Below are 1153433 nucleotides of genomic sequence, written 5' to 3'. Positions count from 1 at the left end.
TAGCATTGCAATTGCATGCTCATGTGTCTGCTTCCATTCCTTGGAAGGAAGAGGCCTCACTATGTCTTACTTACACTCCTATGCCCAGGACCTAGCATAGACTCTGCTTCAGAAGAGGCTCCAAATAAAAACTCATTGAATGAATGATTGGATAGTAAGATGAATGAATCCATGAAAAGGATGATGAAGAATAGGCAGAAAATTGTCATATATGTCACCTTAACCAAATATCTATTTCCTTCCATGTCCCACACAGGACAAACAATTGAAAGCAGTACAACAATAATTAAACAAACTAATAATAAAGGCTCAAGAAAATGTAATAAGGCAGTTGCATGTTTATGATGATTAAAGAAGTTAAAAGTCATGTCGAGATTTGTATATAAGATGTGATAGGAGTCTCTGAGCCCTTGTTTTCCTGATGGAAAGTTTTTCTCTTGTTCTCTGCAAAAAAAGAACAAAGCTGTTAGAAGAAAGCCAAAAAACTTACTAACCATGGATATACTTACTTAGCTATATGGGCAAGAATAGCACATAAACAAGGGAACAGTCAAGATAGCAACCCGCCGAATACCTGACAACTTACTCTGCTGCATGTCAAATTTGTAAGGCAGTTTAGGGGTCCTTCTGAGGTACCAGAGGAGTCAAACTGATGAAAACATCAGATCTGAACATCAGAAGGGACTCTCAACCTGAAGCAGAATTGTCTTCCTCAGATATTCACCCAGTCACAGGTAAAATCAGCAAGCAAGCCTCAGGGGATGGAGGAGTATGCTCACAGGCCACAAAAGGGGGAAGGAAGAACTGGCTACCAAGAAACAGTAGGCTTGAATATCTTAGCAAGGGCCTATGCAGAATTGTAGACTGATGGAAGCTGTATCATACAAACATGAGAACAGAGTAACAGCTAAAAATTTGAACTACTATATCAAAAGCACATCATTAGGGCCAGGAGTTTGGCCTAGTGGTAGAATGCTTGCCTAGCATGCACGAAGACCCGGGTTCAATTCCTTAGTACCACATACATAGAAAAAAAACCAGAAGTGGTGCTGAGGCTCACGTGGTAGAGCTCTAGCCTGGAGAAAGTCCAAGGACAGTGCTCAGGCCCTGACCTCAAGCCCAGGACTGGCAAAAAAAAGAAAAAAAAGCACATCATTAATATCATGTGGTTCTTATAAGAATGCAGAAAACTTGAGCTATGTTCAGGTGAGAAATCTGAGATCCAAGATTAATTTATCTTGCTGGTCAAAAGATGGTGGAGTAAGTAACCAAAACAATGAATACAAGAAACCAAAACCCTAATTCTAAAGTCTCCGTATTCTCTGCTAATTGGATTATCATTTTCCTACTATAAATCTCTTGGGTTCTTTTATTTTTTGCCAGTATGGGGCCTTGAACTTAGGGCCTGAGCACTGTCCTTGGGGCTTTCTCAAGTCCAGAGCTCTACCACTTGAGCTATAGCACCACTTCCAGCTGGACTTTTTTCTATGTATGTGATACCAAGGAATCGAATCTGGGTCTTCATGCATGCTAGGCAAGCACTCTACCACTAGGCCAAACTCCTGGCCCCAAATCTCTTGTTTTACAGAAGAGAAAATTAGGCTCTTCAAATTCTTGTGAACCTGGACTTGAAAAATGATTTTCATGATAGTTTGACTGGTCTAATGTTTGTTCTGGGCCAGTGGATGATGAGCTGGATTTTGGGCAAAACTATTTTGCTTTATGGAATGTCCTTATAGAATATCATACTAGAAGAAAGCATGACTTCCATGACTCTGTCATCAAAGCTTCCCATAGAACGGAGCTCATGCAAAGCTACCACCTACTATATTGCTAAAGTGTGGAAATTCACAGTGGTGCATTTTCAGGGCTGGCCACACACTCATTCCATTCTAGAGTCGGACTTCAAGTTCTCATGTTTAAAATACGCTCTGGGTTAGACAAATGGAGTATTTGTCTAACACACACAAGACCTTGGGTTCACTTACCAGCCCTGAAAAAAAAAGTGAATAAAATTAAAAATAAGTAAGCGTTCTGTACTTATGGTTCTCATAAGTATAAACATGTAAATGTATCTCATAAGTATAAACATTTATACTTCCTTAAGGATCCTGAAATGAAAATCATGCTATCAACCAACAGTGCTCAAAAACAACCACAAAAGAGAAAGTAGAACAATATAGTTAGCATTTAAAAATGAATGTTTAAACCATCCATATCTCATTTCGACTTTTTACTAACTAGATAAAAGCCCTGGGGGGTCAGGAGAAATGATGAAATGATGGTCTTCAGATTTAACTCAACTGTATAAAACATATACACAGGCATATATCTATCATTCATCTATCTATCTATCTATCTATCTATCTATCTATCTATCTATCTATCTATCTAATTTATCTATTTTCTTACAGCTCCAGTGCAGTGGTGGTTCTCTCTCACGGCCTTCCACATAGCAATAGTGCAATGATAGCTAGCTCTGGAGTTAGGAAGACATTTTGCTCATGTCTGGTGTCTAGTCTGAGATGACTGGAATACCTAGCATCTCCCCTCCTCTTGTTTTTGTTTGTTTTGGTTGTTGTTTTTAACTTGTGTGTCCTCACAGCATAAGGAACTTAAAGTAATTAGGTTTTTTAGATAGAAGCTGGCTTCTTTTGTAGCTGATTTTATGCAATGCCCAAATGAAAGCTGTAGAGTTTCAACATCTTTGCAAGCAAAGTATGTGCCCCTCCTGAAGTAGTGTGGAGAGGATAGGATGAGAAATTAATTGGCACATCTGTTCTCATGTCTGCTTGTGAGCAGCCTGTGATCACAACAACTTGCTCAGGCCAACATTGGTCTCTCTCCAGGAGGTACCACCCCCACACCATTTGTGGCATGCATACTCTGTTGAGTCACCTCCTAAGAGGAGAGGCGGTTGACTTACAGAGAGCTTCCTATTAAGCCAGCCATTATCTCCCCCACCCCCAAGCCTTGGAAAGAGAACAAAACAACTTTTGCAGGAAATGACCACTATCCCTTTGTCGACTGTGAAACAGTCCACAGTTGGAAACAATCTCATAACCCATCAGCAATAGTATCCAAGCTCCTGCAAGTTCCTGAGGCTCAGACCTACTGCGGCTAAAGGGGCAACTTCCCAAGTCGGTTCTGCAGTGCTATCCAGGCCTAACTGCTCAAGAATGACATTTGTTGAGCGTTTATTAAATATACTGGGCACTAAGCAAAATAATCTAAATATGCTACTTCATTTTGCTCTCAAAACAAGCCCAATGTAGTAGCTCCTCTTATCTATGGGGAATATATTATTATACTTCATACCCCAAAACTATATACTATTGAATCATATAGATAGATAAATAGATAATATATGAATTATATATACACATGTGTATATTTATATACACTATGTATATATTCTTTTGAAAAAATTATTTTGGATATATGCCAGGAGTAATATAACAGAATCTTGTGGTAGTTCTATTTTTAGTCTCTTGCAGAACCTCCATACTAATTTCTATAATGGCTGCACTAATTTACATTCCTACCAACAGTGTCAATAATTCCTTTCCTGTGGATCGTTGCTAGTCTTTGGCTTGTTTTCTTGATAGTTGCCTTCAGTAGTTTCTGATGTGGTTCTTGCATTCTTCATGACTTTCTCTCAGGAATCGACACAATCATCCATCAGGTCGATGTTCAGTGCTCAGGACTCTTAACAGTCCTCCAGTGGTGGGGATAGTCTGTAATTCAGAGGATCCACAACTTCCCTCATCAGAATATCTGACTGATGATGTAATGAGGCAATTCAACATTTTAACAGTTATTGACAAGTCACTATGCTCAAAATATTTAGACCAGAATCTTGGGCCTTCCGACTACTGTGGCCTGCAACAGCTCAGTAGCCCACCGTTGAAACCACTACTCAGTGTCGTGGAAAAGGTATGGATAAGTAGAAATCCAAAGCTTGGGATCTTGCTCATGGTGATAGATATGAGGCCAAATGCTAAATGGCTTGTACATATTTTGTCTTTTAATACTTGGTGTTAACACAGACTGTGTGTGTATGTGTGCACGTGAGAGCGCATGCATGAGTGTGTGTGTGCATGTTGGTACTTAATCTCAAGACTTGCTCTTGGCTTTTTCCCTCACAGATGGCATCACTTTTTTTTTTTTTTTGCCAGTCCTGGGCTTGGGCTCAGGGCTTGAGCACTGTCCTTGGACTTTCTCAAGGCTAGCACTCTACCACTTGAGCCTCAGCACCACTTCCGGCTTTTTTCTATGTATGTGGTACCGCGGAATCGAACCAGGGTCTTTGTGCATGCTAGGCAAGCACTCTACCGCTAGGCCAAACTCCCAGCCCAGATGGCATCACTTGATTTAGGCTTTCAAACCAGCTTTTCTTTCTTTTTTCTTTTTCTTTTTTTTTGCTGGTCCTGGCCTTGGGCTCAGGGCCTAAGCACTGACCTTGGATTTTCTCAAGGCTAGAGCTCTACTACTTCAGCCACAATAGCATTTGTGGCATTTTTTTCTATATATGTGTATGTGGTACTGAGGAATCAAACCTGGGTCTTTGTGCATGCTAGGTAAGCACTCTACCACTAGACCAAACTCCCGGCCCCTCAGATCAGCTTGTTTGCTGGTTAATCAGAATTTTATTGCCCAGTCTATCTTTGAGCCAAAATCCTCAGATCCTAGTCTGCTAAGTAGTTAAAACTATAGGTATAATCCATACGCACTTGGCTATGGTTTTTATCCATGTTTTTGTTCTTGTTTACAAATAAAGAGACTGTGGCATAAAGAGACTCATAAAATGCCTCTGTCTGTAGCATTTAACTTCCAATCAGTTTGGTCATTCAAACTCTCTCTTATCTGTCAAATGGACATAATAATACTAATACCTGCTTTGGAGAATTATTGAGAGGACTTACCAAAATGATTTAGTGAAGTAATCATTAAGACCTATACATTTGCAATATATTATTTTAAGTATATTTTATTGTAATTAATAGAAGGGTTACATTATATTCACCAGATAGAAGGTGCATTACTTCACAAACATTGTTACCCCTTCTCATGTTTTTGTCCCCATTTCCCTCCTCCCACCCTCTCCCCTCATCTTGTTTTCCCCCCTTCCCTATCCTATTTCAAATAAACATATATACAATATGCAATATATTATTTTAAAGCTTCTGATTTTACAGAAGGCTTAGGGATATGATCTCTACACCTGGATGCCAATTTTCTCTCCTTGTCTTCCCATTACAGATTACTGTCAGTCCACATTTTTTTTTTTAAAAAAGGTTCTTTTGCTATTTCTGGACTTCTTTTTATAGATTAAGAACAATTGTTCCCAAATGAATATATGAAAGCTCATTTTATGCCCCAAACATACAAAACATCCATAAATATGAATTTGGCTATTATTTATTATTCTTCAGTAACTCAATTTTAAATGAAAACCAACTCTTTCCAAGTATTAAGTTATCTCAGGGCCACTGGCATGGTGTTGCACTGAGGTTCCAGCAGAGGGTGATGTTTCTCTATAATGCAGATAGCATAAATTTCACAATGGGACTATCAAACTTGAGAAAGATGTACATTTTTCCAGAGACTCCAAAATTAGATACATTCCTAAAATTATTAGGAATTAATAATAAAAGTGATGCCACTTGGATTTACTTCCTGAAGGGAGAGTCCTAGTTAATGTAGGAATCCTGTTTGTTGGTTAGTTGGTTGGTTTTCTATTGGGAAGTATTAACTCAGGTATTTCATTATATAGAACTCTTAGGAAGCCTGGAGTCCAATTCAATCTGCTTTTGAGTTTTGTTTACCCTGGATAATTTGATTATTATTGCTATGATACACTAGGAGGTTAACCAAAAGATTACACATTGAATATAGATGTATTAGCATTTCTTTTTAAAAAACAGAAAACAAAAGTTCTCACAATGCTGAGTCTATCTGCTTCTATGGCTATAATTACAGAATTCAATGCATTACTATTCTTTGGGCTCATTTTCCAGCCTTGGTCTAGCTCATTCGTGTATATCATTTATCAGAACCAAAGAGAATTGAGCTTATTACTCATAAATTCTGGTCTAAGCCCTTCATGCCACCAATGAGAAAACTGGAGACTAAAAATAAAAGTCTTTGCTCAGGGTTACAAGTGAGGTACTGAGACCAGGCTTTCCAATCCACAGAATCACAGTCCTTTCCCATCCCTAGAGCGTCTCAGAAATGACTACTTCTCCTGACTCCTGACCATGCTTTAGCCAGAAAACTTTATCCTTTCCTCTTCCTTCCCAGAAACCTGGGGTTCCCAGGCAAGTTAAGGAGTGGAGAGTAGTCCCAGACAGAGTAAGATACAGAGAGAGACTTTTGAGGGCAGCAAGAAAGGACAGGGCTGCCACTGACCTTTCCAGCATATTCTTATCTACTACTCTCTCAGGATCACTTTTGCTTGTCAAACTCCAAATTTCTTTGGTGAACTGACAGGTCTTGGAATCAGGGCCTTGATTTCCTCACCTGTCAAATGGGAATACTTGGGCTGGAAGTGTGGCTTACTGGTGGAGTATTTGCCTATCATGCAGGAAGCCCCGGGTTTGATTCTTCAATACCAAATACACAGAAAAAGCTGGAAGTGGTGCTATGGTTCAGGTGGTAGAATGTAGCCTTGAGAAAGCTCAAGGACAGTGCCCAGGCCTTGAGTTCAAGCCCCAGAACTAGTAAAACAAAATGGGAATACTCTTATTTGGGGGTGGTTGACTCTAAGTAAGTGGTGAATGCTAGTGTACATTTAGAGCTGGAACATGCAAAATCCTTAATCAATCAATAGTACTAGTTACTTGAGAAAGAGGAAGAGATATACTCCCAACTTCCCTGTCTAAGCTATGCCTCTGGCTTTAACCTCTTTGCTTCTCAAAACCTGACTTCCTACACTAGTGGTAGCACATTGAAATGTTCTGGGGAGCTGTTTTATTCATTTTTTTATTTAAATTTTATAGTAAAGGTGATATATCAGAGGGGTTACAGTTACGTGAAGTAATGAGTACATTTCCTTTTGAATACCACCTCCTGCATTTTCTCCCAGATTTTCCCCTCCTGTCTCCCATCCCCCCAAAGTTGTGTGGTTTACTTTCAACATAGTGTCTACTGGGTTTCACTGCTGAATTGGTTCACTCTTTGTTCCATCATTTCTCTCCAAATCAGATTAACTTAGTACACAGGATAAATGATACAAAAATCAAAAACAGTGCCAGAATGAATAAATCAAAGGAAAAAAGGAAAGAATAAAACAATAAAAAGCAATAAAGGAACTGCAGACCACACAGTAGAAACCTTCTTCCATTTCTTGGAGGTCATTTCAATAAGCAACCTAAACTCTGGGCCTGGGTGCTGTCCCTAAACTCGTCAGCTTAAGGCTAGGTCTCTACCTCTTGAGCCACAGCACCACTTCCACCTTTTTCTGTATTTGTGGTACCAAAGAAGCTTTGTGCATGCTAGGCAAGCATTTTACCACAAGGCAAAGCTCCCTTTCCTATTTCAAATAAACAAATAAATGCATATACAATATACCAGGTAATAGTCAGATACTGTAACAATATGAAATTAACTAAAGGGCAACACAAGAGAAAACACATAGTACATTAAGAACAATAGTCACTCATAATTAAGCCCTTGATTCTATGCCCTGGAAGTCCATTAATTTAGCTTCATAATATATGGCTTTATGTATCTAGAGTTTGAGCTATTGTAATCCTCTGCTAGGAGAGTCCTAGGTTTGTAATAGTTATTACAAATGAGGGAAACCATTGAGTCTATGTTCCTTTGGGTCTGGCTTACTTCACTTAATATGATTTTTTCCAAGTCTTTCCATTTCCTTACAAATGAGGTGGTGATGTTCTTCCTGATGGCAGCATAGAATTCCATTGTGTATAAATACCACATCTTGTTGATCCACTCATCAACTGAGGGGCATCTCGGTTGGTTCCATATCTTTGCTATGGTAAACAGTGCTGCAATGAACATCATTGTGCTAGTGGCTTTAATATGGTTTTGTTTCAGGACATTTGGTAAATGCCAAGCAGTGGAATTGCTGGGTCATAGGGGAGCTCTATATTTAGTCTTTTGAGCAACTGCCATACTGATAAGCTTCATTTTATCTGATCTTATACAGAGTTATTAAGTCTCTTGTGCTATGTACCATTCATAAGAAAAGTAAGCCAGACTTCATGGTTTCCCTTATTTGTAATAACTAGTATTCGCCTATAAATCTACAAGTAAACCCAATGGATAGTAAAACACAAACAATTATTCCTGGACATGATTAATTAAACAGCAATCTAAACATTCACATAGTGATAACAAAGGAAGACATTCCTAGGAGAGGATTGCAGGGGAGTTTTTAAAAGTACAATGCCCCTGCTGGCTTTAGACACAGGAAATCAGAATTGTCTTTTCTCTTTCTATTTTTGCATATCCTGGGGCTTGAACTCAGAACCTGGGCACTGTCCCCAAGCTTCTTTTACTCAAGGCTAGAGAAGAGTCTAGACATCAGTATTGTTTAAAGCAAGCCCCTTCTATCCAAAAGGTGGCCAAAGTGAGTGTTATCTCTTCATTGCCTTGGCCCCCAGACCACACCCTGACCTGGGAACTATTTTCACTAGGCACTTTCTTTCCTAAATCCCTATCCCTATGCTGGGACTCTGGATGTAGTGAGTAAACACCTTTGAGCCTTAGTTTTCTTAGCTGCATTTTTTTCTTATCTATCTAAACCAGGTCCTTAATTGCATTATTTACCTCCTTTTTCTGCCTTCCAACCAAAAGACAAATTTAGGAAGCTTTCTCCAGGAGTGGATGCATTCGGTCCTAAGTTTATTCTATCTTCTTCTTCTTCTTTGGCCTGTCCTGGGGCCTAAGCACTATCCCTGGGCTTTCTCAAGGCTAGAGCTCTACCACTGGAGCCACAGCACCCATTTCTGACTTTTTCTTCATATGTGGTACTGAGGAATCAAACCCAGGTCTTGTGCATGCTAGGCTAGCACTCTACCACTAGGTCAAACTCGCAGACCCAGTATTCAATCTTCTTTTTCTAGTGGTTGCTTAGTAATGTGATTCTGGTTTACTTCTGTTAACTAAGAGGTGAGAGGAGGCTTGGGGAAAAAAGGTTCATTTATTTATTTTTGATCCTGAGAGAGACCAAAAAGGTTCTACACTGCAACTTGGTTTGGCAGTTGGAACCACTGCTAACATCTTGTAACCAACTTGAGGATGAAGGAAGCCCAAGGACCAGCACTTAAAGATGAATGTTAGTTAACTGAAGTTTTTAGTTTAAAGTCACAGGATGATGTGTGGAAAGTAATGTTTACTGTGTTTTTATCATGTGCAATGACCTCTATTAAACCCATTAGGATATTTGCTATTCCATGCTAATTCTGACAACTATAGTCTGATATTATAATCTAGTCAATCTATGTTAGATGAATGATTTGAATTTTAATTCCAGCAAATGTTGTAATCTCTCTAAATGATAGTTTTTTGTTATTTTTAAATTATTTTTAATAGTTCTACAAAGGAGGTTCTATTCAACCTGTCACTTATGAGCACAATATATCTTGATCAGTATGACTTTTATCATTCTCCATTCTCCCATTTATTCTATTCCCTGCCCATCATGTGACCTGGTTCCATTTAATCTGTGAAATAAGAATAATGATATCTTATTATTGCAGTGATGTTGGAAGAATTAAATGAAATAGTACATGTAAAAAATTTTGAATATCATTAGAACTTCATGAAAATCCACTGGGTATCAGGGATTCATTTTTTTTTTTTTTGCCAGTCCTGGGCTTGAGCTCAGGGCCTGAGCACTGTCCTTGGACTTTCTCAAGGCTAGAGCTCTACCACTTGAGCCTCAGCACCATTTCCAGCTTTTGTCTATGTATGTGGTACCAAGGAATCGAACCCGGGTCTTCGTGCATGCTAGGCAAGCACTCTACCACTAGGCCAAACTCCCGGCCCTCAGGGATTCATTTATGTAATCTTTCCTACTCAGGAGGCTGAGACCTAGGGAATCAGATTTCAAAGTGGGAAGAAGATGAAGAAGGAGGAGGAGGAGGAGGAGGAGGAGGAGGAGGAGGAGGAGGAGGAGGAGGAGGAGGAGGAGGAGGAGGTAGAGGAGGCGGCTGTGGCAGCGGTTGAAGAAGAGGAAGATTAGGAAGAAGAAGAAGGAGGAGGAGGAGGAGGAGGAGGGGAAGGGGAAGAGGAACAGGAAGAGGAAGAAGAAGAGGAAGATGAAGAAGAGGAAGATGAAGAAGAGGAAGATGAAGAAGAGGAAGAGGAAGGGGAGGAGGAAGAGGAAGAGGGAGAAGTCATCCATGAGATTCTCTCCCAATTAACCAGTAAATAAAACAGGCTGGATATGTGATTCAGGTGGTATAGATCACTAGCCTTGAACAAGCAAACTAGGCAAGTACATTCCAGCCTTAGTGGTAGAAAAAAATGAAAAAAAGACATCTTTTTATAATAAACTCTTCACCGTGTTATTATCACTGTTGTTGCTATTGTCATTGCCATCTATTTTTCATATGTAGATAAATAGAGAATTAAAACCCGTATGGACTTGTCTAAGACTACATTCTGACCTCCTCATGTTTACTCTCCTGCTTGCCATTCTCGGTTTTGGAAATCCCAACATTCTCCTTCAGCAAGTAATGCATGGGAGAATTTTTCCCCGACATAGTTTGTCAGCAAGAGAGGAACAAAAGAGAAGATGAGTCCAAGGCAGGGTGTGACTCAGTGAAAGGCAAGGCAGCCCTTTCAGCAGGCCACATGTCAGGCTGGCAGATAAGGAAGTCTCAGAGGACCACAGAATCTCAGGACCCAAAGAATCTTTGGAGACGCAACTCATTGCTAAGCCTATGAGGTAGGGTGTTCCAACATTCCAGAGTGGAGCAAGGTGTTCTGGGAGAAAATAAACAAGAACCTTACTGGACTGACTAGATTGTCCCTTCCTTGTTTGGTGGGAAATTTCAGGCTGTGCATCATTGAGCCTACTGATTGTAACCAGGGTGCTTGGAGGACACTGTGGACAGTACCACTGTGGACAGTCCATGTGGGACCCTCTGAGGGTCCATTTCCTCTTCTGAATTTTCTAAGCCTTGCTTCTTATCTTCCTGCAGAAGTTGTGGATTCTCCATACTTCCACAATCAGTTCTTTGTCTGGTATGCATTAGCCAGTTGCAGTTTCTGTTGCTTGTACCTAAAGACCTCAGAGTTCTTAGGTAGCAGAATAAAGGGAAAAATAACAGGATAAGGTATTCATAAAATAATCTTGTAACAAAGAGGAAAATGGAATTTAGCCTCTATTACCAATACTTATCATAATTAATGTTATATTTATTTCGTAGACTGCAGATACATGTTGATTTTTTTTGTTTTTGTTTTTTTCTTTTTTGCTAGTCCTGGAGCTTGAACTTAGGGTTTGTGCACTGTCCTTGAGCTTTCTCAAGGCTAGCATTCTACCCTTGCGCCATAGCACCACTTCTGGCTTTTTTGGTGCCTGGGGTACAGAGGAATCAAACCCAGGGCTTTGTGTATGCTTGGTAAGCACTCTATCACTAGGCTACACTCCAGGCCCTGAATATTTTTATTTTAATATTCTGTGTGTGTGTGTGTGTGTGTGTGTGTGTGTGTGTGTGTGTATGTATTACTAGGGCTTGAACTCAGGGCCTGGGCATTGTCTCTGAGCTATTTCACTCAAAACTAGAGACACAACTCTACTTCCAGCTTTTTGCTTGCTAATTGGAAATAAAAATCTCACAGACTTTCCTGTCCAGGCTGGCTTTGAACTCAGATATTCAGATCTCAGGCTTCTAAGTAGCTAGGATTACAGGCATGAGCCACAGGTGCCCAGCTATTTTAATATTCAAACAGTTAAGTTTTTCATACTATAGAAGGGTGGGAGAATGCAGAAAATCATTGTATTATGTTATATATTATATATTATATAAGTAAACATATTACGGTCGGAATTGTGATTCTCTAACCAGGGCAGGATTTATACTATTCTGTACTGGCTTCTTGGTTAAGTTTTGATTTGTTTTTGTTTCACAAGGAATGTGCGCCAGTGCTTATTTTCACAGCCAAATTAATTAATGAGAAAAATCCTCAGACTTTCCATTTATCACTTCCAAACACCCACTTTTGATGAGTCAGTTGCCATTTGGACAATATAGGATGATTTTCAAAGTAATTAAAACTGTCAAACAATACAGCCCATTGCTTACTCAGGTTTCTCCAAGGGATTATGACTTCACTAAACTTTGGACCACCACCTCATTAATCACCTTTCTCCAGTGGGAGAGGACAGTAACTAAGTGCTGCAGCAGTTATTCAAAAGAGGAGTAATGGAGACTATTCAACCAATCTGAAGTCTTTCTCAAGGCATTGTTTGGGAGGAGTCACTAAACATCCATCACTGCATTTATATACTTAGTAGTGAATAGATGGCATGTGCTATAAGGACTTGGAAAAATATGAAATAAGAATCACGAGGGGATCCAACGAGGTGAGACAGATACATAAAGAAATGAAATGCACAGATACTATTGTAATGTTCATTAAGCATAAAGCTGCTGTTGCTTCTCCTCTGAAGACAGTGCAAAGTCTGGTTTCTTAGCATGGGTACCATTGCTCTGCCTCTGCAAATAACTGTTATCTGAAAGACAATTTCATGTCTGGCTCTTCCTGTGCTCACTCCACTCTGTGAGTGTATTTTCTTGCTTCTATCACAGGGATGGGACATGCACATCACCCATCATAAACTCTCTCCCTTTCCCTGCTCCACACACCTCCTGCTTTCTCTACTGCCCCAGTGTGGCTTCCTTACCACTGAGCTCAGATATCCTGTGCCTCTCTCTCACTCCAGCTTTCTCTCCCTCACCTGAACTTGAGAAACAAAACTAAGTAATATGAGACAACCCCACCTGGATGTCTCACATGTGTATGGGACTCAATAAATCTAAGACCAAAACCATTTCTTTTCCCCCCCTTCACCCCTCTTCTTTTTTCTCTGGAAAATAGTTCTGGAAACTCTCACCCTGTTCAGAATCTTGAAACTCAACCTAGATGCTTCCCTTTTCTACAGACCTCTCTCCAAGCCAATCAGCCAACGGATTCCAAACTATTACTTCTCACGGTTTCCACTACTGTGCTCCTGTTCTGGGATCCTACTCTCTATCTGCTATTTAGTAGTATTAGGCTTTCTCTTCTCCGATATTCATTTCTCTAATACTATCCGCATGGCACAGCTAAAGGAGTCATTTGTCAGTGCATATGTATTTATGCTGCCTACCTGACTTCAGAATATTCATTGCCTCCTCAGTGTCCTAGCTACAAACTCTAAACCTTTATCCACAACCTATAATATCTCTTAGGATCTGATTTCAACCCACCTCTCACCTTGCTCTTGTTTTCTCCTCATTTCATGGAGGTATTTACTTCATTCCTTTAATTACCTACCAAACACTTGCCAACATGTTGAGATTCAACCTCCTCCCACAGCAAGTCTTCCTTAACTTCCTCAAGATGATAAGACCAAAACGAAAAGCCTTTCTGTTTCCTTTACCGCTTCCTTGTATGGTCCCCTGGAGAGACCATAACTCTTCATGGTGGGTCACTACTCCTTTCAGGGTGATCTTCTTGACCCAGCTGTTCCCCCCCCAATTTCTGTACCCAAGTTCCACCTTAATTCTCTTGAATCTAGGGGTGGTAGCAGCCCACTGCTGCTAGCTTTGGGTTTCACACAGCTCATATGGTTTCTGGTATCCCATATATATCCTTTGAAACTCTCCCTTCATATGTACTATTTTTGGATTGTTGTAATTTAGCCATCTCATCCATTCGCTTATAGGACTCCAATTACATTTATTACCTATCAAACTTCTGTTTATCTGCCAACACCCAGCTCACATCCAGCCACCTCCTTCAATAAGCTTCTTTGAACCCTAGTAATGAGATGAATTTTAGTAAAGAACAGGTCTCTCTTTCTTTTTAACCTTCCCTTTCTGAGGAATTTAAAACAATGCAAATGGATTCACAACTTTCACTGCTACTGTTTTATTTCTGAATGATCTTTCGTTGTTCTTGGCTTGTAACTCCAGATGAAATATGAAGGGGAAATGACCAAGAAATTGGAAAAAAAAACAGTATTGAAATCTATTATTTGTATTTCCAGGACATGGTTCTTAATTCAAAAACAATTATCAACGTGTCTGTCTCCTTCATTAGACAATACATACACCTGGATGGCAGGGAGGCAGTACCTGATCTTCCTCACCATTCATGCCCAGCCTGGGCCTGAAATACAGCTGATACACATTAAATATTTAATTAATTAAAAAAGTTGTACAATAGGGGCTGGGAATTTAGCCTAGTGGTAAAGTGTTTGCTTAGCACGCACCAAGACTCGGGTTTGATTCCTTGGTACCGCATACGTAGAAAAAGCCAGAAGTGGTGCTGTGGCTCAAGTGGTAGAGCTCTAGCCTTGAGAAAATCCCAAGACAGTGCTCAGGCCCTGAGTTTAAGTCCTGAGACTGGCAAAAAAAAGTTGTGCAACAAAAGAATAAATAAGAAGAAAAATAGTTGATGTTCTAAATCTGGAAATCTTAGGTAATGAAGCTGCTAACAGTTGAGCCTCCCTCTTTTGTCCCCATGTCAGGACACTGGAATGTTATTTTGGTGGATTTGGTCATGTCATAAAAGGAGTTGGAAATAATATTTCCTACCCCAAACACCTCTGGGCCACAAAAGATGTCTCATTCTTGAAGAGACAGCAAGGGCAGAGAAGAACCAGAATCCTAGTGCTTATGCCCATCTTCTCCCTAAGCCATACTCCTGCCCCTTCATATCTGACAACTCAGCAGTCAATTTGCTATTATCCACAAGGAAATTTTTATTTACTATGTTGAACGAATTGGAAAGCAGTCACTTTTTATTAGCACCATCACAGGCTCTTGCATCAGGGGAGAAACATAATTATGCATCTTCTTGTGGCCCAATGCCTACAGCTACAGCCTCACTCATTTGGGTAGGAAGTGGCCTTTATAAAGAGCAGGGAAAAATGCAGCTGGGAGTTTGGCCTAGTGGTAGAGTGCTTGCCTAGCATGCATGCACACCCAGGTTCGATTCCTTGGTACCACATACTTAGAAAAAGCCCGAAGTGGTGCTGAGGCTCAAGTGGTAGAGCTCTAGCCTTGAGAAAAATCCAAGGACAGTGCTCAGGCCTTGAGCTTAACCCCAGGATTGGCAAAAAAAAATTTTTTTCCCTTGATTGTGGGAATTAACTCTGGGTTTGGGAATTGTCCCTGAGCTCTTCAGTTCAAAGCTACTGCCCTACCACTTGGCCTGGGCATTGTCCCTGAGCTCTTCAGCTCAAGCCTACTGTCCTACCCCTGGAGCCATAGGCCCACTTGTGGTTTTCTGATGATTAATTAGAGTTGAGAGTCTCTCGGACTTTTTAGTGCCCAGGCTGGCTTTGAGTCAGGATCCTCGGATTTCAGCCTCCTGAATAGCTAGGATTATAGATGTGAGCCACCTCCTGCCCTGCTCAATGTTCATTCTTTTTATTTAAATTTTTTTATTGTCAGGGTAATGTATAGAGGGGTTACAGCTATATTTGCCAGGTAGTAAGTACATTACTTCTCGCACATTGATACCCCTTCTCATGTTTTTGTTCCCATATCCCTCCCCTACCTCCTCCCAATCATCTTGTTTTCTCCCCTCCCCTTCCTTATTTTAAATAAACAAATAAATGTATATACATTATAGCAGGTAACAAAGAGCAACATGAGATTGATCAAAAGGCAAAAAAGAGAAGAGAAATAACATAGTACATTAAGAACAACAATCACTCAAGATAAAGCTCTTGTTTCCATATCCTAGAGATTCTTTCATTTAGTCTCATCCTATATGACCTTATGTACTTAGGTTTTGAGCTATTGTAATCCTCTGCTAGGAGAGTCCTATGTGTGTACTAATTATTACAAATGAGGGAAACCATTGAGCATATGTTCCTTTGGGTCTGGTTTACTTCACTTAATATGATTTTTTTACAAGTGTTTCTATTTCCTTATGAATGGAGCAAAAAAGCAGAATCAAAGGCAGTCATTAGGATGTTGTAGAAAGGGTATGGGTATAGGAGTTAGGCCAGCCTGGGTTTGAACTCTGATTCTTCTTATCACCTGTCCATAGGATCATGCCAATTATTTTGAATCTCATCTCTTTCTCTCTCTCTCCCTCTTCCTCTCCCTCTCTCTCCTTCCCTCAACACTTTCTTCTTTAGTTATTTTTGGGATAGGTTCTAATGTTTATACCTCAGTGGCATACTGGACCGTAGCTCTCTTTTTTATGCTTCTTGGATAGCTGAAGTGACAGGTTCATGTCACCATGACTAGTTATTGGTTATGAAATGGTTTTGTCTGGGCTCACTTTGAACCATGATCCTCCTAATCTCTGCCTTGTACATAGCTGGGATGACAGGCCTGAGCTTCCACATCTGGCTTAGCTGATATCTAATTGTATATTATACAATTCTTTGTGGCTGATGCATAATCATACATATTATGGGATGTAGCATGTTTTTGTACATGTACAGGTTGTGTAATGATCCAACCATGATAATTAGCATACTCGGTGTTTTAAACATTTGTGTTAAGAACATTAAAATATATACACTTTAAGGGCAGGGAGTTTAGTTTAGTGGTAGAGAGCTTGCCTAGCATGCATGAAGACCAGGGTTTGGTTCCTCAGTACCACATATATAGAAAAAAGCCTGAAATGGTGCTATGGCTCAAGTGGTGTCTTGAGAAAAGCTCAAGGGCAGTGCCCAGGCCCTGAGTTCAAAGCCCAGACTGGCAAAAAAATGAAAAAAATACACTTATTTTTGTTAATTATGGTCTTTGAACTGTGCAAATAGTACACCAGAACCTATTTTTCCTACTAAGTATAATTTACTATCCACTGACCAACTTTCCTTATATCTCACTGTCCTTTCTTTTCCTCAGCCTCTGATAGCTATCATTTTCTTCTATGAGATCAAAAGGTTTTAGATGCCACATGAGTCTAGTCACATAGTATTGTTGTTCTGGATCTGGTTTATTTGCCTTGACACAATATCCTCAAAGTTTACCCATGTTATTGACAATGACAGGATCTGGTACATTTTAATAGTACATTCTATTGTGCATATATCACATATCTTTCATTCATGCATCCTGTGATCGACACTTAATGACCTTCCCGTTGACAAGTTAGAACTAGCAACTAAAAGGATTCCCAGGGTAGCAGTGAGGATTCTAGATTCCATTGCTACTCATGGTTGTGACATGACTTGACAACTCCTGGTGTCATCTCCCACTCCTCAAAGCTGGCATTGTTGCTGCAGCCTGACTTAACTAGAGACGATACCCCAGAGCTGGCCATCCTTTTCCATGATCCCTTTGTACCCATTAAAGTCACATGCTCTTGTCACTTCCCTGTTCATCTAGCCCGATTCTTAAAAGTGATGCCTTCTCTAAAGCCTAAGCTCCTCCCAGAACAGGCCCTGACACTCCTATTTCCATTAGACTTTGGAGGTAGCTCTTTGTAAGAAATGGCCACACAAGGACATGGACTTGTCTGCTTGTATAGCTGTTCCCAATATCCAACTGGGCTTTCCTTTTTTTATGCCTACTGTGAGCACGGTGCCAGACATAGCCTGGATACACATGTTCCTGAGCCGCCTACTTTCCTGAATGGATGTGGCAGGCACTGATGATTAGGGAAGCTAGTCTTAATATTCTCCCTCGCAGGCTCCCACAGTGGAGGCCTCTAAGCTGTTAGGAAGAGAACCTGGTTCCCAATTTGGGCCAATGAGACATGGGAAATACCTGGGCTTCTGTTTCTAGGATATTTGAGGAAGCAATTGGATCTTGGCACATACAGAGTGCCATTAACCTTTATCCAGCTTTGTCCCCTTGATAGCCAGTTGTGGCCTTGAGAACCAGAGAAATGAGGGCCTGGGTTTGAGGTCTGGCACCATTTTCTTATAAGAAATGATGCAGAATGGTAACTTAGAGGACTGTGCTGGGAACAGACTGCCAAGTTGAAGTGCTAGCTTCATTTTGAAGTAGTTTGACTTTGGACAAAAGACTTTATTTTCTAGTGTTCTAGTGTATAAAACCAGGGCAGTGACAGGGTTGAGAAGGCTAATGGATATAAAGTACTCAGAAAGTGTCTGATACACCATTAGAGCTAGATGAGTGTCAGCTTTCTTGTGTTCAGAGTCTAGTTTTGAAATCAGGTAATTTCATAGGCTCTCTGGATTTGGTTTGCACATTCCTAAGATGGGAGTTAGAAATGCCTGCATTACAGGCTTGTGTTGAGGTCAGTTTAGATATGAGAGGCACCAACAATGATAGAACAAGGCTACAGCTGTGCAAAGAAGGAAGAAAGATTTCTATGTACTTTGAAACTTATTGTGTCTGAGCAAATCCCGACAGAAGATTGCTCTCACCTTGGCTCTTCGTCTCCCCTGAGCTCTCCACCCTCAACCTCCTATTTCCTCAGGGAGATGGAGCTCCCCACTCAACTCTTAACACTTCATCCTTTTCTTGTCCTCTTGTTTCTCCCCAAAAGGAGAATAGATTTCTGTTTCTTCTACCTTAGAATAAATACCTTCTCTCAAGAACAGGAAAAAAAAAACCTGCCGTTCCAACTCTCCTTAGGTCTCATTCTCTTTCCATCGTTTTCACAGCCAAAGTCAGTGTAGTACTTATCTCTACAACCTGTTTCTATTTCCACACTTCCCACTCAATCCTCCTGATGGTACAGCCTTTAAAAAACAGCTTGAAACTTAGAGTCTGGAGGCAGGAAAGAAGGGCAAGAATTGTTTACATCCTAGAGAGATAGAGTTGGGATTTGTTGATGAACTGAGTAAGTGGGATCCTTTTGGTGCACCTTGGCCTTTATGGTCTGATGGGAAATCCAGGTTTGTAGTATGTTGTGAAAAACCTTCAGTTTGCTGGGTTCATGACATAGGTGGGTATGCACCTCTTTCCAAATTATCAGCCCTTTCCCTGACAGCAGTTGCATTTTAATCAAGCCCAATGTAGCAGCACCAGTCCCTTATAAGCAATAACCTTCCTTGTATAAGGAAGAACCCATAGGTTCAGTGTAGTCCAAGCAACTCTCAGACCAGAGAAGACTTTTTTTTTAGTTCTTTTCCTGTGTTTACCCTTTTCCTCATTTTTCCCTTTCTGCTATTTCAAATATCATGCATAACAGACCTGAGGCAGATGCAGTGAACCTAAGATGAAACTCCAGAAAGTGAGTGTTGAAGTATTCCTTTTTCTGTAGTCCTTGGAAATGGGGGATGGGCTCCATTGTGTACTACCCAGCTGGCTCAGGGGCTCTGTGGGTGCTTCTGGAAGGCAAGTTCTCAGTCCTACTCAGTGCCATGACATCTGTGGAGAACATTGCTTCCCTACCATACCGACTGCTCTGATGGTGAGGAATCTGTCTTATCTCTCTGCCCCAGTATCTGTCAACAAATTGTCAATCAACAGATAGTATCAGAAGAAAAAACAACAACCCTTTTAACAGTCATGAAGGGAAATATACTTCACTTAGAAAAAGAGTGTCCACGAACAAACTTATCCGTGACCCCAGAATCAAATGTTGCACCTAGAAAGGTTATTAGGAGCCTGTTTAACTTTGAAAGCATCAAATCTAGCACTATTCTCCTCCCTCTTCTTTTTTCATGCACCCAGAATGCCACAGGGTAGCCAGTTCCTGAAGAAAGGACTATTTTTCTTCTGTCAAATCCCTTATAAAAACTACTTGTAGCCAAGTGAAGTGGCTCACACATGTAATCCTAGCTATTCAGGATGCTGAGATCTGAGGATCAAGGTTCAATGCCAGCCTGGGCACAAAAGGACCTGAGACCCTTATCTCCAATTAACCTCTAGAAAATGGGAAGTGGAGCTTGGCTTAAGGGTAGGGCAGTAGCCTTGAGCTGAAGAGCTCAGGGACAGCACCCAGGCTAATTTCAGTCCCCATGATCCACAAAACAAACAAACAAACAAAAAATCCTACTTTTATCACAAGGAATTTGGTTCAGATAAGAGGGCTTCGCATTCTGTGGGTTCAAATCCCACTGGGCCTCTGAGTCCTGCGATGAGCTATGGATGCTACCCTCCATTTCCCATGTATGAGATGGAAAAGATAGCACCTCTCACACTTCCCTTACCGGTTGTCTCTGCCAGGTCATATAAAGGTTTTGGTTAACCTAGAGTTGGGATGGGAATTTCTAGCATGCCAAGTCTCTCATTGTTCTGCACAAGGTGTCCCTGCAAAGCAGGGGGCTCTTTTCCTTCTTGTCGCTTTGAAAATGTGCTTAGATAGTCAATAGCTTCCTGAATATTCAGTCTGCATTCCTCAGAGGGCCTACTGTTAGGTATTTTTCAGCCTGCTTATGTAGACCTGTTTCATCCAGGACACAGGTCAGTTTGTGTTGGTTTGTGTGTTTTCCCCTCCTCTCAAGTGCTATTCTCTGAGTTAGGGCTGTGTTCTTTTAACTCTCAAACATGTGTCTGCTACCTACCACTGTCACTGATTTTCCTCAAGATGGGTACTAATATCAACCCAAAGAGTTCCACACGGGGCTCAGGTCGCCACTCAGTGCAGGCTTGCTGTGAGTCACAGTGCATCTGTGTGCACAGAGGGCTGGCTGAAGCCATCAGCGATGCCCTTTAGAAAGTCTAGTTTTGCAGCCCAGAGAAGAGCCCTGAATTATGGGGCCTGAGAGACAGCATCTCTGCCTTCTGCCAAGGAAACTGGAATGCCACAGGCTCCACCAGGAACACAGTGGCTATATCCACTTTAATGTCCTTGTCATTACTCACAGGAAGTGAGTTTAGAACACTCGACACCGGAAGATGACTCGCTCCTCCCAAAAGATTCAGAAAGTCTTTCCAAAGAAAGGGTGTCTAAATACCCTTTACATTTGTCTGCTTATCTTCAGTAAATCTCCTAGCTTGAGAGGTGGGCTTTTATCTGCAGATTGACCTAGCTGTAGCCTCCCTCAAAAACTGACATGGTTTAGTGCCCCTCCAACACTCTGCTAAATTTTTACTTTTTACATCTGTTACAGTGCTCTGCAGTCAGTTCCGAGTATGCTCTTGTACAACAAAGGATGAATTTGTCATAGCAATAGCATGACGAGTATGCTGCTTTCACAGTTGGAAACAGCACACAACTGTGGTGATCAGGCTTGAGTACAGGCAGAAGGGATGGGGAGAAGGCAGAAGGGCAGAAGGGCGATCTACCTCTTGGCCTCTTGGCTATTTAGGAGCAGGGAGGTTCGCCAACATTGCAACCAAGGGGATGGGTTAGTCTGGTTCTCATACTCAAAGATAGATGAATCTGAAGTGGTAACTCTGCATTCTCTAAAGTCAGGTAGGGATCTATTGCCTTTTGGAAGGTCTATGCACCTGCAAATGTCCAAAGAGCAAAAATAGCCTCTGGAACCCAGCCTTCATGGAAAGGAACTAGAAAGAGACATGGACCAAGAGCACCAGCCAATATAATCAGAAGAATAATAGGCTGGAGGCTTTGGGAAGAGATACTGAGGCAGAAATTAGTCCTAAGGTATTAGGGAGTGCAGCACTGTGCTATGGTGAGGCTGTGACTTTGAACTTGGAGAGGTAGAGATTTCAATCCATTTGGTATCTATTAGCTATGACTTGTTGGGGTGGGGGGGACACCACTTCTTGGAATGTATCTGTGCAATATTCCTAGAGGGGCAGCACTGAGGCCATTGTCCTTGCCAAATAGGCTTCGGTTAGAAACTCTGGTCCACCATTTATTAACCATAAAGACCTTCCTTCCTGCCTTCCTGCCTGCCTGCCTGCCTGCCTGCCTGCCTTCCTGCCTGCCTGCCTGCCTGCCTTCCTGCCTGCCTGCCTGCCTGCCTTTCTACCTGCCTGCCTGCCTCTCTCCCTTCCTTCCTTCCTTCCTTCCTCCCTCCTTCCCTCCCTTTCTTCCTTTCTCTCTATCTCTGTCTCTGTCTCTCTGTCTCTCTCTTTTAGGTTTACAGATTCAGGGTCTCTTGCTTGCTAGACAAGTGTTCCATCACTTCAGCCAAATGCATTCTCTTTTGCTTCAGTTATTTATACACAGAGTCTCACATTTTTGCCCGGGGCCACTGTTGGATAATGATCTTCTTATCTATGGCTGGAAACACAAGTATATGCCAGTATGGCCAGTGGTTTTTTTTTTTTTTTAGATAGACTCACAAACTTTTTCTCCTATGCCGCCTTCAAGTGACAATCTTCCCAATCTTAGCTTCTCTGGTAACTCAGGTTATAGGCATGAAACATCATGCCCAGTTTTCTGTTAGTAAAAAGTTGATGAGAATTATCTAAAGATCCAATGTGAGGATTAGCTGAAATAATGCAGGTAAAACGTTTTTGTTTTTTTTTTAATAAGCCCATAAGATGGGTTCTCTGTGAATAGGAACTAGTACTCAGGGCCTGGAATGTTGTGTCTTGATCCGATTGGCAGGTAAGGCACAAGAAATAGGAATCTGGTATGTCAGCGGGTACGGTGGAAGTGTGTAGGTCACCCAGCCAAGCCCATAGCCATTTAGTCCACTTGTTCTGGGGTCATACATGAGACTGTGCTCTGCTCCACCCTGGGTAAGCCACTATATTCCAGATCTGAGGACATCTTTGAAGTCCTGTTGCATGAGATGAAGAGGTGACTGAGGTGAGCTTTTAGAAAAGGCTTGATCCTAGAACCTTGTGATGGAAGGGCAGGGTTGAAAGTGCCCACTTTTACTTATTTGATCCCATGTGATTTACTTGCTACGGTTTGCATTCCCCGAGTTCTTAGTCTATGAGGGAATTGGGTCCAGGAAGTTAGTTGCTGGTGCAGGCTCTAATTGTGAATGGGAATTCGAAGTCAGGCTCTACTCATATCACGGCAGTGCTACAGTGATCACCTTTAATACATAAGATCTGGCCAATGCTCAGTAACAGTGCCCACCCTGTTCCTGCTCATACTCAGATTGCAATCTTTTTCGGGGGCGATAATAATATATACCACCAGATTGCCAACTATGGGTACTAACTGCTTTACATAGAGACTCATATTTTTTCATAAGAAAAAATGCTATAAATAGGACTTGTAGTATCCTGTTTGTAGATGAGGAAAGGTTTATCAAGGTTGTGCAAGGATACACAGCTAGAGGAAGTGGTGGGATGCAAGGCCCTAGAAGCACTTTCCTCATTCTTGATGACATTCCATTTCCTTTCCTGCTATGGTTTATTGTGCAGCTAGCCTAAGCCAAATTATATATAATGCAGTATGAATTATGTACAATAAGATTCTGTTATGAATTTCCTATTCCTCTCCCACTGAGCAGCTGATGAAACCCTTTGTGGCTGGATGTGACTAATACAATTGTTAATGTTCTGCTGGGATTTTAATTTCTACCTTGGCTGGGTAGACAAGTATGAATGTTCTGTTGTTAAAATTCATTCTCTTTCTGCCTCTCTTCATTTTTTGGGGGGGGGGCAGAGGGGAGTGGGAAAGTAGAAGGACAGTTGCTCATGCCTTTTCCCATACAGTTATAAGAAGACTTTATGTATCAGGGAATCTAGTTCTCCTTGTTTTTTATGTGTCATATATTTTACTCCAAGTGGCCAATGGTCTATTAACTGCATATGTAGTATTTTGGGAGACCATACTCTAGAGTTGTATTATTTTTAGAAAGCTTTTCCATTCCAAGAGAACAAGTAAATTATTTCTGTATCTGTATCTGCATCTTACAGAGTTTTTAAACTTTACTTTCTATTCTCTTCTACTGAACTATCAATCTAATATTTCCCAGACCCAAATTTTTGCAATATTTATAGCTTCAAAATTTGAGTTAACATCTGTCCTCTTTTAGCTCTTCCCTGGCTTCTCTAGCATGTCTATATTTTCGTTTATTAAAAAAATTAGGCTGGTGGAGTGCTTGCCTAGCATACATAAAGACCTGGGTTGGATTCCTCAGTGCCACATACATAGAAAAAGCCAGAAGTGGTGCTGTGGCTCAAGTGGTAGAGCTCTGGCCTTGAGAAAGCCCAAGGATAGTGTTCAGGCCCTGAGTTCAAGCCCCAGTACTGAAAAAAAAAGTTAAGCTGAGTGTGGTGGCTCATGCCTGTAATCCTAGCTACTCAGGAGGCTGAGAACTGAGGATTGCAGTTCAAAACCAGCCTGGGTACTAAAGACCAAGAAATTCTTATCTCCAATTAACCACTAGAAAATGGGAAGTGGCACTTTGACTCAAAGGGTAGGGTGGTAGCCTTGATCTGAAGAGCTCAGGGACAGTGCCCAGTTAAGTCCCATGACTTCCCCCTCCCCAAAGGCATGGAGACACCAAGGCATCAGTGTCTTATGACTATCATTCTAGATACTCAGGAGACTTGGTCTGAGGATCATAGTTTAAAGCCATCTCAGACAGAAAAGTCCATGAGACTCTAATCTCCAATTATCCACCTAAAAACTGGAAGTGGCACTGTAGTTTAAGGTAGTCAAGAGTACTAGCTTTGAGCAAAAAACTCAGGGGCAGTGCCCAAACTCTGCCCATTACCTAATCAGGATTCCCATTGTCTGATATGCTATGTTTTATTTACCCATTTCTTTATTGTTGACTATAGACATTCTAGTTTTCCATTTTAAGATATTTTATTTCAGTCTAGGAGTGAATGGATCCTTCTACACATGGATTAACATTTGATCTAGGATATTCTTTACCACCTTGGTGTTGGGTTTGTGATGTGCACATTAGCTTAGCAGTGTTTCCTCAAAGACTCCTTTCCTTCACAAGTACACACTTGTGAGGGTGAATAAGGCTAAATTGAGAAATTAGAGTGTGCTACAAGATGTTAGATACCTAAGGGTAATATCATCAGAGAGACCTCACCTCATTCAGGCAGAATGAAATAATTCTTTGTATTTGTGTTTTGCTTTTTCTTGGTCATAGGACTTGAACTCAGGGCCTGGGCTTCTCTCTCTCTCTCTCTCTCTCTCTCTCTCTCTCTCTCTCTCTCTCTCTCTCTCTCTCTCTCTCTCTCTCTCTCTCTTTCTTTTTCTTTCTTCCTTCCTTCCTTCTTTCCTTCCTTTCTTTCTTCCTTCCTTCTTTCTTTCTTCCTTTCTTCCTTTCTTGTGGGTCATGGGGCTTGAATTCAGCCTGGGTGCTGTCCCTGAGCTCTTCAGCTCAAGGCTACCATCCTAAGGTTGAGCCAAGCCCCACTTCTCATTTCCTAGAGGTTAATTGGAGATAAGAGTCTCAGGTCCTTTTGTGCCCAGGCTGGCTTTGAACCTTGATCCTCAGATCTCAGCCTCCTGAGTAGCTAGGATTACAGGTATGCACCATCACATTCAAGGAACTGGGAGATTATTTCTGGAAGTTATATGTGCTAGAAGTGGCTTTCTAGCAGATGTGGAATCTATTCTGAAATTAATGGATTTTGGCCACTGATTCAACCACAATGCCTCATAGAAGATGCACTTGAGTTGGGTATAGTAAGAGTGCTGTTGATCAATGGCTGATTTTCTTTCTTTCTTTCTTTCTTTCTTTCTTTCTTTCTTTCTTTCTTTCTTTCTTTCTTTCTTTCTTGCTTGCTTGCTTGCTTGCTTGCTTGCTTGCTTGCTTTTTTTTGCCAGTCCTGGGCTTGAGCTCAGGGTCTGAGCACTGTTCTTGGACTTTCTCAAGGCTAGAGCTCTACCACTTGAGCCACAGCACCACTTCTCACTTTTTTCTATGTATGTGGACGGAGGAATTGAACCTGGGTCTTCATGCATGCTAGGCAAGCACTCTACCACTAGGCCAAACTCCCGGCCCCTGGAAAGTAACTTTTATTGGAGGCTAGCATTGCAGGTCACCTAGATAAGCTGCAAGTTTGGGTGGAGGAGTCTAAAGGTGGTAAGGCCAGAATAAGAGCATTTGGGTAGTGGAGGCAGGGAATGGAGAAGGTGATGAAAAACTGAAAGGGTGCAAGCAACACTAGCTGTTTATTTATCCTGCAATGGCTGTCTCTGGCCTTTCCTGGACTCCTGACCCCAGGGAAGATCCTGTCTGCGGCTCACCCTTCCTGTTGTTTTGGTTCTTTTGTTGGATGCCTTTGATGAAAGTAGACATGGAAACCTAGGTTGTCAGCAGAAGTGCCTTGAGAACCATCTAGGTCTACAAGCTCATTTCATAGTTCAGAACACTGAGGCCCAGGGCAATAGAATGCTTCATCCTTGGGTCTCCCCCTAGTTTCTTCCCCTGTCATGCTGTCTTTTCCTCTAACAAGAAATCACAAGGCATATCCTGAAAGGCACGCAATTTTCATTTTCTCTCCATTAACTCTATACTGCTAGATTTGGATCGCAGCTTGCCATTTCTTTGCTGTGTGATCTTAGGCAAGTTAATCTCTTCCTTTAAGCTGCAGATGAAAACACTGACCTTGAAGTGTGAGGAGGTATGAGGACACTGACTGATCAGATTCTGACCTTCTTAATAAATACATACGTATTTACTGTCGGTTGTGAGACTTGAACTCTGGGCCGGGGCCATTGTCCCTGAGCTCTTCAGCTCAAGGTAATCGCCCCTACCTCTTGAGCCACAGTGTCACTTCTGGTTTTCTGGTAGTTAATTGGAGATAAGAGTCTTATGGACTTTAGTGCCTGGACTGGCTGTGAACTGTGATCCTCAGTTCTCAACTTCCTACTAGCTAGGATTACAGATATGAACCACTGCAGGCAGATTCTGACATTCTTATCCAGTCCATCACCCCCACCCCTCCAGCCCCTAGAAATGCCCTACCCTGTGTTCCAGAGAGTATGACAGAGACCTGGAGAACATTTATTTCTTTGTAAATTGTTTGAGTACCATAATATAAACTTAGCATATTAAATAAACAAGTATTGAGAAATAACTACATCTCCCTTAATCTTTCATTTGATGCTTTTATGTTTAAAGTACAAATGGGAATTAAACCCTGGCCACTAAACCATCCTCCAAACCCCCACCCCCACCCCACTCCCATGAGCCTGTACTCATCCCAGTAAATTTCATGTTTCTTAAATAAAAAACTAAAGAAACAAAAGAATCTTCCAGTTTTGAAGGTGGGAGTAGGGACTCAAAAAAAAAAAGTGATCATAAGGAAGGTTTTGTTTTTTTTTTTTTCCAAAGAGAGTTTTGATGGCACATAGTTATTTTTCCTTGTGCCCTGATTCTGAGATGCTGTCAAATAACAGTTTTTATTTTGAATATCTGTTGTTACTCAGAGAATAGAAAAGATTGTTTTGAACATTTCTTATGGATAAGTGGAAGCTGCACTCTTGCTACAAATGATTCATCTGGGAGAAATGATACATCAACAAGACTGCCTGCTTGGAGAGTAGATGGGAGGGTAAGTTATTCCAGAAGGGCTTTTCTCTCCCATGCCAGCTAATGAGAAAAACGATCTCTCAAACTAGCAGGGTGCCATGGAATGGAGACTTTAACAAGTTTTTGACTCTTGCATTTCACGTTCAATATCAAAGCAGGCATTTCTTACCCAGGCTAGTTGCTTTTCATGCTGATGACATATCAATAGGTTATTTAGTATTTGCCCTGCCTGTCAGTATGACCTGTGTGAAAGAGCTGGGGCCCTGGCTACCTACTCAGCAGAGCAGAACAGAGAGATAATAGGTGCCTAAGGCACGAAATTTAAGGAGGCACCTCACTGTAGGGTCATATAAACATACACAGTTAGCACTTGTATGATCTTCAAAGCAAGTGCCTCCTTAAGTTCTGCATTCTGGGTGCTATCTTGTCTCACTAGTTTGGGCTTTAGAATTGAGTTACAGTTAGGGTTTCATTGACAATTGGTTATGTAACCATTGGAAATCAGAATTAAACTTAGCTGCTACAGAAAAATTCAGAACAATATAGACCAAGTCTGATATAATGACCTTATTCTATAGTTAGCAGCGCATTGTTCTGTGATCCCTTGCATTTCAACTTTATGATCTATAATGGCAGCATTCATGATCTGAAATGAAGACATCCACGTTCTAGGTAGAAAATAAGGAAAGTAGATGAATTGTGTAAATAGATTACTTGTTTTAAAGAAGGCTGTCAAATTTTAGTCATTAAAATATAGATCACATTTTTAAAAATAGAAAAGAGAATATATATATATATACTATCAGATAGTTAATTCTCCTATAATTATTATTTCCATTGGTCCCATTTCTAATCCCTAAGTGAACATCAAATTTATTGCAAATATTAACGATAGACCTCCATAAATGAAGGTATTTCTAGAAAGAAGGAAAATAATCAATCTTAATTTTGAAAGAACAAAATATTCTTGAAAGAGTCACCTAGAGTAGAATGGTAAGCACACCATGTGTGTGTGTGTGTGTGTGTGTGTGTGTGTGTGTGTGTGTGTGTGTGTGTGTAAGCAAAACTACCAGGTTCCATTACCTACATACCATCAATTGAGCTGTGAAATTGGAGGTAGAAATATAACCAACATTACAGCTCCCTCTTTCCTACAAATTTGTCTGTTGAGGATAGTTAAAAGCAGCACAAAAAATATGGCCAAGGACCATTTTTTTTTTCTGAAAGAGCAGCCCAAAATCAAAATCTGCTCTGGATTTTTTTCCCTTTCTGGAAACTTAAATCTTGTCTCTGATAACCCATGTCTCCCAGAAAATCTCTCTGTTTAAGTTCCCTAGAGATCATTTTTATTGCTTGAAGCGAAGAATCCAAACAAAAACCATTATTCATTTTTCTATTTACTGACAGAATCATACAGGTTGTTCTCCTTTGTTAGTTTAATTTTTCTTTTCCGGTGTCTTTTGAATGAAACTACTAATGCTTCAGACTTTCTGAGTACAGACTTAGCCCTGCCCTGATTTTGCTAGTGCAAGATATGAAGAGTTTGGTTTTCTACTAAGTAGAACAACAGTCATCCCTTATATATCTGTGTTGTCATGACTGATTGTTCTTTTCTGTCTTCAAAATAATGAGTGAGTTGTACACATGCTATCAGAGAAGATGTCCACAACCAGGCTGAGAAATTACCTAAAAGGCAGTATTCTAAGAAGGGAAGTCTCTAAGTGCCATAGACTTTATGAAACATAGCTTGCCTGTTGTACTCTCCTCTGTATTTCTATCAAGAAAAGCTAGTAAATATGTACTGTGTTAAGAAATGAAAGAGCAGTAGTAGTTAGAGCACTGAGACACCACATGAAGAGTTCAGGTTGCACTAAGAAATGGAAAGGAAGGGAGCAAGAATCTGTAGATCTGAAAATGCAAGAGAGATTGGATTTCTTTAAGGGCCAAGTTGGCTTATTATCCTTTGGTGCAAACATATTTAATATATCCTAAATATCTATGTGCCTTTAACATTCTCGTCTCCCTTAAAGGTGGATTGGGCCATGTTTCTAATACTCTAATACATTTTCTTGCTCTAAGCAAGAAAGATCTAGATTGTTTTTTGAGCGGAGGCACTTATTAAGTCAAGATACCATCTCCCAATCTGTTTTCTGGCACATAACTTTTCTGGAAGCCACATGAAGTGGAGTAATGCCACAACACAGAGGGGAAGGATCCTTAAGTCAGTGGATGTAGAGGAGTTCCGACTGATCTGCCTTTAGGTCAGTAAGAAATTAACTTCCGGTAAATCACTGAGAGTTCTGCTTATTCATTGCTACAATGCAGATAAATGTACCTTAATGATAAAGTCTATTTTAAAGAGATTGTCTGGAATTATATAACTTAGAGGGCTACCAAGTGATCAGTTTTTTTCTACCTCATGATAGCCAAGCTCTATCTTAGCCTCAAGCATCACTTGGCATCCTTGACCCTGCCATAGCTCCTGCCATTTGCTGCAATCCAAATCTTTCTTTTTTTCCCCCCTCCTTGACACGAGATGAGAGAGCCCTAAACTATGACACCAAAATCACAGAATTGTTTCTAATGTTGTAATTCTGCCTTAGAATTTATTTAGAGTTTTGGCTGGTTGAGCGGAACATTGCTGAAAATGGCTTTTTAGCATCTGGCTCCTATTTTGCCTCTGACTAAAACAAAACCTCAGAATTCATTTCATCACTGGGTTTATACAGTATTTTTTTTCCTTGTTGAGCACAGTGAAGACAAAAAGTGAGATATGTCCATAAGACTGTATCTGAATCATTTGGGTTATTGTAATAACTTGTTTATAAGATAAACTCATATATTTAACAAGTCTTCTATTTTAGCGATAATGATAGGTACAGGGCATGGGAATAAAATTTTACTAAGAACTTTTAGCTCTTACTTTAAAGAAGTGTCCAATTTAATGCTTGAATAAACAAATTAGATGCAAAAAGTGTGATAAGTATGCAGAGACACCATGGTGACACATGAGAAAATGATTTCTTTCCCCATCTGGAGTGGTCCTGACTCATGCATGAATGGGTTTTAGCAACAGGATTGGAAAATTTGCTGAAGAGTCTTCTTTCCTCCCTTACAACTTGTACATCTATCTGACTCAACTGTTGTTCAAGTATGGGAAGAAACATGCTGAAAGTCACACATCTTGGATTCTAATTCAGTTCTGCCCAAGTGTGGAACTATGCATCTTCCTTGGCACACCAAGCTAGTACCTCTGGTAAGGCAGCTAGGTTTATTCCAACAATGCAAATCTTCCTTATCCCACTATCCAATGAGTTCCCTCAGTCAAGACCTCCTCAGATTCATCACAGCTTGGGCCTTTCGAAAAAATCAGTGCTGGTTCCCACGGCCTCCCTACCCACTGGGTCTCATTCTCTCATTCTCCATTTCTGAAATAGAAGCTGGTGGTAAACAGCATCTGGTGCTCACTTCCTGGCCTCTGCTGGTAGAGCAAGGGCATTTCTAGTGCATACATTTTCCTGTTCTGCTAAAACAACCACAAACGTGTTTCTACTTGATCCTCATGGAAGGTATACAAGGCCTGCACTTGGATTAAATTTGTTGGTTGGGCTTTTTCTTTTTTTTCCTCTGCTTTATTGTAATACTTTATTTATTTATTGTTACTTTAAAGGTGATGTATAGAGAGCTTAAAGTTACATAAACCAGATAAAGAGTACTTTTATTTTGAACAATGTCACCCCTTCATTCCCTCTCTCCCAGTTTTTGCCTCCTGTCCCCCATAAAGAAGTTCATTGTCAACATAGTGCTAGTACCACTGTTGCATTGTTCACCCTTCACCCCCACATCTGACCATATAAAACAATATTTATTGAAATGAACTCCGGGAAATGGAAACATACGAGAGGTGTTTTGTTTTGTTTCATTTTCTTCTGTCTTGTTTATCTATCTGTCTTTGGTAGGGTAATGGTTGGCACAAAAAAAGGCTGGGATTTTTTTTTGAAAATTCAATTTTATTGTCAGGATGATGTATAGATGTACTACATAAAGTAGTAAATATATTTCTTGTCAAATATTGTTACTCCTCCCACATTTTTGTCCTGCTTCCCCTCTCCCATCCCCCCAGCTATCAAGTTCATTTCCAACATATTGTCTTGTGATGATCAGCGTTACATTGGTCTCATTATTTTGTTGTTTCTGTGAGAACCCCTGCACCTCTGCCAGCTTCTGAGGTCTGGCTGTTCTAATCCTTTACACCCTGAGGAAAGCGCATCATGTCTGCTCTCTGGCGCCATCTACCGGTACTGTTTCACATCCAATAAACATTCCCCTTCTGGTCTCTGAAGAGTTGTGGTGGTATTTGTTAATTCATGGATCAAACCCTGCCACTTCATTAGCAAATTTCTTTTTTTTTTTTTTTTAACTTCAAGGACTAGAGTATGACCAACTGGTTAAGGAGTTATGTAGCAAGTGCATTAGAGAGACAGTGGTCTCCTCTGTCCCTTATATTTCCACTTGATCACTAGTGACATTCCTTCAGTTTCAAGTCTTTCCTTCTGAAAATATTTAGTTATTTATTGTACAAAAATCAGGGCATGGGGCATGCAGCCACACACCTGAGCAAACAAGATGATTCGTGGTGTAATGAAACTCATTAGTTTTGAGCTCATTACTGTGATTCCACAATGAAAAACCAAATCCCACTTAAGACCCGGGAGTAAGTCTTCAAAAGAGTTGTTGTTCCAGGCTTGTGGCTGGTGGTGTGCTGCTCCTGCAAGCCCTTGCACAGAAATAACCATGTTCACAGATCCAGATGAGTCAGATCAAAACCAGGCCTGGCCTCCAGACCTTAAAGCAATTCCTTGAAGCAATCAAAAACTGCATTTTACTTGTCCATTTTCAAAACACAGGCTGTTTTACTCACAATATGTAGCTCAGCCATATGATGGTTGCTCCCTGCTATATTCCATGTATTAAAGAAAATCTTGACTTCATCCATGTTGGCTTTTCCCCCTATTTTAAATCCAAATAGCTTGGAGGAGGTTTTTGTTGTTGTTGTTGCTATTGAATTTGCTTGTTATGAAAAGCTGCAATGGAACATAAAACATCAAGGATGTGATGCCCAGAGGTGGATAAAAGAAAAAATAAAAAGGCCTTTTTATTTCTCCTTCCATGCTAAAGAAAAGAAACTGACATTCATTGTAGTTATACCACTGTGTGTAGATCAGCGGAGCCACTGGAATCTTAGATTTGTAATGCTTTTCTTCAGAGGTGGTGGGATGTGGTGCTCAAGAGCTCCACCTTCAGGTCAAAGCCCATTCCTGTTCTTTAGAGTCTGGGATCCTTCTCTCTTTTCTGTAACCATTCACCTCTGTTTTCTCATCTGGAACATATCTGAGAGAATAAAGCAAGGTAATGCAAGACACTTGCCACAGGTCAGATATGCACGAGTTCCATCAATAAACAGCAATATCAGTCCCTCGTAGCCAGGCATTCTATTTTATGCCCAAAGAACAAAGTAGTTTGGCATTCACAAGGTGCCTGATTTCCTTTTTCTCCCCATCATGTAACATCTTGCATTTTTGCAGAGATGATGGTTTAGGAACTATATTTCAATGTGGAAAATTAAGCTACCCATCCTCTAGAACACCTGGCTCCGTGGCCTTTTCTCCCTGGGGAAGGGTATATTCTATTGACACTGGTCTTCTCCTTCCTTCTAATACATGCCTTTGCCAAAGAGCTGAATGTTCTCTCCCCCCACCCTCACATGCCAGATTAGTTCTTTAGGCTCTTACCTTAAATATCACTGCTTGAGGAGCCTAGTGATCAGGCGGTGTTGAGATTCTCACTGCCTTGACTGGGTGCTCTGGTTATACTGCCACAACACCTTGGTGACATTGTCATAGAAATACCAGGTTTCATAGACTTATTGCAATAATCTGTGCCAAGACTCTTTTCCTTACCGAGTAATACACGAGGAGGAGCTCCATCCAGTTTGTCCATGAAGAGTTGAGGTTTGATTAACAGACACTCCAGCTGGTTTACTTTAGTCCCTGAAAACCCTCTCTTGCGTAAACACCAACATTCAATTTTACCAAATGACTACTAATTTTTTAATGGTGCAATCCCAAGTAATCTCTTCAGGAAAGCCATTGTTGATTGCCACTAGTTTTTGATAGTAGCACTGATGATTGATGTATTACATCAAACTCCAGAGTTTGGTGTGGGTTAAAATAGAGAGAAGGCTAATAATTCAATCCCATATTAGTATCCTGCATTACAAGGATCCTAAGACTATGTTAGGAATTGTTTTCCTTTTTTTCTCCTAAATATATTTTAAGCAGAAGCAGATATCCACTCAGCTGCTCTGGTATTACATGCTATAACATTGGTTTTATGTTTTGTTTTGTTTTGCTCATGGGGCTTGAATTCAGGGGCTGGGTGCTGTTCCTGAGCCTTTTGTGCTCAAAGCTAGTGCACTTTGAGCTACAGCTCCACTTCTGGTAATAAGTTGGAGATACGAGTTTCAGGAACTTTCCTGCCAACTACAGCTTTGAACCACAATTCTCAGATCTCAGCCTCCTGTGTAGCTGGGATTATATACATGAGTCACCGGGCTATCATCTACTTCTTATGTTTATAACTTGTTTTCATTTTTAATACATACTGCATCCTAAGTGTTAGGATCTCATTGTGGAGAGACTGAGAGAGAGAGAAGCAGAAGCAGCAATTGTTGTACATTGATATTTCTCGGCATTTAATCATGACAACTGTTGATCTTATTCTCTCTTCCTTTTTTATTACTCAACCATTGAACTGTAAATATTGATGCAGACATTGATAGTCCATACAATGAGCAAGGGAATAAAAAAAAACAGAGTGGAAGTGTATGAATTAGGAATGGTTTTTGACATTTCAATTTTGAACCTTCAATAGACTTGATAAGCCTGGATGAGTTTATTTTTATGATAATAATAATAAATACAAGATTTAACCTATTTTACATTTTATGTAACCTTCCTGGACACTTTCTAATAAGGTGGAATATACATGGTTCTCTAATTCATTAAAAAATAAAACAGGGGCTGGGAGTGTGGTCTAGTGGTAAAGTGCTTAGTAGTAGCATGTATGAAGCCATGGTACCACATATACAGAAAAAGCCGGAAATGGTGCTGTGGCTCAAGTGGTAGTGAGCTAGCTTTGAGAAAGTTCAAGAACAGTGCCCAGGCCCTAAGTTCAAGCTTCAAGACTGGGGAGAAAGAAAGAAAGAAAGAAAAAAAGAAAGAAAGAAGAAAAGAAAGAAAGAGCAACAGCAACAACAAAAAATAAGTAGATCATAAAGTGTAATGGAGTTTTTGAAGAGGAGTAGCTGCTTTTCCATCCTAATCTGTGAAGTTTGATGATGAAACCAACAGTAATTACAAAATGAGTGGGCTTTAGTAATTGGCATTCTCTGTTTGATTCTCCAGCATCTATTTCCTTCTAAAACCTGACTTTTCTTTGGAGATCTATCCCTCCCGCACTGTCAGGCCATGTGATTTGACCTTCAGCACGTCTCTTCATCCATTCCCCAACCATTGTGATTGGTTCAGGGATATGTGTAAGACCTAGTGAACCAACAAAACACAGCCCTGGGAACACCGTAAGAAACTGCTGTCTTCATCTTATTCCTGCTGACAGAGCACTTGGACCTGCTGGATACTACCACATGGATACTAAAGTTGAAGCTAACTCTTCCTGTGGCAAGCTGAGTATGGCAGGATATTGAAATCTCATGCTAGAGCCCTATTGATAACTAAATCTAATGCCTTCTCCCACCCCCAATAGCTTGTCAACAATATGCTTAATGAAATTTACTTTTGCTTGGTTTTCTTGTCACTCGTAATCACAGAATTCTAATGGAAACATGAATAATTTTGACATGTTAGTGTATGTAGTCATTGCATCCCAGTGTTGCTATCTTCATTTCATTGCTAATGAAACTGAGGTGTAGAAAAGCTATATCTCTAACCCCAACCTGCTGTCATCTAGGGCTTGGGTTAAAATGTAGATCTGACCACTGCTAGAGAACATGGCCTGAGGGTGGCAGAATTCTTTCCATATTCTCTTTTATGTACTCCCTCCCTAACACTCCTAACTCATTCTGCCTCCCTGCTCTGCACAACACTTTGACCCAAGATCCCAGAGATTAAGCATTAGCACTTCTATCCACCAAACTCCCAGTGCCCATGTTAGCTAATTCTCGTACTCAGAGATAGGGCCAAATCTGCTCCCTTTTGCCACTTTGCTGATGATAATTTTTTTCTTTTCTGGCACAGATCCATTCTTGGGGTAAGGGGCCTCCTTGGCTAGCACCCAGGGCACCCCAGGCTGATAGGCACCCTGCTTGGGACAAGCATTTCATTGCCTGGGCATTTGTGTGCAGCTGGTTCTATTTGAAATCCTTCCTCCTTCTGACTTCACTTCCTGAATGTGCTGACAGGCCTGCGAGCCAAGCCAAACAGGTTCACAATGCCTTGCCTGGAGAGTGTTCCCCTGTGAGTACAGCTGGGGAAACAAAACTTTTCTCCAGCCTGCAGAGAGTACCCGCCAGCCCTTATATGACCAAGATGCAGGCCCTGTGAGACCTTGTGGAATCTTAATGGGAAGTGTTTTCATTTCTGTGCTTGCGTGTGCATGTGTGTGTGTGCATGTGTGTGTGTGTGTGTGTGTGTGTGTGTGCGCGCGTGTGCGCGTGTGCATGCGTGTGCGTCTGCCCCAGTCATTTCTTCTTAATTAATAAGTCCAGAATGAAAAATGACTTAATGATTGCTGCTCTGTACAGGTACTTTTCGTAAAGGATCTTCTGGATAGCATTCTGTGGTAGCTATGGTTGGTTTCACTTTTACACAGGAAGGATTTGAAGTTGAGCAGTACAGGAGACCTGCTTCATGTCCCCAGCCACAAGCAACAGAAGCCAGATTTAAATGGCAACACTTAACTCCTAAAACACTGCACATCTAACTCATCACACCTCAGTTTTCTTCTCCAATTTCATCGTGCTTCAATGCTTGGTATATAATGAAAGGTAATGAGGAATAATGGAACCCAGCAGAGGCTCTGGTGTCATTCTAGCTCTGTCGGATTCTGTAAAGTTAGATGTTCTCTGAATCTGTTTCCTAATACACAGAATGGAATGGTGACAGTGCCTATGTCTCAGACAAGTTTTGAAGGGTAATTGCAATAGAAATTTACCTGGCAATACTACTACAGGGCAAGGTCATGTGTGAATGAAGCAAGATCTCTGAAGTTACAAAGACTTGATTTTGGCAATAGGCTTCTACCAGTTGATTATTTTATGAACTTGAATGAGATCTGAACTTATTTTCTCATATATAAAACATAGCCGTAACAGTTATCTGGTAAGTCCTAGTAGCAGAGCACCTGCTACAATGTAGATGTTTAGTAAATTTTACTATTATGAGTATTATGTGTCAGTTTCTATTAGATAACATTCCTGCAGATTAGTTCCTATTGAGGATGCTACTCCTACTGTTGAATGTTAGTGGAGTCAGGATGGGCTACGTAATACCCTAAGTATAAGCAGTCCTCAAATCTTGGTATCCCAAAAGAACAAATTCAGTTTTCTTGCTCATGCTGAATATGAAGTCTAGCTACAATGAGGGGTGAGGCTAGAAGGCTCCCATGAAAATCCCTGTTATTTAATGACTCGTGTTGATGGGCACTGCAAGTCCAAAGATACTGAGACTAGGGAAAGGAAGCATGGTGAAAATCATACTCTTATCTTGATAGGTCACTGTGGCTTGACTATCATTATCTGACTTAAGTCAGAAGGCTTCACTTTCCCACACAAGTTCAAAGAGGCAGGAGATCTACCCAAAATGGCTTTTCTGGCTCATGAAGGGGAAAAAACATGAGAGTAAACATCTCAATATGGCCAGTATCTATTGTGTTTACTTACTTGTGATGCCAGGAAGTGCTGTAGGCAACTTGAGCCCACTAAAGAAATGTCCTTGACACACTGAGAATGGTGAAACAAAAAGATGAAGGCAGTTGGATGATGTCATTGAGTCACTATATGTTTGCCATCCCTTCACCTGTTTCATATCTGGATTCCTTGTTGAAGCTATATCTTATGCTCCTGACCCCTGTAAGCATTCTACCTAGTAGAATGGCCCATTACATAATAGCTCGGCTGCCTGCTCACCTTCATGTAAGATTTCAGATAAAGTTAGGCAAAGTTCCTCCCCAAAAGTCAGAGCAATAGGAAGTGATGGATAAACAACCCTGATGACATCTGAGAAATATTCAAATTCCCTCCTGATGACTAGTGAGTACTTATAACTTAGGAAGGCAGTAACTTAATCAATGGGTTGATAACTCAATTTTCAGAAGCCATGATTAGTCAAGGACCAAGCAATATATTTTAGTGTTGGAATATTTAGGGCATTTATATAGCAAGAAACAGAACTGCTCAGCACAGAGTATGTGCTTTCTTTCAGAGTGGGGGGTGATTTGGTGGTTTGCAATAGGGCAAGTGGAGTTCATTAGACATTGCTGCAGTGTGGACCAAACATCCCTGGAGAATATCTGATTACCTTTGCTCAGATGCTGTGTACATCAAAGGACCTTCTGATGACCAATTCAGTTCCTTAGAGTCCTAGATGTAGAAGTGGAGGGAAGGTAGGTTGTGGATGAGAGAGACAAGGTTACCAGGGTATCTGATTCTGGGAACCAAATAGCAAAAGAATATGGTTGCTGGTTGTCTGATAGCTGAATCATGGTTCCATCAGCTATTGGATGTGTGACCTCAACAAAAACATCTAAACTTCACTGGGTGCCTTGGCTTCCTCTACTGTAAAACATACCTATTATTAGTTATTACCCAGAGTAGTGGTGAAAATACAGTCAGAACTTTTTCTTAGTTCATGAGTACAAATCTTATTGTTCTTAACATTCCCTTTGCTTATTGTATCCCAAAGACTTAGGTCTGCAAGCCCCAGCTTGTCTTTCCCAAGTTGACCCTCTACTTGAGATTCCCTAACCCTCTTTCTCTTTATCTGGTGAACACTTAGTCCCCTAAGAATCTTCAGCACAAGTAGTTCCCCTGGGAAGACCTTCTTTGCTCCTCTCTCTGTTTAGATTGGGTCTCTGCTACTGTCCAGTTCAATATTATACTTCTTAGTGTGCAACTATATACCTTTTGAACATTTTCTCATTTGCTAGCTCTCTTCCTATGTTATAAACTCTATAAAGGTCTCCTCTCAGTTTCACTCTCCACTGTTTTATTAGTACATGGCACTAAATAGACAATTACTACTATTTATTGTAGAAAATGTGTTATGTGGATATAAGGTGTTATTGCTCAATTCCATTAACATTAATAAAGAAATCTATATCAGAATATATAGGCTGGGCTAATTAATCCCACTGAGCTAAACAAGTTCTGGATGACTGGATAAAAATCAGATTTGGGTTTTTCAAGATCCATTCTGCCGGGCACGGTGGCTCATGCCTGTAATCCTAGCTACTCAGGAGGCTGAGATCTGAGGAGCAGGTTCAAAGCCAGCCCAGGCACAAAAGGACCTGAAACTTTACCTTCAATTAACCTCCAGAAAATGAGGAAGTGGGGCTTGGCTTAAGGGTAAGCTGAAGAGCTCAGGGACAACACCTAGGCCCAGGGGTAGGGTGGTAGCCTTGAGCTGAAGGGCTCCAGGACAGTGTCCAGGCCCAGTACAAGCCCCATGACCCCCCCCCCCCCACAAATGATCCATTCTGAACTCTCACCCTCTGGGAGGCCTGGTCTAGCCAGTTATAGGCCTACTTTTTCATATCTGTCTATTTGAGCTTCCTGACACTTAAAATTGTAAGATAGTTTTCCTTCAGAATATTGATTTGACACAAGGGAAAGGAAAACTTAAGTTTGTGACAAGTAGCATAGGTGGAAAATGAGTTTCCCCCTGTTCTTATTTAGGCTTAATTTTCCAGAAAGTCATGTGAGAAGAGATGCAGTGTGGTACTGTTTGGAACAAGTTATCTCCCCCCTCATCCCATTTCTCTTCAAACTCTAAACTACTTTTAAGCCACGGGCATCCTATGTTGAATCCTAGTCTCCTTTTGCTTGTTACTTCCTTTACATAGCCTTCTTCTCATCTGTCATTGCAGTATGCATCTTTCCTAAATTGAATGTTCATGCTCTTCTTTGAGTATCTCTGTATTTCTCCATCACCAATAAAATAATAGATGAAGAGATGTCACTATACAATCGGAGCCTTAATGCTGCTTTATCACTTTCATTTTCCTCCTCATACCTTCCCAGCTTTTCCAGGCAGCTTACAAATCCCCAAATATACTGTTTGTTTGTTTTTCATGCACCTATGCTTAGCAACCAAGGTCCAATCCCAACATTTCTGCCTTGTGAAATCCACTGGATCGGCTCAAAGACCACTCTCTCCCATGGATTTTTTTCCCCTCATAATGGTCTCTTCTCCCCTCACTTGGCACTTGTTTCTAATAGCATGTGTTGTTTGCCATTAGATTAGTGTCTGCTTCCTCTCCATACTCTCTCTCACAAGATTCTGAGTTCCTTATGAATAGAGATGATGTTTTCCCCATCATTACTTCCCTATACCCTAGCTAAAGAGACCTAGGAAAATGCCTTCTTTGGGGATGTCCAAAAGTCCCAAACCAAATTAGATCTGTTTTCCAGACTGAGGAAAGACCCCCTTCACTTCTGTTGCTGTTTAGCCATTTGATTCTCTTTTCCTCTTTCATGAAACCTTGCTTGGCTCTTGTAGAAGTTAGTGGTGGAGGCCAGAACTAGGATGAGCTGGAAAGCATTGTATTTTTCCTTTGGTGTTAACTTCTCTCACTATAAAAGAATATGCATGACAGATGGTTTAGTATGAACTCTGTGTCAGCAAGTAGACCTTGAGTATAAATGTCTGGCTATCTGAAATACATATAACATTATAAACAGAAAGTCCCTTTGTCATGAACGAGGAAGCAGGTTGTTTTTAACAAAGTCACATCTGGAACTACTTCTTTTGTGCCTGCTGAATGATATACATATTATCCTTCCCCATCTCCACCTCCAAGCCTAATGTTTCAGGCAGACTCATTTTTATATAAGATGCTCATTTGCATTAGTGGAGGCAGAAAGGGATGCTATGTGTGAATTAGAGGTATGAATGTGCTAACAGCTTAATTCTTTGAAGAATACTCACAGGGAACTAGGCTTTAAAAGTTTGCTAATTAATTAACTTTGCTAATTAATTTAACTTAGGGGTGGGGCATGTGTTTAACTCATTTGGAATTGTATACCAAAAAATGGATGAAGTGTATTTGTTTAGAATGATGTATATTTGTATAGCGTATTGGGATCCTGTGATTATGTTGGAGGACAATTTAAATTCACTTGTTCAGTCATAAAAAAAAATTCACTTCACAGGGCTGGAGTTTGGCCTAGTGGTAGAGTGCTTGTCTAGCATGCACGAAGGCCCAGGTTCGATTCCTCGGTACCACATACATAGAAAAAAAGCCAGAAGTGGTGCTAAAGCTCAAGTGGTAAAGCTCTAGCCTGAGAAAGTCCAAGGACAGTGCTCAGGCCCTGAGCTCAAGCCCAGGATTGGCAAAAAAAAAAAAAAGTTCACTTCACAAACATCTGCTATCTATGTGACAGGTACTACAGTAGAGAAGTGAAGATCCTTTGGTGAATAATTTAGGATTCTAACCAGAAGACATTGGGCTTCTTAGTATTAACTAAGCATAGATGGTCACCAACTTTAAAGTGCTGTCACAGAACTTTTAAGGAAACTATTTGATGCTCAGGGGGAAAGATTTCATAGGATTGGTACAATACCAAACAAACCTTAAAGAATAGGTAAAAATCCACCAGTTGAAGCAAAAGGGAAGGCGGTCCAGGCAGGGGGATGCAAGCAGAAGCTTAGAAGAGTCAATGGTGATGAGATTCAGATTTAAACAAAAATGTATTTGTTATAAACATCTAGCCATTAAGTTTGAGGCTTTAGCAAACATTTCTGGGCATATAACTCTGGGAAGGTCAAATAAAAGTCAACATTTCAGCTAGACACCAGTGGTTCCTGCCTGTAATCCTAGTTACTCAGAAGGTTAAGATCTGAGGATTGAGGTTTGAAGCTAGCCTGGGCAATATTCTTATCTTCTATTAACCATTAAAAAAAATCCAGAAATGTATCGGTAGCACAAATGATAGTGGTATTACGTTGGGCACGAAAGCTCAGGAACACCACCCAAATCTGGAGTTCAAGTCTACACACACACACACACACACACACACACACACACACACACACACGGCCAATATCTCTTTCCATGAAATTTCTGTTCCAAAAGAGTTAAAGACTCCATAATGGAGCTGGGCATTGGTGGCTCACACTTGAAATTCTAGCTACTCACACTTTTAATTCTAGTTACTCAGGAGGCTGAGATATGAGGATCAGAATGGAGCCTGTGGATCAAGAAGCAGAGCACCAGACTTGAGCGATAAAGCCAAGAAAGTGTGAGGCTCCAGTACAGGCACACACAGAAAAAAGAATCCATGATTGAATTATTCTATGATCAAATACAACAAATTGAAAGAGGATTATGAATGCTGTGAGCCCCATCCTAATTCTGAGTGTTACCATGATGAATAACTCATTAGTTCATAATAAAATTAAGCATTGAGTCTATAAGTAATTAGCTGTTTTTTCCCAAAGTTTATAGGATATTATAATCTCTTCTTCCCTACTACAATTATTTATATTTTCCATTCCTCTAGGTTAGAATTTTAAATATATACATTTAGAATGTTTGTTCAGAGTTTCAAATATAGGGATAAGCCTAAACATCATACTTTATTTCTTACTTTTTCTTTTTCTTTTTTTTTAGGCATTGGCTGCAAACTGGGGAGTGGTGTGGCTTTTCTGTACAAGTCTGTTGTCTGGGCTTAGTGTACCTTTTGCAGGTAATTAATTCCCCAGCCTGCTTATTTTTTCTAGTTGGCTCTTGTTTAGCTACCACGGAGCCCCACCCTAAAGTGCTTTATTGTCCCTCTGCTCACTTATTTCTACATATGGTCAAAATCAACTCACCTTCCGGGGTTGCTGACATCAGCAAATTCACTGTTTGGCAACCTGGGCTCTGCTCCCAGTAACCCTTTGTTCAAGAGTGTTTTTACAACAGAGTGCATCTGATACCTAACCAGGTTGTCCAATCTCTTGCACTCCTAAGGAAAACTCTTTGTACACTCGGGTTTACAGCCACAGGCGGAATATTAGCACTCTTGGACCCATTGGGTACTAGAGCACTGCTAATGAGCAAACAGCCTTGCCTCAATTAGTAGCTTGGGAAGTATTCCTGGATATCAAATTGCTTTTGCTGCTTAATAATCACAGTAGCTCTTGGGATAAAACACCAACCAAGCAAAAATTGTTTCCCCTATTGAGGACTGCTTGTTGATCTAAGTTGGTATGTGTAGGTAGAATGGAAGTTTGCCATTTCCCCAGCTGAGGTTTGAGTTTTTTACACATGATTGTTGTGCTGGTGTTCAGTTTCTTCTATGAACCTTTTCCACAGTATTTAGATTAGCATCTTCCCTGACTGATTCTATAATTAATTAAACTGGGTTGATTACTTTAGAAATAAATCTAGATTTTCCTTAGGCATAGGCATCTAATTTAGAGGTAGAAGAGAGGAGATAGACAGATAAGATAGATAGACATGGGGAAAACATTCTAGTTCTACTCTTCACAAGTTATTTGTTTCTTAATTACTGGGTAAATCCAGTGTGATAATGTTAGCCCCAGAAACCGAAAACTTCACTATACAACTTGAGAAAAAAAGAGAAGGGAAAGGAATTCAAGATTTTTCTATTGGTGTTTGAATATATTTATTGTAACAAGAATGCTGTTATATTCATAAGCAAAGGCCATCTTTTTCCCTAAGAATTGTTAAAGGGAAGATTCCAAGTCGGAAGGATACATCTTTTGTGAAACTTGCCATGAGTCCCTGCTTTGAGAATAAGCAGCTATTATTAAATCTCTAACATTATAAATGGTCACAGCACATGCCACTTGATACAATCCAAAAACTTTGAAGTGTTTGACTCCCCAGCAGGCTGCCCCACATCACCGCACCTCCCCCCCCCCCCAGCCTTCTGAAACATCACACTATACTCTGGCAAGCATTCAGTGCAGAGAACTGGGGAAGGGATGAGGACAACCTTATGATAGCATCAGATGCATTTATTTCTAAAGCCTAAGGGAGAATAGAGTTCTAACTGCTTGACAGCAGGAGACACTCCATAATTGACAGTCAACCCTTTCAACTCTGTTGAACACTAATATAATTTCATCTATAGATAATGCAGCAAAGAGGTTTTGGGGGGGGTACTTTTCAATATTTTATTGTATTTTCTTAAATATCCTCTCTGGAATTCTCAGAAACAAAACATAAAAAAAATTATATACTTTATTACAAATGGTAAACTCAGAGTGCTCCAAATCTCTTATGTACAAACAACACTGGGCAGGACACCCAAACAAACAAACATGAAATAACTTACAAAGGCAGGAAGCTGTTTATTTGACAGTAATCAGCTTTCATCAAATTAAAAAAAATATGTATATGTACATACACCCTTGCTGAGGCAGGCCAGGAGTTCAATGGTAGGTGCGGCCTGGCCCTCATACACCTCCCTCCAGCCTCCCCTCCCCTCCCTCCCCGCTTTGTGTTCTTAAGGAGTACTACAGAAGCAATCTACAGTCTCTATTGCAGTTTGAAAACCCCCCGCCCCCCTTTAATACTGAAGGAGATCGAATGTTAGGTCCATGCAGTTCTTGGTCAATGTTAAAAGTCTATCTTTCTGTTCGCGCGGGGGGCGGGGGGGGGGGACAGCCCCTCCGCAAAGCGGGGCAGCCCGCAGGCGGCAGCTCCCTGGCGGCGTGCCAAGGCGAGGCGCGCCAAGTCCTTCCCACTCGTGCACACTGGGGGCGCCGTCAGGACGCAGCCCAGTCCAACTTGGATACCCTTGGCTTTAGTCCTTGGACTCTCTCTCTCTCTCTTTCTCTCTCTGGCGCAACCTGTCGAGTTCTCAAATCTGTCTCTGTGTTATTACTTATTTGCTCTCCGTTGTCCCTACGCCCCGACAGTCTCTCCTCAAAACGTTTGCAACTGCTGCGTGAGCATGAGCTGGCACCCGCTGTTAACGTGGTTCATGACTTTCTGTTTAAGCTGGGCCACCTGTTCCCTGAGCATGTTGGCCGTGGACGCCAGCTCCGAGTTCTGCGCTTTCAAGGTTTTCACTTTTTCCTCCAGCCGGGCGATCCTCTCCAGCTTCCTTTTCCGGCACTTGGAGGCGGCGATGCGGTTCCTCATGCGTTTCCTCTCGGCTTTGATCCGCTCCTGGGACTCCATGTCGATGGGGGACAGGGGCGGCGTCTCTCCGGGCATCTCGGGCACCGTCTGCGGCTCCTCCTTCAGGGCTTGCAGGCGCGGGTGCTGCACGGGGATCTGCTGGGGCAGGTGGTGCGGCTGCGGCGGCGGCGGCGGCGGGGGCTGCTGCTGGGGCTGCGCGGGAAAGGCCAGGCCCGCCGCGCCGTAGGAGGGCGCCCCGCCGCTGCTGCTCAGCGCGCCGGGATTGAAGTTGCTGAGGTTGGCGTAGACCGGTGGCTCGCTGTGCAGGCCGGCGCCGAAGCCGCCGCTGCCGCCGCCGCCGCCGCCGCCCGCCACCGAGGCCACCGCGGGGGCCACCATGCCCGCCCCGCTGACCGGCTGGGCCGCCGACGTGACGCTGGGCAGCGTGTTCTGGCTGTGCAGTTCGGCCAACGCGCGCACGAAGCCCTCGGCGAAGCCCTCCTGCTCGTCCGTCACGTTCTTGGGGCACAGGAACTGGGTGGGGGTCGGCGTGGTGGTGATGTGCCCGTTGCTAGACTGGATGATCAGGCGCTCCAGCTCCGGGGAGGCCAACTTGAGCAGACCCACGTCGGGCGAGGTGAGGAGGTCTGAGTTCTTGGCCCGGAGGTGCGGCTTCAGGCTGCCCACCGGGTCGGCCAGGTTCAGGGTCATGCTCTGTTTCAGGATCTTGGGGTTACTGTAGCCGTAGGCGCCGCTCTCGGACTGGAGGAACGAGGCGTTGAGGGCATCGTCGTAGAAGGTCGTTTCCATCTTTGCAGTCATAGAACAGTCCGTCACTTCGCGTGGGGTTAGCCTGGGCGCTGAGCAGAAGTTTCGGGGCCCCCACAGCGCGCTGGTCCGGGGTTCCTCCGGCAGGAAAGTTTGTCTAAGCGCGCGCGCTCCCGCGGGCTGGCCTCCTCCCCGCGCCCGTCTGTCTGCCCAGCTCGCTCCGGGCAGCACAGGGTTAAGACGCCGCCCGCACTCTTACTTGTCCGCTGGCGCGCGCGCGCGCGCTCCCGGCCCGGCTTTGAAAAGTCGCGGTCACTCACAGAGCGCTCCGGATCCTCGGAGTCCCGAGGACGATCGCGCCTCCCCGGCGGCAGCGGCGGACCCGCGGCGCGGCGCGGCGCCGAGCCCCCGCAGTGACGGCCGGCGGCGGGTCTCGGCCGCCCCCGGGACTCGGACGACGGTCCCCTCCTCCGCTGAAAGGGGGAGGGGGACGCGCGGCGACCGGGGCTCGCGCTCGCGCAACTTCAGCAACCGGTGCGCGCCAAGCCGAGCTCCGCTCCCTTCTGTCCCTCGGCGGCTGCCTGCTCTGGAGGGGCCGCCGCGGCCGCCTCTGGCGCAGGGAAAAACAAAACAAAACAAAAAAGAGGTTTGCAAAAGTTCGCTCCGGGACCCGGAGCCACTTGTCCCCTCCCCGGTCCCTCCGGGTTGGGAAAGTTGCGGACTGCCGCAGCCGCTCGTCGGTGTCTCGGCGCTGTCAGCGGCGCTCGGCCGGCGTGTCCGTCCTCCGAGGGTAACAGGAGAAGGGGATCTTCAGGCGCTCCCCCAAAACACCAGCGCGGGAGCCGCAGGCGCCGCCGGCTCTCAACAGTTGATGAGAAGATGGTAAAGAAAAAGGCCGCGGTGCAGATCGGACTCCACGGCGGTCCTGGCTGGCTGGCCGAGTCTGTCTGTCTGTCTGTCTGTCTGCCTGCCTGAGTCCGCGCACCTCCACTCCCGCCTCGCCGCCTCAACCACACTCAGTGCAACTCTGAGCCCTTAACCAGCCCGAGCTCAACACTTATCTGCTACCAGTCAACCCCTAAAAATAGCCCATGATGTCACCCCAAGGCCTTCCCATTGGCTCGCGTCGCTCTCTGGGGGGCGGGCCCGCCCGTCGCCATGGAGACCCCACCCTAGAAGATTCTTCTCCAGGCCCGCAGAGGCTCACGGGATGAGGTAATGCTCCACTGCCCTCCCACAGTCGGGCCCTTTTTTCTCCGCCTCGCCCTCCCCCTCCCGTGCGCCGCTCCAGCCCCTTCCCCCCCCCAGTACCCCCCTCTCCCGGTCTCCTCCTCGCGCGTCTTTCCCGGCCCGCCCGGTGCATTGTGGGCTGACGTCTTGGGGTTTGTCTGTCTAGTGACGGCGGTTGTCGCGAGCGGCCGCGAGCTCGCCGCGTCTGCCCGGGGCGGGATCGAGTTCGGTCTCGGGGACTTGGGGACCCTCCCCCCTCCTGGAGATCGAGCGGGATGGAGGGCGCGGGCAGGAGTGGGTTCGGGGGAGCGGGAGGTGGGAGCTGCGTCCGCACCCCCCCGCACTTCCGGGGGGCGGGAGCACCGCGCTTAAGGTGGCCGGGGAGATCCCAGCGAGGGAGCGCAAAGTGGGCTCAACTTTAGGGGAGGGCGGCCTCGCGAGAGGGGGGACCCCCCACATGGAGGACGCGCCAAAGTTTGTCTCTTGGTCAAGACCAGGGGGACAAGTCCACGCGGCCGTGTGGCTAAGCCCGGGTGCCGCCGAGCGAGTGGAAATTTTGGAAACTGAGGCTCAGCTGAGTCCCAGGCCCCTCACTGCACATCCTGGGAGCTGGGGGAGTCGCGGGCAGGGGTTCAGGACTTCGCCTCCTAGGGGCGAGTGGGGCGGAGGGAGGTGAGAGGGGGAGCTAAGCCTCGGGATGAACTAGGCGGTCCAGACGCCGTGGTCTGAAAGTCGTGGAGCCGTGGCGATCGCTGGTGCCTCAGCTCCCGCACACCACACCGCGCGCGTGCACACACACACACACACACACACACGCACACTCACTCACTCCCCTCCCGCCCGGGCTTGCTTCCGGGAAAACAATCCTGAGCGCCCAGACTCTGGCCACAAGTCACGCAGTGGAACCAGGAGTCCCGAGTAGAGAGCCAGCTGCCCTGGCCACTCCCCGCCGGGCGGTGGGCGCCGTCCCCGCGCGGCCTCTAGGAAGCGCTAGACACTTGTAAGTGGCTTCTTCCCGGAGATCCTGTGATTTCCTCCTCCCCTACCTCCCAGGACAAGAGTTGTCTTGCTCTCTCGCACGAATACCGAAGCCAGGGTTGCGGGCGCCATGGTGCGAATCCAGGAACTTCTTGGCGCTTCGTTTGCTCCATCTACGTATACGTGGTGCCAGCCAAAGCCATCACTTTGGACTTGGGGGTGCTCACCAGACCCTCCCTCTCCTACCCGTCCTCCAAGTTGCCCAGTGCGCCAGGACATGAGTGTGATTTGACAGGGTCGGCTGTACCCGACTTGGAGGAGAAGCAAGAGAAAAGAAGGAGAGGAAGGGGAAAAAGGGTTAGAACTCTTGCCTTTGCCAAATCTTCTCTCTCGATCCGGGCTCTGAAGTGGAACCTGCAGCCATTTAGAGTTCCCAGGTTTCAATTCGGACTTGGAGGCCTCTAAACTTGGGGAGGGGAGGGGGGGAATTCAGCCGTGGGTCTGTAGCCCGGAGGCCTTCAGGTATTTGTGGTTTTGAGAGTTCAGAAACCAACAGCAGCTGGTATCAGTGGGACATCATCCAACTTTTCTTCACCCCAGGCACTTTGCTTGCTTTTCACTCATGCAGCAAAGAATACCTGGCTACTGCCAGCCTGGCATGGAGCAAGGACGGGGGCCGGGGGGTAGGGATAGAGAGATGACAAGATCCAGTTACTTTCCCCAAGAAGGGAACGTGTCTTTGTATCTGTTGTCTGAATAATAATCAGTGAGCTTGTCTTATGACAACAGTAACAAACATAAATTCATACATGAAACGGCCACTATCTGCCAGGTATTTTCAGCAGTTTTTAAATACTGCTGTCCCACAGCTCTCTTGAGAGATATGTATTATTATCCAGAGTTAGACTACTAAGAAAATAGACCCAGAATGGTCAAGTGTCTTTTGGAAGTGACACAGACAGCTGGAAATGGTTCTAGGGTCTGTGTTATATTTCTCTTGTATTTTCTCCACCCTGGCAAACTTTCTTGTAAAGTAATATTTATCTGTAGAGGAAACTACCTTGGTGGCATAGAAGAAATGTTTTGGTATTGGTATCCCCCCTTTTTTTTTCAGAGCTCCTGTGTTGAGATACTTCAAGATGTAGGATTTTCTGTAAATATACATCTTTTGACTTAGAGTTCTGTGTGTTCTTCTGGCTTATGTGGTTTAATAGGCTGAATTTCTCCTTAGGTTGAGAAATAGCATATTTCATCCAAAACATAACAAATCTGTTCATGTTAATGCCCCTGCTTGGAAGCTTTCACTAGCTTCTCCTTACAACCAGGACAGAATTTTGATTTTTTTTTTTTTGCCTGGGAGAAGACCCCTCTCTCTCCCCCTTCCCCCCAATCTAGCTTACTCTAGCCTCAGCTCTCACTCCCAGGTCTGTGTCAGGAAAATCTATGTTAAGCCCCACTAAGGAGCCCACCTAATATTTCAGCCTTGCAATGTTACATTTGTTTCATACTCCTTGTGCATCAGCAGAGAACTTTGCTTCCTGTGTTCACTGGAGGACTCAGGCTGAGGAACTTTATCTGGTCACGTGATTGTTCCAGTAATTATGGCTGGGGGACAGGTGAGGAGCACTGAGCACAGCGTTGTCTGGCCCATAGGCACATCCTCCTGGAAATGGTGCACACCATTTCTGCCCATATACTGTCTGCCAAAACAAGTCACACGTCCATGCCTGACTTGAAGTCTCTCTGAACTCTGCCAAGTGTCTGGAAGGGCTTGCCAGAAGTATTTGGGGGAACATTGATGACTAACAGTCTCTCTTGCTGGTCACCAAATGTTTGGTTCACTGTCTTCCTGTGGGCAGAATTTTCTTACCCTTTCCTCAAGGGAACCAACCCTCAAGACCCTTCTAGTCACAGCATGCAGCTCACTTCCCAGGCATGGTGAGTGTAGGAGAGTCCCCACTGGGACCAGATTCCTTGTCTCTCCTTCTAAAGAAAAACCATCTACTCCACACACTACCTCAATCTACCATGTGGTGAGACCAGGTCTTCATTTGGAATCGAGATACTAATCAGGTAAGAATCTTTCTAGTACAATAGATGTTAATCAAGTAAGAAAAAAATTGAGGCTGCCCCCCTTACAGTTCCCCAGTTAGATCCTGGTTCTGTTCCCTGAATGTAACTGCCCTCCATTTTTTTCCCTTGACCCCTGAATTTGCCCCAGGAGTGTGTGTGTGTGTATGTGTGTGTGTGTGTGTGTGTGTGTGTCATGGGGTTTGAACGCTGGGCCTGGGCTCTGTCCCTGAGCTCTTCAGCTCAAGGCTACCACTTACCCTTGAGCCAAACCCCACTTCCCATTTTCTAGAGGTTAATTGGAGATCAGAGTCTCGGGTCCTTTTGTGCCCAGGTTGGCTTTAAAACCTCGATCCTCAGATCTCAGCCTCCTGAGTAGCAAGGATTACAGGCAGGAGCCACTGTGCCCAGCTCAGTCCTTTCATATGTAGACCCCAAGCCTTTAAATACGTTTTAAAGTTGGTGAGCAATACAGAATGGATTTGTACCTTGAGGATGGTCTTCTTTAAACCAGGCTGCTGTTCCTTGGGCAGAACAATTCTGAAATGTGGGTTCTGGGTGTGCAGTTTGCCAGTAACTACAGCTACCATTCTGGTCCAGGTGTACTTTCATAGTTTTTTTTGTTTTTTTTTTTTTTTGCTTTCTTACTTACTTGCTTTCAGCTTGAATCTGGGTATTCCAGACATATTAGGCGCTGATGGCTCAGTCCTACCTTCCTTCTCTTTTCCAGAGCCATTTTGTTTAGTTGAAAGTGTGTGCTGGGTAATACCTTAATTTGTTGTGAGGTATTAATAATGTGTTAATACCTCTTCACTTGTACTTACTTCAAGCCTGTTTTCTTTTTTGCAAGACTCTTCTTGGTAGAAAATATTTCTTTAAATTTTTTTATATTGTATTAATTGTGATTAAGGAACCAATTTCACTATTTTCATTAGCATAGATTAGTTGTACAAGGGGAATTTCATTTCCATCCATTCACAGTTGTATCCCATCAACCTCACCCCCTATATCTCCCCTAATTCACCCTCCCTCCCTCTCAAAACAATTTCAAATTGATTCATTGCTCTATTCTCACACAAGAAATGAATGTGTCTCACCCTGCAAACTCCTGAGGTCATGGATTGTCTATTCCCTTTTGTTCCTGTTTACAAAATGGCCACATCTTCCCTCAGTTTACCTCAGCAGCCACTCATGCATGCTCCAGAAGTTCTGTTTGTAAGTAGGTTATAATAGCTTGCTTTCATTGATTAACTTCATTATCTACCTCCTCATTCATCTCAGATGATAAGTTCATCAAGCAGATCACAGCCTTTCGGCTTCTGATCAGTTATTGCCCTCATAGCAGATGTTCAGTTCTCATGTATTGTTGTTATTGTGCTACCTGGTGTCTCTAGATGCCAGTTTTTATATCTGGGGAGGCTAGGTCATGCTGCCATAGCAACAATCCTAAAATCTCAGTGGCTTAACAAAGAAACTTCATTCTTACTCATACTGACATGTTCAAGGTCATAGAGGGTGCCTGATGTGCTCATCAACTCCAGAGAAGATTTTTCTTGATGCATGCATCCCATTCTTCTGGATCTCCTTGGTAGGAAGGAAAGCATGGTAAGTTTACATTGGCTTAGAAAATTTCCCCCAGAAATGGTCATATCACTGTGTTTAGAGATAACTGACCAAAATGAGTCACATGACTATGCCCTTTAAGGGCATAAGGAAGTGCTGTACTACTATGTGCTCAGAAATTAGATAGCTGGAGACTTTTGTCTGGGCCACTTTATGTGGTGATAGTGACCCATAAAGCTTCCTGGATTACAGCCATTGAGTTATTTCTCACTCATATCACATATCCATCAAAGTCACGAAAGTCAACTCTGTCTCTGTTGTACACACATCTTTGCTTCAAGACCCTAGTTAGCAGATCATCTTCTTTCTACAACACTGCTGATGGTTGTGGCAGAGAGCATGGATTTAGGGCTTCTGCTGAGAGTGGTTCACGTGGCCAAGCCTGATGTCAGTGGGGAGGGGCAGCGAGCATTTGTGAATAGTAATGCAGTCCACACCCTGCACTCTGCATTCCCTCCATTCCTCTTTCTCTCAGCCTCTCCAGACCTTTTCTACTCCTCTTAACATTCTCCATCTTTCCATTCCTCATAACATTCTGTCTTTACTTTTATTCTTATAACAAATGTGAACTGGCAAACTCCTATTCATCCTTCAAGACCCAGCTCAAGTAATCACTTCCTTGAAGCTTCCTTACCTTATCTCCTACCTATCTGTCACACTGTCACACAGTGTGGCTCTTACTACAATGAGTGTATAACTGAAGGAGTGAATGTCTACCGTGTGTGTGTGTGTGTGTGTGTGTGTGTGTGTGTTTGTGTCAGTGTCAGTCATGGTATTTGAACTCTGGGCCTGGGTGCTGTCCTTGAGCTCTTCAGCTTAAGGCTACCACCCTACCCCTTGAGCCACAGCACCACTTCTGTTTTTCTGGTAGTTAATTGGAGATAAGAATCTCATGAACTTTTGTGCCCAGTCTGGCTTTGAACCTTGATCCTCAGATCTCAGACTGCTGAGTAGCTAGGATTACAGGCCTGAGCCACCATGCCCGGTTCTACTATGTGTTTTCTTACGTCTTTGACTCTATCTTCAAACTATCTCATTCATTGTGAATCTTCAGTTCTGGCAGATGCTTGGGTTTTTTTTTTGTCTTTTTTTTTCTTTCTTTGGTGCTGGACCTGGGGTTTGAATTCAGGGCCTGGGTTCTGTCCCTGAACTTCTTTGGCTCAAAGCTAGCACTCTACCACTCGAGCCACAGCACCACTTCTAGCTTTTTCTGAGTAGTTTATTGGAGATAAAAGTCTCCTGAACTTTCCTAGCTAGGATTATAGGCATGAGCCTTTAGTGCCTGGCTGGTGATTTTTCTTTTTTAAAAATATGTATTTTTATTTATTTTCAGCAGATTTAAACTTAGGGCTTCAGGTTCACAAGGTAGGCACTCTAATGCATGTGCCACACCTGCAGTTTTTTTTTTGCTCTAGCCATTTTGAAAAAGTTTCACTAGATCCTCCTAGACCATGATCAGTCTGTTTATACTTGTCATCATAGCTGAGATGACAGACGCATCTACCATTGCCAGCTTTTTCTGTTGAGATGAGGTCTTATACACTTGCCTTGGGGTGGCCTTGAACTGGGAGCCTCCTTATTTCTGCCTCCTGAGCAGGAGTGTATCCTAGCTAGGATTGTATGTGTGAACTAACTGTGCCCAGCCTAGATTTTGTTCTCAAGTAGGCTTTCCACAGGGAAATTAAGGGAATGTTTGAATAGTGAGGTAGATAGTACCTTGTTTTAATACCTTATTTTAATATACATTGCTGGAACCTGTCAGACTTCCCTGCTGGGATGCTAGTTTGAAACGCCTGCATTTCTCACCTCACTTAGCTTTTTCCAGTCCTGCTGACTAGAGTAAAGATTTACCCATTAGATTTATGACAAAACCTTCCATTCCTTGCTCCTGCTCCATGTCTGTGAAGATTGGCAGCATCTCTCATCCCATCTCCTCTGGGAACGAGGCTGATGGAGCACCCACCTTCAGGAACCTGACAGATCTCGTGGCAGAAGGAAAGGGCTTTTCAAAGACTCTTATCTGGGGAGGTAGATATCTGCTTCATCACATGTTGCTGGCTTCGTGGTACATGCCTGAAATTAGACCATTTGAAAGGCTGAAGTAGGAGAGTTGAGAGTTCTGGATCTACATTGAGGGGTCAGGCCTAAAAATAAATAAATAATAAAAAATAGCATATGTTATTTGTCACAATCATTGGCTAAAATGAATCTTATAACCCTACCTGACCACCAAGGGACCAGGAAGTTCAATCCTACTTGTCTAGAAAGCAGACATCTGCAGTTATTTAGTGACCAGTCCTGCTCACTGCCACACGTCTTCACTGATTCCCCAAGTAAGACAAATTCTTTGCCTTCTGAGAATCTAAGACCCGTGTTCCCCCTCTCCTTAGCCAATTTCTGTTTTCCTTTGGATGTTATTGACACTAAAACACCCCACTACTAACTAAATTAGATCCCTTTATTAGCTGCCATTCTTACATTCTTTTGAAAGTCTCTATAATTTTCCTTTGTAGGCACTGGGATTTGAGGAAGTTATTTCTTGGGTTCAGAGCCAGCTGAAAGCTAAACACAGGAATCAAGTGAATGTAGATCAAAAATGTCATCTTGTCAGATGACCCAGCCTGGTTTGGAGGGCATGGCAGATGTGAAGCCATGATGGATTTTGTGATGTTTCACCTCTGGCTTAAACCCACCTTCTTGTTCCTGGCAAAGATGGACAGCCTTATACTGCTTCCAAAGGGCCCCAGACTTTCATCCTTTGAGTGAATAGACTGAGAAGGCAAGTTGCTGCAGTGGGCATGCTGGGGCCGTTCTCATTCTCCTGCACCTGGAAGTAAATGAAAATTGAAAGGAGAGAACAAGAGGAGGCTCTTCCGTTATCCCATCATGGGATAACGGGAAAAGACCGTTTCCTCATATCACTATAGTTTAATTTGTTGTTAGATATTTCTTTATATAATTTTGCAATTTTGATTTTTATGGTACAGAGATGGTCCACTATGGTATACAAGTCTCTGTGCAGTCCTGTAGATTAACTAGGTTTCTCTCAGGGAAGACTGTGTCACTGACACCTACCATCACAATTGTGATGATGCCTTAGCACTTAGAACTTCCACAAAACCTACAGAGCTGTATAGAAGCCCAGGCCCTAAAGCTCATCTTCCAGGCCCCTTCCTTCTCCATTGCAAACCTTCCGTTGCAACATCTTCATGGCTTAAATACTTCTAAGTCACAAAGTAAACATGCAAGCATGTGATGCCCAAATCCAGGAGTAGTCATTCTATTAAGTGCTGCTTAGTGGATGCCATTGGGGATATTGGTGGGTGTGGAACTTAGCAAGTGGGGCCAACCATAGAGATCTTTGGGAAGGGTAGCCACGTGCTAAAAAATGTGAGACCATGCCTCATGCAGAAGAATGGAACTGAGACTAAGAGTATATGGGTTAAGGCTGGGAGTTTGGCCTAGTGGTAGAGTGCTTGCCTAGCATGCATGAAGACCCAGGCTTGGATTGCTCAGTACCACATGCAGAGAAATAGCTGGAAGTGGTACTGTGACTCAAGTGGTAGAGCTCTAGCCTTGAGAAAAACCCAAGGACAGTGCTCAGGCCCTCAGTTCAAGCCCCAGAACTGGCACAAAAAAAAAATAGAGTGGGTTGAGCACGTGGGAGGAGTGCTGAGTGCACATAGAAAAGTCCTATGCAGGACCACAGGAAGAAGTCTCATGGAGGAGTCAATTTGTTCCATAGACTGTGAAGGTAGAGCTAGGATAGTCGTTTAAAGGTAGTGAAGATGACTCTGCTTTATTTAAGAGTGAATTTTTGAAGTTTTAAGTGTAGCACACACTATGCCAGTCTTATTAGTGATAATTCCTAGTGAGCTTGTGGTACCTGTGGTTATGGTCACATTATTCTCACAGTTCATAGACACCATCTTAAATGAACTTGTTTAGAATTTGGGAGTATTCACCAACAGCCGTGGTTTCTCAGTCTAGAGCTAACCCTATTTTACCTAAAATTTTGTCAATCTGGAATAATATTTTCTTACATTCAGTGGTAGATGCACTTCCTTCTAGCAAATAAGTCTTTTCAGCATCTGTAAATCAAAATTACCTGTTCTTAGGCCCAATCAAATAGTCTAGACATTCCTCCACCATCTGTGGCTGAAGAACTACAAAGTATGTGCCAAACCCTTTTCCTTTTCCACATGTGTATACCGTTGGACTACATTTTGTGGCTCCTTTGTAAACAGATGTACCTGAGTTTTTAGCCATGCCAAAGGGTGACCGTAATATGTGTTGCTTGTAGGCCTGCCTCAGAAACCATCCCTTCCCATCTCCTGGTAAAATGCAAGGGTCTCTGAGGGCAGAGCCACACAGGGAAGGAGCCAGGATCTCTGAATGACTATTAATGTGGAAGGTTATCTACTAAGAATAGTCTCACAGTTTCTTTCTCTGTAAAAATGAAAATAGGTAAAATGAATTACAGATTATTTAAAGCGTAGAAGATTATATGGCCATTTTGAAAGATAAGCTTACCTGGAGGAAAGCCCATGGCATAGAATTTTTTTTTGCCTGTCCTGGCTTGAACTCAGGGCCTGAGCACTGTCCTTGGGCTTTCTCAAGGCTAGAGCTCTACCACTTGAGCCACAGCACCACTTCCAGCCTTTTTCTATATATATGGTGCCAAGGATTTGAACCTGGGTCTTCTTGCATGCTGGGCAAGCACTCTACCACTAGGCCAAACTCCTGGCTCTCCATGGCATAGCTTTAAATGAAGAATGTAAGTTGTGAGTCCATCTGTGTAACATGATCTTATTTCTGGATGAAGTTAAAAACAACAACAACAAGCCTTTATTTGAGAAGTGAGAATAGCCATGGAGAGTTTAAATTGTATTTAGTTAATAAAAGCAGCTAACATTTAGTAAGTGATTACTTTATATGCCCAGCTACTATATTCTTTATTTAAATGCTCATTTAGTCCTTAGAAATGCTCAAAAAAGAAGTAGAAAGCTTTCACCAAATGGTTAGTAGTTATCTCATTTGGAGGGGAATCGGGATTTATTTTATTTTATTGTCAGGGTAACTTATAGAGGGGCTACAGTTACATTTGTCAGGTAGTGGGTGCATTGCTTCTTGCACATTGTTACTCTTCATATGTTTTTGTCCCAGTTTCCCTCCCCTCCACCCAGGATATTTTTATTTACTTTTAAAGTTTCCATACATTTGTGTTTATCACAATTGGTGAACTAAGCTGTTTCTGCTGGAAAACAACCACAAAATCTGAATGCTGTCCAGAGATGAGTACTTAATTTCTGTTTGTTGGTCCCTATCAGTAGAGGTAGTCCAGTCTTCCTCAGGTCCCAGTCTGTCTTCTCTGCCCTCTACTGTATCTACCAACCCTGAAGTGTTCTAAGTAGTGATGATGGCTTTTCTTGTAACCGTTTTCTTTAATGACATGTTGAGTATATACAGTATGCAACCTATCTCATTCAATAACTCTTAATAGGCAGACTATACAGGGGATATATTCTTATCAGGTCATAGAATGAGGTAAGTGAGAGCATGAGAAACTTTTGGAAGGCCTAGTCTTGGAACTAGTATATTGTCATTTTGGCTCTCATTCTGTTGGCAGAGGCAAGTCACATGGCCAGCTTCAATATCAATGGAGCTGGAAAGTCTAGGGAGTTCTAATAGGGAGTATTTACTTAGTAGTAAGATATTAAAATAAATACAAATTGCTTTATTAGCTGAAAAAAAGCTTTTCAATTAAGCAAGGAAATAAGATTACTTATCACAGAGAGTTTAAATCCGTTCAATATATTGTCCTATGCATTTTTGAAAAATACAGACTCTATAATTATAATGAGAACAATGCTATTAATATGAACATTTAATTAACCAGAGCATTCATTCCTTGGTAGGGCAGATAAGAGTTTACACAGCTTGTCTAATGCTGCCTGTGGTATGATATTAATAATAATCATAATCCAGAAACTGTTTAATGATCCTCTGTGTATATTACTGCTACTTGTGTGGCCATCTGCAATTCCAGAGTGTAAAGTCATGAAATCACTGACTGGCAGTCTTGGAAAGACTCTGGTGCCAATAGTAAGCAGGTTCCTTCTAACTTATAGGGAATCTGCTTTTGCTAATGCAATTATTCTTGATTGAATATGTCTCATATTGCTGAAAATGGTTTTAGAAATCAAACCCCCATATTGATTTAGAAACCAGTAGGGACACTGAGGTCCTTGGCTGTGACTTAATTGAGTGATGTAAGAAGTTAGAAGCCAAAGATGGAATGAAAAGCCCCCATGTTTTAAGTGGTCCCTAGCCTTTTACTTTGTTTCTCTGCACAGCTTATACAGCAAGGATGTAGGATACTTGGGACTGTTCATTAGGCTCTGAAAATCCCATTACTTTCTTAAAAACTGCTTAAAGTCATCTTCTACTACTTATTCTATCCTAAAACAATACAAGCACTTTTTTTTAACAGTGGCTACCCTCAGAGTCCTGTGAACAAACAGTAACACAGATTAATGAAATAAAGAGTAGCATGTGAAGTCTATTAAAGATGCTGTCCAGGGGAACAGGGGACCAGCAGCTCCTCACACCTATAATCCACTGTGGAGGTTGAAATCTGAAGATTACAGCTCAGAATAAGCCTAAATAGGCAAATCTGTGAGACTACTATTTTCAAATAGGTGTTCTCTCTCTCTCTCTCTCTCTCTCTCTCTCTCTCTCTCTCTCTCTCTCTCTCTCTCTCTCTCTCTCTCTCCCTCGCTCCCTCCCTCCCTCTCTCTCTCTCCCTCCCTCCCTCTCTCCCTCCCTCCATCCCTCTCTCCCTCCTCCCCCCCTCTCTCTCTCACACACACACACACATACCCAGAAGTGTGGTCAAATGACAGAGCATTAGCTGTGAGAATTCCCATCCCTCTGCCAAGACAGCAAGCACCTGAGTTCAAGTCACAGTAATAGAAAACAAAATGCTGACCAGGGAATCAGTATTTTAGGAAAATAGATATTTTTCTAAATATCTTCTGTTAACATAACCTATGAGAACCAAACATACACATATACACAAACTTGTTAGAATTAAGTCACATTTCTGAAATTTCAGTCATTCATAATGTCATCCATTTTCCTATATCTAAAACAAATTTATTTAATGCACTTCTTTAAATGACTTGCTTTTGTAAAGGTTTTGGTGCTTTTTTTTTGCCAGCCCTGGGCTTGAGCTCAGGGGCTGAGCACTGTCCTTGGACTTTCTCAAGGCTAGAACTCTACCACTTGAGCCTCAGCACCACTTCCAGCTTTTTTCTATGTATGTGGTACTGAGGAATCGAACCCCGGTCTTCGTGCATGCTAGGCAAGCACTCTACCACTAGTAGGCCAAACTCCCAGCCAAACATGAAGGTTTTTATGTGAGAGGATAAGTAGATGGTATTGAATTGGATTGAATACTCTTGTAAGTAAATAGCAAATATCAGTTTCCACAGACATGTAGACAATGTACAAATGATAAACTAACAAGACAAATAGATTTCCATGTATTTCTGAAAGTTGTCACCTACTCTGCAAGTGGTAGGCATTGCCTATTGATCCAGTAGAGAAGCATGAAGTTTGGAGGCATGTAAATTTCTTTCCTTCCCAGTAGTATTACCTTTGATCATTTCCCTCAGTGGTTAAGCACCAGTGTCACATCTGTAAAATGAGGTAACAAATACTAGCTTCCATCTGTGTGGGGGTGTTTTAAAGTCTTCTGGTAACCGTCTTAGTGTGTAATAACATTTTATTTCTTTTTTCCCTTCAATGTTTCTTTTTTCATTTGTCAAAATGACCCTTATGAACTATATTACTAAATAGATAAATTATCTAGATATAGTTTTATATGTCTCACAACTTACTGATTGGTTATCTGCCCTGTGTTGGGAAGAATTTTGAGCACTTATAGGTGAACTGAAGACTGTACAAATGGGTTTGGAACTGAAGACTGAGATTCAAGTTCTGCTTCATCTCCACTGGATAAATCACTTAACAACTCTGAAACTCCATTTTTTTTCCTCTGAGAAAATTATTGTGGTAACTGATATTTACTTCAGAGAACTTATATGAGGAGTGTCACAATAGTTTATAAGGAAGCCATTGGTGAACTGATAGAGACATTTCTGTTTTATCATCACCTATAAGTTATCTGACACATCTGTATATATTCCCGAAAGAGTTTGTATTCTGAAATTTGTACTCTAAAAATAACAGGGCTTGTGCAAATATAGGTTTAGTTTAGTGCAGACCATGCAAAGCTGCCACAATACTGCGGGACCACACTAAAACTCTGAATATCTCAGTGAACATAAAAGAAGATTAAAAGTATTTGTTTATTTGAAATAGGAAAAGGAAGGGGGGAAAACAAGATGATTAGGAGGGGGTGGGGAAGGGAAATGGGGACAAAAACATGAGAGGGGGCATCAGTGATATACCCTCTGTCTGGCAAATGTAAACTGGGACCCCTCTATACCTTAAAATAAAATAAGAAGGTTAAAAGACCTGTAAGTTCTGAATAAATATACACATATATTCACGCCTCCGCTGATGTGGGACTTAAGACTGATGAAAGTAACGAAGGGGTGCGGCTGCAGAGTGATGGAGGTCAAGGAACATGCTTAAGGACAAGGGGACGCTGGGAAACAAGTACATCCAAGGAAGGACATATGAGCAAACAGCCCAGCAGGGTGGGGTATGTGTAGTATCTCCAGCACTCTATTCCTCTGACATAACTGCATTCCCTTGTGTTCAAGTACTTTCTTCTCTGTTGCTACTTCTTGGTTGAACCAAGTTTTAACATCTTGAGAAAAATTCAGTAACTTGCCTGTTGCCCTGCTGTCATCCCTTCCGCCATCTTGCTGTAACATGCATTAGAGCAGAGTTGTCTACCTAGGCATCTGACAGGATGCATCTCCCCACAAAGTGCCAGCTTCATGAGCAGAGTGAGAAGGCAATACCTCTCACAGGCTGAAGTCAGTAAGAGCTTCTCTCTCTGGTCCCTTTTCCTCCTTTCCTAGCTTGATTTATGGTTTCAGGATTTCTCTTCCTCATTAGTCTGCACATTCCTTTAGAGAGAGCTCTTTCATATGCATCTGTGTGCTCCAAAGGCCTAGCTTAGAAGCCCTGGAGCAGAACAGTTGCATTATGGTCCTGGTTTGGACCCACTAAGGCAGTCCCAAGATTCATCTAGGGTGATCATGAGTTGAGGATAAAGGTACTCCTTTAGGAAAGAGCCAATCTCTCATTCCGTTCTATCGCCTTCATCTATGTGTCTATCAGGAATGGTGGAATCACTCAGTGGTCTCCACTTTTTACTCAGAAGGCCACACTAGGGCTAGCAGGACACCTTCCTCTCCAGTCCTCCTCCTTTCTTCCTCTCTTTTCCCCTGCCTGCCTTCCTTCTAACACAACACGTGTTTACTGAGCTCCTGTTCTTCACCAGGCATTTTACAAGGTCCTAGGGATGAGGTAGTGGACAATAGTGCTGTCTTATAACTCAAGTGCTAGATCAACTGGGTCCAGAATTTACCTTCACCTTTTTACTTAATCTATGAACTTGGCCAGATTCCTCTCTCATTCTCAACTTCTCATCTATAAAATGGCACTAGTAATAGAACTTGTTATGAAACATATATGAGTTGATATGTAGTTACAACAGTACCTGGTATATTAAATGCTCAATAAATATTAATGGTAATATCTAGTCTTATAGTTGCTATATAGAAATAAGAAATAAAATTAATGGGGCCAGGAGCATGGACTAGTTGTAAAGTACTTGCCTAGTATGCACAAAGCCCTGAGTTTGATTCCTCAGGACCACATAAACCGAAAAGGCTGGAAGTGGCTCTGTAGCTGAAATGGAAGAGCACTAGCCTTGAGAAAGCCCAAGGACGGAACCCAGGCCCTGAGTTCAAGCCTCAGGATTGGCACAAAAAAAATTCAAATTAGGGGCCAGGAGTTTGGCCTAGTGGTAGAGTGCTAGCCTAGCATGCACGAAGATCCAGGTTCGATTCCTCCATACCACATACATAGCAAAAAGCTGAAAGTGGTGCTTTGGCTCAAGTAGTAGAGCTCTGGCCTTGAGAAAAGTCCAAGGACAGTGCCCAGGCCCTGAGTTCAAGCCCCACAACTGGCAAAAAAGAAGTCAAATTAATATAAAATTATAATAATCAGAGCATGTTGTGAAGACAAGAAAGCTATAGGAACTGCTTGTAATCTGGAATTGTGCTTTTTTTCTGTGATATACATTGGTGGTCTAGTAACTTACAGAGGAACTGGAAACTCCTGAGCCTTTGGATCCAGAAGATCTCTAAATAATCATCTACTTTTGAATAAGAACAATAATGAGGACCATCTTTCAGGGGATGATCAGAAATGGCCTCCCTAAGGAGAAAGGACAATGACATGAACATTGAAACTGGCAAGAGAATGGTATGAGAGAATATGTCAGGCAGAAGAAAGACTAGAACTAGCCCAGGCGAGAACGAGCCACCAGCAATAACCAGATGGTGAGGACTTTCTCCTACAGGGTCTATACTTGATCAGTTTTGCTCAATGAACCTTTGTTCCTAGAGTGCCAGTCTCTGGGTCACGGTGTAGGGAGGCTACTATTATATCTCTTAGATACTTATGTTTAAGTAGTGATCCATTGCATATCCTGAAGATTAAGAACTCTGTATCAGGCCTAACTTCCACCACTCTTTATATGCTCTGTCCAGTGAACACTAGACCACCAGGCACTTTGTTTGTTCCTTATAGCTGTATATAGTAAAAAACAGCAACATAATAAAAATGACTGTGTACTAGGGTTTAAATTCCATTTCAGGTCCTACATTTATATCAGTACACTGAGTTGGTTGTCTACAGTTCTGGTAATATTGGTTACATTGTCATATAATTAGCTTGTTCCTTCATGGGTATTTATTCAACAGATACCAATTGAGAAAGAAGTATGTGTGTACATGACAGATAGACAAGTCATTTGGGGCCTCAGCTTCCCCATCCTTGGAGAGTTAGGCGAGATCATTGTTTTTTAGCAATAGAATAGACTTCTAACCTCTGTTTTCCTTAAAAAAAAAAAACAAAACTAGGGGGTATTCAAGATTATTCCTGTAATAAGTTTTGTCTCGTTCTTTCTCAGAGAGAAAACAATACAATAACAATAGCAGCAGGGTATTATTATTATTATGATCTAAAAACGTATTTCTCTCTGCCCATATCATTAAGATGTATGAACTCTACTTGTCACAAGTTGCCATGGAAACGACTGAGAATTACAAAACTGGGTGCTCTCTGTAGGACTTTCGAGATCAAGGTCTTGGGACGTCTTTCTTCCCTCCCTTCTTTTTTCCCTCCTTCCTCTCTCCCTTTCTGTTTCTTTTCATTTGCTACTGTTTCATATTCATACTTCCTGGAGTCTACCTGGTTTCTCTCTATTCAACCTCTATTCAGGCATAGTCCTTCCATTCTGCTTAGCTGTACCTGTCAGGTCACCTCTGCTTGACCGTCTTTTACAGACCTTTTACAGAGCTTTGGTCTCAATGAATCTTGATTGTGCATGTATCTTCCCACATGAATGATATTTACTACTCAGAGGCACTCAGCAACAGCTAGTTGATGAATTTGAAAATTCTTAATATTTTTTAATAATCTTAACAAGCACATACATATGTGTGCACCCTTCCCCCTATGCTTATGGATCATTTGATTTCTTTTTTGAGGCTGATTCTCATCATGGCATTACTAGATCCAAAGTTCTAAGCAGATTTCATGTCATTACCAACCACCAGATTGCTGTGGCACTTGTTTCATGTAAGTAGAAATATTGCTGGTAACACTTGTGGTAATTAGTTATCACATTAGCTTAAATAATCAAATCAAGGAATACTGTCCATTACTTTCTGAATATTGATAATTTTGCGTGGCAAATTCCGCGAGTTTCACTAAAGCTCTGAATCCACCTTCTCTGAAGGTATGAGCTATTCCAGCTGTCTGCTCAGCATCACCTTATGATGTAGATAATGTTAACATCCTGTGAGGATATTATTAGTTCCATTTTGCAGATGAGGAAACTAAGGCTCAGAGAAGTGTGGTAACTTCTGCCAGTCACACAGCTAGGAGATAGCAAAGCCAGGATTTCCATCTGGCTCCACAAGACTGGAAGGCTGGTTTCTTGCCACTCAATTACTCTATACCACTCCCACAGTGGACGCTCAGGGTCAGGAGTAGCAGGTCTGTCAGGTTGGGCAAGGCTGAGCTGTTTATCATTGCGAAGGACACTCATCACTGTGCTAATTACATTAATTGCTGCCCACTCGGTGGCTAGGTGGGTGGCTTAACAACACCTAGCAACGTGGTAATGATGCCTGGACCTGCCTTTATGCCTGAAAACATCTGACCTTTTTTTTTTTTTTTAAACTCCTTCCTGTGGTGGCCAAAGATAGTAATTAAAGGTTCTATTGGTTGGAAGTTAGGGGCTGTCTACCATGTAAGGGAAAGGTCAAGACTCTGAACTTTGCCCTCTATCAGTCTCTTGACTAAAAAGGGGATGAAAGATGCAGGTTTACTAAGAATCAATTATGTGTTTGTGCTTGGCATTTTATTTAAGGGATTTTTTTTTCTAATCTTCACAATTGCAGGTTTTACCCTTATTTTGTTTATAAGATAAACTTGCCACCTGCTTGGTTCATATGTCTAAGGAGAGTTGGAACAGGCTTAGGAACTAAGGAATATTTAGTATATACAAATTTCCCTATATCATAGTGCTTCTTGACTTTAGGCTGGATTTTTTTTTTTGGATGCTTGAACTTGAATTACAGACCAGGAGAGTTGAGTCTTTAATTCCAAAGTAACAGCAAGGCATTAAAATTGGTATTGTGTGAATTCTCTATTCCTAAAGGATAACTATTTGAAGCTTCACCCCATCCCTGAGCTTCTGAAGGAAATGAAATGTAAATTAATGAATGTAAGTATGCTTTCCAGATGACTTTTTAAAGAAATTGAAGACTACAGCTCTACACTAGTTGGAAAGAGACAAGATGGCTCTGGAAATTCATTGTCATTGAATAATGACTTAACTTCCAGACACTCAGATAGCTGAGGCTAATTTAGGAAGTAATTGACTTTGGAATGCTACGTGTTCCTGTATTTTATGGGTGTGCCTATATCTATATATGTAGGTACATATGTCAACAATTGCATTGTGTGCATGTTCTTTGGGTAGTCGTAGAGTAGTAGTGGACTTGGCACTTCTACCTTACCTACTGTATAGTTTGAATATTGAAAAGTTTCCCAGAGGCCCTTTCCTGGAAGGCTTTATCTTCAGCTTGATAATATTGGAAGATGGTAGTCTTTCAGGGGGTGAAGTATTGCAGGCGAGTGTGCCTCAGAAGGGAACTGAGAGACATTGGTCCCTCTCTCTTTTTTGTATCCTATAAGGTCAATGAGCTTCTTCTTTTGGTATATACTCTGGCCATGATATACTGGGACACACAGGCCTAAAGCAATGGGACCAATCAGTTATGGACGGAAACCTCCAAAACGGAGCCAAAATAAACCTTTCTTCTTTTCAAATTGATTTATCACAGGTATTTGTTATAACATTGGAAAGCTGACTAATATACCTGCCATATATATATGTATATATATGTATATGTATTTAAGATACATTAAATCCTAAAAGAATCACATCATATAATGATAAGGTGTAATAGTTAAGATGTTTGAAGCTAGACTAGGGTTTGTATCTTGGCATTGCCTCCTTACAAGCTGCTATGCCTTCATCAAGTTGCTTAGCCTTTCTGGGTACCAGTTTTCTCATTTCCCAAAACAGGGATAACTTTTATGAGATGATGGGGTTCTTGTAGGTCAGGAGGGATCTTTACAGCAGAAACTGTCCATATGCTGCTTTGAGACTGAGGCAGAGCTTTGGACTTACAAATGCCGGGGTTCTCATTTCAGCATTCACATGGTGACAATACCACCTTGAGAACTTGCTTCACCTTTCTGTGCCTCCAGTTCCTCATCTGCACAAAAGAGGCTTGTTCCTCTCTCTAATGATGGTGATATGATAAGGTGGGACATGTGAAGACCTGTGTACAGTTAGCACCTGGGAGGCAGCCAGCAATGGCTGGTTCTTCCTCCTCTTCTTCCATTCTAGATTCTGACATTCATCAATGGACAATTGGGTGCTTGTTGGATGGTACAACATATTATTTTATCTCACCCCCCCTCTGTTTTCTCATCTTTTTCTGTTTTCTCATATCCTTCCTATACTTTCATTTCTTTTCTCTTCCTGGTCAGCTCTGCTGTGCTTTGCTGTGATTTAATCCTTCCACTATGGCTGCTACATCTGTCTCTAGATCACCCAGCAGCTATCTTCTTGCCTCTTTACTTCCATGAGTCTGTCCTTCCACAACCCTAACCAGATCTTGCTTCCCTTTCTTGTTGCTCCCTTCAGGGACTCCTCCCTGGCTCAGAACTCTCTGTGGCCCTCATGCTGGCCTATAGGACTCTATGTGAACTCTCTGGCCAACTTTCTGACCTAGTTTCCGAGTACTAGTTAACTCCAGAATCCAGGGCTCCAGGCTGTGTCTAAAACTTTCCAAGCAGATATTTGCTGTGGATCTTTACTACTTCCACTTCCCTCTTTCTCCTGATGGTCCTCTTCTTTGCCTAGGCCTCTTCCCATAGGTCACCTTCTCAAACTTCTGTGATGACTTTATGTAAACCAGCATCCTAGCTACCCTTAGCCCTTCTAACATCATCCTCATCTTCTCACTTAGTGACATATTATGCAGTTATCTTTTCTCTTGTTCTGGTTGTACTGGAACTTGAACTCAGGATCTTATGTTTGTTAGGCAGGTGCTCTGTATGTTGGACCACAGTACTACCCCTTTTTGCCTTCATTATTTTTAGAACATAGTCTCACTTTTATGCCTAGGCCAGGTGGGATTGTGATCCTCTTATTTACTCTTTCCATAGCTAGGATGACAGGCATAAGATTTTTATCAGTCTTGTGAAAGTTTTGTGTAGGCTGGCCTCCAACTATGATCTTCCTGATTTCTGCCTCCTAAGTAGATAGGATTATAGTTGTGAGTTATTGTGCTAGCCTCACTTACCTTTCGATTTTCTGCCTTTCCCAAAAAGAATGTGAACTTATTAGACTAGACTTCAGTGTTTTTTTTGTAAGTGGCACACAGTAGGTGCTACGTAAGTGTTTGCTGTATTGATGAATGTGTGTGCCTCTTCAGGAAGTGGCAAGGAGAAGCTTCATGGACACTCCATGTGATTTTAAGCATACTTTACCTCACACAAACCAAGGCAATAGGAAAGGAAGTAAGCAGAGCTTGGGAGCCACTCCTCTACACATGTGTCCTGGGACCAGCATGCTTCATCTGTGACTGTGACATCCTTGCCTTCATATAGCTGCTCTGTTGCCTAAAATTGATTCATATTGTTTATAGAGTTGTGTGTCAATCACAGATAAACATCACTCAAGGTTTAACTTTGCCACGACCATAATAAACTGAAAGTCAGAGGTGTGCTACCTACCCAACTACAATGTCTCCTCACACTCCTCACCTTCCTCTCTACCTTTCCTTGCTCTTTCTTCTGCTTCCCTGTCCTGAGCCTGTACAAGTTATAAACTGTATTAGCATTATGAAGTGACAACACTGAGAGTCCAGGATTCCATCGACAACATCACCAACTCATCACTCTGAGCTCTCAAGCTCCCCGGGCTTTGGTTTCTTCATCTGTATAGTGGATCTTCTTGAAAAAAGAACCAAATGGTTGATTTTAGCAGCAGGTCTATGAAAGATAACCATTGAGATATCGCTAGGTAGCCCTAGCGAGCACTAGGCTTGTGCTAGTCTCCTTCCTGCTGGCTATGCACCCCATTGAGGTGTCTTCATAACATTTGGAAAGACATCCTAGCTAGAAACAGAAACAGGTCATCACAAGGCTGTGGCAATCAGTTCCTTTTTATTGGTCAAGATAGAGGTCTTTGAAACAGGCCTCTGTGGAAATCCTACTGTGTGTGCAGGAAAGGTTGAGGAGTCAAGGGGATAGAAGCATCAAGGGACTGAAAAGTATAGTTTTATTATATTAGTGTCCTGTAGTTCTGATAAGAAACTACTTTAAGCTTAGTAGTTTAAAGCAAGAGAAGCTTACTCTCTTACAACTCTAGAATACAAAAATCTGAAATCAAGGTACTGGCAGGGCCACATTTCCTCAGGAGGGCTTGCCTGAGACCCCAGGGACCCTGATCTTGCCGTGGCTTGCTTTATCATTACCCCAAACTCTTCACATGTCCTTCCTTCCATGTGTCTCGGTGCCTCCAATATTCCTCCTTTTTTCTGGTACAGCCACAGATCACTGGACAGAGGGTGTACTCAAACCCCTTTCATCCTCATCCTGACCATAGAAGGGGCACACAGGAGCTTCACCACACTGGTATGCTGATAACAAAGCTGCTGTGTTATTTGAAAGTTACTGACACGCTTCTCAGACTTTCACCTGCCTTCTATGTGGATGCTTCCCTGTACCCTTCCCCTGCTCCCATGTGTTGACAAAGAGGCAAGAAACAGAGATGTGTCTCTTATTGGCTTCCCATTCCAAAATGAGTAGACCACATTTGGGCTGCTCTTCCTTTGTCTTTCTTTGTTCCCACTCTGCCTGCTCAGTGCTGGGCTTCTCTCTCCCAATCATGTCCAAAGAGGCCAAGAAAGGAGGGCAGGAGTTAGGAGCAGGGGAAGAGGGTCAGGGTCTTCCCTGAGGACCCGCTGCTCTTCCCCAGTAGTATGCTGGGCATTTGGGATGGAGGTATGGAGACACAGGAGGAAAATATGGCCTCAGAATTGGTCTACTGTCAAGCTTTTTAGAAGAAAGGCAGAAGCAGGCCAATAACACAGTGAAGACACCCTAAGGTCAAGGTCTTAGTGTCAGAGGCAAATAGTTGTGAATATCTTTGACACAGAAGACATAACATCTATGGGTAAAACAACACAAAGGAAGTGACCTGAGGACTAGACTCTCAAATTTATGGCTTTATGCAATCATTAGCTTCAAGCATATCCAGTACAGAGGGCCATTATTTTATTTTATAGACCTTATTGCAACCTTACAACAACACCCAGAGGTAAGCATGATAATAGTCATCTTTTGGATTCAGGAATCCAGTTGTATGGTAAATAACCTGCTTAATGTTGTACCACTATTCAAAGAAAGAAACAGCTTTGGACCCACATCCACTCTTCTCCAGGCTTCTGCTCTGTCTGCTCATTATCTGATTTTACCTGCGTTGTGTGGAAGGGAGCCATGCATTTTATCAGGCTGCATCACATTGCACATATTTTTAGTATGTGTCTGAGTACATACCAGAAGGCATGTGGGAATCTTGCTGGGTGAGTTGCAGTGATTGCATTTTCACTGGCAAGGCCTGGCACAAGGAGACATGGCAAGCAAAGCCTACAAACCCACTATGAATGAAGTTGGTTACACTGCTTGAAGGCTGCTCTTGAACCAGCTATGGGAAAATGTGTCTGTTTTACCTTGGTAGAACTGTACTTTACTGGGTGCTCCCGGGTTTGTCCATGATTATTTGATTTTCTTTTGCCATTTAAAATTGTTTAGCATCCATTTTTAAGGCACAATACCTACTGTTTAATCATGCCATGTGTGTCATCATCTAATTCTCATAAGCCCCTCTCCAGGGGCTCCATTAGCACCTGTGTGCAGCCCAGGCCAAGAGTCAACAAGAGTCACATTGATATTTAAAGTTATTGAGGGGACATACTGTTTTTCAATAAAGTTGTAGATTAGTTTCAGCTTTTGAAAGAGGGTGCCAACATACTGATTCTGCTTCTCCTGTTTAGAAAAAGAAATGCTTTTATCCTTTTATTCCTGGGTAGTTGAGCTGCTGTGCCTGGAATGAGTCTTCTCACCGCATCACAGGAGTGATTGCTCTTGCTTTTTCTTTTAGGTACCTGGCCTCATTCACGTCATTTCCCACCCACATCCCTTACTTTATCCCCATCCTCAGAGTGTGGAGTTGCTGGCAGAGCCCTATCACCCCTAGCAAGGCTGGGACCTGTGGCCTGGATGGGCCTGTGGCTTGGGAGACAGTGGGCATGATGTGCAGAGGGATTTCAAATGCCCCTCAAAGACCCCTGCTCCTCAGTCACAGTGCTGCCTCCTAAAGGAAAGGATTTTCTCAGTGTCATCTGAGAACATGTGGCCTCAGAAACAAGACTTTGGGGCACTGTCCCTCCATGCCCTTAAAAAGTGGATCACAATTGCATTTGAATGGTCTTCATTTCTTACAGCAGAGGGATTGGATCAAAAAAGGCGCAGCTTTTACAACCCTTGAGCAGAAAGCAGTAGGGAAAGGGGATGGAGGCCTGGGGCCCAAAGAGCTGTCAGTGTGGTCTGGAGTGGGGAAGTCCCAGGCTTCTGTCCTTGTGACTTAGGCATGGCTCTCCAATGAGGTGCTCTGCACTCTTGATTTCCTCTTTCAACATGGTAAAGCTTACTCCTCCTCACTCATATCCACAAGCCTCATGTGGCTGCGGAGAGAATGAAATGAGAATATGTTTATGGTTTGTTTTGGAACAGAGCCCTAGCTAGGGGAAGTTGCTTAGGCCAAAGTTTAAGAAACATGAAGTCTGCTCTAGACTCTGCCCTGAACTCTCTATGCTCTCTCTCCCTTCCTATGAAAGGAGGGAATTTGATTAGTGGCTTCCCCCCTGCCTACCCACTCACTACAGTCTCATTTGACTCTAAAATACCATCCATGATTCTTTGGTTAAAAGGTGGATTAGGAGAAGCTTGTAAAAGATGAACAGATCAACTAATCTTTAGCATTTTTTTTTCTTGGCCAAGATTTAATGAAACAATGCGTACTAGGCACAATTCCACATAACAGACATAGAGTGGTAGCCCCTGCCTTCATCAGACTTCTATGCTAGACTAAGACTTTTAGAGAAACTTCCTTATCTCTGATGGCTGAAGAAGTTCCAAGGCTCCAAAGGGGACATTATTAACTAATAAAACAATATCAGGTGTATTTTTTAGGTGAATAAATCAATGTGAAAACCTTCAGGAAGTCCTCGGGTCAAACTTAGCCTTAGGAGCCCAGTGAGACTGAGGAGCTGTGGCCCAGGGTGGGTGTAATTGCTAAAGAGTTTGTTTGTTGAGACACCTGTGGATGGGTGGATCTGCCCCTACCTGCCCAGTTCTCCAGGGGGACATTTACTGAGAGCAAGGATAGCTTCATATGTCAGCTTCTTTTGACCCAGCGCAGATGCTGGAATAAATGAGGAAGACAAAGAAGCATAGCTAGAGAAAGAAGTATGATAGGATGGCAGTCAGGCTGAACTCAGAGGGTCTTCGATATTGTAGTCTTTCATCTGCATCCTGGTGGAGAGGGACCTGGGATATGTGATCACAAACACACACGGGGAAGGGAGAAGGAAAAGAACATGGAGGCTGATTTGAGTTTGAAGGCCAAGGATCACCACTGGGAAAAATCACTTAACCTCCCTGGATAGGCTTTCTGGTCTGTGAGATATCAGAGTGGGAGCCTCTGTGAGTGGTCATCTGGTCTCAGGTGTCTCAGGCACACACAACTAGAACCTGGAGCCAACTGTGGAGCTAATCACGGGGATCTGAGATTCTGACAGTGTAGGGAGTAGCCTCTGTCTGTCTGTGTAATACTGATAGAAAGTGAGAGGAACACTCTGATGAGGGAACTTAGAATGAGGTTGAGAATGTTATCTGTCCTCAGCATTCGTGCAATACTGAAACAGAACTGAGTGGATTCAGAAGACTTTAGCTTGGCTTCCTGCACTCACTGACCAGCTGACTGACTATAGGTAGACACTTCCCTGAGACTTGGTTTTCTCAGTGGTAAGGGGGAAATTTATAGGCTGATTTATTTCCCCATATCTATCCATTAAACTTTTGTTGAATTTCTACTGTGATCAACAATATACTGGCTGAGTGCTAAGGATATGGGGATGTGTCCCTACGGGCAAACTGTCCAGTGAGCTCACAATGAAGCAGATACTTAGAAGACTATAGATAGTGCAAAGCACAGCAGGGCACAGCAGGGCCCAGACTTGCACTAGGAAGACTTCCTGAGGAGATGGCATTTATATCCAAGTGCTGAAGGATGAACGGTGTACAACTGAATGATGGACTGAACAGTGGCAGTGGAAGCTGAGATCTGGGAAGGGCATTCTAGAAAGAAATAATCGCATGTGCAATGGATGAATGTGGTGAGTATGCCTTTCTTCAGGTACACCCTTATGAAAGCTATGGGAAGTTAGGGACACACTTTAAGCAAAGGTGTTGGAGTAACAGAGTCCAGAGTTGGAGTATTGTAGAAACTACTCAGGTACTTTTTGGCTTTTGGGGGAGGGAAGTGTGTGTGTGTGTGTGAGTGTGTGTGTGTATCTGTGGCTGTGTGCATGGGTGTGAGTGTGTGTGTACGCTCCTGCACGCGTGTGCTGGTACACGTGCTGGTCTCATAGGCGTAGACATTCCTGCTGGGGCTAGCTTTAAATCATAAGCCTCAGATCTCAGTCTCTTGAACAGTTTGTTGTATAGATGTGAGCCACCAGTACCTGGCCTGCTCAGAATTGTGGTGCGTGTGTGTGTGTGTGTGTGTGGTTTTATTATTTTATTATTTTCCTGATCATGGAATGTTTCGCATAACATGAAATAATTTACAAAACAGCTTTTGTTTAGTGCCTAGAACATAGATGATCTCCAATTATTATATGTTTCTCTTTATTTTCTTAAGGCTTTTTTTTTTTGCCAGTCCTGGGGCTTGAACTCAGGGCCTGAGCACTGTCCTCAGGCTTTCTCAAGGCTAGAGCTCTACCACTTGAGCCACAGCACCACTTTTGGCTTTTTTCTATATATGTGGTATGGAGGGGTCAAAGCCAGGTCTTCGTGCATGCTAGACAAGCACTCTACCACTAAGCCAAACTCCCAGCCCTCTTCTCATTTTTAAAGATAGGTCTTGAAAGAGAAATCCCTTGGCAAGAAGAACAAGTTGTGACGGAAACGGTAAGGGTGTGGTTGTGTATCTTCTGGCCGGTGTGTGGGGACAGCCCGCAGGATTTAGGTCAGGAAGTTCCCCAGACACCTCAGCCTCAACCAGTTATCAGGGGTTTCAGAGAAAATAGGGGAAGGTCACTGAACTTCTCCCTGACCTTCCATTTCAGGCCACCCCTCCTCAGTACCTGAGTCTGTAAAACCTACTAGACCTAGGGGCATTGTGTCCGTCAATTGACAATGAATGAACATGATAGAATGCGACCTTTATTGCCTACTTTGGGCCTGGACTTGAACTATTGAGCAGATATTATTCCTATTTTACAGAAAGAGAAACTGAGGATCAGAGAGATTATCTCCCATGGGCACAGAATAAAGGGGCTGTAGCCAGGAGTCTTGCCTCCTTCACCCTTTCTGTAGTAGAGATGACATGTCTATACATCCAAGGATCTATCAAGCACTTGAACCATGCCCCAGCTCTTTCACTTTTAGTTTTTCTAGTAGGGTCTTGCTTTCTCCACTAACCTCAACCACCATCCTGCCTCTGCTCTCCTGTAATCTGCAATTACAGATGTGTGCCATCACAGCCTGTCTGAATCTCTGGCTTTTCAATAACCACATCATGATACATTAATTTGCTCTCCTTTGAGCCACTAAGTGCTCCCTGGGCTCTTATGATTCAGGTAGTCCAGAAATTTTGTGCAGAAAGACAGAAGGAATGAAGGAAAGAGGCAGAGTTTGGAGTCTGGGAAAGGCTTTCCTGAGAGTACCCTGTGTTTTCCTGCCTCACCTGCTTAGGGTCTTCTCCCAGACGTGTGTGGGAAATGACACAGGCCCTCCCTGTCTGACTCCTCATTCTGCAGAGATGTCTGAGGTCAAGGAGGTGTCTGGTTCTTGCTGGAATGGATCCCCTATTCTGAGTGTAGTGGCTGACAATGGTTTACAAATGCATTCTTTCATGTGCCTTGATTTTTCTATCCAAGTTGTCATCTTGGCCTAGCCCTCTGAAGCAAAGGTTCTGGAGCTTCCTGGAAAGCCTTCCACTTTGGTAGCACGGATGGGATGGGTAATAGAGGCCCATCTGGCCGCCCTGGGACAAGCAGAGGACAAGGCCTCTGGCCCCTTGTACATGGCCTGAAAGATCCAGAGGATTGGAGAGGCCCATTGCATCCAGCCCTCATTCCCCACTGTGGACCTGTAGCTAAGTACAGGGCACAGATGTTGCTCAGCACCTCTGAGGATTTATTAGGTGGTCCTAGGAGGGCTAGCCAGTGTTTCTGTGGATGGCTTTAGGTTGGGTCCACTGGCTGATTGACTGGTTCATGGTTCACCTGGGAACCAGAACAGTCTTCAGACAGGTTGAGCAATAAACTTCCCTTCCTGCCCCCAGGCAGAAGTCAGGCCAGGGAAAGTGAAGAAACCAGTTTAGGGCTGCAGTGAGGTGGGTGTGGGCTCAACCCTGCTGGGAACAGTGGAGCTGTTTCTATTGCTCCAGGACCGGATGTAGAGTGGGGATCTGGGCACACCTGCCTGTCTACTCCGGGCGGTAAGCTGGCTTTGACAATGACATGACCAGGGGCTCTGGGTCAATGATCACTGGCTGTGTGACTTCCGGTTACTAAATTAGGCAAGCAGGTGAGGAAGCAGCAAGTCAGCTGAGAGATGGACCGGGAGAAGCCCTAGGCCATCAGATCCATTGGGTCAGTTGGTGAAGGACATGGGAGGGGAGGGAGTAGCAGGAAACAGCATCCAGAAACACCAAGGGACATGAACTACATCTCTGAAGCATCCCCACTGCACATTTTTTCTGCCTCACTCCCATGTTTCCTGTGCACAATTCAGTGGGATGGAAGGAGTCAAGGGCAGAGTTAGGTTTGCATCTAAACTATGGCACTCTGCAGTCTTTTGTGTTCTTGGGCAAGTGACTTCACTAATCTGACACCAAGCTTTTCTCAGGGGAGAAATGAAAAAACTTACCCCAAAGCATCTTGGGAACAAAAGGCAATGGAATAACAGAGGGAAGTGGGCTAGCTCTTAGTAGGTACACAATAGTGTGTGATTCCTTTACCCTCCCTAGATCTCAGTATCAGCTCTCCAGTTGCATCACATAGGCAGACAGACCCTAGGACAGGCAGTGGTCTGGGAGGCCCTGTGGCTATAGCCTGGAAGTCACTCAGGGTCATTTAAGGCTCAGCTTGTTTATGAAATGGGATGGGAAGACATGGAAGGGTCCCACTGCAGGGGTCCCAGGAGCCAAGCTCAATGTAATCTTTTATCCCCTTCACTTATTCACAGATTCTTATCAGGCTGCCTCTCATCCCCTCAACTAGTGGTCGGCCAACATTTTCTCCATGCAAAGGCAGTCTCCACTAGCTGCTCTTTGTGTAAATAAAACCCTGGCCTTCCGCCTGGCCTGCAGGTAGCCGCAGGTCCAGCTCACAGTAGTGCCAGGCTCTAGTGAGGAACTGGTGCTACTGCCACAGGCGCATGCCTGGGGAAGTCTTGGCCACACCCCCTCTCCAGGGCTGGCCACGCTTACTGGGCGCAGGCGTGGACAAGTCCAGGCTCAGGCCGTCCAAGTGCCTGGTTAGCCCAGTGTTCCCTTGGTGCTCAGGAATCCTGGTAGCTCTGCCAACAGGGAGTTTCATTGTTTATTACCCTGGCGAATGGGGTTTGGCAAATTCAAATGGCTTGACCATGGCCTCCCCCCTGTCCTGCAAAAAATAAACAAGGCACACAAAATTCTAGTGGAACATATATGGCTGCAAAGCTCAAGTCTTCCTTCCAGCCACTGGTCATTAGTGAGACTATATGAAATATGTCTACAGAGAGTGAGTCACACTAACAGATGGATGGCAGCACAGCACAGAGTCCTCAGCCCCTCCTCCTCCCCCTTTCTGGGAGGGAGGATATTAAAAGGGGAAACTGAGGCATGGTCTAAGCATCAGGCTTATTTTCCTATATAGCAGCTTAAAATCCTTTTTAATTTTATTGTTGGGGTCATGTATAGAGGGGTTACAGTTACATTCTCAAGTATTGGGTGCATTACTTCTGGAACATTGATACCCCTTCTCATGTTTTTATCTCCCTTTCCCTTCTCCCACCCTTCCCAATCATCTTGTTTTCCCTCTCTCCCCTTTCCTATTTCAAATAAACAAAAAAGAGGCTTAAATCTTTAGGATGATAAGGCTCTCAATTATTTTAACTGAAAACAGGGACCACCTCCCGCTGTCCCCATGCCCTTTCCTGGGATGGTCGCCCAGGACCTGATTTCCCCAGGCAGAGCAGAGATGGCAAACCCAGGAAGGGAATAGGGAGCTATTTCCAGGCTTTCATCTTGGGGTGTGTAGGTGCTGTTTGTAAATAGGAGTTCCAGGACAGCCACATGGTGGTGATTCGGAGTAATCCCTGTCAACCTCAGGGGCTGGGGGTCCGGGGGAGGGGAGAGATAAGAAAGGAACTGGAGGGGTGCTAATAGGGTGGGGCCCTGAACCCAGCAGGGCCCAGGGGCTTCAGAGGGATCACTGGGCTGGGCTCAGTGGCCTCTGGGTTCCTCCCCAAGGCCCTACCAGGCATTAGAGGGCAGCACTGGGACCATGTGGCTCTGAGCTTGATCTAAACCTTCTTAATACCTATAGACCTGTCCCCCAAGGTGCTATCCCATAAGGCTAGGGCCTAGAATAACAATACACATCAGGAGCTCCCTCTCAGGGGAGCTCTCCCTTTGTCCTGTCTTTCCTCCCATCATTCCTGGTACTAGGCAATTGAATTCAGGGCCTTGAGCTTGCTAGGTAAGTGCTCTACCACCCCAGCCACACCACTGATCCTTTCCCTTCCCTCACTTCCCTTCCCCGTCCCTCCCCTTCCCTCCCCTCCCCTCTCCTCCCTTCCCCTGCCTTCCTTTTCAGACAGGGTCTCTAGCTTTCTCAGGCTTCCAACCAAGATCTCCCTAGTTCTGAATGTTCTAAGTGATTGGGGCCATGCCCTCTTGTTTATTGAAATATGGTCTAGCTAAGTTTTGCCTGGACTTGTCTCAAGCAGTGATCTTCCTATCTCTACCTCCCACGTAGTAGCTGGGATTACAGATGTGCATACCATACCAGGAAGGGAATCCTTTCTGAGTTTACTGCAACCCTTTACATGTGCTTCAGTATGGCATGTACTTTATTATATTTTACATAAGATACCTTGCACATAGCAGGTATTCCACACTGTTAGTGTCCTTTTGGATGGAAATTTGGGGTCCAGTTGCAAGTGCTTCCATGGAATGTGCAGGTGAGGTTTTGGGGTCAGAGCACTTGGCATATCGTAGGTACTCCCTCTTACTTGAACTTGAGATTTTGTTGCAAAATAGGCTGAGACAGCACATGCCTAGATTTAGACCTTTTAATAATAATTGCCTCTGCCTCTAAGAATTACTGTCTGGGCTGTGGGGTTCCCAGAACTAAGGGTGAATTTACTGTATTTATCACTTAATCATTTCCAAAACAGCTTATGACTACACATCAAAGGCCCAGAATTCTCCTTCTCCACCTCTCTCTAGGGAGTCCTGTGATAATTCTTGCTCTAAGTGGTTAAAGGTATGAGACAGAGCACGTATATCATCCTGCAATGCCACCCTTACATTCATTGCTTGAATGTCATGATCATTTAAAATTTGGCTTTTACACTCAAAGCTTTGAGTTTCATGTGGAAAGTAAGGAAAGAAAATGTACATTATCTGGAAATCAAAACATGCAGGAAGTATGTTTCCAAATAATGTAATAAATAGCTGTAAAATCTGGTGTTGCCCCAAGCAGTGTCTCAGGGGCCCATCCTCATGGTGGTATGATTCTGAGAGCTCCAAGCAATGTGAGATAATCCAATAAACTCCATGGGCCATAACATATTGAATGGTTAGTGTCTCCTGATGGGAGAGATAGACCAGCCCGTGGGAAACAGCCCAGAGCAAGCTATAGTGACTAGCACTGGAAAACACCTACTGTGTGCTAAGTGGGCTTGTAGGTGGAGTTAAAAAAAAAAACAAAATAAAATAAAACCGATGTGGAAGCCTATATGGAGACTATTAGGTTATAGAAGGAGCAGCTGATACTCCAAAAAAGTTCATTAACTTGCCAGGAGGAAGTGGTACAGGCTGGACTAGAATATGGGCCTGATTCCCCTCCACCTTGCTTTTTCCTGTGGCCCAAATGTTGGTCCTCTGAGAGCTGGAGCCCACACTGAGAGCAGATATGAAGATTCCCTTAGCCAAGGTTTCTCTGCCCCTTTGATAATCTGTCACCCTAGGGAAACAAACACTTCCCAGTCTCTTTTGATGAGATTCTTATTCAAAATAAATATCACCATTCAGAGTAAATCAAAGCCAGGGTACAAGGTGTTCATATTTTCCCTTTAAACAACACAAGCCCTCCCAGGACTTCTGGCTCTGGCCCCACCACTGTCTTCCACCAACCCTGCTAGAATGCCACCAATCTTCTCCTTTTCCTCCTGGCCATTGACTTCCCAGGAGGTTGAACCCTGAGAGGACTGACTTGCTAGTGGCCTGGTCAGTCCTTGGATTCGGGTCTCAGTGACTACTAGCTTTGTCCAAACAGCCTGCTTACCATTCAGCCTGGTCTCTCACCATGCCCACGCACTAGGGTCACCCTTTAGTCTTTTATCACGTCAGATTTCCAGAATGTGTGTCCTTCCAGGCCTTTCCAGGCTGTTCTGATTGTTCCTCTACCTGCTTCACTGAGTAGGTGCCCACTCACCACAGTCAGACAAAACACAGCTTCTTCTAGGAAGCTTTAGGGACCTCTCACCTGTATCCAGTGAACTAGACTGAATCCAGTGAACACAGATCCCTGGAGAAGTATTTCCTGAATCTACTGACACTCTAATATGGTATCTATCTTAATCACTGTGACCTTCTGGGCATATCAGACAGACAGACAGACAGACAGACAGACAGACAGACACACACACACACACACACACACACACACACACACACACACACACAAAGACACTGCCAGATTATTTTACATTAATGGCACCTAGTTTTCACTTGGGCCTAACTTCTCAAGGATAATTGTGTTCATTTGGGGAACCATCCCCAAGACTACATAGAAGCTTGCTTATGGCATTGTATTGTAGATGTCTCTGTTTCCAAGCCTTTGCAGTCTTTCCCTGGGAAGGTTTTATTTCATAAACAAGAGACGGAAGAAGGCAAATTTGACTACTTTTTTTGCTGATCAGACTTGTATCTAGTGCCTACTATCTCCACACCCCCTCTGCTTGCACCAGGGCTATACCATGAAATGTAACAGTGGGCTAGACAGACAAGATAGCTTCTCTTTTAGTTTACTTTCTCTTGAGAAAGAGACAATAAGTAAATAATAAATATATCCCTTTAGATAGTAAGAAATATTATGAAGAATTATCAAGACTATAAAAAAACAGGTAGCTTGAGGAATCTTTCAGATGACAGAGCCTGGAAAGGTTCTTTGAACAAGTGCCAGGTAGAAAAGCCCCAAGTGCAGTTCTGAAGAGACCAAGTGAATACTCTGAGGAAGGGTATCCTAAGTAGATGGAACAGCCTGTGTATAGGCCCTGAGGTAGGAATACCCAGGCCCATGGGAATAACAGTAAATGGCTGAAGTAATGACATGAACAAGGTCTGGGGTAGATCCAGATGATTCTCTATGGTAAGTGCTTAGGTAGAGGAGATAAGATGGAAGATGGCCACTTGTTCAAACCAACTGTGAATGAATGAATGAATGAATGAAAAGCACCTAAGAGACTTAAAAAGAGACCTTGATCAAATTTCTTATTGTGCACAGTCAGCCACAAAATGAGGGGTTTTGGATCAAAACACAACAACAATATGATCTTTAAAATGAATTTAGATGATTAAAATAGTAGACAGAGTTAGTCTGAGAGGTAGCATTTTACTGCCTCTTTTTTTTTTTTTTAACCAAACTGTCAAGTCTTTCCTAAGATTGTTTTTAGTGGAAACACACATGAAACCTCTTTTCCGTTAACTGGGAGATCCAGTGAAATGCAGGGGGCAGCTTCAGTTCTATCCTGCTGAGAAACTAGAGTAGGCTGATGTGGGGTCTTCTTCCCCCCTACCCCCACTGGCCATTCCCAATCCAAGGCTCAGGGTCTTCCAAGAACAGCCACTAGGGCTCATCAGTGCAGATGGGCCTTGAGATCCACAAAGAATCTCAGGAAAGAGGAGTATGGAGGAGTCTGGTGTGACAAGGACTATCTGGAAGATTCTGTGCCCCAGGGCTGCCTCGTAGCAATGATTACACTATGGTATCTGGGAGATGAAAGACAGGTGGGTATCCTATAAACTGTACCGTACCAGGAGAGAAGGAAGGAATGACAGTCTCCTTCTCTTGGTCATGATTGTATCCACAGTCCCTGAGAAGGCATCCATGGACATGCTACTCCTTCCCTCTTCCAGAAGTGGTGGGGGCACAGGGCAGGAGTTTGCTTCTAAGTCAGAGAGGCATCCCATCCAATCGCTGCCTTACTGACAGCTGGCTGCAGCGTGACCTTGGGTGACATGTTTAATTTTCCTTTAGTATCCTTTGAGAATTCAGAATATTGAGACCCACCTTAGAGACGTGTGTGGTAAGACACACACAGGAGAGCAAATAGAATCCAGCATAAGCTCATCAATGCTAGGTACTTCTATAGCCAACCTTCCTCCCTCTTAGGATCTTTAAGGTGCTGTGGGAGGGTGTGGGTCACATTTACTCCTAAAGCTGCTTGTCACATGTAAGATGACTCATGCTGAGCTATACCAGTTCCTTGTTTCCTGAAGCCCTTCCCTCCTAGAAGGAAGGATGTGTGGCCTGCCGTTCTTGCCTCTGGTATGTTCCAGGTATAGGTCTGAGGGCTCATTGGAGAAGATGGTATAGGGCAATTAAAGGAAACTCTAGAGCCTGGCCCTGTAATCCTAGCTACTTAGGAAGTTGATATCTGAGGATTGTGGTTCAGCAAGTCCATGGGATTCAGTAACTACTACTAAAGCTAGAACTGGAGCTGTAGCTCAAATGGAAGAACCCTAGTCTTGAGCAAAAAACACCCATTAAGAACAGCGCTCAGGCCCTGAGCTCAAGGCCCAGGATCACTACCAAAAAAGAAGGTGAAGGAGGAGAAGGAGGGGGGCAGAGAAAACTACCTAAATATACAGATCTGTATATGATAGGATGCTGGACAAATCATGCAGTGATTGAGACTCCATTTCCTCATCTGACACATAACTCAATAGGACTGCATGGATTTAGTCCTGGCCCCACATGGCCCAGGGTTGCTAGGAGCACAGAGACATACTTGGGAAACAGCCAGCATGCTACCTGGCATATACTTAGACTTTGTGAGTAACTGTGGGCCAACTGCAGCCCTCCCACTGTTCATTCCATCTTTACAATGTGATCTTTGCCTGGACAGAGGAACTCTGGAGTTCGCATAGAATGGTGTACCTAGTGAATGGCGATGTGTGTGTGGGGGGGTGTGTGGAATTGTTTCTTTGGACATTGTTCAAAATTGCCTGCATATAACACATGGTTTTTAAAGGACTGACTCATTATGCTTTGCTTATTTGAATTTGCAGCAGCGGCCAATGCCTCCAATTTACCTCGTGACCTGCACCCTGGTGGGCTGCTTCTTTCTTTCCATTCTTGCATCTCCACTGAGTCAAATGGGGGTGAGGGTGGCATGGACAGCTTGGGGTAGGAGTGGGGCAAAAGAGGCTACCATTACAAGGCAGAGCAATGGCTGTGACTACAGGTGGCTCCTGGGCTCCACTGGGTACTGAAGAATAAGAGACCACTCACCTTGGTCTTGGGGTCATGGGGTCTCAGGCTGGAGATAACCATGGGCCCAGAACACTCACAGGATGAATCTAGGCTGGCTTTACAGGAAGCTCAGGATTAGGCAAAACATGAAGGAGGAAGAAGATGTTTCCAGTGCCATGTTATGGGAGCCTACATGGAGTTTCATTGGGCAGAATCCACTGGTCCATTCCTCCTATCTAAAATTCCTCTAGGGAATGATTTTCAGTTTTTACTGAAGAAGGTTTCAGCATCCTGCTCTGTTGTCTCTGAGTCCAGTCTTGGTTGGGACCTTGGATTGGCCCTTAGCCATGAGGCTATTTCGCAGGGAAAGCCCTTGGCCCAGTAAGACCGTGTTTTCTTTTCTTTGGAAACTATGGTGCTGTCTGTGAAAACAAAGGGATTTGGATCCTGTTCAGGAAAAATGTTAACTTACAGACAAATAGCCTTGGAAAATCTGTGGCTTGCCCTCAGCACAGGGTCAGGCACACAGGGATCCCTGTCCCTTGGTGGCTCCCTAGCTGGAGGCCACCCCTTTGACCTCTCCTGGGTACTCCATCTGGCTGCCCCATAGTCAGTGCCTGCCTGTCTTGCAACTCCTTCCTGTGTTGCTCAGGCTCCAAATCTTCTGAAGCCTAAAAACCCGCTTCCCTCAATCAATGAAAATAATATTCCCACCTTGACTTTTGCACAGGTTCTAGCTCACTCACACACGAAACCATTTTTGTGGTCTGTAAAAATGTCTAAGAAGGTGTGCTCTTACTGTTGGAATCATTCTGGACTCTGCACTCACCGCCACAGTTAGCAGAATACAATACCCCCCCCCCCCCCGATATCTGTGACTGGATTAAAAAAGAAGGATATATTACTTTTTTCTTCTTCATAGTGTACAAAAATGTAGTGCTTTCATGTTTTGAAATATTCTTTTTCTTTAAAGCAAGCACCCAAGCATGAGCCTCGATCTTTTAAAGGGATTTTTTTTTTTTAAGTCCTTTCATTTTTATCACTTGCTGGCTTAAAGATCTCTGACTTTGGATTTCAGAGTCATACTTCCTCAGAAAATATCCCATCAGAAATGCAATCAAATAATTTAGTATTTTTGTCTGTGGTTTTATGGACTTCAAGACTTGGGAAGCTAGGGGCTGTACGGGGAGGTGTAGAGAAGTCAAAACATGGGCTTACTCTGAAGGGGCTTACAATCTGACTTGGAAACCAGAGCTAAATTCTAGATGCATGGGCAAAGTGTATGACCCAGAAATAGAGAGATTTGTCTGTTCTGGGGTTTGTGAGGACTTTAGAGAAATTGGTCCTTGTGCTAAGCTTTAAAGAAAAATGATATTTATACATAATCTTTGTAAAACAAGTCATAAGCATAGGGGAATATCCAGTCCAGGGATGGGGCCACTGAGTCGTGCTGTAAGGTCAATACAACAGGATTATTGCTTCTTTTAGTTCTTTGTGAACAAGGAGGAGGATATGGGAGCATTTTAATGCTTTATCCATTGACAGATGTCTGAATACAAAAAGCTGCCAATACTTGTGGCTGATGCTTTTCCTGAGAAGGTGAAAATCTCCATTCTTCATCAGTCATGAAATACTACCTTGAAAGATGTCAGAGAGTTGTTTACAGAAAATTTTAATTTTCTGGCTCCAGCATAGTGATGAGTAACAACAGATGCTCCTGGATCTATAAGATCAAACCACAATGCTTGGGTTATAGGAAAATTCTAATATCAATTCAAAAAATTTAAATATACAATTTTAAACCTTTTGACAAAGAAAGGAAAAGAAGAAAACAATATTAGAAATGAAAATAGAGATAATGAAGCCAAAGATATAGTCAGAGGTAAATGCATAGCCTTTACCCTTGTGTTTCAAAATAAATGAAAAAAAATCTAATGTAGGAATTTAAACTGTAACAAGCAAAACAAACTCAAAAAAAGCAAGGCAAAAATTCAAGGATAAAAAGTGAATTTAAAAAATCAACAAAATATTGAATTCTTTTCTAAGTAAATACGATCTCATCCTTGGGGGCAGGGGCATAAAATAGAAAAAATTCCTCCAAAAATGCTCAAGGAGAAAAGAGAAAATTCAACTGACTGATATCTCCAGTTTGTATAATTTATAAAACTTGCCCATTCCTTATCACTCTTGGCCCCTAAACTAAGCAACTGTGTTAAATAGTTAAACTGCAATTTTGATAATGATTAAATTGAAGATCAAAGACTTACTAGTTTTTTGCTTTTTTTTTTTTTTTGTGGGTCATGGGGCTTGAATTCTGCCTGGGTGCTGTTCCTGAACTCTTTAGCTCAAGGCTACCATCCTACCCCTGGGCCTGAGTGATATCCCTGAGGTCTTCTCGAGGTTAATGCCCTACCCTTGAGTCAAGCCCCACTTCCCATTTTCTAGGGGTTAATTGGAGATAGGAGTCTCAGGTCGCCCAGGCTGGCTTTGAATCTTGATCTTCAACTCTCAGCCTCCTGAGGAGCTAGGATTACAGGCGTGAGCCACCACACCTGGCTTGAGACTTACTAGTTTTTGCATCACATAGCCTGTAAGTAGTAAAATTATTGGAACCCAGGTCTTGGTCCTGGCTGACTGTTTCCCCAGTAGCCCCCTAGTACTTTTTCAGCATCAGAATAAAAAAATGCAAAACGAAATATTGATTTCCTGGAGTTTCTGTAACAAATTACCACAAATTAGGTGGCTTAGAACAGGAATATATTCTCTCATTGTTCTGGAGACTAGAAGTCTAGAATCAAGGTAACAGGCTATATTCGCTCTACACTCAGAGGTTGTGAGGAACTCTATTCTTGGTTCTTCCCAGGTTCTGGTGGTTTCTGGCAGTCTTTAGCATTCATTGGTTTTAGCCAAGCACTCTAGTCTCCAGCTCCATCTTCATACAATGTTCTCCCCACATGTTTTTACATCTCATATATATATGGATATATATATATATATATCCATATATATATATGTCCCGTTGGTACCTTCCACTTATCAGAACACCAGTTATTGGATGAGGACCTACCCCAAATGTGTAGAAACTTATTTAATTATCTGTGTAGTAACTCTATTTCTAAATAAAACTTCATTTTGAGATTCTAGTTAGAAGTTTGGGGAGGTCACCACTCAACCATATGATATATGTATTTATTGTGGCTTCCATAGTCTGTATCCTTCTCCATCTACCTAGTGCATCTGTATATGTGTGTATCCATTGATCATCCATTCAGTCAGCTAGCCAGCCAGGAGCCAACCAGCCTGTAATAGTTTACTCAGAGCTTAAAGTGAGCTAAGGACTTGATTAGACTGCCCACAACACACACACACACACACACACACACACACACACACACACACACACACACACACACACACACAGATCTTAGAGCATATGACTAGGAGTTTACTACAACAGGGGTATAATGGAAATTATAGTCCTACTGAATAGTCAATCTTAACCAGAGAACTATTCAGATTTGGATATTTTGTAAGGGTGGTAATGTAATTAGAAATAAGAGGAAAGTGACCAGTATCCTAAAATCTTATGATTTTGGACACAGTTAAGGGAAAGGTTAGAATGAGGAAGAAAATCTCAGAAGTGATTATTGGTAGCTGGGTAAGCAGAAGGGAATGATAGTTATAGGACTAACAATAGGATCTTGGTATACACATATATATATCATACATATATACATGCATATCTCATAAATATATATTTACAAATATAATATATAAATATGTAAAATATATGTTTTTTGTGCCAGTCTTAGAGCTTGAACTCAGGGCTTGAGACTGTACCTGAGATTCTTTGCCTACCTCTGGATTTTTGATGGTTAATTGCAGATAAGAGCTTCATGGACTTTCCTGCCTTGTCTTTGAACCAGGATCCTCTGATCTCAGCTTCTTGGATCAGTAGGATTACAGGTATGAGCCACCAGTGCCCAGCTGGGCTTTGTTTTTATATCTCTGGTTATTACTATTCAACCAGTGGTTGAAATCTACAGAGATTTACATTTCAACTTGGTGAGCAGAAGATCTTGAATAAATCTGAATGACTAGGATTGGTGGTCCTGGTTCCCATACACTTGTAATTGTCACCCTTTACAATTGCTGTAGCTGTCTCATGTTGGAGGAGAGGAAGGCAGTGGATGAGAGAAGGGAGGATTGCTAATAGATTCTGTTAGCTGCTGACCTCTTCAAATTAGTCATTATATATATGTACATATTTTTTTTTCTAGTCCTGGGGCTTGAACTCAGAGCCTGAACACTATCTTTGGGCAGTGTCTAAGAATAGTGCTCAAGGCTAGCACTTTGCCACTTGAGCCACAGCACCACTTCTGGCTTTTTCTGTGTATGTGGTTCCAGTGAATTGAACCCAGGGCTTCGTGCATGCTAGGTGAGCACTCTACCACTAGGCCACGCTCCCAGCCCCATAGAGATTTATATTTAAAAATTTGTAAAATGCACACTTTAGCATGTACAGATTTACAGTGCTTTACAAGATAAGCACAGTGGTTTTCATAAAATCCAATTACCTTTATGTGCAGGTATTGTGCTTGGGCCTAGCAATACAAAGATAGAAAAGATACAGGCCCCATCCCTAAGGGCTCACAATATAGACATAAGAGAGACGCAACTTCATTGTCTAATATTGTTATAACTCTAACAATGTGAGAATTAAGTGTTTCATAGATATTAAAGGAACAAATCATTGAGTGTTCTCCAGAGAATTTTTGCTGTTCTTGTTCTTGTTTTAGCACTGACATGTAGTGCAAGCAGATATCATAATGTCTAGGATGGCAGGTTTTCTTGGCACATGGTATTTTCAGTGCTAGGACCAGGCAAGCCCAGAACAAACTGAGACAAATTGTTCATGCAGACTTACAGGCTTCCAGAAAAAACTATGACAAACTTAAAAAATAATCATGGCAACAGCAACCACAATGGTTTTGGTGCAAGCCTCTTACTGTCATGTTTCTAGCACCCAGCACAGTGTTTTATACCTAGTTGGAATTCAGTCTGTATTGGTCAAATACATGAAGTAATTAATGTAAGCCAAAATGCCTTTCAGCTTCACTTTAGCATTTTTTTGTTCACAGAAGAAAGAGGTGGGTGTGGATTGATTGCAAAAATAGAGAACCTGGGCATAGTAATTGGTAAATATGATGTTTAGTGGAATCTAGTCTTTTTTTCCTGTGGCTATTAATATATTCTTGGGGAAAGCCCTTGAAACAATAAGTCTATTATATTTCCTGCATTCATTTTTTCCATTCTGAAGACCTGCCCCCACCCTCCTTTTTGGCTTCCTTCCCTTTTCTCTGCTGGAAGAGATAACAGACAACAGTTTCACTAGATGAATAGAGAAGGCTAAGAGGTATGCCAGACATGCAGCAAGCACCTACCCTCCTTAGAAGCAAGGCAAAATTTTGACATTTCTTGACATCTCTGCGGTTGTTTGGATTTTGAATTCTCCCTCTATTCCACAGACTATGTATTGAAGGTCTGTGATGCTATTGGGAAGTAGTGGACCATTTAGGAAGAGGGACCTAGCAGAAGGAAGTTAGGCCATAGGGGTGGGGGAGGGAGGAGGGGGTATACCATGTAGATGGGACTCATATTTGCCTTTTCTGCTCATCTTGCTCCCTAGCTTCACCCAGCTCTCCCATCATGACATATTGTTCTGCCATACATCCAAAGGGGCCATGTGACTATGGACTGAAATCTCTGAAGACATGAGCCAAATAAACATTTCTTTTTCATATTGTCTCAGGCATTTGCTGCAGAAATGGAAAGCTGACTCACACATCACACTAAGAAATTGTACTAATTAGAAGGGCGTAGTTACTGGCAAAAGAAAGTTAAAAGATCTCATGAACCTAACTAGCCAAACTGCCTCTGTATCCCAGGGCTTGCACCCATGGTTTATTAGCAGAACAGAGAGGAAATATAGAAAACCTAGACCAGGCCTCAGCTGCCACTGTCACTCTAGCTGTGTGGCCCTAGTTCCTTTACTACTTGCAGTTTCAATTACATTATCTCTAAAATTGGTGAATTATATTTTCTTTGTGTACCTCAGAAAACCATACTGAGAGATTACCTCGAGTGTTGTAATAAATCATAAATCAGAGTATAAGACAAAAAATGAAAGACATTAGCTTTCAGTCCTTTGTGGAACAAAGTGGACATAAATAAAATAAGGAATAACATTGTTATTTCTCTGTGGCTAATCAGTTCAAGTAAAAGAAACAGAAATACTAACACAATCTAGCTTAAGCCAGAAAGGGCTTTTATGTGCTCAGATAAATCATGAGAGGGCATGGAGGGAGTCAGACTTACTTGTGGCTACCTTGCTTTGGACTCCGACACCACCAGATTCTATGTCCACTGCCACTTCTTGTCATCCTTCTCTACCGTTCTTCATGAGCTTCCTATATACAATGGGCATATGTGTGAGTGGTGAAGCCTCAGGCTTGCTTTCTAATTTCTAATTTACCTTGCATATATATGCAAAATGTGACACACTTGGTAAAGTGCACAGTAAGATGTGCTCAGTTCAGCTTCCAGTTTTACAGCTCATGATCAGAGAGGAGAAAGTTTGTCCCTACAACTTTAGGTAGGATATCCTTATGGAAGTCTGTGTTTGGTCTGGCTAGGATTGGCCTTGCTTTGGCCTGCCTTGAGTCTTTGCTTACCTGTGGCAGAGAGGAAGAGGAAGAACGGAGGAGCTATGGCTACCAATGGAATTGAAATGATGACAGGAACATGATACCTATGCAGACTTCTGGCTTCTCAGCAATGCTCTAGCTCTGGGCATGTGTTATTGCCAGGATATATAGGAGAGATTTGGTACTGACAGGGAAATCTTGCAATCCTCATGTAGCCTAAGTTTGACTAGATGTAGATAGGACAAAATAAGCCTCTACTAACTTTGTCAACTTCAGTACAGAGAATGGAGTGTAATGAATCTGCCTGGGAATGAGCTTTGACTCATTTCTGTAGAATTCGACCCCTACCTTCCCAAGTGTAGCCAGGGGATAGACATGGACTATCCATATAAAAGAGAAGTATGGAGGACTCAACAGCACGTATCAGGTACCAAGGGTGCACCGACATCCACTCTGATCAGGGAAGTGCCACAGGAAAGCTCTCTTGATGGAGAAACGAGTAGATATATGCAACAGTCCTGGGGTTAGAAAGAACATGACAGCGGAAATAAAAGGGCATCAGTGATATCTTGATATGGAGTACTGGAGTGGGGGAGCTGCTTACAGTGAGAGAGACAGAGTTAGTTCAGGCATTTGAGAAATACTCAAAATTGGAGCTCATAATGAACACTTACTGGAGCTATCTCTCTCCATCTTTGGCCATCACCTTTATGGGAGACCTGTGACTCAATTCCCAACCCCACCACATCCTTTCATAATGTTGTCCCCTTTGAGAATGACAAATCATTGTAGGGCTCTTTCCTTCTTTCAAGAGACCTAAGCTCTGCTAATAATAATAATAATAATAATAATAATAATAATAATAATAATTGCTAAGTATCACATTTGACACCTGTGCTGCCACAGAGCATGTGAATGCTCAGTTTCCAGGAGCAATGATTGCCCTTGTAGTCCACCATGCATCAGGTAAATAAGGGTCTGGTAAGTAGGGATCTAGTTCCATCCTGAGAAACAGATTCCTCTTTGGCCCAGAGCAGGAAAAAGAAAACACGTAACAAAGCCCCTGTGATTCCCACTATCAAAGAGAGAGGAGAACTGGAAGGAGGGGACCCTGGCCTTACAGCTGCACCATGAAGAAGGGGCTGGACTTCCAGACGTCAAATATTCCCCCAGATTGACATCACAGCAGGAGGAGAGTGCCAGCTCAGCATCCACAAAGGAAGGGGATAGGGACAGCAGATTCCCCTCCTGATGCAGCTGACTGCCTAACAGAAGACCCACGCTAGCCCAATGTGCCACTGACACCCAAAGGACCAAGCCCAGACGGCCTCCAGCCCTACCGTGACCTGTGGTAAAGTGGGACCAAGTGCCTCTAGGTGTTTGATGGATCAGCAAACCCTCCCGGGGTTTGCTTTAGTTCAAACAGGACTTTACCTCAGATGCACTATGCAGCATAGGTGGCACAAGGCAGTGTGGGAAAGTACAGAGAAAGGTGAGCCCTAAACTTGTGGCTTGCAGGCAAATGCAAGCACAGATAGCTAGCTACCGTCCAACGTGTGTTTGAGAGCAGGAAGAGCAGGGACTGTGGGACCCTCCATAGATGGGCATCCCCCAGATTAGAGGAGCCAGGGAATGGAGTGAAGGGAGCCTATCCATGACCAAATATCAAAATCTCTAGAAAAGAAGCTGTTTCAATATCCCTACAGGTTGTGCATGGTTCCTTCTCATCGAATCCTGAAGCTCTGAATCTCTCTCTTGAACACCAAGGCATTTCCAGCCCACCTTTGTGTTTTGGAATTCTTCTTTAGGCATGAAGTTTTATGGCCTGAATAAACAGATCTGATGATGATGACGATGACGACGATGACGATGACGATGATGACGATGACAGCCCTTTAGGTTTGCTGAGTACTTCTCAATACCAGGCACATTCAGAGCCTTCACCTCTGGGAGCTCAGACTTCAAGGACTGGAGCAGGTGACCTGCTCACAACACCTGCTTATCTTCTTTGCAGTCAGGTGCTTTCTCTCACACCCCTGCTTTGGATGGGGAAGAGAAAAAAATGCCAAATATCTACAAAATGCCTGCTGCTTGCCTCCTAAGCACTTCACACAAGTCATCTCATTTCATTCAGCAGTCCGCCGAGGCCAGCTTCATCTGATCCACTCTCTTACAGGAAATGGAAGTTCCTAGACATGTAGTCTCACAGTTCATAGGAAACATTTCCTCAAAGGCTAATCTAGCTATCTACTCTTAGACACATAATGCTATTTGGTAGGAATCTTGGGATTTAGCAATTTCTTTTTGTGGGTCATGGGGCTTGAACTTGGCCTAGGTGCTGTCCCTGAGCTGTTCATCCCAAGACTACTGCCCTACCCTTGAGCCAAGTCCCACTTCCCATTTTCTAGAGGTTAATTGGAGATCAGAGTCTCAGGTCCTTTTGTGCCTGGGCTGACTTTGAATCTTGATCCTCAGATCTCAGCCTCCTGAGTAGCTAGGATTACAGGTGTGAGCCACCTTGCACAGCCAGGATTTAGCATTTAATGCCAAGCGTGTAGTAGTTTAGGGAATAGAAAGAGGTTGGACTAATACATTAGGTTTCTTCCTACCTTTCTTGTTCTTGAAGTTGGCCTATGGAAGGAAGGGCAGGAAGTTATATCCTTGGTAAGCATCTGCAGGCAGGGAAGAAACACCAGTTTCTGCCTAGGTACCTTTTTTTCCCATCTGGAAGGCCTCCAGTGAGGAGTGGAAAGTTAAGATGTTAGAGCTCTGACTGCCCAAGGTGGATGGCTTCTTCCCATTCCCTGAGGCTGAATATCAGTTGAGGCAGCTGCCCAACCACCTGAGAATAGCTCTGTCCTTTGCAATGTCCTTGTCACCTTACTAGGATCAGGGGCACATTGTCCAGGCCTTTCTTTGGGGACTGTTTTCCCAGCCTCATGTGTTGGAGGAATCATACAGGTGTGCACATGCTGTCTTGACGGCTTGACTTCTCACTCTCAATTGTGATCATCTCTATCTCCAGACTAGTGTTCCTGTCCCTAATTCTTAGCTACCTATCATCTCTGAGATGAACTTGTTCCGTTTTATCAGCATTGTTCAGTAACTCCCAGGCAGTGTGGAGCTATGTCATTAGGACTGCATTGGAACTGAATTTGAATCCTGGTTTTGCTTCTTATTAACTGGGAGAGCTTAGGCAAGTTTCTTTGCTTCTCCATTTTCCTCATCTGTGAAACAGGAAGGTCATGATGCCTAATGAATTTGTTTGGAATTTTAAATTAGAGTGTAAAATTCTGACCCTGATCTTGGCACAGGACAATGTTCAGTAAATGTCAGCTATGGTCATAGTCAAGGTGTGGGGCCCAGAACTGAACACAACTTGATCTGGGATAGCTGGCCCAGAGCTGGAGTTCTGCCTCATGTCTGACTTTGGCCCTCATATGCAGCAGCCAAGGATTATTGGCCCTTCTGGAAGACACAGCCTCTGCTGACTCACCCCAGGCTGCCTGGTCTCTTTACTTCTTTCTCTAGAGCTGCAATGCTAAGTCATGTCTCCCAACCGTTCCCTGGAGCTGTTAGTGTGGTGGAGTCTTGTCCAGGGCCTGACATTTAGGCTTGTGAAATTCCACTGTGGGTACATTTAGCCTATCCTTCAAACCTGTCTTGAACTTTGGTTTTGTCTCCTAATATTTGCTAGTCTGTTTTCTAATAGGATTTCCTCCCATCTCAATTCATATAACAGAGTACAGCCTGGAAAATGGTTTGAAAATTCTGTTTTCTTCATATGCCTCTCCTGTGCAAAATATTTCCTTGCCTGCTGAATGCATAATATTCGAACTCCTTAGCCAGCAACCAAGACATTTTCTGATCTAACATCAACCAGATTTCTGGACTGTTTTATTTTTTTGTTCAGGTCCAAGTAGGGACGGCAAGCATTTTCATATCACATGATTTCTGAGAGGATTAAATGAGATCATGCAGGAAAAGCACTTAAAACATGACTTTCAGGAACTGTGAGGGGTCTGTGGTCTTCAACCATACTCAAACTGATAGGTTAGCTTAGCATCATGTTATGGCCATGGGGCCAGAGACTGAGTTTTGTCTCACAGAGCAGAGGCAGAGACAGTGTTTTCTTATGTCTGTTCCTGAGGCCCAATTCCCATGGGGCTGTGTGAAGAGGAACAGATGAGAGTCTGGTAGTAAATTTTGGCTGTTAAATTGACTAGATTGGAGAATGCTGTTATTTTATTTATTTATTTTTTGCCAGTCCTGGGCTTGAGCTCAGGGCCTGAGCACTGTCCTTGGACTTTCTCAAGGCTAGTGCTCTACCACTTGAGTCTCAGCACCACTTCCAGCTTTTTTCTATGTATGTGGTACCAAGGAATTGAACCTGGGTCTTCGTGCATGCTAGGCAAGCACTCTAACCACTAGGCCAAACTCCTGGCCCTGGAGAATGCTGTTATACTTTGGGTTTTGAATGTTCCTCAAAGATGGGGCCCAAAGGCCCATGTGTTTAAGACCTCGTCTCCGGTGGCTGTTTGGAAGTAGTGGAACTTTATTTTTTCTTTTTTGCCAGCCCTGGGTCTTGAACTCAGGGCACTGTCCTTGGGTTTTCTCAAGACTAGTACTCTATCACTTGAGTCACAGCATCTCTTCCAGCCTTTTCTGTGTATGTGGTACCAAGGAATCGAATCCAGGGCTTCATGAATGCTAGGCAAGCACTCTACCATGAGACCATGCTCCTGGCCAGAAGTAGTGGAACTTTTAAAAGGTGTTCAGCTCATTGGAACTATGCCTTCAAAGGTGATAGTGTAGGCGGATGCTGGTGGCTCACCCATGTAATCTTAGCTACTTAGGAGGCTAAAATCTGAGAACTACAGTTTAAAGTCAGCCAGGGTAAGAAAGTCCATGAGACTGTTGGTGCTAAATGTCTGAGGAAACATGAGTACTAAAGGGAACCATGAGCTTAAGAAACCTGATTGTGCTGTGTTTGTGTGCTCTAAGTGAACCTACCTTTTGCTTTACAGGGAGACAGCTTCTGCCACTTCCTGTACAAACACCCTGGAAAAGAGAATCTGGAATGTGTGTAATCAGACTATTAGATCTCAAAACGCAAACATGCGACATTCATGGAGTGTTGCCTTCCAGCAAGGACAGTATGTTGTAAGTGCCCTTCAAGCACAAGTGATGGTCAGGATGATAGTATTGGTGTCCTATGCTTTACCTCTCTGGCATGGGAGGTTTTCCTTTCAGCAAGAGCCCTATCCACTGCCTTTCATGATATACATAGTTCCCTCATGTCCCTAATCCTCCAGCTCCATCTGTGATCTCTGTATACAAGTCCCAGTTGTCCAGAAAAATCTCTCCTGACCAACCTCAACTCAAAGGAACTCCCATCTCTGAACTCTGTGTCTCCTCCTATTCTCTCTGCATTTAGCAAATGCTGCGTTCCTCCTTTCAAGCTTTTGCAATGTCTTCACCTGGAAAGCCTGATTACCTCACCACATCCTTTGCTGATCAGCTAGATGACATTGCCTCCAGAAAATTTTCCTGATCTCTCCCATACCTAGCCTGGATCAGGGGGAAACTATGTGTGCCTTCCTCCCCCCTACTTTGTCTCCCTCCCCCCTTCTTTTGGGGCTCCAGCTCTCCCTTGGCTGGCCTTTTTTCACTCAAGGCTGGTATCTACTTCTATCTTTTCCTGGTTAATTGGAGGCAAAAGTCATGGGCTTTCCTAGCTGGACTAGCTTCAAATTCCAATCCTGAGATCTCAGCCTCCAGAGTAGTTAGGATTATAGATGTGAGCCATCAAGTGCCTGTAGCTTTTCTTGCCTTGATTCTCCTTTAGAATTAGAAACTCTAGAAGATCCTTGTATGCCCAGTACCTGGTTGGCACAAAGATAATTAATTATATTTATAAGTGAACAATTAGGCCCAGATTGTGGCCTAATGGCAGAATGATTGCCTCCCATGCATGAAGCCTGGGTTCACTTCCTCGGTACCACATACACAGAAAAAGTCAGAAGTGGTGCTGTTGCTCCAGTGACAGAATGCTAGCCTTGGGAAAGCTCAAGAACAGTGCCTAGGCCCTGAGTTCAAGCCCCAGAATTGGCAAAAAAAAATCATTAGTATAAGTGAATGATTATATGAATGTAAGAATGCTTGAACCACATATTTATGTAACAACTCTATCTTTATTGGAATCTACTGCAGAATGACTGGTAGACAGTGCTCCTTCAGTAAGTATTTAGCATTTGTAGACTGGTTGGCAAGTTATGCAATGACGATTAGTCCTTATATTTCCCTCTAGAACTGTCAAGTCCTTCTGACTTTAGAGGGTATCTGTGGACCTCTGCTTAAGAATATCAACATGATCAAAGGTACTATTCATTCTAACTTTACATAAGGGGAAAATTCTGGTAAGCCTCTTCATAGTAATTTAAAATCCATAAACTTCATATTCCTTTAACTTAGTAAATATCAAACTCATTTCATCCTTAATAGTCTACAAAATCAACACTAGCTTAAATTAATGGTCTGTTTGTAGCTTACATGGCAAGTTTCAATTGCAAATGTGTTTTTACAGCACCTTTTGAAGGTTGATGTTGGAAAGAGTGACAGAGAAGTTCCCACCAAACCTTGGAGTCCAGTTTGAGGCTAGAGCTTGGCTTTCCATGGTATGATAAAATCACACCAAAGAAAGGAAAACAGAGAAGCTCAAACCAAATGATATGAGCCCACATGACACTTGGGGAAGCGTAGAACACAGTGGAAGGAAACGTAGTCCTTTAGGGTCATATGAATCAACGCTTAAGTCTGCTTCTCTCAACTACTGAGCCTCAGTTTCTTTCTTGAAAAATCAGGAAAATAAAACACACAGCATAGGATTGCCATGGAGAAGCCAACAAGGTAACATATGTGAAAAACAAAAATTGGTGTGGATGCTGGTAACTCAGGTAATCCTAGCTGAGTTGAGGATTTTAGTTTAAGGCCAGCCTTGGCTTACAATTGCAAACTCCTCAACCAATGCTGAGTGTGGTACTATAAACCTGCCATTCCGACTATGGCAGGAAGTTGTAAAATACACAGTGCAGGGTTCAGGCATGCAGTCTTGGGAAGTTGAGATTGTGTCTCAAGAAATGATCTGGGCTGGACGTTTGGCTCATCAGCAAGATACCTGCCTACTGACCTGCAGGCTTTGAGTTCAAATCCTAATACCTAGAAATGCAGTCCCTAAAAAAATTTAGGGCATTGTATGGCACAGAGTAAGCTCTCAACAAATGTTAGCTATTAATGTTACTAATTTTATAACCAGAAAAACCTAGATTTCTATGCTGGTTCAGGTACTTACAGCTGTATGCTGGGGCCTCCAAAGCAGAGGAGCGTAGAGAAATTGTCTCGACAGACTTCAGCCTCAGTTTTATCATCTACTAGGTGGGGGCAGTAATAACACCTGTCTCATAGGGATGACGTGATGATAACACATTGGAAAAGGATCTGTAATGTGCATAAACAATGTACAAAAGACAGTAAACAGTAGCATCAGGTAAAATAATAAAATTAATTATTCTTTGAAGCTTTTTTCCCTTCCCAATTGCAAAGTTTGTTTCTGTGTGAGCATAAAGTACTAGAAACAATACTTATAAAGCACCTAACCAGCTGAGTACTGGTAGCTCGTGTCTGTAGTTCTACTGACACAGGAGGCTGAAGTCTGAGGATTCTACCGAGTTCAAAGCCAGCCTCGACAGAAAAGTTCACGAGACTTTTCTCCACTTAACAACAAAAACGCCACAAGTAAACATGTGGCTGGAGTGGTAACCTTGAGTCAGAAACACACCCACACCCACACCCACACACATTCTTTTTAAAGCAACTAACTCAAGGTTAGGCACGTACCCAATAGATACCCGAGATGAAAGCTGCTGTTTCTAGACCCATTCCCTGCCTCTGTCTGGTTTCCAGGCTCTGGATGAATGAACGCAGCCATTTCCATTTTCGGGGGCTACCCTGACAGCACTGAGTAGAGGGTAGGGGCAAAAGGGACTCCATCAACTGGAAACCGCAACCTGGAAGTGAACTTCCCTCATCAGCGATGGCGAGTTCCAGCAGCTGGTTCTACTTTGGGATGGATTGGATCCTCCTGTGCTCCCCTTGCACTTTTTCCTAGGAGGAGCAAATGTTGTTCCACGGCTAAGATTTAGAAATTGGCCACACTGCATCAGAAAGAGATACCTCCGCTGCAAGGTCAGGGTTTCCAGGCCAAGCACCCCCCACCTCCAAACCAGCAACCTTTTCAGCCTGCTGGGGAGCCTCCAGCCAAGAGTCAAGGTTGCCGGTGGCTCCTCCACCAAGCATTGTCCCTTCCTGTCATTGGCTGGTTACCATCCAGAATTCCATTGCAAAGGGTGAGTCACGTTCGGATGTGGAGAGCACGTTAAATCCCAATTTTTAGGATGTGACTGTTCGGAGTGCAGAACAAGAATGTGTTTGATTTGGGGGGGGGTATGCTCTCTAAATGCCTGCCTCATAATTTCTTCCATCCACCCACACTTCTGGTGGGGTTCTTCTGAGGCCTGAGGGCCCACCTGAGTGGGTACTGGAGGATGTTGTCTGAATGGCTGGCTGTTCTTACCAGTGCCTGAGGCTGTATAGAGTCACCCCAGGGATGAGTAAACCAGAGGAGAGCAGAGTCCGGATTCTGAGCTTACTTCTGTGTGGCCTCAGGCAAATGCTTTGCCTTCTCTGAACTTCTGTTTTTCATTTCCAGACTGAAGAGTAGGGGTATATTCTCTAGAATGCTCCCTTGCAGCCCTTTGATTTTTTCCCCTCCCAAGTGCTCACAGATACTATGCTGTAATTGCCCAATGGGGTGCAAAATAGCAGCCTGCCACTCATTCACACTTGACTGGTTTCAGCTCAGAGTGAGGCACTTTAGAATGCCATTTAATTAACTGAATGGATAGGTGCAAATACTTAGGATCTTTTCTGCAAGAAAGAATAGTAAAGGAGGGAGGAGAGGCATCCAGCACTTAGTTCTTATTAGGTAGTTCCCTACATGTTGAAATACACCTTTTCTTGCCCCCTTTTCAAGTTCTAAATCTAATCACTTCCGTGTGTAGAGAAGAAAATTGCACCTAAAGGGAAGATGTAACTCATCATCTCACTGTAAGTGTACAGTCAAGGATTGCAATCCCACTAGACAGGGGCTATCTCTGTGTGTGTTTCTCTGCTGGATATTGAGGCCCTTTCTTATTGTGGCTAGTGTATAAGAGTGCTGAGGCCAGAACAAGTCCTGAGCAAAGGTGGACTGAATGAATGAAGGGAATCTTGAGGATCCGTATGTAGAAAGCCAAGGCTCTTCCCAGGCACATATGATGTAAAGTAATCCCACGAACTCCATTTCACATTCTAGTCATTCCCCCAAAAGCTTCCTGGAGGAGGATGTCCTGCCTATTTTATAAACAGTGAGGTGGACACCCTTACATGCTCACCCCCAGCTCTCCCTTTCCACAGAGCAAAGCCTCCAGAAACACAAAAACACTTCACAAGAAGTTGTGATGCTAGTCCAGAGACTGTATCCTAGTGAACGTAGGAGAGACCAGAGCCCAGGAGTCATGATTCCCACAAGAAGTCTTTCTGAGATAGAAGCACGTCAAATTTGAAGAGTAGTCATGCTTTTAGTTAGTTAGTCAGCAAATCTTTTCCAAGTTCCTATTTGCATCTTGGAACTTCTAGGTACCACTGTAAAACAGGCAAAAATAATGTATTACTACCCATGTATCACTTGTCTTCTAATTGGGGGGTCGAATGGAGCAGGAGGTATATTGGTTTTCTTTGACTGTCATTAGAGATGGCCATGAAGTAGATGGCTTAAATCAATAGGGATTTATGGTCTCACATTTTGGGGGATATGTGTGTGAAAGTGTCTGAGGAGTGTGTTCTTTGGGAAGCTGTGAGGGAGGATCTCTTGCACTCCTCTCTCCCATCTTTGGGAAGATACCACATTCATTGGTCTTTCTGGGCTTCCAGAAATACCATTCCAATCTCTGACTCCTCCAATCTCTGGCTCCATCTCTGCATCACCTCCTTTGGTGTGCCTTCTTCCCTTCTCTTTTCTTTTTTATTTTTTGCCAGTCCTGAGGCTTGAACTCAGGGCCTAAGCACTGTCATTGGGCTTTCTCAAGGCTAGAGCTCTACCACTTGAGCCACAGCACTATTTCTGGCTTTTTTCTATATATGCAGTACTGAGGACTTGAACCCAGGTCTTCATGCGTTCCAGGCAAGCACCCTACCACTAGGCCAAACTCCTGGCTCCTCCTTCTCTTTTCTTATAAGGACATTTTGTCATTGGATTTAGGGCCCACTTAAATCTCCCAAAATTCTTTCACAAATAGAATTATCATCATATGTTTTCTATACATCCCTTTCTCTTTCTGTATATTCACACCCTGATTGTACTGTGTTTCTGGGGAGTCCTGGCTAACAAAATGGGCCAGAGTAGAAAAGCAGTTACTTTTCTCTTTGATTTTTAATATAGCATTGGTCATCAATTAGAAACCTCTTAAGATTCCCTTGGGGAGAAATGTGAGACTATTAAAATGTGGATTAGGCAAGTCTTGTAAAATAATACATAAGCAAGATCTTCTAGAAAAACCTAACTAGACTTACCAAAAAAAAAGTCTAGATGAGTCATAGAGACTCAGAATTTATGAGTTCTTTCTACTGTAAGAACACGGAGGCGCAGAGAGAGTGTCTGGCTTGTCACAATGCATAGCTTAAGGGGACAATATTGACATTAATGCCCAGATAGTTTGATAACCACTATTTGATGCCAATATAGTGAATTCAGGATTCCCACTCTCAGTTCCATAGCTCTCAGGCAATTTCAGGCCAATGCAATCCAGTGTCGGAATGGGATGATGATGAAAGAAAAGGAAGTGTTTTTCCTCTATTTTTCTTTCTGCACTCCTGGGTGGATGTTTAAAATACAGGATTTATCCATGGCCCTGGGTTGTAAGAAGAAATATTTTGGAGTCAAACATATCCTGGTTCCAGTCCTAGCTCCTTGCTTACTGGTTGCTTCATTGCATAAGTACCCCATGTTTGCAGTTCTCATTTTCATGTGAAGATTGTAAGCTAAAGCATGTGAAGAGCTCCACAGGAGTGCGGAGGGGAGAAAGGAAGCCAAGTTCATGCTGCTGTCCTTGCCCTTGAATTCCACAGTAGCCATGGGTGCTCACATGGTTCTCATCATGCATGTGTTGTCTCCCTCCACCATGGGAACTCACTTTTGTCTCTGGCTCAAGATTGTTTCTCTCTTGCGCACGCTCTCTCTTTCTTTCCTTTTTCCCTCCCTACTTCCTCCCTTCCTTTCTTCCTCCATCCTTCTCTCTCTCTTCCCCTCATACCCCAAGATGGTCTTGCTAAGCCAACATCAAGAGAGGAGAACAACGATTTCATGTTGTACCCTTTTTAATTCACTTTCTTCTAAGATCTCAGGTATTATTCAATGACATTTGTGACATGGGAGTTAGAAAGCTTGGAAGGAATCTGGGTTCTTCCGCTTGCTGACCTTGCAGGGTCCCTCTGAGCCTTGGGCTCCTTCTTTGCAAAATACTTCGATCTTGGTGAATGAGATCTAGAGAGATCCTCCAGTGTCCAGGGCCTCATGGTCAGCCGTATATGAATTTCCTTCCTTCTCTGACATAGGAACTCACTTTGAATATTCTTTCAGTGTTATAACACACAAGCCATGTTGGTGTTCAGGAAGGAGTTATTGAAATACGACAGCAATTACAATGGAAATTGAGTTCATGGTAGGGAGTGATTATCATGGACCTGGGACTAAGTGCTTTCTACCTATGGCTCTTAGAGCAGTTCTGTGGGTAGATTATCCAATCCCAGTTGTCAAACGGAGGGTGTCAAACTTGCCTAAGGTCATAAAGCCAACAACTCTAATACTACTAGAGCTGGTCATTTGGAGATTTTTTTTTAACTTTTTTTTTTTTTGCCAGTCCTGGGCTTGAGTTCAGGGCCTGAGCACTGTCCTTGGACTTTCCTCAAGGCTAATGTTCTACCCTGAGCCACCGTACCACTTCAGGCTTTTTCTATATATGTGGTACCGAAGAATTGAACCTGGGTCTTCGTGCATGCTAGGCAGGCACTCTACCACTAGGCCAAACTCCCGGCCCCCATTTGGAGATTTTGATGAACAGTAGGTAAGTAGTAGGACTATACCAAGCCACCATACTCAACCTAAAAACTTGGTCTTTCAAGAAAGTGGTAGAGGCTGCATTATTAACAAATATGCCATTTCCCATGCTTTTCAGAAATGACTTTTGACCTCCACTGACCCTCTGAAAGTCCCACTGCCACCAAAAGAACTCAGAGACAACAAATTATATTTTTCACTCTTTTACACTAACCTGGGGTTTTAGTATGTGAGGAAAATGGCAACTAGAGCCAAAATGTTAATTACCACACTTAGAACCTTGTTTAAGCATGATAAATTATACATTTATCGAACATAGCAGCTTCAAATTTACCAACAGCTTCCTATGTAATGATTCATTTGCTGAAGGTATTTTTTATTTTCATTTTTTTGCTATCTTTAGTAGTTGTACAAAGCTTTTAATCCAATATATCCATTTATAAGTACAATGCATCTTGATCAATATGAGTCCTTCCATTGTGCTCCCCAATCTCTCTCAACCCCATCTGGTTCCATTTTGATGAAAATATCAAAGGTAATCATAAACACAGTTCATTGGAGGATCTACTGAGCATGAAAAATTATTAGGCAATTTAATAATGGCCTAATAAATGTTTGTTTCAACAGTTGGAAAGATATACATTTCCTTAGGAATTAGGTATATTTATTATGCCATGGAATCTGCGAAGTTGGTTCTTATCTGATCCCTGTGATAGATGAGGAGGCAGAAAGAAGCGCAGAGAGGTTAAGAAATGGACCCAGGCTTACACAGTCAATCAGTGGAACTTAAAACCAGGGCTTTCGGACTTAAAAATTTGATCTTCTCTAGAATTTTGCTGCAGCCACTTAATAAGCCATAGCGTAGGCAGACATCAGGCCAACTCTGCAGTGGTAAGTGAGTGTAGGAGAGTTGAAATAGGCTCTCTGCTTTATTGTCCTCTCTAGAGAGCATCCTGCTTAATAGCTGTACATGGGGGCTTTGGACCCAGCTCACACGTGCCTAGTGATGGGACCTATGAGTTCTTAATGATGGATAGCCTTGTCATTTCAGCAGCTCATAGCCTCCAGTGAAGATCGAGTTGGTGTCTGTGTCCTCAGCTGTGTTCTGCCTTGTGCATCTGAACCAGAGCATGCCCCATCATCTCCACATGCTTCAGATGACACACCATCCTTTCAGTGGGGGCCACTGGAGTCTCGGCAGGGAAAGCTCACTTTGTGGGAGGCTCCTGTGAATGGAGGCAGCCCACAGAGCCCCCTTGAAGCAGATCAGGCCCTGACTCACGCTGAGCTGTCCCCCACCAGGCTGAACCCGACCCAAGAGCCGCCCACCTCTCTTGCACCACCGCCTTCTTGGCATAGAACTCTGGCTGTAGCCTTTGGTCTCTGGGCTGCAGAATTACTCACTCACGGATTCTTCCTTTGGCATCTGCCAGGATCCAGGAAGAGGGCTTTGTTGTCTCTCTCCCTCAGCTCTTTCCCTGCCTCCTTTATTGGCCAAATTGCTGCAGCCACAGATAAAATTTATTCTCACTTCCTCCAAGAACCAGAATCATCCAAGCACTTGAGAGACAGGGAGAGGGAGAATGCCAGGTCTGGCTTCTTGCCGCTGGAGGAAGAGTTAGTCACTTTGCTACTGCTGGCCGAGAGCGATGGGAGGTATTAGGGGGAGGAAATGCATTTCGGATGAGTTAGTGGAGCATGGTCTCCACCAAAATTGCCTTTTTATAAAAAGAGAAAGTGGCATGCTGATTTCCTGATTTCCCCCTCTGAGACTGCTAACTTGAATGCCTCCTCATCACCCCCCACCCCCAAGCCGCCCTTAGCAATTCCTGCCTACCCAGAACACAGAAGTCACAGGAAGCCTGTGATAAAGGTGGAGTCGAGAGAATAAGATGTTTTACACATTGAGTGTCATTTGTATGCCCACAAACACCTTATTGTTTATGATCTGTGATTTTCAAAGGTAAAACTCAGTAGCCAATGCTCGTCTAGAATCACCTATGCATCCCTGTGTGGGCAAAGTCAAAGCTGCATCAGGTGAATGGCTCTCCTGGCTTTCTGCCTCCATTTCCTCTTTGCCTCTCTGTTCCATTTGTCATCTCCTCCTCCAAGGACTTAGAGATTTTTCCAAAGCATGTTATACAATATATAATTTTGTGTATATGCAATACAGACTCAATAAATGCATATTGAGGCTGGATATTATATACCATGCCTTTTGGCAGTATTTGAATTTTTGAAAAAGAGTCTTGGAAGAAAAGTGTTCCTAACACCAAAGATTAAAAGATGACTTTTTAGCACTGTTTCTGGTGGGAGATTTCACTCTCCTCTCCCCTTCCGTCTCCTTCCTTTCCTTTATCTCCCCCCCACACACACTTCTTTTCTTCACTCCCAGTTTCTTTCAAAACAGACACTGACACTATCCTAGGTACTTTGTAAATATTTACTGACTTCATCCTCATAACCACTGTACAGTGTAGGTACTATTAATAGCCATATCCCCTTCTGCAAGTGAGGAAATGGGTGTGGAGTGGCTGAGTTACCCAGGAATACACAGTTTACCATGAACAGAGAAGGAGTTTGAAGTGAGATGCTCAAGCTCTTTAAAGATAACCATTTCCCCTCCAGAGGTAGCTTCCTTGGGCTACTTCCAGCCCTTGCATGCACCTGACATTATATACTTGGCAAGGTGTGTTCACATGATCCTCCCCAGTGGCCGAGACATGTGGATGGCTGTTCCTGGTAAGACAGAGCATGCCCTAGCTCAGAAATTTAAGGGACTTGCAGGACTATATGCATGATCCTGATAGGTGAGCAGAATTGAGGACTCCATTGTTTATTTTATAAATGAGGCTGGTACTGAAAGATTTTAGCTGGCCAGAGCTTTGCTCTGAAGAAGAAAAAGAAATGCCCAAAGTGCTCCTTTTCCCCCCCTTTCCCTGCCCCCACATTGTAGAGACATGCTGTGTGTGTGTGGGTGTGTGTGTGTGTGTGTGTGTGTGTGTGTGTGTGTATAATAGTTATGAAAGTATTCATCAAACCTTGGAGTTTTAATGAAATGTAAAAAACATTTTCCCCAGAACTCTCCTTAACTCCCAGACTTTAGGTGCTGTTTAATTTAAGGAAATGTAATCCATATGTTTGATTATTCATACTCCCATCATCAAAAACTACTGCTGATTCTTTGAGAAGCATTTGATGTTTGGAAAGCTAGGTTTTTCCTTCCTCTGAAGTTTGATATCTGAAGGCAAGGAGAAAGAGAAGAAGTTTTTATTTTATTTCTATTTTTTCATAGTAGCCTCCTCTTTTCTACTTTTTTACCATTTTATTTCTCGTGAGAAGCACTTTCTGTCATTTGACTGGGAGATAAACAGTGATCATTTTGATAATTCACTTTTTCCTGTGTCTTTTAAAAATAGTTGATAAGTCTCAAAAGGCAGGTTTCAATCCCAGGGCTTTAGGTGTGCCAGGGAGGGACTGTTTGCAGAATCCTTATTTGAAACAGGAATTTACCCACACCTTCCATGTTATTGTTTATGACACCCCAGGGAAGAGAAGTCAAGGGCTTCATTTTATAGAGGAGGAAAATGAGTCTTAGATGGCAGTAAGTGGGTACAGTTAACCCACAAAGTCCAGATTACTCACTTTATGTTATAAGTGAGCCTGGATGTTCTAAAGAGTTGAATTTTCCTAAGTTTGGGGTTAGGAAGTTTAATTCCCCTGAGTCCATGTCTTTCACATTACCAGCTGAAGATGCCCACAGCTCTAGAGAGGGGAGAAGGGAATGGGGCTGCCCTGCACATCTTGGTATCCACGGCTGAGGGAGCTCCTCTCCTGTCTGAAAAGTAAGAGAAATGCAGGGTGATTCCAGACATTGCTCATTATCCAAGTGACAACCATCACTACCAGTAGCGGCAAATAGTTTCAAGCAACCAGCAAAACAGACAGCTTAGGGTCTGAAGTCACAGAGCATTCTAAGGAACACTGGGGGTCAAAGGCAATAGTAACAATCACAAAACTCTACACCATAGGCAGGCCCAGCCACTCTGTTTTTCACCCATAGAGTCCAGCAGTGTTCTCTTCTCCCCACCCCCGCTTCCCTACCCCCAGGCCTCCAGCTTCCACTGGTTGACATTATTTTCTGGTTCCCTTTATTATGAAGGCTTTTGGGGCCATATCCTGCCTTCAGTTTGGAGCCTGACTTCAATGCACATTCTGTACAGGGCCAGAGAGGCAGGATGCAGCTTTCTCCTGGCCGCCCTGATACAATAGGGTTTTCTACTGAGATCAATGGATTAATTGCAAAAGCTCCATTCAGGGCCATAAGGAGATGCTTTGTTTTCACACAGCCCCACTGTCCGGCCATTAGGGCTAGGCTTGCCAAACTTCATTTTTGAAAAGTCAGGGGAAATAATTTTGTAAAAAGGGGTGGGGGTGGAAGAGTATGGCAGAGCAATTTTGCTCATCTCACTAAAGGTCAATAACAATTATAGTGAAAATTCAGAAGGCACATTTGTTCTCTGACTGAGGCCCTGTCTGGAAAATTCCATCCAGAAACAATTTTCTGTCTCTCTTAGCCTTTGCCTCTTCCCCAGGCTGTTTCTCTAGTGGCTACCCTCTTATCCCGTCCCCTGCCTTCTCCCTCTACAGCAGACATTGTCTCTTGGAAACAAGCTTTGAACATCTGGCCCAATGAGTTCAGTTCATTATTGGCATCACAGAAATGTGATACATGTAAGAGCTCTGCTGAGACAGAGCATTAGACATGGCTTGATGGAAGCATTAGGTAAATTGCATGTGCTGAGTTCAAGCCCTGGAACTGGCACCAACAGGTGGGTAATCCCAGCTACCTGGGAAAAAGATGCAGGAGAATCTTGAGTTTGAGACCAGCCCAAGAAAAACAGAATGAAACCTTGTCTCAAACAAAGCAAAATATGTTGGGTATAACTCAAGTGCTAGATGGTTGCCTGGCATGTATAACATTCTGGGTTCAATCTCTAGTATGACAAAAAAGTTATATAAATGAGAAAAATTGCTTTTCTGCTTTTTAAAAAAGATGTATGGGGTTGAAATTCTTTTATCTATTTGTTTCTATAAAGCTGCTAATTGTTTTTTTTTTTCTGTTATTCAATTATCCTTCTAGGAGGTTCTTCTGAAAAGTTTAGCTCCTTCAGCAAGACTGGCTCCTCTCCTCCCCTTTTGCCCATTCCTGACATGGTAATTCTCTTTACCAAGACCAAACAATTAGTTTAAAAAAAAATAGAAAAGAGTGGTGAATTACTCAACTGGTGAAAAATGTTTTGTAGTCTATGTCTGAGTAAGCCCCAAAGATTCCATGTGATAGGACCGGAGGCAGCGGCTCTAAGGTGCTCACACCTACAGCTGCTTCTTCCTCTTAGAACGAAGGGTAGTGATACCAGCCCACATTCCAGAAGACATCCGTTCTGGATGCTAAAGCACAGGATGGAGTGCTTTTTTAGTCCTTATAACAGCTCTGATGCTGTAGCTATTGCTGTCTCCATTGCATTGCCAATGCGTCTGAGAATCAGACAGGTCCAGTGACTTGGCTAATCAAAGCTGGAGCCAGAAATCAAAGCAGGGCTTTCTTCACATTGCCTCATTTTCTCACCACAGCTGAGATTCCCCTGGCCAACCCAGATCAGAGTCTTCATCCTATTTTCCTTTCATGCTGGCTCTCGCTGAGTTGCCCTGGAGATGAAACAGAACCAGAACAGAGCTATGTGTTTTGTTCTGTCACACCTCCTTTCCCAGGATTTCAAAGGCCTGGCTTCCTTATCCAGATACTCAAATTCTCACCAGGGGCGCTAAGCATTAGACAGGGCTGGAGCATAGAATGCTGTTGTTTGCTAAGGATGGAACAACACTGGTAGTGTTTATATTTAATTTTGGAGACCTGGTTAGAAAAATATTTTTAAAGAACGGAAGGAAGGAAGGAAGGAAGGAAGAGTCAACTCTGCACTCACAAAATGTAGACTCTCTGTCATGTTGTGGGGAACATTTGCCCATGGACTGTGTTCCCAGGAGTGGATGTGCTCAGACCTTAACTGTGTTAGAGATGAAAGGGAACCTTTCACCATTTCCTCCCATTGTCTGCCCTTTCTCCCTGCTTTGTCACTGTCATGTCATGTTTGTTTCTGGAATTCCACTAATGTGGGGGTTTCCCTGTCCCCAGAAACAATTAGAAGGACTGGCAAAACCAAGCAGGAAAGGTCTGTGGCTTGCTCCTGAGTGATAGTCAGATGTCTTGTGATGGTTTGATGTTCCTAGGTTTAAAAAAAAAAATTGAGCTCCAGAAAGGAAAGCACAGAAGCACCAGATGAAGTGAAAGGTGGGCTGTGTACTTAAGCAAATGGTTTAGACTATAGCCAGACACTGGGAGGGCGAAGCAAGTGGTTTAGACTATAGCCAGACACTGGGAGGGCGGAGTATGACTGACTTAAGAGCCAAAAGATCTGAACCCTAATCTTGTTGATACTTTGACTGTTTAAATGACCTCCAAGTTCATCTGTGAGAATGGGGATCCTGCCTGTTATTTGTGTACCCAGACTTTGGGGGTTAATGAAAGTGCCTGGTCCATGAGAACTTTTAAAAATGTCTTTCTCCCTTTTTCTCTCTCTTGGCACCTCCCCTCCCACCAACAGTTGCCAAAGCAGAACTTTTGAGATGGCCAAGGGAATGATACAGAGACAGTCACACTAGGAAGCTTCCGGCACTGGCAGCTTCATTTAAGCCGTGATGAATTGTATACATGTTTATTTGCATGTATGCTTTGAAGCAGTCATCTGTAAGAAAACAAGGGACTGCTGCCCATGTGAGTTTTCAAGTGGTCTCCAAATACTTGTCAGAGTGTACAAAAAGTAAGCCTGTCATTTCTAATCCTGGGTGTCATGTGAGTATTATCTTGTTTTCTCCCCACAGCCATCTTATGAATTAGGGATTGGTACTCAAATTTCTGTGCAAGGACTTCAAGCTTAGAGAGCTGGTCAGCAGAGGGGTTGGGATTTTTTTTTTTTTTTTTTGCTAGTCCTGGGGCTTAAACTTAAATCGGGGCACTGTCCTTGGACACTTTTTGCTCAAGGCTAGCACTCTGCCATCTGAGCTACAATGCTACGTCTGGCTTTTTCTGTGTATGTGGTTCTAAGGAATCGAACCCAGAGCTTTATGCATGCTAGGCAAGTACGCTACCACTAGGCCACGCCCCCAGCTCAGGAAACATTTTAATTCTTCTTCTTCAAAAGGACTCCAAAACCATTCCTATTACCACAGAATTACAAAAACTCCATGTCCTCTGAATGTTATATTAGTGTTTAATACATAGAACTTGTAATCCAACAACTATTCAGTCAAGGATTGATCATAGACTGGGGACTCTTCTAAAAAGAGAGATTCAAAAATTTAAATTCCAGATTATCTTCTTAACCTGTAAATAGAAATAGTACTATTTATTTGAAACTTTGGGAAGATTATATGAAAAATGTCTGAAAAGTACCTTAGAGTATACTTGGCATATGGGAGGAAGAAATATGAGACTCTTAGGAGACTCAAACTGAACAGTTGGAAGAAATAAATTATTGGATAGAAGATGCAGTGATGGACAGATTGGTGTCCTAGGGCTAGCAATTTAAGGTGACTGTTAGGATCCTTAGCCTACAGGATGAAGGAAGAGATAGTTATGGAACCAGAAGCAGGGAGCCACATAGAGAGCCTGTGAGCTTCCAGGAGCTATATAGTCTTTGGTGGAACAGAACACCTTGGAAGAGAAGGAACATAGAGCAGCTTCTGATCTGCTGATAGTTTCTACTCCATTAGGGATAAGCAGCAAAGGCATTCACTGATGTCTTCTATCTGGCTGGCAGGTGGGCATAGAGCTGGGTCTTATGAGTAGGAAATGGATATGTATAGAACATTCCATAAATGCTGAAGCCAATTTGGATTTGTTTATGGTCAAGCAAGGCAGATTAGACCTTCATTCAGTGTTCATAGCATGTTACTAGTACAGTGTATTGAGTTTGAGCTCAACTGGGTACTGCTTTATAAATTGTAACAGGCTGCAAAGGTTCCCCAATTCCACACTACCCCCCTCTCCTCTCCACACCAAACTGAAGACCCTCCACATAGATAGAATCATATGTCTTCTTATCTGCTGGGTGACTACATTAGAAGGCTCAGTTTAACATTTATCCCATAAGCATGGTTGTATCTCTGTGCTTTGGATAAAGTGCTTCCTCCCTTCTAGCAAGCTCTCCCCTTATCTCCTCATTCATCCCAGAATTCATTGTACATCCTACTTCCCCACTGACCCCTTCTCTGCTCATTTCCATTCAGAGCTTTATTATAACTTCCCCTAAGATTCTTCGTCCTGATGTTTGCTTGTCTAAGAAAGGTATATGCCCTTACCAACATCTCATGTAATAGCACGCACTGAAAGTCTATTGAGTGCTTGTGATTCTGCAAAGAAGGGACTATCAATCAAATTAGAAATGGACCTAAGCCTTAGAAAACTCCTCCTTTTCCTTTTATATGACCCACTACTCTCCAGATCTAGTGTCTTAAGGACAAGGAAATCAGTTCCATTATCTTTGTGTTCTCAGTGCTTAGCACAGAAACCTTTCAGACAATATGGGGCTATGGGAGAAACATATGGAAAGAAAAAAAGAGAAATGAATTAATGATTCACCATTATTTGCTTAGTGACTAAAATAGGCTAGGCTCTGATGGACGATGAATAGCACAGGCTATACTCAGCACGGTGTGTGGGGGTTGTGTATGATGGTGTCTACAGAACTGGAAGCACAAATGTAAGGATGTCCATCTTGTTTACCTTTTTGAACAGAACCATTCTGAACTTGAGGGGAGTTGAGAAGAGACCTATTTAGGGTGATGGTTAAAGGCTCTTTTCAAATAATTTTTAAAAGCAGGTGATTTTTTTTGCAATTGAGGCATATGGTATTTGGATGATATAATTTCTTTAATTGAAAGTGTTATCTTAACCAGAGAGTTTTTCAAAACCTCAAAACAAAGACATCTGTTGCTGTTTTTGTTCTTTTCCCCAGCAAACAATCTGGTGGTGAAAAATAGGAATGACTAAATGGAATGCCAGGAGAAATTGTAGATTTGAAAAACAAACCCCTATGTCTTTAAGAGGGGGATAGTTGATCAGGACACAAGGCAAGAAGCTTCTGACTAGACTTTTAAGAGGCCTTGGGTCATCAAAACCCAACTTGTTTATATATGAGTTTTTAGCAATGTTAGTGCATGTCTCCGTAGCCCATGAACCAGAACTATCAGCTCTGTATGCTTGACTAATCTCTTGATCAGATGTTTTGATTCACCTGTCTCTTGAATATCTCCTGGTATCCCAAAGATACCAAAAGCTGAACTGAGTGTAATTGGTTTGCCTTCATTCTTCATTTGCATTGCTTCTCGCTACCAAATGGTGGATGTGTGCTGGAAGTTTTAAGCATGTACTTGCCTGATTTTCTTTAATGTGATTTTTTTTTTCTTGCCAACCAAACTGCTTAGGGGTGTGTGTGTGTGTGTGTGTGTGTGTGTGTGTGTGTGTGTGTGTGTGCACATGCACATGCACATGTGCCAGTTCAGAGGCTTGAACTCAATGCCTCAAATGCCTACTGGATGTTGTGCTTGAGGTTGGTACCACTTGAGCTGCACCTTTATTTCTGGCTTTTTGCTGGTTTGTTAGAGATAAAAAGTCTTCCATTTGTTTGCCTGGGCTGGCTTGGACCCTTGATTCTCAGAGCTGCATGGGATGGCTTTGAACCTACTTACCTAGGCTCCTGAATAGCTAGAATTACTGGCATAAGCCACCTGTGCTGGGACAGATTACTTCGTTTTTTAAGGATTACCTGAAGTCACTTGTCCTCAAATTCAAAGACTTTTTCAAATTTAATTTTCTTGTAACCAATATAGATCTTACAAGTGGCACGTGCATATAGTATAATCTCTCCTGTTCAACCTAAAAGTTAACAATTCAGTGGTGTTTCTTCTAATGAATGGCATTTTAGAATTTAAGAAATTGTATGGTTTTATAATGCTCAAATTATTCTCAACATTCTGTAGCACACATACAATTGTTTCAAAACTTTTCCCCAGCTGCATTATTGCATTAAGTTTTCAGAAACATAATTTGGTCAGGAATAAAGTACATGGTGAAAACTCAAGTAGTTTTTTTTTTTTTTTTTTGTCAGTTGTGGGACTTGAATTCTTGACCTGGACGTTGGCCCTGAGCTCTTTAGCTCAAGGCTACTGCCCTACAGCTTGAACCATAGAGCCACTTCCTGTTTTCTGGTGGTTAATTGGAGATAAGAGTCTCATGGTCTTTAGTGCCCGGGCTGGCCTGGAACCACGATCCTCAGATCTCAGCCTCCTGAGTAGCTAGGATTATAGGCGAGAGCCACCGCACCAGCTAAAGCTCAGATATTTTTGTGTCTACAGTTGAAACAAATGTTAGAAACATGCTTTCAGGTCAGTAGCTTTGTGCCACTTTACATTTGGTCAGGATCAATAAATAATAAGTTGCTGAGCTGCAAGTTCATGTTCTTTCCATTGTACTGAACAGTCTTTGGTATGCATTGAAACAGCCAAGTCAAAAGTCAACTATTTCAGGAAGAAGTCTTTGATGCTCATCCTGAGATAATGGTACTCTTTGTCTTTTTCACACAATCCTAATATTCTACCCATGAAAAGCTAATGTTTGTGCCTTAAATGATGATGTTTTTATGTCTGGCTTGACCTGCCATTAGATGCCAGTTCCTTGAGAAGCAATTAAGGGACCAGACTCTACTAGAAGACGCTGCTCTTGTGATATTTTCTTTGTGACACATAATTTAGGCTTTGGCTATGGGTATATATAGTTTTCATCTATGATAGAGGGTTGATAGGGTCCCAACTGCTGTCTTACTAATCTTCATGCCCTACAGTGATTGACTATTAAATCCATCCTATCTTAATTTGATTGTTTACTACAAATAATGTGACCCCACACCAGTAATGATGATTTGAGGCCATAATTACAGTGACATACACATTTTCCCTGAGTAAAATAGAATATCATTAAGAATAATAAGGTGTTTTTGGAAGCATTTTATAACAAATACTTTCACATTCATTATATTGCTTTATTCTTATACAAATCCTATAAGGCTGCTAAACTCATGTCATGAGACACAGAAAGAAACCAAGGCTGAATCACTTAAGGTATTCATTGTCACCAATGAGTGGCAGAACCAAATCTATAATGCTATCATATCCCTACTTCATAACCACACTGAGTTTAGCAATGCAATAAATGCTAACATGGCTTTTTTATTGTTATTAGAACGCTGTATCTGATGTAAATCATTATAGCAATGAGATCCTTGTTGGTCAAGTATTTGATAGAAATCTGTTATGCAGCTAGAGTCCTCCAGGGAACATCTCAGCTAAGTAATAATTATAAACTGTCAAACAGCAGGTACCATTAGTTGTACTTGCCCTAGAGATAAACTGAACTGTGAAGGTGAAAAGTTACCTTCCTCTACCTTCTCCATGGGGCAAATAGACAAAGTCTTCCCTGGGTAGTAAGAAGGCAAATATGTTCTTATCTGGACACTTGCTGGTGGTACAGTCAACCTCGACAATGGACATGGCCTAGGGCATGGTTTTCATGAAGGAAATGCTTCTATGATGTGGATTATCCCCTGGCTTTTTTTTGTTGTTGTTGTTGCTATTTTTATGTCCTGGCCCCTTCCTAACTTTGTCTCCTGTTTCCATCACTTATTAGGAAAAGTGGTCTTTGAAAATGACTCTGAAAGGCACCAAATTCTTATTGGTTGGACTGTATCACCTGGGTGTGGGCTTTTCAGCCAGTCAGTTTTCAGACCCTGAGAGCCCAGGGGGGGATGTTTACCTTTCTTTGTGTCTGTTCAATTCAGCTGTGTAATGGAAGACTTCTAGTTTCACCCTCGAAAGTGTATTGAATAGTTGTTTCTCCATGAAGCTTACCTTGACCTGTTTAGATAGAATTCAGCATTCTGCCCTGCTGCTGTTCTTTGTTTTACTCATCTTGGGATATGATGGAACTAGTTTACTTGGTAGCTTTTCTCTCTTAAGATTTGAGTGCCTCAGGCCAGAAACTGTGAATTCCCCAGAATCTAGGAGGGGGTTTTTACAGAGCAGTTCACAGAGATGAAAGGATGCATGAGTAAATTACTGAATAAGCTAGCATCAGAATACTTGGTTTTACACAGCTAATTGTCCAGCTGTGTGCCTTGGATCTACTGGTATTTATCTGATCTCACTTTTCTTCCCAATACCATGGGCAAAATAAAGCTGTCTATAATGGTCAAAAGAAGCAATGTGTATGGAAATGCTGTGCAATGGCAAAGTTATAGAATGTGATGTTTTGTACTTTTGCCACCAATAAGGAACAAGCACGATATAACTGGTATATTTCTGGGAATTCAGTGAAGAGCAAGCAAACCTGTGGGTGTGTCTATGTTTTGCCACTTAATTTTGATGAGGCTGTAAGAGTAGGGGAAATAGGTACCACTGGCCATCTCAGAACAAAATATTTAGTATATTTATCATTTCTTAAAGCTCTTTAGAAACATTCCTTCATGTCCTTTGTGATAGAACCGTGCACCTGGGTGCAATCTGAGCAGTCACAATTGCATACTTTTATCTGGTGTAATCCTTGGCTGTCACCATCTTGAAATGGTTAATGATTTGGAACACAAAAGAGTCGTACATTTTCATTTTGTACTAGTTTCTGCAAACTGATTTTAAGGTCCTGTTCACATTCTCTTGAGGTGGTTGCTTGGTTTTCTATTTTTTTTGCCAGTCCTGGGGCTTGACCTCAGGGCCTGAGCACTGTCTTTCAGGCCCTTTCTCAAGGCTAGAGCTCTACCATTTGAGCCACAGCACCACTTCTGACTTTTTCTATGTATATGGTACCGAGAAATCGATGTCAGGTCTTTGTACATGCTAGGCAAGCACTCTACCACTAGGCCAAAGATATTAGTCTAAGATATTAGTGAACAGCTGTCTTCTAATTCCCTTCTAGCCCAGAATTTCTTTCTGTTCATTTCTTACCTATTGATTTGAGATGTTACTATTGTTAATTATTGCACCGAATATAATCCATTTCTTGGATATATTGCATTCCATTCATCTGCTTATATTTTATACTAACATTACACAATTTTAATAACTATAGTTGTGTGACATGATCTAAGATGTATCAAGAGTAGTTTTCCATTGTTATTTGTCTAACTCAAACTTGTATTTATCTGCTCTTTATTAATCAAGATGTTTATTGCATCCCTAGGATAAACTCTACTTAGTCATAGTGGATTATTCTTTTTAATACACCACACAATTCAATTTGCTGCCATTTTGTTTAGAATTTTCACACACTCTTGAGCTACAATTGCTCGTTTTTGTTTTCTCAGATTTTAATATCCGTCTTTATAAAGATTGTATAAAATCAATGAGAAAACTCTTTGTTGTAGGACACTTTGTATAGCATAAGAATCTCTTAAAGCATGAAATAATTCACTTTATAAGGGCTGAGGCTTTCAAAAGTGAGGGTAATACTGAAGACAATGTTTTTGTTTTTGTTTTTGTTTTTATCAGTCCTGGGGGTTGAACTCAGTGCCTGGGTACTGTTCTAGGGCTTTCTCCAGGCTATTGCTCTACCACTTGAGTCACAGCACCACTTCTGGCTTTTTTTTTTTTTTTCCTGTGTATGTGTAACTGAGGAATTGAATCCAGGGCTTCATACATGCAAGGCAAGCAGTCTACCATTAGGCCACACTTCTGGCCCCTGAAGACAATATTTTTAAAGTGTTCTTTAACCACTGTTATATTTACTTCTCTATTTCTTCTTGGTTAATTCATCATTTGTATTTTCTCAAAATTATCCAAACTTAAAACTCCCCCCCCCTTTTTTGGTGCTGGTCCTAGAGTTTGACTAAGGTCCTGGGTGCTGTCCTTGAGCTCATTTTTGCTCAAGGTTGGTGCTCTCTACCACTTGCACTACAACTAAAAAGTTTGAAATAATAAGCTGTGGCTTTATAAGTCAGATAAATGTAAAAGAAAAGCAAAAGAAGTGAAATACCAGTCAAAGCAAAGTTTCAAAGGGAAAACAGAACAATAGTAACTTTATATTGATAAAATTTATAAACCCAAGGATAATATAATTGCAATAGCTCATTTGATTTAAAATACAATAACTTTGAAAAATAATAAGAAAATGGCAAGCCAATAAAAAGTAATAAGAAAATGGCAATCTCAGTGTACACCTTTTCTCTTAGGTAATTTATGATTTTTAAAATTTAACCCAGGTTTTTACCTTATTTCTATTTATCCATGAATGTTTCATAGCTCCCATACCAATATGGCTAATACTATTTTAATGGTAAGTTTCTAATAGGTCCACACCTTTTAAAATCTTGAGTTGTATGGATTCTCATTTTGCCTTCTACAATTCCCATCCAACTTTTTAGTGGTTAATTTGAGATGAGAATCTCTTGGACTTTCTTCCCCAGGCTAGCTTAGAATGTCAGGCCTTAGATCTTAGCCTCCTGAGAAGCTAGGATTATAGACATGAGCCACCAGCACCCAGTCTAACATTTTTTGAAGTATCAACACACAGCTCTATGTAGCATTGTTGAGCCATTTATCGCTTCTGTGAGTATTATATTCATTCTACATTAAATTTTTTTCTTTTAAAGCTTGTCTCAAATTAAAAAAAATATTTTATTTTCACATCAAGCAATCTTTAGGCTTATATGAGAAGTCACTCTCATATACTCCATGTTGATCTCAAATTAGTTAATTGTTTTTTTTTTTTTTTTCTGATCCTGGGACTTGAACTCTGAGCCTGGATACTGTCCATGAGCTTCTTTTTGCTCAAGCTAGTACTCTAGCACTTGAGCCACAGCGCCACTTCTGACTTTATTTTATTATATTTTTGAGTAGTTTATTGGATATCCGAGTCTCATAGACTTTCCTGCTGTCCTGGTTTCAACTGTGATTCTCAGATTTCAGCCTCCTGACTAAAATTATAGGTGTGAGCCACTGGCATCTGGCTAATTTTATTTATTGTTTTTGAAAATTAATTTATTTTGGACCAGTCCTAGGTTTTTTTGTTTTGTTTTCCTTGTTCTTTGGGGGTGGGAGTTGGTCAGTCATGGGGCTTGAACCTGAGCCTGAGAGTTGTCCCTGAGCTCTTTTGCTCAAGGTTAGTGCACTACCACTTGAGCCACAACACCACTTCTGCTCATTTTAATTTCTATGGCCCTTTTCTATTTCTCATCACTTTGGTGCAGATGGTTCTATTCATTAATTTTTTCTAGTCAGAAAATTATTTAATTTTTATTTAAGAATCATAAATTATCTAAGAGAAGAGGTGAACATTGAAACTGCCATTTTCTTACTAGTTTTCATAGTTACTGTATTTTAAATCAAATGATCTTACTGCAATTATGTTATCCTTGGACTTATACATTTTTTCAATATAAAGTTACTATTATTCTGTTTTCCCTTTGAAACTTTGCTTTTATTAATATTTCATGTCTTTTGCTTTTCTTTTACATTTATCTGACTTATACAGTCATTTTATTTTTTTAAACTTTCTATGACATTTCATGTGTCTGTCTTCCAGAGGAACAAACCATTGGTTTCCATTTTAAAAGTTAGCTTGGATTTTTACCCTTATTTCTGTTTATCCATGAATATTTTATAGCTCCCACACCAATCTGGCTAATACTATTTTAATGATGGGTTTATAATAGGTCCATATCTTTTAAAATCCTAAGTTGTATGGATTCTCATTTTGCCTTTTATAATTCCATCTACCCTTTCCTCTACTTTTCCAAATGTGCTTGCTTCTCCCTAGAAATTAGCAAGTTGCAGCCAGAATAATCACTCCTATAATTGCTTGCCTAATGCTATTACTTCTCAAAATTATTTATCTAAGAAACCTAAGAAAACAATATATTGGTAAAATACCAAAAGGAATTTACAAGTAGAGTGTACATGTGGATTAAAGTAAGATTCCCAGATGATGTAAATTTTGTAAGGAATATTTGTTTTGATTCATTCTAATGCACTGCATACTCGATAACATAAAAAAAACAAACAATGCTTGAGAAAACAATATGAAATATATGTCAGTAATCAGCCAAGTAAAACAAAATCTGTGAGTGAGTTGGAGGTAAGTATTCACCCTTTTTTTTTTTTTTCATGGAATGTTGTAGGTTTGTAAACCAGGAATCTCTCATGAGAACATCAGGCATTCCAATGCCTGATGTATCATTTCCCTCTATATATTGTTTGACTAGAGTAACCTGCATGGTGTGCTAATATATATGCATGAGAATATGTTTTAGAAGTATGCCATGTATATATATATATATATATTGCTAATTGATTAGGACAACAATTATCAACTTGGTAACATTTCACAGAACATGATTTGGGGTAATCTACCTTAGTAGCAAGTAGACAAAAATGTTTTTGAGAAAAATAAAAACTTAAAGATGGAATTATTCAACCATTCAGTCATTTGTGCATACAACAAACACTTATGCAGCATTTACTTGGAGCTGAATAGCATGCTTACCTACCAGAGCTATGAGTCTGAATATACTGTGTTCCTTGTGAAAACATCATCACTAGTGGGTGGTTCTCAAAGATAGTATGATGGTTGAGTGACTCACTGTGAATTAAGCATCATAGCAAAGATGCCTTGATAGACCAAGGCATGGAAGAGCAGTCTCAGAGAAAGCCTGAGTAGTTAGGGATGGGAATATGAGAGCCAACACTCAAAGCTAGAGAGACATGATCTCTAGCTGGGGATGGTCGGTGAGGGCCATGCTAGCTGGTCATGGGCCAGAGATCATACAGGCTCAAGACTATAGAGAATCCCCTGTCCTCACTGGTGGCCATCATACAACTGATACCCATGGAGGAGTTTCAAAAGATGGATGCATAGTGAATCCCAGTGGCCTCAGACTCCATGGTTCAAGATAGTTCTATTCACTGAAGCTCAAATAGGGCCAACAAGAACTGTCTGGTGAGTGTTAACATTTCTATTTAATGAACATCTATTTCTTTAATGCTGCATGGATTGCTACTATGAAATTGGTGGTCTGAGATCCTTCCTGTCAAGGCTGGATTGTTTTCCTAAAGCCTACATCTTATAAATATGAGCAAGTTATTGGGTAGACAATTTTAATCCCTTTGAGATGTAGACTGTTCAGTTCCACTCTGTAGGTCTCAGTTTCATCCTATATAGATTGAATCAATTCTGATCAAGGACAGAAGCTATGAGGTGACCAGCTTCATGTTGCTCATACTAATTCTTTTTGCCAGTCCTGGGCTTGAGCTCAGGGTCCGAGCACTGTCCTTGGACTTTCTCAAGGCTAGAGCTCTACCACTTGAGCCTCAGCATCACTTCCGGCTTTTTTCTATGTATGTGGTACGGAGGAATCGAACCTGAGTCTTCGTGCATGCTAGATAAGCAGTCTACCACTAGGCCAAACTCCCGGCGTCATAGTAATTCTTAAGTGAATGTCAGTTTATCCAAATCTGTCAAGTGCTTTCAGAGTTTCTTCCCTGCATCCCTTACTTCTAGTGTCATGGTTTGGTCAACAACTAGCACCAAATGTCAGGTACTTGATGCGCAAATTGGTCCTGGAACCAATTTGACAATTTTCCAAGGTTGCTTACTTTTTTTTTTTTTCCAAAAACCCCAATTTCACCCATTTCAAAATGAGGAATGAACTATGTTCAATGTTCTTCATTGTTGTTGCTATGAATTTTTATAATTGTTGTTTTAATCAAGGAAGAGGTCTAAGCTTTTCAGCGTGTAAAACTCAGGATTGCCACGTTAATTACTTTCGTATTGCTGTGCCGAAATTATCTGACATGATCAATTTGGGGAGGACTGATTTATTTTGGCTCATAGTTGCAGAAGTTTCAGTTCGAGGTTGTGTGGATCCTGCGCTTTGGGCCCCAGGCAAGACAGATTAATATAAGCTAAGAGAGCAACTGCTGGCATGATCAAGACTAAAATACGCCCTTCAAAGACACCCCTGCCCTCAAGGATCCACTTCCTCCAAATAGCCACCACTTTCTGCAGCTAAACCACTTCCCAATAATATGTTAAACTTTTGACTCCATCAGTTGATCACTGATCAACCGTTAATCAAGACTTATTTGTGGAATTGTCTGCCAAACGTCCTTATAGACAGAACCGCAGGTGTGCTTTACTGATTTCCTAAAAATTCTTTTAATTTAATCATGTTGACAATCAAGATTAACCACAACAACATCACACCCATAAGTACTTTCTCTACATATGCCTTGGTATGCAAAGCATCATCATTTATTGAAGGTCCTCACATGTACTGAAGGCATACTAAGTGTGAGATTCTCTAGGAGATTCATTGCTATGTCTAGTTGTTTTCTTCACGTCCTTAGCTACTGTTAGAAGGTAGTGATGAAAGTTAACTCTGGTAGATGTGAGTGGAAATGAAGTTTACCTTAAGCTTTTACTTGTTGCTTGTTCCCATAATGGTTTCTAGATATACCAACAGTAAGAGTTGAGTGTAAATAACTTCAAGACATGCCCAGAAAAGGTGAGGAGCTGCAGATCTTTGGGATTTAGAGATGCTATACCACTTACAGTCATAGAATTACCATTTTAGAGAAGGAGAAACTGTGTCTCAATGAGATTGGGAGAAACTCAGAGTTATATTGCTTCAGAAAGATATGACTTTGGTTAAGGTCCCTTCTCCCATATGCCATCATGGTAATGGAGCAGTCCACAGACCTCTTTCTGGGTGAAGGTATGCCCTCATGTTCAGTTTCAGCTCCAGAAAGACATCTTTGCTAACATGTGCCTAAGTGTAATTGTGCTGCCCAGTGAAGTGGGGATCACCATGCTTAAGCCTGGGATCCCTGGTTTTTCATTCAATAACTCATCACTGATCTGGGCAGCTTCACCATAAAACAACAAAAAAAGAAGTGATGGTGCCTCACCTCCAGTCTTGACTTATCACCTGCTGGTCCTCTTTCTTTGGACTTCAGTTTCCTTGTTTGAGAAATGGGGCAAAACCATATTGGTTGGGAGAAATGAGCAAAGGTGTATGAAAATAATCTAATTCCTAGCACAGACTTAGTACTCATTAGCTGACCTTCCTTGCATTCCTGTTTTAAGCCACCAGGCCTTCCAAGAAAGCACCAGACCTTTGAGGAAATGTTTGGGCTAAGGTTATCTTTTTAAAAATTTTTATGCCATCCCATTCAGTCCCATCTCTAACTACTCTGTTCTGGATGTCTTTGTCTCTTATCTTCTTTATAGACCTAACATTGATCCGTCCAAGCCAAGAGTGAAGCCATAAAGACGTTAGAGAGGCAGTTGGGCCCCTGGGGAGGAAAGGGATAATCAGGTCTCATTTTATTTGTACAGGTGCATTGTAATGCTGCCTGTGGTGTGAACATTTTCCACTTCATTACTCCTGGCCCTGGCCCAGGTCCTGTCTGCTCCCCTGGCCCCTGCCTTGGTTTAATTTCAGCAGTTCCTGGCCTTTGGAAGGTAGAAGTAACAGAAAAGAAAACAAATGAGGTCGTCATAAACATCTTTGCACACTGCCCAGACAGGGCAGATGGGCGTAGTTGTGGAGCAGAAAGGGGACCATTTTGGCTGGGGCTGTTGGTCACCCCATCAAAGCAACTCAGTCCCCACAGGCTCTTATCAACTAAGCCCAGTCTTTCTAGTGGGAACCAACTCTGGATTAACAGGTTAAGAATGACCCAAAACAGATACCTATGGATGGCAGGATAGCATAAGCTGTAAGAATTGGGCGAACCAAATACCTAATAGCCAATATTTGTTAAGTATTTTCCATGTGCAGTATGCTTGTTTCAAACATGTTAGATAGATATTAGAGTGAATGTCTTGGTGATATTCTCATCTTACAGATGAGGAAACTATGTCCCATAAAATAGTACCAGAGTCTGATTTTATCTGCAGCAATCAGGATTCAGCATATGTACATATAAAACTGTGTTTTCACACCTCCTGATGTCCCATGTTCATGGACTTATATTTTAATGAGAAACTTCTGGGTATGCATCTATTATGCAAATCTATAATGGTACAATTTGGACTATTTCTTGGGACCACAAGGTAATAAAGTCTGAAAACCATTGATGCTGATTATCTGGATAATATTTACATACTCTTCTTGGGAAACTTACTCTAATATGAGGCATTCCAATCCATTATGTGATGTTTTAACTGAAAGGTTGTGTTGCTAATTCTCAATATGTGGAATAATGTATTTTCTTAGTCCTATGGAGAGAGAATTCAGGTAACTCTGCCTAGCAGAATGCCTAGCACAGTAGAAACTGAATCCCTCTTCCTTGTTTGCTCCCATCCCCCTTCTTTCACAAATTACAAAGAAAATGTGTACTCACACAGCTGTGGGGAGGCATTTTACAAAATAACATTAGGTCTGTGTTTTATTTAAAAAGGAAGAGATTCTACAGGGTAGGTCGATCTGATTCCACATATTTTTTTCTACTCTTACCTCTCCCACAAGGTTTATGCAGACGCAGGTGTCAGACATTGGCTAGGCACAGGCTGAAGAATGGAATGCAGAACCTACCTGTGGGGAGTTCTGGTCTGTCATGACAGCTGCCAGAGACACCTGCACTTAGATGTGAGTGTGTAAAAGATAGGGGAACCCAGCAGGAGTGGCTGGCTTCTGTTCACCAAGATAAATTTTTCAAGACCCCTTGGGAAATATGTTTGTCATCTCCTAGCAAATTTACTTTGTAACTGAAAGTAATGTTCACACTTTACCAAAGTGTAAAATTATCCTTATATGTATGGTTTTATGAACAGATGGGCCATGTCATTGTTGTAAAGACACACCAGGGATTATAATGGATCCCATGTTTCTCACCTACTCAAAGGTAGTGTCCTATTCTAGTCTCTCTCCCCCCTTTTCTTCTGTATCATCAGTGTATCCCTCTGTGGTAGGCCATACCTATCAGCACCATCAAGTAACATCAACCATACTCAAAGAGGAGACCTCCTGTTGGTCCCTGGGTTTTTATTTCTCTAGTCCTTTTTTTCAGGGGCAAATTCTTCAAAGATTTGTACCCGCTTTTAGTTTCTACTTTTTTCTCCTATTACCTCTCAAATCTACTCAATCTGGTATTTCCCTCACTACTCACCGGAAGAGACATGGTCAAAGGTAATAAGGGATATGCTTTGCTAACTCCAAAGGTAACTTCTTGGTCCTCACCTTAACCAATCCCTGCTTGGAGCTTCTCAAACACTGTCCTTTTTTTTTTTTTTTTTTTTGTCGATCATGGGACTTGAACTCTGGGCCTGGGCGTTGTCCCTGAGCTCTTTACTTTCCTTCCTTTTCCCATAGGGCCTCCAACATGCATCCTGAAGCCTCTTACTGAGAAAGTGGTCAGAATCACAAGCCTCATCATGTCAGTACCCCTGCTCGCCTGTCTGGTTGCAGTGACCTCCTTCCAGTCTCCCTGTTTTCACCCTTGCTGTCCTCAAGATTACTGTGCACGTGGGAGCCAGGGGATTTTTTTTTTTGATACACTAAGCCGCATGATTGTTATTCCTATGTCCCAATCCTGCCTATGGCTCTCATTTCACTTGGTAGGGGGTAAAAATACAATATTTATTTCACTGTCTCTGAGGTTTTTTGTTTTTTTTTTATGAGTTGGGATGTTACTTCTTGCTACTTCTTCTTGCTTCATTTCTTGTCAGTGTCTGCATTCCTCTTGCTGCAGCCACACTAGCCTCCTGGCTGTTCTCCAACATGTCAACCCATTCCCACCTCAGAGCTTGATACTTGGCCTTTCCTTCTACCCCATCCAGCTAGGTCCTCACTTCTCTTAAATCGACAGCGAGAACTTCAGACCAAATAGTCCAGCATCATTTTTTCCACTCTGATTCCTGTCCCTAGTACTCCTTGAGTATTATATGTGCTCTGTATTTGTATTTTATGTATATTTTTAATCTACTTCCTCCCCCTAGAGTTTCAACTTTCTTAATACAAATGCCTTTATTATCTTTATCCTGAGTGTCTTGGACAATGTCAGTATCTAGCAGCTCCCCAAGACTTACTTGCTAAAAGAATAAATTGGCAAATATACGCTGTGAGTCCCCAGCATTGCCTAGAATTTCTTGGTGACCTAGCCAACCACTTCATCTTGTGCGTCAGCACCTTCAGTCTGCCATGAGAACAGCCACTATTGTGCCTCCAGATTCAGCAGACAGCAAAGAGTTCAGCAAGCTTCAGACAGGAGAAGCATGCTATAACAAAGATGTGATAGATAAAATGAGCAAGGGACTAGTCCCTCCCAGTTATACCCAAACTGGCAAACCCATCGTGGTTGCAACTATGTTATAAAAGTGTATGGACTCTTATTCATAAGTCAGTTTGAAGAAGGAGGGAAATGAGCTTTTATGGTATAGCTCCTCTCACTGGCTGCCTGACAGGGGCACATGGCAGGATCCAGCCTCATATTTACTACAACTGTGTGTGGTAGGTCCATGAGCTCCCTGAGGACAATAGCTGAGTGCTTTCAGATTTGTAAGCCTAGTATCTAGCTCAGAGTGGGTATTCCTAAATGTTTGCTAATGTGGGGTTTATTGATGTGTTTTGGTGATACTGAGATTTGAACTCAAGATCTCATGCTTTCTGGGAAGACATTTTTCCACTTGAACCATGCCTCCAGCATCACTGATAGTTTTTGCTGGGGAAAAGGCTCAATGACACGAAATGCCCAGGTCATAGATAGTATTTCTGGCACTGTCCTGTGTCAGAACCAGCCCAGTACACTGGGCTGCCTTGTTATGCATGAAGCAAACAAGCTTCCCATTAGCGTTAAGTCCCTTAAAACAGATGGAAGGCAATGGGCCCATCTTTACACACGCCTTCACCGTCAAAGCAGCAGTAGATTGAAGCATAGCTGAGTACTCTTTGAAAGGAGTGTATAAAACTCCTCAAGTGTATGGAAAGGACACCTCCCAATCAGGCTTCACATTGCAGCGCCTCTGGTTTGGATGTGCAAGTTTCAGGGTTTTGCTATGGCCACTGTGGTTGCTGTGGAAACAGAGCAACAAATATTTGGAGGCCGGCAACACCTTCCCCCCAGAAAGCCCTGTCAAGAATGTTTGGGACAAGGTTCCCATCAGGCTGCTGGAGTTGCAGCTGAATGCTGCCTTTGTCACTAGCCTCTTGGCCTGCCACCAGTCTCCAAAGAAATGACTTGGCCCAGATCTCTCTAAATAGTGTTTGTGTTTCCTTTGTCCATGGAGAAAGGGTAGGCGGGAAGTACGACACAATGCTAAGAAACTCCTCCAGCCTATGGCTGGGTGTCAAGACGTAAATGATGCTTCATCTCACTTTGTGAATATCATCCAGAATAGTTGTGCCGGCTGGTGAAGAAAGGGTAAATGTCACTCCTCACCAAGTGTGACACATACGGGTTCTCTCTTCTCATAGAATGACAACAATGTGGCTGCATAAGCCTGAGTTGGTACTGCCATTCTGCAGGCAAGAGGATGGATATAGTTGGCAGAAAACCTGCATTAGTTCAAGTTACCAGACTAGAAAGGGGTGGTACTGAGGTTGAGCTGTCTGTTATGGTTGGTATTGGCTTCATCGTAAAGTTCCCTGCATCTCACAGAGATGGAGGGGAGGGAAGCTGGTACCTCCTCAGAGCTTCTCACCTTGCATTACGTTGGGGGTCAGTCTCGTGAGAGAAGACATGCTGTGAAATGGAGAGATGGAGCCTTTGCTGGGATATTTTTTTTATGGGTCCTTGATTTGCTTGCTTATCATTGCAGCAGGCATTGTGTATTTTTAGTAGCGTGAGAAAGCCCATGCTTTTCACATCCACCTCCAGCTTTGCTTGGGGGGAAAGGCGGCCATGAAGGAAATTGGACTTAAGGGCAGGTGTTGCTTGAAGGGCTAGAAAGGTGCCATTGTCTTCTCGGCAATAAACTGCCTGGTTTTCACCTGCTGTCAAATAGCAAATCCACTCACCATTAAAACATTGGGGGCATTACTTCATTACTTTAGTAAGGCTTTATTAAATGCCTAAGAGGGTCAAGCACAGGGGGGTATAGAAATGAATAATATTTGTTTAACAAGTCTTTATTGAGTGTCTGCTGCATGCCAGGTATGCTAGACCTTGAGGTAGTCACTTTGAGGATAGCTTGTGGATAAACCAAGGAAACAAGATACTTGCCATAGCAAGAGTTACTTTGCAAATATAGACTGCTAAGGGAGTATTCAGCAAGGACACTGAAATTAGTCCTCCCTGCTACATCCAAATCAATAGCTACCTGTGGCGAGCGAATACATGAAATGGGACCATTCCTAGTAATGAAGCCCAGTATGTACCAAACACATACTGCATTTTGAAGTTTTAGTATTAAAAAAAGTAGAATGTAGGGCTGGGCCTGGGAGAACATACCTGAATTCCCAAATATGTGGGAGGCAGAGATGGGAGGATTGAAGTTTAAAGCAAGAAGACAACTAATTAAGCCAGATATGATGTATATCTGTAATCTTGTCTATTTGAGAGGTAATAGTAGGAAGTTTATGGCCTGAGGTCAGCTCTTGGCAGGAAGAAACATGATTCCCTATCTGAAAAATAACTGGAATACAAAGGGCTGGTGGTACGACTCAAGTGGCGGAGTAGTTGCCTAGCAAGCTAGAGGTCCTGAGTTCAATACCTGCTGTGCCCCAAAGAAAGAATAGCGTGCTAAGTATCTCATTAGTTAAACTGATTGCATATTAAAGTGATATTTTAAATTAAAATATTTAATCAAAGTCAGTTATTTGCATATCTCATGATGCCATGTGAGCTACCCAGCAACCCTATAAAGCTGACAGTCTTAATACTTTCTTGCTGATAAAGAATGGAGTTACAACCAGGTGCCAGTGGCTTACACCTGTAATCCTAGGTACTCAGGAAGCTGAGATCTGAGGATCAGTGGTTCAAAGCCAGCTTGGACAAGCAAGTGTGAGACTCTTACCTCAAATTAACCACCAGAAAGCCAAAAGTAGAACTGTGGTTCAAAGTGGTAGAGCAGTAGGCTTGAGCAAAAAAACCCTCAGGGTAGTAACTCCCAGGCCAGGACCTGCATACACATACATACACTCCCTCCCTCCCCCCTCCCCTCTCCCTCTCTCTCTTACACACACACACACACACACACACACACACACACACGCAGAATGGGGTTACAGTGAAGAGATGCTTTAAATTCATTTGTTCAACACCACATAACTGGATCTTCCCACAGAAAATTCCCATTGAGGATTTGGTAGAAGGATTTTTTGTTGTTGTTTTTTGTTTTAAATTTTAAGAGCATACAGGATATGTCAGAAACCTGAGTCATACCTGAATCTACTTTTCAGAGCAGGGGAAATAAATTCTGAAAGTGCATATTCATAGCTTCAGCCTCCTTAACGATGGAACTCTGAATGTTTAGCTGAGCTTGTAGCTTTGGAAATAAAGTCTGCAAAACTTGTTCAATAATGATATAACTAACATACTAACACTAATGCAGATATTAGGATAGCAACCTCTGTGGAAAGTTCTGACATGTAAGAGTCATGCCCCTCCATCTGTTTTCCCTGGTACTCATTGGGGGTGATAGAGTACCATGTCAGGAATCTGGGACCCTGTGACCATAGAATGTGATTTCATCTGGGCTCCTGTTGTATGTGAGAGAAGTAAACTTGGTGACTACAACGAGTTTTCTTTTAATGACAAGTGACTGTCATCCTCATAATATCACCATTAAGCCTTTCTCCTTAGGTTTGTTTGTTGGAAGTTTGTTCCTCAGTATAGTAGGTTGAAAAGTGGTATAGATAAAACCTTGAAGAGGAAAAATCTAGTGGGAGATGTTTAGGCCATTGTGTGTGTGGAAGGGGGATGGTGCCTTTGGAAATGACGAATGTAGTTTTTGTATGAGCAAGCTTGGCTCCTTCCTCTTTTTTGGCTTCCTCTGTTTCCATCTGATCTCTCCCCCTACCACATACTCCTGGCATGAAAGTTGCTGCCACATGTGTCTATGACAAATTTATGATTTTCATGAGGAGGAAGGTTCATAGTGCACAGACTGAGATCTCAGTCATGAGAAAAGATGTTCAGGGCCAACATTTGCGCATTGTCAGTGAGAAGTAAGAAGTGAGTTAGTTCACCAGGCTCAGTGATTAATAGGTGTTGTCCTTTGAGCCTCTTGGGAGAGAGGGGAGTGGATCCCATATGACGTTCTTTTACCTGCTTAATCTCTTCCATCTGCTCATACAGGGTTTCCCGGCTTTCCTTGGCTGTCTCAAAGGATCTCTGGGCATACCTGTACAACAAGATGGCTCTTTGCTGTCCTCAGGTCTAGAGTTCTCTTTATCCGTGACTCAGTGTGAGAAACTAATGGGTTGGTTTAGTGACACCTGGGTGGAAGGTGCGGCGTGTCTAGTAGTGCAGTGTCACCCTGCCCCAGCCACAATGGCCTGTGTTGTGAAATCTAGCAGAAAGGTCGTCACAACAGGTCTGAAGATGCCTTGCTTAGCTGAGGATTGTCAGGTAGCTCATGAACTCTGTACACAGTTTTGTTTGCTCTTTTCTTTTAGCCAATGGATGTACTTGTCTGGATTTTAAGAGGATGAGGTTAAACAATAAGTTTCCCATCAGTCTATTCCACTGATGTTGACTGTTCCATGCTAAGGTACTGGGGACAGGGGAAAGAAGAACACACAGGCCTTTCTTCAAAGAGATTAAGGTTTTACAGGGACATAGATAGTGAAGCTCTGGCTGAAAACTAAACTTTCCCACACATCTTGAGTCATGTGTGGTAGTAACCAGTTGCCCATCAGGAACAGATGAGGAAACTGAGACAATCTGGAAAATCTGTTTGCCTTTCCTTGTGTTCTGCAACCCTGTAGACATAAATCCACCACAGCCCTTAGTAGTCTTGAATCTGGATAGAGGCTGTTGAATCTGGATAGAGGCTCAAGTGCTTATTTTCCTCACAAACTTGAAACTCCTTTCAGAAAGCTCTAGCTTGGGGAAATCTTTTGGCCACCAATTCTTGGCCCTCAAATTTGGCATATAATGATAGAGGGCTGGAAAGACAGGAGAAGAGAATGGAGGTAGAAGGTATGCAACATCTGCCATATGCCAGGCTTGCCTGGGGCCACATGCTTGTTTCTGGTTAACCTACTGGGAGCAACTTGGAAGGATGGGTTGATTATTCTACTGTAAAGGAAATGTGCCAGGGGCTTAGATGAGTTATGAAATTTGCCCAAGGTCATATTGAGAGAAATCTGAGAAGCTTGATGCTCAGAAGCAGCCCTGGGGAGATGTGTATTCTGAAAGTGGGAGACAAATATTGGGGAGCCCTGGACTGCAAATGCAGAATCAGAACAAAGTTCTGCTAGGAAATTTTTGTCTGGGTTCTGAAGGGTCCTCATCCACATAAGTCTGATCTTACATTCAGGATGTTAGTACCTGTGTTCTCTCCACTGTAGCTTCCAGTTGCCCTGTAGACTCTCAGTGAACACTGGCTGGAGAAATGCTTGCCAATATGCCAAATTACTATGGTCAATCTCTGCCTTCTACCTTCTCCTTTCATCCTCTCTTCATCATGATGGAATAAGTGCCATTGTGGCCTGGCATTCGTTGAGAAGAAATTGAGACTTCAAGATGTTAGGATTTGGCTTGAAGTCACAAGCAAAGATGAATTCAGGCCTTTCTGGTTGGGAAGCCTAAACTACAAATGATGACTTGAAAACTAGTGTGTGTATGAATGAATTGGGGCTGCCAAACTCTTCTGGAAGTGATCCTTGGTCAACCATAGCAGCAAGTACTCCCAGGAAGGGGTATTTTTTTCAGTCCTTTATGGATCATCTGGTTTGACTCTCAGATAAGTCTTGTGTTATTTCCCTGGAGAAATCAGAGGGTGCTCCCAGCATCCTAGTGGGTCTTATTGTATTGTATTCAAGAGTTTCAAAGGCCACCCCTAAATGGTTCCCCCAAGGTAACTACTGAGGGAATCACTCAGGAGTCTCAGCATCATGCGACTGAGATTGGCCTTGAGCAACCAGTTCATGGAGAAGAAAGGACAGTGGACAGGAAATTGGGACATGAGAGAGTAATTAGTCAGCAGTGTGGTAGCAGCTGCCAGAAGAGCTAATGTGAGCTTCAAAAGTCGCTCAGGGAGCACTGAGAGTCAGCACTTCCTCTGTGTTAGAGCTGAAGCTCAACTATGGGAGTGAGGGCTGCTTTTGCATTTTTAGATTGTTGTGGTCAAGGGCAGAACTCAGCCAGAAGAGCAGAACTTGAGCCCCGAAGGCAATATAGTCTTGCCTTCCAGTGCTGACCGGCCTGAAGTTCCCAAGGAGAAGCAGAGACAAGGAAATAGAGGGGAATAGGCCTTGAAAATCTCAGAGTTATGATCTAGACAGTAGATCTCTTCTGGCTGAACCTACAAAGGAGAAATGGGACTCAAGTGAGAAAATGATCCATATCTAGTGTTAGATTCAAGCTGAGCCAGGTTTCTGTTTCAGTCAAGGAGTTGACTGAAGAGGAAAATGCTTTCAAAAAGGAAAGGGAAAGAGAAAGAAAAAAAAATTCAGGTACTTTCAGTGTTCTGATTTGTGTGACCCTGTTCAAGTGCTCTGTCCTTCGAAGCCTTTTTTCAGTTTCCTTTCTGAAAGACACAGGTGTGTCATATAATCATCTAGCAGTGTGCAAACTCATGATGCTGAACAGAGGTTTTGTACATGGTCCTGAGACCATGGCAGGACCCCAACCTAGTTAGGATGACCTCAGTGATTTCTATTAACTTTCTAGTGCCCTGGTTTCCTTATCTGCAAAATGGGGATGGTATATAGAACACAAATAGAAATGCACCTGTCCCACAGAGAGTGCTCAGTGAAGTTTCTGCCCCCCCCCCCTGTATATCTGAAGTGATTGTTACAATGTATGCTCTTTCCCTCCTTCCTTTTCTTCCTCCTCTAGGGAACTCTTTCCAGGAGGTTCTAGGGTACCAGATTCTTCTCATCTCCAGACTTATGAAGAATGTTTTTAGATAATGCAACACGCTTGCCTGCCTGCCTTTGGATTCCCGCTTAGTGAATGAGGTTAAGAATGAGAACATCAGCTCCCTACTCATAGAAATGTCTGATTGCTCCAGATTTGGAACATTTGTGCCTCCATTGTCTCATTACCCCTTCAGCATGTGCTGAAAGTATGGAGGCTGAAGACTTGAATCCAGTGGGTCAGGAACTCATAAGTGGAGGGGTCAGGACTCCAATCCAGGGCTTTTAGCTATGAACATCAGCATTTACCTGAGCCATTTCCCAGCTTTTAAAAGCCCACATACTTTCCTGTCCTGTGATTCAGCTGGAAGAAGCAGAGATCCTCTAGCCAGACTCCTAAACTGGAGGCCAAATCCTTGCAGCATTAGAGTCAAGACCAGGGAAAAGAGAAGGGAGCTGGGAAAGCTGGATGTTTTTGCTGCAGAGAAGAACCCTTAAACCTGAAGACCTCACTAGAGCCAGTCATCTGTGTCCTTGTAATGGGTGTCATGTAGAAAGGATGTCAGGAGCCCAGTACTCTCGCCCTCCAATGCTCAACAAAATTTCCTTCCTTCCTTCTTTCCTTCCTTCCTTCCTTCCTTCCTTCCTTCCTTCCTTCCTTCCTTCCTTCCTTCCTTCCTTCCTTCTTTGTTTTTGTTTATCTCTCCCCTACTTCCTTCCCTTCCCTCCCCTCCCCTCCCCTCCCCTCCCCTCGCCTTCCCTTCCCTTCCCTTCCCCTCTCTTCCCTTCCCTTCCCTTGTGCCAGTACTGAGGCTTGAACTCGGAGCCTGGGGACTGTCCCCTTAGCTTTTTCACTCAAGGCTGGTACTCTATCACTTGAATCACAGCTCCACTTCCAATTTTTTGGTGCTTAAATGGAGATGAGTCCCATACCTTTCTTGCCTTGGATGATTCTTAAAGCCCTGATTCTCAGATATCAGCCTCTTGAGTTTTACAGGTGTGAGTCCCAGTTTTGGAGAGATTTTTGTGATTCCTGTATCTGTATTGTCCAGTAAAATGGTTCCTAGCTAGCCACAGGTGGCTACCAAATACACAAAATATGATCATGTGACTGAACTATCACCATCCCTATTTTGTAGTTGAGGAAATGAAGGCTCAACCACGAAGCTGGTGGGGGTTGGCAAATAGAGTTCCTAGGATGAAATGTCTTCTTGTCTGGTTCCAAAGACAAATCCTTTACCACCACAGTAGCCTCTTGTCCTTGTCTCCAAGGAGGATCTTTGACCCTTCAAAACCCAGACAGGTGGTCAGGTCATGTCTGCCTGGGTGGAAGGGTCTCACTTCCTGCCTGGCTCCATCTGGACCCAGCTGTGTGAGGCACCTGTGTTGTTCTATTGATAACAGTGTTTGCCCTTCCAAAGCCAGAGCGATAAAAGGCAGTTTTCAAAGTCATTGCCGCAGAAGTGTCAATAAGAGAGGGAGTCCAGTTGTGATTTCTGAGGTGAAATGCTACCTCTGGGTTATGGAAAAGTCTACTGGAGATATCTTTAGAGTACAGGGTCCTGGGATGTAATCTTGCTCCTATCACTGTGTGACATTACTTTGCACAAGTTTCATACTTTCTTTGGGTTGGGCCTTATAGTTATCATCATCATCATCATCATCATCTTCATCATCATTATCATCATCACCACCACCATCATCATCAGTGTAAAGAGAGTGTGGGTCTTGGAGATCTTAAAGAGCTCTTCTTATTTTGTGTCCTCTGCTTTACATTCTGGGTTAATGACCCTGATGAACTGCTTTATGAAGCAACCTTCAAAATAAAATCACCCCTAAACTTAAAACTATTAAAACAATTTTTTCTAAGATCTTCAACAATGTCACTATTGAGGCAGTAGAGGTACTCATTAATATCTTGTAAAAAGTGATTTTGTGGCTTTTCTAAATGTATGAAAAAAAAATCTTCCATGCTCAAACCTGGGCCCGGAGCTCCAGAAACATAAAATCACAGTCAGACCCCAGGATTCTACAATTCTCAGGTGCTTAGATAAATTGCTTGCATTTGAGAATGCAGGGCCATTTTCTCAACTTTAAGAAGTTCTCTCCCTCCCCCTCCTCCTTTCTGGGGCTTTTGCCCTGGCGTATAACTCACACCACAAATAAAACTGTAAGCCTCTGGCTGTGAGGTGTAGAGCAGAGGCTGCCAAGATCAGCATGGCTCACTCAGGCTCATTCTCTGCTGCATTGAATGCCAGATCCCCAGAGGACAGCACACACACAAAATTTTCTTTTTCTTTACTAATCACATCAACAACACAATAAAAATATTGCCTTTTATAGGCTGGGGAAGGGGCAGGCTGTGCTGATTGATAATAGTTGGCAGAGAGACTAAGGCTTCTTGTATTAAGTCAGAACAAACCACTCAAGTCAAAAACATTTCCAAATTCTTTGCAGCTCTCCTGCTAGCTTCCACTTGTGTCTACGATTGTCAAACCTGGGGTCACATACATGGTTGTCTGCGACCCATTTGTGGTCCAATGAATGCATTTCTACAAGCATCATTTTTTGTCTATTTTTTTTCTTTTTTTGAGCTGGTCCTCAGGTTTAAACTCAGGGCTTTAGTGCTGTCCCTTAACTATAACTTTCTTTCTTTCTTTCTTTCTTCCTTCTTTCCTTCCCTTTCTTTCATCTTTCTTCTTTCTTTTTCTTATTGCTGGTCCTGGGACTTGAACTCCAAGAGTGGGCATTGTCTTTGAGTGTCTTTTGCTCAAAGCTAACACTCTACTATTTGAGCCACAGCATCACTTTATGGCTTTTTCTGAGTAGTTTGCTAAAGATAAGAGTCTCATGAAATTTCCTACCTGGGCTAGCTTCAAACTGTTATCCTTAGATCTCAGCCTCTTGAATAGCTAGGATTACTAGAGTGAGCCAGAAACACCCAGTTCCCTTGGACTTTTTGATTAGGGCTAGCATTCTACCACTTGAGCTACAGCTAAACTTTTAATAAATATTTTTTTGTTGAAAGATTTATTGAATACCAAACAGAAAGCTAAGTACTTTAGTTGGAATAACCTATCCCACAATCCCAGATGACTTTAACTTGCAAAGATTTGTAGGGTAAGGAAACAGACAGAATTAGAACCTATGATTGTACAGCTTGGGAGGTACTTTTGCATAGGCAGTACTTACAAACATTTAAAAAATATCACATCTCTATGCAAATGTCTGTGCGCTAATTTAGTTATCATGGAACCTATTGAAATGAGGAGGTTGAATGAATGTTCCAGAAATCATTGACTTATTCTTTCAAACATCTAGGATATTTGAAGAAAGAAAACCATCCATTGCCTGGGAACTGGCCCCTAAAAAGATTGAGTGACTAAATTACACCTATACTTTTTGCTAGCTAATTGGAAATAAGAGTCTGGCCTGACATCAAACTACAGTCTTCAGACCTCAGCTTCCTGAGTACAGGTATCAGCAACTAGTGCCTGACTTTTTTCTTACCCTTAACACTGGTATCTCATATTCTCACTCTGTAGCCTAGGAAACAGAGGCTGGCCTACTTAGGGTCATTGTCATGCAGTAATCTAGTAGGGCTGGAGTGGGAAGCCAGGATTGTCCCATACTAGTTTCTAAAGCCATGTACAGAAATTTCTGCACTTACTCTCAGACTGTTAAGCCAAAGAAACATAGTATTTCCAGTCTTGGAGGAAGCCAAGGCTTGAGGGACATGTGAAATGAGACTTATCTTCTCCAAGGGCTTCTTCTCTTCCACAACCTCTCAAATTCTCTCACTGGCGATAACGCTGACCACAGAAGTGTCAGCGTTCTTCACAGCTGTTTGCTGGACACCAATGCACAGGTCTATGAGTGGTGCTGTACATAGTGCCTGGGCCAAGAGGGCACCTTAAGTCAAGTACATCAGTCAGCAGTATGCAGACATTATCCAAATCTTGACTCACGTGCTCCACTGAGGCCTCAGTGCCAGAAAGAGACCAGCAAATCATTTACTCAGTGCATGATTGAATAAGTGGAAGGATGTATTTTCCCTTCTTCTTCCCCCAGACAATTTATCTTCAATTGCCTATTTCTACCCTTTGGCAGCCTTGAAGTCAAAAGCCTAGCACCTCTCCCTGTCTTATGTGATCCATCAAATTGGTTACCATATTCTTCCAACTTAGCCTCTGATCTGTCTTTTATGCCCATTTCTTCTTCTCCAGATTTGAATACATAAATTTTTGCCCTTTAGTGTTCAAGACTGTGCTGGTTACAAAACGCAGAATCTCAACTTGATGTAAATCAGAAGAATGCAGGGGCAATGACAGAATTGATGGAACCTCACTTCCAAGCCCCAGGAAAGGCAGGGTTGGCAAAAACAGTGGGCTGTGGACCTGACCACTCCTTTTCTCTTTGGTTCCCCTCTTTGGAGTTTGCTGATACACCATCTCCATTCTCTCTAAGAAGCTTCCTACATGTCACGAGGACATAAGTACGTACAGGTTTCCACCTATATAATGTTAGGACTGGAGAAGAGAATTCTCTTTCCCATGTGCTTCAATATGATATCCCCTAAGTGCAGCTGATCTAACATGGTCTGCCCAATAATTTCAGCTGTCAGTACCCTGTGGGAACTGAAGAATGGATCATTTTCTGGGTGTCTTCAGTTCCATAGGCATATAGCCTGCCCTGTACAGCATGGGCTAGATTCTGATTCCTGCATCACTGCCAAGCAAGCTTATAGAGAGAATAACCTGTATGATGGACCTAGCAGGCAGAGGGTGTGGACTCGGAGCTCTCCCTGACCAGTTTGGATCAGATGTCCATACTTGGCCAATCACTAGGAAAGTAGCCATGTAAGCCATCTGACTTTCCACTTGTATCATTTGATCGAAGTGGAGAAAGGATTACGGAGAGATCATTTTCTCCAAGAAAGGAAGGTAGCACATTCTGGGATCCCAGGGGGATGATCTGAACTGGAATGTGTTTACAACTCCCAAACCTGCAGCTCCCATTGGTTTTCTACATTGGTACAAGGAAACATCTGCCCAGTTACTCTGGCCAAAACCCTGGGAGGTATCCTGAATTCTTTCCTCTCCCTCATGATAATCCCCTAAACATGTCTCAAATATATGCTGATCATCTTTCCATTGATTCTGCCATCTTCCAGATTAAGTAACAATTATTTTTTGCTTAGCATGTCACAAAAAATGGCTGCCTAGCAAAAACATAACCACAAATTTATCCCATTCTTACCGCCTCTAATTGACTATGTGACTCTGCTATTCTGATCATCAAAAAATGGCATCTAGAGCTGAAAGTAAATGACTTGGCCTCTAATTCTAGTTACTCAAGAGGCTGAGATCTAGGGATCATAGAGTTTGAAGGCAGCATCGATAGGAAAGTCCGTGAGAGTCTCATTTCCAATTAGCCATCAAAAAAGCCATAAGTAGAACTATGGCTAAAGTTGTAGTGTTAGCCTTGAGCACAAAAGCTCAGGGACAGAGCCCAGACCCTGGGTTCAAGTCCCAGGACTAGTGCAAAACAACAAAAAATAGCATCTGTTGCTCCAACCTTGGAAGCTGTGCTTGGTCATGAGACAACCCAAACAGGGCTTGAAAAGTGCTTGGGATTGGGGCTAACTCTCTCTCGCTGTTCTTGATTGGTACTACTATAAGAAGCTCAACATAAGACATGTAGCCCAGTGCCCCAGGACCACAGAGCATTGCTAGTGCTCACCCCACATACATGCATTCCAGACATGAGACCAGTCACAGCTTACAGGCTTGTGAATTATAAACTGATTATTGGTTAGGCTTCTCTAAGTTATGAAGTGGTTGGTATACACCTGTCTTCCTTTATCCAGCCTTTCCTCCAGTGCATCCACACAGATACCCCATTAACATCCTAAAATACAGGTCAGACATTGTTACTCTCTTCTTCCCTAACCTCTGCTGGGTCAGTTTCCACTAAAAAAGTAAACAAATCCATTTAACCTAGCAGTCTAAGTACTCTGGGATTCAGGTCCCAGTTTTCCATAGACTTGTTCCTGTCTTCAAACCATAGCTTCCGTTCTTTCTCTAGACCCGTTATTTGATTTGATACTCCAGTGTCTGATTCTATACCTGGATGAAATAAGAGATTCTGTGTCTTTTTCTAAAGACTCCTTTGCCTTTTAATTTTTACAAGGTGAGCTCAAATGTCTGTGAATTTCCATTTTACTTCATTTGTTTTTGTTTTGAGGCAGAGTCTTGCTATATGATCAAGGCTGGCCATGGCCTCCTAAGGTTTGGAAATTATAGGTGTGTATCGTGTTGTTCAGATTGTACTTCATATTTTGGTTCCATTAACTTCTTACCCATCTTCCTCCTGGAAGATGATTTTAGGAATCTTGCTTTTTTTTCACATATTTTTATTGTAATTAATAGAAGGGTTATATTATATTCACCAGATAGAAGGTACATTATTTCACAAATATTGATACCCTTTCTCATGTCATGGTCCCCATTTCTCTCCTTCCTCCCTCTACTCGCTTGCTTGTTTTTGTGTGTGTGTGTGTGTGTGTGTGTGTGGCACTGGGGAGTCAACCTAGAGCTTCCCACATGCTAGGCCATCTCTGCTACTTGAGCCACACCCCCGACCCTGCTCTTAGAACTTACTGCTTTGTACCTTTCTCAGGCTGCCCTTGGTATAGTATCTAGAAAATGAGGAATGTTCATCTTGGGAAGTTCTAATAGCCTTCCACAGTTAGACCAGGTTACTGTGGTCTACAGAGGCAAACACCAAGACAGTTATAGGATTTATGAGTAGTCTCTATGGGTCTGAACCCTGGATATTTTCCAGAGTGCCAATGTTATTGAAGAAAGTCACAATGCTTCACTTCCCTCACTTACAATTGAGAGCAGTATTTGAGCCTAGATCATAAAGTAGTTATGAAGAATGAGGTAGAAAGGTTATCTACCCAGAATAAGCACTTGTTAAAACATGGTTACTGTAAAAGTGATGATGGTAGTGGTGAATGGTCATCATAGTTGCAGTGGGGGTGGTGATCTCTTCTGTGGACCCAGTTCTTCCTGAATAATTCTCAGTCTGCAGGGTATGGATTATCATTTCTCATCCACTGAGTTATCAAAGTACTGGCCAGAGGCAAAATGGTGAGTAGAGAAGTCACGGGCTTTCCACTTGGAATAAGTGAGCTCAAGCCTTTTGTCTGCCCGCTAAGTGATCTTCACCAAAGTTCTTTCTCTTCTGTGATTTCAGCCTTCATTCATAAAGTGGGTGTGGCTTCTCTGAGTTGTGGGGAAGTTCTGCAAGAGGCATAAACTTTGGAACATCCTCTCTCATTCAGTACCTCATCTTTTTGGAAGGCACCTGTCACCCCAACATGGCCTGGGTTAGATCCATCACCCTGTCTGTATTTCTGTAAGCCCTGCACGTATTCACAGATATTTCTTGAGCATACACTAAAGAAACTGAAATTTTCCATTTTTTCCACAGTGTTGTATATATTTTATTTAATATGTTAAAAGTTCCAGACAGAAGATCCATTGGCTTTCATTACTGAAAAGCAAAACATATGCAAGGTCAAAGAAACACTCTGGATTTCTCTGCAACTGTACTAATGAGAAACACCAAAGACAGAAAGAAACAATGGCTAATAAATAGCACTGGAAGAACATTTCACTATCTGATTAAAGAGAATATTTGCTTTCCTTTTGGATGAATGTTCCGAGGCTGCAGATAAAATATAGTAATTCATGTAATTGAGAAAAGATCATCTGGTTAATTCCTTTTCCAGCAGAAGAAAGTGAAAAGAACATGGAATCCCTCTTTACTGGTAAATACATTGATTCATATTGCTGCTGAAAGGAAATCCTTACTAACCAAATTCTGAAATTTTCTAAATTTGCATATACTAAGTGCTGGGATAGAGCACTGAACAGAGCACAGCCTTTCTTATACTATTTGTTTTGTCAGAAGATAGAGACTAAGTCATCAAATAGTAATGTGGTTTTAGTTTGCTAAGCTCCAGAAAACTTGGAGGTGTTTATTTTCCTAAATGTAGTCTGTTAGTCTTTGGCAGCCTATGTTGTCATCATCCATTTGTGTATCAGTCACCTCCCCTGCTATGAATTCCTGAAGGTCCAGAGTTCCTTTCACTCAAGTACCCAGCATAGCATCTGGTCTGTAGTAAGGGCACAATCTAGTACATCACTTTGTCCTAGGATTGTCTCTTATCCATTAGACAACTTCTTAGTGAACATTTATGATCTGCTATGTTAGGTGCTAAGGAGACAGAATGAATAAATTATTCTAGTGAATGAAGGATGTAGAAAACAGACTATCAGAGATGCAAAATATATTGCATGATGATAATGTTAGTAAGAAAAACAAGAGAAGGGAGCCATGGCCTGCCTAGAATGGCAGACATAGAACTCAAGTTTTAAATGCAGTGCTCATGAAAGGTCCCATGGCAATGTCATTAAATCAGAAAGTTAAGACCTCAAAGGCAAGTCACAGGAGGCATCAAGCTATATATCAGAAGAGAATGTCCTAGGCAGAGGAAAAACAGATAACCTTTGAAGATCAAATCAGTTCTCTTCCTCCTCCCATTCTTTTCTTCCTTTTGTCTTCATTTATTCCAAAACTACTTATAGAGTTAATGGATGTGATGATATAGGTCTCCTAGCACTTGGGAGGCAGAGATGGAGGATAATGAGTTGGGGGCCAGTCTGAGTTTACCATGTCTCACAAAACTTATATAGGTATATATTTAGGTATATATGTATGTACATATACACATATATGTATTATATGTGAGCATATATATATGTTAGGACTAGGCTAGTTGCTATGTATTATATTCATCCTTATAGGTAAAAAGAAAAGCCCTCATTTTCCATATTTACAAAAATCTACTGAGAGATAGCTAAAATCCCACAGTTGGTATTTTTACCAGAGAAGGGGTGACCATTCTAATTATAGGATACTTTTGTGTGTTCTGGTGGAATCTACAGCTCTTTCTCAAAGTGACATTTAAAATGCATACGCTTCAGACTGACAGCATGGCCTACTGGTAGCGTGCTTGCCTGGCATGCACAAACTCCTGGGTTCAATTCCCCAGAACCACATACACAGAATTTTTTTAAAAAAAGCCAGAAATGATGCTGTGGCTCAAGTGGCAGACTGCTAGCAAAAATTGTTCAAGGACAGTACCCAAGCCACATGACTTGCAAAAAAAATGCATGTGCTTCTTATAATAATGATTTCCCCTAGTGCTAAATCTCAGCTGCTGCCGATCCCACTGAGTTGAGCCTGCATTTGTAATTAAAGAAAATGTTAAATTTTAGGTAGTAATGAATGGGTGCTAAGAACGTGTTTTCTCCATGCAAATTCGCAGAGCTGAGTTCTGGCTCTAGAATTTTAAATCCTGACCATACATACGTGAGCTGAGAGCATGCGGGAATCAGAAAAGTCTTTGCAGAGGAGCTGGCATCTTGGTTGGGAGACTAAATATTAGAGAAGATGACAAGGTGTAGGAAGAGCAGCAGGCAGCAGAGAACAGCGTGCTTCACTTGGGGACCTGGAAGCTGGTGTGGTTTTCATAGGTTGTAGTGGAAATAAAGAGGGGTAACAAGGGATCGGAGGAAGAAATGTATGGGTCTAGAATTGATCTGGAAGGTGGTGGGGGAACCCTTGAGGAATAAAGGGCCCATATGTCAGCAAGGTCATATCGACAGCTGTGAGATGATGGAAGCCAGAGGCAAGGACACCTATTAGGCTTTAGTCCAGATCAGCTACACGTTCTGGAACTGGCTCTAGATATGGAGGAGAGGAGATGTACACCTGACACATAAGAGTGTTTCAGTCTTCACAGAGGAAGGTCAGAGAGAGGAGGAGATCAAAGCAAACATGCCACAGATGAGCAGGCAGCCCGTGTTCAGGATAGTAGCTACTCTGAGCTGCAAAGTTGTCCTGCTTGTTCAGACTTTTACAGAGCCATGTATGTTTTTTCTAGGATTCCCTCTCCTTTTGTTGCTTCTTCTTTGCTAGCTCTCAGGTCATCTGACCAATTTATTTCCTCCATCGTACTGGGAATCCATGATGATAACAGATGGTTATCGAAACTGCAGCCTGATCATAAGAGGTCAGATCATAAGAATCCCTTATCTGACTCTGTCTAGCTCTGGGTACCTTTCCTTTGTCAGAGACCCCTGGGCTCCTCTGGAGCATGGACATCAGGCTCATAGCCCAAATAGGGGCTTTTGGTTCCCCCAGGAAACGTGAGGTGGGAGGGCATCAGTGTGAGAGTTGGCAAGACATAGAGAACCGTGTGTTCATCTGAGCGCCAACAGCACTCACGCTGGAAGTCAACAAGGGAAATGGAAAGGGAGAGCCCACATGGGGTTCACGCCCTGGGACCTGGGCCAATGTGAACAGGGTTTTCCGGGTGAGGATTTCCCCTTGTAGAATGGGAACAGCAGCTGAAGGCCAGGAGAGATGAATTACTTGTGTGTTCCTTCTATATTGTCTTAATTACTAAAACATTGTACAACTCCTGTGTGTTGCACATGTGTCCTCATGCATGCACAGCCACACTTTTTAGATTTACAGATTTTAAAAAAAATGAAGCCAGAGAAGCTAAAAGACATACATAAAATCACCCACCTAGGACAGCACAGGGAGCGAAATTAGAGATGAGCCCCTAAGAACCTTTGAGATCTGTAAAGTCAGGAGAGACTTCAAAGGAAGAATTTGAGCGAGATTCAAAATTTCATTAGGGAAGGGAATCGTCACTGTTTTCTGTGAGGTGTGGCTACAGCTCTTCCTTTGCTCACAGGCCAGCCTCCACATTCTTACTGGAGACAGTTCCAGTGCAGAGTGGGACAGGGACACAGGCTCTTCTTTTGGTTGTTACTGGCATGTTTGCCCCATGCTGTGTCTCCAGCCTCCTCTCCTGACATTCTTCCTAGCTTCCTTCTATACATAGCCCGTCCTTGTTAGCAGCTGGCCACTTCAAGCATGTCTCACTCAAGATGTTTTTACTAGAAGCATGCTGTTTCTCCTTCCTGGTGGGTAGGGGATGGAAGGAAAGCAGGCGGAACTCCACTGATATGGAAAGGGCATCCCTCTCCAGAATCCCATATTCCAAAAGCTAAAGATGATACATTGTTAGACAGTTACTGAAAACAGTGAAATGATACAGGAAGGAATATGACTTGGAGACAGTAGAGGAGGTCAAAGGGGAAACCTTTACCAGATACAAATACAAAAGGGTGTCACCCAGCCCAGTAAAGCAGCATCTGGCCAGGCCTCTGAATTGGTAGCCTAGGTATTGACACATCCACACCCATCAGAGGCCACCAATATACCTCTTTAGAAGGATGGGGGCGTAGTTGGGGGGGAGGAAGAGGCACAGAAACAAGCTGTCTCTCTTTGGCTGGGAGCCTTCCTTAGGAATGCAAGTAGACTTTCCATGGGTCAAAAGCAGCTGTGAAGAGAGGAGGCAGCCAAGCCTGCATGAGGAAATGGGGGAGGGGAAGGTACCAGGGCTGAGGAAGGAAGCAGGAAACAGAAGGGAGAGGAAATAGGCATAGCCAGGAGAAAGAGGACATGGGATGGGAATTGAGTCATCTTTACTAACCACTCTCATAACTGCTGGAGATTCTGTGAGAAGATAAGGCATTGGATGTCCAGGAGAAGAGGGAGGGTACTTCCTGTGACAGCTGGAGGTCTTGTAATATTAAAAAGCTCGGGTGAGGCTGGTCTGCCTGAGTTGCCAGGGTCCATTTCCCACCTAGAACTGCCCTCTTGGAACCAAACCTTGGGAAGCCTAGACTGCTCGGGTCAAACAGCATTAGGCCTGGAGGATGCCCTCTGAAGCTGGTGGTTTGGTGGGGGAGAATGCACATCCTGCCCTAGACACCAATAGTGGCTGAGATTCCAGGAAGGATGTTCAATGTCTTCTGCCACATTCTGGGGAACAGGTGCAAGACTCGGGGAAAAAGAATAAATACCTAACATCTAAAAGCATGTAGACAAAGGAGAGTTTTTACATTGACTTAGTGGTGAAGAAACTCTGAACTACAAGAATGAAGAAAAAGCAATCTTCATTGCATGCCTATTTTAGTTAGATGCTGGAAGACATTCAGGAGATTGAAAAATAATGGTTGTCAGAGGGCCTGTGTATTTTGTGCCTGCCACATGGAAGGACTTCATACCACTATCTTTTTCATTGCTCACTTCTGCCTGCAAGAGGTAGGCCTAAGTGCAATTGAGAAGCTCAGCTGTGGGACACCCAGCTGTGGGACCCGCCCCTCATCCCACTGTACATGACCCCATCCCTCCACCATTGCAGAAGGCCAAGGTCAGTGCTTTGAGGGCTTAGTCCATGGTTACGGTTGAGCTAGGGGAGAGAGCTGAGCCTACTGGCTCTGGTCTGTGGTCCCTTAATACCCATGTCCAAGCTTTCCCAAGTGCTCAGGGCCAGAATAATGAGCTTGGCTGCCATTTGGGGAGATAGACCCATCTGTAGGATTCCCAGACAGGCACCTAAGGCTGTCTTCTTAACAGATGGCAGCTTCTTAAGTTACCAGTGCCAGGACAGACTTTTCCTCTCTGAGAGGCTCTGAGGCCCACTTAATTGTGCTCTTAGGATGGTAATAACAACCTAGGCACAAGCTGATAGAGCCCTCTTGTTGATGGAGGGATTCAGAAAGGGAAAAGGATGGTGGGAGGCCAGGAGGGCCAGGTGGCAAAGCTGGGCTGGGTGTGTCTGGCAACTAGTGATCCCCAGAGAAAGAGGACAGGCTCAGGGGACTGGCTTCCTTGTAAACAGTGCGCAGCCAGTGCTAAAAATACTCCTGCCCTAGACAGGGCAAGCTCAGCTCCAGGGGCCTCCTCCAGAGCAATCCCAGGGGCTTTGCTCCTTTCCTGAAAGGTCAGGGGATAGGAAGAAAATCTTCTTGTCAAGAGTACAATTTCCTTAGCAAGGAAAGTCTAACAATATTTCCTTCCTCTGCAAAACAGGAGGACAACTCCACAGGTTTTCACAACAACAATGAAAGACAAAATCCCCAGAGACCCTGCTGTTACTTCTGTAATCTGAGGCCTGGGCCTTACCCAGGTCCAATGACTGATTCATCAGAGTTAGGGAGCTGAGAGAAGACCTCTGGGCAGGAATCAACAACTGTTCCTCTTGTAAACCTGTGACCTATATAGGACTCAACTACTCAATGCCTCAATTTCCACAATTACACAAAGGGATACTATTGTTTACTGGGATGTGGAGAAGACCAAATGAGATTTTGCGTGTGTGTGTGTGTGTGTGTGTGTGTGTGTGTGTGTGTGTGTATGTGTGTGTGTGTGTGTGTGGTTGTTGTCACACAGTGCCTGTTGCATGATAAGCACTCAGGCTTATTATGGTTTAGGGGAGGAATCAATGAAGACTTTAGTGGGAAGTTTACTAGGCAGGTAGAGTGACATGGGTAAGAGGAGGCTGAGATATAGAAATCATATTAAAATCTGTTATCTGATAGGTGAGGAAACTGATCCTGGGTAACAGAGAGTAGTTGTCCTAGCCCAAACACTGTGTTAGCAGCTGCCTCCAAGTCCCATGTAAGATGACAATGTGTTAAGACCACTAAAAATCTCAGATGATTCTAAGTCTGCTGCACTGGGAGTTAGAAGGATGCTCTTCATTTACACAGAAACATTAAAGTTTAGAAAGTTCTTTCCAGGGGAGATAGACTTGGCAGTCTAGACACTGGATGGTGTGTACAAGAGCACTACCAAAACAGGCCTTCTCCTTGGGTTGCTGGCATCTCTGGACCATGCCCTTGAACCCAAAGACCATGGAGGAAGGGAATTGAACTGCCAGGCCTATGCTAGCCAAGTGTGGCTTTTGAGAACTTGGAACATGGCTTGGATTTCAAAGACTTTGTTAAAAGTCTTTGAGACCATCTCAACAACTTGTATTTGTTACTTGTTAAATAATATTTTTTAGATTCACTGGGTTAATTAACCATACAAACTAAGATGAATTTCATGTATTTCTTCTTCTGCCCTCCTCCACACTCAGTAGCTCCTAAAATATTCAAATCACATGTATGGCTTGCACACAATTTTCTTTTGGACAGGGTTGCTATAAGCACTCCAGTAGTGTAACAGTAGAACCAGCTTGTTCACCATATAACCAGTCACTCCTCATAGGAGGTGCTTTTGTGAGTGGCATCTTCACAGCTAGATGGAGAAATTGTGAATCCCACAACCCTGTATTTCCAGAAGGTACTCTGAGGAGTAACTGCTCATTGTAATATGAGTTATATAAGAGATAAAAAGATTGGTGATCATTTTGAAATGGGGAACTTCTTGCTTTAGAATGACATTAAATTCCTTTCAAAGACTTCCAAGACTTGGCAATACATTGTGGGTCTTTATGGATGTTATATGCAACATTCCCACAGCAAATCGTGGGCCTCCATCTGTGGTCTATGCACTAATAGTTCAATTAGTCACAGAGCCAGGCATTGGTGGTTCATGTCTGTAATCCCAGCTACACAGGAGGGTAAGATCTGAGGATTGGGATTCAAAGCCAACCTGGGCAGGAAAGTCTGTGAAATTTTTTAATCTCTAATTAACCACCAGAAACATGGAAGTGGCACTGTGGCACAAACGGTAGATTGTTAGCTTGGAGCAGAAGAGCTCAAGGACATAGCCAAGGCCCTGAGTTCATGCCCCATGGCGGACAAAAAAAGTAAACAAAAAATTAAAAAAAATCAATTGGACACAGACTATGAACTGGGAATAATATATAATTACATTCATTCCTAGGGTATTGCTGCCCTCAAGTTCCCAAAGGATATGGATTCTGTTACCACACAGCACTGAGTCTGGGAGTCTGGCTGTTTTGTGAACTTGGATATGCCCCTTCGGCATCAACCATAGAATAAGGGAGAGGAAGGAATGTTACCTCTCAGGATAGCTTTGAGGACTATAGTTCCTTAAATGGCTGGTCCACAGACATGAATGGCAATCCTATTTAATAAATACTTAGAGAGGGAAAGCAGCAGTGCCAAGCACATGGAAGAAATGAATGGTGGTGGGAGGCTTGGAATCTGCATCTGTGGGCCTCCCATTCATCTCATTTCTCTAACTTAGCAGTGATATTTAAGAAATCATCTGACAAGGAAAACAAGAAGTCTCCCCTGATAGGTCAAGTTGACACAAATATTTCCTCCTTTTCCTTTTCTTGTTGTCCCTAATCCTGGCCAGAGGAAGCCGCGGTCAGGCCTGACAAGCCCTCCCCCCTTCCCTTCTGCAGGTTTTGTTCCTGTTCCTGCTGGTCCTGGAGCCCCCAGCAGATGGACTGCCCTTATCAGCAGGCTCCAGGCCAGAGGAGGAATCCTCTGGTCACATGTATGTGTCTCCCAGGAGGGAGGGAGACCTAGTAAATAAACATAGCCCACACAGAGGAAGGGGGGAGGGTCAGGGGAAAAGAATCCTTGACATTTTGGTGACTGGGCCAGGGTTAAAGGGCACCAGGCATAGCCCTTATTGGCTGTTTCTGAGAGGAATGACAAATCCATGTAATGTCCCTGGATGACAAGCCTGTCTTTAAATAGCTCTGGATGCTGGGGCATTCCCAGTGTGCTGTTGGCTTGATCCAGGCCTAATCCCTGCCCAGGACTGACCTTTCACAGTTTACAGAGCACTTTATCTCCTGGCTAGGGGGAGTTTTACAGAACCCTGTGAGAAAAAGGAGGTTTATTATCACCCCAATTTACAGATGAGAACAGGAGGCTCCAGGGTAAGTAAAACACTCCTGGCTACACAACTACAGTGCTGGAGTCTGGACTGAGAGCCATATGTATGTATCCTGATATCAAATCCAAAAGGCTTTCCATTCCACCTTAGTCTCCTCCTCCATAGATGTTCTTACTGCCCAGCACTGGACTCCAGGCCCTGGTTGAGTCACCATCCCTGCCTCAGTGAAGTCTCCAATCTAGGGACAAGTAAGAGTGAAAGACAACAGCCCTCAAAGAGTCCATGCTACCCAATTTTAGTTATGGAAAAACTCTAGACAATGCACGCTGATCTCTAGTGAGAGAGAACAGACCAATAGTTATTTGGGGAAAGGGAGACAGGAGGAAGAGGAGAGATAGGAGACACAGGGACATGAGGAAAAGTTGGGTGACAGACACATTTGCTATCCAAATGGTGGGGAAAGCCTTGGTTCTGTATATCAAACCGTCTACTTCAAATACGTGAAGTTTTTGGTGTATCAATTATACTTCCCTTAAGCTATTTAAAAAGAGGAAAATGAGAAGGGGGATGAAGGAAGTTATTATTAAGTAACTTTGCAAACTTTGATGGAGACACCTAGTACTATGTGCATATGAGGAGAGAAACTTGCTCTTGGGAGGGAAATACCAGGGAAGCTCTGGAATCAGCATTTGACATGGCTCAAGGAATGGATAGATAGATAATATGTGGTTTAGAAAAATAAAGGAGCCCTGAAGTTAAAAAACCAACAGCTATAATCTCTTTTTCTTTGGGAATTCAGACGTATACCCTACTTGGCAAGCAGCCACTTTTTACTAGCAGTTCTCTTCCTCTCTCTGCAGCTCATCCCTTCAGGTCCTGCTGAGTCCCCAGCCCTCTCAGATTTCCCCTTTGAACTGAGCTGCCAAGAACTTGCTGTCTGAGCTACCAACCAGCTCAGCTCTCAGAGCCCTGGGTGCCCCCATTTTGGCCTCTTCAAATCCCACAGTGAGAGGGTTTGGGAAGAGAGATTCATGTGCGCTGTGTTGGGATTCTAGGTTCAAAATAGAATTTTAGGCTTGTTGACTTTTCTATACTTTCTGGATGAGACCATCAGAGAATTCTGAACATAGATGACACGGAGCACTAGGAATTTAAGAATCATTAAGATATTGTACACTGAGTAATGAGCTAATTCATTCCAAAAGCAATTCTGACTACTGCTCTCACCATGTGTGTAGTACTAATGGATTTGGATGATCCTGTTAGTAAAACCTTTATACATGTACTTTCTCAGTGACATGCGAAACCCACATATGAAATTGTGGATTAGTTCTTGCTAATCAATTTCCTTGGCATGTTTATTGATTTTTAAACTGCCCCCTTTTCAAAAGTTTCCTGTTGATTAAATCAACGGGTCAGCCATAGTCCCTGTATCTAACTCGACACTCAAGTATAACTCAGATCTGGAGTCAGCTTTTACGGGGCATTAATCACGAGGAGCAAAACATGACATTTGAACAGCTGTTTTGGGTATTGGGAGTCAAAAGCCTATGGGTCTAGAGAAGGGAAGTTTGGGATTATTTATTAAATACCTACCTTGTGACAGGTACTGGAGATTTAATAATCTAAACTTTAGTGTCCTGCCTTCTTCAGGCACAGCAAAGTCAAAGGTTACACAATTTAGGACTGGTGCTGGTGGCTTATATCTATAGTCCTTGCCACTGAGGAGGCTGAGATCTGAGGATCCAGGTTTGAAGCAGCCTGGATGGAAAAGTCTGGAAGACTCTTTGATCTCCAATTTACCACCCAAAAGCCAGAAGCAGAGCTGGACTGAAGTGGTAAAGCATCAGCCTTAAGTGGTAAAGTTAAGAGACAATGCCTAGGCTCTGAGTTCAAGCCCTTCTTTCCCCTCCAAATAAAAAACCCCAAACATACGGTTTATAGGTGGTGTAGGGACTGGAATCTATATGATGTTACTCTAAAGTTCATTCTTCTGTCCATTTCCTACATCTATCTGTTTACCTTCCCAGCCCCCAAATGTAGGTACCATTATTATCAGACTGTTTTGTACTGGATAAGAAACTAAAAGCTCAGAGAAGTAATATTTCAACATAGTATAAATATACATTCTGAATTTGAATTCTGTGATCCTGGAATGATTACTTTGCCCATTATCCACCCATCATCAATCATCCATCCATCCATCCATCCATCTATTTACCCACCCATTAATTTAATAGCTAATGTCAAGTATATATTCTGCTCTAGGGACCATTCTATCCGTATAGATGAAAAGATATGTAAAATCAAACTCTTTCTCTTCAAGAACTCATTGTTCAGTAAAGTAGGCAAACTAAACGAAAAATGATTACACTTGGCAGGTACTACTATTTAGTATAGAAAAGGCTACAGGAAGGCTTGGGCACAGTGGTTTGCACCTATAATTCCAGCTCCTTGGATGGTAGAGACCATGCATGGATCAAAGCACAAAAAGATCTCAGGTTGTGGTTCAGATATAGAGTTTAGCAAACAGAAGACCCTGAGTTCTTTCTAAAAGAAAAGAGAAAAGCAAACTATAGAACCATAGCAGAGAAAGCATCAAACTACTTGGTGAATAAAGCAAGGAAGGTTCTAGAGAGGGAGGACATTGGACTTGAATTATATGCTTTCCAGGCGGAGTAAAGGGAAGGGAGTTCTTTTAGGCAGAGAGGCCATCAAGGCAGAAATTGATGCCTTGTGACTTTGGGCTCATATATTGAGTGGCTATCTCCTGCCATAAGTAGCCTCTCTAATTCCTGCCACAGGGCTATGATGGTAGGTATCATTCAGACCACTTTATGAAAGAGGAAACAGGTACACGAAGGTCAAGTACCTTGCCCATGATCACAGTGCGTAAGGAAGAGTTAGAATCCAATGCTGGCAGCCTGACTCGTGGCGCCTACTAAGACACTCAGGTCTGAGTGTTTGGAGACACCAGATGGGAGCCCCTTATGAATGAGGGCCATGAGACTGGCTGCAGCACAGGAAGGAATCAGGGTCACAGGCATTTCGTGTATACCATCTTTGTGCTACTTTTCTTATGAAGCTGTATATATTCCTGATCTAAGGGCCTTAGACTTTAGAGGGTTCCTTAAAAGCCTGAGTACTGTCATGTGCTACTGGGTGGAGAGATGGCATTTTTTTTCCCTCTAAACTGAAATTATAAAGGAGGGTTTATCAGTTTTATTTACTTTTGGCTGAAACAGTATCTGCTCACTGTAGATGGGTGTGTCTTGGGCTCAGCTTAGTTCTCCTGGACTAAATGTTAGCATTTTGAGTTGTTCATTTTCTGCATGCCCTCATGAGTCTGGAACATCTACAAGGACACATCCAACAAAATGCCTGGCCAGAGTAGATACTCAATAAATATTTGCTGAATAAATGTTTACTAAAATCTTGTTGAGTGAACTTTGAGTCTCTGATTAGTAATTTATTTGGAAGATAAATTGTGATTTAATAAATTCAGTTTGGCCAACAAGATATTTCACACTGTGCATTTAAGAGAATGCATGTATGAGAAGAAAGAGCATGTTAAGTCTTTGACTCAGGTGCTGAAATTCTAGCTACCCAGGAGGCTGAGATGTAGAAATCAGACTTGCAGCCAGCCTGGGCAGATAAATCTGAGAGACTCTTACCTTCAGTTAACCACCAAAAAAACTGAAATGGAGCTGTGGCCCCAGGGGTAGAGAGCCAGCTTTGAGCAAAATAGCAAAGAGACAGCACCCAGACTGGCATTAAAAACAAAATAATTTTTAAGGCAATTCAGTGATTAGTAAACCAAAACTGAAGCTGTGCTTGTGAAACAGCTTGCTGTCAAGGGTTCTATTTCTGCCAGTCTAAGGCAGTGCCCAAGCTTTCCAGGTGTCTGGAAATCTTCCCAGACCCTTGGGCTTAATATTTGGGGATGATAAATTGAGGACCCCTTCCCATTCAAAGTTGGGGATGGTAATATTGATGTTTGGGGATGGTAAGTTGAGGACCCTTTCCTGTTAAAGTTGCTCATTCACTGTGTAATTGAACACTGCCAGGAGCGTTTTCTGGATGTTCTAGACAGACTGCCCAGCCCCCACTGGAATAAGGACGCAGACCACAAAGCAGGGTCCCTGCCCTGAATCCTTCTTAGGTACCAGACAAGAGCCATGGCGTTGAAAGCCAAAAGCCAGGCATGATCCTCATCTTAATAGTTAAGCAAACCACAGCACCTGGGCTCAGTGGCTTGCAGAAGCCCGGGGGACCCCACGTCCTTTGTGCCTGGACACCCGGGGGGAGGGGGAGGCAGCGCTGGGCTGGCCGTGGAGGCCTTGTCGGGGCGCCCCGGGGCTGGGCAGGGTGGCCACGTCAAAGGCGCCCCGCTCGCTCCGCCCAGCCGCCAGCAGCCCCATAGAAGGTAAAACCCGGGCAGCGTCCCGCGGGGGCCGGCCAGGCCCCGGCAGCTGGTTTCAGTTTCTAAAGGGCTGGGCCCTGAGCAAACAGGGGTGAGAGGGGAGGAGGGTTCTGGAAACCATCCCAACAGATAGCAAGTTGAACTCCCGGGGTGCCAGGGAGCCACCCACGGTGGGAACGCGGCTGCCCGGGCCTGTGAGCACAGAGACCTCCCTCTCGGTGTCCCTGCCTCTCCTCCTCGGGCTTCCCTCAACTCTCCAGGGCACCCAAGGTCCAGATCCAGTCGGGTGCTTTCCAAGACATCTGGGTTCAGGGCGGCCACCCAGCTCCACCCTTCAGATGGGGGACCCCTCCTCCTCCTTGGTGCCACTAACTCCGGTCTCTTCCTCCCCTCCTTGTTCGTCCGCCCCCACCCCGCCCCTTATCCAGGCCTTCGTGTTCCAGCGTGTTAGCAAACTTCTTCAAATGTTTGTTTTCTTTCTGAGAAAGAAGCAGAGGGGCATGGCCAAGACCAACAGGAACTCCGAAGCAGGGCTTTCCCTGGGCCCAGCATTTTTTTCTGGATAGAACATGGTGTGAGGCCTGTCCTGCCCTCCCCAGCCCATGTCCTTGGGGTCTTTCCCTTAATCTCTCTCGGCCTCATTATCCTCACCCATAAAATGGAGCGAATGATAACTATCTTTAAGATCCTTCTGAGGATTAGATTAGATAAATAGAGATTATACATATTAAGTACTTAGTGCCTTCAATAAGAGCAATTAACATTATTATTAATTATATTGTTATTCCAAATGACTAATCATGACAGTCAGGATTATGAATGCAATTGTAAGATGAAATTAAAAAATGTTCAATTAATTTTTTTTTTTTTTACTGAGGGATATGGTTTTATGAGAGGTGAATAGAGAGGAATGAATGGTCCTGAGTTAGGAAGTGTATACACCATCATTGAGTAGACAATTTTATAAAGCAGGCGTTACTAGCCTCTTCTACAGACCAGGAAGCTGAAGCTTCCAGAAACTTGCCCAGTTCACAGTGCATTGATTTAGGACCTGGTATCCTAGTCCATCTTGCCTGTCTCTCTCAGTCTCTGGATTGTGCATTTCCAAGATGGTCTGAGAGGCTTCAGAGTCCAGCTCCTCAGGTTTACATCTTGCTTTACTAAGTTACTTGGTTTGGAAATCTGAGTAATTGATTTTACTCCCTCTCTGCTTCACTGCCATTATTCACAAAATGGATCAACAACAAGATCTACCTTGAATAAGTGAATAGGTAGAAAGTGCATTGAACCTTTAGATGACAGATGTTCAGTGGAAGAAGACAGGATCTCCGAGGTCTCCAGTGTTGCTTAGTAACAGAAAGTGGAAGGAAATGCCCCTTGTGGAGTTCAGAGCAGGGTCATGTCAGATTGCCACTCTCATCCTGTCTATGTGTAACTTCATGTGTGGGCCAGCCCACACTGTTACTTCCTCTCTCTTATGTATCTCCCACAGAATAAGGAGTTTCTACTGCTAGATGATCTTCAGAGGGTCGTATGAAGTGATGTTCATCACCAGTTCTGTTTCTAGGACTTAGGCTAGAGAGACTAGTTTCTTGTTAGGCTTACAGAAGTGACTAAGACTTGTGCAGAACTAACTGGAAGCATGAGGCTCAGCCACTGTCCACCATGAACACACAAGTAGGGGACTATATTAACTGTGCTAATTGCCAGCTTTCCCAAGGAGGACCCCATCCCTGACATTTGGCTAAGTGCCATTTTTGTTTTTTATTTATTTTTTCAATAACCCTGCAGAGGAGTCACTGCTGTTGAAACTGGGTTTTGAAAACTCCAGACCCAAAGTTCAGAAGTCCTAAGTTAGGAGTGGCCACTTCCACCATATTCCAAATGTTAAAAAAAAAGATAGATGGTGAAAGGCAGTGAAAGGAGATTTAGTACAGCCCTGGGAAGAGAGTATTTCAAGGCATCTTCAGCTGTCTTCTGGGGTAGCTTTGGGTTAAACAGGGAGAATTGGGAACAGGGTGTGAGAAAGGTATACATGGTTAAGCTGTCCTAAGTTGAATGTGTGGCCCCATTGACAGTAAGCTCAGTATTTGTCACTGGAGGAATTCAGAGAAGTTATCACTTTGTTACTAGGCTAGAACATGAACAAAGTTGTTTCTAGAGTTTGGAGCTGTTTTCTTTACCATAAGAAGGCATTCTCGGAGTAGATTGCTTTTTACACAAGATACTCATTTGAATCTTCTCTTTTCTCCTATAAAACAAGGTGATTGGGAAGGGTCTGCAGCAGAGAATAGCTCAATTTGAAGAGCACAGGGAGAAAATTGGGGAGCTGTTAAATTTCAGGTTTTGGAAAAAAGCATCTTTTGAGTTGCTTGTTACATTATGACCCACATCTACAGCTGAGAAAATAGAAGCTCTGAGATGAAAGATCTTTTGATTAATGGACAAAGAATAGGAATCTCATTTGTGAGATTCCAGTTCCCAGCCACCTCTCCCAGTACTGTTTGTTCAAGCACCTCAGGGGATAAGGAGTACCTTATCTCTCAAGCCTGCCCATTAATATTTCAAAGAGCTATAAAGGAAGAGCTGCCATTTTCATACTGGCTTCATGGTGTTGGTCTTGGGCTCCATTCAGGAATGGTTTTGGCTTAGAGGGTTAAGGGAAGGAAGAGAATGAATGAAAGAGAAATGTCTGTGGGCTTGGCCATAGATCCCTCACCTCAAAATTCCTGACTGGGACAGAGCCTGGGCTCTGTCTGAAGGATATACTCAAAGCAGAAGAACTATTATTCATCTGTAGTCCCCAGTCTATTGACACACAGCATCTTGGCAGGTGGTGTTTGGGGTGTGGTAAGGTAGAAATACATGAATAAAAAGAGCAAGCCAAGCATCAGTGCCTATTATCCTGGTTACTCAGAAGGCTGAGATCTTGGTTCAAAGCTAGCCTAGGGGGAAAAGTCTGCAAGACTCTTCCCCTCAGTTAACCAGCAAAGAGCTGAAAGTGGATCTATGGAAAGCACTCATGCCCTGAGTTCAAGCCCCAGCCCCAGCAGACACACACACACATACACACACACTCAGGACTGAAGAAAGGAAGAAAGGAAATTAGCTCTGGGATGAGTGGCTTTGTTTGGTTTGTTTAGCTTGTGATTTTTCAAAATCAACAAGACGACAACAACAACGACAACAACAACAACAACAATAACCTTTTGAATAGATCTAGAGGCTTATCATTGGTGGGTGGCATTCAAGACCCTTCACAACGTGATCACAAGCTAACCCCTTTCAATTACTTCTTCCTCCATATGCCTAGTGCAGGTCTCATCTAGAGATTTCTGCAGGTTCTCCGAAATGCTCCGAGATTATTCCCACCTCTGTGAACTGCACATGCTACTCTTTTCACTCAGGGCATGCCATGATCGTGTACATGAAAGCAACCATCAACCCTCTTTTCAAATGACTCGACTTTCTCTCTTACTTGTAAGATTCTTCCAAATAATTTCTGCAAAGAGAGAATCTGTTCTGCCTTTTGGGAATAGGATTACAATTCAAAACACAACCAGCCAAGTCAAGAAGGATTAAGGATAAAACATGAGAATTAAGATATTGAATGGTTCCCCGTGTGGAAAAGCAAAAAATCCATGATGATGAATGTCACTGTGACTTGGAAAGTCTTGTATTGCTTCCAGATAATTATGGTGATGTATGCCTCAGTTTGAACACTTTGTTTGCTTCAAGGGTGCTGTATTACAGTCACAAGAAGACTAAGAGGCTTTGATAGGGAAAGCTCATACTTGTTCAGGAAGTTTGCCAGGTGAAGTCTCTTTAGGTCCCATGGCATGGACCATTTTTTCATAGGCCTGAATGTGTATGGAATAGGGGTCATAATTCTGTTTCATAATACTCTAATCTTAGCAGGGAGAAGGTGAAATGATTTGGTCTGCCCAGTTCTGGTTTGTGCTGACATAGTTATCATCAGTCCTCTCTGATTGCCAAGTAGCCTAGATTAGAAGATAAATTACATGGTGGTCACTGTTACATGGCATGACCAAACAAGAGCTTGTGGAGATGGTTGCTTTGCCATCTTTTCTTTCTTTTAATTGTTCTTCTTCTTGTGCTAGTACTGGGGTTGAACTCAGGACCCCCAGGCACTATCTACCACTATCTACAAGCGCACTTTTGGCTCTTTGATTAATTGGAGACAGTAATTTTTTTTTGCTATCCTGTTTTGTTTTGTTTTTTCCTCAAGGCTAGTGCTCTGCCACTTGAGCCACTGCTCCGCTACTGGCTTTTGTACAGCTGTGAGCCACCAACACTGGGCACCATCTATTGAACTCCAGTTCATGTTTAATGATCAGACCAAGTGAACAGCTCCCCCTGTACAGTTTCACATTATTGGGTACACTCAGGATTGAGTCTGGAGCACTCAGATTTTCCTTGGCTTTTTCTCCCACTGGGCAGTAGTGCCCCACTCTAAGTACTGTCATGTTGTGTTCTGTGCATCACCTTCCACAGGGACTAGGTAGGGTAGGTTCTTAGCAGCAGATTGCAGGACGAGTTAATTTTGGAGGGAAAAATTCCCTAGGAGGGTTTTATTTTTATCTATTTTATTTCTAGTCTTCAAAAGATTTTCAAGCATTTAGGTTTGTATGCCTGAACACTGAGAAGAAGAGCTCAAACATTTCTAAAGGAGAATCAAGAAATGTCTAAGAAAGTGACAGGAGTAACTGAACGTGTTTGCTGCTGTTGTTAAAAGTTTAAAACATTATCAAACTTCTCAGGTGTTTTTTTTTTTAATTCAGAATCTCAGTGGTAACTCTTTGGATAAAAAAAAAGACTTGTTTTTTTCTTTCTGCTCTTTGGTAGCCTTCTTTAGCAACTCTGCACTACAACATTTTTTTTCTACAGTAACTATGTATTGCTTTTTAACAGGAAGGGTTTTGTTCTTATTAGAAAACACACATTTTTTTATACAAAAAGTTTTCTATGAGCATTTTGAAGTCATTTAGATAAACGCTTTTATCTTATATTCCAAACAGTATGTTGGAGTTGTAGTGTAAAGAAAATTAAAACAGGAACCCAGGAACTTAAGTGATTCAAAAGAAATCTCACAGTCCTTAAGTGGCTGGGTAGATTCTTGAACCCAGTTCTTTAATCCTTGCCCCTTGCTTTATGCAAAACATTTTTTGGATTCTTTCAGACAAGAAAGAAGCACTTGAACACTTGATTCTTTTCTTCTTTCTGGAGTCAGAAGGTAAGCTCTATGCTTTTGCTAGGGTAACTTGGCTGGGGTTAAACTATGCCCAGCCCCAAGTGCAAAGCAGTCAAGGAAGAAATTACATGTGGATTCAGAAGTGTCAGAAAGGCTGGGGTTCAGCTCCTCTTGGTTCCCACTCTTAGTTTGCTAAATGATTTTGGTTAAATTACTTAATTTCCATGAAATTCCTTTCTCTGTCTTTTTACTCTTCAAAGAGGGGTAGCAAAGTTGTTTTTTTTAAAGCATTGGGGAAATTGAAACAAAATAGCAGATGTAAATCATTAATCTTAGAAGTAGTAAATACTCAGTAATTTGCAGGCATTTTTATTACAATCATCATTACTACCTCAGTCCCCAAGCTGGAACTGAAGCAGAGACATCAATTTGAAATGGAAACAAAAGATAAATTCTTTTACCTTAGCCCAATGATAGATCACTTAATGACAGGAATGTTCTAAGAAATACATCATGAGAGGAATCAGTTGTGTGAACATCCGAAAATAAACTTAACATAACTAAGATAGCTTCAATTTCAGCAGATACAACCTATGAGAGCTCCATCTTACATGTGGCTTATCATTGACCAAAGCGTCTTTCAGTGATGCATAAATGTCAATACTACAAGTGACTTGAACGAAGAACCCTTCTTGGGGTATGAAAATTAGAGTTCATCTGGAGAGGTTCTCATGACTGAATCCCATGTAATTAGCCAATTTTCCTGTTTCCTTGACTCCCAGGCACCACTTGTTTTAAAAGTAGGCTTTGCAAACTTTCTGGTGGGTAGTCTTAGTCATCTTGCTTCTCAGTATATTCTGAAGCTGGGGAAAATATTGAATGTCCTGATGTGTCAGTAAAAGGGATCACAAAGGAAGGTGCTTTTCTTGTTCATTCTCTTAGACTTTTGGTTAGCAATTCTCTTTTCTTTAATCCTTAATGATAATTAACTTTTTTTCTTTTTTCCCTATTACTTCCACAGATAACTAGTTATCACTGAAAAGAAAAATAATCAGAATAGTCTGACTTGTTTGATATATTATTAAATAACTATACTAGGTCCTGTGTGTAAGGCATAGGCATTTAGAGATGCAGGCTACTTGAACTGTGGATGCAACTTGAACTCTGACTAGCATGGCTCAGACCCTTGCTTCTTCAATTGCTATAGATTTGATCTTGGGCCTGAGAAGCTACTGACCTCTGAATCAGTTTCTTCTCTCATTCCCTGTGTGAGCCATAGAGTCATTTGTCCCAGCTCACCAACCTCAGAACCATTTTATTCTCTTCTTCAACCCTTCACCTCATGTGTAACCCAGTCATGCAATGATGCATGGTTTGATTTCTGTATCTCTGGGATACACCTTCATTTCTAATTTATTCGACAAATATTCACTGAAAGCCTGTTCCAGCTCCAGTCCCCTGTAGATACAGGGTATCTGTCTCCAAAGAGCTTCCGGACCAGTCAGGTACACTCATAAACATACACTTCCCCCTACAGTAAATGAGCATAAAGATAATAAAAATCCACATTTATTGCCTGCTTAATCATAGCCAGACATTGTTTGAAGTGCTTTATATATACCAAATCATTTAATCCATAACCCAAGGAGATCAGAACTGTTATCTTTATTTACTAGATAAGGAAACTGAGGGATGGAGTGACAAAGCAACTCACTTAAGGCCACACAGCTAGTGAGCCTGGAGGAAGAAAGCAATAGTTTAAAATGCCAGGCTAGGGCAAGGAGTTTGGCCTAGTGGTAGAGTGCTTGCCTAGCATGCATGAAGACCCGGGTTTGATTCCTCGGTACCACATACATAGAAAAAAGCTGGAAGTGGTGCTGAGGCTCAAGTGGTAGAGTGCTAAGCCTTGAGAAAGTCCAAGGACAGTGCTCAGGCCCTGAGCCCAAGCCCAGGACTGGCAAAAAAATAAAAATAAAAAAATAAATAAATAAAATGCCAGCCTAAAATCTGAGGCTACTAACTATTGGGACTCTATACCTACTTTGGTGTAGGGGCAGTGGCGGGGAAGTTTCTAACCAGATTGAAGGCCTCTCCTTGAGTTACTGTCCAAGCCTGAATAATCTTCCCATTTCCCCTACCCCCACTCTTTTATTTATTTATTAATTTTTTTGCCAGTTCTAGGGCTAAACTCAGGGCCTGGGCACTGTCCTTGGGCTTTCTCAAGGCTAGAGCTCTACCACTTGAGCCTCAGCACCACTTTCAGCTTTGTTTTTTCTATGTATGTGATACTGAGGGATCAAACTCGGGTCTTTGTGTTTGCTAGGCAAGCATTCTACCACTAGGCCAAACTCCTGGCCTCTTAGCCCCACTCTGTGTGGACCTCAACCAGCATGTGGATGCTCTGGCTACTACCTTCTTACCTCCTCTGCCTCAATGAGGTTTCTAATCAACTTCATTATTCTCCTGTATGTAATAAGAATATCTTTTTTGTCATCCTCAGGAAGAAATAAAAGTTCCTAAGCATGGCTACTGGGCTTCCATAGTGTGTTTTTGGCACTCCCTGCCATATGGGTCTTCAGCCATATGGGTCCCTCATGGTCCTCTGGATGCGACATGCTAATCTTTACCTTGGTTGTGTCAAATTCCATGATCTCAGTATTTGCCAATCCTTCTACACTCCACCTCTTTCCCCTAATGCCAAAGTGTAAGAGCTATAAATAGCATGTCCATCACACCCCAAAATACTTTTAGCTTAGTTCTTCTACTGACTTGAATGAGCTGAGTTTGGAGTCTGTCTCTTCTATTACACAATACATATATCCTAGCTCCTACTAGGATGGAATGAATGAATACGTAAATGAGTAAATGTAGAACAAGACAAGGTTTTATGTATTTATTTTTTAATTTAATATTTATTTACTTATTTTACCAGTCCTGGGTCTTAAAATAAGAATCTGGGCACTGTCCTTGAGCTTTCTCAAGCTAAACAGTCTATCACTTGAGCCACAGCACCACTTCTGGCTTTTTCTGTGTATGTGGTACCAAAGAATTGAACCCGGGGCTTTGTGCATGCTAAACAAGCAAACTCCTAACCTGGTTTTACTTATTTTTACCTATTGAAAACCATGGACCGTGCTGAGAACATGTAGCATCCAATTAAATAATGATTCTCCTATTATAGTGTGGACATAGTCCCACACTGTAATGATGAAAGGGTGAATAGCAGACATGAAGTCAAAATCATATCCTGAGGAAAATCTTGGGCAAATGTTAAGATGCATTTTGAGGAAAACCTGGGCTTGCTGTCCAGGTCCTATCACCAACTGGCTGTGTGACCTTATTAACCTCCTTTCTATAACACTGTTGTGTAAATCATAAAGAGGACACAAATGCTGAAGAAGTATAAACAATGAAGGGCTCGGCGACCTTCATGTCTTTGTGCCATGATTCCTCATGCTGATCTCCAAGTAGCAGCAGTCTAAGCTAGAAGAACTTGGTGCTACTGCAAGCTAAGGGCAAGACTTTTCCACCCTTTCTTCTTTCCTTGGCCTGAGTCCAGGAATATTTCCATCTGTACCTTGTCTGCAAGCCAGACTCTAAACCTAGGATTTGGAAAAACAGGCAAGTTCCATGCGTCCAGGTGTATCCTGTCTATACACAGAGCTGTAAGGCCAAGTTTGTTCTTAGTGAGCACACACGTGTGCCTGTGTGTGCGTGAGTGTGCGCAGTCTCATTATCGAAGCAGGCAGGGTTTAGCATAATGAGGGCACCTGTGGAGTACTGGCAAAAACTCTGAACATGGCATCCTTTGGGTCCAAAGTTCACTCAGTCACTTATGTGCTGGGTGACTTTACTTGTGCTCTTCATTTCTTAGAGCCTCTCTCCTTCTACCTAAAATGAAGCAATGCATTTGCTGTTGATTCATCATAACAAATAGACGAAATAAGGAATAGAAGTCAGCTATCACTGAGCCTGGTGAGATGTTAACTGGTTTATATTAATTGTTATCAATGATAATAAACATAAGTACTTTCTGCATTCTATTCATACTGTAGATGAAGCAGTTTACATGTGTTTTGGGGTTTCAGTTTCATAACAATCTTAAAAGATAGATCGTGCTCTTCCATCTCATAGAGTAGGAAACTAAGTATAGTAGGGTAAGCAGCTACCCGCCAAGACCAGATTAGAACTTGTTAGAGAACCAGGGCTTGGATACATATTTCTGTATCCTGAAGTGATACTCTGGGGATTTCCAGTGTAATAATGTCTATTGAAGCCAAATTTGCTCACCTGCTCCTACCTTAAAATTATACTACAGATCCAGTAAGAATTAGGGGGAAATTCAGAAGACTCAAATGGAGTATGATGTAGGGGTAACATTGATCAAGATGCACTGTATTCATACTTTGTTATATGGACCCTCCTTTGTATAAGTACTTAAAGATAATTTTAAAATAAATAAATGGAATAGTAAAAAAGGACATGATTTATAATATGAATTGGTAGAGCTTGTACAACAGCAGCAACAGCAAAATAAGGATAGAGCCAGGCTCATGCCTGCAATCTTAGCTATTCAGAGACTGAAATCTGCATCATGGTTCAAAGCCAGCCTGGGCAGGAAAGCCCATGAAACTCTTATCTCCAGTTAACCACCAGAAAACTGGAAGTTGTGCTGTGGCTCAAAATAGTAAAGTGCTAGTCTTGAACTGAAGAGCTCAGGGACAGTGCCCTGACCCTGAGCTCAAATCCACAGCTGAAAAAAAAAAAGGATATTACATCAAGTTGTAATTCAGCTGGTAACCACTAGACCATTAGACTATCCCAAGTTCGAGTGGTTTAAGTTAAGCTGGCTTCACTTCTGATTTCAGTCCCAATGCACTTTCCCACTTAAAGCAATCAAAAAGACTAACCAAAATAAGATAGAATGGTTTTCAAGACACTGAACATCAAGCAATGAAGGACAGTGATCGTTGAAAGCCAGGAGAAGAATGGGCAGAGTCCTAAGCTTGTCCTCATTGTATGCCCTCGACAGTTTCCAGGCTATAGCCCTAGCAAGGAACCTAGTAAACACCCTTAGGTTCCATCAAACAGAGCCTAGAGAGATGAACTCTGAGTATTCACAGATCAGAAAATGGGACAGAACAGAGTCACACAGGTGGAAGACTTTGGAGTCCCAAAGTTTTTGATCAGAGCACACAAGGGAGAAAACTCTCCACAGCTGGGGGGTGGGGGCCCCAGCATTGCTTTGACTTGTAAGTCAAAGGGAAATTATAAACTATTTCTATTGAACGAAAACAAAAATATCCTATTTAAAATCTACAGCAAGCCACTACTAAAGTAATAGTAACACTCGGTATAGCACTGAGCACTTATAATAGTAGGCCTGCATTCAAAAACCTCAAAGCCACTCTCAGACCCCAAGGGTGGGAATCTCTATTTAGGGGAATAGTTTGTTCTCTAGGATATAGAATTTGTAGTTAGCATATGAGTCGTTCCACTCCTGAGTACTATCTAAGAGATAAGGAAGTATGTGGCCATACAGAGATGTTTCTCACAGATTTATTTATTATAACTAAAAACTGGACAAAGATGTTCATCAGTAGAATGGATAGAAAAAATTGTGGTTAGTACAACAGAACACTACTAAGTAATATAAACGGAGCCAAGTGCCAAGCCAGCAACAATGTGGATGACTCTTAAAATTGTGCAATTAGAGAAAAAAAAGAGTTCGTGTATAATTCTATTAAAAGACAAATTAGAAGACTGGAAACAACAGCAACAGCTTTGTAGAGATAGTAAGCACATCTGTTGTTGCTGTGGATAGAGATGGAGTAGGACATCGATTATGATGCAAAGGTTTAATACTAGTAGCACACATCTGTAATCCTAGCTCAGCAAGCTGAGAGCTGAGACTGAAGCTGGCCAGGAAGGAAAGTCCATGACATCTTTATCTCCAATTACTCCCCCAAAATCTGGAAGTGGAACTGTGGCTCAAGAGATAGCGCATTAACCTTGAGTGAAAAAAGCTAAGCACTAGTACCCAGGCCCTGAGTTCAAGTTTGAGTACTGAGAGAAAAAAATAAGAAAAAAAATGGAACAGAACGGCTGCAAAAGGCATGAGGGAAATGTTAGGAATAATGCAAATATTTGCTATGTAGAATATATGGATGGTTAAAATACACATTTACCAAAACTTAATAAAATGCACATTTTAAATAAGCTCACTTACTTATAAATCAAATGTAATAAAGTTATTACAAAACCCAGTTCTTATTAAAACATATTGCAATGTAGAATTATAACAAAATTAGATTATATACATGTATCTTTGATATTAGCAAGTTTAAACAGGCTTCAATTTACCTATAAGGAGAAAAAAGACTATCTGGGTCATACAACAATACTAGAATTTTAATGCTCTGTTTTCTCTATCCACTCTATCTTCACATCACCTGGGAGACCTTCTGAAATGAACGACTTCTACCTCATTGTCCTTATCTCTTTTCCCCACAGTCCAAAGATGTTGCTTCATCCTTGCTTTGAGCTAAATTGATTGAGGTAAGGATGTGGCCACTCTTTGCTGGTCGGCTCCCAGTTCACATCAATCCCTAAAGAGGCCTTGTCTCTGGACTAGGGAATCCAGGAGACAGCTAGAAAAACAAGTGACCTCCGAGCCATGTCCTAGGACAGGGACCTTGGACAATGCCCATAATTTACTACTCAGCAAGCTGGTGCTCCTCTGGTCATCAGTTTTACCTTCGTAGCCACACGTGGCTGAGGTCATTGGCCTTTAGAGATTACCCTAACACTCTCTGATTTTCATTGGTCAGGCCTCTTGGCTAAGTGTGGTGGAGTATTGGTGATAATTATTACCGTGAAATGATCCTGTTTGGGAAAGGCATAAATTCCTGTCTGTTGGCATTACTGCTAGGTACCTAGGTGTGACAAGATACTATGCTTGGTTCTCTTTTTTTTCCTCTTACTTCTTTTGGTCTGTGTCTCCTCCACGGTCTTGCCCTTTCTCTCTTTATCCAACAAATATTTATCAAGCTCCTACAATGCACCCTCTTGGACTTACTGTCATGGAACTTATCAACCAAGCAGGAAAAAGGGGCAATGTGTGAAGATCATGGTACCTGCAAAGCTAAGAGAGATCAGGGCTGTGGATGAAGAAACAAGGCATTAACAAACATTCATAGCATGTCCACCAAATTGGGATCAAGGAGGACAGGAGCTTCTCTGGGTAAGTGAAGAGGGAGATCACGCAGGACACAGAGGTCACAGAGAGCATGCAATCTATCCTGCCTGCCAAGGACATGTGGACAGGATTTATGCAGATGAACTACATGATCAGATTGATTCAGTGGGATTTCTTTGGCTGCAAGGCAGAGGATAGATGGGAGGAAGCAAAGGGGGCAGAAGAAGACCACAGAGTAGGAGGAGAAGACCCGCAGCGGTTACTCCCATGGCTCCCCCCGCTCCCCCCTTCCCGGCATTCACAGCTCAAATCAGTCTTTTAGAACTGGGTTCAGTTGCCAGTGATGTGTGGCTCACACCCATAACCCTAACAACTCAAGAGGCTGAGGTCTGAGAATCATGGCTCAAAGCCAGCCTAGGTAGATAAATCAGTTGACTAGTAAAACAAAAACAAAACAAAACAGACACGAGCTAGGTGGTAGTAGCTCATGCCTGTAATCCTAGCAAATCTAGCAAATCAGTAGGCTGAGATCTAAGAATTGTGGTTTAAAGCCAGCTGGGGGCAGGAATTATTTTTTTTGCTAGTTGTAGGACTTCAACTCAGGACTTGGACCCTGTCTTTGAGCTTTCTCAACACCAGTGCTCTACCACTTGAGCCACAGCACCATTTCTGGCTTTTTCTATGTATGTGGTATTGAGGAATCTAACTCAGGGCTTTGTACATTCTACTCTACCACTAGGCCACACTCCCGGCCTCTGTGAGACTCTTATCTCCAGTGAACAATAAGAAAAAGCCAGAAGTGGAGCTGTGGTTCAAGTTTTAGGACACTAATCTCGAAAACAAAAGCTCATGTCCCGAATTCAAGCTTCAGGACTGGCAATCAATCAATCAATCAAACAAACAAATCAAACAAACAAAACAGAACTGGAAGTGTTGGTTAAGTGGTGGAGTGTCAGCAGTAAGTGAAGAAGCTGAGTGAGAATAAGAGGAGCCCCAATACTGTCACACACACACACACACACACACACACACACACACACACACACACACTGGATTTGGGTCCAGATATGGTCATTTGTGAAAACCAGCATCACACTAGAGACTCATGAACTCACTACCAGTACAGAAAGGCTCAAGGCCAAGTGATGGGATGGCTGAGGGAGCTGGACTGTCAGGCATGTAGATGTTGAAGTCTGACAATGCCGCAGCTCCACTCATGTGCAGGGTGAATGGTGTAGCTCCAGAGCCGCCTGAAATGATACAAGAAGACCAACTAGTAGAGGCAAAAAGACTTGTGGGCTCTTCTGAAGAACTAGTGAGACCAAGTTCTTTTGAATAGTGCAAGAGTTTTCTCCAACCCCTTTCTTTCTATAAAGGCATCCATATTTGATTCCCTGGGGAATAAACCTGTTTTCGTCGAGAAGATTTCTGTGGGTTCCCGAGTAGGAGTTGGGGACGGCTGCTGTCAGGGAACGGGGAAACATATGGTGGTCTGTTGTGAATGTGATCTTTTTTTTTTTTTTTATGTGTTGTTAAACTTCCTCTCGTTAGCATTGGGTCCGTTATGTAAGAGCTCGAAGGTCCATATGGTTTGTTGCATAAGACGCCAAAGAAGAACACGATTTTTGGTTACCCTGCAGCTAGTCCAATTGTGAGTTTGGAAAACATGTGTGACCATAGTGTTACATTTGGGCAATAAAGCTGAAGAATCCTGGCTTGATGCCAATTCGAGTAACCTCGAGTAGCTGTGTAACCTCAGGCAACTGATCTATCTTCTCCAAGATTTAAATTCTGATATTCCATTTTCTCCTATGCCAATGAACAAAACAGTATTCATGTAAGTTTGTTCATGAAAGTGCTTGAGAATCCAGAATTGATGTGATTTAAGATAGACATGTTAGGGAATACAGAACTAATCATATAGTTTATTATTTACTATTTGTAAAAATTTGCAGTACTGCATGTTATTTCATATAAACTACACAGGGATTTTTGGGAGTAGCTGTTATCATCTTTGTATTTCAGACGATGAAACAGAAGCAGAGTGACAGAGTGGCTTTCCTCACCTGATAGGGAACTAGGGAGCTAAGATCCACACATAAGTCCTGTCCCAAAGCTTGTGGTATTGATCAGGCATCACACACACAACATTGCATGTGACTGTGTCCATTGGACTTTGATTACTATGACAAATAGGCAAGGTAAACAATTTTAAAAGAGGGAAGGTACGTTTTGGCTCATGATTCCAGAGGTTTCAGTCCAGGCTGGCTCTGTTGCTGTGGGCTTATCGAGAATAGAGTAACATAGAGATAGAAGGATGTGGTGAAGCAAACTCTATTACTTTCTATGGTGGGCAGGAAGTAGAGAGGTGAGAGGAAAGGGCAGAGGACCAGGGATAACCTTCATAAGAACACCCCTTACTGACCTACTTCCTCCAGACAGGCCTTGTCCCCTCAAGTTTCCATTACATCTTAAAGTTACATCATCATTTCTTCAACACAGGAGCCTGTGGGGGACCTTTCAAAATCCAAGGGTGTCAATGACGCTGCTCTATTCAGTTCTGTGAGGTCAAGGCATTTGGGTAGCCTGAAAACAGGGCCTGGGAGGGAGTAGGGGATATAATCATCACCTTTTGGACTCAAGAGCTAGGTTTTGCGTCTATGACACATATGTTAGCTAGAGCTGGACCTGCTTGAGTGTGAATCTCAGATTAGCTACGTTCTAGTTGTGAACATAGGCAACTTCCTTGGCTGGTTCATCTCCCAGCCAGGATTACTGCTCATATATGGAGGTGAAAGATCATGCCTTCACACTAATTGCAACTGCCCCCTTTCCAGCTGTCCTCCAGATGTGTGCCTCAACCCTCTGTCTCGGGCTTAGTCATCATGCCCCTCCTGCCTAATACAGAAAACACACACACACACACACACACACACACACACACACACACACGGAGAAGGAACTTACCTGTACTTTCTACTAAAAAGCTCCTATAAGAATTATGAAAAATGTTCCTAGGTAATATGAACATATGCAACAATGAATCTGTTGTCTTTATCAGACACTTCACCTCTCAGCAAGTACATTATTGATAGGTGGCAGTTTAACCCATGGCATATTTGCCTATTGTAGAATCACACCCAAATTCTAGGAAGTTAGTTCTCAAGATCTATTGGTACAGTTCACAGGTGTGGCCCTGGCTCAGAAAGGTCATCGCCAACCGGCAGTGTCACTCAGGAGATAAAGGGGTCCTTTGAGTCCTACAACATTCCTACACTGAACTGATTCTCTCATATTTTAGACTTGAGCAAGACTTCAGTCTTGCTTCACTGAACGTTAGGTTTTTTTATACTTAAATAAGGAACAAACAGCACACATTCCTGACAGAACGTGGTGAGGGTAAAATAAAGTCAACTACATAAAATGATGACTAGAACCAGGCAGATAGCAAGGGCTTGTTGTTCAGCACTAGTGAAGAACAAAACAAACCCTCCACATGCCGTCTTCCTTCTCCTCCCTTAGGCAGGGGGACTGGCATGGCCCACACGCCGGCCCAGAGTGTCTGCAGCCAGACCCAGCCTCCTGGCATCTTTGCTCCGTGTTCTGGCATGAGGCCCAGGACTAAAGAGTCCCCATTTCTCTCTCCTGTCAACTCAGCAGAACAAGCTGTTTCAAGGCAAGGTAGATCCCCTTGAGAAAATGTTCCCGCACGCCCCGGAGGCTCTCGCCCTGCACGTCTCAGTGATTAGCATGGACAGAGCCTGGCCCCACCCTGCACAACCATTCTTTTCAGTGTGTATCCTTCCTTGTCATAAAAGGTAATATGTAGTCTGAGCAGTTGTTGTCTTGTAGCACAGCCCCTTGGGGCTGGGTGATGACTTAGAGCCAGTTTCATCTCTCTGCACCTCCGTTTCAAGCCCTTTCAAATGGCCTGGCTGTGAACTTTCAATTATATGGAAGGGACATTAGGAAAGTCCAATAGAGACACTGTGTCCCCTCCTTCACTTCCCAGGCCTGCCCCAAATGTCTGCAGTCTTGACCTCTGGCCTCTGCACTCACAAGGAAGCCATGCTGGTCAAGATCAAGGTTGTAAACATAAATGTAAAGGCCTTGACAGTGGTGGAAACACTCCCGCTACCCAGGCCTCCTGCTGCTTTGTTCTCCTCTTCTTCCTTTGGGCACTCCTTCCCAACCTTCTTTCAGGGCTCTTTTCCCTGCTCACAACTTCTCAAAGATCACATTCTCAAGTTGACTTCACATTTGGCTACAAGTATTGGGCACTCATTGTTCCAGTTTTACCTCCAAACTCCCTACAGTACTCAGATCACGGATCCCTTGACCTGGTTTTCTGACAACTCTTTCAACCTAACACTCCCCAGGTTACACTGTAAACTCCACATGGTGATGACCCAAGCCTTCCATCGTGCCCTGGGTTTCAAGGAACTGCACCACATTAATCTAATAGATTTTTCAGGGGAACCTACTAAGTGCCAGTCATTGTTCTAGGTACAAGAAATAGAACACAATGGACTCTGTTCTAGATATTCATGGAACCAGGGCCCACCTTACACTTGCATCTGGACACCAAGACTTACCAATACTGCTCTGATATCATTTGAATTACCTTCTTTCCAGGCTATTTCCATTGCTGTGATTTAATCTAGGCAACTGCTTGTCACCTGGTCTACCACAGCCAGAGCCATTCTTGAACCCTTTCCTTCTTCCCTTCCCCTTCCCCTTCCCCTTCCCCTTCCCCTTCCCCTCCCTCCCTCTCCTCCTTCCTTCCTTCCTTCCTTCCTTCCTTCCTTCCTTCCTTCCTTCCTTCCCTTAACACATATAGTTAAGCTGCTTCTTTGCTTAAACCCTCCATAGCTTCTTCCTTTCACTGAAGGGTAGATCTGGGTAGATCTTTATCGATCAGCCAGCAGTTTACATGAGAAAAAGAACCAATTAGCAATTAAAAGTCAGTGTCTATCAATCTTATCTCTGTCTGTCCATCTACTACCCACTTTTCTAAAAAGCAAAGCATTTTAAGGAACTAGCTTTCACCACTCTGGAAGCTAGACAAGATTGAAATCAGCATGGCAGGCCAACAAGCTGGAAACCCAGAGCTAAAGCTACAGTTCACAGATGGGATATCTTCTCTCTGGGGGATAATACTTATTGTCCAATTGGATGAGACCCATCAGATGAGTGCAGACAATTGAATTTCCTTAGAGTCAACATGTTGCAGATGCTCACAGCCAGTTGTTATATCTCCAGGAAGTCTTCATAGTGTCACCTAGCTTCTTATTTGACCCCTACAGCCTGGGATCCCCAGTCTAACCACGCTCAACACAGCACTTTGGACAAAGGCCATAGCTATCCCTCTCCCTTCTCTTTCTCTGTCTCATTCCACACCCTGAGATCAGTCACCTCTTGTACTTTGCTAGCTGGTTCCTTGTCACCTGTCCTTCCACAGACCTGTAATCTTCTCCACCACTTTCCTAGGTAACTCCTATTTGTCTTAAAAAGTACACAGGTGTTGTCTCCTTGGAACACCCCTTAAATCTACCCAAGACTTCCCCCCTCCCACATGAAGTGCACTGGCGACTTGGGAATTTCCTGTTGCCCAGGTCAGCGCCGCTGTTATGTGAACAGCTTAAGACAAGAACCTGTGGTCCTATCCCTCTGTCAAGTCCCACATGCCACAATGATCCTATCCCCTGATCGATCAATCCCTTCCTACCCTCCCATTGAAATGGAAGCTCTGTGTGGCTAGAAACCCTGTCTGTCTGGTACACAGCAGTGTGACTCAAACCTAATGATACCTGCCACATAGTAGATATTTAATGCTTATGAACTGACTGAATCAACATGCAGCTGAATGAATTCACAACAGTAATGCCAATTAAGACCCTCTCAGGTTCTAAGTGCTATTTTGAATCACAGGGAAAACATCGTGTTTGCACAAAGCTTCTTCATCCCAAGGAGGGGACACAATCTAAATTAAATGTATAAATAACATACTTATGGAAACAGAATATAATGTGGCTCGCTGGATGAATGAATGAATGTAAACACACACATATGCTTTTCTGGCTTCTTCAAGAGGAACCTATATACTTGGGAGAGAGGGGAGATTAGAAGAACAAGTAGAAAGTAGGAGCCAGAAAGATGCACAAACAGGTCAATAGTTTAGACTTTTATTTTTATTGCATTTTATTTGCGTCACTCCTAGGGCTTGAACTGAGGTCCTGGGTGATACCCCTTAGCTTTTACACTCAAGTCTGGCACAGTGCCACTTGAACCACAGCTGAACTTTCAGCTTTCTGGTAGTTAATTGGAAATAAGGGTCTCAAGGACTTTCCTGCCTGTGCTGGTTTGAAACTTCAGTCCCCACATGTCAGCTTTCCTGAGTGGCTAGGATTATAGGCAGAGCCACCAGTGCCTGGCTAGTCCAGCCTTTTAGTCCCTTCTTTCTCTCTGTTGTTGCATGAGGTTGTGGCAACTGCTTGTTTATCTCACTAGGCTATCATAGCACAAGACAGCAACTGTAAAAGAAATCCTGTGCAAATATGAGGGGTCCTTGTTGATGTTGCAATTGTTATAAACAGAACCCTTTGGACTCATGAGTCCATCGGATGGTTTAGTTGGAGAGATGCAGAAAAGAACTTCAGCATGAGAAATATTTGGGTATTGGTTCTGCTTTGGCCACTTAGAGGTGAATAGGCCTTAAGCTACAGTTTTCTAATCTATAAAAGTGGGGATGGGGTCAGGAATTTGGCTTAGTTGTAGAGTGCTTGCTTAGCATGCTGCAAGACCTGCGTTTGATTCCTCAGTACCACATACATAGAAAAAGCCGGAAGTGGCGCCATGGCTCAAGTGGTAGAGCCTTCAGAAAGCCCAAAGACAGAGCTCAGGCCCTGAGTTCAAGCCCCCAGAACTGGCAAAAAAAGAAAACCAACTGGGGAAAACATTAATGTCCACATCATAAGACAGATTTATAGCAGGTAACCCATGTCAAGAGTTTACCATATGATTAAGTTCATACAAAGAGCTCAGCTAATATTAGCTACTAATAGCCATTCTGTCAATCATGGATGCCTGTTCATAAATGGAGCCATTCATGGCTCTATTTCTCCAGTTTCACATTTCTGCCAGGAAATGTCTCAAGTCTTTATGCACTAACACCTGCAATTATGCAAAACTACAATCAACGTTCATATTCAGGACCTAAACAAATGGAGAATTTGCTGCTCAGTTCCCTCTTTCCCAGCTTTTTCAAAATATTTTCTGAAACATAAAGATATACTCTTCATTTGGGTAGAAAATAAGCATTCCTGGATTTATGGTGATATAACCCTGAAGTGGTTATGCATTTTTTTCCCCATGTAACGCATTTTAGAAGTCCCATAAAGGAGTTCTTGTCAAGAGAAAACACAGCTGGTGCCCAATTAGAGAGGTGATTGAGACTAATTGACTGGCAGAGCTCTTAATTAAGCTGGACCACAAACTGCAGGAGAGATGGGGGCTGGGAAACTTGGGGCAAGTGGGGGGAGTTCCAATATATTCATGTGAAAGCAATGGCTGAGAAGATATTTTCTTCAGGAGACAAAAAGTCGGTCATTTTTATTCTGCATACAGTTTTGCTTTTAAAAGCTAGCTCTGTACAGGCATACCACTGGTTTGGCTCACCCCATCCTTCCCTATCTTTTCTGTTCCCTATAAAGCTCCACCTCTTTGGTTTCTATTCAGGTAGCAGAGTTTACTTTATTGCCATCATTGTGGAAGTCTCTAGAAGTGGAAAGGAAGCATCGCTTTTTAAGAGGATCTGAATTTCAATCTGCTTTCCTTGCCAATATCTAATTAGTATCATTTTTTGGCATATTCTTATCTACTGCCATCTTCTATCATCTCTTTTCCCACTATGCCACTTGGAAACCCCCTTATCCCCCCCCCTTTTTTTGTCTGTCATGGGGCATTTTCTCTGAGCTCTTCAGCTCAAGGCTACAGCCCTACCCCTGGAGCCGCAGCACCATTTCCCATTTTCTAGTGACTAAATTGGAAATAAGAGTCTCACAATCTTTAGTACCCTGGCTGGCTTTGAACTGTGATCCTCAGATCTCAGTGTCCTGAGTAGCTGGGATTACAGGCCAGTTCCTTTGTGACTTTTTATCATTTGAAAGTTAGGAAAAAAAATAGTATGTTCTTATAGGGCATCAAGTGGTGACTATGTTGAGTGCTTAAAATGATGCATAGCATATGCTATGATCTCATGCACTGGTAATCATCATCATCATCATCATCATCATCATCATCATCATTGTATGAAATAACCATCATTATACTACCACTGTATGAAAGTGGGCCCAGTTCTTGCCTGTTTTCATCTCTAGCCTCATGATAACTTCAGCATCTCTTCCACATCTAGTGCTTCTCCAACTTTTCCCTGAGGAGTGTGGCCTTCACAAATGCTTTTTTCTGTAGTCTTATATTTTATGTTTCACCATTTCCATCCAATCTTATCTCCTCATAAAATATATATATGTGTGTGTGTGTGTGTGTGTGTGTGTGTGTGTGTGTGTGTGTGTACTAGAAAGCTACAACAAGTTTAATCAGAGATTACTATATTTCCCATAAACGTTCTTTTCTCCCCATGAAGAATAGTTTCTTCCAGACCAGTGTCCCTTTGACCTCAGCCCCAGGGACCTTTGCCCTCCCTTGAGCTATAGCTACCTACACTTAGAGCCACACCTGGCTTTTATCTTGGCTGGCTACTGGTCCACCCCTGAAATCTCAAGTAGCAGAGTCCCACTCTCTGACTCCTATGTCTTATCATTCCGGAACTCTCACTGGACTAGCTCTTTGACCTCCTTGTTCCAGTCTAGACTCCTGCTTCCTTTCCTTCTCAGTCTTTTGGACCTCGGCTTCTTACAACTGCAAATCACCATAGTTCTTCCAGGGGCATACTGATAGTTAACATCCAGCGAGAGCAAGAAATAAGTGTGCATGTCTGTAATCCATTTAAGTTCAGGGATCTCTGCAGCATGGTTCTGCTCATCTTCACTGAGGCACCTGTTCCCAAGTTGATGTGACATGGAAGTAATTGTATAAATATGCACAGGCCCCAGGGCCTGGACCCTGGTAATGGTTTCGGGAACATTCACTATAAATCTTATCACCAGAAGATCACAGGAGCCTTTTACTACCTTGTAATGTTATCTGCAACTCTCCAATGTCTAGTTACTTCTCTTTTGTGCTACAATGATTCCAATATCATCTTCATCTCAAAAAAAAAACCAAACAAAAACAAAACCCTCAGCTTCCTAGAGAAAAGAGACAAATCAAGAGGACAATCTAAAGATGTTATATCAAGATAGATCTGCAGGTTTCCTTTCAGTCTTCTTTCTTGTTTTACAAGTAGTGGGGTCCTATCATCTCCTGATCATGGGAATCAGAAGGCAGAAGGAGGAGTTACTTCTAAGACCTCTAAAATTGACATTCATTTATCCCTACTTGGAAAGCATCTGATGCCTCAAGGAAGGTATTCTGAAGATTCATACCTAAGAAGTACGGTAGGTCAGACCTATTTTTCTGTCCCCAATAGTTCCCCCTGCACCTTTACTTCTTGTGCTAACTCATATCCAGCTACTGAAACCCACAAAGTAGATGTGTGGGGCTGACTCTGACCCTCCTGTCACCATCCTTGCCTATCTAGAGGAACACAGGGGAACAGCAACAGTGACTCAGTGGGGGAAACCTTTAAAAAGAGCCTAGGTAAAGGTATAATCCTTCTGAGCCTCTATTCATCCATTCTCTGGGCCACATGAGCAGTTGACAAGCAACTTCTCCCACCTCTGGGCAGTTTTGCCTGGAATGCCAGACAGACAGACAGACAGAAGTTGATGTCTCTTCTCTCCAGACAGCATCCTCAGCAACCGCCACTGACTCAGCCTCCCCACCCACCTATGGGTGGGGTAGGCAGGCAGCCCAGTCCCTAGGACCAAAGTGTTAGGGTGGCACCGGGGATAAAAGTTGCAGACATCTGCAGATACAAGCCCTTCACTTTACCACCCTCTCAACCCTGATGTGTCTGGAATGCCCTCCTTCACCTATCAATCAACACTACAGTCTAGCATCTATCACAAACAGCAGCCCGTTACCCATGGGAAAGTGTGATGCAGAGCCTTGGAGGTACAGCAAGGCCCTGCTGAGAGGGCTAGCACTCACTCTGAGAAGAAACTGACCGTTCACTCATTCCAGGACTCATTAGGAGTCCTAACTTAGCAGATTGAGCTACTCCAGACTTGACTGTTAGGCACAAGAAGCAGGCATAACACCTGGGACCCTTCAGGAGGAGAAAAAGATTCTACAGTATGATACAAATAAATTTGCCACTAATATAGTCATAAAATATAATTGCGTATGTTTCCTTTCTTGGAGAAGAGAGTTTACTATGGCCAAAGTAAAATTCATATTGCAGCCCTGTCACCTTCCCCTCAGGCCTGTTTTTCCTTAACTGAAGTGCAGATCCTAATACTTCACGCTGCTTCCTTCAAGCCAGACAGTGTTCTGCTGGATGCCTCCAGATTGCATTTGAGGCCGTCTGTTGTTCTCTGCCTTGAACAGGCAGGCTGCCTCTGGTGTGCCACCTAGCCTTTGCACAGCTGAGGTTCCTTTAGCTCTAAAAACACCCTCTCTATTTTCAAGCAGATCTCTCAGCCACAGTATGGCAATTGAACGGGTATTGTTCAGGCCAAAGTCAAAATGTGTGTGCCTGTGATTCAAACATTGTTAAGAAACTGAGGATGGCACAGCAAAGCACTGCAGTACATGTGGAACAGTTCTGAACTCAGGGCCTGTGTGGCTGCACAGGGTGTATAACTTTATAGTCAATCCTGCACACTCCTCTCCTCAGTTCAGCTTGATGCTTCTGTAACTTTCTGATGAGGAAGGAGCTATTATGCTACCCAATTTTAAGATGGGGAAAACTGTGAAGCTGAACAAGCAGGTGGCAGAACTGGCATTTAAACCAGGGGTTGCTTAAGTCCAGAATGCATTCTTTCTTACCTGCCAGACTCTAATTGCCTCTGTTCTCAAATTTTGGAGTACCTTGGTGCAGGCTCTGCTACCAGGCTCTGGAACTTTATTCTCCCAACCACACAAGAGGCCAGTGGCTTCTTCCAGCCCGGAGTAGCTTTGCGTTTCCCAAACTCAAATGGAACTGAATGGAAACACCCATTCCCTTGACTATCCAAGGACTCCTGATGAAACTTCTTCACATTCCCTATGTCCTCAAGTTCCATCAGTTTGGTCTCAGGGTCTTTTGGGCCCCAGGCCTTCCCCAAGTATTAGTCTTATCCTTTATTTTATGGTTGGCTTCAGTGTCCTTCCACCCCACCACCACCACTTTTTCTTCTCCTCTCACATCTGACATCCTGTAACTCTGACCAGGTTATTCCTTCTTAAACTCTTTCTGTGGCTTCCCATTGACCTCAGTCCTGTAGCCTGACACTTGAAACCTGCCCACCTATTTTCCTGGGCTCCTCCCACATTAGCAGCACTAATTACTTACCTTAGATTCCCAGAGTGAGCCAGGCTTTCAATTCTGTTGTCTGTGCTGTGCACATGATGTGATGTATTCCTACCTGGAATTTTCTCAAGGAACTCTGAGAAATTGCCTCCTAATCAATTAAGGCATAATTAACATCACAAACTACAGGAAACTTTCCAAATTTTCTTCAGAGGCTGAGGTAAAGACTCCTCTTCTGAACCCTAGGACTCTGCGAGAGGAATGTCTCCAACACATAACTTTGTTGGCCTCTCTGGGTTAGGATCCTATAAGAGATGGGGCAGAAGCCTATAAAAGGTAGGGGCTGGCCAGGAGTTTGGTCTAGTGGTAGAGTGCTTGCCTAGCATGCACAAAGACCCAGGTTCGATTCTTCAGTACCACATACATAGAAAAAAAAGCTAGAAGTGGTGCTGAGGCTCAAGTGGTAGAGCTCTGGCCTTGCAAAAGTCCAAGGACATTGCTTAGGTCCTGAGCTCAAGCCCAGGACTGGCAAGCAAAAAAAAGTTTGGGGCAGGGACCAGTAGACTCTGGCACAGAGGGATCCAAAAGCACATGGTGTATATCTCTGCATAAAATCTATAGATAAATGAGGGGTCCACACTCTTGAACAAGTTCACATGTTTGACATCAAGGACTCCATCAACGAGTTTTGCATAGAAGGGTGTCTCTGCAGCAGGCAGAAAACAAGAATCCAGAATAGAACAGGAGTGATGAGGACTCCAGAGGAATAAAACCGATGGATAGATTACCTGATAGTCTTGAACAGTCTGAGACGAGACTTGTATTTCTGACAGTGGAGGCAGATATGGGTACATAACAAACAACCCAGGTAGATTTAGAAAATGAAACTTCAATTTTAATAAAAGGGACAGATGGCTGGCTGCTGGTGGCTCACACCTGTAATCCTAGCTATTCAGGATGCTGAGATCTGAGGATCATGGTTTGAAGGCAGCCTGGGCAGAAAAGGCCTTGCAAGAATCTTATTTCCAATAAACTACTCAGAAAAGGCCAGAAATGATGCTGTAGTTCAAGTGGTAGAGTGTTAGCCTTGAGCACAAAGAAGCTCAGGGACAGTGCCCATGCCCTGAGCTCAAGCCCCACAACCAACAAAACAAAGAAACCCAGATAACATAAAAGCAACAAAACAAACAACAAAAAACCCAAAAGATAAATGTGAGATGACTTAGCTATCATTTATGTGGCCAGCATACTATGAAGATGATGTATATGTATATATACATATACATATAATTCCTGGTGTATATGGGTGTGTGTATATAGGTATCTCAGATTGCGGCTACTTTTGAGTAGTAAGACTTGAGTAACAGAAAATGGTATGGAGAAATTAGCTTTAAAGACCTATCTGACCTTTAGGAAGGATTGCTACTGCACTGTTGGTGAGACTGTAAACTCTTTCAACCACTGGAAAGCAGTATGGTGGGTGATTCCTCAAAAGATTAAACATAGAGCTCCCCTATGACCCAGCAATTCCACTAATTGGAATTTACCCAGTCATCCAGAAACAAGGACATACTAAAGCCACTAGCACAATGATGTTCATTGTAGCACTATTTGCCATAGCAAAGATATGGAACCAACCCAGTTGCCCCTCAGTAGATGATTGGATCAAGAAGATGTAGTGCTTATACACAATGAAATTCTATGTTGTCATCAGAAAGAATGACATCGCCCCATTTGTAAGAAAATGGAGACTTGGAAAAATCATATTAAGTGAAGCAAGCCAAACCCAAAGGTACATAGGCTCAATGTTTTCCTTCATTTGTAATAATTAGTACAAACCTAGGACTCTCCTAGCAGAGGATTAGAATAGCTCAAAACCTAGATACATAAGGCCATATAGGATGAGGCTAAATGAAAGGATCTCCAGGATATGGAAACAAGAGCTTTATCTTGTGTGATGGTTGTTCTTAATATACTATGTTATTTCTTTTCTCTTTTGTTGCCCTTTGGTTAATCTCATATTACTACAGTATCTGACTTTGTTACCTGGTATATTATATATACATTTATTTGTTTATTTGAAATAAGGAAGAGAAGGGGGGAGAACAAGATGATTGGGAGGGGGTGGAGGGAGGGAAATGGGGACAAAAACATGAGAAAGGGTATCACTGTGTGAGAAGTAATACACCTACTACCTGATGAATATAACTATAACCCATCTATACATTATAATAAGAAAGTTGGTATATTTCCTAGACAGGCTACTTTAACTAGTACTTAATGGAATAAACACCTTTAAATCTTGTAAAAAAAAAAAAAGAACTATCTGACCTTTTAATTATATGATGTTGGGATCTATCTATCTATCTATCTTCCATCTATAGGGAGTGGATAAGGCAAGACTCTGTCCAGTCACTCTGAGTAATGGCTCTGCAGCTCCACTTTGGTCAGTTTATTAGTACTCCAGATGCAGGATTCAGGCTGGTCAACTATTCAAAGTGTTCTCCATGACCCAGCCCCACCTGCACTCATGCCCTACAGGCTGGCCTCTTCCCATTCCTCCTGAGATGCCAGATCTACCTCTTCTAGATTTTTTCCAGGCCTGTGCCTTGTGTCTTATTAATGCAGAGCATTATCACTCTACCTTGGTTCTGTCTCTTCAGTTCTACCTCCCATGCTGCCAGGTACATGTACTTATTTCTCCAGGAAAGCTCTACAAACTTTGCTAGAGGCTAAGTGCTGTGTTATCTTCCTTGACCCTATTTACAGATCTGAATAAGTAATATATATATGTATATATATAGTAATATAAGTTCTGTTACAGGCCTACTTTTACAGTATCACAGCAAAGAGAAAGAATTCTCTTAGTCTATTTTCTTAACTGGAAAATAAAAACATAGCCTCCTTGCCAGGGTGTTTGTGAGAACAGTGGACATTTGTGACAAATGTACTTTCTAGGCTCTCTTCATTAGGCATGCCCCATCTCTAAACAGCAATAGAGATGAAAGGTAGCATTTCTACATTCACAGAGTATCAGCCTCTGTCCTTGGTGGTGTATCATCCATTTAATTCCTGAAGTGGGTCAACTAGTCCCCATTTCACACAAACTTTCCTAGGTATGGGCAAATAGTCATGCCTTCATCTCCCATCACACCCCAAGAGCATGAAGACAGGGAAACATGAGTACTCGTGTTCAGAGCACACTATGTACTACAGCCAAGAGGAAGAGACCACCCCAAGATCTAATCGTCAGGAACAGATAAGCAAAATGCAGAATAACCATATAAGGGAATACTTTTTAGCCTCAAAAAGGAAACCAGTTCTGATACTGTAACTGGGTTAAACGAATGGTATACTATATGGAATAATCCAGTCACCAAAGGATAGACACTTTCCCAGAGTAGTCAGAATCAGGGAGACAGGAAGTACAATGGGAGTTGCAAGGGGTTAGAGGCAATAGAGACTGGGAAGTTTGTGGATAATTGGTCTAAAATTTCCTTTGATATCTCTAAACTTCTAGTTATAGAGGGTCATGATGGAGGTGCAACTATGTGAATCATACTTATTGCCACTGAACCATACACTAAAAATTATTGAAATGGTTAACTTTGGTTATGTGTAGTTTATAATACAGTATTCTTTTTCAGGCCAGGTGCCAATAGCTCATGACTAATCTCAGCCATGCAGGAAATGTCAATAGGAGGAGAGAGGTCCAGACCAACCTAGACAAAAAATCCAGATCCTATCTCAAAAATATCCAGAGAAATACGGCTAGACATGAAAATATGGCTCAAGCAATTGAGTGCCTGCCTACCAAATGTGAAATCCTAAGTCCAGCCTTAAGTATCAGTAAAACAAAAATAATAAAACTCTTTTCCAAACTATTTAGAGAAAGATAAAAAGAACAAAGGCTGCCATGGGTTAGGGAGAGCAGAGAAGAGAGAGCTATTACTTTGACAGGAACAGTTTTCTCTGGGAACGATGAAAAAGTTCAGGTGTAAACAATGGCAGTGGTTTCCCAACATTGTGACGCATCCTTGGGTCAGGGTGAAAGGACATGTGAGTGTGTATTATGCCGCTGTCTGGGTCACCTATGGGAGATTAAAGTGGTAAGTATTAAGTATTTTACCACAAGAAAAAAGAAAGGGCAGGGGAATCCCACACCCATTTAATTTTCTTACATCCAGCATCTGCACCTAAAAGCATTTGTTGAAACAGGTTGCATTGGGAAGCTGAGCTGTGGAATGGGGCCTTCTGTCTTCAGCCTGGGAAAGAATAATGAGAGAGCAAACACATCAGGCTTTTGACCTAAATTAGTTCTATGGCCAGTCATTAGCTTCCCCTAAGCTCAAAGGTTCCATGGATATACAAAACGCCCCGAATACAGGTATATGACTATAATAGAAAAGACATGCATTGCTACATCTTCTGCATCCCCATTACGATAGCTAACAATATCACAGTGTCTAACAACACTGCAATATCTGACCCTTTTTGAGGCACTTAGTCTATGCGAAGTACCATTTCAAGCATTCTTGATTCTTCACTGTGAATGAGATTTCTCCCATTTTTGTGGCAGAGTACATTGAGACACACAGAGGTTGAGTAACTTGCCAAATGTCACACAGCTCAAATTGCAGGGAAATCCAGACTTGCTCCAGGTGAGCTGATGAGTTTCATGATAAGGGTATTTGTCGCAGTGACCAGGTCTGAGGTCCCAGGATTTTCTGGACTTTTCCTGAGGCCCTATCCCAGGAGGCAAGAAGGGCTTCAAAGGGCAGAAGGAAGGAAGAAGGGAGAAGGGCTTCAGGAGGTCCAAGTATGGGTTGGGTGTAGATCTCCTGGGCTCGGTTCAAGGCCTGGGTTGGTGTTTGTTGATTACAGGGCCATAGGCCATCTGCTTCACTCCTCTAATGCTCCCTTTTCTCATCTGTACTGTACAATAGCAGTAGTAGACTATGCCTGGAATTCCACAGGGGATTAGATAAAGTAGCAAGGATACACTATTAGGGAATGAGGTCCTGGGGCTGAGAAGTACCTACTTGGTGGGGGTCAGGATTGTCCTCACCCATTTCCTTGAATGATCTTGGGCAATTTGTCTTCTTCTCAGCACCCTACTCATCTCAGTTAGGAAAGAGAATTACTCAAACCAGACCTACAGGTTTGTTATAAAGATTAATAAATGAATACCATGTTTCGAAGACATCTACTTATAATGTTAACTTGTTCTCCAACAGGGTATTTAAAGCAGTTAACAATGCAAGATTATTGTTTTTTTGTTTTGTTTTGTTTTTTAATTTGGAAAAGTAGAACTTGGAGCTCAGAGGAAAAGAAGAACAAATGAGATCATTTGTCAAATGGCCCAGCGGCCTGGGCCTGGATCACGCACTCCGAATATTTATGTCAAATACCTGTTTGGAGAACTGAGAAACAAATTGCTCTGGCATGTTGTGGACTCTTCTTGCCCACAGAGAAGGGGACAAGCCTTTCTCTTCATGCAGTGCCTCATCTTGCAACAGTCTGTGAGGATTGGTCACCACTTCCTCAACCTGGTGGCTCATGGGCATTATGGGATTTGCCCATTGTTGCTATGACATTGACATAGCTCACAATCACACTCAGGTCCCTCTTACTTGAGAAATGAGTCTCTTACCCACTGTACCATCATGTTGCTCTAGACCAAAACTGGTAAGCAGTGCCTTTGGTGCTGATTTTTCTCCCCTGACCACTCAGTGGAGATATCACAGGGCTGGGAATGAGGGAAGGAGGGCAACCCTTCTCCGCTCTCTGGACTGAGCAGAGTCTCTGTCCAGATGTGGAACTAGAAGCAGGCTGTTGAGAATGCTCACTAGTGATAGTGAGGGAACAACTGAAGATGGGGGTTCAGAGGTAGAAATTGGAGTCTCCCCATCTCCAGACGCTGGGCTCTGGCTCTACAGGCAGGACCTCCCTGGGGAAGATCCACTCAGCTTCTCTTCCCTGCAGCTCTGGGTCTAGGGTCTGCTGCCCAGAGAAGGGTTTTTGATTGGATCCCTGGAACCCTGGGTGGCAGTAGGTGACATCTGCCAAGGGAGGGGTGACCATAGATAGTAATGTCCTCCTGTTTTCTTAGTATGATAGAAAATAAAAACACTAACAACCCCAGTTAATGAATGGGCTGGCCTCAAAGATCATCTGCTTAGATCCTTGTGTACAAGACTCGCTCTTCCTGCTAGCATGGGTCAGGAACTAAGTAGAGCAGAAGAGGAAACCTCAGACCAGAACTCTTACTGGCATACAGGGCAAAGGTTAAGGCTGCGGGCTAAGCAGTCAGACGCCTGTGGGTTGCAGTCCTCACTCCACCCCCCACTAGCTGTATGTTCTTGGCCAGGTCATTTGATGACTGAGCGTCAGATTCCTAATTTGTACAAGATAATGCTTGTGACTATACCAGCCTTGTGAGTCGGTATGAAGAATAAACACAGGTAAAGACAGACATCTGCCACACAGTAATTATGCAGCAAATATATGTGTTTTCTTAACTGAAGTAATCACTTTGGAGACCTGGGTCCTCCCTCACCATGTTCTGTTCTTCCAACTTCGCTGACCAGTGGCTACCTGTGTGCTCAACTGAGCACTGGGTTCACATGGGTGCCTAAGACATAATGATTGCCCCAAGGAAGTATGTAGTCTCAGCCATTTATCAGTAGCTCATGCCTGTAATCGTAACTACTCAAGAGGCTGAGATTTGAGGACCACACTTCAAAGCCAACCTGGGCAGGAAAGTCTGAGACTCTTACTTCGAATTAGCCATCAAAAAAAAAAAAAATCAAAAAGTCAGAAGTGGAACTGTGACTCAAGTGGTAGAGTGCTAGCAGCTTTGGGAAAGCACTAAGGCACAGTGCCCAGAACCTGAGTTCAAGCCCCAGAAACCACACACACACACACACACACACACACACACACACACACACACATACACGAGAAAGAGGGAGGGAGGGAGGGAGGGATGGAGGGAGGAAGGGAGGGAGGGATTTTTAGTCTAAAATTTCTAAACTCCTTGGTGGCTTCTCACCCCCATACAAATAGTAAGGATGATGATGATGATGTGCCATTACTTGTCCTTAGTTGTGTCCAGGTTCTGGACGTTATTGCTGGCATTTGTAGTGCTATCTTTGTGATAGGTAATAACATTCCCATTGCTGAGGAGCTGAGATGTATGGCTGAGGGCAATGAGGAACCTTCCATAGATTCTGCAGCTGAGAACTGGCAGAATTGGGTTCTACTCCAGATCCTTCAAATCAGGTATCCCTGCTCTGTCCAAGCTGCCTTCATTCAGACAGGCCTTTACAGATAGGCTGGCATTTCTAGAGGATCCCATTTACTTCCCACAACCATCCAGAGAAGTCTGATCAGACCCACTTCCAAAGGAGGAGACTAAGAGCAGACCAAGTCATTTGACAAGCACAGTGGTAGAGATCAAACGAAAGGCAGCTCAGAGGCTGCCGTGTGCTGAGGAGCCTTCTGCAGAGGCGAAAAATATGTGCAAACAAAACCAACAGCTTTCTTTTATGTTCCCCAAAGTTGCTAAAAATGCCTGCGGGTTTGCACACAACCAGACACAGCACTGTGTGGCTTCTGTCTTTTTGGCTCCAGCAAGAGACCTGGCAGGTATTTCTCACATCGTTGTTAAATACACATATCAGACAAGAGAAGCAGTTCCAAGGTAATCCCACAGTGTGGATTTTTGCCAAGTCTTGTTTTATTTGTTGTGAAATTGGGGAGAGAAAAGAAGACAAGGGAAGGGAGAAGAGGAGAGGGTAAAGGGAAAGAACCCAGAAAAGGAGGACAGAGGAAGGTAGAGAAGGATGAGGGAGGGAGAGGAGAGGAAGGGAGGGAAAGAGAATGGAAGAGACACAATACAGATGAGCCCATATCTTGAAGTAACTGGTGAGGAGAAAAGTGAACTGTGCCCTTAGCATCAGACAGTCCTGCATGCTAGCTTGAATCATTTTGCTTGCAAGTTCTGTGGCCAGGCTGCTCAGAGTCCCAGAGGTGATCTTAGCCTGCTCATCTATGAAATAGGACACATAGGACAGGATAAGACCACATGAAGAAAGTGAGCTCCTTGAAAGCTGAGAGTTTTGCTTCTGCTGTTTGCCTTTATTCCAGCACTTAGTATCCAGGCATGCAGTATCTAACACAGAATAAATGAATAAATGGATGAATGGCAGAAATCTTTCTTTTAGTGTGGTCAAAAGTATGAAACAGTCATAGCTATGAATGACTTCCACAAATTGCTCTACAAATCTGAAGAATTAGGATCATCACAGAACTTTGGGTTCTGTTAAAGAAATTCAGGGAAGTCAGACGCGGTGGCTCACGCCTGTAAGTCTAGCTACTCAAGAGGCTGAGATCTGAGGATCAAGGGTCAAAGCCAGCCTGGGCACAAAAGGACTTGAGACTCTTATCTCCAATTAATCCCTAGAAAATGGGAAGTGGGGCTTGGCTCAAGGGTAGGGTGGCAGCCTTGAGCGGAAGAACTCAGGGACAATACCCAGGCCCAGGGATAGGGTGGTAGCATAGAGCTGCAGAGCTCAGGGACAGCGCCCAGGCAGAGTTCAAGCCCCATGACCCACCAAAAAAAAAAAGTGAGCATTTCATGAGCTTCATTTGGTCTGGCATTAGGCTCTGGCTCTTCCTTCCCCACCAGTCCTTAGGAAGGTACACAAGTAAATCAAGTATCCAGATACAGCTGAGGTAAGCACAGATACTGTGGGAATAGACAAGAGAAAGTGGCTAACCTATTCTGCAAAGGAGTGGATCAGGGAACTTTCTGGAAGAGACTTGTTGGGAGAGTCTCAATTTTAAACCTATCAGACATTTCTTATCGAACTTAGGCCCTGGGGCCGCAGGCTTCCACTGCCTCTCTCTTCTGCTTTCTGGCGGTTATTTCTAAACTACAATTTCTCTCACTTGAGAAATTGACTTATTAAAATGCTGGAAAAAAACCCAACTCCGATTAAAGGTGGCTTTCCATCTTCTCTGCCAGCTGGTGTTGGTTGGCACTGAAGAAGTTCTTTTGCATCAGGAAGGCCCTGGAGGGCTAAGGTGATTCCATGGAGGGGTGAGGAGGAGACCTGTGGGTGGACACCGATGGAAAGCACAGCTGAGGGTGTGGGCTGAGTGGAATCCATGGGGGAGAGGAAAGGCCATGTCTTGGGAGGCCAATGTCCTTAGCGAAGGCCTGATTTGGAAGGAAAGTCAGCCCTGAGAAGGACATGGGGGTGGAAGATGACTTAGCAGCCCACGTGGACTGCTGAGAGAGAAGAGCTCTCCAATTGCTCATTCCCCTTCCCTCTTTCATTGATCTGAGAGCTTCTGAGAAGCTGAAAATCTCAATGCTGGCACCAGAGGGACATCTCACATGGAGAAAAGGTGACATCTCCCCTCAGTGGGAGCAAAGGAAGAAGCCCGCAGAAATGTATTCACTCATTGGCTGAGCCCTGACTGTGCACGGCCCTCCGTGAACAAACTGTCCAAACACCCTCTGGCAGGGAGCTCACATTCCAGAGAGGACCACTCCTGGGGAAATACTTGCTGTGTCCAGATGGGGGTGAGATAGAGGAAAGCTGAACTGTCTGGTGTACAGCTAAAGGGTGGCTGGGAGGAATCAACAAGGGAATCCCTGAGAAAGTGAGCTGGAGCAGAGGCAGGAAGGGAGAGGGAACTTGGTGCCACTTGCCGTGGGGGTGAGGCAGGTGCTTCTAAGAGGTGGTACAGTGGCTGGTGTGGTGGGGACCAAATGCAATCATGGGCCCCTGTGAAGTGGGGGGGTAAGGAAGAGGACCATATAGGACCTGTGGGACCACTGTGGTGGCCCTGGCATTTATTATCCATTGTGATGGAAGGCGGAACAGTGTTTTGAAGAGGAGAGTGTCTTGGCCTGACTCATCTTTCAGTGGGAATTTTCTGAAGTGACTGGTGAAAACAGAGCCAGGGAGGACAAAAATGGCAGGAGGGAGACCACTGTGAGGATGGGACAATGGAGGGCAGAGGTGATGGTGCTTCCTCTGGGGAGGGGGGCATGGCTGAGATAGTGAGCTGTGATAAACATGTGAATTCCTTCTGAGGAAGACTCGGCAATGTTGGCTGACAGTTCGGGAAGATGGGTGAGGAAAAATAGAAAGGTAAGGGGTTAGGAAAGACTGAGAGGATTCTCTGCCTGAGCAAATGAAAGTCAGAAGCAGCATTCACTGAGAAAAAGTCAACAAGAGAAGCAACTTGGGATGTGGGAGGGAGGGTTCAAGAAAGGGAATGAGATGTCTAAAAAGATCCATGTAGAGATGCTGAGGAGGCAGAGCAGAGCTAGTGACAGCCATTGAGATAGAGTGGTACTTAAAGCCAGGAGTGGGGGGAGTTCACAGTGAGAGGACACATGGAGAAGAAGAGGACAGAGAGCTGAAGCCTGGGCCTCCACTGTTGTGAGTTTAGAGTAGTAGGGAGGCAGGTGGAGTAGCTCATATCAACTACTGAGTAAGGAGAGATTAGGACAATGGTGATTTGAACACAGCTTGGGCAAAAAAAAGTGACACTCAACCGATAAGCTTGGTGTGGTGACAGGTCAATGTGTGCTGAGATTCCCAGCCATATGGCCCACCACAGAAGGAGGATTGTGCCCCAGGCTGGCCTGGAGCAAAACTCTAGGCCCCTTTCGGAGTAAGTGACTAAAGTGGAAAAAAAGCTGGGGATATGGTTCAACTGGCAGAGCACTTACCTAGCCATTGTAAGCTTTTTGAGTTCTAACCCTAGTACTGAAAAAAGAAAAAAAATCATGGCTTGGAAAGATGGGGAGATACTATCAGAGGAGTCCCAAAAGAAGCCAAAGAGACAGGAGGGGACAAAGAGCCTGCTGGGTCTAAAAATCCTAGGGTAGAAAGAGCTTTGAGGAAGAGGAAGTGAGCATTCGTGCCAAGTGCTGTCACGTTGTGGGTTAATATTAACACATGACCGCTAGATGCATGGGGTGGGGTCACTATTGACTTTAATAATAGCAGTAGGGAGAAAGCCCTACTGAAGTACAAATCCAAGAACAGAAGAAAGAGAAGATTCTGAGGTAGGGCATGCAACTCTGAGAACTTTTACTGAAAGAAGAGAAAAGACATAGGTGATAACTAGAACAAAGAAAGTGTAGACTCAACAGAAGAGGGTGTGTGCTTGCATACGTGCAGGGAAGCACATGTTTGTGTGTGTGTATGTGTGTGTGTGTGTGTGTGTGTGTGTGTGAGTGTGTGAAGTATCAGTATGTTTGTATGATGATAGCACTTATCAAGTCTTGGAGATCAACACCAATGACGCAGGCAAAAAAGGATAGTTAGAGCCTTGAGGAGATGAGAAGGCTTACGATCTAGTAGTGCAGCATAGACCTGCAGCCATTGTGATAAGACATGAGCAAAGGAGTGGGTCCATGGAGTCAGGGAGATGCATTCATGGTACTCAATTCAGAATGGCAGAATCCATGCTTCCACAGTAGGAACTGTGTCATTCTCTGCTCTTAGTAGTTTCCATTTGTTAATTTTCAAATTGTCACTACAGTCCTAGCAGGGAAACATTATTGCTGTGCCCATTTTACACAGAGGACCAAAATGTAGCAATGTTATTTTTTTGTTTTTGTTTTTGCCCAGTCAGTAAATGGCATAACCTGAATGATAAGTACTGTCCTCTCTTTATCAGTGGACAAGTGGAACTGGCGAGTACAGATCTGGGATGTGCTAACTGGTCCTGGGAGGAGCCTATTTTGTTCATCTGCAAATAACTTTTCAGTTACTCCTTCCTGCAAATCCAGAAGCCCAGGTAGGCTGAGAGTAGAGTTTCTATTGTAGCCCTGGGTGCAGGCTTCAGGGATTGGTTCCTTCCATGGCAATCTATGGTCTACTAATTCTCACAGGGAACTGTCAAGAGTAGCCAAACACCTTCTTTGGATGCCAGCCAGCTAAGAGAGTGTGACCCTGACACTTCCATCCTGTGGGCCTCAGCTATAAAATACAGGAGATGCTACGTCTGTGTGTCACTTCATGAACCCGTATTCTATCCACATACCACCATCGTGCCAGGCCACCATGTTAGGGATATGTCAGCAACTGTGAAGGGCATTAACTTGGTGATGGGAGAGGAATGGACTGTAATCAAGAATGCTTTCCTTTTCTTGAGCACTTTTGTGTGTGTGTGTGTGTGTGTGTGTGTGTGTGTGTGTGTGTGTGTGTGTGTGTGTGTACATGTACAATTTGAGGCTTGACCCCAAAATAAAAAGTCTTTTGTTCATTTGTTACTTACTTAGTCATTCCTTTGAAAACTTTAATAGAAAAACCTCCTACTAATGGCCTGCCCTTTGAAGCAGTAGCTTAGTGTTTCCTGTTATCTAAGGAAAGAATAAATTGAGGCTGACAACAAGATAATAAAAACATGGGTCTGGGAGCCAGTTAATTTATTCATTCAAATTTAAGAGCTTTGTAATGTACTATTCTTATACCAGGTTACAGAGGCACAGGTGTGTGAGGGCAAAATAATTCATTCTGTCTTTGGTGAATATTCTGGGCTTCCATGGGACCGACATGGGCAGAGGTGTGACTGACCTAGTGGGAGACTATTGGACTTTGAACAGGAATCAAACTCCACAGGAGGAGGAGATCTAAGGGGAAGTTTGAAAAAATCTGTAGCTTCAGTTTCCTCCTCTGTCATAATAAACCAGGACATTTCTGAGTGATAAGATATGCACTGTGCTAGCGCCATGTTCATGGTCTCATTGGTCCATATCACCATCTTGAGGTTGGATTTTTATTATATCTTGGATGCAGAAACCAAAACTGAAAAATGAAACACATTGTTGGCATCCCATTTGCACAGAGGGCACTCTTGTATTCTTATAAACTGACCATGGGTAACTGGTAGAACTTTTGAACCATCTAACAGGGAGTTCTCCAGGACTATCTGATTAATATTCTCTCTCTTTCCCCCAACAAATATTTTATTTGTCTTGATACAGTAAAGATTAACTTCTTTTTTTCATATATTTTTATTGTAATTATTAGAAGGGTTACATCACAAACATTGATACCCTTTCTCATGTTTTGGTCCTCATTTCCCTCCCTCATCCCTGCCCCTATTACACAAAATCTGTCTGTCTGTCTGTCTGTCTATCTATCTATCTATCTATCTATCTATCTATCTATCTAAAATATTGACAGACACTATGGACGTGACTATGAATAAAGCTGGGTGCTGGTCACTCAGATGAGTAATCCTAGCTACTCATGAGTCTGACAGCTAAATGCTTGCGGTTTGAAGTTAACGAGGGCAGGGAAATCTGTAAGACTCCAATATCTAATTAACCAGGAGATGGGTAATTGGAAGGGGTAGGGTAGGGTCAATGGGAGAGGAGCAGATGAACGAAGAGGGGAAGTGGGGAAAGGAATTAAATATATATCATACTAAATTAAGATGAAATATATATCCTACTAAATTAAGAAAAGTGAGAGGAGGGTCCAGTTGGAAGGGGATGGGTGAGAATGTTGGAAGAGGTGAGATTAATTAAGATGCATTGTGATCATAAACTGCTTTGTTAAGGGGAAACTCCTTTGTACAACTATTTAGATGATGGAATATATATTTAAAAATCAAGACTGGAGGTGTGGCTCAAGAGGTAGAATAACAGCCTGGCAAGTGTGAGACCCTAAGACTCAAATCCCAATATAGCCATGAGTGAAACTGCTAACTGGCCCTTAGGTCAGTGGATTGTTGGCCACTTATCCCATTGTTTTGGAGGATGGATGCAATAAGGCTGTTTGTTCAAGTTGCTTGACTGAATTAAACCAGGGAATATTTGCCCCTAGGTATGGAAGGGCAATGTCTAGGGACATTTTCGATTGTTGTCAGTGGTATGCATGGCAAAGTAGGATGTGCTACTGCCATTGACTGCAGGGCACAATCCTCACTACAGTCTTCCAGGACAAGAGGTTAAGTGGTAAAACTCTGATCTGGATCTGAAAACCTGCACTAAAATCAGGTAAGTACACATTGTCTGTGGCCATGTGACCTGATATTGAATCTGAGTTCTACTGTGAGCTGGCAAAATGGACCAATTACCAATTTCTAGCCTCTAGTTTTTCAGCATTACGAAGGGCTCATCATACCACCTTTGGAAGGCTGTGGTATTCAATATTGGTCTTTCTGCCTGAAAGGCCAGAGGTTAATTTTCATCTTATTCTCCTGCTCTCGGCAGCTGCTCAGTGGCCTTGACATTTTGGTGATGTTGACTTATTTCCCAGAGTATCTGGGAAGGGTGTGGTGAATGCCATGTAGATTGGGCATTCGATTCAGTAATGTCACAAATTCCAAAGACCCATCCTGGTTGTAGTGGGGATGGGAGGTGGGTACTGGAGGCAAAACCCAGTTCAGTGTGAACCATCATTTCACTGTGTGCATAGGAAATGTTCAAACTTCTCCAGACCTGTCTTTTCTTTGAATGATTCCTCATCTACCTCTTGGGAATGGAACACAGTGGGGACTCAACAAATAATTGTGAAATAAATCAGAGTGTTTTAAAAGATGACTAAGGATTTGAGGCATCCATGTAGAAGGAGGGCTCTTTCCAAGCACAAGGAACAGCTAAACAAAGGTGAAAGAATGGGGAAGTTTCTTTGGTTGCAGAAGGAAGCAATGACTGGAGGAAAGGTCTGTCTGTCAGCTGGGCTGATAGTACCACTTAGACTGATGGGTCAAGCCCTGTATCAACTCATTTAGTCTCTGGTGTCATGGTAGGTGATCTAGGACATTAGAAGCTATCCTAGGGTCAGACAACTTTTTGCAGGGGCAGTGGATGGATCAGGAAGGTGGACTGAAAAGAGTAAGATCACATTTATTTACTCAGCAGTATTTTATTGAGCACTTAGTAAATTGTGGGCTCTGTTCTGGGTTCTGATTCTTGAGAAGGTTACCGTGCTATTGAGGTGGGGAGGGGGAAGGGGGCACAGAAACAATGAGCTCAGTAGACAAACTAATATTACCGAGTGCTTGCTGATATGGCCTAGGGGTAAGATATAGGAGTGCTGCTAGGGAGAGGGTGGCGAAGACTCTGGAGTTCAAGTCATGGCAACTTGTAAGAGTGCTGAGGTCAACAGTGATGCCAGAGGTCACAAAAAGAAATGTGAAAGCTGGGTAATTCTAGCTACTTAGGAGGCTGAGATCTGAGGATAGTGGTTCAAAGCCATCCCAGGCAATACAAAGCGGAGAGACTCTTATCTCCAATTAACCACTAGAAAATGGGAAGTGGGGCTGTGGCTCAAGGGTAGGGTGGTAGCCTTGAGCTGAAGAGCTCAGGGACAGCACCCAGGCCTAGGGATAGGGTGATAGCCTTGAGCTGAAGAGCTCCGGGACAGTGCCCAGGCCAGAGTTCAAGCCCCATGACTCCTCCCTCCCCCAAAAGAAATGTGATTGAAGAAGGACTTCTGTGACCTTGAGCCAATTCTTTCCATGAGCGGCAGCCTTTGGTTTTAATGTTAACGTCTCCATGATTTTATACCAGGGATATGCTATGAGGCGTCACATAACTCCACTTGACTTTGTCTTGCAAAGGAGCTACAATCATCCTCTGTTTACCAATGAGAACATTAAGATTCAGAAGTAGGAATGATTTTTTCCAAGATCATACAACTAGTATTGGGGCGGGAGGGGGTGGAGTAACTGCTCCTGAGACTTGACTCTGAGCCCTATCTTTTTGCCTTCCCATATTATCTGTTGGTGCTCAATCCAGGCTTTCTGGGCTGGGACAAAGGAGCAGGGTCCGCTGTTGAGGAACATCTTTATTCTTCTCAAAATGAATTCCCCAGATGTTTTTCCTTCATTGAGTCTGGAGAAAAATCCAAGTTAACCTCAGGAGGCTCCTTGCAAGTGTGAGGCTACCTGGGTCTCTCAAACAGGGGAGACCAGAAGGCCTACAGACCAGAAACCAGTAGGACTGAACAGGTATTTCCTGTGGACTGTGTATTGTGCCTGGAGCATAGGCAGCAACGAACATGAGAGCCAGTAGAGTGAAGTCCAGGACACAGGTTCCTTAGAGGCTATTTGCTGGCTTCAAACCCAATTCTATCTCAAGTTCTTGTCTGAACTTATTAGCTGTGTAATTTGTCAAGTGTTAACACGTTAGTACTGTTGTTTTCTAATCTAGTAAATGAGTAGAAGAGCAAAACCTTCAGTGCAGGAGATTTGTGGGGAGTAAATGACATTAAGACACAAAGCTCTTAGAATATGGTCCCTGGCTTTCTTTCCCACCTGAGGCCTGTCTGTCTCCTGGGGATCTTTGGAGGATTCCTGACTCAGGCAATTCTCAGAAGCTAGTATCTCTGATAGGAAATTGAGGAGCACGAACTTGGGAGAGGAAATGGATAGCTTGAGAGGAGGCAGTGATTTACTCTTCCTCCAACATTTTACTATTCATTTGTACCATATCAAGTCAAGCCCTCGTAGCTCACGACTGTAATCCTACCTACTCAGGAGGCTGAGATCTTAGGATTCTGGTTTGAAGCCAGCCTGAGTAGAAAAATCCTTGAGATTCTTTATTAATTAATTAACCACCAAACATCCAGAAGTGGAGCTGTATGTGGCTCCAGGGGTAGACCACCCAGCCTTGGACAGAATTACTATGGAGAACACACTTGACACTAAGTTCAAGCTCCAGTACTAGTATAAAAAAATGTGCTACAATCAAAACCTACAGTGATGGAAAGGTGAATGCCTCTCCCTCTGAGAGCTTATGGTGGAACCAAGGGGAGAGGGGAAGAAGGAAACAGTACAGTGCTTCTGTGGATACCAGGCCTGTGGCCTTTGTGGAGGGTGGGGAGAGGGTAGCCTGCCTCATAGACAGGGTGGCCTTTGAACTAGGCCTTATCAGGCAGACAGGATGGAGGAAAGAAGGCAATACCAGCTAAGAGAACTGCACTTGGAAAGCAACTGAGTAATAGCACGCTATTTGCATTGCACATGGGAAGTTGTGGGTTTTATTATCACAGTGGTGGAAGATGAAGATGATAAAGGTAGTGTGTTCCCTGGGAATGACGCTAGCATTGGAGGTAGGGAAGGGAAAAGGAAGAGAGAAGGGAGAGGAGGCTGACAATGAGGTAATTAGACGCAAAAAAGGTGCCTGAAGCATCGAGTTTAAACAGACTTCAGGAGGCCACACTGCTTGCATGGGGGGTTATTTACCTCAAACTTTGGCAATATAGCCAGTGAGTGGGCGCCCACGCAGATTATGAAGTCAGAAGATTATTTAGCCAGTGGGCCATGCCTTCCGTGGCCAGAGCAGAATGAGAGAAAGGCTAGGCAGTATGTCACAGACATACCTCTGAATCTCTCTCTCTCTCTCTCTCTCTCTCTCTCTCTCTCTCTCTCTCTCTCTCTCTCTCTCTCTCTCTCTCTCTCTCCCTCCCTCCCTCCCCCTCTCTCTCTTTCTCTCTCCCTTGCCCTCTCCCTCTCTCCCTCCCTCTCTCCCTCACCCTCTCTCTCTCCCTCTTCCTCTCCCTCTCTTTCTCTCTCCCTCTCTCCCTCTCTTTCCCTCTCTCTCTCTCTCTCCCTCTCTCTCTCTCCCTCTCCCTCCCCCCCATTTTTTCTGACAAATCAGGCAAAATCATGCAGCTTTGGCTTAGAAAAGAAAAAGAATCTGACTCTCAGTCTGGTGGCTTGCAGGTGAGGAGGCAGTGGAAGGGCTTGGTTTAATGTTACCATCACACAGGAGAGCTGTGGTTACTGGTGGTAGTAGAGTAACTTATTTGGTTCTGTCTCTGCTTCATAGGGACAATAATGCATATTGGAAGCTGTATGGGAAGTCGGTCCACATAGTTTCTGCTGTTCCATGCCCTTTCTGAGTACCTTGTCCTATGCAAACAGCAAGACTTTGGCTCTGACTATGGAATCTGAGGGCCCCTGAAGCATTTTTGTACTGCATGGAAGAAACCAGGGCTATTTGTCAATAACAACTGACCACTTTTTCAGAACAGGGATTGTGGGCCTGGCTTGTATCTGATAGAGAGCCTTTGTGGATTTTCCTCCTCTTCCTTGCCTTCTCCCAGGGTCTGCATGGGAACTCTGTCTCCTAAAATGTGGGCTTGGTCACAGCTCGTGCCACCTGGTGGTAGAACCACTCACTCCTGGGGCTCTCTGAGCAGCATGTATAGAAGCCACGGGTAGAGATGCAGGTAGTCCACAGAAAGGAAGGGAGCCTCTCAGCCTTTTGATTTTTCCTGTCCTCCCTTATGCAGCACTGAGGCACCTCATAAATGATCCTATCATCTCCCCATACCAGACAACTCCATGAGGCTACTGAGGCAGAGACAGCTGGTCCTCGAGAGAGGTAGTCAAAGCCCCCCTGGAGTTTACTTGATTTGCAAGAGACACACCTGTTTGCACTGACTGACAGGCCCAGGCCCACTGCCCTACCTCTCTCGGCCATCTTGACCCCAGTGGGCAGGTTGATCGTTTCACACCTAGTGCCTGTTCCTCCCCTTCTCATGTCACTGCTCAGACTGTTCTTTAAGCTTCTACTCCAGATGCTCCTCCCTTGTGTCCCTGCCACACAGCCCCTCAGAGCAGCTTCTCTGCCTGTGTCCTCTGCAGTCACAAAGCCCACCTCCTGGATGTCCAGAAGGACAGACAGCGTGGCAGGAAGGGCAGGACTTCCCCCAGATGATTACTGTGGAAAGCCCTCAGGTATCCTCCAGTGACATCTCTTTCGGGGCTGCAGGTACCATTATTATCCCACCTAGCCTTATTTGGAACCTTATTGAGGACTAGGACTTGAACTTGGCTTCTGGGCTCTGTCTCTACAGTGGTTTTTGTTTGTTTGCTTATTTTTTCTTTTCTTAAGGCTCTACTACTTGAGCCAGAGCTCTACTTTTGGCTCCTCTGGCTCTTTGGATAGCAAAGTTTCTTGGATTTTATCTGCCTGGACTGGCTTCAGATGGTGAGCCTCAGATCTCAGCCTCCTGAGCAGCAAGGATTAAAGACATCAATTACTGGCGCCCTTATCATTCTATTTTACAAAAAGGAAGCCGCGGCTTAGGAAACAGAGCCTTGAAGGTTAGGCAACTCACCTAAAATCCTTCAGCCAGGAAATTGTAACACCTAGTCCCCAAATCAGACCTTTCTAAGCCCTAGCTGTGTTCTTCACCACACGGCTGAGCCTTCTTGGGGCCCTGTCCTACACCTCCTCTTCCAACTGTCCTTTCTTCCTCCAGGCTTCATCTCACCATCTCTACTGCCATTCAGTCTCTAACTCACTATGCATCTTTATTTCTCAGGATCTTTGCACATACTGTTTATTCTTCCTGTAATACCTGGCCTTTTGTGCTGTTTAGAAGCCTATTGAGTTATGGGCTTCTGGTCTGTGAGTCCTAGAGGAGTCTCTGGGCCTTGGCTGTCCTTTGCTCCCTTCACTGAAGAGGCCCTTCTTGTCTTGCTCCTGCAACATTAAGTATGGTTTCTACTATATGGATGGGGCTCTGGACAGCTAAGTCTGTGCAAGTGCTAACCATCTTTTCCACATGTGTACCTGCCACCTGTTAGGTGACATATACCAAGTGGGGCTCCAGAGGCACTAAGTAGATGAGACCATTGTGTCTCAGCCTTTACAGGGCTTTGAGCCTGGTGGAAGATGCGGCTAAAGTGGAGGGTTCCACCCAGGAGGACGGAGGCCTGTAGGAGGCAGTATATGGGACTGGGACTGCTCCCAGGAAGAGCCAGATGTCCAACAGAGTTTTGTGGAACAAGTGATACTAAACCAAGGTAGAGTTAGTCCAGCTGGGGAAGCTTTTAATAGGAAGGCAATGTCCTAGGCAAAGAGAACAGTCTGTGCAAAGGTCCAGGGGTGAGAAAGCAGGATGTGCTCAGGATTAGCGTGGCCGGAAAGCTGAGTGTACAGGATCAGTGTTGCAAGACTACTCCTGCTAGGCAAGCTCTGACCCTTTGACCATGAAGCATTGCATAAGCCATGGGCAGGATGTCTGCCTCTCTACTATGTGTCTGTTGGTTCCAGGTGGCTGTAAGGATAGCCTGGCATGGAGGACAACCACCTGCCTTTGCCAGTGTCAGCCTTGGGCTTTCTTGTCTTCTGCATCTGTTCAGCAAGCCCCTTACCTGCTTACCACCACTGTGATCTTCATTATTTTTATGATTGGATTTCAATCATCACTGCCTTTCTCATGGTGACACCAAAGCGCCTGTTTTCTGTCTAGCTCTTGGTCCTGGAGAAGATTGATGAGGTCTGAAAATGCCGAATAACCCTTTTGCCCTCTACTGTTGTATGTGAGCCAAAGTATGAGATGTCTAGGGCCACATGGAATATTCTGGCAGATGTACTAGATGCTGGATTTGGATGCTATGTGAATGCTCTGGCTTGGTGGGGAGAATTGCCTGACAGCAGGGGTCCTCTCCCTCCTCCTCCTCCTCCTCCTCCTCCTCCCCTCCTCCTCCTCCTCCTCCTCCTCCTCCTCCTCCTCCTCCCCTCCTCCTCCTCCTCCTCCTCCTCCTCCTCCTCCTCCTCCTCCTCCTCCTCCTCCTCCTCCTCCTCCTCCTTCTTCTTCTTCTTCTTCTTCTTCTTCTTCTTCTTCTTCTTCTTCGCTGTCCTTTTCCTTTTTGGGAGTTGGACTTTTCCTTCCTCCCTGCAGGTCACTAGAAAACTGCTGTTTGGTGATTCTGGTGTATGATCTTTCCCATTGAATCTACCATACTATCCTACTGCTGTCTGCTGTGCCTTCTAGAAGGCTGACTCTACATCGCCCATCCTTTAAATGCTCCTAACTTCTTACTGTGGCTGAAGGAAAGAAAGCTTCATGGGAGGGGGAAGAAGGAGAGGAGAAGGGCCAGAGTCTGTTTTCTTCTCCTTCCTGAACTTTCTTGCTGCAGTTCTGCTAAAGCCAAGAAGGCAGAAGATAGGTAAAATTTCTTCCTTGTTGCTTTCCCCAAAATGGTAACCTTTGCTCCCTTTACCTGTAAAGGGAGAAAATGGTTCGTTCACTTATCATTCTGGGTTTTTTTTGATATATATATATATATATATATATATATATATATATCCATGCCCTTACTTCCAAACACAATCCTTTCACTAAGGTTTTTTTTCAGTGATGCTCTTTTCCATCTAATTGTTTCTCCCACTGCCACTTCTCCCATCCCTCTTTGCACAGAGGGTCTGAAGCAGGGTTCAGAGAGACCCTGCTCAGCCAAGAGCTGGCTCTGTTCCCCTACTTGATCTTTGACCCTGGAGCCCTTAGTGAAGGCTGTGGCCTTGTGCACATGACTCGTGCTCCTGGCCCCTCGAAGGCTCCACCTGCCTGATTGTGGCCTTTGGAGGAAGCCAAGAAGGAAGGCAGGCCTCAGGGCCAAGGGGGCAGATTTGGAATTGCTTATAAGAACAATGGCAAGCTGGGATACATTTGCAAGCTGGGGAGCGCCATTATCTGATTTGTAATTTTAGAGGGATGCCTTTATCTTCCCAGTAATTAAGTAGAGGCCCAAAGGAGATGTTTAGGATGGAAGGCAGAAGTTTCGGTGTGAGTTCATAGTGCTACCTCCTTTGCAAGCATCTCACAAGTCCACTGTGAAACCTAAGTCTAAGTGGCTGTGAATATCAACAAGCCCAGGCTGGGGAGGAGTAATGGAGGAGAATGCCCATAGGTGATACAGGGAGGGAACAGGCCTGGATCCCTGCTGGTCTTTCAGTTTGGATATTGGAGGCTCCCATACAGCAGCAAAATGCAACATTTATTTCCAGAGTGTTCAGACTTTTGGAAAGGTAATACCCTGTTCTCAGTGGAGGTAAAGAGGCTCAGACAGATGAGGTAGCTTCTCAGTAAGACTCAGGAGTGCCAGTAGCAGGACATCAACTGTGTCAGACCCTAGAACTCTAAGAACCCAGCTCCACTACTTGCTTTCACACAAGCGCCGTCATATCAGCAGTTGTGCTGTGGATGTGTGTCTTCAGTGTCTCTGGAGGGGAAACTTCAGGATGGATGATATTCATCAGGGCAGGTGATAAGTGGAGTAGGCCCAGGGCATCTGTGCCATCAGTCATGATCTTCTTTAAGGAAACAGAGGCCTAGCCTAGGTCACAGACTGTTCCAAGTTTAGGTCTCTTCTGAGATGCCTTTTTCCCCTTACAGAACTCCCCAGTTCGCCAGCTTGTTCAGGACTTCTGGACACATTTATAGACTCACATGGCCTGGTAGGGGTGAGCAGGTGACAGGAACCATGGCAGCTACGGCTGAGAGAGGGTTTCAGAAAGATTGTGGCTTCAGGTTCAGCTCTGATCGGAGGGTTTTTGGTTGTGTGTGTGTGTGTGTGTGTGTGTGTGTGTGTGTTTAGACTAAACCATACCCAAGCAGGCTGCCTGCCAGGACTCTGTAAAAACAGTCCAGGCCAAAGTTGGTGTCAGCCAACTGGGAAATTAAAAGCCTTAAATGGGAGACAAGTCTACAAAAACCTTGAATTTGTATTTGGCGTGTTTGTTTGCATACATGTTTGTTTACGTGGATTTTTAATGCACATTTAAAAAAATTGATGTATTTAGCCCTGAGACCCTTCTTTTTTTAAAAAAAAATGGCATTAAAACATTTTATTGTGAAACACCACAGACACAAACATAAGCAGAACAATACTAGAAATACCAGTGTTCTCATTGACTTTAAGAAATCTTAATATTTTATTGTTGATTTAAAGAAAAATCATTACCAATGATAACTAGAGCTCTTTAGATACTTTTCTTATTCCATTAATCCTCTTCACCCCCTTCATACAAATAACAACCTGAGTTGAATTCTTATTTCTCCAAATATAATTCCTGAAATAACATGTACCAATATTTGACTTGATTTTGTTTTGTTTTGTTTATGGTAGTCCTGGGGCTTGAACTCAGGGCCTGGGCACTGTCCTTGGACTTTCTCAAGGCTATTGCTCTATCACTTGAGCCACAGCACCACTTTTGGCCTTTTCTGAATATGTGGTACTAAGGAGTCAAACCCAGGACTTTGTGCATTCTAGGCAAGCAATCTTCCACTAAGCTGTGCTCCCAGCTCCTATTTAACTTGTTTATGTTTTCATTTAAAGGAAAGTATACACTTCAAATTATTCTCTGACTTGTATTTCTCACAAAACAAAGCTGGGATGTGTCTCCTAACTGCCCTTAGGCCTTTCTGCATGATTACTGGAATATGAGACTAGAAAGGCCTCTGATGCCCTTCAAAACAATGTAGTTGGGCTGAGTCAGCTGGCTCATGCCTGTAATCCTAGAAACTAAGAAGGCTGAGAGCTAAGGATCAAGGTTCAAAGCCAGCCTGGGTACAAAAGGACCTGAGACTCTTATCTCTAGTTAACCTCTAGAAAATGGGAAGTGGGGCTTGGCTCAAGGGTAGGGCCGTAGCCTTGAGCTGAAGAGCTCAGGGACAATGCCCAGGCCCAGGGGTAGGGTGGTATCCTTGAGCTGAAGAGCTCAAGGACAGTGCCCAGGCCAAGTTCAAGCCCCACCACCCTCAAAAAAATATATAGTTGGGTGCTACTGGTTCACTCTTTTATCTTTAATCCTAGCTATTCAGGAGGCTGAGACCTGGAGAATTATGGTTCAAAGCCAGATGGAGCAGAAAACTTCAATTTTTCAAAATAGCTAGAAAAGAACTGGGATGGAGGTGTATTTCAAGAAGTAGAGTTCTAGCAGACCAAGCAAGCTGAATAAGAAAGAGTGCAAGACTCTGAGTTCAAATCCTGGTTCTACCAAAAAGAAACAAAACTGCTTGAAGGAATCTTATTTAGCTTGCAAGTCAGCAACTATTTCTGAATAGTTTATGAGGTTTGTGGTACTAGACACTGGGAATCCAGAGCCCCAGAGAGACTACCCTTTCCTGTATTCACTGTAAGGAAAACTCACATTCAGACAGGGGAGAGTATTGGAAATCAAGACCATGATCTTGTCAGCTTGAAGTAGCTGTGTCCTAAAGGAGGGGAGATTTAGTTCTGGGGGATGAACTAAGTCTCCTATAAAGACTTAGTGCAGGAAACTTGATCATGCCCTTTGAGCTATCTTCCCAGACTTTCCCTGCTGTCAGTTCCACCCTCTCCTTTGCTCAAGATAAGTCAATGGGCAAGTTGCATGTTACCAGACTAGGAAATAAGTTTGCTTTTTCTGTTTTGCAAAGCCTCAGTCCTATGAGAGGACTGAAGAATGGAGAAAGCTTCTGGGACCCAGAAGTAGACTTAGCTTGAGTTATTTACTCATTGAAGAGCCTAGTGAAATCCATCCACCTTTCTGACTCTTTCTCCCATTCTTGCCTCATAGGGTTCTAAGAAGATTTTTTTCCCGCATCCTTGGTTACTGAGTACTTGCAAGAAGCCAGTTGTTCATCCTAGCATCTTTCAGCAGACATCTCATAAGCAGGTAAGATAAAAGTTCATCTCTTACTTCACAGATGAGGGACCAGATTGGCAGAGGCAAGTGACCTGGTGGCTGAATTTAGAGTGACTATACTGCTTGGCACAGGAGAGTGCATGTTGCAGGTGAGTTTTTATTCCTTTTTCTCATAGAGACTCCAGAAGCTCTGAGGACACTGGACTTTTACTTTTTGATGAACTTCACCCAAGGGACAATCAGCTGATGTGAACCATCACTCAAGTTTCAAAGTTCATTAGTTCATTGTTTTTTGAAAACACACACACACACACACACACACACACACACAGAGTAAGGACTATTATTAGCAGCGACAAGAGGGCAATCACACTGCCTGGTCACAAGTCTTTGGGAGGAAGGACATTTAAAGCAATGCTTTGGCCAGTGCTGATGGTGCAGAGGCTAATTTCATAACCACCAGGCCTGTCAGGTGATGCCAAGGTCTTTGCTCCCCAGATCTTTCCAGTCCAGGGTCAGCTGCTCTGACATCTCTGACAGCTGGCAGATTCTCTTTAGCAAGACTTAATTCATACAGCATGGAAGATACTCACAAGAGGAAGCCTGGGTTGGGCAGAACTGATTTAAAACAGAATGGTGCCTCTGACAGGCTGGGTATCCTTGGTGAGTCCCTGATTGAGCTGTTCCTTCAGACCGTACACCTTTTGGGGCTCAACCCTCCGTCTATGTATCACTTCCTTCCATAACCCTCCCTCGGTGTGGTTGATTGCATTCCCTGTTATAGCCACACCTAGCCCGTCATGGAGGATCCATGGTGACGCTGAACCTCCTGTACCTCCACCCAGTGGGTGGAGATCTGTCTGCCTCTAATCTCCCATAGGGATTAGCCCATAGGGATATGATTTCTAAACAGATCTCTGATTGTACTCCGATTCATCATAGGCCTTAAATGCCATGGGGTCTGGAAGCATGTCTTAAGATAGTGGAGTGGGGAGGGGAATTGTGTTCATCCAGTGCTGACTAGGCAAGGATCGACCGTGTGTGAGACTTCTGTATACATGACTTTTATTCTCCCAGGAACTTTCATGAAAGCTGAGGCTCAGAGAAGCCAAATGGCTTCCCTCCTGCCCCATAGATAATAAATCACAGAGACCGATGCATGCGCTTCCAGTTCAAATTCAAGATCAGAACCAAAGATCCCCGCTTAGATGCCACTTAAAAAGTCATGTATGATACCCTCTGGGTATGTCAGCACTGGGATCGCAACCCAGTCAGTCCCATTCCCTGTTTCTAAGCTGTCTGTCTACATTTACATGAGTTTCAATGCTTCCTTTGTAATAATGTGAGAATCCATTTGCCAAAGTCATCTGCAGAGCTACAAGTGATGGCAAACTACAGCTGCCTCTCTTGACTGCTAGTCTAGCCTTTTCCTCCAAGGCCACACTGTCTTTGGACAGGTCTTTGGACAATGGTCTTCGGGCTGCCTCCAGGATCTCCAGGAAAACTAGGCTTCTTAGGAAGCCACCAGGGCCCCTGAAAAGCTGCTGTCTTTCCTCCAAGGAGCTGCTCCTGTGTTTAGTCTGTGCTGCCTCTAGGGCTGAGGGGAGAAAATAGAGTTGCCTTGTACAACTGATACTGATACTTGACCTAGACTCTTACCTGTCCCTTTCAAGCAAGTTACACTCATCCATTACTATCAGGGAAATCGGGCATTGTGTTTTCTTTTAGTCAGGAAGCTATTCCTATTCTGGTCACACAAGAATGAAGTCTGTGGGGTAGGCATTGGAGGAATAGTGATGATCTACAATGCAAGCTTTGGGAAAAGAATGATTGGAAGGATGGGATAGCTTTTCTGGGAAGCCAGACTGCTAAAATAAAGTAGACAGTCTTAGAAATAAAGGTTCCTAGAAAGCTGCTTTAGTCTGCTATAACACAAACACCATAGACGAACGGCCTCCAAACCATAGAAATGTGTTGTTCAAAGGCTTCAAAGTCCAAGATCAAGATGCCAGCAGACCTGGTGTTTTCCTGGTTCGTAGATAGTGATCCTATGGCTGTGTTGGCAGAAGAGCTCTCCAGAAGGGGCTTTTGTGATGGGCACTACTCCCATTTATAATGGTTCTGCCTTCAGAACCTAGTCACCCCCTAATCCTATTACTTCGGTTAACTTTGTTAGACAGGGATGATTAGACCACAGCAAAAGCCCAAGCAGTTGATAGTGAAATCAACCCTGGGTCTCCCCTGTGGTTCTCCTTTCCTCTGCACTAGCATGTACTGGTGGTGCTGTCATTAAAAACAATTTTTAAAAATCACTTTGACTGTGAGGAATCACCAATCGCTGTAACATTAACATGAGAGTGTGAGCTCTGCCAGCCCAGAACAGTGCAGTAGGACATCAGGGTGAGGGTCTACCCTCTTCTACCCTCATTTTGTAGACAGTGATGGGAACTTCACCAGAAGTTGTCCTGCATATAGACCCGTGGGTGTTCAGAGTGGAACCTTCTCTCTAGCCTCCTAGTCAGGTCTCTCACTTCATATCACAACAGCAAAGATGACATTTGTCAGATCATGAAGTTCTGGGCCTCAGAGGTAAAAAAGCAAAAGATTCTTCTCACTGACAGAGTAGCTCAAGTGCCAAGCAAGTGTTCAATCCTCAGTATCAACAAATGAACAAAAATATTCTTAGACAGCTTAATGCAGAAATGTCTTTTTCCAGTATTGTGTCCACAAAGGCCTCTGAAGTAGCATTCCCGTTCAATGTGGGCCTGTGGTCACACTTGATTCTTTTCACTAAAGGCCCAGTGCACCTCACATGTGTCCCCACAACCACCTCCTCCTAGAGAATAGGACCCAGCTGGATGTGGTCCAGGGGAAAGTCATGAGTCCACGCCGTCACACAGTGTGCAGTGTGAGGCCCTGGGGCTGGCTGGGGCAAGCTCTATCTATTTGATAAGGACTGTAAGAGCACCTAGAAAACAGGGCTTAACCTCAGACATTTTCTTATTCTTGAAAGGGAAGATTCCACAAACAACTAGTCCTTCAAGGAATACAATGTCTTATAGGCACCTGAGATGGTGAGATGACTTTACAGGTCATATCTCTCATGGCATATTAACAAGCTGCGTTATATCACAATATAAGGATATATATATATATTAACCCATATCCCTAACTGGTTTTTGGAAGGTAATTGACATTTACCACAGTCAGAAGCAGTTTCTGGGCCTTCCAAACCATCAACATGAGACTCAAATACAGCCTCAGATGACACCTGTTCATGTTAGCCCTGCAGGATACCATAAAAATTAAGATTACTGTCCCATCCACCGGCTCTTCCATCCTTCCCTGACTGACTGCTCACCAACAGGCAGTCTTGTGGACTATTCTATATATTTTACTTCACTGTTGCCTATGTTCTTCCACTAGCATTATTCCAGTATTTTACTCAGATGCTCTAACTGCTTTAGCAACACCAGCCCCATTAGTTCTCACTCAAAACAACTGTCAAGGAAGATTTACCCTTCTATAAAAATGAGAGTGGAAGTTGTGAGTTGAGAGTTACTACATGATTCTAGAAGTCTTTCTCTTCCTAGTCCTCACATCTAGCTCACCTTTCTGCTCATTCAATATGAATTAAGCATGAATTACATGTATCGAATGCTTTATTCATTTCTGTGTACTGAGCCTACAGGTATGACTGGTACACGTAGTGCCCAATAATTATTACGTGAGTAATAAGTGAATGGTTAAATGGAGCTTATTCTATTCAAATTCTTTAAAGTCTTTCATTCATAGATGGCATGCATGCACAATCAACACTCCATTAATTATGTTTCTGGATTACAAGAAGGCTATGGGACAGACAAGAGTATGAGATTCATGTTCTGCAAAGGAAGGGGATAAAATCCTCACTTATCAGTTTGTATATATTAGCCTTGGCTTCCTCATATTAATTGGCTATGCTTTTTTAAAAATTATTTTTTGCCAGTCCTGTGGCAGACTGGGCACTGTCCTTGAGTTTTCTCAAGGCTAGCCCTTCTACCACTTGAGCCTCAGCACCACTTCTGCCTTTTTTTGTATATGTGGTACCAAGAAATGGAACCCAGGGCTTCATGCATGCTAGGCAAGCACTTTATCACTAGGCCACACTCCCAGCCCCTTATTTTGCTGTCTGTCTGTCTGTCTGTCTGTCTATCTATCTATCTTGACGCAGATTTTCTTATATGGCCAAGGTTGGCCATGTTGCAATTCTCCCTCAGCTTCAAGAGTTCTGGGATTACAAGTATGCATAAACACACTCAACTCTGCCACATCTTTTAAATGAAAAAATAAAAATAAAAAGATTTCCTCGTAGTATTGATCTTTTCTTGATGAAAAATAAATGTTGATATGGAGTTGGCATTGAGCAGGTGATGAGTAAATACTGCTTTCTCTTAAGAGGAATAAGAGGAGAGGAGGAAAATTCCATCTTAGTTTTGCTCTGCAAGCCTCTATTTTTCTCAGAATGCACATGTTAGTGTCAGAGTTGGGGGAAGCAAAGAAAACGAAGAGATGGAAAATTTCACTTTTGCCTTCTACTACCATTAAGACTGGAACCACTTCAGTCAAATCCACCATGTATTTCTTTTGAATCTCTGTTACAGCCATATTGACGTCACTTACTCTCTTCTGCTACCTTATTAAATTTGGTAGTCTATAACATAAAGCACTGGCTCTTCAGAAGTGGTTTTCCCTGTGTGATTGAGCAGGCATGAGCATGTCAATCTATCTACCACCAGAAAACCATGTCTGCTTTAAATTAGGGAGAACAAAGTTGCACATCTGATGTTCGGTTCCCCATTCTCCCTAATTTATAGGCTGAGCTCTTAAAATTCTAAATATTTATCTTTGTTTTAAGACTGTTTTCTTCAAGTCTTACTTAGAGATTTTACTAAGAAATGAACCAAAAGTCTCAGGTTCAAGGTAAACTGTGCTGACGTAGTAACATGAATTGATTCTGCTCTCTGGATCTGGTGAGGCCTTTGACATCAGGTGGCCTTGGAAACTTCCACAGATGACCAGAGACAGAGGATCATCTTTCTATAGAGGGAAATTCAAGGCCTATGGAGTCCCAGCATCTGCTTTGTTCTCTTTTTTTGTGCCCTTCGGTGCTTACGTATGCATGGGTCAGGGAAGCCATGTGGAAGTATTTCTGAATCTCTGGTATATACAGAACCCTTCTCTTAGAGAATCTTCTTCCTTACCTACTGTGAGCTCAAAGATCTTCTTTATTTTGAAGACTCGGTATGGATTTTCACTTAGAACAAAACTGTCAAGAGCCTGTGCTCTTTCCTAGCAATTACAACCAATCTTATTTAGGATTTCCAAAAGTTTGTATTTTTCATCTTGGATCACTTACAGCACTGGTCTTTTATTTAAATATTTGTGGTTCATCCCTTAGGGCCTTATCAATAGCAACTGTTCTTTGAATAATGGATTTAAGCAGATGAGTTTTAGAGAAAACTTTAGATTCTGGTGACCAGGGAGAAAAATCCTCACTTACAAAAGAAGGAAGATGGATTGAGAGTTATCCTTAGTAGACCTTGGGCTGTGCTGGTCCAGCCCTTTAGTCTGCATATGATGAAATGGAGATGCAGAGTCCCCCCTGGAGTTGTACATATTGCTGGTACATTGAATCTCCTGACATCTCAAGCCATCTCTCATACACATCAGAAGAGTCTACAGAAAAGACACAGCTGGTGGAATAGAGAGAGCCATCCAAGGATAAGAGAATGGGACTGGATGAACATCCCTGGAGTATGGTGGTTGTCCTGGCTTCAGGCTGCCCGGTAGACCAGAGGATGCTCACAGCAAGAAAGTCACTGGGAGGGTGACAGGCAAGAGCTCTGGAATGGGAGGGGGGGATGAAGTCCAGTTGTTCAAAGAGATTCACTGCACTAGTCAGGACAGGATCCAGGAGGAAGTGCCATAGAACCATTCTGATAAAAGGATATTGTCTTCACAGCCTGGCATCAGGACAGACATCAAGAAGAGGTTTCAAAAGTAGTCAAGGAAGCCCCATGGAGTCCTGTAGTTGAACTTTGACATAATTTTGCAAAGAAAGAATCACAGATGCCTTCTCGAGAACTGGAATATATATATATATGTATATATATATATTTTTTTTTACCAAAACATGCCAGTCAGATTGACGTGAGTTCAATGGATATCTTGAATAATTATCTCAGCCCAATAAGGTCTTTTATTCCAATGGGAATTCAGTCACTCAGAGGGGGCAATTTCCTGAAGAAAAACACCTAGGTAGGGTACTTCTGGGATTCACTGCATCAGGCACAGCCTGACTTGGTTTCCCAGAGGAAGCTGGTATTCCCAGGACTCCAGAATCTTATCTGTGAGCTGACAGTGACTAAGCCTATCCTCTACTGTGTCTAGCTTGGTTTTATATAGCCAACCCCCTGCAGTAGACTGTGGACAGCCAGTTCATGAGCACTTAAAGAATAAGAGATAGTTTAATTCTTTTCCTTCTTCCCAGCAGCAATCCAAAGGCAGGAAGTAATAGTCCCACTCCCACTTATACTAGGATTTCCCCACTTATTAGCTTATTCATTCTCACAACAAACCAGTGGGGATGATTTTTATTATCCCTGTGTATGAGATGGAGAAACACATTCAAGAACAGATATGTTGTAATGTGTTCTTTGGCCTTTTGAAAATACAGGTATTTCCTGAGTGTGGTGGAGGTGGCAAGTTTTATGATTTTATGACACGTCTGTGCAAAGGTAATGAATCCATTTGGGTTTGCAAAGTCGATAAATCTGACTCACCTCCAATTTGCATGAGATTCCATGTCAGTTATATGGGGTGGGGTAGTCCCAAATCCTGGATCTGTCTCTGGTTATCAAAACCAATATGTTCCAGTTATAACAATGACATTAAAATGGTCTTCATCTTCAGAGTTTCTCATTGTAGGCCTCTCTTGAGAGGCATCCTATGAAGATGTTTGCATGGCAAGATCCCAATTAAAAATTAGGAAAACCGTGGCATTTGAACCTTAATGGATGAAGCTTACTTGTCTCCTTCTACCCCTTCATTCCATCCTGTGGGATAAGTCAGTGTGGCAATGGGATTGTTTGTTTGTTTATTTATTTATCTATTTTAGGTTCCAGGATTTGAACACAGGGTCCTGGGCTTGCTGAGCAGGGCTTGCTCTTCTACTTGAGCCATGTCCCCATCCCTTTTCTCTTTGTTTATTTTTCAGACAGGCCTCATGCTTTTTGCCCAGGCTTGGCCTCCCAAGTATCCAGGGCTATAGGCATGTACCTGTTTGTTGATTGAGAGTCTCACTTTTATTTTTGAAGCCCTGAATTGGGCGGGGGGAGGTCTGCTTGATTTTTTTTTATTTTTTAAATTTTGGAATTGGCCCTGTGTCTCATAGTGGTAGAGAGTTAGCCTTGAGCTGAAAAGCTCAGGGACAGTGCCCAGGCCCAGAGTTCAAACCCCACAACTGAGTAAAAAAAAAAATGTTGTCAAGGTGATAACTCTCTCTTCACAAAAGATAAACCTGCTAGATTTCAAAGGGAAGATCTGGGCAGCTTTCCTTGTTTGCCCTAGAATCAAGATTCTTTCCATGAGGATACATGGCTTTTTCTTTGCTCTTCAGCTTGGCTTCTGGCATTGGAGATACTGGGAGTGGAATCAGCTGTGCTTTGCTGGAAAGAGCAGTGACCTCAGTTTTGTTGCCTCTTGGAGGTTCCCTGCCAGCCTCCGCCCATCCTCTTTTGAATCTGACTCTCCAAATTAATCTTCCCCCTGGGACTCTGGAGCCCCATTCTGGAGAAGTATGAAAGGATGTACCAGGACTGCTCTGACCTTCAAAAGGACAACAATAGCTTTTCTTCTCTTGGGGACCTGGACCAATCTGACCAAAATTAAACATACAACAAAGGCACCCAAAGGCACCATTTCCTGACATGATGCATACTGAAAACTCTTCAGGGACAGTTGAGGGGAAAGTCTTGTGGTAGGAGAGGAGCTGAGCTATACCTCTATCCCATGCCTGACCCCAGGGCTTTCTTTGCCACAGGGGAGCTTCTGGAAAGAAAGAGCATTTGAGCTAAAGCCTCAAATAACAGAAGGGTTTCTCCTAGGTAACAGGTTGGGTGGGGTAAAGGGTTTGAAAGTACAGCTGCTTTTGTGAACACAGTGTTACAGCCAAGCCACAGAAGAAAAGTCCGTAGTGAAATGGCAGACACAGGACATGGGATTGCTTTAATTCTCTCCAATGAAGTTCACAGCAAAAGTCCCTGATATCCCTGAAGAGAGAACATCCAGGTTGTGTTCCTGCCCAGAGCTAAGTAAACAGGATTATTGGAACCCACAATGGACTCTGCTGGGCAACAGGCTGCAGCCAGGTTGGCGCTGGGAGGAAGGACAGCAGGGGAATGACCCAGATTAGGAACCGCCCTGGCCTCTGGACTTGGTTCCCAAAGGAAACGCCTCTGTTGGAATAACCTGTCTCAGGTACTTGGTATCTGTGTCTTAGGTCAGAAAATATGGATAGCCTTTGATCTATCCATTGTACTTGTACAAGAATCATGAGAAGAAATGGTTGTTGATATCTGTGATGACATATAGTCAGGCATAGTCAACAAAATGCTATTGCTAATATGCTAATAGAGAAAACCTGTCAGCAAGTGGCATATCTAATAATGGGAATAAGTTAGTAACTTGTCCTGTATGAGAATATCGGCTATTAATAATCATAGAGAAAGTAATATTGGTCAATGTGGAATGCTTTGTGTATTGTTCCAAGTGGGGAAAATTGGCTACTGAACAATATGGACCATTGGCTGTCACTTATATAACTATACATTATGCTAACATGCATTAAACATTTACTAGGTGTCAGGCATAGCTCTAAGCATTTGAGATATATTAGCACATTTAATCATGCAACAAGCTTAGGAGAGAGATATGTTTATAGTCTCTGTTTGATACAAAGTAAGATCACATGGCTATGAGTGGCAGAATCTGTGTGTGAAACCAGGCAGTCTGGCTCTATGGCCAAACATAAGTCACTAAACTAGCCAGCCGTTCTCTTCCCATGTGGGTGACTATATGTGTATCGCTTTCTCTCTCTTTGAGGAATGTCAGCTGTGTGTTAAGTAATCCCCTCCTAGGACAAAGTAAGGCAAAGGTTTCTGTGATGGATGGCTATGAGCTCTGAAGAACTCTACTTCTGTCTTCCCCTGAGCGTCCTGCCTAGGCCGTAGACAGCAGTGGCTCAATTCTCTAGCAGGATAGTGAGTTAGTGCTAGTGCTGTACAGAGTTGCTTCAGATCCTGGGGATTCAGCAACCAACAAGACAAGGGATACAAGGCAAATTCCTTCCTAAGACTTCCACCCTTATGGGGGAGGCAGGGAGGGAACCAGTAACAAGGAGCCAAGGAAAATACCAGATGGAGTTGAGTGCTTCATAGAGGACAGTAGTTGGAATGGTACCATAGGGTGGGACCACAGGGTTAGGAAGGTGACCTTTGAGAGGAGGCATTTCAGCTGGAACTTGACTGATGAGAAAGAGAAAGAGAAAGAGAGCACACATCCAGGAAAATGTCGACATTTGGGAAAACTGGTGAAGGGGTACTTAAAATTTTTTATGTAAATTTTGTAACATTTCTATTACTTAAGATTCCTTTATGTAAAAATTTTTAAAACTATTGCAAGATGTACCTAACAAAGTTATGCCTCAGGCAGCAGAGTTAGGGTTTTCCTGGGGAGTGGCGTGGGGTGGGTGAAAGAGGAGGTGAAGTTGGGAGGATAGGCCATTGACTGAAGTGGGGTGAGGTTGAGGTTGGCCCTGTTTATCTGATGTTCCCATGTCACAGTTCATTCACAGTCTCATCCTCCCCTGAGTGAGCTCAGATTGGAATGAGACTTCTTTGTTACTGATCGTTGAAGCCAAGGTCAAGCTTGAGGAAATGATTGCACCAGGGCAAATGGTTAGCAAGTGGCAGAGCTAGGGCCACAGAAAGATCTTCTAAATCCTTTCAACTCAGTAGTCCTCAAGGCTGAATCATGGTGAGATATGGCATTACAGATGTTGATAAGGTGGGGAAATATTGAACTGTGGAAGATGCAGGTAAACTCAATCTTAACAGGTTGTCAGAGGGCAGGTAGGATAACACTTTCTTAGAATTTCCAAATGATTTCTGGTACCCTGGGCCAGGATTTCATCCCCAATAGGCATAAAGATATGGGCCACATCCTAGCTTACCTTCTCTTGATGTTATACTGATGTTCCACTGTTCCTGTTTTTAACCATTTTCATTGAGTTGCACACTGGGCGCTCACTCCTGTAATCCTAGCTACTCAGGAGGCTGAGATTTGAGGATCGATCAAGATTTGAAGCCACCCTAGGCAGACAAATTCAAGCTATTATTATCAGTTAACCAGCAAAAATCCAGAAGTAGAAATGTTGCTCAAGTGGAGAGTGCTGGCATTGGGAAGAACATTTAAAAAAAAAAAACCTAAGCAAAAGCACAAAGCCCTGATTTCAAGCCTCAGTAGTGGCACACACAAGAAAATTTGTATTGAAATGCAGGTGAAGCTACTTACCTCTGGAGAGAAAGAACTTGGTTGTCAGGATTCCTATTTAGAAGTCATGGCCAAGTCCATTGGCTCCAAGCACACAGCAAGGGCATTTAGCTATCTTTGGAAGTTATCTTTATGACTACCTCATCTTCTGACAATTTGGATACCAATATAAAATTCTAAGGAAAAAAGCTTAAGGAGATAGCATTGATAATTTACGTAGCACCTAATATGCTAGGTAATTTAATTACGTACTCTTTCAGCTTCTAGAGATGGTCTTAGTGACCCAGTGATAAGGAGGGGAGACTGAGGTGTATAGCAGTCAACAACAGAGTTCCATGCCAGCTGCAAGCCCACACAGTCTTCACACCAAAACTTGAACCCTTTCTGTGGCAGTACATGGCCAAATCGGCCCCTACTCCTCTCAAAGATGAAAGCGAATCAAGCACAGGAATGCAGGGAAGAGTTGCTTGGAAATCCATCCTGCTTTTAGGTCCTCACCACGTGAGTCAGTGATGCTCATGACTTCATTGGGATGGTATTCACGCTTGACTTACGCTGGCACACAGAAAGCTATAAATTGTATCCATGGACCCATTGAAATCTTTCCTCACATGGAAGATGTTTATAGATAGGAAAAGCACGGCCTCTGCATGCATGTACTGGTCTTCTCCAAGTCAACATCATCATAAATAAATGTATCCAGGATCCCTGCCTGCACTGTTTTCCATAGATACTCAGGACACACGAGGTGGGGCATTAGTGGCCATGGAGGAGCAGAAGGTACTCCCTCATGGCCGAGGTCTCCTGTCTGCTGACAAGAGACCCTCTTGACCGAAGACATCGCAAGACATAGGACCCGAGCTGGGTGCTGCTGGATCTCATTGCCAATTAACCCCACAAAAAAAAAAGCAGAAGTGGAGCAGTGGCTCAAAGTAGTAGAGAGTGCTAGCCATAAGCCATGAGCACAAAGCTCAGAGATAATGCCTGGGCCCTGAGTTCAAGCCCCATAACTGACAAAAAAATGATGTTCGACTCATCCCCTTCCCTCTCTCTCATTATTATCATCCTTTGGGATGCCCTGCCCTTTGAGCAGCTTGAGTTGCTGTCTCCTCTGATTTGGAACGTAGAGCTATAGAGTTATCCTCTGCTGTTGGAAAGGCAGGCCCACGCTGGGGACGCAAGATGCCATCACAGTCACTGCTCTTCACAGTTTGCAAAGCTGTTATCCCTTTGTCATTGTGGACACTCACACGGGTCATATGAGAGGGTTTCTTGAAGTGTTTCCATTTTGCAGATGGGGGAGAATGAGTCAAAGAGAGGGAAGGATGCAGTACTTAGCTTTGGATTTCTCACAGAACTGGATGGTACACTCTGACCCTGTCAAGAAGCTAAGTGGCGGTTATACATTACCACTACCACAGCTACTAACCTGGGTCTGGGAGGAGCCTGTCAGGAGATAGCTGGAGCACTGAGAAAAGAGCTCCAATGAAATTGTGTACACAGACATCACTTCAAAGATGTGCACATGGTTAGAGACCAGCACCCAAGAAACTAATCAGAGGGAGACATTGGCATCTTTTATGGGCTGAATTGTATTTTCCCCTAAATTTTATATATTGAAGACCCAACCTCCAGGATCTTAGAACTTGGAGGCAAGGTATTCAAGAAGATGGTTAGGTTAAAATGCGGTCACGTGGGCCCTTTTCCAAATGGTGCTCTTATCAGAAGAAGAGATTTGCATATAAGTGCATAAAAAGGGGGGGAATCATGAAGATGCAGGGAGAAGACTATCCATAAGCCATTGAGAAAGACCCAGGGCACATACTTCCAACTTCCACAGCTAATAAACTTCTGTATACCTAGTCCATGGTATGTCAGCTCCCCACAACCTACCCTCTACCCAGGGAGAGAAATAAATAGCTCATTTCTTTCATCATAGCAGATCAGCCTCTTATCAGTGGCCTCCTGTGGGCTGAACCCAACTGAAAACCAGGGTACAGGTCATGCTACAGTTAGGATGAGGTCACAGCAATAGATGTGCAAATAACACCTATGCAGATTCCTCCTTCCTAATCCTTCCCTCCCCCTCTCCCTCCCTCTCTCCCCCTGTCTTCCCTCCTTCTCTTCTCCTGCTCACTCTTTCTCTTCTTCCTCCCCTTAAATGACTATTCATCAAGTGTGTACAATATATCAGGAGTTAGCCTAAGTGTTATACATATTAAAAAAATCTAAAAAACACATGAAGATATAGAATCCACTGTTACCAAGGTATACATACTGCAGCTCTGATGCTACAGTAGCAGAGGAGAGATAGTGTATGTGGCCTGGGAGGTATGAAAAGAGCCCCAAGAGGAGGCACACTCTAGCTGACCCTTAAAGGCTATGTGAAGTTTAATAAAGACAGGGCGGGGTGGGGGGAGGTCATGGTGGACTAAGAGACTGAGAGACATTCGGAGACCCAGACATGTACAAAGAAGAGAAGAAGAGTCAGAGACTGCTTCAACCCTATGTCATCTTTCAGTTATCTTGCACCATGTTGTTGCCTATGTTTTAGGTGCTGATTTATACCTGTATATAAATAATACAATGATAAAAACAAAAACAGAGTTCTAGAAATGTGAGATCAAACTCTGGCATCAATGCCTGCACCTCCAATTTTGGAAATATATCCAACCCTTCTGAACCTGATTTTTCTCTGCCACATCAATTCACCAACACTGCTATATATCTTCCCTCAATATATACGACGTTGCCCTTGGGAGATAGATAATAGTGGAGGGAGAGTTACCCTCCATCCAGAGCCCCTCTGTGTGTATATAGAGGGTTTACTGTGCTCGAACTGCTCTGGGCACACAGGTTTGCTCCCTGTCTTCACACTCCCACGGGTTTGGAAGGTGCTTGGAGAGAGCAGAAGAAATGTTTGGAAGCTGTGGTGGCTGTGGCTGACTGTAAGCATTCTCCTTTCACTGTCTGGTCATCCCTTCCTTCATACCCTGTCTAGCTCATGCTGCTCTGACTAAATCCAACCTATCTTCAAGGTCAAGGTCCAGATGCATCTTCTCCAGGAATCCTTCCCAGTGCACCTCAGGTCAACTGGGACAGTACCTCCTTTTCCACCTGATCATACTTATGGGGTCACTAGGCATTTATCCATTAGTAAAATAGTTTCATATTATTATAGTAGTGGTACAGGGCTATGTGAGACCTTATATACACAGCTTATACAGACTTTTTGGACCTTATAAAGCTCTTACCAGGTCTCGATCCTAGCTTCTCTACATGGCAGACCACAGACCCTTATTTTCACCTACTTAGAACAAAGTGATCCTGCATCCAGTTGCTCAGATCTAGATATATTTGAGGGTGAAAATACATTTGAAAGAGTGATGTTATTATAATGCTAACAGACCTATATTAAGATAACACCTAGCAAATGAAGCTTAAGATCTTTGAGTGACCTGATCACCTACCTCCCTGTATTCCAGCCACCCTGAGGTTTCTCAACATCCAGACAACAACCTCTAGTTAATCAAACATCCCTTGTGTGATTTGGCCACTGTGTTTTAAACATGTGGTTCAACTCTTGAAATATCATACCTCCTCATTTGGTCCATTCCATCCTCAGTCTTAGCCCAAGGGTTGCCTCTTGTGTGTAAGTTTTCAATTGCTCGAAGAGAGAAGTGCTCTTTGTCTATTTAGTTTAGTTTAGCATGTGTTAGGTTTAGCATGGGCTGTGGGTATTTATGGTTCCAGCTTCTTCTACTGGATTCTAAGTTTGCACAAGCTGTGCCTCTGCCACCGTTGCCTTCAGGGTCACTTGCCCAGTGTGTGTTGGACCCACAACAAATACTAATTGTTTTCTTTGTTATGATTTTACCGGTGATGTAGTTTACCTTCACATTTATGACTCATGCTTTTCTTTTTGACTTTGGGGCTGACATCTTGATGAGAGTTAACTTCTTGAACATGTCATCTTACAAAGATCCAACAGAGAGGCTGCAGTAGCTCTAGCATTTCCAGCAGCTTCAAGGGAAAACAAAGGGATGGCCTTGTACAGACTCTAGAAGGACAAATCCTCACCCCAGAGATCAAATCCTTCCTGGAAACACACTCAAAAGCCTTTCAGAGACAGAGGGTACAAGTGAATGGCAGAAACTAACACTGGATGAGGATACATGTTCCAGCCCATGCTTGATAAATATATAAGAGAAAGGAGAGATATTTTAGGTACCTGTTTTTAACACTAAATTTAAATGTCATTTTAAGAAAGAAGTTAGTGGAGCAATAGACAGAAACATAGAAAAATATAGACTTAGCTTTTATTGACTGTAACACCTTTGCTAAATCAGGCATTTTGTTTCTATGGTCTCACTTTTAACTTAACTGGGATAACACCCACACTAGAGTAGATATCACCATTTCTGCAGATGAGACAATTAGAGCTCAGAGAAGTTAAAACACTCCCCTGAAGTGGTCTGAGGCAAGTTACAATAAAATCAGATTTGAACCCAGGGTTATATGTCTCCACTGTGCTAATTGGGGAGCTATCTGGAGTGTCCCAGTATGTCACATTCTTTGGGCTGCATCTATTCGGAGTGATTTTTGTTTTCAGAAATCAGTCTCTTTGCTTCATAATCACAGATTATAGATGCCCTAAGGACAAGGGTATTCATAGACCTTCTTCCCACAGGGCTATTCAGGGCTCCTTGGTTTTATGAGGTCAGTCTTCTCAGTGTGTCCACTTCTCTGAGCTTCCTGGACTCCCCCTCCTTTCCCTGCTCTGTGCTGTCTACTTCTTTACAGGTTCCCAGTGAAATTCCCTGAAAAATACCGAGATGTCTCAGTGACCTTGCCACTGGATTAGGACCTGACTTGAACCGTTATTTAGCCTGGTGGCCTTGATGTGACACTGAAGTTTTTCTTTGGTAGGAGAATCCTCTTCATCATCCTCTAACAATGAGGCATTAGCCCAGTGATAGGAAGACCAGATCACGTGTGCTTCCAGGAGGCTGAGGCCCCATGAGAATATCAAGGTTTTCAGGTTCTCAAGGTTTCCAGTCAAGATCTCCTCTCCAGCCAGGATTCTGGCCTTAGTTATACCACTGTGGAACATTAGTCTTTCACCAAAATTCTTGGCCCAATCTCTAGCCTTTTCTTTGTAGCTGTAGAAAATAAGACTCTCTTAGTATACTGCTAAGGAAGCGTTCTGACTTTCACACTCAGCTTTAAATTAGTGATTAATTGCTGTAAGCTTTCATGGCTTTCCCCAGTACATAGAGAGCCCTTTTCAGAATGGTATCATTCCTTGTAATTATACTCCCCTCCTTGATGTCTGCGAACTATGTGCTAACCCCAGACCCCCAAGAGTAAGTATCCTCCCTGTTATGGACTTTGGTATAGCAGGCACTGTCAGTGCTCTCCCAAACTCACTGATATATCCTGTGTGCCAACCAGTTGGTAAGTGATATAGCACCAAAATATTGAGCTACTCCTGGTACCAACTCTATAAGGTAGAGGTAGCCATTTACCATGAAAGGATATAGGCTGTTTCTTTACCAGCCATGAGGGAGAAAGCAAAGGAGGACTGGGTGGCTCGACAAGCTGAACTGAGGTGCAGTTGCCTGGGTCTTGCTGTTTCCATGGCTCTTCTGAACTGTTACAAATCAGGGCAAGTGGTCCAGGCTCGTGAATCTTTCATATCAGTCCATCAGTGGATAAGTAAGTGCCCTGAAAGTAAGTGTAGTTTCAACCAGGGGTAGTTGTTGGAAAAGTCCTTTGTCTGTGAGCAGCCAATTATTACCATCAGGAGAAGGATTTTTGTGTTTGTGGGAGTGGGGAGGATAGGACTTGAATTCATGCTCTCACTTGGCTTTGGATTTTTCACTCAAAGCTAATGCCCTATCGCTTGAACCACATCCGGATTTATTTTAACTGCTTAATTGGAGATAAGAATTTCGTCAGCTTTTCTGCCTGGGTGTACTTTTGAACCTCAGTCCTCAGATCTCAGCCTCCTGAAAAGCTAAGATTATAGGTGTGAGCCACCAGCACCTGGCTGCAAGGAAAGGATCTTAAATGAGCACATGAGCAGCATACCATAGCATCAATTGTATGGATTAATGAATATGCTCCTGTCTTTCAGAGAATGTTAGAGATCTTTGATAAGGAGCTCTGCTGTTTCATGGTCTTTTAAGACCTAGCGATGTTGCTTGTCCAGTAATTATGCTTGATATCTTTGCATTAGAAGGACCCTTTGAAAATGGCACTCAAATTTAATTTATTTATTTTCCAGGTAAGAAAATAGCAACAACTACAGTCTTAAATATTTTAATAACTTGCCTAAAATCTCCCAAATAAATATGGGACTAAACAGAGACAGCCTAACTATTGTATCAGCCTCAGGAACACAGACTTTAGCACAAAAGGATTTCCTGTTACATAATGGCTATCTGAAGGTCCAGGGCTAGTGGAAGTCTCCATAGTTATCAGATACCTTCCATTTTAGCACATTGCTTCCATCTCCACAGTCACTTCCAGATCCTACATAGCTTCCAGAACTGCAAATATCAGACCTGGTTCCAAGTGAACAGCAAGGGAAATTGGGTCCCTCTTCCTTGTGAGGAACCTTTCCTGAAACCCCACTTGACCTGTCTGGATGGAACTTTGTCCTGTGTCGTCTCAGACTGTGAAGAGGCCTGGGAAATGTCTTAATTCTAAATGGTAACTTACACAGCAGACGCTAGGCATTCTGTATGGCTAACATGGGGTTTGGGAGGCAATTTGCTATCTCTATCACATTTATGGGGCTGCAAGCAAAGTGCGAATTATATCTAGATAGACTGGAAGACTAGTTGAAAGTTACTTGTCTCTAGACTACTAGTTTTCTTTGTGTGAAATAGACAACACTCTCTATTCTTCTGATTTTACTAAGACTTGCTGTGTGGAAAACATCTATCACAAGGTCAAGTTGTGAACTGCCACAATGCCCATTCCTCTTTCTCCCAAGGAATTGGGGAACTTGACTATAGCTTAATACTATTAATCTTTGTTTTCCTATTTACCAAAACCTCCAAAGAACAATTCCCCTCTGGTTTGTGAAGAACAGATTGAATTAGGCCTGTGTCTACTCCCATTTGTGGAGTAGAATGTATGGAGGAAGAAAAACAAAGTCCACTGCAACGTTTTCTACAGGATTTCCCTTGACCTCAGCTGGCAGCAGATAGACACAAAACCGAAACAATCACCAGAGCATTTTGAGATGGAAATCTTTTCCTCCATTTTATTCTACCCAGAATCAAGTTCCAATTCTGGCCACACACATTTCCTTTTATCCCCTCTCCACACAAACCAGCTTTCTGACTCATCATGAGGTGTGGCTGTCACCAAAACCTTCCCAGAGGCAGCCATATTTGACCTGCATGCATTTTCAAGGAGAACATGAGCCTTCTAAATGAAAAAGAAGGGAAAAAGTTATCTTAGAAAAGAGACCAGCAACTCCAAAGGATTTGTAGAATGACAAAGCTTGCATTCTGTTGGAAACCATAAGTGGCTTTGTAGTAGCTAGGGTATGGAAGAGAAAATACAGAGGCTTCATTGCTAGAAGGACCAGTGGGTCTGACATTCAAAGTTTCAATACTTTGCCTATCTATCTCTTTTCATTAATTGTGAAAAGCAGTGAACTCCCCACCAGCTTCCCAGCATTCAAACAGTGATAGACAGTGGGGGAGACAGAACATTAAACTTGTAATTAAAGCTGATAATTAATCATTGTGGTTCAGGATGCTATCATGGTACAACTTTCATAGATGTATTTTTCTGAGTCATCTGCCTTTAAATTTACTTCAGGCTTTTTATTAGTCCCTTTAAATGGAAAGCACATATGAATAAAAATGAGCAATTTTGTACATCAACACAGTACCATAAGCCCTTTGCCGGTATCATCTCCTTTTATCTTTACAAATAATTGTGAGTAAACACGTGTCCTGTTTTTGTTTCACCAGATGTAAAAACTGGCCCAGAGAGGTTAAATAGTCAACTTAAGGGTGTATAGTAGTGGATTGGGGAACTGAACCGCAGACTACTTGCTTCCTCTACCATTCGAACAATCCTAAAATGATGATTATACTTTATTGTAGTCCTTTTCTTCCCTTGTCTGCAAACTCCTGCTCTTTTGGGAACCTCCTCTGAAGTCTAACTTGGGAGTCTGGCCAGTGATTCTAAAAGAATCACCCTAAACTTGCTGAGGTCAGACTCTCCTCCAGAGAATGGGCCCTTGTGTGGTGGCCTACTCTTTTACTAGTACACTCTCAACTACAGGTAATTAGTAATGTCCCAGTACCACAGAAGGCTAATCCTAGATGGAACCTCTATCTACTTAAGCCAACACCAGTATTGAACAAATGAGGGCAAGGAGATTAAGAGTGGGACATGCTGTCAATGAAAGAGTGAGCAGAATTCGTGTAGTTTCCTAAGAATGCTATGTTTGAATTCACCATATCCTTTCTCCTAATGGGTTTTTGGCACCAGGAAGAGATTCAGTAAGTCAGGCATGGGCCTAGGCATGCACAAGATGGTAGGGCTGCTATACTAGTTCAGAGACTGGTGTGTAAACTTGAGTGAGAGTGGGAGAAGGTTCTCAGGGTTCTGCTGACTTGAGAATCCTCAGCAGTGACTCAGGATGTTTTTGAAGCACAATTTTTTATAGGTGTATTTTTTTTTCCTGACAACATCTGGCTCTGGACTTCCTTGTATTTTCCTGTTAGTCTCTTGAAGTAGAAAACACACAAGAATAATAACCAGCAATTCTGAGTACCTACTTGGCACTAAAGAGCCACTTTTAGTACCAGCTGTCCTTCCCAGGAAGTTCTGGAATGAAGGAATGCATATGACTATATAGCATGGCAGAGGATTATCTGTCTCTGGGAGGAATGAGCTTATAGCCTGTTACATGCAATCTTATTTTGCAGAGAAGGAAACAGAGGCTCAGGGAAGGGAAATGGACTGCTCAAGATCATAAAGTCAGGAAGTGACTGAGCTTGGTTTCACACCTAGTGCTCATGAACCAGGAAGGGCTCCAGGTCAGTCATGAACCTGTCAAACATTTGGGTTCCGCCTCTGTGTCTGCTCTTTTCTAGCTGTGTTTCCAGCAAGTTGCTCAACATCCCTGAACATCAGCCTCTGGGTCTGTAAAATGAGGTCAATGGGAGAATTAAATGGGACTCACAAAGGTGCCCTGTCTGCTACTCAATAGCTGTCAGTTTCTTAGGGCACAGCCTCCTGCCCCATCTAAAAACCTTGGAAAGATGACCTTGAAGAAAGGTAGAGAGGGAATGGCCACTGTTTCCTGTAAATGCAAGGGGTTGAGAAAATGAGGTTGTTAGGATGACTGGGATGGAGTTCTGCAGGACTCCACTGTGTAAGCAGCCCAGGAATGAACAGAGGAACCAGTAAGGCAGAAGAACCCGGGCCTAGCAGGCTCTGTTGGTGTTGCCTTTGTGATGTAAAGCCAAGTAGACTATATTTGGTCTCCTGTGCGGGGAAAGCACTGTTTTAACCCAGGAGAACTAGACCTGTGTTCTTCAGTGTCCTCTCCAAGGAATATGTGTCTGAGGGAGACTGTGAGGAACTCTTAAGAAACGAATTGTCTGGGAAGCCATTACAGAGCAAGAGGATGAGGCTGGGTATGGCAGCTAATGATGGCAGAAAGGAGAGGAAAAAAACCAACAGGGTTTGGAGACTAATAAGGATAATGGAGGAAAAAATGTCTGCACAAATTTTCCCTTTCTCCCACTAGAACTGGGAAGGCTATATGGGCCAAAGTCATTACAAACAAAACAAGAAAGATAAGAGATGGATGGGGAAGAGGGCTACATCTTACATTTGTAAGATTTTGTTACATCTTGTGTTTGTAAGATTTCTTTTTGGTGTTATTTGAACTCAGGACCTTGTATATACTAGGCAGGTACTCTACCACCAGAGCCCCTCCTCTAACACTTTTTTGGTTTTATGAGATTTTATTTTATTTATTTATTTTTAATTTTTTTATTGTAATTAGTAAAAGGGTTACATGATATTTGCCAGATAGAAGGTGCATTAATTCACATACATTGATACCCTTTCACATGTTGGTTTTATGAGATTTTAGGTTGGGTCTCTTGCTTTTACCTTGAGCTGGCCTTGGATTATGTTCCTCCTATCTATTCTTCATAGGGTAACTAGGACCACAGGCATGGACTACTGTGCTGGAATTGTTGGTTGAGAGGTCTCTTAGTGTCTTTTGCCCAGATTGGCCTCAGATTTCTAATCTTTGTGTCTCAAATAGCCAAGATTGTAAGTGTGAACCACCATATCTGATTCCTAGAGAGATTTATTTTAATCTAAAAAAAAAAAAAAAAAAGAATGCGCTGCATGTGATTGTTCACACCTGTAATCCTAGCTACCCAGGAGGCTGAGATCTGAGCATCAAGGTTCAAAGCCAGCCCAGGCACAAAAGGATCTGAGACTCTTATCTCCATTTAACCTCTAGAAAATGGGAAGTGGGGCTTGGCTCAAGGGAGGGTGGTAGCCTTGAGCTGAAGAGCTCAGGGACAGTGCCCAGGCTAAGCTCAAGCTCCATGACCCACAAAACAGAAAACAACAACAACAATAACACACACACACACACACACACACACACACACACACACAAATAATGCATGTAAATAAATCCTAAATGAGGAAATAAACAGGTAACAATTTTTTAAGAGACTTTCAATCTTGTAAGTAATCAGAGGAAGTAATTAAAACATCAAAGCACTATTTCAGACTATCCTATTGGTAAAACCTTAGGGTTCTAGGAAAATGGAAAGCTGGTGAGCCTGTGAAAGAACAAGAAGTCCCATGTATTGCCAGGTTAGATCTGACTGGTTGCTACAACTCTGAGGACTATCTTGAACTATCTGGTGAACTTGGTCCTGAATGTCCCCCACATCCCAGCAACTTCACATTCAAGAATACATTCTTGGAAAGCTGCACACACATTCACAGATAACCAACAGAAACAGCACTCATTCCTCTGGGTAGAGAATCACAGCCTGTCCTTGCAGTGGGATATTATAAAATAGTGAAGTGTGACTGAAACTCTGGTTTTAGTGTGCACATTTTAACCTGCCTCTCTCACCTAGTATAATTGAAAATCCTGGAGAGAATGTACAAAGCATTATCTGAGCATACTGGCAGAGGAGGGAGAGAAACAGAGAGAGACAGAGACAGAGAGAGAGGGAAGGGAGAGAGAACCTCTAAGAATGGCTGACAAAGGGCATGTCGTCAGGGTTCTCTAGAGAAATAAAAAAAGAGACAAAAAAGAAATTTTACATAAAAAGTTTTACATAAAAAATTTGTTCACACAATTATGAAGACACAATTATGAGCGAGAGTCCTAGGAGAGCCGATGTTCTAGTGTACAAGAAGGTAGACCCCAAACTGAGAAGAGCAGCTATTTCAGTTATTAGCTCAAAGGCAGTCAGGCAAGATAGGTCCCCTCACCTTACTTATGGGAGATTAACTTTTTTGTTCTATTCAGGTCTTCCATTGATAAGATGAGGCTCACCCACAGTGGGGAGTGCAATCTACTTTATTCAGCACAACTCACAGATTAGTGTCATCCAGAAATAGCCTTGCAGACTTGCCCTGAGTAAAGTTTGGTCAATTGTCTGAGTGCCTGGTGGCTCAGCCTATCTAACTTATTAAATGCCAATCACAGAAGTAAATTTCCTACTTCCCACCCCCTTCCCTTTCCTAGCTTAGCCCCTAGAGCAACCTGCATTTCTGAGCTATGAAGTTAGTCTGGACAGGAAACACTCTGTAACAAACCTTGTCTGCCTCACTAGATGATAAGGAAAGATGGGACTTGGAAGGATAGAAGGATTAGTCTCCTCAGGTTCCTCTCTTAGCCTGGGCCCTTGACTAGCCTAGAGATGAACTATATTCCTGCAGTGCCATGGTCACAGTAGGTGTTAAGGTACCTGAAACCTCTGAGAAAATAGTTGTTAACCAGGGAAACTGTTAAAAGGTTCCCCTGTGTTCTAAACAATGCATATTATGGGAAGGAATCTTCATTCGTTTGGTGTTGTCATTCCTTCGTTTTCAAGATGAAATGGTTGTGGGAAATGTATAAAAGCAGGTAGAAGTTGAAACTCTAGCTCTGTCTTACTATTTTACATATCAACACAATAGAGCACTGTGTGGGGTTGATGAAAACAGAAAAGGAACTGGGGAAGGAGGTCCTTAAATCTGAGTATGAAGGCCTGGGCTCACTTCTAGGCTTCATGTACTAGGATGTTGACCTGGAGCAATGTCTTTGAAATTGAGTAATGCATACCCTTTCCTCTGCCTGACTGTCTAGACTCTGCCTGACTGAATAGACTCTGGACACTCAAAGGCCTTGAAAATTACAGTGCCATAAGGAGCCCAGTCCTTAGATGACAGCTTGGGATTTTGGATTTGAACTATTCTGAGTGTTTAAATAGTCATCCTGCAGATACTCTATAGGACCCAGGGTCTTACAACGGTATTGAACATGTTATAATGCAAAATTAACCAATATGTGAAGAACCAAGAGCCAGGAAAATCTCAACACTCTTCTCAAAGGAAAAGACAGTCAGCAGATACACAAAGGCCCAGCTGTTGGGATAAGTAGACAAGAGTGAAAGCAGCTGTTATGTGATGTTCCATGAAGCATAACCAAATATCATTGGAACAAATGAAAAAGATGAAAGTTTTGGGTAAAGAAATAAAAACTATTGAAAAAATGGAATTCATAAAAGCTAAACACATAATAATAGAGACAAATTATTCATTGGCAGATACTAGTTATGTATTAGACATCATAGACTTGAAGTCAGATAACGATTGAGAGGCAACTGTTTTTCTGTGAAGAGTTGGACAGGAAGTATATTATACTTTGCTGCTGCCATAAAAATCTACACCAACTCCAACAGCCCTGCAATTGTAACATGAAAACAGCCACAGACAAAACGCAAATGAATAGGAATGGATGTGTTCCAATAAATCTTTATTTACTCAAAAAAGCAGGCGAGGAAATAGATCATTTTCAGCTCATTTTATGTGGTCAGCAGTATCCCAATAGCCAACCCAGACATAGGATAAGAAAATTGAACAAATGTTGGCAAACTCATTCTAACAACAAAGAAAAAGGATGATAGTTTACAATCAAATGCAAGTAAAATGAAGCATTCAGTGTGGCTCAGAGAGCCGTATCCATCATAGTAATATTAAAGAAATTTGTGTGATAATAGATGCAGAAAAAGACACAGCATGTCAGACTAAGTTAAGAATAGTAGGGATCATCCTTAAAACGCTGCAAAACATCTACAAAACTCTGGAGCTACATATTTCTACATAAACAAATCTCAGCAATGAAAAGTTGAGTGAAGAAGAGAATTATAGAGTTTTCACAATGTGATAGAACTCACTTTCAGTTTTGTTACACGTAAAACTATCAAATATTACATGTGGAATGTACAAATGTTTTCAAAGGAAGAGCAAATATTAAAATAAAACTAGTGGCCTTACCCAGTACTGACAAAAAGTAAACAGGGTTAAAAAGTGACCTGCAAGAACCCACAGCTTTGCTGTCTGTTTCAATTTGTTTTAATCTGTATGAAACACATGAAAATGATATGATCTGAAGAGCTGAGTTGAAAAAAATTAGCAATTCATTACATTATCCTTTATCACTTCCTACATAGTCAATATTTCATAATTTTCAAAATATATGATATGGAAACAAGAAGTTTATCTTGTGTGAATGTTGTTCTTAATGTACTATGTTATTTTTCTTCTCTTTTTTTGCCCTATGGTTAATCTCATATTGCTATTGTATTTGACTTTGTTACCTGGTAGATTGTATATACGTTTATTTGTTTATTTGAAATAGAGAGGGAAGAAAAACAAGATGATTGAGAGGGGATGGGAGTAGGGAAACAAAAACATGAGAAGGAGTATCAATGTGTGAGAAGTAATGTATCTACTACCTGATGAATGTAACTATAACCACTGTATATATTATCCTGAGAGTAATACACACACACACACACACATATGTATATATATATATATGAATACACCTAATATTTATCAATATAATAGTCAAAGCAGACATGGGAATTTGTGGAAATGCAAAGTCCGGAGGAGGAAGAAGATAAGGACTAGGATGACTTCATGTACACACAATGTTATTAATTTCTGAATCACCAATGTTCTAAAGGAGTAACTTCTGGAAGCAGAAACATTTGTTTAATACAACCACCTGATAAGGCCTTAATGCTTGTCCTCACTTATAAAATAAAAAAAAAACAGATTGAAATCTCAGAGGCTAAATAATGTGTTCTCTGTCAGAAAACCTGTCTGTGACTGAGCAATTGGGATAAAAACTACACAAGCTGGTCACCAATCCCGAACCACACCATGAGAATAGTCTTACTTTGAAACATATAGCTCTACTTCAGAACAGTGCCCCATTGGCCGCGTAAATAGCAGTATAGAACTCATGCGATGCTCAGGACAGAGAGATAGTAGGCTATTATTTAACCTACTGTGCATTGTTGTCAGAAATGTGAAATGATCTCCTTGCTGAATTTTTACACATTTTTGAGGTCATCTAGCTGCCCTCAAATTCTAGATCTTCCTGCCTCTATCTCTCAAGTGCTAGGATTATAGGCAGTTGCCACCACACCCAGGTGCTTGAGCTAAGCAGTGGAAGAGAGGAGGAGCCAAGGTCAAGAGGGGACATGAGAGCTGCAGAAACGATGGGTTTCCTGAAGCTTCCCCCTTCGTTGTCACATGCAGGGCAAGCTGGCAGAGCTGTGAGGAGGACACAATTATCCTTGCTCTGTGCATGCTTAGATTCTACCCCCCCCCCCACCTCACCCTGTGGTTTCTACAGAAAACTCCTGCTTGGCTTAACATCTCCCTTGGCACCCAGCTAAGGACCTACAAGGATTGATCCCTTGGTTCTTAGAAGCTAAGAACTAATTGTGACTTGAGATATCCTCACTATTGGGTGGGGAAAGGAAAAAGAAAATAAGAGTGAGGCTTTCTTGAAACTTAGTTATTTATGTGAATAAACTTTCCTTGTGGTGTGTGTGTGTGTGTGTGTGTGTGTGTGTGTTTCCAAGGGCATGTGGTTCAAAGTATTCTCTAGTGCAAGGATAGTCATGGGGTGGTAAATTATGTGCTTTCCAATGTACTTGTTTTGCCAAATCACTAGTTAGCAAAACTCTGTCAAGTACCTCCAAGTTATTTATATATTTTTTTCCTTTGTTCAAAAAAAAAAACCAGAGAATAATGGTCACAGAGAAAAGAGCACACACTGCTAATTCTCAAAACATGTGTTCTGAGTTAGCTCATATTTAGTAGTTCTAGAACCAGGAAACTAAGCCATGGAACTCCAATGAATCTTGGTTTCTTTACCAAAATGGGATAATTACACTCACCTTGGGGAGACAATGAGGATTCATGAGATAACATCAGCCAGGGTTACATTCAGTGCATGTTTCACTTCAGGTTTGTTTTGCCTCCTGCTCCCTTCCTGGCTGCCAGGGACTGGATTTTATTTGCAAGCTCTGGCAGCTATCCAGTTTAGACATGGGTCATAGTAGGTGCTCCAAAATTATCTGTCAGAAACCACAGTGAACTACCATATTATGCTCATTAAAATGGCTTAAAAAAAGGGGAGAGAAAACTAGCATGGGTTGATGAAAAGGTGAAGAAACTGGAATTTTGTGCCTTACCATCAGCAGTGTAAAATGGTACTTGCAATTCTGAAGAACCAGTGTGGCAATTCCTGATAGGGGATCCAGTAATTCCATTTCTGGGTATATAACCAAAAGAAATGAGAGCAGGGACTAGAACAGAGGCCTGTGTGCTCAGTGGGAGCAGTACTATTCACGTTAGCCCAGCAATGGATGCAAATCTTGTCCATTCACAGGTAAATAGATAAATGAAGTGATAAGTGGCTAGAAACATGCAATGGAGGACTCTTCAACCTTAAGAAGGAAGTAAACTGTGTTATATGCTACAGTGTGAATGCACCATGAGAACATTATATTATGTGAAATGTCAGTCTCAAAAAGAATAAGTACCGAGTAATTCCACCCCACTGAGGAAGCTAGAGCAGTGGAATTTATAGAAACAGAAAGTAGAATGGTAGCTGCCAGGGGCTGGAAGGAAGGTGCAGTGGAGACTTGTTGCTGAATGAGAATGAAGTTTCAGTTCTGCAAGGTGAAAAGATCTTTGTAGCTTGGTGGTGGAGCTCCTTTGTGCAACTTCAGGCCAGTACTGAAGGCCACTCAGTGGGATACTTTACTATAGCTAAAACAGCATATCTTACATTATAGCAAGTCTGATATTCAAGTCTGCCTAAAGCAAGAGACTTCCAACAAGGAGGAGTGTCCTCGTGCATGAACAGCTAGAGGCAAGCTCACCTCTAGTGGGATGGGCGAGCTGCAGACAACAGGAAGTGAATGCTGAAGGCTAGCCAATGAGAAGACCACACAAGGAAGGTTTTTTAGGCCTTCCTGTTTTACTGTAATTGAAGATGATAGGTCATGAGGGGAGGAACAAGTAGGAAAGTAAATGAATGCATGGAATATGTGGGCACGGGTCTTAGAAGCCTAAAATTGGGTCTTGTCTGTTGTGCCCTTAGAAGAGTTTCTATGACCCCACTTCCCTGGTCCACACCTGCTTCTGGGAACACCCCAGCACCCATAGAATTCTCTGACCAGAGCCCTCTACTCTTGCGTGGCCTTCACCGGGGAAAGTGTGCATCTTCCCCAGAGACAGCTGGGTCTGGCACAAATGCAAACTGTTACTCTTGGTTTCTAAGGTGGGAGGAGGAAGTGTGAAGGGTGGAGATGCTGTTTCTTTTTATCACACAATTAGATGAGAAACTGCCAGGCTGCTCTGGGCAAGGACCCACCCAAAAGAGACCTACAAGGAAGTTTCCTTGCTGGGTGGCCCTGTCTTGCTCAGCAGGGTCTTGTAATTTTTGGACTTGACTTCCAAGCTCTTCATATTCCTGGGAAAAGGCTCACGGTGTATGCTACGTGGATGCCCAAACCAGATTCCAAAGACTTTGAGTCCTTCTGTTCTTCATGCATCCATCCATCATTTATTGCACATTGACTCTGCTGCCTCTAGGAATCTGCAGAAGAATGGGATATGTTAGGTGTGCTGAGTAGGCTAGGCCCAGCCCCTCCCTGTTTTGGAAGATGTCATGAAGTTGGCCAAGTATTAAAAAAGAAAGATTGGTAAGAACTTCCCTCAATTAAATTTCATGAATCAAAAGTTGTAACTGGAGGGCCAGAGGAATGGTTCCACAAGAGATCCAGTGTAGCAAGTGTGAGGCACTGAGTTCAAAAGCCAGTAACACCAAATAAAGAAATTTTCAAATGAAACTGTGCTGGAGAGCCAGAGAAACAGGACAGGACCCACACATTCCAAAGAACAAGTAGGGAGAGTCAGAGTGGGGGTGTGGAGGGAAGCCTTGGGCAGAATTCCAGGTCTAAGGAGGTTCATTTCTTCAGGTGCTCAGACCCACGTATGGGGATGTGATTAATACAATCTTCACTATAGAATTTTTGCAGGGTTTTCACATATGGTTTGAGTGGACTAGTGTCAACGCAAATAGGAATCTTAAGGACTTCTCCCTGACTGTCCTGGTGGGTTTTCCATTTGTGCTCTCTTCACACCCACATTCATTCTTTGCCACAGAGAGGTAGAGCCCCATGACTGTACCAGGGGGACTCCCTGGCCTCGATCTGGCTGGTTTCACCAATAGTAGGGATAGACCAAATTTTTGAAGTTGAGAGAAGAGGGCAGCTTGGTATTTTCCCAGCCCACTGTTCTCCCAGCATCTGTGCCAGGCTGTGTCACTAGCTGGGTCCACACCTTCGGGTAGATTCCTCCAACTCCACCACTGACAAGGCATCAGCCATACCTGCCTTCTTTTCTCCCTTTAGGTCCAGAGTAGTAATGAATTCCCACCGTTGCAATTCTTTTTCTTGCTTATAATTAATCATATCGACTGGAAACTAGTCTGGTGATGATTATTATTTCTTGAATATCTGCAGCGGGCTTGAGGCTTTCTAAGCATTTACTTATTTCATTTGTGTCTTGTCCAGAATCACAAAGAGAGTCAGGAATGAAGTTAGAATTCAAACCCAAGCCTTTGAACTCCAAAACACATCCTCTATGTGGATCACTGAGTAGATCTTTTGGCAGGCTCTTGAAAATCAGTAAGAACAGGGATAGCAAAATCTCTTGAGCAAGTGAAGTTGAATATCCTGTGGAGAGCACATGTGTTATTAAGGAGTGTGGTGGTGCTTAGAGCATTGCTGCTCCCACAGTAGGAAGAAACAGTGGTGGATGAACCTCTAGAATATTCCTGCTCACCAGGCAGTGGGGATCTGCAGAGGGAACTAGCCTGTTGAAAGTTCAAAGGAAGAGGAAATTTGTCCCTCCAAGGCCCACAGAAGAAAGTACAAGAGTTTATTTATAGAGAAATATTTTGTGATTTTAAAAAATCACTGTGGGCTTGTGCACCAGAGTTGAGGAAAAGTCAGTGGTCAGGAGAAACCACTCGATTTTCTTGGCAGAGCTGTGCCTGAGACAACCCTTCCCAAAGAATACACGGGGAGGAAAGGCAAACTCAAACCAAAGGGAAGTTCTAAAATGCCATGACTTACTTTTTCTCCTCTCTTCTTTTTCTTTTTACTGATTGGTTCATTGGTTGATTGGTGTCTCTGAGTCTACCTGAGGCAGTGGAATGATTTCTACTAGGAAGCAAAATGCTAATGCCTCTTGAACTAGGATCTCCAGAGCTCCCCTTACCTAATTCATGTCTTTCTCTACTTGCCCCCAACCTTCTGTCCAGGCCCATCTGCAATGACTAGCAAGGTAAGACCTTAAACTTCAATAGCTCTTGTACTTTCTTAGAATTCTTCCCCATTCTTATAAAAGTAGCTACCTTTATTTTTAGAGCCAGGCTCTTTGCCCTTTGGGGTTTTATTTTATTTTTTATAATAAATACTTTTCTGGCCATTGATTGATCATTTATGCCTATAAGGCCTATAATCATTTATGCCTTTGTAATATATGCCTATAATCCTATCTACTCAGGAAACTATTACGTGAGGATCCTAGATCAAAGGCTATGAGACTATTATCTCCAATGATCAGCCAGAACTCCAGAAGTAGTGCTGTGGCTCAAGTGATAGACCTCTAGATCTAAGTGAAAAAGCTAAGGGACAGCAACTAGTCCCTGAGTTCAAGCCCCAATAGGTCACGAAATAAAACAAAAACAAAATAACAGCCCTTTGGAGAGATTACCATTATACTTTAACTCAACAGCATTTTCCTGGGCATAATAAGAACTAAAGAGTATGAAAATAATTTGTGTACTCAAGCAATATGTGTGTGAAAAACCTCATTCATAATCTCAGCAATGCTGAGAAGGTTGGGATCTAATAAAAAGTTCTTCTTGAAAACCCAAGGTAGTGTTTCCCAGGAGTCTCTAACTCACAATGTTTATAAAACCTGGAGATTAGCATTTGAAAATGGGAGATGGGCTACTACTATTAGCTAAGTGTTGTTGGGCAGGAATGAAAATCCCCCATTCCTCGCCCTTCTCTATACTGATGGTTATTTGTCACATTTAGTGGCAGGTATTAGCTTCAGATCTTCCTTCAGTCTTGTGTGAGTCCCTCCAAACAAGTCTGGAACACCTGAAGGCCACTAGCTTACAGCCTATGTTCATATGCGCACTCCCATCATGTGATTGCTGTTCTTCTATTTGTCCCCCTGGATAGCACAAGCAGGTTGCCATTGCACGCAGCCTAAGGCTAGGGTTGCAGGTCAAGGCTGCGGGGGTGTAGCTGCCCTTTAGCTCCAGTCAGGTGGCTTTGGTTGGATCTCAGCTCTGTCATCCACAACAGAGCAGAGGACATAATCTCTCTGATCAAGACTGTTTCCTCATCTGTAAACGCAGTATCCACTTCCCCAGGCTGTGGCTTAGCCTATGGGAGATGCTCAAATATGGTAACCATCTTCAGCTCCTCACAAGTTTTACCTAATGTTCAAGAATGCATGTGGGCCACGGTTCCCTCAGGAAGTCTCTTGAGCCCATTTCCTCTGAATTTCAGCCAAATTTCGTGGCAATCCTTGGCATTATCAGGAGCAATTGTCATAGGTTCATGATGCATGGCTTCAGTGCTGTCAGCAGCTTCCTGAAAAATACTTTCTTTCTTCTTTCCATGAACTTCATTCTTTATTCCTTACTCTTGACCAGGCATTGCCTGTGTTGAGCCTTTTCATAATAAACATGCAGTGGATGGAACACTGAATCTGGACCACAGCCTCACCAAATTAGAGAACTGCAAAGAGATGGAGAGTATCTACAACTACCAGGCCAGAAGTGTGCAATGCTTAAACCCAAACCTACTTCTGCCTTTAGAAAAATAATGTAAAAAAATGCAGTTTTCAGAAGGAAAACAACTGGGGGAGGCTGAAGAATAGCTCCCAACGATATCAGGCCCTAATCCCTGGAAGTTATAAATATTACCTCACATAGAGAAAGATAGGGAAAAGTGAAGAATCTTGAATGTGAATGTGTGTGTGATTTTGCATGGTTCAGATGAAATTCCATTGTCCTTCTAAGACAACAGCAAAGGGAGCTTTGGCACAGATAGAAGAAAAGGTAATGTGTGCATGGGAGTGGAGAGGGATGTTTGTTATAGAAAACAAGTAGGCCATGTATTGGGAGAAGGAAGCAGGAAGTACAATCAGAGAGAAGATGGTAAACTGCTGGCTGTGGGGATAGAGGAGCCTCCATGAGCCAAGGAACACACAGAAAGCAGCTCCAGAAGGCTGAGAAAGGGAAAAAAGTGGAATCTCTTCCTGAGCTTCAGGATTTCAGCACACAGATACTGATTTTGCATGTCTTCTTCCTGGAATGAAGAAAACAAATGTATATTATGCTGAGCCCCCAAGTCTATGGTTAAGGCGTAAGTAGGAAACTATTGCAAATAGCAAGTGAAGAAAAGAAGTTGCAGAAACAAAGAAGTAAAGATAAGGTGTGGAACTATTGTAGGTTCTTGAAATAACCCTGCAGGAACTAGTCAAAGCCCTGAGTTCTTGTCCCAGTCATTTCACCATCTGCCTGTTTCAGCTTGGGGAAAATTGAGCTGAGATTTCCTCATATGGAACACAAGAAAACAGCTACCTGACACAGGCAGATACTCAATACAAGGTAACTGCTCTTATAATAACATTAAAGAGCAGTGAAGTGTTACAGTAATTCAGGGTAAAAAGTTTCTAACAAGGTTTTCATGGGACCTAAGGATGTAATCGTATAGGAACCTCTTTAGTCACCCCTAGGGAGAGAAAGGAGTAAAAACAATAGATTTGTATATTTTTCATCAGAAATTTGATAAAATGACATCTAATTTAGCAAAAAAAAAAGTATACATGTAAACATTTTACATTTTTTTTTTTGGCCAGTCCTGGGCTTGAGCTCAGGGCCTGAGCACTGTCCTTGGACTTTCTCAAGGCTAGAGCTCTACCACTTGAGCCTCAGCACCATTTCCGGCTTTTATTTTTTCTATGTATGTGGTACCGAGGAATCGAACCCGGGTCTTCGTGCATGCTAGGCAAGCACTCTACCACTAGGCCAAACTCCCGGCCCCACATTTTACATTTTAAAAAGGATAGTCTTCCTATATTTTACAGAGAGCACCAAGACCCCACAACTCTGAATAAGACTCTGTTTCTCAACCATAATAGAACCTAGCTAGAGTATTGAGGCTATTTTGCTCCTTCTGGGATGTGTAACTCTGGGATAGTGCCTCACATCTCTGACTCAGTTACCTCATTTCTAAAGTGGGGATACCACCCTCCTTAAGGTAGAGTGGTTGAAATAAAAATATAGCTGGTAGCTGTATATAACAGCTTCTTAGTACTGGTTTATTTGAGCTTATGATTGCCCAACTCTTAATGAAGCATGTTCATGTTAGTAAAATTTTATTTCCTTTATCTATAAAACTTTTGTTTTGCTTCTGTGGATGAGGATTATGGTTTAAAGCCAGCCTGTGTAGGAAAACCTGTGAGACTCTTGTCTCCAATGAACTGCTCAGAAAAGGCCTAAGTGGCATTGCAGCTCAAACAGTGGAACTCTAGCCTTGATAAAGTGACAGTGGTATAGTGGCAGTCCTTGAGTTCAAGTCCCAGGATCAGCAAATATGTATGCGCGCGCACACACACACACACACACACACACACACCCCAAAATCCAAAAATCCAGAGGAAAAATGTCCACGGGTCTGAGCTGAGGAGCCTTATTGGGCTCACTGAGTGTGAAGCTATAGTTTTGTTTGGCCTAGGCCCTCTCTTTTTAAGACTGTGTTTCAGCTCTTGTTAGCAGATGACTTCTCAAGAAAGAGATCCTCTCGCTCCCAGAAACCAGAGGTGCTAGCCTGGAGAAAAGTCCCTCTGCCCAGAGGCAGTTCAGTTATGACTTTTCACAGGCAAGTTTACCAGAAGGCTCCTGGGGAGGGGTGGGGGGGGGGGAAGAAAGGGAGAGATCTTCCCTTCCAAGGGCTCCAGGAGGGGGAAAGTCCTCCCCGCCTTCCTGGGCCAGCCTGGTCTCAAGTCATTGCCCTCTGCAGAGTTTCTGGCAGACTGAAACTGCCCTGCCACCATCAGCCTCAGAACAGGGAAGTAGGGTGTTTGTTTGGATTTTTTTTGCCCTCCCCTTTATGAAAAATGAATAACCCTCTGACTGATTTTTCAGAAACCTTAACCCAAACCAAGTGTGTGTGTGTGTGTGTGTGTGTGTGTGTGTGTGTGTGTGTGTGTGTGTGTGTTTTGATAGGGTAACCACATTGAGGAACATTTTGACTTTGTTAAGTCGGTGACACTGGGCCAGAGCCAGCTGGCTTCAGAAATCAAAAGGTATAGGTTCACAAGCCATGAGGGACTAAGAGAGGCTACATGTTTTTCATCCCTGAATTTATACACTGACTCTTTCTTCCTATTACCTCCGACATGATTTATGATTGTGTGGATCTAGCGGCTGGTGTCTCCAACTTCATTTCTTTCTTCAGAAATAAACAAGGATTTTACAGCTCCGTAACCTCTCCAAAGTTTGTTTACTCTTCCTTCTCTGCAATGTGGGCTACATTTGTTCCCTGGGAAAGTCTCTTCTCTAATTATTTTCACATTTCAAAAGCTTTTGTTTCTTCTTCTTTCTCCAGGATTTATTTTATTTTTTTTTAAATGCTGATGGTGGATTTGTTTCAGGCAAAATGATAACATAGACATTTTTCTCTTGAGCTCTCAGGAGTCCCTGGCTGAGGCCCTCCAGTCTTTCTTACCCAGTAACCTGACAGAAGGAAATAGTAAAACCCTGAAACACACACACACACACACACACACACACACACACACACACACACACACACACCCCTGATACATGCTATTTGACTGGCTGGCTGGCAGAAAAAGATGTACATTGACAAAGAGGGAGAATCTGCTTGCAGAAGTGACCTTTGACAACAACCTTTGTGAAACTTACTAAGAAAATGGCTGCTTGGACGATATGCATTTTTGTTATTTTAGTTGGGGATCTAAACTGAAGCATAGACTGAATTTTGGTGACTTGGATACACTGAAATACCTTGATTTTTAAAAATATATCATAGGCTAACATATACCAGTTAGCATTTACCTGGGACATATAATGGTTTGTTCAGATCAGAAGGTGGGAGTTACTTTCATGTCTGAATATTCAGTTTGAAGGCTGAAAAATCTTTGTAACAAGAGCAATATTTAAGTCCAGCATGAGTGGCTCATGTCAGTAATTCTAGCTACAGAGAAGGATGAAATCTGAGGGTCACCCTGGTCAGGAAATCCACCAGACTATTATCAAGAAAGAAAGAGGGGGGAAAGGAGGGAGAAAGGGAAGGAGCATGGGGGAGGGGGGAGCGGGAAAAGGAGGGAGGAGAGGGAATGAGGGAGGGAGAAAGAGAGGTAGAAAGAAGGAAGGAAGGAAAGAAGGGAGGGAGGGAGGGAGAGAGAGAAAGAGAGAGAGAGAGAGAGAGAGAGAGAGAGAGAGAGAGAGAGAGAGAGAGAGAGAGAGAGAGAGAGGGAGGAAAGAGTTGTGGTTCAATTGGTGGAGTGACAACCTTGAGGAAAAGAGCTAATGGACAGTGCCAAGCCCCTGAGTTTAAACCCCAGTATCAACCTGTGCGCGCGCGCGCGCACACACACACACACACACACACACACACACACACTCAAGAAATATCAATCCTGGAGGAGACTGAGGCTCGTAAGAATGTGGTGCTGTTTGGTTCTTGTGACATAATGTGGCTCTAAGTTTCTTCCTTGTTTCTGGATACCCCATATGCTCCAAACCCTCTGGAGCATGAGGAGCTCAGATCCATGTGTACAGTCTGACACCTGAAGTTCTAGTCTCTCAGCCTCTCATGTGATATCCAATGGGCACCTTCAATACATCCTATCCAAAGTGAGATTCTTGAACTTACCCCCACTCTGTTCTCTTCCAGGACTCACCCCCATCATATGTTGAAGCTGCTTTCAGACATCCAGACCCCTACTCTCTTTGACCAGGCCTGAGTTCTATCCATCCTACATTTTTGATCTCTCCTAAGTTTCTTCTCTCCCTCCGGTTGCTTCCCATGGAGAACAATACTACATACTCCTGGTTGGACTACTTGCAAATCTCCCTCCAATCCCTTTTTTATATAAAAACTGTTATTGTTATTACAAAGGTGATGTACCCAGAAGTTTCAGTTATATGTCAGGTAAAGAGTACATTTTCTTTTGAATACTGTCACCCCTTTCCTCGCTCTCTCCAGATTTTCCTTCCCTACTCCATCCACAAGTTGTCTAATGTATTATAACACAGTGTCTGGTGAGTACCACTGCTGCATTTTGTCCCTCCATTTCTGTATTTCCCTTATCTTTCCAAAACAGACAGAGAAACAAACCAGACCAAAAGAGAAGACAGAAACAACAATGAAGATAAAACTTCTTGTTTCCTGTGGTTCATTTCAATGAATATTATTTTGTGTGATCAGAGGCACAGAGGCATTGCACTTTGGTGTTTTTTTTTTTCCCTAAGAATATCCTCCTTTGGTCTTACGGTGTATGCATTCTTAGAGTCCTCCCCTCTACTAGAATTATCTACCTGAAAGTCAGGCATGCTCCTATCACCCGGCCATCCATACAAGCCGGCTGAAACCTTTAGCAAGCACCAGTACTTGCATTCGGGACTCCCTAAGGCACTCCCGGACGTAGTCTCCACTCAATGCCCAGGTCCACTGGTCCAGCTAAGCTACTTGGCTAGCTATTCTGCCAGATGCGCATCTCACTCTTCCATGCTTTGTGCTATTCCTTCACCTCGCACCCAGCTGGCAAACAGCTGCATATCCTTCAAGTCCTTTCTTCAGCTGTGAGCTCCACTGGGAGACATTTTCTGATTTCTGTTCTCCCACTCACCGTTTCTGAAGCAGCTTATACGTATCTTTCCACTATATTTTTGCTCATTGACACTCCTCATCACCTACCTGTGCCTCTTCCTGTATTGTAAGTCTCTGGAGGGAAGGATCTAAGGTGTTTCTACTCTTACATATCTTTTCTCACTAGCTCAGGATGGCTTATACGTGGGGCCAGAAATATGTGTGGGAGATACAACCAACCGTTCTGAGCTGAACTGGGGTGATGCTTCCAGCACTTTTTGAAAGGCCACGAACAGAGTTCCAGTACTGGTCTAGGGAGCATCATGACTCTAGCCAGGGTAAGAGCTGCTCTCCTAGACTGCACAAGAGTCCCTTCCGAAATTCTCTTTTCACAGTAAAAAAAGAATTCATCTTAGAGGGAGGGAGGGATTGGGAGAGAGGGGGAACAGAGGACACTGTACAAAAGGGAATGTACTCATTACCTGACTCATATCATTCCCTCTGTACATCACCCTTAGAATAACAAAAAATTGGGCTGAAAGTTTGGCCTAGTGGTAGGGTGCTTGCCTAGCATGCACAAAGACCCGTGTTCCATTCCTTGGTACCACATACATAGAAAAAAGCCAGAAGTGGTGCTGAGCCTGGAGAAAAGTCCAAGGACAATGCTCAGGCCCTGAGCTCAAGGTCCAGAACTGGAAAAAAAAAAAGAATAACAAAGAGTTAAATTAAAAATAGCAATTAAAAGAAAGACATCATATTAGATCTCACTTAACTTTCAGTTACTCTAATAACTGAAGCTGTTCTGCACTTCAGAGCAACTCTAGTGCTGTTCTCACTGGACTTCTATGGCAGGTGAGGAAGTGCCAGTATGCTCAAAAATGATCCCATTTTTTTTTTACCTGATGGCCTATACCTTATCCAGAAATAAGGTGCAAAGTGGCTATGAGGTTTGGGGTGTCCCTGTCACCAAGATGAGACAGTGAACATTCTGGGACCTGGGAGGTCTAAATTCAAAGCCTTCATTATTTGTCTGAGTTCACTTCTAGGTAATATGTAGTTGCTAGGGATAGGAAGGTAAGTGAAACAGCATCTTTGTCTTGCAAGAGGTCTTGACCCAGTGTCAGAAGTAGGATTTGAGAGAAATCTAGAAGCTGGCCAAAGGAAAGTCCTCACTAGCTAGGGTACAGGGCTTCTCTCTCTCTAGCTCTGTTTTCTTTCCTTTATGACAGGGACCCACACCGTTGCTATATTTGCAGTATGGTGGTGGGAGCACTAGCTGTAAGGAACCCTGGGCCAAGGTGAGTAGTACCAGTATAAACCTAATACACTGTGTAGCAGACAGTAGATAATGGATTTTAGTTGAAGAAGTGCAAGTAAGTTTATGACTTCTGTTCTTAGCTAAAATGATTGGGGCAGGGCATGAGTACCTACAGAACACTACTGTGCCTTATCTATGTCACAGCATGGCACATGGAAGCACAGCTAAGCAGACCAATATGGCCGCTAGCAAGTTAGGGCCATGCAACTGAAAACACAGTGTAAAGCTGTAGTCTGTTTTTTCTCTTCATCCGAGGAGGAGAAGTTTCTGTTCAGTGGTGCTATGACTCCATGGAGGGGAAAAAATCAGATCCTGAGTAGAAGCTTCCATTGGGCATAGAGTGTGTGTCTCTCAGCATCAATCTGGGTTTTAGCTCTTAGAAACATGAGGACTTTGGATGCAAGCCTGATGTTATAAAGCCTGTGAAGCAAAAGGACTGCCTTCCAAGATCCAATAGCCACTTTTTAAAAGTCATAATTGCTGGGGTAGGGGGGAGGGAAATGGGGACCAAGACATGATAAAGGGTATCCATGCATGTGAATAATGCACCTTCTATCTGGTGAATGTAATGTAACCTTTCTATTAACTACAATAAAAAATATATGAAAAAAATAAATAAAAGTCATAATTGCAATAGAGAGCCCTGATGCAGTCTTGGTCTGGATAGTCAGATGAGCCAGCATAAGTTTCCCACTTGATAGGTCATAAGCTATCTGTACTATGAAGAATGTGGGTTATGTGTGACCTGTGGGCTTTCCTGTTCTCACACTTGTGAAATTAGGTGAGGGACTGCCTGGGAATTTAGTGACTGATTCCATGTCAGAACTGTTTTTTTTCTTCACAGTAAAAACAGGACACTGCTTTGATTGGCCTCTTATTCTTGGCAGCACTGGATACATTTGAGTTGCATGCTGGTATATAGAATGTTCCAGAAGATCTGCTTGGCTTAGGTTAGATACTTCCTTTGAGTGTAGTCACCAAATTTAGAGCACAGAAATCTTAAGACCTGAAACACAAGTATCTGTATGGGAAATAGACAAAATAGTTTATAATTCAAATTGTAAAGAAAATAGTACTTGGCTGTTAGAGTTCATGTTTTTATTTCTACCTCCTAACACACATACAGCTAATTGTAACTAATCAGATCAGGTAGTCTGTCCAACCTGAGCCCTATCCCACACACATATAGAAACAGACACAAAATGTTCTGTGTGTTTCACACGTAGACACACATTAATTAAGCACACAGAGATTCTGTATGTTCCAATCCACAAGAACATATTTAAGACATTTAAGTTTTTTCTCTAGGCTAGCATCTGGGGATAACATAATGTATGGTAGGTAGAACAATAGATTTCCAAATATTTCTCATGTCCTTGTCCCTGAGTATATTGTGTAAGTATATTATGTTACAGGGCAAAGAGGGATTAAAATAGCAGATGGAATTAAAGTAAGTAGGTATTATCATCCTGGTTATCTAGATGGCTAGAATGTCATCACAAGTGTAATCACAGATGTCTTTAAAGGTAGAAGTGGGAAGCCAGAGTCAGCATAGCAGTGATGTGACAGGAAAAGGATTCTACCAGTCACAGGTGGTTTTGAAGATGAAGAAAAGGACTTTTATCCATAGATTATAGGCAGCCACTAGTTGAAAAAGGCAGGAAAATGGATGATTTCCTAGCGCCTCCAGACAAGAATGTGGTTTCTTGGCACTCCAATTCAGGTTTTGTGAGAGCTATGTTAATCGTCTCTCTCTGGAACCATAGGTCATTATTTTGTCTTGTTTGAAAGTACTAAGTCCTGGTAAGTTGTCATAACCCATATAGTATACAAATATCCATGATGATACATACCGCCTCTTATTGCATCTATGATCTAACAGAGGAGAGAGACACATAACCAGGTGCTAAAGCAAAGTAAGAAAAGCCAAACTAAGATAGGTCTGAGCTGCTGTGAAAAACCCAGAGGAAAAACTCCTACACATATGTATAAAGGGAGGTTTCCTTGTCTAAACTCCTCCAGAAAAAGATTGTGCCTGTGTATACCAGACACCAACAAATGTCTGGTAGAGATAAAAATGAGGGGGGAAAAGAGGAAGAAGGATGAAAGAAAGGCCAAACGGAGGACCTGTTAGATAAGTAAGAGTTGAGAGAGCTGGATAGAAGGCACAGTAAATTGGTCGAGGCAGAAGTGACAGCAGAGGCCAAGACCTGAGGGCTATTTAGGGAGCCAAACAAAGTTTATCTTGGCTGGGACATGGTGCCCCATGGGGCATGGGGAAAGATGAGTAGAGCAGGCACAGATCATGAGGGGACTTATCAGCTATAATTAGATAGCTGGCCTCTATTCTATGTGCAATTGGCTCCAGCACTTGCTCATGTATGCTTTCTCTGTGTGTCCTCTCTGTCTTCTGTCTTTCTGTCTCCCTCTCCCTCCCCTCCTCTCCTCTTCTCCCCCTTTCTCTCTCCCTCTCTCTCCTCTTAGTTGTACTTTCATCTTTTGGATAGAGTATGTGTGTCTGGCGTTACTGATGACAAATAATGAAAACCTTTCATCTTGTCTCCAAGCCATACCTCAGCTTTTCGCTTCATTTGAGTTACACTTTAGGATCAATCATTGGAATGGGGTGGAATGGCCCACAAGAGATAAGTACTGGATCTGTAAGAACAGACAGCTAGTTACATTTATACTCATCTACTTACCAGCTAGTATTTGACCTCTTCCAAATGGGTCTACTCCCTGCCCCCTAAATCATTGCAGAGGCAGCAATCTGATAGTGTGGACCTTTGCAGCCCAGATTTCAAGTCTCATTTTATTTAAAACCCTAGTTGCACTATCCTCTTTATGCCCTCCCTCTGCCCCCCGGGCATCTACAACCTGAACATCACTAGTTTGGAAGGTCTAGGGACTGTGGAGTGAAAAAATATGACTCCTTTAGTCGTGGTTGGGTGTGTTTTTGTTTGTTTGTTTGGTCATGGTGGTCAGAAAAGGAGGTAGAAATCACAACTGAACTTGAAACCTCAAAAGGGTCCAAAACAAATCCACAATCAAACAATAACCAAACATAGCTTCTTAGAGCAAAACCTAGAGTAAAACTTCAACTGTGGCACCTTCAGGAAATTATTAACTGTCTGATATAAAATCCCTCCGAGGACCACGTGTTTTTGGAATTCCCATGAGCCAGCCACCTGCGTGGGTTGCCTGGACAGTTCCTGAGCCAAAGGTGTGAGGTTGTGGGCAAATATATTGTTATCAATATATTGATAGCAACTTGGAAAAGCCCAAGTATCTGGAATGGTTTTGCCTTCTGTTAGCAGGAGAGCATGTTTAAAGATGGGAGCCTGAAGACATTTTCAGCCATGCAACCAAATTCTTAGGAGAAAAAGTAGTAATTAATTTCCTCCTGGTTTTGATTGCCCCTTGCAAATCAGTGACTGTTCCGTTAATATGTCTAGTGCACTCCTGCAATTTGAAGTTTTCCCTCTTTCTTTAAAATCTACAAACCAGTAAGATCTTGAAGCTCACTGATTACTCCAAAGTTCTGTCTTGTCCAATGGAGCTGTTTAGAATGTGGTTTGCAGCCTCCAAATACACACAGTGCAGAAGGGAAGATTTACCACAGACTTGATGTCCTTAGCATTTCCTGTCCTTCTGCTTGGAAGTCCTTGGTCCCCTTGCTTCTTCCCCAACTCCAACTGCATGGATCCTCACCTCAGTACTTCTGTCATCCATACATTTCACCTGGCATGGGGTTATTTGATCTGCTGTTAGCTCTTCAAGACTCATCCCACCAGGCTGGAATGGTTCTTGGCACGTAGAAGGCATTCAACCACTATTGGGATGGATAGATGAAAAGTAGAGTGCTCTGAAGCCTAGCTTTCTCATTGCAAATGCTGCCTCTGATGTTTATGGATTAAACGAATCTAACTGGTTCATTTGACTTCCCAAGAGTCACTTTTTCTATCTGTAAAATGGGAATAAGATTTACTTCACAGTATCGTGAGAGGACATTTTTATTCCTGTCTTATCAAAATACTAACAGATAAAAATAGCCATTCAGAGAATTATTAGTAACATACCTACTGAGTAACCACCATGTTTCAGAGAGTGAGAACAGAGTAGGTGTCTGCTGCCAGTGAGTCCCCCCACCCCCGTCTAGGTAGGAAGACAGATATGCCAACATATAGTAGGATATCCTGCTAGTTAAGTGGATGTTAATGGCACGAGACTAGGATGTAGAGAAGATCAATGGGATTTGCAGAAATGATGCTGTGGATCATAAAAAACAAATGGGAAATCAGATTCTAAATTGTTAAGGACTCATTAAGCCTGCTCTAAACATTTCCAATATCTTAATACTTCTCTTGCCTTAAATGTCTTTTCTTTTGGCCATTTTGTTAATTATCTCCATTTTTTGAGTTACATCAGTATCTTGCTTTACTGTTTACGAGGAGCTTCCACACACCATATTTGATTAGTTTCTCCCAACTCTCTTCTAAGACAGACGCAGCAGGTAATTCGATTTCTAGCTCATGGATTAAGAAACTGAGGCCCAGAGAATTCCCAGAGCTGACATTAAATCTGTTTGTTCAACTCTTAAAATCTGTAAACCCACTGTAAACCAGGAATCCAATAACTCTTACACTTTCAGCCCCATTTCCTTGTCTAAAATGCTCTAGCTACCTCTCTATCCATTTTTTCTTCTTTGGAGACCCTGCTCTAACCCTAACTCTCAGGAATTCCTTCCAAATCCACACAGCCTGCAGAGCGGTCTCTCGAATGCTTAAGAAAACTCACTGCCTAGGCTGTGACATTAGTCTTCTCTGGCTGCCTGTTTATGATCCTTTTTCCTATGTCTGTGTCTGCTTCCTTTATCGGGCTATGAGGGCCTGGAGGGAGAAACTGTCTTGTCAGTCTTGGTACTTAGTGAATACTTGTTGGTCAGTGAATGACATTAAGGATTTTTAGCCTATCAGAACAGACTGTGGAAGAAGCAGACTGGCTTTTATTTGGCAATTAGGCCCTGAGTATGGAGATGAAGACATACAAAGTTCCCGAGTCATTAATCATTCAATGCAATCAAGAGATGGAAATTATATATACAGTCACAATACAGTGGAAAGTCACAATGGAAAGGCTCAGCTAGAATAATGGTAAAAGGTGCAATAAGAGAACCAGTGCCAAGGGGAAGTGGCAGAGGAGTTGGCACATCAGACAAATGGTATCCTGTTGGAGTAGAGCTAGAGGTTTCAGTCTAGAAAATGAATCATAACTACAAAACATCCCAGAGTATTGAATGGACATGTAGTCTGTATGAAAGTATAAGTATCTTAGAATGGGGATAGGGATGTTTAAGTGTTATCCAAAGTCTACATAGATTCTGCCTTCTGCATGTATGGGTGATGGTTATATGGATGAGTAAGTGTATCTTAGGAACATCTACGTAGGAAAAATAAAGATGATAGATAGGTAAATGGAAACAAGAGCTATATAATGAGTGAATGTTGTTCTTAATGGACTATGTTATTTCTCATGCTTTTGTTGTCCCTTGGTTATTCTCATATTGTTACAGAATCTTACCTTGTAATCTGGTATATTGTATATATGTTTATTTGTTTATTTGGAATGGAAAAGGGAAGGGGGAAACCAAGGTGAGGGGAGGAGTGGGGGAAAGGAAATGGGGACAAAAACATGAGAAGGGGTATCAATGTGTGTGAAGTAATGCTCCTTCTATCTGGTGGATATAACTGTAATCCCTCTACTAATTACCATAAAAAATTTAAAAAAGAAATACATAAAAATTAAATCTTAATTTGCAATAGTAAGCTGGTTGGTTATATATTTAAAAGCAATGTAAGTTTATTATTAAATAATTGAGAAATAAAAGTAAGATTTTTAAGTTATTTTAATACCTCCTCCAGAGATGACCACTGTCAAAATGTTAGTGTAGGTCTGTCTACTTTTTCTTTTGTGTCTTTTTATCTAATTCATACCTTCTTGTATATTTGCCTATGACCTTTTATCCATCTATCCATCTATTCATCCATTCATTCACCAATCTATTCATGCATGCTTTTCTAGAAACAAATTAAGCTCATAGACTACATTTTGTGACCTAATTTTTTCTGACCATTTTATTATGAGACTCTAGTTATATCTATCTGTTTTTAGATCTTGATGAATACGTAATAGTCCATCTCATGAGTATTCTCCAGCTGGTATAACCTATCTCTTACCTTTTTGCCATTATCAAAGATGTTTTCCATGAACACTAATGTTCTCTTTTTGGTTCAATGTCACAGCAAAGTGGCCTTTTTTCTTTTCCTGTAAAGCTTATGAGGCTCTGGGTTGATTAAGCAGAACTTGAACTTGATATGGGGTCATATTTAATCCTCTGACATTAATCAGCTGCTTCCTGAAAGTGAAGTCCCTTCATCTCCAACTGTACCCTCCCTGCAGCAGCCAGGCAGGCCTCCCCCACAGCACAGGTGCACTCACGCCACCATCGGCAGTCAGACTGTCTCTGGCTGATGTGCTTGACAGCACCAGCTCTCCTGGAATCTTCATAGTGCCTGGTGATTCAGAGCTGTCAACTAGCACAGCTGTGAGGAAGCTCAGAGGAAGGATTTATGGTGTGTAGCACTGATTTGGTGACCCACAGACAGGAAAGCAGACGCCATTGGAATCAGACGAGTCCATGTGGCACTTTCCTTACAGTAAAATAGGAGGCAGTCTGGCACCCCCATAAAGCTCAGATATTTAGTAGCCAGCTCCCCATTGCTTACAGATAATAACAAACTATTTACTGCTGCCCAGAGGTAAGTACCATGAAGGAAGATGACTGCCTGGAAAGCCCAAAGCCATAAGATTGTAGCTGCTACACACTGGCTGTGTGACTTGGCTAAGTCATCCTTTTCTTGAGCCTATTTTTTCCTCATCTTTAAGATGATCAGACATAGATGAAATATATGACTGGATAAATGAATCAGTAAGGAGTCATGGATCATTCAAAAGTCATTCCGTAAAGGACTATCATAGATTGAAGGTAGCTTGGAACAAGGTTGATAATCCTCTGACTGTGGAACTTGCTTTCTTATGCACTGGAGGAGGTGCAGAGAGGAGGGGACAGAACATCAATTAAACAATTGATTGTCAAATACTGATAAGTGTTTTTTTTTGTTTGTTTCTTTTGAGGCTTTTGTCTTAATGTGCTGGTATATGAACTTGCATTTAGGGCCTTATAACCTTGCTTAGCTTCTTTTTTTTTTTTTTTTTTTTGGCTGAAGCCTGCCACACTATGATTTGAGCCATGGCTACACTCCCCAGTTTTTGCTGGTTAATTGGAGATAAGTGTTAAATGTAAGATCTCTTTGATTTGTCTGCATGGGCTAGTTTCGAAAGGGGATCCTCTCAAGAAGCTGGGGTAACAGGCATGAGCCACTAATTCCCAGCAGTTCTGGGTTACATATAATCTAAGGACACTGGAGATTCATTCACTACCCAGGTTGGATTAAATGGTCAGGAGATGGTCTCAGCAGCTGGAATGACCCAATAGTTACCATTAAAATGAGGGTAAAGAGCAAGCCATAGGGTGGGTTAATAAGAAACAATCTAGGCTGAAGGATGCCAAAAAAAAAAAAAAGCCCAGGTTATAAAAGCAAGCTAAATTAAAAAAAATTAAGTCCTTATTTACTGGCTGTCCCTCAACTATGTTCTGGGAATTCAAAGAGAAGCAGGAAATGTAGTGTCCAACTTTACTGGGATTAGAGAGTGCAAGCAGAGAAAACAAGATCAACAGGGGACTGTGATGCAGCACGACAAGCCCTAGGATTGTTGAACAGCAACCTGAGATGTTTCTGGGAACATGTGACACTAGCCTCTACCCTCCCTAGGAAGATAAGGAAGACTTCCGGGAGGAGCTGTCATGAAAGCTCAGATCTGATTAAGTAATATACCAAAAAAAAAAAAGTTAAAGCTAATGTTAGCTTCAATTTTAGCCTACCAATGGCAGCCCTGCTCAAGCCAACTCTTTGACTAGCAGAAAAACCTAGGACTGTGTTAAACCTCAAGTAATTTTGCATTTTTTTTACTCATTTAGATGAAACACTGAAGGATGATATGTGAGCTTCATCGCGCTATTTAACAGAATGTTCATGCTACCTTGCTACCACATGTGCTCAGCTTGTCTGTCTTTTCTCAGTTCTACATTCCTCAGTCATGTAGTTCCCAAAGTCTAAATGGATCTATGGGCTCACACTCCCCAAAACACTGCTCTGATGACATCTGAACTACTCAGATATCCAGACAACCCCACATAGCTGCATTATTACTGGGCAAAACTCAAGTTTGTAGTCACATGGCTTTGGAAACAAGAATTAAAGAGAAAGAAGGCTTTTGAATATTTATCTTTACCAGTCCTGGGGCTTGAACTCAGGGCCTGAACACTTTATGCTCAAGGCTAGTGCTCTACCACTTGAGCCCCAGTGCCACTTCTGTGTATGTAGTACCAAAGAATTGAACCCAGGGCTTTGTATATGCTGGGCAAGCACTCTACTACTAGGCCATGCTCCTGGCCCAGGCTTTTGATTCTTGAAGATCATCTCCCCTTCTTGATGACTCAATGCTGGGACTATGTCTTTTGACTACTAAAGATGGACTTTCCTTGTTGATGATTACTGATCTCTGAAGAGAGTCTGATTATGCATTGAAGTCACCTAAGGCTGGGGATGGGGGAGGCAGTTGCTCTCTGCCTGCCCTTTCCAGTTGCCACCCTGCATCTCAACTTCATTTTGGCTCCTTGTAGAAAAATACTCTTCTTTACCCCAACATGAAGAGGAGTTCTTGCTTTAAAATAAAATGAAACTTTCATTGTATGGGATGTCTATCTTAGTTTGCTCCAACTGTTATAGAAAAATACCATCAAGGCAAGACCAGGAGTGTGGCCTAGTGATAGAGTGTTTGCCTAGCATGTATGAAGCCATGGGTTCAATCCTCCGGTACCACATGCACAGAAAAAGCCAGTGTGTGCCTCAAGTGTGCTAGCCTTGAGAAAACTCAGACAGTACCTACACCCTGAGTTCAGGCACCCAGACTGGCAAAAAATGTTTAAAAAGAAAGAAAGAAAAAAATATATCAACTGGGTGGCTTATAAACAAATATTTAATTTCTCATAGTCCTAGAAACTGGAAAGTTTAAGATCAAGAAATATGCAGATTCTATCTTCTCACTGTATCCCATGTAGGAGAAAGTGCAAAGTAGATTTCTTGGGCCTTTTTAAAAGGCACTGCTATGGTTCAAATGTCTGTGTCCCTCCCAAGATGTTGAACCTTAATCTACAACGCAGTAGAATGAGGAGATAGGCCTTTTGTATGAGGCTCTGTAAATGAATGTAATCAATCTATATACTACAAAATTAAGAAAATGAGGGCAAGAGTGGGTAAGGGAGGGATGGATGGGAATGTTGAAAGGGATGACGCTTGTTGAACAGCAACTCCTTTGTATAACTTCTTAATGAAAATACAAAAGTAAAAATAAATGAGAAAACATGTAAAAAATAAAAAACAGACTTCCTTATGAAAGATGCTTCCTCAACTATCTGACTCATCTGTTTTCATCCTTCCATCCTCCATGCACATAAGGATACAGTGTTTGTTCATCCCTGGAGGATGTAGTAAGAGGTTCCATCTGGAAAGTGTAGGTGAGTCCTCTAGTCTCACCAGACTCCAGACAAGTTTCAGGGTTACATTTTCAGCCTCTAGAATTGGGAGAGAGAAATTTCTACTGTGGGACTTTTTGTTTTCATGGACTGACAGGCATAATTCCATTCACAAGGACCTCACTCAGCTCCCCAAAGCTCCACCTTCCCATATCATGACCCTGGACATTAGGATTTCTACATATGAATTCTGGGCAAGGAGTGTGTGAAACAAACATGGAAACCACAGCAATGTCTCAGAAGGCCTTTGGTGAGCCAAGTGTCCTATGTCTGGAGTGGTACAGACTGAGTATAGGGTAGGAGAGACCACTCTCAGGATGTATCATCTGAGTGCCTCAGTTGATCTCTCCTGAATCCAGCCCTGTCTTTGTGCATGATTTGAAGCATGTCACTGCCTTCCCCATCCTCAGTGTCTTCATCTGCGACATAAAGGAAGCAAACTCTGTGGCCTGTTAAGCTCTCTAATTTTCAAATTCCCTTTCAGTCCCCAAGTCCATGCGCCTGCTTACCCTTTTCTGTCTTTCCTCTAGACTTTTCCCTTTGTCCTACAGGGGCCTGGTTATCAATGATTACTTTCCTTCACTATGTGGAGCTTGACTTTCAAGAGTTCAGTCAAAAGCCACTTAGCCAAGGCAGTCACAAAAGAACAATATAACATCTGTTCTGGACTGTCTCAGAGGACATGCCTCACATTCCTTCCCTCAAAGCAAAATTGATTGGCCTTGACCTGGGGCCACATGAGGAGAGAAGGTACCCTGGAGGGGGGGAGGGGGAGGCCTGGGGTGCCATTTAGTACCCAGATGAGGTCAGTCACCACATGGTCCAGGAAGCCCCAAGGAATGAAAGGTATTTGCCTCCCTTATTAATCTCTTACAAGAGTTACAAGTATCTTGGGTCAAGTTGACTGTTTGCATTTTGACAGAAAAAAAAGGGGGAGCTTAAGGTTTAATCCTCACTGAGAAAAATTCCATGCAGGTTTTTCTTTCCTAACTTAGAACCAGAGGGCAACAAACATAGAGAAGGAGAGATAATGGGGAAGTGGGGTGAAGAGGCAAAGGATATTGTTCAAGTCTGCTGTGATATTTGAGCCAAGCTAAAGTGTTCCTCAGGAGAGTGGACACTCCTCCAAAGGCAGTTCGGGTCTCTCACTGCTGGGTGGTAAAAAACTACTAGCTATTTCATTTTTTCATGGTGGCTTAACAATTCAGTTTCTCATCCAAACAGCCACACTTAGAACTTTGAAAGTTTTATCATATCCTTTCCCAATATCCTTTTCCTCCTTCATTTATTCATGTGTATATTAGTTGCATAAAAAACTTTTATTGTGATATTTCCACATCCATACAATGTATCTGGTCAAATTTACCCCCCATCTTACTCCCCCATCCCATTTTCCCATTCTTTTCCCCTTCAGTGTTTCAGTGTTGGATTTTTCATAAAGTATATAAAATACTTCCAACTATGTAGACTCCTCACCCTGTTTTTATCCTTACTCTCTGGCTGAGACCCATTACCCCCCCCAAAAAAAATCTGCTTTGCCTTTCTCCATTGATTTACAAGTACTAACTTTCACATATGACAAAGGACATGCAATATGTGTTTTCCTAAGACTAGCTTATTTTGCTTAAAATGACAATCTCTGGTACTCTCCATTTTCTTACAAAAGACATAATACCATTCTTCTCTATGGCTGACTAATACCCCAATATGTATATACATGATTTCTTTATCCTGTCATTGATTGATGAGAACATATGTTGGCTCCATATTTTGGCTATTGTGAATAGTACTGCAATGAACCTGCGTACGCAGGTCAATATGTTGACTTACATTTCTTTGGGCATATACTCAGGAATAGTATGGCCAATTTGTATGGGTAGTTCTCCCTTTAGTTTAGTTTGTTTGTTTGTTGTTTTTTGTTTGTTTGTTTGTTCTGTAGGGCTTGGGGCTTGAATTCTGGGTGTGGGCACTGTCCCTGAGTGCATCATCTCAAGGCTCTACCACGCTGAGCCACAGTACTGCTTCCATTTTCTGGTAGTTAATTGGAGATAAGAGTCTCATGGACTTTTGCACCCAGGCTGGCTTTGAACCATGATCCTCAGATCTCAGCCTCCTAAGTAGCTAGGATCGCAGGCATGAGCCACCGCGCCTAGCTCTCTTTAGTTTTTAAAGGAACTTCCTATAGATTTCCATAGTGGCTGCCCTAATCTACATACCCACTGCAGTTTTAAGAAAAGTAAGTACTAAAAGAGCTCCTGTACTGAGATTATGACTAGAATTAACAAAGAACAATGATGTACTTTCATATTAAACAAGCACACATTACATCCCAGGTTCAGGGCTAAGTGTTAGGGATACAATTCCTGTTATAAAGAATCCCTAGGAACAGGCATTTATTGAGGTCTTAATAGCCTATGTCTATAGAAATACCCAAGCAGCTGCCTAAAGGCATATGTGTTAGCTCATTTGTGTAACAACATACCTTAATGTGGGTAATTTATTAACCAGTTTTTTATTCATAGTTTTAATTATGACTGAGAGTCCCCAAATCAAGATGCCAGCAGATTTGAAGTAGAGCTTTCAGCAGGAGATTGCCTTCCACAGTCACCATGTTGCTTAATCATCTTCCTAATCACCTTTCATGTTACTACCATTGCAGTGGAATTCTGGTGTCATAGACCTTCAGATTCTAGCAGCAAGTTATATTTCTGTATTAAGCATTCCTATCAGTCCTGAGGCGAATATAAGAATACCTCATTGTATAGATGAGAAAACAAAGATTAGGAGAAGAATGTTTTCTATTGCAACTTTACACAGCCGCAAAGATCCTGAACTATGAATGTTTCAAATCCAGCAGATTGTTGCCCTCTTGTCTTCTTAAATCAGCTCAGATTCCTAGAAATGCCTTCAGAGGACAGGCAAGTTGAAAGAGACCATGTCTGCCCACTCTTTCTTTTTGGAATGGGATTCCTGGAAGATAGATCTCTAATCCCATTCATCCAGAAGCCACCAGGGGCCTGAAGAAGCTCCAGGGAGCCACGCACATCATGTCTAGCTTTAGTTTGAACAGTTTGACTCTGAATACAGCTCATTATCTGTTTTCTCTATAATTATCTGGTGAAGCCATCAGTCAATCTTGTTAAACTTTTCCTTCCTCATCTTTAAAATGGGGATGTAAAATGCACCTTTGAGAGTAGATCATTATGAGATCCATCATGTAGAATGTTTAACAAAATTCCTAGCACAAAATAAATGATTCATGACCTTCAGCCATGGAATGATGGAGAGACAATGGGAATGAATATACCTTAGTTTTCTTGGACAGGCAAGGGCTTGTCTGGACGATGCTTTAGCAGCTCCTGTTAAGAAACAGGAGGTGCCAAATTCTCACGTTAGTAATCCTAGCTACTGGGAAGACTGGGAGCTGAGGATCTCAGAAAATCTCACAATACCTATATCCAAATGACAGCAACAACAACAACAATAAAAAAAAAACTGGGCTGGAGGAGTGGCTCAAGAGCGCTCTCCATGAGTGAAAAAAAAAACCCAAGAGTAATGCTGAGAGTTCAAGCTATTGTACTGAGAGTAAAGCAAGAAAGTAAGGAGAAAGGGAGGGAGGGAACTAGATAGGGTAGGGAAGGAGGAGAGGGAGGGAAGGAAAAAGGGAAGAAGGGGAAGAGGAAGGGAGAAAGAAAGAAGAGAGAAAGAGAGAAGAAAGAAAAGAAAGGAAGAAAGGAGAGGAATGGAGGGAAAGAGAAAGAGAGAGGAAAGAAAAGAAATACAAAAGGAGGAAGGAAGGGAAGGGAAGGGAGAGAGAGAGAGAGGAGAGAGAGAGACAGAGACAGAGACAGAGACAGAGAGAGACAGAGAGAGAGATTCAGAATAAACCCCCTAACTCTCACAGCCTCACAGTGGTATTCCCCTTACTTGAATAAGGTAATGTTCTCTAGCCCACAAAACTATAAGACTCAGGTTTTGTTATGTTGTAAAATACTCTAAAATGAATTCTCCTCTTTAAGAAACTATTGTGATCTTTGCCCAAGCCCTGGAATGAAGCTGTATATCTCTGTGATTGCAACTACAATACCCAGTCCAACTGCCCTTTACTTTTGGATGCTCACCTGCATTCTGTGCATGTCTCAGTTGTGCTTGGTGTGGCTGGCTCTACCATTTCTGCTGGTATTCCAGGGTATACCAACTCAGGTGCATTTTATCTAAATGTAATTTAGCCTGGGACAGCTTGGTAACTTGTGAAGACAAAGCTGACTGAAAGCATGGGAGAAGGGTCAGATTTCTAATGAGCTCAGATGTGCTCTGTTGACAGAAACCACTGGGCACATGGGTGAGACGTGATTAGGGGTAGATAGAGAGGAAGGTCTGGGATCAGGTTGTGATGGAGATGTTCAAGCCAAGGAGACTTTCTGGGATGCTTGCCATGAGTAAAGCAAGCTTCAGCACAGATGTCTGCAATGTGGAGTAACCCCATGTATTTAGATTTCAAAACTGATTTCCTAGGGGAGGGTTTTGGGAATTCATAACATGCTGTTAAGGTCAGACAATCCTGTGAGTGCTGTTATTCTTCTAACAGAATTCCCTAATACTCACTATGAGGAAACCCCAAGAAAATGACCTACTTTGACTCTCAATTGTGAGGTGACAAGGGAGAAGTGGGAGGGTCAGTTCTATTGGGAATCTATTATGTGCTTTTCTTCATATTTCTCTAATTATCACAGAAGAGATTACTAAGCTTGAGAAGAAGGAGCAATTAATATTTGAAGGTCAGATGTGTATAAAAGGCCTAAGGCTTCTTGGGTGGAGTTGAGAGCAGGGAACAGGGCCCATGGTTATGGAAGGGCTTTAGAAACTTAGGTGAAGATGTAGCCAGCCATAACCAAGCCTGTACCCCTAATCCAAGAGAGTTGTCCTGTAGATCAGAGGGCTTTGCCACATTTCATCTGATGTTATTGGAAGCCCCAGGGAACTCTCTTAAAGTAGTTGGACAAAGAGGTTTCGATTCAAGAAGTCAGAATTAGGAGTATGATGCATCATGGATCTCCTCTATCTTTCTGAATCCCATCCATATCCTCAAGTTCCATGGTTCTATGTTCACATATGTACATGCCTGGAATGGCTGTATTTGCCTGCCCCTCCTCTCTACATTCATTTCTATTGCTATGCTCTTCAAACTAATCATCCAAGCCTCTCATGTCAGCTTTCTGGATCAAGTTGGGCGTTATTCAGCCCCCTAAAAGGGAACCATCATTACCTGTCTTTATTCTGTTACATTAGAAGTAGGTTTACCAAATTATGATATATACTCAATATTCTTTGAAGTTTAAATGAATAGTGAAACTATTTTTGACATGAATATATTCTACCTGTTACATAGATCATAATTATACTGATTTTTTTGGTTGCCTGTCTCATGTTCCAATTTAAGGAAGTGTCCTGTATTTTTTTTGTTACATTTGTTAATTCCACAAATCAGTAGAGGATATCTGGGGTGTCTTTGTGGCTACCGGGAGAAAATATCTTGGCACAGCACAACTTATAGAATGAAATAATGAAAGGAAATATCAGTAGGGAGTGATGAGTCTACCATCACTGGGAAATTTTTTTTTACCATAGACTTTCTACAACCTTAATGTCTCAGTATACAGATCTTAGGGACAAGGAGCATGAACCCTGAAGCAGATCACTTGTGTGTGAGCCAGGTTCCACAGCACTTTAGCTGGATGACCTTACATTAAGTAAATAGTTTCTCTGTGTATTTAGTTTTCTCATCTATACAATGGGGACATTAATAGCAATTGTCTTGTAAGGTGGTTTTGAGCCTTCAGAGTTCTTAGATTTCTACTTGGCTCATGGGATGTTTATTATTGTCTTTAGTATAGTCACTTGCAAGGAGCTGGGCTGGTGAGACGTGCCTGGTCTCCTCAAAGCTGGGGGAGAAGTTACAGTTCTTCAGAGAAACACTGAAGATCAGCAAAGAAAAATGTTTGAGTAATATAGAGAGAAACTCTCTTGTTGTAAAGAGGAAGATAAAACTCAGGCTAGGGAAGCCATGTGGTTATCTCCAAACTTCACAGGTGATTTGGGGAACAATCTTATGGTGCAGAGTCAGGTATACATCAGAAGTCCAAGGAATGATGAAGAGCCTTTTGTTAGAACTCAAATTTCTTTTTCTAGACCCATTAGTGGCCAAGGTAGACTTTATATCAGTACCAGCTAGAAAGACACTGACATGTAAGTTAGTTTCTTAGTGCTCTTGACTCATTTTTGCTCTGGTGTTTACTGTGCACCTTTTGCCAAATCTTTCTCTTCTCTAGCCTTCACTCTCCAATCTGTATGAAAGAGATAATCATCTTAGTTTTGTCTGTTTCCCAGAGTTGTTGCAAAAACCTCTGGAAGGAATGATGCTCTGGCGGCTTCTCAGGAACTCACTACCCCACTCTGCCCTATGGCCCTGTCCCAGCTCATCAGAGTGCTGCCTTTCTCCACGTCCCTGGCCTCCAGCCATGAAAGGCATGTGTGTATTTAGGCTCAACTGATGGATGACCAGCAGATTCCAGCATATGCTTGCTTGGCTTACAGTGCTCACTGCCCAAGAGTCAAAACAAAGAAAGTTTCTAAACTCTCCTCTCAACTGATGATTTTTTAATCCAGTTAAATGGCTACATTAAAACGTTCAGTGCCCACAAATTCCCCATTCTCACAACTGTCTTTCCTCTATACCATGGGAGTCCGGCTTTTCTGTACTTAGTTACCCTCATTCAGATCCATCCTTTACATAGCCATGGAGAGTGCCTTCTAAACTGAAAATACAACCAGGTTGCCTTGAAACCCACCATTTACTGCAGGAATTCTCAATTTAAATTTTGTCATGGAAAGTCTCTGGGAAATTTATGAACATTCTGAAGCGTACATCTAACCTTCTTTGTGTACATGTAAATTTTGATCAGAGGATCTGTGACCATTCCATTCCTCATAAAGTTTGCAAACCAGCCAGATACGGTGGTATAAACCTATCATTCTAGCTATTCCAGAAGTGGAAACAAGATGATCATGAATTTGAGACAACCCTTTCCCTTTCCAACTCAAGGCTTTCTATCACTCTGAGCTTTGGTCCCCTCATCTTTCAACTGGGGGCCGTATTCACCAGATATAGGTGGTTGGGAAGAACACAGAGGAAGGGACTGTAGTCCCCCCTTACCAGTAGGGAGGACATTCCAAGATGATTGATAGATGCCTGAAAAGGCAGATAAGGACCAAACTTGTATAACAAGGTTTTCGCACCCACATGCACACTTATAAATTGTGTGTTCTGAGAGTTAGCAATACTAATTTCATGGAACAATTTTCAAGCATAAGAATACTCAAAACTCATTTACAACTTGTGAATCATTTCTAACTTTTTCATTTAATATTTTCAGGCTGAATTTAACTGAGGCTATAGAAAATACCATCATGGTTAAGAAAGAAGGAAGACACTATATCTAAAATATGCTGCTTTGGGGCAGAAACAACATAGATTTGGGGGGCTCCCTAAATTCAGTAATATTTAAGTCTTTCTTTTGAGGATGGTAAATGGTATCAGGATTTAATGGAGCTCACTTAATTGCTTACTCCATTGGTGCTCTTCTTCTTGAACTCTGTGTGCCTCCAGCCACACATTTTGCTGGCTATTTTGCATATGGAGTCTGGTGGACTTCCCTGCTTGGGCTGCTTTCAATTCATGTTTTTGTTTTGTTTTGTTTTTCCGGATTTCAGACTCCTGAGTAGCTAGGATTGTAGGTGTGAACCGTTGGCAACCAGTCAGATGGAAGTTTTGCTGTTGCTTGAGCCTGTCCTTCCTGAACATCAGGGCGAAGCTAAGTATGTTCTGAAATAGCTGAAGCCTTGGAAGAAGGTTTAAAGTGAAGCTGAAGAAGAAAGGAAAGTGCTCACCACATTGAGAAATCTCCCTCCCCTGGGTGTTCTACAAATGTGAAAGTAGAATCTCTCCCCATTCTAGGCTTACCAGAAGAGGCAGTGGTGCTTGCAGGGGCCTTACAGAAAGGGCAGCAGCTGAACAGGAACCGGGGCCAGTTCTGGGAAGCCACAAACTTCAAAGCACAGCCTGGCAGGCCCAGTGGTCACAAGGCTCTTTTAAAGAAAATTCCTTTCATGCATTGTTTATTGTTATTATAAAGGTGATATACAAAGAGATTGCAGTTACGTAAGTCAGGTATAGAGTATATTTCTTTGTGGACAGTGTCATGCCATCCCTCACTCTTTCCTCGTTCTTCCTTCCCTTTTCCACCCACAAGTTGTTTAGTTCATTTTCAACATAGCATCTAGTGAGTATCACTGCTGTTCTTGTTTACTTCTAGTCACTCCATTTCTGTCCTCCCCTTATCCTCCCAAAGAAAGATAAATGAACAAATAAGACAAAAGGAAAAGAAAACAAAAATAGTAACATGAAAAATAAACCTCTTGCTTCAATTTCCTGGAGTTCCTTTTAATAGATGTGATTTTCTATGATCAGATGCACATAAGCAATATGCCTTTGTGTTTCTCTCCTAACAATATCCTCTTTTGGTCTCCATGTGTGTGGATGCCTAGAGATCTGTATAATTTATTATGTCCAAGTATATATTACCGTCTTGTATGTTTACTTGAGTTTGACAGGCACATTCTAGCTACTGAAAATGAGGAAACCCATGCAACCCATGTTTCTCTGGGTCTGGCCTATTTCACTTACTATAATTTTTCCAAGTCTCTCCTTTTCCTTATAAATGCTACCATACCATTCTTTCTGATGGATGAGCAGAATTCCATTGTGTATAGATACCACATTTTTTATCCATTCATCCATCTTATATTTGGTAAGAGAGCCAAAAACATGGGTTAGCAGAAAGACAGCCTCTTCAACAAATGGTACTAGCAAAATTGGCTATCCATATGCAGGAAACTAAAGCTAGATCCTTATAAAAAAAAATTCAGAATGGATCAAAGATCTCCATGTAAGGCCAGAAACCATGAAAATATTACAGAAAGGGGTAGGAAAAACAGTAGGTCTCCTGGTGCCCAAGCAAAGTTAAAAATTTCTGCCCAGCAAAGGGCAGGGCCTCTGGATGAGTCACATGCATAGCTCCAAATTCCTCATCTGTGAAGTGGGAAAAGGAATACCTTCCTTCCCTATTTGGAATGAACATAATAGGAAAGAGTAGGGGAAAGGTTGCTACAGTGATCAAAGAAGAAACTATATTCAGTCATTTATTTATTTATTTAGTATATATAAACCAAGTGCCTGCTATAATTTGAAAAAAGAATTGGTGATGTCACTTACTGAGTGCCATACATTGCAAGAATATCTAATAAGTGCTGGGTCAAAGTGGCATTGCAGATTCGGAAGTGAATAAATGATCATTCCTGACCTTAACAATGCCTGACTTTAGCCTAGGAATTGAGATACGAGCTCCATTTGATGCTGTGATTAAAACAGGATCAACTAGCACTTATTAGATACTCTTGCAATGTGTGCAGGCAAACTTATCAGGTACAGGACAAGATGAAATGAAATGGACTAGTAAGGAAGATAGGAAAGATAACCAGAAGCATGTGCTGTAACAGGATCTATGTCAGAAGAGTCTCTTAAGATTTATGTTGGATTGCACTGTTTTGAGGATGGCTCCTTTGCAAAGCATAGATGTAGGAGAGTCAAAGGGGGAATGGAGAAATGGAATTAGAGCCTAACTATTACTACAGGAGGAAGTATCTTGCAATTGATCACCAAGAAGGAGAACAAATAACCAAACCAGTTCTCTGAACCTGGTGAAAACAGAATGCAAGCTCCCCATTACCCAGCCTCCACTTCTTCCCCTTACTTCCCACCTTCTCTCTCATCTCCCAAGGTTCTTAGTTGGTCAGAGCCAAACACAAGGCAGCAAGATCAAGAACCCACAGGCATGCTCTCTGCATAAGCACCTCAAGTGCCCTGGTGCAGAGCAGATGGGGGGAGGGTAAGTGTGGATGTAAGGGACAAAGGAAAGATACTTGAGCACATCTCAGAAGACTGCAGACAGTGTCTGTAAAGCAGAGTTGGCAAAGGTATTCCATGAGAGACAAGGGTGTGTGGCCAAATTGTCAGGGACCCTTAGAACATCCTAAGTGCTTTGAAAGACATAGGGAACATGAAACTAAATGGTAGGAAAGGAGGTCAGAGACAGACAGACAGACAGACAGACAGACAGACAGACAGACAGAGGCTGGGTCATGGAAAATCAGGCAGGGGGTACTATTCTGTAGGCACTGAGAACCATGGAAGGAATGTAATCAGGGAAATGACTCGGATGGGTTTGTGTAGTAAGGAGTTAGGGGACTGTGGGGTGAATGGGGCAGAGAAGGGCAATTCCCCTGACTGCAGCATGGTGACTAATTTGAGGAAGGAATGGGGGTTAGATAATTAGAAATACTTATGTGACCATCCTAAGAAGATAAAGCAGAAGGTCTGAATAGGCAGGAGATCTCCTTTCTTCAAGTAAGATAGAGGAAAAAAATCAGACCCACAGGCATCACCACAGGATCCATGGGCTTCCGCAGAGGGCTTGTGGAGGGCAGGGGTGGTATCCGGTCAGCCCTTGAGTGAGGTCATGTTATCTTGGGGGACAGTTTTGGATTGGGTTGCTTTCTGAACTAAGAAAATTTGTGGAGAGAACTTCAAGAGAGAGTGAAAATCTGTAATGGGAGAGGCTGCCTTGGCCACATAAGAAAGAGAAGAGATTAGGAGCTGCCTTTCTTCTGAGAATGTGTGGGAGACCATATCTGGAGAAGAAGAGCATGATGGGATTGTGACAAGAAAGTGACAATGGGCAGTTGGTAGATTACTCTGTTTTACTCCATTTCTTTGTTGTTGTCAAATACAGTGGGAGCTGGGAGAGAAGGAAAGAGGCGGGAGAGAAGGAAAGAAGCAGGAGAGATCGGGAAAAGCAGAAGCAGACATTTCTGCGGCAATGAATAGATTCAAATGCCAGAAGGCAAGGAGGATAAGCAAAGGGCCTAAATTGAGCTCAGAAGAAGGTATGTTCAGGGCACATCACTGAGGTGCTGATATTGTAGAGGTGGAATGTATTTTAGCTTCCAGAGATTATTTTGGGGGTTATGTTTTTCTTTTCCATTGAAGTATAATTACGTCTAAACAATAAAGTAGGTGACAGAATAATGAGGTGGGAGGTAGACTAGAGAAACAACATGCCCCATGGCACTGCTTCAGGCAACACCTTCCTATAGGGCAGATCAGAGCCTAGGGATCTCTGAGTTCTTCTAAATGGGGAACAGACCCAGTGAAGGGGAACACACATCCCCCTGAGTTACATGCAGACACTCACATCTCCTTACTGCATGTGGTCTGCCTCACACTATGTAGTCCAATAGAGAGGGAACATTATCTGGAGAGATTGCCCAATATTTTCTTAAAGGACCAGAGAATAAGTACTTGGGACTCTATAGGACCCTATAATTTCACTGTTGTACGTTCTTCTTACTTTTGAAACCATCTTTTAAAAATGATAAAGTCATGCTTAGCTCACAAGCCACACATCATCAGACTCTACAAAAACAAGCTATTCCAAAACAGGTTTCTGTAGTGTGCTTTAACCACCATGATATTGGATTTTGACACATGTATGCTTTTTTTGCTTCTGACATTAATAGGCTATATAGCTTTGGCAAGACACTTAAGCTGCTTTTCTATCTCTATAAAATGGCTAAACATGCCTCACTGGACAAGAAGATAGAACAAGACAATGACATGTGGAGGGTTCAAATCCTTACTCCACCATTTAGTATGTGACCCTCACTAATTAAACTCCATGTCTCAGTTTCCTCCTCTGAATAATGAATTTAAATGTGGTATGGCTGAAATGACAAATATGTGTATATATATATATGTGTATACATATATGCACATGTATATATACATATGTATATATATTCTTGAAATATATAAATCATATTATTATTAACCTTTACAGTACCTGGTTCAAGATAGATAGTTGGCAAAGAGTTGCTAACCATGACTGCCACTCATAAATGAGAAATTAAGAAAAGTTTGGCTACAATGTAAGAGCTTTGTTAGGCCAGAGTTTGCCTACAATTCACTCTTAAGTATCTTATAAGATGGAGTATGCCAGATTGACTACATACAAGTGAATTTTGCTTCTCTGCCTCTGTATGGCACTACCCTTCCACCCGCCTCCCCCATCTGCCCACCTCCTCCACCATCAGTTAAGCACTTGCATAACTTAAATGCATTTTCACCTTAGCCACATTGGCAACACTGGGCTGTAGAGCCTGGGTTCTTGCTTGTGATTTAGCCACATTATCAATATTTGGGTGTATTAACTTGGGAGATCAAAGCTGCCCAGGTCAACAAAGCTAATATTTAAATTCCTGACTCTGAAATTCCATGGCTCAGAATCAAGTTCACATACAAAATCAAGTCAAGTATGCAACTGACGAAGTTGTAGGACCCTGGAGTGTGGGTGGGGTTTGCATTTAGTGGAAATTGGGGGCCCGCCCAGAATTGATTTCTGTGAAATTCTAGCCCAGGATAGTATTTAGGTTCAATGCCCTGCATGACCCTATTTGAAGCAAACATATTTTCATGGCTCAGCTTTGACATCAAAGAGATGTTTTCAGCCTCTGGAAATGCTTTCTACCATACTCTCAAGTGTTGAGACCTGGAGATACCACCATTACCTTGCCAGATAATACAGAAACTAGAGTTAATGGACACAAACAACTGGAAAACTGACAAACTCTCAAGAAATAATACCTATGTGTTTCTTTTTTCTGTTACTGGGGTTTGAGCTCAAGGATAGGTTACTCTTTCTTACCTTTTTTGCTCAAAGCTGATGCTCTACTACTTGAGCCACACCTCTACTGCTAGCTTATTGCTGATTAATTAGAGATAAGCGTCTCCAATATGTCTACTTAGGCTGTCTTTGAACCAGAGTCCTCAGATCTCAGCCCCTTCCTTTGTAGCTAAGATTACAGGCATGGGCCACTGGTGCCTGGTTTTATGTTGTTTATGTTTGATATTATTCTTGCTTGTCTCATTAGACCATCTTTCTTTACTCCTTCTGAACATGAAGATCAGACTGTATCCTTTGTAGATACCAAATCATCCTTTGTCTTCTACACATCTTACCCAACTCTGCAAACTTTGTGATTACCTTTTACATGCTATGTAGAGAATACAAGGCTTGTTTTGAGTGTAACAAAAGAAATAATATGAGCCCTTGAGGAAAACTGGCCAACCATGGATTAAAGATATTCACGATTAGTTATATTGTCATAAAAATGACTTGGAAGAAGAATGTACTCAGGTCTATAGATTGTAAGTAGAGGAAAATCTTAGTCCTGGTGGCAGTGAGTGAACTCTCAGGTAAGTTGTCTCTTTTTGGACTATGTCATATGGAGGAAATAGCAACCTCGTTGAGCTTCAGTTTCCTTCTCTGTGAAGTGAGGATATAGGATCTACATCAGGGAAGTGGTTAAAAACAATGAGTTGATCCCTGTAAAGCACTGCACACTCTTTTCTGTCAACCTATCATACAATAAATAAGTTTGTTCTCATCATTATAGGAAAAATATCCCTAAAAACATTATTTCTTCTGAATTATAACTGGATTTCCTTCCTTATATCCATATAATACCTTCATCACATCTTTTTCCTGCTGTCCTTGGGATTGAATTTAGGCCTTGCACTTGCTAAAAGCTTTTATTTAACATGGGGCAAACGCATCATTATTCTAGGTAACTACTATTTTTTGTCCAAGTATAAGCATACTGTCTACTTGGACCTAATTATACTTTCCTGAGAATTGTTTACTTATTGATTAATTAATTAATGCAACTAAATTAACTTAATTAATTTATTTGCATGGACCCAAGAGAGCTTTGTTAGTCTTTCTCTTATGTGGTATCTGAAGCTGTTTAGCATTAAATGCTGGCAAAACTGATAGACATGTTTTCCATCATTCATTTTTCCAATTAATATTTATTGAGAACTATCTATGCTCCAGGCACTGCAATATGTACCGTACAGAAATCATCATGTGGATGAAGCCCTTGATTGTCCATGAACTCTGTCTTAGGAAAGACTAAAAGTAAATAAGAAAACAAAGAAACAAGTTATGGCAGAAGTGTGGTAACGTGTACTGAGACTTTGTGGAAGGAGCCAGCAAAGACTGAGAGGAGAATGTGGCCAGCAAACTGGCAGAAACAAAATATTGGAGAGAACACTTATGGAATAAAGAACTCTAGTTCCAGCAGGGCCTGAAGCCCAGCTCTCTTACTGCTCTCTGCGCAATCAATTATTCCGGTTTTCCTTGGAGCTCACGGGCTGTCAAGACATTTCCATCATTGTTATAGTTGAACTCAATTTGGTTTTCCTCATTTTCAATCAAGTAGGTCCATTCTAATACATAAACCTAGATGGGACATTATTTCTTCTCTCTGTGTAAATAAAGCAAATAGAATTTCTCTGGTGACATGGGAAAGTGGATCTGAAATTTGAGCTGTGTCATGCATGTCCTTTTTGGATATGGACCTTAAGTATAAATCATAAATAACTCACGTAACCTGGGATGTCCTGTGAGATTAAAAAACAGTTCATCAACTGGAGTTGGGTCATTTCTGTCAACACTGCCTTCGGCAGCTTTTTTGGTCAACAGTATGGAAAGATTGACAGGATCATGATACACAGAAGCTGGACAGGACTTTAAGGATCATGAAAACAGGTCTTATTTTACAGATGTTGAGATGGCGTGTTCACAGTTACATGAGGGTGGCCAGGATTTTGATGTGAGCACAGGATTCTAATTCTTAGTCCATTTCCAGATGCCCTTTGACTTTCCTACCCATTGATTCACTCATTTATTCAACAAACATTTTAGGAGACTATGATGTTTGAGGCCCTATTTTAGGTCTGAGATCAACAGAATTCCTGCCCTTTAAGAGTAATTACAGAGACAATCCAGAGGTACATGTTAGATGAGGCGAGAGGCTCTGACTCTATGAATGAGGGTGATCATGCTTATCTGAACTGAGTAGTCAGGGAAAGTTTCTCTGGAGAGGTCTCAAAATTAAGTCAAGTGCCAAATAACCAGAAAGAATCAGACACAGAGAAATGGGAGGAAACAGTTGATAAGAAAATGTCTAATCTCAAAACAAATTCACCTATTCAAGGAACACATGAGCTGAAGCTGAAGCTGTAGCTGAAGCTTGTTGACTAAAGAGTGAGAGGGGATTCAGATGAGCAGATATTGGAGAAGACAACAAGGACTAGAAAGTGGCCTGCATAAAGACTGGATTTTCATTTTCAAAGTACAGTGGAAAGTCATTGGGTAGGTCAAAGCAAAGAAGTAACCCAATTGAATTTTTGCTTTAAAACCAGATTCCAACCACTTACTTAGCAATATGAGTAAAAAATAAAGAGCCATGAGTACATGCAAGAAGTCTAGGGATCAGGAGCATGGAGGTAGGAAGAAGAGGATGGATTGTGGAGGTAGAACAGACTAGCCAATGAATAGGTTCAATGACCTGATTAAAATGTAGATCAATTGCTGAATCTCAGGTTGGATGATATTGCTTCTTGCTGTAGTAAATAGAGAAGATGAAAGTTTGAAGGAGAAAACTAAGTCATGAGGTCTTGTCAATTGCCATTGGCTCATTCCTACAGTCATATCTACTCAGAGGGCTAATATCCAGAATATTATGGTTCAACACAAACCCAGCCAGAAAAATCCATGAGACTACAATTAACCAGCAAAAAGCCAGGCTAGAGGCATTGTTCAAAATGGTAGAGCCTTAAGCAGGTAAGCCAAGCAAGATTGTGCTCTAAGTTCAATCCCAGGTACCACTCCTCCCCTTATGAAAGAGTTTTGTCTTGCACCCCACTCTATGCTCTTGAACGACCAGATATCTATATCCAAGGTCAATGACTGACAAAAATAACCTGAAGAAGAATCAGCAGAAAACCATAGAGGATGGAAGCCATAAGCTGCTCTTCATAGCTGTCCATGGAGTCCTGTCTTCCTTCATTGATTGATCAGAGTGGGCAATCTGAAAGGAAAACCCTTCCTTGAAGAAACCACTCAGAAGTATGCAGCAATTGCCAAGAGTGCCATGCCGGCATTAGAAATGATCAGGTCAGATCTCACTGGGAAGCAAGTGGGCCATGAGATAGGGAAGAACATTCCAGGTGGAAGGAGTACAGGGCTCTTTGTGTTTACAGACATTCAGAATTGCTGTGATCTGAAAAGGAGACACTTGGGAGACCCTTACAGTCTAAAATCATAGGTTTATTTTGAGGGCAAAAATGTATGTAAGTGCAGAAGAAATGCCACCATGTAAAAGAACTGAGAGGAGAAAAAAAACCCAGATTCATTCATTCAAGCATGCATACAGTCCTTGAACAAATCCTTATGAAGCCATACTTGGTACAGATCTGTTGTATGTGGAAACATTTAATAAACACAGCCACACTCAGTGAGCTCACATTCAATAGGGAAAGACAGACAGCAAGCCTAATGCAGGCCTGTCGTGTAAGGGGGATGGCTGGCAGGGAAATGCTGTAGAGAACTAGGCTCATGGTGAGTTTTGTGCCTTGTGAGGGTGTTACTTGCTGTGCTTTGAGGCCTGACTGGTACAGAAAGATGGTGGTGACCCAGGACTTGCTGAGCTCTGCCCAGCTGCTGGTAGGTTGTTTCCACACCAAAGAAGCCTTCTCTCACTTTCTTGGCACCAGTCACTAGAGCTGAATGTACAACAGCAAGGGGAAGGGAGCATGAGGTCAGAGAGGTAACAGCCAGGCCTTATAGAGTCTTGACAATAGGTTAGAACATGTTGGTTAGAATGACGGGGATGTGGGGAATGAAAAGGGGTGGCTGGGGTCTGCTCTCTCATTTATATTAGGCCCTGTCCTGCTCTGCTTTGCAGTGTATCCCTGTGCAGGTACATAAAGAAATAAAAAGATAAAGCTTTCATTCTTTCTCTGTCTCTGAAATGACATTGACTAGACAATTTTTTTTATTGGTCCTTTATAAAAACCACAGGAAATTGATAGGTACGGCCAGGACAGTGGAGACATGTTATTTCCTTCCAGCTTTACCTACTCTCCTGCAAGGTAGTCTTGTTGGTAAGGGCCCAGAGTGAGGAGGGAGACATCAAGGAGCGTGGCATTGTGTTTGTCCCTGTCTTCCGACTTCTGAAGTGACACTGTACCCTTCATTGAGGGTGGGGTAAGGCTACTACTGGGGTTTGAGGGTTCAGACATCATTCTCTTTAATTTTCCTTCCTTCTGTAATATTCCTTGAAGCAGTCTTTTACTTTACCACGTATCCCTTCTGTAAGTTTAAAAATGTGTTAACTGTTGAAAAACAAGTATAGGAGGCCTAGGGTGGAGGGAATTGGGGGCTGGGCGACTGGCTAGAGTGGACCAACGCCCAGGAGCAGCCAGAGTCATGGGGTCCCTGTGAGTGACTGCTAGGGAAAGGGCAAGTTTTCCTAGTGGAAGGGACTCTGACAAGCCAAATCCAAACCAGATGTGCACCAGAGAGAGCAGGACCTATTACAAAGTGTTGTGAAAGGCCCAAGGGAGGTAAATAAGCAAAAACAGGCCAGTTGCCTAGCAGCACATATAACAAAACACTCCACAGCTCACTTCGTATTGGACCAGACAGAGCAGCTTTCTGCAGTGGGGAGAGAAGAGATAGGCAGCTTTGAGACTGATGAGGACCCAAGAGGCTACTCCCCAGCACCCTTCCTCACTCCCTCCAGGCCACTCCTGCTCCCTGGGGACGGAGTGCTTCCAGGCCTGCCAGTAGATCTGCCCAGCCCACAGCCACAGTCTTCCTTCAACCAACTCCTCAGAGTCAGGGTCAGGGACTTTTGAATTGGGGTGTGGACCGTCTTGCAACCTTGCTGGAGAACTGTGCCCTGGCTGCATCCACTGGGAGGAGTAAAAGGGATAGGGCTATAGAGATCTAAGTGACCATTATATGTCACTCCATTCCTTCATATTGCATTTATTTCTTAGGCACCATAATGACTCCAGGGACAGACAGAATGGGTCAAAAAAGCCCCCCCCCCAAAAAAAAGTCCCATTCCTCAAGAAGACCTACAACATATGGAAGAAAACCATGGAAGAAAGAACCACACACTCGGGTGCAGAATTGAAAATATGTTCTCTCCTTTGAAAGGAAAGAGTGAAACACAACCTGGAAGGTGAGGGGTGGGTTTAAATGGTGTTTGAGGTAGGTTTCCTTAGAATAGACTTACAAAATTCACTGCCATTACCTGGGAGAAAAGAAAGGGCAACAGGTGATTAGACCCTATGTCTGGAGAGAGCTTAAGAGGAAATGACTTTAGAGACTGGGACTAGAGAAGTCGATGCATAGAGTAGTGAAGGAAAGAGGGATGGGATAGATCACATAAACCTTTACATGAGAAAGATGGGACAATTTGTCCTCAGTGCAAGAAATCCTTGATGTTTATTTATTAAAAACTAATTGAGGGGACTTCAAGAGGCCTGAGTTTATTAGATTTATACTTTAAAAAGTATTACTGCTGACTTAAGCCTGTAACCCTGGCTACTCAAGAAGCTGAGATCTGAAGATCGCAGTTCAAAGCCAGCCTGGGTAGGAAAGCCTATAAGACTCTTATCACCAGTTAGCCACCAAAAACCTAGAAGGGGAGCTGTGGGTCAAGTGGTAGAGGAATGCTGTCCTTTGGCCAAGCCTCACTGCCATCAGACCTGAATGAGTGTTGTCTTCAGCTTGGTCTCTCTTGGGTAGCGGAGACACTACACATTTCTACGTAGTGAGCCTTGGAGGGGCACATGCTGAGAATGATGTCAGCATCACCATCAGTGGCTAGGGTGAGAGGTGGAGAAAGAAGACAAAAGAGCAGAGGAATCCAGAGTATATTTTATATTGGTTCTAGAAGATATAGAAGTCAAGTTATCAAGTTCTGAAAGTTGAATAATAACCTCTTTGGAGGAGAAGCTTATAAAGGGAAAGTTTCAAACTAAAACCCCAATGTTGACTGCTGAGCTGTGCTGTTGCAACACTGCCTTGACTGAAATTGTTTCTCTGACATGACAGCTAGGGATGCAGACCAGCCAGACTGGGGATGGCTACTTCTGGGAAAGCAGGAGGAGTACAGTCACAGTAGAAGGGATAGTATTATGTGTGCAGGTTGTGAGTGAGTGTGTGTGTGTGTGTGTGTGTGTGTGTGTGTGTGTGTGAAAGGGGAGGGTTATGTAGAAATTAAGTAAGTCATCTCTGGCTACCATAGTAATTAGCCCTTTGCAGGCCAGTGCTTGTTTATCCTCCAGCTGGGGTGGAGACCTGGACAGACCTCTTTGTTGGGATCAGCAGAGACACTGAGGCAGCTTTGATAACACCAGCTAAGAGTTGGTATAGGAAGTACAGTGGGCTATTTCCTGAGAATTTAAGCAACCACTGGGAGGCTTGGAATGCACCCTGAAAATAAAAGAGGGCACTGTAATTTCAAGGAATGGGAAGAGTAGCTGGAGACAGAGAATGTGTGTCCTAATCACTTCTCACTAACTACTGGTGACTTGTGACCAGATCATGCTTCGCAAGCACTATGAACACCTTAGAAATGGGCCAGGAGTTTAGCCTTGTGGTAGAGTGTTTGCCTATCATGCATGAAGACCCAGGTTCGATTCCTCAGTACCACATACATAGAAAAAAGCCGGAAGTGGTGCTGAGGCTCAAATGGTAGTACTCTAGCCTTGAGAATGTCTAAGGACAATGCTCAGGCCCTGAGCTCAAGCCCAGGACTGGTGAAGGAAAAAAACCTTAGAAACTTGCTCTCTAAAATGGGGACCCACATATTACTAAGTTACATGGATTAGACCATATATTATGAGAAAATGTTTCTAAAACTGCGAAGTCCTATATGGATATTCTTCGTTATGATGTATACGTGTAGATCAATCAGAAGTTCCACCTGAATGAGTGTCTGCACTTTGGACACACCAGTGCCCAGAATCAGGGGTGTAGCCTTCCCTTTCAAGACTCCCCTAATCCAGCCACCTGTTCCCACACATCCACATATGCTAAGCACAAACAGGTCCAGGCCTCTTTTCTTACCAGGATCACTGTTAGCTTTATCCTCTGCTTGCTTCTATCTTGGCAAAGAGAAAGGGGTAAATATGTATTGTCCCATATCATCGAGTAGGTCTTTCCATGATACTACAAAACCTATCAAGTTATGATGAAGAGATATTTGCCTGATACTATAAAACCTATTAAGTTATGATGTGATGAGATATTATAATAGTGAATTTTACCATTGGTGTTGGGAGTTTGAAGTACTATGTGTAGATTAGCTCAATGCTTCTGAGATATTAGTATTACCTTCCTTTTTTGCCATTTATGAATATTGCCAATCTGTTTTAACTTGATTTAGTGGGTTCTGTAAGTCTGGGATGGTTAAGTACTCTGAACAGGAAAACTCAGAGGTTTTTGTTTTGTTTTGTTTGTTTGTTTGCCATTCCTGGTCCTTGAACTCAGGGCCTGGGCACTATCCTTGGGCTTTCTCAAGGCTAGAGCTCTACCACTTGAGCCACAGCACCACTTCAGGCTTTTTTTTTTTCTATGTATGTTTGTACTGAGGAATCAAACCTGGGTCTTCGTGCATGCCAGGCAAGCACTCTACTGCTAGGCCACATTCCCAGCCACAACTCAGAGGAGTTTTTTTCCATTTATTTTTTATTGTAATTAATAGAAGGGTTACATTATATTCACCAGATAGAAAGTGCATTACTTCACATACATTGATACCCTTTCCCATGCCTTGGCCCCATTTCTCTCCCCCCTACCACTGCCCCTCATCTTGTTTTCTCCCCTTCCCTATATGATTTCAAATAAACAAATACACATAACTCAGAGGTTTTTAAGCCAGCATTTTGTCAAGAGAGCACACTCCAGAGACAACATTTCAATTATCTTTATCTCCATTCAACCCAAGAAGCTTTGTTAGTCAGCATAATAGATATTAAAATAGGGGTTGATAGCACTAATAACATTAAGGATATGTAGATTGACTATGTGTCATGTGAAGATAATTCTCCCCTTCCACCTTGGCATAAGCAGGACACCCTTTGCACATTTGGATATTTAAAATGCCTAGGGAAGCTTGATCCTACAAGGCATCAGTCTAGCCACCAACTTAAGCCTTGGATTTATTGCTGCTGTGGCAGCCTCATGGATTTTCAACTGCATGGAACACAGGAGCCTCCAGTGCAGGGATCCGAAACCCATTACAACCTCTGTCCTTGAGCCATGTTCACAGCTAGAGACTGAGGGAGGGCTAGTATGAAGACATCTCATTGCTGGAACACAGGCTCCTGTGTCCCCTTCAGAGGAACAGCATTGGCTCAGGAACTCACCTGCCCCCAAGCAGCTTTGCCACTCTTTTATTTTTTTTGATAATTGTATTTTATTGTTGGGGTGATGTATAGAGGGGTTACAGTTACATTCATCAGGTAGTGGGTACATTACTTCTTGAACACTGATACCCCTTCCCATGTTTTCCTCCCACTTTCCCTCCCCTGAGCCCCTCCCACCCATCTTCTTTTGCCCCTTCCCTTCCCTATTTCAACTAAACAAATAAACTTATATACAATATACCAAGTACCAAAGTTAGATACAGTAACAACATGAGATAAACCATAAGGAGGAAAAAAAAAGAGAGAGAAAAGAAGTAACTTCACATAATACATTAAGAGCAACAATCACAAAGATAAACCTCTTGTTTCTACATCCTGGAGTTCATTTCACTTAGCCTCATCCTACATGGCCATATGTATATAGCTTTTTAGCTGTTGTGTTCCTCTGCTAGGAAACTCCTATACTAATTGTTACAAATGAGGGAAACCATGGAGCCCATATTTCTTTGGGTCTGGCTTACTTCACTTAATAGGATTTTTATACTGGAGACTCAGTAAGAAACCGGAGCTAGTCTCCACCCAAACTTCCTCCATTCACTTCCTTTCACCTTCACGTAAGGTCAGGCTTGCAACACAGCCTAAAGCTCTCCAGCCTTCTTCCACAGTCACATTACCTAGTAAATTTCTTACACCTTTAAACCCATTTGGTGTCTGCCTCCCAAAAGATTCTAGATAGCATTAATGTCCAGAGTGATCAGAAAACAAACAAGCAAACAATGGTAGGATAGTATGATAGTGGCCTTCTCCCATTTGTATGCTGAAAACAAATGGTGGGTCTTTGGAGGTAGGGACTTTGGGGAGATGTCATCCAAACAAATGGTGGGTCTTTGGAGGTAGGGACTTTGGGGAGATGTCATCCATTTACTGTTGATGTAACTAAGTGTTAAAGCAGAGAGCAGAAGCAGGGGAATTAAAGATTAGATGTATCAAGATGTTCAAGTTCACATTGTCATATCTGATGAGGGACATGTGCTGCTTCAGCCATGGTGGAAAGCAGAAGGGCATGTGTTACAGAAAGAAGGGAACAAAGGGGTCAGATGCCTTTTGACATGAGACCTCTTGTGACCCAAATATCACATAAAGGCTCCATCAGCTCTCAATTCCATTATCTTGGCAGTTCAGTTTCAAAGCAAGTTCAAACCCTGGCAGAGAGTGATTATATCTGCCCTTATAATTCCTCCTCTGCTATGTGAGCATATAGTTTTGAGGGAGAAGAAGAAAGGGAAAACTAGGAAAACAAGAAAAGACAGCCCAAAGGAGATAGCATCCCTTCCTCTTTCTGAGGACTCTTAGAAATAATGACAGTGGCCTTGTAGGAACAATGCTCCTTTTTCTAAAGAGCCTGGAAGACAGAGATCATGGCCTGGATGGATAAGTGCCTTTGCTGACCCCAGAGCAGACTTGCTCAGGGAACACACATCCCTCCCTTGGAATGAGATGGATAATGATTCAACCAGATGCCAGAACATCTGAGGCTCACCCAAAGGAATAGTAAAAGAGGACCTCACAAGCACTACAAAAAGCTACTGATTTCTAGGCCCCCTCGTTGCTCTCTTACAGTAAAAGTTTGTATTCTCCTTGTCTTTTTCTTCGACCCCCTCCTCTTATTTTCCATCTGCTATCCACCCTTCTCCTCTTCCTTTTCTGGGCAGCAGGTAGACAGGACCTTGTATGGTAGAAGGTGGCCTTCCCAGCTAGGAGTCCTAAGTGGGGTTTATACCGACCTGTCAAGAATATTTCCTCAACTCTCTGGTGCCTTACTCTCAGTTATTATTCTTATTTTTTTGCCAGTCCTGGGCTTGAGCTCAGGGCCTGAGCACTGTCCTTGGACTTTCTCAAGGCTAGAGCTCTACCACCTGAGCTTCAGCACCACTTCTGGTTTTTTTCTATGTATGTGGGACCTAGGAATCAAACCTGGGTCTTCATGCATGCTAGGCAAGCACTCTACCACTAGGCCAAACTCCTGGCCCACTCTCAGTTATTTTGTTTGTTTTGTTTTTGTTTTTTGCCAGTCCTCTGGCTTGAACTCAGGGCCTGAGCACTGTTCTTGGGTTTTCTCAAGGCTAGTGCTCTATCACTTGAGCCACAGTACCATTTCCAGCCTTTTCAATGTATGTGGTACCAAGGAATCGAACCTGGGTCTTCTTGCATGCTTGGCAAGCACTCTACCACTAGGCCAAACTCATGGCTGCTCAGTTTTAAACTCTCAGTTTTAAGTAAACTGCCTCTGTTCCCACTTTTCCTGGTTCAAAATTCTTTATTAGATGGAGAACAGAAAGAACCCAAGACCCCCTAGATCTTATAAATTTCCCATGTCTATCAACATGTTCAGTGTGACAGGATCAGAAACCACATACTGGAGCATAGCACTGTACTCTTGTCTTCTCCCCATGTCTTGCCCCTTTGCCTTCTCAACAGTTGTGTGAGGTGGACACAGCATATTGTGCCCTTGTATGAATTTCTTCAAAGCATGCCTCTTGTGGCAGAGCATTAAAAAGAAGCAAACCTTTCTTCTGGCAGGACCATCCTCTATTCCCTCTTCATCACCCCTTCTGCAGAACACAACCTGTATAACTCTACTCGGGAGGACCTATCTTTGCACGTAGTGACCCAATATGTTTCTTTTCTACCAAACAAATAAACAAACAAACCCTGATTACTGATTGTGGTAGACTCTGCAATGTGTTCATCACATCTCTCCCTTTTCCTCCTGGGTACATGACTGATTACATTTTAAAATCTGCCTTATAGTTCTTTTTTATTAAAGAATTTATTATCATTGATTTTTATATCATATCTCAAATGTCATGTTTAACAAACAGGTATTCAAGAAGGGAATCTATATACAATCACTGGCATTTAGACTTTAGAACATAATTAAATTTAAGCTGAGGGTTTGTATGTCATAGGTACATGTTAATGCATGTAATACAACATTAATACCTTATAGTTTTATGGATCTTATTGCTGTGTTCTGGTCAATAGGATAAGGAAAAGAATGGATGTACTTCCAGAGCTAGTCACAAAACTGCTGGCTATTGTCTTTACTAGTCACACAGAAGAGGGCAGAACTACAAGAAGGGAAGTCTCTAAGCTGGTTCTTGAATGAGTATGTATAAGCCAGCCTCTCCTCCTTTATAAATCATGTAATGAACTATTAAGGCACTCTGTATCTGCCTGTTGAATGAGTTTTATCTACCCCATCTAATACACTATGTGCAAATCCTGTTTAGTTCTGGGTTCTATATACTGATTAATGTTGTCCAAGTCTTATTGTCTTGATTAATTTGTAAGCTCCAAAAATTAGGTCTATATTGATCAATAGGAAGATGGAAAAGAGAAATATACTGGGGTGGGGATGGGGGTTACTGTCAAGAGAAAGTTGGAGTAGTAAGAAGGATAAAGGAGATGGAGTATAATAGAAATTGATTATTTGTGTCTATAAACATAGAACAATGAAACTTGTTGAAATCATCTTTGAGAAGGGGTTAGGGAGAGTAATAAACAGAGTGGAAGTGATTGAAATATATTGTAAATATATATGGAAACATAACAATGAAATATTCCCTGTATAACTAATGTGTGTGTGTGTGTGTGTGTGTGCGTGTGTGTGTGGAGAGAGAGAGGGAGAGAGAGAGAGAGAGAGAGAGAGAGAGAGAGAGAGAGAGAGAGAGAGAGAGAGAGAGAGATATCAAGAACTTAAAATATCTTTCATTTCTAGTTCAGGATATGCCCTTGGGTAAATTAGAACCAAAGTCTTTACAAGTATATATTATTTCCCTTTGTCCCAATATCCTCTCCAACAGTACGTACTTCATTTTTTTAGAAAAACGAAAACCTTCTCAAGGTTTGCAGGAAGTGGAGTTGTGATAACTAAATTAATATGCAATTCAAATGAAATTATCCATAACTGCTGATTCTCAGGTTAGTTTCGTATATATTCACTAATTAAAGGGTTTCCTTTTTGTCTTCCCATGGTTTCTCAAGGAAAGGAACTTCATTAGCATCTTTTGCTCCATAATAAAATACAATGGCTCCAAACAATAAATGTTTATCATCACAGTTCTGTTGGTTAGGATTCTGTATGTGGTTAAACTAAATGCTTGTGACTTAGGGACTTTCATGAATTTGCGGTTAAACTGTCAGCTACCATCCTAATCTCATTTGAGAGTCTACTGTGGACAGTGATCTACTTTCCAGCTCACGCAAGTCTTCTTACAGGATAGCCTAACAATGTGATAGATTCCTCCATAGAGATCAGCACAAAAGAGGAAAGGCACCCAAGGTAAATACCAGTGAGACTTATAACCTAATCTTAAGCAGTGACACCCATCAATTCCACCAGGAATTGTCTCTCTTTGAGAGCTATTTTAGAGGTTGCTATAAACTTTTATGAAAGACTACTGAAATTTCTTTCATTTCTGTCAGAGTTCTCCTAGCATTTCTTCATCAAGCCTAGTCTAATATAGTAGTGGGTATAGTGATTCAGGATCCAATTGGGAGCAAAACACATGCCAGGTAGTTTAAAAGAGATAATTTAATACAACGAATTACTAACTGGAAGCTAAAGAACTAAAATAGCTAAAAAGAAACAATAGGAATTAGCAATTGCAGGAATCATCTACTACCCTAGAACTAGGGAACAATGGAAGGGATGAGCATTATTAAAGTACAGTAACTTAAAGGAAAGAGTCCAGAGCACTGGCAGAGACTATTGCCTGCTGGTGCTGAGTCTGAGCTTGGAAGAAGAGCTCTGTGGAGCTGGGATCCAGCCCTCTTTATAGGAAGGATTTCTGGCAGCTCATGGTGGTGCAGAATTTAGAGGGAATTTGGTGAGGCTGAATTTGGAAGCTGTACACTGGACTCAATTGGAAGAAAATGTGGCTGTCAGAATGAATCCACGCTGAGCAACTCCTCCTGTCTACTCTGTCTCTAGTACCCTCTATTGGCAGAGCCAAAAAAGAAACTGCTGGCGAAGGAGAAATTTAGTTTGTAGGGCCCCTGACCAGTGTCTCAAAACAGAATACTGAGTAAGGGTGTGTGTGTGTGTGTGTGTGTGTGTGTGTGTGTGTGTGTGTGTGTGTGTGTGTGTGTGTGTTTAACCAAGAAATACTATCCTTATAACTTGAACATGGTGCTACTGCCAATTCTTGTGACAGTAACTTGCTATTCTTATTCTTAAATTTCCTTAAATATCCAATTGTAGTAGTAAGTGCTGACATTTGCACATCTCATTGTTTCCTTTCAAGCTTATTGTTTCATTAGTATTGTGAAGATGATGGGAGTTGTTCTTTCTCTGCTAAAGACAATGATGCCCAGAAAGGCCACACACTTTCCAAATGGCTTTCCATTTGGAAACAGTAAACAATGAATTTGGAATTCCATTTCTTTGATCTAAAGCCATGTCCTCTTACTATCCGAACTGCTTTCTCAATATTTGTTTATAAATCAAGTGATGCAATAGCACTGTCTTTATTATTAAATGTTATATTAACCAGAAATGAATTCATGTAAGCATACGTAGCAATTCCCATTTTAATTCTTCTCTAGTGATTGAAATTTTCAGGACTTTCATTCATTCAACAAATACTCGGTAAGTACATTCTGAGCTGTGGAAACATAAGAGATGCAACCTTATTAGAACAGGACATCTCCTCAGGGATCTGTGGTTTATGGTGAGAAAGGAAATGTGACATTCCCACGTGTAGTGGGTGGTATTGCAGGAACGGGACAAGGTCCCAGCAGCAGAGAGAAAAGCCACTGTATTGTTTCTGGAGTGGTACGAGGATGGGGAAAAAGACAGGGAAGGTTGTGAGATGTGTCAGGACCTGCGTATGGAAGTGGGCACTGTATAATAAGTCCAAAGACAAGAAAAAGCAGACTCTTTTGGAGGAACTACTTTGTAAATACAACAAGACTCTCACCAAGAGGAAATGGATAGTGACAGACTGTTAGAGAACAAAGCTAACAGGCTGTGTAGGTATCTAAGGTATTTCCCCAAAGGCTCCTTAGTTGAAGCCTTGATCCCCAGTGGATGATGATTGCATCATGATTGCTGAAACCCCCTAATAACTGATCAATAATCCCCCATCAGAAAAACAGAAGCAAATCTCTATTTGAAAAGCTCCTGGTGTTCAAATTTCTAAGCCTGTATGTTTTAACAATCCCATCTCTCACCACCACCTTATCCCTGTGAAGATTCCTTTCTAGACTCATCAGAAATTCTCAATTCTGAGAATGTATCACAGGCTCCAATTTTCCATTTCATAAGCTCAGATTCCCACCTTTCCTTACCATATCATTTTGAGCTGGAGAAGAAACTTAGCAACATGGCTCCCGGAATACCCCAAAGGCTCAGCCAGCAGGGACAGCTGAACACCAGGGACCTTGAGGGGGTCATCATATTTTTAAATACTTTGTCACATTAACAATAATTATTTTAAGGGGATGGGATGACTAATGGCAGCTCTGCACTCCATGTATGGATTGTTAGAAGTTTTTAACCACTGGTTAACTATGCAATTTAACAAATAGGTAAACATATGTACATTTAATACCACTGGAGGTGTTATTTTGTTACTCAAAGAATGTATGGTATCTGTGGTACAGGATATCAGTAGCAAGAGGAAATTTTGAAATAATCTACTGACAGAAAGACTGTGGTCCATTCTGAAACAACAGCGTTCCCCGGGGCCTTGGTGGAAACATAGAATCCCAGGCTCACCTTAGAGCTACCGAATAGGATCTTCGTCTGAAGAGATTTTTTCCAGGTGATGTGCATGTTGATTCATACTTGAACAGTTCTAGTCTCATCTACCCAACTTCCAGAGTCTCTTACTGAAGAAACTAAAGGGAAAAGGTGAATCATTTTGAAAGGTTTACATGTCAATACACAGAACCGGGAAGCAGAAGTAGTGATACATCCTTGTAATTCCAGCTAAATTGGGAGGCACATAGAGGAAGAGTGAAGGTTCCAAACTATTTCTGCACAAAAGTTAGCAAGACTTTGCCTCAGAGTCAACCCAGGCCTGGTGGTGCATGCCTGTAATTCCAGCTTACACAGGAAAGTAAAGATCCAAGGATAAGGGACTGATACCTGCTTAGGCCAATAAATTAATTAATTGCTTAATTAATAATAATCATAATAAAATCAAAAGGACCTAGGATATGGCTTAAGCATGAGGCAATGTGTTTAAAACCCAAGTACTACAAAAATATCAAATAAATAGGGGCTGGGAGTTTGGCCTAGTGGTAGAGTGCTTGCCTAGCATTCATGAAGACCTGGGTTTGATTCTCTGGTACCACATATATAGACAAAATCTGGAAGTGGTACTGAGGCTCAAGTGGTAGAGCTCTAGAGCTCTTGCCTTGAGAAAGTTCAGGCCCTGAGTTCAAGTCCAGGACTGGCAAAAAAAGTATCAAATAAATGAATAAATAGACAACAGAATCAGGGCTCAAATTGCTATCTTTTGACTTCCAGACTATACTTCTAGGCTGTCTTTTCAGCTTCCAGTCTTTTAGAACTTTCCCTATTTTTCAATATTTTATTGACAATGAAAAACATCTTAGGTCTCAGGGAAAGTGGGAAGATGAACATTTAATCTTTCAACACAGTTATTAAGTAAAGTAAGGCATTGGCAATCTGGAAACCAATTTCATTAGTCCTGGATCAGGCCCCAAATTATATTGTAATAGTGTTTGAAGAAATAGCCCAGGGTGGATTTAGTTAGAAACAAGTGAAGGTGGGAAAAACCAGTAGAGCCAGTGATTATAAGGTGTTCTGGGAACTTGGGAGGGGCCGGGGAAAGAGTTGAACATCCCATTCACACAGGCCAGGCATTGAGGGAGAACTGGCTACTGTGCTCTGAAGAGACAGTCACCTGGGACTGAGTTTGCTCTACAAGTACTAGGCAGGCCATCTGCCTGCAGAGACTGCATGTAGCTCACTTGTGTACTCAGAGGAACTCACACAGGAGAGGACCATCCTAGCACATTGGCCCATCTGGCCTCTAGAAGGCTGCCTGTTGGCACCCCACAGAATGGGGATGCCTTCTCTGCCTCAAGAAAAGTCTGAATCCAACACCAACCAGCCAAGGGTTCAGTTAAAGACATGGCTCTCCCAGACCCCCAGAGCTGGAGCCAAGGAATCCTTGTGACCTTGAGAGATTCAGAGGCCAAAGGTACAGCCAAGTAAGAAATATGCAAGAGGAACCAGGAATGTGGCCTAGTGGTAGAGTGCTTGTCTAGAATACATGACACCCTGGGGTTCGAGTCCTCTGTACCACATACACAGAAAAAGCCCCAGGCCCTGAGTAGCCCAGAATGAGAGAGAGAGAGAGAGAGAGAGAGAGAGAGAGAGAGGAGAGAGAGAAGAGAGAGAGAGAGAGATGAGAGAGAGAAGAGAGAGAGAGAGAGAGAGAGAGAGAGAGAGAGGAGAGAGAGAGAGAGGAGAGAGAGAGATGACGAAGAGAGAGAGAGGAAGACAGAGAGAAGAGAGAGAGACAGAGAGAGAGAGACAGAGACAGAGACGAGGAGACAGAGAGAGAGAGAGACAGAGAGAGAGACAGAGAGAGAGAGAGAGGAAAAAGAAAATAACACACAGGAAAAAACAGTGTCTGAAACTCAGCTGTAGTGCACCAGGGAGAAGCAAGACGCAGCCAGTGGAAAAGAAAAAATATCTGGTGTGAATAGCTAAGAGATTGGCTGTGGAGAAAAAATTGGATTTCAGGCTCCCTCAAGAGCTAGGCTAAGACTTAAAGTGAGGGACTGCTCTCAGAGGCATTGTACATCCTGTTAATTGACATTTTAATTGAATGCCTTCTCTTTCTTCAAATTAAAACACTGGCTTTTATAAGGAGTTGCATATAAATTCATTCCCTTTTTAGTAAGGACTAGTGTGTGTGTGTGTGTGTGTGTGTGTGTGTGTGTGTGTCTGTGTCTGTGTCTGTGTGTCTGTGTGTGTGTCTGTGTGTGTATGTAGGTAGGTAGGTATGCATTTATTTATTTTTGTGCCAGTCCTAGGACTTGAACTCAGGGTCTGGCACTATTCCTTAGCATTCTTACTCAAGGCTAGTATTCTACTAGATGAATCCATACTGCTACTTCCAGATTTTTGAGAGTTAATTGAAGATCAGAACCTCATAGATTTCTCTTCCCCAAGCTGACTGCAAACTGCAGTCCTCACATCTCATCTTACTGGGTAACTAGGATTACAGGCATGAGACATTGGTGCCTGGTTTTAATTTTTTTTAGGGTACAGAAGCCCATTGCCTCACATTATAGAGCACACTGAACTTTTTGGAGGTTTTTTTTTTCCATTCTCATTTTGGGATTTATTTCTTCCTAAAATGATTTTTTTATTGTCAGGATAATGTATAGAAGGGTTACAGTTACATTCATCAGGTAATAGGTGCATTACTTCTTACACATTGATACCCCTTCTCATGTTTTTGTCCTCATTTTCTTCCTCGTACCCCCTCCCAACCATCTTATTTCCCCCCCTTCCCTTTTCTGTTTCAAATAAACAAATAAATGTACATAGATTGTTGTCAAGTTTTATTCAGTCTGGAGTTCAGGATCTTGGTCACATGGATGTAGTGTTCCCTCAGGATTAAATTCAGGCATCTCCTTCTCAAGCCTTCTATAGCAGCACATCCTCTTTCTCCAAAACGCATCTCTACAAGCATGCCTTATAGAAACGAACAATCTCTTTTCCTTCCCCATGCTAGGTTCATGGCTTAGACACTGATACCAAAGACAGATTAACAAGAGGAAAGCATACAAGTACACTTAATAAATGCTAATGCAGATTAAATGTCATATTTAATATGACATAATGAAATCAATTTCCTTGGACACAGGAGTCTTCATGAGGAAAACAAAGACCCAAAGAAACAGTTTAGCCTAAATATTCTTATGCTGGGTTTGACCACAAGTACAGTCTTGGAGAAAGTTGATAAGGACAAGAAGGATGTGATTGAAAGGTAACCAACTGGAAAATTTGACCTAGGCCTCAATTCAGATTCCTCTGAGATCTCTTCTCTTCAGAGAAACCTCCATCTGAGTGTAAACAGGTTTACCTCTCATATGATGATCATATGACCTGCTCCAGGGTTAAAAAAAAATTCCTTCCCAGGCTGCTTCCAGGACAAAGGTGTGGAAAAGGCCAGAGGGAGTTCTAGTATGCTCAGAAGCCATATTTTAAGGTCTTGTCCTGAACCTTATTGCCTACTTTGTACTCCAGCACATTGGGTTATAGGTTGTACAGACTCTTTAAGGTATAAGCCAGGCCATATCCAACTGAGAGTACACAGGCCACTACATTAACACAGTATCTGACACCTAACATGGAATTCAGGAGGGAGGATGTATTGCTGCATCCTTCTATGTTGAGTTCTTGGCCAGCACAATTGGGGGAGAGGAGATTTCTGCAACATAATAGGCAGAAACCCCTGATGCTGGATGGGTTGTTTAGTGGAGACTGAAAAGCAGAACATGAGTGTCAATTCTGCAGGCACACACCATGTCAGACAGACATAATACTACAGACCATGAGAGAGTTGAGGCAAGTTTGAAACAAAAGCTTCCCTTTTGTAAGAGGTGTAAAACAAGACAGAGGATTCCCAGGGTATTGGAGTAATTTCTAAAACATTCTGTTTCTAAAAGTTTTAAAGGTTCTGTTTCTTCAACATTCCCACTGAATTTTAAACTTAGGTCATTATTTCAGCTATTTCACCAGAATGAATAATAGTCATTCAAATAAGGTAGAGTTGTTTTTCACTCACAGAACCTAGTGGTTCTACCTAACCCCACCTCCAAGGTCATTCAAGGACTCTATTTTCTTCTTTGTTGGTGTCACACTACCCTTGAATGCTGCCCTGTTCCATGAATGAAGTGGTTCACTACTATTGTGTGGAAAGCTTTGATTTCAGTAAATGATTTCAAACCCCATGTGTGACTTTCCATACCTTACCTTACTTATCAGACCTTACAATAACTTACCCTACTTTTCCTTACACACAGAATCCCACTTATCTGTAAAGGGAATGATAGCAAATGCTCAGATAAAACCTAGAAGGGATTCCAGGGAAGTGAAGTTTTAGCATTAAAGGGAATTAAATAATAGATATTGATAAATAATCCTCTCTAGTCTACTTGGTTTAGAAAAACCCAACAACCCTGTCCTACTTAAACTAGCTAGAAGAATTCTATTCTCTACAGCCCACAATTGGCTGTCCCAGCTTCTTGAATGAGAAAGTGGGGCTTCTACCTGTGTTGAAAAAAATTAAGCAGTAGCTATTATATTCAGTCTAGGCCATTCACTAAACAGCAAGTATTCTAGGACTAAGATGTAACTTTTAAGACATATATCTAAAAAAATCCAAATTGACGCACAAGAATCACCTTGGATAGGGGCTGAGATGAACAAGAGAAAGGCTTAGCCTGAAGGGTGGAGTAATGTTGATAGGAAATAAAAATTCCAGGTCACAGGATACTACATAATAAAATCTATTTTGGAAGTGAGTGTCAGGAGATAGGGGCAGATTGTTACAAGTAAAGGTTAACTGACAAGCAGGTGTTGATATTTGTTACATGTATTTCCAAGTATTGTACTAGATATCTGCCCTAGTTTCATCATTAGAGTCTATGTTTATAGTTGCATTTTATTTATACTAAATAAACTCGTCAAGCTATAGGAAAGATATTGTATAAGGTAGAGTGGCTCAGGCCTGTAATCTTAGCTACTTGGGAGGTAGAAGCAGGAGGACCAAGATTTCAAGGCTGGCCTGAACAGAGTGAGATGCTATCAAAAAGAAAATGTTAACAAAAAGACCGGGACCGAGGTTCAAATGGTATAGCACTTGCCTACAATGTCTTAGGTTCAACCCCAGTATGGAAGGAAGGCTGGAAGAGAGGGAGAAAGGGAAGGAGGGAAGAGGTGATAAAGGGGGAAGGAGGAAGGGAGTGAGGGAAAGAGGGAAGGAAGGGAGGGAAGGAAGGGAAAGAAGGAAAGGAAAGGACAGGATTGAGGAAAGGAAGGGATAGAAGAACAAAATTGTGATTTGCATTTAGAGTTGAAGGAACTGGAATGAGCATCTTCCCAAGGGAGTGTGGGTAGTATAAATAGTAAGACAGTTTCAAACCCGGACAATGTGCCCTATGTTCTTCAGTACTTCTTTGTGGGGTTGTCATTGACGAGCTTAACGGTGATTATAACTTACCTGTTTTGTCCCCCAGGGTGCCGATCACCAGCTCCAGATCAAATACTTGAAAATACATTCAAGGCACCAGACAGCCTGTAAATGACCTTATATTTGACTCATCTTTATAAACACAAAACAATAGCACCCTGTTTGGGGCTGATGTTTTATCTACCTTTGATAAAGCCTGTAAGGTGTGAGCCCTGCTCTCAATAGGCATAAATATATTTTAGGAGTAATGTGAGATACGTGGTCATCAATGTGGGGGCTACAGAAAAAAAAGTTATATATTCCCTTAACAAAGATGACAGGATTTCTGCCATCATGAAGTTCAAAATCAAATGGGTAAAATAGCTATTAAATAAATAATTAGGGCTGGGAATGTGGCTTAATAGTAGAGTGCTTGCCTAGCATGTATGAAGCCATGGGTTCAATTCCTCAGTACCACATACACAGAAAAGGCTGGCAGTGGTGCTGTGGCTCAAGTCCTAGAGTGCTAGCCTTGAGTAAAAGAAGCTCAGGGATAGTGCTCAAGCCTTGAGTTCAGGCCCCAGGACTGGCAAAAATAAATGGATAAATGAATAATTACACATTGCATAGGATGATAAAAAATTTGAAGTATGCCATAAGAAACATTGTGTAGCTATTCACTTAGATTTGGATGTCAGAGAACAGAAAGCTCTGTCTAGTCTCAGCCCTAAAAGAATTTTATTAAGAGTTAGGGTAGAATATTTCATTGCAAGGGAACAGCAAATACAGAGTGGCAGGCGTAGCTTGGTAAGTTCAAGGAACTTTTAGAAGTCCAATTTGACCAAATACAGGGAAGCAATTTTAGAGTAGGCTAAAGATACTGGAAATAAAGGAAGACTATGCAAATGGAGTAGGGAGTTTTAGTCGCTCTAAGTGACTTGGGAATCCTTGCTGGCCACTGAAGGACTTATCTACCTCCCCTCCCTTAGCACAATCTTTGTATGTATCCAAAGACCTTATATGAAGGACTTGCCTTTTCCCTCGTGGCATAATCATTGTATGTATCCAAAGATGGACTATAGAGGATTGATCCCCATCCTATTAACCCCGGCACATACAGATGCCGGGCAAAACCCCAGGTATGTATGGACATGCTTGATTTGCAGGCAGGACAATTCACCTAATCCTGGCTCTAGACAATCCATTGTGGGCCTAACCCACCTCCCTAGACCTAATGGCCTTTTCATTAATGGCCTCCTTGGTCAGACCTCCATATAAGCCAGACCCAAGATCTGCCCCCTTGCACAACGTCCACATCTGCAGGAAGGCGTGTGCCCCTCACTGGCAATAAACAGTCCTAGTCCTTGAGAATCCAGTCTGACCTGTTTCTACCCTGTCGCCTCCATTTTTCTGAACAGTCTTACATATGAGAAATGTCTATACAATGATACATTAGAACCATCATTCCGGTTGCAATAAGAATGGATTATAAAGAAATAAGAGAGAAAACGGGGAAAACTATTTAAAACATTTTCAGTAGTCCAGGTGTTTGTTAAATTTCAGCTATCTGTCAGTACATATACCATTTAGGCAGGCATGCTTGAACCATGCCACCAGCTCTTGTTTTGATTATTTTATTGAGATAGGGTCTCAATTTATGCCATGATCCTGTTGTTTACAATTCTCTGGATAGCTGGAATGACAGGCATGTGCCACTGTGTCCAGTCCTGGTACTTCCTCTGTATATGGGATGCCAAGTGCATGTCACCACACTCAGTATTCTGTTGAGATGCAGTTATTAGCTCCAGATCACAACTGGAATGTTAGACATCAGCATTCTCTTTTTGCCATTTTCTTCTATTTCCAACTGTTAGGGTCTATGATCAAAGGAATGAGTCTGACACAAAAGCGGAGGTTGGAAGTTAAGTTAAACAGAGTTTTATTCCACGCCTAGCATCGAGAATCATACTGACCAATCAGGGCCGTCTCTAGGATGTGAGTGAGAGAGGGACCCTGCCTAATCTTACAGGCTACCTTTATAGACCCCAGCCATGTGGCTGGGCTGGCCATACACAGGTGGCCAATGGAATTCAACATAGTTGATTGATGGCTGGGGCAACCACTGACACCTTTGCTGTTTGAAGGGACCTATCATCTCGGTGGGCTTCTGGCTCACTGCTCTGACAAGGACAGGGAGGGAGTTTCCTGGAAGGCCAAGGGGGGTAAGGTGGGGAGGAATTGGGGAAGTCCCTTTCATTCCCCCCTCGTTTTGGAAAATGAGTCAAATCTTTGACTCTTCTTCCCACCCTATATCCTCCTGTTACAAGGGCCATATTGAGTCCTCAGCACTGGCCTTTCAACCACTCCAGTTCTCCTTTGTACAAATGATCATTATGCTGTTTACAATCAGGGGCCAAGAGCAACATTAGTAAAGCTAAGGATTCTGCAATTGCAGATATTTGTGATATCATCATGGAGACCAGCTGGATAAGCTTTTATATACCATCCTTGGGACCCCTGCTTCTCTCTTGCTCAAGTCTCCTTTTTATGTCTGCCAGGTTATCTTTCATCACTCCATCATGGTTTGTCCAAAGTGACATTCTCATGCTGTCTCCATCTGGGAGTGATGAATTTAGTAGCTCTTTCCCGTTCCTTTCACAGTGGTTGGAGTCCTGGGTATCACAGTGCAGGTACACTTGAGTGCCAGGATGTTAGAAACCAAATGATGAACTTGTCCCCCAATCAACCTGTAAGGCTTGTAAGAACTGCATTGAATCATGGTTAATACTATCAGCTAGTTGGTCTCCCTCCAATGGGGAGAACTTTACATGTGGAGCATTCCCATTATTAGGACATGCTTCATACCATCTGCTACATACTCATACTCTCTGGGATCTGTCGTTCTCCCTTTTTAGAACATTTAAGACAATTCCTTTCAGATCCTTTCTTTTCTAGAATAAACCATTTCTTTAAAAATTCCTTTCCCAAGGTTTCTTTATTGTCCTTTCTCTCTTTTCATTTGACCATAGACCTCATTCACATTTAACACCTCTCACCCCTAGACTTCTCTTTACAGGGTGGAGAATTCCCCTCACGAAGCCATAGGCACCAAGATGGCCATGGCTGCAAAAGGCTAGGTGCAGCCTCACTTTATTTTCTCTCCCATGACCAAGGGGACTTTGAACTTAGCAAAGATACAGTGTCCCACCACCAAGGGTTTAGTTCCAGTCAGGAAGCAGCTGTAGAGTTGTGGAGTCAGGCTGGACAGGTATAGCAGCAGCCTTGTCTCTCTTCAACCCCAATGGAAAGTCACACCTCCTGCTGAGATTCCTCCAAAATCCTGCATGCTGGGTAAAGAAGCTTAACCTAAGGCCTGACTTTGGTGAATTCTCCCAATGGTTTCCTAGTTGCTTTTCCTGAGCACACTTGTTTTTGCAGGCTAGCACCCCATTGGTTTTCAGGGCAGTATAGGGTTGAGATTTCAAAGTGGTACCAGGGTCACAACTTTTAGTAACCAGATTTCCTTTAATTGAGGCTAGGATTCTCTAGACAGATATAGAAGACTTGAACCTGTAGCCATTGACACTCCCCACAAGTGCAATCTCCACTCTTGCACATCTGTTACTACTCTTTCCCATACCTCTAATTTATCCTGTCTCACTTTCCAAAAATGACTCTGGTCCCTTCATCTTAAAGGGAGTTGATGGGCGAAGATCCATCTTCTATAACTTCTTCAAGCTGACTCAGTGGCGTTGTCTCTGTACTTGACCAGGGACCTTAAAAGCTTAGCCTATTTTATCAAGGGGTTGCCAGGATTAGCTATCAGGAACAACAATTTGCTCCAAACTAGAGGTCATATTCAACATTTAACAACTGCACAGACCTTCTTTGGCTACAATAGTTTAACTTACTTAGCACCCATTTGCAAAGGCATTTTTCTGATTTTCTGGGGAGCTTAGCTATGCTTCAGTTGCCACTGTAGGCCTAGACAGATCAATAGGGACAAAGCCTCAGGTCCACAAACTTCTTTTCTGAATTTGTGGCTGGTATCAATTCAAAATTTGCTCAGTTAGGGCTTTGAGCAACCACGGGGTTCAGGATTGTAAACTACCCACTATTACAGATGACTGACAAGTTCCTGCCCAGTTATGGAGTAAATGAATATGGACATTAGTAAGGCATGCTTACAAACTATTCTAAGACCTCCTGGCTCTGAATAATTTTGAATGGCCAAGCACAAATGACTCTAGGATCTGTCACCATCTCTGCCATCCAAGCAGTGGCTTACTGCATTTGGATGTTTTATTTCTTTTGTCCCAGTAGTGTCTCTCCACACAGGGATAAGCATCACATTGGCATTTCACTCTGTTGGTTGCTGAACTTGAAGTCAGGGCCTGGGCACTGTCCCTCAGCTTTCCAGCTCAAGGCTAGCACTCTGCCACTTTGAGCTCCAAAGCAACTCTGTCTCAATAGCACTCTGCTGCCAGATTAGACACCACAGTCTCACAGGGACTTTGCTTTGCCCGAGCTGGCTCAAAACTGCGGCTTTCAGATCAGTGAGTCCTACAAAAGGCCACTTTACTCCAATTAGAAGCAACAAGGTGGTCAACTCAGAAATAGTCTCTAAGCATGATCTTACCTGGAACTTGGTGAGGGCCAAAATTACATCTGAATGAGGATCTGCTGTCCTTCTCCATGGGCCTGCTGGAGATTGCTATAAAGTAACTTACAAGAGCAAGCTGAAATAGCAATTAAACAATCATTTTGGTAGTCCTAATTTTCCTTTTTTTTCTCTTTCTTGAAACAAACATTTAGGACAACTTCACTTTCAAATTTTGTTCAGAAATCCATTTCTAATGTTCTTTAAAACTTTTACAGATATTTGCTTAAACACTTAACACTTTAGTCTTTATTTGCATTTGAAAAACCTTTAAGGGCTCAAGGCACTCCCTTTTTCTCCAGGTCTCCTTGGGCTCAAGGAATGCCCTTTGCCTTCAGGCCTCCTTTGAGAAGAGGCATTTTTTTTTCCTCTGCAGTTTAGGTTACTGCCTATAACTCCAATAACAGTTTAAACTCCAATAAGTTTTTCCTTAATGCAAGAACTACAATCATCAGTGCACCAAAAGTCTAAGTCTGGACTTAGTTTTCTTCTTTTCTAAAATATATCCAATTGTAAAGTAGTATGAAACCAAATCATGAGGAGATAAACTTTTAAACATTCCTTTTAAAACCCTTCTCCCCAATTTAATACATTTTAAGTGGCAGCTTAAGAAATACTAGTTACATCACCCATATTTTACCATCATATTTTCAGTGTCAGTCTGCAAGGAAAAGGGACGAAGATGACCAACCTCAGTCCATCTGACCAGGTTTAGTGAACAGTGTGGACCCTCCCTTAGGGTCTTTTCCACCATGGGAACCCAGAGCAGCACCTTAGCCAGTTCACCTCTCACCCTCAAAGATGGTCACACAGGACTATCCTAAGTTTTCCTGTCCTTTCTCTTGGCATTTGATTACCTAAACATTTTTAAAAGACAGGCAAAGTTTCTAACATTGGTAAACAAATTTACATTTAAATCTCTAATACATGTCTCCAAACTTTAACTTAAGGAAATAAATTCTAAATTCCCTAACGCCTCTGGGCCAAACAGGACACAATGTTTACAATGTAAACAGTTCTATGCCTTACAATACCAGATTTTTAAAATGCAGATTTCAGGATGTTTAGAAAAATACTTTTTACCAGTTCCTCTTTAAAACAATGCAATGATCCTTTGAGATGTTTGAACTTCTCAAACTTAATGATTCTCTTTAAGTTTATGCTTAGGTTTACCCAATTGTGTTTCAAGTTTAAACTCACTCATTGTTTTCTATAGCATGCTGACAATTTAACCTTGAACATGTTCACTCACTCATTCACACACATTCATACTCAAAGATCTTAAAGCGCGCAAAATTAATATCAGCCATTCGTTTTCTGGAAGCTTTAGTGTCAAGAGAGTTTTGTCAATCTTACTCTTGCAGGTGAGAACAAGATTAAAAAAAAAAAGCTTTTACAAGGCAATTTAGTTGAAATTATTATTTGGTGGGAGTCTTCCAATGCCAGATCTAGCCCACCTAGGGCATGGCTCTAGTCATTTTCCCAATTTTGACTAGGCCATCTCACATGACAGTTTATAGGACCAAATTTAAACCTGGGGAAACCAAGACTGATGCCTGTGTCCTGCCACCAATTGTCAGTGGGAGGAGCCATACCAGGCCCCCAGGAATGTGCAAATGGCACAGAAAACAAGACCCCATTAGGACTGGTACAGATTTCAAGAACAGGACCAGACAATCACCTCAGGGAACCATAAAACAGGGACAGAGAAACAGAGACCTTTTAAGTGAATCCAAATTTTCTCTTTAGAACCTTTAAAACATTGCAAAATCAAGTCTAGGGGACGATCCTCCATGGATGCTGCTTGGCTCATCTCTTTATATGCACCAAACATAAAACTTCGGGGAGGGGGTCGAGTTCTCCAAGTCAGACTCCCCTTTCTCCTCCTTTTCTGATCCTGAAGATGTGACCTGCTTTAGAGGGAGAGAAACAGTTTTTGTTAAGCAGGGGAAGGTTCTTTCAGCGGTCATCCTGTAAAGAAAGTGGTCCATTTCAGCTGGCAGAACATTTTAAGTTTTCCTGGGCAAACTTTGTCACTGAATGGGCAGCCTTGCCCTGGAAATCCTTAAAAGGTTGGAGGACTGGGCTGGCTTTGAACTGCGATCCTTATATCTCAGCCTCCTGAGTAGCTTTTAGGCATGAGCTACCAACAAGTACCCGACTAACCACTGTGAATCATAATTGGGCATCTGCAAAGTAGGTATAGTAAACTCCACTTCCAGGGCATGGTGATAGCTTGGTATGTTCTGGACACACAGTAGGTATGCAGTCTGTGGCAACTACTATTAAAATTCTGAAAATTGCTTATGGAGAGAGTATTCCATTTGAGATAATGAACAATATTTCAGAGCATGCTCTGAAAATGTTCCATTCTTTGTCTAGTCTCTCTTGCCGGCCTGTATATCCATCTGGTTTATGATTTCCTCTCTTGTGAATGTTTCTTGAAGCCTTTTATCTACACATACGTTGTCTTGCCTCCAGTGTCTCCCTCCACAATCAGAATCTTCCCAGGATCAGCAAGAATGTGCTTAACAGGATATCTGACATTGTATAAATCTGCAATAATTCTTTGCTGGCTCACCTTCTCTGCTTGCTCACTGCTCACTCCTTCCTTTATCTGGTTTTTTCTTTGCTCTGACTACTCTCCAAATATTGCATGACTATGAAAAGTAGGGCAGGAAAATAAAGAAAAGAAAAGATACTTTCTACCACACCTCCTGGCTTTATATTTTCAAGGCCAGCAGTATTTCACCAACCACTCTCAGAGATGTCAGCCAGCTGGAGTTTTATCAGCATCCTTGGGCTGGCAGCTAAGGCCCATTAGCAGTTGATTAAGGGATAATTAGCAGGCCCATTCAGGGTCATTAGCATTTCTCAGTTCTCATTTGTAAATCATAACTGGTTTACATGAGGTGTAAAAACAGCTGTGGTGGGGAGGATGCATCCTAAAATTGTTGTCTCCAGGTCCAGCTGTAGTATCCACAAGGAATGTAGGCCAGACAGGTTCCTTCTCTCTGTGTCCCTAACACTGCCTACAGGGAAAACTGTCACCAAGTCCATTTGGCTGGATTTCTAGAACAGATATCCACTCTTATGGTCCAAATGTCTTCTCTCCTGGTAAGAAAGAGCCTTACTGTATTAGAGAAAAATAATAGGTTTGGGAATGAGGCAAACTTGAATTCAAAACTTAGGTCTTCCACTCATGAGCGTGGGGCCTTGGACAACATCTAATCTCTGTCTCAGTTTCATTATTGGAAACACACTGGTCCTCATGGAAGGATTTTTTTCCCTTTTTTTATGTATTTATTTTATTTTAAAGCAAAGCATTTTATATCATGGTATACATGCTGGTTATTCTTTTATGAAATCTCAAGAATTCCTTTATTTATTTATCTCAAGAATTGTCCTTTAAAATATACATGTAAGTACTTTACATGTACACATTATTTAATGTTCCCAATGACCCTAAGAAATCTTTTACAGTAAAGAAAGCCAAGTCAAAATGAGAGGATATGGCAGGCCACCAGTGGCTCACATCAATTCTAGCTACTCAAGAGGCTGAGATCTGAGAATGTAAGCCAGAGTCCCTGAGACTCTTATTTCCAATTAACTGCAAAAAATGCCAGAAGTGTAGCTGTTGTTGTTCAAATGGTAGAATGCTAGCCTTGAGCAAAAGAAGCTTAGGGACAATGCCCAGGCCACAAGACAGGGGGAGAGAGAAAGAGAGGTTGGGAGGAGGGAGAGGGCAGGGGAGGTAGGAGAGAGAAAAGGGAGGTAGGAGAGAAAAAAGGGAGATGGAGTTGGAGGAGAGAGACTGAAAGACAGAGAGAAAGAGGGATAAGCAGTTGGAGGTTTTTGTTTTTCCCTAGAGGTTCTGAGCACGTTGAGAGCAGGACCTGTATTATTCCCAAAGCACCAGCACACAGTTCTTGGCAAATAATTGAAAATGACTGTGAAGGGGACATTTGCATGACAAAGCTCCCCAATGTGTGACTTACCATTATTTAATAGAAATTAGTAAAACTGAACTGAACTGAACTAAACCTCCCTAGTAAATGAAGGCACATCAAAAAAGGAAACTCAAGGATGAGAGTTTATGGAAGTAGGTACTAGAACTCAGACAGAACAATGTGCAGAAAAAAACAAGGAAATTTAATTAAGTCTACTCCAGCAGGTGAAGCTAGGGCCTGGATTTCTCTTGGTTTGAGCAAGTTGAAAAATACGGATGATTTGACAGATGTGATAATTCCTTGCATAGCCACCAGAGTAAAATAGGCTCTTGACTTGTATGTTCCCTACATTTCCTCCAGCAGGTAGCAGTGGCTGTGTGTGCTCACTTCAAACAGCCTGTCCCACAGGCTCCCTCTCTCTTCCACCTGACTGTAGAGCTGAAGGGCCACCAGATATCTCTGAATGTCTCTAAACTCAAGTAGTTCCCCATACCACCAAAATGGTGATGTGGTCTTGGCAGTGAGAGAATCATCTTCTTTAGCATCTGCATGTCTAATGTATAGTAATACCCATCTTGGTTGCCTTGAAGATGGTTGAGGAGATTATATATGTATGCATATATATATTAAAAACACTAAAAATAACCGTACCATACATTTAGCCTAAGTCAGGCACTGTGCCAGGTACAGAATACACAAAGGTGAGGCAGACACAGACCTTATCCTTGAGAATTTCTCAGGGAGACAGAAAGAGATAGCTAGATAGAGAGACAGAAATGACAGAGACAGAAACAATGAAGAGAGAGAAGAGAAATTATGGTTTTGTGATATAAAATAGAATTATTTATCAGATACAGAGTAATCGTCATTACCAATAATTGTGTGCCATGCATATATTAATCCTGGAACATTAAGATTATGTGCATAAAATATATATTATGTTGTTGGTATAATAAAATAATACCATATATGTGCATACACATGTACAGTATATCATACAATAAGTTATACAATCGAATATAATAAGTACTAACAGTACATATACAACAAGAGGTGGGTATATCATCCAGCTTTATAAATGAGGGATCTAGGATATTAACCACTAGCCATGGAATGCAAAGCTATAGGCAGAGGGACTATGGAGCACCATAATTAGCAGCATGGAGACAGTAACAAAATCAGTTTATTATCCAGTTTGTGAGCCAGACACTGGACTTTGCTTTGCTTTGGAGAGCAAAGATAGTAGGACAATGGAACCAGGAAGGAATAACTGGATCTAAATACATAGGCTGCCTTTAATTCCTGTGGGTTGCTACATCCATTCAGCAGTAGTAAGTCCTTGCAGAGGATTGTGGGAGAGGAAGAGATGATCCACAACTCTCTTCTCATCCTCATTCAGGCCACCAATCCTGAAAGCATGTTCTTTTCCATGGAAGAAACTAACCCTGAAAAAATGACAAAAGCATGGCACTTCTTTGCAAAACAAACATTCTACAGGGGAGAATCAACAAACACACACACACACACACACACACACACACACACACACACACACACACACACACACCCAGCAACTCTGAATATGCTATCAGTGCCAGATACTGTGCTTAACACATTATAAATATTTTTTTAACTTCAGAAACAGAGACTTTTCCAAAGTCCCATAGTTGATAAAATAGTAGGCAAAGATTTGTGTCTCATTTCTGTCATGGGAACCAGACCCAGTAAGTTCTATTGGATAGTGTGGGACTGTGATGGGGGGGGGGGGTGGGAGAAAACTCACTTTTCTGTTCTGTGTGCTGGTCCTGGGGCTTGAACTCAAGGCCTAGGTGTTGTTCTGGAGCTTTTATACTCAAGGCTAGCACTCTACCACTTGAACCACAGCTCTCCTTGGGCTTTTTGCCCGTTAGTTGGAGACACGAATTTCATGGACTTTGCTGCCCAGAAGACCCCAGCCTCCTGAGTAGCTAGGGCTTACTTTTAATTAAATGGCCACCAATGGCCTCTGTAAGAATGATGCCACATTTAATCCAAGGGTGGCATGATGAGATATTCTAGTGGCTGGCACTATGTTAGAGGTCTGTGAAGACAATTTCCGCATCTCCTCCAAGAGCCAAACTCTTAGGGGAAAAAGAGGGGATACAACATAGTAAATGCTGACACAGCAGCTCCCTGGGTCCAGCTGGAGGATGATCAAGGAGAGGATGCTCAAGTTTTCTGATGCAGGGTAGATTAGAATTCTAGAGGCAGCCCTCTGAGAAGGCGTTTGGCTCTATTCTAGAAGGAGGAGTTGCATTTGCATTCCAGAGAACACATGAAGGAACTTTCTAGACCAAGGATAGGTACCACACAAGCAAAGGCAGATGTCCCAAAGAAGCTGAATTGACATGAGGGCATGACTGCTACATTCAGCTGGGACCTTGGTCCAAGAAGGAGGTTCTGAAGAGAACCTAGATCCAAACCTCAGAGCTCCAGATCAGCTACTCACTGTGTATCATACAGCATTGGAGGAAGAGAAAGCCATGAGGCTACAGAACCAGGGAGTTGAGGCAGGGTGGGTGAGGGCAGAGGAGCTGTAACTTAACTTAGCAGACTCCATCGTTTTTCTTGATCAGGTAACATTTACTGATGCTTAGATAAGGGAACCAATGAAATCTGAAAGAAGATGGAGTGCTTGATTGAACCTGCTTCAGGGATGAAGGTGAAAGAAATGGGACTTTGAGAAGGAATGCCTGGACCCATGATCGGATTAGCTTTCTTGCCTGGTCAACTGGATGTTTGTAGGGGACCTGAGATTGAATGATTAATCCCTCACCCCCTTAATGCTAAGAGCAGTGGAGACCAGTCGTGTGCTGAACTCTCCTTCTTGTTATCCTTTCTCCTAAGAAACCATGAACCTCTTACTTTACCTCTCTGCTTTCGTTTCCTCATTCATAAAATAATACAAGATAACTCATTTGTTACTGTTAAATGAGATGGTATAGCAAGACACTGACCACAGTGATCTGCACACTGGAAGTGCTTGGTAATCAGACACTGAATCAGAAGGAGAATAGGAAGTACATTGGCTTTTGTTTTATTTGGTATAATTGGGGCAGAGAGAAAAAAACCAACTGGATGAAACTATTTTACATCATACTACTAAGAGCAATTTTCCTACTTAAATCTGTAAGCTGTAGATTTGGGAAAGTATCATTTCCTTAAAGGGGAGATGCAAATCACTTCATCTGTGTATTTCTCTCCTTCCCCTTCCCCAGAGTCTTGCTCCAGATGAAGAAATCTCAAATATATTTAGTACCTTACTGGGTAACAGGCCTTTTTGTCAAGATCTTTTCCTTATCATTTGTTTCCCCTCACTACTAGCCTTTAACACAGCCTCACTCCTGCTAGACTGGTGCTTTACCACTTGAACCATGCCTTGAGCTCTTTTTTTGTCCATTGTGTGGCTTGAGTTCAGGGCCTGGGCACTGTCCTTGAGCTTTTGTGTTCACGGCTGTACCATTTGGAACCACAGCTCCACTACCGGTTTTCTGATGGTTAACTGGAGATTAGAGTCTCACAGACTGCACAGGCTGTCTCCGAACTGCAATCCTCATGTCTCAGCCTCAGCCCTGCTTTTCTTGGTTATTTTAGATCTGGAGTCCAGTGAACTTTTAAGATTTCATCCTGTTGAGTAGCTAGGATTACAGGTATGAACCATAGGTGCCCAGCTGAGATCATCCTTTGATACCTGCCCAACCACTCTGTTGGGATATAAATTCTATTAACTCTGGTTTTTTTACATGTGGAGTTCAGACTCAGAAAGGGTTAGGATCTATGCTTGACATCTGAGCTCAGTGGAACCTATAGCCAGACTCTCCTCTGCTGAGCCATTTTTGAGGCTTGGCAGCCTCATTTCCTGAACCCAACAAACACTGGACATGACATGTAGAGCGCTATGATAGCACTTAGCGCCTGGTGATCTAGAAAGCACTTCACTAAGGCCTGGGAGAGTCATTTTCCACCAGCTAGGTGGTATGATTTGATTAGCCCCACTTCACTCCTGAGGCAATGATTTGGGCTGACAGCCCCTTGGTCGTGTCAGCTGAGATAACTATCACTGCTCCTGGCTGTCTGCCCCATTCTGAGCGTTTCCTTTGCTACCTTCCCTCAGATGCTCTCTACATTCAAGTGCTCATTAACATCATTTGGCTAATTTTCTCAACAGCCCTTCAGTGCAATAGCTAAAGAAGAAAACTGTAAAAAAAGAAATGCTGTCACTTGCATGTACTCTAGTCTTACTGTTTCCTTCCTTGGTCATGGAACAGATTCACCCATTGGAGAAAGATCTGTATTGGAATTCTTGCTAAGGCACTCACTTCCTGGGTGATCTCCAGCTTTTTGTTTCCTCTTTCTAGGCCTCCAATTCCTCATTTGTAAAATAAAAATACAATACCATTTGCTTGCTGAGTTGCCCTGGGGATTAAACCAGGAGGAAAGGAAAGGAAAGGAAAGGAAAGGAAAGCCAAAGAAGGGGAGGGAAGGGGAGGGGAGGGGAGGTGGCTGGTTGGTTTACTGAGTGCCTCATTGGTTTCAGGAAATGCATAAACACTATTTGTTGGCATTACAACAATCCAGTGAGGTAAGTAGCATCATTTATACTTTAAAGATGAGACAATTGAGTCTCAGAGAGCTTTCACCTAAATCTTATAGCTAGGAAATGATAAAGAATAAATAAGAAAAGTGATTCTGCCCAAGTCTGTGTGTCTCCAGAGCCAGACCTTTCTCTTCTCTCTTATTCATTTTTATTTAGTCCTCATCCTCCCTCTCTGTCTCTCTCTTTCTCATTCCATTTTCAGTCTCTCACTTTCTTCAATTCTAATCTATCTTAGAACCTGTCATTTCTCTAAATAACTACCTAGAGCAAAGGAAAGAAAAACATTTGGATGCTAGTCCAGCAGAATAGTAGCACAGAAGTATATGAACTCTGTACCCAAGGGCTGTGTATGGAGGTAGGGGGACTCTGAAATGGAGGGCTGCCAAAGCAACAAGTGTCTTTCATCTATGGGTTTAGACATTGAGAGCCAAGGCCAAACCCAAGACAAACATTTAACCCTACACAACACGGGTGAAAGAAATGAAAACTCCAACTCTCTTCCTCCTCTTCTTTCTAATCCTCCTCTTTCTCTTCATCATCTTTCTCCTCCTCATCTTCCTCCTACTCCTTTAGGAGTAGGCTGGAAGCTCAAGAACCTGGATTCAAGTCTCTGGCTTGGCTATTTTTGGCAGTGAGACTTTGGACAAAAACCTTCACATTGTCACAGTTTCCCCACCTGTAAAATAGACCTCATGAAAACATCCCTGCCTCCAGAACTTTAAGGAAGGGAAAGTCCCATGATCTGTGAGTGCCTAACGAGAGGGCCAACAAGTGTTCAGCAGTGCAGAGATGCTGTCATTAACCCAGCCATCCACTTACAACCCTGTTTTCCTCAAAACTCCCTTGTTTGATGGTAAGGTCTTTTGTCAATGTGAACTTTTCCCTTTCTGCAGACTTCCCATGGTGATCTGTCCCCCTTAACTACAGAGGTGTCAAAGAGTCTTTGTGAATCAGTCATCAAGTGTAGGCCGCTTGACGTGACTGTGGGGTTAACTTACAAGTGACTAATTTTTGGAGGCATGCTTTTGTACCCTTCCCACTGGTGGCTCAGAGGCTGGCTGTAATTACTGCTGATGAGTTTGCTGAGGGGCTCATTAACATGTCGGTATTAATATCCATATGAATACTTTCAACAAAACCTTTTGTTCTTGGAGTAGGGGGGTGTGGGAGGTAGTTACAGGAACTGTCTTGCTTTTCCAAATTTAATTGTCTAAATACAGTGCTGTCTCAGCAATCCACAGTAGTTTTTTTATCTCTTCCCTGCCCCCCCCTCGTGTGTGTGTGTGTGTGTGTGTGTGTGCGCGCGCGCGCACCAGTATTAAAGCTTTAACTCAGGGCTTGGACCTTGTCTCTTTGCTTTATCCCTCAAAGCTTGTTGCTCCACCACTTGAGCCACACCTCTACTTCTGATGTTTTAATGGTTAACTGGAGATGAGAGTCTCACAGACTTTCCTGCTCAGGCTGGCTTTGAACCTTAATCCTCAGATCTTAGCCTCTTAAATAACTAGGATTACAGATATGAGCCTGTAAAGAAACCCTGGCTTGCTGGCTGGCTGGCTTGCTTACTTGTTTATTTGCTTGCTTCCTTCCTTCCTTCCTTCCTTCCTTTCTTCCTTCCTTCCTTCCTTCCTCACAGAGTACTGCCAAAAACCTACTCTAGCAAGGAGAATGACTTTTACTTTGTGTTTTAGTAAACCTGCAACATGAGAGTCACTTCATCCCAGTAAAACAGAGAATTGACATGCACTCTTTTCAATCAGCATGTACTGTTATTTATGAGTCATGGCTGGGGCAAGGATGGGGGCATTGTGAAGGGAAGCTGAGTGGCTCATTAGCAAGTACTCTTTCAGCAAGTACCTTGGGATTGCCAATGGATATCTGATCATCAGTTCTCTAAAGTGAAACATCCTCCCTTTCAGTCTATAGAACTGCTCTGAGTGCTCAGTACTGTGTCGAGCTTTAGGAAGTGAATCCTCACAACACTCAGAAGAAAGAACTAGTATTATTAATGTGATCATTTATTGTTGGTTTTTTTTTTCAGAATAGAAAACCAAGTCTCTGATAAATTAGTAAGTTGCTCAAATTCTCACAGAAATCATATGTTTGGCATCAGTAATCTGATTTAATCTGGTTTATCAGATTCTAGCACCTGGAATCTGTTGCTGGCAACTATTTAAAGAATCCTGGCTCCCTACTCTCAGGCTTTCAAAGGCCATGGAATTTTATAGCCGGAAGTTAGCAGAACCAAATGTTATGATCTGCCTGAAAGTGAGGGATTGCTGGGATTTGGGATCTTTAGTTTTAAAATTAGGACAATCCCAGTTAAATAAGAATGACGGGATCCCACTGAGAGCTCTAGGACTAGTGACACTCAAATGAAATGACTAGTATGGTGTTCTCATTGTCCCCTCCCTCTGAATAAACAAGCTCAGAGAGAGCAAGTGACTTAGCCAAGTGGCAGGGCTGCTTTGTGAATAGATCAGGGATTAGAAAACAACTGTGGGACTATCCCATTATTCCGCTTCTCCAATAAGAAAGCAGCCACAGAGCATTAATTGAGCTCCTAATGTGTGAGTGGCTGGGCTGTGGCTAAGCAAAGGTGAGACAGATATTTAAGATAATACTGTCCAGTAGAATTTCCCATGGGATATGGCTAAGGATATGGCTCAGAGACCAACTTCTTGCTTAGCATGTGCAAAGCTCTGGGTTTGATCCAGCACCACAAACAAGCAAACAAACAAACAAAAAACCCACTTTTATGTTAAGTAGGGGTGGTGGTACATGACTGTAATTCCAGATACTGAGGAAATGAAAGCCAAAAGACCAGTCAAGACTAACTGAATAACTATCTCAAAAACAAAACAAAAGTGAAAGGGCTGGAGGAATGTGTCAAGTACTTGAACACTTGCTTGGCCCTGGGTCCAATCCCCAGTACTGCAAAAATCAGAACAAAAAATGTTCTGTCAGATGGCAGTAATCTGTATCTGTGCTCTTTTTTTTTTTTTTTGCTTATCATGTTTAATAATTACAGGCACCGTGCCCCCTTCCCCCTGCCCAGAGAGCAGCAGGGGTGGTGCAGGGACTGGGGCATTTGCCCCCAGCAGCGAGGATGGCAGTCCCAAGAGTGATTTTCAGAAAATAAAAAAGGACTCCCAGGGGCAGGTGGTGGTGCCCCCCAGAAGACACACCAAATCTCAAGACTTTATATATATATCTGTGCCCCAGGGGGAGGATGTATCTGTGTTCTGACATAGCAATCATTCACCATATGTGACTATTGAATGTTTGAAATGTATCTAGTCTGAGAAACTCAATGTTTATTTATTTATTTTTTTTTTTTTTGCCGGTCCTGGGCTTGGGCTCAGGGCCTGAGTACTGTCCTTGGACTTTCTCAAGGCTAGAGCTCTACCACTTGAGCTTCAGCACCACTCCCGGCTTTTTTTAGTATGTGGTACCAAGGAATCGAACCTGGGTCTTCGTGCATGCTAGGCAAGCACTCTACCACTAGGCCAAACTCCCAGCCCCTCAATGTTAAATTTTATTCAGTTAGTTTTCATTGGAATGGCCACACCACAAGAAGTTATCATATTGGAAAAGCACAAATCTAATGGATAGGATTAATATTTCAAAAGCATTTTCTGTTCCAGAAAACAAATCCTTGAATGTGGACCTTTCAGAAATGAAAATTAATTATTCTTTAAGCGAAGAAAAGATGGAGGTAGAAAGAAAGTACCATTCATGGAAGATATAAAAGTAAACCATTGCTCACTTAGTCTTCCAAGCCTAATAACCCCCCCACCCACCCCAACAGAGAGCATCTCCTATCTTGGATTGATGAATAAGAATAAAATGCAGAGGAACTCAGTAAATGTCCCAAGGTCTCACTTCTTATTAGTTAAATTAAAACTTGGACCCAGATCTGAGTCTAGATCATGGTCCTTTGTTAATACCAAACATCTCAAGCCTTAGAGTTCATATGCAGCACCTGTGGATCGCATGTAAATACTGACTTGGGAGTGCTGTGGACAGCCTCTACATATCTGCATTTCTAATATGTGATAGGAAGGTTGCAGGTTCGTGGGCCAAAAGTAATTGGAGTGGTGGAGTGATAGAGTGGTAGAGGAGGAGTCAAATTATATATATATATATATATATATATATATATATATATATATATATAATTTCTTCCATTCTGTCAACTGCCAAGGAATCCTTAGTGTAGATATCTATAGTGAGGAAGAGAAGTTACAAGTTGCAAAATGAATTGTCAAAATTATTAGGAGGAGTCTGCATCTTCTTCACCACTGGTGATCTAAGGGCCCAGGGGGTTTGTTCACAGCCAGCCACTTCCCAGGCTCAAGAGATAGGAAACACAAGTGGGAAAGGCTTTGCAGTCAGAGGATGGACTAATCCAAAAACATAGGCTTGAGGATGAGGCTGGTTTGGGGGACAAATCACAGTTCTGCTCCTAACCATTGTCACCTTGTTGAAAATCAGAATACAAATTTGTAACTCATAGAGATGTAGTACAAACCGTAGGAGCAGAGAGGGTGTGATGTATGACTAATACTGATGGGACAAAAGACAGGAAATTAGGAAAAAGCATAGCAGATTCTTAAGCTGAAGTTTTATGTGACACATAAAGATCCCAAACCCAGGGAAACTTTGTTTTAATGCTTAGGTTTGGTAAAGGAAAGTAGCCTTGCAGCTATTGAATTGTAATAGATCGAGGGTAACCCAGGAAAGCCTATCTGTTTAGTTTTCTTGGTTTTGTTTTTGCCAGTTCTGGGGTTTGAACTCAGGGCCTGGACACTGTCCTTAAACATATTTTGCTAAAGGCTAGTGCTCTGCCACCTGAGCCACAGCGCCACATTTGGCTTTTTCTGTGTATGTGGCAACGGGAAATCGAAGCCAGGGATTCCTGCATGCTAGGCAAGCAAGCTACCACTAGGCCATGTTTCCGGCCCCTGTTTAGTTTCTTCTTGGCCCCACTGAGTGGCATTCCTTCCTCCAGGAAATGGGGCAGAATGCCTCTTCAAAAGGAAAGGAAGAGAGCAACCTTCTTTAGTTTTATGGCTTCCCTTGGGACACTGCACTTCTAATTTGTATGGCCTTGGAGAACTAGGATCTGGTTTCTATGATTTTATTTGGGAGAAAAATATAGGTGGGAGATAGGAGAGCAAGAGAAAGTCAGGAGATTTTATTTCTGAGCTGACTTCTAAGACCTGCCAGGCTCCTTCTGTTGAAAGCACTCAGCATGCCAAAATGCCATGTTTTGGGCTGTGCTGTTGTGAGCCACAACAGGTCCAAGAGAAATCATGGTTGAAACACACTTGACAGAGTGCCTACTTAGCAAGTATCTCTCTCCCTTAATATTCCCCAAAGGTAATGGAGTGGTAGAGAAAGGATAGTGTCCAGTCTAGACTTGAACCTTCCACTGAGACTGGAAGCTCTACTAGACCACTAACCTAGTTACCTTCATATTCTGTTTTTTTTTTGTTTGTTTGTTGTTTATTTGTTTTTTGCCAGTCCTGGGACTTGAACTCTTGGCTTGGGCGTTGTGTCTCAGCTTTTTTTTGTTCAAGGTGAGCGCTCTACCACTTAAGCCACAGGACCACTTCTGGCTTTGTTGTTGTTGTTTCTTTTAGCAGTTTATTGGAGATAAGAATTTCTTGGAGTTTACTGCCTGAGTTGGCTTCAAACCATGATCCTCAGGTATCAGCCTCCTGAGTAGCTAGGATTACAGGCTTGAGCCACCAGTGCCTAGTTCCTTTATGTTCTTATCCCTTCAGAAAGACCTTCATCCCTCTTCACCCTCTTATCTGTGCTTCCTAATTCTGGATTACTAAAAATCACAGAAAACAGAGAGAAGGGGAGAGAAGGGGAGAGAGAGAGAGAGAGAATGAACACAAGCCTAATCATTAAAATATGCCTCTGATTAAATCCGAATAACTTCACTTAAAAAAAGAATTATGTGATTTCCTTGACAGGTAGCAGAGTTCACATCAAGGGCCTCTGTTTTAATCAAATATAATGATGTCTTTCTTGTATTTAGAAGAGTTTTATAGGCAAGACTATAATGGTAATCTTGAAGGAGTACGAATGTTGTCAACAGCCCTCCCCACTTGGGAAGATGACCTCAGACTCACTTTCTGCTGTCCATCTTCCTCCTGTGCACAGTCAGGGTAGGCTTCTCTTCAGGGAAGCCCCGCCCCGCAGACTGTTGGATGACTGGCTCTGGCTGTGCGAATACGACCAGTGCTCTCGGTTATATATTGCTATCATAGCCACCTGCTGCACTATCAGGTTCTAGAGTATCTGTATTCCATTTACCCCCAGCAGAGTATTTGGCATGCACAGGGAGTTCATAATAAACAGCACACAAACATTTGCTCAATTTTATTGATTTGTTTTGCTTATATATTTGTGGTAGATTATGATATTAATATCAGTTTTTGAACCAACCCATCCCCATCTTTGCCATAGGTGAGCCACCAACACACACACACACACACACACACACACACACACACACACACACACACACATTGTCTAGTAGTATAGGTTTTGGGTGAGCACAGAAAATTTCAATGACAAATGAGGTTGGCTTTTAAACATACACAATAGTATACATTCCTCTTTTTAACTTTGAAAGTAAAAAAGGAAAGAATATTTTTCTTCTCTAAATACACAAAGAAAATGACAAAGATGGGGAGAAAGCTATTCAGATAGGCCCAAGAATTATACTGCAGATTCTAATGCTTATATTTGATTAAGGTTTGCCCTGCAACTGGAAATTGTTTCATGTACCAGGCTAAGACGGATACAAGCCTGTTTCAAGCCCTTGCAGTGTCTAGGATCCAGGCTAGGGGTTGGGAGATCCTGAACTCCAGTCATTTCCCCTGCCTCCCTTCTTCCTTCCTTCTCTCCTGGCAGACACTGTATCCTGTTGCTCTGAACAGGCCCTAAGAGAGAGGCCAGCAGCAAGTTATTGTGCTAGGAAGGAAGACAAATGAGTCCCCTTTTCTACAGGGCTCCTGGCATGGCACTGGAGGAAGGAAAGGACAATGCTTTGGGGGGAGCTGGCTTTGGCTTTGTTGATTCACTCTTCATGTCCCCTTCCCCCTTTCCAGTACAGCATTTGTCAGTTCCAAAGCCCCACTTCCTGAGTATTAGTTGCACGTGTGAGATATATTATTCTCCATGCCCGGGACAGATTCCCAGCCCAGCCTCAGGAAGTCCAGCTCAAAGAGCTCCAGCCCCAGGCCCTGAAGCAGGGGAGAATCTTGGCTCCTTCTCAGTCCCTGCCAAGAGATCTATGGCTGATCACTGCCCATCCCTGTCCCTCTGGTATGATATTTGTCTAAGTGCCCCCACTGTGTCAGCAACTATCACCTGCATTAATGATTTCAAAACCCACCTGGGCATCAGAATTGCTTGGGGAGCTCTGGTGATCTGTACCCTCAATATACCCAGATGCCATGCCTGGTATGAGGCTCAGAGCAGGTATCTCATCACCAGAAATAATTCAGTGAGTTGTGCTTCTAATCCCATTAGAAAGAATGATATTATATCATATGGAAAGACCCGGGAAAAAGTTACATTAAGTGAAGTGAATCAGACCCAGAGAAATAAAGGATCCATGGTTTCCCTGATCAGTAGAAACTCACTTATAAATGTATAAGTATATACACATTCATGTATGGTATGCAAGTGTATACAAATGTATTAACTGAAATATGGTAAGTTCAGGAGGGGACTCGAATAGTATAATTCCTTCAAAAGGCAAAGTCAAAGTTCAACAAAATAAATACCAGGAAGAGGATACTCAAAAGGGAAGGGGCAGGGTCAAGTGCAAAATGGATAGGCAGATGAAGTGGGGGAGGGATGCAGGGGGAGGACTGCAAGTAATGCAGTCAAAAATTCAATGAATATTCTTTGAAATTAAGAGAGAGGAAAGAGGTGGTTTGGAGTGGGATAGGTGAAAATGTTAAAGAGGATGACATTGATCAAGATGCAGTCATAAACAACTGTACTAAATGGCAACTCCCTTGCATAACCACTTAGAGATATGTGTTTTAAAAACAAAAGCCTACTTCGGTCTTTCCCCTTTGCCTAGCCGTTTTCTATTCCTGTGTGATGAATTGGTGGATGAGAAGAAGCAGTAGGGAGAAGTGATTTAGTGAGTGGATTTCAGAGGCAGACTCCCCACAATCCCAACTAACCTCAGCAGTAGACACATCACCTGATTCAGCAGGCCTGGAAGACTGGGGGAAGGCAGCAGTGAAAGAGGAAACACTGGAAGACTTAGAAAGAGCACTCAAAAGTGGTAGCAGTTCTATTAATTGGTATGGTGATATTTCAGTTTAAGTATTTTAATAGCTAATGTAAATTTACAGGCAAAGTTGTCTCCCAAGTCTGAGGTCTTTTCACCATCCATGTAACTCAAAAAGCATGTGAAGAGCCAGGCATCATGCCTGTAATCCTAGCTACTCAGCTAAGATCTGAGGCTCACAGTTCAAAGCCAGCCTGGGCAGGAAAGTCTGCGAGACACTTTCGTTCAATTAATCAGCAGAAAGCCAGAGTGGAGAGGTGGTTCAAGGAGTGGAAGAATACCAGACTTGAGAGAAAAAGCCAAGTTACAATGAAAGGCTCTGAGTTCAAACCCCAATATTCACACACACATACACACACACACACACACACACACACACACACACACACACACACACACACACACACACACACACCACATACATGCAAGTATGCCAGGAGTCTGGCTATGAAAACCATGACAAGTTTCCTCGTTGCTATTTCCTATAAGTACTATTGTACACTGAAAATAACACATGATTTGGAATTAGAAGATTAGGAAATAATTCACTTTTGCCTGATATGAGCAAAAAATTTGACCAAGCCTTTTGCCCTGTAGGAGTTTCCGTTTCCTCCTTATTTAAGGGACACAGCTCTTTCTGGAATGTAATGAGAATTAAGCGTCCTGTGTAGGTGGAACTACTAAAGTACAGTGGCTGATTAATAAATGATTCCACCTCTCCCACTCATATTCTTCTTTCTGTCTCTTCCATTCCCTTTTCTATCCTATTCTACGAATCCTCCGGGCTTATACCTTTAAATTGGAGAAATTTGAAGTCAAAAATGATAAGAAGAGCCCTTAGAAGTGTGACACATTACCAATGTCTGTAAAAATTCTGTTTGGAGCAGGTAGCAAGTAGTCCTAATAACAAAAGGAGAATCTCATGATGAGTTGTTTTCTGTCTCCAAATAGCAGGTCTCCCATCTTCCCCAAAGGGGGCCAGTGGATGTGTCAGGCCTAAACTCAGGGATGTCTGCTTTAACAATAACTGGGATAGTGAGAAATGGTTTGCATGTATGAATATCTGTAAAAGTTCAGAGAGGCCTGCTAGTTCAAGCCCTTGAAAACACCAATGATCATATTAGGAATTTTGATGACTTTTTCCTAAATTACTTGGTAGCCATCAGAATTTATCATCAAGCAAACTAATGGCTGTTTGCTTTCTTTTCTCCTCCAGACAAATGCTGCTTTATAAAGAGTATCATTTTTGTCGTCCTTGTTATTAAGAGATCAAGCTAGGAAAATTCAAATTTTTTTCTTTTTCTTTTTTTTTTTAAAATGTTTCTTGTTTTATTTTTATTTTTTTCTTGGTGCCAATATTGGGGATTGAACTCAAGGTCTTGCACTCTCACTTGGCTTTTTTTTTTTTTTTTTTTTTTGGCAGTCCTGGGCTTAAACTCAGGGCCTGAGCACTGTCCTTGGATTTTTCTCAAGGCTAGAGCTCTACCACTTGAGCCTCAGCACCACTTCTGGCTTTTTTTTCTAGATATGTGGTACTGTGGAATCGAACGCGGGTCTTCGTGCATGCTAGGCAAGCACTCTACCACTAGGCCAAACTCCCAGCCCTTTTTCTTTTTCTTTTTGTTTTGTTTTGTTTTGCCACTCCTGGGGCTTTGAACTCAGGATCTGGGTGCAATTCCTGAGCTTTTGTGCTCAAGGCTAGTGCTCTACTACTTTCAGCCAAAGTACCATTTCTGGTATTTTGGTAGTTAATTGAAGATAAAAGTCTCATGGATTTTCCTTCTGGGCTGGCTTAGAACCTTAGTCCTCAGATCTCAGCCTCCTGAGTAGCTAGGATTACAGGCGTAAGTCATTGGTGCCTGGCTTAATCCAACTTTCTTAAACTTATTTTCTTGGTAATATCCAATATTTACCTTAAAAATCTCTTGGATCCTAAATTCTGGATGAGTCTTGATCATTTCAACAAATCTTGGAGATGCCCTCTCTAAAATGTATCTTGGTTTTAAGAAAGGAACATATATTTGCTGCAGCAAATTGCAAAATTTCTCCATCAACTAAATATATATATATATAGTACTAGTCACTAAGAAACCTGCTTTACTAAGACTGATCTGTAAGTAAGAATATATTAACTACTGTTGTGTTCCAAGTTACCTAATATTAGTAGTGAGGGACATAGTAATGGAATGAGATAGAGAAAATGATAGTGAGTAGAACACCATCAGGAGAGCTTTATGAGTAATTTTGTAAATTTATTTATAAGTAACTTCGATTTGTGCCTTAGAGTGGAGGTAGGTCCCCAAAACAGTTAAACTACATTTAAGGAAGACCAGCTGGCTAATGGAAACACATAGAGTTTGTTGTGTATGATATGTAAATTTAGATACAAAATTTAGGTAAGAACTAAGAAGAAAGTCAAGTGTGATGGCTCATGTCTGTAATCCTAGCTGAAGTGGAAGACAGCGAAGGGAGAGTTATGGTTCCAGAGCAGCCCAGTTATAACAGTTAATAAAACTCGGTCTCAAAAACAAACGAAACAAGCAGGGATCCATGATTCACACCTGTATTCCCAGCTATGTGAAACACAGAGGTTGGGGAACAGTGGTCTAACGCCAGCCTTAGACAAGAAGTACAAGAATTTTGTGAAAAATAAACAAAAAGGACTGAGTCTAAAGTAGTAGAATACTAGCCTAGCAAACAGAAGGCTTTAAGTTTCAACCTCTGGCCCCTTTTTTTTTAAGAAGGGGAGGGGAGAAAGTGAGAAAATGAAAGATTATAGCAGAATTTGAAAGTAAGATGTCGGAGCTTTGCTTTGGGAAAGAGATGAACTAATTTAGAAAGACAGTAGATTCAGGGAAAGAAAGAAGTCAAAGGATTTCAAATGTTCATTCTGGAATGTGAAATATAAATTATATCCTCTGCCTTACTGATAACATGTCCTTATATATTCATCTTCAGTGTAGATGAATTTTTTTTTAAATCTGGAAGATGCTGAGAGATGTGAGACTTGCATGTACATAGATTTGAGGCAAAATTGTAGGTATGAACTGCCCAGATTTGATGAATCTTCATTGAAGTGGCAATATTGACAATAGCAGCTTCATCACTAAGCACTCATTAAGGGTCGGTTCTGTAGCTCTTGTCCTGGTTTATCTTCCTCGCTACCACTTAGTTGAGTGTATTTTCCATGAGCAAATGCAGCAGTACGTGGAAAGGCTAGGTTGAAAACAGAGTCTGACTCCAAAGCTGATCTTCCCTCTGCCTTCTATTGCCTCCTCAGCACCTTAATCAGGCATTCTTTCCCAAGATATACCCATTGTGTGGACAGCTAACATGTGATGGCTCCCATCCTTGTTTCTCTGGTTTAGGGTATCACAGAACAGCCACTTTCTTAATAGGATTTTGACGAATCTAAAGTTAAAATTTATGAAAGATAAAAAGCTTTAAAAAAAAAAGTGTCTACTGAGCCAGGCACTAGTGGTTCATGCCTATGACCCTAGCTAATCAGAAAGGTGAGAGCTGAGGATCAGGATTTGAAGCTAGCTGGTACCACAAAGTCCATGATTGTCTCTAATTAACTACCAACAACAACAAAAAAGCTGGAAGTGGAGATGTGACTTATGACTTATGTGGTAAAGCACTAGCTCAATTATGGCTTTTTTTTTTTTGTCATTTCTAGGAGGCCCTTAGGCATATTCTCCCAAGACTATGCAGTAGATACCATGATTTCCATTTACCAATAATAAAATTGATAGTGAGTTACAGAGCAAGAGATTAAGCCCCCAAGTTGAAAGGCTTCAGATTGATGTCGTTCTATCTATTCTGATTTTTCTCTCTGACTAGTTTCCAAATTTTCTAGAATTGGGAAAGTACAACCTACAGACTGCCTCTGATTTGGAGATCCACTTATCCTGCTGAATAGGTGTGCGACTGACTGTGCTCTTCTCTGTACTCCAAGGATCGAAAGACTGAAGCTAACTGGGTGGGCTCCTGTAAAGTCTTATCCTCTGGCATGGGTATGAGCCTGCAGTGTTTAGTCTATTGTTTGTTTCCTACAGGTCTGGATTTCACACTCTTTTTACTAGAGGATTAGGATTTAGGAATCCAGAACAAATGGTTTTTCCAAAGCAACCCTGGGCATGTCTTCTTTATGTATTCATGTGATGAGGCTTTATTGTATTACCTATATTTCAATGGGTATCACCAAAACTGTGCATTATCATGGTATTTAAGTGACAGGCAACTCAGTGGGGCTGTGTGCATAGGCATGTCAGTCACAATTTTCCTTCCCTAACACTGTGTTTGAAATTCAGAATTGTTCACAGTCATTTTACTGAATATGCAAAATTCCTCACTACAGTTAGAATTCTCCTCCTCTTCCTCCTCCTCCTCCTCCTCCTCCTCCTCCTCCTCCTCCTCCTCCTCCTCCTCCTCCTTCTCTTCCTTCTCTCCTTATCTTCCTCTTTTCCCTCTTCCTCTGCGTCTGGGGGTGGGGGAGGGAGGGAGGTTGTGTATGTGTTTGTGTGTGTGTGCCAGTACTAGAGCTTGAATTCAGGGCCTCATGATCTTGCTTGGCGTTTTTGCTCAAGGCAGCTACTGTACCAGTTGAACCATATCTCTACTTCCAGCTTTTGACAGGTTTATTAGAGATAAGTCTCATGGATATGCCTACCCAGTCTGGCTTTGAACCATAATCCTTAGCATTCAGCCTCTTGCAAGTAAGAATTATAGGTATGAGTCACTAGTTTCTAACAATTATTCTAAATTTTGATGAGCATATTACCAAGTATGGAGTCTGAAGTTTAGCTATGGTTCTAGGGTGCTAAATTCCAGCTCCTCTGCCTCTAGATATGTAACCTAAGATAGATAATCTTATATTCATGAGGTTAAGCTACAGTGCCATTAGTCAGAGAAAACAATAACATCATTGTTATAATTCAAACATCTCTGGTGCATTTTGATGAGTGACAATTTGAAAAATGCTTGCACACATGATAATAGCTCAATGTTGATAGTCTACATTTAGGTGTTAATATCCTATGATTCTTCTGGGGATTTACTAGTTCAGTAAAACCAATTAGTACTTAATACTTGGAACAGAATTAGTGTTCCATAAGCATTTGTTATCAGCTGCCTTGCCAGTGTCCTTGGTGTTATTATTAAGTCTGTAGTCTCTTACCTTCCATGTGCTCACTCACTCATTAACAAACCCAAAGTGCTTTCTCTTGGCTAGACAGTGCTCTCACACTAGAATGAGTCAGACACCATCTCTGGTATCACAATCTCTGAAATTCCTTTCAAGGGAAAGGACCTATCAAGAGAGAAAGGTCTAGCCTACATTGATAGAAAGTGATATACTGAGATCAGCCAGGATGGAGGTTAGTGGAGGCAGTAGCTTCTGGATTCAGAAGAGAGTAGGAAATGTCCCAGTGGAGAAACCCGAGGTTGAAGTTTGAAGGACGGGTGAATGTTACCTGGTGAAAAGGTCAAAGGAAGGCCCACTTGAGGATATCAATTCTAAGATATGAAGCCACACACATTGAATCTAGAAAATTTTCAAGGATACAGAATGGTTAATGCATAAGTGCAAAAATATGCTAAAGGAATTGAGAGATAAATACCTGAAAAGGGTTTAAGGTAAAGAGCCCTTGTTGCGTACCTATTTAGGGATAGATAGTCATTAGCCAGATTTAAGGACAGATATAAGAATAAGGTAATAGTCTCTGTGTCTCTGTGATCATCTCCATGCCCTGAGAATGGTAGAGAATTGGTTGGAGGTGGAGAATGAAGAGATGTGAGGACAGAACCTTGGTGGAGCCAGGTATCTATTGAGAGAGCTGGGAAGCATTGCCTGGAAAGGAGACTGATGCAGAAAGTCTTGAGAGTTCTTGCACCAAAGTCACAGTTTTGTCATCAGACAATTGTGGATTTGAGGCCAGGCTCTGTTGCCCTTGGAAATTACATAATGTCTGAATCTTCATTTGCTCTTTAGTAAAATAGAAGCAATAGTACATAGTTTGTAGAATGGTCAAGTGTTGGTGTAAGTAAGGATAAAAGTTAAGTGTCCTGTACCTGATAAGAGCTTGATAATATTGGAGAAATAGAAGAATATGTCATAGAAACCCAGAAAGGAAAGAGTTTGAGAAAAATCATCAAGCTTTCAAAAGCTTCAGAAGAATCAAGTAAGATAAAGGATTAAAGTGGCAAATGGATTGAGCAAGTGAAAAGCTGGTGAGTGATGTGAAATAGTAACATAAATGGGACTGCAAGCACAGAAACCTGGCAGGGTGGCTTCTGGGTACAACAGAAGACCTTCAACAGTGCCTAGGTCCCTCTTTATACATTTATTAGTAGACATAAAGTTCCATTCCACCACCTTCCAGCTTAAGTACCTGTCCTCACCTCCAATAGCTTCTGTTCACATCATTACCCAATTACATTCCTAGCTATGGGTCCAATTCTTCACTCTACTAGAATATAAACATCCTGTGAGCAGAGACTGAGTGCTTTATCTGCTCTGTACTCCACTGCCCAGCAGAGGGCTGGGGCTGATCTGTGTTGGGACAGAGTAGGAGGGACTCAGTCTGGGGGGAAAGCAAGGCTCACTGTGTTGTAATTGTTAGGAAAATGGGGGAGGAAGGAAATGACCAATTCTATCTACTGGTGAGGACTGTTTATTGAGATACAGCAGCGAGAGGCACAGCCTTCCCAGGGGCTTGGAGACTGTTCAAAGTGGTGGAACAGGAGTCTGAGCCAGGAGGCAGAGGTTAATGAAAAAGCCATTAGGTCTAGGGAGGTGGGCCTGAAAGGTTGGGCCACAATGGGATGTTTGCAGCCAGGCTTAGGTAGATTGCCCTGCCTGCATGCCAAGCAGGTCCACTCATACATGGAGTTTTGCCTGACATCCTTACGTGCCTGAGATAATAAAATGGGGGGGGGTGTTAATCCTTCATATTCTAGCCTTGGATACATAAAACAATTGTGCTGAGGGGGAAGAGGCAAGTTCTTTAGTAATGGCTCCTCCATTCCTCACCTTAGGGTTCCTCTTCTAGTATTCTGCCCACATTACAAATGGCCTGAAGAGCCTGACAGAGAGATGGACGGAACCAACTCAATAGAAGTGAACAAGTATTACCCAAGTAGCAGAGGCATTCCCTCTGTGTGCTCATAGCTGTTGGCCATTCACAGGCTCATTGGTATTAGGTTACCAAAGAAAATAACAGGGCATAAGCATTGCATTGGAGATCTTTGCTTTATACGCCAAGAACAGAAAGGAAAAAGAATTCCCTTCTAATTTTGTACTTGGGAAATAAAAAATCTACAGGAAAGTTGCTAGAAATATACAATTAACTCATAGTGTATTTGCAATATACAATTCAAATATACACTTTTGGCAAAATGTCCATCTGTCTCTGTCTCTCTGTCTCTCTTCTCTGTATATGTATATCTAATTAAATTATTTGTTGAATTATTTGAATCTCCTGGACAAATCAAACTCAAGTTCAAAGTTCAATTGTTCTATACTAAAGGAAGATAATGCAACTCAAAAGGGGGTAGACTTGGAAAGGGGATGTCTTGGAAAGGAATTAGTCTACAAAGAAAAGTTCAGTTATTAAACTCAGAAGAGAAGGAAGCCAGCCAGCCAGGCATCAGTAATAGTGGCCTTTATGGTAGGTAGTTAATAATGTTGGGACATTTTTCCATCTCTGTGAAAGGCATCTGAATCCCCAAATATCAATTTATTAAAGATTGGGGGGAGGAATCATACATCAGAATATCAGAAAGCCATCTAGAAATGGCATGGGGCTTGGGATATCTCAGGTTCTTTTATGCTGTGCTTCATTGCCTCTGGCCTTAGATAGCTTGCATACTTTTCATAGTGTCAAGTTCCTCCTCCAGCACAAAAATCCCACCCCTATATTCAACCAAAAAAAGGGAAGATGTTGAATTGAAGCTACTCTGGACAACTATTCAAAGATCATTAAAAATAAATTTTATAAAAGCAAAAGGAAGAAAGAAAAGGAAAGGCCACACATATCTGTCTTCAGTTGTTTTCAGGAAGTTGGATTGTTTTGTATAGTTTTAAACTGCTTAGTTTAAACTGCTTAGTTTTCATACAGCTGACCTCCTATTAGGAAAAACTGGCTATCCCTTGCTAGGATAAAAATTAAGGAAAAAGTAATTCTCCCCAGTCATTGGCTCAACTAAGGACTAGGGTTGCATTACTATAGAGGAAGACAAAAAGGGAACTGGGAACATTGAGCAGTCTCTTCCACCAATCCTACAGGGAACAGACTAGAATGTCCTTTTAAAAGTTAAAAAAATAAAGAGCTTAGTGAACTCAAACAACCTAGAAGAGCCACATAGACTACAGATTACTGTCTATATTAAAAAAAAATAAAGTTAGAATTGAAGAATTACATAGACCAACTATACCTAACAGACAGCTGCAGATTATTCCACCCAGCAACACCAGAATATACATTTTTTAAGCAGCACATGGAACATTTTCTAAAATAGACCACATTTTAGGGCATAAAGTAAACCTGTGCAGATTCAGAAACACTGAAATTGTTTCCTGCATTCTCTCAGACCACAAGGGCATCTAATTTGAACTGAACACCAGCCTCCACCAAGGAAAACCCTGTAACTCATGGAGATTGAACAACACATTGTTGAATCATCAGTGGGTCATCGAGAAGATCAGAACAGAAATTCAAGAGTTTATGGAATTTAACAAAAAGAAGCACACAAAATAACAGCTCCTTTGGGACATACAAAGGCAGTACTCAGAGGAAAATTTATAGCTCTGAGTGTACAACTTGGAAAAAAAAAACTCAAACCAACAATTTAATGGTGCACCTTAAGCTCTTGGAAAAAGAGCAAAAAAAAAAAACAATCCAAATTCCAGTAGAAGGAAGCAAATTATTAAAATTAAAGCATAATTAAATGAGTTAGAGTCCAAAAAAACTATAGAAAGAATCAACAAAACAAGGAGTTGGTTCATTGAAAAAATTAACAAAATTGACAGATCCTTAGCAAATCTTACCAAAAAAGAAGGGAGCATACCCAAATAAACAAAATCATGGATGAGAATGGAAATATCATGACAAAAAATACCAAGATCCAGAGAATCATAAGGGAATACTTTTCAAACCTTTATGCCAACAAATTTGAGAATCTAGAAGAGATGGATGAATATCTAGCCAATATTAACATACCCAAACTGAACCAAAAAGACCTAATCCAACCAAACAGACCTATATCAAATATTGAAATCGAAATAGCAATAAGAGACCTCCCATCCAAGAAAAGCCCAGGACCTGATGGATTCACAGTTGAATTCTATAAGGTCTTCAAAGCAGAGCTCACACCAATACTCCTCAAGCTCTTCAATGAAATTGAAAGTGAAGCTGTGTGTGGCAGAAGCAATAAATAACCTATCAAAATATTCAAGTGCAAAAAAAATGAAAATACCATTAGGAACAGATATGGAGTAGCTACTAGGGAAAAAGAATGATAAGGACAAAATCCCATTTGTTTCTATCTGCTTCCTTTTTTCCCCTTTTTTTTTCTTTTAGGGGGAAAAAGCCAGGAACAGTAAACCAGGAAACAGAAGAACGGGTTACATACCAAGGACCCAGGGAATGCCATAGAAATGTTAGAAGGACTTCTCTGAACTTACTTTTTTGTAGTTTTCACTTCAGAAGATGATACTGATCTACATATTCAAAATAAAAATTAAATCAGCAAGGGAAAACATAAAACTAAATACAAAAAGAAATAAATGTACCCAGTCTTTTAGAAAGGCTTTTAGGAGCCCTGATGCAACTGAAAATGTTACAACATAGTCCACATATAAAAATATTTTAATATTGGGTGCTGGTGGATCACACTTGTAATTGTAGGTACTCGGGAGGCCGAGATCTAGGGATCCTGTTCAAAAACTAGCCCAGGCAGGAAAGTTTGTGAGACTCTTATCTCCAAGTAATAAACAAAAAAACTGAAAATGAAGCTTTAGCTCCATTAGTAGCAGAGCACTAGCTTTGAGCATAAAAAGCTAAGGGACAGTACCTAGGCTATGAGTGCAAGCCCCAGGACTGTTGTACAAGTGAACACACACACAATTAAAATAGCACAGGTATCTAATTCCTGAAATCCTAACTACTCTGAAGTCTGAGATCTGATGATCTTGGTTCAAGGCCTGACTAGGCAGATAAATCCAATAAACTTACTTTTAATTAACCAGAAAAAAATCTATAAATGGAGATGTGGGTCAAATTGTAGAATTACCATCCTTGAGTGAAAAAGTCAAACAACTATTTAAGTCTCAGAGGTCAAGCCCTTGTACGAGCACCAAAAATATGTATGTATGTATGTGTATGTATGTAGTATACATATATAAACACATACACACACATAGATACCCACATACATATACATATATAATAAATGCTAAATTTCCTGAGATTTCACTGCAATTATGTAAGAGAACATTCTTGTTTTTAGGTAATAAATGCACTTTGAATTACTAAAATGTGTGTTATATGGATATCTATACCTACCATCTTTCTTACTGACAAATGTTTACAAACAATAAATGACCTATTATTATGTTATTATGTTACAGAGTATAACAAATGTCTTAATGTAGTCTTGTTCCCTGCCCCTGCCCCCAGTGTTGGGGTCATTGCACATGCTAGGCAAGTGCTCTACTACAGCATTCTATTCCCTATCCTTGTGTTTGTTCTTTGTTTGCTTAGTTTTTTTGTTTGGGCCAGAATCTTGCTATGTAGAGCTGATTGGCCTTGAACTCCTAATATCTTGATCTCTGGTATGCTGGGCTTAGAGGTATGCATCCCCATATTAGCTGCAGTTTTAAGTATCATTAGTTTCTAAATTATGAAAGCTACCAGCTTACAGTTTTCTTTTTAAGTATATTTCTATGTCTTCTCTTTTAAGGTTTAGCTTTGTAATTGCTGAATGATAGTTTTAACTTTACTTTCTAAATTTCCATGAACCTTTGTCATCTTCAATCAGAGAGGCTGAAACAAAAGAGAAAGATAAGGAAACAGCAAATGGGGCAAAGTGTTATTAATTGGTGGATTGGGGCAAGCGGTACATGGAAACTTCCTATCCTGTTCTTATAACTTTTCTTTAATCTTGAAATTATTCCAAACCTAAGAAATACTTAGGTTTGTCTAAAAATATTAGACAAAGCTTATATAGTGGAGGTGACTGAGCTCAGATTGTCTGGTGTCCAAGTTCAAGTTCATTCTGCATCTTGGCTTTGCCTTCCGTTCTAAGTGAGGGGGATGAGGCTGCCCTGCCCTGGCCCATTCCAAATAGAACCAATCAGGAACATTGGCGTGAGTGGCCAGGGCTCGATAGTCAGTTTGTGGCTTTGGAGTGGAAGAAGTGTAGAGACTCCTCCTGACCTTGGTCTTTGGGGACTCACTCCCTAATCCACTGAGCTAACTAATTCCAGACCTTTCCCTAAAGAGAACCGTGTAATAGGCGTGTAAAACGATGAAGGGGATTGCTTTGGAAACTTGTGTAAATAACTCCTTGGGCAGGAGAAAAATTGCCAACACCTGCTTTTTGTTTTCTGGTATTGATTAGAGCCACCCTGTGAGGGACCTCTAAGCTTCCTGGTTCTTATTCACTTATCTGAGTTCATTCTTGGTTCAGGGTCAGCACTTGGGAGGGGGATGGATGGAAAAAGCTGTCAAGGATCTGAGAAGGGTCAGTGACTCTGGGCTTTTGGGACTGAAGGTGGCTCAGAGAATCCCAAATGGACAATAATAATCCTGAGGCTAGATCAGGTGATTCACCATGTTTTCTCCGAACCCTCTCATAGCTTCTTTTCCTTCCTTCCTTCCTTCCTTCCTTCCTTCCTTCCTTCCTTCCTTCCTTCCTTCCTTCCTTCCTTCCTTCCTTCCTTCCTTGTGATGTTAGATGGTTTAAACTCAGAGCTTTGTGTTTGCTAGGTTGTTGCTGGTGCTGTATCACTTGAGTCCTACCTCCAGGCCTGTGTTTCAGTGATTTTTTGTGAAATAGAGCCTTACTTGCCACCCAAGGGCCTAAACTGTGATCTGCATATTTTGCATTCTTGCTGGGATTACAGGCATGATCCACATCACTCAGCTTCCTGCTGTGGAGTGTCATGGATCCCCCTCACTCCCTCCCTTCCCCAGGCTAATCTGGGGAATCTCCAATCTTAGCCTTCCATGTAGCTTGGGATGATAGACTCACACCACGGGCCAACTATGGGTTAAGAAGCAGTTTCAAGAACTTTTCTGCCTGGGCCAGGCTGGTGTCAACTACTATTTTTTCACCCTCAGCCTCCTAAGTCACTGATAGGTATGAGCCACTGGTGCCCAACTTCCTCATAGTAATTTCTTAATTAATTTGCCTAATGCCATTTGGTGCAGTGGTGTAGCATTTATATTTTGAAGTAAGATGCATATAGCTCTGTCCTCTTCAGTCAAAAACAAAGGACAAATCAAATGTTCCACAACGTATAAGGGCAGGATAAGGGGCTGGTAAGTGTCCTCTGAGCACTCTTGAGAGTGAACACATGGCCTCTGCTGACAAGTTTTGATGTCCTAGAAAGAGACTTGGCTTCTGAGAAGATGGGGAGCTGTGGCCTACTTTTAGCTCCATCCCCCAGCCTGTGTGATTGTAGATAGGCCCATTTCTGTCTCAGGGCTTCAGGTTCTTCTACACTTTGAAGGGGTCCCCAGTCCTCCCAGAATACCACTGTTCTTCCATAAAGACCCTTGGAGGGGCAGCGTGGAAAAAGAAACTCAAGCTGAGCCAACAGTAACTGCAGATTGAAAGTGGGGGAAGGGAGTGGTGACAGACATGCATTGAAGTCATGTTCTGTGCAAACTCTATGATGCTAATAAAAACCAATGTTTATTTAGTGCTTGCTATGGCCAGATGTTATTTTAAATGCTTTTATATGAATTAACTCACTGAATCTTCACATCCACATTATAAACTTCCCTGTTTTTAAGATAAAGTTCAGTAAGTAATTTTCCCCAAGTCACTCTGATAGAAGGAGATTCCTAGAATGAGATCCTCACCCTCTACCTCCAGACCTCCCATCCTTACTCTCTAACCCAGTGGATCTTGCCATATGTTCCCCCAGAGAAGAAGCATCGGCAATGCCTGGGAATTTGTTAGGAAGCATTGGTTTCCAGACTCACCCAAAGAGGAACAGAAAAGATCAAATTCCACCCACTGCGGTAATCATGACACATTTTCAGAACCCTTTCTCTAGTACCTTGCCACTTTTAATGCTCATAATGAGTAAGGATTAGAAGTAGGAATAATTAACAACCCTGTATTAGAAAGACAACTGAGAATCAAGAGTCTCATGTTCATGGATCAAACAGTTGTGTTTGAACCATGCTCATCATGCTCACAGTCAGTACCTTTACAGTGTCAATGGATCCACCAAGAAAGGATGGAAAGGGAGAGGGAAGACATAGAGCCTGTTTTGAGAAGAATGCAGAAAGATACGGGAAAAGAGGAAATCTGTAGGAAAATTAATCAAACCTCATCTATGTGGCTATTGTTCACATGGGGTTGTTGTGGCAGCTTGATTTTGCCTGTGTTGGGTTGCTGACATTTCTGAGTCTCATACATAAAACCTATTTTTAGTTCAGCCCTGATGGGACACGTTTGCTACATGTTGCCAAATCACAGGAACAATCACACTCTGGTAGCAAGCAGGCTATGCTTGGCTCACAGACCATGAAGGGCTGTCTGGGCATGCACCCAGTCTCAGCTCAGATCCTCGTTACACCTGGACCAGCCCGAGGTGGAGAGAAAGAATCTCTAGGGGGATCCAAGCTGTGGCACAATCTTTCTCTGATATCAGGTTGCAGCCACTGAACTGGCTCTCAAAAATCAAATACTCAGAAGGACACTGACTCATCCCTGACCTCCCAGCCAGTGTGTGGAAAGGTGGAATTCAGAACCTTAGGCTTTCTTTTTTTGTGTGTGGGTTATGGGGCTTGAAATAAGTCTGGGCACTCTCCCTGAGTTCTTCAGCTCAAGGCTACCACCCTACCCTTGGGCCTGGGTGCTGTTCCTGAGCTATTCAGCTCAAGGCTTGAGCCAAGCTCTACTTCCCATTTTCTAGAAGTTAATTAGAGATAAGAGTCTTAGGTCCTTTTGTGCCCAGGCTGGCTTTGAACCTTGATCCTCTGATCTCAGCCTCCTGAGTAGCTAGGATTATAGGCATGAGCTATCGTGCCCTGCTACTTTGAGCTTTCTGACACCTTTTCCTATGCAATGAAGACAACATTTGAGTATTTCAGAATTTGCCTGTTTGTGTTTTGTCTGCTTCTATCAATAACAAAAACCCATCACCAAATAATACAAATGCCCCTGGCAGCAGATGGGCCATCCCAGAGGCATCTGCAGATGGAAACAGAAACCTGGAAAGCTCAGGAGGTGATTTTTTGTGGATACTAGTGAACATGGTAAGGGAGTAGAAATTGGGATTCCTGGTAAGGAAGCTAGCCTACTTATATTAATTTCTCCCTATATATTAGAAAAAGTTTCTTCTGTATTATCTCATCACAGATTATCCAAAAGGGAAGATGGATGGAGATATTTTATTACTCTTAATTACAAATACATTTGCAATGATAATAACTGCTATTTTTGGTGTCAGTCTCTGTGTTTTACATTCATTACCTTGTTTAATCCTCACAATAGCCTCATGCAGTGGGTAATATTAGCCTCATCTTCCTAATGGACAAATGAAGTGTCAGAGAGTACATGTCAATCACTCAAGGTCACAAGCTGGTGTCAGAATGAGACCTGACAACTCTGAAGTATGAGAATTTAATTGTGTGGTTCATCCTTTCTAGAAAAACAGTGAATGGCTGAGATAGCAGTGGCAGAGAGATGGACAAACAGATGTGAGGACTTCAGAGCAAATAGATTATCTTGTACAGTGAAGACCAAGGGTCCTTAAAGTGGCCAGGGAGAAGAGAACAATCACCTACAAAAGAAAACCAATCAGAATAACCACAGATTTTTCAGCAGAGACCAGGAAAGCAAGAAGAGCCTGGAATGATATATGCCATGCCCTAAAGATACATAACTACCAACCAAGAATAAGGTAAACAGCTAGGTTCCTATTCTTAGCCCAGGGACAAATAAAAACCTTCCACAGCAAGAAAAAATTGAAACAATATATCTCTACAAAACCATCATTACTGAAAATTCTCAAAGATGTTCTGAACACTGAAAACCAACTAGAACATGATATTGACAGAGAAACGGCACCTACACAGAACACCAGGTAATTAGAGAAAGAATTGACACTCTATATTGATGTGGCTTCTGTATATAATCTTTTCTTCTGTCCCAAAAGACCTTCTCATTTTTCAAGGATCTGCTCCAATTTATTTACTCTATGAAGTCTTCCTGATTTCCTCTTTTGTAGGGGTCCTGGGACTAGACTTTAGGGCCTGGTATCATCCCTGAGCTTTTTTGTGCAAGGCTAGTGCTCTGCCACTTAAGCCACAGCTCCACCTCCATGAATTCCTCTTTTCAATACCATGAATTCATCAAATCCTTTCTTCTGCAATACAGGTCTGAGTTTTCATACTTGCTAAGCTATAAAGAGAAAGAAGCATTGGAATTATATAGCCTTGTCAATGGACAAGACATTGGCTTTGCTCAGCCTCAGTTTTCCTATTGATAAAATGAAGATTACCTCATAGAGTAACTATAAAAGTGGAATAAGATAACCTGTTATTTAAAGCAACATTAGCCTGGCATACTCTTGAAAACACAGCTGCTTAAAACAAAAGTGTTTGTTCACCAGACCAGTAAATTGCTGGGTTGTTGAACTTTGGGCTTTAGGAAGTCTCTGAGATTCTATTTGTAAGGAGGTACATAAAAATAGTCAATGAAGTTATATGAATATCACTAGGATCATAGCAACATTTGAGGTGAAATGGATTTGATTGGGCTATCAATCAAATCCTCTCATTTAACACTGGGATTTGAACTCAAGACCTCATGCTTGCTTTGCTTGCTTCCTAAGGTGATGTTTTATTAACTGAGTCATTCCTTTGTCCTTGTTTAATTTTTTCTGGTTATTTTGGGGAGGGAATCTTCTGTACTTTTATATCTGGTCTGGTCTCATATATCCATCCTCCGGGTCTCAGCTAGGATTACAGACAACAAACATCCTTTTTATGCACCTCCAAGTCACGTCTTATTCCTACTCACCTTTCTGTTCCTGGCAATCTCTTCTGAGCCTTTCCCCAGTGTATTTTGTTGTTGTTGTTTAATCCTAAAGATTATTTATCAGGTAAATCAATCATTAGGTCATATTTCAAGAACTTGTTTCCCATCAGATAAATGGAGATTACGTATTCCCTATAACCATCCATACTCTATGGTAAATATTATCCTAAAAAGGAAATTCATGACTCACAATGAACAGAACAGCCAACTGGGTAGTTGGGGAGTTCCCATTTATGAAAATTACTATTGTTGGAATGATTTTTAACCCACCCTCTGCCTGAGGGTCCTTTGAGTCATGCTGAATGTATGTAGCATGAAAACTGGCAGCAGCTGATTGGTTAGGAATGAAACACGGGGTGATTTCATATCCTATATTTGTAATGTCTACATACAAGGGGAAAAATTTCTGCTTTATACAATTACCTATGATCAGAAATTTATTGGAAACACACACACACACACACACACACACACACACACTCTATCACAGATCCTGCTCCTGCAAGTTGATAATGATAGTATAAGGTATCCATTCTTTACTTCTGCCTTATTGGTGAACATCAGGGAAGGTGCTACTATTTGGCAGTTCACATGAAGTTCAAAACCATACTGTCTTTTAATGGCTCTACCACTGAACACAGGTAACAAACTCTGAGCCTTGGTTTCCCTACTTATGGAGACATTGCAATAGTTAAATTAGACAAAGCACCTAGTCCACAGTAACAATAGTTAACTTTTGACAGGCTGATGGCAGTTCTCCTCCTTGAGGATTTCTCTGAAGATGGTCAAGGTCACAGACACATCTTAGAAAAATTGGTTCTCTGCTTTGTAGCTATAGGACTATAAACAATAAAGCCAAACATCAAATTGTCTCTCATTGAGCACATACAACACCTGAGGTTGGGTGGATAGGTATAGGATCATTTAGAAAGGAATGACATATTTTCCTTGCCACCACAGGGACTATAGGCTCACAAAAGATTCTCTAATCTCTGTGAAGAATCTGGACCATATCTGCCCAGACCTAATGAATCCATGTCTCTGATAGTGGAGAAGATTCAGGATCTGCATTTTCACAAGTTTCTCCATCAATCTTTGGTGCATTAAAGTCTGAAGGCCAGTTGCCCACAGACAGCAGCATTTAAGATTTATTAAACATTGACTACACTTCTTTCATTTGACCAATATTTGTTGCAAGTTGTTCTGTGCTTGATGTGGTGCCATTTTATGTACATTGATTCATTTCCTTCTCGCCACCATTCTACAAGGTATTTCTTTTACATTTGTAGCCAGAAAGCTAAGGAAATAACTCATTTACTATGACTGTTTTATATCATAACAGAGGTGCATAGGATGCATTCCAGAAAATTAAAAGAAAGAAGAAATCGCACGTAATTAAGACAAGTTGCACAAGAATGTCTCTAAAAATGAACCATATCTAATGTTCCAATATAGTGGCATGGCTTTGGATTCCTTCAGGGATGGGCAAGTCAGTACTGACAAAGAAGCCACTTGCTCCCAGGCACTTTGACTACAGGTTTAGGAATGCAGTCAAGCCACTCTACAGAGAGAAATAGATGCTAATAAGCATTTTTAATATTAGATGTGTTTCTCCAAAAAATCAATAGCTTAATGAAGATATTGATATACACTGAGAAGGAAGTATTGATTTCTTTCTTTTTGAATATGGGGGGATGTGAGGTATTTTTAAAGGCAAATTATTATCCATCGACTACTTTGAACCAGAGAAATTCATTTTCTCTAAATAAAGCCACATATAATATGTGCTGTCATAAACATATGGATGTGATCTCTATCAGGTAGGCAACATCTTTTAAAGAGGAAAAAGAATATCTAATTTTAGCCACTTTGTTGTGGAATGGAACTCAGAAATTACTGAGGTTGAGTGTAAATGGTTAGTTAGAGCTTTCCTCACAGTTATTTGAAATACAAATCAAGAACATGGATAAATATTCATATCCTTGAACTTCTCAGTTCTCTTCTGGGTAACTTTATTGATGAAACAGAAGAATGGGATATAGATTTGTAAATCAGAATATTGCAACTCACAGGGTTGGTCTTTTTATTAAAGTCCATTAGAGCAGGGAAAGTTTAAATGTCAGAATTTACACAATAAATTGGAAATAAGATCTGTCAGGGCATGAGTCTTTGTTTTGTTCACTGGAGCTTGGCACAGAGAAGATGCTTAGAAAATGCTGTCTAGAGTGACAATTTTATCTCAATGTCATCTGTTTTTTTAATTGGTCAGTCATGGGGCTTGAATTCTGGACCTGGGAGCTATCCCTGAGCTCTTCAGCTCAAGGCTAGGACTCTACTACTTTGAGCAACAACCCCACTTCAGGTTTTCTGGTGGTTAATTAGAGGTAAGAGTCTCATGGACTTTTGTGCCTGGGCTGGCTTTGAACCACGATCCCCAGATCTCAGCCTCCTGAGTACCTAGGATTACAGGTGTGAGCCATCCATACCTGGCAGTTGAACATAGAACTTTTCATAAGCTTGTGTTAAGGATTTCAATATTAACACATAAAATAGCAAGCACATAGAGGCATCCCATCTGTTACTGGCTACTATTCACTGGAGTTTTGAAAGGATATCTTCATGGTTAGTAAAAACTATTATATCAACTATACTCAAGGAAACTCAAAATTTGCGGTTGAACATACGAATATAACACCTGTATAAAAATACAGAAAAAAATATGGATATAATACCTGTATAAAAATAAATACAGAAAAAAAGATGATTAAATGAATTAATTATGAGGTAATACCATGATTTTCATGGGCAGACGGGTAGTATGGCTCAGAAAGATTTGTTGCTAAATACTGAGTTTAATAATTAGTAGACTGATAAGCATATGATTTCTATGATTTCTAATCCTTTTATTATGCTATATGATTTTAATAATTTTAAATTTACTGTGACCATATAATTGATTTGCATATGATATATCTTAAAAATTCCTGAGAAACAAGTATATTCTAATGTTGGGGGAATATTCTATAAATATTAAAAAATGCTAAGTGGGTTGATAGCTTTATTCAGGTTGTTGTATTCTTCCCAATTTATTTAGTTTATTTTTTAATTTAATTTTTTTGTTAGTCCTTGGGCTTGAACTCAGGGCTTGGGCACTGTTCCTGAGCTTCTTTGTGCTCAAGTCTGGTACTCTATCACTTGAGCCAGAGAGTCATTTCCAACTTTTTCTGAGTACTTTACTGGAGATGAGAGTCTCACAGAATTTCCTGCCCGGGCTGCCTTCAAATCATGATTCTCAGATTTCAGGCCTCCTGAGTAGCTAGGATTACAGGGGTGACCCACCATGGCCCAGTCTTCAGCTCCATTTTCTTTATATTTGTTATGCCAATGGCTGAGAAGACATTTGAAATCTTTCAGATGTAACTGTGGGTTTGTCTGTTTCTCCTTTCTCTTTTTTTTCCCCAGTTTTTGTTTCATGAATTTGATACTGTGGGATATAGATTTAAAATGCCTCTGTCTTCATTGGTTGATTTAGAATTCTCTATTCTGGTTAGTTAATTGTGTTTCCATTAGGAAGCATCCTCCTTATCTTTGATCATATCCTTTATCCTGAAGTCCACTTGATCTATGCAACCATTCCACATTTCTTATAACTTGTATTTTCATAGTTTGTTTTTCTACCTTTTTATTCTATAATGTTTATATTTACAGGCAGCATATTGTTGAGATTTGCCCTTGTAGATCTAGTCTTACATCATCTGCTTTTTAGTTAGGATATTTCCTCAATATTAATTGAGTTTAGCAATAGTTCAGTGCTTACATTCAGTGTAAACAGCAATATTGTGGTGATTCTTGCTATTTGCTTTCCATTTGTTTCATCTGTTCTTTGTTCTTGTTATTTTTGTCTCCCTCCCTTTAGATTGGGTATTTTTTATTATTCTGTTTTCTTTCTGTTATTGTTTTTTGAGTCTGCAATTTAATTTTAATTTTAGTGGATCTAGGGGAGTGGGGGTAAATTAAGTAGCTGGCAATCAAGTCTGATTGGGTCAGATAGTTTTTATACTGACTTACGGGTGCACAGTGTCCTTCATTAATGTGTATCTGGTCTATGGCTCTCTACTAGATGATGTTTCTTACTGTGAGGGCAGAGTTGGAGAATTGTAACAGAGACCATATGCTGGGAAGGCCTGAAATACTATCCATCCCTTAACAGATCAAATTTGTCAACATCTACTCTAGGTTTACTATACATTTCTTTAACTTGTCATAGCTTATCATATAAAATAGAGTATTAGATCACTTCAAATACAAAAGCTGTAATATGACTAGGCACCACTGGCTCACGTCTGTAATCCTAACTACTAGGAAGACTGAGATCTCAGGATCTCAGTTCAATGCCAGCCCAGGCAGAAAAGTCCCCATGAGACTCTTATTTCCAATAAGCTACATAAAAAAGTTGGAAGTGGCACTGTGTTTAAAATGATAGAGTACTAGCTTTGAGCAAAAGTACTCAATGACAGCACCTAGGCCCCGAGTTCAAGTGCCAGGACCAGAAAAAAAAAATAAGCTGTAATATATGTCCATTTGCCCATCCTTTCCTTTGTGTGGAATATGATGACTTAGGAAGTAGAATTCAGATAATAAGTTAAGTGGTGAAGTCTCAGGTGAGGAAAGAAAGGGTAATTTTGCACACATATGCAAAAGCCTATGTGAATTTCTTCTGGCTAATGAAAGTTATTTTACAGCATCTGGAATGTCAAGAGGGTAGAAGAGGAATGGGGTGAGAGGAGGCCAAAAAGAAATGTAATTGCTCTACCCAAGGAAAGCTGCAAAACTATTGAATAGTTGATCTGAATGAATAACATGATCTAGTTGGTGTTGTAGAAAACACCATGGATCTTGTGTGTGTGTGTGTTTGTGTATTGGGAGGAGGAGCTGTATAGGAAGCTGTACATTAAATGCAGGCAAAAGTTGATTTAGGCTTGAATTACATTATTGGAAATGAGAACCACAAGGAGCAGATGAATGAGAGATTACTTACAAGGCATAATTAAATGAACTTGGAGACTAGCAGGATATGGAAACTAAGGATGCATCACAAGTTGTAGGTAGCACCCAGGTTTCATCTGGTCACATGAGTATTCTAATAATGCACAGAATATTTCTAGGATTTTGTGTGTATTGCCAGCCATCTTGCTGTCTCTAATTCTAGGTTACTGGCTAGCTTGGCCTATGCACTTCCTTTAGGCATGTGATATCATTTCCTATACTCTAATCTCTTAACTGTTCTAGCATACAGAAACTGTGTATGATACGTAAGGCTGCTCTTCTAGCTCTTCCTGGATCACAAGTTAATACTCAGACCTCACTCTTCTCTTTCTCTGATCATCTCCTAGAACTAGAGCCACAGAAAACAGAGGCAGCAATACCATATGAAGATGGTCCATAGAGATCAGCATATGAAGACACAGATAGAAAGAAATAAGCAGCATGTTTGGGGAGAAAAATGGAAGATAGCTAGCATGTAGGAGCTCTGAAAGCTGAATTTGGACCAAGGGAATGTAAGCAGAAATGGTATGTTTAATTTGGGGAGGACATTTTCAAATGCCTTCCTCATTGCTATTGGATACATTAAAGATACGATGATTAGAGTTTAAGCAGCTGTTCTTGTCTACAAGATAGAAGTCGTATCCTAAGACTGGGAAATGATATAATAGAGGGGATCTGGAGAAGAGTTCTTATTATCCTATTTTCTATATTCAAGTAAGAGAGATAACCTTTTTTTTTTTAACTCGGGCCTCTCAGTCTCATTTGGCCTTTTTATGCATGGCTGCCACTCTACTACTTGAGTCCTATCTCCAGTTTTGGGACTTTTTGCTGGTTAATTGGAGATAAGAGTCGTATCGTGTAGCCTTTTCTGCTCAGGCTGGCTAGGAACTGTGATCCTCAGATCTCAGATTCCTGAGGAGTTAATATAGGCATGAACCACCAGTTTCCAGCCTAATTCTTCAGCCACTTTTACTTTGGTGCACATCTTCACCAACTCAGAAGAGCAAACAGGAAATTCTGGTGGAATGTGGATGTGTTGGTTATGATTTTTGTTACTTGTAAGCATCTAAAATGGACATTGTCTTGCTTAAGAAAAAGAGAAGTTTATTGGAAGGATGCTGGGGAGTTCTCAGAGAATCAAAGGAAATTGTGACCTACCAAGATAGGACTCAGGGTGACTCTGGTATCTCAAAATTCTTCATAACCATTCTTCCTGGAGGACTGCCACAAATGTGACTCATCTCAAGCAATTCCCAATCTCTTCTTCAATCCATTCCAAATTCCATGCTTCTGTCAGAAATAATCTTAATGAGCTGGACATTGGTGGTTCATGTATATAATCCCAACTGTTCAGAAGGCTGAGACTCAAAGAATAGTGGTTCAAAGACACATCAGGCAGAAAAGACTGCAAGACTTCCTCTCCAAAATAACCAGTGAAAATCAAGGCTGGAGGTATGACTCAAATATTAGAGTGCCAGGAAGCAAGCTGAGCTGCTACAACACAGGGCCCTGAGTTTGAAATTCAATCTCTGGTATTAGCACCTACAAAAAGAAGCAAGGAAAGAAGGAAGGAACAAAGGGAGGAATTGAGGGAGGGAGAAAGGAAAGGAGGAAGGAAGGAAGGAAGGAAGGAAAGAAGGAAGGAAGGAAGTTAGGAAGGAAGGAAGGAAGGAAGGAAGGAAGGAAGGAAGGAAGGAAGGAAGGAAGGAAGGAAGAGGAAAAAGGAACTGGCTTGGCTCAGAATTCTGGCATTTTTGGAAGGGAAATCACAGTATACATGGGGCCATTGGAGGCTCCCAAGCTCCTAAAAACCATGATACATTGTGAGTCAGTCACACCAGAGGCAGGGTTTAAAAGAACGCTTATCTCAATTTATATCATGAAAGCATGTCTCCAAAATGAAATCTATCTCTCAAGGAGGTGTTTCATACTTATTCAGAAGCAGAATGGGATATCAATGTGTGCAAAGTAATGCACCTTCTATCTGTTGAATATAACTGTAACCCCTCTATACATTAACATAAAAAATTATTTAAAAAAATGGCTGGTTATCAGTGTACACTCAGACATCAATGCGTATACCTTATGTGGTAGCTGGGCCTCATTATTGGGCTTGGGGGAGCTAACAACTCAAAAGACAAGGTTTTGTATAACTAAAATCATTAAAATTCTCAATATCTGCCATGTTTGAGGTCCCATTTTGAATATAATTGACAGAAAAACATAATTTAATACTCTAAAGAGTCCATAGTCTGGCTGACAGGAGAAGCATGTAGAGAAGTCATAGTAGAAACAAATACAGGATACCCCAAGAGTTTAGAGGAGACAGCTTTCAGAAAATGTGCATATATTGAGTGTGCAGGGTCTTGAAGACATGAATGAGGCTGCAAAGAGAATTCAAGGCAATAAGAGAAGCATGCACAAAGCTACAGAGACATGAAAATGCTCAGCATGTTAGTGAAAAGGTAAATAGCCTGGGAATAAGCTTGGCATTGACTTAATAGACAGTTAACAGTCACTCCCCAGTCATCAACTGAGTACCCACCCATTTTCTCTTGTAGTGGGAAAGATAAATATAATGAATACCAGATGAGAGCCACAGCAGAAGGGCATAAAATCCCCACCGGGAGTGTTTAGGGAAAGGTTATGAAAGGACCCAAGAAGAGGAGTCCTTGGGGAAGAGGAGACTTGGGGAAATAGAAAGCTATACTGAAGCTTCTTGGGTTTAATCCATCCTTTTTGTTGTTGGTGATAATGATAGTGGAGGCCATTGTGGGGCTTGAACTCAGGACCTGGGCACTGTCCCTGAATTTTGTTCAAAGCTAATGCTCTACCACAGCGCCACTTCCAGTTTTCTAGTGATTAATTGGAGATAAGACTCTTACCAACTTTTCTGCCCCAGGTTGGCTTGGAATCATGCTTCTCAGACCTCAGCCTCCAGAGTAACTGTGATTACTGATGTGAGTACTCCATCTCCTGTTCAATTCTTCATTTTTGCAGGTTCTAGGACCCTTTTAAACTTTCCATATGTGAACCAACACAGATGCCCCTTAGTACAGGATTGGATCAAGAAGATGTGGTACTTACACACCATGGAATTCTATGCTGCCATCAGAAAGAATGGCATTGCCCCATTTGTAAGGAAATGGAAAGACATGGAAAAAATCATATTAAGTGAAGTAAGCCAGACCCAAAGGAACATAGGTTTGATGGCTTCCCTCATTTGTCATAATTAGTACAAATCTAGGACTCTCTTAGCACAGGATTACAGTATCCAAAAACTTAGATACATAAGCCCATATAGGATGAGACCAAATGAAAGGATCTCCAGGATATGGAGATCCTTGATGTACTATGTTATTTCTCTTCTCTTTTGTTGCTCTTTGGTTAGTCTCATATTGTTACTGTATCTGACTTTGTTACCTGGAATATTGTAAATATGTTTGTTTAGTTGAAATAGAAAAGGGAATCGGGAAAACAAGATCATTGGGAGGTGTCGGGGGAGGGAAATGGGGACAAAAACATGAGAAGGGGTATCAATGTGTGAGAAGTAATGCACCTACTATCTGGCGAATATAACTGTAACTCCTCTATACATTACAATTAAAAAAACTTTCCATATGTTTAGCAACCAGGAAGAATCATTTTACAAAGGCTTCTTCATAATATTTTGCTTCAGAAGAAAAAAAGATACTACTATTTTGTACTTATTTGCCAGGCATTGTGTGGGAAATTTTACATACCTTATTCATTTCAACTGAGTTGAGGTCTGCAAATGGAGAGAGGAGTGTGCTTGACTTGGGAGCAAAATCAGGCAGAGAAGAAAGGAGTTCTGTGTCAGGTGAGGTTGGAACAGAAAAGCAGGAGCATGCTGTTTTACATGTACAGGGCAGGGACTTAAATTATTTTCCTTCTTCACAAAAACATTCCTACCTGCCTTGAGGGAAAAAAACTACTATCCATTAGGTAAACTGGATAGGTCAAACTCTTGATTATTATTTCTTTAATTAGAAACACGGTCTGCTGTAAATTGCTCAAACCAACTGGAGGGTATATGCACCAGACCATAAGCCCAAGATCCTCAGAGACCCAAGTGCATCCCTTTTCCTAAGATAGCTGTACCCACAAGTCCTTCTCCCTTTAAAGAAGTGGGGAGAAGGTGAGGGCTTTTACCAAAAATGTTTAGTGCTCTTCACCAGGACTCTGTACCTCTCTCAGAAACTTCTGCTAACTTTTCATTGGCTGGTGACCACTGGAAAACAGAATGTTTTAATAGAGTCCATTTACTGCCCCTTTCCATCTGAAATTAGGGTTGAGTGACTGATACCCAAGGGAGGAAAAGCAGGGACATAGTATAGTAAGGAAGATAGATAGATAGATAGATAGATAGATAGATAGGTAGGTAGGTAGATAGATAGATAGATAGATAGATAGATACATAGATACATAGATACATAGATACATAGATAGATACATAGATAGATAGATAGAATCTCATCTATGTTTTCACAGTTCTGTGAGGTAAGCACGGTTATCCATATTTTTCTAATGGGAAAATGGATTCAGAAGAGCAAGATAAATAGCCCAAAGTCACCCCCAATTAATGAGTCATGGAATAAAGATTTTAAAACAACAAAAAAAATGTTTTATGTGATATCACGCTGTCTCCCTTAGCTGGGTGACCTTGAGTGATTTGCTAACCTTTGTCAGCCTTAGTTCCGAGATTTGTAAAATAAAGATGAGCTGTATCAAGAAAGTCTGAAGCTAGATGTGAAAGAGTTTGAGAGTTTATATCCTCTGTGGGACTGTGAGGATTCTACATTTACCTTTATCCCAAGGTGTGTCACCAACAATGACAAGAGGAGAGCGTTCTGCAAAGGGCACAGCTTGAACACTTGCATTTGAACTCGGTACCCTGACATCTCTTCACTGACATTTTCTTACCTGGGTCCCATCAGAGTTCCCCAAGAATTTCTACTGACTTGAGTTTTCTTTGTTTTTCTTCATCTGCATATGCAGATTAGTTTTGAGCTACATTCAAGGCAGGTCAAATAGAAACAGAGTACAAACTCTCTTTCCTCCACATGACTGCTCCCAATTGCAACCAAACTTGAGTTATTTCTTGGTCTTCTGGAGCCCTATTCTAAGATCATACAGACCTGAGCACAAAGGAAGTCCTAAAAATGAAGATCCACAATTCTTCACATCGTTTCAGGAATGTGGGCTTGAACACTTGAGAGGAAAGCACCTGCTCTCCAGCCCAGGCCCAAGCTGGGTCTCCTCTGTGACTGTATTCCCCCCTCTTCTAGGCAGGAGTTTGCTGTTACTTTGACACTTTCCACTATATTTACATGAGGCTTTGTGAGTACCTCTATCACCATATAACTTCTATCATACCTCGTCAAAAATTAAACTTCATCACATCAGGAGGCTTTAATCTTTACTTAATACTCATTAAAGGAACAAAGAAAGGAAGAGAGAGTCACTAAATGTTTGTACCTTCCCCAAATCCACACATTGAAATCTTGGCCTCCAAGGTGATAGCAAAAGATGGGCCTTGATGAGACCATGAGAGTAGAGTCCTCATGGGTGGTATTGGTCTCCTTAGCACAGAAAGAGACCAAAGAGCTCTCCTTTGCCCCTTCATCTCTGTGAATACATAGTGAGAAGTTTCCCACTGTGGGGAACCAGACAACAGATCTGCTGATGCTTACCTTGGACTCTGGACCTCCTGGCCTCTGGATGAGTAGAAAGTAAATACTTGTTTATAAACCTCCTATGTTATGATCTTTTTTCTGTAGCTACTAAGATGTATTTGTTTATTAAGGAAGGAAAACAAGGCAAAAAGGGAAGGAAAGAAGGGAAGAGAAGGAAGGAAGGAAGGAAGGAAGGAAGGAAGGAAGGAAGGAAGGAAGGAAGGAAAAGGCATTTTTCCACTGGTTCACTGAAATTAACATGTTTGAAATAGACACAAACTGGGACTTAAGATTTGGGTGGAGACTCTGAGTTTTCCTTCCCTCTAACGGAATTTCTCTAACAAGTAAGAAGGAAAACAGTTTCTGTAAGTGTGTATGCCTCTTGTTTTTCTCGGATGACTTAACTGTTGAATAAAGATCTTGATTGCTGAAGTCTAAGGCCCCACAGTCCTAAGGCCCACCCCTAATAACACAAGATATCTAACAGTGACATGAGGATTCATTAAGAATGGAGGAGACACTCTTGAGTTAGAACTCCCACACATTTTCTTCTGCAGTTCATAATAATTTTTCCCATCTTACTCAGCACCTCTGTATTTGATAAGCATGTTTTGCTCCCTGGAGGCTCTGATGGCAGAGACCACACACATGAAATGCCTCTTGAGGGTCTTCCATTCAAGTAGAGATAAGAGTTTTCACTGTTTGAGTTCTGAAAGTTGTGCTTTGTTATGTATGCTTTTCTCTTATTTTGTCAATTCCACTGGAGGTTTTAGATTTTGTAGGGGAGGTTGGGTGGGGAGAGTGTCTACATTGCTCTTGCCTTTGCTTTGTCCCAGTCTGGATGGAATCTTCCTTGTGAGATGATGTCTAGCTCTCCAACACTCAGGCCTTAGAAGTCACCTTCTCAATTTACAAACCTCATCTCATACTTTTGTTACATAAGGCAGTTTCACTTCATTTCAAATTCAGGGAGTCTCCACTCTGTATTGGATGGGGGAAATGCAACACTTACCACTCAATGGCTATTTCTGATCACTAGTAGAATGGAAAGCCATCAAAAGGGGAATGTCATGGCCCTGTAGTAACTCAAGAAAGAATCAAAGCCAGGATACTGTGGAAGGTAGCACAGTTTCCCTCCTTGAAGCTACTATGGTTTGAATGTTTATGTGTCCCCCACAAATCACCTGTTGAAATTCAGATCCCAGTGCATGGCATCAAGGGTGAGGCCTTGGGAGATGAGCATGATAAGAAGGCAGTCTTCAAATGAATGGGGTTTGTGCCCTATAAGAGAAAACCCTTACCCTTGTACCTTTCGAGGTTATAGCAAGAAGACACCAGCAATGAGGACTTGAGTCTTCCCCAGATAGAAGAACTTCAAACCCCTTGACTTGGGACTTCCATGCATGGAGAACTATGAGAGACAAACATTTGTTATTTATAAACCACCCAATGTGTGGTATTTGCTCATAATAAACAGACTGTGACACCAATGATGAGATCTTGGACAGGAAATATAATATCTTGCTTCGGTCATCATCTTTAAAATAGACAATGTGATGACATACAAAGGATTTCTATGACCACTGAGTAGATTAATTCAAACAAAGATTTTAGAGTTTGTCACATACTAGTGATCATTATAAATGCTAGTTTCTAACATTATCATCATGAGGTTTTTTGGTTTTGAGTTTTCTTTTTTTTTTTTTTTTTACCAATCCCGGGCTTGAGCTCAGGATCTGAGCACTGTCCTTGGACTTTCTCAAGGCTAGAGCTTTTCCACTTGAGCCTCAGCACTACTTTTGGCTTTTTTCTATGTATGTGGTAGCGAGGAATCGAACCTGGGTCTTGGTGCCTGCTAGGCAAACACTTTACCACTAAGCCAAACTCCCGGCCCAAGTTTTTTTTTTTCTCTAAATAAATAGGACATTAACATCATTTTAGAACTACAAAAAAGGACCAAAATCAGTCTACTGCTTAGTGGAGAGGCAATGGCAGAGAAGCTTTGTTGTGGACATGAACTGTTCAGTTATAACTATGAGCTGATCTGTGACGGGAGGCTGGGCATTCAGCCTCTATGACTACATTTACTAATGAAGATACTTCGGCAGAGAAAAGCTAGTTGCCCAAAGTTATGCAACTAGTAAGTGTTAGTGTTCACACTTGAACACTGAGTATTTTTATGTGCCATCTTTTTCAGATAATGAGAGAAGTGTTGGAGGTCAAGGTTTAAATACATGTCTTTCCAACTCCTACATTCATGTCCTTTCCATTACCCATAAGTTCCCCACCTAGGAAACAGAGAAGAGTTACATCTCAAGGGCATGGGAACCAAAGAGTCACCTTCTTTATGATCTGGCGTTCTCACGTTTCAGTCAATCCTTTCTCTTCCTCTCCCTCTTCATACTGCCCCTCTTGCAGCCTCCGGGGAGAGGCTGTGACAAGTGTTGTCCATCTACCAGATGCTTGAATGCCTCTGAAGGAAGGAAGTGAGGAACACGAAGGAGGGTGATGGTGGTATTTTCAACAGTGACTGAGCGATGAATGGAAACTTCCTGACATTTCAAGCGACAACATCTGAAAGGCAATGGAATTTTCCTGACGCATGGGCAGGAGAACTCTGTCACAAGTTATTGATTTGATGGGCAACATCTTGCATTTAATATGGTGATTAATTTTCAGGGAAGGTGTATGCATGCTGGACTTTCATTTAATGAATTTAAAAGCACATGGCTTCTGATTTATTCTGTTTTCATTCATGCTGGGCTACTTTATGAAGAGTTAAATGAAAGGCTTGCTGGCAGGTTATCTCAAGGGGTAAAACTTAAATAAGCAATTTAAAACTTTCAAAGCACTCTACCCTTTGTCATATATTAATTATACCTATTGAAGGCTGATGGAGCCTTTGGGAACAATTCAGCATGCTAAATTTGCCAGTCCCCTTGCTTTTTATTTTATTATTTTATGGAGAAGAAAATGAAAGGACTGGAAGTAACTTCCTAAGCCATATTATGAGTTGGCAACTGAAATTAACTCACAATTTCAAGGCTACCAAAAACAAGAGTATATGTAGAGCCACAGAATTATTCCTTAGAGCTGGGCACTGGTAGCACATGGCTATAACCCTAGCTACTCAGGAGGCTGAGATCTGATTGTGGTTCAAAACCAGCCAGGCACAAAGGTCCATGAGACTCTTATCTCCAATGAATCCCATGAAAACCAGAAGTGACACTGTGGCTCAAGCTGCAGAGTGCTAGCCTTGAGCTGAAGAACTCCGGGACACAGCACCTAGGCCCAAGCCCATGACCACCAACAACAACCAAAATAATCCTTAAATGCCCAAAGTATTTTAATAGCACATTGACAATTAACAAAAGCCATCCCTTAGTTGTCTTTTATCAATTTCTCCTCACAGCCTTACAAACAATTTTTGGGAACTAGTCTCCAATTATTGCCTATCCTGCTCGACTTTACTTCCATTCTCAGGGAACATCTTTATCTGTTCCCAAATAGGATAGGGCCCTGCTGACTGCTGAGTAGATGCAAATTTTACCTACCTGCCTGGAACATTTCTCTTAGAAGCAAAGAAGGAAGCCAAGCAATGCAAGGAGAGACTTAGAACATGGGTTTGTAGGTTATTTCATTGATGTTGTCTCTTTGGATTGGTGCCCATGCCAGCATCTCAAACTACCTGTGATCCATAAGAATGTTAATTGTTATGGTATGAGTTTATCATTGGCCTGTGACTGTGGTATTACCTTGAGACTAATAGGATTCCATTTATTTCAAGAACCGACCATAGTTTTCTTGAGAGAAGCTCTTCACTTATTCAAAATTGAAGACTCTCCATTTTCATGCCTGAGTAGACTGGAAAAATCTCTCCCATCTAGAAGTAGGTAGGTTCTAAAAAGAACAACAACACTAATATTAAATAGACCTGAGCGGGGAAACTGTAATATTAGTGTGTAGGTAGGCTTTATGACTTTAAATGATGGTGCAAGCTCAAACTACTGTCATTTTCAAACTGCAGGTGCTGTCAGAGCCTACAAGACATGACACATGAATGTGGGTTGAGCATGGGGAACTTGTCTTAGACGTGGTTGCTGGTATTGTGGAAAAGACGAAAACCTACAATAAGTGGGGAGAGGAATGGAGTACAGGGAGAGCTGGGCCGCAAATCATGCCATTCATTTAGTAGCATATTTCAGTAGGGAAGAAAATGGAACGAACTTGGAATTCAGCCTTGAGGAAATCTGGATTCTATAATCAGTTCTGTAGCTTTATCAGTTTGACTTTCTATGTCTAATTTTGGTTTCTTCACACCAAAAAAAAGTGTGCATGTTGTTTATGTTTATTGAAAGGGTTACTATGGCTTTGTTATATTCCTAAAGCCTGGACTAGTGACTACAGAGAGAATGGTTCTTGGTACTATTTATCATTTATTTCTTATGAGCCTTCTAATAGCAAAGGGTCTTTCCTGTACTTGTGGACTGAAGATTAAAGTAAAACAGTTGTCAAATTAGAGCCACAGGGATAAGAGAATCTGGGAAGAATTTGAACTTAGGGTGGATAACTGGTAACTGACTTTCTAGAATTCCCATGGAGGAAATGAAAATGTGTTGAGGTTAGTTTATAAGCATTGACTTGGGTTTGTATACACCTGGGGACAATGTTTGACTTTCTACTTCAACATTATGCCATCTCCTAAGTTCTTTGGAAGATGAAAAGGATCGTGTCTACCCATCATGATCACCATGAATATAATACACAACAAATAAATTTTAAATGCCTAGGAAATAGAACTGTCATCCAGTCATGTTGGCAAAAACTGGTCATGAACTATCAGAGCATGGCTCCTGCTCAGCACTGAGTAGTATTTATGATCCTCATAGCCAAATGATCTTCTTCCAGTGCTCATAGGATTGATTTGTATTTTACAGGCATGTGGCCTCTAAACTTGGGATCCAAACTCTGTGAATGCAGGGACTGGTGTGTTTTGTTTGTTGTACTCCAGAGAACCCCTGGCATGCAATAGGAATGTCATAAACATTTGTTGAATGGATAAATTGTAAAAGAGACTGGCACAAAAATGCAGCATGTTTGGACACGGGCCAGAATAAGGGACTCAAAACCACATTGTTTAAGGAGTGCTGCTTAGCATAAGACTACACAACTAAAGAAGGAAGACTGGGGGTATAGAGGGTTTCAGAAACAATTTAATCAGCAATGAAGAACTGAGTAACATAGGTGATTAATCAATAGACTGATAAGTATAAGTAGGGTAGATAAGTAGATGAATGGGTAGGTGAGATAGATGATGAAGGACAAAAGGAAATATTTAAAATGTATTTATTTTTCCTATTACTGTCAATGATTCTATACAATTATGGGAGCTAGAAAAACAAACCCAAGCCCAAAAGGCAAGCACAAGGAATGGAGGACCCTGTGGGGTCCAGCCATTTTTGAAACACTCAAAAGCTCAGTGGAAACAAGACTTTCCATCTGCATATGCCCTGTACCGAAGCACTTAGGTTACTGTGACATTAAATCACCGAGGAAAGGCATGTGCATGCTACAGAGTGGTCACAGCCTCTCATGCCACCCCTACCTCTCATGGAAGAGTCTCTTTCATGGCCCATTGGAAGAAACACCCTAGAGCATTTTGGGAAGGATGTCTCAGCCTAGCAAAGTGACATGTCTAAAAGTCCATCATACCATAGTGGTTGTAAGGAAAGAGAGAAGATTCCTACACTCAAAAGTAGAACCACATTTGGGTCCAGCCATAGAAAGAACTTCTCAGTGGGCCTGAATGTGTGGTAGGAAAGGAATACAAGCCTCCTGCAGAGCATCTGTGATCTCTGTGGAATGGTGGGGAGTATACATTGTAAAGATCTTTCCCTGGCCTGGAATTCTATGATTCTCATGAGTCAAGAACATAAGCTGTGGTGCTGAAGCTGCTACTTGTGCACAAGCCTCACTCGAACAATCAACACTTGCTTTGGACTGTTTGTGTGCCAGAAGTTGAGTGCATAGCAGGTGACTGTCTGACTTGCTTCAGTTTTGATGTGGAATCAGTCAGCTCTAGGAATTCCAAAGGTGCTTACTAGACTCTCAAAAGTACATTTGAAACAAAGACATGCCAGTTAAGAAAAAAATGCATGCCGATTTTCAGACATCATCCAATTGGTAGATAACAAAACCTGGGGAGAGACCTTGGTTCTCATCTCTTGGGAAAAGACACAAGTGACTCAATTACATATGTCAATCTGTGGTGAATACAGGCTTCTAAATTTGGCATGATGACATCAAATCTCTCCAGATTCCACAAATAGTGTATGTACCCCCTGTTCTCTGTATACCCTGTGCCTACTAGCCCTCCTTTTTTTGAAGTGCCCTGGTTCAGATAGCCAATGCTGCATAACAGAACAGTCAAAATTACTGGTTTTAAGCAACCAAATATTTATTTTGCTCACAATCCTGTTAGATAAGGCAGAACACTGGATGTCACTTGGGAGGTTCAGAGGCTTGGGCTGGAATTATCTGGCTTCTCTGTGATTTCTCTAGCCTGACAGACTGGGAGGGCTATACTATCTCAGGGCTGTTGTCACAAGAAAAGTTTTAAGAAAAGAGGAGACAAGCAGATCTGACTTGGTATTTTGGTGATCTAGTGTCAGGAATCATATGCATCACTTCTACCCCACAAGTGGGGGATACGGGGGGGAGGGGAAACCATTACATGCCCCCACCTAGATTCAAGAGCAGGGATAACAGACCCCACTCCTAAGAGCATGTGGCATGGGAATGATGTCTTGGAGAGTCCATCTTCCCAAAGTTCATTTTCTATCAGAAATACACTTTCCTATGCTTCAAGACCAGCTAAAATGTGCCTCCTTTATTAAGCCTTCAAGTACTCCCTGGATAAGCTGCCTCTTCCAAGAGGCTCCACCATCATGCTGTCCCGCTGCTTGTTGTCTGGAGACTGATCCCTGTACTGTTCTATGTGTAGAATAGGATTTCCCTATCCCTTTCTCTCAACATGGGTCTCTTCTTTAGGAAACACATGCTACCCCAAGCTGAACTGCTTGTATCAGGATGACTGGGGGCTTGTTCAAAATGCAGGCTCCTGAGCATCAGCCTTCGAGGATTAACTCCAGTGCTGGATAGGCATTTTAGTGAAACTCTTCAGGTGATTCTAAAGGGCATTCACCTTTGCAAGCTATTGTATCCTTGGTGTTTAGTACTGTGCCTGACATTGGCATTACATACATATTGAATGAATGAATAAGTGAGTGGATTCATATTTTTGGATTGGATTGGACACATAATCCATTTACTGTCTGTAACATCCCAACCTGTCTCCAGGGTCACATAAGCAGACACCCCTCTAGGGGAACCCAAGTGGGACTCAGTGGGCCCATCCTCAAGAGGAGGAAACTGAGATAGTTGAAGGAGGGAGTCTTGGCAGCTATAAAGTTGGCTCATTATCTCACCCTCATCCAGAAGGCTCCTTTCCTGTTCCTACCTCCTCCTCATCTCCCTTCACCACTCCAGCATCCTGTCTCAGCCCAGCTCAGAACCATTCTGGAAACAGTATTTGCTCGTTTGACATTTCAAAATAGCATCAAGGAGGCTAAATATAGAGAGGTTACCACGGAGGTTAAGCGACTTTGCCAAATGAAGCTGAGCAAATTAGGTCTTCTCCATGTGCATCCAAAGTGTTTTCCCCCTAATTGGAGGAAGAGTATTGGATGAAGGCCAAGGAGGAGATTGAACCACCAGCAGAGCACAGATCCTCAGTGTGGATGTGAGAATGGGGAAGGTGCCTGACTAGAGTCTGCACTTAAAGGAGTGGGTTTTCTCTCTGTGATGTAGGAGAGCCCTGGTCTCTGGGCTACCTGCATAGTGCTCATGTCTACCTGAGCTTCTGATTTTCACATGAACCCACAGCCAGGAATTATTTGGGTTGGAAAAGCTGTTGGTATGTCTGAGATAATTTATTTTTAGATCTTTTACTTTTTTTTCTTTTTCTTTCTTTTTTTTTGATGGGTCATGGGGCTTGAACTCGGCCTGGGTGCTATCCCTGAGCTCTTTATCTCAATGCTATCATCCTACTCCTGGGCCTGGGCATTGTCCCTGAGCTCTTCAGCTCAAGGCTACCATCCTATCCTTGGGCCAAACCCCACTTCCCATTTTCTAGAAGTTAATTGGAGATAAGAGTCTCAGGTCCTTTTGTGTCCAGGCTGGCTTTGAACCTTGATCCTCAGATCTCAGCCTCCTGAGTAGCTAGGATTACAGGTGTGAGCCACTACACCCGGCTTCTTTTTTTTATATACTTACCCCTCTATGAGCTATATTTTTCAAAGCTACAACTATAGGATTGTGGGTACGGGAAGCTGGGGGTCAAGATTGTATCTTTGGGGGGAGATACAGCATTCCCCAGAGAGCAAGCGCCTTCTGAGAGGTCAATGTCTATAAATTATACTCTGCACCATTTACAGACTGTTGATTTTTGGCCAAGCATTCTGCTGAGCCTTTGACATACTCCTCACTTCATCTCACCCCAATCCTAGAAGTCCATGGTGTTGTCTCCTTGATAAGAGAGGAAGAGCTGAGAGTCACAGAGGTTTTGCATCTGACAACTGAATTGTGGTCACCGCAGCCAGTATATCATACACCAGGGATTCAGTTCAGGCTTGTGCTCCAAAACCTACTTTATTCCAGTCATGTCTATCATCTTTTTTCCCATGGACAGATGAGGCATTGGGAGGGTGGGGTGGGATTACCTGCACATCTATAACAGAATCTATTCTAAGAGATCAACCTTCCTCAGAGAGGGCCACCGGTGTCCCCTGGAGAAGACAACCACAACAGATGGCCTCAAGAGACAGGAGTCTGAGCCCATCAGTGACTCAGCAGTCCAGACCTGACCTTCTGTGTCACAGACACCTGCTGAAAGGGCTATCCCTACTCATCTCCCTTCACCCCAGGAGTGAGCGGCAACCCAAATCACAAGACGCAAGCTGAATGTCAGGGTTGAAGTGAGTCCCTCCACACCCCGCCCCCATCTGAATGTGACCTACTGAAGCTACCCATGCACAGCCATAGCCAGGACATGCTGGCAGAGTGGCAGGGAGAGGCAAGCTGGGAGCCTGGTGGGGGCAGGATACTGGTCATCCAGCTAAAAACAGGCTTAGGGTGACTAAGGCAGCCTGGTTCAGCCTTGCTTTGCTTGCAAACTCTTTTAATACAATTTAGGTGCCTTCAAAGGCCTCTCGCCTTCCCCACAAATTCAGTTAAGGGTAAGAGGAGCAGTTCATCAGGGCTTCCACATTTCAGGCCCTATACAGTGTGGTCTTTCGAGCTCTGGAGCATGGAAATCGGCCTCTGGGCAGAGTCTCCTGCTCCGTGTAGTGCAAATGTATTCATGGGCATCTCCTAAGGGAGGGTGTTAGGTCTCAGGCAGGACCCTGAGACTATGAAGACAAACAAGCCAAGATGCAGCCAGCTCTTGCAGCTGGCTACAGGAGGTGGACATTTTACCAGCAACTTGCAGAACTCGGCAAAGAGGGTTTCTAGGTGCTGCAGGGACATGATGAAGGAGGCCAAATCCATGGGTGAGGACTCGGGGGAAAGAGTCCTGTGTTAGTGCTGAGACCTGCAGGATATGTGTGGTGGGACTTCCTGGGGGAGCTGGAGATTAGGAGTGGGTAGGAGATCTGGAGTGCCAACAAAGAAGCTATGCATGCTGGGAAGGCACTGCTGGTAAAGAAATGATAGGAGAATCAAGCGGGGACATCAGCTCAAAAACCCAGGAAAGAGAAAAGCTTGAGGATATAGAAGTGACACAATGAGATCCATAGAAACACACCAGTCCAGCTTCTGAGAACAGTTGCCACTAGCTGAGCACCTGCAGGAGGCCCAGTAAGGAGGCTACAGCCTTCACAGGGAAATGATGATGTCTTAGGATCCAAGTGCTGGCTAGAGGATGGATAGGAGGCAACGGTAAAGGCAGTAAAGTGCCAGATCAACAAATTATACAGTCCTCACCTTCCGGGGTGGGGGCGAGGGTACTTATAAGTAGGAAACAATTATTGTTGCAACTCTCTTCCCTTAATGTATTTTAATCATCTTGAAGGCAATTCCATTCCATTTCTCCCGACAAGACATTCAGGAGTTTAACCACTTGAATCATTCCTTCAGGACAGAAAGGAACTAGTGGAACATCAGGAAGCAAAAGGGTCAGCCTGAGTGAGCAGTTGAAATGATGCTTCCTTGAAGTTCTAGAAATTTCAAGACATGAGTGTGTGTCCAGCTAGTCAGGCCTATGGCTGTGAGGGATATTTTGAGATGACATTTTCTCTGCTCATTGTGATGGAGTTGGCTACTCTTTACCCTGGGCAGAATCCTAGTGGAAGGGGATGTAGTGGAGGCTGGCAGAGGCAGAGGGCACCTCTCAGCCCACAGACCCCCACCCACAAAGTACCTGCTGAGTGACTGCAGAGCCAGCCTGGTTCCTGGAACCTGCTGTGAGAACACTCTGGGTAAGGATAAGCAAACAATGACCTTCACCGTGGGCTAGATCTGTAGGAGGAGGTCATTCTTTGTAGAGGCTGCTGAAAATTTAATGACAGCAATTCCTTAGACTTGTACCACCCTTTCAGTGTTCTCAAATCTTTGACAACAGCAACTTCCTTACACAGCAGGCTATTGTACTGCTGCTATAAAGCTTTCACACTACAACCCATCAGGCCTACTTCTATCCCTTGGAGAGAGGCAGAGACCATGAACGCTGAGTCCCCAGTGATCTGTGTTCAAATTTCCAGGCTCCCTGAGATTTGGGGATGGTGAATCTTGTATTAATTATAAGGATTTCTTCAGTAAAATAGAGATTAATGCACTTACCTTGAGAGATCACTGTAAACATTGAATGGTATGCTATGGCCTAGCCTGATACTCGGTAAAGTCTGGTGTTCCCTGCTGTATTTTGTTCTCATTCCCATATTCTAAGCAAGGAGATATTTAAGGTTGCAAAATCAGAAGTGATGCCTGGTACATAATGGATCTGAAGTCCCTTTAAAGGGACTTGATAACAAATGCAGCCGTGATACACACTAGACACTAGTGTGAAATGAACTATATAACATGTGGGTGGAATGGGAGGGAGAAACTAGGAGACAGCAAGTGACACTGTCCAAAAAGAAAAATATTTATTATCTGATTTATGTAACTGTAACCCCTCACCTTTATAATACTAAAAGAGAAAGAAAAGAAAAAAGAGGACCTGAAGTAGGGCTCTTTCCCAGGCTCCTCCTTTCTCTCTTTCCCAGGCCCTTTGCTTCTTGGAGGCCCTCTTTGACTGTGTCATGAGAGCCATGGACCCTTTACTTTGAAAAATTTCCAGGCACACAGAGGTGCCACACACAGCCTCTCACTCACACAATTTCTCGTAAAATTTGCAGGAGTTCACAGATTCCCTAAAGCTCAGCCATTGGCTCTTCCTTTCAAAAATGTGTTATGGCATCCATATGACTATATGATTCTACCTTCTGGTATTAAATCACATTCTTTAGTTAAATAATTTCCCAGGATAAATCAGGAAATATAAGAAGTTGAAAACTAGATTTTCTTCTTTTAAAAACTGTAAAACAACAATGACTCGAAAATGAAAGATATATTGCGAATGGTACTGGATAAATAGATGAGTACACAAAGGGGTGGGTATGTGGTTGTATGTATAGATGAATGGATAAATAGATGGGTGGGTAAATAAGTGTGTGAGAGATACACAGGTGGATAAGTACAGGATGGATAATAGATGGAATGAGTAAATAAATGAATTGGATGGATAGGTATATAGATGGATGCATGAATGGGTGCATTGATAGATGATGACATAATGGATGAATGGATGGATGATAGCTATGTAGATGAGATAGAAGAATATCTGGTGGGTAGATAGGTGGACAGAAAGATTAATGAATGAGTAAATTAGTAAACAGATGGGTAAATGGATAGGTAGGTGGATATGGTGATGATGGATTCACCATACCCAGAGAGGGGCAGTGAGAGGAAAGTTAGCAGTTATGAGAAACTGAATACTGGAGGGCCTAGAGCAGAAGGTCTCCAGTATAACTCAGTAGAAAATTGGGGGTTTGAAAAGATCAAAAGGAGAGTATAGAAAGCAATGTCATAGCAGGTTGAGTCTGAAGCCAGGTTATCATCAGGGTGGTACCAGAAGAATCTGAGTCAGAAAGCCAAACAGGAAACTGGGTAGGAGATGGGGAACTCCTGGCCAAGAAAGCAGCCCTAGTACCAAATGGAAAGCAGCAGCCACAAAAGCCCTATTTTAAGGGAAAACACAGAACACACAGGATCCAGGGGTAGGGCAGATGCTGAGTGGTGCCAAGGAATTCATGGCATGTGGGATTTTCTGAGTCATTCATTCAACAATCTGTCATTGAACACTTCCTATGTGCTGAGGTTGTTTTAGGCACTGAAAATAAAGCCTATCCCTTGGTGATAGATAAGAAATACAGAAACATCAGTGAAAGTTGAAAATTACAGAGCACCTACTATGCACTAGACATTATTCTCGATGTTTTGTGTGTCTCTTTTCATAAGAGCCACATGAAGGAGGTATGATTTTTATCATGATATGACCATGTAACAGATACAGAAACTGAGGCAGAGAGCATAGAGAACTCCCCCTGAGTAACACAACTAATATCAGAGCTGGGATTTGATGATAGTTCCCAGCATCTCTGTGTATCATGGCTGTGCTGCGCTAGCACCACTGGATAAGGGAACTCACAGAGAGGACACAGCAGGCTGTACTTGAAGAAAAGAAGTGATCACCGTAGAATTCAGTGAAGAGCCAGTGGCAAGTGGACTGTGGTTGTGTAGGTCTAATGGATTTGGAGAGGAGAATGAAAGTCGGTGTAGTTTCCTAGTGGCACACAGAATCCTGAATCCACAGTGTTCAAAAGGTTCAACTCATCTCTCCTTATCTCTCTCTTCTTATGGTAGTCTTGCCTTCAACCTGGCCTTGTACAGTAATGGGAACCACTTTGGGAAGTGGGGACAAACTGAGATTCATACCCTAGACATATAATTTATCAGCACTAGGCACATGGAAAAATCATATGGCCTTACCACTTCAGTTTTTATGTCTATCAAATCATTACATAGTATTATGTATCATGAAAGGGCAAAAGTGAGATATTATCCAGTCACTCTGTCATTGTTCCATTTTAATTTCTTCACAGGCCCTAATACTAAGATTCTTTGTTTATGAATTGATGGACTGTTTCTTCCTCTGTCTCTCTTCCTTTGTGATACCCATAGTGATTCCCCCAAGTGTCTAGAATTGTGTTGTCCGATTAGTAGCCAATGTAGCTCCAGAAGACCTGAAATGTGCCTCCTGGAAACGGCGTTGTGAGGGAGTGTAACTTGCTTCAGAGTCAGCTGAAGATGTAGATGTAAAATTTCTCAGTGAAAATTTTATGTTGATTGAATACTGACATGTTCTTTGGCTATATTGGATTCCATCAAATGCATTATTGCAGTCAATGTCCTCTGTGCCTTTTTGCTTTTATAATGTGGTCATTAGAAAAGTTAAAATACACATATGGTTTGTACTGTTACCTCTATTGGAAAGCATTCAGACAAAGTCTGACATCTCCTACTCGGTGCTCAACAAATGGCAATATAATAACAATTAATATAACAATAAAATATGACAATATAATAATATAACATATTATAATACAATATATTATAATATAACAATATAGTAACAATTTCTCTGAGCTAAGTGTGCCCTCAAAGGACAGGCAGGGTCCTTAAGGTAAATAATCTAATTTTAATTGGGGGATTAATAGCAAATCACACATGGACACATCAAAGGAAGATTTACATTGTAATTGCAACTTTCTAGAAGTCAGAGAAAAAATAGGATTTTAAATCCTGCTGTGGTACATTCCCTAAGAAATGTTCCTTTAGGTTTATAGGAGAGGGGGGAGGACAATAATGAGTGCTAGGAGGCAGGAGAGGAGCTGGAGAAGGTATGGAGATGCATCAGTACCCTTTTGCTTGTTTGAATCTCTGGACTACAAAGCCCAGTGTCCTCTGCAGCACCAAGTGTGCACTCAGTCACTGACTGTTTATGTGAAAGGAACAGGATGAAGTGGGGTGGGAATGGGGGACAAAGGAGCCTGGCTGAATCAGAAAGCACCTGCCCCACCAGGCCTAGCTGCCTTCCACCACTGAGCTGCAGGTGGCCTGATTCTGGCATCCTGGTCGGAAGGTCTTGGCCTTCCTCGGGACTTTCTTGGGGTGGGGCTGGCAGCCCTGGAGAGCTCTCAGGTCAGACTCTGGGGCCAGCTCATGCATGGCCCTGGAAACAGGAAACCAGCCCAAGATAAAGCCAAGACACGTGCTCTTGCCTGAACTTTCAAGGCCCCCTTAGCCTCCCAAGCTAGAAGAAATTCCGCCTTTCCCTCAGGTCCAGAGTCTCCAGTACTGAGCCTCCCTGGGAGGCTTCTAGAAATTATTTATTATTGCTTTCCCAAACCTCTCCCTTAGTTTCTGGTTCAAATGTTTGGGAGACAGGATCTGAGAATACTTATTCTACCAGCTGTCTTGATTTGTCTAGTTAGAAGATTCTCCCTTAGAGTCTGTCCAGTAAAAGTCACCCTTCTCCCTCCCTCCCCCTGCTGAATGCTATAAATAATCTTGTTCAGCCTCGCTCTGAGCCTGGATGCCTTGACCCCCATGGAACCAGATGGGCTTTGCCACTTGAGTAAAGCTGAGAAAAGACTTGGGTATCTCAACACCAAGTCCAGGGGTTTGCCATGCATCAGCTGCTTCTAGAACTCTCTAGGGAGGTCCTTGTGTGAGCTGTAACTGGACCAGGACCCTGAGCAGTGAAAGCTGAAGGGGAGTAAAGTTAATCATGCTTGCTGCAGGAAGTAAGGAGCAAGGACTCTCCTTCAGGAACCAAGAGGGCATAGAAAATGACTGTGCATTAACTGAGCAGCTACTGGATGCCAGGCAGTGCCAGGGGTCTTGGAATAAAATCAAGAAATGAAACAGAGGCACCTGTTTTTTGGAGAGAATACTTAGTAGTAGAGAGATTAATGGTTGACCTAATAAAAGAGTAAATTAGTATGTTGGAAAGTGATAAAGGCTATGGGGTTAGTGGGCAGGGAATAAGGTAAAAAAAAATGTCAAAGGAGTTGAAATTCAAAAAGAGATAGTCCGAATAGACCTAATGATAAGGTGACCTGTGAACCAGGAGTGAAGGCTGTCAGTCATATGACAGCTGGAAGGAGAGTATTGAAGGAGAACGTTTCCAACAGTGGGATAGTCCTTGCAAAGTCCAGAAGACAGGAGGCTCATCAGAGAAAACCATGAGTAGAATACACAGAGAGAAAGTGGGGTAGAGTGAGGTAGAAGAGGTGAGCAAGACCAGATTTGAGAGGCAAGGTGACAGACAGAAAGTTATTAGAAAACTGAGTGAGCCATTATAAAAGGGCTTGACTTTGACTTGAACATCTCTCTGGTTTCATTTTTATTTTTTCTCTAATAGTCCTTACCTCTACCATCTTTAAAACCTGAGGCCTGTATCCCTCCAGCTCACCGCTGGAGCTGGGCTGACGAAGGCACAGTTTTCAGGAACCCTCTTGGTGCTCCTTACTTCCTGCAGCAGCCATGACCAACCTTACAGTTCAGGGTCCTGCCTCAGCTGCAGCCCACACAGGAAACTCCCTAGAGAGTTATAGAAGGAGTGGATGCATGGCAAACCCTTGGACTTGGTGTTGGGATTCCCAGCTTCCAGATTTCAGCCCCAGGAAGTTTACTGTTCCTTTCTGACATACAAGGTGGAGGTTAATAGTTTGCTTGCCCTCATCCCCCACTTTATTTTCCTATGACATACTGTCCTCCCTGGTGCAGGCTATCCCTCTAGAGCCTACCTGGCCTTCCAAAACAGTGCTATTAAGTAAGCCATCTGTGAGCCATATATTCAGTTTAAAATCGCCCAGTGCCACAGGAAAAGGTAAAATGAAACATGAAAGTCAATTTCGTCATCTATTTGAGTCAAACCAATATACTTTAAATATCATCATCTCAACACATAATAAATACAAATAGAAATAGAAAGAATGTAAACTCTTTTACATAATTTTTTCTATACTGAGTCCTTCATAAATACATCTTATGTTTATAGCACACTATATTTTAATGCTCCATAGACTCCTATGGCTAGAGATCACTCAAACTTCTTCCTGCATCCAGACTGAGCTGATACCTCCTTCAGGAAGCCTTCATTGATTTCTCTACTTCCTTCTTTGGCTTGTGAGGATTCAATGAGTTGATTTATGTGTGATACTTAGAATAGTTCCTGGCACATAGCACATTTAACAGATGTATGAGCTACTGTCATAATAATCCTTATTATGATTATAATAAGCAGATTGATGTAGAACTAGTATTTTACCTTTCCTCCCACCTGATTTATGTTCAAAGCTCCATGAAGAGAAAGGGCCTATCTGCATTTCCCATTGCTCTCTTCCTGGGGTCTGTGCCTGCCGTTGTCACCAGATGCAGGTGAAGGTTTGTGCAGTTTCTCTTTTAAAAGTAGAAATTCTTTGCTCAGGGTCCTTGACTTTGATCACAGAATAAGAATTTCTGGACAAGTCACCGTGGTCAGAAAATTTGGTGGAGCTTTATCCATTGAGTAAGAAAGCAGACAAATGAAAAGCGGAAAGGAGAAGGCACACACTAATCAAGCATGGATGCTCTCAAAGGGAGAGACAGAGACACAGCTCTTTGGCTGTTCAGCTGTATTTATATGATAAAAGCAAAAGGCTCTGCCTTAAAGATAGAAGTTTATCGTTGTGCTCAATTCTTCTGGTGTTATTACACTTTCTAAGTTTCTGACTCTTGTTTACCAATTTGTCTGTTTGCATTTGAGGGGAGCGTTTCTCTCAGAGAGGCATACATCCTACCAAACAAATGTTGATTCTTGGGATGAAAAATGCTTCTCTCAAGAAGGAATGCATGCTGCTTCTATGTTTCTAAAAACCATGTTTCTGGGTTACTTTCACCAAGCCTCATTTTCCTCTCAAATTACTTTGGTCCCTTAATCTTAAGGGAAGTTGATAAATGAATATCTCCTGTATTTGATTTAAGCTTAATTTTTTTTTTAAATTTTTGGCAGCTGTTTACCATGCCTCATTCTCCCTAGTCTATCCTGTATCATACTTAGGCAGGATTTTGATATATTCATTCATTTACTCATTCAATATGTGTGCCAATATATTGCTCAATATCTATGTATCAATACACAGTAGTCAATATGTATCAATACATTCACCTATACATTGAATGCATGAGTAAAAGAATTAGAAAGTATGCTAGGGATTATGAACAGCATATTAAGTCCAAAGTTGCAGTGGGTTAATATCATAATCCTGGATAGCAATGATTTCAGACTTCGTATTTACAGCTGTTCCCACAACAGACCCTACAGAGAGATAAAATCTGGTCTCAATACGGAATAAAAGACTGTGATGTGCTAGAAAGGGCCTCAATTTTGAATGCAGGAAAACTTAGGTCTGCAGTCCTCACCCACTGTTTATGAGTTTGGAAGGTTACCAAACATTTCTAGTCTTTTGTTTGCCTCCCCCACCCCAAAACACCCCACAACCCAGTAGAAATGGATTATGCTTCGCTCTTCACATTATGTGCCTCCATGCATAGCAGCTGTAATGTCTTTCGGGCAGTCACTTAATACTTCTGTGCCTCAATGTATACTGTACTGTGTTCGTGTGTGTCTTTTTAATATTTAACAGGATATGATAATATACATATAAAGGCTGATAGGTATATAGAAGATACCCATCATTTAACTTGAATTTTGTATTGAACAACTGGCTGTATTTCTTTTTTCCTCCTCTGCCTCCTCAAAGGAAAGAAAAAAGAGCAAGAAATTTTATATTCCTGGGAAACTGACTCACCCCACCCAGTACAGAGTAACAGGTTCATGGTAGGCGAAGGTCTTTGGGCCTGGTGAAAGTTGCCAATTCAATTCCTCCACCAATTTGGCTCCTTTAGCCTGCCTTGCTTCATCCAGAAAACCCTCTCTGATGCCATGTTGGCTCCTGGAGTTTTCTGCTCTCTCTTGCCCCCTCACAGATTAATTTCTACATATGCCCTGAATTTTGCTGCTTACTAGAGACCAATGCCAGGCACCAAGGAAGAGTTGCCTCTTGTGCTTGGCTTCCTCAGAGCTCTTCTTCTGCTTCAGTGCCTTTTCCATGGTTTCCTAAAGGCCTAGTTACATATTCTACCCCCACCCCTCACCCCCGACCCATAGACCATGTTGGCAGATACAGCCTCCATCTTTCTAAATCAGAACCTTTACCAGTGATCACACAGTAGCTTCTATGTAATCATGTAATTGCGTGCATGCATGATACGTGACTGACAGACACTCCCTGGTTGCTTTCCCCTGATGTGTTTGGAAGCCTGATTGATGGATGTGTACATGGAGAAGCTGTAAGGGGAGGAAGCTGGCTGCATCTTCAGCAATGAAACTGAATGCTAGAGAAGCTCTGTCTGCTTTCCTCCTTTGGTGTCCTCTGGGGAAGCAGAAATCATGTGGAGAGGAGCCGGGAGCCCAGAGCCTTGGGGGACTGACAAGGTGCCCTTCTCAGCACTGAGTCAGCACCACCGGCCCGTGGACACAGGAAGATTCCTCATTGCAGGGGCTGAGTCACACCAATAACTGGAATGGTTCTTTAGATCATAATGAATTCCCAGAACCTTTCCAAGCCAACCAGCAGGGTCAGGCTTTCTCTATCCTAAGTGCTTTCCAGCTTCATGACTTAGCAGAAAGGTGGCTATGTCTGAGAGAGCCATGTGGAGGAAAGGATAAGGGGAGCACAAGAATTTCACTATTCCTATTGTCAGCATTGTAAAGGTTGTTTCTGGATCTATGTGTGTCTGTGACTGTGTGTATGTCTGTGTGTCTGTCTGTAGGTGTGTCTCCCTGTCTGTGTGTGTCTTCAGGAAGGTATGCAGAGAGCTTGGCATTCTAGGGATGAACCATGCACAGCCTGCACAGCTATAGTATCTCCTGGGAAAGGCATGGACCAAGGCCTGGCCCCTCTCAGGATGTAGTTCAAGCGTCAGTGGACACCAGCTTCCCTACAAGCCCAGGTCATCTCATGTACACTGTTACTAGAAGGCCATGGACCCAGCTGGGTGCAGTGGCTCATGTCTATAATCCTAGCTACTCATGGGGCTGAGATCTGAGGATCCCATTTCAAAGCCAGCCTGGGCACTAAAGTCCGTGAGACTCTTATCTTCAATTAACCACTAGAAAAACTGGAAGTGGGGCTGTGGCTAAAGGGGTAGGGTGGTAGCCTTGAGCTGAAGAGCTCAGAGACTCCCAGGCCCAAGGGGAAGGTGGTAGCCTGAAGAGCTCAAGGACAGGGCCCAGGCACAGAGTTCAAGCCCCATGACCATGGGGTGGGGGAGGGGAGAGGGAAGAGGGGGAGAAGAAGTCCATGGACCTTGGATGAAACAAGATAAAGATATTGGAACCCCATTACTAGAGGAAACAATGTGGCCTCTGCAACATTATAGGGTTGATGTAACATTGTACAGGTTGCATCTTTTAATCTGCAAGTTCAGTGCTCAGCATCATCTCAGAATGCCTATTCTGAGCTCAGTTGATGTTCAGTAAATAAATGCCCTGCCCAAAACTTTGACCTATTTCAAAGTTTATGTCTCAGTAGTTTTGTTCAAAGCTCTCAGCCTTCTAAGATTTTGTTTTTTCTTCCTTAGTATCAAACCTATTATAAATACTTCACCAGGTACACAAATAGACCTTACTCCTGTATCATGTATGCATATGCTTATGCTAAGGCAAGGATTCATAAAATTAAACTTTCATCAGAATTACCTGGAAGACCTTTTAACTCAAATTTCTGGGCATCAACCCAGAATACTTGGTCTGTCTGTCTGTCTGTCTGTCTCTCTCTCTCTGTCTTTCTTGTCCACTTCCTGTCTTGCTTGAAATCAGGGTTTAGGCATTATCCTTTAGCATTGTGCTCAAGGCTAGCACTCTACCACTTGTGCTATAACTTCATTTCTGGCTTCCTGGTAGTTAATGTAGATAAGAGTCTTAGACACTTTTCTTCAGGGGTTGGCTTTGAACTGTGATCCTCAGATCTCAGCCCCTTGAGTAAGTAGGTTAGCCACTGATGCTGGGCTAGTTTCTTTCTCTCGTGTGTGTGTGTGTGTGTGTGTGTGTGTGTGTTTATGTGTTTATGTGTGTGTGTAGGAGGGGAGATATTGGGGCTTGATTTCATGGCCTGAGTGCTATCCTTAGCTTTTTCTGCATAAGGCCAGTGCTCTATCATTTGAGCCATAGCCCTACTTCTGGGTTTTTGGTGGTTAATTGGAGATGAGTCTCATATGCTCTTCTGCCTGGGCTGGCTTAAGCTGTTATCCTCAGATTCCAGCCCCCTGCATAGCTAGAGTTACAGATGTGAGCCATCAGCTCCCAGCTAGCCTAGAATTTCTGACTTAGTGGGTCTGAGATGAGAGCCTGGAAATAGACATTCTGAATCATTACTTAGGAGTTGCTGAATCCACTTGTTTAGGGATCATACTTCGAGAACCTCTGCTCTAAGGCAATGTTCTTAAGCATATTTTTAGATCAAAGACCCATTTAAGAAACCGTTGAAAAGCTTTGCCACTGCTTCCCAAAAAAACAATACTCAAATGCTAAAAAAGCATGAAAACTTGCTTCCAATTTCAGGGTTCACTAAACTTGCAGAAATCCATCCATGAATTTCTCCATTAAAAAAAATCCTGATTATTATCCGAGCCAGAATTCATAAGTAAAAGATTTATGTGGTACAATAAGGCAGAAATTATTACTAAAAGCAGAGACCTTTCTTAGTAAATTAATGAAGCTTCTTTTCCTAAAATTAAACTACTTGCCAGTTTCAAATCCTGTCTGCTCTGTTTTCCAGTTTCCTTCTCTGTAGACTATGATACTTAGGGGCTTTTGTGTAGAGCATGAGCATTTAGTATACATTCAATAAGCATTCCCAATTACTTTAGCACCATTGAATCCTATTCATTCAACCTCTCATTATATTCCCAACTCTATACTTCTCATCCCAACATCTACGTTCTAACCATGGGCTCTAACCATTTCTAGTCTACCATATTTCTAGTCTACCATATTTCTATATCCTACCCACTATTCTAATTATGCTGATTTCTCTCCATCCTGTTGCATTGCCAGACAGCATCCAGAGACGTTCCTGTACCGGTTTAGTTACTGCTGCCATAACAAAATATCCCAAAGTGGATCCTGGTTCCAGAGATTCAAAAGCCTGATGCCATTATTTCTTTGGCTGGTAAGCCTTTTCTTTCTTTGTTGCAACATGGCAGAGGGCATGGTGGTGGAATGTTTGTAAAAGGGGAGATCACATGGCATAACAGAAACCAGAGAACCTCAGATGCTAGGCTAACTCTTTATAATTCAACTAACCAAGGTCTCAAAGAACTCTATTATCTTTGGCAAGACTATTATTCTTGATTCCTCACTCATGTTCAATGTGGCCCTGCCTCCTAAGGCTCTATCACCTCAATACTGTCATACTAAGGCTCAACTTTCCACAGCATTTTTCTTTAGGGACAAACTATAACATAAAAACCCATGTTACTGGGGCCGGGAGTTTGGCCTCGTGGTTAAAGTGCTTGTCTAGCATGCATGAAGACCCGGGTTCCACTCCTTGGTACCACATACATAGAAAAAGCCAGAAGTGGTGCTGAGGCTCAAGTGGTAGAGTTCTAGCCTTGAGAAAGTCCAAGGACAGTGCTCAGACCCTGAGCTCAAGCCCAGGACTGGCAAAAAAAAAAAAAAAACCAACCATGTTACTTTACCAAACATATCTCACCTATATCCTTGTGTTGCTTATAACTTCCCAAAGGTTCCCTCCAGTACCTAGAAGAAGGTCATAGCTTTTGAGCCTGCTACATACAAGAAATCTGTCTTAGCTCTAATTGATTCATTGCTCACTTCATTCTTCTTTCGCCTTCATTTCAGATATAAGATGGGAAAGCAGGCTCTAAATGTTTTAAGAACACTTTTGGTTTCTCTTTTCTTAACAGAAGGTATTCTACTTGAAATGTCCTTCAGCTGTCCTTGAGGCAGACTTCTATAATAAGCCCCACTGGAAGTAGCTTGTCTGTGCTGTCCCTGAACTTCTAGGTAGAACTGATCTCTCCCTTCTTTATGACTTGTCTTGCCTTGTAATCTCAAGCCTTCTCTCACATTTTTGTGTACCGCCACGCTCATGAACATACATTTCTCCAATGTCTTTTCTATAGCATAAGTCCATTTTACAGACTCCCTACAGACAAACTTCTGTATGCTAGTTAAGTTCCACCAATTATGTGTACAGGACTTGAAAAACATAAATTAAGCAAATAATAGCTTTTTAAAGATTTTATTGACATTGATTTTTACATCATATTTCACATGTCATGCTTAAAAAACAGATATTCAAGAATGGATTCTCTATATACAATCACTGGCAAGATTTTAGATTTTAGAACATAATTAAAATTAAGCTGAGGGCTTGTATGTCATAGATACATATCAATCTATATAACTTTATGTCTATAGAGTATATAACCCATCATATATTTTTATGTCTATGTAGCTATGCTTTTCTCTCCAAGACCATATCCATATCCTTGGGTACCCAAATATTGAGTCATCGCTCTTATACTGTTTGGATCTAATATCCACATATTAAGGATAACAGGTGCCTTTTGTTCCTTTGGTCTTGACTTATCTCACTCATCATGATTCCACTTCCTAGTGAATGCCATTATCTTTTCTGTTAGCTATGTAGAATTCCGGTGTGTGTGTGTGTGTGTGTGTGTGTGTGTGTGTGTGTGTGTGTGTCTATTGTATCCATTCATCTGGAGTAGGGCATCTGAGTTGTTTCCATAACTTTTTCATACTTCAGATACTTTCTGCTGAGCAGCACATTTGTAGAGGTGTGAACATTTCCTGTATCATATTCAATCAACTAATCCATAGTATTGTGATTGTCAAAAGTTGGTTTTTACCACAACAGCAACAGCTTCCCAATGCCAGACTTCTGATACCTAAATTGCAAGTATGTGGCTATATTATAGATTCAAGAATCCTACTCATAGTAGTTGAATTATTTGGGCCTTCCTGATATTCCATGCCCCTATGGGGCAGCTCTTTCTGGAAATTACTAATCCCTCTGCTAAAGTCCTTTCTGCTTGAGATACCTGGAATGGCTCTTGATTTCTCAAGTTGAAAAACTCAATGATGGTATTTGTATAAATCTCTCTGTTCTTAACAAGTATGTGGAAAGCTTGTCTCATTCAAGTCAGCATCCTAAGTACCAAAAATGGTTAAGAGAAGCTTCTGGAAAATTAGTTCCTTAAAGAAGTTGGTGGAGATAACTTGTGCTGGAAAAAAAGGCAGAGTGCAAGTTGGTTACTTATGCTTACCAAATGGACTTTGCTCACAGACCAATCAGCAAACATCCCCCTCCATGCCATCACCCTTACCACCCCCACCACAGCCACCCAAAAAAGAATAGGGATTTGCTGAAAGAATGGTAGCAGTATAGGATGTGAGACAAAAATTCAGGGCCTAATCCTTACAGTAGAAATTGGTGTAAATGGTGCTATCCTTTAGCCAGATTCATGGCCTCAGAAGACTGATCAAGAGAAGAAGACAAAAGAGAAGACTGAACTTCCCTCAAAGTAGTTCCAATCAACTTCTGAATGTGTTAAGAAAAAACAGAAAAAATGGGAAAAAAAAGTAAGTAGGTATTAACCCACCAAAGAACAGGGCCTGATGCACAAGACACTCAAGAGACCAGGAACTTGAGTTGTATGGGAAAATGGGTAGGTAAAATGAGGAGCTTAATGTACATAAAAGCGGTGCAATAGAAAATCTATGAACTTTGGAAATCAGAGAGATTCATGAGGAAATTGCAGGTTTGTTGATAGTCACTATAAGATCAGAGACAAACCCTTTAAAGTACATGGATCTCTATCTCCTCACTGGTAAACTGACTATTGTAATTCTTATTCCAATGACCTATTGAGAAGATTGAAGGGAAAGGCAGAGGGGAGATAAAGCTGGCTCCTGGCACCCCTTCATAAATGTCTTCTGTCCTTACTATCTAGATATGCCTTAAACTCTGTCCAGTATTCTTTCTGGCAGTGACACTTTGCTCTATCAAATAATCAGTTTTGTGCTTTGCTTTGTTTTCTCATTATTCCTTCTAAAGGTAAGGTGCTAAGGCTTCTGTAAAGGGTGATTTCACAACCCATTTATTTGTTTGAAAGGATTTGGGACAGGAAGAAAGGTTTCCCGGAAGTATTTTAACTACAGAGGGGATGGGAGGTAGGAGGGAGCCATTCCAGGAAGGTTACTCCTCCCGGCTGAGGGGAGAGTGGAGAACTTGGCCTCCCTTCTCTGTTTTATCATGTTTCCCATGCTCATCCGTGGTGCTACTAGCATTTGAGTTTAAGCCAGTCTCTCTGTGGCATCCTGCAGGACTCTGAGTTTAATGCAGCTTCCTCTTTCACATGCCCTTATTACCAATTTCTCCTTGGAAAAGACTAGAAGGTTTTCCTTTTGTGAGAGAGAGCTGTCACAGATAGCTCACCAGTCTTCCTAGCATTGCTGTGATTTCCTAGGGGGAAAAGCAAGTTCTTCAGGAAAGGTCTAAGACCTACAACACAAAAAGGACAACACATCCTTTCAAAGAATCTGTGACTGTCCTTAGCATTGTCTAAAGCCAGCTGTTTATCCAGATGATAGAGCTGAGGGAGTGAGTCTCTTGAGAATTGAAGGCATGAAGACATAGTCCTTGGAGTTCTATACCGATGATCATGTCATCATGATCATTAATATAGAAATCTCATGACATCAGCCACAGATAACTTAGAGATATAGCCCCAATTCCTATATGGAAACAGAAATAGAATCAAAGAGAAAACTGCCATGACTGAACACATCTGATGGGCATTTCATTGTGGCAGGGGCTTTTGTAACTCTGAATGTTGGGCATGAAGCAGTTAAGCTAAACTCTGAGCTTCAGCAGCCAGCAGGAACATTTGATGTTAGCGCACAGGAAGCATATCCTACAGTGAATAATTCCTGCTCAGCAGGGGGGCTTTCTCTTCAGGTTGAACCGTGTCTGAAAGCTGCTCTTTTCTTGTCAGAGAGCCAGGAGCAATGGCATTTACCCTAGTCTTCCACCTTTCCCTTCCCCCTACCAAGAATACAATAAGAACAGCGCAACTTCCTTGAATCCTCTCAGGACACAGTAGAGATCCAGAGTTACTGTGATGCCTTTTGTTCAAGTAAAGAAAAGAAATGTCCTTATTAACTGCCATGACTATCTGTACCTTAAAGCTTCCATACAAAGAGAGTCTAGAAATGATCTCCTGTTACACATGCAAGTGACCATTGCTTTGTCTATCTGAGTAAGAAACAAGGAGGAACCTGGAAAAAGGTGAGGACAGTATAAAAACAGAATGATCAAAGAAGAAAAGCCTCCATATCAGAGGGAACTAAATGCCTGGCAACAGACTAGCACCACTGTTATGGCATATCAAATGTATTCATATAGCATAAATCTTTTCTGAGGAGTGTGTATTAATATACAGAAAGGAACAAGGGAAAGAAAAAAAATTAAATCCTAAGCAAGATTCCTGATACTTCTTCACATGAATGTCCAGAATTGAGATGCTGATAATCCTTACAATCAAAATTTACTAATAAGCAACCACTTCTTTTAAATATTCATTTACAAAGGTTTATTCTCATTGTTTCATGCCATTCATTTAAGAAGAAAGCTTCGCCCATTCCTTACAGAACCTTAGGAAACAGGTTCACTACATCCAGATATAACTGACAATGAATTGAAGCTTGTTGATACATTACTGATTTGTCCAAAGCAACACAACTTACTGAGTAGCAAAGTATGTCTGATTTTTCCAAACAATGCACGCACCTCTCCTTGTTAAATGTTCTCATTTGTGCAATTTCCTCTTAAAGTAAAGGAAGCCACTTCCAGAGGAAAAAACTAGGACTGACAACAATAATAACAAAATGAAACAATGCAATGACATTTAAAAGGACAAAATGTACAAGCTGGCATATCAACAAAGAAAAAAATGCATGACAAAGAAATGAGATGATGTTCAAATTCCTTATCCATAGAAAAACAACACCAGTTCAAATCTCAAGAAAATACCTTCATCTGATTATATCAGCTAGACCAGGGAACATGTGATATAGAATAACCACCTTGGAAAACTGTTAAACAGTTTCTTAACAGTTATCCAAATACCTACCACTTAAAACAGTCTAAACAATCCTAGCCATTTATTTAAATTAACATACATGTACACATGAACACATGTGCATAACTATCCATAGCAGCTACAATGCTGCAGCTGTGTATAATGTGAAAATAGGAGCATGCATTGTATATAATAATAGAAAGAAAAGGAATAAATTATTTACATAGTCAACATCTTGGGTGGATTTTCATATCATTGTTCTGTAAGAAGGCAGACAATAAAAAGTACATAATTCATGAGTACAACCACATAAAGTTCTCAGAAGTGCAAGTCAAATTTTAGTGACAGAAAGGAGATGGGAAGTTACCTGGGAATAAGTGGAAAAAGAAAAAAAAAAGGAATGGAATGTAAGAGAATTTGAGTGAAGGAAGATGGATATATTTCTCATCTGAATTGCAGTGATATTTTCACAAGAAAACCCATTCCTTTATACTGGTTGTTTTATATCAATTGTACATCAAAAAAAATTGGTGGGGACAGGCTGCCAAGTACATGAAGCAGTAGCAGAATAGGAGTGGGGGTAAGAGGGAAGCAAAGTCCTAGAATTTAAATTACCTATCAAGAAGTACAATATTAAGAACTTAGCTTGAATCTTAATTCAAGGCAAGCACTTTACTGCTATATACAATGTAATAAATAGCACCTATCTCTGTGGGTACTGGCACAATTAAGAAATTCATGACTATCTAAAGCCTTAAGCCAGTGCCTGAACCTAGAGAGGATTCAGTAAGTATATGGTATTATTGTTGTCCACATCTTATTTCATCTTAAGGCATCCTTTTCCTAATTCTAAGCTCAAGGATTCTGGTCAATGCAGATTCCTTCGGCAGAACTCAACTGGCTGTGCTAAATAACAAATTTAACTTTCTAATCTACTCCATGGTTATTACTCAATGGTCAAGGAGAAAGGGAAGAAGACTCTGTCAGTGATGAGGAAGGGAAGTAACTCGACCCTGTTATCATCCAGGTAGAACTCCAGCGTGGGGCCACATCCGTTCACTGGCATCTGTTTGTTTCTTGACTGTTCTGGCTCCCCTGGGCTCTAGCAAGGGACTGCAAAGACTTCCTATGGCCAGTGTTCATCAGTGTCAAGACTGAGAAGAGAATTAAGGAGAGCTTCTGTAGGGGGCTGAATCCATTTCCATAGTTCACTTCTCTTCTGGAACGTGGACTGAACAAGCTTAAGTGTCTGTTTTCCAAACTTGATCATTTTTTTTGAGTACAATTCTTTTACACCCTTTATTATATGGAGCAACTGATTGGATAGGATGGGCAAAAAAGATTTGGAGGATCCAGTTTACTAGCAGCTGGCATAGACACTCACTAGAAATTCACTTCTTTTTTTTATATTGTGTGAGTATTTATTGGAAAGCATGACACATGAGATATGAATAAAGACTCTGAGAAAACAATCTAAGATGTGCCTTTAAATATACAAATTTGAAAAAAGAACTATGCATGTTCTCGATCTTTTATTTTTTAATGAAAGTTTGATGAGGCAATGTTTTGAAGACCTGAGTTGCTCTTTGCTTTCTTTTTGAACTCTATTTCTTTTTTTTCATATTTTTATTGTAATTAATAGAAGGGTTACATGATATTTGCCAGATAGAAGGTGCATTAATTCACATACATTGATACCCTTTCACATGTCTTAATACCCATTTCCCTCCCCCCACCCCTCATCTTATTTTCCCCCCTTCCGTAAATGAAAGGACCTCTAGGATATAGAAACAAAAGCCATATAATGAATGATTGTTGTCCTTGATGTACTATGTTATCTCTCATCTCTTTTGCTGTCCCTTGGTTATCTCATATTGTTACAGTATCTCACTTTGTTACCTGATATATCGGATATATTTGTATTTGGTTATTTGAAAATGGATAGAAATTCACTTCTTAATTTGGACCTTACTTGAGTCATTCAACATCTCCCTATCTCTCTAAGTCGTCACATATGAGCTCCTGACTCTGAGTTTGAAGAACAACATACTGGAGAAGTGTATCTTCTCCTCTGTGTATTGTCTGTCTCCATGTCACTGCTCATCTACATGTGCTTTTCCTGGCAGAGATGCTTAGGAAGTAAGGGAAGCATCAAGTCTCCCTGAAGCATTCCATGTATTCGATATCCCAATTGGTCCACTAACTTCAAGGCTGCATTCTTAAGGCATTTGACTGTCTGATGCAATAGATTTTGAATTATTAACCTAGGTAGAAAGAAATTCCTTAAACAGTGCTATAAACTATCCCAGATGTTCTCTACAGGCCCGGATCCACTTCTATTTACATGAAGTAGCCATACATGGCAATGTATTCACATTTTTTCTACAAGGTCACTGAAAGTTACTATGTAGTAGGACATTCTTTGATGATCCATTGATCCATTGAAAATGGATTATCCAATGATAATCCATTGCATCATCCATCTATCGATATTCTGCTAACAAAGGTTGCTAATCTTCAGTCCTAGGTGACAGAATTTTCACTCTTTCCTCACTGAGGCAGTGTTTTTTGTGTGTGTGTGTGTATTATTTTTTTACTGAGCCAGTTTTATACTGATGATATGTCAGTTGTTAGGTTCTACTGCCTTGCACACGTTCCTGTACTACTCAGAACTCTGATGACTGGAGGCAGCAAGCACTCAACTCAAATAAGCTGGGGGCAAAGGGACAGCTTGGGAGAAGGACCTGTGAGATCGCATAGAGCTGAAGAGCTAGGCAGTCAGCCACCTGTGAGTATACTCATTTTAGCCAAGAATACCCACAGCGCCCTGTCCAGTTCATTTCAAGAGGGCACAAACATTCAGAACATAAGCATCTGTACAAATTTTAAAGATTGTGCTTTTTTCGGTGATTTTTTATGACTGTAGCTTTTATTGAAAATCTGTTTCTTTTTAATTAGGCATAAGGTCAAGGAAAAATGAAAAAGTGTTTCATAGTAGTATAAACAACTTTAAATTAGATGTAAAAACAGTACCCATTACTTAATGCCCACCATTTTAATTGCCAGTACTGACTTTCTGTTAATTGTCTCAATGTAGCGATGGGGTTAAACAACAGAAATTGATAATAATTCTTGGACTCTTTGAGTGCTATGGAAGTTACTGTTCTTCTACTTAGAAATATAATGTATTAGATAGAAATGCAGCATATTAGATTACAAGTCAAGTAATAGAATATTGACTAGCAAAAGTTAGGTATCAAATGTATAGGAGCTGGGAGGCAGGCACCTCCCAGGTTTGAAACAAATGCTAACAGGATTTCCAGGCTTTTGATCATCCCATGATGGTTTTCTCTCATTGCGTCTTTGGTCCTAGAATTCAGCCACAGTCCTGTGCACCTGGACAATGGTGATGGACAAAATGTCTCTGTTTGTCCATCACCATATGACGGGCTTGATATATTCCTGTCCCACTATCAGCTCCCTCAGAATGCGGTCTCAAAACAGTTGTCATAGGAGAAGAATCCAAGATGGAGAGAAAACCTGAGGCTGGAATATGAGTCCTTGTTTTTCTGACTCATTGTTTTATATCGGAATAATCACTGAAGCTTTCTGCCTGTCATTGTCCTCATACATTTATGTCCTTGGTAGTTGTGGAAGTAAATGACATAATGCATATAAATGTGCTGGTTTAATATCTTGGAATCAACAATTTCTCTAAAAAATGAATAATCTTCTTCTCTTCTTTTCTTTCTACTTGTGCTTTACCTAATGGACAGAGTATAAGGTTCAGCTCAAGTGAAACTCAAGCTTTGGAGGCAACTTGTGTGTGTGTGTGTGTGTGTGTGTGTGTGTGTGTATGCTGGTCCTGAGGCTTCAGTTGATGGTTTGGGTGGTGCTGTCCCTGAGTTTTGGTGCTCAGAGCTAGCTTTCTACCACTTGAGTCACAACTCTACTTCAAGCTTTTTGGTCTCACAGATTTTCCTTCCTGAGAGCTGGCTTAAAACCATGATGCTCAGATCTCAGTCTTCTAACTAGGATTTCAGGCATGAGCCACCAGTGCACAGGTGGGAGTCAGACTTAATTTTAGCTAATCTTCCACAAATATGTGTTGGATACCTACATATGTGCCAGACATTGCCCTGCCTGCTAAATACACTGAATGGATTACGAAAGACCTGTTCTCTTTAAAACCCATGTCCTAATTTATTCATTTGTTTAAGAATACTAGGACTAGATATGATGGTAGGTGTCTGTAATCCCAGCCATTTGGGAGGCAGAAAGAGGATTGTAGAACAGAGACAACTTGAGTAAAAGCATGAGCCTATCTGAGAATCAAGTTAAAAATAATAACTAGAGGCATTGCTCAAGTGACAGAGCATTTGCCTAGCAATTATAAGGCCTTTAGTAATCCAAAACAAAGATTTAAAAATAATATTATCTTCTTATCTATAAATGTTTAATGGAATAATGATTCAAAATATCTGTGAGGAGTCAATGCTAAGCGAATGCTAATTATCTCCCCTCCTCATTCTTAGGCCTTGTAAGATGCTGGAAGAAAGCTTTAGCTTGCACATGAGCACTTTGGTAAGCCCATTCCAGCCCTCCTGTTAACAAGCTGTGTGATCTCAGGCAGATGATTAGCATCTCTGGAGTTCAGTTTTCTCCTCTATGAAATAATAATGTTGTACTAAGTCATTTGAAAGACATGTTATTTTAGGGGTGCGGATTGGATTCTGCACTTCTCAAAAATGAGTCAGAAATCTTGATATATTGATGAAGAGTGGTCCTATTAGACTGTTTTGATTTTAAAGCGCATTAAGAGCTGACATCCATCAAGGACATTCTAGATCCATGCCCTGTGCTAAATCTCTATGCTTTTTGCACAATCCCACAAATCTATGAGGTAAGCACTATTATCCTCACTTTATATGAGGAAACTAAATTTTAGAGAAATGTATTTGGCCAGAGTCACCAAGCTACTCTCATGGATGGGAGTATTGACACCTGCATTAGACCTAATAAACATTCTCTATGCCTAACACGGCTGCTGAATGGATGTCTAGACCTCATCCAAAGGCTAACTGGACACAGATAGTGACTCCATAATTAACCCATATGTACATCATTGTCAGAAAGATGCTTCCTGGTGAAGTTAATCGAGTATAAGCCTCCTCCTTCTCCCCAGCTCTTATTCCAGGTACTCCCAGCTGCCTGGCCCTGTTCCCATCTCTTTATGTGAGTCCATGTGACTGATAGAAAACCAAACATTATTGCTCAGAAATTGATTTTTTTGTTTTTCAAATTGGACATCTGCTGCTTATTTGGCTGGGAGTTTGGCAAGTATTCCAATTCGTTGTGGTGGTCAGACCTAGAGGAAGTAATTAGGTGGCCATGGAAACCAGCATCCCCTGCACACCACAAAATGATGAGGAGCAGGCATTGGATAGAGAGTTTAAACATCCTCTCTATCCTCAACATTCTGGCCTCATTCCTTCAGCAGGGACTTCCTTTACTCTTTTGGGTCTATCATACTCCCAATGTGAGGATGTAATACTCACTTCTATACTAAAAGATTCAGCTTCTAAATTTAAAACACAATGCCTGAAGAGTAGGCATGAAGACCAACATTCATACTAAGAATACAAAGAACTGGAGCTGGGAATTTAGCTCAGTGGGCGATGACTTGCCTGACAAGTGCAAGACCTTGAGTTCAGTCTCCAGCTGTGTGCCAGGGCCTACAGGCTTTATACCATTGTGTCAGCGAATTCTCAGTGCGTTCTTCATTGGATAGAGGGAGAAATTAATACCTGGAAAGGAGAATATGTTTTCCTGTGATTACAGAGCTAGACAGTTAAAGAACTGGACTCTCAACCATGATATAGCTGACCCTGAAGTTACACTTAAACACCTGTACTAAGCTGCTCTGGGAACATTTTACTAGAAATATTCTACTGGGGGATGAGGGGCTGGGTAGCCTTGAAATGGTATTATTACTTGGTGTCCTGTCCTCCGTATTGCCTACTTTGGTAGAAACCCGTCTTCTACTTAGAAATCCAAGTCATTCTATCCTATACTATGTACCTTTTCCTACCCCACTTAACTCTGATAAACTCTTGTTCTCTCTTCAGTCTTTCTGCTGTGTCCTGAGCTATGTATTACAGTTGGGTCTGAGCCCAGCTTTCTTCTTTACTTTATTGAACAGATGACAAATCTGCATGCTGTTCTCCAGTTCCTGGAATGTCTATCTCACCTCTGACTCAGAAGTTGAAGGGGCTGTTACCTTATAGATCTTTGAAAAATTACTGTTCTCTGCTATCAAGTTTAGAGGAACCCCAGTCTAGCTATCCACATTCCTGTAATAGATTCAGAGCCTCAAGGGATTATTACACACCCTTTACTTGGTGAGGGCAAGTTTTCCAGGCATTTCATGCACAGTGAGTTCTAGAAAGATAAAAAAAATCTGATATTCCCTAATATAGGAAGGAGACATGGATTTTGTTGATAGTGGCAGGGATGGAGCTTGAACTCAGGGTCTGGGAGCTGTCCCTGAGCTCTTTTTGTTTAAGGGTAGTAGTCTACCAATTTGAGCCACAGTACCACTTCTGTTTTCTCTGGTGGTTAATTGGAGATTAATTGGAGAGTCTTATGGACTTGCTTGCCTGGGCTGGCTTTGAACCTCAAATCTCAGCCTCCTGAGTAGCTAGGATTACAGGTATGAGCCACCAGCACCCAGCCAGAACTGGATTTTTGTTTCCTTTCTGTCACCAGCCCAGTAATGATTTTCCCACCTGAATCAGGGTCTCTCTATGTAGGTCAGCTGGTCTGGAACCTATCCTAGGCTGATTTCTAACTCTTAATCTTCCTGCTTAGCCTCTGTAGTACTGGAATTACAAGTATTCTGTTATTCATGGAAGGTCACTAGCCATCTCTGTGTGAAACAAAAGGTCAAGCTCCTACTGAAGCTATCTTTTAAGTCTGAACATTTGTTAACTCATATCTTCCTTCTTATAAATTAGCCTCAAATTCCATGTAAAAGTTAGGGTTGACTAATATGTTCCTCATTTCAGAGTGTACATTGTTACCTTTCAGATGCACAAAAATTCACCAACCTCTTGTCCCCATGCATTTTCCCTGAGTTCTATGAGGATTTGTAAAGAACTATCTTTCTATCTCCTGGTGAAAAGAAGGCAGAGGAAGGGCAAATAGAAATAGTGGCTGTGCCAGTGAAGAAAGTAAACAAGTTAAATGATACCTTTAAGGAACCTGAAGGCCTGAGTCATGCAGTCCTCACAGTTACTGTATTTCACTGTGCTTTGGCTGCAGTGGATGGTAGTATAATGAGAAAGGCATAGCTTTGAGTCTTAGCTTTGACTTTTAAGAAATCTTGAATCATCCCACCTCTCCATGTTCCAGTATCTTTTTCATCTGAATGTGAATACCAGTAGCACAATGGTTGTTGTGAGGTTCAGTGGTGAGACAGACTATAAAGAACAAGCCATCAAAGTCCAGAGGTATAAATAGATGTTTTTCCAATGAATTGATTTTGGAGATTTGCTGCTAAATAACTAGTTGTGATGGTCAATTGATTTTCACCTAGGGTTTAAGAAGATTCTATTGCTTTTGGACATTCTTTCAGTATATAGTTTAGGGATAACAGCATATTCACATGCAAAAGAATGTAGCAGGACCCTACCTCATACTATGTACAAAAATTAGGACCTCAAACTCACACATTAAGTTAAACTCCTAAATATAATGACTAAAACAATAATTTTAGAAACAGCATAGGCTTTGTCATGAATTAGATACCATAAATAGAAGCCACAAAAGAAAAAAAATGGATAACTTAGACTTCAGAACTAAAAAGATTTGTGCTTCAAAGGATATTATGAAGGAAGATAAATTCCAACTCACAGAATGGAAAAAGCACATACATATAAAATATCTAACAATGGACTTGTGCCTTTAATATATAAAGAACTTCTACATCCCAGTAATAAAAAGGGAAGTAACCTAATTAAAGAATTGACAAATGATTCAAATAAATATTCCTGCCAAACTATTATTAGCCATCAGAGATCCTCAAATACAAAATTACAAGGAGATGCCACTCAACACTCATACATCACCTCTCTGTTGGACAGGTAAGTGCTGAAGAGAAATTGGAACCCTATATACAGATAGTGGGAATATAAAATGGTGCAGCTACAGGAGTCTGACAGTTTCTAAAACAGTTAAAGATTGAGGTACAATAGTACCTAGCAAATTCCCTCCAAGACACATACCCAAGCAAAATGAAAGTGCATGTTCAATTTATATGTAGATGCTCTTGTACATGAATGTTCAAAGCAGCCTTATTAATAATAGTTCAAGGCAAAACTGTACATCAGCTGATAGATGGGCAAACTGTGGTGTAGCTAGGCGTAGTGGTATGAAATCTCAGTTCTCAGGAACAGCTGGCGGATCTCAGTTTCAAGGCCAGCCTGCTTATATAACAAGACCTTGTCTGAGAAATACAAACAAAACAATGTAGTCTGTCAACAAAGTAGAATTCTACTTTAGTGATAAAATAAAATGAAATATCAACTTATTTTGCAACAAGGATTTTTACATAGAACTCATCTCTTCTACAAACCACTGCCCATTCTTCTCTGAATTCCCAGCTGTTCCTCTCCCATCCCTTTTATAGCTTTCTGTCATTCTGTGACAATTGTCACAGATATTTTCTACATGGATTTCCATCAATGGGTGTCAACCTATGAATGCAAACGTTGTTACCTTATTTTTTTTCTTATTTGTTCTTCTTGCTCTGATGAGCCCTTCTACCTACCGTGCTCATCTAGGTAGTCATGTGCTCCAGATAAACTGAACCTAGATTAGCCTTATCCAACCACATGAATTCACTTTTCCTCCCAATGATTAAGAATGAACATGCGATAAAAATTCTTGACAATAATACATGAGCAGAATTATTGAGAAAAACTGCTTGTTAGGAGAAAACAATACGCTCGTAAGAAGATATGAAAGAAAAGTTTCTTCCTTCTTGCTTCCATTCCTAGCCCACTAAATACTTGAGAAACTAAGTGTCATGCCTGAAATGGCTATAGCCCTCTGTAGTTAGAATGAGAAATCCCAGAGCATAAGAGAACTGCTGTTGAACTGGAGCCATTCTAGCCATTGACCTGCTCTTTTAGGCCAAGCCTGAGTTACTAAGTTACCTTTGCAGCTCTTATGAGGAGAAATAATGCATGTCTATTGTATAAAGCAATTTTACTGTATAGTTCAAAACTTCTGTGAGCCATCCCCTCTTAAAGCTCTTCTGAACCTAAAGCATTAGTCAGACTTGATTTCTGAGCTTCACTTGGCCACTTTACTACCTCTAGGAACTTGACTAGATGCTGCTCACCTTTTTTGGTCCAGCACTGCTCAAACTTGAGCTTGTGTTAGAATCACCTGGGGGCTTGTTAAACCACTGGATTCTTGCACAGAAATCCCAGAGGTCCTTTGTCAGAGGGGAGGAGGAAGGATGAGAGGGAGGATCAGTTCTATCTGTAGAAATTTCTATCTGTAGCATTTCTGCAGATAGAAATGCTTTTGTCCAGAGGACCACACAGGTGACATTATTCTGTGATCAAATTTTACCAGTTATAAAACAGACATAAGAGCACTGCTTAGTCAGTTTTGTGAGGATTAAACCTGATGCTAAAGGTTCAGCACTTGGCACTGTGCCTAGACCAGAAATAATGCTCCAATAATGCAGCTATTTTTATTAACTTGTGAAAAATGTGAATCTTAGAGTCAGGAGGCTCAGTTTGTGTAAACCCCAGGTAAAGACATATTATTTTTTTTCTTTTTTTATTTGTAGATAATTTATTTTAACATGTAAACAACATTGGGGATAATTCTACCTGAAATACCCACAAATGATACATACAATCACATATTTATTTAGTAAAGACATATTCTTCTAGAGCCTTCTGGAGCCTTCAGGAGTAGTCTTTCCCAGACAAAAAGAGCCAACACAAACCTGCTGACTGGGGATATTAAGTAGGTGGCTGTGGAAAAATGATTTGAATGATTTGCTGAGATTATTGAAAATCATCTGAAATATTCCTAGGTTGACAAGTAGACAGAAGGAAAAATAGCCTTTACTTATCAGCTCTCCGTCAAAATGGTTTGTAGCGTGTCTGGGTATTATCCAGGTGATTAAAGAGGTGAGACCTTGAAAAGAGACGGAGGTGGGAACAAGGCTGGCTGGCTTTAAAAGAGGAGAAGCAATAAAAGATTAGTCATTAAATAAATGAAGTTCAGGAAATGATCCAATGTCTTGGGAGTGTTCAATCACAGGAGATGGGAGGCTTCTAACCTTGTAGAGTCAAAGAAAATCCTCAGAATAGTTCAGCACACTTCACTGAAGCCATTTGGGTACAATTTTTCCTCCTAAGCATGGATTTAAAAGGCTGAGAAATGGGATTTTAAATTTTCCCAAGGATCCTTCTTTCCTAAAATTCAAGACATATCTTAGTGGGTTTTTGTTTGTTTGCTTTCTTGTTTGCTTGCTTGTTTTTACTCCCTAATAGCACAGAAACATTTCTAACCACTGTTGTCTTTCATAAACACATTTGAGTCTTTAACTGTGGTAGACACTGTGCTAAGCACATCTACATTAGTTTACTCAATTTCTTTAACACTACTATAATGTAGATTCTATTTTTATAGCTTTCACAGATGAGCAAAACAGTTTTAGAAATGTGGAATGGTTTGAGTCCTTATAGCAAGTAAAAGTGAATGCAAACTAGATCAAAATGGCTATTTCACCTTTTCAAATAATGTATCTTTACATCTCATATTGTTCTCCCCAGAGAGTCAGGTGGATATTAATATTCTAAGTTTATAGATAGGGAACCAGAGAACATTTACATGACATGTGCAAATGTAACCATGGATATGAAGTTGTGAAATCAGAATTAGGACTCAGCGTTCTCTCTTAAACCATACTGTCTTTGGAAATTGCTGAAAAATATCTCTAATTTGCATGATATATGTGTTTATCATTTTCTTACTATCAAGAAGTGAGGTTTCCAACATAACTTTCTCACGTACATATTCATATAGAATTTATTTTATTTTATGCAGTCCTATAAAGGGATCTCAATAAATAAAGATTTTCTTTTCCCTCTTCCTTTTATCCTCATCTCCACCCTTTCCCGTTTCCAGGGTACTCTCAGCTGCTCCCTCTGATTCACCTTTGTTATTACTTTGGGTGAGCCATGGTGTTCCCGACAGCTGGATGATCAGGCCATGGTTCTTTCTTGTCCTCATAACCTGTGATCTGCAGAAAGTCAAATCTTATTATTTCCATATTCATGACAAAGTAAGCAAGGGACTAAAAAACAGCCCCAATAATCCAGTCAACAGGGATCTTTTCAATTCTGAAGCCTGATTGCTCTCCAAAGCTTTGCTTTGGTCAGAGTTTGGGAATTTGTGTTTGGCCCAAGATGAAATTGAGTTTAAGCACATAGTCTATTTTCTCTAGTCTGTTTCCTCTTCAGTAAAGAGGGATTTCTATAAATATTATATGATACTTGTGTCAAGGGCTTGCCACCCCAAGAAAGAAAAGTAGATTATATGTAGAGTGTGTATGCACACACATATATACGTGTATATCTATGGTTATATACATGCACTAGTCATCATTGTGTTATCTTTTCTTAGAGCTTTGATGTTTTATAAGCCTCATTTGTTTTAGATTTTAAATTTTTTAATTTAAATGTATTATACATACAGGAAAATGTAGATAATATTAAGGAGTCAAGGATATATTTTTACAAACCAAACATGTCCTAATGATGTACTCAGATGAAGCAGTAACCAGCCCCCAAGAACCTTCATCCTTAACCTTTCTCCCAGTATCCTCTCACCTCCACCACGCCACCCCCTTGGCTTCTTGCAAGACAGAGACATCATGTCTACCTTTGGACATCCTATGTATATGGTCATACAGTGTTGTACTCCTTAACATCTGATTTCTTTTATCAAGGTTATGTCTTTCAGATTTTTTTTCTCAGCATTGCACACAATTGTAATTTCCTCTTCCCATTGTATTATTACATTCCCTCATTCTAGAACAGGGACTGCCTGTGAGTAAATTATCACCTTGACTCAAAGAAATTCTTCCTGGAGAGAGGACAGAGAAGCCCTGAAATACAGAGTAGGGATGGCCACACAGGCTGGGAACCAGTTGCACACTCAGGTGGCCCATGCAGCAGGAATCAGACATCCAGTGACTTGAAGCTGCTGCCTGAGATGAATGCTGAGGAGCACATGAGTTAATTAGCTCTGACAGATGGGAAACTGTGTTCTGGAGCAGTGGCTTCCTATTTAAATCATCTGGAGAGCTAAAAACGTTAACAGTGACTGGAAGAGTTTTAATTGAATTAGCTCTGAAATGCTACTCAGACACTAGTGTTTGTTTGAGCTCCCCAGTTGGCTCCAATGTTCAGTCAGGACTGAGAACCACTTAGGCAGGCAGAGGACGCTGCTTTAACGCATCCAGGGAAGCTTAAGTGCCACCAATGCAACTTACCTGCTGCTGGAGAACTTTCACAAAATGAGGGTTATGAGATATAGGTTTGGTCAGATGAAGAAAGTTGTTGTATGTGAGTTAGAAAGGTTGACCTTCACCCTAACAGTAGATAATGGGACATTTCAGGGGTGTGTGTGTGTGTGTGTGTGTGTGTGTGTGTGTGTGTGTGTGTGTGACAGAGAGACATAGACACACAGAGAGAAACAGAAAGAGATGGATGGAGACAGAGACAGAGACACAGAGAGTTACTATTAATTAAACTCAGAGCCTTCTGCTTGTTAGCAGCACACAAGTGCACTACCAGTTGAGCCATATACCAGTGCTTTTTTATTTAGTTTTTACTTTTTATATTAGGGTCTACATTTTTTTCTTGGACCAGGGGTTGGATCTTGATTCTCTCACCTCCATCTCCCATATTGCTGGAGTTATAGGGTACTACCACTCCCAGATTATTTGTTATAATAGGTTTTTTGTTTGTTTGTTTGTTTGTTTGTTTGTTTTTTCCCAAGGAAGGCTCTAACCCAAACCCTCCTATCTCAAGTAACCCAAGTAACTGAGATTATAGGAGTATATCACCATGCCTGGCCCATCTGAGGCTCTTAAATATAGGAATTTTACACTGGATTTACATTTTTTATCTTGATAAACTATAACCTAACAAAGTTTACTAGTTTAATCATACTTGAGTATATAGTTCTGGGGTTCTGAATACATTTGCATTATTGGGTCACTAATCCATCCACCTCCTTTTTTCATCTTCTCCAGCTAAAACTCTGTACGTATTAAACATTAGTCCCATATCCTTGCTTTCTCCTAGCCCCTGGCAATCACCTTTCTACTTTCTGTCTCTGACTTTTGACTATCTCATGTACCTCTTATGAGCAAAAATATACAGTTTTTCTCCTTTTATGTTTGGTTCCTTTTTTCTAGCATTATACCTTCAAGATCATTCATTATACTTTCCATGATCAAGCTAATTTCCTTTTTTTTTTTTTTTTGCCAGTCCTGGGCTTGAGCTCAGGGCCTGAGCACTGGCCTTGGACTTTCTCAAGGCTAGAGCTCTACCACTTGAGCCTCAGCACCACTTCTGGCTTTTTTCTATGTATGTGGTACCGAGGAATTGAACCCGGGCCTTTGTGCATGCTAGGCAAGCATTCTACTGCTAGGCCAAATTCCCAGCCCCTCTAATTTCCTTTTTTTAGGCTGAGTAATTTTCCATTGTGTTCAAACCACATTTTAAAAAAAGCAAAACTGGTCTTGGGGCTTGAACTCTGGGCCTAGGTACTACCCTGAGCCTCATTTTGCTCAAGGCTGACACACTATCCCTTGAGCCATCGTGCTACTTCCAGCATTTTCTGAGTAGTTTATTAGAGATAAGAGGAGTGTTGTGGACTTTTCTGCCTGGGTTGGCTTTGAACTGTGATCCTCAGATCTCAGCCTCTTGAGTAGTTAGGATTATAGGTGTGAGCCACCACAGGATTACAGGTGTGGCAACAAACCACATTTTATATGTGAACCATAGTTGAATATATGTATACTGCATCTTGCTTCTACCCTTTGGCTATTGTGAATAATGATGTGTACACAGACCAACTGAATATACAAGAAAACAAATTTCTGTCCCAAATTTCTATCTTCAGAAATTAGAAGAGAATCCTCAAGAGGTATGCTTTTGAGGAACAATAAAGAGTTCATTGAGGATGAAATTCCAGGAACAAGTAATTGGCAGAGTCATTAGCTTGAAGTAAAAGGCATAGACTGAAACTGGAAGTCTTGAAATATTGCCACCCAAGTGACAGTTGAAACAACATATAGAAAGTACTCAAGCAAAGAAAATAAATGTGTAGCCGTGCCAGTCAGGTAGTCCAATGAGGAAGGCTTTCCAGGCTAGTCAAAGGGTTAAACCAGACTACTAGTTTGTGACCAGTCCCCTTCCCACTCCACTATTCTCCCTCAAGATAAAAGTGAATCATATCAACGAGATTCTAGGGATTGTCAGACCAGTGTGGATAATTGGAGTCAGGAATACATTGGACATAATTCCACAGAGACATGTGTCTGCAGCTGCAATTGGTTTTATTCTTTTCTATCTTCCTTAGCAGCTTGCCTAGAGCAATGACCTCCAGGAGTCAAAGTCTAGAAGCCTGGGGTTGGGGGAGGGAGGAAGGGGTGGTAATCTGGAAAAGCCAAGAAACCCCAACACCAAAACCAACAGGCTCCTGCTCCTGTTCCAGAGCCTGGAAGCGCAACCCTTCAAAACAATGTATTAACAACCCACTGAGGCCTGGGACATTTGGAAAGAAAAAGTTACTTTTGTTGTTTAATACACAAATAACACAAGCTGAATCTTTAGTATTTCACAGATGTCTGGGAAGCTAGAATAGGAAGAACCTCCCACTAGGGTGAGTTTCTGAAGCCAGTTCTTGCACGAGCCTGAAGCTCCAGTGGGACTCAGGCCTGAGCAGCCAGAGGTCAACTTCTTAGTTGTTTTTCCTACAAACAGCAAGCCAGCTAGAGCAGAGGATCTCAACAACTGGCATGGTATGTTCAGGCTTTTGGTTTGTCCTGTGCTAATGAACACATTAAGCAACCTTAAATCTTGCCTGGTTGATGGCTGTGCTCTTTACAGGAGCAGAAATGACCGGTTCCATTGAGCAATCATCAAGCAAACACATTCATCCTTCAAGCCTGCCTTGGATGTGAGGTTCCTGGACCTTTCTGTAGCATTCACTTACATTGTGTGCCTGACGAAACTACACTTGGTATTGTATTGCTCAAAGCAAAATGAGTACGTGCTCCATGGCTAAGTGAGGTGTTTCATTAGGAGTTGAGGGGATTAATACATAGCCTAATCATTTCATTAATGCAAGGTTTCTTCCTTCATGCTGCTGACTTCCTATGGCTCCTGCAGAATCCTTCTTAAGTGATTGAACTGGTTTCCTAGAGCTAGAGCTGCAAGGCACCATATATTAGGTGTTCTAAATAATAAAAATGTATTGTCTCATTGTCCTGGAGGCTGGAAGAATGAGGCCAAGGTTTCCACTGAGTTTTCATTTGAGGGATGTAAGAAAGAATCTGATCCATATCCCATTCTGTGGTTTTAGGCAATCTTTGTATACTGTGGCTTGCAAATATATGGTATTTTCTCTGCATGCATCTCTAAATTTTCCCTTTTCATAAAGATACCAGTCAATTGGATTTGGGTCCACTGTAATCCAATATGATCTCATCTTAACTCATTGAATCTTCACTGTTTCTGTTTCTAGACAAGGTCACTTCTAAAATTTTTCCTGTGCTAGGGTTTGGTTTCAGAAAGTCTCCTGCTTAGTGAGCAGGCATGCTACCACTTGCACCATACCTTCAGTCCTGTATAACATTAGTCATATTTTGGAGAAGGTCTTATATTTTTTTCTGAGCCCTAGCCTTGGACTGTGATCCTCTATCTATATCTCCTACATAGCTGAGGTTATAGGCTTGTACTACACATCTGGCTTATAGTTGAGATAGAGGTCTCATTTTTTTGTCCAGACTGACCACAAATAGTGATCGCCATAATCTCGACCTCCTAAGTAGCTGGAATTATAGGGATGAGCCTATTATATGTAATGTTGGCCTGAGACAAAGTCATATTTTGAGATATTGGGGATTAGGATTTCAAATCATGAATTTGGGGAGAATAAATGACATACCTAGTGGTTTTTACAGGGAGTAGTCTCTATCTCATAGCCCTCTTGAAGCCAGATGTTAATTTCCTTCTGTTTTCAAGGCCAACATATATCAGAAGAAGACCTTCCCAGGAAGAAAAAGTTATACTCACATTCTAGCCTCCCATATCTCAAAAGTAAACTACTGGTATAGGTGATCTTTTAGGTTTCTTCCTGCTCTGAGATTCTTGGATTTTTCAATGAACCATTTGCATTTAGGCCTGATGTCTCTTCTAAGACTTTTCTGATATCTAGCTGATCTTGTGTCTAAAGCTGAGCTCTAACTCTTCTCTTAGTGCTCTCTCTCTTTGGGAATTGCCTTGCTCAAGATTTCACACCTTACTTGGTAAAGACACATTTATAAGTAATTATCATCAATCAATGATTGTGTTAACTGTCTGTCACTGTGATTGAGTACCTAAGATAAAGAACTTCCAAGGATGAAAGATGTCTTTTGGCTCACAGTCTCAAAGGTTTCTGTCTGTGGCTTCTTGCTTTTGGGCCTTTGAATCAGGCTAGACATCATGGCAGGGAGTACTTGGTGGTAAAGCAGATTACTTAATGCTGGCCAGGAAGTGAAAGTGGAAAGTCCATGTCTTCAAGAGCATGTCCTCCAAGGACCTAACTTCCTCCCTATCAGTCCTTCTTCTGCTAGATGCCACTGTTTCTCAGTAGCACTACAGGCAGGTAGTGAGAACTTCAACATGGAAACTTTTAGGGAGATATAAGATCAAACCCTAACAATGATATTTATTTTCCATTCATTATTTGAGTGCTCTTATATGATTTATCAGTTTGTGTGACAGAATATCATGAGTGAAGATGCACTCACAATTTAGGCTTAAATAACCTTGAAGAAGTTATCCAAGCATACTCCAAAGTGATGTGTTTGTGTACAAGGGATAATCTACCCCTTTCAGTCTCTCCAGTTGCATTTAAGAACTACTAAGTGTAACATCTAGTATTTCTGTGTTCCAGCTCCAGGTAGTTTAGTTGAAACTTTTCTTTCTTGTTTCCCCATGCAAAATAATTCTCTGTACCTTCTGGGTGGCCATTGTCCTGAACCTAGATTTGCCTCCAATGTCTGGTTTCATTCTACTTTGTACCAGAGCATACAACTTCAATCATTTTTGAGCTCCAACTCCACATCAACCAAACTCTCTCTTCTCAGTATACTCATCTGTAAGGTGGGAGTGATAAAAACCAATATTGAGAGTAGAAATGGGAATTAACACAATAAATATAGAATGTACTAGAATTAAGTAAACAATAAATGAGTTATCTTCCCATCCCCCATGCCAGGATTTGCATATTTTCTCATGTTTGCCCCTTCCATAATCTCTGAAATAGATGAATGCATGGCTACGTGAGTGGTAATTAAATGCCCTATAAGAAAAATAGAATCTTTTGGGTTGTTGTTTGACTACACAATGTCAGAATTGAACTTTCATGAACAAAACTTCAGTTTCATTGATAAGTAAAGAAAAGCATCATTTGTCTCTTTGTAAGGAAATCTTCTGTATAACTCTAAATACACTTATTTCATTTATTCCTACCTAGATGTTCAGTTACCTCCTAACTGTATTATACGATCATGCCTTCCTCCCAGATTTGACTTATTCTTTATATTCTCTTCTTTCTGTCTTCTCATCCATCAAAATATACCTGTTCCATGTGCAATCACATACACTTTCAATTATCAAAGGAACAGATAATTAATTGGTGTCAGGAAAGCCTTTTTGATCAGGTAGCTCATCTTTCAGATGTCCCTTAATAATCATTACTTTCTGGAATTCATCCTTTTTTATAGTGCCTTCCTACACAGACTAAGGATGAACAGGGTGACAAATAAAATGCTGAGAAAATGAGAATGTATCATGTTCAAAGTAATATCCAAGCTTAATTGTTCATAATGAAGGAAGCCACCATGTTGCAAAGCTACTAAAGAAGCCCACAAGCAAGCAAAAAAATGAGGCCTTGTGCCAATAGGCAGCACCAGCCCCCCATTCATAGGATAGACCTATCCTGGAGATGGATCTCTCAGCCACAACCAACTTTTCAGATGACCATAGCATAACCAAACACATAATCTAGTTTCAGACTTGTAGTTTGGAACACCAGACAAGTCACTCCCAAGTCCCTGATCCACAGAGACTATGAGAAATAATAAATATGTATATTTGTTTTGGATCACTGTGTTTAGAGTGAATTTGTTGCTTAGCAATAGATAACTAATATATCTGGTTGCCAAGGATCTACTGATTCCAAGCAGTAAGAATAAAGTTCCTGAATTCCAAGAGCCTATGTCCAGTGGGGAAAGACTTGGAACAGAAGAGACATTCAGACCAAGTAAAAGTAAGCAAATTTTCCACCATTTCATAAGCTCCTATGGCAGTAGGCATAAAAGGTGTAGATGTACTGAATCTGCCACTCTAAATTCCACTCCCAAATATACACCTGGCAGAAAGGGGTTCACCAAAGAGACATGCAAAGCATTCATCAGTAGCATTCTGAAGAATAGCTGAAAGCCATAAATAGCACAGATGCCTATCAACGGTATCATGGACAAGTAAGTGGCAATATGTTCACAAAAATACTGCATAACAATGAGACAGAGTGGGCTAGCTCCTGGCCACAAATAGATGCAGTAGGAATTAAATTTATTCTCATCGTATCAGAGCAAACAAGTCTCAAACAGTATCTTATGCAATTAATACGGGAGATGGATCAAAAAGCATTCATCACTTGTCTTCCTATCATAGAATTTATATGTAAGCTTGGATATTACTTATATGTGCCCGAACATAAGGGCTCCCAAAGGTATCTTTTCACTACTGGTGCACTAAAATTCCAAGTTTAAATCTAGGCCTCCTCTGGAAGAAGGTAAATAATGCAGGAATTTAAGCAATCTTACTCTGAAATCAGTCTAGTTCTCTTCTTGTCAACTTTGCAAGCTGAAATAGCCAGGCAGTTTTTGAGTATTCCTGAATCTTTTCCATTTAAATCACATTTTAATAAAAACACACAACCAGCTACAGTATACGTCTGTTCCTGTGGATGTTTCACAACAAACCTATAAGATAGTTTTATTTTTCTTCTCTTTTCACAATGGAGACACTAAGACAAGCAGAGTTAAGAAATTTATCCATGGTACCACAGTGAGATAATACGAGTCAGATACTTGATATTTTTTTCTGAAGTTTTAAATCTTACTATAGACTACACATCCACAACCTAAAAGTCTAAAATGGAGAATGGTCTCAAAATATAAAATCTTTAAGCATCATGTTGGTGCTCATTTTTTTTTGCATGTCGGAGCACTTTGAATGTCAAATTTCCAGATTTAGGATGATCAACAGGTAATGTCTATGCTAAGTTAAAAAGTGAAAAAATCTCTGAAATCTTAGCACCTTTATTTCCAAGTATTTTGGATAAGGAATGCTCAACCTATATCTTGAAGGGTAGGGAGGAATTTAAATTGAAGTCTGTTGGCTTGATCATTCTTCTGCTTGGTCACTGTCCTGTTGCATTTTCTGCTAGACTTCTCTACACCTTGGTATACCTGGGTCACTTTCCCCATGACACTGTCTGTCCTTGCAGGGTACTTTCTCTGTGCCAAGAAGTGGTTTTTGTGCTTTATGTTTTTAACCTGTGCCCATACATGCCAATGAAAAGGCCACCAAGAGCACAATTTTAATTGAAACAAAATTGAGTTTCTAGGCTGGGAATTTGGCTTAGTGGTAGAGTGCTCACCTAGCATGCACGAAGACCTGGGTTCAATTCCTTGGTACCACATATGTAGGGAAAAAGCTGAAATTGGTGCTGAGGCTCAAGTGGTAGAGCTCTAGCCTTGAGAAAATCCAAGGACAGTGCTCAGGCCCTCAGCTCAATCCCAGGACTGGCAAAAAAAAAAATTGAGTTTCTGGACACTGCCCTGAGAAGAGCGCATACATCCTACAGATCTGTGGAGTCGAGGACCAATGGCATGCGAGTTTGAGTTAGGTAATTTTGGAGAAGGTTTGCTCTGCATTGCATACTGTCAGAAAGCAGAGATAATTCTGTAACTGCAGATGTGAATGAATCTTACCTAGAAAGTGGGAAGGATGAATAGAGGCTAAAGATGTAATCAGTAAAGAAGCAGCACTTACTCATCTTAGCTGGGAAAGGGGAATGTTTGCTAATTTTGCGATATTCTTCACTGTGACAGTAGTCTGCAGCTTAGGGGGGAAAATCATAAAAAGTGTCTTCCCGTGTGTGTGTGTGTGTGTGTGTGTGTGTGTGTGTGTGTGTGTGTGTGTGTATCAGTCCTGGAACTTGAATTCAGGACCTTGGCCCTGTCCCAGAGCTTCTTTGCTCAAGGCTAGGGCTCTATCACTTGAGCCAAACTTCCAGTTCCAGCTTTTTGATAGTTCATTGGAGATAAGAGTCTATCACAGTTTCCTGTCTAGGCTGACTTTGCACTGCAGTCCTCAGTTCTCAGCCTTTTGCTGGTGCCTAGCTATGAAACTGACCTCTTATTTTGTCTTATTGGTGAGATTATTTATGCTCAGCAGCAACCACCTAATTGAGTGCCAGGCCAAGGCCTAACCACACTTACAGTGCTAGGCCAGTCTGTAGCCTTACACGAATAGGGAAGACATGTTCTTCTCCTTCTTGTTGATTTCATCTCCACAACAGACTTGCCAGTTATAGTCCATTAACATTCCCATTTGAAAGATAAGGAGCATGATACACAGAAAACTGAAAGTACCTGTCAAGGCTGTATAGCTAACTGATGGAACGAGTGTAGTTAGAACCCAGGAAGTATGACCTCTGAAGCCTTCTGGATTAACTACTATGATGGTCCTTCCACACCTCTGCAATGATTCTCCCAAGACCTAGCCCTGCTTGTGAACACTCACCATTTGACCCTGGTGGAACCTACCCACTCACATCCAAACTATAGATTCTCTAGCTTGCCTAGACACACACATTGCTGAACTCTACACATTCATGGTGCAACAGATTTGCCCTTTGGAAAGCAACTGGAATTCCTGACACGGACAGCCTGCTTGGACCATTCATTCTTGCCCAGCCCAAATTCTGTGAAAACTGGCTCTGCCGGCTTTTATTGAACACTCTGTCACCACTCGGCATGCCTCCTCCCTGACCTCCCCACCCTGGCGAATGAGGCTTGTTTCTGGAGGAGTTGCACTCAGGACCTGCCCAACCCCAAGTGCCTGTTGTGACATTCTGAAAGAATTTAATTAAGGCCCCCCCCCCAAAGGAGTTGGAGAGAAGTTGTCTGCAAACTTGAAGGCTCCGTGGTCTAGAATAAAGAGCCAGCTGAGTCCCTGTTCAACAGATACTGTGTGCTCTCCACAAGTTATTTCACCTCCCTGAGGTTTCCAGCTGCAAAAGTAAAGACAATGGTGCTCATTCCACAGTGCTGCTGGGAGGGCTTCATAAGAACGAGAGAATCATGCATAAAAGCCACACAAGAGTAGGCAGAGTTGGGGATGATCTGTCCCTTGCACACAAATGCTCTGTGTGTGGTATTTTGCATTAAAAAAATTGGGTGGGAAATGAGGAAGAGAGTTTCACATCTGTGTTTATATTAAGCAAAGAATGTGAACAAGGGATAAACCATCAACTGTGATGGGTAGGGGAGCTACTATAAGTACCAAACTCTTTGAGTTTGAACACTGAATCAATGCCTGAATCAATGCCTTAATGGCCATGCTTCTATACTAGAGTCAGAGTCTATGACATGAGTCATTGTCCCATGCCAAGTTACTTGAATGATCTCATTAACATCATTACGAGCTTTGCAGATACTTTACGGAATCTATGCACGGGTAAATTGTGACAAACTGTCAGTCACTGGGCATCTTTTCATTTCCCCCACACCACCACTGTGATTGTACTTTGTCTTGTTTATTTATTTGTTTGTTTATATATTTATTCATGGCTATACTAGGGCTTGAACCCAGGGCCTGTGAGCTGTCCTCTTTCTAGCTTTTTTGCTTAAGGCTATACTCTACTACTTGAGCCACTGTTCTACTGTGGCTCATATTGCTGGTGGTTAATTAGAGATAAAAGTCTCACGGACTTTCCTGCAAAACCTGACTTCAACTGTGATCCTCAGATCACACCCCCTTGAGTTACTAGCATGACTTGTCTGGCATGGGCCACCCCCACCCAGCTCTGTTTTATATTTTAAAAGAAGATGAAGTGGGAAAAGAAATGTGTAACTTCAAGACATGCTGTGTTAACAAAGCAATTTCAGGTCTAAGAGGGCTGGTGAGAAGGAGGCTACCCCTTGACCACAACATGTGTGGCCACATAATGACAGTGTGGAGTTAGGCCTGCCAACACGAAGCCCACTGGCAGATTTCCAATATGGCAGCAGCTAGGACTATACAGTCTTGAACATAACAGACATAGCACTGCATTAAGAATCAGAATTCCTACATCCAAGTGAGGCTACCACCATTATGTGACTCTGGACAAGTGCCAACCTCCTAGATGGCAGAAGGGCAGGTTTTTTGATAAGCCAAAGGTGAAGCACTTCATGTTCATTTAATCTTAAAGCCACGATTCCCATTTGACAGGTGAGGAAACTCAGGTTTATTATGGGATTTGCCTCAAGACATACAGCTGAAAAGTATCAGGGCTTTGAAGCCTGGACAGACTCTAGAGCTTGTGCTCCTAACTTTAACTCAACACAAGAGGTACCTTGAGGCTTTTAATCCCTCACTTTTGTGTCCTTAGGGGGTAATTACTTTTAGCCTTCTCGGGTGGCATTGGCAGCTAGTGAATTCATGGAGGGGAAGGCAAGGTAATTTTTTTAAGTATGCAATGTATGGCAGAGCTATGATGCTGCCATGCCCACTGTGGTTATAGAAGGCAGCATCTGCACAAAAGTCCAGAACAAGAATGCTTCGCAAGTACAGATATCAGCTGTCAGTGAGGCCATCTCTCCACAGAGACTGTTTTGATAAGGGCTGTCCTCCACAAATAAAGGCAGCAACAGACTGCATTCATCACACAGAGAGTAACTGGGGCTCTTAATAACCTAAAGTTCTAGTCCAGGGCCCAAAACAGGTACCAATCCAATGAAGTCATGTTGTCTCCTTTTTATTTTTAATCTTATAGTAGATGCTTCGTGGTGAATGGAACACTTCCCACTTCAAATTCAGTGAATTCTGGGGTTTCTGTGAGGTTATCAGAACTTGACTTGACCTGAGTGTAGTAAACTTTATCCCAGCCTCTGGGACTGGGGTGGATATGTGGGGAAAACGTTTTTCTAAAACTCTGGCTCAGGCTGTTTCAACATCTGTCAAAAACAAGGGAGTTTACCAAACAGTCCTCTCACAATGCAGCATTCAATTAATGCTTGGCTCCCTGAATGAATCCTTTCTAAAGAAAAATACCATTTTAATCATTTTCTTTGCTTCTCCATCTTTTGAGAGGAGTTCTAATGTCAATCATGGAGAAAAGGCCCTGGTTTCTTTTCTTTTCTTTTTCTTTTTTTTTTTTTTTTTTTTTGCCAGGGCCCAAGCACTGTCCTTGGGCTTTCTCAAGGCTAGTGTTCTACCACTTGAGCCACAGCACCACTTCTAGCTTTTTTTTTTTCCTATGTATGTGATACTGAGGAATGGAACCTGGGTCTTCGTGCATGCTAGGCAAGCACTCTACCACTAGGCCAAACTCCCAGCCCGAGCCTTTGGTTTCTGCCTTACAGATTACTGTTCTCCTACTACTTGGGCCAAAGCATCGAGAATGGACCCTTAATCAGTGTACCTGGGTGAGACCTCCACACTGCTTGGAGGCGAATGAGAAAGGGACTGAGGCAAAGGGCTCATAAGAGCAGTGGCTTCCGTGACTATCCCTGTCACAGCCTGGCACTGAGAGAAACCCTAGCAGAAACCTACTTTCTGGGGAAACTTCACAGAAAGAGCAGTGGAGAGCAAGCCAGTTGGATGTCATTGGGAATTGTCCATACCTTTTAGAACTGCAGCACGACAACTCAAAAGTATGGCCCACAGATCAGCAGTAACACCATCACTGTTTGAAATACCGACTCCAGACTCTACATTGGCTGACTCATCGCTTGACCAAAACCCTCAGGCATTCAACAGCCAAATTTAAACAATGATCAGGGGAACATGGACTAGACCCCTAGATCTATTCTGTGGAAGTCAAAGCCCCAGGACATAAGCTTTCAGATCCCTCTACAAAATGTCTATGCATTGTCAGGGCACTCACACACTGGTGGTTACTTCTGATGACCCTGGAACAGCTGCTTTCCTGCACAGGGAAATTTATTCTAATTTATAGGATTCTCTCATTCACTCCCTGTCTCTGTTCCATGTCAACTCAGATGGGAAACTTATCTTCTGCGGTGTCCACTCAAAAGTAGCCCACAAGCTGGGCGCAGTGGCTCATGCCTGTAATCCTAGCTACTCAAGAGGCTGAGATCTGAGGATCAAGGTTCAAAGACAACCTGGGCACAAAAGGAAACAGGAAGTAGGGCTTGGCTCAAGGGTAGGGGAGTAGCCTTGAGCTGAAGAGCTCAGGGACAGAGCCTAGGTCCAGAGTTCAAGCCCCATCACCCACAAAAAAAAAAAGTAGCTGAGTTGTGCACTTGCTGTTTCCTCATCTGCAAAATGGCACAAATCATAGATGCTTTGATAATTGATTAATTTATCTTCATGACGTATATGACACATAGTAAGAATCTTTTTCCTGAAGAATACTCAATATAAATCTATTTCCTCATTGCATTGTAAGTGAAGAAAATAAGACATGATACTATAGAGAGATCAATTTCAAATTAACAGCCATTATGTTTAGATAGCAGGAGACAGGCTCATAAAGCTGACTAACCCAAGTGTGGGACAAACTTGAACAGGGGAAGTGTTTATAGTGAACCATGGTCTGAGGCAACCTCAGATAAATAGCCTTCAAGCCCTTTTCTAGAGCAGTCAAATACCCTCATTTTGCAGAACCTGTTGTTGATTAGCCTGTTTCTTTGCACAGCCTTGAAAATGGCAGGCTTGATCAAATATGAAAGTGGTAGAGGACAAAGAAACTGAGAATTACTAGACCGTCTTCCTTGTCCTTCAGGTATCATTTTATGATACAGACCTAAAATGGGAGCTCCAAAAGGTACAGAGCATGCCTTTCATCCAACACCATTTAGTAGAAGAGTCAGACATTCTTATCCCAATGGTCTTGTTCTCTTTCCCCTCTCTGGAGATGACATATGGTATTAGCTTTCCATTGCTACTTAACAAATTACCTTGGGTAGAAGGGGACAAAATATATTTTTATATAGATTGTATATTTTAATTGTATATTTTAATATAGCTGTAAGAGTATTTTTTAATTATTGCAGCAGGAAGTGGTACGTATTTGAAGTTAACAGGCTTGCTATTTAGCTTGATTTGATTGTTCTACAATTAAACATCACACAGTGTCCCACAGTTTATAAAAATTATTGTCACAAAGAAACAAAATAAAACTAAAAAATATATAGAAATAATTTAAAACCACAAATAACATTCATTACGTCACTGTGGCAGTGGGTCAGGAATTCTGGGGCAGTTCAGTGGGGTGGCTCCAGCTCAAGGTTTCTCTTGAAGCTAACAGTCAAGCTCTTGGCCAGTCTGGTATAACCTGAAGCTTGAACTTGGACTCAAGGGTCAACTGACAACTGACATGGCAGGCAGTTAGGAGGTGTCTATAAGGAGACCTCAGTTCTTCCCATGCCCACCTCCCCGTGGTTGCTTGAGGGCCTTCCTAGCATGGCAGCAGATTTCCCCCTGCAAGCAAGCTAAGGCAGGGGTTTTAGGTAGAAGGTATCATTCTCAGGACCTCTTCAGACACATTGTCATTTTCCCACTGTATATTAATTCAAAGCCAGTTAAGTCTGGCTCGTATTCAAAGGAAGGAAATTTAGGGTTCATCTTACAGGCTGGCCTCAAATTTAATATCCTCCTGCCTTAGCTTCCCAAGTGGTGGGATTACAACGGTGTACCACCACGCCTGGCTGGCTTCATTTCTAAAAATAAGTTTACTGTTATTATCAATGCGTTGTATATAAGGGCTACCATTTCCTAAGTCAGGTAATGAGTACATTTTCCCTTTTTTTCTTTTGGACAATGTACCCCATGCTTTTACTTTCTCCCAGTTTCCTACCTCCTCCCATCCCTGTCCACAAGTTACATAGGCCATTTTCCAAATAGTGTATACAGAATAGCATGATTGCATTTATTCACCCTTCTTTTCTTCCTTTCTGAGTCCCTTTTTTACACCCCCCTGGGGGTGGGGGACAAAGACAATGGCTTCATTTTTTAAAAAGAGAATCCTAGATCTACTTGAAGTCAACCATAGTTAGCAATGTGGGAAAAATTCTGCAGCTTTGGTATAAGTTACCTAGCATTCACTTTAGAGCCAAAGACTTGACACTTTCCAGATTAAGATCAAAGCACTCCTCAACCAGGCCATGCAGTCTCTGCACCTTGCACACTTCTAACCTCCAACCAGGGTCCCTCTTGCTTTGTTTTACACACATCAAGACTACTTTTAGTTTTTCTGAAATGCTTTATTGTTGCATTCTGCCTATAAACCTTTGTGGCAATGCTTTTTTGGTCCTTTGTGCACTCCCCCAGCCTCCTTTGGACTTGTTAACATCCAGCCATCCTTCACCTCCCAAGTGAAGTTCATCTCTCCATCAAACTTTCTAATCTCTGAGGACAGACCAGATTCTGTGAGCAGCTTTAGTGAATCTTTGAAAGGTTCTAGTGACATTTTATTTACTGCAGTACTCTCCAGGTAGGACCATTTGATTCTTGTGTCTTTTCTACTACCTTTCAATTTTGTTGAGACTGTTTCTATTCTTAACTCACTGTTGGACTTCCAGCTCTTTGCACAGTTCGGAGCACAGAATGTGTACTCCCTTAGTTAAGAATGTTTAAGACAAATGGAAGTTCAGATAAAAGTTTTCTCAAATGAAGATCTTCAAATACAGGTGGCTTTACTTCTCTATGTGTATGTTTAAGAAGAGAATCAAGGTTGACTAGGTAACTTCAGAGATTCCTTTATTTCAGCAGAGTCATTGAGCTCTTGTGTCTATCATTCTATGGTCTCTACTTCATAGCAAGCAAACTCTGCATCCATTGGTGACTTACCAGTGGCCCAGGTCTTCTGGTTCCGGGGACAGTCTATCTCAGATTCAGCTTACACAAGGAAAGGCTGTGTTGGAACCTCTGGAAACGGCTGCCTAGGGCTCTGAGGAGGCCCTCTGTGGCTCCTTTAAGAAGCTTTACAAGGTTAAGGTTTGCTCTAAAAATAAGCCCACAAGGATTTTTTTAAAAGCTTCTAAAACCATATGTCCACAACAGCCATTTTGGAAGGGCCAGAAAGCCTTTAAAAGCTTCAGAAACCACTACTTGGCCAGAGTCCCATCATGGAGAAAGTTCAATATGTGGTGTGTTCTAGAACAGAACTGTGTTTAAGTTTTCCATGATCTGAGCCCCAAACATTCTGCTTTCAGGCAGTCTCAAGATGGAGGTTCATTAGGTGAAAGTCTTACTGCCCCACAACCACAGCCATCACTCCCTTCTCCCAGAAGATTCTTCATGTTATAGCATGCTATGGATTATTCTAAGTGTACATGTACACACACACACACACACACACACACACACACAGGTGGTGGGGAGAAATCTATTCTCTGAAGGTATTTTATAATGTGTAGGGGGGGACTAAAATGGATATAGATCACATCATACCATAATCCATGTTCTTTGAAGCCTTTAAACTTCAATAAGGAGTCTCTTTTATATAGGAAATTAAGATCAGAGAAGTAAAAAAATCCCTATGCACACAAGATTTGTGACTCTGTGCACAAACATTTTACTGCTACTCTAAATGAAATCTAGCCTTGCATAGATGGCTTCATGCAGAGGAGACGGGGCTCAGTGCTTTGAGAAAGGTCTCAGTATAGCATGATGTGGGAGCTCAGAGGAATGAGGGATCCCTTCTAGCTAGATCCTGGGACGAACTTAGCAAAGTGGATTATTTCTTCCCTGATTCAGATAGTGTCCTTTTATTTTTTGCTAATTAACTACCTCCAATTTATTAAAAATAAACCTCAAAGGCTAAGCCAATCTGAGAGAGAGAGAAAGACAGAGGGAGAGAGTTTAGGAAAATAAGCAAGAGAGAAAGAGAGAAAGAGAAAGGAAAGAAAGGCTTATCTCCTAAACTGTCCTCCAACTCAAAGCACCATGTGGAGGGAAGATTCCAAGCTTCCTTTGTGTGTAACATCCACCCTGTGCTCATCTAGCATTTGCTCACAGATCCCCAGTGACAGGAGTGCACCGCCTCATGAGAGAGGACAGCAATGGGAAATCATCACATTGTCACTACGTTGTGATGTTGGTCCAGCCAAAGTCTACCTCTCTGTGGTTTCCACCCACTGATTCTACATTCTGCAGGTTACAGTATCAGAGTAACTGATTGCCACGACCTTCTTCACATCATCCTTCAGTCTTCCGAAATAAAGAGGCAGAAAGACAGTGCACATCGATTACTGAAATTGAAGTCCTGGTTTTCTTACCAGTGGATTGTAACTCTTTGGGCAAGTTATCTCACTTCATGGAGCTGCTGTTTCTTAATTTGTTTAACATAGCAACTATCCTAGAGAATTACTGCAGAGATAAATTACTATCATCCTCACAAAAACATTGCCAACAGGTCTGAAATATAGTAAGCATGCAGGAACGGTTGCTTGTGTGAGAGGGAAATCCTGAGTGGCCAAGGTTCATGTTTTCCTGTTTATTTGTGCCGAGAGCTCAGGATCATGGGCCAGATAAGTTCTTAGGAGCCTGGATAATATGAAGCATTTTAGAGGCATTCTGAATTACAACCTGGAACCAAGATACTGAAGCATCCCTGTACAGTCTGGGGGAACTTGTTGAAGCAGAGTGCTCACACCCTCCCCAAGTTTCTGATTCAGTATAGGTTGGGGTGAGGCCAGTGAAGACCTTTTTAATAAGTCTCACGTGAACTGATCTTCTGTGTCACGCGCTATAGTAAATATTGTCCTTGTAATAAAACAAGTTCATGATCACTAATCCCACACACTATACACCTGCATGTTGTATCTTGTGTCAGCCAGTCCTCCTGACAGTTCTTCAAGGTTACCATACAGTCAGGTTTCCTTTAGAAAGAAACTAAGACCCAGAGTTCATTAAGTTGGCCTTTCGACAGCTAGTAACAGAGCTGGGGGTGATAGCCAAGTGTGATAGCCCTTGAGTCTGTGCCTCTAATCCCTTTATAGTAAAAGGAGTAGATTCAGTCACTAAAAGGTCACATCTTGCCTAGTTGTATTAGTTGCTCCATCAGGATCCATCTGCTCCCAAAGACTGTGCACTTAACTCCAGCGTCTATGAAGTGGAGGCTGTGTTGAGAGCCATGTCCATTCTAGCTTGAAACCCGGTGCCTGATTTTCATTCTCTCTTTTCCTTTTCTGCTTGACTTCTCTAGCTAATTGCTTCCTTTCTCTGGGCACTTGATGGAGTAGACTTAGTCTTACTGGGATTCCAATGACTACAGCAGGAGACTAACTCAGAACAGGCACTTCTTCATTCCTCCTGAGCCTGGTGTTTTTCCTTCAGAGGCTAGAACTGCACACATTAAATTGGGCCATCAGTTACTTGTGCCTTGGCTATGCAGTGCTCATTAGGGCCAAGCTGGCTGCAGGAGAGCACCTGGGCTGGGAAAAGTAAACTTGTCTCCACGATTGAAATCTATGCTGCCTGGCCCTCCAGAGTGAAAGCCAGGCAGAGCTGCTAGGCACTCACGTGACCAATTATTTCTGTCCTCAGTGACTAGGTCATAAATCCTGCCCTGGCACTGAGTTCTTGGTTTCTTGTGAAAGAAAGCTCCAGTTTTAGGAGTGAGTCTACTTTCTTTCTGTGAGGTGGTATGATGTTTTGGTTTCAGCTTGTGGACTTGATGTCAGATTGTTCCTGGGACCGCACTATGGTTGTATGTGACCATCACATTCTTATTCTCAGCTGTAAAATGAACCTTGTATCTCCCATCGAGGCTCGTTTGAGTGACACTACCTTTGAGAAAAGTACTTACCTGTAAGAGGTCACTGACTCTATAATAGATTTATTTAAAGCCTCTGGTTTGATTTATTAAAAGAGGTATACCTAGTAATCCCAGTCTCTTTCCTGCTCTATGGTGTTTGTATAAACCCATACCTTATGTAGAATGTTCTTCCTCCCATTCTTTGCTTATCTGGGTGATTTTCACTCTTCAGCAATGCCTCAGACATTACCTCTTCAAGAAAAATTTCCTTTAGAATCACCCTATCTGAAATTTCTCTGTCCTCATTGAAACATTTTCTTTCTATGCTTTGTGAGTCTGTTGTCTGTAGCCCAGTTTCTGAGTCTGCATTACTTTGCACTGTGCCTGCCCACAATCAGCACTTAGAGTTTTCTGATGAACAAGCTTTGAACAAATAACTAGTTGAATACAATGGACAAAGGCCTCATATCTAAAATATATCAACAGCTCAAAAAATTGAATCACTCCAAAACTAACCTCCAAAGAAACAACCATCCCATTAAAAGATGGGCCAAAGACTTAGGAGAGTCTTCTCTGAAGAAGAAATAAGAATGGCCTATAGACACATGAAGAAAAGCTCGACATCTCTGGCCATCAAAGAAATGCAAATCAAAACAACTCTAAGATTCCACCTCATCCAGTTAGAATGGCCAGGATCAAGAAATCTAATAGCAACAGATGCTAGAGGGGATGTGGCCAGGAGGGATCACTACTACAATGTTGGGTGGGAGTGCAAAACTCGTTCAACTTGTTCAACCACTATGGAAAGCAGTATGGCAGTTCCTCAAAAGACTAAACATAGAACTCCCCTATGACCCAGTAATTCCACTACTTGGCATTTACCCAATCGTCCAGAAACAAGGATGTAACATACAACGATGTTCATTACAGCACTATTTACCATAGCAAAGATATGGAACCAACCCAGATGTCTCTCGGTTGATGTGTGGGTCAACAAGATGTGGTATTTATACACAATGGAATTCTATGCTGCTGTCAGAAAGAACGATATCACCCCATTTGTAAGGAAATGGAAAGACTTAGAAAAAATCATATTAAGTGAAGTAAGCCAGACTCAAAGGAACATAGGCTCAATGGTTTCCCTCATTTGTCATAATCAGTAGAAACTTTGGGCTCTCCTAGCAGAGATTTACAATAGAACAAAATCCAGATACATAAGGCTTTATAGTAGGATGCTAAATGAAAGGACCTCCAGAATATAGAAACAAAACTCATATAATGAGTGATTGTTGTCCTTAATGTACTATGTTATCTCTCATCTCTTTTGCTATCCCTTGGTTATCTCATATTGTTACAGTATTTCCCCTTGTTGTCTGATATATTGTATATATGCTTATTTGGTTATTTGAAATAGGATAGGGAAGGGGGGAAAATAAGATGAGGGGCTGGGGTGAGGGAGGGAAATGGGGACCAAGACATGAGAAAGGGTATCAATGTTTGTGAAGTAATGCACCCTCTATCTGGTGAATATAATGTAACCCTTCTATTAATTACAATAAAAATATATGGGAAAAAAGAGCTGGTTGAGGGCACAGGTACAATCAAGGTGACAGGTGGCCTAAATAGATACCTACAAAGGTAGAGACAGGAATGATCAAACTCAGGACAGATAAACGACCTTATACTTTGATTGATATATAGATAGTTCACAAAGGCTTACTCAAGCAATCAGGCCAAAAAGCATTGAAATATAAGAAGAACTCCTAGAAAATTGGCCATTAAAGGAAAGTTAGAACTATTATTTAATAATTAACCCCAATTTTATGATTCCTGGGTTAGTCTATCTACTTCAGTTTAGTGTCTTTATTTTTAAAAATCATTTTATTTAACGATGTATTTTTATAAAACTAGCTTTTGGTATAAAAATAAAAAATATATGGGAGTTAGAATCAAGTAGATACAGTTTCTGAATAGATCTTTGCAACTTTCTATGTGACTTTAGACAATCAATACAGTCTGAGCACTAGTTTCCATAAGACAGGCTAGGAATATAAGTTCTATTACAGTGATTAAATGTGGTCAGTTCAAATTATGTACTGCTGCCTATCAAACCCCTCCCCAGATTTAAAATGGCCACTGTCTCTTCCTGGTTCTGTATTCTTCCTAGGCCCAGGCAGTGATTATTTAGGGAGCAGATGTCAGCTGGGGGTGGAGTCATATCAAAGCTCTACTGGCCTGGCTGTCTAAGATGGCTCACACAGTTGATCTCAGTTGGGTGCTGACCCAGTGCTGTTAATTGGATTACTACTTTCCATGTAGAACGACATCCTATAGCAGAAAGATTGTGGGTGCTGGTACCGGGGATTCCTTGGAACCAGATCTGAGTTCTGAGCCTCAGAGATAACAGTGGCTACGCATGTGATACAAAGTAAACCCTCCCTTTTCTGAGACTTGGTGCATTCCCTAGAAGGACTTAACCAAGACTGAATAGTAGAATCAGAGTGAGATAGAAACCAAGAAGAAAGAAAGGGAACTAGGCTGTCCAATGTACAATCCCTATCCAACTCCCAATGGAGCTTCTCCTCCTGGATCCACTGGGCAGAGAAGTTATATATCTATTGCTTACCTGCGCATTCTACCTACCCCTTCTAACTCTTGGCCTATTGTCCATCAGGGGCCAGTTGTTGGGGGGAGGGTGAGCCACTCCCATCTGCATGTGGTACAAGTTCTAGAAAGGTCCTTTGGAAAATGTGCTGTAGATCCAGCCCATAAGTGTGTTGCTTTGAGAGGATGAGTATTTTCATTATTGTTGATTTTTCTTTTGGTTCTTTTTTGATTGCTTTCATCCTCAAACTATTACTCCTTCCTCTGTTACTAAGAAATTACACTTGGGAGTCTTCTATCTCCTCTCCCAGTTATTTTGGAATAAGATGGCTCATCCTCCTTGATTACTCGGGTTTCTCTCTTCTCTTTGCCATCTTCTGCTCATGGAAGAAGTAAATTGGTCCCAAGGACGATAGTATCTTTAAAATCAGGACTCAAAGGGAAGAAGAGAGGAAAGAACTTGTCTCATCTCTTAAATTATAGCAAATGGCCAACCTTGAGCCGCCTCTCTCTCTGTCTCTCTGTCTCTCTCTGCCTCTGTCTCTCTCTGTCTCTCTCTGTCTCTGTCTCTCTCTCTGCCTCTGTCTCTCTCTGTCTCTCTCTCTGCCTCTGTCTCTCTCTCTCTGCCTCTGTCTCTTTCTGTCTCTGTCTCTCTCTGCCTCTGTCTCTCTCTCTGTCTCTCTCCCTGTGTGTCTCTGTGTCTCTGTGTCTCTGTGTCTCTCTCTCTCTCTCTCTCTCTCTCTCTCTCTCTCTCTCTCTCTCTCTCTCTCTCTCTCTTTCTCTCTCTCTCTCAGTTCTAGGTTACACTGAGGACAACTATTGAAAAGACTGTCCTGGAGTCCTAGAAAACTGACCCCACTAGAGACTGACCTTGAACACTCTCTCTGACCTACACTAACCTAGAAAAGGGGCCAGAGCAGGGTGTCCTCAGGAAAGCCTGACATAAGAGAACACTCTAGAACCAGACAAACCTACCTTCAAATCTTATTTCCCATAGCCTCGAACTTTCACCTCTCTGAATTTCAGCTCCTCATTTATGAAACACTGTTAGTAATATGGCTCTCCCTAAGAGCTAAATGAAACAAAATATGTATGAGATTCATACCATGAGAATTTAAGAACATTGAAACTATCATAATTATTATTGCTCCAAAACTGTATTTCAAAAAAAATAAAATTCTACCCCTGAGTTCTTTGTGCTCTTTTAATTGAGGTTAGACTTGCTAGGGACATGTCTTGAGTGGGCTACCCAAAGAAAGGGCATCAATCCTATTTGCCTTGAAACTTGGAAAGGGCACTCCTGCCCTCTCACATTCTTTCTCAGGAGGCTCCTGTTTTTCTCCTTGTCTGCCAGGCCCAGATCTGAGAGTTGGAGCTGCTGTAGTCTGGGCTCATACTGGTCAGGCAGCCAGACGGGAGAGGAAACCAGAATAAACATGTTTTGCAAGAGCTGGTCTAAGTGAGAGCAATTCTAAATAAGGACAATACAGTCTTATGGAGCCAATGCCTTGGCCTGTTGGCAATTTCCTTCATGAAGCAGTTTGCCATGGAAAGCCAAAGGTCAGCCTGAGGAAGTGCTTAAGTTAGGCTAGAAGGAAGCTCACTACAAGAACTCTTCATCCAGCATTTAAGCCCCTTGATAGATTAGAGAGTGAGAGACCATGAGCAGGGAATCCAAGGACCCAGCCTGGCCTTCAGGCACCAGATTATATCTACCTAAAAAGAAGAAAAAGAAAAGGAATAAAAATGTTCAAAGATTCTTGTGAAAATATGTAGACACTTAGGTCAAGGTGTGAGCCACAATCAAGTGATTTGCAAAACTCCATAATTAGAAGTACAGTTCTAATTTTAGCCCCACTACTTGCTAGCTGTGTGACACTGGGCAAATCAAGACTCAGTTTCCTACTTGGTGTATTTCACAGCTCTCCTGATTTCTAATGGTTCTCCATTCAGGAGGAATCAAAGCAGCAGCATATAGTAAATCTGTGCATCTGTTTCCCATGGCTGCTATAACAAGTGACTTCAAACATGGGGTTTTCCCCTCACAAATCCAGAGGCTGAAAATCTGAAATCCATCATAGTGGCTCGTAATCAGGATCACTCCACAGACTCTTGGGGAAAATCCTTTCTTGCCTTTCCAGCCTTTGTGGTAACAGGAATTCCTTAGTTTATGGTTGAATCCCCCTAGCCTCTTCCTAGGGTCATACTGACTTCCGTTTTGTGTCCTTCTCTGAAGGACACCTGTGACCCATTCTGGGCCCCTGGGACCATCCAAAGTAATTGCATCTCAAGATTCTTCGTTTTATCACTTCAACAAAGTCTTTGCGATATAAGTAACATTTATAGGTTCCAGGGATTAGGACCTAATATTTTAGAGTTCCATTATTCACTTCCCTGCCAACTCTGTTCCTTGAACTCAGAGCATGGGCACTGTCCCTAAGCCTCTCTATGTTTACGGCTAGAGCTACACTATTTGAGCCACAGCCTCACTTCTGGCTTTTTCTGTATATGTGATATTGAGAAATCAAACACCGGGCTTCATACGTGCTAGGCAAGCATTCTACCAGTAAACCACATTCCTAGCCCACTAATACCTTCTTGATTATTAAGGAGATAGAGAAACTCAAAAGGATATCACTATCCAAAAAGATCTTGTGATTCAAACTGAGAAGTGATGGCTGTTGAGATAGGCCAAAAATAATGTTAAAATTCTTTGCATTGTTTTGTTGTTCACAAAACTGCATCATAGTTTTCTTATCCCTGGAAAGGATCTAGCAGAGAGCTTCAGCTTTATAAATGGATGTCTGAAAGTCTATATATAACTTTTCATTTAATTTTGCATGAAGAAGAGTGGTTGTATATGGACTGAAATCAGATGGCCTAAGTATAATCTTACTAGCTGGGACACTGGACAAATAATATACCCAACCTGAGAGATTCTAGTTTCTCGCATATCATATAAATTAATTGTATTCTGTAACTGTTAGGGTTCTTAAAGACTCTGCATGAATTTCTTTATCCATGTAAGGGAACTTGTGTGATATTTAATGTATGATAAACACTTGCATAATATATACATGTATCAGGAATTGGAGATAATTTCAAGTGGAGAGATGAGGATAAGAAATATATCTAGCTATATTTATGTCTCATTGTCAAAGAGATACTGGACATGTATCCTCAGACTTAAGCTAAAGAAGTCCATGAGTCCGGGAGTTTGGCCTAGTGGTTAAAGTGCTTGCCTAGCATGCATGAAGACCCGGGTTTGATTCCTTGGTACCACATACATAGAAAAAAGCCGGAAGTGGTGCTGAGGCTCAAGTGGTAGAGCTCTAGCCTTGAGACAGTCCAAGGACAGTGCTCAGGCCCTGAGCTCAAGCCCAGGACTGGCAAAAAAAAAAAATTATCTATACTTGACTTTCATGAGCTTAATTGAAGTACAAATTCCTTTAAAGGAATTCCTTTAAAATAAAAGAATTGTACACAAAGAAAGAACTAGGATACACAATGGAAATGCAGTTTTAGAGAAGTCATGAGATAGGAAGAGAAAACAACAAAAAAAAAAATCTAGCTAAAGGAAGGGGAGGAGTTAGGGAGAATGTTCCAAAGAAACGATATGGCACATCAGTAGGTTCATGTGTTTCCTGTGACTACCAGCTCTTTCAAAACACACTTTGAAGAATCAAACATAAGAGACTTCAAGAGATTATCTGGTCTAGAGCTCAGCCTTTAGGGACGTTGATTATCCCCATTTTATAGATAAGATGGCTGCAGCCCGAAGAAACACAGGAAACTGGTTTACCAAATAGTGGAGAGAAAATGACAGCATATTTTGGTCTGTTTCTTAATACTCTTCTTTCAAATAAGAAATAAAATAAAAATTTTATTGTATTTTATTGTCAGGATAATGTATAGAGGAGTTACAGCTTCATTCATCAGGCAGTGGGTATATTACCTCTCAAACCTTTATACCCCTTCTCATGTTTTTTTCCCTTCCCTATCCCTTTCCCCCTCCCAGTCATCTTGTTTTCCCCTTCCCTTCTGTCGGGGTTCTTAGCACTCTTTGCCTCCTGACCAGCAGGAAGGGCAAAGAGAACACACCCTGACTAAGACCGAGAAAGGATAGGGCCGGCTGACTGCCTTCACCCAGCCCTCCCTTCTCCAGAGGGAAGACACAGACGCGCCAGGGAGAATGTCACAGCAGACTCGTTTAATGGGAAGATACCAGGGGCTAAAGTAAGATGCGGGAATCTATTAACATAGAAGTAGGCAGGACAGGGGGAGGTAGGTGCGGTCAGAGAGGGTAGCGGGGCCAATCCATGGGTTCAGGGTAGCCTTATTTTACATCACAAACCATAGCCAAACCTCCCAACCAGGAGACAGGCAGGTTGGATCTCCAAAACCAGGAAGTGAGCACTGGGCCATGAGGTAGGCCTTTTACCCTTGATGTGATGTGCCCCACACCCTTCCCTATTTCAAATAAACAAAAATAATTGTATATACACTATATCAGTAACCAAGTCTGATAAGTAACCACATGAGATTAACCATAAGTTGAAAAAAAGAGAGAAAAGAAATAACTTCACATAGTACATTAAGAACAGCAATCACAAAGATAAACCTCTTGTTTCCATAACCTAAAGTTCATTTCATTTAGTCTCATCCTGTATGACCATATTTACATAGGTTCTGAGGTGTTGTGATCCTCTGCTAGGAGAATCTTAGCTGTGTACTAACTATTAAAAATGAGGGATTCCATGGAGTTTATGCTCCTTTGGGTCTGTCTTACTTTACTTAATGTGATTTTTTCCAAGTCTTTCTATTTCCTAGCAAGTTAAATAGGAAGCCCACAGAGTGGGAGAAGATCTTCACTAGCCATACAACAGACAAGGGCCTCATATCTAAAATATATCAACAGCACAAAAAATTGAACATCTCAAAAACAAACCTTCAAAGAAATAACCGTCCCATAATATAAAATTTTAATAGATAGATCCCTTGTATTAGCTAAAAGTATGATGTACATAGAGTGACAGAGATCCAGATAACAACGGCCTCAACAAATAAACATTTGCTTCTATGCTGCATAAAAATATCTAACAGTACTATTCACAAAAGCCCCAAGTTAAAAACAATCCAGATGCCCAAGACACAGATGAATAGTTAAAAGAAAATGTGGTAGATCTATACTATAGAAGATTATTATTCAGCTATAAATAAAAATGAAGTTTTGATATATTATACAATGTGAATGGATCTCAAAAAAATGCTAAATGAAAGAAACCAGATGGATGATCACATATTATATGATTGCTTTTATAGGAAACCTCCATAATAGGCAAATGCTAGAGACAGGAAGCAGACTAGAGGTTGCAGAGGATTGAGAGGAGGGAGTGGGCAACAGAAGGGACTGCTTACTGGGCTTGGTATTTCTTTGGGGAGCGATTAAAATATCTTGGAAGTAGAAGTGATGGTAACAAAATGTAATGTGCTGAATAAATATCACTGAATATTTATGAAAATGCACTTTAAAATTATTTGTTTTATATAAACTTTGCCTCAATTTAAGAAATAAAAAATAAAGGTAAAATTTTTCCAGAGGTGGGAAATTACAAATACTCTGAGGACCCAGTCTTCTTCTAGCTTACACTTTTGCCTCTACTTCATAGTCCAAAACAGCCACACAGACTCCAATGACCACAGTTGCTTGGGAGCATTAAGAAGGAAGAACAAAAAGGCAGGGAAATGAGGAAAAGACCTGGAAGATGTGATGTATTAACTAAGATTTGAGACACGTACAAAAAATTATCCAGGGGAAGAAGAAGAAGGAAGAACTTTCAAGAAGGACTTAAAGGCACACAGAACTCAGGTCTGATTGGTTAGTGGGTGAGAAGAACAGCTAGGACTCCTGTGCCTTTGGCACATAATTTTCCAAGAGGATTATAAGAGGTAGCATAAATAACATGACATGCCACAAGCCCTGTCTGGCCTTTCCCTCTTACCATCTCAGTTTCTATTCATTGTACCACTCTATATTCCCAACTTCTGAGGAAATTGATTCAAAAACCAAGTGAGAGAGGAGTCTAGCGATGGCCTTCGATAAACACATACAGTACATCTTCCAGAAGACTTTTCAAGATTATTTACCTCTCAAAGAACCCTGTGGACCCATGGGTTCTGGGCCATCATCTGACTTCAGGTTTTACTGCTGCCTTTCAGAAGTCTTCTCTATTGTCTCTTTTTCAATGAGCTCATTTTCTGTGCCAGTGAGAGCGCAGGGAAATCACAGAGACTTACAACCAGGGCCAGCTGCTGTGATGTGAACTGGTTGTTTGTCTCCTCCAGGCCCAGGGAGGTGAAGTTTGGTACAATAAGATTTGGAAAGGCTGCTGCCAGGGGTCACCTGTGCCCACTGCTTGCTGTTTTGGCTTTGACAGGAAGTGGATTTTATGTGCCAAGAAGCACTTCTGGGGCCAGCCTGCCCTAGCCAAACCTTACAGGCCTGAGAGAGAAAATGATGACCTACTAAATTCAGGTGGGGCTCCGGGATAGCTTATGTGGCCCTGAAGTTGCCACCATTTGTTGATGATAGAGAATAACAGAGTCTGGAGACCTGAATTTGATCAGGTGACATGACTTTACCAAGGACAGATATTGAAGTGTGAGTTACCTTAGTCAGTGCAGGCTTGAAGTGTAAGTCACATGAAAGTTAAAATCCAGATTACTAAATTTTTGGCCAGGAAATCTGAGAACGCCTCTGTCTTCAGGTTAATAGAGGACACAAGTGTGCAAAAACCAAAAATGAATAACTTCATACTGCTTAGCATAGGAGGGCTTCCCCGGTGTGCTCATTTGGAAAAAATTTCTGCCAACTGCAAATTCCATGTTTAACTTCTTGCTGTTTTAGGATTGCAGCAAGGTAGTAGGTTTCTCTCCATTTTGTGGGTGAGAAATTGAGACTTGGGGAGGTTATGTAACTTGCCCAAAGTAACCCTGTCAGAAGAAACAGAGGCAATGCTAAAACTCTGTTATGTTTGCCATCAAGGAGCCACCATTTAGTAAATATCCTTTTCTCTATTCCTTTAAACTCTACTAGCCAGTATTCACTTACTCAGGAAGATATGGAAACAGTTTTCATCACATTGGAAGTAACTTGAAAAAATATCACCAAACTTCTATTTAATTAAAAATGGAAATTGGGCCAAGCATGGTAGTGAATGACTAACATTCCAGCTGCACAGAATAAACAGGTAGTAGAATCAGATTGTGGTCCAAGATAAACCTTGGGCCGAAAACACAATAACTCTACCTGAAAAGGGATGATGATAGCTAAAATGATTTAAACAATAAACCCTTACCTAGAAAGTGAAGGCTCTAAGTTCATACTCCACTAAAAACAATTGGAAATAGGGCAGATAACAGCATGAGATGCCAAGGTGAAAGTTGGCAGTTAGAAGAAGGTCTTGAACAAGCAAGATGATCTAACTCTTGTCACTTTGCAATGACATGCAAAGGTGTTGAAGTGAGCTAGATAGTTTCCATTGACCCAGGAACTCTCTGCTTCAGTATCTCTGGGTCCCTGGAACTCAGGCCTCCATAGACCATATCAATCTTCTGCTTCCTGTTGAGTTTTTTCAGTGGGAGGAAATGTAAGGGCAAGAGAGAAAGATATGGTGTGTATTTCCTTCTGTGAATCCATAGGTTTTTTTCAAAGAGTTCCTTCACCAAGGGTCTCAGTTCCCATCAGGTGCTTTGTACACAATGCCAACAGTTTGCCTTACCCTGTTTGTCTCCTTTCACCCCTGTGTGAATAGATCTTTTATAAATCTCTTGTCTATAACCCCATGGAGTGAGCCATCTGTTTCCTATTAGACCCAGAATGATCTGAGACTAGAGATTTAGATCACAGAGAACTGTCAAGGTCTCCCACCACTGTACTTCTTGATAGTTTTATTTTCACCCATAGAAATACAGAAAGAGCCTGTGATAAAAACCTATACTGTCTTTTGGGAAAACAGCAGAACCCTTCATCTCAGTGTCTCACCTCAAAACGTTCCTCTTCCATACCTTTTCCAACTCCTTAACAAAACCCAAAGATTGCAGGACAGTCACTCTGAAGCCATTCTGACCCAGTCCACACCTCACACTGTACACAACGAGAGAAATCAGTAGGAAAAAAAAATCCAAAGTGTCTTTTGTGGCCCTGAGTGGGTCTGATTTATGCCCCAGGCCTTCATCAACAGTTTGCTCAATATCTTCCAAAGTGTAAAGTCCCATAAATCTTCCCTGGGAGGGAAGGCCTGACCGCCAGCCCGTGTTATACAAACACACAGAAATGTCATTAAGGCAACAAACAGCTCCAATGGCCCAGCAGAGGCCTTTTCTGCCAAGCTCAAGTTACCTAAAATCAATATTTGAACAAGGACAAAACCACATGTTTTCAAAATCAAATTAGAAGGGTCCAATACCAAGTCTGGAGATGTGGTTACAGCAGGCATGTTCCAGTCAGCTCTAGGGGCTTTGCCACTGGGGCTGGCTGCTCTGTCCTGTCTCTGGAAACCTCACTCAGTCATTGGATTTATCCTGTGCACTAGATCTCACTAGGTACGTGATGCTAAGGGAGAGAAGAAAGGGGAACTGAGACTCTGTTCTCAGGAGGCATGGGAGGCACACAAAGGCAACAGGCCATTTCACAAAACAGAGTGAGTGACAATGTTGGAGATGAATTCAGGGGCTAGAGAGATACACCATAGAGAAGGTGACCCAGGCCAGCTAGGTGCGTGTCTGAAAAGATTTCCCAAAAAGCTTTTGAGTAAGCTAGTCTTCTAGATTTTCCATATGAGCAGAGTAAACCCCTGTTGTCTTCGAGATTGGTAAATAGTGGAGTAGGAGCTGAGCAAGCTCTGCTCAGAAGCAGCTTGCTGTACCCACTCCTCCATCCCCATACCTACTTTCTGCTTGAGTAGAGGTGGCCAGGAAAGCAGACTTCATAGAATGGCCTATTCTCAAATGAAGTTTCTTTGCTTTCCTGGCAGTACTGGGGTTTGACTTCAAGGCCTTGTGCTTGCTAGATGTGTGCTCTACCACTTGAGCCACACTTCTAGACTGTTAATGCTCTGGTTATTTCTGAGATAGTGTTTTGAATTTTTAACCTAGGCTGGCCTGAACCAAGATAATTTTATTTATGGTTTTCCCCCCATAGTTAAGACAGGCACATGCCATCATGCCCAGCTATTCACTGAGATATGGTCTTGTAAATGTTTTGCCCAGACTGGCCAAGAACTTTACTCCTCCTGATCTCTAACTCCCAAATAGCTAAGATTATAGGAGTGAACCACCTCATCTAGCTAAAAATAATTTTTTAGGCAAGGCACTGAGAACAAACAAACAAAACAACCCCTCATCTTCCTTGGGATAGTATTCTTAACCTCCTATGATCTTTCCAGTGTTCACACCTATGCTCCTTGCTTACCAGACCTATGGTGCCTCATGATTCCTCTCTCTGGAGCCATCAAGCAACCTAAGTCTCCATGCCTGTGCTCACTCCAATGCCACAGCTGGAATGCCTTTATGACAACATGATAAACGTGTGATCTGCCTTTAAGACTGGCCCTATGGGTTCCTTTCCCAAGGAATCTCTTCCTGGCTTTTGTCTTGGCAGGGGCAGTTATGGTCTACCACTATGCTTGTTGAGAATTTAGCCACTGAAGTCCTAAGCATTGTTTGGGACCTGCACGTGTATCTGCCTGACTCCTATTGACATAAAAATGATATCTATTTATCCCCTTGTTTCCTTAGCTGTTCATTTCATTTACCACTATTGAGCTCTATTCCAGGCCAGGTAGTGGGGCACCGGCAGGTACTCAAAGGACAATTCAAAGACATATCCCAAGGCTTATTATCTAAAGGAAAAAAAATAACATCTCTTTCCACGAAATCAAGAGTATAAGGAAATGAAGCTGCCTAGAAGAACAAGGGCAGGTTTCCCAGAGGAAGAGTTTATTGCTGGTTGCTGATAAAGGGAAGGTAGAATTTAGCCAAGCAATTTTTAAAGTTTGTTTTCTTTTAAAGAAAGACAAACATCCAGATAAAATTAAATTACAATGATTCCATAACTCCAAGCTTGCAAATGATGCGCGTCTTTTTTGTCAGTAATGGGGCTTGAACTCAGGGCCGGGCACTGTCCTTGGGCTTTCTCAAGGCTAGCGCTCTACCACTTGAGCCACAGCACCACTTTCAGCTTTTTCAATGTACATGGTACTGAGGAATCAAACCCAGGGCTTCATGCATACTAGGCAAGCATTCTACCATTAAGCCACGCTCCTCTCCCTGGTGTGTCTTATTTGGGGACTTGTAAGCATAGGCATGCATGCACCACATGGCAATATCTCAATCAATGATAGTCTGCATAAAAGATGATGATCCCATAAAATGTAATGAAGTTGAAAATTTCCTATTCTCCGGTGACAGTATAGCCATCATAACATCACAGTCATTGCTTATGGGATGATGTTCCTTCTGTGGAAAACAGTGTGATAACAGTCATTTCAAAGCACCTACAGATGCATGAAATGCATTATATATTTTTATCATTATCTCAGACTGAACTATTCCATTCACAGAAACAAAATTTATCATAAAACAGAGTACTTTATCACAGCAGCAGGAGCTGGATAGATTTCTCGATTGCCTGAAGAGGCCACATGGAGAACTGACATGTTTCATGTTGCTTTGTGTAACACCCTTCTTGGTGTCCACTTTGTGGGGAGAGTTGCCTAATAGCACATTTCTCAGAATATATATCCATCATTATGAACACATAACTGTAGCCCAAAGTATCTATAATAGTAAGGGCAGAGATGAAACTCCAGGAGGGTACAGAAGCAATTGGAATAGAACAAGTAGAAGCCACGCAGGGAAGTGTTGGCCTCAGCCCAATCATGGAGGCCTGTGCATGCTGGGTTAGGGAACCTGTATTTTGCTCAGCAAATGATCATGTTCCTGAAAGCCTTACAGATCCTACTGAAACTTAAAACTTGTGAATTTTAGAAAGATTATTTTCTTTTATTTCCCCAGTGTGAAGAATATAGACATTTAATAAACACTGGATGCTCAACCTGAACTTCCTCACTTGTTTCATAACACACCAGTATCTGAGAGGCAAGGATCTCTCTGCCATGAGGAACCAGCCACAGTTTCCTACTGGGACTAAGATCACACACAGCAGATGCCATTAACAACCTGATTGCATTCCACCCATTCCTCAGTTTTCAGCACAATTACCTAGATCCTTAACAATAAGGGTAGGTACAACAGGATACCTTCTCTTCCTCCCTCTCTCTGTTGATTGGACAAACCCTATAATTTTCATTCATTTATCTCCTCAGCCCTTTCATCAAAACAAGGCTAATCCTGCCAAACCTTAGGTCTTTGTAATAAACAGTGTATTAACCATGGTTCTCCAGAAAACAAAAGTAATGATGGTAAGGGGAGAGAGAGATTGATTGATTCATTCATTCATTGATTTTCATTAGAAGGTATTTGTTCACACAGTTATGAGGGTTGGAGAAGCTATTGATCTGCCATCTTCAGGTTGAAGTCCCAGGAAAACTGGTGATGTAGTCTGGAGTGCCAGGCAGCCATAGAGACAATGGTATAGTAATTCTAGTAATGTCTGAGAGTGAGGAATGTGGAGAGCAGATCAGTATTGCTTTCTGTGCAGTCTCTCAAACAGCAAATGCCATCTTCTATTTATTTGTTCTATTCTGGCTCTCAAAGAATTAGAAACTGGCCACCCACACTGGAGAGGGTCATCTACCAAGCTAGATGCAAATTTCTTCTGGATACACCTTCATAAAGACACCTACAAATAATGTCTAGAAAGCCTTTTGGGTATCCCATGCCCAGCTAAGTTGGTATATGAAATTAATCATCCCAGGAAGCTTCTGAAATGGTTCTCAATGATCTCTTTGGGTTGGTTGGATGGAGCTGCCATAACAAAGCACCAACACCTTAAGTGGCTTGCACAATAGAATTATGTGGCCTCCCATTTGTAAGGAAATTGAAAGACTTAGAAAAAATCATATTACGTGAAGTAAGCCAGACTCAAAGGAACATAGGCTCAATAGTTTCCCTCATTTGTCATAATCAGTAGAAACCTTGGGCTCTTCTAGCAAAGATTTACAATAGAACAAAATCTAGATACATAAGGCTTTATAGTAGGATGCTAAATGAAAGGACCTCCAGAATATAGAAACAAAACTCATATAATGAGTGATTGTTGTCCTTAATGTACTATGTTATCTCTGATCTCTTTTGCTATCCCTTGGTTATCTCATATTGTTACAGTATTTCCCCTTGTTGTCTGATATATTGTATATATGCTTATTTGGTTATTTGAAATAGAATGGGGAAGGGGGGAAAACAAGATGATGAGCGGGGGTGGGGGGAAGAAAATGGGGACCAAGACATGAGAAAGGGTATCAATGTATGTGAAGTAATGCACCTTCCATCTGATGAATATAATGTAAGCCTTCTATTAATTACAATAAAAAATATATGGAAAAAATGAATTATGTGACCTTACTCTTCTGAAGGCAAGAAGTCCAAAGTCGAAGTATCAGATTGGCTCCTCCTGAGGTCTATAAGAGAGAAATCTGTTCCAGGCTTCTCTTCTCAATTTGCTAATGCCTATCTTTTTTAAAAAAATTAATTGCATTTTATTTTCAGGGTGATATATAGAGGGGGTTACAGTTACATTCATCAGGTAGTGGGTATATTACTTCTTGAACATTGATACCCCTGCCTGTGTTTTTCTTCCATTTCCCCTTCCCCTACCCATCCCAATCATCTTGTTTTATCCCTTCCCTTCCTTATTTCAAATGAACAAATAAACATATATACAATATACCACGTGTCAATGGCTACCTTAGTGTTCACGTGGCATTATCCTTATCTGTCTGTCTGTCTCCAAGTTTCCTGTTTTTATAAGAACACGTCATATTGGATTAAGACGTAGCCTCTTGACCCTATGTTAACTTGATTACCTCTGCCTTAAGGACTCTGTCTCCAGATAAAATCTCATCCTGGGGTACTGAGGGTCAAGACTTCAGCATATGAATTAGAGGATTAAGGGGTACCATTCAAGCTGTAGCACCCATTTATGCTTGTGCCCTCATGAAATCCTATTTCCTTGAGGGTGGGCTGAACCACAGGTTGCTTCTAGATGATGGAAGCATTTTTCTTCCCAGAGAAATGCTGATTTAGCTCACTGCTGCTCCATTCTTAACAACTGGTAGGCTTCACAGTTTTATATCCTCAATGCTGCCAGTGCTGTTTAGAGCTGAGATTCTGGAAAGAGAAGAGGAAGTAGGTGAGATGGGAAATAGGCAAAGGAAGAGCAAAGAAGATACAAAGGAAAGAAAATCCCCAACGATTTGCATGAATTAGACTGAGAAGTGAGAGATAGGAAGTAAACGTACTACTTCCCTGTGCATGGTTAAACATAAACATGCGTTTTACTTTGATGATGAGATTTGCCCAAAGGCTCTTCTACATGTTTTGTTCATGACAAAGATTGGCTTTTCATGAGCACTAGGATCACTGCTCCTGATAAAGATGCAACCCCTGAGCTCAGGTAACTCAAAACCCAAAGGAAAAGGTAGGCTATCAATTAGATATATGGTCAAGGGTAATTGGGTTAATAAGCTGAGCACTTTACCCAGCCTTGAACTTTCCAGAAGGCTTCTCAGAAGAGTTGTGATGTCCTGAGTTTTCATCGAGAAATTGGAATTACTCAAGCGAGGGAAAATAACAAGAGAAAGAATACGTGTTGACTTGAGACCCCTTTGTGCTATTCTTTAATGATAATCCTTTAACTGATATAATACAAAAGAGAAAGAAAACAATTAATTCAAAGACAAGAAGCAAGATTCTTTCAGGCAGAAGATCACATGGTGACAGATTCAAGGGCAAGGAAGCTTATCGTAGCTTGATGTTGAACCTATGGCATGCATGAAGGGTAAAGATAGAAAGGTGCTAAGGTAAGACTTGGGTCACGAAGGACCTTATGGGCCAGGCTAAGCATTGGAACTTTATTCTCATTCAAAGACTAGTCCACAAAACTGTGATCTTAGATCACTGAGATGGAACAGCTGGAATTTCATAGATGACTCCAACAGCTTATCTCTGGGGTCTGGCTTGAAATTCATGCAGACTTTGGCTTCTTGCTGTGCCTTGGGACTCACTCCTCTGGCTCAGAGAATGGGTTCATATTTATGATGCTGGGCCACTGGGTGGGACCTCAGTAGGTGGTTCCTTCCAGAAAAGAGCTACACACCCATGATGTCAGAGGGTGGGACCTGGGGACTAGAGTGGGGCATAACAGCTGCTGTCCCCCTCTACCTTATCCCTACTGAGAAAATACCAAGTGCCACTTAGGTTTCTGGAAAAATCCAGCCGTTCTAAATTACTTCTGGAGACTAGGAGTGGGAAAAGACCTCAGCGTTGGAGTTGGGCTGCTTTTGATTGGGTTCGTGTCCATGTTATCAGTTATGAGAACTGGAGGAAGTTTATTAGCTTTTCTGTGTCTTTGTGCCCTTCACTTCCAGATGGAGAAAATAATTTATCTCACACAGGGTTATTAGGAGAATCTGAAAGAAAAGAATAAAATTGTAAATGGTTGGTACTCTATACTATTTCTGTCTTCATTGATGTTTCTTGTGGATTTTCATTCTCCTATTAGACATCTAGGCCATGCACAGGTCAATAAAAGAATTAAAGTATTACATAAAAACATGAGTGACATTGTTAAAACTAAAATCCATGCCTCTTTTTTCTTATGTATTATGGCAATTCATACTAAAGTATCACAGATTTATAAAGTCTGAATATAAAGAGCCAAGAAATCAAAGTAGCAAGAGATGAGCTTTCGTCTTATTCTGTGACTTTGGGTAAGTCACTTTCCTAAAAACATGAGATTTCCTTCCAGTCCCCTAATGTCTCCTTAACAAGCTCATAAATGATTAGATTCTACTAGGCCAAATTTATTGTGGGAACAATAGATTAGGCAGTGCAGTGTATTTCTTCTCATGTAGTTAGAGTCAGTCAGAGAGTTTCCCTGCAGGCCTCCCAGCTAGGGATGAAATTCTTCCGCAGGAAAAGAGTTAAAAAGTTCATGCTCCAAGAATGAATCACAAAATATTCCAAGAATGTCAGTGAGAAATATGACATACCCCAGGGGACCCCCAGGGAGAGTAAAAGAGAGGAACAGCTGGAGCCTCCACACACTGAGGCCTTCGTGTGGTCTCTAGTATGAGTTGCTAAAAATCCAAGGTGAGCCTTCTAACTTCTTTTGTTTCCCTCCCTGTTCTCTAGACACAGAAATCTTTTCCCAGAGCAAGCTTAAGGGCACTGTCTCCAACTTCCCTAAATGCATAAGAGAGCTACTTTGGAACTCAAGTATATTCGGATTTAAAAACATAATTTTTGCTAGTTAATTTGGGCAAATTAACTTATCTCTCCGAACTTCCATTTCTTCATCTATAGAAAGTGGATACAAATATATACATATATATATATATATCCAAGATTTTTTTAAAGAATGCAATGAAATAATGTTATTCTGCCTTTCAACCAGTGTCCATCCATCAATGGCAGCTAACATTTAGCTGGAATGGCCATGTGCTCCAGGCAAGGCTCAGCCTCTCCCTAAATCACCCTGGCTTCAGGAAGGTATACCAGATTTATGAGACTTTTGTCTGGAGTCACAAATCTAGAAATCAAGGTTAAAGAGAAGAGGCAACATAGGGGAAGAAATGACACTTCTAAACTTGCCAGGAAACAAGTTTGGCTAGTAGCCAAAACCTAGATGTGGTTTTCCAGATGGCCCAAGCAGTGTGGGAAGGTTGGTAAGATGTGTTCATAAACATCCAAGCAATCTCTCCTGTGTACCTACTACACGTTGGCCACTGATTCCAGAAACTGGAAGAACAAGTCCATTGTCTTTATTTCCTTGAACCTAACTTCCTAGTGATAGAACAAAATCCGAACAACAAATAACTTCTATCTTCATTCAGATACTACTTATCTGAACAATAAAGACAAATTAATCAGGAGATGGCAGGATGGAAGACCAGGCCGGGAACTCCAGGTTAATAGCAGCTTCTAGGACATTTACTGGTCCCTAGGTGGGCAGCTGGGTTGCCAGCAGGAGCAATTCAGTTACTGGATTTGGAGGCTCAGGTTCTGAGTTCAGGCAACCTGGGTATAAAATCTTGTTCCACTCATACAAACTTTGGACACATTAGTTAACATCATAGAGCTTTGGGTTTATAGGTACAATAAAGACCCAATAACCAGGATTAGAATCAAGTCCTAGATCCTGAGGTAACTGCAAGAGAACAAATAACATGGAAAAGAAAGCAGAGGGAAAATGTGATTGCAGTGGTCAGAGTCAAATATGGAAGCTGATCCCATTTAGGATCAAAATACACATATAGAAGAATTCACAGACAACTTGAGACACAAAGGAGATTCAGCCTAATAGAAACTAGCAATAGCTCACCCCAACTAAATACTTGTCAGGGTTTTTAGTCCTTGGTCCCTCCTGACCTGCAGCAGGGATAGAGAGAACATGCCCCGACCAGGAGGAGCCCAGAAAGGAGAGGGCCGACTGACTGACCATACCCAGCCCTCCCTCGCGGGAGGACAATCAGACGTTTTCAGGGAGACCCGTAAAGACAGGAACTCATTTATTGAGGAAGTACATTTAGCTAATATAGGATGCAGGAGCCTATCAGCACAAAGGTGGGCAGGGTTGGAGAGGTCCATGTGTTTACTCTCATCACTATAGGTCTCAGCAGAGAGTGATAAAGCAATAACACATTCGTACCCAATGGTAATCAAGTCTCAGCAGAAAGTATTCACAATACTGATGATATAGCTCAAAGATCATAGGCATGGTGTCATGCTACAGCTCATTTCTTTGTGTGGTTATCTTACTCAGTGATGCAGATTCATGGGCCAGCCTGACCCTGCACTCGACTCCCAACAAATACTTTTGGTGTCAAGCCCCATATACATGTCTAACATGTCTTCTGCCATATACTAATGGAACAGTTCTCTACTGTGGTAGAGATTACAACCTTTCGTCTAACAAATGAGGAAACAAAGACTCAAAGTAGACTGTAAGTTACTTAAAATCAACTGGCTAGCAAAGGATCTTGACCGGGGATTTAAACCCAGATGGATCCAAGGCTATAAAGCCTGTGTTCTCAGCCATAAAGCCATCCTATTCTCCCCTTAAAACCTTTCTGAACCCTCTCTTTTCTATCAGATTGGTTACTATCATTCAAGTGGCAAGCAGTTTTTAAGCTCCAGCCTAGGGTAACCACTTTCCATGGATAAGCATTGAAGCTCTCAATCATTCATATCAATTTAGAGATGTTTTGCTGAGACCAGTGGCTCATACCTGTAATTCTAGCTACTCTGGGGGCTAACATCTGAGAACAACAATTCAAAACCAGCACAGGAAGGAAAGACTATGAGATTTTTATTTTCATTTAACTAGTAACAAGTCCAAAAGTGGAACTGTGGTTTAATTAATAGGATACCAGCCTTGAGCAAAAAACAAAACTAAGGGAGAGTGCTCAGACCCTGAGTTCAAGCTATACACACACACACACACACACACACACACACACACACACACACACACACATACACACAATGTTTGGGCTGAAATTCTACTTTCACTACAAGCCCACTCTGCAATGGGAATCCAGAAGTAATTAGCTGTTCTCATTCTTGCATCCTGACCATTGCCTCTGCTCTGCAAAAAAAAAAAAAACAAAAAAAAAAAACAAAAAAAAACTTCATCCTAAGGTGCTCATCAGACACTTGAAACCTGGAAGAATGGGGTTTCCACTCCTAAACAGAGTGTCTGGGAACAGTACAACATTCATTCACTAAGGCGGTACCATTCAGATCCATTTGCTTCAGATACTAAGTCAGTCTAACTAGAAACATCACACTGGATTCTGATTGTTTCATTTTCTCAGGAAGCTTACAAGGGCAAGGTAAATAGAAGGAAGTAGTCTTTGCCTACAGCATATAACTGTAACTTCCTTCTCTTTAACCATTTAATATCCCCTTACCTTCTCTCACATCTGTTTATTGCGGTGGTTTATACTGTACTAGGGTATATAGGAACAATCCAGGCCATAGTCCACTAGATGTCTGAATCTCCTATCAACAAGTCCATTTACTGTCAAAATTGGACAAGAGGGTATCAGTGTCCTGGTGAATCCCCTAAGGTGTCAAACCCCTCTTCTGTTCCAATTGTATAACAGAAACTCTATCTTCTACTAATTACCAAAATCAATTCATCTCAACATAAGGATTGATTCCTTATCTTACCTGCTAGTCTTTGGTACAAAGAGTCCAAGGTGATGAAAAAAAAAAGTGATAGCTTGAGGTTTAATAGGATTCTTGGAATGTACCTGGTAGAAGACTTCTTCCATTGGAAGACAGTATGCCCAAATGTTGCTGAGTCCAAAGTACAGAGGATCAAAAACACAAGTTCCCCAAATGGATCCTTAGAGGGAGTGGTAAGCAAAACAATACTATTTTCATTCTTGGTTTCTGGGCCCTCAAATTGTACCTATTAGGAACATAGCACCAAAAAGGGGTCATAGATTTAGCGTATCTATGACACCTTGGAAACTTGTGTACCTCTTTGCAAAGTCTCATCTCAAATGTGTGCTTTAGATGGTTCTTTCAAAAGGCCATTGAATCACTCTAAAAGAAGTTCCGAATTTTGAGTCATATATAATATATGACAGGATTAATGAATCCTACCAAATGCCAGAGTTAACCTCCTGTACTTTCAAGTAGGTTTTTAACATAAATAATATTGTGCAGACCTTCTTGTTGATGGATCCAACACTCTATAAATCCTCTAACCATAAGTCTGGGTGAATACCTGCAAGCATAAAAGTAAAACTCATACCCCAAATGTGTGTCCATCACAATCAAGATAATGTCTGCCCTTTTGCACTTACTGCCAAGTGGTTGTATCGATTGTGTAAAGAATAGGAATCTTTGGCTCAACCAATGACTAAATCAGATCTTGTGTAGGGATCTATGCTGTGGAACTAGCTTGATGAATTACATAGAAATGAAGGCTTTAAGGAAGACTCCCATGTCCCACTCCCACCCCACACCCCTTATTTAAAAAAAAATCTTCTTAGGATAAAGCAGTGTTTTTAATTTACTATTTGTGGCCAAGAGAAAGTTAGTTTCAGAGGCTTTTACTTAGCTTTTCATAACTCAATGATTTGTTCACAAGCCAAGGACCTGATATGAGAGGGTTGTGCCAACTACTAATTATATCCACTCCAATTATAAATTTAGAGATCAAAACTATGCACCACAGGGATCAGTGGACCCAATGGATCCAAGCTGGACTTGAGCCAGGACTCCATTTACTTAGTGGTTCCCATATGCCCCTACTTTTAACAAGGCCACTTTGATGATGCTTCCGTTACCTTTATAAAGGATCTATTCCTGAAATATATGTATGGTCATTCAAATAAGTCTATCTTTTGGAGAGGTTCTGGGGAAATCATTGACAAATTCACTTCTGGCTTTTCATGGATTTTTGTCTAACAAATATGGCCTCTCTTTCAGCCAGTAAATTCTGAATCTAGTAACTCAAGTTCAGAAACTAAAGACTTTCTAGATCATTTGCTCTGGGTTCTTCTCAGTATAGATTGAGCATTGTCTGTGCACCAGCTTGCCCCTGGATTATTATGCTCTATTAACTATTTTTAAGACCCTCTGTGTGATATTTGCTACATTTATTTCACTTTTCATCATTAAATACCACCAAATGATTCCTGTTATTTTGGGATTCAGTTATTCTCATTATTGTCAGCATTTCCAATTCTATGTTACTGTTTCCTATCATTAGTTTAAAATCAGATAAGAGAGCCAACTGGACTTTTTGAGTGTCCTCAGACTCTGCTTAGGAATTATAACTTACCAGCCTAACTTGTATTTATATGCTTAATATGCTCAAATCTATTTGGGCCTCCCTTCTCTTGTTTTCCTTTCCATCAATTCTTCTTCTCCTTGTGCTAACACTTCAAAGAACATTTATAGGAGGATGTTAATATTATATCCCAGGGTCTTTGTTAGAGTATTTTAACCGTATCACAGCAGAATATTCTTATTCCAGTGGCCTATAATTTATCCACTTTTTGTCCTCTTTTCCTTGATTCATCATTGCTGGGATCCAGCTCAAAACTTACCCTCCCAACTACTGATTTATATTATCTAGATCCTTTAGTTCTTTCAGTGGATAATTTCTCACATCTTGGCAGCCTTAGCACTTCCTCAGCTTGGTTATGTTATGTTTTGCAATGACCATTAGCCTAATGACCATGAAAAGTGGAGATGGATTTTTTTTGTATGGGAACCAGAAGATTTTATCTTGCAAGCAAAGACATCTACCTCATCTTCAAATAGAGATGGAGCATTAGCCTTTAATGAGGACAAATGTGCCATTTCTATAGCCAACAGGGTGTGAACATCCGGGGTGTCAGGTTTTCATATGGAATCTACCCAGATATATCTATTCCAAGTTTCAGGTTCCTATGCCCTTCTAGTCAGGGGCTTAACATTGGTATAACCAGTTTATGGCAACTGAGAATTTAGTCTTATCTAGAGAATTCTATCTTCTCTAGGTTATTTATAATTAATTTCTGGACCTAAAGTTTCATATTATTTTCTCACCTCAGTGTACAGTAAATAAATTTTTATGTGCTTCTAACAAGGACATCATTTTGTCTTTCATACAAAATAAAATTAATTACTAATCACTGTTTATTAATTACTAGTGATTAATAAATCACTTACCAGCGAGGCCTGGTTTGGGAACTCTCTCACCTGCTTATTCAGCTTCATTTTCCATCTAAGGACTTACCTCTATTTGCAAGTCTTTTTTTATTATTGAACTTCTATCATTGGACTGTATACTCCAGACCTATTTTACGTCATCACCTAGAAGAAGGCCTAACACAAAATATGACTAAAACAAGCAAATAAAATATAGAATAACCACAATGTTCCTACTGTGTGGGCGTCCCTGAAATTGCCATGATGACAAAAACCAATCTAGTAGGTGAAGGTCTCTTTAAACACTCCAACAAAAAATATATTAGAATATGTAGAGTCCACATCCGTGGCTCATGCCTATAATCCTAGCGACTCAGGAGGCTGACATCTGAGGATCGAGGTTTGAAGCAATCTCAATCATGAAAGTCTGTGAGTCTCTTATGTTCAATTAACCACCAGAAAACTCTAAGTGGTGCTGTGGCTCAAACTGGTAGAGCACTAACTTTGAGCATTAAAGCTCAGGGACAGCACCCAGGCTCTGGGATCAAACCCTATGACTGACGATTAATTTGTCAATTTACAAAATATGTGAAGAAGTATTTGTGAATAGCATTGGTATAAGGAAATATACTTTTCCTTTGCATAAAGATATTGAATTTGAACAATTCAGCAACAGGGAATCGAATGGAAACGTTTTCCTTGGAGCTTACTGGCAAGCCTTTGATTCTCAGTAAGAAAGGGAGATTTAGGACCTGCTTTTATTTCTTCCAGCACAAACATTTAATTGCAGACTTAATAGGGGCTCATGCCTCTAAAGGATTCACCTTGTTTCTCTGGATATATACATTATTTACTGTACAGTCTATAAAATATTTACCCATCTTCTCTGCCGGCTATACTCTTCTTGGCCTTAACTACCTCACTGTAGCTCAAATCTGATCAAATAGGTGGCTGGCACCTCTCCAGACAGAGACAGGGCAAGCAGCTGGCAGGGGCCCATATTTCATGCATGTGTCAGGGCACATAGCAATCAAGGGTGTTGAAAGGCTTTCTTAAGGTACTGAGATGGCCAAGGGCCCTTAGTCCTTCCCACATTCACCTACTACCTCTGGCTGCCTACCTATGCTAGATTCATTCCAGTCATCTACTTAGGATACACTTATATACACTTATTGCATCCTGTAGGTCTCAGGCAGATAGGTGGGAACAATTCCAGTTCCTATCCCTTTATTGTATCAAACAAACCCAATGATAAAAGTTGTTGCTTGAAGAAACTGGTGTGGTTAATACGTGGGCTCATGAGTGGATTTTAGGATGAAATTCCATTTTACACGATATAAAATAAGAAAAGAAATGCAGTCAAAGAAATAAAATGACTCTTTTAAGAACACAAACCTAAGGTCAGGCAGGTAGTTGAGAGGCAGAGTTTGGGAGGATTGTGATTCAAGACTAGTCGAGGACAATAGTTAGCAAGATCTCCCTCCGGACAAATAAAGGGGACATGATGTACAATCTAATTCCCAATTATTTTTTACCAGTCCTGGGACTTGAACTCAGGGCCTGAGCATTGTCCTTGGACACTTTTTGCTCAAGGCTAGTGCTCGCCCACTTGAGTCACAGCACCACTTCTGGCTTTTTCTGAGTATGTGATACTGAGGAATCGAAGCTAGGGCTTCATATGTGCTAGGCCAGCACTCTCTCTCTAGGCTGTGCTCCCAGTCCAATCTTTTTCTTTTTATGAGCAAAACTCCCTGCCTTAGAAGGGGGAAAGTCAAAGGGAGAGGTGAGAGGAACAAACTCTATAAGGATTCAGGACCTCATTGTCAAATATGATGCTGAGATTCTTTTTTTTTTTTTTGCCAGTCCCGGGCTTGAGCTCAGGGCCTGAGCACTGTCCTTGGACTTTTTCTCAAAGCTAGAGCTCTACCACTTGAGCCTCAGCACCACTTCCGGCTTTTTTCTATGTATGTGGTACCAAGGAATCGAACCCGGGTCTTTGTGCATGCTAGGCAAGCACTTTAACCACTAGGCCAAACTCCTGGCCCGATGCTGAGATTCTTGATCAACACTCCTCACCACAAATTTGTCTTCCAAACAAGATCAAACCCAGTACCTCACCCATGCTAGACAAGCACTCTACCACTGAGCAGTGGGCAGCTGGAAGTCATTTGTTCTATGAAATAAAGAGTACACAGAATGGTTTCCTCATGATTGATAGCATCAGAGAATTTTATCTCTCCCCACCCCCATCACTGCACCTCCATGCAAGGTAAAACTATCATCCAAAGATATACAAGTAAAACATCCTTCAAAAATATCACTTGGAGGAGGAAATGGGACCTAAGTGACCATTTTAACTTTATGGTTCTGTACAGTAGTTTTTTCTCACCATCATTTTCCTATAAAAATATTCCAATGCCCTTCTAAATCTGGAGGTTCATAAAGAAGAACATCAGAACCCATTTCTCTGAAAGAAATGAATTGTCTCTGATATGGTTCTCATTCATCTGAACAAAAACCAGTAAATCTTACTGGGTCCACTTAGGTATTGGCAAGACACTTGCCATTCTGTGATATGGGAGCAATTTCATGAAGCACCTTAGATAACCAGTCATCCTGGTTTGTCCAGGACTGAAAGGTTTTCCAGGATGCTGAGCTTTTACTTTTAAAACAGGGAGAGTCTCAGGAATACTTGGATCTTTGGTCATTCCTCCTGCTCATCATTGTATTACTAACACCCAGGCCAGTACCTGGTGTGAAATGAGCCTCTGCCCTTCCACGAGATTTCTCAGTGTCTTGATTTTCTTCTCTGTAATGTGGAAGCAAAAGGAGCTTACACTTCTCTATTTAATTCACAGTTTAAATGCTATATAGTAAGATGAAGGGAAGATTATTTTTATTATGTAATTATTATATCTTCTAGTAAAAGAAGGTTAAAATAATCTAAAGCATAAGCTTCTTAAGCATTAAGCATAACTACATCTTATTAAACATAGCATGCAGCCTATGGTCTAGCAAAAGATTTAGGCCCCAAAACTAGATTGAATAAATAGAAAAAGTAGTTAAATGGTTAGATAAGGAGCTATGTGAATCAGCATCAAGTGATTAATTTTGTGGAATTCTTTTCTGAGCCAGAGTTTATTTAATCCAACCCCAGCCTTGTTTTCAATTTAAGTTGTGTGTGTGTGTGTGTGTGTGTGTGTGTGTGTGTGTGTGTGTGTGTGTGTGCCAGTCCTGGGCTTGAGCTTTTGGTCTGAGCACTGTCATTGGACTTTCTCAAGGCTAGAGCTCTACCATTTGGGCCTCAGCACCACTTCTGGCTTTTTTCTATGTATATGGTACCAAGGAATCAAATCCAGGTCTTCGAGCATGCTAGGCAAGCACTCTACCACTAGGCCAAACTCCTAGCCCTTCAATTTAATTTTATCTTCATTGAAAAGATGATGAGCACAGGAGCTCTATGTTTAATCTTTTGAGGAATCTCCAAACTGTTTTCCAGAGTGGTTGAACAAGTTTACACTCCTATCAACAGTGTAGTAGTGTTCCCTTCTGGCCACATCCCCACTATCATCTGTTGTTGTTAGTTTTCTTGATAATGGCCGTTATAACTGGGATATGGTAGAATCTCAATTTTGTTTTGATTTGCATTTTTTATTTTATGGCCAAAGATGTTAGGTATTTCTTCATGTATCTTTTGGCCATTCTTATTTCTTCTTCAGAGAAATCTCTAAGTCTTCAAGCCCCACAATAGACACATAAATAAACAAACAATGCATCCCATGCCTTTTTTGAAGTTTACATTCAAATACCCAATTCTTGAGAAGGTCAAGATTGATAATTAGTCTTTTCAGTATAGTAACACAATAAAAATATTTACTAATTACATTCATTATCTTCAGAGACTCTTTTTCCCAGCACAAAAAAAACCTTCAAGTTAACCAACCAACCGATGGTTTATAGTTGTTACTCAAACAGCAGCCGGGGACTTTTCTTATACAGAAAAGCAATGGAGTTTTAGTCTTACCACTTTCCTGGCCTGATCTCACCAAGGATATATTAAGGTAGCTTCCGAGAAACTAGCTGAGAAGGTAGCTGAGAAACTAGAGGGTTTGTCCAGCAGTCTGGGACATCCACAGACAGTGTTATCAGCATCAGGAAACTGCAAGTATCTTGTGTCAGAAGCCTGGCCAAAGCAAGCTATATCTCTCAACCTGCTATTACCATTTTTTTTCTATTCTGCCTTTCCTAAATGCAATCTCCTGCTAGGCCTGAATCCAATTCTCTTGTCTCCAGAATTGTTTGGCTTTCCTACTTAGATGAAAGAGAGTCCATTAGACTAGGGCATTCATACAGAAAAACTACTCATTCATTTCCGCATCGCAGCTCCTAGCAAAATGCCTGTGGTAAAAATGAGAGCTCAATAGAAGTAAGAATGAGTGAAATTTATTCTGTAAAATTCCAAAAGCACCCATTAATATCCATTCTAAAGTATGATTTCCATGCATATTGAATAAATGTATAAAATAATGAATGAATTACTGATATACATAAATATAATGAATGAACAAGTGACTGCTCAACATTGGATACGACATTTTATAAATTATTTAATAACCAACAAACTTGCTTATCATTTTCTCCTTAGTGCTTAACACCAACACATATGTATTTTACATATTTTCTTTCTCTAACGTGTTTCTCACAAGAATTTAATCTTAGTCAGGGTCCAGTGGCTACTCAAGAGGCTGAGATCTGAGGATCACAGTTCAAAGCCAGCCCAGAGCATGAAAATCTGTGAGACCCTTTATCTCCACTTAACCACCAGGAAACCGGAAGTGGCACTGTGGCTCAAGTGGTAAAGCCCTAGCCTTGACCTGATGGAGCCCAGGCTGAGTTCAAGCCCATGGCTCCCCGCCAAAAAAGAAAATTTCATGAGAGCCAAATTCTTTGTTTTTTTTTCTATTTCAGCTTCTTTTATCTGGGAGACTATCTGGTTCTGAGAGGATATTCAGTACTCATTTATGACAGGAGGATATGCAAAGAGGATAAAGGTCCCTGATTTTATAGCCACTACTGGTAGCCCATACTTCTAATCCTAGCTACTCAAGAGCCTATGATCTAAGGATCACAGTTTGAAGCAACCATGGGCAGGAAAGTCCACAAGACTCTTATCTTCAAGTAACCAAACACAAAGCCAGAAATGAGGCTATTGTTCAAGTGGTAGAGTTCCAGCCTTGAGTGAAAAAGATAGTTAAAGCCCCGAGTTAAAGCTTCAGTACTAACACACACACACACACACACACACACACACACACACACACACACACACACAGGCAAATAGTTAAAGCCCTGAGTTAAAGCTTCAGTACACACACACACACACACACACACACACACACACAGGCAAATACACAAATCCCTGATTTTACATCAGCTACTTAACAGTTTACCATGCTATTGCTAAGACCAACAACTACATTGTAAGGATGCCATTATTATTCTAACAAGTGTAACACCGAGACTCGGTATGGTGAGGTCAGGTGCTCATAGTCAAAGAATATCCCACCAGATCAAAGGCTGAGTCAGAATCCAAACCCTAGGTAGGATATCTGCAAACATTTGTTTTCTCATGACTCCCTTGAAATGAGAAAATATGCTTCCAGAATGCTCATGAAGAAGGAATTGTTGCACAACTGCAAGAAAAATAGAAAAAACCCATTACCACTCAAGTCAACTTTGAAAGACCTCATTGAGCAAAGAACATCCCTTTAACATTAACTATGCAATAAAAGCTGAATGCAAGAGATTAAAACAAAGTTATTAGGTGGAGAAAGACATGTCAATGACTTTAACACTTAATGAGATGCCTACCATATCTAGGAGAAAGCAATTTCCCCGAGTATTATCTGATGTGAAAGGAATAGTAAGGAGCTCTTTAGTGAAACACAGACACATTCCCTCTCACACACACCTGGTTGAGGCTCAGCAAAAGACACTGTATAGATGTCTGGAATATTACATAAAAGCTGTCTGCTCAGCCAGTCAAAGCTATTAAAATCCATTTCTCTGAAACGAACCTTGAGAGTAGGTCAAACAAATCTAATTTTTATTGTTCCTTAAGGAGATGGTTGTGTTGGAGACAAAGGAGAAAGGCAGGAGGCCAGTCAGAAAGAGAGTAAAAAAATCCTAAGAGGTCTTCAAAAAATTAAATGTTCAAAAGACCCGTGGCAGGCAAGATAAATGATATATTACAGTACTGGTTTAAACCTAATTGATGACTAATGTTGTAATGCATCTGAACCTACACTGATCTATTATCTGTCTGGTCCAAGTTGAAGGGACACTGCAAGGAGAAAAATTGCTGTTTTAACCTGATGGAACTTAAAAAAAATAACCAGTCCAGTTACTTTAAAAGATTAATGTCTGGGTGGTGACCTCCTAATGTATATCAGGGTCTTGCAATGCAAAATCAAATGTTAATTAAATAGAATCCAGTGAAGGAACAATACAGAAAGGGTGTATTTTAAAGCTCAAGAGGCAATAGGGAATTGTGTTGTTGGGGCTCTTACAGTATATTTCGAAGAAACCACCAATAGAAAGCCCAGTAATGGCAGACCAAATAGTAATCATTGAAAAATCAAATGTACACACAAACACCATCTGGAAAACACCTACATACAGATTTTATATAGTAGTTTGTGGGCATTGCTAAATCACAGTCATTGAAAGGGCAGGATCACCAACACAGTTACTTCAGTTCATCACGATGGATAGGAGGGGATTTATTTTCTTGCCGTGCAACAATCTTCAGAAGAAAAAGTAAGCAAACAACATTTGTTGGTTTTTTTGTTTTTTGTTTTTAAAAAAAACAACACCTTAGGAACCAACTTGAAAGAAACTCCAATGATCAAGTCTAGGATAAGGTTAGCCAACAGTCATTATTTGATGTGCAAGCTTAACTTTGTTTCACAATTTAAAATGGAGCAACAGCAACAACAAATACATTATTGCACTTTCTTTCTTTCTTTCTTTCTTTCTTTCTTTCTTTCTTTCTTTCTTTCTTTCCTTCTTTCTTTTTTACTGGTCTTGAACTCTGGTCCTGGGTGTTGTCCCTGAGCTCAAGGCTTCCACCCTACCCCTTGAGCCACAGCCCCACTTCCGGTTTTCTAGTTTAATTGAAGATAAGAGTCTTACGGACTTTAGTGCCCAGGCTGGCTTTGAACTGTGATCCTCAGATCTCAGCCTCCTGAGTAGCTAGGATTACAGGTGTAAGCCACCATGCCCTGCTTCTTATTGCACTTTCTTTGAGAAACCATACATAAAGTCATTTTCCCAGGAGCTATTCTCTTCAGAGGCTTTTGGAAGTCAGCATCAAAGCCTCACCACTGCCCTTGCTTAACTAAAAAAGAAAAACCAGAGACAGAAAAAGAAAGTCACACTGGTGAGAGAAGGTCAGATCCTCTCAGAGGCAAGACGAACTGCATAACACCATTTCCTGAACTGCTCGTATGATTTAGGTCCAGGGGTCACAAATGGCCCCGTCTAGAAGAGCTGAAACTCATTGTTCAAGACTGGACATCATTAGCCCTTACAAACATGCCTTTTCTTTTGCACTCATTCTGAGCTAGTCTCTATACATTTTCTCTTTTTAAATTTTTATAATAGCCTATGAGGGAGGCATTCTCTACAATGTTAGACACAGAGAGAGAAGACCCTATTCATTTTCTAGTACAGATTTGTTTTGCTAAATGAGAGATTTGTTAGCAGTGGATGTAACTATTGAACCCAAGCAAGCCAAAGTATGAGGTTACTAGTTAATACTGATATAATAGGCTTGACAACAATTTTTAATAAGTGACTTGTTAACAAAATTCAACTAGGTCTGAGCTACAGCTCAGGATGAACATTGAAGTAAGGAAAAGAAAAAAATTATGATTTTTTGAGCCAGTGATTTAAAGCAAAATTAATACAAGATTGTTTGTCTGCCTAAAAGATCAATTGTTTCTAGAACTCATACAAAACTTCACTTATTTCATACTAATCATAATTGTGTTCATTGTTATTCTCCTCATCTATTATTTTGTGTAAAAATGTTTTAATGAGCATGTCTTCATGCAACAAGCAGTACTGAGCATTTGCAAGACTTTACAAAAGAAGAAAGAAAAGGCACACATTTGGGCCCACTGAAGATACATCTGAAGATACATCCTTGATCAAGAGGAATTGTACACATAACTTGACTTATGAAATTGTAACAACTACTTGATACAACTACTTAATAATAAAACTAGATGTATTCTAGTCACTATACCTGCTCTTCTTTTCCTTACCCTTCTTCCTTCCTTCCTTCTGTCCTTCCTTCTTTTCTTTCTTCCTTTTCTTCATTTCTCCTCCACTTATTTCTCTTTCTCTACCTCTACATCTTGTTCCTTCTCTTTTCTTCTCTATCTCATTCTCTTTCCTGTTTCTCCTCCTCTTCCTTCTCTTTTATAGAAACACTAAAGCAAGAAGAATAGATTTCAATTGAGAACTTTAGGAAGACTTATAAAGTCTTCCCTAAAGAGAGCAAAGAGCAAGAAGCAAGACATTGTTCTGTATGCATAATGAAAAAAAGTCATTTTAGTCAAGTTACTCACTAGAACAAAACTACCCTGTAGAAAAGTTCATGGAAATAGGAATTTGTGTTGCTGATCTAAAGCAGAAGTGTACAGGCTGATGAAAGTATGAAGCAATTTATATGAATAACAGTGAAGAAATCAATAAATACTTTCAAACGTAGTTGAAAATATTTCAAAGGTACTAGCTTATCCTAGAAAGGCCACTAGTTTCCCCAGACAGAATCTTCATGTGGCCTTCTAACTAGAAAATGGCCATGTGGCAGAGGTAAGTATTGTTGGACAGTTAGTTACCTCATTAGAATCTAAGACTTGAGTCCAGTTTCCCAAGATTAGGTCAGGATTTATGTCCAGACTGTCCAAGAGAATCAGATAAACACTCAAATAACCCTATGAAACCTCTCCAGGCACAAGTTCATATTATTGCATTCCTTTTCAAGAAGGAACTTTATGAGCTGTCCTTTAAGAGTCCTCTGTACGCTAACCCTTTTACACTATAAATTGGATGTCTGCTCTATAAGAATCAGGATTTTCTCATAAGGCCTCCTTTTCCATGATACATTTAACAAAAGTGAATGATATGAGTGCCCCCAAGGTAGCAAAACAGGAACAAACACACACAGAAAGAATGGTTAGCTCCCCCAGTGGTATGGGAGCGGACATTCTGGCCATCTCCCAGGCTAGCTAGGATCACTCAAGTCCTTGAACTAGTGACTTGAAAGGTCAAAGTCATATTTTATGGACCTCAGCTGGTTCAATGAAACCATCTTGTTGAAAAATCTCAAGTACTCTGTAAATAGATTTCTAGGGTTTTCTTGAAAGGTTTATGAGAGCACCATGGCTTAGCAGAAAGTTGTGAGAGTAAGTGGGCCAGAATGCAACCATTAAATGGATATGTATGTCTCTTTGTAGATGTGTATCTAACCACACTGATAAGAACACAGCCTCTAGGGTCAAGAAGACCTGGGACCAAATAACAGTTCTTTCATTTACTGGCTCTATGCAGAAACAAGTTGGTTAGTTTTGCTGAACCTCAGCTTCCTTGTAGATGTGCTGCTTCAGTCCCAAGGCTGTTTAAGGACAGTCCATTCCCCAGATGTTGTGTGACTCTGAAGCCCAGAACTTCTCATCCCCTTTTGTTGCATTGTTTTTCCTAACACTTACAACTGCACAATATATTGTATATTTAACCATTATTAATCTTCTTTTCTTTCTACTCCAACACTAACATCATAATCTCACAGAGCAGATGCGCTTGCCTTTTTTGACTACCACTATATTCCTTGTGCCTAGGACAGTGTTTGGAACATGAATAGAAGGGTGATTAAGTGGTTCGTCAATGGGAATAGTCCTAGTGCAGAATTTCTGGTCAAGATGGCTCAGTGAGTTCATGCTCCTGTTTCCTTTGAGTGTCAGAGACACAGAATAGAGATAAACTACAAAAAGGAGAAAAGTATGAAAGAAATCAACCTTGTGTTATATATGGAGTGGCCATTATTGCAAGACACTGAATGAAAGTGGAGATAGAACTTTCTAGAAGACCTGTGAAAGTCATCTTTATGTCCAAAATTATATTAAAATATAAATTTTCTGGAAACTGTGGTCTTGAAGAAAGAAAGCAACGCATCTAGGTGACTCAGACGTAGCACAAAATACACAGCAGCAAATGCTATGATCTCCTAGTCACTTCACCTCGTTCTTCTAGGTGGTTGGAAGTTGAATTTCTTGGATTAAAACTAGATATACCAGAAGATGTGCTTGGATTTCATGCAACTTTTCCAACCCCCCCATATATAAATACATATATATATATACATATATATATATTATACTCTGTGTGTTTTGATGTGAAAACAACCACTAACACAATGCAACCACTGCCAAGCATCCCCTGTACTGAATAGACAAACCCAATACTGTTATACCAAAAAGATTAGGAGCACAAATCCTTATCTCAACAAACTATGAAATAACATCATTTTCTGTGTGGTGTCCTCCTCATCTCTCTGAAAAGATGTTGAATGGCAGAATGAGTCCCTTTATGACATCAGTACAACCAACATACAATGCTGCTGTCATAGTAGCAATTTCTGAGTGACCTTCAGACTTCTGGGCTTATTGCTTTAAACTGACCTTAAAAGGAACAACAGAAATATGTGATGTTGAAGCCCATGTGACCAAGTGGATGGCTCCTTCTTTCCTCAATTATACAGAATATTCCACTGTAGACTAATAAATCGATTCTGAAAAAAACTTGGGGAAGGAAGCACAGAAAACCATTTGCTTGTCAACTCTCATTATCATAAAAATATTATGAAATACTTCATATTTCTGAGTGCCTAGGTCATGTCATGAAAGTCATGAGCTAGCATCCCTCCATATACAGATTTAGAGATCAGTGTCTTAAGTTTTTTTTTCCAATGAAGTAAGAGTCAAGAAGAAAATACTGCATTGTTTACGCAGAGGTATGTCAACTTGTATAGCCCTATTTAGGGTCACTGAGCAATTGTTATACAGCTTACATTATCTATCTTGTTTATTTTATTGTATATCCCACCAAAGTTTATGAGACAATTCACCTCTGAATAATTGTTATCCAAGTTTAGAAGATGGAAAGACTTTAATTCATGCTCAGCTTCAAAGAGGAAGTAGTTAGAAGGCCTATAATGGCACAATCAAGCTGTGGGCAAGTGGCCACAACAAAACCTTTGAATATAAAAAGTAGAGGGTAAATTCCAGGCCAATCATTTAGCATCAGTGATCCCTTTAAGAAAGCATCCTCAAAAAATCTCTCTGGTTTTGAAGTAGAGCTCCTAAATCTCAAAGTGATCACATTAACAATACTGTATTTTATAGACAGAATCAAAGTTTTAAAATGTTTTTCCCATTTAATCCCAATAGGCACTTTGCTAAATCTTTATTCTTCCCAAATGACACATGAAAAAAAAATTAAGCTTACGGAAAAAATTAAAATGAATTCAGCAAAGTGAATGGAGTAAAGGCAAGACTTAAATTTACATTTTCTAGATTAATCAAACATCCTTCCTACCCTTCAGTGTATGTCTGTCTTACAACCTACTCCGTAAATATTTTTAACCGCCTACACATGCAAGTCTCTACAATCCCTTTTATAAGAGAATCTCTTTTATAAGAGAAGGACGATCAAAAGATATTTGAGCCGGGAAGGATCTTAGACACCATCTGGTGCAGTCCTCTTGTTTAAAGATGAGAAAACTGAGGCTTGAAGAGATATGGAGTAAGTTACTACTAAGATTAGTAGTTTTACCTCCAACCCCTTAGGATTGCATTTATTTACTCAGTCTTCGTTTATTCATCACATAGTATGGAACAAATCACCAAGAACACAGAGTTATAATGCAGGAACTCTTAGTCTTTTAGGGACAATAAACACACAGTTAATTAGAAGTACTAAACTGGAGATTTACAGAGATGAAATGGATTAGCCGAGAAAGAGCAATTAATTAGGGCTGTAGAATAGGAAAGGACTCCACCAAGAAATAAGGGTTGAGTTTTAAAGTAAGAGAAGTTTGCTAGGCACTTAATGCAGAAAGATGTGGCACACACACACACACAAAAAAGACTTGTTTAAAGCAATTAGGACTGTGAGGGAACATGGGGAGCAAATGTAAATTCTTCTGTATAGGCAGTTCACAGGATCACCAGAGAAGAGTGATAAGGGAAAAGAGTAGATAACCAAGGGTGAGATAAAACCACATCAAGGCATGTGGACTCTTTCTACAAAAAGAGGAAGAACAATGAAAATACAAAAGGCAGTAAGTCAAGTAAGTAATATAACCTTCAGTTGGGGAGATGGGGAAAATATTAAGCTCACAGAATAAACAACATGATCAGATCATCCAATCTTACATGTGAAAGAACCTGAACCAGTTTATTGTGAATCCAGGGTCCAAGTTCTCTAGATGTCTCCACACATTTCTCAAAGCAAACACATCTGAAAGTGAGAAGCTGAGTCCTGAGACCAATGACTTATGATCAGGAAGAGTTCATTCTCCCCTCAGTCTGTAGATTTTCCCTTAGCTTTTGAAAAACAACTTGCCTTTTTCCATGGTCCTGAAGGGGTCCATGCTGGACTCTGAAAATCCTGATTATATTCCAGAAAGTATTTTTCTCCTCAAATCTCTTCCCAGATGCCAACATTTAAAACCTAGGCATTCTACATGATTCTGAGGTTCAAACCACATTTTGTCTATTCAAACTTCATGCTAGAATTTACTTACTCTGTGTTCCATTTCCTCTGTGATATACTTTTTGTTCTCTGTGGTCTTAGAAATGAGGACAAAAAAGATTTCAAGATCAGAAAAAGAGTTTCCATAGAAACTCAGCATAGTGCAGTTACAAAATAACTACAGCCATCTATCCTATGTACCTTTGTTCTTGGTCCAGCAGAGATATTTCATAATTTTTAAACCATCCCTGTAGCGTGTCAGGTGAAAACTAAGAGGTCTCTCTCTCTCTCTCTCTCTCTCTCTCTCTCTCTCTCTCTCTCTCTCTCTCTCTCTCTCTCTCTCTCTCTCTGTCTCTCTGTCTCTGTCTCTGTCTCTCTCTCTCTCTGTCTCTCTCTCTCTCTCTCTGTCTCTCTCTCTCTCTCTCTCTCACACACACACACACACACACATTATAAAAGCAAATTGTATTGAGTTTACATTGTTTAAAAAATGTAAAAATTATTCAGTTTGAATAATAATTACCAGGGTCAGGAGTGTGGCCTAGTGATAAAGTGCTTGCCTAGAATGCCCTAGGTTCAATTCCTTGGTACCATATACACAGACAAAGCCGGAAATAGTTCTGTGGTTCAAGTGTTAGAGTGCTAGCTTTGAGAAAGCTCAAGGACAGTGCCCAGGCCCTGACTTCAAGCCCCGGGACTGACAAAGAAAGAGAGAGAGAGGGAGGGAGAGAGGGGGGGGAGAGGAAAAGAAAAAAGAAGAAACGAAAAGAAAAAGAATTTTCTGGTAATTCAAAGTCCAGTTAGAAAAACACACCCTCATACCTGCTCATTCAAGTAGGAAGTATAATGTACAAGTAATTCATATGCTTTGGAAGAACAGTACAAATAAACAGTGGGTAGAGAAACAACTCAGAGTTCCATTGTCACTCAGGGACTGGGAAGAAGTTGTTCCAGCAGAACTCAAAACACAAGACACAGAGGAATATGAAACTACTGAGAAGACAATAGCTTTCTAGAAATTCTTCCTGACGTCTTCTCTTCTCCTTTCATGCCCAGTTTCTGTCTAGTACCTCCTGTTGGCCAATTTTAATGGTGTGACAGAGAATTAGGAGACATGAGGAAGTTTTGCAGGATTTGGCTCCTGTAATCCAATGAAAATCATAGGAAACACCAAGTGTGAGTCACATGACTCACACTTGTAATACTAGCTCCTCAGGAGGCTGAGATCTGAGGACTGCAGTTCAAAGCCAGCCCCTGTAAGAAATTCCAATTAACTACCCAAAAACCAGAAGTGGAGCTGTGGCTTAAAGTGGTAGAGTGCTAGCCTTGAGCAAAAAACTCAGGGACAGTGCTCAGGCCCCAAGTTCAAGTCTCAGGACAAACCAAAAAAAGAAAGAGAAGGAAATCGTAATAAGTAATGAATTGGTTCAAAACAGAAACAAAGTAACAAAAGCACACACAATTTCACAGTGAACATTCAGATACATTTACTTTCCATCCTGTTTCTCTTTCTTTTTGGTAGTACTGGAATTTGAATTTAGCCCTACTTGCTGTAGTTTATTTTTTCAGAGAAGGGCTCAAGCTTTTACCTAAAGTTACACTTGAACCACAGTCCCCCACATATTTGAGATTACTAACATGAAGCAACCACATCCACCTTAGTTCCTTTTTTCTTGTTGTTTTAGAGATATACCTTGTTAATTGCTTTTTGCTTTGGCTAGCCTCTGTCTCCCATGTGGCTAGACTTAGAGCTTTTTTATATTTTTTGGTTCATAATTGAGTCATGCAAATGATATATGGTGATATTTTCTTCTGGTTTCACATTATGTTTTATGTTTTCATACAGGATTCAAATTTTACAAATACGATTGTTATGAATACATACTGCTGCATTTTATAGCTGTACTATAACTTATTTAGCTATTCCTTTATTTCAAGACTCTAAAAACACATTCATTAAACTAATCTTTAAGAAACAGAATAAAGCTAGAGGACTTTAATAGATGTTAATAATGATGCTAAGATGTTAATAATAAAACTATTATAATTAAGAAAGTATAATGTTGATACAAAACTAAAAAAGTAGAATAATTGGCAGAATATGGAATACAGACATAGATTTCCTTCTGATTACAGTCCTGTAATTCAGTAGGAAAGACTATAAGCATTTGAATAGATAACACAGGGAACTTGAGTTTTACTGTAGGATAAAAAGCATTTTGATCCCTAACTCACACTATGAACAAAAAATAATTTCAAGTGTATTAAAAAGATAAATGTCATTTTTAAAAACTTCTCCTTATAATGGCTTCATGATTGTGATACAAGGAAAGATGTATTAAATAGGACATAGAAGGTTTTAAATTTTTGATTAAAATTTCTTCACTGGTATTGCGTAAAAAGCAAACCGGCAAGCCACAGTCTGGAAGGCATTTCTTGTGATCATGTTTCCAACAAATAATGCATGCCTAGACTCTATAATTACTTCCAAAAAGAACAATAAAATGTATGCAACCCAATCCCACAAAAGAGAACTACTTAATAAGGTACTATACAGCAGGGCTATTCAATGGCATTGCAAGGTACTCAGTACCTTATAGGAGAAATTGAACATAAAACTACAATTAAATGCCACCAGCAGCACACAAAAATGACTAAATTATCGTAACTAGATTCTTTTTTTGTCTATAATATGGAATAACTGTACTGTGAAACTCTCACACATGAAGGCTGTCCTTGTACACAGGCTCCAGTACTTAGGAAAACTACTTTTGGTATCGATTAGCATCAAGACCTAGAAATTCCAACCCTCACATTTAATTACAAGAAAAGAAAACACATATCATTAAAGGAATGAGTAGAATGTATAGTAACCTTACAATAACAGCCTCAAACTGGAAACAACACAACCAGCCTCTAATAAAAGAACGACTAACCAAATAACAATAGATTTTTAACAATGAATACAATCTAGAAATAAAAAAGGAACAAACTATTTAAATGCACTAAAATAACAAAACTTTCAAACATTAAATTTAAGATTTATACACATTGCTGCAAGTAAATGATAACCTTTAAATGTATCAAAATAGTCCCTAGGATTAATGCTATGCGAGTGAATATCTTTGTGCATAGATCTCCACCGACATAGGTGGCTACAAAAACAGAGAGGCACTGTAGCATGGTGTCAGTATGTCAACTCTAAAATCAGATTGTCTTGGTTTCAATTCTATTTCTGAATATTACTAGCTGTGTAAAAATGTGACTAAAACACATCAACTCTAATTTTATTATATTGGAAAAATGGGAGTAATAACAGTACCTCCCTCAGAGGGCTTAATGAGATTTAGCTGTCCTAATACATCTAAAACACTTGAAATATTTCCTGTATGTATTAGCATGTGTTAGCTATTATTATTGGTGAAATTGCCTGATTAAACTACATCAGTACTTTCAAAGTTGTTGAGATATGTCGCAAAAGTTCTTTCCAAATATTTTATACCAGCTTAAACTACAATCCGTAGCCTATAGGAAAGCCTGGCAGGCCATTCAATGAAACAAAGTATGTTCAGGTGTGACTGAATATTAATGGAAAAGAATAAGCCATTTTGTTAGGCAATAACCACCCAGACTTACAGCCTTAAGGCAAGCAAAAAACAATGTTTAAGAATGTTGGGGTTCTGTAACCTAAATTCCCCTCAGTTGATGAATGGATCAACAAGATGTGGTATTTATACACAATGGAATTCTATGCTGCCATCAGAAAGAATAACATCGCCCCATTTGTAAGGAAATGGAAAGACTTAGAAAAAATCATATTAAGTGAAGTAAGCCAGACTCAAAGGAACATAGGCTCAATGGTTTCCCTCATTTCTCATAATCAGTAGGGCTCTCTTAGCAGAGGTTTACAATATGGCATAGCCTAGATACATAAGGCCATATAGGATGAAGCTAAATGAAAGGCCCTCCAGGATATAGAAACAAAAGCCATATAATGAGTGATTGTTGTTCTTAATATACTATCTTATTTCTCATCTCTTTTGTTGTCCCTTGGTTATCCCATTGTTACAGTATCTTATCTTGTTATCTGATATATTGTATATATGTTTATTTGTTTGAAATAGGATAGGGAAGGGGGGAAATAAGATGAGGGGAGGGAGTGGGGGAGAGAAATAGAGACAAAAACATGCGAAGGGGTAGCAATGATTGTCAAGTAATGCGCCTTCTATCTGGTGTAACCCTTCTATTAATTACAGTTAAAAAATTAAAAACGAATGTTGGGGTTCCGAGGGTTTATTTTTTTCAACTTCTCTAGATATTCTGGTATTAGGTCATTGTTTGATATGTAGCTGGCAAAAGAATTTCCCATCTTTTTAGCTTGTTGGCTATGTCTTTTGCTGTGCAGAAACTTTTGAGTTTGATGCAATTATCAAGTATTTCTTTGATTTGCTGTGCTTCTGGGTTATTACTCAAAAAGTTCTTTTGTGTGCCAGACTCCCAATGTTTTTCCCACTCCTTCCTGAAATAGTACCATGGTTTAAGATACTACATTGAGGTCTTTGATCCTTTTTGAATTGATGCTTGTGTAAGATAATAGATAAGGGTCATGTTCCAATTTTCTGCATGTGGACATCCAGTCTTCCTAGAACTATTTGTTGACAAGGCTCTCTTTCTTCCTGTCTATGTTTTTGGTTAGCTTATCAAATTTTAGATAGCTATAGGTCTGTAAGTTTATTTCTGGGTCTTCTGTTCCATTCGTCTTCAGGCCTGTTTTTGTTCTAGTACCAAGATGTTTCCACTACTTTAGCCCTGTTGTAGTTTGAAGTTTGATATCATTACACTGCCAGCACTATTTTTTCTTTTTTAAATTTTATTGTCAGGATAATGTATAGAGGAGTTACAGTTACATTTGTCAGGTAGTAGGTGTATTACTTCTCACATATTGATACCCCTTCTCATGTTTTTGTCCCCATTTTCCTCCTCCCAGTTCCTCCCAATCATCTTGTTTTCCCCTTCCATTCCCTATTTCAAATAAACAAATAAACATATATACAATACTAGGTAATAAAGTCAGATACAGTAACAATACGAGATTAACCAGGGCTAAAAAAGAGAAGAAAAATAACACACATTAAGAACAACGATCACACAAGATAAACCTCTTGTTTCCTTATTCTACAGTTCGTTTCATTTAGTCTCATTCTATATGACCTTATGTACATAGGTTTTTGAGCTAGTGTAATCCTTTGCTAGGAGAGTCCTAGATGTGTACTAATTATTACAAACCATTGAGCCTATGTTCCTTTGGGTCTGACTTACTTCACTTAATATGATTTTTTCCAAGCCTTTGCATTTCCTTCTAAATGGGGCAATATCATTCTTTCTGATGGCAGCAAAGAATTCCACTGTGGATAAGTACTACATCTTCTTGATCCATTCATCTACTGAGGGGCATCTGGGTTGGTTCCATGTCTTCACAATGGTAAATAATGCTGCAATGAACATCGTTGGACTAGTAGCTTTAGTATGGCCTTGTTTCTGGACATTTGGGTAAACAGCAATTATTTTTTCTGCTAAGGATCTCTAAAAAGAATCTCCTCAGAAGTAGGAATGGCCAATAGACATATGAAGAAATGCTCAACATCTCTGGCCATAAAGGAAATGCAAATCAAAACAGCATTAAGATTTTACCACACCTCAATTAGAATGAGCATTCTCAAGAAAATAATGATAATAAATGCTGGCAAGTATTTAGCCAAAAGGCACCCCTAATACCCTGTTGGTGGGAATGTAAACTTGTTCAACCAATCTGGAAAGCAGAATCAAAGTGCCTCAAAAATTAAATGTAGAACTACCCTATGAGCCAGTAATTCCAATCCTTGTCATTTCGCTAAAAGATTACAAACCACGTTCCAGTAAAGCTACCAGCACAACCATGTTTTGCAACAGTATTCACCATAGCTAAGGTATGGGATTAGCCCAGATGTCCCTCAATGAATGTACAGATGAAGAAAATGCAGCATATATATACATATGGAATTTGACTCATCCATTAGAAAGAAGAATATTGTATCATCTGTAAATAAATGGAAAGATATATGAAAAATGATATTAAGTGAAGTAAGTCAGGCCCAGAGAGACAAAGGATCAATGTTTTCCCTTACATGTGGAAGCTAGATTTCACTTACAAATTCGTAAGTACATTGGGTAGTAAGAAATTATCTACAAATGTATTAACCAGAATACCATATATTCAAGAGTGCTCTCAAATAATATAATTTCTTGGAAAGCTAAAAACAAAACTTCTGCAAATAAGTATCAGAAAGCAAGTACTTGAAAGGGGTGGGGTAGAGTCAAGGAGAAAGGGATAGATAAAGAGGGTAAGAGGGGAGAGAATGTAGTCAAGAACTCAATGTGTACCCTACAAAATCAAGAAGTGAGAAAATGCGTAATATTGATCAAGATTTAACCATAAACTGCTTTGTTAAATGGCAACTCCTCTGTACAACCTCATGATGATGACTGATAATGATAATGATGATGATGATGGACAACAATGATGAAAGAATGTTGGATGTGGTGGTTTAGAACTAGCTTGCCTATTAGCATCTTGCTTCACAGAACCAGTGTTAAAATTGTTATTACTGCTTTGGTGCTTTTTCTCCTTTCCAAATACTTGCTCCTTTTGACATTTTGTGTGGTATGGATATGGCTTAACTGTCCCCCTCCCCTCCCGCAGTTAATTTGCTTTTGCTTAGTCTTCAAAGTGGCAGTATCAGGAGCCAGTGGAATCTGTAAGTAGGGGAGCCTAATGAGAGATCATTGTGTCTGAACAGAACCAAGCCAGGTAGAATTGCTTTTTTACAGCAATTTCAATAAAAGAAATTGCTAATCTTCTATAAAAGAAGCAATTCTAGCCCCTCCCACACTGTGCTTCTTGTTTATGAGATGTAATCTGCTCACTCCTGCCTGGAGTCTCATCATTACTCTCCACCAGGATTCAGTGTGCCTAAGAATTGGCCGTTGGCAAGACTGCAACAGGTATTGGAATTTTCAGCCTCCAAAACATTAAGCTAAATAAAGCTCCTTTTCTTCTTTCCTTCCTCCCTTCCTCCCTCCCTCCTTTCATCTCTCTCTCTCTCTCTTTCTCTTTTCTTTTCCTTCTTTCTTTTTTTTGCCAAGCTTGAAGCTTGAACTTAGGCCTGAGCACTGTCCCTGAGCCTGTTTATTGTCAAGGTTAGTGCTCTACCACTTGAGCCACAGCACCACTTCGGGCTTTTTCTGAGTAGTTTATTGCAGATAAGAGTCTTATGAACTGGGTTGGATTTGAGCCATGATCCTGAGATCTCAGCCTCTTGCGTAGCTGAGCCGCCAGCACCTGGATACTTTTTCTTTATAAGTTGACATTGCCAAATATTTCACATAGTGACAAAATTCAATATTTTTCTTCCCCATTCTCTTTCCAAATTTTGCTACTAGCTCTGGACATCCTAATATCTTCCCTTTAGGACCCTTATTATGCAACTTCAGCAATTGCTACCAGAGCTTTTCCTTAAATAGATGGAAGGCAAGGGAATTCGAAGACAGAGAAATCACCACAGAGATTCAAGGAAGAAATTTTATTAAAGCTGAAACATATGGCTACCCATGGGCCTAGAAATTGCAATATTATTTATCTAAGAGTAATGGAAACATATGCTCTAGTGATGGTAAGAGGGTGGATGTCCTTGAAATTCAATGTGCATAGAATGAAAATGTTACAACTCAGAGTAGTCTCTCATCTGTCCCATATTTCTTTTCTTCCCTACAAACTGTTCCTATTCTAGGGAGTTTAAAGTACTTAATGTTTATTATGATTTGGCTATAAAGCGTTCCCCCAAACCCTCCTCTGTTGAAAGCTTGATCCCAGCTGGTGGCTATTGAGAGGTGATTGAATCATGAAAGTGCAAATTTCAATGGCTTAATCCATTGCTGAGTTTATAACAGAATGGGCTATGAGGAAGAAGAGCCTAGATGGAGGAAGTAAATCACTAGGCTTTTGAAGTTTGTAGTTTTTGTCTCTTTTTCTAGCTGCCTGAAGCATAAGTAGCCCCATTTGCCACACACTAGCAGTGAGATGACATTCTCTGTCACAGAAATGAGGACTAAGGCATTCCTTCTCTGCTCCTCTCTTGCTTTGATGCCTTGCTCCATGCTATACTATGCCCTATCACAGTCCTGTAGCAATGGAGCCAGCCAACCATGGGCCAAATCCCTGAGTCAAAATAAATCACCCCCACATTAAGTTGATTTTCTCTGGTATTTATTATAGCAATGGAAAAGCAGACAGGCACAATTTTTATGGATCCTACTCTGCTTTCTTATGTCTCTGAACCTTTCACTTGCTTTTCTCTTACTAGAACACCATTGTCAATTATTACAGTTGTCAGACCCCCTTATTCTTCTTACGACCACCAAGCCCATCTGCTCAATTCAAGAAGGAATGGCCTATCAAATCAGGGAAAAAACTAACAAAGGTTTTTTGATGACTCTTCGCTGGCTTCTAGACCTATGTGGCTCAAAACAACCTGGCCCTGATTGCCATTCCAGCCTCATTTTCCAACACTTTCTGTTCTCCTTGCTGGGAAAACCTAAGCACATTGACTTTTCTCTCATACTGAAGAACTCAACATACCTGCCTCTGGGCCTTTGTATGTGTGTTCTCTTTACTAAGAAGACTTCTCTTGTGTATTCTCTTTCCTTTAGCTTGTTGGTCTCTGTTGAGCTATATTAGCAATTTTCTTCATTCAATCTACTATAGCTTCCTGAGAACTCCTTTACACTCATTATGCATTTCACGTATTCAAACTTTCTCACTGGACTAGAAGGCCTATGAGGATAGTGGCAATCTTTGTTTATTCAGCTGTTCATCTCCAACACCAAGTACATTTTCTCCTGTAGTTCTCACCTTCATAATTCACATGGTAGATTTTTTGAAACTATTGAGTGGTGTGTATGTGTTTCTGCATACACACATATGTATGCATGTGCATATGTGGGCACCTTAGAAAATCAGAGGCCAGATGTTCTGGCCAAGATCTATTTGCCCTTTCTTAAAGATCCATCTTCTGCCTCACATTTGCAATCTGGCTCCTATTTTGCTTCAGCCAATGGAAAGATCCAATAGAAATGTGGAAAATGCGAGCACATGAGGGAAGAAGGCTAGACATCCCTGCCCTGCTCACTCCTTGACTTTAGTACATTTTGTCTGGGAGCTGCTCTGATCCTTTTGGTGATCTTCTGCAACTCTTGCCAACTGACGCTGCTTCTGATTCCAGTTCTTAGATTAATACATTATTTCTCTCCCTGTCTCCTTGGCCCTAGGGACATGACTTTTCAAAGTTTGTTAGTGTTCTCAAGACATCTCAAGATCTTGATCTTTTAGCTCTGCCCTGTTACTGAAAGTAGTCCCTTTAGTACAGTTTCTTAACTATAAAAGTAATTATTTTGCTGGGAACCTGACGATACAGTTGATCAATTCAATTGTCTTCTTCCTCTTCTCTTTACCAAGAGGCACATACTGCTTTTTCTTACTGATATCTCAGTGAACAAATACTTGTCTCTGAATCGTCATGCTCTAAAACAGTGCCTAGCCTACATTAAATGCTTGATAATTATTTGTCCTCCACCTCATCTGTGACATGTAATTCTCTAGAATTATGTCTATGTCTTCCTTGGAAAAGGAAGCAGATCCCCTAGCTTCTTTTTGGAAGACGAGGTCAGGAAAATATAAACACATTTGCCTGCCTGGAGATGATGTGGAAGCCATCCTTAAAGGGATAGATGATCCTGGGAAGCTCATACTGAACAATATCAGTACACAATATCACAGTTCAGATCAGATTTAATAGACCAATAAATGGCTGCTTAACAAGGACATTTGGTTACTGTTACATTAAGTTTCCTACGGGATTTTGTTCTGTTATATCAAAAGGCAGTAAAGGACTTTAAAGCACCAGCCTTCCAACTTTGATAAAAAGAAAATTCGGCCCATTTTGGAAATTGTTCTTCTAAAGTGACAGTATGAAAACAAGCCTCAAAGGTTTTCTTTTCCAGGCATTTCCTTCATGTATTTTGGAGAAAGTTTGGCCTGACTTACAAGGAAACCCCTTAATTGTCCCTTAAAAGTAGAATTGCGTCATTGTGGATAAGACGTGGTGTTCAAATAGTTCCCTAGGGGCTACACTCTTGGAAACTCAGCAGGATTTTAATTGTAAGCAGACAATTTGTTTTGGATTGTATGCAGAGCATGAAAATATAACTGCTATAAGATCTAACAACATATAAGGGGTTTAAAGTCTAGTATACCCTACTGGTTTAGTTCTTGGCGTTAGCTGTCTTTGCAAGTGATAAACTCAGCATCTAAGGTTAATTGGTATCCTTTTGATAATCTAATATTATTATATCCTAAGTACCTTAAAGAACAATATCAGTCTTATTTGCTATTATGTTACCCATTCTTAACAGTATTATAGAGATCACCAGTGCCCGATATACTGTTTTTCATCAATTCTCAGGCATTCCTTTTTTCATAGTTTTAACAGCTCAAATGAGAATGCCTCATATAATCAATGGTATGTAGTAGATCAACCAGCCTTTTCTTTCTCAATGGTACATAAAATCATGTAGCATATTTTAAGTGATGGATTTGGTGAAATAGGGGATGCTGAGGGCCTTAGGCTGAGCCAGATTCAGTGCTGAATTCTTTAATGCATTATTCATTAGGCCATGTGATAAAATATCTCTAAGGTGCGTACTATTGTCTCCATTTAATAGATAAGACTCATAGTACTGCAGTTAATTTACCAGAATCAAAGGTTTTACTTAGAAAAAGATGGAGTTGGCCTCAAACCCAAGTCTTATTCCAATGCCCATAATCTTCCCATTAAATCATGTCTCCCAGTGGAAACTTGAAGTCAATATATTTTAGAATAAATCTGTTAAAATGTGGAAGGTCCCATTAATTTATCTTATCTATTCTTTTGACTGATTCCAGTAACAAATGCCATCCCAAAGTGCTCTCAGAAGTAGTCAATGCATATTAATTAGTTTGTAATTCGGGTGACCAAATGTGGGATTTACTGGACATATCCACAGATATTTCCAACACTGAATATTTCTGGGCTCTAGAACAAAGGGATCTGGACAGCTGACTGACTAACAGTGTGGACAAGACACTGACTAGTCTGATTTTCTCTATATACAACTTTATTTTTCTCTGTTACTATGGGTCTTTGATTTCCACAACGATTCTCCACAGCTCCAAAATACTGTATATTAAACACAAGTTGCTACAACTCTTTAAATCAGACCTCAAAGTTCCAGGGAATTGGACTCATTAGCTCAGGTTTCAAATATCCACTCCCTAGACCAAGCAAATATGACCACAAGCGGAGTCACACTATACGAACGTGACAGCTCTCAGAGTAACGATATGAATAGATCAGCAGAGAGGAAGTCAACGTCTCAGAAAGCAACAGTGGAAAGCAGAAATTCCTAGCTGTCTGTTTCACAAAGCCACTAAAAATACCTAGAAAACTTCATTTACATGTTGTTAGAGAAGAAGGCTAAAACTATTTCCAGATATATAAACTGATGAAAAATAGAGTCAAAATGGACCTTGAAAGATGGCTAGAATTCAGCCTGTAGCACTATTGAGTGGATATATGGTGTGGAATAATCATGACAAACAGTCTAGTTAGAGCCAAGCACTAGTGGCTCACACCTGTAATCCTAGCTACTCAGGAGGTTGAAATCTGAGGATCATGGTTTGAAGCCAGTCTCAGCAGGAAAGTCTGTGTGACTCTTACCTACAAGAAATTTTTTTAAAAAAATGAAGCTGTGGTTCAAGTGGTACAGTAATAGCCTTGAGCAATAGAAGCTCAAGGACAGCAACCAGGCCCTGAGTTCAAGCCCCAGTAACAGGGAGAAAAAAAGTCTAGTTAGAGCAGTTCAGATGATAACACAGACACATCACTATAAACGGCAATGAATATCATGGAGGAAAATATACATAGGAAGATGGGAGAAAGAAGACTTGATTTTGAGGAACTTAGAGTCAACGTTCTTAGAAAAATAATATTTAAGTTATTGAGGAAGACCAGGCAACAGCAAGATGAAAACTAGGTATTCTCGAGGGAATGGTTCTAGGCAGAATAGAAACACATGCTAAAAATGGTTGGATTAAGGGCCAGGTAATAAAACTAAAAGGAACAGCATTTTCTGTTATTTTCCTGGGTCTCAGTGAAAGCCTTCAAGAGCCCTTTTCGCTAGTTTAACTTATTTACCTGATGAAATTCTCCCTTTACGCCCTGCCACCTATGGCTATGCTTTCTAAGTACACTAGAGTACATTATGGTGACACAGATGGTTTGAGATCCTGTTTTCTCTAACCTGGGACCAAGTATTCTCCACCATTTACTTCCTTTTTCTTTTCTTTACTTTCATTATTTTTTTTGTACCAGTATGGGGGCTTGAACTTAGGCCTCATGGTTTTGCTGGGCTTTTTCACTCTAGACTGGTCCTCTACCACTTGAGTCACATCTCCATTTCCCCATTTATCTCAGTGTATTTTATTTTTAAATATATATGAACATTTTCTATGTGTCCCACAATTGTTAATTTTCATATGAATTCAGTCGGGAAAAGTGATGACTAGATAGCCGATAATACTTTCACTTCTGACTGTGTCTTTAAGAATACCTCCAGAAGAGATTTGCTTTTTAATCAGTAGATTGAATAAAGAAAAGCTATTCTCATCAATGTGAGTTAGCACCATCCAATCTGTGGAGGACCCAACTAGCAGAAAAAGGCAGAGGAAAGGGAAATTTTTCTCCCTCTTGAGAGGAGAAAGAGGGGGGGGGTGGTAGGGAGGGAGGGAGGGAGGGAGAGAGAGAGGGAAGGGGAGAGAGAGGAGGAGGGAGGGAGAAAGAGAGAGAGAGAGAAAGAAACAGAGAGAGAACTCTCCTTCTTCCCTTGCATGGAATACGAGAGCACCTGGAATTAGAGGGGATACCTACATCCTGCCACTTGATCTTAGACTGTTGGACTCAGACTAAGTCTTTTAATTATACCACTGTCTCTTTCTAGGTTTCTGGCTTATAAACCACATATCATGAGGCTTTGGGGTCCCTATAAGCAAGTGAGCCAAATTTCTTAATAAATCTCTTTATATTATAGTCCTACATATAGTATCTATAACATGTAATATATTATTATGTGTCTATTATATAATACCTGTATGTTTGCATATATAAAATATATGTGTAACATATTTATTACACATGTATGTATATATATATATATACCATTTCCTATTGGTTCTGTTTTTCTGAAGCATCCTAATCAATAATATGGTGTGCCAAAAAATTGAGACACACTATGGGAAGCAAATTCCAATGCCTTGCTTACAACTGAGGTCTCCTCCTTAAATTCACGTGCAGGCTTCCACAAACTTTCAGTCCACCCTCCCTGTATAAGAGAAGCATGTGGTAATTTGGGAGAGTATAATCAGCTCCCATACTCCCTACGTAGTAACTTTGAGATGACATTTCAAGATGTTTTCCTCAGCTGATTCCTGGTGATTCTTATACATACACACGAGCCACAACAAACCTCTCTGGTATATTCCCTCAGTATACTCCAACCATACCCCTATTAGTCAAAGTTCTTTTGTACCCCCATGCCTCCGAACCTTTCCCTCCTCTGGGAATAAAAGGATCCAAAACCTTTGAGCCCTCATGCTGAGCGATATTAATAAGTATTATGAAAAATAATTGAACATGATTAGACTGGGAAGCAAAAATGCAAGGAACAGAAGTAAATGGTTTCTTCACCACAGGACTCCTCTGAGCTGGACCCATGATGACTTTCATTGTGATATTTGTGGTTACATACTTGATGTCCTGAGCTTCCCAAAGGCACAATGTCATTGTCTGTGGGACTAGCTAGGAAATACTCTTAAGGTTTTACAGATGGGAATTATGGAAGAAAAAGGTAAAGAAGGATAATAAAAGATAGACAGAGAAGGTAAAAGAAGAAAAAAAGAGGAAAATGATAATAAATCCATAGAATTACCACCTTGCCCCTGTGTAAAAGTAACTGTTTTCTCCCTTCGTGGAGTCCCCCAGGGTTGAGATGGGTGTGGGAGAGGCTAAAAGTGAGCAAAAACAGTCACATACTACCATGAATCAGGATCCTGGAGAGTAGTCATTGCAGTGGTAAAGAGTAAGCCTTCCTTGTCTGTCAGGTTCCAGCTGCAGGAAAGATTGTTGGCAGTTATTGTTGGTGCCGTTTACAGTGTGCTTTCCTTCCTTATCTCAAACAATACCTCTTTTTGCCCTGCACAGAGTTCACTAACAGAATGACATTCAAAACCCAGGTGGCTGTTGGAACCATTCCTTGATTTCTTACCAGGAGTCTTTCTCTTGTAGTAAAAACAAAAAAAATAGTGTTTTAACCAATAGAATATATGATACTGAATGGTTACCACATATGGACCATCTTCTATGTGTCAGGAAACATGTGAAACAATAGGCCTCATGAGTGTTCAAATAGTGGGAGTAGGAAGATTGTAAGTTTACCTTCTTTGTTCTCACAACCACATGACCCACTTCACAAATACTCTCAAGTTGAGACCTCATTCTAGGTATTTACAGACAAGATTAGCTTATCTCTGGCTCCCCTCTCTCTATTGTTTTCCCCTGGGAATTGCTTCACTAATGTCAAAGCAGAATATTGCCTCTCAAGGGAAGAATGGAAGAGACTGCTCTGTGTACCAGCAGGTCTATTTTCAGTGGTTTTAGCTTCTGAGATTGATACCTGGGATCGGCCACCATGCTCAGCTCTTTTAAGTGCATTCTTCAACTCTGCTCAGACACACTTTTCCTGTTTTAGGCTCCTTCAATGCTGCAAGGCATTTTTTTTTTTAAAGAAAGGACAATATCACTTCCCCTGTGCTATTCTAGGCCACTGAGGTGTCTCCAATAGTCCTCCCTGTATGCCTACCGAAGGAATATCCAGGCTGTACATTAAGCTGAAATGATTCTCCTTTAGTGACCATGTATACACTGGTATAGAACCTAGATCATAAATCTAGGTTCAAAAATGTCCTCATGGGTAGTCCTGTTAGCCAACCATGGTATCTCTTTCCCCAGGAGACTTTTTCTATGGAATCTCTAAAGAGCATAGTACAGTGGAAAAAGCAATCATTGGGGGAAAAGCATAATAAATTGGAATATTATGCAAAACCGAATCTCAAGACCTATTACCCAGAGCCTTCTGGAATTCTAGGCAAATATGCCACCCTCTGTCCAAATGAATCCACCATGTATATCAAGGGAAGCAAGCTGCCTAAGCCATGGAAAAAGACAGTGTCTTTTTCCAGGGCTACTCACTATGTCATGTTTGTACAAATAAAAAGAGCCACCATGTGAAAAGATTCTGTTTCTAAGCACTTGATGTTTTCATATGCTTGTAGCAAGTTGATGTTTTAACTGTAGCTTTATAGAAAGTATTGATGCTTTTATGTTTTTCAGAACTTTCATATGTTAAACAAATTGTTTTGACTGTGTAACTTTGAGTTTATATAAGCACCTATGCACTGTGCTAAAAGTCATTATGTTTCGGTTTGTGTATAATATTAATGTGCAACTTTTGGGTTAAATTTTTACTTAAAACAATAGTGGTTTACATTTTAAAAAGAAAATCACCAATATGAAAGTACACATTAAAAAAAAGATTCTGTTTCTATCATGAAGAGGTAACTCCACCAACCTCTAGGTTTTATCCTAGACAGAGAGGCATTTTTTAAATGGCAGTTCATTTTAAAAGTTAAAAAAAATACTCCAGGATATAGAAACAAAAGCCATATAATGAGTGATTGTTGTCCTTAATGTACTATGTTATCTCTCATCTCTTTTGCTGTCCCTTAGTTATCTCATATTGTTACAATATTTTGTTGAGGGGAGCAGGGAGTGTTAAGGGGAGCAGGGACTGGTGCCATCCAGAATGCCTGAGTCCTCCCCCCCATTGTGGAAGGTCGACAATGGTACAGCCCAGCCACCTTGACCTCCCCACCCCCTCAATGAGGAGGGATATGTGGTACAGCCCAGCCACCTTTGCCCTTTTAGGGAGGGGCAACCTTGACCTTCTCCCCACCCCCATGAGGAGGGATATCTGCTTGGGTGGGGAGGGGCCCTGCTTTGTGTGGAGGGGCCCTGCTTTGTGTGGAGACCTTTCCAATTTGCGAGCCAATTCCGACTAAGGTGATAGGTAAATTCGAACACTGGACTGTGACCCTATTGGCTACCTGCGCATGGCCGGAGCTGGTAATGGTTCCTCTGTGTATGGGACTATCCTATTGGCCACCTGTGCGGCCAGGTTCGACGGCATGGATTTTGCCCTTAAAAACCCTGCGTGAGAGCCGCTCTGGGTCACAGTGTCAGCTCCCGAGTCTGCACTGTGTCCCTGGCTGGTCAGTTCACCATCTATTTCCCCAGTAAATTCACCTTTCTATATGAGACTGTCTCTGTGTGGTGGACTCTGGTGGGACGTGGAATCCCCACCTGGAGGGGTGTGGATCGCCTCCTCTTGACCCCATAACAATTTCACCTTGTTATCTGATATATTTCATATATGCTTAATTAGTTATTTGAAATTGGATAGGGAAGGGGGGAAATCAAGATGAGGGGGGGGAGGGAAATGGGGACCATGACATGAGAAAGGGTATCAATGTATGTGAAGTAATGCACCTTCTAGCTGGTGAATATAATGTAACCCTTCTATTAATTACAATAAAAATATTTGAAAAAAATAAAAACTAAAAACTATTTGACTCCACTTACCTAGGAATACCACTGCATTTATGGCTCCTATTCTTTGCCTTGTCCACTGACAATTCCTCTTGCTCTAATGATCTGAATGTTGATTGATAGCCTCTGTTTTTCCCTTCCTGTCTTTCAACATCTGGAAACCAACTCCTAGCATTAAATATGTTGATGAATATAAGTATTATCTTACCTGAGTTCTGTAAGATAATATCTACCAAAAATTTGAAATTCATGTGGTCCTCAGTATACCCAACATATTACTTTTAAAGCAAGTTTTATGTCAAAATGCCTAAGAATGTTTTCATTTGTGTATGTCCTTTCCTCAGAAACCATGTCCATCTAAATTCCATAGAGTTGAACCTCATCATATCCCATTTTTGATTCACTGATGTCACTACCACCTTAGCAAACCTTAGGTCTTGGATCATCACTTGCACCTGTGCCAGTCCTCCACCTGGCTTTTCTCATCTACTAAATGAGAATAATACTTGTACCTACCTCATTGGACTCGTGTAATACAACTGAGTTAAAATGCAAAAGTGGCAGAATAGTCCTAGCAATAAATGCTACTAAACATTGTTGCATTGAGACATTACTGCAGGGGGACATTATTTACCCCAGCTGTGGTTTGCCAGTCAGGAATGACACCACTACACACACATACACACACACACACACACACAGCCCCAAAGTTTTATTATATAATGAGGCTTTTAAGGGAGAGCTAGTCTATATAAGCAGGTTTCTTGAGTCTGGCCTTTAGCAATAGTAAATAACATGTCACACAATGGGTCCACAGAAGATTAGGTAATTCTTAGAGAAGCCTATTTTACAATGTATATCAATGAGATTTTGAAAGAACAGAGAACTAACCATTTGTGAAAGTTTCCAATTGTTTTTCTTAATGGGAACCATATTAGATCTCATCTTTTCTTGAAGCTCCTTTCAAGGTTGGAGACAGCCCACATGCAAATGGGGGAGTTGAAGAGCATTGATCTCTGTGGCAGACAAAGGAAAAATGGTTTTGAGGGAGAGTTCTGTCCTAACAACTTCAAATCACACCAGACAATCATCTCTGCCCTTCTTATCTTGTGGCATTAGTTTAATGAAATCTGTAGTTTCCAAATATGGTGTGGGTAAATATTTTTCCATAGGAAATAATGAAACTTTGATTAGTCATGATTATGCTGGGAGAATGTTCTGGATACTAGATTTTCTATCTCTCCTAAAGACCTAAGGTAGTATATATAACTTAAGTAAGAACTATTTTTGTTGAAAAGCAAGGCCATTTACCCAAAGTTTTCACTGATCTACTGGGGCTCAGAGAGAGCTTGAGAAGTGATATAACTCTGATACTAAGTTAAAGGTTACCATGATTTCTCACATCAAAGTACACTGATGAAAAAAGAGAAAACCCACTCAAGCAGATTGCTATGTCAGTGCAGCCCCACCCAACCCGTTGGTCTAAAAAAGTTCATAAGTACAACTAACTCCTACCCATGAAATTGCTTCATTGAGCACGTTGTTTTTACATCTACAAACAGAGGTAGCTCAGGAAATCCCCTCTTCACTCTAACACTGACTCATAAAAAACGCTCAAAGAAAAACAAAAGTGGACCAGGCAAAGCTCATGGAATTTTAGGATACTGGGTTAGAAAACTGAGCCTCCCAAAGGGTTGGGAGAGCTGGGTTAGAATTTAGATTCCCCTGGAATTGGCTTGCTGTCTTGGCTATGCCATGGGGTGCCCATATAGTGACAGAAAACTAAAGATAATAGCACTTACTTCAAAGAACTGAAGAAGATCTGAATTCAGAGTTTTCTTTATTCAAAGGGGCATTAAGAAAACACCTAAATCTTCATTGACATCAGAAGAGAGAAAGACATGGTCATGTAGTCATATAGAAAATAATCCGCAGCAAAATAAAGTTATTGGCACCAGAGTGATTGAATCTTTATAATGTAATGAATATATATATATATGTCTCTGCATGCATACAACAATCACTTGACATAATTGTAAATAGGCATGTTGTAGTGTACTGTTACTACAATAAATTGTATATTAAAGTAAAGGCAGAACATAATAAATTGATATCTCGAATTGAAAGTGAATAAAAAGAAAAAGGAAATAAATGAAGGGGATAAACAAAGACTTAGAAAAAAATATTTAATTGAGCCGGGTGCGGTGGCTCACGCTTATAATCCTAGCTTCTCAGGAGGCTGAGATTTGAGGATCAAGGTTCAAAGCCAGCCCAGGCACAAAAGGACCTGAGACTCTTATCTTCAATTAACCTCTAGAAAATGGGAAGTGGGGCTTGGCTCAAGGGTAGAGAGGCAGCCTTGAGCTGAAGGGACAGTGCCCGGGCTAAGTTCAAGCCCCATGCCCCACACACAAAAAATAGTATTTAATTGGAGTGGGGATATAAGGAAAGAAGATGGGCACATGGTAGACATAGTGCCATTTTCTGGTTTTAAGTTTTGGTGGCAGCTTCTATAAATAACAGTATTTATGTTATTATTTATAAAACAAAAGACTGACACAGTGAAATATGTGATGAAGTAAGGATTCTAATTAAGTCAGTGTTGTGCAGTAATAATACAACAGGCAGTCTCTCTCTTGGGGTTCTTTTCTTGGAATTTGTTTTAAAGAAAGACAAAGCATTTTCTTTCATGTATTTCACTTTCTTCACATTGCTTCCAAAACCTTTTGTTCCATAAGTCTTCAATTAAATTTTGGTTTAAGTATGTTTAGCATTTCTGTCTTTGGAAGCTGAATTACTCATAGTTATGTGTTTTTCATTTCTAACACTTATCCTTTCTAGCTTTTATTTTTTATTTCTTCTTATAATGTAATAGAGGAACTGTAGTAAGTTATTCAAAACATGAAAGACAAGAGAAAGTCAAAATCTCATAGCCTACATTTAAGTTTTCTGTCTCATACCAAGCTGAAATCCATCCCACAATTCAAGTTCATTCCAGTCCATTCACACTCAAAGTCCTGCTGTTTGGCAAACACATCATGGCTGTTCACACTTCTATTTCAGACCCTTTATATACCACCTTTCTCACCTTCTCTCAGAAAATTCCTATTCTTATTTCAGAGTCACACCTAAATGTCACTTCACTGTGATTCTCTCCTTACACATGGCACCTTTGTCCCTGGCCTAGAGGTGTTCTGCCTACTTCTCCTCAGAAGTTTCTGGCGTATTAGAGACCACAAATAAGAACTTGTTTGAGAGAATGTAAATTAACATGTCATACCTCTTCCTCTTGCTGGCAAATCTTCTGTTGTGCTGTGGTTCTAGCTGTAAGGGTTAAAGAGATCAAATATTCAGACAGAAAGATTTCTTGGAGAAGGGGTTTCTATGGAGACTTAAGGAATAAGAAATATAGAAAAGCTATCCTTGGTTCTGACTCCGTAAGTCTGTGATCTTTTACTTGTTATTCATTATTGTTATTGTAATCGTGCATGTTTATGGAGAGCGTTGTGATAAACTGATATATGGCTAAAGCATGAAACAATCAAATCAATATAATTAGCATTTCCATCTCCTTAAATACTAAATTGTTCTTGACTAGCATGTAATTGTACATTTTGTGGGTAGAGTTTGATATTTGAACAGAAGTATACAATGACGACTGATTAAACCAGGGCAATTAACATTTCTATCTCCTTTCTATTACTGCATCCATATTCAGAGTAATCAACATCTACCTTTCTTATAGTTATTCATAAAATCTATACCTACTCATTGTAGACTAGTTCCTACCACTGGGCTATGGAGCACAGTGACTTATTACTTCTATCTATGTTTTAATACTTATTAGTCACTGTCTAGTCTCTATCCTCTTTCACTTGTCCTATTAATAATCACTATTATATGTTCAGGCTAACTTTGTTTTTTAGCTTCCACATATGAGATAAAGCATGTAATGTTTATTTTTCTGCTTGCTATTTCTCTAAGTGCCCTCCAGTTCCATGCAGTTTTCTGTAGTGTTATCTTTCTTTATCTGCACCCAGAAGACCCATCTCCGTCTTAGTAACAGATTCCCTGGAGTCCCATAAGGGAGATGATCATTCCCTCAGGAAAGAGTTTCATGGGAAACGTACAAACAAACACTTGGAGCTACAACTTTGGGTGGCCTGGGAAAAATTTCCAGAGGGGGAAATTTGTCAGAATTTGTTATGGTTGTTGTTATTCCTATCTGGCAAAATACATTCCCTCTGCTGATAATCCGTGGCTGGAAAGGAAGGGAAGCCAGTGAGTTTAACTTCCACTTAAGTGAGGTCACTTAGACAGTGAGTGCTATTGAACTCCCTGCTAAATGATGTACTCTACCAGTCACAATGAAACATAAACATGTATGCATGCTGGGGTGGTGTCACGGAGAGCAGGGTACATGGTACCACACATGGTTGGTGTGTTTGTTTTTGACCAATGTATTTGTCATTGGTCAATAGAAAGGAAAATAGCATTTACCTCATAGGATTGTTGTAAGATTAAATAAAATTAAATTCAGTCAGTACATCATAACGGTTTGGCAAAAGGTAGCAATTGTTATTTCAGTGACAGAAATCTGTTTTCTGAAGGAAAATAAATCCATGAGGGGCAGGAAAAGTTGCCTACTTACTGGGAGGGACAGCTGAGGAAGTATATTTAGGCAAAATAGAGTGTGCAGTATGTGGATCAGCATTTGTGAATAACTGAACCAAGAAAAGAGTAGAGCATCAAAATAAATAAATGGATCTGGACTTTTGAACACCTTTTCAGCACTGTGGGGTTAGCCATGAACCATTTCACAACATGGGGGATGGATACACAGACATACTTTAAAACCTGAATAACACTAGAGTGGTCCTTGGATTTTATATAAAACATGGTGTCTTTGGATACTGAGATTTGAAATGTGATCAAAATAAAGGTATACAAATATAGATAGAGGAAATGGAAATTTTATAAAAAGTAATTGTCTTTGCCTTTATTTTAAATGATCAAGTCCATTACTAATTAACTGGCACAGCCTTAAGTGTACATTAATGAACTCCTTAGGAGGAAGAAAGAGGAAACAATTGCAGATGTTTAATCTTTCCTCTTCCAAGTTGCACTGCCTTATCCACTGCCCTTTCTTGAATGTAGTACTGAATGAACCCCCTTTTGGCCTTGTCTTTAGATTACTGCTAATGGAATTGTCCCCTCATGTCCTCATTTTCCATTTCTCAACCTGTCTGAACTTCTGCCTCCAAAGGTTACCATTGCTATGAAGTAATGTAATTCATCATTGCTATCATGACAGATTTATTCTGAGTTCTGTCCCCACAGAGGTCTATAAGCCTGGTAAATCAGACATCTAGGATGGCCCACTGGAGCTTGGATATTATATTTATAGTATCTAAGCCCCAGAAGATTGCACAACTCATCCTCAAAACCCAACAACTTCAGACTTAATTTGAACTGAATGACACTGTGTTTCAAATAATTGTTCTAATCAAGGGATAACAATGCTTCGATGTGTAAGAATTAAGCATTGGTCTGGTCATAGATGTAAGCTTAGGTGAACTCAGTTCCAATTCATTGGCCTCACACTGAAGCATGAATGTTACCCTTACTCAACAATTCTGGCTTGGATAGAAATGTGTGCATTCATAGTGGAACCATCAATACAGTTTGGAAGGCTAGATAAAGGACATTCCTGTATTCATGGCAACAATCAGGAAGTGATCCTAGCATCATTTCTTACTAAAAGAAAAATAGCTACTACTGACAATCAATTGGATTTTCTCCATCAGCATAAAAATCTTTACCATGAGCCATTCTAAAAGATACATTTGGAGATTATTTTTGCGACCAGTATGCTCAAGTACATTTATGAAGGTTGTATCTTAGAAATCTGGTCCATTTGGAAGCTAGAAAACTTCCTTATATACAAAAGTCAAAAGGTATGCTGGGTATATTTGTTTTTTAAAAAACTGGTATTATAAAGGGTTACAAATACATAAACTAGACTGTGTTAGCCCTTCCCTCACACTCTCCCAGTTTTTCCCACCCATTCCCACTTTCAAGAATCCAGTGAGTATAACTGCTCCATTAGGTTGCTCTTTGTCCTTCTATTTATACATATATATTTTTTTATTATTTTTTTTTATTGCCAGTCCTGGGCTTGAGCTCAGGGCCTGAGCACTGTCCTTGGGTTTTTTCTCAAGACTAGAGCTCTACCACTTGAGCCTCAGCACCACTTTTGGCCTTTTCTTTTTTCTATGTATGTGGTAGTGCATGCTAGGCAAGCACTCTATCACTAAGCCAAACTCACGGCCACCCTCTATTTTTTTAAAATGAGATGCTTATAATTCTAGTAACATGGGAGCCAGAGGTAAGAGGATTGTAATTTGAGGCTAGTCAATGAAGAATGTTGGGGATACCTTAGTTCAAAAAGCAACCCAGTTGCTCAGACAGAGGTAGAGGCTGGAGCATGTTGTTCTAGCATAATCTGAGGGTAAAGAAAGTAAGCATGTCCTGATCTCAAGGACCACTTGTATTATCCTAGGTGTTAAGGAGGTAGAGATAGGAGGACTCAGTCCCAGGCCAACGCCAACAGTAGCACAAGACCCTATTTGAGAAAGAACTTAAAGAAAAAGGTTCATAGGTATCATTCAAACTCTAATATCACAAAAAAGTCATTATCTATCTCTCAGAAACCGATTTCTTTTCCTTACTGGGGCTTCACAAAACACATCGAAGACCCCTTTTTCCTAGAAATTTAATTAATTGCTCCACTAGTATTTGTTGAACTTTAACTATATCCTAGGCACTAGGCAAGACACTGTGTTACAGTATGATGAACTGGCTAGTTCTCCTTCCTCTCACACACTCAATGACAGCCACGATTCTTCTGGTCTGTAGGGCAATCATACCCAATCTCCTAAACTCTTCCATTTCTTCACATTCTAGGTGTTTTCTCCAGTGTGCCTGAGTTACACCAGGAACGAAGCAACAGGCTTCAAGGTGGAGTCTTTTCCCTGTGAGTCTCTGCTGTCCTCCCCTTCAACTTTCACATGGCTCCACAGCTTCTCTGTAAGGCAGGCAGGGAGGTAGTGCCAACACAACCTGGATGATCTGAACATCATGTCTGTTTTACTCTGTGTCAGCCTGAGAGACCACCACATTCCTACGCGGGGTTGCACACGAATTCTACCCATGGCCTTCCAGGTCAAAAAGGTCTAGTTTAAGTGTCAGCATACTGCTTACTAATTTAAGCGAACACAGGCTAGTAGGTACATATGTTCAATGTGGTCATGTGTGGGGGTGTGAGACATGAGTGGAAGGATACGGAGCTTGGCTTAGTGCTCTGCTAGTTACCAACATCTTGGAATTCTTAATACATTTTCAATATTGGGGCCTACATTTTTGTCTTCCCTTCTTCCCTTTTCCCTTCCCCCCATTCCTTCCTTCCTTTCTGTCCCAGTACTGGGGGTTGAACTTGGGGCCTTATGCTTACCAGGTAAGCATTCTAGCATTTCAGTTAGCCCTTAGCTTTTTCTGCTTTAATAATTTTTTTAAACAGGGTCTCATATTTTCCCAGGCTGGGATGACTATGGCTTGGACTATAACCCTCCTATTTATGCTTCTTGCATAGCTGAGATGCTAGACACACCACCACTCTTAGCTCTTCTTGGTTGAGATAGGAGTTTTGAGGTAGACTAGATGAATGAGGAGAGTGAGAATTTGAAAATAATATTGAAAGGCTCAGACTCAGAAATTAGAACCAGGAAAGAAGCTCAAAAGAAGCAAGCTTTCCTCCCATCAAACCTCCTTTTAAATATTAAGTTATAAGAACTGGGAAACACAAAGTGAGCATCTGGAGCTGCCTTCTCCTTTGAGATATTAAGAAACTGCAAAGCACCTCGAAGGATAAGAGAAAAAATTGAAGGCATGTAAAAGAAGTCCTAAAATTCACCTATTATCTGTGGGCTGGATGTACATCACATTCCCAAGTTTTAGAATAATACACAGCATCTGTGTTGGCTACCCCAGAGCACAATTTAATGCTTAGGGGCTTTGAGCAGAAGAACAAACCAGCCAAACAAGAGCATGAGACCTTGAGTTTGAGCTTCAGTACACACCACATACCACACACATATTCATAAAAGAGAATTTCTTTAAATGATGCTGCACTGTTACACTACTGCTTTTCGAAAATTTCTCTGAAATGTTGGGATAATTTTGCTGCTGGTAATATCTTATTTGACTTTGCTACAAGGTGTCACTGGGAATTTCTCAGACAACAGATGAGCACATATTTCCTCTAAAGGGTTATGGGTGGTTTGCTGATTTCAAACATCAGTGATGGTAGCTGTCCACTGATTTTGAGCAGGAATGATAACCAAGTATTAGCCTACAAGCAAGGAAACTCTCACATTATCTCAGCCTGGTATCTGGCATCATTGATTATATGGCATCCTGTGATTTTATTGATGTTAGATAATAAATAAAAAATGATATATAGCAGTGGGAAAAGTTATAGAGAATCTTATGCTCTCGGACCTTTCTTGCTTTGCCACAGCTAGAGTATGACTTTAGAAAAGTTCTAAATTCTGCAAGGCTTAATCTTTCTGAATGTTCTCACTTTGTAGATAAGAACACTGGAGGACAGAAGGAAGCCATGAGTCCGTTACCTGACTTTGGTTTGTCCCTGGTCCTATTGCTTCACTGATTCTTATGAGCAGAAGATTACTGCAGACAAATAGAAATCACTGGAAATCTACCATTCTGTCATCCCCACTTAAATTCTCCACAGAGTTCTGTAAACATTTGCGCTCTATTCTGGGCATCCAGAGACACGTCAGTCCCATGTTTGAGTATTCTCACTATCATGTTATTTCTGTACATTGTCATGTCTACATTGTGATTGGTTAAGGAGTGAAAAAAGGAATCTTCAAAAGAAGCAAAAGATTCTTTATCCTTGAGTTCAGAAACATTTGATAAGTAACAAATTTATCAGAAAATTGTTAAAAGTAGAGGTGTTCTTACAAATGTATGCATGTATGTGTCTCAGTCTGTTTATGTGTATATGTGTATGTATGATGTCTTATGTCTATGTGTTTGTATGTGTATATGTGAGTGTCTCTATATATGTGTGGTATATAAATAAGTATGTGACTGTATGTGTAAGTATGTATATGTAAGTGTGTGTATGTGTGTCAGTATAACCATATATCTATATTACCTATACTTGTGTCTGTGTCTAAGTCTCTGTGAGGTTTATTCTGGTTAATTTGTATTTGAATTCATTTAGGTGTGTGTGTGTGTGTGTGTGTGTGTGTGTGTGTGTGTGTGTGTGTGCTCTATTGCAATAGTTTAACTGCAGTATGAATATGTTCTAAAGGGTTTTTGTTGAGGAAGCTCCCTACCCAGCATAGTGGTCTGACAGGTTGTTTAGCCTTTAAGGTTTGGCCTAGTGGGAGACAGGTAGTCACAAGGGATACTATGCTCTAGAGGATTAATGCTTTCCTGGAGTGAGTTAGATTTCTTGAGAGCGGATTGTTACAAAGCAAGGTCATTCCATGCACTTACCCTCTTCTCCATGTAGCTAATTCCTCTTCTATTCTACTGCCATGTTGTGGTACTTTATAAAGTATTCAGACTTAGCTATTTGTCATGATAAAAAATCAATATACCTGAATGTATCTGGGCCTACATTACATGCATACAAATATGGATCTCTACCTCTGTTCCTTTGTGCCCATGTGTGGTTGTGGCTGTGTCTATGTAGTTACCTGTGTATGCATCTATGTGTGTATGGTTCATGTTAGGAAGGCCAAGCTACACTGTTCTAGTCTGTGCTTTGTGTGAATTAGAGAAAGTTGCCATCCCTGGTAGAGCCAGGCAGTTTCTTAGGTACAAGGCTACATTTCAGCTACATTAACTCCTTATCTGGTATCTTGGAGAACAACTTGGCAGGTGAGAAGGGGATTTTGGAAGACCTGGAAGTAAGTCCATGTCAGTGTCTTCTTTGCATTGCAGCCCTGGTCCTACACAGGCCAGTTGGAATCAGTCTACTCTTTGCGAATGTTATGAATCTAGAGTTTCATGGCTGAGGCCTGTCACCTCAAGTCTGCATGCTGTGTAGATGCTGATGGCATCTTTTTTGACTCAGCATCTGCAGCCTTGACTGTTGTGGCAGGATTCTCATCTCCCCTTTGAAAGCACAAGCTACAGTTCTGCCTTGTCATCATATCTTGGATTTCAACTTGCCTCTGTCATCGCTGCCTCATTTCAAGACATATGACATGACATAGGTTGGAGTTTCAGGGTTATATATGGTTGCCATGGTTTGTTTTTTTTTTTAACATAGTTAGTGGTTTTGAGTAAAACCACTCCTGAATGTTGAAAGGGTTGACATTGACCAAGATTCATTGTATTCATAGACTGCTTTGTTAAATGGCAACTCAGTGATACAACTACTTAAAGATAATAAAATAAAATAGAAATAAAATGACTCATGGCCAACTAGTTGTAGGATAACCATCTAGTGGTGGGATGGTGGTAGGAAAAATGTGGATAGTGTAGAACTGGTTCCAGAGGAGAACTTGGAACTGGTAATTGGAGAGTAGTTCAAACTTGAAGAAGAAAACTGGTGCTGGTAGTCCAAGCCTGCAGGATTATTAAGAGTTACTTTTACTCAGGGCCTTCAGAATGAGCTGCCCATCTCAGCTTCTCAGACAAAATCTCATCTTCAGCAGTGTGACTTGTAGTATCTTGTGGCAGATGACGATAGGCAAATTGCTCAACCAGTGTGAGCCTCTGTTCTACAGTAATCATCCCCACCAACTCGTGGGTGGTTGGAAGGAATGACTGAGATGCTGTATGTGAAGATCCAAAATGCAGTGCTTAGCAAATATTAGGGCAATCTCACCTCTCCTACGACATTGTCTTCTCTTCTTCTCACCAGCACCAAGGGACCCATAGTATTCAATCTGCTTTTAGCATGGTATCCATCTCTAGGTGGGTGCTTAGCAACTACTCACCACTAAGTAAATACTTGTTGAGTGGAGGGGTGAAAGAAGTCACAGGCAGATAGGCAGAAAGTAAGGGAAAAAATAGGTAAGTAAAAATTAAGCTGGAACTTTTTTTTTTAACGTTTGGAAATGAGCTGAGGAGTCCCCTTTAGAGATAGAAGTTGAACAAACTAATGATTCTGTAAATATAATGTGGCTAGGTAATGGCTGTGGTGGAGGTCTCGGTTAACTTTCTTCTCAGTGATTTTCCCTTTTTGATTATTAGTTGAGGTGCCACTGAACTAGGTCCGTAGTTTTCCTCATGATGTGATGATTTGGATTTGGGATACAGAGATTATGTATGCATTTTTGCCTGTGTCTGCAAGAGTATCAAATTTAAGGGAGACTATAAATTATGGAAGAAAGGAGAAAACAAATCTGAACATAATGGAAGAACCATTTGGCAGGTAAGGGATATCACCAGCATAATTATTTACTTTTAAGTGACTTCCTGCAGTTTTAGAAACCTGCTAGTTACTGACATTACAATGTAGAAAGCAGAGCCTTGCCCTCTAAAGGCTTCTAACCTAGGAAATAGAACTGGGCAGGAGACACAGCAGTATTGAACACTTACTATCTGTTCATCCCTGAAAGGATAAATATATGATCATCACAGCACTATTTCTTTTGTACCTTGAGAGTAGGCATTAAATAAATCTTTGTTAAATGAATGAGAACATTGTGTATGAATTTGTAAGTGAATAATGAATGCATGATACCTAGGTTTTTTTGCCATGACTTTGGGACTCTTTGGGGGAAAATTTCCTTTCTCTGGTGAGAAAGGGTGTTGATAAAAAGTGACTGCTTAAGAGAATGTGGTTAGAGATTCACAGGGCCCTTCTAAGTATGGACAGAGCCTTAGGTCTTCTCTCTGTCCTCTAGAAGTTCAAAGAAGTATTTCTGAGCAGAAAGGAAATTGCATAAATTTCTAGTTCATCTGGCCCTTGGGTTTCACAATCCAGTCTTTTCTGTCTTGCTTAATTCTAATATGCTGCTTCAGTGGTGTGACTGGCAGTGTTTAGTTTTTTAATGACGCTGCAGGATCCTTAGGCTGCCTGGCCATGACCCTGTGTAGTGTTTAGACTTTCCAAAACCAAGTCCTATAACTAAATGTAACATAGTAATCCTTTAGGTAGAGTTGGGAAGGAGGAAAGAGGATACACCAGATATCTGCTGTGTTCTGGTATGGGGTATGTATGGATGGATAATATCAACTGCTTTTCAAAGTATGATTACATATAGCTTTTCTTCAGTCATAGAAATCAGAGGTGTATGGACAATGTTTGCATGCATATATACATACACACACATATATGTATACATGTATGTATATGAGAGAAAAGGGAGTAAAGGATATATTATGTATAGTTTTTTTCTTTCTTATATACATATGTATGAGAAAGAATGGGAGAGAGAGAGAGAGAGAGAGAGAGAGAGAGAGAGAGTGAGAGAGAGAGAGAGAGAGAGAGAGAGAGAGAGAGAGAGAGAGAGAGAGAGAGGAGAGAGAGAGGAAAGAGAGGAGAGAGACCACTGGTAGTGATCCAGGACACTGATCTGCTCTTAGTGACTATCTTGAAACATTTAGTTCATTTTCTGCTGCTGGAATAGCACACCATAAACTGGATGACTTCAACAGAAACTGGCCATCTCATGGTGAAAGTGGAGTGTGCAAAAGGAGTTTGGGGAAAAGTTTTTTTTTTTTTTTGAGACAAACTCCTGAGATTTCAGCATTAATTCATTTAATCAGACAGAGCCCTCACAGTCTAATCACTTACTCATTAGGCTCTACTTTTAACACTCTTATACTCAATATCACATCCTCCCTGAACCCAGGTCCAAGTTAAGAGCATCTGCTTACTTTGGGGGTTAATCTATAGATAGCGGACCATCTTAACACATTTGTGACACACAAGAGTGCCTCAGTGAAATAATGTCAATTACTTCTCACACATCTAGTGTGTGCTGGGAAGGATGCATTCTTACCCGAGCCTCAGTTTCCTTTTTGGGAAGCTAAAGCTTTTGGACTCAAGACTGCTAAATCGGGAAATCTCAAGTATCTTCTTCCTGGTCTTGCAAGCGGAGGCCCCAGGTGTCCACGTGGAGAGGAGAGTCACTTACTTGTCCAATCGGAAATTACATAATAGCTAGTGGGGCCTGCGAACCGCAGCTCCAAGCACCTAACCTAGGAACCTAGTTAAAAAATAGATAGGCGTGCAGGAGGAATGTTTCCTGTTTTCTTAGAAAAAGCTATAAGCGTTCTGGACTCTCTGAGTGGATAACTAAGCTTAGGAAGCTAACTGGAAAAGTTAGGGATGTGAGGATTATGAGGTAGGTGTGTCTGTTCCTCCCCAGACAGTCACATTCCCATCCGTCCTGCCGTGGGTTAGCCGCGGGGTTAGAAAAGTAAAATCCTGCGAGGCATTAAGAACAAGGCCTGGCACAAAGTAAAGTGTTCGGGGATTGTCGGGTGGCGGGGAGTGGGGGGGGGGGCACGCCCAGCCCCTGCTGACAAGGCCACGCCCCCACCGCTGGAGTTGAAAACCCTGGGAAGGCGGGGGAGGAGCCTGGAAGTGGGCGGTCCACGTCCCACTGGGACGTGCTGATGAGAAGAGCCATTCGGCTCTGGGATGGAAGGGGTGGGGCCGACAAGCGCGGGCCAATCGTGGATCCGGTTTAAAGGACCAATCGGGAGGCGCCTTACAGCGGCCTCGGCCTCCGGGGGCGTGGCCTGCGCGGGGCGGGACTGCAGGCTGCGCGGGACCGCCCCGCAGGGAGCAGGAGTGCTTGGCGCTGTGGCTTGCAGGCCCCGCTAGCTAGAATGTAATTTCCGATTGGACAAGTAAGTGACTCTCCTCTCAGTCGCACGTGGGCACCCGGGGCCTCAGCTTACAAGGCCAGAAGAAGGTTCCCTCACCTGGCAGTTCGTGGGCCTGTGCTCGCCTTCTACCTCTCAAATCCCACTCCAGACAGGCCTTGGTTCTCTAGACTGAGTCTCTTAATGTGGTCTCCTAGGCCAGGCGTCTGTCTTCAGGGGAAGGGCTGGCATTTCCTGCAGACCCAAGGCTGGCCTGGAGAGGTCTGGAAGCAGAGTCCTTCCTTCCCGACTACTGGCCAGTTTACTCTTCCAAGCCCATACTCAATTTGGGGGCATTGACCCAGACACTTCTAAAGACTTTTCATTCAAATCTGGCTACCTAAGGCATTTTTTTAAAAGACCAATACTATTTGTCACTGGAGACCCTCCAGCAGCTTGTGGTAATGTGTGAGGTGCAGATTGGTGTAGATGGGATCATACTGTTTTGGTTCAGGTCTCCTGACCAGGAAAGGCCTAGGAAACGTTTCCATTTTTATTAATCCCTTTCTACTCCTTCCTCCTCCCCCGTTTAAGAGTCAACAGGTTGCACTGTGGTGAATTTTCCTAACCTTTGGATCTTTTCCACTAAAATCACGTAGTATATCTTAACAATAATTTCATCCGTCAGTGAAAGCCCAAGCTATGAAAGAATGTGTTTCAGATGTGAGTTCTGAAGGCTCCATGTGATTGTGTTTTTTGAATTGCCAATCAGAAAGAAAGAAGGGTGATCTCTGAGTTCGTGGCTGCATTTCAATGATAGAATCTTGCTTTGTTTTTGTTTACTTTTCTCCTTTTTCCTGTCTATGGTGCACCAAGTCTATGTCCTGATTTTTTTTTTTCTTCCTGTTTTGGCTGAGTCTCCCAGCCAGATGACTGCTGCTCTGTCTTCTGGGAGTCTTGTGCTAATGAGGGCCTCATGCTTGGCCCCTGACCTGATGGCTACTGGCCTGGCTCTAGCAGGGGCCAGCTGAGGGGGACCACATAGTGGGAGGCCCAGATGCCTGTTCTTCAGGATGATTTGAGGGATTTAACAGAGAGGCCTAGAAGAGCCTGGAGACTGATTATGAGAGGAAGGAAGTCTCCCTGGCTAGATCTGGAAGTCAAAACTTGTGTATGGGGACATGGGAATAACATAGAGAATAGAACATTGAGAGTCTAGACAAAGTTGAGAAATGTACTAGGAAAACTGGCCTTCTTCTAGGCTGTTAATTTCTGTTGTGGGCCTTGTGTTTTTCTGGAGTAAGGTTCCCTTTCCCTAACACTTAACTTAGTTCAAATCACAGTCAATTGCTATCTGTTGTTTTTTTTTCTTTTAAATAATTTAAGGTAATGTGTCCTGCCCTTAAACCCTCAGGTGAAAGGTTTTAAATTCCTCCCCTCCCCAAGGAATTTATTGTACTAGACTGTACTACAGAGGGCACTTAACTTCCCACCTGTCTGCCTTTTTGTAATAAGGGGACCTAGAGTCAACGTCAGTGATATGAAAGAGGTGCACACACTCTGCGTGTGCTATGCCCTTAGGAAGTAAAGATGGTAAGAATCTTTATCTCTGCTATCAAGCATTCATTCAGTAATGCAATATACTTTTTCTGTAAGGCTGGGTAGGAAAGGGTGAGGAGGGGCATCTTCAGATAAGAGACTGAGGAAGGTGAAAGTGCCACATTTGAAGGTCTAGTGAATCCTCATGAGGGAGTTCAAAATTAACCTATAAGGCAGTCACAGATGCACAGGGTATTTATGTTAGAAAGTTGGCTGCATGGTGAAGAAGAGACTATTGGTAGTCATGCAAGTGAGATAATGGTTAGACAATGAGAATGGGTAGGGACGGATTGCTAATTGAAGTCGGGATAAAGAAGCAATCAAGATACCATGGAGAAGAGAGGATATTTTCAACTGGGTGCTTTGTAGCAGCTTTGTTGAGGAATATGCTTAACTGTGCATTTAAAGTCTACCTTGAGAAGTTTTGTTAAAGCACAGGGTCACTTGGAATCACCATCATGATCTAGATAAAGAACTATCAAATAAACACCCTGGGCATTTTCTTCTTATTAACTTTGGATAGGTCCTTTTGTGTTCTTCTTTTAAGTTCTTTATTTTGTAATGGTCAAATATTTTCTCCCATTTTGATGCATTCTTGGTGGTACCTTTCTATAATTATATAACTGAAACTAACAATGGATTGGGAGCATGACCCTAGTAGAACTGTACTTGCTTAGCAAGTGTGGATCTCCAAATTCAGATTTCTCCCCCCTCCCCCAAGAAAAAGCAGAGTTCTGCATTCTATGAGTTTTAATTTAAATATTTGTAATTTTTGGAAAGGCAGTTTTTTAATGAGTTTTTTTTTAGTGGATCATGCTTTTGGTACTGTATATAAGAAATTGTTGCCTAATTTGTCTCAAGTGCTTTTCTTCTATTTGCCAAAGAAGTTTTATTGTTTTTAGTTTAATCTTAAATGCATAATTATCTTTAGATAAATTGCATTTGGTCAGATCACATTATCCTTTTAATGTATTATTGAATTTGCTGCAATTTAATGGATTTTAGCAGCTTTATGGTGGATATTGACTTATAGTTTTCTTTCATTGCATTTTCTAGGTTCTATTCGCTAGGTAATTCTGGCTTCATATTATGAACTGGAGAGTATATTATCCTCTTTGATTTTCTGTAGGAGTTAAAGTAAAATTGGTATTATTTTTTTCCTTAAATGTTTAGTAGAATTTACCAGTGAAGCCATCTGGGCCTGGAGTTGTTTTCATTGTTGGGAGTAGAGTGTTAACTACCAAGTCATTTGATTTGATGGATATAAGATTTGTGGTAGTAAGACTTTCTGTTGTGACACAAACATCAGTGAAAAACAACTTGAGACAAGACAGATTTATCTTGGCTTATGGTTTCAGAGGTTCATAGTGACAGGCAGGCCGGGGGTGGGGGGAGACGGAAGGAAGGAGAAAAAGAGCAATAGAGAAACCGAGGGGTAGAGAGAAGGGGAGAAACAAAGGAGAGAAAGGGAGAAGAGAAAAGAGGAAGAGAGGGAGAAGAAGAGAGAGAAAGGAGAGGAAAAGAAAGAAAAAATGAAAGTGAGAGAAGGGAGAATGCCTGTACTAGTGAGCTCTTGCCTTTCCCTTCTTTCATTCCACCTTTGGGATGCTGCTGTTCTTTTAAGTATTCATTTTTCATTTTTCCCCCTTGGTTAATCTCTGGAAATGCCCTAACTGGCACACAAAGATGTGTGCTTTTTTTTTTTTTTTTTTTTTACACGAATCTGTTAAGGTACTTCTCAAACCATTCAAGGTGAAAATAGATTGACCCATCATTGGACGGTTCAGGTTATTTGTTTTGTCTCCTGGCCCAGCTATAGTGAAATGCAACTAATAAAAATGATACTTTCAAATTGTACACACCAGGAGTTTATGTATGTATTCATTCTGAAATATTTACTGCCATCAAAGGACTTCACATGGCCTTCATCGCACAATTATTCATTTTCTTTTGTGATGAAAACGCTTTAGCTCTACTCTCTTAGCAAATTTCAAATTCACCATGAATTATGATTACTTTTATTGCCAGTCTTGAACATGGGTGTCAAAAATTATTCATCTTGTAATTGAAACTTAGTATTCTTTGCCTGATATCTTGTACCTCCTACAGTCAGTTCCTTGTAACCACAGCCATGTTCTGTCTCAATGAGATGGACATTTTAGGTTTTATATAGAAGGACTAACAGGCATGTCTGTTGTCCCTGAGTATGGGAGATTAGTTCTAGTCACTGCAGATACCCAAACTTACCCTGTTCAAGTCTCTTACATAAAGTGGTATAGTATTTGCTCCTATCCCATGCATATCTTTCTGTGTATTTTCACACCTTGACTTATATTAGTTACACTGGGGAAAGATTTTCATTGTTATATCTTCACATTCCTAATTATCCATTCCTTTTTTCTTTTCTTTTCATTTCTTTTTCTTTTTCTTTTTCTTTTCTTTTTTTTTTTTTTTTTTGCTAGCCCTGGGCCTTGAACTCAGCACTGTCCTTGGACTTTCACAAGGCTAAAGCTCTACCATTTGCGTCACAGCACTACTTCCAGCTTTTTTTACCCTATGTATGTGGTACCGAGGAATTGAACCCTGGTGCATGCTAGGCAAGCACTCTACCACTAGGCCAAACTCCCGGCCCTAATTATCTCATCCTTCTATTATCCTTCCTGTCCCCTGTTTCCTCTATGCTTTAAATCATATCTATATTACTTATAATACCTGTACAATGTAAAGCATAGGTAAATGGTTATCATATTCTATTCTTCAGGAAATAACAAAAGACTATTCAGTATAGGTGCATATTTCCTCCTAATATTTTCGCTTTGTGACTGGCTGAATCACGGATGTGGAGGGCTGTGTTTGATATTCTGTCTTTGGCCTCCTTTATTAGCAAAATGTCCTCTAGGTTTATCCATGTTGTTGAGCATGGTTGATAATTCATTTTGAAACCTAAGTAGTAGTCTATTTTTATGTAGGTACCACATTTCCCCCTGTTCATCCACCTGTGTATATTAGGTTTTTTTTTTTTTTTTTTTTTTGGCTATTGTGAATGATACTACAGTAACCATGAGCATTTAGATACCTCAACAAGCTTGTGATTATGTTTGTTTTGGCTATATAGCCAGAAGTAAGATTGCTAGATCATATGATAGTTATATTTGTTTGGTTTCTTTTTCAGAAAACTTCATAGTGGTTTCCTTAAATGCTGTATGGATTATCTTCTCTCCAGCAGTGTATATAGGTTCCTATTTTCTCCACACCAATGCTGATTGTTCTTTGACACTTATAATAACCCTGAGGTAGTATCTCATTGAAAAATTGCATTTCTCTGTTGACTAGTTGTGGTAAGCACCTCTCCTTTTTCCAGTTGGGTATTTATTATGTCATCTTGGGTAAAAGTTTGTCCAGTTGTTCAGCATTGATTACAGGGCTATATGACTATCTATTTGGCCCTTATTAATTTGAGGTACATTCCTTCTATTTCTCATTTGTTGATGTTTTTATCATGAAAATAAGGGAATTTTGCCTTATGCATTTGCTGAATATACTGAGATGTTAATGTGATATCACATTTACTGGTTTCCATATGGTGTACCATTCTTACAATACAAGGTGGTTACACATTTGATCGTCTTTTGTTACCTTACATTATTAATAATGCCAAGAAATTTAATTATGATAATTCCATAGATGCACACAGTATATTTTGAACAGTTTCACCCCCTCTATTAGGATGAACTCATGTGTATGTATTTCCTTGTTTCCCCCTCCCCTCCACCCCGGGGGTTTGAACTCAGGGACTTGCACTTTCCAGACAAGCCTTTGGCCAGTTTTTTTTTTAATATGTAGGCATTTATTGCTATAAATTTCTCTCATAAACTGCTTTTATTACCTACTGTAAGGTTTTCAATGTTGTTTCCATTTGAATATGAAGGTGTTTCTTGATTTCCCTCATTTCCCTTATATGTGTAATTTCAACATATTTGTGGACTTTACCTGATAATGATTTCAGTTTTCTTAAATTTGTTAATACTTGTTTTGTGTATTAAGATATGAACAAATTTAGAGAACGTCTTGTGTGCCTGTGGGGAGAGTGTTCAAAATACAGCTCTGTTAGGTTCCTTTCATCTAACTGTACTTCAAATTCAAGTAATTCCTTATTTTTCTGTACATTTCTTCACATCTGTTCATATTTGCTTAAATATCTAGGTGCTCTACTGTTTGGTATATTTATAGTTGGAACTGCTATATCCTCTTGAATTCACTTCTTTATCATTATGAAATACCCCCCTGTCTCTTATTACTGTTTTGACTTAAAGTCTGTTTTGTCATGATTAAGCATAGCTACTCCTACTCATTTTTACCCCCATCTTTATGAAATGTCTTTTTTTTCTCTTTTTACTTTCAACACATATCTTTCATAAAGGTAAAATAAATCTCTTACAGGGTATATGTAGTTGAGTCTTTTTCTTAATCCATTCATTTATTGTGTATCTTTTTGACTTGAAAATGTGTTCTCTTTACATTTAATTATCCATAGGTAGAGACTTTATATTGTTCCTTTCCTCCTTTTTTTCTGTCTTCCTTCTGTTTTTCTCTTGCTCCTTATTTGTCTCCCTCCATTTTCTCTTCCCTTCTCCTTTTTCCCCTCCCTTCTTTCTGCCTTCCCACCTTCCTTCATTTTCTTCTTCATTGCTTCCTTTCTTTACTAATATTGGTGTTTGAAGTCAGGGCTTTGTACTCTTTTAGTTTTCTTGCTCTTGGCTGATACTCTACCACTTGAACTTTATATCCAGCGAGGCATTTTGCTGAGTAGAGATGGAATGTAGATTTTTCTGTCCAGAATGGCTTTGAACTATGATCCTCTAATCTCAGACTTCTGAGTAACTAAGATTATAATAAGTTATTAGTTACTGGTACCTTCTTCTAGTGGTTTCTTTTTCACAACATTTAATTAGGCTAATAAAAAAGCTCTGATAATCCAGAAAACCTCTGATGTGGTAACTGGGGATGTTTAGACTGTTTTACTTAATACAATTGTTGATTTCAGATCATTACCTTGGTATTGTTCTTCCGTTTTTTCCATCTGTATTTTATTCCCTATTCCTCTTATTCAACCTGTTCTCTTTTTGGAATTACTTTAGAGTTTAAAGCACTCATATTTAACTTAAAAGAGTCAATGATCCTGTATGACTATGTATATAACATATGTATCAGAGTACATTTCTCATTCTTTTCTCTTAGCTTTTGTGTATCTGATATTCTCCTTCTACACATGTTTAAATTTTAAATTCATGGATATTAAATTAGCTTAAATCAGTCAATTATTATTTTAAGAAATTTAAGAAAAATATTTTAAAAAAAATGTTAGATTTACTTATATAATTACTCCTAGGCTTGTTAACCTGTCCAGATTTCTTTACAATGTCATTTTTCTCCTTGCCTCCTGTAGCGTAGTTCTGCTGATGGTGATTTTTTCCCCTCTTTTTGTATGATGTCTGAAAAAATTTTTATTTTACCTTTACTTTTGAGCAATTTTTTCTCCATGAGGTAAAGAATTTAGATGGAAAGCTTCTTTTTTTTTTAATACTTCAAGCACCATGTTCTATTGTCTTCTTGCTTGCAATATTTCGATGAGAAAGTTGTCATTCTTACCTTTTTTTCCTTGTATGTAATGTCTGTTTTCCCTTAACCTGCCTGTACTTCTTTTTTTTTAATGGCTTTGAGAAAGCTTATTATGATGTTTCTTGGTTGTGTTTGCTTATTATGTTTTGTGCTTCAGATTCATTGAGATTTTAAAACAATGTTTCATAATTCCCTTCAAATTTAGATGATTTTGGCTATTCTTCCAATATTTCTTTTGGCTCTTTTTTTTTTTTTGTCCTTTGCTTCTGTGACTTCCATTTGCAACTGTTAGGCCTTCTGATGTTGTTCCAAAGCTCACAGTGCTCTATTCCCATATTAAAATATTTTTTTTCTCTATTATATTTTCATACTTCCTATTACCTATTATATTACTTTAAGGGTCATTACATTTTTTTAATGCCATTCCTTATTTTAGAATTTCAAGTTTTGAAGCTTGAGATTTATGTATCTGAACTTGTACTGTGTGTGTGTACTGTGTGTGTGTGTGTGTGTGTGTTTGTGGATATGGATGTGAGGTCTTCTCTGTGTGTGTGTCTGTGAGTGCAAATGTGATGTCGTCTGTCCGTGTGGCTTGGATTCATTTGGATCTTGCTATGTGTGTATTGTCCAAGTTGACCTCAAAGTAAGTCTAGATCTTCCTCCCTCCACTCAGTATGATGGTACTATAGGTGTGCACTACCATACCCATTTCAACTATGAACTTTTGGGTTCAGAAATATAGTATGGTAGCTGTTTTTTCCTCTCTTCCAGTTCTATCAGGTTTGTCATTGTTTTTTCCTCTCTTCCAGTTCTATCAGGTTTGTCATTTCTCATTTTGGATGGTTTTTCTCTTGCTGCTTTGCATGCTAAGCACTTTTTGAGAGCAGACGTTGTGCATTTTTACCTTGTTGGTTTATTATTATTTCTTCTTCCTTTCTTTGTATTTTTGTATATATGCCTGAGATTTGTACTATGGCCTACATATATTATTTGTAAACAACTTAATCTTTTTGTGTTTTTCTTTTTGCTTTTTTAGGTGCCCTTGAAAAGTATTAATCTTGGGTTCATTCTCGTCACTATTGAGGTGAGTCCTCTGTGCTCTCATGAGGTGTAAGGTTTGCTACCATGCTGATAGGAAAAGGGCTGTTCCTAGCTTTCTTTGAAGCACACTGACTGTGCTTCTGCCTCAGTTTCCACATATGTTATAATGATTATTTATCACCTGAAATTACTGAAGAGTTCTCTGGAAATCTTGCTTCTCTTACACTCTGCCCCAAGATTCTAGCCATTCTCTTCTCCATATTGTTAGGTCTGCCTGAGAGAAATGACTTCTTCCCTTGGCTTTCTCCCCCTGCACCCTGGAAATCCACACCCAGCACCTGTAACCCTGGCCACTGGCATGCCTGGGGGCAGTGGGAGGTGTCCCAGTCTGAGGTATTTCCCCATCCTCTGAGATCCCATCCACTTCTGCTGTGGCCACACCTCTTCCCCATACAATCTCTTTCTTCCCACCTTAAGTGCTCTTGCTTCTCCTGCCTCCATCTTGGGAGGCAGGAGGTCTGTTCTTTACTCACACAATAAACCCTCTTCTCCTGAACTGTGTGGAGTTTCCTTTCTGCAGACCTTACACATACCTTTCCTGCTCTGACTCCCTCCTGAAGGAAAACTGCTTGGCTTGGCCTATGTTCCTTTACTGTGGCATGATCTGAATATGTAAGCCTTCTGGTAGAACAATTGTTGTATTTACCTCAGGGTTGTTTTTTTTTTTTTTTTAATTTTTTTCCTGCAATCATCATAGCCTGATATCGGATACCTGAGGCACATTTATTTCCACACTGTGTTCTCTGTTTCTTAAATCATTGATGAGGAAAGACAGTTTTGGTTGTTACTCTACTTTGGCTGGAAGTAGAGGCTTTCATTAGTAATTTTTAAAGAAAATATACAAAGGAACTGTTTGAGGGAATGAGGATGTTATCTACATACCAATAATAACAGGCATCTTTTTTTTTAATAAAAGTCATATCAGGCCTGTAAGATAAGTATAAGGAAGCATAAGGTATTTTCAAATTAAAATAATTTTCAGCAGAGGAACTCTTCAGAAGGCAAGGGTAACATGAATTATCTGGGACAAGTAACAGTAGGACTGTTATATCCCTAGACCTAACAGGACAAGGGAAAGAATGGTTAGCAGATTCTACAAAGAGAAATCATGCAGAGAAGGCTGTTTTGTTAACTTTGGATCAAGAGATGTAGCTAGGTTCAGGCAACTCCTCAGGTTGGGGACCGATTTTATTCTCTTCCTTTTTTGGAGCCTTGGACAAGGGCTCTCGAGTCTAAAGCCCACAGAGAAGGTTAGGGAGCTTTAGAGATTCATATCTATACCCTAGAACACAACATAGTAAAGATAGAGAACATGTTTACAATGGAGGAGTAGGGAAACCTGAGCATTACTGGAACATGGAATCAGTGACAGTTGCTAGACTGTTTGCTATCGTGTCATAGAGGAAAGTGGAGACACTGAGATAGGGGCAGAAAACACACACACACACACACACACACACACACACACACACACACACACACACACACACACACACACACACACAGTGTGAGGAGCATTAGGTTTGATGTTCCAAGGGAAATTGTATTTCCTACCCTGACCCGGCATGTTTTCTGCTGGGGATGCATGTAGTCATTTTAAGCATTTGAAATTATTAGGGAGTTCTGATTAACATAAATGACCCTGGGTGCAGAGTTCACACGGAAGGTACATAAAGATGATGATGATGTGGTCTGGCTTCATGGAGCACTGGGAGGAAGAAGCAGAAATCATTTAGGAGAGGATAATCATTTTGCCTGTCCTTGGTCATCTGGATTTGGAACCAAATCAGTTGCAGAAAATGTAGTGAGCTAAGTCACTTGGGTTCTGCTAACTGGCTCTGGGAGACAGATTAAAAAAGGAATCAATTGCTGATTCAAGAATGATTGAGCTGAGACCATGTCTAGTTTACCACATTCTGTGATTATAGAATTATGTGGCAGCTTTGAATAAGATTTATAACAGGAGCTGGTACTGTTGGCTCACATGTGTAATCGTAGCTTCTGAGATCTGAGGATCATAGTTTGAAGCCAGCCAGAGCATGAAAGGCTATGAGACTCTTATCTCCACTTCATCACCAGGAAACCAGAAGTGGTGCCGTGGCCTTGAGTGGAAAAGCTCAGGGACAGCACCCAAGTCCCATGTCAAGCCCCACTATCAGACCAAAAAAAAAAAAGATTTACAGTAGGGTTACTATTGGGATGTCTTGTGCCTTGGTGATGACTCTCTGGCTCATTGGCTTTTCACTGGCCTTCATTTCCTATGTATGAGTGCTGCAGGCAGGCAGTAACTCTGCAAGGCCATCTGAGATGTCTCTAGGACCAATGCCTGGCACATAATAGATACTCAGAATAAGCGTATTGGCTTGAGATGAACGTTGGCTCACAAGGTGAGGATGTTTAAGAAAAAATTGAACCCATGTGAATGTAAAATGAAACACTACTTTATAGTGACCTTTTGAGGAAAGATCCCTGTCAGTGACAGTTGGAGAAGACACTCAGGCTTCCTTGCTCTTTGTCCTCCAAGAGCACATTTTTATTGGTATTAGGGTTCAGTGTGGGGGGAGAGTGGCCAGGACATTGATTCATTCCATTAGATGTTTCTGTCCAAGGGCCTTTGGTGAGATAGAGAGAAAGAGAAGGCCTACTATGCAGTAGCCATGTATCCTAGGTCAGCTTGACTGATGAGCATTCTAGTTAAATTTATTAAGTATTTCACTCATTCTCTGATTCGTTTTATTTTAGAGAAAAAAAAAGAACCTATCACAGGGAGCGGTTATAGGGACTGAAAAATGCATAACATGGAGCAAAGAAGCTTCAGGTTACAAGCATCATCTTAATACAGCTCAAGGTATACAGTCTGCCTGAGAAGTTTAAAGGCTGTTTGAATGATTCTGTGGAGGAAAAGTAGATAAGAGGGCAAAACTCAGCTGAGCTCTAAACAGGGAAGAATTTCTTGTAGTAGTAGTTGTTCATTTTGTAAAGTCAGAAGCATAGACCAATGGAATTAACTGTTCTCCAACCTTCCAATCCATTTCTTTTCCTTAAGTGTCATTCCAGTAATAGAGTTTTGTGTATTTTTTCCAGAAGTCTTACTAGTTAGATCTTTATTTGGTAAAGTAGCTCTCAAATATTTTTGTATAATTCAATGGCTCCCAAACTTTACATCTTTCAGGATTATCTAAAGAGCTTTTGAAAGCACCATTTGCTGAGCAGGAGAGCCAGACTGAACCCTAAGAATTTGCATTTCTACCCCATTTCCTGGATGCCTTATTTTCTCCATTCTTCTGAGACTACACCTGGGGTTAGGGTGTTTCTGGGAGGCTTTATCCTTTTGAAAAACTCATAGAAACAGGTGCCATCTAAAAACTTTGTATTATTTTAGTTAATTATGAATGATTCCCATGCTTCCTTGATGCCTTGTTCTTTGTAAGGGCAGCTGGTTATTAACTTGGAAAGTCTGCTTCTAATAGCTATCTAATTTGTTTTTATAGTTTCTGTAGTTGTATTCCTACATTTATAAAAGATGCTGTAGCAGGTATTTTTGGATCACCTTTATGGTGATCCATGCACCAGTTCTTAGTAGATAACCTGTTACATTGAAAGTATATTAAAAATATTGTTAGAGCCATGTACCATTGGCGTGGGCCTGTAATCCTAGTTACTAAGGAGGCTGAGATACAAGGATCATGGTTTGAAGGCAACCCCAGCAGACTCTTATTCCAAAGAACTAAGAAAAGGCTAGAAGTGGCATTGTGCCTCATATGGTGGAGTGCTAGCCTTGAGTACAAAAGAGACTCGGGGATAGCACCCAGTCCCAGTTCAAACCCCAGAACTGGCAAACAAAATAAAAGGAAAAAAGTACGAATACAAAAAAATATTGTTAGGTATTGTTAAATTATTCTCAAAATGATTCATGAGTTACTTGCTTATATGCAATGCTTGTTTATACTCTTATATAAAGTAGATATTATTATCTCACAACTTCAACTTTTATATGTATTTACTCTGTTTCTCTTTCTACGATAATTTTGACAGTGACATATTTGTGGGATGGCAGACTGTCCCCAGTATTTGGTCCCCAGTTAACTCATTCCTTAGGCCTTTCACATTGAGCCTTGGTGATACCTGGGTATGTTTTACAAACAGGTAAATACAAGAGTTGTCTCAAGAATTTGGCTAGTCTCTACATTTGCACTGTTTTGTATATTGTTGAGAATGCATTTGTAGCTTTGTCACCTGATGCAGCTGAGGTTTAGTGAAGTTACCCTTTAAAGTTAGGAACTTTTCACGTAGGCATCTTTACTTCTATCTCAGAATAAGAATTTCTGGACCAGTCATGATTAAGAAAACTTGGTGGAGCTTTATTAAGTAAACAAATAGGCAAGCAGGCATACAGACAAGAGGAGACAAGTATACAGAAGGGCAGGGGCACACTCTAACAGAGTGTGGATGCTCTCATAGGGATATAGAGACACAGACACAGACACAGACACACACACACACACACACACACACACACACACACACACACACACACACACACACACACACACACACACACCTACCTCCTTGGGCTGTTGGGGTATTTATAAGGTAAAGGCAAAGGGTCTGGCTTCAAGGTTATGTAAAGATAAGTAGTTTATCTTTGCTCTAATCACACTTGATGTTACTTTTTGTATTTCTAGGTAAGAATGCATTCTGCTATAAAAACATATCCTTATCCTTGAGATAAGGAGATGCCCTGGTATATGCATTTTGGAGGAAGCAATTTTCTCAGGAAAGCATACATCCTGTCAGACAAATATTAATCCTTGGGCTGAGGAAAACACCCCTCAGGATGTAATGCATTCTCTTGTCTTTCTTTGAAAAAAAAAAAAAAGAGGGCACTTCTATGTTTCTAAATACCATTTTTGTGAGTTGCCTTTGCCAGGCCTCAGTTTCCTTGAGTTATCCTGCTTCATTTCCCCTAAACAGCTTTGGTCTCTTAATCTTAAGGGAAGTAGATATAGGACTATCTCCTGTATATGCTCTAAGCTGACCACTCCCTATTTTCCCTTCATCCATCCTGCTTCAGCTTTACCTGGGCCTACATCTGACAACATTCATTAAGGTTAGTAGGATCTTCTGTTGACTTAATTTGAGTGGCTTTCTCGGAAAAGCTGTGGATCTCAGCCAAAATGACATTTGTATTACATTAAAAGTCCAATTAGCTCTGTAGAAAATTACTTTATAGTTAGTTATCTTAGCAAATCAACCACGGTGAAGGAGAAACTTAGATATATATTGAAATTATTCAGAACTCATGCTCTAGACAGAGGAGTACATGTGAAAAGAAGTCACTAAGTGTATATATAATTTCCCCTGTTGTGGATATAACTTTGTAATGGCTTATCAGTGCCTAAAATAAAGCAGCTTTGCATTTAGAATTGAAATGATTGCCTCTTTGTGCTTGGTCTTAGGTTTTTCTGCTTCTAGATTCTAGCACAGTGATCATGAAACCCAAACTTGTACCTTTAGTGACTTTAGGTATCAGTTGTGTTTGGAAAAGGTAAACTGGCCATTTGGGGTGAGATGATGCATAGGACTCCCTTTCCTTCTTCCTTCCTCCATCAGGGAGGGAGATTGCCCTGTAAAGAAGCATGGTACATCCATCACAAAGCCATCCAGAAGGCTTGTTTGCAGTGCTTCTAGAACTCTCTAGAAGAAGAGAGATCTTACACTTTATTTTCTGTGCCAGTATACAAATGGATCTTTTTGTTCCCACTTACCTCCCTCACCCCTCACATCTGGGACTCTACATTTGAGTCATACCTTTACCTCTGCATTTTGCTGGTTAATTGGAGAGTGTTGGGGATGTCTACCCTGGCTGGCTTTGAACCTTGACTCTTAGATCTCAGCCTCTTGAGTCACTAGGATTCTATATGTAAGCCACTGGTGTCCAGCAACAATTTTCTTTCAAAAATTGTTAATTATTCCCCACCCAGTAGTCCCTATATTTCCACATCCTTACTGTATTGTGCTTGTCTGTAGATAAACAAATGGGGTTTATTGTACCATAAGGTACAGTATTAATCAGAGCCCATTCCAGGTATGCCTAGGCTGAGTAGCATGATTAGTATAAAAATCTTAGTCCTTGCAGGGCATGGTGGCTCTCACTTGTAATCCTGGCTACCCAGGAGGCTGAGATCTGAGGATCAGGGTTCAAAGCCAGCTCAAGTACAAAAGGACTGGAGGCTCTTATCTCCAATTAACCTCTAGAAAATGGGAAGTGGGGCTTTGCTCAAGTGTAGGTTTGTAGCCTTGAGCTGAAGTGCTCAGGGACAACATCCAGGCCCAGGGGCAGGGCAGTAGCCTTAAGCTGAAAAGCTCAGAGACAGTGCCCAGGCATGACCCACACAAGAAAAAAAAAAATCTTAGTCCTTAAATGAAGGGAACTCTAGGATATAGAAACAAGAGCTTTATCTTGTGTGATTGTTGTTCTTAATGTATTATGTTATTTCTCTTCTCTTTTGTTGCTCTTATGGTTAATCTCATATGGTTACTGTATCTTACTTCCTTGTCTGGTATATTGTATATACGTATGTATATTTATTTATTTCAAATAGGAAAGGGAAGGGGGAAAACAAGATGATTGTGGGGGGAAGGAAATGGGGACAAAAACATGAGTAGGGGTATCAATGTGTGAGAAGTAATGTACCTACTATCTGGCAAATGTAACTGTAACCCCTGTATACATTATCCCAACAATAAAAAATAAAAAAAGATGACATGAGCAAAAGATAGGAAAGCCATGTTTGAATTTAAATAATCTGATGTATGAATATAATTTCTAATACCGATTTACTGCTAAGAGAAAAATTTACATGAGAAAAATTTACATTAATAAATGTATTACATTAACTAAAACACATTTTTTTCAGAATAAGAGACAAATTGCAATATACTGGGAGTATCTAATCCAATTTTTAAACTAAAATACCTAAATTAAAAAAAAACACCTTAATCTTCTCAAGTATGGTAGCAAGAGTATATCTCTGGCTAAGACAATCCTGGATTTGAATATGACCACTTCCCTCTAAGGATTTTGTGACCATCAGCAGAATATTTTTTTAAGCAATTCAATGCATAAATAGGAGAAATCATGCACAGTGGTTGTGTTTATAAATGTAGTTCTTTTTTCCTCCCATTACTCCATCCCTCCCTTTCTTTTTATCTTTCTTTTCCTTCCCCCTCATCTCCCCCTACCTCTGCCCTTCCTGCCCTTCCTAGGGTTTAAACTCAGGTCCTCACATTTGCTAGACAAATCTTCTATATCCCATCTTCTTTTGACTTCAGCTATTTTTCAGATAGGTTCTCTTGCTTTTTGCCTGGGGGCAGCTTTTAGGCTTCCTGTGTAGGTGAAATCACAGGCATGAATGACTAATGCTGTGTATATAGGTTGAGATGGGGGTCTCACTAACTTTTTGCCTGGGCTAGCCTTGAATTGTGATCTAGAGTAGTTGGGATTACAGACGTGAGCTACAATGCTCAGCCCCGCAACCTCTAGGATGAGAATGCTAGTTCCATTCTTAGAGACCCTGACCTCATGACTGAATTCCCATGCAAAGGCTCTACATTTTTTTAATACCATCAACAAATGAATTTGGGGGAGACACAGACATTCAGACCATAGCAACATAGGCCCGGCCAGTTTTTAAAATCAAAGGACATATGTTTTCAGTGTCATGTTTTGTAGAAATTATTCTTTTAGATTATCTACTCTACAGATGCAGAGACTGATATTTCAAGAGGTGGTTTCATGGTGGAAGCACAGGTGAGTCCAAGGACCACACTGGCTGTAGTATCTGGCGATACTGTACTGTTTACATCAGTTCTGCCATACCACCCAGTATTTTTGATTCCTTTTATTTATAAAAGACATTTGCGTTTGAAAATCCCATCTGTCCATTGCTTCCTTTAATCATCACAGTAACTCCTTGGAGTAAGTTGTGCACAATTTGTGAATTTCACTTTATGCTTGGAAAGAGAAACATCAGTGGAGGGGCTTGCCAAACGTTAGTCCATAGTAGATGCATCTGGGACAAGTATCAGGTTTCCTGATTCCTGGTCTAGTCCAGGAACTCTCACACCTCACTCCCTACCACATAGGTCTGAAAGATTTATTTTTCAGGGAGAATTGCTTTCCTTTTTCCCAGGTGGAGTCACTGGGACTCTTGGTTTATTCATTCCTCAGTTCCTTCCTGTGCTCTAGGTACCGAATCTATTCTGTGTGTGCACTGGGAATAGAGCAGTGGCTAAGACAGGTGCAGCCATGTGCTCACTTGGCAGGAAAGCACCTGTTAGTGGGGTGACTGTTAGACTCCTGGTTATTGCTTCTTTGAGAGCACCCGGGCTGAGAGACAATACATGTGTCGGTATTTCCTCATATTCTTTGGTGACTGGGGTTTCGTGAGGAACTGCATGCCCTGCTTTGTGAATCCTTGGGATTCAGAATCTTGAGGTCTTTCCAGCTGAGTGACTCCAGATGTGAGGCAATGGCCCAAGAGTAGAGCCAGGGTTTTTGCTGGTGTATGCTTTGCTTTTGTTTTTGATTTGATATTTAGATTTTCATCTGAGTCTTTGAGGATGGGTATTTTCATTTCTTGCTCCTCTGTAGAGACTTTAGGAGAAAGTATCTTGTGGCTATTATTTGTTGGTCATTTTTATTTTTGCTGTTGTCCCTCCCTTTGCTCTAACTCCCTCAAATCGAGAAGTTCTTGTATCTTATCTGGGTACTCCCCCAGCTTTCTCCCTCCCATTCTTGGTCTTCCCATTCCCCTCTCTGCAGTGGACCAGGTCCTTTGTTAGACATGAGTGTTGGACATCAGTGATGGATGAAAGAGTATTTTAGCTGTCTAGGAACTGGCCTAGGCAATGGGGGAAAGGTTAGGCCTAGCTTCTCCATGGCTTCCAGGGGATGGTCGTGCTTGCTGGTTGCCTTCTTTTCCTTTGATGCTACAAACTGGGCTGTTAACGCCATACCTCATTGGAAGTATGCTCATAGTGCCAGGCCGCAGTTAAGTCTGGATAAAAGATGGCTTGTGTACTTGCTACAAATTCTACAAATGTGGGGAACCTATGAAATGTTTGGATCTCTCTTGAGTTTGTGTTGGCAATTTGAGAACTTAAGAAAAAAAAAGTCTTCCCTGAGATGCAACACTGGAACTGGGAGGAGGGGCGGTGTGGGGGGGGGGGAGCGGGCGTTGGACAGTGTAGGAAACACTGTCACTTTAAAGAGGGAAAGTGTTTGCTAGGAAGAGCATTTGCATTGCTGGGTGACCAAAGAGAGAACCAGCTTTTAAGTCTTACTTTCTTATGCAATGTAAGGCTCATAAAAAAGAAGATTATTTTGTCCTTGCTGTTAAAGAGGCTGAAGTTTACTCAGTGCTTAGCTTCATCTAACCAATCTTAACCAAATTCCTGATTGCAATATAACCAGATAATAAATAATTTGTGTGAGGCTTGAGGACATGAACTCCAAGCAGAGTCCAGAGATCAAAGTTGAGAGAGGTGATTAAAAGCCTGCACTGATTCCTGGGATATGTTCTGTAGTCTCAGTCAGCAGCCAAATCAATCCTGAAGGGGTAGCTCTTTAAGAAATAGAATCAAAGGTAAGGCAAGCTCATCTATGCCAGTGGGCTGGGGGCTTGGGAATGCTGCCTCTTCTACGAGGTTATTTAGGGGGAAAGAAATGGAAAACAGAAACATCACAATTCTCATATATATATATATATGTATGTATATATATATATGTATAATCAGAGTATTTGTAGCATTTATCCCCTTCTTTAGATCATTGAAATAGAACAGCCTTGATTTCCAGGTCCCCCTTCCTTTCCTCACAGGGCATTTGAGCAGCTTGCACATTTATAAAACAATCAGCTGCAAAGTCTGTGGTTTCCTGTGGCACATTTTTAATAATATTTATACAGGCCGTTATTTAATGAACCATATAAATATTTATCATACGAAGCAGCCTTTTGATCATAAATAGAGGCTAAAAGTCAGAGCAGCCCATGCTGGGGAATTGGAAGGAGGCCTTTTGGGCCCTCTGAGACTCAGACTTTGTAGACTCAGAAGTTAGACATGGCTCAGCAATCGTGTGCAGCACAGCTTGAATTTCTCTCCAGTATTTTTCTTTCTCTTGGCTATCCACAGCCCATGCTCTTATTTCTCTCAGCCTGACTACCCTCCCCACACCCCTAACAGCTGTTTTTCTTTTTAGAGTATTCATCTTTGCTTAGAAAAAGAAGAAAATAAAAGAAATGGAACTAAAGTTTTAACTCACCATTCATAAGCAGGCTTTGGAGCTGCACTAACATAGCCTGGAATTCCAGTCCCTCTGCCTCATGCCATGTGGTCATAATCAGCTTCATCTTCTGGGTATCCTTAATTTCCTTGACGAGGAAATGGGGCTTTTTTTTCCCTGGATACCTCACTGTGTTGTTTCTGCATTTTTTTTTTTTATAGTGATGTTGCAGAAGTTAGCTTAGCTAACTTGAGTCTTAGCTTGGTGTTAGGGAAGGAACTCTGAATTTGGCACTGGAGACTGGAGTTCATATCCCAGGACTGAAGTTTACTGTTTGCATGACTTTGGGCAAATTGCTCCCACCTCTGTATCTGAGATATTTTCAGGTTTCACAACCTGTTTGGATTGAACACATGCATGGAAATGATTTACACAATGAAGATCCTGAATACAAATAAGTAAACTTGAAAAGGAATAATAATTTCAGGTTTGCAATTAGCTCAGTTTTTTTGTGGTTCAGAGGCATCAGTTCTATGTGGTTTGGAGACCAGGACATAGCCCCATAGACAGTGTTGTGCCCTAGAACAAAGGGCACAGAGGAGGAGGAGCAAGTGACTTCTATGGCAGAGAATCTCTGCTGACCTTTTGTGCCATCTGGCCTGAGTCAGGTTGCCTGGAAGCTAGCTACTCAAGAGCTTTCACTTGGTTCTTTTCCAGTTCCAGGCATGGAAACAACTTTAGATATTACTTAACAGTACAATAATGGGGGAATATGTCCAACCTAAGCTACCTAATCTCTATTAGGACCTCTTAGGAAAATATGAACTAAGTAAACAAATAAAGAGGAAAAAGAAGATGATTGGGAGGGTGTGGGGGGAGGGAAACTGGGAGAAAAACATGGGAAAGGGTATCAAAATGTTCAAGAAGTAATGTACCCACTATCTGATGAATGTAACTGTAACCTCTCTTTATATCACCCTGACAATAAAATGTAATTGAAAAAAGGAAAGAAAGAAAGAAAAATTTAGAAAATTAAAGGAAGGATTTGTTTGAGAGGGATGTGGGAGAAAGATATAAGGGAATAACACTGATGATTTTGTTGAATGTCAACTCCTTTGTACAACTACTTAAAGATTAAAAGGAAAAAAAAACAAAAAAAACTAGGGTGTTTGGGTAGATGATGCCAGGAGATCTGACTCCTTGGTTCCCAGAGAGAATTTCCTAGAAGATCTTAATACTATGTTATGGAAATGATGGTTCACTTGCTTTCTGGAAGATCAGTCTCTGAAGAAGGCAGCCTGGATTCTGAGTTATCTAGCCTCAGCACCCTAAGCCAGGGCCCCAGCAGAGCTCCTAGCCAATCAGCATTCAGGAATGGGAATATATCCAGAAAGGTTTAGGGGCTTTGAGGTGAGTGGGAACAGTGTGCTTTCAGCTGTATCACTTATTAGTTATAGGAACCTTCGGAGTATTTTATATGTCTGGGACTCAGTTTGCTCACCAGCAAAATGGAATTGGTAATTGTTACTGTTTTGGAGTATTGTGGTGAGAATTAGAAGTGTTTTTAAGCAGGCTGCTTAGCAGAACACCAGATATGTGATAAACCTTGGTAACTTTTATGATTTTCCCATGTGTAGGTTCTAAAGATATACAAGTCATTATTCACTGAGTCACAGTGGACTTGTTGAGTTTCTTCTATGTGCTGTGCCATGCACTGGGCATCCTGCTAGCACCTGGGCAGCAGCTGGGGTGAAACTGGGTAATAGTAACACTGCTGCACTCTGTGTATGAGGTGGGAGATCAAGTAGGCACTCTCTAAGATCCAGACCTTGAACTGGAACAAGCCAGCTAGATGATGGAGATCTGCTTCTTTAGACTTCACCTGTGAGGAATCAGGATGTGTGGGTAGTAAAAAAAAATATATTTCCTGCAAAGGAAGACAGTATTAAAAGTGAGGACGCCTGCTATGCGGATCTGAGTCACCCCCCGTGGAGAATCGCTCTTCTTGCTGTTGATAGGAGTGGAGAGAATCCTTGCTAGTGAGTGACTAGGTCTGTGTAAGCAAAAGAGTTGTGTAGATTCTTTGTTTCCTATTTATCTCCTTGTTGCTCTCTAAGCATCTGTAGTCTTGTTAAAATGTACTACAGGACAGAGATCTTGGCTTGCGAGGGGCAGTATCAAGGATGGGCTTCCCGAGTTTTCGAGTTTTCATAGCCGACAGTGAGAAGTGAAGAGAATCCCAAGTGAGGCAAGAAGATGAGTGTGTGTGGTTGGAGGGAAGGAAGAACAGCTAAATTGGGTCAGTCTTCCTCCTCTTCTGTGGTAAAGAAACGGAGAAAGCTCTGAGCCAATGCATCCTCCCAGTTTTGTCTGCCACTGTGTCCCCAGCTGGGGACCTAGTGCCTGACCCAATCTTCATTTCTTTGGGTCTCAGTCATGGCTGATTGTGAGATGTACTATTGCCTCATATACCATAAAGATGAAAGATGCTACCAATCAATTGCAAAATTCCATGGCTTCTAAGAATTACTTTCATAGTTTAGTGTGGAAAAAAATGAGTACCACAGAGTTTAAAAAATATATGGTTGTAAGAAAATCAAGAAATATTTTCTGTTGGATGGATAAGGCATACAGAGACGAGAAGGCAGCAGTTCACTATTAGGTAGAGTGAATTGCCACATAGTGATACTGGGTCAATGACATAGTACCTCTAGGACAGTGGGAATGACATATGGCCTGGGGTATTGCAGGCTGTCCCATCTAGGTTTATGTGACTACCTTACAATGCATATGCTGAGATTGTCTAACACATGGCTTGGAAGGATAACAGATTTTAAGGAAGGAAATTAAAGGAAAGACTTCAGTTAGAAGAAATTACTTTAAATAACCTTTCCCTTTCTCTCTTTCACCCTTCCTTCCTTCCTTCCTTCCTTCCTTCCTTCCTTCCTTCCTTCCTTCCTTCCTTCCTTCCTTCCTTCCTTCCTTCCTTCCCTCCCTCCCTCCCTCCCTCCCTCCCTCCTTCTTTCCTTTCTCTCTCTCTTTTGTTCTTTATATCTTTTCCTCGCCTCCCCTCCCCTTCCCTCCCCTCCTCTCCTCTCCCCTCTCCTCTCTCTCTCCTTTGTTCTTGTTGGAATGGATATCCAGGAAGCAGTAACTACACATCTGCTGGCTGACTTGTTTTAGGACCCCTGTGTGTGATCTGGCCAAGGAAACATTATCTTCCTGAAGCAGAATGGTACGAGGAGCTGATAGGCTGAAATCGGACTCTGGGTACTTGGATTGCTCCAGGTCTGCCCCAAGCTCACCGGGGAGTTGCAGCATGTGTACTAGTGTTGTTCTCTCTGGGTTGCTCTTTCTCTGGTAGGAAAAAAAAAAAAAGTCCTCTGTGAGATTTCTATGTCATATGTGCTAATTTGACCAAAGGGGCTTTGAGCACCCATGAGGGCAAAGGAATGCCTGAGTGTTCTCTGGTCAGATTTCCTTGTGACTGGCTAGGGGTCTATAAGGAAAACAAATTATCTAACAGATTTCTGATCCTGCCTCCCCTGGGGATCCTTCCACTTCCTACTCACCTGGTGAGTGTGATGTATCTGCCTCTTCCAAAGTGATACTGCCAGCTTCTGTGAAAGAAAGGAGAGAGGAGATGTAGGATTGCATGAACAGACGTGGGGCCTTCGCTCAGGCAGCCTGTGAATGAGGCTGGGTCAGTTCATTTTCTTCCCGTGGTTCTGTGTGCTCATCAGTCGTTGGCCTCAGGTATAATAATGTATATTTGCTGTTTATCAGTGGGACCTAGCATGGATCAAAAAGTTACCATCTTCTTGATGTCTCACCTTGATTGTTGGGACAATAGAGATTTAAATAGACTCACTTTCTAGAGTCTTAGTAAGGAGTTGAGACCTTTTTCTTTACCACTACTTGGTATAGAGTAGATACCCAGTGGTTAATGACTGACTGGAAAGTTAAGATGTCTTTTCAGGACCATAGCTACTGTTGTGGGAATTCAAATTCCTTGAGAACAGATTCATCTCTATTTTCTCTAGGCTCTAAATCCTCTTCCACCTCTATGTGCACTTACCACAATTTTGCTTAAATGTACAGTTGCATGCTTACTCTCTGACTCTCTTCCAGGAATGAGAATGTCATGTCTGAGGCTGCGACTGTGCACATCATCTGTAAAAAGTTTTGTTGGAGCCCAGTATGGTAGCTCATGTTTATAATTTTAGCTGCTCAGGAGGTTACTATGGGGTACATTGAGGCTCCCAACCAGTCTGTGCAAAAAATTAACAAGATGCTAAGTCATTTAGTATAAAGCTATATGTGGTGGTGTGTACCTGTTATCCTAGCTATACAAGAAACAAACAGGATGATCTTGGTCCAGGTTGGCTGGAGTGAAAAACAAAAAACAAAAAGAAAACCACCAAATGAGAGTTTATTAAAAGAAATAACTAACTATAGCTAAGAGGGCTGTGAAGGTGGCTTAAATCAAAGAGCACCTGCTAGTAAGCAGAAGTCCTTATATTATCCAAACCTAGAAACAACAACAAAAAAACTACATTGGATAAATAAGTGATAAATGTCCATGGTTAAGTAGCTATGCTTCATTTTATTTCCACTTACAGAGTGTTTTGTGACTGTCTTTGCAGGTCTACTGGCCATCACCTGGGTTCTGTACTGGTTCATGACAGCTAAACAACCACAATGTCTGGTGGAGAACAGGAGTTGAACAGCTACTATGTGGGTATTGATGTTGGAACAGGAAGCGTCCGTGCAGCTCTGGTGGATCAGAGAGGGGTTATTGTGGCTTTTGCAGACCAGTCAATTAAGAAGTGGGAGCCTCAGTTCAACCACCACGAGCAGTCCTCTGAAGACATCTGGGCTGCATGCTGTATTGTCACAAAGGTATGGGCATACCTGTGTGTGTTCCCCCTATGACTTTCCTGCCTGCTCAGTGTTTGTTGTGTGTCCATCTGGTTCCAGGCACTGTTCTAGAATCACTTGTTATACAGAGCTGAGAAACATACAGCTTTGCTATATGTCTGGAGCCTACTGGGATGGGGATTGACAAACTGCTGAAATCTGCTAAGTGCCATGAGCCAGGTAACTATGGATGGATCTAACCTTGAGGCTCAGGGATAGACGCTGCAGAATCTTGAGATATGACAAAATGTGGAAGGAGTCCCTGATAATCATAGCTAATACTAATGTGCCTTTACTGTAGGTAAAATGTGTCAGCATACATTGTACAACCAGAGTCTCCCAATAGCCCTAAAATGTAGCACTCTTCCTACCCCTGTTTTATTCAAGAGGAAATGAAGAACAAAAAGTTCTTGCCACTAGTAACAGCAGGGGCAGGACCAGAATCTAAGCGATTTGACTCCAAAACAGCGTTCTTTCTGACTCCCTTGCCTCCCAGGTAGACAAATGAAGGAAACATGTTTTGGGCAAGAGGGAACAGCATACACAAAGGCATAGGTCATAAACATGTGGAAGGTTCTGAAAAAGTGAGAAATCTGGGTCTAATTGGAGCATTTCTAGTGTGCAGTGGTAGAAGCTTACTTTGAGTGGCCTTGGACTTGATTTTGCCTGCTGGCTTGGGGAAAGGAATGATGATAGATAGCTCTTGTTCATATTTCATTTCACTTGTTGGTTCGACTTTAGATGCTGGTGCTCAGAAAGGACTGGTATCCTTTTATCTTTTTTATTATCCCTTCCCCGCCCCACCAGGGAAAACTAAAGTCCTGAATTCCTTCTTCTCCTTATTTCTAGTTTAGTTCCTTAAATATTCATGAGGGACTTGGTAATTTGCAGATGGACAGTTCACCATTCTGTCCCTATCGATCAGTGTGTTTAAATTTTCATGAGCTCTGGGCTGCTCTTAATGCCCCCTGGAGAAGGAGGTGGGGTGGGCAAGGCTTGTACATTATGCGGGAATAAAAGAGGGGCACATCTCTCTGCTGCCTGTTTAATTTTTCCTTACTCTCCTCCCCCCTGCTCCTGTCTTGGTGAAGATCTTCTCTTTTGCCCTTGGGTCTCCTTTGTTCTTCTAACATATAGCCTTTCTGGCCATTAAGGAAATTGTCAAGAAAAAAAATATATATTCCCTTGGTGAAAAGCTACTTTAAAAAAGATCTCCTGTAAGCTCAGTTTGGTTTAATGGTAGACTTTTAATCATCTCTCAGTGTGGCCAGTGTTCATCAGTTTGAGTCCTTAGAGCCCCGTAAGTGCTGTGGACACTTGTCCTCTGAAATGCTGTCTTGATATAGGAAACCTGCATAAAGCTCCTCAATCTCAGGCCAGTTTGCTCCCATGGAGTATGGAGAGGTGGCCATGTGCCAGAAGCCACAATGCTTGTAATGCCATTGCTAGGGTAAGGGGAATGGGGGCGGGGGAAGCACGGGGACATGTTTAGAGAAGGAGCAGGGAAGATAGCATGCATCCCAGAGCCAGACATCAAGGTTGACATGCCACTTACAACACTTCAGTTTGTAACCTGGGACAAGTTACTTAATATTTCTTACCTGTGAAATAAGATTGGAACTCCCTGCCTAGGATTGTGATGACTAGAAGGGTTAATGAATAGAAAATATCCTAACACTTTTGAGAAATGACCATAACATTTCTTATGGTGGCCATGATAGCAGAAATGAGTCGATTCTGAAGGAGACTGAGTTTCTGAGATAAAATAAGAAGCCCACTGGTGAAGCATATCGTTGTTAGGAAAAAGTTCCAGAAGAGAGGGTAACCCAGATGGGGTTGAACAGTAACGTAAATCTCCTACATCATAGAACCGTTATTATAGTTTGCAAAACACATTAATAACCATTTGATTGTCTTTACAAGGAAGGGGGCTTCATTCATGTTTGATAGGTGAGAAGTCAGAACTGAGGGTCATATTGTTAGGGATTTCTAAGATCATTCAGATGATAAGCTAAGGATCCAAATAGGTCAAATCTGTGTGATCTATTTCTAGAAATGGGCCTTCATCTTTTGCCTACATAACTTAAACATCCCAACTTATATCCTTGTGTTTTCTTCTGATCCACACTTCTATATCAAGAACAAGTATCCTTTTCCTTCTCCCTCTCCTCCCTTTCCCTGTTCTTTTTCTTTCTTTCTTTTTTTTCTTTCTTTTTTGTTTTTGTTTCTGGGGAAAGAGTTTCACAGTGTAAACCAAGCTGTTCTGGAACTGGTTATGTGGTTTGGGCTGTCCTGTTACATTCAGTCTTCCAGCTCAACCTCTGTAGTGCTGGAATTATATATAACTCTGGAGTGATCTTAGTCTTGCATGTCTTGATCATGTCACTCTCTGCTTCCTGCCCTTCAGTAACATCACATTACTCATTGGAGCTATAACATGGCCTTCAGGGCCTTGCCCAGTCTGGGAATCACATGGTGGTGCCTAGTTCATCTAGTGATGCTTTCCCCAGCTTTCTGTTGCAGCTGTATCCTCCACCTGTAGTGCCAAACCCGGAGACTTTTGTAGTCCTTCCTTAGCCTGAACAATCTCTCTCCACCTAGACTATCTTGATCACATTGTTGGCAGAGTGATAAACAAGGCAGGGGCTAAGAGGCTTGGGGAAGGAAGGTCTCATGGGACTTGGTGATAGCATAAACAAAGAAAATGGGATTTCATATCTTCTTCATTCTTAGAAGAATATTGGTGCTACTGAAATAAGCAGAAGTGTAGAGCTTCCATTTTCTTGCTTAACCATCGAGGAACAACACTGAACCTAATCTAGGAAGCTATGTAGGTAATAGTCTAGGACTGGATTTATTCCCATAAGAAGTTGCTATAGTAGGTTTAACAAGATTCTGCCTCCAGGGAACATTTAGGAAAAATGTATGTTACATAAACTGTATGTTTCTTATTGCTGTTTCTCCCCTTGGTGCCTTTGCATTGGCTATATGTCTGCCAGGATCATTCTTGCCAGATTCCCCAGATTTTCGCAAGGCCAGCTCTCACATTTGTCTTCATGCATTACTTCACCTATTTCTCTTAAATTTCCCTTTCTTAGAAACCACCTTCTCCTTGTCTGGTACTCCTGATCATCCTGCCTAATCTTTTGGTATAGAAATGTAATCTTTATATGAGCAAGGTTTCAAAAAAGAAACTTTACTCTCTTATTTCCCAAATACTCAGAATAACACATACTGTGACAATGGTAGGGGCTTGATTATATTTTCTAGGGAAAGGCTGACTAAGTGAGTGAATTATGCAAGTCCCAGGAAATGAGGGAGCCCAAAGGAACTAGGAATTACAAACACCCATGCATACCTCAAGTAGACAAAGACATTCAAATTTATACTTAAAAGAGTCCTGTACCAGTCACATAGTCTCCTTCTGCAAGCAGGATTCTGTCCCTGAAGCCCCAGGCTTTGACCCTGACTCCAAATAGAACCAAGGATAAAATAAAATAAGTGTGCACTTCTCTATTTAGAGAGTTTCTGGGGAACGGCACCTCTCTACCCAATATCAGAACATGCTGATTTAAAACACATGCAATACCAAGCTCATTCCCACAGTAAAGAACAAAGAAATGCCCAATCCCTTCCCCAAATATTTGTTTGCTGCCTCAGAGCTCTGAGTTGACAGTTGTTAGACATGGACCAGGATACCAAATGAGGCTGCAGAAATCTCCTTCTCTGGAAATTCTTTAGAAGAGCAATGTGCTTTCTCTCTAGCCAGGGAAATTCTCTTGACGCCAAGCTGTTGGACGGAGTTTGCTAGGCTGCTTTCTTCTTTCATTATTAGGAATATCAATAAGAATCCTGGGGTCTCTCAGTCAAACAGCAGAGAACTTCTGGGACTGTCATCTTGGCAGTTATCTTCCTGGGGTAGTTGGGTCAGTGAGGGGTATTGGGGCATGGGGTGGACCTCAGCAGTGGGTCAGTGTCCTTAGGGGCCATTTTCTAGTAAAGCTGGAGAAGTAATAGCAACTACTTGGCTAAGTCGGAATTAAATGCATGCCACCATTATTTGGTGAGTTCTTTCTGCATGATCTCTCTTTTAGTAGTGGCAATACATTGAGCATTTGTGATAGAAGAGCTATGGTTTGATATAGAACTGTATACCTTCAGAGGCTCTTCCTAAAATATGTTAAGAAAACATTTTTTCTTATTCCTACTTGAAAGTATACACCTATTATCAATTCTTTCTTAAAAAAGAGCTGAGTTTATACCATTGTCTCTTCTGCTTCCCTTTGCTTGTATGTTTATGTAACACAAAGAGCATGCTATGCTTTGTACATGAAAATATTCTGTGAATACAACTAATTATATGTTTTGTATTTACTGCAAAGGCATACCAATTCCATGGTACTTTCAAACTCGCAAGTTGTTTAATCCTCACTTGGGCTGTATTCCCTACTGTCAGAAAACTAAGGCTCAGAAAGACAATGAGACTAGCGAAAATGCACTGCTGGTTGTATGACTTTAAGAACAGAAAGGTCTCTGGATGCTATATCCTATGTCATTGCTTCAATGGTGCTCCCTATGGTGGGGTTTTATGGAGTCGTGAACATTTCTCAGCCGGGCATACACAAAGGCTGGACACAAAGGCTCTCAAGGCTACATAGAAAGTAGAAGTTAGGGCTAGCTGATTAACTAGTTGTGTGACTAACTGATATCGCATGTGTTCCAGGAAGATTTGAAATAGTTAACTCGGATAATAGCTGTTGCTTCCTGTTCCATGAATGCTGGGTGTTGAGTCAGTCATATCTTATTTTGCTGAATACTCATAAAGGCATTAGAAATTCAAATATTAAACAATACTTAGGTTTACCCAAGGAAACTGATCATCTGGTTTCTTAAAATCATAGAATTAGTAAATGTCAGAGGCAGGTTTCATCTCAGGTAGTTTGTCCTCAAAGCCATGGGTTGATACCAGCCTCTAGTGATTTCCAGAAAGAGGAAAATGTGTCTGTAAATGCTGTGGAGATGTGACCCAGCAAGGCAGGAGAGTAGCTGAAACGGCTGAAAGGGATCACTGTACTCTGTCCTTAGTCTCAACACTTGGTGGCAGAGCTAGAATTGGAATTCAGAGCATTGTGACTCATTGTCACAAGGCCACATTGCTTGTCAGGGAATAGGTTTGGCAAATATATATTGCTATCAGTCATAGGTGGGTCACTAACACAGTTCTATAGAGCACATGGCCTCTTCATCAGTGAATCTTAGGGGCAAAAGGAAATTCTTTGTAAACAAAATCCAGCAAAGACCAGGGGATAAACACAGAAAAACTTCTAACTTTGAATGCTGGTTTATCATCTACCAGCTTTTGTGAGAAAGGCAAAAATTGTTTAACCTCTCTGTAATTGCAGGCTCAACCTTTCCAAATTATTTATTTTAAGATATAAATAGTAAATGTCTATTTTGTAACATTTTATTTTATAAGAGAAAAGGGGCTTTGTAAGGGTTAAATGAATTATCTGAAACAGCACATACATATTGATGTCTATTGATAGACTTTAATACCTACTGCTAATATGATTTGAAAAATTAATGCTTTTCTTTCCTGGAAACATCCAACAATTATGTGTAGCTCTTTCTTGGGTAGCATACTAAATGGTAAGAAATGGAACCTTAAGTTATAAACTTTCCCCCAAAGCAGAAAGAGTGTGCAACATAAAAAGGGATGGTCACTTTTTTTTTTGGTCAGTCATGAGACTTGAACTCTCCACCTGGGCCTTGTTCCTGAGCTCTTCAGCTCAAGGTTACTGCCCTACCCCTTGAGCCAAACTGCACTTCCCATTTTCTAGTGGTTAATTGGAGATAAGAGTCGCAGGTCTTTTTGTCCTTGGGCTGTCTTTGAACCTTGATCCTCAGATCTCAGCCTTCTGAGTAGCTAGGATTACAGGCATGAGCCACCGTGCAGGATGGTCACTTTTAAGGTTTACTTTTGTGAGATTTAAAAGGTTATTGTCCTACATTATTTTAGTGGGAAATGTTATAGATTATGGTCACTTGTGCTTTTCCTAAAAGAGAAACCCTAGAGAAGAATAGAATTTTTTAATGTATTCTACAACTTTAAAACTTAAGAAAGAAATGGAAAAATTCTCCAGATTTATTTCTGTAATCTTATTACTGTACCATGCATATTTATCTTTATTAGCTTGACTTGTTTTTAATATTCAAGAGCTTGAGGTACCATGTACAAACTATAAAATTCATTCATTGTGAATACAAAATTCAAATATTTTAGTAAATGTACATGGTTGTTCAGCATTTAACATAAGCCAATTTTAAAGCAATTTTATTATTCCAAAACTATTCCTCTGTGTCTATTAACAGTCAGCCTCCAGTCCTAGTTATAGATAAACTCTCTGCTCTCTGTCTTTATACATTTTCAGACTTTTCTTATTGGGCTTGCTTTGAATCAAGGGTCTCTATGTCTCAGCCTTCTGAATATTATACACAAGCCTCTGGTACCTGCTTGAAATTCTTGTGATAAGCTCATTCTTGAACAATGTTTTTTACATCATTATTAATGGAATTACTTTCCTTTATTCTTCTAGAACCAGGCTTTGAATTAAAGGACTCACACTTCTACTCAGTGAAGCTCATGACTGGCACTTTACTATTTGTCAGTTTCTAATATGTAGGAATATAATTTATTTTTAGATGGTTCAGGTGGTAGAGCACCAGCCAGTGAATGAGAGCATCAGATACTGTTCAAGTTCTGGTTGTAGGCCAAAAGTATACACATACATCACACACACACACACACACACACACATACATTAGATTTTTATATATTAACCCTGAAACCTGTAATCTTACAAAAATCAATGATAGACTCTATACGATTTTCTACAAATGAAATAATATAGCATCTGCAAAGATAGACATTTTAACTTCTTGTGTAGACTATATACTTTTAATTTCTTTTCTTGACAAAATTCACTGGCTATAATCTCTATGACAGCTCACCTAGAGGTGATAAAAGTAGATATTCTTGCTTTGTTTCTGCTAGGGGAAACAATTCATTTTACTACTACAGTCTTAGTTACACAATTTTGATAAAGTGTTTTTTCAGTTTGTGTAAATTTTCTTCTGTTCTGATTTATTGACTTTTGGGAAGGAGGAGGGAGAGGAGTTCTGCATCTTTTGAGACAATCATTTGGTGTTTGTACTTTTTTTTTCCTGTTACCTATTTATTAGTGCGTTAATAGATATTAGAACTCCCTTTTAATCTTGGGCTACCTTTACTTAGCCATGTTCTTATACATTGGAAGATTTGGGATTTGGGTCATTAATACTTCAGGGTTTTTTTTTAAACCTACATTCATGACTAATATTGGTGTATGCTCTCCTATTTTATTTTATTTTTTTTAATTTATTTTTATTGTCAGGGTAGTGTATAGAGGGGTTATAGTTATATTCGCCAGGTAGTAGGTGCATTACTTCTCACACCTTGATACCCCTTCTCATGTTTTTGTCCCCATTGCCCTTCCCCACCCCCTCCCAATCATATTGTTTTCCCCCTTCCCTTTACTATTTCAAATAAACAAACGTGCATACATAATATACCAGGTAACAAAGTCAACTATAGTAACAATATGAAATTAACCAAAAGGCAAAAAAAGAGAAATAACATAATACATTAAGAACAACAATTACACAAGATAAACCTCTTTTTCCATATTCTAGAGTTCCTTTCATTTAGTCTCATTCTATATGATCATATATACCTAGGTTTTGAGCTATTGTAATCCTCTGCTAGGAGAGTCCTAGATGTGTTCTAATTATTACAAATGAGGGAAACCATTGAGCCTATGTTCCTTTGAGTCTGGCTTACTTCACTTAATATGATTTTTTCCAAGTCTTTCCATTTCCTTACAAATGGGGCAATGTTATTTCTTATGGCAGCATAGAATTCCATTGTGTATAAATACCACATCTTGTTGATCCAATCCTCTACTGCGGGACATCTGAGTTGATTCCATATCTTCACTATGGTAAATAGTGCTGCAATGAACATCATTGTGCTAGTAGATTTAGTATGCCCTTGTTTCTGGACGGTTGGGTAAATGCCAAGAAGTGGAATTGCTGGGTCACAGGGGAGCTCTATGTTTAGTTTTTTGAAGAACCGCCATACTGCTTTCCATAGTGGTTGAACATTACACTCCCACCAACAGTGTAGTATGCTCTCTTATTAAAAAAAATGTTATTGTCAATGTAATGCTGACCATATACAATTTGTTCGAAAGTATTTTATCTTTCAGTGTATTCTCAACAAGTTTCTATTGTGTTTTTCCTTAAATATTTGTAAAAATTCCCCAGAGAAACTGTCTAGGCCTAACATTAGGTTTTGTTTTTTTTTTTTTTTTTTTTTTTTTTTTTTTTGCCAGTCCTTGGCTTAAGCTCAGGGCTAGAGGACTGTCCTTGGATTTTTCTCAAGGCTAGAACCCTACCACTTGAGCCTCAGCACCACTAATGGCTTTTTCTAAGTATGTGGTACCAAGGAATCGAACCCGGGTCTTCGTGCATGCTAGGCATGCACTCTACCACTAGGCCAAACTCCAGGCCCCTAGTTTTTGGTTTGTTTGTCTCAACTGTTTTATGTCTAAATTTGACTTTTCAAGAAAAATATGTTTCACAGTTTGCCATCTGGCTTTGGTCAGTTTCCCACAGCTCCAAAGCAATTGTTTCTGATAATCTTGTCCACATTTATAGTTGTATTTGCTGATGGTTTGATGACCTCATCATTCCTCTATACCCAGAAGTTGATCTGCCACCTTTATTTAAGTTTCTTTGTAGTACCCCATCTTATGGATGTGCTGTAGTTTATTTAACAAAAATAGTCTTTGATATTTCAAAATGTATTCTTAGCTGTGCTACTGTAAGTTTACTTACTTAGATAGTTATATTTTGCTAAGATAGTTTCCAGGAAATGGGATTGCTGGGGGCTGAAAAGGATATAGATATGTAATTTAAATAGGTGCTATAAATTATTGTCTAAAAGCTGTACTCAATAATTTCATGGTTACTATAATGTTAAAAAGGTCCACTTTCTCATTTCTTGTATTACTATAAACTGTTGTTAATCTTTATCATTTTTACCAATATCAAAGGCAAAATTTGATATTTTTATTGTTTTCTTTGATCTAGTTATGGTGATTAGAAGTATTTTGATCTTTTTTAATATTTGTCATTTCATTTCATGCAATTTGTTTAATTTCTAGCTGGTTGGTTGTCCCTTTTCTCATTAATTTAAAAGATTTTTTTTTTCTTTTTTAAACAGAAAGTTACACAGGGCATGGACTTAAACCGAATTCGTGGACTTGGGTTTGATGCCACATGTTCCCTGGTTGTCTTGGATGAGCACTTCTGTCCTTTGCCAGTGAATGGTGAAGGTAGGAGCATTTTCCTTTTCCTGAGTGGTAGGAGACTAGTCAGGAGCAGGCTTGGCTATTGAGCTCAGAGGGACCAGATGAGATTTAGAGATGGAGTCCAGATAGTACATCCCAGAAATTAAAAGACTGTGTAGTTAAAAGACTGCATTGGGGGATGGGTCAGAAAAAGACTTTGTTGTGTAAAACTTGAGAGCAACAGTAGAGAGCCTGATGAAGGCAAGACACTGGGTCATTAGCTCAAAGTGAGTGTCCTTGAAACAGATTTGTGGTTTAGATGTTTTCTTGGGAAGGCAATATCAGTATTTGTGGTTGCTTTGTACATAAAGCACTTATACCGTATTCATTTAAGTGGATGGGCCAAGTCCATGTAAAAGATACATGGCAAAACAGGACCATGAATCACACAGAAACTGGAAACAGATGGCCTCTCTGTTCTCAATAGCCATTCCATAAGACATGGGCCAAGTCTGAGAAAAATGATAGCACGTGTGAAGATGTACTCTTACTGATATTTGATCCTACAGTACGTGCAAGACATCAGGGAGTGGTGGAGAGAAAATCCCGTGTTCCATCTTAAAGAGGAGTGGCTCCAGCCGTTGTCTTTCAGCAGCTGGGAAGATAGCTATTCTAAGCAAGTTTTGAGCTAGATTCTTGTTAAGAACGCTTGGTGGTGGCCTGTGCTATAGAAGCACTGTTCTTCTTAGTCTCTATGATATAGTAAGATATATTGTGACACACTGGAATTGAAATCAGATAGGGCAGGATTTTGGCTCAGCTGTTGCTGAGCTGAAACACCCTAGGTGAGTCAGTTCACTTCTACATGTGTCTCTCAGTTTTCTCCAATGAAACATTAGAATAGAGAAACTGTGGCTGTGCTGTCAAGGAAACATCTTCTGTCAGATTGGAAACTCTTCTAGTTAAAGGAATGTGTTCCATCCATTTTTGTGGACCTAATGTGTGGCATGTGAGCCAGGCTGAAGTGGCTCCTAGCTATTCAAGAGGCTGAGATCTGAATGAGGACCATGGTTCAAAGCCAGCCTGGGTAGGAAACTCCGTGAAACTCTTATCTCTAATTAACTACAAGAAAAGCCAGAAGTGGAGCTGTGGCTCAAGTGGTAGAGTGCTAGTCTTAAGCAAAATAGCTGAGGGTCAGCACCAAACCCTAAGTTCAAGCCCCAAGAAGAGCACACATATACACACACACACACACACACACACACACACAAATACAAGTGGTGTGTGCTGAAAATGATACAGATGAATGAATACTTAGTCCTGTGATACACAGAAAGATGCACACTTGTGCATGCACTCCACCCCTTCCCATTTTCTTGACTCCTACTGTGTGCTAACCCTATGAGATGAAGTACTAAGGCTTCAAAGATTAATCCAAATGGCCTTTGTCTCCAGTGGGCCACTTGAGAGAACAGAGAGCTGGGAAGTGGTGATGAATTAGCAAGACTCTGCTCAGCTGCATTCCAGTTAGGAATATCAGCAAATACTCTAATTAGGAGTATGGAGGGCACGCTAACATCTCAGGGAAGCCAACCACATTTCCTTTCCATCTTAGTTAAATAAAAAGATCAGATGACTATCTGATAGGGATATTGTAGAGAAAGTTTCATTTGGGGTTGAACTTCAGATGTTGAGTCCACGCTGTTCTAGTCTGCTAAAATACATGGTTTCTTTTCAACTCTGGCTGTGCATTAGTATCAGCTGAAGGTTTTTTTTGTTTTTAAATAACATTCATGTGGTCTACTATCCTACCCCCCCCCCCTACTTCCTGAAGCGAACTGATTTAGGTTCAGTTGGCTACAGCATCAAAATTTAAAAAATTGCCTCAGAAATTCCAGTGTATGTATTGCCATTGGGTACTGATGATTGGGCAGTTAAAATACTGGAAATTCACACTTAAAGTTGAGAGAAATTGTTGTTAAACCTTCCTAAATGCATACGCATCCTCTCTGGATGCCATCTTTATTCTCATTGCAGGTGGAATCACCACCTGTTGGCAGGTCCTCTATTAAAAGGGTGGGCTAGGTTGTCTCTCTAATTAAAAGTGTTGACATACTTGTGTCCTACCTAAAAGGTTAAAATGTACCCATTCATCAGCTACATACAGCTGCAGGTGCCTCCCATCAGCTTCTTTCTGTCAACAGATTATATTAAAGGCTAGATTTTTATCTGTGATATATTATCATATGTGGAGAAGTGAAATTACATTTTAAAAGCAGTCTCCAGGTTCTTGAAAGAGTCTTCCTGCATGGCAGGGACCAACTCTTGGTTGTTTAGCTGGAGTCATTATAAGATGCCAAGACGAGTGTTAAGATGATGATCAATAACCCTGATCACCCCTAACATCAAACCCATAGGATTGGAAGAAGTGCTACTATCTTCAGATGCTAACCAAAAGTTAAAAACCAAAGTATTGCCACTTAAGAACACTGTGACAGAATAATCTCATTTTGGCTGCTTGGTCTTTTTTTGTTGGTTGTGGGGCTTGAACTCTGGGCCTAAGCTTTTCAGCTCAATGCTATCACTCTACCACTTTGAGCCACTGAGCCAGCCACTTCTGGAGAAAAGAGTCTTAAGGACTTTGCTGCCCGGGTTTGAACCACAATCCTCAGATCTCAGACTCCTGAGTATCAAGAATTACAGATGTGAGCCATTGACTTTTGGCTTTCTTCTTTGATCCTTCTTGTTTGAATCTCAAAGTGCCCTGTGTTGGCCAAATGTGGTGACTTTTCTCCACACAGTCTTCTAAGCTCAGAACCCAATTCTCGTCACATCATTCTACCCAAGGGAGTTTCTTGGACAAAATGGAACAAGGTGGTTTATAGAACTTGGGAGCAAGTTAGGACCTAGGCTGTTCTGCACAACAGAAATGTAGTAGTTAGATATTTATTAGTAATTTTGTGGTTTTTACCATCGACCTTTCACCCAAGGCTTGTGGACAAGGAATGAGTCTCCAGAAGGGACATGCAAGGTTTGGATGCAGAGCACTCAGCCTTGCTGGTGTTCTTTCACCTTGTTTATTCTTCCTAGGTGAAGTGACATTACAAGGTGTCCACTGCATTGTCTTGAGGATTTGTAATTGGCCTTTTGATCTAGAAGAAAAAGAATACATCTCTGTTCTCATCTCGCTTATCATTTTTCTTCTAGGGGATTCTCATAGAAATGTCATCATGTGGCTGGACCACCGAGCAGTCAGCCAGGTCTGCAGGATCAATGAGACTAAACACAGCGTTCTCCAGTATGTAGGGGGTGTGATGTCTGTGGAGATGCAGGCCCCTAAACTCCTGTGGTTGAAAGAGGTAGGTGTAAGGGTGAGGAAAGAGTGCTAACAGTGTAGAGGCTTTCATGCATCCTGGAATCATGATTCACCTCAAAAGTCTGTAATGTTTTTCCCAGTTCTTAGGTAAGTTGATTCCATCTTATTGATTATTTAAATCACTCCTAGTTTTATAAGCTTTACTAATGCCAGGCTCTGTGGTAAGTGTTTTATACAACCATCCATTAAAATAGTTTGCTTATTTTTCTCATCTTTCCCTCCTTTCTTCACTTCCTTTCTTTCTACAGGATACTGGTTTGTAGCCCAGGATAGACTTGAACTTGAGATTCTGCCTCAGCCTTGGTTTCCTGAGCAGTAGGGTTACAGGAATGGCCTCTATTTTCTTTTCTCTTCTCTCTCTGTCTCTCTCTCTCCTTTCTTCCTTTCATTCTTTCTTCCATTCTTCCTTCCTTCCTTTCCTTCTTTCTTCCTTTCTTCCTTTCTTCCTTCCTTCCTTTCTTTCTTTCTTTCTTTCTTTCTTTCTTTCTTTCTTTCTTTCTTTCTTTTCTTTTCTGTTCTTTTCTTTTCTTTCTTGTTTTTAAAGGTAGAGCTTATTGAAGGAAAGTAACGCAACTAGATGATATGGTAAGTATGTCAGAGAGCAGGAATTTGAACCTAGTACTAGCTGGCTCCCAAATCAATTCTCTTAATAACACCTAGCACTCTGTTGAAGTTGAAAGAGGTTAATTACCATCCCAATTAGAAAGTGGAAGGGCTAGGATTTAAGTCTAGCTTCTCTGACCAGAGCTTTCTTTTTCTACATACGTTTAGCCCTCCAATGATTAATCTTTGGCCTTGTTGACATTTTAAGATATCTCTTTCTCATTTTACCTGCCCCTGAGTTTCCGCATCCTTGAGTGATACAGTGATTGCTGGTCAAAGCTCTTGCAGGTGGTTCCCATTTCCAGATGGTAGGACTCCTTTATGAAGTGTGGAGAATGGTGATGTCAGCTTAATGGTTCCCATTAGAGATAGATGTGTGAGAAAGTTCAAGTCCTTTGGGAACCGAGGGGACTTAGAAACCCTTTAGGTGGTCTGAGGAACAGAGAATCCATCTAAGGAACAGGACCTGATATGATTCATTAGCTGGCTCTGGGGTTTCTGAGGGACTGAATCATCAGTTATTCAGACTGTATGGAGGTGGAGGACTTTGAAGGTGCTTGGGAAGGTGCCCCAGGATTTTTCACTATGGGGGAGGAAGGAGGTGGAAGAGAGGTCCATTAATCAAAGCAGGATGGGATTCTTACAGATCTTAAAAGTCTTAATCTGCAAAAAGGCTTCTGTGATTGATGAGTTTGGAGTCAGCTTCTAAGGAGTTAAGGGCTTTGAGAAACTAATTATGATATTGCTCTCAACAGTGGTGTGTTTTAGACCAAACACCTTTTTTTTTTTTTTTTTTTTTCCCAGTCCTGCCTGGGGACTGAACTCAGGGCCTGAGCACTGTCCTTGGGCTTTTTATCCTCAGGGCTCATGCTCTACCACTTGAGCCACACTACCACTTCTGGCTTTTCTATGTATGTGGTACCAAGGAATCCAACCCAGGTCTCTGTGCATGCTAGGCAAGCACAGTACCACTAGGCCAAACTCCTGGCCCCCTGTTTTGTTTTGTTTTGTTTTGTTTTGATCTCAGGCTTTGTTTTTCCATCTAAGTACTTATAGTTAGAGGTGGATCAGATTTGTCTGAAAAATCTGAATGAAAGAAACTGGAATACAGACTACTCTGCACTATATTCTGGGCTTTTCTGTGTGTGTGTGTGCGTGCGTGCGTGTGTGTGTGTGTGTGTGTGTGTGTGTGTGTGTGTGTGTGTATGTGTGTGTTTAATTGGCATTGACTGACTTAGTTCCCACAAGGTCTGTCTAAGGACAACACAGGACACTGGGGCTGAAAAAGGGGACATCCGACTTACCCAGACATAGAACCAGAACTGAAATCCTTCATCCTGCTTGTCTTTTCTTCTCTCCCTTACCATATATATGCACACATACATACATCCATATATACATACATACATAGTCTATATATGTGTTAATGTATATATATATATGTATTTATATATGTGGTATGTGTTTGAAAGGGCCATAATGAAACTTATTATTTTGTAAAATTATATTAGTAAAGAAAAAATAAGACCAAAGGGTTAGCACTGTACTGGTAATTTTTAATCCTCTTTAAAGTTTTTATATTGTAGTAAGAACAGCAAAAAAAATATCACTTTATATTTTCTTACATAGATTCTGGGGAAAATATTATTTGTGTAACTTACTCTGTTAATCAATTTATTAGTATTTTAAGTTTTTACCTTTATTTAAATGAAAATAACCTTTAGTGTCAGCTATATACCACTCAAATATGATCAATAGTCTAATATTTAGCCGTCATATATAATTATAATGCTTGAGAGGAAGCTGCAGTTTCTGAGAATTTAGAATCTGGGCACAACTTAGCTGGAAACTTCTTGCTTATGTAGTTATAGTTATAACCAGGCTTTTGTATGGGGGTAAGGTCTTACCTGAAGACATGCTGAGAGAGCATGTTTCCAGTTGTTTCATTAGTGTACTTTGTAGTATGGAAATATATGCTCCTATGATTGGGGAGGGGCTTCTAGATCCCAGCTTGTTCCATGATGTCATACACTCTGTCATCTTCCAATCCCTCCATAAAGTTGTTTGGGAGTAGGAACAGGAACAGGGCAGTGGAGTTCTCATAGTGTATCACATAGTATATGTTTTTGTTTTTGCCAGATCTGAGGCTTGAACTAGGGCCTAAGCACTGTCTTGGGGCTTTCCTTAAGGCTAGCACTCTACCACTTTAGCCACAGCACCATTTCTGACTTTTATATGTATATGGTACCAAGGAATCAAATCCGGGTCTTCATGCATGCTAGGCAAGTACTGTATCACTAGGCCAAACTTCCGGCCTCATGTTTTTATTTTTCTTATTAATAGTGAAGAACACCACTAGAAGAAATGGGTTGGATAGATCCTTTTGAATGGTAACACAGAAAGAGGAGTTATACTGAATTAAGACAGAGTATTAGCGTAACCATGGGTTTATATCAGAGCTATGTTAATCCCTGCTATGTGTCCCTCTTAGTTATATGTCTTAGGAGATCTTTGTGTACATCCAGCAAAATCCTTTCAGGTACTTACCATCTTGCACTAGAGATCAATTTGTGCTAAAAAGAAAGCCTGAAGAAAATAATATATTAATTTGTGGATTACATGACAGTATTTTTAATCACTTAAAAAAACATCAATTCCATTTTTAAAAACATTGCCTTTTTCTTTCTTCAAGTACTTGAAGGTGACCCTCAAGTGCACACTTTTGTTTCCTTTTGCTTGGTTTGATAAGCTTGTAAAGGAATTCCTGCTGAGAATCTTTTTGGTGTATGATTACAAATTCAGAATTCTTTCTAAAATCAGCTTTAGCATTTCCTGAAACCTGGACTGGGTTGGCTGATAAAGCATCCCAAAGCTTCATGTGTGAATGAATCACCTGGAGATCTTGTTAAACTACTCCGATTCAGTAGCCCTAGGGCTATGTCTGAGAATTTTGAGAATTTTCTGACACTTAGGCAGGTGACGGTGATTTTGCCGGACTGTGGATTTATAGAACCACTTTTAATCTGAAAGACTCTCTTTTTGACGAGTTGACAGGAAACAGAAGAAAACTAAATAGTTTCAGAAGAACTATTGAAGTACACACTCAAAAACATGAGATCTTGTGTTCTAAATTCATCAACCTATTCTTTGTTTACTCTTTTTTTGATTTCTTAATTTAGAACTCCTAATAGTTGATGCTGTGACCTAGAGCAGCTATGATTGACAACAGGGAATTCAGGATGGAAAGGGCTTGGGATTACGGTAGATGGGGTTTATTTCAATATAGTTTTATTGGAACTTGGCTACACACATTCATTTCTGTATTGTCTATGTCTGCTTTTGCATTATAGTGGCAGCTAAGTGGAGCCAGAAATGTGGGCCTGCAAAACAGAAAATCTGTACTATGTGGACCTTTAGAAGAAAAGTTTATTAATCTGTAGGGTACTTTTTTTTTTTTTTTGGTCAGAATGTTATTTTCTCTTCTCACCATTGATTTTTTCCCTAGGTCTCAGTTTTATTGATGTCATTACAGAAAACTTGCTTGACTCATCACTTATCATATGGGACTCTTAGTTGTATCTTTCATACCTTTTTTTTTTCTTTTCTGTGCTGATTCTGGAACTTGAACTCAGGGCCTGCGAACTGTCCTTGAAATTTTTTTGCTCAAGCCTAGTATTCTGCCACTTGAACTGAAGCTCCACTTCTAGCTTTAAGTGATTAATTGGAAATGAGTCTCATGGACATTCCTGATCTGGCTGGCTTCCAATTGTGATCCTCAAGATTTCAGCCTTGTGACTAGTTTACGTAAGTCTTGCCCTCTCTAACCACTGTCAAGTACAAATGAATGGAGACAATATTCACGTAGTTTCTTCTGGGGTACCTAACCTTAATCCAATTGACTGGCTCTGGTTAGTACTAATCATGACTCATTTATTTATTTAGTTAGTTATTTTTGATACCAGTACTGGAGCTTGAATACAGGGACTCACACTCAGGTTTTTCATTCAAGGTTAGCACTCTACTATTCGAGCCACATCTCCACTTCTGTACTTCTGGCTTTTTAATGATTAAGTAGAGGTAAGAATCTCAGGGACTTACCTACCCAGGTTGGCTTTGAACCTGGATTCTCAGATCTCAATCTCCCAAGTGTAGCCCAGTTTTGAACATTTTTTTTCTTTTTTTTTTTATTGTAATTAGTAAAAGGGTTACATGATATTTGCCAGATAGAAGGTGCATTAATTCACATACATTGATACCCTTTCACATGTCTTGGTACCCGTTTCCCTCCCCCCCCCCCCACACCCCCCACCCGTCTTGGTTTTTCCCCCTTCCCTATCAAATTTCAAATATCCAAATACAAATAAATTCAATATATCAGATAACAAAGTGAGATACTATACCAATATGAGATAACCAAGGGACAGCAAAGGAGATGAGAAGTAAATTGACATGACAGTGGGCTGGTATAGTGTTCCTGGTGAAAACTAAAGAGACCTGAATGAGCAGGTTGGAGAAAAGAAGAGTCCCACAAATTTTAAAGGGCCAATTGAGACTGATGGACTATAAGGGCTGAGGTGGGTCAAGTCAGAGCTGCCCACTCAGTTCATTGTTGCTGTCATTCACATGCTCCTTATCCTTAGCCTAGAATATGATGTAGACAACTTTGGGCTTCCTAGAAGCCAGAACAGAGGTACTCGGATCACTGTAGTTCTTGGGTACAGTCCTTTGGGTCCTGGTCTTGCAATATGCAATTTTAATCATGTCCTTTATATTTAAGGTTTATGTATTTCAGGTTGACATATGTCTTCTTAATAAGAATTGTCAGATAAAAGGAAAAATGCCATTTGAATTTTTTATAACCCCCAGCAGTCTGGCTTTTCCATTTGGTCTCAATGATTCTGACTCTCAACTTAATGAAGGCCAAATGTAAATTAAGTTCTGTCAGGCTTGAGCAGCTGGAGTCGCCTATCTTTATAAACTCAAAACATTGTAGGGTAACAAGGTACAGGCTGGCGAAGGTCATGAAAGTTAACTGGCTGATGTGGGTACTGACAGCTGAATCTTAATGGGAGATAATTAATGGGGCTTGTAGGGGCTATATGTGGAGATACTGCAATCTGACTTTTAACTCATTTCCCTTTTCTGCTATTGTCAGCAGAGGAGAAAATGAATCATATCTATCCCTCACCTCCCTTTCCATGTCCTACTTCTATTTGTCTGAGGACACAGAAGCCAGCCTCAGTATCTGATCTGTTTTAAAGCACCTTTTCTGTAAATGTGCAGCCTTTGGACAATAGCTCAAGTAGCTAGAGAGTTTGAAGGGAGGAAGTCTGATAATTTCCTGCCTGCTATGGAAGGGCAGTAGGTGAGTGTTTTGCAGTAGAAAGCATTGCAAACACTGCTAGACATCAGAAAGTCTAGTTCTTAAGCCTGGCTCTTCTAAGTCCATTCTGTAAAGTTTGAGGATTTCCCAACTTATTTTTAATACCTTGTGTGACATTCTATATTCATTCTTCTTGATGTGTAATCGCATATTTTTCCTATCCTAAGGTTTATTCTAATCTCAAAATTTTATGGAAAGTAAGCAATGTAAATGTCTTTCTTTGGAATGCCATCCTTTTTTTTTTTTAAAGTAAATATGACAGATCTCTCTTAGTTGATCTGGCTTTAAATTTCATGGACTTGTTTCATTTTACTCACTTATGTGCATGTACTAGAACCTATACAGCACGCTGAAGAGCCTTGGGAGATATAACAGTTCTATAGCATCATCACACATGTTTGTAACTATGTTTCCAGTCTGGGTTTTGCCACCCAGGGTAGCTTCTGCCATTCCCTGTGATCATCCAGAAGTGGTCTCTACCACCAAAAATCGATCTGATTAGAGAGAAAGAGATCAACTGAGCAATAGGAAGTGAGCAAGAAAGTAGATGAAAATAGTATTTGAAGCACATACAATACTTATTATCATATCTTGAACTATTGTAAGAATTTTTACCCACGTTAAATCATCTTAACTCAAAACCACCCTGTCAAGTAGATTTTGTATTTTACAGATTAAGGAAATAGGCATAGAGACTTTGAGCCACCTGCCTCAGGTTGCTTAGCTAGTAAGTCACCAGACTTGGCTCAGAACATTGACATTTTCTATTCAGAATAGGGGTTCATCACGCCTTCTCTCTATTGCTTCTTCAACTGTTTGTCTGCCGGGCTCTTCCTAGTTCAGGAAGCAGTTTGTAGCTTCAGGAAGATCTGAGGCTGTGAGCAGTGTGTATTGGGCTCCTATTTTCCTTGAACAGATATTGAGGCTTCTCTAGGGATGGCATGAGGATGCTAAGATGAATGAGAGACATAATAGTTCCAGATGGGATTTTGGGAGTCTATTGTTAAAAAAGAGGAGGGGGGACTAGACAAGGAGACACACATACATCATCACTACCACTACAGCCACCATATTACCTTTCAATGATTTTGCATTCTGGAAAATGTTATGAAGGAGAAGCACAGATGAAGCCTTTTATCATGATTAGTGCTTGTCTCTTGGGATGTTTTGGTTGACTTGATGATGAGATTATCAGGGAGTCAGAATAGTGGGCCACCTGGGGGGAAGTGAAGCATCTCAGGAGACCAGCAGGGCTGGTAGGGTCTGAGCTAGGCACAGGGAAGTAAGAGGGCCTGGAGGTGTGGGCAGGGCCAGAGCATGCACAGCCTTGAAGACATGAGCAACAATTAGGATGTTATTCCAAAAGTCTTGGGAAATGGTTGATGGGGTTTCAGCATGATATGAATGATTCTGTTTTATGACTTAAAAGACATGCTAGCATTGTTGCTATGTAGATAAGTATTTGCATTGTAACAACAAAGTTTTTCTTATATTGTTGAAGGAAAGCCATTAGAAGGCTGAGTGTGCAGGCTTCTACATATCTGTTTTGTGAAATTATCCATATAGCAAAAGACTGGCTAGAGTTTTAATAGCATTAATAATGGGGCCCTGCCCATCATTGGAATTGGCTGCTACTGTGAGAGGATGCTGTTGTTTCTTTATTACTTCTTAGGAATTCTCCATTAAATAAAAACAACCTTGTACATATAGCCAACCATTTGGGTTGATAACAATCCATTATTTAGTACGGAAATTTTTCCCCCTTCTCCTGGGCCTATTTACAAACAACAACAAAATCTCTGCAGAATTTCAGTGTAAGCGTCTCAATGTTCATTATATCCCATTGTACAAACCAGGAAACTTAGACCCAGAGGCTGATGCAGCTTTTCTAGAGCAGTAGAGCCAGGGTTCTCACCAGTCTAGACAGCTTTTTAGGCTTTACCCTTTTCTTCTTACTGCCTGCTCTGAAAGGCCCCTTACTTCCTCCTTCTAGCCAACACTGCATGCTCCCTACAGGCCACTTCTAGTCCCTGGATAGATTTTGTTTGACCCACCCTGTACTTGGAAAGAAAAAAAGAAAATTTGAATTAGTTCACAACATTTAAAACCCAAGAAAGTTCCCATTTTAAAAATCCAGATTTTCCACTTCTCTAGAAAAAGAAAGAACCTGGCAATGCTAGGTCTACATTTCCATGTGGAAGGAGTTGGCTGCACTGAGCAAGGGCTGCCTTTTTTGGAGGGACTGTTGTTTCTCCTGTCACTGCAGTCCCCACCCAGCCTGCTTCCCTCCTTTCCCTTTCCAGTCCTCCAGCTCCAGGCATTCATATTGGAGATCCAGGCTGTAGGAATTTGTTCAAGGAATCCATCATTACTTTTCCTATAACAAATGCGTAGAGCAATGGAAAGACCTTCCAGATGGTAAATTTCTTGGTCACTGGCTATAATGATTCCATGCCTGTATTCTGTCATACCTTTAGGACTTTGCTTAGGTTTTCCCTAATGCCTGGCAAACTTCTAATAGTTTCTTTCTTTACCTGAATAACATATACTAATTTCTCAAGAATGCTTCCATTTTCTAAGGAAGCTTTCTTGAACTTTCTCTGTCCAGTGTTGACGAGGTCCTATTCTCTGTCCTCTGTAGTGTCCTCTGCTTCTTTCTACTCAGGAAACTATTATATAACACTGAATATTATTTGTCTTAATGGTCTTTACCGCATCTACCATCCATGGCTCAAACATAATATGATGGATAGTTAAATGGATAAACTTACCATCATCTATTATGCTGCTGCCTCCTCCTCTTCCTTCTCTTCCTCCTCCTCCTCCTCCTCCTCCTTCTTCTCCTCCTTCTTTTTCTTCCTCTTCTTCTTTCTCCCCCCTCCTCCTCCTCCCCCTCCTCCTCCTCCTCCTCCTTCTTCTTCTCCTTCTTCTTGCCAGTCCTGGGGCTTGAACTTTGGGCCTGGGCACTGTCCTTGAGCTTTCTCAAGGCTAGCACTCTACCACTTGAGCCAGAGTACCACTTCCAGCTTTTCTATGTATGTGGTAACAACACATCGGACCCAGAGCTTGATTTTTGATTGCTGGGTACATTCTTTTTCAAACCAAAGGTTCATCACACTCCACCTTAGGTTAATTTGCCCCCTTGTCGAAGATGAGGCTTGGAGTATTATCACTCCTTTCCTCCTAGTTTTCACCCCATGGCTGCAGTCCTGTTAGCAGAGTCATGGCTTATTTTGTGAACAAAATGAAGGTAGGTTCAGGAGTCAGTCAAGGAGTCCCTCGGTTTCTCCTCTGCACCTTTGGACTCCTGCATTAGACCCCCTTTTATAGTTACTCCATTTGCTCACCAGAATACTCATGTATAAAATCAAAAGCTGTCTTCAGAATGTTTCTTCCATGGCCTTGTTTGGTGGGACCACATTTCCCCCAGTCTTTGAGCAATCCTGTCCGTTGCCTTAGGGCTTCTGTTGTGGATTTCCTCTCTGTGGTGGTCTGCTGTAAACTGGGCTCATAACTGAAATTTTCTGAACAGAGAGGCTGAGAGCCTCTCTTTATTTACCTGGATTATGAATCTTTTCCTCATCGTTTTTGTATTTACATACTGATTTTACTTAAACATAGGCTGTATTGTTTTAGTTTTATAGTAAAAAGCAATTTTAAAGTATAGAAGGGTAGATGAAAAAAGCACTCAGTTTGATACCTAGTAGCATTTATTAAATACAAACTATTAGTATAAATTTTTTTTGTATTTTTGTTTATGGCATACAGTTGGTTTGGCATATGTTTTTTAAAATTTGATCTATGACTTGGCCTCTTGAGGTGAAATATTCTAAAGAGATGAAATGACTTCTCTGTAGGTTTGAAGGTTGGATCTTAATGCAAGATGTTATTTTTGTTTTTGGCTGTTTCATTTTTATATGACATTATGTTCCATCTTCTTGGGGTTCTTGGATTCTTCGCACTATAAGATCAAGAAATACATCTCCATTCACATGAGGAAGAAAGTTGTGTCCCAGAGCAAAATGTAGTGCTTAGCATGGGAAACAGTAAATGTTTGCTAAATGAGTTCATATCTCCTGGTCAGGCAGAAGCCAAAACCATAATTGTAGTATTCAGACTACAGGCCCAGCAAGCTTGCTGCTTGTCTTCCTGGCTGCTCTGTAGGTATGTCCACTACTTTGAGGAGTTTACGGTGAAAATAAAAGGCGAGAGAAAGATTTAAGTTAAGATTGCATGATATCCAGGTGGCTTGATCTATGTAAAAAGAAAAAAAGGAAAATTAAATTGAACAATAATTGGTAACTCACTGGCACGTGACTATCATCTTGGAAATCTGGAAGTCCAGGGTCAGTAGTTATTAACTGAGACAAGAGATGCCCAGCAGGCCAGAGTCCATAAAGATGTAAAGACACATTTTTTTTTGGAAGGGTCAATTTTACTCCTGAAGATTTAGATTCACTTGACTTTACCTTCCTTATTTCTACCTCATCTCACAATGAGAATAACTTTCTTGCTGATATATAGCGAAGGAGTGGCCAGAGTGGGAGCCAAGCACACTCTTCATCTCTGAAAAGCAACTCCAACATGTGAGACCAATGACAAAAGGCCACAGAAGCCATCTTTTCCCAGATACTTTAATATCAGAAATTGCAAACACACAGAAATGTTGAAAGCATTTTGAATTGAACACCTAGTACCATATCATTATTCTGGATTCATCAACATTTTTTTCCAGTCCTGGGGCTTGAACTCAGGGCCTGAGCACTGTTTTTAGGTTTTCTCAAGGCTAGGACTCTATCACTTGAGCCACAGAGCCACTTCTGGTTTTTTCTATGTATGTGCTATGAGGAATCGAACCTGGGTCTTCGTGCATGCGAAACAAGCACTCAACCACTAGGCCATACTCCTGGTCCCTATTCTCAACTTTATATCCATCTCTCTGTACCTGTGTACATCCATAAATATAGCCTAAGTTTTTGGAGCAAATTGGAACATTATTACATTTGTGAAAGCAGTTTGATTTTTTTTTTCTTTTTCCTCAGGGATAGAGCTCCACCGATTGAGGCACAGCTCCACTTCTGGCTTTTTGGTAGTTAATTAACATAAGGGTCTCACAGACTGTCCTTCCTGGGCTGGCTTAGGATCATATTCCTCAGATCTTAGCCTCTTGAGAAGCTAAGATTGCAGGCATAAGCCACCATCACCTGATCAACAATTTGAAATCTTTTTTAGAAAATATGACTATATTGTTATTAATGTGTTACACAGAAGGGTTACCATTACATAAGTTAGATAATGAGTACAATTCCTTTTGGATAATGTCATTTATCATTTCCTTTACTGTCCTCCAGTTTTCCCCTCCTGTCTATGACTACATCTGTTTACCCTACTCCCCTCCATTTCTTTTTTTCTTTTTTTGTGGATCATGTGGCTTCAACTCGCCCTGGGCACTGTCCTTGAGCTCTTCAGCTCAAGGCTACCACCCTATCCTTAAGACAAACCCCACTTCTCATTTTCTAGAGGTTAATTGGAGATAAGAGTCTCAGATCCTTTTGTTCCCTGGCTGGCTTTGAATCTTGATCCTCAGATCTCAGCCTCCTTAGTAGTTTAGGATTACAGGCATGAGCTAACATGCCCTGGCTTTCCCCTCCTCTGTGCTTTCTTTCTGCTCCCCCCTTCTGCCCAAAAGGACAAAAACGAACAGAAAAATTAAAAAGCGAAACAAACACCATCACCACCAGTGGTAGCAACAACAACAAAAATGTGTTTCCATTTCTTGGAATTCTTTTCAATAAACAGTATTTCAAATGCACATAGGAGTTATGCCCTGATCCTTAGACCTCAGCCTCCTTAAGAACAAAGGATTATAGTTGTGAGCCAGTGTCACCTGGCGAGCAGTTTGAAATATTTTTCATTGACAATTTTTAAATTAAGTAGTTGCCCAAAGAGTTACAATGTTGTAAGCCAAGTCTTGAGTACAATGCTTCTGCTCAATTTATCCTTTCTGTTGATCTATTCCCCCCTTTTCATCCCTACCTTCAAGTTACATATTGCAGTTTGAAAATTTGAAAGCATTTAACCTGTTTGAGATAGTTAATATCTTCTATTAATATGGACCGTGTTTGTTGAATATCTATAGATGAACTAGGCCTTATTTGCTCTGTATATGGGCCTCTGTGTCCTGCTGTATCATTTAATTTCTGTGAACATCCTGTGAGGAAGATGTTAACTCTATTGAGGAATGGGGATTAAGTAGATTACCATTGTGATTCTATTGTGATTCTGTGATCTTCTCTGATGCTGAAATGCACAATTGGGTTTTCTCCAAATATATTCTGTGGCTGTTTTAAAAAAAAATTTAAGGCTAGATGCAGTGGCTCATGCCTGTAACCCTAGGTACTTAGGAAGCTCAGATCCTCAGATCAAGGTTCAAAGCCACCATGGGCACCAAAGGACCTGAGACTCTTATCTCCAATTAACCTCTAGAAAATGGGAAGTGGGCTTGTCTCAAGGGTAGGGTGGTAGCCTTGAACTGAAGAGCTCAGGGACAGAGCCCAGGCTGAGTTCAAGCCCCACACTCCACAAAAATAAAATAAATAAATATGATGCTTAAGCTCCAACGAAGTGTCTCACTCAATATTAAATATGTTCTCTTCCCCAAGTGCAGGTTTTCTGGTTCTAAGAAATGAATTTAAAAAGAAGTCTTCTTCAGGAGGATGAGGGTGAGGAGACTCCAGGCTACCCAACAAGACCCTGTCTCAAAAATTAATAACTAGAATTGTAAAGGCTATGATCAGACTTTGTTTAGCCTTTATTAAGCAAGGTTATTGTTATCTAGTCTCCAGGTAAGGCACGTAGGTAGGTAAAACATTTCTGGTTTTGAATTTCAAATCCTAGTTAATATATGAACAGCCTAAATTGTTAAGGTACATATAAGCTTTAGAGCAACAATTTATCAGAGAGTTCGAAGTTTAGATTTCCAAAGTTAGACTCAGAATTAAAAGAATTATACTTTAGAATAGGCACTGTTTATCTCCACATATGTATTTTACCCCATGAGTTATTTTGCTTTATTCCAACACATTATAGTTACCCCTTAAAGAGCTGGCCTCTTTTCCTTCCATGCATACCCTTAAATATGTAAGTGAAGAACTTAAGTAGTTCCTTACCTGTTCTGCACCCTGGAACCCTGAAGCTAAGGCCTCATTCAAAACTCACCTCTCTGCATTAAGCAGTGGGCAATCTGCTAGTTGAATGATGAAGTGATTCAAGGATTTCTGTGCAGACCAACTTGTCTATGAGCCTTGCTTCATGAAGAAGCTGTTCAGTAGGTGAAACTTTTGTGTGACCTCAGCTCTACAAGGTAGGCTGATGTCAACTCAGTGATCCTGTCATTACTTATTCCCTTCCCCTTCAAAATGCAGCTCCAATAGCTCCTAGGCTTTGTCATCTCAAAAGCCTGTGTCTGTTGTCTCAAAAGTACAAAAAAGGGGAAAGCAGAGGGAATTCATGAGTTACATGAATAAATGGCTGTACTTTACCTGGCTTCTTTTTCTCATTATGGTTTTGGTAAAGGATCTGAATTATGTCATAGACAGTCTTTTTTCCTAGCAATACTCCATGTGTAGATTATTGGAGCTTACCCAAGTAAAGCAAAGTAAGAAATTAGGTAATAAGATCTTGCTCATTTTACCAATTATTCATACCTTTTTCTTATTACTTGACCACTGAATAATGAAAGTATTTTGATTAGGAACTAACAGCAGTCCATGTTTGTGGTATTTGGAGACAGCTGGTGATTCTTGCCTCTAGATCTCATTTTCAGTGCTGGCATTGTGGGAACCTCATAGGAACATTGAAAGATTCAAGGACCAGAATGAAGACTCCTTCAGTTGTCTTGGCAAATGGCTTTGTAGTCTGACCTTGGCTGGGGGTCAGAGACAAGCCCATGAACCTGAAAAAGAGAGTGAAGCAATGTAGAGGTATTTATTGAGCACCTCCCATGTCCTGAGAAACATTGAATGGACAGTGGCATTGGTATCTTGGGTTTAGTGTTCAAGTAGCCAGAGTTTTTCCCTAGACACTATGCTAGACACTATACTGTCTTCATGATTTGGTCAGTTCATTCCATTATGGTCCTTAGTTTATTGAACCTGTGACATATCTGGAAGAATTTAGTAACTTGTAGAGTGCTTGGGATTTATTTTCAAATGATTATGCTGAACTCCACCTCCTACTGCCCCCAAAAGTTTGAAATTTAGAAAGAAAACTAGTAAAGTGTGCCTTTGATATATGTGTCATTTGATTTGGTTAAGTAATCCAACAGGGAAAGGAAGTGGAATTCACACTGTTTAAGGATAGGTACTTTTAAAACATTGTGTGCATCTCTATGGACAATCTGGAGAAGAATGTACACATATACATAATTTATATATGCTATTTCAGTAGCTTAAATATTGCTTCGTTTGCAATTAAGCTTCTTAACACCACATAATGAAGGTCTGCAAAAAAAGTGTTTTTGTTTTTGGTTAAATTAAATTAGAAATGCTCATTAATAAACAATATTCAATGTGAATATCTCAGAAATTTCTTTAAACCATCTGACGATAACAACTGTGTCTGAATATTAAGTTTATTTGGAATATATTGGCATACATTTGAATTAAAATTCAGAGTTTTGCAAAAGAAGCAATTAAAAAAATATTCTTACTTCAACTGAAGTAATTTAATAGAACTTTCCTTTCCTGAAATAATAATAAAGGTATGTTAGTCAACTTTCCATTGCTGTAAAAATTCTTGAGATAAATCAATATATAATGAGAAAGAGCTCATTTGGCCCAAAATTTTAGATATTTCAGTCCCTTTTTATATCAGTAGGCAGTACAAAACTTCTAGAGGAAACCGGTTCAACTCATGGCTGAAGGGGGGAGAGGGGAGGAAAGGAGAAAAGAGAGAACATGAGTGTGCAAAATGAGGGAGAGGGGGAAAAAGGAAGGGGAGGATGGAGCCATGGACCCAGTTTCACCTTATACTGCAAGCTTCCACAGATCTAACTTTTTTTCTTTGAATATTCAAAGTATACCAGGAAGCGTGTAACCTAACCTTTTTGCCCCCTCCCTGTAAGGATGACAGGCTGTCTTTTGGTGAATGTTATCCAAACCATAGCACAGAAAAGAAGACAGGGAGTCCTGAAAAAGTCATTGTAAAAAAATGTAAACTTTCCATTGACCATTTGAAAACAGTAGTTACTTCTTGTCCATCACATTGAAAGCAAAGTGAGGAACAGGCTGTATGTCACTTCTGGATGTTGCTAAAATGAAGCTCAAGGAGTTGAACATAGACACGTCCTATAATTCCTGTTGGAGCAGGTGAGAGCAGGTTGAGAGAGGCTTACCTCGTGCAGCTATTGTGTGGCTGGTCTGACATTTTAGCGCAAATCCAACTCAAGTTGTGGTTTTTCTGCAGCTCATATACCAAAGGTTTTGGAAACCAGGGTTAGGGAGAGAACAAGTCCATTCTGAGATGCCCTGTGCAAATGCTTCAAGAGTGGTACCAACCTCATTGTCATTAGTTCTTTGCAGGGTATTATCTTTATCAGCTAATATTCTTGGGTTGATGGCTGTGAGAAGGGATGTCTGCTTTAGAAATGGTCTAACACTATTGCAGTACCAATCACTTCCTACTAGAGTCACTAAGGACCTTCATTAATTCAGCAAACACTAGCAGAAAATTTGTCCAGGTATTTTGATAAATATTGATAATGAACATAATAAATACCAATAAATATTGATAGTAAACATAATAAAGCTACTGTCCTCAAGTTGCTCCTATTCTAAATGAAGACAGGGATAAAAGTCATGGTTGCCTAAATGTCATGGAAATTTGGATTACTATGAAAATGTGGACTAAGGAGCTTGGTAATTGTCCACTGGTGAATGGTGTTAGATTATCAGGAATTGGTGTGTCTGAGCTTGAAAAAGGAAAACTCCAGTGGCAGTGTGAGGAAAGGAGATCCCGGTAGGGTTGCGATCACAGTAAGGTGAGAACTCAGAATGTGATGAGGAAGCTCAGTCGGTCAGCAAGTTCCCTGGAGTCCCTTTTATCTATTCAATGCTATTCATTATGAAATTATCTTTGGCGACATCATGAGATGGGACCCATTTATCCGATAGCCACAATGAGATAAAAGCCAGAAACTATTTGCCATGAACTGTTTCTGACTTTCCCATCTCAAGGACTTAAACAGGAGAGCTGTGTAGAGGAGCTTAGTGCTCACATGGCTGCAGCGTCCTTCCGGGCCTGACATTCCTTATTCCAGTCATCTCAAGACTAGGCGAGGCAGTGCCCCCAAGAATAAAGCAGGGACTTAACCCCTTTTGTCCACAGGGGTGGGATGAATACTACATACAGCCCTTCCACCTCTTTCTTCTTTTGGGGGCGTGTGACTCAGAGACAGTGACATCAACCATGACTTCATCCTTCCAGAGGAGAGACAGTGTGCAGACTGAGCAAGGCTAGTTCCTGCTCCCCCTTTCCTAGCTTTTGTTTTGTGGATGACATTGTCATGGTCCTGATATCATTTCTACACATTTTTTTTTCTTTTTTGGTCATCTCCCTCATTTCCTTTTCTTGTCTTTGTCATTTTAGTCATATTTTAAGCTTACCCTATTCTTTGTTCTCTCCATCTTTTGTTTCTTTGTTCACCTTTCGCTTTGGTCTTCACTTTTGACTTCTTCCTCTTTTGTTTTTCTTGTTTCATTTCCTCTTCTACTCATCTGTTCTTTTATCCCCATTTTCCTTCTTTTCTCCTTTCTTCTTGAAAGACATGTATATGAAAACTGGTCTCTATTCTCCTGTTTCTCTCCTCTCCAAGATTATCATGAGATGGTTGCTGTCCCAATAATCATAAAACTGCCTTCACAAATTACCCTCTGTTCCAGGACTAATGATGGCTCCCATTCTTTCCTGATCTGAGTGTCTAATAAAAATCCTGACTTACCTCTTACTCCACTCTAGCACACTTCCCTCAGATTGATGTCACCTGGTTCTTTCTTATTAGCTATGAGGGCAGCTGATTCTGTCAGGCCGCTGCTCTAGCTTGTACTGCCTTCTCCCCACATTGAGATCCCATACTAAGTGACTCCTGTACTCTCCTTCTGGGACAAAGCAGAAAGAATCCATTGTTTGTAAATCAGGTATTTTAGACCTTAAAGTTTATGCATTCCTCCTGAGAATTTTCTATGCCAGGCTCTACCTAGCCAATAAAACTTGGGGGTTGGGCTCCGGGTTTCATAACCACCTCCAGGCTTACTCATTAGCTTTCACTTTTCAACAGCAGCATAGTCCCCTGTTTTCCAAACTGATGGATTCAATGGCAGTTGTGATAATTAGAGCAGCACATTTGTATCGCGGTGCCTTTGCACATTCTGTGCATCTTCTCTAGAGCTACATAACAGCTCTAATACTTCCTTACAGCTATATGGCCTTGGTATCATCCTTAATCACTTCTTAGTCCAGTTTCTACATCCTACCATTTATTACATGCTATAGAAGTACTTATGCTTTAGGGTTGTTGAAGGATCCAGTGTACAGATGTGTGAAGTCATGTGACATACCAGTCAGCATACAGAAAGTACTTCTTTAATGATTGATTGAGTTTTGTTCCTGTGCTGGAGTTTGAACTCAGGGCCTTGACACCGTCCTTGAGCTTTTTGGCTCAAGGTACTCTTACCAGTTGTACCACTGTTCCTCCTCTTCTTCCTCTTTTTCTTCTTCCTCTTCTTCCTCCTCCTCTTCTCCTTCTCCTTCTTCTTCGGGTGGATGGTTTTTAACGGAGATAGGTCTCATATATTTTCTACTTAAGCTAACTTTGAACTGCAATCTCAGATCTCATATTCTTGAGTAGCTAGGACTATAGGCACGAACAACAGGTGCCTGGATGTTTAATATTTAAATGTTGGTTCTATCACCTCTTATTACTCACCTTAGATCAGATTCATTTTCCTTACTTATTTATGTTTCTTTCCTTCCTTCCTCCCTCCCTCCCTTCCCTCCCCCTTCCTTTTCTTTTCTACCCCTCCCTTCCCTTTTGAACCCCTTCCTTCCCGTCCTCACTTCCCCTCACCTCCCTTCTTCTATTATCCTCCCTTTTCCTTCCCTTGCCTTCCCTTCCCCTTCCCTCCCTTTCTTTCCTCTATTTTCCCCTCACCTCCCTTCTTCTATTATCCTCCCTTTTCTTTCCCTTCTCTTCCCTTCCCCTTCCCTCCCTTTCTTTCCTCTATTTTCCCCTCATTTCCCTTCCTTTCACTTTCCTTCCTCTACCTTTTCTTCCTCTCCTCTCTTTGCTTCCCCTCTCCAGATAGACACTCTCCTCATTTCAAGAGTAGGTTGTACAGTGCCCCCAAATGCCTCCCCTTCCCTTCCTCTTTTCCCTGCCCTCTCCCCTTTTTCCTTTGTTTCCTTTTCTTTTTTTTTTTTTTGTACTGGTGTTTGAGCTCAAGGCCTTGTACTTACTAAAGCAAATGAGCCTCATTTGCAGATCCATCTTGCTTTATTAGTAGTAGTAGTCATATTAGTATTAGTATATAGGGTCTTTAACTTTTACCCAGAATCTATCTGGACCACGATCTTACTTATGGGTTCCAGTGTAGTTAAAACCATAGATACAAGCTTCAGTGTTCAGCTTATTGGTTGAGATAGGGTCTTAGTAACTCTTGTCCAGGTTGGCATCAGAACTTGATCTATTCAGTCTCTCCCTCTGAAGTATGTGGAATTGCAGGCATAAGCCACTTTTTTTCATATATTTTTTATTGTAATTAATAGAAGGGTTACATTATATTCGCCAGATAGAAGGTGCATTACTTCACATACATTGATACCCTTTCTCATGTCTTGGTCCCCATTTCCCTCTCCCCTACTCCCACCCCTCATCTTGTTTTCCCCCCTTCTCTATCCAATTTCAAATAACCAAATACAAATATATCCAATATATCAGATAACAAAGTGAGATACTGTAACAATATGAGATAACCAAGGGACAGCAGAAGAGATGAGAGATAACATAGTAAATTAAGGATAACAATCACTCATTATATATGGCTTTTGTTTCTGTATCCTAGAGGTCCTTTCATTTAGCGTCATACTGTATGGCCTTATGTATCTAGGTTTTGCTCTATTACAAATCTCTGCTAGGAGAGCCCAAGGTTTCTACTGATTATGACAAATGAGGGAAACCATTGAGCCTGTGTTGCATAAGCCACTTTTCAAAACAACTTTTAGCAGTGATTTTGTTTCTGACCAGTAATTAACTAATGTATATGGGTCTTATATCATTCATATATAGAAATGCTTAATTCATAATATTGTTAGTTGGAATTAACTGAAGTTTCTGTCCATTCTTGCATTCCTCCAGTAAATGCTAGTTCCTTTCCTCAAATTAACAGCTATATCCATTATAACACATGGTCACTACTTATATTCGTTACTAAACTTACAGATCTGTGTAAGGGACAGACTATATTAATCTGTTGTTAGAGCTAACGTCAAATATTTTTCAATGAAATATTTAACCATGTATCAGTGTGTATGAGCCCTGGCTTGTAACCAAACATGTGCTAGGTATGATAGGTAAAGATGAAAGATAAAAACCTCTACAAATCCTTGACAAAATATTCAAGTCATTCCTAGAAGGAATATTTCTATGAGTTTGGATGGGATGGCCCCTTATAAAGAAAAGTTCTCATCTTGTCCTATTGCTTGAGTTATGAAGGAACTGCTTATTTGCGAACCTATTTCCTGCTTAGCAGGACATAGGGGTGGAACACTGCAAAGGTTGCATCCATAAACAGCTGAGGCTGGACATACACCACCAAGTAAGCCTTCATGAAATGCTATTTTGGGCTATAAGAACACTTATCCATGATGGCTTGGGGATGTATAGAGTTAGGGAGAAGGGCCTTTAGGGAAAGCGAGAGAAAGGGGTATCCACACCAGTCAGTTTGGCATTGATGCTGGGCTGTCCTCAGATGTCCCAAGGTACTCCAGTTTGATGGAGCACTTTTCCCGTCGCAGCGCCCATATCCATTGGTGCTTGGCAGCCATTCAGCAGTGCAGTGCTGACCCAGGAGCCCACGCCAGGAAGTGAATGAATCCATTTTCCAATTAAAATGAAACCTCTCCAAAGGACCTGCTCACCCTTAGAGGAGAAATTTATCTTCCTGGCAGTCAGACTTGGCTAGAATATGTCTCTTCTCCTGAAACAGACTGAGAAAAGCCATTAACTTGAATGAAAAAGGAGAAACTGGGACAGTTCTTCTTCACTACCTCATTAATTTATCCATTCATTCCTTATTTTCATTTCCACAAACTCTTATTTAGCTTCTACATATGCTCATTCTTCATTGATTCATTCATTCACCTAACATTACTCATCGTCTATGTATTAGATATAATGCTGATCATACAAATAGAAAAATTATAAAAAAGTACCCAATAGTTTCTGCCTTTGAGGAGCTTTCAGTCTAATAAAAGAGGCAGGAAAATGGGATCAGGTAACTGATTGGGAGTAATGTGACAGGGATGTTCATGAAGTTTTATAAGAAGCATCGAAGAAGCATAAACTTTAGCCTTAGTAGAGTCCAGTGGAAGTTCATGGAGTAAAACCAGCGTTGATTCCTAAGTGATAAGTACATGCATGCATAAACACATACACGCACGCACACACACACGCACACACACACACATGAACACCCTTGTTGGTTTTATTACTCTGGAGTGCCTTGACTCATTTGTGGGATAAAGAGATGTGAACTCTCATGAATTTATTGGGAGTTTACACTAGAAAAAAATGATTGGATGTAAGATATAAGAATTAGAAGACAAAGTAGAAGATGATTCTTTTGGATATAGAAAACAAGGAGGAGGAAGCTATGGGGGAGATAACAGATTCTGTCTGATTTGTTGAATAAGAGGTATAATGGGACATCTCAGAAGAGAGCTCGAGAGACTCAAAATTGACTGGAATTGAATCACAGGAGTGATTAGGATTTCCTGGTGAGGATAGGAACAGAATGCAAATCCTCTGTCTGAAGCACAAACCCTGGGGCACATTTGAAGGCCCACCAAAAAAAGTAGGCCCTGATGGAAGGAGAAAAGAAGTGATGAAATTGGCATGAAAATATACAAGAGAATGAGCCTTCACTTTTTCTTTTTCTTTTGCTAGCCCTGGGACTTGAACAGAGGGCCTGAGCACTAACCTTGGGTTTTCTTAAGTCTAGCGCTGTACCACTTGAACCACAGCACCACTTCTGGCTTTTTCTGTGTATAGTACCGAGGAATCGAACCCAGGTCCTCATGCTAGGCATGCATTTTACCACTAGGCCAAACTCCCAGCCTGATCCTTCACTTTTCTACTTGTACATACCTTTGCTTCATTGTCTGTTCCTAGACTCTTGACTGTTTCCAAGGCTTCTTTACATGAGGACTCCCTTCCATAGACAGTGCCACCAACAAGGAGCCATGGTGTTAAGGTTTTACTGTGGCATTGCTCCTGTCCTCCTTGGCCTCATGCATTTTTAGGCTTTAGGGAAGCAGAAATCCAAACTAGCACTGGACTGGGCTTTATAAGTAAAAGTTTGTTTGACTGACTTTCCAATTATCTACCATGAAGTGCTGAAACAATTACAGCTCCCCTCTGAGTGTTATTTTGTTAATCTGCAAGGTGAGGTCTATGATTTCTTGCCTTTCGTGCCTCAAGGATTTGTACAGCTTAGATGAGATCATTCCTGTCAAGGGGCTTTGAAAAATATGAAAGTCTATAACAGCAGTGAGTGAACCTCATAGACTGATTTCATTTTTGTGCTCACAGCATCTTTTGAGATAGATACTAGTTGGGAGGCATTTGAAGAAACTGGGGATTGGAGAAACTAGTTTTCCTAAAGCTACATAGGTTATGGAGTAAAGAGGACAACAAACTCAGAACTGTCACACTTTAAAACTTTTGGACTTATTTTCCCCATACCCTGTTTGTGTTTTGCTACTATGTTTCATGGCATCACACTCCTGGGCAAAGTCAGCTTTGTTGAGTCTGATAAGTTATTAGGCAGATGATAAAGTTCTTCTGGTTGGAGATCACTTTGAAGTGTGGATTCTAAGTTCATCTTTCTGTATACTACAAAGCAGACAGAAGAGAAGGGAATGCATATAAATCTAACTTTTGAAAATAGATTATGCAGTGGCATCATTTCATTTTAGAAATAATTTACATGATGGCACAGTGGAACAAATTCTTTGCTATTGGACGTAATCAGTCTTGTGGCTCCAGTGTCTTTGACTTGACCCTTAGGTTTCAGCTTAAGTATCTTCTCCATGAAACTTATTCTAACCTCTGTAGCTCCAAAGACCGTTTTCTTCTCAGAACTCTATCTGTGATTACTCATTAAAAATAAATATATGGCCACACACAAAATATGATAGTTATGAAACTATCTCACCAAATCTTGGTGTGAGACTCATTACATTATTGTCATACATCATATTTCTAATTACCTTTTCATTGGTGAACATCTTTTTCCAGTTACCTTATAATTTTCTTTTGAAAGTCCCAGACTTTAAATTAACTTTATACCACTATCACTCAAAGCTTTTTCTCCCCATGAGTTAGACTTGTCTTTCGCCTTCCAAAAATTTGTCTTTTTTATATGGACTTAGGCACATGAATATATAATTTAGTTAGAACATGGAATGGGGACATTCTCAGCAAAGGTAACATCTGATCTAAATTTAGGTCTTAGAGGAGGTTGGTAAATGGAGAGGTAAGAAAGTAATTCTAAGAACAGGCACCAGGTTGAACAAAGGCATGGAAATATAAAAAAAAATTATGAGTTTAGAGGATCTAAAAAAATGAAATGAAGGCAGAATGTAGTGTTAGCATTTCTGGACATGGAATATTAGCCCAGAAAAACATTATAATGATAATGGCCAAGTCGGAACCAAGTTCTTAAGAGGTCTACAAACCATTTTAAGGAATTAAAATTTGATTCCAGGTCACAAGAATGTGTTGAACCATTTTAAATAAAGGAATGAAACAATAAGTCTTAAGTATTTAGAAAGATGGGCATTGTCTAGTAAGCACAAACCTGAGTGGATGTATCTGCTTTGAAACATTTCTGGTGTCAGGTCTTAGTCTCTATAGGTAGGAGTTTGAAATTTAGTAATGTTTTATTCATTCTGGAGCATTTCTGGTTGGGACCCACTCCATGCTTTCAGTATCATTTTTCTTTTAAACATGAAATCGAGTATGAAGTTTCTTCCTGAGATATCTTTCCTCTCTGGCATTTCTGATTAATTGAAAGTCTTGAACATTGAGTAAGGATGAAGTTTTGCTTTTTCTTCAGTAGTTGTTCTGAAAACCAACATTATGAATAGTTGGAAAGTGCCAGCAGGATTATTTCACTGGGGAATCAAGGCATTCTGTGTCTTCTCTTTATTCACTGATAACTGCAGATAGTCAGGACAGCATCTTTTTGCAATTAATAATGAAACACTTAGATGATTCTTCTTTGGGTTTCACCATTTCCTCATGGTGTTCTTAGACCCTGGTGCTATTGTGGTTTCCACTTCATTTTCTGTGTCTAGAAGTAGCAGGATTCTCACAGCTTCCTGAGACATTGCAGTGGGAGAGAAAGAGTAAAAGCATGCCTTCTTTCTGCCCAGAGGTTGGCAGGGCAGCTGGGGCCTGGCCTGGCCTTGAATCTTGGATGTAATTGCTCTATCCCCACCCTTTGCTGAGCCCTGCAGCTGTGTGAGCTTTGAGTAGTAGCCTCCTCCCAAGAAGTGCTGTGGTTTTATGAAGTAATAAATAATTTAAAGAAGGGGGGTGGGGTAGGGGAAACTGGTTCCTTTCAAGCCAGGGATTGCTTAGCTCAAAGGATTGTTATTGGAATGCAGAAATCATTAGTGCCAAGTCATACACCCCAAATCATTGCTGATTATTTCTTTTTCCTTTTTTTTTTGATGGAAAGATTCATTTTTGTTAGTTGCTTGGTAACTGAGTGACAGAAAAACTTAACTCATTCAGTGCAGAGATTTCTTGGTTTGCATGGTGTTAAGCTATCACATGATGAGATGCATACAAAGTGTATATGTGTGCTGAGTGTGTTGAGGGTCTGCTCTGTGGTTTTTTTGTTTTTTTCCTCTGTGTTCTCTAACACATATACCATTAGTGTATGGAGGATGGGTTAGACAGAAGTTTAGTAAGTTGCTCAAGATGGATGTCAGAGTCTCTTTGGTGTGTTTGGAAGGTCTTGTTTGTTTCATCTCTGCTGTCAAGAATGGCAGTAGTTTTCATCATCTTGTTTCCAGAGACTCAAACACACAGCTTCAGGAGGATTAGCGGCTTAAGTCCCTGTGGCACTGCATGTGGGAAGAGCACTCAGGTTAGAGCAGATGCTCAGGCTATCTTGAATGAAGCCCTTAGAACTTGACTCTCATTTTCTATGTTTTAACATCACTATTAAATCTACTTGAAACTCATGCTGAGAATCATGTGAGGTAATATATGGGAAACCTTTAAGCTGTGGAGAAAAATGAGAGGACAGTCACTGTCTTCTGAGGTAGGCCCAAGTGTTAGAAGAGCAGACTTAATTTGGTAAAATTGAAGCTGTTGATTTGGGAACAAAAGTGTCCTGGAAGTCTGGCAGTTGACAAGCAAAGCCTTTGTGAATCATGGAACTCAGTGGAGGAACACTCTCAGACATCCAGCATCTTAAAAAGCCAGGGGCGGGCTTGTAAGGCATGTGTCTTGTCACCCAAACTCTTTCCCTTTCCCTTTTTCTGACTGGTCTCTGCTTTTGCAGAGAAAACCCATGGTTTTTCTAGACCATGTATGTTCTTAAGAAAGTATCTTACTTCTTCAACTTATTGTATCTGGTTTCTCATCCTGTGGGGAGGTTGACTGAGGTCTCTTGCTTGGATAAATGGAGATGGTGTAGTTTCAGGAAGAAATGCTCCTGAGTTTCTCATTGCTTCTACCCCAGGAGGTCTCCTTTTGGCCAAAAGGATATACTCGGATTTCTTCATCCACAATGACCATCTATGGGGTTTAGGGGGAAAACAGGCCCTTTAAGTGAGCCTGCATGAAACAAAGTAGTTCTTTTCTTAGTATTATTCCCCATCCCTCCAATGTACAACTCTTCAGTGTTACTATCTTATTTTAGGTTTGAAGCATGTCCTCATATTCACAGGGAAGATGATTGCATAATCGCACAGAGGGCTTTCTCCTCCTTCCAGTTGGCAAATAGGGTTGAAAAGGAAATGGTCATTTTTGAGAGGATCAATAATTACCATCCTTTTATTTCCTATATAAATATTGCTTGTTAAAAAATCACACTGTAAGACCTTGAACAGATGTTTTCACAGATATTATTGGTTGTTTTTGTTTTGAAAATTGTGAAACATTATTGAAAGAGGAGAAGGCTAGAGAAAAGAAATTGATTCTGATATATATTTAATTTGGCAGAACTTAAGAGAGACTTGCTGGGATAAGGCGGGACATTTCTTTGATCTCCCAGACTTCTTATCGTGGAAGGCAACAGGTGTCACAGCACGGTATGTTAATTACAAGTTGAGTTTTATTTGTGCTCTTCCATTCTCTGTGTCTCTCTCTATATATTGCTTTCTTAACTGTCTTTGACTAGACATACTGTTTTTACATCTGCATGTGATTTTCCATACTTGGAACATCTTGAATCTATCTTCTGCCTCCATTGTACATGCTCATATGAGGCCTGGAATGTGGGTACCCAAGGTGAAGATCATTCATTAATACTGGATACATTTGAAGGAAACATGAAATATTCAGAGTGAAATTTGACTTTTTTCTGAAAACAATTTTTTCATGGTGACTAAAAGGAAAAGCAAAACATATTTCCCTGAAATTAGAACAGGAGATATATTTTTCAAGGAAGCTGATTTTAACTGGATGTGATATGAACTTATTTTGCTTTGTAGGTTATGTGTGTGTGTGTGTGTGTGTGCGTGTGCGTGTGTGTGTGTGTGTGTGTGTGTGTGTGCGTGTGCGCACATGCATACCACTAGTGGGATTTGAACTCACAAACTCACAGCCTTGTGATCTTACTTGACTTTTTTTTTGGTGGGGGGGCTCAAGGTAGCCAGTTGCTGTACTACTTGAGACACAAGATGAGGGTTTGGGCTTTTCTGTCTACGCTGAATTTGAACCATAACCCCCAGATTTCAGGTTCTGGAGTAGCTAGGATCAAGGTGTGAACTACTGGTACCTGGCCTTACTTTGCTTTTTATATACCTGAACTATACCATAGTGTAGAAGTGTGTGTGTGTGTGTGTGTGTGTGTATACACGTTTTCAACAAATACCTTTCATTGAATTATGATGTTAAAATTTTAGTATGTGCTTCATGAGAGACTTTACTAAATACTCAGTGAGTACAGAATTGTGGCTGTTAATGAACACAGTGGTTTTGTCTGTAGGTTTACATAGAGAGCTTGGTATGAAACTCTTAACTATGGCGATTCTGTTCTCTTGACTCAATTTCAGGGGGTCCCCAAGAGTGAGGTCTTCTCAACCTGAGAAGGATTTAGAATGTGGATTGTCCACAAACCTGTGAGGATAAGGATCAGTTCCCAGAGAACAGAGGATCCTATATACATGTATACAGAAAGTCCTGTACAAATTAGAGAGGCAGGTGTGGTGTTTTAAAGTCAGTATCTTCTGAGTGAGAAAATCCTCCCCAGTTTGCTTGCTTAACTTAAGGGAATGTGGGAGAAGCAGTACCAGCTCCCTTTTGTTCTCCTTGTCGGTCTCATCTTGTAGGGTTGAGATTGTTGCTTATGGTAGATTTGATAAGGGTGTGATAGTTCAGCATAATGGGCTTCCAGAAAGAGGCAGTAGAGGATGCATTTCACGGGCACTTCATTTGTCATGTCATTCCCCTCTCCCCACTGCACTTAGCATGAGAAATCATTAGCCCCAAGTGTCAGGGCCTCATATCATGGAGGATATCCATAAGATGGCCTCAGTAAACTTTTTCTAGTCACCCCTCTTGGGAGAGAAGACTCTAGAGGTGAGGTCCAAACTTTGTCCTATGCAGTATAATCAGTCACTTATACAGTTTTCATCCCTGGAAAGGAGACGGCAGCATATGACTGAAGACTTCCCCTCCCCCCTTCACTCCCCTTCTTTTCTCCCTTCCCCTCCCCATCTTCCTTTCCCCTCTCCTGCCTTCCCTCCCCTTTGCTATGAAATGTTAGATCATTTTAGCTAAATAGACTTCTTAGTCAAAGCAACACTAGTAGGATTATGAATGGCTTACAAACCTTGGGGACTCAAACTGGATCCAAGATGGAGGAAGAACTGGCTTTCTTTCTCTTTTGCTTTGGGTTTTGTCCAACCCACTACTTTTGACTTAGTTCATTTTTTTTCCTGATGGCTCTGAGTTTTGTACATTCTCATTTCCTGAGTGTATTGTGACACTCCAGTGTGGGCTTTTAGAGGGTATTCCTGGCTCATATGGACTTAATGAAATGGTATGCATATATCTACATTATGGAGTCACACTGTTACTTCTATTCCTTAATCATTGTGTTCCTGTGTACATGTCTCTTTGCTTGTCTAAGTCTCACTCTACTGTATCATAGGGATCATATACCTACCCGAAAGCTTGTTGTAAGTGGCAAGCCTGATTATAATCACCATGAGTCATTTATTAAAAATATAGATCTTTTGAAGTTTTCAGCCCACTGAGTCAGAATCTCCATAGGAGGCCTAATAAATATCCTTGGTGGTTATATGACAAGTACTAGGCAACACTAGGATAACACAAGACAAACTATACATGAAAGTAGTATTGAGGCTGAGGCACTCCATACCTGTGAGAGATTGGTCATATAATGGTCTTATGAATTTAGCCAGTTTACAGTTGAAGGACTTCTTGATTTATCAGACATACTTGGGCTCTTCCATCCCTGCCTGTGACAGTCTCAGACCTTGAGGAAGCAGAAAGTGTATTCCTCAGAAATGTTTTATTGGCCATCTAGTCATTCTTGCCATATTTTATTGGCTCTGCTTCTCGCTCATGACTCATTCTGTTTTCATTTCTACCAGTTAATAAGCTCCCTTTCCCCACCTGCCCCATAGTTATGAGCAAGTTCAGAGGCCTCCCTTTCAGTTTCTGACCTTCAGCAGCAGGCACCAAACTCATTTTGCAAAGGTGTTTGCCCTCTTCCCAGGTCCCCTTGCATCTTGCATTTTGCATTCTTCACTTCTGTTCTTTGCTCAGTAGCTTAGTGAGTCCTGTCTCCTTTTTCTGTTTCATCTTGCATAATGTGAATGAGCTTCCTTAACTGATGACAACACCTATTCCAAGAGGCCATTGCAAAGACAGAGATAATAGAAAATCTGCTAATACAGTGCTATAGAAACATTTTGAAGGAATTAGTTGTTTTGTTTTCTTTCTTCACTACTTTTGGCCAGAAATCTTTATGTTAAGTTTCTGACATTGTAGAAAGAGAAAAATCCTTGTGATTAATCTTACCAAGGACTCTGTGTCCTTCCATCAGGTGTTGCCTTCAGGAATCTGGAGGAAATTATCTCCTCAAGCTTCCTTTTCTTCTTTGTGAAGAAGTCCTCTCTCTCAGTGTTAGTAGTAGAGGTGCTGTGCATCAGTATGTTGCACATACTATTTAAATAATAAAGGCTCTAAAAAATACCAGCGTCTATCCTATCTTCTAGACAAGGGCATTCAGAGTCTGAAGTGGAATTCACCAAGGCCAAAAATCTTCAGGCAATAGAACAGCAACTTGGAATACTCTGGGCTAACGAGAGGCTCTGATTTGGTGTTCATTTGGCCCTTACATATGATTGTTTTGGGTGGCTTTGGTGAAATCAGTGCCAAAAGGTTAGAGGGTGTTTTTCTTTTTCTTTCTGTTATTCTAGTAGAGGCTAAGAAGCGATTGAATTTCACCTGACTTACAGCTTTCAAACTTATTTTTGGCAGTGACAGTGTAAGAAAGCCTCCCTCCCTTCTGTTCCCTCCCTCTCCTCTTCTCCCCTCCCCTCCCTTTCCCCCTTCTTTCTTTCTCCCTCCTTCCCTTTCTATTCCTTCCCTCCCTTCCTTTCTCCCTCTCTTTTTCCTTTTTCTCTTTTTTCTTCTCTATTTTCCTCTTTCTTCTCTCTTATCTTCATTCCCTCCCATTTGAGTCTTTTCTTGTTCCTCCTCCTCCCCCCACCCTCTCCTCTTTATTGTTGTTCTCATCCTCCAAAAGATTGCAGCTACTTTTGTTTACCCAGGTCAAAGGTCAGTGAGAAAAATCACCACCAGCCATAGGTCTGGTTTTAATGCAGCTGTACTCATTGCATTATATTACAGAAAATAATTACTGTAATTTTTAATGACAATGGTAATGATCATTTACTGAGTGCCTTCCTTTTATCTGTGCTAGGCATATTGGCAAATATTAACCCTATTAGTCGTCAGTAGCTATCCATAGAGCAGGTGGTGTTATTACCATTTTGCAATTCAAGCATAATGCTGAAAGCTTTAGTAATTTGCCACTATCTAGCTGTTGAGTGGGTAATTATCTAGAACATGAGAAATGGTTAGGCAACAGCTTAGGATACATGAGGCCCTGGTTCAATCCCCACAACTAGTGTGCGCATATATATGTGCGTGTGTGTGTGTGTGTGTGTGTGTGGGGGGGGGGGGGGGGGGGGGAAATACTAGGTTTAATTAGTTTGTGTTAACAGCTTTTTAGAAATGAAATGATTACAATTTTACTAATAGATTTGTCTTTAAGCAAGTATAAATAGAGAACATGGCACAATTAATGGAGTGGATAGATGAAAATGTGACTGTTGCTTGGGAAATTCTAGATGTTTTTCTAACCTTGAGATCTGAGAGAACTTTCTCCTCTGTTATCAAAATTGACTAGTTCTATAAATTATTTAAAGGTCATGTTCTATTGTTTACTAATAATCAAAAGTAGTTTCTGCTTTCTATTCCATCTGGAAAGGTTGTTCATATAATAGAGAAGAAATCATACATGCTTGAAACTGAGTTTCTTCTGTTATTAACATCTTCCATTAGTATAGCATGCTTGCCTTAATTAATGGCCCAATATTGCTAATTTATCGTTACCTGAGCTGCATACTTTATCTATTCCCTAGCTTTTTTTTTTAAACTAATAATCTTTGTCTGTTCCAGGATCCTATCATGAATAGCCTCCTACATCTACTCATATTTCATTGTATTTTACAGGACTACACATGCTTAGTGGGAATTATCACTCTTGTTGTGAGCCCTGATTTGTCAGGTTTCTCCACTGTGGTCCCTTCTAATCTGTATTCTTGGAGAGGAAGTCATTCTACAGAGCCCACAGTTAAGGACACTTCACTTTCTTGAGGGTAGAATTTTTGCATGCTGTTTTCAAACAGTCTGTACGCGACACTGTCTTTTTAAAGTTTAGTTATTTTTATGAATTTGGATTAACAACTTATGACCAGACTTCGTAGAAGAGACGCTAGAAATTTGGTTTAGAGGGTATGTATTAGCATTTCTGAGACATTTGGATGGCCTATGGGAAAACAGAGCTGAACTTTCTAAAATCTCGGGCTTATTTTCCCTGTATTATTTTATTTTATATTTATGTACATTTACTTACTTATATTTCCCTCCACTACAGTATAGTGTAGCTTCTCAGCAAATGATCTTGTTCTTCCTTTAAACTGTTGAAATTAGGGCTTTTAGAAAACTATAATCTTTTGGAAAATAACCATTTTTAAAATCTGTTTCTCTGTGTATTCTTGTGCTGCTTTTTCCCCAGTGATTACTTGCTAATCTGTCAGGAGTTGGTTATTGATTTTGTCATTTTCTAATTTCAATTTGTTGTTTCTCAATCACAGTAGCATTTCATTTGTGCATTCTATTTTTAGGATCTCAAACAGTAGCATTCTTCTCTACATTTTTTCTAACTGGAAATCTTTGCACAATACATTTTTTCAGCTTGCTGTGTTCTTTGTTTTGCTACAATATATATCTGATTATAAACTTAAACAATATTCTATTCTACTAGTTTCACATGCTTATATATGTTCTGCCAAAACTTTACGCTTAAATGCAATTGCTATAATTTGGATCTGGAATGTCCCCAAAAGCTCATGTGGTAAGCATTTGGTTTCTGGCCTGTGGTGCTGTTTGGAGGTAGTGAAACCTCTAGGTGATAGATAGATAAGTGAGGTCACTGAGGATATGCCTTGAAGGGGAATATTGAAATGCTTGCCTCTTTCCCTCTTTCTTTGCCCTTCAGCAGTCATGAAGTGAGAGATTTCTTCTGCCATGTGCTTCTGCTTCCAGCATGATGTTTGGAATTTCCATAGATCCTAAAGCACCATGGTTAAGTGATCATGAAGTAAAGCCTCTGAACCTGAGCCAAAACAAGCCTTTCCTCCTCAAAAACAGATTATCCTTAAGTATTTTGTTACAGAAATTAAAAGTTCCCTGGCACCAGTATCTTATTTTAATTTGTATCTTTGATATTCACTGTAACATGATCACTCTAGGATACCTACTTTCTCCTATTTAATTACAGTGCCATTTATCACCCTTTGGGTAATAAATATTAATCTTTATGAAATGCCTTTCAGGTATCCTGGTAAGGGAGTAGGGTGTCCCTTCTCTTCTTTGCCATATGCATTCTGATTGATTGAGGCCACATATGGGTAAATGGGGGATGAAATGCTATTCTGTTATCTCAGAAACTACTCTTTCACAGCTAACATGTAGAACTTCAATATCCTGAGTAATTAAGGCAGTTGAAGTCAGCATCTCCTGCACGTTCAGGTGTTTGTATGCATATATGGATGTCAGGTAGGTAGGAAGACCATATTTGGGACCTTACTCCATGATCTAAATGTTTATATGCTCCAGCTGAGCTTACTTCCACAGCCAGGGAATACCAAACCCACTGCATTAGGGTGTGGAAAGTGACACAAGAGTGATATTGCTCTAGGCAGCCCCATTTAGTCTTCCACACGTTGACCCTTCAACGTGGCTTATAGTCCATCAGCAACATGATCATATGAATTTTCCCTGTCCACTTGGAGAAAATTAAGAGGATGGGATACCACATCAGTTGTGTAAGCTCTGGTGCCACTCTGAGTAGAGAGATCACCTTGGGCAGAAATCTCATCCTTCCCGAGGGCCAAGGTAACAGCTTGAGAGGAAGGGAGAACCTTGTACACTAACACCTGTTCCTGGGAGTTTGCTCCCATCTACATTCTTTCTTCAGCTCTTCTCCTAGCCTCTATTTTAGTTACTATCCAGAGAAGACTTGATTTACACCAAAGGAGCTTTACTGAGCTATAACTCATGCATTATACAGTTTTTACATTTAAAGTATGCAACTCAATAATTTGGGTATATTATTTTTAGCAAGTGTACTAATTGATAGAAATATATAACATGTATCACCTAAAATCTGCCATTTTAACTATTTCAAGTATCCAATTTAATGGCACTGATAATAGTCAAAGTGTTTTGTAACTATTGTAAATATCTATTTCTGAAATATTTATGACCTAAAACTCTTTTTATTAAGCATTATCCCTCCACCCCTACTTCCTTGTTCCTGATAACCTTTAATCTCCTTTCTGTCTATTATGAATGTGCCCATTCTAGGTGTCTCGTGTAAGTAGAATTAGACAATGTTGTTTCTTTTGAGTCAGGCTCATTTCATGTATTATGTTTTCAAGGTTTTTCTGTATTGCAGCATGTGGATAATTTCATCCCTTTTTATGGCTCAGTGATATTTCACCGTACACACATGTTGCATTTGTTCGATGTTCCTATTCTGGTTATTGGGAATAATGCTGCAGTGAACATTGGTGTCGTAGTTTGTTTTCTATTTTTCCCATTGTTTGTATCTGTTATGATCTTCCCATTCTGTGTATATTTTTTCTTTTTTTTTGTGGGTCATGGGTCTTGAACTCTGGGCCTGGACGGTGTCCTTGAGCTCTTCAACCCAAGGCTACCACCCTACCCCTGGGCCTGGGCATTGTCCCAGGGCTCTTCAGCTAAAGGCTACTGCCCTATCCTTGAGCCAAGCCACATTTCCAATTTTCTAGAAGTTAATTGGAAATAAGAATCTCAGGCTTTGAACCTTGATCCTCAGATCTCAGCCTCCTGGGTAGCTAGGATTACAGGCAGGAGCCACTGCACCCAGCTTTTGTATCTTTTTTTCTATCAGGAATAATGCCACAATGAAGCTGGTGTCTTAGTTTGTTTTTTGTTGCTCTAACAGAATATCTGAGACTGGATAATCTGTTAAAGAAGAGAAGTTAAACTGGGTCACAGCTTACATCTTCTCTGTTTCTGATAAGAATCTCATACAATACCAACTCATATGTAGAAAAATACAAGCATTACAAGCATGAGATAGAGGCTGACTCTCTTTATAAGAATCAGCTTCTTCAGTAACTAGCCCAGTGCCTTAAGACTTAAGAGCGTTAACCCAGAATTTTGAGAAAGACATCAAGATTGATGCTTTCATGATGTAATCACCTCCCATTAGCTTCTACTGTTTTTGTTGTTGTTGGTGGTTTGTTTTTGAACTCATGTCCTGAGTGCTGTCACAGAATCTTTTGCTCAAGGCTAGTGCTCTACCAGTTGAGCCATAGTTCTATTTCTAGTTTTTTTCCTGGTCTCACTGACCTTCCTGCCCCAGCTGGCTTCTAATTGCAGTCCTCAGATCTCAGCCTACTGAACAGCTAGGCTAACAGGTGTGAACCAGCAGTACCTGGCTGGCTGCTGCTGCTGCTGCTTAGTTGCTGTCATCTCTTAGTCCTTCCATGCTAGGGACCAAGCTTGTAGCACATGAGCTCTGGTGGGGAAAACCATAGCAATAGGATATAAAAATCCGTTCAAATTTCTACTCTCAGTTCTTTTGGGGAAAATCTATAAATGGAATTGCTGGTTCATATGGAAATTCTTTGTTTAGCTTTTAAGGAATCACCACATTTTTCCACAGCAGCTATATCACTTAGCATTCCTACCAGTACATGAGAGCTCAGTTTCTCCGTATCCTTGCCAATACCTTTCTTCCTTTTCCTTTTTAAAAATTATAGTAATTGTAACAGGTGTAAATTGGTCTCTCATTATGATTTAATAGTTGCTCCTTTTTAAATTTTAGCAATCTCTGGATAAGGGAAAAATGGATTTATATCACTCTAGACATGATCTTTCTTGGTTAGGATTCTGTGGAAATGTCTTGATGAGGGTTCCTCAGGTGCTTTTATACAACTTTCTTTTTCCAGGGGAAAAAAGTAAAATTATTCTTAATGTGCTTGATAATAAAGCATCTTGATTTGCATTGTTGTATGATTTTATTACAGGCTGAATTCTCAGAACAGCATCATATAAAATGAATCTTACAGGTTCTAGGAAGAATGATTGAGTGCTTTTTTAATCAGCCTGTTTTTCAGAATTGTTCACAGTGTGGAGAAATAATCTGTAAATATGATATTTCTTGTACCCTCATGTTTGTCAAGGAAGAATATTAGTTATTATTTACAGAGGAATTATAACCTTAATGCGCCACTAATGAATAGTAGACAATAGAAATAGATCTAGCAACATGTAATCATAGGCTACCATTACAGCACCACATAGTCATTAAGGACACCAACTCTTTTGACATTTCGACTTTACTATTTCATTTCTACTTCAGCTCTGATTTCATTGTCAAGGTCACCTCACAGTCCATAGTGCCCCATGATAAAGTCTTCATTCCATGCAGCAGGAAGAAGGAAGCTCCAGGAGAACAAATAGAGTGCCACACCTCTGAGCCAGCCCTGTATCAATGACCTTCTTAGGAGGGAGAGCTTATGCTTGCATGTCACTGGCAGACACTTAGGTTTCTATATACAGAATGTAGTCTGGAAAAAGATGGATCTTTTACTATCCAAATAAATTTTGTAGTTCCCTTGCCATTAAGAGAAAGTAGAGAGATGATAAGAGACTGGTAAAAGACATTGGGAAAATGATCATTTCTTCGTAAATTAAACTGATAGGGTCTCAGATACTTATTTATAACCTTTCTGTAATTGGAGAAAGTGATAGGAAAGTATAGGCAGTGGACTTAGGATTGGTGACAAAGCTGGAAGCCACAGTAGCTTTTGATCTCTGTCTTTCATTCACTTAGTCATTCACTGACTCTTCACAAACATAATAGCTGTGAACTTATGAGATACTCCTCTTCAATCTAGCAGAAAGCAGGTCTGTGCTCTATAAATCTATATAAAAGCTAGACCCAAAGCTGGGTGCATGTGGTTCACACCTAGAATCCTAGATATCCAGGAGGCTAATATCAGCCCAAGCAGGAAAGGTAGTGAGACTTTTATCTCTAGTTAATCACAAAAAAGTGTAGCTGTAGTGTACTACCTTGACCAAAAAGTTCAGTGATGGCACTCAGGTCCCTACACCACACACACACACACACACACACACACACACACACACACACACACACACACAAAGCTGGACCCAAATAGTCCTTTGTTTAGTGTTTCCTTTTACTTATTTGTTTATTTATTTTTGCCAGTCCTGGGCTTGAGCTCAGAGCCTGAGCAGTGTCCTTGGATTTCTCAAGGCTAGAGCTCTACCACTTGAGCCTCAATACCACTTCCAGCTTTTTTCTATGTATGTGGTACCGAGGAATTGAACCCAGGTCTTCATGTATGCTAGGCAAGCACTCTACAACTAGGCCAAACTCCCGGCCCCATCTTTTTTTAATATATAGAAATCAATGCTGGTTCTGTAGGCTGAAGAATGTACTCTCTCTCTCTCTCTCTCTCTCTCTCTCTCTCTCTCTCTCTCTCTCTCTCTCTCTCTCTCTCTCTCACACACACACACACACACACACACACACACACACACACACACACACATACACACACCTGAGGGATCGTTCATTTTCTTCACCATGTATCCTGATCATCTTTTAAAGTCTAAGTGCCTTAATGGAAAAGATTTCTAAAAGAAATATCTGAGATAGCTATCTAGCACTGCCAAGAACCATTATACAACAAACCAAAAGAATCTGGAAGTTATTCTGCTAAGTCTGGTTTTATTGTAGCACCTCCTCCTTGGTGGTTGAGGTCTTAGCTCTTAGTGTTAAATTTAAGGTAAGCTCAAACTGTTAAATAGCTTGCAGATGGGTGGGCAAGATGGGCTGTTCAGAAACCAAATATTCCTTTTTGATGCTTTATTCTCCTTTGGTTCTTCTTTGATTTGAGGATTTTATCTTGACCGTGATTAGAGTCTAATTGGACTTGGAGTGAGTGTTACCAGAGCGTCTTGGAGTTATAATGGGTGTAAAGACATGAGTAGGTGTTGAGGAGATGTTAGGCTAGACAGTTCAGAGGCTGAAGGTCCAGGGAGAGTAATGACCTAGGTGGGATCAGTCAGCATGAGGAGGGGACATTAGTGTTTCTCATCCAAGTCCTTGGAGCCTCAGATTCGAAGGGCATGAGTCTTGCGTCTACCTTATCCTAACTTCCCTGTCATATCACTGACTGTATCTTCATGCTGAGCCAATCTGGAGAGAGGAAATGTAAGGATCCTAACCTCTGATCTCTGAAGCCTGGGTGAAAATATGTGATCTTGGTGATTATGACTTGCATCCTTTGTTCAGAGCCACTAGTCTGAGTTCATTTGGTTTCTATGAACTTCTTTCCCAGCTCTCTGCTTCATACATCTAGACATGAATTTGTATGCCTGAAACATGATAGTATGACTGCAAGTTTCCAACTGAGCAGCAATGCTGTATAGCTTTTTCTTTCCTTAACAATTTCCTCAGTGACTTTGAATCACTCAGAATTTAATCTGATTTGCTCTTTTGGTATGGAAAAATGGGAGTGATCTTTGGATTTGATTTCTCCTTTACAAATAGATATGGTATATTCTCTATTGAGAATGTCTTGAAACTTTAAAAGGGGTACACATTCAGATCCCACTTTCCAGGGAATATTAGAGAAACCAGAAAGGTCTTAGTCTGAAATTGAAGCCAATGGGTAGAGCTGGATTACCAGGGCTTATCTTGTATCCTGCCTTGCTTAAGGGCTTCCTTTCTTGACCCCAGGGAACTTCCCTGGAGATGGGTGGGATATCTTAGAGTACATTCTTAAGTTAGTATCCTCTGGATGCCTCTCCTGAATGTGAATATGATTTTAGGTAGGCTTAATCCAATCACAGTTGTGAATATTCAGTCCTGGAATTCATGCTTTCACACCTTGGAAGTACCCATTCTATCAGACAGAAGATACAGAAATGGTGTGGCTGGGAGCGTATTTGTCTGGTAACTTTGGTTTCATCTGCAAAATAGAGTCATTGAATTAGAGTACCCACGTATCCCTTCCCAGACCGAATATTTGGGGGTCTATCAGATGTAATGAGATAAAAACCATAGTGGTTTCTTGAGCTCCTTTTTAAAATACTTTTCTTTAAAAAGCATTGTTAAGACCTATCCTTAGAATCAACACTTAAGGATTTGATTTAATGTTAGAATGCTGTAGTCTTCTCTTTGGTTTCCTCTCTTTATTTCTATTTGTGTATGTGTGTGTGTTTAAACATATCTCTTTTTATTCTTATTTTCTTTTCTCCCTCTCTCTAAATTCATGTTAAAAGCCTCTGAAGAGAATTCTTACATGCTATTAAGATATTGCAATCAAGAAGCCCTTTGTTCTCAAATGACTTAGAAGATTGTTTTTCCTTTTGTTAAATATAAAAAAATTGTCAACCTATATCAATAAAATGTGCCAAAAAACCCTGCATTCACCAATAAAAAATTTCAGCTCTCAATATTGCTAGGTTATTATTCTTTCAAAGGCGAGTACTCTCTCCAGGCTTTCTAAACAATCTTCAGCTCATTTATCTTCCTGGTTTCCTTACATTTTGAACCATTCTGGGTGTATATGGGGGGGGGGTGACCTGTCTTTAAAAGAAATTAATGGGTTCCAAATGCCATTCAAACCTGTTTCTGCCCTTTACCTCCTTCTTCCCTCCCCAGCTCTGCCTCTGCTAGGAGGTTTAAATTCTGTATAAATATTGAATTAGAGATAGTTTTTAAAGAGGTGTTTGGACTTTTAATTAGCTCTGACAGTCCGTCTGCTTCGGATTTCGCTCTGTTGTCTCCCTGGAAGTCAGGTAGGTCAGGGTAGAGAGGGAGGGAAAGCTCTGCTCTGGAAGCGTTCCTGGCTGCTGGCCCTGGAGACACTGCACTCTGAGCCAACCATGAAGTCATTTCGAATTTAAGGAGTCTTGCTAATCCAAGGCAATGTGTCTTAATTTGACAAAGTAAAGGCTGCCCGATAAGCAACCCTCACTACAAGTTCTGTGAAAATGGGGGTGTTTTGTAAGTTTGGATTGTGCTGGAGAATGCGGTGATGTGGAAGAATGGGCGACTTCTGTGTACTCCCCCTCCTGCCCCTCCTGCCCCTCCTCTTCTTCTCTCCTCTCCTTTCTCTTTTACTTACATTGGCCAATTCAGCCTTGCAGTCTGGCCTCTGCAGTGGCTTGATGTGAAATTTGAGAAACATATGTAGTTTTCTATTTCAGGAAAATGATCTCAGGGATTGAGTGTGTGTGTGTGTGTGTGTGTGTGTGTGTGTGTGTGTGTGTGTGTGTGTTGGCTGTTATGCTCTGATCTTTCCCAATGTGGTTTTTTGATGATGGGAAAGAGGCTTCAAAGTGCTTTTTAATCAAAATTTTATGTAAGAAAACCTAAGATTTGGTTTCTTTATTTTGACCCTCATCCCTACCCCCTCTCAGGTCCATGACACAATGCCATTTACTCTGTCAGAGTGGGAAGAAGTATAAATTGTTCACACTACAGTCCCTTTATTGCTACTTGCACACACATATGTGAAAATAGCCACTGTGTCAATTCTTAACAAAAGCTATTTTAAATGTATTTTTGTGGGACACCAAGGGTCTACATATTGTTTCCCAGAAACAATATGCCTTTGTATGGCTTTGGGAGAGCTGGTACTCTTTGTTCTAGAGGTGAGTGCCAACAAGGGCCTGGGCACTATCAACTGAACCTTATCATTCAACTAGGTGTAGGGCATGTAGATCACACTGGCTCTGAGCTGAAGAGCGGGAGGCAAATTCTTGGAGCAACACCTTTTTCCTCAGAGCATCCGTAGCAGAGTATGGCATGACTCCAATCTTAGAGAAACAGCTTAGCCAATGGTGTCTTATCTCTGTTGACAGAGAAAGGCTCCAAGAGTAAGACCTGCCATTAACATGAGCTTCTTAAAGACAGTAGCATTCCCTTTGCTATCTTGGTACCTATTGAATTCATGGTGAGTTTACAAGAGGGTGATTGATGGTGATGAAGGTCAACTCAAGAGTAAACTGAGAAGGACCTACCTATTCAAGACTGAGTATGAATTAAGAAGGAGAGAGGCAAGGAAAGGCATGTCTGATGGAAAAGAACTAGTATGGCTAAGCATTTTGAATGTTGTCCTATGGAATCCTGACAGTGTGCCATTTTTACAGCTGAGGAAACTGAGACCTAGAAAGGTTAAGGGACATGTAACAGATCATGTAGCTACTAAGGAGCAGATGCTGGATCCAAACCTAGAATTTTGTGACTTCAAGCTATGCCTGTTGCCATAGCCATATCCAGCAGGGAAGAAAGGAGAAAAGCTGTACTTCTTTTTATACTACTCATTTTCACCTTTTATGTCTGACCAGCGTTAACTTTAACTACTCTTTGTTGAAATGCTGGAGAAAAGTGTAAGATACTGGCAAATAAGAGTTGAGGTAGGCTTCTCATGAAGCGAATGCAAGAAAAATTAGAAATCAATGCTCATTACTTGCACAGGCTCTTAAGAATGTAGTGAGTTACTGGTACTGGGGGGTTATTTGTGACTATGCAGTGGGGAAGATTTATAACCAGAAAATATTTCTATGGAAGCAAAGGGGACCTATATCTTCAAAGCTCAAGGATTTTGTTTTACTTCATATTTTAAACAAATATCCAAATTTAGGCCTGATTTTGTTGTGTGTGTGTGTGTGTGTGTGTGTGTGTGTGTGTGTGTGTGTGTGAGAGAGAGAGAGTTAGAGAGAGAGAGAGAGAGAGAGAGAGAGAGAGAGAGACAGAGAGAGAGACAGAGAGAGAGAGAGAGAGACAGAGAGAGAGAGAGAGAGAGAGGTGGGGGGGAGAGCGCTATTCTTGGAGCTTGAACTCAGGGCCTAGGCACTGTCCCTGAATGTTTTTGCTCATGGCTAGCATTCTACCACTTGAGCAATAGCTCCACTTCTGGCTGTTTGATAGTTAATTGGACATGAAATTTTCAAGGACTTTTCCTGTCTGGGCTGGCTTTGAACAGTGATTCTCAGATTTCAGCCTCATCCTAAACAGCTACTATCACAGTTGTGAATCACCAATGACTAGCTTTGTTCCTGTAATGTGTTTATTTTTGCCAGTCCTGGCACTTGAACTCAGGGCCTAGGCACTATCCTTGAGGTTTCTCAAGTGCTCTACCACTTGAGCCACAGCACCACTTCTCTTCTGACTTTTTCTGTGTATGTGGTACCAAGGGATCGAACCTGGGGCTTCATGTATGCTAGGATAACACTTACCACTAGGCAAAACTCCTGGCCCTGTTCCTGTTTTTTTTTTTTTAAATAATTTTTTATTGTGATTAATAGAAGGGTTACATTATATTCACCAGATAGAAGGTGCATAACTTTACAAACTTTCTCATGACATGGTCCCCATTTCCCTCCCACCCTCCCCCTGCTTATCTTGATTTCCCTTCCCTATCCAATTTCAAATAACCAGTTAAGCACATATAAAATATATCAGATAACAAGGTGAAAAATTGTAACAATATGACATAACCAAAGGATGGCAAAAGAGATGAGTGATAACATAGTACATTAAGGACAACAATCACTCATTATATGGCTTTTGTTTCTACATTCTGGAGGTCCTTTCATTTAGCCTCTCCTGGCCTTATGTATCTGGGTTTTGTTCTATTGTAAATCTCTGCTAGGAGAGCCCAAGGTTTCTACTGATTATGACAAATGAGGGAAACCACTGAGCCTAAGTTCCTTTGAGTCTGGCTTACTTCACTTAATATGATTTTTTCTAAGTCTTTCCATTTCCTTACAAATGGGGCGATGTCATTCCTTCCCCAACCATCCAGAAACAAGGGCATACTAAATCCACTAGCACAATGATGTTCATTGCAGCACTATTTACCATAGCAAAGATAGGGAACCTGTTCCTGTTTTTAAAGCGTCCCCATATCCAAGTTTCTGTTCCTACAAAAGCCTAGCTTTGGCCTGGCCCTAATGCTTTTGGTTTGTGGTCAGGTACATATGAGAGCGGGAGTTTGGCAGGAAAAAACTGCCATAGCCCCTAGTAACATAAAAATCTACTAGGCTCCATCTTTTAAAGTTTCTATTACCTCCAAATAGTAACAAGCTGGAAAGCAAGCCTTTAAACAAACCAGACTTCAGGCAATGTCTATGTTTCAAATGATAGCACTGTCTTTGACCACCATGGAAACGGGTTCATGTCCATTTTATTACTGAGATATAAATGATATCTATGCAGAGGAAGAGCTGGCCTCATTGTCAGTAATCACACACAGTGTTTCAGCCATATCAGATACCTCCTGATATCTTGGGCAAACTAGGCTTTCTTTTATCTTTGTACACACTGTTCCCACTGTGGAGAATATCCTTTTACCATTTTTTAAAAATGTGGTTCACTGTTACCTATCCTTCAAAACTCACCCTAAGTTCTACATTATTTGTGAAGCCCTTCAAATTGCCATGGGCAGTTACATACTTCGTTCCCCAAAGGCGCATAGGTTGTGTGGTCACATTGGGAGGTGCTAAAACTTATAGCACTATAGGCTTGACCTACAGTGAAGTCTTTTGGATCACTGGAGTGCAGCTCTCAAAGGGTAAATTGTGACTTCCTTCCTTCCTTCCTTCCTTCCTTCCTTCCTTCCTTCCTTCCTTCCTTCCTTCCTTCCTTCCATTCTTCCGTTTCTCTGTCCCACCCTCCTCTCCCTCCCTTCTCTTCGCCCTCCTTCCTCTTTCTCTTCCTCCCTCTCTCCTCTCTCTCTCTCTCTCTCTCTCTCTCTCTCTCTCTCTCTCTCTCTCTCTCTCTCTCTCTCTCTCTCTCCCCTCTCTCCCTCTCTTTCTGTGATGTCGTAGGGCTTGAACTCTGGGCCAGTGCACTGTCCCTGAGCCCTTCAGCTGAAGGCTAATGCTCTACCACTTGGAGCTACAGCACTACTTCCAGTTTTCTGAGGTTAATTGGAGATAACAGCCTCATCAACTTCTGTGCCCTGGCTGGCTTTGAACTGAGGTCATCAGATGTCAGCTTTCTGAGTAGGATTACAAGCATGAGCCACCAGCACCTGGCTCACCCCTATTCCTTTGCTTTTGGCCATGAGATGAATGATTTTAGTCTGCCACGGGACTGAAGTAGTGGAGTCAATTGACTATGGACTAAAACCTCTAAAACTACAAGCCCAGATAAGCCCTTTCTCTTTGTAAGATGATTATGTTGTGTATGCCATCATACTGGTGAAAATGCATCTAATATAGTCCATCTTCCTGGTTTCTATGGCTCACTTCTCACTGTGTTATTTCTGGGGCATATTTTTCTTGGTTATTTCTTGGGACATGTTTTTCTTCTGATAGCCTAGGATCTCTGGGTGAACAACCAACAGTCTACTCACCTTTACGGCTTTCTGTACCATATGCATGATACCTACTAGGTTTTGAGAAATTTGAAAGGATTGATCAGGAAGTTATTTTCTTACCATATATATTTAGACAGAATTGTATATTTTTCCATTTTCTTATTTTCCAATTTAGGGAAATTTAAGTACCTGGCTGCTTTCTCATTTGAAACATCTTTGTTTCCCTGCTTTTATTCCTCTGTTTTAAGTAGATAATGGTTGTAAGCAAGTTATGTTTTCCTTTCTAGTCTAACTTTGTGAGTATGAGGCACATAAATGTTTGGTCCACAGCTATATTCTTAAGTCCAAACATGGGGAGTGGCACATAATGATAGTTCTAGAGGTAGAAAGAATTGCAGCTAAATGCCAATATGTCAATCACATATAAGAAGGATGGTGGTTTTATAAGACTATTATGAAGCTGGGTTTTGGTGGCTCATGCCTATAATCCTAACCATTCAGGAGGTTCAGATCTTAGGATCACAGTTCCATGCCAGCCTGGGCAGGAAAGCCCATGAGACTTACTTCCAGTTAACCACCAGAAACCCAGAACTAGTGCTGTGGCTCCAAGTGGTAGAACCCTAGCCATGAGCAAAATAGCTAAGGGATAGCATCCCAGCCCTGAGTTCAAGCCCCATGACAGAACAAAGGGAGGAAAAAGACTACAATGAAGCTTAAAACTTTTTATTGTCTGTGTTGTTTAAAGTTTAATCTAAATATGATATAAAAGAGTCAAAAGAAAAAGACAAAAGAAAATTAGTAGTTTATATAGTAAAAGTAATTGTAAGCTAAGTTTGGTTTATTATTTGAGAAACAAGAAGAAAATTTTTTATTTAGCTCAAGTATTCAGTGTTTATGAAGTCTACTGTAGCATAAAGCTATATCTTAGGCCTTCATGTTGACTCACTAATTCACTGAAACAATTATTCTATAAGATCCATTTTGGGGTAAGTTCAATATGGAGGCATGCATTTGTCTTTTATACCACATTCTTACTGCACTCTTTCTTTGTTTATATGTGTCTAGACACCAGATACTTATAATTGTGTTACAATTGTCTGTAGTAAACACTATAGTAACATGTATAGATATGTAGTCTAGAAACTATAGGCTATACCTCACAGTTTAGATGTTTGATAGGTTATACTAACAAGGTTCATGTAAGTATGATGTTTGCCCAGTGAGTGATCTAACATCAGAAGGCATTTTAATAATGATCAGGACTGTACAGTAGTAATAATTGCAGTAGCTTATACTTAAAGGGTACTTAACCTTTGCTAGGTACAATTGTATTTTAGATATACTTACCCATTTAGTTTTCTGAATAACCAATGGAATATGGGGTATAGCTATAATTTATATATAGATGATAATTTATGTATAGATATCTAAAAGGCTAGAGATCTTGTCTTACATGATTAATGAGTCACAAAACTGAGAATTGAATCCCAAAATTCAAGCTGTGTGATGTGTATTATACTACCATTTGTTTCACACTGATTAGGTTAGCATTATTCATTTTTGTTAACTGATTTTTAAAGGATTCTAACAGGCAACTATATTTCTCAAGTAAAGTTTTATGAAGTAACACTGTAAGACTATTGTTCTCCAATTGTAGTATCAGACTAGTTACATTGAAAATATTGGAAATTCAAGTTCTGTAGCTTCACTCCCAACCTATTGAACTAGTAACCATGGACATAATGATAGATTTTCTGGCATATCTTCCCAGAGATTCTACTAAGACTTGAATATTTTCTCAGGAATTTTTGTATTTTTATACTTTTAGAACCTCATCTTCATATACTCCAGATTTTGTGTGGACACTGAGCTCTCACTTTTGTAACTTTTTGTGGAAGTTTCTAAGTTTGGGGTATGTCTGTGTATTATTTGATGTTAGGTGGGTTTTGTAGTTTTAGGGTTTTTTTTCCTGAGATTTTTTTTTCTCCTACTGATTTTTTTCCCCACTATTTTTTTCTACTGATGGCTCTTGTAGATCAAGAAACTTAAAAGGCATAGAACCTCTTCTATTCATACTAAGTATCTCAGGTGTTCCTAACTGGTGGATGAAGAAGGAGGCCATAGATACAGGGATAATAGAGAATGGTAAATAACAGGATTAGGGAATGGAAAACCAATGATGGACCATAGTATCAGTAGCAGTCTCAGGTCCTGTTGATTTGTTGGTTTACACATGGCCGACAGATAGAACTTGTAGTTGGAGTAGAACCCTGATAAAGTATCTTTACATAGGTGATTTTAAAGAAATAACTACTGAGCAGATAGCAGTTCCTTCACTGAGATGATGACCTGTCTACAATGATGTGACAAGAATTTCTCAGGCATAAGTCATGCATGTGAGTTGTATTTGTTGGATCTGTGTTGGCATCCTTTTGCAGAGTGTTCAATGAAGTAGGTTACAGAGTTTCCAAGAACAGAGGAATCCAGAGTGTTCCAGAATGGCTGGTATTCTGAGGCTTGAATGGAATTGATGGCTGGAATTCTGGGAGGTCTAATGGCATAAAAAACAAACAAAAAAAAACAGGCACCAGTTGGAACACTTTATATCTTAAATCTACTTGTTTGCCAAAAGGTATCATAAAGCAATTTAACAGTGTCAGGATTTAGACTAAGGGTTTTTTTTTTTGTTGTTCGTTTTTTTTTATTAAAGGGGCTACTGCTAAAAGTCAAGATGTAAGGACTGTAAAAATATTGATACAACTGTCAGAGGGACATGGTATTTGACCTCCTATTAATAATAAGACAAATTATTGCCTTTCTGTGATACTTGAGTCTGCAAAAACTTCCCTTAATTATACTGGTATTCCATTCCACAGCTACTGGGGCTGCTGGACCCAGAGACATAGGGTCGTGTTATTGATTTATGGGGTGGGATAGTCACCTGATTTACTAAACTAGAAGACAGAGCAGGATTGGTTAATTAGCATAGTGAGACTTCCTGACTGATAATGGCCATAGAAACAACTCAAGTATTTGCTATTAAACTAAGAAATTTAGCCAGCAATTATCCAGAGAATAAAATCAAGCAATGGAGGACACATAAGTAAGCACAAATAAAGAAAAGGCAAAAAAAAAAAAAAAAAACCAACAACAAAACAAAACCTGGCCTATGCAGGTTTGCAGTAAAAGTAGGAGAACTTTGATGGATGGTGTGTGAATTGTTCATCATGGTTTGTTCGTTGGCACAATCTTACTTCACAGGATGGCTCTTTTCACCCAGACTATAATGATTGTGGTGGACCACAGAGGGGCCCTCTTTATTCCATGCATTACTTAAAAGAGGTATCAGTTTACACAAGGCAGTGTTTTAAGGTTTTTACTCTTGTCTTTGCTCATTGGCAGAGAACACTTTGGAGTCAGCTCATCTGAGCCTCAGACTTCAAAGGAAGCTCATTCCTGTTTGACATCAGTCCTCTCCATTCTGCCAACTCTTTGACCTTTGGAATAACATGCACTAAGAGATGACCTGTGAACTATGTGAAAAGCCATCCAGACCCAGTACTTGATATTTTCCAAAGCGTATCTAAAGGACAGGACCCTTTTAATTTTATTCTTCCAGGACTCATTCTTAGAAAACAAACAAAAAATAAAAAAAAAAAAAACAAAGCCAGTGGCTGTTTCTAGTCTTAATGAGAGTTTAGTCTGGGCTTCATCTTGCATTATTGTCTTCTACCCATTTGTTGTAAGTTATATGTGCTGTTTTTAGCTATTCATTTAAAGACTTCCTTCAGTTGTAGTCCATTTTATCTCATTTCTGTTGATCTTGATCATTTGCTTTTTAAAAGTTTTCCAAGGGTCATTTATTGTAGCACATAAGGCCTTTTAACCTTTTAGCTTTCATTCTTCTCACAATTTTAGCTGCGAGAGTGAATTTACAGTTTTTGGCACAAATCTTTTGTGTTTTTCAGGTAAAGTGGCTTAAAATTTGAAGAATAAAAAAATAAAGAGGGAAGTGGTGGTTCACTGTTCATAATCCTAGTTACTCGGGAGGCTGAGATCTGAGGATTGTGGTTCAAATCCAGCCTGTTCAGAAGAGTCTGTGAGACCTTATCAGTTAACTATCAAAAATACAGCATGGAACTATGGCTTTAACACCTGAAAAGTCCAGTGAAAGTAGAAAGACATTATGTTCAGCACCAGTGCTAGCACAGATGGATAGATAGGTAAATAGAGAGATATTTAGATAGATGAATAGACCCATTTTTATTTGACCAGTACTTAGCAGGCAATGAGTAGTATAGTAACTTTTTCATGTCTTTCATGTATTTTCATAATAGTAATTGTTATAGTACTTTCCATCTATGGAAAGCCTCTTTTCAAAGAAATCAATGCAGTGTCTTCATCTATATCTGCCTCTGTTCACAAAATGTATCCTAGATATTGTGTATGATTTCAGTATACCAGATTATCATGAGGGCTATGTGAATATGATCATGAATAGGAATTGTTAGTGGAAGGGCCTCACACTGGCATAAAGCAAGCCTGTCAGATTTTCAGAAGTATTCTCTAGGAGCATCTGCATATTTCAGCTTACTCATTGGCTATATAGCAGAGATAATAGTACCTGTTCTGTATATTAAGTTTTGTGCTATATTCATATAGTAAGTTTTGGTTGTATTCATATAGTAAAACATAACCCTGGCTCTTGGTAAAAGTTCTCAGTAAATGCTATTGTTTGTATTACTTTTAGCAGCATTCAAGTAATTTAAATTTTTTCCTCGATCTGTTACAATTTGGATAGCTTCTATTTATTAAATAGTACCTTCTATAGTAAATATTATATCAAGTACTGTATCTGCATCCATTCTTATTTAACTCTGATGTTGTGTCCATTTTGTAGATGAGCAAGTTGAAATTCAGAGAGAGTAAAGAAACTTTCTAGTGGTAACAGACAAACAGGCCTCAAGGAATTATTCTTCTTAGAGACTCCTCTGAGCCAGTTTTATAAACTGTATCAAGAATAACAGATCCGATATGGTGGCTTCTACCTGCCACTCTAGTTACTCAGGAGACCGAGATCAGACTGAGGATTGTGATACTCCAGTTAACTACCAAAAAGCCTGAAGCAGAGTTATGGTCTAAGTGGAAGATTGTCAGCATTGAGGAAAAATGCTAAGAGACAGTGTTCAGTCCCTGAATTTAAGCCCAACATGAATAACCCCACAGAAAAAAAGTAACAGTAGATTTTTTTTAAAGGAAAATAAAATGCTGGCACTTGATGGATATTCCGAATATGAAACATTGTGGTGTGATCATCTTCACTGTCCTCTTGCCATGCAAGAGTATTTTCCTTTTAATGTTCCTGCTGCCTAGAATATATTGTTAAAACTTAAAAGAAAGTTCTCAAGTACCTATCTGTGTTCTTGCATTTCTGTGACCTTCAAAATTGTTCATATGAATTTGTATTTTCTACATATGATTATCTGGGCATGTATACATTCTTTCCATTTGTCTAGAAGTATCTGGATAAGAAATGCGAATACTCTGGAAATCACAGATGTTCAAAATTGTGGACTTGAACATGAAAATGTCTTGGCCTCAGAGTTTTGCTTTTCTGTTTATGCTGAAAGTTGTTAAGGAAACTGACTCAGGAGAAGCCAAGCATTTAGGACTCAAATATGTTTGGATGGTAGGGTGGAGTCAGTGTTATACATCTACTTTTGGCACTCAGCAAGAACAAGAATCCTTTAGGCTTGAGTGTGCAGATGTAATATGTTCCAAGAAGTTTTAGCCTATGTTTTCTGTTTAATAAATGAAAGTACTTTTTGAAAAAAGGCTGAGGATCTCTGCCCCATTCTCTTCTTTTGTAGTCAAATCACTTTCCACATTTATTTAATTACCCATTAATTCATTAACCTTCTACAACACATGCTTCACTCTTCCCACACATCTCAAAGAATGATGGAAATTTCTCATGTTGCTTATGTCCTACATATGCATCCTAGGTGTAGCTGATCACACTGGAACCAGACCCACATGCTATATAGAGTCAGACTTTTAAGGAGTTTTCTCTATGCAAAAATTAAAAGTCTGTAACTTTAAAAATTAAAACAGGGAAAATATGGTTTGTGAGCTTCATTTTTCTCTAAAATTTCTTTTTTGTATTTTTTAAAAATTAGTTTGTATCAAACATGATTGGTGTTCTTATATACAGTTTGGGGTTTTTTTCTTTCTTGTGAAATATGGAAATGGTTACCTTTTCATAAAATGTGAGCAATTCCTAATGAGAGCTTTTTTTCTCAAAGATCTTTGATATATATAAATGACACAAAACTATATAATTCTTTATTATTTTATTTTAATTTGTAATGAATATTAGAAATAAGCAGTGATATCAATCCCTAGAACCATCTACGGAATCACATGGTCTATGTTTGGACAAGGTATAAAGCAATTTGCTCCCGAAATTGACCCTCAAAAATCAACTGCCTTCTTATATGCCAAAAGTGAGAGGAACGAGACAACAATCAGGAGAGCAACTCCTTTTGCAATAGCCTCAAAGAAAATAAAGTACCTAGGAATTAACCTAACTAAGAATGTAAAGGACCTTTTTGATGAAAACTTTAAAACCCTGAAAAAGGAAATTAAAGCAGAACTGAGGAAATGGAAAAACCTCACATGCTCCTGGATTGGAAGAATTAACATCGTGAAAATGGCAATCTTGCCAAGGGCTATCTACAAATTCAATGCAATACCCATCAATATCCCAATGTCATTGTTTAAAGAAATAGAAGAGACAATACAAAATTTCATATGGAATAATAAAAGACCCTGTATAGCAAAAAAACAATTCTTATCAGAAAGAACAGCACAGGAGGAATTTCAATTCCAAGCTTTAGAGTCTTTGCAGAGCTTTAGTGTCCAAAACAGCTTGGTACTTGCACAAGAACAGGCCCGAAGACCAATAGAATAGAACTGAGGACCCAGATATTAAACCACAGACCTATGGCCCCCTTATCTTTGATAAGGCAGCCAAAAAAAAAAAATAGAATGGAAGAAAGCCTCTTCTACAAGTGGTGCTGGCGGAACTGGTTAAGTACCTGAAGACAATTAAAGTTATATCCTTCTTTGTCACCCTGCACTAGGATTAACTCCAAATGGATCAAAGACCTCGAGGTAAAAGCAGATACACTGAAAACTTGACAAGAAGTAATAGGAGATACACTAGGTCTCCTTGCCACAAGTCGAAACTTTCTTAATAAGGACCCAGAAACACAACAAATCAGAGAAAGTCTGGGTAAGTGGGACTGCATTAAACTGCAGAGCTTCTGTATGGCAAAGGGCATATCTAGCAAATTAACTAGAAAGCCTACAGAGTGGAGAAGATCTTCCCTACCCATACAAAGGCCTCATATCTAAAATATATCAACAGCTCAAAAAATGAATCACTCCAAAACTACCATCCCCTTAAAAGATGGGCCAAAGACTTAAAGAGAGTCTTTCTCTGAAGAAGAAATAAGAATGGGCTATGGACACATGAAGAAATGCTCATCATCTCTGGCCATAAAAGAAATGCAAATCAAAACAACTCTAAGATTGCACCTCACTCCAGTTAGAATGGCCATGATAAAGAAATATATTAACAACAGATGCTGGAGGGGATGTGGCCAGGAGGGATCACTACTACACTGTTGGTGGGAGTGCAAACTCGTTCAACCACTATTGAAAGCTGTGTGGCAGTTCCTCAAAAGACTAAACATAGAGCTCCCCTATGATCCAGCAATTCCACTACTTGGCATTTACCCAACCATCCAGAAACAAGGACATACTAAATCCACTAGCACAATGATGTTCATTGCAGCACTATTTACCATAGCAAAGTTATGGAACCAACCTAGATTCCCCTCAGTTGATGAGTGGATCAACAAGATGTGGTTATTTATACACCATGGAATTCTATGCTGCTGTCAGAAAGAATGACATCGCCCCATTTGTAAGGAAATGGAAAGACTTAGAAAAAATCATATTAAGTGAAGTGAGCCAGACTCAAAGGAACTTAGTCTCAGTGGTTTCCCTCATTTGTCATAATCAATAGAAACCTTGGGCTCTCCTAGCAGAGATTTACAATAGAACAAAACCCAGATACATAAGGCCAGGAGAGGCTAAATGAAAGGACCTCCAGAATATAAAAACAAAAGCCATATAATGAGTGATTGTTGTCCTTATCTCTTTTGCTATCTCTATCTCTAATCTCTATGTTATCCTAATCTCTTTTGCTGTCCCTTGGTTATCTCATATTGTTACAGTATTTCATCTTGTTATCTGATATATTGTATATATGCTTATTTGGTTATTTGAAATCGGATAGGGAAGGGGGGAAAGCAAGATGAGGGGCAGGGGTGGGGGAGGGAAATGGGGACCAAGACATGAGAAAGGGTATCAATGTATGTGAAGTAATGCACCTTCTATCTGGTGAATATAATGTAACCCTTCTATTGTAATAAAAATATATGAAAGAAAAAAAACAACAACAACAAAAACACTGACTTTCTTCAAATTAGTCAATGAATAAGAAAAGGAATACTATTAAATGTTTTCTATAAAATCATCATTGTGCTCATTCCAAAGCCAGATAAGGACACAATAAAAAGTGGATATTACAAGTCAAAATAAAATAAATAAAGCAACTTGCTGAAGGCTGTTGAAAAATCGAGGGGGGATGGCTGAGAAAGAGAGCATTTAAAGGGAGCTTATGCAATTAATGTACAAAATATGCACGTGTAAAATTTATCACAGTGATGTCCCTTTGCACCATTCATGTATACTAATCAAAACTACCACTGTGTGGATTGTAATTAATATATACAGATGTCCATCTGTTTGTCAATGATCTGAAAGATAAATATTTATGAAATATGAGTTTCTAAGAAAAATACTATAATTATTATCTCATGTTTGATAATAGATTGCTTAATGTTATTTATCTTTTTAAACAATTTGTGGTCTCAAAAGGATGTTTTTCTTGTTCTACTCAATTAGCTATTGCTCTCTTTTTTATTTAGTTGAACAGTTATTTATTTCACATTTAATCAATATTGGTATATAGCAGTAAAATAGGTATGTAATGATAAGAGCTTTTAAAATAGTATTATTCCATAGTAATAAATGTGTGTTTATATTTCATGCAACTAATTTATTTTTAATATATAAAGCTCAGAGTTTTTGATTCCCAAGTTAGGCCAGTTGCTCAACTTATTTGGCAATGGATGTTATATTACCATTAAATACCAAATTTTTTGTATTCCTGACATTGTTATCAGATGTCTGTATGATGGAAATTCTCACCATCATGTTGTCAGTGTTGAGGCTCAGCCTGGCTAATGTCACAGTCAAGGTTGAAATAGACCGTGCCAGTGGCCAAACACACTACCAGCAGAACACATCATGATTTGGGGTAAGCACTGTTGTTGTGTTAAATTTCAACATATTTCTAATTGAGCCCTGTTTTAGAAATGTTGGATGTCTCAAATGCTAAGAAATCTGCCCAAGGTCATAGAGAGATAATAAGTACTTGCTGAGGTTTAAATAATGAAACTCATACTTTTAGCTACTATCCTTCTACAAAGCTACTCAAGAAGCATTCTCTGATTAAACTAATTGGTTCTCTCAGGAATTAATTGTTGTGATGTATATAAATAACCAGTTTATAAATTAGGATTTATTGTGTAAAATATTATGACAGTAGAATGAACAGCATGATAACAAAATGCAGGAAAGAAGAAATTATGCTGAGATTAGAGAAAGAATGAGGGAAGGAATGTCGATTATAGTGCCAGATAATTGGTTCCAAGATTGGGTTCTTGGCCTTCCCTATGGACTCCTACAATAAGTGATACTTTCCCTTTTCATTTGACATGTTGTTTTGTGTTGATTTATATACCTCTTCATTTCAGACTTTAAGCTTTCTTTTTTTTTTTTCACAGAGAAGGTCTTGCATTTATTCACATGGAGGGATTAAAAACTGGTACAAATAATAAACATTGCTTTAAATACAAATAAATAGTTCTCATTTCTAGAGGAAATAACTCTAATAGACTCCTAACTTAAAGTAATTTCTAAGTTCCTATTAAAAATAGAAGGCTACTGGCATTGTTTTGCGTTACCATAACTTTTTGAGGACCTAAGGATAAAATGGTGCGTTCTATACTTCAAGAAGTCACCAGAAAAAAAAGGGAGACAGTTGCTCCCACCTCCCTGAACTAGCCCCCAAGTGGAAGGAGAGCCACTTGCATCACAGATATATAGAGCTAATAAATGCAGTGTATTTGATATCTAAAGACAACTAAAATATTGACCTTGGGGAAAGCACTATCTAGTCTAGGCTAGTCTTGAACTTGTGACCCTCTTGCCTAAGCCTCTCCAGTACCAGGATGGTAGATGTTTGACACCGTGTCTGCTATCTTTATACTTTCAGGAAGACTTATGTGTCTACAATGAAAGCTTCTTTTTACTAGGAATCAAAGTGGTAAACAGTTTCTTATTACCATGAATTGTACCTGGAGTGGGAACAAAAGTGATTTATTTATAGAGAACCACAGTGATGCCCAGTTACACAGTATGTCAAGGCTGGTATCAAACATGACCAAACTGAGCTAAAGAAACATGTTTGAGAATCTCTCTACATTGTTCTGGTCAGAATTGTTCAAAGAGGCATTTTATATTTAATCTAGTAAGAAGTGTGTTCTACAAATGATTATTTTCAAGTCATGCAGTTTTTCAGAACTACTTAAAACATGAGGTGGTCACAATGTTGGTGCCAGAGCAGAGGCCACTACAGACTTCTGGTGCCCACTGCACATGGACAGTACACACTTTCCAGCCTCTTCTACTCAGACCCCACATAATTCTTAGGCAGTAATGCTCAATGGTGACCTATATAGCAAAGTTTAGGCTTTTCTATTTAGATCAGCCATGATATAATTCCAAAAGGAATCTCATGCTTTAAAAACAAACCCATGCAATGACTGCAATTTTTAAAAGTCCTGTGTTAGTAATATTTGGTATTATATAAGGGAGGATTATTTCAATTCATAAAAATGATCACTGTAGAGTAAAAGCTGGGTTTCTAAGTAGAATGTTGTAGTATAAAATGTTAAACTGGAATCCAGTTTGTTGACGTAAACAATTTTAAGATATACACACCATGTTTTCCTAATTGAGATTTTGAAACTTATAAGCATAATTCTTGAATAGATTACTACACATTGCTAAGAAGTCTTTCTTCAGTCCATTTGGAAAGACTGCCATTGTAAATTCTCAAGTAGTTCTAATTTAAAATCTGTAGTTATGATTTAAAATCTGCCTCTCATCTCTCTTTCTCTTTTTATATGTTGCAAAGACATGTGCTCAGGAAAATGCCCTATGTTTGTTTTTTTTTGATGGACTTAATAATAACTTTTTCTCCTGATTCAAGTAACATTTTAAGTTACATATTTCTGGAGCTAAAAACTGAAGCAAACCCAGCCAAGTAGAGCATCTCAGTGTTCAAATCACAGTTTTGGACATCATCCTGTTTATTCTGGGTGATACTTAATTCCAGATATTATTTAGGGAAGACATATCAGGAACATCCAAAAATGCTATATTAACAAACTCTACCATGTGACTGTGCTCTGTTGGACGTACCGCTTACATCTACAAAGTACAAAGCCAAAGGAGCTTAGGTGTGGAGATCAATTTGCTTTTTGCTGCTACAAGAACTCCTAACCATCATCTTCGAGATTTCCAAGCTGTTCTGGAATATGGAGTAGTCCTTTTTTTATCTGGTGGCTTAAAGTAGGAATAGACAGGTGCTGCTGGGTACTCCACATCAGGTTTTCTGCCATCATTTTCAGCTTTGCTTCAATGGCTTTGATCTTTGCAGTGACACTTAGGTCAGACTGAGTTGGCTCAGTGCTTGAGGATGGCTCAAGACTGATTGGAAGAGTATTGTCATTCTTGTTATGATCATATCACTTTACTTGAGCATGTGCCCATCGTACCACCAGCTTCTTAGACAATGACAGTTTGTCATTGAGACATTGGATGGCTTCTGCTTCCTGCTTAGTTTCAAAGTTAACAAAACAGTACCCTTGAGGCTGCCCCTCCAAAGCGCCTGACTTGTGGAAGAGGAAGTCAAACTGTTTCACCTTGCCAAACTTCTGGAGGAGCTTGAAGAGGTGGTATTCTGTGATTTTGGGGTCAAGTTGCCAATCCATAATCGGTGCCCTTCCTGTAGAGAGCCCTCCGAAAGAATGGATGCATTCTCCAGGGGAAGGGTTTTGGTTTCTGCTTCCATCAATCTCTAGGAGATACTTGGTGATTTCACCGTTGCGCCCTCAGTTCATAACCTGAAGCCCAGGTCTTGATGCTCCGGTCGGACAGACTTCAGGAAGCATCCGCCTCCACTCTGCCTGCTGCCAGGCTGCCCATGACGCACTACTAAGCTTTCTTTTAAAAAAAAAATATTGTTGGGAGAATGAATAGAGTGGTTACAGTTATATTCATCAGGTCGTGAGACTTTAAGCTTTCTAAGGAAAAAAGTCTCTGATCTGGAACTCTTAGAATCAAATTGGCTTCCTGTCTTTAGTAGCCAGGCTACCTCTACACCACTATGCCTGGAAATCTTGTCTCTGTCCCATAGATTAGGAAATTGTGCCTAATAGACTTTTAATACATATTGAGTGATAAAGGAATAAGATGGATCTATAGGGGTGAATTCAGTGGACAGGGCATAGCAGACATGAATGAAGATGTGAAGTTTGCTTTCTCTTCAGGAAATGGTCAGTAGTATGTAGTCAATAGAGCATGGGTATATATATATATATATGTATATATATCCATCAATGTACACATGCATGTATACTGGGGTTTTAGAAGGGTTGAGTGTACTTACATGTAATATTATTTTATTTCGGAGTGCATTTCATTCATTAATACTTCTTCCTCTCTTTAAGACTAGAAGACAAAGACGGGGGGGGGGGGTGGAGGGGCGGGTAATGGGGACCAAGACATGTGAAAGGGTATCAATATATGTGAATTAATACACCTTCTGTCTGGCAAATATCATGTAACCCTTTTATTAATTACAATAAAAAATAAATAAATAAAAGAATAGAAGACAAAGAGCCAGATTCATAGAGAGTCCAAAAGATGTGTTACTGAATTTTACCTCAAAAAGTCATCAGTTGCATGTCTGTGGGTATACTGACTAACTGGATTGTGGGTAAGGGACAATGCTAGGGCTTCTGTAGCATAAACAGTGAGCATTTAGGCAAAGTAGCAGCTCCATGGTTCACAGTGGCTGGACATATGAACAAAACAGAAGCTAGAAGCAGGTATTCTGGTAGTTCTATACCGAGAGAGAGAGAGAGAGAGAGAGAGAGAGAGAGAGAGAGAGAGAGAGAGAGAGAGAGAGAGAGAGAGAGAGACAGAGAGAGAGAGACAGAGACAGAGACAGAGAGAGACAGAGAGAGACAGAGACAGAGAGAGACAGAGAGAGAGAAAGAGAGTTTATTTGCCAGAAAAAGCTCACTGAATCAGGAAGTTAGCCTCAGTGTCAGTGTAACTCTGTAGCACAGATGAATCTACCTGTAGATACTTCCTCATACATTGGTCAGGGCATGAGATTCCTGGGCTCTGGGGCCTTGAACCTCATGGTAGGAAGCAGGCAGGACAATTTAGCCAGGCTGCCATGTGCCACTGAGTCTGAATCTGTTTTGCTGTCTCATTGGTATAGGTGGGGCTCATCTTAAAGTTTGTAGTGTCATGGAAGAAAAGAACTAACACATCTTGGTAGTCAACAGATAAAACAAAATTTGAATTGCCAGTTTGCTGGATGCTTCTGGAAGAACGTGAGATGCATTCACTGGGCTTAGGATGTTAAGAATCTTTGTTCTTTCCTTTCTCTCTACATTTCTCTAAATTGACTTTGAGTATGCTATGTGGGCATTTACCAGTGGGCAAATTTAGAGAACTCATCTATTTCTTCACCTCTTAGACATTTACCACGTTCTTGGTATCTGTGATCTCCTTATATGGGACCTTGAGAAGAAATTACAGCTCCCTAGGTGGCCATGTTTCAGTGTAGCCAGCATCGGAATGGACATCCACGAGCTTCCTGGGTCTGAAGTAGGGAAAATTAAAAGTCACATTTGTCCATCAAGTCAGGGAGGCCCTCACAAGCCAGGCAGTGATTGAGCTAAGACTTGAAAGATAAGCTCTGGGTGAAGGGGTCACATGGCATGAAGGCAGCACACAGGCAACAGGTTCTGGAGCTTTGTTAAGGAAGTTAGTCTACAGGTCATGAGTCACAGACCCAGAGGCATGTAGAGGAGAGAATGCAAGGTCCTTACCCTCTTTTCGTAGGTTCTGGGCTTGAGGAAAGTTGATGGTGTAAGCTCCAGTGGAAGATTGTAGTGTTATGAAAACTGGCCTGCCTCTTGATGTCTGTATGATCTCAAGCACGTGCTTAAGTCTTCTCTGTCCTTTAGCTTGCTCATCTCAGGTGAGGGTAGGACTTGCCTCAGAACCACTTGTGAAAATTTGAATAGCTATATGAACCACTTTAAACAATGCCTGGGACCTCAGTTATTATAATTAATTATGAAGTATGTAATTATATAATCAATAACAAATAATGGCAAACTGTAAACAAAGTTAAAGCTAGGTGTATGTTGTCCACAAACTAAGTGATTTTAAAAGATGTTGATAAGCATTCTTTGAGCTTACAAAGTAAAATTTCCATTTCACAGTGTGTGTTTTCTTTTTTTTGCTATGTTTACATTTTTAAAAATGGTATTAACATTGATTTTTACATCATATTAGAAATGTCATGTTTAACAAATAAGTATTCAAGAAGGGAATCTCTATATACAATCATTGGCACATAGATTTTAGAACATAATTAAAATTAAGCTGAGTCTTTCTATGTCATAGATATTAATCTATGTAATAAAACATTATGTCTATAGAGTATATATCCTGTCGTGGATTTTTATGTCTATGTAGTTATGTTTATATCTCTAAGACCATGTCTATAACATTGGGTACCCAAATACTGAGTCATCGTTGTTACACTACTTGGATCTAATATTCACATATTAAGGATACCATGCGCCTTGACTTATCTCACTCGTGTGTTTTTTCTTTAAGCACATTGGTTTTCTTTGCAGAACCCTGTCTAGTCTCAATAAATGAGCTCAAAGACAAGAGGAAAGATAGCTGGCATGCAGCTATTATAGGTCTCAGGGGGACAAATATTATTAACACAGAAGCCATTTGGAGTGGAACAACCCAGTCAGACCAGCACTTCATTTAGTTTTTATTTTTAAAAATGTTCTTTAAGTAGTTGTAAAAGGGGGGGGTTCCAATTCAATGTAGCGATTTATGAATATAGTACATGTTGACCAATGCCACCCTTTCCATCAGTGCAGCATTTTAGAGAGGCTACTGTTGGAGCGGAGGACCGTGGTGGAGCAGGGAGTTGAGTTCCATCGGGTACCCTGCAGACATTCTAAGGGATGTGAGTGGGCCCAACTAGCAACAGACAACAAGGGCTATGTTGACAGATCTGGAAGATGCTGGCCAGGCAGACTTGATTCCCTCTGGTGAGAGATTACCTAAGGAGGCTAAAAACATGACTCTTCCAGTATCTACACAGCTAGATAGCTGGATGTTGTTGGCCTACCCTGTGACTAGAGGTTCCTTGGTGGTGTCAATGAGTTTGGCTCCTGAGCGGACACAGAGCTCCCTCCAAATTGCCCATGTGTGTTGCTCTTGCTTCCCTCCATACTGTGTTCAGCAGACTTACATGTAACAAGTGATGATGAACATATTTACATAATGTGTGATGGTGAAAAAATCACAGCTGATTGGAATTTCCCATTTTTAATTCCATTTTAAAGATGCTTGTTAAGCAAAAGGATATAATTCATTGCTGCAAACTGTTGAAATGTTATTTTGGCCTCTTGAATCAAAGGCATTCCACAAGTGTTTTTGTTATTACAAGCCTTAAACTTTAATTAGAATTTAATTATAAGATCTTGAAGGCATGAGTAAGAGGAGCAGATGGGGCAGTAAAAGGAGCTTAGCAAGGAGGATTAGAGATTAAAAGATGCTCATTAATGGCAGAACAAATGAGAGGAGTGCTCCATTACTGTGCTGTTTCAGTTCTGCAATGTAGCTTTGTTCCTAGTTTGAAACAGAAGAATCTCATAAAGTAGGATTTTGATCTTTTTGTTTTGTTTTGTTAACAGTGTCTAGCATGAGTTTGCACATAGAAAACATGACATGAAGGGCTTTCTATTCCTTCTAGCACCTTGTGTAGTATTTTATACAGTATAGACACATAGATCATATTTGTTGAACCATCATTAGCTAACATCCTCTCATTAGTGAGAAACAAGTGAGTGCTAGAGAAGATTTGAATTGATTACAGGAAGAATATGTGAGTCCTTAAAGGCAGGCTGTCAGAAGGAAGGACTATATTGGGCATTCTATTTGGTGTCTGCCTTTCTTTGGTTTAGCTTCTACTCCCTGTTATTCTTTGTTTATGTGTTTGTATCTTTGACCACAAAAGTGCAAGGAGCACTTTGAGCTGCTCTTCATATCACTTCAGGAGGATGCACCTTTATACTCCCTGGGAAGATGTTCAGGACAATCTCCTGCTGGGACAAACAAACAAATCTACTTCTTGATAGTTTTGCCTCTAGCTTTTTTTTTCTTTAGAAATCTTATATTTAGAATCCTTATTTGCAAGCTTAATGTAGATAAGCTAGATAACAGATGATAAGAAAGGGGAAAGTATATTATGAAAAAAGACAGTTCATCTCCAATCTTCTAGGAACAAAGTTTTAAAACAAACTTAAACATCTTGATAGGAAATTGATTCTCATTATTTGCAGGTGTTATATTTGCGAATTCACCTACTTGGTCAAATTTGTTGGTCACCTCAAAATCTATACCTGTGGCATTTTGAGAGCAGATGCAAATACATACGTGGTGACGTGTGTGTGTGTGTGTGTGTGTGTGTGTGTGTGTGTGTGTGTGTGTTTGATCGATATTGGATTATGTTCCCAGCTGAGACTAAACAAGGTGATGTTCTTTCCTCTTGTTCAACTTTCAGACTGTGAACAGTTGTTCTTCTTAAGGTCGATTTGTGCTATGATTTTTCATTGTTGTGTGTTTTGTTGATGATGTCATTGTGAAAAGGCCCAGGTGAAGTATCAAGTGTTACCTGGTGTCCTAAGTGGAAGAAGGCTCTATTGTGCCTCACAGAGACAGCACTGTCCAGCTTTGGCCCACCAGGAGGGATTTGCTGATGGCTACGTGTTCAATGTTAATGGGTCAACAATATATATTAAAGGAAATGTTTTTTCATATATTTTTATTGTAATTAATAGAAGGGTTACATTACATTCGCCAGATAGAAGGTGCATTACTTCACATACATTGATACCCTTTCTCATGTCTTGGTCCCCATTTCCCTCCCCCTTACCCCCACCCCTCATCTTGTTTTCCCCCCTTTCCTATCCAATTTCAAATAACCAAATATGCATATATACAATATATCAGATAACAAAGTGAAATACTGTAACAATATGAGATAACCAAGGGACAGCAAAAGAAATGAGAGATAACACAGTACATTAAGGGCAACAATCACTCATTATATGGCTTTTATTTCTTTATCCTAGAAGTCCTTTCATTTAGTGTCATACTGTATGGCCTTATGTATCTAGGTTTTTCTCCATTGTTAGGAGAGCCCAAGGTTTCTACTGATTATGACAAATGAGGGAAACCTTTGAGCCCTTGTTCCTTTGAGTCTGGCTTACTTCACTTAATATGATTTTTTTTTAAGTCTTTCCATTTCCTTACAAATGGGGCGATGTCGTTCGTTCTGACAGCAACATAGAATTCCATGGTGTATAAATACCACATAAACACAGACACACATGAAACAAGGCTGGGTGTTATTGGTTGATAAAATGTAATGAGAGGCTTAAAGGAAACTAACCCTGTGTTTCCCCTGCAATCAATATCGCAGTATTCTCTTGAGTCAGTTTCTCGAGACTATAGAACATATCTAAGAAAAAGTTCTATAAAAGCAAAACTGCTTCTATAGTAAAAGATGTTTGGAACAATAATGAAAATCAACTCTTTATTTCCTGTTCTTATTATATTCTTTCTTGCTTTTGATTCTTTGATATTTAAAACTAGATGTGCAGTGTATATATAATTGGTTAAATTATACATGCTTTTTTTCTTTTATTTTTTTATTGTATTTTATTGTCGGGATAATGTATAGAGGAGTACAGTTACATTCGTCAGATGGTAGGTACATTATTTCTCAAAACATGATATCCCTTCTCATGTTGTTGTTTTTGTTTTTTTTATTAAAGAATTTATTAGCATTGATTTTTACATCATATTTTAAATGACAAGTTTAGCAAACAAGTTATGAAGGAGGGAATCTCTATTTACAATCACTGGGACTTGGTATTTATATCTTAACCAAAATTAGGCTAAGGGTTTGTATGTCATAGAAACATTAATTTATGAAATAAAACATGTCTATAGAGTCATAGGTTTTTATGTCTATATAGTTATGTTTATAATTCCATTACCATGTACATAGCTTTGTGTATGCCATTATTGAGTCCTTGCTCTTGTACTCTGGATTTAATAGCCACATATTAAGGATAACATGCGCCTTTTGTTCCTTAGGTCTTGACTTGTCTCACTCAACATGATTCACTCTAGATTCATCCACTTCCTTGCGAATGCCATTATTTTATCTTGTCTGTTGGCTATGTAGAATTCCATTGTGTATATATACCACATTTTCTGTATCCATTCATCTGCTGTAGGGCATCTGGATTGTTTCCATCGCCTGGCTGTTGTGAATAGTGCAGAGATGAACATAGCTGAGCAGGTGTCCTTGTAATATCTTGGGTCTTGATGTTCAGGATAGATGCCCAGAAATGGTATGGCGGGATCATAGGGAAGGTCTATTTTCAGTTCTTTAAGAAACCTCCACACTGCTTTCCAGAGTGGCTGAACTAGTCTACATTCCCACCAGCAGTGTAGTAGGGTTCCTTTTTCTCCACAACCCCGCCAGCAACTGTCATTGTCTGAGTTCAAAATCCTGGCCATTCTTGTTGGGGTAAGGTGGTATATTAGGGTTGTTTTTATTTGCATTTCTTTTATGACCATAGATGATGAACATTTTCTCATATGCTTTTCTGCCATTTTAATCTCTTCTTCTGATAAGTCTCTCTTTAGTTCCCTTGCCCATTTAATGAATGGTTTATTGGGTTTTGGGGGAATTAGTTTTTTGAGTTCCCTGTAGATACTGGGTATTAAGCATTTGTCAGATGTATTTTATACATGCTTTTATTTACTAGTTATGACATCACATGACACACAGTTCTGGAACTTTAACCTGCGTTTGTGTTAGCCTTTTAGATCCACTTGTCATCTTTACCTTGTGATTTGTAGGGTTGATCCTTAATCTAACATTGTAACATCAGTGGAAAATGGTAAGACACAGCAAAGAGAAGCTGGAGTGTTTTCTTGTCCTTGCCTTTGTCCTGCTCTGAGCAACACCTCTGACAATTATCATAGCTGTTCTGAAGCTCTAGTTGTGTTCATTGATCCTGGGTCTCGGGTTCCAGACATAACCTCTTCTTTATCCCAAGGAACACAGTAGACCAAAGGCTTTGAAGCAGTTTCTTGTTATTGTCCATCAGATTCAAAAGCCAAAACAGAAAAGAAAATGAAGTAATGATGGTATGAGGGAGCCAGAGAGACCAAGAAAGAGGAGAGGGTGGCTCACCCCAGGTTCTGATGTCTGAGGTGTTATGCTAGTGTCCCTGTAGGCACAGAGTAGGCAGATACGATGCCACAGACGCTTGGAAAGCAGCCAGCTCCTCTCATCCTGAGCTTATTTGTCTGGAATATGATTCCTCTGAACTTGACAAGCTCGTCTATCCAGGGAGAAAAAAAAAATCTATTGTGGTAATTATCCTGACAGGGCTCTAAAGGGCCCCTTCCCTAGATCATCCTCTTCTGGCTTCATTTCATTCTCTTCTCCACATTAGGACCCTTCTCCCCAGAGCAAGAGATCCCTGCAGATGCTTCACCCTGAAATGCTCTGTGCTTCTGAGCCTCTTTGTTGGCACACCCTTATTAAAAATGTATTTTCCCTGAGACTCAACTACACCCCCCAAAGTGTGGATTAACAGACTGGCTTTAAGAACTGAAACACATTTTCGAAGAACCACTGTACCAAGTGTCATGAAATATTTATCATCTGCTTCATGTAAATTGTTTGTCTTCTTGCTTTTAATATTGGACCAAAGGGCTTTTGGTCTGGTTTTTGCTTAAGTGGTGATCACAGAAAAAAGCTACTTGCTTCATTCATTTATTCATACATTTACTTATCTATTCATTTATTTATTTTTAACCTTGCTGTGATATTTTCCTGTCCCAGGAGAATGGAGCATTTCTTTGCTTTCACAGCAATAATTGAGAAGACTGTCTTGACTCTCAGCATTCTGGAGGGTGGCCACATGGTGTGATTATAGAAAAAAGTGGAAACTGTGGCACAGCGCTTCTGACACCTGTCAGCCTCTGGCTTTAGAAGCTGATACTACCAGGGTTAGTCGTACAGGTGAAATAGTACGAAGTGCAAACAGCACTTTCCCTGAAGTTCTCTCTTCTCTCTTTTACATCTTCCATTTGGGACTTTCCAAACACATTTCTAAGCAACCTAAAATAAAAATTGTCCTATTAACTAAACTATTAATATCCACCAACCATACTGTATTTAATCTTTACTTAATATATAAAACTGAAACATTGCCTAGGCACCTTTGCTGTTTTTGGAATGTCTTTGTAGAAATGTTTGCTCTTGATTAAAAGTGCAACAGCATTTTAAGGACTTGAAGCCCTTGTTATTTAGGCTGGAAATGATGCAAAAGTTTTGGATAATTTTGGCGGGGGAGGGGGTGCACACATGCACGCATGCACACCCACACAGACACACAGACACAGACACACACACAGACACACACAGACACACACACACACACACACACACACAATGTTCTTCATCTCCTCCCCTCCCTATACAGGCATATGTTTGCACACATAGGCACACACATGACTCCTTAAGAAATGTTCTTCTAATGTTTTATTTTCCCAAAGTCTGTGCTTCCCATCATTTTCTCCCTCCAGAGCTCTCTATCCCCGCTCCAGACATGACCCCTGGAAAGGTGGCAGAAAAAACAAATGGCTGGTGTTTGGGGCAGTCTGCATTCCTTTCAACTCTCCAAGACCAGCTTGTGCTTGGATTTTCAAACAGTCTGACCAGGATCCTAAGCACTTTGATTCCTGCTTGAAAATTAGCCTGTTGTTCAAGCTCAGGAGAGCCGCTGCAGAGCTTTCTTGGGTTCATGAACTATGAGAGATGTATGAAGTGTTTGATTTTATTTGTAACTTTAACCAAGGCAGCTTTAACTGGGCTTTTGTTTTCTTATTTGACTTCTAGTCTTGTAACCTAAACCCATTTTCTTTTTAAAGGCAATATTCTCACTCATCCCACAACTCTTAATCTCCCTTTTGTAGTCAGATTTTTTTTCCCCCAAGTTGGACTCTGACATTTAAATCCATCCTCTAGGAAAGTTAACATGTACTAGAACTTTTTTTTCTGAGAAAGATTAAAAGAAGGTTTTATACGTGGAATTCAGAAAATCATTGATGGATATGGTGGATTTTAGAAGCATCAGAATGTTTTCGCGTGCCCCACAGATGGGCTTTTATTTCCCCTGTGAGAGGTGCAGGAACTAGGCTGTGGATTATTTAGATAGGAAAGATTGAAAGAATAACAACTTCCAGGCCCTGAGTCTTGTGCCCTCAGCCCCCAGTCAGGCTCCTAGGAGGCTCAATATGTTCTTGCAGCTTCCTCCACTTCCATCTTGGCCTGCTATTTTCCCAGTGTGTCTTAGATTCTGAACAAAGTCTTGTCCTACCTCACTTAAACCTTGCAGCAAGCCAGTGAAGGAGGCAATGGGATTTCTCTTTTACAAATGAGACATCACAGCCCTGGGAGATTACAGACATTTAAGGTCTAGCTAGGATTGAAAAGAGTCTGGGTTAACCAACTGGTATGGTCTTCTTTGCTTCCTCCTTGATTTGTGTGTCCTTCTTTAGAGATTTCCTTGTGGTAATCTCAGTCAAAGGAAATAACTACAATTTACATATATACATATATGTAATAGATATTACATATATGTACATATTGTTGTATGTGTGTCAGGTACCATTTTATTAAGTATGTAGTATATCTTCTTCTGAGACCCATGAAGAACATGGTATTTCCATATTTTTAGAGGAAATTTCTTATGCACAGATTTACAAAATGTGTAGGCCATCCCTCCTGACCTCCTTCCTTTTCCATTCAGTCTTTCATTCACTCACTCACCCACCCATCACCTACCTACTCCCTTACCCAATCATTTGCCCATTATTTATTTAGCGACTCACATATCCCAATCCACTCAGTCACTCGCTCGATCACTACCAGTATGGGATATGCCTTCTAATGAGAGCCATGCTGAAGATGGGCTTTCTATTTCAGAGAGAAAATCCCTTAGGCATAGAGATTCATACAGGACATTGGGATTTGAGCCCAGGTCTGACTCTAGAACTTTTTCCACATGTGTGGCAGCTGCTGTCCATATCAGGGTAAGGTCCATTGGTAAGAGGCCAGTCAGACTAGACAAGGTGCAGTGTTTCACACTCTGCTGCAGTCTTGTTTCATTTCTTGCACAAGACAGATGTGAAACAGACATAGGCTTGCTTTCTCTGTCTGGCTTTCTGGTGCAGCAAAGCTAGTAATCACAATGAAATGGATATTGGCCCCACATGTAAATATCTGTATGCACCAGCCCAGTATTCATCTTCACATATTTGTATAGATTGACCTTCTAGTAACTCTGTGATGTTTTCTAAATATTTATATCTGTGCAGGCACTCAGGGAGGCCAAGTCACTTCCCTGACTCATGTCATCTAGCCTGTGCTTAATGGAATGGGGAGTTGGACTTGATTTTGACTTCTTATACCAAAAATAGACTTTCACCCAGCCTGTAGATGTGTCTCTCCCTAAGAACACACACGGGGGGGGGGGGTGTCGTCTTAAAGGTTAGTGACTTTATTAGTTTAGGGCTAGAGAGTAAAAGGACGTTAATTTTTACAGTAAAGAAGTGATTCTGTCTTCAGTTGTCTTACAAACAGGAGGAAGTCAGGGTAGTGGCTGTGGTGTTTTTAAGTATTTATAAGAGAGAGTAGGATCAGACTCTGAGGGCTAGGGAGGTAATGGAATCTGGGCAAGCACAATGGCATTCCTTATTACACTGTATTTTTAGATTTACTGCTTAAAGATAATAATTAGTATGACATGTTCATACTTGTATAGTAATGTAATATATACCTATATGTGGCATAAAGTAGAATCTCACATGTCATCTGTTGAAAAATGAGTCTTAATTGCAGGTACTGTCAGAACTTCCATATACTTCTTTTCTTCACAGCTTCTGTCTTTCCCTGTGACAACTTAAACAATTAGTACACAACTATCAAAAGTAGTCGCTAACATTATATATACCATACATTTTCTTACATGGTCAGTTTTCCTATGGATGTCTCTTTTTATGTCCCAGACTATAGTATCACACATGATACAATTGATTTTCACATCTTCATTTAAAATTTTTATTATCTTAAACTCAGTGTGTCAGTTTATGAGTACAGTGTGTGCTGATCAGTATCACCCTTCTGTCATTCTCCCCAATCTCTTCCAACCTCACCTCATCCTCTCAGGTTCCCTAGTTCCATTTTCATATTTGTATATTGAATATTATGACTATGTTTGCCTACCCTTCCACTCTCCATTTATCTGACATATCATCTTTGTCTCCTTTCCTCTAGGAGCAGCTTCTTCTTATCCTTTACAAGTATCACATTTTAAGAGTCTGCCTAGGTTTTGTTGTTGTTGTTGTTGTTGTTTTGTAGACTGACCCTCATTTGGATTTGAATTTTTCTGATGTTCATTCAGGATTAAACCCAGGTCTATGTTTGGCAGGAAAATCACTTGTCTTATTCTATCAAAGCATTAAAACAGGGTCAGTGGCATTGACTCAACTCCCCACAAGGCATATTAACTTTGATCACTTAGTTACAGTTTGTCTTCAAATTTCTCTACTTTGAAGTTACTACTTTTTTCCTTGTGATTAGTAATCACCTTGTGGGGAGACACTTTGAAATTATGTAAATATCAGGTATCTTAAAAATCTTTTGTCTACTTCTTTTACCATCCATTGTTACTTCTTGCTGAAACAATTATTCTTGTGGTTTTGACAGATGAATTTGGGTTCCCTCTACATTTATTCACTGGATCTTCTTTGCAAGTAGCTTTCCCTGTGCCTCTCATTTATTTGTTAATTCAGATTTTTATTTGCATTATACTGTGCTTGTCAATTTAAATCTTATGCTGTGCGTTATAGTCCATTAGTGTCATTATTTTGTTGTATAGATAACCCCAAGTGTAACCATTATAAATCCCTTCAAGTTGACTTTTGTATCCTTTTGTCAAATTCTCCCCCCCCAACCTTTTTTTTTCCCCTGTGGTGGTACAGGATTCGAACTTGGCATAATTCTTATTAGGCAAGCAGTCTACCATACTTTACATATGTTTCCCGGTATTTTTGGCATTTTTGCCCATATTTTAGGTAGTGTCTTATGGGTTTCTTTTTTAGGGCCAGTCATCTCTTCTTCCTGCTTAGCTGGATTATAGTTCTTAACTACTTAGCTTATTCTTTGAGATGTGGTCTCACTAACTTTTTTTGCCTGTATGGTCTTCTGTCTCTGCCTCTTATCAAGCTGAGAATACTGGTGTATGTTACCACTACATCCATGGCTGTATCTTTTCATGCACATATGTTTACTTTCTGTTTCCACATACCTTTTCTTCCCCAAGATGCCTTCTCTTGATGTTCATTATCCTTTCCTACACTTACTCCATTACTCTCTGTAACACATTTCATTCTCCCCAGTGTATGAATGTAATAGTCATTAAAGTCATTGCTAAGTCAGTGGTATTCCTAATTCTTTTTTATTTTTTATTTGATAGTACTTAAACTTAGGGTTTTGTAATGCTAGGTGAACACTCTACCTCTTGAGTAACACCTCCAGCCCTTACATCTAGTTCCTTTTTGAGACAATCTTCCATATATGTCTAACCTAGAAGCCTAGACCATAGTGTATCTCTTCATGCTTTCCATGTTGCTAGAATATCTAGGTTTTAATTGGTTTGAGATGATGTCTTATAAACTTTTTGTTCAGGCTAGCCTGCAATATGCTTTATATCTGCCTCCTGAGTAGCTAGGATACTAGATAAAAACCACCAAGCCTGGCCTTTCCCTAGTTCTTAGGGGAAATCCTATATCTCCCACACTTCATTTCAGTCAGTCTTTTCAAGTGGTTGTATCTTGCCTCAGTGGCCATTGTGGCAACAAGGCTTATGTAGTCTCTAGAACACACCCCACAGTAGTACCTTGCCCTGTGCTGAACTTTCTAAGTTCATCAGCTACTGTGAGATTTTTCCCTGAGGCCTCCTCTGGATGTCACTCCATCCACATGTGCACAATGGAAAGAAGTGATGAGTCCTTTCCATCAGGGATGGTTCTCAAATACATTTCAGTGGCTTGGGGGATGGGGAGGTTATGGAGAGTCCCATGGGATGGAGAGTCAAGTCATTTCAGTGAGGCCAACTTGGCAACACAGCTTCCTCTTATCTCCCTTTGCTTATGTTCCCTTTCCTTTGTCTATTGCTTCCCTCCTGTTCTCTGAGACTGAGAAACCTACTCAGTAGTACAGTACTGGTGCATAAGCTTCTTGCTTTCTAGGGAACTAGTGCAAGTATTTTCTGTTTTTTTTTCATATATTTTTTATTGTAATTAATAGAAGGGTTACATGATATTTGCCAGATAGATGGTGCACTAATTCTCATACATTGATACCCTTTCACATGTCTTGGTCCCCATTTCCCTCCCCCCCACCCCCACCCCTTATCTTGTTTTCCCCCGTTCCCTATCCAATTTCAAATAACCAAATACAAATATTTTCTGTTTTGTGTCTATTTCCTACATTCCCTTAGCTATATCAGTATCATGTGTTTATTGGAGCATACATTCTAATTTGTTTACTCATTTCAAATTTATTAATTGGGACCTTCACTGTGTGAGAACTTGTATACAGGTAGACAAAGATCTGGACCTGAGAGAGCTTGCTTTAGTGTATATAAGATTTTAGTAAATCAGATATAACCAAATAGATGAAAAATATTTTCGTTAAATGGAAGTGTTCTGAGGAAATGTAACAAGATGAGATTGAGGGTTAAGTGGAGACGGATACTGAGAAGGCGCCTAACTGAATGTGTTCTATCTGAATGGACTCCAGAAGTGGGATGGTGATGACTCAGTGTTCTAAGGTCTTCTGGTTTTTCAAGTTAACTGGAAATATAGATGTTTGTTCTTATATTCACTATCTCCAGCTTTTTATACATTGGCTCAGTCTTTTTCTTTTTTAGAACTCTGTGCGGACAAAACAAAACAAGCCTGGATTCCAAATGTGCTCCCCTCTGGTGTGCAACTTCTACAGAAATATTTTCTGGGAGAACTTAGAATATGTGGCTTGCATTTCTTTTTCTTTTCTTTTTTTTCCAATGGGGCTGGTAGCTGGCAAAGCTGCATTTACAATTGTGACTTGCCATTGGACATTACAGCATGGCCTTTCTCTGCTGTCCTTTATCAGCATGTCTCAGATCCAAATTCTTTTTCAACTTGCCCCTGCCTTCCTTGGCTGCACCTTAGCCAGCCTGAAAGCTGATATCATTCCTGCTGACTACCTTAGTAATAAATGGCATGTCCAGAAGTCCATCTCTAAATCTTGCTCATACTTATCAATGTGCCTCCTTTAGTCCCTTTCTAATAACTCTTTCATTTGGCCATTCATTTGGATGACCTAGATTTAGACACAACTTTGTAGAACCCTGGGATCCTTGCCACCAAAAAGTGTGATTGTGATGACAAAGTCTGTGAGTGTAGATTTCAGGTTCAAACTTTCCTAAATCTTAAAAATGGGAGTCATAACTTGTCACATAGGCTCCTCATGAATATTAACTGAACTAGTGTCCGATAAGTCCTTAGTCAAGTACTTGGCACATAATGAGCTCTCAGGAAATGGTAGTTATTACTTTAATTATTAGAATGACTTTTCTATTTTAGGGAAAACACTTCTTCATATCCCCAAATATTATTTGTTCCTATTCATGTTATCTAGAAATGTATGCTCATTTAGTGTGTACAGATCAGACAGGAAATCTGAACAATAGAGTGGAAAGTATGCTTACTCTCCATATCCATATGATGATAGGCTTCCCTGCGTCTGCCCTCACCAGAAACTGCCAGGGAGAAGATGGGAAGGTGGGAACAGACTCCACTGGTGTTTAGAGACAACTTTGTTCGTTTTTAAGGAGCATAAAGAATTATAGGGAAACCAAGAAAGACAATGCAAGATCCCAAGTTCGAGAAAGTTGACTGATCCTAGTTTGGATCTAATGAGCAAGGGGAAGGCATCTCACCAGATTCTGGAGACATGCTGTGGAAAGGGCCTCATCCACATGATCTTTTGGAAGGGAGCCCACAGCTAGCCCCTTCTGTCCTCTTGCCTGTTGATTTCCCTTTTATCTCTCCCTGGGCTAGCGTAGCTGGAGGCCAAAAGCCAGCAAGCCTTTGGTATCTATGTATCTGTCAGCATCCTGGCTCAGCAAGCTACAGAATGAATCTGGATTGGCAAATCAGGGGGGCATTCAGATATTCTTTCTCTTTGGTTAGTCCTTGTGGTCAAATACTTTTGGAGGGGGAAGTCTGTGCTTTGGAGCCAGGGAGTCTGGCTGGAATGGTCACAAGTGTTGCACTCTCTAAATGGCCTCAACTCCAAGTTCAGTAAACACCTGCCTTCTGCCTGCATAATGGGACACACAACACGTACAGCTGAGATTGTGGCTGAGATTGTGGAAAGATTATGAAGGAAAGTGCTCCTGTGCTACCTTGACGGGCTGGGGAATAGGCTAGAGAAAACTATATTAAAATATCAGCAGTATTATGACTAGATACAGACAGGATAAGACACAGAAACAAGATTTTGGAATCTAGTGAATATCAAATTTGTTTTTTGTTCTTTGTTTGTTTTTTAATCCTATAGGTGATAAGGAGCCTGAATAGAAAAGGCCTAAATAAACAAACCTCTAGCAGTGTTGTGAAAAGTATCTTAGAGAAAATGACACTAGTTGTAAAAAACAAAAACAACAAACCCACGAACAAAACAGAACAAAACAAAAACAAAGAAGCCACTGAACCTGACTAAAAGCAGTTTTATAAAGAGAGAAAAATCTAGCGTTCAATGTGCCTACTTATTCATTGTGCCATATAGTAGGTTGTTTACAATATGCCAGTGGCCATGATCAAGTTCTGGATATATATCTTCAGTTAAAATAAAGATCTGGTAGTTAATGCCCTTAATTATATCCGAATGGGTTTAGGTAGCTACTCTACAATTCTTATAACAACTTACCTATTTGTTTTAGGCTAGGAATAAAGCAGGATTGATTTCCAAAGGATGGGTAGAGTGAGGCTGCTATATACTCTTCATGTCCTAGGAGAGATGACAGAAACCCAGAGTGTTGGAATCTAGGACCATTCAGAGAGCACCTGTGACCTCCAGAGTGGAAATTCATGGGGCCTCCCTATGACCTTGGAGAAGTTGACTTCTTATTGCAAAACTGAGCTAGCTCACTGACCATGGCTGAATCTGTCAAGGTCTGATGAGATAAAAGGAACCCTAATGAACTGGTAATTGATGAAGTTTATTTCAGAGTTAAGCACAATCCAGAGGTTTTCCTGGGAGGATCTGCCATCAGTGAAGATACATTGTCCTTGTGGGCCTTGGAAGTCACAAAGGCACATGATGGATTTTATGCTTGTTTTACAAACACATTTTAACTCTATAATGCTGCTATACTGTAAGTTGACTTTCTTATTTTTAACTGAATTAGTTCTGAATTATTAGACGTTTAATTGAAAATAAAGTAATGTCTTGTGATTCCATAAGAGTCTCATTTGTGTGAACACTCTCCTCAGTTAGGCATCATGGCTTGTTCCTAGCTAGACCCCTAGCAATTCCTAGAATTAGTGAATGCATGTATATATTCTGAGAAACATCAATACAATTCGCAAGGCAAAGAAAGATGAATGGATGTCTCTCATGCATGGTACTTTTCCTTCCATACATCCTGACTTAAGTTGTTGTAAACAGCAGAAAATGTTTCTTGGATTTAGGTCTATAGGGCTGGACCAGGTCTAATAGGAGTTAAGAGTATTTCAGAGGGTGGAGGAAATTGAATGGTGACATCAGAAGATACTGTCCCTTTGGCAAGGCTGTGGTAGTGAAGTCACTACTCTCAAAGCGAGTGGGTGTGCACAGGACTTGCACAGCCGCTGCACATTCGAGGCTTCTCTGCCCTGACATTAAGAGTCCAAGGGCAGAGGAGGAAGTCTATGGATTATCAGTCTTTGACATCTTTCAAGAAGTGTATTAGGGGAAACCTCATCCATTTGGAAAATCCGGGCCATGAGAATAGAGGGACCTACTGCATCTAGGGCACGAGATTTGGTGAATTCTTTTTTTTAAGCTTGTAGGATTCTATAACCTTCTTTAATGTGCCTTTTCCAAGAGATTGTTCCTTACTGTCTATAAGGGGAAATACACTCTTCTACACTGAATATTAATGTGTTATGTTTCTGAAAACTCTGAAGTCTAAAAAGGTCCATCTGATTGCTTTATTGTTGTTTCCCTTTTCTCTTTAATGAGACTGAGAGAAGTGGGTAATTTAACAGTCATTTAAAAACTCATATTTACCCCCAAGCTTCTGGCACAAAGAAGGTTTGAGCCTAAGTGCTTTCTGGTGTAGTTGTAAAAATTGGGAAAATTGCTTAAGTGGAAGAATAGTTTTTGAAAACTCTCAGTATGACCACCAATTGTAATTAGTAGCTGAAAAAAAGGAAGCATCTTACTCTCTTCTTAGAGTAGGGAAATGTCTTTCTGACAAAGATAATGGAGGATAAAAAGCCAGTTTCTTAGACTAGGGAAAAAAAATGTGAAGGATAAGTAGAGAAAGATGGTGAGGTATGTGGGAGATAGGAAGCGTTTTGTGACTTATGGTCCTCATTTGAACCTTCATTTTGCAATGATAACTCTTAAAAATGTACAAATGGAGAAATATGACTTAATATTTGATGAAATATTGAGTGCTTCCTTTTCATTGTGATCTATTTATCTATATAGTGTCATATCTATATTGAAAAATTTGCAGAAAAATAAGTCTACAGCAAACATTTTCCTCTCCTTTACTTTCTTTTCTTCTCTTTCCTTTCCCTGGCCTTCATTTGGGCTGACAAGAGGAAACAGATGTTGTATGCGAAGCTGGCAGATATAATTAGCATCTTTCATCATGGCAACACAAAAGGCCTAGCACTTTCTGAAGACCCAGATGAGTTTTTGAGACTTCAAGGATATGCCTTGACCTCTAAGAATCTTTATTGGAATGATATCAGAACCTGACTTTTAGTACTCCATATTCCGCTCTACCACTGCAGTCTGTTTATTACAAACCATATTTAAAATGTGAATAATTTAGATTGAAGTTATGGTCACTTCTTGTTTTAGTCTAGATTTTCACAGCACACTGACATCTCACTTTTGCTGTCTGTGATTTGCATAAGTTCTGGGCTTTGAAATTGTACTATAAGAATCATATGATTTAATCATTAGATCACTGGATCCCAAATCTAGCCTCAGAAAGTAAATCATGATGTCAAGAATCACTCAAGGAGCTGTTTGTTTTTCATTAAAAATTAGTTGAAATACTTAAGTCACCTTTTGGGAATTCTGATTCAGAGGCTTAGGTAGAAACAGCTAAAAAAAATACAATTCTGTATGCCTTCTACATGATACTCTTGATAGAATAGGTTTGAGATATAAGGAATTTTAATAGCTTTTAAGGATTCTAGTTGCTTTTGTACAGATTGATTTTATTCCCATACAGCATTGCTTGATCCCAGTGGATGTGACTAGTGTTTTGTCAGTATTATTGATTTTACTTTTTCTTTTTTTTTTTTTTTTTTCCGGCCCTGGGCTCAGGGCCTGAGCACTGTCCTTGGACTTTTCTCAAGGCCAGAGCTCTACCACTTGAGCCTCAGTACCACTTCTGGCTTTTTTCTATGTATGTGGTACCGAGGAATCGAACCTGGGTCTTCATGCATGCTAGGCAAGCACTTTAACCACTAGGCCAAACTCCTGGCCCTGATTTTACTTTTTCTTTTTGTGTCATTAGTGAGTCTTGAACGCAGAACTTCATGCTCTTGCTTAGCTTTTTCTGCTCAAAGTTAATACTGTACTACTTGAATCATGCCTCTACTTCTGGCTTTTCATAGTTAATTGGAGATAGGATTATTGGATTGGAGCTGGCTGGCTCCTACTTGGAGAGTGGAGGATAGAAGGTATTTATCAGGCCACCTCCCAAACCCATCCTTCAGCTTTATGCACTGCCACTATAGAAAGCAGTTTTTCTGTTTCACGTTACAGCTCCCATTTCCAATACTTTTTATTTATCTTTGAACTAAACTAGTAGAAATGGTGCTCAGTTTCCCTGGTGGGAGATGGGTGGGTGCAGAGGCATCACAGAATCAGAGAGGGGTGTGGAGATCTTGCTGTCAGCATATCCATGATAGGAAGAGGAAAGGATGGAGGGAAGAATTGAGTTGAACAGTCAGGAATGATGAGTGATGTCTGAAATACAGTATTAAAATTTTCAGTAATTTAGAGCTAAGAAATCGCACCTTGCACAGTAACGTCAAATGTGGTAGTATATTCATATACAGGGTTATGTGATATGCACACAAACAAATTTACTACAGGACTACATACTCAGTGGAGGATTCCAATGATAAAATCCCTCTGAACAACTAACTCTTGAACTAAATGACGAATTACTAGGATGCTGAAAGTACCTTGTTGGGGGTGAGGGTAGGCACGAGGAGACCTAGAGAGTTAGTTCTAGTTAGTTCTGACTCTGAATAGATGGATTGGTTGTACAATTTAAGAAACTCTAAATGACGTTATCATTGAGAAAAGGATTATTATGACCTGGCAGTGCTTATACAAGAATGATAGAGAATAATTATTTGCATGACTATTACTTAGTTTCAAAACCTCTTTTGCACCAGACATGTTGTAGAATTGAGATAAGTAAAATCCATGTTATCAGGTGGTTCCACCTGAAAAGAAGAGATGCTTTGATTTTTTTTTTTACGCATGGTCCTCTCCCTGTCAGATATGAATAAACAAAAGCAAAGATTTTGATTTTCCTTTTAGGGGTAGGCACATTTTACATTCTGACTCAGGCGAGGAGTCTATAACCACAGGACAGCTGGGAACTCAGGTCCATGGCGGGCACCCAGGCTGGAGGTGAGGAGAAGGCGCCTCCTTGTCTACCGACAGCAGCTGAGGCCCTCACCCACTGCTTCCCTCCCCACAAAAATCCAGCTGGAACCAGTGCATGCTGGGATTCTGCCCAGCACACAGGAACAGGTGGCCCCAGGCTATCCCTGATCAGTGAGTGGATGGCACCAGTTGCATAGCTGCTGCTTTACTCATGCCTGAATGAGACAGTGGAGGTAAGAGTCAATTACCTTGAGTTTCCCTCCCTCCACTGACATGGCTCACTTTGCTCTAGCTTAGCTTTCAGTTCAGGTTCTCTGTACTGAGCAAATTGCTTTGCTTATGTTCCTGAGAGCCAGATTTGGCCACGAACAGGTGTAAATCTCTGTGACTTCAATCAAAGCATTTGAGAGACACTTTACTTTTCCCCTCCTCTTCACCTGTCAAAGAAAAGGGGCTGTCAGAATTAGATTACAAGCAATTTGCTGAGTGCATCAGTCCCCCTGTGCAGCCTGGAGGAGGGAGACAGCATGTCAGAGTACCTTCCATCATTTTCCCAAGGCTGTAGAGGAACTTGGAGAGGCAGAGTGGAGATGAAGTGGCAATTCCTAGGGAACTAGGCAGTTCATGTTCTGGGGCTGGGATGGTCACTTACTGCACATAAGACCCTTGAAGAATCACTGAACTCACTGGCCTTCTGCCTGTATTTGGGGACAGCAGATACACTGGACCTAATTCAGATATTTATGACTTGGAAATAGCTATTTTAAACTGGTATGGGGGAGGGCCAGGAAGCCAATCTCAGATAAGTGAAAAAGAACAATCAACTATTGATGTCTGCTAAGTATGTGGATTGGGGAATATGGGAGCATCTGTGTTGTGTAATCATTCCATCTATGTGTCTGCAGGTTTTTCTACAGTTATTGTTCAACACTTTCCAATTCGTAACTGCCCAGAGCTGGTAAGGGATACACACACACACACACACACACACACACACACACACACACACACACTTCTATGGAGCTTTTGCTATACTTAGTATGATTTTTTTATGAACAGGAAACTTAAGCTTCATAACAATTACATACCATTTCAAAAGTCACTCAGCTAATAAGTTGCAGAGGTGAATTTTATTTAGTACTTTTAGATCCCAAGTGTGAAATGATTTCCTATACTATTTCCAATTAAAGAACATGTCAGCAAAATTTCTAATTAAGTGCCAGTGTGTGTGCCATTGCCTGTAAGTACCCAGGGATCAAAAAGGTATCTAGAGGTTCATTTACTGCTATTTGCCCAGACCTTTTGAGCTTACAAAGTGCTTTCAAAATACTATGAGTATATACTGAGTGTTAATTACTTACAGGAGACTTTTTTTACAAAGTCCTTTACTTGGATTATTTCAGTTATACACTAATAAAAGCTACAACTCCATATTTCAGGTGAGACAACTGAGACATAGACAGCGTTGTAGGGATTCTGTAGAGATCCATCCACCTCTGAAGTTCCTATTGGTAAATTTGTGTACCAGTATGCCCCAAGTGGACCACTTGACCGGATTAGGGATGCTTTTGGATAGAGAAGGTGAAATAAGGGGCTTTTTTACCTGAATATGTTCTGTCCTCTAGACATGGCAAATATCTTGGCCTTGTTTCTTTTCAAAGAAAAAAAAAAGGAATTAACAAACAGTACTTTCTGTGGCTTGTCTTTGAAGGGCAGGGAGTTCTCTGTGCTGGGACTATGCAGCAAACCTGATGAGAGGTAAGCTAAGGACAGACAGACTCAGCATAGCAGACCACAGTCTTCACTTTCCAAAGATCTGGAATTCAGTTAAAAAGAATGTTAAAAAGAAGTGGTATACAAGGAAGGTGAATTTGGGGAAATTTTTAGAGAAGTAATTTCTTTAGTGAGCCTGATAGGATGATAATTCTGTTACGTTTTGTTTTGTCACTAAGAAACTTAAGAGCTTAAAAAGTGGTAAATATACATGTAAAGATTGAAAATACATATGAACATAGAACTTTCTGGAGAAGCAGAATTTTGCTTTATTATGTTAGTGATTTCTCCTCCTGATTTTTCCCCCCATTGGATATGTTTCTGTCTTTCTACTCAATTCAGTTCAGTTGATGCTATGTCTTTCCTTAATTCTGGAGATTTGATCAGAATAAAAAGTCTCAGGTTGCAAATAGCAAGGAATCTGTAATTTGCATTTACCTGGCTGCAGTGGTTTGCCAGCAGAGTTTGCTCAGGTTAATACACCAGAAGACTTTAAGTGTCATTAACATGGAGATTCCCTTTCTGCTAATTTATATGTCCCACACATTCATGTTCTCTCTCATGTATACATGCCTGTGGTTATATGTATGCATGTGCACTTTGATTTTGCCACTGGTAAAATAGGCCAACAGCAATGACACTGCACTGCAGGCCTGCCTGGTTTAAATGTAAGCTGCCTGGAAGATCTAAGTGGTAAGTGAGTGGCAGCAGATGCAGATTTTGTTTCAGTCTTGGGAACTCATCCCATGGTTCTTCGTTTGATTTCTTTTCATCCTATACCCTTTCCTGAATTCTTTCCAATAAATACGATAGCTATATGACCCTGTTTCAGACCTGGAGGGAAACATTTTCCTCCATTGACTAAGTGGTATCTAAATCAAACTACTACTTCTTAGGCCGCAAGAAATAAACTCCAGGCTGTTAGCTGCTGGTCCAGTATCTTAAATTTGCATGCAGAGCTATTTTTCTAATCCCATTCTACGAAAGCCAACAAGCAAAGAATTAGCTATAACCTGAGAGAAAATACATATCCAGCCTCCTGTTATCTTGAAATGCAAATGTGATATTATTCAGCTCTGAAATCTTTCAATAATACCATGTACTTGTAGAACATGAGTCCTAACGGTAGGCTGGCACACATACTCACTGTGACCTAGCTTTTCCCTACCCTCCACTCTCTTTGATCTGGCTAGGAGGAAGTCCTTGGAGTGAATCCTTGCATTCTCCTTTGACCCTGCTCCTATATGTGCTGTTTCTTCTATGCCCTTTCATTAATTGTCTTCTGTTTTTGATTCCTACATTGCTACACTGTGTCATAGTACCAGAGTGTCTTCAATAAGATTCTGCATTTATTTTCTATATAGTCTCAAGATAGATCATTTTCATGAAACCATTCAGACACCTAGGTGGCTTCTCCCTTGTCAGTATCCTTTGTCAATATCAGCGTGAGAATGATTTTTAAGATCCATTTTTTTACATCAAAATTCTAAGACATTCACATGCCTTACATAAAATGAAATGTTTGTATATGTCCTTCAGAATACTTCAGATCATTTCTAGGTTACTTATAATACCTAAAATAATAAAAATGATACAGAAACAATGATAATAAATTCTGTATGTATTTAATACACACAATGGAATTTTTGAATGTTTTTAATTGAGGTTGTTGAAATTCATGAGCGTGTATCCTATTGGGGAGTAGCTGTACTTAATGTCATGTTCTTGTCTGCGTGATCCCCAGGGAGCTTTCAACCATTGCTTCCATCCAGGGATCGAGATGGAAAGTGGATGAAACAAGCACATACCTTCCTTCTATCTTTCAGGATATGGCTTAATGAGAAGCACTCATCTGGTCACTGTTTGGGGTTCTTGTATGAGTGATCCAAGCACTAGGGTCATTTTTTTCTGACATTTGTTTCCTGCTCCCATTTTCTGACATAGAGACTGAGTCTTTGGGTTTTCTGGGATGGTAAGAACATCTTTTATTTTAATGAGATATTCTTAGTGGGTCCCTGCATAGCTTCAGAGGCTGTTTACCAGAAAGATCAAGCTATGCCTTAAAACTTAGAGCTTTCAGATGTCATCTCTCATCTTTCAGGAACTGAAGAGGGGGCAGTGATTGAGTTAATAAAGGATTGTGCTATAGTTGAGGTGTTGCTCAGTTGGTAGAGTGCCAGTCAATGAGCAAAAGTGGCAGATACTGAGTTAGAGTTTGGATCTCAGACTTAAAGGAAAGAAATAATGGATCATGCCAATGTAATAAAGACTCCTTAAAAGCCTTTATAAAATGGGGTGCAGAAAGCTCTCAGGTGAATAAATGCAATGAGGTGCTGTGAGGGTGGCACTGGAGAAGCCATGGGTATTCCATGCCTTTTCTACTCAGCTTGGGCTATTGTCCCTCTTTAATTGGCTGTTTACTTGTATCTTTTATTTTAGAACTTAGATGTATAGAATGTTTTCTTCATTTCTGTGAGTCATTATTGCAAATTTGAAATGTGAGGGGAAGAGTATAGGAACTTTAAATTTATAACCCGTCCTTTTAAAGTCTGGAAGGGGTAGACGTTCTGTTTTGTGGGACTCAGTCCATAACCTGTGAAATCAAAGTAGTTAGTTTTGAATTTCATAGGACATATGGTTGGTGTCTGGAGACTTAGAACATGTGTTGATGTGGACATTCCCTTACATTATGAATATTGAAAATAACAATATCACCCTGCAGAATTCATAACTAGCCCTGCTCTCAGCCCCATGAGACTCCTGTCCACCTGGTGTTTCACTTCTGCAGGAGCATTAGCAGTCATGAGAGGAGCAGTGTAAGTGATAATCACAGTAGTGCATCTGAGTAGTCTTCATTTCAGCAGTAAGAAGTGTCAGTCCTATAGCGTCCCTTTCAATTCCAGTAGAAGTTGAAAAACAAAGTGCCCTGCTCAGGTCCTCAGAGCTAATACAATTTGGAACCTAGAGTTTATTTTGGATCCCTTTACTTTGGATCAAGTCCTCACAAAACTGAATCTCTCTCTGTGATTTGATCTCCTGCTTGATTTTGAGCACCTTGAGAAAAATAGGCCTTTTGCAGTTTATATGTATATTTGTGGAGCTCAAACAGCAATCAGTAAGCACTTCAGACATTTCAGTCAAATCTCTTATCCTGACATTATGGATCTTTGAGACCAGGTAAATTCCTCATTGTGGGCTGTCCTTTTAAGCCCTGTGAGATGTTGAGTCCCATTCCTGGCCTCTACAGCCCCAGTCAGAAAAACTGTTTCTGCATATTCTGGAATTTCCCTGATAGGTAAAATCCTCTTGATTCAGAATCATTAAAATTCAGTGAAGGTCAAGGACCTTGGAGTAATCTTCACATCCACAAAGACATTTCCAAGCCTGGAAGGGCTGCTTGTGTTGCAAGGACTAGGATGCATTTCCTAGGTCTCAGTGTACCCAGCACTGAGGGTGGGTGGGCTCTGCTGCTCACAAGTTGTCTGGAGTGGTAGCAGGCTTCCCCAAGGATTAACAGAGAAGATCTCTCCAGAGGCAGCTCTCCCTGGGTTATGCTAATAAGCTGTCTGGCTTAGTAACACCTGGCAAAATCTCACTGGTTCTTACCAAAAATGTACCTTTGTGAATTTCCCAGCAAAGCAGGAGATGCGTTCTATTCTCTGTCTCCCTATTTCCAGATGTGTCACTGGTGACACATAGAGCCCAGGAAGAACTCTGTTGGAAACCCACATCTTATTCTTGGCCAACCTCACTGTTGTGATTTTTTTTTTTCCCCCTGTCTAAGCCAGTGTGGGCAGAATCACTCATTTACTAGTTGGTACCTGGATGTCATTTTACTGTTAAAATTCGAATGCTTAATTCTACAAGGAGAGAAAGTTATGGGTGTTCTGGGTTAACAATGATTGGCGATAATGCTCCCTGCTTGCAGTATCTTTATTATTAATAAGAGAGATGGAGACAGTAGGGGAGGAAAAAACTGGAGAAAAATGAGGGAATGGTGACACCTTTCAAAAAGAGATGAACTAATTACCTCACTTATGTAATTGTAACCTGTCTGTTTATCACATTGACAATGAGAGAGAGAGAGAGAGAAAGAGACAGGCAGAGAGAGAGAGAGACAGAGACAGAGACAGAGACAGAGATAGAGAGAGACAGAGAGAGACAGAGAGAGAGATGGATTCAAGATCCAACGTTTATTAGCTGTGCCATTTCAGGCAATGTCCTTAGCTTCTTGGGCTTTTCTTTGTTTGTTTGTCTGCAAAATAGAATAAGAAATTAGTGTAATAAGTTGTACAACAAGATTTAGTGTCGTATACTCTCAGCATGCCTTGATTATCCAAGAAAATTGTGCAGCATGACTGCTTGTATGCCCTGGACTAAAAATTCCATAAAGTCAGATTGTAGGACTGTCTTACTTTTCCCCTGTAGTTTCCCAGGACCTAGAAAGTATTCTGTAAGAACATAGTGAATCAAAGCAGAATTAAATGAATTGGAATCCAAAAAAAAAAAAACTATAGAAAGAATCAACAAAACAAGGAGTTGGTTCTTTGAAAGAATTAACAAAATTGACAAACCCTTAACAAAGTAGTGTGGCAGTTCCTCAAAAGACTAAACATAGAGCTCCCCTATGACCCAGCAATTCCACTACTTGCATTTACCCAATCATCCAGAAACAAGAACATACTAAATCCACCAGCACAACAATGTTCATTGCAGCACTTTTTACCATAGCAAAGATATGGAACCAACCTAGATGTCCCTCAGGTGATGAGTGGATCAACAAGATGTGGTATTTGTACACAATGGAATTCTATGCTGCTGTCAGAAAGAATGACATTGCCCCATTTGTTAGGAAATGGAAAGACTTAGAAAAGATCATATTAAGTGAAGTAAGCCAGACTCAAAGGAACTTGGGCTCAATGGTTTCCCTCATTTGTCATAATCGGTAGAAACCTTGGGCTCTCCTAGCAGAGATTTGCAATAGAGCAAAACCTTGATACAAAAGGCCATATAATAGGACGCTAAATGAAAGGATCTCTTTTGAAAGTGAGAGGTTGGAATAAACTCTATCAAGCTAACGGACCCCATAAACAGGCTGGAGTTGCCATCCTCATATCAGATAAAATAGACTTCAAACTAAAATTAGTAAGAAAAGACAAAGAAGGTTACTAAAAGGATCTTTCCTCCAGAAAGACATAACGATCCTAAATATTTACACACCCAATCCCAGAGCTCTGAACTTCATCAAGCAAACGTTACTTACACTGAAACCATACATAGATCGAAACACAGTGATTGTTGGTGACTTTAACACACCACTCTCATCTATGGACAGATCAACAAAGCAAAAACTCAACAGAGAAACTTTAGAACTGAACAACTATATAGACCAACTAGATCTAACAGACATCTGCAGAATATTCCACCCAGCAACAACACAATATACGTTTTTCTCAGCAGCACATGGAACATTTTCCAAAATAGATCACATCTTAGGCCATAAAACAAACCTAGACAGATTCAGAAACACTGAAATTTTTCCCTGCACGCTCTCAGACCACAAAGGCATCAAATTGGAACTGAACACACATCTCCACCAACGAAAACCCTGTAACTCATGGAGACTGAACAACACATTGTTGAATCACCAATGGGTCACCAAAGAGATCAGAACAGAAATCCAACAGTTTATGAAATTTAACAATAAGGAGCACACAAAATACCAACTCCTTTGGGACACAGCAAAGGCAGTACTCAGAGGAAAATTTATAGCGCTGAGTGCCTACAACTAGAAGTTGGAAAAATCGCAGACCGACAAGGTAATGTCTCACCTTAAGCTCCTGGAAAAAGAGCAACAAACCAACCCTAATCCCAGTAGAAGAAAGCAAATTATTAAAATCAAAGCAGAATTAAATGATTTGGAATCCAAAAAAGCTATAGAAAGAATCAACAAAACAAGGAGTTGGTTCTTTGAAAGAATTAACAAAATTGACAAACCCTTAGCAAATCTTGCCAAAAAAAGAAGAGAGCATATCGAAATAAACAAAATCCCAGACGAAAATGGTAAAATCACGACAGAAATTACCAAGATCCAGAGTATCATGAGGGAATACTTCTCAAACCTTTATGCCAACAAATTTGAGAATCTAGAAGAAATGGATGAATTCCTAGCCAATATTAACATACGCACACTGAACCAAAAAGAACTAACCCAACTCAACAGGCCTATTTCAACCTCTGAAATAGAAATGGCAATTAGAGAACTTCCACCCAAGAAAAGCCCAGGGCCAGATGGATTCACAGCTGAATTCTATAAGGTCTTCAAAGCAGAGCTCATACCAATACTCCTCAGGCTTTTCAATGAAATTGAAAATGAAGGTTCTTTACCAAACTCATTCTATGAAGCCAGTATAACCCTCATCCCCAAACCAGACAGAGATTCATCAAAGAAAGAGAACTATAGACCTATTTCTTTGATGAACATCAATGCAAAACTTCTCAACAAAATACTGGCCAACCGTCTACAACAACTCATCAAAAATTATATACTATGATCAAACTGGATTCATCACAGGGAGGCAAAGCTGGTTCAACATACACAAATCAATTAATATAATTCAACACATCAACAGGAGCAAGGACAAAAATCACATGATTGTCTCAATAGATGCGGAAAAGGCATTTGACAAGATCCAACACCCCTTTATGTTAAAAGCTCTGGAGAAACTAGGAATCCATGGAACATTCCTCAACATAATAAAGGCTGTGTATGAGAAACCCACTGCTAGTATTACACTTAATGGTGAAAATCTAAAGCCATTCCCTCTAAAATCAGGAACAAGACAAGGATGCCCACTCTCTCCACTCCTCTTTAACATAGTATTAGAATTCCTAGCCAATGCAATAAGGCAAGAAGCAAGCATAAAGAGGATCCAAGTAGGGAAAGAGGAAGTAAAACTATCCCTCTTTGCAGATGACATGATTCTGTATTTAAAGAATCCTATAGACTCTACTCCCAAGCTCCTTGAGCTGATTCAAAACTTTGGAAGGGTAGCAGGCTATAAAATTAACCCTCAAAAATCAACTGCCTTCCTTTACGCCAACAGTGAGAGGAACGAGGCAATAATCAGGAAAGCAACTCCTTTCACAATAGCCTCAAAGAAAATAAAGTACGTAGGAATTAGCCTAACTAAGAATGTAAAGGACCTTTTTGATGAAAAAAGAAAAAGGGAATTAAAGCAGAACTAAGGAAATGGAAAAACCTCCCATGCTCCTGGATTGGAAGAATCAACATTGTGAAAATGACAATCTTGCCAAGGGCTATCTACAAATTCAGTGCAATACCCATCAATATCCCAATGGCATTCTTTAAAGAAATAGAAGAGCCAATTCAAAATTTCATATGGAATAATAAAAGACCCCGCATAGCAAAAACACTTCTTAGCAGAAAGAACAGCGCTGGAGGAATTTCAATTCCAAACTTTAGACTCTATTACAGAGCTATAATTCTCAAAACAGCTTGGTACTTGCACAAGAACAGGCCTGAAGACCAATGGAATAGAACTGAGGATCCAGATATTAAACCACAGACCTATGGCCACCTAATCTTTGACAAGGGAGCCAAAAAAATAGAATGGAAGAAAGATAGCCTCTTCAACAAGTTGTGCTGGCAGAACTGGTTAAGCACCTGCAGAAAACTAAAGTTAGATCCTTCTTTGTCACCCTGCACTAGAATTAACTCCAAATGGATCAAAGACCTGGAGGTAAAAGCTGACACACTGAAAACTTTACAAGAAGGAATAGGAGATACACTAGGCTTCCTTGGCACAGGTCGAAACTTTCTTAATAAGCACTGAGAATCACAACAAATCAGAGAAAGGCTGGATAAGTGGGACTGCATTAAACTGCAGAGCTTTTGTATGGCAAAGGACATAGCTAGCAAATTAATTAGGAAGCCTACAGAATGAGAGAAGATCTTCACCAACCATACAACAGCCAAAGGCCTCAAATCTAAAATATATCAACAGCTCAAAAAATTGAATCACTCCAAAAATAATCTCCAAAGAAACAACCATCCTATTAAAAGATGGGCCAATAACTTAAAGAGAGTCTTCTCTGAAGAAGAAATAAAAATGGCCTATAGACACATGAAGAAATGCTTAACATCTCTGGTCATAAAAGAAATGCAAATCAAAACAACTCTAAGATTCCACCTCACTCCAGTTAGAATGGCCAGGATCAGGAAAACGTATAATAACATGCTGGAGGGGATGTGGCCAGGAGGGATCACTACTACACTGTTGGTGGGAGTGCAAACTCATTCAGCCACTATGGAAAGCAGTATGGCAGTGCCTCAAAAGGCTAAACATAGAACTCCCCTATGACCCAGCAATTCCACTACTTGGCATTTACCCAACCATCCAGAATCTAGGGCATACTAAATCCACTCGCACAACAATGTTCATTGCAGTATTATTCACCATAGCAAAGATATGGAACCAACCTAGATGTCCCTCAGTTGATGAGTGGATCAACAAGTTGTGGTATTTGTACACAATGGAATTCTATGCTGCTGTCAGAAAGAATGACATCGCCCCATTTGTTAGGAAATGGAAAGACTTAGAAAAAATCATATTAAGTGAAGTAAGCCAGACTCAAAGGAACTTGGGCTCAATGGTTTCCCTCATTTGTCATAACCAGTAGAAACCTTGGGCTCTCCTAGCGGAGATCTGCAATAGAGCAAAACCTTGATACATAAGGCCATATAGTATAAAGCTAATTAAAAGGACCTTCAGGATATTGAAACAAAAGCCATATAACGAATGATTGTTGTGTTTAATGTACTATGTTATCTCTCATCTCCTTTGCTGTCCCTTGGGTATCTCATATTGTTACAGTACATCACTTTGTTATCTGATATATTGAATTTATTTGTATTTGATTAGTTGAAATTTGATAGGGAAGGGGGGAAAACCAAGACGGGGGGGGGCAGTGGGGGGGAGGGTAAAGGGCACCAAGACATGTGAAATGGTATCAATGTATGTGAATTAATGCACCGTCTATATGGCAAATATCATGTAACCCTTTTATTAATTACAATAAAAAAAGATGAGGAAAAAAGAAAAAGAGGCAAAAATATCATTTACCATTGTAAAATATTAATATTACATAATTTGTTATGGAGAAAAGATATACATATTTCTCATAAATCTATTTCTCTTTTTATTTTTCCAAGGCCTATCAGTTAAGACGGAAGAAAAGCATGTATTTACCTTTACATTAAAATTATATTTGGAGCTAAAAAAAAAAAAAGGCCGTATAGTAGGACGCTAAATGAAAGGATCTCTAGGATATAGAAACATAAGCCATATAATGAATGATTGTTGTTCTTAAGGTACTATGTTATCTCTCATCTCTTTTGCTGTCCCTTTGTTATCTCATATTGTTACAGCATCTCACTTTGTTACCTGATATATCGGATATATTTGTATTTGGTTATTTGAAATTGGATAGGGAACGGGAGAAAACAAGATGAGCGGTGGGGGTGGGGGGAGGGAAATGGGGACCAAGACATGTTAAAGAGTATCAATGTATGTGAATTAATGCACCTTCTATCTGGCAAATATCATGTAACCCTTCTATTAATTACAATAAAAATATATGAAAAAAAAAGAACATAGTGAATGACTGACTCCTTGACAGAAATGGAAAGTCAGAACCTGAGGTCCTTCCTTTTTCTCATTGGGGGATCAAGGAGGGGCATGAGAGTGTGGTTTTTGTGTTTGTACAACTGTAACAGTTCAACTTAGGTTTACTGTGAATCATAAACTCCCATTCCCACATAGGTAGGACATATGTACCTATACTTATACATTTAGATAGGTGGGATACCTATAGCAAATATACATATATAGCTAGAATGTACACAACAAATCTGAGACAAGACAAGGTGGGAGAGAGGCCCAGAAGGGCAAAACAGCTTGCCCTTCTGTCTTAAGTCTATGCATGCTGCTATGAAAGATTACGAGAGATAGGAGTAGCTTCTGTACAGCGAAAATGTATATCTCACATTGGATATTGGGAAATCAAGACCCAGGTTTTGTAGATTTGGTGTCTTATGAGAGGCCTTCCTTTGACCCATATAATATCCTAAAGCATCTATGTTCTTGAGAGATAGTCTTATTTGACTCAAAAAATAGGCGCTTTCTTCCTTCTTCATTGTACAACTCTCATGTTATACAATGCCTGATGTTATTCAAAAATAGCTCCCTCTGAAGTTTAGACATTTCATAGGTGTTTTAAAAAGTAAATAGCTATCTTTAGTGTTTATCTGATTTGTAAAGTCTTTTTTGAGTATGACATTTTAAAAAATGTCAAAAAATTAGAAACGAAAATCTACTGAGCATGTTAGGCCCCAGTGACTCATGCTTATAATCACAGCTACTCAGGAAGATGAGGTCAAAGAACTGAAGTTCGAAATCAGCCTGGACAGGCAAATCCAAGAGACTCTTATCTCCATTTAACCAGCAAATAGCCAGGAGTGGAGTTGTGGCTCAAGTAGTAGAGTACTAGCCTTGGTTAAAAAAGCTAAGGGACAGAGCCTGGGTCCTGAGTTCAAGCCCCAGTACCAGCACAAACCAGATGAAAAACAAATATACCTCTTCTGAAAGTGCCACAACCATTTTGAAAGAACCCAGCTGTTCTTTCTCTAGGTAATCAGCTCTTGTGTTGGTCTCTTGTGGATGTGTTACTTTGCATTCAAGGCCAAACATTGTACATGTTTGACAGCTATCAGGTAATTGCCTCAATGGTAATTTTCCTATATGAGAAATTATGTTTAAAAATGCCAAAATACTAACATTTATTCCATTGGAATGAGAAAATAATAGGAAGTACATTTGTTTTGACTCAAGGATAGCTGTCATCCGCCTTTCATGTAGAGACTTCCATACTGGGTTACTTACATGATCCCAGGTTTTCTTATTTTCTCAAAACAAGTAACTTTGTTCAGATTAGGTACAATTCAGATACCCTTATGTCTCTTTCTTTGTTTATAATGTTTGTAGTGTTTACTAGCTAATTTACCAGTTTTTTACTATTCACCTCAGTCTGTTTCTTTGCGCCTAATTTTTTTTGTAGCACTTGACAATTTAGTGGTAACTTGATTTATTCATTTTACTCTGTGAGCATTTGTGTCTCTCAGGTATTTGTTATTGCCTCTAGCTCCTTTCAAAGTGATTGGTGGACATTTCCTTTTTTTCTAATGGGTTGACACCTTACACAGAATTTGTATTTCATAGACACTCAGTATGTTTTATGACATACAATCCCTTAGCCTAATTTTGTTTAAGTTCTAAATACTAAGTCTCGGTGATTATAAATAGAGATTCCCTTCTTGAACACTCATTTGTTAAATCTTTCAATTAAAATATGATGTAAAAATCAATCTTAATAAAGAAAAAAAGATTCTCAAAAAATCTAAGGAAAATTAGTGTGTTTTATGTAAATAAAACTATAAATTAAGCATCACTATCTTTTATGAATTTGAAATTCTTTGAAACATTTTCCTTCAGTAATGTTCTTTTGTTGAGATTGAAGAGGTTACATTTAGAGTGAAATGGACCACAGAGTCTTTGAACCAGAATACTATTACTATTAATAAAAGGACTAATAGTCTTCTGTATAAAATTTCCTTGCTTCAAGCCCAACTGTTAGTCAGCCATGTGTTATGTCAGGGCTGTCCTTTCCTTAAAGAGTTTCTAAGAGAAGACAGTCTCTTCTCTTATACCAAGACATCTCCTCCAGTCCTTTAAGGTAGGCAGCTTCCCTCCAAAACTAAACCTTACTGAAATTTATGCTCCCTGCTTTTCACAGAAATGAAAACCAGCTGTTTCAGCTGAAAATATTTTTCTTCATAAAGATGGTTATTCCATCATTCTATATCCTTCTCTTCCCTAGGCATAATTTTCTTTTCCATCTTGACATTTTTTTTTGTTTGCTTTTTCCAAACCATAAAATGCTACTGTCTCAACTTACTGATCCTTTGCCTAAATGAAATTCGGCTGGGTATGATTAGTAAGTGATTGCTCATTTTAGGTGTACTTAGGACTATGTCTCATACCATTAAAATCACTCAATTTGCCCAACCTCAGGAGTAAATGGAATACCCTGGTCCCAAGTCATACATGGCAGGATATTTTTAAGCTTGCTATCAACTATTCCCATCTTAGTTTCTCCAGTTGCTAAATTTATAAGATATGATTTATTTGTTATAAAGTGCTTTGCAGGATTCTAAAGAAACAAATGATGCACAAGGGAATTAGATTGAATTCAGGCCACATATATTTTTTCTTCCCAGATCTGGTTTATATATAAGCCTTAATAATTTCTCAATTAGAAAAACACATGGTAATTCTAATGGAGATTTAAAAAAAAAAAGAGAGAGAGAACATGATAGACTCCAAATGTACTTTTACCTTTTCATATGGCTTCCTGCTTAAAGCCCCACAAGCTTCTTCTTGCTAGTCACTAAGAAAGTCTATCTACCAGGCTTCTTCCTTTGCTCACTTATTTTAGTGAAACTGTTGGTTTACACTTCAGCAGAGGTTTCTGGTCCCATTTGTTTGCTGTTTCTTTTCTTTCCTTTTCTTTTCTTTCTTTCTTTCTTTTTTAAACATGAGCTCATCTGAAAACTTTGCATATGGACTGAGTTGCAAAGGTGGACCCAGTTCAGCATCCAAAATAGACCGCCCCTGCAGGAATCAAGTTGGTATTAATATAAGTGGCTGTTTTTTAAAGGTGATGCCAGTAAGCCGCTCATGTTTCAGTGAACCTCAAACATCTAGCCTTACAAGGTAAAACATGGTGCACAGTGTGACATCTGGGCTTCCAGTCCAGTGAAGGAGAGAACAAAACCCATTAGCAGTGTTCAGTGCTGCAATAGGGAGCCAAGAAGACACAGAGGGACAAGTGACACAGCTCTGGGTGAACATCCAAAGGAACTGACCTTTGACCTCAGGAGGGAACCAATTCAGGAGATAAATGCAGACCATGAATAAACTTGTCCTGTTTATCCTATGTTCTCTAGAATGTACAGTTGGTCATGTTTTCTTATTTTATCTTTCAATATATTTTTGGTTGAAGTTACTAGAACTTCTGAGCAGTTAATATCTCTATTTTTCTGTGTTTCTATTAGGCCTACTGAAAATCTGACATTATTATTATTTTGAGTCACTCTCACTATATAGCACAAACTAGTCTTGAATTTGTGATCTCACTGCTTAGCTCCCAAATGCTGAGATTACATATGTGGACCACCACACCTAGACCTACATTACTTTCTATGTTCTCTTGCATACACCTGTTTTTCTTATACACCTCTGTGCTATTCAAGGGAAGAGCTCTTGAGTGTGCCATCAGTGCTATGCTTAGTGCTGACGTATTTTGGAAATGAATGAAGCTCTTTAAAAGTATAGAACATTCTCAGTAGTTTTGTCTTTAAGTGAACAGAGAGGTAAAGGTTGGTTTCAACGTTGGTTTCTAAGTTCAAAATATGACATAAAATGATTTTCTATTTAATTTTGTGTGTGTGTGATAGCACAGAGAATTGAGCCTAGAGGTTTGTGTTTGTTAGAGAAATGCTCTATAACTTAGGTCACATACTTAGTCATTCTGTTTTGTTTTTGATATAGCATATTGTAACTTCATCTGGACTTATCTTAAACAATCAATCATTTCTTCTTCCTTTTTCTCTCCTTTTTGGTTGGTCTGGATCTTGAGGAGCTGGACACTGTCTCTAGCCTCTTTTGCTCCAGGCTAGTAGTCCATCATTTGAGTCTCAGTGCGATTTCTGGCTTTTTGTGAATATTTTATAGGAGATAAAAGAGTCTCATGGATTTTTCTACCTGGGTTGGCTTTGAACCATGATCCTCAGATGTCAGCCTCCTGCATAGTTAGGAGTACAGGCATGAGCTACCAGTGCCTATCTCTCTCAAGCTAAATTTATAGGTATGTACCACTAGGCCAAGCTTCTCAATTCATTTTTATGTTGATTTTAACAAAGCTCTGCTAGATTTCCTGTGACATTATTTCATTTTATTCAAATCATAGTCATCAAACTGAGACTTAAAACATCTATCTCTCTGTAGGGTCTTTACTAGTATCTGAAAGCAAGTTTTGATTTGAGTATTTCTTATTGATATTTTCTTTTTGAAAAGTAGCTAGGAGGTGATTATTGTGATGCTGATGAAAATTATAAAAACAAAATAGCTTCTTGTGGGGGGGTTGCTATTTGAGTTACAATAGCACTTAATCCTTTAATTTATGAGGTAAGTACTACAATTACCCCTTAGTTGTGAAGGAAAATGAGGAGCTTTGGGGCTGTCTTGATAATGAATGATGGCATCTCTCTATCTGATCAAAATCCTGCATTGCCCATGATCAGTCATGCCTTCCATGTGGCAGCAGGAAAATTACAAGTCCTTAGGAAGTCAGTTATCCTATTTCTTGTCCAGAGCCAAGATCATTTGAGCTAATTACACTGTCTAGATCACATTTTCCACTACTTTGTTGATCCGGTGAATACCTTTTCACATTCAGGATTCACAGCTTCTGCAGTGATTCTGGTAGAATGTTTCCTTAACATTTCCAGGTAGAGTTTCTTCTTCTGTGGCTCTTGTAACTTCTATTCTGCCTGCAAAACTCTTTATGTTACACCTCTTGCTAAGGGGTTAGACCACAAGGCTAATTGGTTCCCTTGCTAGTGATCTCTGCTTCCAATAGTGGATCTTAAGTGTCTTCCTCCCCTGACACTATTCATCCCTTGAGGCAAAACAGCTGATGAATACTATGAATGTGTTAATGGCCTAAGTCATGCATTTCCATGTTTTTGAAAGTAGCAAGTCTGTGTCTTCCTTCTGAAGAATAGCCATTGCTTTTCATTTCTGAGGAAAGGTAAGAATCTAGTTTAGACTCTTTATTTTCTTTTCTTTTACACTCTTTCTTTCTCTGCCCTTCTTAGTTATAAGACATTGTCAGCCAAGAGACTGCAGGTCTACATACTTGTAGTTCACCAACTCTAATAATATATTACCTTATTTGGAAAGTCGTCATTCAACTCTCCCTTTTGTGTCAGAGAGAAATTGTTCTTTGCTATAGTCTCAACTCTGGAGTCAGTAAGTAGGCAGATTCTGGAGTGCTGGAGCCCTTGGTATTGTAACTGAAGCAATCATAAATGGAGACCGTCTGTCATGTGGAGCACAAAAAGAAACAGGGTAAGAATGCCCCACACCACATTTGCATGTTGCATCATGGGAATAGAGTGACATCATTTGATAGAAAAAGAAGACTAGAAATATAAAGTCTTTCTAGTACTTTTAGGTATTTTCACTAACATGTGTAGAGCTGGTATTCTTGAAGAAAATCAGAGTATCTGGAGCAGGGGGCATTGAACAAAGGACATCATGCTATCCAAGTTCTTTATGTGGTAGAAATTTCTTTCTCTTTCACCGCTCTCATGAAAGATAGGTAAAGAATATTTGTTGTGTGCCTACAATATGTCAGGCACTGTGCTGAACTATAGTATATATTATAGTTATTTCTGAAAGAGTCTATAAAGGTAATTCTAGCTTGACAAGAAGATATTTATTTGATTATTTGTTTATGTGCTTATTCATACTGAAGAATGTGCTCAAGTTAATATTATGCTTGCTGGATCATCTTGACAGAAATGAATTATAAAGTAGCCTAATAGCCAGACATAACTGAGATGCACTGGGCCTTTGTCAGGAATTGTCTGATTCTAACCCTATTTTCATCCTCTGCCAGGAATCTTACATTATCTCTTCAGGGCAGAGCAGTCTTCAATGGGTATTTATTAATGTAACTTGGTTTTCCTTGCTTTCCCCTCTACCCAAATAGTTTCTTTAGAATAGCATTATGTTTTTTTTTCCTTCCCCATATTATCAGTTACATTAGACCCCAGGCATACCGATATGTACAGGCTATACTGCTTCAGAACCATTCAGTACTCTACTTCACAAATGATAAGTGTGGGATACCACTGTTGACTGAGGATGTTGAAATATAAGGATTATGACAGACTGCTCTTCATCCATGTTGATACACAGTATGTTATCACATAATAGAGTAGAACAAAATGTGTTGCCACTTGAAAACATATTTTAATATTGGAGTTTGTGAAATTCAGGGGACTTTTCTGAGTCAGTTTCTTATGTTCTCAAACTTTTGTAGATTATACTAGGGCACAGCGATCTTTAGGAACGAGTAGATATTGCCGAAGAAGCTAGCCAGCACCAGGGTGTGAGATTCAGGAGAAGGGGATTTGGAAGAGGGTGGATGAATCATGGATCATGTGTGTTGAGGGCAGGGGGCGTCATGCTATCCAAATTCTTTTTTTTTCCTATTTACCATCAGTTTATTCTAAAAGGCACATGTGGAAATTATTTACATGATGAAAGATCTCAGAACTTGCATGGAACGGGCAGCTTCACATGATGCTACTTCAGTGGTGTGTTCACTATACATACTTTCCAAGAATGTCACCATCGCAAATAAGAAATAATCCTTGTCATCTAGAACTACTTTGGTGCCTCCATATTCTGGGAGAAGAATTTTATCACCCACTTTCACACTCACTGTCTGAATCTCTCCATCCTTTCCTTTAGAGCCAGATCCCATGGCCACTACTGTGGCTTGCAATACTTTTCCTTGAGACTTTTCTGGAAGCAACATGCCTCCTTTGGTTACAGTTTCATCTGCACTCCTTTCGACCAGCACTAGGTCAAACAGAGGAATAAACTTCCTAAAATGCTTGTCTAGCCATGACTCCCTCCGTCACTCCTGGGACTCTGCTCTCAGGCCAGTGCTGCAAGGAGTGACCCACAACTGGGCTTGGAGACACGTGGAAAGGCCGCCCACCATGCCACCATCCAAACTCTTAAGCCATGCTCCTAGTCGACAGTGAATCTTCATGTGGCCATTGCCAAAAGACTAAGATCAAACCTCCCAAGATGCCAGACAGAGTGAGCTTTAAAGTATTGTGTTGGGAACTGTAATTACTAGAGTAGAGAAATAGCTAAGGAAAAGACAAGGGAAAACTCAAAGATGAACCAGAGTGGGTTAATCTGATGGTGCAATTACAATAAGGCCTGGTTTTGATGGATTTTAGCTATTGGTAAAAACAGAAGGAGCAGAAGCTGCTGAATAGAAAACCTTGGCCTTACCCTGAAGTTGTACTTCTTAATAAAGAAGCCTAAGGTAGGGTTTTAGGTTTTCTTTATTTGCGTGTGTGTATGTGTGTGTGTAACCTGGTACCAGGACTTAAATTCAGGGCCTTGAGTTTTCTCCTGGCTTTTTTGTTCAAGGATGGCAGTTTACCACTTGAGCTGTACTTTCATGTATTGGCTTTGTGCTACTTAATTGGAAATAAGAGTCTCTTGGGACTGTCTTTTGCTTGTGTTTGTATTCCACTCACAAGATGAAAGGGGATTGGATTTCTGATGCCCAGTACCTGTGCTGGGCCGGAGACCAACCAAGATGGTTTGGGGTCAGTGTGGGTGGCTCCTGTGGGTGTGTGTGTGATGGCAGGTGGGCAGGCAGATGGAGGACGGGGTGGGGGTGGTGAGATTGGTTTGGTTGGCACCTGAACTCAACAGCCTGTTTCTGGGACTGTCCACGCACCAGGGAGGGGACTTGAGGAAGTGATTGACCATGTAGACACTAGCCGGCCCACCCTGATATTCCTGGAGAAAGACTGACTGCCACAATCCAAGCCACGCTCAACACACCAGAAGAATTCATTCTATTTATTTCTTCTCCTTCTTTCTTCCTCTTCCTCCTCCTCCTCCTCCTCCTCCCCCTCCTCCTCCTCCTCCTCCTCCTCCTTCTCCTCCTCCTCCTCCTCCTCCTCCATTCTCCTCCTCCTCCTTCATTGTGGGGATGTAATATATAGAGGGCTTACAGTTACATTTCTCAGGAACAGGATACCTTACTTTTCACTCACACATCGATACCGCTTCTCACGGTTTTGTCCCTGTTTCCCTCCTTCCACCCCCTCCCACTCATGTCTTTTTCCCCCCTCCCCTTCCATATTTCAAATAAACAAAAACGTATATACAATTAAAAAAAAAGTCTCCTGGATTTGTCTGCCTGAGCTGGCTTCAAACTTGGATCCTTACATCTCAGCTTCTGACTTGAGCCATAGCATCTGGCTTCAATTTGTATTTCTATAAGTCTTTTAATATTGAATGCTTTGTAGGTACCAAGTAATACTGTTTCATTGTATTGAATCTACACAGTATTTGTAGATAGTTGAGGGAATCCATTATGAATTTTTCACTTAAAAATTATTGGGCCGGGAGTTTGGCCTAGTGGTTAAAGTGCTTGCCTAGCATGCATGAAGACCTGGATTCGATTCCTCGGTACCACATACACAGAAAAAAGCCAGAAGTGGTGCTGAGGCTCAAGTGGTAGAGCTCTAGCCTTGAGAAAGTCCAAGGACAGTGCTCAGGCCCTGAGCTCAGGCCCAGGACTGGCAAAAAAAAAAATATCTTTAAGGGGCCGGGAGTTTGGCCTAGTGGTAGAGTGCTTGCCTACCATGCACCAAGACTCGGGTTTGATTCCTCAGTACCACATACACAGAAAAAAAGAAGCCAGAAATGATGCTGTGGCTCAAGTGGCAGAGTGCTAGCCTTGAGGAAAAAGTCCAAGGACAGTGCTCAGGCCCTGAGTTCAAGCCCCAGGACTGGCAAAAAAAATTATCTTTAAGTAATCATACAAAGGAGGTGACATTTAACAGAGCAGTTCATAAATATGGTGCATCTTTATTGGTGTCACCCCTTTTCAACTGTCCTACCCACCCTTTTATCACCCCTTCCCATATTTTTCTTAATTTTTTGGTATATACAAGGAATTTTTAATTGCATTCTCTCCTTTCCCCCACTTCATTTTTCTACCTCTCTCCCTTTGGTTCCTTTCTTCCCTTTGCATGTACCCCTTTCCTGAGGCTGATTTTATTGAGTGTTGACCTAGCCCTTCTAATTTATACACTTACACACAGAGATATGTTATTTGAGCTCTTTATAGAATCTGTTATATTTCAGCTAATTAATTTGTAACCACTTGCATACCACCCAATATATCTACTTACAGATTTATAGGTACATTCTATGTACCACAAATGAGGGAAAGCACACAGTCTTTGTTTTTCTAGGTGTGGATTATTTCACTTAACATTTTTTCCCAAGACTTTCTATTTCCTTACAAATATTACAATATCATTCTTTCTAATGGGTGAGTAAACTTCCATTGTGTATATATATATATATATATCATATTTTCTTGGTCTGTCTTGGCTGATTCTATAACTTTGGCTATGGTAAATAATGCTACAACAACCATTGCTTATGTTCTATTGGATAAATGCCCAGGAGTGGAATTGCTGAGTCACTCTTTGACTGGACTCTGAACTCTAAGCAGAAAGATATAATATCTGTTCCTGGAACATGAGAAGAGCTTAGTTCATATTGGTTAAGTGAGGTGGGAGAGAAGGAAAGAGGAAGAGTACTTTTATATACAGAAAGCAACCAACTGGAAGATTTGCACTATGAAGTTCTCAATGAAACCTGTGTTGTTCCATGATGTACCTAACTTCTATCCCTTTGCACTTATACTTCTTCATCTGAAATGTTCTTCATCATCCCAACTCTGAAATTTATTCTTCATTCCCACTAATACTTGACTTTGCTTTTGTCTCTTTTTTTCCATGTCATCTTTCATCTGACTAATACATCCTTTCTTTAAGCTTCTTAATAAGGGGCTGGTAACTGTTAGCTTTGGATGTCCTTGAAGTCATGATCATTTTATGATCATGTTTCACAGTTTATTTTTAATTATGTGACTTTATAGCTGAACTGTCAAAAACAGTCTTCATTTGGACATCATGAGAGTTAGTCTCATTGTCCTTGTGTAGTTGTCTAAACTATTCAACTCATGAACATGTTAACTTTTACTAGTAGTATCTACCTAAGGTAACTGCTTCTTTTCTCCATTCATCTGTTTTGATTTTTGTATTTATCCATCTACTAAGAAAGTGAGAGGGCTGGGAATTAACTTAGTTGATACTCAACAAGGTTTGTTCATCAGCACTTAGCGCATAGCTGCCCACCTATACACAGAAAAGATAGACAAAGTAACCCAGAGAAGTTGAATATGACTTCATTGTACTCTTATATATTATTTAATTGGTCATTATAACTTAAAACTACTATAACTATTCTACAACTTTTTTCATGAATAAGCATGATAAAGAATGTCATTCACAAGTATAGTCTGGAAGTAATCAGGACAAAGTTTGAACTTCTGCCCTGCTCTTTAATGGTATGACCTCAGAGGAGTTATTCAGCTTTCCTGTGCCCAAGTGTCCTTCCCTGTCATTTTCTTTACAAGTTCATTGTGATATTCAATAATCTACATACAAGACCAGTGCACTTCACACTTAATAGAGACTGCTTTGCCCTTTCTTTTCTTCCTCTCAATGGTGCCCCTAATTGACATTGCTTTTAATTAATTTTAGGAGACAAGTAAAAATTTATGAATGCAGGGGCTTCACCAAGGTGTTAAAATGTTTTGATAATGATTATCGGATCTCTTAATTTTGACTCAGACCTCCCCCTCCCTGTCTTCTCCCCCTCTCTCCCTCTCTCTTCTTCCCCTCTCTCCCTCTCTCTCTCCCTCTCTCTTCCTCTCTTTCCCTCTCTCTCCTCTTCTATCTTTTTCTCTCATGGGAAAATTCCCTCAACTCCATTATTTATTCCGTTCTTTCATACTCCCCACATTGTCGGGGCTACGCTTGAACCGTGTTATCAGCAGGTCTAACTGAAAAGGCAATTTAATATCGCCCTGTGTTACATCACTGCATATATTATTTTGGTCTGTCATGGACCTGTCAGCAAGTCTTGATGAAGTACAGAGCCAATAGTAACAAGGCTGAAATCTGACAGCTCTTTAACAGAAGCAACTCCACTTGGTTCCATGGTATTTCTTCAGAAATAAGGCCTTCCTTGGTCTCTTTGTTGATGTAATTAGCAATCCAACCCCAGTCATTACATTTCTCCTTGAGTGGTATCTTTAGTGCTGGTAATTCATTCTGTTGCATGCCTTGGAAAAACACAGCCATCATATGGTCCTGTGATGTACCAAAGGCTGCAGCCAGAAATATCTTGGTAATTTATCCCCAAACTCAACTTTAATTGTTCTGTTATTCACTAGCTTGTTCGATTGAGACTCTCCAGGTTCTGCATTCCCCAGGCAGAGAACAAAAGGTTTCCCTTGAAAGTAGGGGTCTGGCAGTGTCAGTGCAGTGAACTGTCTATAAATATTGCAGCAGGGCGGGCTTGGTTTTCTCATAGTCTTGGAGAAATGCTTGAGAATGATCAGGTTCCTGGAACTCGGCAGGCTTGTGCTTTTGATTTGTGTTGTGCTCTGGCTAAATCAGGACAGTCAGAACTTCCCCTAGCTTTTTTTTACCGAGGCTGCTTTATGTTGTCTGTATGGATGGTATTTAGTGGCTCTTTTACTGTTTATTTTTATATGTTGAGGCTTCTTCCTCCTGAGGAAACTCTGATATGTATTCAGTACTCACTGACATGTTTTTTTTTTTAAACAAAACATAAAGGTAGCAATAATTGTAGCTGTTACCATGATGACCATCAAAAATTAGATTTGCTTTTACTCTGTTATTTTTCCCCTACTGAGACTTGAGTGGTTGGTCTAGGTTCTTCTTTCAGTATCCTTTGATCTCTCAATTAGCTTTGTTTATTTCTTTTTTACTGTTGTTGTTTTGACTTGGTGGGATTTTGTGTTTATTTTGAAATTCAACATTTACTTCTTGGATTAAATGAGACTTTCAGGCTTAAGTCTTACTTCAACTCAGTGTAATAATGTACCTGTACTGTATTCACTTATTTATCACATTTCCCTCATCTGTTCTTTTTTTCCATTTCCTTCATAAGCCATCCTAGAATTCCTGTTATTCTCATTCAGGGTCATGGGTCTATTCTCCAAGCTTCTTAACCCTTCCTTCATGATTTTTCCTCTTTTGTGTCTTTGCTGCTTTGGGTAAGATATTCATTTACTTTGTCTTTCAGAACAGTAAGTTAATTTCCAACAGGGCCAATTAATTTATTTTTAGCTAAAAAAAAAAACCCAACTTCACATTTTCACTAGTACTTTGTCTTTACTCAAGGAGAAGATGATGGTTTCTGTGTCTTTCTCTTTCAGATATTTGCTAAAAATCTTTGGTCTTCAGATATACTCCCTGAAAGATGCCAATTCTGTTTTTAAAGGCAGATCCCTATTATCCAGTAGTAGAGATACAAATAAAGTGAATCCTAATCATACTTGGACAGTCCATAAGCAGGATTGAGTTTCCAAAGATATCTTCAGTCATAAGACTTGGTGATTCAGTCATCTTTACTCCATGAACACTTTCTAGCTACTTATTCTAATTTGCTATAAGTAGTAAACAATGATGCATTCCTATTTATTTCTCTTATTGTGAAAGTAAAATATATTTGGGCTAATTTACTTACATTGTAAAATGTTAACTATTGCTTGTTTGCAAACCACAACCAGTGCTCAGAGTAGAACCTAGAGATCATTTGGTTGCCTAATAAGAGTCTTCCTTAGTTTGTGCTCTGGCAAGTGGTTCTTTTGATCCTAGCTTGATTCATTCACTGGCATCTGGGCTGTCTGATCCAACTTGATCTACAACTACCTAAGTGTATGTGCTCTAGATTTTACTTGTTTGATCATTGCTATATACCTCTTCTCTTTGATCCCCCTTCATGTGACTAGTAGGTAGCTCAGCATAAACTTCTCATGGAGGTGCCAGAGGTACAAGAAAGCAGTAATAAAAAAAAAAAATGAAGCATTTTTAAGCCTCCACTGGGAAGTGATATGTAGTCACTTCTGTTGAATTCCTTTAGCTAAACCCAGTCAGTCAGAATTCAAAGTGTAGAGATAAGAAAAGTGGCCCTTCCCTCAAAACAGGGCCTGTACTGTAAGGAGGAGGTTTCTATACTATCAAGTTATATAGCAGAGGATGTAGATATGTGGAAGGGTTTACATCCCAGAACATGTTAACCTCCCGTACATGTTAAAAAACTGTACACATATTTGTAATTTTCCATGATACCTTAAAGGAGAGCCATAAAATTGACTTGCAGATAGTCGGGAAGGTGGATAGAAGAACTGAATTGGAACTGGATAAAAAGGAAGACTTGTAGCTTGCCAAGTAGACAAAGATGAATGGGAGGAGCAAAAGTCAAGTAAGATCCAAGAAATAGTCAAGAGTAGAGGAGCAGAAGTCTCTATTAAAAGGGCATTTGGAGAGTTAAGATTCATGTTATTTGCTAGATTACTGGAAATAATCCTTCTACATTGTCTTTTGTTTATAACTGCTCTTCCCAGTGAGTTAAGAGAGCTACCAGATAGTTGACATTTCAGACATTGTGCCAAGTGGGAGTTTACCCACTCTGCATCCCTCAGAGTAAGCTGCCTTAAATGAGGCGTGTGTATATGTGTGTGTGTGTTATATGGGTGTGTGTGTGTGTGTATGTACATATATATATATATAAAATGTGTGTGTAATGTACATATGTATTTATCTTTTAAAATATCATAGGCTCAATAATTTCCCTTATTTATCATAATCAGTAGAAACCTTGGGCTCTCTTAGCAGAGATTTCCAATAGAGCAAAACCTAGATACATAAGGCCATATAATATGACTTTAAATGAAAGGACCCTTCAGGATATAGAAACAAAAGCCATATTATGAGTGATTGTGATTGTTGTCCTTAATATACTATGTTATTACTCATCTTTTTTGCTATCCCTTGGTTATCTCATATTGTTACAATGTTTTATCTTGTTATCTGATATATTGTATATATGATTCTTTGGTTTTAGAAATCGGATAGGAAAGGGGAAAACAAGATGAGGGTTTGGGGTGGGGGAAGGGAAATGGGGTCCAAGACATGAGAAAGGGTATCAATGTTTGTGAAGTAATGCACCTTCTATCTGGTGAATAGTAACCCTTCTATTAATTACAATAAAATATATATGAAAAAATACTTTTTAAAGTATATTGGTATCACTTAACACCATTCTGTGTGTTCTGGCACTTATGCCACAGTTGAACACATTGTTAATGAAAAATGTCCTTTCCTGTGTGGGAGGGCATTTTAAGAGTAACATTGTTGTTTTTGTTAAAAGAGTTTCTGATTTGTTGGAAGAGAAGAAAAAGTAGATAGGTAAACAGTAGGTATCTGCCTATGATAGAATTGTTTGCACATGGGAAAAAGTCATTTACCAACAAGCCCTCTCCCTTGAGGCCTCCTGAACAGTCTGAGCTGACACAGGAACACTTCTAAAGGGATTGAATTTGGTACAACAGGAAGAAGCAAGGCAGGGAATTGCACAATGGAAAAGAGTGGTGGGCACCGTCAAATCACACAAATGGGTTTAATTGGGGTTTATGTAACAATGCTCATTTTTTTCAAACTTCACTGAACAAAATACAGAGAATATATTGAAAAGTAATATTAGAAGGGGATAGAGGGAGGGAAATGGGGGCAAAAACATGAGAAGGGGTGTCTGTGTAAGAAGTAATGCACCTACTACCTGGTGAATGTAACTGTTACCCCTTTAAATATTACTCTGACAATAAAAAAATTAAAAAAGGAAAATAGGTTTCAATGAAGATATATAAAAACAATTAATTACAAGGTATGATAATTAGAAATGATAAAATATACACTTATGCTCTGGGATCTCAGAAAAATAATACCTAACCCCAAACTGGAATTTCAGCTTATATGGAAGTATAAGTTTGGATGATCAGGGTAAGAAGCTGAAAGAAGAAATTGCCAAGTTTCTGGACACAGGACAGAGTCATAGAAGCTTAAGAAAACCATTTCCAGTTATGTTTGTTATGAGATGCCATTTATTTTTTAAAATGTCTTCATATGACAGTTTACTTGGTTAGAGCAACAACCATGCACTTAAAAAATCTTAATAATAGAGAATTTTTTGTTTATAAATTTTATTTTCAAGATGATATACAGAAGGGTTGTAGTTATATACATAAGGTAGTGAGTACTTTTCTTGTCAAACATTGTTACTCTCCCTTGTTTTTCTCCTACTTCCCTCCTCCCCCACCCTCCCCCCACCAAAGTTTTATGTTCACTGTTAGACAATGTTTGATCTAAGCCTCAATGATTAACAACTAAGGCTAGTATTTTGTTTGTTTGTTTTTTGCCAGTCCCAAGGCTTGAACACTGTCCTTAGGCTTTTTCCTCAAGGATAGTGCTCTAGCACTTGAGCCACGGCACCTCTTTCAGATTTTCTATATATGTGATACCAAGGAATCAAACCCAGGTCTTTGTGCATGCTAGGTAAGCACTCTACCAGTAGGGCAAACGCCTGGCCCCTAAGGCTAGTTTTGCCTTGGCCACAATGCCATTTTTATTCTCATGCTATTTTGTAGCAAATCCCAAATAATGTATCATCTCATACAAATATTTTAGCATATATCTCTGGATGATAATGAATAGCTTGTAACATTGCCACACTTCTCAATGTTATGTTTAAAGTTTATTAAGCTAATTTCATCAAACAGCTAATTAATGTCTTACAGTTATCTCATAAATCTATATATGTGTAGATATAAATGCAAATATTCATTGTTTGATCAGTAGCCAATAAAGAGTTGAAAATTTTCTGAAAGTGAAAGAATGGGCTACTAGTGATAGGCAGATCTCCAGGAAGACCTTTGGATCAAAACAGTGGTTCAGGCTTTTTTACTTTTTTGGGGGGGGGGGTGGGGGGGTCAGTCATGGGACTTGAACTCTTGGTTTGGGCCCAGCCCCTGAGTTCTTCAGCTCAAGGCTACTATCCTACCCTCAGGCCTTATCCTTGAGCACTTCAGCTCAAGGCTACCACCCTACCCCTTGGGCCACAGCGCCACTTCCATTTTCTGGTGGTTAATTAGAGAGAAGAGTCTCAAGGGCTTCCATGCCTAGGCTGTCTTTGAACTGTGATCCTCAGATCTCAGCCTCCCAAGTAGTGGAAGTGGTGCATTCTTAACTTCTTCAGTATTTCTGAAGATAATCTGGTTGATACTTACCAAAATATGGAGGAAACATGGTTCATTGTTTTTTCCTTTGTCCTCTTTCTCTAGGTCTCTCTGCTCTCTGGTGTGTAAATGGACATACTCAGCAGATAAAGGCTGGGATGACAGTTTCTGGAAGATGATTGGTTTGGAAGACTTGGTTGCTGATAATTATAGAAAAATAGGTAAAAAATCTGAAGAATGGTCACATCTATCTTTATCTTTCTATCTATACATATATGTATACACATATTATATATGTATTATAATACATATTTTATGTATTGGTGGATTGATGTATATATATATATAACATATTGTTAGTTTTGTTTAAATTATAATATTGGAACCCCTATTTTTCTACTAAGACTTGGTTTTCTAAAATGAACCAGATAGAATCATATATTATCTGAAGATGGGGGGTAAATAAAGAGAGGAATGGTGGGTGAATACAGTTTTAATACTTGACATCCATATGTGAAAATAGAACTGGGAAACTTTAAGAGACAAATGGTGATGGGATAGGTGAGAATAAGAAAGAATGGTGGGAGGAGTGACACTGATCAAAATGTATTGTACATATATGTGGACATGTTTTATTGAAACTCTTAGTACAACATTTAAAGATAATTTTTAAAATATTATAAATATACCAGAACATAAGAAATATATAAATCAAATGAATCAGTTTTGATGACTTTAGGCCAACTTTACGTTTTCATGATTAATTGAAATAAGAATTCATGGACTTTTCTGTTGAGGTCTGGCTTTGAACCATGACCCTCAATCTCAGCCTCCTGTGTGGCTAGGATTACAGACAAGAGCCATGGGTGTGCATCTGTACCTGTTTATGCATCTTGATTCTATACTAGATTGTGAGTTATTGAATGAACATAAGGCTTTTCACTTACTTTTGTGTTCTCAGTACTAGCAGAGGGCATATCACATCTTTATGGCTTCATTATTCTTTGATTATTCTTTGGTTCATGTTTTTTAAATCTAAGTATATTCTTGATTGTAGGAGCACCAGTTGTGCGCTGAATCTACCTTCACTTTTGATTTTCTGATTATTTTAACATTTTCCTCACACTCTGGTTTCTCTTTAGATCGTATAACCTCTTGCCTTTTCCCATTGCACATAAGACACATGTTTGATTAGTATATTAGCTCTGCTAATAGGGCGAAACCTAAAGAAATGTTCATTAAAAGTCCATAATGTTAATCTGGCAGAAAATTTTCAGAATAACTTCATTAGATTTTGCCTGTTAAGTTAATGGATTTTTAATGGATGTCCTAAGGAGGCATATCATTAACCAGAATATTGCCATACATGTATTAAAATATACTCATTCATCAAAATTAATTATGAAATGTTCCCCTTGATTTTCATTTCTGGTTACTTAAGCTTAGATTTTCAATCTGAACCCAAAGCAGAAGAGTATTTACTCTCAGTTTGATGTTCACAAATTCCTCTCACCCTTCCAGACAGTCTTTGTAATTCTTGGAACTATGTAAAATGAATCTCGGAAGCCTCCCCTATAAAGTGTTAAATATTTCCAGTGGCCTCATTGCTCATCAAAATGTGGGCAATATAGCACAAAACCTTTTAGCAGATTTGAGCACTGAGTGTGGTGGACTTGAGCATTAATACAATTACCATAATTTGCTCCATGTGGAGCTTTTAGCCAAGTCTTTACCAGCCTTCTCAGCTCATGCAGTAAATAAATGCTTTCCCCGAAAACTGAACACCTCAGCAACTGATGGTCTTATGGCAGAATATTTTTGATATAAATTATTTATGAAGTGTAAGTTAAGGATCAAATGCAATATTTATATAGTGCATTTCAAGGACAAGGGGAAAATTTACAGTGTTTTAAGTAACTACATGCAAGTTTTCAAAGCTGAAATGTTACTACTTCATGCTGTCTTTCAAGGAGGTATTTGAATAGTTTGGTTTGGGAACAATGTACACAGTAAGAAAAAATAACCTAATGAGTGACAAGAATATACCAGGAAATTTCTTTATAATTAAGCTCCTAGTTAGTTTAATATTCAGAATTAATGGAGGAAGCTCAAACCTAGCACATTCATTCTCCCTTTTCTCCCTCCCTCCACCCGCCTCTTGTGATGTTATCTCTCCCTCTCTCTCTCTCTCTCTTTCTCTCTGTTTAGTGGAGGATGGGTAAGAGGTTACCCACCTATAGTCCAATAAAATGATCTATTTCCGTGAATTTTGACCTTCAGTCCCATGTGAATCCATGTGAATCATTCCCAGGTTACCTATTTAATCCTAAACATCTATCAAAAGTGAACAGGAAGGAAGAGATCTGCAAGGAGAAGGGACCCTTAGGAAGATAAGCAGCATCCCACTTGTTCTAATCGATTATCCAGGCTACCTTTCAGCAGGTCTCAGTTGCCATTTTAATTCTTGTGGAAAGCACTTTGGTATATTTTTCGAGTAGGCCAGTTTATGAAAACTCATACGTAAAAGATGGCTGAAATATAGAGTATTGTTTGCCGTACAGAGTTTCATTATGTAAAACAATTCAATGTTACCTTACAGATCATTCATTATTTGGGATCAAGGAAATCACACAAAATAGAAATATAAGGCCTGAGTAGATAGAGTTGGTGACTGTTCAGAGAGAAGCAGAAATGCATATAAAGTATACATGGAAGAAGATACATTTTTGAGGGAAACAGAGGCTATCTTTTAAAGAATGGTTTTCTCTTCTCTCTGAGACTATGTTTTAAACATTAGACAATATGGATACAATCACCTGGCATGTAGTAGACATCGATGAAATATTTGTTGAATGAATGAAAATATATGTGAATGAAGGATTGATTAAATAAATTCCATCTAGTCTTTTATTGTTTTAACACTTAATAGAATTTCATTGGATTCTTTAAATGATAATGCTAGAAGACAGAGATGCAACAAATTTTTGACATCAATTCCTTGTTCATAACAATCTACTAACAAGTACAGGAGCTTGACTACTTCAATCCAATGCTATTTCTTTATAAAAATTTCTTTCATTGTTATTATAAAGGTGATATACAGGGGCTTACAGTTATATAAGTAAGGTAAAGAGTAAATTTCTTTTTGAAGAGTTCACCCCTACCCTCGCTCTCTTCAAGTTTCCCCCTCTCATACCTACCCATATGTTTTATAGTTCATTTTCAACATAGTGTCCAGTGAGTGCCACTGCTGCATTTGTTTGCTCTTTTTCCTTCATTTCTTTTTTCTTTTTTATTATAATTAATAGAAGGGTTACATTATATTCGCCAGATAGAAGGTGCATTCCTTAACCATCATTGCTACCCCTTCTCATGTTTTTGTCCCTATTTCCCTCCTCTGCCCCATCCCCTCATCTTATTTCCCCCCCTTCCCTATCCTATTTCAAATAAACATATATACAATATATCAGATAACAAGGTAAAATACTGTAACAATATGAGATAAGCAAGGGACAACAAAAGAGATGAGAAATAACATAGTACATTAAGAACAACAGTCACACCTTATATGGCTCTTGTTTCTATATCTTGGAGGTCCCTAGATATATAAGGCCATATAGGATGAGGCTGAATGAAAGGACTTCTGTGCCTTTTCTTACTCTCCCAAAGACATATAAACAAGCAAACAAGACAAAAAGAAAAAAGAAAGACAGCAATAAACAAACTTCTTGTTTCCATTTCCTGGAGTTCATTTGCATAAATATTATTTTTCATGATCAGATGTATTTAGGTATTTTGTCTTTCTCTTCCCTCTCCTAAGAGGTCTCACTGTGTGAGAAGGCCTAGACACCTGCATTCTTTATTATGTCCCAGTGTATTTTAGATCTGGCTTCTCCATATGAGAGAAAGCAGGTGCCTTTTGTCTTTCTGAGCTTGGCTTGCTCACTTAATGTGATTTGTTCTGGGTAGGCCCATTTTCCTGCAAAGGACATATTATTCTCTCTAATGGCTGTGTAAAACCTACCACATTTTTTGTATGTACTCATCTATTGTAGGGAATCTGGGCTGTTTCACAACTTGACTATTGTGAATAATGCAGCAGTGAACATGGTTGTTCAAGTGTTTTTATGGTATCCTGGCTTGTGTTGTTCTGGGTAGAAGCCTAGGGGTGGTATGGCTGGGTCATAGGAAAGAATAATAACCAGATTTCTTTTAGCAAATCTCTCAGAAATTTTTCAGGACAGAAAATATTTTAACAACAACATGTAGGAAGGTTGAGAATTTTACTTTGCTATGGAGTAAAACAAAGTCTATATTAATTGAAGCTGCATTTTGGTTTTTTTTTCATATTGTAGGCTTAAAAGTACAAATAAAAAATGTTGCCTAATTGCAAGTATGATTGTACACACATGTGCCAGTAGTCATGACTAATCCTATGTGTATATGTGTGTGTATAACAATGCCATTTTCTCCCATAATTATATACACTATTAGCTACTTTTTATAAATGTACCTTGTGAAGCTGAAATGGAATATCAGATATCCTGGAAAAATGTGATTTATGCGGCTTATAGAAATGTTGCTCTTTTTATTTTTATTTATTTATCTTTTTGCCTGTCCTGGGGCTTGAACTCGGGGCTTAAGGACTGTCCCTGGGCTTTCCCAAGGCTAGTGCTTTACCTCTTGAGCCATAACACCACATCTGGCCTTTTCTATGAATATGGTACCAAGGAATTGAACCCAGGTCTTTGTGTATACTATACAAGCACTCTTACCACTAGGCCAAACTCTAGGCTAGATGCTCTTTTTAATTTTTAAATGCATTTTGGCACCTGGACTCAGGAATATTCATTCCCTCAATACAGTTCTACCTGTGCTCCCACTTCCCACATTCCCAGCAGTACCATTTCAGCTTGCCTCCCTTTCAGGGATGGATCTGAAGACCAGGAGGATGGGAGAGAAGTGATGACTACATTATGGCAGCTTTGCTGTACCTGAAGTTTTATGACTGCTTCTCCTCTCAGCTTCTAGAAGATGATTGTAAGCTCTTAGAAGTTAGTTGAGTCCTCAAATTCTCTTCCTACTGCTAAGAAAGTTGCAAGTTGAAGAGTTGAAAGGAATTATAAAGATGCTATTCTTTTTTCTTTTTTTTTTTGGCCAGTTCTGGGGTTTGAACACAGAGCCTAGGCACTATCCTAGGGCTTTCTACAGACTAGCATCTACCACTTGAGCCACGCTACCACTTCTGGCTTTTTCTGTGTATGTGGTACCAAGGAATAAAACCTAAGGCTTTGTGCATAGTAGGCAAGCACTCTTTCCACTAGGCCAAAATCCCAGTCCATAGAGATGCTATTCTAATGCCCTTAATTTATAGGCACAAACTGAGATTCAGGGAAATGAGATGGATTTTCTTCACCTTGTAGCATTAATTGTAGCATTGTAGTTATAGCTGAGACCATAAATAAGGTCTTCTGACTCCCATGTCTGTGGCCATTTGACTGCTTTATTCCAGCTCTTCTGCTTGACCCTTTTAAACACCTTTTTGCCAGTTAAGGTCCTGTCATGGGAGCGGGACTAAGCGCTGAATAATTCACTTAATCCATTACTCTGGCTTCATCTATTCACATGCAGTAACTGGATTTTTCCTGTGTGGCCAGTGAAGTAGCTTCATGAAGATCAAATGTGGTTGAGAGACAGGAAACCTACGAGAATATTTTGTCCATGTGGGTCAGTTTTATACTGGAGTGCCAGCTAGACATCTCTAAGCAAGAAAATCAGTTGTAGATGTGATTTTGTGGCCTTGGGGATTAAAACTGAATTGCTTCTCTGACATAGAAAATGATTACTACCATCCCAATAAGTTTGATTCCTAGGAATTATTAACCTGTCCATAATGATAGAGAGAATCTGTTTTGGTTATTAAGTATACAGCTATGAAAGGGAATGTTATTAAGATTAGCCCAGATTATTGTAAATATTATTTAACCTCAGGTATTCCCTTTCATTGCAATTATTTTCTCAGCAATTCTGTCCTTGTCTAGGTTGTTGGTGCCTTGTCTATGCTTCAGTATAATCTGCTTGTTACTCTGTGATTTTGATTCCACAACTAGCTATTAATATTTTTAGGCTGTCTGTTTTGCATAACAACACTATCAACTACATATACGATGGATGTATAAGCGGAGAAGGTGGGTTAACTTTCTGAGTTGTCCTCTCAAATCAATGACTCATCATTCCACTTTTTTGATAGTCTATATCTTGATAAAAGGTCTCTCAATTTTCCCTGTTGATGAGGACCCAGGCCTGAAAAATCACTCGGGATGCTGCGTTTTTCTCTCACATCTTAATATCTTCCCATCAACAAGTCCTTTGTACTTTGCTCCAAGAGGGACCTCAAATTAGATATTATCTTTCTTTAGTGTTACTAACCTAGTTCAAAGTATCTTATGTCTCTTGCTGGATTAGCATGCCAGTCTTTTAAATGCTCTCTTTGTTTCTCTTTTTTTCCCTTTGATAATCCATTTTCCACAGAGCATGCACTATGATATTTGAACAATGTAAGTCAGATTATGTTACTCTACTATGTAGATCCTTGCAGTGTTCATGTGAGATGTGTACATGTGTGAGTGTGTATATGTGTGTGGTGATCTAAGATCCTTGCCATATTCAGAAAAGTGTTAAAAGATCTCTCTGACTTGAATTGCTTACCATGCCACCACATGTTCAGCATCCAGCCACACTAACTTTTTTTTTTCTGTCCCTCAAACATTTCTAATGCATATAGCTTTTGCATTAGCCCTGCCCTCCCTCTGGAATGGCTCTTCTCAAAATAACCACATGTCTCTCTCTTTGTCTTTGCTCAGACCTTACCTTAAATGTGAAGAGCAGAGTCTTACCTTACCACAGAGATAATACTCCTTTACATACCAGCAGTATTCCTGTATTTTCTACATAGTGCTTTTAACTACTTGATATCACCATATTCTTGAATTATTTAAGCTTCTTGACAGAGTAGAAGTGTACTAACTGTTGCTGAATACATAATAAATTAGAACTTTGAGTGTTATTGGTATACCAATAAAATGGCATAGAAGAAAATATACTATGTGTGCCAAGTATTTTTGAGAAAATTTTAATAGTTCCCTCCTAGACAAAATAGAGGTGTTTGAACTGATGCATCCTCATATGCATCCTCATATGAGCAACTTTGTCAAAGACCATAGCTAAATGACTTAATCTCACTCCCTCATGAGACTATCGTGGTCTGAAACATGCCATTGCATTTTAACTTACCCTTGTCATATTTTCAATCAGCATCTTAGATAAAAATATAGAAGGCCTCCTGGATAAATTTATAAATGATACAGAACAGACAACCATAGATAATACATTAAATAAAATGATTTAAAGCATTTGAAGCTTTCCAGGCACCAGTGGCCAATGCTTGTAACCATAGCTACTCAGGCAGCTGATGATCTGAGGACTGTAGTTCGAAGTCAGTCCAAGCAGGAAGCCCTTGTGGCTCTTATCTCCATTTAAGCACTAAAAAGCTGGAATTGGCTCAGATGGTAGAGTATAGTCTTAAGTGAAAAAGGCAATGCCATGCCCGAGGTTAGGCTCCAGTATCAGCACAATCAATCAATAACAAAACAAATAAGTAATAGAAGATCTTCAGAAGGGTGAGCCAAAATTAACATAATATATTTTTTAAAATTGGGGATAAATTTATATCTATGTCTTTTTTTCTTAAAAAAAAGTCCATGGATGGGAAAAAATGTAGCTTCTCAGTGGTTTACATATAAATTTAGTATCTTAGGTTTCTTAGAAAATGCTTGATTGTCAGGGGTTTAAAACAACCGAGCATTTATGTATTATGTGCCAATTGCTTCTAGATGTCAATGAACCTCAGTTCATTGACTCCCCTTAGCCAATCCACATAGGTACTATTATATTCCTTTGATGAGAGAACTGAGGTATCAAGAGGGTTGAGTCAGCTGCTCAAGTTCATAAGTTCCAATGCCAAAGATTAACTATCCGAAGACTACAGATCTGATCATGAGGCCACACAGCCTCATGATTTGGTGCTAAAATGCTCAAAAATCAGTACAAGAAAGAAATGAACAGTTTGGGTTTATCTAGCCTCGTGAAATTACCCCTCAAAGCGAGACTGTTAGCATATCCTGGTGTAAGATTGTAACTCATTCTGTGTGAAGCCCAGTGTGTCACTTTCCTGGAGTGGACTGCTGTCCGTCACAGAGGTAAGGGCAGTTCTGATATTCTTCCTTGCTTTCCCTGAAACAGTGCTGGAGAGCAGACCAAGGATGACTCTCCTGTGGAATGCTGGGCAAGAAAGCACAGAATGATACTTTGCAAAGCTGCATGTGTTTTAATCTCATGGTGATCTATAGCTCAAAATTCGGGACTCTCCCAGCCCTCCCCCCAGTCCCTTTTCTGAATTGCTTTTTGTCCCTAGCTCGTCATCTGAACCTTTGTAATTATTGCTATCCATTTAGAGGTCTGCTAATCCAATGTTCTTGAAAAGCAGCGATCCTCCATGACCTGCCTTCTACATTGAATGTGACAGCTCATAGCTCTTCTTCGCTCCTCTTGATCACAAAGTTGATAAGGTGGTGAGCTCAGTGTCTGGAGTGTCTGCTCCTCTGTAGTGTCCCTCACCCAGTTCTGTGAGTTTTGACTTAGAGATACCCATGACCTTTAGTTTCCCAGAATGGCCTAACCTTTCTGAGAATCCACAGTAGAGGGCTGCTGTGGTCAGGTTAAGGTCATTGATTGACTAATGGCCTTCTCCAGGATTCGCTGGCCCAGGCTGCATTTCATGAACCCTATTGATCTCAGAAGGTTGCCTGTGCGCAGATAGCTTCTGCGGGCATCAGGATGCGATGAGTCATGGACCCACCTTCCCTGCCACCCTTGTGTTGTTGTGGCGAGGAGAACAAAGATGATCTCTTTGTGGTATCATAAAACCTAGAAATACATTAAAAATTTCGTTAAATTTTCATGCTCTTGTAGCTATTGAAAGATACAATCTGTTAGGAGGGGGAAGAAACCTCCTGCAGTGATTCTCCACACTGCTATGACTTCAAAGGCTACTTAAGGGACAAGGTAATGATTTTACAGTGTTTATTAATACTTCATGTGCTGCTCTCCCCTCCCCCTCTTCTCAACTGTGAACTGTGCATTTGTCTGAGGAATCATTAAGATGCAGAACAAGGCTTTTCACAGTGTCTTTTTCTACTAGGGGCACTGCACACTGAGATTGGTTGTTGACTTGGCCTGCTGAGGGAAGCAGCATTTCTTTTTCAGATGCATTTTGGGATAATGGAAAGAACATGGTTTGGAGATAGATAGACATGAGTTTGCAACGTGTCTCTGACATATACCAGCTGGACCACTAAAATCAAATAAGTTTCTTAACCTGTAAGGGCATCTAAGGAAAGTAAAGTCACTGCCTGGTGATTTTAGTGACCTCAGACAGAAACCACTCTCAAGAAAAGTTTTGGCTTACCTGAGTATTTTGAGGATTTTTGTTTTTTAGGTTAACTTAGTTTAGCTTAGCTTCCCTTCCCTCCCATCCCTTACTTTCTCCCTTATTTTCCTTTCCTTTCCTTCTCCTCTGCTTCATCCTCTTCCTTCTCTCTTCCCCTCCCCAGATTTGATGTGAGTACTCTTTAAGAAAAAGAATGAAGCCAGGTGCCTGTGGCTTATGTCTGCTTCAAGCTACTCAGGAGCTGAGATCTGAGGATTAAGGTTTGAAGCCAGTGTTGGCAGGAAAGTTCTTGAAATTCTTATCTTCAGTTACACAGCAAATAGGTAGAAATGGAGCTGGGACTTATCTTTGAGCAAAAATGTTCAGAGACAGGCCCTGAGTTCTAACCAGTATTGGCATGCACACACGTACATGCACACGTGAGCGCTCTCTCTCTCTCTCTCCCTCTCTCTCTCCTCTCTCTCTCTCTCTCTCTCTCTCTCTCTCTCTCTCTCTCTCTCTCTCTCTCTCTCTCTTTCTCTCCCTGTCTGTCTCTCTCTCTGTCTCTCTCCCTGTCTCTCTGTCTCTCTCTGTCTCTGTCTCTCTCTCTCTCTTTCTCTCTCTCTCTCCCTGTCTGTCTGTCTGTCTGTCTGTCTCTCTCTCTCTCTCTCTCTCTCTCTCTTTCTCTCTCTCTCTCCCTGTCTGTCTCTCTGTCTCTCTCTGTCTCTGTCTCTCTCTCTCTCTCTCTGTCTCTCTCTCTCTCTGTCTCTCTCTCTGTCTCTCTCTCTTTCACACACACACACACACACACACACCTGAGACTCATCTGTAGTGGGTTATGAGCCATGGCTATAAATTACTGTCAATTCCTTTTGTTCCTGTCTTTGCTTTTATTTACTATTTAATCCCTCGTACTTGATTTTGTTTTTGCCTACTTGTTACAAGTTTCATGAACTATGTTCTAAAACAAAGTAGCACATACAAAATAGTCTAGAGCACAGTAAATATTTCTTAAAGTAGGAGTTTGGAGATCTTGAGAAAGTATAGAGATACTAAATGACTTATAAAATATGAAAACTTTGCCAGAAAACCACATAGACATCCAGAACAAGAAAAATGTATTGCCAGCAAAGATACCAGCAAGACCCTTCCTCACAAAAGAGAAGAAGGTGCCGGTTATTATGTTTGGTGGCCTTTTATAACCTGCATTGAGGGTGGTGTTAGGAGATTTTGTTACCTTATATGGTTACAGCCGACCCAAGGAATGCCATTCCAGGTGACTTACATGACCTGTGGTTTAGGTGAATCTTGCTGCCTTATGTGGCTATAGTTCAGCACCAAGGGACAGTTCCAGGAGGAGAGTGGTTGGTAGCTATTTACTGAAAGGCCTGGTGCTGTCTAGGGAAAGAGCTTACTGAGCTGTGTGAGAGGAAGCTATGAGAAAGCTCCCACACCATCACCATCAATGACATTGAAAGCCTGTGGACAGGGCCATGAATTTATCTAATATAATTTCCTCCTTTGTCTAGTATGATTTTCCCCCAGCAACCTCATTATTCTGATTGCAAGCTTAGAGGAAAGGGTTTTTCTCTGTCTTTCTTATTTTGTTTCGTAGAGTTAATCTCAGTGAGGAGTACCTTCCCCTCTCCAGCCTGCTCTGAAAGCCCGTCATCATCTTTATCCCTCCCATCTCTCATCAGTTACCAAATGCTGTTTGTTATAGGCTGAATCTGTACACCTGTAAATGCTACCAAGACTCTGTTCCTATGATCTCTCACCTTGACTAGTTGACAAGCATTTAGGCAATTCTCACAGAACAGGAAATCAAATCCTTAGACTTACCAGCGCAACCTTCCCAAATCTTCCCAGTGCTCTTGAGGGATGTTTGTGTTGTGGTGGGGATTTGCAACTTGGCTTCCTCATCTGGCACCATTTTGTCCTTTCAGTCTTTAGACAACTCCATTTCTCATCTCTGCACTCCACTGTCCTCACCTTTCTTCATACTTTCAAGGTATTCCCTCCAGTTCAAATCATTGTTCTAGGCCAAAGAAAGACAAAAGCAAAGGGTAAAATGTAGATATGGTAACTGTGTCTGGTTTGTTCTCAAGATGTTACCCCTGAGATCTTACGCAGTCTCTTCAGCCTCCACCTCTCAGCAACCAGTGCATTCACTGAATACCATTATTATCTGTGAGGGAAGTTAGAAAAAGAAAATTTTCAGAGGCTGATTGCAGTGTTTTTCAGGGGAAGAATTGAGTGAAATAACATTGTTATTTTGTGTGATGTTGAAGAGCTTAAACTTTATTCTATATATCAGAAGTCTCCAAATAGATTTTATTTCTCAGCTAGTATCAAGCAAAGTGTTCATTAGGCATGGAGAAAAATTTTAAGTTCTACTTATCTTCATTTTTACTTCATCCTTTTTAATTTCAGTTTGAGGCAAGATACTTAGAAATGTCTACAAGACTCCATCTCAATGGAAAAAAAAAAGCTGAGCATGGTGCTACAGCCTCCATCTCATTTAGACTTCTTGTTAGAAGCCTAAAATAGGCAAGTTGAGGTCAAGGCACATACCAGAGCAGGAAGTAGGACTCAACCTCAAAAATAATCAGTGCCTCAATGGAATTCGATGCTGCTGTCAGAAAGAACGACATCGCCCCATTTGTTAGGAAATGGAAAGACTTACAAAAACTCATATTAAGTGAAGTAAGCCAGACTCAAAGGAACATAGGCTCAATGGTTTCCCTCATTTGTCATAATCAGTAGAAACCATGGGCTCTCATAGCAGAGATTTGCAATAGAGCAAAACCTAGATACATAAGGCCATATAGGATGAGGCTAAATGAAAGGACCTCTAGGATATAGAAACAAAAGCCATATAATGAATGATTATTGTCCTTAATGTACTATGTTATCTCTCATCTCTTTTGCTGTCCCTTGGTTATCTCATATTGTTACAGTATCTCACTTTGTTGTCTGATATATTGGATATATTTGTATTTGGTTATTTGAAATTAGATAGGGAAGGGGGTAAAACAAGATGAGGAGGGAAATGGGGACCAAGACATGTGAAAGGGTATCAATGTATGTGAATTAATGCACCTTCTTGTAAGACTTGTCAAAAGGAAACTCCACACAGTTTAAGAGGCGAAGGTTTATTGAGAGAGAGAAAGAGAGAAAACAGACCTACAGCTGCACAAGATGGAGTCAGGTGGAAGAAAGAGAGATTATGGCCGGAAGTGAGACATTATATTGGGGGGGACAGCGGAAGCGGATGTGACCTCAGAGGATGAGGAAATACTTCAGACTGGGGGACCTCCCACTGGGAGACATGATGGTTGCCAGGGTTACAGTCTGGGCGGGGATTTCCAGGGTGCACAAAACGCCAAGGGAAGGAATCATTTCTCCCAGGCAGACCTAACACTTCTATCTGGCAAATATCATGTAATCCTTCTATTAATTACAATAAAAAATATATGAAAAAAAATCGGTGCCAGTAACTGGGAGTGGAGGTAGACAATTACCTCAGAGGTAAAACACTATCTTAGCAAGTGCAAGGCCCTGAGTCAAACCCCAGTATCACCACAACAAAATCAGCAATACCTGGCAGTACATGATTTGCAATGTAATAATTTGTTAAGTAAGAAATAGACATGTTGGAAATCTTTGCTGTAGTCTTTTTGTTGGTGAAAATCAAAGTATTTAGAAAACAATGGATTAGGTTAGAGGGAACTGCTTAAGAAAATGTTATAGATAGTTCTTTAGATTAAAACAAAGTTAGAATGTTAGTACTTAGAATGGAGTAGAGGAGACATTTATTCCACTTTATAGATAGGATAACTGAGGTGGAAATATAGTAACTTGGGTCAATCTGTCCTCTAGCTAGAGCTCCAGCCTGCGTTTCTTCTTGTGGTTGCGTGAGCAGTCCATATCCAATATTTACTCTCTTTCCTGAACGATCATTCTGTTTCCTTAGCATATCCTCTCCTCTTAAGAAATATGTATCTGTGGGAGCCAAGAGGAAAGTAAAAGTGTATGTGTGTATTATGATCCATACTAGGAAGACAGTTTTGCAGAAGTGAATCACCAATTTCACCTTGGGATACTGTTGCCTGATTAGTTATCAACCTAGAAGTCTCCAGGCACAGTTATCAACCTGAAAGTCTCCAGGCACAGATTCCCATGATGTGTTTGTTTGCTGGAAAACCCTATCAGCGTTACAACTGAGACATACCTATGTACGTTATCAATACTTTTGTCTTTGTATTTATAAAGCTCACAGGCTAAGCAAGAAACTGAACTCAAGAGATTTTTCATTTGGTAAGATAGGGACTTACCAATGTGTCTTGGCTCTGTGCATATGAAAAACATGTGTTTGCCCATGGGTACATATATGCGTTCGGCTCTATTTCATAGAGTATCTTGTAAAAAACTGATAGGAAAAAAATCTGTTTTATAGATCCTGTTTCCTGAGGTTGTGAATTCTAGTTTAGGTCTTTGCTAACTGCTTCTTGGCCAGTGTAATTGATTTGTTTCTATATGCTTTCATCAGCCTAGCTATGCAAGTTCAAGAAGAACACTAGCTTTCATAACCAGATGGTGAACAAGATCCACCCTCTCCAGGGTACACTAAACTATCCCGAAAATTCTGTTTATAGGGGTACAGACCAAGGGTTATATGTCTCCAAGCGAATGTGTTTGTCAAGTTGATGTTCATGTTTACCAGGATCCTTTTATCACCAGCTGAGTCCTCTTTTAATGGCTTAGGTCACTTTGGAATAGTTTCAAAAGGCAGCCTGATGTTAGAACTTCCTGTGGGTTTGCCAACACAAATCTAAAGTGAAGCCTAGAGCCTTCATGGTAGCAAACTCTAACCTCAAACACACTTAATGAATCATGGACAAATGTTTTCGTATTCAAGCAAGTTCATTCCCTACAAAAATAACCTGGTTTTATATGGTTTTATATAGAATTTTGATTATATGTTCCCAACAAAATTATAGTTTTATATGCATATGTTTCTCTGTGTGTGAAAAATATATGTATTTTGTATATGTATATTATGTGTATATCTGAATATATACACATTAATGTAATTGTCTCTTTATGTATATTCTGTATCTTTTAATATCATGTAATTATTGTAGATGCCATAAAACAGTATTATTCTCATTTTGAAGATAAACTGAATCTCAGAGAGGTCTGTCATAACTATGAAGTGATAAATTTGGCATAAAAGAGAACTGCTAAATTTTTTACTTTTATATATAAAAATTGTAAAAGTTCATTTTTGGAAAAGAACTCCTCTATAAACTAAAGGGATTGAATTTTATCATCAGAAATTGTAGGGTTTTAGTGAACTTATGCCCTCCTTAATACCTGAACCAGAAGTCCTGGGCAGGAGCCTGAGAAATGGTATTTCTTTCTTTTTTGGTCAGTCATGGGGGTTGAACTCTAGGCCTGGGCATTGTCCCTGAGCACTTCAGCTCAAGGCTTTACCACTTGAGCCACAAGGCCACTTCCAGTTTTCTGGTGGTTAATTGGAGATGAGTTTCATGTACTGTTGTTCTCAGACTGGCTTTGAACTTTGATCCTCAGATCTTAGCCTCCTGAATTGCTAGGATTACAGGTGTGCACCACTGGCCCCAGACCGAGAAATGGTATTTCTAATTTCTCTGGTGATATGCCCCAGCCAAACTTCAATGTTCATTAGAGCAGCTAATTTTTCAGGTATCTTCCAGCTGTTAGATACTGAGTGAGCAGACACTGTTGGCTGATCAACAGTGCATTTGAACAGGGCATTGGTGGCTCACACCTGTAATCCTGGCTACACAGGAGGCTAAGATCTAAGGAGTGAGGTTCAAAGCCAGCCCAGACAAGAAAGGCCTTGTGACTCTTATCTCCAATTAACCACCTGTGAGTGGAGCTATGGCCCAAAGTCATAGAGCTCTAGCCTTGAGCCAAAAAGCTCAGGGACAGCTCTCAGGCCCTATGTTCAAGCCTCGCAACCAATAAATAAATAAATAAATAAATAAAAATACTACTCTGTGGATATCAATCATATATCATAAGATAGGCATTTTGCTAGATAGTAGAGATAAATACAGCATGATTAAGGTGCTCCCAGACCGTGCCTGGGTCCTATAAACCGTTATTAAAGTGGACTTATAAGGATGAAATGCTCTTTTCTGGTATTTGTGATGATAAATTTCATCTTTGTCTAGGTAAGCTTATTTTTTTCCTGTTGTCTCCACTCGTACATTGATCTCCGCATCTAGTTAGATTTTTGTTCTTTGCTTTTTGAGGAATTTCTTTTTTGTGTTGGCTCAGTCTATAATAGTACTTTCATTTAATTTTTTTCCAACTTGAAGATTGCTTCCCTATCCTAGGGAAATGTTCAAATGCATGTTTTCATTTTCAGCCTATAGATTGTCTGTTTTTTTGTCTGTTTTTTCTCAATTATTCCATCTTCAGGGAAATTATCACACCATATGGAGGTGAGTTCAAATTAGTCATCTCCATCTCACCTTCACTTTCAGCTCTGGCTTCTTAAGAAAAATAAAGATGTAGAGTTCTTGACAGGAGACTATCTATAGTATAATGAGCCCCTCCAAAGTGGGGAGGACATAGTATATAATGAAGTTATTATTTGTTGAGTTTGTATTAAGTACCAGAGACTACCCCAAGCATTTACTCTGAGTTATCTGATTATTTACTTCCCAATAGACAGGTCCTATATCGATCCTCTTATATAGGTCCTGTTGTTTTCTTTATGGTAACTTAGGCCTAAAGTCTCACAGTTATTTGATAGAAGAGATTTGAAATCTGGCTCACCTAACTCAAGAAAGCTCATCTTTGTTACCAGTAAATTGCATCTTCCGTTGTGACAATCCATGCATTTTTCATTTGATGGTGCTGACTCATTTGGCTTACTGGATTATTGACTCATCATACTATGCAAGGCCAAGTCTTTTTTATCCTCTCTCTTCTCCCTTTTCTGGTATAATCTTCTGTCTCCATCACATTACTTCTTTCCATGGGCTTTAGAAGAATATCTTCTTATGGACCATCACCTTCTATAAAATGCAGTAGAAATCTGGTAAGCTTGCCAGAGAGTAAAGGACTTCAATGCTGATTCAAATGAAACTTTCATCACATATCTGACCTTTTTATGAGCTTCATTATATATTCTTATGATTAGAAAAATTCACTAGTAAATAATACCTCCATGAGGAGTCACTACCACCTTCATTATTTCCAAAAGATTCAGTAATAAAAAGCACTCAGGTTATTGACAGCCCATAATTAATATAAAGTACATAATATGTTTTCAAAAAATAGGCCATGATAGTGATGGGAATATATTTTATTTGTCTTCTAATCAAAGACTTCTAAAAGATAGATTATCCATCTATAGATGCAAGGAGTATGTGAACATAACAGTCTGGGGGTTAAATTTTCTTTTTTTTTTTTGGCAAAACATTCTAATGTTGAGTTAGTGGTTTTATTTTTTTCAGCTCATTAAAATGGTTGAAAAGTCTTGGCAAGCAAACACCTTTTTAAAAAATCAATTTTTCAATAATTTAGAGTGAATCAGGCCCATGTAGATACATTTCCCTTAAGGGGAACATGCTTTCAAAATAATTAAAGTAAAGGCAGCATTATGGATCTTGAGGAAATATGCTTAAAAATGCCCTTAGATTTGTTATGAACCCCAAAGCCTTGATAAAACTGAACACTGCAGAAGTCAACTTCCACACTACATGACTGGATCATGATCAGTAGTAGAGAGAACACTGAATTCCCATATCATCTACAGTTATCCTTTTATTAACAAAACTCAGACCTCTAGATGAACACAGAACTCTAAAGTCTATGGTCCCCTGCTTCCTCTGAAACTCTAAGTTTGTCCTCTAGGACTCTTAAGAAGAGTCATAAATGTCTTTCTTTCCTGTGAGCCTAAATGAAGTCGATGTTAGAGTTACAACAACTACTTAAAGATCAAGACAAAGATCATACCCCATAATGAACTAGTAGTCAGCTTTCATAGCACTACCATACCAACCTTGAATTCTAATTCTTTTATAAAAATTTAATCCTGTTTTCCTTGCTGTTACCACCACCTCTTCCCCCTGCTCCTCCTCCTTTTCTCCTCCCTTTCCTTCATTCTTCCTTCACCCTAATCTTTTTTCCCATCCTTCCCTTCCTCCCATCCTTCTTCCCTTCCCCCTCCTCTTTCTCCTTTTCTTTCTTTCCTCCTCCCTCCCCTGTCTTGTACTCCTCCCTCATCTTCCTTCCCTTTTTTCTTCCAAGCCTGGGGCTTAAATTTAGGGCTTGAGCACAGTCCTTGCTCAAGGCTAGCACTCTACTAATTGAGCCAGACCTCAAGATAAGGTTCTCACTGATTGACCTGCCCAGACAAGCTTTTATCCTTGATCCTCAGATCTCAACTTTCCAAGTAGTTAGGATTACAGGCCTGAGTCATTGGCCTGAACCACCAATTTGTGGATTTTTAACTCCATTAAATGATAATTAATAAAAATGGAGATTTTCCAAATTGGAGAAATCAAGTAAATTAGCAGTAATGTGTTTATTAACTGTTATTTAATATTCCTATTTACCAGGAACTATCCTAAGAACAATAGCTCACATAATTTTACCTTGCAGTCTTCTGTCAATCTTGTCTGTCCACATTTCACAAATTATGGATCAGAGACAGTTACATTAAATAATTTGTTGAAGGTCACACAACCAAGCCAAGAGTTAAATCCAGTCACTCTTGTCTTTAAATGTTCTCTGAATCACTTTGGGAAAAGGATTTAAAAACATTTTAAAAACAAATAGCTGGATTTAATCCCAGTGTTCCTTCTATAAAAGACCTATCCTTTAGATGTAGGCCAGTAATTATGCATGTGACTCTGGCATGACAATTAACACCTCTGTCTCAGATTTCTTGCTAATAAGAGACATGCAACAGTATGTCATTTTTGCTTATTATGTACTCTAAGCCTAGCGCTGTGCTAGGTGTACCAGTACATTCGTGACAGCCTTGCCTAGATGGAATGCACAGATTGCTTAAGGGGCAGAAACTGAACACTTTAGGAAATCCAAGATGCAGGATATGATATTACCTTATGCAGGAGAGTTCTTGCTTGCCTTATTGGTGATAATCAGAGATTGTTTCTGCACTGAAATAACAATATTTTTTCAAGTGCCTTGTGAGCAGGCAGAAACAAATGTGGTGAGTCAAATGGAGGAAAGACCCTTGGGTGTAAAGGACTCACATAGATTGCAAGTACTTGGTTCATGGCAGCACATCAATAAATAAAGGAGTCTTGAAGATTTGTTAAGATGTGACAAAATGGTGGGAAATTAAGCTTTCTTTCCCTATTGCTTTCTCTCCCCCCAAGGTTAGTTCCTAACGCATTCTCCTATACCGGATGTCCAGCCTTGTTTCTATGCAGAATACACTTCTCTTCCTGCAGTTCTCTACCTACCTTAAGCTAAGTTTTGATCACAACCTTTGACATGGATTCTTTCCAATAGAGACCACATTTCACTTCTATGCCTTCTTTGTTTGCTGGAATCCCACTAAAATGAATAATTTGGTTCTAAAGTCTGTACATATTATGAAAATTTATTAACCAGGATGATCTTAAGAAGCAGTCTCTTGGGACAATAGCTCCCCAGTGGAAAGGAATAAACTATCTCAAGTTAATCCAGTAGAGATAGTCATTCCGGTGTTTTTTTTTCCCCCAGAGATAGCTGGCCCATTTTTGAGTCCAGATTGTATGAAAAAAATCCACATCACATCTAGAAAGCAAGTTATGTTCCACAAGAAGTGTTAAGTATGTAATCCATGCTATGAGTAATGCCCCGAGTTTCTTCAGTACACATAGAACTATACCCCTATTACAGTCTTGTGTAGGAAAAATCAATGTTCACAGTACAGTATTAGAAAGTAGAAACAAACCAGAAGAAAGATGATTTGCATCCCATTTCAAGAGTGGGGTCCTTAAGTGGGAAGATAAAATAAATCACTTGCATTATTTATATTAATTTCATTTGCTTCCTGAATCCTGTCTATTGTTGATTGTCAATGTCACATTTATGTGCAAGCCACAACCCTACTTCCTATTCTAACATTCATCACATTTGAATTTCCTGTGGATTGTGTGCAATTACAGGTTTAATGGTCCTTCCAGATTATACATTCCATGAGGGCAGGGACCGTGTTTATCTCATTACCTGCTGTGGCCCAGCACCTTCTCTGTACCTACCTCATAGTCTTCCTGAACCAAGTGGTTGTAGCTTTCCACTTGCCTTCCTTCAGGAAAATCCACTAAACCTCATTCCTAGTTATTTGTGTGGATATATATCACTACCAAGACAGCCATTCAGGACAGGATGGAGATGCAACCTGCCTGGCTGATTCTGCCTCATGACACCAAAGTCCTAAAAGTGATAATTATCCAGACAGACACTTGATATTTCTGAAGGATCCAGGAGCTTTGGATCACCTTGACTAGTTATCACCTCATTAAGATGGCATTTTTTTTTTAAACACACTTACCTCTAAACTCTCTCCTTCCCTCTCTCACTATCTGCACCTGGATCCAGGGCTCTTTCCCTTAAAAAGAGCCAACCTCACTGAATCAAGATACTGAATATAAGCCGTTGTTAGTTTCTGGTAAGAACAGCCTAATATTCTTTCAGTTTTTTATTTTATCTCTAAAAGATCTCTTTTGAAGAGATCTTTTGTAAGACAAATAAAGAATGTAAATATAACCAAAGAAAATCCAGAAATTAAAGCAACACCCGTCCCCTCAAGTAAAATCAGTATCACCATTCTAAACCATTTTAATCCATTTTGAGTTTTGTTTTGTTTTGTTTTTTCATCTGTACCAGTTTAGTCCAGTTGAAACTTTACAGGCAGTTTAATGCTAATTTAGTCTTCAGTTTTAAAGTAACATTATTACATATTCATATTTCCATTTTTTCATTATGCTCCTTATACTTAATGGAATGCTATTTCATCAAATGACCTGATGATATTTTTAAGCCTTAAGGTTGGATACTTAATGGATTTAATTTTTGTCTCCAGTATATGAATATTATAGTACAAATACATGTAAAACACTGCAAGGAAACTCTTTGTTTAGTATTATTTTCTACATCTTACAAATGACTAAAAATGTAATTGCTAAGTATAAAAATACACTTTTTACATAGTCTTTAAGCTATATTATATCTCATGAATAAAACTTTAAAAACACATACAAAAATGCTTATCCATGAGAAGGGATATCTATGGGTGAGAAGTAATGCATCTACTATCTGGCAAATGTAACTATAACCGTTCTATACATTACCTTGACAATAAAAAAATTAAAAAATCCTTATCCATTATTCTCTAAAATATGGCTATGTTTTGGCATATTTTCTCTCTATGTTTTTAATATTTTTATATTTAGGAAACAAGTATGTTTTATACATAGAGTATTATCCATACTATTCATGATGGTTATTTTATGTGATTTAATTATATACATGTCATTAAAACCTGTAAGTTTTTAAGTTACTGAGTAGTAATTTAATTAACAACATTTTTTCCATTTTGGTCTTTTTTTAATGTTTCTGTATTTTATTCAGTCCTGTTAATATTTCTATAAAATTAAGGATAGTTGATGCCATTTGAACAAAAGTAACTTTTGTAACTTTTGTCTGACTCATAATTTCTTTGGGTGAATTTCAGGTATGAATTTTATTAAGTCAAAAATACAGGGGCAAGGAGTTTGGCCTATTGGTAGAGTGCATGCACAAAGGCCCAGGTTCGATTCCTAGGTACCACATACATAGAAAAAAAGCCAGAAGTGATGCTGTGGCTCAAGTTGTAGAGTTCTAACCTTGAGAAAGCTCAAAGACAGTACTCAGGCCCTGAGCTCAAAGACCAGGACTGGCAAAAAAAAAATACAATTAATTTTAAGATTCTTGATATATTTTGTCAAAATGTTGTCCAGAGCCAGGCTCACTGGCTCCTGCCTGTAATCTAGCTACCCAGAATGCCGAGATTTGAGGATCACGGTACAATGCCAGCCGGGGCACTAAAGTCTATGCGACTCTTATCTCTAATTAACCACTAGAAAACCAGAAATGGGATTGTGGCTCAAGAGGTAGGGCGGTAGCCTTGAGCTAAAGAGCAAAGGGACAGCGCCCAGGCCCAGAGTTCAAGCTCCTTGATCAACAACAACAACAAAAAAATCTTGTCCAGAAAGATTTACCACATTAAAGTTCCCAAACTCTGTAAAATTACAGGCAATAGAATACAGTATGTTCTTTCTGTTTTAATTTCTTTTAGCTGTTAATGAAATTGATGTTTTCATATCATTGTTTATGTATTTTTCTCTGAATTGAATTATCTATATTACTTAAAAGATCTGAATATTTGAAAGTTCTTGACACATGAAGGGAATTGACATGAAGGGAATTGGAAGGTTTTTAAACTATGTAGAAATATATTTTAACAAATCATTTTGGTATTTGAAGAAAGCATAAGAATTAGAAAGTACTTTAAGTCAATACTGAGATTTCCTTTTTAGTGAAGCTGGCAGCCAATCCTGTTTTCAGTTTCTCCTTATTCTCATTAATAAAGACATCAAGAGGCACTAAAATCTGAGTCTCTGGAGTGTTATGGAGTAAACTGGGTTACTTTTTAGCTTTTTCTCATAGGATTCGTGTTGCTCAGGATTGCTAAACTGGTTATTATTGTCTAGTTAGCGTTCAAAATTTTAGACATTTTACTTTACAGAATAAATTTGCATCTGATTCCCATCCATACATTCTGCCACTAGAATGGCTACTGTGGAAAACAAATCAGAAAGTCTGTTCTGTGAGAATGTAGGAAAATTGGAATGTTGGCTACTGTTGGTGGATTGAAAAATAGTGTTGATACTATAGAAAACAGCATCATGATCCCTCAAAAAAATGTAGAGTGTAATTCCATATGATTCAGCATTCTACTTCTTGATATCTATGATAAGAAAACAGAAACGCAAAAGGACAGTTGTCCACCTACAGTCATAACTACATTATTCCTATCAGCCAAAATACAGAGGTACATTAGTAGTCCACCAATGAAAATGAATACCAAAAATGTGGTACATAAATTCAATGAAATGTTATTTAGCCTTAATATGGAAGGAAATTTGGAAACATACGTAACCCATGTTAAGTGAAATATTGTATTATTTCACTCATAGGAAGCATTGCTATTGTTTAAATGTATCCTCCGAATTTTCCTATGGGAAACTGATTCCCCAACTAAATGTGGTAATGAGACTTAAGAGATGGAACTTTTAGGAGGTAATTAAGATTAGACAGGGTCCCAAGGATTGAGCTCCTATGCCCTTATGGGTAGTTTACTCTGTCTTACCATTTGGCACCCTCTCCCATGCTATATAATGCAGCAAAATTGTCCTCCTGAGATGCCAACATGGTGTGTTTTTGGACACATAGGCATCTAGAACTGTGCATAATGCACTAAATAATGCATTCTATCCTTTATAAATTGGCATGTCCATGTTATTCACTTATAGCAGCAGCAAGTAAAGGCAGGGACCTTGATGTGTTATCAGCTTTCTGTTACTACAACATATATCTCATGTAGCTGAGAAAGACAAGATTTGTTTGGTTCATCCTGTTGGAGATCTGAGTCCATGATTAGTTGTTCTGTTGAGGTGGTTTGTGGCAAGGGCTCAAAAATCTATGGCGGAAGACAGCTTCCTTCCATCCCTTCAAGTGCACTCCCTTAATGACCTGGAGACCACCCACTACTTGTTAAAGGTTCTACTGCCTCCCAATAGTACCTCTCTAGGGATCACATCTTTTTCTCTGACTCTCTCTCCGACTTTCTGTCTGTCTGTCTGTCTGTCTGTCTGTCTGTCTGTCTCTCTCTCTCTCTCTCTCATCTTTCTCTCTCCTCCCTCTCCCCCCCTTCTCTCGTGTCAGTTTTGGGGCTTGAACTCTTGGCCTGGGCATTGTCCCTTAGCTCTCCAGCTCAAGGCTAGTGCTCTACCACTTGAGCCACAGCATCACTTTCAGTTTTCTGGTGGTGAATTGGAGATGAGTCTCATGGACTTCATGCCCAGGCTGGCTTTGAACCATAATCCTCAGATTTCAGCTTCCTGAGTAGCTACGACTACAGATGTAAGCCACTAGCACCCAGCTAACGTCTTTAACATATGGTGGACACTTAAAATCCAGTTGTAGGAGTGAGACTAGCCATATTCATAGAGACAGAAAGTAGAGCAGGAGCTGATCAAGGATAGGAGTTGAGGGACTTTTTTGAGTTTTACAAGATGAAATGTGTTCAGGAGATGATTGCTCACCCAATCTTCGCTTAACCCTAAGATCCATTGTTTCTTGTTTTGTAGGTAAAGAAATTGAGACTTTCTGAGCTTAAATGACTTAGCCTCATCACAGAGCCACAGAACTAGTCATTTGGTAGTCTGGGAGAAAGGTTGGGATTCAGAATATGCTGATTCAGAGATCACGTGCATTCATTCTTTCACAAGTGAGCACATAATCACCATGGTATCATCTTACACTCTTGCAGATAGCTGAGAGAAAAATAATTAAGATTATATTATGTGCTTTTAGTATGCGGGTATTAGTGTTGTTGCCAGAAGTTACAATACATGCAAAAGCTCAGGAGTGGAAATAAGTTAGATGTGATGAAGGAACTTTTGAAAAGACCAGTTCAGCAGAATGTAGATTTGGAGGGGAATGGCAGGAGCCATTGTTGTAAGGCATCCAGTGCTTCCTGAGTGGAATCAGAAGCCACTGGTGGCTTGCAAAAGAGAAACAATGGTTTAGGCTTTTACCATTCTATTGGCCTTTTCTTTGTATCTCCCACATAGCCGATTATAGGGAGATCCCAGAAATGTTCATCCTGAATACTTCTCCCCACAAGGAAATTATAGACTGGCAATGATGAAAGAACAGGCAAAGGCTATAAAATATAGCAGTTTATCCCACAGTTTGCTTTCTAGAGGTGGAGTTGATTGGGGATTGAAATCCATGGTCAAATCAGGTGGAAATTCCTATTTAACATTTCCTTAGAGTCTTATTGTCTACTAGCCTAGTGATTGTTGGATATAGAAACCTAGTAATTGTTGGGTTCTATATAGAACATTACCCAGCTTTAATTCATCTCGGCATTTCCCAAACTTATTTGCCTACAGAGCTGCTTTCAAATTACAGATGTTAACATGTGTTTGAACTGGGTGAGATGTGAAACACACTCAGAATTCAGGCTAGATGACCATGCTTTTGTTTTGTTTTTAACTATATCTTTATTAAGTAGTTGTACAAAGTGTTTTCAGTTCCAGAAGTCATGTTATGAATACAATGCAATTTGGTCAATATCACTGCTTCCACTGTTCATCACCTGCTTTCTCCATCCTATTTCTACTCTCAAGTTACATAGTTCAGTTTTCACATAAAAATGTACATTGAATATAATGACTACATTTGCTCAGTCTTCCTCCCTCCATTCATAGGCTCTTCCCCCCCCACACCATATTTCAGCTTCCTGGTATTCATTTTGTTAAATGGTTTTCAGAGGAATTACACTGTTGGACTGCTCCCCTGTGTATACCCACCTTAAGTCAATTTGTTGGCATGTATGTGCATTTTATACTGTATATGTTATCATGAATGGTTGTATTTTAGATTTAGCTTCCACATATGAGAGAAAACATGCAGCATTTGTCTCTCTGAGCCTGACTTACTTTACTTAACATAATTCTTTTAGATCCATCTATCTCCCTGCAGATGAAATAGTATTTTTCTTTCTGATAGATGAGTAAAATTTGATGGTACATCACGAGCTTTTTTCCTCTCTGTAATGGCTGCTCTGAGAAGGAACCCGAAAAAGCTCAGCTTTTAGAGCATGCAGGTATCCAGGATAAACTTCCACCCTGCAGAAAGCAGCTTCTTTGTTTCTTCCTGAGGTAAGAGGTGAGAGGATAGCCAGGTGACAGAGAAGGTAGGAAATCCATAGAAAAAAGGCTGAGCACACACAGAGGCCCACACAGCCTATCATGATCTCAAGAAAACAGATTTACGGACTTTAAGCAGGAAGAGGAAGAAAAACTTTTTAAAGTTTGCTTGCTTTGCACCTTAGTTTTAAACAACAGAGTAAGAGTAGGATGTGATTCTCTTTTGTTAAGAGGAGCTGCTGATTTCTGCTTTGCTGTAAGTAGGCCCTCATTCTTCAGCAGGTATGACTGGTTCATCCATCTGTCTTCCTGCTGTCTTCTCATGCTGTGCAGCCCTGTCTAGGGAAGGCCAGACAAAGCCCCTTGCTGTGCAGGATTCTCCTGTGTCAGTTGGCTCAGCCTTCCTGAAACATAGATTTCCTGTCAGTATCCTGGACTCTGCAGGCACTGGCACAGCTATTTCTGTCCTGTCTTTGTTTCTGAATACTCTCACACTGCTGCCTCAGTCCCCCTCCCCTGTGTTCTTGATTCAGATTTGCATCTGATTTTTGCAAGGCAACATAATTAAAGTATGTCACCTTGCCCTACAAGAGCATATTCCTCTGCACAGAGGGACCATGGGAAGGTGAAAGCTCCACAGAGGGCTTCCCCTTGGGAGGAACACCCCTCCCATACACTCACCCTTGCCACTTAGGACAATGGAAATTTTATAGAGATTTTTCCTTCATTGCTACTAGGTGATTAAGAATAATTGCTCCTTCCTATTTAGCACTTACTATGTATCAGGCACTAACTGTACCAGAGGTTTTAGATTGTTAATTCTTTTTTTTAATTTTTTTTATTGTAATTAGTAAAAGGGTTACATGATATTTGCCAGATAGAAGGTGCATTAATTCACATACATTGATACCCTTTCACATGTCTTGGTACCCGTTTCCCTCCCCCCCCACACTCCTCACCCGTCTTGGTTTTCCCCCCTTCCCTATCAAATTTCAAATATCCAAATACAAATAAATTCAATATATCAGATAACAAAGTGAGATACTATACCAATATGAGATAACCAAGGGACAGCAAAAGAGATGAGAGACAACATACTACATTAACCCCCTAAAAAGTATGAACTCAATTTTAGGGATGAGAAGAAGATTAAGAGACTAGTTTGTGCAATATCATTTGAGTAGTCAAGAATGAGGCCTTCATTTAAACATAGATTGCCCTTGTGATGTTCACACATCCATACATAATGTCATTAAAAGTTCTGATTGTCACATAAATCTTCTATTTATGTATAGATAGTACCTGAAACCTTTTATAAATAAGAATCTACCATCTAGGGAGCAGTGTACTCATTACCTGACTTACAGAATTGTGACCTCTCTATATAATACCATAAAAATAAAAATAAGATTTTATATATATATATATATATATTTTTTTTTTTGCCAGTCCTGTGATTAAGCTCAGGGCCTGTGCACTATCCTTGAGCTTCTTTTACTCAAGGCTAGAACTCTACCACTTGAGCCTCAGCACCACTTCTGGCTTTTTCTAAGTATGTGGTACCAAGGAATCGAACCCGGGTCTTTGTGCATGCTAGGCAAACACTCTACCACTAGGCCAAACTCCCAGCCCAAGATTATATATTTTTAAGAAGGATCTAATTCATATTCACTGACAAGAAGTTTGGGTGAGGCTCACAGATTGCTGTTTTCAAAAGCCCTTGGTGGAGGCCCTCACACTATGATTCTCCTTTTAGTGTGTTTTGAAATCAGTTGGAGGTGGAGGGATGGCAATTCCTCACCTTTGAGTCTCTGTTACTGTAGTGTTCAGCAGAGAAGGACCCATACCTTTTCTGGGGATTCTCACATGAGGTGGGGACCTCACTTTGGGAAACTGGTCTAATGCAATAGCTGAAACTGACAAAAGAAAGCAAAGTAAGAACAGGAGAGTAAGAAACAGGAAAGTGAATGTGACTGCTTTCCTTTCTCTTCATTCCTTGCTTTTTGATCTTGAGGTTCTATTATTTAGTTCTGACCAAATGTTCTAATTAAGTGATAGGGAGAGATGTCGAAGTGTTTTATCATACAACTTGATTAGCTTTACCACTGACCAACCTCTGAATTTGTCTCCCCAGCTAAAGAGTGGAGCTGCCTTGCAGGTATGATAATTGTCTATTTTCCACTTCTTTACCATTTACCTCAAGGAAAGACATTTACCTTGTCACAATCCAATTGCTTTACTTTCAGTCTTTAATTCAGGAGATGCCTGGAGTTATAGAGATCAGGTATAGTGTGAACTCATTTGTGTATTATTTAGACCAAGTGTAGCAGGTACTTCTTCCCCCAAGGGAAATGTGAGGGAAGAAAACAGACCAGGGTGGGGCATTGATCCACCTGCTGATTAGTCTGCTGGTGTGTGTCCCAGCAATGGGATATAGACCCAGGGAAGGTGTTTTCCTTCCATTGGAGAGTAAGGTTTAAGATTACTAAGTAGGAACTGCTTGGTAGAATCAGTAGACTACAGTTTCCCCAGAAAGGGAGAATAGTGTTCATATTTCCTTTTAAGTCTTTGGGGTATCACTTCATCTTTACTCATTGATCAACGGAAAGAGAATGATAGGTTTCATAATCAGAGCAACTAGATTGAAACTGGAACCTTGTTATTTACTTGAAGCAAGATGTTAAACAACTTTAACAAATCCATCCTCTATTTTGGTTTCTTGATCTATAACATGAGATAACTTCATGAATATGAAGTCATAAATATAAATTTATAAACATGAATTTAAAAATGGTAAGAGCTGTGAAGTACATTATATCAATCTCGAATCCACATCTGGCAAAATGATACTTAGTACAACTTAGTTCCTTCCCTCCCATAATGTCTTGCTTCTGTGTAACTTCTGTATGAGAGGGAAATATTTATGAAAATTGATTAAGTGTCATGCAGAGTCCTGGGTCTTTTTACATTCATCATCTCATTCATTCTGCAATATTCTTTTTATGTTCTGTTAATATCCTGTTTTTTCCCATCTTAGGCAGGAGAAATAGAGAACTTAAAAGTATAGCACAGAGTCAACCAAGAAAGGCCATGGTATAGGTCAAAAACAAAGGCCAGCTGCAGTCTCAAGTGAAACCCAGGAAGACTGATATTTTAAAACTGGAAAAATTAGGTTTCGTTTCATTTATAAAACTTGGAGTTTCCATTTCTTATTCCTTGAGTATTTCCCCTCTCTAATGTGTGTGCCTCCCAGGTGACCTAGATAGGGATTTTAAGTGTGACTACGTTTTGACATCTTTGTGTGGAATCTTTCTCTGTTATATTCCCATGGCAACTTGATTGAAAACTTCAGAGATTTTACTACAGCATTTTGGATAAATGGCAGCCTGGCAAATTCCACTTCCTTCTTGAAGTCATTATCTTCCTTTACCTATCCCTGTGGTCATTCTCTTTGAGGTTCAAAATGGATGCTATCTATTTCTTCAGCTCTTGTCCTGTTGTCTAAGAGAAGACTGCTGTTTTACAATTCAATCTTTAATGCCTCTGTTTGGGTGTTCTATCAGCACAAGTTAAGTTCTAGACATGAATCTCTATTCCTCGACCCCTCGTCTGTACCCCACAGGTGCTAGCAGTCATGTCTCCATCATTCTTGTCATTCTTGTCATTTCTTCCTCTACTTGAGCTAGAGCAAAATTACATACTACGGTTCTGTAGAAGGTTCCATTTGGGGTGGAAAAGCATTCTGGTTCTTAAGAAAACATTTACAAAAATGTCATATTCCATTCTGTACATAAGTAAGGCATTTCTGAGCTTTGCTAAAATATAGGATAAGACAAGATGTAACATCTTATTTAAAAAAAAAAAACTAAGCAGTGGCAAACTTAGCCCATTTGTATTGATGTGCAATGTTTATTTGCAGCCTGTATTTTGAAATACATGCTGTTACAGCAGCTTCTTGGTGCAGTTATGTTCTGGGTGGTGCTCTTTGCTTTATTCATGTATGTGTATGTATACTTCCCTTGTAAGATCTCACAAAGCCTCTACTCTTTACAGTATTGTTTTTGTCCTGTTGAATTTTGCCTACTAAACCTAACTCGAGATCCATTGTCTTCTTTTCATATATTTTCCAGTTAAATTGTTGATTGCCAGAAAGACAGCATGCATGGTAGAAGGTCATTGATAAGTACACGATTTTTTTTAAACAGTCATGATCAGTGTGTAGCAGAAAGCGGGAATAAAGAGGAAAATGTCCTTCCTTTTAAACACCTGGTATTCCCTTTTAAGAATTAGCTGCTATTTGTGTTGCTTATAATCTTATCAAAAACACCAAGTAAAGGCATCATTGGAACAAAATAAATCACTGAGACGAAATTTAAAATGTTTGAGCATAGTAAACATGAGTTGTCATCCTCTGAATGTGTTTTGTGCCTACTATTATTATTAATCTTTAAGTAATTATACAGAGGGGTTTTAACTCAACATGTCAGTTTCTGTATACTTCTTGTACCCCAAAGGATAGCTTCCACCATGGTTTCTTACTGTCAGGCCCAGTAAGCCCGGTAGGCTTATACATTGTAAGGATGATTGATCTTCAATTTTCACAGTGACCTCTATTACTAGGTGTGGTGATACAAATCTACAAAGAAGATGAATTTTAGAGAGTGGAAGTGATTTTTCCCAAGACCCTTGATGTTTGAGGAAGTGGGTTCATGAATGACAACTAGATCAATCTGACTGCTGATATCACTCTACATAGTAGCATACTACCTCACTGTCAGGAAGTGAGGGGTTACTTTTAAAAGAACATTTCTAAGTTGGAATGAATGCTCTTTAAAACAATAGTAGAAAACCTTACTCAAAAGAAAAATAGTTGTATAAAAGAAATAATGTGTAATCGAACATTCATTGAGAATAAGTAATTAATCTTTTCTTCCAGGGATGAATTTAGTCAAGTTCATTTAATCCAAGCCTGGCTTCCTTTCTATGGAAGTCAGACATCTGGTTAGAAAGTGAAAATTTTACTCAATTACCTGAATCATGTTTGGTCTACATAACAGAAAAGCCCCAGATGTCTTCAGATCACCAGATGTTTGGTCTTGTTTGTTTACTACCAGACCCACTGACTAGTTTTCTCATGTGAAAGTGGTTTTGAACATTCTGTAGGTCCGTCCATTGTTAGAAGGCTGTTACCATTTTGTAAACCAACAGTATGCAAACTTGAATCTAGAGATCAACTCTGGCCTCTGACAAAGTGTTCACTAGGGCACTAGGGCATGATAGAATGAGAAAATGAGATCATACAAGGACGTATACTTAATTTAAAACACTCTCCTTTATTTTGTTATTCATTGCCCATCTTTTTTTTTTTTTAGGAGATGATGCATCCTATAAAATAATACCAAATCTAGTTTTGTTTCTTTTTTTTTTAGTGAATTGATAGGACAAAATGTTTTTAAAAAACTGAGAAGCATATGTTAATCTCTAGTTTCTCTGTGTGATTTTGTACTGTGTTGTGAAAGAAGTAGAGAAAAGTATGGAGACAACTGCTCCACATCGTGTGGTGTCCTTGGCAAAATGATAGCTATATTCACCTAGAAGTGAATCGACAGTACTATATCCATGGATCCAGAAAGCACTGACCATCCTAGTAGTGTTATTTTACTGACAAACTAATGTTTCCTTTTGAAAGCAACATTTTTGTCCTTAAAATAACTTCAAAGAGAACACTTTCTACACTCTTAAAACATTTATTTCACTCGGTGTGGACATGACTACAGGGAGACACTGTGCTGAAAAACTGAATTCTCTCACTGCGAATATTTTAACAGCTTTCACAGTTTCTGCAGCTTGCTCTCCCAATACCAAAAGCATAGGTCTCCTCATGCTGTAACATCATGGATCTCTTTTCAAGCTTTATAAACTTAGCCAGAATGAACTTATTAACCCTAACTTCTGTGTGCTAGATCACATCCAATGTAAAGGAATATGGAGTCTTAATTTCCAAAATTGTTTATCTTATTTGTTGAAAATTTCCTGTTTAGTAGACACCATGCTAAAGTGTTCTCTTAACATCACCGTGCTTGATTATCATAACTGAGCCAGTAGTGAAACACCATTAGTCTAGCATTTTTACAGGCAAGCAAATAATTGCAAGGAAGTGAAATTCCTGGCCCAAGGTCACAAGCTTTGTGAGTGGTAAAGCCATCTTCATCCAAACCTGTCCACCCTTTAGCCTAAATTTCACCATGTTATAAAACCCACCTGCCTCAGATGGTATGTCATATACAAAACGAGTTCTGCCTTCAAGTTGGTTATCATCAAACTTAGAAAAGTTGAACCAAGGGGGGGAAAAAGCTGTTATTATAAGACAAAATGATGTAATTTGCAAAACCATGCTGTGGGATTGTAGAGGAAAGAATGATTAATTATGATCTACCCAGGAAGGCTTTCTGGAGGTGGCCTTAGGCTAGGTAAGAACAAAATAGGACATAGGCAATTATCTAGAGAATTAGGTCATTGCAAGTGCCAGAGTGGATGATTCCAAGGTAAAAAGACTATGGTGCATGTTTTGAATAGTTCGGAATATTCAGAATAAACACCCACACTGCAAGAATCTGATTTTGGCCAGCTCTCTTGGTCTCCACCTGACTTACGGACCCTGACTTAAAGGACTATCCTACTTTGTATGGAAAGGGTGCAGAATGGCCGTACCACAGCAGAGAATGTGGGCAAGTGAAGGAAACAATCCGGAGTCAGGAACCCTGGATCCTATTTACACACAGTTTTCATAATGGTTGACTTCAGGGAGCCCCTCTCTCTCAGGTGCATTTTCATCTACTACAAATGAGCATGCTATCTCCAAGATCGAGCTGAAGTCTACTCTTTAGAACTGAGAAGACATGAGAGAGGGGGGGTTGGGGAAGCTAGGAGATACAGCATGTAGGGGTTTCATGAATCTTAGAGTTTCCTTCCTAGACAGCCTGTGTATAGGAGAGTCTCCTGAATGAAGCTGTCTTTTGGTGGTTTCCATCCCACTGCCTCTAATCTACATGAGATAGCAGGAAAATCCCAGCTGCAGAGAATTCTGGATTGAAATTTTGACCCTGATTCTATTCCTGATTGAAGTCTCTCATTATCCATAGGACAAACTGTGGAACTATTATAATTTTGTTTCTATGACTGTACAATATGAGATTCTAAAAGCATAGAATCTAATTCACTAAACTGAATTCTATGCCCATAAAAAAATAATTCTAGGGGACAGCAGTTCAGCCTAGTGGTAGCGTGCTTGCCTAGCATGCATGAGGACCCGGGTTCAATTCCTCAGTACTACATACATAGAAAAGACCAGAAATGGTGCTATGGCTCAAGTGGTGGAGCTCTAGCCTTGAGAAAGCCCAAGGACAGTGCCCATGCCCTGCGTTCAAGGCCCAGACTTGCAATATATATATATATATATATATACACACATATATATATACATATATATATAATCATAATTCTAGTTCTATAGATTTGTTACTACTCCAAAAGCAATACAAATGGAAATGCCAGGAATAGTGACTGGTCCGTGGATTTCAGTAAATGGGTACTATTACTACTATTATGTTTCTCTTGTTTAAGTATAAGTTGTGTACACTACTTCTCTGCTCACTGACCTATAGTTGATACTGTTTGCTTGTTGGATTACTATCTGAACCTGACTTGTCTAGGCTTGGAGAATTTGAGGACTTCTGTTTTTCTAGGATGTACCTTCCCCAGTGTTTTACCACCTATGTGCCTTAGTAAGAAGTTTGGGCCTACTAGTCAATTATTTCTAGGAAAGTATGTTGCAGTAACTTTCAGGATCAAGAGTTAAACTTACACATATCTGTTTTCACTGGATGCCAGGAGCTCACACTTATGATCCATGCACTTAGGACCTGAGATCTGGGGATCATAGTTCAAAGGCAGGCCAGGTAGAAAAGTCTGGAGATTATTATTTCCAGTTAACCACCAAAATACCAGAAGTGGAACTTTGACTCAAGTAGTAGAGAGCTAACCTTGAGCAAAAAAGCTCAGGGACAGTACCTAGGCTCTGAGTTCATGTCCCAGGACCACGACACACACACACATATACACACACACACACGCATGTTCCCACACACACATTTCTGATCTCTCTCAATTGATATTATCAATTATGAGTTTATATGGATGTACACATAATATTTCTGTCTGTGTTGATTGACCTTGTCTATGGTCCTAATCTTCATATCTATTAAATGAAGAATAATGCTAACAATGTAATATATTCTGGATATACTGCCGGTTATAGGAGGTGAGAGGAAATGAATGCAGAGATCAATAAAATAGTGCCTATTGTAGATCAAAATACAGTCAGAAATGTGAAAATATCCTAGAGGCACATAGAAGGATATAGTAACTAGAAGGTATGCCTGGGAAGAGGTACTGAATAGGACAATGTTTGCTAGACAATAATGCCCCTGAGGGCAGGGATTGTATCTGTCTTATCTTTGATGGGTGTTCAACACTGGGACAAAGCATGTCACAGAGTTAGTACACAGCATATATTTCTTTAATGGATGATGTGAACATCAGAACATTTATATTCAGTCACTGATGTAAAAGTCAAATTCAATTCCCAGTTTAAAATATGATTATTTTTCAAATAAAGGGAAACAGACAAAATTACAGTTGCAGAAGATATCTTTCAACAGGTGGCAAAACTTATCAGCTTTGAATTTCTCATTAACTTTTCTGATTGGGTGAATTGTACTGGATGTTTGCAACCTCAATTCTGGACTGGAATTGCTGGAATGTTTTTCCATTAGTCTTTTATCAGTTGTTGTTGCAGGTCTAGAAAACTCCCAGAGCTGACATGCCCAAGTGATCTTAAGTCTGTTGCAGAGGAATTCGGGTACTGGATTTTGGCCAAGTTGTTAATCCTATCAGTTCTTTAAAAATCATTATCAATAGCCACATCTACTGGCAACCATAAGCACATGGATGGTATTACATTTTGTTTTATGGGGGGTTCATGCCTCACAGAACTTTGGAGCTCCACCAAACTTGGACTCCATTTTAACAATCTCTGAAACTATTCAAGTATGAGGTATGCCTCTGTGAGGCACCAAACTTACATCTGTCACCACGTACTTTAAAATATCTCCGGCATATCCATTTGGGTTCTTTAGACTCAGTTTTTGTTAGTGCATCCTTAGCCAGTTTGAAAGTGCATTCTATCTGAGAATACTTCAGGTCTCTTTCTGCTGGCAGGACTGAACAAAATTTAGCACCATCCCAGACCGTCTGGTTGGCCTGTTGACCTTGGCAAATTTGAGCTGGGACTGGCATCTCAGTGCTAAGCATGTGGAACCAGGGTCGACTGCCACCCACGCCCAAACCTCTCTCTGACATTACTATGGGCTTGGAGCCAGCTCTCCCTCTGAGTTTAATCTCACTGTGGAAATACAAAGGAACACTGAACCTTCCAGTTAATTCAATACCCTGCCCCCTTCCCCCTTCCTGGAGAGGATAACAGTTCTGTTGACCATTATAATGCATTTTCTGTCTCCCAGCAATCCACATAGTCATTAATTTCTTCTGCTGACATCAGGAAAGAGGATTATGTGTGTGTCTGAAACTGTTCCCAAAGTGTTCATTAGTCATAGATAATTGAAAAACTGGTAGGAGAAGATTTGGTGTAATAGGAGCCCCCGCCTGAGGAGAGGGATTGCAACCACAAGATAATTGTAGACTCCAGCTTTTGACCACTCAGACTGAATAGGAACTCACAGAGCCCAAGGGACCACAGGACAATTGCTTTTCTACCTACATCTCCAGGTGAGGGACGTGTGTGTATAGAACAGAGTCCAGTCATATTAGAAACACAGTTTCTGAACACTGTCCTTGTGTTTTTCTCAAGGCTAGAGCTCTACCATTTGAGCCACAACACCACTTCTGTTTCTGGCTGTTTTCTATGTATGTGGTACCGAGGAATCAAACCCACATCTTCATGCACTCTACCATTAGGCTGAATTCCCAGCCCCGGTTTTATATTTAATTCATGAAGATCATTATGTTAAGCCAAGTAAACCAGATAAAGAAAGACAAGTTTCACATGTTTTCTCTCATGTGGAATTTTTTATTAGCATAGTAGTTACACAAGGGGAAGAAGCTTCATTGTGATATTTCCATGCATATATACAATGTATGCCAATCAATCTCCCTCCTTTTCTCTCTCACATATGTGGAAATTTTAAAAAGACATGATGGCTGAAGGGTAACTATTGGGTAATACAAAGGCAACCAGAGAGGAAGGGTGAGATATTTGTGGCTAATGGAAAGTAAATACAATAAAAAAGAATAAAAAAAGCCTATGGTCTCTGCTGCCTTCAGTCTGCGAAGTGGGGTTTGGAAAAGATGCACGGAATTATTCTTAATTTTATTTTGCTTCAACTTAAGCGTATTTGTTTTGACTATGGAAGAATACAAAGTCATGATATATCATTACTAACAATTTGACTGGATCACACCCTGTGTACCCAACATGCTGTACATGTTTCTAGGATTTTTCTGGAAATGCTTATCTATTTGCATCTTTAAAAAAGATTCAGAAAATTAAGAAATTTGAGGGATGGGTAGAGTTGGGAAGGATGAGGGAGAATGATGAGAGTACCTGGTGCACTGCATTCATAGACTACCATGTTGAATGCCAAATCCTTTGCACAACTACATAATTAAGTTAATATAAGAAATAAAAAAAATCACAAGTGGACATCTTTTGAAAACTATCATGCTCTTTCCTTAATGTAGCTTGTACTTCATTTCAGTGTCATGTCTTAATTCAATCTTGCTCATTTTTTTATGGCTATTATGTTGAATTGATCGGATGTACCCAATTTTATTTACTCTGACAAGTAAAAAAGTGTTAAAAATGTAGTAGAAGCAATGTGGGGCTGGAAGCGTAGCCTAGTAGTAGATTGCTCACCTAGTATGCATGAAGCCCTGGCTTCAATTCCTCAGTACCACATACTCTGAAAAAGCTGGAAGTAGTGGTGTGGCTCAGGTGCAAGAGCATTAGCCTTGAGCAAAAAGTATCCAAGAACAGTGCCCAGTCCCTGTTCAGTGCCCAGAGTTCAAGCCCCAGGACTCTCTCCCTCTCTCTCCTCTCTCTCTCTCTCTCTCTCTCTCTCTCTCTCTCTCTCTCTCTCTCTCTCTCTCTCTCTCTCTGTATATATATATATATATATATATCTGAGAAATAAAATGGATATTCAGAGTAGAATTCATTGGTTAGTAACTCACTCCCACTGAAATCTGTTTTCTTTATTTTCCTCCAAGGAATGTGTTCTATACACATGGTCCATCTACCTTCTTACAATGAAGTCATATTCTACATAATGTTGTGCAGTACCATACTTTTCCATTGGCTTGATTACTTTAGAGATTAAAAACTGTTTCCCATGCTCATTCTTTGCAGTGCAGGTTGATTTACTTAAATTACCAAATGTAAGGGCACAGAATAGTCAGCTGGCAGGTCCTGGCCATGTGGCTGTACCTGTAGTCCTGTGTTCCTCTCTTATGCAAGCTGCCCCTGTTCTCTCCCTGGTGCCCATCTTGTGAACACTGGGCATCTTAGCCCCGTGCCTCACGACAGAGAACCACCTTTTGCTGCAATGACATCTACTTTCCTGGAGAAATGAAGCATGGAAACCAGTACTACACTACCTCTCATTCTAGTCTAGTCATTTACCCTTCAGAACTTAACTACTGGATCCTTCCTCACTTCTCTGAGCAGAAGGTACATTCTACCTTTCTAGCATTTCCTCCATGATTCTATTTATAGGCTTGATTTTGCATGACTCTAGTCCCAGATGCCAATGTGAACCTTTTGAGATCAGCATTTTTCACTTACATGCCAGCACCAAGAACTTGGCATCTACAGGTGGATGGAAATGAACGTGGGCCATCTGATAACCCATGGTTTGTGAAATTCATGAGTGAATGGTAGAATGGAATCTAGCAGGGACTGATATCCTAAGATAGTGAAGTCTTGATTAGCTTTGGAAAAAGTTTCTGTGGGTTAATTTTATGGTGAGAGAAAGTGAAACAAGAATTACTTGGAAAAGAGTAATCAAATGGCCTATGACAACTCATCTCCTCAGTGCACCTCTATCTTGGGAAGTGTGAATTTTAGAAGACATTATTTCTCAGGGGTTCTTGCCTATAGCTGCCATCCTCTGTTCTTCCAGTCACTAAATATCCTTCTAACTTGAGATTAGGTAAGATTATTCCCGAATAATATGGTTCCAGTTGAAGATGGGCTTTTTATCTCCTAGACCTGGGAAAGCTGGCTCACTGCCCTAGGCTGGCTTCTCAGAAAGCAGAGGCTGAGAGTAATTTGAGAAGATGTTTATTGGATATAATCATCTGTGATAGGAAGAGGGAGTAGAGTTGTGTACTGGAAGACAATTGAATGATGTAGCCCTACAGTTTGACCACCCCAGCAGTGTTCTAGAGCAAGTGGTGTCCACTGACTCACAAAGGGGAGCTACTCTGGTAAGGACCTCCTTGGTGGGGCAGATGTTTGCAGCTGAGACAGGCACTGAGTGAGCTGGTAGATCTTTACAACTATAGTCTTCTCTTAGCATACCCTATGAAGAAGAAATTGAGGTCATGGTGTTTTCCTGTCTACTTTATTCCCTACATCCAAGCCACCATTATAACATGTCCATTTTTTCCCCACACCCTACCTCTTATTTTTTTGTTTCTTCCTTAAATTATAGGTAACTTTTCTTTCTTTAATGACTGAAGTTGCTTTGTAGCTCACTTCACCAAGTCCAGCTTCTTCCCTCTCTCCTAGCCTTTTTTGGCTTTCTTTTCCTCTACTTTCATGCCCTCTCCTTTTCCTAAACTTGCCAGCAGAGCTTCATAAAAACATTTCCAGACACCTTACTTAGGCATAGTATACCTCTACTAGTTCCCAGCGGCTTTCGTGGTGAAGCTCTAACACTGCAGGGTGGATTTCAAGTCCTGCTTTTAGTCTCACTGCCCCTACTCCACCCACCCTGGTCTCTGTTCCACCTTACCTAGCCCTCTGACTGGGTAAAGGCACATCACAGGTGCTTCTTTGCTGCTTACTCAGTCTTTGCTCAAGTTGCTTCTTTTCCTGAAAAGTCTTCCTGCCGTCCTGCTTGTGCTTTGACCCCAGTGAGCATTAGACTCTGCCTCACAGTGGTCTATAGTCCTGCCAGTGAGCCCAAGTGATATAGAAACAAATTAGCTCATTTTCAGTTGAGGTTTCCTTCTAAATCACCTTGAAAGAAGAAAGCCCCGCCCTGCTAATCCACTTTCTGCTTAGGCCTTTCTCTATAAAAATTACCCCTTTTATATTTATGGAGATTGGGGATAAAAAGGGAACAGACTTTCCATTTTGCTTTTTGCTGAAAATTAACTCTTAGAAAATCCGAGTTTAATGGGCTGGCTTGTAAACATATAAAAATGCTTGATCTAGTAATACTTCTTTTGATCCCATCATGCATTCACAACACATTTGAGAATTTTTTTTTATATCAATCAGAGGAGAACGCCTGGTGGCCTGCCTTCTCCAGTCATTAGGCTGTGTGACTGTGTGAAATGTACTTTTTTTGTCTAAAACTCTTGGCTTGTCCATTTCTATGGAATGTGAACATTACACATACTACAGAGCCTTTCATAGATGGTTACTATGAAAACAAGTGAAGAAAATGCATGTTAGTGCTCTGAGTACAGTGTGGGGCCTGGAAGGCTTACCATGGGCATGCTGTTTATTATGTGTTACATACTAGACAGAGTGACATAATTAAGATGTTGTCCAGAACCAAATTGTCCAGAACCAAGGGCAGGCTTCTGTTACCTTGGGAATTTAATTCAGGCTAGAGGTCCCCTCTACCAAGCCCCCTACCCCCACCTTTACTGCTTTTTTGAGCATTTCAACCTTGTTCCCTAGACCAGCACCATCGTAGACATTTGAGCCACATAATTAACTTCTAATTTTGAAAATGTTTTTAAGTAGATACTCAGTTTTGTCTATCATACTTAACTTACTAGATTGACAATATCATTTCAATATAATTGACATATGTTTTTGCAGTGGTAAGGATTGAACATCAGGGCCTTGAACAAACTAGGCAAGTACTGAGATACATCCCAACCTGATACTAAAATCACGAATGAGATAGTTTTTGTTCATCTTTCCAGAGTGGATCATTGATATAAGATATGTATTTTCCACTAGTAACATCTCAGTTCATACAACTTTCATTAGGAATAACTGATTTAGATTTACCTATGTGTGTGTGTGTGTGTGTGTGTGTGTGTGTGTGTGTGTGTGTGTCCATCCCAGTCCTGTGGCTTGAACTCAAGACTTGGTGCTGTTTCTGAGCACTTTTTGTGCAAGACTGGCACTCTACAACTTAAGGCACTTTTTCACTTCTGATTTTGCAGTACTTAGACTTTCCTGTCCAGATTGGCTTCCAGCCATCCTCAGATCTTGCAGCCTAGGAGTATAGGCATTAACCTCTGGTGCCTGGCTAAATTTCTTAATGCTCAAATTTTCTACATATGCATAGTTTTTTGAATGCTAGATTTAGTGTCCATTTCTTTCTATTTGAATAGAAATTAATCAAAATCAAATAAAATGAAAAATCTAGCTCTTCAGTGGTTCCAACCAAATTGCAAGTGCTCAGACGATACTGCCATGTTTTCAGCCTTCTTGACTAGACATTTTTTACTTTCAGTCACAGACAGAAGTTCACTGATTGGAATGGATAAGCATGATACTGTGGAGGTGCTATTTCTATTCAGAGAAGAGTGATTAAGTCACTGACCCTCTGGCCTTCCGCCTCCACACTTTCTGTGTCCTGAGACAGAGAAGTCATGGAACTCCATGAACAATTATGAGCAGTGTCTTAGTCCCCAGCAGACTTTTGATCAAGCACTCAGAATCCTTGAATCTCAGGGTTTATTAGGATGTGGACCAATTTATAACCCCATTTTTACACTGCAAAAATACTTGCTGTAGAATTTTTTCAAGATGGGTGAGGGCTCAGCTTCTGTTAAATACCTGTTAAACAGGTTGCTTTATTTTTTTTTCTGAATAAGTTTCTCTGTGTCTTATCTCATCTTCCAAGTTGGGAACAAGAACTGTGTCTCCCAGGCTCACTATGCCCACACAAAGCAAAGCAATCAATGAATTATTAACCAAAAACCTGCATGACTGATTGCAAGAATTCAAGGTCATGTGGAATACTACATTGCACAAATCTAAAAAATATCCTTCACATTGTGTTCTAATGTATGAGCTTCATGAACTTTGTAAGGTTTCTATTGGTCTCTCTTTTTTTTGCCAGTCCTGGGCTTGAGCTCAGGGCCTGAGCACTGTCCTTGGACTTTCTCAAGGCTAGAGCTCTACCACTTGAGCCTCAGCACCATTTCTGGCTTTTTTCTATGTATGTGGTACCGAGGAATCAAACCCGGGTCCTCGTGCATGCTAGGCAAGCACGCTACCACTAGGCCAAACTCCCAGCCCTGGGCTCTCTTTTTCAGCTAAGAAAAATGTCTTAAGAAATTCTTTCTTCCCCTTTTTTATCCTGTGATTGGTAGTGATCACAAAGTTAAGTTTTCTCTACTTCTTTAGGACTCTGTGTTCACTAGTCATTAAGAGGCCACTATATTTATATTCCTTTGGAATTTCCCATTAAGGGAACCTCACTTTGATTTGGGTGATACCTCAACTTTTTTACCTTATAAATTACTGCAAAACACAGCTCATAATACCAATCACATGCACTGAAGTCACCAGATAGGCAAAGGAGACTCTCCATGGTGCATGGTTTCTGTCTTTGTGAAGTTGAGAAAACCCAGGAAGGAATGGGGGGAGTAAAAAGGTTCTCTTAAGAAACCCCTTGTTCACTTTGTATATCCAAACTGATGGGTGTTTGTTTTTTCTCATGTCTATCCAGGAAACCAAGTGCTGCCTCCTGGAGCTCCTCTTGGCAGTGGGCTCAGGCCAGAGGCCGCCAAGGAGCTTGGCCTTCCCCCAGGGATTGCAGTGGCAACTTCACTCATTGACGCCCATGCAGGAGGACTAGGTAACCTCTTATTCCATGCCCATAACTGGCTCAGTGTGTAAAGAGAACAATCCCCAGTACCCGCAAAGGCTCCTTTTCTGTTGACAAATCCAAGATCAAGGACTGCTAATTCAAGATGTAATAATGAAAATTTGGATGGAATTATAGCACTTTTTATCCAGTATGAAATTTTATTGGAAGTTGTTCTTTTCTTTTTTCAAAAATGTATTATTATTGTAGAGGTGATGTACAGAGGGGTTACAGTTATGTAATTCAGGGAATGAGTACTTTTTTTTGTTTCTGAGCCATGTCACTCTTTGAGAGTAATTATTTGCTCCATACATCCTAAGGTAGAAAATTGGCCTGAATAAATATCTGGGTATTTCTTGGGCTTACTGAAACTTAGAAAAGCATGTTCATTTATATTTCATCTGTGTGATGGTGATATACCTACCTGTACTGCAAAACCTTGTTAAGTCTAAGAGATCTATTTTTAACATATTTGAATTTTGCTTAAATCTAATTAATTGGTTATAGTATTAATTCAGTTTTCCTATATAACATTCAAATGTGTCGCTCATGCATTTTTTTTTTTTGCAGTCCTGCCTGGGGCTTGACCTGAGGGCATGAGCACAGTCCTTGGGCATTCTCAAGGCTAGAGCTCTACCACTTGAGCTTCAGCACCACTTCCTGCATTTTTCTATGTGTGAGGTACTGAGGAATTGAACTCTTGTCTTTGTGAATGCTAGGCAAGCACTTTACCACTAGGCCAAACTCCTGGCCCTACTCATTCATTTTTTAATGATCCACTGACCGTTTACCAGATATGGTGCTACAGGTCAGTGAATCTAAAACAAAACCAATGGTTAGGGGTGTGCCTCAGTGGTAGAACAGGTGTCTGGTGTCAGCCCTGGGCTTAATCCCTAGCACCTCAAAAATTAACAGAAACCAAGATCTCTTCCAAAATTTTAATGGAAAAGCGTGCTACAGAGTAAAGAATGGTAGTGACATGATAATTCTGCTCTCTTAAAGATGTATCAAACATTTCGGGGTGTTGTTTTTTCTGTTGTTTGGAGACCATGCATCTGGACATTTCTCATCTCATTATACATGTGTGTTTTCCCTGGCCTTTCATTCTCAGAACCATTGTTTTAAACTGTAGTTTCCCTTGCCTCTGCCACTACCCATGTGTGAAGGAAAGCAGAGGGCTTAAAGCCCTGAAAGATTATCTACTGTCTAACCACAGATTAACTGAAGATACATATCAAGTTTGTTCAAACCTATTGGCTATTGTCTTAGAAAATGATAATTATCTATGTTGAACTAACCTGACAGAATCTCTTTTAATCCTGTAGAGAGAAAATTCTCATTGTTCTCTCTGGTGTGTGTGTGTGTGTGTGTGTGTGTGTGTGTGTGTGTGTGTGTGTGTGTGTGTGTGGTTTAGTAATACTGATTTGAGACAATGAATCTCCTGACACCTTTGGTGATACCATTGATAAGAATACTCCACTATCAGGCAGAAGATCAAGGTAATTTCTGTCTGTCTATAGGCACGGTATCTCTGAGCACTTCTGATTGCACTTCCATGGAAAGAGCTGCCAGTGTTCCTTCATGGGATTGTTCTGAGAATTAATGAAGGAAGCAATGAAAGGAACTGGCATAGAGGCTGCCTCATCGGAGTCATTTGATAATGAGGCCTCTCTCCATGTGATTTTTTACTCCAGAATCACAATGCTTGGTATGAAATAGAAGCTTCATTAATGAAGACCTCTGAGTGCCACCCTGATAGGAAGTATCTGACCAGAACTGCCTTCCCTGTATACATGCAGATAGAAAAGTATCTGTTTCTGTTGCTCTGAATTTGCCCTAGATTCTTTTCTTTATCTCTACATTACTCAATGCAGGATTCACTTTTTTCAGATTCTGTATAGATTGAGGTCTGAAACTAACTCATTGGATGAACTCTGTGACGAGATCCCTGAACACTGAGAAGAAATAGCTTTGCACATTTTTCAAAAGCAAGCCCTGAAAACTGTAGTCACTTGGAAGTTCTTGCCTTGCATGACCTGCCTCTGGCCACATCAGGTACGAGCTAGCCATGATCTACGTTATGGCCAGTCACATCAGTTGTTGGTCTAGCATAACCTGCCTTGTGGTCACATCAACTGTTGGCCTTGCATGACCTAACTGTAGCCACATCAGCTGTGGGCTGGCTGTGTAGGACCTGCTTTAGATTCCACATTTGGACAGATAGGAGTGGTCAGTTTTGGCTTTGTGAAATTTCTCCTTGACTGTCATTTCCTAAGGATACTCTGGGATGGGAGGGTGAAGATCAAAGGAGCAAGCATAATGCCACTTATTTTTTTTTCCAGCAGTAGCAGCAGGAGAAGAAAGAATTTTATGGGAATGAAAATCAAAGATAAAAGAACATTTTGTTCTTAAGGTGCTGGTTAGTGAGTTCAGCAGCAGACAGCCAGCAGATAGGGGTAGCTTTGTTTGCACTTTGTGGAGGTGGTACTGGCCTGGGATCCTGCTGCTATTTTTCTAGTTTATAAAAATAGCATTAACTTTGTTCCAGATCTTTTCTTGGCTTCAGCATTCCAACTGGCCTGAAAGGCAATAACATCTTCGTTTCTCTGTCAGGCCTCCCTCCTCTAGGTTGCTCACAGCTATCAGACAGTCTCCTGGCTATCCCCTGTATCTTGAAACTTATATAGTCTCATCAGAGAAGCCTTCTCTGACCCCTCCAAAGCTAGCTTAATTATCTCCTTTTTGTTTCCATATGTCTTGTACCTCAGGTTTGTACGTATAACATTGTCTCATCTACTCATTTTTATGTTGTCATTTCATCTTCATATCCTAGTAACATGAAGTACGTTAAATGTGAACTCTTAGCACATATGAATTGAATGAATGAATGAATGGCATTTTCTATATGGAAATCAATAACTCAGCTGAGAGATAAAAGTATCTTCTTGTGCAATGGTAAGTGACCCTATACAATGCCTATATCTGGCCCAGTCTATAGGAATGAAAAGGTTTGGATTGAACATTTCCTGAGTTAGATGTCTCCAAAGCTGTGTTCTTTGTGTTTCTATCACTTTAGGAGGTTTTGGTCAAGAACAACCTTTGTGGCTAGGTTTAGCATGACTGATTACCAGTACTCGATTATTTGCCAGACATTGAAGGTGCTTATATTTCTTGTCTGGGCCAGATATTTAGTTGGCTTAAATTGCTTATCTGAATTGAATGGTCAAACCAAAATAGAGGTTTTCTTGGGGCTAAGAATTTGGCCTAGTGGTGGAGTGCTTGCCTAGCATGGACCCCAGTTCAATTCCTCGGTTACCATATACATAGAAAAAGCCAGAAATAGTACTGTGGCTCAAGTGGTAGAGCTCTAGCCTTGAGAAAGCCCAAGAACTCAGGCCCTGAGTTCAAGCCCCAGGACTCGCCAAAAAATAAAAAATAAAAAAATAAAAAAGATTTTCTTAAGAAAGTTTTTTTTATGGCAGAAAAAATTTATTTAACCAGTCTTTAAAAATGAGTTTCTGGCCTTTACACTGCTAGAGCAAAGCACAATTGTTTCTAGAGAGCAATAAAACAAGCGAGTTTCTTATCTCACACCTGTCAGTGTCATGGAAGGAAGGGTAGACAGGCAGGAGCATTTGATAACTTAATTTGGGCAAATATTTATGCATACTACATATGTATGTACATGTATGCATATATGTGCATATATTTATATGTGTATGCACACACATACCTACACACACACTGGAAGCTGCATGTTTAGTCATGAAACATACTAGCAATAATCTCCTGCATTTCTAAACTTAAATTTACTAAGTATATCACCACAGAATTGTTCCACAGAGTAGTTCTGGAGTGCAGAGGTATGTACCTTCATTTTAAAATTCCTAATTCTCTAGAGGTCTTAAGTGAGTTAAAGACCCAAGAATAGACTTTTGTTTGTTATCTTATACTTGGCAACTTTCTTTTCACTCTTCTTTTAAAATTGTTACTATAAAGGTGGTATACATAGTGGTTAGTAACGTAAGTTAGATAAAGAGTACTTTCCTTTTTGGACGTGTAACCCCTTCCCTCTCTGTCTCCCAGTTTTTCCCTCCCTGTCTCCCAGTTTTTCCCTCCTGCCCCCACCCACAGGTTGTATAGTTATTTTTCAACATAATGTCTTGTCTAATGTGTCGCATGCTGCATTTGTCCACCCTCAAAGCACCTTCTTAGTGTACTGTTATTTTGAGACAGTAACAAGGTCCACAAGCTGAGGAACTTGCTGATTAACATCAGTTAAGTGGGCGATGCCTAATAAAACCCCTACCATCTGATTGGAACCCCAGAGCGTACTTCTTGTTACTTTGTGATATAGAATGACAGGTTATTAATGTAAGATCTATCTGGCTCTGAAATTTAACACATAACTTTATCTGAGCAAGTAACACATCTAGAAAAAAAGTTTTCAGTGAATTTATTGATAAGTGACTTAGTTGCTGGAGGTATAAGCTGAATATGAAAGTTAGTAAACTTCTGGAAACTTGTAGTCTACTAGAGAAAACAAACAAATAAATAAAATAGTTAGCTACTTGTACCAAATACAGGAAGCTTTGGCAAAACAAAGTAGGCTCAAGATTAAGACTCAGAGAACTATAGAAGTTTTCTAGAGGAAGAGATTTCTGGTAATGTACCTCTGACACATCCTGCCTTTGTAGCTTCTTCTTTGGTAAAGTGGAACCTATTTGTTCACTGTTATTTTCAAGCTTCAGTTAGGTTTAATTTCTAATAAAGTGATAATATCTAATAAAATGATAAATTATAATTTCATTCCCAATAAAATGGTGATAACACCTTTTTTTTTTTTGCCAGTCTTGGGCTTGAGCTCAGGGCCTGAGCACTGTCCTTGGACTTTCTCAAGGCTAGAGCTCTACCACTTGAGCCTCAGCACCACTTCCAGCTTTTTTCTATGTATGTGGTACCGAGGAATCGAACCCGGGTCTTCATACATGCTAGGCAAGTACTTTAACCACTAGGCCAAACTCCCAGGCCTGATAACACCTTTAATAATAAAAAGTATCAAGACCCACTGTACTTAGAGCTGCTACTATTATAACCGTCTCTTATGTCATGGACCCAGGGCACTGCCTGATGCTTCATATACTTTTATTTCTTATTCTGCAAATGAATCCCCTAATGTACAGCTTATTTCCCATCCTGAACATGTGTGAACTGAGGGAGAAAAGAATGACGTTTCTAACAGCTCATTTTCTTTATCTCTGAATCAGTGTTTTCAACAGTGATGAATTTACTTCTCGCACTCCCCACCACCAGCCCTCAGTAATATTTGACAGTGTTTGGAGACAGCTTTGGTTATCTCCTTGGAGGAGGAAGAATGGCAGTGGCCTGTGATAAGCAAAGGCCAAGGAAGTTGCTGAGCTCCACAGATGTTATGCCAGCCCCGAAAACAAAGAGTTTTCTTGCCACAAATATCAACGGCAGTGCAGCTGAGGCACTTGACTCCATCCTGAAGTATCTGTCATATTCTTATGTCTCTTTATCAATTCTGCTAACTTGTATAGAAAGCAGAAAGTAGCTGGAAATAAGAATCTTGCTTATACTTAGTGACTTTATAGTTCATTTTTTCATGACATGACCTCCTTAGTAAAAGCAGTTATAAGCCGAGCACTGGTTGTAATACTTGCAATGCTAGTGCTCAGGAGGCTGAACACTGAGGATGGAGGATTGAAGGTAACCCTGGCAGGAAAATCTATTAACCTATTTTTATCTAACTCTTTTAGTTAACAAAAGTGCTAGCCTTGGATGAAAAAGCTTAGGAACAGGATCCAGGCCCTGAGTTCAAGTACAGTCCCAAGAAACAAACAAATTAGCAAGCACACAAGCATGAAGTTGTAAGAGACTCACAGGGAAGACTGAGTGCGTGTCCTAAGAATATCAAGCAACTCTGAACTACTCAACATATCAAGCAACTCTGAACTACTCAACCTTGTTGCACATTGTGGCCATTCTGTGTCTTTCCTGTTAGTATTTTACCATTTTGGGGAGCCTCCTTTCCCTTGTCTAAGTAAGAATAACTAGACCATTCTCCTCAGCCATTAGCCCTCAGTCTGCATATTACTACCACTGCATAAACTTCTCCAAAATTGAATCCTGTAGTTAGGAAGATAGCAATCCCTCCCTGCTCTCTGTTTCTGTAAATCATTACCTCTTTTCTCTTCTCTACCAAATCACATTCCCTTCTGTAGCCCACCATGCTTTATAGAGCCTGAATACTTAGTCCTCAGTATATTACCAAATTCATTAATAATCAAGAATGTCATGATGAGGGCTTTTATTTTTGCAAACTAAAAAGTAGAAATTGGTAACTACTGGTAAGGGAGCCTTTGAAAAATATGGATGCATTGGCTGGGAGTGTTGTCTAGTGGTAGAGTGCTTGCCTAGCAAGCAAAAAGCCTTGGGTTTAATTCTCTGGTACCTCATACTCAGAAAAAGCTAGAAGTGGCATGTGTGCTAGCCTTGAGGAAGCTCAGGGACAGTACCCAGGCACTGAGTTCAAGCCACATGACTGGCAAAAAAAAAGGATGCCAAGGCTTAACCCTAATCATAGATCTAAATCTTAATGTTATGGCTGGAACCTGAAATAGTGGTTTTAAGTATGGAAGGTGTCACTAGGAACTCCAAGGAGATGGCATACAGGTGACTGGCAGTGAGGACATGGGGTAGACACTGTAATGATGTTCAACTGCCAAGTAAGCAGATCAGGCCCAGGCAGAATTATCCTATGAAGGATTCAGGCCCTTGCCCAGGCCAAGGGCTGGGGGTAGGAGGAAGCTTATGCTAAAAAAGAGATAGATGGTAATCCAAAAGGCAGATGATCTGTAAGAAATGGGGAGGGGATTAGAAGTATTGATAAAGTCATCCTGGGAGTCTAGAAGGAGAAGACCTGTGCCAGTCCCTGAGCAATAAGAGCATAGATAGTGTAGGGAGTTTCTGGAAGAAGTCAGAAGCAAATTTGTTGATGTGATTTTCCATTTCTTGTGTGAAGTAGAAGTTTGGTTCCATGAAAAATTATGTTGCCTGAGACCTCAAGCCATGAAACAAGGATAGCAACCAAAGGTGTGGTTTAGAAGGACAGAGCAGAGACCTGGGGGAGCAGAACTCTGGATTTCTTGTTCCCACGCTGCTTGGTTTCTCAGAGTGTGATTTTCTCTAGATTTTAGAGAACTGCATAAGCCAAGAGACCAGCCTTTTACCAGTTAAACAGAAAGCTGGGAAGGATCCAGACCTTGGGGTATGGCCAGTTCCCCATCCCTCTTTAAATGTTACATGACACAATTTATTAAACCTAGCTGTGAACTTGTCCTGAAACTGTGTTTTTGTTTTCTTACACATGCTTTTGTTTGGATAGTGCATCAGTCTAAGGCTTTGAAAATCAAAGGCTACTCAAAGATTTTCATTATCAAATTCTTCCATTTACAGATGAGGAAATATGAGGAGTCACAGAAGGTTATACTAGCAAGTTATTGTCCAAATTGAGTTTAAAACCTGCACTATCTGCTTCAGCTACCATAACTCTACTCCATTATGTAATACCAGCTCCAAATTAGGAAAAGGGTTATTTTTCTATCCCGTATCTTACATTCCATTTAATGGCAACAGTCACACAGATGGCTATTAAAAATAGATCAGTTAATTTTTCTAAGTCACATGAATGAGTCCCTTTATGTTGTTGTCTACAATCTGTAGATAACAAAAAGATCTTCCTCATAGCTGACAGTAATAAAACATCTAGTATTTGATTTGCTTACAAAGAGCTTAAGGTAGTTACTTTTCTTTTACGTATCATTTATTGAACACATACTCTTGGACACATGTTTAGTTAGGTGATGTAGGTTACATTTGTCAGCTTAGAACTTTTCTGTGAGCTGCCATTATTTTCTGCATTGAACATTCAAGGAGATCAAGTGTTTAGCTTGTTCAATGTAATGTGTTTTGTGAGTGTGTATGTGTGCATGTGTGTTTTGATACTAGGGTTTGAACTCAGGACCTGAGTCTTTTTCCTTAGCTTTATCACTCAAGGATAGCTACTTGAGCAACACCTCCACTTCTGACTTGTTGGTGATTAGTTTGAGATAAGAATGTCATGGACTTTTCAGCCTGAACTGGCTGGCTTCAAAGCTCAATCCTCATATCACAGCCTCCTCAGTAGCTAAGATTACAAACATGATTCATCAGACTCTGGCTCTCATGATAACATTTTTAATAAATGATAAAAGTTAGGGTCTGGACCCAATTCTGTCTGACTCAGAGGTCTGTGAGTTTTTTCCTTATTAAATCTGACTGGTAAACTTTATGTCTAGGTATATCTGTCCCCTTATTTATATTAGCCTAGTTCATGTCAGAACTTACTTACATCTATAACAGAACATAGTACTTCTATTTTCTATTTTTCTAGGCTGGTATATTTCTAGATCCATTTTATTGGTGATAAGGTAGAGACTAGAGCAGGGAAGTGACATTAATGAAAGATATTCATAACAATACAAGAGACTGCTTTCTGCCAGTGTGGGGAATAAGACAGACTTATCACACCAGTCTAGGAGTGGAGTACATGGTTGTTTTTACCAGTCTGGTAGTGAGAGTGATATTTAAGGTTGATATTACTTTTGTTGATTGCTTTTATCAATTGATGCAGATACTGATTTTGTTTGTTTAGTAACTTGTCAAACCCTTCAAATCCTCACGGTATTCCAGGAAGAGAGGGAAATAGAATTAGGAGGGGTTGATCCAAGATCCACCCACATCTTTGTGTCCTCCTTGGCTTTTCCATCTATGTTGCTTTATTGTTGGAATCTAACAGTGAACACTTAGTACATGGACCAAGTATCTTAATCCAGTATGACTTTTCTATGCTTGACATTTGCTTTCAAGCACATCTTAGACCACTTTATCGCCCCCAAACCTTATTTGGTTTTCAGTGGGAATGATTAACCAAGAGGCTCTAGTGTATTCTTTGCAGTATTAGTATGTGGCTGAGATAAGCTGTTACTCCCCTTTGCTGAATTTGGTTACGAAAACCACAAGAACCCATCCCTGGGTGCTGCTGCCAACCATATGCTTGGATCTCTACTACAACACACACACACACACACACACACACACACACACACACCATTCTCACCTCAGAAGTAGAAGACTGCTAAAACAGTGTTTGGGGGCCTTGGATCTAAAGTTGCACTTGCAGCACTGGTTGCAAGGCGAGGTTCAGGGCTCTGTTTTTCATGGCACAGGCACTCAACACATGGTGGTCCCCATCCTGACACTGCCACCGAACACTTGTGTTTACTTTGGGCTATGCCCATCTGAGCTGAGGTTAGGACTGCATGTATCCAGTTATTGCCCTATGGCAGAACTGTTGGCTGCTTCCTTATTACGTCTCATTTCCTTGTTTTCCATTTTCTCTTAACTCTTCATTCATACAAGGCATTATGTTTTTAATTTTTAATTTGATTGTAAAGGTGATGTACAGAGGGGTTAAGGTTATAAGGGAATGAATACCATTCTTGTCTCAACAGTGTTATCCCTTCTCTCATTTTCCCCAGATTTCCTTCTGTCTTGCCCCCTGCCCACCTCCCAGTTGCAAAGTGCATTTCCAACATAATATCTTGTGAGTATCACTGTTGCACTGGTTCACCCTTAGTCCTTTGTCTCACCATTTATAAAGTGGAAAAAAAAATCCTTTTTTAATTTCCCCACACTGAGCAGCTTGAGCATTGCCTTACTGCCTTGTAAGCCAATGTAGATGTCTGGATGCATTAGGAAGGAAGTTCTACTAAGCCATAGAAAACACACTGTGATCTCTAGCTATAGCCATTAGCACTTCCCCACCTCACCTTCCCATGACCCTGATCCTTCCATATGTTCTGTACTTTGACTGATACAAGAATGTACCTTTGAAGATGGTGAAAATCAAACATTTTGAGATAACAACATCACAGTAGTTCAGATCGTGCAGCTGATACAAACCCTGCTTCCAAGCATGGGCTTTGTGCTGTTGGAACTTCTTCTGTACTTTCTACTTTGTATCCCTCGTCTATGAAATTGGACTCATAATAGCACCTTTCGCATGGAGTTGTTTGAAGAATAACTAAACTGATGTTTCTAAAGCACTTAAAGTGATACCTGTAAATGTTAACATGATAACTTGTATATTTAGCCGTGATGAATGTGATTTTATTTGAATCACACTATATATAATCACAATGAACATGATCATTTTTAGAAATGAAGTCTTTTGTTTGAAAAATACATACATTTATATATGTGTGTATGTGTATGTGCATAGATACATACATATATATATGTATATATAAATATACCTGCATCGTAAAGAATTCCCTATATACACATGTGTGTATGTGTGTGTATGTATGTGTGTATATACCTGTCTGTGTACATATATATATATATTTGGGTATACATATATATATACACCTGTATGGTAAAAAATTCCCCTGTAAAAGAATATATATGCACATATATACATATAGGTATGTGCATACATGTATGAGTGCATGAATCAATTATGTGTGTTCACATATATGTGGATATGGTAGTATTCATGGTTACTTACTCTTTGGTGTGTGCACATGATTAAGCATATAATGCATATGTGTATTATATTTTTATGTGTTTTGTATCTGCATATATATGTACATGCATATTATACTGTCACTGCGAAAAACATTAGCTACTGCAGACTAGAAAGCTTAATGTAAAGACCTTGAATTCCAACCATGGAGATTAGATGCCAAAGTTAGTTTGAGCAAATTCATAATCTATTTAAGATGCTTTCTCTTCCCTGAATTTAATGTGAAAAATATATGAAATGTTCTTCACTGAACTTGTGCCTTTGGCAGTACAACTATTTTAACACCCCTGTGTGATACACAAGGAAATACTTAAAGCACCAAAAAAGATGTTAACTCATTTTAAGCTTAAAAAAAAAACCTCTTATAAGTGGAGTAAACAGATACTTTATCCTGCCAAGCTCCGAGGAAGATGTAACACCTCCCCAGACTGCAGAGTGTATTTGGCCTGGAAACTGTGTGCCCCCATCTCAAACTTCTAGATCTTACAATTAACTGTTTTCATTCACCACCCTGGGGCACAAGAGAGGGGGAGGCAATGCCAGGCTGCACCACCACACACACCTGGTCCTGCCTGTCACTGGTACTAATGAGAGGAGCTTTACAACAGCTCCTTTCTCTTTTTTTAAAAAATATAATTTTATTGTTATTAAGGTATCATGTGGAGGGGTTGCCAGTTCACTATTCAGGTTCTCCCTGCTGTCCCCGCTGCATAGTCCAGTTTTCACGTAGTATATACTGAATATTGTGATTGTATTTGTCCACCCCTCCTCCCATTCTCTGCCCCCCCCCACACCCTTTGCACTCCTTTCTATTTATGCTATTAACTCCTGTCTCTTCTAACAATCCAGGGGATGTACACCTGGCTCTTGTTTTCTGGAGTACAAGCCAGTGTATGTTCTTCTAGAGTCCTTAGGATTTCTATGTTCATTTGTTAGGATTTCTGCGCATCTTCATACTGCTAGAGCTGTTGACAAAGTCTACCATATGACTTCTTTCATTTACATTATTACTGGAGGTTGAGAGTAGAAAGTGTGACCACCTAAGAAAAGAGGTTATTTAGGTTTCTTTTAATCATCTTTAGTAAATTGAATCCCCAGTATGAATAACAGAAAAATAATATTTTTATTTGAATTTAGAAGAATAGAGTGTTTGTTTTAGTTCTACCCAATAAATAAGTAATATATATTGTAGCAGTTTTCAAATTTGGATGTGTGGTCACTGAAAAATTAAGTTGAAATGCAGCTTATTCTCCTACCCATCACCATGCTTCTGATGGGTAAATTTTACTGGAACCTAAATACCTGTCTCAGCCCCCACATGAGCCTCTTGGACATCACCAGGAGCTTTATAGGACACCAATAGTATGACCCAGACTTCAGGTGGGTATAGCCAGCATTGTACCTCTGTACTGCAGACAGGAATTGAATCTAATCTAAGGTAAAGACTGCATTTTAAAAATTTTGTTTCCAACACAGTGTAGTACAGAAATGTTTTGATCTCTTTATTAAAAAAATTTTTTTAAAGCTAGAAGATATGTAGAACCTTCCAATCTTTTGTTGAAAAAGGAAGTGTTAGGTTGTTCCTGCGCTGAATTTAGCTTAGAGAGTTAAAAGTATACAAGCCTGTGAACTCTCCCAGTGTGAAACTTTCTGAGGTATCTCCTATCAGTATTACTAATACATGTGAAAACTTTACACACCATCAATTAACAGCTCTCTCACAGCAAAACTTATGAAGAAAAACCCACACAATTGGTTTCTGTGAAATGTATTAAAAATGCCCAAATGTGTTTCTTCAAAGGAGTGTTATCCTGTGATGTGGCATTGTTGCTCAACCTCATACAAGTGGCCCGATAATTCTTTCCATTTGTGCATATCTCTGTCCATCATTAAGTGTAACATTTAAATGTCTAAGTACTTGATTACATTTCTGCCTCTCCCATTTAGACTGATCTTATGGGCAATGGTATCTGTTCACTTTCACCTTTATGCTTCAGACCCAACTATTAGTTCAGTAATAAATGATTATATGCATGATTGAAGGGGTGTGCCTAACATGCCAAGTGCTATACAAGTTAAGTAGTAGAGTACTAATATTATTACTAGACTGCTGGAAAATACAGTCGTATAAAAAATTGAGACATGTGCACTAGGTTCTATGGGAATCTAAAAATGAAACAGTAAGACAAAGAAAGAATGAAGATGCCAGTGTTTATTGAGAGTTCTCAGGGCAATAGAAATGTTTGGCATAATCCTCATACTCAGCAGCCTGTCTCAGGTACATAGCTAGTAACAAGCATCTCCCGGGAAACGTGGCCTTTCAAAGCCTTGGGAGGTAATAAGTATTAGAAGGAAATCTAGAATGTTATTAACAGTGGAATGCAGAGTATTATGGGCAGAGAGAGTAAGTTTGTTGAAACTACTGAAATAGTCAAGGAAAATTTAAGCACTGTCATGTGGCTGAAACCAATGATGTCTTTAATGAATTCCTGAAAGACAAGGCAAAAGAGATCAAATTGGTAGAGACGGACTAGGAACCCTCGAGGACCTCACTGAAAAGGTTGTGCTTTTCCCAGTCCTCTCAGGCAATAGCAAGTCATTAAAGAATGTATTTAGAGCTCATTTTGTCTATAAATGATAGAGGAGAGGAAAGAATGAGAGTGAAGATCTTGTTTGGAATAGCATATGGTTGTGAATCTTGTAAAATAAGACATTTAGCAGGATTTTTAAGGGTACAATAATGAATTTGACAGTAAAACAGCATAAATTGTATAAAAGGGTTTGACATTCACGTTTGTAACATACATATATTTTTTGTTTAAAAATCCCATCTGTATTATTTTTCCTACTCCCCTTCCATTCTCTTCTTCCTAATAATTTTAATGAGTTTCATAATAGGCTACTTTCATGTAGATGTAATATGCTTTTATATGCATATTAACTATTAGGTGAGTTTACAATGGCATCTCCAATATATATATATATATATAAAATTCTTCAATAGGATGTATGTCATATATATATACATATGTCTCTATGTGTGTACATATAAAGCCACATATATGTACACACATGTATTCCATATATGATCCAGTATATATTTGTGTATATATTTCCATTTTTGCTCTAACATCTACACAGGACAGAAAACTTGTGACCTGTGTCCTTTTGATATTGGATTTTGATTAATATTGTGTTTTACAGCTCTACCCATTTCTCTGCACATAATCTAAGTTCTTTCTTTACAACTGATTAATATTCTATTGTACAGACTTTGTGATCCACTTACTAATTATAGGGCATCTTGGCTAGTTCAGTAGTTTGGCTTATGTGAATAGTGTTGCAATAAGCATGGGTATACAGGTACCTCTATTATATCCTGATTTATATTCATTTGGATAAATGCCCAAAACTTATGTTGCTAAATCATGAGATAGTTCTATGTTTAGGGTTTTCTGTAAGGAACTTCCAAATTGATTTCAATAGTGTTCATACTAGTTTTCAGGTCTATGAAAGTTTCCTTTTCCTCATACAGTTCCCAGCATTTGTTTTTGTTTTGTGTTCTTGATGATGATCATGCTGACTGGAATGAGAAGGAATCTCAATATATTACTGATTTGCATTTCTTTTGTGGATATTGAACATTTCTTCATCTTTCTTTCAAGAACATCTGTTCAGCTTCTTTGTTCATTTTTTATTTAGTTATTGATTCTTTGTGACTTTTAATTTTTAAGCTCTTGGCATACACTGGTTATTAATCCCTTAGCAGTTGTATATCTGCTAAATATTTTCTTCCCTTCTATTGGCTGTTTCTGCAGCCTTGAGGACTATATCCTTGTGCAGAAGATTTTAGCTTCATTAAATCCCATTTTCCAGGCTGCTAGACTTTTATTGAGGAAATTACTGCCTATACCAGTTACTTCTAGTTTTTCTGTATTCTATCTTGTAGAAGTTTCAATCTCAGGTGTTTCATTAAGATCTTTGATCTATTGTGAATGGGCATTGATACACAGTGAGAGATAAGGGTCCAGTTTCAGTCTTGTCCATGTGCACATCTACTTTTCCCAGAACCATTTGTTGAAGAAGTTACCTTTTCTCTGACATATATTTTGGGTTCTTTCAACATAAATCATATATAAATGTTACTTTTAATGGTCAGAAGACTGATAATCATGCTTTCCTTTCACCCATAGGTTTGTTTTTACTATAAGGTATTGTTATCGGAATAATTGTGATCACAAATATAAAGCTGCTCATTTATTCATCCAGTGATTATTTATTGTGTATTCTGACAAGGCTAGGCTATGTTTTTATCCTCCCCCTAAAAAGTGCAGCATTAGAGAGGTGATAAACAGGGTGACAGTCCAAGTTCAAAAGAAATTTCTATTGTGGAACTCAACATGCCTCACCTTTTACACACAGCATTTGCTGATTTGTAATCTACACCTCAGACTGAGAAACTGATCACTTTTGTAGGCTAAAGAGAGAAGATAAAAATTTAAGTACAGGGATCACTGGGGAGAAAAGGAACTGGTAATCACTTTAAACTTTTAGTTGGGACCCAGGAATAAAAGTAGTCTAGACATAGACATGATTGATAAAGGCTAAAGCCTTTGAATCAGTTTTGAATCAGCTCAACAATAATGAAATTCAGTAAGTCTGTCCCTCTTATGTAATAAGCTAACCTAAATCTCTTCTTGGGGGTGATAACATCAGAGAAGCAAGTTATATGTAAAACTTTTCATGTGCATATCAATATTCAGTTAAAAAATAACAAGTATAGAGTATATGAGAATTTTCAATAATCAAGACAGAAAAAAAATCCCATATAAGAATGATCCATATGCTTACAATACTAGATATGGATTGTAAAATAACCATGATGAGTATGTTCAAGAAGTTATACAAAGAACATAGAGGATTCAGAAAGCTAAGGCACCTGAAACAAAATTCCAGAGCTAAAATGACAGATGAGCTAAAGAAACCAAAAAAATTGCTGCATCATTCCTGTAATCCCTGCTACTTCAGAAGCAGAGACAGGAAGATTGCAGTTCGAGGTCAATTTAGGTGAGAAATTAACAGAGTTCCTATTTCAAAACCAAACTAAAACCAAATGGATTTGGCAGTGATTTCGAGGCCCTGAGTTCAGTCTACAGCATTTTACAAAATGAAACAAATGTCAGCGGAGTTATTGGGGGAGAAAAAGTAAGTAAGCTGAAACATAGATCAGAAAAAATAAGCAACTCTCCACACTATGGCATAATATACAAAATGATAGTCAATAAATGGAATATACCAGAAGAATGTACTCTTGAGTGGCTTAGTGAAGCTATTTGACAAAGGAATATTTGGCATCTCAGAATGAGGAGGAAGAGATAAAACATAATCTATATTTGAAAGAGTCATATGTGGTTAGAAGTTTTCTAGGGAATTAGCCTGGAAACCAACAAGATATATGGACAGTGCTGCTACAGAGCTCCCAGGAAAGGATAATTTTAAATGAATGGTGCTGATGGATGACAGAATGACCAAAAAAATATTTTGCTTCCTTGCCTTATACTGAAAAAATTAATTCAAAATTGATTATATATAAACTATTGATTTAAAAGCAATAGTTCTTTATGACTTTGAGATAGTCTTTCTTTCTTTCTTTCTTTCTTTCTTTCTTTCTTTCTTTCTTTCTTTCTTTCTTTCTTTTTTTCCTGTTTTCATTTAAGGGGCTTGAACTCCAGGTTTAGTCATTGTACCTGAGCTTTTTGCGCAAGGCTAGGGCTCTACTACTTTGAGTCACAGCACCACTTCTGTTTTTTGGGTGTTAATTGGATGTTAGAGTGCCACGGGCTTTCCTTTGAACTTCAGTCAATCCTCAGATCTCAGCCTTCTGAGTTGCTAAGATTACAAGCATGAGCCACCAACATCTGGCAATAAATCTGTCCTGAGTAGAAACTTAAGGACCAATATAAGTACAGCCCTGAAGAAAAAACTTTGTAAATTGGATTATAGTAAAATGAAGTGTTTTTCATCAATAAAAATAAAAGTTAATTTATAAAGCAAAAGTTATGAATGAAACTCTTCAAATAAAAAAAAGGAAAAAATATTTCCAATACAAAAATGTTTATCTAGAATAAAAAAATTCCTTACCAATCAATAAGAAAACCCAATGTTCTGACAGAAATCTGGTTCAATAGATGTATACTATAGAAGATGCCTCAATGAAGCAGTGTGGCAGTGCCTCAAAAGGCTAAACATAGAACTCCCCTATGACCCAGCAATTCCACTACTTGGCATTTACCCAACCACCCAGAAACAAGGACATACTAAACCCACTAGCACAACAATGTTCATTGCAGCACTATTCACCATAGCAAAGATATGGAACCAACCTAGATGTTCCTCAGTTGATGAGTGGATCAACAAGTTGTGGTATTTGTACACAATGGAATTCTATGCTGCTGTCAGAAAGAATGACATCGCCCCATTTGTTAGGAAATGGAAAGACTTAGAAAAAATCATATTAAGTGAAGTAAGCCAGACTCAAAGAAACTTAGGCTCAATGGTTTCCCTCATTCGTCATAATCAGTAGAAACCTTGGGCTCTACTAGCAGAGATTTGCAATAGAGCAAAATCTTGATACATAAGGACATATAATGTGAAGCTAATTGAAAGGACCTCCAGGATAGTGAAACAAAAGCCATATAATGAATGATTGTTGTCCTTAATGTACTATGTTGTCTCTCATCTCCTTTGCTGTCCCTTGGTTATCTCATATTAGTATAGTATCTCACTTTGTTATCTGATATATTGAACTTATTTGTATTTGGATATTTGAAATTTGATAGGGAAGGGGGGAAAACCAAGACGGGTGGGGGGTGTGGGGGGGGGAGGGAAACGAGTACCAAGACATGTGAAAGGGTATCAATGTATGTGAATTAATGCACCTTCTATCTGGCAAATATCATGTAACCCTTTTACTAATTACAATAAAAAAAGAATAATAAATAGAAAAATGGTTATTAAAAAAAAAAGAAGATGCCTCAATGGACTACAAGAGAAAGTTATCTTAGTCTCATTAGCCATTAGAAAAGTCTAAAGCCTTAGGTCTGTGGGAGAAGTAGGTGACTATATATGTCCAGGACTTTGAAGATGCTAGACAAGCTTTCCATCACTCAACTCTATCTCCAGTCCATAAAGTCTAGATTCAAAACATAAATGAAACCAACTGCCAGTGGCTCACGCCTGTAATCCTAGCTACCTAGGAGACAGATCTGAGTATCTCAATTTGAAATCATCCAGAATGGGAAAATATTTGACTCTTATTTACAATTAATCAACAAAATCCAGAAATGGAGCTCAGGTGGTAGAGTGCTAGTCTTAGGCATCAAAACTCAGTGATAGCACCCAGTTCAAGCCCTAGGGCCAGTCCAAAAAAAAACAAAAACAAAAAAAACCAAAGCCATGGCACTACCCATAAGAGAATCAAAATTATAAAGTTTGATAATACCAAGTGAGGGAGTAGATAGGAAATACTTAAATGCTCAACCATTGTATAGAATTATAAATTGGAGCCACACTTTGAAACAAAGTTAGATGGTATCAGAATTGGCAGTTCTGCTCCAGAGGCATGCATTGAATTGAAATGTGGACTTTGGGTTCAAAAAAAATGGACAAGAACACATTTAACATCATTATGTAACATAATTATTTGTAATATATAAGCACTGAGAAAAACATTCCAACCAGGAATGATGGATCCTGATACTCAAGTTGGCTGATAGGGGAGGATCTCAAGTTTGAAGTCAGGCTGGGCTAGAGAGATTTTGTCTCAAAAAAAGATAGTAAAAACCCAAATTCCTATTAATAGTAGAATGAATCAATGCTTGATCACATGTATGCAATGGAAGAGCATACTATAATAAAAATGTACAAAGAACTGAAGCAAGCAATAACCTGGTTAACTTTCACATACATTGAGTATAGAAGCTGACCCAAAGAAAATATACTCAATGGTTTAAAGTTTTTGAATTAGGAAAATCTTGTAGACTAGACGTCTGAAAAGTGGTTATCTTATGGATGTGTTGGGCAGAAAAGAACAGGAAGAGTTTAATCCTTAATTTGTACAGGAGTTTGCTTGATTCTAAAGTGTATAATTAAATTTTAAGCCTTTAGGGCAGATTAAGCATCACTGATGAAGTTTAAAAAGAAGTCAAAGGGAGTAAAAGCTGTTAGTTCAGGCCTGGTGCAGCCCAGTGCTAGGTGCTGTAATGGAGACATGGGTATAAACTTGTCTTGCTATGAATGGAGGGGAGGAGATGAGTGGTTTAAGAGACAATTTGAGGAGTCTTTGATAAGAGGCAGATGCATCATCAGCACACAAAGGTTCAACTTGTAGCTCAACACACTTATTGCCTTGAATTAGGCACTTAATCAGGGCCTACCTCTACTCCCTCCTTGCTGTACTGATAATGATGAGTCATGAAGAAAGGGAGAAATTATGTTCAGATCCTCCGTATAAGTGCACAATACCTGTTAATGGTAAAGGTGTCAGTGCATTTTTTTTTCATTCTTCCTGAGTGTTTTAACAGTGAGCTTCCCTAAAATAGTGTTAGCATTTCAAGTTCCTATGCTTGAAATGAACTAATCAGTTCTGCTTACCTCTATGGGGTGTTAACTCAGGGAGTTTCTCTTTCATGGGAAAGCAGGGACAATGAGCCCTTCGTCTCTGTCTTGAGTGCTACAGTCCCATCAAAAGAAGTTTGAATAAAGAGGAAGGAAAGAGTAGCTGGCAGCCTGAGAGAATTTAGGCTGGCAGATGTCAGGATGGGGGAGGATGTAAAAGATGGAAAGGACAGGCTAACTTTAGGGACAGTGTCCACAGACAGCATAGCACCTGCTGCAGAGCCAGTAGAGTTAGAATACATCCTGGCAAGTGGCAGGTACTATGTGCTGTCTCCTCTGGTTGCTGTCTTTGCTGGAGATGGAGTTCTGGGAAATCTAGTTTATGTAAGCCAGGAAATAAAACTGACTAGGACACATTTTGAGTTTGCTAGAGGGAAATTGAGAGGGTTGATTGTTGTTGTTTTTTAATCATTTAAAATTTCCCTCTAAAAGAACAGAATTTAGAAAGAGAAAGATCAGATGAAGAATGAAAATTTATATGAAACACATCCAACAGGGAAGTGCAACTAAAAAGACATGTACAAGACAGGTGCTGGTGGCTCACACCTGTAATCTTAGCTACTCAGTTAGATGCTATTTAAGGGTTATTGCTTGAAGACAGTCTGGCAGAAAAGTCCATAGGATCTTTTTAATCTCTAGTTAACCAGAAGAACAGGAGGAAGTAAAGTTCTGGCTCAATTGGTGGAGTGCCATATTTGAGCAGAAAAGCCAAGTGAGAGTGTGAAATCATGAGTTCAAGCCCCAGTATTGGCATGAAATAAATAACTGAATGAATGAATGAGTGAGTGAGTGTACAAGGACACTTATCATACCATTCCAACAGCCCAAATGGCTTGGGGGAGGGGCAAATCTCCCAGTATAGATTCTAGACATGTTCTTCTGCATTCATCTTCCTTCCCTGACATCACCTACTGAAATACCAATCCCTGGTCAATTTTTGAGCTCAGGGATCTGATTTTGTTTTTCATACCTTGAATGAGCAACGTAACAGCAACTGTATGACAGAGGAAAATACTACATAAGTATCAACTGTGACCGTGATAATGATGACACCAATGTGATCATGACAATGATGATTACAATGATATGATGATGGTGATAGTGATGGTGATGATGATGCAGAGAAAGCTACGATTAGTTGTTCTTTATTTTTTTGTTGTTGTTATTGTTGGTTTTTGCTTTTGTTTTTGTTTTTTTGGTAGCCAGAGACTAGAGTCTGTTGCCCCAGCTACAATAAAGAAAATATTCTTTAACATGAAGACACAGGCAACAGGAATTAGCTTCTTCTAGCAGGCTTGTTCATGAGTGTTGAAGCCAGTCTGCCTCTGCTACAGTGTGTATGTATTACATGCTTGTTGGAGCCCTCTGCTCCTGGGGAAGGAGAAAGTCTATGCAGACATGTTTCCTGTGCTTTGAAGTATTTCCTCTGGAGTTGTTCTCAATAATTTTTTTTCTTTTTCCTGAATTGATTCAGAAAAGGCAAAGAACAGTCATCATGGCAAGCCTGTACTATTCTTTCAAAATATGATCCAAGATCATGTTGTAATGCTTTTACTTTTAAATCCTCATTTCCTTTGTATAGATGACATGTCAGAGGACAGGGAACCCAGCTCATTTGCCTGAGCTCATGTGACTAACGGGGGGCAGGGGGAAGTGTCTCCTCAAAGCCAGTGCTCTTTCAGGGCCATTCTGTTACCTGCACACCCAGGCAAGATACAGGGCAAGGAGAGCAGAATGGCCAAACTGGCAGCCCAGAGGTAGACATTAGGAGCAGGGTGAAGAGGTTGAAGGTTCTGGAAGGATTGAATCTTGATGTCTGCTGAAGGAGAGATGTTTCCATTGTAACTCTAGAACAACCACCAGCTCATTCCTCCTGGGATTTTCTGTAACTCATTTTTGACTCTCCTGTTTCACACTATTTGTTTACCTAAGATTTTATTCTCTTTGAAATCCTTTCAGCCACATGTCTGTCATTGTGTTACAACCCTGAGCCCTTGATACTACCCAGAATTCTTTTCCTTCTCCAGCTGCTCTGCAGTGCACTTAATTCTCCCAGTCCTGTGGCCTGCCTCTTACCCAGTGAAGGTCACCTTCCATATCTACTCCCCAGTCTCCAGAGAACTAGAGGTGGGAGTAGAGTCAAGATTTAGATTAAGGATCTTAAGCTTTTTTTTTTTTTTTTCCTTTTGGGTATCTTTGTTGTCTGAAACTTGGGGCTAGATTAGATTAATCAGTCTAGGTGTGGTAGAACCCCATGACCCTCCTCCGGGAAAATCCTGGCCTCATAGAAACTTGGCTTGGTTTTAGCTCACAGAATGAATTCCAAGCTTTGAAGAGTCTGTCAATGTTCAACTAACCCAAACAAAATCTCTAGAGCCCTGCCATGCCATAGAAACTCACACAGAGGGAGGAGGTGAAATATGAAGTAGGAGAGAGAAAGTAGAGTTCCTCTGCTAAGGAAGATCTTTTTCTCTGAAGTTCCAGTCTCTTCCCCTGGTTCCAATATCCAGATACATCTCTCTGAGCCCTTCCCACCACCTTCTCGTGTCTTCCTGAAACTTCTTGTTGGCCTGCTCTGTCTCAAGAGGCATTTTCAGAACTGCTGATCTTTTTCTTAATTTCATGGAGGAGAAATTGCAAATATTTTGTAAATCAAAACCTTTTGTCCAACTTCAAGAGAAAAAAATTATTGAGGGAAACTTAGTTCTGCTTTCACACAGAAAAGATGGAATACTAACATTTATTAATAGTTCCTATGTTCCAGGCACAAAACTTCTGTATCTCATGTGAGACAAGCTACTTGAGTTTTCTCAGGAATTGGGGGACAGGCAGCCTTAGGTATTGGACTTAACAGTGTACAGGAGAGAAAAGTATCAATTCCTCACCCATCTTGGGTTTGCAATGGAAGCCTTGTCTGAAAAGACAAATAAGGAAAAATGCACAGGAATGTATTTGATATAAGTTTTATGTGAGAGCAAAGCCTTCATATAGAAATCAAGACCCACTCCAAAAAAAAAACAACAATTGATCTTAAGTACTTCCTATAGAAGTTAATTCAGTCTCAGAGAAAGATGAAAGGACAGGTAAGGTACAATCTGATAGTAATGATCTGGGGGGAAGCAGTGAGACACGTCTTTTCAGATCCTTCTCTGTGACTTGCTCTTCTGAGGTGATAATATTGCCTTTCTTCAGTGTAGAAAGAACAGCTTTTATGACCTGTTATCAGGGAAAGGCGGGGGGTGTAAGAGTCACCTTTCTACTGTGATTTTCTCAGATTTTTCAGCTTCAAGGTTTAAGGGTGCCAGAGGACCATATTTGAGAGATCATGTCGTGAAACTTTCAAATGCTACCATAGAGAATAATGACCCTGTAAAATAAATACCACTCGTCTCATCCTACAACTGAAAAAAAGTATTGAATTACAAAATGTCAAATTAGCCTCCTGAAGCTGGCACCGTCCACTGATGATGTAGCTGGGAATGAAATACATCTCAGAGCTTTCTAACACTTTATCAGAATACATCATCTCCAAACTATAGAACCCAGAAGCCGGTGACTATTGGCTCTTTCCTTCTCTTGAGCCTTTATTGTGCAGTCTCTTCTGTCTTGAAGTCTATTGGAGATGCCTTTTCCTGCCTCCTTCTCTCCCTGTTGACTGACAGACCCCTACCCCACTTGCTGCACTTGTCCTCTCTAGCCATTCAAACTGGGTGAGACCTAGGCACAACATCCCTCACCATGTCTGATCCATGGCTTGTCTTACAAGAATTTTCCAGTGTACTTTTCCACCCTTATTAGTTGTTGGATAAAAGGACCTGATGTTGATCTTTAGTTTACTAGTACCTGACACAGTGCCGGGCTATGATATTGGTCAATTAATTTATAAAGTATTAGAAGGTATCTGTTTGAGTTAGAGTCATCACTTTCAATCAATGTAAGGATAACTTTACAGCACTTAGGCCCGTCCTCTTAATTTGGGTTTCTTTGTTTTAAGAAGAGTAATTTTTATGCATTTGACTTGGCTCTTTGGATTTCAACCTTATACTACACTATGCTTAATTTTGGTGGGTGAAAAATGTCTTTTATGAAGTTATAAATGACAATGTCAAAGTAAATGAGGCATATAGACACTTTGTTGAGGTTAAGGAGAAAGGAATTTCTGAAATCAAATTTCTACTTGATCTTAGCTGAAGAATTTACCACTGTTCTTTACATCTTGGATTTCCAAGTTATTTCAGTTTAGCCTACCTTTGAGATATGATCTCTCTGAGTAAAAATGAGAAACAAGGCAGCAAAACAAGTTATCTGTGTCTGTTCTTTGTTTTCTGTTTCTGCAAACCCTATGTGGCAGGTTTCTCATTGATTCACACAATGGGAAAGTATAGCATTAAAACTGAACTCACCTAATACCGCATCTCAAGTTGAATTATAGAAAGAATGGTACTACCTGTAATTGTGGCTTTTGTGGATATAAAGAGCTTTGGAATCATTATCAATAATGTTTAAAATATTAGCCTGGATTGTGCCAACTACCTGGTAACTCATTTTCCTTATACCCTGAGGGCCCCCATTATTCTGTCATCAACTGTATACTCAAGGACAGGAAACAGATGTTCCAATCAATCTTAAGTAATCCTGGCAACACACCCACCAAGCTACAGACAAATGCATAAATTGCCATGCCAAGTCCTCTTTAAGGAGAATGAGTTGCCAGTAGCAACAGAAATGGTGACTATATGGGGGAAAGTATGTCTCAGGCATTATTCTTCTCACGTATTCCTCATAGGTCAGGAAACTGAGGCACAAGATGGGTAAGTGATTTCTCTGACTTGCCAGACTTGAAAGCAAATAGTTCTAACCACAGAGACGTCAGTGCCCTAACTGGCTCACATGTCTAGTAAAGGTCCATTTGCATGTTACCCAGACACAACCCATTATCTTTCTAGTCCTGTGGAAGATGGAGGGTGGGGCAGAGATGGTGGTGTTTCGTGTGTGTGTGTGTGTGTGTGTGTGTGTGTGTGTGTGTGTATAAAATCTACTGAGGACTTTAAAACAAAACAAAAAAACCAACCTACTAAAGGTTTACTTTTGATGAATTGGGGTGAATTTGAGACCACAGCGCTTTCAAAGTCAAGACAGTGATACATCCAACATCAGGATCACAGGGACCTCTTTTGGTCCTTTATGACTCCCTTTTACTCAGCAGATTTGAGGTTCACCTTTGGGCTTGCTTTAGCAGTGACAGTAAGTTAGAAAGAGGCCTGTGGTCTCTGTGCTGTTTGGGAAATGTTCAGACTCGGTAGCAGGAAAGAAATGAGTAAGTTTTTGTAAGTACCACGGGCTTGTGTAGGAAAGGATGGAATTAAAGTTAGGTAGATGATCCGTATACTCTAACCCCAGCAGTAACGATCTTTGAACATGTCCTTCGGTTTTTTCAAGGCTAGAGCTCTACCACTTTAGGCACAGCACCACTCCTGGCTTTTTTCTATGTATGTGGTACCAAAGAATCGAACCCGGGTCTTCGTGAATGCTAGGCAAGCACTCTACCACTAGGCCAAACTCCCAGCCCCCTTACAAGTTTTTTAAGAAAGTTCTGTTTGCTAAGTATCAAAAGAAAAAAAATCTTTCCATCCTCAAAGGAAACTTTGTTCTTTATCTGTGACTTTTGACAGGCCTAAACAAGGCGAATGAGGCTCTAGTAGTTTGATTGACCATGTGCTGTCACCCAAAATCCTTCAGAGTTTTTCATCTTTATTTATATTTAAACACAGAATATGTTTTCCATCATACAACTGTCTCCGTGTGTAGAAAAGTCTTGAGCTTTGTTTGTTAAGCTATGACATGTAGCCTGCATGCCCATTCATTCAGCAACAATTAAGGCTCTGCAGTTTCAAGACTCAATGGACAATTCTTAAATTTTGGTGAGCATAAAGATTTATGTTGGCCTCATTTATGTCTAGAAAATAAGGATACCCATGCCAACAAATACATGGCAGATAACTGTGATAGAAGCTGTAGTCAGCAGAGTGGTGGGAAGAAAAGAAGTGTAGTCCATTATGTCTGACTAGGGTACCTGGGAACTGGGGAAAGGTTTGGTTCACAAAAGCTTTTCATGCTACAACTAGTGCTTTCTCCATGCTGTGTTACCAGGTAAGTTATTGGAGTATGAAGGGTAAGGGATTAAAGGCTTTTTTTTTCTAGGTAGAGGGAATAACACTGGCTATTGTCCAGTGACACAGATTAGGAGGGGACTAGGGTATGTACAAAATGCTCACAGGAAACCCTGCATATACCCTAATTCCTGCTTAGTCCCCAAAGTACTAAGTAATATTGTCAAAGCCTTTGGAAGTTGAGGTTAAGCCATTGCTTAAGACCATCTAGTTAGTTTCAAGTCTATATCTGAGGAAACAGAGTAAAAACAAAACAAAACAAAAAACCAATTATAACAACAAAATGATAAAAAAAAAAAAAACCAGTAAGCATGCATAGCATACTACGCATTTTCTAACCTCTTCTGTTTAATACAGCCTTTAGTTTTATGTGGCTATTAACTTTTAAAGTAATTGAAATTAAATAATGTAGGAAATGAATTCAGTTTCCCCATTGTGTTAGCTGCATTTCTTATGTTCTATTGTCACAGAGCTAGACTAGATTAGACAGTGCCAGTATATAACATTTCCGTCTTCAGTTTGTTCTATTAGTCATTACTTGTCTAAGCTCTATATATGTGTTTACACGTGTGATTTTTTTATAGCAGTCCTATGAGAAATGTACATTCAAATTGTATAGATTGGAAAATTGAGATACAATACCGGAAGAAATTTAACCAAAGTTACCTAATGACCAGAACCTTGTTTTGGTTTTTTTTATATATATAAGTATTTGGCATAATGCCAACTCCATGTATTATGTCCTATGTAGAATGAATGAGTATTAGTCAGAATCATAGCACTATCTGCATACATAGAATCTACTGTCAGGCCCTCTGCTGAGGAAATGTCTTGATTAATGATTCTTGCCATTTTATTTGGCACCAATTTCCAGTGTAAGCCTCAGGATCTGTAGAAGGTATCCTGCCCAGAAATTCCTCCCTTTCAGTCACCTTAGTCATTTGATGAACTCATTGTATGGAATTTGTCAGCCCATTGCTTCAAATAATGAAATCAAGAGTCTCAAGTTGAAACAGTATTAAATAATGGACAAAACACTTCTCCTCTTGCTCTTGTTCTGAGAAGCTATTCTAGGTTGTTACAACAAGAGAAACTTTTTCAAAATACCAACATATTAGACTAGAAGTCTGAAAAAAAAAGATTAGTATGAGCCCTGCGTCCTGTCTCTCCGTCTGGAGTACCTAAATACATTTGACCAAATTGCTTCATGTCTCTGAAATTCAAGTTTTTCCAATTGGGAACTGGAAATAATATACATGGATCACAGGATATTTTTCTTGAAGATTAAATAAAGGGTGTGGTGTTTGAGGATGCATTGTAAGCTCTAAAGTACTTTATGTAGCTATAAAGTTAGAGATAATTATAACATAAATGTTAGAACTGGGGATGTTTTTCTTCTGTATAACCCCATAAAGTTTTCAAAGCAACTGCGGCTTGACAAATTATAGGATAATGTACTCTTAATAATAACATTTGCAAAGTCTCCTTTTCCTTTTATGTAAATATAGTAGTATTCAATAAGTGTTTAGATGGAAAGATGGATGATTAAATGGAAAGCAGAAAGGGAGGGAAACAGTATCTAAGGGTAAGTAAAAAAGCAGTGATGTTCATTGTTTGAATTTCCCTTTTAATGTTTTCAAACATGCTACCTGATATGATCTATATCTACATTTTGAAGAGCAGGAATTATTAAATGAAAGGCCTCAGATCGATTCCTTGAGCCAATAAGATTGTTTTTCTGGTACTTATTTTTTCATTCAACAAAAATTTATTGAGTAACTACCTCTCAGCTGGGCGTTGTGAAAGATTCAGAGAAGATACTAGTTGAGTATTTCACTTTTTGGGGGTGCCTACTTCTTAGGCCCCTAATTCTGTCCTTACACAGTCCAAGAACTCAGAATAGGCTGACATTCATGCTGTTGTAGAAAGGGCTACCACAGTGCTGAGAGCTTCACTTGTCAAAATCTTGTCACAGAAATTATTTCTTGATGTTTGTGTGCAGCCTGTGATTTCTCTATGGATTGTGAAATGTGTTTACTTAGAAAGGAGAAAGCTCCGCCCACCTACTCTTGCTTTTCCTTGCTTGTCCTGGGGCCTTGCTTAATTTGTGTTTTGTTTTTTATTTCTAGGCTAGCCATTCCATGCTCTGCTGACCACAGGAAAATGAAAATGTCAGGTCTTAGATTCCTGTGGTCTCACAGAAAGCATCACCCATGCACAGCTGTCAATTCCAGGATAACACTGGGTAGAAGGTGGAGAACTACTCATGAGGAAAATTGGACAAGGCCTGCCTCTTGCTAGTTCTGTACACAGAGGCTGGTGTTATCCAGAACTAGTGTCTAGTTATCTCAGGACTGGAAAATTAGGACCCTGGGAGAGACATTTTTCTGCTATTGTTCAATGTTTCCAGGCAAGCTGTCACTTTACCTGATATATTAGAAGAATTATTGTGTATATTTTTATACTAAGAATGGCTGAGGAAAGACCTCTGTATTTGGGATCAGTTTCTCTCATTGTAGAGAAGGGAACAAGTTCAAACTTGTGGCAGAATTGGTGCTGAAATTAATGTTTCTATCTTGTAGTCCAAGTACCCTTTCTTTATATATGATTATTATGACATGATAAAGAGAGAAAGAATCAAGAGAACATAGATTTGTGGGTCCTAGAGAATGGGGTCGAATCATAATCTTGCTTCTTATAAATGTGGTGGCTCTTATCCTGTTTCATTCAAGCACTGATCATTTGTTTCTGTAGCTGTTAAAGGGACAGAAGAATATTTGCCTATTCTAGAAATTGCAAAGATTAAATGGATTAGCACAGTACCAAGCCTAGATTAGGTATCTGATATGTTTGCCAGAAACAAGGGAAGAAGAATAGGATTGATTCATGAGAGACAGCTAAAAGGGCATTGATGGTTATGTTGGTGCTCAGGGGAGTAATCTTAGTCCTGTGGTCACCACTGGAAAAAAGAAAACATCAATATCAGAGCAAATGGTTGTTTTTGTTGTTTTCTTCGCTTTATAGCAGATCTTTTCACATTCCACTCTTGTCTCATTGTATGTCACTAGTTTTTAGATTCAAAATCTAGATAAATTGACAGTGAATCTGTTAATCAGAGAAAATTTGCTGATGAGTCACTGATTATTTATTGACTTATTTGTAATTATTTGCCAGGATGAAATGACTCAGTAAGTTTACATTTTCCTGGACTTTATATCTGAAATGTGTTAATGTTGATCACTCTCAGGAAATCATTGCACTTGGACCAGCTTTAATCAACCCTTTTTCCATTATGCATCTCAGGATGAACAACTTTAAGACCTCAATACTTTGAAATGCACAAACAGCAGATATTCACTCTCTTGCTCTTGCTTTTTCTTTTTTCCTGAGGGAGAACCCTATAAGGCTTAGTACAAGATCAATAGCTCAGAATGAGATTTACATGAGTAGGAATCACAGCCCTACTTCCTATGACCCATGTGACGTCTCTTCATTTCTAAGCTTTAGTTTCCTCCTTTGTAACAAAGGAATAATGATCACATTAGCAAGTAGTTTTAAGAATAAAATAAAGCCAGGTACTCAATGGTTCAGGTCTGTCATCCTAGCTACTCAGGAGAATGAAATCTGATTATCAGGATTCGAAGACAGCGAGGGCAGGAAAGTCAGTGGGACTTTTATCTCCAATTAACCACTAAAAAGCTCAGGTAGCCTTGGCCACAAAAGTTTAGGGACAATGCCTAGGCCATGTATTCAAGCCCCTGGTCTGGCAAACAAACTTATAAATAAGGCATGCCTGGGTAGCAAGCATGCAAGAAAGGCTCATCTGGTAATGCCTTCTGCATTAATATGTATTATACATAGTAAAACACAAAACTCCCAAAGTGTTTAAAAAAGGAGAATTTCATATACAGAAAATAGTGAGCCAAGCATGAAGCAGGGAGCTGAGAAGCTAGACATCAAGAGAATGACAGCCTCTACCAACTAAAGGTTGGAGGTCAAAAGAAAGAGGAAGAATTAACCACAACCTGGGAGTGGTAGACCCCATTAGACTCTGGAGTCATGGCAACCCTGTCAACAGAACTGAAGAAGAAAGGGATGCAGTCTGTATAGTTTCCTCCCAACACGAGACGTGAGAAGCTGTGTTAAGTTGTCCCTTTTCTCCCAACTTTCTGAACCCTTGGCAGGGCAGACCTTGAGTGACTCTGGTAGCTTCTATAATGGGCTGAGCCAGAGACTCTCATCACCTCAAGGCTTAAGCACCAGTTAGTTGCATATTTGCTGGGATCTAACTAATGTGATAATCAACACAGACAGTTTGGAAGAGCCTCAGAGCAACATTAGAGTAGTACTAGTTGCCAGGCTTAAAAGCATTGAATTTAGAAACACAATAGGCAAAAAAACAAGGGGAAGGAACATACAAAGGTGCAAGAGTCTTGTCTGTGGCCATCTAGATGCCCCTCTCTAGAAATTATGACTACTGACTAACCAGGGAATTTGTGGCCTAGGGAGCCTCTACCCAGCCTTTTAACAAGCCAACATATGAAGAATTCAGGCTGCAGTGAACTCCTCTTGTGGGTATAGACTGATCCTCTCCTAAAATGCTCCATTTAAAGTTGTCTCTCACACACTAGTCATGTGGAGGGCAGGGTCTTGTCTTCTTTCTCTTGGCAACCCAACATTTGTACTCTCATTCCCTCTTTCCCTAAACTAGCAAACACAGTAAGTCATGGGTTTCTCATCATGTGCATAAGCAGTGTCTACTTCCTGCAGCTTTTATCTTGGGAGGGGAACAGATGGTGGGCGATGTCTCAAGATTACCAATGTCTCTTCTGCTGCGGAAGTCTTAACAGTATTGAGAACCATGAACAGGGTGAATCTGTCATTCCTAGAATTTCAGAAAAGGCCTTCTAAGAAATGAGCATCTGATTTAGGAACTTGGAATTCAGCAGGCATGAAGGTTCAGGAGTGGCATTCTACACAGAGGGAAGTGTACATGCAAAGCTGTTGTGGTGCCAAAGACCAATCTGTTTGAGCAGTTGAGAGCAGAGTAGCCATGTACACTACTGATAATTGTCAGGGAACCATAATGTCTTGTATGCTGGTGTCCTGTATGCCAGCACCTCCCACCTCCTGCCGCCTACTATAGTTGGGCAGATTTACATGTTTTAGCTAGCATATCACACCTTGTATGGTTTTGTGCCTAAACGATGCTTGTTTGATATTGGAATGAATGGATATAGAACAGCTGTAGCTAACTCTCTGACATTATTTGTGATTTCTCTTGTCCAACATTGTCTCAAGGAATATATTCTGGCTGGAAGAACCTATTTCTACCATTTATGACAACCTCTCTACTCCAGTTTTGTTTTGTTTGTTTGTTTTTCAAATCAAGAATTCACTTTTACTTACCCTTTCTTTTGAACTTTTGGTGCTTTGCAAAAAAGTTGAAATAGGAATGGTGACCCATGGATATGGAAGATGAAGTCATACAACTACTCTTTTGCTTCTGCCTTCCTAGAGATCGAGATGTCATGATGTAGTATGTTACTCCATCTCTTGGGCTTCTTATCAGCATTGTGACCTCGGATAAGTCATGTGACCTATATAGACCTTGCTTTCTCCTGTAATATCTATCTGTGGCATAAATAGAATCTGCCTAACGCCATTAAAGTCAAATGAGACCTGTTTTTGCAAACACATAGTATGGTACCTGCAATTCTGAGAACACAAACCTGATAGTCACTGCTTTGCATGTGTATATAATTCTAGTTACTTATTGTTATTGTTGTTGTTTTTGTTGTTATATGTCACACATGGACCACAATAAAGCAAAACCAGAGCAGGTTTCTTCTCCTGGCAAATACGCATTTTCCTTTGGCTCTTTTGTTTGGTCTACCACATGGGACTAGTCCTCTGTGTTATCTGACTTGTTTTTTCATTGTGTTTTATATTTGTTTTTAGATTCACTTCTCCTTTTAATTTTTTTAAAAAGGATTTCATTGTTTTATTTTCTCACAGGAGTAATTGGAGCAGATGTAAGAGGTCACGGCCTTGTTTGTGAAGGACAGCCAGTGTCTTCCCGGCTGGCTGTCATCTGTGGAACATCTTCTTGTCACATGGGGGTGAGTGTGCTGGCCAGAAGGGCAAGGCTCCCACTTCAGATGGGAGGCAGTACTGGGGGAGATCCTGATCTGTTGACTTCTTCACACTCTCTTTTTCCTTTCTGTTCGCTGGCTTTGTATAGCCAGAAGTCCAGCCCTTTCTCCAACAGTTTGGCTTAGATTTGCCAGGTGGTTTTCCAAAATCCTTAAAAATGTACAAGAGTTGAGTCTGTCTCTCGCTTGCTTCTAGCAAGAGAACCTAGACATGGCAAGTGAACTTAGGCCCAGAGATGGCAAAGCGTAACTCTTCCATATCAATCTCTGTCTGATGCCTTGCTGAGACCTCCCTGCAAAGGGCTGGCTGTTTTCCTTGGCTGCTAAGCTCTCTCTCCATCAATATAAATCCATCTCCCTGGGAGTGTCTTGATGATCTATAGAATTAGACTGCATATCATGACTTCAAAAGAACACTGATAAGCAATTTTCACTTTGTTAATTTTTCTCCATGAATTAGTGGACAGGCTTTCTCCAAGATTGCAGTTAAAATTTAGTGCCTGCCCTAAAATTTATATCTTCTTTAAATGCATGAGTCTGAAAGCATTCCATTTCGATAAGTACCCATTTCTACCATATTTTTATTTAAAAGTCATTACTCTGTTAAAGTGAAATCGACGACTCCTTGGATTTTTCCCAGATGGAGTAAAATAAAGGAGCAAGTGGGGGAGGAGAGGAGATGAGCAGAAAGTAGAATGGGACACAGCCCAGGGCAGCATCTTGTGCCACGTGAAACTGTTTAATAACTATGGAACCACTGACTCTTATTTTTTATTGGAGACTTTGAAGAAATGTTTATTTATTTGCTGTTTTCGTTATGGTAAATTCTCAGAATATGGGGATGATATAGATAATCCTTTCCTGTAAATGAGATAGTTAACCCAGATACTAAAATATATTATCAGGCCCTCAAAATATAGATTCAGATTTAACTCATGTTTTGGAGCATCCAATGTGTGCCAGGAACTTTGTGAGGTGTTCTCACGCATGACCTCTAAAGTCAAAGACAGGGTGGAGCCATCCAACTGGTTTTCAATCTCACTTCCTCCATCTCAGAGTCTGAGCCCAGGGGCAAGAATTTTCATTTCTCTGGGCATTAGATTCCTCATGTGAAGAATTCAAAGCCTTCTTCCAGTCCTTGTCTCCTAGAGTGGGGAATGAATTATTTAATGCTTTGCACAGGGAAGGTCTTGTACAAGCCTTGTTTTTGGTTTACCAGCCCATTGCCATAGAGCAGAAAGCAGACAGTGATTGACTCTGCCAGAAGAAGCCAGTGTTGCAGAAATGTTCCTGAAGTGCATTTGGGCTGTACTTGAAAGAAGTACATTTCCTTTAGTTTCTCAGGGCTCTGAGCTAAGAACTCAGATTTTGCTCTGTCTGATTCCAGAGCTCACATTCCTCCATGCAACACTATTTTCTCCATGCCTACCAAGTGCCATCATAGAATAGAGAGATCACGGGCCTTCAAGTCACCAGATGCAGGCTGGAACATCTGCCATATACTTTTTGGCCTTTGGCCTTAGTGAGCTGCTTCACTTCTCGGGGTCTCAGATCCATTACACATCAACTGGAGGATAATGATGACTGCCTCATAGATTTGTCAGATAGTAGGTGGTATATCCGTATGTGCCTAGCTTATAGTAGACACTCAAAAAAAAAATGGTGGGAATTCTTGTAAATTTTCCCAGTGACATAAATTGTTCAAATGAAGCAACTGTTTGGGCTTTAACGAATTTGATGGGCAGCGGCAGCTGGTTGCCATGAATAAGGACCATAAAATGCCAGTTTATTATGTGTTGTGGTACTAGAAATACAGCCTCCACCCCCACCCCACTTTGTACTTAGGAGTGGGAAGGGCCCTTCTGAGCCAAGGGGGATTAATCATCAGCTTTAATGTTGTGTCACAGGGGGAGACTGGGGTCCTGCTGGCCTCAGAAAGTGCCTTTGATCTTCCTCAGGTGCTGGGAGCCCAGCAAGCCTGCCACAATAACACCTTTGTGAGGTCTAGAGGACACACAGGTCTGAGGAAACTCCCAGGGAACTCAAGGCCCTCCTTTGTTGTGGTTCTGGCAAGTAAAATCACCAACTGTCAGGAAAAATTCACCAAACAGAATGCAGGGACCACAGAAGGTTGTGAGTTTGTCAAGAAAGTATTTACAACATAATCTAAACAATCCTCTCTCTTCTCACTTCTGATTATTTCAGTTCAGTGAGTTAATTGATACGAAGTTCCCAGGACAATTTATGCTTGAACCAGGTTGCTGTTTTCTGGGATGCCCAAAAAGGAGGAAGGGAGGGTGGAAAGCACAGATCAGGTAATTGCTTATTGGCAATACTTAAAATCTCCCTACCTCTTGATTCCTGTTACCTCTAGGAATTTGGAGGAAAAGCCTGAGGTTGAACGTAAGACATACTGATCAGGCCTTTGATATTTTAGAAGATACAACTGCAGGGCTGCACATTTATCTTCCTTGTGCATGATTTAATTAACAAGGAAAAAATCACTGTGTTCCTTTTTTGTTAACTCCATGAAAACAAAGCTACTTATTCAGAATAAGTCACCAAGATGCAGGCTAACACAGCAGGAGTTGCTAGGGTTGAAAAATCATGGGATCAGAGGTTCCTGAGTCTTGTCATTGCTCCCGGTCCCCTGTGCTGGATTTGTCAAGGCTTGTTGTAATTGGCAGTCACCAGGGAAGCGGTGTTTGTTTGGTAGGGAGCTTAGCTGCATCACAAACTGCTTAGAAATGAAGGCTTCCCAGTCACTGAGTGAATGTCAAGTCTCAAAGTCATAGGCTCCTATTGGCCATACCACTTACTGAATGATATATTTTATTTGCTAGTATCTCAGTTTCCTCATGTTTTAAACATGGGAAATGGTATTTGCCCATAAAGTTACGTTGAATATTTGATTGTGTCATCTTTATAAACCATTGACACTGGGGCACCAAATGCTACATAGGTGGTTATCATTATTAAAGATGATTTCTTAAGGCTAAAACATTGAAATAGAATTAGAGACATTCTTATGAACTCATATTTAGCCTAACATAGGATATACTTATTAGATGTACTCATGCAGGTATGTCATCTGGGAGGGCCTAGAAATGAGAATACCCCAATAGTTAGATGTTACACACACACCTAGTGCCCAGGTTTTGTCTTCTGATCACACAAGTCTAATTTAAAAAAAAAAAGAACCAGGATTCTTAGGAGAAATGATTGATGCTAGATTTTGAACAGAAAGTAGATAGGATCACAAAACACTTGAGACTAGATGGTTAATAAGAAAAAGTGCTGGAATCTCAAGAACACAATGTACATATGTGTACAGCTCTAAGGAGGCTCTCTTTGATTAGGTCACTACATGAGAGGTGGCATCATGGTGGGAGTTCTAGCTAGAGGGAAAATCAGAAGCTTGAGTAACAGGATGGAAAGACAACACACTTGCTCTCTCCTGTTTCCTCTACTAAGGCAGACCATCAGAACATTTCATCCTCATCCCACACTCCTTCCTACTGCCACTCTGTGCCCTTGGAAGAAGGGCGTATTTCCCTCCCCTTGGGCCTCTCCAGGATGGGCTTAGGCTGCCTGGCTCTGTAGCCTGACCTCTACACTGTTGGGAAGGGCAACTGGGAGCCTATGGCCTTGGGGTTTTGGAGCTCCAGCCAAAGAAAAGCTTCCCTTCAAACGACACCATGTTGCTATGCTGTGTTATTTGGTAATGTCTATAATGGCCCTCTACAGCTGTCTTAGATTATCTGGGGCAATCATTCATCAAAAGCATAGGGGGTATATAGCAAAGGATTACAATAGCTCAAAACTTAGGTACCTAAGGTCATATAGGATGAGACTAAATCAAAGGATCTCTAGGATAGGGAAACAAGAGCTTTATCTTGTGTGATTGTTGTTCTTAATGTACTATGTTATTCCTTCTCTCTTTTTTGCCCTTATTGGTTAATCTAATATTGTTACAGTATCTGACTTTGTTACCTGGTATATTGTATATACATTTAATTGTTTATTTGAAATAGGGAAGAGAAGGGGGGAAAACAAGATGATTGGGAGGAGTTGGGGGAGGGAAATGGGGACAAAAACATAAGAAGGGATATCAATGTGTGACAAGTAATGCATCTACTACCTGAAAAATGTAACTTTAACCCCTGTATGCATTGTCCTGACAAAAAAAAATAAACATACGGGGTATAGTCCTGTGTGGCTATGTTTTACCCAGGGGCAACATGCACAGGGCTTGGACAACATTTATCTGTTAGAGAAACCAAGAGTGTTCACTGTCTTTACTTGAAAAGGAAATGCAAATTAAAGGAGAGCAAGAATCACTGCAGGCTGAAGCCCTGGTAAGAAGGTGGGCAACCAGAGTTCATGCACCACTGTCAGAAATGGGAAATGGGTCATCCATTTTAGAAAGGTGTTTTAACTGTTTTTTAAACAGTTACACTTCTCACATGAGCTACCCATTCCATTCTTATACAAGCTGGCCAGGAGTTTCTGGCTCCATGTATCTGGAAGCCCACTAGAAACACAAAAAGCAGATAAAAGAAAGCCCCCCAGATATTCAGAAACAAGTTTTCTGCAAACTGACTCGGCTCTTCAGCGAAGTACTACAGCTTGACCAGGAAAATGATAGAAGTCATGAGAGAAAAAAATGGGACAGAAATATTTTGACTTGTTTCGAAAAAGCTGCAAACTTCAGGGATTGTGTGTTACTTCTGGGGGCACAGGAATTGCAGATGGGTATGGAGGTATAGAAATGTCTCGAGGATCATTCAACCACTATGGAAAGCAGTATGGCAGTGCCTCAAAAGACTAAACATAGAGCTCCCCTATGACCCAGCAATTCCACTACTTGGCATTTACCCAACCATCCAGAAATTAGGGCATACTAAATCCACTAGCACAACAATGTTCATTGCAGCATTATTCACCATAGCAAAGATATGGAACCAACCTAGATGTCCCTCAGTTGATGAATGGATCAACAAGATGTGGTATTTGTACACAATGGAATTCTATGCTGCTGTCAGAAAAAATGACATTGACCCATTTGTTAGGAAATGGAAAGACTTAGAAAAAATCATATTAAGTGAAGTAAGCCAGACTCAAAGGAACATAGGCTCAATGGTTTCCCTCATTTTCATAATCAGTAGAAACCATGGGCTCTCATAGCAGAGATCTGCAATAGAGCAAAACCTTGATACATAAGGCCATATAGTATGAAGCTAATTGAAAGGACCTCTAGGATATAGAAACAAAAGCCATATAATGAATGATTGTTGTCCTTAATGTACTATGTTATCTCTCATCTCTTTTGCTGTCCCTTGGTGATCTCATATTGTTACAGTATCTCACTTTGTTATCTGATATGTTGGATATATTTATATTTGGTTATTTGAAATTGGATAGGTAAGAGGGGAAAACAAGATGAGAGGTGGGGGTGGGGGAGGGTAATGGGTACCAAGACATGTGAAAGGGTATCAATGTATGTGAATTAATGCACCTTCTATCTGGCAAATATCATGTAACCCTTTTATTAATTACAATAAAAATATTTTAAAAAAAGAAATGTCTCAAGGATTGTACAGGTAGAGGAAATTATCAGCAGTAACAAAAACATACATTTAGTGTGCTAGTCCTGGACTTGAACTCAGGCCCTAGGCACTGTCCCTAGCTTTTGTGCTCAAGATTAGTGCTCTATCACTTAAGCCACACCTCTACTTCCAGCTTTTTTAGTGCTTAATTGGAGATAAGTATCTCATATACTTCCCTTTCCCCAGCTGGCTTTGAACCCCAGTCCTTAGATCGCAGCCCCTGAATAGCAAGAATTACTGAAATGAGCCATCAGTGCCTGGCAAAAATTTCTACTTATGACATTTTTACAATAGTCTGAGGAAAGTAGATATTTTTTTAACCTTTCATAAGGGCAGTTGTCAAAACTGTTCTAAAATTTTACCAAAGCTGAAGGTTCAGAGAGACAAACTACCTATCTGAGGTCACATAGCTAGTTTGCTACATAGATTGTACCTCAGGCTGTTGGTTGTATCTCTTCCTGCTCAGAGCCCTTGGCAAAGTGGTGAGGCTCAGACTGAAGGATGGGTCAGCCCTGTTCACATGTGCTTTGTGGGGTAAAGTGATTACAGGGCAGATTTTTTCCCATAAATTAATGAGAACTGTGAAGACGTGGCTAGATCCCAGCTAGGACATAGTGCTCCCTTGTTCTCTTCTTTTCAGTCCTGTGAAGCACTGGCTTTTGAGAGGCTACTGGTCTGCTGATAGCATTAAAAATAAACAGCCACTTGTCACCTTCCTCCCCTGGGAGGACAGTATTTAGGAGACTCCCTGTTTAATCTTTTCTCTTTTCCGATTGCTCTGTGGTCAAGTACTGAATTTGGGAATTTGAAGATATGCAGCTAAATTCTCAACCCATGAAGACTGTTTTTGTATTTGTATTGGAAGAGCATGAAATGAAAATCACATTGATCCCATTTTCTTTTTATTATTTACCCCTCTTTTGCTGTGTGGATAACTGGTTCTGTGATGGCAGTGATGGAAAGTCTTGTGCCTTTTGCAGAGGCGTGCTGGGCAAGAAATTCTGTGAGACTCTTATATTAAGTTAACTACTGAAACAGAAGTGGAGCTGTGGTTCATGTGCTAGATAACTAACCTTGAGCAAAAAAGGTCAGGGATAGCTTCTAGGCCCTGAGTTCAAGCCCCGTACTGCCACAAAAAATTAATAAATGGAAGAAGGATGGGAGGGAGGGAGGGAGGGAGGGAAGGAGGGCAAGCAGGCAGGCAGGCAGGCAGGCAGTCAGTCAGATATTCTGAAAAGCCTATTTAGGCTTAACCATTGTTTGTAAAGAAGGATGGGACAGTTCAAAGATGAACAAGGGACATGTTTATACTTAACAAATATGTGAGACTAATTTTAACATCCCTGCATGGACAAAAATCACAGCTGTAAAGAAAAAAAAGATGTTTTATATCAGAATAAAGGGTCATACTAATAATTCAGATTAAATAACAGCTTACACAATGTCATTCCATTTCCTTGCCTAAGAAATGATGGTGTTGAGGTCAGAAATTTTTCAGGCTGTAAATGGTCTTTTATGTCTATTATGTGAAAGTATTTGGCACTGTATATACATATATATATGTGTGTGTATATATATATACATATATATATATATATCCTCTTCCTCCCATCTTTAGGATTGGCTCCTGTTTTGATCTGTGCCTTCTAAAACATTGCTGGAATTTGACAGGAACCACACTGTCCATATTTATAATGATTAAGAGAAAGTAGACTCTAATAAGTAGTACTGGGAATGACTGAGAACTAATGTTATACCAGATCAGAGAAACCTGAGGGGTTGATGCATTTATTTTCTCATTTGTGATCAGAAAAAGGACTTTTTCTTGTTAATTTAGAATGTGTGTAAGGCCTAGTGGCTTTGATGCTCAGAAAGTCACCAAGCAATCAGAGCTGGTGGTGGTTTCTGTTTTCTGTTCTTTCTTTCTTTCAAATGAGGCTCCAGGAAACTGATTTTTTTCTTTTACCATAACTAAGAAGTGATAGGCCTTCAAGACTCAACTATATGCACACATATATACATGTGCATATGTATATATTTATATATGTATGTATATATCTGAGAAAACCTGAGAGCTAACTCTGCCTTATCTACAATAAATTAACCTTTCCCTGCTCAGATTGAAGGATACTGCAGCTAGAGAAAGTCTGGCTTATTATAGGAAGGGCTCCTGGTTCCAATTCTCTCATTGTTGCTATGACTGAATTTTCTATTGAGCTTCAAACCAACACTTCTCAAGTAATGTGCTCAAAGTTATCAGGGAAACTTCTTTTTGGGGGGAGGTTGTTTCTTTTTTTCATATATTTTTATTGTAATTAATAGAAGGGTTAAATTATATTCACCAGATAGAAGGTGCATTAATTCACATACATTGATACCCTTTCTTATGTCTTGGTCCCCATTTCCCTCCCCCCACCCCACCTCTCATCTTGTTTTCCCCCCTTCCCTATCCAGTTTCAAATAACCAAATACAAATATATCCAATATATCAGATAACAAGGTGGAATACTGTAACAATATGCGATAACCAAGGGATAGCAAAAGAGATGAGAGATAACATAGTACATTAAGGACAACAATCACTCACTGTATGCCTTTTGTTTCTATATCCTAGAGGTCCTTTCAATTAGCTTCATACTATATGGCCTTATGTATCAAGGTTTTGCTCTATTGCAGATCTCTGCTATGAGAGCCCATGGTTTCTATGTTCCTTTGAGTCTGGCTTACTTCACTTAATATGATTTTTTCTAAGTCTTTCCATTTCCTAACAAATGGGGCAATGTCATTCTTTCTGACAGCAGCATAGAATTCCATTGTGTACAAATACCACATCTTGTTGATCCACTCATCATCTGAGAGACATCTGGGTTGGTTCCATATCTTTGCTATGGTACATAGTGCTGCAATGAACATCATTGTGCTAGTGGATTTAGTATGTCCTTGTTTCTGGACAATTGGGTAAATGCCAAGTAGTGGAATTGCTGGGTCATAGGGGAGCTCTATGTCTAGTCTTTTGAGGAACTGCCAAACTGGTTTCCATAGTGGTTGAACGAGTTTGCCCTCCCACCAACAGTGTAGTAGTGGTCCCTCCTGGCCACATTCCCTCCAGCATCTATTGTTATTAGTTTTCTTGATGCTGTTCATTCTAACTGGAGTGAGGTGGAATCTTAAAGTTGTTTTGATTTTCATTTCTTTTATGACCAGAGATGTTGAGCATTTCTTCAAGTGTCTATAGGCCATTTTTATTTCTTCTTCAGAGAAGACTCTCTTTAAGTTATTGGGCCATCTTTTAATAGGATGGTTGTTTCTTTGGAGATTATTTTTGGAGTGATTCAATTTTTTGAGCTGTTGATATATTTTAGATTTGAGGCCTTTGGCTGTTGTATGGTTGGTGAAGATCTTCTCTCATTCTGTAGGCTTCCTAATTAATTTGCTAGCTATGTCCTTTGCCATACAAAAGCTCTGCAGTTTAATGCAGTCCCACTTATCCAGCCTTTCTCTGATTTGTTGTGATTCTCAGTGCTTATTAAGAAAGTTTCGACCTGTGCCAAGGAGGCCTAGTGTATCTCCTATTCCTTCTTGTAAAGTTTTCAGTGTGTCAGCTTTTACCTCCAGGTCTTTGATCCATTTGGAGTTAATTCTAGTGCAGGGTGACAAAGAAGGATCCAACTTTAGTTTTCTGCAGGTGCTTAACCAGTTCTGCCAGCACCACTTGTTGAAGAGGCTATCTTTCTTCCATTCTATTTTTTTGGCTCCCTTGTCAAAGATTAGGTGGCCATAGGTCTGTGGTTTAATATCTGGGTCCTCAGTTCTATTCCATTGGTCTTCAGGCCTGTTTTTGTGCCAGTACCAAGCTGTTTTGATAATTATAGCTCTGTAATAGAGTCTAAAGTTTGGTATTGAAATTCCTCCGGCGCTGTTCTTTGTGCTGAGAAGTGTTTTTGCTATACGGGGTCTTTTATTATTCGATATGAAATTTTGGATTGCCTCTTCTACTTCTTTAAAGAATGACATTGGGATATTGATGGGTATTGCGTTGAATTTGTAGATAGCCCTTGGCAAGATTGTCATTTTCACGATGTTGATTCTTCCAATCCAGGAGCATGTGAGGTTTTTCCATTTCCTCAGTTCTGCTTTAATTTCCTTTTTCAGAGTTTTAAAGTTTTCATCAAAAAGGTTATCAGGGAAACTTCAAAAAAAAAAAAAAGACAAATGCAATCCTTCTCTTGGTGGTGGTGGGGTACTAGCAGAAGGGAGTTGCGTTAAGGATAGAAAAAGGATTGATATGTCAAAAAAGATTTTCAATAAGTGTGAAAGTGGATCAATGAAACCTCCTTAAATCTACCAGGAAATAGGGAAGGGATAAAAGAGCATAATGTGTGGGGATTGATTAGAATAAATTGTATTCATGGGTAGAAATGTCACAGTGAAATTCTTTCATATATAGTTAATATAGGCACATAAAAATAAGTAAGATATGCCAGGCACAGTGGCATATGCCTGTAATCCTAGTTACTCAGGAGGCTGAGATCTGAGGATTGCAGTTCAAAGCCAACCCAGGCTCAAGGAGTAAGGTAGTAGCCTAGAGTTGAAGAGTTCAGGGATAGCACCCAGGTCCAGAGTTCAAGTCCCACAATGGATAAAAAATAAAATAAAATAGATAATACCACAATTAGAGAAGGCTAAAAACATGCAATCCCTTTTACCTCATTCTCACAGAATCTGTTTCAGTAAGCTAAGAATCTTTTTCTGGAAAGCTAAGAAGTAGTATGTACAAATCTGTTTGGTTTTGTTTGTTTATTATATTATTCTAGGGACTGAACCCAGGCATTTGGATACTCTAAGCTTGTATGCAACCATTTAGCCACACTCTAAGATCTAGACTCTAGAATTTTAGTGTATGCACGAATGACCCCAATAGATTTTCAGAAAAATTGCTTCAAGGTTCTTCAGACTAGAAAATATATCTTCCTGTCAAAGTTCCTTCATTTCCTAACACATCATCTTGTGTATTGGTTTTATCCCCTGTGGACATTAGATGGTTAAATGAGAGAAGAAAATATATAAAATTAAAGTAAAAGCAAGTCAATCAGTTGTTGAGTCAATCAATCCCTGATGACATCAGGGTATATTTAGAAGGTTTCTTGAATGTCCGTCCTTTCAAAGAAGGTATCTCTTGGTGGGCTCTGGTTAGACATTCTGAGGATCTGGGGACTTGGACAGAAAGCTTGGTGTGATCTGCTAACAATGAGAGATTGTTTTGTTTTATTTTTCTCTTAAAACATTGAAAGACTATGTTTGCAGCTCTGTGTAGACAAACCCAGAAACCAAATCACAGACACACCACACAGCACAGCAGGAAACCACAAAGGCCTAAGATCTCTGAGTGTAAATAGGAAGTAAGAGTTTACTTTTGTATCCACAGTGCCCAAGCAAAATGTAGTGTTTAATTCATCTGCCCAGCTCTTCCTTGTGCCCAGGGACTCAAGGCAGATCCTGCCACCTGGGTTAAAGCATTTAGAAATGTTTGTTCACATCAGTCCTTCCAGAAAGCTCTTTTGTTTGTGCTAGCAAATAATTTGAGACACAGGTGCAGTTTAGACTTGAAAGCATTAATTGGTCTCCCCAGTTTTCCCCACAGTGATACTTGAAACCCCATCTTTTCCCACAAAGTAGTCCTAATCCACCCATATTCATAAGTTATTTCTGTTGACCCCATCTGTTGGGTCCAGGTGCATTGGGTCCAGGTGCATAGTGAGGAAACACTAGTGACACTTCATCTATACTCTATACTACTAGATTTGTGTATTCATGTTCTGTAATCTCATTTGATCAGTACTATTATATTATGAAGCAATAAATAGAATATGAATGAGTGTCACCATCTTGAAGTAAGAAAAATATAGCGTGGTAGATAATACATGAGTTTTGGAGTCAGGTAGAAGGACCTGTGTTCACATTTAGAATACCTAAGACCTCTAACAAGGGATCCTTTCTTTTTCCAGCCATTTGTTTTGAGCATCTATTGTGAATGAGACACTGGGCTGAGAGTGGTGGGCAGATATAAACATAGACTTTACAGTCTTCTAGAAGAGATGGGTGTCAAGCAGACAGTCACACACATGTGTTATTACAGACTATGATAAATGTTTTGCTTCTATACTCTGCTTGAGAAAGCACCAATTGCAATAATCACTTTGGAAAACAAAGTAATGTATTTGAATATGCATAGGCTCAGACCTCTACCAATCCATTCTTGGGTAAAAATGTGCAGAAAATATTGCACCCATATATCAATATGTACCCAAAGACAAGTATAAGAATATTCATAGCTGGGTGCCAGTGGCTCTTGCCTATAATCTTAGCTACTCAGGAGGCTGAGATCTGAGGATTGTGGCTCAAAGCCAGCCTGGGCAGGAAAATTTGTGAGACTTATCTCCAATGAATCACAGAAACAGCCAGAAGTGGCACTGTGGCTTAAGTGGTAGAATGCCAGCCTGAGCAAGAAGCTCAAGAACAGTGTCAGGGCCCAGCATTCAAGCCCCAGGACTGGCAAAAAATAATATTTGTAAAATTATGTTTCATTATAGCCTGAATTTGAGCAATCCAAATTCCCATCAGTGATAGAATGAACAACTGAATCGTAATAGAGTTATACAGTAGCATAAATGTTTAAATGAAGAAACTATAACTACAAATAACATAGATGAAGCAGTTTTAGGTAAGAAAGCAAGGAATGAAGAAATGAATGCAGAATTATTTCATCCATAGAAAATTCTAAAAAAAGATTTATGGCCAGGCCCGGCAAAACTTTTGCTAGACTCCTATCACCAAAAATAATTAGCAAAAAGCAGAACTAGGGATGTGAATGACATAGTAGAGTGCCAGCTTAGTAAACAATAGGCTCTAAGTTCTAACCTCAGTACCACTAAAATCAGAAAAGAAAATTTAAAAAGAAGCAAAAGAGATAATACATTGTAGTAATATGTACTGAACATAGAAAGAAAAGCCAAAGAGCAATTGTCACTGATATAAATACCCTGATGAACTGCAGATCTTGAGGTGCTGCTATCTGAAGGACAGGGTATCCATAGAAAAGAGTTTGGAGAAATGGAACCTGGTGGAAAGAATGTAGATGTCATTATCATTCTAGTGTGTACAATGTTCCCATATGTCACCAAGTACTCGTGGCTCACACCTATAATCTTAGCACCTTAGAAGGCTGAGATCTGAAGGTTGATATTTGAAGTCAGCCTCCTCAGAAAAATCCATGAGACTGTTCTCAATTAACCAGCACAAAAGCTGGAAGAGGAGCTCAGGAGGTAGAACACCAGACTTGAACAACAACAACAAAAAAGCTAAGCAGGAGGACAAGGCCCTGAATTCAAGCACAGCATCTAGTACTGACATACACACGAAGGTTCCTGTGTGCTATATATGTTTATCTGTGTATATGATAAGTATATATAATACAGCACGTATCAGGTATAGTTACTGTTAGTAAGTTTCACTCAGGCAGTGATATTTGAGCTGAGAGAATTTGACTAGGTGTCTGAACAGTCTGGTGGTGATGAAGGAAAGTTGTGTGTGGAGATGATAATAGCAAGAAAAGTGATCTGGAAGAGTGTACAGCCAGATATAAGAGGCAAATTGGCAGATTAGGTGTGGGGCAGTAGGGAAGGCCTAAACAAGTAGTCTGGAAGTGCTGAAGGGGCAGAATATTGCACTTATAAGTCTTGTGAAAGGTTGGAATATTTCATTTTACAGAGTCTACCAAACGGTTTAAAGCATATAATATAATTGGATTTACAAAGGACTAAAATAGCTGCCATTTACAGAACAGATTGGGCAAACACCAGAATGGATGCTAGGGGACTAGATAGAAGGAAATTGAAGCCAGAATAAGAGATAGCATGGTAGCTTGTCTGGGATTTGTGTAGTGGAGATGGGGGGCATTTGGAAGATTTGTAGATCAAATCAGTAGCAGTTATTACTGATGACAGTAAAGACAAAACAGTTGCAGGGCAGATCGGAAAGAGCCCCCCATCTTCCATAAGAAGCTGGGAGAGAAGAGACCAGAGAGAGAAGCAGATTCTCAGCCATTCCTGGGCCAGGCTGGACTTGCTGGAGAGAAACTGTTTTGACAACACTGTTCTCAGGGTTTTTATATGAATTTCTTAGCCCTTCGTATTTACGAAAGATCTTTTCCCCTCCAAATATGCTTCTTCTGGAACAGTCTTGTCTATACATCCATCCCTAGATGTCTAACCTGAAGGTCAGAGACAAAAATTGCAGGAGATCTAAGCAGTAGCCTACATCTACTCTTCAAAATGGCTAATACCAGAAAAAGTCAGGACACACTGAAAGAGGGATGCAGATTAGAGGAACCAAAGGGATTTGACAACTGCTGAATTGCATCCACAACTAGAAAAATCTTCCCTGTTCACTGCCAATGAAGGAATTTTAGGGGACAGGTGATGAAATATGAATAAAGCCTATAGATTAGATAATAGAATTTTAGTACTATTTAGTTCCTGAAATGTCCATTGATTATGGATTAGAAAATATCCTTGTTTTCCTAAAATACAAACTCAAGTGCTCTTCTAGGAAATGGTCATTATACTTCTGTGTGTGTGTGTGTGTGTGTGTGTGTGTGTGTGTGTGTGTGCGTGTGCATGCACAGATGTATGTGCACTCATATGTAGTTGTGTTGTATATAACCTGGGTAAAATGCTTAAACCAAATATAGTGGTATTTGTGTGAATTATAGAGCGGTATTTCTTGCAGTCATCTTACACTTTTCATGTGTGAAATCATTTTTGAATAACAAGTTTAAAAGTGTTAAGAATGAAAAGAAGAAGAGAACAAGGAGAGAGGGAGGAAAGCAAAGGATTGCAGAAGGCTAGGGGAACAAGCCATGTGTAGGTCATGTCTGTGTTTGCTGTACCCTTCCCAGACTTAACATATCACCTATTGAGCCTATAAAAATCCCTTGTGAAAACTGAATCTAGAATTCCATTTGGAAAAGCATTCTTTAATCTGAACAATACATATTTTTTCTTCCAATAATGAAAGCTATGGAGTTGATCTTATTTTTCTTCTAGCTCTAGCAGCTAGGATGCTGTCATTGCTGCTGTAATAAATTACCACCAACTTAGGGGCTTAAACTAGCACATATTTATTTTCTTATGGTTTGAGGGATACAGGCCCAAGTTGTTTTTCCTAAATTGCAGTCAATATCCACAGGGAAAACTCTTGTTTTGCCACTTTTGGTGGCTGCTGGTGCTCCTTGGCTTGTCACTGTGACACTCCAAACTTTGTTTCTGCAACCTTCACCTTTTCCCTCCTCTGTGCTCATGTCTCTCTTATAAGACAGTTAGGCGTGCCTTTGGGATACCCATGGATAATCTATATTTAATGTTACCCCATCTCAAAATCTTTAACCATAACTGCAAGCCTTCCCCCTCCTCTTGTCAGATAGGATACCAGTCATAGGTAATCTAGGAGACCAATGTGGTTTGGATGCTCAGTGAAAGCTTTTGTAAGTCAATGATGCCTGTGATATTCTGCTTATGAAAAAATGATCCAGGAAATGAGGAGAGTGTCAGGCATATTTATGTGATCATACCATCCCACAGATTTACTCTTCTCTTCTGTGGACATATTTTGGTTGTTATTGGGGGGGGGTTGTTGTTTTTTTGGCCGGTCCCGTGGATTGAATTCAGGGCCTGAGTACTGTCCTTGGGATTTCCTCAAGGTTACTTAGTGCTCTTCCCACTTGAACCACAGCAACCAGTTCTGGCTTTTCTGTAGTGGTACTGAGGAATCGAACCCACGTCTTGGTGAAGGCTAAGCAAGCACTCTACCACTAGCCCTTATTTGCCAGAGGTTTTAAAGATGTCTGTACACACATGTACATACGTATATTTTTCATGACATTGGGGAAGTGATAGACAGTAGTTTATACTTGTATATCCCTAAGGATTACATATCACGTTGCCCCTTTCCAAAGGTTCATAGCTCTGTCAGTTTGTCTGCTTCTCTAGGGCAAGCACTGTTGATACCCTTGTTTCCACATTGTTTAATGTAGAGCTCAGGAACTAGTTAGGTATTCAGTATTTAATGAATGAATGAAATGTATTTAAGTATTTTTTGAAAGTCAGCAACTTTTTAATGTGATCTCAAAGCCTAGCTTTTCTCTATTCCTTCAGTGACTTAAGCTCATTGTGCTGCCTTTCATATCTTCATCCAGCACCTGGCATGGTCAGCTAGTCATTTGACATATGAAGGGATAAATGAATGAGTCAATCATAGAATGTTCTGCTGTTGACTATTAGACTTTGCCCCTCAGGATTCTGAACTCTATCTGAACTGAAGCCAGGTGTTTAAAGATGATTTAATCAGGACAAAAATAAAATACTCACTTTAATGGAATAATTGCTTATTGCACTTTCTCCTTAAACTTGGCAGCTCATCTCATGCCATGGTGTCAATTTATGTACCTTGTCAATGAAGCAATGGAACTGATTATTCTAAATTAAGTTGTGTGGGACTCAGGATTCTATAGAGGCAAGCTCAATGTGTACCTGCAAAAAGCAGGGTTGAATACCTAAAAGGACAGATATGAATACCTCTATTGGGGAATAAGCGTAAAGCTTAGTTTTTCTAAAACAAGCAAAGTAAGAAGTCCTTTTAACCAGTGGAATATACACAAAGCTCTAGCTAGTTGCTTCCCTCTCCTGCATTAACAAATCTCTTTAACCCTGTGAAACAACAGTGTAAGGGCAGGCAAGACAGCTTCTACCTATCATCCCAATACTCAGAAGGCAAAAGCAAGAACATTGTGAATTTGAATCTTGTTTGGGCTACATACCAATACCATCTCAAAATAAATTAAAAAAAAATAAATGATATCATGTTATAATAGCTTCTCTATGAAGACAGAAAGAGAAGGAGGAGGCTCCTTCCATCCATACTCTCCCCTGCCTCCCTGTTATTAAGTGTTGTTCTCCCTTTCTCCAGTGTGTGTGCTTTTCTCCCTTTACAGCCTCCCCTTCTGAGTCCAATCAGGTTTTTCTTTCAGTCTCCAGTCATACTTGTATCATGCCTACCTTGTACAGAGGAGTCTCTTGCCTTCCAAAATTTTCTCTTGGCTCTTCTCATGTCTTGAACTCTTTGGTCTCATCATCTAATTTTTTTTTCCCTTTACCACTGTTTATGAGTTTTGGAATACCTTGGGCCTTCAAGCCTCTGGCTAACACCTCTCTTCAGATCTTGCCTCACCTCTTTGGTGGCTTCTGTAATACTCCCATCTTTAAAAGATTTTCTATGGACCATGACTTACAAATATTTATTTCCAGGCTAACTATTCCTGGAGTCCTGACTAATACATCTAATCACCTGATCAATATTTCTGCCTGGTTTTCTAATAGAGACCTAAGATTCAGTGTGTCAAAAGCCAAGTTTCTAATTTCTCTCACCCCTGAAATCTCCACTGTCTTTTTTTTTTTTTTTTTTTTTTTTTGCCAGTTCTGGGCTTGGGTTCAAGGCCTAAGTACCGTCCTTGGGTTTTCTCAGTGCTAGAGCTCCACCACTTGAGCCAGAGCACTTGAGCCAGAGCACCACTTCTGGCTTTTTTCTATGTATGTGGTACCGAGGAATTGAACCCTGGTCTTCATGCATGCAAGGCAAACACTCTATTATTAGGCCAAATTCCCACCCCTCCCACTGTCTTTTTAAAAGGAGCAAAGATTAATTCTATTCAAGTTATCCTGGCTCAAAATACTTTGAAAACATCCTTGATCTTTGTCTTTTTATCACTTCCTATTCTAAGCCATCGGTAAATGCTTTCAATTCTAACAGAAAAGTGAGCACAGACTCCTGCTGTTGTGGGTGAATTCAGCAGGGTCCAAAGAGCATTTTGTTTTTGTCACCTCCCTAATTTTTTACTCTGAACACAACAGCCAGGGACCACTAGAGAACATAACTCCAAGTATACCTTCCCTCTGCTCAACACCATGAGTAGTTTTCCATTTTAATGGAAATTAAACCCAATCACCTTAAGAAAGGAATGTTGGTGTACACCTATAATCCTACTTATGTGAGAGGCAGAGATTGGCAGATCATAGTCCAGTCCAGCTGGGTCAAAAACCTAATGACTGTACCTGAAAATTACCCTAAAGGCAAAAGGGCTGGAGGATGGACTGTAGCTCTAGGATAGAACACTTTCCTAGCAAACCCCAGATCCATGTAAAGAAGTGGAAAAAAGTCAGGAATATATGGAGCAGCGACTCCCTGTCCAGTTAATAGAATCAATAGACATTTGTTGAGTTCGTGTTAGGTAAGGGCCAGGTATTTTGAAATATTTAATATTCTTTTATCCTTACATTGACTGTATTAAGTATTGTTATTCATGAGGTTTTGATGAGAAGGAGTGTGAGGGTTGTCTAGTTTCAAGCAGCTATAGCTTTGAACTCAAAGTCACCTGAAGCCAAACTTTTCCTTTATTAGAATTTACATGATCTTTTACATACCTATTTATTAGGTTTAGCCACATGAAGTATACTGCTGACTGTTGCCATCATTGAATGAACTGTCAGAATAGAGACCCAAGAGGCATCTTAAAAGCCATCTAATTCAGTATACTCATTTTTATTTGGGCCCTGGTGAGAAAAGAGGTACTTCTCTGCTGGTGTGAATCATTGGCAAGCCCTCGGCTTCCTGGTGCTCCCTTACACAGCAAGACCAGCTGACCTCTCCAGCCCCAGGATGGACTATCTTCCTTTCCCATCCTCCCTCCTCCAGCTAGGCACTGAGCTCCACTGCTCTGCTTTCTCTTCCTGTCTACCATACCTCTGTGTCTGCTCCTTCCCTGTGTGACTCCTGCTTCATTCTTACCTCTTAACTCAGTTGTCTATAACTCCTCTTTCCTGAAGCTTGCAGACTAAAGTGAAGAATCTAATGCTATGTGGCACAAAGCTCTAACTTTGTGCATTCCTTCATGTTTGTTATCAGTAACCTGATGTGTCTTCCTTGATTGCAAGGATGTACTGTAGGCCATTCATGTCTTTGCCACCAGTGACTCATACAACCCCAACACATATTGGCATCCAATGAATTGTAATGGAATACTCACTCATCTAGATTCATGTTCCAGATCTTGGAACATGAATTTGTTAACTGGTGTTGAATGCTCACACTTGCTATTTCATGATGATTCTCCTTGAGTATCCAAAGATTCTGTTTTGCTGTGATGCCACAAATACATGGTGCTTGTCTCTATGCTTGGGTGCTATCCTTAAGTTGTAGCAAGAACATCTGTAGGAAGGTGTGGCTTAGAGTATGAAGGAATCTCGTTAGGCTGATGATCTTATATGCCACTAAGGGATACATATCCTTTAATATGAATGAAAATTACAGCTACAACATTTTACCTCTGACTAGATGAAAGCTAAATGAACAAGGCGTTCTCTGCTATTATCACCCTGGAAAACACTAGCATGATGATGGCTTTGGAGGTATGAAAGGGTGTTTTCAACTTCTCAAATCATATATGTTCCTTCTCAATATTAGTTTAGTATTGATAGTTTCTAGGTGAATTTGAGCGATTCATTTGACTTTCAGAGCTGCCATCTCTTTAACTGAAAAAGAGAATCTTTGCTACTTCATGGAGATGTCCTAATGATTGATCGGTTGAACTCTTGGTTATGAGGAAAGCTGTATGTAAATAGTCTGTAGCACTGACACCTTTGAGAGACACTGATGTGGCTTGCAAGCAGGGACATTTATAGGAGACATCCTGGGTATGTGAACATCTCTCAGTGGAAGACCACTTGCCTTTGGCTACATGCACATCCCTTGTTCAGAGCACAGAGCTAGATGGCCAACCTCACTAAGACTTCCAAAGCAGAAGAGCTTGAGAATGGAAAGTTCCTCTGTAATAAGGCAAACCATGCATAAGGAAGAGGAGTGATAGAAGTCTTGGTCAGGTGTTAAGTTAATGCAGCAGGCCTGCCTATAGCATCTGGCAACTACCTCCACCCCTTTAAAGTGTTCAAGGTTCATCATTTGTGCTTTGGATTTTATAGGTGGGCTGGTTATTATAGTGTAAAGCTCAAAGTTACCATGTAAAACATGGAGAAGCAATAGGCAATGGAGAAATGGGCTGGGGAATGGTAGATAGACAGAATGAGGTAAGACAGTAAAAGAGTTTTTGGAGAAACAGCCTCTCTTCCTCTGCTTGAAATTTCTGGCCTAGTAGACGAGAAGAAACCACACATTCTCACACCATGGAGCTGATCTGGAATTCTGAGGCTCCAGAAGGCTAAGGAAGGCCCCGCTCTGTGGGGAGGTGACATAGCCTATGACCATAAGAACTGTCAGGCCAGGCAACAGAACAATTACCATGCCTCAATGCATTCACTTGTGAATCAAAAAAACCCAAATAGCCCACTGTGCACATGTGGCCTGGTGAACCTGATCACATGTTGGAGCAAGTCACCAGTGGGCTTGTGGACTTGTAGTTATAAAGCAGCCAAAATGGGAACAGGAATTATTTCACATTCCCAAAACATACTTGCAGGATCCAACCTCTACTGGCCTTCCACACATGCTTGAGATTTTGTTTCAGGCATCCTGCTCATGCCTACTTGACCTGAGGACAGGTAATATAAATACGCTGAGCCTCCCTTACCTTGTCTAGTAAATGGACATGCATATATATGTTTTATACAAGTGCAATTATTAAATGAGACCGTGCCAATAAAATAGCCTTTTTGCTATTGTTATTCTTTCTAAGCTTTTTCACTCAAGGCTCTATCACTTGAGCCACAGCTCTACTTCCAGCTCTTTACCAGAGTGGCTTTAAATGGGATCCTCAGATCTCAGCATCTTGAGTAGATAAGGATTACAGGCATGAGCCACTGGCTCCCAGCTTCTAATAGTCTTTTGTTCATTAATATTCCATTGCAGCACTTGTTTGATTTTTCTTTTCTTCTTAGCACTACTGGAGTTTAGAACTCAAGGATTTGTGCTTGCTATTCTACCACTTGTCTTTGGGCCTGGAATTAGCTTCAGCTGTCAGTCATCCTACTTACACCTGTGGGTGGCAGAGATTTTTATGTATATACATATATATATACACATACATATATATGTATCGATATATGTACATATGCATATATATGGTATGTACCACCATATTAAGCCCATTTTTCATTCCAAGCAAAACTTGATGCCTTCTTCAATCTATTTTATTACTAAGAATTTATGTTTTCATTAAGTTTTACCAGAGTTTCCTTGACATTGTTGAATTAAGCATCAAATTTTATCTCAATTTCACTGAGAAGCATAACAAGGGCATCTGATTGCTTAATGCCTGATACATGGTAGTTACTCAAATGAAATATTTTTTGAAGGAATGCATATGGAGAGAGTCTCTGGATAATTTTGATTCTTAATGGTGCCAGATGCTTTCTAGCCTCTATTCTCCTGATCTAAATTGATCCCTTATTCTGTATCAGGATCCAAGACAGGTGCTTTGCATACAAGATGTCATTTAAGAAGCCTTGTAACTGAAGGAGGCAGTATGTGAAATTTTTCTGTTGGTCATGAGGCTTGAACTCTGGGTCTTGGCACTGTCCCTGACTTCGTCAGCTCAAGGCTAGCGTTCTACCACTTTGAGCCACAGTGCCACTTGTGGTTTTCTTGTCACTAATTGGAGAGTGAGTCTCATGGACGTTTTTGCCTGGGCTGGCTTTGAATTGTGATCCTTAGATCTCAACCTCCTGAGTAGCTAGGATTATAGGCAAGCACTCTATCAAAGACCACACTCTCAGCCTTATGTGAACTCTTGATGGAGGAGTGTGGAGCATAAATTAGTACAGATGCCTTGAGTGTAAGCATCAAGTGGCTTATAACCATCAAGCCATTAAAGACCTAATTGGAAAACTGAGCAATCTTTCTGATCCAGCCTGAAAAATGAGACTTAGATTTCTTGCACTCCACCCTACTTCATCTCCAGTCATTCCATCTCCTTACACCTCTATTATTTGTGTCTTAGCAGGATTAACCAGACCAGTCTGTACTTTGAACTCTGAAAAAAATAGAGTAAATATTTCCTAACTTCAAAATTAAGAGCAGGGAAAGTTAAATGATCAGCTCAGTATGCAGGCAGTGTGCAGATAGAGACTTCTGGCACATGGCAAGATTATCCTGAGAAGTGGCAATGAGGGTGTATGCAAACAAAATAAAACAAAAACAGAAACCAACCAGCTAGTGTGCCTCTGATTTTCTCAAGCATCTTGGAAGATGTATATTCTGGTCTTGATGAAGCCATGATTTATTTAACAAGATCTCTGGCTGTACTTAGCCTTGTGACTCCTAATCCACTTAAACACACATGCCTCCTTTGTGTAACTTGCTTCAGTGTCACCACCTCCTGGGCCTCAGTAACCAACTCTCCCTTCTCTGTCTGCTCCAAAGGGAAGGATAGAGATCTGTGCTTTCTTACCAGGCTGAGCATTCAGTTACCATCCCACAAGTCAGGCAGTAAAGTGGAAAAATAGCTCTTATGGCTGACCCTGACATCTGTCCTTCAGGTAAGAGCCAGATTCTCAAATTACCAGGCTCATGGCAAGTAAGCCCACACCATGCAGAGGATATCAGTGCACAGAGGGTTCTACCGGAATTCACACATTCTCAGAGCCAGGTGGAGGCTAGGAGCCAGTTTCTGTTTCTCTTGTCTCTGATTGCAATTTGATGAATAAAAGGAAGGGAGGACGAGACTACAGAATGGGATGTTGGCTTGTTCTTTGAGAATAACTAGGTAGAGGAGGGCTCTATACCTTCTATGCAGCCTTCCTTGGCCCCTTCTCTGTAAATCCATAGCAAACGCTAGCAAGGTAGGAGAAAGGCTGGTTCCCTTAGGTTCAATTGGCTCTTGTGGTTCCTAAGTAGTTTAGAGGCAGCCAGGTATTGTTGGGAGGACATGAAGTTAGGTCCACATCAAATCCCCACCCTCCTGCCTTCGCACTTGTATAGCCATAAGCAAGGTTTTAGATTTGGCTGAGTCGCAGTTTGTTCATCTATGAATGGAAGGAAATGGCAGGGTTACCATGAAGATTATGGATGAGAATTTAATAAATGGACCTTACAAGCTGCTTATTCTAGTTAACTTCTTTCCCTTTTCCCCTGTGTTTGAGGAGCGAAGAAAAATATATGTCTATATTTTGATGAACCATTTGCATTTTTGAATTTGTATTGAATTTGTATTTTCTTTAACTTGCTTTTCTGCTTCTGTATACTTGCTTGCTATAACCTTGAGGAAGGTAACAGCAGTTCTCGTGACTAATCTACAACCACCCACTCACCCTTGGGCCCTAGGCGCTCCCGGATCTAAAGCACGAGTTACCCTGTGGTAGGGAGTATACACATTCCAGACCCTCCACTTAGGCCTGGGGCTTCAAGGGCCACCTGGAACCTACAAGGTCGGATTTGCGGGGGTCAGCAAACTAGAGCAATCACAAGCCTGTTACCATGGAGATAAAAACCATCCTCCTAGAATCACCATAGGGGCTCTGTCCAATCAGTTCAAAGCACAACAGCCTGATAGCCTGACCAATGATTAGCCTTGGCCCCTTTCCCACTTTGTGTTGTGCCAATCATTGCTAGAAGTTTGGTATGAAATTTCCTGCGTGGTATATCGATTCATTACTAATGCTTACTGGGGCCTTCCCCCTAACAAAGAATGTACAAAAGGTACTGTAATTTTGGGCTCGGGGTCTCTGGTCTGCACTCTACTATCAGTGCGCAGAGACCCGTGCTCGAGTTAGTCAATAAACGACTCATTGCAATTTGCATTGATCCTTGGCCTCTGGCGATCCTTCCGGGGATTGAACTTCCTTCAAGTTTCTGGGCATTATATGTTCATGTGTAATCCCTTTTTATTTAAAAGCAAGAACATTTGTAATTGTCATCGATTTGCAAATTAAACACACAGCAGATTAATAATATACAGTTTCTATTTAAATCACCCCCACAGCACTTGTACCCCTGTCCTACATCATATCATGTATTTTACAGATAGTTGGCTTTTCTTCCCCTTTCTTTCCTATGAAGGAAGTCCAGATGGGCCCCAGATCCTTTCTCATACTCTAGCTCGTCTGCTTTCAAGGGTTAAAAATCAGGCCTGCTTCTCATCCAGATGATCTATTCATAACAAAAGCTGCCTCCTGGCCATTGCTCACAGCTGAATCTTGTTACTCTGAAGCCATCAATTCATTTGTTTCTGATTGTTCTACAGTGTTTGCATACCTTACATATTAGTATGATCCTTTATGGACTATGGGCCAAGGTTAAGCCCTTGCAGATCAACTTTCCCCCTAAGGTCTCTTTCTTTTGTAAGTCTCTCTTACCTCTGTTGCATATTCCTTTTCTTTTTGTAAGAACTCATTTAAATAGGAAAGTCATTGTGAACATTTCTCTTCATTCCAGGCTTGCTGGAGAAGTACTGCTATTGAGTTTGATGAAGAGGGAAAGACAGCCGCTTTCTTAGCCACTGTTGAATCAAATAAGGCACATTTTCCATTCATGGCTCAGTGGATCTGAGCTGGCTTTAGACTGATTTGGAATGTCATGTCTGTATATTTTGATCTTGTCTCCTTTATTTATCATATTTCTTCCCTTTTTTCTCCAGAGGAAAAAGTGAATTCACATTGGATTTGGGTCTGCATCAGGGTTCTAAGTACAGGAAAGAATTGAATGAATTATTTGAACCTTAGTTTTCATCTGTGTCAAAACTGAATATAACTCAGGCTTTCCTAAGTCTTAAGAAAGAGAATATATATGAGAGTGACCCACCTGGAGAGAATTGAGCAAATTTTCTGATACTTCACTTCCAGAGACTGCATGGCACCCAGCACACTGGCCTGTGAAGGATTTAGAAGTCTTATTTACATCTGGGGGGAAGGAGAGCTGAGTTCAGATCTCTCATCTGTGGACATGCTGGCATATATGCCATTTATGTGCTGTTTTTGTTGACATAGTAGGTAACCAAAGCATGTTGGCTTTTATTCTCTCTCTTCTCTTGCCATTTAACCATCAATGTTTTTAATGCTCCTATTGATCTCATTTTTTTTAAAAAGAGATCTATAGGATAAACTCTTTCCATTGGTGATCTTATATGATGTTTGGTAAATACTTCTCAGTTGATAATACTTCTGCATTCACATGGAAAAATGATTCAAACATACGTAGATGATAGTTATTGTTTTTTGTTGTTTCTTAAAATTTCTCCTTGCTTAGCTGTTTCGACCTTCTTCTCTTCTGTTACAAAGAAAGTTCTGAAGATCAGAATTCTTCAGGTCTAGATTTGCATAGATATACTCTGACTCCCTGAGACAAAACTAGGAGGCAAGCACAGGTTCTTTAAGTCTTTTCTTTCTTTCTTTTTTCTTTTTTTCTCTCTTTCTCTCTCTTTTTTTTTTTTTCCTCCAATCCTGGGGCTTGAATTCAGGGCCTGGGCACTGTCCTTAGGCCTTTTCAAGGCTAGAGCTCTACCACTTGAGCCACAACACCATTTTTGGCTTTTTTCTATGTATGTGGTACCGGATCTTCATGCATGCTAAGCAAGCACTCTACCACTAGGCCAAACTCCCAGCCTCCCCTCATGCTTTTTCTTAAAAAGATGCTATGTTGCAAATCACCTCTCTCTTTGCCTTTCTTCATGCAGCATAATGTTAACAAACTAAAGCTTCCACAGTACTTATTTAATCCTTCATAGATGTTACACATAGAAACTAATCCTCCCAAGTGGTTGTGTTCCCTTGTTTATTTTTTCAAGCCAGCCCAACCTTCATTTCCCACTTTAGAATTCTAGTCTAGCTAGTGTCAGATCTTACTTTTTTTTTTTCTTCCAAATCAAACTCGCTTGTGAACTCTAGTCCTTAAATAGGAAATACACCTTGGCTGATGTGGAGTTGATGGTACTAACATAACATACAGTTCCCTGGGTCACTGAATGTACCAGGCACTGTACCAAGGCCTGTAATAGAGTGTGCCACATTTAATCTTTGCCGATGTGGAAGAGACATCCTATTTGTTCCACATTGCTGAAGAAGAGTCCAAGTACCAAGGTTTCTTACAATTTAAGACAAAACACTGGATATCTGTGGTCAGATCTCTGAGACTGTATCTGAAGCCAGACATTGGTATTAAAGTGATTTTAAGGGAAACCCAAGATCTGATCAGAAGTAGGACAAGAGGTAAAAGTGACCACAGTTTGGCAGTCAAAACTAAGGAGATGTGTGCCAGAGACACTGTGTAATAGGCACCACAAATGTGTGGCAAGAGAAAAGGCTGTGTCATCCCCATCCATCTACACCTGCTTATCAGCCTCATTTGGGAGGTTGTCCTCTTTATTTAACCGAATCCTATGGTCTACAGGAAGGAACTGTTTTTCCTAATAGCTAGTTTAGAATTAAAAAAAAAACAAAAAACATTGGTTGGACCATATTTGAGAACCACTCTATAATTAGTACTGTGCTTTTCTTCTGGGGAACATAACAAAGAGGGAAGACAGAAGCATTCAGTGTGGCCATTTTATATCAGAGCAACAGAGCTAACCCTTCATCCAACGACTACTATGAAGATGACCTACCTTTTTCTTCATTATCTCCTTTATCTCCCTTTCTTTCCCAATCGCCCCCTTTCCATTCTGACTGTCCTTTCTTACAGAATCCATAGAAAACATCAATAAAGGTTTACTCATTCTAAGGTGAGACGCAGTCCGAGTTCATTGGAACAAATCAAGCATTTGTATACAGGAGACCAAGTGTGGCTTTTTGTTTGTGGGAAAGAGATCTGGGGAACTTTTGGAAGACCTCAAAGCTGGCTGGCTATGCAATGTCTCTTGCAAAGCAATTTTGGGTGTGTTAAGTATAAGTGAATGAGAAACATGTGGATTAAATTTCTATTGTGATCACATATGGGTTTAGGAATGATAAAGAATGAGGAATTCAGGGTTGAAGAGTCCAACATACTTTACAAATAATTTAGGACATCTTAGACAGCATTTAACTGCCTTCCTCCATCTCAAGCTTGGGGACTGTTCAGTTTGGTGACAGGCCTACTCAGTGCCCTCCCTTTTTGCTCACACTGCTAAGCCAGGAGATTATCTGTGGACGGGTTTTATATGATCCTCTTTTGCTCAGACTGAAACAAAGAGACTGGTTTCTAGGAAGTGAAAGTTCTTTGGTAGAGAATTTCCTTTCAGAAATCTCCAAATAGAAACCAAGGTAAAGCTTGAGCTTTATTAACCATATGTTAGTAACAGGCTTGGGGACATGTTTCCTCCCCTTACCTCCCTTCTAGCTCTGGGGATCTAACCCTAGGCAAAGGCAAAGGCTCTACTACTAAGCTATATTCTCAGCTCTTAAACATGTTTTGTTTTCTATATATTATTACTTTTAATTTTAGTGACATGGTGATGTTAGTGAAATAGCTACATCCCAAGTATGTGTAGTGATTTAATTTATAAAATACATTATATTTATAGATGAGTACATTTATACCATATTACAATAACCTACTCTAAACAATGAGGAGAATGAAAGGAAGATGTTAACAGGACTACTTCATGCAGCATTAGAGCAGAGGTCAGTGTTTAAAGATGGCATCAAAGAGGTAATGATACTGAGTAAAATCTTAAAAGAAAATATAAGTTAGGAAAAGTAAGAAGGAATGCATTCCTGCTATAGAGAGGAAACTTTATGAAGAAGCTGAGAAAGAAATTATCACACTAGGGAAATTTTGACTTGTTCAATAAACCTGAGGCCTAGTCCATGCTGTGCTTAATACCACAAAAAAGTAACAGAAGGAGATGATTAGGAAATATAATCACGCATGTGATAAAGCCAGTAAAGTAGGGAAAAGCAGATCAGAAAGTATCTTGAATATCCTGGAAGCCTCTAAAGGATTTAAGTAAGGCAAAGACACAACAGGGTTTTCTTACTAGAAAGTATGGAAGCCAACTTCCTTAAACAGGGATAGATGGGGTAGAGAGTTGAAGACAATATTTGAAGCAAGGAAATGAATTTAATCACTATTAAAATAGTCTAAGTAAGACATGATGGGAGGGGGCTGAACTAATGTAGTGACAATAGGTAGAAACAAGAAGCTTGTATTTGAAACAAAAAGTGGACAGCAGATGGAATAAATGAGCTAATCAAGAGGACAGGCATCCTACCACCAAAGTAGTCTCAGAAGGAAGGATGGAAAATGCATGCTGACTAGACATACATGTCAAATAGCTAATATGGAATCCAGGAACAAGGTCTGGGTTTGAGATAAACATGTGTTAACCATCATCAAATAAATTGTCATTATATACATGAGAGGGGAGGCACTGACTGCAAGAGACATAGGGGTGAAATGGACGTGGCAGGAAGAACCTACCAGAGCAGAGCCAATCATGGGGAGAGAATGGGCATGAATCCAGATCTACAAACTAATCATTCCACAATCTAAAAAGAGAGTGAAAATAAATCACTTGCTGTTTAACACTTTTTGAGATCCTACTATATCCTAAGCTCATTATGTGCATAATACCACTCAAGGCTTGGACATAACTATGATAGATGACATGTTCCCATTTATAGGCAAGAAAACTGAGTCTCAGCAAGACTCAGAGAGTCACAATGCCAATAAATAACACAACTAAAATTACCTAGAGTTGTCTGACTCCAAAATCTGTACTGTACTGTGTACACTGCCTTGAAGAAAGGACATAGTTTTTCCTTCACTGATTCATAGGAGAAACAGACACATTAATAGCTCATTATAATTCAACCTGAGAAGGACAGAGCTAGAGGTGAATACTGAGAACTCTCATTCATAAACAGATTTCTCTATGCTCTTTCTTTTTTGGTACTGTGTAATGATCTGGAAGTTGGCAGGAATGGATATAAATGGTTTTTCTCTAGTAAGATGATAGCCCCATCCATTTGGAAGAAAAGATGAGCCACCATGGAAATACCCAGTCCCACACATGCCTGCGGCTCCCCTCGAAAATCCCAGCCTGGCTGGGGTCACTCAAAGCAAAACCTCCTGTTCCCTCCCAGGACTTCTGGTGCTTGGAGCCTGCCTCCTGCCCCTGCCAGAGGATTAAGCCAGGCCAGATTCAGAATGATGGGCTGGAGAAGGCAGAACAGATGGAACTAGAGCAGCTCCCTGCCCCCAGCCAGTCATCTGTACCAAAATGAGGTGTGAGAAGGCATCCAGGCTTTGTCGTGCAGGGAAACTCAGCTGATGGGAGCATAGCTTAGATGAATCTGTGCCAATGGCATCCATTCCTGCAACCAGTGTGGGCACAGACAAGAAGAGAGGCAGGAACACATGGGAAGAGTCTTCTAATCCCAATTTAGCATTTCTGATCTTTCAGCAACGTCTTCTCTTGTCATGAGATTGTACTGTACTGATCGTATTTGAGGCTACACACCCTTACGGTGACTCTTAACTCTGAATCCACAGGTGCACACATGTCACTTGATAATTGAGTGGCCTGCAGGCCTCTTTTGAACTCCAGCCCACACTACATTATAAACTTTGGGAAGACAAGAACACAGTCACCACTCTGTTCAAAAGCCCTACCTTCCATATATTTTTATGTTTACAACAGTACTTTATACTGTGCTGAATGTTTATTCATTGACTATAACAAGTTATACATAGTAGCTGTTAAATACAGTCCCTGAAGTTGGTAGTCAGAAAGAAAAAGAAAAAAAAAAAGATCTCCAATAATCTTTGCCAAAGGTTATCAGGATGACAAAGCAAGTAGAGACTTGGAAAAGTCCCTAGAGAAAGACCAAGACAGTTCTCCAAAGCCCAGGCTATGTGAGGGCACTGTCTTGTGTGGAGGTATCTCATAGGAGAGTTCTGAGGGGCCAGCTGGGGTGGACTGACTAAGCCTCATGGAATCTCAGAGAAAACCTCAATTAAATAAAAAGACATTAGGCATCTCTAGTCCAGGTGACTCATTTCTTGGTGGCAAGAACAAGGTCTAGTAAGGGAAACACAGTTGATGGTTTATAGCTTGGATCTCTTCTGTTTATTACCTATTTGACTCTTACAGCTTAGCTTTCCTCAATTGTGCAGTTAAGGATAATAATGGGATCTTATTGGATTATCATTCATATTAAATGTGTATGTAATGAGCTTAGAAGAGCCTGTGGCAAGGATAAATACTGGCAAGCATAAATATCCAGTAACTGTTAGAAATTAGCATGTTGTTATTGTAACTATTTATTATAATTATCATCTAAAAACTTGAAGGTCATCTCACTGAGGCTTTTTTACCAATGTAGCTTTTGAAAAATTGAGTTTTTAGATGGCACTAATACCTATGAATGCAAAATTGTGTCTGTTCTTTAAACCATATGATGTTTTATCTAAAATAAAATGCAAAACTTGAAAGTCAGCCCTCATAAAATCAATAGGTGTGTTCAGCTCCATGATACTGAGCGATTTTTCCTGGGTCACCCTCCCTCCTAGCTTCAGTGCTGCTACCTCTGAGACTGAGACATGCCTTTTCTCTCCCAGACAGTTAGCTAGCTACTAGTTAGCTGCTCCTTCCTTTGTGCTAGTACCAATTGCCTTCCTACTGCACTGTAGCTCTTAGTGTGTTTGGTTTCCTTTTTCTTTTCTTTTTCTATTTGCTTTGTCAGATGAGGGATTCTCTGAGTTTTGAAGCCATGTGGACACATTACTTTTATAACCTTATTATGGATCTCATTCTGGTGAAACCAAATGTTTTCTTTTGTTGGAATTTTCATAATTCTATTTATATCCACATAATTAAAACATTTGTCAAGTGTCTAAATATAATTTAAATGACAATGTTGAAATGAATTGCCATGTATCTACCACCCAGCCTATGGAAGAGTGTATTGCTAGTTCCTTTCAAGGATAAAATCTTTCCTTTGTTTCCTCCTTCCTTACTCCTCTGTCTCTCTCCTTCCCTCCCTCCTTTCCTTCTTTCTTTCTTCCTTCCTTCGTTCCTTTTCTCCCTCACATCTAACCCCCCACCTGCCTGCCTCCTTTTCTTTTTTTTCATATATTTTTATTGTAACTAATAGAAGGGTTACATTATATTCATCAGATAGAAGGTACATTACTTCACAAATATTGATACCCTTTCTCATGTCATGGCCCCCATTTCCCTCTCCCCCTCCCCCCGCACATCTTGATTTCCCTCCTTCCCTCTCCTATTTCAAATAACCAATTAAGCATATATAAAATATATCAGATAACAAGATGAAATATTTTAACAATATGAGATAACCAAGGGACAGCAAAAGAGATGAGAAATAACATAGTACCTTAAGGACAACAATCATTCATTATATGGCTTTTGTTTCTATATCCTGGAGGTCCTTACATTTAGCTTCACACTATCTGGCCTTATGTATCTAGATTTTGTTCTATTATAAATCTCTGCTAGGAGAGCCCAAGGTTTCTACTGATTAAGACAAATGAGGGAAACCATTGAGCCTATGTTCCTTTGAGTCTCTGCCTGTTTTTCTTTCGCTTTAAAAAAAAAATAGTGCTGGTATGTAGTTGCCTCAAAAGACTAAACATAGAGCTCCCCTATGACCCAGCAACCCCACTCTTAGGCATTTACTCAAATATCCAGAAACAAGGCCATACTGAACCTACCAGCACAACCATGATCATTCCAACATTATTCACCAGAGCTAAGATATGGAACCAACCCAGATGCCCCTCAGTAGATGATTGGATCAAGAAGATGTGGTACTTATACACAATGGAATTCTATGCTGCCATCAGAAAGAAAAAAACATAAGGAGTATCAAGTATGAGAACTAATGTACCTACTATCTGGCGAATGTAACTCTAACTCCTCTATACATTACCTCAACAATAAAAATGAAATAATAAAAACAAGAAAGAATGACATTGATCCATTTGTAAGGAAATGGAAAGATTTGGGGAAAAATCATATTAAGTGAAATAAAGCAGACCCAAAGAAACATAGACACCATGATTTCCCTCATTTGTAACAATTAGTATACGACTAGGATTTTTACTAAAAGAGGATCATGATAGCCCAAAATGTAGGTACATATGGGTATATATGATGAGGCTAAGCAAAATGAACTCCAGGATATAGAAACAAGAGGTTTATCTTTGTGATTGTTGTTCTTAATGTATATGTGAAGTTATTTCTTTCCCTTCTTTTCCCCTTATGCTTTATCTAGATGTTGTTACTGATTTGAATGTGGTACCTGGTATATTACATATATATATATAATATGTATATATTTGTTTATTTAAAAAAAGGAAGGTATGGGATAAAACAAGATGAGTGGGGGGGTGGGGGAAGGGAAAGTGGGAGAAAAACATGGGAGAGTTAACAATGTTCAAGTAATGTACCCACTACCTGACAAATGTAACTGTAACCCTTCTGTGTTTCACCCAATCCTGACAATAAAATTTGAAAAAAAAAATGACTGCTGATATTGGAGCCTGTCTCTCTGACTTAGCTTCTTCACTCATAGCTGGTACTCTACCACTCGAACCATGCCTTCACTTTCAGCTTTTTACTAACATTTGGAGAGAAGAATTTCTCAAATTTGTTTGCTTGAGCTGATTTGAACTGTGATGCCCCATCTCAGCCGCTTAATTAGCTAAGATTATAGTCTCTGGTGCCTGGCATAAGATACAAAAACCTTAATTATACAGTTACATAAATATTAACCAATTCCTTACCTAATTCTACATGGTGTTTAGTTCCTTGGGATCATTTAAATTCTAATTAATTTTGGTAAACATGTCCCATAATAAGCAAGCCTGCAAAGCACCATCTCTTTTCTGTATCATTACTAAGAATGCTGACTAAAGTAAGACCAAGGACAAACTCCACTCTTCCTAGTAATGTCACACCAGTTATTTCTGGTAGTGGTTGCTCAACCAGTCTCCTGGCTGTCTATCATATAGGCCTCAGTCCAAAGAGAGTTCATGTTTACTTAGTATTTAACTTGGAATAAAATGTTTGTACGTGACAGCCTATTCAACTTTCACAAGTCTTCCAAAATGTATATCTTTCTTAGAAGTGAGAAAAGAGAGTCTTAGAAAAGTTACCTTGCAAACGATGACATGTCTTTTATGTGTTAGCATTAGGAATAGAATCATGGAGGGTCTTTTTCCTGACCTAGGTCTTCTTCATTCTGCTCATGAGTATAGCAAGGAAAACTTATCAAAGCCCTTTGGAAATAAAGGTTGTCTAATAGCCAGAGACCTCTATTCAATTTAATGAATCTGTTGGCTCCAGTGGCCCTTGCTTTCTAACCTTCAGACATAGATGAATTCTCAGAAGTTCTGGTTTCCTAGTAGCAAAGTAATTTGGCAGAGGCAGTATGGAACTTGTAGACCATATTATGTGACTGTTTTATGTTTGGGTAGCATTGGATACACCTTTGCCTCAATTTATGAACCTGGATAACAGAAGTAATGACAGCATCTTCTCTCAGGGTGCTGGGGATTAAGTGATTTCATACCAGTACTGTGCTTAGAGTGAGGCCTGTACTAAGTCTTCACTCGAACTTTATATTGCTGCTGCCAGGAGCACCATTAGTCCTGGCAAGGCAGCATCCTGTACGGACACCTGTCGTCAGTGTAGTGCAATGTGCTTTCTCGTGTTGGGTCATAGAGCAGCCAAGGTACCCATCAGCCTGGAAGGATCTTTCACAAAAATATTTTGAAATATTTAGGCTTACTGCAAAGGATTATAGAACACATAAATACACTAATGTGCGTTGTTCTCCCTCAAAACAAATTGTTTCTGGTTTTCCCAAGCGTTCAAGGCTTAGGAGTCAGTAGGAGTACTCTTTGTTTCCTTACTTTACTGGAAGTGTCTGATGAGAAGCATGTGCCTTGCCAGATAAGCGAACACAAACAAGAGTCCATTCATCACTGTCTCCCCGGCAAGAGCTAAGCAAAGGGCCCATGGACATTTGTGAGCCATAGGCAACAATCCTCTAGTAAAAGCCTGCTGCACTAATATTCTTAATAGGAGTACTGGACATGGGAGCAGGGATTCATGTGTCTCCTTCCTAAGCAATACATGAGGGAGCAAAAATGTATTCAGGTGCTTGAGGTCAAATATGTACTTGGTTCAAATCTTACATTGTCCATTTAATAGCTATGTGACCAGGAAAGATTTATTTACTCTTCTATTGTCTTTGTGCATATGTGTGTGTGTGTGCATGTGTGTGTGTGTGTGTGTGTGTGTGTGTGTGTGTGTGTGGCATTTGTTGGTACTGGGTTTGAACTCAAAACCTAGGTGCAGTCCCTTAGCTTTTTCACTCAGAAAAGGCTACAGCTATGGCTCTATTTTTAGCTTTTCAGTAGTTAATTGGAGAGAAAAGTCTCATAGACTTTTCCTGCAGAGGCTGTCTGTGAACTTTGACCCACAGATCTCAGGTTCCCGAGTAACTAAGAATACAGATGTGAGCTACCAGCACCTGATAACTTATGTACTCTTTATTGAACCTGTCAAGTGAGGCTAAGAATTCTGGGAGGGAGAGTAGTACAGGACACAAAAGAATGATTTGACTTTGGTGAGTATCCATCAACCTTTACAATCTCTAGTTTCCAAATAGTTGTAATTGAGGATTTGATTAATACTTGTGTAGGGGTAACTAATTGTTTGGGTAAGACTAAGGGCTTTTTAAGGACATGAGATTTTCACTGCTAAAAGTAGTAGAGTCCTGGCCAAACTTGACTAACTAGCCCGTCTGGTCTTCCCATAGGGCATACTCCATGCGGGTGGTGCTTCGGTGCTACTCTTATGCTATTTATCTCAATGCCTAACACACATATGGATTAGGGCGAGAACTAAGCTAGTAGAAAAAAGAATGACTATGTCAACATAACTTGAACTTTTTTTATGTGTACAAGTTTGCCTTTTTCTCCCAGAGATTATCTTTCCAAGTTTATGAGTTAAATGCCTCCCTTTTAATAAACTGTCCTTATTTGACAAAATTTAAAGTTAGCAATGTTACATAGTTTCCTTACATTCTCTCACTCCCTTCCCATCTGAGGTTGGAAATCCTACTGATTTGAAAAATCACTGGTTTAGCAAAAAAAGAAACCAGAATAGTTGGCATCAAGATAATGAAAGGACTATTTCTGTGCTGAAATGCTAGACCATAAAACTCATGAAACAGAAATTATGAATATTCAGTTCGCTTTGCTATCTCAAGAGCTCACCATAGTCCAAAGTATATATAGTCAGAGCTGAAGCTGAATAGATATTAAGCAGAATAAATAAATGAACACATTTTCTGTTTGGCCTCAAGACCTTATGGAGTAGACCTAGTATGATAATTTCCCTTTTCTTTTTGCCTTATAGATGAGTGAATATGTGGCCATTTACTACCTGCCTTGGCTCCTCTTTACACATTTTGCCTTCCAATGAAAGAGGCTCCCATATTCTGCTACAAATAGCATGACAGTGTGTCAAATTTCTAAAAGAACCTCTCCCCATGGGGCACTGTCCATTTCATCTAGCTAATACCTTCAAGTCATTTAAAGCCAAGCCTGTGTCCCTCCTCCAAGATGCCACTCTGTGCCACTTGTCCTGTCAAAAATAGAGTCAGAGTAAACTGAAGGAAGGCTTATTGCCATGTAAAAACACAGGTTATGAGCAGTGAGACTTCATCCCAATAGAAAAACAAACAAACAAAAAGCAACTGTATTTCAGCAAGTAGGATTCAGTTTATAAAGCAGAAGAAGCAAAGTCAATACACAATATAAAAATTGAACTCTGTAACTTGAGTATAGGGAAACAATGCGAAGAGCTATGAAAGAGGTAGTAGTGATGGCGATACATTGTGCTTATAACCTAACCTGGAAATGAAATACCTTAATAATAAAAACATACTTAATAAAAATACTTAATAATAAAAATTTTAAGCAAAAGGAGGAAGTACTTTGATCTTTTCTTGGTAAGCTGTTATATATTAAAATTTGTTTGTTATTTGGAAAAGTACATCTTTTTAAACTTGCTGCCTTCAGCTGAATAGTTTAATTTCATTGAATCATGCTGATAAAGATGCAGCCTAGTTGGACACTAGGCTGTCATCCTTGCTACTCTGTAGGCTGAGATCTGAGGACATTGGTTCGAAGCCAGCCTAGAGAGACAAATCTGAGGGATTCTTATGTCTAGTTAGCTAACAAAAGGCTGTCAGTGGAAGTGTGGTACAAATGATAGAGAACAGCTTTGAATGAAAAATCTAAGTGGGAACACAAGGCTCACATCATAATTTTGTTAACTTATACCTGCAAGCCATGTGCTGATACTTTACAAACTCTAATCTTGACTACTTAGGAGGCTGAGATATAGAAGATGGCATTTTGAAACATCCTGGGCATAAAAGTCTACTAGACTCCCCCTGCAAAATAACTAACAAAAAGAAGGAGGTGAGAGTATGACACAAATGATAGAGCACCAGTCTAGCAAGCCCTGAGTTCAAATGCTAGTACCTTCAAAAAGATTCATATTTACAAGAATGCCTACATTTTGCACTTTGTTTATCATTAGAAGGAATATTTGAGAAAGATTTTGGTTTTGGTTGCTTGGTGTGAGTAGTTGGCCCTAAGGTATTTATTTAAATAATGGCTTCTATTTTTACTGTTCTCTGGAACATATTTTACCCTCTTGGTTTTTCTTCTAGTATACACTTTTGTACTTACCATCCCATTTATGGTTTTTAAAAATATTTTAATATTATATAAATATTAATCAATTTTATAGATGGGGAAAAGCTATATAAATATTTCAGTCCATGGACAAAAGAATTCTGATTTTTTTTTCTGTTTCCAGCACCAGGAGACATACTATTAGGTGGATAATAAATGTGAAAGGAACTCTCACAAAAATGCTAACAAACCTCAAACCTTAATCATTTGTAAAAGTTCACATGTGTTTTTCTCAAAAATCTATTGGATGGCTGGAAAAATCTGATGGCCTTGGGACAGTCAGCTGCTGGTCTCAGCTGCTGGGCTGAGATGACTGGGCTGGCTTGGCTCTGTTGCATGTCTTTCTATCTGGGGCACGTGGCTCAAGAGAAAGAATACAAGTGTTTGGCCTTCAGAAGACTAGGGCCTGACTGTATCATTTCTGCTTCCTTCTCTTGACAAAGCCATTCGCAAGGCAGACCCAGATTCAAGAGTCTGGCTAAGGATGTAGCTATAGGAAAAAGAGTGGAAAAGGTCCAATTTGTAGACTCTGCCAGCCAGAGAAAGCCAACAGAAAAGACTTCATCTTTCCAAAATGGTAGCTTTTGTTGCTTTGCCATATCCATGAATTTATCACAAAGGTTTCAAAAGATGCAATCATGGTCTTCCTCAGGAGAAAATGATTTCACCATAATAGAAGATACTCAGTAAAAATCTAAATTCCAGTCAAAGAAATATCACATGAGACAAGCGTTTTTATATATGCCCTCACCATATTTCTGTTTCTTCCCAGATCAGCAAAGAACCAATTTTTGTGCCAGGTGTCTGGGGCCCTTATTTCTCAGCCATGGTTCCTGGGTTTTGGCTGAATGAAGGTGGTCAGAGCGTTACTGGAAAACTGGTAAGTTGATGCTTTTTCAGTCAGGTTATGATTATTCTGTTATCGCTGACTGGCTTGTTTTGTCATACTGCCCACATCCTCAGCATCTGAAATACTTGTAGACTCCAAAGTCAGAGATAATATTTTCTCAGTATACAACCTAACACACAATACATATGCAGCATGTGTTTGCTAAAGGAATAAGCATGCTTGGGTAGTGATGCCACCTCTTTCTTCTCAGTGATCTTTTCCCACACTAACCTATTTTTATCAGAGCAATTAAAATGTTATTCTGCTTTTGAAACCAATAAAGTTACTCCTCTGACAAATCCTTTTTTAGTTCCCTAAAGATTTAAAGACATGGTTCAGGTCATCATCTCACCACATCCTATCCTTTGTGATCATCCCCTTGAGTCTCATGGGTGTATCAATCACTTAGACTAGACTGGGAAGAATTCTTCCTGCTCACAGCTTCCCCATGTCCCTTGTACTTCTATTTAAAAGATGCTCTGTACTATTTTGATGGTTATACTATAGTTGGTCTTTTAAGACAAATTAGCTATTATTATGTCCTGTTTTGTTTTGTTTTTCCAGAACTGGATTTTGAACTCAGAACCTTATGTTTGCTATGCAGACACTCTACCACTTGAGCCACATCATAGCTCTATCTTCTGTGTTCTTACAAGTTCGTTAATCTGCTATTCAAGAATATCATAATCATAATTCCTAATATTATTTTAAGATAATATTGTTAATATTCTTAAGTCTAAGGATTTCTAGTACTCTTTTAATTTTTTTCATTTTTTTCTATATATTCTTTTTTATTGTAATTAACAGAAGGGTTACATTATATTCACCAGATAGAAGGTGCATTACTTGGCAAACATTGATACCTCTTCACGTTTTGTTCCTATTTCCATCTTGGATTTCTAGTACTCTTAAAGTTCCTATGAGATAAAAGTTACTATCTGAATTTCACAGCTGGGTGATTGAATCTCAGAAGTATAGCACAGTCTGGAGGAATGACTGCTCCTTTATGGCCTTTGGTGCATTTGTTACTTACCCTTCCTTGCCATTTGCCAATTCTAGCTTATTCATTTTATAAATACAGATCGCTGATCCTCAATTCTCAATCACACCGTTGCTATACAGTAATCTGTAGGAGGGCGCTGTATCTTTTGTTCTTTGCCTCCTATGTACATCTTATGTAATAAGCCACATTTAGAAATGGCTGCCCTAGCCATTGTGTGTAGTGTGGACACCGTCATAAAACCCTAGTTAATGCAAGAGGTAAAGGAGGACATGAGAGAAGAGAGGAAAAGGGAAGTGAGGTAAAGAAGACAATAAAGACCCAAACAGAGAGAGAATGAGAGAGAGAAGGAGGGAGGAGGGGTGGGAAGGGGGGAGGGAAGAAGGAGAAAGAATAGAGAGGAAAAAGACAAGAACAGTATATTGAAAGGAAAATATTGTCTTTCATTTTAAACACAAGTTTTCTGTTACAAAGCAAATTCGTCCTTCTAAGTCTGTGACTAGATTGTTACTTAAAAAGAAAATTTTCATCTGGTTTTTCTTGAAGATAAAAGGAAAAATAAGGTAGGATGTTTTCTGGCTCAGGAACACTTACAGTTTCATTTGACTAAGAATTGTGCTCGTTTTTCACTCATTTCACATGCTTCCATTTCTCTGGTGTCTATTCTTGTTTGAAAGGTGCACCCTCCCCTCTTGTGAGTGACTGACTTTAGTTGTTTCACCTAGCACCCATCAAGGATTGCTTGCTGGTTTGCCCAAATAATTGGAAAAAAAAAAAAACAACACTGTTTTTAAACCAGATTTTTTCCATAACAGACCAGCTTGCATTCACAGCATCCAGATGTTGCTACTTATTTCCAAGCTTGGCCATTTTCCCCCTCCAACTCTTCTTCTCTGTCTTATTTTGAAATCATTTTTATTAGAAGAGCCATCAAGTAAAGGTCTCCCAAGCTAGCTAATTCCTAAGCTACCCCTGTGTGGCCTTGACTTTCCGGAGCAATTAACTCAAATGAGTGGCCATGTTTATCAGGTAGTGGGTACATTACTTCTTGAATATTGTTACCACTTCTCATGTTCCACCCCCCCAACTCCCACCAGCTCATCTTGTTTAGTTTTGTGTTTTTGTTTTGTTTTGTTTTGTTACCAGTCCTGGGGCTAGAACTCGGAGCATGGGCACTGTCCTTGGACACTTTTTGCTCAAGGCTAGCTCCCTGCCACTTGAGCCACAATGCCACTTCCGGCTTTTTCTGTGTATGTGGTACCAAGGAATCAAACCCATTAGGCCAAACTCCTGGCCCTGCTCATCCTGTTTAACACCAAATTTTAACTTAGGAACTTGAGTTATAAGGCTGATGTGTTATGTGCTCTTGGGATTTTAGGATTTGTTCACTGAGGGAGACTGTGTACCCATCTGAGCTCTAAGGCTGCTTGCCATGGTGTGTGTGTGTGCGTGTGTGTGTGTGTGTGTGTGTGTGTGTGTGTGTGTGTGCGTGTGTGTGATGAATTTGAATTGTACACAATTCTATATAGGCTGTGGACACAATGATTTTATTCATTCATTCACCCAATCATTCTATCATCTTACAGGGACTTCTTGATCAGGACCAGGACCAAGCTAGAATGAGATCACTCCATTAGGTCATCATCAAATAAAAGCATTGGTTTCAGAGCTGATCATTATAATTTAACTTAAGACATAAAAATAGACTGTAGTAGTTCTGTAGCCTATTGGGAAGGTAGGGACTAATACTTGCTGAGTGCCTGTTACTTACAGGCCCATTAAGATTCTGTATGTTATCTGATCCTTGTGAAATCTACTTTATGATATTAGTTTTATGAGTGAAAAATCAAGCTGAGAGTGGTGAAGTAATCTGATAAACGGTTTAGTTAGTTTTAACTATTCAAACCTACAGTTCAAACCTAACTTGGCCACCAGAGACCCCAAATCTTTCTCAAGCTAGAATTTACTCTTAAAGAGCTGAGTGTTGTATATAATTTTTTTAGACCCCTTAAGACGCCACTATCAGTGGCTCATGCCTATAATCCTAACTTCTTGGGATGCTGAGATCATGGTTTGAAGCCATCCTAGTTAGGAAAGTTTGTGAGACTCTTTTCTCCAATTAACCACCAAGAAAACTGGAAGCAGACCTGTGGCCCAAATGATAAAGCACTAGGCTTCAGGAAAAGACCTCAGGGATTGCATGTGGGCCCTGCGTTCAAGTCCCAGGAATGGCATGAGAAAGCAAGAAGCAACTATTATTTATTATGTTTTCTTGAAGCAAATATGGTTGGCAGGCATGATGGGGACATGCAAGAAAGACATGTACATCATTATTAACAGAATTTATGTATAGACTCAAGTATGTCCCTAGCAGTTCTCCTAACTAATCAGAATGACTTCATGGATACACACCTCAACTCTGTAAAAACAAATGCCTCCCTTTCCTCTCCTTCCCTGGCTCTCATTATATCTTTTGTGTACTCACCTGGACAGACAGAGATAGCCCTTCACTTGTCTGCAGAACAAAGCCCATATGCTTCATTGAGCCAGCATTTATTAAGTAGTCATTATATGTAATGTAATGTTCCAAATGGGAAGATAGAAATGAGTAAAACACCCTCATGTTGTCCTCTGACCTTGAATCTATAGTCTTCTCAAGCATACGTTCTGACAGGAGACCAATAATGCCAATAAATGCATTTTATGTCAACTGTAAGTTAAGAATAATAGAGAATGTAGCTTGTGATTTCAGATGGGAAGTCTACAATTTTAATCCAATTGTTAGGATAGGTTTTAAAGGTGGTATTTGGGCAAAGAGTGAAGAAGGGAAGAAACTGCAGGGATTGGTACAACAGGCCAAGGTAATGACTGGTATGCAGATTCTGAGTTGAATGTATTTCTGGGTTATTATAGGAATATCAAGGAAGCCAAATATTTGTAGTAGAGCAGCCATCATGATGGTTATTAAGTACAAATTCAGAGATACAGGGTTATTTCATTGGCCATGATAAGTCTTTCATGATGAAATAATGAGCAGAGGTATGATATTATATACCTTCGATTGTTAAAGTCTCATTCTAACTGCTGTTGGCTATGTTGAGAATCAGCAGTGGAGTAGGCAAAGAAGCCAGAAAGAAGCTAGAAAGGGATGCACAGAGGGGCTAGAAAAGATTGATCAAGTTTCTGATATGTTGTAAAGTAGAACCAACAAGGTATTTTGATGGATTGGCCATGAGGCGTTCAGAATAGAGAGAGGTTGAGGTTTTTAACTGGTGACATTGTTGTTGATGAAGAACGTGGATTAGATGTCAGGGAGGTATGGGGAAAAAGAAGATCAGGGATTATTTCCAGTTTTCTGTCTGTAGTAACGCTCCCCAAGTGGATCCTCATTATTTGTCTTCATGTTGATAAGGAGCACTGTCATATATATTTTATTGACATCAAAAAATGAGGATAAGGGGCCAGGAGTTTAGCCTAGTGGTTGAGTGCTTGCCTAGCATGCACAAAGACCAGGGTTTGATTCCTCCACATACATAGAAAAAGCCATAAATGGTTCTGTGGCTCACGTGGTAGAACTCTAGCCTTGAGAAAACCCAAGGATAGTACTCATGCCTTGAGGTCAAGCCCCAGGACTAGCAAGAAAAAAAAAATGAGGATAAGTTCTTGACTGTTCATGATGCCTCTGTCGACACATCCAATCCATCAGTAAGTCCTGATCCAGGAAGATCCACCTACACAATTTATCACCTGTCCATCAATGTTCTTTAAGCCTCCACTCCTATCACTTCCAAGTAAACCACCATTGTCTCTTCCTGGGGCATGTAGCTGTAGCACACACATCTTTTGTTCCCAGCAGATAGTAAGATTGAATTTTTTTCCTTACAGTAAATAAAAAGATACCAGCACTTAACCACACACGCACACACACACACAAAGCCCATTTGGAATTCATATATTAAGTGACCATCTTCTGATTTTCAATTTGGTCTAGTTTGATTCTCTATAATTAATGTCAAGGTACCAGTGACTTGGTATAGATCTTTCTTTTCTCTTTGTTTTGGGTGGTCACACCTGCCCTTTTATTTGTTTGTTTGTTTTCTTGCCTTGTTTTGAATGTATGTTTAATTAACTGAAGATTAATTGTAAATTAAATATATTCAATCCCATTAATTGTCAGTTTTGTGGTGTCAGTTTTGTGGCTTTTATTGCCAGTCCTGGGGCTTGCACTCAGCCTGGGCACTATCCTTAAGCTTTCTCAAGGCTAGTGCTCTGTTACTTGAGCCACAGCACCACTTCTGGCTTTTTTTTTTTTTTTTTTTTTTGTATAGGTGGCACTAAGAATTGAACCCAGGGTTCATCCATGCTAGGCAAGCACTCTACCACTAGGCCACATTCTAGGCCCCAGTTTTGTGGCTTTTAAGGTGTCTCTTTCTGCATCCTTTTATGAGATTTTTTAGTAATTATAATAAACCTTAATGTACCTTAATGTACTCCAGTTGTTAAAGCAAATTACCACCAACTGGGTTGTATAAACAGAGACATTTCTCTTCTGCCTATTGTGGAGATTGGAATTCCATGATAAAATTCTGGCTGATTAGTTTCTAGTGATGACTGTCTTCTTGCTGAGGTCACTTTCTTAGTGTTTTTACTCAGTCTGTGTATGAGGAGGAGAAGGGGGATTTGAACACTGGTATCTCTTTTCTTACAAAGCCACCAGTTCTATGTATTTAAACTAAATTACCCCAGTGACATCCAGTATTCAGGCTTCAGAGTTTGAATTTGGATGAACACAATGTGTTCCATAACAAAGAATCATACATATTTCCAAGAAAATCTGGTAACTAGCAGATAATATTTGCATAGATTCACAAAGTGACCATTTTTATTGCTTGTATCTTTTGATTAAGACTTATTTCCATCTGGTAACTTTTCTCTTTAGACTTCTTGCATCATTCTTATGATGCTAGGTCAACTGGCAAAAGATATACTCATTTAAATGTATTTATTTTACATTATATCATTATATATAATTATATGCTTATATATGTGTATATATATATATATATATATATTTGCTTGATGTGGAACTAGTGGTTGACAGGCTTATCTACCCTCCTCCTCCTCCTCCTCCTCCTCCTGTTCTTTTCCTTCAGTATCTGGAAATGTGAATATTAGCACCATAGTTTCTGAGGGTTTGTTTTTTTTTATTAAACTTTACAGTTCTTTATCCAGATTAAAATTTGAAGCCAGGTATCATGGAGCACATCTGAAATACCAACTACTTGACTGGTGGAGGTAGGAGGATCTGTATTTAATGTGAAGGTTTGAGACCAGTTTACATAAAAGTTTTGAGGAGACCTGTACAGAATGTAAAATGTGTTCCAGCATTTAAAACTTTAATTTGAAGACAAACGGGGAAGATTTGACTAGTATCTCTGACTAGCTAAACTTCCAAGACAAAGATGAGTTTGAGTCTCACAGACCTCTCCCACTTTGTATCAGTCAGTATAGCTGTCTTACCTCTGTTTCTGCATCTAACAAGACAAAAACGTGTGAAACATAGTGAGAAAGTAAGTGAAGAGGGGATATTGTCAAGAGACTGAAAGCAGGTCATCTCTATGGTGGATTGACCCTGATGCCATTATGTCTTAAAGTCCAATTGTTTTTATTGTTCTTCCCTGTGGATCATTTTTCTCTGACTGCTTTTAAGAGTTCTCTTTTTATTTTTGTTTTGATTGTGGTATGCAGAGATTTAGTGTTCTTTGAATTTATGCTTATTCAATTGGTTAAGTTGATGTGTTGTCTCAAGCATGGGAAATCTTTAGCATTTCCCTGCTGAGACTCTGATTACACGTATTAGACCTTTGACTTTAGGCTCAATGACCCCTAAGAGACTTCAGGATGTAATTTTTCTCAGGGAATGTTCTCAGCCCTATTCTTTTCCTCTCATCCTGCTATCTCTCCTTCTCTCATTTGTACTGTATTTTTAAGTTCATCAGCCTTTCATCTAATTATCTACAATCAGTCCTCAGACTCATCAGCTATTTATTTTAAATAAGACAATTTTCATTTTATATTTTTTGACCAGCTTCTGTTTGTTCACCAATTCTGAGAATATTTTCCTTTTCATCCTTCAGCATTGCTTAATGAACTACTTGCTTTAAAATTCTTGTCTTCTTGATTCTGTAGTTAAAGAACCCTATAGACTCCACTCCCAAGTTGCTTGAGCTAATTCGAAACTTTGGCAAGGTATAAAATCAACCCTCAAAAATCAACCTCCTTCCTATGTGCCAACAACAGGAAAAGCGAGGCAGAAATCAGGAAAGCGACTCCTTTTGCAATAGCCTCAAAGAAAATAAAGTACTTAGAAATTAACTTAACTAAGAATGTAAAGGACCTTTATGATGAAAACTTTAAAAACCTGAAAAAGGAAATTAAACCAGAACTGAGGAAGTGGAAAAACCTCCTAGGCTCCTGGATTGGAAGAATTAACATCTTGAAAATGGCAATTCTGCCAAGGGCTATCTACAAATTCAGTGCAATACCCATCAATATCCCAGTGTCATTCTTTAAGGAAATAGAAGAAGCAATCCAAAATTTCATATGGAATAATAAAACAATCCTTAGCAGAAAGAACAGCACAGGAGGAATTTCAATACCAAACTTTAGACTCTATTACAGAGCTATAGTGACCAAAACAGTTTGGTGCTGGCACAAGAAAATGTCTTGAGGACCAATGGAATAGAACTGAAGACCCAAAATCAACCCGTAGACCTATGGCCACCTAATCTTTCATAAGGGAGCCAAAAGAAAAAAAAATAGAATGGAAGAAAGAAAGCCTCTTCAACAAGTGATGCTGGCAGAACTGGTTAGGCACCTACAGAAAACTCAAGTTGGATCCTTCTATGTCACCCTACACCAGGATTAACTCAAAATGGATGAAAGACCTTGAGGTAAAAGCAAATAAACTGAAAACTTTACAAGAAAGAATAGGAAATACACTAGGTCTCCATGGCACAGGTAGAAACTTTCTTAAAGAAGACCCAGAAACACAACAAATTAAAGTTGGGACAAATGGGACTCCATTTAATTGCAGAGCTTCTGACACAGCTGGCAAGTTAAATAGAAAGCCCACAGAGTGGGAGAAGATCTTCACTAGCCATACAACAGACAAAGGCCTCATATCTGAAATACATCTACAGCTAAAAAAAATTTAATCTCTCCAAAACAAATCTTCAAAGAAACAGCCATTCCATTAAAGATGGGCTAAAGAAAGAAAGACTTCTCTGATGAGGAATTAAGAATGGCCTATAGACACATGAAGAAATGGTCAATATCTCTGGCCATAAAAGAAATGCAAAGCAAAGCATCTTTGAGATTCTACCTCAGCCCAGCTAGAATAGCCATTATCAAGAAATCTAATAGCAACAGATGCTGGAGGGGATGTGGCCAAGAAGGATCTCTACTGCACTGTTGGTGAGAGTATTAGCTCGTTCAACCATTGTGGAAAGCAGTATGATGGTTCCTTAAAAGACTAACTAACCATAAAGCTCCCTTGTGACCCATCAATTCCACTCCTTGGCATTGACCCAATCATCCAGAAACAAGGACATACTAAAGCCCCTAACACTATGATGTTCATTGCAGCACTATTTACCATAGCAAAGATATGGAACCAATCCAAATGGCCCTCCGTAGATAATTGGATCAAGAAGATGTGGTATTTATACATAATGGAATTCTATGCTGCCATCAGAGAGAATGAAAAAGCCCTATTTGTAAGGAAATGGAAAGACTTGGAAGAAATCATATTAAGTAAAGTAAGCCAGACCCAAAGAAACATAGGTTCAATGGTTTCCCTCATTTTTAATAATTAGTACACATCTAAGACTCTCCTAGCAGAGGATTACAATAGCTCAAAATCTAAGTACATAAGGTCATATAGGGTGAAACTAAATAAAGTATGGAAACAAGAGCTTTATCTTATGTGATTGTTGTTCTTAATGTACCATGTTATTTCTCTTCTCTTTTTTTTGCCCTTTGGTTAATTTCATATTGTTTCTGTGTCTGACTTTGTTATCTGGGGTATATTATATAAACATGTTCATTTGAAATAGAAAAGGGAAATGGGAAAACAAGATGATTGGAAGAGATGAGGGGAGGAAAATGGAGACAAAAACTGTGAGAAGGGATATCAATGTGTGTGAAGTAATGCACCTACTATCTGATTAATGTAACTGTAACCCCTCTATACATTACCCGAATATTAAAAAAAAAATCTTGTCTTCTAAATCTTACATCTTTGACATCTCCGGTTTAACATCTATAAATGTCTTTTCTCTTCATTGTGGATTATATTGTTTTCTTCCATATGTCTAGAAATTTGGGGTCTTATTATAGGCATTGTGAAAAGAGGTTGGTTTATTTAAATGCCTCTAAAAAGGCTCAATTTTTAAGCAGGTAGTTTATTTACTAACCCCTGAGTTTTGTTTCTTCTGTAATAAGCACTTACTGAAAGTCTGTTGAGATCTTTCATTTGGATTCGTTATAGTATTTTGTACAATGCACATGTAATCAGAGATTAAGGTTAGCTTTTGCATGTTCAGTGTTGGAATTCCTTTCTGGCTCTCTTTTTGTAATTTCTACCAATTTAATTACTTCAGTTCTGACTTCTGATTTCTTATACATTAATACTACATATTTTTGGACAGGGCATGGTGGCACATGCCTGTAATCCTAGCTACTCAGAAGGCTGAGATCTGAGGATCAAGGTTCAAAGCCAGCCTGGGCACAAAAGGACCTGAGACTCTTATCTCCAGTTAACCTCTAGAATAAAAGGAAGTGGAACTTGGCTCAAGAGGCAGGGTAGTAGCCTTGCACTGAAGAGCTCAGTGACAATGCCCAGGCCAAATTCAAGCCCCATGACCCCCCCCCACAAAAGAGATAATACATATTTTATATGAGTACTAATTGTAATATATAATTCTGATAATGGCCCTCTCCAGACCAAAAACATTATAAAATTAACATATATATGTAGAAATATTTTTGTATCCATGTATATAATCTTCTCCAGTTTCTACCTGATTTTGACCCTTATCCAAATGTTCAAAAAATGATTTTACAATCTTTATGGCAAATATATGTATATATATATTTGCCAGTCCTGGGACTTGAACTCAGGGCGTGGGCACTATCCTTGAGTTTTCTCAAGGACAGAGCTCAACCACTTGAGCCACAACACCATTTCCAGTGTTTTCTATGTGTGTGGTGCTGAGGATTCAAACCCAGGTCTTCGTGAATGCTAGGCAAGCACTCTACCACTAGGCCAAACTCTCAGCGCTAGCAAATTTATATTTTATATTGAGTTTATTTATACTTGCTACTATAATACTCGTTACTTAAAATTGTTCTCTATTGTGAATTGATCTGACATGAACTATTCAGCTATTCTCAGAAATGAAATCCCTGAATGATGTTTTTAAAAGCAGTAGGACATGGAAATATAACTCAGTGGTGAAGTACTTGGCTAGCATATGATTGGGCTTGGGTTCTATTCCCAGCACCACAAAAAAGGAAGGAAGCAACTAGAATTATTTTATCCTCTTGGGTAAAATTCTTGAATCTTTCCATTGTCCTTTCTTGTTGCCTGCTAGATTTGACCCACTTCCTACAACTCTGTCCTGAGTTTTTATAGCTTTCCCTCTTCCTTTCCTGCCTTGTCTCACATCATTTCCATTGATGTTTAGGCCATATGAAGCTCTTTCCTTCTGCAGACTCTTTGTATCTGCTGTTTCATTTTCTTGGAAATTGTTGGATGTTGTTCCTTTCAATATCTTTGTGTAGATTTCATCTTCAGAGATCTTTCCTGACTCACATTTCTAAAACTATTGTGCTTATTCAAATTACTAGTTCCCTCAAAGCTTTAGTCACTTTTTCACAGTATGTATATTTTATTATAGTCTTAAGTGCTTACTAGCTTTTTCTACCTTTCTATAATCTAAGAGATGGTTATTGTTTATCTTCACTTAATTTTATATGCCTATATATCATGTCTGAATAGAGTAGGTGTAGAATAGAGTAGGTGTAGAATCCATAAAGTATCTTAAGTACATTTAAATATTGGCATTTTCGTGTTCTCTTGCTTGACAGATCTCTGTAAAAGCAGTAAGTTTTAGTCCCTTTGGTTTTTGAAATGATACTCAACATACAAGATAACCATGTACATCATGTGTGGGGTTTATAAATAAATAAATAACAGGCTGAAACTATACAAAGCTACCAACCTTCATTGTGAATGAAACTGAATGCTGTAGGTATTAATTAAATCAGAATTTATCCCCTGGTAAGTGAAAGCATTCTATGTAAAGCAAATGAAGCTGTAAAAAAAATAGCTTATATTATCTTTTACTTGTGTGTTTTTCTCTTGGGGACTATGCAATATTGAAATCCATGTACTATCCCTCAGCAATGAAAAAATGGTCCAAGCTGCACTTGCTCCTTTCATCATATTTTCAAGACAGAAAAACCAGGCAAAGTATTTTTTTATCTTCAAGATAAAAATCCAGCAAATACATTGTTAAATTAATTTATATTAGTCCAAAATAGCTAGTTATGTAGTTCCAGCACTAGCGAAGCAAAGGCAAGAGGGCCACAAATTGAAGGCCAACCTGAAACTGCAAAGAAAGTTCCTATCTGTTGTTTAGTGGTAGACTGTGTGTATCATGTGAAGGTTCTTTAGTGGAAAAAATGAGAAAGGAGAAAGAAGAAAAAGGAAGGAAGGGAGTAAAATTACAAGTTAAGACAAATGGAAAAAAAATCAATTGTAAAAGATGGTGGACATTTCTCTCTCTTTTTTTTTTTAACTGGATAAGAAAAAAAGTTAAAAAAAAACACTCTTAAAACTCATGAATAAAACCGTTTTTGTTTTTTTTTTAAGTTTTCAATTTTTATTTTCTGTGCTCCTGGGATTAGAACATACTGCTTTATACTCGCTCAGCTTACTTGCTCAATGTGTGCTTTACCACATGAGCCCAGTGTCCATTCCTTTTTTTGCTAATTACATTTTGGAGATAGGGTTGAACGGGCTTTTTCACCTGAAAAATCTCAGCTTTTTCAATAGCTAGGATTAGGAGTGTAAGCCACCAGCACTCACCTGTAAAATCTGATTTTAATAGGAGAGAAAACCTTTCATGTCTTAAGAGCTTTGTTGAAACAAAATGACCATAGAACCATATGATTCTCAAAATAAATTCTAAATTATATCTCTATGTTTCCTTGTCTATAGACTTTTCACTGCTAGTACTGATATCTTAGACATCTTAGACAAGGCAGTTCTTTTTTGTAATTTTATACACATTTCAATTTTTGTCATAATAATTTGTGAGATGTTTTAGAGAGAATCAGAGATGATTTTGATTAAGATTAGGCTCTTAGGATTCCTTGTCCTGTGATCTTTGTGCCACGTTGGAGGCAAAATTGAAATGCCTACGGGATCTAGATAGTCTAATTCAGAATAAACAGACAAAGCAAGGGGATTGTTCTTGCTTCCCTAGAAGCTACTCTAGGACTCAGTTCCTCTTCTCTGAGACAACTGTGTAGCACTGTTGGTAAAGCGTGAGTGCAGTCATGATGATGAACTAATAACACCTGGCCATAGTTGTTGCCAATGGCAGTGAATGGTAAGCCTTTTGCACAACTTCAGAGAGCAGGCCTGTGTGGTCAGTCATCATCTCCACCCAAGAAATTTCTGCCAGAATAGGAAATGTGGGCAGCCCTATGTTGTACACTTCGCAATTATCCAAGAGAAACTACAGTCTGCACTTTAAAGAAAATCTCCCAACCTGAAAGTAGTGCCTGGCTGGGAGCGGGGCCTAGTGGTAGAGTGCTTGCCTAAAGTGCATGAAGCCCAGGGTTCAATTCCCCAGTACCACCTACACAGAAAAAGCCGGAAGTGGCAGAACACTAGCCTTGAGAAAACGGAAGGACACTGCCCAGACCCTGAGTTCAAGCCCCAGAACTGGCAAAAACAAAAAGTAGTATCTTAGTTTGAAAAACACAAATGCCAAATAAAATATGTCTTCAGGCCAAGTGACACCCACATAGTTCTTTCATCTGTGCTTTCTACTCTCTTGCATTGTCATTTTTTCCATGTTCCTAACAGAGATGCTACTTTCAGAAAGAAGAACCTAAAATCCAAAGTACTATAAAATTATTTATCTGCTTGATCTAGATCTAAAAACTAACCCAAAGAAGACCTGCCTCTACCCATCACAAGCTTTCACCAGATTCAGCAGTGTGGCCTTTCTTGCCTACTCTTTTTCTCTGCTGTCAGCTGACATCTGAGAAAATGGCAGAAACAAGAACATAGTCGTTATTTAGAGGGAGCTTAGTCTGTAGATTTCTGAGGCAAATGCTTGGAAAGACAGGCTTGTTGTGAATGTAGTTATTTCACTGGGAAATTAAAAAAAAAACATTAAAGGGGCACCATGTTCTTCTATACTGTGCCAAAAGCATTGGAGAATAGAATGTAAGTTCTGAGGTCAACCCTTAGAACAGGCACTTCCAGTCTGTTGAAACAAGTACTCCATGAATTGACAGACTAGCTCATTCTGAGGCAATCAGGAAGAAACCTTTACCACAAAATGCTAGATAAAAAAAAAGATTCTAACCCTTGGAATTCTATTCTCTCAACTATGTTTACTCTTTTGGTGGTACCCATTTCATTGTCAGAATAAGTGTTAGGAAGTGAAGCTTGCCTATATAAAAGGCACTCTCAGCTTTCCCTACAAAACAAATTTTACTACCTTTGTTTATTCATTCAAGATGTTAGACATTGTTTAGGTACTAGGGAGTGAAAATAATGAGGGCCTTGCTTTATAAGATCCCAGTGGGTAAGGTTTATTGGTAATATCAATAAACTAATTATTGCAAAACATGTTTTTGACGCTAGTGTACAGAGGGGTAAAGAGTATTAGTCTTTTTGTACTATCAATGTCTGCATTTCCTGCTAATGGATTGTCTTATCATCTTCCTCCTGTGTTCTCTGCCATATTGATTTTCCTACCATATTGATTACTCCCCAAATCAAAATAATTTCCCATAGCCTCAAATTCAATGAAAGTATAAATATTTATTTTTCTCTTAATAATTGTCTTTTATCTTTCTCATCCATTTATATTTTTGCCCCCTTATTTGTCCTCTAATTTAATATATCCTTCCCCTGGGATCAATGCATTCCTAGAGCAAATAGATACAAATATAAAATGTGGTACATACCACCAAGGAGAAAATATAGAGTGATATATGATAATATTCTATGCCTCCACTATGGTTGATTCATCCCACATTCATTTCACAAATATTTATTGGGCAACTTTGATATTCCAGTCTTGTGGCTGACTTCATTGCTCTCTATCACAATGGATTTATTTTTGTGTGTGAGACAGAAGTTTTAGATCCCAGGCCCAAAGTCCTAGAGTTCCTCATGTCAAATCTAGACACCTGTCCTCTTATGCCAAATAATGAGACGTGGTAAAGGAAAAAGAAAGGAGATTTATTGTGTGACAGCCATGAGAAGATAGCAGTTCAGCCCATCTTTAGCCATCTTCCAGGTACAGACTTAAGCTTCTAGATTGTATAAACAAAAAACTGGGGGCAGGAGGAGAGAAGTATATGTAATTATTAAGCAGTCCAAGTCGAAGTATGGTCTGGTTGATCATTATTTAGTCCATTTTTGGGGAGGAGTCACAGAGAACTTATCACTGTCATCTCTGATCAGAATCAACATGTCACTATGGCCTGGTAGATGGTCTATACTAAGGAGGCACCATTGTTTCTTGGGGCTTTTATCAGCTCCTTGTCATGAAGAAGTTGTGGACCAATCCTCTCCTTCCCTTATTCCAAAGCAATCACAAAGAACCACAGAGAAAATGGGTAAGACTAGAGAGAAATACAAAATGGAGGCAAAACTTATCTTCTGAGTCTAGTTAATTCATATGCTCAAGTAAGTAATCAGTGCTTTTCAGCAAAAGCAATTTTTAAGCAGCTCATACATTCTCTCACTGGATTGCAGATTCTTTGAGATCCAGAATATGCCTCAGAATAGTAACTCAGAATTGACCCTATAGAAATTAAAAGCCCAAGACTTGTATGATTTGTTTTCATTGAAATAACCAATGGCTGTGGTGTTATTTTGAAATATTATCCAAATCTACCCCAGTGGAATTCAGCAACTTAATATACCTGGAAGTTTAGTATTGCACTGGAGTTAAGAACAAGGACTTTTGATATGAAGAGACGCCGTTTGAAACCTTAGGCAAGTTAATCTTCCTTGCAATTGCTTCTAAAAGGAAGATGGCAATGAAGGATGTTACTGAGATTCAGAGCGGTTGGGTAACTTGCTCAAAATTACAAACCTAATATGAAATGGAGCCCCAGACCAGCTGCAGAAGACATTTTCTTTCCCTGTCTACAGTTCTGGTTCTCAGGAAATATACTCAAAGAGCTGATCAAACTAGAACAGAATGGCTAGTTTGATTGGAAATAAGTCCTTCCAACTGGTTGTTTTAGAGTCTTGGAGATTCAAGTAAACATTCAGCAGTACACAGCTGAGATTCATCCACTCTAGCACAGGGTTGGCTATATCTTAGCAGGCTGAATAAAGTATGGGGAAACATTTCTGTTTTGTTTAGAGCCACCCAGGGAATTAAGAATTGAATCCTAGACATGGGATTTTAGAAATGAGCAGCTGTCTGAAGAGTTCAGAAATCTGTGTCCTTGGAGAGCTGTCCTGGCTTCCCTTATGACAACTTTGCAATCAATGGAGTTTTACTGACAGCACTGGATATTTTAGTTCTTTTCTTAAAAGTCTGGACTTTGTCTTCATACTCTCATTCTTTCCTTCTGTCAATGATTCCCTATTAGTAAGACATAGTAAGTGCTTCAAGGTTTGCCCCTATTCTGAGGTGACAGTGTAGATTAGGAGGGGGAGATGATATAATCTAGAGGTATTAGACACTTTTAACAGCCAGAACCCCACTCCACCCCACCACCACCATGCAACTCAAGCCGCCCTCTTTTCCTCACTACTCACTGTAGGATTACATGCTACCTACTGTCACCAGTTTCACCTTGATTGAACTCTGTTGCTACTCTTCTCTCTAAATATACTTATTTTATAAATCCAAAGTTAAACAAAGCTAGATTTCTGAAATTGCGGAGATACTCAGGCTGACTTAGAATTTAATGTCTAGTCTTTACAAAGGAGCAAACTTTTTTTTTTTTTTTGCCAGTCCTGGGCTTGAGCTCAGGGCCTGAGCACTGTCCTTGGACTTTCTCAAGGCTAAAGCTCTACCACTTGAGCCTCAGCACCATTTCAAGCTTTTTTCTATGTATGTGGTACCGAGGAATCGAACCCGGGTCTTCATGCATGCTAGGCAAGCACCAAACTCCTGGCCCCGTGGGAGCAAACATTTTATACTCATTTTCTAGCTTAAAGATAGTTTTTGAACAGGACATTGGTAGCTCACAGCTATAATCTTAGCTAGTCATGAAGTGGGCAGAAAAACTGGTAAGATTCTTATCTCTAACTTACCAGGAAAAAGCCAGAACTGGAGGTTTGGCTCAAGTGCTAGTACCAGCCTTGAGCTAAAGAGCCAAGCAGGAGCATAAGATACTGAGTTCAAGCCCAATACTAGCTGAAAAAAAAATTAGAGAAGCCATAAATTTGACCCACTTCTCTTGTTTTGTAGGTGGAACATATGGTGCAGGGCCATGCTGCCTATCCTGAACTCCAAGCCAAGGCCACGGCCAGGTAGGTTCTGTTCCCTCTGTTCCCCCTGTATCTCTCTTGTGTGACTGAATGAGAGTTATTCACTTTGGGAAGTTACATGATTTTCAGATCTCATGGACAAAGAAAATGCCTGGTGGCACTTACGAAAACCATCCAGTTGGCCCAGAATGTGTATGTATTCGTTTTTAGAATGAACTAAGGGAACTCAGAAAACCTGTATGGATGAGAAACTTTTGATATAGAACTCCACAGTCCAAGTTCTTGGGTTCACTCACATTTTAACTTTACTCCTTATTATTCCTTGCAGAAGTTACTTGAGTCTGTCTCATTGTCTGTAAAAGTAAGGACACCAACTGATAAGGAGTGGTGTGCACTGCTGATTAGTGTAATGGATTAATGTGTAAGATTAAATATGAATGGACAATGGAATTCTATGCTATTGTCAGAAAGAACATCACCCCATTTGTAAGGAAATGGAAAGACTTAGAAAAAAATCATATTAAGTGAAGTAAGCCAGACTCAAAGGAACATAGGCTCAATGGTTTCCCTCATTTTGTCATAATCAGTAGAAACCTTGGGCTCTCCTAGCAGAGCTTTACAATAGAACAAAACCTAGATACATAAGGCATATAGTATGACAGAAAGGACCTCCAGGATATAGAAACAAAAGCCATATAATGAGTGATTGTTGTCCTTAATGTACTATATTATCTCTCATCTCTTTTGCTGTCCCTTGGCTATCTCATATTGTTACAGCATTCCATCTTGTTATCTGATATATTGCATATATGTGTATTTGGTTATTTGAAATTGGATAGGGAAGGGGGGAAAACAAGATGAGGGGCAGGGGTGGGGAGAGAGAAATGGGGACCAAGACATGAGAAAGGGTATCAATGTATGTGAAGTGATGCACCTTCTATCTGGTGAATATAATGTAACCCTTCTATTAACTACAATAAAAAGTAAATGGAAAAAAATAAATTACATCAAACCAAAAAAAAATTGTGAATGTGAATGGTGTGCAGTATATACTGATAAAGTTGAGTGTGAAGGAATGTTCAAAAAGATAGGAGGAAGAGAGAGAGAGGGAAGGATGGAGGACAAATGAGATAAAAGGAGAGGCGGGAAGAGGGAAAAAGAAAGAAAAGGAGAGGATGGGAGAGAGTAAAGAAAGGAGTAATAGAAGAGAGGGAGGGAGAAGACATAAGGGAGGGAGGAAGATATCAGGATGCATGTCTATGAAGAGGCAGGAATTAATAATACCAATAGTAAACAACAACAACAACAACAAAAAACCTACCATGTTGCAAATGAATAGAAGGACCACACTAGAACAAAAGGGAAAGACAAGAAACAAACTCAGGTAACTCTGAGAAATAATACCTTGACAATATCTTGAATAAAATAAGCTTGTATAAATCTTTTACTTCTAACTAGTAAACTTGTTTTTCATAGGTACATTGTTTCCATACTGAAATTGCCTTATGTATGTACTGTCATTGAGCAAATACATAAATATAGGCTGAATAATGAAAGCCAGATTTCTTACAAAACTAGAATGAATCCAGTGATAGTACATAGAACTCAAAAGTAGTATCATCTTACAGCATTTTATGTGTAGCTAGCTATAAATTTAGATGTAGTCATAAATGTCTTAAATAGAAATATATACAGATACATATATTCATAGGACAGTACCAAGTTTATTACATATCTGTCTCAGATGAGAGTAATACTGTAGTTCCAATTTGTGCCCCCAAGCACTCAGGCTGTAATTTCTAAATACCTTTTGCCTAGTTTTTCAGTAAAAATAATCATGACTTTTTTCAAAGAAATGTAATTTCCCTGACTGATGCTGGGGAAATATATGAATATTTTGCAGTGCAGACAATAAGGAATTTCTTAAAAAGAATTATCAAAATATGTATGAATAAGCCAGGCACTGTTGGCTCACATCTGTAATCCTAGCTATGCAGGAGGCCGAGATCTGAGGATCACAGTTCAAAGCCAGCTTGGGCAGAAAAGTTCCTGAGTCTCTTATCTCCAGTTAAAAACCAAAAATGCCAGAAGTGGAGCTGTGGCTCAAAGTGTAGAGTTTCAGCCTTGAGTGAAAGAGCTCAGGAAAGTGAAAGTGCACAGGTCCTGAGTTCAAGCACCACGACTAACAGGAAAAAAATAAGTGTATATGTGAACCATGGTCACTAAATTGGAGGCCATTTGATCAACAAGATAAATAAGAATTTCATCAAACAACTCTGTGAATCCAGCTTGGTATAAGTACATGATTAGAGACATTTGTAAATGAAGAAAAAAGAACAGAGCTTCCTGTAAGGACAGGATGTAGAAAATAATAGAAAACAATTTAAAGAAAATGATGGAAATAGACAATCATTATGAAGTGAATTCCACAATAAAAATTTTTACAAGCAGTAATTATCCAAGGCTATATTATAAATTATCTGGTGAAATTATTAATGGAAAGCAAGGTATTTGCATAGTGCCAAATGACATCACCATGATATACTTGCTGATATGAAAACAAAACATGGTTGAATCAGAGTGTTTAAATCTGGCAGACAGCACCTTTTTCTGATACTAGTTAACACTACCAACAATAGGTTTACGGACACCATATACCTATTTTACTATGCAACGAGAAAACAGCATTATTTCTATGATGTTGTTGCTCAAACTACATGATCTTGATCTAAATTGAGATTGTTATCAGACTAACCCAAACTGTAGGACCATCTACAAAAGTATTTGCAGGTATAACTAAAAGAAATCAAATCTCCATACCAAAGAATTTACACAAATTAAGGGAGACTAATGAGACACTGCAACTAACAGTGATGTAAAAAGGTAATTAGGTTCTGGACTAATAAAAGACCTTTGTTGGGGCAAATTCGAAATTCAAATGTTGGTAGTTTCGTTAACATTAATGTTATTATTTGTTTATTTATCAGGTGAAAAGGAAAATGGGATTCTGTTCATTGATTTTGTAACTTTTGTGCAAATCTAAAAGTTGTCTTTGAAATGAAAAGATTTTTTAAAAAAACATGTAAATGGGCCAGGAGTTTGGACTGGTAGTTAGAGTGCCTGCCTAGCATGCACGAAGACCCGGGTTTGATTCCTCGGTACCACATACATAGAAAAAAGCTAGAAGTGGTGCTGAGGCTCAAGTGGTAGAGCTCTAGCCTTGAGAAAGTCCAAGACAGGGCTCAGGCCCTGAGCTCAAGCCCAGGACTGGCAAAAAAAAAACAAAAACAAAAAAAAAACATGTAAATGACAAGTGATTGGCATAATTATGCCTAATTATTGGATGTTTTTGAGAAGAAGTATTTTTTTGCTGTTCTTTGGGCTTGAACTCAGGACCTGGGCATTGTCCTTAGACACTTTTTGCTCAAGGATAGCTCTCTGCCATGTTAGCCACAGCTCCACGTCTGGCTTTTTCTGTATATGTGGTACTGAGGACTCAAACCCAGGGCTTCATGAATGCTAGAGAGCACTACCACTAGGCCATGCTCCAGGCCCAAGAAGTGTTGTTTATGTTTGTGTGCTTGTATTAGGACTTGAGCCCAGGGTCTGGAGCACTTGCCTTTTTTCTTTTTTTAACTGAAGTTTGGTGGCTCTACCACTTGACCCACATCTCCAGTTCAATCTTTCGCTAATAACTTAGAAATTAATTAGAGTCTCATGAACATGTCTTCCTTGGCCTATTTCATTCCATGGTTTTCAAATTTCAGGCTCCTGAATAGTTAGGACTATAAGCATGAACCACCATCATCTAGCTAAAATATTTGCTTTACCAGGTACATGGAGCAACCTCATGTAGGCAGCACATGACAAGAAGCTGAGAGTCTAACCAGGTGGTTGAAAACAGACTCACATCCCAACTGCATTTGCTACTATCTGCTTGGCTTTGGGAAAATTTCTCACTGACTTTATACCTTCATGCCGTGCTGAAAAGGGTAATGACAACACTAAGCACTGTTTATTCCAAAAATTAAATGAGTTAGAATTATTGCTGGCACTTAGTTATAAATGTTAAGTCATAGTTGGTGCTTCGTAAATAGTGGTCGTAATGATAGAAATGAGTGCAGTTTAGGTAGTTATAGTCCATTAATTAGTCCAGTCCCACCAATGAGTTTCCTTCTAATGTTAGAGGCACACCTACTCTAAGCAGAAAGCAATTCATGCTCACTCTAGTATAGGCAGTGTGCTCTTAGGATGCCCCCCCCCCCAAAAAAAAGGTCCTGACATGTTGTTTAAGAAAAGCTAAGCTTTTCTTTCCTTGAATCTCCAGTTATAATACAGTGACCACTGAAAGGACTTAGGCCATATACCCTCAGCAACTAGCCTTTTATCTGATTAAAGGCAGCATAACCTAGAATGGGAATCCTTGATTTCAGGTCATCAGGGAGCTCTTTTGTTGTGTCCCAAGCTTTAAGCTTTGTTGATCTCAGCAAAATGGGCTATGTGTAGATGTCTGTGGAGATAAATAGAATTGTCATAGTTTTGGTCACATTCTTGAAAAAATTCCAACATTTATAAGCCTCGAGAAATGACCACTAGGTTTAGAATTCAGAGAACCGAATTCAAAATCTAACTCTATTGTTAGATAGTATCTGGAGATCAGCCTAGGCACATCTGAGAAGTTATCCTGAGCTCAGTGATGCGTTTGAGAAAGCTTTGGAGACTGAGCATGATCAAGCTGCTGAGAACTAATTCTGTTATCCTCTCCAGAATTAGTTATCCTAATTGATTTCACATAACTTCGCACCCTCTTCCACCTGCCTTCCTAGAGTTTTCCTCATTAGAGGTTAAGTTTTTCCAAAGCCTTGCCTAATCTCTTGATTATTCTGTTTCCTTATTTTTCTCTCCTTCTTTGCTCAGTTTCATTTGAATTCTGTCATATCACTCCCCTGAAACATTTGAGGTTAAGCCCATCATTGTCTTAGACCTTGCTGCGTCCATACAATATTTTTAATCCTGTTCCTGAGTTCTTAGCAGCATGTGACATCAATGATTATTCTTTTCTTCTCTTTTCTTAACTTTCTAGTATGTCACCCTTTTTCTGTTTCTTCCTCTGTCTCCAGCTCCTCCTTTTCAATCCTTTTTTTTTTTTTTTTTTTAACCATCAACCACCAGTGTTCCTCACAGCCACGTTTCTGGTCCTCGGTTTGGGGGGTTTTTTTGTGCTCTCTCTTCCAAGGTGATTCCAACTGTACTGTTAATTTCTTCTGTTTTTGGCTCACTTTCAAATATTATCTCCAGCTCAGAGAGACATTCCATGAATATAGTTCTCTTCCATCTCCTATGACCTTGCAAAGGAAAGGGCATCAGTAATCATATCAGATTTATAAAGACAAGAACCTTTGTTAGGTCTTTGAGTACAATAGGCATAGCTACTCTTGTTTGGAAGGGAGAGGGAATCCCTGAGGATCTGGAGCCATTTGCTTCTTCTTCTGTGACTTGGGACTTTATGAAATCATTAATGCTCATCACCTCATCTTAGATCTCAGCATCAGCAAATCTTGTTCAAAATTGTGCAAACAAGTATAAATAAACAGATTGGGTATTTTATCTTGATTGACCATAATCCTTTTAGGCCTTGTATCTGAATAGAATGTCATGCAAACTTATAAATTGGGTGCGGAGTAACGCAACGTGTCCACACATGCAATCGGGGAGCCATGGTCTCTTTTCCATGGTACTGGGTAAGCAGATCATTACTTCTTGGCCAGACATCACTTGATATTGTTGTGACTTTAGCTCTTTTTATATATGCCTTCTCTAATAGTATCTTGGATGAATGTTCTGGTAACATTGGGGATTTAAGAAGACTTCTCTTCAGTGATTTTGGGGTCTTGTGATTTTATCTAGGCTAGCTTCAGGCTAGAATCTTCTACTGTACTTCCTCTGAGGTTGGGATCACCCAGATCATTCTAGCCTTTTAGTCTGGGCTAATCTCAAACCATAATCCTTTTGTCTCTACCTCCTGTGTAGCTGGAAATGGTAGGATTTTCTACAACGGACATTATTTCATTTTCTCTATAGCTGTGTGGACACACACACACACACACACACACACACACACACATACACACAATCACATTATCTTCATCCATTATGTGTGATGTAATATATATGTTATATCTATATGATAGATCTATCTAGAATGAATAGATAGATAGATAGATATCACATGTTCTACTCATCTGGTTGGGGGCATCTTGGCTGATTCTGTTATTTGGATATTGTGAATACTAAGTACTACAATAAGCATAGATATGCAGATGATGCTGGGAAAAGGAGGATAAGAAACCTTACATATTGTTGGTGGGAATGTAAACTAGTGCAATCACTATGGACCTCAGTATGGACGTTTTTCAAAAGTTATAAATCAATCTTCCATATGACCCTACTATACCATTGTTTGACACATATCCACAAGAGACTATGTCAATATAACAGAAAGCCAACCTTTCTGTTTAATCACTGTCCCTACATTTTTATGTTATGCCCTTGAGAACAATGCATTTTTCTGAATCTGATTTACCCCTCTAGTCTTTTGGGCTTCTCTTATTCCCATAATCCCACTGAAGAGAAATTGCTTAAAATTCATTGATTATCTGGTATAACACTTTTTTTTTAAGTCTATGAATGAGGGTACTTAAGATGCCAGAACCTCTCCTGTTTTACTCTTAAAGGCTGTAAGATTGGAGGTGAGGCTGAGTTCAGTGCTGGGAGAACTTGTGCCTCGGAAAGGCCTCTAGATGGTATCAAAGTTGAGGAATGAGAGTTGCTATCAGGGAGGTAAAGAAGGCAAGGAAAGGGGTTGTGGGAAAGGGAAGTCCAAGAGGCAAACATGTGAGGTATGCAGATTACGAAAGCAAAATGTAGTTTAATGTTTTGTGTTTTAGAAGCAAACCAGTAAGGATTTACGACAGAAAAAGTAAGCAATGTTTCTGCTAGACAGGAAGGATGCCAAAGGTGGTCACCCAATGCTTTCTTTTTAATCAACAGTAGTTTAATGGTTTAACTTCATTAAAACTTCCTTTTAATAAAACTACCTTTTTATTAAAGGTAGTTTTGTGTGGCTAGATCATGGGAAGTACAGAGAGCTAGCCAAAGAAGAAATTCTTGTGCCAGGAAGGAAGGATGTGCTGTGTCATGAGCCATTGCAGGATTTCAGATAGATGGGGGTAGAGGAGTCAAAGAATTATGCTGTCAAAGAATTTCCCAGGAAGGGCGGGGAGTTTGGCCTAGTGGTTAAAGTGCTTGCCTAGCATGCATGAAGACCCGGGTTCGATTCCTCGGTACCACATACATAGAAAAAAGCCAGAAGTGGTGCTGAGGCTCAAGTGGTAGAGCTCTAGCCTTGAGAAAGTCCAAGGACAGTGCTCAGGCCCTGAGCTCAAGCCCAGGACTGGCAAAAAAAAAAAAAAGAATTTCCCAGGAAAAAATGGAAGGACAAGATTTCAAGCAGAAATGTGTATATGTGTATATACGTACATATACGTATATATGTATATGTACATATACGTATATATGTAGGCAAAAGCTCTCACCATAATATTGGAAAATGGTCTAATACAACTGAAGAAAACTTTGCTAGTTGACAAGGATGTTCAAAAGCAGGAGCATAGTCCTGGTGAAAAGCTTAATGAGGGAATGGATGAGTTACAGATGATCCCTGCTCTGACCTGCCCCTCAAGTGATTGCACGGACAATTGCTAGAACGATATTGATTTTGATTAGAGCAAGAAAGGGAAGGAAGAGTGAATATGTCATCAAAGATGATGTATGTCTTATTAGACCTTTCTAATTGAATTACCTTTGGACATCCAAGAAGAGGCATGTGGTAAGTGGTTGGCTACTTGACCTGGAAGTCGGGAGAGAAATGGCAGTAAGGACGTATATTTGGAAAGTCTCAGTACTAGGTGGAAACTGGAGCCATGAGGAAGGATGAGAATATAAGGAGTAAGAGGGGGCCCAAGACAGGACTCTACAGAAGCTCACACATTAAAGGGACAAGGAGAGGAAGGTAGAAATGAAAGAGATCAGATGAAGAAGGGCTCAAATAATATAAACTGCACAAAATTCTGCAATTGGTTATAAAGGGTGAGTTTCAATAAGGCAAATACTGCATTGGGTTAAAAGTAAGCAACTTTGTCTTACTTTTAGGGAGGATACAAATAACCTTGTCCTACTCTGTGTTTTGACTTTCGGATTAAGAATATGGTCATCATATTTCTAAGCAGTCTGGGAATCCAAAGACTGCATTGATTTATGGCAAGGGAGAATAGTGAAAAGATTCCAGGGTGCCAGGTACAGTGGCTCACACCTGTAATCCTTGCTACTCAGGAGACTGAGATCTGAAGATCATGCTTCAAAGTCAGCCCCGGAACTAAAGTCTGTGAGACTCTTACAGCCAATTAACCACTAAAAAACTGGAAGTGGGGCTGTGGCTCAAGGGGCAGGGTGGTAGTGTTGAGCTGAAGAGCTCAGGGACAGCACCAAGCCCAGAGTTCAAGCCCCACATCTGACCAAAAGAAAAAAAAAAAGAGGATTCCAGGGGCACTATCTGCATTTAAGATGGTAGCAATATAATAGGTCTGAAAAATATTGTAAGTCTGTGATAGCAAAGGAGGAGCTACTTGTCAATCAGTTGCCATTTCATAGCACTCAAGGCTCTGTGTTCAATCTTCCTGTCAGCTCAGAAGGTAGAGAGGATTCTCTCCTACTTCAGGAGAGTGAATTGGACTCTGAGAAGTTTATTGTGCCTCTTCTAGCAGCTGGTACGTGGCGCAGTCACTTTCTGACTATTGAAACTGCTTTCTTCCCCATGCCCCAGTGGACATAAATAGCTCAAACTTTTCCCTCTGAGACAGTTACAGCTTGGCATCCATAAGATGAAGAAGGATGTCCAGTAGACAGCATAGTTAGAATGTGGTATCCCGGTTGGAAGAAGGGTCAACTGACACTTGGGAAGGGATTGCTAAGCTATACAAAATGAAACAAAATCAGAACTAAAAGACATAGTGCAAGGTTAAAATTATATGAATAATGATGTGCATTAGTTATTTTAATGTTTTCCAAGTGCATTTCATTTTGAATGATATACTCAGATAGCACACATGGTAAGGAATAATGGAAAAAACATGTTGGGGAATGGCTACATTCAAAGGATAAACACACAGCTGTGAGGAGGTTAGGAGTCAAAGGGGCAGCAAATGCCTCATCCCCCAGGGATCTCATTAGTGCATGAGTGGCCATATATGCAGGGGCTAAATGAATCTCACTGTTTGCAAAGATCCACAGTAAATGAGACAATGACGAATCAATAGTAATTAAGCCTATAGGTTGTTATTGACCCAGATGTCTGAAACCAAGTGCTCTGTTCTGAGATTCCTTGAGAGGAAGATAAAAAGATTTATAGACATGTCTTTTTTTTTTTTAAGAAAAGATCCCTTTATTCTAAGAGCAGAGATGCTATTCTGAAATGGAAAGTGGCCAGGGTTCGTGCAGACTCTTGGCTTCTGGCTGCAAAGATGTTCTTGAGGCTTCTGTTAGGAATATCATTCCATTGGACCAGAAGCAAGGAGAGTTGGGAGAAAGAAAGCCAGGATGTGATCATAATCTACTCCCAATAATTGTTCTGGCTCTAGCATCTATGGAGGCTCAGAGGATCTTTTCCTAAAACCATAACCGAATGTTCTAAAACACGGTTTGAGTGTGAAGCTTTGAAAAGTAATTTTTGATTTGTGACTCATAACCTCAAAATCACCCAGAGAATGATTTTGTTTGGCCCCTGAGTTGTCTGAGCCCTCTGCATAGAGGGCATTAGTGATGCCTCCTTTCTTGGGCCATGATGATAGGTCCAATGCATGCTCAGGGGAAGTAGCAGCTAGCCCTGTCATTGTTGAGCCTTTTCCCAGTAATATCCCACTCCTCCAATGTGATCTTGAGGCAGAAGACTTCACAGCACGCAAAGAAAATGCTGGTGAGTAAGGCTGCCTCTGCCTCCACCCAACACACATTAGGCATATACTTACACATTTGTACATACTCACTGGGCAAACACAGCAGTTTTGTTCTCTTGGATTTCGTAAGTTGGAGTGCGAAATATCAGCTAACAAAGGGGAGAAAGAGAATTTGAAAGCAACATTTCCATTTGTTTCCTTAAACTTAGTTTAGAAAACTTGTCCTGATATTACAAATCTAAAACTAGAAGTCGCCGAGCCTATTTTCTAAAGCATTTGGTAAATGCAAATCATAAATATTGTGTGAGGCATCTTAGATATTAACTACTCTGAACATTGATTTCCTATACCTTTTTTTCTCACATTACTCAAGCTATGTGTTTAACTTTTAAGCCTGTAGTTCCAAGAACACTTGGAGGAAAGTGACAAGAGAAGTTGACCTTTGATGTATTCACTTTATTTCTGGATCATTGTTGAGAGCTTAGCATCTTCAGCCAAGGCAAGGCTAGCCACCTTTAATGTTTGTACCCTACAATAAGAATTAACACAGCAAGAAAGGTATTGCTATACTGACTTTATGAATAGGTAAACCAGGATATAGAGAGGCTAAGCCATAACACCAATTCAAGACAAGTTTAAACAAGATATGAACCCAACACTGTCAGGACTCATCTTCTCTATGTCTCTTCACCCAAATATTTGAAGGATATTCAAGTTTACCACCTGATACTTTCAATCTGTATTTAATTTATGAAGAAATTAAACCTTAAAAAGAGAAAAACCCACCAAGCGCTGGTAGCTCATGTCTGTAATACTAGCTGCTCAGGAGGCTGGACTCTGAGAATCGCTGTTCAATGCCAGCCAGGGTAGGAAAGTTCATGAGACTCTTTTCTCCAATTAAGTGCTCAAAATTCCAGAAGTAGAGCTGTGCCTTGAGAAGAGAATTTCAGGGAAAGTGCCAGGCCCTGAATTCAAGCCCCAGTACTGTCAAGAAAAAAAAAAAAAAAAAACAAAAACAGAGACAGAGAGTGACACAGCAAAACCTATATATGCCATTTCTTAGGTCAAGGTTCAAAATCAATTCTCCAAATCCTGATCTTAACTGAATTCATGATAGCTTCACTTCCGTTAGCAACTTCCTCTACCAAATCCAGGAACATGTATTTGTCTCCATTTGTCATCTCATCATTGTTATTACAATTAAGAAGATTGATTTAATAAATCCTTTACATATGTACTGTATTGCACAGCTTACAGAAAGCTATGTTTCACATACATAATCTTCTTTGATCTTTACAATAACCCCATGAGGTAAGTTGGAAAGGAATTGTGATATCTGTTTTTACAGATGAGAAGAGGGTGGTTCTGAAGGTTTAAATAACTTTCTCATAGTTACATGCCTACAAGAAGTAAAGCCACTCCTAGATCTGGTCTTCAGACTCCAAACCATTTTACTTTGGGCTAGGAATGGCATTCTTTCTTTGTGGTAGTGCCTTGTGACTTGAGAATGTGCTAGATTTGTTTCTTTGAAGCTCTCAGGAGTCTGCTTGCTTTCCTGGGTCTGATATGGGAAGGACAATGGTCTCTTTCTACAGAACAATTCTTTTCCAGCTCTACCCCCCTTCTAAAAACAAAATCCACTTCTCTTCCAGATGCCAGAGTATATATGCATATTTGAACAGTCACCTGGATCTGATTAAGAAGGCTCAGCCTGTGGGTTTCCTCACTGTTGATTTACATGTTTGGCCAGATTTCCATGGAAACCGCTCTCCCTTAGCAGATCTGACACTAAAGGGCATGGTAAGTAACAGCCAGTCCTTGCACTAAAGTAAAGGCAGGCCAAAGAACTACAAAGTTTGGGAAAACAAAGTAAGAAGAATGAAGGAGGATGAGGAGGAGGAGGAGAGGAGGAGGAGGAGGAGGAAGAAGAGGAGGAGGAGGAGGAGGAGGAGGAGGAGGAGAATGGAAGAGGAAGATGAGGAAAATAGAGGAGGGGAAAAAAGGAAGAAAAAATAAAATAGACCAGTAGTGCACTAGCTTTTTTTTGCTGTTGTGCAGGCTTTTGCTTCTCTCTGGGACCATCTGCTGAAAGTTCTCATTGTTCCTGAGCCAGCCTTAAGAACATTCTAAGTAGCATTTCCTACATTCAGCTACTGCTTCTTCTTTGTCCCCTAGTGTGACCAAAAGTCATGCCTGTGTAATTTTCATTTCTGTCTGTTTGTAAAATCTTAGTTTCCATCCCCAACTTTAGGCTAGCTGACATACCAATGGTAAATGTTACTGATCACCCATGATTCTGACTGCATGGCAAGGACCTAGGCAGGCCGAGGCTCTGAGTTAGAGCTGTTCAGAGTTCATGTCAATACTTTAAAGATTTTGGTTTAAACTTTGTTGAGAGTAAATGTAATTAATATCTTCTGTTGGAGGATAAAATCATTTCTTCATAACCTTTAAGTTTTGGGTTCTCCTATAGAGCCTGAATGAATGTGGTGGGTAAGCTTACAACCACCAAAGCAAAAGTACATCTTAGAGCCAGAAAGGGTGAGTTGGCAGGGAAGAGACTGGCCATTGGAAAATCATGTTTGAGGATAGATAAAGGAAATTAAATCTGGAGACGCAGAGCTTCTCCGAGGGGCCAAATAAGAAGCATGAAGGAAGGCTAGAAGTAGAACATAAAGGAAGTTCCAAGTGGGAAGTTCAAATGGAGGCTGTGAAAAATGCAAGTTACAGGCACAGGGTACAGCTGGACAATGGCTTAATCCTGCTAGCTTTAAAAACATCAAAGCTCAAAATAACTATAGATTGTGGCTAGCTGTTATTGAGATTTTTTTAAAGATAATAAAGAGGCCATTCATCATTGCAGAAAGATAAACAGTGTACTAATACCAAATGGATTAGATGGATGTTGAGTCTTAATATACATGACAGGTACTGAGTATTAATATTCTTGTCTGAATGAATTAATATAAGCTACCACTTTATCACACCTAGAAAGATGTTAATTTGTGAAACAATTATAGGCCTAGGTAGATATACTTGGTGGGGAAAGAAGAGTCACTAAACAGAATTGCAGCCCTCAAGGATATCATAATCTTTGGGAGGCAGATATACTCAAACTCTAGGTGTGTCTTAACTGTCCAGGCTCTCTTGATAGACTGGGAATTGTGTAACACAGACTCAACCTTCAGGAAAGGCTTTAGACAACAAGTGACCCTGATTCTGATTCTGAGGGAAGGAGGAAGGGGATTTGTGGCCAAAGGAATTACAATGAGTGGAACGAGAGCTTGACATACGAATGTCTGCATCCTTCCATTTCATAAGTGTCCATTATTTGACTTTATATTCTCTTGTCTAAATCTTGATACATTGCATGGTGTTTTCTCTTAGAATTACAAAAGGAATATGTTATTTCTAAAGAACCTCTTAACTCTTAGACTCCATCTGCTATAAGTGCTACCCTTTCTCAGTTCTCCATTCTCCCCTTTGTTTACTCTCTTACTTTTTCTAACTAATGCATACCTACTGTGTGCCGGCCTATACTAAGCCCAGAGAATTGAAAGAAAAAAAAGAAAAACAAAACTTGTCTCAGGATACACAAAATGAGTTCATTATTGTACATATACCATGTGGATCCTTGGAATACAGACATCTGTGCAAGCTGAAGGAGGTACTCAGTCAATGTCTCACTGTGGATTTTTTGTACATGGCATTCGTCTAGTGAACATCTGGTATCTGATGTAGCCTATAACTACTTCACTCAGAAATGCCCATGAAGATATAAAACAGGCAGACTCATACTGGCTTTGAAAAGTAGGTTGATTTTCAACTAGGAAAACTAAGATTGACATTCCCAAAGAGAATCTGTGAAGATGTTGCTGAATCTGAGAAATGAATGTAGCTTGTTTGATAAATGTAATATCACACATATGAACCCTACCAGGCTGGGGGGTTGGGACCTCGTTTTTTTGCTCCTTAGCTGAAAACACATAGACTTTGCCAGTGTAGAAGCAGAGAAGTTAGCCTTCTTCTTTGCTGCAGATGCCTGGCCTTTACTGTTTTGGTTTTGTTTTGGAAGCACAAGGGTGAGTTTAATCTTGTAATTCCTCCTCTCTCCAAATCTAAGCCGGTAGGGCTTGCAGCATGGGTCAGGACACAAAGGGAGGGCTGGTGTGCCAACCTCCCGAGTAAAACTGCTGCTACTGGAGCAGAGATCAAAGTACTTTCTTTGAAGGAAGAGTTGATCTAGCCAGTGTCAGGCAGCAGGGATCTGCCTCAGCTCTAGAGCTATGTAAGTAAATCCTGCTGCACTCTGCTGACTGGACCAAGCCATACATTCAAACAAGCAGCAGAGTAAGCCCTGTATGCTGGGCTGAGAAACATTGCCACCAAAAAATAAAAATAAGTACAAAATGAGTCCTACAGGAAAATCACTACATACAACAGCAAAAAGAAAAAGAAAGGAAAAAGGAAAGAAAGAAAGAAAAAGAGAAAAACCATTTTGGATATCAACTGAAAGGCCTTTTAAAAATTGTTTACTATTCAATCCTAAAGAAAATATTAGAGAATTTGTTTCACATGCACAGTAAGGGTGGGCATTTTTGGATTTTTTTTTCTTACTCTGCTATTTTTGTTGTTTTGTTTTGTTCTATTTTTTTCTCTTTCACTTTGTTTTGTTCTTTAAAACAGAATCTCATCATGTAGACCAGGGTGCCCTAAAAGTCACTATGTAACCCAAGCTGGCCTTGAATTCATGATTATCATCTTCTCCAAGTATTTGGATTACAGTCATGTACTACTATGTCCAGCTGAGAGCTCAAGTTTTGAAATTGAACCTTTATTTGAATTCTGACTTGAGAATGTGTTAGCATGTGGCATTTGTAGTTTATCTCTGTGAGATCCATCTGTTCACCAGTAAAATGGAAGCGCCTCCCCCTCCTCTTTGTAAGGCCAATGACAGGCACATCACAGTTAGACAGCAACAAATGAGTTTGAATCTATAGCTCCTGGTTAGTGGCTCTCTGTGTGGCCACTGAACCTTGAGCAACCAGGTATCGATCTTGACCTTCATCCCAGAAGAGACCACTGAGCAGCCACTGAGGTTTCTAGCTGCAGAATTAACTAGAGAAGTTAACCAGTCTCTTGCTCCATCACAGGAAGTATGTTTCATACAGGTCTGGATTTTGATGTTCTCTGTATATAAGCCTCTGGCCTCCAGTTTCCTTTCAAGCACAACAGGAAGCTCAAATCTGGTGGACCTTGCAAAACAGCCAGTGTGGTGACTCTGAAGTGCCCTTTCTTCCTGACATATGTAACCAGTTTTACTCACAGATGACTACAGCCTTTTCATTTTAGTGGTAGTAATTCTCAATGTGGAGGGATTTCTGTGTCTTAATTCTTTTTCTAAAACATAGTCAAAGAAATAAATTGCCTTGGAGATATAAGAGACAATGAAAATAACACCCACCCCCCCACACACATATGCATGCACACACACCAAACTCACTAAATTATGTTTTCTCTGCTTCATTTTGTAAGTACTTCACTATCTAGACTATGAAGTGATTAATCAGTGTTCTGAAGAGCTATGTTTTGTGTAGCATCAGGTTGTCCACTGTTCACACTGCTAGAAGTTGAGTACTGCCCCACGTGCTCTTCAGAGTCAGGAAAGAAACCTTAGCTAGTTCCCAGGTGACCAAATCCCAGATAGACAAATCCCAGCTAGGCATAGCCTTGCTAAACAGATGGTATCTGGTAGGTAGAGTCAGCAATTCAGCTGCTGTTTGCAAGAGCTTGGGAGAGTCCAGAGATTGTATCCCTGCACCCTTGTTACTGCTTGTGATAGGGAGATAGAAGCTCAAGCACTAAGTAAAGCAACTTCTGAGTGATAAATTTACAAGCCTTGGGAACAAGTAAACTGCCTTTGACATGAGTTTGTTAATGTGTGGTTATTATTTAATATTTCATTAAGCCATTTTTTGCATATTGTTTTTGCTTATAAAAATCAAATTCCATAACAAAAATTAATTTCCTCAGTGTCCATTAACTGGATTTCTGCTATAATTGGATTGAAATCATTAATTTATAGTGATTCATAGTCAGCTTCTAAATGAGTTTGATGTGTGAGGAGGAATTATAGTGTTTTACTTGTATCATGTCAGCTTTCACAAAAACCCTGTGAGATGATTGTCATCCTATATAAAAGCAGAGAGAAGGTGAGGCTGAGGCAGTATATGTAATTTGCCCACTGGAGAAAAGAGTGAAATTGGAATTATTACCCAATCTGATGAAACTTGGGTTACTAACATTACTCAAGGGAAGAAATTTAAAAAGACAACTAATGAACTAGACCTTTCTTCTCTTACCATTTTTGCTCTGTTTTCAATTTACATACCTTATTTCTTCCTTTCTCATTTCAATGTTTTATTTTTTTAATTATATCCAAGAATCAGACTTTTCTTACAGTGTGCTACTTGCCTTTCTTTTATGCACCAAATAAGAGGTAAGGCCAGGGGTAGACTCTGTATGCACAGGAGTCCTCAAGGTAGTGGGCAAAAGAGAAGGCTGAGAGGGAATCTGAGTCATTAGAAAGGTTCAAGAGATATACAATTGGAAGAACCTGAGGTCGTGGAACCACCAAAGATAAGCTACAAGTTGCTGTGCACATTCAAGACAGGGCTAGACAACAGGAGATGAAGGCCTTGAAGCATGCTTAGGCTGGCCGTGAGATCCTGATGCATGCTCACCTCAAAGCAAGGCAAACCCAGCTATGAAGAGCCTGGTACATTGGTTATATAGCAAATGTCATGGACCATTCACAATAGAATAAGGCCATGAGGAGAATTCGATGCCATCATCTACTCTTCAGCATATTTTTTCCTGTAGATAAATTCCACAAATATACCAGGTTGTGTTTATTGCGACATATATAATAGGTCGGGATTCCAAGTCAGATTTTCTGATTTTTCTGGTCCCATTTTTACAAAGCCAAAACCTAAATGCTCACTAGAAGATTCTCAGGAAAATCTGTGGGTGAAATTCAGTGCTAGCAATTGTAGGGCTAAGATCTCTGTTTTCTTTCTGGCTATTAGCCAGAATGTCTAGAGTTGACCTGAATTCCAGACCCATCACCCTGTGCCTCCACAAAGCCAGCAATGTTGGATCAGGTCTTTCCTGTGCTTGACAAACCTCTGTTCCCATTTCTGACTTACCTTTCCTACCTTTTTCTTCCTGATGCTTGACTGGCTCTTTTGCATTCTTCTGCAGTTTTTAAGGGCTCATGTGGTTCCATTGGAATAATCCAGGGTAATATTCCTTGTTGTTGTTTTTTTTTGGGGGGGGGGCCCACTGGCTAGTGACTAATTCTACTACTTTGTTCCATTACATGTATGCCTCCATTCATGCTTGAGAAACCAGGGACAGGACTTCTTAGCATTCTGCCTCCCACATTGTGTTGACATGTTCATCTGCATTTCCCACATCTGGGTAGATTTTAAGTAATGCCAGGTGTGGAATCCTGGCACATATTGAGTCCTCTAAATATTCTTGGAGAGCCGTGTCCTTTCTCTTCCAGGCTGCTGATTTCTCAGTCCATTCCTTCAACTGCCTTCATCATCTAAGATTTTCTCTAAATTGTCCTTTGATCTTACCTGTTGCCCCCCATCTGTTCCACATTCTTTACTGACTTTACCAGCAGAGCAGTGTCATCACTCCATTGTGTTCTGCAAAGCTTTCAGCTAGTTCCCTTGGACCTTAGGTACTCTTCTCAAGCTCTGCTGGCCATGGCAAAGTCTCAGGACTGGTAACCATGTTTGTTTAGTTGTAGAGATCCCCTTGAGAAACTATTTCATTTGCCTTTTAAATTTTTCTTCTTAGAAACACAAAATCACTTAAATTCCTTTAACAATTAGGAAGTAAAATTTTGCCTAAATTCCTGTAGCTTGAGTGTTAGTTATCTGAAATGCATGGGATCAGAAGTGTTTGGAATTTAGGATTCTTTGGATTTGAGATTATTTGAATATGTGTTCCCAGTATATTTTATAGCATAATATGATGCGCACAGAATGAGAGACAGAGACAAAGAGACAGAGGCAGAAAAATAGCTTAGATATAGAACACAAGTCTGAACCTAAAATTTATTTGTATCTCATATATCTTATATATATATCTTATATACATTGACTGAAGGCTATTTTTATACTCTACCTAAAATAATTATATATACTAAATCATTTCATAATGTGGAAATTTCCACTTGTGGCTTCATGACAGAGTTCAAAAAGCTTCGTATTTTGGAAAATTATGGATTCCAGATTGGGATTTCTCTACTCACAATACATTTATTATTAGTCACCATTTTATTATATTAATAATAATTCCTAATACCAAACTTTGAGGCAGACATCCCCACAGGCTAGTGCTTTACTTTCTTACTAAAATGCAGATTTCTATACACACACTAAAGACTCCATCTAGAACAGGGTCTTAGGAAGTCTGTCTTCAATTAGAATGCCAGAAAAGTGTGATGGGATGTGCCCAAGTTCAGACCCTTACAAAAGGGCAGCAATTTTTAATCTGAAGTTTGTGTGAGAAGTTTCCATTGGTCTCTTTTTTCCACTGCAATTGTTTGAGTCTTTTTGGCCTCCATCTGCAATTTCCACACATCTCTAAATATTAACTAAGCACTTTCTTTTACAGTTCTCTTTATTATGCAATAGTCCAAATACATATAATGTGCTTACTACTGCAAGTCTCATATGGGGCTTCCCCACATATTTGACTGTCTAGTCCAAACATTCAAAATAAGTTCATGCATATTTGTAAACATGCTCCTTCCACTTCTGCTTCTTCCTATCAATAGAATCACTCAGTCTTTAGCCAGGATATCAGATCATCTGTCCCAGTCTTCTTAGTCATTACAAATCCTCCCCCTTCTCAAACTGTTGTTGTCACACACCCTCCACCCTGGGCACTGCTACCACCTTATTTTACATCAAATCCCCCAGAGAGCTCTTCATCCTCCTCAGTGTTCCTCAAGTCAGACCCATCTTAGAATGCCCCACTTTGGGTGACTTTTGCTAAAGCACGGCTGATGTTTCCAGTATTTGAGACAGTGAAATGGACACGAGGTCATCTGTGTGCATGTCTGGTGGTATGTCATGGAAACAGGACTTCAGAGTTAGCATGTTTGTACTGCAGGAAGGAATATTTTTCACTAAATCATATTTGACTGTGATGGATCTACCATTGTTATAAGGAATGTCAGAAATAGCTATGTCACCCTCTGCACAATAATTCACACCTAAAACTTCTTCCCAGGCCAGGAGTTTAGCCTAGTGGTAGAGTGCTTGCCTAGCTTACACAAACACCCAGGTTCGATTCCTCAGTACCACACACATATTAAAAAAGCCAGAAATGGTGCTATGGCTCAAGTGGTAGATCTCTAGCCTTGAGAAAGTCCAAGGACAGTGCCCAGGCCCTGAATTCAAGGACTAGGAATGCCAAAAAAAAAAAAAAAAAGCAACAACAACAAAAAAAACTTCTTCACCTTGATGATTCTTGTTTCATTAAATGATAGCCATGTTTTACTTATCATGAAAAAAAAACCATATCACCTCTCATGTGTCCTTATTAACCATACATGTTAGCAATCTCAAATGTTAAATTTTGTGCTCAATTATGCTGATTACTTCATTCTGAAATTTTAGGGGAAAATAACTTCCTTTCCCTGTGATTACTGAGCCTTGGAGGCACTGGAAATTTAAGAGAAGGGCCCATGGTACCTGGCTGCCTCGATGCTCATGTTTTTTGGAAATTTTTATGGATATCTGTTGAAGATTTAAATGATTAAATCTAACCGTATCATACCCTTGAAGGTGGGGACTGTGAACAAATCTTGATGGCATTCAAATCCAACATTCTCTTCAGTCCTGGAATCTCTCAAAGGCAGGCCTGCTTCATATGAGCATATGGTTCTGATTGACTTTAATGGGATTCCCTTGCAAACCACAGATTCTAAATTATTCCCCAGTAGGTATAAGATTTATAGAAGATGTAGTATTTACCCTGGATACCCCTTGGGTGCTGCTACATTGAATTGTGACAGAAGAAGAACTTAGAATAAAATCACCTTGTACTCAAATGCCACTGAACATATGTTGATGACTTATAAGCCATCAAATACAATCATCCTATAACGTTCATTTGGTTTCATGTTGGCTTAATTCAAATACAAAGCATTTTGAGGGGAGGAGGATTTTTTTTTTTGTTTAGATCTAGAGACTAAACAATTTAGTAGGCATTCCACGTTCAACTCACAAAAAGAGGATTTGCATATAAACTTGGTTCTACAAGAAAACACATTGAACATGTTTATAGTTCCTGGGAACTGTCTCCACTGTTGGCAGGACCTTTTGGTCATCCCCGTCTTTTCTTTCTCCCTACAGATCACCGGATTAAAACTGTCTCAGGACCTTGACGATCTTGCCATCCTCTACCTGGCCACCATTCAGGCCATTGCTGTAAGATAATTTAATGCTATTTTTAAAGAACTTTAGGGCTATCATAGTAGAAAACGTTATCAACTTGGTCTGGGATTTTTCTCACCGAGGTCCTTTTCTTGGCAAGTACATTGTAGAAGTGTAGGAATGGAAAAATGGAAATAAGTTTAATACAGGTAAGAAGAGGCTTGGGGCAGGGAAGGGGGGAGAAGAATCATCTGTGTTCTCAAGTATCACACATTTGGACAATCAAGCTTGTATTGAATGAACCATACACAAATTTAAAGTGACGTTATTTATTCTGTCCATTGCCTTAATGACAAAGAAAAGACATTTTATGACAGATTTCTGACCAGGGCTTTATTATATACTCAATTAAATTGAGAGGTCTTCCATCTGTTTTGAGAAAGTATTTGACTATGCTGATCATCTGAACAAAAATGTGCATTTTAATGAAGCATTCTGACAATAGATATTTTCCCATAGTGTTCAACTTTGAACAACAAAAAAAAATGTTCTTGTTTCTTTTCACTGAATACTGCCTTAACATGTATTTACATTTGACAGGTTAAAGTTAAATAAATGCTTCCCTATAGAAACATTCATGGTTTCACTTTGTAGGAATAGAATGAAAATAACATGAGACAAGTTAGCTGAGACTCTATATAACAAACTCCTCCCTAGCTCAGGCCTTCATTGAAAGACCTGTCAACCACCAGTTCTCCCTGGGCCTGTTCATCTGTGCTTCTCTTTTCAGAACAGACCCTTAAAAAGTACTATTTGCATTTGAAGTCTCTTGATTTGCATTTGGTCCTGTGCATTCCCAATGGAATCACTTAATTTCAATTTCAATTTCTCAGTCTGTGAAAACATTTTTTCCAGAAAGGTGAGCACAAAATAATGTTTGCACAAAGCCCTTTGGTGGGGCATTTCAGAAGGGTGGATCATGACCCAGTGCAGTCTGGGATACCAAAGGGGAATGCTGTCTAAGTCCCAGCCACAGTGGGAAATTCCAGCTGACAATGCCACACAGGGGCTGTCACTATGCTTAAGGGAGGGCCTCTTGTTCTGGTCCTTCTTTCCTTTCCCAGGAAATGTGCTTTGCATTACTCTCATTTTAAGCCCACTAATCATCTGAGCCTAAGTCCTTGGTATTAGAAAGTACAGAATATCACTTCTGCCTGGTTTCCCATGAAAATTGGAGGCATCTGCCCTTCCTCCAATACAGACTGCATTGTGTTAGGTAAATGATACAACTCTTAAGTAGGCAGTTTTTTTAAATTCGTTTTAAGATTAGGAAGGAAAGTGATGCATGTTTAGCAGAGTACCTAACCTATAGCTAATAACCAGAAGAGCTCTCATTTGTAAGCATGTTTTAATGTATGCTACCTTTAGCAGCCAGTTGGTACAGTCAGTACTTCTGTGTTTCATCAAATTGCAAAGCACACGCTTCTTTCTGTGTTACCAATTTTGATGATCCATATTTAATGGAGTATGATATTTAATTAGTCCCATTTGACAAATAAGAATTGAATCTTTAGAAAGGTTAGATGCAAGGAATAGGTGAAATACCTGAATGTCAGCTTGATGTTTCTAAAATCTAAATCTCCAATCAAACCTGTGGCAAATCTATGCACTAATGTAGATGAAGGTTTCGTAGAATCTCCAAGCCTGGAGTGATTCACACAGGGCACTTGTGACCTTCTGAAATTCTGCCTCGTTCTAATTTGTGTGTGACCTTTTTTTCTTTTTCTTTTTCTCCTGGGCAGGTAAGTATGGTTTATCATATTCTCTGAGGGGTTCATGACCCCCAAAAAGAGCTTAAGGAAAAACATCTGGGGGTAATCAGCCATAGTCAGTACGCAGGATCTGGCCTTATACGGTACAACATGTTTTAATTTTTTAAACATGCTACATCTGTAGATTATCTTCAGAGGCCTAAGTTTTACCTGCTCCATATTTTTACCAGATTTGTGAATAACTTCAACAAAGGCTTCAGACCTCTGGGTTGGAACTGCTGTCCTCGTTGTTCCTAACTGCCCTGATGCATCACCACTGACTCCAACCTCCTTGGGGCTCCAGATCACCCTCTGATACCTTCCTCCCTCAAATGCACACATGTGCCTGTGGAGAGGGAGGTAGCTCTCAAAGTCAGTCTTTACAAAGTAGGCTTTGCTTGCCCTTCCCCTTGCCTCTTGGGCCCCAAGACCAGGCCAGGATCCTGTGGACTTTAAAAACCTTCTGATTTATGTCGGGCTAAATTTCTGGTACCTCTTTCCCTCAAGCTAAACTATGTCTTCTCTGTGAATGAGAGCCTTCCAACAACAGTCATACTTTTAATGAAACCTATCATATCCTCCTATGAATTCTGTCCAGCACAAATCTTACCTACTTCTCAGTGGCTATAGTATCTTTGAAGATACATGGACCTTCCAGCTACTTAGTCTCTTATTTCCCCTGACCGAATCCTCCCTCTAGTTCAGCAATTCACTCCCATGCTCCTACCTAGGCTAATAAAACATTCATTTAGTGCCGGATTTGGGGAACTTCCAAATAAATTACAAAGCTCACCTATTCAAATAACATAGCCAACAATAGAGAATTCTGTGTTAATTTCATCTTGATGTCCTTAGGGTGGTGTCTTTGTCTTAATTCATAATGTAGTTTTTACTGACTTGCATAAATTCAGCCAGCCAAGGATGAGGATAATTCATTTTAAGTGGATACTAAGATAGAAGATCTGATATTACAAGATGAATTACAAATATTGTGAAGTCCTCAACCATCCAGAATGTGTGCTTCTGTCTATTTGACCCCAGGCCATGGGAGTGGATACCAGTCTAGAAGCCTCATTGTTATCCTATCACTTCCTGGTTTCAGGTTATAATGAGAGTTTTAGCCTTTGGCTGACACGAAGGCTTGTAGCATCTTGTGTGTGTGTGTGTGTGTGTGTGTGTGTGTGTGTGTGTGTGTGTGTGTGCATGCGCAAGTCTGCATCTGTGTGTTTATGTGTGGTCTTGTGCCATATGCAGATGAAATTGAACATGGGGACCTCTCACAGCTCACAGCTGCTGCTCTACCACTGGAACCATGCCTCCATTTCCAGCTTTAGCTGGTTTATTAGTATTAAGAATCGGGTAGATTTGTTTTCCTGGCCTGGCATCAATTCCTAATTCTCAGATCTCAGTGTCTAGGATTACCGGCATGAGCTACTACTACCTAGCTTGCAGTTTACCTTTCTTACTTAGTGAAGTATCCTCTTTCTGCAGTTTCGCTGCTGAGTTTTGTTTTTGATTGTGCACTTATTTGTTTTTGTATCTTTTCTAAGGGAAACATCTTTAGTTTTCATTTAGCGAGGGCAGACTGACTGGATTATTACTTTCAGAGAAACATCGGTCAATTTCTAGTCCCTAGTAATGTCTGGGTCACAACAAAATCTTCCCCCCCACCCCGAATAGTGAAACAAACTGTGTTAGCATTAACTTTGTTTTTGTCAGTGTTGTGTAACTACAGATAGAGGCAAATGGTGTCATCATTCAAAGGATTCTAGGGTAACATAGACCCATGCTGGAGCATTCTTGCTCTGCAAGTTAATGAACCCTGATCTTAATCAACACAATCTATCTTCTGAGACAGTGCAGTGTCCAATACGGAGTAAAAAACAGCACGTTTTCTTTATTGTTTTTGAAATGGGACTAATGCTTTCGTCTGTTTTTCTCTTTAAGTTTGGGACCCGCTTCATCATAGAGACAATGGAGGCTGCGGGGCACTCTCTCAGTACTCTTTTCTTGTGCGGAGGCCTGAGCAAGAATCCCCTTTTTGTTCAGATGCATGCAGACATTACTGGTAAGCCGGGAGAGCAAAAATATAGGTTGTTTTAGATTTGACAGCAAATGGACATAGCCAGTTCTGAGCAGGCTCAGAAAAGAGACTATCGGTGATGTGCCAAGCTATTAAGATGACTACGAAGTCTTTATGCTCCTGATGTAGGAAGTCAAATCTATGTATGTGGAATTATTGAAGGAGACAAGAAAGGTCAGCCAGGGCTTGATATTAATTGAAACACGTGCGCAACTGTTTCGAGTATTTCTGATCTAGGCATTGTTGAAGACACAGTGATTAATATGACGTGCTTTTACCTATTGCCTCTACCTATTGAGGAAAGCAACATGCAAGGAGATTTCAAGTATAGTGAGACAAGAACTCTGAGTGAAAAAAAAAAAATACCACAGGGCATTATGTAAACCCAGTAGATGAGTGGCCCACTTTTGGACCTGTGACTGCTAGCAGTTGTGGCTTGAAGAAAGTGATAAGGATAAGCTGTCTGAAGACAGACTATGGAGCCAGGAGAGCCAGGATGCTATGAAAGCAGGCTCTAGCTACAGATGGGGCTTTGATCTCAAAGTGCCCAGGATCCTGGGATTCCTCCTCAGCATTCAGAATCAGAAATCAAGGCATAGATGAAGGAAACCCAGAGCAATGGCTGAGCCCTGACACACTCCAGCAGCATCTTTAGGAGACACCCTTGGAAAGGAGCTCCATTGGCTAGCGGCTTGCTGGTGGTAAAAAGACATGCCTTGACTCCCAAGATCTCAAGACTGGATACCCCCCTCTTCTTTCTCTTCCTTTTTCAGAATCTCTTGGGGGCTCCCTCCCAGGATACACCCATCCCTGGGGCGACCCTCAGGTCAATGCCATGCTGACCTGAGTCTGCCTGTCCCCCATTCATGCTGACCCCTTGCTGTCCCGTGCCCTAGATTCCTCAGCTTCCTCTAGTCTACCGTACCCACCTCCTCTTCAGGCCACACAGATTCAAGCACATTAGAGCCTCAATGACATGATGGGCACAGCTGACACCTCCACATTGTGAGAGATGAAATTCAGCAAGATACCTATCCCCCTCTTAGAGATACTAGCATTAGCCACGGACCTACTGTGAATCACTTCATGTACAGTTAATCCTCTCATACCACTGAAATTAGAAAGGAGAAGTTGGAGGTTAATTAACTTGAGTTTGCCAAGTCAACACAGTTAGTGGCAGGATTATGATTTGTAACTGACTCTGTCTAGGCCTACTCTCCATTACACTCCATTACAGGTTTCTAGATTTTTCATCTGTCACTATTTGATGATAACTCCTCCTTTTCCTGAGGTGTTGGAATCCTGCGCCACTGGGGACAGTGGGCATGGAGAGTGAGGTATAAAATCGGAAGATATCAAAAGGAATCAGATTCACCTACATCTTACCCTATAGGAAGAAAACCATGACCACGTTTCATGTAAAAGTCACTCATGTGATTCAGATCTGCCTTAAGTTGAATCTGTGACTTTCTTATTTCAGACCTTCTGATGGCCAAATACACATCTTACCAGCATTCAGGAAGAAAGATGATGGAAGTCAATTTTGGGTGACAGGATGTCCAAGGGAATGAGGAAAAAGAGCTGTTGATCAGGGCAGCCAGGAAGGAAGGGGGGGGGCGGTCAGCACTTCTGCCTTTTTGAAATGAGTCATCCTCCAGCTCTTCTCCCTCAGCCAACTCAGAAGCTGGGGTGTAGCAGAATTTTTGGAAAGTGCTTCTCCTCTATGCAGTTGAATGAATAGGCTGTTAATGGTTGTTTGGATTCAGATTGAAACTGGACCCTTTGTCTCTAACTGTGGGCCAGTTACAGTTGCAGACAAAGGGACCTTTTCTTTGGCCTGGAATTCCTCAGCCTGTGACTGACAAGTGATGGCAAAGTGCATCTGCCTTTAAATGCTTTGGGTTCTGTTAAATTCATTAATGCATCAGATAAAATAGTTCACATTCCAGGCAAAGGCTCCTTCTTCCTCCCTTTACCCAGCACTCAGAGAAAAGAACACATTTGCGTTTGTCCTATAAAAGGTATGCAACAGCAGCCAATGGATAGGTGCCTTTAACTACAGTAACTGCCCTAGTTTTTCTTCAAGAAAGATTTAGAAAGGACCATTGACATGGTACAGTGTTCTCAGAAACACAGTGAATAAATGCATACACACACACACACACACACACACACACACACACACACACACACACCATGGAATTTGGAAGAAAGAACAGGAAGCCACCTCTGTGACTTAGGGCAAATTACCTCTCTGAGCCTCCAGTTCCTCTTAAGAAAGATAGAATTGTTATCACCTCCCATATGTAGATCAGGCTGAGGATTTGATCTAGGCTCTTCCTAGACAATGGATACCTAGTCACTTCTTCCCTCCAGTTATGCCAGGATGAGAAGGGATGGTAGAAAGGAACATAGCTTAATGTTTTATAAGCAAATCTTTGCCATGTTAGGAAAAGCCCATTCTATGTGAGCATGGAACTTCGCTAGCTGAGAAATGTGGACATGAGGAAAAACCTCCTTATACCCTGAGCTTTTAGTTAACTGTGATTTCAAAAAATACTTGAGTGTATACTAAGTAATTGTAGATTTCCCCAGTGACTTAGGACTAAATGTTCTTCTTATAAATGTTTTTAATTTTTCTTTTAGTACTGGCAGATTCAGTAGGGGTTTCCCTTTTTGTATCTTACTCATCATTTTAATCGTTAGTTCATTCATTTGTTCACTCCAAAGCACACTGAGTACCTCAGTCTATCCAGTATGTGCTTGGCCCAAGGATGCAAAGAACAGTATGTCCTCCAAGACGTTTGATATAAATCAGAAAAGTATTCATAGCCTTCAGATCAGTGTGCAAGAGAGCAGAGTGGGGACCTGGAAGCCAGAGGTGGCAGAGGCAGGTCAAGAACACAAGCAGTCATGAAAGGTCAGTTGGAGATAAATCAAATGGTATATTTACAGAGGTGGAGTTGGATGGGAGTGAAGGGAATCCAGGCTTTCAGCAGTGTTTCTATCCCTAGGCTTGTGGTATCCACCCTGAGACAGGAGCTTAGTTTCCCTGAGCTCAGAGTAATGTGAGGATGAGATAGACAAGAATAAGTAGGATGGGTCTGAGAGTATGGTATTGGTCAGAATAGTAGGTTGTATTCTGGGAAACAGAGGAGAGGGGACCTATCATAGAAAAGGGAAACTTAAAGAATACAGCAGCTAATGGTAACAGTTTTTTCCAAGCCATGTATTCTTTGAGTGTTTTTCTTTTCATAGCATTTTTAATTCTCTTAGCATACCTATGAAATGTGTGGAATTGTAATCCCTTTTTGCAGAAGAGGAAACTGGCACAGAAATTGAGTAGCCTGCCTGGCATCACACAGCTAAGTCACCAGGGAAGCCAGAACTCAAGCTCCAACTGTCTGGCTGCACAGCACTTTGGGACTGCAACTTGAGAGCAAAGAGGACTTTTACCAGGCTTCCTGATTCCCAGGAGATCCTTCTTCTTTGCTCAGACAAAGAAAACACCGGGTGGGAAATAAATACATGACACAAAGTCCCAGGTCCACAAGAGGCCCCCGTGGCCACAGTAACAAGCCCACATGTATCATTTCTGGATTTCTTCCCAAGCATGAAATATCATCCTTTCTGGCCCACTACCCTCCTCCAGTGTGACCTGGTATCTGTCCTTCCCCTCTTAATAGCAATAGGGATCTTTCTCTGACCTTTCCCCATTGTTCCTCCTCCCAAACCCAGGAGAGTGCATATAGAAGCCCCATTTACCACCAATACTATAATTCTAACAGCAGCAGCCAGGACATACCCCAGCCAGGAAATTCATCAATCCCCACAATGCCCCTGTGTGCTGTCTTGTGCCCATTTGACACTGGGGGAACTAAGAGACTAAAAGAGTTGAAGTACTTACTAAAGGACTCAGCTGGTAGAAGCAGGAAACATCTGACCTGAGCTTCTACCACAATCTCCAGCCAGCCCAAAGCTAACAAACACATCTTCAGGCCTGGCCCTGCAACCTAGGGCCAGCATCCCTAAGTCCTCAGGATGTCTGGGGGAGTTCTGTCCCTGTCCCTCTGTCTGGGGCACCTAATTCCACCCAAGAGGAAGGAGACAAGGAAGGAAGGAAGGAAGGAAGGGGACACAGAGGAGTTTATGTGCCTTAGTTTTAATAGCACTATTAAATTTCACTGGAACTTCATGAGATAGGTAACTTTTTTGTTAGTCTTGAGGCTTGAACTCAGGGACTGAGCACTGTCCTTGGGCTTTCTCAAGGCTAGCACAGTACCACTTGAGCCACAGCACCCCTTCCAGCTTTTTCTGTGTATGTAATACCGAGGAATCGAACCCAGGGATTCATGCATGCTAGGCAAGCACTCTACTGCTAGGCCACGCTACTGGCCCTGAGATAGGTAACATTTGAATCCCATGTTACAGATAAGAAATGGAAGGGTAAATGACTTACCTGTCGTCCAACAAAAATCAGTGAAGAAGCTCATGAGATGCCTAGATACCTGGGTGGTAGAGGGCTTCTTTCTCCTTCAAAGGTCTGTTTAAGACTCATCCATGGTGATAGCCATTGCCCACATCCCCGGCAATATACTCTTCCAACAGTTAGTCACATACCCCCTTACCGTGGGCGACTTCTCAGTCCACAGGCCACATAGAGCCTTAGATAAAACAAAGCTCTAACCCTCAGAGAGCATAAATTCTAGGCCAGGGAAATAGATAGCAAACAACATAATCAAAGAAAGCCCCAGGTGGGAGGATGAGGAGGAAATAGGGAAGTGGAGTAGGTTGTTTTGCAAATGTCGTGGCCAGAAAGGCTCTTGTGTTTCCTGGGAAGGAAGGGAAGCAGCAATGCCTGGTGTCTGGAGTAGCAGAGGCCAGGGCCACAGGACTAGGAGGTGAAGGTGAATAGGGTGAAACAGTGGCCAAACCCCAAAGGAGGACCTGATCAGCTAGGTAAGGCTTGTAGCTTGTCCTGTCAGAGAGATAGGAAGCCCCTGGAGGTATGAGGTCTGCTCTGGGTTGCTACCTCCCTTCTCTTAGTGTATCACTCTTAGACAACCAGACTCCTTCTTGGCCTGTACCTCCTTTATCCATCTCCGCTTGGAGTCAGGAATCTTGAGAGCACAGCCTTCCCTGGGGCCAAGTAAACACTGATTGACCTGAGCTTGAACCAGGCAGCAGCAGAAGCCTGTAAACCTGCGCACCAAGGTCTCATGAGTTGATCAACATGGTGATGGTTCCCCTGCGGTTCTTGGCTACTCACCAGCAGGCACAGGCAGAGAACCCAGTAATCCTGAGAAACAGAGCACTGGGATGGAAGAAAGGGCACAGTGCTGCCTTGACGTCAGGTGTTGTTGCTGGGTCCTCACATTGCTACCAGCCTCGCTTCCTAACCAAGGTGTGGCCTTGTCCTGTGCAGGCATGCCTGTGGTCCTGTCACAAGAGGTGGAGTCCGTCCTTGTGGGTGCTGCTATTCTAGGTGCCTGTGCCTCTGGGGATTTCGCCTCTGTACAGGTAGGTGAGGATCCAAGGGCGGGCTCTGGTCCTTCTCCTGTCTGAGGATTGCTTTCCTCTTGACAGCATCTCACATCTTGCAAAACACACACAGGATATAATTAAGAAATGATAGGTTCCTGCCGGGGAAATCACAAATGCTTCTTGCCTCAGACGTATTTACTGCAGTTTTCATTTGAATTGGCCTCTTGTCAGTGTTCAGTTATTGTTTTTCAGGTGGTGTTCTTTTTTCTTCTTTAAAATAACTCAAATCATTTCCTTTGCCTTTTTTCTGGACCTCTTTTCTTGAGACAAATAAAACAGGTAAAGCTTAGAATCAAAAAATGAAATCTTAGTTTTAAAAAAAAGGAATTAAAAAAATAAGGAAGAAAGATATAAGAAGAGAGGATGGAAACAATTTGGTGTCTATGATTGAGGACATAATTTGGCTCTGAGTTTCCTGGCAGCCAAGAGAAAAAAAATAAAAATAAAAAAGACACATGATAAATTGCATAATTCTTATTTTCAAAAAGAGGAAACATACTAGTTTCTGGTAAAAAAAAAAAGTTTTTCCTACCACTGAATATAAAATACATTCACACATTGGGTTTTATGAACACACTGTAAGTACTAACTTGATACAAAATGATAAAGAATGAATGTGATATAGTCTCACAGAACAGGGTCTGGAATTAGATCATCTGAGTTTAAATCCTAGTTTGATAGTCTCTGAGCTTATGGGACCTAACTAATCTGCTCTTCACTGGTATTTCTTTATCTATAATAGAAACTAGTAGGTTGGTATGAGTTGTGTACATAGTTTATAGATGCCCATTTAGTCCTTGCCACAACTCTAGCCTCCCCATTTTATAATTTAGGATGTTAAGAAACTCAGTCTAGTCTGAAACAGGTAGTAAATGCCAGGACCAAGAAGTGTGGTTCCCAAGTGTTAGCATAGAGTAAAAAAGTATTCAGCTAAAAGCCAGTGAGTTTCATACCTTCCCCAAGATCAAGATTATGCACCAAGTGTATGCTCAATAGCCCAGTAATGACAGCTCTGTTTATTGCGAGCCCCTTATATGCCCTTGGTGCTTTTTGTATAACTTTCTTATACCAGCTAGAGGTCCAGAAAGCTAACAAACATGGAGTAGACTGTTGGAAACATAGGTGACAGTGGCTCATGGCTGTAATCCTAGCTACTCAGGAGGCTGAGATCTAATGATTGTAATTCGAAGCCCACCCTGAACAGGAAAGTCTATGAGACTTTTATTTCCAATAAACTACCATACAAGCTGAATGTGGAACTGTGGCTTAAATGGTAGAACACTAGCCTTGAGCAAAAAAAGCTTGCCAATAGCATTCCCAGTCCTTATGTTCAAATCCCAGAGCTGGAAAAAAAAGAAGGGAAGGAAGGAGGGAGGGAAAAAGGGAGGGAGGGAGGAAGGGAGGGAGGGAGGAAGGGAGGGAGGGAGGAAGGGAGGGAGGGAGGGAGGGAGGAAGGAAGGAAAGAAAGAAATAGATGCAAAAGCCCGCTTGCAAGTTCTTTGTTCCACACTTTGGAAAAGGTGCTGTGAAATACTTCTCCCAAGTAACTAGTTGTGAATTTTAACTAAAGTCTTTAATAAACACTGATGGTATAATTGTATTGTCAATATTTCCCAGGTTTTCTAGTATTGTAAAAATGTCATGTAAAATAGTCATTGGTTGTTGAAATGTCAATGAATTGTAGATTATTATTTTAAAGTATCAACTTTTTAACTAGTTCTACAACTTAATGTCTTTTCCTTGCTGAGACTAATTACAACAGTTAAAAATAGGAAAATTTGCCTAATGCTACCTCATATGATAAAAGTGAATATTTCCATTTTGTAAATGAAATGAATATCTGGCAAGGTGGTTAGAGTTAGATGAAGTTACTAGAGTAGAATCCCAGTGGGATCAGTGTCCTTATGCAGTGACACCAGAAAGCTATTCTTTCTTCCTAGGAACATTTATGTTATCCAAAAATAAAGGGCCCTTACCAGAACCCATTGATTCTGGCACTGGGTCTCCAGAACTGGAAGATTATAAATTATGATTGCTGGACAAATAGTCCCTGACTTAGGAGTCCAGCGACAGTTGGACCAGCCCAAGACATCTTATTTAATCTTGACCATCTCTCTGTGACAAACATGGTTCAAAGACATTTTAAGTAACTTGCTCTAGGCTATATAGTAAAAGCATATGCCTCACTGAAAGAGTGCTGGATCTATCACCTACACTGATTCTTTTCTTATTTAACTGCCTTTACTCTTCTGTATTATGGGCTTCTTAAGTGTTCAGAGACATGCTTTCTGATTTGAAGTGAAGCCCAGAGAGTAACATCGTGGTTTGGCCTGTGTTATCAGACAGTCTGTAGCATGACTTATGAGTTCCAGCTCACTTACTCCCTTCCTGGAGTGGAAACTGAGCTTAATTCCATGCTAATATATTTGGGTTTTCTGGCACTCTTGGTACTAGAATTGAAGATATTGGGATTGGTATCTGAGTACTAGCTCTAAGGTACCAACAGTTACCAATTCATGTCTCCTGTCCAACCCAAGGGTGTGTATGTCTGTCCTGATAGTTTTCAGGAGACACTGCAATCTAGTAAAAGGAGCCCCTGTCTGAGAAAGACTTGTGGTCTTTCTTGTCTTCTGTACCTTCCCTAATTTCTGTCTTATTGAACTCCATGCTTGCTTGTATATCCTCAGACATTGTTATTTGTCCTCCTCAAGTGCTTATTTTGTTTGCCTGTTTCTTTACTATAAATGTTTAAGAATTGCCTCTAGTGGCATGGTTAAGATAAAAGGATTTAAAAGTGACAGAAATTTCCCAGGTATTAACTATGTCATTTGGAACTGTCTTGGAAATGTAAATACAGAAAGCTTCATTTACTCTTCTTCAAAAAAAAAAAAAAGAGCAAACTTGTGTGTCCCAGGCCTAGAGATGAGCTCAGGTAAGGTCAGTTCCAATTGCCTCCTCCCTGTCATTGATATCAACCAAAATGTGCATAGAATCTTTTCTTTCAACTTCAAAGAGTCTAACTGGGTTGGTAGAATGTCTGCCATTCTTGAAGAAAGCTAAGTGATTCCTGCCAGCCATTCAACATGGACAGATGCTTTTGTCTTCTGATGAACTACACAAACATCTGGCTATTGGATGGAGCATTTCATGGTGTATCTTCATGACTTGACTGCTGTAGACCCAGCCAGATTCATGTTCAGATGAAGGGAAGGCTAGGAAGAGCCCAGAAATCACTGGCTTCAGGCTTATGTTATCAGGGAGTCAGGGTTTCCCAATTTTCAAGGCCTGTGAATAGAATGGCCATAGCCCTGGGTAGATTCCTGAACCTTCCTTCAGTGATACTAGTGGGTCAGAGGGAATTCACTGCAATGGTTTTACTGGAAGTTTCTGAAACCTGTATATACTCCAAATCTGAAGTAAATTTATCAGATGGAAGGCTAGAGCAATGGGCAGAATTTTCTTTTGGAGTGTTATTGGAAGAGATCGGTCATTGCTATTGAAAATCATCAAGCATGCTGATAATCCCTAGTTTTCACTTCCTATTCGTTGCACTTAGGTTCTCTTTCCCTGAGTCTCTCCCTCTTTCCATGTCCTTTTCCGCCTCCTTTCTGCAATCTTCTTACTACTTCCTTTTAAGTGAGGGCCACACAAAGGGCATTGTTGTACGTATCTGTCTGCACTGAAGAATAGAACTGTGTATGTTAAAGAGTTGCCTCTAGAAAAGAGTGCTTTTCTTAAACAGATTCAAAACCATCTCCCTCAGATACTGTAACTTCCTTGAGGGTGACTGATAGTCATCTTTATATCTGTAGTTTACTACTATAGAATCAGAGTTAAGCCATGGCTTTGATGCTCTTGAGTTCAGCTATTGAGTAGGAGGAGGAGGAATCTTATTACTAGGAGTATGGAATGGATAGAATCATGATCTCCATGATATTTTCCACCTGATCACCCTTCACCCCCAATGCCAGTGCACAGTAAAAGAATCCTAATTCTGAATATCCTGGAAAACATGCAATTAAGATTAGAAGTGGAGGACAAGTCCACTTTCAGGTCCTAGGAAGTTAATAAATGGGGTAAAATGATTTTATGAAATGTCAGTATTTCATAAGCACAGATAGTAGGGAGGTTCTCATAAATTCAAGGACAAATGAAATAAGAAGCTGCTTTTAAGGAAAGATGACAGAAAACCCAGTCAACTAGGAAAGAGACAGGAATATAGTAGGTCTTTCCACTTTATACTTCCCTCAGATTCCCTGCAAATGGCATTAGCTCTCTATAATTAAGGAGACAGGCTTTTCTTGAGACTATACCAAATGAGCTTTAATTCCAACAGTGCTATTTATCTTGAGATTCTATCTTCCTCCCCACCCCCACCAAAAGCAGCAGAGGAATCACCCAGAGCAAAAATCAGCACAAGACCTTGACAAGAGACCAAAGTGAACTCAGAGAGCATATGAAGGGGAGTAGCAGTGTGAAGAAAACCAGCCCCATCAATCCAAAGCTTTTCTTCCTCCTTCCATGTGAGGGTTGCACTGCTGAAAACCACTGACTCCATGCACCACCACCAGAAACTTTCTCTGTCATGTTCCAGACAGATCTTGTGTCTCCAGACCAACACATGTAAGCAGCCAGTGGAGGGCTATGATTACTCACTCTTTCTGTCATGCATGCCCACAAGATAAACTGCCCATGCTAACCACAGTGCTATACCCTTAAGGTCAGTCCTTGCAAACATCCTCATTGCTTCCCTGGAGCCTCTCCATCCATGAAATTTACTTCATTTAGAGCTAGTTATGTCCCTCATTTCGTAGGCACTTCAAAGCTTATTGCCTTTAGTCATCGTGGATCTCCTGTTTTGTTTTATATTGTGAGAATCAACTTGCTGTGATTTTTTTTAGTGTTATTTGGCCTTCTAGCACCATAAATACCACATTTACAGTTTGCAAGTAAAAGTAATTATCATGACTTCAACTCCTGGAGGCTTGGAAAGACTGACAAATCATGGCTATTCAGACTTAAGAAACTATCCCGTTTCTTGGTACACTCAACATTAATTCACTGAAGTTTTTCTCCCCCTTCTAAAACACAAGTAATAATTCATATTCATTGGGGAAAAAATTTAAAAATTCGCTAAAGATAAAAAAGCCATCTTGGAAACATTGACCTGATTACTCTGAAACTACTTATTTTAATACCATTTATTTAATATTCTTATTTCTATTCTTTTTTGGTCCTTTGAATATAATTGAAATCATTTTATTTTTTAAATTATGAAAATGTATGCATACAATGCATATGGCTTTATAGTTTTATTTTCTACTCCAAAGTATGTAGAAATTCTCTTATTTTATTTGCAGGCCCTCTAACTTTCAATCCCATAGAACATACCATGCTTTATTTTGACAATCTGCAAGTGTCAAACACCACTGTTTTAAAGAATGCTGCAGCTAGGCGTGGTGGCTAGTGCTTTTAATCCTAATTTAATAGGAGGCAGAGATGAGGGAGATCACTGTTCTAGGTCAGCGCAGTCATAACATTTGTGAGATGTCATCTCAACAGGAAAAACAATTGGGGTGTGATGGCATGAACCCCAGCTATGACAGAAGTGTAAATATGAAGTTCAAGTCAACCAGGATTAAAAAGTGAGACCCTATCTTATAAAAAGAACCAAACAGGGCTAGGGTGTGGCTCAAGCAGTAGAGTACTTGCCTAGCAAGTATAAAGAAGCCCTAAGGGATTTTTTTAATGCTGTAATTAGCATCTTTCTAACTATGTTTTTATATACAATCTAAATTATCTTCCTAAATGAATTGCAGCATTATACAATTGTTCATTCAGAACCTTTAGATTTTTAGACATGACAACTTATACACTTACCAAGAGCAAATGAAAATTTAAGGTTCACATTTCTTCAGTATAAGGAGGACCCTCTTGCTGTGAAATTTGCCCCTGCAGTACTTTTATAATCCTGTTCATTTCACATATGCTCCTGATAGGGGCTCTTTTTTTTAGTCAGCCTTTTGACCTTTACTACTAAAGCATATGTTTCTGGAGATCTGATATGCTGATTTCAAATTGGATAGATTCAGATTTCTGAATATATATCCTGTACTATATGCTGATGCCTCCCAGAAAGTCGGAAAAAGACTTTGGGATAATAAAAGAAGTTAAGAATATGATATTGGTCTCAATGTTCATTATATTTTCTGCCATACTTGGTTTAACAGCACATTGTCATTTTTTTATCAATTTAAGAATCTTTTTTTAAGAATTCCTATTCATACAAACCAAAACCAAAACAAAAAATCAGAAACAAAGTTCTGATTCTTAATCTTCTGGTTCCAATCTCCTTTGCAAACTAGTTCCATGATGTTAAAGTCAAATTATCAGCTTAAAAGTAAAATTATTTTTTAAGGGAACTATTTAAATATATGACACAAAACAGTTCATTCTTCCAGTTGAAGTTTTGTCATTTGTTTGGGCAGAGCAAAGTTCATGCTATGCTTACTAGCAATATTGTGTATTATGTATTAGCTTTAATCATAATCTACCTGTTTATTTTTATAGAGGTAGATATATTTTAATTAAGTGCTTTACTTAGAAGATACTTTTTTTTGTATGTGTGCTAGCACTGGGATATAAATCAGGACTTCATGCTCCCCATTAGCCTTTTTTACTCAAGATTGGCATTCTGATATTTCAGCCATAGCTCTACTTCCGGATTTTTCTGGGTAATTGGGGACCAGAGTCTCATGCATTTTCTGGCTAGGTTGAATTTGAACAGTGGTCTCAGATCTCAGCCTCTTGACTATCTGCAGTTAGAAGTGTGATCCACTAATACTTGGCAAAAAAATAATATTTTTATTGCAATGCATATTTAATTGCTAATAGATTTACTATTTCCAAATATCTCCCTTTGCCTATAATTTTGCTCAGAAACTTAAGAATTAGACTGGTAAAAGCAAAACTGGCCAAATCCTTAGGAACTTGTATTTCTAAAACCAGGTTTATGTAGTTCTTTGTCTTGACCTTATATTTTTGTGCGTATTGTTTATTCTTTGGTTTAGCGGTACTGGGATTTGAACTCACCTGTTAGGCAGGCAAGTGCTCTAATGCTGAACCATGCCTCTGGCCTTTGATTTTGTTTTTGTTTTTTGTGTTTTCTTGTTTTTAATTTATTGTCAGAGTAATGCATAGAGGGGTTACAGTTACATTCTTCAGGTAGTAGGTGCATTACTTCTTGAACATTGATACCCCTTCTCTTGGTTTTGTCCCCCTTTACCTCTCCCCACACGGATTTTGTTAAGACAACATTCATACTGACACAAATCTAATGTGTATAATGGTTGGAAGGGTTAATAAAGAGTTGATCCTCCTGCAGAGACAAATGCATACAGGTAGGTGTCATTTATCCATAGTTTTTCATATTAAACTTCCTTATAGTGATAAGCCAAAATGAATACTTCCATCTTTGTTTTTCTTTATGGTAGGATAAATCATAAATAGCAAATGTGCACTGTATATTCTTTATGTTCCACACAGTAAACTGAGCTGTGGAATCTGAGATCAGGAAAGACAAGTCTTTTAGTTGAGTTGAGAATATTTTAAACTGTGGGAAATAACTACAAAGGGAAATAGAAGAGTATGCATGTAGCTAAAGTAGTATCTGACATAGAGGATATAAGTTTATATGTACATTAAGTAAAGATATACAGTAAGTCAAGTTTCCTGCGGTTGAAAAAAGTAACTTCAGTGAATTTAAAAGCAGTCTGTTCATGAAATTGCAGGCAGTACATTATCAAAATCATGTGGGAATATATGGCACCTAGAGTTGGTAAGAACACAGTTACTGGAAACCCAGATCAGAGGACTGTGTGGAATTTGTCCTGGGATCTGCTTGCAGAAAACCCTGGAAGGAAAAGGCTGCACTATTAACTCTATTCTCCATTGTCTCTGAATTAGCTGGACTTCTCAGAAGGCTGGGGAGCTTCTTGATGGGTTGTGAGCAAGTCAGAGGGCGAGGAGGAACTTCAGGAGTGTCGGAAAATGTCTAACACGATCCTCTAGGCAGGGCCACTCAAAATCTATGGCCTCAAAGCCAGTCTGCAAATAGTTTATTCAGATTTGCGATAAGGAACTTTCAATACAAAGTAAATCAATTATGTCACCAAGAGAACTGTTTGGTTCAGCTGACATTTTATTCATAGCAAGATGTTCTCAATGAAGGAATTAGTGTGTTGGTTTACATTCTGGGGCAAGTTCCTTATGTCATTACAGATGGGCCCTTTGAGGAGCACTGAGCTCCACTCCTGCTCTGGGATAATGAGAAACATGTTGGAGGTCCTGCAAAAGTGCTCTTTTACCCATGCTTTTATTTTCCTGCCTTAACATCAGCTAAAGAGGGGGAAAAAAAGTTTTTATTTTTCTGCTCTGAGCTGGTCCTGGGCTGAGGTACTTCAGCTGACATTTAATTTTTATAAGGTAGGTTCTTCCTTTTAGAGATGGAAAGCAGGCTCAAAGAGTACAAGTGAGTGCCCATAGTCTAGATCTGTCCCTAGATTCCAGTACTTTGGTGTCCAGAGTATGCCAAAGCCATGATTAACATCAATACCCAAAGGGGAAAAAATAGAGTTGTAAGAGAAACAGCCCATATGGAGATCCATAATTATTATATTCCTTATTCTTGATAACAACTGATTCAAAGTTCCTGAAATAGCCATAATGCCTCACCATGACCCCCAAATCAGCACAAGACTAGGAGTTCAATGTTAATCCATTTTACAAGGCCTTTTCTAGCCTAGGCTGTCAGGCCCAAGATGAAGTCAGTTTATTTCTAAGTGGCTTGTGTCTGCTTTTATCTCTTTGTAAACCTGGGAGGTCAGGAAGAAGATGGGGAGAAAGAATTCATGAGAGGGATCTGTTTCCTTAGAAATGTTATTAATTGGTTGTGCAAAACAAAAGAGGGAAATAAAATATCTGCTCCTTACTAAGTAAAGGCATCTTCCTCCCTTATCTCATTAAAAATTGAAAGCACTCTTGGTTTAAGTAGGGCAAATTAGTAATTAAGTGCTATATAATCAACGTGGATAAACATAATATTGGAGGAGAGGCTAAATTAATCATTTTGCAGGCTTGTTTGGCCCCCATTAATGTGCCTTTTACTCACGTCCTTCCTGTTGTGCCAGGATGCATTTTTCTTCTCTCCTCTAGTGCTGGAGCGGGGTAGGGTGGATGCACTAGTTGGGCTGATAGAGGACTGTAATGGACAAGATCTGCAGAAGGTATGCCTATGTGTGGGCTTTGATTCCAAGTAAGCCATCACAACCTGTCTTTCAGTCTCTAAATTGCATCAAGAGGAGCCTACATGTGAAAAGGAGACTCCTACATAGTAATAAGGCAAAGAAGAGTTAGACATGCTCTTGATATCCACAGATTTCATAGTCTACTAGGAAGGGTGCATGGATCCAGAAAGACATGGTTAAGCAAAGGCCTGTTGCTAAAATGTAACAGCAAAGAATTTTGTCTCTACTGCTTTAGGTAGGTGAGTTATGGAATTTCTCTGCACTTCAGAGTTCTCATCTGCAAAAGATATGATCGTAAATGTAATGTCTCATAGCACATGTTGTAATATAATATAGATGTCAATATAAAGCAAAGAGTTTTGAATGGCTGTTCTTTGTTTAATTATTGTGTAATGGGATACTAAAGCATCAAAGGATTGTTATCCATTGTCTTGAGGGCAGGAAAGTCTTCTCAACAAGGCAACATTTGATCCAATCTTGGAAGATTAGCTGGCAAAGAGCTAGAACTCCAGGTCTACAACTCCTAGGTCTGTATGTACTTCATCTTTGCTGTGCAATGCCTACTGTCAATGTAGAAAGAACATTTGGCTCAACCCTGGAAATATCTCTCCATTTCAATATAGTAAATATCAGTCAGCATTACTAGAGGCTCACTCGTGCTGCATTGTGGCACCTGGTACCAAGCACAGACTAAGAGATGGGGGTAAGTGAGCCGGCACACTGTGGGTAAGATCGGAGGAAACCAGAAGTGGGCATACAAGTAGGGAGCATTGGAGCCACTTGATTCCACCTCCATTGATAGCATCTCCGTGGTTTGCTAGCTATGGACATGACCCTGGTGAGATGAGTGACTTCATGTCTTTGAGACTCTGTTCCATATGAACTAACTTCCTGAGTTGCTTTAAATGTTGTTTAAAATGAAGGCAGATTGAGGCCATTGCCTGTGAACAGGAAATCATTATTCTTATTGCCTGTGTCCATTTTGTCTTTAGAACAACCCATTGAGGTCAGTAGGATGATAGTCCCACTTGCAAAGCAGAAAATGGAAGCAACCCAGCCCTTGATAAGCTTGCCTGTTGTCACCTAGAAGGTTAGTGGGGAAATGAGGGCTTAAATAGAAACAGATCCATCCTTCACATGTCCCCCATAGTCCATTGCTTTGGAGAATATAAACAGGTAAGTGCAGCATGCTGCAGGCTAGAAATAGGGCAGACATTACTTGGTTTTGTCCAGACTCCTTGGTCAGCACATAGTGATGAAATTTTCTTCCTTCAGATTGAAAGAATGTCAGGATGAAGCCTACAGCTATGCTAACTCTTTTTGTTGTTGTTGTTCTGTTTTGTTTTGTTTTTGTTGGTCATGGGACTTGAACTCTGGGCCTGGGCATTGTCCCTTAGCTCTTCAGCTCAAGGCTACCACCCTACCCCTTGAGCCATAGGTACACTTCCAGTTTTCTGGTGGTTAATTGGAGATAAGAGTCTCACAGACTTTAGTGCCTGAGCTGGCTTTGAACCATAGTCCTCAGATTTCAGTCTCCTGCGTAGACAGGATTACATGCATAAACCGCTGCACCCATCTCCAGGCTGTTACCCTACCCCTTGAGCCACAGCACCACTTCCTTAACTATTTAACAACGTGGTAGGGCAGGTGAGCTGGCCACAGTGACTCACTGTGAATCTTTAGCCCTGGAACATAGTGTGAATGCAGCCACTTACACTAATGTTGACAGTTTTGCCTTGAGAATGGACAGGTTGTTTATCATCCATATTGTTTCTTTCTAGAATTTCAAGGAACCTTATAATAAATAAGTCAGCATGCTGCCAGAATAAAACTCACAAGTCAGAAACCAAGTCGACAGAAGATAATACGCTAACCACATATTCTTGGAAAACCCTCAAACCCAGATGCCTTCAAATGTCAGGCATGGGGAAATACTGGCTTAGAACAGATGACTTGTATCAAAGTGCTAGGAAAAGACTATCCTTAGTACTAAAGTACTGCTGAAGGTTATTGAAATTCAGATCATTTTAACCCTAGATTGACCATCCCCAAACCAATCATCAATAGGACTGATGTATGTGTGTATCTCTGATGTCCCAACTAAGGGGTAATTACATCAATGGAGCTTCAGGCAGCCAAGGTAAAACTGGGAAAACATATCAAGTCAGGTGATATCCACCTGATATGTTGTTTCACTAAAGAGACCTCACAATTTTCTTGATTCAAAGTTCAGATTTGTCTTTAAGAAAAACTAAATTAAAAAAAAAAACCTGGAACTCTGTCCTTGAAATTTTTATAGAAACAGAAAAATGTTTTACACACCTGTTGTATCCTTTGCTAATACCTTGTCAAGAGTGAAAATGGGCTTTAGGTCAAGGTTTCAGAAATATTACTTGGCCCAGGGGCAGAGCTGAGGTTATAGGATTCCATATGTAAAGAGCATGTATGTCTATTTCCTCTTCCATGAATAGTTCTATCCTCAATCAATTTGCAAACAAAGCTGCCTCGCTAGCTGAGGGGTGCTTTAAAAGACTAATGTACTAAAGCTTTTCACTAGCCTGGCATTAGAGATTGCTAAAATGAAATGTCCATCCATCGAGAAAGGGCAACAGATGTTGAACCATATCAAATATCAGTAAACAGAAGCCCACAGGGAGAGGCCATTGAACGTGGCATCTTACTAAAAAAAAAAAAAAAAAAAAAGAGATGCCTTCAAGTGAGAACACTGTGGGCATTTATGAACTGCATACTGCATTAAGTGATGTTTTTTTCCAACTGTATAGTTGCTTCTCCATGGAATCTTTGCACTTAAAAATGATCTACTCTGTTTTAATATTTTTCACTTTTAAATTATCTTTAGTTATACAAGAGTTGCCATTTAGCAAAGCAGTTTATGACTACAGTGAACCTTGATCAGTATTGCCTAGCACCTTTAGACATCCTAGCACCCTCCTGACCCCTTTGCCTTCTTTTCTCTTCACATTTTAGTGTATACATTGAATTCCTGACTGCACTTTCTCCCTTCTCTAATCATTTTTAAATCTCTTTTTTAAAGGCTCTCTTTTTTAATGCTCACAGGCTTTCATACATGGAAATGTATATATTTTTAAACTGTCTCTCTAGTACTTGTGAAGACTTTCATGTTCTCAGTATCCTCCATGTTTACTATTAACACTATGATTTATAGTATACATTATATGAGGCAATGAATAAGAATGTAGACTCTGATGTCACGCACATACAGGGTCAAGTCCTGATTTCACATGTTGTAAGTGTGTATTAGGATCCACCCCTTCACCTAAGACTGTTTCCTCCCTTATAAAAATAAGGCCATAGCCGAGCGCTGTAGCTCACTCCTGTAATCTTAGCTACTCAGGAGGCTGAGATGTGAGGATCGTGGTTCAAAGCCAACTCTGGCACTACAAAGTAATGAGACTCTTATCTCTAATTAATCACTAGAAAATAGGAAGTGGGGCTGTGGGTCAAGAGTCTGGCGATAGCCTTGAGCTGAAGGGCTCAGGGACAGTGCCCAGGCCCAGAATTCAAGCCCCACGACCCTCCCCAAAAAATAAAAATAAAGCTGTAGAGTTCTGAACATCAAATGTGATGATATCTATGTGTTTGGCACTCTTACTGGCATGATTACTCTCTGTAAGAGCAATACAGAATGCTGGTAATGTTTACAATGATAACAATAGACAGGTGTACTCTGTGTTGATGCTTTACGTATTTTCACTGAGGGTTTTTTTTTGGGGGGGTGCCTGTTTTGTTTGTTTTCAGTGCTATAGATGCTACATCTACGGGCCTTATAGTTACTATTAAAACAATATTGAAAACAGGCTGGTCCTCAGTCTGTTTTCTTTCCTCAGAGAGTTTACTCACCTCTTCCTTTGCCCTGTGTACCCTGTATTCCATTTCCCTGGCTCCTTTCCACCTGACCCCTTGGTAGGAGTGATGTACAGAATGGAAGTCAGGCCACTTCTCCTTTCACCACAGCAGCAACTGCATCTTCTGTATAATCCTGGCTGCCATCCTATTTTTGTCTTTCAGATTCCAGTCCTGGCAAGTCAGCCTCTGCTTGACTTTATTTCCAGACCCACATACCTGCTTCTGGTCTGGTCATTTTCTGCCTCCTATCATTCCTTGGTTCCTTGAATGGGAAACCATCTTTTGCTTTCTATTTCGACCTCTTTGACCTCTTTGACCTACCTCTTCTCTCAAGGATCTCAGCTCAATTTCTTGTAGTAGATCTTTTTGTTGAAAAGTTGAAATTGTTAACTAATTCTGACTGTACTCAGACTGATATAATTGCTTTTTAAATTTTATAAGAGAACTTTCAGATCTTACAGAGCTTCCCTCTTCTTTGCTTGTTGGAACAAGGTAGGCCATTGGCTATTGTAAAGAACAGTTCATTTTGACCATTTAAAGCTATAAGAAAATAAATTGATGTAAGCAACCTATAACTTTGGGGACACCCAAAGTTATAAGTTGCCTTGACACCCAGCTGCAGAGTAGGCATTCGAGCCAGCAGCATCAAGAAGCTTATCACTTCTCTGGGGAGACAAGGCAGATTCAAGTCCTAGCCAGACAAAGATGGCATGGAATCAAATGGATGGGATCTCTTCCTTCTTAAGCTACAACCCCTGGATCATTCACTACTATAATAAGTATATGATTATTTTATCCCCCAAGTGAGGAAATGGAGGCCCAAGGACACCAAGTCACTTTTCAGCCCATAGTACTATTAAGTCATGGTGTGTGAGTTTAATTTATTTATCTTAGAAATTTGTATCTGCCCCTTCCAGTTTTCCAAGCTTTCTATTTCAACACAAAAAACAACATACATATGCATGCATGCATGCATGCAAGCATGCCCATATGTGTATATTTCATATTATTAAAGACTTCCTGGTACCTTGGCATGAAGGAGCCTGTGTATTGGATGGAATGTATGGTAGTGAAATTCCTAACTGGACTGTGTCACCTCTTGTCATTTCTGAAGACAGGATTCTGACAAACCAGACAGGTGTAGATAATTGGATTGTAGCAGTTTTCTTCATCTCAGTGAGCTAACCACTTCACATTCCAGAAGAGAAATTTGTAGATCATATTAAGATGAAGATTTTAGCAAGTGGTTCAACTACTCAGAAATAGGCTTTTCCTGTGCATATGACTTTGTACCATCCTCTGATGGTGGGGAACTGTGACCCCCATTTTCTACAAGCTTAAAAAAAACCTCATAACAGAGGAGATTATTTTCATATGCACCAGCTGCTCTTTAAGCACATGGAAGAATTAACTCACTCATTCTTCATGACCTTCCCATGAAGTCCTGGAATTGTTAACACCTTACAGCCAAAGGCTGATTACAAAAGACGAGTCACTTCCCCAAGTTACACAGACATTAGAAAGCCCAGATCAGATGTGCATAGAGACTTCCTATCTCTATGGTTTGCTTACTATGGTCCATCTTTGCAATTACTTTGGGATACTTCTTGACACTGCCCTTAGATGTTTCCATGTTTGCTGACCCCACTCACATGTCAGCTTCCAGGTAAGGGTCCAAGACTTCATCATTAATAGAAAACTATGGATGGAAGCCGGGTGAATTAGAAATTGTATTCGTTGGCTGTTGGAGATGGATTTTCTGTTTGGAGATCTGACTTTTTGCTTCACTAGCAGAGAGGATCAGACTGTTCTAGGCAGAGTGAAGGGACTGGCCTTCAGAAAGACTTGCCTTTATTTTCTTTCCCTCCTTCCCTTTATTTTCCTCTTTTCTTCAGCCAGCCTTCCCACCTTCCTCTTCTTCCATTCCCTTCCTTTCTTTTCCCTCCCTACTCTTCCTTCCTCCCTTCCTCCCTTTCTTCCTTCCTTCCTTCTTTCTTTCCTCCTTTCCTTTCCTTCCTCCTTTCCTTCCTTTTCTTCCTTCCTCCCTTTTTTCCTTTCTATCCTTCCTTCTCTTCTGTTTCAAAAGTAACTTCAGATTTTCCTGGTGCCTACCACCACAATTTTGACTCTTCATTGCTACTGAGAGCACTGAGATGTTTAGACCACCATCCATTTCCAAGGCTTAGCAGGGCCTGACACAGAACCCACTTGACAAATCTTTGTTGACTCATTCAGCAAATACCCCTTGGATATAGTAGTAAACAAAAAACTGGTCCCAGTCTTGATCCAGTTACAAAGAGATAATGAAAACAGTAAATGCAAATATATATATTATAGCTTGGGTTAAGTGCTGTAAAGAAAAAGGACAGGTTCAATGGAAGAGCTAATTAGAATAATGGATACATTAATGGAAGTAAATGATCTCAACTCCTAACTCTAAATCTTGTTCTCATCTCTGTAAATAAAAGCATTGCCATTATTTTAATTATCACAACTGCTACCATTTCTTTTCTGCTCATCATCTTCTGGGTTTTATGCTAGCATTTTATTTTTATTTATTTATTTTTTTTTTTTGCCAGTCCTTGGCTTGAGCTCAGGGCCTGAGCACTGTCCTTGGACTTTCTCAAGGCTAGAGCTCTACCACTTGAGCCTCAGCACCACTTCCGGCTTTTTTCTATGTATGTGGTACCGAGGAATTGAACCCGGGTCTTAATGCATGCTAGGCAAACACTTTAACCACTAGGCCAAACTCCCGACCCCTTATGCTAGCATTTTAATATTGATTATATCAAATTCTTAAAAATAACCCAGTCAGTTAGGCCTTCTTATCCCTCATTCCAGATGAAAAAAAACATAAGGCTCAGGGAATATAATTAAGTTGTTTGTGATCAAAGAGCTAATAGTGTCATAGATGATATTTGAACCAAAGTTGGTTTGACAGAGTATTCTATTCTGAGCAAAAGAAAAAGGATGTCCTGTGAAGTCTCAGAATTAGCACCAAGGGTCCAATAAGGATCTTAAATTGAGAAATTATATATTATATGGCAAAAAAATCCACTTGATTAGGTGAGAAGAAAAGAAAAGGGGGAATGGAAGGAAGAAGAGGATAGAGAAAAATACAAAGAGAAAATGAGAAACTTTTTTGAAGAGAGTAGAGGAAAAGGAGAAGATAATATTTTTGAATTGGCCATCTTATCAGCCTAACAATAACAAACCATCACCATGGCAACAGGAAATCTAATTAATGGCAGATGTTGAGTCATTTTTAAAGCCACACCAACAGAATGCCAAGCTGATGCTGTAAACCTCTCTGTGCTCTGCCACAGCTGGGCTCATCATGCTATGGACTGCCGGACAGACACATCTTCAAGGGTGGAACAGACCCTGAGCTTCACATAAGAAGACTGAAGTCTGAACCTCAAATCTGCCTTTTCTAGGTATTATTGTCTTGGTCAAGTCAGTTCATCAAAAGTGGATTATCATTATTTCTGTCATTATTATAATATCAGCTTTCTTTGGATCAACTTCATTATCTATGGAATGGATAATGTAAGCATTTCCAGGAGGTTTTAATAACATGAAGGGTCTGTGGAAATAAACTACCAAGTAACATGCAAATATATAATGTTATTAATACCAAGAGCCAGCCTGATGTGGTAGAATGAACTTGCATTGGAATCAGATAGACAAGGCAGTTTTCTGATTGCTCTGAGTGTCTGGACAAGCCACTTCAATGCTCAAAGCCTCAGCTTCCCAACCAGTAAGGGCTCTCTCCATTTCATAGAAGGGTCTTACTTGACCTCTCAGCATTTCAGTGTATCCTGTGAAAAATGGAAGTGACAACAGCATCTCCCATGGAAAATCAGGGCTAAATGAATCAATCCAGGGTGAGCATTGAGACTGAACCCCCTCACAGGCAGGTGACCAACAATAGTGGTGGTGGTGATGATTATGGAGAAGAGGAAGAAGAAGGAGAAAAGAAATGATGATACATGTGCAAAAAGCTCCATGGGGGTACAAATGAGTATATAAACAGACATCATCAAAATACTTTTGGTCAGATCCTAGACTAGTCAGCACATTTATTTACCTGTTTTCCTCAAATGTTCCATTGTCTGTTTTTGTCAGACTCTGTATATGTGCCTCCCGTGATCTGTAGTTCTGAACTAGCCCAATGAATTAATAGAAATAGGAGACAATTTTGCTCAGCAAACAAGTTTCTCCTGGCCAGGATTGCCCAGTATATGTGGGTCATTAAAAGACATTCCTAAAACAATGAATCTACAGATGCTATGTTCAAGTTAACTAGGTATTTAAATAGCAAGACTTCTTTCAAGATTTCAGTTATGTCAATATGCTTTGTGCATATCCTGGATTGGGCAGGTATACCTAATACAGCATTTTCCAAGTTTACTTGACCTGACTAACGATCAGACATTGGTAAATGGTGCCATAAACTCATGACTTAATGCCATTACACATTAAAAAGAGTGCCATAACAAGAGTTTAGAAATTCCCACTAATCCTCCCATTAATCTATGTGTCTATTTAACACATTGAAACAGCAGTCATTAGCAGTGAGTATGTACAGGCAACACTGATAAATCCCTTGTCCCCTTCATCTATAGGCCCCCTAAAAAGAAAAACAGGTTTCCTGGTAATTTCAATATAGTTGGAAAGCACAAAGTGCTTCTGAGTTAACCAGGAAATGAAGGGACTGTCCCAAGGGAAGGAGCTCTAATCTGAGGAAGAGTGAGCTTTGGGCACTGGGAGCTTGAGGCTCTCTTGCCCAGAGTTGTCCATATTTCAGCCTCAGAGAAATTTTTCTAGATGGATTTGTTGTCATGGTAGAAATAAAGTGCAACAACTACTAAATGGGTTCCAATGACAGGTCCAATGCTGTGCAAGGTATTTTACAAATATATTGCATTTAAACTTCACAATGATAAATAGTATCCTCCGTTTTCAGATGGGAACTGTGGCTATCTCAAAGCCACCACAGGGAGCTTCAACCAGAACTTCAACTTAGATCTGCCATTATAGTATTCCTTAGTGCCAGTCCAGGAAAGTAGCTGATCTAGGATAGCTTTCACTAGATTGAGAAATGTGGAAAAAGAAATACAATGTCATGAATTCTCCCTCAAAGTAATTTTTTTCTTAAATAATTTTTGTTATTCCAAGAAGTCTTCTTCCCTGCTATTTGATATAGAAAGGCCTGTGGGGGTTTGTGCTGTTTTATTTTTATTAGCTCACCAAACAATTCTTCATCTTCTTACCTGGCAAAATAAAAACTTGCTAACTCTATGTCAGTCTCGGGAATCATCTTGAAGTTTTTCCATCCATGAAAGCAGAAAGCATTGGAAATACTATGTGTGCAATTTTGTTGTGTATATCCATTAAGGATGAGAGCAATATAAACCAGCACATGGCTTTGAATCACAGATTCTGAACTCCATGAACACCAATGTCCAGCAACTATAATAGAGACAAAGGAAGCTAGTCTGGCTCCATAAAAGTGGTACATGCACGCAACACAAATGGCTCTCAGGTTGATTTGATTCAAGGTATGGACATTCTCTTCCCATAGCTGAATACTTTTATATGTGAGGAAAAAAATATGTATATATAACTAGAATGAAAGAATTTTTGTAGGCCTTTTTGCTTAAAATGAGACCTTTTTAAAAGGGGAAAAGTGTTATTATTCATAATTTGGAAAGAAATTCCAAATTATGAAAGTGCCTCATGCACAGAAGGCCCAGCAAATGCCTCCTTCCTTCTTTCCTTCCTTCTTTCCTTCCTTCTTTCCTTCCTTCTTTCCTTCCTTCCTTCCTTCCTGATTCACAAGATGAGCAGGTGGCAGAGCACAGAATGGAACTTCATAGCGTCAGACTTCCATTCATCCCGGTCAGTCTCAAGCATCCTTCTTCCCTCCACCCACCCGCTAGGAAGAGTGCAGCATGCACAAGTATTCAGAAGTGACTAAGGGCTCAAAGAATATTCTGAAGAGTATCAATAGATAGCATTAGCAACTGAAAAATATAGGTGCTGGAAGGAACTGAGAGGCTCCACTCACAGAGGACCTCACCTAAGCCCTTCTTTTATACAGGAACAAGGTACCAGCCAGAAAGGAGAAGGGATTTCATGGCCAGCAATTTCATTATTAGTCAAGCCAGAATACAGATTCTGAATTTAAACATAATTTCATAAGTGATAAAGTAATTTTTTAAATTTATTCCAAAGACATTTAGCCTACGTTGTCATGTTAAAACTTGGGACAGTGGAAAGGAGAGAATGCTAACTTACTCAGTAGGTTCCATATATCACATATATATATATTTTTTTCATCAGAACCTCTGAGTAGAATTGGACTGTGGTACTGGCTTTTTCCATTATAATCATTACAATCACTATCATCACTGTTGCCACTATCATCTCCTCAGCTATTCAGAACCACCTTCTTCCCATAGCTCCCTCCTTGGATATTACACCCAGAAAACAATATATACACCCCTGTATACTCCCTCAAATAACAAGTCTTCATTGTGTAGGGAACCAGTCAGCATCTACCTGCCTTTCTATTTAGCCATTAATTGTTCCCTCAAATCTTGTTATTTCTTTCCTCTCCTTCCCTCATGGACTCATGGTAGATGTACCTGAATTCATTCACCTTCCCAGCCATTGTAAGAAAACAAAAAGACAGTTTTCAAACCAATCTCAGCTCTTCTCTGAACTAAGTGTCTCTCTACCCATCACTTGAGAATCCTTTATTTCTTGCTTCTGATCCACCCTTCTTTCTTTTTGATAAACAAGACTGCCATCACCAAAGCAATGAATCCATTATCTTTCACCAGAGTCGAGTTCATTTTCCATTACATGTTTCTGTTTAAAGAAAAAGCCTTTTAAAAGGGCTGAGCATACACTGACTGTGTGTACTTAATTTTTAATACATGTGTGCCCACAGCCAAGAGAACAGAGAAACCTTAAATAATAATGAAGCTGAATTGTGCCTGCTGTATGTTTTATGTGGCACCGATTCCTAAATAGACTCTTAGCAGCCAGGTATTATTTAATACATCCCCATTAATCAATCTGCCAAATCTAAATGAAAACCATATTTAAATACATTTAATAAGATTATGGCTTTGAATTGAATATCAAACTAACACTAGCTACATTTTCCATCCTAGCAGTCCTATATTTTTATTCTGAGAGCTAGTTCTTTTGTGTTGTAAAACTTGCTTTGGTTAGATTAAACAGCATTTTATACTACAGACTTTTGGCATCTGGTGAATTTCTTCTGAGCACCTAAATGTTAGTGTTTGAAAGGGAAAAAAAAACACAGAAATATACATACATACATACATACATACATATATGTAATGTGTATAAACTTTTTTTCTGGGGGAAAAATATATTGTTAGGGTGAGCCCTTGGGTTAGAAAGGAAGTTAATAATTGTCTTAGAAATACTACATTGTTTGTAGCTTCTGTATTAAAGTGTCTGCTCTTTGGAGCTGTTATTGCTCTTAGTGTTTTGTACTAAATGTTCTGTTTTGTTTTTGTTTTGTTTTAGTTTCCATGATTGAAGCTTCCATTGGTTTTGCAATATTGCCACCTAGGGGTTATTGGAAACATTGCAAGGACCTCTAAAAATTCTTTATTTCTTTCCTTTTTTTTCTTTTTGTCTACTTTTTAAATTTTTATTTTGTCATAAAGATGATGTACAAAGGAGTTAGTTACATATGCAGGGTAATGAGTACATAGCTTGTCAAACAATGTTACCCCTTCTCTCATCTTTCTCCCATTATCCCTCCCTCCCCTAACTCCCCCCAAGTTTTCAAGTTATTTTCCAAACTTGTGTCTTATCGTTGTTACATTCATTCACCCTTTGCCCTTGAAATTTCTTTTTAAAAAGCAATCCCCTTGGTCCAAAGGAATAACAAAATGATTGTGGGTCACTGGGGTGGACAGAGGGAGAAAGCAAATGATGCCTGGCAAGATAGATTGCTGGTTCTGTCCATCAGATTTGGAGACAAAGGGAGGTAAATAGTCTTGTATTAAAAGAACTAGCCACATGTGGGGTTTTGGCATATTTATAGTCATTAATGAAAGGTCACTTTACTTATCTAATGTGTTTGGCTGTCCCTTTTTGTACAGTCTGCTTGCGATTGAGAGCAATCATTTGCAAAAGTTGCAGAGAAATGGTTATGACCTGTGCTGTCACTGACATGCTGGCTCTGGCTCCTCCTTCCAGTTCAAGGATCCAGTTGTTCTCTTTATTCAGTGTTCTCTGCTCATATTCATCCTTAAACATTGTCTTTAGGACATCAGCTCATTTGTTCTCCCAACCCATATTTCACCATATCCTCTAGTTCTGAGTTCTTCATGGTTCACTATGTTTACATGTCTTAAAACTTTTATATCATTGATTTAAAAGATCATAAATGGTTAGTACAAACATATTGAAGTCCTCTTTTAAGATAAACACAGATAAACAATTCTCATAAAAACCTTTCATAGTATATTAAACCCAAAATACAGGCATGGGTTTAGCTTTGTACATTATAGAAATTCTAGGCTTAGTTTAGAAGACAAGGAGTAGGGTATGCAGCAATGCAGGCCATTCTTACCAGCAGGTATTCCTATCTGAATGGCAAAATCCTGTGGTATCCTTTAGTGGGAAGTGTTGGGGGAAATTGACCCAAGAAAGGTATAGTCTTGTATCTTTTATACACACACACACACACACACACACACACACACACACACACACACACACACACACCCTCTGCAAAGTCAGAATAAGATGAACATTGGGTCAAACTGAAGCCCTGGCTCCGTTTTGTATATTTTCAGTGCCCGATAGCACAGATGGATCTCGGATGTGATTCTTTCCTAAGGGAGAGTGACTTCTGCTTGGTGTGTCTGCTTCACCACTGCACTGGAACAGAGCTCTTTCTTATACTCATTTATACAGTTAATGTTACCTGAACACCATCTGTGCTAGGCTCATCTCTCTGTTCATAGATTAAATCCTAAACAGGAAGTATGCAGTCCTTATTCTCAAGCTCCTCCCATCATTGCTGAGTGTCATGTGGTAAGTATAATGCAAGGAAGGAATGGGTGGTCAGAGAAAATGTGCATAATTTTAAACTTAGGAAGCAAGGACTCATGAACACAGAACTAAACCCAGTACTGTATTATTAATTCACAAAAATGTGATTGACTGCAATGATCTACATCAAGTAGCTAGAACAGTGTCCCGGACTGGACATGCAAAGTTACTTATTGTGTGCCAGGATGTTCTCATTGCTGCTTCCCACCATCACACATTTCTTACCCAGTCATAGGAAGACACTAGGGTGTGGAGGGAAATGGGATGCCACCCTCCCCTGAGGAGCTCAGCCCAAGGCCATATAAAAGGTGCTCTCTGTCAAGAAAGCCCTTGGCCTTCATTCCTTGGTTGTACCACCATCTAATGGCAGTGCTCTTCTTTGCATTTTGTGCTAGAGAACATGGCAGCACCGAGAAGTCATGTGACATTCCCTGTACCATGCATTAAATAAATGGCAGAGTTGGAACTGGAGCCCCCATCTCACAGACTTCAAATCCAGTGCTCTTTTCGTCATGGCAGCAGGCACCCACAAAGCTGTCATTGCCCCGTAATGGAAGGAAAAGTGAGACTATAGGATGCAATGAGTAAAATGGGAGAGAACTGCCCCCTTCCCAGACATCTCCTTCCAGCTCTCATTAGAGTTGGGAAGGCCCAGCTTAAGAACTCACTCCCAGCGTTCCTTGCTCTAGCCCATCTGAAAAGCATCCGTCTTTAAAAGCAAGGAGCCAGAAAAAATAATTCATTCTAAAAACAAACTCTGTCATGAGTCATTTGACTTTGCTTTCCCCTGAACACATAGTTTATGTCTTGGACGAGCTAAGGCTAAAGGAACATCTGATACGTTTTAGTCTAGCAGGCCATTATTTAAGGCACTTCACATCCAATATGTGCCCACCAGACCCCATGGTTTAAATCAAGATGTGAGTATGGGGAAGGGCAATATGTTTCTTTTCTTTTCTTTCTATTCTTTTTTTGTAGTTGTATCGGAGTGTGATTGTATACATGTTTCATCTAGATGACAAGAAAGGCTTTGGTCCATGATTCAGAAGTTCTCAGGCCACAAACTGACCTTAGCATTAGTTCTGAGGAAGAATATGCAGAGCACAGGAGTGTATATACATGTGTATGTGTACAGACATGTGAACACTTTTGCAGAAGAGAAGGAGAATGTGGGATATGTGGTGCTAGATGCCTGCTGACCATTCTCCCTGGCAGAAGAGTGAGGAAGAAGCCCCAGAGAGGGCCATATTAGTACTGTGTCATGAGTGATAACAGTAACCAGGAATAAGCAAGTGGCTCAGTGGCTAGCTTGTTCCTCTTCATAGGAACGTTCTTGCATTGTAAAAACATGGATACTGTAGAAATACAGCATAAAACATGAACCTAGGGGATTAGGGATTTAGCTCAGTGGAATACCACTTGCCTGGCAAATGCATGGCCCTGAGCTTATTCTTCAGCTCTGGGGAAGGGGGGAGAGCATGAACCTCTTTGTGTCTCCCTAACTTTAAAAACATATATATATTCACATGCATACCCACTTACACACAAGATCATATAATAGACATTCTTTCACTTTTTCTATTTATAGGATACTTGGACCTTCTGATACTTGGATGGATACCCCATGTCCATTACATACTAACAACAATTCTATAGTCTTTGCATATAAAAAATAACTAATGTCTTGTAGGTAGATATTTAGGTAGTTTCTTTTGGTTAGATATTTCACAGAATGATCTAAGAACCATGGGTGGTATGGTTCTCAGATTTCTCTGGGAGAAATACAGAGAAGTAAAATTTCTAATGGAAGGATTTTTGCCTTTAATTGTTTGCTGTGGGCAAATATCCTCCAAAAAGGCCGTCTCTATTTGTAATCCTGCCAATGGTGTCCCTCCACCTCTGCCAACAATGGATATTGTCAATTGTTGAACATATTTGCCAATTAATTAGACAGCAAACTCCCATTGCTCTTTTCCTTTGCCTTTTTCTAGTTAGTACTTGGAACATTTTCTTGATGTCTATACATTTCTGTTAATAGCTTGATTAATATTCTGTCTTTATTTTCCTATAGATTCTTTTCTTTACCTTTTTCTCACTGGTTTCCAAGAATGCTTTGCTATGTAGATTGAAGATTTTCACCCTCGTCCTCTACCTTACTTCTGTTATCTTGAATAGGTGTTTAAAATTTCATGTACTCATATCTGTGTCACTTCTTATGATGTCAAGATTTCTTAGAAATCTTTTCTGTAAATTATTTATGCTCCTAAAGCAGTGGTTTTCATAATGTATTAGACCTTTATATACCCAGGATGAAATGGGAGACCCTGGAAGCAAATATTACCTATGGGGAAAAGCTCAGACCAGAACATACCAGCTAGCCTCTGACTTTGTGCAGACATTCTTGATAATTTCATCATTAACCATGGGAAAATGGTTTGAAATCTCTGGATGAGTCTCAGACAAACGAAGGGCAGTAAGGCCAGAGAAGTACACACAATCTACACTCTTGTGTTCACTGAATCATATCCAGACCCCTCTAGTCAATACCTTATTTTGGGACTTTGCTTTGCCATTTTGCACCCTAGTGTATTTCTCTGAAAAATGAGAGAAATCATAGTCCAAAAAGTTGTAAGGTTTACTATCTCCAGTGTCAGCGCATGGTAGCTACCTGACATATCTTTGTTTTCCCCTTTCTTGGTTGAAAGCCTCACCTACTACCTGTACTTTGAAATGTATCCCATCACTGAGAACTGTTGATTTCTATCACTTCTGAGGACTTTGTAGTCAAATATTGCAAGCATAGCTTGCTTAAGAGTCCAATGCAATTTCCTCATGATACATCTCAGTGGGCCTAAAGGAAACGGAACACCTACACCATTGCTAAACACTGGAAAATTCACCAAGGTGGTCGACCTCTTTTGGAAAGGAGTCAGGGCTCTGGGGGACTATTGCCATCCATGTGGGTGGGGAGTTTCTTCTTCCTGAGCCCTCCTACTTCCTGTACTTACTGAGCTCCTGCCTAGCAGAAATAGTGTCTCTGCATTGGAAACAATACTCTCTTCTCAGACCATCAGACATTCTCCAATCCTTCAAGTATAATAGCACTAGATGCTGAGAGCCTGAGTCTTGAGCCAGATTGTCAGGACTAAATATCAGCTCTGTTTGTGTTCTTAGCTTATGAAGCCTGCAGCAAGTTCTAGCATTTCTGTCTGTCCCTGTTTCTCGGTGAGGATGCTTTAAAATGGATAACTCATAGAGTTGTACAAGGACTACCATTTAAAAAGTGTTAGGTACATAGTGCAATATTAGTAGGGTATCTTTAAGAATAACATACAGTGTCTGAGTTCCACCCCTTTCTTTCACAGCTAATTGACTTTGGAGACTATGCTTATTCTAACTCTTTCCTTTGTGAAATGAGTGTGAAACTAGGTAGTCTGTTGCACTGTAGGGAAAGTCAAATGGGGCAGTATATGGACTGACTGTAAGTGTTCAGTAAATGGCCAACACTCCGGTAATGATCATTAAAAAGAAAATCAGGAATGAATGTGTAGAAAATAGCCAGTCCTCAAAAACAAAGAGGCTGGTGATTAAAAGAAAGCCCTGGAGACTAATTGGGTTAAAATTCTTTGCTCTCACCATTTTTGCCTTGTGACCTTGAACCTAAAACACTCCAACCATGTTTCTTCACATGTAAAATTGGATCAATATTGGTTCCATACTCCAAAACCAGAAGGTCTAGAGCCAGAACCCTATCTCAGTATACTCTGGTGGGTCTGGAACACAAAGTGGGAAAATGGATGAAAATTTAAAAAGGAAAACCAAGGTGAAAGCCTTGGCTCAATAAATTAGCCAAAATGATTGTTTCTAAGAGACAAACACACTTAAGGAAGTCTATTAGGATTCATCTACAGCAAAGTATCTCATCATAATTCTTCAGCAGTCTAGTTGGATAGGTCCTATTTCCAGTTTCATCTGGAGGAAGGTTAAACGACTTGCCAAAAGTCACAAGACTAAAGTGGGGAAATTGGGACTTGACTCGAAAGTCTGTGTGAATCCAGGCCCTAATGCTATGCTGTCAGTAGTGTATGCCATGCTTCTGCTGAAGCTGACTCAAGGGCTAACCTGGAGGGGGAAGGAAGACTGGGTCACTGTTTTTGTGGGTGAACAGAAGAGGCAGTAACTTGGAATAGTTGTAGGACTCACAGGCTTCATGTCAAAATTTAGCAATTTTGCTCTGAAAGACAAGAAAGTGTTTTCAGCTGCACTTTGTGTACTAGGTTGAGGGTAAACCAAAACAGCCATAAATAACTCTCCACTGAATGTTCATCATAACAGCCCACTTGTTCCTGCTGTTTGAAGAGGAATGCTCACCATTCATGGAAACAGCTGGATTTACCCTGTGTTTTCCATCTGGCTGTAGCCATTGGAACAAGGTGCCTGGGGTATGAAGGGAAATGCAGGGGATCAGAGCACCCACTGACCACCACCCTCTCCTGAGCAGACTCTCAGCAGATGGTCATACTTAGTGCTCATCACTTCCTGTACAACCACATAACCTCTTCTCATTGAATGAGTATGTCTCAGCTTACCAAAGAATATTTTTCTATAGCTTTGTCGAACTAAAAATGTATATATACACATACACATGTGTGTGTATGTGTATGTATGTGTGTGTATAAGCTACTAGGGAATTTAACAAGCTGTCAAATCTAATATGTATTTTTTTAAATGGAGGCATTTGATTGCAGTGTGGGTATGGATGTGCCTAGGATTCTGTATAGAAGACATGAGACTGAAATGTAGACATCCTTATTCAAAAAAAAAAATCAACCCTCCCTATGCTGTGATAACAAATTATGCCTACCTCTGTAAGTACAGGGCTGGAAAGTGTTAAACGAAGGGCAAAGAGCTTGTTTGTCCTTGTTGCCCTCTACCCTTAGGATCTGTCCATCCTTTTCAGTATTTATGCCTATTGGTTTAAACGAACCACTTCTGGAGGCTCAGCACATGTTCCCTGAGAAGCAGACAGGGATTTGCATGTCTTAGTGCTGCTTCCTCTTCTTTCTTCTGTTATGCAGTGCTGCCCCTTGGACCATGAAAATAACTCCAGTTGAGAAGAGTATGAGGTGTGACCTCCACCACATGAGTTTCCCTGGGTAAAACATTGCTTCCCCAAGAGTAGGTGCCCATCACTAGGGTACAGGCAAGCAAGAGGAAGAGGATGGATATCAATTGCTCATCTGATTCATGCTGGAGTTTTTACTCAGATACTTAATTTAATCCTTTGGGCTATGGTATGGGGAATTGAACTTAAGGCCATAAATAAGCACATTTTCCTTCTCTCTCTGTCTTGTCTTTCAGTCTTTGTCTCTCCCTCTCCCCTTTTCTCTCCCTTTCTTGCTCTCCCTCTATCTCCCTTTCTTGCTCTTTCTCTCTCTTTCTCTTTCTCTGTCCATCTCTTTCTCTCTCAGCTTTTTCTCTTGATTTGCCACAGTCTCACTTGATCCACACATCCAGCTCCAAAAGCTGTCAATATGAAATGAGTCTAAAACAGTAAATCACTTCTGAAAAGCCTCAAAGTCAGCAAATGAGAGAGTTGAGATCTGAGCCTAAGTTTAATTGAAAATCCAAATTATCAGCTAATTCAGGTTAACAAACTGGAATGTGACACTAATGTAGATTCATATGCACACATGCACATGTGCATGCACCCCTCCTCTTCACACACACACACACACACACACACACACACATGCACGCACACACACACGAGAAGAATGTCTTCTTCTGAACTGGAATTACTACCCATGAATGACAGATAATACAATTGGCCTCCAGTCTGGGCTGAGAAGGAAATGACTCCCACACACGAGTGTGAATATATCAGAAAACTTGTAGTAAGCACAACCATTATGCAAAAGTTCTACTTGCAAAAGAGGAGAGTGGAGGAGTTATTGCAAAGCAAAGTCTATTGGCTAGATTGCTAGTTCTCAAGTATCTTCAGAAGGCCACTGCAGGCTGACAACTACATTCTTGGGACTTGAACTCTGGGCCTGGGCATTATCCCTGAGCTCTTCAGCTCAAGGCTACTACCCTACACCTTGAGCAACAGTGTCACTTCTGGTTTTCTGGTGGTTTATTGGAGATAAAGATCTCACAGACACTTTAGTGCCTGGGCTGGCTTTGAACCATGATCCTCAGATCTCAGCCTCCTGAGTAACTAGGATTACAGGCGTGAGCCACTGTGCCTGCAACATACTACATTTTATATATATATATATATATATATATATATATATATATATATATATATATATATATATATATAAGGCCTAATACAAAATGAGTGTCCAAGTCCCTGGCTCGGAACAGGAAATTTCTCTCTTCCGTAGACCTGTTGCTCAACCACAGCTGACAGGTGACTTCAAAGTCTGTCCAGTTTCTACCTGGGGCTGCTCCTTCATATTGCCAGCCTAGCATCTGTGACATCAGAGAGAGCACCAGTCCCTGCTTTGTTTCACACTGAGACAAAGGGAAGTCGCTACCTACCCACATGTGCTCTTTCTACAAGGAGCAAGGGCCAAGGGCTGGGAAAGCAGCTTAGTGATAGAGTGCCTGCCTAGCATTCATGAAGCATTGGATTTGATTCCTTGATACTACGAACACAGAAAAAGCCAGAAGTAGTGCTGTGACTGAAGAGATAGAGCGCTAGCCTTGGGAAAGCTCTAGGACAAGTACCCAGGCACAGAGCTCAAACCCTAGGACTAGCAAAAAAAAAAAAAAAAAAAAAAAAAAAAAAAAAAAAAAAGGAAGAATTAGAGCAAATCCTGTCCTCCCAGGTAGCAGTCACTACCTAGCCAGCAGAGGAGATGTCAATTAGAACCCCAGAAGGCAGGGAGGAGAAAGGCAGAAACTAGTCCTGCAGTCCTGCAGAGGTAGCAGCAGCCTCAACCCAGCACCTGCTCCATTGTCCACAAGTGTGCCAAGATAGGATTGTTAAGAATTGCAAGACTGTGTATCGTTAAACCCCATGCTTCTCTGAATGCCCCATGCAGCTGATCCTCATGAAGCTCTGTAACAGTGTCACTTGTCCACAGGAGGGAAAAAATAAGGGTAGTATGTTTTTATTTTTGTTTTTGTTTTTTTTTATGACGGTATATATGCACTATTTAAGTGAATTTGCTTTATTTTGAGATCATGGTAACCGTGTGTGTGTGTGTGTGTGTGTGTGTGTGTGTGTGTGTAGGTAACTTAAAATCTGCCTTTATTTATGAAATAATGATGAGTAAACATTGCACAGTCATTCTGTTTAATATCTCTATGCGAAGCTATACGTACGTATTGGTTTACAATTATAATCCCAGCATTGGAGTAGCAGAGGCAGAAGAAGCATGAGATTGAAATTATTAAGTGAGACCCTGTCATAAAAAGCAAAAATACCATTCATGGTAAATAAAAAGCTAACAATTCTTCATGTGTCTTTAAAAAGGTTGGATGTTTCATTTGTTTCCAAATGTGGGAACTCATTGGTCAGGCCTTCCAAAATGGCCCTGCCCTCTGGGGGATGGGCTGCCATCCCAGACTTTCACCTAGCATCAGCTAACAGCTGCTGCATACTTCAGCATTTTCTAGTATATCTTTGCTTTGGGGAAAGTTTAAAGGGTCTGATGACATTAGACACTGGTGGCTCACACCTATAATCCTAACTAATCAAGAACCCAAGTTTGAAGCCAGCTTGGGCAGGGAAATCCATGAGACTCTTAACTCCAATTAAATAATAAAACAGAAGTCAAGCTGTGGCTTGAATAAGTGGTAGAATGCCAGTTTTGTGTGAAAAATGTAAGGACAGTGATCATACCCTGAGTTCAAGCCTTCGTACTGGCACAAGTACATACACATACACACACACACACACACACACACACACACACCAGAATAGTGTCATCAGAATCAAAATTCAAAGTATAAAACTTGCTTTCTCGGGCTGGGAGTTTAGCCTAGTGGTAGAGTGTTTGCCTAGCATGCACAAAGACCCGGGTTTGATTCCTCTGTACCACATACATAGAAAAAAGCCAGAAGTGGTTCTGTGGCTCAAGTAGTAGAGCTCTAGCTTGAGAAAGGCCAAGGACAGTGCTCAGGCCCTTAATTCAAGCCAGGACTGGCTTTCTCTACACCTTTGAGAGAGCTGGGCCTGATGACAAATTTTTCTAAAATCTCCCAATCAGCCCCTTGGAAATTAAGTTGAAGGGCGGTAATACATCCCAGACAGACCCGCTTATGTCTTATGTCATTGTTAATAATACCATCTCCTTTCCTTCTTAGAAGTGTTCAGGACTCACGGATGAGTTTACTGGAATTATAAATCATGGCCATCTTGATTGAGGTTTCCTTTGTCCATCCTGAGGCAGGAAGTCCCTAGTAGACAGTTGAAGGCTTATGTTGGTCCTTTAGGAAGTCTGATTAGTGGATCAGCCTGGGGCCTATGAGATTCACTTAGATCTAAGGCTTTAAAGACCTAGTTGTGAATGAATCTGTGTGGCTCCTAGCCCGGTGGCTTCCCCCATGGCATTGTCTATGAGAGCATCAAATTGAAGGCCAACCTGGTGTCTATCCTTTGATGAGGTACAATATATCAACACAATGGTTCACTGAATCTAGGAACAGAGAGACATGCAGTGCCTTTTAGGGATTATAGGCTAGATGGTTTTACTCCAGCACATGTGGAATTAAACATAAAACAGACAACTGATTACTGCTAAACCCATATGCATAAAATCAACTATTGCAGTGCCTTCTCGGCTATAGTACTAGAGATCTTTTTCCTAGAATAGACTCATTGTTGAACTGCCTTTTGGAGTGAGAGGAGAGAAAGAAAAGAAAAGAAGAAAGAGAAGGAACAAGAAGAATAAGAGAAATAAACCAGACAGGTGGGCAGTTTTGAAGCTTGCAAAGTCTGTACCATTTACTTTTCCTTTTCTTCCCTATGTTTGTTGTCCAGATAGAAAGCATGGATCTCAGCTTCAGATTTTCAGCTGTTAACCACCCTCTGACTGGCTTAAGGGGAGGGTTACACAAAGAAGAACTTGCAGCCCAAGCCTGAGAGTTTACAGGGCATTTTGGTGACATTTCTGGATGCCCTTTGTTTCCCCCTTTCAAGAAAAGCCCTTTCTTTCTTTGCCTTCTCATATAACAGTTTGGGATTCTTCTCTTCCCAGGGTATGAAGCATTTTTCCATGGTAGAAAACTGCTGGCATTCCAAAGCAGAACTAATGTGGGATTTGAGTTCCTGCCCTATTTGTGCAGTTAGGCAGCAAATCCTTTCATGCCATAGGAAACCAAACGGGGGTGTGGGCGCAGGGAGGGCTGAGAGTGACTGGGCATCCTGAGCAGGTGGAGTGCCAGGATTGCACATCTGCTCTCCATCTCTGGATCTCATAGAAGCATTGCCCTATGCTTTCTGACAATGCTCATTTCAGTCCCTGGCCAATTTGATGAGGTGATGTGTTGCCACTGTTTGACTCAAATCGTAACACATTGGGTTCCCAACAAGCTAGGGAAATGAGCTCTGGGTTCTTATGAGACTTTTGAATTTCACCACATTGCAATGGAAAATCTATAGATTTTAAGCTAAAATAGAACTGCTCTCTACATGTGACTCTTTAGATCTTAGAGAACATCAAGCCTTGGAGAAAATTATTTTGTTATCTCTGAGCTTCACTTTTTCCCTCTATAAAAAGTCATACTGCTGGGTGCTGGAGGCTCACGCCTATGATCCTAGTTACTTAAGAGGCTGAGATCTGAGGATCATGGTTCAAAGCCAGCCCAGGCAGAAAAGTCTGTGATACACCTACCTCCAATTAATCACCAGAAAACCAGAAGTGGCACTGTAGCTCAAAGTGGTAGATTGCTAACTTTAAGTACAAGAGCTCAGGAACAGTACCCAGGCCCAGAGTTCAAGCCCTACGTCCCTTAAAAAAGAAAAAAAAAAGGTGTCATCCTAATGCCTATTATAGGTTCATTATAAAAGCTGCCAATATTGATCCATTAATTTCTATGTGCTGAGCAATGTTCTAAGGGAATGTAATATATTAATTCTTACTTTTTGTGGATCCTATGGAGAAAATTCTGTTTTAGAACTTAACAAACTCTTCCATACAGGCCAAATCTTGTCCACTACCTGTTCATTCCAATAAAGTTTTATTGAGACACAGTCACACCAATTCATTCATATATATCCTATGGAATACTACAAATGTGGAAGGAAGCAAGCCAATGACATTCTGATTAAATTAGCTGTGGCCACAAAGGCAGAAATAGGTTGAATCAGAGAGCTCTTCACCCTACATCTGTGGTATGTTATGTGTATGAAGCTTTCCACATAGTGTTCTTACCTTGTACCTTCCTGGATTCCTATCTATTTGAATAAGTTGTTTTTTTTTTAATTTCTACAAGACTAGATTTTTTCACTCAGTAGACTTCTGACCAGTTGGTTTTTGCCTTATTTTTTACCCCTCTATCAAACAACCAGATTTTCATGGCTACTTGAGAAAGAATTATAGTTTAATTAGGAAGAGAAAACCAAACTTCTGGGACAACAGCAGGCATTTTTCAAGTTATTTAGTACAGATTGTAAGTGGGTGTGAATTCAGAGAGTGGTGGACAGGGAAAGGAGCGCCTCAGAATGTTTCCTGCTCTAATATGGGCCCCAAATGTGGTTCTGAATTTAGAAAAGAGTGCCTGAGATTAAGGCAGTAAGGAGGTAGGAAAAGAAAACAGAGTTGTGTGAGAACTGGGTACAGAGTACAGAAATGGATTGTTCAGAACTTTGAAGGTTAGAGAGTGATATCATGATAATTATGATAATTATAATGAACTGACATATAGATTGCTCAGCCTCACATATTATATACATCATCTTCATCCTTTCCAGCCATTCTATAATGTTGATGTTGTCATAGCTTATAGATGACAACACTAAGAGAGTTATAAATATTCGACAGTGTATCATCAACCAGTGTTTCTTCTGTAGATTCGTGTGCCCTTAGTTGGGACTCTGTAGCACACACAGAAATCATGAGTTCTGCGTGTAAACTTGCTTCAACACTGTTGTCTAACATTCATTATTCATGGACTCAAATGGACAGTACAGAATCTGTACTTCCTAGACCAATCTGCTGTTTTAGCATGGGAGACTATAATGAAAGGAACTAGACTGCTAACAACATTCAGTTGATAGGACCTGGGAAAGACAAGAAGGAAGTAGATGACTTCAGACGTGCCACATGTAGCTGTAAACAGTCTTGGGATGAGTACCCCAAAGTTTGGGCTTGGGGTGGTGAAGAGGGCATGAGGTTATTGAGGCAATAACCTCAATCCCATCCTAGTTGAGTCTCTTAACAAAAGAAATAGAACTTTTTTAGATGTGCATTAGAATACTGCATGGGCAGGGGCAGTGGGACACAACAACAACAAAAAGAATACTGCACAGAGAGCTATAGCAATTAGAAACATGACCTCTGGAGTCACAAGAAGGTAGATTTAAATTCCAGTCTGTAATTTGCAGAACTGATTGTGTCATTCTAGGGAAATCCTTTAGCCTTCCTCAACCTTTTGCATATTGATGGATTGGAATTAGAAGAGAGTCTATCTTAATAGATAGTAGTGAGAATTCATGTATCTGAAGGCACTAGATAGACAGTAGGTAAGCTCTCCGTAGATCATTGTTCCCAGCCTTATGTTAAAACTCACTAGGAAACTTCTCTTTCAAGACTTACCAGACTTGGTTCACTTAAATAATCATGTATCTGGTTCATTTTCGTTGAGATTCTATGGAGTGCAAAGGGGATCTGTATAATTGTGTGCATATATAAAGAAGCAAGCGGCTGGGCACAGTGGCCCACACCTGTAATCCTAGCTACTCAGGAGGCTGAGATTTGAGGATTGAGGATTGCTGTTCAAAGCCAGCCAGCCTGGGCCCTAAAGACCATGAGCCTCTTATCTCCAATTAACCACTAGAAAACTGGAAGTGGGGCTGTGGCTCAAGGGGTAGGGTGTAGGCTTGAGCTAAAGAGCTCAGGGACAGTGCTCAGGCTGGTACAAGCCCCATGACAACAAAAAAAAAGCAAGCTTGTTAATCACCCCTTCTAGGACCTGGGATTCTATAGGCATTTTAGGAAGGTTATTGCATTTCTTTTTGTCAAGGGCATTGAAGATAAGTGGAAATTAACTGTCATGTTAAGATGTAAAAGAAAACAAACCCCACAGGTTTAAGGAGGTCACAGTCTAAAGACAGGGCAGTAATTGAGCATAGCATCTACCATCCCTAAATAAACCAAAAGGTTCCAAGCTCAAGTCCTCACTCCTAAGAGAGTCACTGAGAGAGACAGAGACAGAGAGACAAACAGACTGACTGACTGACTGATTGACTGACAGAGAGAGAGAAGAAAGACATTAAGAGAAATTCACACTTTGCTTTCCTGCCAACACAAGAGAATACCTCAGTGTACCTTGTTAGTTACAGGGAAGGTCACAGGAAATCAATTTTGATTTCATAGTCATTGGTAACAGATTTGAGAGATGAGAGATCTTGGGTCTTTATATTCACACAAGTGACAAGCCCTGAGTGTTCTCCTCGAAGTGGGAATGTCTTCATCAATCACAATAACTGCTGGCACCTTGTAGGACTAGGATAGCGATGGCGAAAGTGAGAGGTAATACACTCATTGCACCAGGCCAAGGTGTGCTTTGCAAGTCATTTTTCCTCTGTTGTTTTCTAAAAAAAAAAAAAAATAATAATCCCAGTCACAAGTTTTTCTTTTGGATGCATGACTTAAAAGCCTCAAGCCATTGAAAGCCAAGTATATCAGGAGAAAATAAGAAGGGCCTTCAGTAAGCTGAAGTTTTCATGCTGTTTCTCTTTTGGTGGTTTGAAACTAATTACATGTGAGTCATGCCTACATGTACAAAATGAAATGGGGAGTTGAAGGCAATTACCTTAATACTAAAGAATAAAAATGTATTTTTCTTTCATTTATGTAATGATTTGGGACATATGTAAGGTTTTATATGTGAAAAAATGGCTTTAAGCATTCATTTCACTTTGACTATGTAGAAACAGTCTCAAATTATCACAGGGATTCCATTTCTGACTACCTACAACAATGGACTATCCAGTCCTACTACTATTCAGTCCTCTTTACTAAACTTTATCTCCTTGGTACTCCCCACATATACCTATATGCATAATGTACATATCACATGTACATAAGATACATTTAATATATTACATACACATCTTCTGATACATCTATACATATATCTCTATGTATGTATATATATATATATATATGAAGAACTGTTCATCTTTAGAACAGTTTTGTGTATACAAAAATTGTGAAGATGCAGCAGTGGTACCAGATAGACACTAGGTTGAAAATAATATTAACTTGTGGGTGGGGATAGGAGGCAAAAATGAGGAGAGAACAAGGGGTGACATTATTTTAAAAAATGTACTTGTTGCCAGACCTTATATAACTGCAACCCCTTCATGCATCACCTTTAAAAATAAGCATTGTTTTTCACAAATCCTGTGCTCAGGATTGGGTCACTTAACTGTAATATGAGTTTGCACTTGTTACGATTAATGGATCCATATGGAAACATTATTATTTACTATAGTGTCCTCATTGTAGATTTACTGTGAACGTTTTCTGTTCCAATATTCCATCAAAGATACCGTGATGCAGTTATTCATCCATTCTTCTTTAAGCTCCTCTGCTTTCAGATGATGTTGATAGTTTCGAGGAGCACTGGGCAAAAATTTTGTAAAATGTCTTCTAATTGGTATTTTGTCTGATATTTTCCTCATGATTAGAATGGAGTTGTGGTGTTTGGAGAGGAACTTTAGAGGTATAGCTCCCTTTTTACTACAGAAAGGAACTTGTAATATTGACTTGGATCAACAGATTTCTCTACTGTAGAATTACTGTTTCCTTCTCCATTTCTTTCCTATACTCTTAGAAAATAAGTATCTGTAAACACTGTAGACTTAGAGAGTTAGAAGTTGTGCTTCTCATTCTTCTTTTTTTGGGGGGGGAGGGGGTCACGGTTCTTGAACTCAGCCTGGGCGTTGTCCCTGAGCTCTTCAACTCAAAGCTACTGCCCTACCCTTGAGCCAAGCTCCACTTCCTGTTTTCTAGGGGTTAATTGGAGATAAGAGCCTCAGGTCCTTTTGTGCCCAGGCTGGCTTTGAACCTTGATCCTCAGATCTCAGCCTTCTGTGTAGCAAGGATTAGAGGCTTGAGCCACCGTGCCCAGTGTGCTTCTCATCCTTAATGGTGGAAAAGCTATGTAAATTGGAACTTCTTGTGCATTTGAGATATGTCACTTTTCATAAATCTATTCATCCATTCCTGTAATAATTTAGGGCTGTAATTCAATAATACTGTAGTTTGTTTTTCATTTGCTCCAGTTTGCCCCCCCTTTTTGACATTTTGTGATTCCTTTCTCCCTTTGATATGACAGTAATAATTGTGTGTGTGTGGATTTTAATTTTTTATTATTTAGTACTAATCTGGGATCCTCATGTCCACTTCCTGTCCCAGTTCTATAGTCTATCCATTCTCCAAGGAACCTGACACTTTTTAATGAACAAGGATACTAGAAACCAAGATCTGGGTACTAAAGATACTCACGACTCTTGAGCTATGGTTGCTTCCCAGCCCAGTCCACCCACAGAGTGTAAGGGGCACATGTATGTACAAACTTACCTGGAAATAAGATGATGCTCACTGTAGCGTCTGAACTAAATATTAGTTCATTATTTACAACTATAACCTATATGCATCATTCTAGCCTTGCTTATCTGTAAACTTCGATGTGGATACTGAGAAATGTCTCTCTCACCATCTACTGTCCTCTTACTGAATTCTAACTATATGGGTAGAAATAGTAGAAAATTGTTAGCGTTTAACCTTGAAGTATTTGTATATAAAATTGGGGGGGTGTGCCTTTTTTATTTTGTTGACTTTGATTAGGCCTCTCCTCACTTCCCAAATCACTTAGATCAGCACCGTAATCCACTATCTTTAGTGAGATTGTTTCCTACATAGGTAACACAATGATTGTCATGGGATGCCATACTTCCTAGTTTGGTTTGTTGTTGTTGTTGTTTTAGTGTTTTTGTATCTTACAATATGCCTATAGTATTTTTGCCTTCAATCCTCAAAGAATGAAAAATCCTATTCTTCTATATCTTTTCATAATTTGGGTTGGGGGATTATTAACCACTCTAAGAAATATATAGTAAAAAAATCAGTTATTTCAGTTTGCAATTTCCTACAACTATGTTGTCTTTCATTGATTGTGCTTTTTGTATTATATCTAAAAACTCATTACCAAGGAAGCCTAGATTTCCTCCTCTTTTGCTTTTTTGATATTTTATAGCTCTGCGTTTTACATATAAATATGTTTTGAACTTGATTTTTCATGAATAATATATATATAGTGACAAGATTTACTTTTGGTATGCATAGATATCCAGTCATTGAAACATGATTTGTTGAAAGTATCACCCTACATCTTTTGTATTGTTTTACATTCTTCTGTTTAAGATCAGTTAAATCTATTTTATCTGCATCACCCCTCTGAATCCTAAGGTTGCAGGCATGCCACATCACACCTTGCCTTTAAAACCATGTTAATATAGGATGCCAGTGACTCATGCCTATAATCCAAACCACTCCGGAGGCTAAAATCTGAGGATCATGGTTCAAAGCCAGCCCTGGTGGAAAAGTCCCCAAAAGATGCTTAACCACTCAAAAAACTGGAAGTGGTGCTGTGGCTCAAGTGGTACAGCAGTGGTCTTGAGCACAGAGGTTCAGAGACAGCACCTAGACTCTGAGTTCAAGCCCTATAACTGATAAAAAAACAAAAACATGTTAGTGATGTTTGCATAATAAGCTGCTGAGTTTGAATTATTATGTTAAATCTATCAATCAACTTGGAAAAATTTATCATCTTAATGATAAATGTTCTACTTCGTGAACATTCGTGAACTCTCCATTTATTTATTTATTTATTTAGATCTTATTTCCTTCATTATACTTGTGTAGTTTTCCACTATAGATCTAGTACATCTTTATTAGATTTATCCCTGTTTTATATTTTGAAGCACACTGTAACATGTAAAATTTCAAATTTTATTTAAAATTTGAGTTTTTTTGCTAATGGTAATTGCTAAAATGCAATTGACTTGTTTATTAACCTTATATCTTAACACCTCAATGTACTTTTTTTTGTAGTACTATGGTATGAACTCAGGACCTCATCTTGTTGGACTGGCACGCTACCGCTTGAGCCTTACACCCAGTTCTGCTTTTTGATGGTTATTTTGGAGATAGACTTTAGTGCTCTTTTTGGGGGATCTGGGCCAGCCTTAAACTGAGATCCTTTAGAATTCAGCCTCCTGAGTAGCTACAATACAGGGATAGATGCTTGGCCTTCTCACTTTATATTTTAAAGCATATTTCAGATGTGTCTTGATTTGTTTTGCTCTTCAGCTCAAGGCTACTACTCTACCCCTTGAGCAACAGCACCACTTCTGGTTTTCTGGTGGTTAATTGTAGATGAAAGTCTCATGGACTTTCAGTTCCCCGGGCTGGCTAGGATTATAGGCATGAGCCACCACTCCTGGCAAGTCTTGTTTTTTCTGCACTCCAGGAATCACTTTACTTTTACATTGCATTTTTTATTATCCTTAAGTAGTTGTACAAAGGGGTTACCAGTCCACAAATCAGTTTATAAGTACTATGTGTCATTGTCACCCCTTTCATCATTCTCCCCCATTCCTCCAACCCAATTCCTCCCCTCATTGTCTTAATTTCACAGGACATGAATTAAATATTTTCACAGCATCCTCCCACTTCCTCTCTTCCCCTTGACTGCCCCTACACACCATTCAGGTGCCAGTTTCCTGATATTTATATTGTTGGGCTGTGAGTTCATTTTTCTAAGGAATTACCATTTAAACTCACCCTGCAAATACCATTACTTCTGTCAATAAATTTAACTGATAGACCATGCATATTTGAAGTGATTATTGGTATCATTAAATGAGCATATACCATGTTGCCACTATTTTATATTTGCTATACTTATTCTTTGTTCAGTTTTGTTCTGTTTTGTCTCATAATTGACTTGTTGGGTTTTTTGGTTATTGTTCTTAGGAAGGGTCTTACCATGCAGCCTGGAACTTGTGGCCTGGAACTTGCCATGTAGCTCAGGCTGGCATCATACTTGTGAACCTCCTGCCTCAGCCTCCTGAGTTCTGGGATTACCGGTGATCACTATCAAGCCTGACTTTTTCGTAACAGTTTGTGTCTTACAGAACTTGGATTTGTAATACAGCATTATACTAGAATATAGACGGTTTGGCTTGAAAGTGTGAAGAGAAGCATTGGCTTATATTTTGATTAAGTCATTTAATCTTTGCTGTGTTTTCACATAGCATCTTCTTATATTGCCCATACCAATATCAAACTGACTCTTAGGCTTAAGATGTGTGTTGTTTACTTCTTTCATTAAGTTGTTTTACAGAACCTAGTAATTTGAATGTTTTGCATTAAATCTGACACTGCTTCTGCTTCTTGTTTTCTTTCCATGGACTGTGTGTTCTTTAGCATGCTTTTCAATTTTCTGTTGAAGCCTGGATGTCATATGCCAATAATAGGAGCTCTGATAAGTAAGCCTTATGTGAAATGCTGTGGAAGAAACTGGACTGTATTTAGTATTTACTGCAGATATCAGTACCAGAGGCTTTTCAGTTCAGCTATTGGTCTTGTTTGTACCCCTCTCTTGTCTTTGGGATTCCCTAAGAATTTTTCCTACGAGTTTATTTCTTACAGAACTTGGATTTGTAATACAACATTATACCAGAATCCTGGTGGTTTACTTTGAAAGCGTGAAGAGAAGCATTGGCTTATACTTTGATTAAGTCTTTTAGTGGGCTGGCCTATGTTTTCAGGGAGAGGAAAAATTAAACTGGGCTAGAGCTGTGGCAGTATCCTGCTGCTGAGGAGAGAGAGGTTTTGGTGAACTCTTTTTCCCTTTGGACTAGGCTTATCAATGCTTTGGCAGTAGTTATTTTCACAGTCTGGCCCCTTCCTGCCAAAGTAAACCTCCTTCATTCTGCCCATCAATAACTCAGTAGTATTCTTAGAGGTGAAACCCTTCCTTCCTTACATTATGGATTAATTAATCCATTGACATGTCTTAAATATATTGACCTACTAGGCACAGTGCTTGGTATAGGGATATGAGAGTCTACAGTTGTTATAGTAGTAGGGGCTGGGAAGGCGTGTTGGGTGCATAATTAGCACAAAAATAACAAGCAGTATGGATGCAAGAAAAGGAGGCACTGGAAGAGGAGAACCTATACTACTCCTTGCTAGAAAAGCCATCCCATAAGTAGATTTATAAGGAATGATCTGTGTTAGTCCACACAAGGGGAAATGACCCATCTGGCATCTCTAGCCTCAGATCTGTTTTGGATGTGGACCAAAAGCTATGTATTTAACCTATCTCCTGTAACCCTTAGTGGTCCATAGAAGCAGACAGCTGTTAATTTATCTCACACATCAGGAAACCAAGCCTCAGACAGTTTAAGTGACTTGGCAAAATGTTACCATGGCTGAGATGGAACAAATCTGAGACCAATGTCCATTTCTCTGTGCTACAAAGATGAGTCAAGCCCCACTCAGAGAGTGCAGGAGGAGCCAGACAGACACAGAGCCTCGTGACACACATAGCCCCAGCTCCTTCTGAGTTTGCTCTGCTGTTTTTTTTTATTTTTTTTATTTTAAGGATTTCAGCTCCAGAAAGAGGGAGATGAAAATCAGGGTTGCTTTGCAAATACCCCAAACCACTGAGAGGGGTGGGGGAGTTTTGTCAAAGAAAAATAAATGTGGGCTTCTGCTCTTGAAACCTCAGCCCAGTGAGCCAGACTTTCCCGGAATACTTCAGGCTGCTTCAAAGGCCGATTGTGGAAAGGCTCCAGATGTTCGTGGAGAACCTCACTGGGGAGCTTCCCAGTAAAGAGTTCTTTTAAGCTTGAGCTGAGATGAAGGAAGTTGACATGACAACCCCTACCAGGTGGCCCCTGTTCTAAAGGAGTCCAGATTCCACCAGAACCTTAAAAAGCCAAGAGGGTGAGAATTAGCCAAACAGTTCATTTGAATGCAGAAAAACAGTGTTCTTCCTGGCTTTAGGGAAGCGAGGGGGTCAGTCTCCCAGTGATTTATCTACCTGTAAATTGTTAGGGACAGCTGGGTCATTCCTCAAGCATGCCTTGGGAAGGCTAGGAGGGATTTCAGCTTGGAACAAAGTTGAGGCACAAAGTGTTTCCAGCCAGTCCATACAGTGGTGCCTCACAGGATACTGGGATTTCAAATCCTTAGGATTTTTGCTCTGATCACAAGTCTCTGCTTAAGTTGTCAGCTCACTGTTCCCTCTGTCCTCCTTTTGAGGTCTCATCTTCCTCTTGTTAGACAGAATGCAGTGTAAGATCCAGGTTTCAATCCCAGCCCTCCTGGCTGGCTATTGTCATTCTTAAAGACTTACCAGCCTCCATTTTGTAAAGTGAAGTCAGTACTAGGACTCACATGGTCTGGATGAGGTAGGGATGGCATGGGTTGCTGAGTTGTTGCCCCCCTTCCCCCCGCAAACATCTGGCACAGTGCCTGCCACAGAATAAGGCTTCAGTACAATTTTCACTTCTTTCCACATCAGGCCGTGGTACAAGGAGTGAGGAGCTGTCACTTTGGGCCTTTATATTTTACTTCTAGAGCTCTTTAAATCTTCTCCCTGCATATATGTATGGTTGCACCTATCTGAGTATTTTGGGATCACAGTGTATTTAGGGGAAAGTCCTTTTGACTGCAGCTAAAATTAGGCCTCTCTTTTGCTCCTCTGTTTACCACCCTCTTTCCTCTGTTAACTAATTAGAGGCAATGACACTCAGGAACACTTGAGAAAAGTTGGGAGAACAGCTGGGAGTTGCTGTCCATGCCACAACAGCTGCCAACTCTCAGCAGCAACAGCACAATAGAGGCTGGTCCTAAGGTAGGGGGAGCCTGGGTGAAGAAGATGAAGAATGCCAGAGTTTATCCACAGGCTGGTCAACTAAGCAGAGTGGGCTTCATAATCACTGTGTTTTTTGCCTTCTACTAAAGGGGGGAGGCAGGGAAAGCAACAGATAGAAAGAGGGTGTACACGAAAAGAGGAGGAAGGCATGCAGTTTAGTCAGCTGATTAGGTAGTTGTGACTTCTTATCAAACCACCGGCACACCTACCCAGACCACGGCAGTGCACTCTCCTTACCACACAGTGGTTACAGGCTCTAGACTGCTTTTCCAAGGGAGCCAAAGGCCATAGGAAAATACAAAGCTCATCTCCTAAAACGTCCACAATGGGTTTCCGCCAAGGGTTCTAGGAGAACTTCAAAATCCATCATATAAGCCATTGCCTGATAGCTTCCCACTCTCTCCACTACATCATTTCTGCAGCTCAGCTCCACTGGCTTTCATCATCCTGTCCTCTTCACCAGATCTTTCCCTCCTGGAGCTGGGGGTCCCTGCACTTACTTAAGGTTCTTCAGTTGACTACCGACCTATCTTTCCCTTTCTACCTTGAAATTCCAAGGATCTACTATGATCTTTTTCATTCCCTCTCTAAATCCTGCACACTTCTCCAGTGGACTTCTAGCCCATCAACACCCCCTCAGAAAAAGATGGCTCATGTGATTCCGAGCAACCATAGTTTCTGTGTATAATGGCCTGGTATTTTTCCATGGCCTCCCTGTTTTGTCTCTTTGACACATATTTTTGTGTCTTTCCCTCAGCTCTCACCACCTCAGGAAACTGGAAGATGCCTCTGTGGAAAGATCAGAGCCTCAGGCACTATGTTGGGTGTCTGGAGATTGCATTTAAACTCCTAGGCTCTCTACAACTTCTGATGCTTTAAAAAAAAAAAAAAAAAGGAGGGAGAAGGAAGCGCCTTCACATCTTAGGTGTAAGTGCCAGGTCTTGTGTCACTTCACAAGGACAAATCCATTTCTTACTGAATAATCAAGCTTAAAGCCCACATGACTGGTGATGTAAACTCTGACTGGTCTGTGAGAGAACTTTGCAGCACTATTTGTCTTGATTTTTTTCCCCCTTGCTGTTTTTCCCCAGGATAAGGCAAAGCTGAGGCTCTCCCTTTCTGCCACCTCTTGTCTCTGAACTATGTAACCTCTGTGGTTTCTAAGCAGAAAGTTCTTGGCAAATAGGCCCAAGCATGAAGTCTCATTCTGCCTCTTCAAAAGTGGGTCACGGGCCCAAACTCAAATATCGGAAAAAGAGTTAAGCATCTACAACAACTTTTTCTTCCCAGCACCAGTATGTAACCCAGCACCAAAGCTTATGCTCAGCCTCTGGCCTCTGGAACACCTTTCCTATCTAGGTGCCATGAAAACCACCTCATCTTCCCCATATCGCTGCTACTAGCTGTTGCCAGGCTGAACAAGGCTGGCAGCTCTGGCTTTCCCAGTGTTCCTGGAAGGACGTCTACAAGGCCTTGTAGTGTGGCCTTGCTGGCTTCTGGGTGCCAATCCCACAATTCCCCCTTTTCTGTCTACACCAACCACACTGTCAGTATTATCTTCCCTTCCTCTACCTGCTTCTCTCCAAGACATGGGCCCCCCCACACACACACCTGTTAATGCTTCAGCTTCACTGGAGTCTCAGCCAAGCCATAATACACATGGAGAATACAGAGATGTGCATACAAGACATCCACGAGCCAGTCAAAACTCAAGAACCCGAAATTCTGTCAGTTTCTGAAGAGGAAGGAAAGGAGAGGCATCCTGCTAGATTCTGAGGAGGACTGCTCTCATACACAGACAGAGACAGGTACCCAGCATCACCTTTGCTATGATCTTCTTTCTCATGTTTCTGAGTAGAGAGGACCTGGGGGAGGCTGCTCACACCACCCATTTAGCTTCTGTTCCTGCTTCTAACCTGACAGATTATTGATAGCCCAAAATTGCATCTGCAAATAAACAAGCAATTTGGTTTTTTTCTACTCAAGCAACAACACCTGACTATATCTAAAAACATTCATTCATAGAGTGTGTGTGTGTGTGTGTGTGTGTGTGTGTGTGTGTGTGTGTGTGTGTCCCCTGTTTCTGACAATCTCGGGACCTGGGTCCTGTCCCTGAGCTGTTTATTGCTCAAGGCTGGTGTTCTTACCACAATTATTGGTTAATTGGAGATTAGAGTCATGGATTTTCCTGTCTGTGCTGGCTTTGAACCATGATCCTCAGATTTCAGCCTCCTGAGTAGCTAGGATTATAGGTGTGAACCCCTAGTGCCTAGCAAAACCTCTATTATATGAGTGGTGTATGTGCTGGGGGGAGGGGGGAGGTACTGGTGCTTGAACTGAAGGCCTGGATGCTGTCCCTGAGCTTTATTGCTCTAGGCTAGGACTCTACCACTTGAATCACAGCTCTGCTTCCAAATTCAGAGAATTTTTGTGCTTCTTAGTGTTATTTTCCCAGGTGGTGGGGAAAACGGGAGGGTGGGGTATACTTCTCAGACTGACTGGAGAAAACATACCTGGTCTAACCCCCATCACACACCTTCCTGATTCCTGTCCTTTGGAGGCTCATTTCTACTTCCCACTGCCCCCCTTCCTGATATATGGTCCCCAATGAAGCTTACCAAACCCTTCTTAGCTTATAAGATTTATAGTGTAGAAATTGGAGTTCCTTATTCTAGTCCTTGCTCTGGCATGAGTCAACCTTGAGCTGTCCTCTGAGTATTGTCTATTGTCTCCTCTAGAGAACCTTCAACCCTAGAATATTCCAATCCCCACTCTCACCCCTGCCTGCACTCCCTGCAAACCACTATGCACAGTGGTCTTTGCAGCACTTGCTTTAAGCAGAACACCAAGCAAGGAACTACTGATCACTTATCAACCCCTCTTCCTGCTAGACACACATTGCTCTCTGTTTTAGAGAGAAGGTACAGCTAGACACACATTGCTCTCTGTTTTAGAGAGAAGGTACAGCTTAGCAAAATGAACACATTTGTCCTGGGTCACAGGGTGCTCAGAAGGCTAATGTCAAAGCAGGTCACCAGAGCTCATGCTATCACATCCAGCTCAGACTCCATATACCACAGAAAAAAAGAAGCCAAGATGACTTAAGAATAAGAAATACATTTAGGACTCTCCTAGCAAAGAATTGCAATAGCTCAAAACCTATGCACATAAGGTCATATAGGATGAAAATAAATGAAATGAACTATAGGATATTTGTGTGATTGTTCTTATTAATATACCATGTTATTTCATTTCTCTTTTGTTGCCCTTATGGTTAAGCTCATGTTGTTACTGTATCTGACTTTGTTACCTGGTATATTACATATATGTTTATTTGTTTATTTGAAATAGAGAAGGGAAGGTGGAAAACAAGATGATTGGAAGGTGGTAGAGGAAGGGAAATGGGGACAAAACATGAGAAGGGGTATCAATGTCGAAGAAGTAATGCACCTACTACCTGATGAATGTAACTATAACCCCCAACAATTAAAAAAAGAAATATAGCTCAGCCTGCCATTGACTCATGCATTTTCTAGGAGTTGGACCACAGTAGAAAGGAAAAACAAAGCACTGTTTGGGTATCAGAGCATACCAATCTCAGGGATTTTTATTTCTATTGCATGAACAGCAGTAACTTGTCCAAATCCATATCATGCATATATGAAGAGAACCTAGACCCTAGATCTTCTTTGTTCAAAAAAAAACTTGTGGGCTGGGCTGCAGTGACTCACACCTGTCATCCTAGCTACTCAGGAGGCTGCATCTGAGTATCGCCATTCAAAGCCAGCCAGGGCACAAAAGTCCGTAAGTCTCTTATATCCAATTAACCACCAGAAAACCAGAGGTGGTGCTGAGGCTCAAGTAGTAGAGCTATAGCCTTGAGCTGAGGAGCTGAGGGACAACACCCAGGTCCAGAGTTCAGGCCCCACAACCGACTAAAAAAAAAAAAAAAACTTGAGTGCATTGATTTGGTGCTCATCTGAAACGCATGCTGAACTTCACTAATGGTAATGGGTACTGAAAAAAAATTTCTCAGGGAACTCCCTGCTGAACACACAAAGAAGTAGGTCTCCAAGGAACAGTATAAGGACTTTCCAAAGGGATCTGTGCCGGTGAGATTACAGAAATCATAATATATGAGTAAAGGAACATGTGGAAGAAATCAGCAAAACCCTCTCCTCCTTCCCATATGTAAACTCAGTCTTCGCCTAAAGTCCTTAAGTAAACGCAGATGCAGTCAAACCGGGCACCAGATGGCAAACAAGAGTTGGAATGAGAGGTAAAAGGAAAGAAAGCTTTCTATGTTTATTCAAAGACTGTGGGGGGAGGGGTGGGGGAGCGGGAAGCTATGATCCAAAATGCCATGGTTTTCCCAGAAGGGCAACATAGGGTCATCTAAGCCAAGTCCCCAAAGTGACCAAGGCAGACTAGCCAAATCTCCAATAATCATGACTAGGAAGCAGTAGGAAAATGTCTTGGATGGAACTAGTGAGAGAATACCGTGGTCTATCTGGGGAAAGGAAGAAATAGTCGAGTCAATTTAGAAGAACCAGTGAGAGACAGGGAAGTGTCAAGAAACAGCTTTTGGTGAGCTTGTACATGTATTAGGAGTTTTTTGTTTTTTGCCAGTTCTGGCAAAAGAAAGAAAGAAAGAAAAAAGAAAGAAGAAGGAAGGAAGGGGAAGGGAAGGGAAAGAAAGGGAATGAAGGAATGAAGGAAGGAAGGAAGGAAGGAAGGAAGGAAGGAAGGAAGGGGAAGGGAGGAAGGAAGGGAGGGAGGAAGGAAGGAAGGAAGGAAGGAAGGAAGGAAGGAAGGAAGGAAGGAAGGGAGGGAGGGAGGGAGGGAGGGAGGGAGGAAGGAAGGAAGGAAGGAAGGAAGGAAGAAAGGAAAGAGAAAGAGGAAAGAAGGAAGGAAGGGAAAAGAAAAGAAGAAAAGAACTCTTTTTTCCATATCTGTGGGTTCATTTTGATTAGCATCATTTTATATGGTCTTATGTACATGGTTATTGAGCTATTATAATCCTGTGCTAGATCTATCCTAGACATATACTTGTTATTACAAATAAGGAAAACCATGTTTCTTTGGGTTTGTCTTACTTCACTTAACATGATTTTTTCCAAAGTCTTTACATTTCTATGGAAGCATAGATTCCATTATGTATATACACCACTTTTCTTGATCCATTCATCTACTGATGGGCATCTAGGTTGCTTCCATATCTTAGCTATGATAAATAATGCTGCAGTGAACATGGGTGTGCTGGTAGCTTTAGTGTGGCCTTGTTTGTGATCGCTTGGGTAAATGCCCAGGAATGGGATAGCTGGTTCATAGGGGAGCTCTATGTATAGTAGAATTCCCTTTTAGCACCATCCCTGTTTAAAACAATTTTTTGAGCATACTTTAGTTACTCACTGAGAGTATTTATCTATTCCCAACAAGCACCTGACAAATATATCATGTCAGCCAACCTTCCCATTCTCCCCACTGCTAATGTAAAGTCTTCCCAGTTCCCATGCTCATCTTCCCTCCCATAGATTGTCTCCTACTTATCCTCAACCCAACAAAGAGAAAAACCAATACCTGGTGCTATAGTCTGAATGTGTCTCCCAAAGTTCACATGTTAGAGACTCAGTCTCTGATACAACAGAGTGGAGAGATGGGAGTCTCCACTTGTGATTGGGAAGAGCCCTCATGAATATGTTGGTGCCATTATCACCCTACTGAGTTAGGTATTTCTCATGGGCTTGCTCTCTTAACTTTTTCACCTTCTGCCGTGGCATACTGCAGTAAGAAAGCCCTTGCCAGATACAGTCCCTCAACATAGAGTTTCCAAACCTACATAAATGTGAGCCAAATAAACTTGTATTATTTATAAGTTATGCAGTAAGTAGACAACCTAAAATGGACTAAGACCATCAGGTTCCCAAACCTTCTTATGTCCAGTAGTGTGTTGGAGCTGGGTCATATCTATTCACAAGAGTTAACTTTGTACATCTCAGCTGTGTATTCAGTGTCATTGCATTGCTGGCTTGAAAAGCATCACTGTGAAAGGGTTTACAATGGAGGAATCATTAAGTTTTACAATCTCTTATTTTATTTTATTTTTTGTAGTCAGAATAATGTATAGAGGTGTTACAGTTACATTCACCAGGTAGTGCATTATTTCTCATGCATTGATACCCCTTCTCATGTTTTTATGAACAGGATGGTTGTTGAACATTGATCACATTTTTAACCAGACAATTCTTCTTCTCTTTCACATTAGTTATCATTTCTCTCTCAGCACCCCTGAGATCCCATCACTTCACTGTTCTCTTTCACTTCTCTCTGTTGGGTTTTCTTTAATAGTAAACACACCTGAGACTTTGGCCATGAGCACATTAACAACTAGTCATATGTAGTTGCTGATTCCTTGAGTCAGGGCTATTCCAAATCAAAATACATAAAATACATAGCAAATTGCAAAGCCCTACTATGAATAATGGAATATGAAATATATCAATAATAGGTTAAATAATATTGAAATTAAATTCAGTAGTCTTTTACTTTTTTAGGTGATCAGGAAAAAAATTTAAAAGTATTTACATATCCACTACTATTCCATGCTTCTGTAAACTCTTCCAGCTTGTACATAAAATCTCTCTTTTACATATCAGCTCCTCCAGTCACTACTTCTCATGATGAAAAATGTTTTAAAAGTTGTTTATGCCCACTTTCATAATTTTCTCACCACTATCACCACCACCTCTATGCAAAACCAATCTGCCTTCCACTTCTAGATTTTTCTGGAATTCTGCTAGTATAAGTCATTAATAACAAACTGAGCTCAAAGGACTTTTGAATCACATCTTCTTTCCCCTTGGCAACGTTGCAAATAGTGTTCTCTTTGTCAAAATATTATTTTATTGGCAACAGACTTGCTTCAATTTTTCGCCCATGGCTGTGAATATTTCTTCCAAATTTCTTTGCCAGCTGCCCTTTCTCTACTGTCCCATATTATATAGCTTTCTATATGATTCCCCTTTCAGGAATTCATTTACTATTCATGTGCCCACAATTCTACAGCTATCCATAAAACAACCCCACTTTAAAGGCTCACATATCTCACAGTGAAAAAAATATTGAAATCAGAATTCTACATCTCCACCTCTACCTGCAAAACTGGCATTTCACCCTGGAGCTTTTATGGATTAACCATCACATCTTTATCTTTCTTGCCAAACTCTCCAGGATGTTCAGAAACTATCCCACTCACCCCACATCAGTTTGCTGCAGCTCATGGCTCTTGAACTCTTTACCACTTCATTTTATTTTGTTTTTATTTTGTCAGTCCTGGGGCTTGAACTCACGGACTGAGCACTGTCCTTGGGCTTTCTCAAGGCTAGAGCTCTACCACTTGAACCACAGCACCACTTCTGGCTTTTTGTATGTATGTGGTACCGAGGAATTGAACCCAGGTCTTTGAGCATGCTAAAACAAGCACTCTCCCACTAGGCCAAATTCACAGCCCCACCATTTCATTTTAATTCCACAGTTAGCACCTTCAACAAAATATAGAAATAAAAAAAAAAACCATGATATTAACAACAGACAGTAAAAATGGAGTCAGGAAGCCATTAGAAGAGAACTTATTCATTTCCATTGATACCTAGAAGGTGAACTTCGGTCACTTCTACCCTTTGACCACAGAGACCAGGAACCACGAGTACAACTGAAGTACAACCAACAAGTGCCCCGTGTCCTGAGATACATAATGCATAAGAAAAGGTTATAGTGCTCTTGCTTTGTAGATATTTCAGTAATTACATGCTTTCTTTCCTATGTCTCCTATTGCATAGGTACCCCTTATATTTAATCACCCATATAAATTCCCATTTCCCTCACCTTTCTTGGAGTGCAGGTTTGTTTGGCAATACTGGAATTTGATTTTAAGGCCTTACCTTTACACTCTACCATTTGAGCCACTCCACCCAACCTATTTTTCTTTCGTTATTTTGAGATAGGATTGTGTGCTTTTCTTCTTGGAGCTGGCCTCAGACTGTTATCTTCCTACCTATAGCCTCCCAAGTAGATGCCACTATGCTTAGCTTGATGATTAAGACAGTGTCTCACTAATTTTTTTTTTTTGCCTGAGCTGGCTTTCAGACTACAGTCCTTCTAGTCTCTGAGGCTAGGATTACAGGCATGAGATATTACATCCAGCAAAAGAGGAAAGCTGGAGGTGTGGCTCAAGTATAAACTTAGAACTATATACACTTGTTCAGCATTTTATAAAAAGTATAAAGTCCTGAGTGCAAGTTCTAGTACCAACACACGGGTGCACACACACACACACACATACACACACACATACACGTACACTCACAAAAGACATTAGGGGAAAAACTGTATTTCATTTTCTGCATACATACCAATAACAACATATGTATGTTTAGCATATACATCAAGTCCACAAACTAGATATTAAAGTATTTCCCATTCTAACATGAGGAAATTGAGATTCAGGATGGTAAATGTCAGAGCTAGAATGAAGATTGTAGTCTATCAAAAGTCATTATTATATAAACCATTAAAAATATAGTTTCCAGACTGTGTTCTTTTGTCTTTCACTTGGAAGGAAAGCATTTAATACAGCATTGGCCATAGTAGATATCTAATGAGCACTGCCATTATAATTACTGACACTGGGTTACTATTATCAACATTAGTATTCTTATTTCTGTTACAGTTTGCTGCAATATGTTATTCCATTTTAGCCAGAAATATCAGCAAGATACTTCTGTTACAGTCAACAATAGATAATGAATTGAATGCAGGTTTGAATTCTGGAATCTATAACCTTCTTGATATCAAGAAGCTTGATATTTTTATCTTTAGAAACCCTATAAGACCAGTCATTGTGGTTCACACCTGTAATTCCAGCTACTTGGGACACAGATCTTAGAAAGATCCCAGTTCAAGTCTACCCTAAGCAAAAACTTGCTAAGACCCTATTGTAATCAATAAGCTGGACATAGCAGAGCATACCTGTTACTCAAGCTATACAGAAAACATAAATAGAAGGACCATGGCCCAGCCTAGACCCAGCAAAATTATGAACCCTATATAAATAATGGAGGCATGACTCAAGTGGTAGACAGCATTCCTAGCAAGCATGAGTCCCTGAGTTCAAACCCTTCTTTCCCTAAAATGACACCTAAGAAGTGAGCCAAACTCCTACGAACGTCATGAATACTTGCCCTCTATTCATAAAAGAAGGCATCCTTTAGCAGCTGGGCCATGTACTAAGATACCACCTCCAGACTTGATGACAGAGGTAAGTAGTCTGCCTAATAGAGAAACTCTCCCTGTGTTCTGTGGCCCATGATTACATTGGAATGAAACTGGGGAAATATTCATTGCCATCATGGGCCCAGTAATGTCATCATAAAGTGTACCATTAGGTGTGAGGAGTAACTTGGTCAACAGAGTTTATTAAAAATACACATTAGTGCCGGACAAGATGGCCAAGATGGCTAAGCCTGTAATCCTAGCTACTCAGGAGGCTGAGATCTGAGGATCAAGGTTCAGAGCCAGCCTGGGTACAAAAGGATCTGAGACTCTTATCTCCAATTAACTTCTAGAAAACTGGAAGTGGGACTTGGATCAAGAGTAGACTGAGTTCAAGCCACCTGACACACAAAATACACACACACACACACACACACACACACACACATATTAACATAGAGCCATAGTCTTTGCAGAGCAGGTAAAGACTACAGAGATCATTTAATCCAAACTTCTCATTCTTCTGATAAGGCAAGTGGATCCCAGGAAGTAGAAGGGTCTTGAATAGGCTCAAAAGGCCAGTAGTGATTTTGTTTGTTTCTAATAGTAATATGAACAGTCTTTCTATACAGCAATGAATCCACCTTTCTGTCTTCATGAATATAGTAATATGACTGTGATCAAGTCTTTGATAGTAAACAATATAGGAAGTCATAAGAAGGTAACTTGTCATAGACTAAAGCTAAGGATCTGCTAGTGGTAGTGAACTCCTCAAGGAAGTAATTAAAGATACACTTATATTCTTTATGCAGTTGTACAAAGGAGCTTCCATTGAACCGTTTATGAGTACAATGAGTGTTGATCGATGTCACCCCTTTGAACATTTAGGCTCAGACTATTCATGAGTTAAGCAAGCTTGGAGTCTCAGCTAGCCATTTAGGCAAATCACTTAACTTCTCTGACCTTGTTTCTTCATTCTAAATTTAAATAAGAATGATTGTAAGGGTCAAATGAGGTAAAATCTAAATTCACAGTACCTTGCATAAAATAGACATCAATAAATCTATACTTTTATCTAATATTTAACTAATGCTTTAGCCCTGGAAATTGGAGCTAGGTGTGGTGGCTCACACCTGTAATCCTAGCTACTCAAAAGGCTGAGATCTGAGGATCTGGGTTCAAAGCCAGCCAGGGCACTACAAAGCCCATGAGACTCTCATCTCCAATTAATCACCAGAAAACCAGAAGTGACCCTGTTGCTCAAGGGATAGGGTGGTAGCCTTGAACTGAAGAGCTCGGGGGCAGCACCCAGGCCCAGAGTTCAAGTCCCATGACCAAAAAAGAAAAAAAAGAGTTGGAAATTCATCAGTGAAGAAGAAAGCCAAGCACTCTGTTGCCATGGTGCTCAGATTCAGGAGGGAGGAGCAGAAATGAGGGCTACAGGGGTGGAGGAGGACAAAAAACAGTGTAATTTCAGATGATGCTTTCTATGTGCAAGAAATGTTAATAAAGGTAAGAAATGGCTCAGGATACAGATTAGAGGTTCACAGTTTGAGGATAGCATAAGCCAAAAAAAAATAATAATAATAATGAGAACCTACGTAGTAAATCAAGCCGTCTTGTAATCCTAGCTATTCAGGAGGTAGAGGTAGGAGGATCATGTACCAAGGCTGGACTGGGGGAAAAAATAGAGAAAGAAAGGCTGAGAACATGGGAGCATAGTTCAAGCAGTAGAATGCTGCCTGCTTTTGGAACAAATTTAAGTTCCTACTACCAGTATGCAGGTAACTGTGCATGCATTACTTCCACCACCACACACACACACACACGTTCTTGGATTCCATTGCAGTTTTAAGAGGGAAAGACTCAATGATGTATTAAATTGCTTGGTGTTTGCCCAGGCTCCTGGACCTGTAAAAACCTTTAGTTAGCCAAAGAGATCCTTAAACCTATGGAATGTCCAGAGAGATGTCTTTTTACATGTAGCTAATGAAATATTTGATGGCTGGAAGTCCCCATGGATTTCAGAATGGGAATGATAGCCACAAAGATGAAGTTATATGGAGAATCAGAAATTCTAGCTTCTCCTTTGATTGTCCAGGAGAGGGGAGGAACTGGAGATATTTGAATTCCATCAGCATGAACCAATGATTTATTTAACCCATTGTGCCACAAGAATCTCTCGATGATGTGGTTCAGGGAGCTTACAGCTTTCAGTTGCTGTCAAGTGACATGTAGGGAGAGGCACAAAGCTCACTACATTCTTTTCTCACTGTCATACCTCGTCCTTTGTATCCTTTCCATTTGGCTAATCAAGACTGATAATAGGAAGTCAACTGTCTTCCCAAATTCTGTGAGCCCATTTGAGGAAATTACTAAACATTTGGGAGTGGGAGTGTGTAAGTAGGATGATCTGGAACTTGAGGCTAGTATCTTAAGTGGAGGCCAGCTGTGGGATGAAGGTCTTAAAGTGGGAAGCCTGACCCTAATTCTGGGTAGTTAGTATCAAAAATGAACTGAATTTGAGGACACAAATTGATGTCTGGAGAGTTGGAGAATTAGTTGGTGTGAGGAAAAACAAAATCAAACTTCCTCCCTTCACTGATTCATTCAACAAATAATGATATGCTCTGGTCATGTGGAGTGTGCAGGTCAGCAAGATAACAGATGTATACATGTATAGTGTTTACTACAATGTAAATAGATACAGATGCTTTTGCTAATGTTAAAATTAAGATGTAGTATACCTGAAATAGAATACTCAGATGTTAAATGCAGAGTTTGATGAATTTTAATAAATGTATATTCTCATGTAATCAATCCTAGGTGTATTTAAAATAAGAACCAAGTGCCAGTCTTCATATGATTAATAATGATGTCCTCTCCCATCGCTTTCTCTCATCTCTTCCTACATTTTCATTCACATTGTTGTTTCCATTGCATAGAGAGCTTCACAGAATACCAGGTGCAGCTTGAAAGATGATTGTGTCAAAGAGAAAAACCAAAATAACAAAGTAAAATAAAAAAAATTAGTCACTTCTTAATGCTTGTAGGATGGAAATCACATTGCTTATTTTCTGTTTTTCTATGGAGGTCATGTGCCTTGGCCCACACATTAGCACATGAACTTTTTGTTCCAGTAAAATGAGTCAGAGTTCCTTAAGAAGGCAGATTCATGCACTTCAGAGTTGTGTGTCAGCATCTATGAAAAAAGGTAGTATCCCAGGTTAATACATGTCACACACACACACACACACACACACACACACACACACACACTCAAAGCATCACACAGCCAATAAGTAGAGCTGGGATATGAACTTCAGCCTAGGGAAATCAGAGAACAGTGTAAGGCATGTGATAGCATTGTGTCTGAATACATAGCGGAGGAATGGTCTGGGCTTAGAACAGACTTAAATTTAGTTCTCCTACAAATTGGCCTAATGACTTCGAACAAATTACTAACGCTCTTTCTCTGTTCACTTTATCATTCATCAAACCGGGGTAGATAATTCTGTCAGGATCACTAAAGGCACTTCTAGGGTTGAAAAGGTCACGTACCTAAAGCCATTATCACAGCACCTAGCACAAAGTAAGCATCTGGGAAATGGTGGCTTGAATTTCTGACAAGGCAATGGCAGTAACGAACAATAATTGCAAAGTCTTTTTGGACTATGTATCCCACCGGTGAAGAAAAAATTAAGCATATATCCTCAATATGTGAAAGCATAACTTATATAAATACACACATACACATGCATATACATATATATATATATATTTCTGTAATTAAAGTGTGTTTGTCCACAGGATCCAAATCTGTAGCCCAGGCTTGGCCTCAAGCTCATAATCTTTTTGCCTCCCCATGCCAATTGCTGGAGTTACAGGTTTGAGTACTGCATTATCACTTCTGGCTTATTTTTGATGATTTCTAAATGATTTCATATGTCTCCTGTCTCAACTAGACTTCTTGATAAATTTAGTTTCCCCCCACCCCGGATCTTTTCTTATCACTCTTGGTGTTCATTGTGTTTACTTTATAATGTAAAGAGAGTAGTGTTTCCTTCTGTGGTTGAGTCTGAATTATCACCTTTACCTACAACCCATTGAGTGAATCTTTTTCACTCTCTCATCCATTTTGTGAGAATTAGTTTAAATTGAATTATGTGCTACTTGTAACTCTAGCTTAGTAGAGTTACAAGTAGCAACTCATAGAAACAACATGTATGCAAGCACCCTGCAGTTTCCCCCTTGGTATTGAAGAGCCTCCCTTTACCTCAAGAACTGTCATTACTGTCTGATGTGTGTCTGTACTGGTGGCTCTACTGCCAATCTATGTAGATAATGGTGGTAAAACTTAGTTTCTTTAAAGAATTATATAAATGGTATTTCAGAAGCTTAATAGGTCATTCCAAATGCTTTCTGGGAGTGTGGATATGCCCTTCAGCAAACACCAGTTTTGGTGATCTTATATTGTCTCTGTAATGAAAGGTACTACCTTTTCATTCAGTAACTTCCAGACATTAATCAAGCACCCGCAGACACCACAGATAGCTTCCTGCCTCATGGGACTCTATGCATAGCTGGCTCCCCACCACATACTCTATCCTACAGATTGTGACTCTAGACATTATCAGACTTTGCAGTCTAAATCTAGGAACCCTTTGGGCTCCTAACGTAGAGGAGAAAGTATCACATTTCCCCAAATTGCCAGCATCAATATGTTGGAGAATTCATGATGAAATCTTCTCCAGAGATGCTAAAGGGCCCTCTTGCCTTGGTAAATCACCCCATTGTCATCTGAAGGTCTTTAGTAGCTCCCTAGCCAGGCCGTAACACACGAGAGTTGGGTGTTTCCCCTGCCAACACAGTGGCCTGGTGATTGCCAGTACTGCCTGCAGAGAAGGGGTGAGTAGAGTGTGCTGACTCGTATCTGGACCTTGACATGCCAGGGAAGGGTCAACCTCATGAATGAGGTCCTTTATGGTCAGCCACAGGGCCCCCATTTTTTCCCTACAGAAGCCTTTCACTTACTTTCAGAAATGACAATCAAATGTGAACTTTCATGGTTTATTTATAGCTGTGCTTGAGAGAGAGAAAGAAAAGAAGTGATTAAAATGCTATTTGCAAAATATTTTGTTTTTTAAAAGGCCTTCATTGTGTGGGCAAGAAGCAAAAATAAAAGTCACTCTATTCATTGTACTGTCTAGACTCTCAAACAAAGAGAGTATCGTGCTGCAAATTAAGATCCTCCGGCCCCTGACTGCTGACAGAAAGGATGAATTTGGAGTCCAACTTCAAATAAACCCTTTTGAACAGAAATATATTGTGGGGGTGACTATATTTAGCATGTGTCAGCATTTCCACAATAAATTCATATTGTTATGCTGTGGTGATTTCCAGATTTACTGCAGCCAGCGAGTTCATGAGGTTTCAGTTTTGCGTTAATTATTTGGAGAAACTGGGAAACTCAGCAGGGCTGATTGTGATGACAGCACTGATTCTCTGAGCGTTCTCCGTATTGTGACAGGTACTTATAATGATTCCTCCCTTCCAAGAGGTACAAAGGTGAGTCGGACTCATTCTGACTGCCCATGTAAGCATTATTTTTTTTTTGTATGCTAGTCCTGAGGCTTGAACTCCTGGCCAGGGCACTGTCCCTGAGCTTTTATTGCTCAAGGTTAGCACTCTATGACTTGAACCACAGATCCACTTTCAGCTTTTTGGTAGCTACTTAGAGATAGTAGTCTCACAGACTTTTCCACTTTGGCTGGCTTTTATCTGGAATCCTCAGATCCCAGCCTCTTGAGTAGTTCGGATTACAGGCATAAGCCACTGGCACTCAGCTATAAGCATCATTTTTTAAAAATAGAAGACCATCTATTTTTTGCTTATAATTACTTAGTGAATATTTTAATATTGTAGAAATAAGACACAAATGTTGGCAATAAAAATTGTCAGTGTTGAAATTGTTAACACTTTAGTTTCATCTGATCTTGATTATACATGTGTAATTTGTGTTTAGCAAGTGGTATAAAACAAAAAATGCATAGAATAATTTGCACATTTTTTTTCGAGTCTTATCTATTTTTCTGAGATGGGATTCTTGTTATATCACCCAGACTATTCTCAAACTCCCGGCCTGCCTGACTAACGGGATTGTCCAGTCTCAATCTCCCAAATAATTAGGACCACAAGCCTGCACTACCTCATTCAGCTTTAGTTCACACAATTTTCAAGACAGAATTGGAGAATAGCTATACGTTTTACTTCCTATTTGTGCTTCCTACCCTGGTTTAAAAATCATGATTATTGCCTTCATTTCTTAGATAAGTATATAGATCTAGATGACACAAGTTTTATGAGACTTAGGTAAAATTCAGAGAAACTCAAATATCAAGGTCAATATAAAAAGTGGATTACGTTACTATCATCAGATTTTTTACTTTTCCCTACTCATGTCCTCTCCAACACATTAGCTTTATTCTTATTCTCTGTGAAGATTGGAATCCATAAGGAATAGTAAGTTAAAGCAAAGTTCTTCTCTCCTAGCAGAGATTTGCAATAGAGCAAAACCTTGATACAAAAGGCCATATAGTGGGACGCTAAATGAAAGGATCTCTAGGATATAGAAACATAAGCCATATAATGAATGATTGTTGTTCTTAAGGTACTATGTTATCTCTCATCTCTTTTGCTGTCCCTTGGTTATCTTATATTTTTACAGTATCTCACTTTGTTACCTGATATATCAGATATATTTGTATTTGGTTATTTGAAATTGGATAGGGAACGGGGGAAAACAAGATGAGGGGTGGGGGTGGGGGGGAGGGAAATGGGGACCAAGACATGTGAAAGGGTATCAATGTATGGGAATTAATGCACCATCTATCTGGCAAATATCATGTAACCCTTCTATTAATTACAATAAAAAATATATGGGAAAAAAATAAAGCAAAGTTCTTACCTGATCAACATTTTCCTAAATGGACTTTATACTGTTGTAGCCTAATAGGCATGGACAACTAGTTCTTGGCTCCATCATAGGTTCCTTGAGAGACATTCCACCTCTGAACACCTCTCACTACAGTATCTTCATTCTTGTTCCAGCATCTCTATTCTAACAGCCGGCTTGTTTTTTTTCCTAATTCCTTAAACAGATAGTGTGGTTCCTGCTTGACACATGGCTCAAGAGGTAGAGCTCCTATGTGTCAATTGCGAGGCCTTTCATTCAAATCACAGTACCACCAAAAGACAAAGGAAAGGAACAAGAAACCCGGTAATTCATCTCCTGCTCTCTAGCACCGTTAGGCGTACTGAAGAAGATTTAAGACTATTCACTGTAGCCTCTCCCACATGGGCCACCTTAGCTGTGGGAAATAGCTATGTCTGGGAACCTGTAAACCCTGGCAGTGCTTGTTGAGCCCATTGCAAGTTCTCATCATTTCTATACTGAAGATGCTGCCAGCCCACCCATCCCTTCCTGGCAAAAGGAATCCCTTCCTGGCAAAAGTTGTCCATTGTATGACACACACTGAGAGTCAGGCACCCAGTTCTCTGTTGGTCTCAATGAGTTCCTACTGTGTTGACTTTTGAAGGGTGAGACTCTCTTTATAACTATGGAAAGAGGGGTGGTGCACAGTAAAACAACAGCTTTCTTAAGAATTCATTTCTTTGTCTAATCTTCCATGCAGATGAAAGATTTAAGAGTTGATGTCCTGGGTTCTCCAACACCCTTTTTACAAACTCTTCAAGGTGGTCTCTTTCCAACTCACTCTGGTATCTTACATCTGTCATCTTTAGGTCTCAGCCAAAACATTCCATTTTAACATTCTGTCACGTGTATTATCTATCCTCAAGTTCATTCACTCCATCGACATTCCCTGAGTGCATATGATATGCCAGATGCTGAGTTTGGCAGTGAAAATAATTATAACCATTCCTGCCTGAAGGAGCTCACAGTCTACTTGGGGAGACTGATGTGTTAACAAAAAAGCATGGCGCCATGTCATAAATGCTCTGGGAGACAGAAGGATAAGTTTCTGGGGGAGCAAATAACTCAGTCCTGGTGGTGGTTTGCAGGGTTGGCGGGGCGGGGTAGAGGGGAGGTTATATAGGAAAGGCAACAAGAATGAATCAGGAGAAGAGGAACATTTCTCAGTGGCATGGGTACCTGACCTAAGTTGAATACATTATTTTTTCAGAAACAAAATAGCACCTTTTGAAGCCCTTGCAATTTCTATGATGAGTATTTATTAATACTTTTAATTTAAAAGCAATTTATTTTTAAAGCTAGCAGAGGTACTATGAAGGAAGAAAGAGAGAATTCCCTGATGTCTGCCATTTATCTTCACATCTGTTGCTGTGGGAAGGCAATAACATTTATAAAGTACCTTTTACAATACAAGTTTCCTAAATCCCACCCACGGAGGCAATCCTGGAATGTTATCTCAAGTGTGAGCCTAGGCACAACCAGAAGAGCCTCCTCCCAGACCCGGTCAGGACTCAAGGGTCATGATAGGGCAAGGTTCTCCCAAAAGCACAGCAGAGGACAAGGCAAGGACAAATGAAAATAGTGGGAAACTTGGTGATAGGGATTTCTGAGCCCATCTCAGCAGGACATTGGGCTTGCTTTTAAGTAGATCTGAACTCAGTCTGTGACAAGGTCCTGACACATTGTGGAATAAGCAGAAGAGTGGAAACATGGAGCAGAAACAACTTTAATAAGATGTGTTTGTCTGTCTGCTCCTTCAGGTAGCCCTTCCTAAATGTTGTCTTTCCTCTCTGGTTTCCTGGTTGATCGTTTTTCATCCCTTGAAAATGTATCTCTACTTCAGGCTGCCTTTTCCTGATCTCAGCGTATATGGTAGTCTAGCATCTCTGATCTCTCCATGAACACTTTCTCAGCCTTTCTGATCATGAAAGGTTAGGCAAACAGGTAATTTGTGCAGAATCATTGGGGAAGAGTCACATATCAGATTTCCTAGCCTTAAGTGATCATGGAACAGAGGTTTATTTACTTCTAACACAGTACTTGGCATTCTTGCTTTTGGTCACAGCAAATGTCTGTTGCATTCTGCCTCGAGCTCCTTGATTGAAGCTCCATGCCTTACAGTAGTCCTTGTGTATTAAGAGCAAGGTTCAGTGCATGAAAGGGACAGCACATTTTATCAATGTTCTAGGTGCTGAGATTTAGCAGACCAAGTCCCTGCCCTGGTGTAACATAGGGACAAGTGATGGAGAGGACAGATAATGAACTCAGAAACCAAGGAATATGTGACATGTCCAAAGGTAATCAGTGGTACGCAAATCAACTAATCATCACAGGAAGGTAGCAGAGATGATTAGAAAGACACTCTAATATTTTGAAAATATCCAGGAGCTCTTAAATTTCATCTGGTAATCAGATGTTTCATTTTTCCCCTTTCTTGCTAATATCTGAGTATCTCCAGGACCAAGAGTAAATCATATGCAAATCTTTATCCCTAGCCAGTATCGGGTACATAGAATACAACTGGTAAATTTTTGGATTAGGAAGTTGTATACGTGACTCAGGACTGTCTACATTCTGGGTCAGGGGTGTATCATAGTGGTAGAGTGCTTGCCTAGCAGTACCACATGTACAGAAAAAGCCAGAAGCAGTACTATGGCTCAAGTGATAGTGTGCTAGCCTTGAGAAAGCTCAAGGGCAATGTCCAGGCCCTAAGTTCAAGCCCCAGGACTAGCAAAAAAAACCAAAAAAAACCTATATTCTGGACAAGAGTTCAATAGCTATTTCTAAAGCAAGGTCTGTTCTGTGGTGTTTTGGTCATACAATTGCTTGTGGTATTCCCCAATAAGGTCTACTGGACTCCAGATTTTTATTTCACTCCAATCCCCTAACTTTCTTGTGGCCTTAATAGCCTTGGGAGATTTCCAAGGAAACTGAACCCTTCCATTCAAATAGTAGAGTTTAGAGTTGTCAGAATCTATGGTGGACACCACTTTATATGGCTTCCTTCCAGATGCCATAAAGAATCACTTGCCTAAGTGTCCCCAGGTAAAAATAAGAATTTCCTGAAGTAACATTCTGGAGTTCACTCTATAGATCTCACACATTCAGAAACTGCTGGGGAAAGAGCAGGCCTGAAGGACTTTATTCTAGACCTCTGGTTTGACGTTCATTCAGGTATTATCTGTGGGCAGGTAGACAGTAGACCCTGTGACTGAATTCCCAATGAATTCCAGCCTTTATGTCTAAGTAATGAGGAAGCCTCCTTGGGAACCCTGGAGGCAGCCTCTGAGTGTTTTGCATTCTGGATTGTGTAGGCCCTGGAGATCTCAATGCACAGCTATGCCTTAAACCCCTGATGGTCACAAGCATAATCGTTACAACTGTTCACTGGCTTTTACTTTTACCTTCAGAGAAAAAGTAGTTGGAGGAAAAGAAAACCATGAATTGACTGAATATGGTAGAGGGAAATTGAATTCTAATTGGAATGCTCCCGCCTGCTGCAGACTCCCTTCCCTTTTAGCTTCCCAATTCAACTCTCTGTGCTGTTTTCCATTTAACAGGAGGCAATGGCAGGAATGAGCAAAGTTGGGAAAGTTGTGTTCCCGAGACATGAGGATAAAAAGTAAGTTTATACTTTTATGAGCATAAGACTAAGTAACACACATACACACACACACACACACACACACACACACACACACACACACACACACACAACTATATATTGGGAATACATTTTTAAAGTCAACTAATCCATCCAGTCCTTTCACTTAATAGTTGAAAGAACAAATTCCCAGTGAGATAAGTTTTATTTACCTGAGAGTTCAAGCTGCCTGGGGCCAGGGTTTGGTTCATCTGCAGGCTCAGGAACTCACGCCTGTGTTCATCCCCCTAGATCATGGGAACAAGATTGTTTCTCTTCAGTCTCAGAGAAAGTGAGCATGTTTTAGATGTTAAACCACAGGACCTGTCCATTCTCTTGCCATATGTGCCACTTATTGTTGAGATTTCCAAAATAACCTTGAGCCATGTTATAGTCCCAATTCAACAAAATACTTCTGGTTCTTTGAGCCCTGTTATTGAGCTCCCAATACTGACAGCCTGCTATAAAACATGGTGCCAAGATCATGGCAGGATGTAGAGGAGCATAAGATGTTACCAGATTTATGCATATATATGTTATTTCATAACAGAGGAATAAAGTCTGCCCTCACAGTATTTATCAGGTAATGAAGTAAACTAAAGAAGAAAGAAAGGTCTGTGGCCCTATCGAAGTGAGGGAAAGGTTTGGGGAGGAGGCTAAATCTCAGCTGACATTAAATGCTTAAAATAAATTGCTAAACAGTACAACCAAGGAAGAACCTCCTTGGAAGAGGGAATAGCTTTCAAAGTTATGAAAGCCTAAGCAGCATCGTATTTGAGGGCACTACAAATATTATGAAATGTAAACATAGAAAGTGTGAGATGTGGGACAGCAAGAAGCAGAATGGGAAGAGGAGGACTGTTCATGTATTGCTTGGAGGCCCTACTATAGGCTGAAGATCCTCCTGCTGGCAGAATGGAGACACTGGATTTTATGCAGTGATGAGACCTACTCAAATTTTAGATTTTTTTAGCAAGATTTGAAAGGTCTAAAAGTAAAAGTCAAAACTCTAGAAGGAAGCCAGGCACAATGGCTCACATCTGTATTCCTAGCTACTCAGGAGGCTAAGATTTGAGGATCAAGGTTCAAAGCCAGCCCAGGCACTAAAGAATGTGAAACTTATTTCCAATTAACCACTAGAAAACAAGAGATGGAGCTGTGGCTCAAGCGGTAGGGCAGTAGCCTTGAGCTGAAGAGCTCAGGGACAATGCCCAGGCCCAGCAGTAGGGTGGTAGCCTTGAGCTGAAGAAGCTCAGGGACAGTGCCCAGGCCCAGAGTTCAAGCCCCATGACCCACCCTCCCCCCACACACAAAGCAATTCCCTTTCCAATTATTTATTTCCAAATGAACTCTGGCTGTTAACTCCTGAATATACCCCAACCCAATGTCGAGCTAGGAAGAGCAAACTTAGTCAAGCCAGGAACATGGAGACCCCTGACTTCAGGGTGTGGTGGAAGCCATGGACACTCCTTATTTCTTTACTTCTCCCTTGAAGTTGGACACACACACACACTATTTTAAAATTATAAATCAGTTGTCCTAATCTTCTTGAGATTTTTGAGGGAAGGACGCTTTTCAGTTCTTTTTGGTGATGCAGGTGTGTTTCTTTTTGAAAGAATCTGGCCTCGTGAGGCACCGCCAGTGCTGTACCACCATCTGCAGGCAGCTCCCAGTATTACAAGTAGGAAACAGGAGCCAGTTTCCTCTTACATCTCATGATTTCAAGTTATATTAACTGTGGATCATTTTCTTAAGTCTCTGCCACCAGAAGCAAGTGACTGAGTTAGACAGAAATGGGAAGGAAATGGTCAAGGGACTTAGGCTTTCTTTTATATAGAGCCTAATTTAATGACTTTAGTTCGGTAAACAAATCTTTCAGAGAATGGATCCCAAATTTTATCCTAATGTCCAGGCCAGCTGTATATGTAGCTCTACAATAGTCACTTTAAAAAACATAAAATTTTTTGTCCAAAGTCAACCCACAGGAGAAAATATTTTGCCATCTGTATATCTAATAAGAGATTGATGTCCAGAAAATATAAAGAACTCTTAAAATGTATGTAACAACAGAAAACCCAAACAACAGGGTGTAGTTTAGTAGGACAGCCCTTCCCTGGCATGTGTGAGGAACTTGGTATCCCCAAGTGCACAAAAAGGAAAGCAGTTGAGGGGAGAAGGAAGCAAAGGGACAAGAAGGGAAGGATAGGAGGGGGAGGGGAAGGGGAAGAGGAGAGAAAGGGAAGGAAAGGAAGAGAAAGTGGAAGGAAGGGAAGGAAAGGGGAAGGAAGGAGGAAAAGAGCGAAGGAAAGAATTAAAGGGGAAAAGGAGTAACATTTTTAAGGATATATTTTAAGTGACTATTCTAGAGCCACATATATAGCTGGTCTAGACATAAGGATAAAACGGGATCTACCTAAAAATTTGCTTACTGAACTGCAGTCATTAAATCGTAATAGCTAGCTATTCTGCTACATGGTTTACGAACAAAGTTGCTATAAAGTTTTTGTTAGTAAAATCAGAAATCTCCAAGCACTTGAAAACATCTTAGCCCCTTTCTAGCAATTTCGAGGCTCCTCATCTTACTGTGAAAGAATGGCTTAAGAACCTTAGCTTGTCCTGGAGTATGATTAGAAGCAGATCCTTGTCTCAAAGTCATTCTATGACTAATAAATTGACTGAGTTCGCCAGCAATACCTTCATATTCCTAGACTGATGATATTACTAAACTATTAGTTATTTATAAGGTAAAACATCATTTCTCATACAACAGGCATTGTTCTAAGTATTTTTGTGTATTATGTGAAGTACTTCACATACAGCTCTATTGACATATTCCTATAGTTGTCCTCATTTCTAGATGAGGACACAGGCACAAATTCATCAGGTAATGTGTCCCACGGTCATGGGACCATGTTGAAATTCAAATCCTGGCCTCAGAGTCCTCATCTTAGCTGTGTGTTTAGCCAGTCACAACTCCTACAGTATCTAAAGCTGCAGGTAGAAGCATATGGAAAGTCCATGTTTCTGTGTCTATACAAAGTTTCTCTTCCACCTTCTCTCCTCTAGTTTACAGCTTACAGATACTCCTTCATTAGAGCACTCGTCTTCAGAATACTGCAGAATATATCAAGACATATTGAATTGCTTTCATCTATCCTCTCCCCAAGTGAGCTCCCCCAACCAAGAGGCATAAGGACAAAGTTTATTGTATAAGTGATTCAGGCTGCTGTTACCCTCTTCAGCTCCAGATAGCTACTATGCCACATGGTTTAGGATCAGTGTCAGTTCTAACAGATCTCACCTGAGAACACAGAGCAAAGTCCACTACTAGATACTTGGAAGGCTAGTCAGGCTGCATGAAAGGCTTTAGTTATATTTCTATTGAAGTTTTACTCAAAGCAGTCTTCTCAGGACATCCATTTATGGAATCTCCAGGAGGGATTAAGGTGTTCGTTCTGGTCCCTGGTCATACTGTGTGTCTTAGGGTTATTTTGTGGAGGAGTGTTGGCCATGCCTGGGTTTTAAACACAGGGCCCAAAGCTTGCTACATAGTCACTCTACTGCTGAGACACACTACCAGCATTTAGACTAGGCTTTTGACCTGTGACTAGTCATGTTGGTACTGTGTATTGAATCTGGGTAGATGAAGGGGCCTATGTGGTGGAGACTGTGAAGTCACATGATCTGAGCCTCACTTCCCATCCTGCTAGTGTTAACCTTTACAAGCCTTTGGATTGGTTTCCTGAGAAAATGTCCTTATCTCAAAAAATGGAGAAAATAGAACTTCACCCAATTGACAGGTAACAAGTTTGAAACTCATCATTCCACTATTTAGGGTTCCATTGGTTTCCAACACCTGGGTTGTATCTGCTTTAAAACATGACAAATTCATTCATACTCTTCTAAATCAAAAAGAAAGGCACATGACAGTATATCTTGAGATTGTTTAACATTTGCATTTTTCTCCCACAGATATTATGACAAGAAATATCAAGTATTCTTGAAGCTAGTTGAACATCAAAAGGAGTATTCAGCAATCATGAATGGAGACTGAACAGGGTTTGCCGGTTCACAGGCCAGAAGGGTCTGTGTCACTGTCTTAGGGGCTTCTGTCCTTCTCTTTTATATTCTTGATTCAGAAGGTATTGTTTCATCACTTCTATATTATCTCCTAATAAAAGTATATATATATATATATATATATATATATATATATGCCCAACCAAAGATATTCTTCTTTTTTGAAATACCAGTATTATTTTTTGTGTTTTTTTCCCTATAGGTATTTAAATTTGCAATTGGAAGGTAGGCATATTCAGAATCTTGGCAGGTACCAGTATGTTGCCAAGACTTTCACATGAGGTCACAGCATTTCATAGAAGAGTAGATCTTGGTTGTCATCAGAGCCAGAGGAACTTGCATTTGTTAGCTGATTCTATATTAGCACTCAATGAAAGACAGCTTTAGATAGGATAGCTAATATGCAGTGTATATAAGGTTCTTATCACTTGTTTCAGTGTTTTGTACTAGTACTGAGACTTGGACTCAAGATCTGGGCACTTTCCTTTAGTTTTTGTTTGCTCAAGGCTGAAGCTCTACCATTTAAGCCAGAGCCAGATTTCTGTTTTGTTGGTGGTTAATTAGAGATAAGTCTCTGGACGTCCTGTCTGGGCTGGCTTCAAACCATGATCCTTAAATCTCAGCCTCCTGAGTAACTAGAATTACAAGCTTGAACCATCAGAACTCAACTATATCATGCTTCCTTTGTGGCACTTCCCCTGCTTGTACAGGATATATTCTAGGGTCAGATGTTACATTTAATTGCAGAATCATCATTTTGCAATCATCCTATTAAAGGCAGGAATCATTGATGGATCCAGGAGAAGATTTTGATGAGTAACAGGATATATGCATGGTCTTAAAAAGTTTCTTCACAGATTGTTTATTAGTTACAAGAGGAAAAAGAATGTTAACTACATAGGGAAGAAATGGGACATCTTGATTGGATGACCAAAATTAATTTCAGATGGCTGAACAGACAACATGTATCTCCAGATGTGACAGCCTGAGAAAGAGAGAATGCATAACTCAAATCTAACCATGAGGAAACATCAGAAAAACCCCAAATGGGTCACATTCTGTTTTGTTTTGTTTTTTAATAGACTATTCAAAAATGTTCATGTCATAAAAACTGAGAAAAGCCTTAGGAAGTTTCTAGATTAAAGGAAACAAAAGAAATGTGATCACTTAAAAGCTTTTGAGGTAGACAAGTACTTGGAGAACTATAATGTCTTTATTTAATATCATACCACACATGAGCATGCAGACACACACACACACACACACACACACACACACACACACACACACACACACACACATATATACACACACACAAATTCACCTACCACTTGCTGATACTACTTCTAGAGCTGTCTGAGCTCAGATGAATTTGGGCAGAGGATGTTCAGAGGTCAGCCATACAAGTCAGCAGATAGAATAGAAAAAAGCCAGGACAGCACAGTCAACAAACATCCTTCAGAGTATTTACTGTGTCAGAAATTATGCTATGCACAGTTGTAGAGCAACAAATAAAATATGATCCCCATGGGCTGGGAGTTTGGCCTAGTGGTAGAGGGCTTGCCTAGCATGTACAAAGACTAGGATTCAACTCCTTGATACCTCATACATAGAAAAAGCCAGAAGTAGTGCTGGGGCTCTAGTGGTAGAGCTCTAGCCATGAGAAAGCCCAAGAACAGTTCTCAGGCCCTGAGTTCAAGCCACAGGACTGACAAAAAAATAAAAGAAATATGATTCCCGTCCTCAGAGTGTTCCCAGTCTAATGAAATGGAAACAGGTAAGTCAATCCATAGTGAGAGGCTACAGAAAAAAAAGAAAGGACTTGCTGCTCAGAGCACAGCAGTCAGAAAAAGAGGCAAACAAGTTGGCAGGTGGCATGAAAATCACTAAAATAGGATATATATGTATATGTGTATATGTGCACATGTATACATGTATATATGATATATACATAACATGTAATTGCTATGATATAATATGATGACTGACTTGGGATCCTTGTCCTGGATTTATCTCTTTCTGAAAAATTCTATGACTTAGAGGAATGTCCTTAACTTTTGCAAGCCTTAATTTCCTCTTGTTTTGCTTATTTATTTTATTTTGCTTATCTTAATTGTACTGGGAATCAAAATCAGAGCCTCATGTTGGCTAACCAAGTGTCCTACCATTTCAACCATATCACTAAGTATCTCTTTGGTTTTAAATGGATATATTAACATTAGCTGCCTTACAGGATTTTAATGAGAATATAATGAGATAACACGTGTAAAATGCTTAACTTGATTGCTTGGGCCATGCTTGCCTGTTCTAGGGACTGGTCCCTACAAGATATTCAGAATGTTAACACTAGCAGCAGACCAAGTAGGAGGGCCATGCTCAATTAAGAAGTCCAACGCTATAGTAGTATTCTTCAGAGGCCAAGTCTATAGAAATCTTAAGCACAGCCCAAGGTGACAGTGAATGTGGGTTTATGCCCCAACAGGCCTAATATTAAGAGAAGCCCTGTCCATTCACAGCAAGTAGACCTTAGCCAGGAAATGAGCTTGGGATGAGAGGGAGCAGGGTAGCACCCTAGCTAAGAGGGTGGGTAAAGCAGGATCTAGACAAGATATTAGGGTGAAAATCAAACACGATTCAGCTTCTTTAAAGCTGATGAATTCTGACTCAAAAACTTGGGCAAGCCAGAGCCAGTTCACACAAAGCACTAGTGAATGCTATAGTGCTGTGTAGTTACGACGGTCAGAGGCAGAAAAATGAATAATTAGCAACTATATGTCCTCTCTTCCTGTGTTTTTCCAGTCTTAACTAGAGAACTATGAGGTAGCAACATTAACTTCGAAATGTTGTTGAGAAAGCTGAAGTTCAGAAAAACTAAAACAACAACCACCACCAAAAAAAAAAAAAAAAATCTGGCTCAGAGGCACCCAGCTGGTAATGGATTCAAACCCACATCTGTTTTGGTACAAAAGTTTAAGTGTTGTCTAGTTGTGCAAACTAGAAAGCCATCCTTCCCCACCACCTGCTTTTTAGTTACAGTGCTCCTGCTCTGGCTAATACCTAAAATTGGACTCCCTCACAAGCAACTCATAGCCAAACTGATCCTGACCTTGAGGTCTCATTGCTTTATAGAGAAAGGAAAAGGCATATAAAGGAGGTGAAGAACATGGCACACTAGAATTACCTTTACCTGTCAAGAAAAGGAACAACTTGGTAGAAAGACCTGGGGCAGGTCAGTTGCACTGTAAACCTCACTCACCACCTCTGAAATTGGGATCATTCAGTTACTGCCTCCTTAGGTCATGGTAAGATTACTTAACCCTTACCATGAGAGCTGTATAAAAAGTCCTTTTCACAATTCCTGGCAGACAACAGTAGGTTTTCTAGTGTTGTTTCCACAGGGTTTTTCAGCCATGTTAATCCCTGAAAAAATCAATGTTTATCACAACTACTGTTTTAGGAAAACTGTAAATGTCTAAATAGATTTCTATAACAATGTATAACTGGAAAACAAACATCATGGCTCCAATATTCATGTCCTTGAATGGGAAAGAAAGCTTTCCCTAATGCACATGCATAAAGTATATTTCATGAATAAAAATTGTAGTATGGCCAAGATGGTTTGTGAGATTATTTTTCTTTTCTGTTGCCTACTGTAAGCTTTTCTTTTAAATTGAAGTCAGCCCAGTCTTACATTAGCCAATCACTTTACAAAGGGACACACTACAGGTTTCAAATTTGACCAAAAGCACTTGTCTTATGTGAAGAAAAAAATTATGACTTTCAAAAGGGACAAAGAACAAAAGCTCAGCAAGGAGATGGGGGAAAATACTATAAGGATGGCAGAATAGTGACATACTAAAGAGGTACTGTAATCCACATGACTCACCGTCAGAGTCTACTGGAGTCCAAAGGAAGCTTTTAGAAGACATGTCCCAGCCTGAGCAATGGTCTTTCTCTTCTGACCATAGTTGTGTCTTATCTGTCAAATTGAGTAATTTATATCTGTAAGGAACTAGTGAAAAATATCAAGACATCTCTAAACATCAACTATAACACTTAGTTTTTACAGATTAAGAGGGATCTGCTCTTTCTCACAGGATTCAGAATAGTCAGATCATTCCACTTTTCTTATCCATTCCTTGGCCACTGGCCTGTGTACCCTTGGAGAACCCAGACTTGGAAGCCCTGTGTTTTCAGCACCTAAGCAGTTCTTGGCACATAATGGATATTCAGTAACTGAAAAAACACAAATAGGACACTACTCAGCAAATATTTCAAAGATACATCATTTTAAGTCAATCTTTAGTACATATTAATGTTCCAAATTTCTTATATATATTCCACTCACTGAGATAAAAAATATGTGTCTTGTCTAATAACTGTTAGATCTTTAGTGTGCACATACATTAATAACTACACAACTTCATATGGGTTTTGTTGCTCAAGTTTAGAAACATTTTGCAGATTTTCACTGTTAACATTGATCATTTTCTGTACCATTTTTTTTATGGGAAACCAATTACCTAATGGTCCAGAAACACACATTGTTCACTGGGCTTCAGCATGACTACTTTGTGAATTCACAGCATACTTAGCAAATGATTGCCATTAAAGAATTTAAAATGAAGGACATTATCACTAAATAAGAAATTAATGACTTGCAGAGCTATGTAATATAATTATACTTAAGCTGGAACTACAGATGAATTACAGAAAAATCTTTGTGCTCTCTCATGTCTCCATTAGTATACTTAACTGCTATTGACAGTAATTTAGGAAGGAATCTTGAATATAAAAAGCTTTTTTTTCTTTTATGATTTCCAGAGGGAAAGCTTAAAATGTACATTTTTAAAGGATTTTTCCCCCAAGGTTTCTGAATATTGGACAATTTTACTACATTGGTAATGCTAAAATAATTTAAGTAAAAGGAAAGACTTCTGCAATATATCTAGACTTCTCAACTTTAGCACTACCTCATTGATTTTGTGATCAATATCTATTATGTATAGAAGATCACATTACTCTTAATATAAATGTACCAAAAGGCTTAATTATTATTTGCTTAAGGCATGCTTAAGCCTTAAAGTGTCCTCTCACTAAAATCTAGAGCAAGCCTGCCTCTCTACTGTATGATTTTACTGCAAACTTGAAAGATGTCTTATTTATGAATGCTTATTCAGGTATGATCATGCCCACATCACAGAATATTTCCTTATAGTTTACCTATTTATTGTATGTACATCATCTATTCTTCATTAAAAAAATTGCTAAGGTAGGTCTTACAGTGTAGGAGCCCTCTTTACTGGTAGAAAAGCCACAACTTCAAGCCTATAAGTAACTTTGGCCTAAGATTGTATAGCTGGAGCACAGATGTAAGACCACTCTTCTGCGTCTCCCTAAATAAATTCAATTAGCTTATTTGTGCAACAGAGGATGATTCATTAGTTTGCTAATTGCCCTCTCTTCTGTGCTTCCCCTTGTTAGCATGTCTAAATACCCAGGAGGCCTGCTCTCATGTTCACTGGTTGATCAAAGGACTGCATTATTTCTACTGGCAAGCAGAGGTCAAGTAAGAAAGCCTTGGGCTAGAATCATTGAGTTTTGCCTTCATATCACAGCTTCCCTACTTACTAATCCACACAGTGTCTGAATTCCCACAATCCACTTAACCTGTTCATCTCTGTGTCCTATCTATAAGATAAGAACAAAGGAAAGCAGCCTCATGGCATGATCTGTGAAATGCCTGGCACAGTCTGACATAAAGCAGACATACAACATATACTAGTTTTGCCTTGACCTAATTCATACTTATTTTATGGAATTTCTAGAAGCAATGCTTCCTTTTAAGTTGAACAACTTTATGACCAGTTTCTAAGGTAAAATTTCTATGTTACATTGAAGGCAAGCAACCATTATTGCACTTTCATTTTGCCAGATGGTCTCACCATTGTTTAATTGCATCATGTTAAGGAGAGGGAATATACATAGAGAATCAACAACTATGGATATTTGATCCTTGGTGTTCAGGAAAGACCATGGCTGATGTATGTTATGTACAGATGTGGGTTTCTGATAACACACGTGTCTGGGAAACAATGAAAGGTAAAAGATGACCAGCTCTAACCAGCAAGGCAAAGCTGCAGGTAGTAGGTAGACCTTGTTTCTCAATACCTAGGCTAGACCACATGTGTACACCCAGTTCAGAGGAGCCAGGATGGGTGTGGAATTGGTCTTTATTTCACTACATCTTGAGCACCTAGGAACTCACCAACTCATATAGTTTTCTCCTCTACCTACAAACATGTTTACCTAATCTGGCTTGCCTCCTTGAAATTTCAACACTGTCTTTATGTGAAGACACAAAGAAGGGTAAATACTAACCCCTCTCAAATGGTTCACTGCATTATTCCTTACACACGTGTTAAAGATATTCCTCACCTTACATTTAATTGAATCTGTATGCCCTCATTCACATTTTTTTTAATTACTAGCCTTACGGTTCCCTTCAAATTAGGCTTTTGAACCATCTCTCCCTGTGAGTCTTAGCAGTCTTTTAACCATAGGTTAAGTTCTCCCTACTACTATCCTACCTTATCTTATGAGATATCTTTCCCATCACAGCTGACCCCTCCCCTCCACAAACGCCATCCCCAGTGAATGCATAAAGAAGACCCATCTGTATCTGACTATTCTCAGCAAACACAATGAATATGTATGATTAAACCTCTTGTTTCTCTGTGGGGAAACTTAGCTACTTAGACAGAACCTTGATAGCTTATCAAGCTTTCTCCAAAACCCCCAAGCCCTCCACGTAAATCCCAGCTTAAATCCACTTTCCTGTCATATTCTAGCCACAAGTTTGTTTTAGCAAATATGCATCTTCCAAAGTAATCTGGACATCTCCAAGCATCATTCCCCACCACACGTATCTATTGCCTTGTCAACCCTGTGATACAAGCTAAGGATGGAAGATGGCCTGTGTAATCTCTGAGGGATTCTTATCCCACTGCATGTAATTGTTTCCTTCTCTGTCCTCCAAGTGCTTGAGGAAATGTGTGACTATTTCTGTCTGATGACTGTGAGAAATGATGGTTATTATTTATTTCTGAACCAAGACTTTCTTACAGAGTGAGAATCCCCTGATCTATCTTCACTGTACACAACCACCTGGATTCTCCCTCAGCCAGGTACCAGAATGACTGAGCTTAGACTCCTACCAACCCCCAGTAAATCAGAGGCTTAGAGGGAGACACAAACCTTGGCTGTTGAAACCACTGCAGTTCTAAATGACTTTTGACCTCAGCATGTGCTGTCCTATCCTCAGTGGTATTACTACACCACCATTTACTAAAGCTATACCCCTGCCTATTAGATCCATCCTGATCCATGCTGAGGCCAAGTTCGCCATGAATGGGATAGGTGGTTTATGCTTACCTGGGGCAGGTGAAGTTAAAATCCTAGAACTGAGCACCCCCTACTCTAACCCCTTTCCCAATGAACATGTGTTGTGCACCAAACCTAGAAAAATCCAATAGGCCCCTCCTACAACTGCAGACATGCCCAAGAGAGAGATTGTTTATCAGTAGGAATAGTGTTAAGGTGCAAGTGATAACAATCCATCCCATAGTACTTATAGGATGTTTATTATTTCCTCAGTAAGCAATAAAAAGAAACATTCATCAAGTCAACATCTGGATTCAACATCCATCCATCCATTTGGCATCAGCTTGGTTGCTTTTTGATCTCATTTGCTACTTCCTGTTTCCAGGTGTTGTCATGTCTAGAGGCATCATGTTCTCATGGAATTGCATCCAGAGCAGAAGAGAGCAATCTCTCTTTATTTTCTTTTTGAAATCAAGGAAGAGCCACCTGGCAGACTTCTTTTATCTCTTTAGTCATATTCTGAACTGAAGGCAGAATACACGACTGGGATTTGCCAAGACTGGCCTAGGAAAGCTCATGATGCTTTCCTTACACAGGGTGTATTGTTGTTCCAGTAAATTCTGGTTCTGTTAGACACCGATTGAAGGGAACCATGTTTTGTAGGCAGCCAGAATAGCAATGCTTGGAGAAAAGGACTATGGTCAACACATTTAAGGAATACTGAGGTAAGTAGATTTATTGGACTGTAAGTGTAGTGTGAAGGCAGAGTGATTGTCCAGCATGTATGAAGCCCAGGTTTTCATCCTCAAAGCCTCAAAAAGAAAAAAAACTAAAAGCAATATTTTTTTTATCTCAGAGACATCTTCAACTAATCATGTAACTTGTTCATGTATACTGTTTATTCATCAAATGAATGGCCAACATTTAACTTGCTGAATGCAAAATGAACTGAGTTATATTATTGACATTATATTTAGTTCTCATGCAAGTGAATGTTACTAATTATCAATATCTAAACTAGTTAATCAAAGTTGGCTCAAAAGCTGTGGTTGGTGGTCCATGACTTTAATCCCAGCTACTAAGAAGCAAGAAACAGAGGAACTGAACGTTTCAGATGAACTTAGCAAGATCCTGTCTCACAAACAAAAACTAAAGCTAGGTGCTGGTGGCTTATGTCACTAATCTTAGTAACTTAGGAGGTAGAGAGTAGGAGGATCACAGTTCAAGGCCATCTCTGGTAAGTTTGCAAAAGTTCCATCGCAGCCAATAGTTCAGTATGGTGGTGTATGCCTGTCATCATGTATAATGCTAGGCATTGAGAACCAGACACTGTGGTTCCAGAACCACCTAAGCAAAAAAAAAAAGTGTGTAAGACCCTTCTAAGCAGAAACTACTGACCATGGTGTTGTATATTTACCCTTGCAGCTACAGCAGGATACATTATAGGAAGAACACAATGCAGCCCAGCTCATGTAAAGCTATTGGGATTTGAAGAAATCTATAAAGTGACTTAAACAGTAAATTTATTTACATTCTACACAAATGCATAATTCTTGAAGTGTAATTTCTAAAACAGATGAATTAGTAGTATACGCTGGTGTTCTATGTAGCTGGAGAACATATAGTGCTTTTGTGTGTTCAAGCATGTTGCAATCATTTTTTTTTACAACAGTTTGTAGACTTCCTGCTATTAATGCCAGGTGGGTCTATTTGACCTCAATATCACCTGCACTTTGTAGCAGAGGGACTTATAAGGAAACGGGGAGGTTATAAAATCCACAGGAAGTAACTGCAGGTGCACTGTTGACTTTGTTATAAGACTGGACCGGTGAGAAGGTGACTGATAAAGCCTTGACAATTATGAGTGTGAAAGAGGTATATAACACCCTTTTCATTCTTTCATTGCCTTACCACCATAATCCTTTTGTAGGAAATACTGTCTTAGGGCTTTCATGTTATTTAAAAGATTATGACAATTCATGTGCCTTCCAGTAACAATAACTAATCAGAAAGCTAATTGGTATTGAGTGAGTGCTCACCCTGAGCAGGTTCTGGTCTAAATCTCTGTCTCTGTTAATCTTTACTCCAAAGACAAATGGCCACTACTATGACCATCTTTATTTATTGATGAAGACAAAGCACAGAAGAGTGAAGTAACTGGACCAAGATCACAGAGGACTTATGGGTAAAGTCACTGACCACTATTTTATACTATCAACGACAGTAATAGTTCAACTTTCCAGACTGTGATTTTCTAACTTCATCTGCCTAGTCTTTGCAGTTAGTGATATACCTACCCTACAGATGAGGAAACTGGGGTTATGACATCTAATAATTTGCTCAAAGTCACATGCAGCCAAGTGGCAGCAAGCAGCTGCTTACTGAGTTAAAGCTGAAATATTTAAAATTATCCATGATTGTACACAGGAGAAGCCCTGTGTCCTCTGTCTAGAGGAGGAGGAAAAGCTGAGGCTGCATGAAGCAAGCCAGAAGGTGTCATGGAAGTGCTATTATTCTATAACTCCCTCTGATGCTTGGAAACAGGGAGGACTCACCACTGGAGGGGGCTGTGTTTCTTACATTAGGCCCTAAGCACTACTGCTATACAGGAAAGGTCAGCAGACTTTTCCTGTACAGGGTCACATGGTAAATTTGTGTGTCATAAAGTCAGTTACTAATGTCCAAGTCTGTCATTTTAACACATGAGTAGATAGAAAATAAGAAATGAGTGGCTCTGCCTGTGCCCATTTAAAGACTGAAAAAAGTCTAATTGCTATTCCTTATTAGCTTTCACTACAAGTCGGAATACAGGGCCCCCATACACACTTGGGACGATAGTATTGCTCTTTGCTTCACCTTCCACAATTTATAAATTGTCTACTGCATGCCAGTGCATGTACCTTACAGCACCCCCATTCCTTTGTGACAGATGACTTTTCTTCAATCTCTTCTTCAAATACAGTGTCTGATTTGAACTGAATCCCAACTCACACTTAGAAGGAAAAAAAAGCTTGCATCACTTATTTACCCAGTAAACAGTGATAAGTTCAATGGGAATTATATCAGTTGTCAGTTATAACTAACTGTACACTACAGTTATGTGTTTTACATGAATTTGTTCCTCCAATTCTCCCTCACTAAATGAGAGGAGTGAGAGGTAGAATGCTTAGCGAACACTGGAAAAGAAAGCACTGAATAAAGAATCAAAGTGTAGCCAAATTGAAGAGGCTTGGAGCTGTTCTAAAACTGGGATTGTAGTATTGGCCTCAGCAGAGACCGCCCTACCCCCTTGGTGAAGTTTCCCACTAAACTGTGGGAAAATATTTGTGAGTTCTCATTTTAGTTTTGTAGATGAACTGAGAACAGTACAGTGCAGCTGAGGGCATCCTCAGGTATCCCCTGTGTCCATACTTCACACAATATTTAATAATATTAAAAAATTAAGTTTGGTAATTTTAATTATGCTCTTAAATTTATGTGCCAGTGATTGCGTATAGAGGGTTTTTTTTCTTGAATACTTGTTTGTAGAACATGACATTTGAAATATGATGGAAAAACTCAGTGTTGATAAAAAGTTTTAATAAATGTTTTTAAATGGGGCTGGGAGTTTTGCCTAGTGGTAGAGTGCTTGCCCAGCAAGCACAAAGGCCTGGGTTTGATTCCTCTGTACACATACACAGAAAAGGCCAGAAATGGTGCCTTGGCTCAAGTACAAGCCCAAGGCTAGTACTCAGTCTCTGAGGTCAAGCCCCAGGACTAGCAAAAAAAAAATTAAGCTAGGTATAGCGCTACAAAATAAACTACGCAACCAGATAGAATTTCAGCAGGTTTTCCTGCATCCAATCCGCGTTGCGCAGATCACCAGGCCTCATGAGCCCCCTATGCGGAACTTTTATTTTTTTTGCCAGTCCTGGAGATTGAACTCAGGGCCTGAACACTGTCCTTGGGCTTTCTAAAAGCTAGAGCTCTACTACTAGAGCCACAGCACCACTTTGAGCTTTTTCTATGTATGTGGTACCGAGGAATCGAGCAGGAGTCTTTGTGCAAGCTAGGCAAGCACTCTACCACTAGGCCAAACTCCTGGCCAGGAACTTTTTTTTTATGACCTTGATAATTTTTTAAATAATTGATTAGACCATATTTTTCACACCCATGATCCTAACTACTCAGGAGGCTGAAATCTGAGGAATGTGGTTTGAAGCCAACCCAGACAGACAGACAGACCTGAGATGCATTTATAGTGAATTAACCATCAAAAATCTGGAAGTGGAGGTATAATTCAAGTAGAATTCAAGTGGTAGAGCACCAGCCTTGAGCAAAAATGCTGAGCAAGAACATAAGGCTCTGAGTTTGAGTTCCAGTGCTGGAGAAAGAAAGAACAGAAGGAAGGAAGGAAGGAAGGAAGGAAGGGAGGAAGGAAGGAAGGAAGGAAGGAAGGAAGGAAGGAAGGAAGGGAGGAAGGAAGGAAGGAAGGAAGGAAGGAAGGAAGGAAGGAGGGAAGGAAGGGAGGGAGGGAGGGAAGGAAGGATGGAAGGCTGGTTGATTTTGTAGAAAGTGCTTCAGTTTGGTTTCATCTGATTGCAGCTATGGATTCTAATGAAGAGCAGAGAAGTGCCCTTCTCATCTTGCCACAGCAAGGATATATGGCAAATATGTGTTATCACTGCTTCATGAAACTTAGTTAAAATGGAGTATAGTGGATATCTTTTATTTGAAGCCATTGTTCTTCCCTTTTTTCATATTGTATTTGTTATAAATGAGTACTAAGACCAACCCATAAAGGATGGAAATTAAGCTCTTTTCCCTGGACCAGAGAGTACATACATTTATCAACTAAAATTCTACACGATATATTTGTATCTCTTCCTTCTTTATTTCTTTAATCATTTCTGTTAGTATGGACTTACACAATTTATTTTATCATTTAATTTACAGTGCAATACCATTATTTATCTTGCTAGCCAGCTTGTTCCAGCTTTTGCCATTAATAGCTTTTTCAGGTGACTATTGTATCCTTTTCACATGTCTCCATATTTAAGTCCTTCTTTGCTTTCTGTCACTATGAGATGCTCCAGGCTTATCTTAGGATTTCATGGGCCAGACTCTGTAAGAGTCTGGTTCCTTCTATCAGAAAATAGTATTTAAGTCAAGGTCTTGGTTTTGGCTGTGCTTATTGGCTTCTATCAATGTTGTGGAAAGATATGAGTTCAAGTTTGGCTCAGATAAAAGTTAGCAAGACTCTAACCTCAACCAATGCACTATATGAAATGGTAACACACCTGTGATCCCAGCTATGCAGGTGGCTGTGGATCTGAGGATCATGGTCTTCAGGACAGCCAGGCCCAAGCCAAACCACAAAACCCTACCTGACAAAAGAAAAACTGGAGCGAAAAGAAATGCTGAGAGCTTGAATTGGTAGAACATAAGACCCTGGGCTTACGTCCAAACAAAAAATACGAAGGTGCCAGAGTTTCTCTTCTGGGAAAGAAAGAAAACACACTCATAAAGGCAGGTATCACATTTCCTTTCAAATATAAATCTAGAGGGTGGAAAGATGATATAAATGTAGAGAGGAAACAATTACAGCAAAGGAAGGGACCGTGGAGACTCACAGGGGAGAGAAGAGTTTGAACAGGATCGATATAGTTTACCTCTATGAACATAAAACTGCCATATACTAGACATAAGAGCATGCTATTTCCAAGAAACTCACTTTATCAGTAAAGACATGTACTGAATGAAAGTGACAGGGCAGAAAAACACACCATGCAAATGGGAGACAAAGATGAGAAGCAACTATATTACATCAGATAAGATACAGAATCCAAATTTGTAATAAGAAACAAAGGGATCAATTCAACAAGAGGAAATAATAATATATATATCTGATGCTGGAATATCTAATTATGTAAAACAAAAATTATTATATCTCAAAGGAGAGACAGACACTGTTATAATCATTGGATATTAAAATAATGATTTCCTGCCCTCTCCCACTGAGTTCTTGCCTTTAGAGCAAGTACTTGTATTTTTGTTTTAAGCCAATTGAACATCTTTTGAAAAATAAAATTATAAACTTTGTTAAAATAAACAAAGAAATAAACAAGTCTTCTTTAGCACTCAGTGTAGAAATTTTCTCTTTAGCACCAACAGCAGACTCGGCATGAGGATTCCAGTAACAAGGAGGTTGTTAAGTGGGTCTGGTTTCTGAACAATTCTAAAGATTGCGAAGTTATTAAATGCATATTGACTGTTGGGCCAAATGCATAAACAATAGTCTGTCTGTCTTGTTTAATAATGAGACAGTAGTTATTTGAAAATCTTGAGAGTATCTTATCCAGTATTCTTAAGACTAAGTGAAGAACACATTAAGAGACCAATTTGTTTATTAAAAGCATAGATTATTTAAAAATCACAAACCAAAAATAACTACACAAGTAAAAACAGGTTTATTTCATCTGTAGAATAGGACTGTTACAATGCCAAAAAGGCAAATAATTATCCCCAGGGGAACCCTGTTACAACAATTGCTTAATTATGGTTTATTTTTCCTTTCTTCTTGTGATAATTACTCACTCATTTGTGTTAAGTAATGATGACAGTTCACAAACATCATTGTTGCTTTTGTTCCCCACACTCTGGGCTTTCTCCTCATTTATCCCTAAGACATGTTATTCTCTTATTTTCAGGTCCCAAGTATATTTTAGTGATGTCTATATAGATTTATAATTTGGGGGTGGTTAGAAATTTTAAAAACTTAGTCTACTTTCCTTTATATTTGTTTAAAAAATGTGTTGAGAGCGATTTAAAATGTTAACAAATTCACAGTAATTTCACTTCACATAATTTTGGAAGTAAAGCCAGAATAAGTTCAAGATTTGGAATCATAAGAGTTGGATATTAAAGGCAACTTTGTGAATTTAGACTAATTAATCCCTGTGGGTCTTTCTTTTTTTTTATTTCTTTCATTTTTAAGGTGGAGTTGGCAGTAACTCTTCCCTACTCATTGTACTCTTATAGGCCCAAATGAAATCAAAGACTTTGTACATAATAAATGTAAATTGCCAATGTAATTGTCAATGTAAATCTTAAGTCTATATATGCATTCACTTATAAATGTATAGGTTTTGACTGGAAGATGATGATAACTTATGAGGAGGAGGAAAGAGGACAATTTTTCATGGGCTTAAAAATTCCTTTTCTTGGGCTGGGAGCATGGCCTAGTGGTAGAGTGCTTGCCTAGCATGCATGAGGTCCTGTGTTTGATTCATTGGTAGCACATACATAGAAAAAGCCGAAAATGGTGATGTGGCTCAAATGGTAGAGTACTAGCATTGAGAAAGCTCAAGGGCAGTGTCTGGACCCTGAGTTCGAGCCCCATGACTAGCAAAAACAATTTCTTTTCTCTTTCTCTTTCCCCTCTCATATGTCTTCCCCCATCTCTTTCTCTTTCTCTCTCACACATACACACCCATAATTAAGTTTTAAGAAAGACTTAAACCAGGCACTGAGGTTCATCCCTCTGTAATCCTAACTACCTGGGAAGACTAAAACCTGAAGGGCAGTGAAGATTGGTGGTTCAAAGATAACCTGACTTGCAAGACCCCTTCTCAACTAATAGTTGGGTATTGTGGCCTGCACTTGTCATCTTAGCTATTCTGGGAAGTTTAAAATAGGTGAACACAGTCCTGGCACACACCTGAACAGCAAGCAAAACCCTGGCTCAAAAATCAGCAGAACTAGAAGAGTGACTGGTGGGATGGCTCCATACTATAGTGCCCACCGACACATGAAGGACCTGAGTTCAAATGTCAGTATGGAAGAATAAATGGCTTACACAGCAATAGCCACAAAATTTATAATTCACTGTATCTAGCACAGGTATCATGGCAGACTCGTAAGTGCTGTAGTTGGGATGTGAAATGTCCTGTAAGATCCATGTGTTCTAACCTTGTTCCTTGGGTTCATGGTTATGGAAAGTGGTGGAAACTTCAAGAGGTGATGCCTACAGGGAGTTTTGGCATATTGTAGGTATGCCCTTAAAGGCAATGGTGGGGTCCCAGTCTCTCCCATTTCTTTCATCCTAGCCTGGAGCTGGAAAGGCTTTGATGTACCACACACTGCAGCAAGGGCAGCTAGAACAGAGAAACCTTCAAATCTAGGAATCTAACTTGATTACCTCAGTATTTTTTTTTTCAAGAATGGTAAGCTAATACCATGGGGATCCAACAAATTCTGTTGCTGCCTGAAGAAACCACTACATCGTGTTTCTCTTATTCAAGTAGTCTAGTGATTATTCCTAGTGTCAGGAGAGGCCTTCTTCCTTGGATACTTTTTATCTAGAGACTTATTTTGGGTATTTATTTTTTGTTGCAAGTTTTTATATGACAGTTGTGCATGCTGATGATCGTTGTTCCCATAACCAACTTGAAATTGCCATAATGTAGGAGAGAATTTAAAAAGGAAAAGATTTGGAAAGTAAAGTACAGTGCTTGGCTTTTTTTTCTTTCTTGCCAGTCTTGGGCTTGAGCTCAGGGCCTGAGCACTGTCCTTGGACTTTCTCAAGGCTAGAGCTCTACCACTTGAGCCTCAGCACCACTTCTAGCTTTTTTGTATGTATGTGGTACCAGGGAATCGAACCCAGGTCTTCGTGCATGCTAGCCAAGCACTTTAACCACTAGGCCAAACTCCCGGCCCATGCTTGGCTTTTTTTTTCATCATGTCTTCACATTAATTTTGTTTTCAATGTGTAGACTATTCTGTTATTGTAACTTAATGAAATGAAAGAGCAATGACCAAAAATGATGAAATGAAATGAAATTTTAATCACTTACAATTTTTGGCATGATCAGCTTGGTTATAATTGATGTGCACTCAAGGGCTTTGTATTTCAAACAGAACTTGTCTTGAAAGTGTTCATGTGTCCCAGATGTGACCTAGTTTTGTTGCAAGAAATGAATGCTGAGTGTGGCACAGGCCCATTAGTTAGACACAGCTGTTTCAGGAGCTATTAATGTTGCATCTACAGGAACAAAATACATAAATCCAGCTGCCATGTGAGCACCAGTATTAGGCATATGCTATGCTTAACAGTATCAAAGGCTCCAAATATACATAGATATAGATATAGATATAGATATATGCCAACTCCCAAGTTCAAGAAACTCATCAGCTAGTTTAAAAGAAAGAAAGCAAACTAGTTACAAGGTAAAATAAAGCAAAAAGAAATGAGACCAATGATATAACATTCAATAGCAGAAGCTCAATAGAGCTAGAGACGCATTCCATTAAATGTAGTCGTTTGCTCCATTTAAAGAGAATCCAGGGAAGGTTTCAGAGAGCCAGTGCAATTCAAAATTTGCAAGAACATATCCCTTCAGGTCTGCCATAACTGAAGGAATCAAAGACAACATGCAATTAAGATACTAAACTCCTATTTTTATTGGGGCTGTATTCACAATAGCCAAGGTAAGGGAGTTGCTTTTATATCCATCCACAGATGAGTGGATTCTGAGTCATCCATTAAGAACAATGAAATGATGTTTGCAGGAAAATGGATGGAACTGGAAATCATCATAATAAATAAAATAAGTGCGATTCTGAAAAATGAGTACCATTTTTCCCTCTCACTGTAGAGTCTTAAAAGTAAAAGAAAAAGCAGAAGGAACCAATAAGTGGACCAGAAGGAAAGCAATGGTAAGGAGGACAAGAGTGAGCATGTGCAATAAAGGGGACAGATTAAATCACAATAGCTTACCTATGTGTGAAGATGACATGATGACACCAACATTATACACAATGAATACAGACTCATTCAAAGATGGGAGTTTGGAAATACTCTTCAGTTAAGTCAAATCCTGTTCATAGACAAGTGCCCACTTGGATTAGAGAAAAAAAAAGGAAATGCCCAGAATAATGAGGAACAAACAGCAAGAATCATTAATTGCTTTCTCCCCCCCAAAAAATGGATGAGATGTAATTTTCACCCCTTTTTTCACTTTATTTTTTTAATTTTTTTATTGTAATTAGTAAATGGGTTACATGATATTTGCCAGATAGAAGGTGCATTAATTCACATATATTGATACCCTTTCACATGTCTTGGTACCCATTTCCCTCCCCCCCCACACCCTACACCCGTCTTGGTTTTCCCCCCTTCCCTATCAAATTTCAAATATCCAAATACAAATAAATTCAATATATCAGATAACAAAGTGAGATACTATACCAATATGAGATAACCAAGGGACAGCAAAGGAGATGAGAGACAACATAGTACATTAAGGACAACAATCATTCATTATATGGCTTTTGTTTCAATATCCTGGAGGTCCTTTCAATTAGCTTCACATTATATGGCCTTATGTATCAAGATTTTGCTCTATTGCAAATCTCTGCTAGTAGAGCCCAAGGTTTCTACTGATTATGACGAATGAGGGAAACCATTGAGCCTAAGTTCCTTTGAGTCTGGCTTACTTCACTTAATATGATTTTTTCTAAGTCTTTCCATTTCCTAACAAATGGGGCGATGTCATTCTTTCTGACAGCAGCATAGAATTCCATTGTGTACAAATACCACAACTTGTTGATCCACTCATCAACTGAGGGACATCTAGGTTGGTTCCATATCTTTGCTATTGTGAATAGTGCTGCAATGAACATTGTTGTGCTAGTGGGTTTAGTATGTCCTTGTTTCTGGATGGTTGGGTAAATGCCAAGTAGTGGAATTGCTGGGTCATAGGGGAGTTCTATGTTTAGCCTTTTGAGGCACTGCCACACTGCTTTCCATAGTGGTTGAACGAGTTTGCACTCCCACCAACAGTGTAGTAGTGATTCCCTCCTGGCCACATCCCCTCCAGCATCTGTTGTCATTCGTTTTCCTGATCCTGGCCATTCTAGCTGGAGTGAGGTGGAATCTTAGAGTTGTTTTGATTTGCATTTCTTTTATGACCAGAGATGTTGACCATTTCTTCATGTGTCTATAGGCCATTTTTGTTTCTTCTTCAGAGAAGACTCTCTTTAAGTCTTTGGCCCATTTTTTAATGGGATGGTTGTTACTCTGGAGGTTAGTTTTGGAGTGATTCAATTTTTTGAGTTGTTGATATATTTTAGATATGAGGCCTTTGTCCGTTGTTTGGTTGGTGAAGATCTTCTCCCACTCTGTAGGCTTCCTGATTAGTTTACTAGCTATGTCTTTTGCCATACAAAAGCTCTGCAGTTTAATGCAGTCCTACTTATCCAGCCTTTCTCTGATTTATTGTGATTCTTGGTCCTTATTAAGAAAGTTTCGACCTGTGCCAAGGAGGCCTAGTGTATCTCCTATTCCTTCCTGTAGAGTTTTCAGTGTGTCAGCTTTTACCTCCAGGTCTTTGATCCATTTGGAGTTAATTCTAGTGCAAGGTGACAAAGAAGGATCCAGCTTTAGTTTTCTGCAGGTGCTTAACCAGTTCTGCCAACACAACTTGTTGAAGAGGCTGTCTTTCTTCCATTCTATTTTTTTGGCTCCCTTGTCAAAGATTAGGTGGCCATAGGTCTGTGGTTTAATATCTGGGTCCTCAGTTCTATTCCATTGGTCTTCAGGCCTGTTCCTGTGCCAGTACCAAGCTGTTTTGAGAATTATAGCTCTGTAATAGAGTCTAAAGTTTGGAATTGAAATTCCTCCTGTACTGTTCTTTCTGCTAAGAAGTGTTTTTGCTATACGGGGTCTTTTATTATTCCATATGAAATTTTGGATTGCCTCTTCTATTTCTTTAAAGAATGACATTGGGATGTTGATGGGTATTGCATTGAATTTGTAGATAGCTCTTGGCAAGATTGTCATTTTCACAATGTTGATTCTTCCAAACCAGGAGCATGGAAGGTTTTTCCATTTCCTTAGTTCTGCTTTAATTTCCTTTTTTAGGGTTTTAAAGTTTTCGTCAAAAAGGTCCTTTACATTCTTAGTTAAGCTAATTCCTAGGTACTTTATTTTCTTTGAGGCTATTGTGAAAGGAGTTTCTTTCCTGATTATTGCCTCGTTCCTCTCACTGTTGGCATAAAGGAAGGCAGTTGATTTTTGAGGGTTGATTTTATAGCCTGCTACTCTTCCAAAGCTTTGAATCAGCTCAAGGAGCTTGGGAGTAGAGTCTATAGGATTCTTTAAATACAGAATCATGTCATCTGCAAAGAGGGATAGTTTTATTTCCTCTTTCCCTACTTGGATCCCCTTTATGCTTGCTTCTTGCCTTATTGCACTGGCTAGGAATTCTACTACTATGTTAAAGAGGAGTGGAGAGAGTGGGCATCCTTGTCTGGTTCCTGATTTTAGAGGGAATGGCTTTAGATTTTCACCATTAAGTGTAATACTAGCAGTAGGTTTCTCATACACAGCCTTTATTACATTGAGGAATGTTCCATGGATTCCTAGTTTCTCCAGAGCTTTTAACATAAAGGGGTGTTGGATCTTGTCAAATGCCTTTTCCGCGTCTATTGAGACAATCATGTGATTTTTGTCCTTGCTCCTGTTGATATGTTGAATTATATTAATTGATTTGTGTATGTTGAACCAGCTTTGCCTCCCTGTGATGAATCCAGTTTGATCATAGTGTATAATTTTTTTGATGAGTTGTTGTAGACGGTTGGCCAGTATTTTGTTGAGAAGTTTTGCATCGATGTTCATCAAAGATATAGGTCTATAGTTCTCTTTCTTTGATGAATCTCTGTCTGGTTTGGGGATCAGGGTTATACTGGCTTCATAGAATGAGTTTGGTAAGGAACCTTCATTTTCAATTTCGTTGAAGAGCTTGAGGAGTATTGGTGTGAGCTCTGCTTTGAAGACCTTATAGAATTCAGCTGTGAATCCATCTGGCCCTGGGCTTTTCTTAGGTGGAAGTTCTCTAATTGCCATTTCTATTTCAGAGCTTGAAATAGGCCTGTTGAGTTGGCTTAGTTCTTCTTAGTTCAGTGTGGGTATGTTAATATTGGCTAGGAATTCATCCATTTCATCTAGATTCTCAAATTTGTTGGCATAAAGGTTTGAGAAGTATTCCCTCATGATGTTCTGGATCTTGGTAATTTCTGTCATGATATTACCATTTTCATCTGCGATTTTGTTTATTTCGATATGCTCTCTTCTTTTTTTGGTAAGATTTGCTAAGGGCTTGTCAATTTTGTTAATTCTTTCAAAGAACCAACTCCTTGTTTTGTTGATTCTTTCTATAGTTTTTTTGGATTCCAAATCATTTAATTCTGCTTTGATTTTAATTATTTGCTTTCTTCTACTGGGATTAGGGTTGGTTTGTTGCTCTTTTTCCAGGAGCTTAAGGTGAGACATTACCTTGTTGGTTTGCAATTTTTCCAACTTGTTGTTGTAGGCACTCAGTGCTATAAATTTTCCTCTGAGTACTGCCTTTGCTGTGTCCCAAAGGAGTTGGTAGTTTGTGTGCTCCTTACTGTTAAATTTCATAAACTGTTGGATTTCTGTTCTGATCTCTTCAATGACCCATTGGTGACTCAACAATGTGTTGTTCAATCTCCATGAGTTACAGGGTTTTCGATGGTGGAGATGTGTGTTCAGTTCCAGTTTGATGCCTTTGTGGTCTGAGAGTGTGCATGGAATAATTTCAGTGTTTCTGAATCTGTCCAGGTTTGTTTTATGGCCTAACATGTGATCTATTTTGGAAAATGTTCCATGTGCTGCTGAGAAAAACGTATATTGTGTTGTTGCTGGGTGGAATATTCTGCAGATGTCTGTTAGATCTAGTTGGTCTATATAGTTGTTCAGTTCTAAGGTTTCTCTGTTGAGTTTTTGCCTTGTTGATCTGTCCATAGGTGAAAGTGGTGTGTTAAAGTAACCGACAATCACTGTATTTCGATCTATGTATGGTTTCAGTGTAAGTAAAGTTTGCTTGATGAAGTTTGGAGCTCCGGGATTGGGTGTGTAAATATTTAGGATCGTTATGTCTTCCTGTAGGAAAGATCCCTTTAGTAGTATGTAGTAACCTTCTTTGTCTTTTCTTACTAATTTTGGTTTGAAGTCTATTTTATCTGAGGATGGCAACTCCAGCCTGTTTATGGGGGCCGTTAGCTTGATAGAGTTTATTCCAACCTCTCACTTTCAAAAGATGCTTGTTTTTTTGGGTAAGATGTGTCTCTTGAAGACAGCAGAACGATGGCTCTTGCTATTTGATCCAACTAAACAGCCTATGCCGTTTAATTGGAGAGTTGAGTCCATTGATATTGAGAGTTAGGATTGAGAGATATTTATTAGGTCCTATCATTTTTAAAAGCTTTTATTTGGGCCTGTGTCTTGACAGTTCTTGTGGTCCTTAGGTGGTATGCTGTTTAGGTGCCATTTCTTTCCCTATATTGCATTTATTTTGGTTTTCTATGTATAGAACATCTTTCAGAATTCTCTGTAGTGTTGGTTTTGTTGTGACATATTGTTGCAGCTTTTCCCTGGAATGGAATGTTTTTATTGTTCCCTCAGTTATGAATGAGAGCTTAGCTGGGTACAGTATTCTTGGTTGGTAGTTATTTGACTTAAGGGCATGACATATATGCTTCCAGTCACTTCTTGCTTGCATGGTCTCTGCTGAGTAATCTGGGGTTATTCTGATTGGTTTTCCTTTATAGGTTACTGAACCCTTTTCCTTGACTGCCTTTAGGATCCTTTTTTTTGTTTCTACTGATCCAGTTCGGTTTACGATGTGGCGGTGAGATGTTCTTTTCTGGTCAGGTCTGTTTGGGGTTCTAAAAGCTTCTTGTATCTGGATGGGTCTGCCCTTCTGGATATTTGGGAAATTTTCTGAGATGATTCCCTGAAGTATATTTCCAATACCATTGACCTCTTTCTCCAGACCCTCCTCAATACCGATTAGCCTTAAATTAGGCTTCCTAATTGTATCTTGGACCTCCTGAAGTGCTCTCTCATTTTTCCTAGATTTGGATTGACTCATTTTCTGTTCTTTCTCTATAATAACTAAATTATCTTCAGCCCCGGAAATTCTCTCCTCTGCATTGTCTAACCTGCTATCAAAGCTATCTACTTTATTTTTCATCTCCCTTGCTACTAATTGCTCATTTTTGATGCCTTGCATCTCCTCTTTTAGAACTTGTATGGATTTCTTTAGCTCCTTGATTTCCATTTGAGTGGTTAGCTCAGTAGCTTTATTTTCTTTGAACATTTGCTGGAGTTCGGTCACCTTTTTATTTGTGGATTCTATGAATTCATCCATCTTTCTTTGAACAGCCTTTATTATGGCCTCCTTTATGGCTTCTTCTTTTTTACTTATCACCTTGTTTATGGTTTCCTCTTGTTCAGCTATGGCTTCCTCCCTTATCTCTTTCTTTATATTTTCACATTTTTCTTTAATGATGTTTATCAATTGCATTTGTACAGCACTTGGAAGACTCTCCTCTAGGTTTGCCAGTGACTGTTCCATTGGCTGTTTACATTGGGTGGGGGGGGTGGGGGATGTTGTTTCTTGATTTGACATTTTTCTTGAGTTTCTTGTTCTGCCCATTTGAAAATGGGAGCAAGATTAATACTAAACGCGATTATAGTTTTTCAGATATAACCAACCTAGACCTCTGTAGCTGGCAGACTCTAGATGTTCACAAGTTTTGATTGGTGTTATCACTCTTTCTTTTTGTGCAGTTACCGACTAGTCTAATAATTCACTGATAAGCGATTTATATCCAAAACAATAAGCCTCTCAATCCAATCTCTATTGTCTTTAAGTCCCTCTGAGCCTAGAGAATAATTAAACACCTAGATATACAGTGTTGCTCAACAGCCATCAAGTGTAGATCCATGCAGTATAAGGGTTGAAAGAGGAGCAGAGATAGAAAAATAGAATGAGAGAGGTCAGGGGGTAAGTAGGTAGCGTATTTGGGTACAAAGTTTGGAAAGTATTAGAATAAAACTTATGTGTTGCTGCGCGACTAGCTCTTAGCCCAACCAGTGGCCTCACAGTGGACCATGGGATGGATCTGAGAGCTTCCGTCTGAGCGCGGTTGGCGGACGTTTTCCTGTGCTGCTTCCAGGGGCGGCCCCAAGCCAAGGGTCTGGGGATTGAGAGTTTCAGGGGTTCTCAGCAGGACCAGCAGGAGACCCCTCTGTTCCCAGGGGCGGGGCCCAGCTGGGGATGTGGGCTCCAAGGGCGGAGCCGCACCTTTTTGGTTCTCAGAAGGGGAGCTTGGCTGGTGGTCGGCCCTTCAGATCCCTGCTGTGTTTCCACTGCTTTGTCAGAGTCTGTGACTGTGGGGGGGGGGGGCCCTCGGTGGTGTCTTGCTCAGGATTCCCAGCTGGAGGATGCCCCGCTCGAGAATTGAGGGGGGGCAGATGCTGGCTCCTATTTACCCGCACCCCCTACCCACTGTTGTAAGGCAGGGTCCCAACGCCCTCCACTCTCAGGATCCAGTGGCCTGGGAGAGGAGCCTGGTTGGCAGTGGGAGCTGGGACAGCCCCGCCTCCCCTGCTGGTTTGCTGAGTCTTAGGGTCCGCCCGCTTGTCAGTCTCCAGTCAGAGGGCTGAGGGTTGAGCCCGTTGGGCGGGTGGGAGTTGGGACAGCCCCGCCTCCCTTGGTGGGGTGCTGGGTCTTAGGTAGCCCGCCTGTCAATCTCCAGTCAATGGCCTGAGGGAGGGGGCTGTTGAGGGGAGGGACAGGATTCTAAATTCCTTGCCCCCCTGCTCCCGCCAGTCTTTCTTGGGCGGGATGTTGGGGTCTGAGTTAAGTTCTATTGCTTGGCACCCGCTCCGCTGGTTTCTGCAGCCGTTGGGCTCCCAGCCTGGCGCCCTCCACTGCCGCCGCTTTTCGTGGATTAGAGCCGGTGCCTGCCGCCGCTTTCCCTGCGTGGAGCCGGCACCCGCTCAAGCCGCTTTTCGCGGCTTGGTCCGCCAGCTGCCGCTTTCCTTGGCTTTCTGAGGCTTTCGTGGCTTCGATCTGGCGGCGAGAGGTGGGGGAGGGGTCCTCGCGTTCCGAATTCTTTGAGAAAGTAGGATGTGAGCTTTATCTGGATTTCTTTTCCGGTTTGAGTCCTTCTCCGTTGCTTTTTGAGTTTGTTGTTGTGGATTTCTTTAGGTAGTTGGCTCGTGGGACTCCCTGGTTCTCTCTTTTTGTCAGAGAAAGATAGGCAGCATCCCTATTGTCTCGGTGCCATCTTCCTTCTCCCCTTTTTTCACTTTAAAGAGTACAATTTGGCTCTGTATCACATATTCAGAGTATTTTAAAACCATTCCATTATCTAATTCCAGATTATCTTCCTTATCCAAAAAATATTTTGATATTCACTATTTCCTGTTCCCCCAACAATTGAAAACAACTATTCCTTCTTATTTTATGTCCAATTTGGACATTTCATATAAATATGACAATAAAATATTTACCATTTGTATCTGGTTTCTTTCATTTGCAAGGATTCATTCAGTTGTAGTATGAATCAACATTTTGTGGTAGAAAAAATATTCTTCCTTTTTACATGCCACATTCTGTTGATCTATTTTCTTGGTGGATATGGGATTGTTCGTATATTTTAATTATTGTGAATATTGCCACCATGTGCATTTATATATATATATTGTAATTAATAGAAGGGTTACAGTATATTCACCAGATAGAAGATACATTACTTCACAAACATTGATACCCTTTCTCATGTTTTGGTCCCCATTTCCCTCCCCCATCCCCACCCCTCATCTTGTTTTCCCCCCTTCCCTATCCGATTTCAAATAATCAAATAAACATATATACAATATATCAGATAACAAGGTGAAATACTGTAACAATATGAGATAACCAAGGGACAGTAAAAGAGATGAAATAACATAGTACATTAAGGACAACAATCACTCATCATATGGCTTTTGTTTTAGGTACAAGTGTTCTTAACCATCGCTTTTCCATTCATATATATATATATGTATATATATATATCAATGGAACTGGTGGATCATATAATAAATTTTTGAGGAATCATTAGGCTGTTTTCCCACTGTTGATATAACATTTGGCATTCCCACCATGGGTAAATGAGGTTGCCAATTTCTCTAAACCTTGCCAACACTCATTATTTTTCTTTTATTTATGGTTGTCATTGTTTGGTGATTTCTTATATTTTTCCCACTTGTAGCCAACTTAGTAAGTGTGGAATAGTATCTCCTTAAATGATATGTGAACATCTTTTTATGTACTTATTGAACACTAACAAATATTCCTTGGAGAGATGTTCAATCAGATGCATTTATAAATTGTGATTCTTGTATTTTTGTTTTTCAGATTGTAAGTCTCCAATCCATACTTTAGATATAAGCATAAAAGGGGCTGTGACTCTTTTATAGACTCTTCAGATTCTCAATATCAAAGACAATGCTGTCACCAGAAGAAGATATTTGATATGTGGTCCTCAGTATAATATTATCTTGCTTCATTTCTTTAGCGAGGCATGCTACAATTGCCTCCATTTATAGTAAGGAAATGAAACAAAGAGAGGTCCGGAATCTGACCAAGGTAACAATAAAGTTGAGAGAAAAACATGTCCTCAGGGCTTTGTTTCTCAGGTAGCTTGCTTCTAGAATCTTTTACAACTAGCCAACAAGTGTTCTCACAAATACTACCAAATTCTGGCACAGAGAGTACATGTAATGAATAATGCACCCGAGAAAGCCCTCAGTGTGAGATGCCTATCTGTTCTTTTGAATCCTAGAATGCTGGAAGCAAAAAGAATAAGAAATTGTCTGCTATTGACTTCTTGAGCAATACAAACAGTTGAACCTGGCACAGGTGGCTGTGACAGCCAGCAGGAACAGCCTCGGGTGACAGAGAGCAGGATGAACACACTTTGCTTTTCTCAAAACTCAGTGTTAATGAACTTCCTCCTCTCAGCTCTGAGATTTCCTGGCTTGATTTAAAGAATCACATGGGGCAATAAAAGGCACAGACAAAGCTTTTCATGTGTGTTGTACTAGTCAAAATAGTGTAGGTGATGGAGTTTGTAATAGAAGAAAGTGATGTTAGCTTTACTTCTTCTTCCAAAGGACCTTCTTACTTCTCTACTGCTAAGGGGTCTGGTATCCTCATTCAGCTTCCTACTTTATAAAGTAAGCAGCTTGATAAATAATTTTACTCAAAGGTATACATGACTATTAGCTACATAATTTAGTATTTACTGGGATGACTACCTCAACAAAGACCTCAGAACCTAATTTTCAAAAATGAAGTTGTACTCTCCAAAGAGAGCTTTCTTTGGTTAGAGAGACCCAGTCTTTCTAACATCAGTCTTCACATTGGGATCTGAGTTCCTTAGAGAGATGACACAGATTCCAGGATGGGGTCAGGAAAACACAATTTAGGGAAAAATGTGTGTGATTGAATCATAAAAACAAGAAACTAGATATAGAAACAAATGCAGAAAGAAGAATTTTCCTCAGACAAAATGACATAAACTTATGATTCCAATGAACAGTGTCAGGAATGGATTATAGTGTATTAGGTAAAATAAATATATAAGACTACATTCATAATTCTCAGAATTTAAATTTAGGTGTGGAGAAAATAAGAAAACTCATACTGAATCATGTCAATTGACATAGAAGAACTAATACTTGATTTTATAATTAAGTTATAAAATTCAGCATCCCCTGTTATCAGACCATCCAGTGTCATGGTCCAGCCAATGTAGTTAGAATACAATCGCTCCATAAAATGGCTAAGCCAATCTAGTCGTGTAAAAAAAAATCTAAAAATCTCCTAGACACCCCCCCTTCTCATACATACACACACATCCCTAGATAGAGACTGAAGTGGCTTGACACAAATGCAAACTTTGATCTTTTGATTTCTTCATTTTGGATAGTAGGAGGAAAGATAAAACAAAGTAAATAAATAATTGGAGACAAGTAAACTTTGCAAATTATATTATTAGATGTACTATGATTATATTGGATAGTCCTTATTCCCAGGATATTTGTGCTGAAGTTTTTTTTTTAAGTAAAGGGGGTAATTGTTTCTGTCACAATTGCATGACATAAATGTCCCCATCTATGTATTTATCAATCTCTCTCCCTGCCAAGCTACTTATCTACCTACCTAAAATGTACAAGTATAACCCGAAACAAATTTCTGTGTGTAAAAATACAGCTTTAGAGTTAGGTCAGCTATTTAACCCAAATGATCAACTATATTATTTTTCAGGAAAAAAATCATGTGAAGTTAATAGAAAAACTGGGTAAAATTGATCAAATTTATCTTCAAAAAAATTGCCAAAGTTTTAATTTAGATCCCTGAGTCACCCATTTGTAGTCAATGATCTTCAGTCAGCAGATTCCTCAACAGGTAACAATTAACTTGAGTCTCTGGGATATGATGGCTTTGCTTGCTTCATGATGTTTAGCAAAAAGAATGTTGACTACTTGAAGAAATATTTCAGCAACAAAGGAAAACACAGTCATCATTGACAGAGGAGAGACTGGACTTGCTATAATTACATCTGCAAAATTGTTTTAAGATCAGCTCCCATTTCCTTTAGAAAGATTAACCTCTTCACACCTCGAGGGAGATTTTGGTTTTGAGATATGCAACTTATTGATTGTATGGGCTGTGATGGGTATGTATCAGTTTACTTATCTATATGTAAGGATGTGAAAATATTGCCTGCCATTTTAAGTTGTTGAAAACAAATGAATTAGTAAAGTGTTTGGAATAAAACATGTCACCTAATTACTACTACATATATTTTACATAATACTATTTTTGTTTATGGTATCAAGACTGGAAAACTTGGTCACTAGCTGTACTTAGGCACATTTTTTTTTTCCAGAGCCGGGGACCGAACTCAGGGCTTGCACTTTCCAGGCAAGGGCTCTTCCACTGAGCTAAATCCCCAACCCCTTATGCACATTTTTTTTTACAACATCAAGTCCTCTAATGTAATGAGATATGAAGCTTCTCTATTTGAGAGTACATTCTGTTTTTCATTCTTTCTGATTTTGTTTAGTCGTTAGAATATCTAAGAAACATTCTCAATTAACATTACAAAACATTTAAAAATTTTGCTCAAATTATTTTCAGATATTCCTTAAGTAGGCTTCCAGATTTTTATGCCTCTGTTTATGTCAAGACAAACTTCACATATCTTCCCTGGCATTTCAGCTTTCCTTTGTTCCTGAACCCAACTTGTTATTATCTATGATGAAGTAGCTCTCCTCTTCTTCTGCCATTAGATTATCTAATAAATTCCTGCCTTAGAGCATCTGCTGTTGCTGAATGAACTGTGTTGTGTTTAAGTTATCCTTATCTAGCACACTGAAATGAGAAAAACATATTCCTTGATGTGCTTCTATGTACTTCCAGTTCATATATTTATGGATCCTTCAGAATACCTCAAGTACCTACTATAGCTTCACATGCATTATTCTCAGGGTACACTAAAATATAAGCAGAAGGTGTAACATTATAATGTCTGTAGAAAGTACTTCTTGTGAAGGTGGCCTATCCACATTCTTTATATAGTTATTTTAAAAGATCAATTCAATTCTTTTAATATATTAATTTTTAACACCTTCAAAAAGACTAGGAGGCAGCCTGAGTAGTTAGAAATAAAGCTAGATTATTATTGCTTTTTATACACAAATATCTGTGGATTAGACGATTATCTGCTATGCATTGCTGTTGGATCTTAGTGTTTAAACCTGCTTATGTGGATTAGAAGGATTTCTATGCATAAAAAGTAGGTCAGCCACATGAAGAAATGCTCGACATCTCTGGCCATACAAGAAATGCAAATCAAAACAACTCTAAGATTCCACCTCACTCCAGTTAGAAAGGCCAGGATGAAGAAATCTAATAACAGATGCTGCAGGGGATGTGGCCAGGAGGGATCACTACTACACTGTTGGTGGGAGTGCAAACTCGTTCAACCACTATGGAAGGCAGTATGGCAGTTCCTCAAAAGACTAAACATAGAGCTCCCCTATGACCCAGCAATTCCACTACTTGTCATTTACCCAATTGTCCAGAAACAAGGGCATACTAAATCCACTAGCACAATGATGTTCATTGCAGCACTATTTACCATAGCAAAGATGTGGAACCAACCCAGATGTCCCTCAGTTGATGAGTGGATCAATAACATGTGGTGTTTATATACAATGGAATTCTATGCTGCTGTCAGAAAGAATGATATTGCCCCATTTGTAAGGGAATGGAAAGACTTAGAAAAAATCATATTAATTGAAGTAAGCCTGACTCAAAGGAACATAGGCTCAATGGTTTCCCTCATTTGTCGTAATCAGTAGAAACCTTGGGCTCTCCCAGCAGAGATTTACAATAGAACAAAACCCAGATACATAAGGCCATATAGGATGAGGCTAAATAAAAGTCCTCCAGGATATAGAAATAAAAGCCATATAATGAGTGATTGTTGTCCTTAATGTACTATGTTATCTCTCATCTCTCTTGCCATCCCTTGGTTATCTCATAGTGTTACAATAGTTCACCTTGTTATCTGATATATTTTATATGTGCTTAATTGGTTATTTGAAATTGGATAGGGAAGGGGGAAAATCAAGATAAGCGGGGGGAGGGTGAGAGGGAAATGGGGACCATGTCATGAGAAAGGGTATCAATGTTTGTGAAGTTATGTACCTTCTATCTGGTGAATATAATGTAACCCTTCTATTAATCACAATAAAAAATTATTTTAAAAAAGTAGGTCAGCCATTGAATGAGAAGCATGAACAATCTTTTCCAGAATGGACTATCTTTTTTAACTGAATATAAAAAATGCTGACATGGGCCGGGAGTTTGGCCTAGTGGTTAAAGTGCTTGCCTAGCATGCATGAAGACCCGGGTTCGATTCCTTGGTACCACATACATAGAAAATAAGCCGGAAGTGGTGCTGAGGCTCAAGTGGTAGAGCTCTAGCCTTGAGAAAGTCCAAGGACAGTGCTCAGGCCCTGAGGACTGGCAAAAAAAAAAAAATGCTGACATGTTTCAGTGATTCACTTAGATTATCTCTGATCTAAACTACAGTATTTAAATGTTTAAACGCTTGTTATATTATCAGTACTTTTTACCAAATGGGTATCTTACCTTCTTTTTTTTTCCTGTAACAGATCTATTAGATATTTGGAGAACTATAAAATACATCTATACAGTTAATCTCATTTTATCAAGTTTCAAAATCAGCAATATTCATGGAAAATTACCATCTGTTTTGGAGAACTAACTATCTTTTTCTTCATGGTTTTCTCTGCTTCTTTTTTTTTCTTTTATTATTGTATAGGTAATATACAGAGGGGTTACAGTTGCATAAGGTAATGAGCACATTTCTTTAAAATCTTTTTTTAATGAGCACATTTCTTTTCCAACAGTATTACCCTCTCCCTCATTTTCTCTTACTTTCCCTCCCCCCTTGCTCCCCTCCCTGCTGGTTATAAAGTTCATTTATAACAAAGTCTTGTATCATTTTTTCATTGGTTCACTCTTTGTCCTCTGTCTCGTCATTTCTGGAATTCCCCATCCCCAGGTCAGATAGACTTAAATAATGTGTGCTGAAACCAAAACAGGGACAGCAGGGGGTAAACCAAAAGGCGGAAAATGAAAAAAAAAAAAAAAAGAACTAACTACATACAGTACACTAAGAAAGGAACCACAAAAACTGGTTTCCATACCTTGTAGTTATGAGTATTTGGGAAAATTCTACATGTAGTTTCCTAAAGAAAATACCGTGTTTGCTAAAGAAAATAATGTGTTTTTTAGGTAACACTCTCTTAACTCCTTCCCAGGATCATTTACTTAGTTTGAGACAATAAGTCCCCACCCAGCATGACCTTCAGTCCCTCCTGCCCTTTGAGCCTTCTCTCCTTTTGTAAATTAAGTAGTTGTACAAAGGGATTTCAGTTCCACCTGTCAGTTTATGAGCACAACGCATCTTGATCAGTGTCACCCCTCCCGTCATTTAAGCCTTCTCAATCTGAGAACCAATCATGTCAATAATCTCCCTCCATGACTACTTTAACTTGATGTTTATAGTCCTACAGTCACTTTCACCCATTGTTTCTTCTGAGTTGTTTACACCCCACTTTGCCTGGGAGTGGTTCTGCTGTGCAGAGCTTTGTGACATTCTCCCCAGACATCTGAGCACTGCTAGGCCATCAATCCCCAGTTCTTTCTCATTTGCTCAGGCTGTTAGGCCACCTTTCTAGGGCAGCCACATGCGATGATTCATCAACATGGAGTTTTAAGGACAGGCTCCTTTCATCCAAATGCAGGGCAGCTTGCCTCAGACTATTCCAGCTTCAGCATTCCCCAGGGATCCACTGAGACCTTTAGGACTGTACCACAAGCTGCTTTTCCCTCCATTCAGTTCTGTTATGCCAACAGCACTTATTTTCCTTTTATTTTTTAAAAAAACTTTGTTTCATTTTCTATTTTTGGCAGCCCTGGGGTTTTGGACTTAGGGTCTTGCACTTGCTAGGCAGGTGCTCAACCACTTAGGTCACACCTTTAGCTCTTATTTACTTTAGTAGTTGTTTTCAACACAATCTATCTCCCTATTCCGCCTATATAGGTGGGATTGCAGCTGTAGACCACCATACCAGTCGTACTTTTTTGAGATAGAGTCTTGCTAACTTTTTTTTTTTTCTTGTTGTTCTCAAACTATAATCTTACTATCTTCAAATGGCTGGTGTTTCAAATGTAAGCCATTGTACTTGGCCCCCAAAGTATTTCTTTATAAGCCTTTGGCATGTTAATGACTACCCAGAGTCTATTTCCCAGGAAATCCAATTTATACAAGTTGCTACCACAATATTGATTAAAAGGTCCCCTCCTTTGTTTTGCTTTATGGCACCCTTTTCAAAAGGTATTTCATTTTTGTACTGGCAGAGTTGCTTTAATCCTTAATTTGAATCTGTACGTGGCTTGAATTTCTCCATTGAAATTTTAGAATAATCCCTTTGGAACTAAAAATACATTAAAAAGCAGTTTCATAAGTGATACAAAAATCTCTGAAATAGAGTCTACAAATGTTATCTAAAGCAAAATTCACAGTGGCCTATTCTCATCAAGATTGTGATAAGCCAGTGTGAATATGAGTTCTCCTGGCTAAGCAAGGTGGCTCACGCCTGTAATCCTAGCTACTCGAGAGGCTGAGATCTGAGCATTGCAGTTCAAAGCCAGCCCAGTCACTAAAGACTCTTATCTCCAATTAACCACTAGAAAAAAAAACAAACAAAAACAAAAACAGAAGTGGTGCTGTGGCTCAAGGGGTAGGGTGAAAGCCTTGAGCTGAAGAGCTTAGGGGCAGTGCCCAAGCCCAGAACTGAAGTCCCACAACCACAACCACAACCACCACAACAAAAAGTATTCCCCTTTTTTCCACAGTGGAGAGTCCATGTCCCCTAGGCCCCTTTTCAATTCACTAATTGAATACTGACTGATATGTTAACATGTCTGTGAAGAAGTGTCTTCCTGTCTACTTAGCCCAACACCCCTTAGGATCCAACTCAACTTTGGTCAAGATTATTCATAGGTAAATCTCTCGCATGGATAATGTTTCAGATCAGTCTTCCTTTCCTACAGTTAGTGCAGTCTGTGGCGAGTCTCAGGTCAGGTTTAGACTCTTGTGCTTCCTAAGACTACTAAAGTATTTTAAAATAACTATATTCAAGATCATCTTTCTTCAGGTCCTGGACACTAGTATTCCAAAGTGTCTCCTAGATTTGTAAAAATTTTCACAGTTTAAAAATATCTGTTGATGGGCCAGGAGTCTTGCCTAGTAGTAGAGTGCTTGCCTAGTATACACCAAGACCTGGGTTTGATTCCTTGGTACCATATACATAGAAAAAAGCCAGAAGTGGCTCAAATGACAGAGTGCTACCCTTGAGGAAAAAGCCCAAGGACAGTATTCAGGCCTTGAGTTCAAGGCCCAGGACTGGCAAAAAAAAAAAAAAAAAAGGAATTATCTGTTGCTCCATTCGATTGCCTATAGATGTTGATAGTGGCCAAAGGCAGCCTGAATATGTTCTAGATCTGTAGATAATATGAATTCCAGGCCACTCTGAGGGCTGCTATCCAGAAAACCTAGCTAAACCCCATGGTGTGTCTGTATCAGTCATATTTCCTCTGATGCCCTTCTGCTGATAGCAAATCTATGTTATAGTTACAGGCTTTCCTTCCTAGGCTGGCCTTGAACTGCAATCCTCAGATTTTGACTTCCTGAAAAGCTAGGATTACAGCTCCTAGCTCTTCCCCCGATTCTACTTTGTCTGTCTGTTGGTCTGCAGGCAACCATCCACCTTTACTAATAGAGATCTATGTATAAGTTGTATTTAACATAGAAAAAATACACAAGTTTCTATACATGTTGGGATCTATGCTATATATATATATATGTATATATATGTATGAAGATTTGTATCACTGCTTTTTTCTTTTTCATTTTAATGCTTGGATTAAACTGTTCAAACTATTACAGCCATATTTTATTTATTAAAAATTTTTTTTTTGCCAGTCCTGGGCTTAAGCTCAGGGCCTGAGCACTGTCCTTGGATTTTCTCAAGGCTAGCCTCAGCACCACTTCCGGCTTTTTTTTCTATGTATGTGGTACCGGGGAATCGAACCTGGGTCTTCGTGCATGCTAGGCAAGCACTCTATCACTTGGCCAAACTCCTGGCCCCTACAGATATATTTTATTTTTATAATGATATACTGTTCATTAATCATTCTTGTTTTTTATAGCTGTTTTTTCTCTTTTTCTGACTTGATAAGTGACAGTAATCAATAACTAAGGTTTATGATTCTCTTCTTAAAATAGATACTGAAAATAAAAAAAAATTGGTCTCATAGCTGTATGCATGGTATATTATCTTGAAAAATACATCTTTACAAACTTTTTGAGAATGACTGTGCCAACTTACATTCATGTTTTAAAGTTAGTTTCACTCAATTCTCCAGTATTTGATGGCCAGCTCTAAAAGCTCCACTTAAGAGGTGGAGGTTTATGCTAAATTCAACATTACTTCTAATATCTTCCCCAATCCATCCTGACTATATAGTTATAAAACCTAACTACAAAATGATAAAAATATAAAACATTAGAGAAAATGATTGTTCATTCACATACATAGTGCAGCAAACTGCACTTGATTTCTTGCTGTGTATGTATTCAAATATTTATAATATCAGTCATGTGGCTTATACTGTTATATCAAAATTCTGTTTACTATATGTTATAACAAATCCATAAATTACCAAATATTCTATAAATTCTTTGTATTAGTTATAAACCTTGTTTAATGCATTTAACTGCTCTTATCAGATTTTAACAATACTGATAGATTTTTTAACATTATTTTTTGTCCTTTCAACACTATCTCTTGCCTTTCACATTTGCAATGACTTTAAGAGAATATGACCAGAAGTCACAAATTCTGAGTTTAAATTATATAAAGTTTTAAAAATAATTAACATTTTCTAAAATGTTCTCACTGTGTATGAAAGTACCCTTCACTCTTCTCAAGCTCATCATTTTATATTCTGTTAGTAATATTTGTTTTTCTTGAACATATGTTTTGAATATTTGAATTTCTGTTTTGCAGTAAGTTGAGTAATCATCCTTCACATTTTTTTCTTAAGATTTGAGATCATGAAGATAACTGGGCATCTTTATTTCCTATTTACAGTCCAGAAAGATAGCTTAATTGCCCCCTTCTCAGGGACTCTCATTAAGCATTTTAATAGTTCAATCATATGTGGCGCTCAGTGGTAAATGTTCTCATATGCTTTTTTAAAAAGAATTATTTAGATTTTTATTATTATTATTTTTAGTCAGTCTGGAGCTTGAGCTCAGGCCCTGGGCTCCATTCCTGAGATTCTTTTTCTCAAGGGTACAGCTGTACCATTTGAGCCAAAGTGCCACTTCTGGTTTTTTCTGTGTATGTGGCACTGAGGAATTGAACCCAGGGCTTCATGCATGCAAGGCAAGCATTCTACCAGTAGGCCAAACTGCCAGGTCTCTCATATGCTTTTAATAGTGTATGATTATTGTAACTCACATTGCAAAGTTTACAACTTGCAATTTACTTTTTACAGCGCATGTATATATGTTAGTTAGAATGATGTCAGGCATTCTTATTTCTTATCATTTCCATGTAAGTCACATTAACCATGTTCCCAGGGGCTAGATTATCAAGAGACTTTCAGAGTTCCAGAACCATGTGAAGGGAACCAACAGCCAACACATTTGCTGTTATTTTTAGAACGAGTCGGATTTAAATTTGGGGGCTTTCAACTACCCGTTACCCATTAGCTGTAAATTCTCAATGCCTAATTATAAAAACGCAGCCATTTAAATGAGCCAGCTGCTCGTTGATGAGGAGCATGAATTGCCAAGTTTATGAATGAACGAATGAAATGAGACTCAGCAGCGAGACTAAGAAGATCTCACCCCCTTCAATAACCCAAGGCATCTATCCGTGCCCTGGACAGCTTCCAATTTTACAGCATTGTCCACCCCCCAGCATTCTCATAAGATTTGCCACAGACAAAAGGACACATGGGTACATGGATAGCGTCCATCTTTTTCAAAAGCGAGGCGGTATTGCACCTTTCCATTTGGGTACGTTGGTGCTCCCATTACGCCCCGTTTTAAAATGATCTCGGGAGCGCTTCTGCGACTTAAGCAGAAGTAAAATACCGTGTTTTCCCGGAGGAAAGGCATCTCTTGGCCATGTGTGCACATTCACATGCCACGTTCCAAAGAAGCAGCTCCTGCTTCAAGGGGGTTTTATGAAAAATAAGTACAAATTCGTGGGAACACTCCATCTCCAAAGCCAGATGGACACGGGGTGTGGCTCTCCGCAGGTGAGACGTGTGTTATCCAGAGCCCGCAGGCGAGGGGCAGGGGTAAACGCGGACGCTTGGGCTGCCCGGGCCACACCACTTCCTCCGGCCCATCCTCACTGCGCACGCGCGCGCCCGCTGGTCCCGCCGGCGCAATCCCCGCCCCCCGCCCTTACACCTGCCAGGTCATAAACCCCCCTACTGGCTCCGGGAGGCTCCGGCTTGTCTCTGATTGGTCAGAGCCTACGAGGGCGCATCCAATCATCACCTTCTCCTGCTGGACCTCGCCCCCGTTCTTCCCGCCCTTCGCCGTGACCCACCTTCTTTGTGACTGGTGCTCATACAGGTCACTCAGAGCGGCGGGGGGGGGGGGCGGGGGGGTTCCGAGGTGTGCCGAGCGGGGTGGGGGGAGGGGCGGGGCAGGGGGAGGGGCTCAGGTGTCCTCGGCGCGGCGGCGGCAGTGGCGGCAGCGGCGGGGACCCAGACTGGGGAGGGGGCGGACGAGGTGGAGGCTACGCTGGCGACGTCGGCAGCGTGAGATTTTTGCGCGTGAGCGGCGCGGGCGCTGGGCCTGGCTCGCCCCCGAGCTCTCCTGGCGGGGGAGCGGCTGGTCGACGCCGGCTGTGGGAGCAGCCGGGGAAGAGGGAGGCTTCAGAGTCAGCGGCCGCGTCCAAGGCGTCCCCGGCCATGGAGGAGGCCCCGCCGCTGTCCGAGCTGCCGCTCTGCGACAGCCTCATCATCTGGGTGAGTGCGTGGGGACCCCGAGGCTCGGGGCGGGGAGCCGGAGCTCACCTGACCCGCGACCCGGGGCCGGGAGCCGGGGCGGGAGGAGGAGGGGGGGTGTCCCGGAGGCGGAGGACGCGCGTGCGGAGGTGTGAGCGGGGGGCCGGGGAGCGCCTGGGGTGGTGGGGACCGGGTCCCCGCCGGGTGGAGCCTGGCTCTCGTCCGTCGCAGCTGTGGCGGGAGCCAGGCGTCCAGCGTCCATCCCGTTCCCGGTCTCTCACTGACCCCTTTCTGCCCCTACCTAACCCTTGAATTGTCCGGACTGCGGTCTCTCCCCATCCATCTGTGATAGACCCTTTCCATAGGGGAGACCTTTGCGTCCCCCCCTCCTCTCACCCCCAGACAGACACCTCGTCAGGAGGTGGCCTCTGGTTTTGTAGATCTGTGCACCTGTCTTCCTGGGTGGAGAAACTGTCTTGGGATGAGAATTCCTTTTCCTTATTGCTGCCATCCCCTACTCCCTCCAATAGCGTTTTTTTTTTTTTTTTTTTTTTTTGTCTTGTTTTTGTTGTTGTTGGTTTCTGTAAAGGACTTGGGAAATCTTAGTCGCAGAGAGTTGTGTTATGTGTGCTGGATTTGAACAGGCAGGCTGTGTCCCATGATTTTTCATATTTAGGGTTTGTGTTTGGTTGGTTTGGTTCCGCACTTCCCCCCTTCTCCCCCCAGTGAGTTAAATATCCGAGGGTCTGGCGTCCAGGTGTGGTTCCTAACTAGCACTGGGCAAGAAGGGTGCTCGATGGCCCAAAAGGTTCCTGATGCTTACCCTCAAACCAGTTGTGTGTAGGAGAGTGTGTGCACAATGGAATGTAAACGGACTGGATTCGGAGCATTTGATCGTCGATGAAGGTTCTCTAGCAATCTTCCCTACGCCGATCATTCCAAAGAATGAGAAATCTGGGAGTGTGTGAAGTCTATTGGAAATGACTGCAACTTAAAAGCAATTTTTACATTTTGAAAGACAGTAGCTAAGTGGAATCTAGGGTTTCTGAGTCAAAAGCAATTAGCAGTTAATTTATATTTTCATTTAAAATAGGTACTGGTGTTTAGAAGCTGTATTTAACACTGTCAGGAAACAAGGCAACATTTCTTTTAATGATCTGTTTTGTTAAACAAGTGGATAATTAGAGAGTGTACCCTAGTCTGTTCTACTGTGCTCTAAACATCATCTGACTGAAATGGCCAACTTAGTCTTTATGATGTCATTGATCTAATTGTGAGGTGGTAGAGTACAGGATTTCCTTGAAATGTGTTGTGCTATTAATAAAAAATCTTATATGATGTTATGCTTTCTTTTAGCCAATTTTTACTGACTTTGATGGCTGCATATATGAATTTCATATATGCAATTTTGGGTTGCATGAATCAGTTTTAGTAGGAGTGCCATAGGTTTTACAATTACAAGGGAAGGCAAACTTCTATGAAATCTGGAAAAAAAATCCAAATAAGAAACATAGATGACAGAGAAAAATGAGTTATTTTGTTTATGCAGTCTTCTCCCAGGTTGTTGTATGGAGGAAATGGAATGACAGAACCAACCATAGCCTCCACTCATGCCCTGTTGCCAAACATGCCTTTTCTCATACCACCACCCAGCTTGGTGAATAAGCTCTTGTTAATCCCTCCTACCTAACTGTGGCCAGAACTTTTTACTAGAGACTGTTGCTGCGTTTCTCCTGGTCTTTCCCTTCTGGTCTTTTGCTCAGGCTTTTAAGATTCCATACCTTCTAGCTCTCTATCATAAGTCCCCCTTTCTGTATTTACATCTTTCAGTTGGCTTCTTTTTCTTTACATGCCTCATTTTATGAAAGAACAAAGAGCCAACCCCCTGTCTACTCCTTAAAACCACTTGGGTTTTTCCCTTTCCCTCCCAGTGAAGTTTAAGTATTTACCCATTATCTGTCTTACAGTTTTACTTATCTCCTCAGCTAATCTCATTTTTTTCCCTCTAAGGCTTTCATTTCATTAGCAGATAGCCAGATCCAGTAAGCAATTCAAATATTACTTGGTATATCCTTCCTGAAATAGTTTTCTGTCATTGTTTCTTTGCATCTTTTGGTTTTTCTTTCCTTTCTATGACTATTTTCAGTGAATTTCACTGTCTCCTCTGTCTTCTTTATCTTCCTCCTAGTCTTCCTCTCAACATTCTCTTCTTCACTTCTCTCTCCTTTCCTAAGCCACTGTATTGTTTCTCCACTTTATTTTCACTCAATACATGTCATTGCTACCATGCTTTTTTAAAAAAAATTGCACACACCTTGCAGTTTTAACATCTTTCCAGCAAATACTCATCTAATTTTTTACAGTGGCTGGTAGTTTCTCACCATTCAGGTCTGGAGTCTGATTGTTGCCTTTCAGATCAGAGACTCTGTGACAACCCTTCCTGAAAGAATGACCTGTTACTTACTTCTATGGAAATTTAACATGTTATATATTTATTGCAGCCATATCCATAACACTTAACATCTTTTCCAGTGTACTGTTTGGCATCAGGTCCCTTGTCTGACCTGTTGTTGCTCTATCCGTAAGAAGGATACTGACTAGAATCCCCAGAATAGCAATGCATCAAAGGGGTAGTAGTAAAATATAATTGTCTTGGCTCTGACCTTAAAGACCAGTATTTCACCATTAAGTATAATATAGGTATAGATTTGTATATATATGAGGTGAATTTTTAATCTAATCATAGAGGAATGATGAATTCCAAGAAGTAGAATGGGTAAATTGGGTTTTCCCAGCACAGAGAAAAGCCACTAGCAGTACTGGCTATTTCTTGAAACAATGTAGTGGACTCACAATATACTATATCATTTTGCTTACTGAGATGTAGTGGGTTATATAATTTAAAGTTATGTTGACACCACATCACAAATGTGTGTGTGCATGTGTGTGCATGAGCGAGAGAGAGAAATAGAAAGAGATATTTAGGAAAATTATTAATGACTGAATTATTTATGAAGGTCTTAAACCTCAAAACAGCTCTTTCTGAAGGGAAGAGTTAGAGGAGAATATAGAGTCAGTCCAAGATTTGAGTTTTTATTGGCTATCACTTATGAAAACCACCTTCTTAATTTCTACAACATTTACATTGAGGCAGTTAACTGTTTCTACATCATAGAAGAGTGTTGTTATTTTCCGGGATGGTGTGATTAGTAATGGACATTCATGGAAGTTGTTTTTGTCCATTTTAGGCCACTCATTAAAAAGTCATTTGCCTTTTCAGAAAGAGTAGTATGAAATTTTCTTTTATCCCTGACTCCACTGCCATAGCCTCACTTCCCTCATTGAGCTTTATAACTGAGAGCTCTACGAAGGAAGGGGATAGTTTAGTCGAATGAAATTATGTATTTTTACCAACTTTACTTTGCAGCTACTTTATGAGTTTAAAAAAGACACTTTGGTACCCATGTCAATAAAGGGTAGAAAAATTGACCTTTATCTAAAGCGTAATGGACAAAGGGGCAACGCCTCAGTGTATACTTTCATCTAGCTTTGCCTTATATTCTTTGCATCGGAAATTGCTCTTTTAAAATCACTAATCAGATGTTTTGTAAAAAGTTAATGATATAACTTTTAAGTTATACATCGAGTTAATGTGTAAGTAGGAAGTGTTGGAAAATGGGAGCTACAATGTTTACTTTTCCTTTTGAACATGCCCTAAGCCCTGGAGATTAATATTCTCTGTGTGTGTGTCAGACTCTCTCTCTCCCTCTCTCCCTCTCTCCCTCTCTCCCTCTCTTCCTCTCTTCCTCCCTCCCTCCCTCCCTCCCTCCCTCCCTCCCTCCCTCCCTCCCCCCCCCCCCCTCTCTCTCTCTCTCTCTCTCTCTCTCTCTCTCTCTCTCTCTCTCTCTGTCAATCCATGTCAATCTATGTCTGTCTCTGATTCTGTTTGTTAACTCTCTGACATTAGGACTTCGGTGCTGAGCCTTTGGGGCTCAAGGCTAGCACTCTGCCATTCAAACCACAACTTCACTTCTGCCTTTTTGGAGGTTAATTAGGGATAAGAGTCTAATAGACTTACTTACCTGAGCTAACTTCAAACTGTGCTCCTCAGATCTCAGCTTTGAGCATCTAGAATTGTAGGCATTAACTACTGGCTCCAGACTCCACTTCTCATCTTAATGTGTAGATAAATGTTTACAAATAGAGATTTTAAGTGTTCAGTACATCTAGCCAAACTAAATAGATGGATGGACCCTGACTCCGCATACCTTAAGTTAATGTTGGACAGTTTGCAGAAGTCCTATGAGTGGTATTAGACTCCGCATTTCTTTTTCTTCCATATACTTTTTACTGTAATTAATAGAAGGGTTACATTATATTCACCAGATAGAAGGCGTATTACTTCACAAACATTGATATCCTTTCTCATGTCTTGGTCCCTATTCCCCCCCCCACCCCTCATTTTGTTTTCCCCCCTTCCCTATCCTATTTCAAATAACCAAATACATATATATATATATATATATATATATATACAGTATATCAGATAACAAGGTGAAATACTGTAACAATATGAGATAGCCAGGGGATAGCAAAAGAAATGAGAGATAACATAGTACATTAGGGACAACAATCACTCATTATATGACTTTTGTTTCTATATAATGGAGGTCCTTTCATTTAGCATCACACTATATGGCCTTATGTATCTAGGTTTTGGTCTATTGTAAATCTCTGCTAGGAGAGCCCAAGGTTTCTACTGATTATGACAAATGAGGGAAACCATTGAGCCTATGTTCTTTTGAGACTCTGCGTTTCTAACCTTTACTTTCCTACCAAAGGATATGAATAAAATTTTAGCATAACAATACTGTAATCTCAATGTTCTTTTTCTGATATTCTCTTAAAAGTGAACAAATGAGAAAATTACACACATAGCTTTGTACTTTTCAGCATTGCTTCATGTAGGGCATTAGTGTGATTTACTGTAGGCATGACTTTATGAAATATTGTTTTCTTTATATAAATAAATACTGCACAGCTATATGAACATTAGTGTTTGCAGTGTCTGCATTTCAACAAAAGACAGATTTTAGCTGTTTTCTGTTTATGCTGCAGTGCAGCCCTGAGGGGTTAATGAAGAAATAAGGTCATTTGCTTTATGTCATTTTAGCTGCAGACATTCAAGACTGCCTCACCTTGTCAAAATGTCAAACAGCTGACTAATGGAGTTACCATGGCACAAGTTCTTCATCAAATGTGAGTAGTGATCAGACGCTTCTGAAAATAATTGTAAATGCAATGCTATAGGAGAAACTTAGACTTGTGTTATTTTAGGATATTGAAATTTTTCCTTTTCAGTAATCTGTGGTCCTATGGCATTCTTGCAAGTACAGAATAAAACCATTTACTGCGATACTGTTCCTTGTTTGTTCATAGAGGTCCACCTTAACTAAATAAATTATCAGGGTTTTTATTTATTTAAGAGATCTTACTTTAAATTTGTTGTTTACATGTTCACAAATCATAATAACTATAAAAAATAAGGTTTAAAGGAATGATATTTTTGTAAGATTTCTCATGGTCATTGTAATGTATCCATGCACTGACATTGTTATCTTAGAGATTATTCAAGCATCAAATACCAGGTTTAAGCTGGGCACCAGTGGTTCATGTCTATATATTGTAGCTACTCGGTAGGCTGAAATATCTCAATTTGAAGCCAGCCTGGAGCAGAAAAGTTCCTGAGAGTTTTTATCTCCAATAAACTACTCAAAACAATCCAGAAATGGTGCTGTGGTTAAGTGTTAAAGAGCCAGCCTTGAGCATAGAAAAGTTTAGGGGCAGTGCCTAGACCTCAGGACAGATAAAACAAACAGAAACCAAAATCAGATTTGAAAAAACGGCCACATTAACAAAAATCTATTTCTCAAATAGTAATTTCTAACCCACCAATAATGAAATGGTGAATGATTTTATGAAATATGAAATCAGAGGCAGGGCAGCAGCCTGGTTCAGTTTGGACTTGAACCATTTTATATAATTATATAAAAATCTCCAAATCCTGCAATAGAGCAAAACCTTGATACAAAAGGCCATATAGTAGGACGCTAAATGAAAGGATATCTAGGATATAGAAACATAAGCTATATAATGAATGATTGTTGTTCTTAAGGTACTATGTTATCTCTCATCTCTTTTGCTGTCTCTTGGTTATCTCATATTGTTACAGTATCTCACTTTGTTACCTGATATATCTGTATATATTTGTATTTGGTTATTTGAAATTGGATGGGGAACGGGGGAAAACAAGATGAGGGGTGGGGGTGGGGGGGAGGGAAATGGGGACCAAGACATGTGAAAAGGTATCAATGTATGGGAATTAATGCACCATCTATCTGGCAAATATCATGTAACCCTTCTATTAATTACAATAAAAATATATGAAAAAAAGAAAAAATCTCCAAATCCAGCATTTTTTAATAGGTGAGATGGATTAGGATTGCAGTCTACAATGTAAAGTATTCTTTTATTAGTACAAACAGGGCCACTTCTGTGTCCATCGTGCTAATAAGCCATGATGACTGCATATGAGCTTACCTTGAGAACAGAATTCTATTCTGTTTCATTGTTTTACAGTCAGACTATTTACTTGTTACTATTCTTATGTAAAAGATATCTATAACTGACATTCAAAACCCTATAGGTTAGCAAAAACTCTGTGACATTCCTAGAAAAATAGTTGAAAGTGGTAGTGAAATTCTGGTTATTTGTTATTTCAAACTGATCTAATTTAAATGTACAGATTTTAGAGATAACTCAAAAAATTAACACCATAGAAGACAAACAGAATGTTACCTTTTATTGAAGGGAAGAAGAGCTTAAATTCTAAAACATTTTATTTCCTTGCTTTCTTTAAGAAAATATTTCTTTAAGTATTTCTTAAAGTTTTATTAAATCCTGATTGATTTTAAAATTATATATTTTGGCTGGGTACTCATGCCTGTAATGCTAGCTACTTGAGAGGCTGAGATTGAAGCCAGCCAGGGTAGGAAAGTCCATGAGACTCTTCTCTCCAATTAACACTCCAAAAAGTTGGAAGTGGAGCTGTGGCTCAAGTGGTAGAGCACAACAGCCTTGAACTAAAAAACTCAGGTACAATGTTCATACCCTGACTTCAAACCCTACGAGCAGCACAAGCAAACAAACAAATAAATAAATTACATACTTGGTCAGAGTCAAGTATTGTCAATCTGTTACTTTCTTGATGATTTGGGGAAATCATCCTTGCATTTTGTTGTTAGATTTGGAACCTTGCCTCTTTTCAGTGCAAAGTGGTTGGTATACAGTAATTCTGGTATATGTTCCTTTGGTTCAGCAGTAACACTGAAGATGTCATTTCTGTAGGTACTGATCATAGCTTTATCCTGTAAGACAATAGAACAGAGCAAATTTTACTATGATGTCATATGTCTTGTTATTTCTACCACTGTCCTTGATGTGTTTGAGAGTATTTTGTAGATGCTATTTGAATACTATTTTTCATTAATAACTCAATTTCTATACACCTTTTGGAATCTACCTATAATCCTTGTTCTGCTCATTTTTTCTCTTTAGTATTCTAATTTTCCATAGGGAAAAAAATCCACCAATTCGAAAGCTTTTCTCATTAAAACAAGTGAACAGTGTTCTAAAATTGCATCTAAATCAGTCACTGTCTCTTTCTGTCTCCCCACTCTTTCCCCTTCTCCGTTCATTGGCCTGTTTTCATATGGTCTTAGACACCTCAGTTTCCTTATTGTTCACGGGCCACTTTGAATTTCTCTTTTTCAGTCTCTTTCTAATTTTGGAGCTTTTCAGAAGTCTATATTCTGGATACTGAGACTTAAATAGTACATTTTCCCATAATTAGATCAGAGTTTCATAATTCTGTTTAAAAGGCCAATTTTACCATGTTTTTGAACATCTCAAAGCACTTTATATGTTTCTGTTGATAACAAATGCTTCACATCAAATCACATCAAAAGTCGTCACTGAAGAAGAAAAAGAAGAGCAAAAGTTTGGAATCATTCTTAGTTTATCTGAGACAGATAGGCGTCTAAATGACAAAATTTTGAAAAAGTGTTTTCTGAGTTTTAAGACTTTAGACTTGGAGAGTTATGGAGTTATTGATAGGATTCTTTATTTTAAAATTATCTTTAGTTTGAACATATAATATGTTCCTCTCTTTTTAAAATGTGTGGAGAAGCTCTTATTATGCACATGGGAAATAACTTTTCCTAAGACTGCACTAGTTTCCTAGGGGTGCTGTCACAAAGTGAATAACTGGCTTCAAACAATAAAATTAGTTGTCTCATGAGTCTGGAGACTAGAAGACTTAAGAGAGGTATTGAAGAGGCCAATCTCACTCCAAAGCTTCCAGGATAAAATACTTGAGCACAAAGCTCCTTTGACAAATGTGACTCATTAGTTAATTTTAGGTATATGCATACCTAGTTAGCAGTCACATCACTTTTACATTAAGCTGAATTGTTTCAGTAATTTTAGCATCAGAGAAAAACTAAACACAGTTGCAAATGACAAATGAAAAATTTTGGTTACTGTAGCCATAGTGATATTAGAATGATTTTTAGAAAAGCTGAGCATTGTGTTGTAGTTCCCACTTACAGTTTTAGGTTTAAGAAATCACTTTGGAAAAGAACCTCTTTTTTTTTTTTTTTTTTTTTTACCAGTCCTGGGCTTGAGCTCAGGGCCTGAGCACTGTCCTTGGACTTTCTCAAGTTCTATCACTTGAGCCTCAACACCACTTCCGGCTTTTTCTGTGTATGTGGAACTGAGGAATCGAACCTGGGGGAAAAGAACCTCTTTTTAATTTTCGGTGGCTTATTGATAAAGTAAAAGTTTAGATAAGACTTTAAGGATAATCTTAAAGATTGACTAACTTAGAACATTTGTCACAGGCTTCTTTATTTGAGCTCTTCATTTCTTTTCTCTGAGTCAGAATAATAAAGCTGAGGGCTGGTGGCTCACACCTGTAATCCTGGCTACTCAGAAGGCTGAGATCTGAGAATCATGTTTCAAAGCCAGCCCGCGCATGAAAATCTGTGAGACTCTTCTCCTCCAGTTAACCACCAGAAAACCAGAAGTGGTGTTGTGATTCAATTGGTAGAGTGCTAGCCTTGAGCTGGGACAATGCCCAGGCCCACAGTTCAAGCCCCATGACCAATTAAAAAAATTAGTCATTTTCTGCTAAATGAAAGGACCCTCCAGGATATAGAAACAAAAGCCTTATAATGAGTGATTGCTGTCCTTAATATACTATGTTATCTCTCATCTCTTTTGCTGTTCCTTGGTTATCTCATATTGTTACAGTATCTTACCTTGTTATCTGATATATTGTATAAATGTTTATTTGGTTATTTGAAATAGGATAGGGAAGGGGGAAAAACAAGATGAGGGGTTGGGGGTGGGGGAAGGGAAATGGGGGCCAAGACATGAAAAGGGTATCAATGTTTGTAAAGTAATGCACCTTCTATCTGGTGAATATAATGTAACCCTTTTATTAATTACAATAAAATATATGAAAAAATTAGTCATTCTCATATTAATCCCCCTCAACCTCAAGACTTTTCTTAGAGCAGGCATCCAAATCTATTAATACAGCTTTTTATATATAGTCAAATGTTTTTCTTCAAAACTTCATGAAATACAGTTATCCTCTGTTGTATTTGATTTTAGTACCCTGTGTATTGTAGGTATGTTTATTTGAATTAGGGAAGGGAGAACACAATCGTGAGACAGAGGATAAAGAACCAATGCAATAGCGATACTCTCAGGACAATATGTTGGAAATGAACTTTACAACTTGAGGAAAGTGATTCAGGGGGAGTAAAAGTGGGAGAAAAATGTGGAGGAGGTAATAATGTTCTACAGGAAATGTACTCTTTACCTTACGTTTGTAACTGTAACCCCTCTATATCACCTTGACAATAAAATTCAGTTAAACTAGTTAATAAAAAATTAAACAATGTTTTTATACATCAGTTATTTGTCTTTAGCATTAAGAATAGGACTTTGCTTTTAATTAAAATTCAGAAGTATTATTATTATTATTTATTATTATTATTTGCCGGTGCTGGGGCTTGAACTCAAGGCCTGGGCATTGTTCCTGCACTGCTTTTGCTTAAGGCTAGCACTCTACCACTTGAGCCACAGTACAACTTTCAGCTTTCTCTGAGTAGTTTTATTGGAAATAAGAGTTTCATAGACTTTCCTGCCCAGATTGGCTTTGAACCACAGTTCTCAGATGTCAGCCCCCTGAATAGCTAGGGTTACAAGATTACAGCCACCAGTGCCCAGCAGAGGCATTATTATTATTATTATTATTATTATTATTATTATTATTTTATTATTTGCCAGTCCTGGGCTTGAGCTCAGGGCCTGAGCACTGTCCTTGGATTTTCTCAAGGCTAGAGCTCTACCAGTTGAGACTCAGCATCACTTCTGGCTTTTTGCTATGTATGTGATACCGAGGAATCAAACCCGGATCTTCATGCATGCTAGGCAAGCACTCTACCACTGGGCCAAACTCCCAGCCGCAGAGGCATTATTTTTAAGGGCTTATTTTTGTGGATTTCTCAGTGAAAATAATTCCACTTATGTATAATCAGATTTGTTTGGGTCTTTTCCATGTACTAATACCACATGGGCATATTACTTAGACTCTCACCTTCTTTCTACTTAATAGGAATATTAAAGGTAGTAATGTACCTTTTGCCAAGTTTCTATAATATGTGAATGAAATAATATGGAAAGACATTTAGGAGAATGTTCGATACTAGTAAATATTCAATAAGAGTCTTTCTGGGTTTGAACTCAGGCCTATCCCCAGTCCATTTTTCCTTTAGTTGTCTTTCAGACAAGGTCTTGAATTTTTCTACCTGGGATTGCCCAGTACTGAAACAAAGTTGAGATTACAGAGATGATTAGATGCCTTGAACCATAATCTTATTAGTCTTCACCTTCCAAGGGGCTGGGGTTACAGGTGTACTGCCATGCCTGATTTTCTTTTCAGTCCTTCAAGGTTGGTACTTTTAGATTTTTCCTGCTAACAGGCTACCTAGTATTAAATCAGTAAATAATGGTAAAATTGAAGGTATTAATGATATAAAGAACTTGGTATGGGACATTAACTCATCAGAATCACAAAAGAAGTTAGTGGACTTATTTGAATATTTTCTGCTCTTATTTAGGATAGACCTTAAGCCATGTGTAACTTTCTTGATTCAAGTTGATATTCCTCATGTAATAAGAACATTTTAATAGTTGGCATTCCTGTTTTTGTTTTAGTGATGTAGCTTGGTTTGATGAATCTTGGTTAAGCCGAGTTAAAGAAGATGTGGGTGACAACTGGAGAATAAAGGTACACATAGTGAATGGGGATAAAAAAGTAGTCCCAAGATTAGCATTTTGTGCAACTAAACCATTTTAACAAAAATTGCAATGTGCTATTGTATATATATATATATATAGTATAAATTTTGAAATGTATATATTCAGTGTGAGTTTTGGCATGTATGTGTAGTATGTATAATATGGATTTTGACATGCAAATGAGTAGATATAGAACATTTTCATTAACAAACACATGGTTAGTCTTTCAGACAAGGGTGTGTTAATGAATGAGCATGTACCATAGATTTTACTTTTAGAATTCTTTTAATGTCCTGCAGTCCTACATTTATGGCTAATTTGTTAATAAACCTGTGTATATATTTTAAATCAGTTTTAAAGTATATTCTGTCAGTTACAAAGGAGTGAGGCCTTAGATCTCTAACCATTATATTGTTTTTTAAATCCATTTATTTCTTGATAAATTTTTTACTTAATGTATTTTGAATTTTTAATAATCTGTATATTGCACACTGTTTTTCTTTATCTTTGTTGAAGAACTTACTATAATTTTTTGTTATTTTTATTAAGGAAAGCTTTTATTCATCTTGGTATAAATTTCTCTTGTTGTTAGTATGAAATTGATTGTTTTAATTCTGTTTGTTCATACTAGGCTAGTAACTTAAAGAAGGTTCTCCAACGAATAATGAGTTATTACCATGAGGTATGAAAAATATGTCTTAACATAAAAATAAGAAATGCTTTGAATATTTATATTGATGTAAAATTACTTGAATTTTTGTTTATAACATTTTTTGGAATATAATTTCCAGTTAAGGTATATTATTGCCATTTTTAATGCACTCAACTTTAGATAAAATGCTAGGCTTGAAACTATAGTATACTGGATTTGTAAACAAAAAATGTTACTAGATTGTTTTCTTAAATATAATATCTAATTTTTTTACTTGTGAGCTTTTCAGCAGAATTTGCTATTAGAAAATTGTTTTTGGTCAGTTGTGGGACTTGAACTCTGGACCTAGGCACTATCCCTGAGCTCTTCAAGCTCAAGACCAGCACCCTACCTCTTGAGCTATATAGCACAGCTTCTACTTTTCTGGTGGTTAATTGGAGCTGAGTCTTATGGACTGTCTTTGAACACAGATCTAAGCCTACTAGTAGCTAGGATTGCAGGCATGAGCCACCAGCACCCAGCTATTAGGAAATTTTTATTTCTTGTTTGTCTTTAAAGATACAATTAAAATAAGAATTTCTTGGAAAACAATTTGCTACTCTGAAAATTTTCAATTATTTGTATGCACTGAACCTTCAGTGCCAATAAACTTTTTTTTTTTTTTTTTTTTTTTGCCAGTCCTGGGCTTGAGCTCAGGGCCTGAGCACTATCCTTGGACCTTCTCAAGGCTAGAAGCTCTACCACTGGAGCCTCAGCACCATTTCCGGCTTTTTTTTTTCTATGTATGTGGTACCGAGGAATTGAACCCCGTCTTCGTGCATTCTAGGCAAGCACTCTACCACTAGGCCAAACTCCCGGCCCCCCAATAAACTTTTTAATAAGCTTAACTAAAAGGAAAAAATAAGGGCAGGAAACATTTATTGGATTTATTGTTCATTTGAAAAAATATTAATTGGTCACATTACAACTATTTGTTTATCAAATACAGAATATTGTAGGTATCATTTGGTTTAGTATAAACTTGTATTCAGTGGAAAAGCACAAGTTTCATTGCAGCAGATTCAGTGCTTCTTAAAACAGTTCACCTCCTCTCTAATAGTGATACATCAGAAGTAAAGATAATTGCTGTTAAATTGGCTGTTCAGAATATTGAGAGATAACCTAGGCATTATGAGTTACATTTAAGCAGTGTAATGGTTTGTCATCTGTTAATTTATCTGAGTTATTTCATGAGTCTGGTTTTAGTTCATTTTCCTTTTAATAATTAAACATGATGAATTTCTTATAGCCAACATAAATGATTTCTTCTTATTTTGATACACAGTTTTTGGGGCAGCAAATATCTGAAGAACTTATCCCTGATTTAAACAGAATAACTGAATGTTCAGATTCTGTGGAGCTTGGGAGGTTGCTCCAGCTTATTTTAGGTTGTGCAGTCAACTGTGAAAAGAAGCAAGGTGGGTGAATTTGAATCGAGGATTTTGGTGTACTAAAAACAACCTACATTGCTAGCTAGTGTATTTAATGATCACATTTTCAAGGTAGTGTTAAACTTTGCTATTATAGTTTGGTAGAAAGAACCTTAAAATGTAAGCCAAAACAGAATTTTAACCTTCCTTTGCCATTAGAAAGGTACACATCTTGGGGCCAGGAGTTTTGCCTAGTGGTAGAATGCTTGCCTTGCATGCATGAAGACCTGTATTCAATTCCTCAGTACCACATACATAGAAAAAAGCCGAAAGTGGTGCTGAGACTCAAGTGGTAGAGCTTTAACCTTGAGAAAGTTCAAGGACAGTGCTCAGGACTAGCAAAAAAAAAAAAAGAAAAAAAAGAGAGGTACACATTTTGAGTTGTCTTGAGTACCCTGTTTTTACCTGTATTCTGGAAATGAGTGGCTACAGTAATTGTACCAAGTCTAATGAGTTTACTAAATCCAGTGCTTAGGACTTGGTAGATAGTTAATAAATTATATTTATTTGTCCCACGAATTATTGGTTTTATAATGTAGGTCCTTGATTCCAATTTCTGTAAATTAGCATTCAGCTACTAATCCCATGTTCTTTAGATAACATTCCGTTATTTTTACACAAATAATCTGTCCACAGAATCTTCTTTATAAGTGTTCTAGTGATATGCGTGAAATTGTCACAATTCATCAGTCTTTTTAAAGATAGTGATACGTACCTTGCGCAGTGCAAAGCCAACATTTTTGGTTCATGTAATTATGAACTGAGCCAATGAAGATCATATGCCCAAGGGGCTCTTGTCAACCTGGGTGAAGAGAGCAAAACTGAGGATGCTTTCTTTAGAAGAGAATTTAGTAGTCTAAATTTTTTAAAGTACTGGAAACCAGGATCTTAGAATACAGATTTGACGTTATATAATTAATGAAAGAATACAAGAAAGGGTCAATTCAGTAAGAACAAACATAGAAAGAAAATGTAATATGGAATTCATTGCAGTTTATCAGTTTGAAAAAAGGATAAGGTTTGGTTAGATACCAGAAAATTTTCATCTTATTGCATCTCTTTTCAGTAGCTTTTTTCTCTCTAAGGCGAGTAGAGGAGATAAAACTCTAAATATTTCATCACAATTTAACATAATTCATATATAAATCAAGTTACTTTGTTAAAATTGTAATTCTTTCTCTTTGAACGATGTTTAGCTTCTACCTGATTACTGATTATCTATTAACTTATTTTTGCTTCAGTTTGCTTAACTATAGCAAGGCTTGAACTCACAGCCTGGGCACTGTCGCTGGAGTTTCTCAAGGATAGTGCTCTACCACTTGAGCCACAGCACCACTTGCGGCTTTTTCTATGTATGTGGTAGCTAGGACCCAGGGCTTCACACATGCTAAGCAAGCACTCTATCACTAGGCCATGCTCTCAGGCCCTCTATCTTTCATTCTACGCTTTCTTCCAAAATTATACTGTAAGCCACCATTGACATTTTAAGATACTTTTACATGAAAGTTATTATTTTGTCGCATCTACCAAGTCTCTTTGGTCCTCATATTTTAAAACGGTAATTCTGTTCTTGGATGTATAAATAAAAAATACACAGTAATATGAAGAATTTCATTTTCACTGTTTACAAAATCAGAATTATAAGTATTAATGGATACACTTTTGTAAATATGTGTATAGGCTTGAAACTTTAGATATGAATCCAGTTTTATAGTGCTTGCGTAGCATGCATGAGGTGTGGCTTCCATCCTCAGCTCCACAAAATAACCAAAGGAAAGAAAAGAATGACACTCTTAGTGATTTAGTTAAAAATCTTAATAAAAGAAAGCATATCTAGGATGTAAAACTGCTGATGTAGTTTTGTATTTGCAGTGAAAATTGCTTTTACAAATGAAGTGAATGTTCTAGCTTATTAACAATACTTAAAGAGGAAGATTATTTTTATGACAGTTTCTACAGACTTGATGTATTTCATTATCTAGAAACTCCATTTAAAGGAAATTATTTTATCAGCATGCATTCTCTAGTTCTTTTTCTCCAGATTAGCACTTACTGGTCAGATATATACCAGGGTCATTGTCCTTTAATGTGACATCACACATTGTTTAGAGGAGTTTTCCAGAAGAATCATTAAGGTAGTAAAGTATTAGAAAATAATAGCTCCTTAAATTTGAGGACGAATTACTTCAGTTAGAGAACAAAATCTGATAATGTAAAAAAATGCTCCCCCCCCTTTAAGGTTTTCGTTTCCTGTTAGGATAAATCACCTTGGCATTGCCTGCTTGTTATTTGGGTGGTGAAACTTTGGACACTGAGCAGGTGTTCACAGGAAGCTGTGTAAACTGAAACTTTATGTGGCTACAGTTAATTATTGTCAGATCATTTTAAGATTACATTTTCTTCATTGTTAGCCTCTTTATAATTAGATGGCTTCTTCTTTAGGTAAAGCATTTAAAATGTTAAAATACTTTCTGTATTGCTTGTTTGCAATGCTTGGAAAATAATACATTTGCTTAAAAGACTTAGAATTTATTTAGAGTGAGCAATTAGGACATGAAAAAGGTTCTTTTTCAGATGTAATTTTCTTTTAATCACAGAACATATTAAAAATATAATGACATTGGAGGAGTCGGTTCAACATGTGGTCATGACTGCTATTCAAGAGGTAAGTTACATCATCTCCATATGTTAGGAACCCAAAACCACATTACAGAAACCTTTTCACATAAATTTTAAATTAAAAAAAAATTTTTTTAATGTGTCCTTTGCATTGGACCTACTAGGGACTCTTCCTTTTTCTCTACCTTTCACCCCACCAAAATATCTTAAAATACCCCTTTAAGCACAATTTTAATACCTCTAATTCTAAAAGCTAATTGATATGAAATGTTATCCATTTATTTTAAACAACTTCAATGAATCAATAAAAGCAAAATAGACTAACTTTTGTGCAGATGGAAATTTTTATTTTTTCTTCTAATTAGGGCAGTAATCTTTTCCTAAGTCTAATATGTGTATGTATATAAGTACATTATAAATATAATTTATATTTTATAATTATAAATAAAATTGTTAAAGTAAACATTTTACTTAAGTATAATATTACAAAATCATCCTAAATGTTGATATTTTATTTTCCTAGTTGATGAGTAAAGAAATAGTGAATTCGCCTACGAGTGATGGAGAATTAGAGCAACAGGTAAGTGAGATGGTTAAACACAGTGATACCCCTCTTCCATTTAATGTTTATAAGGCTTCCATAGGAAAACATATACAACAATATCTCTTCCGTAATACTCTTTGCTAGAAGGTTCCACCTGAATACTATTCTACATTCCTTTATTAATGCAAGTAATTATGATCTTTTGATCATGTTCCAAGAATTGACTGACATTGGGCATTTCTTCTGACTTGTAGGTTACACAGTAATCCAGGCTACAGTAAACTTGTAGGTAATCTAAAGTAATTCTGCTTTTACATCACAGTTTTCATACTATATTACAACTTTTGCCACAGTTCGTATCCTTTTGTCTGATATAGCAGCTTTAAGACTCGTGAACATGGGGAAATATCATCCCCTGTGTTTAACTAAAGCTGGGTTATAGGGAAAAGAAGAAGAAACACAAATTCATCTTTAGGCATTTTACTTGATTTTTAGACCATTTACTTGTGAATGTTACAGTCATCTCAAGAAGCATTTAAATATTTGGATAAAAATTATGTGTAAATATAAAAATACAGAATTCTTCCAAATTTTTTGATGTTGAAAAAATATTTCGTAGGTGTTGGCACTTTATTTGTATGGCACCTAGCCTTAAATAATATTAATGAGACTAAATGCTGCTCTCACATAAGCATCACAATTAAGACTCATTTGTTTACAGGTAAATTTTAAAAACTTCTGGTATCACTGTATGTGTATTATGAGAGTTAATTCAGCTTGATTTATAAGACGTTTCATATTTCAGCTTAAAAGAGCTTTAGAAGAACTTCAGGAAGCACTGGCAGAAAAAGAAGAACTGAAGCAAAGGTGCCAAGAACTAGATATGCAGGTATGGAAAAAGAGTTCCTTGGAGATTGTGTCTCATTACATGGAAAAGGCATTAAAAAGATTTCTTATAAGCTTCAATATTCAAAGATGAATTTCATAAGTATTTTTCTCTTGAGAATTGAAAAAAAGCTAGCCTAACATTCCTTTCAGAAAATCATTATACTAATTAGACATTAGATGATATCAGCTATGTAGATAAGGGCTTATCTTTTATAAAGTAAGATTGAAGAATTAAAGAATTTACCTCATAGTTGTTTATGAATACTAAATATGTTAACTTATGCAAGTGCTTAATAGTGCTTGTATCTCCCCATATAAAAAGTGCATACACTTTCTGTCTCATTTACCTGTGTGTATGCATATGTAGCCTTTTGTATTGTTTTGCCCATATGTACATGTGTGTGAATGGATCTGTATGTAATTCTTCTATTTATAACCACTGTATGGTTAAGTAGGTAGACTACTAAATAGGTGCTATACATTGAGAACCGAGTCACACTCTCTCTGGTAGTGTGTATTTAGAATAATTACTTAATTTCTTGATAAGCTACTTTCCATATATATGGGAAGTATCTTACACATGCTAAGTAGGTAGTCTACTGCTGAGCCATTCCTACAGCTTTTTTTCTCCACTCATTTTCTTCCTGGGTCTTATTTTCTTCCTGGGTCCATGCCTAGAACACAGTTTTCCTATTTTATGGTTCGAACGATAGCGGGGATGACAGGCATGTGCCACCATGCCCTGCTTCTCTTGCTGTGGTACTGTCTCAGTCTTTCTTCCCAGCTATCCTGGAACTGCTACTTTCCTTACCTAAGCCTGTTGCTGGCTGGGATGACAGGTGCATGCCACCACTCACACCTATGGTTTGAGAATCTACCAAATTTTTGCCAGCTATCTTCCCAGTCTCAGCCTCCTAGGTAGGGTTACAGATGTGAAGTAGCCACACAACCACTTTCCTCTTTGTAATAAGCCATGATAATATTTATGACCTAGGGCACTTTTAAAGAATATGTGTGTGTGTGTGTGTGACACACACACACACACATATATACATATTCTCACATTTTATGTTTTTATGCATATAGGTATGTGAATACTTAGCACCTGACTCAGAAGGGCTATGTGGACCTTTGCATTTGTCTGTGCAAATGCATGATGAATGTCCTGTAGTAAATTTAGAAAAGTGTAGAAAGGTTGTTACCTTCTTAATATGCCGTATATAAGGTATAATTATTTCGTATTAAATGACTGAAAATTATAAGGGGAAGGAACAGATTGCAATAGCATTATCCTTGCTAGATGAAGTAAATATTTTTTTTTTTTTTTTGGTCACTTGTGGGGCTTGGACTCTGGGCCTGGGTGCTGTCTCTGAGCTCTTCATCTCAAGGCTACTACCACCTTACCACTTACAGTTTTCTAGAGGTTAATTGGAGCTAAGAATCTCACTGACTTTAGTGCCGGGGGCTGGCTTTGAACCTTGATCCTTAGATCTCAGCCTCCTGAGTATCTAGGATTACAAGCATGAGCCACTGCTCCAGGCAGAAGTAAATCTTTTAAGATGATAAGGCTGGGTAACATTTCTAGCTCTTCAAGTTTTTCTGTTTAGCAATAGTGACTGACTAGTTTAGCATAACAGTAGAATCCAGATTTCCTAACTTAATCACTAAAAAAACAAGCTGGCCTTTGTATTTAAGCAAGCATGTCAAGTGTAGGGGAATTTTGTCTTCCCTCTTGCATTTGTAAGCCAATTGTACATTGTAACACAAACATACACACAAAGCACATATTTTGAAATAGGATCATGCTTACCTGTAGAATGTATTAGTAAAGAATGAAGGACTGACCTATTGAGGTCAGTCTCTTAGATTTCAGTATAGTTTTTGAAGAAAATGTTATTCTGTAAAGATCACAAAATTCTGCCTTAAAAGAAGTGCTTGAATAAGAAATAGAGGGACAAAGGGTCAACAAGTGCAGCAGTGAACTATACCACTTGTGGGTGGGGATGGGATGGAAAAACTGGAGAGAGTGAGGGAAGGGATTATCTAAAAAGAATATGAAACTGTAATCCTTCTGTACATCAACTTTATAAGAAAAATGCAAAAAGTAAAAAAAGTTTTCGTTAAGAGTACGTGATCTTGTGGTTTACAATGAAAACTTTAGAAATTCTTAATTCAGAGGGACAGAAGTAGGTGTGGATTGAAACTAAAAATATATCACCATGGCAACTGGTTAAATTAGATATGTAGGATGCCCTTCCCCTCACATTCTATTTCTTGTGTCTGGCCTGGGTCCAGGGAATTTGAATGTTTAACAATCCTGTATCCTTATGTCTGGGAACTAATGTGGCAGGCAAAAAGGTATGGATGAGCAGACACATCCTTTCCGACTGGTTCACAAACATTTTGTACCAGTGACTTGTACTCACTGCTGGCAGGAATAACTGAGGCTTTTGTTATTCCTTCACAACTGTCCTCATCCAGGCTAGAATTCTCATGGAATAATGCATGTGCCATGTATATTTTCCCAAATGTGACTTTATAATTCCACCCTGACCAGGACATCTTTGTATCAGTAGTAAATATAAAGACATCTTGTTGAACATGTTAGCAGCATTGATTGAATGGAGGCTGGCACATTTTCAAAAGGAGTTTAACACTGAAGGATGATGAACATGCTGTTGCCAATGCTTGGCACACAGTGAATAAAGACATGTTATGTATACTTGGTTTAAGCTCTGGCTTCTGGCTTTACCTAGTGATGATGAACACAAAAGTGACTGAAGGATTCTGTATGTCAAGTGAGAAGAAATTATCTCACCTCCCTCTTATGCAGACTATATACCTTAAGAAGAAGTAGGTAGAGAAGCTTTGTAGGTTGTTTGGTTTTTTTTTCTCTCCCAGTTCTAGGGATTGGTTCTAGGGACCCCAGGGGCTTGCAGGGGCCTATTATGCTACTGAGTTACAACTACAGCCTTCCCAATTTTTTTCTTTACATTAATAGTGGAACTCCAGTGTTTACTTACTGACAGATGGGAAAAGAGTCCCAATGATTTAGAGTCAAGGTGACTACAGAAATAGTGACAATATAAATGTTACCACTGCAGGAAAGGAGCCTACAAATAATGTGCTGAAAATGTCTTCTGGGCTTCGTGAAAGAAAACAAAACAAAAAAACAGTGCTGAGCTCAAGGCCAGGACTGGCAAAAAAAAAAAAAAAAAAAAGAAAGAAAGAAAAGCAGTATATATTTGGTATATTTGTAGCAAGAAGAAATGTCCATTTATAAAATCAGAAACATCAAGCAAAAGTTGTTATTAATGGGGTAGATGATACTGGAGGAAACCTTTTAGAAAGCCACCCTCACCTTATCTTGGTGGACCACTCTCCTGGTCCCTTAGTTACTTCCCACGCTTTGTCTCACCTAAAACAAACACACACTAAAGTAAAACAGTATGCAATAATCTTTTGACCAGAACATGGGAGGCGCAGCTGTACTTTTTGCTGCTGTTTCAGGGTTTTCGTGGCTGTGTGATGCCACTGTGCAGTCTGGTCACCCTGAATGCATTGTATTCTCATGGCTTGCGTGAGAATAAGTATAGGAAAACAATGGTTTAGTGAGGCAGAATAATGGCAATGCCAGACCAGACTGTCCACAGGAGTAGCCGAAGCAGTGACACCTTTTCTCTTCGATGCTTCAGGGCACCCAGCTTTATTTCATGTACACAATTACTTAAAACAGCATACTAAGACTATTTGTATATGCTACTAACCCTTTTGGTCCTTAGTATCTCTAAAAAGGGATACTGAACCTGTTCTTTGTGCCGCATCCCCACCCTGGAGTGTTCTTCTGTGAAATCGCACTTAATATGAAATTTACATTTCTATCTAAGGATCTTAGGGCAGAAATTCATACAGGTTTTGGTATCTGATTCCCTTAGAATTATACATGACAGACATGCTTTGTATTTAGGAACAGAAAGTTAGTTTACATTGTTTAGGACTGTTTCTGTTTGTCTTTGTTTTTCTCATTTGGATGTGTTAAGTAAGTTGGAGAACAGTATAATTTTTAGAGTTAATTTGACTCATGAATAAAGTGACTCTAAACTAGAAATAGCTCAGGTTTTCCATTGGGGAAACAAAAAGCCATATAATGTGTGATTGTTATTCTTACTGTACTATGTTAATTCTCATCTCTTTTGCTGTCCCTTGATTATTTCATATTGTTACAGTATCTTACCTTGTTATCTGATATAGTGTATATATGTTTATTTGGTTATTTGAAATAGGATAGGGAAGAGGGGAAAACAAGATGAGGGGTCAGGGTAGGGGGAGGGAAATGGGGACCAAAACATGGGAAAGGGTATCATGTGTGTGAAGTCATGTACCTTCTATCTGCAAATATAATGTAACCCTTCTGTTAATTACAATAAAAATATATGTAAAAAATGAAGCAGAAAAAAAGTAAAGCTAAGAAAGTATGTGATTCCTCTCCCATTTATCTTAACCCCACCCTTCCCTTCCATGGTCGTAATTTTGTGTTTTATGACTTCATTTTCCCCTCTTCCTCTCTTCATTCTTCTACCTCCTTCCCCTTGACTCCACCCTCCTCTTTCCACTATTTGTTTTCTGGTATTTGTTTGGTTGAGCATTGAGTTAACTTTTCTAAGGAATTATATCCTTTGATTTTTAAGTTTGCTAACTACTGGAGATTGATTGAGCTTAAGTTTTTCTTTGATACTGACATTTGCAAGTAATAACATCTTAAGTTAACTTCTGATTTGCAAATTATTCAAAGTTTTAAAGTTTTTAAGGCCTAACTGATTTTGTCTGCTCCAAGATCTTTCTGGCAGGTCTCCATTTTAATTTCCTTAAACAGACACTAGTCTAAAGTGGTTTAAGTGCAATGGCTGGATTTAAGTTTTGTTTAAATAATTGTGCCAGCATATATTTTCTTTATATAACTCTGTGAACTTAATTACAGCCACTGAAAATATAAGTAGCAAACTTATCAAACAATATAATCGATGTCATTATAGATTAATATTCAAAACCTAAGCTCTTAGTAAAATTATGTAATCTTGTCTTAGGAAAGTTCTGTCTATAGCTGTGAAGTTTTAAAGATTTTTTAAATGAAAAAGGAACCATCAAAAGAGCAAAACATGCTTTTTAAAACGTATTTCTTATTATTGTAAAGGTGATGTACATAGGGGTTACAGTTATGTAAGTCAGGTAATGAGTACATTTCTTTTGAAATAGTGTCACCTCTCATTTTTCTCCCAGTTTTTTGTCTTCAATCCCCCTTCCCCACAAATTGTATTGTTCATTTTCAACATAGTGTCTAGTGATTATCACTGCTGCCTTTCTCACTCAGTCCCACTCTTCGTGGGTTCCCCCTTACCCTGCAGATAAACTTGCATACATGACAAAAGGTACAGAAATCAAAAAGAAGAAAACAAAGCCCCATAAACAAAATAACAAAACACATCTTGTTGGGCCGGGAGTATAGCCTAGCAGTAGAGTGCTTGCCTAGCATGCAGGAAGCCCTGGGTTCGATTCCTTGGTGCCACACACAAAAAAAAGCTGGAAGTGGTACTGTGGCACAAGTGGCAGAGAGCTAATCTTGAGCAAAAGTGCTCCAAGAATTAAAAAAAAAAAAAGGGCTCAAGAACAGTGCCCAGGCCTTGAGTTTAAGCCCCAGGACTGGCAGAAATTAAAAAGAAAAAATTTTGTTTCCATTTCCTAGAATTCATTTTAATAAACATTTTATCTGTGCATAAGAACATAGCTATTGAGCCTTAGTGATCCTTTCCTAATAATAGCCTTCTCTGGTCTCACGGTGTGAATGTTTAGATTCCTGCATGAGTTATCATGTCCAAATATCATTTTTTTTGTCTTTTACCAGCTAGTATGTTTAGTTGCAGATTTGTAGGCCCATTCTAGTTACAACAAATGAAGGAAACTATGCAACCTCTGTTTCTTTGGGTCTGGCTGACTTCACTTAATACAATTTTTTTTTTTACAAATCTTTCCATTTTCTTACGAATGGTATAATATTACTGTGTCTTACAGAAACACAGAATTTCATTGTATGTGTATGGCACATTTTCTTCTGAGGGGCTTCTGGGTTGATTCCTTATCTTGGCTAATAACATACTTATTTTAAAAGTGTGATTTGGTAATTGGGGGAAAGTGAAAGGAGTGCTATTGTCCAAAAAAAAAAGGAAGAAAGAAAAGAAATATACTTATCTGACTTATGAAATGCTAGCCCCTTGTATAATATCTGAATAATAGCAACAAAATTACATTTAAAAAAATTTTAAGTCTGACTTTAAAAATGCATTTAAGTGCAAACATTGATGTAGTTCTTCATTTGTATGTGTTTTATCCATAAACTGTTGCTGGTAGTAAATGGAAACAATTTAGCTTTTTGTCATGGACTCATTAATTAAATGTACTTATCCCTGAAAATTTGATGTGTAATGGGTAATTTTCTACTGTGAACTAAAATAATAGATTTGGCTGAGCAGGTGAACAGTACTTTGAAAATTGTACCTAGATGTAGGAAAGAAATTAATTCTACGTATTTACCCAGTTTGTAAAGACATAGAAATACTTTCTTCCCAAAACTAAGTAGGAGACCTTAATCCTAAAATATTCTTGCCCCATTCTCTTCACATAGGTACGATTTGCTTTCTTTTATAGTTGACTTGAACCTTCCGAACTCAGAGTACCAGAGTTGGTAGATCCCTTGAAACTACTGTTTTCATGACCTACACAAAATTAGAATGATTGCATTTGTGTATTTTTTAGGTGACTGCGCTTCAAGATGAGAAGAATTCACTAGTGTCTGAGAACGAGATGATGAATGAAAAGCTTGACCAGTTGGATGGCTCATTTGATGATCCAAATACAATGGTTGCAAAAAAGTATTTTCATGCACAGTTACAACTAGAACAATTACAGGAAGAAAACTATAGGTAACACTTTAATGGAAATTATTTTATAAAATATAATATACTTGTTTAATAAATGCGTGGTATATAACTGGCTCCTGCCTCACACAGTTTATTAGTTCAGATGCACCAGGGCTTGGTGTGCATAAAATTCAAACAATTCAAAGGTAATGGCAATCTAGTAAAAAGATGGCAGGAAGTCCAGGTGTAGTGGCTCACATTTGTAATTCCAGCTACTCAGGAAGTAGAGATTAGAAGTATTACAATTTGAGGCCAACCAGAAGAAGGTAAAGAATAGCCTCCTTAAGCAAAGAGTGATGGTGAAATGTACCAGGAATCCCAGCTATGCAGGAAGTAGTGGGTTGAAATAATCTCAGGCAAGCCCTTGGCCAAAAATATGAGATCTTACCTAAAAAGTACCTGAAGCAGGGTTGTGGGAATGCCTCAAGTGATAGAGTACCAGTCTAGCAAGCATGAAACACTGAATTTGATTTTTCAATACTGCAAAAAAAAGACGATTTTCACTTTATTTTTTTATTCCTTTCATAGTTACATAGTTCTTATGTTTAATGAACATTAGTGGTCTCTTGCATGTTTAACCAGCAAGCCTTATGCCCATAAGCCTTGAGTGGAAATATTTTAATTGTACCCAAACACACACGCACACATATACATAGTGATATATATATATATATATATATATATATATATATATATGAGAGAAAGGGAGAGAGAGAGAGGGAGAGGGAGAGAGGGAACTCTTTTATGCCTTTCCAGTTGTTTTACAGTTTTTTAGTTTTCTCTATTTTCTGTTCATTTGGATTTGCAATTTTTTTCTGAATCATTTTGCTGAACAAGAGGAGACATACTTATGTGACTGTTTTATATTTCATTGCATATTTCCTAAAGACAATTATTATTTCTCACAAATCACACTGTGGTGATAGAATTAAGAAATTTGTCACTGATAACATATTTAAACCACAGATCCTATTCAAATTCAGTTGCCTTTTTTTTTCCCTGCTTCAGAATTTGACTTAGGAATGCATCATATTCAGTAATAGTAGAGTCTTACTCAATATAGTGCAAATCCACTATCTTTATTGTTTATCCTACCTATTTCAAAATGAAAAGGGCAAAGATATCTTAATTATTTTAGTTTTTTTCTTCTTTTGAATGTGAGGCTAAATAGGAAAACGGGATTGAAATTATACTATAAATGCTCATTTACCTTTTCTGTTTCAGGCTGGAAGCTGCAAAAGATGATTACCGAGTTCACTGTGAAGAACTTGAAAAACAGCTGATTGAATTTCAACATAGAAATGATGAGCTGACAAGCCTTGCTGAAGAAACAAGAGCCCTTAAAGATGAAATAGATGTGCTTAGGTATGGCTTGTCTGAATGTGATTTTGTTGCTTCTAAGTTATTACCAGTCTTTGTACTCTCTATTTTAATCAGGGATTCTTATATTCTTGTATATCAGATATTGAACAGTTTTATCCAGGCTCCTACTTGTTACATCTTTTATGCTTATTATTGAGTGTTGAAGGTATCGACACTCAATTCTGGTTAGAACAGTTTCACATTAGAACCCAAGTGATTTTTTTCCTGTAAAATTGTGTAAGTGTTGCATTTATCATCCTTGTACATTGTTTATATCTTGTGAAATAGTTACCTTGAGGAAAATGAATTCTCACAATTGATATATTTTGACATATGATAAAATAGAGGTAGATAAAATTGAGAATTTTAAGATTTCAGGAAAGATTGTCTTTGGCAGTATAAAATTTGTGTTTAGTTTTTGCTTGTGAAATACTACTCAAGGAACAAACTAACCACATACTCCTTATATTTTCTGTTTACTTTCACTTATCTTTGCTTCAGTACGGCTAGGATAAAAATGTTGTGTATCAATTAAAGAAGGTTTGGACAAATGGGGCTATAGTAAACTGCAGAGCAAAGGACAGAGCTAGCAAACTGACTAGGAAGCCCACAGAGTGGGAGAAGATCTTCACTAGCTATAGAAGAGACAAAGGCTTCATTTCTAAAATATATGTACAGCTAAAAAAATTGAATCTCTCCAAAACAAATCTACAAAGAAGCAACCATCTCATTAAAAGATGGGCTAAAGACTTACAGACTTCTTTGAAGAGGAAATAAGAATCGCCTATAGGCACATGAAGAAATGTTCAACATCTCTGGCCATACAAGAAATGCACATCAAAACAGCTTTGCGATTCCACCTCATCCCAGTTAGAATGACCATGATCAAGAAATCTAATACAGATGCTGGTGGGGATGTGGCCAGGAAGGATCACTACTACACTGTTGGTGGGAGTGTAAACTTGTTCAGTCACTATGGAAAGCACTATGGCCATTCCTCAAAAGCCTAAACATAGAGCTCCCCTATGACCCAGCAATTCCACTCCTTGGCATTTACCCAAACATCCAGAAACAAGGACATACAAAAGCCACTAGCACCACAGTGTTCATTGCAGCACTATTTACCATAGCAAAGATATGGAACCAACCCAGATGCCCCTCAGTAGATGATTGGATCAACAAGATGTGGTATTTATACACAATGGAATTCTATGTTGCTGTCAGAAAGCATGACATCACCCCATTTGTTAGGAAATGGAAAAGACTTGGAAAATATCATATTAAGTGTAGTAAGGAACATAGGCTCAATGATTTCCCTCATTTGTAATAATTAGCGCACATCTAGGACTCTCCTAGCAGAGGATAACAATAGCTCAAAACCTAGGTATATATGGTCATATAGGATGAGACTAAATGAAAGAATCTCTAGGATAAGGAAACAAGAGGTTTATCTTATGTGATTGTTGTTCTTAATGTACTATCTTCTTTCTCTTCTCTTTGCCCTTTGGTTAATCTCATACTGTTAGTGTATCTGACTTTGTTACCTGGTTTATTGATACATAAATATGGTCATTTGTTTATTTGAAATAGGAAAGGGAGGGGAAGAAAACAAAATTATTGGGAGGAGTGGGAGAGGAAATGGAGACAAAACCATGACTTCAAGCCCCAGAACTGGCAAAAAAAAATGTGTATATACTGGTTTTTGCAAAGTAATTTTTAATCGTCATGATTATAGGGCTACTTCTGATAAAGCAAGTAAATTGGAATCAACAGTGGAGATATATCGTCAGAAGCTACAAGATCTAAATGACCTTCGCAAGCAGGTGAAAACACTACAGGAAACAAACATGATGTACATGCATAATACTGTTAGCTTAGAAGAAGAATTAAAGAAGGCAAATGCAGCACGAACACAACTAGAAACATACAAAAGGCAGGTAAGAAAATATAGTAATTTTTAACTGATAAATTTAAAGTTCAATGTGGTACTTCATGTAATCATTAAAGAATGATATTTTAGGGGCCGGGAGTTTAGCCTAGTGGTAGAGCTTGCCTTGCATGCACAAAGACCCGGGTTCGATTCCTCAGTCCACATACATAGAAAAAAGCCGGAAGTGGTGTTGTGGCTCATGTGGTAGAGCTCTAGCCTTGAGAAAAGTCCAAGGACAGTGCTCAGGCCCTGAGTTCAAGCTCCACAACTGGCTAAAACAAAGAAAAATAATGATATTTTAGCATTCATAAGCAAATGGAAAGCCTTGGAAAAAGTTATACTAAGTAAAGTAAGCTAGACCCAAGAGAAAAAACATAGGTTGCATGGTTTCCCTCATTTGTGGTAGCTTGAATGTGATTATAAATCTAAGTATACATGTGGGTGGTTAACAGCAGGTGACACATGAATTAACTGAGTGTGATGGACTCTATGGAGAGCAACAGTAGTCTAATTCTTAAACTAGACTGTATCAAAGCCCACCAAAATAAGTACTAGAAATCGATACGTGCAAGAAGGTAACAGGAAGGCCCAGGGGGGGAGGAATAGAATAAAGTGAGAAAGGAGAGGGAATGCATGCAAGAATTCATTGTATATACCACAGAGTTGAAAATATAAGGGAAGCTAGGCACCAGTGACTCAAGCCTGTAATCCTAGCTACTCAGGAGGCTGAGATCTGAGGATCTAGGTTCGGAGCTAGCCGGCGCACAAAAGTCCTTGAAATTCTTTATCTGCAATTAACTACCAGAAAATCAAAATGGTGCTTGGCTCAAGTGATAGAGTGCTAGCCTTGAGCTGAAGAGCTCAGGAACAGTGCCCACTCCCAGTTTAAGCCCCACAACTGACCAAAAATAAATAAAAGGAAAATAATAAGGGAGAAAGTGGGTTGAAGGAGGAGTGAAGATACTGAAGTGATGACACAGATCAAGATGCTTTGTACACATAAACAAGTTTCTTCAAAGGCAAAAAAAAAAAAATGTCAGTGCATAACCTAAGATTAAGGTAAGTCAGAGAGAAGGGATAGGTTTGGAGGGATGGGTAAGAATGTTGGAAGGGATGACATTAATCAAGATGCACTATAAACTGCTTTGCTGAATGGCAACTCCTTTATACAACTACTTAAAGATAGTGAAGGTATTTTTTAAAAGAATGATATATAATTGGAAGCATTGTATATAATAAGTTATGAGCTTGTTCTGATGAACTTCTTCCTTAATTTTAAGGACTGAATAGAATTTTGATTTACCTGAGTCTTTAACATTTCTTAATAGACTTGGTTCATTAGTGTTTATGGAAATTAGAGTTAAATATATGGTATAGACTGGACTATATCAAATATATATATATATATATTTTTTTTTTTTTTGCCAGTCCTGGGCTTGAGCTCAGGGTTTGAGCACTGTCCTTGGACTTTCTCAAGGCTAGAGCTCTACCACTTGAGCCTCAGCACCACTTCCAGCTTTTTGCTATGTATGTGGGGTACCGAGGAATTGAACCCGGGTCTTCGTGCATGCTAGGCAAGCACTCTACCACTAGGCCAAACTCCCGGCCCCTCAAATATATTTTGTTTCACTATTTTTCGGTGAACCAAATGAAACCATTTGAAAAGCATAATTTTTAAAGTTATTGGTGTAATTATTGGTTGAGCATTTCCCATTTTATATTAATTCCTTTAACAGACAGTTCAAAGATTAGGAATGTTTTTTTTCTTCCAAAGGCTGTTTGGATATTTCTACAATTTTTGTAGGTCATATAAAATTATCAATACAGGTAACTAAGCCTTTTTTGTGTGTGGGGGGGGGGTCATGGGGCTTGAACTCTGGCCTGGGCGCTGCCCCAGCTCAAGGCTACCACCCTATCCTGGAGCCACAGTCCCGCTTCCCGTTTTCTAGAGATTTATTGGAGATAAGAGTCTCTTGGCTTTGTATTGCCCAAGCTGGCTTTGAACCTTAATCCTCAGATCTCAGACTCCTAAGTAGCTAGGATTACAGGCATGAGCCACTGTGCCCAGTTGTAGTTAAGTCTTTTTAGCCAATGAGAAGCATCTATGTCTGTCCTTTCTTTTACCAAACTGGTTTGAGGGCTTTGTATAGCCTGAGGGCTAGATATTCTCCCAAGACTAGTGTTGTTTTCTAAACACTTTTAAATACAGTATAAATTTTAGTATGAACATTTTATTTCCAGTCAGTTGTTTCATTCACTTAAGGTCTGTGGTTATTACATACTCCTGACTTTTGCTTTTTTTTTTTTTCTGACCAAAGGTTCAGGACCTTCACACCAAACTTTCCTCTGAATCCAAAAGGGCAGACACACTAGCATTTGAAATGAAGCGGCTTGAAGAAAAACATGAAGCTTTGCTTAAGGAAAAAGAGGTAATCAAAAAGATTTATTTAGTGAGGGACAGTTCATTCTTTAATGGTAATGGTATCTACCAGTTACTTTCCTGAAATTGAAATTGAAGTCAAATAGTTGGCATAAAATGAAATTTTAGGAAATTACTGTGACCTCATTCCATTTCTAAATACCTTTTATTTTTGATTGGCATGTGTGAATGATATGTAATAATGAGTTACACTGTGGTATTTTAGCACAAACATACAATGTGCATGAATCAAATCATTACTGTTTTTCCAGTCCACACCCTTTCCTATTGAATGCTATTCTATGGTTTAGTTAATTTTCAGTGTACACAAAGGAGAGAGAACATGCAATACTTGTCTTTCTGATTTAATACCCTCTAGTACCATCCATTTTATTGCAAATGATAGGATTTCATTCAACTTTGTGTTTCAGAAATTTTCTGTGTGTGTGATTGTGTATACATTTTTCAGTTTTTAAAATCAGTTCATTTGTTGATGGATAAAGAAAGCAGATTTCTAATGAAACCTTAACCAAGATTTTAACTTTTAGTTTACTTATTTTACTTATAGAGTTTCTAAATTAATAAAGACTAAGTTTTCAATGGCTTTTATTGTATTTATGGGAGAGGAATTTTGTAGCTACTCGTGTCTACCTGTAGTTATTTGTTTAAATAGTTCAGCCTAGAGCATTTATCATCTACAACCTAAAGAACTCTTGATCAGTTACCAGTTTACCTTTACATTACCTTAATGAATTTACAGGGTTTGTAAACATAATATTTTAAATATGATTTTTGCTAGCCCTTAAATATGATTTTATATTTATAAATTTTATAGATTCTTGGAACATAACTTGAGTATGAGCCTTTTGATTACAAAACAGGTTTTTTATAAGTGTAGGCTGTAAAATAGTAATATGAAATACTGTTATGATATCCTTGGGAAATGGTATTTTCCTGAAATTAACTTTCAGGATGATCAGAACCATTTCTTTCAGTAGAACTTTACAGTAATAATAAAACAAGTAACTGGTTTGCATTGCTTGCATGTCAGCCCTTATTTTAGATATTTGACTTCCTCTCATGTATTAATCAAAACATCTTTTCAATGTCTTTTTATATTAGTGTTCAATTTTGATAATAAACTAATACAAAAAATATACAACTTGCCCAGGATAATGGAGCTAAGAAGCAATGATGAATTCCAACTCTGATCCATGTGCCCTCAAAGTTGATGCTCTGAATCTATCATGAAAGTTAATCCTTTGATTCAGAGATTATTACTTTGCTGAAGAAATCAAAACTATGTCTGATGGTGGTACACACACACAGGCACACATCTTAAAACTGAAACATTTTATATTAAATGATTATTAAACTCAGTTGTTGTAAGCCCAAAGTGTTAGCAATGACTTAAGTCAGCATTTGTTTTCCAGAGGCTGATAGAGCAGCGTGACACTCTGAAGGAGACAAATGAGGAGCTTCGATGTTCACAAGCACAGCAAGACCACCTGAACCAAACTGGTGAGTTCATTTTTTTTTAAAGATTTAAAAGCAATAATTGGCTTGCTGAAACACTAATCTATTATTTGTTCTTTAGATTCATCTGCTACAAAAAGTTACGAGAATCTTGCTGCTGAAATTATGCCAGTGGAATATAGGTAAATTTGTTTCAACTGATTCAGTCTGTATTCAGTATTAGAATTGTCATTTGTTTCTTTTGTTTCAAGTAACATATGTAAACCTTTCATTTTTGGAGTTGGTTTGACACTATAAAAACTAATGCCAAAAAGTTAGTAGCTTGCTCAAGATAATAGCTAAGAGAGGTAAAAGGACATAGAGGAAGAGATACTCAGAAAGAAAGAGGATTGAGCAGAAATTTAACAGAATATGAAGTTTAAATGTTCCTTTTAATCCACCTTCTAGCTTGGCCTTTCATGCAGTTTACTTCTAGACATTTAACTAATCTACTGTTTTATAATTTTCTTTTTCTTTTTCTTTTTATAGGAATAGTTTTATTTATTCAGTGTACTCTATATTTTTTTGTTGTTGGTCCTGGAGTTTGAAATCAGGGCCTGAGTGCTGTCCCTCAGCTTTTTTGCGTAAGGCTGTTCCCTTTTTGCTTTAGCCATAGCTTCACTTCTGGCTTTTTGGTCATTAATATAAGAGTCTCACAGACTTTCCTGCTCCACTGGCTTCTAACTTCAATTCTCAGATTTCATCCTCTCCTGGGTAGCTAGAATTGAAGTTGTGAGCCACCAGCACCTGGATACTTTTCAGTTTATTGCAGTGTAACTGATCACTTACAAATGTTCAGCTCAGTAATTATAATTTTACTTGTATAGTTGGCTTTATCATGTGTGATACAACTCCCAGCTTCCTTGCATTCTTTTTTTTTTTTTTTCTTGCCAGTCCTGGGGCTTGAACTCAGGGCCTGGGCACTGTCCTTGGGCTTTCTCAAGGATCACTCTACCACTTGAGTCATAGCACTGCTCCCAGCTTTTTATGTTTATGTGGTATGGAGGAATCAAACCCAGGGCTTTATGCATGCTATAGGTAAGCACTTCTACCACTAGGTCATGCTCTATGCCCTTCATTGCATTCTTAACTAGAGAGTGACATGTACTTTTTGATTTTTTTTCCAAGTCCTGGGCATTACCTCAGAGCCTCAACATTGTTCTTGGGTTTTCTCAAGGCTAGAGTTCTACCACTTGAGCCACAGCACCACTTCTGGCTTTTTCTGTTTATGTGGTACCGAGGAATCGATCCCTGAGCCTTGTGCATGCTAGGCCAAATTCCCAGCCCATGATTTTTTAAATCTCTAGTGTTTTTAATATTTAATATTTTAATATGCAGTTTTGATGGACTGGCCTTTTCAGCTCATTTTTATATGCCTGGAAATGACAAATTAACATGAATGTCTGTTTAAATTTTCTAAATCAGACTTAACATTAATTTAAAAAGTTAAAAAATTTTTCAGGAGCAAAATTCCATAAATTCACTAGATGGCATTCTAAAGTTTACACCATGGTAGGTGGTAAGGTCACATAGTGTGTTATAAAAATAAACTAGCTATATGCAGTTCACATAGCACAATACTGATTTAACTTTAGATTAGGTTTTACCTATATCATTTAAAGTTATAAAATCATCTGAAAATGAAAAGCATTATAACAGCAAACCTCTGATGAAGTGCATGATAAATATGGAAGCTACTGAGCTTTCTTAGTGAGGAGTCAATCATCGTGTTAAAATTAATTTTAAAAAGAGCCCTGTTAACTTGTATTGTAGAATTATGGTGCTGTCATTTAGGAGCTGGAATTGGTTGAAATCATTTGCTTTGGGACAATATTGTTTGGGAGTCTCCTCAAGTTATCATTTTACTGTTTAATATCAAGCAGAAATTTGCATTTTAATGCCCTAATTGCATTTTAATTATGTGTATATAGGAACTGAACTGGCGGTATAGCTCAAGTAATAAGAGTACTAGCCATGAGTAAAAAGCCAAGTGAGGGCACCGTGTCATAAGTTCAAGACCCAGGGTTAGCATATACATAAAAAATGGATACAAATTTTAATAATTTCTCCTCCTCCCCAAAGCTGAAGACTTTTTTGCTTATTGTTGTAAAAATATATTTTAATATTTTATACAAATTAATTTTTACATTTACTGCTTTTCACTTATATCGTTTGAGAAAATACCTTGAGTAGTTTATAAGATTCTAAACTCATATTATCTAGAGATATAATAATTTAATTACATATAGTGTAGTCCCTGTTGAGGTATAGACTGTCAGTGTACGTAATTTTTGCTTGTTTTGTTAATGTTTTTAAATGCTGGCTATTAGCAGTATGACAAAGCCAAGCACCAGTGGCTCACACCTGTAATCCTAGCTACTCAGGAGGCTGAGAACTGAGGATCCAGGTTCAAAGCCAGCCTGGGCACAAATGTCTGTGAGACTCTTACATCCAATTAACTACCAAAAACCAGAAGTGACTCAAGGGGTAGAGTGATAGCCTTGAGCTGAAGAGTTCAGGGACAACGCCCCGGCTCATGATTTCAAGCCCCTTGAACAACATGTAAAAAAACCAAAAGACAGGACTTTCCCATTTGAAAAAGCAGGTACTAACATTTTTTTATTAAAAAATGTTTTCAATATCAGGGAAGTGTTTATTCGTCTTCAGCATGAAAATAAGATGCTTCGCTTACAGCAGGAAGGGACTGAGAATGAACGCATTGAAGAACTGCAGGAACAGCTAGAGCAGAAACATCGCAAGATGAATGAACTGGAAACTGAGCAAAGGTAACTGCTTTTCTGGTCATCATAAGTCATGTGATTTAGTTACCTCTCTGTGAAATCATGTCCCATGCAAGTGCTAATTATCTTTGCATTATCTAGAAGTAGTTTGGCAGATGTAGGAATGGGTAGATTGGTGGTATTCTCTTAGCACTGTGTTACTTTGTTAAAGAAGCAAGTGATTTATTTTAATCATATTATTAGAAAATAAATAGAAGCTTCAGTAATTTTATTAGATAGATTCATAATTGACAGAAAATGAGTAAGTCACTGCCTCTGTAGTAGAGGACATAGGTAAGGCAGATTGTGAAGTCACTTTTGAATGCTACTCTGTATTAACTCATTAACTGGCAGTGGGAGAACTCCTCAGACTCATTCTCATTGTCCTCAACTGTAAATGTCCTAACCTTATCTTGTACACTTAACTGCTGCCAGTGTCATGCTTCAATTTAGTATGATACTTAAAACAATAATTATATGGAACTTAACTGTGTACCAAGTACTTTTAAAAGCATATTTTTGTAAGATTCACTCTTAACTTTATGAAGTGTAGTAACTATGATTATATCTTTTTTGTGGATAAGGAAGCTTGTAAGTTCTAGATTCTACATTTGAATCCTCTATCAATCTGATTTCCTGAGTCTCTGCTTTTAACTGGGATAGACTTCCATAAGGATGTTTTAAATTATTTATCAAATTTTCTTGGATATTCAGCTGTGGGTAAAAGCAGGTTTACATTTTTATTACATTTTAATTTTATTAAGTGACCATTGACTTACTATTTTGTTTACATTAAAAATACTGATTTTTGAGCTTTTAGATGTAAAAGTAATTGATGTAATAATAAATATATAAGTACATGATTATCATTTTAAGATAACTATAGTAGTGAGGTGTTCTAATGAGCAGGAGTATGTTCTAATGAGCAGTTGTATCAGTCAAATCTACATGTAGCATCTGTGTGTATGTGTATGATGAAGGGAGAAGAAATAACTTTTGCTAAATTCTTGTGAATAACTCAAGCAGAGTTTTAAATAGCATTTTGCTTAGTTAAAGTTTATGGTAGTTTTAATGTCAATTTGTTTAGTTTATATCAACGACACAAGAAATGGTGACCTTTCTGTTCTCTCAAAACACTGAAATTGAAACAAACAAAAGAAAGAAACCTAGCTTTTACTTGTTAAAAACACAAATGAAAGAAAATTGACCTGTTTTCTAATTTTTCTGCCAGTGAGAATGTAGTGTAGATAGTGTGTTTGCCTTTGGATATCAATTTTTTCAAGAGAGAAATTTTAAAAGTCTTAATTTTTTTTTGTTTAGAAGAAATCTATCATACCTACCCACAAGTAATTGTTATACACTTGTTGTTACTACTGTAGGTACCTGAAATTACATGATTACACTTTTATAGAACCCTAACTTCTTTGATATTAAATATAAATAAATGCATCATGATTCATTTAACAATAGGCTGAGCAAAGAGCGCATCCGAGAATTGCAGCAGCAGATTGAAGACCTCCAAAAATCTTTACAGGAACATGGCTCCAAGTCTGAAGGAGAAACTGTAAGTAATACAAAACATAATAACTCTGCTGCATATAGATTCTCCATAATAGTCCCTTGTGCTGAAATTAATATTGCATTTGAAATTGCAACCTATATCCTTGAGGGTACTCTTAAAATACCGTATATATCTGCATAACAGATGCACTGATTTTTTGCCACTTGAACCCTGTAGGTCGATTATATGCATTCTATGGTGATTTCTATCTCTCCTTTTTAGTTACACACACCTAAGTCTATGATACTACTTGGTTGAAAGTATGGCACAGTGAGGCCTTTACAACTTTGCATGGGCTCCAATAGATCTCTAGGAAATAAGTCCAAATGAAAATAATCAACTATCAAAAGCCATCTAATGGGAAAATAAGTTATTATTATGATGAAAAGATAATTCCAGTAATGAATCACACTGACTTGTGAGAGACAGAATATCAGTGCGGTCATAAAGAGATCAACCCTTAGTTCATCCCTCCTTCCACACTCACAGTTCTGACAGACCCTATGAGGGCAGACATTTAGAACAAATCTAGTATAAAGTCTCTATATCTTAGCATTTTCTATAGTTTGATCTCAAAATGTAGGTAGGAAAGGAAATACTATTGAGAAGGAAGGGTGTATTTATTTTAAAATAACAAGAAAGGTGGGGCTGGGTATGTGTTGAGAAATATCAATTCCCATTAGGGTAGAGTATTAGAAGGTAATGGGGAGGAACTTGCCAGATATGTAGAGATGAAGCTACAGATTGAAAGGGTTGTATTTCCTTTCTGCCTTTTGTATACTTTATATGATTTTCTCTTTTTTCCCTGGGGGCTTGGAACATAGAAATCGTCTCATGCATGGCGACATCTCATATGTGCATATATACGGTATTGTACTCTCTAATATGAATATTTTTAAGACATCTATTTGGAAAATTATATTTTTAGATTGCAGTGTTTGGTTTTGAATTTCTTCATCATTTACTTTAATAATTGCTCAAATTATATTTTTAGACAATGTATTTTAAGCCTAGAATGTGCACACTTAATGCAAAAGAACTTCATTGCAATCTAAAGTACTGGTTTTTTGTTTCTGTTTTTGAATTTGTTCTTGACTTTTGTTCTTCTTACACGAAGTGTCATTATAGCAGCCCAGGTTGGCTGTATACTCATCATATAGCCTAGGCTGGTCTTGAACTTGTAGGCATCCTGCTTCAGCCTCCTGAGTAACTAGGATTATAGGCATACAATCAGATAAAGTGCTTCCTTTCAAAACAGGACATTTTACATTTTAAATATGGTTTTTAACAAAATACAGTTTTTTGATGCTACTATTAAAATACTTACACACAATAAATAATTTATTATAAAGGTAAAACTTAAAGTTTGTAATGATTTTGAATAAATGATTCTTTAGATACTTCTAGTGTTTGATACTCCTCAATATATCACATTCAGCTTGCAATTGCTATTCAAACCCAAATTTAATTTGAATTACATTAAAAAAGTGAGACATTTCTTTTTATTGCTGAACTCTCATTTCCTATTGCCTTTTTTATTTTATGCTAAAAATGTGCATAAAGTTTATGCTGTTAAAAGTATGCTTTTTACAAAATTTAAAAGCATGTGTAGTTTTACCTAGTTCAAAAGGTTGGTAAAGAGATTTAGATATCTGGAAAATTTGCCTTTGTTAAGATAGTCACCTTACAGCAACTTTTTTTAATTTTGTAGTCCAGCAAACTAAAGCAGAAGTTGGAAGCTCATATGTAAGTAAAACTGATGTTTCATTTCAAATAGGAGAACCAAAACACTTCTCGAATTTGTGTCCTTTTCTGACTTGATAATCTGCCCTCATACTGCATGGTTGCCACTACTGTCACACATGAAAGAAAACATGTTCATGGCTCAGCCTGCCTAGCAACCACCTAGACTTCTGCATTTCACAAACCCTCTGGTAGGAAAGTATAATTTCCATTTCATAGGGGAGGAAACAACAGAAAAGTGGCTTTCTTCAGTTCCATAGATGTTACTGGGTGGAAACCAGTTTTCATCCTTAGGTCTGTTTCACTCCAAGCTCCATGCTCTTTCCAATACGTAGGGAAAAACTAACAGAGGTCCATGAAGAATTACAGAAGAAACAAGAGCTCATTGAAGATCTTCAGCCAGATATAAACCAAAATGGTAGGTATTTGTAAAAACTCAATCAGACTCTTCTAAAAATCTTTCCTTTCTAGTTGAAGGGTACAGAAATGATGTATAGATCTTTGTATAATGTGTAGATACATATGTTGCAAATGGAAACCATGCTAGTTTTTATGCTAAGCTCATTATGATATGTCATCTGAAAGCAAACAAATATAAATCTAACAAAGTCAACTGATTGGTATATAGGAGTATCAAACATTATAATTTATTCTAGAATTAATATTATGGAAATTTGAATAAAATAATTTCAAACTAGAGTTAAGGGAACTTAAAAAATAAATAGAAATATGCTCTGTGTTCAATCATGGTAATGTATACATTGGAAGTTGTATTTGCTTATTCAAACTTGATAGAACAGTAGCTAAATTAGAGTATAGGTAATGAGTGATTGAAGGTATGGTGCTTGGTAGCTCAAAAGTTTTTATAAAAATTCACTGTAGATTAAAAATAAAGTTTCTCCTTAAGTTCTCATCAGTCTTTGGAAAATATGTTTTATACATACAGTATTGTTTGAGAATGGAATATGCTAAGTGGGAAATAATTGTTTATGTTTAATTTTTACTACTAGTCCAAAAGATCAGTGAACTTGAAGCTGCTCTTCAGAAGAAAGATGAAGATATGAAAGCAATGGAGGAACGATACAAAATGTACTTGGAGAAAGCAAGGAATGTGAGTGACTTACTTCACACAACTCAAGCCTCTGTGCCTGTATTTCAGTTTGTTCTTTCTGACTGTCCTGCTATTCTTAGAGACACCTGAGGGCAGGCCTCACTGTCAGCTGAAATAAACACATTACTGGTGGGGCATCTTCAACTCAATGAAAGAAATTTACTAGAATGCCTGGCAAGGTGGCTCACACTGTAACCCTAGCTACTCAGGAGGCTAAATCTGAGGTTCAAAGCCAGCCTGAGCACAAAAGACCTTGAGATTTGTTATCTCCATTTAATTACCAGAAAAAGGGAAGTGGGACTGTGGCTCTAGGGGTAGGATGTTAGCCTTGGGCAATGCCCAGGCCCAGGGGTAGTGAGCTGAAGAGCTCAGAGACAGTGCAAAAAAAAAAAAAATTTACTAGAGAAGGGGACTACTGTAACTGTATGGAGTTTTTATTCACTCTTGGCAAAATACTACAATTCTTATTTACTAGAGTCTTAGCTAGAGTAAAAGTAGCTAGAATATTAGTAAAATCTTTCTGAAAATTTAGCCTTTTAAACTTGATTGAAGTTTATTATACTCTTTTTTTTTTTTAAGACCTGGTCTCATATGTAACTGAGGCTAGTGTTGTACCCTTTACATTAGGCAGTTAAATACTATTCTGCTGTTCACCGGACTAAATTTTTCTTATTCCTTATTTCATATTTTTTACTAAATATCCATAGGTATTATTTTACTTTTATGGTTACAATTTATAAGTATTTACTTAGAGAATGTTAATGTAAGTTCTTTTCCATTCATGGAATTAAAGGATTTTATGATGCAGTTTTAATATATTAGTAATATATCTTGTTCATAGTTAAGTTTGCTTACATTCCAGTTTTTACTCCTAAAAATAAGCTATAGGCTTATAAAGCTTTGCTTTATTCTGGTTAGGAACTTTGTTTCTTAGGAATGAATTATGACATTCTTAAGGCAGTATAACTTGGAGCTTGGTGCTGGTGGCTCATGTCTGTAATCCTAGCTACTCAAGAAGCTGAACCTGCTGGGCAGGCAGGAAACTTTTTAATTTAATTTAATTTAATTATTGTATTTAATAGAAGGGTTACATTATATTCGTCAGATATAAGGTGCATTACTTCACAAACATTGATATTCTTTCTCATGTTTTTCTCATCTTGTTTTCCCCCTTCCCTGTCCTGTTTCAAATAACCAAATAAACGTGCATACAGTATACCAGATAACAAGGTAAAATACTGTAACGATATGAGATAACTAAGGGACAGCAAAAGAGATGAGAGATAACATAGTACATTAAGAACAACAATCACTCATTATATGGTGATGTCATTCTTTCTGACAGCATAGAATTCCATTATGTATAAATACCACATCTTGTTGATCCACTCATCAACTGAGGGACATCTGGGTTGGTTTCATGTCTTTGCTATGGTAAATAGTGTTGCAATGAACATCATTGTGCTAGTGGATTTAGTATGCCCTTGTTTCTGGACAATTGGGTAAATGCCAAGTAGTGGAATTGCTGGCTCATAGGGGAGCTCTATGTTTAGTCTTTTGAGGAACTGCCATACTGCTTTCCATAGTGGTTGAATGAGTTTACACTCCCACCAACAGTGTAGTAGTGATCCCTTCTGGCCACATCCTCTCCAGCATCTGTTGTTGTTAGATTTCTTGATCCTGGCCATTCTAACTGGAGTGAGGTGGAATCTTAGAATTGTTTTGATTTGCATTCTTTTATGGCCAGATATGTCAAGCATTTCTTCATGTGTCTATAGGCCATTGTTATTTCTTCTTCAGAAAAGACTCTCTTTAAGTTATTGGCCCATCTTTTAATGGGATGGTTGTTTCTTTGGAGATTGGTTTGGGAGTGATTCAGTTGTTTTAGCTGTTGATATATTTTAGATATGAGGCCTTTGTCCGTTGTATGGTTAGTGAAGATCTTCTCCCACTGTGTAGGCTTTCTAGTTAATTTGCTAGCTATGTCCTTTGCCATATAGAAGCTCTGCAATTTAGTGCAGTCCCACTTATCCAGACTTTCTTTGATTTGTTGTGTTTCTGGGTCCTGAAGATCTTCTCCCACTGTGTAGGCTTTCTAGTTAATTTTCTAGCTATGTCCTTTGCCATACAGAAGCTCTGCAGTTTAATTCAGTCCCACTTATCCAGACTTTCTTTGATTTGTTGTGTTTCTGGGTCCTTATTAAGAAAGTTTTGACCTGTGCCAACGAGACCTAGTGTATCTCCTATTCCTTCTTGTAAAGTTTTCAGTGTGTCCGAGTCTTTGATCCTTTTGGAGTTAATCCTAGTGTAGGGTGACAAAGAAGGATCTAACTTTAAATTTTCTGCAGGTGCTTAACCAGTTCTGCTAGCACCACTTGTTGAAGAGGCTATCTTTCTTCCATTCTTCTGGAAAGCAACTCCTTTTGCAGTAGCCTTAAAGAAAATAAAGTACCTAGGAATTAACTAAGAATGTAATGACCTTCTTGATGAAAACTTTAAAACCCTGAAAAAGGAAATTAAAGCAGAACTGAGGAAATGGAAAAACCTCCCATGCCCCTGGATTGGAATAATTAACATCGTGAAAATGGCAGTCTTGCCAACGGCTGTCTAAAAATTCAATGCAATACCCATCAATATCCCAATGTCATTCTTTAAAGAAATAAAAGAGGTAATCCAAAATTTCATATGGAATAATAAAAGACCCCGTGTAGCAAAAACAATTCTCAGCAGAAAGAACAGTGCAGGAGGAATTACAGTACCAAACTTTAGACTATTACAGATCTATAATAACCAAAACAGCTTGGTACTGGCACAAGAACAGGTCTGAGGACCAATGAAATAAAACTGAGGACCCAAATATTAACCCGCAGACCTTTGGCCACCTAATCTTTGAGAAGGGAGCCAAAAAAGAATAGAAGTTTATCTAAGTCTTTACACAACATTCTTACCAAACATCTCGTTTTAACCAACTTTTAATATTTTATCTATATGTGACATAGCCTTCTTCTGTCTACAAGTAGAATCACCAGTGTAGGTTAGCCTGATAGGGGATTATATATTATATAGTAAAGTGGTAATGACAGTAAACAGTGAGTTATTGCTAAGAATTTCTCTATGCCTTAAACTCTACAGTCAGCAAGTACTGTAATTTTCTTATTCTCCATTCAGAAAAACATAAAAGAGTTGCTTTAAGATCTCAAAGCCTGAGCGACAGAAGGGCTAAGTAACTATCCAAAAACTGAGCCTTTAAGAAACATTTTTGTGGGGAATACGGTTCTTTCTGTTTTTGTCATGAGTTTTTATGCCATTTCTTGACTATAGTAAATTCGTTTATTACAATTAAATTATAAACTACATTTCATTTCAACAGGTAATAAAAACTTTAGATCCCAAGTTAAATCCAGCATCAGCTGAAATAATGCTACTTAGAAAACAATTAGCGGAGAAGGAAAGAAGAATTGAGATCCTGGAGGTAAAACTTTTACCTGCTTTTTTCCTTTGTTTTTCCTTTTGTCATATGTGTACCATTAATGATTGGGCATCATAAAAAGTTAGAAGTGTTGGTGTATATTTATTACAGACTGTTTCAATAATGTGCTGGGTTGAAGTAACACAAGGTATCTATGCCCTTTTTATTTGCTCTGTAATGGTCAGTCATATGGCTATATTGCCTTTCTGTAGAGTCCTGCTACCATGCTTCTATTAAAATTATGCAGAAGTGATTTCATTCAGAAAAGGAGAGAAAAGTAGTTGCTTGCTCCCTCAAAAAAGTACTGGCTGCCTTCAGCTATCTGGGTTTATTTTTCTTTTTTTTCATCTAAGCCTAAAAATCTTTAGTTGGGATGTTTTAGGAGAAGAAAATGATCATGTATCTCAGTAATTTCCTCATGAACTGAAGTAGCAATCATGATTATTATATAGAATTCTAGCAATAACAGCCCAATGTTTTTATCTCAGCAACTAAAGTCACAGTTGTGTGAAGTTACAGTAATAAATAGTGGCATCACCTCATTTTTGCTATACTGTTTTTATAAGCTCTGGTAAGTATGTCAGTATGAAGTTGTATATTCTGAAATATTTGTAATTTTGTATGTTCTAGTTTCTTTTGCAAACCATTTTTACAAAACTGCTATTTTTTTATACAGTGATAATTATTGGGGCTGCTCCTGAAGCTAATATATTCTGGCCTAGATATGATCATAAATAGAATTTAAATAGCTAGGAGTAGGGGCCAGGAGTTGGCCTAGTGGTAGAGTGTTTGCCTAGCATGCACGAAGACCCGGGTTCGATTCCTCGGTACCCCATAAGTAGCAAAAAGCCAGAAGTGGTGCTGTGCCTCAAGTGGTAGAGCCCTAGCCTTGAGAAAAGCCAGGGACTGTGCTCAGGCCCTGAGCCCAAGCCCAGGACTAGCAAAATAAATAAATAAATAGATAGATAGATAGGAATAATCCATTTTGAAGAAGCATGTTGTGTTCATGTATCTTTTTCTGGTACTATTCTTGAACAAGGGTATATGGACTGTAGTGGAAATATTTCATAACAGCTTTTACACCATCTCTTTTGTATATCTAGAATATATCCAGAGTATATACAGACTGATGTGTGCATGTTCAGAACATGTCTGAAAGGCACTGGAATGGATTGTCTGTCTAAAAATGATTATCTGTGTGAAAAAAATGCTATTCTTCCAGTTCCAAGTCAAATGTCTTTTCCTCTATAAAACATTCTGTGTATTGTTTATATAACAACAAATCTAATTCCCCACTGAGCCAGTGTTCTTAATTCTTAAACTCTTGGATTCATCACAGAGAAATGGGTTTTATTTTTATTTATTTTTGGCACATGTTTGAAGTATCTTGAAGACAAAGCTGTATCTTCAGCATTAAATATCATATGAATCGGAGAGTATTGGCAACATCTTAAAGTCCTCGTCTTCTCTGGTCCTCAGTCTATACTTATATAAAATTATAAGTCAACTGATAGCTCTGAAATATCAGTTGTTTGTTTGCTCCACTACAGATCTTTGAAGTAGGTCCCCCAAAATTATGATGATAAAATGTTTTATCTTGACTGTAAAGTTTTGAGAAAAAAAAAGCCCAGTTATGTTTACAGTATGTAGGTGTTTAGTTTCTGTGTGTTTATCTCTTCACACATGAGAAAGAGAAATACAATGTAGATAGCAAAGAGCCTTCTTCCTGCCAGCCCTCAAAGGTTGCCTGTACCTGAAAGTTGTGCCAACCAACTCAGTCAGTGGAATTACAAAATTAGCTGTGTTCAAGTAACTAAGAAAAGTCTATCAGTATCCATACTGTTACATAAATATTTCTATAGGTTTAGGATACAGACCATCAAGAACTGAAAGAAATATTTATGCTAAGAATGTAAATGATTTTATTGCATTGTATTTTTTTAAAACTTTATTAACTCTTTAGTTTTGACTCCTACATAACTCTTTAGTTTTGATACTGAAATGAAGATACAGAGAGTCACATTTAAAGAATGTGTGTGTATGTATTTTAGTCAGTTTTATGAAACTGTTGATAAATACAGGGATTACTTGTACATTTTATGCAATCATGGGACTTGAACTCTAGGCCTGGGCACTGAGCTCAAGGCTACCGCCTTACCCCTTAAGCCACATCACCACAATAGTTGCACTTTTTAATCTAAAGATTGTGATTTGGCTTGCATTTTGATTACTTCATGTGCCTCACATATGCATATTTCCTGTTCCACAGTAATAAAACTGGATAAATGCTTCCATTTTATGAAGCATGTAGGCATTTATGGTGTTTTAATGATTCTCATATTTTTCCCCAGAGTGAATGTAAAGTAGCAAAATTTCGTGATTATGAGGAAAAACTCATTGTTTCTGCCTGGTACAATAAGGTAAGTTTAAATTTAACCAATGCTTTAATATCTAGAACATTGTTGATCAAACTTTTTTGACCGGAAACAATAGATAATTTTATGCCATAAACTAGAACAAATGTGTTTATACAATTGAAACAAAAGTTATTTCTGACAGTGTGCACTGCATATTCTGTTTCTTTAAATGTTAATCATAATTGATTAAATTGATTTCATGACTTTTCTGTCTTTAACACATATAAGCACAGACATAACAGTATTTTTTTATTTTATTTTTAAAATGTTTTTTTGTACTGAAGAGCTTTGAGTCTTTTATTATTTCATTGTATATGAATAATTGTACATAGCATTTTAAGATTTAGTTGACTGTAGTGATACACAGAGGGGGTTATAGTTAAATTTATCAGGTAGTGGGTACATTACTTCTTGAACATTGCTAACCCTTCCCATGTTTTTCTTCCACTTTCCCTCCCCCATCCCTTCCCACTCATCTTGCATATCTCTGCATGGTTGGTGTGATAGCTGTAATAAAATTTTGTTTTAAATTTCTTCCTATTTCTGTAATTAACCCTAATTCTAACATGCTATTTCAAGCTACTAATAGTCATAATTTTAAGTTTAGTGAAAAGAAACTGAGTTTTGTGCTGCCTTACTGCAATTGACATGTACAGATTAGTCAGCATTTAGATTTTGACTTTTTTTCATATATTTTTATTGTAATTAATAGAAGGGTTACATTATATTCGCCAGATAGAAGGTGCATTAATTCACATACATTAATACCCTTTCTTATGTCTTGGTATCCATTTCCCTCCCCCCCACTCCCATCCCTCATCTTGTTTTCCCCCCTTCCCTATCCAATTTCAAATAACCAAATACAAATATATCCAATATATCAGATAACAAAGTGAGATACTGTAACAATATGAGATAACAAGGGACAGCAAAAGAGATGAGAGATAATATAGTACATTAAGGACAACAATCACTCATTATATGGCTTTTGTTTCTATATCCTAGAGGTCCTTTCATTTAGCGTCATACTATATGGCCTTATGTATCTAGGTTTTGCTCTATTGCAAATCTGCTATGAGAGCCCAAGGTTTCTACTGATTATGACAAATGAGGGAAACCATTGAGCCTATGTTCCTTTGAGTCTGGCTTACTTCACTTAATATGATTTTTTCTAAGTGTTTCCATTTCCTAACAAACGGGGCAATATCATTCTTTCTGACAGCAGCATATAATTCCATTGTGTACAAATACCATATCTTGTTGATCCACTCATCAACTGAGGGACATCTGGGTTGGTTCCTTATCTTTGCTATGGTAAATAGTGCTGCAATGAACATTGTTGTGCTGGTGGATTTAGTATGTCCTTGTTTCTGGATGATTGGGTAAATGCCTAGTAGTGGAATTGCTGGGTCATAGGGGAGCTCTATGTTTAGTCTTTTGAGGAACTGCCATACTGCTTTCCATAGTGGTTGAATGAGTTTATACTCCCACCAACAATGTAGTAGTGATCCTTCCTGGCCACATCCCCTCCAGCATCTGTTGTTATTAGTTTTCTTGATCCTGGCCATTCTAACTGGAGTGAGGTGGAATCTTAGAGTTGTTTTGATTTGCATTTCTTTTATGACCAGAGATGTCGAGCATTTCTCCATGTGTCCATAGGCCATTCTTATTTCTTCTTTAGAGAAGACTCTAAGTCTTTGGCCCATCTTTTAATGGGATGGTTGTTACTTTGGAGATTAGTTTTGGAGTGAGTCAATTTTTTGAGCTGTTGATATATTTTAGATATGAGGCCTTTGTCCGTTGTATGGTTGGTGAAGATCTCCCATTCTGTAGGCTTCCTAATTAATTTACTAGCTATGTCCTTTGCAGTTTAATGCAGTCCCACTTATCCAGCCTTTCTCTGATTTGTTGTGATTCTTGGTCCTTATTAAGAAAGTTTTGACCTGTGCCAAGGAGGCCTAGAGTATCTTCTATTCCTTCTTGTAAAGTTTTCAGTGTGTCAGTTTGCCAGTCCTGGGGCTTGAGCTCAGGGCTTGAGCACTTTCCTTAGTCTTTTTCTCAAGGCTAGAGCTCTACCCATTAAGCCACAGCACTATTTTCAGCTTTTTTTTTTTTTCTGCATATGTAGTACCAAGAAATCAAACTCAGATCTTCATGCATGCTAGGCAAGCAGTCTACCACTAGGCCAAACTCCTAACCTTCAAGTGTTTTATTCTCGTTTCTAGAGTTATTTTGCGGATTGAATGTAAAAAAGTTCTTTGCAGACTATCTGTTTAGTCCTGTTACCTACGTATATGTGTTTTTGTTGTTGCACAGAGTCTAGCATTCCAGAAACTGGGGATGGAGTCTCGGCTTGTGAGCGGGGGTGGTGCCTGCAAAGACTCCAGTGCATGTGCTCCTGCCCGGTCCTTCCTTGCACAGCAGCGGCACATCACCCACACCCGAAGAAATCTCTCTGCTAAAGTTCCTGCCACGACTTCTGATTAAACAGCAAAGGAAACCTTAAACCAACAGAAGTGCCCTTAAAATGTTTTGTACCTTTCAACAACAACAACAAAAAAAAACCCACAAAAGATTAAGACGCTTGACACCAGCTATTTTACAATCAAAATGCATCAAATTATTTTTGCCAGCTCACTTCAAGAACAAGGTTTAGACTTAGCTGTCTCTTTAGGGGGAATACATTTGAATAATTGGGATTTAATTAGGCTCATGTCTCAAAGATTTGTCTTTCTAGAGTATTTTTAATGTTTTCATCTGTATCAGTAAGTTAATTTGCACCTTCTAATCTGTAATACGTAGTTTTTCAATGTGTCTAGATACTCATTTTATGCTTTTGTCCATATAAAAAATAGGCTTGTGATAGGCACCTGGAAAATGATAAATCTTTTGATTTTTTTATATATAAGGTTTTACTTCTAGACAGAAGTAAAAGCACTGTATCCATTATGGATATATTTTTCCATGCTGTGGAAGGAATGCTCAGATTTGACTGTTGCATTGGCTTAGCCATAGTGAAAAAGACTGACACGTCACCATTCTCCTATGTCCCTATTGTACACAAGGATTTCTGGAGAGCTTGAAATGTTAAGAATGGGAAATAACCTGACATTTCTAAGAGGTGCCTTTCTGATGGGAAACAAATTGAAATTGTATGAAATATTTTGGTTATTCCTCTTAAGCATAAAACCATCATGGATTCTGCTTTAAAAAATGAATCATGATATATTCATTTTGTGTCTTCATTGACAAGAGATGTTGCAGTGACAAAACACCTTAGTGTCAGTTTAATTTTTCTTTGCTTGCTAAGGAGTATGTCCTGGGCTGAATTTGTAGTATTCATTTCTACCCAAAGTTTGTATTTTCAAAGCTGTTACTTTCTAATTTAGGGTATCATCTTTAAAAGTCACAATATTGGAATGCTAGTGAAGTTGTTTTAAATCTCTGTTGTTCAGTATTATATCCATAGCAACACGTGGCAAGTTAAGTGAAAAATGTCACTTAGTAGTTCTATCAGTAACATCCTTAAAACTCAGCAGCCACCTATGGCAAGTGGCCACTGCATTGAACAGTTCAGATACAAAGCATGTTCATTGGACACTAAATCCTTTTTTATAAACTGGAAACATTCTTTCATTTTGGATGAAAAAAAAATCAAAGAAGTGCTAGAACTATAGCAGATAAAAAGAGAAACTGATCTGTGACATAATTAGTATCTTCCATTTGTATGGTTGAATACTATATATTGTATCAACCATAGTTAATCTTTCCAGTGCTGGGCCTACTGGAAATTACATCTAATCTAAAGATAACTTTCAGTGGAGGAACAGATATAAAATGTTTCTGGATATGTCAGCTGTATGATCTTCGTTACAAACACTTTGTTGTTACAGTATGAAGGAAGCTATACATACCATATATAAGGTTTAGTAAGATGTTATTACAACAACTGGCAAATCAGATCGGCTGTTGTCCTGTGGTCTAGATTTTATCTTAGCCTTTCTTTTCATATGGGAGTGTTGTTTGCCGTGTTACCATTTAGATAATATGGTTTAAAATTTTTGCCACCCAATTTCCTTTTATTCTCTGAAAACTTAAAAATTTCATACTTCATTTGGGGCTTTGAGATTTAGGAACATCTACTTGGATGTTTTATCGGGGGTTACTTCTGTTGACTCTCTCTGTAGGTGTTGATGGTTATTTTTTTTTCCATCTCTGCAATTTTGTTGTTGGTTTGAATTTTTTGTATTTTCTTGTAGTGTCTGCTTGCCTGTGACTTTTAGTGAAATAAGACAGTAAAAATATTCTTAGCATGCTTCTTAAAATTTTCTAACTATTATAGCATTTGGGTATTTTTTGGTTAATAAAGATATCTGCACTGTTGGTGTTTCTATTTACTACTAACAAGCTCCTCAAGCTTCCCATTAGTGAAATTTATTGTAATGAACCAACTTCCATAAGTTAGTATTTTCCAGTTTGATTGCTCATCAATTTTTAGTTATACTTGGAATTTCTAAATCATGTAATTTTTGAGTAATAGCATGAGATTAAATTCCTTTTTTCTTAATAGAGGAAAAGCAAGTCTAATTTTTCATTTTCCTAGTTGATAAGTAGAATTAAAAATGTTTAATATGAGTATTTATACAAAACTAATGTAAAGTTCTGTATTACTATAATTAGTCAGAAATTCAGGAACTGATCAGAAGTGAGATTCTTTTCCACATCTGGTTAATAATGAAATTGACACCCTGTGGGTGGTAACACATTATAAATATACATCATGAACTATGTGATTCACAAACCTGTGTTGTTAGAGAGGCTTAAATTGAATGCCCTTGATGAAAATAAAGTCAGGTCACAGACCAATTTGGAAATGTTCTTTAATTCTGAGCATTTGCTCTATGAAGTCATTTCTCTTTCTCTTTTTAAAGTGTAAGTATAGGAGAGTGATGTTTATGCTGAGATTAACTTAATGTACCAAGAAATATTGGAAGTTTATTTTTTCAGTGACTAAGGCTATGATTTAGTATAGTGAAGAATGTCTTGTCTAGAAATATTAAATTGATTTTCTCTCATAAGCGTCAGCACTTTGGTAAATGGAGTGCTCACCTGAATGCTGTGTAATGCTTCCATGCTACACTTGTTCCTGTGTAGCATGCATCTGCGCTGTACAATGAGGGCAGCTTGTACTCTATAACACACTGTCTTTATTTGGTTCTCACTGTGCATATTTAATGAAAAACATTCCGTGTAAAAGTGTGTGAATGTGGTTGTTTGCATACATTATTACTGTGAATCTGTACATGGCAAAATTAAAAGGAATTTGGAAATTATAAAGCACAAACCATGTAAGCACTCATGCAGTCATTAAACTGGAGATAGCGTACATGTAATGTTCAGTTTGTAAAAGGTTCTTCCTATTTTGTATGGCAAAGGATTTGACACTTGAAAAATAGAAGCTATACTTGATTTATTTTTGTAAGTATTTAGAATATTATTTTAAATAATGATTGTCCAATATAATAGTTGTGAAATGTTTTAAGTAAATAAACTTTCTGCTTCTGTGTCTTTCAGTTGTGATTTGTTCTAGGGGGCATGCATACACATCTATATGGTGGAATAAAGAGAGAAGACATTTAGATTTGTGAAGAAAATAATTGGATTAATCAGAGTTTGTTTTGCTTTTTAATTTTTTTTTGGGGGGGTGTGTTTCTGAAGCTGTGGTTTGAATTCTGGACCTTGTGCACTTACTCAGCTTTTTCACTCACAGCTAGTACCACTTGAACTATTCTTCCATTTTCAATGTGCTACTAGGTGGAGACTTTCCAGGATTTGTCTGACTGGGCTAGACTTCAAATCATCATTCTTAGATCTCAGCCACCTGAGTAGCTGGGATCACAGCTACACGGGCACTTGTGTTTCTTTAAAATGTATGAATGTAAGATGTATAAGAATAATGTTTGGTGTGTCCTCTGTCTCTCCAGTTACACAACTAGCATGTAGGCTTCTTTCGTTAGGGTGTATTCCAGAACATAGATCTGCTGTTTAATCCCTTACTACCAATTCTCCCATTCCTCCTTTACTAATAAACCCCAGTTTACTTTTCAAACTTCTTTATGACTAAGGGATAGTGCCATTTTCTCAAGTTGTGGGATTGTGAATGGTTGTTGTAGGTGTATTGACTGGCTTCCGGTGCTTCCCATATGTAATGCTCAATACTCAGGAGGTCATGTGATCTGAGGATCACAGCTCACAGCCAGCTTGAGCAGAAAACTGGGAGATATTTACCTCCCATAAATTAGCAAAAGTGCTACAAGTGGAGCTGTGGTTCATTGGTAGAGCACTAGCCTTGAGCAAAAGCACAGGAACTGAACCCAAGACTGGTAACTCCCCTCCCCCTCCCCCAAAAACATTCATTCACCCTTGGCTTCCTAGTCTGACTTAGCATGTACATGAGGCAATCAGATACAATAAAAAAGCATTCTTTAAGCAGATCACCTATGAATTTCCAGGACCTAACTGTATTAGCATCTGTGAGTTGTATTCATGGGTTTCACTCTGATGTTTCCAAATATGCATACAATGAATTTTTTTTAGTAGTTTTATGAAAGTTGCCATTTAGCAAGACAGACAAGTATCTCCTGTTCTCCTTTGCAGAAATTAGCCCATAGACAAGAAACGTAAAATCTTTTCTGTTTCAAGGTGGGAACCAGAGGAGAAGGGTTGAAAAAGAGGTAGTAAAGAGGTGAATGTGATCAGAGTACTCTACACACATGTGAAAATATAAATAACTACAAAACCTATTGAAGTTCCAAGAAGGCCAAGGTCAGGGAGTGGTGGAAGAACATGGGGAGGGGGAGAGGAGTGCCATCTGATTTCTCTTGTTTAGACTCCTTTTAGTGAAAGCTATTTAAGAATTCTTTTTTCCATTACCCTTATATCTTGAGATCCCTACAGAATTATTGAAATGGGTATTGCAAATTGACTTCTAGAAAGAGAGTGAAGAGTCCATGTTCTTAGGACAGGGCTTGGAAAAATTGAATTCTGGCTGTTAAAGACTACTCAGGATTTGCTCACTACAGGTAGAACCTCAGGGTCCCCCCATACATCATATAATTTCAATACCCAACCTACACCAAATGTCTCAAAAACAAATGTATTTGTTTTGTGTCTACTTGACAAAGAATTCCTAAGGGAACAATAAGGTGGCTGTTAATCAATGCATATTTAAATGGTTTATCCACTTAAAATGGTGTTTCTTCTGACATTCTACCACTTTTGAGATGTTCCAAAATTAAAGATGACTGACTTGCTGCAGTACACTGGACAGTGAAGACAACAGGATATCTCTTACAGAAGATTATACTGGGCAGTTTTGACCTTGACATCTAGCTTGAAGGTGCTGTCTGAATATCTGCTTTCAAAGAAATCCGGAGCCAAATATGGTTTACTAAGGCCCTGGAACATGGACTCAAATTACCCAGAATAAAAAGCTCAGAACTAGAACAATTCAGTTTAGCATTTGCATTATACTCTGATATTCTTTTCATGTCTATGTGGAGTTAAAAGGCTGCCTGTACATGAGTGTCTTACACTATTTCTAAGATTTGCGAAATTTTCTGCTATAATTTCATTGAATAGATTTCCTGTGCTTTTAGTTTGCATTTCAGCTCCTTCTGCCCTAGGAGTTCTTAGGTTTGGTTTTTTAATTTTATCTCAATGTTCCAGTAAGCAGTCATAGCTAATACTTTTGTTATTGTTTGACAGCAATTAGCTTCCCATTTTTGATATTTTTTCTGCTTGATTTGCTTGCTATTTTGTTAACTATGATTTTTGATTAATTGACTTATTTCTAACATTTTTTTCACATAATTTTCATTTTCTTGCTGAATTTTTCAGCCATGTTGCCGATTTTCTTAGTATAAAATTAACTTCACTTACCTGCTTATTTGTAGCCTCTCTGAGGTCATTGATCACTTTAAAACTAGACCTTTGAGTCCTTATCTGACATTACAGCTACTTTGGAATTGGTTTCTGAGTTGTGAATTTTTGGAAAAATGGAATTTCCTTGCTTCATCACATTAAATGTATTTTTATGTTATTTTCATATCTTTAGGTAAGCTTAAAAATAATATTGTTCATTGTTATAAAGATGATGTACAGAGGGGTTTACCATTTCATAAGACAGGCAGTGAGTACATTTTTTTCTTATTGAACAGTGCCACCCTTTCCTTCAGTCTCTGCTGCCCATAAGTTTTATAGTTCATTTTTAGCACAGTGTGTACTGAGTACTGCTGTTGCATTTCTTCATCCTTTTCCCTCCATTTTTATGCTTCACATAAAGTGGAACGAGTGGACATCCTTTCCTAGTTCTTGATTTTAGAGAAAATGGTTTTAGTTTTTCATCATTTAGGATGAAGTTGGCTCTTGGTTTGTCATATATAGATTTTATTATTTTGAAGTATGTTCCTTCTATTTCTGTCTTCTCCATAGCTTTTAGCATGAATGGATATTGGATTTCTTTTTGAAGTGTTTTTGGTTTTTTTGCATCTATTGAGATAATCATGAAGTTCTTGTCTTTGGCTCTATTAATGTGATATATTGCATTAATTGGTCTATGTATATTAAACAAAACTTACATCTCAGATAAAAACCTCTTGATTATATGTGATTTTTATTTTTATTAGTTGATGAATTCTGTTTGCTAGTATTTCTTTTCTTTTTGATTGGTTGTGGGGCTTGAACTTGGGGCCTGCTTGCTGTCCGTGAGCTGTTTTTGCTCTACTAGTTCTCTACCACTTTGAGCCACAACTCCACTTATGTTTTCACTTGTTTGTTTTTTGGCCTTTGGGTTTTTTTGAGTGGTTAATTGGAGATAATAGGCTCATGCTCACTTTTCTTCCAGCCTGGCTTTGAACCAATCTCAGATCTCAGCCTCCTGAGTAGCTGGGCTTGCAGGTGTGAGCCCTTGGCCCCCAGCTACTGGCTGGTATCTTATTGAAGCTATTCACATCTGTGTTCAGCAGACAGGTTGGCTTATGGTTCTCCTTTTTTCACTGAATCCTCCTGTTTGGGGATGAGAGTGAAGCTGGGTTCATAAAATATATTTGGGACTTGATCTTTTTAGTTTTTATTTTTCATATATTTTTATTGTAATTAATAGAAGGGTTACATTATATTCACCAGGTAAAAGGTACATTACTTCACAAACATTGATACCCTTTCTCATGTCTTGGTTCCCATTTCCCTCCCCACACCCCCCATCTTGTTTCCCCCCTTCCCTATCCTATCTCAAATAACCAAATAAACATATATACAATATATCAGATAACAAGGTGAAATACAGTAACACTATGAGATTAATCTTTTTAGTTTTATTTTACGGAAAAGTTGGATTCGGTTGTGAATCCAATGGGTCTGGGTTTTTCCGTGTTTACTTGATCACTCCCTCAATCACGTTGCATGGTATGGGCCTGTTAAAGTAGTTTATATCTTCTTGATTCAGTTTAGGCAGTTTGTATGTCTTTAGAAATAGATCCATATCTACTAGATTTCCCATCATATATAGGGTTTTTTAAAATAGGTTTTTAAAGTATTTCATAATCTTTTGGATTTCTTGGATGCATATTTAATGTTTCCTTTGGCATCTCTAACTTTGTTTTTATTTCTTACCTTTTCTTCGTCAGTTTAGCTAGTGGTCTGTCAATTTTAGAGGTCCTGCTGAGACTCTTCTCTGGGTTATAGGATCCTAGAGACTGTTCCTGGGCTTAGTGGCCCCACCGAATCCATTCCACTCTGATGTTAAGGAGCACGCCAAAACCTCGGGTCTGGAAGAGATTTTTTGGGGTTAGAGGTCCTGCTGCACCCGGCCTTCGGAGACCTGTGGAGCCTTGGTTTATAAACCATACCAGCGACCTTGTGGAGTCGCTTTGTCTCTGAAAATGGCAGTTCCTCGTGCACATTCCTGTGGCTGCTCTATCCAGTTCACCGAGATTCAGCTTCTGGATTACAGGTATGTTGTTGCTGTCTATTGGTGTGGTTCACTTGCTGGAGCAGGTAGGGAGGGGGTGGGAATGGGGGAGAAGGAAAGGGAAGAAAAGAAATTTGGGATGCAGCACAGCTGTGTGGGCACCTACTTTGGTTTCTCTGTGTTTCCTCTCTTGTAGATGCTTGAATTTGACTCTTCTTGGTTGGTGACAAACTCTTGAGCATTTCTAGTTTGTTTGGTGTGGTCTCTTGAAACAGAGCTCTAGGCTGGGTTCCCTGTGTGTCTGTTTGATCACAGGAAGCTCAGGTTAATCACTGACTCTATTCTTCCCTCTTTTAAGTGAGATTTTGTTTAGTTGTAGGAACAACAAATATTGCCAGGCACCACTGATTCATATCCGTAACCTAGCTACATGGAAGGCTAAGATCTGAGAATCACAGTTTTCAGGCAGGCCATGAAGGAGAGTCCATGAGAGTTTTATCTGCAGTTAATCACCAAAAAAGCTGACAGTAGAGTTATGGCTCAAGTTAGTGTTAGCCTTCAGTAACATAAAAGCTCAGAGACAGCACCTGTGCTCTAAATTCAAGCCCCAGAACTAATACACACACACACACACACACACACACACACACACACACACACACACACACACACAGTAACATAAAAGCTCAGAGACAGCACCTGTGCTCTAAATTCAAGCCCCAGAACTAATACACACACACACACACACACACACACACACACACACACACACACACACACACCCCACAACTCACCTTCAAGGTTTTCATTAAAAGGATTGTTTTTTTTTTTTATATAATAAGATTAAAACTCAGCATCCTAGCTGGGCACCAGTGGTTCATGCCTGTAATCCTAGCTACTCAGGAGGCTGAGACCTGAGGATAGCGGTTCAAAGCCAGCCCAGGCAGAAAAATCCATGAGACACTTTTTCAATTGTTGGAATAATATATAAAGGGGTTACAGTTACATTCATCAGGTAGCAGGTGCATTACTTCTTGTACATTGATACCCCTTCTCATGTTTTTGTCCCCATTTCTCTCCCCTACCCCCTCCCAATCATCTTGTTTTCCCCTTCCCTTCCCTATTTCAAATAAACAAGTAAACATATATATATATATATTCTCTGCTTAATAATCACCCTTAAAATGTATATACAATATACCAGGTAACAAAGTCAAATATAGTAACCACATGAGATTCTTTAGGGGAAAAAAAGAGAAAAGAAATAACATAGTATATTAAGAACATCAATGAGACTCTGTATCTCCAACTAACCACACATAAACCAGGAGTGATACTGTGGCTCAAGTGGTAGAATGATGACCTTGTGCTCAAGAGCTCAGAGAGAGCACCCAGGCCCAGAGTTCAAGCCCATGACTGACGAAACAAAACAAACAAAAAAACCCCTCAGCATCCTGTGCTTGTTATACACACACTACCACAAGAGCAAACAGGGTTATTTTTCAGGTAGGATCTTAGTTACTTTTTCCCAGATGGGCTCTAGAGTATGATTCTATACCTATGTTACCTGCTTAGCTTTGATTACAAATGTATTCTATCATTACTGTTCCCAGTTCTTATTTGTATTTCCTTATACTAACAAAGGAGATACTGATCCTTTCTCTAATCATTAACAATTGGGTTTCCATAGGGTTTGTAAGAGTTATTTGTAAATAAAGTATACAATAGAGAATGTATAATATGATTCTCAAAAGCAAAGCACCAGCTGGATGTCAGTTAACACATATCTATGATCCTTGTTATTCAGGAGGCAGAGATCTGTGGATCTTAGTTTGAAGGAAGCTCAGGCAGGAACGTCTGTGAGACTTATTTTCAAGTAACTACCAAAAAGTTGGAAGTGGGACTATGACTCTAGTTGAGCTATTTTTGAGCCAAAAAAAGAAAGGGGGGCATGGAATAGGAGATAGCTCCCTGGTTCTGAGTTCTACCCCAGTAGCAGTACAATTTTGGCGGGGGGGGGGCAGTCCTGGGGCTTCAACTCAGGGCCTGAGCACTGTCCTTGGGCTTTCCCTGAAGCTTGTGCTCTACCATTTGAGCTAGAACACTACTTCTGGCTTTTTCTATGTATGTGGTACCAAGGAATTGACCCCGAGTATTTGTGTATTTTAGGCAAGCACTCATCACTAGGCCAAACACCCGACCCCATGGTACAATTTTTTTTTTAATTTTTCAAAAGGGGAAATGTCAGTGAGTTCAGTCACTATGGACTGCTGTTTTATAACCTGTACACATGCAACTGTTTTAAACAGATGTGAAAATAAAATGCCTATGATAGGAAACATTTGCAATATGAAACAAAAAAGATATTCTGTAGCCATCACTTGATTTCAAGGATGTTTCTTCTTTTATATGAATTTCTATAAGAATTCCTCTCATCATGGTTGCAATGTATCATTCTTATGTAAAGCATAGAAGGATATCTTCCTAGCGTTTCAGCATTTCATGGATCTGTAGGCAGAACCTAGAAAGTCATTATAGTATTAGAAATACAAAGACTAAACATTGTGCTGTAGGATAAAACATAAAACTGTTGTGAAAAAGCACTGGAAGGGATATTTGCACCCTGTATTAGTGGTTACCAGAAGTAACTAGAAATAGGCACAGGCACAGTGCCTGTGTGCATCCAATCATCCAAAGTAATGTTTAATGAACCCCAGGAGACAAAAGCAGAGGTGTTTTCCCCCCTTTTTTCTGTTTATTTTTTTTCTTTTGGTTCTGTTTCTGTTGTTTGGTTCTATGACTTTGGGAGTGTAAGGGGAGGCATAGAAGTGGAAAGACAAACACAGCAATGCTACTCCCTAGAAACTATGTTGAAAATGACCTCTACAGCTTGTGAGAGGGAATGAAAGGTAAAAACTGGGAGAGAATGAGGGAGGAAGTGACATTGTCAAAAAAAAAGATATGTACTCCTTGCCTAAATTTGTAACTGTAGCCCCTCTGTATGTCACCTTTATAATCACATTTTTTTAAAAAGAAGTGATTAGTGCGAGGTGAGCAAAGGTGACCTAAAAGCAGCTGAAGAAAGGCAAAGAGGATAAAACCAGGAACAGACCAGACACGCCAGGGTAATACAGCATAACACAGTGTGGCTGTGATGTTTGCCTAGCTAAGTTTCATCAGCAGAAAATGATGCTGCTCAACAAACTAAGTTATAGCTGATTAAGTTTAAGAGAAACATATTGTCTGCTCCCCAGAGTGTAGTGTCCATGTAGTAATTTTTCAAGATATGGTGATAGGTAGAACACCAGTGGCAGCTTTTGATGAATCTGTTGGACCTGGAATCTGAGCTTTGGTAAGTTTATCCCACGTGGGGTGACATTGGGACATATGTGCCAACAGGACAGATAGCTTTCTTTTTCTGAAATTCACTCTCATAACCACAGAGATGAAAGCTTATTATATTCATAGTTCAGTAAATCTTTACTGAACTGAGATTATCTTCTAAAATCAGAGCCATCTATCCTGTGGTTAGATCTTATAATATGCAAAGACATTTTGCTATTGATTTCATATATATATGAATATATATATGAATATATATACGAATATATATACATATATATACATATACATATATATATATATATATATATATACAGAGAGAGAAAGAGAGAGAGTGCGCCACTTATAACTACCTGGCTAAGAGACGTTTCCTGTGTCCATTTTTCTTTTCTGCCAGTTGAAAGCCACATGCATTTGTGAACTAGATATTAAAAAGGAGTCAAGGAGTGTTTAGTTTGTCACAACTCAATCTCATGAAGGCACTGGCTTTTGGGGCCTAATGCCCTAATAATATGTAGTTAGCTCTTTTCCCCTGCTATGTCTCTATTTCCTTACTGAAAACCAGGTCTATTTCTATATGAATAGGCAGGCTTTACTAAAGAAATGTAGGAATTTACAGACTCTCTTAAGATGATGGGAGCCCAAACTTGTTTGTGAGGAAAATGTAGGATTTGTGTCTCTTTTCCCTATTTTTGAAAATAGACTGAAGGAATGAAATCTCTAGGTGGGTTAAAGGATGGCTTGTGAAGTAGGACTGATGAGAAACAATGGCTGATTGAGGGAATGCTGTCTTCAACTATAGCAAGATACAGATTCACCAGTCAGGGCCATCTGGTGACATTTCAACAAAAGCAGAGAACTATAGGAGGTAGGAATGGTGAGGAGCTCTGATGCCTCACTCCTGTTTATCACAACTCATGCAGAAAGCATTTCCCCTTCTTAAACTGTCCACTCTCCAGGAATGCTCTGGGTTGAAGGTGCCTGAGATAGCCCATGCTTTGGGGTCCCTACGCAATGCTGTAAAACTGGTAAAGATCATGGCCCCCACAGAAGGAAACATAGGCAAATCTTGACACTACTCCCCCGACTCACCCATGAAGAAAGGGAGGAGGTTCACTAGCTTCCATTCCCAGATCAGTTCCTCATAGTCTGTGCTCCTATCTACACCCCTAGTAACTGCGGCCTAGAACCTTTCCCTTCCGTGTAGGGCAACTTTGAATGATAGACTAGAAGTCCTGCTAGAAGAATTCATCTCCTCAGCATACTGGAGGGCTGAGAGAGGAGACATACCAGCATTCAGGGGCAAAGGAGGTGAACGTCAGCTCTGCTGCTCAAGAAGTGTGAACCATAGCAATTTTACTACAGGGTTGGACTTGTCCTTTATTTTTTCCTTCTCCTTTCTCCTACTTCTAAGATAGAAAACACCAAACCTAGTACCACTCCTGGGATAATTTTAGATGAAATATTCAAGCAAAGGAACCTTTCCCCAGGTACATGCCAAGATTCCCAAATCACCAGTGAGTCTCTCGCCAACTCCTCTACTTCAGGCAACCCATCACTGAGGCTGGTCCTTCATTACATCTGCTGTGTTCTCCTAGGGACTAAGGCATTTGCTCAGAGTCATAGGAAGCAGGTAGAGTTGTTGGTGTAAGTAGGTTTCTCTTGATACCAAAGTCATGGCTCCTAGCCTCTGTCGTGTATAATCTGTTAGATTGCTCAGTGTCCAGGGTGCTTATTAGGAGTGATGTTAAAAATCTATGATACACGAAGTCTCTGGAGGTATGTTGGATCATTGGAGTTAAATGAGTGGCTATAAAAAATGTAAACAGCTTGGAGAAGCTCAATGTAGTAAGTAAACAATAAATGCAAAAGCAGCATTTATGGCTCCTGAGTGCCAGTTTCCAAAGAATGTCCTCTGGGTTTGTTCTTCTGGTTCTATGGCTGTTCTAAAGGAAAACAAATCCAGAGGGAAATGGGTTAATGGCTATCTAAAACCGCCCAGACAACCTCCCCTGCCACACAAACAGGAAGTTTATTGAAAATCCCCAGACAAATAAACTGGGAACTATGGGTTAAAGTTAGAATCATGTGGTTAAAATTTTGCAGACTAACATATAATTCTGCTTCTGTAATTGGTTCACTTGCTTATGCACCCATTTTTCTTAACCTTTAAAAGGACAGGTTTATTTATATAGTTATAGTAGAGCCATTGGCCAGAATAATTATGGAATGTAACCTTATTGGCTACCTGTGTGTGGCTATATGTGGCTACTTGTGGGTTTTTGTCTTCATAAACTCACCTGCTTTTTGAGTTTGGAGCTGCTCACTCCCAAGTTGAGTGAGCACTGGCAAGTCAGTGCAATAAATTTCAGATTTCTTTTTACCATCAGTCAGAGTTTGTGACTTTATTGGGATCCCAACCCACTTCAAGAAGATAATAGACAGATGATGACAGGCTGACCAAGATAAACAGAAAGGATCATTTCCAGAAAGGGAAGTAATGGTAATTGTGCATTTTGGAAAGAGGACAGTAGGTGGCAGTGGAGAGCCCTTTACGAATAGAGCTAAGGATGGCCTTGATCAGAATTTAGTGGAGTCATGGAACCAACCCAGATGCCCTTCAATAGATGATTTGGTCATGAAGATGTGGTATTTATACACAATGGAATTCTATGCTGCTATCAGAAAGAATTACATCACCCCATTTGTAAGGAAACAGAAAAACTTGGAAAAAAATCATATTAAGTGAAGTAAGCCAGACTCAAAGGAACATAGACTCCGTGGTTTCCCTCATCTGTAATAATTAGTACACATCTAGAACTCTCCTAGCAGAAGATTACAATAGCTCAAACCTAGATACATAAGGCCTTATAGGATGAGGTTAAATTAATGGACCTCCAGGACCTGGAAACAAGAGCTTAATTATTAGTAACTGTAGTTCTTAAGGTACTATGTTTTTTTTTTCTCTTCTCTTGTATTGCCCTTTGGTTAATCTCATATTGTTACAGTATCTGCCTTTGTTACTTGCCATATATATATATATATATATATATATATATATATATATGAAATAGGAGGGGAAAAACTATGAGAGGAGGGGATAGGGGAAGGGAAATGGGGACAAAAACACGAGAAGGGGTATCAATGTGTGAGAAGTAATGCACCTTTTATCTGGCGAATATAACTGTAACCCCTCTATACATTAAAATAAAAAAAAATCGAAAAAAAAGGATTTAGCGTTGTGAGTATAACTCAATGGGTAAAACACTTACCAAGCAAGCTCAAAGCACAGGTTTAATCCCCATTATCATAAGCCGGGTGGGGGTGGGGTGGGGATTTGTTTATGATGAAGGTGGAAGAGTTGCAGGGAGATTCCTTTTATGATCTAATAAAGCAAGTCATGTGGAGGAACAGACAGCTCTAGTTTTAGATCCCAACTCTTGTCACTTGGAAGTTCAGAAAGTCCATGCAACCTTAATTTCCCTCAACTTCACAGTCAATAAGATGGAAACCACAATATCTCTGAAAACTAAAACACAATCTAATAGTCTACAACACAAAATTCATTGCTTAAGAAACATGTATTCCTCTATCTCAGTTTTCAGTTGTTCATATTGCATACATTGTGCTGGTATTTTTTTTTAAGAAAAAAGTTTCCCTTCTGGGGCTGTAAATACCATCTAGAAATTTCTTGTGGACACATGTTAGGAACATCTGCATGAATGTGACATTAGTCCAGCTGTTCTAAAAAAAACCCTTGCAAATGTTAGCATTGTATAACCTTAAGACTGTGAAGACAGTCTTAACTAAGAGTGGCAAGTCTGTCTATTCCAGACATATGATCTACCAGGCAAAGAAATGGGATTTTATGAAAAAAATCACAGAGAACTGCTACTTGCTATGTGTGCACAATACCAATGCCTCAATAAATACACATGTAAAAACATTAATAAAAAATGAAAATACATAAATTCTAACATAGCCTAATCATATTTGACCTAGGAATCTTCTTCCTTACTCTACTCCCCCTAAACAATAATACATAAATGAAAACATGGACTAGACTAATACCAGTATAACTAATGTCAGTATAACTAGACATATCAATATCGCATTTGAGTGACTCCTTTGGACAGAAGTATATATCACTTTTCAAGTTCAGGGTTTGTTTTGTCTTGGTGAATGCAAAGATAACCAAGTATAGAACCGTGGGAGGGCCTAGTTATCTTCTGCAGGTGGGATCCAGTCAGTATCCAATGTTACTTCTCCAGGCACACTCATAGGGGTTCTAGTTCCCATTCTCGGCACCTCGTGGATAACAACATGCATTTAGGGCAAAAATTTGTGGTCTGTCAAGTGTGGCTGCTTCCATCAGCCAATCACTCTGTCCATCTCAGTCTGTATTTTTTCTGAGAGAGAAGAGATGGTCATATTACTTCAAAGTCATCACCACTGTTACACTTTCGTACTCCTCTCATTTCTGTTGACCTTTAATAGTTTTTAGTGGTTTCATTATAGTATTTTCATACATAATTATATTGTGCTTTGATCATTTCTCCCCTCTTACCTTCTCCTCTTCCCTTTCTTTCTTTCTTCCACTGTGCCTCCTCCAAACAGCACCTCTTCTACAATCATTATAATGAAACTATTATCATTAAGTCTAGCTTCTTCATATGAGTAAAAAGAATGCGATAGGTTAGTGTTCTGATTGTGCCTTATACCAATATGACCTCGAATTCTGTAACTGTTTCTGCAAATGATATAATTCCATTCTTCTTTACAGGTGTACATGCACACCCACTACATTTTCTTTATCTGTTCATCAATTGTTGGGCACATAGGTTGATGCTTGTCTATTGTGAATAGTGAGATAGTGAGCATGAATGTGCAGATCTATCTGTATCAACTTATGTTCCTTTGTATATGTAGCCAAGAGTGGTATAACTGGATCCTGTGGTAGTGCTAGTTTTAGTTTGTTGAGAAACCTCCATATTGATATTCATAGTGGATGAACAAATGAAGAGCTCTACTGTCAGTGTATAATGACTCATTTCCCCCATATCACTGCCAGCATTTCATTTTCTTAATGATTGGTTGCTATACTGATGGACTGAGATAGAATCTCATTATCCTTTTGATTTGTATTTCCTCTATGTCTCAAAATGTTTATTTCTCCAATAGTACCCCTCCTGCTTAAATGATCTTGTTCTTGCTTGTCCTGAGTGTTTAGTAACTTACTGGCAAGTAGACTTTATTTTGAGTGTTATTTTTATTCATGTCACCATTTTTTCTCCCCGATGACTGGGTCAAATGGGAGTTTTAATTTTTTGAAGAACATTCATACTGATTTCCATAGTGGAAATTAACAATGAATAAGGGTTCCTCCTCTTCTGCACCTTTGATAGCATTTGTTGCATTTTTCCTTTCTGGTTTAGACTGCAAATCTGCTTACCATTGGATCTAGGCCTATTTTTTTTTTCTGACTCTCTCTCTCTCTCTCTCTCTCTCTCTCTCTCTCTCTCTCTCTCTCTCTCTTCCCTCTCTCCGTTTCTTCTTAGATCACTTGAGGAAATTTTTCTCTGTTCCTATTCTACTAGCAAATACCCCTGCATAGTTTTTTTCTAAGAAGACTATTCACAGCTGAAACCTCAGTGCATGTTTTCTTCTTTCTATGTCTCAGCCCTGTCTCTGTGGTTACCTGCATTTTGCGTGGCTGGGCTCACTGCCTGCTGAAGCAGCCCTTTTCTTCTGTTCGGTTCCCCAAAGCTATCCACATTTTGTGCCACCCCTTCTAAATATGGTCCTGTTTACTACTGAAGCCTTAATGTATTCCTCCATCAAAGATCAGTGGCACATTGACAATTCACAGGCACCTCCCTAGAGAGGTCAGCATAGGTGAAAGTCATCTTAATTTCATCTCATCATATTGTTTTAGGAAGGTTGTATCTGTGTAGTCGAAGCTGGCCTTAAATTCAACATCTTCCTTGCTTCAACCTCTCAAGTGTCTGCCACCATGCCTAGCTTTTACCAGTTTTAAAGTGTACAGTTAAATGTTATTTTACCTACCTTCTAAATTTGTAACCCTATATCCCTTAACACTGCATATTCCTTCCTACCAGTCTAGAGGATCACTAGAGGATCACTCATTTCAACCGAATACTAATCGTATTTTTGCTTTGCTTTTGGCTTATTTAACTTAGCACAATGTTCTCGACATTAATCTATTTATTGAATGAATGAGAGTTTCATTCCCCTTCATATATTTTGCCCATGCTGATTTTCTCTTCACAATCCATGATCATTTGGGCTGATATGATCCTTGGCAATTTAAATCTTGTCACTAAGAACACAGGTTTAACTTGTACCACTTTAATCCTTTCATACTATGAAGTGTATGTTTCAGAAGCCAAATGGAGGGTTGGGAATTTGGCTTAGTGGTTGTTTAACATGGAAAATGTTCTGAGTTCGATTCCTCAGTACCACATAAACAGAGAAAGCAAAAAGTGGCATTGTGGCCCAAGAGGTAGAGCACTAGCCTTGAGCCAAAGAAGCCAAAGAGCTCAGGTCCTTAGTTCAAGCCCCAGGACTGGCAAAGAAAAAAAAAGAAGCACCCAAATGTATATTCATCTCATTTTCTTTTAAATTTAAAATCTTGGGCAAAAGCACATTTTTACAAAATGACTCAAGGTGCATGTACACAAATTCTACAGTCATATGAAGCATATATTTATGCATCAATATAAAAAAGTATATCAGGACATGATAAGTTGTACAGGACTCTAAGCATTCACACATAGTGAGACCAAAAGAGGATACTCTTTAGGTGAGGAACACAAAAGCACAATGTCTATGTGTAGGGAGCAATGAGAGGATTTAGATGTCTCTCGTTTGTATAGTGGGTGGATCCTCCCAGAAGAAAGTGTACTTAAGGATATTTGCATAAATTAACCCCCTGACAGTTATGCAGAAGATAAACTTAGTCCCAGCTGAAGAAAAAAGAAGTTAAATACGTTTGTGTATATATATACATACATACATATAGGCATATTTAAAGATTCTGTCCAGTGACTGGGGGTCTCCAGGACCAGTTTATAATAACTGCTTTTTCTTTTGTTAAATTTTTTCTTTTATTTTTTTATTTTTATTTATTTTTTTTTGCCAGTCCTGGGCTTGCGCTCAGTGCCTGAGCACTGTCCTTGGACTTTCTCAAGTCTAGAGCTCTACCACTTGAGCCTCAGCACCACCTCCGGCTTTTTTCTATATGTGGTACCAAGGAATCGAACCTGGGTCTTCATGCATGCTAGGCAAGCACTTTAACTACTAGGCCAAACTCCCGGCCCCCTAACTGCTTTTTCTTAACCATATGAATAAGCTATTGTTTCCATTTCATTGCATGGTTCATAAGTTTTGGTCGGAACTCTAGAATTTTACAGGATATGTACAAACTAGAAATGAGACACTGCACACAAACGTAAGAGCTATTATTTTTATTGCTTCATGTTTAGAGAATTACTAGACTAATTCTGAAAAAGTCTGTTTTTTTTTTTGTCACAAGCCATCACTGGATTCTCTGCTCAAGCATACTGTTCCATGGATTTGGGTCCATTTTTCTCACATCATTGAACTCTTTTGTCATGCAGCCTCTCCTACAGTGCAGTGTGTAGGTTGGATTAGACCATTTAATCTACAACAGAAAAAAAGCTATTGCTCTAGCTCATCCTGCACTTCCTACTTAACCTTCAAGGTCATCTAGAGAGATGAGAGCATTTTGAGTCTTTTTCTGGGTGTGCATGAATGTGTGTGTCCTTCCAGGTTCTTAAAAATATGTTGAAGCTTTGGAAGCTTCAGTGGGCATCTCAGGCAGCATCAAGAGCAAGTGCACACAGCTCTGAGACATAGGAGAGGTCCTTTGGTAAAACTGGATTTCCCTGAAGGGCCAAATCTGACTCATTGTTTCCTTTTCACTATGTTAACTTGAGTTGTTTCATCAGCCTACAGGCAAATACATGTCTATGCAAGGAAGCAGGAAGAAGGCACACTGTAGCTCAATTTTATGATGTGATTATGGTTCACAAACCACTTTGAGTCTATTATATCCCCTAATTCTTGTAAAAATAAAAACGGACAAAAAACTTTGTTAAATCAAGGAATCATGATTCTCCTATCACCTCAGAAATGTAAATATAAATCACAGAGAATAAAAGTGATTTGCACAAAGCTAACAGGGAGACAATAGCAGTGGGGAAAATTAGACTCTATATAATTTGGCCCAGTTCCTCTTATTTTTCTTCTGACCCAGCTTCATTTTCTCCCTTTACATCTGATTGGGCACACACCATTTTTTTTTCTTGATCTCCTTTCAACTTCCTTTCTCACAGCATCATGTTCTGGGGATGGCGCAGATGTTGTGGCTGACGGGGGAAAGGGTGAGGCCTGGTCTGAAATTCAGGCTCAGTTTCTCATTATTTGGAGGTTTGAATGTAAATTTTTGCACAAGGGAAGTAAAGAAAATAAACAGCTCAGACCGGGCTAATTGTTCTCCAAGGCAAACTCGCTTTCCTGAAACAAACAAACAAAAAAACACATCATGATGAACCATCTTTACAGCTGCTATTGCAATCTTCAGAGACTTAGCAGACATTTAGTTTACTGCCTTTTTTTTAGGATTCTTTTTCATATATTTTTATTGTAAATAATAGAAGGGTTACATTATATTCACCAGCTAGAAGGTACATTATTTCACATACATTGATACCCTTTCTCATGTCATGGTCCCCATTTTCCTCCCCCCCTACCCCAAGGAGTTTATTTTTAAAAATGATCACTCAAAGAGAATTTTTTTTTTTTGCCAGTCCTGGGCTTGAGCTCAGGGCCTGAGCACTGTCCTTGGACTTTCTCAAGGCTAGAACTCTACCACTTGATCCACAGCACCACTTCTGGCTTTTTTTCTATGTTTGTGGTACCAAGGAATCGAACCCAGGTCTTTGTGCATGCTAGGCAAGCACTTTAACCACTAGGCCAAACTCCCGGCCCTCAAAGAGAATTTTAAAGTCTGACTTTGGGAAAGTAATAACAGATGCAACTTGGAACTAGAGAGAAGGTCTTCTTTTTCCTGGTAGAGCATCAAAGACTTGCAGAGGCCACTGCCAGCCCTAGGGACTTAACTCCTTTCATGGAGTGATGTTTCCTTTTCTGCCCATCTCTAGATCCCTCTCATTCAGGCTTCATGCTCTCAAAACAGTGAATCTCACATTGATTTCTATTTTGCAGAATGTAGATGCATATCTATTCCAGGCAAAATGTTCTGTGAGGTTCTCCGTGGCAGAAGAAAAACTGTCACAGAATAATGTTGTCCTTTGGAAAAATGGCTTGACACAATTCAAACTAATAAGGAGCCAAACTACCTAAAGTTTCACCCTTGGTTAATGCTTAGAACTAGAAATGCTAAAATGTGAACTCTCTCTCTCTCATATATATGCATATATATATCCTTATATATATATATATATATAATTACTTTTAGTTTACTGCCTCATCATTTTCTTTGGTGTTCAGTATTTGATATGAGTGACTAAATCTGAGTCTTGAGAACTCCCAGACTCAGGTCTCTGACTTAGAAATCTGGTTAAACATTGTGCTTCATCATGCTTCTCTCCATAGAAATTGCTCATAGCTTTTCTCAACTAGAGATGTGATTCCATTACAGGCTTGAATATGGAGCCTGCTTTTTTCAACTCATACCCATAACTGTCTTCATCACACCCTACTCTGTAATATGTGCAGGTATGGACAGAAGGAAAGAAATTCTGCTTAGCTTGGTCAACTTCTCAATCATGTAGTTGGACAAGTTAAGCAGCTTGCTTGCCTTGGCATGTCCATGTTTAATATATGGATAATTTGTATATTGCTTGGGCTATAGCTCTGTCATTTCCCTTGGACTACTTGACTGCCTATTCACTCTTACTGCACCTTAAAGTTTGAATTTATTACATTTTTATTTCTACTGGCAAATAGTTCACAGTGAACAAATAGTTCACAGTGCCTTGAGACTTAATGTAAACTTTGGATTCAGACCTTTCAGTGATTCTAGGACAAGAAATGTGTTGGGAGAGGAGAGGCTTGAACTCTGGGCCTGGGTGCTGTCCCTGAGTTCTTTAGCTCAAGGCTAGTACTCTACCTCTTTGAGCCACAGCTCCTTCTGGTTTTCTGATGGTTCAATGGAAATAAGAGTCTCACAGACTTTTGAGCCCTGACTGGTTTTGAACCATGATTTTCAGATTTCAGCCTCTTGAGGAGCTAGGAGGCTGCCAGGCCAGACAAATGCATTTTGCACCCTGATATGAATATAAGATTTTGTAGAACAGAGGCAGAAATTATGATTTGTATCACAGATATCCCCTCAGATCATGTGATAAAGATGAAGCATGAATCTGTGCTACTGCTGGGAAGCGGTGGGAATTTTAGGTGCTGGGCCTAAGTTTGCCACTGGAGCCTGTCCTTCAGCATATCGAGGAATATATATTAAGGGCTGTCACTTAGGCCCAGAATGACAGGTCTAAGGTCCCATGGAGTAAAACCACTGAAATCATGAGCCCAAATGCCTTTTCTCCTGTTAAATTATTGACCTCAGGATTTTTGTTGTTATGGTGAAGGAAGAAGACTAGAAAAGTATAGTCTACAGGACACTTGTGCCCTCTCCCTGCCGCTAACTACTTAGTTGAATTACAGAATAGTAAAATCAGATAACTGGCCTAGGTTTTGAATACATTCTCCTAAAGTATTTATAACCAAGTAATTTTATTTAGAAATGGATAGCTAGCCTATTTTATCATGAAGCTATATGTTACTTCCATGGAAGCCATGAGGAGGACATAAATGAGGAACAATCATCTCAATGTACATCAGTAGCACTGCATCTGCCCTGGGTCTGGTGACCTTTTCAAAGAGAAAAGAAGTTTTTCTCTTGAGCTACTCACGAGGCTGAGATCTAATGATTGCAGTTCAAATCCAGCCTGGGCACAGAAATCTGAGAGACTCTTCAATTAACTATCAGAAAACCAGAAGTGGTGCTGTGGTTCAAGTGGTAGAGTGCTAGCATTGAGCTGAAGAGCTCAGGGACAACTGCCAGGCCCAGAGTACAAGCCCCATGACTGACCAAAAAGAAAAAAAAGTTTCTCTGTATACCTTATTTTATGGGGAGGCTACCCTTAGAAAGTTCAAGAAAACATGTTGAAATGTAGTTGAATGTTAAAAATAAGAATGTGGTAGAAAATCCAGGCAGCAGTGTTGACTATTTATTAATGCATGGGATTTTTTAAGAGTCAATTACTGATCAATAAAACAGGTTTTATCCTTTCTTGACAATGTCTCAGGCAACTGTTTTTTCCTCTCTGAACTTAATTCTTTTCCATCAGCAAGAGAGATGACAGCAAAAAAAAAAAAGAAAAGAAAGAAAGAAAGCAAGCAAGCTCTATTTTCCCCCTTGCCCCGAGTAATGTCATTTGAGGTATGATTTCACAGCTAAGCCCCTAACCCCATCAAATGTAGAGTTTTCTCCTTCCCTTGAACTGAACCTGGAATTCTGACTTGAACTGGCTGTAAGAGGACAGTAGAAGTCACAAAGTAACAGTTTCACGATTGGACATCAGAAGTCCTTGGGAACAGCCAGGCTGGCTTGCTAAAGGATGAAAGGAAATGGGAAAAGAATATCACATGTCCATCTTAGATCATCCTAGGAGAGCTCAGTGACAGGACAGGCAGGATCAGTAAAGCCATCTATCTGACATCCATGATTGGGAGAAATAATGCATGCTTACTAAGTAATACTATTTGGGACTGTGCATAATGCAGCAATATAGTGTCAACACAGATAGGATGAACTCCATGACTTAAAAAGGAGCCTTAAAAAGGTAGACAAGTCTAGAACTGTCATGGAGAGAGAGAGAACTAAAGTAGGAGTATAAAAACACATGGGGCCGAGAGTTTGGCCCAGTGGTAGAGTGCTTGCCAAGCATGCATGAAGACCCTGGTTCAATTCCTCTGTACCATATACATAGAAAAAGCCAGAAGTGGTGCTGTGGCTTAAGTGGTAGAGCTTAGCCTTGAGAAGGCCCAAGGACAGTGCTCAGTCCCTGAGTTCAAGCCCCAGGACTGTCAAAAAAAACCAAACTAAGTGGAGACATATGTACTCTGGTCTACCAATTCATGACATTGGATGAAAACAACTTTGTCTTATCAAGTCAGCTTATATGAAGAAAGAAGACAACCAACCTTTCTGTCATTATGAACAACAGGGTACCCAGAGGAAAGTGTGAGATAATCTGAGGCAAGCGAATCTGAAATTGTTTCTATGAAGATTCCCCTCACCACAAATGCAAGAGACATAAGGTAAAAGCATTTCTAGGATTTCAGTATTTCACCATCTGATGTAAACATCAAGAGTAGTAGCAGTATTTGAAATATAAATGTCTGAAATGTTAGGCTGAAATACAAACCTTGAAATTGTTGCCAACATAAAACTGGCGCAAGTTTACATCTTCTATCAGCCTTCTGATTAGAATGAGTTGTGCAATAGGAACACAGAGGTGACTCAAAAAAAGATGAGGAAAGGCAAAAGAGCATATAAATAGCCAGGGCAGCCACACACAGGGTCAAACTCCATAGGGTCAGACTATAGTTCCTCCCTCCCCTTGTCATGAGTCATACAGTGAGGGCTTTGGATATGCTGTAGTTATCACAAAGAGACAGTGTCAGGTAGAAAATAAGCTGTAACTTTGGGCACATTTGGTTAATATGGAGTCTTAATAATGTTACATAAATTATATTAGTTTATTTTCCACATTTGCTTACCTCAATTTCCTTATCTCTACAGAGTTCTTTTGTAATTTGAACTTTGTAGGGTTACATAGCTCCACATAGTTCAACAGGCAGCTTTGATTTGGTTTCTATTTCATTGACTATTATATTCTTCATGTTTGACTTCTTATCACATAATAATTGCTCAGTAAATAGTTACAGAAGTAACGACTGCAGAAACTAATTGAAAAAAAATCTATGCTATATATCTAGCTTAGTGTCAAGAGTAGGCAAAGACATTTTGTTATTTATTTTACAATGTTATAGCTAATAATATTCTTTTGAAAATGATGGCTCAAAAGCATAATAGAGATTTCACTGTTTTCACTTACCACTATTTCAATGTCCACTCAAGATGCATGCACTATATAATTAGTAAAAAGGTAATAGAATGTTGGGAATATGAAAATAGAGTAAGAAGGGCTAGGAATGTGGCTAGCATGCATGAAGCCCTGGGTTGCATTCCTCAGTACCACATACACAGAAAAAGCCAGGAGTGGCACTGTGGTTCACGTGGTAGATTGCTAGCCTTGAGCAAAAGAAGCTCAGGGACAATGCCCAGGCCCTGAGTCCAATGCTCAGGAGTAGAAAGAAAAGAAGGAAAAAAGAAAGAAAAAGAAAGAAAAAAAAGAAAGAAAAGAAAACAGAATAAGAAAAACACAAATCAAATGTCGGTTTGAACACATTCATTTAGCGGCAGTGTTTAGACGCACTGCCTAACGTCCTAAAGGTACAGAATGCTCCTCTTCTCATAGTCTCTCCAATACCTCATTAGAAATCCATTTAAATCATTTAAATCTGATGAATTTAGAGGCTGAAAGCATGACTCAGTACAGTGTTAGCCACTGACAAATGTGTCAGGTATCAAGTTTGCGTCCTGGCCTCGAATCTAATTCTTTTTTTAAAAAATATACGTAAAAGCTATAAAATTCTCTATGAACAGCAATCAGGGTTTAGATTTTTGTTTCAAGTGCTATGGAGAACAAACCACGAGGGAAAAAGAATCTCCATGAGAGGAAAGAGGAAGCAATGTTGGGCTCCGACTACAGCAAGATGGAAGGGTCATCAGATGACCCACAGGTTAAGTGGAGGACCAGAGGAGAAGAGTAGGGGCAGATGTGGGTGGGGCTCTACTGTCTCCTGTTCCTCACAACTCACCAATTCCAAAAGGTAGAAAGGATTCCCTCTTCTTAAACTGTCCGTTCTCCAGAAAATGCTCTGGGTTGAAGGTGTCTGGAGTGGCCCACTCTTTGGGGTCCCTGTGCAGTGCCGTCAGATTGGTAAGGATCATGGTCCCCTGGAGAAGGAAGCACACAGTTAGATGTCTTGGAACTCGCATGCGTAGCGGGGCAGTGGTCCTCAGGCTCTGTTGTCCAGGCCTGCTCATATCCTGAGTTCCTCACATTCACTTGCTGTCAGCTGAGCCCAACACCACAAACTCTCCCCTTTGTATACGACCATGAAGAAGGTTGGATTGCAAGTTCCTGCTGGAATTTTAGCAGCTCAGTCAGACTGTTCTTACTGCTCTGACTGTTCTACAGTACAGCGACAGGTTAGGATAGGTGTGAGAGTGGATTGGAAAGCATCCATCGGGGAAGAACGTGCCAGGTGGGCAGTCCACATGTTATCAAAATCAGTTGTGCTGCTTGTGACATAAGAGCCATTGCGATTAGACAATGCATACTTCTCAACTGCTTCTCCCAGGCTTGAGGATGCTGTACCCAGTACCACCACAAGTTTAACAAAAGAAATAGGTGAAAGAAACAGCTATCATTGTAAACTGCCTGGGGCGAGCAGAATCAGGCTTTTCCACAGTGCCCCAGTAAGGCAGTCCTTTTTTATATTACTCTAGATTCCATCAACGAGATCCTTCCCCTCAACAGTTCAGGTCCACTGTTCAGCTAGGCACATGTAAGAACTTCCAGTGACGTCCTCATCCTCTACTTCACATGCTGAGGACAGAGTTCTATGAATGATGGTTAATTATGTCACCTTCCCTTCCATTCTGCAATTTCTTCCCTCTACACTGAATGGAAAAAGAAGTCTCTTTACCTGAATCACCATTCTTCCCACTGTCCTAGTTTACACTATGGTTGGATTAACAAAAAACAACCATCATTATTAATCTGAATGTCCACATGTTTAATGTCTTTTCATCACTACAGAGATCCAGTAATGTGTACTTAGATGAAATTCAGAAATGAAGAAATTCAGGCTGTGAGAGGTTGTGTCATGTCCTCAGAGTCACAGTGTGATGAAGCGGTCAGACTGAGCCATCACTGGAAATACATCCAGTATCAAAGCCATGGATTCTAGCCTGCATTTCATATAGTCGACTAGATTTCTCAGTATCCTGGATGGGTATTAAAACAGAAGCAAATTTTTTTCAGTAGGAGTTTTGTAGAGGAGAGGGAGATTGCTCAAACTAAATAAATGGCAAATATAAACAAGAGAAAACAAACAGCACCTAAGGAATTGCTCCCTGAGCCTCTATCCTGAGAGGCTCAATGAGTAAGGTGACAGGAAGTACAGGAGGGGCTTTCCTAGCTCTGCAGTTGTGGTCACCAAGCAGTCTGCTGGCTTTGATCTTCTGCTTTTAGGTCTGGAGACTGTCCCAAAGAAGAACAACATTCAGCGAGTGTTAAACAACTAGACCCACACAGTCTGACACAAAGAAGGAAAGAAAATGCAATTTCAGATGTTTGGAGAAGGAAACTAGAGGACCTATGATCTCTACAGAGCTCCAGAGCACATGAGAGGACCTATGAGAGCTCTCTGTGGAAATCCTATGAGTTGTATCTGTTGGTGACCTGTGAAGATAGGAAATATTCCCATTCATACTGTTATTGAAAGGAATATAAAGTCTTTAGTTTCCCTTTAGCATGGTTTGGCTAAGGAATGGAATAAGATGGATCATCATGGGTTAGATCATAGTAGCATCTAATCTTGATCAGGATTGGGTGCAGATCAACTGACTGAACATTTACCTATCAAGTGCAAGGTCCTGGGCTCTCCAGTATTAATTATAAGGAGGAAAAATAACAACACACACAGAATCTTCAGGGAATTTAATAGGGAACAATGCAGAAAACTGGAAAGGAAATTCATTTTAGACAAGTTTTTTGGAGAAAGGACTAAGAACTCTTTTTATCTGCCAAGAGCCAGTTCACATTTTATGTTTGATGGAACTAATGTGCATGTTGTTGTGAAACAATGCCCCTATAGTTTATTTCACGACTGACTCTGCGTTTGCTTTGGCAGGGTCAGACCAATGATTCTGTGGGCCACTGGGCTAGACAGTCTCCATCCTTGGATTGTGGAGGATAGACAGGTCTGGTTCCATATCTTTATTCCTTTCAATTTGAGGTGGAGATCTCTCATACAAGCTTAATTTTCCTGTGCCTCAAATTCCTGTTCAATAAGTTTAGAATCATAATCTTTGTAAAAATTAAGTACTGAATTTATATGAGGCTAAGAGTCTACAGTGCAAAATGATTACTTCAGGAGTATATGGTCCTTTATCACCATGTCCAATTAATTATTATCACAGAGGTTAAATCAGTTCCTTTGTGAGAAGGAAGTTCTCCCAGTTCCTTTGTGAGAAGGAAGTTCTCCACCCTGGGGCTGCTCCTTAGAGCAGGAAAATTTCCCGTGGTGACTTTACAGTAGAATGCCTGCCATCAAGGTGCCCTCAGACCAACAGGTCTCCAGTGCAGAATTTCCTACACAAAAATTGGCAGTACTCTAGTTCTGAGAGATTCTCTGTCAAAGAGAACTGTTTCATATGGCAAAGTTGGACAGGGAATGGTTGCCTGCTGTGTGCTTAAGGACAGTCAAGATACACATTAGCATAGTAATAATGCTAAGAAGTCACATAGAAAAAAAAAAACTAAAGAGAAAATGAAAAAAAGAGACAAGGAACAACTCCAGTCTTCCTCTAAGCATGTCTGGCCCAGGAATATCCCATGTCCATTTCCCATAATAGCCAGTTAAACACAAGGCACATAAACCGCATGCATATTAGACACAATCATCACTCTCCTCATTTCGGTGCTTTCTTGGAGTGCCAGATGCATGTCACTTGTCAATTGCAGGTCCTTTTTGATGAACCCACACAGAATTAGGATGGGACCTGGGAGTGCATAGTTACCTTTGGCAGGTGGTAGCTGGATAATGTGGTATCAGATGTCACCTCCCTGGGCAGACTCCAGGGGATTATGTTTCCCATTCTCTGCACCTCGTGGATGACAGCATATGTATAGGGCAGGGACTCTCGGTCTGCCAAACTCGGCTGCTTCCCTTGGCCAACCACTCTGTCAATCTCAGTCTGGACTTTTTCTGGAAGAGAAAAGCAAGTTCTATTACTTTCACAATTTTATCCCTTCTCCTGAAGATAATGGAGTGGTCTTCAAGATCTCACTCATGGTATTTCAAAAAGTGACCAGATGGAAAAGAAATCAAATGATCCCTTTATCCATTCATAGGTTTATTTAGCAAAGTGGCTAACTTTCCTTAAGCAAAGGAATGAAATAACAAGGATCCGCATGGCTGAGCTTGTAGTAATAGCTTATCTTGTTTGAGCTGCCGTACCAAAGTGCCTTGTAGCAGGTGGCTTGCAAGCAGCACAAACAGCACATCTCTTTGTAATTCTGGAGCTTGTAAAGTCCCTGCAGAGTGCACCAGCAGATGTGGTGTCTGATGAGGACCCGGAAGTCTGGCTCACAGATGGCCCCCTTCTGCCCTATCCTCATGTGTTGCAAGGAACAAAGCAGCTCTCTGATACCAAGTCAGTAAGTGCACTAGTTCCCTCCTGTGAGAATTAATCCTATTCCAAAGACACCACCTCCTCAGGCCCTCACAGTTAGAAGTAAATTTCAGCATTCAACACTGATAGAGAAGAAAACAAACTTTTAAAAAGCAATCAGTGAAATCAAAGAGAAACATAAATGAGCACCTGAGTCAAAGGGAATGCAAATAGACACTGGAATGGTAGGCATGAAAGAGGAATTTTAAAAAACGAGATGAAATTCTTTTTTTTTTAATGGGCCATGAGGCTTAAACTCTGGGTCTGGACATTGTCCCTGAGCTCCTCAGCTAAAGGCTACCATCTACCCCCGTGAGGGTTGGGGATAGGGAAAATGGGAGAAAAACATAGGAAGGGGTAACAATGTTCAAGAAATAATGTACTCATTACCTTCTGAATGTAATTGTAACCCCTCTATACATCACCCTGATAATAAAATAAAAAAAACTGAATAAGAAAAAAAGAAGTAAGAATAAGAAAGAAAAAATTTTTTTCTTGAGTAATTAGAGTCTAAAAGTCACTGTATGATAGAGAGGAAGAAGAGGGGAGAGGGAAGGGGGAAGGAAAGGAAGTAGGATACGGGCAAAAATCAAACTGGACACCACTAGTGGACAAGCTGATGTTTTTATCCTTAGCTACTTGGGAAGCTAAGAATGGAAAGAACACACTTCAAGATCTGACCAGAGAGAAAATTTTGAGTTCCCGTCTTAATGAAGGGAAACTGGGCACGATAGGTTACTGTGATCCCAATAATTATGGAAAGCCTAAAATAATCAAATTATAGGAAATGGAGCCTTATGCTTAAATAACCAGTGAAAAGCAGAATCAGAAGTGTGGTTTAGTGCTCATTTAGCAATCATGGCAGTCTCTAGTTCAAACTCAAGTATTGTTTGAAAAACAGATGGCAAAAAGTCAGAAGTGACATGATTACACAACAGAAGTACAAAAGCAAAGAAAAAGGAAAAGAGTAATGATCCATTAAAAAAAAACAGGCAAAATTACATGGAAATACTTAATCAGTGTGGTTTAGGAAGTCTCTATTGATGGACACTGGTAGATCATTCGTGCAATCCTAGTGACTCAAGGCTGAGAAGTGGAGGATTGTGGTTCAAAGCCAGCCTGGGCAGATTAGTGCATGAGACTCCATTTTCATTTAACTAGCAAAAAGCCCTGTGTGGCCCAGGTGGTAGAGCAGCAGTTGTATGGAAAACAAGCCAGAAAGAGTGAGACCCTGAGTCACAGCCCATTACAGACAAAAAAGGAAAGAAAGGAAAACAGAAATAAATAAATAAAATAAAATAAAGGAGGGAAGGAAGGAAAGAAGAAAAAAAACTAAATCTCTATTCCAAAGTAATTGGTCAACAGATGGAAGAAAAGAAATAAAGGGAAATAACAAAAATAAAGAGTTTTAAATAATAAAAGAGGATGAATTTCTAATCCTCTGTCTATGCCACTAATGGGAGCTCAGAAGTAAAGTGTCATAGGCAAAATTTATCTTTAGTATATGGGAAGCTCTCTGATCTTTTCCATTCTATTTTTAGCTTAGGGCAAAAATAGTTGGTATGGATAAACTAAATTAACACATGCCTCATTAATAACTTGTCTGATGCATTTGGAAAAATATTACAATTATTTTTCCCCTCCCACCTCCACCTGCTCAAAATGCTCTAGAATCTAGAAGCAGACATATGTTGGGAATGTCTGTTCTCTTGGAAAGGATGATAGTCTGTGGGGAAGATATAAAAATACAATGCCATTTGCATAGCATGGGGTGCATAAGGGAGTCTGGAGAAAAAGTAAGAATTCCTAGCTAGCAACTTGCTGGGGAGTGATAAAGTGTCTTAGGGAGGTAATATTTGAGCAGATTCTTCTAAAAGGGATATGGATTTACAACATGGAGGTTTGAAATAAAATCTTACCAAAATCAGTAGGTAGGATATGGGAAGATGATGTTCATTAGAAAGATAAAAGGGGACATGATTAGGTCTGTCCCAGGAAAATGGCTCCTCCTCTTGTTTTCTCCCCATGTGAAACCCCAAGTAGACTCATCCCTCTCTGTTCTCCATGCAAGACTGCACCTGCCCTTAGGAGTTCCAGCATCTGAAACCCAGGCATCTGGTGTACTTGGGGGCAGTGGAAAGTTCCTCAGGCCCTTAGGTCCTTTCCTCATCCACTCCAGTTACAACTCCTTCTTACTCTCCCCTACATAATCTCTCTGCACCATACATTCTCTCTCTTGGGTGCAGGCTGGCGGTTCAATTCTCCTAACAAACTCTCTTCTCCCTGAACCCCCATGGAGGTCTCCTTTCTCCAACCCTTACAGACATATCAGAGGGTACCATGTACCCTTCTCCTAAGAGGATGGAACAACATCCAGGAGGAAGCGGCAAGATGATACTAAAATGGAAAGAAAAGCATGACTCACTTTTTGTGTGAATGTGTAATTCTTCATGGCAATCTATTTACAAAGTGAATTTGTTTCTCACTTGCCTCTTTGACTTTGGGGTTCTTGCAGGTAGGGAATCTAATAGTCCTAGATGCACAACTAGTCATCATCCTCACATCATCTGAAGGACACACCCAATATCAAGTGCACATCATCTCACAGCTATTTTACCTACGTCCCCATGCTACCTGGCTAGCCTCTGGTCCCATCGGAGCCATGTTTCATGAGCTCCATTCTTTGCTGGTCTAGGTACACTAGTTACATGCTCACCTTGGATTTCTGGGTTTAGAGCCATGTACAGCATACCCCATCGTAGTGTCGTAGAAGTTGTCTCTGTTCCAGCTAGGAAGAGATCCAGGGTACTGCAGATGAGATTTTCCTCATGGAAACTTGTAGTAGTCTTGTCTGGGTGCTGCAAAGTATAGCATGCATGGGTTTATTCAGAGCATTGGTATTTCCCACAATACACAAAGGCTTTACCCTACGGGAAGAATTTAGAACAAATGGTGTGCAGGAGAAAATAGTTTTTATTCCTTGGGAAGGGGCAATGTGCTGTGGGCTGACAGACAGCTTGAGTGGATGAGAACTAAACCAATTCTTAAGTTTGTAATTTGAGAGAAAATATCATTAGAGTGGGTGGAAAATGGGATGTGAATGAAACACAGTGTCAGGCATGTCTGTTAGTAGGTGTGTGACCTTGAGTGAGGCAGTTCACACTTCTCTGTTTTAGTCTTGTAAAACAAGAATAACACTCATCCCTGAACAGTATATTATGCATTATGTGAGATGGAAAAACACATAGAAAATAATCAATAAATGTGTGTGTTGATACCCATAGTGAGAAAGATGAAATATAACCATTCTACCTCCTCATTCACCTTTCCCAGTTGTAACTTCTCTGTTTTCCCTCTTCATTTTTTAGGATTTTCCATCATCTTCACCACCTTCTTCTAGGAGGCTCACCTTGTCAACACTGTTCTTAATGTGAGTGAGCCCTCACCCTACACTGTATGAGAAGGAGAGCGTCCTCCTCTGGGAGGAAATGGTACTTCTATTCATGTTAGTCACATAAAGGAAGAGAAAAAAAATGAAAGAAATTCACCACCTTGCATCTGGAAGGAGGAACTCATTATCTGAGCAGTTAATAACTATGGAATAAATTTAGTATGTATATTGGCCAGGGAACCCCTGAGTGCAAAGACAACCACTCACATTGGCTGTTCTCTGGCTTTTTGCTTGTGATGTTGAAAAGTATATGCTATAGGTGCTATGGAGTAAACTAAAGTCCCACTGAAATTCCAGCTCAACTTCATTCATAGTCTAAAGTGTGGGATGAGAGAAGGCATAGATAGCTGGCCTCGGGCTGAAGTGATAATAAAAACAAGAGCACTTTGCTATTTTTCCTTGTGTATAGCTTCTTCAGATGTTAGAGCTAAAACATGGGGAATGAAAAGGCAACATTTGACATTCTCAGGGCAAGATGTCAAAAAGATTCACTTATTTCTATTTGTCTTCACAATCCAGAGTTTATACTATCTTAAACTTCTGAAATACTATACATACATTTACTCAGTTGTGGCAGGCTAAAATAATGACTGAGAAAATGTCCACATTTCAACCCTGGAACTTGTGAATATTACTCTGTGTGCATATTACTTTAGTCAAAAGAGACTATGCATGTATGATGGGTTTCAGGATTTTGAGATGAGAATATCATCCTTATAGGAGAGCAACAAGAAGGTCAAATCTAGTTAGGAAAGATGGAAAAAGAAAAATAGAGATCAAAGAGGAGAGAAAATATTGTGCTCCTTATCATAGAAATCTAAAAATGAGCCACAGGCAAGGAAAAAGTTTCTGGAGTCTGGGAAAATCACGGACAAATTCATCAAAGAGCTTCCAAAATGAGCCATAAGTCCAATGCCTAGCTTTAAGCCAAGGGAATTTCATCTGTGCTATATTATTCCAGCATGCTGGTGGTAACTTGTTGCAGCAGCAAGTGGAAACTGAAATCCTAGCAGTAGTAGTAGCTGTTGCTATTGTTGTTCCTCCTCTGCCTCTCCTTTTTTTCCCTTCTTTTTGTGATGGTCCTATGGCTTGAACTAGGGGTCTGAGCATTGTCCCTGGGCTTTTTTGCCCGAGGCTAGCACTCTACACTTGAGCCACAATTTGACTACTGGCCCTTTAAAAAAATGGCTACTTGAAGATAAGAATCTCATAGATTTTCCTGCCTAGTCTGGCTTTGAACAGTGATCCTTAGATCTCAGCCTCCCAAGTACCTAGGATTGCAGGTGTAAGCTTGTATCATCTGGATACCCCTGGAAAGTACTAGTGCCCACCTTTGCTATTTCATTGAGATAAGCATCAATGAAGTCTCTTGGTTCATCAGGATTCCAGGTCTTCTTGTGTTTTTCAATTTCACGAGAAATAAACAATTTTAGCTCCTCCCAGTTGCTGAAGACTTTATGGTGTTTTCCAGGAATGAATTTCATTATCGATGGAAATATATTATATAACTAGTCGAGAAAGATAAAATCATCATAGAGACAAAATAGTACCACTTTCCTACTTTCAAAGATAGTCTTTTCCTTCCACTCCTTTCTAATCTTTTTACTCTAGTTTAAGATCATATATCAGCATATAAAACTTTGCCATTCTCACCCTCTACTATGATTATTTTCATGCATGTCCCTGATGGAATTCCTAACACCATTGAATCCCTTCTTCCAATAACTTCCCATAGGAATCATTCGACAGAACACCTCAAGACTTCGGTCCTTGACTCCCAATCTACCATGCCTTTCCATTATGTTCAAGTATGATATCATTCTTTACTCCTGTACACCACCAACTGTTACCCTGGGCGTTCCGGCCACAGAAGCTTTCTATCTTTGCAGCTTGTTTTTTTTTTGACTCCAAAGCAATGTTCCACTAATGGCATTGTACAAATGTGCCACGGCTTGTTGCTCCATTTGAGCTGTTTTTCGGGTTTTGATGTTCTGAATAAAGATGAGATAAATGTTCTTGGCCCATTGTTCAAGTGGACACATGCACTCACTTGTCCTGGTTATGTATTGGACATAAAAGTTTTCTGAAGATTTCAAACTGGTTGCCCTACTTACATGACCACCAATACTTGATAGTATCAATCTTGTGATTTCATAAGTTACAGCACTTGGAGATTAAATCTTTATACAACTCAATGCTTTGCACTCTAAAATGTTGAGTCTGTGAAAATATTAATTCAGTTTCTTGGTCTTTTTTTCTGGAATTTGGGAGACACTTCTAGAGAGAAAATTTCCCAAGTGCTTAGGCCATGTTTGTAGGCTTGCTTCTTTTACTACTTCTGTTTCTGAAACGTAAGTGTTCATTAGTTTGGGAGTGTAGTTTTTTTAATCCTGGTGTCCTCAGTAGAAAATTTGGCCTCAAATCACTCAGTCTATAATTACGGAATCATTTTATCACTCTCATGAGGAAACAATGGTCTTCCCCTTTGGAAGCTGCACACATATGTAGAGAGTATGCAGCCATGAACCACTATGATCCAATATGTATCAAACATAGCCAATCTTATTTCATCAATGTTCAGGTGACTTATGACTGCCTTACACCCTTGCATTTTGGAATCAATTATAGACATATAAAATGCAATTATGCAGACAATAATATTTAGTGAGATTCCTTACTTGAAATCATTAATAAAACCTAATGAAATATTTTTTTAAAGAATCAGAATGTTTTTTTTTTCCTCAAGGTTATTTTGTATTTCTGGTTCTTCACTTCTGGCTCTGGTAGTCTCCAGTTCAACACCTCCACTTGTTGTTCTGCTATAAGAGAGCATTTAGGAGGAAGGGAGATTCAGTCGATGCCCACATGACTTCTGGCGGTGTATTGCCACGTGGCTGGGATGCACAGGGTAACAGATGATGGCAGGAGTGAAGAGAGATGTCAGCCTTGAATGTAATGGAAAGTCACTGAGGACTAGAGGTCAAGGACTGAAGCCCTGATGTTGTTCTATTGAATGATTCCTCTGGGAAGTTATAGGGTAGGAAAACTAATGAAAATTATAGCAGAGAATGAGACTTGAAAATTATAGCAGAGGATGAGACCTGGCAAAGCTTTATTTGGTGATATATGATTTCAAGCTAAGAAGATGCCTCTGAAGGAGGTGGAGGCGGGTCTGTTAGGAGGACTTGGAGGGGACAGGCTCAAAGGCCACTGCACTAGGGTTGTTCATTTTAAAACATCAGACAAGTAAAACGTCAGACTTTACCTGAGTGTTGGGAATGGTTTTTTGTATATAGCAAATGTTTCATCTTATTAAAAAGTACTATAGATGGATTTTGTGTAAAATTGTCTCAAATTTAAGTGAATTGATTTTAACTTCAAAAAAGTTAAAAAAAGAAGAACCTATCAGAGAGTCAGTCCCAGTATTCCTATCCAACATCCGGAAAGACAAACTCCTTACCAGGGCTATTACTGATGCCTCCAAATATATGATCTCATCCAGTAACTTCAGCATCTTCTGAAACTGACCATCTTGGTACTCAAAACGATCTCCAAATACAACAGAGCAAATGATATTGGAAACTGCGTTGTTGATTTTGAACTGAGGATTAAAGGGCTGCCCTGATTGTGGGAGGAAGAAGAGATCAGCCTTTCTATTTTGTTCTATTTTCTTTAAAATCTAGTGAAGACATACAGAGAGCTACAGAAGAAGTTGTGGTCATGACATTTGAAACAGTGTCTGACATAATACATGTTCGGCGAATGCCAGGAAAGTCAAAGTGATGATCATGGTTAAATTCATTGGCATGTTTAATGCTTTTTTTAAATGTACTTAAATTGTAGCACTCTTTCAGAAAGTTTGAGTTTAGTTGTTTACTATTTTATCTCAAGACACAATATTGTGTGCAGGACAAGGTGTTAGATGACTTTTCAGCATTTGCTCAGTGAACAACAAATGGGCCACTAGCTTGTGTATCTGTCCCAAGAAAATGCCCACCTTTCTCATTTTCTATGTCCTCCACAAGGTACTGGGCTTCCTCCTGAATGCGCTGCTCCAGGCTCTTTCTTCCTAAACCAAAGTTCTTTAATGTTGTCAGGGTGAATCTTCTCTGTTCCTTCCAAATCTGGCCATTGGCCATGATCAGTCCTGGGAAGTGAAAGTTAACAGTATATTGTTACAATTACTCATTTAAATATTTTGCAAATGGACAAGAAAGTGTCATATTCTATAATCGTGTGTATGAAAGCAGGAGAGACAGTAAAGCATATGAAAAATTGAGAGAAATACTGCAGCTGATATAATGATCAATGTTTCAATGGCTTGAAGTATTAGGCAATCACTGTCAGCACTTTTCATGTCCCATGTAACTGAGAACACAAAACTCTATAGGTATCTATTGGTATCCTCAGCCTGGCATTAGGGGTAGAAAAACTGAAGAACAGGGGATAACATCTGCAAGATCACACAGTTGCAAACAACTAACCAGATGCTCAAATGCAAATCTTGCTGATTCTGAACCCATGATATGTGAAGTATCAGACAAGACCAATACTACTATGAAGTCAAAGAAAGACTTTTCCCAGTCCTTTAATGATCACTTTAAGTATCTAGGACAATCTGGAAGGTTGAAGATAGACTGTGTTTCCAGGCCTTCGTTACATAACATAAGAACCTAGAGGGAAAAGAGCAGCAAAGGGAGACAGACCTGTATCTGGAAGAGAAGCCATCTAGAAAGGGAAAAAAAGGAGAGAGCTCATATTCTATCCTATCCTCTGAGTTATAACTGGATGATGGTGTTACTTCATATCCAGATGTCCAAACTGAGGTTTTATGATTTCTCCCAAATCTCTATGCAGGCGATCTTGCCAGTCCTGTGAGGAGTGCTTAGTTAGGAAACATGTCCAGTCACTTTCCTTCAACAGCTGGTATTTCACAATGGGGCTGGCTTCTAAGAAGTTTGGAAATTATAGGCATGGAAGCACTCTTGCTTGACCATAAAAACTTCAAGCACGGTTGATAGTGGTTAAGAAACTTACCATTGTTACCAAAGATACGCTCTCTGATTGCTGTGACATGGCGGTTCCTGAAGTTCTGGTCCGAGTGGAGAAATATTTCTTTGATTAAGACCTTTCCAGTGATAAGAACTGCATTCAAGTTACCAAAATTCAGGCTTAAAATGTTTCCATAATTCTTCACAAACTGAAAAAGAGTACAGTAGTCAAAATTGAGTATATACATCTACATGTGTCCAGAAAGGCATATATACGGAAAGATCTTCTACTGTGATGCACGTGCTTATATGTGTGGAAAGGATGCAACTTAGTCCGATGCATTTCTGATGTTTTTTTGCTCCTTTCCACAAACACTAAATTTGCTTCTATGTTGGCAGCTTACTTGTAATATATTTATTTGCATATTTGACTGGTAGGAGTGGAGTGTGTGTACACCATGTGTTCATAGAATAAGGCATAAAGATATATGAGTATGTGGAATAAACAGGGTCTTGAACATGAAGCATCCCAGAGTATTGATAACAGAAAATACAATGATACAACAAATCGGACAGAAAAAGAAGCTAAAAGTCTGATTGTCCAACTATGAGTTAGCAAGACTAACTTCTTTTTTGCTATGCTTCTTTACTTTGTTGTTGGTAGTGGTTAAGACATTGGTTGTTCCTTTTTTGCATGATCCTGGAATTGAACAAAAAGTCTTACATGCTGGGAATCTGAGGTTCTTAGTAAATCAAAATGTCTATGTTGCTAAGGGAAGAACTTGCTAGGGTGAAAGGTGGCAAACAGGTATGGAGAAGTCTCCGTAGTTCAATTAGGTAAACTAGTTGCAAAGGAAATGAATGAAAGCTAAAGTAAAGTAGCCAAAGTAACAAAACTATCATTTGGGAACAGGAGTTTGTCAGGAATTAAGTAAGATTTGAAGAAAAAGGCATGATTTTGAGATGGCCCTAGAACCTCAAAATTTGTGTCCATTAAGAGTGTGAATGTGGGAGTAGAGGAGGGTGAGATGAGATTGGAAAAGGGGACAGAGAATAGATAAGCATGTCCTGGAATATGCAGAAGTGTAAAAATTTGTGCAGATATGGATTGAAGGATAGCATATGATCAGTATTCATAGTTCTTTTAGCCTGTCTGTCTAAAAGACAGCTCTGAGTAGACCCTCTCGCTGCTTTGGTGCTTCTGGATTATGCTTAGTTTCTGCCATGCATAGTATCAAACAAAAGGGCTCAGTTCTTCCAGATATCCATGGTCCTTTTCCCATTCACTCATACCTCCATCTTGCTCTTAGAACCCCACACTGCAGGGCCCATCAGAGCAGAATAAACGAGTCCCCTGCAAACACCATGCTTCACTCACAAAGCCTGAACTTACTGCTTCCTTGTTGACTCAGAGTCCTCTGTTAATTTCAGCTCTAGCACATACTGTCCTATCTCGCTAGTAAACACAAAGTCAAGAAGCAAGTCTCCTTTCTAAGAAATCTCAGTTGTATAGCCATACAAATCTAGTAGAATTTTTAATTCATTTTGGGGAATGCCTGGACGAACTTTTAAGGCTTTGCATACAGGATTTCTTGATATTTTAGGAATGCAATAAAGATTATTTGGAAACAGCTGAAAATCTCAGATTAAGTGACCTGACTCCTCATGGACAATGAATATAACCTAGAATGGCAGATTATACTAGGGAAGGATTCAGTAGTCTTGACTGAATTTCAGACTCCCATCTTTACTAGCTGTCATCTGGTTAGTGTATTTTGATATTAACAGAACCGAGTAAGCATAGAGAAGTGAAATGACCAATTATATTACATGGATGTAGTGACCTAGAGATAGCTGAGATTTACTAAGGCAGAGCACACTTCTTAATGTACAATAATAGAAAGTTGCTTAAAATTTCTAATAAGCCAAAAGTAGCTTGGTGCTGTTGGCTCATACCTGTAATTTAGCTACATGAAATGCTTCTCTTCAATTACAGAAAAAGCTGCAAATGCACTGTGTATGGCTCAAGTGGTAAAGTGCTAACCTGTGAGCAAGAGAAGCTTAGGGAGAGTGTCCTACGTCCAGGTCTAGGACTGGGGAAAAATAGAAATTCATAAAAATTAATAAAAAACAAAAATAGAAAAGCAAAAAATACATAAGCATACATATTCAAATGTTCTTTTGCACTTAAAATTACACATTATATTAAATATTTTTTGTATAACATGTTCTTTTTTCCTATAAATAGGAGACTAGCAATCCATACATAAAGTTGAATAAAAAGTTATAAATGCGATTTCATGAGTCATTATTGGAAATTTTGAAATACACCGAAAGATCCTAACAAAGCCCTGGTCTCTCTGTGTGTGTGCATGCATGTGTATACATGTGTCTGTGCATGTGATCACATGAGTATTTATTTACTGATGGCAGAAAGCACAATGAAAAATTGTTAAACATAACTTCAAAATGCCTTTCTGTGTACATATTTATTCTTAAGACCAATACTGATGTCCAATAAAAAAGAAATCAAGGGAGATAAAAATAAACCATTACAACAGTGGCCTTTAACAACTGACGAGTGACAGAGTCCTTTGATAATTCAGTATATAGCTAAGAAACGCTGTATCATAAACAGAATTATGCAAGATTGTGTGCATGCCCTTGGAAGTCAGACTCATCTTACCAAAAAGCATATTTGAATAAATGTCACAGACTTGGAATTCTAGCATAGGAGATATTTTTGGCAACTGTTTTTGTAAAAAGTGCCAAGAGTCAGTGATTCATTCCTGTAATTCTACTGTAGCTACTGAGAAGGCTGAGACCTGGAAGACTGCAATTTGAGGTAACCAGAACAGGAAATTCTTCAAGATTCTCTGTCAATTAACCTGCAAAAAAAAATTGGATGTGGGAGCAAGAAAGCGCAGCAGTGTCAGGCCCTGAGATTACTCCCCACTACCACCGACCTCCCCTACAAAAAATCCTTCCAATAAATAATTATAGAAGCACTTGAAATAACAATAGGAATTTAGGGCAAAGAAATAAAAGATGAACACTTGAACCAGAGGAAAATTTAGGAGATAAACTAATATGAGATAAATAATAAGTCCACCAAAGAGCTTGATAATAGTAGTACTGTCATAAGAATTTCTGAAAGTGAGAACAGTTTAATGGAAAGTACCTGATCTGAATAGCACAGAAAAAAATGGATTGGAAACAAAGGGCTTGTGACCCCACGAGGACATCTTATACTTGTGCCATCCGAGTCTAAGAGTTCCAAAAAACAGAGAAGAATCTGATGAATGAATGGGTGAAACTCAGCCAGCTGGCAAAGTACAAATGTTCAGACTGAAGATTTCTCCCAGCATGTACTTTGAGCACTATTAAAATCTATTACAATAAAAGCCGTGAGAACTGAAGAAAAAACAAGAAAATTTCTGAAGAGCAGACAGAGAGGAAAATCTCATTATTCATGAAAATTAATCATATAAATCACAGCTAATATTTAATCAGAAACCATGAAGGGCAGAAAGAAGTAGTACAAAATGTTCAAATGGTGAATGTGTCAGTGTTGAATGCAAGATTGTCAAGCTACTTTCCTAAACTTAGTGAAGATATGCCACACAAATGAGGTAAAAAAAAGACATCCTTAGTTCAAAGAGAATTAAGATATTTTTCCCTCAGAATTTCTTTACTAGATGAATCTCTAAAGTTCTTTAGATCAGAAAAGAAAGTATAAACTTGGAGCAAGCTGAAATAGAGCAATGGAGAAAATAATAACTGAGCAAATATAATAGGCAATTCTTCCCCTGCTGAGTTTTCAAATTTAAAGCAACTCGAAATCAAGTATCTCACTGAAGTCAATACTGCTAATGTGATTCTCAGTGCATACAGAAAGACATATTTTAATACAATTATTGAGATAATAAAGGGTTCTAAATATTTATAATGTATCTATAGTTCACTTGAAGTGAACTTGCGAAAGTTTCACATGCCATTGTAATATTTAGAGCAGTAACAAGAAAATTGATATAAAAAGTTGTATTCCAAGTATCATGGACAAATGGAATTAGTTTTTAAATGGCAAGGTAGCCTGTGAGAAAATGATAAAGGGGAAGTAAAGGGAAAGAACAGAGAACAGTAGAATTATGAACTTGCATATCAATAAGCACATTACATAGTAATTTAAATTAGTCCTTACATATCAATAAGCACATTTAATAACATTATTCATATTCTTCAATTAAAGGACAAAGATGAGAGCAGTACTTTATATTCTTAAAAATGTAGGTTAGTATTAGCTGGGACCAACACATTGTTCAGGTTGAACTACTTATTCCTCTGTGATGTTACTTTCTTCCTATTTTTGCTGTTTCCCCTAATCAGAGATTTTTAGATCTAAATTGTATGCACTTAAGGACTATGTGCATGTATCTATATATACATTCTGACTGAAGATGCATGTCCATCAACTAAGTGAATGTTGCATAGGTGATAGCTTGCAAAGCTTCATTTTCACTGGTACAGCAGCTATGTGTCAATGTAATTGCTCCTATGTCCCATGTGCATCTCTCCAAGCTCTACACAAGATAATGTCATAGACCATTTTACCTCTGTGGCTGCTGGCATTATCAGACTTCATTCTCCCTATTCTCCCTCCCTACTCCCTCAATACCCTGCAGTAAACCACAGCCTTTATGATTTTGTTTCTTCAATTTTGATTGCCTGAGGCTTGATTGGTCCAGTTCTAACAGACTTGGTAGCTATGGTAGGTGCAGGGGGTGGCTTTTCTTCTACTTTTTCCTGCAGACACCCAGAGGGTTGGTCAGTGTTTCAGGAGTTTTACTTGAATCACTGCCCATTGTTTCTTTACCTTCCTTGCATTCCTTGGATATGGTTATGATGTGTCTGCCTTGGAAGTGAAGTAGAGATAACTGGTGCTGGGTAGAAGAGCCTTATTTTTTATTGTGGCAGCTTGCTATTTTTAGAACATGATAATTGGATTGAACACAATCAAAGTACAGTAGTAAATGATCTCCCCTTCCTGAATGAGTGAGCAAATGATTAAATATTAATGTCAGCATCCTTGAACATAGCCAAATGTGCATTGTCTGGCAACTTTGACATCTCCTGTGTGGAGCTCTCATCATGCAAACGTAACAGATTTGGTAAAATTTTGTTAGGTTGAGTCCTGCTTGCCTTCATTCAGTCATCTTTGTATGAATCCAGTGGTTGTGGGTATGGTTTTAGTTTTGTTGTCTGGGTTTGTTTTTTTTTTCCTTCTTGCTCCTACGCCTTCATTTTCAAATGGTTTATAGCTGATAGAGTGAGTTATTAGAACTGTACCACTAATGGAAGGAAATCCTATCTAAGAAAGTGCATTTCTTTACAGAGCTGTGTCATACCATCCTCTGGACCTTCTGCTGGAAAAATAGAATCAAGTCTCAGTAATGCCTTTTTAATTGTATCCTCTAGTATTATGGACGTAGGACAGTAGTGTATCATTCCTCTGTGAATATAAAATACCTTGTACCTGCTTTATGATACGTACTAGTGACTGTGTTTTATCAGAGCTGTTTTAAAGATGTTACTCAAGAATGTTTTCTTTCCAGATGATGATTGAGAAGCTAATAAAAAACAATGGTGCCAGGTACCACAACAGTAACAGAACTTTGCATTTTTCTGGGGTTTTGTTTTTTCTCTTTTTCTTTGTATTAATGGAGTGTGCTGGATGTCTAATTTTGTTCAGATGACTGCAGAACCTGGAAAAGCTGTTGCTGCTATCGATGCATAACATACTGCTATTATTGATCTTTTTATATAAATATATATACATATAAATAATTTGAATTTTTGGAAACTTTAGCTGTGTTGTCAACTTTGGAAAAAAGTATCCCAGTTTACCACGTTGAGTTGGCATTATACAGAAATTAATAGCCATATTGGTCTAGGAATGTTAAACTTAATTTTTTTTCATTTGTACAGGGGTAAACACACTGTATTAAATATGTAAGATCTTATCTATGTGGGTTTGATTACATAAACTAATAAAGTATTCTCTAAATAATAAAAAAAGTAAGTTAGTAGCTCTACAAAGGAGCTACTTAATATATCAGTTTCTAAGTACAATGCATCTTGACCAATTTCACTCCTTAGATGAGGACAATTTTAAAGAATGACAAAAGTGTATTATGTCTAGAATTATTCATTTTAAATCTGATGCTGTGATCTACAGCTAAAGAATGAAGACATGGCAGGGAATTCGGCCTAGAGGTAGAATGCTTGCCTAGCATGCACAAAGACCCAGGTTTGATTCCTTGGTACCACATACATAGAAAAAAGCTGGAAGTGGTGCTGTGGCTCAAGTGGTAGAGCTCTAGCCTTGAGAAAGCCCAAGGATAGTGCTCAGGCCCTGAGCTCAAGCCCAGGACTGACAAGAAAAAAAAAAGAACAAAGACATATCATTCATATACAAACCAGAAAAGCTTGGCACGCTTATATTTGTTACATCTGGGTAAAGAAAATTACCAGGGAAAAATTAAAGGGTTGATTTTTTTCAAAAGGAATGGCCCATCTTAAGTGTATACTATCCACCAAAGAGAGGATTTTAAAACATATAAAGGAAAAGCTATCCGAACTGAAAGGAAGAAGAACTGAATGGAGAAACTGATCATCTCACAGCAGAGTTGAGAATTTCAAAATATCCTTTTCAGAAACAGACTAAGAAGTGGACAAGTGCATAGAAGAACTTGCTATTATCCAAGGAGGTAAAATTAACATCTGCAGAATACTCCACTCACAAAGAGTACATTTTTAAAGCTATATATAATATTTATCAAGATAAATTCTTTTTCCTTTTTGCCAGTCCTGGGCCTTGAACTCAGGGCCTGGGCACTGTCCCTAAGCTGTCCTTAGCTGTCCTCTACCACGTGAGCTACAGAATGACTTCTGACTTTTTTGGAGACAAATTAGAGATAAAAGTCTTACAGAATGTCCTGCCTGGGCTGATTTTGAACTGCGATCCTCAGATCACAGCTTCCTGAATAGCTAGGATTACAGGTGTGAGCCACCAAATTGACCTTGTTACATTTCAAACAATTGAAATAGTATGCAATATATTTTCAAATCCGAATGAAAGCATACTGGATGGCACTGTGGTAGCACACATCTGTAATCTCAGCATTCACTAGGCGGAGGCAGAAAGACTGCGTCTTTGAGGACAGCCTAGGCTATGTATTAATGAGAAAGAGAGGTGGGGAGGGAGAGAGGGAGGGAGACAGAGAGACAGAGAGAGACGGAGAGACAGACAGAGAGAGAGAGATCATAAACTGGAAACTGGAAATCATTAATGCAAGTATAACAAGAAAATAAGACTTTAATAAAAGCACAAATTTAGGGCTTACAACTTGTGGCTTGTTTAACAATTTGCTACTAAGTCTATCACGTATACCACCATTGAGTGCTTCTGTCTTTGGGTGTAAATATTGTCCCTGTGTTCTGGAATCAATAAGCGTTTAAAACACCCCAGGCACCGGTAGGAACAGAGGAAGCTATTACTAGCCGTGCCCCAAGCCTAAGCCATTCTCCTGTGGACACTCCACTGTTTTGTTTACTGCCCTTAGTCACCAGCTGGGTGTGGTCATCTGTCTCTCTGAGCCGCCCTTGCTGGGTTGCAGGGAAAGTCAGCCAAGGCCTCTTGGGATGCTTCAGAATGCCAAGTCCTGAGAGATGGGAAGCGTTGGCTGGAGATGTTTAAGGAGGTGGACAGAGGCTGGGCCTGGGGGGTAGGGGAGTCTCGGGATGGTGAGGAAGGTGAAACACCCCTTGTACGCAGTAAAAATGACTAAGAACGTTGTCTCCGCTCACAACTGGCTTTCCGACAGCCCCTTTAGTGAGAGAGCACCGTGGGCTGAGGTCCCCGGGGTTCAGTTCCTGGAGGGGGGCGGAGCAGGCGGAGGGGGTGTGGCTATATTTGCATAGGGGGCGGAGCCTCAGAAGAAAAACGTAACAGTTACGCGAATCCTAAGGTAACTCAATCACATTTCAGCGCCGGTGAGCGAGATAACGGGAAGCAACGTGAACAGGAGTGAAGACGTCGCGTGCGATTTATACTAAAGTCATTGCCAGCACTGGGAAGGGCACACAGTCCGATGGCAGTGTCAGGGGGGGAAAGACTTATGGGATTGCCAGCCTGAACCCCCGGGGCCACCCGTCCTCCCAGGCCCGCTCCCCGAAGTCCCTTGACCTGCAGGGCAAGACAGGCCGCCCTGGCCAGCTCCTACCTTCTGAACCTGGACGTGCGACTGCTCTAGGTCTATCAGGAACAGATTGCCCACGAAGGGCAGGCGCCTGGGCCCTGGCGGGAAGTTTTTCGGTCGCCGGTTCTTGAAGAAGTCAGCGAGGAAAAGAAAGAGGACAGCTCCCAGCAGGAGAGTCCGCAGATGCAGCGTCGCCCAGAAGGCGGCCACCAGCGAGCCCAGGCTCCCGATCATGGTTGGGAAGTCTGGCGGGCCCCTCTGGGTCCCTGCTATTAAGACAGCCAGCCTCGCCCCTCCAGCAAGCCACGCCCCCGCCTCGGCGCCACGCCCCCGCCTCGGCGCCACGCCCCCTCCCCGCCACGCCCCCTCTCCGCCCCGCCTCTCTCTCCCAGCAGAGACCCACACTGAGCCTGCTGAAGGAGGGAGAAGGAAGGAAGGAAGAAAGGAAGGGGGAAGAGGGGGAGAAGAGGAGAGAAGGGGTTAGAGGGAGAGCGAGGAGGGGAGGGGGAGGAAGGAGGAGGAGGCCCATAGCTAAGACGGCTTGTTTTGATTCACTTGACAGTCCATCTTTCTCTTGGATACTCTTGATTTCCATGGTCTCGGCTATTTAAGTTACATGTCTGTAATCTTAGCTACTCAGGAGATTGAGATCTGAGGATCATGGTTCAAAGCCAGCCCAGGCAGAAAAGTCTGTGTGACAAACTACTCAGAAAGAGCCAGAAGTGGAGCTGTGGTTCAGGTGGTAGGGTGCTAGCTAGCCTTAAGCACAAAGATGCTCAGGGACAGTGTCCAGGTCCTGAGTTCAAGCCCCAGGATTGGCAAAAAGAAAGAGAGAGAGGGAGAGGGAGGGAGTGTGGGAGAGAAGGAGAGGAAGAGGGGAGAAGAGAAGAAGGAAAGAAAGGAAGAAAGGAAAGTAAGTACAGGAACACTTATCACATAGTAATAACCAGTATTCTGATTATTCCTCCTCTCCCCTCCCCTTCTTTCCTCTTCCCCTCTTGAATTTATTTTGTATCTTGTAGTCTAGATAATGTTTTTAGTATAAGAATTGGGGAATAAAGTTTACTTTTCCCTTGCATCATCCTAAGTCCCATGTCAGGTTGTCACATGATCACATTTTATCCTTAAAAGCAAATAATAGTGCTCACATTTTTTTTTTTTTGTCGGTCATGGGACTTGGACTCTAGGCTTGGGTGCTGTTCCTGAGCTCTTTAGCTCAAGGCGATTGCCCTACCCCTTGAACCACAGTGCCACTTCTAGTTTTCTGGTGCTTAATTGGAAATTAGAGTCTCATGTACTTTTGAACTGGGCCAGCTTTGAACCATGATCCTCAGATCTCAGCCTCCTGAGTAGCTAGGGTTAAAGGTATGAGCCACCAGCACCTATCTTCATGCTCACATTTTAGAGGAGGAAATATAAAGCTGTATGTTTGAACGTATTTCAGGAAGTTTCAGAGGAGGATGAGGGGCCACCAAGCCTGTTACCTCCAAGCCCTTGTCTCTAACACTTTCTACACTGACCTTTTGGGTGCTTTAGCCCAAATGCTGGCTCACCTCAAACTTGACTGGGCTCAACGTGAGATGACAAGAATAGAGTTCTGCTGTTTCCTGTTCTGTTAGAACAGCTTCCTCATCTACAAAGCCATCCATGCTATTGGGTTCCTGGAATCCCCTCCTTTCTGCTCTGTGAATGTATAGAATATTAGAGCAAGTCTCTCTGCTGGACTTACCCTGGTCCATGCAGTCCAATGATGCCTACTCATGGAACGTGCTTTAGACTCATGTACTGTGTGTGTCCTGCTTTCTTTCTTACCCCTTCTGCCTTCAGCCTGAGTTTAGATTTACACTGCAGCATGCCTGACTGTGCAGCTCTATAGACATGTGGTGGAGAGAAGACTCAGTTTTTGATCAGTTGTCTTTGTTCCCATCCATATCTCATCCACAATGCCACAGGTCTTGTCACGTTACTGGCAGGAAGGAAGGCATTAGAGCTGTTAAAATAAATGAGGAATCAGAATTTACAAAAGTGCATTAAAACCCGCTTATGTGATGCTTGGATGCAAAGAATCCTCATGTTTTATTGCATTAAGAAAAGAAAGGACATTTGATATGGCTGAAAATGTTATTACTTCCAGTCATGTAGTTGCTACATTTTCTGCTTCATTGTAGTGTTTCTGTGCTGGGTTTTGAGTCCACGGACAATATCAATGTTCTGGTCTAATTTGTTCTTAGTGAATCCATTTTGTAGCTTATTTGGAGTATAAATCTTAATGTATAATGACTCTGTATTTTGTTTGTGCAAGCAAATAACCGTTATCTGGCACAACTTCAAGACATGGAATAATAAATGCTTTAATTGTGCTAACAAAGAGTATCAGTGGACACCAATTTTGCACTACTCTCTACCTCCCCCTGCACCCCGCACCCCAGAAAACATGATGCTAAATTTTGAGGCTATTGTTTGTGAGACAAGTTCTCACTATTTAGCCCAGACAAGTCTTATCATCCTCCCGTGTGCTAGGATTACAGGTATACACCACCATGCCTGGCCCACTTGTTTTCAGTTCCCATATTCGATAATATATGACATAGATGGGCAAGTTTGTAATAGAAATACATACATACATACATACATACATACATATATAAAGAGACAATGCTTGGGTTTGCTGTTTTTGTGCCTAATAGGCATATTTAGTACTCAAAAAAAATCATTGGTAGTTGTGCTAAAAATCAGTGATACATGGAGAGTTCTTGGATTATGTTGGATACCAGGTATATAAATTTATCAGAGAAGACTCCAAATAATGTCACTCCTTACTGACATATAAAAGAGATACGCCCAAGACTGTAGCATGACAAATTGCGCCACTGGGCCTGTTAGAAAGCACTTCGTACTCTCTGCTTAGGAAATCATCAAAAGAAGGCATCTGTCTTCCCCAGACTCAGCTCAGTGGAATGATTTGCAGTTGACATTTCCCACTTGTAGAGTCTTATTTAGTTAGTAATTAAGTTAGTTTGCTAGTGCCTTACTGGGTAAATGGCCACCTGCACGGAACCCTGGCATTTGAATTGATGCTTTGCTTTACTCCTCCCATTGTGTGTGTATTATAAATGCTTTTATGATTTGATTAGCATATATTAATAAAATGAATGTACTTCCTTGGAATAATCCCACACATGGATTGCCTTTTCTTTGTTTTTTTTTGGTCGGTCATGGGGCTCAGGACCTGGCATTGTCCTAGAGCTATCATACTCCAGGCTAGTGCTCTACCATTTTGAACCACAATGCTACTTCTAGTTTTCTGGTGGTTAATTGGAGATAAGAGTTGCATGGACTTTCTTGCCTGGGGTGGCTTTGAACCGCCTCCTGAGTAGCTAAGACATGAGCCACCTGTGCCTGGCTTTATAATTTTTTTTTGCCATTCCTGGGGCTTGAACTCAGAGCCTGAGCACTGACCTTGGACTTTCTCAAGGCCAAAGCTCACCACTTGAGCCAGTATAATTGATCATTTCCAAGTATATATTTTTTGTGTGTTTTACCATTCAGTATGCTTTACATGTAGATTTATAGGCACATTCTAGCTACAACACATGAGGGAAACCATGTAATTCTATGTTCCTTTGGGTCAGGCTTACCTGGCTTAATGTAATTTTTAAATATATTTTTCCATTTCCTTATGAATGGTACAGTATCATTCTTTCTGATGGAAGAACAGAATTCCATTTTCACTGCTTCTGTCTGGGTGCTCACAGCCAGGACTCACATCTACTTTTCACTTCCCATCATAGCTGAGGTAGGCCACCACATCCAGCTTCCTTTCTTCCTTTCTTTCTTTCTTTTTTTTTTTTTTTGTGTGGGTCAGGGGGCTTGAACTCAGTGTAGGCACTGTCCTTGAACTCTTCAGCTCAAGGCTACCACCATACCCTTGAGCCAAGCCTCACTTCCCATTTCCTACAGCTTAATTGGAGATTAGAGTCTCAGGCCCTTTTGTGCTGGCTTTCAACCTTGATTCTCAGATCCAGGCCTCCTGAGTAGCTAGGATTGCAGCTGTAAGCCACCTCACCCAGCTTCCCCATCTGTGGAGACACAGAACCTCAAACATTTTTCCCCAGGCTGACACGGTACAGAATCCTCCTGCTCTCAGACTCCTGCCTAGCTCAGGATATCATGCATGCACCACTGCTCCAACCTATATAATTCAGAAGCGGTTTTGCAATCGTTTCTCTACAGGCTGGCCTTGAAATACAATTCCTCAATCTCAGTCTCCCAAGTAGTAAAGATATGCTAGTTTGGATTTTACAACTCTTTCCTCATTTCCAAATCATCGACTTAATACACTCTTTTACGTGTGACATGTCATTTGAGTATTTTATAAATGTGTGTATCTATACACATACACACATGTGTATGTGTTAGTAATGAAAACTGTTGTCATAAAGAAATGGCAGTTTCAAGGCCACAATGTCAATTGTAATCAGAGGACTTCAGTAAGCTAAAGCCAATGAAACTGATGTAGCTTGCCAATCTATTGATGCTCAAGAAATACTGACATTATGTGAAGATACAAATGTGTTCAATCTATATGACTAACCTAGTTCACTTCAACAGTTCTACTGCACCCTTAAAAGCAGAATGGTCACCCATTAGTTAAAACATTTGTAATAGGCATGTGGCTGATCATGTAAAATCATGGTAAGGGTAGAGTAAACCAGGAGTAGAAAAACCACCCAGAGGCCTTCATGTGGAAACACAGACATATAACAATTTCAATCAATTGCTCATCAAACTCTTACTTGAACATTCTTGTTGGTTCATCAAATGTTGGAGGAGGAAAATGAAAAGAAATGGAAAACAATATCCTTTGGCATAACTTTATGGCTTAACTCAATGGTTTTATTCTTAGAAGCTCACTTGCTCTATTTTCTAGAGCTTTACCCTGTAACGAGTAACAAGAAAACAATCACAGCTCACATCTCCCATTTGTCTTCTTTTCACTGGTCAAGAAGGAATAATTCTTCCAGGTTGGCTTGCCTTGATTCACATGGCTAATGTAGGCTAGCCCCAGTCAACTCCCTTGACTTTCTACCTATCCTTCTCTGTGATCTAAGGCTGTTGATTCCCCTTTTCTCTGAATTCCAAGCAACAGGAAGATAAACTCCCTTTACATCAGATTAGGCAGAGATGGCATCAGAACACGCACCATTCCTTCTTGGTCTCCTTTCAACTTCCTTCTCCCATGGCCTCATGCTGTAGGAATGGCACAGATGTGGTAGTGAACTGAAGAAAAGGTCAGGTCCAAAATGAACTCAGGCTTGGCTTCCCAGTCTTTGGAGGTTTGACTGTAAATTTTTATGCAAGGGAGATAAGAAAATAAACAGCTCAGAGTGAGTTAATTGTTCTTTCAGACAAGCTGGCTTCAGCAAGTCATAAACAGAAGAAATTACTTTCCAGTTGCTTTGGTGCTTCTATCAGGACTGATTCACCACAGATACAGCAGACATGAGGTGTGGTTAATATACACAGGGACATATCACTAGAATTCAAAGATTTCTTGATCTGATGCCAGATACAAGCGGAGTTACAATAAATGAGATATTGCATCTGAAACTTTGGCTGTAGTACAATTTGAAGTTTTGTCCACATATAGCTAGTACTAGTTCCTACCTCTTCTGTGGGCTTTATGATGAGAGCAAGTGGTGTAACAGGAATAAAAGTGACAAGGAAAGGCAGGAGATTAGAAGAATCAGCCTAGGCCCAGCCAGACTATGCAGGTAAGGGTCAAATTCCATGAGGTTAAATTCCAGTTCCTCCCTAGGTTAGCCTGAGAGTCACTATCAGCAAATTAAAGTATAGTTTAAATTCCATATAAGCGAAGTGCCAAGTATTTCAAGGCATGTGGTAGTTTTATTGCAAGGTAACTATGTCAGGGGGAAGTCAAGTGGTATGTATGGATACAATTGGTTAATATGGAGTCTTATCTATGTTACATCAATTTTATTGCTTTACTTTCTATTTTTTCATACCTCAATTTCCTGATCTCTAAAGTGGTTTTCATCATGTGAACCTTGTTGGGCTGCCTAATTCTACCTACTCCAGCAAAGGAGCTTTGATTTAATTTAATGCCTCATGTCTGACTTCTTGTCACATAATAGTTGTTCAGTAAATACTTACAGAATTAATGTGGAAATTATTTGAAACAGCCTCTACCATATGTCTAGCTGAGTTTAGGGCATAGGCAAGAGCAATTTAAATTTTTATTTAACAATATTGTAGCTAACTAACAATACTCTTTTACAAAGTGGATGGCTCACAAACATAATAGAAATTTCTGTGTTCATCCTCCATTATTTTAACTTCCATCCAATATGTACATATTATATAAATATTAAAAAGGTAACAGAACAAGAAAAACATAAATACTAGTTCAATAAGTGAGTACAGGTTTGGCCTGAGTCAGGATCAGTTAGAGGCAACATTTATAGACACTGCCTAATATTTTAATCATACATAGTATGTCCTATCCTTGTAGTTTTTTCCAGTGTCTTGTTAAGAAACCACTGGAGCTGAGCGCAGTGGCTCATACCTGTAATCCTAGCTACTCAGGAGGCTGAGATCTGAGGATTAAGGTTCAAATCCAGCCAGGGGAACAAAAGGACCTGAGACTCTTATCTCCAATTAACCTCTAGAAAAATGGGAAGTGGGGCTTGGCTCAAGGGTAGGGTGGTAGTCTTGAGCTGAAGAGCTCAGGGACAGTGCCCAGGCTGAATTTAAGCTCCATGAGCCTCCAAAATACTTTGGAAATTACCTAAATGTGATAAATGCAGGGCTTGGAGGTATGGCTCAGTTTGTAGAGCACCAGCCAATGAGCAGAAGTGTCAGGTGCACATGTCCACATTGACAAGGAAAGAAGAATCCTTTTTCAACTTTATTCCTAACATCAACAACCAAGAAAACAGCTTAAATGTCCAACACTAAAAATAGATCATCAAACAGTGGCACATTCATGCAAGTCTGTGGAGGAAAGAACAGCAATTAGAGATGACCCTGAAAACAAGCTGCAGAGCTAGAAGATGCCTGAGGGAGGTGGAGATGGGTATATTGGGAAGGCTTGGAGAGGAGGGGCTCAAAGGCAATGACACTAGTGTGGTTCATTGTAACAGACCAGCTGAGGAGCATACGGGCATATCAAGTAAAATGTATAGTTTACACGAGTATTGGGAAGGCTTTTTCTTGTATACAGTAAATGTTTCATCTTATTTATAAAAATACCTTAAAAGGATTTCACATAAAATGGTGTAACTAAGTGGGTGGATGTTAATTTAAAGAAATAATTTCAAAAGAAGCTTAAAAACAATCTGAGCAGCAGCCCTGGTTTTCTTATCCAACACATGGGGAGACATAATCCTTACCATGACCTGATGCCTCCAAATTCATGGCCTCATCCAGTAACCTCAGCATCTCCTGAAACTGACCATTCTGATACTCAAAACGCTGTGAATGGCATTGGAAACTGCGTTCTTCATTTTGAAGTGAAGATCAGATCATGGGAGAGGGGAGCAGTGTGTCTTTCCAGATCACTGTTTTGATTCTGTTCCCTATCGAATCTAGTGAAGAGGTGTTCAGAAGTGACTCTGGTCATGACACTCTAAGCAGTATCTGACGTACCACACAGTCCATACCAGGAAAGCTGAAGTGTTGCCCCTGGTTGAATTTCCTGTGGGGTTCTGGTACATAATTCTAGCATTTCTTCAGAAGGATTGTGTTTAGATGGTTACTATTTTATCTTCAATGCACAGCACTGAGCCCAGGAACAGTTCTTAAGCAGTTAATAAATACTTAATGAGTAAATGGAGCACAACCTCCTGCACTGGTTACACAAAATTCTCAGCTCTCTTATTTTCTATGTCTTCAAGAAAGTTCTGGGCCTTGCTCTAAGCTCTTCTTTCCTTAACCAAAGTTCTTTTTTTTTTAAATTTATTTTCTAAAGTTCTTTAATATTGTCCGGGCGAATTTTCTTTGCTCCTTCTAAAACTGGCCATTGGACATAATTGGTTCTGGGAAATTAAATTGTTCACTATAGTATTTTATTTATATATTCCTTTGCAAAGATATACTATTGTATATCGTATGCAAGCAGAAGGAACATTAGGGCATATGAAAACTACTCAGAGAAATGTTGCCCGAGCTGGCAAAATGGCTGACGTGGCTGGTCACATGCAATATCAAGCAGCTCTCATGAGTTATGTAACAGAGTGAGTACTCAGGCACTCACAAAAACTCAGCAGGTGTATTGCATTCTGCTACCCCATGTCAGAGTGATGGGAAAACTAAAGAACAGAGGATAAAAATAAAGTGAAATTTACAAGATTACACAATATTCTGCTAAGAAGATGCTTAAATGCCAGTCTCTATGATTTGAAACCCATGCTTTGATAGTAGTCACATAATTATAAGAAGTCATTTATGTAAAACTAAATATCAGCCATGTGATTATTATGGATATCCAAGGCCAGGCTGCTCAAGAAGGCTAAGATTTTATAGAAGACATCTTATCTGTGGAGGTCTCACGTGATCATGTAAAAAAGCAGGAAGGGCACATCCATTTTTTCAAGGAAAAAGTTTGGAAGGAGAAGAGACAACACATTGCATCAACCAAGGTAAATTGGGTGATGGGTTTACTTCCTTGTAAGGATCCAGACTTAGTTCCTATGGAACAACTGATTTCTCCCCAATCTCTATAGTTTGCCAATCTGCAGAGGGGCATTTTCAGTCAGGAAATGTGGGCATCCATTTTTCATTAACAGCTGGCATTTCATAATGAGCTGTTTTCTAAGAAGCTTGGAAATTATTAGCAAAGAGGCACTGTGATTTGTGTCAAGCACATTTTATAGTGGTCAAGAAACTTACCATTCTTTTTTTTAACTAAAGACTTTTTTTGACTATTGTAATAGGGAGTTTACCCAGTTTTGTTCCAAGTAAGTAAAGATTTCCGTGATTAAGGGCATTCCAATGACAAGAACTGGATACACAAGACCAAGGTGCAGGCTAAAAATGTTCTCCTATTTATTCACCAGCTGAAAAATAGCCCAGTTGTCAAAGTTGAGTTTGCACGTGTGTGTGTGTGTGTGTGTGTGTGTGTGTGTGTGTGTGTGTGTGTGTCCAGACATGGCAGGTATATGTTGTAGCTAAAGGTCTTGTACTGAGGGCAGTCTGTGTGGTCATTTGTGTGTGTGGAAGGGTTCACATTAATCGGATGTATTTCTGAGTTTTTCTCTTCCTTTTCACTAAAACAAAGTTGAATTTGTATCAATATTAAAAGTTTCCTTTTGATATATTCTTCATATTTTCAACCAATATGAATGGAGTAAGTATCCACCATATGTCTGTAGAAGAAAGTACGTGGATAGAAGGGAACGGGATGTGCAAGTCACAAATGAGAAGCATAATAGAATTTACCGATGTAAAGAATAAAGTCAATTGGTTCAACAAAGGAGTTGAGGTGTGTGTCTTCAAATGTGTTATAGCAAGCGTGGCTTCAATTTTAATTTTGGAATGCTGTAATGTAGCAATGGAATATATCTGACTGATGTAGGTGGAGCATGAACTCAATGAACCCTAAAGTAGAATGGTCTTTATATGGTAAGATAAGTTCCTTTCTGGCAATACTATAGATACTTACTAGACCTACAAAAATTGACTCCTGGGCCCTTTCCTACCAATTCTATGGCCATGTGATCTTGAAAAAGGAACATTTCTGTCTTATTCTAAGTTTGCTTAGTTAGGTATCAAGACTTTTTCTCTGCAATTATTAAGCACTATGTTACTTTCAGGTTGCATAAGGCTGTATGCTTTCAAATGAAGCCTGTAATTGAGAGGTAATGCACTTCACAGCAACAAAGCTCCCCTGCGTCACCATATCCTGCTCTTTTTTTTCTACAGCTAGTGCTGATGGGGGAAGGTTTTAGAGGGAAGCACATGGTACCTGTGGGGCTGCAGCTTTTGAAATCCACTCTTCCCGATATTACTTGGCTTTGAACATACTTGTTCCCTTGATGGCACAGCTCTCTATTAAGTTTTCTTCTGATGGTTGCAGTAGACACGAGGTGAAACTTGTCTATAGAAGGCATAGAGGGACATATTTCTGGCATTAAGACATTTTTATGGAATTGATGGGCAGAACCAAGAAATAAGCACAGCTATAGCAATTGAAAGATACAGCTGAGTCTTTGTGCTGTGATGCAAAGAAAACTTGAGACTATTGTAAACAGGAAGATTGGGAAAGTTGCCATATGTAACACTTCCCTCCAAAAAGTAACTTGTGCAAGGTAGGGGAAAGCGACTTGGGAACAAAAGGTTGAGAGTGAAAGAGGCCTATCACCTGAATTGGTCCAGACATACCCACAGCAGTGGAAAAATACCAGCCCTTCAATCCCATGCCGAACTAGAAAAACTTCCAGTTCTTCTCTGACTGAGGTTTAGTGTCATCAGCAGCAAATGACACTGCCTCTGAAAACTGAAACTGAGTTTTCAGTTCATAAGTAAATCCTCATGCATCTTACCCCATGATTTCTAAACAGCACTTTGTTGTTTAAAGTAGACAGCATGTTTTAGAGATGTAAGAGAATGATGAGAGTGTTTAAAAGAGCAAGGCTGACTTAAAAACATTTTTTAAGGGCCAGGGAGTTTGGCCTAGTGCCTAGCATGCACAAAGACCTGGGTTTGATTCTTCAGTACCACATACATAGGAAAAAAAAAAAAGCCAGAAGTGGTGTTGAGGCTCAAGTGGTAGAGCTCTAGCCTTGAGAAAACCCAAGGACAGTGCTCCGGCCCTGAGCCCAAGCCAGGACTGGCAAAAAAAACCAAAACCAAAAACATTTAAAAATAAAAGTGATGTACAGAGAGGTTATAGTTCTTCAACTCAGGTACTCAGGTAAAAAGTACATTTCTTTTTTGACAGTGTCACCCATCTTTCTTAAAATGAGCTTTCTTCAGTCTCCTCTTCAATTCTCTGTTTTTCTCATACACCTTAGTTAATTCATCTTTTCTCTCTCATTCTTTAAAGTCTAGGAACTTTGTATTTGTTCTCCTTCTTTCTGTCCCACAGTTGATAATTGTGATTTATCTTCAAATTTACTGCTAGTTTAAATGTATTTTAAGCTTCTTACTTAGAACAATGTAAGTTTTAGTTTATTATATTCTCAACTGTAAAATTTCTAGTTATTGGGATTTGGAAATGATTTCTGTTTGTTATGAGTTTTGCATTCCATGGAAATCATTCCCATCATTCCTATCAATTCTGTAGCCATGATTTCCTTAGGTTCTATGAATACACATATTTGCAGCTTTGTTTTAGTTAATCCAATAAAGAATTTTTTCAGGGACAGTTTCTAGTAACTTCCTTTTCTTAACACTATTTATGGGTTATGGTTTCCTGTTTCTTTTAACTATTTTTCAGATTGAAGTAGAAAATTTTAAAAAGGAAAATCTTATTCAAGGAAGTAATGTAACCATTCAAAAAACATCTAAAATAAATATAATAGCACATCAAATATTTAAAGAGATGATGCAAAGATTAGAAAGCATCTAAAAGAAACATCAAAGTGAGTACATAAAATATTTACAAAGATGATGAAAAGACTAGAATTCACAAAGTAAAACTGAATAATTTACACATAAAAATTATCTTTATCCTTACGATAGTGTCAATACAATTTCTAAATGTGAAACCATTATCTTTGACATTTTTATGGTAATGTTTAATACATTTTTTAAAAAGTGAAATTACTTAGTAAGAGGAAGGCAAGATAGGAAGACCAAGGCACAAGGATAAAAGTGTCATCCCAAAGTGGGACTGCATTAAACTGCAGAGCTTTTGTATGGCAAAGGACATAGCTAGTAAACTAATTAGGAAGCCTACAGAGTGGGAGAAGATCTTCACCAACCATACAACAGACAAAGGCCTCATATCTAAAATATATCAACAGCTCAAAATATTGAATCAATCCAAAACTAATCTCCAAAGTAACAACCATCCCATTAAAAGATGGGCCAAAGACTTAAAGAGAGTCTTCTCTGAAGAAGAAACAAAAATGGCCTATAGACACATGAAGAAATGCTCAACATCTCCAGTCATAAAAGAAATGGAAATCAAAACAACTCTAAGATTCGACCTCACTCCAGTTAGAATGGCCAGGATCAAGAAAACTAATAACAACAGATGCTGGAGGGGATGTGGCCAGGAGGGATCACTACTACACTGTTGGTGGGAGTGCAAACTCGTTTAACCACTATGGAAAGCAGCGTGGCAGTTCCTCAAAAGACTAAACATAGAGCTCCTCTATGACCCAGCAATTCCACTACTTGGCATTTACCCAATCATCCAGAAACAAAGACATACTAAATCCACTAGCACAACAATGTTCATTGCAGCATTATTCACCATAGCAAAGATATGGAACCAACCTAGATGTCCCTCAGTTGATGAGTGGATCAACAAGATGTGGTATTTGTACACAATGGAATTCTATGCTGCTGTCAGAAAGAATGACATTGCCCCATTTGTTAGGAAATGGAAAGACTTAGAAAAAATCATATTAAGTGAAGTAAGCCAGACTCAAAGGAACTTAGGCTCAATGGTTTCCCTCATTTGTCATAATCAGTAGAAACCTTGGGCTCTCCTAGCAGAGATTTGCAATAGAGCAAAACCTTGATACAAAAGGCCATATAGTAGGACGCTAAATGAAAGGATCTCTAGGATATAGAAACATAAACCATATAATGAATGATTGTTGTCCTTAACGAACTATGTTATCTCTCATCTCTTTTGCTATCCCTTGATTATCTCATACTGTTACAGTATCTTACTTTGTTATCTGATATATTGGATATATTTGTATTTGGTTATTTGAAATTGGATAGGGAACGAGGGGAAACAAGATGAAGGGTGGGGGTGGGGATGAGGGGAATGGGTACCAAGACATGTGAAAGGGTATCAATATATGTGAATTAATGCACCTTCTATCTGGCAAATATCATGTAACCCTTCTATTAATTACAATAAAAATATATGAAAAAAAAGTGTCATTCCAAAAGTATCCATACAGTGAGGCAAGGTTTACACTCGAACCATCAAGCTCCTGACCTCTTGTTGCTCTAACTCTCTAGCGTACTGTGGTTTCCCCTTAGGTATGATCTTCTTTAGGGCTTATTTTATAATCTTTAGGATACAAGATCTGGGTTTAGGCATCATGGTGTAAGTCAAATGATATTTACAACGTCTGCCAGATGTTAATCTGACAAGACCTGTGTGCAATGGCATTTGTATAGTTTAAAAGCTAAAAACAGATTTGAATTTGACCTGGGGAATATCAATGACTATTTAGTGAATGAACACTCACTCATAAAGCACTATTATTCTGTGAAAAAGTGCATTCTATTAGACAGGAAACAGCACAGCACCCAAAGAATGCAGGTATGTGGAGTGGTCTGAGAGCTACGGAGATGCAATGGCTTGAGATTGCCCCCTTGTGGTAATAGTATGAAACTAGCAAAGCAAGCCCCCTCCTTTAGTTGTTGGGAGAACAAGGTTACACCAGAAGGCATATTTCCTTCTGAAGGCTATGTCTTAGATCAAAGGACATTGGCAAGACTTTGCCCATTCTGAAGTATTTACTGAAAAAACTATTTTCCAGAATGACTCCAGGATAAGTTGAAAGTTCCTTAGGCAGTATAAGATTCCTAGCCTCTTTGTGATGTGGGAACAGCTGGCATTTCTATCCATGTATCTATCTGACTATTGGTATCTCTATTGCCTGCACAGGTGATGTACACTTATTGCGTTGTCTATAATTTTGTGATCTGGAACCCCTGGCATCTCTTTACCTTAGAAAAAAATCTAACTTCTGAAAACCCTACTAAAACTTCTGTTTGCGCAAGAGTATGACTTCATTTAAATTTAAGAGTTTTGTTTTTGGCTTTGCATCTCTCATACCTGTTCTTTAAAAAAACTTCCTTGAAATTATGAAAAGCAATGTTCTTTATAGTAAAAATATATTTTTACAATATTGGGTATTAAACTCAACCTTATGCTTTCTAGACAAGAGTTCCACCATTTGAGCCCCTCTCAAGTCCTTTTGCTTTTTTAAATAGGGTCTCATGCTCTCTTTGCCTAGGAATATAATCCTCCTGCTTTTGCCTCCTCAATAGCTAAGACCACAGATAGGCACCATTACACTCTGTTTGTTTGTTTATTTAATTGTTGGTCCTGGGTCTTGGACTCTGGGCCTCGGTGCTGTCCTTGAGCTCTTCAGCTCAAGGCTACCACCCTACCCCTTGAGCCACAGCCCCACATTGGGTTTTCTAGTCATTAATTGGAGATAACAGTCTCATAGACTTTTATGCATGGGCTGGCTTTGAACTGCGATCCTCAGATCTTAGCTTCCTGAGTAACTAGGATTTCAGGTGTGAGCCTCAGGCACCCAGTTCAGTTCATTTCTGAGATAAGCCTCACTGACTTTTTCTTGGTTTGGTTTCAAACAAAGATATCCCTCTGTCTCTGCCTCCCACACAACTTGGATTGAAGGCATGTACCACCATACCTATGCACAATATTCTTAACTGAATTTCATTTTAAGAGTTAAAAAAATGGAAAACAGCTAAACAGGCCCCCTGTTTCCCACTTTGACCATGAAAACATTCTCTTTAGTGCTTTCTTGGCTCTCTTTTTTCCTTTTGTCTCATTTTCTAAAAACTTATGATGGCTGGAACCCTAAAAGACAACATCCACAGTCCAGTATTTTACATGGACCCCTCTGGTAGCCATTCATCATCTTCCAGAGAAACTTCAAATGTTCCCCTTTTCCTACACATACCCACAACACAGATTTCTTTAGATATTCATATTCCCATCACCAGAGTTTCTGTTATAAAGCCTACAACAATTATAAATAAAAAATAGGACAACACTTCAATACTTTATTAACAATATAAAGAGGCACTTACTGCACCAATAGTCATATTTTGGTGAGAATCATTGCTGTATGTACTTGATGGTTTTGAGAATCATAGATTGACACTGTGTGGTACTTTATTTGTGTGCCTCATTTTAACTAATGTTACAGCATTACTGCTGTTCTCAGAGCCTTTCCTGTCAATCCCTCAGAGAGCCTGAGCCCTCGTTGGTGCACACAAAAATTCACTTTGGGAAGTACTGACTTAAGGACTGAATTCAAGCTCTCTAGCTAGTGTTTATCGCTCTTCAAAAGGTAGCCAGTGTACACTTCTGTTGGCTCTCTGAGCATCTTCTCTATTCTTGACACACTGGGTCACAGTGTGGTCAAGAAGTGGTCCATATTTTCCAACATCTGTGCTTATACATATACACAGACATATGCACAGAGTGTCACTGACACTCTTCAAGTGCTGTGGAGTTCTAGTCATCTTTCAAAAGCTTGGGTGCAAAAGCCATGTGTCTTAGAGCTTTCCCAAATCCTATATCCAGAACTGGTTGCTACCTCACTATGTAGTTCTTGGCTAATATCTTTATAGTCCCTTCAATTATACCTCTAGCTTCTTATAATGTTTTGTGTCATTCATCCACATGCTTGCTAGACTTGAGAGAAGAAGCTACACGTCCTTGTTCACTTATCTATTTCATGGCAAGCGTTTAAAGAGTTGTTGTAGAGCGAAAGAGTAATTATTATTAATGCTTCAGACTTCCATGTTATCCAGACTCAGTCACCAGGAATAAACTGTTAACTTTCTGTCACTAGAGGGCACAAGCACTCATCTTTGCAAAGGAGCACTTGGTGCTCTCTGTCTGAGGATAATTTTTCTCTCTTTCTAGGAATCGTCTTGCTAGGGAGCTTTCTCAATTGTTCCAGTCACCAGGAGAGATTCTGCTGCATGCTTTAGTCTCCCTCAGCCTGGGCTACTGTCTGCTCTACCATTTTCGAGGTAGAGCAAGTATTGCACTAACTTTGGAAACTTGGGTATTTGTTGTTGTTGTTTATAATTGTTTATGCTCTATCCCTTGGCCTGACTAGACTTCCGGCAATGAGAAAGGGACATTGTCTAGTTTAATGACCTAACTAGGACATTAAGACTCTTAGTGAATTGTGCCAAAAATTCCAAAATTTAGTGGTTTAGGATAATAGCCAAATGACTGCTAATTCTTTGGGTCAGGCAAGCGTGGGGAAAATGTTTACCTCAGGGCGATGACCCTGTGCTTCATGTCGCGCTTCTGCATCTCGAGTCTCCCAATGGCTCCTCTGTCCGTGTGGCTCCTCACCGTTCAGGGGTGTGACAGCACTTTCTCTCTATGGAGGCTGGCTTTCTAGAATGGAAATAGGAGCTCAAATGTCTTTCTAGGACACAACTCCAGATGGCAAAGTGTTACTTTGGCCTCATTCTTCTACTCAGAGCAAGTGGCCCATCCAGGCTGGAGAGGAGAGGAGCTAGCTGTTTCTTCTCGAAGAAAGGCATGGGAAAATCATACTGAAGTGAGAATGGGAAGCTGACTCTGGTGGCTGGGCTTTTGAAAACAAAGCAAAACAAACAGAAAAAACCAAATCGGCTTCATACCAACCAAGAAAGCTGAGACATGGCAAGGGTAGCTAGCTTACCCAGCTGCTAAGCTGAAAAGTTAATATCTGACCCCAAATAGTTGAGAGCCGCCATGTATGTGTTTTTACCATGTCTGCTACTTTCCTGCTCATATTTATTTCTCTCAGCTGCTTTTCTGAGTATATGTTTGTGGGCATGGTTCTCACATGACTTTGAAGGCCCAGAAAAATGCAACTCCCCTAGCAGTTTAACAGTCTTTTCATACCATTTCTCTTAATGTCCATAACATTAGGAAAATAAAATAAACAGAACAAAACCATAACAACAACTACCACCATAACAACAACAATAACAAAAAGAAAAAATAGAACCTTTGTGTATATCCAATAACTGGGCTTTGGTCCTTATGTCTTTATCTTGGGCCACACAGCATTAAGATCTAACATATTGTAGTTAATCAGCCAGTACTAAGTAAATGGCCTTGGGAATGAGCCTACTTCAATGCTCACCAAGTCGTCCTCATCTGTATGTGCACTGGAAAATGTATGGTCATTCTAACAAAGTTCCCAGGGTCTCACCCTTATTAGTCACCAAGTTTCCTTTGGGCTTCCCTTCTGACCTTGTTCTTTCACCATTTTGTATCCAACTCACTTCCATTGCCTAGCTTAGTATCCTAACTTGGTTTCCCTTTAAAATGTGAATTATGACATTCTTAATTTTCACCCTGGTTGCCTTCTAAGGAATACCTAGCCTTGGGTTTCTTTCTCTGCTATGCCAGCCATAGCTTTCACTGCCCCATTGTAATCTTCATTCAAAGAGGAGCAAGGTCTGTTTTGCTCAACATGGACTAGCCAATCCAAACTTCTGTGACTATTACACAGCTGGAACTGAACCGATGTCTACATCGAGATCATCTTGGTCCCTAGTGAGGCCCTAACTCCCAGATCGATTGACAGAAGAATGTAATGAAGTTCTGTGGGGCTGCCTTTGTACCAGGGAGGAGCATGAGGGCAGGCTTTCTCAGAAGGGCTTTCCATAAGCCAATAAACTAAATAATCCCACAGGAGACATGCCTAACACAGCCATAATGAACCCTGTGTCAGAGGGGGCCAACTGTTTGCCAATTCTCAATGCATATGGTGTTCTTTTCTTTTGCTAAACTTCCCTGGAGCTCCTTTGCTTATTTAGCTTTCCTTAATAACCAGCAGATGGCTTCTGTCTGGGCAGGCATCAGCTGGTGCTTAACAGTGGCAGATTCGAGAGGAGGCATGGGACTTGTTAGGGGTGCAGAATCCAGCTGCCCACGTGCACGATGCCAGGTGAAGTTATCAGGCGTTACCTAATTGCTGTGGGTGGCAGTGCAGACAGCCAAGTGGGGTGCAGTGGGGCCTTCTTCCTGGAATGGGAAGAGAAGGAGAAGCCGAGAAGGCCATGGCAGTGGTGTCAGAACCCACAGGAATCATCTCTCCAAAGCGCTCCGTGCTTCACCTGAGGCAGGAGGAATAGGTGTTTGCAATTAGTGGACAGGGAACATGGGCTGGGATGGATCCACCATTGGTTTAGGTATTCATCCATTCAACAACTTTGATGGTACACCAGGCAGGATTTGATGCACACAGATCCTTGAGATACAGCCATGAAAAGACAAGGATATGCTTTAAAAAAATATTTGTTTTATTTTCTTTAAACTTTTATATTAATGCTTTGATCAAATCATACTTATATTCATGTAGAAGGCACAATGTGATATCTTTATATATATAGAGAGAGAATTGCATAAAAATGATCAAATGCATAATACAATGGAATAGCCAAACAAGTAGTTCACTTGGTTTTAGAGAAAGAAGTTCATGTAGATAGTCAATAAACATTGAAGGGTGTTTTTTTAGCCACTGGAAGAGAATGAAATGCAAAGTCCTTCAAGGAGAAAGAATAAAAGAAGGAAAAGAAGACTTGAGAAGATCCAGGGAAGCTCTCCTCTGGCCCTGCCTGCTGTTCTTCCTGGAGTGAGAATGCCAGGGATGTAACAGGTCACAGGCTAAAAAAAAATAAAATATCAACCCATTAATGGTGTCAGAGTTCAGGCAAATTAGCAACAGCTATGTATTCTACTGAAGTTTCTTAAGCCTCTCCTCTCTGGGCTAGACAACATTGTAGTTCAATGGCTCTAGTAATAAATAAGGCAGACTGCATTATTATCCTGGAAGAATACAATGACAAAAAGAGTAAGAAAGGAATCTGTGAAGTCTTTAAAGTGATGATAATTATGAGGAAAGATGATTGAGTAAGTGGATAGAAAGAGAGCACAGTGTGTGTGTGTGTGTGTGTGTGTGTGTGTGTGTGTGTGTGTATTCACACATACATGCTGCAGGGGTGGGGAAGGGTAAGTCTGGCTGAAATCAGTCTCTTTGAGGAAATAACAGCTGAAAGTCATGTGAAAGTCTTGGGAAAAACATTCCAGATGGAAGTAGGCACTGTAGCACTTCTACAGGAGAAACATTTGGTATGTAAGAGAAATAGCAAGGCCAACGTGGGCAGACTGTGGTTGGAGGCAAAAGTGGAAGGAGTTGAGCCTGGAATTTAGTCAGGGGACTCTTGGGCAGAGTTAGAACCACAGCAGAGAGTGTGGAATTCATGTTGGAAGTGGTGGGAAGGTATCGGAAGGCTTAGGAAAAGGCCCATTACCACCGTCAGTAGTTCCACGCGTGAGGGACAGCTCTCACTGTCTTCATGTAGCCACGTGAAAGGACTGCTCATCTCAGCCTGATTTTAAGTTACCATGCCTAATGAATTTGAGGAGTGATGTGTCACTCTGGAGTGAAAGCTAGGTAGTTGTGGAATTGCTCAGCAGCCTCAGTGAGAGCAATCACTGCACTAACACGTGCAATGTGCGTTCAAGGTATCACACAAACACTGTAGTAAGCACTGATATTTGGGGGATTGTTATTATAGAACAAGGAAGTCTGTTCTGACACATACAAATTTAATTTGTCCTATATATTTAATATGACTAAGGTTATTATGACATGCAATTATCTATCATCTACCTCTTCTCATGTTTTGGTTCCCCTTTCCCTGTCCCCACCCCACCCAATCACTTATATGCTCTTTGTAGTGTCTTTATGCCACACCTTTACTGTATGTTTGAAAATAACTTCAAATGAAAGTTTAAAGTTTCAGAAAAAGAAAAAAAGCAAATGTCTACAGAACTAGTGAGTTAGTCCATAAGGCAGCTATCCAGATAGAGTTGATATTGAATATTCTTTCTGAGTGTACAATGTACAGTTTCTAAAGTCTAATTCATTCTGATGTTAATGACTACACCTGCTGTTTGGCAGCTTATAGTCATCATTTGAATGACAGCTGTTTTAAGTGCTTCTTGAAAAGAACTTGGAGCCTTGGTGCTACCCCCATGCTTTTATTCTACACAAGGCTGGCACTCTACCACTTGAGGCACAGCTCCACTTCTGGCTTAAACAATAAGAATCATACTTACAAGAATGAAGCAGTTTAAAGCATGCTGTGAACTGGCTAACTTCCTCTCAAGGAAGAACTACAGTGTCTGGCCTTTCCCCTGAAATCTGAACAAGTAAATAGTGTGTCACTGAAGTGACATTTGATGACATCTGAAACCAGGTCACAAGAACCACACTACCCTCTTCAGGACACTAAAAGGACCCACATAAGAACATAACATGGAGAAGCCCTCAGAGTCACGGCCACCTAATCTTTGATTAGGGAGCTAAAAAAATAGAATGGAAGAAAGATAGCCTCTTCAACAAGTGGTGCTGGCAGAACTGGTTAAGCACCTGCAGAAAACTAAAGTTGGATCATTCTTTGTCACGCTGCACCAGGATTAACTCCAAATGGATCAAAGACCTCAAGGTAAAAGCCAACACACTGAAAACTACAAGAAGGAATAGGAGATACACTAGGTCTCCCTGGCACAGGTCAAAACTTTCTTAATAAGGACCAAGAAACACAACAAATCAGAGGAGGTCTGGATAAATGGGACTGCATTAAATTGCAGAGCTTCTGTATGGCAAAGGACATAGCTAGCAAATTAACTAGAAAGCCTACAGAATGGGAGAAGATCTTCACCAACCATACAACGGACAAAGGCCTCATATCTAAAATATATCAACAGCTCAAAGAATTGAATCACTCCAAAACTAATCTCCAAAGAAACAACCATCCCATTAAAAGATGGGCCAAAGACTTAGAGTCTTCTCTAAAGAAGAAATAAGAATGGCCTATAGACACATGGAGAAATGCTCGACATCTCTGGCTATAAAAGAAATGCCAATGAAAACAACTCTAAGATTCTACCTCACTCCAGTTAGAATGGCCATGATTATGAAATCTAATAACAGCAGATGCTGGAGGGGATGTGGCCATTATGAAATCTAATAACAGCAGATGCTGGAGGGGATGTGGCCAGGAGGGATCACTACTACACTGTTGGTGGGAGTGCAAACTTGTTCAACCACTGTGGAAAGCAGTATGGTGAAAGACTAAACATAGAGATGCCTAATCTTTCCCTATATGCCATTGTGCTTCATACTAGTTGGCTGAAGGGGCATGGGAGATCTCACCCTGGAGCCTCCTGTGCCTGGCAACTTCCAGAATTTTTGATCTGCAAAACTGTGAGAGAATATCAAGTAGTTGTTTTCTTTTAAATCACACTTTTTGATTGATTGGGTCCACAGAATTTGAAGAACTGATTCCCAAAGCCATGAACAGGCACTGGAGCAGGAAGAAAGGATCTGCAGAGCAGAATGGCAGCAAAAGGAGCTTTGGTTCCCACTATAGAACCTTGAGAGAGCTGGGACCAGGACCATAGGGTGTAGAGGAAGGTTAGGATGAATGGGAAAGAATTGTATTCTTTTTATTTTCAGGTGGTAGCCAATCGTTTGGATTCAGTCAGTTAACCCTTTCTTCATTCTGGCAAGAAATTGGGGAGGATTATAAAACCGGAAAGACTGAGATCCTGACCACACCTGGCCATGAAGAAGCAGCTTCATACTGAAACCAGGAAGATTTAGCAAACGAACTCTGTGTGTGTGTGTGTGTGTGTGTGTGTGTGTGTGTGTGTGTGTGTACCCACAAATCTTTTGATCATTTTGCAATCTTTAAACCATTTCTTAGCCATGATGAATAATTAAGGAAAATTTCATGTCTGTCTATCTGTCTTCTCTCCCTCTTTCTCTGGTGCTCCTTCCCTAGAGCACAGGCTGTCAGTTTAAAAAGGCAAACTGAATATTCAATACAAGGAAAACACCCACATAATGGTACGTCATCTTAAAATTTTAGAGCTCTAGACCATGAGCGTGACCTAGTGGTAAGAGTGCTTGCCTCATATGCACAAAGCCGTGGGTGTGATTTCTTGATATCACATACATAGAAAAAAAAAACAGAAGTGGTGATGTGGTTCAAGAGGTAAAGCTCAAGCCTTGAGAATGCCCAAGGATAGTGCCCAGGCCCTGAATTCAAAGCCCTAGGACTGGCAAAAAAAATTAGAGCTCCAGAGTGAGAAAATAATCTTCATGTACTCCACGGGGAATATAAGATTCAAATATAATGATGGTATCCCTTTCTGGATGCTGGAAAAAGCATGGTGCAATGCCATGAATACTGTCTTACACATTGCAAGCAGGACACAAAAGAATGGAAAGGACCACAGATGTCCGGGCTCCTCATAAGACAGTAAGGTCCCTCTACTCTGAATAGTTATCTGTTTATGACTGTGATTGCTAAAGTAGCAACTGAACTTATGGAAGATGCACAAATTAGAATTGAATATCCAGTATTTCCCAACAACCACCAGGACTACTTCCATTGTGCCCTACTCGATTACCACCACTAGAGGTCAGTGTACTCCATGATCTTCCTGTGCCCCCAGCTTTTTTCAGTGTATCCACTCATTTCATAAACCGTCCAGTTAATAAATGTGACTGTTCTACAACTTTATCAGTTGGGGTTGGCTATAGTTGATAACTGTGATAACTCCACAAAAGTCTAAAGCTTCAAGAATTTTTGAAATAAATCAAGGCCCAAAGTTTTACTGTACAAGCAAGAATTGGCATTTCCATTGCTCTTAAACTTAGTTTATTCTTGATCTTGAAAAATCAACCTAAAAACCAGTCACATTCAATGACAGCAAGAGAAAGTTGACATTCCTAAATCTGCAAATGCATTTAAACAGCTAACATAAATCCTAACAAGCCACATGCTAAACTGCTACTCTCAGGGAGATTTTACTTTAAGGAAACTTCAATAAATAGAGTATCTAAAGCTATGAATATGTTTTGCTCTTTTTTGGAGGGAGACTGATTTTGGGTCAGGGTAGCTAAGGATAGACTTACTAAACTCATGATCCTATCTCACCATATGAGCCTCATCTGTCTCACATCTTTTAAACATACTCTTCCCTTGTGATTAAAGTCATATAATTCTACCCAGTTCACTTAATCACTTTTTGCTAAGCAATAAAGGTAATACAGGTTATATTTAACTCAAGTTTTATAATTTTCCTAAGTTATTCAAATATAAATACCATTTACTCTATGGTAGAGTCTGTCTCTTGATCTACTTATCCAAGTTTGAATAGAAATTTGTAATATTTTCATGGACTTTGTTGAGTTATAAGAGTAATAAGTATTTAGAATAAAATATTATAAATGTATAATATATAGCTAGAAATAGCATTTTTGAGATTCCAGATTTTTATGTTGGTTTGTAAAAGGAAATGTTTCTATTTGTTATTTGTAACTGACCATTGTGTCCAATAGTTATGCTTTTCTTCTTTTTTTTTCATTGTGATTGAACTATGCTTTTGTCAAAGATAAATCTTTCCACTTCCACCCATTTCCTGACTCACTGTGGGTGGACTTCATCATCAGTGAAATCCTTCCTGTCTTCAATGGCTTATTTGTAGGGTCCTTCCAGCCTCTCCCCTGGAATAGTAACCCCCAGTCATCTTTAGTCTATGATCTTGATGATCATATTCGTTTTTCCTCCTTTAATTATCAATGTATCACTGGACCTTCGGATGTGCTCTGACTCCTCATTGACCCTCCCTCTACATTTTCTCTTACCCCTGGGTTCCCTCCCCATAGTGTGACACTAACTGCTGTCCTGCTCGTTGGTTGCCTGCCATTCTTACTCACTGAAGAACTTAGCATCCAGCTCACTTCCCCATCATTATCTTCCTTAATAACTTTAATACTACAAAGATGACCAATTCTCTATCTCTGCACAGTCACTTAGTTCCTGCTCTCCTTCCTGTCAATGGCTCCTCCTCTTCCCTCAACCATACTTTCCCATATCATTACTCATGTACAAGTAGGCTCTGAAGGTCTCTATTTCCAGTATCATATTTGCCTGTCTTTCCAGTGTTTCAGATGATTCCTTCAAATTCCTCTTCTCTGTTTCCTCAAATATATATATGATATATATTTATGTATACTTATACATATGCTTACTGACTTTACATGCTTACTTCTCAGCTAGCTGAGATTCTGTGACATTTCTAAGGATTCTCCTCACTTTTCCTGTCCACTGAGCTCTGTCCTGAAGGCTACTTCTCCAAACTGTTCTCCTATCCTTTGCAGGGATTTCCTTTCACCACTCAGGTCCCTTCCCCTCTGTATAATTAATTTCCCCTCAATACTGAATAATTTCCCTAAAGTGTACACATGTCTTCATATTACTGAACATGGGAAAGAACACCTTCCAATTCCATGTCCCTAACTGCTGTGCTCCTCGTATAGTGCAACACTTCAAAGATATTTCTTTTTTGTTTAGCCTTAGCCCCAAATTCTCCACTGGAATATAAGTGCCTTAAAGTTAAGAACGTCTTATTTTGGGGTTTTCTAAAATCAGATCTTGAGACAATGATTTGTATACCCACATTTTATGTGGAAGTGTTGAGAACAAAACCAGGAAGTGGAAAGTGATAGAAAATAGAAAAGACGATCAATAGAGTCTGCATTACTAGGCTAGCTAGCACAGCGATGGCTGGAACTAATTCAGATGGAGAAACTCTGGGAAATGTTAGAAAATGGGTGCTGTATGATGACTCCATCCAACAGTATAGAGAGTGCATGGATAATGTTCTGGGTTGGATTCTCTTAGTCTTTGGCTGGGGCATGCTATAGGAAGATCTCAGTTAGTTCTAAGACTCATGTGAATGTAGAGATGCAGTGATAGGGCACATAGAAAGGTCTAAGGCTCTAGTTGTCTCTGGCATTCAATGTCAGAAGCAGATTCTACCCAAAGACCAGAGCAAAACCGGAAGTTAATAAGAGCTTCAATATTTTTGGAATGACTATTTCAGCCAAACAATCAGCAGTAGGCGATGGTGAGCTTGGTCTTGTGGCATTACTAGGTATATTACTAGGGGGAATTCTGATCATCTTGAAGTTTAATGATTCTATATTAGAGGAGAAATTGTGAAGCCGTGGGTGAATTTCCATGTGCTTGGTGTGTGACAGAGTTGATTTACTGTGGAAGAGTTGTGACGGTCAAGGTCAGAGGCTACTGTCTGACACATGCCATGGATCCTTCCTTGTCCTCATCTGTCCCAGGGGTGGTGTGGTGGCAGGTAGAACTGATACTGACTAGGCTTGATTCTCAACCTGGCAGTGATGTAAATCCAGCCAAGTCTTCCTATGATGTTAACTCAACCTTCCATTACAGCACATTTCCCCATCCTCCACTGGGCATTCTTTATTTACATCCATCATGGAGACATTCAAGCAAAGCATGCTCTTGTCTGGATACCTTTCAAATGTTTGTTATGTCATTTAACTGTACGTTTGTGGGGTGTCAGTCAATGGACTTGAACTTTGGGCCTGGACACTGTCCTGGAGCTCTTCAGTTCAAGGCTACCACCCCACCCTTGAGCCAAGCCCCACTTCCCATTTTCTAGAGGTTAATTGGAGATAAGAGTCTCAGGTCCTTTTGTGCCTGGGCTATCTTTGAACCTTGATCCTCAGATCTCAGTCTCCTGAGTAGTCAGGATTACAGGTGTGAGCCACTGAACCTGGCTTTAACTGTACCTTTATAACAATTCTACGCTATACGTGTGTCTCAGTCCCACCATTCCTCACTTTAAAATGCAGAAACTGAAGAAGAGGAGATCATGTTGCTGGTAAATGACAGAACTAGGGGCCAAACACAGACTTGTTAGAGTCCCACGATGGTGTGCTTTCTGCTTTGAGTCCTGCTGTTGTGTAGTGTTAAAGCTAATACAATCATAAAACCTGCAAAGAGGTGCTAGTGAAATCTAAGTAGGATTTACTAAGAAAAATGCAAGCAAGGCTGGTTACAACCACTGGCCTAAAGGCTAATGGCTCATGTCTGTAATCCTAGCTATGCAGAAAGCTGAGTTCTGAGAATCGTGGTTTGAAGTCAGCACAGGCAGAAAATTCCATGAGACTCTTATCTCCAATTAACCACCAGAAAATGGGAAGTAGTCCTGTGACTCAGAGGGTAGAGCTCTTGAACAGCACCCAAACCCCTAGTTCAAGCCCCATGACTGCCAAAAAAACCAAAACAAATAAAACAAAAATCAAACAAGCTGGGATTCTGTAGTAAGTGTGTTTTTCCAAGGCTGAACAGCAATGAAGGAAGACCAACCTGACCTTCACACACCAATTAATTTGTCCAGATTTATGTTTCTGAGAGTAATAGGTAACTGGCAGACATTTCCATCCATATCACCAAACCAAACATCTCTGAATGATTGTTATCATTTTCTGGGTTGTTAGTTATCCACCACAAAGTCATACCCTCCATGCCTCACCTAGGGGGTGGGTTAAAAGGTACAAGTTTAAGGATTAAAGAAATCTGAGTTCTTCAAGTTTAACTGTTCCTCAAGCCACTTACTTTACAACAAATATTCAAGCTTCTTCTTTTTTTCCTCCCCTTAAAATATGACATTGGCTTCCATCTTTGACTGAGCTAGGCTTTGAGCAAATGCAGTTTATAGTTCAGGCTGAGAACTCCAGATACAAAAGCTTACATGAGTTTTAAGAATGAGCTGAGATAACCACAAAAGAAAGCTCTTGCTGAAAGATCCACACAACCCAGAACAAATCTCCAAGCCATGTACTCACAGGGGTTTATGCAAACCTCTTAAAGAAAGTTTACACACACATACATCCAATTTCCTCTTTGCAAAGGGGCTGTTTCTTTCCAAGGAGTCAGTGTTTAACAGAGCTTGGCAAAGCAAGAGCATGTCAGCTGGAAGAAGATGGGGTTTTAAAACTCACCCCATTCTTTAAAGGAGAAAATAACCCCTAAGCTGTATTAACATGGCTGCCACAAGCAGCAGTGTGTGTGGGGGGTGGTGGTGGGGAATCTGTTATCATGGCAGTTGGATGGGCTGGCCTTTCCTTCCCGGGCCCAGACAGTCTCCGCTTGCCTGCACCTGCCTTGTTATCTGCCTCCTGCAGACAGTTCTTGCTTTGTGCTTGCCGTCTCTGAGTGTGGGTCTGTGAGCAAAGCTGGACTTTCTGGAGTCTAATTTTGAGTGGGAGGAAATGCACACTCAGCAAAGCCTCTGTATCCTGTGCCTGAGTTATGGGACAAAGTCATTCTGTGCTTCTCACATGAGAACTAAAAGGCATGCCCTGGGTGTGTATATGGTGCATTTATGCTTTTTTATACATGAAACAGTGCTTTTTTTTTTTTTGCCAGTACTGGGCTTGAGCTCAGGGCCTGAGCACTGTCCTTGGACTTTCTTAAGGCTAGAGCTCTACCACTTGAACCTCAGCACCACTTCCGGCTTTTTTCTACGTATGTGGTACCGAGGAATCGAACCCGGGTCTTCATGCATGCTAGGCAAGCACTTTAACAACTAGGCCAAACTCCCGGCCAGAAACAGTGCTTTTTAAAATTGAAAGTAAAAAAAATGACTTAATAGTTTTTCCTATAAATGTGCAATCTAGTCATTCATGTCTAGAGATCAAGACCAAGGACTGATTTTTTTTTTCAAAATATATAAAAAGTCAAGGTTGGGAATGTGACTTAGTGGTAGAGTGCTTGCCTAGCATGTATAAGGCCCTGGGTTCTAATTCTTTGTGCTACATAAGCAATAAAAATAGAAAAAGTCAAACCACTGGACAATCTACCAGCCTTGTCAGGTGTGTGTGTGTGTGTGTGTGTGTGTGTGTGTGTGTGTGTGTGTGAGAGAGAGAGAGAGAGAGAGAGAGAGAGAGAGAGAGAGAGAAAAGGGGGGGTATTCTTTAAAAGGTTCCATGGATATAGGAACACAAAGCTCCCACTACAAGAATAATTCCCCTAGTCTCTCCTAAACAAATAAAATATGAACTGAAAGTGAAGACGATCACTCCATGCTGAGATCTCCATCTGCACATGAAAACATTAAAAAATAAAATGGAGACAAGTCAGAAATAGCTTATTTGAAGGCAATATTGTAGCTCTCAATAAAACATTTGTGGTGTCTGACCTCTGTGCTCCTTTTAAAGCTAAGTTTATTTTTATTTTCTAAGATCTCTGAGGCTATCAAAGACAAGCTGGAACTCTTCAATTGGAATCAGATAAAATATTTGGAATTCTTTTATAACATAGTATTTCTACATTATTCCTGTCTTCTCTTCCGTTTTTCTTGTATCTTATATCCAGTCTCCATTTCTTACCTCTTACCTGTTTGATAGCTCCTCCTTTACTCCCTGTTTCCTTTCTTGGCTCCATGGTCCCCACACATAAGTAACAGCAGAAGCCAGCTGTGAGAGTTTGGGGAGGAGAGGAGAAGGAGGTATCTAGCTTAAACAGGGCATCTGCTTCCTGACCCTCTCCAGGATATTTCTCCCAGCAGGGAATGTTGACTTCCTTCTTCCATTTGTCACCCTTGCCTGGGGTTCCATGGAGAAAATTTACTTACAGGATGGAGCTTCAGAACTCGAAGCCAGGAGAAGGTCCTTTCTAGCATCAAGACTTCTGTTGTCTTAATGGAGACAATTCTGTGTGGTTGTAGTCTGGGCTGTTGAGGACATGTTCCTAAAGTTCTGAAGCCATCGGAAAACATTTAATTAGGGAACCCTGGTGCTCTGTAATTTTCTAAATGAGGGATAAGGCAATCTCAATTTATGGATGAGTCAGATGGCTCTCTCGGTTGTTAAGGATGAGAAGGGAAGCCCAACCATGCTCATTTTTATTTTTGCTTTTTTTTTTCATTCTTGGCTTGTTAAAGAGTGGCCTGTTACCATGGAGGAAGCAAACTACAATGTCACCATTGTATGAGTTGAGTACTGTAGGGGGTCGCAACGATTTGATTGATATTCATTTATATTCTGTTTTTCACTTCACTGGCAGAGTTCAATACTCCTATAAGCCAATTTCTCTCACTGGCCACTGGATGGCGAGGGAACCCAGGCTATGGTGCTTTCCCTGGGACCCAGAGTAGGGGGACGGGGGGAAGGGAGAGGCAGGTTGCTAGGGAGCCTAAGGCGGTCCCAGGGGACATGTCCAGAGGATGGCCCCAGCTCTGGCTCCAGTTGTTCTCTCTGTGTGTGTGTGTGTGTGTGTGTGTGTGTGTGTGTGTGTGTGTGTGAGTGTGTGTGTGTTTCCCTGACTGCATGGACTCTCAGGGCTGCAAAACAAGATCAACACCCCAGTCAGGCATCCTTCTGCACCTGCAGGGTGGAGGGAGTCTAGGGCGAGGGTAGGGGGTTACTGTCAGGAAAGAAACTGCCTGGGGACCTGACACCTGTCTGCCCAGCGGTAGAAGAGCCAGCCCTGTCTTTCTGAAGGGCTTTTGTCTAGAAGAGGAAGTAGGCTCATTACATGTGGCTGGGACAGCAAAAATGGGACCTATAAGTGATTATTTACCAAATGGAGAGATTCTTGTCTAGCCTGGGGAGAATTCTGCTGGCCTGGGAGGCAATAGCAGGAGAGGTGGGTGGAGCGGAGGCCAGAGCCTTGATGAGAGAAGCCTCTTCACCTCTCATCTGGAAAATGGACATCATGATACCTACTCAGGATTGTGAGATGGAACCGTAGTGCCATCTTGTCTAGCTTTGTTGCGAGCTAGCTAACCTTGGGAATGAATTCGGTGACAGGCCTGGTGTTATGTTTCACCCGCCATGTCTCAGGCTCTAAGTATCTCCAGGAGGTGAACTCTGTATCTCTATTTTACACACCAGCCAAGTAGGACTCTGTTACCTAAAGTCTCAAGGCTACGAGGGTGCCATGCACAAATCCTCCGCCCAGGGCCCTGTCTTCAGCATCACCTCTGCCAGGACACGATTCTGGCCGCCTGTGTGGCCGCAGGGTCATGGTCCCCAGGCCCCTGGGCCTGGCATGCTGTTGGCAGCTTTATCGATCACACACAAGGACGCAGGGGTATGCACATATGTCCTTCTGGCAAGGGCCCGCACATTTCCTGATGTCGGCGGGAGAGGGATCAACAGAGGGGCAAGTGGAAGCCAGAGCCACATCAATCCCCCTGTTCACCCCCTCCCCGCCCTGCCCTCAAAGCAGGGCAGCAGGAAGGTGCAGCTGGCCAGGCCCCACAGTGGAGCTGCCAGGCCAGCCCAGTCATCTTGCCGCTGGATTCTGCACAGCTTTCCTTCCCTATTCTTTCTCATTTTTTTGACACTTGTGATTATTACCAATCCTGGTGGCTCTGACGCAGGGGAGCGCAGTGGTTACCATGGCATGCTTAATAGCGAGAGCAGATGTTTGGCAGGCAAACTCCATGCATTCTAAATACACAAGGCGAAAGTCGGTGGAGGGCGTAATTGATTTGCTGACTGCTATGGGAAGCGAGCCCGGAGTCCAGTGCTGGGCCGCAGCACCTTACCACATCCTCTCCTTAACACCCTGCGCCCTCCCTTCAGGAGCTGACCCAGGAGGGGTTCCCCCGGCCGCCCAGGCCAGCTTTGTCCACCTGCTCTCTCCTCTTCTGCCCTAGAGGACACCTGCCCCTCTCAAACAGGCTGTGTATACTCAGTCTCCAGTCTGGGCCTGGGCCCAAGCTGTTTCCACTGGCTGGGGCATCCTGCGTTCTTTGTTTCAGGGCCATATCCCTGCGCCCGGGCAGCCTTCGCGATGTCTGAGTGGGTAGAAGCCTTCTTTCCCTGCTCTATTCATGGAACTTCCAGGGATTATAGTCTTCCCAACAAAATGGGTGTTTCTAGGAGGGGGAACTCTGATATTTGTGAGGGAAAAATAAGACATTTATAAGGAACATTACAATTTTGGGAAATCAGACTTCCACTCTTTTTTATTTTTATTTTTGTCAGTCCTGGGGCTTGAACTCAGGGCCTGAGCACTGTCCTTGGGCTTTCTCAAGGCTAGAGTTCAACCACTGGGGCCCCAGCACCACTTCCAGCTTTTTCTGTGTATGTGGTACCCAGAAATCGAACTGCAGGACTTTGTGCATGCTAGGCAAGCAGTCAGTCAGTAGGTCACACTCCTGGCCAGCTCTTTGCCATCCTTCTTTCTTTTTTCTTTTTCTGTGCTGGTTCTGGGGCTTGAACTCAAATCTGGGCACTGTCCCTGAACTTCTTTTGCTCAAGGCTACCACTTTACCACTTGAGTCATAGCTCCATTTCTGGCCTTTTCTGAATGGTTTATTGGAGATTAGAGTCTCACAGACTCTCAAACTTGTGGTAGCTTTGAACCTCTATGGTAGGATCTCAATAGCTCAATAGCACATTTTCTTTCAAAATGCCTCACAAGTATTAACACCAAGAAGCCATGTCTTTCCTCCAAATGGCACTATTCCTATTTACTGACCATCTACAGCTCTCTTTGAGTCTGAAGCTGTCTAAAAATATGGCATACTGCCTTCATTGATCTCTATCTTCTCCAGTCCTGTCAATGTCATCCTGTCTGGCTTACCCTTCCCAGCATCAAGGATCACTTCCACTCATAATGCTTTCCCTGTCATGGCCACTCCCATGTCCACTCACCTCTGCAATATGCTGCTCTTCATTCTTCCAGCCTTCTCAGATGAAGCCAGGGGCAGCAGTGATGAGCCCAAGTTTTGACCTCAAGCCTAGATCCATGTCCCCAGTCTACCCCTGATAGATGATCACTTTGTCCATTTAAATGGCCACTTCCCAGTTCTTTGAGTAATGCAGGATGGTCACACCTAGCCATGTGGTGACTGGATGGAGTGAATGAGGTGTGGTGATGGTGATGGTTGACCTTGATTGTCAGCTTGAGGAGAAGGAGAAAGATGTCCTGAATGTAGGCAGCTCTTTCCTATAGGCTGAGGTTCAGGATCGAATAAAACGGGAAAGAAGAAGCCCTCTTATACATATTAGCCACAACAGATCGCAAGCTCTGAAAGCATGTGCCAGTACATTCTAGTCCCTTCCCAAGAATCTAATACTCCCTTGATTCCGTGCTGAAGTGTGTGAACTGCAGGCTCTTGCTGGTGGGCTGTGGTAGAGTTGATCTGCTACTCTGTCCTCATGTACACCATGGCTTCTCTGTCTCCAGGCATAAGGGACAGTCCTAGGTCCCTGTAATCTACAGAGATGGAGTCTAGATCTAGATTTTTTTCCAGGAATTTGTGACATAAGGGACACCCAGTTTTTTGGCGTCATAGCTGAAGAATATCAAGTTAGTCTCTCTTATTTCCTGTTGGTGCAATTGTCTCTTCTTTGGTTTATTGGTAAAAATCAATTGCATTGATTTCTGAAAGTTGAACCAGCCTTGAATTCCCAGGTCAGTCTCACTTGGTGTCCTATTTGTTAATGTTCTACTGAACATGAGAAGTTATTTCTTCTATCTAACTGTACCTTGCACTTCGGCATAGTAGGTTTTCATTACCTCTTTTCTGAGGAAATGAAGACTCTCCATTTTCCTCATTTCAAAGGTTCTGTACAGTAGAAAGTCTATTTTCCCACTTCTGGACTTGATATAGCAATTTTAAAAGGATGTAAGAAATGCAGAATTTAAGGCTTCTCCCTCTTTAACTTCTTTTTACCTTTGTTCTTTCTCCATCTTTCTTTTTCTTTTCTCTTTTTCCTTCCTTCCTTCCTTCTCTCTTTTCTTCCTCCTTCCCTTCCTTCCTTTCCTTCCCTCCCTCCCTCCCTCTTTCCTTCCTTCCTTCTTTCCTTCCTTGTTTTAGCCACAATATGATGTGATGGGAACAATCTGATACCATGTGTCTGGACAGGTGGATCATTCTCCTTGGTTAAGAAGCTTCTAGAGCACTGCTTCCCAATGGGAACTGGAAAACTCTAATCAAATTCTAACCAGAGCCTAGAAAGATGATGGTTCCTTTTGATTGACAAAAAGTCATGAGTCAGCTGCAAAGGAAAATGCCTGGCTGATAATATTTGTGCACAGAAGCAATTCCATCAATGTAGGGAGTGCATTGCAGGAGGCACGATTGGCAGGGCAGGGAGGACAGAATATTAATGAAGCTGTCAGAGGGACAGCACTGCTCCAGCTATGGGCAGCAGAGGGCGCTGTTGCCTCCTAATCTTTACATAAAGTGGCAGGAAGATAATAGCCAGAGCTTGGGAGAAAAAGCTGGCCTCTTCTTAGCTGTCCTAGAGATCTGTGATGTACTTAGGAAAAGTGCATTTGACACTTTCTTTGACTTCATTAGGGACATTCAGAAGGACAGACGATGGCTAGTTTTAATGTAGGAGCTCGCTCTGCCCAAGATTCGCTATGAGCCAGACACTGCTCTACATGCACTTCATGTATATTAATGCATTAAGTTTCACAAGAGCAGTAGGAGGTAAGCAATAAAATTACTTACGTCCATTTTGGAGACAAAGAAATAGGAACCAAGGCTCAAGTGACATCGCAGTGACATATAGCTGGTTACTGGCAGAGTTGGGATTTGAACCTAAGCTGTACATTGCTGACAGCTTCTACATGTAGTGTTGATCTCATTAAATCTAACAAAGAGTTCTGTGATCAGCAAATAACACAGAAAGCATGGGAGGGCAGGATGCAATTCCAAGTCTTCTGCTTTGGCCTGCAGTGATACTTACCACTACATGTTTCCTGTGTATGTCCTTTCTCTCCCATGCCAGACTGTGGGGAGAAGTGGAGCCTAGTCTCAGCAAGTACAGATACCCTAAGCCTCTTTGACCTCTCCTCTTCTTGAGCCTTAGGCATGATTGAGATTTTAGAAGCCTCGTGCCCTTGACCTTGCCTCTCCTTGAACTGGGGAAATGTGCTTTTAGAAGGAAAAAACCTGAAGTACAGAAGAAACAGAAGGACAAGGTTCACTTCTGAATAGAAGTGGGAGAAGACAAATACCCTCTGGGGTTTCCTTTTGGTAGGACAGATATTTAAGTCATGTGCTCTCAATGATATAACATTTGATGAAGCGATCCATTCAAATAAGCCTGAAATCTGTTAATAAATCTTGATCTGAGGGTGGAGGGCTATGGCCAACCTAGAGAAAGGAGTCTAAAGCATGGTTTTCCACCTCAGTCCTCTTGTTGGGTAATAGGTACTGCCTGTTGGTTTAGGTAATGCCTGTTGTAAGCAACTCTCCTGCAGGGTGTAATTGATCCTTGGTTACTTCTCAGATGCCAGGGACATGTTGCCCTTGAGGTCTGTCTACAATGTATACCCTTCACTGCTGGGGATGCTGTCACTGAGACAGCTACTTGCTCCTGGCTCACGATGAAGATCGTGGTGGTAGTAATAAGTATTCTATCGCTTATGATCATCCTATGGATTTGATATTGGTAACCCCATTTTTATTGAAGAGAGAACTGACTGAGGTCCCAGCAGAGCAGGGAGCTTAAGCTTCAATCCTAGGCATTCTTCCCTCCATAATTACGTCACCTACTCTCTACAAGTTGATATAGATAGCAAGACTTGGCAAATGGGTCCCTACTGGCATGGGTCCATAGTCTGTTTACTCCATCCCTGGTGAAGGAAATTAACTGTATCACTAAGCCCACCAATTAGTTCAGATAGCTATTTCTGTGGCAAGACTTTCTCAATGAAAGCGTGAGTTGACACATTCTGACACAGCTCCTTATCTTGTTGCAGGCCAGCATAGAAAATAAATTACCAGATAATATTTTCACAAAGCTTATTGCTAACAAACTTGGCACCCTCTGTGTTCTTTAATGATCCTTTAGGCGTGCCTCTCCAAGCCTTGGGAGACTTTCTTCTGTGAGTGACATCACATATATTATCATCTTGCAGTTGAGGGAACTGAGCCTCAGAGAGTTAAGTTATTTGCTCTCACCATTAAGATAATAAGTTAGGAATCCAGAACATATTCTTCCCATTAGGCCTTTGTCTGCATTCTGATTCTATACAGAGGTGGCTTTCTTCTGTGTAGCTCCATGTAAGGGTAAGGACTTGACAATATATGACCCCTATTTCATGAGGATCATCTTTATAATAGCATAACATAGTGAATAAAAGAATTAAACCACTATCATTTGTCCAGCGTACTTCCCATTTAAAAAAAAAAAAACAGAGGGGCTGGGAGCATGGCCTAATGGCAGAGTGCCTAGCATGCATGAAGCCTTGGGTTCAATTCCCTGGTACCACATGCACATAAAAAGCTGGAAGTGGCTCTGTGGCTCAAGTAGCAGAGCACTAGTCTGGAGCAAAAAGTGTCCTAGCACAATTCCCAGGCCTTGAGTTCAAGCCCTAGGACTGGCCAAAAATGCCCCCAAAACAAAACAAAACAACAAAAAGCCCCCCACAGTATTCTTTTGAATATCTAGGGTTGTAGAAAGAGTGTAAGTTTGGATGCAGTGGTAGCCCTCTTACTTAGAAATGATGCGATGTTACATAAGTTTTTAACCCTGTCTGGTTCTCAGTTCCTTTGCCTGTCAGGTAGGTGTCATCACATGCACCTGTTGGGTTCTTGTAATTATGCAGGCTTTTGATATATATATATATATATATATATATATATATATATATATATATATTGTGTGTGTGTGTGTGTGTGTGTGTGTGTGTGTGTATCTACAAGCTGTCAGTGCCAGGGGGAGTGCTCACTCAGTGTGTGACTGCTTTCTTCTGTCTAGCTAGTACATATTTTTCAATCTCTAAAATTGCCTTATAACATGGTAACTAATAACAGTGGAAGCCAATCTTTATCACTAACACACAATCCATCTGGGAGAAAGCTAGCTCTCCTTAAATCAAGACTAATCAAGGGAGCCTCACGACCCAACTCCGTCCTGCCATGAGCTCGTAGGAACAGATGGAAAATGGGTTGGGCAGATGGAAAAAACTCCATTTTCCAACAGGAATTATTTATTTGTGAAGTTGGAACCACTTGGAATGAATATTTTGAATTAGGAGGATGAAATATTGTAAGATTCACAACAGGGCCATGAAATTAACTAATGTGCTGCGACTACCAGCATTGTTGTGAGGCTGGGAGAAGGAATAATAACGGGGCTTTCAGAAATGGCCCAAACATATAAATTATCTACTTCCCTATGTCAATGACTCCCCTGAAGCTCTTCCACTGTTGGTATTATCCTTTTGTGCCCAAGACATTTCTTTTTCTAAGAAAGATAGTTTCCATGTGTGTTCCTTTGTCTTCAGGATCTTTGTGATCCAGTTCTTACAGGACAAGGATATTATAAAATACATAGCTGCGGTTATGAAACCTTAGTGTTAGGCACTATATGGTGCATCTATGTCTTTTATTCCACCTTTATCACAATACTGAAAAGTAGGTACTTTAAGAAAATGAAGTTTAATGAAATGAAGTGATTTGACCCAATTGACATAAGTAATATTTCATTTTTTCTTACCTGTGTTCTTGGGTATCTAGCCTATTTCTCTGGATGACCCTGGATTAATTAGAACATCCATCTGATTGTAGAGTTTTAGCACAATATCCAGGGGCCTTCAAGATCAATTCTTCTTCGTTTGACCTTGTCTCCTTTCTTTTCACCTAGAACATCACATGTGCATGTAGCTACAGCTGACAGCTCCCAGAACAGGGTAGATCATGTTGCAGAAGCTTTGCTCCTCTTGTGGGTTTCACCTGGAAAGTTCATTTCTGCCCACTAAATACTCCACCCCCTCTCTTCCAGGCTAGGTGGGTGATTTTCTTTTATCAAGATGTGATTCAGTCTTACTCTAGGAAGGCTTCTCTAACAATGGTTTTGTTCCTGACATTAGAAACCTCAGAAACATATTTCTCTCATTTCCCATCTGACATGGCACTGAGGTACACTGCTCTCCACAGCTTCCATATCAAAGGTCTCCAACATCCCATGAGCTCTGCCTTACTCATTGCTATGAGGCAGGTACCCAGCATAGTGTGAGCATAGTAGGTGATTGACGGAATGGGTAGATGGGTAAGAATGACCAGTGCTTTCTTCCTTCTAAAGTATCCATGTAGTTTGTCTATATTATTTGAAGTGGACTCAGATTAGCCAACAACCAAGCTATGTGGCTAGGAATTAACCACTTATTTATTACACTAGGATCTCAGAAAAGGGTGGAGGGGAGCATGACATTGGCTGGGTCAGAGTGGGAAAGACTGAATCAGGAGCTTGTAAAGATCCAGGAAGAAAATTTATCACCAGATTTGTTCTGGATGTTCTAGAAAACACACATTAGACAGTGATACTTGGGTAAGAGCATTACCAAGCCAGAATGAATACACCTTTTAAAATCTGCCCTCCACCATTTACTGAGGGCTGATACCTAGAACATATTTGGAAAATCCTAAATTGCAGAAGCAGAACATACAGGCTGACCTCCTGTTGTGTGTCCCCTCACATAAGAGCCCCAAATAGGCATGAGAAGGAAGTTGTACTCAGTACATTGCATGTATCTCTGTGCTCTCACAGGGTGTGGAGTCATCAGAGGCTTTGGAAATGGGTATGTACTTATGCAAATTATGAGTCCTTTGCTCCTTTTTCTAGCCTCACTTCCTCATAAAGTAGAAATAATTTTCACATCTAGGCATTGGCATATGCAATCACTGGAATTACAGAGCCTCCCCCCAGCACGAGTACCCTGCTGAGTCATCTGCCTCTTGACTTAGATTCACAGAAGTCTGGTATCAGGTCAGGGAACCAAATCCTCAAATGTAGGTGTCACGTGGGACCAGAGGTCCTTGAAGCCTGTCTTTCTGGTTCTTGGAAATGGGAAGATCTACTCCTGGAAGCCGAATACTAAGACAGGATGTGATTGGATTGCCAGATTTAGTAAGGGATGGCCACCAAGAACTATACAGAAGAAAGGTAAGACCCATCTCTGTCCCTAACTCCTCTTGACCCAGAAGCAAAGCCACAAAACTTCTGCGAACCCTCATTTTCTCACTTGAACCCTCATTTTCTCACTCTTCTCATGTTCCACCCTAGGTCTGAAGCACATGTGGAAACACACCCTAGATGAGATCTAGAATAATGAAACTGACCTGGTCAGAAAGCCAGTCCCTTCAGGAGACATTGCCAATGGTGAGTACCCATTGTGCCTTCTTGCTTCTTCATTCTTTCTCCTACATGCTGAACATAAGGGCAGGTAATGCAAGGCTGAGTAAAGAGTAACTGTTGTTAAGAGTAACTAATGTCAGCTTTATTGGGAGCATTTGAGATGGCTTGGTTGGGATCGGGTTACTATTTTTCATGCAGAGAAAGTAAAAAGTATAGGATGAAAATCAGGGTTTGAGTTATGGAGAATTTTGTATCGTAAGAGACATTATTTAGTGTTGGCAGAAAACATTAGAATTCAACCATTAAGGATGAGAGAAAAAGAAGCTGGCACTTGTTGCTTCTGCCTGTAATCCCAGCTATCCATAAGGCTGAGATCTGAGCATCACAGTTTGAAGCCAGCCTGGGCAGGAAAGTTCATGAGACACTTCTCTTCAATGAACACACTCAAAGAAAAATCAGATGTGGAACTGTTGCTCAAGTGGTCGAGTGTTAGCTTTGAGTGCAGAAGCTTAGGGATAATGCTCAGGTCTAGAGTTTAAGCTCCAGGACAAGGAGGGTGGGAGGGAGAGGAAGAGGGAATGAGAGAGGGAGGGAGAGAGGGTGAGGGAGATTGCAAGAAGAGAGAATTGCATGTACAAATGCAAAAAGCTACAAATATATGTTAGGTCTTTTGGAAAGCAGTGGGCTGTTCATGTGGCTGTAATAAAGATGGAGAAATGTTGTACAAATGAAGTAGGAGGAGCTGAGAGAAAGTAATGAAAGGAGATGCTGATTTCTGGAACAGGTTAGCCAGGCGGCATTTGGTCAAGTTTGGTGGGTGCTGACAGTTCTTCAGTCAGCATGCAGTTTTGTGACACTTGTATTCAGTGATTCACCAGTGGTTATTTGTTATTTAATGATTCAACAGGGTTGTTATCTCCTATAAATCACACCCAACTCAAATGGTCCTGACATATTGGTAGCTCATAATCCAAGACCAAGTATATGACTTATAAGTGTTGAAGAATCCGTTGGTGTTTTAGGTGGTTTGGAAGGCTTGAAATGTTGGAAATTTACATACAATAGTGTTTCCTATGATATCTTGCATAGATCTCATTCTCAGGGATACTAAAAATATTATTTGAAAAATAAAAAGCACAGTGGTTAAAAATACACTGGAGACATTTCTTTCACTCATTGTGATCTTATTTTCCCAGGTATAAGAAAGTGCAACCATTATTATCTATTACCATTATTTATCTATTTGCTATTGTGGGTTGTATTGAGGACTAGTACAAAAGATCTATTGGCGTTCTATCCTTCTGGGAATGCAGGACACAAATTCAGTTGGCATTGGAATCTTTACAGTAGTGCTGCAGTTGACATAAAGTCCTCGTGGTGAGTCCTCATGTGATATGTGAGTGTTGGGCATAGAGATATGAGGAGAGTATCATGGTGAGACCCAATCATTCATCTGTAGAACACCACAGATTGCCAGCAAAATGAAGCTAAGGCAGTGGCTTGGAGTGGGTTTTCCTTCTCAGCCTTTGAAAGGAACCAACTCTGCAGATACCTTGATTTTGGGCTTCTACTTTCCAGACTGTGAGAAGATAAATTTCAGTTTGTTCCAAGTACTCAGCTTGCAGCACTTTGTTACAATCACCTTAGAAAATGACTACATTCGCTTATATTACGTTGTCTAAATTACTTTCTTCTGTTACACACTCCCTTTTTCAAACTATCGCTCATGGCAGGAAAGGTCAGGCACCTGGTAGGGGCGGGAAGGGAAAGGTGCTATAGTCATGGGTAGAATCACCAAAGTTTAAATTCTGTCTGACCACAGGGGAGGTGGGTACTTATTTTAGGACAAAAATAAGAATCTGAGAGGACAAGATGACAAGTAGTGAGATCCACATCCCTGAAGGTATTTAAACACAGGGAGGCTAACAGAAACTCTGCTCCAGGCAAGTTCTATCAGAATGCTGAGAGACAGCTTTGCCTGTTATCTTCCAGGAGCTGGCCCATAGACCAGTCAGTATTTTGGAATTCGGGTGAGACAAAACCTGGGAACATGTGTCCCTTGTGTAAGCGTTGGAGACTGTGGGAGAGTGGCATGCGTGTTTTGAGCAAGGGCTCAGTACCAAGTGCCAGTTGCTCTTCACTAGATAAGTCTCACTCGGCCTTTGTCAGAGCTCAATCTGCTTGTGAATTTGTCTGGAATCCATTCCCAGCAGCACCATCTGTTCCCGATTGTTCTACCATCTGACCATTTACCCTTTGTCAACCTCCCTTCCCCGTCCCCTGGGGACCCTCACTGCCAGTTGGAGCCCACCCATTGTCCAACCTGGAAAAACTGAGTCTAATGAGAAAACAGAACAGGAGTGAGAGGAGGAGAGACACGTGCCAACGGTGGTGGCGTTTCAGGCCAAGATGTATCTGGGGAGATCCCAAGCCTTCACACAGAACCTGAGGAGAGAGCGTGTAGCCAACTCAGAGCCATATTGTGCCCCAGGAAGCCTGATGGCTCCACAAATAATATTGACTCCTTTTGTTTGGAAACTTTTGTGGAGGCTTCCCACTTCCCTACAAACCACGTTTCAAAGCTGGGCCTCCCCCCAATCCACTTTGCCTTTTGCAGGGTCGGTCCTGTGGCCAACTGTGCCAGCAGATGAGGGCCCCTTCATGCTAATGAGGGAGCTAGGGCTGGCATTCCTGAGGCACCCAGGCTCTCCTCCCCTCCAAAACTGCCTTTGTTGCTAAGGAGCCTTGGAACTGTGGCTGAAAGGCTCTTACAAGAGAAGGAGTGAAGACAGGGAGAGAAGAAAGGCATACATTTGTTCTCTGAGCTTTACAGTTTCCTGGCCAGCTCGAAAAGCAGTCCAATTTCTGATCCCAATTAGAATATCAAATCCCCTTGTTATTGTTTCTGTTAATGATCTTGGGAAATTCCTCTGAAGAGTCAGCGAGCACTTAGCAAATGCTTTGGACTGAGCCCCATTGTGCTTCTGGTCCTATAAACGTACCACACTGAGGCAGCCTGAACATAGCCTTTATTCCAGCCCCCGGGGTGGTGATGGAGTTGGTGGCAGAGAGCAGCTGGGGTTTCAAGATGTTCCTGTGAGGGCTCTGTCCAACAGGCATTCCCTAGGAACCTACTCTGGGAAGAATTTGGCTCTGTGATGAAGAGACAAAAATGATGTTCGTGGTCTCCAATTTGGATTTACCGGCAGACTTCCTAGAGAGACAAAGCATACATACCCAAAAAAGAATTCTGTATGTTATTTGCTGTCACTGAGCTCCATAGGGCATTGTCTGGATAGGGAATTGTTCCTCACTGGTTCTAATCCTGGCACAGTTACTGTTAGATCACAAACAAATACATAAAGTGCCTCAGGTTTCTCACCTGTAGGAGGGACACAGTCAATTAGTTGGTTTACGAAGAGCCAGTGCGAGCAGGAAAATGAAGAACAGGGATGAGAACAAGCTTTATTCTCCATTGGTTTGTGGCCATTGTCCATGAGCCATATATTAGCTTGGGATGTATGTGTCTCTACTTGGGAAATGATCTGTTCAATATAATAAAGTGAAATACTGTGTAAGAATAAAATGCACTAGTTCCATCTCTTGGACCATATCTGTGTGCCAGGTGGCGTGCATTCTTGTCCCATTTAATATGCTGTGGTGAAGTATGTAGGATCACACAGCTGAGAGACAGTCTGCCCACTGGTGAGATCCTGCTTTTGACATTCTGAAGCCTCATCGTCTTTAAACGCTCAAAGCCCAAGACTCGCAGAGAGATGAGGTAACACAGTTGACTCCAAGCAAGCCTCACTACATAGAAACACACCCAGAATGTTCTGCTGGAGAAGGCTTCTCAAGATGCAGGATGCCAGGTTTTACTACTCAGCATTTATTAGAAGCTCACACTGCCCCCGCCACAGGAAAAATGCAAAATGCTACTGAGGGAGGGAAGGGAGAGGAAGGGAGGGAGACAGACAGACAGACACATACACAAATGATGTTAATGCACAGAAGTAGGACTTGTAAACCCTATGATTATTTCATCAGCAGTGTTGAAAAATATCAAACAATACAATGCTAATAATAAGCTTTATTGTAATAGAAAAGCAAAGTAAATAATTGAGTTCTTACAATAGTATCAAAGAAAAGTGGTATCTTTTCTGATCAGTGAGAATTGCGCATGGGCAAGCCTCACAGTCAGATCCACAGCCAGGCCATAGATCTCAGTTGTGTGGCTGTTAGCTCTGACAATGCTAGGCCACTACACTCAAGCTGGGTTAAGTGTGTGTCTGGGTTCAAAGGGAGCAAAGAGTGACATGTGTCCTCACAGCCTGGCCTGGTTATCACAGCTCCTTTAAGTACCGCAGAGCTGACTCCAAGACCAGATTTTTCCCTTTGCAGAATCTCTGCAAAGCCTGGTCAATTTTCCGAGGGCTGAGGGATAGGTTGTAAATGAGATTGTAGTTGTGAATTAGGCGTTTGGCTCGTCCCTTCTCCAGAACTCCTGTGAGTAGATGGGGTGGGTGGAAGGTTTGTTAAAGAGAAAGGAGAGAATTAATACATAGGTATGTATTATATATTATTATATTATGATGTAATAGATTACCATATAATATTATAATATATATTACCATATGGTATATATAGATTGATAGATAGATATCAGCTCAAGTGACTTTGAAGTGGACACTATACCAAATTTTGAAACTTTAAGAATCTTAAAATTCAAATGACACTTTCCAAAGTATTTTTTGTCCTGGATGTGCATCTGAGATTTTAGGAGGGATTTCTTGTGTAACTTGGGGAGAGACAGAAAGAGATGAACTCCAATAAAAACCACAGATAAGATTCTAAATCAATTTAATTTTTTTTGTCAATTGTGGGACTTGAACTCTGGGCCTGGCCCATGTCCCTGAGCTCTTGAACTCAATGTTACCACCCTACCCCTTGAGCCACAGGTCACTTCCGGTTTTCTGGTGGTTAATTGGAGATAAGAGTCTCATGGACTTTTTAGTGCCTGGCCTGGCCTTGAGCCTTGATCCTTAGATCTCAGCCTCCTGAGTAGCTAGGATTACAGGCATGAGCCACTGTACACGGCTAATTTTGGTCTTTTAGCCACACTGCCCTTTAAAAATTATTAAGTTTAGTAGTTGTACAAAGGGATGACTATTCAATGATATACTGTGATCATTCTCCACCCTCTCTTCCAATCTCCCCTCCGACTTTTCCTAGTTTCACAGTCTCATATGCACTGGATATGATGATTTCACTCTTCTCCACATCCTCTCTTCATTTGTCTAACCCCTTCCTTTTGATTCCTGTCGACCCCTTCCTCAAGGATCAACGTCCTGGTATTCATGCTGTTGGACTGTGAGTTAGTTTTTCTAAGGAGTTACACCCTTGGAATTTCCCCCTGCATAAACCAGACTTTAGTTAATGTTTGTGTACACTTGCGTACAACTGCATATGAGCCACCCAGTGTTTAAAGCCAAATTTGGAAAATGTGGGGTGCTCGATAAAAGCATCTCAACCTGTTCTAGTTTCTTTTTATCTTGTGATAGTATACAAATATGTTCTTATATGTGCAGGTTGAAGCAATGCATTTGAAGTGCATTTCTAGACAGGCATTTACTATGCTGTCTTTTAACTTGCTAACTTGCTTCCCTTCTCAAGGATCAAAGTGTGAACGCATGTCATAGAGCTAGAGATATAGAGAAGCTCAGGATGCAGGATATCCACACATTACACAGGACAATATCAATGCCAGGTTCTATTCCATAGGAAGGTTAAGGAGGTATGACAGTTGTTGAGATAAGTTTTAAATATATGTCTAAGTATCATCAAAGATGACTAACTCATTCATAAGCCTGCATTATGAGCTTAGATATATCAGATACATGATTTGGGACTATAAAGAACTTACCAAATGAATCTGCTATCTCTAGAATTCTCTGACCCACTGAGAAACTAAATATTAATTAGAAAACAACTTTAATAGTAATAATAACACATTACTTGATAAGATTTACTATACTTCTCCAAGCTTTTGGCAGTATTAACTCATTTACTCTTCCCCAAAGGAGTAAATCTATTTCACAAAGGGAGGAACTGAGACCTAATGTCTCCACATTATTTGATTGAGCTTCCTCATATGGTGTTGCATTGGGAATGAGGGGGTAAAAGAGATGGATTCAAATGTGTTTCATAATGTTTCCTCATCTGTTTCTTGACTTGTGAAGACCTCTGTTGTCAATAAAAAGCTTTCAAATATCAATATCTTTTCTAGAAATGAAAGATCACTTGTGCTCTTTTTACCTCCCGTTATTTATAGAGAATGTGATTGTAAAGTTATTTTTTCCAAACACCTACAGGTAATGCCTCAGTCATTTTATAGAGGACCGTTATTAGTGTAGAGCTGGGCAGTGGTAGGTACGTGTCAGCCAGGCTTGACCTACCATGCTGGAGAGTTGTGCTTCCTGTGAAGAGAGTGGTAAGCAGATTCTCTGTGGTGGGAATTCTTCTAGACGTAACAGTAAACTACCTATTCAATTACATTTTTATTTTATTCTATTCTCATTTTTTATTTGTTGACTTATCCATTAGACTATACATCATTTTTCCTGAATCAACCTGATTGGTTATTTACATAGACTATACACAGCTTGGAAAGTCTCTGAATGGAGTGGTTGCTTTTAGATTTTCTTCTCTTTAAACATTTCCTTATGTCTTTACTCTGAAAAGAGAAGTCGATGGCTAGGATGTAACTTTCTGATTACACATTTTAGGAAATTGTTCAAAGTTTTTTGAGCCTCATTTTAGCTTTTATAAAGGGGTAATAAAATGTTTTGAAAAAAAACAATAAAATAACTAGCTCTTAGTACAGTGGTCAGTACTTTTAAGTATTCATTAATGCCAAGAATCACCAAAGACAATTATACTAATTAAATCAAGAACACTTTTTCAGTATATATGTGTATATTGAAATAGCTATTATATGACATTTAGTTTATATTTTAAGGTTAAAAGTTTTAATCTGGAAAGGCCTCTGGTATTATTATTTTTTCCCTGTAATCTTTGTCATTGGTAGAGGTTGTTAATAGGAGACCTTCACTGAAATGTGGATCTGTCCAAATTACTCCGCCACTGGGGGTATCCCAAAATAGACACCCAAAATATCCCTTGCAATCTGTCTTAATGTTGAATAGTCTGTCCTCTTGCAGCCAGAACCAAAACACAAGAGTTGGTAAGAACCACTTTAACATCCACTTCATGTTTACAGTTTACAGAGAACTTCCAAATATTTTATCTCATCTGATCCTTTGTCAACTCCAGCAGGCATGCTTTGTTATTCCCAGTCCAAATTTACAGGTGAAACGCAGAGAAGTTAAGTGACTAGCTTTCAGAACTCTACAACTAGTGGAGTCTGGGACTTGTCCTTTAAATCTGCTGTTAAAAAAATAAGCGAAGTAATATGTTCTTTCTAGTATGTCACTAGAACTGGCTTTAGTGAGACATCAGAGAGAAGAAGGATGAGATTACGGATTCCTTTCCTACTTCTGTCATAATTTATGGCTTTGACCTCAAGTTTCCTCCTCTGTAAACAAGGGTCCTAATCCCTCCAGCAAGAGTTGTGAGAACTTGGTGACGAAGTGCATGGAAAGTACAGGCCCAAGTAAAGAATATCCTTCCAGACCTCCTACCACCTTGAACTTTAAAATACTTTGTAGCTAGCCTTTGGTGCCCTGGGCCACTTCCAAGTGCACTATTTGCTCAGAAATTTATCCCAACCACCCTTCTTTCTTTAGCAAACATGAGCAAGTTATTCAGAGTCATTATTTCTTCTCCTCAAGGCTATTTTCTTGACAAACCCATTAAAGAATAAGCTCAGTAGGTTCCCAGAAACAGTGATTTGATGATGGATAGTCTGCTTCATCCTTCTGGATGAAGAACACCCTGGCCTACATAGTTTCTTGCACATAATAAAGCACAGTGATTCATCTGTGAGGAAAGGAAGTGTCATCCACTCCACATCTAGAAGGAAGCCTTCATGGTCTGTGAAATGCTGTGGCTAATAAACCCACCAAATGACCTCAGTTAATCCTCTTTCCTCACTAAAGACAGTTGTCCATGTTGCCAAATCTGGCTGACACATTCTTTGGCTGTTGAGGAGCTAATGAATTTCATAGAAACAGAAAAAAAAATACAACAGGCATAAACAGTGAAGAGGCCATGAGAAAGGCATTTCAAATCTGTTGGAATCTGTCTCCAAAGTCAACAAAACTTCATTTTTCCTCAGAACTGTTTTTTTCCTATGAGAAAGGTCCCACTCTTTGGGAATTCTCTTAGCAACTGAGTTTCTAATTTTATGATCCATCATCCATCAATCTCACTGGACATTTTTTTTTTAGGAAATAAGTTCTCTGTCTACTGAGACGTTTGTTTGTATTTTTTTGTGTTTTACTTGTAATTTCATCACTCCTCTCCTACATATGGGGCATAAGAGTTAGCAGTTCTTAAAGTCTGAATAAATACCTAGACTCTGTTGTTCAGACCTGTTGTTCAAATCTTCTTGATTTCAGAATCTTCTCTAAATATTCTAGCCCGTCCTTAGGTAGATTCTGGGTAGAGGAGAATCTTCCATCTAAGCTCTCAAGATTCACAGATAGGGTGAATTTTACCCCACTGTAAATCATGATCTAATGTTAACTTATGAGACTTGTCACATACCTCAATTGCTAATCTCTATCCTGTAATCTTTGCAGAACATTGTCTCAGACATTCTAACTCCAAATTCTTTCAAACATTCCTCCACCTCTCTCTCTGTCTGTCTCTGACTCTGTCCTCTGTCTCTCTGTGTCTCTGTCTCTGTCTCTCTGTCTCTCTCTCTCTCACTCTCTTTCTCTCTCACTCTCTCTCTCTCCCTTAGTCCTTGGCTTGTATTCAGGGCCTGGGTACTGTCTTTGAGCTCAGGGCCTGGGCACTGTCTTTGAGCTTTTTCAAGGTTAGCACTCTGCTACTTGAGCCATAGCATCAGTTCTAGCTTTTCTGCGTATCTGGTACTGAGGAATTGAACTCAGGGCTTCATGCGTGCTAGATGAGCACTCTACCACCAGGCCACACACCTGGACCCGACACCTTATCTCTAAGCTTCAGATCACCTTCTTCCCCTAGAGACCTCTCTGGTACAACTGCTCACATCACACGGAGAGCTTCCTTCCATCTCTTTTCCTTTTGGTTCTTAATATTTTTCAATGGATATAAAATTATACATATTTATAGTGTATGTACCCTTGATATGTACACTTGAAATATATATGTATATATATATGTGTGTGTGTATGGGTGTGTGTGTGTGTGTGTGTATGTGTGTGTGTGTAACTAGGGGAGATATGTCTATCTCTCCTAACATTTATTATTTCTTTTAGGGAAACGTTTAAAATCGTTTCTATTCGTTTTTTGAAATACGTATTGTTATCTATAATCACTCCACTGGGCAACTGTGCATAAACTTTTCTGCCATGTCTGTCGGTCTGCTGTCATTCTTTTAGAGACACTCACTTGTGTTCATTTATGACACTTTACTCTGTGCCATTTTCTTTCCTTTTTAACTGTTCTTTCAATCTCTGTATCTTACTTAAGAGTAAGAAGTTTCAACCAGAGACTATGTCTTATCCTTTCTAGTTTTCTTCTTGGTCTGTCCTTTTACATTGTGCTAGGCTCATAAAACTGTTTTATTAAAAACTTTTATATTTCAGCCAGATTACTCTTTTACATACAATTTTGGGATTATTTTCCCTTTTCTTCTTTGGTAAAATTATTAAAAATCCTGGGGCTGGGAGTTTGGCCTAGTGGTAGAATGTTTGCCTAACATGCACAAGGATCTGAGTTCTCTTCCTTAATACCACATACATAGAAAAAGCCAGAAATGGTGCTGTGGCACAAGTGGTAGAGCCCTAGCCTTGAGAAAGTCCAAGGACAATGCCCAGGCCCTGAGTTCAAGCCCCAGGACTGGCCAAAATAAAAAAAGAAAAAAATATAAAAAATCCTTGGTATGGTAGTTATATTTTGTGTGGTTGAAAATTAAATTGCTTTGGGAACAATAACTAAAAGATCAAAACAAAAGAAAAGGAAAATTAAGATAAAAACAAACACATAAAGAAAATGAAGGCATTACTCTTGTCATGGGGTTGTTTTAGAGAGTCTAAGGTTTGCATCACCTCCTCCTGAGGCACTCTGTGCAAATCAGCTTAACAGTTTTCATCCCTGTGCTTTTGAATTCATTCCCTCTTCTTTACTACTGGAGTTTTGAGCCAGTTCCAGAGACTTTCTTTCTCAGGGGCACTGCAATAGCCTCCTTTTTGCTTCCCTTTCTCTCTTCTTCATCCTGTGTTTCTTTCTGAATGACATTTAGCAAACCATGCCTGGTTTGATAGTCTTTGACACTCTTTGAATTAAGTTACATTTGCAATTCTCTGATCTGGCATCGAAATCATTTCAGTCTGTGTCCCCTTTTATGTTATATCCTTATCATTTAGTATTCTTTTGAATAGTCCCTTTGCTTCCAAAGTTGAGCTCCCTACCGAAGCTTCATGCATAACAGTTTGCTTTGCCAATCTTTCTCCTTTGCCAAAATAGGCTCTCCACTTCTTTGTGCCTAACTGCACTTACTGATTAATAATCAAGTTAGCATTAGCAGAACCTTCCTTGGTCCTAAGAAAGGTTTCTCCTTCCTTTGAATCTCCACAAAGCATGTTCTAATGGCAATTACCATCTTGTAGTCTGGGATTTGTTTAAACATGACCATTCATTCATATGCCTGTTCCCTATTCACCTCCAAATATTTGTTGAACAGAACTGTGTAGATACTGGGCATAAAAAGAGTGATACAGTGTACTTGTGAAATGGTAATAAGACTTCCAATTTAAAAATCCAATACATCAAACATGTTAATGGATGTTTGAGACTCCTGAGGGGCAAGATGAAGGCTCTCGGAAAACTCCCAGGGGAGTGCTTGATTCTAATATGCAAGATACTTAGGTATTAATTAACAGGTAAACAAGTTGTTGGGGTGGGAGGTAGCTAGGAAGATGGAAGGGTTAGGGCTAGGAAAGGCACAGTCATGTGAGGAGAGGGAAGTGGCTCATTCTAACTTGGTGGACTCATCCCGATGATAACAAGAGTAGAAGAAGAAATGGATCATGTGTTTTGGGACTAGATTCTGCCTGGTTAAAGACTCTGTGGTTCATTCTGGCATGACTAAGGGGGGGGGGAAGAAAATATTTTAATTTGGAAAATTATAAGATTGGATTATGGATTAGGTTTGGGTAGTGGAATGAAGGAAACATCAGAGATAGGAAGTTACTGTCAGCCACGCAGTGGGGGATTCTATCTGATTCCTATCTTTGTATTTCTTGATTGTGCTGAGCACAATGCCAACCATGTGGATCGTCTATAAAATGCATTATCCATAGGAAAGGAAACAAGGACTAACACGTGAATAGAAAGGCATACTGGCAATGAAATGTTTACTTCACCTGTATTTTGGGGATCACACAGGTAGAGGGCATTTTCCAGCTTTCGGAACCTGTCTATCCACAGCTCACTTTCTTCAGGCTTGTTTCTCATGGCTGGACTCATGGGAGGCTGGGAGGCTGGCCTGATCTTCAAAGAGCTCAGAGGATCTTGTGGGTCTGAAGTCTTAGCAAGAGGACTTTCTGGCTGCTGTTTCCCTTCTGGAGTTTTCTACCAAAATAACACAAGTATGTCACTGGCAACAATTCACAATCTAGAGTTTCTCCAGACTCTTGGCCAAAGATGAGGCCACACAACTGGGAAGATTTATTGCAAGGCCTGGTTTTGGAAAGTAAAGATGCATTTCAAATTCTCAATATCATAGGACCATAGCTGCCAAGTTTTTCCTGGATGCAAACTTGGTTAAGATTTTATTAAGAGAAAGGTGATGTCATTACTTTGATTCGGATTTTCTTTTTCTAACTTGCATGAGCAAAGGAGTGGAAATGGTTGAGCCTTTTCCTGAGGTTTTCTTCTAAGGATTCTAAGTATTGGGGATTATAGGGGATGGGCTTTCCTGCAAACTTTAGACCATCTGTATAACCAGAACTAGGTTTAGCAACATACTTATGCCATCTTAGTCATGTGGGTCTATTCTAAAGAATGTTAAAGCATAGATAGCATGCTGGAATATTCATTTAACAAAGGAAGTACAGAGGCCCCAAAAGTTAAAGTAATGTGTTAAGACTGCAAAGATGTAAGAGTAGACTCAAGATGACATGCAGGGCAGAGAGGTGATGGCTGCTTTACATAGGTCTCCTCATCCATGCCTGGTGCAAAAGGAAAATAAATTAGAGAAGTTATGTCAGGAGCAGCATGTGGAAAGAGTGAGGGTTTGTTGTCTGCTCTGCCATGTTCTACTTGCATAGTTCAAACCTGGGCATCTAATGCAAAATGAGCAAATAAATAAACCCAAGAATTTTGGTTATTTATATGGAAGAGAAAGACAGAAAGGGAGACCAATAGATATCATTCTTTGTGAGACACTGAAACTCACGTGGATTGTCTACCTGAGTACTAGAAATAAATAAAAGTTAGAGTGAGAGAACATGAAGCTGACAGCAGAAAAAAAGAAAAGTGATGGAATGTCCTGACAGTGTTCAAGGCCCTGGTTTTAGTTCACTGTTAATTTAATTCTGTCTGTACTTAATGGAGTACACTTCATTATCTTTTCAGTAAATTAAGCTACTAGACTTGAATTTGCTCATTGTGATCTAAATGTTCCTTATAAAATGATTCCTCTAGCTTTTGTATGCCATTTGTATTCCCATATACTTGGGAATGTTTCTGTCTTTCCAATTCTGTACAATTGTCTCACATTTCCCACACATATAATGGCCCTCTATTCTGATGGTAATTGGGGTGCTGGGGCCCAGTGGTTCATGCCTGTTATGTCAGATACCATGGTAAAACAGATCAGGAGAATTGGCATTCAAGAGCAGCGAGGGCAAAACATTAGTAAGATCCTTATCTTAACCAATAAGTCAGTCAGTGATGGTATACTCCTATGGTCCCAGCTACATGAGGGGTGTAGGTTGGAGGTACAAGTTGGAGGATCATAGTCTGAGCCTGGCCTGAGCAAAGGTGTAGCTGAACAATGACAACAGCAAATGTTGGAGGAGTGGCTTAAGATCAACTTTCTTATTGTGTGTAATGTCTGTAATGCCTTCACCATCAAAGAGAGAGGGAGGAAAAGACAGGGGAGGAAGAGGAAAAGGAAGAGGAGGAGGAGAAAGAGAAGGAGGAGGAAGAGGAGGAGGAGGAGGAGGATGAAGAGGAAGAGGGATTACAACAAGAAGCCATAGTTCTGAATTGGGTCACATATATGGATAAAGCAGGTGCAGGAAAACATGAATTCTTTTTGTCTGAAATAGAAGAGTACACAGAATTGTACCTGTGTGGACAATAAGCACATTTATTTGTCTTTGCTTTAAGACAAATCAATTTGTGGAAAAGCGAAAAAGTTTTCATTTGGAAGAATAGTGATCTTATGTATTTCTGGAGATTTGGGTCATTGTAGAAAGCTGATAAAGCTTCAGTAGAGCTGTCCAGATTAACACACATTTGTGAACATTCTGATAGATGATTTTAGTGAGATCAGAGATGACTGTGACTCTCAGAAGCAGATTCTAAGCCATTTTATATTTCTTTGGATAGTCCAGTGCTGCCCAAGATTTGCAAGGCTGTGACTAAGCCTCAAGCAAGTACTCAAGTAATAGCTCCACACATATCAGGAGCTGTGAGAAGCTCTTGCTTGGCATAAATGAACATTTAGGTTCTTCTTGCTTATTTATCTTATCTCCTTCCAGTCTTGCTTTACATTCTTCTCTTCAGCCACACACAACCATTAAAAGAAAAAAAATGATTTTTTTATGGCTTTATCTCCTTATAATGCTGCCATATCTGTTATAAAAGCCCTTTTGCCACCTATACCTTCTTGAGGTTGGGTTTCTAGCCAGTCTCCAAAACTTGTGCCACATGTCTGTAAAGTGTTCCCTGAACACCACCTAAGAAAGGCAGTTACATTGCTGTGTCTTCACCCATTTGTTGTGTCTTCACTGCATTTGCTGGGGTCTTCTTCCACCAGAGTTTTGGAGACTATAGGCATGTGAGTGCTATTGATACATCTATTCTCAAGATGTAGCAAGTGGCCTGCAGGCAGTAGGATCTCAGTGAAAAAATGAATGAATGATTTTAGCTGAGATCATAGGAACATTGGTTTTCTCAACCCTCTGCTTCGATTTTCCTTTTTAAAATTGGGGCAATGAATGCTACCTATACAAGAATACAAGAAGAATTAATTATTGCTGAGATGCAATAAAATCCTCAAAGAAGAGGCAAAATAAAAGAGCAAACAATTTTTTTTTATAATTTTATTCACAACAGGCTTAACATGCACGGAGAAAAGCATGTGCTGCTGTTTCTTGCATAGCAAGAGGCTTGCCAAAATGGATACTGTTTTCTAAAATATTTCAACGTGTGAAGCGCTTGAGAGGCCTCCTGTCATTTTAAGATGAATTATGTTCTAATCTGGGCATTTAAAACACAACAACAATAGAAAAACTCAGGCTGTTTCTCAGTTCTACAATGTTTCCTGGCTCAGTGTTGAGAATATTAAAATGGATTTGAAAATTGCCAAATATTTCCTTTCTTCCTCCTCCTCCTCCTCCTCCTCCTCCTCCTCCTCCTCCTCCTCTTTCTTCTTTTTAAATTACAGAGTGGGTTACATTTTAAAATGTGATGCCTGGGGAAAGGTCATCTTCAGTTTTTGGAAGCTGAAGTTAAGATGTTAAATGAGTCTCATAACCACAATTTTTGTGGCAGTCAGTGTATCAGTCATCAGCTTGGGAAGAACAGGTGTGTACATTATACAAGAACAATTTCTTGTGGCATGTGGCCATCCCAACATTGTGAGAAGGCAAGAAGTATCTGTATGCCATCTAGGATAAAAGTTAATCTATATGCTAAGAATTCTTGTGTCTCTCTCTTCTGTGTCTGGTAATTGTCTTAAATGGAGCAGAGGACTTGGAAATAAAAAAGTCCCCAGGGAAGAGCTCCACTAAGCAACAGAGAAGGTAAAGTCAAGGGCCGGTGGGGACCTTTGTCCAGCTCTTTATACCCAACTACCTACCACATGCTCAGTTCTGCTTTGAGGTATCTCATGGACTCCATGTTTCCTAGGAGTGGCAGGGGAATCCTTTGCAATCTTCCCTAAACAAGAAAAAAATAGAAATGGAAGGGTTTAGTTCTTTGTTTAGCACATGTAGGCAAAAGAGCCATCGATGAAGACAAAACACAGAGACTGTCATGTTAGGTGATGGGGATAAGTGCTGAATAAAACCTGGTTCCCACTCTTGTGAATCTCAGACCAATCAGACCAGGAAAGCACATGCTAAATGGCTTCTCAGAGTTTTATGTAACTACACACTACCATGAACACTGTAAAAGAAAAGTTGTGAAAGAAGGAAACGAAGTTTACATTTATTTTAGGGCAGGGGAAGGAGGGCTAGGAGAATTTGGAACAGCTTCTCTCAGGAAGTGATAGAAACAGAAGACTTGACTTGCAGGGTGAGGAGCCCACATCTAACCAAAGGCCAAGATGATGGTGGATATGTGAGAATCAGGCCCAGCCTATGCATTCCTCTGCTGGTGCCTTCAGCGGAAGAGGTACTGTGTGGAAGACGTTCAACCAGTATCTCCTGCTTCCCCCTGCCATTCTGTCCGGGTGCTCCTAGCTATAGCCTGCTGCCTTCAGGAATAACACAGATTTCCTTGAATGCAGGCATATACCACCACAACAACCTACTGCAGCCCTCGCTGGGTCTGAGTGTGAGCTATTTCTTTCATTAGCTGCATGACACTGAACACGCCATTCAGCTTATTTGTGCCTCAGTTTCTTCTATGAAATGGGGATAGACAATGCCTACAGATTCTTCTCAGGAATCAATGGACTAGACGATCTAAAGCAAGAGCCTGGATTCTCAAAGTGTTCAACGACTATGCAAGTATACTGTTATTTAGTTAAAGGTATTTTCACCAATAAATTCCCATCTCAAACCTAAAACACTTTTTCTTAAGGTGGGCTTTTTAGTATTAATTATGAATCATTTTTGTAGAGTGAGTATGGCATCCCATACATGTGGAATAAATGTGGCCTCCTGTATCTGACTCAGATGCACACAGGGTAACTCTAATTAGGTATTTAATGAGGATCATGATGACAACTGGTTTGGGAAGTAGGTACCTCCCAGGAAGATCTTACTTGACAGGTTGAAAATTTGTCAAAGTAACCCTGTCATTACCTAGTAGTCCTGGCCTCTGCTCATTATTTCACCCATGATGTGTAGAGAGAGCTTCCTATTTTTTTTCTTTTTGCAGGGGAAAAAGGTTTCTAATTGTAGGGGTGGGCACTTAGAGTAAATCTAAGAGTTGTATGCAAAATAGGGCCAGCAGTCAGACCCATCAGAACATTATACCATGAGTTTTCACTTTACCAGCTATAAACCTTCAGATCATTTCTTTCCATCAGTGAAATTATACCACCATTAAAACTACGAAATATTTACTATAAGGAAGAGATACAAACAAAGGCTATTATTTGTGGTGGCATTATATGACCATAAGCAAACCTAGTTAACTCAAAGAAGTAATACCACCAAAACCCAAACTTTTTTTTTTCTTGGAAACTGATTAGAGCACTATCCTTTTAAGGACAGGTTCTAGAACCTAGACTTTGTCCCTGTTCAAGTTCCCATCTACCATCTATCATTTTCAAAGTTCCAATAGAAGAAAATACATACTACTCTACTTCGATTTCTTTTAAGCTTCTACTTCTTCCTAATAGTTAATAGAAAATATAAAAGTAATGGTTTGCATGTGTAAACATTGTTTGGGAGTCTTGAGGCACAGCTTCTTTTTTTAAACAAGCAGGAAGGATAAATAATAACCATCTGTCTAGTCTGCCAGTTGAAGACTTGTATAGGAAGAAATAAGCCAAATATGTTTCTAGAGGTTTCCAGGTGTGGAAAGGGCCAGGTTTTACAAGGCTTCCAGTGGATTTGTACAGTCACATAGCCAGCCCTTCTGTCTGCTTTCACTAATGACTTGGAAATCAGTGGTCTCCGGTGTTGGCTGTACTTTAGAGCCACTCAGGGAGCTTTAAAAATGACCACTGCTCAGCTTCATACCATGCCAATTAAGTCAAAATCTCAGGTGAGGGGAACTCAGCACAGTACTTTTCAAAGAAATCCCTCAGTGATTTTAAAGTGCAGCCAGAGAAGAGGACAACTGCCTGAAATAAAGGTTTTCTGGCATGTTAGCCCTTCTGAATGGAGCTTTTGTGTGAAGGAAATTAAGTTAGATATTTCCCATGTAATGTAAAGCATAATTGACCCTGTGATGTAGAAATTATGTCCATTTGACAGATGAAGTTCAAGCAGTAAAATTTTAGTTATTTGTTTTCTTGAGACAACAGCCTTAGTGTGGGTATATATTTCAGGGCACACTTTTTTCCCTTTTTCTTTGTTATTCAGTTATGGAGCTTGAACTCAGGACCTGGGCACTGTCCCTGAGCTTTCTTTGCTCAAGGCTAGCACTCTGTCACTGAGCCATGGTGATGCCACTGGCTTTTTGGATGTTAATTGGAGATGAGTCTTACAGTTTTCCTGCCCAGGCTGTCTTTGAACTGTAATCCTCAGATATTAGCCTCCTGAGTAGCTAGGATTATAGGTGTGAGCAACCAGCACCTTGCCCAGGGCATATTTTTAAGTGCTTACTAGATGCCAGCTAGTACTATAGACGCTGCTAGAGCCAGAATTACTCCAGTTGCTGACTTAGAAATTGCACTCAAGACCTCTACAGCAGCTATGCTTAGTTAGAATACTGAGCAACACCAGAGGAACAAGTGAGCCATGAAAATACCTGGGGAAAGAACACTTAAGAAAAAGTGTTACAGCCAAGACAAAGGCCTGAATGCAGCGGGTGTATCTGCATTAACTGAGAGGAGAGTGTAGCTGAGGTGAAAGGAAAAAGAAAAGGAACAGTGTTAAATATCCACAAAGCTAAAAGACCTTTAGACAATACCAGGGATTGAAGATGAAGCCCATTGTTTTATTTCTTCTGTGGTCATTCCATCTTTGGTCATTTCCTGTTTGCTGTCTTCTCTGGTGATAGTATGTTTTGCTCTTTGAGGACCACTCCTTACCTGTCCCAGACCCCATTGTTTGGTAGGGTCTGATTTCTAAGTTCACCTCTAAGATGGGTCTGATCTTATTATTTTATGCCTCTTACCCAATCCCAATCCCAAAGGTCATGTCCAACTCAAGTTGATCCTCCTAGGTAGAGAAGAGTGATTTGCAACTTGTGCAGTGAATTTCCTTCCTTGACGAGACATCACCAGTGCTGTGAAGCTGTAACCATGATGACTAACCTATCTCTTTTGGAGTGGTAGAACGAGTTCCTGGAGCCACCAGGTTTGGTATCATGTAATGCCCATAGTCAGTGCCAGAACTTGGTAAAGCCAAACAGAGGTCCAGAAAGAAAGCACATACTTGACGATGACATTTGAATGGCAAGATCAAGCCAGGCCAGTGGTATTGGTTGTGCCAGACTTGTCATCTAAATGATCCCCAATCCTCTATTGTCTAAGCCAATTCAGTTGGCTTTTCTATCCCTTCACTGTATGGAGTTTTATAGTAATTAGTCTGAATTAAAAAAAATAAATGGAGGCCGATGATTTGTCATTCTTCTTTGTTTTCTATAGTGTTATATCTTCATGAAATCTTTGTCTAGGAAACTCTTCAATGACTTTAAAATTTCCCAGCATCAGTAGCCACACAGAAGAAAAGTGATATAAAGACACAGCAATTATCTGTACAGCACTGGAGAAGGACTGATGTTATAACCGTTTCGGCATTCTCAACAAGAGCCATATGTGAGTCGTCAAAGAATCACAGACACTCCATCACTGGTTGCAGCACTGACCATGTGGAGATCTATGTGAGCTACCTTGCAAACCCCCTTGACATTCAGAACCAGCTGTGTGGCATTTTTATAAAATGGTTTCTTCATTTACTTGGCAGTTTCTTGGAGATCCTAGACCAAGTCTGTAGGGCACTCGTGCCTAGAGCCTATTGAAGCTTGCCTCCATGTAGTGTGATATCTTCAGCCTTCAAGACGTACTGCGTCCAGCACATTTTCCCCCTGGTGATGGATTGAATTGTGTGCCCCTTCCCTAGTGATGTAGTCAAGACCCATTTACTGGTACCTGTGAACTTGCCTTTATTTGGAAACAGTCTGTACAGATGTAATCAAGTTACGATGAAGTCATTCTACGTGGACTTTAAATCCAGTGACTGATAGATATTCTTTTTTTATCAGTTCTGGGGCTTGCACTCAGGGCCTGAGCACTGTCCTTGGGCTTTTTCCTCAAGGCTAGCACTCTGCCACTTGAGCCACAGCAGCACCATTTCTGGCTTTTTCTATGTGTGTGGTACGAAGGAATCAAACCTGAGTCTTTGTGCATGCTAGACAAGCAGTCTACCACTAGGCCAAACTCCTGGCATGACTGATATTTTTTTATAAGAGAAAAGAAGAGCTACCATAGACAAAGGTACAATAGACAGAGGAAACACAAAAGAAGGCCCTGAGAAGGCACAGGCAAACACTGGAGTTATCCAGTGACAAGCCAACAGAGAGACCTGGGGCTCCTAGAATCTGGAAGAGGCAAGAAGATTCTACATGGGGTATTGATACTGGAGTTCAACACGAATGACACTCTGATTTCAATCTTTTACCTTCTAGAACTACCTTCTCGGCAAGAGAGGAAACTTTTCATATAAGCTACCATTGTTGCACTTTTGTTACAGCCACCCTGGGAGATTAACACATTCAACCTCTACATTTTTAGCATTACAGTAATGATATAAGCAAATCCTTTGCAATGAATTTCCCATTTGAAATACGCAATAAGGTCACTACTTTTCTACATGGATATAGACTGCTGTATCCATTATCCAACACACACATGGCATACACACACACACACAAACAAACATAAACACACACACACACACACACTTCCTCAGTACCTTGGATTTTGATTCAAAGTAGTTGATAGATATAGTAAACAGAAAAACTACAACAGCAGATTAAAATCAATGCATATTTTTTCACCTGTCATATTTAAAACTTGCTAATTGCTAAATATTTTGCCCAATTTATCTTTATAGCTTCATTTAATAATATGTCTTGGAAATTTTCCTGTTGCAGCCCTGTTATGTTATTTTGCAAGTGCATTGTTTTATAAGTTAGTTGTACAGTGATTTAATTAAATTATCCTTGAAGGGTCTTTTCATTGTTTTCACTTTTAAAAACATAAAAAAATACCCTGATATATAAGTGGAGATTCCTTTATTTAGGATGCTTCACATCCTCATATTGATAATTGAAAATCATGGACATTCTGGAATTGATTTTTGTCTATATCAATTAGAGTTGTCCTGATCAACTGTCATCTGGGCTTAGTCACTCATTAGTCATTGTAAGAATGAGACCTGCAAAACAGAGTATCTAAAATTCAAAAAAATTATGATAGTGGAAGATTTGCTATGATAATTTTCCTTGGGACAAGGGCTGTGTTTTTCTGGATAACACTGAAAATGTGAGCATCTATTGGAGTAGCAGACTTGATATATTTTAGTTGAATAAACGATATATGATTTTATACAAAATCATGTATAGTCAAATAAAAGTTTTCAACCTGGTTTATTAAACCTATTCTTATTTAAGAAGAGTGTTTAGGATAACAGGGTATTTGTTTTACCTAGTAAAAATAATTAACTAGCATATTAAAAATCATCTCAAACTTACATACAAGATGCAATATTGACTATTAAAAATTAAAGGAACTAATTTCACTGATGTTGCTTTTAAAAGATGCTTTTTCATACCTATCTATACAATCTAGGGCTAGGGGATAAAAGAGAAAATTACTTGCCCTTGTTAAAAAATGTAGGGCAAATATCCATGTAATATTGACATGGTTCAAAACAATTAGCCTGCCAATGGTTTCATGAAAGATGTCTGGTCATAAAAATAAGCCAACAGGTTGAACGCCAGTGGCTCACACCTGTAATCCAGCTACTCAGGATCATGGTTCAAAGCCAGCCCAGGCACAAAAGTCCATGAGACTCTTATCTCCAATAAACCACTAGAAAACTAGAAGTGGTGGTGTAACTCAAAGTGGTAGAGTAGTAGCTCTTCAGCCCAAGGCTGAATTCAAGGCCTGGAATTCAAGTCCCATGACTGTCAAAAAAAGCCAATAGAAAATAACAGGATATATTTTATGATAAGAACAGTGATATTAATTATGGATATGTATTATGCAGAGCTTATGTGTAACTTATCCTAAGAATTATCTTTATATAGCAGTAATCTAAAAGAACTGTAAAAATACTTTCAATGTGATGTGTTATATTTACCAAGTCTACATAAATTAAAAGTAATATGTACAAAAAACCTGATACCCTCAACATATATGCACATATGTGCATTTCTCTATATATCAACATAAATATAGACACATACCTATGTTGATGATGCTTTTGGTGATTATCAGGAGAATAAACTAAAACAAAACAAAAACAAAAACCAAACCAGAACCACTGAAATTCTGATAATATCAACTTATTTGGTTAAATATGCTGCTTTTATCTTCAAGGGCTGCCACTGGAGAATTCCTCTAGATAAAATAAAACTTGGCAAGTTATGTCTTTTACGATCCAACTGGCCTAGAATTATCTCCATAAAGCAATTATCACTCCAGTTTTCTTTCACTGGCAAGTCATTTGCACTTTTGGAAAGAATGAGAAGAAACTCAACAAGTAAACCACTCATGCTAAGCATCTCAGTACAGAGAGCTGCTGGGAAATGGAAGGTCTCTCAAGAGTAACAGAATAGTGGACCTCACCTGCAGGCGAATCAGGCAAATCTGAAGAAGCTTGGCTCAGCATCTCAACAAACTTCTGCCATCTGTGTAAGGAAAAGATTTATAGGCTTAATAATAAATATGGTTAGCCTGAAAGAAGATGTAGAGAAGCTTTAAGTGAAGCCTGCTTGGGAGAGATATTGAAAGAGCTTTCTGATACCTGTGTCATTTAAGTTTTAATTCAGGAGGGAGAAACTACCTTAGAAGGGCTATAGAAAATTTGGTACTCTGAAAATTATTGCAAGGAAATTAAAAAAATACAGTGTCAAGGATCAGTGCAGTTGTTCACATTTGTCACCCTACGACTTGGGAGGCAGAAGCAGGGGATAATACATTTGAAGATAGCCTCAGCTACATGGAAAGATCTTGTCTTAAAAAAATAAACAGAGAAAAAAACATAGAACTAGGGTAGAGCTCTGGGAGATTGTTTTGCTTAGCAAGTGCAAGGCTCTAAGTTCTATCCACAGTAACACACGCACTAGTGGATTGGATAGTGAGGTCTGCTGTCAGCTTAGAGTCCTCCCTCAGTGTCTGTGGTCCAGAGATCAAGAGCTACAGGGAAACCTGGTTGGTTCTCATTGACCTAAACATGAAGTTTGTGACTGTTCAATGTCAGGTGAATTCTGGCCATGGGAAAAATGAAGTCTAGACAGTTTCTGGAGTTATTACAGCGGAAGGAAACAAAGTAAAAACATAAACTCTTTGTACCATCACCCCTCCGTTTCCCTTTTCACCTCTCTACTGCAATTGCATCCTTGAATCACGGAAGTTTTATCAGCTTTCACAAGTGTGGGAAGAACAGCAGCACAGAGAAGAACAAAGAAGGGGGCAGATAAAGTGCCAAATGCAAACAGATAATGTATGAAGAATTGCCCAAGAAAAAACTGCATTGGGTAACATGCCTGCGACTGACAATGAAGTAGCCATTGCAAACTGAAATGTACTTCAGCAAAACTGATAGTGAAAATCATTTAGATGTTCTTATCTAGCATCCATCTTCTGTTTACATGCTTTCTGGGGATCATAACCATCCATTGTGTTTGGGGATACCGTACTATAGTTGAAGTCCCATACTTTGCTCCAGGCCGTTGTATGACCCTCTGGATCTAATCTCCATCTGTCAATTTTTCCATTCCTTCTTTTCGCCTTCCACTGTCTCTTTCTCAAAAAGTAGCATTAATTTTTGGTTCTGCTCCTTCCTAAAGTTTTAATTCTGCCCTGATAATCTCAGTTATTTCATAGCCTTTAAAATATTTGCTTATGTATGTATTAGCAAAAGACAGCTTCTTTTATTAACAACCTAACTGGAAGTGACAAGAGCTTTGATTTCTGTTTTGCCCATCAGAAGTTCACCAAAACTAGAGACTAGGTTGAGGCTGGACTCTGGTGGCTCAGGTTTGTAACCCTACCTACTCAGGAGGCTGAGATCAGAGGATCATGGTTCAAAGTCAGCCTAGGAGAGAAAGTCTGTGAGACCTGGCCCTCCAATTAACCATCAAAAACTCAGAAGGATAACTGTGGCTTAAGTGATGGAGCATTAGCCTCGAGCAAAAATACTGACCAAGAGTGTGATTCCCAAGCTTAAAGCTCTATACTTAGCCTTACTGATGAATTCATGTATAGGTTACGTATTGGTTTAGATCCTGTACATCACTATCTTCTTTTAAGACATATAATTTTGCCTACCTCATGGAGCAGATAGAAGGCTTAAGGTTAATACTAATAAAGCACTTAGAGCATAACTTGAAATAAAGCAAGCTCTGTAAATATTGACAATACATAACGGCAATAAGACCTTTGTTACTTTTATTATTGTTATTGTTAATAATTATTATTTGAATGTGTAAGAGAAAAGTTAGGTTGGATATCTCAGGCCCAGCCGATGAACACTGGAAATCTCTAATAGCTATTTTCTAATACTTTTTCTTATTCCTTTAAGAAGGTAATTGCTGAATCAGACACCTTGGTTCCTTTATCTCCAAAAACCCTCTATTTGTTCCTGGGCTTAGCAAACCAGTCCTTTTCAACCTGATTGCACCCTCAATAATGGGCCAGATTTGTGTGGTTAGTCGTACTTGGGGCTGTGTCAATTGCTCCATTGTATACATCAAGCTTCCACCGTAGCTTCATTATTTGTCCTCCTCCCTCAACACAATTTGGCTTGGATGCATGTGTTTTAAACCATTTAATTTTGCCAATACAATTTTAAAGTATTAGTTTACCTCCTGTTTCTCCCTCTTTCTTTCTGCCCTCCTTAATTATCATTTATGACAAAGTCACACAGAAAACATTAAATGTGAATTCTGACTTCATGTTCCTGGCCAAGAACAGTGATAATCATTCTCACCCAACACAACCTGAACTCATTTTATGTAACAGTGATTCAGAGGAGAAATTTGAAAACGTAATCACATCCTTCTCAAAATCGCCTTACCCTGGCAGTCATATGCTAATGCTTCTTCTAATTGGTAGGGAAATGGCAAAAAAAAGAACAAGAAAAAGAAAAAAGAAAAAAGTCAAAATCTTGATTTTTTTTAATAAAAAAAGCAACAACTCTGTGAGAAGGCTCACAATATTTGCTCCTGTAGTCAGCTCTTTCAATCTGACAGTTTAAGAAGGAAATGCAACTCATTTTATTTAGCTAGATGGAGCTAATCCCACATCACCATAATCCCCCCTGATGCTTTATTGACTCTAAAGGACATTTAATCAGGAAGCAGCTCAATGCTAGAATCCTGCTAATTATCAGGCAGCCACATTCCAAATGGGCTCCCAATTGAACAGCAGATTAATGGACAATCTGTACTAAAATAATGATTTGCTCACTCAGCTCCTGAAAATTCTGCCCAAATTGCATCTTTAATCTCTTTAAGGATATAGGTTTGCATACAAAGTCCTTAACTGATTGAATTTAATTCAACAGAACAAGCATTAACCTCTGCCTGTTTAAAGATGAAGGAGGTTTACTTCATAAACACAATTCTTTAGTTCTTATGATTTTGATGTCCTTAAATGTTCCAAGGTAAAAGATAGGTGAGTGGAATAATATCCAAAGGTCAAAGACAAGTGATAAAAGATATCTATGAGTTTCTGTAATTTGCACAAAAATGGTTAGAAAATGAAGAAGATTCCTTCCTTTCCTTCCTCCTGTATTCTCTCCTGGTTTTATATTCCTGATTCCTGAAATATTAGATCTGGACTTGAATTTTTAATCAGCATCAAGTAGCTATTGAGTCTCTGCTATGGACCAGGTAGACTGTGACCCATAATGCTTGCTTTTCTTTCCTTGCATTGGAGCCATTTTGTGACTCTCACTCAATTTCAGTTTTTTGGATTTCTGCTCAGCTTTTGGCTCACTTTCCTTCTCTTCCATTTTGACCATTTCTTGCATTTTCATCCAAACACCTTCGAGGTTTGAGGAAAGGTAAAGCCCAAATGCACCGTTGGTCAAGTAGAAATTCACTGGGTAGGCTCAAACTCCTGGCCTCCATATTCATTTATTCCTTTATCCATTAATCGATAAGACTCCATAATTCTTAATTCCACTTATTGTTTTGTGTATTTGTCTTGTGACTATGTTATATGCCCTATGTTCTTACATATTGTTTCTCTTCCTAACTTGAACATAAACGTCAAAGGGAAAGGGCTTTGTTTTATTCATATCTATATTCACAGTGTCCAGAGTAGTGCTTAGTAGATAATGGGCACTCAGTATAGGTTGGCTAAATGGCTGTATAAATAAATTCATTAAATACTTTGAGTGTATTTGTGTGTGAAACACTGACTGGATGATGGGAATCTAGAATGAGGAAGGAATATGATTTTTACCAGTATTGTGGCCATCACTATGCAGATATTAAGGGGATAAATCATACAAATGCATAATTGCAAGCAGTGGAGTTAGGAAACCAAATGATCTTTTTTTTTTCTAGTCCTGGGCTTGAGCTCAGGGCCTGAGCACTGTCCTTGGACTTTCTCAAGGCTAGAGCTCTACCACTTGAGCCTCAGCACCTATCCCGGCTTTTTTCTATGTATGTGGTACCAAGGAATCGAACCCGGGTCTTCATGCATGCTAGGCAAGCACTTTAACCACTAGGCCAAACTCCCGGCCAACCAAATGATTATTCTAAGAGTGTTTGGTACAGGGAAAACTTGATTTTAAGAAGCTGGTTAGGGAATGCCTCCTTCAGTCTGACAATGAGCAGTCTGACTGAGAAATACTCAGATTTTGGCATCTCTGAAAGTATCAAAATACTTCGGTGTCCCCTGATTTAGTTCTAGCATATAGATATTCATTGTAAGAAAATTTATAATGGCAGGCACATTTCTAGACATTTAAAACAAGATCTTGCTTGCCCTGTGGTACTAGAGTGTATTTTCTAATAAGGAGAGATGTATGACAATAAATATAAGAAATCAGCAAATTACATCATTTATAAGTCTAGATGTGTATCAGAAGAAAACAAAAGGAAAACAGACTAAAAGAAGTGCCATATTATGGGACTACACAGGCCAGAGACTGCAGTGACAAAGACATTTGCCCAAAAACTTGGGGAAAGCAAGGAAATTGGCATGAGAATGTCTGTTCAAAAAGCATTCCTGGAAGAGGAAACATTCAAAGGATGATGTTGAGGAGGAAGCATGCCTAGTCTGCTTGACATGACAAGGTTCAAAATATGACTGGAACAAAGTGGGCAAAAGGAAGCCCTAGAGAGAGCCAGATAAATAATTGGGTAGCAGATTATAGGGAAATCTTCAGAAGGATTTTTTTGTTCTTTCTCCCTCTCAGTGAAAAAAGGCATTCCTGCAATATCAGAAGGAGAGCAATAATGTAAATTGTTTTGGTTTTAAATGAATTATTAGAGTTGCGGACTTGAGCATCAGCTAGAGAGAAGGGTAGAGTCAGGGTGAAAGGGCTGCTGTAATATTCTGGTAGCTTGGATGAAGTATATAGTTAAGTAAGACTAGAGGGAATAAGACAAAATTCTTCTATGTCAGGATTTTATTTAAATTCGAAATACTATCTATTTTTCCCCTGAGAATTCTTTGATCATTGATTATAAACATGTATGTTTATCCCTATAATACTTGGACATTTCCAAGATTAAAAATATCTTGATTTTGGGGCCAGGAGTTTGGCCTAGTGGTAGAGTGATTGCCTAGCATGCATGAAGACCTGGGTTCAATTCCTTGGTACCACATATGTAGAAAAAAGCTGGAAGTGGTACTGTGGCTCAAGTGGTAGAGCTCTAGCCTTGAGAAAAGTCCAAGGATAGTGCTCAGGCCCTGAGTTCAATCCCCATGACTGGCAAAAAAAAAAAAAACTATCTTGATTTTTATAGGGCAAAACCTAGATACTTAAGGCTATATAAATAGGATGCAGCTAAATGAAAGGACCTCCAGGTCGTGGAAACAAGAGGCATATAATGTGTGATTGTTGTTCTTAATGTACTATGTTATTTCTCATCTCTTTTGTTGTCCCTTGGTCATTCTCATATTGTTACAGTATCTTACCTTGTTATCTGGTATATTATATATATATATGTTTACTGGAAATAGGACAGGGAAGTGGGGAAACAAGATGAGGGATGGGGTGAGGGAGGGAAATGGGGACAAAAACATGAGAAGGGGTATCAATGTTTGTGAAGCAATGCACCTTCTATCTGGTGAATACAATGTAACCCTTCAATTAATTACAATAAAAAAGTGAAAAAAATCTTGATTTTTGGATCTTCTGTAATCAGAGGACATATAATCACCCTTTGGTTACAATTCCAAGAATCTCTAGAATACCAAAATCCATAATACTAAGTCCCTTATATAAAATATTAGAGCATTTGCATATAACCTATCTTGTATATTATTTTGTTAATAATTTCTAAACCAGTTTTAATACCTAATGCAGTACAGATACTATTGAATGGTTGTTTGACTGTAATTTTCCATTATTTGGGGACTAATAAAAGTAAAAGAAGTCTATACATGTTTAGTACAAATATTATTTTTACTTTGAGCATTTTTGATTCATGGTTGTTGAATCCTTGGAGCTGGAATCCGTTCATACAGAGAGCTTTAGGGAAAGCTTATAAAGCATCACATGTCTTTTCTCCATGATTTTCCTTTTAGCTTGCCTATGTCTTTATATTTAAAATGGGTTATTATAGATGATATTCAGTTGTTCTTTCTAAATTAAAGTATGAAAATCTCTCAGACCATTAATACTTAATGTAATTGTTGATATAGTTGAGGTTAAATCTACCATCTCAATACTCCTTTTTTCTTTGTTCCATCTATTTCTTTTTTTTTAAGTGAGGGGTTCTTTTGATTGTAGTTATGCTCCCATTTTATCTTCTTTGTTAGCATTTAACATATTATATTTCTAAAACACAGTGACACTATTCCAACTACAGGGCAAAAATTTCATATTGCTGCTGCTGGAGGCTCACACCTACAATCCTAGCTACTCAGAAAGCTGAAATCTAGAGGATCACAGTTCAAAGCTATCTGGAGCAGAAAGTATGAGATACTCTACTTCCACAAACTGAGTAAGGTTGAGAACTTACACAAACCCTGATAAGGTCAGAGAAAAAACTCAACTTACCTTATTTCCCCTTGGAAACCCAAATCTTGGTAGTTAAGCAATGCTTCCAGCAGGTTCAAAGTTATATATAATCCATGCTTTCCACATATAGCTCTGACCTAAATATAAGAAAGGATTTGAGCTTAGTAGGATAGAATTGGTATTTTATTTTCCTTCCATAATTAGAGCCTTTAGTACTTTATCAAAGAATTAATGTTCAGGAGTACATTCTACCACTATTGGATATTTTCCAATAGCAAATTTTTATTTGGTTGTACAGGGGTGTAGTTTGCTATTCAGAAGAAATTGGGCTTTCAATAGTTGATTTTACTTTTTTTTCCAGTAATGATACAGGTTGTACTGGCCTAGAAATTATATTATACTATAGGTAAACTGCAAAACATTTTTTAGCATCTACTTGGATTTACAAAACAAGTGTTAATGTTATTTTTTTCTATTTTTATTGTAATGTATAGAAGGATTACAGTTATATTCGCCAGATATTAGGTGCATTATTTCTCACACATTGATACCCCTTCTCATGTTTTTGTCCCCATTTCCTTGCCCCGCCCCCTCCCAATCATCTTGTTTTCCCCCTTCCCTTTCATATTTGTTATTATCTATATTTTATATACAGGACTACCAAGGCATAGATTAAATATTTCCTTAGTGCTCTACAGTTAATAATTATATAATTTAGCATAAAATCATATGCTCAATTTGTTGATTGAATGAATTAAGTGTTGTTGTAATTTCTCAAATCCTTAAACATTTTAACAGTTCAGCTCAGTTTTCAGGATGCTGGGTGGGTGATACTTAGATTCAAATATGCTACACTTTTAAGGACTGTGATAGCATATGTTGTGTGTTTATAATAACAGAAAAAAGAAAGTGGAATTGAATAGACTTTCTTTTGAACATCACATCAACTGCTTGTGACACATGAACTTACTTAAACCTTCCTGTTTCCAATTACTTCACTTATTAAGTGAGACAAATACTTTCTAGTTCCCAGGATTTTGTGACAATCACGTGATAGAAATAATCACTTAGAATGGTACCTGGCTTTTACTATGTATTTGACTATTCTTTGAAATGAATAAATGAGGACAAGAGTAAAAAAAGGGAATGGGAAGGGGAGAGGACAAAGGAATGGAGAGAGAGGGAAGTATGACCTAGTAAACAAGAGAGATAGCAAAGAGAAAAGAAGAAAGTGTCTTCATGGAGGAATGATGATTGCATAAGAAGATGTCTACTAAATTGTGGTTTGGATATGAAGTATGCCACCAAAAGGTGTTCATGGGTTAAAGGCTTGGTTGCAACCTGAAGAAAGTGATTGGTTTCTGAGAGTGATGGAAGAATCTATTTATGAGTTTATAGATGAATGGGCTATAGGCAGATGGAGCTTTGTAGAAGGAATCATGTCACTGAGCCAGTAAGGTCTATCTTTTTTCATATTTTTATTGTAATTAATAGAGGGGTTACAGTTATATTTGCCAGATAGAAGGTGAATTACTTCACACACATTAATACCCATTCTCATGTTTTTGTCCCCATTTCCCTCCCTTCACCCTCCCCTCATCTTGTTTTCCCCCTTTCTCTTTCCTATTTCAAATAAACAAATAAACATATATACAATATACCAGATAATAAGGTAAGATACTGTAACAATATGAGAATAACCAAGGGACAACAAAAGAGATGAGAAATAAAATAGTACATTAAGAACAACAATCACACATTATCCATATCCTGGAGATCCTTTCATTTAGCCTCATCCTATAGGGCCTATATATTAGGTTTTGAGCTATTGTAATCCTCTGCTAAGAGAGTCCAAGGTTTGTACTAATTACAAGTGAGAGAAACCATTGAGCATATGTTCCTTTGGGTCTGGCTTACTTCAGGGTCTATCTTGTCCCCAGGCTGGTCCACTGGTTCTCTATGTACCCAGCCACCATGATGTGAACAGTTCAGCACTTTTCCACCATCCTCCCTCTACCTTCATGCTCTGTCCCAGCACAGACCCATGCAAATGGAGCCAAACCACTGTGAACAGAAACCCCCGAACCAGCAAGCCAAAATAAATCCTTTCTCTCTTTAGTTGTTTTAGTAACGTGTTTTGCCACAGAGACAAAAAGCTGAATAACTCATAAATAGCCCAAACTAGAATACTAGTAAGTGTTATTATTTGGGAGGGAGTTTAGTATAGCGAGTACAGATCTTTTAGTTGATTTCTTGGAGAGAATAAAGATCTTAGTGGAAGTGAGCCTTTTCTACTGATGCAAACCAAATTAATCTAAACACAAACACAAATAAGCACTACTTTGAGGTTATCACAGAACCCCCCATTCTATCCTAATTAGCCTAGGACCCGGTAGTGGCTACAGTGCTAGAGTTCATTATTGACATTATTCAAAGTAGCCAATCCTGAGCTTGTTTCACCAGGAAACTATAAGAAAGGCTCTTGACCACTCTTCCCTCTCATCCCTCAGCCTCCTGGCTGACTCATGTGCTTCCGCTTGAAGCACTGCATTGGTGAGGCATGCTTTCTATTAGGAACCATGAAAGTCAACGTTTGTCATTCTTATTGTAGCTAATAATAAAAAAACCCCAAAGATCATACATTTTGAAATGGTGTCCAGGGTAGGAGAATAGTTCAGTAGCAGAGCATTTGTTTAGTATGTACAGTGTCCCTGAGTTTAAGCCCTAGTACAAAACAAAGTATCAAAATAATCCCAGTAGACAAAAATCTTAATTTACATATCTTTATGGAAGGAAAGGCATAAAATCTAGAGATCTAAACCTTGTATATGGTATTTATTAGGTGCAGTAGAATTTATAGTTTATAAAAGAAAAATCAAACATTGTTTTGGAAAACAAAAAAGGGACGAAAAGGTCTATGACCAGAAGCATAAAGAGTTGGGAAAAATTTAGGCTGAGGAAAACCAAGTGTAAAGATGAGAGAAAAAGACCATGGTGTTATTTCAAAAGACATGCATTTGACTTTAACTACTCTTCTGTTTTAGACCCCCCCTTTTTTTTTTGCTGGGCAGTAATTTTCTGTGGCTTGTTGAGTTTCTTTACAAAACAGTGGTTTACCCAGGTCTGAAATTGTGCTTCTTGTCTTATCACCATTGCGTAACTGAATCATGAAAATGAAGAACTAACAATCATATACATGGATGAATGAGGTGCTGTGAGGGCACCCACATCAATGGACAGTGAAATGTGTTTGGGTTCAGGTTGGCAAAAAACAAAAGTAGAAAATGGACACATTATGTCATTTTAATCTATGAATAAGAATTGAATTATCCACAAGCATAGAACATATTGCTTTGTTTTATACAAAGAGGTTATTCTAAAAATAGATCATTTACTTCTGGCAAGACTGAGTTTTGCTCTAGGCTAAAATGAATAACAGATTAGAAACAGTATATCAGGATACCTTAGAAGCAGACTGATTGATAGCTGCTATTAATTGTCTGCTGCCAGCCTTAAAGGAGCCACCAAAACACCTACCACGAAATCCTCACAGTTCAGTGGTATTCAGGACTATTGTTAAAAAAAAATCTTCAATGCATGAATATTCATAACCATGACCCTTACTAAAAATGTTTAATTTTCTTCTGTTGCATAATAGTTATAGTCAGCAGTATGTAAAATGTCTATTTTATTTTACAAATGACATATGAAATGACTGTTCATTTCCTCAAAATGCTGCTTGAAAGCTTCTGCATGCTCTTTCAGATTCCTCTCTCCCCATGGATTGTTCCACTTGGGTTTTACCCATCACATTCTATTAACATTCACTTCTATGTCCCTAGGAACTTCCTTGCGCTTCCATTTGATAAATACTTTCCAGTCCTCACCATAGATGGTCTCTTGCCGCATGAGTTGAGATGATAGCACCTTGTTATTTCTCTAAAGTTTGGCCTACTTTGCCATTCCCAGGTTTCTGTTTCATGAGATAAGCTTCTCTTTACGTGCTTACTCAATAATGAGTGACTTCTTCATCCAGTTTTACTTTCCATTACACTGGTGTATAGTCTAAACTGCTCCCATCATATCCATTACACATAGAAGAGTCATAACATCATTATGCAACTTCAATCTCTCTATCCAGATGGCTCTAAAACTATAATGGAAAAGGTAAACTTTGGAAGCCATGATCAGTTCCATTGAATGTAGGGCCCACATTCTATTAGTTACAACAATCTACTTTTCTGTTTCCTTAATGTTATTGTCTTGGCTTAAAACCTCGGTATCTCCTACAGAATTACTCAAACAGCCTTCAAAAAAGTTTTCTTTGCTGTTAGTTTTGCCTATCTCTAACCTATTCTTCAAATTATTATTATTATTATTATTATTATTATTATTATGTCAGTTGTGGGACTTGAACTCTGGGCCTGGGCATTGTCCCTGAGCTCTTTAGTTCAAGGTCATTGTCCTATCCCTTGAGACACAGTGCCACTTCCGGTTTTATGGTGGTTAATCGGAGATAAGAGTGTCATGGACTTTTTAGTGCCCTGGCTGGCTTTGAACCATGATCCTTGATCTCAGCCTCCTGAGTAGCTAGGCTTACAGGCGTGAGCCATTGCACCTGGCTCAAATTCTTTTAGAATGTTCCTTTTCAAAGCTCAAATACGACTGTGAAATTTACTTGTTTAATATGCTTCAATGGTTGCTTTGGCCCTTAAAATAAACTTCGTACTTTTTAGAAAAATCCTTCACCTACTGGGTTTTATTATGCATTTTGACTTGGACTTGAGCAGAGACCTGTCTGACCTCCTTGGCCTTCTTCATCCTTATGCTGGGCAGATTCCCAGAGGCCCAGCCTCGTTCCCGTCATAAAATTCACCCGGCTCCTGTTCATTGCCAAATGCATCTGTTTTCTAATATACTATATTTGAACCAACTGAATTTGCTTCTATACTATTCGATGTTTTATTTTTATCTCTCTTTTGAGACAGGGGCTCATTATGTAGAGCAGGCCTTTGATCTGGCGATCTTCCTTCCATCTTACCCTCCTGGGTGCTGGGATTAGAGACAGGTACCATCATGCTTACTTCTAATCTGTTTTCTCCTTTTGATGAATGTCTAAAATTCCATTGATTTGAATGACAAAACCTGAAAGGTTGTGCTTGAAGACACTTGTTTATTTGTGAAGTACAGGTGGTCTGTGAACTGTTTGAAATTGTTTCTGTGTGTGTGTGTGTGTGTGTGTGTGTGTGTGTGTGTGTGCATATTTCGTGGGGAGAGAGTGCACAGCTTTTAAGGAATAATCACAAAAATTCATGAGTCCCCTCTATTCCAAGTGGGGGAGATGTAGTAAGGACTGTTGGTCCAAAAGGAACAGAACATAGCTTTCCTCCCAAGTCCTGTGTCTAGGAGTGAGGACGTTGAGGCGTGGCTGCTGCTTCTTCCTGTATCCATTGTCCCTTAGGTCACAATTTGCCTCACATTCTGGGGAATCAAAATTCTATTTCACATGCCTCTTAGAACTGTTTTTTTTTTTTTTTACTTGGAGTGAGTTCCAGATGTCTTATGAGACACCAGATGCCCCAGGAAAGTCAGAGCAGCTTTAAGGAAAATGTGTCTCATTCCTTGGCTCTCTAAACATAAAGGTTAGGTTTCAGGGACAGCTGTGGGGGAAGAGCCCTGAAGGTCTGAAGGATAGCCAGTGCTCCATGTGTCATTGCTCAACGGTGGGAAAAATCCTCTTTCCTCGGGCTATTTGTGAAGGGAGCCTCTCACTGAATTGATTTAAATGTATATTGCAGGAAAGGAAATTGCATTTATTTAGGGTCTTGTACACTGAGAGGCATACTATATACTTTCCCGTGTTTGTTGCATTTAGTCTTCAGAGTAGATGTGGGACGTAGCTAGTGGGAATCTAGCTTCACTAGGTAAAAACTGAGGTTCAGAAAGATTATATGAATGTATTTAAATTTTCTTCATGTTCCATCCATTTGAAAACTTTCAGACATCACCCATAATATTATATAGTTTCTAATCTAATAATGAACTGCTGCTTCTTGGTTTATTTCTGCCAGTCTTCTCATGCCACTTACAAGGTGAAGACTCCCCTGCAGTATTCTGCCTCTTTCAACTACAACATGCTTGCATGTGTAATACACAAACATACACGCATGTTCATATACACTAAAGGCTTGTTGATATAGATGAACCCTAAATATAAGTGAAAGCTGCTTTGATCTAGAATAAGAACCTGCCTGTAGTACATTGTAGCTTAGATTTCTTAATAAATGCTACCATTTGAAAAAATTCCTTGACTCCTTCAATTCTAACCCCCATACAACTAAAATGAAAGAAAGGTATGTTCCAATGTGTCTGGTGGAAACTCTTTTTTTCCTCTTGTATTTTCCAATTCTCTAGCATTCTAACTATAGCCTATACTCTATGGAAGCTTTCAGACCACTTCTAGCTAACAGAATTCCAATCCTGGCTCCTATTTTGCGGAAATATTCTATACTCCAACACTGCTACTTATTTTCTGCAGCCCTTAGGTGATTCGATTGGCCTTTATAAGCTTGAATTCTATTTCATTTATTTTGTCAATAAAACAATGCTTACCTGGATTTCATGATTTGTAAGAAATTAGCTTTGTCAGTGCTAAATAAGCATATAAATAAAGCATTTAGCAAAGTGGTAAGAATTCAGTGGAGTGATGGTGATAAAGTATTATCACCCCAGTTCTAGTAACAGTGGTTGATAGTGATTTCACATGTATCTAAGGTAGCCTCATGATTGGGTTTTGTTTGGATACAGAATTTCTGAATTAATACTGCTCTGGATCTTCTTCTACAAATCTCATTCATATTGTTAATTACCACTCCAAATCAGCATGCAATCCTCTATCAGCAATAAATTACATCAGTCCCTAAAATAATGTCTTCCTAAAGAATGAGACACTGCATGCTGATCTCGCTGGAACCTGGGAAAGGATTGAGAAATGAATTTGGCCTTGTTACTCATTTGTGAAATATTCTTTGGATCCTATCAGCATTTTCTATTATTTAACATCAAAACAGCCCAAATGTAAGTGATTCCTGGGCTAATTCTGCACATTTCGTAATTCCTTCTCTGTCTCATTTTTCTCTCTCAAGTAAAGAACATAAACAAATGTGAGATAGAACCAGCAGAACACAGAGCAGAACCGTGATTACTATTATAGACTATATGTTCGGAAGTAGCCTCTGGAAACTGAACAAATCTGAAATTGAATGACGTTACCTTGGGCAGCGGGAGGCAGCCAGAGAATGAACAATCTTCTTTTCGGAAACTCAGGTGGAGGTTTGTGATGTTGGGTCTGCCGTTGGCTGTCTTTAATGCCATCTTCAAAATCTCCAACAGACTCTTGTTTATTTCAGTCTGCAATCTGGAGTGTTGAGGTGGGGCACTGAGGAGGGTACATGAGAAAAACTATGAAAAGATGGTTTACTTTGAGCAGGGGCACGCAGCTCCCATGCACTGTCTCAGCTCTGCTCTCTACTGGGGATCCCCAAGATCCTACCTATCAACATTTTCTCAGTTTCAGTAACCCATGCAGGTGCATGCGTGTGGAGATGTCACATCTTTTCAGAGGGAGCACTTCAGCCTCTTCTCACGAGGGGCCAGCCAACTGGACTACACTAGATGAGAATTAATCCATCTCCCTAGCTTTTTTGTCCCAGTTGAGACAACAAAGCAAGGATTAGACCAGCCTATTTAATATTACTCTTCTTAAACACTAATCATGATCAGCAGCAAAAATAAGATGTTTAAAATGTGCATTGTCGCAAGCCAAACCAAGCCTAACAAAGATCTGCCAGTTTTCCTAATCCAAGGAGTTTGCCCAGGAGGAGATCCTGAACCAGGGTATATCCTGGACTGTCTTTGACTATACTCTCTATATCTGGAAAAATCCAGAAATGTTTTGGGACTAGGTATTTATTTATAGCCCACTATGCAAATAATAACAAAATATGCTGTTATTTTTTTAAAGTTACAGAAATCTATCATTCAGAATACATCAGAGGGAGTGAACTGCTACTTTATACAGACCAGCGTATTTATAGAAATTGGACTCCTGCAAAGCCAGGCACTTTGTTAATTAATGCACTATTCAGGACAATGCCACTCCCTGTGCTCTGTCAGGAGAGCCCTTAGTGGGGTAGCTCAGATGCACTCCTGCAACAGGCTTTCTGTGAGACTTGCCAGCTGCAGGAAATCGATTCCACACATGCGTATCCACTCAGTACTCAGTGTACTGAGCCAGGGCCAACCTCATGATTTCCTATCCCCAGGAACTTGCAAGAGAAAAGAGAAGACACATTCTGATTTAAATCTACAACACAGATACCTGATTGACAGAGTTGGGACCTGTGTCCTCGCAACAAAGAGAGACTAGTAATAGCTACCCTTCCTTTCTACAAGAATGATGTGGTCTCCTTAGCTGGGGAACTTCATGAACAAGGAGAGGATGTTGAAACATAATATATGAGCATAATATCTATTCAGGTGTCTCTGCAATCAAGTCACATAAACTAACTGAGGGAAGACAGCAATTCTAGTCAACAAATATTTATTGAGCATCTCATATTAAAATATAAATATATATGATATATCAACACACATATATAACATATATGAACATTTCTAGGGCTTGTTGATCCCAACAGGACAGTTTCTATACTTGAGTATCCATATGGAAATATCATTTCCTTTGGATTATGAGCCTTGGAGGGAGGGAACTGGGCCTTGCCAACCTTGGAATTTATTGTGCCCAGAAGAGTGAGCTCTTACAATTAGCTGCTATTCAGGGAGTCAGCAATTGAATGAAGGATCACTGTCAAAGAGGAAACCTGTAGAAAGGAATCAACTGTAACACCTGGCTCAGGGGCATCTGGCCAAGAAAGTTCTAGAATAAAGCAATTGACTCCAATGCTGTGGCTCTTAACCATGACATCACATTGTTAATGAGGTCTTCTGGAAGAATAGTTTAAAAATAATAAAGAAATATGTATAGTATTTTCTATGTACCAGCTCTATTTTCTGTGTGCTTATTAACTCGTCATTCCTACAAATCAATGAAGTAAATCTTTCATATTTCTACTCCCCAGCGGGAGAATCACTGACAGGATAAGTACATGACAAGGGCACCCAGGCATTCAAGGGCAGAGACAGAAGTTGAGTTCAGTTTCCTGGCAAGGAAACTAATGCTTCTCACTGCTGCATTTCTCACTGTTCTCGGAGAATGTGGAGTGTATCATACTTTATTGTGATTCATCTCTGATGATATTTCTCACATCCTATTTTTATTTGCATCCATTTCATTCCCTTAAGATTATACAAAGAGATTTTTAAATTCCTGTACCTCAAACTCTGCTTTTAACTGTAACCCAGGACCCTCACTTACTGACTGAATCTATTTCAGGAATCACACTTTATAGATGAGCCTTGCATCTACATACAATCATGTCTCATTCCATAATGAGGGTTTTCATTTTCACACAATCACCTCATAAAGAGACACATGCTTGGTGTTAAGAAACATATGCACATATGCAACTGCTACAAATAACTTTCTGTGCTGGCCTGCATATGAGAAAGTGTGTGTGTGTGTGTGTGTGTGTGTGTGTGTGTGTGTGTGTCTGTGTGTCTGTGTGTGAGAGAGAGAGAGAGACAGAGAGAGAGAGAGAGAGACAGAGAGAGAGAGACAGAGACAGAGACAGAGACAGAGAGACATAGAGACACAGAGAGAGACAGAGACAGAGAGAGACAGAGAGACAGAGGAACAGAGAGAGAGGGGGGGGAGAGAGAGGGGGGGGAGAGAGAGAGGAAGAAAAATAGTATGTACAAACCAATTGTTGGTGAAGACAAAGTGATTCTCTACTGGCTAAGATGTTGGAGTGGATGCCTATAAGAGCCCACCAACTCTAGTTAAGTAGAATGAACGGTGTTTCAAATGTTGCAACTTTCTTCTCAGTATAATGGTATTAGGAGGTAAGACGCCCTCTGTGAAGTGATAAGCTCACAAGGCTAGATCCCTCATGAATGGAATTTCCCAGTGCCTTTATAAGAAAAGGCCAGAGAACTCTCTCATCAAGTTACACCATGTCAGGATACATAAAAATACTCATTAGATCCTCACTAGATACTCATTAAAACCTACTGGCACTTTGTTCTTGGACTTTCAGCCTTCAGAACTGAGATAAATAAACATCTGTTCTTGATAATCCAGCCAGTCTCAGGTGCTTTGTCACAGCAGCCTGAGCTGTGTGGAGCAGTATGCCTATTGAAAGGGAGAATACCTTTGGCTATAATTACTCTGCCTCTGAGTTTTCTTCAGGTTGCAGGCCGTTACTGTTTTGTTTGGCTGTAAGTCATCTGAAGTTGCATCCTTTAAAAAGCAGAGTAGTTTTTCATAATTTACCTGAAAATTAAATATAAAATAGAATCATCCTTATTTAATTTACTTTGAAGAGAAAGGGATCTAAGGAAATGAAGTATTTTTGGTAAGTTTTTACTACTAGAAGTTTTAAAAATCAATCTAAAATTTAGCATTTTTTGATAATATAGTACTTTCTTTAAACCATGACTTTTTATTTTTATCCCTTCTGGGCAAAAGGTAAAGCTGTACCTCCTGGTTAACCACCTGGTGGGTAGGCAGGGCCATATGACTAGTTCTGGTCAATACGTTGTGAGCAAAAGTGACAAGTGCCACTTTGAATGGAGGCTCAAACTATTGGTTGGAGATTTCTGTAGCATTCTTTCCCCTTCTGCCATCAGGTCTATCCCCTTCCCCCACTACTCCCACGGCTGTTTCATACCCAAAGGAGTACGTGGCTAATTTAATGGAAAATCCACTGAAATCCGGGGTTATTTCTTATTACAAACATAATTCACCCTCTTGTCAGTCCATTCCTTCTCATATTTCTAATGTGTTCATCATATATGCTTATATCTAGATACATTTTGCAGGAGTTCTGGTGGGTGGCCAACTTGAGGGTAGTGAAGGAATGGAAGTGAAAGAAAGAAGCTAGAGTCTGTGATACTCATAAGGCCTCAGGCCAGATGGTGACACTGAACTGAAGGTTCACACAGGCTGTAGGATACATTGCCATTTTATTCCTAAGAACTTCTCATAAAGAGACAACACATTCCATTTATTCTATTAGGACAGGCTAGAAAAAAGAAAATGAAAATTTATTAAACTATCCCTTAAATGCCACCCATAGGATCAATAGTTTCCATTTACCATGGCATTAAACCTTGAGATGGCATGAAACTAGTGTTAAGCTAGGATTCTAGATCAGAACATTTAGATATTAGGGATATTAAAGCCAAAGTGAGCACCATGTCTACAAACTAATTAGACTTAGAGTCCAGGCCTTCCTTTTTGGAAATTGTTCTCTCTGTAGTCATGCTATGTATACACATGATTTGCTCAATGCTATTATTTCTTCCTATATTAGGGAGTTTTCCTATGGCTCGGGGAATTTAGTGGTGCTTATATCATATGATATTCAACTCACTTTCAAAGATTAACAGTTTACAAAGTCCTCTGGCCTTGGCAATGGATAAATTATATCTATAGCCTGTGTCTGCCATTATTCCCTGCGTGACCCTGACAGTCTCCAGGCCTCACTTTCTTAGGGTACCATGGTGGTGGTAAATCGTATTTCAAAGATACTCCTCTCCTCTAAGAAACTGGAACATCATACAGGTGATCTTAGTCAAGCTCTCTATTCTTTTTATGAACCCACCTACCAATTCGGCCTCCTGAGTGAATTTAAGTAGATACATTATGTGAAGTCTATACCCATTTTCACAAAGTTAAGAAAAGACACTGTTGGGACAGGAAAGCACTTTAAAAAAGATATTCAAAAGAATGTGAGTGTGTGTGGCACATGTTTAGAATGCCAGCTGCTGGAAGATAGAGTTTGGGAGGGTGGTGGTTTGAGGATATTCTGGGCAAAAACTTGAGACCTTATCTCAACAAAAAAGCTGGACATGGTCAAAAGATCGTGGCCTAGGTTAAAATTGTGAGACTCTACCTGAAAAATAACTAAAGCAAAAGAGGACTTGAGGAATGGTTCAAATGGTAGCAAGTATAAGGCCCAACTGCAGTATCACCAAAAATAAAATGTATAAAAAGGATATTAAACAGAGCTAAAAGCCTTCAGCGTATTCTCTGTTCCCAATCTATTCTGTCTAGAAGTCTCTGTGTAGGAATATGAGTAAAGGTTATGTTCAAGAAAGAAACTGTAATTCCACTAACATGGTGGGTAAGAAAAGAAAAGACAAAAATGAGTCCACGGTTAAAAGGGCAAGATGGACATACCATTTCAGGAGAGCCTTTCTTGGAGAATCGCTGGAAAAGGAGCTTGACTGTGGGTAACTGCAGAGGAACCTGGTGCCTCATGAGGAGGCGGCTCATCTGTGACTGGAGGAGAAACCCTGAAGAGACGGGGTCCAAAGTCTTCAGCTCCTTCTGAAGGCTGTGTAGCAAGCTGGAGTTCAAAGACTGTGCCTTGAGTTCTCTTCTGATCAGGGCAAGGAGAAAAATATCTTCTCTTTGCATTCCATTTGGCCTCTGGCCAATATCCTAAAGGTAACCATAGAGGGGAAAAAAGAACAGGGCTTTGAAACAAAATAACTTAATATCTAAGCAAGGAAACAGAAGCCACTGGGGCTGATATCAGAGCAAGGTGGTAGCACTTGGAGGTGAGCATTGATCTGGATGATTGATGTCATGTTCAATTGGCCTCAGATATGTTCCATAGAGAAGGAAGGAAGGAAATCTTTTCAAAGTACACACACACACACACACACACACACATACACACACACACACACACACACACACACACTCACACACACACTCTAATACCTCCCATCTATCTATCTTATCAAATAGTACCTTTGATTATACAAGAATTCAGAGGAACCAATCTTAGAGGCTCGTTAGATTGGGGAGTTGAGTACTAGAAAGTGCAGAAACAGGATGGAGTCCACATTCCGAATTGACTGGGAGTGTTGTGACCCTTCTGGAAAACTTTGGAAAGAAGACAGATGGAAATGCACTGTCATAATTGGCTCGTGTCTGTAATTCTAGCCAAAAAAGAGGATGATAACTGAGGATGGAAGGGGGAAGCCAGTGGAATTAAAAAAAAATCCATGAAACTCTTATCTCCAAGAAACCAGCAAAATGTTAAGAGTGAAGGCAAGAGTCTAATCAGTCATGAGCAAATAAGCCAAGGAAGAATAAGAGGTCCAGTGCAGGCACCAAGTGCAAATAGAGGCAGGTGGGAGGAAAATGAAGACTGCAGGTGAGATCTATAGGGTTTTCTCAGGAAGCTTCCTGGAAATCTCCCTAAACATGCAGGGTATGTCTCATCCTTAGACTAGCTCATCTCCTGCTGGGCATGGAGTATTAGAGTCAACAAATGATGCTCATTCATTCACAAAGAGAACAGACAATTCAATATACACACCTCAAGTTGACCGGAACTGCTCCTTGCCATAAGTTCCAAAGATGAATCTTGAAGCTCTCTCTTGGGGAGGCCATGAATATAGGACAAGGCCTGGTCTCCAGTTGGTACAGAATAGCAATGGACATTTGTCTGCCTGGGATTCTTACAAAGACAAATGGAAGCAAGGAAGAGAAGAAAGGATGGGACAAAAAAAAGTATATGAATGAGCCAGCCAGGGTCTCTTGACAAAGCGCATCTCTGAATGAACTTGAGCCCATGCCTATGCAGTCTATGAATCACTGGATCCCCAAAGAAGAAAACTTGTCTCACATCATTTTGAACATTATGCCATTAGCATGTGCTTGACAAGCATGGTAATAGGTACTGTCTCATCTGGGCAAGAAAGCTGTCTGTAACAGACAACAAAAGAAGTAGAACATAAGGTGTTGGTTGGTAAATGTGGGATGATTTTTTAAATGGCTTTGATAATAATGAAGACAGCTATGAGAACACTAAGCCTGTGAAAAGTTTGATATGATTTCTCACGACTTGTCCAACAGAAAAGCTTTTAAAGAGCTCATACTGATACTTGCAAAGGTTGGACCATAAAGGTTTGTGACTCATCAATATTATATCTGTGATCTTTCCTATACTAAAAATGCAAAGTCCAAAAGATGTTGATTATGTCTCATAATAATAATATAGACGTAAGTTTTCAAAACTATTGAAGACATTTTTTGAAAAAAAGTATATTTTAAATATATAGGGGTAAGCAGTGAAATTATGATGTTTTCAGGTCATTTACAATAAATAATTACATTCTGTTCTATTTAAATGCCAATTCATTCTTAGGCTTATGAGGTAATCAGTGGGCCCAGGGATGCCTTGTGTCCTGGTCTTCACCTGTATTCCTAGACCTTTATTATTTAGCTAGATTAGTCTATGTGAGCAGTAGCATACTGAAGAAGTGGTATCTGGGGATATTTTTGAGATTTAAGTTAGCAAAGATGTGATGGCTTGGGATTTTGTTGGGCTTCTCCTCTCTCTCTCTCTCTCTCTCTCTCTCTCTCTCTCTCTCTCTCTCTCTCTCTCTCTCTCTCTCTCTCTCTCTCTCTCTGTGAAACATTGAGACATTTACCCTGTGAAAAGCCTGCTACTAGGTCTTAAGCAGTTGTAATGAGAGGGGTAAAAACTGAGACAGTGAGCCTCAGTCAGCAAGAAACAGAAACCTCTGTCTTTGGACATGTAAGTGAATTTGAATTTGAATGTGGCTCCTTTTAGCCTTGGCCAAGACTTCAGGTGGCTGTCTGCCTTCCTGGGGGTCACCTGGAGTGAATTTTCAAGTGATCTCCGACTAGAATCCTGTGTCTCAGCTGTGCCTAGCATATTTACAAATTTACATGGTATGTTTGGGATGCTTTCTTATGCAGTGGTACAAGATGAAACTAGATTTATTTATTTATTTATTATTTTTGTCAGTCGTGGGGCTTGAATTTTGGGCCTGGGCACTGTTCCTGAGCTCTTCAGCTCAAGGCCACCACCCTACCCCTTGAACCACAGCACTACTTCTGATTTTTTAGTGATTAATTTGAGATAAGAGCCTCAGAGACTGCAGTGCTTGGGCTGGCTTTGACCCCGCAATCCTCAGATCTCAGCCTCCTGAGTAGTTAGGATTACAGGTGTGAACCACCTCACCCAGCTCATTTTATTCTGTTTTTTTTTAATTTATTTTCATGAATTGATCTCTTAACATTTAAGTGCCTTTTTAATTATGTAAAATGTTTATGTATTTCTTAAGCTAAATCAACAAAACAAGATTGGTTCAGAAAAGTATGGTTTCTATTCTTGATCCTTTTTGTCCTATCTGTTCACAATAACCATTCCCCCCCAAAAAATTCTCTTAATTCCTTTATTTTATAAAATAAAGACATAAGTGAATGATGGAAAAATACCTGGTAATAATAATCTATGTGCTTTTTTCTACTTTCCTTGTAGCTAATTAATAATATAGCTTGCTATATTATTTCTGTCTGGTGATATTTATATATATATGTGTATAAATTATTTATTTCCCCTATTTGTAGTTTCATAGTACTCCATCTATAGATCCACTTTGGTTTATTCAATAATCCTCAATCCTTTACTGATGTATATTTAGATTGTTAATATTTTTAATGCAATGGTAATATTTCAGTGAAGTTTTTTCTGCATGATTTCTTGAATAGTTTCCCAGTGTGTCTTTAAGCTAGATTTCTAAAAGTGAGATTTCCATGTCAACAACCAAGTACATATAAAGTGCTGCTAATTATTTTCAAATTTCCTTCCCAAGTGGTTATTTCATTCTAAATTTCTTCCATAAGTAGAGAATCTGTTTTGCCTTAGCATTCCTACCAACTATGTTATAAATTTCCTGGATTTTTCCAGTGATGAATTGTATCTTAAAACGAATTGATTAATATTATTCTTGTTGTGAGCAAGAATCTATCTTCGAATATGTTTAGGAAACATTTGTGTCTGTTCACATTTTCCCATTTTTCTAATAGTTTACTCCCCTGTTATTTATGCATATTTAGAAGTTTCTCTACACTAATAATCTATTTGTATATAGTATGATAGATGGTTTGGAGAAAACTATGCTGATTATAGTAGCTCTGGCAATATACCAATAGTAAAATTAATCTTTTTTTTCTATGCATTTAACTTATAGTTGAGGAAGTTTTCCGTTTTCCTGGTTAATAGAGGAAGGCATTCAGATGTACTTGTAGCATAGTTTCTGCTTTTTACACTCATGTGGGATATGTTTAAGTATGTATTTCATATGTGCATGGTATATGTGGAATAGATCTAAATTAAAGTTTCTAGTACCATAAGTTAAAAAGTCATTTAAAAAGTCTATCTTTTTCTCCGTACCAGTGGCAACTAGCTAATTGGGAGGCTGAGATTTGAGGATTGCAGTTCACAGATAACATGAACAGGAAAATCCAGGGTACTCTATTCCCAATAAACTACTTAAAAAACTGGAAATGGCACTGTGGCACACACACAAACACAAAACAACAACAGCAACATACTTTTTACCATTTGTGTTATAAAAATTATTTTTTCATATACAAGCTACTTTATATCATTGGATATATTTCTGATTTTTTCTTTTTAATTCCAGTTATATTTTATCTGTTTATATGATTAACAATTCTAGTTTAGATGTAGAGATTTTATATCATAACATCTGGTAATGATATCTTACCTATTATCCATACCCTTTTTTCCCTTCCTTCCTTCCTTCCTTCCTTCCTTCCTTCCTTCCTTCCTTCCTTCCTTCCTTCCTTCCTTCCTTCCTTCCTTCCTTCCGTTCACTTTTTGTTGGTCATGGGACTCAAATACTGGGCCTGGGTATTATCCCTGAGATATTCAGATCAAGTCTAGTATTCTACAAATTGAGCCACAGCACAACTGCTCGTTTTCTGGTGGTTAATTGGAGATAAGAGTCTTAAGGACTTTTCTGCCCAGGCTGGCTTTGAACTGTGATCTTCAGATCTCAGCCTCCTGAGTAGCTATGAGTACAGGCATGAACCACCAGCACTTGGCTTATACCACTGCTTTCTTTTCAAGAATTCCTGACTTTTGCTTGTTTCTCCAAATTAATTTGATAATCAATATGACTACTATCAAAACAAAACAAAAATCTAAAAATTCTGTTGGAATCTCATCAAATTTATATATTCCTCTGGGGGGGACTGATATCTTAATTGTGTCAATTCTTGTCTGTTGAATAATATATAATGCTTTTTTATTTTTATCAGTAAATAAGTAGACATTTTTATTATTTTTAGAAGTTGATTTACTTATTTAGTCAATCTAGTTATTTACCTATTTTCTTTTTTTTCATATATTTTTTATTGTAATTAATAGAAGGGTTACATGCTATTTGCCAGATAGATGGTGCATTAATTCACATACATTGATACCCTTTCACATGTCTTGGTCCCTATTTCCCTCCCCCCCACCCCCACCCCTCATCTTGTTTTCCCCCGTTCCCTATCCAATTTCAAATAACCAAATACAAATATATCCGATATATCAGGTAACAAAGTGAGATACTGTAACAATATGAGATAACCAAGGGACAGCAAAAGAGATGAGAAATAACATAGTACGTTAAGAACAACAATCATTCATTATATGGCTTATGTTTCTATATCCTAGAGATCCTTTCATTCAGCGTCCTACTATATGGCCTTTTGTATCAAGGTTTTGCTCTATTGCAAATCTCTGCTAGGAGAGCCCAAGGTTTCTACTGATTATGACAAATGAGGGAAACCATTCTATTATAAGTGGTGTTTCCTTGTGCATTTTATCTTCTAACTAGTTTCTGTTTATGTATATGAAGGCCATCGATGTGAGTTATTGTTATTATAATTTTATAGTTTGTCAAATTTTCTTGTTTTAGTAGTGTTCCCTTGTTTTGAGTTTGTAGGATGTGTAATCTTTTTAGAAGATGACAAAACAGGTTTCCCGTTTCCTTCTTAAGAATGATGTACATAATTTATTTCTTGTGTTGGCTAATACTATCAGCCTAATATTAAAAAAAACAGGGGGATCAACAAGATCTTGACTTCTAGATTGTAATGGGCAACTCATTGATGTTGTTTCCTAATTCAATTATATGTTACCTTTGGGACTAATACACAGAAAGAACAATTTTGTGAACAAAAATGAATAATCCACAATTCTTATTCTAAGGAGGCTTACAGACGTGTCAAGGAAGCCAAGAAAATAGCCTGTTTGAATAGTAGTACCACATCAGGTACAGAGATATGCATGGACTAAGTTGGAAATACAGTAGGAAAGGCACTGACCTCAGTCTGGAGAATCAGACAATAACATTTCTTGGTGGGGTTTATATCTAATTTGAGAGCTCAATAGGAACAAAAGTTAATCAAATAAAGATGGAGGGACAAGAATTTCACCCAAAGGAATTACCATAAACAAAGGATAGAAGGTAAGAGGGAAAAGAGCTCTATTCCTGGAAAGGAAAGATTGGTGATTGGAAAGAAATATAGCAGATAGAGAGCTGGGCCAAGAGGGTGAGTCAACCAGTTTGAATTTTATTTATTTATTTATTTATTTATTTTTTTCCAGTCCTGGGCTTGAGCTCAGGGCCTGAGCACTGTCCTTGGACTTTCTCAAGGCTAGAGCTCTACCACTTGAGCCTCAGCACCATTTCTGGCTTTTTTCTATGCATGTGGTGCCGAGGAATCAAACTCAGGTCTTCATGCATGCTAGGCAAGCACTTTAACCACTAGGCCAAACTCCCGGCCCCGAGTTTGAATTTTATAATAGGGCAATGAGGATTTATCAGTTAATTGGTTTAAGAGTTTTAAGCATGAGAGGCACTACGTGATAAATGGTTTTCAAGTTCTTCCTTAAAGATAGGTATTTATATCCTAGACCACTGGTGTTGAGCTTGCCCAGGGCATTTGCTTTACCCTGTGGGATAGTAGTGGGCTCAAGCAATGACTTAAAAACTGCTCATGTCTTTGAATCTGTTGGTTTGAAGTATTTGAAGAATCCACCTGGCCTCAACCTAAGTTAAACAAAGCAGACTTGAACAGTTTTCAGCCAAATCCAAATGGGATACAGATGTGTAGCTTAGTTCACATCTGGGAGGCACTCATCTGTGGGTGAGAGCACACACAATTATTGTTATAAATGACTGAATTCTGTGTGCATTGTTACATAGAAATATTTACTATCATAGCTGGATAATACAAAAAAGACATTTCAAGGCAGTCTAGTCTTTTTGAAGATTATTAACACATCCAGTGAGTTAGCATTGTGTGCTGACCAGGATAAAATGAACAAAATGAGAGAAAGAAGACAGTTTGAGATGACTGAAGGTGAGATTGGTTGGACACCAAAGTAGAGGAGAGAGAACAGGAATTCTTTGCTCAAGTTTGTTGCAGACACACTGGAAAGAATGGTGAGCATTTTGTGAGATATAGACCCCAGGAAGCAGAACAAGCTAGCAAGAGCAATGCTATGGTGTGAACATGTTAAGTCTGCATGGCAAATGCACAGATAAGTAGGAAGGCTGTCCACATCTGTCTACTCAGCTATTCAATGGGGATCACATCTTGAGTTTCTATCCACCTCACAGGAATAGTGTGAGGGATGAAGAAGAGTTTGCAAATGAATTTGAGGGCTCGGAGTGGTAGAGCACCTGCCTAGCATGCATGAAGCCCAGGGTTCGATTCCTCTGTACCACATACACAGAAAAAGCCAGAAGAGGTGCTGTGGCTCAAGCCAGAAGAGGCTCAAGTGGTAGGATTCTAGCCTTGAGAAAGCCCAAGAACAATTCCTGGGACCTGAGATCAAGCCTGAGGACTAGCAAAAAATAAGAAAAAAAAGAAAAACTGAAAAGTGCACCTATCATCTTCAGTAGTTATTAAAAAGAGAATGCTTACGGTTTTACTTTCATGCTGCCAGTTTAAAAGGCACTCTCTAAATTTACTTTTGAAATTATGCTACAGAATTTATTGCAGTCATAGTCACATATATTTCTCCCTCTCTTTTTTTCTTTTTACAAGAGAAGGCAGAGATAACACTTCTGAGAAACAGTATATATTTTCAGACTTACCTATAAGGAATAAACTTTTGAAGGAAAAGATCCCACAATTGTAGGACAGAAGAACCAAGGTCTCTTCTCGTAAGAACTTGGACAAATCATTTAAGCTCTCTAGATTTTTCATTCTTTTTTTTGTGTGTGTGAAACAAAGCTTTATATGTGTCCAGTCCTAAGAAATCTTGTTCTTGTATACATAAAATGATGGGTACTCATAACTTTTATTATTCCTTTATCTTCTACCAATGATTCTCTTTGGACTTATTCAGTTATTTTTAACTTGCCCTCACTCATGTTAACTCTGTCTTTATCGGCAACTCCTTTTCTTTTTTGGAGCAAATTCAGTGGGTCCAGATTGCCTGTTATGTGCCAAGCAGGAAAGCTTATTTTCATCTATGTGCGAGGGATAAAGATCTAGAAGGAGTTCTGATTGGTTTGCTTCTTTAACTGCGGCAGGATTCCATTTACCACTTAGTCAAGGTGGTAATGAGGGTCTCTGTACCAGGCAACTGTGGCTGCCATCTGGCAGGCCAGCATTACATGCCTGCCTGGCAGACAGAACCAATTAGTCAGTCCCCACACCTCCCACGAAGCCTTCCTGTGTTTGGTAACTGGGAGTCAGCCCTGCAGAGCCTCCTGCAAATCCCTGAGTTCTGAAGGAGGAGGGGCGAACAGTTTCTTCTCTGATATCACAGAGGTAGTGAAGACTCCTGAACAAGGAGACTCAAGAATTGCTCACCCAGGAAATATGGTACCCATCTGATGAATGAAGACAGAATCTAGGCTAGGAACAAGGCAGCCAGGAACATGAGTAGGTGGGACAAGGAACAAATTTCCGTTGTTAGGAGGAGAACTAGGATTAGTTTAAATGCCCATAAATGCTACTTAATGAACTATGTGATAGCCAAACAAAGGAACAGGTGCAGGTTGGTGATTTAGGACTTAGAACTTGGGCTTTCCTGTGTCTTCACTTCTTCCCAGCCTTATGACCTGGGTCTGCTCAATGACCTGTTTGTTTCTTGATATCTTCACCCATGAACTAAAGGTAATAAAAGTTCTTACTTCATTGGGTTCTTGGGAATAGTAAATTAGTTAATACGTGTGAAGAGCTTAGAATAGCGCCTGACTCATAGTAAATGCGTTCTAAGTGTTATCTGAGTATGACTCTCATAGCGTCATTAAAGATACATAGGGTGGAGGTTTTCATGCCAGTGGGAGAATTCTTGACGTGGAATGATTTGGACAGGAAAAGAAGTATATGCACATAATCATTTTCATTCTGTATTTATCCAAGGAGGAAAGAAAAGGGAAGAAGACCGCTGGTATTCTTTGCCTGAATGTTAGTTTCTCATTTTTTAAAAAAAATATTCTTTGGATTTTCAAAATGTCTCTATATCCAAACACTATTTTAAAATTAAAAGGATAAATTTTTTAAAAAATGGGTTGAGAAGACGAAGGAATCTTACCTGCACATTTAGGAATCACTTCACAGAAATAATACTTCCACCTACCAAAGACCAAATAATAAACTATACCTGGAAGCAATCAGCCAATAGTAAAGTATACAACGCCCAGCCCCAGTATGGGGACTTGAACTTAAGACCTGGCCTTATCGCTTAGCTTTCCTACTCAAGGCAGGTTCTCTACCATTTGAGCTCTCGGTTTTGTTTTCTTTCTTTTGTAATTTTATTTTATTGTTAGGGTGATATATAGAGAAGTCACATTACAGTCATAAAGTAGTGAGTACATTACTTCTTGAACATTCTTATCCCTTCCCACATTTTTCTCCCACTTTCCCTCACCACCCCTTCCCAAGTTGTGAAATTCATTTCTAACATTACTGTCTTGTGAATATTGCTGTTATATTGGTTCATTCTTTTTTTTTTGCCAGATCTATGGCTTGAACTCAGGGCCTGAGAACTCTCCTTTCTCAAAGCTAGAGCTCTACCACCTGAGCCACTGCACCATTTCTGGCTTTTTCTATGTATGTGGTACTGTGGAATCGAACCCGGGTTTTCATGCATGCTAAGCAAGCACTCTACCACTGAGCCAAATTCCCAGTCCTATTGGTTCATCCTTTATTCTTTGTCTCATCATCTTGTTTTTCCCCTTCCCTTCCCTTATTCAAATAAACAAATAAATGTATATACAATACACCAGGATGCCAAAGTCAGAAACAACAAAAACAGGGGACAAACCATAAGGAAAAAAAAACCCAACAGAATAAAACCAAAACCAACAGAAAAAAACCCCAAAAGAGTAAAGAAATAACTTCACATAGTACATAGAAAACAACGACCATAAGGATAAACCTCTTGTTTCCCTATCCTGGAGTTCATTTTGCTTAGGTTCATCCTACATGGCCATATGCGCATAGCTTTTGAGCTATTGCTCTCTTCTTCTAGGAAAAATCCTAGATGCATCCTAATTATTACAAATGAGGGAAACTATGAAGCCTATGTTCCTTTGGGTTTGGCTTACTTCACTTAATATGATTTTTTTCCAGGTCTTTCCATTTCCTTATGAATGGGACAGTATCATCTTTTCTGATGGCAGCACAGAATTCCACTCTGTATAAGTACCACATCTTCTTGACCCACTCATCTACTGAGGGGCAGCTGAGTTGGTTCCATATCTTAGCTATGGTAAATAATGCTGTGATGAACATGGTTATGGGGGTAGGTGTCCTTTGAGGACATTTGGGTAAATGCACAGAAGTGGGATTGCTGGGTATTAGAGGAGCTCCAGTTTTGAGTTTGATCCTTAGATCTCAGTCTCCTGGTAGACAAGTATTACAGGCATGAGCCATCAACAACCAGCTCAACATATTTTTTTCAATAGTAATAGTCCTATCAAAGTCATCGTTGGGGGGGCAATAAAAACAACAAAAATATATCAATGCTAGAATGTCTGCAATAGATTATTTTACCTATTTGGATTCATTGTCTGTTGCTCTAATCAGGCACTGAATACAGTCAAGGGCACTTGAATTCCAGGCTAAGCTGTGCCACTAATCTAGTGAAAAAGTCATTGTTAAAAACGAACTTCCATGTTCAACTAAACCTGGTGGAAAACAGTCTAAAGTTCAATGGTAGGCTGTAAATGACTTCAATTTGTAACATGTCGCATGGTTCTTAAAAGTAAAAGATCACAAATCCACACACATTCATTTTCTCCTATCACTAAAGAATGGCTAACATCTCAATGACTTAAAAAGGACTATCAAAATTATAAACTAAAAATAGTATGTTGGAGTTTGCTGCAGACTCTAATCAGCATTCTGCTAAAATAACTGGCTGTCACTTAATGCCTGGCAGCACTGCAAAATTCCTACTCTATGTATTCATTGAATTGCAATTTCAGCAATTTTGGGGTGCAGTGGTATTTTGTTATCAATGAATCATTAATTTTGTTTTGATTTAGATCCATTTTTCAATTGCTATATTTACATTTTGATTACAAATTACTAATAATTTAAATTTATCATTATCAAGTCAGTTTGTTATGGATTGTTTGGTTGATTCCTAACAGAATGTAGTGATATATATTTCCACCAAAGCAGTTTGGGGCCTATAATTTTTTTTTTTGGATTTTGAAAATTAATGATCTCTTTCTGCAATAAAAATGTAAATAGAACCTCCTCTGGCAGGCTGGAACTTCGCATGGATCATGATAATCAGTCTATTCATTGCTGAATGACAGTGAGTTAGTCTCAGTGTGGTTCGAACAACTCAATTGATGGCCAAAAAAGATGTAACATGTAAAATGACTTTGAAATTCATTTTCACATAGAAAAATATGTATTTAATTTCTCTCTTTTTTAAATTTTTTATTATCAGGGTAATGTATAGAGGGGTTACAGTTACATTCTCCAGATAGTAGGTACATTACTTCTCACACATTGATGTGTATTTAGTTTCTATTTCATGCAAAAAATATTAATTTCCATGTGCATAAAAGTTTGTTTGGGTAAATTTGTATTTGTCTTTGTACTTTTTGTAGTAAATTACTAAAAAAAGCTTGAGTATTATTTCTTACTCACTTTGTTATCCAGGAATCTATTGTCATGTATTCCTGTTAGTAGTTTCTGATTGTTGTCTGGGTGCTTTCTCTCTTCTATATCATCTGTATTGTCCCTAGTTTGCTGATCAGAGCTTCCCGAATGAGCTTGTGCATTCTTGCTCTCCTGCTTTGCATTCCCAGACATGGGTATGGGTTTCTGGAGAGATATTTGAGTTTCTGCCTTCAGGATTTCCTTCTGCTTGCTGTAAAGAAACAAGTATGGCACTTTATGGCATGCACGGAAGACTCCTTCTGCACTAGGTTGGCATGAGAAACAGGAGATGTTAACCTAGCAGTGCAAACAGTGGTAACTGAGCATTGTGGAATGTCAAAGTAAATGTTACTTATTTGTCTAAGGATCATTTGCTATAGAGAACTCATGCTAATATCATTTTAAGCTTTATCTTTTGCCTTGACACTTCCTCATACTTATCAAGATTTACTACCTGTTCCACAACCCTTTCTATTAGTAAGCAAACAGCAACTTGAACCCAACATGTTATTACATTCTTTCTTTGTCTTAAGATTTTTATTTAAATTTTATTGTAAATGTGATGTACAGAGGGGTTACAGGTACATAAATCAGATAATGAGTATATCTTTTTGAACAGTGTCACCTCCTCCCTCATTTTCGCTCAGTTCCTTCTCCCTTCTCTCCCCTCTCCCATAATTATAACAGATATCTTCAGCCTTTACCACTGAAAAAGGAAGAAAGTCAAAAGAGCTTTCCAGGCCCAGCTTTGCTCTTTATATCCTCAGCTGCCCAGACTAGAAACTTCTGAGGCTCTTAGCGCTCCTCATTTAAGGTTCATTTTTTTATTGTATTTTATTGTTGGGATAGCGTATGGAGTGTTATATTCATCAAATAGTGTGTACATTACTTCTCCAACATGATACCCTTTCTCATGTTTTTGTCTCCCTTTTCTTCCCCCCACTCCCTCCCAATCATCTTGTTTTTCCCTTTCCAAAATGAAATGAACTCCAGGATATGGAAACAAGAGGTTTATCTTTGTGATTGTTGTTATTAATGTATTATATGGAGTTATTTCTTTTCTCTTTTTTTCCCCTAATGGTTAATCTCATGTGGTTATTGTATCTGACTTTATTACCTGTTAGATTGTATATACCTTTTAAGGTTGATTTTTAAGCAAAGAATAGAAAGGGAGAAAAAGGAATGACTTAAAAATTATAGCTAATGGAAAAAATTAACTGAAGGTCAGCCTTATTGAGTAATGAAAGATTTATAAATTAAAATTAAACAGTATCCATTCATATATCAATAATATTGAAAGTAAGAAATGCACATGTTTTCTACAAGAGACATAATTCTTTTTTTTCTTTTTTTTTTTTTTTTGCCAGTCCTGGGCTTGAGCTCAGGGCCTGAGCACTGTCCTTGGACTTTCTCAAGGCTAGAGCTCTACCATTTGAGCCTCAGCACCACTTCCGGCTTTTTTCTATGTATGTGGTACCAAGGAATCGAACCCGGGTCTTCATGCATGCTAAGCAAGCACTTTAACCACTAGGCCAAACTCCTGGCCCAAAAGAGACATAATTCTTAAAATGTATTTCAACCTTATAAAATGTCTTAGATAACATTTCAAGAATATGAACTAAGGAAAGGAAGACATTTGAAAGAACTTGATGTTTAGTAATGGATGGATATGTTAAACATTTTTATATCCATATTACAGAATGTGTAGACCTATTCAAATAGTTCTGAATTTTTTTTGCCAGTTCCAGGCCTTGTACTCAGGGCCTGAGCACAGTCCTTGGGCTTTCTCAAGGCTAGAGCTCTACCACTTGAGCCACAGCACCACTTCTGTCTTTTTACTATGTATGTGGTACCGAGATATCAAACCCAGGTCTTTGTGCATGCTAGGCAAGCACTCTACCACTAGACCAAATTCCCGGCTTCTGAATGATTTTAATATAAAATCAATGTCAGTTATAAAAATAAATGAAATTATGATTAATTCAACTATGTAAAGTATATACACATATATGATGTTTGGGTCTATTAAGTTTTGAAAATTATACTAAATGTTCTGATCATAGAAGTTGGTGTATCACTGTAGATTACATCTAATAGTATTAGTATTCTTTTTTTTTTTTTTTTGCCAGTCATGGGCTTGAGCTCAGGGCCTGAGCACTGTCCTTGGATTTTTCTCAAGGTTAGAGCTCTACCACTTGAGCCTCAGCACCATTTCTGGCTTTTTTCTATGTATGTGGTACTGAGGAATCAAACCTGGGTCTTCGTGCATGCTAGGCAAGCACTCTACCACTAGGCCAAACTCCCGGCCCCTAGTATTAGTATTCTACATTGTCTGTATGAGATCATTTAAAATCAGGAAGAATTAATTTGAAATTTGCTAGAACAGTTTATAAGTTCTTGATGTTTTACTGAAACAATAGACAGGATTATTTTAAATGTGATGTGTTATTTGAGCATAAGACAATCACACCCATGCCTTTTGATCTGAATAATAAGGCCAAACTATAGCCAATGCTTAGGCCATAGGCATCTCTTTGTTGTTGTTGGTAGTGGGGCTTAACCTCAGGGTCTGATTGCTGTCCTTGAGTTGCTCTGTGCTCAAAGCTAAGACTACCATAAGAACCATAGCTCCACTTCCTGTTTTAGTTGGAGGTAAGAGTCTTGCAGAGACTTTTCTGTCTAAAGGCAACCATGATCCTCAGATCTCAGCCTCCTGAGTAGCTAGGAATATAGGCACGAGTCATGGGCGTCTAGCTCCATACGTGTCTTTTTTTTTATTGTCATTGTTCTTGTGGCGGTAGCATTAACAGGGAAGGGAAAGGGGGGTATAGAAAAATGTGGACAGAAAATATGTTATCGTTGAGAACTGAAGCTTCAGTAGATGATAAGCACAGGGTGGGAGTGGTAATAGAATGTGAGGTTTCCTATAAACAATTGTTACTATCTGGTTTAAAGACAGTAGGGACTTCAGCACACTGGAATGGCAAAGTGCCATTGAGCTGAAGAAGAGGAGAGGATTATTTTATTAGGATGATTATATTATACTGATGAAATTCAATTGACCAACAAAAGGAGATAAGATGTTTTAGAAGGCTACACATAGGAAGGAGACCCAAAAGGCAGCAGACAGATAGCTGAGTTGGTAGCCAAACTGACATGCTTGGTGACAAGGAGTTGATCAAATTGTGGATAGCTTGAATCTTGATAAAGTTACCTACTGGGGGGAGGGGAAGTGGTAGCTAGAAAATTTGAACTGGAGGCGGAGTGCAATAGGTAGTAACAGTGAAGGGAGAAGAGCTGGTTGGAAAATAAGAAAAGTGTTTGGTTAAGTTGGTGACCCCAGACGTTTGTGATATCATTTGGGTGGGTAAATTCTCTGCATCTGTAGGAAAGAGAAGGCAGAGGGTGCGAGTACTCAGGCCTGTGCTTTGTGAGACAAGTGCAGTGTGGACAATAGAGAAAGAGGAGGTACTTGAAAGTAGTTCTGTCAATGATGGAAGATACATTGGTTTCTTGACCTCAACAAATGTAATTCTGGCTTCTTAAAAGAATAACACAAAACAGAAAGTTAATAACTGGCAAAGACTTGGTTCTAGAAGTCAGGATATTGATTACCTGTATGGAAAGGCATGGAGGACAGAAGGGAGTATGAGCAGATTTGGGGCTAGTGGTATCACTAGGTCTCTCAACCTGGGCATATGAAATATGCCCAGATTTGTGAAAATTCATTGTTTCAAAATTCAATTTGGAGCACTTTTACATAAATCTAGATGTTTTACTGTGAAGCAATAAAAGAAAAAAATGTTATAAAATTCACATAAACACTATGAAACTTCATATAGAAGTAAATGTGAATTTGAGAAAGAGTTCAAACTATTTGGTTCATAAGAAAGAGAGGAAACTACGGCTGGTGTAACAGTTGATCTTGAAAACTGATCGGACTGAAAGATTAGACTAGGGGACTGGTAAATACTTTTTTTTTGTCTGTGATTGTGTTTCCAAACAAGCTTAGTTGTGAGAGCTCTAACCTCCTGAATGGTTTGATCTATTGACCAATTTAATCCATGATGGCATTAGTTACAGGTGGGGAAAAGGTAGGAGGTGGACCCAGTTGACTGAAATAGGACATAGGAACACTTTGGGGACTAACGTGCCCCACCCCTTCCAGTATTTCCCTTTCTCTGCTTCCTGGCTGCCATGGTATGAACTGCTCTGCAGTGACACACCCTCTTTGACATACTGGACTGACACACATGAAAGTGTAAGCTAAAATAAATAATTGCTTTTTGTTTTTCTCTGGAAATTTGTTCACAGTCATGTGGACATAACTAATACTATTTGTGGTAATTATAAAAATAATTGTGTATGGAACATTTAATTACATAAATTCAGTTGTGGCCAATATATGCCATGTTTTATTTGTTCCTCAGATCAGATTTATAAGTAGGTGCTCATATATGATTGACCTTCCTCCATATAGATGCCTGGGAGTGGTATTGCAATGTCAAAGAGTAGTTCTACTTTTAATTTTCCATAGTATCTGAATTTACACGCCCATCAACAGTGTAAAGGGTGCCTTTATTCCCCCAGCATTCCCTGTATTCCATGTTGTTTGTTTTCCATTCTGACTGGGGTGAGGTGGAATTTTACCAGTGTTTTGATTAATATTTTCTTTATGGCTAAGAATGTTGAGTATTTCCTCATGCGTTTATCATTGTCCCTGAGATTTTTGCTCAAGGATCACATGCTACCACATGAGCTACAACTCTACTTTCAGCTTTTTGGTGGTTAGAGACAAGAGTCTCATGGACTTTCTTGCTTAGACTGGCTTTGAACCAAGGTCCTCAGATCTTAGCCTCTTGAGTAGATAGAATTATTTGAGTGAGCCTTCAGTATCCAGCCATTTGTACTTCTTAAAAATGAATGACATGGCTGAGAGTTTGGCCTAATGGGAGAATGCTTGCCTAGCATGCACAAAGACCCAGGTTTGATTCCTCAGTACCACATACATAGAAAAAAGCCAAAAATGGTGCCATGGCTCAAGTGGTAAAGCTCTAACCTTGAGAAAGCCCAAGGACAGTATTCAGACCCTGAGTTCAAGGCCCAGGACTGGCAAAAAGAAAGAAAGAAAGAAAAAACATGAATGACAGGTGTGTGAAAACAGGATCTGTTTGAGGGTGAATATTAGTAGGAGCAGAAAGAGTAAGAGTAGTTAGAAAAGGAGGACTTATATGGATGAAATATTCTGTACCTGAGTATGAAAATAGAGCAATAAAACGTCTTAAAATTGGTTCAAGGTAGCAGATGAGGGAACGAAAGAAAGTGATGGGGTAAATCTGATTAGGTTACAATGTGGTCATATTAAGAAATATCACAATGAAATTTCTTTGATATGACTAATATGTGATAAAAATAGAGAAAAAAGAAAGAGAAATATTTTGTGACTTAATTTTGTTGGGTTTCATGAGTAGATCTAAGATTTCAAACTGTTGATCATAAAGCCAGGAGAGAGTGCCTGGAAGTATGAGATTAAGAATGGAGCAGAAGGGGACTAGAGTTTGGCCTAGTGGTAGAGTGCTTGCCTAGCACTGGGTTCAATTTCTTGGTACCACATACATAGAAAAAAGCTGTAAGTGGCGCTCAAGTGGTAGAGCTCTAGTCTTGAGAAAGCCTAAGGACAATGCTTACGCCCTGTGTTCAAGCAAAAACAAAAAACAAAACAAAACAAAAAGAATGGAGCAGAAAGAAGAGCAGGCAACCAAAAACAAGAAATGTAAAACTTGAAGGCAGAAGTGGTCATGGGCAGAATCAACTCTCCTGGATGGTTTTAGGACAGAATTACTTGAGAAATTTTGAAATGAATCTGCCTGTCTTTTTAAACAGCCTCAGTAAATGTAAAAACCAAAAATAACCTGTTAAGTCTGTTTCAAGTAAAAGCTGTCTTAAAAAAAAGAAAAACTTAGCATGTTAAAAATTAACATGAAAATGCCTCTCCAGCTGAGAAGCAGCATGTGTCTGTGGTTAGTACAAACAATTCATCAGCACACATTTGTTGTTATGTTGTTCACAAACTCACAGCTCTTCCTTCCAGACTTGTGTGCTAGCTAGCTACCTACATTATTGAAAATAGAAGTTTGCCATTTCAAAAGAGACAGAGAAACACCCCCCCACACACACACCACATTATCTGCTGAAAGCAAGACATAGCTTGCTTTACAGTGTGTACTTCTGCTCTCTCCTCTGCTGTTCTTGGGATGACACAAAGAGGTTAGGGAGGATGGCTTTGTGGAGGAATGATAGACAAACAAGGGGAAACTGTTCAATAGTTCCTTCTCACACACTGGGCTCTTGCATGTAGTGTACTCTAGCACAGCCCAGAGTCTCAGGATTGCAAAGAAGCAGGGTAAGGCCATGCAGTAGCATCCTCTGCCCAAGGCAGTGTAGGGATCCCCCTTGGCCTCCCTCCCCATGTTTCTCCACCTCACCAGATCGCACATTTGATTTGGATTACACCCCTGCCGAGAACATAAAATCTCAAATGGAGAGCCCAGGGGGCTCTGGGAAAGGTCACCAGATGCCATCCTAAAGGTCTGCCAGCTTTGGCAGTGACTCAATTCCACCAGTTTCCAACGGTGAACCAACTAACAGGCCTTGACCTCTCTGGAATAGATGCCTGGATTGTATAGATACAGTGAAAACATGTTCTCATTTCAAAGTCATAAGATATCATGGACATTTCTGGGTTTTTTTTTTAAGACAATGAAAAAATAAAATCAGAAACAAGAATAAAATACAGCTGAAACTCTCACCAACTGCCACAAGGAGAAGAATTGAGACCACTTTGCTAAAACACTTCGCAAATATTTTTGTGGCAAAGTGTAAGAGATTTTTTTTTTCATGCCTAGGACCTGTGTATTGTATTTTTTAAAATCACAGTTCAGATTTGGTCTTCAGAAATATCTCAGAAGTATGTTAATTCAACCCCCAAATCTAGGCCTGAATCTTTCAGTGTGGCACTTCCAGGAGGTGACACATTTAGAGAAATGCTTTGGTGTGTCAGAAACACACATACATTTTCATGTTATCCTAATAACCAGGAAAGTAGGTATTATCATTATCAGTATGCAGATGAAAAGAAAAGGATGATGAAAAAGTGCAGTCAATTGCTTAGGGCCATCTTGCTAATAAAGTGGACCTTTAGAACTCGTACCTAGTGCTGTGCAAGTTTAGGGAGCTTAATCTCACATCTATAATTTACTAGATGCCATTAAACAGGTGTTGTATTCTTTTTTTTTCTTTTTATTTTTTTTGCCAGTCCTGGGATTTTTTTTTAGCTCAGGCCTGAGCACTGTCCTTGGGCTTTCTCAAGGCTAGAGCTCTACCACTTGAGCCACAGCACCATTTCCAGCCTTTTCTATATATGTGGTACCGAGGAATCAAATCCAGGTCTTCATGCATGCTAGGCAAGCACTCTACCACTAAGCCAAACTCCAGGCCCCTATATTCTTTATTTTAAAATACTAATCATACTTAATGAAAGAGTGGCATAGAATGGTATATAGTCCATCTTCCAACCTAATCTCTGCAGACCATTGGTCATTAAGATTTCTTTCTTTCTTTCTTTTTTTCTTTCTTTTGTCAGTTCTGGGGCTTGAACTCAGCACTTGGGTGCTGTTCTTGAGGGTTTTTTTTCCATTTAAGGCTAGCATTCTACCATTTTGAGCCACAGGGCCACTTGCACTTTTCTGGTAGTCACTTGGAGATAAAGGGCTCAAGAATTCTTCTGCTTGGACTGGCAGATCTTAGCATCCCAAACAGCTAGGATTACAGGCCTGAGCCACAAGTGCTTGGCCCATTAAGTGTTTCAAGTGTTTCATTGCAGTTTTCAGAAACAAGCAATTCAATATATTCCCTAAAGTAGCTCATTTCTCTTTTCCTAACATGGAGCCAAATTCTAATATTAATGAAAATAATCAGAGTTTATTTTTCATTGTATTTTCTCTACTGGGTCTTACAGAATAAAACTGTTTTTCTCAAATTGGGATGTTTAGTTGAAAAATTGGTAACCAATTCAATCAGCAATTATTCTTTGGCATGAGTTACTTTTAACTCATAGAACTAATACCTCAATAGCCTTGAGCTGAAGAGCTCAGGGACAGGATCCAGGCCAAGTTCAAGCCCAATGATCCACCAAAATAAAAAAAGGAACTAATACCTCAATACATCTGTTTTTCTGTAATTTTTATCTTCATTTAGATAGAATAATAGATTATATTATAGAATATAGATTATAGAATACAGATTATAGATTATAGAATAATGATAATTTTGGAGCATAATGTCTTATATCTTTCTTTTTATCTGTTCCTTTGTTCCCTCGATTGAGATTTCAATGTTCATCCAATCTACCCATTTTATTCAGATTATGTGTTGTCTGAATACTTACTTTGGAAGGCAGAGATTTAAAGTAAAAAACTATATTTAGTGTGATAAGGGAAAAAAATGTAAGTCATATGAAAATACGAAACCATAGGGGAGATTCAGACCAAAGATAGAAATGACTCCATTAAATAATTGACATAGGGAATCACAGTTAAAAAGAAAATATAAACGTTAAAAATATTCCAGATAGGATGATGGACTTGGAGAAAATGGCAATGTTTTTTAACTTTCAACCTGCAAACTGCCTGTTCACAATCATACATGGCAGTGGATGATAAAACAACTTGTATCTCTTGAAATCTATTAAACTAGAATTTCTGAAACAAGCACAGAATATTTATATTTCTAGCAAACATTTCAAATGAATTCTATGTACAGAAAAGTTTGACAAGCAACAGTATGGAAAATGAACAAGAAAATTTTCCTAATATTTTTCTCGATTTTCTTATCATTTTAAGTACAGTAATAGTGATGAAAACGATAGAGTCCAAAAGACTTGATTATAAATCCCTGTTTCAAGCAGAATTAAATTGTGAGACTTTTAGTAAGATCACATCTTTGATTTTCAGGTTCTCATCTATGAGAAGAGAAAATCAATACTCATCAAGAAAATAAGAAAAATGCCTAAAATATTGACCAGTTAGCTTGGTGCACAGTGCACAGTGATCCCTTAACAAATGACAGTTTTATATTAGTAATGAATTAGAATGCTTTAACAATAGAATACTCCCTCGGGTATAAAAGATGTGCATGAATCCAGGAAATGGTATAGAAAGAGAAGTTTATTATGCATCTTTCAGTCTAGGCAGAAGGCCTAAGTCAAAAACAGTGTACTAAAGTACCAAGGTAATTGTTGAACAAGGATAATGGTAGTTGCACAATCATTTTGCTTGGTCTTGCAAAGCCAAACAGAAGAGGTCACAAATACAAAAGGCATTACATTTCAACCCATAAGGTAAACTCAAAGATTTGGATGCCAGACAATCTGTAATGCTATGGGGGAACAATAGGACACAATGACTTTGGAGGGCTTTCTATAAAATTAAGGGACAGGAATTTATATAACCTGATAAATGTATTTTCTTTAGTGGTATTGGGGTTTGAACTCAGGGCCTCTTGCTTGCTACAGAGGGGACTCTATCACTGAACTATAGCTGGCTGTTCGTTGAGAAGTTCTTGCTCAGAGGAACATAAGTTGAAAGGAAGAGGAAGTGAAAACTTTACAATTGATGTTATTAATCCACCCCTTTAATTCCAGCTCCCTGTTTCCTCCTTGCCCTCCAATTTGCTATATGTGGTGGAATACAAATCCAATGAGGAGAAGCAGCGATACTCCATTAATATTTATAAATGTTGTGATACTCATATTTTTTGTTTATTTGGAAAATCAGCTCAAGTAATTAAGAAATATAGGGAATTATAAAAATGAAAAATATCAAGAAAACAATGTACACAGAACTTATCTACGCCATTTTACTTCTGCCATATACATCTTAATGAGTTAATTTTCCATAGAAGTCATTTTTAAAATGTAAATTTTTGGGTTAATAAAAGCAACAACAACCAATTTTGTTATCATCCAAGATACAGGGATATTTTTCACCCAGGAAACTTACGTTTTTGGCTTTTCAACGATATATCGGAAATGTTTACTTCCGATGATTTTCACCATGATCTCAGGCATGGCATCTGATACATAGGGAGTCTTCCAGCCTGAAGACATGATTGTTCTCAACAATCTCTTCAGATCTTTAAGGTAGAAAAGTAATTATTACTCTTGATTTCTTTCCACTGGGCAATCACAGGACCTTGTCAATAACAACATCAGTACTATTGCCAGGACTTCTGGCTAACACTATGACAAAGTTAAGCTATCCTGGCATAATAACCAAATTAAAGGCCCTTGAAGAATAGGAAAGGTTATAGCAGATGAGATTCTGATGTGAACCATTTACTCTCCTTTCTTCAGGGATGAAGAGGTTTAAGGAATTCAATAAAAAAACCCTTTAACTTTCATCTTTCAGTTCCCTCCTCAAATAAGTTAGATGTGTCATCACAACTCACTATTATTTGTCCAATGCAGAATATAAGTAACTGATTCTAATTGCTTTTGGGAAAACTTCACTTCCTCCAAAGGGCTATCCTAGGTAAAACCCAGATTAAATAAATGTATGTGCTTGACTTCTTTTAGACACTTTAATTTAAAGGCATAATCAGGAACTTATGAAGCTGGAGGTGGAGTTTTTTCCATCCCTACACCTATTTTATTTTATTTAACACCCTTTACAGAAGTGAGACATACTCTTTATTTACTGTTATCATCTCACAGTTGAGGGTGCAGGTATATATCCTCATGTAACTTAACATCTCCTTGATAAGACTAGATCCTAGATTCAACTTGCCTGTACTAAAGACATCAGATGGGATTCTCCTGAGGTGAGAAGTGGAAACCAAGGTATTGTAGAATACTGGAAAAGACCCTGCTCAACTTCATTTTCTTGTCGTGAAATCAGAGTAATTCTAGTTCTGCTCCTGGCAGACTGAGGCCAGGGAGGTAGGAAGGAATGAGATGGCAGGCATGACACTGTATAGGAGGAAAAGGACTTGTTGTTTAAACGATCAGAACAATATTTCCAGAGGTGTGATATCAAGCCCAAGTCCAGACAAGTCTGGCCATTCTAAGACACTCTAGAGTCCTACAGGCATCATTGCAATGTAACAATTTGAGTTTTAGATTGGGAGATCAAGGCCCAGAAAAGGTATGTTATTTTGGTCAGTGTCACATAGATTTTTTCCAGTTTTCTGGGAAGACAAACAGAGCAGGGTTCTCCCAAAGGCCAGAGTTTCACTTACTGTGTGGACAGTGCAAAATTTGCCAGGGACAATCCCCCTCTCCTTTGCCCCTCCCCACCCCCATCTCTGCCACCAACCAGCTGATCTGCAATGTCCTTAATGCTGTCTAGAAACTTCAGGACCAGAATTCATGATTGGCAAGATCCCCGCCTGCCCACGCCACCATTGGCGTGGTGTCAACCCGCCACTCTCCCTGGGAGAGAACAGAAGCCTTACCGCGAGGATGGCCTTTTCCCACCCAGGAAACTCAGGAGCTCTCAGTTGGTTGTGCTTCTCTAGAGCAAACCTACACAGAGACCAGGAAGATGGGTGGGGGCGGAGCCTGGGAATCGAGCCAATTACAGCCCCCGGCTCACAAGAAGTGGCTATGGGCTCCCTGGTTGCTAGGGACGCAGAGGCTGTTGCTGGGCGGGGCTTAGTGTTCCCTCCGCCTATCAGAGACTGACAGTTCTCCTCTACTGAGGTTCCCAGGGGTGTAGCTGAGGACAGGTGAGCTATGCTCACAATTCTTTGCCTTCATGAGTCCTTAAAGACCTGTAGAAACATATATGTCCTGCTCTTTCCCTTACATTCCCTTCAGGTGGCTTTGTGAAATTTACACATCATCGGGATTCTTAAACTAGGTGGGAATCCATATCTCCTTTCTGTAGGGTTGAGGAACTCGCATCTTTCCCCTGACCTCTGTTTTCCCTATTGGTCAAATGTGGTAAAATAATCACGTGGACCTCAAGGTGAGATAATGACATTCAATAAAAAAGTATGTTAATAATGACACTGTTATTTCTTGTCACTTTTAAAGGACAAAAACAAACTTGGGTTGCTGAGTAGTTACCAAGACCCTAGAGAGACGCAGGGTCTAGTGACAGGGTCAAGATTTCAGTGTTGATTTACACATTTCAGGTTTCTGGGAACTTTTTTTATTATGTTAAAACAGTTCAGTGAATATGAGTAACAACACTGTAAATTGATTTAAACATGGTGTTATTGTTTGTACCAGTAGCTTTCTCCCATCCCCACCCGAACTTCTATACCATAACCATGCTTTTCTTGTCATTTACTGCATCCTCTATTGGCACATGCAGGTAGACAAGGGTAGAGTATTCAGGTGTCTACAGGTCCCCCGTCTCTCTAAAAACCCAGAGCCATAAGGTGCAAGCACTTTCTATGGTATCATAAGGACTCCTTCTATGTCTTGTAGCCCAGGTTCTACATTGCTCACCTCTCAAAGATCTGGACAGTTCTGGAGCGTGTTTATGTTTTACTATTTGGTCTCAAGTGAAATCTATAGCCTGGTCTTCCATTCATTCTAGGCTTGTGGTGTTCTGTCCCAACAGTTGTACTCACTGTTGGGCTCCGCCTTTCATTTCACTGACTCTGCATTTGTGTTCTCTGTTCCCTCTGTCTGCATTGCCCTTGCATTTCCTAACGGTGTCAGCCTGCTTATCTGTTCTTCAAGGTCCCTCTCAAATGATCAGGAGAATGCAATTGGGGTGCAGACACCTCAAGTTCAAATCCTAGAAGGACTTAGAGATTGGGAAATTACCCTGGATGATTCAATTGAATCCTGCATCCAAACCCAAATGCCAATATAAGGGAAAACAGAAAGAAACTTAGCAGAAGGATATGTGGCCATAACAGTGAGAGTGTGCAATACTTTGAGAAAGGGGTAAGGAGGCAAGCAAAAGACGTGGTCTCTAGAAGTATAGAAAAGCTAGGAAAATCTCTTCTAGAGTCTTTAGGTGATTGAGCCCCATTGATCCCTTAAATATAGCTCAGTAAGACTTATTGTGGACATCTAGGCTCTGAAACTGTAAGAGTTTGTGTTATCATAACCATCAAGTGTATCAGCACAATGCTATTTGAAGACTTGTATTTCTCTCTCACTTTTCTTTAGTTTCTTCTTACTTACTTCTTCATTCCTCTCCCTCCTTCTCCATCTTTTTCCTCCTTATTTTTCTTTTTCTGTTTTTTTCAAATGTCCAGACCAGAGCTTTACAAGTTTGACTACATAAATTGAAGTGAATATAACAAAAATCAAACCTTGAGATTTCTTCCTGAGAAAGACTCTACTGAATATTGCAGTCCAATATGTTTTCCTGTCCTTCTCCTCTGTGAATAGATTCTTTAAGAATCTTTTTCTATCCCAAGGAGTCTTTTGGGGGTTATCCATAAAAGTGCCCATACCTGCTTTCTTTTTTTTTTTTTTTGATTAAAATGGTCCTTTCCATCTCACTTCTTCATAAAAGGAATTACATTCTAGGCAGAGGACTAACTAATGACCAACATGCAGTTGTTGGGGCAAAAAGAGCATTCTTACTTTTTGGGATTAATAGGGTATGGGCTATGGGTTGAAGTTGTTGGCAAATATCTGTACCAATGTCACCACTACCATCTTCTTCCTCTTCTTTTTTCCTCCTCCTCCTCTTCCTTTCTCTCCCTCCTCCTCCCCCTCCTTCCTTATTTCTTTTTGTCAGTTGTGGGGCTTGAACTCTGGGCAGGAGCACTGTCCCTGAGATCTTCAGCTCAAGGCTACCGCCCTACCCCTTGGGCTACAGCACCACTTCCGGTTTTCTGGTGGTTAATTGGAGATAAGAGTCTTAGGGACTTTAGTACCAGGTTGGATTTGAACTGCAATCCACAGATCTCAGCCTCCTGAATAGCTAGGATTACAAATGTGGGCAACCACACCTGGCTCCTTCTTTGTGTTTTTAGAAAAAAAAAGAGGACTCCAGCTCACAGAGGGAAACAGACCAGAAGCAATCCAGCTGTGCTTTAAATTAGATTGCAGAATTCTTAGACACAAGAACATTAAACTTCACTTTGCCTAAGATATTTTAAGTTGTGTTTCATTAATATTTATTCAGAATTCTGATTAAAACAGACACTATTAAACTTCAGGTTGATAAATTCACCTATTGTGTATAGTTAGTTGATTGGATGACATTTTGAGTTTCACTACTATAAAGGTTGGAGGAATATTACATTGATTAAGTTAGTTATTTTAGTAGACTGTTCTTTGAGTCAGGTGCTGGTGGCTCACACCTGTAATTCTATCTACTTTGGAGGCTGAGAGTAGAAGAACCACTATTTGAGGCCAGCCTAGCAATACTGAAAATATGCAAGATCCTTTCTCAAAAATAACCAACAGAAATCTGGGGTGCAGGCGTGGCTTAGCAAGTGCAAAGCCCTGGATTCAAGCTTGAACACCACCTCAAATAAAATAATAAAATGAAAATATACCATGTTCTGATGGTTCATGCCTGTACTCCCAGGTACTCAGATACAGAGCATTACTAGCCTTGAACAAAAGAGGTTCAGGGGCAATGCCAAGGCCCACAGTTCAAGCCCCAGGACAGGAACAATAAATCAATAGATTTTTTTTTGGTTTTATCTTGTTATGGATTTTATAAATGCCAACTTGAAACTGATATTGGAGAGATAAATCGAATCTTTTTTATCAGCTTGATTATATTCAGATAAATTCAATGTTTTTACACCCAAGAAGACCTCTACTTTTCTGTTTCCTAACAAAATGTCATTGCACCTTGCTTTTTTTTTTTTGCCAGTCCTGGGCTTGAGCTCAGGGCCTGAGCTCTGTCCTTGGGATTTCTCAAGTCTAGAGCTCTACCACTTGAGCCTCAGCACCATTTCCAGCTTTTTCCTGTGTATGTGGTACCAAGGAATTGAACCCGGGTCTTCCTGCAAGCTAGGCAGGCACTCTACCACTAGGCCAAACTTCTGGCCCACCTCGATTCTTTTATATGTAAGATGGAGACAAGTTGGGTGCAGTGGCTCACGCCTGTAATCTTAGCTACTCAGGAAACTGAGATCTGAGGACTGTGGTTCAGTCAGCCTGGGGTGGGGGGGACGTAAATGGGAAACAGGACATGAAAAAGGGTATCAATATTTGTGAAGTAATGTACCTTATTAATTACAATAAAATATATGAAAAAAAGTCAGCCTGGGCACTAAAGTCCATGAGACTCTTTTTATTTATTTTTTTGTTCATGAGACTCTTATCTCCAATTAACCACTAAAAGATTGGAAGTGGCGCTGTAGCTCAAGTGGTAGGGTGGTAGCCTTGAGCCGAAGAGTTCAGGGACAACACCCAGGCTCAGTGTTCAAGTCCCAGGACTGACAAAAAAGAAAGAAAGAAAGAAAGAAAGAATTAGAGATTATGAACTTCGAGATGACTTAGAAAGAATAGGATTGCAATAAACTATATTGTCTTTAAAACAATAGCAAATAATATTCAGTAAATATTTATTATTTGCCAGAGATTGTATCAAGAACTTTCCATTAACAATGCATGCAATATTTCTAACAACTGTATGAAATAAAGACTATTAGGATCCCTTATTTTAGAGATGAGGATCCTGATTCAGGAGAACACAATTTACTCCAATGAATATTGCTAGGGAAACAACTGCATAAAACTTTAAAAACCAGGGTGTATTTGATTCGAGAAGTGGTCTTTATAATCCCTACTCCACAGTCCTTCTGTGGACATTGTTTCTATAATAATTATTGTTTTTAGGTCCAGAGTCACTTAGTGAATACAGACTCTATAACTCTTCCTGAAGGAGGAGTGGCCTTTTCTTATCTGGATTTTCATTTCACACTGTGCTTTATGAAATGACATAACAAAGAAACATCTCTCCAGTGGTTTCTATTAAACAAGGCAAAACAAAAAACCTATGCAATAAATGTCTCCATAAGATTAAATACTGTGGTTAAAACTGCTTTCTTGGATTCAACAGCTTTGGATTATGAGTCACCAGAGAAAGATTCCACACAAACATCTCCATCCAACACAGCAAGTTTCCTTTTTCTCCCCTCAAAAAATGAATAGCTGCAATAAGGGAACCAAAGAATGCCCCCTCCTAAAATATCATGGCTTTATATTTGCCATCAAACAGACTAAGGAAGAAGGCAAAAATATTTTCTTCAATGTTTTATTCTTGCCCATGTAGGTCAAACTAGAGTGAGTTTATAAACAGGAAGCAGTAAAGGACTGTACTTTGAACAGTTTAATCATAGATCTATAAAAATGAGGCATTTTTCAGTGAAGTCTCTGTCTAAATAGAGACCAATACTGACATTAAATCACAAAAAAAAGTTGAAGTATACAAGATTTTATTTTCTTCTGGAAGAGACATACAGAACCAAAGCTAAGGGTGTTTGTGACCAATGGAGAACTTCAGGAGAAAAGACAAACAAAGGCAGGCTAGTTTGAGAACAGAATGCAAGTCAAGTCCCTTTCATCCTTAAAACACTCTCATGGCTCTGGTAAATAAGAGTGTAGCCTACTGATTATTTCAACTGACTTAGGAATCTGCAGCAGAGTTTTCTAGGACTTTTGCTATGAAGTTCAATAGAATGGGTACATTCAGTAACAGAAACATATTCTTTTAGAGTTTTGAGATCTGAGAAAAAGGTAAGATCCAGCAGTTAGCAGGGTTGTTTCCTGTAGAGGATGATGAGAAAGAATCTGTCATGTCTCTTATCTAGCCTCAATTTGTTACCTGGTCCTCTTTCCTGGATAGATTTCATGTTCACATGGTGTTCTTCCTCTGTGCATGCCAGTTTTTATCATTGTTATGAAGAAACAAGCGATATTGGATTAGGCTCACATCCTCCTTCACGTATGACTTCATCTTAACAAATTGCCCCTATAATTCTTCTATCCATAAGGTCACATGGTAAGATACTGAGAATTATAACTTCAGCATAAACTTAAGAGATACCCAATTCAGTGGTCTTTGTTTTGATTGGTACTGGGAATAGAACCCAGAGCTTCCGAAAGAAGCAACCCTATCCCTTTTGTTTGTATCCTGTTTTTGAGATGGAATCTCCCTAATTTTGTCTAGGCTAGCCTTGAACATTTAACCCTTCACCTCCTGAATGGATGCCAGTACACCTGGGCCTAAACTTAATATTCAGCGTCAGAAAACTGGCTTGTATTTAATATGGTGTGACTTCATGCAAGCTACTTTGCCTTTCTGTGTATTTCTTTCTTTCTCCACAATACTAATGTATCCATGGGAAGATAAAATGAGTTAATGCTTGCTGAGAAGTATATTTGCAAGACTTCCACAATTGCCCCTGTGGCAGTCGTTATGATGGCCCTTTGATCTGGTCTTCTCCAAACTCACCTCCCACTCTTTCACTTCCTATTTGAAAACCATATCTGCAGTCAACGGAGTGACCAGCAGTCACCTGCACTCAGCTATGGCACTCCTCATACCCACAATAGCATTTTATGCCCATGGAATTTTACATATTTTATACTGTTTTGCCCCAAAACAACCAAGTTTCCTCATGGCCCCATTTCTGACTTGTAGGGTAAGTTTAGATTTTATCTATCTATCTATCTATCTATCTATCTATCTATCTATCTATCTATATCTCCAATCAGTCAATTTTCTTCAGCAAACCAGCAATTCTAATGAACCTACTATTTCTTTCTGTTTTTTGCTCAGTTGTGGAGCTTGAACTCTAGGCCTAGGCACTGTCTCTGAGGTATTCAGTTCAAGGCTAGCCCTCTACCACTTGAGCCACAGCTCAAGTTCTGGATTTGAGTGGTTAATTGGAGATAAGAGTCTCATAGACTTTCATCCCAGGGTTGGCTTTGAACTGAGCATCTCAGATCTCAGCCTCCTGAGTAGCTAAGATTATAGGTATGAGCCACCAGCGCCTGGTTTGAACCTACTATTTCAACTGTAATTATTGTCTTAATATTTTTCTTTTTCTCAATTGCTTTTATTTAGGATACACTGTAGTATATTTACCTCATGGCCTATTCTAAGCACAGTACTGGCACATAGTATATGATCACAAATGTGTATTAAGTAAAGGAAATGAAATAACCATGTTGGATGGATTTTAATAGAATAATGACCTTGATAAACACAATGTAAGAAAGGATAAAAGCAATTTAATGCTTGTTTTGTACTAGTCCGTGGGTGAAGCACTTGTGATACTTCAGTTAATTTTAGGGATTATCTTAAGAGGGATGTATTAGTTTCCTTGTTCTGCCGATGAAGAATCTGTTCTGAGAAGGGTGCATTAGCTGGGGCCCTTTGGTAAGAACAAAGATTCCACTAGCAAACAGGGAGCTTCTTATGTAAGCTAACTGTCGACATGAACTCAGGCCTCAGAGTTAGGGTCAGTAAAGGAGGGAGTATGTCCCTTTCCTGAATCCTCTCTGCATCAGGCCCAATTCTCTCTCTCTCTCTCTCTCTCTCTCTCTCTCTCTCTCTCTCTCTCTCTCTCTCTCTCTCTCTCTCTCTCTCTCTCTCTCTCTCTCTCTCTGTCTGTCTGTCTCTCTGTGTATTTGTGTGTGGGGGGGGGCAGGGAGTTGGTCACAAGGCTTGAACTCCAGGCCTGGGTGCTGTTCCTGAGGTTTCAAAACTTTCCTGCCCAATCTGTCTTCAGACTGTAACTCTCATACCTTAGCCTCCAGAGTAGCTAGGATTACAAGTGTGAGCCAGGGGTTCTGACCTCTTTTTTTCTTTAATCTCTGATAAACATTGTTTTTTCAAGTGCTACACAATATGAAAGAGAATAAAAAAATCATAATTTATGCAGTTACATTGTTTCACTGAAGGACTAGCAAGACCTAGAACTTATTAATTTCATTTGTTAGGGAAGAAATTATGGTGGCCCAGTTTGTGTCATTGGATACTCTTAGCCACTAAATTGTTCCACTACTGGGGGGGGAGAGGGAAGGAGGGAGGGAGGGAGGGAGGGAGGGAGGGAAGGAAGAGAGAGAGAGAGAGAGAGAGAGAGAGAGAGAGAGAGAGAGAGAGAGAGAGAGAGAGAGAGAGAGAGAATATATTGGCTAGAGCTCTTAAAAAGTTAAAATATCAATGGAAACAATCCAGATGCCCTACTGCAGATGATTGGATACAGAAAATGTGGTATATATATATATACAATGGAATTCTACATAGCCAACAGACAAGATAAAATAATGGCATTTGCAGGAAAGTGGATGAGTCTAGAGCGAATCATGTTGGGTGAGATAAGTCAAGGACAAAGAACAAAAGGTGCATGGTATCCTTAATATGTGGATATTAGATCCAAGCAGTACAGAATGAGGACTCAATATTTGTGTACCTGATGCTATGGACATAGTATTGGAAATATAAATACAACTACATAGACATAAAAATCTATGACTCTATAGACATAATATTTTATTACATAGATTTATATTTAATTGTGTTCTAAAATCTAAGTGCCAGTGATTGTATATAGAGATTCCCTTCTTGAATATATGTTTGTTAAATACATCATTTGAAATATGATGTAAAAATCAATGTTAATAAATTCTTTAATAAAAAAACATGAGAAAGGGTATCAATGTGTGAGAAGTCATGCATCTACTACCTGGCAAATGTAACTGTAATCCCTCTATACATTACCCTGACAAGTAAAAAAAAAGGGTGAACTAATTTCGCAGTGAACTCAATGAGCTTGCTAGACACTATGTTGGAATGAACTATACAACTTGGGAGGTGAGGATTAGGAGGAAAAATACTGGGAGAAAATGAGGGAAGCTGTGACACTGTTCAAAACCAAATCTACTCATTCCTGACTTATGTAACTGTTTGCTTTTACAATAAAACAAACAAAAAAGTTAAAATGTACAGAAAGCTGAGATATTATCCTAGTAGGGAGGTTGGATAATTTATCCAAGGTCTTACAGAAAATAAGTGATAGAGCAATGATTCAATTTCACATTTGTTGAATTTAAAATATTATATTTCCTCCTGGTACCTGCTATTAAGCATAAAAAAACAAGGCCTGTAAAACATAACAAAAAATTGCAAAGAGTAACTGCAAAGCAGATGGTATAAAGCTCATAAAGATTGTCCACCTCTATGTTTACCTTGCCTGCATTGATAGAAACATTAATTTTTAGCCTCTATAAATAGAATTGCAGTGCTATTGGCTGAATATAACCTTTCTCACCCAGTTCCAGTTGAAATTCTGACCTCTCAGGTTGAGGGGAGATTAAGTCAGAGGGCTTTGATCCTCTTTTATAAGAAAGTTTTCAGAGCTACCTCGCCTTTTGCCATGTGAGAACACAAGAATAAGAGGACACCTGTGAGCCAGAAAGCAGGCTCTCAGACACTGAATCTGCTGGCTCTTGATCTTGGGTTTCAACATGTAGGTGGGAAGAAATACTTTTTTGTTGTTTATAAACCACTGTGAATATGATGGTTTTGTTACAGCAACAAAAATGGGCTGACACATACAACCTTATAAAGGTACCCTTACAAATAATCTTCTCGAATCATTCTTTTACAAGACAGATGGAACAGGAATAACCTTTGTCATATTCTGCCCTGTGATTCTGCAGGCTTCAGAGATACTGGAGGGTAGAAAAGTTAACATATTGGCTCACAGTTCAGAAAATCTGGATTCAAATCTCTGTCCCTTAAAACCTCCATGTCCTTGACAATTCTCAATCAGGAGAAAAATAAAACATTTTTATGAATAAACACACAGGATATAGAATAAAAAGTGGTAACAAGAAATAAATATGATAATTTGCAAACAATAGAAATTGCTTCTGAAGCATGAGATTAAGGAAGATTTTTAAAATTGATTTTACATATAAATTGGCCTTTAGGAAGTAATAAATGACTCAAAGAGAAGGGATTATACTCAGTACAGGGAAATACATATTTTGAATAAGCAAATCAAGAAACTGTGGAATATGGTCAAGGAACAGTTTCTAGTTTCACTTGGAGAATGTGGTAAAAGCAAAACTTTGAAGGAAGTTTGGGGCATATTGCAAGTAGCTTTATGTATCATATTAAAATTCATATTATTTTGGATTAGAACAGAAATGTGTATATTTGAAGTATGAAATAAATTACCTACCCAAAGTAGGTAAAGAAAAAATGTGATCTAAAAACACAATGGAACTGTACTTATCTATCAGAAAGAATGATATTGTACCATTTGTATGGAAATGAAAAGCCTTAAAAAAGTTAATATCAAATAAAGCAAACCAGATCCAAACAAACATAAGTTGTGTAGATTCCCTCAGTTGTTGTAACTAGACTAAATATGCAAGTAAATACACTGGATAGTAAAAATTTATACAATAGGAAATGATAAATCATGCAGGTCTCTGAGCATTCAGTGAAACCGGAGGAGGATATTCTCAGGAGAGGATCACAAAAGCACAATAGCTATGTGCATATAAAATAATTACCAAAATGAATTCCAGGAAATGAAAATGAGATTTTTTTCCTTTGTTGCAGTTTTTGTTTTCTTTTCCTTTTTTAAATTTATCTGTCTTTGGGAAGGTAATGGGGAGGCACAGAAATGATAAGACAAAGGGTAAAATGAATGCAGCAGTTATAATCACTGTACACTATGTTGCAAATAACATGTGGATAGGGGTGGAAGGAAAAATCTGGGAGAGAGTGAGGGAATTGGCAACACTGTTCAAATAGAAACATGCCCTTTATCTGACTTACATAGCTGCAATCTCTCTGTACATCATCTTTACAATAACAATAAAAAAAAAAGAAAGGCCAAGTTATGCTGTACTGATACACAATGCTTTAATCTTAGTGGCTGAAGAAGACATAGTTTAGTTTTTATTCATACAAGGTCCTGCTATGAATCCTCCAGGGCAATAATCTGCTCTGTATTCACTCAACAATCTGGTCTGTGCTGACCCTAAAGCATCTTTTGTCTCACTCCTGTGATGTCTGTAGCAGGAGAAGAGAGTGCTAGGTGGAAGGAAGCGCTTTGCTGTAGAAGCAGCACATCTTCTTTCAGCCTTTAATCCATTGACCCAGATGAGTGAATGAATGCTCTGTAACAAGGGATTGGATTTCCATGTGGCTGGAAAGAGTGAAGTGGGTGAGAATGAGCTCCCATGGTGTCTACCACACCCACACTTGCAGACAATTCGCTGTGAACCAGAGCAAGTTTGTATTTACAAACAAAATATAGATTTCTAATATGCCATGAACAGGAATTTTCCATCTGTTGAATTTACCACTTTCAAAAGAAAGAAATGTTGTTTACCATGTATCCACCCACGGCACATAATGACAGAAAGACACCTACTTGTTTCTGTCATCTGCTGGGTTGTTATCTCTAGAGCAGCATAAATGAGTGTGTGTTATGCGTGACATAGGCTTTGCAGACACACAGCTGACACCTTATTTGGCTTCAGCTGCAAGCTGCTGTTGTAATAACTATCGGCTAATTCCTTGTCATGACATGACGATGATGAGAGAGAAACACGTGATTATAGGGTGAAGCTTGGGTTCACAATGCACATACAAGTCTGACAAAATTTCCTATGTCAAATAGGGTACTACCTGACCTCAGAATATCTTGTTTTTCCACAGCACGGAATAAAATGATAGCATGTTTTGATCACAAGTGTCTGAGGTCTGGGAGTCAAGGAAAGATGAGTGAGCTAGTATTCTAATCCTAAGTGCCCTGTGGCTTTGTGACTGAATTTCTTCATTTAATACAGGACATTGATAACAATGGAGTCATTGCGAAATGCATTAGCATTTTCCAAGTAACTCCCACTTTTTCTTTCCCTTTTCTTCCGTCTATCTGTCTGTCTATCTGTCTGTATATAGTCTATCAATGATTTTATCTACCTCATCTTTGTCAATAGTCAACACAAATAAAAATATTGCTGATTCACTTCACTATAGGAATAATTTAACATGGAATCTATATGTATCTGGTGGATTGAGTGGGTAGGGGTGGCTTCAAGGAAAGGATTCACAAGGTTTTTCTCATTTCCAAGAATGGAGAAGGTTGGTACAGGAGATGAATAGAGTGATTTTGTGAGAGTATCTAGGACTGATCCTGAGCAGAATGAAGATGATAGTATGTTTCTGAAGTATAGATTTCTTGGCACGTGCCCCAGACTCTGTGTATCTAGAAGATGTTCAGGGAGATGGTATGGGGTGATTCTGAGACACAGGGACATGTGTCATACATGGTGAAAAGGTGAATGAATGGTACTCAACAGAACTCTGATCTGAGCCCAGGGTGGTTCTGGCACTATGAGGATCATAAAGAACCGAGCTCTGTACCAGTCCTGATAGTCTCAAGGGAGGGAAAGAAAAGTCTGTAAAGGACAGCGCTGCTCTGCTAGTGAGAATACATAAAATAATCATTTGGGCACTGGAAAATTCATAAGGAGAAATATTCTGAATACTAGCTTCATCATTTTCAACTCAGGGCCTGTTTGAAAGAGCTCAGAAAAGCCTCTAAGACAAAATAAAGGAATAAAGATAAATAATTATCTCAGTGGTCAAATTAAGGCATTGGGTTTCAGTGGAAGGCATTACTGATATTCTGGATGGGGTGTTGTTCATTGTTTCAGACTGTCTTAGGACGTTGGGCGACCTTTAGTGACCCTGGAAATTAGATGTCATAAATGTCCTTTTTTGACTGTTTACATCAAGACACAAACCTCATCTCAAATGCCCATTGTAGAGGTGTTGCTGACTCTTCAGCAACATTACTGTGCTGTCTGATACCCAGTGTTTCTGTGAGGACGCATCCAAACCTCTGTAGAATGGGGCCTTTCCACTTTCTGTTCAACATATCATCGCAGAGGTTTGATTGCTTTTCCTTTGTGGAGCTCGCTTGCATTTTCTCAGGAAGGGACTCTACTTCACAAGCCAAGATACTTCTCAGGACAGAGGGTCCCTGCCAAGGTCATTTCCATATTTTCCCAAGAGATCCATCCTGATTCCTTGAGACCACTAATATTTCGGTTTCTGCTTTCAGCAGACTGGAAACTTCTCCCTATTGAATTCCAACTGGTGGAGACTTGGAAGCCAAGAGTTGATTTGGGAATCCCAATGTCGTCTTTATTTATGGCCCAGCAGATATTAAAAGTTAGGAATCTGACAAATGTTTGGGACCTTTCCTACCACCTTCAGACTGAAGATCAGCCTTGTCTGGGGAGATGGTGAATCTGCAAACCAGACGCTGAGATGTGTATTCAGCCAGGGGGTAGTTAGCTCACAGAACTAAGCATCAGCAGAACACAATGTGGAAAGAAGCTGTTTCCTGTAATGTCGAGCCATTCTTCTCCTGGTCCAAACATGGCCTAGTGTTGGCCAGGTTTCATAATTAGCATTGATTGCCCTCTGCAGTGGGGGGTGGGTACAGGCAGACATGGGTGCATTTTATTCTCACCATGGTCTGGGGAATCACTATGATTTAAAGATAAAAAAGACAACCCACTGGTAAATTTATATATGACTTGATTATACCATCAAACTTGGATATTTTTCTGTTTTGTCATAACAAAATGAAGTCATAGAGTAATGGAGAATTACCATGATTTTGCCAACTAGCTAACAGGTAATAGAATTGGGATTTAAGCCTTACTGTCTGCGCTGAAATCAATGTGCATCTTTTGTGTGTCTCATCTAAATTCCTATGTATTTACATATATGCATAGGTAAATGACTGTTAAGTATATACAGTGTATAAATTTAATAGAGACAGTTATACAGATGATGCTTAATAGTCAGTCACGTGCAGGACAAGTCTCTGGATTGGAGAATCACAGCTTTGTACAAACAAAGCTTCACTAAACCAGTTATGACTTCAAAGTGCATATATTATGTATTACTTGACTTCTTTTTTTAAAAATCTTTAAAAATTTTGCATCCAACTGGTAAAAGCATAAGGAAGTTGATGTGATATTTTATTTTGATACATACATGCATTGTGTAGTCATTAAACTGGTTAAGCATATCTACTCAAATGTTTATCACTGCTTTCTGGCAAAAACATTTTTTTCATATATTTTTTATTGTAATTAATAGAAGGGTTACATTATATTTGCCAGATAGAAGGTACATTAATTCACGTACAATGATACCCTTTCTCATGTCTTGGTCCCCATTTCCCTTCCCCCCACCCCCACCCCTCATCTTGTTTTCCCCACTTCCCTATCCAATTTCAAATAACCAAATACATATATATCCAATATATCAGATAACAAAGTGAAATACTGTAACAATATGAGATAATCAAGGGATAGCAAAAGAGGTGAAAGATAACATAGTACGTTAAGGACAACAATCACTCACTATATGCCTTTTGTTTCTATATCCTAGAGGTCCTTTCATTTAGCATCATACTATATGGCCTTATGTATCTAGGTTTTGCTCTATTGCAAATCTCTGCTAGGAGAGACCAAGGTTTCTACTGATTATGACAAATGAGGGAAACCATTGAGCCTATCTTCCTTTGAGTCTGGCTTATTTCACTTAATATGATTTTTTCTAAGTCTTTCCATTTCCTAACAAATGGGGCGATGTCATTCTTTCTGATAGCAGCATAGAATTCTATTGTGTACAAATACCACATCTTGTTGATCCACTCATCAACTGAGGGGCATCTGGGTTGGTTCCATATCTTTGCTATGGTAAACAGTGCTGCAATGAACATCGTTGGGCTAGTGGATTTAGTCTGACCTTGTTTCTGGACAATTGGGTAAATGCCTAGTAGTGGAATTGCTGGGTCATAGGGGAGCTCTATGTTTAGTCTTTTGAGGAATTGCCATACTGCTTTCCATAGTGGTTGAACAAGTTTGCACTCCCACCAGCAATGTAGCGGTGATCCTTCTTGGCCATATCCCCTCCAACATCTGTTGTTACTAGTTTTCTTGATCCTGGCCTTTCTAACTGGAGTGAGGTGGAATCTTAAAGTTGTTTTGATTTGTATTTCTTTTATGACCAGAGATGCAAAAACATTTTGTTGTTGTCAGTTCTGGAGCTTGAACTCAGGGCTTGAATGCATCCCCTGAGCTCTTTTGCTGAAGGCTAGTACTCTACCATTTTGAGCCACATGTTTTTGTCCCCATTTCCCTCCCCCAACCCCTCCCAATCATCTTGTTTTCTGCCATTCCCTTTCCTATTTCAAATAAACCAATAAACGTATATACAATATGCCAGGTAACAAAGTCAGATATCATAACAAAATGAGAATAACCAAAAGGCAACAAAAGGGAAGAGAATTAACATAGTACATTAAGAACAATCATACAATACAAAGCTCTTGTTTGTATATGCTAGAGATCCTTTCATTTAGCTTCATCTTATATGACCTTATGTGTCTAGATTTTACGCTATTATTCTCTGCTACTATTCTCTTAGATGTGTACTAATTATTACAAATGAGGAAAACCATTGAGCCTATGTTCCTTTGAGTCTGGCTTACTTCACTTAACATGATTTTTTCCAGGTTTTCCCATTTCCTTACAAATGGGGTGTTTTCATTCTTTCTGATGGCAGTATCCAATTCCATTGTGTATAAATACCACATCTTGTTGATCCAATCATCTACTGAGGGGCATCTGGGTTGGTTCCCTATCTTTGCTATGGTAAACAGTTCTGCAATGAACATCATTTTGACTCTACTTTTTTAAAAAAAACAAAGTTGGAAAGAGCAAACAAGCTAGTGCTAGACTTATTCCTGTAATCCTAGGTACTCAAGAGGCAGAGATATGAGAGTCATGGTTTGAGGCCAGCTTGTTCAGGAGAGTCCATGAAAGTCTTAGAGTGCTACAAAGCTAAGGAACAGGGCCTAGGCCCCGAGAAAGTGAGAAAGGAAAGGAGAAAGCAAAAGCAAACCCAATCAAATCAGGTCTTTAAAACTGAGAAAATATCTACAATGTATATGTCAAACAAACAGAGTTACTGCATAATATAAAATCTTAAGAATGAGCTAGGTCTGCACATATGGATCTGGAAATGTCTAGAAAGGATTGTTTCTTGTAAATGTACGTCTTGTTCATCTGTCTATATAAGAAAAAATCATGAAGGAAATACACCAAACTATGACCTATGGTGCTAGTTAGAAAGCAAGATTCGCATACACTGAAAGCCAGGTTGAAATTGGAGTGGGGTATGAAATTGGGGCTGAGGTACAGAACTTATGCAGAGGGTCCCAGAAGTACACCCACTTCTGGTGGGAGATTTTGCACCCCAAAGGCTGGGCCTCAGGCCTGGATGTGACTATTATTTGACTGTATCTTCCAGTCTTTTATGTCTTCCCATAGGAGATTCAAAGTTCCAAATCTTACATGAAGGATTTTCTTTGGTGGGGGGGGAAGGTTCTGAGAATCTTAATGACAACAGCACATAGCATGAAATTACATTGTTTTTCTACCACTGATCTATTGCAGCTTCCAACTGTCTGTGTTCAAGATCAGTTCCACATCAATGTGAGGATTTGCATATCTTTAAAGTTACCTTTAAGCAATTGTACAGGGTGTTACCATTTAGCATTCAGATCTTTGGAGTAAAGTTTTGTTTTGGGATACAGTTTCAGTCTCTTAAAAATATACTGGTAATAATCCTAACTAAGGAGTGGAAGCGCTTCTACACCAAAAATATAAAACTTTGAAGAAATAAAGTGATTTGTAAGTGAAAGATGCAAATAAATGATCTGGAAAGGTATCTTTCTTCCTAATTGGATTATTCTACCTCCCTTATCCAAGTATCTCCCCTGCTAACTCACATGCACACACGGGTGCAAAATGTTCCTGCCAGAATGTGAAAGGCACTCATGTAGATGATAGCTACAGTATCAGCAGGCTACCCTGTCCTTGAAATATTCATTCTGTTTCTCTGTTCTGTAAAGGAGATTTTCTTCTGACATAAATGTTTACTATGTAGCTCATAGTCTCAAAGTCTTGAGCCTCCTGCCCCACCCTCCTGAAGATTAAAAAAAAGGCTGGAAACATTGTAGAGTTCCTTTAAAATACGGTGAATCTTGACTATCTACTTTCTTTTTTTCCATATATTTTTATTGTAATTAATAGAAGGGTTACATTCCATTCGCCAGATGGAAGGTGCATTACTTCACATACATTGATACTCTTTCTCATATTATCTACTTTCTACAGGGTACTTTTGATTTTAACACCATGACCTGTGTTAGGGGCTAAATCACAGCCTCCAAAAATTTATATTTTAAAGGTATAGCCACTCAGTACATAAAAATGTGACTATACAGAAATGAGTAAATGAATGTAAGAATACATGTATGAATCAATAAATAAATCTGCTATTTGAAACACAGTCACAAAACGACAGAATCTGATTCAAACCACTGGGTGGCAGTAAAACAGAAATGTCTGAAAAGAAAGCAGAAATCCCTTCAGAATTATAATAAGTTTTATAGACCAAGACAACTGTAGTTGTAAAACATTATGGTGTATCAATTGGCATATTTGCTGATCAAATCTTTACAAGGTTTGAATAGGCTCATAAATACTGGTTCTCTAGTTGGTCCTATTCATGCTTCATGCTTCTGTTTAAAACATTTTGGAGGGAAGGAAATCCAGCAAATGGTTGAAATATCCAAGCAATATGCCACTGCCAATTTGTTTTCCTCTGATTGAGGGAAAATATATATGTCTCGATTAGAAACACGACCCAAACAAGCAGAATCTGCCACATTTGAAACCAAGCTCATTTCCCATGCAAAGCACAGCCCAGGCTGGAGTTAAACAACAGCTAGATCATTTTGCTACTTGCTTTTTAGAAGTGAGTTCCAATTCCCTTGCTATTTCCACTAAGTCTTCTTATACAGGAATTTACTTTCATAAACAGTTACTGTCTGATGGTAAAATTAGACTTTATGATAAATGCTTTGAATTGTAAGACAGTGAGTGACATCAAACATCATTCTTCCAACGTGGTCTTATGCAGTTGAACAGAACTCCAAGCCGGTATATGATTATCAGCATTTAACACTATGGAAACTGAAGCATTGATAGTAAGAGACTTGATTAAAGGCATATGCCTAGGGAGTGCCCCTAGCCAGATTATAAAGCTGTGTTTTCCATCAGCCATAAGTAGACTGAGTTACTTTCATAGATTCATTTAAAAGAGTTTGCTGTCCAAAGAATATAGAAGTTGATCCCTCCCTTCTCCTCCTCTTCCTCCTCTTTCTCCTTCTCCTCTTCCTCCTCCTCCTTTTCCTCCTCCTCTTCTTCCTTCCCTTCTCATCCTCTTCCTCCTCTTTCTCCTCTGCGTCTTCTTCTTCTGGATGTACACAGTGATTATTTCAGAATAAAGAACAATACTTTTTGGAAAAAAATTACTGTTAAGTATATCATGACTGATTAAGTTATAATATCAGATAAGACTCTTACATCTTCCCAGTCACCTTCATCCTCTTACAGAGCTGCTACCCTACTGTCCTTTGTGAGTCTACTAACTCTGGTGGGGAGGTCTAATTTCGTGTGTTGTCCCAAATGCCATCTGCTAGGTACTGTTCACAAATAGTTTTACTTCTTTGATGCAATTGCTGGAACTTGACCCTCATGTTCAGGACAGGGAATATAGTGGCTCTGTTAGCAGTTGTAAGCATGACAGCGCTAGGCACATAGGAGGCCCTTTACGAAGGAATATAGTGTCCTACCCCTTACTTTTACACAATGGTACTCTTTGAGAAGAAATATTTAATTCAGAGATCCAAAAAATATAGGATCCAAGATATTCAATGCATATTGTGTATCACATTGAATATATATTTATAAACATTTAAATAAATGGAGGTTTTTGTTTTAATAAATATTACCATAAGCTGACTCTTCCCGGCACCTGCTTGTAATCCTCGCTACTCAGGAGGCTGAGATCTGGGAAGCTAGGTTCAAAGCCAGCCTAGGAAGACAAATCTGAGAGACTGTCTGACAAAAGGCAGAAATGGAGATGTAACTCAAATGGTACAACACTAACCTTGAGCAATAAATCTAAGCAAGAGCCAAAGGTCTTGAGTTCAAGCCCCAGAATCGGCACATATGAAAGAAATCACCATAGTTTTATTTATTATTTTGTTGTTCATGTTCCTTGAAACTCAAGGCCTGGGTGCTGTCCCTGAGTTTTTTTTTGAGCCACAGAGCCACTTCCAGTTTTCTGGAAGTAGAAATGGGAGTCTCACAAATTTTCATGCTTCAGCTATCTTTGAACCGAGATCTTCAGATCTCAGCCTCTAGAGTAGCTAGGATTACAGGCATGAGCATCTGGCTTCCAGCTTAACCATATTTTTATATAATAGTTATAATAATAATACATAACTGCATATAGGTATGATAAATGCTTACTTTATCTCTGTATTGATTATACACATATGCCGGGGCCAACCGGCAGCAAACCAGGGTTCGCAGATTGGGGTTCCTGAAATAGGGGACAAGGACTAGGAAGAAAAAGAAGAGAGACAGACACACCGGGTCCGGGATGTCCGCAGTCCAGGCAAAGACTGCCTAGACTCCCGCGTTTATTTTCCCCTCCCCCTTCTTCCCTCCTCCTCTCCCAGGGAACCTCCAGGTGTTACATTCATATGGTAATTCTCAGGTCATTTACATAGAATAGGGCCAGAAAGCAATAAGACAATATAGCCATCGTCTGATGCAAGTCAAGGTACAGTTTGATTCCACTCTGGCTCCCAACACACATATATACTTAATTACATATGTATGTATATATCCCTATATATACATACATCATACACATAATATACTCATAGTCTAATAATAATTCTTGATCTCCTGTTGCATACTATGAACTGTATTGGATCTTTATACATATTGATGTTATTTAATTTTCAAGTGTATGCAGTTCACCTTAGGTGAGCAAAGCCCTGAATATAAAATAGCTACAATCAGAATGTAAACAGTCTCGATTCATACCCAGACCTGCCTTTCCCGGTCCATAGTACTCTTACTCTCCACAGTAAATGGAGTTCAGAGAAGGAAGTGTGACTTTCTTAATTGAGAGTGGTAAAGCCGTGTGGTAGAATCTAGGGCTTCTGTCCTTTCCTAAAGGGCTGCTTTCTGCACCACGTATTCCACAGGCAGCTGCCATAGTGAAGCTGATATCAAAATTCCTTGAGGCCTACACTTTTTATTAGTTCTGTATACATTGAAAAAATGCATTCAGTATGTCACCTTCCAGGACACATGGGAACAGACGTGGATGTGTGGTATTCGCTAGTCCACCAAACCTGTGCTTCTCCCAACTTGAGCTGCTGCGGAAGGTCAGGATGGGGAAATGTAGATTTTTTAGCTCATTTGTTGGTATCTTCCAGCTTTCTCACTCTTGTTAATTTTCTGTCTAAGCTGTCTTTCTTTTCATTGTCAAGGACAGGTGCCCTTTTCAACATGGAGACAACTCAAGTCAGGAAAAAATAAGTTAACATCAAAAATTTATTGCCAGTATATATATTTTAAAACAAGGGTAACATGGGAACAATTTGCTTGCTTTTTAACAAGCAGAAGATTAAAAATTGATAACAAGAACAATAATGGTGATTACTTCTCTGATTGCTAGAGATATTTTTGAGTAAAATGATGTAATTGATAGGAAACATTGTGAAAAGTATTGGTAGAAGAAGATATAGCAGAAGATAGTTTTTTTTCTTATTGTTATTGAGCACGTATAAAAGTAAGCCTTTATCCTTAGGATCAAATGCTAATACCGACAAATCAAGGGTTGAATTCTTGGAGTGTGAAGGGTGTTTGCAGTTTCCATATTCTGGTACATATAGTAATCTCTCCATTGGATATGACTAAGGACAAATTGCAATCCCTCTGAGCCTCAGTTCTCAAGCCTTTAAGATAAGGATTGCAAGTAATATAGTTAATAATGACTACTATCTGAGTATAATTCTAAGTTCAATTATAAAACATCCTGGGCTTGTTATCTCATTTGATGTTTACAACAGTCCTGTGAAATGTCTCATTTTACCAATGAGGACAATAAAGCATACAGTAGAGAGATGTTGAGCCCAAATCATAGAGCTAGAACTCAGCAGGGTTTCTATGGAAATCCACAAATCTTTGCTTCATCTACATGAGGTATGACTCATGGCACAGCTATAGATTTCCACTTCCCAATATACATTTCTCTCCCCCTCCACTTGGAAGAATTGAGGCCACTGTATGCCAGAAGTACTCACTTTTTTCAGCTGAGTCAGTAAGTACCACTGTGAAAGTTAATTCAAATTAATATTTTGTCACTTGCAACTGAAAAGATTTCTGATTAATATTAATATATGACAGAGTATCTTGATATATATTTTTCACATTTGTTTTTCTTTTTGTCTTTTTTTTCATTGTATTTACTGCTGGGGTGATGTACAGAGGGGTTACAGTTACAGTCGTCAGGTAGTGGGTACATTACTTATTGAATAGAAATATCTTGATATATTTTATCCCAAATTTTGAGAGCAACATGAACGCACATTCTTTTTTTTTTTTTTGGCCAGTCCTGGGCCTTGAACTAAGGGTCTAAGCACTGTTATTGGGCTTTCTCAAAGCTAGAGCTCTACCTCTTGAGCTACAGCACCATTTCTGGCTTTTTTTCTATGTATGTGGTACTGAGGAATCAAACCCGGGTCCTCGTACATGCTAGGCAAGCAATCTACCACTAGGCTAAACTCTCAGCACCCCCCCCCCAGCATTCTTTTGAATGAGTCTTCTGTAGACAAAATTCTACAAGAAATTTCACATCCAATGAATGGTTGACATTCATACATAGTGTATGTGACTCCCCAGTTTGCTTTCTACCTTGTGAGTTACAGAGCATAGAGTAAGACTTAAAAGTACATGCTAATAAACTTTGATTTTGCTGCACAATAAAGGTATTATCATGTTAAATTTTTAATTCATTCTATACAATTTCAAAAAGATTCCTTGTCAAATCCTTTTCTAGTTACTAAGTCACATACAGATGTATAGCAAACTTATTTTTGTATCTTGACCTACATGTAAATTATGTTTTACAATTTTATGTATTTTTAACAAAACATTCAAATCATTGTTATACTTTATACTAATAACTTGGATGTTATTTTCCTCTGTCATCACAGGTAGCATATTGCTAGCTGAATTGTTCGTTGATTGTTCATTAGATTGTGAAGTGCATGAAGTATGTGACATGCAGACTCAAAAGTCCATGACTATAATAAGAATAATGATAATCCTGTATGAATTTCCAGTTCTTAGCCTGGCATCTACTAGATGTTAATAAAATGACTGATGAATAAATGAATATATAAGTTGAACTCTAATTATAAAACAAACCAGAGTAATTGCAATATAATTAATTCATTAGTGTTTTAGAGTTTATTGAAAGTATAACATTTTACTCTTTAGTTTCAGACCTTGTGCTTTCTTGGCTTGACATGTTCTCCAATATTTCATACATTTCTCTCTTTTCAGGTGTTCATACAAACTTATAACTGTGGGTGGTCTGATTTACACTATAGAAAGTGTAGTGTCAAGTTTCTACCATCTAGAAGATACTAGCTCTGTAATTCTGTGAATTTGAGAACATCTCTTAGCATCTGTGAATACTGCTATCCTCTGTAATGTGGCAATACAATAAACTACCTCATACATATGTGACAATTAATTGAGATTATGTTATGAAGTCATCCAGTAAGTAAACAACAGAGGTGTTTCAAAAAATTTGTGACAGGAGTAGGAGATTGAATCTTCACAAATATTTAAAAAAGCAAAAACAATCTCCTGTATCCTACTATATCACTATTGAATAAGACTAGAATTTAAGAGCAAAAAATACAACTTACTAGAACTTTTAGGGATCATAAAAGCAGAAGAAAGAAGTTTATAGCTAGGAGCACCTACAGTAACAAATCAGAAACATAGGAAAATAAATTATATTAATGATATACTTCAAGCTCTTGGAAAAATAGGAATTACTACATTACTAGGTAGAAAGAAATAATAACGATAAGGAAACTGTTGAAGCAATGAAAATACAAAATAAATACAAAGTATCAGTGGAATAAGATTTCTCTTTGTAAAGATAAGCAAGTTGGACAAAATATTGATCATGCTAATCTAAAGGGAAAAGACCCATATTAACAAAATTAGAGATGAGAGAGGGGATACAATAACCAATGCCATTATAATTCAGAGGATTCATAAAGGAGTACTCACATTCTAATTAACTGAAAAATCGAGAAGAAATGGATAAATTTCTAGACTCATATGGCTTGCCTCTCTTGACCTACAAGGTCATCAACCACTTCAACAGACCTATACTGAGTGATGAAATTGAAGCAGCAACCATCTTCCAACAAAGAAGAATCCAGGATTAGATGCATGTCTGGCTGAATTATACCAGACACGTAAAGATGGACTAATGCCAATGTTACTCAAACTTTTCTATGAAATAGGAAAGAAATGAACTCTACCAAATTCAGTCTGTCAAGCCAGTATTATCTTAATATTCAAACTAGACAAAGATGTAACAGAACAAGGAAATTTATAGACTGATTTTCTTGATAAACATATGCTAAAATTCTTAATAGACTACTTCAAACCAAACGTAGCAACACATCAAAGAGTTCACATACAATGATTAAAGTTGGTTAATTTTAGGGATACAAGAATGATTCAACATAAAAGACACTGTGGCAATGTTTTACTGTCCAATAGATAGGCAATGTTGATCAAAAGTCCTAGATGTAATTAGAAACGCCTTGATTCATAATACTGCTGATTTCACTTACAATATTGTGTATTTGTTAATCAGTTCTTTTCTTACTGATATTTTTGTCAATACCCACGTCATTTGAGGGAGGTATGTAATTATTTACAACTGTGATTGTAGGATCATTTCTTTTTACTTACATCAATTTATATTTTGTATATTGTAAAGCTATGTGTCAAGATCTAGCTTGATCTAACTCTATTAGTTTTAACTCTATTTAGTCTGTCAGAGCCTTTGAAAATTCCTGGTTTGGGATTTCTATAGTTTGGCCTGGCTATGCTTGCCTTTGTATAGATCTTGCAATCGTCTGTGTCTTGAATTAACAATTTTCAGTTACTAACTTTCAAATATTGGATGCTTTCCATTCCCACTTTTTAATCACTCCAATTTTATATGCTATCATAACATAGTATCATATTACATATTGCATTATTATATATAACATTAAGCAGTGCTATGATATACAAAATATAAATTGACATAAGTCAAAATATCATATATAACATATACAGTTATATCATCATATTTGTATCCTATTATTTTCAAATTTTTCATCCTATTTTGCTTTTTGCATTTAGTTTGAATCCCCTTTCACTTTCTTTCTCTCTCTCTCTTTCTCTCTCTGGTTTATCTGCGTGTCAGATATTGTGTATGGAAATTTATGAAATAACTGAGCTATATCATTTTCCTCCAGAATGGGTTCATCATATCCTCAAAATGGTAGAGATCACTTTAATACAGTCTAGGCCTGAAATGATTTGATGTTACACCTTTGATATGGTTCCATTTGTTTCTGGCTCATCTCACATCTAAAATTCTCCAGGGGCATTACTTATTTGATTTTTTGTATTACATCAGATAAGATTCCCTTGACTACTGCAAGCAGAAGGAAAAACAGATTAGTTTAAACATAGAAATTCTATTATAAAAAAGAGACAGAGCATGGACTTACAGAGACAGAGGCAGAAATAGAGAGATAAAGACAAAAGAACTAAAGAATGGAAAGAGAAAAAGACAAAAAGACAAATTGAAACAGAGCTAAAAACAGAGAAAGACAAAGACAGAGATAGACAGATATAAATCACAAGAGAGAAAGAGGCAGAGAGAGAGAGAGGCAGAGAGAGAGACAGAGAGAGGCAGAGAGACAGACATAGAGACAGACACACAAAGAGAGGGTTAAAGAGATTACATGGCTAATTCACTGGGTCTTTCTGTTATGTCACTGATCTAACTAGATTTTCTGAAATTCTTGTTTCTATACTCTCTCTCACTCTGTTTATATGTGTGTGTGTGTGTGTGTGTGTGTGTGTGTGTGTGTGTGTGTGTGTGTGTGTAGGGCCTGGGTTTTGAACTCAGGGCCTTGTACTGTCAGGCTAGGGTTCTACTCCTTGGGCTATAGCTCTAGTTCTAAAGTGTCTGTTGTCTAATTGGAGAGAATCTCACAGAGTTCCCTGCCCAGGCTGACTTTAAACCATGACCCTCAGCTCTCAGCTACCTGAGAAGCTACGATTACAGGTTTGAGCCACTGGCACAAGGCTTTAATTCTGTTCTTATGATCTTTACAGATACAGCAATTTCTAGATACCACATGTAACTGACACCATCTTTAAGCAAGAAAATAGAGTTTTTAGCTGGTTGTTCATGCCTGAAATCCTAGCTACTTAGGAGTCTAAGATCTGATCATCGTGGTTCAAAGCCCGGCCTAGCACTAAAGTCCATGCCACTCTTATCTCCAATTAACCACTAGAAAACCAGAAGTGGTGCTGTCACTCAAGTGGTAGGAAGGGTAGTATCTTTGAGTTGAAGAGCTCAGGGACAGTGCCCAGGCCTAGAGTTCAAGCCCCACAACTAACAAAAAACAAAAACAAAAAAACTCAAAAAGCAAAACAAAAAACGAAAATAAAGTTTTGAGATCCTATATATAAGTAAATGATGAATTTCTCTAAGGCCACTTACCCCATATGAAGTCTTTCACTCATACATCTCTTTGTCTAAAACTATCCAAAGCTCATCCCTAAACCATTATTTTTCCAGGAGAAAATGGACTGACTGTGTTTGGATTCAACTGGACAATGTTTATCTGCTTAAGTTTAGAAAGAAACCTCTCCAACCACATAACCAGTTGACAATGAGCATCCAAACAGCAGTAGAACTTTATCAACAGCAAACCATGAGAGAATAATAGTATGGATCTTACAGTGAGCCAGCTGTATCACAGAGCAATCCTATAGGATGCATACTGAATGCCTCTAGTTTCAACTGCCAGCATTTTGGGATTAGGAGAGTTTAAATACCCAGCACAAGATCACATATTTAATGGCAGAGTATTCAAACAAATCCTCTCAGATCCTGCATTATGGGTCCTTAGGCTCCCTCTGACTTAGATGTAATTTCTCATTTTAAATCTTTCTTTTCAAACAACTTTTGACTGTGTTCATGCATAAACCCTGAGACAGACAACACAGTTTTCTTTCTTGTCTCTCCAGGACTTAAGAGAAACACCATGAATGATCAGTTATAGTGAAGATGCTGTGTCTAGAGGGTTAATCACTTACAGATGTAGGGCCACCTCAAACTTTAATTCATGTGTCTGTGTTGCCATTCCTCAATAGGTAATGGATACCAGCCACCCAGAGCCTAAGCATAATAAGGTGTTGCTATGCAAGCTAAGAACACAAGGGGCCAATTAAAATTTTCACTTCCATTAGCAAATATGATTTGTGTCCACTACCCACTACCATTCATAATTCTCAATTCCACTTGACTTAAAATGTTCCCTCTCAGCTTCAGCTGAATGACTTCCCCAAGAACCTGTCTCTTTGAGAAGTGCCCTTAAGTGATTGATTCGCTGCCCTGATGGCATTTGCTAAGTTGGGAACACATTAGCCATTTCCATTTCCTCCTTCCAGAGTGGAAGCAGGGAGTCCAGGGCCCTGCAGTGAGAAGAAGGAGGAGCAGACGGGGCTGTGACAAAGCAGCTGGAGCTACTGCAATGGCAGCCCCTGAGAGCAGCTCACGCCACGGGGTCACCAGAGCAGCATTTTATGTTCCTTTGTAGAATAAACGGAATATTTTCATAAGAAACAAATCTTCCCTCTATGATCCTGTTCCCATTAGTAGGTCAAGGCAAGAGCAAACCAGAGAGGCTTAATTTACTTAGAAGACATTCAGCATAAATACTCTATTCCCTTGTGTGATGTTCTTGCGCTGTTAGCTTTAATATGTGCAAACAAAGATGACTTATTCAAAGTTTTGATATGCCGGAAGACCATTCTTATAACATGGTGTTTCTTTTAGGCTGGGTGTCAAGAAGATCCACAAAGTCTACATCAACACAGCACATATATTTTCACTCCCCTAAACCACTCCACAAGCTGTAGTTGCTAACCTCACAAGTTTGAGAATTTACCTTAACATTTGTAGGAAGCAGATGGTTTCCATATACTGCCAACCTGTTGTTACCAAAGCATTTTCTAAGAATTGTTTTCTAACCACAGCCACAAGCATAATTAACCTTTCTGTGGATTGAATAAACAGAGAAACAATCCCTGATCTGCAGGAAAACCAAATATGCTTTTCAAGATTTTGCCTCAGAGAAAGCTCGGGGCAAACATAAAACCACACACGGTGTGATGAATGAGCCACTTCAATATGAATCCTGGTGACAGCCAGTCTGTCCCTTCTACCATTCCGTATTGCACCCTCTCTTTATAGTCACACATTCTAACTCACCCACTCCTCTTCAGTTATTGGTCTGAGTTTGGAGGTATTTTTCTGAAGACAGCAGTAATTAGGCAAGAGCTTTGTAAGTGGTAAAACCTATTCTCATGATCGAGGCCTTAGGTCCAGTGTTCATCTGCGGTATTCATATAGCCTTTATTTTTTCTCCCCTCTTTTTTCATGGCTTTCTTGTTCCTTTGACTGTCTTCTTAGCATTGTTTTCTGATTTAGCCTGCTCCTGCTTGTGCTGTTTGATTTCCTTTCCATGGTTCCCTCTGACTTTTGAAAGGAAACCTTTTTTTTTGAAGCAATCATAGACTCCCAGGAATTCATACACACACTCACATGCACACATTCACATTCTCACACACACTCACACACTCACATACATGCACATGTTCGCAAATGACCTACCTAGACTTGCCTCTTTTAGATTTTACCAATACCTACATTTGCATATTGTGCCATCCAAAGCAAGAAATGGACTTGGGTACAAGTCATAGAGCTTATTGAGGTCTTACTGTGTGTGTGTATGTGTGTGTGTGTGTGTGTGTGTGTGTGTGTGTGTGTGTGTGTGTGTGTGTGATTACTCCTAAGTTGCAAAGAGGAAGACTTTTCCCTCTTCTCCTTGATATTAGAATGGTACAGACTTAGGTCAGTAAATATCTATTAAAGATGTATGTGGGATATTGCCAAATAATTCACATAAATTTGTTTTACTGACATTCACACTGGTGAAGAGATTAAATAGTTCACATTATTTAAGAGGAACTCCTCAAAGCTTCAAAGAAATTAAAGGAAAGTCCCCAGATCATTTAAGCAATGACCTGACTCTGAGTCTACTGTTCAGCTCACTGTGTTGGTTCTTCAGTTGCTATATAGACCATGATTCCTGGTGTCAGGTTCCAGGCTGTATTCCATCCATAGCCCGAAGTACAGGAAGCCTTTTCTATGCATTCAGTTATCACACTTTCTTTTCACCAAGTATATCGAAAACAAATACTAAACTCAAAGAATCAAAAGGCATTTCAAAAGTAAAAACTAAATGCTTGCCCATGCATCACACAATTCAGTAGATGTGGAAGAAACTCTGAGACCCACATTTAAAAAATATGGACATGTGTATTTAAAAAAGAGGTAGTCGTGTGCAGTGGCTCACACCTGTAATCCTAACTACTCAGGAGGCTGAGATCTGAGGATCAAGGTTCAAAGCCAGCCTGAGCACAAAAGAACCTGAGATTCTTATCTCCAATTAACCTCTAGAAAATGGGAAGTTGTGGGGAGCCCGGCCCCTCCCGTGCGGTGGCAGGACCTGGAGGCCCGAGTCCCCCTTTCACTGTGGGGCCATCTGCGGTGTTGGTGGCTGCATGAGCGAGCTGGCATGAGTTGATTGGCCCACTGCCTGTATATAGCGGCCTGGAGAGAAGGAGGAGAGGGGGAGAAGAAGAATAAAGGATCTTGCTTAAGCTAGCATTGTGTCGCGGGTGTCTTCCTTGCGGGACAGGGATAGCGCGTGATAGGAAGTGGGGCTTGGCTCAAGGGTAGGGTGGTAGCCTTGAACTGAAGAGCTCAGGGACACGAGTTCAAGTCCCGTGACCCACCCCCAAAAATCAGTTAGTTGTTCTCCAGCGTTTTATAAGCATACATTTGTTGTACAAGGGGCTGGTTTCATTGTGATATTTTCACCCATGCTTCTAATGTTTCCCAAGCAAATTTCAACCCTCTGTCACTCTCCCTCCAGTCTACTCACTGCTGAACCAATTCCAATAGGTTTCATTGTTCTATTTTCATATGTGCAAATAAACCTGAAATTATTCTCATTTACTCTCTTCTTCCATCCCTTTTCCCACCCACTAATACCCTGCCACAAACCCACTTTTCTCTCCTGTCATTTATTTCAGTGTGTATTAATCGCATCAAGAGTTATGTTTTTATCATGGTATTTCAGGTGTTGATATATATTGTTTTTAATCAGAATGACCCTTTCTTGTTGCTTTCTTTTTAGCAGAAGTTGGGCAGTGTTTGGGAAGTAACCATCTCCATTGTAGCTTTGCACTCAGCATCTTGAGAGTATATGGTTTTTGTTCCATAGAACCTCCTTGGAACCAAACACGTATGGAAACCAAGGGTCTACTGTAGAGCTGAGCTTTTTTTTCACTCTTGGGGCTTGAACTCAGGGTCTAAGCACTGTCCTTGGGCTTTCTCAGGGCTAGAGTTCTACCACTTGAGCCACAACACTGCTTCTGGCTTTTCCTATGTATGTGGTATGGAGGAATTGAACCTGGTTCTTTGTGAATGCTAGGCAAGCACTCTCTCCACTCTACCACTAGGCCAAACTCCCGGCCCCATATTGCTGAGCTTTGAAGCTGCTTCCTGCCTTCTAGTCACTCTACTTCCTGCATAATGTGCTTCATTCAAAATCTCAGTGGAGCCCAGTCTTCTAGCCATCATAGCCTAGGCAGAAGACATGAGCAAAGCCATTCTTAATATTCTGAATCAGAGCAGGAATGATCTGCTTGTTAGGTGAACCCCACTGGGAGAGCTTCACAGGTCCTAGAACATGAGAATCACACAGCTGAGTTCTGCACCAGTGAGTATCTCAAATAAGATACTATAAAATGTCTTCTATTTTAAACTATTATGTTTGGGCAAGCCTTTCTTTCTTTTTTTTTCTTTTTTTTGGGGGGGAAGGGGAATAGCTTTTCTAAAACAATATATCTGACAAAATCCTTATAGCTCTGTGCCACAATTAAGAATAACAGCTGCCTGACGGCTCTACATGAGTTGAAAATGAGAGGAACAAATAAAAGAATGAATTGTATTGCATACTATATAATTCTAAGAGCTATCCAGATAAGGTTTCTATGACTTGCAGAAGGCTGAATAGGTTAAATTCTTTATCAAATGTTTTAATTAGCCCCATGTCTTCTTAATAGGCTTCTACTTCCAGCTACATTGGAACATTAAAATAACCAGAATGAGCGTTTGATGGAAAGCTAGCCAAATCAATTTTGCTGGACAATGAATTAGTGTTGGGAAGAGAAATCAGGTCATGCTGTAAGAATGACTATAGAGAAAATGGGGCAAAAAGCTTTTAACCAATTGGATGACTAAGGCTCAGGGACGATTCTGCATTCAGCGAATTCCTTTAGAGATCTTTTGGCTGCTATTTAAGTCTTTGCTCGTTATTTCTTCCTACCTCTGGTGGCTACTACATAGACTTCCACTTTGCCTGCTCTTCTCATTCCTAAGTTTGACACTCTATGGAGGTTTTCCTTCTTGTGATTCCAGTTCACAAACCACTTCCTCTGCTGTACCAAACTTCAAGCTAGTGGCATTTTCTCTGTAGTAAGATTGCCTGGTTCTCAGTGTGGTTATTTCATTAAATTCACAACTGAGACCATGTATATTTAATAATCTATGTCCTCATACTACATTAATCGAATTGTTAAAAAATGTAGCTACGGCATTTTCAGCAATGAATTGGATCCTTCTGTGAAGTGTGTCCTTCAAAAACTTAGCAGGAAAACTCTGTTTTAATCTGGCTAATCAACATCAGTTGCTAACAATGTAAAGTCTTACAAATTACATGTTCCTTACCAGTTCAAATTCCCAGTGAGGAGTTTGAATGATAGAAAATTTCTGAGAGAAGTTGGTCTGTGCTGGCTGGTCTCTGTTTTTTATGCAGTGCATATTATACTAGGGATTATGCTGTATTGACAAATTTACTTTAATCTTTAATTTTAAAGCCAGAACAGTGGCTACTCTCTGATCCTTTGCTTTGGAGTTTCTACTCTGTTTTTTATTAACAGAATTCTTAGAATAGATACTTCCCTACCCTAAGCATCAACTTCCTGATCTTTATAAGAGAGATTTCCATAGCTATTAGTGGTTTTAAGTAATTAACATTGGGCTAAACACGTAGTTCCTCTGCCTCCTTTTTTTTTTTTAATCACCTTCTAGTCAATTTTTTGTAGGAAGTTACATGGTTGCATTTCGTGGACTTGGATCATTAATCTGCATTCTTTTCCCTTTCCACCAATATTTATCAATCTTGGGTTCTGAGTTGCTGAAGAGCCTCTTGTATTACAATCAAGAATCTGGTATTTCCAGATTTCCTGGCTATATCTCCATCTAGGCAGCATAGCAAATTAAGCCACATGTTACAATAGTCTTCCAAAATGAAGATTCACAATATGGCCATGGGTAGGGAAGTTTACTATATGCAGCTCTAATAAAATTAGCTTATGTAGGCTGGGAGTTTGGCCTAGTGGAGAGTGTTTGTCTAACATGCATCAAGACCTGGGTTTGATTCCTCGGTACCACATACATAGAAAAGCAGGAAGTGGTGCTGTGGCTCAAGTGGTAGAGCCTTAAGGAAAGCCCAAGGACAGTGCTCAGCCTGATTTCAGTCTCCGGGACTGGCAAACAACAGCAACAACAACAACGACAACAGCAACAACAACAGCAACAACAAAATTAGCTTATGTAGGGTCCAAGAAGGATTCTCCCTTGATCTATCCAATACAGTTTCTTAAATATTTCCAAAATATCTATTTCCAATTATATCAACTTTTCTGGTTGTAATATGAGTATCTAATAGCTTTCCCTAAAGTATTCATCAATGTCCCTAGAGGCTGATAATTTGCTTTGCTCATTCCAAAATTGTTGGGGAAAACAACATTTAGACTTTTATTTCCAAATCTAGCATATCCAAAGGGCTTACAATTCTTGTAATTTCTGTCGTCAAAGAAGAGAGAGGTGTTTAAATTAAATTAATGGCATTGGCACAAATTTAATATGTAACTTGTTCTGAAAAGGGACAATGTTTTTTTAATTTTATTGTCAGGATAATGTATAGAGGGGTTAAAATTACATTTGTCAGGTAGTAGGTCCATTATTTCTCACACATTGATATACCTTCTCATGTTTTTGTCCCCTCCCAATCATCTTGTTTTCCCGTTCCCTTCTCTATTTTAAATAAAAAATAAACATATATACAATATACCAGATAACAAAGTCAATAACATGAAATTAACCATAAGGGCAAAAAAAAGAGAACTAGCATAGTACATTAAGAACAACAATCATACAAGATAAATCTCTGGTTTCCATACAGACAGTGCTTTTTAAGGACTAGGTGGTTTAGGGTTAAGACCACTGTTTTTGAATTTTCTCAGAACATGGAGAACATCATGGATGTAAAGGTCATAGTACTATAATGAGGGCTAGAGAGTTTCTGGGAAGATTGTTATGCAATTAAACACACTGGGAATCCTTCATGTGTATGGATTTCAAATTATATCATAAAATATGAACTATTATAAACACTTTATATTGATAGCACTTAGATATGGTTATAGACAAGGGCTATGCCTAGAAAGTTGATAGCCGGGGTGGTGGTATTAGGTGGTGGTGGAATTGTTAAGGAGTGGGTCCCTTTCTAGCCTCATTTTGGCTTCCTTCTACTAGATAAGATCACTTTGACCCAAACTTGCTTCCCCCACACCCCGCCCCGCTATGTGACTTTTACTAGAGTATACACTATCCTTTTTGAGCCTTTGCAGAACTATGAATTATATCAATCTCTTTGCTTTATAAAGCTAACTCACATCAAATATTTAATCATAGGAAAACCTATATGAAAATCTAATTCAGGGAGTATGGCCTGGTGGTAGAGTGCTTGCTGAGCATATACAAAGAGTCAAGTTCGATTCTGCTATATCACATACATAGAAAAAGCCAGAAGTCATGTTGTGGCTCAAGTGGCAGAGTACTAGCCTTGAGATAGACCAAGGACAGTGCTCAAGCCCTGAGTTCAAGCTGCAAGACTGGCAAAAAAAACCCAAAACACCTTAATTCAACTATGAATATTATGATTGATTTTGTTCCTTCTGTTTGTAATGTATCCACAGTCAAATCCACAAGTACAAATCCTGGTTCACTTTCATCTATATTTTAAGACTCACTTTTTACTCTTTTTCTAGAAAGCCTTGCTTGAGCCATCTAAGAATAATTAGTCACTCCATCTGCACACTTCTCTTCTTTATAGAACAGACCATGACTGGGGATGGACATATAACATTTGTTTATTACTTTTTCCTTCTGGACTATGAGTTGTTTTTGCATTAGAGCCATGCCCAGCTCACCTATGACAGCTATCAGCTGGCACTGAGTTTAATATAAAGAACATAGTTGATAAAATGTTTGATATTATCAAAATTTCTGATTGTAAATCTTTTTGGAAAATATACAGAGACAGAGACTTTTTGATATAGGAGAAGGAAAAGAGAATGTATCTAGTACTTAATGTTAACATTCATGGTTGAATATTTTACTTATTTCTCATAGAATTCTTTAGTGAGGCAAGTACTATTATCTTCATGTGAAGAAGCTGGGACTAGGCTCACAAAGTAATTCAAGCACTCAGAAACTAACCTTAAACCTGTGGATTCTAAACTCTTGTATCCTTTGTACTGCACTTTCACACTTCTCAATGAAATGGAAGCCATAGTTTGATTGTGTTCCCATGAACATACTTCCTGGAGGTCTGAATTTTTGCACTTATCCTCCAAAGGGAAGCAGTGTTCAGCTACCACGGAAACACCAGTTCCCACCTGATGGCTTCTAGATTATTTCAAGCATAAAGAATTAAGAGTCTGTAGATGGCTCTGCATTGAACTAGCAGGCAGAGAGATTGTGCTGAAATGGTGTATTGGCACGTGGTAAGTATAAATCATACATATTGAGTGATGTATACAGTTTGATAAATTATGTAAGTGCACACCTGTGAATATCATCACCATCAAGTTAACAAAGTATCTTTTTCCCACACCTGGATTCCTAGCTATTCGGGAGGTTGAGACCTGAGGGTTGCGGTGCGAAGGCACGGAAGTCCATGAGACTCTTTTTTTTTTTTTCCCAGGCTTGGGCTTGAACTCAGGGCCTGAGCAATGTCCTTGGCCTTTCCCAAGGCTAGAGCTCTACAATTTGAGCCTCAACACCACTTCTGGCTTTTTTCTATGTATGTGGTACTGAGGAATCAGGTCTTTGTGCATGATAGGCAAGCACTCTACCACTAAGCCAAACTCCCGGCCTACCATGGGACTCTTATCTCCAAGTAACCACCAGAAAAACCCAAAAGCCATTGTGGCTCAACGTGGTAGAGAACTAGTTTTGAGCTGAAGAACTCAGGGACAGCTCCTAGGCTCAGAGTTCAAGCTCCACAAACCAAAAAGAAAAAAATGTTTCCTCATGTCCATGGCTACAACCTCCAGGAGAAGGCTGAATAGAAGTATCTTAGGGGAAAGTATTCAATCTTTTACCTTCATGTGTGACGCTAACGTGGGCTTTCTGAAGGTAGGTTTCACCTGATTGAAAATGTCCTTTCTCTAATCATTTTTTTCTCTAGTAATTTTTTTTAAAACTAAAATCAAGCTTAGATGTTGGCTATCTCATTTTTTAAGCTATGAGATGGTTATTTTCCTTGTGTTTTTATATTGAAATGTTGAATCACTTTCAAAGCCTCATTAATGTCTAGTCTTGGTGATCCAATGCTATGTAAATACTTGAATATATCAGTAAAATTCTAGGTTTTTTGATCTTGCAACTCCAAACAATGACTAACAATTGCATAAATATGTGGTAACTTAGGACAATAAATCCATAATTATTAGATATAGCCAATGTTCTTACCATTATACCACACAAATAAATCATGGGAATTTTAATATTTGTTTTTCATTAAATTTATTTCTAGTTATCCAATTTAGTGTAGATTAAACACTTGATCTCAGGGCCTGAGCACTGTTTTGGAGCTTTCCTAAGGCAAGAGCTCTAATACTTGAGCCACAGCATCATTTCTAGTTTTTTCTATGTATATGTGGTATCAAGGAATTGAACCTGGGTCTTCATGAATGCTAGGAAAGCACTCTATCACTAGACCAAAATCCTGGCCCAATGATTAAAAAAATTTAAATATATATTTTTACTGTAATTAATAGAAAGGTTACATTATATTTGCCAGACAGAAGGTGCATTACTTAACAAACACTGCTACCCCTTCTCATGTTTTTTGTCCCCATTTCCCCCTTCCCCCCTCTCCTCATCTTGTTTTCCCCCTTCCCTCCTCTCCTCATCTTGTTTTCCCCCTTCCCTATCCTATTTCAAATAAACATATATACAATATATAAGACAGCAAGGTAAGATATTGTAACAATATGAGATAACCAAGGGACAACAAAAGAGATGACAATCATACATTATATGGCTGAGTTTTGTTTCTATATCCTGGAGGTCCTTTCATTTAGCCTCATCCTATATGGCCTTGTGTATCTACATTTTTTCCTATTGTAAACCTCTGCTAGGAGAGTCGTAGGTCTATACTAATCATGACAAATGAGGGAAACCACTGAGCCTATGTTCCTGTGAATCTGGCTTACTTCACTTAATATGATCTTTTTCTAAGTCTTTCCATTTCCTTACAAATTGGGCGATGTCATTCTTTCTGACAGCAGCATAGAATTCCATTGTGTATAAATACCACATCTTGTTGATCCGCTCATCAACTGAGGGGCATCTGGGTTGGTTCCATATCTTTGCTATGATGAATAGTGCTGCAATGAACATCGTTGTGCTAGTGGATTTAAAGAATTTTTTTAAATGATGTAGTAGAAGAGTTTCATTTCTTCTCCTTGCCAAAATTCCCTCACTTTGTTGCTATCTGGCATGCCCATTTCTCCTCCAGCCTTAGCAATCATTAACTTTTCTCTCTCCCTTTGGTAGAAATAGTTATTGTCACTTTATTATCAAATGGTTTGTCATTTTTTGAATATCCTGCACATGGATTCACACACAATCTTCAAGTAGTGAGTTCTTTCACCCAGTAACACACATATATTATTTGTTGATATTGTATCTTTCATGAACAGCTTGAAAGTGTATTTTTCACCAACTGCCTGAAAGGAAAAGGAAATATTAAAAGTAGTATATTTGTCAAAATAAAATGGACCCACCTACATAAGTAGGGAAGGGGGAAGCAACTATTTATTTTGGTGTAGTTCTCTAGTCACAATGTGTCAGTGATACATGGAAAAGACACCTGTTGGCCCAACAGGTGATAGTATCTTTTAGTCACAGCATCAAAAATGGAGGCTCCAAGTTCATGTCCTTGCATTGTTTTAGGGTAGCTTATATTGTGACAATGAAATAATTGAACAGAGTCATGGGAGGTAACATCTGATTTAGTAAATACGTTTCCATTTTCCTCCACAATGTTAATTTTGAACTCAAGCCTTCATATTCCAAATACTCAGATAGAACAGGCCTGTTCTATCAGGGAAGAACAGAAGAGCAGCAGGGGACCTCGAAGAAGGAAGAGGATGGAAATAATCTCATTTGCAGAGGCATTCACACTTACAGTTTTCACTCATACTTAGGGGAAGTTAAATAGGACATGATCAAGTCTTCATGGTAGATGTATGCCTGTCATAAACCAAATATTACTAGTAGGTTCTACTCTCAAGTTTTATTTTGGCTGTTGCAATAAGGTCATGAGTAAAAGAAGCTAGGTGAATGTGTGTTTTGAAACTAGATGAATGTTAGAAGAAACACCCTTGATCTGATCTACAGCTATCTACCTATCTCTGATCTACAGCTGGGAAGGCTTCAGGTAGTTGGTTGGAGTGAGTGAGTTTTGGGGTAGGCTGAGAAATGACATTGAGACAGAAGAGCAACTTGGAATGTAAAGTTCCCTCCCACTCCAGACAACGAGGAACAAATTGGTAGGCAAAAACAACACAACTTCCGACAAAAGCTGTCAGGCACTCATTCACAGCAAATGTCAGCCTGCAGACGCCAACTGCTAATGTGTTAGAAAACGCTGATTAGGGAGTACTGAAGCTGCCTATAAACTTTATATGACCATTATTTAAGAAAGTCAGAAGTGAACGAACTGATTCTAATTCCATTAACATTTTGTGCTTTTCTTATAGGTTTCTAATCTGTGAAAGTGAGCATTTACAAAATCTAGAAGTGTTACAATAAATGTATCATAAAAGAAAAAACCAAGTGGTCAATTAATATAGGCATCAACTTTCAATCATAGCTATTCCACTAATTCTGGAATTGATTTGTATAATGTACATAAAAATGATACCTCCAAACTGAGTCAGCTACGTGGGGGGAGAATTTTATTTCTGTTTTGTTAGTGCATTTGGTATGAAAAGTAGAGGCTCACCAAATACTGGTTGAGTTGAAATAGAAAATAGAATAAGACTATAAATATGCAAAGAAGAATATTTGTTATGGTTGAACAAGCAATTTGCTTCTGATATTCCCAAGAACAAAAGTGAAAATAGAATTATACCTTGTTAAAAATCTCATGTTGGGGACTGGGAGTTTGGCCTAGTGGTAGAGTGCTTGCCTAGCATGTACAAAGACCAGGATTTGATTCCTTGGTACCACATACGTAGAAAAAAGCTAGAAGTGGTGCTGTGGCTCAAGTGCTTGAGCTTTAACCTTGAGAAAAAAACCCAAGGACAGTGCTCATGCCCTGAGCACAAGCCCAGAGCTGCAAAAAACCAAAAAGCTCATATAGTCAAAGAGGAGAAGGAATACAAATTTTTTATAGGAAAAAAGCATACTTTGGACTATATTTTGAAAGAAATCTCTTGTAGAATTATAAGAACCAGTAAAATGGTAGGTTTTTTGAGGGGTTAATTTTCATCGCATTTTCAGTGAAAATTGAAGTATAAACGTACACATTAACATGACAAACATAATCATAGACTGGATTTAGATACTATTCTTTTTTCAAATATTTTTTATTGTAATTAATAGAAGGGTTATATTATATTCACCAGATAGAAGGTGCCTTACTTCACATACATTGATACCCTTTCTCATGTCTTGGTCCCAATTTTCCTCCACCCACTCCTGCCCCTCATCTTGTTTTCCTCCCTTCCCTATCTGACTTCAAATAACCAAATACGCATATATACAGTATATCAGATAACTAGGTGAAAATACTATAACAATATGAGACAACCAAAGGACAGCAAAAGAGACGAGAAATAACATAGTACATTAAGGACAACAATCACTCATTATATGGCTTTTGTTTCTATATCCTGGAGGTCCTTTCATTTAGCATCATTCTATATGGCCTTATGTATCTAGGTTTTGATCTATTGTAAATTTCTGCTAGGAGAGCCCAAGGTTTCTACTGATTATGACAAATGAGGGAAACCATTGAGCCTATGTTCCTTTGAGTCTGGCTTACTTCACTTAATATGATTTTTTTCTAAGTCTTTCCATTTCCTTACAAATGGGGTGATGTCATTCTTTCTGACAGCAGCATGGAATTCCATTGTGTATTAATACCACATCTTGTTGATCTACTCATCAACTGAGGGACATCTGGGTTGGTTCCATATCTTTGTTATGGTAAATAGTGCTGCAATGAACATTGTTATGCTGGTAGATTTAGTATGTCTTTGTTTCTGGACAATTGGGTAAATGCCAAGTAGTGGAATTTCTGGGTCATAGGGGAGCTCTATGTTTAGTGTTTTAAGGCACTGCCACACTGCTTTCCATAGTGGTTGAACGAGTTTGCACTCTCACCAACAGTGTAGTAGTGATCCCTCCTGGCCACAACCCCTCCAGCATCTGTTTTTATTAGTTTTCTTGATCCTGGCCATTCTAACTGGAGTGAGGTGGAATCTTAGAGTTGTTTTGATTTCCATTTCTTTTATGACCAGAGATGTTGAGCATTTCTTCATGTGTCTATAGGCCACTTTTGTTTCTTCTTCAGAGAAGACTCTCTTTAAGTCTTTGGCCCATCTTTTAATGGGATGGTTGTTTCTTTGGAGATTAGTTTTGGATTGATTCAATATTTTGAGCTGTTGATATATTTTAGATATGAGGCCTTTGTCTGTTGTATGGTTGGTGAAGATCTTCTCCCACTCTGTAGGCTTCCTAATTAGTTTACTAGCTATGTCCTTTGCCATACAAAAGCTCTGCAGTTTAATGCAGTCCCACTTATCCAGCCTTTCTCTGATTTGTTGTGATTCTTGGTCCTTATTAAGAAAGTTTCGACCTGTGCCAAGGAGGTCTAGTGTATCTCCTATTCCATCTTGTAAAGTTTTCAGAGTGTCGGCTGTTACCTCCAGGTCTTTGTCCATTTGGAGTTAATTCTAGTACAGGGTGACAAGGAAGAATCTAACTTTAGTTTTCTGCATGTGCTTAACCAGTTCTGCCAGCACCACTTGTTGAAGAGGCTATCTTTCTTCCATTCTATTTTTTTGGCTCCCTTGTCAAAGATTAGGTGGCTATAGGTCTGTGGTTTAATATCTGGGTCTTCAGTTCTATTCCATTGGTCTTCAGGCCTGTTCTTGTGCCAGTACCAAGCTGTTTTGATAATTATAGCTCTGTAATAGAGTCTAAAGTTTGGTATTGAAATTCCTCCTGCGCTGTTCTTTCTGCTAAGAAGTGTTTTTGCTATACGGGGTCTTTTATTATTCCATATGAAATTTTGGATTGCCTCTTCTATTTCTTTAAAGAATGACATTGGGATATTGATGGGTATTGCGTTGAATTTGTAGATAGCCCTTGGCAAGGTTGTCATTTTCACGATATTGATTCTTCTAATCCAGAAGCATGGGAGGTTTTTCCATTTCCTCAGTTCTGCTTTAATTTCCTTTTTCAGGGTTTTAAAGTTTTCATCAAAAAGGTCCTTTACATTCTTAGTTAAGCTAATTCCTAGGTACTTTATTTTCTTTGAGGCTATTGAAAATGGAGTTGCTTTCCTGATTTTTGCCTCATTCCTCTCACTGTTGGCATAGAGGAAGGCAGTTGATTTTTGAGGGTTAATTTTATACCCTGCTACCCTTCCAAAGTTTTGAATCAGCTCATGGAGCTTGGGAGTAGAGTCTATAGGATTCTTTAAATACAGGATCATGTCATCTGCAAAGAGGGAAAGTTTTACTTCCTCTTTCCCTATTTGGATCCTCTTTATGCCTGCTTCTTGCCTTATTGCACTGGCTAGGAATTCTAGTACTATGTTAAAGAGGAGTGGAGAAAGTGGGCATCTTTGTCTCCTTCCTGATTTTAAAGGGAATGGCTTTACCTTTTTGCCGTTAAGTATAATACTAGCTGTGGGTTTGTCATACACAGCCTTTATTATATTGAGGAATGTTCCATGGATTCCTAGTTTCTCCAGAGCTTTTAACATAAAGGGGTGTTGGATCTTGTCAAATTCCTTTTCTGCATGTAATGAGGCAATCATGTGATTTTTGTCCCTGCTCCTGTTGATGTGTTGAATTATATTAATTGATTTGCGTATGTTGAACCAGCTTTGCCTCCCCGTGATGAATCCAGTTTGATCATAGTGTATAATTTTTTGATGAGTTGTTGTAGACGGTTGGCCAGTATTTTGTTGAGAAGTTTTGCATCGATGTTCATCAAGAAATAGGTCTATAGTCCTCTTTCTTTGATGAATCTCTGTCTGGTTTGGGGATGAGGGTTATACTGGCTTCATAGAATGAGTTTGGTAAAGAACCTTCATTTTCAATTTCGTTGAAGAGCTTGAGGAGTATTGGTGTGAGCTCTGCTTTGAAGACCTTATAGAATTCAGCTGTGAATCCATCTGGCCCTGGGCTTTTGTTAGGTGGAAGTTCTCTTATTGACATTTCTATTTCAGTGCTTGAAATAGGCCTGTATAGTTGGGTTAGTTCTTCTTGGTTCAGTGTGGGTATGTTAATATTGGCTAGGAATTCGTCCATTTCTTCTAGATTCTCAAATTTGTTGGTGTAAAGGTTTGAGAAGTATTCCCTCATGATACTCTGGATCTTGATAATTTCTGTCGTGATATTACCATTTTCGTCTGTGATTTTGTTTATTTTGGTATGCTCCCTTCTTTTTTTGGTAAGATTTGCTAAGGGTTTGTCAATTTTGTTGATTCTTTCAACTACTTGTTTTGTTGATTCTTTCTATAGTTTTTTTGGATTCCAATTTATTTAATTCTGCTTTGATTTTAATAATTTGCTTCCTTCTAGTGGGATTAGGGTTGGTTTGTTGCTGTTTTTCCAGGAGCTTAAGGTGACACATTAAATTGTTGGTTTGCAATTTTTCCAATTTGTTATTGTAGGCACTCAGAGCTATAAATTTTCCTCTGAGTACTGCCTTTGCCGTGTCCCAAAGGAGCTGGTATTTTGTGTGCTCCTTTTTGTTAAATTTCATAAACTATTGGATTTCTGTTCTGATCTCTTCGATGACCCATTGGTGATTCAACAATGTGTTCTTCAATCTCCATGAGTTACAGGGTTTTTTTGGTGGAGTTGTGTGTTCAGTTCCAATTTGGTGCCCTTGTGGTCTGAGAGAGTGCAGGGAACAATTTCAGTGTTTCTGAATCTGTCCAGGTTTGTTTTATCGCCTAAAATGTGGTCTATCTTGGAAAATGTTCCATATGCTGCTGAGAAAAATGTATATTGTGTTGTTGCTGGGTGGAATCATCTGCAGATGTCTGTTAGATCTAGTTGGTCTGTATTGTTGTTCAATTCTAAGGTTTCTCTGTTGATTTTTTGCCTTGTTGATCTGTCCAAAGGTGAGAGTGTTGTGTTAAAGTCACCAACAATCACTGTGTTTCGATCTATGTATGGTTTCAGTGAAAGTAAAGTTTGCTTGATGAAGTTCGGTGCTTCGGGGTTTGGTGTGTAGATATTTAGGATGGTTATGTCCTCCTGGAGGAAAGATCCCTTTAGTAGTATCTAGTAACCTTCTTTGTCTTTTCTCACTAATTTATTTTGAAGTCTATTTTATCTTATATGAGGATGGCAACTCCAGCCTGTTCATGGGGGCCATTAGCTTGATAGAGTTTATTTCCATCCTCTCATTTTCAAAAGGTGTTTGTTTTTTTGGGTAAGATGTGTCTCTTGAAAACACCAGAATGATGGATCTTGTTTTTTGATCCAACTAGATAATCTATGCCGTTTAATTGGAGAGTTAAGTCCATTGATATTGAGAGTCAGGATTGAGAAATATTTAGTTCCTGCCATTTTTACAAGCTTTCATTAGGGCCTGTGTCTTGATAGTTTTTGTGGTACTTAAATGTTATGAGTTTTAGGTGCCATGTCTTTCTCTGTATTACATTTGTGTTGGTTTTCCATGTGTAGAACATCTTTGAGAATTTTCTGAAGTGTTGGTTTTGTTGCTACATAATGTTGAAGCTTTTCCTTGGAATGGAATGTTTTCATTGTTCCCTCAGTTATGAATGAGAGCTTAGCTGGGTACAGTATTCTTGGTTAGTAGTTATTTGACTTCAGGGCATGGTATATATCGTTCCAATCTCTTCTTGCTTGCATGGTCTCTGCTGAGAAATCTGGGGTTATTTTGATTGGTTTGCCTTTATAGGTGATTGTTCTCTTCTCCCTGACTGCTTTTAGGACCTTATCTTTGGCCCCTATTGATCCAGTTCGGATTATAATGTGGCGGTGGGATGTCCTTTTCTGGTCAGGTCTGTTTGGGGTTCTAAAAGCTTCTTGTATCTGGATGGGCCTGGATATTTGGGAAGTTCTCTGAGATGATTTCGTGAAGTATATTTCCAATACCATTGACCTCTTTCTCTAGACCCTCCTCAATACCAATTAGCCTTAAATTAGGCTTCCTAATTGTATCTTAGACCTCCTGTAGCATTTTCTCATATTTCCTAGATTTGAATTGACTCATTTCCTGTTCTTTTTCTATAATAACTAAATCATATTCAACCCGGGAAAGTCTCTGTTCTGCATTGTCTAACCTGCTATCAAAGCTATCTACTTTATTCTTCATCTCCCTTGCTTCTAATTGCTCAATAAGAAGCAATTGGCAGGAGCTCAGTACATCTCACCCTGAACCGCCACCATCTTCCGCCGATCTTTGAGGGATAATTTTATACCCTGCTACCTTGCCAAAGTTTTGAATCACCTCAAGCAGCTTGGGAGTGGAGTCTCTAGGGTTCTTTAAATATAGAATCATGTCATCTGCAAAGAGTGAAAGTTTTACTTCCTCTTTCCCTATTTGGATCCCCTTTATGCTTGCTCCTTCTTTATTGCTCTGGCTAGGAACTCTAATACTATGCTAAAGAGGAGTTAGATACTATTCTTTCAGTTGTAAAATGATAAGAAGAAGATATGTGTATAATTGTACAAGTAGGCAAAAATCTGTGTGGCCAAAATACAAATTGGATTCTCCAAAATACAAATTGGCTTCTCAAAGCTAGAAATTGTAAGTTGATTTCTGGTGGCTCATGCCTATAATCTTAGCTATTCAGGTGATTGAAATCTGAGGATTGCAGTTCAAAGCCAGCCCTGACAGGAAAGTCTCTGAGACGCATCTCCAATTAACCACTAAAAAATCCTAAATCAAACCAAACCAGCAAATCAAATCTCAACAAAGGGGAAGAAAACCATGAAAGTAGAACTGTGCCTCAAGTGGTTGAATATTCAACTTAAGCACAAAAGCTCAGAGTTAGTAGGCACCAGGACCAGCATCAAAATCAGAACATTTTTCCTATATGTTTTTGTTTCGTATATACATATATATATATATATACATATATATGTATATATGTATAGATATACATATATACATACATACATATATATATTTTTATATATATATATATATATATATATATATATATATATATATATATATATATATATATATTGGCCAGTCCTAGGGCGCTGTCCCTGAGCTTCTTTTGCTCAAGGATAGCACTCTACCACTTGAGTTATAGCATTACTTCTGGCTTTTTTGTGTGTATATGGTACTAAGGAATAGAAGCCAGGGCTTCATGCATGCTAGGCAAGCAGTCTACCACTGAGCCACATTTCCAGACCTTGTATATTGTGGTTTTGTAGGTGTTGTTTTAATCATGTATTCATAATCCCTTTACACCCTCTACTTCAGTTACTGTGATCAATAGAGAATGCAAGTAAATTCGATATCACCTTGTTCTTCAGGTGTGTGAAATATGGAGAAAGGGCAAAAACAAGTCAATCAGCCATCAGGACACATTGTTAGAGCAAGATGCCCATGGTAAATGTTGCAGTATGGGTAGGAAGGACAGAGGAATATTAAGTTAACCTAAAGCAATGGTGGGCTTTCCAGAAGGCACCAGGGAGTTAGCTTTTAAATGTACCCTTGTACTAATTAAAAAACCAGAGAGGCACTCTAGATTGAGAAACTGCCCCCATACTGGGAAAATGCAATTACTTTCTGGGTGGGTTGTGTGCAGAAGAGAAAACCATATTCTTGGAAACTGAGGAGAGAGAAAGGCAAACAATTAATGAATGAAAGAATTAGAGGGATAAGAGAGGAAATTTGAACTTGATCCTAAAAACTAAGAACAGAGCTCATCATTGGTAAAATGATCATAGTGATCACAAGGAAACCTTAAATGAATAACTATTGGTTTTAGTCTTGGTTGAACAGTAGCTTTAATATACTTCCTTTCATCACTGGAAGTAGTTCTATAACAAGTCTTTTCATATCAGATAGGTAAGGGATTCTAATTGGTTTGTGACAGGACTATAGTAGTTCTTAGGATCTTTATCATTTATTAGAGAAAGGGAAAAAGCTCAGGGAGAATAATCAGGGTAGACTCTACAGACTTACAGACTCAGCCTTCTGACCTCATTTATGGAACACTATATTACAATGAAAAGGACAAAATTAAGTTAGGAGATTGAGCGCACATTTCAAATGTGAAATTAACATCATGTCAGCTTTCTGAGCTACAGTCTCCTCATTAGAACCATTAGAACCTCATTAGAATCATTAGTCAATGATTGCTTTAAAATAAAACCTTGAGGGCCGGGAGTTTGGCCTAGTGGTAGGGTGCTTGCCTAGCATGCATGAACACCCAGGTTTGATTCCTCCATACCACATACAGAGAAAAAAAAGCCGGGCGTGGTATTGAGGCTCAAGTGCTAGAGTGCTAGCCTTGAGGAAGTCCAAGGACAGTGCTCAGTCCCTGAGCCCAAACCCAGGACTGGCAAAATAAATAAATGAAACCTTGAGATTGCAAGACAGTGAAATGGCTTGGGTTCACAAAGGGTTTTAGGTGGGGCTGCAGACAGCGTTTGATTCTGAAACTGAAGCACTGGGCTGCATTGTTTGGGGTTGTTTTCTGAAAGCCTTTACAGAGGGATGGCGTCATGACTGGCAACCTCTGTCTTTTCTTCTAGACCCAAGTTCCAGGGTTAGCCAAGTGTATTCTTTGAGTTGGGATCATATGAACTGTAGGGAGTTCCTGAAAACTTTTAGAGTGGTAGTTCTGTGGGGTTACTTGGAATTAGAGAAAGGGGCAGCAACATGTGGTTCTCATTGAAACTAGGGGAAAGCATATTTTAAAGCTTAATGTAACCAAGATCTGCCAGTACATCTGTGGATCAAGGTCTGAAATCATCCAGAACCTGAACACTGGTCATTATTGATGAAAGTGCAGATAGAATGCTCTGTGTGATGGAAGCAGGGGGCTGGGAAGGGTGGGTCTTACTTCAATGATGACATGGAGGCAGGACTGGTTTTCTAAATCAATTTTTCTTAAAGTCAACCCACCTAAATGAAGTCATTATAAAGCTAACCAAGGATAACAGCTCTATCAATCAAATCTTTTTTTTTTGCCTTCACAGTTGAATGAAAAAAGAAATTATTCCTGTCTTTTACAGCCCAAACTAAGAAGGCAGCTTAATTTCCCAGGAAGAGGGAATAGTCTTCATTGTTGCCCTCTTTTTCTCCATCTCTATTGAGTAACTCACCCCATTTTAATGTCATGCTTTGTTATTCATATTACCAGCACTGGAAGTTGTGAAGGGGCTAGACTGAGGCTTAGGGGTTATGATGAGGAGACTTCAGAGTTGTTCTTTGAAGAATAAATCATTTTTTAGGAAGACATACCAGTGCACCATAGGGTTTCCAGGCAGGAGGCTAAAGTGTTCTGTTCTCTGCTAAGGTTAAGGAAAGCTCACGTTTAGAAGAGAAAGAGCTCTTTGGACTTTATAGGAAAGGCTCAGAGAAGGAAGCAGAGGACCTCATTATGTAGCAGCAGGAGCAATTCCAGGTTCAGGTTAAGAGCATTCCCTTTTGAAAATTTGAAATATCATCCTAATAGCTTCGGTGCATTCATTCTTAAGTCTCATTCCAGGAAGAAATAAAGTTATTGTAGAAGAAATCTGCTTCAGAGAGGATATTTGCCGAGATAGGTTGATTATGGCAAATGAATTACATGTGGCTTATTGCATTTCACAAAGCCTAAAGCACACAATAATAGACTCTTGAGACTAAGTCAGATTCAGCTACATCCTTGGATCTTGCATATAATCATCAGAAAAATCAACAGGGACATGCAGATTTTCTTAGGTAATATTACTCTGTGGATTTAAGGAGTGCTAAAATGTCGGTAAATTGATCTTTCTAAACAAACATGATAGCTTCAGGTCATTATGGAAAAGATGGCAATATTCAGTCTGAGGCCCTCACATAATAACTGAAGAAGAACTAGAAGCTAACTATTGTAGATGAGATGCTGAAAGTCATGAGAGCGGTTATAAGGGCCAATAAGAACCTAAGTTCAGATCTTCCACATAGCAGTAGCAGTTTCTTTGTGTCCTTGATGGATTTCTTCAACAATCTAACATTACTGATAACCATATGTGGTTGAAGGGTGGGGTAGAGAAAGCTAGTATGGGTATAGTTTGTGGATACTTAAAGACTAGTGCTTGACAGCTGTGAAATTTATCATCACATTGAAGCTATAATATGACTCTAGAAAGGCAATATGCTTGCTGTACAAGTGCAGAGTGAAGCTCAGAGAAGTAAATAGGGTGTAGGTACTGAAGCTAGTACAATGGAATCAGAATTAATTACAGTATCAGTTAAGTTCCCAGCTGACAGAGTCATTAGTTAACACATAGGTAATATAAATTAATGAAATCATATTTACTCCATACACTGGAATTGAAATTAGTCAACATACTGTGTCTTTGACTCAATGGAAGAATTTTTTTTTCATTATGAAAAGCCTGATATTAAAAGTTCCTGCTTGAGGGCCGGGAGTTTGGCCTAGTGGTAGAGTGCTTGCCTAGCATGCACGAAGACCCGGGTTCAATTCCTCATTACCACATACATAGAAAAAAGCCAGAAATGGTGCTGAGGCTCAAGTGGTAGAGCTCTAACCTTGAGAAAGTCCAAGGATAGTGTTCAGGCCCTGAGCTCGAGCCCACGACAGGCAAAAAAAAAAAAGTTCCTGCTTGAGTATCTTCTGGTCATAAACAACCTACTTCTTTCAAAGATAGTTAACTGTTGCAGACATGTGGAAATAGAATTGGTTCTCATCAGAAACTTGCTTCCCAGTATCTCAGTCCATAGGTGCTGTAGCTGTTAAGGGTTTGAAATATAACTAGTTCATCTGAGATAGTGTGTGAAGGTTAAACTGTATGTCAAATATTGATAATATGGGAAGAAATGCTGATAGATATTTTAATATATATTGGTGAGTAATTATGATTACTCACAAAGATGTTAGACTTTTTTGCCCAAACTTATTATGCACAAACATGTTTAAAATATTGCCTAAATTTAAGTTATTTAAAAGTATTTCTCATACTTACTTTAATAGCACATCTATACAATTCATATCCCCTTACCTTTTTCATTCAAACATTAATTCAAAAATTTACTGCATATCTGCAAGATATTAGGCACTATACTCTTCTGAGAGTAAAATTATAAAACAAATATCATTAGTATCCTCACAGAGATCATCTTGTTTAAGCAAAGATTTGAAAATAATTCATATTTGAGTAACTGGAAGGGGAAAGATTACTAATCATGTGCATAGGATTATAAAAAAGACTGCACAAGCCCTAAAATGTGGTTACTTGATGTAAAAATAAAATGCCTATGTAAGAGGCCACATTCGCAATTTTGAGAATCACTTGGAAAATGAAATATAGGGAGAATGTTTTCTCTGTAAACGCAACAAAATCTTTGTTTGAGCCGTCTAAATGACTCCTCTGAGATCTGACTTAATGTCTGAGTTATGGTGGATGGCATGAAGCAACACTCAGTAGCATCAGAGAAGCTGTGCTAAAGAGGGGTTCTTCCATTGTATAATCATTATTCCTAGAATTGCTATGAACCAGTCTCTGTTCTATTTATTTGGAAGTCCAGTTTCTTAGTTGTCAGATAGGAAGCAGGTCTAGGAAGAGCTGGAGGTAGGCTTTGGGGAGAGGTCTCTACCATCCATGTCAATACTGTAGAATGAACTAACACTAAGTGCATGCTAGCATCTTTCCCTTGCTTGTCAGGTAGTCCTTTCTAGACAGTACCCTAAAGAAACTTGTTCTCTTTTTCCTCTCTTTCTTTCTTTCTTTCTTTCTTTCTTTCTTTCTTTCTTTCTTTCTTCCTTTCTTTCTTCTTTCTTTCCTTCTTCTTTCCCTCCATTCCTCCCTTCCTCCCTCCCCCCTCCCTCTTCTTCCTCCCCCCTCTTTCTTTTGTTGGCCTATGGGACTTGAACCCTGGGCCTGGGTGCTGTACCTGAGCTCTTCAGCTTAAGGCTAGTGATCTATCATGTTGAGCCACAGCACAACTTCTAGTGGTTAGTTGGAGATTAGAATCTCTCAGACTTTAGTGCCTGGGCTGGCCCTGAACCACAATCCGATCCTCAGATCTCAGCCTCCTGAGTAGCTAGGATTGCAGGTGTGAGCCACCTGTGTCCAGCTAAGGCTTGTAGTTTCTATATATTATCTAATGCTGTCTAAGACTTTCAGAAGTTTAACCCTATATTGAAGTTCCAAATCTATATATAATCCTTGGAGGAGTAGAATTACCACTACACACACACACACACACACACACACACACACACACGGTTCTCATTTACGTGCTTTTTTTGTTTCACCATCCAGTTCTCTCCATATTTTTATAGCAATGGCTGACAGATTTTTTGAAACTCAGGTTGATTTAAGAACAGGCATATTGAATGAAACTAGAAGGGCCTGTTTTGGGTCCTTTGTTTACACAGTACTCAAGGTCATGAGAAAAACTGTCACAACAGGATCATTTATTTCTGTAAATGTGGCAACAGCAAGATATTTGTAATCTTTTTCTTAAAAAAATTTTAAAAAACCTTTAAAATTGTAAAGGATTTTATCCCATAATATCTGGGCTAAATTCATGTTTAGAAAACAGTGCCACACACTTGCCTCATCTCGTTTTATGTGCTTAAGACACGATAATGAACAAAGCAGTAATAGCAGGATCTTTATAAGAAAAGTATATCACATTGAAAGTGAATTTGAAACTGTGGAAAACCACACTGAAAGTAAGTCCTATGTACAGCATTGTCTGCTTAGTAGCATGAAACACTAGCTTGATTGGCAAGGAGAGTGGGTGGAGACCAACACCTAGAGACAGGGAACAGAGCAACACTCTCACTTTGCTCTTGATCTGCTGATAGTCTTTATTGGCCAAAGGCAACTGGAAGTTAAAGAGCAGGTCAATACTTTGCCATAGTTCCTTCAGGCCTACGGGAAGGGTGCAAGGGTGGATCTAAAGGAGAAACAGACAATATTTACCACCTCAGTGTGCTACATTCAGGCATTAGAACTTCAAGCCAGCTCAGAAAACATGCTCTGCTGAAGACATGACCTCAGAGTTTGCAGTATCTAGCATCACAGAAGTTCTCTCCATCACTAAACTTCTCTTCTTTAGCATTCCAAAGGGCTCTGGAATCTGGCCTTTTGTCAACCTTGAAGTACTTTTATCCTATGAAGAATTAAATTGCCTGAGGGATCCTTTTTTACCTTTCTATATTTTATATTAGAATGTTAAAATTCATTGGGTGGCCATATACATGAAGAATTCACATTCAATCAGCAATAGTTAGGCTAATAAAAACTTGAGAAGCACTAATTACTGGCTTAAAAAGTACATGCATTGGCAACATTCCTTAGAAACACCTCTATTCCCTTACAACAGGACACCTGTTAAAGGTCCATTGGACCTGAGAGGCAAAGCATGAAAGACAGAAGACATTGAAATAGTTCTCATTTCTTCCTTAAAATGTTCTTCCACAGAAAGGCTATTCCCAAAGAGCCACAGCAGGGAATGACCTATTTATGGGAACTGAGTGATTTGTCCACCTGAGAGACACGTTTCCAATCTCTCAGTCCACTGAGGCTGGATATTCAAATAAGTTCTCTTTCATGTGCCTAAAGTATCCAAAGCAAAATTCAAAAAAGCCTCACATTTCAACAAAATTAACAATTACTTTCTTGATACTGTGGTATTAACTGTACTTAATATCCATAAAATCCTGTCTCATGTTGAGACAATGAAGTGCTTAAAAGTTGAGAAATTCTAGGCCTCAAATTATTCTTCAGATTAAAAGATTTGTAAGCTATAAACTGAACTTACAAATTCTTCATTCAACCCGTTTGTTTGACAAATGAAGAAACTGTGACTAGAAAAACAAAGTGGGCCCGGCACAGCACTGGTGGCTCATGTCTGTAATAAATCTACTCAGGAGGCTGAGATCTGAAGATCACAATTCAAAGCCAGCCCCCTGCATGAAAGTCTGTGAGATTCTGACCGACAATTAACCACCAGAAAACCAGAAGTGGAGATATGGCTCAAAGTGGTAGAGCACTAGCCTTGAATGAAAACCCGAGGAACAGCATCCAGGCCCTGACACCAAGCCCTACAACCTACCAAAGCCCTCAACCTAATTTTAATTACGTTCTAAAATCTAAGTGCCAGTGATTGTATATAGAGATTCCCTTCTTGAATACTTGTTTGTTAAACACGTCATTTGAAATATGATGTAAAAATCAATGTCAATAAATTCTTTAAATAAAAAATTCATTGAAAAAAATAATATATTAAATAAATGAAATAATAAAATAAGAAAAAAGGAAAGGAAGATGGCATTTTTTAAAGGTTATTTGATGAGTCAGCAGCAGATCTCTGATTAGAGCCCTTTGTGTCCTCTGTCCATCATTCTACAATTTATACTTTCATTATATCAAGCCACCAAGAAGGATAGCAGTGGACTCTGAGGTCCTCCATGAAAGATATTCATCTCCTTGGAGAAAGAATGCTATCATTAACATTGTCAAATAATTTTTGTGTGACTACACTAAACAAAAATAAAAGCAATTATTATAGGTAATTTTCCTCAACATCCCAGAATTTTAATTTCATGAAATGTGAAAAGAAGCAACAATTATTTTTGAGACACATATAATTTGAGAAAGTTCTTTTATTTCAAAGTTACATTGGTTTACTTAACTCTTTGCAACACTAGCTTAAATGAGAAATGAATGGACTGAATATAGGCTGGACAACTTTAGGAGTCATTTAATGAATTAAAACAATGGAATCTCTTCTTTGTCTGAGCAGACAAGTCAAACCTGAGCAAATCTATGTTTAGACTCCCATTTTTTTCATGACCCTATATGCATTTAGTTTTATATAAAACAATAAGATTCAGGTATGTTCATCTTACCTTCTTTTTTTCATATATTTTTTATTGTAATTAATAGAAGGGTTACATTATATTCACCAGATAGAAGGTTCATTACTTCACATACATTGATACCCTTTCTCATGTCTTGGTCCCCATTTCCCTCGCCCCTACTCCTACCCCTCATCTTGTTTTCCCCCCTTCCCTATCCAATTTCAAATAACCAAATACATATATATCCAATATATCAGATAACAAAGTGAAATACTGTAACAATATGAGATAACCAAGGGACAGCAAAAGAGATGAGAGATAACATAGTACATTAAGGACAACAATCACTCACTATATGGCTTTTGTTTCTATATCCTAGAGGTCCTTTCTTTTAGTGTCATACTGTATGGACTTATGTATCTAGGTTTGCTCTATTGCAAATTGCAGTTAGGAGAGCCCAAAGTTTCTACTGATTATGACAAATTCGGGAAACCATTGAGCCTATGTTCCTTTGAGTCTGGCTTACTTCACTTGATATGATTTTTTCTAAGTCTTTCCATTTCCTTACAAATGGGGTGATGTCATTCTTTCTGACAGCAGCATAGAATTCCATTATGTATAAATACCACATCTTGTTGATCCACTCATCAACTAAGGGGCATCTGGGTTGGTTCCATATCTTTGCTATGGTAAATAGTGCTGCAATGAACATCGTTGTGCTAGTGGATTTAGTATGCCCTAGTTTCTGGATGGTTGGTAAATGCCAAGTAGTGGAATTGCTGGGTCATAGGGGAGCTCTGTGTTTAGCCTTTTGAGGAACTGCCATACTGCTTTCCATAGTGGTTGAACAAGTTTGCACTCCCACCAACCATCTTACCTTCTTTTTATTAAAATGATACTATTTTGGTGAGGTGGTTAAATTATTTAAATCCATTGTGTATTTTCATAAATTTTATTTCAATGGTCATGGCCGAAAAAAATTGCTTTTAGGGTAGAATGAATAAAGAGTATATTGGGACTTATTTGATTTGAAAAATAATCACAGATATCTGAATATATTCTCATGTTAATTAGAAAAAAATAAAAAAACACTCAGTATAGTCCATTTAAACTCAACACTATGAAAATTTACTTTTTTGGGGCACAGTTCTGGCTTAAATTTGGGGTCTGGGCACTGTTCTTGGGCTTTTCTCAATGCTCTACCACTTGAGCCACAGCATCACTTCTGGCTTTTCCTGTGTATGTAGACAGAGGAATCAAACTCAGGGCTTCGTGCATGCTAGGCAACCACTCTACCAGTAGGCTATACTGCCAGCCTGAAACTCAGGAAAGTTTTATATAATTTAATTAACTTTAAGTTTTTATGGATTGTTGAGAGGAAGATGTATATATAGCATCATTTCTGCATGTGTCTGAGATAATTTCTGGGAGTGGTTGGCATGTGATTCTTTGGACAGACAGGGGGAGACCTCTTGCCATTGGCTATTGGCTGTCACTGTCCAATTTCATGGGGCGATCCCCACAGAACAAAATGATCGGAGAGATGGGAAAATATTGTGACTGGAAGGCATTGGGGCTGGAGGGTGTGATGGTAGTTAGAAGGACATCTGAATACATGTTAGGGATGGACGTCATCTTCGTGGTAGTGTGAGAGCAGAATTGAATCAAAGATTTTCTGGGCCCTGTAGAGACTTAGGTACTCATAGCTGGTAGTCAGACCTCCACGTACCTTGGTCTCATGTACTTAATAAATCTGCAGGATCACAATGATGCCCGTGTAACTTCAACTTTGGTTAAATATTGAAGAATTTTCCTACTATATATTCCTAGGTGGAGCTGATGGGGATTCCCTGGGAATCTGTGATTATTTAGGGTTACAGCGCTTATAATACTTTTATATTTATTTTTGTCTCCTTCCTTTTTTGTTGGGGGAAGCATTGTAGCCAGGTGGAAAGAGGAAAAAAAATTCAACAAACAATACTTGACTTCAAGATAGGCATGCCTGTAATCCTGGTATTGGAGATTATGAAGCATGTCTCCATTCCTCTCAACCCCTAAAAGGACATACCTAACCTCAACTGAGGCTTTGCCATTGATTACTGACTTTCAGCTAGTGCGCAGATTTCTTGCTCATTAAAAGAGATTATTAATCTCAGTGAGCAATAGATAAAATGATCAGAACAAGGAAGTGTCTATAATCATGGCCTAGAGTATTTTTTTTTCAGTCCTGGGGCTTGAACTCTGGACCTGTCCTTGGACACTTTGCTCAAGACTAGCATTTTGCCACTTAAGCCACAGCATCACTTCTGGGTTTTTCTGAGAGTGGGTTTTTCTGAGGGATCGAAACCAGGGCTTTTTTTTTTTTTTTTTTTTTTTTTTTTGCCAGTCCTGGGCTTGAGCTCAGGGCCTGAGCACTGTCCTTGGGTTTTCTCAAGGCTAGAGCTCTACCACTTGAGCCTCAGCACCACGTCCGGCTTTTTTCTATGTATGTGGTACCGAGGAATCGAACCCGGGTCTTCATGCATGCTAGGCAAGCACTTTAACCACTAGGCCAAACTCCCGGCCCCGAAACCAGGGCTTTGTGTATGCTAGGCGAGCACTTTACCACTAGTCTACACTTCCAGCCACAAAGTATTTTTTTTGCCTGTCCTGAGACTTAAACTCAGGGCCTGAGCATTGTCCTTGGGCTTTCTCAAATCTAGCATTCAACCGTTTGAGCCTCAGCACCATTTCCAGCTTTTTTCTATGTATGTGGTACTGAGGAATGGAATCCTGGTCTTCATGCATACTAGGCAAGCACTCTACCACAAGACCAACCTCCCAGCCTGGCTTAGAGCTTTTGAATTTCAAGTTCAACACCTAATTCATATGTGCCGCAGTTTCCTCTTCTGTAAAGCAGATATAAAGATGTAACATTTTTCCTATGAGAAAGATTTGTGTAGAGTACACTGTGTAGATGCTGGCCTGTTGCATGTAAGAAATAGAAGTGGATCATTATTCTTAGTAGTACAAGTGCTCAGTATATTTTAACCGGTAGTTATTTTTCATCTTTTAAACTCTGTCAGGCTTTTCATGTTAAAAATTAAGCCCAGAAAACAAGCTCAGAAGATGTTTCTTTGACTTCTTTTATAGACAGTCAGATGGGACAATCACCTGGCTCAGGTACAGGTATTGCACACTGTCAGGAAGAAAAATGAGTTGGAGAAGAGTAATTGGTACAACTTGGAGAGGTTGGAAAATTCGTGTGCATAGAAAATTAGATATTGTAAGTATGATCAGTTCTCTTCCAAAATCTCTTAAAAACCTTGGGGCCGAGAGTTTGGCCTAGTGGTAAAGTGCTTGCCTAGCATGCACGAAGACCTGGGTTCGATTCCTAGGTACCACATCCATAGAAAAAAGCCAGAAGTGGTGCTGAGGCTCAAGTGGTAGAGCTGAAGCCTTGAGAAAGTCTAAGGACAGTGCTGAGGCCCTGAGCCCAAGCCTAGAACTGGCGCAAAAAAACCAAAACCAAAACCAAAACCAAAACCAAAAAAAACTCTTTGTATCTCTGAAATAAGGAAAGGAAGGTGAGAAAACAGGATGATTGGGAGGGAGGGGGGAAGGAAATGGGAAAAAACACGAGAAAGGGTATCAATGTATGAGAAATAATGCACCTACTATCTGGCAAATTAACTGTAACCCCTCTATACATTATTCTGAACAGAAAGTAAAAAGAAAAAAAACATTTGCATCTCTTTGTTGGTCCTTGGTAAAAGGCTATGCATTTATTCATTTTGTTTAATTCTAACCAACTATTTAATGAACACTCAATGAATGTAGTGATAGATCAACATATTAGTTAAGGGAATGTATGGAATCTTTTGATCTGGGGTCACATTTCAGGAAGGAGAAGCAGAGAAAGAGTCACTAACTTGTCATATGTCGTGGCATGAGAATGAACAAGAAAAGTCAACCCACAGAGAATTATGAGAGACATGAGAAAAGAGGGTTCTCCTCCATTTATGTCCACAATTTCAAACAGGACTATTAATGTCTGTCTCACAAAGGAGGAGCAATGGAGACAAAGACCTGTATGACAGAAGGGATTGAGGTGGATGCTATATAAAAACAAGACCTCCTAGAAATAAAGGGCCTTGACTAAATGGTTCTGTAGGACTTGGTCCTCTCAAACTACCTAGTAACATCAGAACTTACATTGATCACAGTAACATGAAAAAAATCTTTCTCAGTTGTCTGAAATGGGTATTTCAGATACATCTTAGTTGATTCCCAGAGATGAATCAGGAAAGAATATGATCTGTTTTTCTCAAAATCTCATTTAGCTGGATATCCCCACTCATGGATATTTATTGAATTCTGATGATGTATAGGTACTGTCATAAGTGCTGAAAACAGCTCAGTGGGTAAAGCATGTAGCATCTTAGGGAGCTAACAAACTTCATTATAAGTGTGCTGAGGTGATAAAAAAAAGAGAAGAGCTTACCTGACATAGAGACTGATGGGTTGAGTTTTCACCTAGAATGAAAAGAAAAGACTTAGAGTTGAATTTGAATCCAGTTTCTCCTTCTAGGGGTAGAGCTGGAAGCCTGCAGTAAGGCTTGGGGCCTTAAGGCACTCAGAAGAAAATACATGGTTCTTACAACAGTCTCAAGACCTCACATTTAGATTAGAGCAGAATCTTCAAGTAACTCTACTTACAAAGTCCAAGTGTGGAAACAACTCAAAGATATGCCAGCTGATAAATATACAAAATATGGTCTAGCCAAATAAAACAATATCATCCAGTTCTATAAAAAAGTGAAGTACTGATTGGTGGAAAAACGTGGACAAATCTTGAAAGTATAAGTGAGAGAAAGAAGCCAGTCAAGAAAGAACATATTTTGCATCCTTCTATTTGTATGTAATTCCTTAGAGAGGCAAATCAATCAAGACAGAGGGAGATGAGTGATTACTGGAGGCATATGGGAAGGAGTAAATGGATATAATCTTTCCATTTGTAATAAAGGAGGCCTTCTGGGTTAGAATATGGCTGTGGTTGTACAACACTGGAAGTGTGCTTATTGTCACTGGACTGTGTGGGGAAAAAAATGAAATAACTTTTTAATATTATGCTTTTCTTTACTTGAACCAAAGATAGGAAATAATCTCAAAATCAGGCTTGTCTGTTACAATTGATTAGTTCTACAGTTTATCTGATTTTTTTTTTTTAGCTTCCAGTAATACTAGCAGAAAGAATTCACAACAGTTGGCTACCTATCATTTTGGCCTCTCCCAAACCACTTCCTACTTCTTACCCTTTTAAAAACACATGAGTGGCCCAGATCCCACACTTTTCTCCTTGAAAACGCATGTACATACCAAACTCTGCCACCCGAGAGCAGCACCCCTAATAGCGAAATAGAGGAAATCTATCATGTAATGACTGCTTAGACCTCATATATTCTCTGGGCACTCAGGAGCTCTCCTAGGCCTCTGGTTTTCTTCTTACTGAGCTGATTTCATTTGTGGAATGTGTGGTTCCAATTCTTAATTTTAAGGTCCACATCTCTTCTGACTGGTACCATAAATGTTTAACAAGTATGACTAAATCATTCCTGGTTTCCTACTTTGATTTCCCAGTATGTGTCAGAAATGCAGGTGGGTAAGAGATCAAGTACTCAGATTGAACCCTTTGAAGTAGATGTCACGGTTGATGTCATAATAGCATATGTACCCTTTTTCAAGAACCTGGAATAGGAGTAGGCAAAGATTAACTCTTCAGAGACTAGGCAATATGTCCACTGATTTACATATTCTATAGCACCTACATTTATGAGCACCACACTGGAGCTGTGGGAAGAGCATAGGCTTTGAAGTGTGATAGGTATCTGACATTGTTGTTCCTGCTTTTGGCACTGGTATGGAATCAAGGGCTTCATGACTGCTAAGAACTTGTTCTACAAGTGAATTATGTCAACAGATCAAGATGCTTTAAATTTCAGCTCATCCAGTCTGCGATCTGTTGAACAATGAACAAAGGCAGTCAAGTTAGTAACTCAAGAGAGGGCACTAGTAAAAGAATCGATATCTGGAGGATAGAAAAACATTGAACTTGGAGGGATCTGTAAAACAAAGAGTTAAAGTAAAGCTTTGTTAAAGTGGACCCTCAGCAATCCCACAGAAGTGGAACTGATCTGCTTTATCCATAGATTGACCATCAAGCATCATTTGTAGCAAGAGCCACCCACCTAGACCATTGTCCAAATAAAGCAACAGCTGTCGGGGCTAAGTGAAGACCAGAAAGCCTTCCCTGGCTGATGGGTTACTTCAAACACCTGGAATTATCTCAGCCCATCAGAGCTCCTGCAGTGAGACATGGCTCATCAGCCCCTGGAAACTGCTGCTCCTCAAAGGATTCCTTTGCTCCCTCTCCAGCTACCACCTATGGGCCAAAGCTTTAACCTACCAAGGAACACTGCATACAGTCTGCACCCAGAGGGGAATCCTGGATGGTTTCCAGCCCAGAGGAGACACACGCATGAAAACACAGGGAGACCACAGACTGGTAAACATCTACTGCACAAATGGATCCCACCTATATATCTGCACTGTATATCATGAAAAAGAATAAATATTGACTATCATTTTATGGGTGTGAAAAGAATAAATATTGAGTATCCTTTTTGGTAATTTTTCAGTTTTAGTTTATTTTGCTTCTTTTTCTATAGGAATTTTTTCCCCATATCCTCTTGAAGTTCCTGACTACATTGACTTTCTATGCAATAATAAAATTATATTCTGGCACACACTTGTTTCACTTATCTTCAAGCAACATCTACTTTCTTTTTTCCTTGATTTTTACCATTTAACTTTTAATCCTACACTTACATTAAAGATATTCCTAACTTCAGATATTACTTCTGTATCTTTGCTTTCTGCATCCCTATTGGCACTTTAAATGTGTTGTCTATATTCCTTATATACCTTATACAAGTACATGTACCTTACATCTTGTATAATATATACTGTGTTCTTTCTTATCTCCATACATAGAATAATCACCTGTTTCCAGTCATATATTGAAAGGGATTCAAACTGGGCTGCAGTTAAATGAAATGACCTTCTCCACTAATTTCATTCTGTTTTCTCAGGTGCTCCTAGATTTTGATTGAGCTGCCAATGGGTATCTCTCTGCTCAGATTTGAAATATTTTAGGGGGTTTAACTCTATTCTTTGGAAGTTTTTAATCATAGGTTTAAGCCTCCCACCCTAGAAGCTGCAATAGCTTGTAATTATTTCTAAAGAAGATGGGCCATATATTAGAGAAGTGTTTTCATCCTCTTGTAGGATTTTAGTCTATACTTTAAGATTTAAAATCTCATCTTCTCACATGCAGAGAATGGTCTGTAGGAAAATCTAGAGAATATTATGACTCTTCATACTTAAATCTGTTAGACTTCTATGTGGGACATACACACTTATACACACACACACACACACACACACACACACACACACACGACTTTTTGCTTATTCCAGTACAGATCTATTGCCTGTATCTGTATTTGGAGAAAGCCTTTCTAAAGAGAAAATAAAAGTAAAACGAGGTCAAAGGGAAGGTCCTAATCCATTCTGATTGGTAGCTTTAGGAAGATTTTTAGATTTTTAAATATATGCATAGAGTAAAGACTGCCCGGAGTTATGAGAAGAATGAGGCTGTAGTTACAGGTGGTAAGAAATGCAAATTTTCTAGTATTTATGAGGACGACATATAGTTTCAAGCCCCTATAGTGTCAGAATAGTGAATTTGAAAAGAGAGAGCTTTAAGGCACCCATAGAAGTCTTCCATGAACAAGCCAAGAAGGGAGGATTCAAAAGTATAAACCTATTCCTTAGAAACTTCATCTTGTTGATCCACTCATCAACTGAGGGACATCTAGGTTGGTTCCGTATCTTTGCTATGGAAAAACAACATCGACCCATTTGTTAGGAAATGGAAAGACTTAGAAAAAAATCATATTAAGTGAAGTAAGCCAGACTCAAAGGAACTTAGGCTCAATGGTTTCCCTCATTTGTCATAATCAGTAGAAACCTTGGGCTCTACTAGCAGAGATTTGCAATAGAGAAAAACCTTGATACCTAAGGCCATATAGTATGAAGCTAATTGAAAGGACCTCCAGGATATTGAAACAAAAGCCATATAATGAATGATTGTTGTCCTTAATGTACTATGTTATCTCTCATCTCTTCTGCTGTTCCTTGGTTATATCATATTGTTACAGTATCTCACTTTGTTATCTGATATATTGGAAATATTTGTATTTGGTTATTTGAAATTGGATAGGGAAGGGGGGAAAACCAAGATGGGGGTGTGGGGGAGAGGGTAATGGGGACCAAGACATGTGAAAGGGTATCAATGTATGTGAATTAATGCACCTTCTATCTGTCAAATATCATGTAACCCTTTTATTAATTACAATAAAAATATAAAAAAGAAACTTAATCTTAAATGTCTGGCCTATAGGAATATAACAAAATAAATTTTTGTTGTTTCAGCCAAGAAGAAAACAAAAGTAACACAATAGTTTGTGAAATGTGCTCTGGAGAAAAATGAAAGAAGGAATTGTGACAGCATGTTCTAGATGACTCAGATTGTATTTGTAAATAAAATGGAAAACTTGAAGTAGGTAAAGTGATCTATGAGGTTACCTTAGGGTTATATGAAAGGTAGTATTTCATGCAGGTTGAACTAGAAATTGCAGTAGGAAGACAAGATTTTCAGGATGCCATATTTATAGGGGGAAATCCCATTTTTATTAATGAATTTATTAACATTAATTTTTACAACATATTTCAAATGATGGCTATGCAGAATTCCATTGTATATATATATATGTATATATCTATATGTCTCTCTCTATATATCACATTTTTTGTATCCATTCATCTGCAGCAGGGCATCTGGATTGTTTCTATCATCTGGCTATTGTGAATAGTGCAGAGATGAACATAACTGAGCAGGTGTCCTTATCATATCCTGGGTTATGATGTTCAAGATAGATGCCCAGGAGTGGTATGGTGGGATTGTAGGGAAGGTCTCTTTTCAGTTCTTTAAGAAACCTCCACACTGCTTTCCAGAGTAGCTGAACTTGCTTACAATCCCACCAGCAGTTCAGTAGGGTTCCTTTTTCTCCATAACCCCACCAGCATCTGTCATTGAGTTCAAAATCTTGGCCATTCTAATTGGGGTAAGGTGGTATCTTAGGGTTGTTTTTATTTGCATTTCCTTTATGACCATGGATGATGAGCATTTTCTCATATGCTTTTCTGCCATTTTAACCTCTGCTTTTGATAAGTCTCTCTTTAGTTCCTTTGCCCATTTAGTGAATGGTTTGTTGGGTTTGAGAGGGATTAGTTTCTTGAGTTCCCTGTAGATACTGAATAGTAATCATTTGTCTGATGTATTATTGGTAAATATCTTTTCCCAGTTGGTTGGCTGTCTTTCTACTTAGTAGCTATGCTTTTATCTATGCAGAAACTTTTTATTTTTAGGTACATTTCTGAGTCTACTTTAAAATCCATACCTTTCCTTAGAAGATGCCAATATGATTCTGAAAATTATAAATTATTTTGTTAGAACTTCACAAATATTGTTTGGAATTATTTCCCCTGTAGGTAATTGTCTTCATTCCATTACCTCATGCTGTGTTTTCTTCCATTTGTTTTTCTTGAACAAGTTAATGGCTCACTTATTTCTTCAAGAGTACTTTTTTGGGCTTTAATAAGGAATTATACTATTTAACCAAGTCTCACATATGAGATAATTATTAAATTTTAATTTGTTTAAATTCTTGGCAGAGTTAAATAGATTTCAGTATTAGTTTTTCATATCTAAAATTTCTGGATATTCTAGGTAGTTGCTCATTACCTCCCTGGCTATGGGCATATCAATGAGACCATATCCGCATTTCTTTTTTTTGAGGGGGCGGGTCATGGGGCTTGAACTCAGCCTGGGCTTTGTCCTGGAGCTCTTCAGCTCAAGACTAGTGCCCTACCCCTGGGCCTAGGCATTGTCCCTGAGCTCTTCCACTCAAGGCTACCCTTGAGCCAAGCCCCACTTCCCATTTTCTAGAGGTGGCCCTGTGGCTCAAGTGGTAGAGTGCTAGCCTTGAGCTGAATTGCTCAGGGACAGTGCCCAGCCCACAGCTGACAAAAAAATTATAGTATGTTTTTTTTCACTAGTCTAGATTTCCTGTCCTTTTTTAATGTGAATTTTCTGAGATGTCTTAACTAGATTTGCTTCTGTTTTAGCTAACATTTAAAGTTTAATATTTCATCCTATTTCAATTCGGTATTAAAATTGCCCTTTGCATTATTATTATTTTTATTGTGTTCCTTCCTTTTCTCTTAAAAAATTTTAGCAATGGTTGAGAGTTTTGTATTGGTTCTCCTCATCCAATAGTTGGACAGGTATTTCAATTTGCTTTTAGCTTGAATCTGGACTCTATTTATAATTCTAGGCATGCTGCTTATATTTATATGTAATAGCATCTTCGGCAATAGAATGTTCTCCATTAGGTCTCTGAAGAGAGACCTGAAGAGAACTTTTTTTCCCCTTTAGCAGCCACATGCCATTCCTAACTGACATGTCTCATATTTAATATCACTTGTCAGGCAGGTGACCAAGGCCACTTGCAAATATTTATGACAAGAAATTACTGTTGTAGACATGCACAGAATTACTGGCTTTCCCAAGTCTGACTCTTGTTTTCCAAGGTGGATCTCAAAGGCATTTTTTCAACAACCATATAATCTGGAGGCATTCCAGAAGCCTTTCAGGAGGAGAAAGTGGCTGCTGTGGCTGCTGATACTGCGAGAGTTTAGTGGAAGCTGAAAGGCTGGAATGATGACCTTTCAAGAAGAACAAATGTTATTAAATAATGGATTTTTGTCCCACCTCTTGCTCTAGTCAAGAGCAAAAGGATGAAAAGGGAATCCTATTCTTCCATTAATAATTCCCCAGTCAGTCTCATGCTGACAAAGCAGAAAACAACTGTAAAATTAGCAATTTTGCCTGCAAATTAGCCCTTGCAAAGCCATCAAAAGATAAAAGGAATTAAGAAGAATTCTATTAATGGAGTTAAGGATAGAAAAACCAAGCATGCTAGAGTATAAAGGCTCAGAAAATGGATATTATTTTAAGGAAGATACTACCTAGGCTTTAAATAGCTGCATTAAACAGTGTGTGAGGCAAGTGTTAATTTATTGCCCTTGGATCAGTGGCTTTTCTTAATGGCTCCATGGAGCAAATCTATCAGAGCTTCAAAGAGCACGAGGTGTAGACTGATGTTAATAAATATTAACCCATCACCTTTATCTGTGGAATTCCTACTCCACATTAGAGAGGCAGTGCGGTCAGAAGGAGGAGAATCAACTTTAAAAGTGCACAAAGTTAGAATTGAACCCTGACCTTGCTCCTTTGTCAGCCTTGGGAAATAGTATCCCCATTTTTGGCCTCTTTTTTGTCTTCTTTCTGCACAGATGGTAATTCTGCTTTACTGTATTTATAGCATGCAAAGAAAGGTCTTTGTTCTTGGTAGCTTGACGACAAATGTTAGTTTATTTCTATTTTCTATTTCTTATGAGCAAGCTGGGAATACTCAGCTTTATTGCAAGTCTAAGCAAAACAGGTAAGTTCAATTCTGTGAAATCCTTCCTTATAAAATCAATCTCTGCAGAAAAGAGGAACATATTTTCATAGTTTATGATGGGTCTTTGGCAATAAGCTCCCTTTTGCAGTTTTATGAAAATGATAAATCAATATATAATAATAGAGATAATTAGGAAAAAAAGCTCTTTTAACAATAAGAGGGCCAAGGTTTTCTATTTACAATAAAGAACAAATGCAGACAAGAAACTTAGAATTTTCTCCATTTTACTTTAGATACTTTCCCAGTCATTGTCACTTAATTCTTACTTCTTATGTTCCAAGAGAAAATGAGGAATCTGGGACTCTGTAAGAAGATTTAGTGAATCTCAATCACTCCTACTTTTTTTTTTTAGTACAAGCAAGTGTTTCATGGCTGAAATACACATTTGTCTTCCCAGAGCTAAAATGTGGGAAGATATAGACAAAGCAATCAAAGCACATCAAAAGTGAACAATATTTGGGCTGGGAGTTTGGCCTGGTGGTTAAAGTGCTTGCCTAGCATGCACAAAGACCCGGGTTCGATTCCTTGGTACCACATGCATACAAAAAAAGCCGGAAGTGGTGCTGAGGCTCAAGTGGTAGAGCTCTAGCCTTGAGAAAGTCCAAGGACAGTGCTCATGCCCTGAGCTCAAGCCCAGGACTGGCAAAAAAAAAAAAAGTGAACAATATTTGAAAGTGATTAAATCATTAAGGATTTCCTGAATGCCATCAAAAATATTTTTCTAAGTGATAGCTTTAGCTTACAAGATTGGTTTAAAATCTCGATGATGGTTGCTCACTCCTGTAATCTTAGCTTCCCAGGAGGCTAAGATCTGAGGATCATGGTCTAAAGCCAGTCCAGTCAGGAAACTCCATGACACTATTACCTCCAATTAACCATCCTTGAGCAAAAGAGCTCAGAGACTGAACCAAGCCCTGAGTTCAAGTACACACAAAAAGGGTAAATTTTATAAAAATTCAATTGTTTAAGACATAGTAGCCAGACTTAACACTTGCCAAACCTTTCAGATCTCAAGATCTTAGGATTAGTCTAAGTGGATTTGTTCTTAGAAGTGATTTAAATTCCTTAATTCCATCACCACTGGTCTTTCCAGCAGTGATGAAGCACCTTCCACAACAGTGACTGTTCTAGAGCAGCTTACTTTAGTTGAAGATGGATGTGCTGAAATTCTCTAAGTGTGTGATGTAGTTGTTTGTCCAGGGAGTGTGTATTAACTTTTCAGGGCCTGAATATTAGCACCACCATCTCAGTGGCTTTAAGTAGTTGAATTATATTGCCTCATAGTTCTGGAGGCTAGAGATTTGGAATCACTTCAGGGGAGAATCTCTCCTCACATTTTCTAGCTGCTGCTTTGCTAGTTACTGGTGGCAATTCCTTTGTTTATAGACAAATCTTTCCAAACACTGTTTCTTCCTCCTAACATGGCCATTTCCGTCTTCATCCCATATGTCTCTCTTCTTCTTTGAAGGGCAGTAGGCAATGTTCTACAACTTGAGCCATGCCTCAAGCTTGATTTTTTTGGTTGGTACTTTGGAGCTACAGTTTCATGAATTTTTCTGCACTAGTTGGCTTTGATGTACAAGCATTTCTATCTCAGCCTCTTGACTAGGTAGTATATTAATAGGTGTGAATTATGAACACTGGGCCAACATTTTATTTTCTAATCAGTTTCATTCTTTCAGCAAAGATTTCTTGAATACCGAATATATGCAAATCTCTAAGGTATCACTAATAGAATAGAGAACAATAAGGACAAGATCTCCTCTGTTGTGGAGGCTATACTCAAACTCCATCCTAGGTTACAATTAAAGCTGTCACTCTGCAAAATGGCAAAAGTCTTAAAGATAAAACTACTACCTAGCTCACTTTTATTTTAGGGGAGCAAAGGGAAAAAGAGCTGACATTTACTGTGTATATGTAACAGATGATGTGATAAGCCAGTTACAATGCTATCTCCCTTCTTTCCCAAAACACCCAGAGAAATAATTAAGAAAATTAGGATTCAGACAATGAACGTTCCTACCCACCACCACTGTCAGTATTTTCTAGAGCCTCTTTCTCTTCTGCTACACTCAAGAGTCTGTATGCCTTGGATTAGCAATTCAGTTCTCAGCTATAACTGATATGAGACACAGAGATGAATAAGTACAGACAGTTCTGCTTTGACAAACACTAACTCTTGTGCATGGAATGAATGTTTATCTTAAGGCTAATCCCCAGGCCATTTTCTACTCATTTCTGACTTTTTTTTCTATACGCTACAAGAGCAGTTGAGGCAAAGCTTAAAATGTGTTGACACCTGCTGAGTTGATGTTGTGTGGATTTGTAAGACCTAGTAATTCCCACAGTTGGCCAAAATAAGGGATGTAGTCAGAAATCAATGATGAGGACACACTACATGATTGTGGCTCCTTTAATTCTGAGTTGTAAAGAAACTGGACAACTGTACCTTAGCTGAAAGCAACCTTTTAGTTTTATGCTTTTTACCCCAAAGAGTTATTGCTTTGCCAATGTATCCCTTATATTGCTACCTAAAGACTCTTAAACACCAGTGCCCAGTGGACAAGTTCTCCATATGGCTCCTCTTCTGAAAGAAGTCCCGGGAGGTTTGCAGCTTGGAAAAACATAGAAGCTGCCAGTTTGATGTCTGTTTCTGTGCTCGTTTTTTCCCCTCTTATTATCTGTGTGGATCCTATATTCTCAGGGACATCAGAGAGAATCCCTAAAATGTTACAGAATTATATATTTCCACTGTGTGTGTGTGTGTGTGTGTGTGTGTGTGTGTGTGTGTGTGTGTGTGTTTAGGATCACTTGTCTTCAAAGCTTCTTGTATATAATCTAGGCTAACAGCTGAGGCTTAAGTTGTACCTGCTCCAATTGTCCACATAGGTTTGTGAATTGAAATTTAGAAGAAATAGCTTCTAACTAAATCTAGAAGTAACTTCTGACAAGCATTGTCAGTGAGAAAGACGTGTGTGTGTGTATGTGTGTGTGTGTGTGTGTGTGTGTGTGTGTGTGTATATGTGAAGGGTGCATTTTGTCATCCTAGGAGAATGTTGATGTCTGAAGATGGTTTTGTTGTCATGGTGGGATGTCTCTAAAGGAAACTATTGGAAGATACTTGGTAGAAGGATGGTTGCTAATCATAGTACAGTCACAGGATCTTCTGTTATAAAAATTACCTGAATGTTGTTTAGTATCAGAGAACTATCTAAATATTAATAACATGAAGTATGAGAAACTCTGACTAAGAAGAATATTTTCATCCTACAATTTTTAGTCATCACTTTGGAGACTGTATGATTTCTATTCCAGATTCAGATTGGCTGGTAATTCCTTATTTCAGCATGATTGAACAACCCAATACCTTTGAACATATAGGTAAAATGAGAGAAATGGCTTTTGTGAAAGAAATTGAAATAAATTAGCCTGCTAGTTGTATGGTAAGTCCAATAGAAAAAGAAAAATTCTTAATATTCAAAGATGTCCAATGATAATAGTGAATATCATAAATACCTGAAATTCTGTTTAAATAAATGTTTATGCATTTCATTGAACATCATGAATATTTTAATAATATAATTTCTCATGAAATTATCTTTATTATATGAAAGAGAAAGAGTATAGTAATGGATTCAAATTTGTATGTGATAGATTAGATCAGAGGGGGATGTGTTACTTTGTTCTCTGAGTTCCTTTTCACCATATTTTTTGTGTTATTGCACCCATTATAGTATAATACTTAGTCTTTGATCTGAGTGTCATTAAATCTAGTCTCTGGACACTATTGCAGTCATAGTCATTTCTATACGCCCAATGTCTTACACAACGAAATTATCCAACAACTACTAGCTGAATTCACTGAGTAATAAAAACAAAATGTAAAAATCCTTATCTATCTAAAAAGAAAACTGAAATCAAACATTCAAAATAACAATGCTGTTTGTTAAATTTTCCTGTATTGTTTGGTTGTATATGAAGTACATGCCCTAATTTTACCATAAGCATAAAAAAAGACACAGAATAACTGAAGAGACTTCAAGAAAGACTCAAGTAAGTGCAGGTAAGCAGGGAGAGTTTTCCTCCTTTCTTTTATCATCCCCTTTCTGTCCACTTAAGAACTTAACCATATCAATAATAGATAAAATACATTTTTGTTAAGAAAGCTCAAAAATGCTATTTTCAGATTTATCATATGTACTAGTCAGATTTACATTACTGCAATGAAATACCCATGTCAGGTATCTTAATAAAGATTAAAAGGTTATTGGCACCATAATTTTAGGGATTTCAAGTCTATGATCAATACCCTACTGGTTTAGTTGTGGAGGTGAGGTTGTAGATGATAGCAATCATAGCAAGAGTGCATGCCCGAGTATGGCCTAGTGGTAGAATGCTCGCCTAGTATACACAAAGCCCTGGGTTCGATTTCTTGGTATCACATACACAGAAAAAAAGCCAGAAGTAGTGCTTTTGTTTGAGGGTAGAGTACTGGCCTTGAGAACGCCCGAAGACTGTGCCCAGGCCTTGAGTTCAAGCCCCAGGACTGGCAAAAAAAAATGCATGTAGGAATGAATGGTAACATTTCAAATAGGAACAGAGGGGAAAAAAAAAACAGTACAAGCAGGGCCAGGCTTGCTGTCAATAGCTTATACCTTTGATTACATGGGAATTGGAATTATTATTATTATTATTATTATTATTATTATACCTAATAATTCAGCAGTTCCCCCCTGAAGACCAAGCTTCTAATAACAATGATAACATTCATCACATTCAACCCATAAGAGGCTAAAATTCTGTGATATTAGTCTAATGCTAGGAAACCAGGCATTCCTTCAAACTTCTGACTTTCTAGAATTATTATCTGCGGGGTGGGGGGTAAACCAACAAGAATGACAAGTGCTTCAGGTTATGACAGTAAAATGCTCTACTGGATTGGTTGTGGATTTGCAGACTGGAATATGTTTCTGTTGGTGATGGGATAGGGTTTAGTGATACTGGGATTTGGACTCAAGGCCTTATACTTTCCAGTGCTGTAGATGTGTAAACTTGAAAAATAAATTTAAGGCTTTCTTTTCTTCTTTTGTTTTCCCTTATTTCCTTGTCTTGCCCTTTCTGGTTCCTTTTCATTTTCTTTTCTTTCTGCTTCTCTTCTTCTTTTCTTTTTATCCTCCTCTATAGTTGAATCTTTTTACTATACTACCTCTATTCTCCCTCTTATAGTCTCAAGAGCTTTGTCATGGGTAATGATTGCAGTGGATTAATGGCTTTAGTGTGTAGACTCTATAGAATTGAAAATGGGCTCGGATCCTAGCATCTGGGGAAATTATCAAGAAAGGGAATGGTAATGGGCTGACAAGATACAATGGAATTCTGGGGATAGAACCTGATACCTTCTAACAGAATCAGAGAATTAAGACTGGATTCAAATATTATGTGATTGCACATATTATTTCTCCAGAGAAGTTTCAAACCTTTTCCTGAATAATAGAAAAAGTCAACAAGTAAAGTCTAGAACTTTCTCAGATGTTATCATCTGATCCATGTTGAGCTCGCTATTCTGAATTTTTCTCTCTGCAGTGTTTATTGTATTGGACAACTGTCCTTTATCATCATGCTTAATCTAGGACTCTAGGTTCTGAGTTCTGAACTTGTCTTCTTGTTTAGATGCCAGTGGTAGTAACTAGTTTTATATGATATAAATCCCTTTCATGTCTCTGAAGGTTTTTGGGTCTTTTTCTGCAGCTACTACTGTTAGAAGGACCATAATGAAACTCATGGGACACACTGAGCATTAAGAAAAAACCATCTGGTGTCAAGAATCCAAAGGCAGAAGGAAAACTCTCCACAGGAACCTAGAATTAAATCAGTATCAGGTCAAAAGCCACCTGGAAGTAGATGAAAATGCTGAATAAATCTTTAAATCTTCGATTCAACTAGTCTTTCTCCAGAGAATACAACAGATGATGAAAGCCAGAATGGCGTTAATCATAAAAGCCAGTTTTCAAATACTGAAGTGAAGGCCAAACTATGGAATCTCCAGCAGGAGAGTGGGAAGTTTTAAGCTAACTGATGAACAAATTTCTTGCTTCCAGTGGGATAAAGAATTTAGTGATATCAAAACTGTTTTTGTTTCTAAAATGCCATAAACATAGAGATGCTTATGAGGAATAATGTAAGCAGAGCAATTAGGATGCCTGGTGTTAGGCCTATCATGATCACCAGGACTCTAAAAATGGGGACCCCAAATAGTTCCATTTTGAAGATAATGACCTTGTGTCTCAGACAGGAAATTTGACATTCCCCCCCAACTTTAAGAGATATATTTTGCCTTTTATGTAGAGGAGAATTCTTACTGAGTGGATCTCACTGTTTCAACTCTAGTTATTTGGGCTTCTGAGTTCTTCCACAGGGTGATCAATACTAGGGAAGATTGCTAGTTCATTTTCACATAGAAGGGGAGAGGAAGAGAGACAAATAACCTCTTCTTGGCACAGAGGAGGAAAGAGGCCCAGCTTGTTTAGTTGTGGGAGGGAGTGTCTGTCACCTGTTGCAGTCATTTAACCTTCTCTAGAAGCCAGACTGTGGGTCCACCTCAGCATGAGGCCAGTAGTAGAAAGTGGCCAGAAGAGTACTCATTTCAAGTCCATTAGACACCAGGACCTTCCCCTGGGCAAAAGTAGGACCAAAGACCTGGGAGAAATGACTAAAGTCAGTGGTCAGTAGGAGAAAAAGAAAGACAAGAAGGGAATTGAAATGTGTGGTGTGTCTACTTTGTGATAGGTACTGTGTTTCTTCTTTTTATTTCTCATGAAATCCAGTAAAGTATTAATTTCCTCACTTTGTTTTGGAATTGAAGAAGCTAAGGCCAAAACAGTTGCCATTAAATTGTCTTAAATTATTCAGTAGATCTTGATATTGAATCCATTTTGCTTGAATCCAAATTCTACAATTTTTACTCTACTGTGATTTGCTGCTAACTTATTCACTGTTGTTCTCTTTCACTAAATATTTTTCTGCAAGTCTAATTGTTTTCATCTTAGATGTCACTTACACAAATACATTTTTCGAAGGTGTATAATGCCACCATAAGTGAAAAGGGATAGATGCTACTTGACATAAATAGATGGAAATAATAAAGATAAATGAATAAAAATAAAAGTGGTATTAAATTATTGCTATAGATCTAGAAAGAATCCAATTGTGCCTATATTTTCTGTACTAAAAAATGTTAGGTAGTAAAGATAAAGCATCAAAATGATTTTTTTCTTTTTGGTATAATCAGCAGGGTTGAAAAGTAATTGAAATTTTGTTAATGTACTTCATAGTTATTTTATATCTTGTCTCTGGCCTCCCAAACCATTACTAAGACTACTCTTTGCTAGGCCTGTGCATATCAAAGTTTGTCTGATTGTCATGGTTATAATATGAGCCTTTGTTCTAAAAGCTGCCAGGCCTTTATCTGGGACCCAGCTCCTCAAATGAGGCAATACATTTTCTAGATGGCAATGTAAAGATGGCTGCAAAAAAATCAGTGTACTGGAACTGTAGAAGAGCATGAGGGCAATGGAGTTTTCTATTAAGATTAGCAACTCTTTCTTCTTTTAAGTAGTTTGCTTGGTTGGAGATTGGATAAGTTTTTAATATTTCTTAGCCTAAAATTGAAGGGCTTGTATTTTTTTTTTGCCAGTCCTGGGCTCGAGCTCAGGGCCTAAACACTGTCCTTGGACTTTATCAAGGCTAGAGTTCTACCACTTGAGACTCAGCACCACTACTGGCTTTTTTCTCTGTATGTGGTACTGAGGAATTGAACCCAGAGCTTTGTGCATGCTAGGCAAAAACTAGGCCAAACTCCTGGCCCGTGCTTACTAAATTTTATCATGCCCCTACCACTCATGTTGCAGTTAGGTCGAAACGAATCAAAACGAACCACTCACTATTCCTCTCATATAGTCTCAAACTGGCCTGCCTGTTTTCTAGTGATGATTTGTTCCCTGTTTTTAGAGTCTCCTTATATCCTTACAACGTGTCTCAATATGTGTTAATGGTGAGACTGTGACAATAAGGTACAAGCCACCCATGGTGCGGAATTTTAGAAGTTCATTGGACTTGGTGACACGAAAGCACTGAGAAACTGTTGGAATTGTGTCAGTTGAGCATCGTGAATGTGGGTGGCTTGAGACAAAAGCATAGGAGTTGAGTAATCAGAAATGACAAAGCATATTATTGACTGATATAAGAAAAGGAAAAATTCAAGTGTTTGGTAGAAAGTAACACAGGATAGCTGCAGGCATGCTTTTAAGTAACATGAGGCAAGACATCAGAGAGGAAGATCTTTAAGATCTAAATCTAGAAGATACAGGAGAGAACAAACAGAATCAAGAAGGAAAGGGCAGAAGCTTCCTCTGTACACCACAAAGAACACTGGAAAAGCTCACAGCAAAGGGATTAGTCTTTATGAATGGAGTGTAATAAGCATCGTTAATTCACAACACAGATTTAAGTAACAAGAATCTGGATCTCCCTGCACTTTTGCCATCAAATATTTGATATTATGTGGAATTACACAATATGTAAGGCTAAAGAAAGCCTGTCTTCTACCATTATACTTGGATCCATGTCATAGAGAGAAGTTTTATTGTCTTCTCCCTCTTTTATTTTCTTTCCTGGTTGGGAATTAATTTCTACATAGAAAATTTCATTTTCAGAAAGCTCCCCACTTCTTTTTTGATTTTGTTTTTTGAGACATAGTTTTTCTATGTAGCCCAAGCTTGCCTCAAAAATGCTAGAACTGAAAGTTTCCTTCTAAAGTGAACTACAGTAGAGTCCAGTATACTGACACATGGAACCATATTGTTTCTTAAAATTCCTAATTAGTTGAAATCCTCTTCAGAGAAATGTATAGTAATGGATATATTTTTTTCTTATGCCAAATAATTAAGTCAGCCAACTATTTTTCCTATAATGTGATGTTGATATCATTTATCAGGGATTCTTCATTGGATACATCAATTTCTATTTAATTGTGATATTCTAATAAAATAATATCATCTGAGATATGATTTGGTGAGGAAAAGGTATTGAATAGTTCATTTCAGGTACTAGATTTCATGAAGTCCAGCAAAGCTGCTGATTGAAAATTATTAAATACATGCAAGCAATTTCCTAAGAGTTTTAAATCCATCATATTATTATTTAATCTTTATAGTAACACCATAAGGTAGGATTTATTAATATTCCATTTCACAGATTGCAGTTGGAAGTTAACCTAGGTTAAGTAATTTTTCCGATGTCACTAAGCTAGCAAGTGGAAGAGTTGAGACTTTAATTCCGATTTTCTTGACTTTATAGTTCAAGATTTTAGGTGCGACATCAAGACTTCTCACTGTGCTGTTCTCTCACACTTTTGTTCTTTTTGTGTGTGTATGGATCATGGGGCTTGAACTTGGCCTGGGTGCTGTCCCTGAGCTCTTTAGCTCAAGGCTACCTCCCTCCCCTCGAGCCAAGCTCCACTTCCCATTTTCTAGAGGTTAAATGGAGATAAGAGTCTCAGGTCCTTTTGTGTCTGGGCTAGCTTTGAATCTTGATCCTCAGATCTCAGTCTCCTAAGTAGCTAGGATTACACTGTGCCTGGCAAACTTTGATTGGTTTGAACTAAGAGGCTAGGCATGAAATGTGACATATAGACATTCTTTTTGAGTGGGAGTTGAAAGCCAGGTATGGTAGTGCAAGCCTGTAATCCTAGCCCAGTGGAGGCTGAAGCAGTTGGATTGTAAGTCTGAGATTAGCTTGGGCTACAAAGTGAAACCCTGTCACAAAATGAAGCTTTAAAAAACAATCATTTTGACAGATGAATGTATCATTGGGGAAAAACAACTTTAATAATTACTTTTTACACTATAATAGTATCCCATTAATCCTTCAGCAAAGTATGTCATAATTAAAATAATATGTGGGGAGTTTGCCATCCCTACAGAATACACATTTGCCGCTATAATGTTCCAGAACATCTCAGAAAGAAATAAAAGTGTTCGAACTTTCCTTCTTTTCCAGCCATAGACAGTATGTCCTCAAGAAGCTATAATTCTTCTTGACATGATTGCTCAATAGAGGGCCAGAAAATGGTTTCAAACACTCCAGCCTGGACTGGGCCACTCTGACTGTTCCTCTCTCTTCATCCCCAATGCAGGCCTGTAAATGTCTCCTATCCATTAGACATTCAGAGCAGGCAATCTCTGGCTAAATGCTTGGGGGTGAGGAAACGGCAAACCTTTTTTATGCCTTATTAATTGGACATTGCTATTTAAACTTTTGAAGACTCCAAATTTCTTTGGCATATAGTCAGCACCATAAAATAAATGGACTGAAAAAGTGAAGAGGAATACTTTGAGATAGGTCTTTTCCTATTCCTCCTATTTGCACACTGTATCTAGTTTCCAGAATTTCAAGTCTCAACTGAATGTTTAGTTAGGTTCTAAAAGCTGCTGTTGTTATACACCAGAATTTTCTTCTTTTCTAGTTGGTCCTGGTAGCATCAGAACTTGCTGAATATATAAGTAAATTAAACAAGAGGTAACATCTATTGGAATACTTCACCTAGCAAAATATAAGTTCGTTTGATTTTCTATCCATATTTAAAAAAAATTTGTACCAGTCCTGGGGCTTGAACTCAGGTCTGGAGGCAGTTATTGGAATGTTTTGCTCAAGGCTAGCCCTCTACCACTTAAGCCATAGCTTCACTTCTGGCACTTTTGGTGGTAAATTAGAGAGGAGCGTCTCATGGACTTTCTCCTGCCTAGGTTGGCTTCGAATCTTGATCCTCAGAAGTCAGTCATCTGAGGAACTAGGAGTCTACGCCCCGGCCATGGGTGCCTGGATCCTTCCATATTCTTCATCTAGTATTTTATTCAGTGAGGCTTCCTCTTTATTGCAAAGAAGTCTTTTTATTTATAAATCATTCTGAATAAGTTACTTCTGCATGAAGGGGAGGAAGAAATTCTGTTTCTGGGGGAAAGAGAAAACAGAAGAGACAATGGATTTACCGATTTCTAGATTCTTTTACTAACTTAAGATGTAAGGTGCTTACAGCGTGGCTTTGAGTTCACTCAGAACTGTGTTTCAGTGGAGGCATCACTTCTCACTAGATGGGTAATCAAGCAGATTCTATAATGTTTATCAGCCTTAGTATTTCTTCTATAAAGTTAAGGATTTGAAAGTGTTCTTCCCAGATCCGTTGTTAGTGAAAGCTAGCAACCCCAACAAACAGTGCTTAGTGAGCACTTAATACATGGAAGCTATCACTTCAGGCAGATATTTGAAATTAAATGGTCACCATAATTATTTCAGAGCTGATAAACAAAGTTAACATCCCCAGGAAGAAACAAGGCTGTGTTATGAGGAGAGCAATTTACCTTCCTCGAGGAGGCTGAGGTCTTTTCCACCCCTACAGAGAAATATTCCTGGGACTGCAATTTTTCATGTCTTGCAAGGTTCAATCAATACAATAGATTCAATGATTAATTTATTGTGTTTCTCAGTAAAAGCATAGCATCGACTTCTTAAAATGGAATCTTATTGCATTTTAGCCAAATGAAACTAATTGACAGTGATCATTTAAAGGAGAACACACAAGGAATTCCAAACACACACACACACACACACACACACACACACACACACACACACACACACGAAAGCAATAATAAAGAAAATCACCTTGGACTATTTTAAGAATGTGAAAGGGAGGGAGGGACTACACTGCTAGTTTTTGCTGAGCTTGGAGGATCATTTGACCCCAGACAATCATCTGTACAATGACACTGATTGTGACCTTTGCATCTTGCCCTGTGTAGAAGAACATCAAGATTTCTTAAGTGGGCTGTGATTAGTATTGAGAGTAGTTGTGTTCTCCTTCGGGTTGTGATTTGTTTAAGTCTGATACACTAGAATCAGGGAAGACTCCATCCTTTCATTGGCTTATGGAAAATGTCCAGACAAATCTATGTCCTTTTTATTTCATTATCTTGCACATGGAGTTATACAGGGTTTACATTATGTCTTTTTTGGATCAACTCTTCTGTTTTGACACTATCTCCCTTTGTTTCCTATTGCCTACTCAGTTATGAAATGGATTATCTTTCAGAATTTCAATGCATCTTTTCAAGTTGCACATTCAAAATATCTGCACCAAAGTAAGGAATATAGAAGCTAATGGTTACACATATATACATAAATTAAGGGGGAAAAGAGCTGATTTTCTGATTTCTCAAGCCACAAACTAACTTTGTAGTTGAGTGTTTGCAAGTACATTTTAGCTTGCAGACAGCAAGATGAACTGGCAGTTGCTCCTGGATCCAGTGGTATGGGAAGTCTGAGAGGGCTGGTGAGCCTCTATCCAGAGGCTGCTGGAGCAGCCTCAGGGAGGCTGCTGTGGCCACATGGTGTCAGTCTTGCAGCGCTGGTGGAAAGACTCTGTCACCCTCTTTGGCAGCAGGAAATGCTCCCTGTGTTCACATCTCAGGTGAAATCTGAAGTAAGAGCGCATGCACTAGGGAATTTCTCTGCTTCTGAGAAGGGATGAGAGCTCCCTTGGACATATCCTTTCCTTTGATGGCTGTGCTGTGTGTGTGCATTTAAAGAAATGGGAGGAATTAGGATTTTCCTTTGTTAGGCCACTCTTTTTAATTTTCTTTCTCTTGGTTGTGGGGCTTGAACTCAGGGCCTGAGTGCTGTCTCTAAGCTTTCTGTTCAAGGCTAGTGCTCTACTACTTTGAGCCATAGCTTTGATTTTGGTTTTCTGGTGATTAATCAGAGTTAAGAGTGTGATGGACTTTTCTGCCGGTGTTGGCTTTGAATCTCAATCCTCAGATCTCAGTTTCCTGAGTAGCTAAGATTACAGCCACCAGTGTCCAGCTCCTCGGACACTCCAGGTGAGATCCAGTAACACACTGGAAGTCCTCTGAGGCAGCTAGCAGTCTTGGTGAACTGCAGAGCTTCACAGCAGACGACTAGAGTATCATTGTACTTTGTCTCCTATCCCTGTGCCCTCACTAGTTGTGTGAACTTGGTTTTGTGCCACAGTTTATTTAATTTCAAAGTAGTATTTTTTTTTGCCAGTCCTGGGCTTGAACTCAGGGCCGGAGCACTGTCCTTGGACTAGCTCTTGAGCCTCAGCTCCACTTCTGGCTTTTTTTTTTTCCTTCTATGTATGTGGTACCTAGGAATCGAACCCGGGTCCTTGTGCATGCTAGGCAAGCACTTTAACCACTAGGCCAAACTCTCGGCCCCATCAAAGTAGTATTTTAAACCTATTTCAGTTAAATGCTGTGTCACTTAAGTTGGGTTGCACTGGTAGATTATAATTTCCTACTAAGCAATCAACAAATAAAGGCTACTATGAGTCAAATGGGAGTTAAGAGTAGTTGCTGTACATTTTATGACTAAAATATTCTTTGTACCTTTTTCCATTGTCTAATGAAACTAGGCCAGAGGTGGGGGGGGAAGAGAGAGAGAGAGAGAGAGAGAGAGAGAGAGAGAGAGAGAGAGAGAGAGAGAGAGAGAGAGAGAGAGAGAGAGAGAGAGAGAGAGAGAGAGAGAGAGAGAAAGAAAGAGAGAGAGAGAGAGAGAACAGGGGTAAAGGGTAGAAAGCAATAAAGTGTGTGTGTGTGTGTGTGTGTGTGTGTGTAAGTGTGGTGCTTGGATGAAATCTACAGGAAGGAATATTCTTCTAATACATTCCCTGAGACAGTTTGAGCACCCAGAATCTAATAGCTCTTTCCTGCCTGACAGTTGTATGACTTTTTTCTCTTGATAGCCAGCACTGTAGTATGCTCATTCATGACTGAAGCAGCCTCTTGCCAGGACCAGAGCTCACCAACCCCACCAACCCCGTGCTGTAGCATCACTTGTCCCAACACAATCTGGTCCTCAGGAAAGGGGGCAGAGTAGCTAAGGAAACACAGGCCAAGTTTAGGTGAGAATTTCAGCTCCTGGACTTACCAGCTCCTTTAGCCCTGTGGAGTTTCATGTTTACCATTTGTAAAAATTGTTCTAATGGCAATTATTCATGTGTCACATGAAAACACTAGAGACACATGAAAGCACTAGAGACAAAGGAAAGAAGTTTCTGGTAACGCCCTCCTGTCCACTTAGACAAATGCTGCTAGGTTGGCCACAGGATATAGGACATTGCCTTTCTTTGTGCACATGCTTCAGGTTCTGTTGTAAATACATTATGTGGGAGGTGTCAAATGGATACATTGGTGGAGGTGATTTCTAGCATATATATATATATATATATATAGTATTATATATGTATGTACACAACTTTGGAAAACTCCAAGTGAAGTTGGCTGAATTGTACTTTGACAAATAATAAACCCCTAAGTACATGACCAGGAACAAAGACAACTCTCAGTAATCATTAGCTATTTTTTAAAAGTACATGACCAGGAGCAAAGACAACTCTCAGTAAACATTAGCTATTTTTAAGTCTCTACAATTTCTGTCATTGTCAATAATACTTCTGTTTTCACAATACCGTGAGTCAAAGATTAGACCCCAGTATTTTTGTCGATGAATTCTTTGCCTGGACGGAGCCATCCTAATGTTAAGATCCAAGTGCTTGGAAGGAGAAGAATCAGCCGGGAGATTCTGGTAAGGCACTTGCCAAAGACAGGCTCAGGCCAAACATTATCAACTGCAATAGGAATCATGCTAGGATTCACTTAGAAGATTTTTAACTGGAAGTCAGGGTAAGTGTCTCTTCCTTCTACCATGCTACCCATTTATCAGGATAACAGGACTGTGAAGCTTCTTCTTTAGTCTTCATTCCTCCTCCTCCTCTTTCTTCTCTTCCTCTTCCTCTTCCTCCTCATCCCCTTTCTTCCCATCTTTTGATGTTTTCAATTTTACCATTTGATTTTTTTTAAAGCATGGATTAACAGGATTTACGTCTGGTGTCTCTACATGTGACTTTTCTTCCTACTGATGGTTTATGATGTGCTCTGCTCTCCCCACCTCTACTCTTCTATCTGACACTAAGCCATGAATTTATATTTATAAATTTATTTAGCTCATAGTAGATACTGTGATCTATTTCTTGCTTATTGACACCCTCATCCTTCTTGAAACATCAGAGTAAGTTGTTAATTTGTGCTCCTGGCTCTGCTTTGTTAAGTCATGCTATTTCCATGCTTCAAGATCTCCTGTGAATTCCAGAAAAAAAATTAAAACTTTCCACTGTAACAAGCACATTTCTTCATAATCTAACCCCAGTCATTTTTATGATATCCTTTGTCTCTATCACCTCGATTGAGATGTACAATGAATTTCTTGCCATCCTCTCTCTGTGCTGCACAGAATTTTGTTTTCACCATAATGAAATCCTTCAAGATCCCAATGCCAACCTTCCCTTCTCCTACAAAGTCTTCCTTTATACCCCAAGACACACACACTCTCTCTCTCTCTCTCTCTCTCTCTTTCTCTCTCTCTCTCTCTCTCTCTCTCTCTCTCTGTGTGTGTGTGTGTGTGTGTGTGTGTGTGTGTGTGTGTGTGTTCGTGTATGTTGTTCCTCTGGGCTTCTATTGCACTTGGCCAGCCTGCTGTTCCTTTCTTTATCTAAAGAGTTTTAAAGATATATACATGATCCTGTGCTGGTGTTATGAAAGGGTGAAAATATGTACTTGCCATGGGTGAGTTCCCATTCTTCTCCCCTGTAGTTGGGATAGAAAGCTTCAATTAGGCATACATTTTGCTAGGGAGTTCTCAAGACTGAGAGGACCACACAGGACTGGAAGAGTTCATGAGACAGATAATAGACAATAGACAAGAGCATGAATCAACAAGTTAAGTGGAATTGGTTCTGAGTCCGTTTGCCAGCTTTTCCATGGAATTCACTTTGTTCTCACCTGGAGTCTCTGACTGCTTCCCAGAGTAGGCAAGGGTCCACACAAGAACTCGGACAAGGAAGAACCGAGGGAGTTCTGGTGGGCCTCTCTTCTACTGTACTTTCTTCAGGGACTCTGCTGTAAATATGCATTCTAAGCCCTAGCATATTGAATGATATTTGTTACTGAGCCTCTCTTCCCTGCTAGACTGTGAGCTCTTTGTATTCAAGGTCTAGGAAACACATCTGCTCTTACTCCAGTCCTTGCTAGGCCTGGTAACAGTAGTAGCAGGAAAATAGAACAGAATATGCTTGGTGGATAATGGTGGGTATGTTGTGGATAATTAATTTAAGCTTTGGTCTCATTTGTACTATTGAATAGATGTGAGCTCAAGCAAGGTGTATGAGCCGTCTATGCCTCAGTTTACCCATGTACGCTATAAAGATGCTACTAGTGCCTTCTCTATAGTGTTTAGATGATACAGTGAGTTGATGTGTATGAAAGGTGTGTGAGTGGCAGGAAACAAATGCTATTTACAAATAAATGTAGATAATTTTACCATCATATCATCAGCAGCTGGTAAGCATTCACATAATTAAGCAACGGATAGCAGGTTTCTGAAACACTGTGTAACTTGGCTTGGCTGGGGCTTGCTTCCAATAGAGCATGTTGAGGGGCAGAAAACAGAGTCTGAATTGTAGCTCTCCCCTTCCTGCTTTGATTTGTCTGCTGCCTGGGCATGATTTCACCTCGTTGAAGCTCACCAGATCTTATTAGCTCCAGAGGTTCATGTCAATGTTGCTATCTATTATATTTGTCTCTGAATACTGTAAGAAGCCTGTGGTCTCTAGACAAGAGAGCTGCTTTCTTATGAAAAGAAGTTTTGTACCAGGAGCATCAAGAGCAGGAGCCTGACGTGTTTCCATTGACCAGCAGCTCTGTGGCTTTGGATCTCAAAGTGGATCTATTCATCCTTCTTAATACATCTGCTTCACATAATTTTGGCCCAGGTTTCCATTTGAGTCTTAGTTTTATTAAATCATAAAACAGAGAAGGTTTACATATTTTCTTTACCTATATCATTTCAGGTACCTGAAGTAGAAATTAGGAAAATCTATTAAATTTAACGTATTTTTTCACAAAGACCAGTTGCTCTAGTTAATATATCTAAATTTTAATTTTGATAATTAAAAGCAAGTAAACCTAGTTACTTGAATGTCAGCTATTGTTGGAATGTTGACCATCCATGTATAAGTTACTTTGTTTTCCAGTCTGATGAACAGATGAAGTAGTTAGGATTAGTTAGGACTACAGTGGGGATGAGTTAGGTGGAATAAGATTTACTCAGTGTTAATTTTATTCCCAGCTTCGTCCTTACTGATTAACCAAACAGTCTATTAGGTCCACTCATGGATTAGGAACTGAAGAGGAGCTGCCTCAGAATTGGACATCAGAGTCCTGCCTTTCTATGATGTTATACTGCTTTGTGAAGTTAACAGCAGTGATTCCATAAGAGAGCTGCACACACACAAGGTACTCAGTAGTTCTTTATGGAGTGATAGGTGAGTGGACAGGAAAAATAATCCCAGTAAGATAAATGTGCTCAAAAGACAGAAGAGGTGGAGGACAAGGTTGAGGTGTTAGGTGGGATGAACCCAGAGTTGTCTCCTTCAAACTCCACATTAAAAGAAGCCTGCAGAATTGTGAGAAGGGGATTACCAAGTTCAACAAGTGCTGATTGAACCCAGAGACATCTGTAAGAAACAAACGAATAAGCCTTTGCAGTGCCACCCTTCCAGACCCATTTGCTGACTTGACAAGTTAATTACTCTGCTATCAAGAGATAACTTGGTAGCAGTAACACGTGTAACTGTGTAATTATCAGGGGTTCCAGTAGTCACTGTGTAATTATCAAGTAGTTTTCATGAAACAACATGTGTTTGCTTGTAAATACACAATTAAGCAGTGTTGCCACTGTTAACTATAAAACAAAACCAGCAGCTGGCACTTAAGGTTCCAGCTGTGGGTCCCTACAATTAAACTTTTCTGTAAATAGGACTAACTTTCCAAAAAGTGCCAAGTAATAAAACCCATGGAAGCTCAACTGATACCAGTGCTAACATTCTATCCTTTGAATTGACATCTTCCTATTTCCCAACCGTATGTGTGTGTATATATATATATATCATACATTTAAAAAATACATACTTATTGTATACCATGTATATATTCTGCCTTACACAGCAACCTAAATCTTTTTGTACCTTTGGTGTTTATTGTACCTTGCTGCATACCTTTAAACATTTTACACCTTGCTGGGAACACATCACTCAACAGATATTCATTGAGTCTATCAGGCCCTGTGCCCAACAATGGGCACATGGTCATCAAGAGAGACTACAGACCACATGCTTCCTAATACTGAGGGAAAGCCATGTCTGTATACATAATATGTGTGCTCAGTCTTTAAAAAGAAGTCTAAAGGTATGGCCGTGAATTCTCTTACCTGCTTAAATTATTACAGGGTGGTAGCTCTAAGTCTTAGAGTATGTACCATAAAATTTCAACCAAATAAATACCTCAGCCCTTAGCTATCACTCCATAATAAAATATATGTCTAGGAGTTTGTGTTACAGAGCTTTTTCTTTGGAAAAATGTGTCTGAGACACTTATATGGCTTATATTCATTGTTCAGGTCACAGGTCAAATGTCACTTCTCAGTAATTCTTGGCTCTTTGGAATTTTATCCTTTCTCCACATAATGGAAAGAAAATATGCTTTTATTTCTTTTTTTTATATATATTTTATTGTAATTAATAGAAGGGATACATGATATTTGCCAGATAGATGGTGCATTAATTCCCATACATTGATACCCTTTCACATGTCTTGGTCCCCATTTCCCTCCCCTCACCCCCACCCCCCATCTAGTTTTCCCCCCTTGCCTATCCAAATAACCAAATACAAATATATCCGATATATCAGGTAACAAAGTGAGATAATGTAACAATATGAGATAACCAAGGGACAGCAAAAGAGATGAGAGATAACATAGTACCTTAAGAACAACAATCATTCATTATATGGCTTATGTTTCTATATCCTAGAGATCCTTTCATTTAGCATCATACTATATGGCCTTTTGTATCAAGGTTTTGCTTGATTAATTTGCCTTTATTTCATTCATGACCCCGTATAAACTGTATATGTACTGGAAAGAATCAGTGATCCAAAGTAACATAGGCAAGGGAAAATTGTGCTTTTCCTTTTCATGTGGAATAGCACAGGGAACATTCAAAATAGTTAACTAAATGGTGAATAAAGTCTTGTGTACACATATGCATTGTATCATTGACGAACTTGACATGAAAGATAAAAAATTGAAAATTGCATTATTCAAATAATATTTAGTGAGCATGTATTCAAATGGTAAATGTAAATTTTCTACTGTTCCTCATAAACACTCAAGAAATATTTGGGAAATGAATGACTATAGTAATTACATGTTGTATGAAATATTCCCACAGTAGAAAAATACAATCTAATCAGAGGAAATAAGGCATAGGTACAGGAAAAGCAAAATAAAACTCAAACATTGTTGACTTTTGTCCCAGAAGTTTATTTGCTCTCAAACTTGCCTTAACCAAGAGAAGAGTTTGTGCTTTTTGGATTCCAACTACATAGGCTACTGCCAAAGTTAATTACGTATTTGGATCTAAGAGGCTAAGCACCATGTTAGCCCAACAACTTTCTGTGCTTTCACTTTTACTTCTGAGATATTTTTCTCCTTGGCAAGATCTCTGTTTACAACAGTGTAGAATTGAAAACAGGTGGGATTTTATGGCCAGAAAGTTTTCTTTTATCGAGTCTAGTCAAGTCTTCAATTTGATGAGCCTTGCATCTTCAGATCCCACACTCACACTTTCTTCTACTGAAAGTTCAAAGCCAGGATTTTCAAATTGGAAGATGAAGGTGTGTTTTTATATAGAAACTAAGTTTTAATGTAGAAATTCTTACTCTATCTTCTGTACCTTTCCCAAGTGTGTAAGAATGAGCCCTTGCTCTTCATAAGTAACAGCATGACTGTGTATTCCCCTTCAAAAGCCTCACCTCCATGCCGTATTGGTTGGCTTTTTGGGGAAAGGATTAACACCTTTACTTGTACTGAGATCAAAATGGATTGAACTGAAGGTGTTGAAGATAAGTTCCCAGCCAACTCTTGTTGAAATTCTTACTCTGAAATATTAAATATTAAACTAATGAAAGAGAACATTGTTTTCCAGTTGAATAATTAACAATTGTTTTGATTTATACTTTATTGTGAATTTCTTCCTATGACTTAGGTTTTGGCAACACAGACTGCAATCATAACACCAAAACAAAAGGCTATTGAGTGTACACTAAGTATAGCAAGAAAACATCACATTAATCTGGTTGGAAAACAGAACTACCACAAACAACTCCCTAAATGACATTGGTGGATCAGTTCCACCAGGTTCCAGTTTTCAGCCACTATTTCACTAAATCGGCTGACCTCAACCACAGGAAATTTGGCAGCATTTGTTATTTTCTTTGGAGTAGTGAGTTGAATTTCTGTGAAGAACCAGAGAAGAATGGCTAAGAGTTGTAGACATTGGAGCCAGGTGGCCCAGGTTCAAAACTCACTTCTACTACTTATTGTTTGAGTTCAGGATCAGCGTGTTTAACTTTCACTTATTTCTGTTTCTGTGGGAAGGTCACCTTCATTGTCCCCATCTGCAGGTTGAAAAAAAATGGTAGCAATAATGACAAAGCCTTTTGGTAAAAGTAAATGAATGAATGTGCATAGAAACCATCTGTCAAAGCAATACATTAATTTACATTTTCAGCAACATTCATGTACCTACAGATAAATTTCCAAAAGTCAGTGGGTTCTACTTTCCCTACATGTGAAAGGGGCCTACTAGCAAAGTCTTCTTCCCAGTCTTTTGTAATGCCCGATTCAGATGCTCTAGGAGAAGATTCCCTGGATGGCCACAAAGCACATGAAACCAAACATGTTAAAATATTGTGTTAATTAAGGAATGAGCATTGTGGTGGAATGATTCATTTCTATGCCACCCTCCTGTTATTCACAATGATTCATTTCACAGAAGTTATTGAGCAGCTTCTGGATGCCAGGTACTTCTATTATATTCTAGGGGGTGCCAGGGAGAATGCATCAGGCTCTCATGCTGGTCTGCAGTCGGGGAAGTGATGAACATTAGTGAAACATTCAGGCAACTCATGATTATTTCAACCTTGCATAAGAAAGACACGTGACTACCAGATTCATTAGGTCTATTTCTTGCATAATTTAGATAGGGCAAGAGAGTGGGGAATGCACCAAGATCAGAGCATTCATTTTTAGCATTGAACTCCACATTGGATGAAATAGATAGGTGGTAACTTATTGTACTCTATAGCATAAAATCTTATTTTTCAGATTCAGAAATATCTTTTAGTAACAGATAAGAGAGTGAGGAAAATAACCTCAAATAACAGTAACCAAAGCTTTCAGTTAATGACTCCTTTGAATACCAAGTGTTTAATCTCCATCATTTTGTTTAATTTTTACAACCTAGAAGTGTTAGTGCAAGTGAAAACTCAAAGGGACTCAGAGAAACTTGCTTCAAGATCATATGGCCAGAAAGACAAGCAAGTACCATCTGCCCAATTATAACATTCATGCTCTTTCAATTACAGCTCTTTCCACTTGGGAATAATGTGGGTTTACTTCTTAGTATGTCTTTAGGTTTCTGAACCAGCTTCTCAGTTTCTGGTGGATGAATGTTATGTTAACTTCAATATATATCCATTGCTTTCTTCCCTTGAGAACATTATGTATTTATTCTTTCATATGAAACACATACTTGACATTTGGGTTGAAGGGAAAATAAAAGAGGAAGTAAAGGGGGAATAGAAAGAGAAAAAGAACAGGGTTGGAATACCTGAGTAAATTAGGTCACAGAGAAAGTAGGACATAAATATAAAGTTTCATTTGTGTTCTGAAATTCCTTTATTTTCCCCAACTATGTTCAAATTAGTAGGCCGTAGGAAGTATTTGAAGAGAATTCCCCCAAACCATTGTCCATCAGCTACAACCTCTTGATGGGCTATTCTCTTCTCATTTTCAGATCCTCTATTTCTAGAGGAACACTTGGTAATATTGGGAGACTGACTATGTCAGGAAAAGGTTTTCATGGATTACTCCCTCTTGGAAGTTTCAGGGAAGAAAAGAAAGTCGAAGTAACATAGACAAAAATCAGATGTCCGTTTAAATGAACCATAGTCTGAGCACGATGCTAGGATGTTAATACACATTCATTCACTTTATTTTCTTAAGTCTATCATGTCCCAGTGTTCAAGATGAGAAAAGTGTACACACACACACAAAAAGTATTTTCCAAACAACCCAGTGTTCATCTTGTAAAAAGTAGAGTTGAAAGTCAAACCAAGATCTGAGTGACTGCAAGTTCAGCTCTTGTTCTATTTAAATGTATTTAATATACATTTGGTGAAGATGGATAAAAGGAAGAAAGGAAGAGGAAGGAAGAAAAAGGAAGGAAGGGAGTTAGAGAGCGAAAAAAGAGGAAGGGAAAGAGGAAGGGAGAGAAAAAAAATTCTGACCCTTTGGCAAGTTGTATTTTATTTGTCCTTAGGTCTGCAGTTTCATTTTTGCCTTACATTCCACAGTCATCAGTGCCTTGGCTAACAAATACAGATTGAAAATGCTCCTAGAATATTTGACTTATTTAGTGACTTCATTAAAAAGGCACTAGGGAGGGAGGCAGGAGTAGAGTTTCCAAGATCTGTTACCATGTGCAAGCTGCCTTCTCTCCGTCCTTCCCTTGAAATATCACCACCCATTCACTTTTATGCTATCCTAGTAGCAAGAAAGCAGCTGTCTGCAAGACACATGGAAAAAATACATCATGAGTTACCAGGGTAAAGGACTTTAAAATACATCCTAGAAGAGCCATCTTAGGATAACTTGAAACTCAGAGGAAGAAGAAAATAGCACATAGATGGTAGCAGTACATACACACATTTGCACACATTGTCTAAAATAAATATTCAGAATCTGGAAAGATTATACATCCTTGAAACTATACATCTCATAGGTGATAACTCATTTATAGTAATATGACAATGACTTTTCTGTATATCCTGTCCACCCCCTTGTTGTCCTCTTGTGTACTTCTTGAAAACTCTGGTCTGCTCTGTCTAGGACTTGAGCACGCATCGTCTTTCACTCCTAGGGTGAATCATAGAGGTTGCCATGGCGGTGCCTGGAGAAGATGACTGCATCAGTGGGTGGGTGTAGCATACACTGGTGATTCAAAAGTACAAACATGAATCAGAGTAGCTGGAAGGATGATGGAACTGAATCACAGAATTTTTGGTCCAGCAACTAAAATGTTCCCACATGGTACTGATATTCATGGTTTAGAAAACTTTCATTTTATTTTAATTAACTAATTTACTTTTTTGCCAGTTATGGGGCTTGAACTCAGGGCCTGGGTTTCTTTTGTTTGAGGCTAGCACTCTACTACTTCAGCCACAATACAACTTCAGGCTTTTTCTGTTTATGTGGTACTGAGGAATCAAACCCAGGGCTTCTATTCTGTTAGGTAAGCACTCTACCACTAAGTTACTAGAAACCTTTTATTAACAAGCAAACAGGCAGTGGGTGGATCGAGGTATAATGTTTAGCCAAACCAAATGTGAAGGCTTATGCCTGTAATCCCAGCTACTTGGATAGAGATTGGAAAGATAATGTTTTAAGGTGAGTTTAGGCAAAAATAGAATGAGATTCCTTCTCAGCTACCAAGCTGGACATGACAGTGCAGGCCTGTTTTCCCATCTCTATGGGAGGCTGTAGGTTGGGGGTCTGTAATCACAGGAAGCACAAGATGCTACCTAAACATAACAGGAAGCAAAAATGGAGTAGGTGGTTGTGACACAAGTGGTACAGCACCTGTCTGAACATGAGGCCCTGAGTTCAAACTTTGGTACTGACAAAAAATGTAGGCGAAAAGAAACAACTATCCCATTAAAACATGGGCCATGGGGCTGGGAGATTGGCCTAGTGGTAGAGTGATTGCCTAGCATGCATGACGACCCAGGTTCGATTCCTCGGTACCACATACATAGAAAAAAGCTGGAAGTGGTGTTGAGGCTCAAGTGGTAGAGCTCTAGCCATGAGAAAGTCCAAGGACAGCGCTCAGGCCCTGAGCTCAAGCCCAGGACTGGCAAAAAAACAAAACAAAACAAAACAACAACAACAAAAAAACAAAAGATGGGCCAAAGACTTAAAGAGAGTCTTCTCTGAAGAAGAAATAAAAATGGCCTATAGACACATGAAGACATGCTCAACATCTCTGGTCATAAAAGAAATGCAAATCAAAACAACTCTAAGATTCCACCTCACTCTAGTTAGAATGGCCAGGATCAAGAAAATTAATAACAACAAATGCTGGAGGGGATATGGCGGGAGGAATCACTACTGCACTGTTGGTGGGAGTGCAAACTCGTTCAACTACAGTGGAAAGCAGTATGGCAGTGCCTCAAAAGACTAAACATAGAGCTCCCCTAAGACCCAGCAATTCCACTACTTGGCATTTACCCAACTGTCCAGAAACAAGGGCGTACTAAGTCCACTAGCACAACAATGTTCATTGCAGCACTATTTACCATAGCAAAGATATGGAACCAACCCAGATGTCCCTCAGTTGATAAATGGATCAACAAGATGTGGTATTTGTACACAATGGAATTCTATGCTGCTGTCAGAAACAATGACATCGCCCCATTTATTAGGAAATGGAAAGACTTAGAAAAAACCATATTAAGTGAAGTAAGTCAGACTCAAAGGAACATAGGCTCAAAGGTTTCCCTCATTTGTCATAGTCAGTAGAAAACTTGGGCTCTCCTAACAGAGATTTGCAATAGAGCAAAACCTAGATACATAAGGCCATATAGTATGACACTAAATGAAAGGACCTCTAGGATATAGAAACAAAAGCCATGTAATGAGTGATTGTTGTCCTTAATGTACTATGTTATCTCTCATCTCTTTTGCTGTCTCTTGGTTATCTCATGTTATTACAGTATTTTACCTTGCTATTTGATATATTGGATATATTTGTATTTGTTTGAAATTGGATAGGGAAGGGGAGAAAACAAGATGAGGGGGGAGGGAAATGGGGACCAAGACATGTGAAAGGGTATCAATGAATGTGAAGTAATGCACCTTCTATCTGGCAAATATAATGTAACCCTTCTATTAATTACAATAAAATATATGAAAAAAAGATGAAGGATGAAAGCAAAAAAAATGTAGGTGAGTCTAATATTAGATAAAGTAGCTTTATAGCCCAGCTCTTTCATGTGTGTGATCTAAGAAAATCAAATATCACTTTCTCTCTGTTCATCACATAGTCTTTTCCGAGAAAGAAAACTCACCAACACAAAGCATTCATGTTTAGATTTCATAAAAAATAATGCATGCACATTTTATATGATGGTGTTTACTGCTTGACAGGCATTTTATAAAACTTCCCAAATTTTTAGCAGGATTTTTTTTTCCCCTGAAAACATTGCCTACATGCTATTTACGGTCTAATGGCTGGAAAGGAGGGACACATAAAGGAAGCACTAAGGTTTAGAAACAAGTATGATTTATGTGTACTTTGGTTCTGATCAGACTGTGTAAGACTACTCTGAGGTATATATATATGTTCTGTGCATACATATATGTATACATATGCATATATAATCTATATGTGTATATGACAGAATACGTAAATATATTATATACTACAATATATGTAATTATCATATAATGATGTTTTATTATATAATGTATTTTGTTTTATGCCTATTATATGTAATATGTTATATAATAGCACATTATTAAATCATATAATACATTGCACATTACATGTATGCCTAATGCATATTTTATATTATACCTTACATATCTATATAGTACAATTTCTATACTTGGATTCAGTAGAGTTATACTCATGAATTTCAAAATACTGGTCTCCAGAGTACTCTGAAATACATGTGAAAAATAGTCAGTCCTTGGCCATCAGATTGTTTTCCTGACACTTAGCTAATGCATTATTTTCATTCTAAATGAAAGATAAAATGTGAAATGAAAAATAAAATATGAAATGAAAACTAAAATGTGAAACTTTCAAACATCTTGTTGGTTAGATGGTACTGCAAAACACCTAGATCAGATCTCTGTGGATTGGATTTTGTCATCAGGTATTTCTTGCTGTGTTTTATTTTGTTGAGAGATTCCCAGTTAGTGATTGTGTGCAGACAAACCTCAGAATCATTTTCAAAGGGAAGGAGCTTTTTTTTTAAAAAAAAAATTAGATGCAGGTTAACTGATAATTTTGAAGCTCTATTGTTTTATCATAACTCCAACTTGGTGATAGAGATTGTCAGACAGAGTTATAAGACACTGATGATAGCCTTTTCAAGTTCATGAGACCTTCAAAGGGAGAAATGACACAGAAGAGCTGTTTGCTTGAATTCTTATTGGGGCAGCCTTTTTACTCCTCTGTATTTCAAATAGGTTGTTTTGTGCTTGTAGTCACGTTTCCTTCATTGCCAATTAGGGGCAAACTTTAGTTTTGATTTATTTGTAACGGGCAAAGACATAATACTCCCCTCATCTATGGGATATACACACCAAGATCCCTAGTGGGGAGACAGGATCACACACACACACACACACACATACATATACATACATACATACTATATATGTATATACTATTCTTCCTACACATACACATACACATACACAAGCACACATACGCATACACCACACACAGATGATAGGGCTTAACTTACAAATTTGGCACAGAAAGTGATTAATCACTACACTTAGTTGTATAACAGACCAATTATAACAGCATATCCTAACAAATCTTATATGAATACTACCCCACTTTTCCTGTCAAGATACCTAATTGTCTCTTACTGACTAGGTTTGACTAGAAGTAAGTAAAAGAGGAGAAAATTGTATTAGGCGTGTTTGTAAATATAATCTAACCAGAAAGTTATAAACCATTAATGTGAAATAAGAATTAACTTCTCCATTTCGTACAAGTGGTGGGATGTCTGAGTTCTAGCAGGGGCTTAGCCCACCAACATCCCAGTAGTGAGAGAGGTTAGTTTTCAGGATCCTCGAGGATAGTTTCCAGGATCCTCGGGTGCCATGCCCTAGCAATGACTTCTGTAAATGGCCTCAATGAGTGTTGCTAAAAACCCTCAAATATTTGCAAAATGTTTCTCAGTGCATGGGATTAAAGGAGAACTCTGACAGAGTAGTTACAAAGTACTTGCTCTTGACCTTAAGCACTTATCCCTGTCCTCAAGAGGAGATGAGGAAGCATCAACACAAGTATTTTTGTCTTTGCTCTGCACAATGTGTCTGAGAAAGAAATAGACCTGCAAAAAGTACAGTTTTTATTAAACCAACTTGCTTACTTCCTTAGATATTTGATTGCCCTCAGAGTATTCCATCATCTCCTCACCATTTACAATATTGGACATAAAAGTAAAAGTTTTATTGAACAATAAAAATGTTTTAATAAAATGAAGGTGGTAAATCCTTCCTAGTAGGGGCACAGCCGGAGAGATCGGGCCTGAGTCTAGAAATGCGATCCTAGTAATAGAACAATATTGAGTCTTATTTTTATGAAGCAAACAAAAGAGAGAGAGAGAGAGAAAGAGAGAGAGAGAGAGAGAGAGAGAGAGAGAGAGAGAGAGAGAGAGAGAGAGAGAGAGAGAGAGAGAGAGAGAGAGAGAAGTCTGGCATAGTAGGGCTGCAGAAGAAACACAAAAAGGCTATGTGTGATGGATCATTCAAGGCCTGTCATGTATAAAATATGTATAGAACAAACCAGGGTATTTCCACTTATGTGTGCTCTGCATTGACCCTGAACAGTCTGAGATGTGTCATGTTGCTTTAGTGGCAGGTTTTATGAAGTATTGGATGGCAAGCTGATTTAATGAGCCTCAGGATGTGTACTTGGTGTAAACTTACCTGTCATAGACAATGGAATTGTTTGAAGATGGTTTCTATATTCACACAAGTCTCTATGGTGTTTTCCTTTAATAATGCAACTTGAAAAATAAGATGTTTAGCCTCGGCTGCTAATTCTTTGAAACTCTAATCATTGAAGCTGTCTAGCCTTGTTCAGGGTAATTATTTCTATCCATTATCCATCATGTAAGAAATGACAGCTCAGGGACAAGGAGACATTACCAACAAATGCTTTGAGACAGTGTTTTAGTTTGCCAGCACTAGCCAATGTTAATTAAATTATATAAACAATGACTCATGTTATAAATACAGCACAGAGAACCTTGAAGAAAACAGTCCAATAGCTTTAAAACTATTCTAAAAGAAAATAAATAGGTATCTTTATTCTTTCAGCTTGTGTTTATCTTCTAAAAGATTCCATTGATGTCAAAATACATTGCCTCTGAAAGTCTATCTGACACCTTACATTATCAGGGGAAAAGAATGAACATTATTTTGTTCTGTATTGGAAGCCCATTTTTAAAGGGAAGAAATAAATTTAGGTATCATAGGATCATGAGTCAAGTCCCTAGCCATTCTCAAAGTTAGAACACAGTCCCAGTGGATGAAATTTCATTATTATCCACATTAATGACAGTATTTATCTAATATCCAGTATTATTGAATAATTTTCAATGTTGCCTTAACATACATAATTCTTTTCTGATGAGTGTTTGAAAACATTTAAACAATTAAAATGTGTTCTGAACTCCTTTTATCCTTTAAGATGGATGCCCATTTTGGAATAAGTGGCCAATATAAAAATGTAAGGTTATCAAACTCTACTCACAGCTCAGCTTCCTACCCAGAGGAAGTTCCTCATATCCCTTAATTTATTATAAACACTGATGATGTGTCAAGTTCCTAAAAACACAGAGGTCTGAATTGTGGAGAAACACCTATAAAGAGTAAAGAAGCTACCAGCTTATTACTGGCTTCTACTGATGGCCTTTTGTTCTTTCACCTTTCATAGTAGAGCCACAGGAAGAATTAATGCTCTACAAATACATCAGTGACTTTTGCTGCATTAAGTAACCATTAAATTCAGGAGATTTAGATAAAGTAACTGGCAAGATATTTGGGGTCAGAAACTATAGTGTTCTGTATACTAGCTACAGGCTGGGACGCTGTAGGATTGACATAAGATCTTGGTTATATCTAGAAATGTGAGAAAAGTGCTAGTGGAAGTATATTGTTTGAGAACCCAACTTGGAAAAAAATACATTCTAAAAGAAGAGATAAATAGGATGGTGTGTTAATGTGGGTGTGAGAGATCATTCACTCTTCATTTTTGCTTGTGTTCTACTCAGCCCTTCAGTGGACTGGATAGTGTCTACCCACTCTGAGGAAGAACTTCTGCTTAAAGTACCCCACTAACTCATGTGAAAACGAAATTTGCACATGAATATTGTTTAGCCAGATATCTGGGCACCCTGTGGTCTAGTCAAGTTGGCATATAAAATTAGCCATCAGACCTTAAGCAGAGCTCAAATTCAATGTTGGAGAAGAATTAGGTTGAATGGTATGTGACTCATTCATATTTCCCATCGAGTGAACATTATTAGCCTTTTAGAACACTGGTTAAAGAATGAGTAATATCAAAGACCTTGAGGTAAAAGCAGATACACTGAAAACTTTACAAGAAGGAATAGGAGATACACTAGGTCTCCTTTGCACAGGTCGAAACTTTCTCAATAAGGACCAAGAAACACCACAAATCAGAGAAAGGCTGGATAAGTGGGGCTGCATTAAACTGCAGAGTTTTTGTATGGCAAAGGACATAGCTAGCAAATTAACTAGAAAGCCTACGGAGTGGGAGAAGATCTTCACTAACCATACAACAGACAAAGGCCTCAGATCTAAAATATATCAACAGCTCAAAAAATTGAATCACTCCAAAATTAATCTCCAAAGAATCAACCATACCAGTAAAAGATGGGACAAAGACTTAAAGAGAGTCTTCTCTGAAGAAGAAATAAAAATGGCCTATAGACACATGAAGAAATGCTCAACATCTCTGGCCATAAAAGAGATGCAATCAAAACAACTCTAAGATTCCACCTCACTCCAGTTAGAATGGCCATGATCAAGAAATCTAATAACAACAGATGCTGGAGGGGATGTGGCCAGGAGGGATCACTACTACCCTGTTGGTGGGAGTGCAAACTCTTTCAACTACAGTGGAAAGCAGTATGGCAGTTTCTTAAAAGACTAAACATAGAACTCCCCTATGACCCAGCAATTCCACTACTTGACATTTACCCAATTGTCCAGAAACAAGGACATACTAAAGCCACTAGCACAACAATGTTTATTGCAGCACTATTTACCATAGCAAAGATATGGAACCAACCCAGATGTCCCTCAGTTGATGAGTGGATCAACAAGATGTGGTATTTATACACAATGGAATTCCATGCTGCTGTCAGAAAAAAATGACATCACCCCATTTGCAAGGAAATAGACTTAGAAAAAAATCATATCAAGTGAAGTAAGCCAGACTCAAAGGAACATAGGCTCAATGGTTTCCCTCATTTGTCATAATCAGTAGAAACCTTGGGCTCTCCTAGCAGAGATTTGCAATAGAGCAAAACCTAGGTACATAGGCCATAAAGTATGACACTAAATGAAAGAACCTCCAGGATATAGAAACAAAAGCCATATAATGAATGATTGTTGTCCTTAATGTACTATGTTATCGCTCATCTCTTTTGCTGTCCCTTGGTTATCTCATCTTATTACACTATTTTACCTTGCTATTTGATATATTGTATATGTTTATTTGATTAGTTGAAATTGGATAGAGAAGGGGGAAAACAAGATGAGGTGTGGGGATCGGGGGAGGGAAATGGGGACAAAGACATGAGAAAGGTATCAATGTATGTGAAGTAATGAACCTTTTATCTGGTGAACATAATGTAACTCTTCTATTAATTACAATCAAAATATATGAAAAAATAATGAGTAATATATAAGCTAACACAAACAAACAGGTAAACTAAGGGTCATGGACTGCCAAAAGTGCAGCAATTCTTGCAATAAGAGATTCCCCTCAGCAACCATAGCAACAATCGAAGGCAGAGCTTCTCTGAATAACTCAGTGTTCTCAGTCTTCAGTAAGCTGGACACAAATATCAGTATGGGCAGCTTTGTAGATGGTCGCAGACTGCATGCTGGTGTGATCAACACCAAGCCTCAAACTTGGGCAATATCTTGATAGAATATAATGTTGGACAACTCATAAGGGACATGATATACTGAAGCCAGCAATTAATTCCTCCTTTGCCCAAAGAAGAGTGGTTTGTGAAAAGGTCAACCACATGACTTTTACATTAGCAATATTAACTGAAAGAAATTCTGTAGATTCAGGTAGCTTTAAGTAAGCATTAACCATCATTTCAATATGGGGAAAATGCTTTAATGATTGTAGAATGTTTCCATTAAAAAGTCTCTGTTATCATTATTTCCTCAATAGATAGAAACTTAATGAGAAAGAGCTTATCTAAAAAGAAACAGGGTCATGTTTAAGAAATCTGTTTAATGACAGGAGACTGGGTCAAAGTAGGTATTATAACTTAAAGATGTTTCTTAGATGAAGAGATAGTTCATAATGGAAAATGATTGCGAACTTGATAATCATATCTCAAATAAAAAATTCCCACAGCCTAGACCATTGTGCTGGTATAGGATGACAAATAAACGGTTAAAGAACACATATGTACATATAGAGGGAAAGAGAAAGAGAAGAAACATTAAATAAAAAAAATTAAAACCGGGCCAGGAGTTTGGCCTAGTGGCAAGAATTCTTGTCTAGCATGCACGAAGACCTGGCTTTGAGTCTTTGGTACCACATATATAGAAAAAGCCGGAAGTGGTGCTGTGACTCAAGCGGTAGAGTTCTAGCCTTGAGAAAACCCAAGGACAGTGCTCAGGCCCTGAGTTCAAGCCCCACAATTGACAAAAAGAAAATTAAAACTGTACTTAAGTCTGTTAAATAGTTAAATTTTAGTGATGTAAACAGACTACCTCAAAACAAAAGGTTGAAAAGATAGATTAAAGAAACGATAATGCAACTGCACATACATATAAGAAATTTCCTGTAAATTTAATAATTTAAAAGAAAGTGACAAAAGATATTTATATGAATATGAATCAAAAGGAATTAGGAATAGCTCTAGCATCAAGTAAACTAAATTTTGGATAAAAATAGAAACCTACCAAAAATAAAGAAAAACATTGCAAATTGATGAAAGTATTCATAAACCATGAAGGAAAAATGTTCTTAAACTTGTAGGATTGTTCAATATAGCACTGCATCAAAAGATCTGTGTAATATGTGAAAAATCACAACTGACAGGACAGAAAAGGAAAAATAGAAAACTTCACATGGTTTTCTCATAGAGAATTTGAATAATTCTCTCTCAGTGAATGTCAGAGCAGGACAGAACATTAGCAAGACATAGGAAAAGTCAACATCATGGACTAATAAAATTTCATAAACATAAACATTCCACCAAATATTCACAAAATACACACTTTGATCCCAAAAGCGAGAAATGATTTTAGCGAGGTTATAGAATACAAGGTCAACATATAAATCAATTCTATTTCTATATCCTTGCAACTTACAATTTCAAGGTGGGTTTTACAGCACAATTTACAAAGGAACTTTAACTAGTTGACAATAAGCTAAATAGAAAATGCAGATAATCTGAAACTGTAAAATATAGCTTACAAAAATAGAAAGGAACTAAATAATGCAGAAATGTACTCCAGGTTCTTCTCATGTTGTTAAGCTTTCACCTCTTTCCAAAGTCATGTAAATATACAATGCAATTTTAATAATAATCTCAGAACTGTATTGGTAGAAATTGACAAAATAATTTAAAAATGTATCTGGTAGTGTCTATTATCCAGAATGTTCACACTATTGTGAGAAAGAGCTAAGTAATAAGATTTTTACTATTGATATCATAACTAAATCAGTCTGACAGTACTACATGGACAAATAAATTCATATGTTTATCAGTGAAATAGTACAGTTGAGAAACAGACATATACATACACACATGATTATTTGATGTTAATAAGGACATATATGATTAATGGATTCTAGCTACATAAGTCAATTGGAAAGTGTTCAATAAACAGGACTGAAACCAGCCTGGTCATGAAAATGGTTAAAAATGAACTATACCCAAATGGTAGAATGCTAGCCTTGAGAGAGTCCAAGGACAGCACCTAAGCCATGAGTTCAAGCCCCAGGACTGGCAAAAAAGCAAAACAAAATAAAACAAAAAAATTGAACCATGTTTTCACCTCACACAGTATTTGTAAATTAAATAAAAATAAGCCATAGATTAGAAATATTAAAGTTAAATCTCTAGTCCTTCTAAAGACATCAGATAAAAATATCTGTGACCTTGGGTGTAGATAAAATTTGTTAGGTATATGCAAAATAATAATTATATTTCTTGAGCAAAAGAGGGAAGAGAGATTAAACTTGTGTGTTTCTGACAAGAAGCACTAATGGTATATTGAATCAATTTAAACTGGTTTGCTTGATTGCTAAACTGACAGATTAATTACTTAAGTACTTATGATGAATTAAATAAATCTCATGATTTTAAACATTTTGCAAATGGTTCAGATTTGATTTAAATATAATTAGAAAAATCAGAGACATAAAAAGTGAGGTCAATTTTTAACATCAAAATTATTTATCAAAAAATGAAAAAATTATCAAGACATATGAATATAATCTTTATAAATATTGGTAAATATTAAAACTCAAGAATTATGCATAATAGAAGGGTACACATAGAGGAAACATATTATGGGTGGGGCAAAAGATCTAAAATTGTTATCTTTTGGAAGACAGTAAGCAATATCTAAAATTGAAAAGGAAAAGCAAAAGTAATATTTTTATAAGTCTTAGGGCAAAAGAACAGAGGGAGAAACCTAACTGCTGAATGAATTAAAGGTTAGGAGGAGAAGAATAAGAGTGTTCGTAGAAGACTAAAGAGAAACAAAACCACAAGATGACAAATTGCAAGTCTCTTAGTAAGCATTGCCTTTCAATTTAAGAAATAAATACTAGTTTCACTAAAATCACAACCACTTTTAGAAAAAAAATGAAGGGAAAATAGAATAGGGAGGGAGAAGACAGAAAAAAAAACAATATAGCCAGTTGCTTTATAGTGTAGATAATGAATGTAACCTTGTAGGATAAATGAACTAAAACTAGCTGAACATTATGCAGATGGATATTTATTGCTTGGAATAAAAGCTGTAGTGACAACATCTTAGAATTTCAATTTAAGGGAAAGTGAAGGTATTTGTCAGATAATTTCCTAGGGGTCATATTGATAAGATATTACAGTACCTGACGTAAAGATAAAATGTAATCCCAGTAGCTAACACTAATTTGGCACTTAGTACATGCCAGGCAATTACACTGAAAACATATTTTTAAAAATCAAATTCCCATTCAGCCCTATAAAATAATCACTATTAGTACCATAGTTTTTCAGTGAGAAAGCCCATTCAAGGTCATAACTATTAAGAGACACAAATGGAATTGAAGTCTAGATAGTCTGACATTCCATAAGTATTAAGTTGATAAAAGCCATGTTTCAGATGTCATTTATTATTGTGCATAATATACTACAATGTGAATAAATAAACAAGCATGTGAAATTCTAAAAGTAAACACCTGAGGATTTCATGTCTACTACTAGAAGGCTACACATACAAATAAGTTAAAACATTTTTGACTGGTAGAAGGCAGGGAGACACTATTTAGGAAATCAGAGAACGTTTATCATCATTTTTGTTATATTTTATGACAAATTTGTCAATTTAGGAAACAGTCCCTAACAGACTCTGTTGCACATTTTTTATTATATGCTTTTGTAGTTTCTCATATCTTTTTATGACAACTTTTTATAAATCAAAATTTTAAATTACACTACAAATGTCTCTTACTTAAGATTTACAATGGCAGGCACTGCTGTTTTTTTTTTTTTTTTAACTAATCATGTTCCTAATCCCTATCACAGTGAATGTCACATAATATATACTAGGCAATCTACCAATAAATAAAATTTAAAATATCCATTATGTGAATATATAAAATCAGTGATCTTCCATTATATTTAAATCATTTCTCCCTTTTACTTTTGATACTATAAATAATCCCTAAAGGCATTTATTTATATATTTAGGATTATCTGATTTTTAATGATCAATATGTCGAGATAAAATTCTAGAGTGAAATGTGTTTGCCCCAAATTTGTACCCTATCTACACTGCACACCTTTGATGAAGCAATGTAACTGCAAAACTGATGAAACCAAGTCTTATTGGCTTAACAAAGAAAATTTATTTCTTCCTCAAATGAAATCTAATGTTTGTTGAATTTCCTTACAGGAGTCCATGTGGTCACTGAAAGATCTTGGCTGGCTGACTACCAACTTCTATATGCGATTCCCTACACTTTTATTTCTAGCTATCAGTTAGGGAAGGGATAAGGTAGCTATGTATGTGTATGTCCTAGGTGGCAAGAAGGCCCCTAAAACACCAATGTTTTGGGTCTGGCCTGAAATTGGTATTATTCCTACCATACATCATCATCTAAAATGAAGTCAAATGATACCACATACAAATGCAGAAGCAGCTCAGCTGATTGCAGAAGAGGAATTATCTAAAGAGCTGAAGGTAAACTGCCAATACATGTGACAGTGCTTACTCTACACCTTGACAAAGGAGAATAGAAGATTTTGTTTTAACATTTTCCTAACTGAAAGGGCAGAAAGATATGTCTTATTTCAATTTATAACTCTGAAAATCTCTACTGAAATTGAACATATATGTGCTTTGGCCTCTTAATATTTATATTCTTTTCTAATTATTTACCAAAGTCTTTCTATATTTCGACTGGATAGCCTTTATTTTAAATAATACATGATGCATAATGTAATCTCAAAACTTGTTTTTTTCAGCCCTAATATAATCCAATGAACTAAAAACTTACTTCAAAGCTATGTAACCTTGAGCATCTCGGTATGATTGGCTGAATGCCTAACTCACACTCACATATATGCAATAAATCACATATTATTAACCAACAGCGGGCATTCAATAGATAGAATGGTGATCGTGGGTCCACAAAGTACCAAGAGTACATCCAAAACAACTTAGCTTAATCAGCAAGTTCAAAGGCAAGTCAAAAGTTAGGTAAATATGAAAACATGTAAAGGTATGGAAATAAGTCAAGGCTGAGGATATTAGTGGAAAAGAATTGAGTTCATAAGAGAAACGAATAGGGTCTTAGTCCATAACAAGTAGTGCTTACTTAGCTTAGGTATATTTTTATTGGAAGAATAATAGTTAATTTATGGATTTAGTTAGATAGACTTTAAAAATTATGAAATACTGGCATAGTTAAAAATGTTGATTTTTTCCCAAGCTTAGGTTTCATGAAATACTTTTATTAGGACTTTTCTTTTACATGTATATTTGACCTAATTACCTTCATGATTCCAAAAGTCATTTTTCTCTTTTACTAATTTTTCCTTAAATAGAATGGTTTTAATACCCTACTCCCTACATTTTTATATCAATTTTGGCTCAGTAAAGATTAAACTCACAAATAAGAACTAAAGAAGTCCAGATAATCTCTTTTCCCCCTTTCCATATTATGACTAATATTTTAGTTTTGTCTCTTTTTAATTAGCTTTTAACAAATCCTTTTACTTAAAGCCAGTTTTTTATTATTGGGATAATGTATAGAGAGGGATTATAGTTATATTCGCTGGGTAGTAGGTGCATTCTATACCCTTTCTTATGATTTCATCCCCATTTCCCTCCTTCTACTCCTCCCAATCATCTTGTTTTCCTCCTTCCCTTTCCTATTTCAAATAAACAATTAAATGTATATACAATATACCAAGTAACAAAGTCAGATACAGTAGCAATAGGGGATTAACCAAATGGCAAAAAAGAGAAGAGAAATAACATAATACATTATGAACAACAATACATAAGATAAAGCTCTTGTTTCCATATCTTAAAGAAACTTTCATTGAATCTCATCCTATGTGACCTTATGTACCTAGGCTTTGAGCTATTGTAATCCTCTGCTAGGAGAGTCCTAGATGTGTACTAATTATTACAAATGAGGGAAACCATTGAGCCTATGTTTCTTTGAGTCTGGCTTACTACACTTAATATGATTTTTTTCTAAGTCTTTCCATTTCGTTACAAATGGGGTAATGTCATTCTTTCTGATGGCAACATAGAATTCCATTGTGTATAAGTACCACATCTTCTTGATTCAGTTATCTACTGAGGGGCATCTAGGTTGGTTCCATATCTTTGCTATGGTAAATAGTGATGCAGTGAACATTGTTGTGCTGGTGGCTTTAGTATGTCTTTGTTTCTGGGCATATGGCTAAATGCCAAGGAGTCATAGGGGAGCGCTATGTTTAGTCTTTTGAGGAATTACCATACTGTAAAGCCAGTTCTTTTTAAAAATATTATTAATTAGTTGAACAGAAAATATAGTTTCATATGTCAGATACTGAATACAATGTATTTTTAAAATTTTTATTGTAATTAATAGAAGGTTTACAATATATTTGCCAGACAGAAGGTACAGTTCTTAACAATCATTGCTACCCCTTCTCATGTTTTTGTCCCCATTTCCCTTCCCCACCCCCACCCCTCATCTTGTTTTCCCCCTTCCCTATCCTATTTCAAATAAACAAATAAACATATATACAATCTATCAGATAATAAGGCAAGATGAGAAATAACATAGTACATTAAGAACAATAGTCATACCTTACATGGCTCTTGTTTCTATATTTTGGAAGTCTTTTCATTTAGCCTCATCCTATATGGCCTTATGTATCTAGGTTTTGTCCTGTTGTAAACCTCTGCTAGGAGAGTCTCTAAGGTTTGTCATAATTAGTACAATGCATTTTGATCAATGCCATCCCTTCCATTGTTCTCCCCCACTTAAAACCAGTTCTAACTTAGTTGTACCAATGAGTTTCTTTTTATATTGTAAAAGTGATGTATAGAGGGGTTACATTATAAAAGTAAGGTATTAAGTACATTTATTTTGAACAGTGTTACTCTTTCCCTCATTTTCTCTGTGTTTTTCCCTCCCGATTCCCTGCCTCAACTCCAAGTTGTATAGTTCATTTCCAACATAATGTCTAGTGAGTATCACAGTTGCATTTCTTCACCCTTTTTCCTACTGTTTCTGTGCTTCCCCTGCCCCTCTCCAAAGCAGATTTCTGTTGCTCAGCTTTGTTTCTCACATCTCTCTTTTACTGCTAATTAAAATTCTCTTGTTAAATCTCCTAAAGGAAACTATAGACATGGCAAGCAATTTAAGACTATTTGTTGCCTAAAAAGAAATAAAACACCACAAAACTACATTTCATTCCCAGTCCTGAGTAACTATTTAACTGGTGTTATGGACAGTATATGTTTCCTTTAAATTTATGAGTTGAAGCCCTAATCCCTGATGGGATGATATTTGTAATAGACCTTTATGATAAGTTCATGTGTCAATCTGAATGGATCAAGAGCTGTTCCTGACGAAGATAAGGATCATAACGGTTATACCTGTATTCAATATGGCTGGTGTCTTTTCATAACAAAAAGAAACCCTTCAGTGATGCATTCATCCAGAGGAATGAGCAGGTGAGGGTGTAATAAGAAGGTAAGCCATGGAATGCACAGAGGCTTCAGGAGAAACCAGATTTGTTAAATGTATTAAACTTGGATTTCTACTTTCTAGAACTTTGAGGAAATGTCTTTGTTGTTTCAACACCCCCACCCCCGTGACTGGTATTTTGTTATGCAGGCTTAGATAGTGAATATGTGCATGGATAGAAATTGAGAGTTCTATTGTTTGTCTTCTTCATTGAATCTGGTATCTTTGAAGTATTTATCATTGGTGATAGAAAATATTATTCTAATTGTACATTCTGACTGTTGTTTTCTTTTTTTGTGTGTGTGCTACACCTAAGGCTTGAATTTAGGGCCTGAGCACTGTCCTTGGGCTTTCTCAAGGCTAGCTCTCTACCATTTGAGCCACAGCACCACTTTGGGCTTTTTGGGTGTATATGATACTGAAGAAGAATCAAACCAAGTGCATAGTGCATGCTAGGCAAGCACTAGGTCATGTTCCCAGATCTCTGCCTCTTTCCTTTTTGTTATTTTACAGCTTTCATGTCACAATACCTAAATGAAGAATCTTTTTTTTTTTTTTTTTTTTTTGCCAGTCCTGGGCTTGAGCTCAGGGCCTGAGCACTGTCCTCGGACTTTCTTAAGGCTAGAGCTCTACCACTTGAGCCTCAGCACCACTTCTGGCTTTTTTCTATGTATGTGGTACCGAGGAATCGAACCCGGGTCTTCATGTATGCTAGGCAAGCACTTTAACCACTAGGCCAAACTCCCGGCATAAATGAAGAATCTTATATTTATTAAATTATTAAAAACTTACAGTCATTATTTTTCTACATTTTTTCCAGATTCTTATTATCTTATTTTTTTTCTGGTATTCTACCTAATCAGTATGTTTTGTCATTCTTCTTTCTGCTCACCTAAATTCAAAGTTGTAGAAATCTGGGCAACTGTTCCCTTCCTATGCAAATGGATTTGGAGCCAGAGTACAAAATGGCATTTTAACTTCTCTAATGGAGAGAGATTTAAGTTTGTGCTCAGGCCTGTGCAAGTGAAAATTGAATAGATGTCTTATGATCTAACAGAGCTGGTCTAGTTTAGATAAAAGTGACAAAAAATAATTGAAAGCATTGGTTTAGCACATCTGTAAAGAGGTAGGCCCTCAGTAATGACTCTTCTAAACTGACCTACAAGTGGTCTTCCATGAGAACTGTTACTTCTGTGACTAACAAGATGGAGCTTAAAGATCCACCAGGCCAATTGTTGGTTCCAGGATCCCATTACTCTATGTTGGATCAGCTGAGAGCTATCATAGTTAAGTGTCAAGTACAAAAGTACATCATCTAAACTGTGGTCTGGAATGCAGGAAGCCGCTACTATACCTGGAAGTCAGATAATGGATTTGAATTCTGGGTTTCTCATGAATTTAGTATGTAAACATGGGGAAGGAGAAGGGGAGAGAAGCAGGGACAAAAATATGAGAAGGGGAATCAATGTGCTAGCAGTAATGCACCTACTACTTGTCGATTGTAACTGTAACCCCTCTGTACATTATCCTGACAATAAAAAAGTGGGAATTTTGTTTTACATCTTTCAGTTTGTTTATTTGTAAAAGGTGGACAATAATTCAGAAGTTCGTAGAGAAAATGGGTACTGTCTAAGTGTAGTATTTGATGTATAATTAATGCACTCAAATACTGTAGCCTTTCTAAGTTGGGGTTATATCTGTAGTGGGTTCTGTGACTTTGAATTTATTCCACATATACTTATGAATTTGCTCATCTGCAAGATGCAATTGATGGGGTATTTTTTGGTCTTTCCACAGGATTATTGTGAGAATCTCGAGAGTTATTTTCCATTAAAAATATACAAAGATTTGTGAAATTTCAGGTACTATTTCTTTTTTGCCTTTTATTAACTTACTATTTGCAAAGAAGGTTTTACTGCCATACTTTCTTACATACATATAATAACAGTTCACTGAACTCATTCTTCCTCTGTTCTTCCCTCCCCTTCTGCCTTCTTAAAACAATCTGCACAGATTTTGTTGTTCTGGTTTTGTATATAAAGTACTTCAACAATATCCATTTTCATTAACCCTTTCCATTCTCCACACTACTCACTGGTTCCCACTCCCACCCGAATCTGTTACACTTTTTATCATTCATTCTTTGACAAGTGTATCAATTGTACTAGCATGTCCTAACATGGTATTTCCGATATATAAATATATTTATTTTATAGGCTAATTGCCCTATTGTAATGGATTTAAAAACCATCTGTCTGAGGATATACTTGAATTTTTTGTTAAATAATTTTCTATGCATTTACTTTGCTTTCACTGATGATGTATCAAGCCAGTCAAAATTGTTAATGGATGACTCTATGTGGGTTTTCATCTAGAAAGACATGCTAAAATATTAAGGAGAAGCTTCCTATGAGAGCTTGCATAGAAAAAAGCTCAAAGGTACACAGATCAGCCTGTGAAGATGATTTATGATGGGTCTTCAAGCATAGAGATGGGTCTTGCATCAAGAAAACTTAATATTTGAATGCTGTTGCTTACAAAACCCAAGAAAAGAGATAATCAATCACTCCATAAGAGGATTCCTCACCCTTCCAAGAGATTCTATTTTTTTTCCAGAGGAAATATCCCAAAGAGGAATCAATTAAATTTGCCTAAAACATTTTAGAAAAAGGTAGATATATCTGTCTAAATATAAGGATGGCCACCATCTGTTTTCTAATCCCCATGGGACAGCAAATAAAAGATTAAACCCTAAAATGTAAGATTTAAGTTGATCTAAGAAAGGACTTCAGATCTACGTAAGCTGTAAGGAATAAAGGCAACTTCTAAAGTTTACCACTTATTTTCTAAGCAAGGTGTTCTTCTTTGTGCTCTTCAGGGAGATAGACTAAGATAGATGCCTCATGTAACTCTCTGTAGGCTGATGTGGAAATCATGAACTTTGAGGCCTTGTAGGCCCTAAGGGGACAATACTTTGTAGAGTGAAGGCAGTATTCAGAATTCTTTGTAAAAAGTATCAGGAGAGATTGTGCCATATGGAATAGATTCACAATCTGAGCTTGCATGTAGAAGACGGAGTAAATAGCAAGGCAGCTGAAAGGCTGGAAGACATCTCCCCAGCAATATGCGTTCCGAAATCCAGAACACTTCTTTTGCCAACTTGGTTAGAAAACTTAGAAAGAATTTTTTTTCTTGTCAAGATTTTCCTGGAGGTTTCCACCACCTTTCTTTCCTTATGATTCTGTATACACCAACAGGTGTGTGCAGCAGTACAGAGACCAAAGGGAAAAGTTAAAGACATTTAAAAAGTAAATTCAAATTGTGATGCATTCATTTCTTTGGTTAAGACTTGGTTTAGTTTGATGATATGGGAAATTTGAAGCCATTGATTTATTTTTCCCTCTGAAAAACATATCCTTAGCACTACTTTTTTTTTTCTTAGAGTATGCTTGTAAATATTCAACAACTGTCTCTTGGAGGAGGAATGTTTTAAGGCCTGATTTGCTACAGTTGTCAATTTATATGGTATAAACTCACTATAAATCTTTTTAGACAACTAGTCGAATGGTGGGAAAGACATTGCTGTGATGAGACGCACATAATCGGTTCTTATGAACTGGATCCAGTATGCAACTTCATCTTTATGACTTTACCATTCTCATTACACTGCAGCTTCACACCTGACTTATCTTCTCCCCTTCACTGTGAAAGGCCTCTGGTGCTTCCACCTACATGCTTTGGAGTCTTTTGTTTTTGTTTTGTTTTGCAGACTCATTTTGGTTCTCCACTTTTTCTATTACAATGTCTGTCCTTGTCTTGCACTTGACATTACTGGAGAGAAAACAAGTGAACCATCTTAAATTCTAAATGACACAGATGTCTAATGATGAAAAAGGAAATTGTGATTTCTTAGCCTTTTCTATGTTTCAGTAGTTTAAAAAATATCAGAGATTAGAGATACCCACCTAGACAACTCCATTTTTCTTCTTCTTTTAATTGTATTTTATGTTGGGGTAATGTATAGAGGGGTTACAGTTACATTCATCAGGTAGTGGGTATATCACTTCTTAACCACTGATACCCCTTTTCTCATATTTATGTCCCCCTTTCCCTCCCTCCACCCCTCCCAATCATCTTGATTTTCCCCTTCCCTTTCCTATTTCAAAGAAACAAATGTATATATAATATACCAGGTACAGATACAGTACAGTAACAACATGGGATAAACCATACGAAGTAAAAAGAGAAAAGAAATAACTTCACGTAGGACATTAAGAACAACAATCACAAGCATAAACCTCTTGATTTAATATCCTAGAGTTCATTTCATGCTATCCAACCCTGATTTCGTCCAGGTTTGGGGCAGCAGTGTTGTTTAGGTGCAGCATGGTCCCAGCTCCAAGCCATTATGTGAATTCTTTACACTATGTCTGAGAATCTTCATGAACAGAAAGCATGGAGATCGAGTCTTTTGACTTTAAAGTATGTCAGGAACATGTAAGCCTCTCTACACTAAAGAAACACTCATAGGAAGCCTCTCTTCTTGTCTTTCCTAGATCCATAATTAACCTGGGAAGTTACAACGTGAGCAGACTGTGTTACAATATGCTTTAGTGAAGTCCATGAGAATCACAGACCCACAACTTTGACACTATTGACTTCCAGATTTAATTTACATCAATTTCCTGTCTTCTATATTTGCATTTCCACAGTGAATTAGATAATAATCTACTATCTTATAAATTCTATAGTCTCCTTTGATATTCTGATAGGATTGTAGGTCTTCATTGGCTGGCTTCTCCATGCTTTTGTTCCTCATCATCATCTCCTAAGCCACTTGAACTCACTTGTGTGCACTTTTTGGTTTTTGATTATTTCTTAAACGTATTTTTTTTTTGCTTTGGAACATAATGCTGATTTGATTCACAGCTCTATAGTTCTGGTTAGAAAGCTCCTGTTAACTCTTTAAGACATATCTTCTCTATTTACTGTATAAATAAGATTTTAGTTAATCAATAGTAATTAATCACACCACAATCTGTAGTACATATTGTATAAGTGCTGGTCTTGTGTTTAAATTATTTTTTTGTTTG

The 1153433-nt window shown here is 39.9% G+C and overlaps 5 protein-coding genes, 3 long non-coding RNA genes and 2 pseudogenes across 14 annotated transcripts; 4 read left to right on the top strand and 6 right to left on the bottom strand.

The window, feature by feature from the left end:
* Positions 1-332: 332 nt before the first annotated feature.
* LOC150061744 (uncharacterized) lies at positions 333-10851 on the bottom strand. Its single transcript, XR_016535852.1, has 3 exons — positions 10641-10851; positions 3546-3737; positions 333-444 (listed from the first exon to the last, which is right to left on the bottom strand). It is a non-coding gene; the product is annotated as an uncharacterized LOC150061744 (long non-coding RNA).
* A 33016-nt stretch (positions 10852-43867) lies between these two features.
* On the bottom strand, positions 43868-46687 carry Jun (Jun proto-oncogene, AP-1 transcription factor subunit). Its single transcript, XM_090334737.1, has one exon. It carries the CDS (start codon positions 45653-45655, stop codon positions 44636-44638), a length of 1020 nt encoding a protein of 339 aa, XP_090190863.1. The 5' UTR covers positions 45656-46687; the 3' UTR covers positions 43868-44635.
* A 46458-nt stretch (positions 46688-93145) lies between these two features.
* On the top strand, positions 93146-133931 carry LOC150061742 (uncharacterized). Its single transcript, XR_016535851.1, has 3 exons — positions 93146-93272; positions 132771-132926; positions 133676-133931. It is a non-coding gene; the product is annotated as an uncharacterized LOC150061742 (long non-coding RNA).
* Positions 133932-179209: 45278 nt separating this feature from the next.
* Fggy (FGGY carbohydrate kinase domain containing) lies at positions 179210-814692 on the top strand. 4 transcript variants are annotated; one of them, XM_090333735.1, is made up of 18 exons: positions 179210-179253; positions 185278-185397; positions 197915-198013; positions 474522-474777; positions 484121-484232; positions 487395-487546; positions 513066-513154; positions 591009-591124; positions 632399-632527; positions 664052-664155; positions 701347-701454; positions 718216-718277; positions 729898-730045; positions 738688-738762; positions 742467-742587; positions 748028-748122; positions 810417-810478; positions 814472-814692. In XM_090333735.1, exons 4-18 carry the CDS (start codon positions 474577-474579, stop codon positions 814551-814553), a joined length of 1656 nt encoding a protein of 551 aa, XP_090189861.1. In that variant the 5' UTR covers positions 179210-179253; positions 185278-185397; positions 197915-198013; positions 474522-474576; the 3' UTR covers positions 814554-814692. The 4 variants fall into 4 exon arrangements, with proteins under 4 accessions (XP_090189861.1, XP_090189859.1, XP_090189860.1 ...); XM_090333733.1 differs by lacking the exons at positions 179210-179253; positions 185278-185397; positions 197915-198013 and adding an exon at positions 451230-451313; XM_090333734.1 differs by lacking the exons at positions 179210-179253; positions 185278-185397; positions 197915-198013 and adding an exon at positions 469163-469237.
* On the bottom strand, positions 542081-542648 carry LOC150061741 (putative RNA-binding protein 18; annotated as a pseudogene).
* Positions 581284-581738, bottom strand: LOC150061740 (10 kDa heat shock protein, mitochondrial pseudogene; annotated as a pseudogene).
* Positions 814693-851253: 36561 nt separating the features above from the next.
* Hook1 (hook microtubule tethering protein 1) lies at positions 851254-898907 on the top strand. 2 transcript variants are annotated; one of them, XM_090334735.1, is made up of 22 exons: positions 851254-851529; positions 856682-856767; positions 862858-862930; positions 863573-863623; positions 864918-865050; positions 867660-867727; positions 868205-868261; positions 869031-869114; positions 875921-876087; positions 877309-877449; positions 879182-879383; positions 881695-881805; positions 883229-883316; positions 883393-883453; positions 885956-886096; positions 887561-887654; positions 889363-889397; positions 889730-889812; positions 890405-890505; positions 893876-893977; positions 896326-896394; positions 898708-898907. In XM_090334735.1, exons 1-22 carry the CDS (start codon positions 851473-851475, stop codon positions 898876-898878), a joined length of 2175 nt encoding a protein of 724 aa, XP_090190861.1. In that variant the 5' UTR covers positions 851254-851472; the 3' UTR covers positions 898879-898907. The 2 variants fall into 2 exon arrangements, with proteins under 2 accessions (XP_090190861.1, XP_090190862.1); XM_090334736.1 differs by lacking the exons at positions 889363-889397; positions 889730-889812; positions 890405-890505; ... (1 more) ...; positions 896326-896394; positions 898708-898907 and adding exons at positions 888476-888519; positions 889429-889564.
* A 7426-nt stretch (positions 898908-906333) lies between these two features.
* Positions 906334-925890, top strand: LOC150061737 (uncharacterized). The gene is made up of 3 exons (XR_016535942.1): positions 906334-906403; positions 921997-922090; positions 925820-925890. It is a non-coding gene; the product is annotated as an uncharacterized LOC150061737 (long non-coding RNA).
* Positions 918040-944337, bottom strand: Cyp2j2 (cytochrome P450 family 2 subfamily J member 2). Its single transcript, XM_090334734.1, has 9 exons — positions 944087-944337; positions 935851-936013; positions 934811-934960; positions 934274-934434; positions 932145-932321; positions 930079-930220; positions 926709-926896; positions 923717-923855; positions 918040-918262 (listed from the first exon to the last, which is right to left on the bottom strand). The coding sequence occupies exons 1-9, from the start codon at positions 944294-944296 to the stop codon at positions 918084-918086; spliced, it is 1509 nt and encodes a 502-aa protein (XP_090190860.1). The 5' UTR covers positions 944297-944337; the 3' UTR covers positions 918040-918083.
* A 41817-nt stretch (positions 944338-986154) lies between these two features.
* Positions 986155-1046446, bottom strand: C6H1orf87 (chromosome 6 C1orf87 homolog). Of its 3 annotated transcripts, XM_090333730.1 has the most exons (13): positions 1046326-1046445; positions 1045659-1045840; positions 1044873-1045005; positions 1034803-1035025; positions 1024157-1024297; positions 1023004-1023267; positions 1020971-1021092; positions 1017912-1018077; positions 1010679-1010776; positions 1004060-1004121; positions 997223-997302; positions 993555-993762; positions 986155-986524 (listed from the first exon to the last, which is right to left on the bottom strand). In XM_090333730.1, exons 3-13 carry the CDS (start codon positions 1044977-1044979, stop codon positions 986364-986366), a joined length of 1632 nt encoding a protein of 543 aa, XP_090189856.1. In that variant the 5' UTR covers positions 1044980-1045005; positions 1045659-1045840; positions 1046326-1046445; the 3' UTR covers positions 986155-986363. The 3 variants fall into 3 exon arrangements, with proteins under 3 accessions (XP_090189856.1, XP_090189857.1, XP_090189858.1); XM_090333731.1 differs by lacking the exon at positions 1045659-1045840 and having other exon boundaries at positions 1046326-1046446; XM_090333732.1 differs by lacking the exon at positions 1024157-1024297 and having other exon boundaries at positions 986156-986524.
* Positions 1046447-1153433: the final 106987 nt, after the last annotated feature.

The sequence above is a fragment of the Megascapheus bottae genome, chromosome 6, assembly GCF_031878675.1.
Source record: "Megascapheus bottae isolate mThoBot1 chromosome 6, mThoBot2.hap1, whole genome shotgun sequence".
NCBI lineage: Eukaryota > Metazoa > Chordata > Mammalia > Rodentia > Geomyidae > Megascapheus > Megascapheus bottae.
Note: the sequence above shows the minus strand (reverse complement) of the source record. Positions and strands in the feature narration are given on the sequence as shown.

Bases quoted from the DNA above. Each gene is read 5' to 3' on its own strand.
- C6H1orf87 (XM_090333731.1), bottom strand. From the start codon at position 1,044,979: ATGTCTTCAGGCTGGAAGACTCCCTATGTATCAGATGCCATGCCTGAG. The intron at 1,021,093-1,023,003 runs GTATGTCCATCT...TTTAATTTTCAG, and splicing joins AGAAAGGCTCTCCTGAAATG to GTAAATTATGAAAAACTACT. The intron at 986,525-993,554 runs GTGAAGTAAACA...ATCTACTCACAG, and splicing joins GTGTGATCCCCAAAATACAG to GAGTTCTGGAGAAGGGACGA.
- Hook1 (XM_090334735.1), top strand. From the start codon at position 851,473: ATGGAGGAGGCCCCGCCGCTGTCCGAGCTGCCGCTCTGCGACAGCCTC. The intron at 886,097-887,560 runs GTAACTGCTTTT...ATTTAACAATAG, and splicing joins GAACTGGAAACTGAGCAAAG to GCTGAGCAAAGAGCGCATCC. The intron at 889,398-889,729 runs GTAAGTAAAACT...TCCAATACGTAG, and splicing joins CAGAAGTTGGAAGCTCATAT to GGAAAAACTAACAGAGGTCC.
- Cyp2j2 (XM_090334734.1), bottom strand. From the start codon at position 944,296: ATGATCGGGAGCCTGGGCTCGCTGGTGGCCGCCTTCTGGGCGACGCTG. The intron at 934,961-935,850 runs GTAAGTTTCTTA...TTCACTTCCCAG, and splicing joins GCGTATCTTTGGTAACAATG to GACTGATCATGGCCAATGGC. The intron at 934,435-934,810 runs GTGGGCATTTTC...TCCCACAATCAG, and splicing joins GGACATAGAAAATGAGAAAG to GGCAGCCCTTTAATCCTCAG.
- Fggy (XM_090333735.1), top strand. From the start codon at position 474,577: ATGTCTGGTGGAGAACAGGAGTTGAACAGCTACTATGTGGGTATTGAT. The intron at 487,547-513,065 runs GTAGGTGTAAGG...TTAATTTGGCAG, and splicing joins AACTCCTGTGGTTGAAAGAG to AACTTAAGAGAGACTTGCTG. The intron at 664,156-701,346 runs GTGAGTGTGCTG...GTTTCTTCCCAG, and splicing joins CATCTTCTTGTCACATGGGG to ATCAGCAAAGAACCAATTTT.
- Jun (XM_090334737.1), bottom strand. From the start codon at position 45,655: ATGACTGCAAAGATGGAAACGACCTTCTACGACGATGCCCTCAACGCC.